Source organism: Typopeltis vanoorti, chromosome 4 (genome assembly GCF_054136105.1).
Source record: "Typopeltis vanoorti isolate ZY-2024b chromosome 4, IOZ_Tvanoo_1.0, whole genome shotgun sequence".
Lineage (NCBI taxonomy): Eukaryota > Metazoa > Arthropoda > Arachnida > Uropygi > Thelyphonidae > Typopeltis > Typopeltis vanoorti.
The window spans coordinates 164,767,501-165,885,000 of record NC_143552.1 but is presented as its reverse complement, the minus strand read 5'-3'; the positions used below and the strand labels follow the sequence as shown (position 1 = coordinate 165,885,000).

General features: G+C 36.9%; 4 protein-coding genes across 4 annotated transcripts in view; 3 read left to right on the top strand and 1 right to left on the bottom strand.

Annotated features, from left to right (window-relative positions):
- The first annotated feature begins 237,285 nt into the window (after nucleotides 1-237,285).
- LOC150107824 (T-box transcription factor TBX3-like) lies at nucleotides 237,286-274,543 on the top strand. The gene is made up of 6 exons (XM_090392193.1): nucleotides 237,286-237,941; nucleotides 263,029-263,296; nucleotides 267,060-267,206; nucleotides 272,664-272,740; nucleotides 272,873-273,027; nucleotides 273,894-274,543. Exons 1-6 carry the CDS (start codon nucleotides 237,556-237,558, stop codon nucleotides 274,541-274,543), a joined length of 1,683 nt encoding a protein of 560 aa, XP_090248319.1. The 5' UTR covers nucleotides 237,286-237,555.
- Nucleotides 274,544-335,024: 60,481 nt separating this feature from the next.
- LOC150107823 (T-box transcription factor TBX3-like) lies at nucleotides 335,025-373,518 on the top strand. Its single transcript, XM_090391580.1, has 4 exons — nucleotides 335,025-335,152; nucleotides 367,820-368,087; nucleotides 371,189-371,335; nucleotides 373,438-373,518. Exons 1-4 carry the CDS (start codon nucleotides 335,037-335,039, stop codon nucleotides 373,516-373,518), a joined length of 612 nt encoding a protein of 203 aa, XP_090247706.1. The 5' UTR covers nucleotides 335,025-335,036.
- A 36,764-nt stretch (nucleotides 373,519-410,282) lies between these two features.
- On the bottom strand, nucleotides 410,283-943,079 carry rudhira (breast carcinoma-amplified sequence 3 protein rudhira). Its single transcript, XM_090391579.1, has 23 exons — nucleotides 942,960-943,079; nucleotides 921,320-921,374; nucleotides 908,105-908,165; nucleotides 889,508-889,608; nucleotides 875,582-875,663; nucleotides 874,046-874,109; nucleotides 848,659-848,766; nucleotides 839,571-839,647; nucleotides 814,002-814,078; nucleotides 794,500-794,583; nucleotides 752,602-752,769; nucleotides 726,538-726,768; nucleotides 689,164-689,257; nucleotides 651,346-651,492; nucleotides 632,911-633,219; nucleotides 612,160-612,316; nucleotides 598,795-598,901; nucleotides 583,033-583,130; nucleotides 558,437-558,633; nucleotides 541,981-542,078; nucleotides 503,218-503,397; nucleotides 447,940-448,102; nucleotides 410,283-410,592 (listed from the first exon to the last, which is right to left on the bottom strand). Exons 1-22 carry the CDS (start codon nucleotides 943,025-943,027, stop codon nucleotides 447,954-447,956), a joined length of 2,712 nt encoding a protein of 903 aa, XP_090247705.1. The 5' UTR covers nucleotides 943,028-943,079; the 3' UTR covers nucleotides 410,283-410,592; nucleotides 447,940-447,953.
- A 142,542-nt stretch (nucleotides 943,080-1,085,621) lies between these two features.
- The window catches only part of Ypel (Yippee-like), a 349,317-nt gene continuing 317,438 nt past the window's right edge, over nucleotides 1,085,622-1,117,500 (top strand). The window contains exon 1 of the mRNA XM_090392078.1: nucleotides 1,085,622-1,085,926. The gene's annotated coding sequence lies outside the window, so the exon portion shown is untranslated. The remainder of the gene's footprint in view (nucleotides 1,085,927-1,117,500) is intronic.

Here is a 1,117,500-nt window from a genome sequence, read left to right as displayed (position 1 = left end):
TCAAGCTTACGCTTTCTTCGCGATGATCACGCTTATCATAACTTGCAACATGTGATGCTACAAGTATCATGGACTTCTACTTTCCTTCAGTTATTTTCTTAGGAGGAGTCTGCATGAGGGTCTAATATAAGAGAAGCTGGGTAGCAGAATTCCCGAAAACATGCCTTTTTTTTTAAGACTATGGATTGGTCCCGGTCAGCAATCTAACATTTCTCAGTGAGAGTTGTCCGGACTGAGACCATGCCGTAACTTAGATGCAATGAGTAAGTTTTCCACGCCTTTCTTTGTTGGTGCCCATTTAATAACGGGACGTTTTTTTTATTTTTTTTTCTTCTCCTAGTGCCATTTTATTACAGATTAGCTGACAGTGAATATCAACTTTAAATTATTCAATGGCAGTGAGTATTACGGTGGTTGTAGGATTTCCGATTAACGTGCGGCACTAACATTTTGCCCCAGACTATCCACGGATAAAATGAGAAAAAATTTATAGTCATCCCACGCACTAGAGGTTGTTCGACCTATAAATCAGTAAGAGCATCTGTAGCTTAGTCGGTAAGGACGTGTCCCCCCCCCCTTGGTTGAAAAGACCTAACCTCAATTTCTAAGGAGGGAAGAATCTTTAAAATAACTTTCCAGCTGAAGTTGAGTTAGCCAGTCTCATACAGAGATGGAAAATCTCGGTTTTCTTCTGGAAACTCAAGAGTTTTGATCCCAAAAGCGGCCTAGAAAACCACACGCAATTTACAGAAAAAAAATATTCGAAATGGCATAATATAACCTTATCCTACTAAATTAAGTTTTCGGAAGCCAAGGATACTTCCTCGATCGTGGGTCTTAAAAATTCGGAAAGGATGAAAGAGGAAAAAAACAAAACCTTTAGTATCTCGGATGTGCAAAATTGAGAAGGAAGAAAAGTGCTGATATTGGATTTAAAAAATGATGTTAAATACTTGGAAAGGCGCTGTTCTTCCAAAAGACACATCAGAAAAACGAAGAGGAAGAAAATTCTGTTCTGCGAGTTTGGATCTCACCTATGGAGTGCTGGTTTAGCTGCAGGTAATTAACAGGAAGGAGAGTGGTAGATTACTAATACCCATTCTAATGAAGAATAGATGGAAATCTCTGTAGAAAAATACAAGCAGAAGCAATGGAACGTCTGTCTGAAAGGGTGGAGTGAAATGGTGAGAGATGGATCATTAATCACCCATCCTGTTTTCTTCCGTACTGAGTGAAGTATTTTTAGGGAACTCTTAAAGACAATACACCCAGATATGAGAACAGTTTTCCGTGGCTGGACGATTTTTGTGATCTTCAGAAGTAAAGCAGTTCGCTGAGAGGACTAATTGCTTGGATCCTGAGGAGATGCGTTATGTTTAGGTCGAGAAATACTGGATTTTAATGTTATCTCAAGATAAGAAATACCGTCTTGTACAGCGATCTGTGTTTTCAAAAGTAAGAATAATAGGGAGATAAAAGATTATTTTCTTTTGTAATAAATCAGAATCCAAATAAATTTCTCGAAAATTTCACGAAAGCTGATTTAGATATCAGAATTCAGGATTATAAAAAGATTTTAAGATTTTGATGATTCTTTCAGTTTCGATTCGGATTCTTAGTCAAATTGAGAAGGGCGTTGATACGAAGAAGAGACCGAACAGATGAAAGAACGAAATCCTGAAGTACTCCGGTATTAGCTGCAAAGTTTGATCATGAAAATTCATCGATCATCAGACATACGTGATGTGCTATTACAGAGATACTTGGCAAAACAGTTGCAGAAGTCAGAGGATACGAGGATAAAAAAACTTTGCGATAAACCTGATGAAATGTCTTAGAATCTCTTAATATCTTGAGTTTTTTGCAAATTTTCCATGTGATTTGTGAAAAAAAATAGGTATAGGTGAGATAAACACGAAATCCCAAGTTAATCAAATTAGTCAACCTCATACGTTGGTGAAGAAGTTTTTCTTCGTGGAAACTAGGGTTGTTCTTCCCATAAAACAGGCAGACTGGCCAGAAAGAAGAAGAATATACAGGCACAATACACTGGCGGGTATTACGTCTGTGTGTGTGTGTGTGTATTATGAATCGGAAATAGTAGAAATTAGCCAGCAATTTGGTGACGATGTACTGTTCTTCTGAGGAAGATGTTGAATGTGAGCTAATTTGTAAGCTGCAGGTTGATACGTGGAATAGACAGAAGAGAATAAAAAGCGATACAGGACAGAGCACAAATCTTTAGGACAACTTGAAAAATGCCATCAGGACGATATTTTGGTATCCAGTGTGGCCAATGCCCTTTTGATCTCCTTCAGCGAAAATTTAAAGGATGCATTGAAAGTTACAAGTCTGGAATCATAAGGTAAGAAATTTAGAGTCTGGAACGTAAGACGCTAGGTGATGAGCTATTTCTGACGGTAAAGATGCGGCAGAATCAACGGCGAGCAAAAGGGATTAAAGTCAAGTTGGAGCCAATAGTGAAACCCAATAGCATGGCAGAGAAACGGAAAGCATTGCAACTGGCAACTATTTGGAGATTTCTTATAGACGGAAAAGGAAGATGAAGATTTTGATGAAAGTCATGATATGTCTAAATATCTTGTATTGGAGATTTTGGAACGCATCATAAGGCTTAGATAAGGGAAGAGAGTTTAATGTTGAATGGAGAAGTGCAATGACTTAAATAATAAACAATAAAAAAATTGGGTTATCATTGTAGACAAGAACATTCATAAAACCTTCGTTAGATTGTTTGCTGTAATTTAAACAACGTCTTTTTGGAGCAGAGTGGAAAGAGTAAAATTAAAATGGAATGACTTGATTTTGCTACTCTTTCAAGATTGAAATCTAAACAAATTTTCTACTTCTATACAACGCACATTTCAGACGTGGTAACAGGAGCGTTCGGTAGATCTTTAAGTGATCATTGTACAAGATTTCGGCTTAGATTTATGACTGAATAATATTCGCAATATTTTTAAACTGATAAAAGAAAGGAAATCTACAGTAATAGGACGAAAACAGCCATTTTTATGTGAATCCCACTCCAAAAGTCGCAGATTATTGCATTAGTACAATCAGGAGGCTAAGAGTTATATGGTGCCTAAATCCTGCTTTAAAGACAAACAAACATTTTTTTAATCCCGTTCAAGCCTCCAATTAAGGTGGCAGTTTCACATTGGACAATCGAATTCATCTTTCACCTAAAGGCATTCAAAAAATATCCATTCCCATGGTGGGATTCGAATCCACAGGTTTTTTTGCTGCAATCTACTTGGCCAACCAAGCCATCAAAAACAAAAATGATCAGCAGAATATCAATTCAAAAATCCTTAAATAAAGAAAAAGAATATATAAGCAAACAGTCACATATCAGGGAGTTGTGGGCTCAGGCCAGTTGGAAAGACCTGGTGCGAATCGTATCCATGACGCGAATTACCTTTAATAAGGACTTTTCAGCCGAAAGTGAATTACCCAGTTTCATTGGTAGTGTTTCCTCTCGGACACTCGAGTTTTGCATCCCTCAAAAGACTGCCTTTTAAACAAGCAAAAGAAAACAATTTACAGCCGGTATGATTCGCCTCATAACCTTAGTTGTTTCAGCCAAAATCCCAAACAACGAACCAAGTTTTTTTTCAGAACCTTCGGTTCTTCGGATCACCGATGATCCATTGATGATTAAGAGAAAGAAAGAAGTCAAATAGTGGCAAATATATGTACATTCTGTTAGCCAGAACCTTAACAAGACAGGCTTGTCCGAGATATCGAACCCCCATACGAGTGGTCATTCAGGAGCAGTATTCCTAGAAGTGCTAAGTGAAAATCTCGCTGAATTTGGTCAGTATTACTATAAAGTTCTTAATAAAATTGCAAACTACCTGTAGGAACCACTGTGCTTGTGCCTTGGGCCACAGAAAGTCAGCAATTGAGGGAAACAAAAGATGGACAGAAGTCGACCAATGATTTTACCAGGAGACTAGAGGGCAGTTGCTGAATATCTGAAAATGGATTATTTAAAATAATACTGGCATAGAATGTTGGCCGAGTAGTTAGTGCTCTGCAACCAACAAGCTAAGGGTTCGAATCCCACCGTAGGCATGGATGTTTGTGCATTAAGACACGCATTATCACATTAAGACATTAATGTAATGGATGAATTTCTTCGTTCGGTTTTAAGACTACTTCCCTCCTATCAGAGGCCTTGAAGTGGTTAAAAAAAGCCTCCATGTTTTGTATGTAGAGCAGGATTGATTTCCGGATTGGCAGGATTCAAATAAAAATATAAAAGGAAGAATAAACTATTAAAATATGGAGATAACCCTTTAACAAAAGAATAAGTGAAATTCTAAATATAGTTTTTATGGGAAGAAAAATGTCAGATGACTAGCGATGACCCTAACATTACCAATTAAATAAAGAAAAGAAGAAAAAATAAATTCAAAGATCTAGAATTTGCTTTCCGCGACATCAAAATCATGCACAAAAATATTGCATGCATAACAGCGATTCCTTTGATTTGAATTTATCTAATTATTCTCATATCTGGCAACAAGAATTGGGAAAAAATAAATCACCAACACATTCAATATTTATATTAAAGCAAATAACAGAGAAATCGTTAGTATTTAATGGTCTATTTACAAATGTTTTTTAAATTTAACTAAAGCATTTGATGGAATATAATTAAAAGATACCCACATTACGGGAGCCTCTCGTAATGTGGGTATCTCTCTCTGGTTGGAATGACAGGTTCGAATTCCGATGCCAAGGATACTTTATAAGGGCATTCCAGGTGAAATTTTGATGAAGTGGAAGAGTCTTTCCGCCGAGAAATTCAGATTTTTTTCATCCCGCAAACATACCACGAGAACGCACGCGATAAAATATTGTTCTGTCCATTAAAACAGTCGATTTATCCACAAAAAAGTCGATAAAGGAATGAAAATATTAAGGCCAACTAACCACCTGTTAATATTAAACAAACATAAGACCATGCAGCACTACGAGTAACTAAGCTTAATAGAAAAAAGAAGAAAGAATGAGAGAAAGAAGAAAGTAAGCAACTATTAAAACATAAACAAAGATTAGTAAAAAAAAAAAAAAAAAACACTAATGCAAGTTCGCAATTATTTTGCTTTATTTTTGCCGCTAAAACGTTGCCATATTTGCTGGGGGAAAAAAGGCAGAATATAAAATATTTGTGTGGGGGGGGAAGGATAATAAAATAATAATTTCCTTTCTATAAAAAGTCTCTCTGAACAAGTCTGAGTCATTACATTTAAAAGCCATGGGAAAAAATTAGCAGATATTCCAAAGAAATTAAAATTACTGCAAAAAAAGGCTTTAATGAGACAAAATCTCACTTGGGAAAGAAGGGCTCGACTTGGAAAGCTAACAAAGGAAGTGGTCGTTAAGTCCCATTCACTTAACATGCCTTTCGCATATTTTACAACTTTTTATCATTCTGTTCGGAGAAATAATGGGTATTCGGTATAATATTCCAGAAAGTTTAAAAAAAAACATCCTTATTCAAGAGTATCTCACGAGCTTTCTTCAAATGAGCGTGCATCTGATGCATCCAGTCACTGCTCGCTAGGTGTTATGCTCTGCAGTGAAGGACGAAGAACTCAATCTATTGAAACAGAAAAGAAAAGTGAAGGATGTCACATTCGAAACAGTGGGGGGGGGGGGGGGATTAAAAATTAAAAACTGGGTCAAGGAACCTTTCATTAAATCCATTCTTAATGCTACAACGGAAAACTGTGGTCAGAACTCCAGCAGAAATAGAAAACAGCCGCAATTAAATTTCTTGGGAGGTACGCAAATATCTGTAAGGATTTAATACACAAAGAAGAAGAACGAAAGGATATCTGAAGGAATATGCACTGAAGTCACCCGATACACAATAATTCGACATCTTACTGCTTCTTTTAGCTAATGCGAGAAGACAGGTTATATTTGAGAGAATAGCAGCGACAAATCTTAAAATACTGGTGTCGAGAAGCTCTTAAAGATATGCGACTAAAATCAAAGAGCATATTTTACCACTAAGGCGATAGTTTCGTTTATGAATATACAATAATTACGTTAAGGACCACGAATTGGTAACCTAGTACAATAACGTGTGCACTGATATGCATTTCCGCGATGTGTCCAAGGAAAAGTACAGTTGGTGCATTTTTATAATCAGCGAATCGGAGACAGAAACACGCTTGTCAATAAACAATAGGAGGCAACAGATTTCCCTATAAGGAAGCATCGTTCAGATATCTTTGCTGTTGAAGTACTCAGTTTCAGAGGCCATTTGACATCGATCTTAATTACCACAGGTAATTGGGATATAAATTATAACGATTGGGTCGGAAAGAGAAAGGATGAACAGGATCAAATATAAAGAAACGAAATTCTGATTTTAATGCTGTAATTAGGAAGAAAGAGCCGATTACCAAATGTCTGCTAATGATAGAAAATATACGGACTAGTTTCTTCCTGTGAGAAGTAAGCAAAACGTTTTGCTACCATAGGTGGGCTGGATTCCACTCACGAGAAAAATGGAGAAAAAAATAATAGACGGCAACAATAATAATAATAATGTAATAATAATAATAATAAACTAGATCTGTTTGACACTGTTAAACCATTTCAGTTCATAATTTATTCATTGACAGCCGTGATTCTAGTTTGTTTTCAGAACCAATATTCTTAAACAAAGATGAGATCAGATGTTCTGTGTCTGTATTATAGTTTCATATATATTTGGATTTAACGAACTGGTCGATAAGTGCATAGGTACATATCAGCTATTTTCACTACACAGTGTAGCTCTTTTTCTGTTTATTTTTATAATCACAATGCCCTACGTGCTGATTAAAACAAAGTACTTGACGTACCTGTTTATTGTTTCAAATGTGCGGTATAGCCAAGTGAAGCAGCGGTGTACATATTGTACATATTCAACTTTATTTTGAGGTAAGGCAAACTAGGATTAAATATTTCGTACTGGGAACATTTCCTAACACAGACTATTTCCGAAACGAGTCTAGAAAGTAATATTTAATATTCATGGGTGTCTGTGTGTACATACTCCATTTGGAAAGGTTTGATTTTTTTTTCTCCAATAGTTAGCCTACTGGTTCATTCTATTTGACTTGCTTCATATTTCTGTATTGTTGCTATGGTAATTCCGGGGGTTCACTGTGTGCATTAGGAACCTGTTATGGTAATTCTTACTGGCGCGTAGTCATGCGCTCTCTCACGTTGAAGTTGTGAGCGTTTTCTAGCTTCTGGAATTAGCAAAGACACGGAAAAACTCCATCTTCTTGTTGTTTTTTCTTTTTTTTTCCCCCTCATAATTTACGGCACATTTACAAAAGACAATCCAGGGCCATTCGTCAGCTTCTGATAAAGATATTCAGGAAGTGAAAGAATAATGTACGTTGAGGTCACTGATTTCCCTAAATGGAAGGAGATTAAAAAACCTGATAGGACTTCACACAAGATGCCAGTTCGAATACTTGGCGGTGCACATAGTGAGCGGTGCCACCTCTCGTGTTTAATTCCCTCTCTGGAAATGCTGAAAAATGCATTATGCAAACGAAAACAGTACTTTCGTATGAGTCGAATAAAAATCTACCAGGTGGGAGTGCACATGGGGATTCTTAATTCACGTTTGCGTTGAACATCCCTGCTAATGGTGGAATAAAAGGATATCGCAAGGAACTTCTTTAACGGTACGTGAATTTACAAAGAGAATTTCTATGCCGTTGCGGATGTCAACAGGAGAATCTTTGCATGTTGAATAGTAATGGGTATAAATAACTTTTGGATGGGTGGGCGGGTCATCATTCCCAACTTTTATTCATTTATATTTATGTTCGATAAATGCTCGATCTGCACTTTTGAATTCAGAGAAGTTCTTGTCCGAATTAATCAAGTTCATTTACAAACATTAAATAAAAATATTTACGAAGGAAATAAAGTGATCAAAATTTCGTAACCTGATAGTTTGTTCTAGCATAGCGACTACTACTTTTAAGCGCTCTGCTTTTAATTATCTTTCAGTAACACTTGTTATTTACTTTATGCTTGTTTCCTATGCAATTCTACTCCTTCTCACGAATAAGTCTCGCCTCAAGAAGAGGCGCTATTTCAGTGAAAGAAGTCAAGGCATCGGAAGATTCGAGAAGTCGCAAAATTTTGTCTGCAGACATTTTAAAAAATTTTAAGCCAAAAGGGGTGTATTTTTAAGGTGACCATGAGGACTATAAGACAAAGCTAAGGATAGAACTTCGCATTTTAATTCACAAAAAATATTAACACATTCACTTTTTATAGATATTTCTAATCAGAGCCGGACAATATCCAAAATGTCTTTCTTCTGAAGACAGCTACTGTCATAGCATTCTTCTTGCAATTTTGCGTCTTCCTGTCAGAAGTGGTGCCTTCTTCTTTTTGCAACATAGCCCGACCCGGCGCGCGCGCGCGCACACACACACACACACACACACACACACACACACACACACACACACACACACACACACATCTTATTTTTGCAAGAGCCGTAAGGCACTTGTATTGGATTCATTGTATCTTCCCCGTGAAAACTTATTTTAGTTTCCAATATCAAATATAGATTTTGAAACAGCTTTAAATTATACAAAAAATTAATAAGTGCAAGATCTGCTACCGAAATCTCGTATTTTTTTATTTATTTTTAACGGTGACCAGTGTATATTTAAGATCTTGTGTAGTTCAATGGATTTCAACAAAGCTCTTTGGTTGGAAAGACTGGGTCCTGCCTAAGATTGCGAAGGACCATTAACAGTTTGCCGGTTGTATACGGGAGTGACAATGTTTTCATTTCTGAAAACTAGGGGAGGGGATTGTCCTGCAACCAGGCAAGCCCGCCAGGGGAACCACGCTGGGCTCAGTAAGATTCTTATCACCTTATCCTAAAATTAGAAAACCAAGGATACGTAAATGCTTGTTAATAAACAGTATATTTACCAAGAGAGTTTTATTCTCTTAATTCTAAAATATTTTGAAGACAGATCATTTGAATTGCATATTCTAATGCAAATACAGTCAGTGTGAGCAATGATAGAATTTTTATAAGAGAACGAGTAGTCTAGCGGTAGTGCATATAGATTATATATGTGATATAAATGTTGTTGTCGCAAGAAACGAAGAAATCTTAAAATAGAGCGCCAAATGGGTTTAAGTTCTGGCGTGCTGAGCGATTTTATACGACATTACGTCAAAATTATATTTATATTGCACACTCCTCTAAGACCATGTATGTGAAAGCAAGTTCCAACCAGGTCAAGCAACGTATCCTGATTTCACGCGATAGCAGCGTAATGAGATAGCCTACCAGTTTATTCTTGAAGGTTTGCACTCACAATCTACGAATGCGCTTTTCGATTCGGACCCTGCTAGTGCGGAAATGTAAACAAACTATTGTATTTTATTTATTTTTTCTTTTCTGCCACTTTTCATTCCGACGCGATCTTATCGAAGTTCTTTATGTACTTATTTTAGATTTATGTTAGAAAATGGGGCCATTTCAAGTAATCGCATGACAGAAAAGGACGCATGCCGATGAGCTTTCTTTGCGAACAACAAATGCACTATAAAGCGTGGCGGATAAAAAGAGCTTAGTTAAAAACAGTTTTTGTAAATGCGAGCGGTGATTATGATTGGCTATAACCCATTATTATTAATGATTGTAATCGATAAGCAGATAAAAATAAGCTCATTACCTTACTAACTGTAAACTGGGCATTTTTAATATCGCTTGTTATCCGTTGCTGCCTGAAAACGCTGCTAACGAGGGCTCCATTAATCACCACCCACTTGTTTTTCATCGCCATTAACGCCGGAATAAATATAAATTGATGGAAAAAAGTGGAACACCTCAGCCATGTTCTATTTGCTCATTCCCCCACCAAATAAGTTCTTGGCATCGTGTTTTTAGTTAATTCCAGCCTAATTTAGAGTGCAGGCCGAGATATTAATGGCCTCCGTGGAGAGTGGTTCGTAATGAAAATAGCATCCGGAGACAGCTAATCACAAAACACCAATTGAGCAGCAGTTCTGCTGATTTCCAGGAATATCGTATTTTTACCCGAACGGCCATTACTACTGCACTTGAGATATTAGCTAATTAAAGGCTTACAAATGGGGTTTCCAATATTAACACGCGGTAATAAAGATGAAATTCTAGTGCCTTTTTACAGGTACAAATTCAGTAGAGAAACAAATAATAGAATCGGTTCAAGTTTCTGAAATTTGAGGCGAGTGCACTAATTGCCAGTCTATTGTACTGCTACTAATTGATCTGCGTTTATCGATTGTCACTCATCAATACAGATCTCCAACGTGTTTTTAAAATAGCTATCTTTCTGATCGATGCAGCTTGCCAGCAGTGCATTTAGCTGCCCATCTATTCTCCCTTGCTTGAGTTATTTATGATAAAAATACAACCTTCCAGTACTCACGGGATATCTCTTTGGCATGAAATTGCGCTCATTAAAATAAGATACACTATGTTTCAGAGAAACGTTCGCACATAAAAAAACATGTATCGGACAGATTTTAATACGTATTGAGTTAATTGTTAGTGAGCGCGTTTCTTCGGCCCCTAACACAGCACATCAACTACATTGTGGCAAAGTTGGGATTAAAGGGCCTATCTGAAGATTTCGTCAGATTGTCAACAGTTTTCCAGATTCTTTCGTTCACAAAAGTAATAATCGTGTCGTTCCACAGTATAATAGGCACTCCAGGTCATTTGCATCATTGATAAAAAATAAAATAAATAAATAAAAAAAGCATGGGGATACTTTAGACAGTAATACACGTTCTGTCTAAAGCATTTCCATGCTGACATATTTCCAATTTTCATGCTGACATTTGAGTTCAGTCTAAGATTGTTATATCATTCACACTTCCATTATGTGAACATATTAATGGCGAGATTCATCTCCTCCACTTCTCCAGAGCCCAACTTCTTCATGTATATAAGCAACGTGCATTAATCGAAGCATTAAAATTTGGTGACGATTTTTTCTTGGTTTATTTCATCTCGTCCATGAAGATTCCTCCTTTATCAGTGGATATACACCAGTTTTTGTTTTATACACGATAACCAGGAACACGTGTAATTTTGCTGGATGCGATTTTATGTCTCTGTTTCTAAGGATAAGCAGGTTTTCTAGATGCCACATGGGTATGGTCTTTCGCCTTTCCCTTGGTTATTATCGCATATTGCATTCCTGGGTTCCATACCTCTTTTGTAAATATGTGGCAAATGATTTTTTTCTTTGATTTATTACTGTTTATTACGCTATTATTATAATGATTTCCTTGTTTTCACATATCAGGAACATGGCCTGAATACAAATAATAGAAAAACCTATCAAATTCACAAATTAAAATAAATAAAAAAATTTTTTTTGATGTAAACGCTTATCTAAAACTGAGTTTTTAATGGACACACATACAATTTGTTACGTTCCAATTAAAGCATTTGTCACAGATATACTGTCAATACCACGCCAACAAGCGCACTGTTCTTAACATGCGCATGGTGCAAGAATAAAGTTCGTTTTCAGTATCTTTATTACCGTCAAACTTAGCTTAATACTAATAACTGCTGTGATCGTTTATCGAGGAGTAACGTGTTCTTAAAATCTAAATATATAAATGTATAATGTACTGTAATGAGACGTTTGTGCAACCCCATCCACAGCGTATCTGCGGATCACTGCAGCCATTAACGACACCGACATCCGAATATACCAATTAAGTTATTTGTCTCCGACTTCTGTTCTGCAGTTCACGTTGCGACTTGCTACAAGACGACTTTATCTGTAAGCAAGTTAAATTAAGTTTTAAACTCTGTCATATAATGAAGAACTTGTTGTAATTAAATTACAGAAAACTAGAAGAGTTCTTTCTAATTTTGCGCGCATCTAATTACACAGGCTAATGGTTATTAAGATGTGCTTCGTTTGTGGATAAAACTTGGAATACAGAAGTATATTCGACTTAAGAATCAACCGAAGAATCGATGAATACAGAAAACACGGTGTTCGCGCTCCGAAACCTGATGTTTAATTTTTGCTTGAAGAACATTTCACTTAAGGTGATGATCGAACATTGAAGAAGATATTAAGAAAGCAGAAACAAAATACACTTTCTTCTTTAAATCATCAAGCTACAAACGGACAGACAGAAGCAAAGCCGAAGTCATTAAATATTTATCTTTAGAGCAAGTTCCGGGGAATGATACGAAGAATGTTAAAATTTTCATTAGTTTCTTAAAATCAAAAGTGCTCCCAGCGGATCAGCACTGACAACTGTGATCAGTGGCAGATTAAAACTAGAAAAACCGCTAATGTTTGCGCAGTTGATAACTGATCTAATCCGCAGTGCACCATATTGAACCAAATACTTATTGAATAATATGAAGTAGTATTTGGCTAAATGAGGCAAAAGAAAAGTGACACAACGTTCTAATCACCAAAATGTCCCAAAATGCAAAGGTTAAATGCTTAACTCGATGGCTGCCAGATATAACTATAAACTAATTAGAAATACATTACCATATCAATTTCAGTTCTGTAATGAACATTATTACAATGTTAAGTGCTGTTTTTTTTATGATTTTTATTTATTTATTATTTTTTTTTACTTTTTTGTGACATTTGAATGGTGATTTCTTAAGCCTAATATTTAAAATTCTTCCGTAGAATGTGGTGGCAAAAAAAAAAAAAAAAAAAAAAAATCGCTAAATATGATGTTGTAAACGACATAGAGAAATATCAGTCCAACAGGTGAACGTCTGAAGAATAAATAGAAAATGAACTTATAAATAATCAAATTTGTACCATATATCTATTGCTTTTGTTTAGAAAAACGTAGGTAGATTTGGCTTCACATTTGAGTTTATAAAATGTGAAATGAAATGTAATTGAAGGTGAAATATAATTTAGGTAACTTATAATTAACTATTTCTAAAAAAATAATAAATGGAGTTTATGAACAATTTAAGATAGTAGGAGAACCTTAAAAACAACTGCGAAAAGTTTGTCCTGAGTGGACAAATTTTCTCCGCTTAAAGTTATCCTTGAAACTTGTATTATCCAGCTGGGTTAAAATAATTCTCTCTACTTTCCATGAGGACTTTTCACCTGAAGATGAGTTAGCTAGTCTCCTTTTAAAATGGAAGAGCTTTTTTCTTGAAAACTCGGGCTTTACCTCCAGCAAAATAGAAAAAGTGTTTAGGAAATATACGTGCATCTATCAAACGGTATAAATACAGCTAAATTTATTATTATTATTAGTGACACCTCCAAAGAGTCCATGTGTACTCATCGTTGCTGGAGGGCACGTTACCCCACATAACATACTTGACTGTAATTAATCCTAAATAGCGATAACCTTACATCAAATTCGCATCCTAATATTTTCCAAAACGAACAAAACTTACACTCACTTTATAAACTCCATCAATTTAAGACTATACATTGGAAATGTATAAATGATTCGGAAATGCTTTAGTTCGAAAATATAAGAATATCAAAACGAGAGAGAGAATTATTTTGCAATAAACTTTCACTCTAGTTGTCAGTAGATGGTTCATACAAGTGTCGTACATGCAGATTCGGATATTCGCATTTTCTAAACGCCGCATTTTTGAAAGAAAAGAAACCTATTCAAAGCTGCTTTTCATTTTTAGAATATGAAACTCGGGAAACTACTGGATTTTCGGAATTAGTATTTGAGGTGAACAAAACAGACGGTTAGCTGCTTTGCATTGAATTAGGCTAAAAACTGATTAACACGTATTTCAAAGTGCAGTCCAGTTTGAAAATGAGGACTAAATTTTTGAATAAATTTCATTTCATGAATATCAGAGTTCCCGCTTGGAGATTAATGTTCTCTGAAAAAATGGTCACATACGAAGGAGATGAGCAAGCTTTATCGCAATAACTTCTACCATCTTCTTCTTAAGTATTCTGCAATTGAGCAGGTTCTTCTCTTAGTAGCAAAAACTTTCCTTCCACTCTCTTCTGTTCTGAGCCTTCTCTTTCAAGGTTGTGTACCTGCCTCCATTCAGCATGTCATCTAGGATTGTTTTCCTTACTCTTCCTTTTTCCGTCTATTTTTCCTTCGATGGCATCTCTGATGATTCCATTCCCTCTCAAAATATGTCCATCCAGTTTCCCTTGCTTCTTTTTATCCTCCTTAACAGAGTTCTTTTTTCTTCTACTCTTTATAAGACCTTTTCATTAGTTATTTTGTCTGTCCATTTGATTTTTTCCATCCTTCTCCAAATTCACATCTCAAAACTTTCCAAAATCTTAATTTCTTCTTTCTTCAATGTCCAAGTTTCAGCTGCGTAGAGGGAAACACTCCCCACATAACATTTTATTAGTCTTTTCTTTAGGTTTCTGTCCATTTTACTTCTGAATAAACTCCATTTTATATTAAAGACCCCATCGCTATTCTTGCTTTTATGTCACTTTTATATCATCCATTACTGCTAATAACACTTCCTAGATATTTAAATGTCTTTACTTGATTCAATTTTCCCCCATTTATTCTGATATCTATATTTGCCTCTTTCCTTGCTATTTTCATTACCTTCGTTTTTCTTATGTTAATTTTCATTCCATAATCGATACAGGATTACAGTAATCTGTTCAACAGATGTTGTAGTCCTGTTTCAGTATTTGATAATAATGCCTGGTCATCTGCGTATCTTTATTCCTTCTTCCGAATTATCCAGTGCTTCTTTTAACATTGCTTCGGAATACATATTAAACAAAATTGGTGACAGAGAACAGTCTTGTCTTACTCCTTGTCCAATGATACCTGGTTCTGTTGTACCATATATGTCTCTCACCATGGCAGTTTGTCCCATATATAGTGAAATAATTAGCTTTCTGTCTTTCCAATCTATTCCATTACTTCTACCATCTATCCCATTTTACAAAGTCGAAAGCTTTTTCAAAATCTATATAACAGATGTTAACTTCTTTATTCACTTCCAGACTTCTTTCACTTACTATTCTTAACAGTCCAATCGCATCTCTTTTCCCCTACCCTTCCTAAAACCATACTAATCTTCTCCAAAACATTCTTCCACCTTAGATGCAATTCTTCGTGTTAAGATTCTCATAAGTATTTTTGATGTATGGGAAATGAGGCTTATTGTTCTAAAATCCTTGTAGTTCACTGCATTACTTTTTTTTTTTTGGTATAGGTATAAATATTAAGGTTATAAAATCTTTTGGTTATTCTCCTTTGTTATAAATTAAATTTATTATTTTGGTTATTTCTTCAGTTCCTTTCTTCTGAAGTTGTTTCAGGAATTCTGCAGGTATTTCATCTATTTCTTCTGCCTTTCCACATTTTAGTTCTTTAGTGGCCATTTCAGCTCTTCTCTTCAAAATCCCTGGGCCTATTATATCTTCTAATGGCAACTCATTTGGTCTATTTTCCTTGTCATATAGATACTTCTACAACTTCTACCGTAAGATCGCGCAAATCAATCTCAATATCTGATAGGTGTGGTTGGTTTGCATTTAAATGAAACTTTACTATTTTTCTCTTTTATTTGTTCTGACTTATAATCAAATGCAGATTTTCTTAGAAAACCTCATTTCGAACAAGCCAACAGTGGCATGACTACCATTCTACAAGCCCGTACATACGTGGATCAAGAGCTTAGGTGGATCCAACAAATGCCTTATGGTCTTAAGAGGTAAAGCTTGTTGCAGCGGGAATAAAACATACCGTAGTTATATCACGTATGTCAAATACTTAGAGGTCTGCATGCCTTCCACACCAAGGTTAAATTTAGACTCGGAAAGATTCAACGATTTTTTTCTACCAAAAATTGCTGTTTTTATTTCTCGAAAATGCAGGATAAACAGACTTGACAATGCGACCTGCTTCAGTCTATTAAAGTACAGAATATACTTCGCGCTTCCCTTCTTTAGTCATACCTGAACGTTAATTGTAAATAAGTTGCTAATCATCAGTTAAATATCAATGCTGCAACAAGAAAATATTAGCAGATTCCATTGCATGCCTTGTCGTCTTCTACTGTGCTTTTTTTTTTTCAATCTGCAAGTGGCCGCTCAATGGGCGATGAATTTCGTCACCTCGTGTGCGACCACTCTCCAACTCCCGCTGGTTGGAAAAAAGACACGCTATCCACTTGGCCAACTAGTGCGGCAATTTATACAACTTCAAATTTTTTTTCGACATCACATCCTACTGAATCAACTCAGAGAATATTTTTCTATCCAATATGCAACCTTTCAACCTGTATTACAAGATTTTAACAAACCCTTGACAAATACTCAATCCTCGCCTACGTTCATAGAATACACATTTCTTCCTGAGTAGAGATAAATTGTCTTGAATGAAGTGTTTTTGTTTCTTACAGCATGGATTACGAAAGATTCCGTGGACATCTGTACCCAGCACCTTCCATATGAGTCTCGTCTTTCTCTGGAGGACCTACCACGTGCCCATCCTAGATGTAGCGACCAGCTGGTGCTTCCTATGAACTAGAGACGCCCTTCAAGCCATCTGTGTTTTTACGTGTTCGACTCGGCATGTATGTGCTATGTTTATCGTAGGAGACTGTACATAAAACCACCATTGAATTTCCTTCTTTCAACGAAGGCGAGGAAGGTGCATCCTCACCTTAACTGCTGGTCATCATTACATTCTTTTCTTGTCGTTTAGTAGGATTCCTACATACGGGTAACCTGGAAGGTGTTGATTTAATCCCGATGTCTGAGATGCTTAGTCATAAGTTATAGTAATGTACCAAGCGTCAGTGCTGGAATAAAGGCCTTCTAAAAATAAGTGCAATAAATACAGAAACGTTCGCAGAATTCCGGGGTTTAAAAAAAAAACAAAGTCATTACTAAAACTTCTGTATTAAAACTGCTACAGTCCATGTAAATAGGCAAAGAATATTTTGATGCAACTGCTGTCTAGATATTAATGTTGTACGCGTGTGTTTTCGTGAATGTGCACTTTTATCCAAATGAATCTCATTTTGAATGTTTTACATATGACAAGTGTAATAATGACTCGGTCCGCTAATATACTGGTGTAATTTTTCACGTCAGAGCGTGCAAAGAGAGCTAAGTTTAGCCATCGGTTGTCATGTCGAGAAAACCCATGTGGAAAGTGAGGCAATAACTCACAACTCGGCCATTTGCTTTTGCTCGGTTAACGTCACCCATTAATGAAAACTTTCAGAGCTAGCAACAGACACGAGGCTTCGTCAGGTTCTCCAGAGGGAACCTGATGAACAGAAATTTGCTCATATATATAACATAAAACAGGACGCGATTTTATCCTAATTTGCATGTTTATTTGTTTATAGAAGTTTCTTTAGTAAATTTCAGAAACATTCTGAAAATAATGAGCACAAAATTATCATTATTTCTATTTTTGAATTTCCACTTGCAGAATTAACTGCATCTAAGTTGAAACAGGAGTGAACTCAATGAATTTTGCAAAATAACCAGGAATATTATAATCCGCACCTACTAATTAAAAAAAAAAATTAAAATCAGTGCTATTCTGTATTCTTTGAATGCGCCTCCCCTGCACACATATGATCATTTTGTCATTTGAATATTGTCTGAACATTCATATTTATAACCCTTTTTATAATTTTCAATCTTTTGTCTATTATCTATTCCTAAATGTAAGTTTTAATCTTAACGAGATAATGCTCTGCTGTGTTTTCATATCTTGTAAATTATAGACAGTTTGTTGAAAATTGTGGTTTTTGGTAACGATTATTGTATAGTGGGGTGGAATTATTTTTATTTTTATTTCAGTTTTCTGATATTTCAGAATATCATACCATTTACATTCATCGGTAGTAATCCCAATGTAGAAAGGATAATGCAAAACTCGCGGCAGGTGTTATTCAACCAGATCTTCTCTCTGTATGTGACTGGATGCTGTCGCAAATTAGCAGTTCAGACTGCAGCAACTGTCGACATACAATTAGACTGTATAGAATCGTGAAAAGAAAAAAAAAGCAACAAGTTACGATATAGTTTGTCCTGAGATTAACAGGCAGGAAATCGGTCAACGTGATTCCGTTACTGTTTTCAAAAACATCAACATGCAGTCTAGGTAGCCCCAATCCCATCCCATCTCGGTCTACCATGTTTGGACTGCTCGGACCATCAATTTGTCCTACAGTGTAAGAATCATTTCGCCACTTATACTGGGGGAAAATCTGCAGATAAATATCACTTTATGTGACATTCTGGAACTATAAAAATGGAGCTTCTGTTCTTATAAAGGGGACAAGGACAGGACATATACACCTATGTTTGGAATGCTGTACAAAGCAGATGCAGTGTTTTTCACTTGAAGTAAAAAAGTATGAAAAACATATTTAACGATTCATTTTATATATTTTGAATTCTTCATAACATTATAATATATCAAATGAAAATTGTCAAAGACTTTGTTCAAGACTTGAAGTTTGTCCGCTACATTTCGAAATGTATAGTCATTCTAAAAGATATCTTCAAAAGATATCGCATATACGATTACATATATACACGTTTATTAGTTTCTAATTTTCCACTTATTTTGCAATAAGCAATCATTTTTAGAAGCTTATCAGTAATGATAAGATAAAAATATTAAAGGTGCAATTTATTATTTAAGGAGTGCAAAATTTTAAATCAGAGGGTCCTTCCTGCATTTTTTATAAGAAACGGGCAACCCTAATCCGAATTAGAAACTTATTTTTATGGAGATCTGAATTTCATTTCAAAATTTCAGAGGAAAGACAATAGGCAAAGACAGCTTGCAAATTAAGCGAATGTACTTGTATACGTTTAAAACTCTATAAATGCAAATTAAGCAAATTAATATAATTTTCTCATATATATATATATATATATGTTCCGGCCTTAGAAGTCATCGTTGAATCTCTTAAGAGGACGTCCTGGTTTTCTTTTTCCTAATGGTTTGTAATTTAAAAATTGTTTTGGTAATCTTTCTGTTTTCATACTTTGAACGTGTTCCATCCATTTATGTTTATATTTTTTAATTCTTTCTATTACTGATTCCTGGTTTAATTCTTTCATAATTTCTTCGTTTCTTTTGTGATCGAATAGAGTATACTTTGCAGTTTTTCTCATAAACATCATTTCAGCAGTTATTAATCTTTATTTTACTTCCATACAATAGGACTGGTAGGGCTTTCGCAAATTTTAGGTTTATATCTTTTTCATATGTGATCATACATCCTAAGTAGTTAAATGAATTCACCTGTTCTAAAATCTTGTTATCTATTACTATTTTAGTTCTTACTGTATCTTGTCCTTTAAAGGCCATCGTTTTTTAGTTTTCTGTTGATATTATCATTCCACAATATTTGACTATTTAAATTAAATTTAAATTTATAAAACTTATAAAATTTAAAAAACATTTAAATTTAAATATCTTTCTGTAAGTTATCTTCAGAATTTGTAATTATTATTTGAACATCAGCAAAAAGAAAGAGAGTGTTTAAATTCACAATAGGTTTCAGTAAGTTTAATACCTTGATGGAAAATTTTATTCCATTTTATTATTATTTCATTTAGATAAATATTAAAAAGAGTTGCTAAAAGGAGACATCCCTGTCGGACTTCTTGGTTTATCTCTCTCGGATATGATAGTTCATAATTCAATCTTATTTTTATTTGATTATTTTCATATATATACTTATGATAGCTTTTATAATATTATTTAATATTTATCTTTCTTTAAATATGTTAAATAAAATACTGCTTTTAGCTTTTTCAAAGTCAATAAATATGATGTGTTCCTAGATTATATTTTCTTATTTTCTCTATTATTAATTTTAAGCAAAAGGCCGGGTCTATTCATGATCGTTTTTTTAAATCCACTTAAAGCAATTGAAATCTTTTTTTAAATATCAGTTCCACACATGAATGGTTGCAGAACAGCATCTTCTCCCCCACGTTACTGGTGGGGGATACTAGCCACAATCGTGAACATTATATAGAAATTTCTCATGAATATTAATCTTATTTTTGTTTTTTTTTAAGATTAATATATTTCTTTGAGGAGCTTTAAACAAAGTGTTCGATTAAAATAAAATGGCACACTTTAAGAATTATTGTAATCACGCTCATACAGATTCTATATTTTAATTTATTTTTGTCATTGAAAATTTTCAACTCTGTCCTTTTTATATCAAATGCTGACCTCATTAAGAAAAAATAAAAATTTAAAAGGTAAAAACTTAAAAAAAATTAAATTAAAACGCAAAAACTTAAACATTTTAAAATGTTAAATATAAATTTAAAATTAAAAAAAAAATAATATATAAAATGATACATAATATCTGGACTTGATTTTCGGTTCTCCTATTACAAGATTTAAAAAATGGTTTTAATGTTGACTAAAATATTGAAAGATCTTGTTTTCCTGTTACTGATTACGTCGTCGATTCTCAAAAAATAGAAGTATTCAATACACAGATCTCGTGCAATTATTGTTCAGCTTCGCAAAGGAAAATTTGAAAATCTGCTAAACTCCAGAATGACATGAATCTATTTTGTTATCCGGAGACATTTCATTTGCATTTACTGCTAGCTAACTTAAAACGGTTTCAGTTGTTAAGGGATTAACATACGTTATACAATGCTCTCACAAAAACAATATTTTTAGTAGGAAATACAAGATGATATCCTAAAATATACGTCTACTCATTTGATTTCACGCTAAGACCAAAGGATTTTATCGCGTGCAAGAGAAAGAGATTTCGCTGGAATAATCGCAGCATCGGGAAAACCAGGAAGGGATAACGGCAGTGGTTAGAAAGCTGATGAAAGAGTTTAAGGATAACTATCTCCTGCGTTGCCAGGAAACGTTTGCGTGATGTCAAACACTTTAATCAAAGAAACGCAAGAGACAGCGTTCTCACGTATATTAAGGTTGCAAACAAACAAACAAGCAAAATAAAAGAAATGTGCGTCTTCTATTGACAGATTAAATCCCAGCCATAGGCTTGCCTGCTACCATTCTTATCAAACTTTAAGGCGCAAATCTCATGAAATTCAACGAGGCATTTTAGCTGTCCTGGTTAATTAGCTGTAACAATCTGCCTTGATAACAGTCCAAACACTAGACGTATATTAACGGCGTATCATATATGAATAATTGTAGCTTTATGATTTGTTTCTATCACTGCCGTCACAACCAAACCTTATCAGATGTCTTATTACTATTGATATGTCCAGATAGCAGAGTTCATCTTCGAATTTCTTTTGGATGACTGCTGATTTAATAATGTGGCTCATAGATATTAGATGCACCATGCAGACAGAAACGAAGATAAATCTAGTAGATTATCCATAAATATTTCAAACTTTCATGCTGAATATCGGCATTTTTCAAAACTCTGCACTCGAATTAGTTCAAAAAATCCATCACTGCTTTCGATGTATTTCAATTATGCATCATATGAAAAAGATATAGAGGAATAAGACTTGAAAATGCTCTAAGGAATATAAAAATCATTGTGGAGGCAGTTTGTTTCACTCTATTAAAATATCTATTGAAAATATAAAATGCATTTTTTTCTGAAGCATAAAACTCTCTAAAAAAAGCTGCATTTTTGCTGGCTAAAGTTCAGGTTTATTAGTCTCTGTGACTTTGAAATCTATTTGTAGAGCACACGAAATTGTAGCATTTCCATTGATATATTTGTTTACTAAATTTACTGAATATTGTCATGAATAAAAACAAGTGCATCAAACAACTTTAGCAAATTAAATCTATACATATTTCTCTTTTATATCTTATTCAAAAGTTACCTCCGAATATTTTGATTTCCATCTATTTCTGACGCAAATTTATACAATAAACAATTTTCTTTTGGATAAAGAAGGTGGCGTTGTATTCCTATTTTGTCAATTATAGCAGACGATGCATGTATTTCCGAGAACGATAAATGTACGCATGCGTTTGGTAATTATATATTTCTAAATAAATAAAGAAAATTTTTGGAGGCAGCATGAAAACAAGTTCATCATAGTGACTTATTCTGTTTTTCATAAAATATGTAAATCTGCATGTAAAAATGTTTTGCCGAATAATAAACATCTTTCTTAAAATTTGGAAAAGCCAACATTTCAATTATTTTCAAAGTTATTGGTTGCTGCCCATTACGTCGGCTGGCAGTTATGCAGTTACGCTCGTCTCGCAATATCTAGGTTTGTTTTGCTTTGGTATTTCAAGCGTTTTGGGTTGTGATGTTACTGTTCATGAATTTGTTCACCTGAGAACTTCTGAACGTTGTTCTGAAAATCCTTAGTAATACTTAAAACGTCTGTTCTGTTAATAGCACGGGGGAATAATTTCTTTCGTAACTGCATGGGTAAATGAAATTCATCTATCAGCGACATTAACAGGTACGTAGTATTTTGTAAGTAGTATTTTTTTTTTCTTTTTTCAAATTATATGATACAATTGCTACACTAGTAGTGTATTTAACACAAACCAGTGGTGAGTTAATTTTCATAAACTGGATCATGCTATGTAAATGTATTTAAAGTGCTTTAGATATGAAATGGCAATAAATGACGCCGTTATGTAGATTAATTTGGATATGCCTGATTGGTGTAGTTGTTCTTCCAAAAAACGAAGATTCACTGTACATTTAACAAATCTAATTGTTACCCAACATGTCTGAATTTACAATGATGGGCACTTTTATATTTCTATGATAAAGCAGAAAAATTGGAAAAATAATTTTCCTCTCTTTCTGGTGATAAGGCGATACCCTGCTTTAACAGACTGTTAAAAAATAATGTCCTTGCTTAATATCCTAGAAAGTTTTAGTATACTCGATGGAGTATACCAACAATTTCCAAAAATTATCTTCCAACCCACAACATAAAATCCATTTGGCATCACTCTGATGGAGCTACTAACAAATGTTATCTGATTCTGCATGCCAAGAGATGGCTTAGCATACGTGCAGAGTTCTTTTTTTTTCTGATCTCTATGAAGTTACAAGACTTATGGTAGGACTATTTCATGCCCTTTTGTACATTGATTATAGCAACATTTAACCTACTTTTTTTGTTTCTTAGTTTTCAAAATCGAAAGTTAGATTTCTGCTTCCTCCTTATTTATAAGATAAGCTGGATCCTGAGAGCTTCAGTAGTTCAGTCGGTATAGACATGGGCCTTTGGTCGGAAAGACCTGGGTTCGATTCCCATTCATGACGTGGGAAACCTTTATCTGGTCTCTTTCGACTAAAGGTGACTTAGCCGTTCTCATACGGAGGTAGAGGGTTTTTTCTCCCGGTAACTCGGATTTTTAATCCCGCAAACCAGTCCCAGACATAAATACATTTCCTCCCAACGTTGGGCTCTGCGACAAGTCGGTTGGGATCGCTTACATTTAGTCGTTAAATTTAATTCTGTTAAATTCGGAACTACCGCGAGCGTTTTAAGGCTCAAGATAAGGAATTGGTTCCCACTTAAACATTTGATAATCTCGATTAGTAGCATTCTGCACTGTATACAATTGATGTGTACCTGCCATATGAAAGAGGACTCCTGAAAAATGGGTAGAAATATTGGTAGGAAAATCAAATATAATTATAATGACAAAGTTTATTATTCTTATTACATATACATAATATTTATAAATATACAATTCAAGTATATAATCGACATTTTCTGTTGGATTTTACATTTATTTTGGGCTGATCGTTTGTTATAAACAAATAAAAATAATTTAGTTATATATATAAATAGGATAAAATACATTATCAGATAGTTTTCATAGTCTAACAAATGTTTAAAATAAGTTGGTGAGTTTTAGAGAATTATACAGCGTAATTATTATACCCAATTTAAAAACATAAATCCGAATATAGTTTGACTTAGTTGTTTCTAGAATTTAATAGGTATATATATATCGGAATCTGTAAATATATTATTATGAATGGTATTATATATTTTGTAATTAAACATACTTTCTCTTCTAAGATATAAGACTGTCGTCCCAATAGAAGCAGTTGGGAAATTGACCATCATTCATTATTCCTCACAATAAAGTTTCACCATGTAAATTCTGGAACCGTGTGATAAATACCGTTTAAATTATTGTTTCACTGCCACATGGACGGTTTCTCAAAGTAGAGTAACTTACGAGATTCATAACCTCTGAAGCAGTCATTGATTTTACAAAATTTAGATATACGCTGTCTGATTACGAGATTCCAGCACTGTCGCATTGTTTTTGGCCATCATTTATTAAACATTGAAGTTTGAATCTGTGATAATTTGTTAACCATTCAGTTCGTCTATTGTCCGTGCTATGCATGGCTGTGTATATTGCTCTAATTTTTCATGCTGCTGCTGCTACTGTATAGCGTGTCAAGTAGATCTGTACAAACCTATTTGTATTGGTATTCAAATGTACGTTCTTGTAAGATATTGGCTCTGCATGAAATAGATTTTGTCAAAGCATTTCGTGTTATTTGTACATGTGTGTGTGTTTCCTACATTTTATTTTTATATATTTAATGTTATTATCCACTGAATTTTGTTCAAGAACTAATAATTATTTGCACTTTGAATATTTTAAATATTCGTTTCCCGTTAATATCGTAGAATTTTAGCCTTTGAAGAAACTGTGGATGGTAATAGCTGTAAACTGTATTTCGACTTATTACACACTCGCAGTCATTTTAATACCAGGTCTACGCAGATGTGTATGCAAAAGAAATTTATATGTAGATTCTAAAATGACAAGCCAGTTCACCAGATTCACTGTCCTAAAAATTCCAGATGTGCTCACCAAGAAATTATTATAACCAGTATTATGAGCTGATATATACTGGACAAGAATCATCACATGGAACGCTAACAGGTAAAATCTTTTTCTAAAGAATTCTACCAACTTTAGTAATGTCTAAATGACTAAAATGCGACGATAAGGAATTTTATAGATCCATGCAACACGACAGATGTGCCTAACCCAAATCACACGAAACAGCTCGCACCTTGATGCTGGCTCTACCACTTTACTAAACTTAGTGGGCCTCCTCCTCCTCCGGTAATATTCATCCAGACATACATTTCGTAAATTATATACTCCGTGCATCAGAAAATTAAGCTCACTGTAAACTATAAATAAACTGGAATAGCAGAAATTGTTTGTAGAACATTTTGCTAACTGTCGAACTTAATAGAGTGATATTTCTCTAAAACACAAACATAATCCTAGCCCCACTCAAGACTTTTACAGCTTCCTCCTGCTCATGTGGGAAATCCTTTGTTTAAACCATAGAACAGTTACAATTACAACAAAGCAATATAGAAGCTACGTCGATAGTTATTACCATGCTGACACGTGCAACATATCAGTGAAGATCGTTACAGATACAAAAGGGAAATTTTAAGAAGTCACTCTGCATGTTATGGTACTCTATTAATCTTAAACGAGTGGTGTCAGGTGACCTTGCTTTGAACTCTGCTTTTCTATGTCTCTTTGTTTAGTGCTGTGTATTGTTTCATCCTTGAAAATGGTGCTGCAGTTAACCAGCAGCACGTTTTGTAATTGTTAATAATCAGTTATTAAACATTGATTATATTCTCAAAACCCAGAGTGTCGTTTTTCCGCATATTTACTTTTTTAAATTACGTAGAGTTACTATGACATTCTGGATCTCTGAGCGGCTACGTGGCTAATGGTCATTGGCCAACAGTTAGTCCTATTCATGTGTTCTTTTGCTTTTGACAGCTTCCCCTCGTCAACAACAAATGATCGATTTTGTGAAACCACCTTTCAGTTTACAATGGACAACAGTGGTTTACCAGGTTTTGAATGCCTGAACATCATTACTTTCTGTACGTCTGTTTCACAAAATTAAAATTAATGCACAGTGGAAAGATTAATTGCAGTTTATTTCCAACTTTCAGTATAATGTTAATTACTGATTGTGAATAAATCCATTGTTCTTTAGGGCACCACGGTACATTATAATTATTTCATTTTTTAAATAATATACTTTAAATGTTATTTTTGTTTCCCAGCTAATGAACGTAGTTTTACTTTGACCTTGTGTAACACAGTGATCACTATTGTTCTTGTTTGTTCGTTCTGTCTGATATCGGGATTTCATAAGTAGATATGCAAATACGCAAAACTCTTGTATCTATATAGAAATGTAAATTTATAAAGAAAAGAGAATCGGAAGGTCCTATTCTAGTAGCATCATTAAAAAATAATAATAAATGAGTTTCATATTTTCAAGTACAGTATACAACCTAACCACTAAATCCCAAAACTATATTTCGCCATCCATAGCTCACTTTAATCTTTCCAACTTATTTTAATAAAAATAACCCTAACGTCCTGAATCATAATTGTCCATACCAATCTGGACATACGATAAACCTGCTGCTTCAAATATTATTTCCATATCATATCCCCTTCTCTTCTTCAACCCTTTGAAAAATATCGTGGATATATATATATATATATATATATATATATATATATATATATATATATATATATATATATATATATATATATATATATATATATATATATATATATATATATATATATATATACAGTATATATATATATATATATATACGCACACACATCGGAATTTCAAATACTTTTCCAAGGTGATGACAAAAAAGTAGAGAAAACCCTTTATCGGGAAACTGCTTTTCATATGAGCTGAAGGGAAAAAAAAAAAAAAACGGCCCTCGATTAAACTCAGTAATCAGCTCATATCATTACTCTAACAAATGGCATGTGAACCAAAGCTGCTATTTACTTTGTAACTCTAATGAGCAGCCCTCACCTAACCTGATCTATCTCCCATAACAATATTTCTCTCATTAAGATTACGAAGTATATTCTATTGTTTTTATGTACACAGAAGAAATGTCACACATGAATATCATAAATAAAAAATACGGGAAGAACAATAAAATCGGAAGATATTATAACGAGAGGCTTCTGCACTGCATATATTTATTAATTAAATATCTGCGGATAGTCCAAATGTTAATTAGCCACATGTTTTCTTATGATTAATTTAGTCATTTTTGTGGCTATTTCGCATATATTTTATTCGAAATAGTTTGTTTTGGTGACAAGTCGGAATGTCACCCAGTTCAAACAGCAAGCAGTATGGTGAAATTATCCGGAAAGATTCAAACTATGTTGCAAGAATGTAACGATACGACAATAAATAGCGAGAAATAAACTTTAAAATTCCGAAAATAAAATAAAAGAAAATAAACAAGTTTTTATTGTTAGATCTGATCAAAACTGCATTAATAGATACAATGCTTGGAAAGACGTCAACGGACATCCCCATGGGCAAAGTACTTCGTGCCATGTAACGAGTTACGCGTTTGTAGCCGGTATAAATTGCAGAAATATGATGCTCCCAAGTCACTGCAGCTGTGTCCGGGTGAAATGGCTAAGAGAAGGGAACTCTCGGCGTTTGAAAGAGACGTTGTGATAGGATGAAATGTTGCAGGCCTATCTGTTCAGCGAATTGTTGACAAATTGGGCCATCCGAAGTCAACGATCATTGATACCTTACTGAGATGAAAGCGCAGGGAGTCAACTGAAGTACTATCAGCAGTGGACGACTCATCACACACACACACACACACACACACACACACACACACACAGATCACACACACACACACACACACACACACAGATCAAACGTGACCGTAGAGTGCTACGAAGGATAATATATAAAAATCGCCATTTGTCTACCAACACGTTGAATGCGAAGTTCCGGGCATCGGCTTTAACATGAATATGATCAACTCACAATATGTTATGGTATATGGTAGGGCCACAATATGCAAGCACCGCATTATCCGAAACAATATGCATCGTCGTTTTCAGTGGTGCAATGAGCGTGTACAGTGGAAGCTTGGAAAGCAACTGTGTTATGGAGCGACGAATCACGCTGCACCATCTACAGAGTAGATCGACAGGTGTGGGAGTGTCAGATGACCGATGAACGCTCTTACCACAGTGCCTAACCCTAAGTTTAAAATTCGAAGGTGGCGGTGTGATGGTAGGATTCTGTTTTTCCTGGTTAGGAGTCGGACTTCTGCTTGTGGCGCCACGAACATTGAACTCCGAGTGGTATCTGAACATTATGGACAATGCAATGCTTCCTATTTTGTGGCGTTTCTACGAAACTGGCTGTTGTCTCTTTCAACAAGACAGTGTACCTTGTCATAAGGTCATTGCTGTAACTGCGTGGTTTGTGGGCATGAACGTCACCATACTTGACTGGCTTCCACAAAGCCCTAATTTCATCCCTACTGGAACATCTGTGGGATGAACTAGAGTGTTGGGTGAGGTCAAGAGATCCACCCAATAAGAGTCCAGGACCTCATTACATGCCTACAAGAGGAATGTTCAAAATTTCCATTGCTCGCTATCATACGCTTGTGGAAAGTATGTCCCGTAGGATTGCTGTAGTCATTGGTGCAAAATGAGGTCATACATCTTATTAAGGTGGGCGCTATAGTTGTTTGTTCGTCAAACTATGATTTCCATTGACTTTTTTTACAAGCAGTGTATATTATATATCAGCATTTGTAGATAGATTGTAACGTCCCATTTCAATTAAATAGCAACAAAAACTGAAAAGATTTTACCCCGATGTCGAAAAAAAAAGAAAAAACTCATCGAATCAAGAAATGAATGAAAAGAAAATATAAAACAAGAAGTTTTTTTATATTTTGTACACTGATTTAATCGAGATTCAGTGCTATAATGTAAGATTTTAAAGCAAACGACATGGTCAGCAAATGCAGTATAAACTCATCGTCTTTCTTGTTATGCACATCAAGATAGATTGTAACGTAAAATCACTAACCTCATTTAAGCGTTTTATAACGGAAATAATCAGAAATGATGCAGGCCAAGAAGTAAAATTTCTTCAGCTTATATTTTAAGTGCTTAATTATGACTACCATTGAGAAAGTGATAATAATAATTCTAGGAGTGCGCGATCTTAATAATGAACTGAAAAAAAAAAGTTTATCTGTTTTCCATTAAAGAAATTAGATTCCTGTTTGAAGGAAATTTGTTCCTCGAAATATCCTTCAAACAAGAAAATTGCTTCTTTAAAGATTTTAGTATTCACACACTGTACGAATCTATTTACAAAATTAAGCAATTACTTCACCGTATACAAGTCTTTTTTTTCTAACAAATCATATTAAAGAAAGATATCTCGGTATTTATTCCGGTCGGTTCTTGGGAACAAAACAGTTTCGATATTTAAATATGTTTATTCCTGCTTTATTTTGATTTGCAAAATCGGAAAATTTATTATCACTTGGAGTAATACTGTTGTTTTCTAGGATAAGAATTGGATTATCACAAAAAAAATACGTTCCTGTTTCATCACTTTCTTTTTTAATTTACTCTATTTAGTCATCGAAATAATATTGTCTTTAAGTAATAGAGCTAATCAAAAAGTATCGAGACTGCAATTGTGAAAATCAAAATGCTTTCTTCAGAATTTGCAGGTTCTGGAAAATTTCATGAAGATGATGGCGCTTATCCTCGTCATCATCACTGGGAACGTTAGGCTGGGAACAAAGCGTGCAGAAGCGTTATCATTCGTGAGACGGTTAATTTTGCAACCATTACAGACATACACATCAAAGATGTTTTTGTAATCGAAGGAAACAAGTAGCATCGATTTCCTTTACTTCAGCACTTGTCATCCTTACAGGGGCGAATGCTGATCTTGAAATTCACGCTTGCTCTTGTTATCATTCCGGGAGTGAGAGGTGTGACTGAAGTCTGATTAGCGGAATGATGAATTACTGACCATTTAAAACTATAAATTTAGAAATTTATGTATATTTAATCATACAAATACAAGATTTATTTTACAAATGATATTCAATCTTTTTCAATTTAGCTACTTGAATACAAATTCTACCTACGGTTCTTCTTTATGAACTGGTCAATAACATCGTCATAAAAAGTTGGTTGCAACTTAATTTTCCCAAGCAATACGCACACTTGTAAAGGCTGGCTGAAGCTCGCTGGCTAGAGCTACGTTGACTGCTTATGGCCTGTATTTAAGCAACAGAGTGAGACGACGTGAAATGGCTATGCGCGCGCATGAAATCACAGTGCTGTAGCGAGGACCTGGAAGCTCCTACAACCGAGCAAGCCAAGGTAGCTTTGACTAGACGAGCAAGCATCGGCCTTCGATACACAACGCAAAGCTCAATTATTGCCACGCAAGCTTAAGACGTCTCTGTCTACAAAAATAAAAGCCTAAATGGAATGCTTATAAATGCATGCATTTATTAACAAATAAATAGTACTTCTTTCTCAAGTAATGAGCTTGCGCAGCAAGCATGGAGAATTCGCCCCTGCACCTTATTATTTTTGTCTTGAGGCGATGAATAAGTTAACGAACTGAGCTTCGTTTGATCACCATATCCCTACACCCGAGTGTGATTCTACCAATTTTGATGCGAAATGTAATACAACCTGATTTTCAGACAATACGAAATGGATCACATGGCAACAAACCCCAAGCGTTCAGTGTTGGCCAATAGACAGAACTAATTACAATAAAATGTTAGGCCTTGTATGCTTCTGCCCATTCCACTTTCATGGGGCGGTACGGTTGGCAGCAGAAAAAAACAGAAGCAGTTTCCATACTTTATTATCACTTCCCCTTATAACTGAGGTCCTTTTAGTACAAAGAAAATGTCTGTCTTAGGAGCAGAGACTATGGTTCCAGAGTCCGGTATGAATGGAACTTTTCAATGTTTATTAATGTGTCTTGTTCAATCTTGCATGCGAGTATTTTTTTTTTTATTATTCATGACCCAAATTGCAATAGTTTTGATAATAATTTCGCTGTATTTTTGCATTATTTTAACGTGTTCATACGAAATAACCCCAAAACAGTTTGAGAACAGAGCCAGGGTTTTAACTAACTTTTAACTATTAACTATTAACATATATCTATCTAGAATATATGAACACAATCAGTGCACTTTCAACATAGGCACACAAACATAGGACTTTTTTTTTCAAGCCCCCTACATGCTTCCGAGATAAGCAGAGCAATGGCCTCATACCCAGTGACGAAATTATTTCTCACCTGAAGACGTTCATGATCATCCATGTCCACGGCTGCATTCGAATACCCAGCGTGTTGGTCGTAGAAAGGATGCGGTCGTTGTCCATTCGGCCATCCAGACGTGTTTGTAGCAGGTAGAAAATAGCCAGAACCAGCTCTGCCGAATGAAATAAATACAACAGCAACTTTTTGATTAAATTCTCTTAAAATATCATTTTAAAGCCAGAAATAGCTCTATCTTTGTTATTAGGTACACGTCAAAAGTTTCTGACGTGCCTGGAAATATTTCTTGAAACCATTTCCTGTAAATCCTAAAAGGACTCTGGAATCAGTTCATTCTTATTTCCGTAAATCAAAATTTATTTTTTTAAGTCAAAACTAGGATACTATTTTTTTAAAAGTTATTATTAGGTGTTTTCCCTTTTCTTTTTTGGGAAACATGAAGCAAGGCAGATGATCTGCCAAATATGATAGCAGAGAATGTACTCCCTCTTAACGAAAGGAAAAAAATTATCTTTATCTTATTGCTCAACATCTACATATTTCAATAGCGTTCTTGCACAGATTTTCTCCTTGGCTGAAGCTTAGGTCAAAATCAATCTATTGATGTTCGGCTTATGGCGAATTATTGCTGAAATCACGTTTCGCCATTTGAATGAAGCAACGTGATCCAAGGTTCCTGTGGTTATCAGACTAACGAATAGTTCTTCGCCTTAAAATTTCCCTTCGTACTTTTTCTTAGCTTCAAAATTCATCGTTCTCTTATTGTAAAAAATAAAGAAAGATTTCTGTGGTTGGTACTTACTTTACACATTGTTTCGTCTATTTATTGAAGTGAAGGAATTACCATGTCATATTTTACCAGTTTCCTTGAAAAGTGTCTATACCGAGATCATAATTAAATATTAATTCTTTCTGTGAGACAATGCAACAAATCACTTTCTTCCATCAAACTACAGCGAATTTAAATGATTTCATTCCCCACCACTTGTGACTCACAAGAAACGTTTTACAGGCAATGCTCGTATACATGCACACTATCATGTAAAGGGCTGAGATGTCTAAGCTTAAGCATATCACATTCAAATATGATTTGTCATTGCAGACGTAGCTCTTATAGCCTATGGTATAATTTTAATGATTATTATACGACACCTCCTGGTGCCAAGATTCATCAAGGGAGGAAATAAGATGCGTTCTACCAGAGATAATGTTTACCATACCCCGTCTTAAATTGACTCAATGTTTGTGCACTCATCACCTCATTCGGAAAACATTCCATTCTCCATGTAAAAAAAGGTTATGCTGCACTCTCTTATGCATGACACCTTTATGCAACTTCCAAGAATGACCTCTTGTCTCTATCCCCACTCTTCTTCAACCCTTTGAAAAATATATCGTGGGTATACATTGGCTTAACCTGTCTTCATAGTTAATATTCCACAATCCCGATACTGCTTTTGTTATCCGCCTCTAAACTTTTTCTAGAGCTTGCTTCTCAACTAGGCACGCACGTAACATATCGGTGCTCTAATCAAAACCTTGTACAGCAGAATGACCACATCCTTATCCCTACTTGTCAGTGTTCTTCTTAGTATACTGGCATTTCTTTGTGCTGTTTTTATCACTTTCCCAATATGTCCCTTGAAATTCAATTCTCTACCCACCAATATCCCAAGATCCCTTCCTCCCCAACCTCCTGTAATACAACACCCCCAACAACGATACACAGCTTTACAATTTTGAGATCCAAAGTGCAGAACTTGCTGGTGTTAAATTGACATTCCCACTTGTTAGCCTACATAGACACATTATTCAAATCGCTCTGAAGTATTTAATCCCATTTGCCGTAATTTATACACCAATTTATCATGTGGTAGCCTGTCAGATGCCTTTGCAAGATCCAGACGTATCACGGTATGTGAATCATCCATGTCGAATTGTAGTAACCTTATTATAAAATGTAAGTAATATAGTAAATTAAGACTTTCCTTTAATAACCCCCCATGTTGACCTCTATTCAGAATCTTCTCCTTATCCGCCTAATCTTGTATTCTATTCCTAACCAATCTCTCCAAGACCTTAACAATCACTCCAGAAATGAAAACTGATCTGAAATTTGAAACATTTGTTTTGCTTCCACATTTATGCAATGGAACAATCTTACCCTCTTTCCACTCATTGGGCATAGCTGAAGTCACGAGACTCTCATTAAACAACCAAGTCATGGAGGTCTCAGTTATTTAGCACGTTCTTACATTACACGTGGTGATATTGTATCCAGTCCAATAGCCTTATTCACATCAAAATGACTTAAACAATTACAGACGTCTACCTCATTCACCTTCAAGGAACTGAATTGAAGTAATGATTCCTCAAAAGTGACATATAGTTGAATCCCACGACGTGGTCCTGCTATTTATCAGTAAAAAAAAAATCAAAATTCCATTCACCTTTATAAGAATATGAAAGGGTTATCCATACCCATTTATATTTTTATAATGTTTACTTCTTAAATGCTTGTCAAAATTGCGATATTTACGAACTATATTCCAGTTAATAGGATGGTCCTTTCAAAAATTCTAATCACCGCACATGTGTGGCCAGTGGAATGACGTAAGTTTTCACCTTCGCGTCGATTGTAATCCGGACTGCGAACGTCGTTTTTATTTTCTGGTGTTCTGGTTCAGAGAAATAAGACTTCAAAATAGAGAAAGAATCTGATTCAGGTTAAATATCAGGCAATGATGAGCGTTTCCCGTGAAGTAATCTTATTTAAAAGAAATGCGTTGATCGTGTGTCCTTGCTTCCCCCCCCCCCGTATACAGTTCTAACATAAGTCCCCGAGACTTCAATCTGTTCCCTAAGTTGAAAGAACCACCTAAGCAAACGCTTCGCCATTGCTGAAGGGACGCCACTTATTAAACATATAAATAAAAAAAAAGGCTTACCTGCCACTAACATATAAAACAATAAGACTTTATCCATCTTATCTTTAGGTAAAGATAAGATGAATGAAACATGGCTTTATAATTTGTAATTCAAAAGTGTCCTCTTCTTCGACATAAATAGCGAAGAAGAGGAGTATATTATGGTATTCTGTAGGAGTATATTATGCTGGTCTTCTGTATTATAGAATGTTTATTAGATTAATAACATTGGATATTTTTGTTGAATATAATGGTTTGTTAGTAAATTGGTTTCCATTTTCGATTATAATTGCTGAGAAATAGATGTGAAAACGATATGCATCACATAACATTTTCCCTCTGCTTGTTTGCAAGAAAGGCTGCAAACATCTTCTTTCGCTATGCCTTATCCCGTGTTAAACGGGGTCGGCGTTCCCATCTTCAATCGTCTTCTTCTTCTTCCAGATTCTCCGTCCAAGGCATCTTCCCGACTCCATCCTTTCTCACTAAGATCCTCTGCCACCTCATCCCTCCATCTGAGTTTGGGCCTTTTCCTCGTTCCCTCCATACGCTCCACTCGTTTACCAACATACTTCTCATTCCTCCTCTCTACATGACCGAACCACCTCAGCCTGCTTTCTTGTACCTTCTTACCGATCGGTCTCACCTTGACCGTCCCTCTGATGTAGTCATTCCTTATCCTGGCTTTCTTTGTCACACCACTCATCCATCTAAACATCCGCATCTCCGCCACCTCCATCTTCCTCTCATGTGCCTTTGCTATAGGCCACGTCTCCGTCACCTCCAGGTCACCATTCCCCTCGAAGACCGACCGGAGGTACTTGAATATCTTCCCTGAAGTTAACCTTTCACCCTGGAGTCGTATGATCATATCCTCGTCACTCCCCGTTGACATATATTCGGTCTTTACCCGGTTAATTTTCATACCTCTCTCTCTCTCATCCAATACCTTTCTCCACTCTTCCAGGGTCTTTTCAAGCTTCTCTCGGGATGATTCGCAGAGAACAATATCATCGGCAAACATCATGCTCCCTGGCGCATCCTTCTTGACGTCCTCCATTAATACATTCATGACCAGATCAAAGAGGCAGGGGCTCAGAGTTGATCCTGATGGAGCCCTATGACAATGGAGAACCCCTCTGTCATGCCGACACTAGACCTGACCTGAGGTTTCGCTCCCTCATATATCTCCTTCACCAACCTCACGTACTTTTCCGACACCCCCTTCTTCCTCGTACACCTCCATACCTCCTGTTTGGCCACTCCGTCGAACGCCTTTTCCAGGTCTATAAACACCATATGTAGCTCCGCCTGCATCTCCCTATATTTCTCCATCAATCGCCTTAGCGCAAATATTGCATCCGTTGTCCCTCTTCCTGGCATAAATCCAAACTGTTCCTCACCAATTTTTGTTTCCCGCCGTATCCTTCCTTCAATTACTGTTTCACATATCGTCAACGTGTGTGACATCAGCTTGATCCCTCTATAGTCGCCACAATCTTGGACATCTCCTTTTCCCTATATGTAACGTACAATATGTAAACATTTTGTACGTTAAGTAGGCGGGCTAACTAATGGTTGGATAATCCGAATCCCTGCTCAGTAGCTCATGCGAAGCCCTTCTTCACACCACTTCGTCGTCCAAGAAGAATAGTGATGGAGCCCACACCGGTTACAAAAATCGTCAGCCACCTAAAGATATTTACCAGCATCCATTCTCACGGCGGGACTCCAACACGCAGCCCTGTTGGACGAAGAGAGGGACGATGTCCACTAGACCATCAACGTTCACTTCATGCAGTACATTTTTTTGACAAAATTTAAGGTCGTTTACTGATAACAGAATCTTAATTAAATAACAATATCGTTAAAGTATGTGCGTCCGCTTTTAACGGACAATATTGGAGACCTGAAGTGGCATGTAAAAGTTCCATATAGTCTCTCTCTCTCTCTCTCTCTCTCTGGATTATCCTAACCTTATCCTACCCATAGCAAAAAATGTACACTATGGTTTATAAAATCCCACATTGTTTCAAAACCGAATAAGAAACTCAAAGATTGGAATCAGAGAGTTTCATGCCGAATATAGTAAACTATAAGTTGTCCGGTATTGTACTACGTACTAGGGTCACTTGCATTAGCTCATGCTAGTGATCGCCGATACTTTATAGTTTACAATATTCGGCATGAAACTCTCTGATTCCAATCTTTGAGTTTCTTATTCGGTTTCGAAACAATGTGGATTTTATATCCCCTTAATTTAAATATTGTTTATATAGCCGAAATGAAGCTTATTAGCTCTTTATATTTAAGTACACTATGGTTTTCAACTTTTCATGGTAGTATTAACAATAGGAAATAGGAAATCAAGCAAACAGGAATGAACAACAGGAATTATAGAACTGCATATAAAACGAATGCGTGCAGTTACAAGCTGTTAGGTTTAACAGCTTAGGTTTCCTTAGGTTGCACACCTTTTATAAGATGTGTAACCCTTAGGTTACACATCTTATAAAACATGAGTATAAATATACGTTTTGCATAATATAAAATGCACATAACAAATCGCGGTAAAACCAAAATGAGTTTCGTGGTGTTCTTAATATTTATTAACTTTCCTTTGGATAACTAATACATCTTAGCAGCAGGACTTCAAGGTATTAGTCATTCTGAACTAGACGTGTGCAGAAGAAAATTATACACTTTTATTATTATTATTACATGACACTTTCACGGAATCCGAGTGCCATTGCTGCAGGACCTCCACACCACGTAACACTGCATATAACACTGTAGGCTTCCACACTAAATAGTACTTTTGTCTATTAATGGCGTATATTCTCTGGCTAATTTGCTGGCGGAAAAAAAAAACGTTTATTTCCGGAAATCCCGCCACCTTCGTATGATATTTGTTAACTCTTCCTAAATACAAAAAATGACATAAAGCTTCTTCCTCTCATAAAGCTGACATAAAGCTCTCCGACCAGGGTCAGTGGATTTGGATCAAACCATGGCATGGATACTTGTGAATGTGTTTAAGTGATACCGGTTTTCCTTTGCTAGGAATGAGACCACCCTGCTTACTGGAAGCCTGAAGTGGCTTGAAAAGTTCCATGTTATAATTATTGTTACGTGACACTTCCAATGAGTCTAAGGACTCATCGCGAGAGAGCACTACCACAAGCCACTATCCATACCACTTAATCCTTCATCTATACAATGAAAATCCCGAGTTTCCGGAAGGAAAATATCCTGTTATGTCTGTAGATCGGCTCACTTCCCCTCAATTGTAAAAGTCGTATAAAGATTCTTCTCATCTTGACGAGACGCAAGCTCGTCTCTTTTGTGGATAAAGGCCACAAAGTCCATTCGTTCTTCTAACTGCTCTATGGACGAGTTCAACATGTGTGGTCTCTATTATTATTATTATTATTATTATTATTATTATTATTATTATTATTATTATGTGAACACTCCAAGGGATCATTGAGGGAGGGCACCCTACAACTCTTCGTCTCCACCACTTAATCCACCAACTACACAGAACGCCATACCATCATCATCTACACAAAACGCTGTATACTGCTCACTATCAATAAAAATACTGTCACTAGTACTTTTGTCTGTAACTTGCATGTGTTCTCATGGCCGATTTGTCTGTATGAAAAATCAAGTTCCTGGAATGAAAAATCGAGGTTTATGAATTATCTAACTCTGGGCACAGGCCCGGCACATCAATACTTTTCAATTCTATTTCTTTGATGGTGATTCATGAAATATATTGTGTATTCAAAAAAAAAATTACGATAAATTTTGATCTGATATGATTGAGGGGAACTTCTCTCACACGAAATCTACAACTGGGAGAGGGGGACAAAGCTTTTTTCTACCAAAACGTGTGTTTCTTATCACAAATGCTTCTTGACTGCTGATTGAAAACGATTATTTTAATCTTCTAGAATTATTTTCTTTGTTCAATTTTTCAATTTTGATATTATTATAATTCTTTTTAATTCCGGTTTTTTAATTTTTATTATCAGAATTCACGATTTCAGTGTTCGTATTTATCTCTAGCTTCCTATTCTTTATGTCACTCCACACGAGTGACTGCGAAAACATGTAGCAAAAATATGCCAGATGTGAACAGGGGGTCAAGAGTAAAGTAATATGAAGAGGCGTCGCCTTCGAAGAATGCTTCAGGGGCGGAAAGTTTGTGTCGCAGAACCGAGGTAGGTAGAAGGAAAAATGAACTGGAACAGTTAGTTCAGTGACTCAGCCCTTCAACTTTAAAATGATGTTGGGCCATCATTTCTCGAGTTATTGTAGGTTTAGCAGATTTGGGATGAGGCATTGTGGCTGGCTAAACAGTGCACTTAGAAATATCTGTAGAAGAGACAGAATTTGGAATCTGACTCCCTGTGAGACGGCGGACTGAGAAAGTCTCTGAGTCAATCAATCGAACGGTTCTCTTCTGACAGCATCAAGAATTTTCAGCGAGGTCTTAGGTGCATCACCAGAAATGCGAGAGCAGTAATCCAAGATTGGAAGCTTGGAACACCTGGAAGCTTGCGATGTTTGAACACTATAAAAAGTACAAGAGGATTTTTTTGTGTGAGTTGCATAAGTGGAGAGTGCTTTCTTCAGTGAAACGTTGAATACCCTCCACCATAACACGCAGCGAACAACTCCAGAGAAACTGACGCCCCAATCACCAAGGGTTGAAAGCAGACAATAAGGTGAACTTTGCTGAAAAGCTCTCGATACCAGCTTGCTCGGATGCTTTTGCAATATCGAGTGTAACAGCACAAGTTTCTTAAACTCTTTCCATTGCTCGTGTCCAGTGATGGATGATATAGGCGAGATCTGCTGCGGATCTTGACTGGAGGAATCCTTATTGATGGTCGCTGATTAGGTGACAGTTTTTCCTTTTTTTTAAATTTTTTTTTTAGTTTTTTTTTATAAATCGGCTGTATATGGGCTTGCTTTTATGTTTTGGAGTGGATGCCAGCTGAATATAAGTATGGTTCAGAAACGATAAAGGACAGACGTTCATGAGCAGTGGTAGGAGACCCTCAGGTTCAGAATCCTTTTTGGTATCCGGATTGGCAAGATTCTCCTGATAAATTTCTGGCAGAAGACAACAGAAGTCATGTAATAAATGTAATAAAGAAGGCTGATGAAGGATCTTCTACCCAAATATTCTGTATGGTATGCATGTGTCCGAATTTCGTTATGAAGAAGGAGGACTCCACATTGCAGCATTGCAATGTATCACGATGTTTTGGCATTGGCTTACTAGTGGATGAAAGTTCATATTTTAAAAAGTACAGAAGCGGAAGCCATCTGCTAATAAACATCAACTGATAAGACATTCTTACACTGTAAAAATCTATCAATAATTCTAATGATTGTTGTATATTAAACTTTCTGTATATTTTAATATCATGCACCGAAGTCAAAACAGGAGGAGTGGAACTCAGATCGAGTTGAAATTGTTGCATTGAACTTGGAAATCGATAAAGTAGTATTACAAAAATAATGAAACAGTAATACAGGGTTACCACACCAAATTATTCAACATGTCTCTATTTTTTCTGTAGAATCTATGTTTATTGTTCCAGGGCCCAATCATGATGAGCAGGACACCACTCATAACATTGGATTTAACAAGAAATCCAAGACAGATTGAGAAACTCTACAAGCACACCGGATCAACTCTGTTGATACTTAAGGTTTACAAAATGTGAAGCTATGTTTTGTAATAACTCCTTTGGTGATAGCATAATACGGAAAAAACTGCACGTATCAGTATTTTTAATTATGTAATTTTACATACTGATTATTTTTCACTTTTCTTTCTTTTTTTATACTGCGCACTTTTCGTTGTTACCGGCTATTGGTGAGCTTGTAATCCCACAGTTTCAGGCGCTCACTGCGCCTCTACCGAATCTCCTAAGGTTGAAGGCTCACAAAGCTCAGTCCAAAACCCTTAAGCCCGCAAAACACATGAGAAAATCACACCCAAAATGTTCAGTATGGTTTTGGACTGTTATTTGTGGTTTAGAAGAGTGTAGTTTCCCACGATGATTTAAATCAGCGAAAAGTGAAATGGAGCAGAATAGACGACGCTGATATGAAGATTTCGGCGAAATCACAACTGACAGGAACGCGGGTAATCTACCGCAAACCGGCACTGAGTTATTGGCATGCAAATAGGAGAATGCCCGTGGTGAAGGGTGTCTTATGACTAGCTCCTCCCCGAAAATTAGGAAAATTATAAGAACTATTGATCCTGTAGAATGATGATGGATTCCCATGGTGGAACGATTATCTGTCTGGGCACGAACGTTTATCGCAGCACTCAAAAAAGTTTTCAACCCTTCCGTCAGCCAGAATAAAACACGCACGCATTACCAGCAAGTAAGGCAAGAACCTTTCTTTTATCACACGGCACAATCACCACCTCTTACAAGTACGTGTTACCTAGTTTGAGTTCACTATACTCAGTTATATATTTTGAGGGAGAGAGTTTACTTGAAACAAATCATGAGTAGATTCTTAAATTCTCTTAGTCTATTCAAAGCATTTTTAATGCTCAACTTCTTAAAACCTTATATATGATACTAGTCTGAATAGGTTGTTTATAAAGGCCTGGTGGCAAAACAAGTGTTTAGATCGTTTCCTCAGTGTAACGAGTTGAGTTGATAAATGTTCGGCATGCCATGGGTAGGGATGGTATTCACTTATTAGAATAACTGGCTGTCGACGGATAGCCCTTGGCCCTGAATTGTACGACATCTGCTCGGAGCCAATAGGTGGGGTGTTTCTGCTACCACAGCGGGGGTTGCTTCTCCCTGTCCCTATTCGTTAGGGGTGTATCTGTGGACGTCTCATCTTAAATATGTCACGTGGAAAGTGAGGGAAGAAGTTAAACTGTCTTTCTAAGACTACTGCTATCAGTTTCTATCACGTGAGGGTTGTCAAGGTTATCTATGATTAGCGGACGACACGAGATGACGACTGGCGACACACAGGTACATACACGGGTGCAGGAGGAAGGAAGATGAGGGAACACGCAGTCCCACCACGTCCGCTGCCAGCTCCATCATGTAACGGTGTTTTACGACGGGGTTCTGCAATGACGGCAGCCGCAGGGCACTAGACGGTTAGGCGCCGAGGGTTCGTCCTACCTACGGAAACAGACACCACTTGTCAATTTCAGGGATCAGGTCATGTCTGCCCCCAACGAGTCGACGGAGGGCAGGGACAGGGACAACCCTTGATCTTCCCCCCCTCTTGTCATTATAACGAGGAACAAAGCGATCCTGCGTGGCAATCACTCTGGTGCATCCGTGTCTACGGGAGGGACGGGCAGACGATTGGGCGCCTGGGATGCTTCCTAGAGAACGAACATTGGCTAAGAAAACAAAGGTTTGAGTAATGACAAGATTTAAGCTTCCCTCTACCCAGAAATCCATTTTCGCTGTTCTAAAACCCTCATAGACAGACTTTAGCAATGTGTATAATTTTATTGCAAAAAATACACCTTGATTAACTCTTTTATTCGCACTGAAGAGCATGAGATTGAATGAGAGAAGAAATGATGAAAGACACATTATCGTGAAAATTATGTAGCTTGATAATGAAAAGCTCATGTAGCCCTAAAGATCTACTAAAAGGAGAGAGAGAGAGGCTGTCTTACGACAATAATCGATAGGTACAACATACTATTAAGGAGACTATAGCTGCAGCAATGAGAAAACATCAGACAGACACAGAGATAAAAGTTGATGGGGTGGGAACGAAACAGCATTATTTCATTAGCAGAATATCAACCTTTACATATGTAAAGAGGACAAAGAAAATGTCACAAAACAACCGATATTTGTAGAAGTTTCCAAAATTTATGAAAATCAGTTGGCTTCACATTTACTGCGTTTCAGTGCATTGGCAAGTAGCAGACACATCGTCCTGCAAGAAAGATCAACAAAAGGTGGACGTAGTCAGTCGCATTTCTATTAGTCCTATTGTGAAAATTCGCAGCAACATGAGCTTCATGTTAATTATTCAGACTCGAAGCACACGGTTTTCAATTTGAATATCAGATCGGGGAAGAAAGTGTTTTTCTGGGAGGGAAGCGCTTGGACACGCACTACTTGTTGTTGCTGCTAGGTAGACTGACGGCGTCTCCGGTTTCTCAATAGTCAAAGTAACAACGACACTTAATGATGCGTTTGACAAATGTATAGACGAAGTGACATTTAAAGGACAATAAACGGGAGAGAAATAACCAGCACACAACAAAACACGCTAACAGCCCGCAAAACGTTTAGAGAATTGTTCGCGCGAGCTTAAACAGGGGCGGTGGGGCACCGAGAAAGCAGAATGGCTGTAAGTAATTTGTTGCAGTAAATGCATTTCCAATCGTGCAGTTGTGTTGCTGTCATCAAAGAAAGTTAAGGAAATTATTTGTGGCAAACGTCCACCAGAGTAAATTTCCGATGTTATATCAACGGCGAAAAGTATGGACATTGCTGGAGCAGATCAGAATGGTGTTCGTGGCAAAGGGACATTCATGGGAGGAAAAATGTGGTTAGGGTACGATAGCATCCCCTTAAATTCTTACAAGCTTACGTCCTTTACGGCAGGACGCACCCGATAATTTCAACACAAATGTCCTCAGTTTCACAGGATAATCTTATGACATTTAATAAATATAACGGGAAAGAAAATGGGGGAATGGGGGGGATAAAAATCACGAATCACTTGTTTGAAACTTCGCCGCTAGTTTCAAACTAGTTCACTTAATCTTTGAAAGCTAAAAATGTATTTACATGTTATTCCCGCATAATAAACATTACTATACACTAGAGCAGTGGTTCTCAAACTTTTTGAAGTCGGGGCGCATTTAAAATCCTACAAATAATTGTAGGCGCACTATGTACAAATTTCTGAGAAATATGTTATAATAATTAAGTCAAATATTACAGAAAAAAAATAATGCAATAAAAAAAAATAAAATGAAACATACCTTAAGTTTACTCATTCTTGTGTTTATGAAAAACATGAGCCTGATGTGTCCTAGCGATTGCTTCAATGTTTGGGCATATATTTGAAAGGCAAACTCTCATATCCTCGTCAATACATTGAAGAGTTCCTCTCTTTTTCCACTTAATTGTGGTGAGGGTAGAAAATCCTAATTCACATAAATATGATGTTGAAAATTGTAGTAAAATGTTCACAAAGCTTTTTTAGATATTGACACATATTCTTCTTTTATAGAAATCCAAAAGGCTTAAAGAGACAATTCCTTATGTTTAATCATCAATCCACGACCAGTGGATATAGTTGCCAGTTCTTCTTCTTCTGTTAATGTTAAACCAAAATCACTTGAAGTTTCCATAAATGGGTTTCTAATCCAATCGTATTGTTTAGTGTTAAGTGATGGAAAATAAGAACTCAATTTTTCTTCTAAACTTGTTAAATGTTCAACTATTATTGGAAGTGTTTCATTTGTGCAAGTGTTACTTACCAATGGAAACATTTCCAAATTACCTTCAACAGCTTTTCTTTTCTAAATGTGTAGTTTTCTCTGAAACGCTTTCATTTTGTCAGTGGATGTGAGAATATTTTCTTCTTTCCCTTGGATGCTAGTATCCAAAATATTGAGCTGCTGAAATATACCAGCCAAATACTGTAACCTGGCAATCCAAAATTCGCACCGAAGGAGGTTACAAAAATGTAATTGTTTCATCTCTTCAAAAAACGCAAGAAGTTCTTGTCGTAGCTCGTGTACACGGGTAAGTACTTTCCCCCCTTGACAGCCACCTCATCTCAGTGTGTAAAAGCAGCCAGCCGTCTGTATTGTGAATCCATATCGATACAAAGCTTTTCGAATAAATGCGATTTGACAAGTCTTGTTTTAATAAAGTTTACCATCTGAACAACTTGATCTAAAACTTCTCTTAATTTTTCTCCCAATGTTTTTGCCATCAAGGCCTCCCTATGAAGAAAGCAGTGAGTTACGATAACATTCTCATTTTGTTTTTTTACAAAAGATGTAAGGCCCTTAACACAGCCTACCATGGAAGGGGCTCCAACTGTACAAATGCCTACACACGACTTCCATGTTAACTGCCATTTATCAAGATAGCTATTCAAAATGTTAAAAACGTCCTCACCTTTTGTAGACACACTTAATTCTTTGCAAAAAAGAAACTGATTTACTATTTGATCTTCATTAATAAAACGGACGAATGCTAAGAGTTGCGCCTTGTTGGTAATGTCTGTTGATTCATCAACTTGTAATGCAAAATTTGAATACTGAAGTTTATTACTGCATACATTTTTCTCGATATCAGAAGACATTTCTATAATACGCCTGTGAACTGTATCGTTGGACAGAGGAATCTTGCTTATTTTCATTGCTGCTTCATTTCCTAGCATTGTCATGACCATTTGTTTGCATGCAGGAAAAATAAGTGACTCACCTAAAGTATGATCTTTCATATTTTTTATTATCAGTTCTGAGACTTGATAAGAAGCGATTTGAGCTTTATCAGAAACAGTCATTATACTTTTAAAAGAATTTGCCGCTTTTGTTTGCTGTTCAGACAATCTCTTGTAAAAACTTACAGATTTATCTTGTAAATTAGAGTGTATAGTTTTAAAATGTTTACTCAATTTACTAGGAAGCAACGATTCATTTGCCATTTTACATCCACATACTAAACATAGCGGCAAAGGATGATCTTCACTTCCGGTCCAAGTGAAACCAAAGCTTACATAACTTTCATTATATTTGCGAGTAGGCCGCGATTTTGCTTTCTTACTTGCACTTAACTTTTGCTCACTTCCAGAATCCGATTCTTCAATATCGCGCTTCTTTTTGAGAAATCTATCCATTTTATTTGGGTGTATTTATCTGAAAATAAGTAATATGCACATAACATCCACTTCCAACACTTTTAAAATAAGTAATATACACAACAAGAATAAACCATATTCTTGTTCTCTTTGCAAGAAAAACCGCTGTTAATTAACATAATAATGATGTGTTGACAAAAAAAGCGGTATATCCGTAATGAAAAGGTATAATAGAGTAACTATATTTATTTTTATATCTGGACACATATTTCTCTGGAATACCACAGGGCGCACCCGGAAATCTTTTAGGGCGCACCCTTTGAGAACCACTGCACTAGAGTATAGTAATAATCTGTATACTGCCAAAATTAAGTGTATATATATATATATATATATATATATATATATATATATATATATATATATATTAAATGTAATTTAAATTAAATTAAAACTGTTTTTTGTATTCTGTTTATGATTGTATTATGATTGCATGTAGAAACGTGTTAACATGGTCAACGCGTTTCCAAAAAAGAATGAGCATTATTTCTGATAGTATTTTTCCAGGAAAACTGGGAAAAAAAAAATAGAAACCGCAAAACCACTATTGCCAAAATTTCCTGAACTTAGTACCTTACACACACACGCACACACACACACACACACACACACACACACACAGCCACGAAAAAATTCTGGATCCATCCTTACAATACAAAATTTTTCAGTTGAATAAGTGAAGTGCCTAATATTTAAAATGTTGATTGCGATAGCAAACATGCTGTTCACGAGTGATTTTGTTCTCTGCAGATCCCCCTTATATTCGTATAAGTGCTTCACTCTGCTGAATGTTTTGGTGGGAAAAAAATTTCATTGACCCAAGAGATCAGCCCTGTCCTTCAATTGAAAAGTCTTTTTTTTTTAATTATCAACGCCAACGCAGTTATTTTCTGTTGGTCAGCGTTCCTAGTGAGGGGTCGTGGTCATTTTCCATCTGAAAGTTGGAATGCAGTATAATTTAGCATTGATTTTTTTATAATTAGTTTAATCTCCACCTGAGAAGTGGAGAGTAACTTCCCGTCACTTAGAATGGTGTTGTTGATCGCAACAATCGTCCAATGAGCGGAATACAACAACGACGAAGACAATAGAACAGCATCGTGTCTCAATATATTTGCAGCCTCTGATGAGTCTTCGTACATGAAAATAAACGCATTTTTCCGCCAAACTCTTCAGCTTTTATGGAGGATCCAGAAAGAACATTTCTAAAGGCTCATACCAGGATGGGTTTTAAGGTTAAAAAGTAGTACTGTCGACGGTGTGTTGTTGCAAATCGCCCTGCTGTCATGCGGACACGGCTGCCACGAAACGCTATAAGATCCCTGTTATGACACATCAGACTGTAGCGCCACTGCGACAATACCACGAACTACAGTGACGTCAGATAGAATCACCTAAAATAAAACTTTACGTGTATGCTTTTATATGTCTGACATTTTTGAAAGTCATGTGTTTCATTCTTTTCAGGATATGAATACATGTCATATCGTGAGAATATTCCATCTCTCTCTCTCTCTCTCTCTCTCTCTCTCTTTCTCTCTCTCTCTGCTTCCGTCTGTCTGTGTTGACTATTGTTTGCTTGGTGTTTATGATATCCTCGATCAAACCAAGTTGATATCTCCGGAAACGACTTTTCGCCTCCGGAATATTTGAGATTTGAGGATTAAATTCTCGTGATGGACATCCGCACTCCAATAATAAATCTCCATGCTATTATGGACTGTTCGATTGTGCGTTCGGGGAGTATCTTGAATATCCCGAACCGGTCACGATCCCAAGCCATCAGAGTAGGGTAAGTCTGCCAGAGCAACCGTAAGTGCGTGGCTCGAGGCCGATGACGAGATAACGGCCGTTGTTTAACTGGGCTAAGAGGAAGTGCCCATCACAGCTCAGTAAAGTCTCTGCAGCGTCCTCCTTGGCAGCCCTCCCCTAGTTCACGTACGTCTGCCCTCGCTGCGTGGTCAAGTACAACCTCATGATTGGCGTACATGAACCACGACAGGCTGCCGATTATTCACTTGAGTCGACGCCAGTTCCAGCTCCCCGAATGCGTCCCTCGCGTCCGTGTCTCCGTCATTAAAGTGGACCAAATTACAGCGTGACAAACCCCAACATTCTTTATAACTGAGAAGGTGGTGTTTACCGAAGCTGATTGTCAAGAAAAAACTGTTTAATGTACGCCTGGCGTTCCTAAACGACGGAACAGGGAACGCTGCGGTTGTACCCGGAGCTACTTAGCTTTATATAGGAACGTGTCTGTGGCGTGTCTGCAAGATCTCCGCAAGAAGGTGATGATATCGCCGTGCCATGACCTCCATTCTCCGTACGTCCTACTGAAGAGTCCTAACGATCTCAGCGATCTGGTGTAATTTACCAGAGGTCACAAGGTCACGACCAATGTCCTATTTGGAGATTTTCCCCTCAGTGACATTAAGAAGTTTCGAAGTGCAGTTGAGAACAAATCGGTCGCAAAAAAAAGTAACAAAATGACTCAGAAATGCATCAAGGAGTGACAGAAAACGTAAATGAGAAAGAAAGATAGCGTGTACAGCGTAGCATGCGCAATTAAGCTAGGGAAAAAAAAAGAAATGAAACAAAAAAAAAACGATTCTTGCTTGTGCGAGAAAAGAAACACAGAAATGATAAGTGGGCGAAAATTCGATCGAAGAGTGACAGAATAAATAAGACAGAGCATTGAATTTGTTTTGATTATTAGCTTGATAACAATAACTGATCAGCAGAGAGTATTGTCAAAAATGATACTTTGTATGGCAAGAAAGCGCAACTAGTTGATTATCCACTCCACTGCTTTCTTTAAAATCCCCGCTGGACATCCGAGCAGATTTATGATTTTTAAAGGAGCACTCGCCACTCTCCGTCCATTGATAACGATTTTGCATGATTTATGAAATTATTTATTTTTTTAATTCTCTTGGGCACCGATATCCTTCGACCTGCAAAAATTCCTCACACCGAGTTCAATTACGTTTAATTCTTTAAAGTCTCAAACAAAGTAGGTGCAACATTGTCCGCGCATTTCTGTTTTATCGCATTGTTATTAAAATATGTCTTTTAATTATTCACTAACTGAAGTATAAAACGTTGTAGAGCTTTACCAGGAAAATGAAATAATGGATTGTTTAGTGTTTATATTTTCTTCTCTGACTTTCAATAGAAAACATTTAATAGAAATGTTTTCTATTGAAATACACTGATATGCATTCACCAATAGTACTGTAAAGAGACAAAACACGCAACGCACAACTGTGCAGCTTCAACTAAATGGACGAAGAAATCACCGGTTCCATTCCATCTTTCATTAACACGTCAGACGTCAGGCTTAATCTGTCCCCTGCCGTAGCAAGTACTTGGCTTTTCATCGACCTAAATTTATGATATGATGGAGCGGTTAATGCTATGAACTGTATGTGTGTGTGTGTGTGTGTGTGTGTGTGTGTGTGTGTGTGTGTGTGTGTGTGTGTGTGTGTGTGTGTGTGTGTGTGTGTGTGTGTGTGTGTGTTCTCTGGCCGGTTTATCTGGTTTCCTGGAGAAAAAACATTCCGTCTTCGCATCAGACGGAAATTAGAAATTGCACGCGAATTACCTCTAACTCGGTTTTCTACTAAAGTAAATTTCTAAGAGCAATTCTAGATGCACCGAAACTTAAGTTTTTCTATAGAATACGGATTGTGACACACGCTCACTGTTTACTTCATGTGGCTTACAAAGGCGAGGATACAAAGCGGTTCCAAAGTCAGTTTGCTGTGGGGAAAGGGAGCGGTTACAAAGCAAGTTTATTTTTATTTTCTGGGACAAAGGAGAAAGAACGAAGCTGGCACATGCATTGCAAGAATCATCACATCAATGTTCTGCATTACATCTCCACGTTAGTGAATTTTGAAACATATACTGGAAAAAAATAATTAAAAATTAAAAAAAAAACTAGTATGTAAGTATTTAATTAAATTATTATTATAAAATTATAAATGAATTATAAAATAAAAATGAATGAAAAATAAAATTAAAATTAAAATGAAGTAAATCATTGTGCGTCGCTTCATTCCCCCCTCCCACCAGAAAAAGCCACTCGGGCCATTTACAAAGGGGTGGGGGGAGCGAATTTAAAGGATTAATATAACACAGAGATATCCATATTACAATCAATAAAGCGCTGCAAAAATTGAAGACGAAGTTTATATAATCCGAAGGGGATCATTATTGTTATTGTTATTGTTATTCCTTGATCTAGAGAAAATAGTTCCAAATTTGGAACTATTTTCTCTCAAGACGAAACTTATGATGTTTTAGTATTGAATAACAAGATGGATGGTAATTATTGAAAGCGAAGTTGATATCCTGTTAATCACGAGTTCAGTAAAAGAGAGAGAAAATCCTTCTTCTTTGTCACGAACAGCACGGATGCTGCTAAAATAAATTCGGGTAAGCCTTATCTTGTAACTTGAAAACAAACAAACAAACAAAAAAGAAGATGAATGTGATGATTTTGATCTTCCATTGCTGCAACCACTTTTCTTACTACAGATTCGAAGTGGAACAAGATGACTTCGAATCGCCTCTTTTGTGTAGAGGTGTATAAAGAATAAAACATGACATTTCATGATTACAGTGTAACAGTATTCGTCATATAATAGTGTTATTATTACAGTGCCATGACGAGCTCATTAAATAATCTTATTTTGGATTAGTTAATGCTAGGATTTTCCTTATTATTATTATTATCATCATCATCATCATACGTATCAAGGATTTAGGCCTAGTATGGCCTGTTCCGGCCTTAGAAGTCATCGTTGAATCGTTTAAGAGGCCGTCCTGGTTTTCTTTTTCCTAATGGCTTGTACTTTAAGGCTTGTTTTAGTAATCTTCCTGTTTTCATTCTTTGAACGTGTTCCATCCATTTATGTTTATATTTTTTAATTTTTTCAATTACTGGTTCTTGGTTTAATTCTTTCATAATTTCTCCGTTTCTCTTGTGATCAAATACTTGGCAGTTTTTCTCATAAACTTCATTTCTGCTGTTGTTAATCTTTGTTTGTCTTTTTGTTTTATTGTCCAGATTTCGCTTCCATACATTAAGACCGGTAGGGCTAATGTATTGTATACTTTTAGCCTGGTTTGTTTTTGAACTAGGTTTGGTTTAAATATAGAGTTAATTACACCTGTTATTTTTAAATATTTTGCAATTTTTATGTTTATATCTTTTTCATTTTCATAAGTGATCATACATCCTAGGTAGTTAAATGAATTCACCTGTTCTAAGATCTTGTTATCTAATACTATTTTAGTTCTTGCTGGATCTTGTCCTTTAAAGGCCATAGTTTTTGATTTTTCCGTTGATATTATCATATCATAATCTTTGGATATCTCATTTAGATTTAAAAAAGCTTTCTGTAAGTTATCTTCAGAATTTGTAATTATTATTTGGTCGTCTGCAAAGAGGAGAGTGTTTAAGTTAACTGTAGGAGAAAGTTTAATTCCTTGATGTAAATTTTTACTCCATTTTATTATTATTTCATTTAAGTAGATATTAAAAAGAGTTGCTGAGAGGGGACATCCCTGTCGGACCCCTTGGTTTATCTCTCTTGTATATGATAGCTCATTATTTAATCTTATTTGTATTTGATTATTTTCATATATACTTGTGATAGCTTTTAGGATATTATTTGGTATTTGTCTTTCTTTTAATATGTTAAATAATATGTTTCTTTTAACTTTATCAAATGCTTTTTCAAAGTCAATAAATGCAATATGTGTTTCTAAATTATATTCTCTTCTTTTCTCTATTATTAATTTTAGGCAGAAGGCTGGGTCTATACATGATCGTCCTTTTCTAAATCCATTCTCTACCTCTAGAATAAATTTTTCGGAATATTTCATTAGTTTGTTATTTAAGATTCTGCTGTATATTTTGTAACATGAATTTAGTATACTGATACCTCTATAGTTTTTAGGGTCATCTCTATTACCTTTCTTAAAGATAGGAATCACAATTGCTTTTTTCCATTCTATTGGGAGGATACCAGTTGAGTAAATTTTATTTAAAAATAATAAGAGTCTTCCTTTGAATCTTGTTCCTGCATATTTATATAGTTCTGAACCTAGCTTATCTTCTCCAGGTGATTTTCCGTTTCTTGTTTCTTTCAGGCTGATTTCTAATTCTTCTTCAGTTATTTCCTTTTCATTTTCATTAATTGTTTGCCATTTGTCTTTTTTAAAATATTTGTCTGTCCACAGTTCTGTGTAGTAATTTAGAAATTCTTCTAATTTCAGTTCAATGTTTAATTTTATGTTTTCTTTGGTATCTGCATTTAGGTGTTTCAAAATCTTATATACATTGGGTCTTATTTTATATAAATCATGTTCTAAATTAGAAACAAATTTATTCCATGATTCTCTATGTCTTTTCCTGACTTCTCTTTTAGCTATGGCTCTTATTCTTTTATATTCTATTTTATCTTCTAATCTTTTACTGCTTAACCATTTGTGATAGGCTTCTTTTTTCTTTTTGATTATTTCTTTGATTGTATCATCCCAGATCTTCAGTTTTTTTCTTTTATTGAATTTTTTGGTCTTTCCTAAGCTTTCATTTGCTGCTGCATTTAGTATCGTTTTTATATTAAGCCATTCTATTTCTATTTCTTCATTTTGTTTTATTTTATCTAGATACTGGTTAATTCTTTGTTCATATAGCCATTGTACGTTTGTGTCATTCAATAGTCTAGTTTTATAAACAAATGTTTCAATTTTTCTTTCTGTTCTTGTTACTTGTAGCCATTTATGTGGTAATCTTAATTTTATTTTAACAAGGAAGTGGTCACTGCTTATTTCATATCCTCTGTGAACTCTAACATCTAGTGAAAATTTTGATGTCTTTTCATTTAATATGAAGTAATCTAATATTGATTTCCATCCTCTTGCTGCCCAAGTATATTTATGTATGTCTTTATGTTTATAGAAGGAATTCATTATTTTTAGGTTATTATAAACTACAAAGTCAATCAATTTTTTACCATTTCTGTTTAGAGTGTGTTCTCCATGTATTCCTATATTATTATTAATTTTCGTGTTTCCAATTCTTGCATTTAAGTCTCCTGCTAAAATTATGTAATCATTTTTATTTATTTTATTATATATGTTTTGTAGCTGATTATAAAAATCAATATTATCCTGTTCTCTTCCTTCTTCTGGGGCATATAAACCAATTATTGTTAAATAGCCTCTATCTATTTTTATTCTAGCTTCTATTATTCTTTCATTCCATAATTTATAATGTTTTAACTGTTTTTAAAGGGAGTTATGAATCCAAATCATGACTCCTGCTTGTGCTCTTTGGTCTCTGTCGACTCCACTGTATATCACATTAAAATTTTCAGTTCTCATAGTTCCTTTTAATTTCTTTTTTGTTTCAGTGATTACTGCTATTTTAAAATTTCTTTCATTTAATAACTGGTCTAATTCTATTTCTTTATATGCTATTTCTCTTACATTCCAGTTTGCTATGTGTATTATATTTTGTCGTTTCCATTTTCGTTTTCCCTTTTCCATTCCAGAGTCGTTTCCCATAGTTTCAATCCGATTATCTTTTTCTGTCAGCTTACAAGTATGGTTATGTTCTCCATGTCAAGGGACTAGCCTGACGATGGAATAGTTCAGTGGTAGGGCTGCTACCTTAAGGCTTCTGAACTCGCCTTCTTCCGAATTTAAACCCATAGGAGGAATAGGGTATATTGAAGGGGAAAGGGTAGATTATAGAAGAAATATAGTAAGGTTTATAGAGAGGACATAGTTGTAAGGCCAGAAATGAAAAGACCCCATGGCCCTCGAGTACTCTAATAGCACAAGGGTCATAAAGTAAGAAGAGTTGGCTGATAAGGCCTTATAGGAAAGATTAAAGTAAGTGGGTCTTCCTCAAAGTAGAAGAAGGAGAGGATAGATCCAGCTAGGGGTCCATGGGAGTGCCGCTTCCCTTACAATCAAGATGATTGCCCCTTATGGCCCTGTTGGTCCACGAGTCCTTATTCAGTATATTCGGACCACCCCACCATATATATATATACACATACACGCACACGCATGTACACACATACACATGGTGGGCTCCCCTATCCGCCACCCAGGGGACGCGCTCTCTAGGGGTTACTTATTATTATTATTATTATTATTATTATTATTATTATTATAACAATAAGGAATGAGATTTAATTTAATTTAATTGTTAAAGGGGAAAAAAGAGAGAGGAATGGGATGATATAAGAGTGATTTTCATTTCAGTATTTGATTTTTAAGAAATTCGAATAAAAAAAACAGCAGAAATGTAAAATTTAGTTCATTTATAACTCTATTATTTCGGGGGGAGCAAAAATCACAATATTTAATAACTCCTTCATTTTTTGTTTTAAATTTACAATACCATTGTAAAATAAAAATAAAAATAAAAGAAATATAAGAAATATGAATAAATAAAAATAAAAATATTTAAAAAAAATTAATGAAAAAAAGTTATTAAAACTTCAGACACCTTTCTTGACTTTTGGTCCACCCAAGAAAGGTTTATTTGTAAACCTATATAGTGCATTCGTACCGTGGGCGGGCTAAGGATTTTTCCCCATTTTTATTCATATACAAAAATAATAATAATAAGCCAAAATACAAATATATGCTGTGAAACATGCAGATTAATGCAAACGAAATTCAAAAACAACACAATTTAGTGTGGAAAGAAGTATGCTTGGTATCACAAGACTGGATCACTAAAGACATATGGGGATAAAAATCAAACCAAAGTCGTCCCTGACATCATAGGAAGAGTGAAATATCTGAATTGGCAATGGGCTGGGAATATTGCTTGAGGACGAGATCAACGATGAACAAAAGAAGTACTGGATTGGATTCCACCAGAGGAAAAACGACCACGACGCCGACCTAAATCACGGTGGATTGATGATATCATCAGATTTCCAGGAGTGACATGGGAAAGGAGAGCCATGGACAGACAGTTTTAAAGTAATCTTGGAAAGGCCTTCATCCAGTAGTGGATTGATAATGTGTGCTTCTGATGATGATATCTGTGGTCTCTAGTCTTTGATCAAATGATTGATTTCTAACCCAGCTTCATATCCATAAGCTGGAATTGCATTCATGACTGTCTTGCATGTAGTTAATTTAATATTTTGGCTTAATTCTCTCTTATTCCATATAAATTTATTCAACTGATTTCTTACCATATTGCATTTCCTATTTCTGTTGTCTATTCCCATATTTAATTTGCCGTCTTCGCTAATAATTGTGCCTAAATAACTGAAAGGTGTTACTTTTTCTATAGGTTTGTTCTCCTTTCAGGATATATTGGCGATTTCGGTTTCCTGAATATTTTTATTATTTTCTTTTTATTGCTGATTTTCATAACAAATTAATTACAGCACTTATTCTATTTATGATTTATTTAGGAGTAACATTATATGCATAAAGTAAAGAGCTGAGATTAATATCTCCCATTTTGATATCGGGTTTAATTCCATCTTTCTTCATACTGCGATTCATATAATATGATATTCAGCCTGTATCTTCTCCACTGCTGGGTGAAGGCCTCTCCCATTGCGGAGAGTCGGATTAACTTCTTCCATGGTGATCCACTCCATATTGGGAGTGGTGTATATATATATTTGTAAGAATGAATGTATAAATGTGAAAGACAATCACAATGCGGGATTCGAACCCGCAGTCTTTTTGGCTGGAGGGCGAATACGCTAACCACTCGGCCAACCAGGCCAGCCGGATCCATATAAGGGATGAACAGTATCTTTCATATAAAGCAGTGGGTGTAATTTATTCTGAATTTTCACGTCTCTTATGTGCTATTTACTGTTAATATTAAGTGTGAGTTTGTCAAGATTACAACTTCCAGAAAGTTTATTTGAGCGATAGGTTCCAGAAAATCTTCCAAAAGAAGATTTTTTTTCTAGAGATCAGAAATCCAAAAGAATGATGAAAAGTTACAGGCTTGTATTTGAAATTCTTCATTTCCAATACGTTGCTTGCACTTATTTTGTCTTAATGAATGTGTGATGAGGTTATAAATTACTTTGGAAAGAATAATTGCTATTGAATAAGCGGATTCTTCGCCAAATGAATCGATTTTCTCCTCATAACCTGCTTGTATTATATAATTTAGTTGATAAACTTGATTATAAGCGTGTGTTTCTCATCACACACATTTATTGATCATACAATAAATGCTTCTAATCAGGTTTATCAACTAAATTATATCAGTTTCAATCATATCAATATAAATTATTTAAAAATCCATCATTAATAAAATCCTTAAAATTATAAAAATATCCCTGAAAATTGGAAGAAAAACATCGGAAACTACAGAAAATATGCAAAATATTCTAAACACATAAATGCATCCATCATCACTAACCCAGTTAGGTGGGAGAATATCCTACTGATGACAAACGATTTTCATAATCTTTTTCGCCGTAAATGTTAAATTCAAGTTAAAAGTTAGCAGCATTGTTTTTAGTAACAATGTGTGTGTGTGTGTGTGTGTGTGTGTGTGTGTGTGTGTGTGTGTGTGTGTGTGTGTGTGTGTGTGTGTGTGTGTGTGTGTGTGTGTGTGTGTGTGTGTGTGTGTGTTTCGCATATTTATGGTGATATTTTATCATGCAACAACAACAACAAAAGAAAAAAAAAGACTAGATGAATTATTCACACACTCAAAAGACAGAGAATGCTCACTGTCATTGTGTGGCACAATAAGACACATCAAAATGAGGAATACAAGTGTAAATAAAAGGCCATGTCATTAAATTCATCGTAAATTACTGGAATTTCACCAGACTTCTGAGCCTGCTCCAGTCGTTTAAAATTTAGATGGATTTCTGAAATACATCATTCTGTGTTCTTATGTGACGCCTTACCTGGAATCGAAAACTGCCCATAAAACATGGAATGAAACGACCAAAGGGGGATTCAATATAAATAAATGAATGTCAATGCTCTCTATTTACACGCATTTCTCAGAAGAACTCACAGCATTAATGAATATAAAACTGATATTATGGAAACTGGAGTAAGCCTGCAATATCAGTTACATTTTTTTTTTCACTTCTGACTTGCCGTGACTTTGCACGTGTCAGAACTATAAATCAAGCAACAGTTGTTCATTTATACGCATTCAAAAGACTACTGTTGTTGTAATAAATAACTGTGAATATTGTTAAATTTTGGTTATTTTTTATATATTGCTGTGACACACTCGAAACATTAAGAAGGAGACTTCAAGACCCTTTTGTGTGTGTTTCTCATTGTTATACTGTAGTTATTATTCATATGTGACGTCACTGACGTCGTGTGGTCACTTCCATACATAATAGGTATTTGTTTGGGTGGAAAGTGATGTGTTCTGCGAGAAGAAGTGGTAGGGTCGCATACTCCCTTTCCACACACAGTTAGTAGGAAAATCATAAATATCTATTCCCATAACGGGATTCGAATCTGCAGACTCTTTGCTGAAGAGTGGATGCGCTAACCACCTGGCCAACCATACTGGCTTTGTAATACTTTGTAATATCTCACATTTTACGTTGAAACAGAAAGTTTTACAAGACGATGCGCTAACTGCTTATAAAGCTCATTTTGGGCCTCACATGCACGGCTGAAGTAAGTTCCATTAAAATTAGCATATATAAAGTAAGATTTAGAGCATTTAAGGATAAGGTTCTTGTACTTCACAATAAGTGCACATATAATGAAAACGTTTTCTTTTTTTTCCCAACTTTTGTAGCGTTCTGATGGGCACTTTTTAATTTTCACAAACGGATGTTAAGTTCAAAACTGGTTCTTCAGAAACCTCGATTTCTTAGCGCAAACGAAGTTGCTTTTATGAATGAATATTATAAATAGTATAAGGCGGAAGAAGATTTTTTTAAATCCTTAATAGGAATAAATACTTATCACGTGACCTCATGAAACACGCATGAAAAATCACACACTTGACTCAAAAAATGCATCCCCCTCCGCCCTCACACCTAGATACAATCGGAAGAGAATCAAAACATTACCTACACCAAGAAGTAACAACTGCGTCATCAATATTTTAAACATCAAATACAGTTCGCCGCCAGGTTTCTACTCTGCTATAAATAACGCCTTTTCCGATTAATGCATTCGACACGATGGTGCTGCTGTTAATGCAAATGAGTTTGCAAAAATGCTGCAGCATTGTGTCACAAATGCCAAAGCCAATTACTTGACTGGCAGGAGTTCGCTGCTGCAGCGTGTAAAAACGTTGACCATTAATAATGAATTGGGGATGTAAACATGATTATTCCTATTATGTCAACGTGAACTTACACAGACTGGGTTACATCGCCAGTAGCCATGCAGTGTTTATTTAGCTTAACGAAACTTTTAAGTTTACTTATATGAGCTAAAACTCGATTTCAATTTTTTTTTTCCCTAAACAATGAAAATTTTCATCCATGATAACTCATAAAAACAATTTTATGAGTTATCATGGATGTTTGTGAGTATTATCAATGTTATTATCAGCGTATATGACTTTATTTTATTTGCTGAGTTTTGCAGAATGAATAAATTTAGCAAGGAAAACTGTTTTTTTTTTTTATCTCATTAAGATTGTCAATTCTTATTACACTTCGATCTTATTTTATATAACGTCATGACAAGTAGGTCCGTGAATATGTTTTGCAATGGACAACATACATACATACATACATACATACATACTGGGGGGGGGGGCTCGTCCATAGTCACTGCGGAACTGCAGCACCTCCAATTTTTAACTTTTCTCGATATATAAATATATTTATTAATTTATTTATATTTGCTTGTAATATTTAATTTTATCATCAACAATCCTATACAATTCTCTTATTTTGTATAAAAAATAATAAAAATCCATCTTGTAGTACTTAGGAGGGCGAAGGACGCTAGCAGCACTGTGTTTACCACAGTTTCATATTGCTACGCGCGCAAGCATATGCACGTCATAGTGAAATACCAGCTATTAGCGTAATGCGGCACTGTCCGTCGCGCAGTTCCACTGTTGTTTATATGCAGTTTGCGCCAGTAGTCGAGTGTTCGTAGTGCTTATCGTGTTTACTCCGTCTCTTTAAATATTTGGACATTAAAGACATAACACTTGTTATTGTTTTTACTTTAGAACATTATTGGGGTTATGATAATGGATTTTATTTTTAAGTAATTTTGAATTATACTAAACTGTATAATTTTATCGATAATAAACAATATTTTTTTCATGAAACAAAACAAGAAGAATATATTTTATTTTTAAGCAATTTTAAATTATACCAAACTATAATTTTATCGATAAATAAACAATATTTGTTCATGTTTAATTTTTTTTTAAATTTTTACCATAATTTTGATATTTTATCCAAACACGTATGCACTGATACATACACACATACATACTGTATATTTCGAAAATCCTAATGAAAAGAAACGCACTGTTCAAGCACAAACAAATTTTACTTGCTTATATTTTTTACCATTAAGTTTGATTTATGGAGAATAACGTTCGTCGACCTGTTTGCCAGACTAAGCCCAGGAAATAGACAGAAATTGAAGAGGATCAGATTCAAGGGGCCATCTGGGACCCCTGAGAGAATTCTTTCAGTAGAATGGTAGCCGTAGCGATACAGTGCTTTATTTATCTTTTCGAAAGAGACAGCGTATAATGGAAGCCACTATGATAAAAATAAGGCCATAGTTTTGTTTCACTCCAAGATAGGGATTAACGTAATAGGCAACAGCTGGGCTTCAGAAAATGACCATCACAGGATTACCAAAAGCTAGTATCGTGTATAAAAATGTTTACAAGGTCCACTTCCGGTAGGGATAGGCAGGAACTTTTAAAGAAAACTATGCGGTTGAAGGGCCGTTTTTCTAAACATCCTCAAGACCGAATCAAAAATTATTGTCATTTCAATGAAAAAGTTTCATTAATTACGCAGAAAAAAATTACGCCAAAGAAAATTCCATCATTTCCCAATTCCATCCAGTTAGATGTAGACTATTTCTGCTGTCATGCAACTCAGCGAGCTGAATGGCCAACAAATGGACGCGAATTAAATGTTGCCGAAGGGACAGGTAATACTGCTGTGCGTTCACCATTGTTGCATAACATGATCAAGAAGGATATTTTCATACGTATTAGAATTGCGTTCATATTACTTGGCTTTTTGCAGGAGTTGCTTCTGTTCCAGAGACCTTTGGTGGTTTTGTTTCGATGTTTCATTGGATTGAATCTATATTTGTCTACTTTTACCTAAACATGTGCCTGCCACAGTCATAAATGATGCTTTGTGATAAGATTGACGGAAACATACCCCCTGCTACCGACTACACGACACACGCAAATTCCCGGATTGTAAGCATCAGTAAAATATAAAATAAATCGGCAGTTTATTTGTTACTACTTTTCTCTCAACCATCGAATTATGATGCCTGCACTAACTGAATGTGGAAACTATCTGTTGGAAATACGCAGGCTCTAATCTGTAACAGAGCAAGCTTCCCTTGAGTTAGAACAACCATTGATCTACTTTGCGAGGCAGGAACGCGACAGGCAGAAAATTCTCTTTCAGTACAAGCATGCTATTAGTGTTCCTCACGTAGCATATATCAAAATCTATTCCCATGTATGATGAAAGTAATGGCCCCGAGTGGTGCTGTTTTGTCTCTCCCACCCAGGAATGGTTGTAAACTGCAGTACCTCAGTACAGTCGGCGGGCGCAAAGAAAATAAATTTTTATCATTTTTATTATTTTGCATTTTTAGTTATTTTTTACATAATCTGGAATTAGAGGCTTACACGTTTTCTAAAAGGAGATTGCCTGGAATCTAATTTACTTGATCATAATATTTTACTAAAGGAAAGAAGAGAAATATCGTTGCTTAAATTAACTGATGTGCTGTGCAGCAATAAAAATTAAAAATTTTAATTATGACAATACGTTAGCCGACGATAGAAGTATTTACGGACGAGGTGAGAAAAAATTGTTCCCACCCACGTTACATTCTATAGGCTTAGAGAAGCCTTTCGTGGGTCGGGGACAAGGTAAAAAAAATTCAAAATCCACGGAATGAACGATAAACCCGAAACGGTTTTTTTTATTATTATTTTGTGTACCGAGCTTTCGATTAAGGGTTGTACATGATCCTTCTGAAGAATAGGACTTCGAAACCCGCGATTTGCAATGAACTGATTTAGTTTAGGGGCTAGAAAATCAATCCTTTTAAGTATGGTACGTTATTTGACATGATTAACTAGCAAAAAGTGTTCAATTGACTTTTATTAACATAACGAAATCCAATTAACATTTAGGAGTCTGTGGACTAATTTTAGGCCTTTTTTTTTTTTTTTAGTTTTATATTCCAAACCCGTGTACTGCTTATTGTCTTGTTCTCCTTGCGATCAGCTTTACTTTGAATTCATAAATTACTACGTACAACAGGATATATTAAAAAGAATGGATTTTCTTCGTTGTAAGCAATTGCCCAGTCAAATTACACCTTTTTTATTTGTTTGTTTTTAATTCTTAGAAATCACGAAAGGACAGGAAGCCATTGTAAAAGGCACGCCAAGCACTAATCTGAAATGCCTGAGGATATTGATTGGCGGAAATTGATTTGGATCACCACATGATAATTGCAGAAATAAAACTGAAATTACCATCATGACAAACTACCAGATTAAATATTAGATACAGTGCTGGAAGTGAAACGGAAACTGCCACGCAGCTAGAGGAGACGTCAGTAACCTAAGGATGGGGAAACTGTGCATGCAGCCTTCTGTGTAATCTTAAGTGAGTGCATTGCATTCATGCTGTGATGTTTTTTTAACGTTTTAAGTGAATGTAAACCAAAAGTAATGAAGATACGAATCTGTTTTTTTTTTTTAATGCGAAACCTACCCGCGATAGATTGCCAACCTATCATACGTTACGCAGCTTAAGGGTTGGATATCTGAAAGTCTACTCTAGTGGTAGTTAAATATGCTCAAACCACTTCAAGCAAAATGGTATGACATTCACGGACGTCCAAGCCACAGTGAACTGGAACTTAAAATCTGTTGGAGAACGCATACGAGAACTATTCGGCCAGTTAGGCCAAACAGCATTCATTTTCTTAAACCACAAATATCCAATGTCATTACAAAAATAAGCTTTCTAGAAGTCACATTTCGCGATGTTCATGACTTAGTAATAACGTTCATAGAGTCTGTAAATGTAGTCTAAAACTCTGTAAAGCAACCGTCAAAATACATGCTAAATGAGATCGATGCTGACTCGCAATAGTAACAAATAAAGCATGCCGAAGAAAACGTGAAAGATGTAATTTTGAAACAAAAAGGTGGAGGGTTTTTTTTTTTGCAGATTATCATTCACCACGTGCCGAATTATTTTATTTATTTCTTTTTCCATTGCGCTTTTTATAGGAAAAAACTTCTCCTCAGAGAAATACTTGTTTATGACGATGAAGTACATTCTGTTAGATGCTGTAAATGTATATCAATTCGAGAAACTTCTGAAGCAAGAGTACAAGTGAAAGTGTAAATTTGCAGACCTGTGGAGAAATTGGTGTTTTACCTTCTCCTCAGCCTCTCATACATCTTGATAATTAAAATTAGAAAGATGCAGTTTTTTTAAAGCTCGTTTCTTGGAAAAACGAGCGAAAAATATACACATAATTAAAATTGCAACCAAATTATTATCATCGAGTGGTAATTTGAAAATTATTTGTTATATTCGTAACTACATGTCATTCTTTAGTCACCAGTAGCTGACGTTTCGAATTACCGGTAAGGCAGTTACGGGAAAAGACGATTCAGGGAAGGGGGAGAAGAAACAACTGAAATTCCCCCTCCTAATTCAATAAAATAGCTTGATAAGTCATCGTCTTGTCTTGTGTTTAGCTGTAATACTCGAAATATCATGAAGCCATTGCATTAAACGTAGCACGATCGATGTAATTTCCCTACAAACAGTCAGATAAGGAAGCAAATGAATGGCGGTGAAGGAAAGCAATACAGTTTCTTAAGAAAGACTGCTAAGGAGACGAGCCTTGTCTTGCAGTGAGTGGATCTGCTCCGGCTATTTCTTCTGCGCCACTTTCACCTGTAGCGTGGAGCAGAGCACACCGAGATCTCGTGCTAGAAATCTCCCCATCGCGGGCAGTCTGACGGCAAGGTGGGCAGGGCTAGTGGTGGGGCCTTGTGACAGGGGCGCCTGCCAGGTGAACAGATAGGGGCAGGTTAAACAAACAAAGGCACCACGAGCTCGTGAATGGAGTAATTTATGGCCTGTGTTTGAACATCTAATTTGGAAGGGGGAGTCATTCACAGCCAGGGTGGGGTTCAGACTGGTTTTCTGCGTACCCCGAACACAATCACTAGCCCGAGGGAACGTCGTACTCTACCGAGTGCCCTCATCAATGACGAGCTTTATTTGGAAATATGCATCTCACCGAACGACCAATAGGATGTTTTCTATGCTCTCAAATGTCTCACGCGGATTGCAAGTCTTAGAAATGAGATTTCTTCCGTCACCTGAAGGAGAATTAATTGGATTAATTCCGTTTTTTTTTTCCCCTGCCAACTTACGTAATGAGGCATTTTGATTTGCAGTTATATAATACTGAGTTGGGCTCAGCTCCGAGTTACCACTGATAAAACCGAGAAAGTTTTATTAATTTATCTCGGTTTGCAGGCAGTCTAAGCTCGGCACATTCAAAACGATTGAATGTGCCCTTTTCACTACGGATGTCAATTTGACGTGTGTCGAATTTTAAATTGCAGTTCTCTCAGTAAAGAAGACGTTTTAAATGTGAATTATTCTTTAAGAAAGAAAAATAAAATAAAAAACTAGCAGAACGCTCTGAACTTCGTGATACGCATAACCCTTTGAAACCAGCTTCGCATGAAACAGTCATTGCAGACTAGCTGGAGACAAGAGCGGGCATATTGCCATGTTGAAACTGCCCTTTATGGAGTTCGTCTGTTCAGGATTTCATATTTCTACACAGTCGCAAAGTAGTGCCAGCTTTTGGCTGTTCTCAATAAAGAAAAAGTGGACCTACCTTTCGCAATATTACACACATAAAAGACACCAAACTTTTCTGCATCTGGAAACATCTTAGTTTTCCTAAAATTGGCGCACAGGCCTTTGATGGCAGATAAGTTTGAAATCCCTTCGATGGCATTTCTCTTGAAATTTCTTTTGTGACCTCTGAACTTTCCCTTTTAATAAACTTTTCGAAAACAAATATTCTTTGCTGAATTGTCGTCGTGTTTGCTGTTAATTATATGAAAATTAGAAATACACTTCGCTGGGATAAGCTTCTTTTTAGAAAAAGAAAAAAACTCCATAAAAGCGCCATAAAATCTCCCCCTAATCAAGCACACTTATGCGGAACTCAGTCAAAACCGTTCCCTCTCATTTCCTTTATGTATTACGTCTAAATGTCCTGTTAGGACTAAGCATGCATTCGATTTCTTTTAAACCCAAGGGATGGTTAATCGTGTCAGCTATGCCTTGCCAATACATGTGTTCTCTGGTCAGTTTGTTTGTTTTGCTAGATGAATCTACCATAAATCTGCCAATGGTGCTGCTTATTAATAGATTAGTGGATGTTTCAAATAAACCTATGAAATCTCTCATTAACACACATTTTTAGCAAGGGTAAAATTTTGCAATACTTTAGTCAGAATCGAAGCACGGTGAGTGAATCTAGTAAGAAAGAAGACGCTCGCGTTCGTCTGCGGTTTGCTCAGTTCGTATTTCATTTCGAAATCACTACTCCAATGAACTTTTGAACTTTCTAATTTGTTATCAGAAGGTTTTCTTATTTCTCTTTTCCCAATACGAATCAAACCGAGTGTCGTTTCCAGCTTGCGTCACAAGTCTCAAGCAAATCACGGGACATTTCCGTTCCAAAGACTGCACAGTAACTTATCAGTAAACATTCCACTTCCATCGAGATAATGGGTTGACACTCAACCGTGTGTATTCTGGACTGACGTCCACAAACACGACAGTGTTTGTCTTGGAAACCATAGCGACGATGTGCATCAAAAACTTGACATCGCCGAAGACCCCGCAGCCGTCCCGTTGTGAATTATTCATGCCGAACACCGCATTTGTTCCAAGAATACTTTTAAGTTCGTTCCCTAGAAGAAGGTTTCCCGAGTGTCTCACTTATACAAAGCGAATTTTTTACGTCGTAATTAGGCAAAAAAAAAGGCAAAGATGTTGAGGAAAGAAATTAAAGCTCTCCCCAGTCGCAAGGGGAAAAAAAAAAAAGAAGAAGCCAGGAAGTCTATCGCTTGCAGACTCTATTACTGTAATGAGTTACTAATTGTCCTGCAAAAAACCCAATTAGAAGAAAAACGAAGACTTTCCCTGGAGGAAATTCAAATTAGCCCAGCAGTAATGTTTAATGGAGTCGAATTTTAACTTTGTTTCCAAATTAAATGTCAAAATGTAAATTAACCGTCTGCGAGGGGCATTTTAGGGAAATGCAGTAAAAGCTATCTGTCACTCGAAGTATATCCCCCCCCCCTCCCCAGCACACGCTCCATTCTCCCTTCTTCACGAAATTCATTATCAGAAAATTAAACTCTGGGCTACTCACTTCCAAATCACAAAGAAGGAGATTCATTTGTTTAAAGATGTTGCATCGACTTGTTTTTATATCGCGGTGAAATATTATGTTTTCGAGCTCTGGATGCAAATGAAAAACGGCTCTCCGAGCAGTTAAAAAAACGTGGGTATTGCTGACGGTGTTTGCTAGTGGATCGAGTATATCCTTGGTCCAAAAAAAAAAAAATCTCTGCTGTAGCACTTATAAAAAAAAGAGGTCAGCTATCCTTGAAGAATTTTTTTCATGAAGCGAACAGAGCTAATAAATCGCATATTGGTTAGTTGGATTATGTAAACATAATTAAACCTTTCAAAATTTCACTTCTCTTAAAATCCATCGCTGAACCACATCTGACTTTGCACTCAGCTGGACTATGAGAACACTTGTTTGACCAACAGTTGCAACAGAAGTGTGCATGAGCGTTGTCATGGTGAAGTTACCTTTCGCGGTCATCCGCTTTTGATACGGATGATCGCCTTTCTCATATTTTATTATGTTTCGGCCACCGACTCTGATTTTTAAATTCGAAGGATGTCCAGAGGACCGTTACTTTCAAGAGATGTGTATCCAGCTTTAAAACAGACTTTTCATCACTTATTGCGTCATCACCAAATGTTACAAAATAGGTTTCCTCTTGTTTAAAATGGTTTTCGTAAATGAAAATTCCTCCCACGAGAGTGTGGAAATTTATAACACGTTTGCATTCTGAGTGGACTGATTTGGAAAGTCAGAGATCATGTTTTGATTATTATTGTTATAATTTTAATACCACTTGATGGCTCTAATAATCAAGGTTGGGTTTGTCTCGCCTTTAAATAAAATAATTAAATACTTGAACCACAATTAAGCCTACGCCTAAATGCCAAAATTTAATTTATGAATTTATAAATTAATTTAATTTAATTAAATAATTTTTTTTATAAATTAAATTAAATTTAATTTATAAAAATAGTGAAGGGATTCATAAAAGGATGAGAACATCTCGCTAGTGAATTGTGAATTCGTATCGATTAGAAGAATGATTATCAGTTTTTATTTAATGATTTTGGGCTTTCATTAAATAAAAATCTCCTGTTTGATTTGCGGAATCAGCTGTTGCGGTTCCGATATCGGAAAGTCTCACTGGCAAACACACGACGGATCCTCGGTTCATTGCGTCAGAAATTAGTGGGAAATAACACGTTGTTTACGTAGAATCAGATGCGTTTTCTGCGTCCATTTCCGAAGTTGGACTTACTCGTTGGGCCACGAATTTTCAGTGTCCAGTCAGGGAAGATGCTTGTTTTTCTCAATCTTCGCTGTTCATTTATCGCTTTGCTATTCGTCCCATTCTCTCATTTATTCATTCCTGAGCACTCGCGGGGGAACGGAGAATATTTCCAGACACCGAAATGAATTCCAAACTCCCGTTGAATCCCAAATGGGCTTCAGCGAGATGTGAGCCACAGATTTCCATTGAGGAACGTTTCGAGTCACGTGACAAGTTCTATTAAGGGAGGGGGGAGAGTGAAGGAGTAAATAAGGTGCGAGTGCTCGTATCACATTACCGCATCCGTCAGTGTTCGTACAGCTTTTCAGTTCGTCATGTCACCTCGAGTTATCTCGCTTTTGCCACAACCGCTGCGGTGCCCACGCAGTCCGATGAGCGGACAAGATAAAGTGTCGGTGCGGCTGCTCGACGGTCAGGCATGCAGACGACCTCCGAGTCGGATGTTTGAAGTCGTCTTAGCGATAGCAGCCGCCGATCGCGTCAAGGCGATCTGTAAGCGATAGGAGCAGACGACATTCCTTTGCTTATCGCCCTCAGCATCCCGACACAGCTCCGGACATTTTTGTCACATCGTGAGCTGCCGTACACCGACGCTCCGTCTTCTCAGATTTATTATCTCCGCTGCGCCGTGACATCCCTCGACTCACCTGGCGGAGGAAAGACTGCGTTCCTCGTGGGAAGATTCATTCATTTTTTGGGCTACGTTCGTGGGATACCACGTGACCCTGCGAAACCCGTTTAGAAACGGCTTTCCTAGTGTGCTCTGTGTGCAGTTCGCCGTGAAGAAAGAAACACGAGCTCAACACGAGATTGCTCCGCTTTGAGCGTCACGCCCTCTGCTGTAAATCACATGAAACAGGTGGGCTTTGCTCGATAGATGTTTGGGTTCACTTTTGCAGTTGGGAACACAGAAGATTGTGCCGGAGTAAAAAAAAAAAAAAAAGGAAGATTCATCATCAGAAAATGTTTCTTCTGCATATTAAAAATAAAAAAAATCTCCTAAACACAACCCACCAGTTGAACGGCAAAACGATTAGTTATGTAATAAATTTATTATATAAAAAATGAAAACGTTTTTATTGCCAGAAACCTCCTTCTTGACATTGCAGTCAACAAAGACACTAATAATGCACAAAGTGCATTTCATTCACCAGTTAAAAATAATCCCTGAATATTCTCCCTAAAGAAACTGCCGAACTTTTTTTGTTTTGTTTTCCACCGTTTTTGTTGTCCAACGAATTTTTTAAGAAGTTCGTTCATGCTGTAGCCTCCAAGTTCGTATATTTTTAATCCGTGCGCTAAAATTCGACTTGAAATATTTAGGAAATGGCTACACAAATTTTGATAAAGATACTAAATACCAAATTTCACCAAAATCCGTTCAGTGAAACTTTTGTTATCCGAGTAAAAAAAAATTATGAGAAATAGCTGAGCGTTGTTTTAATTAAAACACCTGAAATATTTGTCAAATTGAACATCGGGATATAAAAAAAGGTCCCAGGACTGTCGTACTTGAATAAAGAGAAACACAATACCAGGGACAGAGTAGTGGGCCTCCCATTAATGGAGTGATGAAATCGACATTCTGTTCAGCATCCCAATAAACCCAGTTGAGTCGAACTGCGAAGCCACGAGTTCCAAACCATCTTGGAAGAAACAAAAGAAAAAGTGAATACCGATCTGAGAGTACTTAAAATTTTTAAGGAGACAGAAATCTTTGTAGCCCACAGCCTTTCCCTCCCCTATAAGAATCCCTTCCCCCGCCATCTCTCATACCGTCCGGGAAAGATTTACGGGGGTTATCTACGAAATTTATATCGGTCGGAGGCACTGGCACTACAGGATCTATCAATCACTCGCGTTGCTGGGGTGACGTTGAACAGCCACGGCACCAAAATTTATGTCGCTCGTTGCGAGTGGCTCCGTGTCCACCTGAGTTATGAAAGCTGCCGTGATGTTTCGACCTCGATTCATTTGAGTCATTACCAGGCCGAACTCGGTTGCCATCAATGTACTGTTGCGTTGTCCCCCTCACCGGAAATCTTGGTGCGGTTACCACTCGCATCACGCCGGAAGGCGGAACCTGTTAACCTCGCCCCTGGGCGCTGTGGCCCACAAGACTGATAAGGACGTGTGCGGGGCGTTCTGGTGTAGTACCGCTCCCAGGACGATCGCCATCTCGAGGTCTTTGTCGAAGACCAACGTTCTTTATTAAGGAGGTAAGTCGGGGGTTAGTGATAGTGGCGCCACGAGGGCCGTTAGCGGCAGTCACGGGTGCTATCGGTGGGACTATCTTTTCTTTACTCTCGCCATCAACAGCTTTCGATTTATCTGAGAAAAGTTTTTCGATCTTAGCGCATTGAGAATCCGAGCTCTGCACAGCTTTGGCAGTTCTGTTTAGTGCTGCGATGTTAAATTGATGGATCAATCAGAAACAAATGTGGTAGCCATGTCTTATTTGAGTACTTACAGAAAGAACTGTTATAAACAATAGAGTGAAAATACTGATAGCAATGTATGCATTTCTTCGAATTCGTACTACTTCAAAGATAAAATTTCAAGTCGTCGTCCCCCCCCCCCCCCACACACACATTCTTCCAAACTTTCACACTAAATGAAAAAACACACACTTTTGAATTTCAAGTAGGACTCAAATTTGAATTTTGGGATGCGACTGACTCTAAATGCAATATCGGTTGCACCGAACCGACCGATATTGCATTTGGAGTTCAATTAGTGATTATCATTTCCTAATGATAATTATTTTGCTGTTGTTATCGGCGCTCTTTTGAATGTCAAATAAATGCTGTTCTAAAGATTGGATTCCACATTTTGGTAGCCATATATTGCTTATTTGCCATTCAGAGCTACCTTATAAACTTTCGGTATATTATGCGAGTAATGCTGTGCTTCAAATCTAAATTATAATTTTTTTTTAAACGTATGTGTGGTTTTTGAGTTTCCTTTCTGCAGATTTTCAACAATTTGGTTCTATGACTGGAATTTTATTTTGAGTTTAGGATGTCCCTTTCTCCTAAAGATTTTTGTTAGATGATTGTTTTCGTTTATGAAGTTGCATTTTCAAAATAAAGAAAAAATGATCTTCATTTAAAAGAAAAATTCTAGGATTCTGATTATCAGTTGGGCACACAGTACATACTGTCAAATTTAGACACGGAAAAGATGGGGTTTGTGTCGATGAAAAGAGAATTTAGGTGGTTTCTGCTGTGAGAAGGAAGGTCACTTCGGTTTCTCCTTCCATGTTATGTTGAGTATTTCCGTTCTCTTAAATATACTTTGATTTATGGAATGTTTTTAATTATAAATACTACCACAATTCAAAACATACACGTCTATCTATTAATGCCTGTGAGTTTTCCTATTCAAATCATCGTTAATTTTATAATATAATATAATATAATACCACACACACACACACACACACACACACACACACACAATACCATCAGTGGTTCTAACACCATTTAAGCGCCCACGATCATCCTCTGATTGCGTAACTGTAATTCAAGGATAAGGTGATTAGTCATATGCCTATCAGTATTCTTTTGTCTGTAAATTGCGTGTTCCCTGGTCATTTTGCCTGCAACCAGGCAAACCGACCCAAGTTTCAGGGAGGGGGGGGAACACTTCTATCCCCGTCCGAGACCGGCTAATTCACCTCCAGTTAAAAAACCTTGATAACGCGTCCTGGACAATATATAACAAATAGTATACTAATCATAAATATACACTAATCAGCTATGAAAGTGTTCGACTATTCATCGTATAGCAATTCCCCTTTGATGGTAAAAAAAAACTAAATAAATCAATAAAGGATCATGTGAAATTCCCAGTAATTTACATAAAAAGAATAAAAAAGGAGAAGAACTCGAAGGTGATCCAGCAACAGCAGTATTTTAAACTACATGAATGACTTGTACTACTTGCAACACTTCTTCCAATTCTAGCTTTTAACCTCCACCACACTGACTCACATCCACTGAGATCATGTGATACTTGATACTGCATGTTGAAGGTCATCGTAAGCTCGCATGGTCGTCCATATAAAGATTGGGAATCTGTTACTCCTCTTTGATTCTATAACTTCTATGCATGTTTTAAGAAAGGGGGAATAAGCTCAGTGAGCACCATCTCACTCACTGAAAATCTGGAAACAATGATATTGTTTTCAGATTTTCACTTCCGAGCAAAGTCTACTGTTGAACATTTAAACTCTGATTAGGTCTGCTGTTATACATTTAAAATAATTCTTTGTCTTGCCCCTGAATTAGTGATAAGGTGGCTGTAATTTTCAAAGAGTTAAATTGTTACCAGCAGTTGATTACAGTCAACTTGAAAAGCATGAATCGCAAGGTATGCTCATTTCACTTTGTACTCTTTCGAGAGTGCTCAAAATGAAAAACTACATTTATAATGAACCAAAAAGATAATATTTCTGACTGTAAAGACAGAGGTGGATTGTTTTTTTTCCTTTAGAAATTCAGTATTTTTTCTAATAGTGCTTTTAGCTGTGACTGTGCACCTAAACAATCATAACTACTGAAATGTCCCACAGATATTAATTATGCAGTTACTTCTGCGTACAATTTTAACAGCAATCCATCTTTGATGAGTACTTGCCTTTAACGGTAGTTTCCTTTATTGCAACTTCTCTACCATTTCAGTGACTTCTCCTTAATCTTAAATATATTCATTCCCTTTTTCATATCTTTACAATCATTTCTCTATCTTTTCATTGTAATTCTATCTCTTATCCTACTGGTTGTAAGTCTGTGTTGCTTGGACTTACTATATAACTTTCATGTGAAATTATTACATCAAAAACGAACCGGAGGAAATTATTAGACGATAAATTATTGCATTTGCAAATGCTGTGTTCCGCATTTGTAGGTGGATTTGTGCTTTAACTGTCATTAAATTTGACAGATAGTCTTCGAGGGACTATTCACACACGTGTTTCGACCGAAACAGTTTAAAACGTAAACTACAAGCACAATATCGATAAACGGGCAGCCATTTTCTCCTCTCTGCATTATTCACAGGCCCCTAAATGGAAATCTGCATGGACGGTCGTGTTTGATGGCTGACAGACACTGGGCTTCCTCCAATGTGGTTTCGACCCAGCAACAGCGTCTTTACAGCCATTATTCTTAAGCAATTGAAATTTGCTGAAAGTAGTGGGGAAATCTATTATGCGGACTTAACAAAAGAAATGCTGTTGACGTCTCTCATCGTTTCTTACATATCGGCCGAAGGGATGGTGTCGGGGGGGGGGGTATTTTAGCGTTGCATATTTAAATTTGATGTCATTTATCTAAGGAATATTCATTCCCAACGCAGCAAATTGATTTTCTTCGTATTGTGTTTAAAAAAGCGTGCCTTGTAAGGGGAAGGAGCGTCCTGTGTTTCCATGGATTCCGAAAATTACCAGTGTAGGTGGGAACAGAGACACCTGCGTACGACAGCCTATTTCGTCACTCCTTTTTTCTAGCCGGAACGTCCAACGCAAGCTCACGCGCCCACACCTTATCGATTAGTTCGCTGTATGCAGCCCTAAATAATAGATTTTGCCCTAATCGTTGAGGCAGCACTTAGGTTTTGGGCACCTTCTCGCGTGCTGTCGAACACTCCCGGTGGAGGGGGAGCACGCCCTCCTCGCCTACTTAATGGTTTTCTTGTGTTTTCATCACTCCTCGAAGAACATGATTTCCATCAATTCTGGCTCGAATCTAATCATTTCTGTGTCCGGGAATGCGCTCGCCAGTAATCTGTCAGTCCGAAGACACGTCAGCGGGAAGAAGCACTGCATCCTACGCACCAGCGCACGTGCCATATTTCACGGTATTCGCTGAGCTCGGGGCAGAATGGATTTCTTCTCTCATCAATCAGAGGTGTTTTGGGATGCACCACCACTCCGCATCTTCCGATCTTTGCATTTTCTTCCAGCGAGGTGTGAGGAGTCTGATGGAAACCACAACTTCTAAGTCTCTCGATATCATTTCGGTTGTTCTTGATTCATCTTCAAACTATACCCAATAGCCATAGGAGAGAAAGATGTTCCAATATGATATTCATCGACCAAGTAGCCTTTATGAACTACTTTGCTCCTTACTCTTACTATAGTTGACTGTTCAACTATAGTAAGCATTTTTAAGTTCGATTCATGTCGCTTCTCCGTACGATTCTCGACAATGAAGCATGAGAGGCAATATGTTTTTTCTAGTGTGTAAATTTTGAGTTTACAATACGCCACTACATTTTGAACTTGCACACAAGTGGTGCTGAGATGGCCTCGTCAACTCTGTCGGGGATTACTACTGATACACTTAAGTGGTGAAAATTAAAGCCATACTAAACAGTCATATTCCATTCCAGACCCTGAGCTTTTTTTTTTACTCCATAAGCGCTCTCTCTCTCTCTTTCTCTCTATCTCACTCTCTCCTTAGAAATGAAGGTGATCAGATAAAGTCTCCCACTCAAAGCAGAAATAAAGAGAACGAATAATACTCCCCTAAAATGGAGTTATTTGGATTATTGCAGAGGTAGCTAAGGATACCGAACAGCGATAGTCCGTTCCTGTTCATTAATTTCCACTTAGATCTGCAGTGCAGAAGCGTGTGTTATCGCAGTTTAGTGCATGATGTAGTTCAGTTTGATAATGAAGTAATTTTACTTGCTAAACAGGGCACCAAAATAGTTTGTGCGTGTCTTCGAAAATTCGCATTCATGTCTTGCCACTAGCATTAAGGCATTTTATCCGAACCTGCGATAATCAGTCGCACTTTTGGAGATATACAAAAATTTTATATCCAAAATGATAACCAGGTTCGAATTCGTATCCTCTTGGTGCACAGTGACTTTATATTTCATTTTGACTTTTTTATATATTTTAACGCTTTAACGACATAATATTTCACGACTTCAAGAGAAACCTCACAGCAGTGCTGTAGGTTATCAACATCACACTAAATGAAGTGTGTTCTTGAGAAATATGAAGCTAAATGTTTTACATTGGACTTCTCAAAAGTAACAGAAAAGAATTGAAGGTGGTAAAAATCTTCCGAATTAGTTCCCATTAAAAAAAAATAAAAGATATCTTTCCCTAAAATCATGAAACGTTTCATCGTATTTGCAATGAATGTCTTCATTTTCATCTTTATTTTCCTTCTGAGCAATAACTGTCATAATTTCTTTACCTTCCCATGATATGTAATGGATTAAATTTTCTTTTTACTTTTCTGTAATTTTTTTGGGTTTGATTTTGGGAAGACTCTTGCAACTTTTAAGCAGCATTGACAACTCGATATAATGTTTCATTATAGTTACTTGTATATAAACATTTTTCATCAGATAAGAATCGATAAGCCTATTCCTGAAAATTCATCCCAAATTAATATTAATCCATTTCATTGTAGCAGCCATTTATACCCATCTGTTTTAAAGCCGAGTCCTGGTGCAGAAGAAACTAGAATTAGTAATGCTGCGTCCCAAAGCAGTATTACTTATTGAAATAGTGAAGTTCGGAAACTAAAAAGCGCCTATCATGAAAGGTAGTCATATACACTTATAGTGTTCGAAAGACACGGGTGGAATCACTTCTGGGACGCAAAGAACCTTTTTAAGGGGTTTTTAGTGGAAATACAGCATGTTTTGTGGAGGCAGGTTTTTTATCCTGTAAAAAGCAAAACCTAGTAAGAGAATACACACAATTTATAAAACAAAAATATATATTTGGACATAAGACCAATCGCCTTATCTTAAAATGATTATTACGAAGAAAAACTTTTGTGTCTTAAAGACTTGTAAGTACTGAGGATTTTTAATATATCATCGCCAACGAATGTAAGCCACACTACAGCAAATACCCAAAGTTATTAATTGAATCACAGATCAGCCTTGGTAACTAAAGGAACCAAAAAAACGCCAGCAGGAATCGGATTCATTTCAACACTACGATTACAGTCCCCCTCTTCCCCCTGCCAACCTTCAGTCCGATTTCCTCCGTTCAAAGCTTTTTGACTGGTCCTTTTTGAACGTTCCCGCCGTGAACCCTCGATCAAACAGGCCGCTTCGGATGAGACAATGAGATGAGAAGACCCAAACATCTGTCCTGGCTGGGAGAGACAAAGGGATGATCCCTGAATAGAGGATTACATTGGCGGTGCGTTCGGTGACAGAGATGTCGCCGAATGTGCTTCAGCTGTCGCCTAAAGTGTTTGTCCCCGAACCTCGGCTGTGTCCTCCGTTAAAGATTCACACTCACACTGAACTGTCCCAGGTCAACCGTACGACGTTTTTGTCGAAGAACTCTTTCATCTGCCGACCGACAGACGTATAGAAGATTGCTAATCTTGTCTCACCATCCTTAGGTGAGAGAACATACCGACCTTGTTTATACGATTCTCATGGCATCACAGACCCCCTTCACCTTCCCCTGCTTCCGTCTTAATGTGAAATAACCGCGCATGTCAGAAGCTATCTGACTGGATGTGTTCGTTGAGCACAAGTGTTTAATACTTGTTTACCATCCTTTGTAGTTAACGTTGTCGGCTGCAACAAAACTGACCGCTGCAATAGGACAGCGTTAAAGATCTCAAAAATACCGAGATTGACTTTGTTTCTCTAGTAAACTAAATTTCCGCGGTTATACGATCGAGTCCTGTTTACATCAGAATACCACTCGAAGAATTGATAACTAAAGTGAGAAATTTGTGAAGGTTGAACAAAGGATGGATTAACTGTGAAATATATGAAGAGATGAGATTCTGATGAATGGGTACCACACGTGACAAAGCTCATAAACATTCACTCAAATCCACACTTCGTTTCTGCAGCAATATCCTTCCTTTCGGTTTCTGTAACAAAGTCACAGATAATTCCACCATCAAAAATCGTATAACAAATTAATTCCCGATTGTAAAATAACCTTAGTAATTAGCTGAATATCCTCATTTTAGAATTTTTATAAAATTCTTTATTTCAGTGCAAACTTTATTTACAAAGTCAGTAAGGGTTATTAATACTCATCACGTTCTTATTTGAATGCGGGGCGTCTTCAGGAAACAAAAATGCCCATCAAAAGGCACAATATTTACTCCAATCGTTTCTATCACTATCGCAAAAAATAATAAATAAAATAAAAATAAAACTTTCAAGCATTTCGCGCAATATCCTAAAGTGTCTCTATCGAATTCCGTTTCAACTGCCTTTACCCCATCGAATCTGTATGACTTTTCAAATTTATTTTTTGAGCCTCAGAAACAAAGAAAGTTTGAAGTAGTCAAATCCGGGAACATGAAGGCTGCTGCATGAGTGGGGCAACAAGGTACGTATCTTGCCAGAAACAAGTTCCATGCCCAGATATTAAATCGAGTCGCAAGAGCCCATCATATTCTGATAAAATTGTGTTTTTTTCACACTTTTGTCATTTGCTGAAGTTGATAGTTATCGACAGTGCAAACCCTTTCGAATGACTTTTTTTCCTTCTTTTAAATGTACAAACACTTTCTGTAAGTATCATATGCTAATTTCAGCAAATAATATATTTTACTTACACATTTACTGTTAAAAGTTAAAGCAAAAATGTAGTTATTTACATTCAGACATTATATACGCTTCAAAAAAGCATTTAATCATTCTCTCAATTAGCTGCTTTGACTTGCCTTCTTGAATTTTTCGTCCGCTTGAGTACTGGAAAACGGATGCAAAGTTTTAACAATATTGGTGGAGAGAACTACATGTGTGTCCTACATTTCCTATCTCTATGAATATACATGTGTGTGTGTGTATGTATGTATGGCGATACACACACACACAGACATTTTTTTGGTAGGAATGATATGAGATTTGTTCTTCAGTTATTCCTCCTCTGCTTGACTGTAATATTTTGGAACTGCACAGCACGACTTCCTCCTACCTGTATGTGGGTGGGAGAGATGTGGGTTGATTTGCAGCAAATATGACTTGGAATGCGTGAAATGCCTGCGTGAGGATTTTGTTTATGTACAGCTTATGCTAGATGACGGACATTGCGCATGTTTTCTTTTAGGAGATCCCCCAAAGATATACGCGATACTCTAGCGTATTCACCCCGAAAAGTCATTACCCCTGAGTGACCGAATTTAGGAAATCTTGGCTTATCGAGAATTGTTGATTTTCGCGTTAATTGGATGGCGGCAGAGCGTTACGTAACAAGTAATTATCTCTGGGGGGGGGGGGAGACACTGACGACATTCAGGCATATTGTCTCAGGTCAGAGGTTACGTCAACGGGGTCTGTACTTGCTCCGCTTATTCCGTACAGCCTAATCACTTAAAGATTACGCGGCCAGCAACAGTATTCCGTCAGGGAGATAAGACCCCCCCCCCCCTCCCTCACGTGCAATCTAGTTAGTTAACAGAGTTGTATTCGCTTGGCATGGGAGTCCCTCCTCGTTGTTCTGGTTCAGAGTTCATATTTAAACCCTCGTGGTTTAGAATTCTTTACACACGCCTTAGTTAATTAAAAGGGCAACTTCCTCCCTCCCTTCCACACACACACACACACACACACACAGTGTCTAACAGATGAAGAAAGCATTTTAAACAGATCTGCTGTTGATGTAACCGATTTCACGCGTATTTTATTAGAAAATGTGTTATTAAATCCACTGTTTCCTCTTGAGATCTGTGAATGTGCACTCCACAGCTTCAAGAGGGTGAGTTGGAATGAATCGCATTTCCAGACTATGTTTAATTACCCTGTTTTTGTTAGGACTTAATTCAAAAAATATTCTTGTCTTTGTTGTTGTTTATGTGTTCTGTTTGTATGTGGGCTAATGTTTTTCATTGCAGCATCAATCTTGCTGAATCGAAAATAGTGGAAAATTCTCTTATTATCATTTTAAGTAATAAAATAAAATCGGTTTATTTCATAAATAAGAATCATTTTATTTTAAAATTAAACGAGAATTATGAAAGTGATTTTATTTAAAAAAACAACAACGTTTATTTATCCCATCAATCAGCTGAAATCTCACATAAACAGCAGATGATGACTTCCGCCCGTGCTTCGTGAAATGACTCCTATAGGGTGATTCTTCATTACAGTAAAGCTTTCTCGAACTGCTCGCCTGTCCATCTCTTGAAACTCGAGGGTGTACACTGTTAGCTGAAACAAACAAAGCAATTAATCCCAAAGTCACAATAAAATAAAACTGAGTTATATTTTATGTTATACATTGAATATCATTAAATGTTTGGGAAGGTGGATTCTGAGCTCACAGTACCGCTGTTTCATGCAGGGCTTTGGAAATGCGTTCGGATCATTTATTCTCTCTTTAGTGGTCTTTCACTACTCGATTATATGCAGTCCTGTATTCTTAGCTGGTTTTAGATTCGATGTTTAAAAATGTTTAGCTTTTTGTTTCTAAAAATAGAAAGAAAGTGCACCACCAGAAGAATCTGATTTCCAGTTTATTACTCCATCATTAACGCGTATTGTTTTTGGATGCCGTTTGCTTCTCAAAAAGATGATCCTATAAGGATATCTTTTCTGGGATATGAAAGGGATAGAGATTTTCAATGATGATTCACATGAAGCTCCTTAAGGTTTTATATAATGTTATGCGGCAGAGTTATTAATAACATCATCATAATAGAATACCAGGAACTTGGAAGGGAATTAAAAAAAAAACACGATTTGGGGCTGTAGTTTTGTAGCTTAGGGACGAGGCATATTGTATATTGGTGATAGACAGCAGTATACTGTGGTTTCTTTTAGTACTTAAACAAGCATATTATTTCTGAGTTTAGCTAATTTAAATTTCACTATATAAGTTGTAAAACTTAAATTTGTTAAATTTAGAAATAATGTGCGTTCATGATTCCGTGCTCTGTTAATCAGCAATACTTCAAGCTCTCCCCACCCCTGCCACCACCAAAAAAAAAAAAAGCAATACGATATGATAACGTTATTGGCTAATTTTGCCGCTTAATATTACATAACATCTTAACGAACTTTGCGGGGATTTATCAGTGAAAATCTCTCTCTCTCTCTCTCTCTCTCTCTCTCTCCCACCCTCATAAGCTAGAAAAGATGATCATTTAAGGCCATCTCCAAGAAGCCACCGTTGTGCACCAGTGGTATCCAGGAAGCAAGAATAACATACGTTAACAATAATAAACTGGAAAGCTTATGCTAAAAGAAGACCAAGCAATTTAAAACGATGAATCTAAACCCGATCAATAGAAATCGCCCAAACCACAAGAAAAAAAGGTACCGAAAAAACACTTTTACAATTCCCAAGCAACGTTGTATGGCATAAAGAAGTTGCATGTAGCACACGTTGTTTTTCGCTTTTGAAAAATGCGCCTGTAATGCGATGTGAAGAGAATAGTCCTGCGCATCCGAAAAAAAACCCAGAATGATGAAACATGAGAAGTTGGTGATTGAACAAAGTATTCATGAGCTATCATCAGTATTGATATGATTGTAGCCAATGAATCAATAGCCAAGGTCGTAGCCAAGGACTGCTAAGCACACATCTCTTTGTACGATTTTCTTGTCGAAAACTCGTAGCAAAGCAAAGAAAAAAAAATAGGAATATATCGTTGAACCTGGTTTAATTCTCAATTCTCTGTATTCACTACGATCTTCCTCTGTTACTTCTGTTTTCTACCAAAAATGACGATTCCCTCAAAAGTTGATGATTTTTTCACCAATGGACAAGTCAGAAGGGATGTAATTTGAGAAGTCTCGAAAGGCGACTTTTAGAATTGTTACTAGAAGTCAAATGGTAAAAGGGTATTGCTGAAGGAAATTATTTCGAAAGTAATGGTAGCATTAAAAACTGAACTCCATTGTCAGCCCAAAGAAAAGAAAAAAGAAAGAAGTCTACGATTTTTATTGACCTTCATTATACGAAAGATATAAACACCAAAGTGGATATGTTCGATTCCTCATTCACATTCTCTTTTCAATTTTATACTTCCTAGGTGGGAAAAAAACTGAAAGTGGTGACCACTAAAAAGTTGGACCAATTCCAGAGATTAAAATTGTTCCTAAACAGCACGACACAGTGCAAGAGGCAATCGCAGTACCCGCCAGGCTATTTTGAAGAACTCTGGCAGTACATTCGCTGTGAATTTAACAGAAATGAATTTTTATTCTTCACACGAATCATACAAACTTCTTTTCATCGGACACCAGCCCAAAATCTTAGGGTCTGACACCACTGTAAACAACGTGTTTGTTATTGCGAGAAACGAGAAGTTTTCAAACGTGTGCAAAGTCACAGATATCCTGTTAATGCACTTTTCCAAGAACTGTTTCGCTTTCAAATAAACCCTCTTTGGAAATCTGCCCTGTGCTGAGACACTTCTCTTAAGAAATCGACTATCAGAGTTATTATCTTTGTCTTTCGACTATTCCTGGTATTGTGCGTTTCCTAAGTGTGTCGTTTCTCGAAAAGAAATATCTTACGCCCTTTGCTGTCTTTAAGGGAGCACAGTTGATAAAGTTTCTACTGTTGGATATTTCAGCACTGCCTAACTCTGAAGGGGGGGGGGAACCTCTGGAAATTCTTACTATCACCTACTTTTGCTATCCTGTTCATAGCACAGACCGAGTGATTCAAGCTCACTTTATATTAATTACATTTTTAAAATCTTCATTTCACTGATTCGAAGATGCTGCTATCTTTCAGGAAGATGTTTTCAGTGATATCTCCATCCTTATTCAAATTACCCACATTATTCAGAAGTAGTTACTTTATTTATTGCTCAAAATGCAGTTTTTATATTTAAATTAATAACTGTTTATCTTGTTATTCTTTCTATTTTAAACGCTGGACACTCGGGCTGTAGAATCAATTATATTAAAAGCAGGTCCTGTTCTTCTCTTTACAACGACAGCGGAGAAATATCTACGACTAGTTTTTCCGTTCAACGTTTGCTTTGCGATGACACCGCATTGATTTTCCCATCCATAAAAAGACGTAGGCTGGCCCGCAATAACGCCAGATTCTTCCGGTGTGCTGCGTCTGTTATAACATCCCTCGGTTTCTCCGAAGTTTGCATTTGACAGTGGAAACCAAAGGCAGAAATCGTTGTACGGAAAACAACTAGCTACGAAGAGCTTTGCTCATCTGTTTGCTGGTGGGTATCAAAACAGAAATCTACGCACTTTCATGAAGATGGGATGTTACGGGATTATTAATGGCATGTACTCGTATAAAACAGACAAGGAAAAAATGCACTTTCAACAGAGAGTATGTACCCACTCTAGCTCTGGTTATCATCTGTTTAACATCGTATCCGTAATATGCTGAACTTCTGGTTAAAGGTATCCAAGTGCACACAAAAAGGAACAATATCGATTTATGACATGTGGAAAATCGAAATACTCACTGTCTATACGAACAATAAGTCCATATAAAGGACTAGATAGTGGGTATATTTAAACGGCGCGTAATAATCCCTTATGCTGCCATTTTCTTTCTGAGGCCAGGGAAAAACAGCGCCCTCCTTTATGAACTAAACTGTCATCTCCTTGCGACATACAAAAAAGCAATTCCAGCACGAATATAATAATCCCAGTTACACACATCGAATCCCATTTCCAATGTGTCCTTCTCATACGACATCACACATCAGTCAACTTTCTTCCATTTAAGGGCAGACTTCAAGTTATATCCACAAAGTCACCCGCCGTTTACCCCCACAAATGTAGCTGTAAATTCTGACATTCGAATTGCTGCTCGGAACCGATCGATCTCAGGCAGTCCGACTGTCGATAATGAAGTCTTTGATGACAGGAAACTCTCTACACTTGCCGTACCCAAGGCTACATTTGTAAATCATATTAGCTGTTTTCCAAAACATCTGGTTGTCCATTTCCCAAGCTACTTAACTGTGTCGTTATTCATATTTCTGTTCCTAACTCGAATTTCATGCACAGAGAAACGCGAAACATAAGCCTCCTCTGAAGGCTAACTTACTGTTTCTATGGTTACCATGACAAAGAAAGTTCTGCGAGATTTCGGGTACAGAGAGAGAGAGAGACAGAATGCCCTCCAAGATAATTTCAGAGAATAGCACAGCGGAGAAAATCGATTCTACCACCACCACCGCCTCTAGTCTTCCTCTGTAAATCTCGTATCCCCCCCCCCTTGCAAGAAATTTATGTAGGGGGTGAACGTCCTTAAGTCGAAAATCGTGTAGTTGTAAAGCAGCGAAGAAGGAAATACAATAAAAGACGTTATCGCATTTGTGTGTGACTCCAGACATCTTCGAACTGCCAAAAATAGCTCCAAAAGTAGCGTCGTACATTGCAGCTTGTTTTCTCGTCGGTAACAACCTCCTTTGCATACACATGCATTACAGCCTCATAGTCTTGTGTTATTTCCACCCAGCGGTTGCATCGCAAATCGCGTCCCATCACGTTGTAGCTTTCTGGACAGAAAATATTTGAGGTTAATGAAGTCACAAGTTCGTTTGATCTTTTAAGATGGAATTGAAATGGAACGAACTTCCAATTACAATTACTGTGATTTGCTCTCTGTTTAATACCACTGAAATAATTCTTACCATTTTAAACTTTCTTTATATCTATGTAATTCTAATTTTTAAACTTAATATTTGATTCTTGTTTTCTTTTTAAGTTAATTCAAGTTTTGAGAATTAATATTTCGTTCCAGTTTTTAGAATGAATATTTAAAAACGTCCGTATGGTGCAAAATGGTTGTAATAACAGAAATTTAGCATCTCAGGAAATTCATCGAGCTCATAAAAATGTGGAAATTGGGACATCGCACGAAAAAATTCGTCTCAACTACAAATTGCTAATTAAATAATCCACTTCACGCAGTTATATCCGCATCAAATCCATAGTTAAAAGTCCTCTTTCATTCTGCAAACAGGAGTAATGCAGTGACCTTCAGATAAATTACTTTAAAAAAATTATTTACGTTTGAAACATTTCGAATTTTTTTCAATAAACTATATTCGGGGGGGGGGTAATTCATACTTGTATGAATTTAAATAAAAATGGTGTTTCCTGTGCATTTACTATGTTTTAATGGAAGATTAAAATTGCCTAAAATAAAAAAAAGGTTTTTTGAGTTCGTTTTTATGTAAAAGCGATATTGTTTTATATAAACCTAGTTTCTTTGCTTGAAATAAAGAGAGTGAAGGGGGTTCTATTGTATATTTTGTGATCAACGGCATTTTTCTATTCTCACTAGTTTATCCAACTGTTTGCTTTATTGCTTTGGAAAAATACAATAAATAAAAAACGTGTAAGTAACGCTTTGCTCCCAACTTCTTCCTAATTCCCAGATTCCTAAATATTTTCTCCTTCGATCATTGACCCCCCCCCCCTCCGGTTCATTCATAATATTTTGTGACCATACTCCAGCGAGCCTCCGTAGCTCAGTCAGTATAGACGAAGCCCTTTGGTCAGAAAGACCAAAGAGTTTCGATTCCAGAACGTGGGGAACCTTTATCTGGTCTCTTTCGACTAAAGGTGAGGTAACCGGTCTCATACGGCGGTGAAAATGTTTTCCCCCGGTAACTCGGGTTTTTCATACCTCAAAACAGACAAACCGGTCCCGTGAATACACACATGGCTACAGTCATAAATACTTACGGCAAGGAAGGCAACCGGAACCACCTTGCTCATAATCACTCCCTAGTATGGTAGCATATAGTTACCCCCCCCCCCACCAGCCGTATGGCTGAGGGAATAGGAGAGGTGGGGATGTACTTCTGATGATGAGATGTTATTTTATATACATTTCAATTGGATCTCTAAAAATATCAGAAATCTCTCGAGGATTTTACAGTTTTCCAGTAAATAGAATGGATCTTCAGTTTGTCAAGATCCATTCCCAAAAAATATTCCCAAAAGATTCACGTAGATTACAGCGGGATTGTGTTATGAGTAAGGATATTTCAGAGAAATATTTCATTTCACTTACAGAGCTAAATGAAAGCCATTCTCCTGTACAATACTGGGATTTATTATTTTTAATAAATATGCATCTTTTTATTAAACAAATTAATGGCATTCTTTTCGATGAGAGCATATATTTTTTAAGACCACGTGAGCTCTCGTTGTTGGAGAATGAAAAATATTTGAAGTGTTCTCTTTCAAGGAGTCTTGCATGACTCATTACAAACATTAGACGTCATGCATAACTCTTAATGGGGACTCAGAATGAAGTACAAAGATTGCAGAATAAACGCACTTTTCACCGTGTTAGCGATATTCATTCTTGCAGTAGTCTTTGAACGAAACTACATGAATTCCATCTCCTAATCTTAATCCTATGGCCTCTTCTCTTTAAGAAGGTTGCAGCTAATTACTAGAAAGCTATGACGCAAGGTGGATTCCCGTTGCCTTCCTTGCCATAAGTATTTATGGCTGTAGCCATATGTGTGCTCAAGGGACCGGTTTGCCTGTTTTTCTGAGGGATGAAACACCCGAGTTACCGGGTGAAAAACCCTCCATCTCCGTATGAGACTGGTTAACTCACCTTCGGTCGAAAGAGACCAGATAAAGGTTCCTCGCATCACCGACGGGGATCGAACCCAAGTCTTTCCGACCAAAGGGATTCGTCTTTACCGACTGAGCTAACAAATTGCAAAAGAATTCGTACATCTGATGGTTTGTCCACATCTATTCAGTGTTGTAAGGAATGAAAACAGACAAACAATCCTCCCCCGCCCAAACACCTTCTTCTATGATTATTGGCTCACTTTTTTTTTTGCGTGCAGTGAAGTCTGGCGTCACTTTAGACTTGCATCACCATATAAGCATAACAAGAGAGTCCAAATCTGGAGATTGCCTCCGGAAGTCGGTAAGGACTTCGTAATGCAATCGATAACTAATTAGGTGTTCCAATCCTGTGGTATAACACTGCACGGTGTATTCTCAGTATGGCATGAGCCTATTCTGTCTGATTCTTGTGTGATATTCCCTCAGACAGACACAAGAGTGTTTTGTTGGTCGTCTCCCCCCTCGTTCTCCCTACCTCGGACTGTCTCTGGAGTTTACCACCCTTTTGGATCTGACAGCCTCTTTCACATGAAGAGATCACGTGACTGTAATAGGAGCGTGCACGGGATGTTGTGGAGTGCTTCCACTAATAAAGGAAGCCTTACACTCTACTGGAGGGCGGTCAAGTTCGGGCAGTGAAAGGAAGTCTTCCGGTCTATTGTGCGTCCGTCATCTCACTTACTTCATATGTGACCTTTGGTGTCTCCGCCTTTGTGGCGGTACCTTTATGACACTCCAAGCCGACTCGGCGACACCAGAAGTGAGCATCTCGGCAGTTTGTGTCGGAAACATTGCACTTCGCCCGCTACGTTTGCTTCGCGCTCGTCATTATGGAAAGCCATCGTGCGCAGCGAGCAGGAAGAGAGCCGTCAGTTGCTCGCACTAGTGACACAGGCCATTAGGGATGGCACTGTCTCGTGCAGGAAATCACTCCTGTTTACTGCTGGACATAAAGACTCCCCGCACAATCGCAGGGGGCGCCACGTCTGCTCATTAAATGCAAGGTTTCTGTTTCCTGGAAAGTAAAGGCGGAGGGATGCTCAGAGATGCAAACACGAAAGCCTCCCCCCCCTCCCTCCTTTCATGGCTCTAGAAGATCCTTTGGCGAGCCTAAATGTGCAAATCCCTAGAAGGACATCCCACCCCCCCTCTCCGTGCTGGTATGATTTGATTGTCGCCTCCTCGATACAGTAAACTTCCATTCCTTTGTGTTTCTAAGCAGAACATTGATGTTCTAATTTGCGTCCGTATTTAAGGGTCCTCTAAAAGTAGCGATTTCATTATAAATTGGAATAAATTATAACAATCACAGTTACATAATGGAAAATACTTTATTGCTAATTAACGAACACATATGAGAGTAATACCTTACCAATGGAATAAATGATTCACAAAATGTTCTTAGAATTTCTTAGTCCGTTATTCTGCTTTCTTGAAATTAGCTTAAATACTCTCTCTCTCTCTCTCTCTAAATACTATAAAATAATACATCCATTAAAGGCCACCACCGATTGTTGAAATATTCCTTGTCCATGATGGAATCTTCTTTCTTGAAGGTTTATTCAAAAAAACTTTCATAAATTTAATTATTTTGGGAGAAAAAATTAAAATAATTTGAAATTTGTCGCGAGTTTTTCGGGTCGTATGGATTGAATTGAATGTACAGAATTCATTGAATTACACTAAATTGAAATTTAATACTATGTGAATAAAGCCAAAATTAGCATCGGTGTTCGATTTTAATTTATTATAGCAGGCTAGTTATCGGGGATGATAAAATCCTCAGTGCAGATGCAATCCAGTCCTCCAGTCCTTCATGCAGCAAGATAACATTGTGATCGTTTAGGGAAAGAGAGAGAGAGAGAGAGAGGATGGAGTATTAATTCTATAAAATAAATGTATTGTTCCGCATGCAGTAGGAAGGGAACTGATATTTAATATATAATATTATATATCAGTTCGCTGTTGAACTTCTACAACTCGCTATGACATATTCAAAACGAGTTATGGAAGTGCATTGTGTAGCAATGCAACAATGGAAACAAAGGATTGCAACATCATTAGGTACTGTCACGTGAAGTTTTGGAACAGCACTATAATTTGTCGAAATAGAAAATAAATTAATAAACTTAGGAAGGTTATGGCTTAAAAAAACACTGGAAAATTTACCTGCAATGTAATGGAGATTGTTTCAAATGTATAAGGCATGATGAATGAATGAATAAAAATGATAGAAAGATGACTCATAGAATCCGCAGATAAATGAATAACAATTTCAAACTCATCTAACAACCGAATGAATAAATAGATTTCTAGTTTTGATCATATTTTTAAACTAAGCGTCAAAACGTTGTACATTCCACCAGCAAGTTTTTTTTTCTTCCTGCTCTTGATATCGTGTATTATTTTTAAATAATAAATCTAGTAAATTAAGCTCACAGATAGTTTTTGCAAATAGCTTTTCATATTTCAGAATTGCATTCTACTTTAAATAACTCCGTTTTCAGTGGTAAAAAAATGCCATTTTATGAAAATATTTCCTGTAGAGCTTACCGGAATTGTGTATGAGAAAGAGAAAGGAATGTAAATTGAAAAATCACGTGATTGAAAAACTCAAACGAAACTAATTATTTTGAGTTTCAGTTGTTCAGGAATAAAAATGAGGCAGCTCAGGTCGTAGGGTGAGTGGATAACGTTTGTTAACCGAGTGTGTTCTCCGTCTAGCTTGCCTATTTTACTGGGAAAAAAAACTGCCATTCCTCTTCTCCATCTCCCGGGGATAGTTGAAAGTTAAAAATATTCCTTCCATAGGAATTTTAACCTTGAGTCTTTGTGACCAAAGAACTTTTGTAGTTCTGAAGAATTGTCAACCGAGGCGAAAATTGATTTCTGTGTTATTAAGAAAAAATGGGGGGGGGGAGCATGAAAATAGTGGCCAGTAAGGAGATTATGGCGAATATCAAGAGTTCCACTGGAAATCGGTGATTTTGGTGAAATTTAAAGAAATCCCGCATATACTAAATGGTGTTGATACTCGTATCCTTCCGAAACCGACCCTGGGGAAAGGTAAAGAAAATTATAAATGCTAATAATACCAAGAAATATCACGAGGAGAGAGAGAGAGAGAGATGCAAAATACAGAAAAATATTGAAGAAAAATTATCGAAAGTTTAGTTTAGAATGTTTAATCAGAATAAAACTTAAGAGAAAAACTAATTACATTAACTTTCGCAGTTTGTGCTTTAAAAGGACTGTCAGTCACTTTATTATCATTCTTATAACCCATAAAGAAAATAAACCCCTGGAATTGGAAATGACAGTGTGTAGATAACATCGAGCATTCACATTCGAGGCCACAGCGGACCATAACTGGTAACAGAGAGCAATAAAGTCTCGTCATTCCTCTGTGCATGGAATTCTCTTCGATTTGAGGATCCAACATTTTTGTGGACGTCTCTGAATACGTATAATTACAGATTCGCGGAGTAATGTAGCGAAAGTGGGGATCTGGTGGTTCTGATGTGTTCTTTGTAAATAGCTAACATTTCCCTCCGCCGTGTGGGGCATCTCTATGCACACGACTACCCTCCGTTAGCTTCCCCGTCATTTCACACAGTCATCATTTTTAAACGGATCATACGCGTGCGCAGACCAACTTTCCATTACCATAAAGGCCGCAGATGGTGTTGAGTTCGTCATTTGACACTGCTCCCATAGCAACGGCTAGCAAATAGGTTCCCACAGTTGCAGTGACCCCCTCGGTATAAAGTATGGATTTCTTGCCATCAATGCCCGCAACGTTTCTACGGTGGGGGCAGACCCAGATTTCTCTGGTTGGGTCTGCCTGTGACACGCACTACAAATGGACGAATCACGACCCATTACCCGCACATCGATTATCCCGTCTCTCTCTCCTCCCGGCGTTCTGCTCACACCTTATATGTCAGGGTAATCGCCGAAGCCGGCAACGGACTGCGGAGTCCCTGTCTTCTGCAGGCCGAGTTCAATAATGTTGTAACAGGGCTGCCACCTCCAGTTTTTCCGCACTGCTTCCCCCAAACTCTGAGATGCTGAAGAGAAATTTATGCGTCTTTTAAAACTGTCTGCAGTCTTCTTATACCGTCCCTCCGTATGCGAGTATGTGCGTGTATATGCCCATGAATTTACCAAGAAATAAACTATCCTCTGCTATTCCTCTGCCGAGTGTCAAGCATTTTAGTTCCTCTCTATTTACCATAACAAATATCATTATGATGAAATAAGTTATTATATAAGCAACTCAGTCTAATTATTTCTCTCTCTCTCTTGCAATTATGTAGTTAGTTATTTTTTATGAAATGCCAACGTTTGTGTTGCTAGCGATGTTTGTTGTTGATTTCAGTCATCACAATTCACATTTATATAAGTGTTTGTATTGTTGTAGGTAATCGCCTTTTATTCTACTACTTTAAATATATTCACACTACGATCTCAATACGTGGGATTCTCAATCTCCATCAGAGTCTATCATGGAAGACAGCGCATAGGTTTTGAGTATGAAATTCGATTATTCTCTTCAGATATACCTCTTGATTTTCATATCTCCCCAGTTCTTTAGCAGTTCTGGGATCATCCCCAGATTCCTCCTCTGAACTCAATTATTCTTTTGATTAATCGAAATCATTTACGAGATTTAACTCTTAAAATTTGAGCCGACCATTTCGGTTAACCGTACTTTAGCTTTCTTATTTCTTTTGCTCTGGTAATTCATATTTCATGAGGCGTTATGCTTTAACTAAGCTTATGCTTAAACCCCTAGAGAAAAACAGGACACTTTTTTTCTGGTGTTCACAAAGGTGATTCCATTAACTTTCGCCTTGTGCTCCTCTCCTTTGCCAACTGAATTCTTCTTTTCATTTTAGTTCTGTGTTATTTTCGTTCTCTGTTCATTAATGTGTATGTTAACTTTTTTTTAATCTATACTGTGATTTTCCGTGCTCTGTGCCTTTATATATTTATATTACAGTTGTATTATAAATACTTTAATAAATGTTTTTCTTTCCAGTTTTTGTAAACTAGATGTAAACTTCCCTCACTCGCCAAATCATGCTTTGTGTAAAAATTAGATGGTCGGTTAGCTCTCCCCCCCCCCCCAACTCCATATAGTTGTATTGTATGAATTAACAATCGGTTATTTCTTCAAGACTCCCTTGTTTTGATCTATGAAAATCCATATGCTTCTTAGGAGAGCTATAATAAAAAGTTACAGCTCACCGTATTTAGAGTAATATAATAGGATGCTCTTGACAGAAACATCAATTGGTTTGAATTATCCACATCATTTCACACAAATTATCACACAAATGAAATGAACTTACATTCTGCACTCAAAAGCAATGTGCTATAACTTGAATGACACGTATAGTAAAGGAGGGGGCCAAAAAGTTCTGATAAACACCTGGAACAAATATGACTGGTTTGTGCAACAAGAAAAAGACTTTTTTCTCAGAGGATTGCAAATGATGCAGCAGCGTTGTAACACATGTATAACACTTCGCGGGGAAAATGTAGAATAATGTGTGAGTTGCACGATTCTACCTCAATTCCTTCGTGGTGATTATCATAACTTTTCAGCACACCTTCATGCAATTTTGATTAAATATGTCCACAAAGAACTGTCTTTTGTAATTAAAATTTTAATACAGTGAGGAAAATATTTAACTAATTTTAATGTATCAAGATGTCGACGTATTTCCTAATCATGGGTAGCGTTACTTCCTCAAATCTATTAAGAGTATGTGGTCGTGTCCATCTAACATCAATCTCTATACAATTCTCCACACCTCTCTCTCTCTCTCTCTCTCTCTCTCTCTCTCTCTCTCTCTCTCTCCCTCCCTCCCTCCCTTAGAAAACACCATGATATTAGTTCTCATGAAAGTGTAATGATATCCGGTGAAGCAAACAAGATTTTTCCCTCTTGATGTTACTTCACACGTTTCTGGTTAGCTTCAAAAATCAATCTATTGGTGTGTCACTGTCTGTGAAAATCAGGAACAACGCGTGCCCTGTTTCTGATATTTGGATTCATGTACTTGCACATATTTCGGAACAAAAGCAGCTAAAAACAAAATTTCATAATAGTTACTATCTCAACTGTTTCGTGGTTTCCTTTCGTATGTTAAAATTGAAGCATTAGCGAGTTTGAATTTCGAAATTTAGCAAAACATTGCTCAGAATTGAACATCCGTAAACTGAAAGCGTAAATTTTTATTGATAATAGCCAAAGTTTCATCCTAAGAATGGAAACTTCAGTATATCACAATGCTCCTGAAACCATCACAAACTGTTCTGTAATTATTTGTTTTCCCTTTATTGGTATATCCTCCATCCCCATATACCTCCATGGGATGGAGGATATACTTTACCTCAACTTATAAAGAGAAAATTTAAATACAATATGGCAGTTATATTTGACACTCCTGCCCAAGAAAGCCTTTTACAGCAGTGCCGCGTGGGCTAATGGTTCAGATAAAGTGGAAACCCTGCTGGACAGACCAAAACTGGCACTTTCCTCAAACCAATGGAGGCCTTCAGTAAGTAAGTAAAGTAAGACGTTGATCTTACACAGAGCGATAAAATTAATTTACCACCTAAAAACATTCACGGCGGGATTTGAACCTACGCATGTTCGCTATCTACTCGGCCAAGCAAGCTGGTAGCGTTTGCACAGTTAATTCGATGAAGCCATTTTAATAATACTAAAAATCACACAAACCAAGTTTCGATACTTTTTGATTAGACCTCGCTTGATGAAGAAGAGTAATCTGACAATATCTCTTTCTTTACTTCATTTCCAGTCTCCATTTTTGAACGTTTGTAACACAAAAATGCAGCAATGAACTTCTTTTTGTTCAATGCAGTTTTATTTTTTTACTTTTTAGAAGAGTGAACATTCGTATCCTGTTGCATCTCGGTATAAGACAATGTGACAGAAAGATGAAATGTATTAAGTAAAGGGGGCGGTAGCAGTAGCATGTTTACGAGCTCCCTCAAATGTTTTCTCTAAAAACTCGAAGCGTGGTTTACCGATTCCAAAGTGGTTTCTTGCCGCACGTGCATATGTAGCTGATTTTGCCGTTGCTACGCGAATATGTTTCGTTGTAGCGAGGCAGGCGGTTGCTCATCCAAAGTTATCAATGGCTGCCTCACATCAGTTTCCCCCCCCCCTTTCCTTGTGCAATATTCCCAGCTCCACACATCGGTAAACACTGCTATGGTCGACCGCAGCTATCGGCCGCCCCACGGTGACATGAGCGACTGATGTAAAGTGACACCCCTTTACCAGTATTGGTGACCAAGTCCTGCCAGTGGCAGCTCCACACAGAATCGTTCGTCCAGAAAAGCGACAATTTGTCATCGCTCCGATTTGCTTGTGTTTCCAGCAGCCTGGATCCTAGTTTTTTGCTTCATTAAGCAGTTGGGGGGAACAGCGGAGATGGAGGGAGCCGCAGGAGGTTTATGTCCTTTCGGGAAATTCGCCATGTGAAGTCTCTGTGGGTAAATTGTACGCTTAGATTGGTGCAGCTTTCTGTTTTCATAACAGGGAATAAAAAATCGCCCTTCGCAACAAAGAACGGCTCTACTTTTATTGCAGAAAAAATTGCTTTCATCGCAAAACTCTGCAGTAGTGCCGATAATAAACTTCGCAACAACTTAAATGCGGAGTGAAAGAAAGATGAAATGATTCCTGTTCGGGGATGCCGCACTGCACACAGGTTGGAGCGGAACTGATACTGCTGGAAAAACTACCACGGTTGAAGGCGCGGTCCATTAGTCTTAGGGGAAGGCAAAACATCCGCAACGAAAGAATTAAAACGGTCCCTGCATGGAATTACTAGGTGGGCGGAATTTTAATGTCGGTGATACAAAGACCTAACAAAATCTTTCCTTTTTGTTCAAGCACGTGAACCTAATAACTTTTTAGTTGGCTGAACATTTAAGAAATATTCACAAATATTCGTTTTCTTCATTGGAATGCGCTGCATGATCATATCTTACCTTGTTGTATTCAAATATTTATCTCCATCGTAAAGTAATCATAAACCAATCCAAATATATGTCACCAGTCCAGGCTATTCTACACTAACAGACGATCAAGTATCTATGACCTACCTTCTTTGAATGTTCCATACGAAAAAAATGCCATGTGATTCTCATCGATGGTGTAATGAACAGCATTCGTGTAGCTCACGTTATAGTAAAATCACATTACTGGTAATCTTAACTGAAACAACATAGTGTCACATATTTTTATTCTTCGTAATCAGCGTCCTCTCTCTCTAACTTCTATTTAAAAATGAAGCCTCAATCTTTCCAGTCAGAAATTTTTCTTGAAGGAAGAGATCAAGGCATCCCCAAGAATTCTGTTGTGGAATTCGAAAAAAATAAACGGTTCCCAAATTATTTGGAGCCTCTAGCCATTATTCTGCAAACTTTTTGATAAGTACTTTTCTATGACACATTCTCTTCGATTGGAATTGTTAGCGCAACACTTGCCCATTTAAGAGATGCGTCGATTTCTCTCGGTCTGCATCCTTCCCTATTTCTCTGCAGACACATCCCTCTGTGCCATACCTACTAATGCTGTTCCTCCCTCTTCTATCCAATCTATGTTCCGTAATTATTCTAGTCCATCCTTCTCCACCTAGTTTATCGCTGTGCAGCATCTCAGCTATCTGAATGAGAGAGTTAGCCTATAAATAACACCAAGTTGGCCATCATCTGTATCTCCGACCTAATAAATCGCCATCACGTGTCATCGAACTGGAAAAAGTTAGTTTAATTACGACTTCAGTGCGCTGATGCTGAATCGGATAGTTGAGGTTTTTGCCTTGTATCCCAACAGATGAATGACAGCAAATCGTCCACAGATTTGTTTCAAAGTCACGAGCCAATATGCCATCCGTTCTAATAGAGACATCCTTCTGAATGATAGTTGTTCTGGCTAGGTGGGGCTCTAACGCCTGTAATTAGCGTCGGCACTCAAATAAATTGAAGTTTCTAAGGGAAAACTTCACCTGCTCGCTTCAGACATGCTGTAGTTCGGTGACGCCGGCAAATCACGCGCTAGCTATCTACGTAATATCTCACACAGATATGAACATGATTTAGTTTATTTTCTTCATCATTCAGTCTTCTAGATTACTCCCTAGAGGGTGGTACTCTGTGTGGAAATAAGTATAGTAATCCCTTCTGTTGTGCCCTTTAACCCTTGAAAATCATCAAGAACTTGCTCAAAGTATTTGCTTATTTTCTCCGATCGTACAACAAAAGAAAATAATTATTTTATTGGTTGTAATGCAGGTGTGGCTTCCTAGCATGGCATTTCTATTTGACGGTGTTGTTACATTCGCAGGGAAAGTCATATCGCACGACAATTCGTATACAGTATTTCTGAAGAATAATTTTAAGCCACTGAAAATTATTTTCACAAATATATTCAAAATGAATGTTATACTCTCACAGAATATGTATGGGTGTTGTTTATTAGCCGTCTTCAGCACAGAATATACAATTTAGGTAGTCTTTCTCTAATAAAATAAATTTATCTGATGAACATTTCCCATCTTTAAGAAAGGTTGTTTATTCTTATCTGGTTTTGATTTAGCGCCTACCAATAGCCTTACCTTACAGTCTATAATGTTTGTGTGTGTGAGGATGAATAATTATTCCAACTTCTGTATTCTTGACATACGATGCATCCAACCATGGACAGTTGCATTTTCACTTAAAGCAAACATTTGCTGAGGAAGATTAATTTTTCACATCATTATCAACCGTTCAGGACCGATTTAATATCAAGAGAAAGTGCTTATTTTGGATATATTTTGTTCAAGAACTGCAGTCTTGAAAAAAGACAGATTTTTTATACTCTTTGATTTATTTCTTGATATCTCACTCAGCAAATGCATTGTGGGAAGAAGCGCAAATAAAAAATAAATAGTTAACATATTTAGTTTTGAGAGCAAATTTGAAGCGGTAGTTCAGCAGCAATTACACCAAAAATTGCAACCAACAATTTACAGTCATCAACAATTTGCAATCATCAACAATTTGCTATATTCAAGATCTGGAAAATTATCTTATGTGCTTGTAATATATCGAGGATAGAAAACATGCAACTAAACCGAATAAATTCTAATTAAATACATTTCATTCTAATTACACAAAACATAAGATTAGTTTGTCTAATTCAATATAAATGTGTATTTATAATTACTTAACAAATCACTTTCGTTTAGTTGTTTGTGTTTACTTCATACCCTGCAAAATAGTCGTCTCGAGAAGCTTTTACTTAACAAAAGACTGAACACTTAAACTCACAAAACATTTCTGATTGTAATTATCTCCAAAGTCTGCATCAGTTTCTTTTTACTATCCTCACTGCTAAATATTTGTCCAATGAAGAAAACTTCTACATCTGGAAAAAAGTAGATATCAGTCACAGACGTATTTCAAGAATACAATTGATAATTGTATCTTCCAGAAAGGACTTTATAACCAATCTAGGTTTTATACTATCTTTGCTTCAATTTTCAGGAAATTATTTTTGAATTTTCTATTGAAATTAGTTTTTTTTATGTAGATTTCGCTTCCCGGCTATTAATCATATATTTCATTGCCTATCAGACATAAAGCAATATGCTTTATCTATGGACAATATTGATGAATGTGAGCGCTTTTCAATCAATAAATACATTTATCAACTTAGATTAACCATAAGCATGTTGCTTACAGATAAACAACATGCTAAATATACAGAATGGAATTCCGAATTTTATATTCTAAGCAGGCTACCGATTGTAATCGTAAAGGCTATCCCGAACATTTACCTTCCTTGATAAGTTATTTTAATAACGTTCAAACTTATCTCGTGTGAAGTTTTGCATTTTATAATTATATTTTTCCTTCTGTCTAATACGTTGCATCATAGACAAGCGGAAATCACAAGAATGCAACATCCATTGGGATGCAGAAGTGCCAGTTTTAACTAATACATATTATACTTTCCACGCACTGCAGTATTTAATACGGAAAATGCATGCACTTTAATACTGAAAGATTCCATCTGGTTATAAAATTTTCACCAGCTGTGATATTTTTTTGCAGTAAATAATGTTTAAAGAGTTCAAGGTTTGGTTTACTAGCACTTCTATTGAGGAGGGAAATATCAAATTAATATCTCTCTACTCTGGCGTTATGATGTATTATTTTTAAGTATAACGTTCAGTAATATGGGAGACGAAAGTTCAGTTATTTTTGTACCTTTTGTGCTAATCATAATTTTAATATGAAAATCGAAATAAAATAAAATCATCACGTAGACTTACACATCATTAATCATAAGAAAATGTCCTCCATTTTCTTTGCTTCCTTTTCCAGATACTCACAGTTCTCTGGTCTGCACGGTTCGATAAATGTCTCTTCATTTTATTTGGGATTATTGTCTGAAATGCACTTCGCAACCCTCCCCACCTCATACTGATGTACATTTTCTATCGTTCAACAGCGGCACACTCTTCACCGCAAAAAAGTTTACTCCTGTATGTAATTTGGCTTTTTTTCATTAATTTTCCAGTGAAAACAAAAGTTATGATATTTATCGTCGGCTTCAAGAGGAAAAAAGTTCAAAAATGCAAGTAGACAATAAAAATAGGGGAAAAAAGCCCTCATTCGAGGAAAGCAATTAGGTGGCAGTTGGAAGCCAGTGTATCGGAAATATCAGAGGAGATGGTCCTGTGTAACCAGGCAATAGGGTGTGAAATCACCATTTCTAGCCACGAACATGCAGCGCGCCTGTCTTCTCCATCTGTCTATTTCTCACATAAGCGAACGTTTTAAAGTTTGGTGGAGGCTGAATCATAATTACCAAGTACAGTATTTTTACTGCTCAACACCAGCTTCGACAACACAGCCTCCTTCGAGTCTTGTTGGGAAACAACACTTGAGTCACCTCTGCGTGCGGATAATAAAACATCGCAATAATCAGTTCAACAGACATCGCTTAAAAATCTGAGGCAGTTTGTTGTTCCTCCGGACACTGCAACATCCATCGAACATCCGAAATTAAGGTCAAAGTTTAATAGCAGCCGTCTGACTCAGTTCGTTGTTATCAGCAATGCATATGCCATAAAATGAGTTATATTAAATGATGCTTCCGATTAATTGGATGTAGTGTTATGTGTTGCAGTTGTTGAAAGTGTGGCTTGTTCTCTATTTGTACATAAACCAGTAAGTAATGAAATCTCTTTACGTTTATGCATTCACAATGTAATGAAAACTGAAAAGAAAACTGTTTTCTTCATTAGCTCAAGAAGAGTAAACAGACTAGAAATGCAGAACGTGTGTGTGTGTGTGTGTGAGAGAGAGAGAGAGAGAGAGGGAGAAAACAAGAAATAAAGAGCAATAGAGAGAAGAAAAGGGAACATAAAAATAGAAAAACTGAGGACCATCTATGGAAAGAGAAGATTATTTTTACTTTCAAATTACACATGCATTCATGAGGTTTGACAGCTTTAAGACCTTAATGGCCGGCTTCAGTCTTGGTGAATGCAAAGTACGCTTTTAATTTAACAGCACACTAACACGCTTCTGTGTTGTAAACAAAGGAAAACGGAAGTTCTATTTCTGACTTTTTCCTACCAATTTAGCTTAAACACCATAAACAATTACTTCGATTATTACCATAGTATATGAAAATTGGCACAATTCCTGAACAAAATTTGTCTTTCTTTGAGTATATTCATGAATTCCATTAATTTTTTTACTGTACGCTGAGATGTAGTTTATTGATACCTTTCATTATTAATTATGTTTCCCTATATAATGTAGGGAAACATAATTAATATTTTGTTTCCCTACATTATGTATGTAACATTTTTTAAGCAGAAGCTTTTCTAAGTTAGGAAGGTTAACTATTACTTCCACGATGTATTTATCTATTTAACTATTTATTTTTAAATTTATCAATTGAATTTAGTTTAATTTAATTTAATATAACTACCTATTTTAAGTGTCCTGAACCTTCCTTATCATCATCATCATAATCATCAAATTACTGACACTCAAGGGGTGTACAGGATATGATAGTACTACATGAAAAACTTACTTCATTACTAACTTCCTATCTGCAATTTTGCTCCAAATCAGTCTGTTACTTGTCATGACTCCAACATTATCAGATCTTATATTTCTATCGTCTAAGGCACTTTGTACTGTATCAATCCACCTATATCTTGGTCTTCCTCTGGGTCCATTTTCCCCCCAGTCGTGGCAGAGAACACTTGTTTTGCTAATCTTTCCTCGCCCATTCTGTTTAGGTGACCATACCACCTGAGATTAGCTCTGCTAACGCAATCCTGGATGCTGACAATGTCAAGTTCTTTCCTAATATCCTCGTTTTTAATATGATATTGCCATTGATGCCATCTGTTCACGCCTCTAATCTTTCTCAGGACTCTCATATCTGCGGTCTCTAGTCTTTGGTCAGGTGTTTTACTTGTGACCCAACTCTCAGATCCATAAGTTAAAACTGGTTTGAACACTGTCTTGTATACAGTTAATTGAGTGTATTGACTAATTTCTCTCTTATTCCATATACGTTTATTCAGTTGACTTCCTACCATACCAGTTTTGTTGATTCTTTGTCTATTTCAATATTGAATTTACCATCTTTACTAAAAATCGTGCCTAAGTAGCTGAAATGTTTTACTTGTTCTATAAGTTCTACATTCACATTGCAGTTGATATTTTCAGTGCTTCTGCCTACTTTCATTGTCTTTGTCTTGTTATTGCCGACCTTCTTCCCATATCTATTACAACAGTTATTTAATTTATTCAGCGAATCTTGCAGACTTCTAGCGGATTTATTTAGAAGTATAACATCGTCTGCATAAAGCAAAGAGCTGACATTAACATCTCCAATTTTGATATCATGTTTAATACCACTTTCCTTCATAATGTGATCCATTTAGATAATGAATAACAGAAGGAATAATGTACATCCTTGTCTCACAGCAGATTTAACATTAAACCATCTTTCGGTACTTCCTTCAATTCTAACTGCTAACTTACCATTCAAATAAAGACTATGTATTGCTTGACATTCTTCCTTATCTACATCCTTAAAATATTATATTAGTAATGAACACGTGGCATAAACACCAGCATAAAAAATTGTCGAACCCAATTATCTTAAGCATTTTGTTCTTGATTTCGATATTGGAGTGACATTTTAACTCATCATTGAACCGCACCAAATACAGAGACTGATTGAAAAAAGTAGCCGAGAAAAATGTTTGCCTTTTTTCTGAACAAACTAATTTATTGTTTTCAGTCTTACTCATCCGGGGGCAGGAGGAGGAGGAGGAGGAAACGTTTTCCTAGGAGACCACGCTGCGCTTAAAGACTCCACAGGGATCGTCTAACTCAACCGTAAAATTTAGTTTGCCCAACATAATCAAATTGACTAATAATCGCACATTAAGCTACACAATCATACGGACAATTATTATAAACGACACACGACTTTGAATAATAAATGACATTCTTCACCCAAAAACTTGAAGATGAAGCGACAACTTTATTGTTTTCCATACTGAGTTGTTAAAAGCGAATTTTGATTGTTAAAAGCGAATTTTGATTGCTTTTAAAAACGAAAATGTTCTGATTAGCCAAAATATAGCTTTCTGTGGCGGTTTGAAGAATGTCACCCTCGATCGCATATTTCCTGACATCTAAATTGTTTTGATATCGAGAGAAACGGTCTTGAATTGTGGGCAAACTTTAAATTTGCTCGAGATAATTAAATGCCAGCTGATGACGCAGAGGTAATTGACGTAATCTGCGTCTAATAATTTGAACAACCGCAGTAATTAGATTCCGAATCCAGAAGTTTGTTTTCGGTATCGATTTTAAACGTCACCTTATTTGCCGTTCCAGCCAAGAAAGACCGCAATGAGAAACGACATAAAAACATTTTTTGCGTCTCAGAGCGGAAAGGAGGATCAAGAAGAAGAAGAAGAAAGCGAAGACAAGCAAAATTAATGGACGCTGCAGTCTCGAAACAAAAAGACATCGCCGAAATATTTTACATCACGTGTTGAGCCGGTGGTGGGAGGAGGCCCCGCCTTCTGTTAGCCAATGTCCATCCATTACGGGCAACAAGAAAGGGAGCTCATTTGTCTTCTCGTGTGCAGACGTCTCAGAAGAAACAATCCGCAGCGTATGCAGATGAGAAGTAGGTACCAGTGAATCACACGAGCCGCTGGACATCCCTTAAAGCAAGTCTCTGTTTATTCGGGATTCTTCTGTCTGTCGATTGATTCCTTCGGTTTTTTAGCGGCCTCATTTCCATGCAGTCGTGTCTCGTGAGGAATGAATCACTTCCTATAATTACCTAATTGGGTGATTGTGTTTGCAGGGAGCTCACCATGTCGGGAGTACTTGGCTGGCTCGAGCAGGCAATTTGTACTTATCTGTCTAAAAAGGGAGCAAAAACAGAACACGAGCCTGATCTCCACCCTGCCTAACTACGTTAATAGGAATCTCCATTAGTCCTGCTGAATAAAATTTTCATCCGTCGCTGCTCGGGCGGGAGGGACGCGACAGACGGAGGATGACGCGGGAGGACGCTGCGACAGTCGTGAATCAACGGTAGCATGGATTCCGCGTGTGGCCCCCCGAAGAGCCGAAATTAAGTTGCATCGACATCATCGTGGAGGTAATCATGGAGGGAATGTTATTTTTTTTTCCGCGTGCCCCTTAAACTCGTACCGGAACGCAATTAAATGTGCGCGGCTTGTGACAGCCCTCGAGTGACGGGGGTAAAAAGGACAAGAACTTCTAATGTTTGTTCCGAACAAATAAGAAATTGAGACGCTGTCGGGAAAAAAAGTTCCGAAATGACGAGAAGCGAGTCGATACTTTGAAAAGTTCGTTAATTTTTGCTGCTCAGCGGATGACTCGAGCAGCACGCCCACCCCCCACTTCATTATTTTCAGCATTAACTTTGCCAAACTCTCGTTCATTACTTCCAACACTAACTTTGTCAAAGTCTCATTCGTTTTCTGAAACAATCGCTTTGCCAAATTCTTATCCATTTGTTTGAACATTAAATTTCGAAACCGCATTCTTAATTTCGTTGAAAGCAAACGTTCTTGCAGTCGCATTTAGACGCAAACTTGGATGATTCCCGCTCACATTTTGAACTTTGTTTTCGCCTAAATATCGAATGAAAGTATTATTGTGGTGATTAACTTCGAAGAGTAGAAAGTTCATTTTCAGATGAGTTCCACTTAATGTGGAATGATCCGGGTTCAAATCCAGGACACGACGAGCATTGATAAAAGACTTTTGAGCTAAATCAGTTAGTCGGCTTAATACAGACAGAAAAGGCAGGGTTTATCCTTGTGGCAGTTTCGATTTTTTCCTCCTGTAAAGCAGATGCACCAGAACATGCTCCATCAAGCAAACCAGAATATGAAAATGGAGAAATTATGCTTTTTGTTTTTTTTTTAATTATCATTCTTCCGAATATATGAAACCCTCCGCGAAGTGAAAGGGCTTTCTTTATAGCTGGGTATCGAATGCTCGCTTATTTCATTGAACTTTTGCAGATATTTAAAAGGGATTGGCCAAGGTTCTTTTAAATTACGGCCCAAGTATCTAAGGTTATTAAGACAACGTATTTCTCTTAATCAACTAGGTGTGTTCTTCTCGGCAATCTGTCTGTTCTTATGGAAGAAAAAGTACGTTTTAGGGAGGAAAAGCCTTTGTCCCCGCTGTCTCGTAGACGGGATTCGAACCCATATCTTTCCATAAAAAAGGACACCATCGATCCCTATTGGAAAAGTGTTACAGTTCATTGCAGACAACCTACAATAGTGAATATTTGTCCTTGCAATCTGCTGATTATCAGAGCGAATTTATGAGAAGCTAAAATCTGATGGGAAATGACCCTGGCATAAGGCAGGAACGGAATTGTAGAAGGAGCGACCACTCCCTTGTACCTCCTGGTAAAATCGTTGATGGTTTTAGATATTTCTTTTACAACCAAATCTAGTTTGACGATTTTTCCAACTTTTTAACTCATCCTAAGTGAATCCAAACAAACATAGAAAAGTGAAGTTTGCTTTCACTCAAAAATGTCCTTCAGGAAAGAGGCACAAAACTAAGTCTTAATAAATATACTGCTTAAAATAACATCCTTAACGGTTCTTATAAAAGCCATAAATTCGAGAGAATACTGTACATGGAACCTTATCTCAGTACTTTAAAATGTCATTAATGTAATTCGGAAAAACTATCTAAAGGTTTGCCATACCAGAGTGGGAAGCATTGTTCAGACAGGAAGTCTGGTAAATAAAAAGAAATTAAAAATAAGAAAACATCTAATTTCTTTCATTTGGTTCCCACCACCAAGATTTTTGTATATATAATACACGGAAACACAAACATCCATTCGGGGATGGTGGATTCGAACCCCTAGCTTGTTGGTTGGAGAATGGATGCGATCACCAGTCGGCTAACCATACTGCAAATGTTATTTATTCATTGTTATTATTTATTTTCATTTATTGTTTTTAAATGTATAGGGATAATTCGGACCCAGGTCCGAACTAACCGAAAAAGCAAATATTGCAACATTCTATAGACTGGGCCACAGTACAAAGGAAACAAAGCTCTTAAAAGTCTATAACATAGTATGCAATTCAAATGCAGCATTATTTTCAATTTAATAGCGGTTCATGCTAAAAGATTATTACAAAAGAGTATTATAGTAGGGTAGCCATTTAAATTTGGGAGGAAAATCAGCGTAGATTTTCCTCGGGAAGAACTGAAGGGTGATTTGTCAATGATAATGAGAATGTTCTACTTCCACACACTGCTGGTGCTATTATTCTTAGTTGAAATTTTCTCAGAGTATTATTGTTTGATTCTTCAACATCACCTGTAACTCAATGGAGACACTGATCTTCATCTTATCACAAAATCACATGGAGAAACTTGTCAAGCACCCTCTAACTGGTGGAACTGAGAAGCTGTATGTTCGCCCAGCATCCCCATTCGAGAATCACTTCGCTGAAACAAGATAATTTTCGCTCGAAAGGCGTTTATAGCACAAATACGTGTTTCTGAAGCATGGAAATGGAAGAGATAAATTTAAAAAATAAAATTTATCCTGGTCTTCTCCGCCGAGTGACATGTTGACATGTTGTTTTTAAGTGGAATAACTCTAAAGAGAAAAACTATGCTTAGCTTTTCTTTCATTTGATACTTTGTTAAGTGATCAGAATATCTAAATATCTAAAGAGCGAAAGTGGATTTGGTAAACGTCAGGAGAACGCCCTCTAATTTCTTATTATAATTACTGTGATATTTTGTAATAAAAAGCATATGACTGTGGATATCTTGGTTAAAAAATATTGTATTTTTTTTTTAATTATGGCAAATTACTAGCACTTTACGTTAGCTGGCTATGAGCTACACCCGTAGGTTTCTCCCTTTCATCAAAGTCCATTTTAGTGTTCCGAGGGATGATTCAGAGCACTAAAATTAATATTGATTTAAATAAATGTAATTTATTTAAATTAAAAAATGTAATTTAAATAAAAAAATATTTAATAATTAATAAATAAATTATTAAATAATTTTTTTAAAGGTAATTTAAAAAAATTACATTTAAATAAATGTAATTCTTCTTCTTTTTTTTTTCAACTTCAGGAAAACAAATTCTGAATATTTTTTCTGGTATGAGTTCAGCTGTGATAGACTTACCTTTATAAAAAACGGAATCGAATATGAAGAGTACTTTAAAATAGAAATATAGTTTATATGAAGAACTGCTGAATAACCGTGCAGTCTCCTGAAAAGGCTCTATGTTTTGTCTCTAGAGTAGGGTTTCTGGAATGGCTAATCCTTAGCATTAAAGTGTTATCTGATGGTTTACTTTTAGGTTTTCAACCTTTAAATGGTAATAAAAAAATTTTAGGGACGAAAATGATACCATATGATATAAAAGAAAATGCTGAGCAATTTTTGCAATGGAGCACACCCTTTTTTTAACAAGGCTTAAGAGTTGATTTTACGAAAGTTTGAAAAGAAGAATATTAATTAACATACTCGTGTCTTGAAGATGCAAATACTGAAAACTTGACTAAAGACTTCATTAGAGCCGAGACGGTATGCAGTTTAGAGTGGTGGGTACAAGAGAGCAAGAAATGAGTGTAGGAAAACCTGAAGATGAAACAAGAATCGGAAACCAATGACGAAGACGTTAAAACCAAAAAGATGAATGTGTAGCCTTTTGATTTTAAAGAACTGAGGATGAAACAAGAAATAGTATATATATATATATATAGTAAGCCAGCAACAAACATGTTAAGCACTGGAGTTTAGCATTTTCTTTTATATTGTAAACATTTTAGGATTATTATGAGTTTAAGTAATCTAAAGTATTCATACGATATGTTTATTATATATTTTCTGTACTTCATTTTTCTTTCTTTTATTTCCCAACAAACAATGCACATATCCTTGTAGCTCATGCTTTTTACTTTATGCTTCTAATTTTTGTATTTCTTTTTTTTGATATACTCGTCTATCACACTCTTTGCTATTTGATACAAACCTTGCTCAAAAACAAACGAAGATTTAAAAAAGATTCTAACATGTCGCTAATACGATGTCATTCGATAATGATTATCCTCTTTTTATGTTGTTGTTGCCATTTTTTTCTCCTTTGTGCAAGTTTATTACCGACCTGTACAAATTTGGAAATCTAAAATAAAAGAATTCAACACTGAAAGTCAGAAATAGTTTTGTGATCCGTGCGTGAGAAATTGTGATGTCCCCAAAGCTGAAAAAAAAAGTTTGATGATGGCCAGTGGACAGTTAAAATTTCCTTTCTTTTTTTATGTCATTCTCTGCGGTCATTTACAATGATTTCAACAGAAAAAGATATCATAGCGTGAAAAGTATGCACTTTTAAACATTCACCCCCCCCCTTCTTAGATAGCCAAAGAAAACACACGTTACTCAGGAATGAGATTTATTTGTTAAATGCTTTTAGTTTGAATCTTCTGTTGACTTAATAGGTTGAGAAACCGCTACATTAAGACAAATTCAATTTATAAAAGGAATAATTTTGAAATAATAAAAATTAGGCATAATGATTTCCTAAAAATTAGGCATTCCAAGCTACCACACGAGTGGTTGAGCCGACTCTATACATACACGCAATATAATGTGAAGCAAAAAATGTCATCATGGTCAGCCATTATCGACCCACTGCCAAAAGCCTTTTCAAGAATGTCTCTGATAATTTCATCAATCCATCGTAATTTTGGTCGGAATTTTTATTCCCATCGATTTCGATAAAGAAATTCTTTTGTCCATCACTGGTCCCGTCTTCAAGTAATATTCCCAACCCACTGGCTACTTTGGATGTTTCATTCTTTCTAAAATGTCAGAGACTTTGATTTCTCATTCAAGTAATACTTTTTGTGATCCAGTCTTGTGATACCACGTGTTTATCTTTCCATACCAAATTGTGGGTTTTTATTAGTTTTGGTTTTTTTTTTAAATATTTAATGTCCATGTTTAGTGGCGTATGTCAATACAGGGAAAGAATGCACCGGTTAAAATTTTCCACATTAGGCATAGTGGTAACTATGAATATCTACTGCAGTTTACCAAATGCTTTCCAGCCAAGCGTTGCTCGTCTTTTGACTTCTTCCGTTGTATTTTGATTCACTTATGTCTGTTGTCCTCTGTGTGTGTAAGGATTTACTTGTTCAATTTTATCATCATGATTTTTATTATTTCTAGTTCAAATAGCAATTTGATCATGATTTGGATCTTCTTTAGGTGTATCTTTAAGCCAGCTGTTTATCTAGCAGTGTGGAGTTTACAGAGACTGGTCTGTAGTTCATATAAAGTAAAGATTATTGATGTCATCTGCGAAGCATAATTGGGTTACATATCGTAATTCCGATAAATATCTGTTTATCTTTAAACATTTTACTTCCCGATAAAGAAATTTGAATAGTTCTTCTAAGCATGTTGTGAATACTTTCGGTGATATTGTGTTACCTTGTCTTATGCCTCTGTAATTCCACACTGAAGATGTTTCCATTAAAATGAACTGTTCCTGGTGCATTGCATATATGCTGATTTGATGAACCACATGAAAGGAACCACATGGTCCTTTCATGTGGTTCCTCCACTTGCCGATTTCGTAGTACCTTAAGTATGGCACAAATTTTTAAATCAAAGGCTTTTTCCTAATCAAGACATGATGAGAGTTTCACGCCTTTTAATAATCTCTTGTACAATTTGAAAATGGTTTTTGTTTGTGCTGAAGCTACCTCAGAAGCCTTTTGTTTTTTTGACTCTGCAAGGGCTATACTTCAGAAAGCCTATAAACGAAGACTTTCACAAACACATTGTAAATCATCGATAGTAGATGGATGGGTCGATAATCCTTCCAGTCTTCTACTTCAATTTTTTTTGAATAAATGTATTAGAATAAGGGTAGCCTTTTTTCAATAATCTCGGTACATCATTTTTGTTCAGGCACAGGGTAAAAAATTTGGTTCAGAATTTGTACATCACTTCTCCACCTGCTTTAAGAAGTACACTTATGATTCCATCCTCCCCGCAGCTTTTCCAATTTGCATACTTTGGATGCTCCACATAACTTCTTCCGTATTTAGAATTTCTGCACTTCAGTTTTCTCAAACTTGTCTGCATTTGTTTTAGATGGCAAAATAGTCCCACTGCATAAAGGAGGTTCCAAGATGAGGTAGGCCATCCTGATATAATATTGAGCAAAATTCTTTAATTCATGTGGCTATAGCATATCTATTTCTGGTTATGCTCTAGACTTGCAGTTTGATTGCTACTATTTTAATGCTCCATTCCTGTTTGACTTTTTAAGGTGGTGGTTGTCCTCGGTCGTTTCTTGTATGAGCTTGCAATTGAATTTTCGTGTTTCTTTCTTGAAGCTTTTATGATTGTTTAGAATTGTTTCAGTATACAGGTAGTCTCCAGGTTACGGACGAGATACGTTCCTGAGAACGTCTTTAAGTCGGATTTGTATGTAACTCGGATCTCTGATGAGCAGCGCATATGCGGTAATAATAATAATAATGATATTGCATGGCTCATATCATATGTGGCAGTAATAATACAGTGTAATACTGCAATAATAATAATAATAATAATAATACCCCTGTACTGTAATAATAAGTTACAGAAACTATTCTACTCATTCTTTTAAATCAAACAGACAGAACATAAACAGAAAGTAGGCTAACATTAATCGGAAGATGATGGTGCTGAATCGGTTTCTTGAAAAAAAGGTATCTAGGGTTGTTTGAACACCCTTTTTCTTTTTTCATCATAAATGCCTTGTAGCAGCTGATGTTCTCACTAACTGTACGGTAAACCTTTGTAAACCGTTCAATGTCAGGATCTTGCTCCTCACGCTTAGCAAATCCTGCTTCAATGAGATGAAAGGCTTCAACTAATTCTTTTGTCATAAACTTTCTTGGCTCTGGAGCTTCTGATTCTTCATTTTCTTGTATTTCTATCAGCTGCTTCTCTATCTTCATAAAGTATTCATTGGTTAATTCTTGTGAATGGACTCTAGTAAAGTAAATGACATCATTTTCATTGATGTCCAATTGCAGTGCACTGCCACTATCCATCACAGCTTTTCTGGCTTCGGCGATGTCTTCTTCTTCTTCTGTGAAGCCACGAAAATCATCACAGAATTGAGGGCACAGATACCTTTTTATAACAACGCTAGATACCTTTTTTTTCAAGAAACCGACTTCAGCACCATCATCTTCCGATTAATGTTAGCCTACTTTCTGTTTATGTTCTGTCTGTTTGATTTAAAAGAATGAGTAGAATAGTTTCTGTAACTTATTATTACAGTACAGGGGTATTATTATTATTATTATTATTATTATTGCAGTATTAAACTGTATTATTACTGCCACATATGATATGAGCCATACAGTATTATTATTATTATTATTACTGCATATGCGCTGCTCATCAGAGATCCGAGTTACATATTTACTATTTCCTGAATTAGTAATTTAATTAGTAATTATCCTTATGGGGAGCCTTGAGAGCCCGTTCGTAAGTACGGAACGCGTAATTCGATCGTCCGTAACCAGGGGACCGCATGTATTTAATTTTATTCACTATGAACTTTTGTCTTGTTTCTGTGGTAAGAGCTCATAATTAGCTGGTGCCAGAGAAACATTGTAAAAGATTCTGGATCATAATTGGGTACACATTGCAAAAGGTTCCGGGTAATCTATTGTTTAATTCATGTTGGCATATTTATTTTTAATGTTGATTATTCATGTTTTGTTTTGATTTTCAAAATATTTTTCTTCCTGATTTTTTTGGAAATTTAGTTGAATCTCATTGCGTACCATACGATGGCCATTTCCAATGCTGAAGCTCTTAAAATTAGAACAGTACTGAATGGGCTTTTTCCTTGAAAAAAAAAAAAAAAGAAAGGAATTCCTATAAAATATTTTAAAATGGAAAATAACATGTAATAATTAAAATATGATACAAAATATCACAAAATATATAAACATATCATATAAAATGTATTTTGTTCGCTCTTTTTCCCCTGCACTTTCAGTAATATTATTGAATCTGAAAAACAATTAATTAAATTAAATTTGGTCATTTTAAAGAGGGCTGTATCCAAGGCAGTCAGAAAAGTCGATAAGAAAAGTTTAAATTTGGTGTTCTGAAATTTGAAATGGTAAAACTGAAATAATAGCAAATTTTTGGCGAAAGTGGTTTTAGCAGACTGTCCTTTACTGCAACTGAAGTAAAATTCAGTCTGCTGTAATCAATTTCTTTCACCATCCCGACTGGTCTAACCCTCCTAATTAATGGCCAGGATCGGCATAATTTCCGCGTAAAATTGAGAATCAAAATATCTCCAAGAAATAATTCTTAAAATGCGTACATTACTATTGCAAACGTTGCATCTTTGCATGAATACTGAGACCATTTTGAAAGAGTAGGGATTGGTTTAATCTGTGATTTTATAAAGCTTTTCTAACCTTCTTTTCTTATACTACTTAAAGCATTGTACTACACACGGCGGAGGCAATAATCTCTAATTCTGGTTGAGAGGAGGGGGGGAGACTAATGATTTGATACTCTGGAAACCTTGCTGTTGATACCAAACATGGAACTTTTTTAAAGCAACTTTCTGTCTTCAGTAAACAGGGTTGTTGTCTCACATCGGGTGATGAAATCCACCTCCCGCCTAAAGACATTCGCAAACATTCATTCCAAAAATTTTACAAACTATTCGCGATAGTTTGTAAAATGACTTTTACAAACTATCACGATCTCTTAGTATTACTGTTCTTCGGAAATTGAGTTAATTTTGCTGAGTAATATTTTTAGAACTTTCTTCTAAAAGACCCGAGTCTGCCATCTGTGAAATGTTATAAATAAAAAATGAGTTCAGCATTTTTTTAAAAATACAAAAATGTGAACTAAGACAGTTGTAATCTCCTAAGTCAGCTAAAGGCTCCACAGACATTGTCATGTCAAAACTGCATCCCAAATTTTCCAGATGAAAAGAAAAAAGTGACAATAATGTGAATTTTGTTAATGGCATTCTTGGAAGTTGCATTCTCATGGGCTTCTTTGAAGAGTGTTGTGGAACGAAGGAAACTTTTTTTTTTTTTTTTACTTCAATGATAATCTGACTGAGTATGACCTTTCGTTGGCTAACTGACCGAACCATCTTCATTCTTACCATGACCATCAAAAGTTTAGCAAAGAAGTCCAACGTTTCATTTTCTGGTTTCTGAAGTGTTTAGTAAGAGTGGAACTTTTATGTTGCAGTGTTCACAGACTCATATTGCAAGTTGAACGATGAATGCACACACAGAATCCACATCACAGAAGTTTCGCAGAAAATGTATTTTGTGATCGCAGGTTTATGAACATGGGTTGTTGCAGTTATTTGCTTATGGTTTGTCTTTCCCCCCCTCTACTCGATTCTCAAACATCTTCCTCTCTACTCGAAGTTCTCCATCACCCGATAATGATATGGACGCATCCAAGCGTGCCACAGATAAAAATTGGCATTTAATGTCAGATACAGAATATGGTTAGTTCGTTTTATTCGGGAGGAGACGATTTACAAATATTAGGAGGGGAACTTTAGGGTTGTGATTGAAACCCGCTTATTAGGTTTTTGAAAACTTTGTTTATTAATCTCATTCGCCTCAGTTTTCAGGTAGAACATTTATTTCAAATTATTTGTTGTATTGTTATTCAAAGAATCGATATAAATATGCTTACTTTTCGAATTTAACTAAACGTACGTAATATTGATATCGTTTTCATTTCTTGAGAGAGGAACATCATCTGTGACCCTTTTAAATCTGAATCTGTTCATATTAAACTCCCTTAGAATTGGGGTTATTTTGAACTGCAACCGAAGCAACTAAAGCCATGACGCCAGTTCTGTTATATCTGTTAATCGCTTCTGCGCAATTTGGAATTAAAAGCACAAATTTCCCAGAGTTAAAATCATGTCGCTGAGACAAGTTAATTCACCTAATAAAAAAAAAATTTCGCACCCTTGAGACTCCATGGATGGAGTCTGGAAATTTTGTAATCGCAGATAAAAATTAAAATTAAAATAAAAATTAAAAGTAATTTTTTTTCAGAACTGTCCGATTGTAACATTAAACATTATCAGGTGACTTACAACTTGTGAACTTGTTTCATTAAGAATTTCATCAGTAATAAGTTTCGTCAATTTGACAGTTTCCTTCACGTGATGTAAAACCCGGATCTTTTCAAAATGATGTCTGCGTATTTTTGTACTATTAACATCAACAGATGCGGCATTTGTATTTCTTTTTTCTGGAAGCAAAAGAAATAGGGTTTTATGAACAGCAGTCACTATTCAGGGTAGATATGAATTCCTGCAGCACTTTTGCCTAAGAGAGAAATTATTATCTTTGCTTAAAAGAAAAATGGAGAAGAATCGTTAAAGAATTTGCTGCAGCAGAGTATTTACTGAATTCTCGTGTTTGAATCTCATGTTTGAATTTTTTTTGAATTTCATTTATTTGCAATTCTTTTCTTCCGTAATTACTGTGATGCAACAAAATCGTTGATGAGATTCCTGAAATAGGAAGCATCTCAACTGAGTTAAAAGTTTTTGTGCTTTTCATTTCGCTGTGAAACCTCAGTTTTACTAAGGCGCCTCTACAAAGGTCCCCCGCTCCTCTTGCGAGTAGAAAAATATCCGAATGTGCGCATCATCCATTTTTAAAGTTCCGATGATCTCCCCTCCCTCAAGAACGTGCACCTACTCACGCATCTTGTCCTTGGCGGTTGGAACATCCTCAGGCATCAGTCGATACGTATTTATTTCCTGGAAATCGAAGTGGTGAAGGGTCTCTCCGTGCAGATGCACGAAGCAAGGTAGAAGCAAGCTGTGTCGACAAGGAAGATAATGACGCTGCTCCTTGCTGCCGGATTTCTGCACGCTACTCTCTCCAAGTGTCGTCAGATGGTGATATGGAACCCGCCCACTCGCGGAGAACGCTGTGGACCTGGAAGGAGGCTCCAACCAATACAAGCATACATCATCTCCCCATTGACGATTCCGCCTAGGATCACCGTCCACTCTCTATCAATTTCCCCCGCTTTCCTGGTCGACTGGACCCTCTTAATTCTGCAGTTCCGTCGTCTAGGTTACGCTTAAGATGTGCGATTGATGAACATTGAATTCATAGCGAAGAAAGGTGCTTTTTTTTAAGGACTCCACAAATTGCCGGATCGCGTGAGATGCTCGCCTTTCTGTTGCTGGGTTTGGATGAGTCTTGAACACACACACACACACACACACACAGCACCCCACGCAGGAGGGAAATAGGGGTGTGTATCTCTCCCTGTTTCTCTTCTCTCTTTTTTTTTTATTCAAGAACCTCGCGCCACGGAGAGTCAGATGACAAATTCCCAGGAGTTCTTACCATAATCTAGCGATCTCGTGCGAGATATCCACCTCTCGTGTCATAACTACGAGTTGAATTTCGGCATCGCAGACTAGTTCTCTGCCTCCACCCCGATCGTCTCGTGCGGCAACAGCATTCCTATCTTCACTTTTAATGCACCGCAAATAAATGATGTGCCGTCATTAATAGCGCGGAAACGTAGGAAAAATGATGATGTCGGGTGCAGAGAGAGAAATCCTACGAACTCCCGATAATCAAACGTACAGCGCCGGACCAAATGGCCGCAAAGCACTTAAAATGCGCTCACTTAATGGATCCATCGGAATTAGCATAAAGTGCAGTCTTCGATAGATCTTCCTGTGTGATGACGAGTTTCTTTCGGGCAGAGTTTTTGATGATAACGGAGGCCTCTCGTTCCGCCCTCTCCCTTTCGATGTGCGTCATCTCGAACACTCGCATTCCAATTTGAAAAACACTTTCGACATCGTTCCAAACACGAGCTCCTTGAGGAGATCTTCCGCAAGATGTTTTCGCCTTCGTTCTGATCCGCTTTTCCTGCGTGCCACGAGCTGATTAAAGTCACTGCATTGAAGGTAGTCATGCGATCTGTATTCCATACTGATAGCCAGTAAGACATTTATCTTAGCCTCACCTCCTCTGTCAACACCTAATCCGTCTCCGCGAGGTCACACCTTCTAATGAGACCCTTCCGACCGTTGACCCAAGTAAGGAACGCAACTGGTCACTCACCACTAGTGACGAACTCCATATCACCTCCATTTTAGCAAAGGGGGTCATCTCGTGTCAGCCCACACGAGCAGGGTTTACACAAAGATAAACACCTTCGGGGGAAACAGAAGTCTTTCTGAACATGCGGTGGCGTAGAGGGGCCGTCTTTGACCGAGTAATCCGAGGAGGCGGTTGAAGTGCTTGTTTAAACTCGGTTCATCGGAATTGGGACACGAAGTGCCACATACGCATCTCCTGTGTGTGTGTGCGCGCGCACACGCGTCGCTCTCTCTCTCTCTCTCTCTCTCTCTCTCTCTCTCTCTCTCTCTCTCTCTCTCTCTCTCTCTCTCTCTCTCTCTCTCACACACACACACACACACTCAAACATTCATGCAATTGAGCAAAGTCTACTGCGATTGCTCTAGAAGTTTAACACTTTTAAAAAGTGTAGGTCATTAACACTTGGCCTGTCAAATGAAAACGATGAGCGAAGTAAGACAAATAATTGATGATGTGTCTCTGTGATAATAAAGTGTGTGATTAAACGTTAAATTTATAATACTTGAATGAGCTGAACGCCCATTTTCACTGCATGCAAAATATAACTTAGACAGGAAATATATTTCTCTTGAAAAATATCTACGATAAACTTTTAAAAAAAAGCATTAAAATATAAAATATATATGAAATAAACATTCATTCACATTAAATAAAAAGTATAGAATTAGAAACACAAGAAATATTAATAATAAAAAACGGAAAGATAACCGTACAGACAAATTAAAAAATAGTAAGACAAAAATTGCTTTCATTGCCCAGGTTGTTGCTTTTTTTTTTTTTTTTTTTTGAGAGCAACAGCGAAGTCATGATTATTTTTAAAATCAATACTGAACATGTTGTTCATCCCAAGATACGTTTGACGCATGTCAGTTACTTGCAATACAGTACAACGGTTTCTAGGCTAAATTTCTACGTATTTAGTTAGCTTAACTTAAGGGCTGAAGTTGTGTGAGTTATTCTGTGAATTCTAAGGTATCCGATTCGTTTTATTTCCACACACACACACACACACACACACACACACACACACACACACACACACACACACACACACACACACACACACACACGAAGAAACGGCTATAAAGAGACTGGCAGTTAAGAATCTCCTATCCCTTCTGTAAGAACAATGAAGTAAGAATTGTTAATACTGAAACAAGATATTGTGGAACCTTGGGAACTATTTTCCTTTAGGACAGGGATACTGTGAATCAGATGTTTCAGACAATTCTGTCTTTAACGTGAATCCATGTATTGTTGTTGGATGCAAAGGCCACACCTGACGTTCCTAAGCACACTTCGGTACCTTTTGTTAGATTTCTGGATATAACAAGGTAAAAGCGTTCTGTAGCACCCTTATGTTTGCATTGGATATTGTTGCCTAAACTTCCTTTAGTCCCACAAGTGTTCTATTGGATGGAAATCGAAAATGTGAGGACCACTAAAGATTATTGGCATAATTTTCTTGAAACCAAGAGAGAATCAGATACATGGGTTTCTTCAGTAAAGCTGCGACATTAATGTATTACATTATCCGAGAATTTCGCAGGCAGTTCAGCGTTCACCCTTTCCAAGGGCACTTCAGTCAAATATTTAGACCCTACCAACAGAAACAGTTCCAGATCATTACACCTCAACACACACCAAACTTTACAGTTGGGATGAGGTGCTTGAGCATTCCCCGGCCATCTTACCACACCTGTAAGTAGCAGGCCCATTTGAAAAGGATGTAGTGTGATTCACTGTTCGATATCGGGGTTATTCAGTGCTTCGCGTACGGACATGATATTCTTTACGCCAGTACACTGTTCATTTCCGTTGATGTTTGACCCATTGGTAGCTTCCCTTTCATAAAACCGAGACTTTGCAGCTCTTTGCGTAGAATTCTCTTCTACTAACCCGAATCACTGTACACTGAACTGCTGGTAGATCGTTTCCACATCTAACTGTCGAGATTTTGTAAAGAGACTACTCCAACCAAAACAGATATATAAAACATATCTTTTCGTTCTTCCGTAAGGCTCCTGAGCACTCTTTCGGTACCTTTTGTTAGATTTCTGGATATAACAACAAGGTACCAAAAACATTCTGTAGCACCCTCATGTTTGCATTGGATATTGTTGCCTAAACTTGCTTCCGGACGAAGTCTTTGACCCTTGCGACGAATGAATAGGTCACTGATATGGCATCCTATGTTAACAGTTCTTTCAGAGCCAGTAATTCAAAGCCACCCGTCAATGACAGGATATAGATGTATAGTAGACTGTAGACGTGTTTAATTGCATAATCAGCAAAGGGGCATGTGCAATGGTAACAATATACTGTACATACCTGCCATTTTGAAATATACCTGTACGTTCATTTTAAAACAGTGTAGCTTTACCATCGTGTAGCCTTTATAACTGCTTTTAAATGGTTTCATTACTTCAGTCTCACATGATCTCATTCCACTTTTTACCTACTATGCCTAATAGCAAGTTACACCTTAATTTTCTTTAATGTAAAATCAGCTTAATTATAATTTCACTCATCACTGTTTTTTTTTTTTTTTTTTTTGCAAAAGAGAAAGTGGTATGACTCTTCAACAGAATATTCAGCTACTCGAACGCGCCACAACCTACTGAACAAAAACCAGTTTAACTTCATAATCAGAATAACCACAATCAAGGCCTTAATAAATCATTATAATAATAATCTCAGCCCTGGGTAAGAGTCTCATGGGGATAGGTACCTATTTCGACCTACCTAAGGCATTTGAGACTGCAGATGTCTATTGTATGCCAAAAATTACATTGCTGTGAATTCCGAGGCTTTGATTAGTTCAACTCATACCTGAAACAAAGCACAATACAAGTTAAAGTTAATAATAAGAGTTAAGGTTAATAATGCCCCTTCAAATGCCACTGATAGTTGTACTGAATGGGGATACCACAGGACTGCATTATATCCACTGCCATTTATCATCTACACGAACGTGTCCTTCTCTCTCTCTCTCTCATCAAAGATTACTTATGCTGATGACTGCTGACAACTCACCGAACATTCTGGTACTGCCTGCAGCACATTGACTTGGTAAAAAATTGTGTGCAGACTAGAAACACAAAAATGACAATCAATCTGTCAAATATTACAACATGATATTCAGGCAACAAACTCCCAAACTCCAATCAGTAGAGATGAAATAGAAAATACTTTGACATCTACTTTGACGCTCAATTTACTTAGAAATGTCCCATTGGTTGCATAAAAATTCTGAAACCTCAGTTTTCTCTGCAGCATTTTCGTAAATTCTTATATTGTCATGCGTGGTGGTTATATAGAGAAATGTTACCAAAACTTAGATTAAAAAAACCATTTCAGAGAATCCTTCTTGTGTGAAACTAAGTGATCATAACAGCAACGGATCTGTTCCCCCCTTTCAGTTCAGAAAATCTATGAATACAACATTTTATACGTAATCTAAAAATCTTAAAATAACTTCAACATGAAATACCTGAATGAACTGCTGACAATTCGAAATTTGCGTGAATTTCACAAATACACTACAAACTTGATGGATAAAAAAATCCATCACCTGTTTCAGAATGGAACCAAATCAGTGGCGCACCCAGGATTTAATCTTGGGGGGGGGGGGGGGGGAGTTGAACGGATAAAAATATATTTAATGCAATGAATTTGCATTAAAAATATTTTTATCCGTTCAACTAAAATTCGTTAAATTTGATTCATTCAATAAAATTCATTAAATAAAATTCATTAGGTGATTATAAAAAAATATTTAAAGAATAAAATCCAGTTTTCTTTTCTTTTTACAAAGCTCTTGAATTATTTCAGTCGTGGTTACATTAATCTCTCTCTCTCTCTCTCTCTCTCTCTCTCTCTCTCTCTGTATATATAGCAAAGCCAGTCCGTTCAATCGGTAGATCTTAAATAGGTTTTTAAAAGCGTAAGTTAGAAAATGACCTTTCACTGACGCATGTTGTTACCGAAAGCGTTGCAAATATTTTTAATAAGTTATAGATGTTAGGATATATCATTTTGTCACACTTTGAAACTGCATCAACGCCATTTTTGCATGGAGCTATTGCAAACGGTTTTTCAAATTTCTTATACCACAACTTGAATTCGGCGTTCAAAATTGCTGGATTTGTATAAGGCAAATCACCGGCATAAAATTCACACAATTGACGAAAATCTTCCATTGCACTTGCTGTTGGAGCATCTTTTCCATTCGGTAGAAGAGAAAAAAATATGTTTCAAAATGTTACGGGCCGAGTAAAAAGTTCATGAAGTTGAGTCAATATTTGGTCAATAAATGGAATGAAATAGTTCTCCTGAAATACTCTTCTACAGAATCGGCTGGAACCTTAATGTTTGTTTTGATGAAGTCCTTGGCTTTTTAATGTCAATATTAAAACTATTGGCTTTTATTCATGCTTCATCGTAAATATCTTTAGATGAAGAATCGGTGTTTCACGAACAGTATTTAATTGAGCCACAACATCATCAACAAAATTTAGGGCAATTAAGAGGTCACTGTCAGATATTTGCATTATTTTAGAAAATGGTAAGGTGCACGCAAATATTTTTTGCAAGCTAAATAAAGATATTATAAATCTTAAAAGATATTAATATTATAATATTATAAACAACAAGGACGTCCTGTCTTTTAGGGGTATTGAAGAAATTGTGTACCTTTTCAATTATGCCAATGCGATTTCTTATTTGTCACAGATACAGCATTTCCAAGTGCCAAATTCAAACTATGTGATGCACAATGAACATATAAAACTTGTCGATATTATTACTACATAACATCTCCAGGTAGTCCAAAGACATATCGAGGAAGGGCACCTACTCTACAACTCTCCGTCTTCACCAACCACGACTTCAATCATCATCATCTACGCCAATGCTGTCCACTAGTATTTTCACAGACAATCACAAGCATCCATGCCCACTGCGGGATTCGAACTCGCAGCCTTTTGGCTGGAGAGTCGGCCAACCAGGCCGGATATATAGATAAAAAAATTAAATTTTGTGGATAAAAATTGAAACAAAGATTTAATTTTTATTAAACAACTAAATAAAATGATAAATTACGTTACTATTTACTTTTAATGAGACGGATGAGCTTCTCGACCTTGCGGAGTTGCTGGATATCTGGCTCAATATTGGTCAACTTCAGTCGAAGATCGGCACACACACACTAAGACGAATTCTGTATTTTGCTTTTATTTGAAGAAGCGATGAAAATCGCTTCTCGCAAAGATAGGTTGTAGAAAACTGCATGACGTTTTCGAATTCTTCAAATAATTCGGGAAATTCACTTCTCACTGAAGGCGAGATCCAGAATCGAGCCAAACCACGATCACGGAATTGCATTTTAAGCCCGCTGTCACTTGAAAGCTCAATTAGCTGCTCTTTTTTCGATAACGAAAGGCCATTCTGAAAAAGTTGAAAAGTTCTGAAAACGATGCCTGCAAGCCTGAAATGGATCGTGAAATCACAGAAATTTCTTATAAAAAGTTATTCGGAAAATCTTTCCAAATTCTGTTTCAGAGTTTTGAGGTGGACACAAACCCTTTCTCAGTGGTTAAATTCTAAACTAATAAGTTTCGGGGCCCTATACAAAATAAAATTTTGTATAGGGCCCCGTACATTCCTCCCGGTCCCTTTCATCACGCGTTCGTAATTCAGGTTACTGTTGATATTGACTTTATATACACATTCAAAACTGTAAACAGTTGTTGAATAATAATACAATAATGTAGGCATAATTACCGTAAAGGGAGAAAAGTCACAAAACAGAAAAATGTTCCTACAAACTAACCAATTGTATTTACTTTTGAATGCGATCCACTGGTCGAGTGTCCAGCAAGTCAGCAAATCTTTCCTTTCGTTAAGCGCATTAATATTATCGCATTGCAACTGATGGGAATTCTGTGTTTCTGTGGATTCGTTACAGACCTCTTTCTCTTCAGAAACTACACACGAACTGTCATTACAAACTCGTTTTGTATTATCACTGTCATCCGAGATATTTTTCCGTTTAAAGAAGGTGCCAATGTACTTATCCATAATTGAAATACTTACTCGCATATAACTCGTCCTCGCATATAACTCTCACTCCTGATTTTACTTTTGGAAAAAAGACATTAAAAAGTTTCGCATATACCTCGCAAATGAAAAAAGCTGAAACACGTTCAGAGCAATGTGATTGTAACTTGCTCCCACAGTAAACAACACGCCCCCCCCCCCCTCACACCGAATAGCCACTATATTGCAGAGGCAAGAAAAACAAGCACAGTACTTTTATTATGTCAGTGAATAAGGTATAAGCAGCCTGTGTAATATATTTCTCAACAAATAGTGCAATTAGAGACAACTGGGATAAAAACGACACTAATTAATAAATCATATGTCCCCTCATACAGAAACTATGCTGTATATATAGACTCAAGCAAAACCATATGTTGCACCAGCAAACACAGTATCTAACTAAAATCTATTGTTATTAATTAGATTGTGTGAGTTCCCTTTGCAGCAATAAAATTCAACCGAAAGTGTTAAAATTCGTAAACGTGTTAAAACTAAGACATATATATATATGTGTGTGTGTGTGTGTGTGTGTGTGTGTGTGTGTGTGTGTGTGTGTGTGTGTGTGTGTGTGTGTGTGTGTGTGTGTGTGTGTGTGTGTGTGTGTGTGTGTGTGTGTGTGTGTGTGAATGCATGCTGTTATGGCAGTTTCACATATTATTAGAATTCGGTTGAAGAGAGTTAGCATTTCAACTCAATTGTCAGCTTGCTTTTCGTGCGATTTCCGAAAAATATATAAATACTGGAGTTAACTCACAACACATTTGGTCTAAGTATTCCTTAGCACTTCTGAAGATATACTGAGCCTTGGTTGAAGGAGGAAACCTTCAACAATAAAAATCAATAAACAACAAGCAATTGGTTGAAATGTGGATAACATATGTTCACTTCAGATCTGACAAAACTGCTAGGGAAGGTGGAAGCAATAAAACCATATTGTTTTTCACTTCACCCCTCTTTTATTACTCGTCATTCTGCCGCTGCAATTAAAATAGCGGCAGCATGTTCATGGAATAAACATGCTGCCGCTATTTTTTTTTTTTAAGTATTCATTTTATTTTAATAATTTTTACTTACTTATTCAATTTTAATTTGTTTTGTTTGGATAATTAAAATATATATATAGATTTATTTGGTTAATTTAAGCCGGTGGACCACCTGTCCGATCGTTGCGGACCACCTGTGGTCCGCGCACCATAGGTTGAGAAACACTGCTATAGGGTTCTCTCATCTTATGTGACCGCTAATTCATAAGCATTTTAGAAATAGAAGACATGACACAACAGAAATAAAAAATGAATTTTAATTAGGAAAAGTATTTTGGAAAATGTTCTAGTGTTTTTTTAACTTTTTTTTTTGGGGGGGGGGCAGGGCCCCCTTGATCCCCTCCGTGGGTACACCACTGAACCAAATCCAAATCTCCAAATAATTTTTGCACATTCAAAAGGAATATAAAAATCCACTCCCGTAAACAATATCTTAATATCCTTCATTTATTGTACTTCTCAGTGACAGAATAACAAAGTCATACAGTTTCTGTGAATACACATGTTAATGACTATGGTGTGGATCTGTCACACCATGCTCATTAACAGTAAAATACTATTAACTGGGTTAATTAACCTATGGAGCAGTTCTCTTCAAGGTAATTTCAATTCACTACTTGTAATATTATCTTCCTATTTAACCCTAAAACACAATGCTTATCCAATGGCCATTTTTAAGTGGGGATATGTCTGTTTATGTAATGGTCTCCAAAAGCTATGGACGAACTACATTTTTACCTGTATATGAAAACGTTTTATTCCCAGCATACTAATAAATTATATTACACAAAACATGTGTTATATATTTCGTACAAATTAAATTGCAATATGTTTTTGGCAAAAGTTACAAATTTCCTAAGGACGTGCTTAAGGAATTAATGTACAGTGCGTACAGAAACATTTCAGTATAGAATATGTTCATCACGAACTGCGATGGGGCGTCTCACAACGTCGTTCCATGCTTAGCACCAAGTGATTCAGAATTCTTGAGACAAACTGGTCCACTTCTCCTTCAGAGCAAGGATAATGCCTTCTGAAATGGAATTTCGAAGCAGCTCTCACATTTTAATAGTTTTTCTTTTACATCCGCTATCTCTTCAGCAAAGAGTTTGAATTCCAACCTTGCCACGTCACTAATCGATCACATCGTATCATACAGGTTAAATGGGCAGCTTAAGGCAATCAGTTCTAACCCGAACTCGACAGTTACTGCTTGTAGCCATTAAACCGCATACCAAGAAACCGCAGTCAGAGAATGGTACCACACACACACACACATTCCAGAAATTGCTACTCAGTGAACCTTGCCAGTTAGTAAACTGAGCACTGGGGATCGCATAATAAGAGGTTCGACTAATCTCAATATTTTCAGTTTTTCTATTTATGTGTCCATGCGATTAGCGTAGTGGCTTTGCGCTTCGCAACCATATGCCTGGGGAAGGAGTGTCCTAGGCTCGATTCCCGTCGATGACATCAGGAGCTGAAGAATCTTCCTCAGCCATAGCCAAGTTAGCCGGTCTTGGGTGTGGACAGCAGGGTTTTCCCCCAGTTTATCTGGGGTTTTTCATTCCGCAAGCAGGCAAACCGGCCTCGTGACCACACACAGGGATACAGTCATGAATATCGCCCTTAGGGGATGCAGCAGAGGAGTGGCGAACCGGCTGCATTAATACGACAGTAACCCCCCTCATTAGGAGGAGGACTCAACCCGTCCAAGACGGATGAGAAGGATAGGACAGGATATTTATAAGTAAATGTGTATATCCTAACATATGTCAATATAACAATACTGTGTGTAACCAAAGACATGCATGATCATGATTTTCTCTAGAGGGCAGATGAATTCCATCGCTCAGTATGTGATAAATTAGTTTTATATAGAAACTAATATTAATTATATATATACTTATATAGATATATTAATTTTATATATAACTTTGTATTTTTATTTATTCTTTGCATAGCAAGGAAACCCTGCTCTAAACACTAAACATGGAATAAGAGAGCCTATGAAGTTCATCTCCCACCTAAAGACAATTACAAATACCATAGAGTGATTCGAACCTGCATGACAAAAGTTAAAATTATAATTTACTTAAGAAACTCTAAAATCAAATGCTCAAGAATACTAAGTACTAAAATGCCATCTGAATAACTGAGAAAGCATAAAATTAAAGATACTGTGGAATCAAACAATGAGAAGGAGTAAAGTGCGTTAAGGTTGCATATTATATTGTAGTATCTGTTCTTGCCCTATGTACATAGTGGTGCTTGTCATATTTGTATACGAATTAGCATCTTGTTACGCAGCCGAGAAATTACTAAAGACGCAATTTGGGGGGGGGGGGGGCGAGTGACCTCACTTCTAGGATATTAACAAGGCGAGCAGATGGATTCGTAGGGTAACAACAGAAAGTTATTAGAACTACGATTGGCAGAGCTCAGCAGCCTGAAGGACATTCCTAATCCAATAACAGAGGTTGCTAACAACCGAGCAGTTACGCGCTGAATTTATTGCGGGGAGTTGCACGTCTCACGTGCCGAAACTGATTGTCTTTACCGGGGTGGAAAGCCTCACATGAGCCAAATAATAACGTGTTAGCCACAACGAATGGCTCGAAATAACAGGAATTTGATACCGTGCATTGAGACATTTCCTGGCCACCAGCTCCATACATCACCCCTGATTGGCCGAGGGTAGTCGGAGAGCTGCCGCTGACAAGTTATGCACTGTTTCGCAGCTCGCACGATCAGAACGGCCACTCGGAGACCGTGCAAAATATATTGGACGTCAGGACCACGTCAGGATTACGTGAGACTTCTCAGAACTCTGTCTTAGGACTCGGCCGGCCACCGATTGATGGCCTCTTGTCACACGAGGGTCTGCAAAGTGTAAGTGGGTTCTCGACTTGCACGCGGACTAGATATGTGCAGATTTATGGTGCGTTGCTGTTCTCAAATTTTGTTTGCTCTTTCACCACGCACGCATGCCTGCCATACATGCTTGAGCACACCGCGTGACACACACGTCAACACAACCTTGTGTGGAGCAGCAAAGAATTTGCCATCTTGCCTCTTCGGGCATAAGGCCTCGGGTTCATTCTCTACAAATTTCTTTGGAGAAAAACTTCGGTTAGTACTCGAGGGTCTTTCTTGAGAATTTAAAGCATAAGGAGTCGCCGAAGAAATGTTCGCGGAGGATCATTAAGTTTTCAAAGAAATCCAGTTTCCATCATTATTGATCCTGGTGTCCTCTGGTGTAGTACTAACTGTTCGGTGTGCGTATTCAACTCACGATTATCATCAAACTGCTCACGTCATTACGAAAAAAAAAAAAACATTACATCCATTTCTAAGCAAGAACCCCTCTCTATAAGACGATATACACCTAGTCCATATGGAAGGAAACGGCTCTGCCTGCTTTCTGACTCTTGCGTGCCGCTATCCCTCTTACTGACTTATTCCTCTTCACTCCATCGGGAGCACAGGGACTCGACCACGAATCTCCATCTGACTCTGTTTTGCACTTTTCTCTTCATCAGTGTCCAGGTCCTTCCACTCTTTCTGAGGTCTTCTTCTACTCCTCTCCTCCAGTTCATCTTTGGTCTTCCTCTTTCCTTGCTGATTCCATTCTAATAATTGTTTGACTTTGTCCTCTTCCGGTTTACTTAATACATCTCCATTTTCTCTGATTGATGTCATACATCATTGGTTTTTGTTTAGTTTTTTGCCATAACTCTTCATTGGATATCTTTTCTTGTCATTTTATTTGTAGAATTTTTCTTAAACAGTTATTTAACAGCTTTGCAATTTTTTTATAATTGCTTTTTTGTTATAAATGTTTCTGATGCATATAGTAGAATTGATATTTGATATTTGTATTAAATAACCTGATTTTGTTTTTATGCCTATTTGCTTTTGATATCCATATTTTCCCTACCATGTTAAAAATTATCTGTGCTCTCTGTCTCGTAGATTTTATATCTTCCTCTGCTCCTTACTGTTTATTTATTATTGATCCTACGTAATTAAAGTTCTCCACTGTTTTTAAAATTTGATCATCCATTACTGTCTTCTTTTTATTTATTATTTATTTTCATTTTTTTTTTCATTTTATTTATTCTTAATCCAACAGAACAGTCAGGGCTTCTTCATTGAGTTTTATTGCTTTTGTCTTCATATGTTGTTATGTATGTGCTAGTAAACATATATCATCTGCAAAATCCAGGTCATGTAGCTGTGCTATTAAATTCCACTGTATTCCTTTTGTGTTTTTCATGGAATTTCTCTTAACCCAGTCTATAACAATAAGAAATATTGTTGTGGAGAGAATGCAGGTCTGTCTAAGTCCTGTTTTAATTTAAAACTTTTCTGACAGTTCTCCATTGTGTATGATTTGTATTTTATATTTTTCATAAATTTATTAACTACGTTGATAATTTTACATGGTATACCATAATATGACATTAATTTCCATATTGATTCTCTGTCAATGCTCTCAAAAGCTTTTTCGAAAAAAATAAAGTTGATATAAAGATTTGAGTGCCATTCTGTTGACTGTTCTATCATTCTGAGTGTTGCTGTTTGATCTTCACATGACCTGTTGGCTCTAAATCCTATCTGTGTCTCTCCTAGCTTTTGGTCTAGTTCTTTTTTATTCTTTCTCATATTATTCTTGTTGGTATTTTACTTGTTGAGTTTAATAATGATATTCCTTTCCATTTATTACAATCAGTTAAATCTCGTTTGTTTTTTTTTTTTGATATTTTGATCAGTAACCCAATATTCCATTCATCTTTCCATTCTTCCTGCATCCATATTTCGTTAAGAAATGGGAAGAGCATATTCACCGTTAAATCTATATCTGCTTTTAATAGCTCATTTGGTATACGAGCTGCTTTTCCATTTTTACATTCTTTTAGTGCTTTTTATGTTTCACTTTTTTATTTCTTTGGAATTTATTTTTAATATTTTTACTTTTTTTCTGTTATCTGATTTTATTTTTCAGGTTTTTCCCTATCCATTATCTCTTTGAACTATTCTACCCATCTTTCTATTTTATTTCCTTGTTTGTCTTTAATAATATCTCCTCTTCTTCTTTTCTTGCCTGTCGCTGTTCGTGTAATATTCTATGATCGTTCCAGTATCACCTTCTGTTAGCTGCAATTTCTGCCTCATTTAGTAGGTTTAAAATAACTCTCTCTCTTAACTTTACTTGCATTTTTCTCAATCTCTTTGTATACTTCTCTTGTAAACTGATGTTATTCTTATCTTGTATTATTTTTGTTTCTTAATTTCTTTTCTTTCTTTTTTAATTTTGAGTTTTGTGTGTGAAGATATTCATTCTTTGTCTTTTCTTCTATGCAGTCCAAGTACTTTTTCTGAGGGTGCGTGTGTTTAATACCTGTCTATATTTTTTCTGTTTCTGAATTCTTCATGTTCACTCTGAGTAATAACTTCATATCTATTTTTAACCTCTACTGCATGTTTTCTTTTAGTTTCCATATTTTTAGTTCGCTTATGTTATGCATTCTATTTCTGCCTATTACTTTCTTTGTGTTGATTAATCTTATTTTAATTTCTCCTATTACTATAAATGGTCTGTATAAGCCTCTACTCCTCTCATTGATCTCCCGTCGAAAGAGATCCTCTCCATTTTCTTTGTATCATTATATGGTCAATTTGGCTCTACATTTCTCCATCTGGTGCTTTCCATGTTATGTTACTTTATGCGTTTAAAGACGGATCCTCCTATTACTAATTCATTCGCCATGCAGAAACTCAGTAACATCTCTCCATTTTCATTTTTCATTTTCATTACCTTCTTTTCCCGTTATAATTGCTCTACCTGTACGATCATTTCATTACTATAATTATATGTCTAGGATTTGTATCATCTATTGTTTTTTTTTTTGTAATATATCATAAAATTCATTTTTTTTTCTTTTTCATCTGCATTATTAGTTAGTGCATATAATCGTACATTTATAATTGTCCCTTTATAGAATCGTGAGATTCTATAAAGGGACATCTGCATCTTTCTGTAATTGGTTCTCATTCTAGCACTGCAGCTCTTGATTTACTGGACATCATTATTGCCACTCTTTTTGCATGTGCACTTTCCTCGTCTCTGTTTCCAGCATATATTATTGTTTCTCCTGAACTCAACTGGCTCAATCGCTGTCCATTCCATCTTGTTTCACGTATTTCCAATATTTCAATTTTGTATTCTTTCATTTCTTTGGCTGCTTTTGATGTTTCGTACATAGTCCTCACATTCTAACATCCAATTCGTATTCTTATTGTTGTTGTTTTGGCTCCAAATAGTTTTATCTTTTTAATTTTGTGTCTTGTCCAAATTTTCTGTTGCATTCCTCATTTCCCCAGTTTCTCCATAAGAGCTTTCGCTAGGGATGTCATTCTCAACAGTTTGTCTTCATTTAGTTCATTTTGATCTGATACTTTTGTGGTTCTGGTTTCCATAGCAAAGCACATTTTTACGCGGATGGGTTGCTAGCCCTTCGCTCCACCCTCATCTATTTACTCGAGCTTAGGATCGGCATCATGTGGCATGGCTGGCTTGTTATCCCTCTAGTGTTTAAAACTAGTTTCCCCCCTTCCTCCCTCCCCTGTTTTCGTTCTCACCTGTGTAAATTCTTTTACTTCCTGGGTTCAGTCCCAAGTGGCATTTTGAAGACCGTCTAGATGAGGTCTCCGAACTGAGCTCGATTATCCTTATTTATTCATGCGGCCTGTAAATTAAAGGCGCTTAATTAAAACCCCCTACGAACAAGGTCACTTAACCCTGATGGCGTCCGTACCCTTCCGCAGTGCAGAAAGAAAGAGAGAAATAGACGCTGGCAGTCGCGAGACATCTTTCATCTTCAGCGGCTCTCTTTCATCCTTGTTCTTTGGCGCGCGCTTCTGTCTCTCGCTGGAGCCACCCCCAGCTGAGCGAGTCTCATTCCTCCTCCGTCTGTCTTCGCCGCAGTTACCTGGCAGACACCTCCTCGTGCCCCGAAACCTCCTGCGTCTGTGTCGGCTGCCTGTTTCCAGTGTCCGTTTAACAAGATGGAGATCCTGCTGCGGCTGGAAGGCTGGAGGACAACCCCCCACTGCGCCCCGTTGGTCGTGTTTGTTTTTGGCGCTGCACTCCCGACAGGTGAAAGTAGCTATCGTTTGTCAGACGGCAGGGTTAGTGACCGTGCGACCTGCGAACTGTCCTTGATTCCCAGAGAAAGTTTCCGTGACCAGACGATATTTCTCAATGGCAAGGCAAACACATGACCTCACCCCATGCCGTGCCGTACACGTCTTCGTGAGACGGAGGAAGAAACAGAAAGATTCGACTGATACCGACATAATTACGAAGATATATGCCTGACCCCTCGACTGAAACAGTGCGTCCTCCTGTGGGTTCATCTCCGTGTTCGCATAGCTGTTTTCTATCTTCGGGTTCACTGGGAACTCAAATTGGAAGTGTGACTACTGTCGCTCGGGTGCAGGCAATCGGCGACAGCAAGTCGCAAATGACAAAGTGGAAAGGAAAAAAAAATCGAAATTATAAAGAAACTGTGTGTGTGTGTGTGTGTGTGTGTGTGTGTGTGTGTGTGTGTGTGTGTGTGTGTGTGTGTGTGTGTGTGTGTGTGTGTGTGTGTGTGTGTGAACAAGACTGCATAATTTGTGGGTATCAGGAACAAATGAGATCTGTTGTAAACCGTACGAACAAGTTGATTGTCAAAATTTCTTATATTTCTCATGTGCCGCCACGAGCTTTCGTCTACAATCTGATCTTAGCATAACATACAAGCGAAAGAATCGAAAATGCATTTGGTTTTAAAAATAATTTCATTCGGAATTCAGTATACGCTGAATGTAATTGGTAGGCCCAGAAATCGAAAAGTTTTATTGATAATGTTCGCGCGCGCGCAGGCACACACACACACACAAAGTAACCTTAAGAAAATACAAACGCCTATTTGAACATCATTTTATAAATAAAACAGTAGTAATGGGGAAAAAAATCCTTATACAAATCAATACATCGGTGGCTTTTCTTATGCGATATGTCTATTTGCTAAATAAATCATGGTCGATTATGGAATGAATTTTTCCTTGTAATAGAGTTTCTCAGCTTCCTGGTTGAGCGTCCTCACATGGTAGGTCCATCGTATTAAATCTCTTTTGTTTAGGGGTAGTAAGAATGATATCACTCAGCAAAAATGCACTTGACAGAAGTGGTATTCAACTCAGAAATCTGCAGAGGTACAACCTGATATTGCTCACGTATGTTTCTTTGCGTGTAAGAGAAAACAAAAGGAAATTATACATTAAAAGCGAAACAAAAGAACAGACAGAAAAATGAAAAATTGTTGATGAGGCTGCCACAGATATTTTCGCGTGCTTCGACTTTCGTATATTTTGCTCAGACGCCCTCGAGGCTCACAAAACTGATGGTTAATCTCAAGTGACCGATTTGCTAAAACGCTCATCGTCTTCTTTTTCGCTAGGGTGGTCACGCGTATGCAATTTAGAGAAATGTGCTTCGCATACAAGAAGCTGTCATCACCCTGAATAAACATCTGTCTCTGAATATTCCTATGAGGTAGCTGGATTCGGCAGATCTATGGGAGGACAACAGTCGAAAGAGAAAAGACTGTGAATACGCGAAGCTCTTTTGCAAAAATAATCAATGTCTATGAAAGAACAACTGAGCAGACATATTTAACATAAATCAACACAAAAGAAAGACATTGCAGAGCTTAAACAAAAATATGGGTATAAGAAGCTTTGTTTTCAAGATTGTGACTGTGGAGTCACAATACGTCCTTCCTTTGGAAAGACCAGGATTTGAATCGCATATGAGATGCGAGGAATCTTGACAAGCCGGTCTCATTTGAGGATGACAAGGTTTTTACTTGCGCGAAACAGACACATACCGGGCGGAGAACACATGCAATTAACAATTGCGAACTTTATCTTGAAGGTAATTCTGAACTCAATTCTATATTCTGCTTTACAACAGAATGTAAAGACGGTTATAGATGGCATTCAAAGCAACCATAAACTAACCAATACGTGAGGTTGCCGAGCAGTAAGGACACTTCAACTACTATAATTAAATTTCGTAGATAAACCAATTTACTAATCAAACCAGTTTGAGGCGTCTTCGATGAGTTCTCACTTTTGGATTGGCATTGTACACTGAAAATAGCAGCAGAAATGCCATCTAATCCACCTAAGGAAATTTGCAGTCTGGCACACATTCAGAATGCAGTAATCTATATAATCAAAGAATAATATCAATAAATTCTAAGAAGTTCCCATTGGAACTTCTTAGAATTCTTAGAGGCTCTTATGGATGGGACGAAGTCTCATTACATTGTAAACTTTGTTTCCAGTTGGCACTCATAGCCAAGTTGAGCAATAACACGCCTTACACGCACGATCACTTTTTCAGCCATTACTCCTTCAGTCATATGGATTGTGTGCAGATTGAGAGTGGACTAATTATTGCCTCACATAATGAAGTTTCCTCTCCAAAAGGCTGTTGAGGGAAGTCTAGATGGTCACTCTCACAGGGCAGTAAAAAATTTGCTTTTTCAAATCCGAAACTCATCTTAAGATCGTGAATGGGCCAACATGCTTAATTAATTTCTGTACTTTTATCGAGTTTTAATGCGAATCATAAATGGGCCTCCAATAAATCCATCTCACCTATATTGTATTAAACACAATACTGTTTGTAGAAAGTTTTTTTAACTTGGGTATATTATGTATTCAAGATACCAAGTAATTTTATATAAACTTGGTTTTTAATCCTATTTCCAAAGTGAGCAAACAGACAAGTAAGTCAAGTTTGCGTCTGCACGCAGCGCAAGTCTGAGGCATCTCGTGGTAACGTAGTGCCAGTCTGAGGCAACTGAGGTGGTAAAATACTAAGGAAAGTGATCGGACTTGCTCCACCTTTACCACGAGTTGCCTCAGACTAGCACTACGTGCAGACGCAAACTTGACTTACTTGTCTGTTTGCTTACTTGGGAAATAGGATCAAAACCAAGTTTATTTATAAAATTACTTGGTATCTCGAATACAATACTGTTTAATACAATTTCTTAGAGCTGCTTTTGTCGTTCATAGGTAGAACAAATGCAAAAAAGAATTAATGTGGCATTTCCGGGTTTTTTTTTTTTTTTTTAATTTTCCCAGTTACTTATGTGATTTGTAATAAACGTTTGCCTCTTCTCTCTTTCAGTAAAAATAAAACAGTATCTCGGCATTAACTTTTCAAAATGTTTTTGCTTGCTTATAATATTGATATTCTAATACTGTGTATTGGAATCCTGAAACAACTGCAGCACCCCTACGACGAGCAAGAAGATTTTGGTTTTCAGAAGAGTGTAGTGTTTCTCTCTCTCTCTCTCTCTCTCTCTTTGGAAGAGAGCTTTATTAGTCCGAGTGCGGAGATAATTCTCTGATGTGACCTTATGATTCTATTTGCATTTCTTTTCTACTTTCACCCAAAATGCTAAAAATATTATAACAAATGTCGCTTATAGTCTAATTAAAGCACTACTCAAAATCTTTCCGGTTTTTGTTTTATATTGTTACTTTCATTTTTCCTCCCCTAAGTATTCGAGTGCCTTCTGCACTCGCCAGATCCCAACAGTCGGTGGTATTGGTTTGAAGGACCTGAAGTCGAATCCCATCAAGGATGCGAAACCCTAATAAGAATTTTTCAATTTAGGTGAGTTGGCCGCATTAATAACGGAAGCGGAAGTGCTTCTCTTCCAAAAACTGTGGTTTTTTTAATTCTGAGGAGAGATCCAATCGCTCAAATTAGCGTGGTCAGGTCAGCTGAATCCTTAATCAGAGCACCAATAAGAGCATCAATCTTCGGAAATTGTCTGTTTTATTAATTGCACAATACCGAAGCAACTCATGCAGAATTTCATTCGATATTTCATTGAAGTTTCATAGTGAAAAAGAAATTCTATTTGGCTTCAATAAGTTTAATGTCAAACAAAGCCTTGAAGATCCTTTCATTTTGATCGACTCTTCTCTCGGAGCGTGGTGAATAATGGTCGAACTTGTTACTGTTTCAAATCCAGATTTAATGTTTAAGAGGTTTAGATATGCCTGTTAAAGTGCTGCGAGCTAAAAGACTTGAAAAATTACGAGGTCACAAAAACCCAATCCCGAGGCTTCTTACATTATGATTATCAACAACTGTTTGGATAATACTGTCTGAAAAGAAGAAACGATCTTTCTACTTCAATTGCCGTCCCTCCTCCTTATTATGTTTTCCTCTCTACTATTTGTTCTTTGTACATTAGTATTGATGATTGATGACGAATTACGGATCACGTATAGACATAATTAGCTTTCGCTTTTTCTTTACATGAGAAGTCCATTTTTTAGGTTTCTTTAAAGAGATTAAAAGGCAAAAAATCCAAACAGAGAAAGACAACTTTTATACCCCGTTGTTTCAATAGAGCATGTTATGAAAGACAATCTCGATTGTTTCTAGTATAAAACATAGAAAAATAAACGTTTAAGAGAAAATGAAATACTCCGAAACTATTTTTTTTATTTATTAATATCTCAGCTAAGATAATGCAAATACTGTTAACTTCTGTGTCAGTTATCCTTCGAACGAAAAATAATTGTCAGTGGCTTAGCGCAGCGATCTTTACGAAACCTTAAGTTTTCAGTGAAACCCACATTTTTCTGCTCATGTTCAGTTCCTTCGCAGTCGTTTTAGAAACGAAGATAATTGCATTCGACTGTGTCCCTGCAAAATACATCCCGCGTGTGGTTCATTGGTTATCATTTACATCCACTCTACCTTGAGAAAAGTTTATCATTCAGAAAGGCGATTTTGACATCGTTTCCATAAACCAAGTTTAGAGCTTTATTAATTTCAGAACCTTGTTTTTCGAGTTTCATTAAGCTGCATTTGTATCCCCCCCCCCCCCAGACACAGAGAGTTGTTAGAAACATCCTAACAGTTTCTCTACAGGAATCAACAGAACTCACCTTGTTGAAGCAGTCCGACCCACAATTGTGTTCGTCTCTCTGTCGCCCAGTAGAGATCCCAATCCAGCTGGACACCGAGGCATTACATAACGTTTTAATGTCAGTTTGAAACTGTATAATCACACGAAACACATTTCTTTATCAGTCGCCCACCTGGAACAATCAAGCGATCTCGATGCGAACTCAATTATCAACGAATACGATAATCTTGATGACGTGTTTGACTCCACTTGAAACCCAAACCCAACCTTAAGTACAATAATTATCCGTTTCGGTGATTGGAACCAATTTGTTCGCAGTTCCCTACCCACCTCAGTTAATAAAAGGGCAGATGCACATGCATATCGAGGTTTGAACAGGGTCAGTGTTATAAAGGCCTAATTCCGTATGTGCAATAAAAGGGACTGTTTCACCTGCGAGAATACAATGAACTGGATCAAGACGAGCCACTCATTACAAAGACTGTAATTTTTTTGACGTAAAAAGATGTGGTAGCAACTGCATCTCATAATTATTGGAGGATAGGCGTATAATTTGGGAACACCCCATCCATTTCCCACTGAATTTACATCGTGGAGCCAGGTTAACACCTGTTTTAAGTCAAAAATGAAGCCACACATCACTAAAGCAGGCATTATTGATGACCTCTGATGACAGAAGAAATGGGGGGGAAAAAGTCTGGCAAAGCCCAAGGTAACCAGTACTAGAACAGAAGATACGAGAGAGAGAGAGATCTTTTAAATATCTCTTCAGCGATCATGAATTATAAGGTTTTTTGGAATAATTTTGGAAAGATATTATAGTAAAGGAGTTGACGAAATCGTATGAGTGTTTAGTACAGAGGAATAATTTTCTTTTATACCTTATTTAAACGCTAGAAAACTAATAAACGACACTCTAAATGAAATAAACGAACTATGAAAGATTTGCTACTGTAATAATACGGTTGCTTGACAGTTATTGAGATCTGCTGTAAACGAAACGAAATTAATATTGTAAGTAATAAGGGCAAGTAGTTTAATGAGGCTTTTGTGATTATATTTCACGAAAAATATGTTTTTTTCGGAATGTTCTCGTGCTACTTTATTACTGAGTGTGCTAATACGTGTATTTGCACAATATAGGGAAGATTTCTGTACTATTCAGTGTTTCCATTCCAAAATATTGTTCAGCATTACTTACCGTTAAGTGCACTGTCTTCCACTAACATTGATTTAACTAATTAATAATATTTTTGGTATTTGCACTAAAACGTGTCGCAAAACATGACAAGGTTTTAGTGTAAATACTAAGGAAAGTCAGCGAAACGTGAATTTTTGTAAATCATTCGCACGATTATCTCATTTCGAATGCATAAAAATGATTCAACAAAAGATAAGTCTACAAATTTACATTATCTGATCAAAGTGCTACGAAAATTGCGTCCTTATAAAATAAATTGATTGGTGTAAATGAATCAACAAGAAAGGAGTATGAGGGCTATTTCACACGCTATCCATACCTTCTACAGCATATTGTGACTTATTTGTTTTCCTGAGCACCATCTCAGTCATTTTTGTCGATTTGTTGTTTGTGATGGTAGTGATTGTGCAGCAATTCCATGTCTTATTTTTCATTGGAAGCCCACAAATGAAAATCTGCGTTGAAATGATCCTTTGTGGCTTGATGTTTTGCGAAAGCTTCATGAAGCTCGTAATTAATTTATTAGTAAGTGCCTCCAAAGAAAATCAGATAAGACGAATGATCTTACCCAATGTATACACGACATACAATGAAGGTATTTAGTACGGAAATATTCAGATAAACATATTGATCGCCATGATAAGAGTTAACTTCATTCATGAGTTTCATATTAAGCAAATGAATTAATGTTATTTATTTATTTACGTCGTGGTTGCTTAGCATTACGCTGAGACAACTAAAAGACGATTCTATGGAAAGCCATTCGATTTCGGCATGAAACAGGACGTACCTTCAACGGGAGTGCTTCGAAATGTTTCTCACGTCCGTGGGGGAAATTCAAACATAAGTCCTTGTAACCCAAGGGCCAGAATCGACAATCGAATTGAATTGAAATACAAGCATCTCAAAATCTAGTTTCTCTGCCGGAATGTGCAATATCACTCTTGCTTATGGATTCTAGAAAGCCAATTTATGGTATTCTTTAGAAAACTTCATCAAACCAGCGTTGCAATTAACTGACATATTAGATTGTTTTGCTTATAAGTTATCATAAGCTGCATATTCTTTTAATTCAGAATCTTTGCTTTAGTTATGTCTTCTAGAAAACACATCGGGTTGGGTTAATGATCTGGACAAAATTAACTAAGGCTGTGAAGCCAGTATATTATCTCTGCGCATATTATTCTGGTGGTTTCCGGGAAACACGAGAGCAGCTAATTTATCTTTAATGAAAAGCCCTTTTAAAGATTCTTCACATTCTACGCACGATTTGCATCCGCATCTTTCCAACGAAAGGGCATCGCCAATAGTGACCGAACCAAGCAGGCTCAGAAAATTCTAGAGAAAAGCCGGTGATTACTAATTTATTTATTTTCAAGAACTACCTAAGAATTACTTCTACATATATGCAAACCCACTTGGGCTATTGATATTATTTTAAAAAAATGATTTTTAACTTACTCCCAAAACATTTTCACAAAATAGACGAACCTTCCAATTATAATTTTGCTAGTGCGATAGATCCTCGGTGAATGTCAAGAACGAAGGGGAAAAATCGAAATAAATACTCATCGAGGTGGAGGAGTATTTGTCATAATGAAGCTTTCGTTAAACTTCCCACTCGTAAAATAATTGCAATGCAGTTAACATTTAAATGAATTTTAAATGAATTCTATATTCAAATTCTCGTCATTTGTGATATGCGTCAGATCTCATCACAAATGAGCATTTCGTTTCGATACAATTACTCAAAAAAAAAGCAGAAATAAAAGTGAATGATTGAAACATAAGAAAAAAAAATCGTGCAACACATCTAATGACACATATTCTACACATGTATAGAACTTCTGAAAATTATATTTCTGTGCTGTGCTGAAAAATATCTTTGAAACAATCTCGCCTTAAAGAAAAGAAGAAGAGGAATCGGATGACATACTCAGTAATCTAGTTCGAACTCGCCTGTGAAACTCTCTTTAAGCATGTAAACCCTAAAGCAGCTCCCTAATTCATTACCCCTCCGCTGCTTCGTAGCGAAACCTGGGAACAACAGGAAATGATATTTCAACCACGCGCGCGGACCAACACATAATGTATGAGTCTGTGCATTCCTGATGAGAGAGACTTGTCGATCCATCTCTGTCCTACTCGCGCCGTGGGGTCTTGTGCTGCTCCGCCCGTCCAGACTACCTGGCTCTACCTGCCCACTGAGGTCCACACTCCCCGAAGTGACTCCGCCCCTTTCTGTGTCCACAACACCCCGGGGTGGCCAGGTGAGGTTGCCATCCTGACGACTAGTGGACAGTATAGAATGGCTTTCCTTGCTGATAACACGTTTGTCCCCACCTCGAAGAATTAGCGCAATTCTTCCCCCCCTTCCACTTTGCTGGCCTCCGAGTTAAGCTCACGGAGCTATTTGCATATCAACACCGAACGGAGTAACGAACTCACATCACGTTAGCACATGGGTGTGACTCCAGACACGTTTCCTAGCGCTCTAAAAATCACGAATTTTTATTTCTCCTCCCCTGGAAAGTGTCACTGCCTCCTCACACTTCTCCTTCGAAAATAAATGCATCTGTGGTCTCCATGGCAACTTCTCGAAGAGACCTCAGAACACAACACTCCGGTCACTGCGAATCGAATTCAGCGCTGTTGTTTTTAATAGTTCGTACTTGTACCTCTGCCACGCGTGTCACCGCTTTGCCAGCTAGAGAGAGAGAGAGAGAGAGAGAGAGACTGTAGCATTTGATCACAGAATGGGCATTTCAGAGGCATTACGATTCACGTGTGGAAAAGAGGGAATTGAAAATAGTGCAAATGAAGTATTTGAACGTTTGCCAGATTGAGTAAATTCGCGACATGAAAACCAAACATGAAACACGTTTGATTTTTTTTTCCCGACTGTTTCCGCACGAGATAAAAGCAACAGACACATTTAGGTTTCGCTTCGAAAGTGTGAACATGACACATTCGTACTTCATTCGAAACATGACCAGAGAAGAAATATTTTGAATGATCTAAAATGTTCCAGGAGTATTTGCGCATCACATCCGCTCTTTATAATCTACACCCACCTCTTACGAGGTTTTGCAGAGTCTTAAATGATACTGAATCTAATTATTAAGCATGGGGTACCGACTGTCTTTAGATGTTGCATCAGATTATCACTCACAGTAGACCGAAGCGCTGTTCGCTTGCTTTCATAGTGTTTGGGGTTAAACCTGCATTTCGAATATCGGATAATTGGCGCACACTTACGGTTAACTTTTAGAGGGGTAAAAAGTAGTTATGGAGGAACTCATAAGAACAAATATATCTGCAATTGTCATTATTCAGGAAATATAGTTTTTATTTATTGATTGTTCTTTAAGTGTAGGGTGATGGTAATAATCCGTTTCGGATCCATAGCAATTATGCCTCTGGTATTTTGCTCCTCTTCTGCAATGAGCATTTCGCTCTCTCATATTCTGATTGACATATCAAGTTAGAAAAGATTAACACCCGATTTTCCTAAATAGACAAAGTCCTCCTTAATCCGGTCCTTCCTCTTCCACCACAGTCCATAAATATACTAAGAAATGTCGGCAGAATTCAAAAATTCCGACACAAGATAAAATGAATGTTTTTCTGACAAGATAAAATAAACGTTTGCGGTATACAAATACAACAGGAACCACTAATTGCAGTGTATTTATGGTAGTTCAGACCGTCTCAAATTTATTTCATAAAATTACTAAATGTGTCTGAAAGTATGCATACTACGATTTCCATCAATCAGAAAGTATCATGATGATTACTTGTTTTACAAAATCCATTACCGTGAATAAAAATATGTGAACGGTAACAACTTCTATTTTTGTGAATAGTTTTTTTCTTTTCATTCTGAATCTCGTCCATGAAAAGTTCTTAGAAATAATACATTAGCAGCTTGGGTAGGATAATGGTTAGACAACCTGGAAACAACCATCCATGCTGGGATACCAACCCACAGTCGGTTAGTTGGAGATCGGATACCACTCGACCCGCTGAGTCTGCAGAAGTTCTGGAGTGTACCAAGTTTCAAGTTGGAACACTTCCATCTAAAATATTTCGATTTCCTTCAGAACTACTTGCTTATTAATTCGTCCTAATAAATAGAGATCACTCAGCTTTATTAGAAAAAAAAATTACTTTTTCTGGAAGGTTAAGAAATGAGAAACTTGAAATCTTAATAGACGTCTGTGAACATCGAGTTATGTCACGAGCATTAATTCTTGACTAGTGCAAAATTTTTAATGAACGTCAGAACGATGGTTGTCCAATAAAATAATGAAAAATAAGAAATTTGATTCCTTCAGATTCACTATTAATACTCGGACAGTCATGTTTTCATATGTTTCTCTTAGATGCTCCAGTCTAGAAAAAGATGCAATAAAACTGAAGCCAAGTCTTCAAAATAACATGCAGCAATGCTATTTTTTATTTTATTTTTTTTTTCAGTACATATAATATTAGATATTCTAGAGTTTTTTAAGATCAAAGCATGCTTTGCAAAATTACCAGACTAACTACATAATAAATCTCTTTATCAGAGTTGGATCAATGGATTCTTCTCTCTCTAGATTCCAATACTGCAAAAACGAAATCTTTCCCCCTCCAGTATAGCAAAAAATACATCGTCATTAATTTTAAACGTACTCGTGAATCAATATACAATTAAATCAAAAATATCATGCATTGAAGATTAAGTAGTTGCCTGTGTAATTATTCAGGTAAGTGATCTATAAATAGCTCATTAAACGTATAATTGCATTGAGATAAATCAAGCCAGTTTCCTGTTAGATATAAATCATTCCTACTTCCTTCGTTTTACAGTTATGAAAAATGAACAATAAATAAAATATATTGCGTCTACGTGAGTGTTTATTAGTATTTTCGTTATTTTTATTATTTCGACTAACAGATAATAACCCATATACAAGTAATGATCATCCTAAACAGTATTGCACTAAAAATTAATTTACGTAAAAAAATAAAAAAAATCACTCCACAATATTCAAATACAAACATTACAAAAATGCATAAGAAAATAACGAAATACCTAAGAAAACAAAACATTCATGGCAGAATATAGTCCTATTATGACTCAGGCATCTATGCTTAATGAGTTATTAACTCGAAAGGGGAAACTTCTCCTGCAATGCCAAAAGCTTCGGCCATGGGCCGGCGCATTCATTCAATGGTACCCCTCATAAACATCCCTCTGCCAAAAATATAATTTCGTTCTCTCAAAAAGTAAAGTAAAGTAAAGAGCAGTCCAGGAATAGACAAATTTTAACACATTTTGAACAACTAAATCCTTAAAAAAAAAAAAAAAAAAAAAAAAAAAGTGGGGGGGTTATGATCACAAACACCAAAAACCGTGATAGCTACACATATTTTCGAATATAACGGATCTACAGTCATAAAAAATATATATACTTAATCCCTCATAGGGTGCTCAACCCCCCCCCCCTTCCAAAGGGACGCGGTGAAAGAGGGAAATCCCACACAAAAAAAGCAATATTATTCAACCGCAGACACAATAAATGACCAACTACAGCAGTAACTATTATTAATACATTATACAGGGAAAAAAAAGAAAAAAAGAAGAAAAATCTGTACCAATTTCATTTGAAAAAAAAACAGAATTAAACCTGTTGTAAATATGTAATCACAATATTTAATCATAATTTTAATAATAAAAATAGGATTGAATTTAAAAAAAATATATGATTATTATTACTAAAAACAGCACCGACTTCAGTGATAAAATTAAAGATATTCACGTGTTTGCTGGGCAATAGAAACAATGGGTTTTTTTGTGATATTTCCTATTCTTCAACATACCGTTCCAAGAAACTCTTCAATTATTACAGGCTGATTTTCTCTGAGAATATTGGGAACTTAAACGGAAGCTTTATAAAGATTGTGGAAACTTTTTTCATAAAGGGTTGTACAGCCTTGAATAGTCTTATCTCACCAACTTTAGCTGACTATTTTTTCTGGAAAGTCAACTGTTTAGTCACATTTTTCCTCGACTCTATATCTGGCTTCGATTCGTGAATAATATTTTTGTAGTTTGGTCCCACTCTGGGAAAGAATTACTACAATTTCGGGATAAAATAAACTCCATTTACTATCATATCACTATCGAACCTGAAACTAACAACAGTGTTCCAACTCCTGGATACTTTAATAATCCATACTTCTACGGTAGTATTCAATACTAGCACATACAATCCATGCTCATTCCATCATCTATCACAATAGACAAGTATTATCGAAAGTTGTACCCACAGAGCCCTCTCAATCTGTTTTTAGGGGTCCCTTCTGTTGAAAGAATTAAATAAAATAAAAATTTACCTTACTACTAATTGATATAACCAGGCCGCCACCCAGAATATTATCCCTTAGCAATCTGATGTAATAAAAAAAAGAGTTTCTATATCCTACCTGAAAGGAATATCAGAACAAATACGTTGAGTTCTTCGCAAGTATAATCTGGGCACAACTCTAAAACATTTTCGGAAACCGCCCTCTATTTTACCATCCATCAAGGAGAAATTACAACCTTCATCCTTGCCTGGTGTCTATCAGTACGCCGTTCATGTCGACTTTGTTAGTTTGGACAGATGGGTCGTTTAGAATTCAAGAACATCAGGACTATATCAAATTCCTGAGTTTTTTTTTTAACCAGATTAATATTCTGCACTAAAATATATTTAAATTTAATTATCTGTTCGTTGAAACTTAATGCAATTTTAAGCACCGTCAGACAGCTGTTCTGATATAATGTGCCTCAAAGTACTGAAAAGTAATCAAGATCAACTCTTCTTTTTTTTTTTTTTTGTAATAATGAATGAATTTTCAACCTTCTATTTGAATTACAAAACCGAACTACGGTTTACCATGAACTCAAATAGTGGCAGCCATCTGTTTACTCAGCTGTCAGTGAGTGAATAAGTAGACTCGTGCAAGGTGATTCATGTGGTTTGAATGTTGTCAACCGCACTTATGTAACAAGGAAGAAATATACAGGAGGTAAGGAATTATATTATTACTAGAGGTCCTCCCCCCTGACGCCTACGGTGCCCCCCCCCCCCCGAGTTCCGGATTGGTAGGCCGGTTCTCCTTGAATTCTGATGACTCGAATTTTGAAGACTCGCAAGGGGGGTTCCACCCCCATCCCCCGAGTTCCAGACTGGTAGGCCGGTTCTCCTTGAATTCTGATGACTCGAATTTTGAAGACTCGAAAGGGGGGTTCCACCCCCCATCCCCCGAGTTCCAGACTGGTAGGCCGGTTCTCCTTGAATTCTGATGACTCGAATTTTGAAGACTCGAAAGGGGGTTCCCCCCTCTCCCCGGCGCCCAACCCTCTGAGTTCCGGACTGGTAGGCCTGTTCTCCTTGAATTCTGATGACTCGAATTTTGAAGACTCGACACTCAGGGTAGCCCTGAGTTTCAAAACGTTTCAAAAAAACGTGACACAAAACCGTTACAAAAAAAGCCTTATCATTTTATATTATAGAGAGTAGATTTACATGAGGTAACCGCTTTAACTACAACCATAAAATACAGTTATCTCTAAAATTAACATACACATGTACAAAGTAACTTACAGATAGAAATGTAACAATAACTCTCAACAGCTGTATACAGTTTTCATAAAAGAAAACAACTACAAAAACAAAAAAAAAAATACTCTCCCAATACAACTAGAATTACCCCACCTCCTCACACACACACACACACACACACACAACATTAAAACAATAGTTATTGTCCCGAACCCAAAGGTTAAATACTTAGGTTTTTAACTAGACTGCACCCCCCATTCCACTTCAAATGGACCAAATATATCCTCGAATACTTTTAAATCAAACTCTGCAGCATTACTTTCAAATTCTTCCAAGCCAAACACATGATGCCGATTAGCGAAAAAAGAAAAGTCATGGAATTTGTGAATTAATACTCAGATAAAGCATAACAATCTACTCAAACACTGCAAAGTACATAGAAGTATTATTCCACCGACGTTTTGGAGACCTGAAGACACCAACCGATAACAGAACCTCTTATGGTTCTAAACAGAATTCTCAACATCGGCATAAAATATCAGACACACTGCGTACTACTTTTAAGAAATTAATTAGTTAAACAAAAAGGCATGGGAAGACTGAAAGTAAGAAAGATAGCAGATAAAATTTGGGAGGTATTAAAAAAAAGAAAGCTTCAGAATGGAAGAAAGAGTAGCGTAAAAGCATCCGAGATGAGAAAAGCTAAATAAAAATTGAAAATAATGATGTTCTGGATGTCTGGGGTAATTATTATGAAAGATTGTTAAATGAAACAAGAAGTGGTAGAAAATATTCAAGAGAATGCAATCAGAAGCGCATATCAATATTAAGGGTAGAAAAAGCCATCAAAAATCTGAAATGTGGAAAAGGCAGTTGGTAGTAGATGATATTCGACCAGCAATGCTCAAACATGGAAAGTACAAACAGCTTTACAGTGGCTGCACTGCATAATTCCGAAGACCCTGGAAATAGACCAGAAGGAACTGCACAATGCGTGTGTAACCAAGATAGCCATTCTGATTACACAGGCTTGCGAAATTCGAGTCATGAAAAGTTATCTGGAAACTATTAACAGTTTCTGACTTATTTTTGACCGCTGATTTCAAATATCTCTTCCATTTTTCTCTATCAAGTAAGGATTTTTCACAAAATGGATCTCAATATTACAGTAAAATAGCTTTAAAACGCATTATATTAAGTAAAATAACAGTATTTAAAATTTTCCGAAACATTTTTGGAATGAAAGTATTGGAAAAAAAATTTTTAAATAAAGTAATTAAAGATTAATATTTAGTACATACTTTATATTTCGTTGTGGCGTCTTTTCTTTTTCCTTCAAAGCTTCGTTTTTAGCTTTTTCTGTGAAATTCTTTTCACGAGTCTTCTCTGTGCAACATCCAGCAAGAGTCCGCCATCATGTTGACATTCCATCTGCCCTGATACCTTCTTTCCATCTCCTTGATGCCTTGGTGGAATTGCTCTCCTTGCTCTTCGCTGACAGTTCCCAGATTCTCAGGAAAGTAGTCTAAATGAGAGTTTTAAAAGTGCATTTTTAAGCTCATGGAGCATCCCAAATCCTTGAATTTCTGTAGCATGTCTTCCACAATCATTTTATAGTTTGGGGTCCTTGTGATTTCCTAAAAATTTGGTCACCACCTCTTTCAAAGCTTTCCGCGCTTCTTTTTCAACAGTTGCGATTTTTTCTTCAAACAGTTTATCCTTCATAAGTTCCTGATGTCCGGACCTATAAAAATACCTTCTTTCAATTTTGCTGTAGATAATCCCGGAAATGTTGCACAGATGTATTTAAAACACTCTCCTTCTTTCGACAAAGCCTTGACAAATTGCTTCATCAATCCCAGCTTTATGTGAAGCGGGGGTAAAAGGATTTTTTCAAGAGCATCCAAAGTTTCGTGTAACACATTTTAACTTCCAGGTTCTAATGTGACTCTTTCTGCCCATTCCTTCTTGATCCACTATTGCTCTCGATCTCGGCTGTCCTACTCGCACAAAAAGCACGGGTATTTGGTGTATCCTCTTTGTTGTCCCCAAATCATAGATATGACTTTATGATCACCGCAAACTGTCCATCCATGATCATCGTACTTAAGTTTGCGAATTTTTAAGGTGAATTTTTGCAACCTCTTGAAGCCTTTACAAACACCAGTTAAAACACAGTTAAACGTATTTTAACGAATGACATCAACACTATCACACGACACTAAGTAAAAACATTAAAAAACCTGCAAACACATTAAATTAAATCTTCACACTAACTTTGAAAATATGCCGCCTTTCAGAAATATGATAACCTTAGTAGTCGATGACTAAAGTTCAACTAAAGAATCACACAAGAAAATGTGTCTGTGATAACAGGAAAGTCATCCGTTATCTGGGCGAATCAAAGTAGCCATCTGAACTTTTATCTGCATTCCTCCTTCCCTCTCCTATCTTAAGAATGAGAAGTTTCGTGGAAATTTCTTTATTTACCATAAAAAGGCACTTCAAAAACGCTTCTACAACTAAGGAGCTGTAAATAAAGGAGAATGAAAATAAATACCAATGCGCTGGATTTAAATCCAAATACTACTAATAAAGAAGATTAAAATTAGAAATTGGATAAAATTGGCGGGTGATGGAATTTTTTTACTATTTTGTTCTGAACTCAGCGCTAAAAATCTATAAGAATCAATTAATACTTCTCAGACAACTTTTCCATCGCAGGCCCGTGTTATTAGATAAATGCAAATGTTGGCGAACAGTCACTATAAAATTAAACGACTATCTATGAGAGAGTACACGTTGCATACAGCATATAATTAAGCCATAATTTACAGTAATATCCTATAATATACGTTTAAAATGAAACTCAACATTATTGAGGTAGTCTCTTAATATTTTTCTAAAAGTATATTCTGATGTTACACATTTTATTTCGTTAAGCAGTTTATTGTAGTTGTTTGTTGCTCAAACGATCTCTGAAATGTTTCTTTGTTTGCCTTCGAAGCTATCAGCAAGTTCCGGCCACAGCGTAAATCATAGTCTACATTATATACCGAACAACGGACAACGTTCTTTCCTACATATAATATACAATAATAAAAATAGTTTCTGTAATGGAAAAATATTATGAATGCGAAACAGATCGTTGACTGAATGAGCGAAGTCAGTAATGGCTCTTATTATTCTGTTTTGTATTCGTATCAATGGAAGCAGATTGTTGTCCTAATCTCCACCCCAAAAGTGCTATATGGTATCATCCAAATCTATATAGCAGTGAGGAATTTACCCAAGAATAATATAAGCATCTTAAAAATGCTGAGTTTTCAAATTTTTTAACATGATATATTCTGTTAATTACGAACCTCAACTTGTTCGTTAAAAATGTAATATGGAAGTTCCATTTCAGGTTGCTATCAAGTCGATATGGACTGGTTTTTTTTTGTTTGTTTTTTTAAATCAAGCTATAGTTACAATTTTGAATATCACTAAATTTCGTTTCATGTCATTTTATAGCTATAACGTGATCTCGCTTATCTGCTAAAGTGAAATGTATGTATTCAGTTTTATAGGTATTCATTTTAAGGCCAATAGCTAAACATATCATGGTTAATCCGGGTTTTCTAAATCCTCGAGGGTGTTTTCAAATATATAACAATTTAGTGTCAAGAGTGAACGACATCATTTTGCCAAAACGTTTGCACTTCACAGATCAATTATATTAAAAATAGGAGAGGTTCCAGCACCAAATCCTGTGGTACGTTATTATTTAAAGTATTTTAAAGCAAATAGATATTAATTATCCTCCCTTTCCAATTCTGGTGAAGCTAAAATATGGTGACTCGTTGTTTGGAAATTAGAATTTCGTAAAGAAACTGGTTTTCTAATATTACTTTCAAGCCGTGCGTTATTTTTAAATGATAATCGCACTTATAGCATGTTACTATCATGGGGGATGGGTTACTTTTCTGGTAAAAGCTGTCATTTTTCAACCCTAATTAAATTTCTGAAGCTACATTCAGCATTATACGAATTTGTGTGCGGTAAAAGCTTCTGCCATTTCAAATGAAGGCTTCCAAAATCATTAAATCCATTAATGGAAATATAGATTGAAACTAAATGGACACATATACACAGCAAATGTTTCTTATTGTAATCGGAAAAACTGTTGAATTAGCATATAAAAACGGCAAATAAAAACCTACTTTATTATTATTGTTACTTTATTCACAAAATTGATACACGGTCGAAACAAGATATCGTTCAAACAACACTTTGACTGGTGATACAGAACAATTCAGATTTAGATTATTATTATTATTATTATTATTATTATTATTATTATTAATCAATATACACCAGCAATCTACTTTTGACTGCAATAAATTCCTAGGCACATGCTATCAAAAGAAAACATCAATTTTAATTTTCATGCGATAAAAACGCCTGCGCGCGCGCACACACACACACACACACGCGAGCGCGCGCGCGCATGGTAACCTCCATATAAGCTAAATATAATTTTCGAAGGACGGATGTATATTACGAGTATACCGTGTTAATTTTGTGCTGATTATAATACGCATATTTATAAAAATATGTACTGAAATATGTTGAATTTTAATACAAAATGCAATAATAATTCTTTAATTCTATATTATGCAAGTGTGCTGTGTGCAACTATAAACCTTTTTCATTGTGAGAAATTATTACACTATTTATTACTTAAATCAAATTAGACATTGTGGATAATAATAATATGAGAAGGAACTGTTCTCTGTAATCCACCAAACTAATCCTAAAGTTGAGGATTGATAATCAAACCCAAAGATATTAACGAAAAACGCTCATCAGTCATCAACTGCAGGCTACCAATTATCTACCAAATTGTAGAGTGGATCGTTCTTTATAAAACTCGCTAGATATACATAAAACTTTCGTTTCATTCCAAATGCACGGTATTGTTTCCGGAAGAATAAAGGAAGGAAGAACATCTCTCATGGAGGATTTTATAGACCTGCTTAAAGCCTCCTTTAAAGCAAATTGTATCATGGTAGCCTTGTTAGTGAAGCTAACACATGTTACACAGGTGAGCCTCTGCATACGCAGAAACAGATCAGAAGTATCTGATCAATCTACAGTAGAGACTTCCCAGTAACAAGTGGAGTCATCACGTGGAAAGCCGTTATCTCCAGTATGCTTCCACATTTGAAGTACTACTGGCTACCTCGCAGAGGCAAGATCTACCAATCCGCAAGAAAATATGCAACATAATATAAATCTGTTTGCTAACTGGCTCAATATGAATTCCGCATAACTCACATTATTATTATGGCATATTATGGCGACTAATGATATTCAAAAACGTACTGAGTCGACCAGTCGAAAACAAAGAATATAACAATCCGGCATCGTTCCTCCTACCACAGAACACATGCATCAGTAAAACCATCACTTAGATGATTGAAGTAGTATGAATTTACTTGGATGAAGACATGAACCTGGAATAACCACATAAATGATTATAAAACATAAAAACACTTAATGATTTGTGTGGATATTTATTCCAGGTTCATATGAAGATATGAATCTGGAATAACCACATAAATCATTACAGAACATAAAAACACTCAAGCATATTAGTTGCGATGACTGGAGCAAGACATTCGGCAAAACCATATTAAGATACACTATAACAACTTATGCATTCTGTGCAGGTAATAAACCAAACAAATTAACATTACAAAAGTATAAAATGATAAAGTTGATATTTTGTGAACAAAGAGACAAAACCAGGTTTATCCGCACACTTCAATGACAGAACGTAAAATACTAATAGCCAAACATTCATGTCACTGCTAGTTTTGTTAAAAAATTATTTTGATTCTAACCACTCGTCAATAGGAATACAGCTATCACTATAGAAAAGCCACTTGGAGCTCCTACGGTCTACACAGTTAAACAGACCCCAATACGTAAGCAGAAACCTGCAAAGTATGTCCATAAGGTCCTTTTCAGAATGCAGTGCTGTATTCGGAAAAGGGTCTTAGACATACTATGATAGAAAAATACGCACTATGTATACTTATAGAGCTAATAATAATAATAATAATCGTATGGTGTTCCCCCGCTTCTCCTCCGTCCCATTGAGGGAGGGGGCGGGTTGAATATATTATGACTGTAAATCCGTGTGTGTGTGTGTGTGTGTGTGTGTGTTCACAGGGCCGGTTTGCCTGTTCTGATGGACGAAAAACCCGAATTTCCGAGTGGAAAAACCCTCTTTCAATAATTTTTTTTTTATCACTATGAAATTTCCGTCATGTACCTGAACATTAACAAAAAGTGCATTTTCTAAAATTATTTCTGATAGAAGGAATTCTCCTTACCTCATGAGTTTCATTTACAAGACACTTGAAAGCGAACACTTTATTTTCATTTTAACTTCAGTTTGTTGTTTCACTCTTCAACTAAAAATCGCCTCTTTATGACTCCAGTGTTTTGCCACAAACAGCACTGGCAGTTCCAGGCCAATATCCAATTCTGGAAATCCTATCTCGAAGTAGATTTTACTGAAACTGGATGCCACAATGCCTTATCTGCAGTGAGTGTCTTATAACATATATAAAATAGCTATTATGTAGAGCTACATGAAATCTATATAATAAATGTGCATGATAGCTATGCAAAATAGGTATTTAATAGCTTTTATATAGATATTTTACTGTGTTCCTGTATTCCAAAGAAAAGCTTACGCCAGAGGTGGCACTTTTCGAAATATGGCGACACCTGTCATTAGCGCAGCACTGCTCTAATGACAGGTGAATAAGACATTTATTTGCATTTAGACCTATTTTGACAGATAAAAATCAGTTTATGTTCTTAAAAGTGTTACAGTCTTGTTCATGACTACTTAAGTATCAGGTGCGATAGACAATAATTCAATGCCATTCTGTTATACGCAATGCCTTGCTTGTGTAGACAGAACAGATCAATGTGCAGATAACAGAAATTCCATACCAATAATGTACCAGCCCCCAACCGAAAATGACTGAAAGGAGTGTTTGGAGTAAGTCTTGCCTGCGTGATTAACGTATTCATTGTGGTCTTCTTTTCATGGATTAACTTATCGATAAACGATGTTTAGAATAGTTTGAAAATATTTCAGTCAGTTGAAACAGGAAACAGAAAAAGCAAAACTGATAGGAAGTTGGTGTTCATCGGAAGAGAAGTGGAAGAACAAAAGATTAGAATAATCATTACAGAAATTCAATTTTTTTTTTTGGGGGGGGGGGGAGGCTTGAAAGCAGCCCATGCTTTTAAAGGTGACTAATTCATAAATGGTAGTCCAGGAAATCACTGAGTTAAACAGAAGGGTTTTTAATTATTTTTAAGAACTCCAAACAGTCGCCCCAGAGAAAATCTTACGCCAGAGATAGCCGAAAAAAACTAAAGACGGATCAGAGATGATATCCGAAGCACCTCAGAATGCGCGTGTGAGGATATCGGGACATTTGCTCTTCCATTGGAAAGACGTGGCTCAATTCCTATCCCGAATGCGAGAAATCTTTTGAACCGAAGGCGAGCCAATCCAATATGGAAGGGAAAGGACTTTCCTATGGGGAACGCAATTTTGTTTTTTAACCGCAAAACAGACAAACCCTCCAACGATCACACTCGCAGTTAACAGATATAATACACGACCTTCATAGCCTCAGTTGTTAATTTCAACCAATCCAAAAGCTTCCCCATTCAGCGGGTATCAGTGTCAATTCGAGGTTTCATCAACAGATGCTGGTGGTCATTTTAACCTTTGGGGTGTGAAGTTTTATCTTGAAAAATAATTACAATGCGTCCGTTATCCAAAGCGGATTAAATAAAGGCAACCAGGAGAAGTCCTGAAGCAAGCAAAGCACTGATTTTATAAAGTCACTGTATCCAGTTGCTATAAATGGAGAAACGGACTGTAGGAAAAGGGAAAAAACGAATCGGAAAGAACAGAAGAAACAACTGCAATATTTCAGAATCCTCAATATGTAAAGGCCTTTTACTGAATAGTCCCTCTTCGGTTCAAAAAGCAAATTAAGACTCAAGTAAAAGAACAAGGACACAATACGCATCTGAATTGGCAAACGCTGTCAAGTTTTCATCCTACTTCACTTTTTGATTCATTTACAAATTCACTGCTCTACTGTGCGCCAGACTCCTAACATTACGCAAGAGACAATTCAAAGTATGCAAGTGTTATTAAGTATTGATGATTTCTCTATGAATAACACTTGCTCTTGTAATGTGTGGTGGAGGCCGTGAGGCGTTTCTGTGGCCTCACGACCTCCTGTTATCATTAATACCCCTCCCAACCCCAACCTTGATCTTAATCATCACTGAGTGTCATTTTCACTGTTATTTACAACCGGAATTTAGAACTGAGGTCCTAATGATGAAGCCACGAGGCACGTGCATGCGAAGCCATTCAGAAATAGGATCCCAATCTGGGAAGAGCCAATTTAGGATTCTATTGCAGTATTTCTATTTTTGTTGTTTTTATTATACTGCATTCTGCATTCTTAGCACCGATTAACACATCGTTGAAAAGTATAGTTTGTCTTTTCGAAATTAGCGGGGTTTTAAAACGAAAATTATTGTGATAAATTAAAACATTGTTAATGATTTGTCAAAAGCATGTGAACGAAGTCGCTTGGAAGACTTCTGTTGTTGTCATTAAGAAATCACATCACCACAAAAATTAATATTTTTTTACGATTATCGGATGGTATAAAGTCCGTTAATTGTAATGGTCGAGTAGGACATTTATTTTCCCTATAAAAAAAAAAAAAGAGAAAGCTTTTGCCTCTCTTCTCGTCCGCTGCTCCAAATACATCACGCTCATCTAAAACTCGTCAAGAAACACTCATTGGCACATCCGACTGATAATCTAATCCAAGTGCGAATGCAGTTAGTGTAAGAGATAAAATCCAACAGTCATTGCCTAGTTTTCAGGGAACACTTGATTGCAACACTTAAGAGCGTTCTTAATTATCTTGGTCTGTTGGGATTCGGCAATGATGTGTTTCTTTCTGCTCCCTCCGTAACAAGTTGTCAATGAGCGCCGTAACATATTAAGGCAGACCCGACTAGATGAAAGCGTTCTCTTCTTCAAGTAAGCGACTTGCGTCACTGGTTCATTATTGACGCAAGGAGGTTGAGTTTGTTGTCCTTTATGTAATTCTAATCTGATGAGTGAAGAACAGGAAAAGCTTTCATTGCTTGTTTGCCCAGATGCTGCATTTACTTTGAAAGAATTTCTCTGTCATCGATTAGAGAGGAATTTCGTCGTAAATGCACAAGCAAAACTGGCTCTAGAATTTTGCATAATGAAAATCACATCACCACAAAAATCGACACTTTTTTACAATTATTTAATTTCTTTTTAATTTTGTGTGCTCCTTAAATTCCGGTTTCCTTTTGATCCTCCCTTACGTCATCTTTGTGCATAAAATAGATGATGAAATATTCGATGTGGTATGAAATTGTCAGCAGCCATCTGTGCCGACTGGGGCTCAGGGACAGTCGTGCATAGGCACTGCGGAACTGCAGCACCCCCAATTTTTCTCGATATATAAATATATTTATTAATTTATTTATATTTGCTTGTAATGTTTAATTTTATCATCAACAATCCTATACAGTTCTCTTATTTCGCATAAAAATGATAAAAATCTATCTTGTAGCACTTAGGAGGGCAAAGGACACTAGCAGCACTGGGTTTACCACAGTGCCATATTGCTACGCGCGCAAGCATATACACGTCGTAGTGAGACGCGCTCTATTAGCGTAATGCGGCACTGTCCGTCGCGCAGTTCCATTGTTGTTTATATACAGTTTGCACCAGTAGTAGAGTGTTCGTACTGTTTATCGTGTTTACTCCGTCTCTTTAAATATTTGGACATTACAATTAAAGATATAATATTTGTTATAGTTTTTATTTTAGAACATTATTGGGGTTATGATAATGGATTTTATTTTTAAGTAATTTTGAATTCTACCAAACTGTAAATTTTATCAATAATATTTTTTTTTTTACCATAATTTTGATATTTTATCCAAACACGTATACATTGTACTAACAATGTGTCTGTATATTTCGAAAGTTGCAGCACCCCCACGATTTCAAGCCACGAGCCGCCACTGCTGGGGCTGCCTGAATATACGGAATGAAGATCAAGCGATCAACTTTATTGAGTTCCGATTAGATCGCATAATTCATTACTATACGAATTTTAATGAACCAAATCGATTTATCAATTTTTTTCTAAATCATAAAACGTTCGGGAAATATAAATTTCTCCATAGGATAAGCTTTTGTCTATTTTTAAAAAATATGAAATATACTAAAATATGTATGACCTGTCTAACGTTTTTTTTTTTCTGCTAAAAGAACAATCATCTTAAATGAAAAAAAAATGGGCAAGATGTTTCCAATTGCAATCTGTTTGAATTGTCATTTCTAGTTGTGTTTTGAGAAAAGGGAAAAATCTTGTATTCCGAATGAGGGAACTCTGTGAGGCGACTTACTGCGCAAACAGTTTTATTAAGATCTTATGAACATGTTCGTCTGATTTATCCATTAGGGGATTTACTGTCCCCCTCCCACCACAGCAAACAACAATACCTTTTAAAGTATATGAGATTTAGTTACAAAGAACGGGCGAAACTGACATTCGCAAGAAGAGGTACAGAAATGGATATTTTTCGGAAAGAGAGAAAGAAAAAAGTATTCTCGTTTCGTTAAGTTATCCGTTCAGTTTCAATTAAAAATAATTCACGTGATTCACGCGAATATCTATGAGTACAAATGGATAAAGAGAGCGGGAAATGTATTTTATTATTACTGGGTTTTATTTTATTTCTTTTTATTTTTTGGTTCAATGACATAAAGCACGTTTATCTTGTGTTCTCGAAAGACACAAAGAAAGCCAGCGCCTTAAAGCAAAGAAAAAAAAAAAGCTGAGAATATTCCAATTCCAAAAAGGCTAAATAGTAAACTAAAGCCTAAACTATTCAACTCACGAATTACATTAAGGCACTAAAAGTTTCTTTCTGAGCAATTTCTGAGCCAAATAAAATAAATCCGAGAGTGTATAAAAGAAAAACCCCAAGAAAAACAATTCCAATGAGAAAATTCAAACGCAATTTTATTGAACGGCATGTCAGTGGTTAATATTTTCATATGTGGACCGGTTGGCCGAGTGAGTCCGCTTTCCAGTAGGCCGTGAGATCAAATTCCTTCACTCACAAGGATGCTTGTGAAGATCTTCGGGCGATAAATTAATTTCATCGCCCGTTGTGAGACCACCGCTCCGCCTATTGGAGGCATCAAATGACCAGAAAGCAGCTTGGTCTATGGAGTAGGATTTCTGGGTTAGCTTTACAGTCTTTTGCGCGTGGGATTCGCATAAAAATATGCATCACCATTTTGCTAGTAAAGATATTTCCATCATGAAGTGGATTTGAAATAGGAAGGAAGATTGTTGGTCACAAACGTTGCTATAAATCTTCTCGTCATCACAAGTTAGTGTTCTTGAAAATACACACACGCACAGAGAGAGAGAGAGAGAGAGAGAGAGAGAGCAACTGCGTATTATAGAATGAGAACTCCGATTGATATATTCGACTTAATATCAGCTGCCACGCTGTTGCAGATGTGAATGTTAACAGCATATAGTTATGTCTGAATACTTGAAGTTCCTTCATGCTAATTAGTACTAGCGGAGGGTCAAATAATCAGCAAACCCGATGTGAACCCAAACATGGGATTTTTTTTAAACCATTTCAAACCTCCAAGCAGTAGTGGTTGTGGTGTTCACATATGCAGTACTTAAAATTCATTTTGCACCTAAAGACATTCATTAACATCACATTTGGAGCTTTTCACATTTTTAGAAAATTATGTTGAGCGTTTTATTTATTTTTTTTTAAACTCGTCAGGTTGTAATTATAATAGTCACTTGTTTGTTTTTATTCTCTTTTTGTCATCTTTTATCATGCTGTGTTATTTTTAGTATTTTCCATTTCTGTTAATTGAATTTCAAGCTACAGCAGAATAACATTCTGTTATTTCAAATAGCATCTGTTTCAATTAAATAAATAGCATTGGATTGATCCTTCCCCCCCCCCCCTTCTTTGGACGCCTGTTTGTAAAAGGCAACGTGGTTAGCTAAGAATAGAATTGATTATTTATTACATTTTGTTATAACAAAGTAGAACCAGAATTGAAGTGTTAATGAATGGATGGGAAGAATTCGTTGAGGAATCGGTCTAACCTTGCTGGGCAACAAGTGAACGGCCTTGAGGGACGAAGACGCAACAGTAACCTCTAACTTCGCATACAGAGAACATGGCAGAGCCATTATCGACTTCTCCTAGGCTATAGATAGACTTGAAACGCTTTTTGTTTGTTTGTTGGTGGTGTAAGCGGAAAGTTTGAGATAAGAATGTGTTCAAATGTCAACGAAAAGTTGTTTCGAGTTGTGTTCACGTGTCAGTCTCATAAAAACGACGTGTCCTCCACACTGTAACTACAGAGACCTCCCACGTGCATTTTCCTCCTCCCCTTTTTTGACTTGTTCTGTGAACAAATCCTCCCACACAGTTTTCACGCAATTCTCCTTAATCACCCCTCGGTATCGAAGCACTTCACCACCGGGGGAGAGAGTTTTAAGGGGCCATTTAGTGGAAGGAATCTTAGATCTTTGTTCACCCACAGACAGAAAGGGGTACGAAGACGCCTTTGCCGTCACGTGAGGCTGCCAATACAGTGCATTACTTCGAGATGAGACGCTAGATAGAGCGTTCTGTGTGGGCCAGCTAACTAGGCGTGCCCGCGTGCTCGGTTATTACTGCGGACTAAATTACATCTTGCCAGCATCGAACACAATTTATAACCCGCAGCACGCTCCCTAGCAGTCCGTCATTTATAGCCGTAATGGCCGCATCCCCAACACGTGGACGTTTCCCAGTGCAAGGGGTGGCCACAGATTCTGGGAAAGGCAAACAAGCACACACTGGACTCACGAAACCACAGTAATTCATTACGCAGATCCACAAATACTTAACTCTATGCACGCGCGTTCAAGAAGCTTTCCCTTATCTCAAAGACATATTTGTTTGCACAAGCTAATGAATATTTGGGACTCGGAGGACCATGGCACGTAGGGGCCTATTAAAATGGCACGATCATCGGCGCTCGTGCGTTCTCTCGACTCTCCAAGATTATACACTAGGGAAGAAAATCTCTTTTCACCTGTGCATCGTGACAACTCCCAATCTGTTCTTTTCTTGATAGACGCAGAAACTCTCCCAGCACCAGACAACCAACTAAAGCGCATAATCTCTTGGAGCAGATGATTTCGGTTAGAAGTCCTCATTCCTCTATGAAAGATGGGAAGGTTACTGCAAAGAAATTATTCCTGCCTTTATGTTTGCTGCTCAGAATCCCATCCTTCTGTTGCATTAGTCTTCTGTTTGATATCTTAGTGCAGTGTTTCTCAAACTTCAGATACCCCTTCTTAAATTTGCATTATTACCAAGTACCCCCTAATTAATTAATTAATTTTAAAAAAAATAAATGTATTAATTAATTAAAAAATAAATTAATTAATTAAAATTAATAAATTAATTTTAAATATTACTTAAAATTAAATATCTATTTTATTTGAATTTATATGTTCATGTAAACAAAAAATATGATTTATTTTTAAATTTTGGTTCTCTAGAGATGTCAAACGACACACTCATCGATTTCATTTGATGCAATATCAACGTTTTCTTGTTGCTTACAGCTACTTGTATTTGCTATGTTGCTCTCTTTTGGGGTTTTTATAAATCCAATGATCCATACGTAAGAATTTGAAAGCTAAAAAAATACTGTATTTACTCTTGTATAAGGCCATAACTCTAACTTTTTTCCCAAAATGAAAGCTGAAAAATCGTGTTGCGAGATACGTGCGGGAATTTTCGGAAACTAAAGTTTTCAGAAAAAAACTGAAAATGTTGTGACTTACCAAGAAGCTCCTACTCGCTATCACTACTTTTGGCATCGAGAACAGTTTCTTTGTGTGCATCGTCAAAGTCATCTATCCAAATAGCATCATCTTCTTTCCCATTATTTCAAGCAAAAATTACCAGTAATTTACAAGACTTGAGATATGTAGAGCAGCGAAGAACTGCATATGATTGGTGCGGTATTAACAAAAGATCGCGCGAACCAAACACAAATTAGCATTTCAACAGTTGAGTTGAAATGCTAATTCCCTTCAACCGAATTCCATAATATCTGAAACGCATTCACTATATATTGCTTAGTTTTAACACATTAACGACGGGGGTGGTATCAAGTAAAACCATATGTTCCACCGGCAACACATGATTTTGCTTAGTCTATACAGCAGTTTCTGTTGGAGAGGGGATGTGATTCATTAGTTAGTGCCGTTTTATCCCGGTTGTCTCTAATTGCACTGTTTGTTGAAAAATATATTGACTCCTATAATTATGCATAGCCGAAAATTGCCACGTAACCCCTAACGACCTTTCGCATACCCCCAGGGTACGCTTACCACACTTTGAGAAACACTGTCTTAGTGCATCGTTCTTTTATTTTCTTGACTCTTTCCTTTCATTTTTCGAGAAGTTTTCCTGAAGGTGCTAGTTTTACAGAACATTAGTGGTTGCCAACTGACGCTTTTCAAAATACCTTTAAACAGACCTGGTTTCGAAAGAAACCAGGATTATTAAAATCTTCCAGCATCCAACAGTGTGCACAGAATGTCATAGACGAGACGTCAGATTCTTAATCAACCTAAGAATTATTAACATACTAGTTTACTCAGAAATCCTTCTGGCACTAATATTTCGAAGAAAGTAAATGTCCAAAGATAATGATGTCTGAATAATTCCTAATGATGTAGTTCCTTCGGAAGCATTCGAAATTCTTTTCGAAAATTTTCCTGAAGATATCAGTTCTAGAGACTAATTCCTGTAGACATTTTCCTTTTTCAAATTCTTCTGAAACATTATGAGAGATCCCACCTGTGATTTTCAGTTTGATTCACAATTGCTTTGTTCACGTGGATATTCATTCTCCAATGTGTGTTGCCAATGGAGAATGGATTTTTCCTTATCTATCTACGTTCTTGGCCATCACTTTGATTTTTGTCTTATTCATTTTTTTTTTCTGTAATTAGAAAATTTCTGGTTGTAGCTAATTGTTTCCTTTGAATTCTATCTACCAAAAGTTGTAAACCCGTTTGTTCCATTATTATTAGTGCGATGGGCCAAGAACTAAATAATCCAGAAACCCCACTTTAGAAACTAAACATGGAAGTTTTTTCAAGCCACTTCGGGTCTTCAATAAGCACAGCGGTGGTCTCAGGTCAGGTACAGTGATGAAATGCATCTGCCACCTAAAGAAATTTATATTTGCATCTTATTTTAAAGTTCAAAATATTCGACTCGGGACTAATTCAGTATGATAATGACATCTCAAGAAAAGCTATATGAGATCGAATTGGATCAGAATTACTGTCTAGACAACAAAGACTATGTATGATTTAATGAGACTAGCTAACCCACCTTCACCTGAAAAGTCCTAATGTGAAAAGATCGGAGACAAACATCATTGAAAAGGTGCCACGAAGGGTCACATTTCGTGTCTTGGTTTCGTTAGAGCTACTACAAAACCCATCAGTACATCTTCGTGTACCCGATAATCTACACGTCAAGTATTCCACAAAACATAACTCCAGCTGAAAGTATGTATTCTACAATGATTCCTATAACAGCTAAGAATTCTTTTTCCCTCCTTTCACAATTAATAAATATAAAACGAACCTTCAGATTAATCATATGAAATGTTTCCCTCGTGACATAAAAAGGACCAGATGAAAGAAGAAAGAGGAGTTACATGAAGTTTACAGTGAAGTAAAGAGAGGATTTTATTACTAGGAAAGTGACTGAACTGGATCGATATTGGCGATTTAAAGACGTTGTTGTAAGATATTTGTGTGTCGGGAAGGCGTAGCTTTTATTGAGGTAGCAATTGAGGAAATATAGTGAAAAATGGCTCAAATTAAGAATCGGTGTTAACATTTTAGTCAAGGTCGTAAGCCTCCATATTTATGGAGATTTACGAAGTCTGTAATTCCTGTTTTTGAATGGATGAAATGTTTTTCTCAAGGAAATATATTAACGGAAGCAATCTGGAAGTGCGTCAATATCAGTGATATTCGTGTTAAAAAATTGAATGTAGTTTGATACGAAACAGCAGACGTTTTATATATTACGGAATATATAAAACATCTGCCGTATATATAAAATATACGGAATTTATGTCATTACGGAAATAACACGTAATGACAATTACCGCAGTTAAAGTCGTTGTTAATATTATTATTACTACGAGGTGGTTGACATTTCTATCGCATCTCATATATTTATAGTACTAAACCAACCAAAAAAAAAGAAGGAAAACTTAAATTTTACTGAATTTGCAAGTCAACATGTGACAGCGTGCTTGTTGTTGTTTTGAACATTGACTGTTTCTTTGTCTAAAGTGTGTTCTCTTTGAGATTCCCCATTTCTCCGATTATCCATTAAGTATATTCTAAGAAAACTGCTTTTCTTTCATGTGCTGACCCTTCAGAGGTTTTATCTGACTGTCAGGAACAATGGAAATGGATGAAAAATGGTTATCTTTGCTTAGGAACGGAGGGCAGACAAACGTGAGAAACTCAGAAAGGGACTGTGACCTGATGACTCAGCAAATTTCTTTACTTTGCGCTTGCTTTGAAAAATATTACTTGCAACCCCCCCCCCCACACACACACACAGCGTGTTAACATCCCGTTGGTAGGAATCAGGATAAAAACTGTGGCAAGCAGGTGCATTGCTAACATTCTAATCCAAGAATGCAGATGATTCTTGAGCAACGAAATGTGAGAGAGTATTCAAGTAACGTTCGAAGATCAGAAAACAGCGAATTCAAAGATGCTTTCGTAATTATTAAGTGTTTCCCGATAGTCAATAATGAACCTAGTCCAATATGTTTTGTCCAGAGTTTATGAAGGAAACCTAGAAGTATTTCTTTATGAAGTATCTCTTTAATCTCCCGAAGAACTGTTCCATTCCTAAAATTCCCAAATTAATAACACTCGAAATGTTAGCCTTTACTGGTCAAGGTGACCGAATGGTTTAGCCTACTCTCCAACCAACAGACTGAGGGTTCAAATGCTGCAGCATTTTCCATGTTCTGTCTCTAGAGCAGGATTTGGAGGATTTGGGATTACAGAAAAATAAATAAATAAATTTTAAAACGATTCCTTAGCTCACCAGTGGCACCAATGAACTGTAGGTTTGTAGCCTTTCGCGAGTCGTATAAAAAAGGATAATAATAAAATTGAGAATGACTGGAACTAACTCGGAAGAACTGAGGGTCATGAAATAAGAATCCTGTGTGTTAATTGCTTGCCGTCAAGTTTGTTTGCATGAATATCCGGCAGGAATTATTTCCTTCCATTTGACATCGGTTAACTCAACTTCAATTGAGAAGACGGCTTACGTAGGATGCGAATTCTATGCTCGAACCCTTTGGTCCGACATTTGAACCAAATGATGAATGTTGCGTCGTGCTTAAGACGGCGTTACATTAGTGAAGCAGCCAGAAGTAGCAACGCAGCATGTTATGGTATATATATATATATATATATATATATATATATATATACCATATCAACACTCTACACATCTAGTTTTGCTAGACATGCAGAACTGCTTACTGAGGATCGCTGCATATCCTGTAAAATGCGTAAATATAATCCATGGGAAGGTTTTAAAAGGAGTATAGAAAACATTATAAAGGTGGCTGAGGTTATGCAGGCTACCATGAAAACTTAGAAATGGAGGAAAGAGTAGTGAAAAAAAATCGAACATGACAAAGGTGATATCAAAACCCGAAGATAAAGATATTCTGGAGTGATTACTTTGAAAATTGTTAACTTGAGATAAGCAATGATAGAACAATAGCAGAAAATATTCAAGTGTATTCAATCAGAAGTACATATCAATGGTTAAGTTTTAAAAAAAAATAAAAAGCCATCGATAACCTAAAATGGTGAACGACAGCTCGAGAATGATATTCAAGGAAGTGCTCAAATATGAAAATACAGTTTTACGATGGTTATGCTGCATGATTGAGAAGTGCTGGTCAGAAAGTCGAATCTGAAAGGAATTTCTTCACTGGAAACTCTGGGGGTTTCACGAATAATTTGTATGAATATCTGAAAAAAAGGTAAGAACAAATAGTGAAAAAATGTATTAAAATTAAACTGGATGACAAATGAGTCGCCAAGAGTAGTTTTTTACTTCACACTAATAAACCAAAAATCGTAGTAGTATCACTTGCGACCTCTCTTTAAATACTGTTGATTAAGGGGAGGGAGGGAGGGGGAGCATACGATATGACATCAAAAGAAATATGTTCGAAACGCTACATGTGCATGGTGTAAGTGGAAATGAACGTAAACATGATTCAAAGCCTAAACTTAAGTTACAAATTACAACAGGAATAGAATATTGAGGATGGCATTGAAGAAGAAGAATGAAAGCTAGAAGAATCTGATGAGGCTAGGGATCTTGGAGTGTTCATTGATAGAAAGTTGAAGTTCAGGGGCCATGTGGCAAAGATTGCAAATACAACTCAAAGATAATTGCAATGCTCAAACGAACGTTCACATGTAAAGATAAGGATGTCATTTTGCCTCTTTTACAAGCCCTTGATAAGACCTCACTTGGACTATTGTGCGCAAGTCTGGTCTCCGTTGTGATTCTGATATATTGGAGAGAGCACAAAGGAGAGGGTTAAAAATGATATCAGGATTGTGGAATACTGATTTGAAAACAGATTGAGAATTTGTAGACTGCAGATACTATCAAATAGGAGAAAGAGAGATGATATGATTGAGACTTACAAACTTCTGAAAGGGTCATACAGGATTTCAACTAATGGAATTTTTCAATTTATGGAGGGTGGGGTAAGGATGAGAGGGCATCCTTGGAAGCTGAGAATGAAGGCCGCTAAGAAGGGGGGCAGCACTAGATTTTTCTCTCATAGGGTGGTGCGTAAATGGAATGGATTTCCATTGGATGTTGTGAGTGCAAGCAATGTGAATGAATTCAAGAATAAGCATGATAGCTGGTGCGTGTAGTATGTGGCCTCCCTCGGTGAGTCCCTGACTCCCTGGAGGTCTCTCTTAATAATAATAATAATAATAATATTGAACGTAAATCAGGTATAATGCAAGATTATACGTCACCTCTGATGTTATTTATAAATCATATGGCCTACATTACAACGAAAGTAAACATATACCTGATTTTTCAGCTGGAGATTGTAAAATTTACTTTTTATTCAAAAAAATGGCGTTATCTTTAAAAATAATATACTGCACATATTCAAGAGCCTTTAACCAAATTAAATAGTTTGCCGTGAACAGGTTTGGTATTAAAATCAGCAATAATGTGGCTAAAACGCCAAAAAAGTTTTTAAAAAAGGTAGGGAAAAAAACACAGTTGCATTTTCAATGAGTCTACATTTAAGGGTCACATATTCCAGTCATGTATGAAGTCGGCGAATTAAATATGGAAATAAATAAAGTTGTTGTGGTTAGGAACCCAGCTGAATATGCGTGTGTGGGGGGGGGGAGGTTGTAAAATTGCAATATATTAGGAAAATCTGCTATAGAGACCAAAAACGGAACTTTTTCCAGACAGTTCAGACCTCCAAATCAGCAGGGCACTAATTTGACACTGGCTGGTGAAAAGTATCGCTAACATAGAGCTAAAGATACTCACGAACATCTATATCTATGGCATCTTCGAATCCACAGCTTGAGCTTTTATTATTGTTATTATTATAACAAATATATTACGAACTAATTTTAAAAGTAGCGCCTGGTGACTTCCCCGCTGCATTCTTCAACTAACAATCGATTTCTTGACGCCATACTTTTGCCATAATTCGTAGACAGATTAAATCATCAGTGTCTTCAACTCTGGCAATCCCAGGTTGAATTTTTCGATTTACTCAAATTGAACCTTTTCATTTGCTACGTTATCATTAAGTTAAATTATTATTATATGTAATAATAATGATGCACTCTAATTTTATCATTATCACCAATAATATTATTTAATGTGTACACACTTTCCTCGTTCCCTTCGGCACTCAAAAAAAAAAAAAAATGCGAACGTGATATCATTCATTAATTACTGGGGACTTCGTTCCTTCGACCAACCTGCCTTATAGGGTCCTACACTTCCGATCAGAGCCGACGAATTTTAAAGAAAAAGACGATCTCTGCGGGAGTGTTCAAATCAAACGCATGTACCCATTTAATGTTTCATTACGTTTACTCGATTGGTTTCATCTCATCGTCCCTCTCGGTCCATTGAAAGGCAGAAATTATTGTGAAGATATATTATTAAATTATGATCAAACCGCTATTGTTGATTATCTTAATAATTCACGCTAGTTTTGCTAAATTAATTTGATAGTAAAATCCTTGATATAATATAAACATGCTAATTCGCTAAAAAAACACTTTTTTCATAACTGATTTAACCTTCGCCTATTTCATCAAAAGTGAGATCAAAATTATTATTCAGAGAGAACAAGGACTGGAAAGAATTTTGGGGAAGTGGATTAAAAGTTTCATTAGGGGAGAGGTTGCACCTGGGGAAATTCCTTACAAAAACAACAATATATTAAATTGCAATTTTGATTTTTCCTTTTATCCACGCTTCTATCTTCTACAAGCTGATAAAACAGAATGTTCATTCTTTGCTTATATTTCAAATTTGCTCCGCGAAATCTGTTCTAACATATTTTGACTTGCAACACACACCATTAACTGGATCTTTGCACTGGGAAAAAGGATGTTTGTCCTACAGTCTTATGTATGAGCATAAATACGTGGTGCCAGTTCGCATTTTCGCAGAGTGACAGATTTTCACGCATATCTCGACTTGAGATGAGAGATGTGTGAATAAATCTCCAAAGATTTGTATTTTTGCGTTATAATTACAGCTTGTAATTCTTTAAGAGCTCGTTATGGAAAAGCTTTCGAAGATTTACTGAAGTTTTAAATTACAAAACAAATACCATGAATATCACAAACATTAAATATTAGACATTGTTGATGTTGAATAATGAACAGTTCCACCTTGAAGTTCATGCTAAAGTTAAAGCGAAATCCTCAACTAAATAGGTAAAAGAAGTTTGATTACGCCGAGGAACTACGGCTATGAAACGAGTTGGTTGTTATCTGTGTACTCAATGGCTGATTTTTCTATTCTGTGGGAGGTAAAAACCCAAATTTCAGTAAAGAATACCCTGATACTCTTGTATGAGACTACCAAATCCTCCATCGAAAACGTTTCTCCTATTCTAGACTGGACTCGAACCAGCTCTTGTTAGCAACAGGGTACGGGCCCTCATTCGACTGAGGTTTTGGGGGATATTTACCGTTAGGCAAAGTTGAATGGGTACGGAAGTATTATAAAACTGCTAATACTTCATTCAAATGGCGATACGATTGCTGTTTTCTTGTTTATTAAAATCTTCTGAGAGAAGTTAAAAAATAGAGAGAAAAACAAGTCTGAATCGAATTGCAGTGTCCCTCCCCCCTCCTGAATAGCCTTTGTGTGTTCCAGTTCTGCATGTCCCACACAAACGAAAGCTTTGTGTGTGGGTAACCAATAAGCAATGAGCAAAATGCAGTGAAGCATGGTCCAGCCTGTTATTTGTGTGTGAGATGAGAGGCTCTTTATCATCATTAGCTGACTGACTCTATTTGTAGACTACTCGCATGAAAAGACTCACTCCGGTATTAGAGACTCGGTAAATTCGCAGTACCCCTTGGTACAGGGCAGCACTGCGAGCTGTTTGCGATGACTGTCATGTCCCTAAAATCACAGCACATCATTGAAATGCTAATCGCCCACCGAGAGACTGATCTGCAGTCACATCTTAATGATGGCAGACAGAGTGTCGTACTGAGGAACGAAGTTCACGTTACAATGAGCACTAAACTCGAATTGGGCCAATGTTGTCAAAGTGTCCTACCGAAAATGGTTCGCCACAAACCGAACAATGGAGGCGCGTTTCGAAACAGCTCATTCATTGTAAATCCATTAAATTTGGCGTCCTAAATTTCCAGACGTCTCGACTATTGTGCATCGGCCATCCCAGCCCACATCGCAGAAGTCATAAGGTGAAATGGGCTACGGAAGCGTAAAGAATTTTCCGATGTAGTTTGCCTGCTGATTTTTACGATTGGAGACGCAAAACATAAGCCAAAATCAGATCCACGTCATAAATTTTTTTTCGATAACCTTCCTTCCCCATTCCCGAATTTTTAAAGGCCTTTCTGATTTTCGCACTGTATGCAAAACTGTGTCGTAAGCTCCAACTGACCCTATTGGGATGCGAGAAAAGTGCACTTTCAAAAAGTAATAAAAACGCTTTTTAAACTGCCAACTCCACTAAAGCAGTTTTAAGGAGCACACAAGAAGGCTTTTCATGCGATTCAGAAGAGGTCTCTGAAGTTGGGCACTAAGGAAAGCATCTCCGATTCCAAGCAATAAAAAGCAAATATCTTTTAGAAATAAAGCAAATAATTGCCACTGCGAGAAAGAAGATGAAAAAGTTTCGCCTTCCCAGTCGCATGCTGCATGTGGTGGAAACGGAGCATATTAACAAGGCCAGTGGATCATCGTTTCATCATCCTTCGCTTAACGATCATGATGAGCCCAAATTTAGAACTCGCACGATGTATTATTCATTTATTCCCGTGCTATTTTGTCTGTTAAAAGATTGGTTTCAACTTTTCTTTCAATCCGAACTGCATATCTCACTCCAGGTGCGCTATTCAATCAAGTAATGTTCTGATTTAAGATGCATGTAAGAAGCTTCGCAAAATTCTCATAAAAAACGTGCAAATGAAAAATTATCTTTAAGCACAGCGATCTGCGTTGGCGTCCTTTTCCAGAAACGATGCGTGCATTCGTGAATTTAAAATAGTTTCTTGTTTTTTTTCGGGCAGGGGGGATTTTTTTGGGGGGGGAATAACTATCTTTCTTTGGCAAAAGAAAAAAACAACGCTTGTCGGCGGGATTTTTTTTGAACCATCTTTACGCGAATCTTAACTTGAAATTAAATTTCTAATAAAAATTAAGGTTTCTCTGTTCATATGCAGTTTCCCGTTAATGTTTTAACCTTTAACCACCTATTACTTCATACATATTTCGTTTTTCAGCAGTTTAATCGCAGACAGGTGTGATTGAGCGTCTAGATCGCATCATTTCTCTCTCCATCGTTCAACGTTTCACCAATTAAAACTCAGGTGATGTTATGGACATTCCCCACCCCTCCCCATTTTCTCCATAAGCTTCATTTAGAAAGTTCGTAATTTCAGAAGAAAAAAAAAACATTTTTTTTTTCGGAGTTTTACTTCTCAGTCTGAACTCGCTTTGTCAAAGCAACTTCACCACTGAGTTCGCGAGTTGATCTTGAAAAAAAAAAAAAAGTTCCCTAAACCCTTCAGGCGTTTATAGATTTGACTAAATTTCAGATTTTGGACATGCAACCGACAAGATATTCCTCTCTTTTAGATTGGAGGGGGGGTTGGAATCTTTCCAGGTGAAAGCATTCATATATAAAAGAAATTAAACGCATATGAACAGATTCACAATTATTGGTTTTACTGATATTCGTTTTAAAAGCAGCATGTTTTTCAAACTCTTACTTTTTCAAACTCTACTTTTTCAAAACTCTTTTCAACTGCCATTACATGTACTTTGCGGAATTGCACATTTTATTGTTGCGTTTTACATTGCATGTTTTTTTTTCCCTCCAGATGTTCAGATTTGATTTATAAAATGTGAACATCGGACAGTTTTTGAAAATATCATAGTCAAGCCCAAATGTAATAAATATTTCTATCAATATCAAAATTTATTTCTTAGTTTTCTTCAACATTCTTTTCTTCAAAAGCTATTGTTTCATAACTTTAACAAGTACCTGATGAAATTTGGTTGGCAAATGAACCAACCAAATTTGAAAGTGATTTTAAGGAGGATTTTTAAGGTCAGTCCGACGGATGAACTTCTAAGTGACTGTATTGTAATATTTTTTAAATATTCTTAGTAGTTTTTACTGATTCTGTTCTGCGAAAAACGTTTTTCAAACTCTTACATTGGCGGACAGTTGCTCAGTAGCGATGGCCCACTTTCAGTGTTAATGACCACTTCAGCATACTGCGACATTACAGTCGAGGCCCAGTGTGTTTCACATGCGGAGCCTATACTGCACCCGTAATTGCTGTATCACGATAAGCGTACATTAAAGGCTGATTCGTGACAGAAATACTATTTTCGAAATGTCCTAAGAATGAAATTTGAAAGTATACTTGACTGCTTCGAGTACAAGAACAATGAAAAGTCAAAAGACCAATTCTTCTTACAACTGAAGATGTCTCTGTACACTGACTATAACGTCATCATAGCGCTAATTTGAAAAAGAAAAAAAAATTAACACATCAGTGTGTTTATAATTTTAGAAAGTGATTTCAAAAACTTCTGAAACGGATTAAGAGTTTATAAATGGTACCTAAATTGACTTCTAAATAAAAAATACCACAGACAAAACTTGGATTGAATAAATGATTTTTTCATGAACATCTACTGTGTTTCATCGCACTGAAAGATATTTTTATTTTTGCAAGCATTTTGCATCATTCATTGAGGATTTCACACACGACATCAACCTGGTAATGCACACGAAGCTCATCAATGACTTTCGCTGTTCGCAAAAGAAAGCGAAAACAATCTTCTCATTATCGGCAATTTAGCTTCGTTTTTTTTTTTTTTTTTTCTAGTATGATCAGATGTCGTCAACTGATACTAACGAGTGATTCGCTGTCAGCAGTGACTTTGACCTTTCACCCCGCATAGCGATAACGCATTGCTTATCCGGCTTCGGCGACATCCGTGTTGATGTCAACCACCTCGACAATGTCCGTGGGGATGACGTTCGAAACATAATGTATCCATCTGCGAGGCAATAGGGGAGCTTCGTCAATAAACCAATCCCAATCCGCAGGAACAGGGATCGGAATGTCGTGCGATGCTTTCCGTAATTTCTCTGCGAGTGAGGTCAACCAGATCTCGACTCCAGCAGCTCTTGGGACAACGCAGAACTTCAACAATTCATTCAGGAATGATTGCGGTCGTTAGAGTCTGCAGAAGAGCTTTCTTTTGCTGGACAGAACTGTGGGAATCGTTTAGTGGCGTGATAAATGGACTGCGGAGGACAGACGGGATGGCAGCACCTCTCCGGAATAAATCATATTAATTATCGTTATTTGGCCTCACTTCCCTTCACTCCACAGGGACATCCACGAATCAATCATCCCATTGCTAGTGATGATTACCTGGCAGTCCACAAACAATAGAAGCTCCTGATCTAACGCGGATATATTATGCCATCACCATCATCTATTAATGATCCCTCCCGTTTCGTGTGATCTCTAGAAACAACCCCTTGCACCGTGTCATCGAGCCACGCATGCATGCCCGCCACCTTTCTAAGCTGCCTCTAAGAAGCTCATACCTTTATCACGAAGCTTCCCTTCCCTCTTGCACGGTTCGTTTGAGCTCTCTTTCTGCGTTTTATCTATCTTTCTATCTGCATGTGGACGTTCGTCTTAGTAGAGGTGCTGAAAACCTGAGGTGGGGGATGAATCCGCTCGTGGAGGGTGATGCGGTTGAAAACAGGTTAGTGGAAGATGGTCTTCATTCTGTGCACGAAGTACAACTCGGCGAACAATTGCCGTGGAAGATGTGTCTTGGAAATGTACACCATTGTAGGTGGCGCCACCAGATAAAATAGATGAAACCAAGAGAGCTAGAAAACCAGAAAGGTCATTCCTGGAGCTGTCGTCTCGCCTACCACACGATTAGGCCTACTTAGCCGACTGAAAAAGCCGTATTACCTGTAAGGACAACGATTAGCACGGAGTAGCTGGGACTTTGCATCCCACAGACGATAAAAACGAGTTTTGGGGTCGACGTCGTTAACCGTAATCAGCATTATCAGAACCATTCCATCCCCCCCCCTTTCTCCCCTCATTTCCCGACAGACGCTTCGCTGCTGTCGAACGCGTAACGCTATTGTTTGCGGCCAATCAGATAAACACAAATAAAGTTTCGAGGCCTATCGGCTCATAAACACCCCCGGAGGCCGGCTACTGGCGATAACCTTACGTCCCTACTGCCGTATACCTCAGCTGTCGCTCGCCGATGTTGCCGCAATACCTGCAGAAGCAGCATCTGGTGGCAGCGTTTTTATCAGATCCCCTTCCACGGAGGATCATTCAAAATTTGTTCGCCACACCGATAATGTCTGCGGGACAGGAAGCTACTCTACCGGAGGTAGAACGGAGGGGCGTTTCCTGTCACCTGCACACCAGAGACCTCGGAAACTCTTATCTCCCCGGGAAGTTCTTATACGAAGCGTTCGAAGGACACACGGATGACCTCCCTCCGCCACTGTGAGAGGTTGGGATTAAACTGTCGATGTTAACACATATTCGGGCGCACCTGTGCGAGAACACGGGTGAAGTGCTACGTTCGCCCTCACTGTATTCATCCTCTCAAACACTTCCCGTAACCTACCGAAGATTTCCAAAATCGCTTCAGTCCTTTCCCCAAATGGTGAACTTTGTTCTGGCATGAGCTTCGCAACGCCTTAAGAATTAATTCAAAACATCAAACCTCCCTCCTTCTCCTCCTCCAAAAATCAACACTTCCAATCCAAATTACATTCTCTTGCTAAATGTGCGTCGAAGTGCAATCGTTCCTCTCTTTCTCACCCCCCCACATCCACCCCTCCCCACACACATACAGCAGTTGTAAAATGGAGTTAAACCACAAAAAAGCATAATCTATATATATATATAAAATGATAAGCCTTTTTATGTCACGCTTGTATGTCACGTTTATTGAAATGTCGAGGCTTCAAAAGGAGAACCGGCCTACCAATCCGGAACTCGGGGGGATGGGCGCCGGGGGGGAGTTTCCCCCCTAGTAATAACATAAAATAAAATCATGTTACTAAGTTCGCGCGGTTAGCTTTTGTGGCTTTGCGCTTCGTAACCATATGCTTACGGAAGGAGTGTCCTAGGTCAGATTCCCGTCGACGACGTGAAGAGCTCAAGAATCTTCCTCAGCCATAGCCAGGTTAACTGGTCTTGGGCGTAGCAGCAGGATTTTTCCGCCAGTTTATCCTGGGGTTTTTCATCCCACAAACAGGCAAACCGGCCCCATGAACACACGGGCTACAGTCATAGAATATAGTACGGCAAGGAAAGCAACGGGAAACCACCTTGCTGATAGTCATTTCCCTAGATGGTGGGTGTATATATAGCTGCCCCTAAACAGCCTAAAGGCTATAACCACAACAACATTTACAAAAACATGGTCAATTTGTGGGGGAAAAATGTCATTTTCGATGAAATTTGAACTTATAAAATCTAAATTCCGTAGTTTTATGAATAATTGAAGTACACAAATTACAAAACTAATTTTTTGAAAAATTTCGAAGGTGAAATATTTTGCTAATTACAACAATTCGAGTGAAAGACCGCGACACTTTTTTTTGGGTTAGTTTGGCCACATTTGCGCGGAGCTCAATAATTCTATTTTTACGAGGAAAGCAAAAGAGTTTAGCCAATCCTTTTTCGACATCCTTTGACCGACTTAATGTGCTGCACTTCTGCATAAAAGGAACTTGAGCTATTCTCTAAAGACATTTACTTCTTTGAAATGGGGCATTTCACCCCCGAGAATGGTCCATCTCCGCTGAAATAAACCTCATCGCCGCTTATTTTATGTTAAGGCAGATTAAGTTAATTTTTATAACTCAGCTATGGTAATGATAGGGTGGCTTAGAATACCTCCATAATCTACTATGTCTGGACGTCGATGTGTTTCTTGGCTGCCGATTTTCCTGCTTCCTTGTCTCCCCAGCCTTCGACTGCACTGCGGAAACACTTCAATTAAACTCGCAAAATTCAAAGGATTACAGCGAGCATACAAAATATCCGAAATTATAACATCAAAAAATAAATAAATACTTTTTAAATATTATTTACAATAAAATATATAAAAGAAAAATTTTTATATTTTATGTAATTTAATAAATTCTAAATTGATTAAATTGAGACGTTAATAAACTGAATATTATTTCACTTTTCAAGTTTGGCAGGCATATGAAAATACCCTCCAACTCTTGGCAGGTAATGAATCGTGGGTTCGAATCCAGTTGGAGCAGCTAAGGCTATGAGGCAAGTGTATAAACTGCGTGGTCTTCTGGCAGATTTGCCTGTTTTGTGTTGCTTTCCCGGAAACTCGGGTTTTGAGTCGAGTTTCCGGGAAAGACGCTTTCTAGATTGAAGATTGACGAGGCGACAAGGTTTTCCTCCTGGTAATTTGCGCTCCCCCCCTTAAACAAAATCAGCCATAGAGAGACATTTCAGACACGATTTCAAATATGAAGGCAAATTATTTAGCTGTGACAGGTCTTTAAGCTTGAAACACGATGGGGGGGAGAGCAGATGTGACACGGAATAACCCTTTGTTATCATAGTAAAATCCAAAAATAAAAAGATAAAAGTAAAAATTAGCCTTGATCCTCTCCCCTCCGAAAATCGCAGCGGAGGAAAACTGACTGGTGCTAAAGAGCGGAAATGATTTTCCAAAATACAAAATAGAATTACTAAAAATGATAAAAAAATTATAAAATATACAGCAGAGAAGTATCAAATAATAAGAAAGGAAAAGAAACATCTCTTTCTTAATAAGGAAGATTCTCAGAGCGGAACACCGTTTGTGTTCCGCTCTGAGCTAAATTGGGCTGAAGTTCCTTTTGGTCATGTTAGAATAACAGCAAAATATGCATTGAATGGGGAGAGAGTGAATCATATTAGAACATCAGTCGGCTGTGCAGCATTTTAAATTTACGACATTCCTTGAAAGTTTTCCTCTTTTTTTTAAATCTAAGGCAGCTCGCTTTGCTATAGTTGCTAGGTAACATTAATGTTCTACGAGAAAATATTCCCCACGAAGTTCCGTACTCCTTTTCCTAATCCTCACTCAGGGGGGAATTAGGAAGAAGGTGGGGAACGTATTATGTACATTCTGAAGATATTTAAATATCTATTTATGTACTGAAGTTAATTTCCGTACTTATTTCAGAGGAAAATTAAAATTCTGATTAAAGTTAATTAAAGTTTGAACTCAAATTCATTACAATTAATAACAACATTGCGATACTGGGTTATGAGGGGGACTCTTCATTAGCTGATTCTGTGGGGAAATGTTAATTAAACTTCACTTTCGCAAGTCTCTACGCCAGTTTTCAATTTCCAATTTCATTCCGAATTCACCCCTTCCCCACACCTGGTGTAGTCTCGCGAGTAAATGAAGATCGGTAGAAAAGTGCAAGAAGTGGAACGGACACAATCTAAGGGCGTGCTCGGCCGTAATAGATGGGATTGCTCACATGACTCCCATCCCTGTAGGTGGCCGAAACTGCCGCAGGGAATGTGGGTATTACGCTGGCTACCTGGCTTGCGTTTATCTTGGCAAAGAGCAAGTCACGTTTCTATCAAGCACATTGGCCGAAACCCAGGATGGGTGCGGAGACTGACGGGAGATTGCTTGTAGGTTTCTATTAAAGCAGTCCGATAGTGGTGAGCGAACGAAGACACCAGAAAGAAAATGATTAACACTTGCCAGGTTTACAGACTGCGAAGATGGCGACCGCTTGGCAAGAGTGGAATATCAGAGATGGCAGCTGAAATGGATGATTTCGATGCGAGAGAAAATTATTTTCTTCCGTTATCAACCTCGTGTTGCACCCACAATAAATCATCGCACAGTCAGAGGACGGCATGAAAATGCAGGCCTGAAAACCAGGAATTCGTTACGAACTAAGATGGCAGATAATGTGACGTCTTTGGTAATTAATTATTCGTGTTCACGTCTGTTTTTCATTCGTTTACTAACCCCGAAACCTTCGAAAGAATCTGAGTGAATGAATAAATAAAAAAAATTCCTGCCTTACGAAAGTTGGCAGGAATTTGGCTTTCTCGAAATGCTCAGTTTCAGATTTGCTTTGGATCCATCCGACCTTCAAACAAAAGCATCGTTGAAAGTACCAAGCCTGATAGCAATAAAACTGCTAAACTTACAGAAATTAATCTCATCGTCTTAATTAAAATTTCACGAACTCAATTTCAGTTGCTGTTTATAATTTTCTTATCATAGATCTGAAGGTTTTCGTAGGCATCCCATTAATGTATCAGGGAGGCGAGGCTTTAAATACTGTCGCATTTTGAGGTCGTGGGGAATTTTTTATCCTTTTCACATAAGCAGTTTTGCTTTAAAGTTTCCAGATGAGTGGATTTCTCTTTCTATAATTTCAGTGACTGAGATAAAACACCCGCACTACCATAATTTGAAATCATAAGAAAAGTCAACACTTCGAATCCAAATCGTATTAAGCAATTTTTCAGCTAGTTTTAAGATTTTTAAAATATGTTGGATTCTGCCTTTTTAATTGTTTTTTTTTTAATTTCCTTAGAAAATTATTTCATGTGGCATTTTATGTATAATATACATTCTGTATGCTGTCACAAAATATCAAGTTTTCTAAGTCCTCTTTTCATCGCTAATGTAATTTAATTTAAGCAGGATTCATTTAAGCATTCAATCTGTACATTAATGATATTGAGAAGGATTTGACAGGTGACATACAACTATTGGCTGATGACGTAAAGATAGGTAGGGTAATCAGGAATGCTGCTGATATGCAGTACTTGCAGAGTGATTTGAATAGGCTGTAACTGTGGGTATGGGAAAATGGATGTTAGTTCAATGTCAGTCAATGTAAAGTCATTCACTTTTGGCGTGATTAGATATCCAATGTCGTATTATATTGGTGGGATTTTGCTTGAAGAAACTGATGAGGCTAGGGATCCAGCAGTGTGTTAATAGATAGGAAGTTGAAGTTTAGGGACCATGTGGCAAAGATTGCAAATACAACTCAAAAGATAATTGCAATACTGTAACAAACTTTCACATGTAAAGATAATTATATCATTTTTTTCCTGTTTACAAGGCCTTGATAAGACCTCACTTGGACTACTGTGCGTAGGTCTGGTCTCCTGGTTTCCGTTATGATTCTGATATATTGGAGTTATAGATCTGAGATATATGATTCTGATATATATATATGAGAGAGTGTTAAAAATGATATCAGAATTGTGGAATACTGGTTACGAAGACAGATTGAGAATTTTTAGACTGCAGACATTAGCAAGCAGGAGAAAGAGGGGTGATAGGATTGAGACTTGCAAACTTCTGAAAGGGTCATACAGGATTTGAATTGATGGAATTTTTCAATTAAGGGAAGGTGGGGAAAGGACGAGAGGGTATCCTTGGAAGCTGAGAATGAAACCCGCAAGAAGGGGGTGAGGGCTAGATTTTTCTCTCAGAGGGTGGTGCGTGATTGGAATGGATCGGCATTGGATGTTGTGAGTGCAAGCAATGTGAATTAATTCAAAAATAAGTATGAGAGCTGGTGCGTGTAGTATGTAGCCTTCCTCGATGAGTCTCTGACTCCGTGGAGGTCTCTCTTAATAATAATAATAATAATAATAATAATAATAATAATAATAATAATAATGATAATCCTAATATTGTTCAGTTAGAGGTCGATTTTGAATGATGCTACAATTTGGGAACTTTTATACACCCACACAACCCATACAATTTGGTGTGTGTGTGTGTGTGTGTGTGTGTGTGTGTGTGCTATTCCGTTCTATTCCGCCCACCAGCACTTACAAAGAAGAACTACTTGCAGTAGGAAGGAAGGAAGTTATGATTATCATTATACAAGTCACTGGTTAGGTTAACATTGAAAAAGTGCCAAATCTATAACCACTCCGGCTTATGTCAATACAATGTCGATGGTATTTAGAGAAGATTCACTAAACCCATGGAAGAATCATGCCGTTACAGTAATGATTATCTCTTGGACATTTTATATAGTGAAACCTGTGGAACACTCACAACTAAAAATTCACAGTAATTAAATGTTAATAATATTTATATCATTAAAATACAATACTAAGAATTACATTCAAGGGAACAGCTTACATTGCGCATGCTTACATTGGAATTCCTCCAGGCGTACATTAGCGTATTTGAGGACTACAGTATTCGGCTGTACATTAAAATTAATTAAAATATATCTGATAAATTTATTTTAATTATTTGAGAATAATCATTTCCCAGGTCTTTGGGATAGTGAGACATTTATTATGGTTAAGATTGGGTCTGTGACGTGGCAGTTGCGATTTCAAGTTAAAGAAAATAATAAGAAAGGAACTTTTAACTCAAGCTTATAAGGAAGGTCATACAATATGCAGCAGAGACAGCAGGATGAACTTGATAGACCCAGACTCTTCTATGAGACACAGTAAGAGTGAGGAAGGTGTAAAGAATACAAATATAAGGGGTAGATTTGTTACTATTGTGTTAAAGGATTTTGGTAGTGGGATTGCGATAGGTTTAAGAATGAATCACTGTAAGTTTGACTGTTATAGCATACTCCTGCAGATGACAGACACGATAAGAATTCATGATAAAGATGATGACTAAAAAAAATGAAATAGTTCTTATTGGCGGAAGGCAAGTTAACGAATGTATAATCAGCAGCACGATTTTTCCAGAAGCTATCATCTAGAATGTTTAGTAGATAAGTCGTTCGTCAGATTTGCTTCAAATTATTGAAGGCTATCGTCCCTTGATATCATTAACGAATTCGGGATTAAATCAGCACTGTTTCTTGTGAATGAAGTGTAAGAGTGAAGAAACACGATTAACTATCACTTGTGGCATCGTATCTTTGGCCAAACGAAATGTTATGAATTTGCAACATCGCTTTATTCACAAAGCTTTCTTCGCCTGAAATCTACTTCCAAAATAGTCTCACTTCAACGACTGGCGATGTTCATCAACAGAAAGGTGAAGACAACCATGTTTTGCGACATCTCTTCTATAGGAGTCACAAAATAAAATTGGGTCTTCTAAATTATTACACAATCCTATTACCTGCACCGAAATATACCAGAAATAACTCGTAGAAATACCAAAGCGAATAATTCGATAGTTGCTATGTACACGAAGGCTCATTTGCATTCTGATACGCTAAATTGTGATTCACAGACTTAACGTTTCTATCGCAAATCATGATAAATAGAAGATCAACAAAACCTGTTTAGGCAGATTAACCCATCTGAAATAGTTCAAACAGAGAAAGAGAGTAGATACAGTTCCCGATAGTCCACTGGAAACTGGGCACACGTTTTTTTTTTTTTTGATCAAACACTTGGCCAAAGACTAGGGATCGCAGACATGAGAGTCCTGAGAAAGATTAGAGGCATGATCAGATGGCATCAATGGCAATATCATATTAAAAATGAGGATATTAGGAAAGAACTTGGCATTGTCAGCATCCTGGAATGCGTTAGCAGAGCTAATCTCAGGTGGTATGGTCACCTAAACAGAATGGGCGAGGAAAGATTAGCAAAACAAGTGTTCTCTGCCAGGTTGGCAGGAAAACGACCCAAAGGAAGACCAAGATGTAGGTCTATTGATACGGTACAAAGTGCCTTAGACGATAGAAATATAAGATCTGATAATGTTCGAGTCTTGACAAGTAACAGACTGATTTGGAGGAAAATTGTAGATAGGAAGTTAGTAATGATGTAATTTTTTCATGTAGTACTGTCATATCCTGTACACCCCTTGAGGGTGCATGGCAGGAATTTGATGATGATGATGATGACGATTTTGTAAAATTGAATTTGGAAAGAAACAGAAAAAGCGAAGGAAATAAAAAAAAAAAAAACAGATGTCGCTATCCTATGCAAAATTAATTCGTAAAATAATAATTACGTATCGTTTATATTTTCCCCAACTGACAGTTTAGTTTCATATAAACCTCAAAAAAACCTTATGCTAACAAGTTGTTATTATCGCCGAAAGATTTCGTAATAAAATTTAAAGTTTTTTTGTTGTTGTTTTAAATGTATTGTAATGTCTTCTACTTAGTTCTCTGTCTTTCTTTATGCCCTCCAGATTTAAATCATCTGAATAGCAACTCACAACATCCAATGGATCGCCATTGGACGTTGTGAGTGCAAGCAATGTGAATAAACATTCCAAACTCCCATTTCTGGACGCTAAACTACTCAATCTTTGGTCTAAAAATTACTCCATCTAAAAAAACAATCCCCACAAACAGAGATTAAAATGCTGAATTAGCAACACATTCGTGAATAACAGTAAAAAAAAGAAGTAAATTTAAATAAAGTTCATTCTTATCTGAACTCAAAGAAAGTTTACTTATAAAAGGTTTTTGAAAGCTGAAGGTGAGTTAGCTGATCTCATATGGAGGTGGGGGGTCCCTCCCGGAAACACGGGGTTCATCCTACAAAACAGCGAAATATCAGAAGAATGCACGTGCACTAAAGAAAAGTAAAAGTTGTGAATTATTTCAACCTTAAGAAAAATCCTGGATGCGTATGAGAGAGAGAGAGAGAGAGAGAGAGAGAGAGAGAGAGAGAGAGAGAGAGAGAAAGCACGACATCAATTAGAGTATGAAAGCCGAAATGGGTGTCTATAATATCAATTTGAATTGGGGAAGACAAAAATGGCCGAAACAGCGACCTGCTGCTGTTTCCCATTTACTCGGGCTTAGTGTGATCCGCGCACAAAATAGCAAAATTAGAAGAAAGTATAAACATACCTTGAGTCAGATCAATCACAGAATATAAGACGGGCTTCTTGTACTTTACCGGCATTATACTTTACTGAGAATTTTTCGGACTGAAAAACCTACTCCTTGTGACGTCATCGTGTTGTCAGGTACATCCAGTGAAGCGAACGCTAACGGAAGTATCGCTATCACTTCCTGCTGCAATAACACGACTGATTGTTTCTTTTCTCGGTGGCACACACAGGAAGCAGCGATGCAGCTGCCGTAGAGATTCCGGCAATTGGACTGGGAAACACAACTTAAAAAAGGGCCACCTGTCGATCAATGTATCACTTCCTCGGATGAATGCAGAACATGGCTCCGAGTCCTCCCAGGAACGAATGCAGAAATGTATTAACCACACGCACGAGCCAAAGAAGAAAAGGAAAGTCGTGCCGCATTGTGGTGCACCACCACCGCAACTCGTGTAACGGTTTGTTGCAGCACAATGCGTGTCTTTTGTATACAAGTAAGTTATCCGTTAGGGTGGATAAGAAAAGACCCCCGCACTGACTTGTAACGTCCATTCTCACACAGTGAAGTGTTTGACCTCGTGAGAGCGGAAACTGTCAGTGATCCCAAAGTCAGTATCGAGTTCACCTGGCGCGCTGTTCAATTAAAATATCAGTAATCACGTGATTTAATTTGGCTTCTGGAAGTGTTCCTATTTATTGAATTCTGTGGGGAAGGGCTGAATACTATGGAACGGGTTTGGAAATATTCTCCCTTAGCACAGCGGATGGTCGGGCTTTTTGCATATAACAGGGGGTGCTTTGCACGCAGTTAGATAGGCTTTACAAGAATGCAACGATCGTTAACCCCTGGCGGAGGAGTATCAACAGTTAACCGCCAAAAAAGAAAATGAACCCGTTGTTGATCTGCCCACGGATAAAACGGAAGTTCCCTATCATATGTTCCCCCAAATAAGTTCTAATTACCAGAAACGCCCGTCTCTGTCTTAATCTTCCCTAACGATTATTTCATCCCTTCCTTCCAAACAACCACCATCATCACTAAGGGACATTCTCTGGTCCACTAATTCCGGAAATGGCTACAAATATTCTGAACGGCAGAGGGGTTCCTTTCCCACAAATTGCACGGTTCAGATTACACAGCGGACCGTGTGGTTACTTTAAGGAACTGGCAGCGAGAAGAGCCCTCGTCGATCCGACTGCCCAGTGGTCATTATCTTTACGGTCGTGCGTGTGCCCATTGGTAGTCCACTCTCCCCACTCATGCATGAAGAACCCATCCAGCACTTGAAGGGTTCATTTGAGAGAGTGGCGGGCCCTCAGACTATCACATGTCAGAATGACTCATGTTCAGGCGATACTTCAGTCGTATTTGTCTTCTCTCTCACACACACACACGACAGTGCCTACCCTCTACAGACATCTGAAAGCTTTTCTTTAAGTTACGCATACATTATCCCCAACCTTTAAGATATTTGTCTTCATAATTTCTTAAATACACCAAAAGTTTAATTATGATGTTATATTGCACTAACTTTGGTAAGAAACCAAGAAGGGCTGTTTCCTCATACTCTAAAAGGTGACTACTACGCGATCTCTCAAACATGAAAGACTTTCAAATACTTTTAAGATTGAAAAGAAAGGTTTGACTTGTGTAGGCTTTTTTTTTTTTAAATTAAAACTGATTGTTTCTTCAATGTTTCGCCATCTGTATGACTGATAACATCTTCAGGAAGATATATAACACAAACAAAAAACAACTAAAAAACTCAAACGTTTCCCAAAAACTATTATTTCTATTGGAAAAAAAATACTGGATTGATAGTTTAATCACGTGTGTCATTAGGTACATCATGCGCAATCTATACATTGTTGTGTAAACTTTGAATGGGATTGCTGGCATAGCAGAGGTCGTGAATGTTACGCATATTAATTAAAGTAAAAGTCTACGGGTTAAACGTGCTTAATTATTACAGTTGATATAAATTTATTCGGGGTAAATTACCTAAAAAAGTATTCATGTTGTACGTAAATATCTGCAGTTACTACTGGGAAGCAATGCGTTATGTTGAAAATTATTAGAGGGAGGAAATTGCTATAAGCTTTGGATTTGGGGAGGGTTACGAGTTACGAGTGACAATTTTGATGAACGTGTTCATGAAAGTATCTGCTCAAAAGCAGAAGCTGAACATCCACTGTAAAAAAAAAATTAAAAAAAAACTTCTTAGGGATGCAAAAGTTCGATATACATATGTGGTATTCCAATTTATTCTCATCGACAGAGTTCCGGGTTAGATTTGCAGTCACTTTTATTGCTAACCCAATCTGTTGCGGTCAGACTGCAAATCCAACTAGAATGCTTATCAAAGAAGCACACTGGTTGGAAAGAACAGACGAGTTAAGCATGCTACAATACCTGTGCTTACATTCGGGGAGCAAAACAGGCAGTTTATTTAATTGATTAATTTTAAAGTTCTAAGCGATGTCATGTATGTACATGTTTCAACAAGCACAGCAGCTCAGAGCTTGGTTAATTATCTATATTCTTACATGAACAAAAAATGCTACGAACAGTCGCCTGAACACTCGTATGGAAATATGCCATCTTTGATTAAGAAGTCGCAGCTAGTCCAAGCAGATCTCGAGCATGCAAGTTTGAAGAATGGAGGAGAGGCTGAACGACGAAAACAAGACTTCATCAATTATTAGCGGACCGGGTTTATCTCAAACACTGTGAGTTGTGTGCTCTGCTAATGAGTCTCGTCATCCAGTGGCTTCTTGGTGTTGTCTCTAACAGGGCGCGCACGAACAGTCAGGCGACAGGCACCGAGAGAAATGGGGATTTTCAACTCTGACATCTTCTCTTCCGAAATGTGACGGCTTGGCTGCGTGATATTTTCCCCCAGCTGCTGCTGCTTCGACAACGCGAGCCATGACAACCGTGATTCGTCCTCTTTGTTATCTTGCAGACAGCAATAAAAGATTCAGGTAATTACCATTATGGGCTATGCCCTCGTCCAGACTCGTTCGATCTCCGACCCTGCGGATCATTACTGCTGCTGGCTGCCATTGCTGACATTAATGACGAGTGCAAGGTGTCGCGAGAGCCAATTAGAATCCTATCTGAGCCATCTCTGTTTAGAAGACTACATTAATCAGCCTATAATGATATTGTCAAATTAGGTAAAGGGCCGCTTGCCATCCCACTAATGAATTGATCACTGTCCACGCACATAATCTTGTCAGCGGCTATCAGCCTGAGAAATGAGAGTTTTTCTCCGCATGCGGTGAATGACATTTCTCAGTGTGAGGATGGCGAGATGCATTTGTTTCATCCTGTTATCACCAACAGGAGAGATATGACGCGGTTCCCCTCGCTAATAACACGCACGCAGTCCCATAATCCTCTGAGCACCTCTTTTAAGACTTCGTTCGTTTGGAAAAAGTAATCTTCAGGTTAATCTCTTGTGTATTCTCTCGAAATTTCAACAAACTGATCCTCATCAAGACTCGTTAAATGACACCTAATAAATAGAAACTGCTCTGCTTATCGAGCTGATTAAGACGGTCTTGGAGACATCGAATATAGCTCCCTCTGATGACTACTAGAGAAACCAAAACTTTTCAGTCACTCCTCTTTAGGAGTGGTTGAAAAAAAAAATGCACAATCATTAGCACATTAGAATGTAATGCATTGCAAACCTGAAGTGCTCGAGAACGCACCATGATTGGCATATGGATAGCAGAAAACCGGATTATCTAACATTAGCCTGTTCATTAATTAAATGCACGATAGGCTTGAAAGTCTTGTGATGAAATTCAGCAAAAAAAATGTATTAATATGTTGTTAGTGTAGAGTCATGTATTAGAATATCACTGCTTAAAATGTCAAACATCCTCAGAATATGTTCCATCAATACTCAGAATATCGTATTTCATTACAATGGCGCCAAACATATAAAAAGCCGGTCTTGAAATGTATTAGGGTGGTACAAAACAGAACAAAAGAGGTAGTACAAGATTTTCAGGTTTGAAGCGACGTAACATCATGTTCGATCTCTCCAGCTGGGGTTTGGCCCGAGTGATTCTGACTTCTGTACTACCAATGAGTGGAGTTACCTTACAAAAATGAATGTCCTAATTTTTTTATACAGTATATATATATATATATATATATATAGATAGATACGTTGCCTAATAAATTCTATTCCTTCTCTTAGGTATTATACTCGTGGCTGAATAGCGTGTTTTGTTTATTCTATTCCATAGTATAATCTAATGTCAAGTATGAGATACTACTGTAGAATATCATGAAGGGATATGAATTGGAGTATCTGGTAGATTCTTCAGCGAAATATATTCTATCATTTTGGAACGACTATCATTAGAACCAAAGTCGGAAGTGATTTTAATGCCTTCTCCAAGTACACTATCGCAATAATCAGTCCCTACTCTAATTAGTGTTTAAAATCCAATCATTTGCATAATAATGATATCAAATGAAATAACTAGCAAATAAATCCGACTAAATAAAATACTACGTTACAGAAAAGTGTAAATGTAAATTACAGAAAAGTGTAAATGTAAATTACAGAAAGTGTGTATGAATCTACCCACATGGGTAGATTCATACACACTTTCCCTTAACAATATACAATATGGTATAAAAATCCTTGATAACAGAGCCTCCATCCTGTTTCAACAAAGCTTCTATCACATCTGATTTCTATTCACCATACCTTCCTATCCAGTGACTTAATGTCAAAAGAGATGCTATTAAAAGTAATGTTGTTACTATTCCATATCTACAGGGCATCTCAGAAAACCAGCCAGACCTTTAAAGAAATATAAACTCTGCACTGCTTTCGAGCTACATATTAAGTTGGCTATGTTTAACTGCACTCCTAAAGATGAACTCCCCTCTGTTCTAAGTATGCACAAAGTTTCTTGGTCTGATGGACAAACTGGGAGATCTGCTAATATCCACATTAAAGAACGCCAGAAACGCATCAACTGCCCCAACCATGATTAGTCAGATGTAGCTGAGCATTCTTTGGATACCTTCCGGATTCAAAGTTAACAAAAATAGAACCTAATATGCTTCATCACTGCAAATACAAATTTGATAAACTTTTTTTTTCTGGAATCAGCAACAGATTTAAAAAAAACCAACCAAATCCAAATTGAGACATTTAAGCTATTGAAGAGTTATTATTGTGTTAAGACTGAGGAGATTTTAGAATACTATATCATATTGAAAGGGATCTAAATATATTTGAGGCATTCGAAGAAACATTTCACTTACCAGTGATGATATGTAGAATATATTTTTGAGAACTGTGGATGTCACGAGCATCCCTTATTGTTACATTGCTGTAGTCAACCGCTCCCGTTAAGATTTGGGCCTTTTGGTTGATTTCAAGTAAATCTCTCTCTCTCTCTCTCTCTCTCTCTCTAAAAAGGAGATTACATTTACAAATAAGACGGGACTTAATCCTTTTGAAAACCAGAAGTCAGCTTCTACCTTTTAGTGAGCGAATCTGATGAAAGTGAAGCTTATTATTAGATTATGGTACCTTCAAAATAAGACCTCTGTAGCGATATACAAAAAAAAAAAAAAAAAGAAAACGTTAATAGATAACACTGGGAGAGAAAAATGTCGAAGATTGTTAAGCAGTGCTTTTCATCTTAAAACTATTTTTATAAAATTAAAATAATGAATATTTATGCATTTTCTTTTATTTCTTTTTAAAATAAGTTTTATCGTTTCAGTTCAAAAAGAGAACTCGACATAATATGACTATTACCGAATTTAGGTAACAGAGGACGAGCAGTCGTGTTCACTAACAAAGCCAAATTTAACTCCAAGTATGTTTTAATAAATCCATTCCTGTTTCATTTCACGTGGTAGGTGAATTTCGTTGCCCAGTATAAGACAACCATCCTGCTTATCGGAGGCCTCAGGTGTCTTAAAAAGAAGTTTTTGTCTTAGGAACAGAGTTTCCGGTCATTTAATCCTTACTCCACCCATGAAACTCAAGTAATATCGGTTTGCAACCTTGCTTAGGCGGAATTCGCTTAAAAATAAAAAAAGCATAAAAAAACACGGTGAATAATGATCTAATCACTATTAACGTCCGTAATTTTCTCAGCTGCCATCAGGCTGAAAAACGTGGTTTTTTTTTTTTTTGCTCGTGCATGCTGAATATCTAATACATGATAAATGACATGTCTGATGTAAATATCATGCGTTAGAATGCCATGTGTTGCTTGTTTCTGGAACAGCATCTGTCACGATATTAAGAGCAGTTTGCATCGCGTATCATTAGCTCATTACGCGCCTGGCATTAACAACATCATCGATTACAATAAATATATTAATAATAGCGTACCAGGTATTAGAAGCCAGTGGGTTGTGATTCAGTAGAATGTCATATATTATGTAGAAAATATCATGTGCAGTACTCTGTATCAATAATTAGAACATCGCGCAGTATTAGAATAATTGCATATCAGGATTTAAAATACACATCATGCACCATATATGGCTTCAGAATATCATCCATCTGTTATGCAGTCTCCCAACTCAAGATTCTAAATCTAATCCTGAGCACCTTTGCTGTGAATAAGTTTCAAAAAAAATTAGAAAGATGAAATTCATCAACCACCATCACAAATGTCCATGGTGTGTCTAATGTCCAGTCAAGAACGAAGTAAAGACGAGATCTGCTCGGCCACCCAGGTCGGCAATCTGGTATTAGAATTCTCATACATCATCGTTAGAATATTATCAAGTTATAAATTCCACGTTAGCGCTATCAGAATGAATGTCAGCTGATATAACTGAGGTTGGCTGTGTAGCATTTAGACTTTAATATAAACCAAAAATGATCTCGCTAAGTCAGACAATCAAAATATTGTATTCGACGCATAAAAGAATATGAGCTGTCATTATAAATTATAGTACTTAGTTATCAGGATCGATGTGCCTTGATTTATATTATAATAATGGATGTAATTAATATCAAGGATTTTGAAAACTTCGTTTTAGATATTCCAGGTAATTCGCACAAGAAATTTCTTCTCTTCGTCAAGGATGATAACCTCCATCAAAGTTTGGACCATGACAGATGTTTCCGTTCTGTTTTGTCTGCAGTGACATTAGCAGTGTTTACATGGGTCGCAACTGCTCATTTCGAAGAGACAGATTGAGGGGGCTGTACTGTGTGATTACCGAATTTGCGCATTGTTTTTTTGCCAGGCAGAAAAGGCATTGTCATGCGTGTCTTTTACAACGTATTTTTACTTTGGTTAATTACTGTTTGTACGTTTTATAACATGATGATTATCAGACAAGCCACGCCACTGCTATTAAGGACAAGATGGAAAGAAAGAAAGAGAATTACGAAGCAAAAAAGAAAGCTATTTGCCTCCACTGACGCTGTAATTTAGCTTCATATCAATGTTGACAAATGCGTTGTGCTGTGGTTTTAAAATTAACCCCTTTCGACTTCATATTTGATCGAGTGGATAGACAAAGAAATGTCTGGCATTTCGTGAGGACAGTTTTAGCAGTTTTCTTGGTAATTTCATTGAAGAATTAGTACACGGTTGACTGACAGTCAGCAACACAAAAAAAAAAAAAAAACATGTCTATCTGGTAAACCGAGAATACCATGGTAAAAATTGCGAGAGAAAAAAAGAGAAAAAATAAACGTGTGAAGGGGCGCGCTGATCTCAGAGAAATTGCCATTCAAACACTCATTTTTCTAGATTATCTGGTTTCTTACTGGATTTTCTAGTTAGGAAGAAGCAATTATTTTCAATGCGGTTTTGCAAAACAAACTGACGCCAAATTATATCGTGGAAGACAAGATCATCTGGATCAGATAATGGACTCATTATCTTAACAAATAATGTTCTTCATTATATTTGCGTTATGATATTCGCACAACTCACAAGAAATAGATTAATCTTCTTTAACTACGGGAGGAGTGGAATACTCTGTTCGGCCGATAGCAGCAGATGTTGGGAGTTGAGCGTGCAAGGGGATTTGAAGACGCCTTATATATAAATATTCGAATTAAATGGCCGACTGGCATCAGAAGAAATTCTTATGCATTCATACTGGTCTAGTTGGCAGAGTGGTTAGCGTACCCGCTCTTCAACCAATAGGTCGCAGGTTCGAATCCGCAGTGGACATGGATTTTTGTGATGGTCTTCAGGTGAGAGATGAATTTCATCGTCCGGTGAGACCACTGCTCTGCTTATTGGAGGCCTGAAGTGGCTTGAAAGTTCCATGTGTGGTCTCTAGAGCAGGTTTACTATTTCTGATTTTGGAACAAAATGCTGAGCATATGCCACTTCCTCTATCACTTTACTCTCCAATTAGAAATCATCTAAACAACCACTCGTCGCGAAGTGATCATAACACCAACTTTGATCCTCACGGGTTAGGGGACATCTTTACGTCTATATAAGATGGTGGATTTTGAGAGAGACGAAGTTTGCGTCGAAGAGGCTGCTCAAATCACACAGCGAAGTGGTTTTCGCGTCAAGTGAGTAACAGACATAAACTTATTTGGCTTTGTGCAGAAGTAGCAAAAGATACTTTCGCACCAACTTATGTCACATAATACGGACAGGGTACGTTAACGAGCTACAGCCAACACTCTGCGAACAGTTCAATAATATTGTGGTGGAAATAAAGGAACAACCCAAACGCAGAGATAAAAAAAAAAGTTGTTGAGCATTGCCTCGAAAGTATAACGCCTTCCTGCTAGATATACTTTCATTAAAAAGGCGAGTACTTCAAAAGTATTTTACCGTTTTGCCATATCTGAATTAGGCAACACGAGATTTACTACAATTTTCAAGATGTCGACTAAAAAATACGTTAATTACTTTTGAAGGAATTTGGGGAAGGGGATTCAGCAAAGCCTCCCTCTCTAAAATTCGCTTTTAATATCGCCTACTCTTCTACTTTCAGTATGCAGTTTTTTTTCCCCTTAAGAGACGCTAATTCCCCTATTTTTTGATAATAAACAGAATTATCATCAACGCAAGAATGCTGCGACTTGCAGATGTGATTAGAAAATAAGACTTGGCAATTTCGACATGACTGAGGTTATGTTAAGGTCGAAGTCCCTCAGTGCAGGAAACCCTCGTTACTTCAACTGAATATAGCAAGGGCTGGATGTTGATAGTGCATGGGAGGTGGTTAAGAAGTGTTTGCAGGAGGCGATGGATGACGGTATACCAAGAGTCCGAATAATAAATCAAGTAGGGGTTAAATGGATGAATAATACCATTAAGCTTGAGCTGCAAAAAAATAAACAACTGTGGAGGGAATTTAAGGAGAAAGGTGACCAGCAGGTGCAGGAACAGTATAAAGCTCAGGCCAGAAAGGTAACAAGGGTGGTAAGAAAAGCAAAAGCGGATTATGAAAGAAAATTGGCCATGCAGGCTAAAGAGAATCCCAAACAGTTTTTTCAATATGTTGCAAGTAAAAGGAAAAAATGTATACGGCAGAATGATTTTAAAGAATGCCGATGGTAGGGAGGTAACCGAATCAGTCGATATAGTGGAATTACTGAGCGAGCACTTTGCAAGAGTATATCATCCAGGTGGTGACATTGCAGGAATGGAAGAACCAACAGCTTATACTGGAATTGTGATGAATGAAGTAGAGGTAACCAGTCTATTACAGAACCTCAATGTCAATACATCTGTGGGATTGGAAGGTATACCATCCCGTGTCGTATGTGAAGCGGCTAAAGAATTGTCAGTGCCCTTGACCATTTTGTTTAATTTGAGTCACGGGTCTGGGTCAGTCCCAAGGGGGTGGAAAGACGAGAAAATAGTTCCGCTGCATAAAGGAAGCTATTGAAAATCCTCCAAGGCTGCTGTTGAAAATTACCGGCCAATCAGCATAACAGGAATCGTTATCAAGGTCTTGGAGAAAGTAGTCAAGAGCAAAATACAAGATTGGATAGATGAAAATGGGATACTGTATCGGGGACAGCATGGTTTTGTGAAAGGTAGGTCATGCCTCAGTAACTTGCTCACGTATTATAACACAGTGACGGCTGAACTGGATAAGGGTAATGGGTTTACAGTGATTCTACTGGACCTTGCTAAGGCCTTTGACAGGATACCACATGGAATTCTAATCAGTAAATTGCAGCATATGGGGATGGATATAGGGTTGGTGAGATGGATAGGAGGGTGGTTGACGGAGAGATATCAGAAAGTGGTTGACGGAGAGATATCAGAGAGTGGTTTATTCAGGAGTAGAATCCACAAGATGGCCTGTGACTAGTGGTGTGCCACAATGATCTGTTCTTGGACCACTGCTGTTTAATTTGTTCATTAATGATATAGGAAAGGATCTGAGAGGAACAGTTCATTTGTTTGCGGATGATGCAAAGTTGGGTAGGGCAATAGTGAATGCAGGTGATGTCAAAATATTGCAGGATGATTTGGATAGATTGGAGGTCTGGGCTAAGGAGAATGAATGTCAATTTAATGTGGCAAAATGTAAGGCTATACATTTGGGGGGGGGGGTGAAAAGATTAGCAGCAGTTTACTACATTGGTGGAACTGTACTCCAGGAAATTGATGAGGCACGAGATTTAGGAGTGTTGGTGGATAAGGAGTTGAAGTTTAGGGGGCACATTGCAAAAGTGGCCAAATCAGCTCATCAAATCACTTGGTTGCTGAAGAATACGTTGACAAGCAGAGACAAGCATGTTATTGTTCCTCTGTATCGAGCCTTGATAAGACCCCATCTCGACTACTGTGCCCAGATTTGGTCACCTAGGTTTCTTCTTGATGGGGAGGAGGTTGAGGGGATCCAGAGGCGAGTGACCAAGATGATAGCAGGTCTGTGGAATGAACCTTATGAGAACAGGTTGAGGATTTGTGGGTTGCAAAAATTGGTTGATAGGCGGAGGAGGGGATATATGATTGAGACATTCAAATTACTGAAATTTTTCTGTAAAATTAATTCAGAAGATATTTTTGAGAACAGGGCTGGTTGTGGGAGGACTTGGAGACATCCATGGAAGCTGGGCAAGAGCGTGGTTAGTAAGGGTGTTAGAGCTGGGTTTTTTACTTTTAGAGTGGTGAATGAGTGGAATGGGCTGCCACAGTCTGTGGTAGGTGTTGTGACAGTGAATGAGTTTAAGGCGAGGTATGATAGATACTGTATGAATGTCGAATAGTTGTGATGAACATGATTTGGGCCCTCCCTCGATGAGTCTAATGACTCCCTGGAGTTGCCCGTAATAATAATAATAATAATAATAATGATATAACTTACATTGGACTTGCTGCTCCCGAATAAAGAGGACACTACTCTTGCTCATTTCTATTTCATTTTGTAATGCAACCCCTCCTGGTAGGGGAGTGTATCTAGTCTCCAACCAAGAAGCTCCGGGTTCGAATCCCGTCATGAATACAAATGTTTATGATTGTACTACTAACTCTGTGTATAAAGGGCATTTGCGACTCTATCACTACTAGTAGCCGAAGACTTCACTCCCAAACCCTATTGAGGAACGGAAGTGGCCTATCGGCGTGACGTCATATGTAAATAACTAATTTGTAGTACAAAACTTGTTGCGCATTTTTTCCCAAACTATGTATGATGTTAAATAGTATTTCGAACTGATTCATGCAACAGACTGGCCAGGAGTCAAACAGAAGAAAAACATTGACTTTTGCTCGAATAGCTTCAGCGTGTGGTCTCATCAAGCTATTTGAAGAAGAAGAAGAGGGGCGGGGGGTCAACGCGATGATGACTTCGAAGTGGAACTGAGAATGAAAGGTGTGAGCGATCGCTACTCGAATTGAAAACGTTTTCGGTAAAGAAAAGCAGCGAAATTACAAATTTTCAGATGAACAATAAGAAGCAGAGGCGAATATTGCGCCATAGAAAGTAGGGGGATGATCAGTAAGAGAAAGATCATTAGTTATTCAGATTGCTTCGTTTGAACATGCATTACGATTTTTAGAATGGTTTTGAGGGAGAATCCCCAAAAGATGGAGTAATTTAGCTTACACATTAAGACACTTGTGTGCAGAATAGTAGTTGTTCAGGTGAAGAGCAGCCATGAAAAACAAAGCCCCTTTTTGTAAGAAGGTGAAAATTATACGTATCATAACAATGCTAAAGAGAACTTACTTTTTATAAAGGCAGTATCTTCGTGATGGTTCCATGGAAATTCATCGAAAAAACAGTTAATCGAAAGACAATTCATCGAACGAGAATTCGTCGGAAACGGAATTCATCGAAAAAAACAATTCACCGAAAATTTTAACTAAAATGTCATTCAATTGGTCCAGCCAAAGCGGAACTGCTGAATCATTTCGAAACTTTTTTTCGAAAATGTTCTGATAAAAGTGATCCATTTGGAACAAAAACTGAGCTTCTTGCAGCGACAACTTCTCCTAATTCCGCTAAGTCAGAGAGTTATTGTAGCACATAATTCGGACACGTGATTTCTTTGTTTCCCCGAATATAGCCGAACTGAAAACTGGAACTTGTAGAAGTTTCAAATAGCGAATCTGCTTCGGATTCGCTATTTGAAACTTTTATTCATCCCATAATAATTCAAATAGAATTATTATTTTTGGATGAATTTTATTCATCCCATGATAATTGCTGTATTGAAGTCGCGTATTACTACTAGCAACAACAACAATAACAATGGAGCCTGCGTAGGCTGGGATTTTCCTCCCGGAAACAGACAAGCAAATCAGTCCCATGAACAGACACGAAACATTTATCGGACAAGGAAGACAATAAGAACCCATATTGTGCTATAATTATTCCCCATTAAATTAGCGTTGCTTTCTCACTCTGCACGGTTCGGTTTTTTTTCTAAATGGATCACTTTCATCAAAACATTTTCGAAAAGTTAAAATTTTCGGTGAATTGTTTTTTCCATGAATTGCATTTTCGACGAATTGTTCATTCGATTAATTGCCTTTTCGATGAACTCTCCGGATACCTTCGTGATTTTCCACCCGAATATGGCTGCAGTTTCTTTGGTGATGGTGGTTGGGGGGGGGGGGGGGGGGGGGGGAATGAGACGAAGCTTTTAAGGAATGAAATCAACAAAGACACTCATGCATCCTATTGTAGAATGACATTTGAAGAACCCACTGAGGATATAGCATTTAAAAGCTATTAAATCGCAACAGAAGTACTTCGAGGAGTGGTACAAATTGAAATGAAATGGCAGGTGAGGTAACTATCATCATTATATTAGAAAACAAAATCTGATTTGTAAAATATCTGATCAAACGATACAAATATTCCATGCGAAATTTAGAAAAATAAATTACAAAACACAGTACTCACTCGTTTTGAGTTGCTAACTTAAAATTAGTCTTAAAATGTTTCAGATTACATGTAGGATTATTATATGATACATATAACATGTATTATTATATGTATATATGAACGAATGAAGTTTAATTTTCATTTTTTGGTGATTTTAAAAAAAATAAATAATAATAATCTCCATAATATCATATTCTGAATTCAAAGTAAATCGATAATTAAAATATTTTTCAAATTTTGTTTTTTACAATATACAGGCGCTCCTTCCGCTGTTCCAAAAATGTCCCGTTTTATAGATTTCATCCCTCAATATTTAACATAATAGAATATGAGTATGAAATACAAAACCACAATCACTTCAATTAAAGTCAACACGCATTTTTAAGAATTAAAAGGAACAGAACCTCAAAAAGCATTTTATTAGAATTCACACCTTTTGATTTCCAAATAAAAATGCAAAAACAGGAATTATATTTAACCTTTAGCAAGGAAACCTGGCTAGAAAAAGAAACTTTACCTACCTGGTTGACGGGGTGCGAAGATTCTCAGCAAACGACTGCAGGTTAGGCTTAGCTCGGACGAAGAATTATATAGCTAAAGTTAAAGGCGACGTAGCCCAAAGACACAGGCCCTGCTTAATCGTCATGAACAGGTTAAGAACAGACGCAACTCTCCTCATGTTCGGAAACGGTAATCCATCTCTCTCAAGGCAATCCAGAAACTGCATTCTGACGTCAGAGTTCATCCCGTTGGCAGTGATACATCAATATCCCTACTTTATTCCGGTGGTACAAAGTGGGCCATCTATCATGATGCTGGAAGCCGTAGACAGAGATAATTCAGGCATACACAGACGGGAATGCAAACATTAGGGCGTCGTGGCTGATCACGGCCATCTTTGCTAATTATTAGAATACCTGTTTGGCATGGGAGAAAAGTGCTGATGGAACCGGTCCGGGGACGCCCATGATAACTATATAGGAAGATAAGATCGCAAAATTCTACGTCTGATAGTAGGGGGGGGTCCTTATTTCGCTATTTTATTGCCTCTTGAAGTTCGTGTCCTTGTCTTTGGTACTTTCCATCAGAAAGTTAGTTGTTTGCTCAACAAATTTATAGACCTGCCAAATCATCACTCTACAGGACAGCGCACACACCTGCTATGAAGAAGGGGGAAGGTAAAATATTTACATTGTTTCACGTGAAACAATCATTCATAGTGAGATATTTCTCTTCGGCTATTATACTTCTGATTCTCTTCGAGCAGATTCATTCGAAGTATGTCTTGTGACTGACAAATAAGCAGAAAAAAAGTGTTTCTAATTACCAGAAAAAAGTGGAAACAGTTTTGTTTTTGAACACCGAACGTTTTTCTAAATATTATTTTATCATTTTAGTATATAAAATGCTATGATATATATAATTTAATGAATGTGCATGAATTCGTTTTAGTTTCTGTTGTAGACATGTGCTTATGGAAAATGGCATCTTTTTTTTTATGATGAGCATCTAATTTTTTACACATTCTACAATATAACATTAGTCACGTGGCTTATGGAGACTCCTTGGAGAGATTTTTGGTCTTCTATTGAAAAACGTGTCGGCCTGGTTGTTAGTGTATCTGCTCTCCAGTCAAAAGGCTGCAAGGTTCGAATCCTGCCTTGAGCAAGGATGTTTACGATGTCTTTCATTCATTCATACCCATATATGCACTCTCCCAAGATGGACTGGATTGCAATGGGAGAAGCAGATCCAACTCTCCCCTTATTATGAGTGGAAGAGAGAGGTGAGAGAGAGAGAGAGAGAGAGAGATCAAAGGCAACTCACGCTCATTAAAAACCGTATCCTCACTGCAGAGTACGTTTTTCAATGGAGAGTGGAAAACAAAGAGATAATTCTATACAAAATGAAAGAATAATCTGATTAGGGAAAAACTCCAGAGATATTATCCAGTGAGAGACCAGATAGCAAACTTCTACAATCTTTCTTTGTTAACTTTGCGAGGAGACTCAGAATCTTTTATTGAGCATCAGCAACAATAATAATAATAATAATAATAATAATAATAATAATAATAATAATAATAATAATAATAATAATAATAATAGTGGCGAAAAAGAAAAGCGAAAATCTCAAAGCCACAATTTTCAGTATTTTATTGAAAAATAAAACAATAACATATTTTCAACATTAACCTTAATCTCAGAACCTTCTTCAGTGGAAACCGAATTAATTCTGTAGCATGACACTTAAATCTCTCTTTCTACAGTCTGCTGCTATGTGTCTCTCTTTCGGGAAAAGGAAAAACTAGAATTTCCTGAAAGGAGAGAAAAAGACTCCATCTCGTTATGAGACCAACGAACTCCTTCACTTCAAACAGAAAAGTTCCTGATGTCTCCTAAACTGGATTCGATCCCTATTTTTTCTTATACATTTGCATCCAAATGTATAAGAAAAAATAGTTCTAGAATTTTTTTAAAAAAAACTGCCGTTCCATTTCGATTTTTGACGATGATCTCGTCTTTCTTCAATGCACATGGATAATTTCACAAATGCTTATGTACAAAAGTTATCATAGAAATAACATCCTACAATTAAATAGTAGTGTTGTACACAACTGAACTAAATGTCGTTCTATGATGCTAAGGGTGAGTTAATCGGTCACATGCAAAAGTGAAATAGCTTGATCCCGCCTCCCCTAATGCTCAGGTTTTTCCTCTCATAAAAGCAGGTACATCGGACAGAGAATAATACGCTAAATATTGTACGGTGAAAACTTTTGCACAACTTTTTTTGGGAAAAAAAACATTGTGCAAACATGGAAGTCAATGCGCAATTTCCCACTCAGCTGCTGCAAGCAGAACCGGTTTTCGTGGAAAGGTAATATCACATCGATCTTGCGCCTCCACAGCCTCCATTTCTCGATCTCTCTCTTTGTCTCAAAGTTATGCACGACTTGACACTATGGCCTCATTAATATTCGTTGAAATAAAGACTGCTGTGGATAAATTCTTAGCCACGTCAGTGATTAAACACCTAGTCATTTCGATTATACAAAATACAGAACACCATAATATACAAAAATGATTTCTCTTTTAAAAAATCTATTACATGCTCTGAATGTATTCCCTGAATTTTAAGCTATAAAAGAAAACTTATCTGTCTTTTCTGAATTTGCTTATTTTTTTTTCGGCAATTAATATTGCAAAGCTGGTCGAGAACGTTTTTCCTTAATAAATCTCTATTTTAAAATACCGTTCGCTCCAGAGAGATGAGATTTAATAATCCCATGTCGACCTGTTCCGCTTTTTCAGAAACCATTCCTTCCTTGCTTCTTGCAAGGAATAGCTTCTGAATCATACTAAGACATACTAGCGCCTGTAAGGCGCCAGTTACGCAGATTATAATAACATAATGTGGGTATTAAATATCCATCATCTTTTTACAACCAAATGAGCTGGAACTTAAAGTTTAAACTTATTTAGCTACAAAAAGATTTTGGTTCCTTAATATTCGTGTTGCATTTCTGAATCACTTCAAACGTAATTTACTTAAATGATTTCGGACAAGAGTAGGAGAACTTTTTCTCCTGTGCAGACTCGATTGCTTCCTCTCACAAAACAGATAAATCAGTTGGTAATCAACTCGTTCAGTAATTCTAAACAACCACACCAACGAGCATACAAACATGCTTCACAGCCTCGACACCAAGGCTTTCGTTGTGAAGGTCGTTAAGGTTATGAAGCTGCAAGGTTTTATATTTAAAGATTTATATAAAAGCCTTAAAGGGTCCACCGCTAATATGTTCATAACGTGTTATGATCATCACGAAATTTTCGAGTCATAACTCTTTTATTAACACTGCTGGTTTTATTATTATTAGCTGGTTTTACCTTTTAAGCGAAGGCGTGGAATTTTATGTAGAATACACTTTCGTTACATCGTTTAGACAATTTCTATTTCGTTGTTGTTATAACGAAGAAACAAGGACTTTATTAAGAAGTACAAATCAAGAACAAATCAAATAACGCTTGGGATGTTTTCAGAGGCCTAAATTTCTTCAGCAGTTATTTTGATATCGTCCAGGAATGGGAGGAGTTGCTTTTATTAATGTGGTCAGTAACGCGTTAGTGGTAAAAATGAACGACAGTTGCTGGAATAGAAAACATTCAACTATTAAAATCACAGTTTCTGTGGACATGAAGGGTTCAGAAAGTTAATAAACCATCATGCCAACAATGCAAACTTTCCTCAACTGTTTGTGCAATATGAAGTCGTGTGTTTTCACGTGTTGGAGATGATGATTAATTTGGCAGTTTCCTGTCTTCAGACTGAAAAAAAAATAAATAAACCATACTATACTGACATCGGAGGTCGCGGTATCTCTCAGATACAATTTGCTGTCAAACATCACAAACCTTTACTTAGCACGTGTTAAACCAAAACTGACCGCATAAACAGTGCAGAATATCACGCACTTTCCCAGCAATGCAACAAACGAAAGAACAGCTTTAAATACAACCACAACGTTTTAATGTCAATCATGTATAGAGACTCTCTGTGTTGTTCATAGTTTAATTTAAGCTTCAGTGTTTTAGTGTTTTTTTTCTTTTTTCTTTCTTTCATAATGTCACCTGATGAAGGCTGTTACAAGCCGAAACTAGTCGTGTTTTTATATTAAAACCTTTTTACTTAAATCTCGGTTCTAGTCATTCAATTCTTTATAAAAATATGCATGTTAACCGAGTTAATGTATATACATATATATATATATATATATATATATATATATATATATACATACTGTTTTTTTAATGTGAGTCCCACTCACGAAAGTCTATAAGCGTAAAGCATATTTAGCACCCGTGGGTGTAGACTAGTTAGGAGTCCAGCAATCTCCATTTATACACCAATCATAGAAAAAGAAGTTAATTCATGTATTTAAAAATTCACCTGCCACTTGAAAACGTTCATAAACATTTGTGCCTAAAAGTGGATCCGAACCTCACGGCCTGCTGCATGGAGAACGTATCCGATCTTCATCGGCTATCGAGACCAACAATGAGCGGCATTTATACCATGGAAGTCTGGAATTGTTGAAGTTTCTTTAGCATTTTGAAGGTTTCTTTTCATATTCTTTTTAATACCTGAAAGCTTAAATAGAGATGCCCGTTATATTTCGGTCATTTTTCGAGTATTTGTATTAAAATAAAAATCTGGACCAGTTTTATCCACAACTTCTGCGTGTTTCTTTACACTATTTTAAATCTCGTATATACAAGCATATGAGTGTGCTTGTATATATTCTTGCCTGGAATAGACAGTTAAAAAAAAATATGTAATTCTCACATTCAGTTTGATTTTCCTTTGTTAAATAAATTGGTGCAATGAGAGCTCTACCTCCACATATTTAGAATAATTCTTCCTACATTGCAGACGCTGTAATTTTTTTCGCTCTGTAATATGAGTATTTCTGGTAGGATATCAGCAATTCCATCTGCCTTTTCCATATTTAAGCTTTCTGGTATCTGCCACTGTTCCATTGCTGAATATTGGTCGAATGCAATCTACCAATTTCAGTCAGATGAGAGCATTTTTCAGTCAAACACTGAAATGAAGTGGACAGTACATGAGTTGTTTAATCAACAGTGTACGCATTTTATCCAGCAAGGCATTCATCGCCGGGTATATGAATAGGATCGATGCATAATCTCAATGAATAGTGTGCATCTGTTTAACTAAACTCAATAATACAGTTGATGTAATCGCCCTCTAGTGAATATCTGTTGAACCATCCTTATAACAAAATGATGCTGCGCGTTTATGGAAAAGATAATAATAAATAAATGCCAATTATGCATGAGATTACAGATTAAAAATAGCGACTGATTTCATCGGCTGAATTTAAATTACGAAAGCACTAATAACACCGTTCTTCATAACGCAAGCAAGTATCCGGGCTGTATTCGCCTTCGAAATCACACTATTGCAAATTACCACCCGAATATATGTTGGGTGAGTATAATAATAATCTCCAGCATTTTGAATCAACAAATTACGCTTTTTATGGTCAGTGAAGAAAGTTAGCATGGGAGGACAATCGGAAAACGTGACGTTTTATGCACATTAATGACCTTACATATTCTCGTAACGGCACGCAAGAAATCACTCAGACCTCGAACAGCATCACATAAGAGGACATTGCATTATGCATGAACATTATCATTATCAGAACACGTACACACACACACACACAGCTCTTTCAGAAATAACCCACTCTTCTTTTAACTTCATTTAAATTAAGTAAGAAACTCAAAAATTAATTATCTCCAATATGCAACTTACGCGCTTTTCATTTTGTTTACTTTCTCAATGTTTGGATTCTTCTTCTTATTTATTTTTTTATTTGTTAATTGCGTAGCAGTATCAGTCACGCCGAGCAACATGTTCAACGAAATCTCATTCTGACTGCCACGAAAGCCACACTTTCATTTGCTTGTTTGTGTTTATTCGCATAATTAACATATATTGGATCGTGCTTGCGACTTAACGCCACCTATCGTAGTTATGCTTCAATAAATTAACAGAAGAAAAGACGTATTTATTCTGATGTCACTCAGTATGTTACTAACGAAGTATCTAAACATGTAACACAAAGTGTTACATGTTTAGATACTGCTTCCCCCTTTCTCATTCTGCATACTCTCCGGATCTGCTAACAATGACGGTGAATTGATCTGTCTTCACTGAAGATTAACAGCCTGTCTTCCTTTCTCTGAAATGTCAATACTGATCACACGTAGTAAGATGGTCTTTCAGACCTTCTTTATAAGAAAAAAAAATTTGGGACGTGGTGCCATTTGATGAAAACATGAACACACTTCTCCAAATTCACACGAACGTAAAGTTAATTCTTTTTTCTAACATTTTTATAACCATCTAAGCTTCGAAAGTTTGTCTTAAGAAGTGTGAATGACATTTAGTATCCGAGTGACAATCGTACTCTACAGACTAAGCAGGGAATTCTCTAAAGAGCTCTCCAACTAATAGAATTCGAATCCCGCTGTGAGCAAGGCTATTTGTGAATGACTTTAGATAGTAGAGTAGATGAATTTCATCACACGATGTGAGATCATCCTCGACCCCCCCCCCTTATTAGAAGAGTGAAATGGTTTGGAAAAGTTCCACGTTTAGTTTCTAAAGCAGAATAACCAGATTTTCTAACCTTTTGTTCACTCACGGAACTAAAATGGTGGTACGCAATTCAGTGGGGTTCTAAAAGCCACTTGAAGCCCGCTAATCGGAAAAAAAAAAATATTTACCTCTTAAAAACATTCCCAAGCACCTATGCCAGTAGGGTTCGAACCCACAGTCTGCCGTTTGGAGAGTGGATACGCCATCTACTTTGCCAACCATTCGGTGATCATTCATCCTTAAGAACACAAAACACTCTCCTCTTTCACTACCGTTTACGACCATTTCGGGTGAACTGAAACTAGTATAAGCTGTCCAGTGAAATCAGTCTCATTACTTTACTCCCACATCTCATATACACCAAGCATTTCTATTATACTTGGCCATCAAACAGATTTTTCTCTCAACACATTTGGTATTATTGCATAATATGTGAAATACATGTACCATATATTAAAAATGCTAGTTTGATACACCGGGAGATTATTTCACTGCCAGTGTGTGTTGTTCACAACATGCCAGATCAGTGATAGTGCGACTAATACTCGATCTAGAAGGATGCACGAGCTGTTGTAAAATGGCAAAAAACAAAGCATTGTTGAAATGGCTCAAATAACATGAAGTCTGCATCGTATGGAGAATACCAGAGTATCTCTGAATCTGCTTATAGTTTGAAGTGTTCTGCAATTTGGCTCACGCATATTCTCGAAAAGCCTCTTACTGTAACGTGCAATGTTGTTCACCGCCATCCGCGGATTATATTCAAGAATTGGTCTTTGTAAATGTATTAGAAAATATTAATATCAGAAAGTGTGAGCATCGCTTCAATTTCTTTACTTTCCGTCAGAATCAGGTCCTGCACCCTGTCTGCTGGTAGACAATTCAGAACCTCCAATTTAAAGTCATCATCACTCCAAATCCTAAACTATTTCCTTTATGAGGTTGTTCCACACACTTTTGCTAGAAGTGGTGATTTCTGGTGTGCCATTACCGTGTACGAATCGAATCAAGTTGAGCACCTCGGTGTATGCTCATCGTACAACTGGTGATCTGGCTTTACGACGCCCATGCTGTCATCTGGTGGTCATGTGAAGAAATATATGATGCAAACGCTCTCTTCATATTCCTAATTGGACACGAAATCAAATGACACCTTTTCGCATAGCAGCTTTGTTACTCTCCGGGAGCTGTCGCAGGTGTTAGGTTCATCTACTATGAAAGATTCTTGAAGCTTTTGTTGTACATCCATACAGTGGATTTGATCAGGTTACTCAGTCACGTGATGCCACTGCAGAATAAAGGGAAAGGCCCACAGCATACTTTATTACGCTGAAAAGCATTTAATCTCGCAGAATTACTAGAATTTAGACACATTTGACAGTTCAGTAATTAATATTTAACGAAATGTACCTTTGTGTTATTCAAATAAGAAATGCAAGTTGTTGTTTTTTTAAATGCAGTGTCTTTTTTTTTTTTTTTCACATGGCGTTTGAAATGATCTTTCCTACGCATTAGTTCGGTAGCAGTCATGTTGCAGTATGATCTCATAAAATCATTTCAGTCTGGAGCATGTGAATAAACAGCATTCTGCCGTACATGGTTTGTCGTTTGATGATAGCTGAAAAGACTGAGCGGTCCACGATGCACTGTTAGGCCTCGGTTAGAGCAACAATTCTCACTGATGCGCAAACGAGGTCTGATCAAACAATATCAAAACTAACTCTGTTTCCATGGTGACCTCTTTCGCGATGTATGCAGTGACTCGTTCAAAGCTAGTTACTGCTAGTGGATCGTAAATCAGACAGACACATGAAGTTGTTTGTGTGTATCTTATTGTACTAGATGATTCAGCATTGAATTTTGATAGCATTCGTCATCCATAAATCAAACGAGATGATCAAGAACGAAATTTTGAACGATGCCTTAAAGTGCGTTTTATGCTGAGCACACTAACAGGAGTCTTCTCAGTTTCAGACTCGAACTTTCTTGACGAGACCTTGTGGAGTTTTCGTCCTCTCATTGAGAAAGGAAATCAAAGGGAATGCAGGAAAAGGATAGGGGATGATGATTGGAGAAGAAGTCCTTAATGACTTCTGATAGGAAAACCGATGCTTTAGCGAACCCCCTAGCGGACAATGAGGCATGCGGTGATATTTATTGGGGAGTTCCAACCGATCAGCGATGCAAAATGCCAATTATATAGATTTATTGTGTGCTGTGCTCTGCACGTCATTTTTCCCTCGTTCGTTCCCTCCTCAGGATTATTTAAGTGGTGGAACAGCGCTAATCCGACATGTCACGCTCCTTGTTATGACACGGACGACGACATCAGAACCGGCATTACATCCTTGCATTTATTGGCAGCCCTACGCACGTCCATTTCTGATTCATTGCCACCCTCTGCCGCATTTAGCAACAAATCTCGTGCCAGCGGCAAGGAAACGATCACCCGAGCCTACCAATGCGCATGTCGAGACACAAGGGAGGAGGACGTGTGGGGACAGCTAAGAAGGGAGAGAAACGCTGCCGATATTTGACACGAACAGCAAAAGACACGCAGCTAAAGTGGCGTCGCATGAGGATAGCGAAGTCGTGACGGACCGTCCGAAGATAAATCAACGCACAGCTCGAGCGCAGAACGGCAGACCACCCTCGGTGTGGGAAATGGGAGCCAAATACCTCCTTTAAGCAACGCTAGTCTGGAATGCAGCGTCCGATAATTACGGCCGCTAATCAGCAACTGGTGCTTGATGATACGGGAGGTCTTCTTTTCCCCGCTCTCCCAACCTTTCAACATCCAGATCTCCTCGTGCACCGAGTTAGCACCATGTAATTTGGTGGGGCTGCAAGGCGAAGAGCAAAGTGTCACATTCTTGAGCAGGACAAAAAAGCAGAAGGAAGGTGAGCGACTGGACCTCCGAACAAAGGAATCTCGCAGACCCAAGTGGCTGCTTCCATCGCAGTGCGTGTGTGCAACGCATAAAATCTGCAATACAATGTGTCTACAGCATTTCTTCGGACAACTTAAGAGGGCAAATTGTCACGAAGTATATCCTTGCACAAATCCTATCGAACAATGTGCTCTTTTTTCCCCCTCTTTTCTTTCATTGGTATTTACCTCCGTAAACGATAAGGGTAATAACTCCGTCCTTCACTTTATGAAATATGCAAGAAAAGTAGGGGGGGGGGATCAATCTCCACGTGTTGTTTTTCAATTTACTGCATATTTCAGGGCAGTGTTTTGCGCAAGTAATCCAAGTCGTTTCAGAGGTCAGGATACGATGTGACTCCTTGTTGCACGTGAGATATAAAACAAGTTTTGTCCAAGCATAGTCGGTAGTGATCCTGTCTTAGAGAGCGTTGCATGCATTCACTGTTTCAGGCATTTCCCCGATAAATAATCGTTTAGCATTTTTTCCTGTGGAGAAAACCCTCGCAGAAAGAGTGAAGCGAATATTTTTATTGTTTAATTCCAGCATGAACCCGAAATTTCTGAAAGGGGTGATACTGTGATAAATTACAAAACTCATTTGTCTTTATAACGAGTTGCCTTAGTATTCCACTGTTTAACTGACATTACTATTCTTTTTATAATTACTAATAAAGGCTGAAAATACAATCCCTTTCAGGATCTTACACACACACACACAACACATTTTTAAAGTGCAACTATAATATACACTGCTTGGTAAAAGTCAACGGAGCCCATATTATGTAGAACAAACAACCAGTCGGCTGTTTTTGTATATGTTTCAATTTCTACCACTGTTAAACCCAGTTATTTTTTATCAAAGTTTTATTATTATTAAATCAGAAATATATATTATATATATATATATATATATATATATATATATATATATATATTTTTTTTTTTTTTTTTTTTTAATATTCCAAGTATTGTGTCTAGGAGCAGTTTTATTTTTCTTTAGCTTACCTTAGTGATTTGTCTGTAAACAGTCATCCGATGAGCGTAATATGATAGAAGGATAGCCTGAAGTTCATTTCACGGATCATTAAATGTATAATTCGCCCCGATGGCGTCATTCAAAAAACATCTTTATTTCCACATGAGCGAAAATCATCATCCTTCCTTTACCTCGTCTGTCAGCGACGTGCGACGAGCAGGTGAACTGAAATTGTCCAACACGATTTCTACATTTATAGAATTTCATCTTTTTTGATGTGAAAGGCTTAACACATTAGCCCCGTGATTGATTTTTCTTACTAGCCAAGAAAGATTATTAGTAAACCTATAATATATTAATACCTTGGGTGGGCTATGGATTTTTTTTTTTTCATTTTTAACGATTTTGAAATTTAAAATAAAAATTTAAAAATTTTCGCAGACTTACCCTCAATCCTCTTTCTCCAAGGGTGTTACGTATTTTACTGACAAACCCCCAGAGATTATGTTTGCATTCGTACAGGGAGTTTTTTTTTTTTTTCATGATGAACCTTTTCATCTGAAATATCGATTAATTTTACAAATGAGAGATTTTTGTTAATATTTTATTTCAAATTCTTCAATTTTTTTAACTGGATGAACTCAAAAGTTCAAATGCGAATTGAAGTTTTGAAACCTGGCAAATTAGACTTTGAAAAAGAAATTTCGGATTCTCGAATGAAGCCACTTGAGACATTTGCTAACTGGATTTATTCACTTAATGATCTGAAATTTCTAACTAGAAAAAACTAAGTCTTATTCATGCTTTTAACAGTTCAATTCCTTAAAATAAATATTATTATAACAATACACAGTTCTAATTTCGAAGAATTTTTATTTGATTACCACTTCTCTCTCTCTCTCTACTTTCTTTAGAACACACAATTTTTTGTTAAAAATTTTCTTAAGAAAATCATTCTCCAGAAATTTTCAAAAAAAAAAAAAACACTCATGAAAATCGAATTGAAATCGTTGGATTTTTTTTTTTTTACGAAAGAGTTTCTTCAGAAGGGTCAGATGAAATTTTCTGATAAAAAAAATTCTTCAGAATTTTTTTTATCAGAAAATTTTCCGATAAAATCCGATAAAATATCAAAAAATTTTCCGATAAAAAAATTCTTCAGAATTTTTTTATCGGAAAATTGTACTGGTGAAGTGCGCACACACACACACACACACACACACACACACACACCACAGCCCTCTTCACAATAAAGTACCGCAATTTCCTTTTTGGTGATACGCAGCACGTGCACATATCCATTTTTCTTTGGACGAATGAAATCGATTATTTCTTGAAAAGATTTTCTTAATCGTGACTTTGGTTTCTAAGCCACAATCGGTTTTGATGCTTCTCCTTTGTTTCATTCTAACGAACAGTTTTTAAATATCGCTGAATAAACGTGAAGATGAATGTTTATAAACATATTCATACGCAGTCGGACATGACAGCAAAATGCAGAAAGAAGATGAAACACCAATCACAGTGCAATGGAAAACGCTTGCTTTATACACGAATGTAATCAATCCCTTTGACAGTTCATTCCTGGCTCGACCCTTGAGGATCAGTCAGCCTTAATATCGAGTCTGAAAGGTCAACCTTGAATTTGTAATCGGAATGTTGAAGTTTGCACTTAACTTGAAGCTGTTTAGCTTTTCTTGGTGTTTCTTTAGTTCGGCTGTTTCGTAAGTGGTGAGGGGAGCAAGAATTAAAACGGAAAGTTATTTTACTGCAAGAAAGATCAAGTGCGGATTTCTTTCGGAATCCACTGACGATTTCATGATTATTCATAAAGATATAAATTATTCATAAATTCAGAGATAAATTTTCATCTCAGATGAGCTATTTAACTTTAAAAATATTTAAATAATCAAAAGATCAAAAGAAATGTTTGAGCCTTCGCGTGTTCCTGCAAACAGTTTCAAAATAAGCAAACAAAAAAGGGTCGAGTGCCAGAGAAACCTTTCACTGGTGCTTGAATCGCAACAAGAAGAATGCGATGACGTCAGGGATGACGTGAATGTCTTTGACACCAGTAATGAAGCATCAACAACGCCCGAAGTTTTCCTCCGACACTTAACCACGATGCATTAAACAATAACTGCACTTAGCGAACCAACTTTACGACCTGTTATGCTGCTCGTACCCTACACAACCCCCCCCCCCCCCAACACATACACTTGCTGAAGTCTCGGAGGCCCGGTAATGTGCTGCAAGAAGTCGTGACTCTATTTTCTAAGCCATTGACAAGCGGGCACCAGGAAGGGGGTGTTCCAGAAGAGAACACCATTTTTGCTCTTCCGTAAATTTACATCGCTCCAATTCAAACACAAATGCAGCCTTCGTCGACCGGGCTCTAACATTTCCGTTTAGCGTCAACGCTTTTAGCGATGCAGTCGGCAGCTCTGTGCCGCTGCTAATGGCCGCCACATCAAGCGGCCGCTCCATGAAATTCAAATGTGTCTGAGTGTGACGGGAACACGCTCGCCTCGATTTGAATAAAAGTACGGCGACCAGCTCCGTAATTAGCTTCCATAGATGCCCGCCGTCATGCTGCACGGACTCGCATTAGAAACGCGCCTCATTCCCGTAAGTGACAACGTTGGAGCACATACAAGACGCGCGGAGACTGTCGGAGGCACGACCTTGTCATCCGCATAAATAGACGGACGCAGCCTCCGTGACCAGCCACCTCCACTGCATTCCTGCGTCCTTCTCGCGCTCTGAAAGGAACAACAAAGAAACGAGCACGACGTTGGCAGTGCGCGTCATCCTCATCCGACACCAACGACGAAATAAAGAAAATCGACTGCTGGTTTTAACGGCGAATCGATGCGAGGTCATGCAAAAATTCCGTCAGATCCCTTGATCGAGTATTAGTTAATACGTGTTTTTTTAATAGGCTTGACGTGACAAACAACGTATTCAGTTACTCTACTTTTTTTTTTCCTGAAGTGCATCTCGCCTTGTCCTGAGAATCATAAAAGACTGAACTGTTCAAACCAATATTTGAAATGTATTTAAAACACTGCAAACACGAAAAGCAAAAAAAAAAAAAAAAAGTTAATCCTTCCATTAGTGCATATGATTTTGTATCCCTTCAGTGATTATGATGAAAACGGGTGCACTCTAACATTCTAAATGCACTCTCCATTCTCGGCTGGAGTGAAATCTGGGGGAGATGAAGCAGCTAGAAAAGACACGGTGGATTGGGTGTTGGATTCAGTTTTTTTTGAATTATGTACAAATCAACTAAAGTTCTTAGATCCATTCGTGGTGTGAGTTAAGTGCACGAGTTCTTGTGGCCGTTTTTTTGTGGGTAAAAAAAAAACTGATTTCCTGGGAGGCAAATCGTACGAACTCCGTATCCAACCACGATCGAATGATGCGTTATACTCGTATATCGAGAGCAACCATCGCGCGTCAGTAAAATACAACATGGTGATCCGAAACAGCGTTTAAATTCCTGAAAGTTGTTGACCATCCCTGCAATGAGTTCAATTCATCCCCATTCCTCACGCTGGCTGCAGTTTGTATAACGGATGCGAGACATGCAGAGGGTTCACTAGTTCACATGGGTTTTCTCCAAGCTATCTATGCAAAATATAAAAAATAAAAAAAATCCAACATTCATCTGCTTTTTTTCTTTACTTTTAAGCAGTGTGTGTAATCCTCTAATCTGTCGACATTCTTCTGTTCTATTTCTGTTTGCGGTCAGAATAAGAGTTGTGCGACATATGCTACAAGAGCTAAACTACAAAATATGAAATTCTTGTGTGTGTGTGTGTGTGTGTGTGTGTGTGTGTGTGTGTGTGTGTGTGTGTGTGTGTGTGTGTGTGTGTGTGTGTGTGTGTGTGTGTGTGTGTGTGTGTGTGTGTGTGTGTGTGTGTGCTTATCGTTCTCGCTGTTTCAGTCTTGCTCTTCTTTTCTGCTGATAACCCCACGCGGATTTACACCTGACTTGATCGTGGGAAGGCACGGGGAGAAATTATCTGGTAGTGAAGGCACTCGGGGAGGAGGGCAGGATGATCAAACCGCTGAAAATACATCGGTTGGAGTTTCTCAAGGTGTTTGTATGATGTAGCTGTGCTCCGCTCGAGATAAGAAACGTATGTCATGTGCTTCCAAACAAAGGTTTTTGCATATTTATTTAATTTGAGATCCTTTGCGAGACTGTTCGCAGCGCACTTGGGGGTTTGCGCCGAGAATCTGTGCGCCGATCACAGAGATGTAATAATCACCGTTGACGGGCCCATCCATCACCGGTGCGCAGGTAACCTCGCCTTCCTCCCGGTGTCCAGCTGGACAGGGAATCTGCGGAACTAGTTTGGGAACTCTCTCGACCCCGAGAGAGAGGCGATCCACCTTGCACGCAGAGCGAAGTGCCACTACACTGGGATGTCTGTGTTATCTCGTGCACGTTGGCTACCCTTTGCATCCTGTCACGCATGCATGCGCATGATGATAGGGTGGAGGTCCGGTCAACGGGTAGGCCGGTGTTGCCGTGGGGTCCACCCGGGGGTCACGTGACACGCCAGCATACTTAGGGCCTTCATTTGATCCTCGTTAACGGTGATGGATGACGCTCAACGATCGCTGTGCGCGTGCTCGTCACTGGTGGGCCTTAGTAATGATTAGTAATGACAGGACAGTCGCTGACAGACTGTCCTGCCGTAGATGAGGATATTAACCAAGCGAAGACGATCCCTCGCGGAATTGAGGTGGGGGGGGGGGGGAAGAGCAGCCCTGCAACCGAACGATTTGTTTATCGGAATGAAATCCGCTGAAATTTGTGTGGAAAACATCAATGCGAGAGTATTCGGCAGTTTCTTGTGTTCCCTGTGGTGTACGCACGCACAAGCAACGTTCAGCCTTAATCGCGTCACCAGCATGATTAGGGTTCTCCAGATCTGGAGCATCAAGCAATAAAGCTACTACAAAAGCTCTTAATAAATGCTCGAAACAAAATCTTCCTTCCTTTCAGGTATAATTTCTTCCATTCCGATGCTCACATTAGCTGGATGGTGACACTGATAAGACAGCAGACTAGAGCGCCGCCATGCTACACTCAAAATGCACTATTTCGACGTCAACCGTGCATGGGAAAATGCAGAAATATATTTTACATTGCAATAATTATCGAGCGTTGGCGTAAAAAGATTCCAACGTACCACCAGTCTGAAACGTTGCTGCTATTTCAAATAAAAATGGTGATTTTTTTGTTTTCCCAAAACTCCTTTCATTTGTAAAAATTGCTGCTGAGCAATCGTGAAACTGAAAAATATACATACCGAAGGGATTTTTGAAGTCATTTTAAGGGAACTTTAACTTGTTTATTTTGCGTTTTTTTCCCTTCAAGATATCAGCTTCAACATCCATAACGCTGCTTGTTCTTCCTTTTGCTTGCTGGATATGATTGGTCGATACACCCCCACCTTCAAATGCAAAGTCTACTGTAATGTTGGACGCCCTACTCAAAAATAGTGCCGAGTACAGCGGCAAAAGGACAAATTGTTCGTTTTTTTTTTCTTACCATATCTTTAGTTCCTTGTACCTTCATCCTTAGCTATCAATGCAAAAAATAGGATTATCATAAATATGACGAATAATTTTCTGTGGCGTGTTTGTATACATAATGTTAAATGCCATGAAATACAAGCGGTAGTTTGCTGAACTCAGGAAAATCTTCACCGTATGTTTCTATGATACACGCCACTCATTGTGCTACACATGCATCTCTCTATTAAACAGCTCGTATTTCTTAATTATCGAGAAAGTAGGTATTAGCGTTTTAAATTAACACTCAGAATACCACGTGCATAAAAATTGAGTCTTTGAGCCGATTAGTCGATCCTTAGGATATATGAGAGCTGCGTCAGTGATTAAACATCGGAGATTTAATAACTATTAGAGTAAACATAAAATTTCCAGTTCTCAGCAAGCGGGAAGTAACGTTAGTTAGTGCTAAGAAAACGAAAGTTTTGAAAAGCGAGACCATTATGTTAACGTATGGCGCTTGGCCCACCTTTGCCAGGAATGATCTCGTTGAGCTGATTAAACACAAGATTCGAGAGCACCGTATCTTTGTATTTGATGATTTTAAAAAAGAAATTCATAACGTAACCAAAATTTTAATAACTAAACACTAAATTAGAATAACGTAAAAACTAATTGGGAAAAATCATGAAACTACCGCGCATCTTCACTTAAACACTTTTATTTATTCTTAAATTCCTGCGGTATTCTTTTAATGTTTTTAATCTGAGCAGCCCAGAGCTTACACACACACACACACACACACACACACACACACACACACACACAGGTGCTACATTACATCGTGCTTGGAAGTGCTTGCCGAACTTTTACTTCATCCTTAAAAAATTTCGTTAACACCACATTGTCCTTTATCGTTTAAGTTTCTGCGTTAAAGTGAGTGAACAGTTTGTGTTTGTGGTCTGGATCTTTATGACCACATTTTGAAAGGTACATACATTTTTCAAAATGTTCCAAAAGACCAAAAAAAAAAAAAAAAAACGCAATTGCGTTAGTGAAACTGCTTGCTATGGACACCAAATTGAATTATTCAGGCACGTTTCATTTTCTATTACAGAAGACCTTCCGTTTACCGTTGCCATTTCGTATTCACTTTGTATGGCAGCCAAACAGAGAGAGAGAGAGAGAATAAATTAATTACTTAAATATAACAGTTATTATTCCGGTTAGTGCTCCAATCCGTGTTGCAGAATCATTTAAGTGGCGAGATGGTACTTGCAGAATGACGGTAAGGTAATGACTGTGCTTTCATTATATCTGATCTGATCATTATTTTCCTCACCTCACTAATGCTTTTATTGAAATTAACGAACCCTCGCTATTTCTTGACTAGAGCACATGGAAAACTGACCTGTTCACTGGAACTGTAAGAATACTACGTTGTGACTGGTCTTGAACGCAAACTGTTTTGTACAAAACTAAGATTCCTCCTTTTTTAAAAAGTTTACTTCACTGTATTTAAATTTGGATTAATCATCTGAGCCCTCGGCGCTGTACAGACCAGACAGCAGCACCTTCTTTCCCATCTCACTCAATGCGGTTCTGTCATCTGCCAGGGTTTTGAATTTAAGTAGATTGCCTGTCTTGTGGCCTCTTTCTGTTGGTGGGTAAATGTTCTTATTCTACTCTCTTTCTTATGCGTTCTCTTAGTCTCTTTAGTATTCCCTCGATTATGGGGCGACAGTCATATCTTAGATTTGGTCACAACCATTTCAGATCTCATCTAAATATTACTAATCATTTTCTCTACTGATGTGTTTATTTTTTCCCCCCTAAACTTTGCCATTTTCTCTTTTCACCACCCTGTTTGTTCTTCATCCTTAGAATCTCCTCCAGGAGAAAATCTCTAAGGCTCAATTGCTCTCGGTCCAAATTTCTCACGCACAAAGTGCTTTTATTCTGTATACAAACAGTATACTTCTTAAGATTATTGTTTATATGTTTGTAGTTAATATGCTTCTATTAGCCATGAATACCGACTTACTTATTCATGATTTTATTTCTCAGCTTTTACAACCATTTAATCGTCGAAATTCGCTAAATGTCCTTCTTGTCAGTAATTAGATCTACGATCTGTGGTATTCTGGTTATTGCCTTGCGTTTTGTCTTCCTAGTCTTTATCATCATGCCAGATTCTATAGCTGTTATGCTCAAACTATCTGTTCTTATCTATAAATCATTTTCCATTGGAGATATGATGATCTTTCGATCGTCAAATCTTACAGGCTTATTTGACTCGGTTGACCAGCGTTTCCTTCTTTCCAAGAGCACCCCACACCATGTCATCTGCAAAGATATTAAAGAGTGCTGGTGATATTAGAAACTTCTCCTGGTGTTTATAATCTCTGTATTTTCAATATCTAATGAAACGAAAGTGGGGTGCTTAAGGGTCAAAGCTGTATAACTGAGAGGAGACCTCCGCATAGCCTTTAAAGGAATGCGGAGAACCGATCAGGGCTTCTGACCTAATGTCCAATCCTTACCTTCTCGTGGTGCACCCTGTTGGGTATCTACTTGGATACTGAACGAACGAGAATGGGCTGGCAATTTGGGATTTAGCGACCAAATTGTATTCTTATATATAAAAAATATACAAATATTATTCGAGAAAAATTGAAAGAGTTTGAGAACAGAAACCAAACCTTGAAGATTCAGTGGAAAGCCTTGAAGAAAACCCTGACTGATTCAGCCAGAGGCATGTAGTGAGGTTGTCTGCAAGGATAGAAAAATCAGAACTCCATGGTGGACACAGGAAGTCAGAGAGGCAGTGAAGGAAAAGAAGAAAGCATATCAAAAGCTCCTGGCATGTACATTAAAACAGGACAAAGACAAAAAATAAGTCAGCTTTTGCTCTTAGAGAATACAGAGACAAATGTAAGAAAGCGAAACACTGTGTAAAACTAGCTAAACAAAAGTCATGGGAGGACTTTGGCAAGAATATAGAAAATAAATATCAAGAAGGTCTCATAATATTCTGGAAGTTGTTGAAGAAGCTTATAAATGGAGGAAAGTGTGCTGTAAAAGGAATTGGAGATGATAAAGGTAACATGAAAACGGAAGAAAAAGATATCCTTGAAGTATGCAGTAATTACTTTGAAAAACTGCTAAATGAACAAAGCAGTGACAGCTCAGCATTAAAAAATAAAATAAAATAAAATATTAATTCAATAGGCATGCCATCTGGAATACATATGCATACATGAAGTATAAAAGCCATCAAAAACCTGAAATGTGGAAAGGCAGCAGGAATAGATGATATTCGACCCGAAATGCTCAAGTATTGTGGTATAAGAGTCTTACAGTGGCTGCACTGCATAGTTCAGAGGACCTGAACAGAGGGATGAATTCCAGAGATGATTGGAGTAGAGCTCTTATAGTACCCATATATAAAAAGAGAAATAAAATTGAATTGAGAATTGCAAAGGTATTTTCCTACTGAGTGTTCCCGGTAAGATTTATGCAAGTATACTTGGGAAATTAAGAAGGATTGGGAAAGGGAAGCTCGGTGAAGAACAAGCTGGATTCAGGCCAAATAGAGGTTGTCAGGATCAGATTTTCACTTTACTACAAATAGTTTAGAAATCGTGGAAATATAATAAAAATCTGTATTTTAGACATGTAAAAGGCATATGACAAGGTGCTAAGAGAAAAGCCATTCAAAACGCTACAGCTATATGGAGTTAATGGGACATTATACCAGAGTATCAAGCAATACGTAGTTTTTATTTGAGTTGTAAGTCAGCAGTTAGAATTGAAGGAAGTACAGGAAGATGGTTTAATGTTAAATCTGGTGTGAGACAAGGATGTACATTATCCCCTCTGTTATTCATTATCTATATGGAAAGTGGTATTAAACCTGGTGATGTCAAAATTGGAGATGTTAATGTCAGCTCTTTGCTTTATGCAGATGATGTTATACTTCTAAATAAATCCGCTACAAGTCTGCAAGATTCCCTGACTAAATTGAATAACTGTTGTAATAGATATGGTATGGAAGTCAGCAATAACAAGACAAAGACAATGAAAATAGACAGAATCGTGGAAAATGTCAACTGTGTTGTGAATGGAGAACCTACAGAACAAGTAAAATATTTCAGCTACTTCGGCACGATTTTTAGTGAAGATGGTAAATTAAATATGGAAGTAGATAACGGAATCCACAAAGCTGGTATGGTAAGAAGTCAACTGAATAAATTCATATGGAATAAGAGAGAAATTAGTCGGAACACTAAATTAGCTGTATATAATACAATGTTCAAACCAGTTTTAACTTATGGATCTGAGAGCTGGTTCAGAAGCAAAACACTTGACCAAAGACTAGAGACTGCAGATATGGGAATCCTCAGAAAGATTAGGAGCGTGAACAGATGGCATCAATGGCAATATCATATTTAAAACGAGGATATTAGGAAAGAACTTGACATTGTCAGCATCCAGGAATGCGTTAGCAGAGCTAATCTCAGATGGTATGGTCAGTTGAACAGAATGGGCGAGGAAAGATTAGCAAAACAAGTGTTCTCTGCCAAGTTGCCCGGAAAAAGACCCAGAAGAAGACCAAGATATGGGTGGATTGATACAGTGAAAAAGTGCTTTAGAAGATCTTGGATCTTGATAGGTAACAAATTGATTTAGCGGATAATTGTTGAGAGGAAGTTAGTAATCATGTGAGTTTTTCATTTAGTACTATCACAATATTCTGTACACCACTTGAGGATTCGTTTCAGGCATTTGATGATGATGATGATGATACGCAACCCTTTAGTTCAAAAGCTCTGGGTTCGAGTCGCATCTAAAACGCAAAGAATCTTTCTAACTTTTCAAGTGAAAGTTAGTTAGCTGGTTTCACAGAAAGTGGCGGGATATTTTCTCCGAAAACGGGAGGTTTTCATACCGCAAACAGACAAACGGTGAGAAAACACACGTTGTTATTTACAGACAAAGTATATTCAATGGGCAACTAACCACCTTAGGATGAGGTGGTAGTTGCCCAGGCCTTTTATGGCCTGGTGCACAAGCGTCCTCGACTTTCTTAAGATTAGGAAAGTCAAAGATACTTGGCAATAAAGGCCTGTGAGTACGAATTCTAATGATGTATGACTGTTTTTTTTTTTTTTATATAATGAGACGTTTATATTTTTTTCAATCCCAACTTTGTTTATTTTATTAAAAGTCCGTCTTACTCCGTCCACTCCGTCTTACTCTATCAAATGCAATTTCCTTAAAGTGTACAAAAGAAATGTTTCTCTCCCAGATTCATATTGCCGTTTCAGGCGTCTTCAGCGATGCAATTGCATAAATCAATTCCTTTGCTTTCACGGAAACCTAACTGCTTTGTTTTTATATACTTATCAACATTCTCAACTGGATTATTTTCAAAACCATTTTGGAATCATGTCAGATAGGATGGATAATGAATTTAAGTGGAATCCTGAAATCATTATATGTGATAGTCTTTTTTTTTTTAACGATTTTCTTGGGGATTGGGTTCATTAGGGATATTTACTGGTCTTTACCCCCTGCCCTCGACGTAAATCCTGTTCACAAGCTACTGTGGCATCCTAAGGAAGTTATTTTTTCCAGCATTTAATTGTTCATTTGGGATTCCATCTGATTCCAGTGTCCTTGTCTGTTGAACGGATTTTAATGCAGGACCAGTCCTCTATGGTCATTTCCAATCCAGATTTATACTGAATATTTCAGTGTTGTGTTTCATCTTTATATTACTATATTTTGGATTTCAACTTCTTTCTTACATGATTTGTATATTATTCTGCCCTTTTTGATAGATTTGAATTAGAAATTAAATACAAGGTAACTTACTTTTAAATACAAAGTGGTAGGATTTCTCTCAGAACCTGGTGAACGAGTTTGAGTCTTCCAGAGAATTCATGCTGCTCTATCATGATGCAGACATCATTTCTGGATGATCAATCATCAATAAAAAAAACCAAAACCATCATTAGTTAAAAATTTAATGGTGTCATTAGAACTACCTAATGGACTGCTTCTGTTCAGCTCATATAAAAGTGCAATGGGAACTTTTTTAGTGGAACTTTTCCGTTCCGTGCTTAACTAGACCCGAACTTTGTTAAGAAAGAAAAAGCCATGAGAAATTTAGTTCTACAGGTGGAACTGAATGAAGTAACTGAAAGATTAGTATCTTGGATTCAGCAATAGAGAAAATGAAATTAGAAAACGTAAACAGCTGGCTCTCGTCTTCCATAACAAATTCCTTCCCATCTGGAGATCAGCATTAATATCATTAAAGATAAAATTAAGACCATACCATGCAACCAACAGAGCCATCTCCTTGTATGGTTCTCAAACCTGGACAATAAGCGCCAAAAAAAAAAAAAAAAAAACTAGGGATGTAATTAACTCCTTCGTAACTACATGTCTCAGACTGATCCTTGGATACACTTGGATGGACCGTGTCACTAACTCTGCTGTGCTAAATCTGGCTAAGCAAGAACCACTTATTAATACAGCCAAACAAATTACAATTCGGATGGCTTGGATATCAACTTAGACATCTTGAAGTATCACCTTTTTTGGAATCCCTCTTCCTGTACAAACCAGAAGATGGCAATCACAGTAGAGGAAGGCCATACAAACAATTTTGGCAATACATCTGCGAAACCATCAATAGGCTGACTGTAAAAGTTCATCTGACATCTACTAGTTAGCTGAAGGTAGAAGACCTGGAAGACCATAATTTGAGATGTTCAATTTTTGATGTAAATGTCTTTTCCCTTTTCACATCGTATCATACTGTGAATAAACTATGATGAACCGAAAGATATCCCTGCAACATTGCTTATGAAGCTCAATTCTTTTTATAAACACGTTCTCATACTAACACGTAATACTATAATTCTGAAACAGAATTAAATATTGCCAAACTGTCCCAAATAATTCTAACATCTCGGTACATTTATTGCAGTAATGAAGCAGAAAATTAGTGTATTAATTCAGCTACAAATATGATACATTTTCTGATATAGAAATACAACATTAAAAATATAACGATCAAGATAATCGCTTTTGACGATCAAGATAATCGGTTTTGACTTGGTTGCAAAGATAAATTGCTAAACTGTCCAGGTTTTACGGTTAGTTAGTTTATCTTCAGTGACGCCGAACTTAAAAACTTGTTTTTCAATATCATTTGAATACGCAGAATTTCTTGTCCAAGATAAATTCGTTGTTCATTCATATAAATGGTAAGCATGCTCCAACGACTCTTTTTTTTTCTAGCCAAATAAGGTCACGAAGAACCGTATACTTTCCAATGGAGGGACAGCAAAAAAGCACGTGAGTTGTAATCCTTGGTAATGTTGTCAACTTTATTAAGGAGAAGCCTGAGCACTAATTAGTCAATAGTGTTATAGATAGGCCAACCAGGGATATTCTTGTATTAATCTTCATTTCAAAATCTATCTTCAATATATTCTATAACATTCAAACTATGTGATGTGCAAGATTCGCCCTATTGTTCCAGAATAAAATATTTATCCAAGCGAGGGCAACTGGCGTTGACAATCATCCTTTTTCATGGAGTTTATAAAGGTTGAGTGTGTGTTTCCCATTAACCCACTGGTTGGTGGGGTAGGAATGCTACGTTACTAGGGAATTATTCTTCTGTGGTTGCCCGTTGCCATCTTTGTCTGATAGTATTTCATGCTGTTAGTAGATATGAAGGGGGGATCTGGAAACTTCTGATAATCACCATAAAGCAATTGAGGCAGAACTATATAACGCACACATGAAGTGTTACACACTTGTTACAAACGCTGCTGCATCATTTGCAATCCTCTGAGTTTATTGCACAAACCATATCATTTTTGTTCTGAGTGTTCATCAGAACTTTCCAGATCCCCCCCTCCCCTCGTATGTATATCGTCAGTAGAGGTGTGTTAGTTCCCCTAAACAAACAGGTTTGCCTGTTTTGGGAAACAGAAAACCACCCACCTCCGTATGAGATTAGCTAACTCACCTTTCACCGAAAAGCCTTGCTGGGGTTCTTCACGCCGTAACGTGATTCGAACCCAGGTCCTTCTAACCCCAGAGCTTTGTGTAGCTATATTGATTGAACTATGGGGACTCTTATAAAGAATGCAAACTTACAAAAAAGGTACATACTTCAATATTATTGTTTTTATTTTTATCACTTGATGATTTGTCTGATTTTAGAAAATCACTATCCTGACTTCCTTCCTCGGGATTGCTGATAATGGCTGCTTCAAGACGGCTGTTCAATAAGCATATAATCCTTTTTTTTTATTACTTTGGAGAAAATTTAATATTTGTGCATTCCATAAGTCATCTAGTTCTGTAGTTTTCCCTTTCTTAGGGACTTCATAGCCATATAACATCGAAAAGTGATTTTAAACTGACCGCATTTCAGGATGACGTCTTTTTATTTTTATTTATTTATTTTATTTTGTGTGTGTGTGTGTGTGTGTGTGTGTGTGTGTGTGTGTGTGTGTGTGTGTGTGTGTGTGTGTGTGTGTGTGTGTGTGTGTGTGTGTGTGTGTGTGTGTGTGTGTGTGTGTGTGTGTGTGTGTGTGTGTGTGTGTGTGTGTGTGTGTGTGTGTGAATTGTACTTATTCTTTTTATTAAAAACAAGCTCTCTCTCTCTCTCTCTCTCTCTCTAGAGCTTAGAGAGAGAGAGAGAGAGAGAGAGAGAGAGAGAGCAAAAGAGCTGGTATGAAAAGAAGAATTGAATTTTTACTTCATTTTTTTGAAATAATTCAAATATTCAAGTTAAACAACTTCGGATGATTATTATAAATTTAAAATATTTTAGATAATCGGTTCTCCTCATCCTGACCTTTTCGTAGGATGAAAATCATCAGCCTCGATGCGACTTTTCTTTTATTACGGGAAAAATAAAAAAATAAAAAATCCAGCAGGAAGTGTGTGGTGAGCAGCGAAAATACTGCAAATATTTCCCGTGCCAATAACATTATTAAGCCCCGTAAATGACACCAACAAGGGTCCAGTTTTGGGTAATTATCTCTCGGAATCAACCAGTTGCTTATCATTCGCACTGAAGATGTCTTTCTTCAATCGGATAAATTTCCTAGAACCAAGTCTCTTCTTCAAAAAACTGTCTTCTAAATAACAATTAGAAAAGTGTTTACATAACCTTACTAAGAATTTTTGATAGCTTTAATATCACAGAGAATTCGTTTAATGCCAAAAACAAGAAGAAAAAAAAGCTAATAAAACTGAAAGAGCAGTAAATGACATCACCTTATCTCACGCCATTCGTAATTTTTTTTCTTGTCTTACCTTACGTTCAAAGATGTCAAAGTAATTGCCCATCTTCCGCACTAACTCTCGTAATGATACCTCGAAAAGTACTTCGCGTAATCGCCGGATTTTATAGAAACCATTTTCTTTCCTCCACTACATCGACTTCTGTTTCTTCTTAATTAAAAATGCCGAATTTAATTAAAATTATTTTAATGCGATCGTCTGAATGGGCTTGTTATATTTCCAAATATAAGAAAACAAATCGCTTCCAAAATTTGTTTGGAAAATCATTCTGAACGTGTCTCATTCTAATGACTGTTCTCTTGCAAAATAAACAGCAATCATCGTAATTAGGCACATTTCCTTTATCGTTTACCAAAAGAAGATTTGAAAATTTTAGAGTGAATGTCCTTAAATAAGGCTTTATTCTAATAGCTGCTTTAATGTATATATGTTAAATATGTTAATGATACCAAGAAATTTTATACTTGGTTTTAATCCTTTTCCCAAGTAAGCAAAACAAAGTTTTGCGCGTGAAATATATTCACGTCTGTGCTACTTCTATATAGAGGCTAATGATTTCACATCACTTGCCTTAGTATGTATCCCATAATGCAAAGCACACCCCTTTGAGGGGGCCAGATCCAAGGTAAAAACGTTCTACATCTTTCTCTCATCCAGAGAGTTTTATTAAGAAGGTCAAGCACCTTTTGTGTACTTGCATATGAGATACTCGTACATGTGACTTCTGCATTACTTCAACCTTCGTATCTCTCCCAGGTCTATATATATATACTGTATATATATATACAGTATATATATATATATATATATATATATATATGACAGAATGATCATTGACTCGGTTAACATACATAGTTTTATGAAAAATTAAATGACTAGAACCGAGATTTAAGTAAAAAGGTTTTAATATAAACACACTACTAGTTTCGGCCTGTAACAGCCTTCTTCAGGTGACATTATAAAAGAAAAAACACTAAACATTGAGGGTTAAAAGACTATTAGCATGAAAACGTTGTAGTTGTATTTGAAGCTGTTCTTTCGTTTGTTGCATTGTTGGGAGAGTGCGTGCTTGCTGCATCACGTGAACGCCAGTACATGATTACAGCTGAATGACTATCAGGGAGGTTGTAGCTTAAGTTGTTATTTAGATGAACAGGATTGAAGATGATTTCTCTCGATTCCACAATTTTTCTCTCTATTTCGTCACTGCAACGGAAGATGTTAGTAGATTTATCCCAGCAGACTTTGGTTTTCATCATTAGGATTAGCCGAGGAAAGGATATGACTTGATAATGCACTGGCTCGCTGTCTCTTGTAAGTAATGTCTCTCATGTGTTCTTCCATACGCATTTCGACAGATTTGTCTGTCTGCCCGAATTAAGGAATATCGCAGTCACATAATATTTTATATACGCCAGTGTATTTGAGTTGATGATGACAAGGTTTTGGGTGGCTAATTGAGAAACGGATCTTTGGAAGTGGAGTGAACAGGGTTCTGATATTGTATTTTCTTAGAACTGTTGCTAATTTATGTGAAACTGTACTTATGTAAGGAATAGATATATTGCCTTTGAATCTATTTGCTTCTTCTGAGTGATGTCTAGGAGGATTAAGAAGGAATTTGTCAATGATTTTCTTGGAATATCCATTAACTTCGAAAGAAGTTTTCAGATAGTTTATTTCTGTAAGCAGTTCATTTGGGTCATCAAGAAGAGAACGGGCTCTATGTCCCAAGGTGGAAATTATTCCAAGCTTATGAGGAGGGAACTGATGAGACTGACTGTGCAGATATCTGTTGGTATGTGTGGGCTTTCTATATATCGATATTTTTAGTTTATCAGAAGAGCGAGTCAGTTTGACATCAAGAAAAAGCAAAGAATTATCCGTTTCAAGCTCAGCAGTAAACTTAATACTTTGATGTCGGCTATTGAGATGTTCGAGGAAAACCATAAGGGATTCATGTCCATGGCTCCAAACAATGAAGACATCATCCACATAACGTTTCCAAACTTTAGGTGTTAAAATAAAGGAAGAGATAGCCTTGGTTTCAAAATCCTCTAAGTAAATATTTGCGAGTACAGAGGATAAAGGATTACCCATAGCCAGTCCATGATTTTGTTTGTACATATTATCTTGAAATTTGAAGTAACCGGACCTGATGCAATGTGTAAGCAAGGCTAACATTTTTTTGGATAACTCGTCCTTGAGTATTAATTATGTATAAAGACTGTCTGTGTTGTTCACAGTCTTTTAACCCTCAATGTTTAGTGTTTTTTCTTTTATAATGTCACCTGAAGAAGGCTGTTACAGGCCGAAACTAGTAGTGTGTTTATATTAAAACCTTTTTACTTAAATCTCGGTTCTAGTCATTTAATTCTTCATAAAACAATATATATATATATATATATATATATATATATATATATATATATATATATATATATATATATATATATATATATATATATATATATATATATATATGCCGTTCGACAAAAGGCTTTAGCTGATTTTTTTTTTGATATATATATACAGTATACTGTATATATATATATCAAAAAAAAAAAATATATATATATATACTGTATTTATATGTATATATGTATATATTCAGTTGGGAAAATACTATTTAATTCAATGCCGATGCCTTATTCATTATGTTTTTCTGTATCCAATGAAGTAGTTTTATTTCATGAATAAACTTTCACGAGCCACGGGGTAAACGTGGTTCGTGAGCGTTTAAGTGTTTGAGAACGCAATAGGCAATATACTATTATCCATTTACAACAACGCAAATATCGCATACACAAATATGCAACACGACATCAATCAAATCACTAACTGGTTAATCGAAAACGGCATATATATATAAGCCCTGGAAAAACAAAGCTAATGGTATTCAAAAACCCCCAAACCCTGCCCATAGAAACTAAATATCTCACTATCCGATTAAAAGACATTGCCCCAACCCACATAAAAATACTAATCTATAAAGCATTATGGGAAAACATTTTAAGATATGCAATCACATCATACGCATTCTGCGCAGACTACACTTAACAGGTTACAATGGTTGCAAGATAAAATGGTAAAACTGATATTCTGGGAACAACCCACTCTTATGCAGGAAGCACGGACAAAACACAAAATATTTAAGGTGAAACACTTATGCCACTACACAGCCATGTTAAAACACTACTACAGCCCAACATATAGAGTAACCAGAACAACATATCAAATAACAAGACCACAGTCAACAAACTACATAACATATAAGTACAACAATCACTACGGCAAAGCCACCCGAAACTTCTATGATAAACCTGACATGATAAACAAACTGCCGTTCGACAACAGAAACCTAGGAACATACAGAGAGCTGAAACAGGCGCTATGTAAATATTATAGCGAGAATGAAAATTAGAGCAATTCCTGTTTCTCTCTCTCTCTCCTCTCCCCTCTCAAAAACCATCACTACAAGAACACAAAGAAACAAACACACCATGTCTAAATCCAACCTTACTTGCAAAAAAAAAAAAAAAAGTTAAGCTGTAATAGCAGTTGAAGTCTTCCAAGCACGTACCAACAAGCAGTAAAATCAACACCTGACTTGCGACCAGTATAGGAACATATCCACGAAACCACCGCCATTTATTATCTTCCTCAGATAAGCTCTGCTAAGCTTCGAGGAAGAAATCAGAAATGCCTCCCAAAGAAAGAATATAATACATTATACAAAAAAAGAAAACTTTCATTATTATTATTATTAACTTGCAAGTATCTGTTATTCACAATTGTCGTATATTATAATTATTACTGTATGTAATTTATCCGAGACATAATAAAATGTTTAAACGTGAAAAAAAAGTATTATTATTATTATTATTATTATTACTGTATGTATGTAATTTATCTGAGATATAATAAAAAAAAAAAAAAAAAAAACGGTGTCTCCATGGAGTCAAAAGACTCATCGCAGGAGATCCAACATTGACACACTCACCATTATTCACACAATACCTAACATATTTCTCCTTGAATTCATTCACAACCAACCACTTCTGGCAACGCATTCACAACCCTCCAAGCAAAAGATCTAGTCCTAACACCCTTGTTAACCACACTCTTAAATAATCTCCAGGGACGACCCCTCGTTCTCTCCCTTCCTTCACTGGTCTTAAAAATGTTATCGGTATCAATCCTATAAAACCCTTTTAATAATTTACATGCCTCTATCATATCTCCTCTCCTACGTCTATCAGCTAGTTTTTGGAGCCCACACATCTTCAATCTATCCTCGTAGGGAACATCCCACAGACCTGCAACAATCTTTGTAACTCGCCTCTGAATCCTTTCCACCATTTCTTCATCACCAAGAAATCCAGGTGACCAGACCTGTGCGCAATAGTCCAAATGCGGTCTTATTAATGCCTTATAGAGTGGAACAATAACTTCCTTATCCCTGCTTGTCAGTATGTACTCCAACAGCCATGTAACTTGATGTGATGTTTTGGCAATCTTTGCAATATGTCCTTTAAACTTAAGTTCTCTGTCCACAATAACTCCCAAGTCCCTTGCCTCGTCAACTACTTGAAGTTCAGTTCCATCAATATAGTAAGCAGCATGTGATCTCACCTCCCAAAGTGCATCACCTTACACTTAGTTACGTTAAATTGACAGCCATTTACCTTGGTCCATACAGTCAGCCTATTCAAGTCATCTGCAAGATATCCACATCACCTGAATTGACTATCGCTCTTCCTAATTTTGCATCATCAGCAAACAAGTGGACATTTCCTTTCAAAGTATCCCCAATATCATTGATGTATATATAAGAAAACAAATTACAAATTAAACAATAGAAGACCAAGCACTGAGTCCTGAGGTACACCACTAGTCACTTGCCTTCTCCTGGACTCAGCTCCTCCGTAAACAACTCTTTCATATCTGTCCATCAACCATCCTTTAATCCAAATCACCATCTTCGGATCCATACCCATTTGCTCTAATTTATGCAACAGAGTTCCGTGTGGAATCCTGTCAAATGCCTTTGCAAAGTCCAGCAGTATCACTGAGTAAGGATTTCCTTTATCCAACTGCACTGTTACTTTATTATAGAAAGTAAGCAAGTTACTGAAGCAAGACCTACCCTTCACAAAACCATGTTGCCCTTATAAAGTATCATACTGCTCTCCACCCAGTCCTGAATTATAATTTTTACCAATTTCTCCCAAACCTTAACCACCACTCCAGATATATTGATTGGTCTATAATTTGAAACCTCAGTCTTGGAGCCTCCCTTATGCAGTGGAATTATTTCCCCCTCTTTCCACTCTATTGGTACTTTACCAGAACTGAGACTTAAATTAAACAGCCTGGTTAGAGGAGACGCTAATTCTCTTGCACATGGGCCGATATGTCATCTAACCCAATGGCAGTGTTAGCATTAAGGTTTTGTAACATATTAAGCGCCTCTATTTCGTCTATCTCTACACTCTCATCAGTGAATGACACATTTGACACTGCACTGTCACAACCAAGATTGCACACTTTTGCAAAATGATCACTAAGGGACTCAACTATTTGATTTGCTTCTGTAATTTCCCTGCCATGTTATATCCTTCATCTTTGACCCAGAATAAGACGCTTTAATTACTCTACCATCCACCCTTAATTATAAAATCCCCATGGGATCCAATAAGATCTGATGCTGGCCATGTTTGTGAAAAGCTGGCTGGGAATGTTGTAACAACTTTTTATTTATTATTTTTTTGGTATGAATTCCACCTACGAAGGGTTGTTAAACCATATTATATTAATATGAGTACCGTAGACGGGCCAAGGATTAGATAATCCGAAAACCGTGGTCTAGAGACCAAGTATGGAGCTTTTTTTCAATCCACTTTAAGCGATCAATAGGCAAAGCGGTCTCATACCGGGCGATGAAATTCATCTACCACATAAAGACTTAATTCGCATGAGGCGATTCGAACCCACATCCTATTGGTTGTCATCGGATGTTATTTACTGGGGTCAACCAGTAATAACATCACAATTTTTTCAGTCTTCGAAATTTACAGCCTTATAAAGTGAGATTTGCGTTGTTATTTTTCGCGTTTCGTCTCAATCTTGGAATATTTCCTCTCCTATTAGTATTACTTTAATATAATAATATATTAAATGATTCTCATATATTTGCGCACGATCTGCGCAGTTTTAACTGTACAAGCATTAATTTTAAAAAAAGGCATAAAATTATTTATTTTATTTATTAATTGCCTTGAAAAAGTTCCATGTTGAGTTTCCAGAACAGCGTTTCCGGATTATGATAAAAAAACTCAATAAAATATTTAAAATAAAATAAAATATACGAGGACAGTGTATTACGTTTGTTGTGTGTGTGTGTGTGTGTGTGTGTGTGTGTGTGTGTATGTGTGTGTTCTTCTGGCAGGTATTCCTGTGTTTGGCTGAATGACGAGTTTCCGGAGGAAAATTCATGCCATTTTGTGAGATAGGTTAACTACCTAAAACTTGTTTAAAAAAAAAAAAAGAAATTAAATTAAAAAAAACGAAAGAAAAATGTGAGATGGGATTCGAACCGACGTTTCTCCCTGCGGGGGCGTTCATACCAACTGAGTCGTGGAAACTCTACAGTAGACGTATTTTTTAAACCAACTGCTTTCGATTTAGCTCATCGTGAGCTTCATTGCTTTTATTCCTCAAAGAAACGGATTGAATCCTTCAACGCTTCCATCGCGAAATTTCGCTCAGGGAAATACATGCAAATTCGGAGTAAGCATTATTATTGTGTGACAGTTCATTATCATCCGTTTACGATATGAACATCTCTAGTGGCATCGCTAATATTTTTTTTCTTTATTGGCGAGGGTCACACTAAAAAAATAAATAAATAAAATAAAATAAACAACTTATAGTCGTGTGCTATTTCACAGTGAATTAATATTCAGAATGCTAATAATATATAAAACGGGCTTCTTAAAATTTTTTCATTAATAAAATCACTCCCACACTAACGCAGCAATGGTCATTACTCCAAAGCTGTCCGCAGGATACGAATCCAGAGTGGGGAGATAGCTGCTGGTCCCCATTCAAACACTTACAATATCGCTTTTATTCTTTGCGATCTGCGTCTCCTTGGATGCAGAAAAGTTCAGACATAAAAGAGCTCTTGTGACAGTATCTGCAGTGCGTCGTTCTTACTTGAAAAAATAGAGAAATAAAACTCAAAAATACTGCAAGAGAGAAGAGTTTACATGTTAGTAAAATAATGTCTATAGAAATATTTGTCTCCCACTTGATTGTCGTTATTAAGAATTTTTTTTTTATTCAGACTTACAGTAACCTGGTGAGGTGAACCGCCGCAGTCTCAGAAAACCTCATCATCGCCGCTTTGCATATTTCCTTAAGGCTGAGATGGGAATGGGGGAAAGAGAAGTTAGTGAGCTCTGATTTTATTGGACGAGAAAAAGATATTGACTTCATTTTTTTCTCCTACGTCTATCAATATGCTGCACGTAATAATTCGACAAAATGACTAATCAGCCGCCATTTTGGTATGCTGATAATTTTTCAAGAGATTTGGGTATCCATGTTAAGGTGTGTGGGGGGGAGTTCAACCTCTTCGATTCCTCACGTACGTTTGCCACTGCTTCAGGATTTTCTTGACATTTCATCTCAACATTAAATATGCTGCGCGACACATGCAGAGCGTTTGAATCCATTATACATTATTATACACATTATATAAAATAAAAACAAACAAAAATAAACCAAAAATGCACGCAGAGAGACGTCACTTTGCTGGTGTACTTATTTTCTTATTGGATAAAGTGTTTAAAGAATATTATTTAAGTATATTTACAAAATATCAATGCATCGCATTTATAAACTTATGAATTTCCGCATCATATACAAATAATATTCGCCGTATGAAAGATACGATATGGTATGAAAGCCGATATCAAAATTGGAGATGCTAATCCCCCCCCCCACTCTTCACTTTATACAGAAACTGCTATACTCCTAAATAAATCCAGTGGAAGCTGTGGGATTCCCCGAACTGAATATGTAGAGGTGGTGTGACTTAACTGAATATGTAACGAAAAGCAATAAAATGAAAATAGGCCGAAACATTGAAAACACCAACTGTATCCTGTATGGTGAACTTGGAGAACAAGTAAAACATTTCAGCTATTGAAGTACAATTTTTAGTGAAGATGGTAAATTAACTTTAGAAATAGACAACAGAATTAGTAAAGTTGATACCTTAAAGGGTCAAGTGAATAAATTTATTAGGAATAAGAAAGAAATTAGTCAAAACACGAAATTAGCTGTATACGAGACAATGTTAAAACAATTAAAGATACCAAGAAATTATATACAGTTGGTTTTATCCTTTATCCAAGTGTCAGCAAACAAAGTTTGCGCCTGAAATATAATCATGACTGGGGCAACTCGTCGCCAAGGTGGTATAACTTCTCGTCACTTGCCTTAGTATCTCAAATGCAAAGCACATTTCCTTGCGGACATGTATACTGCTATGCATTATGGGAAGGGTCACTACCCAGACCGGTTTCGACCTTTATTGAGATCTCGTCAATGAGAGCCATACCCGGAGGTGATGTGCATGGAGATGTGCTTTGCATTAAGGGTTACTAAGGCAAGTGATGTGAAGTCACACCACCTCTACCACGAGTTGCCCCAGTCCTGAAAATAGTTCAGGTGCAAATTTGTTTACTTACACTCGGATAAAGGATTAAACCAAGTATATAATTTCTTGGTATCTCTAACTTACAGTATAACCAAGTAGAAAAACTTACAATATTAAAAACAGTTTAGAGTTATGGGTCTGAGAGCTGAGTTAGAAATAAAACACTTCAAAGACTACCACTGATATGAGATTTCCGAGAAAGATTTAGGGGCGTGAACAGATGGCATTAATATCGGCATCATATTAAAAATGAGGATATTGAGAAAGAACTTGACATTGTTAGCATCCAGGAATGTGTTGGTTGAGCTAATCTCAGGTGGTATGGTCATGTAAACACACAATTCGAGAGGGGAAGGTTAGAAAAGCAAATGTTCTTTCTCCCCCACAATAGCGAAAAAGACACCCAGAAGAAGATGAAGATTTAGGTGGATTGATACAGTAAGATGTACTTGAGAAGACATACGAGTAAATATAAGATCTGATAATTATGGAGTGCTGACAAGCAGTAGAATAATCTGGAGGGAAATTTTTGATAGGAAGTGAGTAATGATCTAACTTTTTCATGTAGTACTATGGTAATATTCTGTACACCCCCATGAGGGTGCATATCAGCAATTTGCACCCTCATGGGGTGAAAATGATAGTGATGTATGTACGGCACCCAAATATTTATAGCTGCACACTGTATGTGAACTACACTATGTAGTTACGACTAACCTCTGTTTTTCGATCAATCCAAATCTAATTGGGATATGCATTTTGCCTTTCTAGAGCATTTATTTTGTTTAACCAACATGTCTTACGACACCTAAAAAATAAATGAACGAAATAAAATAAAATAAAAAGAAGTGAGTGCGATTATTAGCCAGGACAATGAGCGAACGTTATTTAAAGTGCCTGCTAAAACTTAACTAAAGCACGAAGTGAACAAGAAAACTCAAGAAGTGGTCATTGAAAAACTGTAAGCACGTGCAAAAGAGTATGCACGTGATGGTAAAAACAGAACTGGTCATCTGAAGCGACAGAAAGGAATAGGAGAGTTCTGAAGTCTGTTATGAATTTCTCCCTTCATGCATCATTCGATTTTTGAGTTCAAGGAGTCCAAGGACTCTGTACGGGTTTGGTTGGTGCCAGAATATTGCTTACTGAACCCGGGTTTAGTGGAAGAGGAATATGGCAAATGTCACTACGTGCAGTACTGGGTTCGAGCACGCCACGAATAAACCGTACAATATTTCATGGAGTGATGAATCACAACACACACTTCGAGTCAAACGAATGTATTTTAGCATGACTTTTAATGGCCGGTGATGTATTCCTTTCATTTAACTTCGCTATACGGAGATGGTACAGTTTTCCCTCCAGTGAACTGGGGGGGTTTTCATCAAAAAAAAAAAAAAAAATCCAACCAATCAGAAATATAGACTGGCCTCATAGCATTCCAAGCTCTGGCCGTATTTCCAAATAAAAATAAATAAATAAAAATAAAAATAAAATAAAAAAAGAAACAAACAAAAGAAAGAAATTGCTGGACAATGTGGCTGTGTTTGCTGCTGGTGGGAACTGCGTCCTATCCAATGCTCGTTGCTGTTCTTTTGATTACTTTTTTAAGTTTCCCACTCACGAACGAACGATACACTTAGAGTTCATCAGTACCGCGGGCCAGCAAAGACATTTTATTTCATAATCCGGAAACCCTGCTTCAGAGACCAAGCACGAACTTTTTTAAGCCACTTGAGTCCTCCAATAATCAGGGAGGTGGTCTGTCAACGGCCGGTGAAAAACAATCCCAAACACATCTAGGTCCACGTCAGAATTGAATTCGAACCCTCTGCCTGTTGATGGAGAACGGATACGTTAACCAGTCGGCCAACTAGGCTGGCAATTACGGCCGAAGCAACTGAAACTAGGAGTATTGTGTCTAATTGTGCATATTCCGTGGCCGATATGCGTGTGTTGCTGAAAAACCAGAGTTTCCGGTTTAAAACTCCGTATGAAAACGACCATTCTACAATCATAAACAGTCACATTTAAAAAAAAAAAAAAAAAAAAAATGCCCTCCCTTGGACCGTCGCTCTCTGCAGACTATCGCTGATATACAATCCCACTCGCGACCAGTGCTATCTGCGGGCAGATTTCCATTAAAATTTGTCGGGTCATTTCGCTTCCAATCTGACCGCTTGTTGAGGCAATATTATTAAAAACAAAATTATGTCTCGAGTACTTAGGACACAAACCGGTCGAAGTGTCAATAAACGTGCTACAACTTTTATTTTATCTCATTATTATTTATTTATTATTTTTGAAGTGCCTTTGAACAAGTTAACTGTGTCACAGATATAATGGCAGTGTTGGCGAAAAGAAAAGAAACATCGACGGCCCAAAATTCAACTCTGTGTCGTAAATTGTAAGTGAAAAAAAAAAAAAAAAAGATTGCAGACAATCTTATATATATATATATTGACAAAATGTATTATACTCTTCAGATATAATGATAATAATAGTACTTTTTTAAACTTTATTTAACACTTTATTATTTTCCAAATAAATTTACAGCTTTATTTTAAAACAGCTATTTTGGATTCACATTTATATTCAGTTTACAGTTAATTTCAGTTCAATTTACATTAACGGTTTTTTATTTTATATACGAGTACGCAGTGGGAATGCTGAATGCAGTCATCGTAGTTTTTCCAATGCTAATATTTTTATTAAAAAAATCGATGATAATCATAATAATAATTGTATGTAATTCACATAATAGAACAATTCATGCATTATTATCAATGATAACGATCGCAGTAATAGTTTACTATTTTAGTTCACGATTACACGGGATAGGTTGTATGATTATCTGTTTCAGTTCATATAAATGAAATATACATATACTTAAATATAATTAAAAATATAATAATAATAAAAATATAATTATATATATATATATATACAGTAAAACCCCTTTTTTACACTTTCCAGGGGACTGATGGAAAAAAGTGTAAATAGCTGGAAATGTAAAAAAAAAAAAATCATTAAAAAAGGCTAAAAGATGACTTACTGCTAGTATGTGGGTGGTCTACATACCGGATTACAAAATTTAATAACTGAAAATAAATGCGTTTACAATTACTTACATTTATCTATTTAAAAAATCTTTAATTGTTGATTGTTTTTTTTCTGCACTCTTATAAGTTCCATCTGCCTCTCCACGGTCTATAAGGCATTAAATGCCCCATCGTCTCCTGATGCACTTGCAATGTACCGCCTCAAAACAGAGATAGCTTCCATTGCTTCTTTACTAGTGGGGACGGTAGGTTCTTGATCACAGTCTTCTTCAACAACTTCTTCCTCTTCTTTTTCACCAAGGTGGATGGAAAGGATGTCTTCTACACTTGATACCATTGATGTGATCACATCAGCATCAACATCAACATAGTCTTGAAATGAGGAAGACTCATCCATCACATACCAGTTGTTGAACTCTGATATATCTTCTTCTTCCTCCTCTTCCACAAACGTAACTCCTTCGTTCCGGAAACAGTTGGATACGGTTTCAGGAGTAACATGCAACCATGCTTTGGCCGCATAATGCATGGCATCAAGGATTGATATGGTCATTTGTTTTGGGTCCATACCATAATCATGCACAAACACATCTTTGTCAACAAGCATTTTTCTATATTTCCATTTAAATGCGTGGATGCCCAGATCTAATGGCTGAAGCTCACTTTTAGGGGGAAAGGACACTAATGTAATGTTTCTGAGCTGCAGATCTTTAGGATGTGTAGAACATTTGTTTAGCAGTAGTAGTATTTTGTAGTGATTTGCCCCCATTTTAGCATCCAGAGCATGCATGGTGGATGTGAAGATGCTGCTGGTCATCCATGCTGTGCTATTGGCATCATACTTAGTAAGCAGATTTTTCACGTTCTTAAAACAGCTTGGTTTTTTTAATTTAGCAATTACCAGTGGAGGTAATTTTTCTGATCCATCAGCATTGACCATGAGCAAAACAGTTGCCCTCTTCTTGATGAGTTTTCCACAGCGACACTTCTCTCCTTTAAAACACAATGTTTTACTTGGCAGAATGTTATAAAAGAGCCCATTTTCATCAACATTGAAAATAGTTTTCGGTTCGTAGTCCTGAATAATAGTCTTTAGTTCATGTTTCCACTGGTTTACAGTTTCCCCTGCAACACTATTACTTTCTCCACGCACTTGATTATACACAATATTGTGTATTGTATAATCATTGATTGAAACAATCAATCCATCCATTCGACGCAGTAAAACCCTTCATCCCCAACCTCGCAGCAAAGTCAATGGCTTTTGCTCGGAGAATAGTACCATTGACTGAAATACCCGACGCTCTCGTAGAAACAAACCACTCCGCCACAAGTTGATCCAATTAATCGTATGTCGATGTCCTGATATAGTTTCGTTTTTTGTTTGTTTGTTTGTTTGTTTTTGACATAGCGCCAGATTACTTTGCATTGAGTTCAATGCTTGACCTGTTTCTTACTATCGTGTTCAAAGTGGACACGGAGAGTCCAAGATCTTTTGCTAAATGCACACGTGTTCCGGCATGCCAATCTACACGTCGCAGAATTGCCATCTTTTCTTCTACCGAAATACATTTTCTGTCTTTTTCCTCCACGTTAACATGGATCATCCACCACCGCAACTTGAAAGCAACTTTCACACGCTAAATTACGTTGCAGAAATTCTGCAATATCAATTCGTACTGTGATTGAAAAATCACGGTATCGCTCATCACTACATCACTGCTGCAAGCGTGCAGGTCACCGTGATGGCGGAAACGAAACTACGGCCGAAAGCAACGCCATCTGTGAACAGAAATGCGCATATTTCCGCAAAAATCGATTTGAATGAGAGGAAATCGTTTCGAAAATCAGTGTTGCCACTCCAGAAAAAAACGCAAATCACGGGAAATAACGTCCGCATCAAGTTGTTAATGGCAGTTAAACAACATATCGTAAGAACAGGCCTTAAGACGGGACCAACGGAAAATGGCAGGAAAACGTAAATTGCGGGAATGTAAAAACGGGGTATATATATATATATATATATATATATATATTTTTTTTTTTTTTTTTTTTTTTTAAGTTTGACAAAGTGTTAACATAAATATTATTTACAATATGTACAATTCACACGCACTTCTATATATTTAATTCAGAAAAAAAGTAGATTTTTTTGCTGGATATATACTTAGTACAGTTCATAAATTATATTTCCAGTTTAGTGGATAAGATGTTACAGAATGGACTGTATGATAAGGTGCAAAATTCATTTTTAGATAAATAATTATAAAGTTATAAAGAATGCTGAGAGATGGCAAAAATATTATTACGATATGCAGAAAGAGAGTGGAGGATGTGAAACTGGGGATGAAACTCATTGTCGAAGGAGCAAAAAACAGTTTTATGAGTCAGTACATGTACATTACCTTACCCGATATCTGTAGATGATATCGGCTAAGGTAATGTGACCTGGAAGTTAATTGTAGTAATAGAATTTTAGTGCTGCTTTAATCTTCTTCGAAGCTAGATGAAGCTTTTGCGAAGACAGTGGGATTGTTGTTTATTTACTGTTGGTGTTTTAGTGCACACGTGCGTGTGTTTTCTCTTTAGTCTCTTAGGTAAGTGAGCCTTTCAGTTCTACGGGTGTGTTGTGCTGGCACATCTTCCACAGGTGAACTAGTTTTAGTGTTCGATAACTGGTTAGGTGTTTTAAGTTGTGTGGAAGATTATTGAACGGAGTTGGCATGAGGTGCTCTTTCATAGTTCTTCTGAATCTGTTCTTGAGGTGCCTGCTGGGGTTGAAAATTGTGGTATCCTCGCTATGCAGTATGTGGCTTTACGTTTACGGTGAACCCTATTGAAGCACTTTGTTCATCTGATGACGGAGTGTCTCAGGTCTGATAAGCTTAAAATTTTATGCGAGGCCATCAAAGAGTTTGTGAGTGTTTCGTTCTCCAAAGCACCGCGGAAATTACTTTTCCTGCAACGATTCTAATTTGGACAGGAGACTGGTGCTGTGTTGGCATAGATGGTTGTGCCGTATCTTAGTATTGATTGATTGACAAATGCTATGGTAAATAATGTTCTTAGTGTTGATTGATATCATATCCATTATTTGAAACAATTTCGCTGAAATAATGTGAAGTTTCCTTTGATGGTATTCGAAGTGTTTGGTCCATTTAAGGTGACTGTCGATATGCAGGACCAGGTATGTGTTATGGGTATAGTTGCAGAGCAAAGGCAATTGTTCGCTTGAAAATGCAATAATAATAAAAATAATCGTGCTTTCTTTATTATTATTCTTATGATTATTCATCGTGTTTTCTTTATTATTATTATTATTATTATTATTATTATTATTATTATTATTATTATTATTATTATTGATGCACAGTCAAAACAAGATTTAAACAACAATTTGACTGGTGATACAGAACAATTCAGATTATACCCAAGAATCTAAGAATAGTCTGAATTATTATTAATAATAATAATAATAACTACCTCATTCATCTACACGTAATCCTCATAATCAAAGACTGCAAATTATGTAACAAAACCGTCAGTTAAGGTGTATAATAATAATGAAGATACAGATATTAAAAAAAATAATATTATTATTAGTATTATTATCAACTACGTATTATCAACTACAGGACAGTCAGAAATACATATACCGTATAACAAGACCTCAGACAACTAATTATATCACATATAAATATAATAATCACTACGGAAAGGCCACGCGAAACTTCTACATCCCAGACATGATAAACAAATTACCTTTTGAATATATAAACCTTACAAACTACAATAGCCTGAAAAGAGCTCTAAAGACATACTACGAACAAGAAACACGCACCCAAAATACCATACAAACTTAATGAAACACAATATATTCGTTCAGGCTTCCAGGTGTGTGTGTGCGTGCGCGCGAATTTCTCAGTCATAGATTTCGTAGCTTCCCAACACAGCAAAAAAAAAAAAAAAAAAAAAAAAAAAAAATAAATAAATAATAACCAACTGGTGTCATCCTCAGATCAGCTTACATATAAGCTTCGAGGATGAAAGCAGAGAAATTAGTTCTCATCCAAGATGTATCATACGTAACCAAATGCATGTAATGTACGTATCACATGTAAACCAATGTATGTAATATATGTAATAACTGTAACAAAAGTATGCAATATAGAGTGATTATATCCATTGATATTGTACATATAGAGTGTAAAATTGCAAAGAAACATCTGTAATAATCATCATTATGAATATTATAATAATATACGTTGTAAACAGTTATTGTTATTATTATTATTTAAAAAAAAATTTATGTACGAGAAAGTATTTGTTATGCATAATTGTCTTCATATAATGTATGTAATTCATCTGAGAAATAATAAAATGTTAAAAAAAGTTTTAAAAAATGTTAAATCAATAAAAAAGTATTTAAAGACTGTATGACTTTAACCTAGAAGTCTGCACACACATGTACAGAGCCATTATCTATCTAAATTCATAATGGAATCTCCCCCCCCCCCTCCATATATCAAATATATATGATTTTGTATCTTTATCAAATCATATATATTTGTTAATAATGTTTTAAACATTTTATTACTTCTTGGATAAATTACATGCATATGATGTAAAACTTAGGCAACATCACCACATATCCTTGCATGTGGTTTAGTACAGATTATTGCTCACGGCTACGGATAAATAGTATCGTTACGTCACAGTTTACATTTTTTTTTTTTTTAAGTTTCACAGTCTTCTTATAGAGAGTATTTACATGTACACAATTAAAATATTGCATATACTGTTCAATTAAAAGGTTCTGTTCCGAAATATGGTCTGTTAAAAGTATGTATATATTTTAACCTCTAATATGTTAAAAAGATTTTTCTTAACTGTAATAATGTTAAGAAAGATGATATTTCTCCTGGATACAGACTGTTACATAGTCCGGTACGCTAAGCTGGGGAGGAACATATCACACCACACTGACCCCATTAATCTCTTGACAAAATAAATTAACACGCATTTTAAAATTTTAAATTAACACCAAATATACCCTACTAAATATCTTACCATTGGATATTTACGAGATACTATTCTTCCTAAAGTCTGACAATCAGTACATAAGCATTAGAAAAGATACTTCTGCAGAAAACGGACTTAAAATATTTAATTCCAGAAGCACGAAAAGAAATAATACCCAAACAACAAAATATATTTGAGTCAAAAATCTTTAATGGCTTACCTCTTTTAATGCGAGACGAAACCAACACGGACAGAAAGGTGAACAGAAATTTCTAAAAGAATATTGAAAATTTGTTCCGAATAAGAGTATAAAATGAGAAAGAAATCGATGCAAAAATATTCAGTTAATTAGACATCTGCATTGTTCTTATTCTGTATGGATCTATTTTAACCTCTAACAGTAGTAATAATATTAATATAAAGTATTACTAGCAGTAGTAAGTAATTTAACGTAAAATTGGGCTATAATAAAACTTTTAATAATAAATTCGGTAGTAAAGAATAACAGTAGACTAAGACAAAAAAAAAAAAAATATCTGATGTACACAAGGAGAGGGAAGTATGTGAAACCAGAAAGAAGATTCATTGGTCGTAAGGAAAAGTCCATGGACGACGTAGTATAGTTAATATCCGTTAAGGTAATGTGTACACTCGGATATTAATTGAGGTAATAAGATTAAGCGCGGCTTTATTATAATCTCACCATCTTCAAAGCTAGATTAAGCTTGTGTGAAGAGAGTGGGATTATTGTTTGTTTGTGTTTTGATGTGCTTGTGGCGTTTTCCTTTTAATCTTCTACATGACTGACCGTGTGAATAATTTTTTAAAATAATATTTTTTATTGATTTCTAAAATATTTACACATATACAATATTGAATCATGTTGAGTGACATTCCAACATATTTTTTACAAAATTCAGCACTAAGTGCTGCATATGCGGTCCATTTTCTACATTGGATTTAAATTAAATTTTTAATAATACTTTTTTTGCCTCTTTTTTATGTATTTCCAACACATCTAATATTCACAATGAAGATTATGCTGAATATTTTTGTATGAAGAATAACTAATATTTTTTTTAATAATAATACACACAGTTCATTATCTTTCAAAGAAATTACATGAGTGTAGGGTACATTTTGTTACATAATGTTCTAAAATAAAAACTATAACAAATGTTATGTCTTTAATGTCCAAATATTTAAAGAGACGGAGTAAACACGATAAGCACTGCGAACACTCGACTACTGGCGCAAACTGCATATAAACAACAGTGGAACTGCGCGACGGACAGTGCCGCATTACGCTAATAGCTCGTATCTTACTATGACGTGCACATGCTTGCGCGTAGCAATATGACACTGGGGTATTCAAAGTGTGGTATTCTTATTTTTGTATAAAAAATATAAAAAAATCCAAGATGGATTTTTATTATTTTTACACAAAATAAGAGAATTGTATAGGATTGTTGACGATAAAATTAAATATTACAAGCAAATATAAATAAATTAATAAATATATTTATATACCGAGAAAAATTGGGGGCGCTACAGTTCCGCAGTGCGTATGCACGAGCTGCCCCTGCCTATATGTTATAATATTTAGGTAATAGCACTATAATTTCTAACGTTACCTTTTTCACTCGTTAATAACTTTAGAATTTGCATAATGTGGAATTCACATAAGAGAATAATAACGATCGCAGTAATCGTTTGCAAATATAATTCACAGTTCCACTAGGTAGTTGATATGATTACATGCTGCATTTTAAATTTTATTATATATACAGTATATTTATTTATTTCCCTTTTTTTTATTTGACAAAGTGTCATCTTCGCCATGCGGCTATTTACATTTAGACTATTCACATATTATATTTTCGGTTTAGTACGGAATGTTATATAATAAGAATAAGAATAATTATTATCATCCCTATTTTTATTTTAGGTATTGTGACTTTGAAGTTAATGGTAGTGATTGGCTAATGGCGATTATTTGATTAAGCCGTGCTAATGCCCCCTACTTTGAAGCTAGGGTTAACTTTTATGAAGAGAGTGGGATTAAAAAATACTCGTCCGAACAGGGACTTGAACCCTTAGGTTAAAAGCCTAATGCTCTACCGACTGAGTATATTTTATTTTCACCATAGCATCTATGTACATTCCGACGAGCTATTTACAGATAGCGTACTTATTTAAGTTAACATTTTCATTGACATTTCATTTTCATTTACAGCTAGAAACATGCTCAATATCTATTTCCACCTACAACGTCCTTTACAACGTTCGAAAAGTTATTTTAGGCCAATATAGCCTAAGTTGCATATTGAATTGATACAATGTCATTACCTCATAGTAAGATATAAGTTGCTGGTTACTTATATACAATTAGAGGTACATATATTTTTGGCAGCATATCATACATGTGCTCTACCGACTGAGCTATCCGTAATAAAAATAAAAATAATAATAAAACTTTATTATTTATAAATAATTTTTATAATATATTACATGAACGCAATTATGCATAGCAGACACTTGCACGTACAATTTTTTTTAAAAAAAAAATGTTAACATTTTATTATTTCTCAGATAAATTACATACATACATGCAAATAATAATTTATATATATATATATATATATATATAATATTTATAATACATTACATGCAGACAATTGTGCATAACAGATACTTGCACGTACATAATATTTTTAAATAATAATAATAATAATTGTTTACACAACGCATATTATTATAATATTAACAATGATGCTTATTACAGTTTTTTTTTTGCAATTTTACACTCTATATATACAATATCAATGGATATAATTTCTGTATATAATAATTTTTTAATCATAATAATTTTTTTCTATTTTCATCCTACAGAGTATTTACATATGCACAATTAAGACGTATTACATTTTCTGCTCTGTACAAAATCTGTACACAGTTTAGAGCCTTTTTTCTTTTTAATATTTTTTTCTTTGAATATAAATACACTTGAATTTTTTTTTTCATATGAGTATCATCGTTTATTATTATAGACGGTATTGAACATATGAATTACAATAATTTGCAGTCTATGATTATGAGGATTAGTTGAATGTGGCGGACTAATCGCACCTACTTCGAAGCTCGGGTTAGCTTTTATGAAGAGAATGGGATCAGCCTTCGCCATTTATGTTGCTTGGTACTGTTTATGGATGGAATGTAGGCGTTGGATGCTGATGATTTGTCACGTGAATATAAGTGTTATATAAAATAATAATTTTTAACACTTTATTATGTCTTGCATACATATAATAATCTACTCTATAATATAAAATGATAAACTTTTTGTAACGTTTTGTGTCACGTTTTTTGTCAAGTTATTTGAAATGTTTTGAAACTCACGACTGCCCTGTGTGTGTCGAGTCTTCAAAATTCGAGTCATTAGAATTCAAGGAGAACCGGCCTACCAGTCCGGAACTCGGGGGAGGGGGGATGTAAGCTCCAGGGGGTGGAACCCCCTTTCGAGTCTTCAAAATTCGAGTAATCAGAATTCAAGGAGAACCGGCCTACCAGTCCGGAACTCGGGGGAGGGGGGAGCCGTAGGCGTCAGGGGGAGGAACCCCCTAGTTACATTATAAAATTATAGAAATTACAAAATATAAAAATTCTAAAAATTACATACATATAATAATAATAATAATAATAGTATTTTTTATTATTAAAATTATGATTATATATTAATATTAATAATGTAACTATAGTAACTATTATTAATATGTATTAATAATAGTTATTATAGATGATAATTTATAGTTGCGGGTTGAATAAGATTACATTTTTATATTTATATTATAACAATAAGTTATATATATTTTACAATTTTTGCTTTTTAATATTTAAGCGTTGTAACTGCAGCAAAAATTCATTTATTATATCGATGTGATAAATGGATTTTTTTTTCCTTCTGTTTATCTCGGTTGAGATGTAATATCTCAGCTTGCATCCTCGAAGCTTTTTAAAAAGCTTATTTGAGGATGACAGCGGTTAGATATCTTTTATTAATTTGATTGCTGTTGGAAGTAGGCTGATGTTTGGGAGCTCAAATGAATGAACTAAAAGGTCTGATTAAAGTGAAATTGCCGATATATTCTGGTGTTATTACATCTGTCTTGATGGTTCACATTCATTTTTATTGTGGTCTTCTTTTTGGACTAATTAGGATACTTTTTTTTTTCACTGTGACAGCCTTTCTATGTCTTCTGAGATTTTGATTTGTATCAGCTTTGAAGTTTGTGACTTCCTCAAGAATATCTTAGCTTCTCTGATCCACAAAAATTGGTAATTTTTTTCTGTTTTTGCTTTTCTTGCTTGGTACAACAGATTCTGGTTGAACGCTGTTAAATATTCCGATAGGAAGATTGGTGTATTGTCTTGCAATGCGTTCAAGCCCTTGGCAACTGGTTTTTTCTGTCTGCTGGCTTTTATGAGATTGTCTCTTGTGGACTTGCTTGTAAGACAAACTACGACTGGTGAAGGTTGTGGTAAGCCTTGTTTTTTGCCCTTCCTAGGAATCCGATTTACGGTCTGAATGCCGTTATGCTGTAGGGCAGTGTTTCCCAACGTTAATGGATCATGCCCCACCTCAACGGCTCAAAAATTTTGACGCCCCCCCCTCTAGCATAATAGTCAGCCAAGTTCTGAAAAAGTATAATAAAAATAGGTACTTTAAATAAAAAAGGTAAAACTGTTTTCAATTTGACTTTCTTCGATGAATATAAATTTTACATTACACTTTGTATATTATAAAACATAAATCGAACTGAACTCGAAAAATAAAATCCAAGTTAATTTCGATCCTTGAGCTTGATGTCTGCTGCAAAGAGTTTTTATTTGAGGTACTATTTTACTCATTTTCAATCTCAAATCCCCACGGTTTGTGATGATTTCTTTTTTTCAGTAGCAAGTCATTTGCAGCACTAAAGTCACATTCAACTAAATATGACGACGGGAAGGGCAACAGGATTTTTTTTTGCAGAACTAGTTGAATTTCGGTATTTTGTTTCTATCTCGTCAGAAAGCCATGCCATTGTTCCTTCTATGTTGAACCAAGTTCTAACAGACTCATCATTTTGCTTTTCTGAGAGTTCTTCTTGATATACTATATTTATGTTGACTGCTGTACTAATGAGGTCAGCTTTTTTTCTCGGAAAGTCAGGATTGCAACAACATTTTCTAATTGCCCCCCAAAATATTTAAATTTCCCCCTATGGGGCATACACTCCACGTTGAGAAATACTACTATAGAGAGATGTCAACTGCATGTCAATAATAATAATAATAATGAAACATGCATCCAATATAATTATTAAGTTAAAAACATTCACCACTTGCATTTGTTGCTATCATACAAAGAACCCCCACCTCTCTCTTCCTTTGTGTGTGTGTGTGTGTGTGTGTGTGTGTGTGTGTGTGTGTGTGTGTGTGTGTCCCTTTCGAAGGAATTATCATAATACCTGTAGGATGTTTCGTTGGCCCAGTGAATAGGGTGGGTCTTCTCTCTCTCTCTGCTCTCCGACCAACAAACGGCGAATTCAAATCCTACCGCGAGCAAGCATTGATGGGTGCGAATGTCTTCGCGCGAGGGAATCAGGTGGGACTACCACTCTGCTTACTCTTTTTTTTTTTTTTTTTTTTTTTTTTGCACGTCAGTTCCAAAGGTTCGCTGCGCAAATCTACAGCGACCTCTCGTATGTGAGGTTAATATGAAAAGTAATATAAAAAAAAAAAAAAAACGCGTCACCCTTTTTTTGACAACACAGATAGTGAATAAAAATATGTGAATGTATTTCTTCAAAGTGAGTTCATAGGCTTCATCGTTCTGGACAGTTCCTTTGCGACAAAACAAATGAAAGTTTGCATCACAAAGAAAATATGAAAGCAAATTTCAATTGTACTTTTCTATCTATTCTACTTTATTTTATTTCATTTATTATTATTTGTATTTATTTATTTATTTTATTTATTTATTTTTTTTTTTGCCCTGCACGGAGAGCCGAAACTGTTTTGGTTACTGTTTTCGCTCTAAACAGTTGTGCTAGTAAAGGGGTGAGTAAACAAGTCCTATAAAAATAGCCGATGCTGTGAAAGCCAGTCATGAACTAACTCCCACTACCCGCATGTCTGGAAAATATCGCAATGACGTCACTTCTGGTAAATAATAAACAAATAAAACTTTGTATTCGAGCAGAGTGGCGCTGCTGTCGTTGCATGAGGAAGTTCCAAGTTGGAACAGTTTAGGCGTTTGGCAGTTCTGCCTTCCACGACAGCTTCTCTTTCTGCGCTCGTTGGTATGGCAACCGTTGGGCTGTCATCCAAACAACAACGAACTCCGTGATTGCAAAGAACGATATTTAATGACATTCTTTGTATTTCTCGGACTGTTTTAAGGGGGCATCGGTCCCCTTCCCTTACCTGTTAAGAGTTTGCCTTCCCACTTTCCCCGAGTCGCCGGTAGCGTCTGTTAGTGTTATATGCGACGGCCGCAGGGTGGCGGGAGTTTACAGACGCTGCAAAGGAGGTGGGGCCAATTCTACTGTTAGCTCCAGTGGCGTCCGGCAGACGGTAGCGTGGTTACGGACGTCCACCAAACCCAGACACGCTCTTGCAACCGTCACAGCACCGGGCGAGAAGCCGAGAGAAAAGTGAATTCGAACAGCGTTTATTCTTTGACCGCAGCGTCAAGTGTGGACACGTGCGGACTGCGCTACGATAGGATATCTCATTCGCTGTTTCCGAGAGTCGGGGGAAAAAATCTCTGGCAGGTAACGTCCGTTTTCGTCCAGCGATGCGACCCTCGGGAGCACCGGCATGCAGCGTTTCTCACCCCTTCTTCCCTTTCAATTAGCGGCTCGCCGCTCTTCCGATGACGGCCACTTGAGACACGATCCCCGACGTCTGGGACACTAGTCGGAGTCATCATGAGATTCGAACCCTCTGACCTGGGCCAGGGTCTGGCTTACCATCCTTTCCTGCTGTCCCCCGTGCGCCACACCGACTTCAGTATGAACTCGATCCTCACCCAGTCTCACTATCTGTCGGCGGCCCTCAACTTCAATCCCGCTGCGCAAGGTTATCCGCCACCTGCGGCATTATTTCCAAAGCTGGCGCCGCCACCCCTCCCTGGTCCGCCGCACATCACCGCCGAAGACGTGTTGGCCCACCAAGCTCATTTACGGCCGCTGAGAACTCTGGAGCCGGACGACGACGGGGTTCAAGATGACCCGAAGGTGACTTTGGAGTCGAAAGAGCTGTGGGATAAGTTCCATGCACTCAGCACCGAAATGATCGTCACCAAGTCTGGCAGGTAAGTCCAAATCTTCCTTCAGATCCCCATTTATCTTTCCCATAATCCGGTGTGGGAGTGTTTCGTGAAGAACTCCTTCAGGGGCGTCGCAGCGGAACCAATTTCCTCCTCGTGAGCAACCGCGAAGACATTGCGCCTGCTTTTGACGGAGCGCAGAGCAGCCGTCACCCTAGGGGACTGGCTATGTTCGCCGTAGAGTCTCGGCACGGTATTGCAGCAAACTGACGCACTGACCGGTTATTCAGATCACCGATAGTGCATACACACACACAGACACACCTCCCAACACGCAGAGCGAAATGCGATTCCGAATTCCCTCAAGTTAAAAACACTCTCCGTTTATTCACCAGCGACGAAGGCGCAACAGAAATGCAACTAACAGATCCCAAATAAATCTCTCTTTTTCTAACGACCCGCAGGACCTTCCGACCTCACGTATTCCGATAAGTATTTTGTTTCAAACAGAAATAGACCCGCTGGCTACCCTAGATAACTTTACCTGTTAAGACAACCGCAACACAAACTCGGAACATCACCTAGAAGAAGACAAACTCCCTGCTTCGACCACACCCACCGACTGTCTTTTGAAAGCCCACGCGACTGTACAAATATCACTCGCAAATCAACCTTTTGCCATTTATTGCGCGTCTGTATTAATGAAGCAATCCTCAGCATGCCGAACCTAATTAGCCCGGTAGTGTTACAATGCATTACACCATCTCCGACTCTGTTGGGCATAAAATGTAAAGAACGATAGAAACACTGCTGGAATTAGGCTTAATGAAATATAACTTGAAAATGTAAAACGTCAGACGATGCATGCAAATACGTCTCCGAACGTCCTTAATATTGTCACAGTAATGTGACTATTCACATTTTATCTTAATGTCAGCGGTGAACTGGTATTTTAAATAATTATTGTTAGCAGCTTTACTGAAGAATCGCTTTATATAAAATCCTTGTTCACCGAGCGAAGGCAATTACATAAATATTTGCTGTGTAACGAGACATGCTTGTCCGCTGCGATGGCAGTTTGTAGCTACGATGACACTGCTTGGAGCTTCATTATACAGACGACATTTCGACTGAAAGAGAGTATTTTTAACATTAGCCGGTCTTCTATGGGGATGGTTTTCCACTCCGAAATGGAGGTGTCGGTCAAACTGTACTCTAGTTATAAAAATTAAACTAAATATTGTAAACGATATCAGACATGCATCGCCTGATCTCTGTTATACGACATGACGGAATAAAAACAACTGCCTTGAAGGAGGCGAATCGTTTGTAGTGGCCTTTTGTGCCTCTTTAATTGTTGCATTGGAATTCTGTTTGTGCGAATCATTTAGAAATGATCGAGATATTTATGCCAGAATGCACTGTACGTTTAGCGAAGGGGATTCCGGATGGTCTGAAATATAGATCCCGTAAGTGAGGGGGGGGGGGGAACAAACTACAGAATGGATTGCTATCAGCGACTAAAAATAAACGGGTGACTACCTGCAGTGTCAATACAGTTTTACATCCACCGAAATGAAATCGTGCTTCAAGGCGCATCCATGCAGGGTGGAAAGCAAGCCTCGTGGTCGCCGTCGGATCAAGTGGACTGTACGGGAAAGGGCGTTAAAATCACTCCTAATGGCTTTCCTTAGAGAATCTTTCAAAAAAAAAAAAAAACTAACAGATCCTTAATTGCCACCAGGAAATAACAAAAAAATGGCGTAAATAACGTTAATAAACACGTGATTACAGAACGGGGGAAAATGGGTGGGCATTTGAGCGAGCGGGTTTGCGCTTTCGGTTAAATGCTTCAATTGTGCACTTTCTGGATTTAGAAACATTCTCTGGAAGTAACTGGCATCGCGTTTTTAGGTCAGTGAGTCGATTACCATCCCAGTCCGGTCTGGTTTCAAACCTAATAACCTTGTAGAAGTCCCCCCCCCACCTTCTTTTTTTAACAAAACGGTGAGCCGAGACGATGGCCTGTGGTGATTGTTGTCTCGCCTTATTAATTACTAACACCGAATCAATTAATTAATCGACAGATTAACGAATACTGAAATACTCTTATAGCTGATGTGTTGTTTGTGGGAAAGGCAAAAACGCGTTTTTATTTCGGAAGCCCCCAGTGAGGACTGCACTTGACCAAGAGAAATCCGCTCCCTCGTTTATAACTGCGTTTGATGTGCGTAGCATTTGTAGCCGATTATTATTTTTTTCCTTTTCTTAAGCGGTCATTAATTATTGTCCTCTTCTCTACACCGTATTTTCTTATAAAAATTACGCTCCATTAGAATTCAGAAATGTTGGAAAGACAATAATTTTCGTCCGCTGTGATAATTGTAATCCTATGTTAAAAATTTGCATTCAGATATTTTAGATAATCTCGGACCCGTTGAATTTTAGCATATTGCTATATATGGGTTATTTGAATCAGATTAATACGAGACATTGTTAGTAGGAGGCTATTTTAACCTTTCTTAAAGTAAAATGGCTTTGCTGAGGTCATCAAGCCTTCACCCGTATGAACTGGCTTTTCAGGATATCCCGATTGATCGTCGCTCTTGTTGGTATTCATGATCCGATCCCTGGTTGCTTTCTGGCAAAGTGGGCCACTGCTGAGGGAGAACCAGCTTTAGCAGGTGGGGTAAACTCAATTTGTGTGATTGAAACAATTACCGCGATTAAAACACATAAGTTGTACAACTTGCTGGTTCGAGTCAGTTTAAAAACAAACAAAACAAAAAAAAACATTTTATTCCATTGGAGGATGGAGGAAACACAGACTATCTGTTCCGGCGTTTTTTTTTTTTTTTCGGTGTTTTCTTTTGGTAAAATCTTCTTAAACAAAATTAAGTTTTAGAACCGTTAGCGCGTTAAAATGTAAATGAGCCATAACATTACTAAATAATGACAGAACTCAGTCCAACGAAAGAAGTAGTTTTATGGTCATCATTTAATATCATACGATGAACAAAATGTTTCGAATGTCTCAAACGATCTTGATGCATTTATATTGGCTAAGATGGTGTCTCCGTGTCATACTTGTTGGGAAAAGAAATGAATATCCTTACCAGAAAGAGATTTTAAAAAATTCTACACAATTGGAGACACCAACTTTCATTCTTCGATGAAAGAGCCTAATAAAAGAACGACAGTAAAAGTGGTTTTGCACACCAAACGATTTACGATCCTCATTGTTTGATGCACTAATCGCATCAAGCTGCACTTATTTGAAGCGGATTAAATTTGCTTCCTCCAGAAACGACGTTCTAGGTCTTATTTTGAATTGTGGATCCTCGAAACATACTGAATTTTTAGTAATAAGCACCAAGCTGATTGCTTTTAATCCCCGAACACTATTTTAGGACTCTAAATCTTTTAAAATTTAAATTATCTAAATTGGCACATTTTAACCCTTTAATTATATACATTACAAAATTTATAGCAAAATGAACACGTTGTTTTGAATAGCTTAAAAAAAAAAAAAACACTAGAGAATTTTTCATCTTATCCAGACTCATCCTCTCCTCCTCCTCCCTCTTGCAATAGACGTCCTTCAAAAAAAAAAAAAAAAAAAGAAGAGGTATTGGACTTATCAGGACGGCAAGCATCGTGAGCTGAGGAGAGTTCCTTTACAGAAAATGAAGCATTGACTTCTTTGAAATATAGGCTCGGTTAATTCAGGAGTTTTATTTCTTATAGAGCGTTGTAAACATTTCGCAAATAACAGTAGATTTTTGTGTATAAGATACCATACTGAAGTGCACACAACACTGTATTGAAGTGCGCACCTTGCAATGCCATATATGGATGGCGGTGTTTGTACTGAAAGTCAACATTAAGCGAAACATTGTGATATGAATGTAACAAGAAAAGGAACTCCACACGACCACAAAAAAGAATAATAACACTGAAAACAAATAGGGCAGTAGACACTAATACTCTAAATTTTTAATGTAGCTCTTAGAGGCGTGGTTATGTACAAATAAACATTTAAAGGACTTTTTCTTCAGTGTCTCTGTGGGGGTCAGTCTAATTGATCTCAGCGAATTGTGTTCAGCAACCACACAATAAACTTACACCGACTGAAGCAATGGTTCCCATTACCTGTCATCACACAATGCAATGAATTTTATTACTGTGATATGAATATTTGTTTCTAGACGATGTACAACAACGAGTAACGGGCAAACCAGTTTAATAAAATAAATCTAGGAGGACCTAAAACTAGGTAAACTAGAAAGCGGTTTGACAGATCAGCAAATTGTAGAAAACGATTTGAAACAAGACGGGCCAGGCGGTCTTCTCTGCAATTTGTTTTTCCCGTGAGAAACCTCACTTCCGTTATGCTTCAACAGAGATGTACATCCTGTATGGACCCACCTTAAGTTATTTTTCGGATCATGATCAGCACCTAACACTACCTTTCCATCCCTCAGACACGCCAGCTTCCATCCTGAGTTCTCATATATTTCTTCAAGTGCGATCCCACCTTCTGTGAAAAGAGCCTCGTGGTTCGCCATTAAGTACCAAGTCGACCATCCCTGCTGCCATCCTTATTGGTAGTCTTGTTTTAGCTGCTTGCTGATGGCGGCTTCTCATACATACTGCTGACAGTCTATTGTTTGATTGAGCAGATCGGATTTGAATCGTCTCACCCGCACTAAAATACAACATTTCGGTACGATTTGAATATGCGAACGTCAGTTTAGAACTGTAAGAATCAAAATGGCTTCCTGGTTTAATTTCATGAAAAGATGATTTCTGGGATCGATGATTTTTATAAGATTAAACCACAAGAAACAAAGGTTAAAACAAAACCAACATTTTTTATTGTTTCGAGTGTTAATTCAAAATTAGGGGAAAAAAATTTCGCTGCCGAGCCAAATCGCACAGCGGATAGGACGCTCGCCTACATTTAAACGGACGTAATGACGTTAACATTCCGAATTGCTAAACCTTTTAGTTCATGAGGCGGACGAGTTCTTGAGTTGATTTTCCAGCGGCACTTGTTTATCGCAAAGAAATTCTTAAACAGCATTAGAAACATTCCGACGTTTTTATTTCCATTTTTTATTCAATGCACGTTGTGGGATAACGACACAAGAAATCGAGCGAATCCCGTGAGCTAAATTGTGGTTTCCTTTTCCCTTTTTTTTTTCCAGATAATTTAAACTTTTATTTTGGAATTTTAACTACACAGACAGCACGTGTGTGCTTCCTGCTAAACTCTGTACTTCGACAAGCCTGAATCTTTCATTTTGTTACTCTGTCTTTGTTAAACTGCGTAACGTATCTGGGTGTAATTGCAAACGGATCCGTCATCTACCTACACGAAAAGCGCGCGAGTGCTCACTATCTTAGACAGACAAAATATGTCCTTTGTGTTTCGCTCTGTCGGAAGAGCGAACCACGGACAGCTCTTCGGTGGCGTCTGAAATTGCATTTTCTTTGCGTGCTTTTCTTTTGCCTGTTTCTGCATTTTTTTTTTTTATTTCGTGTACCTGAGACAAAAACTGTTGATCTGTTGTAATCAACTTATTAACGATGACGCTAACTTCGCCCTTATTAGCTTTTTCTACCGCAAATATCTTCGCTTTATCTTTAATCATTTAAAGTTTTTTTTTTTTTATTTCTTTGGAAAGCGAGATCTTCGACTATCTCATTAACTACACCGTGTCATTTATATTGACCTCCTGACAACTGGATTTTTTTTGGGGGGGTGGGGGGAAGAGTTTGATGTGGTGGATTGCTATTTGCGCGGATGGTTAGGGAATTTGGTGTGCACAAAAAGAGAAAACTCTGTGCCAGAGACGGTTGCTTGTTTTTTACACAAAATGATTGTCTATAAATAAGGTCGCTGTGGACACAATTTCATTTGATGGGATTCGTTAAGAAGGCCAAATTAATTGTCTCGTTATGTACAAGACGTAACATCAGAAGCTGGAGGAATGCGGCTGTTTGTGTATGCTACGAATGAAATATTTCCTACCTCTGCACGAACAAAAAATAAAAGAACAACAACAACACTTACCGAATATGTCGGCGTATAAGACGACTCTCAAATACCACAGAAAACCCCTCGAAATCATGGGTCGTCTTATACGGCGAGTATAAAAAGAGAAGCTTAATTTCTTGGATGAACATTTAGGTAGTTACAATACATCGTTATATAAGAAATTCGGCAGTGTTTATAAACAAATCAGCTAATTTTTTGTTAAATAAATTTATTTAAAATATTACAATAGATGTAAGTCTTAAAAAACAAATAAAAATTATTAAATAGTCTTCACATTCATTGTTCAAATGATCGTCATATGGATCCCAGTTCGAATCCGGTGAATTGATTTCGTTTTCATCGTCATTAGTGTCCCACAACAGATCATCTTCCGAACCATCCATAAGATTAGAGATGCCACACTTTTTAAATTATTTTATTACACTCTCTACTTTTACTTTATTCCATGCTTTGATCACAAAATTGCACAACATATCAAGTGATGCAGCACGCATAGATCCACCGTTTGTGAATGATTTTTCGCCAGTCTACATCCAATTATTCCACTCTTCTTGCATGTGATCTTTAAATGGTTTGTTCAAGAAGATGTCTAGTGGTTGCAATATAGAAGTTAAACGTGATTTTCCAGTTGCGGCCATCGGGTGATCCCCGTTCTCATCGCACATTTTTTCTTTGGCAATTTTTTTTAAAATATCTTCTTTCTTCCTCCATTCTCTTACCATCTTCTCGGTTATGCCAAATTTTCTTACAGCAGCACAGTTATAAGTTTGCTTTGCCATTTCAATTAACCGTATTTTAAATCGGACTTCATACTTTCTTCGTTTTGCTGCTGGTTCCATGATTTTGAATGATAACAATTTTAATAATCCTAAAATTAAAAAAAATGCAAAATTAATAATTAATTAAAATTGGGGCTAATCACTTTTAATAAGGGTAATTCGCGTAAATAATAAACTTATGCTATGCAAAAAAAAAATAACGGATATAACAACAATACCTAACGTTGCATTAATACAAGAAAGAAAGGGGGGTTGTCTTATACAACCGACATAAGCTTAAAACCTAAAAATAGCCTAAAATTTAGGCCTCGTCTTATACGCCGACATATACGGTAATTCTAATATAAGCAAGTAAGATTTTATTTTTTCGTTCTACACATTTCCGTGCACCTTTCTTTTTACCCCAGTTAATCTCTCTCTCTCACTCTCTCTCTCTCTCTCTCTCTCTCTCTCTTGTGTAAACTCAGATAGAATATTGTTCTTCTGATCCACAGATTGTTCATTATGGACATCTATGTTTGTTGTGCAGTTTTGTTTTTTTTTTTTAAATACCAAACTGGACACAGATTTAGGTGGTTACAAATGCATTCTTTTTGTTAGTCCTTTTATATTTTCAGAAAAGTTGGTGCGGATGAGATCTTTAATGCTCTTTGAAATTCTGATTTGAAAAATAAGGAGATTTCAAGCTCACACGTTTCATTTTTTCCCTTTCTTACTTTTTTTTTTTTTAGATCTTGTCGTTCATGTTCAGAATGATATTTCGTTTAAGTATATATCCAAAATTTTAAAAAAATTTGAAAATGCGCAACATTTGATGCGCATTTTCAATCTTTTTTTTTTTTTTTTATAAGAGAGTCGTATTAAAAAATCAGAGGCTTTTGGACAGGATGAGTGGAAAAGGCACGGAATGTAGTCCCTTCTCAGCGAGAAGAGACTACGTTGGCATCAAGAAATTCGTTAACTTCTTGATATGAACAACCTATGAAAGAAAGAAAGAAAGAGAGAGGATTTATAGGCTAGAGTGAAAAGGCGATGCAACCCATTTGAAATTCGGATAACTGCAGTCACATTAGCACCTTGGATGAGCATGGATTAGAAATTCTGGTGATTCTTTAAGCCCGGTGGTTTTCATGCCAGTTCAGCCTCCATCTGGTAAGAAGATGGTAGCGGCCTGTCTGGGATGAAACACGTCTACCACTTAATTACTGTAAAAAAAGGTGTAATGATAGCCTGCAACAAACTTTCTTGTTCCATATTATTAGCATTATGCTCTCGCAGACTTAAAAAAAATCGTTTTTTTCAAGCAGGAACTGAATAGTTTTCTGCTTCAGCTTTTAGTATCACATAACCGACGTGATATTTTATGACAATTCCACCAACGAAAGATGAGAAACCTAATGCACATTTAGTATTATGGTAAATGTTTACTTAGTAAGCATTTATTCGAAGTGCTTCCCAAAGTTTCGCTGTTGTGAAGCATATCTGTTTTCCAAATTTCCTACTTCGTTTTTCAGCAAAGCCTCTTGTATAACTCCCTCGCATTGCACAATCGGTCTTTTAGCTCTGATTCAGTCGATGCTGAGATTCTCGATGTTCGCTCCATAAAACAGAAAGATTCACTCATACATTTGAGCCGAAAAGCTCAGGTTAGTGACGGACTGCATCATTCTATGAATTCATAGTTTGTTTGTGTATAATTAAAATCTATACTCTTGCCACGATTGGTGGAGCTCATCTAAACCACTTAACCTGAACATTATAAACCTCTAATCGCAAGAAAATGATTCACCCTTAATAACTAATATGAAGTCTTCATAATGATATGAAAAACTTGAATATTTTAAAAACCACATTCTAATAACGAAAATGTGGATCACGAATAACCTATATAGCAGGGGTGGCCAAGTTCCTGGGCACAAGGGTCACATAGGAGTTTTTCAGAGGTTCGCGAGCATCAAGACAATTTCTGAAAATGTAATTATTAAAAATAATTAAATATAAATATAGACTGCATAGGATAGAACAGGATAAGATTAAATATAGACTTAAATACATATAATATTTTTCATAGACATATAAATACATATATATATGTATCAAGAATTTTTGTTTTTTATGATGAGCACAATAGAAATTAAAACTGTCTCGAGAGCCGCAGTGAACAACCTTGAGAGACGAGATTTGGCCACCGCTCCTACATAGCCTAAATTAAACACACACACACAGGGTATATTATTTATGCAAACGACGCGTTGAAAGAATATTATGAATGGTTCAACCATGATACATCAAGAACTACAACAGTTGTTAATACACACGCCTCGATGAATCCAAATTACTAACAAGAAACGTCCCAAGGAACATAAACACTTTACAGAGACGCACTTCTATAAAAGAGGGGTCGTTCTTTGCCTGTGTAGCCATTGGAAGCTAGACAATGAAAAAGGTAATGAAACGCACAAAGAGACTGTGTCCTTCCTACCAATAATAAGGGATACTGTGGCAAATATTTTCAAGTATCAAGCTTTAGAAAGTTCCAAACGTGTTAGAAAAAGTAAATTTTAAATTCTAACCACGCGCACACACATACAAAAAAACATCGCAACTCAAACACCTTTTTATACTCGATACTAAAATCCTTTTTTTTTTCCCTCGTAAATTTAAAGACATTATTAATAACAGTCTGAAAACAGAACGCTACGGGTTGCCTTCTGTTTCCATTGATATTTTTTACTCTCCCAGAATCGTGATGTTATTAACAAAATGTCCTGCATTCGCAGAAGCAAATGGCTGGGGAAAAAAAGCATGAAAAGAGAATTCTGATTAACAACAGACATCGATGAATCTATGCCCGCATCTACCTATGAAATTATGTGAACCACATGGTTCATATAATGTGGATAGCGTACCAGCTTTCCAACCAACATACTGCGGGTTGGAATCCCGCCGTGGGCATGGATGTTTGTGATTGTCATTAGGGGAGATGAATTTCATCGCCCGGCGTGAGACTACCGCCCCACTTATTGAAGACCTGGGATGGCTTGAAAAAGTTCCATGTTTGGTCTCCACAGCAGGGTTTCCGGACTAGGAAAAAGTAAATAAAAATTAGCCCACCTGTGATATTAATGTATTATAGGGTTACAACCTTTCATCATCATCATGCGTATCAAGGATTTAGGCCTAGCATGGCCTGTTCCGGCCTTAGAAGTCATCGTTGAATCGTTTAAGAGGACGTCCTGGTTTTCTTTTTCCTAATGGCTTGTACTTTAAGGCTTGTTTTGGTAATCTTTCTGTTTGCATTCTTTGAACGTGTTCCATCCATTTATGTTTATATTTTTTAATTTTTTCTATTACTGATTCTTGGTTTAATTCTTTCATAATTTCTTCGTTTCTTTTGTGATCAAATAGAGTATACTTTGCAGTTTTTCTCATAAACTTCATTTCAGCTGTTGTTAATCTTTGTTTGTATTTCATGGATCACGTAATTTATTTATTTAATTTTTTTTTTTTTTTTTGCTAATTTATTTATTTTTTTTTAAAGTTCATTCGGTGCTTTTCCTGGTAATAGCGATCATATAAAGTTCATTTCCATTCCTGATACTTCATTCTGTGCGCTGACGTGCAAATTTTCATTTATTTTTTAGTAAATTATAAGAATGACTGAGCAATATTATGTAAAGACCGTTAATGGGAGTAAAAAAAATATAATAAAAAAATTCCACGCAGTAATTCCAGAACGACCAGAACGTCTATTGTTCAACAACGTCTGCGAGTCAGTCCATTGTTCAGTAGCAGCTTTATGATTCGAGTTTGTCTGTGGTAAAACATGTCGTCATAAATTTCGTGCACATTTGCTAAATTAATGCATGAGGATTTTCCTATTTGAGGCGTTGAACAGAAATGCTTTACACAACAATAAAAAAAATATGGCGGCAAAAAAACATTTCATACATTTGTTCCGAATTTGATATTATTATAATACGCATCATTCTCGTGTGATTATCTTTTTTTTTTTTTTTTTTAAGTTGGCTACTACTATTACTACGATACCACTGCCTCAACAGTGTATCTGGCCAGTTGCGTCTGACCTGAGATCACCCCTAGTCGCCAATTAAAATCGCAACTGACTGACAGTGATTGTATTCTCTGAAATTGGGTGCAATTACATTTTTTTTTTTCAATCTTAGCCTCTAAAATTGAGAAAGTTGCATATTCAGACTGATTTTTCCAAATGAAAATTATTCATTTTTATTCAAAAAATAAACGTGTAGGTTTTGCATTTCGATCCATTAGAATGGTTGCTCTAATAACTGAGTGTGGATTCGGGGTTGTCTCAAATTTCTTGTTAGATTGTTTTCGCTTACTCTCATCGCTCTGCCAGCGTATCAGGGCTCACTTTGTTGGGATACCCTGTCCCCCCCCCCCCACATTGAAATATCACGATGAAAGCGTCTACCACGATCATTACAGATCCACATCGCAGAACCAACCTACATTTCATAACACGTGAAAACCAATCGTTTCCGTAAGCTTCCAATGCCTGATTAATTAATATCTGTAGATGCAACTAAATATGTATGCGCTCTCTCTCTCTTGTTGCACTAGTAACAGTTACATCCTGAGAGCATACTCCACATTTTTTTTTTTTTTTTTTTTTTTTACGGTTTCATCTTAAAGTGATAAAAGTTGCTATCATTAATGTCTTGTTTATAAATGAACAAAAATATATTTCATTTTCGCCTAAATAACCCAGAAAAGAATAATACAATGCTGATGATAATTATGCCCTTCTCTCTTTTATCTTTTGCATTTTTTTAATCGATCCAAGCTTAATGTGAAATGCTGATTAATAAACGTTTTATGGATCAACAAACTGATGTCAAATTCTCTTCGGGAATCTTCGAGAGGTTTATTTATTTCATCGCGTCGTTCGTAGCCAATAGGAAGTATTAAAATCAATAAGCTCCAATAGTTTTCTCACCGCTTGGCTCCCATCCCTTCCTCCTGAGGTAAGCCGCACTAACGGGAGGATGCGCCGGGTAATGAACAAACAGCCGCACCCGCATAATACGCTCTCGTGGTTTCTTGTGCCTGGTCGCCTAAGTCGACGAAACCATTCATTAAACCTGCAGAAACTCTCCCGGGAATGGGATGTCCAGCAGAGAGCTACAAGAGCATTTGGGATCATGATGACTGAACCAACAAATCCCTTATTTTGCCGACGAAAGGGTGTTTGGCTTTGAACCACGACCGAGAGGCGTGTAAATAACTTCGTTTTTATGATGACATCACGAACAGGAATGGCTGCTATTTCAAGTAAATAACGCAACACCCATAAACGCTGATTTGTCCAAAAAACATTGTTCACGGTATTTTTAACGCTACTAAGGCCACCCAGTGGATTATTTCTGCCAATTGTGTGTGCTTTGCAGTCGATTTGTCTGTTTGGCGGAGGTGAATTTCCAGATTTATTGCTCCTTAGTACCAGAAGATTAAATCATCTTCATCTCAAGAATCCTTGTAAAAGTTCGAAGTTTTTTCCCGCCTTCCATGCGTGCAAAAATCGTTATGATTTCCAGCTGTGATCTTAACCAGAGCGTCATCATCAAACCGTTGATATCACTACAAGATTAAGATTATGGCGCAAAGACATATCTTTTGATCTTAATCTTGATCCTCGAAGTCAAGTTGGCCTTGTTAAAGACGTCCTTCCGCCCACCGCAGAATCCCCCGATTTATATCTCTAACAAGATCATTCGATCTTGTTAGAGACCATTAAAAGCGATCCTTTTATTCGATTCGCATTATCATTCCTTAAGATATTTTAAAGCTTAACTCTTTGATTACACTCCACAGAATTTTGCAAATCTTAAGGAATCCACTTCTCATCTGATCATTTGTTTTCCATGCAAAGTCTTTCTGATTAAATGAATTCAGGGTGAATATTTCAAACACAACTGCTCATATTAAGCACATCCTCCTCTCTTTTAGATTTTATTTCACCAAATGACAAAATTTTAACAATTAAACTAACTCTTAAAACAATATCGTAACCTAAATACACCACGCGACAGCAAATTATATATAAACAGCAACTATCGTGTTAGTTACGAAAACTGCCGACAGAGCATATTTTATAAAGTGACGTTAAGCAGTCTATTATTGCAATAATCGCTTTATTAGAAACTGAACGTACATTACAAATATTCACCTACAGTAAAGAATAAAGACTTTTCAAAATAATAATCTTATAGAGAGAAAATCAAATCAAATCAAAATTGGCGGAAAGGCAATTATTTCCCACTTCTGAGGAGTAAGCCTGATTTTGAAGCATTCACGTAATGTGAAAAGATGCATTACTTGAAGTCTTATTAGTTGGATGATGTCATCACAGATTATGACAACAATCGTTGCAGGCCGAGTGTTGCCTCTGGTAGGTTGTCATAGAAAACAACGTAATGCAAGTGGAACCTAAAATGCTGAACCTAAAAAACTGAATGCGAATTGAATAAAAGTGAAAAGTGGAAACCAATGGAATGAAATAAAAATTAACGAAAAGTTTGAAGAATGAAAATGGTGATCGTATAATTTAAAATGAGCAGTAAAGCGATCGAAAAATCGCTGGTATGCATTTAGAATATTTTTTCGATCGCTTTAATGCTCATTTTAAATTATACGATCACCATTTTCATTCGATATGACAAAATGATGCAGTTTCTTGCTGATAAAGTAAATTTAAGATAACATAAAATTGGGTGCTTAACTTCTCACAATAAGGATTGCTTGATTTCTTTCTCGATTTGCTAGTGTGATAAGAAAAGACCCGTAAACTGATTCTTTTAAAACGCATTCTGTTTTATTCTGTGATTGCTTCATGCATCGAAATTTCAAGAATTTATTCTAATTTATTATATTTATGTTAATAAACTGGTTGTGCAATTTTTTTCAAGAATTTTGTGACTGCAATTCATTTTTTTCGATGAGCTATTCTCATTTCTGCAAACTGTCTTGTAATGACTTGTTTTATTTTCGAAGATCCTGAGATTATGAGGATGTGCTTTTGTTAAAGAGAAAACACCAGCTTTTCAACGATAGTACGTCAAACTGAAATGGACAAATATTTTAAAAATGCGATAACCAATGGACAGAACATGTGACAAACACAGACGTCCTACGGTGAATGAGAACGCAGATCTTCATTACAGGAAATGATCCAGAGAAAGATGAGATTGGCAGGACGTGTACTGAGAGGTTCAGCAGGACAGAGGACACTAACAGTTTTAGAAGGAAAAATTATGGGAAAAGGATCAAGTGGCAAAAAACGAAGGACATGGCTTGAAGATATAAGATCATGGACAGAATCACATGGCTATGCAGAAAAGGAAAGGAAAGACACCAACAGAGAGAACTGGAAGGACAGTGCTGCACCCTCTCACTGAGGAAGCTACATGAAGAAGAAGGGGAAGAGAACCAATCGAATTCGTCTAAAAAATCACTAATTACTTCAGTAACCGAAGTTTGGTTACTGAAGCTAATATTAAAACACACGAATTCTAGAGAAGTCTTTCCAGGGCCAGAAAACAAACTTGAACCTCTCTCTCAAGTGAAATGTCCAGATATTGTCTTCAAATATCGGTGTACACAATCTTTCGTGTCACCAGAAGAATGGGTATTAGCTGCTGGTGAATTAGAAGCTGCTTCTTGAGGTTAAACTGAATTGTGAATAAAGAAGAGCAGCGTGTTTCAAACAGCATCTTGATATATCATTTCACAATTGGAAAAAAAAAATTAGCCAAAAAAGTTCATATTTTCAATATTGAAAGGGTCATTTCGCCGGGTGATTACTGAAGCTATCTTACGCTCAGTCACCTAGAATTAACAGAGAAACACATTGCCCTGATTTTCGAACTGTTAACTTCACTGTTGGGTGGATTTCTTAGGCTGATAGCGGCTGCAGTTTAAACGTAAAACTCCGATAACATTCTCTGAGGCTCAAAATTTTAAAATCTCTGGAGGAAGAGCTTCTGACTTTATTTTTGTTCCAACATTTCCCAAATAATTTCGAGAATCCTTTCCTGCAATATGGTAACACCTGCTTTCTCGTAAAGAAAGAAAGACAGTTCCTTGGAGAAGTTTTGAAAATGTCCCTGGATGTCTATTCTTGACCACAATGTACAGGAATTCCAGAAGCGTTCTTTAGCATATCCAGTTATTTGGAATGGGGGAAGAGGGGTGCTTCCTTTACATTCTCTATTTCTTCGGCTCAAATTCATAGCGGTGAAGTGAAAACGCATTTCTTCAACAGTCTGCATCGAGTGCGGGGTGTGATTAAAGGCCTGAGCAAACTACAGTAGATGTTTCAGGAACAGTCCCACGTTGATATTTCATGATAAAACTGACGTTTACTGAAGCTTACTGGAAGGTCTTCATATTAAATGGACGAGGCCACTCATCTCTTTGATTTTTTTGAAACAGAAGTGCTCAGTAGGTGACAGTGGCGATTGAAAATAGAAGTTTACCAAGTATTTCATTTGATTTTTAAGTTGAATTTCAGTTTTCGTTCCTTAAAACAACAACAAAAAAAACTCCCTTTCATCTTTCATAACACGCACATTGGCAAATAATATCAACTACCTGTTATAGCGCAACAAATTTAGCGATAACTTTTTTTCGTGAATTTAGTCTTTCTTACGCAAACATATCTACGAGAATGTCCTCGGCACCCTCTTTCATTCTTGGCCGTACCAGAAAATAGTATTCTCACATTTCGGGAAAAGCAATATCCCCACTAAAAATCTGAGTCCATTCAGAAGTGGAAATGCAGTCAATTGACAACTCAATCTATCTCTTGTTCCCTCACTTCGCACTGTTACAAAGGCAGTGTTTTGTTAGGTACCTGCATGGCTCTGTTCAACCGAAATGTCATACCCTTCGAAGAATCTATAATTCTATAAAAACATGTACAGTAGGCCAACATTTATACATTACACAATACGATTCTAATGCTAGCATTTCACGTTTCGTTCTTCTCTTCTTTCATTCCTTTTAATTTGGAACAGGCCCTCCTTTCGGTTGTCCCAACGACCGCACCTTCAGCTCCTTAAAATGAATATCAGTAAGTCCCTTGATATTCTTACTCTTGATCCATACATGGTAGTCGAGGAGTGTACTAAAGGTACTAAAGAGAAGTGCAACTAATATTTAAAACACTAATAACATCAAGGCAAATGTGGGATTGCATGACCAACATCTTAAAATTTTCTCAGACATTATGTTTTTAACTTCTACTAAATCAAAAGGTTAAAACTGTGGTAAGTCCACAATTTCTTGCTTATGTTGACTTTGTGTGACTTCGAAGTTTTCTTACAAAGCAAGCAACGTTATGAGGAGGAAATCCGAAGGACATCATGTTTCTTATTCGCTTAGCAAAGCACCAAAAAAAAAAAAAAAATGATCAGGTGTTTGAATAAAGTGGCTGGGAAAATCTTTGAATTGGGTATGTTTTTTGGAGTCCTCTGACTAATTTTTGTGAATCTTAATAATGCGCCTAAACGAATTAATAAATTATTTAAACTATTACTAATTAAAATAATAATTAATTAAAATGAACAGAGGTCCGAAATATTTTTGTGTTAGTAAGCTGTGGACTAATTATTGTTCCAGACATTCTGCTTTTCCATTTCCATTCTTCGTTGATTTCTTCTTGAATAATCATTTTCTATGGAATACTTTATTTTACTTAGCCATTTCTGATCGTTTCCCTCATTAGCGGTTCTTGTTAGTACTGATTTTACCATTCCACATCCCTCATTGATTTTCTATGTCGTCAATCAGCAACACTTCAAAACCTTGCAAAACCATTTTATCCAAAATGGCTGCACAGGAACAACTTTTTAGTATGTACCAACATTGGATACCAACACGTTATTCAGAGACTGCATGTTGAGCAAAGTATTACAGAAATCCTAACACTGCCATGCATGTTAAGTGAGGCCTGAGGAGTGAAAATATTTTTTATGTGGACTTTTTCAGGTGATAACCCTCTTATCGCCCATTGGCCAACAAACAAAAAACTGCGAAATAAAAATATCCTCAGAGATATAACGAGAGTCGACAATGCTGATTGTCGCCTATACCTATGTGAGGATCTTCTTAGCATGTTTCTTAAGATGCAACAATGATGATCGCACAGTAATACTGTTTCTTCCCTGCGTGACATCTGCGAAGTAACCTCAGCCTCAAATGGAGCCAAACACTAGCCCCATTGTGTCTGTGACCATGAACAAAGTCTTTCAGTGGGATCTGTCACCATGACTTTCTCAACTGCACCAATGGAAACGGAAAGCATTCGCCTTATTCCCTTGACACGAGTGTCTGTGGTTTTGACCTCTTTGAAGATATGAATCAACCTTCCTGGAAAACGATATTCCACGATTAGCAGAATGTTCCTTTCTGGATATTCAACAACTTCGTTCTGCAGATGGAATTTTTCACTTATTGTGTATGGGAAATGAATGCCCACTTGGTCTCATATCACGATAAAAAAATAAACTCTAAAGCACATCAAATAAAAGTTTTCTGACACAACTTTCGTAGTTTGGAATGGAGAATCAAAATTTCAGAACCGCATTTGTGAATATCATAGTAAAATTCGCTGGCTGAATTAAATGTATTGAGTAAATCGTGTCTGAAGGATTCATCCAACTGATTGGTTAAAACATAGCAGTCGGAATGTTCTATTCAGGAAATGTTGTAGAAAAATAACTTTAAAGGTGTGTGATTGTTACGACCCGTTTCATTAGTTAGGGATGTGAGGCTACCGTCTACAGATTGACAAAACTTCTCTTTTGTCACGTGTTGGATAAGAGCCAGATGACATTTCAAGCTCTCAGGCCAGTCGGTTTCCATTTTCATGGAAAATCAATTCGTACGCAATCCACATGAAATAGTGCGAAGACTATGAAGGTGGGTAGAAGTTGAAATTAGGAAACTTGAGAATCACTAAATACTGATATAATGGGAAAGGACACCCACCTATTCGAAACCTTTGGTAGAAGGAAGAAAGCTTATTTTCATCTTATTCAAGTCTCTACTGAGAACTGTTTATGATGGCTCTCAATGTTGAGCTACTTTGATGCGCAGGGATTCGGAATCTTAAAATAACACTTTGGCAGGATCGAATGCTTACATTCCTAATCCATCACGTGATTGGCAATTCATTTTTAAGGCATCGCGAGGGGCATATTTTTCTTTTAAACTCCTGTACAAATACTTTTGCTAATTACTTCGATTTTCAGTGCTGTCTCTGGACAGTTTTCATGCCATTACTTTCTCTCTCTCTCTCTTTTGGAGAATTCTGATCATGCGTTAAAGTAATACTCTCATTTCATTTAGCACGAGAACAGGGCTTTGACATTTCTTCAATGTTGTTTATGTATTTATTTTGGTCTTGGAATTTTCAGAAATCAAGTTGGTTGTCCGAAATATTTGTGAGTGCATTTGAAACTTTTGACGGCTTTAGTGAGCCGACTGTTCGCACCTTGGGAAACTTGGTGTGCACGAGGCATGTGATCGTTGCTTCGATGACAGCAATACGGTGTGCTCGGATGAAACTTTAAATACTTCTGAAGAGCAGCAACTGTTAATAATTACTCCATTGGCACTGCACAGAACTGCATATGCCGGTTCGTGGAGAGCACCACATATAAATGAAGCGCTCTGTTCCACTGGACAATGATTGATCGTCGATTGCTAACCGTAGGAAAATATTTCAGTTAGTGAGGTGATGATTAACAGACTGCCAAAGGTCAAAGAGATAATTAGCGATGTTTCGCAACACGGCAAAACTCAACTGACACTCCCCAGAGGCATTATTATGGCAGCTTGATGGCAACCATTGGACGATGAGGCTTCGTAATGAAAGATAAACACGGGAATGCAGATGGTTTCCCGTGAAATATGCGAAGAAATATCCCACGGCGGAAACAAGTATGGAACTGACTGGAGAATCGTCAAAATTTGCGTTTAATGTCTAACTCTCATTCTTTTCTCCGCCCACTTGCTTTACAGTCTCACCTTTGAAGCCTCAATGCTAGCACAGCGCACGCCACCTAACAGTAAGAATGATGTTTATTATTACAAAGTGTGAGCAGTTGGGGAAATTAATAATAAATAGTGAGAGATTCGTTTAGGTCCTCAGCTCAACTGTTCTGGAAACAATGACGATATACTTGCATTCAAACTAATATTTGGCACAATCAGCAGCTGATAACCAAACAACGTTGCGTATGGAAAATTGCCATTTAACTCAGAAACTGAAAAGTCTCGACAAATTTTAGTAAAGATCTCAAATATTAAAATTGATCAAGGCAGTAGTTATAGAGTTGATACATGCGTGCGCGCACACACGCACACCCATACGCGACTAGACGAAATAAACAATACCGACAAATGCTTTAGCACGGTTTGCAAACTATGCTAGAAGCAGTACGTTTTTGTGTAAGATAATAATTATTCACCAGTATTATAACACTTCCATCCAGAGCATTTTTACACTTAAATACACTGTTAATACCAATACAAGTGAAAGTCGCATAGTCCCAGCATGCATTGGCCGTTTCCATAGTCACCGTGCATTCCCTTGCTAGAAACGAACCATGCACATCGTGGAATAAAAAAAAAAAAAAAAAAGTCGTAGCACTGCAAAAGCAGCTCGAGGCCCATTGACACTGCCCAATATAGATTCCAATGGATGTTCTTTCTTCTCTCGTCCCAACACACACACGCACGCACGCACACACACAGAAGATCCCACTCTGGCGATGTGACTTTCCCGTGAACACGTGCGCCTATGTAGAAAATGTTATCGGCATTTCCCCAAGAGAAAACCTTCCTTCGGATTAAACAAAATCGAAGTATTAATGTTGTGTATGAGGCCAGTCTATTGAGTCTGTTAATTTGATTTGCTTAGCGGAATGAAAAAGGATTTTCACTCGCAAACCCAAGTTTGCAAGTGAAAATCCTGTCACCTCCGTGTAAAAGAAATTCGCTTTAATCGAGCTAAGATGCGGAGTTAGTGGGAGAGGGAACAGGCTCCTTCGGACACTTCCAATTCAAATCGTTCAACTGTTTCGTCCAAATTTCTTACGTTGCTTCGGATCTTTCTGACAGTTTCGGTACGAAATGGAGGACGGGATTCCAAAGGAGAGAGACGAAAGCAAGATACTACAAACAAACTGTAACATCAAGACTGTCTTACGCCTCACATAGAAAGTGAGGCAAATGTTGAGAGCAGGAGGACTGGCTGCAACTTGACTGATGTTATTGTTTTTACTGTCTCCTCGCCATGACTCCAGCAACAACAATATCACCATTCGAAATATGTAGGGTAGGTGCTTCTAAATTGCAGCCAACCACCCATTTTCTCAGAACAAGGCTCATTAAAATTTAACACGACCTTCTTTTTGATTTTGAGAGGAAGAAACAACGATGGTAAATAAATATTTACTGTCTACCAGTTCGTAACGCTTGTAATATTTTGTTCAACATTAATTTAAAGACGTGGCAGCCAAATTCATTCGGATAAACCCGGGAAAGGTGTCCCTAAAATATTCAGCCCCACTCCCTCCAATCAGTTGCGTGAACCCTGAATTTCAGGGTCGTTTGAGTCTTCTCAGTAGTGTCTGGAGGCGGATTACACACATTGACAGAGAACGTGGCATCATCTGCCAAAATCCAATTTCTTCAAGGATTTCTTCAACCCTAAGCAGAATTTGTCTGCTACTTACTGTAAATGTACTTTTGCTCTTTGACCTTGCCGTATATGAGAAAACGTCGTGTTTGGCATCTTAATATTAAAGCGAGGAAGGTTACACGTGAAATTAATTAGCAGAAGGCCCGTATTAATGCACACGCCTCGGGTTTTGTCGTGAAAATGCGGCCAATCAATGCATGCTTTTTGGATATTCTTGCATGGAGACAGACCGAGGCTGCTGTCTCGTGACAGCACGCACTGGATGCCTGCTATTGTACTTCGGTCACAATGCCATTTGTAATAATTAGACACCAGAGGGCGTGTGGAGGAATGATGTGGGTGACAGCAAATCTACCAGGGACTCCTAAATAGTCATTATCGCTGAAAGGACTCCGGTTTCATGGGGGTGGGTGGGACACGAAACGTCCCCCGTTGGGATCTACCTTAGAAATCCACACAAGTGAAGAACTCTCGGTTTAATTACTAAATAGGCAAGAAAAGACATGCGCAGTGCGAAAGACTTTAAAGACTGCAGTTATTAGTTTATACTCAGCGATGTACAAAAGGAAGTTTTTTTTTTTTTAAGAGAAATGGGCGAATTAATGACATTCCGTAATAAAATCTTCAGTGGAAGTGAAAAATTCAATTACTCACGTGATTACTTTCGAATCTGTTTTTTCTTTTCAAATGCACAAATTTCAGCAAGTTTTCTATTTTGTTAAAATGCTTCAATTGGATGATTTTTTTTGCATTTTACTAAATTCAGGGGAGCATACAGGAACACTGTACAACTTGTAGATGTCTTCGGTGCTCCTTCTACCCGATAATGGCGGCACACAAACAGCCATTGCCCTCATAGCCGCGAGTTTAAGACTCCTGAACTAAAGATAGTGTGCATTACGAAGCACTCATATTCGGGATCAGAAAAAAAATATTATATATATATATATATGTCTCGTCATCGCCATACACAGCCAACATTTCTACGATCAACGTGCCAAACACTAGCTCAATAAAATCAGCACCGTTTCCGACACATTAATATCCTCGAAACAACTTGACAGCCGACAAAACGCATTCCAGTCACCAGTACCAACCAGTGTCGTAGCGTGCTATGCAATAAAGTGAAGCCCTGTCCCTTAGCAACAAGCGTTGCATTTTGTATCAAATAAAATAAAACTCTTTTATATGCATATGCAGTTGGAAAGAAATTTCTGTTGAGTTTACTCGTATGAAAGTGATCTGGTAGAAAACCACGTTATGTGTTAGGTAAAAAGCATTCGTTCGCTTGACGTTGTATTCAGTTTTATGTGGATTATGCAAATAAATCACATGTAACAAAAAGTCATGCTCCAGAAGTACTCTAAATAGTATTATAAAGAATTCCGCTTAAACTAACCATTTCGATTAATGGATTCGTCATGAGTCGGTAGCTAAGTTAATGAGATTTCCATAGCAATTAATAAATCTCATGTTTCGATGTTTGCAGTGCTTAATGATGAATCGTGTTAGTGTTACAGTCCGACAGTGCGCATAATATCAGTCGCTGCTTTCCGATGTCTATCAGATTTGTTACATGCATGCGAAATCTATCTGTTATCTGTATGGTGAGTTGCCGTACTACTTTGTAGAGTGATCCGAAGTCGTGTGATGTGTCAATGCCGTTTTCCCGCCTTCCACACTAGTTTCGGTCAATTTATGGTTTCAGACCTCCACAACATCATCACAACAACATTCCACGTATATTGCATAACAGTTATTTACAACATCATAACTGCTGTTTGTGTACGGAGAATCGATATTCCAAGAGAATATTTACACCAATAAAAGATGGAGGAAGTTTTCGACATCATCAGCTCTCATGCGGCAGCGAGCCAGCTCGCGATGGATATTCATCAGGTGTTCGCATATTCCGCAGGATAAATTTGGCATTCCTACTTTCTTGTGTATGAATCAATATTTGCAAATATTGATTTTCTTCTTGGGCATTTCAGAGCACTCTTCGACTGAACTGAAATCCACATAATCTCCATACCTTCTTCAAAACCAATAGAAACACGAGCTGCATCTAATCACCATTCGTGTCAAAATTCCATTCTACAAAACCAGCTTTTCTTTTCACGGTTGTAAAGCACTGTAAAACTTTTGTAAACTGTGTAAAGTATTCTAAAAAATATTGTAGTGATTGCTGCGCGCAATAAGGAGCTTGGAAACAGGATTAAATGAGGGGGAGATGTAAAATCTGAAATAAAAATATGTAGACAATATTTTCGTTTATTTTAATTCTCTTCGATTCAATTTTCAGCCAGTCCTTTGCCCACATTAAAAACGAAAGGGGAAATTCTTAGTCGCATCACGTGCAACAGATGTTCAATTCGAACCAAGCAGCTGGCTCCATCTCCGAATCCACGTCGTATGTTTAAAGAAAGTGGCTGCCTTCCAGAAATAGCGATCTGCCGCAGCGTGTTTGTCACCAAATTAAAAACAAAACTCCGACCGTCCCAAGGGATATAATCAGTCGACAGAAATGTTAAACACGCGACCCTTTCCTTAAGACATTCACTGTCTTAAGTGTCAACAGAGCTGTCGCGCGAACACCCGCAATCAGTGTCCCCTTACACCACTGGATAAAGTCCCTCAGTGTTGTCGCAAACAGAAGCCGCACTTCTAAAGTCCCTCGGTGAGTGTCGGGTTTCAGGAAAGGGAGGTTCGGCGCGCGCGCCTTTGCAAAGTGCATACGCCACACAAGAAGCTCTCTCTCTCTCTCTCTCTCTCTCCTTTGGTTCCATCCAACACGATAATATTATCGCGCATGTTTTTCAACATCCTCTTATTATTGATGAAGCTTGTTTCATTTATTAAATTATGAACTTTTCTATTTGTATTACGCACCATCCGCCCATTGTGGTATCAATAGAATGGACTCGGATTCAGGACCATAAATTAAACAACATGAGTGGAAGCGATGCGTGGCGCCCGTGGAGATGGCTTGCTCGAGAAATGGTAGCATAATTCAGCTAAAAGATGAGGCAAATTGGTGAAATTTATGCCACAAAATGGCTATGCCATGCTAAAGATGTGCATGCTTTCTTACAAGTTTGAATTTCTCTGTCTCCATGCTTCACAAACGTAAGAAACCTTCTTAGTTTTACATGGAAGAAGCAAACATTTTATGTACTTTTTTTCGTTGTTTAGTCTTACGTGAATTTTAGAAGCGTTTCTGCAATATTGCCTAATTATTAAAATTATTATTATTATTTTGAAAAAAAGTCTCTTACAGGTCTTTTTGTTACAGGTATTTTTCTTACAGGTATTTTGAAAAAAAGTCTCTTACAGTCTCCAGTAGGCTATGGCACTATTACCAGGAACAGTTTTTGCCCCTTTTTTTCCCCAAACAGAACAAAATTAAGCATCTCTAGCCTAAGAGTGGGAAGACTTTTCTACACATAAAGGTCTAAGAATTACCTGTCGTGAAATTTTGTTTCTACAATCATTACAGAGACGACCAGAGGATCCTAATATATAAAATGATACATTTATTTAATTAAATTGTTATCTCATAATCACCTTTTGAAAATATTGCAAGTTGGCACAGCTCGCTGCTATTCGTGCGCTGTTGGATGATTCCTTCCTCAGAATCAATCTTGTTTAGCTGCTTGTAATGCATTAAGAGAAATCATGCGCAGATGAAGGATTCTCTGCTGGCGCCATTGGATAGTGAAACGGCAGATGGTTTCTTTGAGGGACTAACTAAAGCTGTATTAGCAGATACGATTCATTGATGTCATTTACGGTAGACTGTGAATGATCAACTCGCATTGATCTCGTGTGCTCTTAAATATGAATAAAGCGAAAGAAGTTCGTTTCTTTTTTAAAATGCAGGCTTCTGCATGCATTGCTGAAAATTCAATGAATGAAAAATGCATCACAATAGCTTTTAAATTTATAAAAAAATTATAAATGGTGGTGTATGTCCGCCATTTCTGTTTTTTTTTTTTTTTTTTTTTTTTTTTTCCCATGACTTAAGCAACTAAGGCTGTAAGGCAAATGCATCGTGTTGGTTGTGTCCTTGCAACTATTATTTCCGCTTTGTGAAGTAAGGGGAGGAATGTCCAGCATGTATAAGACCAACTAACTTACCTTCATTTTAAAAGCCCTTGTAAAGGAGTCTCCTGTTCTATATACGAACGGAATCCAGATCTTCCAACCACAATTGGCGCTTCATCCGCTCAGCATGCACAGAGAATGATTTCAGCCATCTTGCCTTGCTGCCCAATTTCCAAATGGCCACTGTTAGGCAAACGCCTTCTTTGCAACTAGAAGTGTGGGTAGGTGGATAGAAGAGCGGATGTTCAGTTTATCCAATCATCTTACCGTTCTTAACCTCTGCTACTTTTAAACTGAAAGCTTTGTGCCCTCCTCTCATTCCACAGAAGCCGCATATTTCAATTTAATCAAGGATGTTTAAAAATAAGATGTTCATGTGAATGGCGAGAAATCATAAGAGGTTTATAATGTGCTTTGTTTCTCTTACAGACGGATGTTTCCCCCATTTAAAGTGAGGATGTCGGGACTGGACAAAAAAGCCAAGTACATCCTCCTTCTGGACATCGTTGCTGCGGATGACTGCCGATACAAATTCCACAACAGCCGATGGGTGGTGGCCGGGAAAGCAGATCCGGAGATGCCAAAGAGGATGTACATCCACCCCGACTCCCCCAGCACGGGAGAACAGTGGATGCAGAAGGTCGTTTCTTTCCACAAGCTCAAGATCACCAACAACATCTCCAACAAGCACAACTTCGTAAGTATGACTTTAGCGTGACCTTCTCTATACGACACAGCTGCTTCCGTTCAGTATGGAAACCAGAATGTCGGCTTTTCCTTCGCAGTTTGACCCTTCGAGCAACTTCCACTTCATGCGCAGATAAATCTCTGTCTGCGTTTCACCCTCACGTGGTGCGATCTTTACCACATTAACTGCACTAGACTTTATCACGACCCACTCTTGACAGGCGGACACCACGGCGCCTCTCCCTGGTCGTTTCTCGCCCAAACGGACTTAGCTGTATCTACAGAATCATAAAGACAGTTGTCGATACAAATACTGGACACAAATAATCGTCCAATTACCGTACATCGCATTTTCCTTAACGGCTTTTAGTTCCAATGCTTGGAAACCGAAAATGGTTCTCATTTGTTTTTTTGGTTTCGTGTTTCTCTCTCCCCACCCTTGTCGACATAAAATAAACGACTCTTTTAACGTATTGCGTGGTCCTCATTAAAGAGTATTCGTTGCTATGGAAATATGATCGTCCTTTTGTCCAAAATCCATACGGACGTCGTGTGGATCATTTTTCGTTTTTGCATAAAAATCTCATTTTATTTTTGCATTCGAGTCATCGTTTTAGACGTAATTTTAACTAAAAAATCGCGAATTACCTTTCATTTATTCATAGAAACTTTTCATTTGTGCATAAAAGTGAAAATAATGACAATATACCTTCAGATTTTTTCAATAAAAATCGCCTTTCACTTATGAATAAAAATAAAATTAATGATACGGATTCGGCTCCGATGAGAAATAATCGAAACTGGGCTGTTCCAATATGCAAGCCATTTTCTCAACCATTTGATAAAAATCTCGTCAGAAATTTCGCGTTTAACAGCAAAATTTATTCGCATCTACTTTCATGCTTAAAAGTTATTACGCATTATTAAAACTGCATTATTCATAGTTGGAATATCTGTTTCTTTGTACTCACGCTGTTGTCCAGCAAAATATTTCCTGAAAAGTATCGTACGAGTACTTTTTTGCACGGCGGAAAGCTAAAAGTAGAATGGAAATTATTTTATACATCTGTATAAATACGTTACGTCATTGAGTACTGCGGCAACAACTGGCGTGAATTACACAGATGCAAGTGCCCCCTGGAGAATAAAACATCACAAAAAATTAATTTTAAGTATTTTTGGCTTGTATTTATTTCGAGGTTTAATAACAAATGCATTTACTTTGAAATTTGATTTGAATTAATTATGATGCTTGTCCGTACAATCCACAGATTCATTTCTGACGACGTACACCCACAAATAAATTGCTATTCATAAAACGAAATAGTGTATAAATATTTAAAATAATGAGACAAAATTACACAGATTTATCCGAACCACAAGCGTTATTGTTTAATATAAAGTTGACGCACACAAAACCAAAATGCGTTTCGTGATGTACCCCAAGACTGTTGTCGAACGTAAAGGACTGAATAAACGATTTAATAAAAGCTTTATTCGATTTAGTGTAAAATAGCCTTTCTCCCTTCTTATTTATCTCTTACGGCGTCATTTGGGGTGTGCTGTTAAGACTGCAATCGATTGTCCTGCGTCAGGCAATGATGACCAAAGTAATTTTCTTATTACGTGTCGGCCCAAGGGGCGGAGCGAGAAAACCGGATATCCGGTGAATGACTAGGCTGCATGTAAGTGAGGTGTGAAATATTTATGCGTGGCTACACAACATTGTTCTCTTTTCCTTCTTGCAAGAGTTACTGGGTTTGTTTTAACGGACTTTTCACTACTTTTTTTTTTCAATTGCAACTTAATATTGAATTCTGTATTTTTTTTTTCTAATTTAAATCGGTTAGCAATTACCAATCACAATGGCTCTGTTGGCAGTGTATCAGTTTGTGATTTGGGGTCACTGTAAAGGAACCTATCATTAATCACGGCCACTCGGGAGCCTGCTCATCCACGGCGACTTGGTAGATGAGCATTCTCTACCGCACACATCCGCCATTTCACTTCGGCTTTGATACGTTCGCCCTCAGATAACAGCTACCGATTTGCCCTACCAGAATGATCCTGACAACCCACTGCTGCTTAATGCTTTATCTTAAATCGCTGCTTCTGCAATCTGTATGCTGTGTATGCCCGGGGGAAAAGTATTCCTTGCGTTGTATTTCTTTGTGATCCTCCCCCCTCCCGACACACAACAGCCATTGTAACGTTTGACCCTTCCGAAGAGATCATCTTTTGTCCCTTATTTATCTCCCTGCAGGAGTGATGGAGTGAACAAATCCCCTCACTTCATGCGATATGGATTTAATTTAGTGTCCGTCTTTTCCCCGCAGCAATCTCACTCCCATTGCTACCCGCATCGTTGTCGTTATTTCAGTAACCTGAGGGGGGGGGGGGGGGGATCGTTAGAGCCGAACTGGCAGACGTTAGTGTGACAACGCGTGTTGGGATAGGCCGCCTGGTGCTACCATGTTGCTCTAAGCGAAGGGAGCTTTCGGATGCAGCGCCCCATTTCTGCACGAGACACTCCTGAAACAATGCAGTCGAAATCGTACTGGTCGACATTGAACTTTCGCCACCCCCGTAAGTCAGAGACGCTGACTCGTTGTACGCAGGGGGTTGGCGCCAAGTATCCTTTTCGACGAGCTACATCTAATTAGAGGTCGGAACGTTAAACGCAATGCCAGCTTCGGAAACCACCCTCGATGAGGTAGAAACAGAGTTAAAATCAAGGAGAACAGCCGACAGGCCTTACTCGGTTTAAGGTCAGGAAATTCTGGGAATTTTCAGCAACCACCCTTCACTCGGTAACAAGGCATTCAGACGAGCTGTTGGGTTGAAAGTCACATTTGAAAGGAGCGCCCTCCTTCTGGAAACGAATTCTCTCTTTTTTTTAGAAGCATTGGCAGTAAAACATGTAATCCCCCCCCCAACCAATTTAACAAGGTGCATTTAATCAAAAGAACTTAAAAAAAAACTAACGAGTTTAAACAGCAAAGTCGTTCTGGGCGCGCGGAGGATAGGAGGGTTCTGCTAAATGGGAATCTTCGAAGCTGTCGATTTCGAAGGTGATCTTAAATGCAGGGAAGTGTCAAAGCACTTCAGATCTGTTCCGGTGGGCAGGGCAAAATGCGTTGAAGACAAATCGATACGTGCGTTGAACAAACAAAGAAAGAAGAAAAAAAACTTTAAACCAGTCTTTTATTTATATTTCGCCTGCAGGAGCACGAGTATCGATCCACCACCTCGTCTTGTTAGTGTTCCGGATGAAAATTTCCTTACAAACGAATGATAGCTTAAGCGGTCCTAACTTGAAGCGATCTACCTGCCACCTCCTTGGGACCATCCCTTTCAGCAGCAGCAGCACAAATAACTACGTATAAAACCCCCCATTTGCCCGTGTTGCCAGCTGGACTAAGGCGGGCCAGGTGTTCTTGCAGGGCAAAGATGAATTATGGACCTCTGTGACATCTTAATTATCGGTTTTCAGAGGCAGGACTGGGGGAACGTGCGTGAAAATCCCGGGAGGCGTTAATTTGTTTACTTTCTTAAAAGCAGTCATTTGGTCTTGTGGGTAAATGACACATCTTTCGTCCCGAGGCTCGCCCTCCGCTTTGCGAGCAGTCCGTTAGCAAGAACGAACATAAACATTCGCCAAACAGGTCACACTAAAACTGGGAACTTTCCACCACTCATTCCTCTTTAATAATGTGACTGCTCTCGATTTTACTACTTGGCTGGTTAACTTTTTTTTTTTTTTCTCTCTTCAGACGATCCTCAATTCCATGCACAAATACCAGCCGAGGTACCATCTGGTTCGAGCTAACGACATTCTCAAGCTCCCCTACAGCACCTTCAGGACTTACGTGTTCAAAGAAACAGAGTTCATCGCAGTCACAGCTTACCAGAATGAGAAGGTAACTTCTTACTTTCTTTTATTCTTCTTTAAGATTTTTATTACTTAACTAGCTCTCAGAACGCCATTTTTTTTTAAGTTGAAAATAAAATTTGTGCCTGAAAGCAATCCTTGGACTCAAATGCAGAAGTTTAAGAAACTGGATCCTATTGTTGCCATGGAAACATACGTCACATCCTCTGTTCGAAATTATTTTTTCATTATATGAAGAAGCCGGAATAAAAGGAGTACAAATTAGGCCTACGATCCTTAACAGACAAAAGGATATACATTGAAAGAAGGTGAAAATATTCAAACCAAAAATAAATTAGGCTCTTCCAGAGATTTCTTTTTGTCCTTTGTACCTACGAATAGTCGTCATTTCCTTCGCATTATGAATGCCGTCCCCTCCACAAACGCCTTCAGAAGTAATCGCAAGAAACCCAGCCATCAACCCCATAAAAAACAAACATAACCAGAAATCAACCAAACTTACAAAGTAATTTCTGAGCCATCAGCGTTTGTATTTATAAAATGCGCTTATACATAAGTGATCCACAGCCAAAAAGCAAATATTTACTAGCTGGATCGTCAAGTACCCGCTCCCGGTCATGAAAGATTGGAACGTTCAGTCCCTTATTAGTGAGCAGGAACTGAAGACAGAAACCCCGCTTGAGAAACCAATCGTATTCAGAGCAAGTCGAGCCTCCAGTAAACAAGGTTACGGTATCATTCTGGATTGTTAAAATCATTCCGCCACTAAAGATCTTAGCTTTTTCAGCTCTTTTCGATTACAAAATGTCTAAGGCAGACCATAAGATGGTAATGGGGAAATTCTGAAATGTAACGTGAAAGGGCACGGGTCTCACCCGATCATTAGGTTAATATTTGGATAACAGGCACTATTTACTTTCTCTCTCTCTTTGGTTTAGAGACTTGAGTCTCTGATTTTAGTTAAACTAAAGACTTGGAATTCATCTCGCTCTCCACAGAAGAATTTTGTCAAGACTATGACAGTACCATCTGTTCCTTCCGTGAATCTTTTCCAGCGAACAGTCTACACTTGTGGAAAGCCAGAATGCTGCTGTATTAGAATGCTATAATGCCAGTGGATAAAAGCAATAATAAAGAAGCAACGAAGAATAAAGGATAGCAACCATTCAGTAATACTTTCACACGTCTCAGCATGGCTTCTTGGCATGCACCGTGAGAAAAAGCGATCTGATAGAGAGAGAGAGAGGCGGATTGAAATAGCAAATGGTGGCAGGAGTAACAATGAAAGAAGCAATTTTATGAGCTCCGAATAGCGAGAAAAACTAAAATTGGCAGCAACAATAATGATTAAGATTTGATAACAACTGGCGTTAAGAAGCTTTCCGTGTATTTCAGAATGTCGATTTAATGGATTTAGTTATTTGTAGAAAATACTAAACTTCGCCTGTGCCCTCTAATCAGCAGACTGTTGGTTCGAGTTCCCCCGTAGGCTTGAATGTTTGTGATTGGGAGATGAATTTCCTCGTGTGGTGTAAGTTCATTACTGAAGGCGCGAAATAGCTTAAAATAGTTCGATGTTCAGGTATCTAGAGCAGGGTTTCTAGATTGTCTTATCCTTTAGCCCGCCCACGGTATTAATGCACTCTTGACTAGCAACCTCCTGTTCATATTGACTAAAATGGCGATGAAACCGCGGATTAATTATAAAGAAAATGACAAGAATGAAGCCGATTTCTCATCCAAATCCGTTAGAAAACTCAGCACTTATTAAAAATAAATAATTATTAACCTTCAAGCTTCAATTTTTTTTTTTTTTTTTTATGTCTGGTCCACACACGAAAAGCCACAAGACCTACAGCACATTAGTGCCGTGTGTGGGCAAGAGGAATCTGTTCACATTTTGCTTGAACAGCTGAGGGTTGTAATGCTTGGGGAAGACTGTTCCAAAGGACAGAAGTAGACGAGAAGGAGGAAGCAGTGAAGTAGGTTCAGTGAGTTTCAAGATGGACTGTAAAAAGGTGTTGGTTAGCAGTGGCTCTTGTTTTAAAGATTTTGAAGGAGAGTGCGTTGAAGCATCTTTGATAAATCCTACTAAAATACAAGCCATTTCATTTTTCAATGATGTGTTGATTATTTTGAGCTATGGGCAGCCTATTCTTATAACGGGACTGTGATCAGATATGGCTTTACGTAATCGTAAATTGATATCTAAATAACAGGAAAATATTTTACTATGAATTACAGTAAGAAATGAAAACAAAGTTATAATTGATCGGGTCAGTTATGATCCGATGCAGTTGTGATTGCAAAACGAGCAGTGACATACAGATATGATTGATCACTTTTAAAATAACCACAAAATAACCTTGCTAATCATAAAATATATTTTACAACCAAGTATGCTCTCTCTCTTTGTTCGTTTTCATTGATTTGTACAGGGCCAAGAGCGAATTCGCAGTAGACCTCATCAGCATAAATAATTATAATAAAATGGATATAATATTCCAAAAGAATTTTATTTGCCATATTACACAGACATCGATTCAAAAATAAACATAATAACATAATATTATGTTATGTGAACATAACTTCCGCAAACGTGTTTTCATGGTTCGAAATGTGCACTGTTATTACCGCAAATGTTTCAGTTTAAAGGAAAATTATATTATTAATCAAGAAGAAAAATAGAAAAATAACGATTTCATTTTCTTGACATACAGTTGAGCATCGGTTTTATTGCCGCTTCTTACGTAAGTTAATGATCGAGATGAATCGCTTTAAAACATTTTTTAGTATTTCATCGGACATCTTGATTCGAAATGTATTTTTATATTTGGAATTCTGCAAATTCAGTTTTCTTTTAGAGCAGCAATGAATACGCTGTATTTAGGGGGTGATTCGTTCTTAAGCGATACTATTTGGGCCGCGGAAGAATAAAAAATTCGACATTTCGCGAAAGGTGCAATTAGATGACAGTTTATGTGGCCAAGTTAAGCGAATTTTTGAATCCTGCTCAGATTAAAAACTCGAATTAGCAGTTTAGTAATAACTTTTCACTCCTGTGAATAAATCAAAAAGTCGAAGGAATATGTTACCCTGTTTTGAAATTCGGAGGATACAAAAAAAAAAGAAGAAAAAGTGATGTGTTGTTTAAAAGTCACTTTCCTGCATCTTCAGGTACAGTTTTATCATCAATTTTGATCCCATCACGATACCAATGCATTAACTCATAAATTTAAAGTACTAAATAAACGTGGCCTAATTTTCGCAGTTGATAACAGAATTTCGGTTATTTTGTGAATTGTTTTGTGGAGTGGTTAGCGTACACGCTCTGTAACCAGGTTCGAATACCGCCGTGGGCATGAATGTTTGCGATTTTGTCTTTGGGTGAAAATGAACTTCATCACCCGGTGTAAGACCACCACCCGCTTATTGGAGGCTTGAAAAAAAGTTTCATGTTTGATCTTTAGAGCAGGATTGCGAACAAGGTAAAAATAAATAAAAAAAATACAATAAATAAATAATGATAAAGAAATCCTTAGTCCCTCCCCTCCACACACTAATGATCGATCTATTATAGGTTTATAGCAGCCTTTTCGTAGGCGGGAAACATAACAAAATAGTAATAATAAATCCTCCTCCTCCCACTGTGACTTGCGTTGTTCCTGTTCATGATTGCAATAAGACAGCGAGTTACTAATGACACGGTACTAGTGTATTATAGGTTGAACAACCAACCTCTTGTGTGTGGGCACAATATTAAAAAAAAAAGTCCCTATTTTATTCAAATTGAGTGTTCTGAAGCCGACTTTTCAATTTTGCGAAAAGAGCAATACGGGAAGAAATTTTTTTTGTCGTATAAGACAGACGAACTCATTCAGTTAAATCCATCTTCATTGAGACACTCGGGGAACAACGAATTACGTGATTTTGCACAAGCTGCCTCTGATCTTTTTTTTTTTTTTTTCTCGTGTGTAGCATTCTAACGTGTGTCAAAATGCACGTGACAAATCTCCTGTTTAATGTATATTCACTGAATTAGCTACGTAAGTTAATAAATACACGTCTTTATTTCATAGTTCTGAACTGTGACATTTCCATATACAGGGCATACTTTTCTTTAAATCATAAGGCATAAAGGCGATAATCTATGGAACTATTTATAATTCTACGTTTTTCTTATTTGATTTGCTTCGCTATTCGATTTTATTTTTTGGAAATCAAAATTTAAAAAATGGTGTGACCTTTCAACTTCATCTCACCCACCCTAACCCTTTAGAATGGGCTTGTCCGACAGTTTGGAAGCGACTGCTTTAAATTTTGTTCAAGGTTGGCACTCTCTTGTTTGGCAGAGAATTTCTGTGCTTTGGTTTTTATGTTATTTATTTCTGTTTGTTAATTAGGACTGGAATCTGAATTCCAGTGTGGAGCCAGAGATATTTTATTTATATATTTAGTTGTTTTCCACCGAAGGTTGCTACGAGCAAGGTGAAAGTTGTAATAGCGCTTTCGTTCAGTAAAGAATGACACGTAACTCTTCATCTGGGTCTTATCTCCTATTATGTGTTTCTTCTTAGCATCTTTCCCCAATTCATTGTTATGTAGCTACATTTCTAAGAACTCTCACAAAGGATTTAATAAATATACTTGAACGATAGGCTTAACTGTATAACAATATTCCTGCAACTGGCACAACATATTAAAATATGTTTGATGTTTTTTTATGTGCGTGATATTTATTCAAGCATTTAAAATAAATATCTCATATATGAGAGTTTCTTTATTTCATACATTGTGTAACTTGTACACTTGGAAATGACTCTTTCAACCTTGGGCTTGTGAAAGATTAATGCCATCAGCATTGACCAATTTCACGCAGTAATTCCAGTAGCACATTACGCATGCGTAAATTCATTACTTTAAAAAAAAAAGTCTTTATTGCAGTTTAGCAAATAACGCGTAATTTTTAGATTAATCTTGTAGAAGCAGATCTGTTTGTGCTTTACACGTCTTATTTACAGTTCACAAAGCAAAATGAAGCCTGAAGAAGAAATTAGAAGTATAGCTTCTTTTAAAAAAATGTAACCATAAGATGACATTTTTTGTGCAATCGGTACAAAATAAATATCATTGGGTAAATTATTGTATTTTTTCCCCATCTTGTATTCGTCTGTCTGGTTTTGTATCGTACATCTAAGGACCATATAGTTCGATGATTTTCCGACTCTAATCATCGTAAATTTCACCATTAAAAAATAATAAACTTAAGATTTGTTAATAAAAAATACGTGGCTCAGATATCACTAGTAAATAGGTACAAATAACAGTGCAGGAGCTTTAAAAATCAGCACCGCACTGGTCAGTTGTCCACAAAAGGTCACCAGTGAAAATCATCTGCTCAAAACATAAATATGTAGAACTATCCAATTCCAAAATTTCTTAAACTGTGAACTGAGAGATTTTTTTTTTTTTTTTTAAATCGTAGATCACAAAGCTTAAAATCGACCACAACCCGTTTGCTAAAGGATTTAGAGACACTGGGGCTGCCAGGAAGGACAAAAGGTAATTTTTCACTATTCGGCATTGTAATAATATCTTAATCTTGATTTTTTTTTTTTTTTTTCATTTCACATTAACAGAAATACTTCAAATAATTTCGAGAAAGTATACTTTTTTTATTGTTTCTTTTTCTAGGCGCCAATCTCTTCTTGGTTCCCAAGAGATTTTCCCGAAAGATGATCTGTTGGGGAGCAATCACGATGCTAGCGGCATTCGATCTGTTGTCGACGATGGAGACGAGAGCAGCGACAATGACAACATAGAAGTGGATGATCTCTGCTTGGAAGAAGGTAATAAAGATCACTCTTTTCTTACAATTACAATTAGAGCAGATGGTTAACGCTTCTTCGGTTAACATCAGTCAGGTTAAAGCATCTCTTCGGGGGAAAAAAAAACTCGCGCTGTTAGTTACAGCCAACATTCTCATTTTCGTTGTGATCTTCGAGTGGTGACGAGGGAATTGTCCCAGTTCGCGATACCCCCGGGCAAAGTTGAGGAACCTTTTTTTTCATTAAAAGACGACAGCTCGTTCTAAGGAGTTCCCCTCTCTTTTATTCCTCGCTTTGCTGGTGTATTAATTTTAATAAACGTGTTCTTGCATTTCGCGAGACTCACTTTTAAACAGCAGAACAATTTTGCCGAGTTTCGTGTACGTGCATGAACGACGTGTTGAAGCCTACATAAGTGGACACACCCGAAAAGCTTGCATAAACTTTCCGCTTTTAATTTTTTTTCGTTTCAATTATGCATTTAATTTATACATAAACTGGAATATAAATGCCTTTCGCTTCATCTGATTAGTTTAAAAAAAACCTCCGTTCTTAACAAGTACAAATCTGTGTATAAGTAATGACTCGTCAATCATAACAAACATTGCTGAAGAGTTTTGTTCTCAGCGGATCTTTTCAAGTTGTTCTTCCACTTACGCCTCCTTTGATCTCCTACTGTAAAGTGCAGGAGATCAAAAGATTGCCAGTTAGTTTTATTCATCAGTGGTTTTTATTTATCGTTATTATTATTTTATTTTATTATTTTTTTCCGATTGTTATTAAGTTGCGTTGCTAGAATTACTTATAATAAAATAGTCATAAACAAGATTTTTTTAAGATCGTGCAGTTGTTACTTGCTTTCTTTACACCAAACCTTTTTTAAGCAGGAGATCCGAAATCTGAGCGAGGCAACCACGAGGACAAAGGCGAATGCAGACAGGACAAGGAGAGTAGCCCAGCACGCTCCAAAGAGGACGACTCCACCAGCAGGCACGTGATTTCCTCTCCGACAGATTCGCTGCTCAATGCAAGCGAGCTGACAGTCGATCCCGCTGACGACGCCCTGAAAGTCAAGAAAATTCAACCGCAACTGGTGCCGTCACTGTACCCGTCTGTCCTGCATCCGGGCGGGATGCCTCACGTGTTCTTCTCTGGACCGTCTGTGACGACAGCTCCGTCTCACCTGTCGCTGTTCACCGCCGACGGTGTGTTCAAATCTTCGCAGTTCTCCACCACTCTGGCGGCCATGAGACACCTCCACGCGCAACTCGGCCACCGCTACCCCACCTTCGATCACCCACTAGCCACCGAGCTGGCGGAATTTTCCGTCTCGATGAAGGGACTCAAACAGCATCGCTATGCTCCGTACCCCCTTCCCCAAGACCTCCCAGCGGACACCTCCGACCCGTGCTGCAAAGACAGGTGCATCGCAGCTCCGATCACGACCGGCGAACAGATGTCGTCATCGTCTTGTCTGCCAGGTTTCTCCAACAACCTCCTGCCCAAGTTCCCGCTTCTCTCGCAGACTAAAGGCTGACCTTTGACGCCAGAAGTGGTCAAAGTGTAAAATAGTTTGACTCATCTCGTTCAACACGGCGATCTTCAAACGATGGACTTCTTAAACGCCGGTTATCCAGGGAAGCTCGTGTTTATTTATTACAAGGTCAAAGCAGAAGAAACCTCTCGGTGTACAGTGTTCGTGTGTGTATATGTGCGTGTGTGTGTGTGTGCGCGCTCCTAATGTAGGTACATTAGTTTCTCTGTATGTGCGTGTGTAGACACCAATGTTCCTTTTTTGAACGTGTTTTTCAATAACTCGTGACTGACCCCCACCCCCCAAGATGGAAACTCACCGTCCCTTAGTCAGGACGTCTTTTTTTTCCCCACATGTTTCAGTGTTCGATATCAGCAAGAAATTTTCCAGCGAAGTCCCTCCTCAGTGACTTTTGTCAGGTCACCTAGAACTATGCAGTCACCTCATCATTGACCCCGATGACGAAAGGTCACGGATTTTTCCTGGACAAAGACTGTATGTCCGTGGCTCTCCGACGGAGGATCCAGAGCGGGTTGGAACGAGAAAGCCGTGCCCTTGACAAGTGACTCTTTCTCCTAGTGTCAGTAGAGAAGTGTGCTGAATGCTAGTCCAGTTGCTGTAATATATTGTTTCTGTGCTAGTTGATGTCAGTAATAAAATTTTATCAAGTGATCTCTGACTTTTTCACCTTTCCCCTATCACTAAGCCACAGATCTTTCTGCCATTCATTTTTATTATTTTTTATTTTATTTTTTTGGTTTACATGTAAATGCATGACCTGCAGAAGTTTCATAGAAATTTCTTTCTTTTCGGAATGCATAATTACAGATCGAGAAGTAAATAACTGGATTTCATTGGTGTGCATTTGTCCTCGCATAAACAGGGCCGCTGTAACCATTCCATACTGCAAAGCCAATCGAGAACTTGGGCGTAATCAGCGAACACCTCGAAGGAAGAAAAAAATGTCGAAGCTGTCGGATTTGTGTGTGTGCAAGGCAAATTACGCCATTAAGCTGATGAAACCCATTGATTGAATATAATGCAGCTCCTGAAATTCAATTACATATCACATGAACTAAACAAAAAAAAAATCATTCAGTGCAGGATGGCATCATTTTTGGGATATTTACATCGCTCGCAGTTATTTAAAGGTATATGGTCGAAATATCTATACCTAAAGTATTTATTTCCTAATTTTGCATATCAGATTCTCGACATTAAATTTGAAGACCTATTAAGATTTTAATATATATATATATATATATATATATATATATATATATATATATATATATATATATATAAACTCGCGTAAGCCCAACAGATTGTTTCATTTATTTATTGGGTCATTTCATTTTACAGGAAAAATTGGTATTTTCTAAATTCTATAACGGGAATGATATTTTCAGTATTTTAATGAATACTATCTTTGAATTTCTCACGCCTATTTTTTTTTTCTTCAGAGTTTCAAATAAATAAATAAATAAAACAAATCGTTCGTGTTAAATGCGGTGTGCACCCTCGCCTGTAATCTGTTTGACTGCATGGTAGCAGAAGGAATAATTATAAAGCTTAACTACTTTTGTGTTCCATTCGCCATTAAAATTGTATTTCGGCTGGCGTTCATTTCACGCGCATCACCATAGCAACCAACACAAAGTATTTTTCGTGAGGACGTTCAATTATCGAAACATTAAATTCGTATTAAAGTGGAAATTTTTCCTGACATGTTAGCGAAGTAATGGTCAATTCAATTTCAAAAATCATCTCGAAATCTTGAAGAATTTTTATCAATTGCGTGGCACAAAACAGATAAAAATAATGTCTCAGTTGAAACAGTGGGAAAACAGATAAAACAGAATCCGATGCACGCTAGATTTTAATAATTCTGATTGCTATTTGGCAATTATAGTTGGAGCTGTAATTGCGCAATAAATGTAATGAAAAAAAAAGTAAATGAAAAACTGTTCAACTTTGGGCATTTATTCAAAAGACAGCGTATTTAATAAATAGCTTTCAATAAAACATTAGGGTTCGCGAGTTAGTGTTATTGACAACACTGGTAACGAGAGTATTCGGTCGTTGCAATTGTTGCTATCATTAGGAAAACTGCAGATTTCGCATTGAAGGGAGAAAATTAAAAGAGTTAACGTGTCGTTGCTTAGCTCGCTAGTGGAGAAATAGAAGTGCATGTAAAGTGCTGCATTTATGCCCCGAAGAACGTTGCACTTTCCACGATAACTCCAGTTAATCTCTCGCACAAGGGTGACCTCCACAGAACAACGGAAACACAGTGTAGCGTCTAGTTGACACTGTCCGCTGTGCAAGGTTACGCCAACAAGAAATTAAGACAATGTTAAAGACCCTGCACCTTGGAAGCGTTATAGTGAAGAGAAATCAGTTTTGAGGGAAGGGTGGACCCTCGTGTCTCGTGTCGTAGCATTTCACGCGAGCTGTGTGGCTGCTCTCGGTTGTGTTGTACGGCCCAAGCCAATCATTATCTCCAATCGCAGCTGTCACCTCCGGCTGTGACTAACGAGCTCAGTGGCGCCACATGCAGCACCCGCAAACTGCGTGAGACCATTATTCATGCTCGCGCCCGTCTTTCTCTCGGCCAAAGGCACGAGACAGCAAATATCGACACTGACAAGGAACGCTTTGCCGACGCGAAAAACGCACTTATGTTTAAAAAGGATTCTTTCGGAGCGGGGGTTGCGCGTCTCTGTGACACCGTTACCATGGCCACAGAAGGAGAAATGTCTGTGAGCTGCGTTTGCTGTCGAGAGCCACACAAAGTTCGCCCGCAACAAACCGATCCCGCTGCCCACACCGCTAGTGGGGGTGAGCTTCGCCGAGGGGGTGGGTTACATCACACTTCTGGTTGGCTAGACGAGTGCATGTCGTATTGGGGAGGGGGGGGGGGGGAGAATGGAAATTGCAGGGTGGAGAGATAACGTATCGTACATCATTCTGCATCGTAATGCGTTGGATAATACAACGATACGGAATGAGCTGCGGCAGGTTGTCACCCCGTCCGCTACAATATCTGGACCCATTCGTTGTGGTAAATAATGACATGCAAATTGAACCCTCTCGAAGTGTCATTCTTAATTCATCCAAATGCCTAATTTATGACGTTGCTGGGGCATCAGTAAGCAATGCACAGCTCGCCAGAGAAAGACAAATGGCCTGCGCACGCACCGTTCCAGGCGAACCATCCTTCTTGCAGCAGAGGTGTGTGTCGTGAAAAATAAAGAACATGGAGATAGCGATTCTCGAAGTTGGGAAGGGTTGACTTTTGGAATTCGTCAAGAAATGTTTTGCAACAGAATCCATTGTGGGCTCTCGTCGGTCGAGCGGGTGCACCCGATCGATGCTTTGTGAGCTTTATAAATACAAGCACGGAAGCGTCCTCGCTAATCGCCGATTCTCCATTTGAGCCAACTGGGGAATGAATGTTTAATACAAATGAGCATCTTCGCAAAGAATTCACGTGGACAACGACGGATGCTTGAATTCCAATTAGGTGTGATGAATGAGCGTGTCCTTCCCTCATTAGGAATGATGTGAAGCTGGTTCGGATGTGCTTAAGCAGACTGACAAACTCGTCATGATACTACGACGCATCTGGGACTGTTTCCCTTTGGGCCTAACCGTAATTATACAGATGAAAAACCAACGGAGTTATCGTAATTAACCATATTAATAATTAATCAGTTTAGGATTACGCTAATTACGAGGTTATACATTTTCTGCCACTTTCTTTATTTCCCAAAAAACAGTGCGTTCGGAATAATTCCTGTATATCCCATAATGCATTGCAGCGTGCATCACTAAATGATGATGCTGCACGCGCTACACAAAGGGATGTTGTGCGTTCAGTTACATGCGACATTCCGACACATAAAACAAGTGCTACTTTTCGTAATCCCACTTAACGATCCCCGATCCTGCCAAGTTCATTTACCCCGCATTTAAATACCCCGTAAAGGCCCTTGGTGGATCCTAACAGGGCATTGTCGGGGTGCAAATTCTTCTCCCTGGCGAACAGTGCATTAACAGTCGGTATTTTCCTCGGCCGCCACTTCCTCGATTGTGACAACGCATGTCTCTTCCCTCCGCTAATTGTTACCTTGTTCCCACTTGCACAACCCACACGAATGGGTAAGTGAGGACAGGCAGGCATTCACCCGGAATTCGGAGGAGGTGGGGGGGGGGTCTTAGGATCTTGGGTAGCTTCAGGCTTTCTTCGTAAACTTATCAATCTTTAGTGTTCCTTTTAAGAGTCAAGCAACTGTGTGGAGACAAGATAACAAGGTGGTATTGTTACTGTCCTTAGACCTAAGGCTCTGGGAGATTACATACATACTAAGAAAACAGGAGACGGTTGCTTTCTGATGACACTGACAGCTCATCTGGACCTACCTACTTCGCAAAACGAACGAATCAATCTAGACAGACGAAATACCAACTTTGTCTTCCCCCAGAAGGTATCCCCCTGTTTCATGAACAGAGGGGATATATCAGTGTTTACGCTCTTTGCTTTAAACTTTCTTTCTTTTTTCTTTTTTTTTTTTTTTTAACTTGATACACAAGAACACCAGCCGATAGGTGTCCCTGTGTTTCCTCCCATGATAAGCCCACATTTTTTCAAGTTTCATTACCAATAGCTTGACTCCGTTTAACTGGGACACATTTCTGATTAAAGCTGATACGTTTTTCAGAGTCGACTTGCTTTTGGAACAATTTTTATAATCGTTAAAATGGCAAACGAAAATTACACCAGGATGCAGCACCGTGCTTTCAAACTTGAGAAATAATTTCGCGCTGAATGTTTCTTAAAAGCTTTTTTCTTTTTTATGGGGCTTAATTATGAACTTGCTTTGCTGATCAGAAACACTGATTCTGTTTAGCTTTCTTTCAGAACGAAGAAGCGAAAAGCTGCTTATATAAGAATATTTAACGTCCGCCTAATTAATTTCACGTCGCACAGTTAGTGCAGAGAGAGAGATCTGAGATGAAACGATAGTTCAGATTTAAAAATACCAACTGCTGAAATTAAATGACGCTACCTTATACGAAGGTCAATCTACGTATGACGATCAGTTAAGAACGTTCACTTTTAAATGCGCGGGGACGCAGTAGAAGGCTGCAGGTTTTGTTAACTTCGCGAGATCTCACTCCGCTCTTTTACATGCTGATCCTGCGTCGTCCAAGTTGTACGGAAGGCAACATTCTTGTTGACAAAATGAAACCACTGTGCACGTTCATTTAAAGGCTTCGTTTCTCCGCGCAGCGATGATAAATCATGCTGGAACACTGAGCTATGCAGTTTCTTCAGACAGTAAAGTATCCTTAATAGAGTGTTTTATGGACCCAGGAGGAGGGTGGGGGAAGAGAGCAGAAGTGCGTTTAAAAGAGAGAGAAGAAGGCCAAACACTGGGAGGACGGCATAGCTATTCTGCCCCAGACTGGGTAATGACAGGTTTGGACAGCGTAGAAACGTTTGCCACTTACACTGGTCAAACATTTACTCTGGCTTCCAGCCTGCAGGCGGTACAGCTCTGCTAATCACTGGGAGCGAGGCTTTCCTCTGATAGCACAACGCAACATCTTGGCCGTTTGTTCGGTGGCGTAGACAAGCCATTACTCAGATGGTTTTCTACCGGTGATCCTGTTGACAAGTGTTGTCACTGCTTGCTCGCGGCCTCTTTCGGCGCCCAACCGTCTGCTCCCCTCGGGCATCCTGGGCACACCCAGACTGCAGGAAGATGGTAGGTGGTCCTCTCCGAACGGTCACCATGGTAATGCACTACGCCATGGAAGGGAGTACCTCGCAAGCACTGGCTGACCAGTGGGTAGGCTCTGATGCCAACCCCGTTATCTATTTCATTATCTTCCTCTCTGCTCCACCTACATTTTTCAAAAGCTTTAAACCGGCAATATTTTTTTTGGTTTTATTTTGTAAAGATGACAAAAACGGTAAATGATGACACATTCTATAAACTAGCAGTTTATAGAACACCGCTTGTATTGTATAAATATATAAAAAGACCGCTTGTATTATAAAATACCTAAACAATAAACATTACCAGAGAGCACCAGCATAAATTCAAGGCCTATCAACTATGCCTGCAGGTTGCGCACAGTTGTAAAAAAAAACAAAAAAAAACAAAAAACTAATTATTATACGTTTTTTTTTTTTTTTTTTGTTTCTTTGTTTAAAACACATTTAAGAGAATTGTGATAATGAAGCATATTATGAGTTCCTTAAATATTTTCTTGATTTCAGTATGAAAATCAATCAAATATCTTTTCTTCTCTAGGGGACGAAGTATTTTTTTCTAAGAGCTTTGCAACTAAAAAGGTCTCATAAGATGTTTTTCTTCCCGTGAAACTTGAGTTTACCCCCTGAAAAAGAGAGAAACTGTCAGATAAACGACTCTGCCTACTACTTAAAAGAATAAACTACGCATTTATAAATAAACTAGATAATGATTATAGCAAACGTTTACTAAATATTTCTTTTTCGTTGGCTACTATGACAAGAGAGAATAAATCAGGAATTTTTATACAACGTTAGTGCTGGAACCACTGCAAGACTGCATTCCTGCTATCAGCAATGCTCAAACCCATTATAAGACATTCTGCAAAGCAGAATAATTTTCATCCATCCGCCAACACTGTGGACCTTTTCTTAACCACGTCTTCCTCTCCCTCTCAAAACTATAAAGTAGAGGAAAAGTCTCCGTTTGTTAACTCCGACCATAAAGTACACGTTTCTCTTTCTAGAAATGGACCCGCCAATTTGAGTCTCGTGACTTTTGGTACCACATCGGTAAAACAGTACTGGGTTTCGTTTTTCTACGCCTGTTTTCTTGGGATGATTATCGTTTCTTTATTCCGATCCAAATAACTGCACCACCCAAATAACAGATAAATAAAAAGAAATAATTCTAAGTGGAATGAGAATGAGAATTTTCATTACGCTCCACAGAAAACCCCTGCCCATTATATATCCATACCTTGGTTCTCAAAAAAAAAAAAAAAAGGAGTTCAAAACTAAATTTCAACACATCTCAAATGTGTCGCATCAAAAACGCTCGTTTCGCATTCAGCCTAAGGTACACTATACTTCACCCTGGAACACTGTAAATAAATAATAATAATATTAAACAATAAATCCAAATCAGACTTTGAAAGAGCCGCATGCAAAAAAACTCATCTCCTGCTTCAACTAAAGTCAAGTCTTCTTGTTTCGTCTACTGAAAGGTCAAGTCTTCTCATTTTTACATACGCGACCAAGTCGAAATTATTTCCTAATCTATTGAGAACAGTTCAATAATGCCTTATCCGATATACCTCCAGAACGACATCAGAAAAATTTTCGTTATTCTTGATGCCGATATGTCTCCTGGTCCAGAAAATGTCTCTCCCAAAACATGCTCCAGAATTAAAATTCATCCTATTTGGGTTATTGTACCATCTAGCATCTTCCAACACCACAGAATCAAGCCTATATGCAGTCCATCCGCCTCAGAAATGGAGATAAAAGTCAGCCATCGAATTTACTTCCATTTTCCTCGTTCAGCAGTATATCTTTTAGCCAACTTTTCCATCTTTGGATACAGGCCATGTAAAGGTTTCGAGAAGCTTATGTGGTGTTCGTTGCTCTTGACATTTCCAAGGCATTTAATCCTCTTTACTAAGCTACCATCTTATGGTGTCTTTTTCCCCTGGAACTGGGTCGTCTTTCATTCGGTGTAGTGTGTTGGGTACTCTCCGGAGAACTCAGCTTCACCCATACTCTTCATAATACACATTCTTTCTCCTCATTAACATCACGTCAAATCCATAGTTTTACCGATGCAATTTCTCTTCTTCATTCGAGAAATCTTGTAGTGCTCGAATGATTTAGGCTTCAAGATCTTCCATAACTAATGTCTTTTTTATTCTGAGAATAATTTAGTGAACCTCAATGCTACCAAAGGACAGTCCTTTCTTATTTCTCGTAAAAAGATCTCACTTTATTCCTCCCTCACTTCCTTCAGGATTTACTTACACATATAGACTTCGGGCTTTCTTACTTACTTATTTAGCTTTCGTCGCACAAGCACATCCCATCAATTCATGTTGTTATGATAGCGCAATAATTCTGGATACGACAGAGTGGTAGTAAAAACATAAAACGTTTCGGATGCCTTAATGTTGTGTTAAATACTAGAGATAAATATCAGCTGTTTGCAGGAAAAGCAAGACGAGCGTTGATATACAAGAGGAGCTTAGCACCACCATAAGATTCCTTCGAAAATCTTGATGAAAACCCGACCAGAGATGACGTTAGAATATCAAAAACTGCTGAGAAGATGATGAGAGTCACCAATATGGATTGACGATGATTTCAATTAGGGATTAATAATGGGGAATCTATTCTGGTAATCCAAAAAGATGGAATGGCAGATCAGGACCAAAAGTGAATGCGAATATTAATGAAATAGAAGCTAAAATAGTATCAATGGAGTTCTTCATTGCTTTTAGTTTTATTTTATTTTATTATTTCTTAAATGAACAGGCTGGACGTGGACCGATTTACATAAAATAGATTAATTCCCCCGGAACAAACAAGGGGAAAAAATATAAATCCAGAAGATGCAAAGGAAGTCGTGCTGTCGAATGAATGCAATTTGCCGGATTGCGAGTAATGTAAGAACAGGGTGACGTCTTATTATTCTTGTCAGAGCTGTGTTATGAGAAGTAGTCTTTGGCAAATTCCTTCGTACTACTTTGCCGAAAATCCTTTGGCGAGAAAACGAACGCCATTTACTGTCTTGAACCCAGGCTATCATAACCACGCGTCCCTTCGTAATCATTTTTCAAGGTCTGCCACTCTCTTTTCCTCTTTCTGAGAACAGCAAGACGGATGTGACGATGCAATGCAACAGCGAAGTCGACTGCACGCGGCTTCCCAAAAACTAATCGGAAGACCTATCATTGCTTGGACAGTGTTGCTCGCTATTCCTTACACGTGTGTTCATATCTTTTCTTACTTCTGACGGGAGAGGGCAGCGCTTGCCAAACACGTGACAGAAGATTGGCGTCCGAGACCGTTTCCCCGCTGAGTTTGTTGGTTTTGCTAACGAAGGTGCGATTACCTGTTTGGCAGTTCGGGGCCTGTTCCTTCCGGTTCGGCCTGTGATAGCGAGGCGTACTCGCATTGTCAAAGCAATCCCCACCTTGGCGCTATTTATCACTTGCGCAGCTCCGACACCCTATAATCTGTAAAACAGTAATTCAGCTTCGCTCCGATCTGCCAAACTTCACTTCCTCTTCCCACTTAGCCGCGCTTGCACAACGAAGTATTCGGAGATATCCTCGCGCTTTCTCCCCTTACACACTCCTCCCGCAGGACAGTAATTTAAATCCACAGAATTCCCGCAATCGTACAGATCGGAGCAGAGGCTGGAGTATATCCAGATGCGACAACTTTTAACGTCTTCATCATCTCAACTGATGACGTCGTGGTCGAAGGGTCACCGGGGTCATAATACGAAAGTACAACATTTGGAGTTTTCGTAGTACTGTTCCCGTCTCTCTTAAAGAAACTAACTAATTCTGACGCAAAATTTGGACAGTGCTGACCAAAGAACTGTCGAACTCTTTTCCTCTGCATAGAAATTTTTTAAATGTTTGTCTGTTAATTAGTTTTTCTCATTATTCTGATGAACATCAGAAATTTGGCTGCCAGTTTCCGAACCCACAGAGAAACGCCCATTGAAAAATGAATCCTTCACAGATTCATTTTTAAATGGGCACCCAAGCGGGTTCGTTGCAAGACGAATCTTTATTGACAAGTTCCGAGACCGATTTCGTGTTTCTCCAAATTAATCCTCATCCATGGAAACATACTTTTCACACATTTTTTACGATGCTCGTATATATTCTCGAAACAATTTTGGAGATCACTTCTGAGCAACCTCTTCAATGAAAGCCATCGAATCGCTTTGACTTCTTGAAATCACAGCCATCGACACTTAAGGACAGACCATATTTAGAAAAAGGAAATGATCTGGGGAGTGTGCGGGGATTATAAAGACACAATAACGCTTCTAGAGGAAGAAGACACAAGCAGTGGTATGAGGTGGAGTGAACAGGTTATGACATTCTCTCCTTGGCTCGGTACGTAACTTCCATGCGAAACAATCGACAATGATTCTCGAATGAAAACAAAGACAAATTTAGACATTTTGTCTTTGCTTTCAAGATTTAAAAGCCTTTTTTCATTCTGACTTCATCTTGAAGGCATTTTACACCTTATATAAAACGCCTAAACCACTTCAAGAATATTTGCAAGGTTCTATTAACATGATTGTATGATTTTTCACCATTTCATTCAATTTATTCGTACGTCCCCCAATCTGCTAATGAGACGTCATTGCAAGAAGAGCTGCATGCGAAAAGATTCAATAAAATAACAAAATGTTGCCTGATAATCCCCTGATTTTGCTGCCGAATATTCAGCTAAGTTAACCCAAAAAAATAAATAAATAAACTATTAACTAAGCATTAAGAAATCGCTGCCTCATTGTGGATATCTCCATTAATACTTCTACTAACATTACTACTAAACAGGACATATGATTATGAAGCTAATCATAATTTGAGATTATAAAATCGAGTACGACTCTGCATTAAAATCAGAACACCCTCGCAGCTTGACACTTAACAAAATCGAGTTCAGGCAATATTTCGATTAAAACTTCAAACTTTTAAAGATTCCGAAGTATCCATTCGTCGGCTTTCAGACCGCTTACCTGGTCCACAAAATGTCGATCAGAACCGCTACTCGGCGTCTCCTTTCTCCGACCATTTGTACAATAAACCATGAAACAGCTGCAAGAGCAGCTTTTGTACGGTAAATCGTGAAGAAAAAGAAGGCCCCCTCCCTTCTATTTTTAAGCAACTTAACTTCACAGTACAATTCTTAGATCCTGATGGCCTGAAGTGGCTTTTAAATTCTATGTTTGGTCTCCAGAGCAGGGTTTACAAAGAAATAAAATTATATAAATTGCTAAAAAAATAAATAAAACCCCAAAAAACGTTAGCCCGCACAACAGTTACTGTAGGTTTACAACTTTCGTGGGTGGGAGTTGCATAAAAAAATAAGGTTATCTGAGCACACTGAAAATTAGTTCGAAGATCTGTATCTGAAGATATGCTTCCGTCTCCTTAAAGGTGCACCTTTAAGAGGCATGCTTTACTGTACATTCTGATCTCAGAGGTTTGTATTTGGGAGGGGAAAAAAAAAAAAAACTATACCTTGAAAGGCATCCTTATGACGTACCTTCCACGTTGCACAAAACTAAGCTTGCGACAAACAAACAGGCGCAAATCTCGCATTCGTGATAACAGAAGAAAAGACTGCATCTGATGTAAAAATATAATTCAACAAAAATAAAAGACAGGAGAGCAAACAGGACAAAATGAATTGTTTTCGTTCTGTGATTTTTATTACTTTTTTTCGGCCATTAATTTTGCGATTCAAATAAAATTATTGTGTAAACAGGTTTCAAAGAGGAAAGGCAAAGAAACACGTTGTAATGCCAAGGATTACGAAATGAAAAAGAGGACTGTCATCAGTCTTCTTTTTTATTTAATAAAAAGAGGGGTGAGTTCGTAGTGAACTGGAGGAGCGTCCACTGCCTGACTTTACACAGAGAGAAGACGGTCTAAAAGAGCGGTGTCCTGTCCTGCCTCGGCATTAGTTGTCAAGTAGAAGAACAAAGATCCGTCGATCCATCCACATTGTATCTTGAAATTAAACCTTTCACAATGGGTTCTGAGTTTTCTCTCTGGTCGCACATTGCGTGTGGTTCAGAAAGAAAACCGAGAATCCAGATGCAAAAGATGGAAGACAAATCATAGAACTTCTTAGAGACCATTGTGCTAAATCCGGCCAAATGTCGTAAAGTATTTTGTTTTCATTTATTGTTTTCAAACTTTTCCATGAAGTATGTCCAATAGTGAGTCATATAAACTTTGAAATCATCTACCGATCGACGGTAGAATTCATATTAGCGATTATTTATTAGCGGAAAGGTTGAAAGAAGATCCCACGACCTTAGAGGAAAAAAAGTTCCTGTCTTGAGAGAGTTCGAAGTGCCAGAAAATAGACAGAACTTCGAAGGTAAAATCAGGTTTACTTCTTGGGGAGGCAAATGCTAATTTTCAAACATTGAGCCCTGGCTGCTTTCCAGACCACAGAATAACTGGGGGAATAGGACGTGTAAAAAAATTACATAGAACTGTAGAGTGTGCAGAATACTCATCGCTTTAATTCCTTGGAAATGACAGTTCTTCTGTCTTAAAACTGCTTGAATCCTTCCTTAGGAATTATTTTAGGGAAACGTTTTAGTTCAGGAAAGAAACCGCACGTAGATTTTTTTTTTTTTTTGTTGGCTTAAAAGAACTTCAAGGAGTTGCATCCAGACATTCTTTAATGGCATTTCTCTGGATTAGAGATCACCAATATGTCCGGTGCTCTTTAAATCATTCATGAGGTCACTTTGATAACCACAGGATAAAAGCTGATGCAAAAAATTTTAATGCCATATTTTGTCAGAAAATTGCCTTTCATTTTACGAAGGTAAAATACTTGTAAGTCCATGATCGAATTTCAAACATGAAAACGCACGTGGTATTAGATAGTACATTTGGCACACAACGTGAATTAAACAACAACAACAACAACAAAATGTAATGAAAATTTCATTTTCTAGATGAGGAGAAGAAATTTTCAAGCACTTCTTAAAGCACCGGATCTTTGTCACTCCTTAAATAAGCAAAGTCATTAATAATTGCAGATGCCTTAAATTTACAATGAACAAAAAGAAAAAAGAACAGTGTACTCTGCATAAATGGAGTACACAGATTCTTTTTTAAGGCTCATGACTGTCATTATCATAGTGTAAGCTAAGATGAAGCAAAAGGACTCATCCCATAGGAGCATGGTGCTAAGTTCTTATTGGGGTGATGATGGAAGAATAGACTGATAGAGTAGCAGGGCTTTCTCAGTGCTAAAACGGACAGTTTTAGTTACAAACGAATTTAGAATCATAAGATGGATTAAAAGAAATGAAGAATAATTGGAAAACAGCAAAGAGCGAGTTACGAACCGAATTGAGAATTACAGAGAAATAGACGGAGGAATAAAATTGAAAAGGGGAAGGTGAAAACATGAAAAGGAAATAGAAAACGAAGAACGGGATGGGGAAAGAAGGGATAAAAAACAAACATAGCTTTAAGGGGGGGGGGGGTAGAAAGCTGTCTTGGCTTCACTTCTACATGAAAATCCACACGGAATGAAGTAGAGAGAATGTTCCGATGCATTCTTTATTAATAATGTGAAAAGAAAAAAAAAAGATTTTACAGAACACAAAAATTCCTAAACCTGCAGCCTAAATTGGAAGCTTCTCAAAATAGAGTTTCATCAATAACCACTTGCAATCAAATTTCAACTGCCGAAGAATAAACACGCGCTTCAACATGTTAATCACTACCTTGCAAACACAATTAAACTCACTATCATAAAATAAGAATGTAAATTGCCAACTCCAATACAAGAAAAGAATTGCCGAAAAGGGATAAATGAGTGCTGATTGGTGGCATCACATAATGCATATTTTTTTAAAAAAAATCATAAATGGACCATTACGTATCAACTCCACTCTCTGAATGCATGGCGGTTGATTGCATCATTCAATGTAAGTCAAAATTTGATCTTGAGATTATATTCTAGTACAAATTCCTCACAAGAACTTCTATCAAGCGTTTTAACCGACAAAAGCTTGGCAGAAGCACAACTCAGAAACAAATATCTCTGAAAGATGCTTTCTCTGCTCAATGTGTGGCTTTTAAACCGCTCTGCTGAAAACGATCAGAGCGAGGTTGAAAATCAATGAAAAAGCCAAATTGCCAAATATAAAAAAGCAACCGTAACACTGCCAATATTCATTTTCTAATTCCGAACGTGAAGCGCTGTCTGCGGTCAATTTACTATGCTACTCATAAAAGAAGTATTCAAAACTTTCTGACTCTCTCTCTCTCTCTCTCTCTCTCTCTCTCTCTCTCTCTCTCTCTCTGTTTTCGTTCTTTAAAATGAACTGAGAGCAGTTTTGCGAGGTGAAGAGCGGACAATCGAGTGTTGTTAGCAAACACACGGAGCTTTGTCACTTCTTTAGGCTCAATAGATGAAGCAAAGAATCTGTCAATGTCTGGAGATGTGATGTTGAAAGAAAGATAACGTATTGCTGTCATTTTTCTCCCAGTTCAGACAGTAATGAGGGGTTCCATTCACGGACCACAACCCCCTCTAGCTGCTGCAATATTAATCATATTTTGTCACCAGATAATTAGTGTCGTCCCTCGGCTGGAAGGAAACAGCGATCTGTGTTCTCATCATTAACCTTGGTGGGACACAACTTGCTCTTTCTCCACCTAATTAAAGCCTTCCCGTCCTTGCTTACCTGAAATCCCCCACCCTACCGAGAGAGAAAGATGGGGAAGTTTACGTGCAGGTAAAGCTGACTCACGTTAGTTGTATGTGCAGGTTTTTTGTTTTGCTGACTGCCAATAGTTCACATTTTAATGACGTGTGCAGCGCTTCTCCACAGGTGGCTCATCATTCCTTGACAGATACAAACAGATCTTTGTCAGCACAGAAGTACGGGTGCTTATAAACGCCACAAACACACATACACTGATATCGGTGTGTGTGTGTGTGTGTGTGTGTGTGTGTGTGTGTGTGTGTGTGTGTGTGTGTGTGTGTGTGTGTGTGTGTGTGTGTGTGTGTGTGTGTGTGTGTGTGTGTGTGTTAATTTTGCTTATTGCGATGTTAAAATAACTCATGCCGAAATTTGTATAGATTTCAGAAGATTTCATAATGCCCTTGTGTTGAAAAACTTTGGTTTATCTAGCAAGGGAGTATACATATACAATCATCCCTCGACTTACGTCCGGGGATGACCGTGCCATCCAGCAGGACGTAAGTCGATATATATTAATTCAACATAGTTATAGGGGTCAGAGACTTAACGGTAATAAGGACATATATTGTCATTTTAATTTTTAAACCTTATAAAACTGTGATGTGTGTTACTGCTGCTATAAAACAGGAGAATAATCATCCAATCATTTGCTGTGGCAAATAATTTTCTTCCGTAATAATTCTATCCAATTTCTCCACAAACTCCTTGGCAGCCTTCTCATCGGCACTTGCAAATTCACCATACATTTTCACATTATGCAGAACAAAACGCTGCTTGAATCTCATGAACCAACCGGAAGAAGCGTTGAATCCGTAGTCGTAATCGGGCCCTGCTTTCTCCTTCAACATGTTGAAGAGACTTAGTGCCTTAGCGGTTATGGTCAATACTGCTAAGGGGTATGGGCTTTTGGTTTAGGTCCTCTATCCATGGTGCAAGTAGCTTTTCCATATCACCGAGAGGATCTTGTCTTTGTTGCTTCGTCACTATTGTTGATGTAATGGAAGCAGATCCTTTCACGGCCTCTACGATTTTGTCCTTATTTTTCAAAATGGTTGTCACTGTAGAACGAGACCATCCGAAGTCATGTACGATCACACCGACTGGCTTACCAGCTTCATGTTGCTTTATAATTTGCAACTTCGTTTCAAGATCAATTGCTCGCCTCTTTTTCTGTGATTCTTCACTAGGTTTTTTGATTGTGCGTGTGGGGGCCATGTTGCACAAAACATCTGGAAATATTACATTATCTGTACAGAAACGTGAAATATAGACAAGGATGAAATGTTGAAGGATAATCACATGAAATTTTTGTTGTGTTACCAAATATTTTGTAACAAAAACAAAAAGGTGTTAGCTTAAGTGTCACTACAAGGGAAAGAAAACACTACCTTTCCAAAGGTCAGCCAAATTTCTTGAGCTTCCATTTAGGAATTCGGCTGCCCGTCTTGCTAAACCTATTTGTGCACCATTCCGTCTCTTTCTTACCAGATGAAACAGGACGCCTTCTACTTTGTTTCCAGTGTTGATTTACAGATCGACAGACGTTCTCTGGATGAAGAAATCTATCGCAATACATCTTACAAGAAACAATCACGAAAATTGAGACGCCTTCAATCTCTGTGTTTAAAATCAAGTGATGTGGAGCAGTCAGCGAATCCCCGTCATCAGGACTTTCAGTTCGTATCATTATGAAAAGAAATGACCTTTTTTTGCACTGTTATTTGGCCATTCCTGAATGACCTCATTAAGTCGAATGACAGTTCGATCTGTGCATAAATCCCACCAACATCCCAGCAGTGTCTGCGTAATTTTCAGAAACTTTGCGGAAGAAGTCAACATCCTAAAAAGATTTTAATGTATTAAATTCACAGCGGCATTTATTCTTTCATAGATGAAAATCAAGATTTGGATGTAAAGATTTCATTTTCTCCTAGATGGAACCGTATATTTTTTTTTAAATGAAAAGTGGAATAGATCAAGATCTGCCATTTTGCTTCAGTGTTAGTTCTCGTTTGCAGCTGGAAGTGATCCATTATCAGGCGATGCGTATTCGTTTATTATTTGGGGACGCCACAAACGGCTTGTGAGCACAAATTTAGCAAACGTTTAGTATCAGAAGATCGGACATTTCCGGTGGTATGTAAGGGACAGACTAGGCTGATTACGCTCTCCAATGGCCAGATCCACCACCACAAGAAGAAATGAAAACACCTTTTCATTCTCTCCCTCCCAAGAATGGCATGTCTAATAACATCGAGATAGAAGTAAATTGGATCCGAGGAAGGTCACTTCCGGAATGCTGCCACGAGAGCGGTCTGACATGTTCATTACAACACTGCTAACACCTGCTCCAGCCTGGGGACCCATCACTGGTGGGCTAAACCTCAACTGATAACGTTTAGCCACCTTTGAGATCGTCCCCCAAAATAATTACTTCGGGAAATTACTGAAATTTGTTTAGTAATGTGTGTGGGAGATTCACGAGAAAAACGATGTTTGCCTTTATGCAATGGATATCTGAATATTCCTCTTTCAACCTTCCAACCTCCAGGTAAGCAGAGTAGTCGATAACCAACAGAGAGAGAGAGAGAGAGAGAAGTGGTAGTAAAGAAATCAAGGAGAAATTTTTATATTCAAAGCATTGTTTTGTTTCTAAATTTAATAATTGTTTTCTAGTCGTGATTTTGCACCAGTCGCTGTCTCTCCATAAGCATATCGAGGAGAAAGAGCATAACCTTCATCAGCATTCTGAACACCAAGGCGGAAGTGGACTTCTCGACGCTTTCTTTGCACTTTTTTACTCCCTTCGCCAAAGGTGGGGGGGAAGAAGAGTCAGATATGAAGTCCCATTCATCAGATTGTCAGAGCTACCCCAAAAAGAACTCTGCCACACATAATGTGCGGCGAGGTAACAGGAAGGGAGAGGGGTGAGAATGGTGCTGTGGTGGAACGGGAAACGGAAGTACTAGCAGACGATCAGTCTTTGGCAAACTGGGAAAATTACAGGGTTCAGTGACAGTTGGTAGTTCGTCAAAGTGCTTCTTGGCACTCGATGTCCACTTCCTCTCATCTACAGCATTCATAACCGAGATCAGTGCATGCTCATCAATTGACTTATCTCTCCCACCTGCCACCAGTGATAAAATCTGTCGGGGAAAACTTGTATCATTTTGTGTAATTTAGCACTAGCCTGCTTCCCGCACCCTTAATGGCGAGAACTGATTAGCCCATTTTTACATTTCGCCTTAACAAAACCAAACAAAGACATGCAGATAATAACAATCGAAGGGCGTATTTTCTTCAGTAATCTGCTCTTCATTTGAAACTAATTTCACTCCATAACAACTCGGAAGATGCAAAGAAGCTTAAGAAGTGCCAATTAGCAGATAAGATGTTTTAGAGGCGTGAATGAAGACTTATCGCTGTCCAATTTCAGACATTTTAGTCCATCTTAAGCTGAAGATCTCGAGACAGCAATCCAGATGCCACCTGTGACAAGCATATCGAATGGAATCTGTCGCATCCAACTTGATCTTTAACATTGATTAAAAAAAATTATCTACTCGTCAGGTGACCACCCTTCGTGTTGGGGAAGAAACCGAAGTGGGAAGACCTAATGAGTAAAAAAAAAAAAAAATGTTCATTTAAAGCGACGCATATCGTGTATGGCAGTATACCGCAAAACAGCGTAACTGTCGTAGTGGGGGGGGGCAGTGGATAGGGGGAGTTGCATATGGTTGTTTTGTAGAATCTGAGCAAGTGATTCGGTCTTTATCCAAGAAATTCTATCTGATTTATTCTTTAACAGAAGAAGGTCATTTGAGATCGGAAAAAAATGACGGGGGTGGGGACGATGATTAATTTGTGGCTATCAAGCACTAAAATGTTTCCCCTACTTGTTTTACTTTAAATCCTTTTTTTTTTTCAGATTAGGGGACGGATGGGGGGGGGGTTGAGGAATAATGCTTTTTTCTAATGGTTTCTGCTTCAAAATGCAGCAAAAGAAACGCATAACACTGCCTGACGTAACCGACCTAATTCTTCGGGATTCGCCAATCGATTTTATTATTCCGATGAGAATTATATCAAATCCTGCCATCGAAAGGAAAATCAACAATAATTCAATTTATGATCATTCTCTAGTTGTATTCGTATTTTATTATTTGCGAAGGACTCTGGAAAATAGACTGAGGTGTCCACTTAAATTCTTGCAAGATTTAAGGAAGGGAAAAAGCCAGAAAAAATATAATTCGTAGAATGATGTTATCCAACTTCTGAGAATATTTTTCAGAATAATAGTCTCATATTTCTTTTCCTATTATTCTAATAATATTTCTTCTCATTTCTGAGAGAAAAAAAATATTCAGTTCGGAATTCGGTGATAGCATTAAATATATGCAGAACGGAAACTCTCATTTCGTACGCTAACACCAAATAACATAAAAAAAAAGGATTCTAGCGGAGTATCTGGGAGTGAATGCAACCCGTTCATCCACGTGGACGAGAATTCACACAACAAAATTGCTCAAAGGGGAATCTAGTAAAGATATTTCGAATAAACGTGTTTCAGGCGTATTAATTAAGCTGTTCAATGATCCTCTTATTAATACAAGTCGAATTCGAGGAATAAATAAATAATGCGGTAAAGATTATTGTACAACATACCTCAGAACATTCCGCCTGAAGCAAATAATTCCCTCTTCCTCCAGCCTGATGGGCATTTGTCGTTCACTGGAGGATTCGCCGTTAACATTTTCGGAAATTAACCCCTGCTTACAAATAAGCTTTTCGTGCGGTTCGTATTAATAAAGCTTCAGCATTTTGGTCGCATAAAATTCTGAAGTCGCCACACTGCTGCTCGGAAATCCTGTAAATCTGAGGATAACGTATTCATTAATAGCGCGAGGCTGTCTTTTGCGTCACCCCTCCGCTATTAGGGCTTCGTGAGAGGAGGGATAAAGGGGGTGATGTCCTTCGGTATGCATCGCCGACCTTAATGGCTCCGAGCGAGATTAGGCCTGTCAGAAGGAAGGCAACTTTCCAGGAATCATGTCTGTAGCGAACTGATGAATGAAACTTACTCACTGGCCACCCATTACATGAATGGCGAGCCAAACTTTGCCCCGTTGCAGTCAGGCGTCTTTCTCATCCAGCCTGCTAACTAGGAGTGCCTTGTACCCCGTTATTAGAGGGGATCAAATTATATGGGCCCAAAACAAACCAACTTCATAATTTCGCCTTTCGTCAGCGAGAAGCTGCCACCTCGAGCGATCAGCTCGTCCCTCTCCCCATCTCAAGAAGCCATGCAAGCTCCCATGATGCCTCGGGGCCTCTGATGAATGATACTTTGGTGTCGTGATGAAGAGATGCACGGCTCAAAAAGGAACGAAGCGAAAAGAACAGAATAGAAAGAAACAAAATGTAACGGACGCTGCGTTGGGTCCTTCTGTCAAAGTTGTAGACCATTATCATGTTGTAGCGCATTATCAAGTAGTTGACTGAGGAATTATCTTCGATCATTTCTCTGGCAACTACAAGATAATGTGCTGAGGCGATGCCAGAGATGATGTCAGCAATAATCTCAGAAAAATGATTGAAGGTAATTTGTCTGGCATCGTATGTTTTGTTTTTTTAATCTCCTCGAGAATGAGATTCATCCTGTAAGAGTGTTTTGCCAACCTTAACATTAATTCTGCAATGTTTTCTGACATGGGATGCTCAACACCGCTAGTTACTTGATTATCGTGACTTGTACTTTTGACCAGCGCTTTTGTGTTCCCAAGATGGTAGTTTTAATCTAGCGAAATATCAACAGCATAATAAAATACTTAGTTTTATATGGCGCTATGGATTAATATCATTAAAAAAAGTAATAACGGACATCAAGAGTTTGACAAAGTTCACCTATTATTGATGCCTCAAGGTGTGTATGATGTTGTCTTAAACAGTTCCATATCGCTCTACGTACATGCTTTGCATTCACGTTTCTGTGAGTGGTTCGAGGATCAGGAATACCGAACCAACGAGGCGATGTTATGCCCTCAAAAAATGTGCACTGTCCCATCATGGTAATTCATAATATGTGATGGGACTGCTGAATCCTTCTTACAGCTATATTTCATTTCTAACTTTGTAGATTTCTTCTGTCCTTCTTATTCAAAGGCATAAATTGTATTTCGCCTTTGTGTACTGTATGTTTGTGCAGCTTACTTATCGGTAGAAGAGTTATACACACACACACACACACACACACACACACACACACACACACACACACACACACACACAAAGACTGTGCAAACTGATAATGAAGATTTTAGAAAAGTTGGTAAGGATTCGCATACAGAATTGGGTGTATACAGAGAATAGATACTTTTCCATTAACAGCACGGGTTTACCCAAAGAAGGTCATGTTTGAGCAACTTGCTCATATTTGTTAATAATGTTACGATCGAGGTCGATAAAGGGAATGGATACATCATGACACTTTTGGACTTTGCTAAGGCTTTTGACAAGATACAATATGGAAGGCTGTTACATAATTTGAGGCTAAGGGAATGAATTATAAACTATTATCTTGGATGGCAGGCTAACAGATATCCAAAGGAATGTATAGGAGACGTGAGTCTGGAAGTTTTAAAGTAACCTGTGAGGTTACTCTAGGGGATCAGTCCCTGGTCCATTGTTATTCAATAGTCACATTAATAACACTAGAAAGAATTTGACAGGAAACATACAACTGTTTGCTGATAATGCAAAAATAAGGAGGGTAATCAGGTGTGCGACTGACAGGCAGTCGCACATCTGAAGAATGATTTGAATAGGCTGGGAATGTGGGCAATGATAAGTTCAATGTTAGTAAATATAAAGTTATGAAATTTGGTGTGATGAGATATTTAATGGCGTATTACATTGGTGGGATTATGCTAGAAGAAGCTGATCAGGCTGGTCAGGCTACTTGGAGTTTCAGTAGATAGGAATTTGAAGGGCCAAATAGCAAAGATTGCAAATACAACTCAGATGATAATTTCAATGCTGAAACGAACATTTTCATGTAAGGTTAAGGAAGTCAGTTTACTTCTTTACAAGGTCTTGATACGACTTAACCTGGAGAATCGTGCAGATCTTGCCTCTTTGCGAACACAGTGGATAGGACGCAAAGGAGAGAATGAAAGATTATACCGGGACTGTGAAATGTAGATTATGGACAAAGAGTGAGAATTTATGGAACACAGATACTAGCAAACCGAAGAAAGAGTAATGATATGATGAAGACCTACCAACTTCTGAAAGGATCAGACAAGATATCAAAATAGATGGAATTTTTAATATTATGGAGGGCAGGGAGAAAACGAGGGGACATCATGGAAACGGTGCGTGATTGGAATCGATTGCCTCTGAATATGGTGAGTGAATGAATTCAAGAAAATGTATGAGAGCTGGTGTGGGTCACATGGCCTCCCTCGAATCTCTGACTCCATGGAGGTTTCAGATAATAATAAAAATATGTAAAAAGTTGGAAAATTACACCAAATAGCCACAAATAGTAGGTATAATATATTTAACTAAATGAATCAGTAATGTTTACATCCCTCACTTGGATCTAAAGAAAATGCTATTAAATCACTGCCCTCAGTAGATGGAAGTGACACAAAAGTACAAATACTATTATCTTTCTATTTCGTTCTTCACTTCATTATGGTTGAAAATGAGTCATAATCGATATGACTCGTTTACTATTACTCATGTCTTGATGATGGCACTCGTCGTCATCAAGAAATGTTGTTTTTATTAATCTCATTCAAAAAATGTGTAAATCTATAGTGCTCTAATCTGACTAGTTCAGGTGAATGGCATCTTACTCGAGAGATCAGATGTGGAATTTTTTCAAAGCACTTCGGACTTCCGCTTAGTAGGGAATGTGTCACAATTGGGGGAATCGAACTCACGGTCTGTTGATGAAGAACGAAGATGCTACAATATTTTGCTAAAACTTTAATTAACTCGTAAATAAAATTTTAAATGTTAATTTCTCGAAATAAGTATTTAGAAAGTTCTTCTTTCCAAAGTTAAAAATTCCCACGTGATGAAAGAAATCAGCACAATGGCTGTTACGTGATTGGGTATTACGAGGATCACATCAAAAGTTCTGCCTTAATCATGAAGGGGGAATCTGACTCTGGTCGGATTTAGAGCAATGGCCAGGACGTGTTTTACGTGAGCCCCCCCTCCCCATGTTATGGAAAAGTAGGCAAGTGCATCTTACTAACCCCTTACAGTACTGATATGATTCTCAGACTTCAGTATGTTGTCCAAGTTGAAAGAACCACTCCTTGGAAAACCTTTCACCACCACTGACGAAGTTTTGCTGACATAATCCACCTTATTAAATCCATCAGCAAAAGCGGTTTGCTACCAGGAATTCGAGACTTACCTGAACGTTGGGCAGCAATCATAAGTAAAATGTAAATTATGTTGATGGTCTGTAAATATATTTTGTTAAACAAATGTCTCATTTAACAAAAGGAGTACAGGGTACAGAACCTTCGAAATTCCCCCTCATATAATACAAGCTCCCAGGACAAAATCTGTCATTTGCATCTGTCAAATGCAGTGTAATATGTATGTAACTGTAACGCCCTCTGGTGGATACATTATACCATTTCTACCGATACCTTTATCTCGTGCTTGAAATGAAGTCTCTCTCTCTCTCTCTCTCTGAATTTGTTTCTGTTCATAGTATTACAAGAAGCCAAAGAAGCTACAACAGATGCTATTCCAGAGATGAAGAGCTTTGCAGTCGTGTCTTGAAATCCGTTTGAAAAATAAATAAATAAATGCATGATCCATTGTAATCCAACTATCCTGCATACACACAGAGTAGTATAGTCTTTGGTAGTAACACAACAAATGAGAATGAGATAAAAATAATAATAAAAAAACTAAACTCCCTATTAAATAAAATCTCTTCTCTTCATTTTAACGCACGTGCTTCTCAAGCATACCCCTCAGTAAACATGTTTGGTGCGAACAACTTTTGAGTTCGTGCCTCTCTTAGACTGGTTTGCAATATCAAGGAATACTCGGTGAGCGCTGAAAGTTTAATGGGATGTTTGACGGGGGTTCTCCGCCCAGTCCCCTTCATCATCATCCACTTATTCCGCTGCAGAAATTAAATTTTTCTCTTGGCAGTCCATGTCATCCCACCTCCCACCCACACACGCACCCCTCATAACTCAGTCGCCCGTGTGTTCCTTGAGTTTTTCATCCCAACATCTTCGTCTATTAAGTGGAGGGACTGCAAGGAATCCCCGATCTTCCCCCGGAGCCATCCCGGCAATAAATCATGGTGGGTATCGTCTTGACACACTTCACCAGGGCGGTAATTATATCGTTTTTCTGACAGTTTAACAAGCCCATTGGGGTGCTCTTTCCTGATGATAGATAGACAGATAGGAGCACAGATAGACAGATAGATCTTTTAATAATAGCGAGAGCACGGTATTGCATTTATGAGCACTTTGGCTCCGTCTGTGCATCTATTTCCCAACGATTTAATTATTCCAATAGCATCAAAACCGAGTTGAGATTTTGAAATTTATTCATCGAAAGCCTGCCCTGGAGCGGAAATTATAGCAGAGAATTCGTCTCCCGTTAACACTTCAAGGCAGCACCGGGTTTACTCCGCAGTGACCATAATAGGTGACCTTATCAATGAAGTCGGAACTGGAGTAGTTGACGATCATTGGATCTAACACCTGTAGATTTTTTTGTTTTCTTTCGTAAGAGGGGGGGGGGCCCTTCTGTGAAAAGGGATGCAATACCCCTATTTAGAGGAAAGAAACTGTAGTAAACACACCTGGAAGAAACTGCGCAATGTCTTTTTTTATTTATTATTTTTTTTCGTTGTTTGAACTTGGTCACATGACCACTGTAGCTGTCGAAAATGAAAAGCTGTTTATCCTATTTTTCTTCTGCTCCTTGATAAAACTTCGGCTAATGGGGACGTAAGGTAATAATTACAGGAGTAACCAGGTCATACTAAGCACGTTACACATATAATCGACGATAAAAAAAAAATGCAAACCAATTTTCTGCTTAAAGGTTATTACTGGGTTGCAATGCATGTCAGGCAGGTGAACGATCATGTACAGTTATTAGTTACGTTGTCTGCTACTAGATGGCAGTTGAGATAGAGGCAAGATAAGTATCAGAGGCTAACTGGAATCGTAATACGAACTAAATACTCATAAAGCAGTGTTTAATTTCAACATTAATTTTCAATTATGCTGAATAAAATTCTTTTCTTGCTATTACATAAAAATTTAAACCGAATAAGCATTTAACTTATTTCTGAAATAATAGTTTGGCAATGTTATCTCGATAACATTCATTTAGTCTCTTCCACCGTTTATCTCCCCCCCCCCCCGGGCGATCACCAGAAAAGGGACTTACAAATCTCGAGACAGGCTCAAAACTGTCACATTGTTACTCTTCTTTATTGACTTATTTTTTATGCAAATACTGACCGCGAGAAACGTGTTAGCTCTGGGAGGGAGACATCACTACACCTTTAATAGAGGTAGTTAAAGCACCACTTCTGTCCACTGCATAAAGTTCTATTTTATTGCATGTCATCACTTTGCAATGGGAAAAAAAAAATCGATTGCAAAGTGACACCATATTGGAGAGGTGGAGCCACCATCGCCATATGAAAATCCCAAAGAATTTTGGGATAACAAACGAAGGAGAAAGGAGACTCAAATACTGCATCAATGGAGGGAACTCGGATACCATCAACTTATAAAACGCAAAACACCGAGTCCAGGAGTTACTTATGCAGAATTGTCCAGGGTTGTTAAAAGCTGAATCCAGATATCTTACGGCTCCAAAGATTCCTCGCATTTCAGTGCCTTTCGCATCATTTTGAAACAAACCCGTGGAAGATTGTGAAAGCGATGCACAATAGAAATGTATAAAACAGGAACTGCCTCATGGAGAGAGAGATGAAATGTATTAGGGAAGAGATAATTTTCTCTTCCATCACCGGAAACGGAAGTCGCGTTGTAACCCCACCCTTCTCGTGCTACTCCCAATTAGCGGATCCAACCAACAGATTCCATCACGTCGCTCCATGCTGTTTAATATTCGTCTGACGAGGGCTTATCGAAATGAATGATCTTCTGATGCCTCGCAGTGTCCGAGATATCTGCACCAACATCTGAAGCACGTGCCATTGCGAGGCTAATCACGCAGTTGTTTCTCGAGTTTGCAAGAAACAGACGCGTTGTCGTTGTAGTAAATTGATAACCTTCTCGTCACACAACAAGTGTCTCCACAACACGTACAGCTGTCAAGTGATCCATCATCATTGCAACTTCCTCTCTTCTCTCTCTCGGTAAGAGACAGTGAACGAGCCCACAGTCCTGTTGCAAAAGAGCTCCATGCATCTCCCCTCTGTGTGACAGAACAACGCCACCATTTATATTCTTCATTGATTCTGTTTACGAAATCTGAATCTTCTTCTGACAAAAAAAAAAAAAAAATCTCCAGAATGATGGATGGGTCCATCGGAAAAAAAACAATAAGAATTGAAATCACTAGAGAAATAATCGATTTTGGTTTCAACGACAATGATGTATTATAACGGAATGCAAAAATCGTTCGTCTCCTCGCAAAGACGGAATTGGAATTCGGGTCTTTCCATCCGATGGGCAATGAAGCCTCATCATGGTGGAAGAAAGATCGTCCACCAGCCACTTATTTCTTGCGGAGTTCTTAGAAAGGTTATAATGCGCATTCGTGAGTTTTGAGACTATAAACTGTCTTATGACCGAGAGAATCTCGGTGAATTAAATGAGTTGGTACTGCATGAGCAGTCCCAAGAATATTCCTTCACAGAGTAATGGGATATGCTCAAAGAATTATTCAGGATAGACAAGATCGGCATTATTAACTTTCTTGGACCATAATATCTACTTAACGCAACATGTTGTCCCATTAATAAATATCCAAATCAGATAGGCCAGTCTTTCAGATCCTATTCGAGTCTTTTATTCCGAAGAAATTCTTTATAGGCTTGCTAATAGATGGCTGTTCAATCTTGTTTAATCCCATAGCAAAACCTTCGTTGATGCCGGCATTTTCATTATGGTGGTGCTGGTCAAGCAGTTTCGCAGTGGTTGACCGGCACTATCGAAGAAACAGACCTTCGAAGAAAGGAAATTAATCATTTTAATGGAATCGTAAGTTATTCGCAGAGGTCTACGCCAGAACTGGCTACCATAAAGTTCACACCAGTACAAAGTGATTTAGCGCCCCCCTGCCTTTCGCATTTATGTTTAAAGCGTTCGCCAGCCGTCAGTGTCGCTGTACAGCTCATTCTAGACAATAAATTACGACTCCCAATTAATATGCATCACCCTTGTCACAAAAGCGTCCTGGCGTACGTGACCAGCATCGGTGTCCCTGTAAAATTGGAGCCTTTGATAGGTGTAGCCGCGTTTAGTGCCTCTCGTAAAATTCCACTTTTGATTATTGGCAAAAGGAATATCCCGATAGAAAGAATAAAGCGCAAATTAATTACATTTATTTTGATTTGTACTAGAACACACATCGCTTTTGGAAATTAGAGGGAAAAGGTTACCACATATACATGCTAAAAATGCGAAAGCCAGCAATTACCGTATTTGCTCAAAAGAAAATTCTGTCCGTTAATGTTTTTGGAAGGCTCCATTAAGCGAATTTTTGTCGTCTGTTAATCGTACGTCACCAGCTTTTACGTTCCTCTGCGGTTGCTCACGCGCATTGATATGGCAAAATTTATTCTTTTTACGTGATTGCAATTTAAAAGCGTGTAATTTAGGTTGCGTGCTTCACATTTAGTATTTCAAATTGTCTAAAATGTAAAAAAAAAATGTAATATTGAAAATTTCATAAAATAACTAGGAAGAAAACGTATATAAAGTAATCCTCGTTTCAAAATGTTAATTCTTGGCAAGTATTGATGAGCTGCCCTTCAGTGAACTTACTAGAAGCAAGATTTTATGTGATATTTTTGCACTACGATGAAATAGTTATTGTCTGTTTTTTCATGCGTATTCGTATGTTTGAAAAAAAAATACAGAAACTGAAAGAGGATAAGGCGACAGGATGTTAATCGATGCTTCTGTTATAATTTTTCCATTTCTGAAGAAATTGATGTATCTTTATCAGTAGTTTGTAGCCTTAATAAAGGTCTTTTTTTTATCTGTACAAAAATCTGTTGAGTATCGATTTATATATTACAATAGACTCTGTTTCATTCATTACAGATAATTTGACCAAATATTGCCCTGCAAATTAGTACATTTTTTTTTATCCCCACTAGCTTTTCTATGTAAAAAATATGTAATTAGCCTATGATGCACGTATGAACAAAAAGAACAGCCGCTAAGTACTTTTTAAAAGTTTGCCAAAAGATGGTAGCCATTGATTTTTTTCTAGCATACGTGTCAACAAAAGAAGCAAAAATAAATTGCATATTATTTGAAACTTTTACTTGGTTAATATCGACACCACTTATCATTACAACTAAGTGTAATACAGATAACTTGGTATATTTATAATTAATATGCTATAAATATCCTACAAATAATTAATATTGCAACTATCATAGTTAATATCTGAATAGAACAAGCAACAAAAGAGTCAGCAAGCTTTTTTACGAGGTAATTATTGAGTTGAAAATGCTTACGTTTCCTAAAAGAATATGATGCTTAAAATTGAATAGACAAGGGCACAGTTGTCGAGAAATTCTACATGCAAGTATATGTATTATTCCGGATAGAAAAAAAAAATTAAAATTAAAAAAAAAGCGTCCATGGTTACCATTAATCTCAAAGTGTGTAAATTAACACCCTAATTCCAAGCAAGTCACCTTCCAAATGAATTACTTATTATTAATTCTTAATTCCTTCATCTATACATGGCTCGAGATCGAACTTGGTCGTTTTCTTGTTCATTCTCACAACTTTTAATACTGCATTATTGTATTAGCAAAAGGGTGTGAAAATATACGTAGACCCCACCTCCATGAAGTAAATGCCAAGCTAATCACGTGATTTTTGAAACCGCTGCATAAGATGCACTAATATAAAATGGCTTCGTATCTGTGATGGAATCCGAAGCGCGATCTTCCAAACCAAGATGACATTATCATCCATATCGACAAAGCTGTAAAGATTATTTATTTCTGAAGACTGAATAAACTTAGAGAATTATATTCAAATAAGTATTATTTCATAATATTGAATGTTTTATAGATATCATGGACCGATGGTTTACTTATATTAGTAAAGAATAGAATATTTATTAAGAAAACGAGATCTGCCCTAATTTTTTGAACATGAATAGCAGTTTGCCAAAATCTTGGTTATACTGCAGATTAGCACAATAAAGCTGCTGCGACTTTTACAGATTATTGCGCAGTTACATGGATCCTCAATTTCCAGAAACCTACTAATATCCTTTTTTTTTTTTTCCAGGGTTAAAAACAAGTCCATTATAATGCATTCAACATTAGGGAAATAAGATTTATTGAAATATTGTAATAAGACTATCCAAAGGTGCGCTTCTGTTTGAAAAGGTCATGCATTGCATAATTGGTCTTCCTCATTTCGGCATCGTAATGGACAAACAAGAGAAATCAAGAATAAAAAAAAATAATAGTGCAATTTTTTTTTCCCTTTGAATTATTGATAATTGATTTTGGGCAGCAATTATGGTTTCGGGTTGTCATCTGAACATCTCCATAAAAAGATGAGAAGGCTTAATGTCGCCCAGAAGTCAAGAATTCTCTGAAGATAGAATGGTTGTTTCCATATTTGATGCGCCCACGATGAATCACTCCACAGTCGATACGCACTCCAAACTGCACATTTTCCATTTCCTTCATATGATTACAATACAGTACAAGTCACGTGATGGTGGAGTGAAGCTGGCGGCGAGTAGCAGCTGCCTTGTTATCTCACATGACTTCGACATGTTGCGACCTCCTCCCGATGGCTGAAAAGCCGAAGGAGACTCGAAAGTTCTCTCACCTGCCAAAAGGGTAATTTGATAAGCGTCGCCCATTGCGTGATAAGTGTCGTCGCCGGGCCACGTGCGAGTGACACGTCCGACTAATGAGTGCCACCGTAATTGTCATTAGTGTGAGAAAATGTAGAAATAAATTAAAAAGGGGTCGCTGCGGAGACACGCTCGCGCCGTTCTGGGACGCTCTCTGGCATGTATAATGCAAGAGTCTCATTGTCACAGCGTCGACCCGAGGGCCCCGCCAGTGATCCCATGGACGACGCGACTGCATATTAAATGGCATGACCTGCACAAGTGGATTTGCAGGTCGTTACGTATTTATTAGGCGAGTCCGTTTCCAATGTAATGTAATGACGTGCATTCATAATGCAAGTGATGCCTTTCTAATTACAGCATCCACTCAACTCTTCATCACATTTCTCACTCTCTGTTCGTGTCTGCGAGCCTGTCGGTTTCCCCGACTTCTCTCCTTCCTTCTCCCCCCCCCCCGCGGCATCCATGTTTTTCCGCATCTCTTTCTCTCTCTCTCTAACCTAACTTAACCACACACACATATTTCTCATGGCCTGGTGCGTGCATTTATGTGTCCGTTTTTCTAAACTTGTGCAGGTGGTATCACTTAGAGCATTTTTACAGCTTCTCCTTTCTTTTCAACAAATATTTTTGACAAATAATGACTGTAAAAGCAATAAAACATACCAATGAACTAAACAAGTAAAATATTATTATTATTATTATTATTATTATTATTATTATTATTATTATTATTATTATTATTATTATTATTATTATTATTATTCTCATATCAAATCAAACCAAACAAAGGCCCAGGAATTGATGGTGTCAGACCTAAAGATATAAAGCAACATGCAACTAGTTTAAGTCCTATCCTACTAAAAGTAATAAATAAAATATTTAAAACAGGACAGATACCAAGTATGCTAAAGACCGCCATAATCACACTCATATACAAACATGGAAAAAGAAATTTAATCGGCAATTACAGACCCATAGCAACATTACATATTATCAATCAAATTATGGAGCGGATCATACTTACTTACTTACGTAATTAATACCGCCTTAGACAAAAACAAAATTGCCATGGTAGTCTTTATTGATCTAACTAAAGCATTCGATACACTTACACATCAAACCTTGTTAGAAAAGCTGAGGCATGTTGGAATAGACGGGCCTCTTCACAGGTGGTTTACAAACTACCTTCAAAATAGAAAGCATATCACACGTATCGGATCAAACCGAAGCAGAGAGCTACCAGTAACCTGTGGAGTACCACAGGGAGCTATACTCTCCCCAACTCTATTCAACATTTACACGAACGATATTAATCAGCTACCACTCAAAGATAAGATATTCCAATACGCAGGCGATACAGCAATAATATCCATCCATAATAACGCAAGCATAGCCCAAACAAATATGCAACATGACATAAATCTGATCATAGACTGGCTCACGAAAAACTCCATACACCTAAACTCAGAAAAGACAAAATTAATGATATTCAGAAATCCACTGACTCGACCAGTTGATAACAAATATATAACCATCCAACATCCACTTTCCAACAGAAAAAACACACAGAACAGCAAAACCACTACAATCACTCAGGTTGAAACAATACGATACCTTGAAATTTACTTCGATGCAGATATGAACTGGAATAGCCACATAAACCATCTACACAACAAACTCCAAACAAGTGGCAAACTCTACAGATTAAAAGACATAGTTCCCATACGCCTAAAAACTCTAATATACCACTATGCCAAAATATACTAAGATACGTTATAACAACGTATGCTTTCTGTGCACACTACAAATTAAATAGATTAATGTCGCTACAGTACAAAATGGTAAAACTGATCTTTTGGGAACAAAGAGAAAATAACGACTTTATATATACTGCAATGTCAGAAAACAAAATACTGACAGCAAAACATTTATGTCACTATGCAGCCTGCTAAAACATTATTTCGATGCCAACTACAGGACAGTCAGAAATACATACCGTATAACCAGACCTCAGACTACTAATTATATCACATATAAATATAATAATCACTACGGAAAGGCCACGCGAAACTTCTACATCCCAAACATGACAAACAAATTACCTTTTGAATACAGAAACCTTACAAACGACAATAGCCTGAAAAGAGCTCTAAGTTCATTCTATGAACAAGAAACACGCATCCAAAATACCATACAAACTTAATGAAACACAATATATTCGTTCAGGCTTCCAGTTCAGTGACGCATCAAAACATTCCAAGTTATTGGGGGGGGGGCGAATTTCACAATCATAGATTTCGTAGCTTCCCAACACAGCAAAAAAAAAATAAAAATAAATAAAAATAAATAATAACCAACTGGTGTCATCCTCAGATAAGCTTACATATAAGCTTCGAGGATGAAAGCAGAGAAATTAGTTCTCATCCAATATGTATCATATGTAACCAAGTGCATGTAATGTACGTATCACATGAAAACTAAAGTATGTAATGTATGTATTATATGTAAACAAATGTATGTAATGTAAGTGTCATATGTAAACACATGTATGTAATAACTGTAACAAAAGTATGCAATATAGAGTGATTATATCCATTGATATTGTATATATAGAGTGTAAAATTTCAAAGAAACATGTAATAATCATCATTATGAATATTATAATAATATACGTTGTAAACAGTTATTGTTATTACTATTATTTAAAAAAAAAACTTTATGTACGAGAAAGTATTTTTTATGCATAATTGTGTTCTTATAATGTATGTAATTTATCTGAGAAATAATAAAATGTTAAAAAAAAGAGACCTCCAGGGAATCAAAGACTCATCGAGGGAGGCCAGATACTACACACATCAGCTATTCATACTTATTCTTGAATTCATTCTCACTGCGTGCACTCACAACATCCAATGGCAATCCATTCCAATCACTCTAGCCCTCATACCCTTCTTGGCGGCCTCCATTCTCAGTTTCACAAGGATGCCTTCTGGTCCTTTCCCCACCCTCCATAAATTGAAAACTTCCATCAATTGAAATCCTGTATGACCCTTTCAGAAGTTTGTAAGGCAGTCTGTAAGTTTGTAAGTTGGTAAGTAAAATATACAAAGAAGATTACTGTATACAAATTAATACACTACGTATTTAGCATAACTTTAAGATAACCGGAAGACATTTTTGTCATTTAAAAGTATTTTGGCTTTCTTTTTCATGTGCAAAGCTTCCACTGACCGTGTACCTCACTTATACAGAGTGTTAGGCTTAAAGGGCATAAGCAGAATGGTAACTATCAGTGAAATCACAATTTAGAATAATAAACGCAATATCTTTATTACATTGGTCTAACACAGTTTAAGTGTTTAAATTAGTGTATATTTTGCCCATGTGAGTGTAGCGATTTGCACTAATGTTGCTGTTGTAAAAAAATTACTACCGAAGTAGTAACGCCTTTACAACTTGCCATTCGTGGTCCAGCATATATCTTTATAGCTTGGAAATTAAAGCTTTGGATTCCCTGTTGTGCATTCTCTGCCGAACGGAAATTTCAATGATTCCATCTAAACTACGTTCATTCATAAGTGCCAAAGGCTCTGCAAAGTAATGTACGCTTTGCTGCAGCCGCAAATCATGTAACTGAAATTGCTATTTCGACATCACTTCGGGATTTCGACAGAGCATCTCTTCTCCCTAGGAGGTGTTCCGCAGTTTGAAAAGCATGGGTTTATGTAGAACAGATTGCGTTTGCAGTTTGTCGTCAGCCTCGAAGGTCTGACTGCCTACCGCATTTTGTGATTCTCGACGGAAGGGTTGTTTTGGGGTTGGGGGATATTTTGTGTAAAAATCGATGGCAGCTATCGGAATCAATGCGAACAACAGTTGATGATGATGTAATCAGACTCACCGGGATTTTGGAGAGGTTCTGTGCTTCACGTGTTATGAGCCGCTGATATAAAACATAGACGCTTCATGACACACACACACACACACACACACACACACACACACACACACACACACACACACACACACACACACACACACACACACACACACACACACACACACACACACACACACACATTTTCTTCTTTCTGATTTTTCTCCATCTTCCAGCCGACGATTACTGTACCCATTCATTCATTTCGATGACGGTAAAGATCGTGTTGGGCTGTGCTGATACATTTAATGAAACGAGCACTGATTTTCTTCCTTTCGCCGTCCATGATTTCCGACTCGTTTCACTAATGACACACCAAATCTGAGATCTACGTTGGAAAAGATCACGCGAACCACTTTCTCACCTTCTTCAACGAGATCGCCACGAAGGAGCAGAACCTGAAAGTTGTGCCAGGTGAAGGACCACATCAAATATTGAACAAATCCAACACGCGGTCGTTCACTCCACCAGCTGCATATCTTCGTGCGGATGGACCTCCCACCATGTAATGGCCCCGCTTCGATCTCTCTTCTGTGTGGCAACACTAGACAAGGGGATTGCGTGCCAGCTCGAGCCGCTACTTTTAGCTCTGAACAGGCATGCAAGATGCAACATCTTGCGAGAACTCCCATCGTATGGCAAGGCGACCCAGCACCGACCTTGTTCTCTCTCCTGTCGCAAAAGGAAGGACTAGCTGCAAATATTACCGCGCTTCGTCAATGACAGACTGTTGCTGACCCACTTTACGAAATTGCTCACATGGCTGCCATTAAGAACTAGACGCAAGAGACAATAAATAAACAAATAAATATACTATAAAATTTTTTTTTAAAGAATTATCAAAATTTTAATTCTCTCTCTCTCTCTCCTTTTTTTTTTTTTTTTTTTTTTGAGGTTCATTGACATGAATTTTTTTCTGATGTCAAAGATCGGTAGTGTCGGATAATGGATAGCTATGTTTTGAAAAAGAGGCGTATTTTGAAAGGACTATCAAAAATTTGTTAAAATATCCTTTTCTTTTAATTCTTGGATCATTTTAGACACACCTTGTGTTCTTTTCGAAGAGAAAGTTGTGGTAACACGAAATTTGGCACAGAAGTGTCAATGTTGAATGGCTGTATCCAGCAGTTAGTTCATTTCTTTTTCAGACTGATTTTCCCTTTCAGTCGATTCCGACCGCAGGTGACTTTGTAAGCATTGTCCACAAAGTATTCCTGGTAAGATTTTTACAGGGTAGTTCACCATTGCTTTCTCCAATTCCTCAATTTTATCCGGGCTCAGAACCGGCATATGGCTGGGACGTATTCATGATTGTGTGTTCACGGGCCGGTTTGCCTGTTCTTGGGGACCAAAATTCGGAGTTACCGGTTGAAAAAAACCCTATCTCCGTGTGAAACCGGCTAACTCACCTGAGACGTGGGTTCGATTCCCGTGAGGTCTTTCCGACCAAAGGGCTTCGTCTATACTGACTGAGCTACGGAGACTGTTTTCTTTTTCAGTGCGACTGTAAAAGAAACGTGGAAGAAATGGTCGTTCCCGTACCTCAGATGGTTTTAGGTGATTCTAATGTGTAGCATGTAGGTTAGAGAGTGTCCACTACCCATTCGGCCAACCAGTTAGTTAGCGGCTTAGTGACTGGTAATCCTTCGTTCTCTTGAACAAAAAAAAAAAAAAAAAAAAAAAAAAAAAAGGAGAGAGAGAAAGAGAGAGAGAAGGTTCATTGACATTAATAATTTCCTGGCTTGCTAGTAACAACAAATACTTTTTGGCCATTTTCATTTAGGGAGCCGTGAAACAGGCTTCACTTTGGCATCACAAAATTATTAAAGTAAAGGATAACAAATATCTATTATTGTTTTATGGTCAAGTGCAAAGCAATGATTTGCCGTTGAAACTTTTAAAAGTTTGGAAAGGGATCAATAGTTTATTCGAATACATCGTCCGAAATGAGAATCAGTTGCCTTGGTATTGCACGCCACTTTCTTCAATGCATAAGTTTTATGTAAGCAGGCCGAGAGTCCATTGTGTGGAATGTAACGTTCAGGCATGGCTTTCTGATGAGCATCAACACAACTCAAAACAGCTGGAACGCTAGTGAAAGCTTAATCAAAAGCACTAAAAAAAAAAAAGGATTTCTTCATTTATGCTTTAGCAGTTCTGTAAGTAATTCGAAATTTTATGCGAAGTCGTTTTATCGAAAGACTCATCCAAAATGTGCTTCCTGTTTATATTTCACAACCAAACTTTAAATGGGATGTTTCCTTTGCATTTATCTTCACTTCCTTTTGCAGAATGCCAAATCGTAAAACTGAGTGAGTCGCATCTTTCACTCCAAATTTTTTGCCCTCATCAAACGTGCCCTAGCTAAAGCAGAATAAAATGTTCAAAATCGGAATGTTTGGATTATTTTAAATAAAAAAATTAAGTGAGATGAAAGGTTAGGCAATTTGCAGTAACGCTGGTGCCTCTTAGACATTCAGCAAGCAAGGGCGGCATTGTTTAACTTTAATTCCAATTTAGCAGAGAAGAAAAAACAAATCCGCTCCCCCATGTTTTAAACAAACAGTTTTCCTTTTTTCAAATCCCACTAGAATCAACAAAGAGTTGTCTCCTTTCCCCCACACACGCACAGAAAAAAAAAGCACTTCTTAAATTATTATTTTTTTATTTTATTTTTTTTTAAGATAAAAATGCGCTCATTTGTTTATATTCCGTGAATTAAGAGGTTATGAAAGGCTTTACAAATTGGAAGTAAGCCACCGGCTATTCTGCACACACTAATGTGATTAGGTGTTTATTGTGCACACGAAGTGTTAGCTTTTAAGCTGGATGCTAAAAAATAGCAAAGCAAAAAATTTAAAAAAGAGAAACAAACGAACATCCCACCGACTCTGATATTACAAGGAAATGCCCACGGCAATTGTACATTTGATCTTCCCGATTATCCGTGAGAAAAATCAAAACGGCCTATTTACATAATCGTAAAGTCTCTTCCGTTATCTTCTGTCACCACTGCCCTCTATCGATTATAAATGAACAAAAAAGAACTTAGCAATTAAAAAAAAAGAACGAAAAAAAACGAAAAAAAAGAAGAAGAAAAAGAAAAAAGAAATGCACTTTACACTTTGCATATTTCACTTTTTCCTCATCTCGGTGATATTTAATGAACCGGTAAGAATAAGTTAATATTTCCTGCACACATTAAGTCACATAATTGATGTCATTTAAGAAATTCAAATTCTAATTGAAAGGTAATTCGTAAAATTGTTCGATCAAAAAAACATTAACTGTTGGTAATAATCACTTAATAAATGTAAGTGAAACTGCGGTACGCACATTTGTCTTCTTCAACGAAAAAAAATTAAAAGAAAAAGAAAAAAAGAAAAGAAAAAAAGGGGGAAATGGGAAAGAAAAGAAAATAAGGGAAAAAAAGAAAAGTGGGGAAAACGTTAACGTTTTTAAAAAAAGATTCGTGATGTGTTTAAAAAGCCTGGTGAGCAACTGACTTCTTGAAATTTCGATGTCAGCATTTAATTGGTTGAAATTTAGGGGGAAATATATTGCTATTCCGTTACAGTCGTTTGTTCCCTTTTGCATGGAGTTTCTACTGCTGCTGGAAACTCCGCTCTTTGTTACCATAGAGACGCATTCAGCCTCGCATGGGACTTTGGAGAACAAAAATAAGTCAGCGGAAACCAGGTCCGGAGAATACCGCGAAAATGAGACCACATGAACGTAGTTCTCGGATAAAAACTGTTACACACACACACGCACACACACAACGTGGTGTGAGCAGGAGCATTGTCATGACGAAGCACTCAGTTCAACTTGTGAAATATTTATGATCATTTTCGACGAATATCTGGTCTTAAATGCATAAGGACACTTAAATAATACTTCTGGCTGATAATTTTGCTGTAGGAAAGAATTTCCGATGCGCGAATTCCTTGAAAGAAACAATAACAATCACCTTCATGATAGCAAGTTCAACTTGGGTCTCTTTGTTCGCCGCGATGACGGATTTTTCCGTTGGGAGCACTTTTCAGAATGTCGTCTCTGAAGCAATTCTAAACACAAATACTTCATTCACTTTACGAAACGAATATTCAACTGCAGAAGAGAAGAGCAAACAGTCAGTAAATAAAACCAATTTTCATAATTTAAATTGCCCTAATGGAAATTTAAGCACGTACGTTCATTTGAACAAATTTACCGGTTTAGATTTACAAGTCAGTATCAGAAATGTCATAAAATACAGAATAGCGAAAAAAAAGGAATATGTTAGAAAGACAAACATTATTTTTGTCAAGTTCAGTGATTAACATGATGAAGCAGGTGTTTATTGTGTACTACGTTTTTATTTAAACATGAAGGACCATCTCAGAAAGTACGCCCGTAATCCTACTCTTCTCCTCCCACACTCTTTCTCATTCCATTTCCCCCCCCCCCCCCTTGTTTCTTATTCTAGCCTCGGAGTGAATGCAATTATACCTCCTTTATTAGATAAGAATCTGTTCATTTAGTATCTGATTTTTTACATTAACGGTTTACCAAAGATCACTTCAAATATTCGTGTTCGTCGCCACTTTATTTTATACCATGATGCTTGTATTTCGATTATTTATTTCCTTTACCGGCTCGTTAGTTTCTCTTCGAATTTCTCCTCTCTCTTTCTCTTTCTCTCTCCCCCCTCTCGTTCACTCTTTTTTTTTTCTTCTCTTTTTCTCTATTTTATTCTATACTTAAAATTCTGTTGTATATTATTTATTCGTGCAAACTGTACAATAAATAACAATTTCAAATTAAGTATGTAAAGGAAAAATTATTAAGTTAAGCTGTATATTGCACGCGTGGGCTGTAGGAACGAACATATGTGGGGATATTCATCACTGTAAATGATAGGAATTCCTCATGATTTTTCTATATACATGTGCTTTATTTAAAAGATAATAAACTACTAAACGAATAATAATAATAATAATAATAATAATAATAATAATAATAATAATAATAATAATAATAATAATAATAATAATAAAGTAAATAAAATAAAGTAAGTAAATAAACTTACTATTCATTAATAAAAAAACTGCTTAATTAACGCTTACCCCTAATACCTGATTATACCACAACTCTTCATACAACCAGGCGTTGCAATAGCTCATACTGTACAGTCTCTCTCTCTCTCTCTCTCTCTCTATATATATATATATATATATATATATATGTGCTTTATTTATGTGGTAGGTATATATATATATATATATATATATACCTACCACATAAATTTTGTGGCAGGTTATGTGGTAGGTATATATATATACATACATACCTGCCACATAACCTAAAATATACGTAACCAGATAGAGAACACCACAACACGAACTGCGGAAGCTGAGCATAGAAGTAGCACAGAAACAGTAGAGAAGTAGCAGTCCGCCCACAACGTTACAAAACACAGACACCACACAATAAACAAGATCAACATCATTCTATTCATTAAAAAAATGGGAAATAAAACCGAACGTCATAAACAGGATATATCAGACTCTCTTCATAACAGTTTAATTTAATTTTAAGTCAGCAGGACTATATCGCCTCGAATTATTATTACATAACTCGGCCAACCATGGAGTCCAAAGACTCATCGAGGGAGGGCAGCTACTCTACAACTCTTCCTCTTCACCAACCGCAACTACCTTCACCATCTACACCAACGCCATCTACCGCCGACCACCACCACCACTAGTATCACAGACAATCACAAACATCCATGCCAGGATTCGAACCCGCAGCCTTTTGGGTGGAGAGGAGCGGATGCCCTAACCACTCGGCCAACCAGGCCGGCAATTATCTTCATTTAAAAACATAAAGTGTGAAAATAGTGTTCATTTTGAACTATGATAACAGCAAAATCATAGGTCAAAATGAACCGAAGGACTTGTGAGATAAAAAATCATAAAGTCATCATATTATAAATAAGTATGATGACTTTATGATTTTTTATCTCACAAGTATTTGCTTCATGTATTGTTAAAAATATGATTATAATTAGCAGAATACCGAATACTGTTGCACACATAAAAAAAAAATAGTGGAAAAAGATTTATAAAAACCGTTCACTTAGCCTGAACTTGATGCCGTTAATATTTTGCAAATGTGCAATACAAATATGATGTTGCTAAGCAATATTAATATGAATATTCATTGTACTGTTCCCTATAAATATTCAAATGTCATTGCAATATCATTGCGCGCCTCCGCAGCTCAGTCGGTATAGACGAAACACTTTGGTCGGAAAGACCTGGGTTCGATTCCAGTCCATCTCGTGAGGAACCTTATCTGATTTCTTTCGACTAAAGGTGGATTAGCCGGTCTAATACGGAGGTAGTACAGGGTTTTTGCACCCTGAAATTCGGGTTTTTCGTCCCTCGAACAGGCAAACCAGCCTGTGAACACACACAGATCTATAGTCAAAAAACACTTAGAGGCAGAGGGTAACCGCCTTATCCTCTTATTTCGCTTGGGAAGTCCAAGGATACTTGGAAGGCCGTGGGCGCTTAGCTGCCTGTTAAAGCTACTGATGAATATCATTACACATCTCTAATTAACAGTTTTTTTTTAAAAAAAAGTTTATTCACATCACGTATACAAGATATACATATTGTACTATTCCACTTGTATAATTCAATATACAATATTTCACAATACAATTCAATGTACAGTACAGTATTATAGAATAAAATTCAAGTATTACTATCATATTCTGTTGGTACTAAGACTTATTTTTGGCTATTATTCTATTATAGTTAATAAAAAGTTTTCTCATATGCAAGCTGAGTAGAATATATTTCGAATATATATATATATATATTTATATATATATATTTCGAATGGTTTCGTAGTTTATAATAAGTTACTAGTTTTAGTGATAATGTAAGTTAGTTTATGTATTTATGTGTAACCAAGGTCCGTAGCCATTCTGGTTATTAGAGAAGTAATTAGCTCAAAAACAGTCACTGAGAGTCCGCATCTATGAGGGCTACCTTACCGGTTATTATGATGCACATGTTAATATATTATATTAATACCTAATTGAATGAACCAATTTCTAAATCAATACCTTAATTGGTTATGATATATGAGTTATAATGATCCCTTATACTATACGTTTAAAGTAATTGTCAAAGTTCTTTAATCCCATGAGGTAGTCTCTCAATCTTTTTCTGTATGCATATTCTGAGGTTATAGATTTAATTTCATTTGGAAGTTTATTGTAGCTGCTTGTCGCTAGGTGCTCGAAGGATTTATGAAAATGTTCTATGTTTGCCTTGGGTACAACCAGCATGTTTCGACGACAGCGTAATCCATAGTCTACATTATATACCAAGAAACTTTCAGTGTTTCTTTTTACATATAACAGACAACCATAGAGATATAGTTTCTGAACTGGCAGAATATTATGAACGACATACAGATCATTGGTTGAATGTGAGAAATCGGTAGTAGTTATGGCTTTATTCTATTTTGTATTCTTATTAAATGGAAGCAGATTATTATAATAGCCTCCGCCCCAACAGGTGATGCCATTTTGCAGTGAGGAATTTACCTATGAATAGTATAAGCATCTTAAGAATGTTGCATTTTAATTCATTTTACACACAGTATTTACAAGATATTCACGTGTTTGTAAATATTCCAGAAGATCGAGAAAGATTAGCATCATTAAAAAAAATGAATAGTTCAACTTATTCTACTGGCATCTGTTCCTATCTGAATAAGAAAATATTTGTTTTATTATGAAAAATACTTAACTTTTTAATGTAAATGCTAAAATAAATGTTAAAATGTAATTCCAATATCAATGCAGATGTTGGTGCACTAATTGCATTTATATTTGTATATGTTGTAAAAGATCAGTAATCATGTCATCATAGGCTTAGCAAAAGGTGAAGGAATGATCAATGCCAATTTAATGGAACAGTATCCAATGAGGAAAAAAGAGATAGGGCAGAAATAAACCATCCATTGTTGTTGTTGTTGAGTTGCGGTGTGTTTTGGGATTTGGCTTTTAGGATTGGTTATTCATTATCTATATGGATCACATTATGAAGGAAAGTGGTATTAAATCTGATGATGTCAAAATTGGAGATGTTAATCTCAGCTCTTTGCTTTATGCAGATGATGTTATACTTCTAAATAAATCCGCTACAAGTCTGCAAGATTCCCTGACTAAATTGAATAACTGTTGTAATAGATATGGTATGAAGGTCAGCAATAAAAAGACAAAGACAATGAAAATAGGCAGAATCATTGAAAATGTCAACTGTGTTGTGAATGGAGAATCTGTGGAACAAGTAAAACATTTCAGCTACTTAGGAACGATTTTTAGTGAAGATGGTAAATTAAATATGGAAATAGACAACAGAATCAACAAAGCTGGTATGGTGGGAAGTCAATTGAATAAATTCATATGGAATAAGAGAGAAATTAGTCGGAACACTAAATTAGCTGTATACAAGACAGTGTTCAAACCAGTTTTAACTTATGGATCTGAGAGCTGCGTCAGAAGTAAAACACTTGACCAAAGACTAGAGACCGCAGATATGAGAGTCCTGAGAAAGATTAGAAGGCATGAACAGATGGCATCAATGGCAATATCATATTAAATATGAGGATATTAGGAAAGAACTTGACGTTGTTAGCATCCAGGAATGTGTTAGCGGAGCTAATCTCAGGTGGTATGGTCACTTAAGCAGAATGGGAGAGGAAAGATTAGCAAAACAAGTGTTCTCTGCCAGGTTGGAAGGAAAACGACTTAGAGGAAGGCCAAGATATAGGTGGATTGATACAGTAAAAAGTGCCTTAGAAGAGAGAAATATAAGATCTGATAATGTTGGTGTCTTGACAGATAATAGACTGATTTGGAGGAAACTTGTAGACAGAAAGTTAGTAATGGTGTAAATGTGTGTGTGTGTGTGTGTGTGTGTGTGAAGAGAGAGGGAGAGAGAAAGGGAGAAAGAGAGAGAGAGAGAGAGAGAGAGAGCTTTCGAAGTCCTTGGATTTGTTGAGAGGTTGTTTTGTAGTTGCGGTCTTCAGTGTGAGCCTTGGATGAAGCTCGCGTTTTTATTTCGAGCTACTTGCAGTATTCTGACTTTTTTCTAGGACTTTATTTGTCTTGATGTCGCTCATAACTAAACAAACAATTTAACTCGTAAATATTTGTGTCACGGTATCGGGTTTAAATTCTGAGAAAACACGGATCTTTATTAGAGAGGCGAAGGATGAGAACGACTGCTTAGTCCACATACGTTTTGTCTGTGCTAAGGAACTTTTAATGAGGTCATCGAAAATGTATTTTGAACTGAAGTTCAAATAGTTTAATTCCATGCAGTTAAGTGCATAACTTGATACACTACGTGTACTACTTTCTTTCTTTCTTTGTTTTTTTCCAATATATATGATCCTGAATTTTGCCTAGATTTTCACCTTAATCCCTCCCACGACTGTTACAGACATCTCTCATATAATATTAGTACAATATAACCTTTGTCTATAACCTTTGTGAGTTCGCGGGGTGAGATTAATTGGAAACCGTGCTCTGGAGACTAAACACAATTTGTTCGAAGGAACGTCAGGACTCCGCTATCAGGGAGATGGCAGTCGCGTAGTGGAAGACGACAAAAATCATCTAAATTTTGTCTGAATTGTTTATCACCATGTTTGCATTGAACAATATTTCTTAGCCTCTTCTTAAATATTTATTTATTTTCAAATTACATAATGTAAACGGACATGGAACCTAAGTAACTTTAAGTTTGAAGGGCACGAGAGTGTATTTACAATGAATAAATCCTCTAACGCCTTTTATTCCCTAAACGGAGTAGGCGAGGCGATTTAGCCCTAACTTCTGAAAATCTGTAGGCAACCTACTGCAGTCACTGATAGCTGACCCAAGGCTATCAATGATTTCATATTATTCGGAGAGAAAAGTACGATAGACAACTGCCGCCATCTCGTGGTCCTTAACCACAACACCATATATCATTATCTAAAAGAGCTTGAATACTACGGTCGATTTTTTTGAATTTCGAGATTACAACCCTATTTGCCTGTGCTAAAGATCGACTAAATCGGGAACCTGCAAAAAAAAAAATAAATAAATAAAAATAAATAAAAATATTGAAAACGTTCCTGTAGTAGGGAAGCAGTGGGTGGATGGGCTAAGGGGGCCATAATCAGGAGACTCTCGGCTCTAGAGGAGCCACTTCAGGCCTCCAATAAGAGAGATTGTCGTCTCACAAGACTCGATGAATTCATCTTCCACTAATAACATTCATAAACATCCACGCCCACAGTGGGATTTGGGAGGAGAGCGGAGAGTCCATTTGGCCAGCCAGGAACAAACTGATTGATGGCTAATGTTATTATTATTATTACGTGACACCTCCAGGGAGTCCAAAGACTCATCGATGGAGGGCACCTGCTCTACAATTCTCTGTCTTCACCACGCAATACATCAACTACAACATCATCATCTACACCAACGCCATCTACTGTCCACCACCACCACCACTAGTATTTTTCACAGACAATCACAAATATCCATGCCCATGGCGGGATTCGAACCCGCAGCCTTTTGGCTGGAGAGCGGATACACTAACCACTCGGCCAACCAGGTCGGCATTACTTTAATCGCTTTTCCTCACTGTCTCAGTTCCAATGCAGTTGACTATAACGGCTGCGACGAAAAGGACAACAGTGAAAGGACCGATCTCAACAATGGACTTACTGGACTTATCAATATGACAACCTTCAATAACATTTCAGTGGAACTCTAAAGAAATTTCCAGTTAGTTGACATCTGCATAGTCTTAAATATGTGCTTCCTTGATTTTCTATTACCCAATGCCCTCTGGTTGCACTGGCTTGTAATATCTCAGATCAACATGGACACGCGTAGATAATTTTTGCAACCCAAAGTGCATCCTGTGTCGATATTTTGCATGAATCAACTTCGTCAATTTGCTTAATATTCGGACAGGGAATAAAATAATAGTAAAACTGAGGTTTTAAAATTACTAAATGCGATATATTAACATTAGAGATCTAATTTACAGAGTTCATTTGAAGAATCTCAAGTATCACTTCCAGTGTTTCACTTTACATTGGATACTTCAAGTTCATATTTTAGATACTTAACACAGTATTTTGTTTTATTTTGAAATACATTATATTTGTTATCGAATTTTTTTAAAAAAAGTTTTGCTTTGTAATGAAGAACAATCGGAACACTTGTCGCTCTTCAGACGACTCAATCAAGCAAAATTCATCCCCATTAACCAGGTAGATGTTAGAGATTTCGTACTGGATATTTGAAAGGTACCTATCACGTTCAAGACAAAATTCTCATTTCATACGTTTTTATTTCACCATCGTTTGCAAAAACACGAAGAAAAAAATACTTTTTTTCCCCTAACAAAAACGTAATTATAACAGAGTTGAAAGCAGCATTAAACCCTGAACTCGTTTAAACGAAAACTGTTGTTAGTTTACATTCCATACTACATCAAATAAGCTTTAGGGGGTCTTCTTAAAATTGTTTACGCACAGTTCCAATTTGTAATCGTATGTAAACAGTTGCGTACAGAAAATGTTCAGCGCTGAATTTATGATTGTGAATACATTTCTGCTGCTTTAACAAGAAACTATCACACGATGTCAATGACAAATTTACATTATTCAAAAAAAAAATCAGAGAGACTGTCAAAAGATTTCATCTCCACGCATGAGACCGCTATTCTACATGTTGGAGGCCTGAAGTGGCTTTAAAGAGTTCTTGTTTGGCTTCCAGAGCAGGTTTTAGTGATGTCATGAACCTTAGCAGGCACATCTTTCATGGGTAAGGACACACACACACACACACACACACACACACACACACACACACACACACACACACACACACACACACACACACACACACACACACACACACACACACACGCAGCAGTATATTATATCTCTAAAAACATTGAATGCACATCATGTTACTGAAGCTTGCAACGATATCATCACTGAGGATTACTGTTTATTTTGTTCACCAGAGAAAAGGGGTCCTAGCCTGATCTATATCTCGCTTTTCCCTTAAGTGTACTGCCATGATGCTCTAGGAATAATACAATGAGGAAGAAGAAGAAGAAACCGACCAAGACATCACTATACGAATGACATTCGACACTAGACAGGCAACAGATCTTCGGAGATGTACAAGATAGGAATCAGTGTAGAACCAATATATAAATAAATATATATAGGTTCTTTATTAATATAAATTTCTGGCCTTACAACTATGCCCTCTCTATAAACCTTACTATAATTCTTGTATAATCTACTCTTTCCACTTCAATATACCCTATTCCTCCTATGGGTTTAAATTCGGAAGAAGGCTAGTTCAGAAGCCCTAAGGTAGCAGCCCTACCACTGAACTATTCCATCGTAAGGCTAGTCCCCTGACATGGAGAACATAATCCTGCTTGTAAGCTGACAGAAAAAGATAATCGGATTGAATCTAAGGGAAACGACCCTGGAATGGAAAAGGTAAAACAAAAATGGAAACGACAAAATATAATACACATAGCAAACTGGAATGCAAGAGGAATAGCATATAAAGAAATAGAATTAGACCAGTTATTAAATGAAAGAAATTTTAAAATAGCAGTAATCACTGAAACAAAAAAGAAATTAAAAGGAACTATGAGAACTGAAAATTTTAATGTGATATACAGTGGAGTCGACAGAGACCAAAGAGCACAAGCGGTCATGAATGATTTGAATTCATAACTCCCTTTCAAAACAGTTAAAACATTATAAATTATGGAATGAAAGAATAATAGAAGCTAGAATAAAAATAGATAGAGGCTATTTAACAATAATTGGTTTATATGCCTCAGAAGAAGGAAGAGAACAGGATAATATTAATTTTTATAATCAGCTAAAAAAACATATATAATAAAATAAATAAAATAATTACGTAATTTTAGCAGAGACTTAAATGCAAGAATTGGAAACACGAAAATTAATAATAATATAGGAATACATGGGGAACACACTCTAAACAGAAATGGTAAAAAATTGATTGACTTTGTAGTTTATAATAACCTAAAAATAATGAATTTCTTCTATAAACATAAAGACATACATAAATATACTTGGGCAGCAAGAGGATGGAAATCAATATTAGATTACTTCATATTAAATGAAAAGACATCAAAATTTTCACTAGATGTTAGAGTTCACAGAGGATATGAAATAAGCAGTGACCACTTCCTTGTTAAAATAAAATTAAGATTAACTCCTAAATGGCTACAAGTAACAAGAACAGAAAGAAAAATTGAAACATTTGTTTATGTACAATGTACATAAACAAATGTTACAATGAATTAACCAATATCTAGATAAAATAAAACAAAATGAAGAAATAGAAATAGCATGTCTTAATATAAAAACGATACTAAATGCAGCAGCAAATGAAAGCTTAGGAAAGACCAAAAAATTCAATAAAAGAAAAAAACTGAAGATCTGGGATGATACAATCAAAGAAATAATCAAAAAGAAAAAAGAAGCCTATCATAAATGGTTAAGCAGTAAAAGATTAGAAGATGAAATAGAATATAAAAGAATAAGAGCCATAGCTAAAAGAGAAGTCAGAAAAAGACATAGAGAATCATGGAATAAATTTGTTTCTAATTTAGAACATGATTTATATAAAATAAGACCCAATGTATATAAGATTTTGAAACACTTAAATGCAGATACCAAAGAAAACATAAAATTAAACACTGAATTGAAATTAGAAGAATTTCTAAATTATTACACAGAACTGTGGACAGACAAATATTTTAAAAAAGACAACTGGCAAACAAATAACGAAAATGAAAAGGAAATAACCGAAGAAGAATTAGAAATCAGCCTGAAAGAAACAAGAAACGGAAAATCACCTGGAGAAGATAAGCTAGGTTCAGAACTATATAAACACGAGGAACAAGATTCAAAGAAAGATTCTTATTATTTTTAAATAAAATTTACTCAACTGGTATCCCCCCCCCCCAATAGAATGGAAAAAAGCAATTGTGGTTCCTATCTTTAAGAAAGGTAATAGAGATGACCCTAAAAACTATAGAGGTATCAGTATAGTAAATTCCTGTTACAAAATATATAGCAGAATCTTAAATAACAAACTAATAAAATATTCCGAAAACTTTATTCTAGAAGTACAGAATGGATTTAGAAAAGGACGATCATGTGTAGACCCAGCCTTCTACCTAAAATTAATAATAGAGAAAAGAAGAGAATATAATTTAGAAACACATATTGCATTTATTGACTTTGAAAAAGCATTTGACAAAGATAAAAGAAACATATTATTTAACATATTAAAAGAAAGACAAATATCAAATAATATCCTAAAAGCTATCACAAGTATATATGAAAATAATCAAATACAAATACGATTAAATCACGAGCTATCATATACGAGAGAGATAAACCAAGGGGTCCGACAGGGATGTCCCCACTCAGCAACTCTTTTTAATATCTACTTAAATGAAATAATAATAAAATGGAATAAAAATTTACATCAAGGAATTAAACTTTCTCCTACAGTTAACTTAAACACTCTCCTCTTTGCCGACGACCAAATAATAATTACAAATTCTGAAGATAACTTACAGAAAGCTATTTTAAATCTAAATGAGATATCCAAAGATTATGGTATGATAATATCAACGGAAAAATCAAAAACTATGTCCTTTAAAGGACAAGATCCAGCAAAAACTAAAATAGTAATAGATAACAAGATCTTAGAACAGGTGAATTAATTTAACTACCTAGGATGTATGATCACTTATGAAAATGAAAAAGATATAAACATAAAAATTGCAAAATATTTAAAAATAACAGGAGTAATTAACTCTATATTTAAACCAAACCTAGTTCAAAAACAAACCAGGCTAAAAGTATACAATACATTAGCCCTACCAGTCTTAATGTATGGAAGCGAAATCTGGACAATAAAACAAAAAGACAAACAAAGATTAACAACAGCAGAAATGAAGTTTATGAGAAAAACTGCCAAGTATACCCTATTTGATCACAAAAGAAACGAAGATATTATGAAAGAATTAAACCAAGAACCAGTAATTGAAAAAATTAAAAAATATAAACATAAATGGATGGAACACGTTCAAAGAATGAAAACAGAAAGATTACCAAAACAAGCCTTAAAGTACAAGCCATTAGGAAAAAGAAAACCAGGACGTCCTTTTCAGAGATTCAACGATGATTTCTAAGGCCGGCTAGGTCTAAATCCTTGATACGCATGATGATGATGATGATGATTAATATAAATAAAGCAATGAGCTTTCTAATATAAGTTTTGCATAGTTTTGGTAATATACTTTTATTTATAAGGGATTTCTTCTCTTGATCGCTCGATCGAGTTCAAAGATATACGGGGCCAAAAAAGTTTCGGAAACGTTGATTTTGAATTCATTACAGTCAGTGGCAGTAAAGGAATATCATGTAACTTCAGAGTATATTTTTCTGTTATTATTATTATCATGTCCGCGTGGTTAGCGTAGTGGCTTTGCACTTCGCAACCATATGCCTGGGGAAGGAGTGTCCTAGGTTCGATTCCCGTCAACGACGTGAGGAGCTCAAGGATCTTCCATAGCCAAGTTAGCCGGTCTTGGGCGTAGACAGCAGGGTTTTTTCCGCCAGTTTATCTGGTATTTTTCATCCTGCAAGCAGGCAAACCGGTGCAGTGAACACACACGGATTACAGTCAGGAATGTTGCCCAGCCATAGGTCTGATTCGTCAGCTATGCCGGTTCCGGAGCCCGGATAAAATTTGGGGGGACTAGATGGTACCGTGAACTCCCGTAAAAAGGGTGAACGCTGTATCATCACACGGAGTTTATTTATTTATTTATTATCATCCTCAGATAAGCTTAATAAATAAGCTTCGAGAATGAAATATGAGAAATTACATCTCCTCCAAGATCAACAACAACAAAAATCCATATATTACATTTAAGTGCAGCAGTTCTTCTTCTTCCTATCCAGGTTCTAGGCCAAGTGGCCTGTTCCGGACTCAGTCCTTCTTCTTGGTCGTCCCCTATTTCTTGTTCCTCTCGGCTTATGTCTTAAGATCTTTTTTGGTAATCTTTCTCTCTGCATTCTTGCTAGATGGTCTACCCAGGTTTTCCTATATTTAATCACTGAGTTTGTTATGGAATTAATTTTAAGATTTTTAATTATTTCACTATTTCTTTTTTTATCTAATAGGGTTAGTTTTTCTGTTTTTCTAGGGAATTTCATTTCTGCTGCCTGAATTCTGTGCATATCTCTTTCTCCGAAGGTCCAGATCTCACTTCCATATAATAGCTTAGGTTTGGCTATCGTTTTGCAGACTTTAAGTGTTGTGTGTTTCTGTGCAGCAGTTACAGCGCTTAAATACATTAAATCAAAAATAATAAATATATATAACTCGTTGTTATTGTATAAATGCTGTAAAAACACAATGTTATTCAACCTCAACTATAAATTACCAATTACAGTAACAGTTATTAATACATTATACAGAAAGGGGAAAAAAAGGAAAATTTGTACGAATTTCATTGTTATAAAAAATAAAATAAAATAAAAATTATTATTATTATTATATAAAAAATGTTAAGTACGTCTTTTGAGAAGTAATATAAACAGAAAAAAATTGCTATGCCATAAGAAAATTTTCACTTATTTATTAACGAAACAACAGAAGAAGAAAAATATAAAGAAATGAGAAAAGAGAGAAAACAAAACAAAAAAAAATTACAGCAGTGGTTCTTGTAATATAAGCAAAAGCTAAATATAGTGAGTAACACAGCCATGGAATTGTTAGGTAAACTGCTTCTGGAGGTATGCATCATGGCTTCGTCCTGTTAGTTCCCTCTGGCGCAAATTTCTATATTGGACAAATAAACACTCGCCTTTGTTTTATGAGATCATATAAAAAAAAAAATAAATAAATGAAAAGCCTGGGTCATCACCATACCTTCGCCCATCAACCAGACCACACTCTCTTCGTAAAGCCTACGGCATCTGTCAACTTTATAACGCGCTACCAGCTGAACAGTGTCAAAAAGCGATGCAAAGCACTCACAGGAATTTTAATTATTTATTTTATTCTTCACTAAAAATTTATTTATGCGATGAAAAGTGAACTTTGCATTATTTGTAGAGTAATTCTAAACATCACAGGTTTTTGAATTTGAAATAAACTGTTGCACTGTGAGTGAGAAGAAAGACCAACATTTATTATTGCCACAACAAATCTATCAAAAGGTTGACAAATGCATTTAACACAAAAAAAAAAAAAAAAAAAAAAAACACGGAATACCCAATATACAAACCAGTCTTTATTTATTGATACCTATGATCACCTATGACAGAGCTGTCCAACCTTAGGTAATCTGAGGGTCGCATCACAATGCATATCTAGTAATTTGATGAGCAGCAGCGACAACCTCAAAAGCTGAACTAACGAACAATACTAATCGCGCACCAATCGCGCGCTCACGTTCCCCGTGAGCGCTCGGAGCATGAACGTTGGAACAAAACAGTGTAAGAACGCTTCTATGACACATCTAATATTTGAAAAACATTAGATGTGTTTTTCAAATATTAGTGTTTTTCAGGTATATAGTGATACATTGATTATAAAATGATTATAAAAACACCAAATAAAATTAACAACATCGAGATTATTGATTAGTGATAGAATTAAAATATCTAATACGCATTAGGTTCAAATTGTTATTTTATTTTTTAGCTCGTGAAAATCAAAACCCACAAGCGGGCCGCACAAAATCGCACCGCGGGCCGCATGCGGCCAGTGAGCAGTGCTTTGGACAGCCCTGACCTATGAAATGATACTTCCTTAGCACTGACACATTTCTTTGAATAGATGCAAATAATTCGAAGCAATTCTGAAGGTTGTGTTTCGTAACTTTTCGTACTACATCTCCCCCCCTCCTCCCCTCCCCAGCTTTAACCTCTTTCACTGACGATCATCCTAGTGAGTTCGGAGAACTGTCACGCTATGCTTGGACATAACGGACATCGCTAATACCGCAAGTACCATTCGCTGGAATTTCTTACAGCCTCTGAATTTTCTTAGAGTCTCTGTCATACTTTCTTGACAGTCAGCAGAATAATTTTGATAAAACATAATTTTCAGCACGTGCTGGATAAATAATAATAATAAAAAAAAATGAAAAGAATTAAAATTATATAAGTATGATCCTATCCTGATACCATTTTTAAAACTCTCCAGGATAACAAGATAAAATAATTGATACTTTATTTTTAAGTTCTGTAGATCTGGAGGACCCATAATGACAAGGCGCCAAGAGGAAAGCTGTTCAAAATGCACCACTATATAGTAAGTCCGCGCGGTTAACCTAGTGGCTGTGCGCTTCCCAACCATATGCCTGGGGAAGGAGTGTCCTAGGTTCGATTCCCGTCGACGACGTGAGGAGCTTAAAGAGCTTCCTCAGCCATAGCTAAGTTAGCCGGTCTTGGGCGTGGACAGCAGGGTTTTTCCCTCAGTTTATCTGGAGGTTTTCATCCCGCAAGCAGGCAAACCGGCCCCAGTTTGGAATACTCAAGACAATCCCCCCCCCCCCCCCAGCCATAGGTCTGAATTGTCAGCTATGCCGGTCCTGAGCCTGGATAAAAATAGGGGGGGGGGGGTTGAGGTGGTGCCGTACCTCTCCGTAAAAGGGGCTCACGGCCGTTGAATCACATACGAAATGAATGAATTATATAGTATAAATGGGACATTATGTCGAGCGAGCAGGACCAGTCAAAATTCAAATATTAAGCGAGGAGGAAGAATTGAAAGAGGTGCAGGAAGATGGTTAGATGTAAGAAATGTGAAACAAGGATGCACACTAAGTTCACTCTTACGAGCACATGTCGTCTTTAAGGATCATATGAAGAAAAGCGAAACTAACCTAATATCAAAATCGGAAATATTCAACTCAGCTCTTTACTTTATGCAAATGACGTTATGCTCTTAAATAAATTCAGTACAACTTTCCAGGATTTTCATCAATTTAATAATTATTGTTGTAAAAGTGCTGTGAAAATGAGCAAGGCACCGAAGAAATTTACGTGAAATCAGAGAGAAGTTAGTCCAAACAACTAAACTAGCAATAACGCAAGACTGTTTTTAAAGGGATTTTTAATTTGTGAGAGACGGTCTACAAATAAGACAGTCGCTCAAAAACTGAAGATTACAAACATTCTGGAAAAAAAAAAAAATTAGCGGAAGAACAATGGTATCAGTAGCGAAATAGTATGAAAGTAAAGATATCAGAAAGAAATTTGACACTGTTCGCATTCAAGGATGTTTCAGGATCATGCGCTATATTTTTAATTTTAAAAAATACATTGCTGGTGATTTCCAAGAATTAGTGAACAACTGAGTTTGCATCGAGGACATCGAAATTAGGTGCAAGTGACTGGACGCATACTCATCCTGGAATTTGGTCCATCCCCAATCAAAACTGTTATTCGTTTTATATGAAGCAATTTTTTGTATAAAATAAAATTTTAGTATAAAATTTAATTTGAGTTACTGTAAAAAGAAAAATAATAGTTTAATTTATAAACGACTTCTATGTTATTATTAATTATTAATACAACATAGACGTCGTTATTAATTAATATTAATAAAATACAAAGCTCTCAAAATTACTTAATTTTATGATAAGTGCATAAAAGTGTTGAGTCATCTTTGATACAGCTTAATTTAAATAAATAAACATAGACGTCGTCATTCTGCCCTACGGTGATATTCACCAACTCGTCAAGCTTTAAAAGAATTGAAAATTGAATTTTGCTATCAAAATTTTATTCTCACCACTAAACATGTGTCCAAACGCAATAAATTATTTTGCCTAAAATACTTATGAATTTATTTTTAAACACTAACAATCTGCTAAAACCCCTTAGAAAAAATGTCTACAACGGACAAGATGCGTTAAACTATCCAAATAAAATAACAGCTGTAACAAATCTGGTATGAAAATCAATACTAAAAAAGACGAGGACCATGATAATAGGCAGTGTCATAGAAAGCTCCACCTGCATTTGCCTGCAAGGGAGAAATTCTAAATGAAGTAACACGTTTCCTTATTTAGGTACAATTTCTAGTGAAAGTAGTCAAGTCAATATGGAAAAAGCTGAAGAAATAAACGAAGATCGTATGGTTGAGAGCAGATGAATAAATTTATGTAGAATCAAAGCGAAATTAGCCGAAATACTTAATTTATGAATGTGGAAACTGGGTTAAAAACAAAACACCGGAGACCGCAGACAGAAACATTAGCAGAGTGACCAGATGACATCAAAGTCAGGACCAAGTTCAGAATGAGGATATTAGGAAGGAACTTGACATTGTTAGCATTCAACTATATCGCGTGGTATAGTTTTTAATTAATTTAAAAAAAACGCAAGTAATGCAAATGGAGAAAAAAAAGATCAATTATATTTTTTTCTCTAATTATTCTCTCTCTCTCTCTCTCTCTCTCTCTCTCTCTGGTAAGCGTACTTGAATCTTAGTTGATGAGGTATGAGGTTGTTTATTATTTAATTTTTTATGTCATCCCACCAAAAAAGTTCGAACTTGTAATACATACAGCGGATATTATTATTATTATTATTATTATTATTATTATTATTATTATTATTATTATTATTATTATTATTATTATATTTCTTTCTCTCCGAGTATTTAACACCTTTCAATCAGAATCATTTGAACCAAGCAAGAAAAGAAAAAACAGAAAAAAAGTATCAATTTTCAGGATCAAAGATGGCAAAATATTGTTGAGAAAGTCACAGACTTCAAAGTCTATACAAATAAAAAGCTCGGAAGATATAGATAGATTGCCAGAGTGACAGAAAAGACTCCAACTTAGTTCAATAAGATCTCGACACAACAAAAATGAATATGAACTATCAGATAGATGTAATTACACCAGAATACATCAGTAATTGTACTAAGCGAGAGGTCTCTCAATCTTGCATATTAACATCAGAAGCATCCGAAAACATTGGTTATTATTACAGGCTTATCTGAGGAATTACACTGATATTATTGATATATTGATTCTTACAGAAGTATCCATAACTAATGACGAAGCGACTGCTTTCCAAATTCCAGGCTTCCAACAACATAGATCATGCCGCCAAACAAAAAGAGGGGGTGGAATATTAATATTTATCAAACAAAAATTAATAGCAAAAGAAACGGCCTATCAGTTTGAGCATGCTGAAACTCTTTGCCTCGAAATCACTAATACCACCAATAGACAGCACCCCATAATACTAAATGCTATTTACAGCCCACCAAACCTAAACATGATAAAATTCTTGCACGAACTCAATTGCTGGCTTTCAAGCCAAGAAATATGCTCAACCGAACACCTAATGATAATTGGCGACATAAACATAAATATTGCAAACGAAAACCAGAACAACACTGTACAATACCTAGACACGCTATCCATTTATAATCTAATACCAACAATAACATCATGTACTAGAGAAGAAATATTCGGAAATACTATCACTGACTCTTGTCTAGATCATATAAACGTCCGAGCACCACCAAATAGTTACCCTGCATCAGTCATAAAGTGCAAAGTGGCAGACCATTACTTCACCGCTCTAAACCTGCACACCAAGGCAATACCCATGCAATGTCCCACAGAAGAAAAGCGACAGAAAACAATAATAGACGAAGAAACAGTCAACCATGAAATAAGAAAAACAGACTGGGAACAACTGGCATCAGATTCAGCAGATATCTTATACAACAACATTAAACTCACACTGGAGGAAATATATAAGAAAGCTACAAAGAAAGTCAGAATTCGTTCAAAAACAACACAAAATCCTTGGATAACACAAAACTTAATCCTAGAAATACACAGAAAGGACGATTTATGGAAAAAATTAAAGCGATATCCAAATAACACAGCTTTAAAAACTGAATATAAGATAACAAGGAATCTCCTTACAACACAAATCAGAAATGCAAAAAGAAGTTACTACAGAGACAAACTAACCTCCGCACAAAACAACAGGAAATGTTGTTTTGTGCAGAGGTTATTGATGGCATAAGACCTAAAGAAATTGATGGTATAAGATATAAAGATATAAAGCAACATGCAACTGGTTTAAGTCCTATCCTACTAAAATTAATAAATAAAATATTTAAAACAGGACACATACCAAGTATGCTAAAGACCGCCATAATCACAACCATATACAAACATGGAAAAAGAAATTCAATCAGCAATTACAGACCCATAGCAACATTACCAATTATCAATCAAATTATGAAACAAACCTGGCATCTGATCAATGAGATGCTAGATTGTGTTCCCAACACCACCGCCTCCGAAACCATAAAACACAGCTTCATGAAAGACGCAAAACCTATCCAACAACTAGCAAATGACTTTAACCAATACTTTGCAAACTCCATCCAAGAACTGCACAGAAATATTCCCCCAATCACAAAACGTGACCCTCCACTTGGACCACAATCAAAACAGACATTATGGTTCCCAACCATAAAAGAAGCAGAATTTTCTCTGCAATACATCAAATCAAACCAAACAAAGGCCCAGGAATTGATGGTATAAGACCTAAAGATATAAAGCAACATGCAACTAGTTTAAGTTCTATCCTACTAAAATTAATAAATAAAATATTTAAAACAGGACAGATCCCAAGTATGCTAAAGACCGCCATAATCACATCCATATACTAACAAGGAAAAAGAAATTTAATCAGCAATTACAGACCCATAGCAACATTACCAATTATCAATCAAATTATGGAGAGGATCATACTGAAGAAACTCACAATATACACAGAGACCTTTCATATTATTCCCAAAACACAATACGGTTTTCAGAAAAATAAGGGAACAACATCTCTCTTGGAAGACTTCGCAGATGTAATTAATACCGCCTTAGACAAAAGCAAAATTGCTATGGTAATCTTTATTGATCTAACTAAAGCATTCGATACACTTACACATCAAACCTTGTTAGAAAAGCTGAGGCATGTTGGAATAGACGGGCCTCTTCACAGGTGGTTCACAAACTACCTTCAAAATAGAAAGTGTGTGTGTGTGTGTGTGTGTGTGTGTGTGTGTGTGTGTGTGTGTGTGTGTGTGTGTGTGTGTGTGTGTGTGTGTGTGTGTGTGTGTGTGTGTGTGTGTGTGTGTGTGTGTGTGTGTGTGTGTGTGTGTGTGTGTGTGTGTGTGTGTGTGTGTGTGTGTGTGTGTGTGTGTGTGTGCGTGCGTGCGTGCGTGTGCGCGTGCGCTTGCGCGCGAATTTCTCAATCATAGATTTCGTAGCTTCCCAACACAGCAAAAAAAAAAACAATAAATAATAACCAACTGGTGTCATCCTCAGGTAAGCTTACATATAAGCTTCGAGGATGAAAGCAGAGAAATTAGTTCTCATCGAAGATGTATCATATGTAACCAAATGTATATAATGTACGTATCACATGTAAACCAATGTATGTAATATATGTAATAACTGTAACAAAAGTATGCAATATAGAGTGAATATATCCATTGATATTGTACATATAGAGTGTAAAATTGCAAAAAACATCTGTAATAATCATCATTATGAATATTATAATAATATACGTTGTAAACAGTTATTGTTATTATTAAAATTAAAAAAAAACTTTATGTACGAGAAAGTATTTGTTATGCATAATTCTGTTCTTATAATGTATGTAATTTATCTGAGAAATAATAAAAATGTTAAAAAAATGTTTAAAAAAATTATTATTATTATTATTATTATTATTATTATTATTATTATTATTATTATTAGTGTTATTATTTTGTAGTCATTCCTTATGCATATCCTTCATCTGTGATTAATTTTCTTATCTCTGATCCCACAAAACTAACTTCTTCGAGTTTCGAAATCCTGAAAGATTTTAAAATTGGTAGCAAAGTTACTTAAAGCAGTGGTTCTCAAGCTATGGGGCGCGACCCTCAGGGGAGGCGCGAATAGCTTGAAAGGGGGCGTGGCATCCTTTCTTACCCTAAATCAGTTTTCAAAATAACAACAAAGAAAAATACAGAAAGAAAAACTTTTGATGATACAGGTTTTAATTATCATGAATTTCAAAATAACTAATAATTATTTTCTTCACTCTCACTTATAAAATGCGTGTGACAGAAAGCGAGAAAGCTTTTCTGTTTTGGCAGCTATGAAGCCAAAGTATCGTTCAAGACTAAATATTGTTAAAGAACTTAGAGTGGCCATTTTTGATATTACACCACGTTTTGATAAACTTTGTTCTCAAAAGCAGGCCCATCCATCACATTAGACTTTGGCATTTAAATGTTTGATTATTTTTACAGAGAAAAATTAAATCCTTGTTAGTTTAATATTGTTTCATTTCAATACATATTTTGGTTAATTGCAAGTGTTAAACCTAATTTTTATTGTATGCCTAATATTGTGATACTTTAATTATTTTGTGTCAAAAACGTTAAATAGTATGTAGAAAACACAAAATAAACTGAATAAAACGTCAAACTTAGTATGACTTCTATTTTGATAGTGTTTTCGCTGACAATGTTTTCTCTTGTCAGGTGGGGCTCAGATGTAAAACGTTTGTGAGCCACTTACTTAAAGCATTTCCTATTTGGATCCATTAAACTTCTGAAGAGAATATTTTTGAACTTGGAATAAAGATTTCCTCTCGTGGCTTTATTATCAAGCACGAATCACGGATTGTGCTGTTCCATTCACAAAGGGAACACAACATTGTCGTATAAAAAGCTGCCGCCCAAGAAACATACAAAGATAATCGCACGTCAAAGTTCAATTCTCTGCCAGGACGTACGTCATTAAGAGTCGCTTTGTGTCAATTCTGGATTTAAACAGGCAATTGTTTAATGAAAGGAATCCAGAATAATGCTCCTTAGAGAAAAACTTTCTCTGAGGAAAGATTCTCTAACTGAAACTGAAGTGGAGTTGACAGGCCTCGTGCTTGTTATTACTAAAATGGATTTCCACTTAATGAAAGTAACGAGCGAATTTAGTGACAATCATTGATTTTTTTCTCTGTCAGTTTTAGTTGAATTTCTAATTTCTACACATTATTATGCCAGTTTTTTTAATGTTATTGCTTTATGTAATACTTCTGAATAAATAAAAATCACATTCGAAATCAAATAAAGAATGAATGATGGGAATTTTTTATACTAAGGTCATTAGAATTCGAGAAAAAAACATAAGCATGACAAATGAATAAACAGATTTACGACATGGAATTTAATAAATTAATTACTTACACTAATTAATTAATATATACACAACATTCCGATCATTTCCACAACTATTTGGATTTGTGCCAATTAACCCTTGCAATACTGATCCTTGCCAATGTTAATCGGGATGTATTTGAATGCAGTTGGCAGAAAAAGTCGGAAACGCAACTCATTCAACCACTCCTCACTTGCTGTACCTTCGTTGCGCCTTCAAAGTTTAGGATTCTAATCAACCAACACTAAAAATGTTAATTACAACCATAAGTCAGCAAGAAAACATTAATAACTTCAGTGAATTCTAAAAAAACTCTTACTTTTCTAGCTTACAGCATTAAAAAATCCCCTAAAAGCTGTTTTCATGTTTTTTTTTTCGCCGCTTTTATTTTTTTGTGCATCCCATCGATCTAAAAGTCCTTTTGCCTCACCTTGGCTTCCGTCTGCTCACCGAAACTTCAAACCAATTCCAAACATTTTGAAGTTCGAATTTTCTCCGTTGGTGGCAGTAGCATCCGGAGACCCATTGCTAGCAACGCCTACCTGGACTATTCTACTCCCCTACGTTATGATTGGCGTACATCTATCAACAGAGTTTCCGTCACGGCCGTACATAGGTGCAGGCCTGTCGCCATATTGGGCCAGTGGGAGGAGCTATGGATGACAGTTGCTGTGTAATCTCATCTTTCTTGTCAACTCCTGTGACTGCAGGACGCGGTAGGTTTGTCTCTTCTAGTTAACTAAGTGCCACATTTTATGGAATCAGAGGAACAAACAATGTTTGCTTCGGTATAATTGTGGCAGGAAAGATGGCAGTCCTGAGGGCCATTTCCCTTCTTTCATGGCGTCTGTCTGGTGTCGAGTGAAGTACGGAACACGCAGAGGAGCCTCCGAAGTGTCTGTTCTCTGCCACTCCTAACAAGATTGGCTTCGTTTGGGGACTGATTTCTTTTTCGTGCTCAAAAACACAAAACTTTTTTAGACACTTGTCAAAGATATCACATCATGCGAGCGTCAAGACAGGATGTGCACGGAGGTGATTGGCTATTAATCCTGATGGGCCAATAAGAAGACAGAAATTTCCTAAAGGAAACATTATGTCGATCAGGTACTGGGAATCTCGTCCGACCCGTGCAATATCACCTTCCCCCAACCTGTAGCCCATACCTTCGTCTGAACTCTTTCTTCATGCGATTCGACGGAAATCAACAAGACAGAGTTATGGATCCTCATCCTTTCCTGCTACCCCACATGTGGTCCAGGGACTTCATGCTCGCACACTCCCACTATTTGCATCCGCACTGCCTTCCTCCCGTATTGTATGTGAACCCCAGTAATCCCGCCAATGTGGGTGTAAATATTCACTCAGCTCCATCTCTATGTCCGAAACCTTTGCCGTCCCTCGTGAGCCATCCCCACTTCTCTCCCGATGACGTATTGGCTCACCACACCCTCTTACAGCAACTGAGGTTGATGGAGCCCGAGGATGATGGTGTACAAGACGATCCGAAAGTGACACTTGAATCCAAGGAACTTTGGGAAAAATTTCATTCTTTGGGAACCGAAATGGTCATCACCAAATCTGGAAGGTAAGCAATCAATTTGAACCTTAAATCATTTGATAATATCAGTATATTCGGTAACTTAAAATGGCACACATCGATTTGTCTTTAAAACTCCAAAAAGTTTTTCGATGTCATCTGGAACATGATCAGTATTAATCTTCTCATACATACATACATTTTGTAGTACATATGTTGTAGTACATATTTTGTAGTTACATGCATATTTTAATACAAAATAAAAATTATGCTATATATATAAATAAAAATATGAACGATATGAGATTAATTTTTATTTCTTATTTTAACGAACATGCAGATAGCATGCAAACCAATAGTATGCATATTGAATAGGAATGTATATTCAAATAATGGATGATCACTAATGTAAGATATAAAATTTGCGATGATTATCAAGTAGACTACAGTTTAGCCAGTCAGTAATTCAAAAACAGGTTTTTATTTTTTCATTTCTGAATGCGATTCAACCCCTTCTGTCTTGTAACGCAGTCTCCTATATGAGCAATAAATATGACTTATGAATACACACGCGATAGGATTAATGACTACAACTCTCTTTTTTATTTTATTATTATTATTTTAAAATATTACTATTATTATTTTTTTATTATTATTACGGGCGACTCCAGGGAGTCAGACTCATCGCCCTAAACATCATGGCCACACACAACTATTCGACATTCTCACAGTATCTATCATACCTTGCCTTGAACTCACTTACTGTCATAGCACCCACAACAGACTCTGGCAGCTTATTCCACTCATTTACCCCTCTAAAAGTAAAGAACCCAGCTCTAACACCCCTGCTAACCACACTCTTGCCCAGCTTCCATAGATGTCCCCTAGTTCTCCCACCACCAGTCCTGATCTCAAAAATATCCTCTGAATTAATCCTATAGAAACACTTTAGCAATTTGAATGTCTCAATCACATCTCCCCTTTTCCGCCTATCAACCAATTTCTGCAACCCACAAATCCTCAACCTGTTCTCATAAGGTTCATTCCATAGACCTGATATCATAAATATTACCATAGAAAGAGTAAGTTGTCACAAAACTTGTATTGAAACAAACAAGTGTTTATCTAAACTACTTTATCGGCTGATTCGTTGCAAAAAATTCAGGGTTTTACTACTGTGTTGGATTTTATAGTATTCTTGAGGATTAATATCAAATAGCAGCCTACTAGTAAAGAATGATGATGATCCCTCTCTCTCTCTCTCTCTCTCTCCCCTCTCTCTCTCTCTCTCTCTCTCTCTCTCTCATTCATGTATTCACCCAATTCATGAAAAATCGTTAGTATAGCATACTTCATCACACGGAGTATGCTAGAAGACTAGGTGAGGTTATTTTTGGCAACAAAAGAACATAATTCACAAATGGAAAAAAGCAAACAGCTGTAAAGAGAAAGCATGCAAGTTTAGATTTATTCCTGTCTACTTCTACAAAAAAACAAATATAAAAAATTAAATAATAAAGAAACAGTTGATAACACTTTTAACATATGATTCAAAATTAAAATTTCAAATTCGGATTCAAATATGACTAAAAAGATCTAAGATGTCCTGGAAAGAGATTCAACTACTCAATGCTGACCACACTAACAGTGTCCACTAAAATAAGCAAAATATTATAAATTAATAACGTCATTGTAAACATAATTCATAAGCAAATGTCGAAATGTAAACATAAAGCTATTTCTAAATGGGGCGTAAACATGAATTGAGTTGTTTCTGAATTTAAATATTTCTGCTCCAAGTGAAAATTTCAAAGAAATAATAGTAACCTTGCACAAGTAAAACGAATAACTTAAACATGAACAGAAGCCCCTTCCAAATAGCCGTTTTGCTAGCTGTAAACACTAAAAGATAGTCTTAAATGACAAAGAATTTTTACGATTTCAAATTTCAAAGCTAGTACTACACTTAGAAAGGACAGCTCAAGGGTAGTGAAAACTAGCGAAACGAAACCTGTTATTGGATTACCAGTTGAATTATAGATGATAATTGTCTCTTATGTTACTTTAAGAGAATGATCATGTACGATTCAACCTAGTAATCCACAAACTGGTTTTGTTTCTTGATTTCCGGCGCTCTTCAGCTATTCTAGTGCATATACAGACACATAAATATTCCACAGTTAACAAGGGAAATGGATTCAATTACCAGTTTGTCAACATCGCCAGAGAATTAGTAAATTGTCGGGTAATTGTTGCAACGAAACAAGCCCAAATTCTTGTTTCGGTACGAGATTTATAATAGAAACAGGATTACTGCCTGAAGAATCGTATCGCAATATAAAAATCAAATAAATACTGGTTATCGGTGTAAGCCGGCAAATGAATTCAATTAGCATTTCCAGAAAAATGCGCCGAAAGAAAATTTCAAGTTCCTTGAAAACAATAAATATTATAAAATCGCATAATGATATTGACTTTTATCAAGTATCAAAAGTAAAGTGTGAGTTTTATGAGTAATCACAATTGATAAAATCCACGCCTGTTTAAGCAGTTACTCGTAAGACATTCAAGTGTGATATGATCATTGGGAGAATCATGAAATGGTCTACATCAAGATATTATTTATCTTGATGTAGTGAGGTTGTCTGGAATATAACGAAAAATTCTGAAGAATTCTTCATTGGTGAAATAATCTTTACTGAGACTAAATACAGCCAATTATGCCTTTGTACAAGTGACAGAAATGCTTTGACTGCATTCGGAATATCGAAAAAGGTAGCACACGAAGCAATCAAATTTAATTTACAGAAGAAGAATCCATCATATAAACAACAGAACAATAAACTTTCTTCTCAAATAACGCGGTGTTCAAGAAATACATTAATTACACTGCATTTAGTTGAAACACTCCTGAAAATCGACAACAAAACACATGCTCAAAATTTAAAAAAAAAAGAAAAAAAAAAGGTATTTGATCCTGAAAATCGTATGGTGGACATATTTGTGAACAATATAAAGGTTCTTCCAGCGACCGCTTACATGCTAATCTCAGACACGGAAACTCGTAACATGTGCAGAACTGTTCTATGGGTGGACGTATGGAATTTGTAGAGTTAGTATTTGTTCAAAAGTAATACTTACAAACAGAGAGAGAGAGAGAGAGAGATAAATCATTATGACAAGGGCTAAGACCATTTTATACACAGAACAAATCTAAACTTTTTCTAGTTAGTTGAGCTACGATACACCAAAGAATTATAAGTACTGTGTTATATCTTTTATACGATGGATCGAACTCGGCCCGTATAATTTTACTTACAATCATATTGACAACGGAAATTTAATTCTGTTAAATCAATCCAACCGACAAAAAACGCTACCTAAATAATTTTAATTTCAGTCAAATAAGTGACTGTTATTGCAATTAAATGAACTTGAGGTCGAATATCGGAACAATTTTAACAACTGAGCGTTAAAAATAAACACGCGAAAACTTCTTTTTCTTCAAGAAGGTTACGTATTGGTTTTGTACACACAAAAGTAAGTGATGGATTCATCCGAGGACGGTAGTTATCCTCAAATGAAGAAATATGCAGAATACGTACAAAACCGCGAACATATAAATTTAAACAAAGATACTGAGAAAATAATAAATACAGTAACCAGGCCATGCGTGAGTATTTGATTTACTGATATTTACTTGGAACAAAATTTCTCCAAACACGCTCTCAAGAGAAGTGACTTCACAACTGGTCGCAGCAATATAGAATCAGATAAATTCTTGAATCGCTGCAGTAAAATATAGGATAGGAGTGCAAAAATTAACCCTTCACCTTGCGGATGATTGAATAAAAAGAAACTGTTTTTCTATCACAACATCCCATAATATACATTTTGTTTTCGTACTTAACCGGTTCCTTAAACCAAACAAAAGAGGGTTCATTGCTGTCATTTTCATCCAACAAGCCGTAGGTGAACTTCTGGAAACAGAATCAATTCCTTCTGCTCTTCGATAGGAGAGGACGTTTGAATTATTTCGTGCTACGAGTTCTGGCCAGTATAACACGTGCATTTCCTTTGTAAAACTTTGGGCTGAATCTACATTCCTGTACACAAAAAACCAGATCGAAACGCACGTAACTAAAAATTATCAACAATTTCTTAATAGCTTTAACTGTTCACCACTAAACCAAAGCTCCCCTCTGAGTTATGAAAGTTGTTAAGAAAGATTCCATAACTGCTCTTTCTCTTTCTATACGTGAGTCATGAATGACATCAGAGAAGCCAAGATCTCTCTCTCTCTCTCTCTCTCTCTCTCTCTCTCTATATATATATATATATATATATATATATACATAGAGAGAGAGAGAGAGAGAGAGAGAGAGAGAGTTAATGATTATTTTTTACCATTCGGTAAAAAAGTACCACATTATCAGAAATATATGTGACATGAAAAAAGTACGCTAACTCTAATGACCTGCCGAGAACTAATTTCTAACATTCATGTCCAAAAGAAAGATGTGAGGGGGAAATTCAGCCTTCTCTTTGAAGTTAACGATGTGTAATCTGTGAATGGTCTATCGATGGCATGGCGATACATAATTGAAAAATTGTGTAAACACAAAATGTATTACGTTTAGTAATAGAAACATCTTTCCTGCTATATTTCTATACTTCAAATATATCGTACGCAAACGGTTATTTACTTAATCGGGAGTCGCTTTGTGAATGTCAGGGTGAAACGTGACAGGTACTAATGATAGGGTAATTTTGAATGCCGAGGGTTCGTGTGTGTGTGCTGTTTCTTTGAATGCAGTATATAAAATCGAGACCATATCACCTGCTGCCACTTACTGCTGCTAGTTGGCAGTGCAGGTTAAACTATTTGTTGCCACAGAGCCACACTGCTCAGCCTGAAGAGGAAAAAAAAATTCTTTGTGAGAAACCACCGATACTTGGTTCTCTTGTTTGTTTGCAAACATCTCAATTTACGTAATTCAATTTCATTTTGGAGAGGCAGTATTTCTGTATTATTCCTATAAATCCTTCGTTTTGTTGAACATGCTGTTTTAGTAGAATGAATTAACTTTGGCGTAAACTTAAATTTTCACAAATTTAATTTTTGCAAAACCCTTTTTTCAAACCTTTGTGACAAATTAAAATTTGTCAAAAATATCCATACGAATCAACTGCAAAATGTACATTACGAATGGCATGTGGTAAGTGAGAACTCGAAAGGCTGGTGGCCTTGAGGTGTATGAAGGGCAGTTTCATCCAAGAATCGTTACGAAAACGATGCCTGATTAAACAAAGAAAAGAAAAAAATGATTGTTCCATGGAACGAAGTGGTGTTGTGTCGGAAATAGGTCAGAAAAGAGAATTAAACCTATCGTAACCATTATATGATGCATAAAAAATCCAAGAGCCACGAAAAAATTCCATGGGTTTCCATAAAGGGATTTACGAAATCTTCGAAATGCAGCATTTTTATAATTATGAGCCGCGTTTCAATTTTCACAAGATAACCGATTTCATTTAAGGCCTTAAAGAAGCATAAATTGATTAATCTGTATAGATTAATCAATTTATGATTTATTAATCAGCATGGGTTATTAATCAATGTGGGTGGTTATTAATCAACGTATGGTGTGAAAGTGGCATAAATGAATTGCCTAACAAATAATGGACTATTAGGAACAATCATCGATTAATATATTTCTATCCTAGCTGCTAAGTAATCTGTTACAAAGTTATTCGGTTTAAGGTATATAAAGTTAATATTGATTATATAATATAAAAGTAAACAACTATTGAAAATTGAACCCTAGTCACTAATCATGGATCAGCCATCTTTGCTACTCTCAGTGAAACTTTCGTGATAAGTCGCTAATCTCTCCCCCAAGGAAATATTCCATGTACCGTATCAAACTGTACATCAAAATGTGACACCCATTCGCCTCTGTAGTGTAAGATGCATTATTTTAAAATGCACGTTGTACGAATAACGCGCCCTATTCATGTGACTGGAAAGATCTGATCAAATCCTGTCTCTAGGACGGAGAACTTATATTAAGGTCAGTCAACTGAAGGCAAGCAGGTTTACTCCAGTGATAAAAGGATTTTCTTCCCCAAAATAGGCAGACATCCGGAAAACATACGAAATTAACAGACATGATTTTATGGCATCACGACCTAAGTTGCTTCTGCAGCAATTCCAACCGGTACCAATATCTTATTTATGACAAACATTCGATCTCTGCCTTTTCTTATGCTTCCAAACATTTTGGTAAAAGCTTAAACATTTTGGTAAGGCATTTTGTCTTACCAAAATGTTTAAGCTTGTCAATCCATATTCGTTTGTATGGACAAAGCTTTCCATACTAAGATACACATACTGGGCACTGAATTATATTTATTTAACGTGGTGGTTTCCGTATAGGCATGCGGCTGCCAATACCGATCCTCTTCAATTTCTTGTGAATAGTTCGGTGAGATGTGGGTCAGGAACAGCTTTCATTAAATGCTTCGATCAATTGCTGCACACAGGAAGTTCTGTTTGTCTGTACAGAGGACAAACGACGGCGATCTCGTTCCAGAGAGATTGTCTTAGGACCACAGTTACGCCTCTTAGACAAGCAATGTGGGTTATTTTTCCACTGATTAAACACCAGTGATATCTTGAGAAATCAGTCAGCTCTGCTGTTTTCGAAATGGTGGCTCAAGCCAGACGGGAACTCACAATAAGCCCTTTATAGAAATCGCAATTGCATCCTTATATCGAAAACCAGAAACCTTTGTTTTTCCTATTGTGAGCAACACTATTGACGATTACTGACAGCAGCATTCCTAAATAGTTGCATAGAACACGCAGTGACACACGTAGCCAATATTTTGCATATACGCTGAGTAAGTGACGTTTACGTCCATCTGCATAAAGGTTTCTAATTCAGTGACCAGAATGTGCCTAAGAAAAAAGTCTGAAATTTTTTTCTCAACATATTCCTTGGCTGCAACAGTAATGAGTATTTACAATTTCTCCAGTTTTCCTCATCTTAAAAATTTAATCAGATCAACCGAGAGAAAAATTAGACAAGGCCCAAACAACTTATGAGATAAACTTTTCAAAATAAAAACGTGTTTTCCTGGTGATGGATGCGTCATCTTAACAACGCAACCAATTTTCGGAATTATTAAGCAAGCAAAGCTTTGGGAAAAGGAGACAACCGAGCTTAGTTTGATTAGTAATAAGTGGTGGCCTAGAAGGGATCAAAAGTAGTTAATAATTAATTAAGATCGAGCAGAGTAGAGAAATATACTCTGCTTGACCACGTTTTTACAATATCCTGATAAGTCTCAGCTTAGGATATTGAAAAGGTAAATATTTATAGCATATGGGGTGCTAGGTGCAGAGTCCCTTGTTTTTGGATGAAACTCAGACCCACCCACAAACAATTGTAAAGAAATAAAATATCATTTATTACTGCCAAAGATGGGTAATGGTTAGATGATCCTTAATCATCTAACCATTAATCCTTAATCCTTTCCTGAAGAGACTGAGGTACTTTTTGCAAGTGACTTCAGTCCTGTAAGCAAGGTGGTGGTCTCGTACCGGTTTCATAAAAAGTACTTCCCATCGAAATGGCAGGAGAGGGGACGGGGATCGAAAAACTCGGAGAAAGAGTTTCCACCTCTGCATGGGACAAACTAACTCACTTTCAGATGTAAAGATGCTTATAAAGATTATTTTCTTGATGTTCTAGATGGGATCGAATCCATATCTTTCCAACTAAATGGCGTTGTCGATACTGATACGGGGGCTCGAAGATGGAGAGAGACTTGAAAGCAATTCTATGTTACTGTGAAGCTCCGTTATTATCGATTGTTTCTAAATATAATCAAATTGTTTAAGAAAGTCATTTTAAAAATATCATAGAAGTAAAGGCGAGGAAAGTGGAACCGAACTTAAAGGCGAGAATGAGACTAGAGCAGCTTTTTCTGTTAGCATATTTGATACAAACAAATGCATTTCACTAACTGACTTAATTCCGCTTAAATTTCATGTCTTAAACTGTTATTTATTCGCAATGCACTCCTTTATGTTTGGCATTCCACTGACAAAGTTCGAGGATTTTTTCCGCAAGAAATTATGTCGATTATTCAGATAAAATCTTAAGCACTTATATTGAAGATTTAATATAATTCATGCTGGTTAATAATCGGCGCGATGCTTTGGGCAGCGCTGGTTCTTTACTCTTTCACAGTTACGTGCAGTCCAAATTTTGAAAAGAGATGAAAGATGATAAGAGTCTGGTAAGCGTAGACAATTGAAGAGGAACCACCATCTAACCAAATGCTTCATTACCGAAAATGCTCTCACTTCTTGTAGATAAGAAGGGAGATCATAGCTTTGGCTGCTGAAAGTATGCACGAATATGCAGCCCCAATCCACAAGATTTACGGAGCTTTCTTAGGACCGAATGGGACAAGTCCTGCAAAGCAAAAGAAACTAATTATATAAGTCAAGTGGATGTTAGATCCAGCATTATTTCAAAGCCGAATCTAGAAACTATGAAAGGTTCGTAAAAATAAGTTGACCAGAGAGCTTACACTTATACTGGAATACACTTATATACGAAACTTTCATAGTTTTTACATTCGGCTTGGAAATGATGCTGGATCTAACATCCACTTGATCTAATACTTCTCTTGCATGAAGAAGTATTAAATCCACTTGATTTAATACTTCTGCATCGCCGAAATGAAGCCTTTTGGTTCTTTATCTTCATTAGTAAAAACAAAAACTAAGATTATTTGGAGTGATGACTCGTTGTCTATTCTTCTCGGCCTTCGAAACAGCAGAAACCAGCTTCATAGAGGACGACTCATGCTCTATTCGGGGCCTGAAGGTATCGAAAGCAACTGCAGTGTGTCGTCTTAACAGCGAAGTTTGCAGTGGGGTTGTGTCACATTCACTTCCCGAAGGTGGAATTGTCTCTCGTAGGACCAAAAGACCTCAATACCATGGTTGTATGCAAATATTTTTGACAACTTACCATTTCATCAACTGTCACTGGTGACCACTTTTTCAAGATCCACTTTACAGTTTCTTTATTCATGCTAAAGATAAGTTGACGTTAATTAACTTACAAAACTTTAATTTTGAAATACTAGAAAACATTTAGTATACACAGAATAGTTTGTATATCAGATACAAACCATCAGCGACAATACAAAGAAAAGAAAGGGAAAAAAAGTTTTTTTCTTTAACAATACACAGCTGATAGCAAAAATCTTTTTCTTTTCTTTTTTTTCCAATTCCCTAAAACCATTGCCACTAATCCTTAATCAAGGCTAAAAAAAGCTATTTTCTTAACACTAAATATAATATTTATTTTAAGGCTAAATATAATAAAGCTATTTTCTTAAGGTTAAATATAGCCATCACGGGTTTAAATGTCTAGCGTTGTATATTTTGCATATTTCTTATACAGTAGCTACAAAATGTGAGCAGAGTGCAGAAATATTCCTGGGGATTTGGCCGTATCGTAAACAGTTTTCGCAGTTTCGGTTAGGTGCGCCGTGTCACTAACATGACGCAGAAACATTGTTCTATAGATAGCCTGCGATTCCTCGAGGTAGACGACTGAAACACTCAACATTGTTGGCGAAGAAATATTTATGGACAGCAGTAGATTTCGTTCACAGCTTCCAGCTTTAGATATTCATTTTACTTCTGATGGTCGCCTGAGGATGCAGTCGAGACAGTACTGGTGAAGCTTAAACAAAAACTCTTTCAATGCATCGTCTACTTGGGATTATTCACACTGAAAAGAAAGCGCTCGTTTAATCAGGGTGGTTATGCATCTACAGCAGGAAGTGCACAAAAGGTGTTCGCTGCTATGGCAACGCTTTGATACTTAGTAAGAACAGCGTGACCGAAATACAATTTTAATCCATTGCGCTATTTTTTAAGACCTTTGAATACAGAGGAGTTTAAAATGTCTTACTGCCACTTCTCGATCTGATATCATAAGTGTATGAGTTCATGATTTTTCATTGTAGTCAGGAATATCATTAGTACGAAACTCAGCCATCAGTTTACAAGTATGCACAAGAGAATAAAATAAAAGTTTCAAAATATGATCTCAGAACTTTGCAAAAATATGAAAAAGAATTGAGTAGTATCTCTCTTCAAGTCTTCAAGATGAGTACCTGGAAAAGAGTGCATAATCTGAAGGAGCGCTAAAAGGACCAGTATAGAATTGCACTGCCATTTTCACATCTCAAGTGATACCGTTTTTCATCGAGCGTCTTTGGTGAAATGGATCAAGTGATATTAACACAAATCAGGAATAAATGCCGTGCTAACTTCAGTGAGTGAGCAAGTACGTTAAGATGAACGCTATACAGAATAGCGTTAAACAAGGTTTTGCTGTATTCTCTTTTAACAGTGATAAGCTCTTTGAAATTATTTTCACTAATAAATTAATATTTATGATTTAAATTAAAATGTAATTATGCTGGCTAATATTTGAACGAAGCAACTAAGGCTATGGAACTAGTGCATTATGCCTATTGACTGCATCCTTTCCTTGACTTGTTTTGCTGAATAAAAACCCAAGTTTTCTGGTGGAAAATTTGCGCCTTCGTACGAGACCAGGTAACTCACCTGCACATGAAAACCCCATAAGAAGTTCTTCGCCTCCTGTACGAAATTCGAACTAGGTCTTTCCGACCAAAACTCGACTGACTATGAAGGCACACTTGAATTAGTAAATACATTTCTATAGACTTTTGATACTACAGATTTGGGTTCGAATCTAGGAACCTATTTTATTAGTAATTTTTCAATCGAGTTTGAGTTAGCAAATCCCATAAAGCAACGGAAGTATTTTTATCTTCCCCAAACAGGCAAACTGGCAACAATACTCGATTAACACATAACGCACTTGCCTAAATAAGCAAAAAAAAAAAAAAAAAACCCGAAGTATTTTCCTCCCACATCCTGAACAAATAATATTCCTGAGAAAAAATTGCTCCACTTTAATGAGACAGCAGAGAGAGTTTTTTTTTTTTTAAGAAAGTTGCAGCAGAAAAAAAAAAGCAAATGCGATATCTGCTTAATACAAAGAGACAGATTAGCTTAGTAATATTAACAGCTTAAATGAAACTGTATTGGACGTAATTTCAGAATTGTGTAGAAGAGAGAGCACTTGCACGGCCAAAATACATAAATAAATAAATAAATAGAATGAAATAAAGATGAAATAAATAAAAATTCCTGGATAAAGACAGAAAACCAAACTACAGTATATATATATAGTTTGGTCTTTCTGCCTTTATCCAGGTATATATATATATATATATACACACAGTATATATATATATATAGTTTGGTCTTTCTGCCTTTATCCAGGTATATATATATATGTGTGTGTGTGTGTGTATATATATATATATATATATATATATACAGTATATATATATATATATATAGTTTGGTCTTTCTGCCTTTATCCAGGTATATATATATATATATATATATATATATATAAACAATTCACTGTGTGTGTGTGTGTGTGTGTGTGTGTGTGTGTGTGTGTGTGTGTGTGTGTGTGTGTGTGTGTGTGTGTGTGTGTGTGTGTGTGTGTGTGTGTGTGTGCAATTCACTGTATTTACATTTTTCTCAGCCATCACAGAAACGTGCCTAATTTTGTGACACAGTCTAACAGTTGTTCTAGGAATATAAATCTTAGCCGAAAATTCCAATTAGCAGATACTGAAAGCTTGTATCTGCTTGTACTACTAGTCCGAGTTTGCATAGTTACATCCAAATGTTGTGTGAGTTTATTCTGAAAAACCGCTAATATGACGATTTGTTTTGTTCTTAAATGTGCTCAGATTTCAGTTTACTTTCAGATTGAATGGAAACACATACCATGAAGAGTGTTCTATTGGGACTAAATAAGCGTTCAGTTCCAATATTAATAGAACACTGCATGGTGTGTGTTTCCATTCAATAAATCGTTTTCTTTGTTTATAAGAGGTACCATTCGGTGTCTGTTATGTGTATCACCTTCACGTCTCTTAAAAGCAGCCTGAATTCTGCATAGCGTAGATTATGCTATATTTTGAAAGCGATATTGAAGCCATTCACGAAACAAAAATGATCACGTTGATGAGGGACAGCAAGTCCACACTCGTATGCCATTCTAATTCGTGTAAAATATTTTCGATGGATTGGATTGCGATTTCGGGAAATAGTGTGGCCAGAGGGATTCATTTCACTACCAAGTTTCTTGCAGACTAGACATCAAAAATCTGGTCTATTGCTTCAATGAAAGCAAAATATGGAAGCAGTGCATCAATCCCTGTGCTACGCAATCCAAGCCGATAAAGGTTGGACTTGGCCTGAGTGTATTAGTCATCTACTGGATGACAGCACGGTGACCCCTAAACAAATTAAATATTAGAAGACTGAAGTTGATGTCTTGTCTTCTATATTGTCGATGTCGTTATCCAATGATTTCCACATTTCTTACTGTAACTTCTTTTATCAGGATGCTAAAGAAACGACCTTTCTAGTACCGTACTTCTCCCATCCCTGCAGGGTGAAGTATGGCCAGTGTTTGGTTTTCAGGTGGAATATGTGATTACATAATTTTCACCTTGCACGCCATTTCTCTTAAAACAAGAGAAATTAATTTTCTCGACAGGCAGTATAGTTCAAGTGTATTTTGATGATTCTGCCATTCTTCGCAATAATAATTGGACGTGTTCTTCGGTCCATTAATCTGAATGTTCGAAGAATAGAGTCACCACGAAGTCGCTCTTCTGTAGTTGCTGTATCCGGCTGAGACGTTAGTAAGCGATAACCAAAGATCATAACCGAAATCAAGAACGAAACAAAGTAATGTATTGAGTCACTTTCCCAGAATCTCAAATATGTCGTTCCGTTTCCGGTAACTTAACAGTCACTTGAATAAACGCCGTGTCACCAACGACTCGGGAGGCCGACAAACCAGTGCTTTAGGCAACTCCAAAATTCCTTATCTCTTGGGATAGAGACATCATATATTCTCTCTATGTTCGGAATTGATATCATCTAGACAATATAACACCTTGAAGAATGAGAGAGGGAGAGAGAGAGAGAGAGAGATACGAAATAATTATATGTAAAGAGTCAGTCTATCGCAATCTTAATCCTCTGACTTCGAATAGCTCAAAACGTAACACTACTCCCATTCTTGGCACACTTGAAAACCCGATATTCTAAAACGTGACTGAGAATGTTCCTGGAATATCAGATTATATACATGCACGGCAAGGCGGACTAAGATAAGGATGCAGGGACTTAAACATCTCCAGCAACAAAGAACCTCATCAAATGTAAAATCACAAAACTAAGTTATTTATACTTCTTTGTCTTAAAAGAAACTATAAACAAGGTTATTGCGGTATGGATTATTTGGATGATTTAGTATTATGCCTATTAATTGTTCGTCAGCTAGATATACCATCTAGTGTTAGTCTTGAAGAAGGGAGAGAACTAAATTTTCCAAATATCAAGACCTCCCATCAAAAGCCCCAAAACATGTTCCTTGCATTCTTGATGATATTGAAACTCTGGTATTTTCATTCAGCACGTACCCTTTCAACTGTGCCATGGAGATGCCGCATCAATTGAGTAAGACTGGAAAAAAAGTGGTGCTATTTCTACAGTCGCCTTGTATGCTATACCAAAAACGCAAATACGCACCACCATAAGTGGTATTGTACAAACTCTATTTTTCTGTCTTGCTGGTTTGTGAATAGAACCGATATTATTTCATGTTTAAATAATTGGAGAATTCTATAGACCAAACATAGTTTTTATTAAGCCGTGGGAGACAGAAATTATCTATTTAAGACTATATATATATATATATATATGTATATACACAAATTGAACAAGATCTTCGTCAACTACTTCAGCAAATGTTCAATGCTGTCAGATGCATTAACAATAGCATGGTTTTTTGTCCAGTTATATTTTCCAGATTTTATTTATTTAGTGTATAGGTAAAAATATAAGAAATTTTTTAATGAGTAAAACTATGTAAAACTATATACATATTGACAGTTCTACTACGAGTTGCCTCGTATCTGAACATAGTTCAGGCGCAAACTTGACTTACTTGTCTGTTTGCCTACTTGGGAAAAAGGATTAAAACCAAAAGTTTATAAAATTGCTTGGTATCTTCAACATATATACACAGTATATATATATACACAATAACCCATCATCGTTATTTTATACTGAAATATTTAGTTATGGAGCCTCAAAATGTTATGAAAATTTGGTATATTCATATATTTTTGTGTCAGTAATGTTATGCCTGAGTGAATACAAACCATGTTCGCTTGTATAAGCTTCCGCTGATCTCTCTCTCTCTCTCTCTCTGTGTGTGTGTGTGTGTGTGTGTGTGTGTGTGTGTGTGTGTGTGTGTGTGTGTGTGTGTGTGTGTGTGTGTGTGTGTGTGTGTGTGTGTGTGTGTGTGCGTGTGTGTGTGTGTGTGTGTGTGTGTGTGTGTGTGTGTGTGTGTGTGTGTGTGTGTGTGTGTGTGTGTGTGTGTGTGTGTGTGTGTGTGTGTGTGTGTGTGTGTGTGTGTGTGTGTGTGTGTGTGCGTGCGTGCCTGCGTGTGTGTGTGTGTGTGTGTGTGTGTGTGTTATTTGGTAATCATGCTGAGGTCATTCTGCATATTGATACGTTGTATGATTTTTTTCTGCATTCATAAATATCACTTACGATTACTGGTGTATTACTTCCTTTAAAATATTATTATTATAATATTCAAATCTGTTCCTGTGCTTTGACCATAAATCACATGTAAGTAACAATTATTCTCTTTTTCTCTTTCTTTTGAAATTTCTAGGCCTACTTACCCTCCCTTCCACATAATAATTTGGGTGCTGATAACATGCGATGAAGTCTGAATTAGGAAACTAAGAGCATAATTGGCATGTATTAGTAGCAGTGTACTTAGTGTATGTGACTTGAGCACTTCGTCCATTGAACAACATCCAAACAAACTCATTTCGAAATATTGGGAATTTAAAATACAGAAAGTTACTGAAAAAGTAAAATACTTCAAATATTTGGACAAAATTCTCAATGACGACGGCAAACTAAATTTGGAAATAGATAATAGAAAAGCTGTCTTATTCTGTTTGAATAAATTTAAGTGGAATAAGAGAGATATTTACCCAAAACACTGAACTAGTCGTATACAAGGTAATTAAAACGATCTTGTGTATGGTTCAACAAAATTTAAACTTATGGATCCGAGAAGTGGGTTAGAAATGAAACTTGATCAAAGATCACAGAGAGTTTGAGAAAATTTTAGGGAAGTGAACAGATGGCATCTGTGAATGAATCACGTTAAAAATGAGAATCTTAGGAAAGAACTTGACACTGTTAGCATTAAGGAATGTGCGAACAGAGCTAATCTCGGTGATATGGTTGCTTAAAGGGAACGGGAAGAGAAAGGTTAACAAAATAGGTATTTGGTACTGTATTGGGAGGGGAGGATGCCCCCGAGCACGACCAAAATATAAGTGGTAGACGGAGTTAAAAGTGCCTTAGAAGACCGAAAGATAAGCTCTGACAATATTGGAGACATGACAAATAACAAATCAATTTGGAAGAAAATTGTTAACAGGAAAGAAACTAGTAATAATGATGATGTTAACTTACTCGTGTAGTATTATCATGGCATTCTATGGTGTGCATCCTCTTCATGGTATAAATCAGGAATTTCATGAAGAATCGTCATGATTTTTAAACACTGTTTGACCAGTAACGAATTCTGAATTTAAAACAAAACACGAATATAATTTACGCAATTCATAATTGGGTAAATCTGTGTAAAGTTTATTATTATCTTCACAAAATGCGAAATGGGAACTTAAAAAAAATTAAAAACAAAAACTGAATGCAATTAACGTTTCAGAGTCCGTCCTTTGAATCCCAATTCCAAAGACTGCATTTCCTTAAACGTTCTCGCCACACTTAAATCAGACCAGAGAGTGAAATTTTTTCTATTAATCATTCCCCCAAATTATTATTAAAAATAGTAAATTAATATAACTCGATCCATAGGAGGCTTACAACATTTATGAAAGAAATTCACAAAAAACAAAAAAACTCACTTTTTCATATTCGCATCGTTTTTTCTTGGAGTGATTCTATCCTTCATGGTTTTGAATACTTGCATTAATGCTTAAAATATTTCTGATCAACGAGAGAATATTTAAATATTCTTATCATTATTATTCCATTTTTGATCATCTGCACAATTTCCGTCTGTTCACAGTTATTTCTAGAAGACCAATTGAAGCATTTCTGCGTTTATTTCGGTGTGCTGTTCATTCAGAAAACTCCTTTTTTGTCCTCTGCATTTGTATTGAATCTTGAAACGAATGTTAATTTGATTATCGTATTTTTCCCGTGTCATTAGTAACACGTCCTTATTTTAACAAAATCCATTTTCGTATGCAGTCGCATAGCATTTGTTCGCACATGAAACTCTGGATCACAAATGTGTTCACAACTTTTATCATGTTGCTAAAATATACGAAGCTAGAAATCTGATTTCATGCAGTCGACTGATTCTGAAGGCTTCTTTGAATTTCCAGATTGTGTTTGGAATTAAACAATGAACAAATAGATTACATCTGTTTGTTCCTCTGTTGGCATATTTACTTTAGCGAACAGTCCAATTACCTTCAACCACTCTGTTCCATCAACTATAGCAATATTACTTTCTTCCAAATATTTATTCCATTTGCCCCTCCCTTTTTTTGTTGTTGTTGTTGTAGACTGAGCAACTTGTAGAATATCAAGCTAATTATTTCTTCATTTAAAACTGCACCATTTCTAGGAAAATTCTAAGTTCTCTTCCCGGCATTGGTATAGCAGACTTGCATCGCAGGAACAAAATGAAAACCTCCGTTGAAATAAGACGAGAAAGATCAATTCAGGGAGATAATCATCTACAAAATTCTTAGTTGAGGGGCATCTATTTAAAGTAAATCAAGCCGCAACCTTTCTGACATAACAGAACGGTTGCGGCTTGATTTACTTTCAGTAATCCAAATTAATCTCTATATAAAAATCGATTTATTTATATAAAGAATTAATACTGAAATATACGAAGTTACATACATGAACAGTATGAATAACAATATAAAATAATTTGCATTATTTTCGATACATTTGTTTAAATTTAAATTTTATTTTTTTATTAATCACATATCTATAGACTTCAAAATGTATCAATTTCTATCAAAAATGTATCAAACACTCAGTATCAATTTCTATCTTGTTTCAGTTCTTCAAATCATACATTAAGAAGGATTTAGAAACAATTTTAGCCCTTTTGGTCCTCTTTTACGTCATCTATTATTAAAAACTATCGGCTAGCGAGACGCTTCTTCAACGTTACTTCTCTATCATTAGATCCGACGAGCACCAAGAATTGTTGCAAATATGTAACACCGTATCTGACCACAATGGATTGGATTCTTTGGGATTATCGCCTAGGAATCTAACCTGATAAACCCATACGATGTAACAGTTTATCAGAAGTGTCAAGTGGATGCATTCTCGGGCAGGATTGCCTGTTGTACAAAAAAGGAAAAACACGAGCCACTGTGAGAATATACCTCCGGAGGCCATCCGCTTCAAACGGGGATGATTTTGTGCGCTCAAGCACCCCTGATGTTCTCTTGGATCAGGTGAAATTTGTCTTGACGTTCCAATAAGTTTTTGGAAATAAATAAAATAAATGAAACCATTTATTCATTTTATTTATTTCCAAAATAAAATCATTCCAGGAACTGTTTCATAGACCTTCAAATAATAACCTCATTTCGCTCTCAGCAGATATCTGCATGTAGATGCCAGCGTGTGTTTCAAGGGTTCAACGAGAGAGAGAGAGAGAGAGAGAGAGAACTGATCATCTCATCTGCAAATCTTCAATGGACTTCTAAAAGGAGAGCTTGTCTGACACTGGTACCCGCCAGTAACCTGCTTGTTTTGTCACTCCAGTGTTCTGCCCACCCTCCTGCCTCCCTCAAGTAGAAGAAAGGGGTTTTCAGAAACGAAGGAACGTATAACAAATGCGCACACAAGTTTCGGATTTCTAGGACGTCCCCATCTCCAGCATCTACTAATAACAAGGAGGCTGAGCATATCTTTTTTTTTTTTTCCCATATTGTTTCCCCCTTCGACTTTGCGCACCGTCAGGACTGAAAGAGAGAGAGATGGATGAAAGTTTCCGAAGCACAAAGTGAGGCTGTCTGACCAGTGGTGATTTATTGACGTATTTTAGCGAGAGAGAAACAGAAGAGCAGCAGACAACGAACAAAGTGAGTAATAAATTATTACCGTGCCTACTAAAGAACTAAGGGTGGGGGGGGGAGTCGAAGAGATAGGGATCATTTCAAGCACGTTCCTTGACCGCACTTCTCAGAAATAAGCAACAGAAAAGGCTGGAGATGGTGTCGGACCTCATTCGGAGAGCCGGCCGACACCGTGAGCAAACTATCGGCCAGCACGTGCTCTTGCGACACTCGCACGCGTCAGGTATTAAAAAGAGATGCGGGAACTTTCAGATACGTTTCGAAATAAAGACGTCGGTAAAAAGTGGAACGCAACTGCGCTCACTATGTTAGGCAGAGAAAGGCAACTTCCTAATAGCATCAAAGGAGTCGTTTCTTATTAACTTCTTTGTTCAAGTATGGTTCCGCGCGAGCAAGGGCAGACTTGATGGGGGGGGGGGATTATTTGTTAGTCTATGTCTTTCATTAAAAGTCCTACTAAACATATTGTTCGAACTTTTTTTTAAAACGATTTCTGTTCATTAGTAATACAAGTTTAAGTTCGCGAGAAGCGTACACAGTTGGTGTCAGTAACTGCCGCAGTGGTGGATCCAACATCAATTTTACTACTCAGCTACCGCCATACTTGTAAAATAAAATATGAATCAAATTTTGTTCCCCTATCATGCAATTAGAATCCAATGTTTCCGTCTTGATCTTTTGCAACATACGGATGAATGAAATGTCAAATTTTTGAACGATTTCAACTGTTAGAATCTCGTTTAAGACTAATACTTTTTCTCGCCTCCCCTATTTTTTAAGAACGCGTAGAAATTTTCTGTAACAGTTAAAAAATCCTATGGGAATTTCTTAACTACAAGAAAAACAGCTAGAAGTCATAATTTATTTATCAATAAAGGAAATCACAAACTTACGAATTATTATCGCTTAACTCAACTGCATTTTCATCAGCAAATTAGGCAGAATGAAATGCAAGTGCAGAAACAATAATGACAGTTTACGACGATTATAACTAATATAAAAACAGCGACCTCTATGTTTTAAGCTCATGATAAGTTGAACTAATAAATATGACAGGAAAGGGATCGTTATAAAGTGACTTTTAATAGTGACTTCCAAGAATTTTTCCATAAAAACTATTCATTTATTCGTGAATGTTATTTGCGCTAATTATCAATAATGAATATGAGCTTTATTTTAAAAAAGTCTATTAGGGTCACTGCTATTTGGAAAATATAATTAAATGCCATTCAAAAAATAATACTAAAATACCGTCTCCCCAATTGGCATTGGTTTACCTGGTAATTCCCATAGTCAAGAGTAATTGACTTATTTTTCTCGTAATATTTAACTTCTGTCGTATGCTGCAGTCAAATGAGGCTGTTCCTTTATTTATTTAAATTTAGTATTATGGCAGACGATAGGTGTCGCTATTTTGTCACTTTAAATTCTTCCCATGAGTCGCAAAAATTCTGATATTTATCAAATAATGCAAGCAATGAACCAATCGCCTCGTCCTTTTGGTTCTGCTACGATAATGTCAAAATCTGCCTCCACCCACCAAAAAAAAAAAAAAAAAAAATGGATTCTCACTTAGACACACACAATAAATAGTGAAACTGTATATAATTCTTAATTAAGTAACACTTAAGGTGTCAGGGGAAAAGATTTCATGCACCTGATCTTCAAACGAAGGGAATCTTATAATAAAAGGAGTTACTTAAAATCATGCAGAACTCATTTAAACAGAAATCAGCTCGTGTCGCCATTCTTGTCCGCAAACATAGTTGTAACTTTTTTTTTTCTTTTCCTACGCTAAGGCTAACATGGGTGTAGACGTCTTATTCGCTTGACTACAGGACAAGTAATTGGTATTTTCAAAGGTCACCATTCTTTCTGTTTGCACCACTCCTTCATGATCCCTGCTTGTGTCAGGGACCCTCCCTAAAAGAAATGTAATATTTGCTGAAACCAATTATTAAAGCAGAACAAGGACAGGGTGTGTTAATGTCTGATTGCTCCCCAAATCATTTCAGCGAATTACACATAACATACACAATTATACAAAAGTACTTTTTTAAAAAATTGAAATGATACAACATTCCTGAAAAACCGGCGGATGATGAGCAAGGACCGTGATAAGAGATCGGTGAATTCTCACCCTTCGTATTTCGTTCATATCTAGTTTAACTTCATGTGAACATAAACCGCAATGCACATTACGTCAGCAAAGCAGTTTGATATCAATTCTCTTAGATATTTAAGGCTTCGCGATATTAGAATATCTTTGTGAGGTTATTAATCTTCACAGTGCTGTATATTCGCGAAAAATGCTGGTTCGCTGGTTATGATTGGTTATACGTTGAAGTCATCTTATGCTCCCCAGTGGGCACAGACAAATGCAAAATTAACGAATAGTTAATTATTATTATATAAGATCATTAGCGATTCAAACATTGCAAAGCTTGTGTGTAATTAGTGCTTAGATTTCTTCTCCTTCCTCTACTATACCTAATCTAGAATGCATGTTTCTGAGAAGATTTGCCAAGAAGTCCGACTAAATATAGGGTTAGTCTAAATGATGTTCTGTTGAATTAAACATTCAAAAAACAACAACTAAACACTCTGCTATTCACAAATGTTGACGCTTGACTTTTCTTCAGGAGAAAGTATCCACTGAAGTTGACAGCCTTGTTTTATGGAGCGTGGTTACTGGACGAACTTTGGAAAGGGGTTCGCAGTCGAAGAGCTTTAAGGCTGTAAAGAGAAGCTAGAAAGCAAGAGAGTATATTCTATACGCTGTGTACTTCGTAAGCTGTCTAAGTAGTATCTTATACTAACCATAAACAATATTTATTAGTATTTATATTATTTATAGTTAGATATGTAGTTCGATGTACATATTCATAGAGGCTCAATTTATATCCTTACAGTGAACAGTGGGATATATTTCTTGAAGGTTCGGAATTGTTAGATGAAAATGCCTACCTCATTGGCAGAGTGGATCGTGTTCGCTTTCCAGCATTGAAGTCGTGGATTTGAATCTCATTGTGACGTGGATATTTGTTTGTTGCCCTTAAGCGATAGATGATATTCACTCCCTGATGTAAGACCACCATACGGCTTATTTGAAGCCATAAGTAGCTCGGAAAAAAGTTCACCGGGCAGAGATTTCCAAATTCTAATCTTTAATCCACCAACGATACAAAGCCACGAGATTTACTATCTTTTGTCGTTAGGATTAGAATAAAAAATAATATTAAGATGAAGAATTGCTTAGTATGTTTCCAAAAGGCCATGGTCATCTTTTCATATGAAATTACAGAGCCCAGGATCTTTAATCTATTTGAGGGTTGTCACACCCTCAAATCGTAAATTATGTGCGAATGTACAATCTTGAGTTTTATTTGGGAATGGTCGAATGAAATATCATTAAGAACTGATGAACGAGGTGTATACGAATGTCACCCCAGAGAATGCCATTCCTTCCATCAAATGGGCGAAACCCATTCGATGGAATTTCTTATATGACAATGATTACAGGCACCAGCGCGGAAACAGTCTTTCTACTCACTCAGCAGTTTTCTCTTTTTTTCTTCGTTTCTCAAAGTTTGTAAAGTGAATGGACAACTACCCAAACTTCTTCAGTGAAGGAGGTCTAAAAAGGATAAAAATGTAAAACAAATTAATACCATTCAATTAAAAACATTATTATATGAACTTTTTGATACGATTTCTTATGCTGGAAATCTGGTTAATGCAGCAACTTCAGGAAAGTTTTGGTAACTGTTGTGATGTTGGACACACGTAATATTCCTTCAAGCTATCACGAAGATTAATAATACTCTTGAAGTGTTTTTATTTTATTTTATTTTATTTTTTCTCTTTTCCTGAAACACAATGTTTACAGTCATTTTCACCACTTGTAAACATGTGAAATAGCTGAGTGTATGCAATTACAAGAAAAGTCATCCCAAAGCAATTTATAATAAAAATGATTTCAGAGAAAAAAAAACAGTTCAGTGAAATATTATTTTAACATTTTCTACGAACTCGATCAGACATCATACAAATGACTGACAAGATGTATTATTATTATTATTATTATTATTATTATTATTATTATTATTATTATTATTATTATTATTATTATTATTACGTGACACCTCCAAGGGGTCCTAGGATTTATCGTGGGATAGCACTCTACTATAAATCAGCGTCTCGAATCCTCCAACTACTACCTTCAACATGCAGCGCCATCTACCACCGACTCCACCACTAGTATATATAGTATGTAAACTGTGTGTTCTCATGGCCGATTTGCCTATATGCGGGATGAAAAACCCGACTTTCTGGGCGATAAAACAATGCTATTTTAAAAATCGTTTTCCTCTAATTTTAAAAAAACTATTCGCGTAATGTGTAACAAACTATTTGTTAGCGAAGCTGGAGTGTATTCTTTGTTACCAGACATATCTCTTGCTTTACAACGATAATTAGCGAATATATCCTCGTGTACAACTGGCTATTTAATCCAAACTCAACGTCGAAATACTCTTTAAGAACGTTTCCCAAATTTACATAGCTGAGGAGCGGATATTCCCGTATTTTTACAAAACTATGCAAATTTATCTTCTTTTACTAACCATCCGGATGTCTTTGCAGCCAAAAATCAACAGCTTCATGAACATTCATGATTTATACGAATTACCCATTCTGAACGTTGCTAACACTAATCTCGCCGGAAAAGCACAGATAAGATTATACTTCGGTGATTTTTGAACTTTTAAAATACACGTGAATTACAATTGTCTTTCAATGAAATTGTTCTCGTCGCGAAGTTTCTACAAACTTGTAAACCTATCTACGCGCCCACCCACCCACCCAAACAACGCGATATTCGGCAAAGATGACGAAGACACAAATACATTGTGGCAAACGGTTCTCGTAGAGAAAATCTGCACAGGAGAAGAAGAAGAAGAAGAAACACCCAGTGTTTGGTTTTGAAACATTTAAATCATCAACGGTGATAGAAATAATCTAAATGCGCATAATTCTATGGCATAGTCTAAAAAAAAAAAAGAAAAGAAAAAGAAAAGAAAAAGAAAAGAAAAAGAAAATATATTTCCTATTTAGGAAGAAATATTCTTTTCATTAAGGACGAAACCATTTATAGACCAAAATTAAAGTCGGTTATCAGCCGCGCGAAGATGGGAAGAACTTTATCTTATCAGCCCCTGAATGAGTTAACCCTACATAGGAATTTCCTTCTGATAGCCACGATGAGTGGATTACGTCAAATCTCAATAAAAACAGCTAGCTTATGAAATGAGTGCACTTGACCGCAACCCACCATTAGGCCTAATATGCGAATGAACAATGACATAATCAGAATCATGGAATTTCTCGGACGTTTTTAGCACCGTAAAATAAATGCCAACTAACGAACTACATTGACTCAGATTAGTGTGTTTGTTCCATGGCTTCCGGTGATTTCTGGCAATGCTTATTATCGCATATTAATTTTTTTTTCTTTCTATGAATGTTTTTCTCAGATTCTTTCTACAAATGGACAGAACACGCCCACTCGATTAGGAAAATAGACTCCCTTACGATCTTCGCATATATCCATAAACTTTATTATCCTGTAAAATAAGCTTGAGATACAATTTCTTCAGATGTAGTTCCTTGGAATTCTTCAAGAATGCGTGATGATGTTGAGGTGCTTCCCAAAAGTTGTCCTTTTCTTGTCAAGGAAAAATGACCGAAACCTGAGCTGTCAACTCCACACAATGGAAAGCCATGTGTTCGCTCACCTGATTTAGTGAGACCTTGCTGCTATTCAAATGCACATCTCCAGTATTCAAATAACATCGTCTCGAAAAAAATTTTTTTCCTCATTTTTTTGCTTCTGCAGAAGGGAGTCGTACAATTACAGTGTCTGTGTGTGTTTCAGGTGGTAATTAGCGGTGATTTATACAACCCTCTGACAGATGTTTGGGAGCTTTTTTTGTTCTCACTGCCTTAATGACTGCGCGCACTTTAGTTAGTTGTTAAGTGAGGTGGCACTTTGCCACACACAGACGCAACGTTGTAACATGCACAGAGACAAGTCGCCTATTTGGATGCAGGACAGTTCGTGGTGTGTGTCTATAATTACACAATTAGGGGCAGATAATAATTTAACTCTACTCTGACATCTCTTTCTGTTGCCCATGCTTAAACCAGCTACAATGATTAAAACCGCTGCTGATAGCTTTTTTCCCCCTCCTTCTTCTTTTTTTTTTTTTTTTTCGCTCTGCTTTAATATTCTAGTCCGGGAAGTCAGGGATAAACTCTGACCTTTCCCTTTATCTTGTTCTCACATGCATCAACTTCTGCTTCGGAGTTTTCGCTCCTGAAACTCCACCAGTCGGCTATGTGCCATCGATATTTGGCCAACCACGTCATTGTGAGGAAGACCAAACACCAAAGAATGGGAACGTGTGTGTGTGTGTGTGGCGCCATCGGACTTCTGAGAGTTCGCATTTCGTAGCCATCTGACCTCCCAGCGTAGAACTTGTGCCGAACCAGATGTCCTCAGTGAGAGCAGCAGAAATTGGTATTCTCGGAGCCATATTTTTCCTCTTACACCGCCTTCTTATTAAACCCTGACAGCCTAATTAGATTTAAGTTTGAATTTATTGGTGATCAGAACGCTGACCCAATTACCGTATAGAACCACGCAACATCCCGTTCTTCGGGAACAAAAAATGCAGCAGCCAAATAATGAATTGCGTTGAATAGCCGACTTTTTCCTACCCATCTTTCTTATGAATTGAAAATAACGTTTTGCTTCTTGCTAAATGAACATGAATGCTAATAACATCGGGAAACAGCTTTTCACTTTATACAATTACAGCTGGAATTTGAATTCAATGAATATCTTTTATTCCTAAGTATGCATAAGAATTTCCGCTTAAAGAATTAAAGCTGAGGGCGTGGTAACGATGTGGCTGTGTTTAACCCAGAAAATTTTGGATTGAAATTCAGCAGAAATTTTTTTAAAAGAGAGAGAGAGAGAGGCAGAGAGCATCCTCCCCCCCACTCTCTGATGCGATTTTTTTTTAAATTTTTAATTACAAACAAACGTTCAAAATCGTCTTCGGTCAGTTATGTCTCTCTGTATTTAAATTAATAATCCATTTCTTTTCCTTCCTTTAATGCTCTAAAATTGGGAGGATTTACGTCAAACTTTCCCTGAGCTCAACTCTCAGCAGAGTTCTCTGAGCAAGGTTTTAGGCTATTTGGATTTCTTCAACCCCCCCCCACCCTCTCTGAATTGTGATGTTGTCTTTTCCGGATTTTTAATTTAAATGTTTTACATCATTTTATAAAAAAATTACAGCGATACAGACTGGAGCAAGTACAATTTTTTTGCCTCCTTGTGAGATTTATAAGGGTTTCATTAGAAGTTTTGTAGGGATTCTTATTGCTTTTAGTTTCTCCGCTAAATTCGCCCTCTCGCTTTTCCTTGCACGGTAGGGATTCGCAGAATTGCAGTTACGCCACCAGCATAAATACAATGCTGCTAATAATACATCTTAATAATACTACTAATAATAGTAATACTAGTAATAATACATTGTACTTTTTATGTGAGATAATGAATAATTGGAAAGGCAGTTATGGGGGAAGATTAAGGGAATGAGAAGAAGGCCACAAAAGAGTTGGATGGACAACATAAAAGAACTTAACAACTTGAAGTTACAATTACTGAAAAAAGAGGCCGAGTGGGATGGAGCCACAGGATCACCAAGAGTCGAAAAGGACTGGATGGCACACCACCACAACAACAATAATACATCCCTTAATTTGTTAATATAATTTCAAAAATTACGAAATACCGAAGATTCTGCTAACAAGTCTAAACCTAACTAATACTACAGTACGATTAATTAATCATACTATCTAATAGGCTTGTTATGGCCGTGAAATGTTTTCCTCCCAGTATATCTGTTTATCGCAGGAGTAAAAATCCGAATTTCCCAAAAGAAAACTCTTCACCTCCGTATATGAGAATGGCTATTCCGTCTTCTGTAGAATAGCACTTCTAAAGGTTTATCACTAGATGGGGTTCGAACGCAGTCTTTCCAACTCAACGATAAGTTCGCGCCTGAATGCTTGTTGAAATAGGTTTTCTATGGAAAGAAATACGCATGCTCTTTGTGCTCTTTAAGGTCTACGAGGATATGGAAAATAATGGGACATTTTTAATCATTTTCCAAATCACAATTATGGTTATGAAACATAAGGAATTATCTATATGTGATGTAATTTTTTTCAGGACTTTTTTTTTTTTGCATACCCTTCTCCCTCCTTGTCATCGATGTATCACAAGCCTATAGATCTTCCCGTCGCTATCTCATGGGCGCCACAATTTTTACTGTATTATTATTATTATTATTATTATTATTATTATTATTATTATTATTATTATTATTATTATTATTATTATAGAGCCTCCTTAGCTCAGTCGGTTTGGAGAATGACTTTCGACTGGGTTCGAATCCCGTCTAGTACAAGAAGATCCATTATCAAGGTTTTTGAAGTGAAGATGAGGTAGCCAATGTCATACGGAGGTAGAAGGTTTATTTATTTCTCCCAGAAATTCGGATTTTTCATCCCGGATACAGAACACCCTGCCAGGAGAACACGTGCAATTTACAGACAAAATAAACACCCCATCCGGGAAAAAAAAAGTTAGGAAATCTAAGGATGCCTTGGACCATCTGAATACCTTAAAAAACCCCGTTGAAAACAGTGAAAAAATTAGATTATAATACCCACCCTCTCATATTTTGAAAATATGAGAATAATCAGTAATTAAATTCTTATTTTCTTCTTCTTCCTACTACGTGTTAGGCCTACTGGTTTGAATTTATTGGTTTTCTTTGAATTTTATTTGAATTTATTGGCTTTCTTAAGTCGTTCCAAGTCGTACCTGTCCTGAGGATAAGGTTATTAGTCCTATGCCTCCCGGTATATTCGATGGCTATAGCCAACGAATATATCGGGAGGCATAGGACTAGTAACACTAGTAGCTATATGGCTATAGCTACGTGTGTTCACGGGGTCGGTTTGCCTGCTTGCGGGAGGAAAAACTCTGCTGTCTGTGCCCAAGACCGGCTAACTTGGCTATGTCTGAGAAAGATCCTTAAGCTCCTGACGTCAGCGACGGGAATCGAACCCAGGACACTCTTTTCCCACGCATGTGGTTGCGAAGCACATAGCCACTAGGCTAACCACGCAGACTGTTATTACTAATATTATTATAAAGTTTGAAATAGTTAAAAATAAATATTAAATGGCAATATAATTAGTTATTAAAATTAAATATCCTTGGATCGATATCGCTAAATTCCAGAAGAGAAATTAAAATTCTGACTTCCAGGGCGGAGAAATAACAGCCATCCGAAATGAGGATGAATGGCATCTTTATCCGATTTTTTTTTTTTTTTATTTATTGAAGTGAGTACTGATTGTACGTAACGGAACTAAGATTCAGGAAAATGTCTATGATTTCACTAATCCTATAAAATTGGAAGAGCCTGTGTAGCTCAGTGGATGTGGCGTTTGCACACCACCGCGCTAGGCCGCACGAAGGAAGTCTTGGTTTCGAGTCTAGTCGGCGACTAGAGGAAATTTTTCTAAGCCTTTTTTCGACCGGTTCCCGAGTTAGTCGATCTCTGGCACGGGCAAGCAGGTTTTTCCTCCCGGAAACTCGGGTTTTTCGTCCTGTAAATTCAAGAAAATCGACCGTAGAACCCACATTATTTCAGACATTAAATATATTGTGTTAGGGTTAGAGACCACGAGATGGCGGCACATTTGAGCCGTCTCTCTTCACTGCGTACCGCTTAATTAGTGATAGCCTTGGGCCATCTGTCTCTGATTGGGTACCAGTGGAGATTGAACTGCCCACTCAGTCTCCAAAAGTTAGATAGGGCTAAATGGCCTCGCCTACTCCCGTATATACGGGAATAAAAAGGCGTTAGCTGATTTTTTTTTTTTTATATAAAATTGGAAAGTCACAAAATAAAATTTGCACGCTTTAATTTTGAGTTTATAGTTTAAAAGCAATAACAGAAACACTGGCTTAGGATTAAAATGAGAAATATTAGGTTTACATTTTTTTTTAACTAACGAGAGCTTAAATCAATGAACTTAGAATTAAAATTGATTAGTATAAATATAAATAAAATGAATGCATATGGATGCATACTAATAAATATCCTACCCACCCGACTCTCCATGAGAACGTGTGATGACATAGTTGTTCGCACTCTTAAATTCTTAATTAAATTCTTATTTTAATGTTTAAAATTTGTAACATTTTAAAATCTTTTTTAATACGAGCTTGTGTCGTGATATCATTTAGAGAACATAATAAATTTAGTTTAATCCTTTATCCAAAAGTGTAAGCAAACAAAGTTCAGGCGCGAACTTTGTTTGCTTACACTTGGATAAAGAATTAAACTAAATTTATCATTTAGAAGAACCTTTCTCACTTGATCATAAATTGCAGTATTTTCCAGCTTACCCTTGCCCGCACCATCTTACTATGTGTTCAGGACGAGTATTCAAAGTTCTGGTAAAACTATCACCAATTTGTATTATTATTATTATTATTATTATTATTATTATTATTATTATTATTATTATTGACCAGGATCAGCTGGTCGCTGGTCCACTGATCATTTCCATTGGCAATGGAAATGATCAGTGGATTGAAGAAATATTTTTTCATGCAGGTAAAAATAGGACATTCTTGCTAGCTTGGATATATGCACACCTTAAAGGAGAAAAGGATTACATACGGCCATTTCATGTAGATTACAAGTTAGTTCGTGAAATTAAAAAATGACAACAGTCAGGCTATAAGACCCGAGATATATTTGTCAGGTGCAATAAAGACTTCATTCAGGGTAAAATATCTATAACTGAACAGCATCTCTTTTGGAAATGTTAGATGCATTAATTTCTATGTATGATCTCTGAATAAGGTGATGGACCTCACAGATCTTAGTAATTGAGTTCTGTTGCTTATGATATTTAACATTAGTAATTTGTAACAGTGGAAGGTATACAGATATTTAGGATACATTGACTCAGAGCTTTCAATGTATATAACTTATTTTTGTACTTTTTCATAGACAATCATCTACTCTGTGCACACTGAACTGGGACCACGGCAGAGAGAAAGGGAAAATGTTTTTAACACTCCTTTTATATGCATCAGTTTCATAGTTAATTTCTTTTATGAGAAGAATACTTGGAAAACTGTTAAGTAGATGATTGTGCCAAACTGTTTTAATTTAAGTGTATAAATATGATGTACGTATAGACAGTTAAATTTCTTAATCAGTATGCTTGATATTAAAGTTGCGCTGTGTTGTGCATTTATTATTATTATTCTTTTTTAAAAACTGAAATATGTATCATTTATGCTTACTGTAAATCTACTATAGCAAAACTACACTCATTTAGCTATAGTAATATTCATGAATAAAAGCAGAAATGTTATCTGAATTCGCAAGGCATTTATGGATTAGCCTTCAAGTTGCTGCTGTTAGCACATAAACAACAGTGCATTAAGCGGAACAGTGGTATAAGCTGTGCCTCCCTCAGTTCTGCTATCATGCGATTGAAAGTATTCAAAACAGAAGCGTATTTAGCATAAAAGTCTCATGCAGATAACTTCTAATGAACATCCACAGTTAAACAGAATGTTAATATAAAATAATGAATTATTGTTGGGTACACAGTTAGGAAACTGAACCAAAATGATACTGCTCACGAATTAAGAGGGAGATGTTAAATCCCGTTTTATTTTATAGCCGGGTACGAAACTCGGGTCGAAATCCTTTTATTATCTTTGTAATTAACTTTGGCTTATTATCTTTGTAATTAACAATATTTAACAATATATAGTACACCACTTCGGCAATTCGATAGTAGAGGTATGTAAGTTCGGTTCACTTAAAACCTTGGTATTCCAGGTCTACCTACTCACTGATGAGACCTCAAAAAAGGTTGAAACCGGTCTGGGTAGTGACCTCTTCTCATAATGCAAAACAATATATTTACATCTCTTAGGAGCTGGGTTTTACATTATGAGAGAATATTAAAGTTAGTGACAGAGCTTGGTCCACCTTTGCATGGAGTTGCCCTGGTGTTGTACTACCCAAGTGATCATTTACACTTGGTTCCGCCGATAGTTTTTTTTTTTTTTTTTTTTTTTTTTTGGTTCGGCATTGAAACTCTCTGGATGTCTATGGATTTCGACCCGAGTTTCGTACCCGGCTATAAAATAAAACGGGATTTAACATCTCCCTCTTAATTAACAAATTCGCCGGTAAAATAGCCTTTCGGCTTATTATCTTTGTAGATACTGCTCACTGTTGTCCCAAAGAGTAGGAGTTGGTATCGAATTTTGGATAAATTTTGTATAAGAAGAATCACAATTATTTGAACTTGTTAACTGATTATTAAATTTATAAATTGGGTTTACTCTAATCAGCAACCTATATATACTTTCTCAAAATTGATAGTTCAGAGAGTAAGTTTAATTAGTCTGTTGTTGTTGTAATAAATTTAATTGTGTTAAGGAAAAATTTATAAAATTCACTTGTCTTAACCTTGGGTTTGTTATTTTGCATTGAAAATTATATTTACTACTGTTTCTGGTACTGTTTAAGGTGATAGCCATGGGAGAAGATTTTTTAATGGCTGAAAGAAGAATAAATATCTGATGTATTTGAATCTGATGTATCACTGCTTGCAGGGCATCCATATTTCTTTGAAAGCAAAAGTTTACACCAAAGTTGAATAGTGCTCTGCAATTTGTATTTCGAAGTTTTTATTAAAATTCTGAATTATTTTTAAAAAACAATTATTATTAATGTATGCCATTGTTCTCGAGCGATTTTGGCACGTCTTAAAAAGAAATTCAATTTCTTGTGTATTGCGCAAGCAATCAGCTAAAAGATTTATTTGTGTCACAAACACCAACAAAATTACATTTGCCAATGCGATTCTGAAAGTGGGAGACAAATGAAGTAATTCAGCAATTGTTTGTTATATCTGAATAAAATCATCGTAATACGCATTTTCATGAAAACATGAGCAACCAGTGACGGTTGCCTCTTATGAGATTAATATCCGTCAAAAGTCAGAAAACACAAATGAGTCATGCTTCGAGCTGCTAAGTACCTGTTGACGTTATCGAACTTCGTATTTATCTGACTTGACGAAGTAAACTTTTCAAAAGCACAATCAACAAACAAGGACCACTTTAAAGAGACTGCTGTTCTTGTGATGCACAGATTTCTGTCATATCCTGAAATTACCGGTAATGAGGACAATTTGAGAACAATTTGTGCTCGCTGCAGTACCGCACACATCCAAGAGCATGACAGATCTATTCATTCCTAGTTCGCTCATTTGTATAAGTGCTGTATAATAGCTAATGACTTTTTCAACAAGACATTTTATCTTTTCAATCTTTACAATATTCTGTTATTATAGTAAAATATTAAGGAATAAACAAATATATTGAACTAAAGCGAAGAAGCACTTGATGAGTTTGCACTGATGGTTTAAGTTGATGACCAACTTTTAAAAGTGAAACGTCAGACTTCTTGTGCGTGCGTGTATGATTACTATTTGGCAAATTTACTTCAGACCGAACCATAATGGGTTCTGACATTCCCCCCCCCCCCTTTTCTTTGGTAAACGGAACTCACAAATTAGTGGGATGATGACTAACTATATAATTTTGAAAACGATAGAATATATTGTTGGCCAAGAAATATGAATTGGCACCCTTAACAGCCGAGGAGTCTGTTTTTTTTTATTTGTTTAATTTATTTTATTTTTATTTTTTGTGGTACAAGTGCGTACAGGTGTGCTACCCAATGTATAAGGGAACTTCTCGGTGACGAGAGTCTCCGGGAAGGGAGGAAGGCGGGGGAGATCTATTTTCAATAGCAATAAATATTTTTATAAAAACAGACCACACGAGAAGTTTATGAATAGGGAGGGAGCGCTTCGGGCCGATTACCTTCATTACTGTGAGGCGGGAGCCAAAATAGTTTGCTGTCACTCTATCAAGGCATTATACGTGGAGTCCAGATGGCGCCCTCGGGTCTCAGAAATAAATTGTCCCTTTAGGCTTAAGGGAAGCAATTTATCAGGGTGGTAAGTAGTAGCAACAGCAGTAATATCGGGTTTAGGGATCGTTTACCTCAAAACTGATATCTTCTGATTGACTTTTTTATTTTTTTGCAGAAGAGTGTTCCCACCATTCAAAGTGAGGGTGTCAGGCTTGGACAAGAGTGCTAAGTACGTACTTCTCATGGACGTAGTACCAGCTGACGATTACAGGTACAAATTTCACAACAACCGGTGGGTCGTGTCTGGAAAAGCAGACTCTGAAATGCCGAAGAGGATGTATATTCACCCTGACTCCCCGTGTTCTGGAGAGCAATGGATGCAGAAAGTGATCTCGTTTCACAAGCTGAAAATCACGAACAACATATGCAATAAACAAAACTTTGTAAGTATTTCGGCGTGTGTGTGTGTGTGTGTGTGTGTGTCTACATATTACGTTCGTAACTTCAAAGTTTGTTTTTAGTTTCGTCTCCCAAATCGCTTGACGGATTTAAGTAAAATTGAGCTTACAGATACTTTCTTCGACAAAAACATGAACATTTTAATAGGAATATTACTTATGTACTAAATCCAGTCCACATTAAACAAACAAATAAAGAAAGTATTCATAATTTAATTAGAAATGACTTTAAAAAAAAGAAAGCCTCATATTAGGAAAATTCCTCAAATTAATAAAAAAAAAAACGTAAATATGCTCATTCGTTGGGCAATATTTGCTTACAAGTGATTAAACTATAGGAAGGGACATTAAGTTTTGTATACCAAGTCTGATTTAAAAAAATTAAAACCAGTCGTTTGTGATCAATGAAGAATGTGAATTTCCAGTCGCCACGAGCAGTATTTAGAGATGTTAAGAAATTAATGAAGTCAGTTAAGAATCAAACCTAGTTAACTTGGAATAAATCTCCTCATAGATTGGAAGGTGTGCCACATTAAGTGTCGACCTAAATTATGATGGTAGAAGGATAAGCTGGAAGTTTATCACTTGCTGATCAAACTGCATTCTGTATTGGCTTAAACCCAAAACTAAGCGATGATACAACACGATGTAATGTCATGACGGTTGGAGCCCTGCCCGTTAAAGAAATTCTGGGCCAGCGAAAAAAAAAAAAAAAATTATCTACATTTACTCACTCGACCTCAGAAGAATTGCATCACAAACGTAAGAAGTATCAACGGAAAAGAAGTGGCATTACACGAACTAGAAAAGTTTCTTATCGACATAATTGGAAGAAGAAGAAACCAATGAGATGCTGCTAAATTATATAACCCTATAAGATGTTATATTCAGCCAATAGTGATTAAAGAAATTAAAGAATGGCACTATAGTGCTTAACAATAACCGCGAAGATAACCTTCGTTAACAGCAGACAATTTCAAGTAAGTACAGGCGTACTCCGGTCGTACGATACATTTGGTTTCACACCACCACCACTACTGCATATAGAAAGTTTGGGAAAGTTCGGAGAAAACAGGAAAGCTATTAATAAGGGTAAGTGCATGAAGGATTTCTGCTGGGGACACGGGCTAATCATTGCTCATGACATGTTTCGACATAAAGATGTGCACAAATTCACGTGGAGAGAAGACGCAAAATATAAGAAAAGTCTCATTGACTAGGTTATAGCTGATAATCATAATGTTCATGCTGGTTCAGGTACAGCAGTATGCAGGGGATTGAAATAGGAAGCGATCGTTACCATTTAGAAGGATTGAGCAGGATAAAAATGAATATCACCGTGAAAAGAAAAGAAAGGCAGCTTTTAAAGGAATATTGTAGACTAAAATATACAAAATTATTTGAGAAATGAAATTAAAATGAAACGCAAGAACCAAACCTTAAAAAGTCAATGATGAAATCTGAAGAAAAGGTTGATTGATTTTGGCCAGGGAAGCATTTGCTGAATTTGTTTGCAAAGATATAAAAATTCGAATTTTATGGTCGACTCAAAAGATGAAGAGGCACTTCTAGAAAATTACGAGGTCTAGCAGAAAAGTAATGAGATTTTATTATTATTATTATTATTGCGACAATTGGCAGTACGATCGAACAGCCGATGGCGTAGTATGTTAGAGTGATTCCCGCCCTTTTCGTCAGTACCAGTTTCTCGTCGATGGGGTAAATATCTGTCGAATTATTTTATCATTAGTAAGGGTGTGTGTGTGTGTGTGTGTGTGTGTGTGTGTGTGTGTGTGTGTGTGTGTGTGTGTGTGTGTGTGTGTGTGTGTGGTGTGTTCGTCACGAAAATGGAGAATCGAAATCTTGAACAATGCTGTGCAATTAAATTTTGTGTTAAATTGAACAAACATGCTACCAAAACGTTCGATAAACTCAAGCGGGCGTACAGTAATGATTCTTTATCACGTGCTCAAGTGTTTAAATGACACGAGATGCTTTTGGAGGAGAGAGAGAGAAAGCATGAGCAAGTCCAAACTTAAACTCAAGATTGTCATCTTGTTCGAAAGCCATGGCGTGGTCCATCGAGAATTTGTACCTCTTGGATCGACCGTCAATCAAATTTATTACAAAGCAATCCTTGAATGGTTGCGAAAACGCGTCTTAGGTGCTTGCAGAGATTGCGAGTGATTGGATCTTGCATCACGACAATGCGCCTTCTCATTCTGCGCTGTCAATCAATCCGCAAGTGTTCAGCCAAAAACGGCATTCAAATTTTATAAAAGCCAACGTACTCGCCCGACTTGTCTTCGTGTGACTTTTTTCTTTTTCCCCATGCTCAAGAACAAGATGAAAGGTGCCATGTTCCGACATAAAGATCTGCACAAATTCACACGGAGACTGCAGAAAACATCTAAAGTGCCGTGAAAAAGGATCCCGTAAATGAGCTAACAGAAGAGGATTTACAATCCTGTTATACCGCATAGAAGGAACGTTGGAACCGATATATTTGGCGCAAGAGGAGTTACTTCGAGGGTGACCACAATTAACTGAATGCACGATTTTAGACGAATTTTGTCTCATTACTTTTCTGCTAAACATCGCATGTCCTGTTGGCTCTTCTGGTCTTAGTATGAAAGGAGAGATCATGTCTTAGTAGCAATCGATATTTACTCTCTATTCTAGTCTACTTAGAACATCGGGCTTATTTGCACGTGCTTGGTTAATTTATATTATACTAGGGAGGCTCCGCCCCCCTGACCACCCTGCGGCGCTCCCCCCGAGTTCCAAACTGGTTGGCCGGTTCTCCTTGAATTCTGATAACTCGAATTTTGAAGACTCGACACTCAGGGTAGCCCTGAGTTTCAAAACATTTCAAATAACTTGACAAAAAACGTGACACAAAAACGTTACCAAAAAAAATCTTATCATTTTATATTATAGAGTAATTATATTATATTATTATATAGAATTCATATGTTCGGATAATTCCTGTCTTTATAATTTAGAATCATTTAACAATTTCATGTTCAACCTTCTGATTAAACACTTTTTTTCCCTTAATTTTGTTCTGTCTCCCATTTTTGCAGACCATCCTCAATTCAATGCACAAATACCAGCCAAGATTTCACTTGGTTCGAACTAATGACATCCTGAAACTCCCGTACTGCACATTTCGGACCTACGTCTTCAAGGAGACGCAGTTCATAGCAGTGACTGCCTACCAGAATCAAAAGGTAAACATTATCAGCCATTACCGAAATCTAGTTAATAATAATACGGGTTGTAATTTTTGAAAAACTGTCACAGTAAACGAAATAATCACCCCATTTGTCTCTTAATATGAGACAAAATGTGGGTGATTATGGCTTCTAATTCTTTTCAGCGTTGTTTAACCTAAGCCGTTGGATACGCGATATTAAAAAATGGTTTATTGGTCATGAAATTGAGGGCAATTGAATCTTAATTATAAGATGGTTCGTTGATATCTGTGTCGTAATATTCTTTAGTATGAATTGACGAAGTGGGTCAGAAGTCTAGTCATGTGTTCACGCTAATAATCATCATCATTATAAAATAACAGTTATTGATATTAGGAAAAAGTAATTTTAAAAAAATAGTTCAAGACAAGTTTGAATTAGTGTATGGCGATTCGACACTTCATAACATTTAATGTGACATCTCCAAAGGGGATCAAATGAGAGCAGAATTATGTGAGCAAGTAGTGATTATGAGCATTGGGGGTATGTCACAGACCGGGTGGTGTCAATGCTATTATTAAATGTTGAATAATTACAGTGGTATCTCATACAGTGGAAAGATTTATCACCTTTGCTGTAATGATTACTTCTCTAATATATAATTTCTTTTTTTTGCTTTTCCCTCGAACAATTTTCAGGATATCAGTAACTCAGGATTTAGTGCAGCTTCTACTTCTGTAACGACTCATACATCACGACAGCAAGAATATACTTTGATTTGTAATTCTAAGAAAGATTTGTTTTTCTTTTTTGTTTTAGTTTTAAATCACATCAGTAACTCGAGAGTTCGTTAGCTGAGTGAATTTCTCTTGCTTTAAGCTTCCTTTCACTCAATAGGCTAATAAAACATGGCTGATTAGCATTTAGTGAGGGCATCGTAGAGTAAAAATCTCTACGATTTTTATTAAAAAATTACAGATTTTTTTTTAGTTCGTTCGATCAGTTGATTATTTCGTTAATGCAAAAAGCAACAAGGAATCTTTAAATTAAAGAGGGTGCGGGATAAATACTCCTAATGAACGAACAATAGCAGTTTATACTTCCATATTATACTTGAAAAGCTCCGTTCACATGCTATACATAAAGAGAGGGGGAGCAGAAAAATACGTGATAGTCTCTTTGCTTATAGATGGAGATAAAGATTTGTGTGTGTGTGTGTGTGTGTGTGTGTGTGTGTGTGTGTGTGTGTGTGTGTGTGTGTGTGTGTGTGTGTGTGTGTGTGTCAGAGCTCGTTGCCATTTTAATGTTATCTTCGCAACTCGGTGTAAGCAGCTATTAGATTTGTTTTATCCATCTCTCTCTCTCTCTCTCTCTCTCTATGCACATAACGTCTATCTTAATAGATAGTCTTTTATGAAATTTTGTATTTGAGATGACCAAATTTCTTCCAGCCATTTCTTTAATCGAATTGTTATGAGTTAGAAAAATAGACGATCCAATTCGAAATATAGAAGTAGAGAACATAAAAGAAAAGAAAGATGATTCTGTGGATTTAGTGACCGGCTACATGGCTTAGAGGAACGTGGAAAAATGATGGAATCCGGTTCGGTGGAACAGACCCAAGGAATTATTTAAAACAGTTATGGGCTGGAAAGAGGTCTCGTCTGTGCAATAGGGTAAGACAACTGGAGTAAGACATGAAGAAATCATTAGAACTGCATTCAAGGACTTTTAGGAAAGGAAACGCAAATAGTACTCTGGACATTTTCATAAAAGTCCTGGCGCACCATTTCCAAAGTGAAAGGAGTATTTTAGGGTTGAGCGAATTTGTGATGATTTGTGCAGGATTAGCTGCTGCCACTGATGAGAATTAGTCTTCAGCAGAGCACGTTGCATAAAGGATTTCCTGGGGATGTTTTAAAGAGATAATCTGAAAGAGAGAGAGAGAGAGAGAGAGAGAGAGATTGGTCAACAATACTAGCAGAAAGATAATTTCGTTGTATAAATAAAAAAATAATAATAAAAAACTTACACATTAAGTTGAGCGCGACAATAATTAAGATTCCATTCACATTTCATTTAGAATTTTTAATAACATTAATAGAACGAAAATAAAACCAATTTTATTTGCTCCACAGATCACCCAGCTGAAGATCAATTACAACCCGTTCGCTAAAGGCTTCCGCGAGACGGCCACCGGAAAAAGAGAAAGGAAGTAAGTTCTGTGCCACCTTTAAAAGTTTTTTCTTTCTTTCTTCGTAGAATCGTATTGAATTGTGTAATTCGACTCAAGTCTTTCGACAAGGAGAGAGTACTTACTCGATTTTATAACTGATATAATTAAGAGTTATCGATTAAGTACTGCATACACAAGTTGTTCGTGGTGAAAATAACCAAGTGTGTGTAATCAACCTACGCATAACTAATTTCGCTACTGGTGCAGTGATGTGTTTTCAAGGGGAAAACAAACACTTGCTGTTCATTTATTGAATTGTTCGTTTATTTATTTGCTTATTTAATCAAGGTGACTTATTTGCCCGCGTGGTTTCCTGAACGCATGGCTTCTCCGCTCTCCAACCTAGGGGGGGGGGGGGTTGTATTCGAATCCCATAGCGACATGGATGTCTCTAAATGTTTTTAGGTGGTAGACGATGTCATCACCGAGACCACCACTGTCCCTTCTTGCTGAAGCGACTTGAAAAACTTACCGGATTTAAGATGTACAGCAAGATTTCTGGATTGTGTAATTACTTAACACTTAACACGCCGCCCACTATACTAACACTACCGTACCACAGGGTAATATTGTCCATTCGTTGACGATATACTGTGTAGACAGACTGTTCACACGTATTGCGAAGTGACGCTGTACTGCGGCGCCCCTTTACACATCAGACGCAGGAATTCAAATCTCTGAAGGTGAAATAATGAGACATACGAAATAGTTTTCTTCTCAAAAGGGTTGAGACTTCTTGGGGGGAAATGACATTGACACGTTACTCACATTTAATGGAGAGGTAATGTAAAATAGCTCATGGTGAGTAATACAAAATATAAAAATATCTGAGGGAAGCAATATTGGAATGTATTCCCATGGTCAGGAAATAAATAAGGTAGGCGTTAAATGCACGAGTAGTGCTATTAGGTGGCATCTGCAAAAAAAGAAAATGTTATGGAGTATTTACGAGGAGAAAGGTGATCACTACACTCACGAGCAATAAAAAGCTTAGGCTACTAAGGAAGTAGCCTGAGCTTTGTGATAAGGCTAAATCATATTATGAGAAGACCTTAGCCAAGGGGGTCAAAGGAAATTCCAAAGAATTCTTTTGCTACGTGACAAGTAAAAGGAAGAATGACTTTGGAAGGATAACCTCAGTGGGCGCTCATGGTGTCGAGGTGACTGACTCAGATGTAATAGTCGAGTTACTCAGCGACCACTTTTCAAAGGTCTATCACCCGAGTGAGGATATTTCTGTGTCTTCTGTAGAAATAACTGATTTAAGAATTGAAGTTAATGAATCAGAGGTGCTTGGGATATTGCAGAATTGAAATGCAAATACTGCTGTAAGTTTGGATGGAATATCAGCTCGGGTATTAGGTGAATGTGCAAAGGAATTGTCAGTGCTTCTTACTTGACTATTTAACTTAAGTTTGAGCTCTGATAAGGTCCTTAGGGAGTGGATGGAAGGTAAAATAGTTCCTTTGCATAAAGGAGCCTCTAGGACTGCGGTGGAAAATTACAGAGCAATCGCTATCTCCAGAGTGGTGGTAAAAGTATTGGAAAAGTTGGTTAAAGACAGAATTCAGGAATGGGTGGATAAGAATATAATCTTCTATTGGAACTAACATGGTTTTGTTAAAGGGCGGTGTTGCCTTAGTAATTTATTAACTTTTTATAATCGAGCGACAGTTGAGTTGTACAAGGAGAATGGCTATACAATGATATTGCTGGATTTCGCTAAGGCTTTTGACAGGATACCCCACTGAATACTGTTATGCAAATTAAAACAAATGGGGGATGGACGTTAAACTGGTGATGTGGATACGAAAATAGCTCATGGACAGATACCAAAAAGTAGTGTATGGAGGAGCAGAGTCCAGGATGAAGCAGATGACCAGTGGTGTGCCGCAATTCTCTGTGCTTGGACTATTATTATTTAATTTGTACATAAATGATATCGAAAATTACTCGAAGTGAGATATTCAGGTGTTTGCTGATGATGAAAAGTTGGGTAAAGCAATTATTAATCAAGCTGATGTATAGAGAGCTTGCAGGATGATTTAAATAAGCTGGCAATATGGGCAAAAGATAATGGATGTCAGTTCAATGTGGAAAAGTGTAAAGTTATGCATTTTTGGGATTAAAATATTACAAGCTGTGTATCACATTGGTAAGGAGATTGATGAGGCTATGGACTTTGGGGTATTAGTGGATAGAGAGTTGAAGTTCAGAGTGCATATTGCTAAGGAGTCCAAGATAGTTCATAGGATTACATGGTTACTGAAGAAAAGAACACACTAACATCAGCGATAAAGGAGTTATTATTCCTCTTTATAAGACGTTGATACGTCCATATCTGGATTGCTGTGGTCAGGTCTGGTCGCCTGGATTCATTGAAGATGAGGAAATAGTAGAAAAGATTCAGAGGCGAGTGACCAAGTTGGTGAGTAGTGTAAGGAATGCTCCCTACATTGATAGATCTAGAGTTTATGGATTGCAGAGGTTGGTTGATAGGTGGAGAAGAGGGAATATGATAGAAACATTTAAATTGCTAAAAGGTTTTTATAAGATTGATGCAGAGGAAATATTTCAGCAGTGAGACAGTGGTAGAAGAACAAGCGGTTATCCTTGGAAATTAAGACTGTGTCTGACAAGGGTGTGAGGACTAGATTTTTCGCTTGGAGCGTGGTGAATGAATGGAATGCGTTGCCTGACTCAGTTGTAAGTGCTTCGTCTGTCGATGAGTTTAAGACATATTGTGCGGATAGTTTGGGTCTCCCGTGATGAGGCTTCTTACTCCGTGGAGATACCCGTATAATAATAATAATAATAAACTATTTGTTTTGGTATTACTGTGTTCTATTAATATTTAATGCTTGTTGAATTGTTTTTGCTAATTCGATATTAATCCATAAAGTTACTTTAACGGATGAACTGTGGTAAAATGCACAGTATAATATTATCTATTTTACATGAAATTATTTATTTCGTGTAAATTAGATAATGTTACACGAGACAGAAAGCATGCACAGATGTACATATTTTCTGTTTCATTAAGCTTATATATCTCAAATGAAAATACAAACTAATTATGTCCATACATATCATACTTCGGTTATGTGTAGCAATATTGCATATTGGAAACTCCGTTAATAGCAGAGATTTTTCCCCCTCATTTTACGCGTATGCGTGCACGTGTATCACTGTCTATGTTTCTTTCGTTTCCAGACGACCCTCCCCATCAGAAGATGAAATTACAATTTTAGACGCTGACTGTCTCGAGGAGGACGACGACGAGGAACTAGATGTTGACATGAAAAGCGAACACACAGAAAAATCCTTACGGCTGGAATTTCCACGCGGGCTTTCAGGTGAGTTACGACTTTTATGTGAAAGTTCAGAGATTGAGTCTTTCTTTATTTTAATTTAATGATTTTATTTTATTTGTAATTATTTCATTTTTTATTTATTTTTTATTCAATTTTATTTATTTATTTTTAATTAATTTCTTTCCTTTCTTTATTTACGTACGTATTTATTCGACAGTTACATTATTGTCTATGTTTACTATGTGTTGTCGAAATGATCAAGTCTTCCGTACTTTTATTTTGTTATTATCATTTTTTTTTTTAAATTTAACAATCTGTAAATAATTATCCTAATTTCTGGTTAAAGAGAGTATCAAAAGCGTACGGTTTACGTGATGAAATGCATATCACTTCTAACATGGATCTCGATATCGATTTGGATTGGCATCGATAAATCGTATAACAGTTGCCGACATGGCGGGCAAGAGATAGCGTCTCAATTCTCTAGCCATGCGAATATGGATAATACGAATCCAGCTGCGGCAGGTTGTTTGTGAACCTCTTTAAGCGACAGATGAATTTCCTCGATTGGTCTGAGGCCACTATTCTGCTGATTGCAGGCCCGAAGTGGCTTGAAAAAGTCGTCATTTAGTCCAGCAAGGGGTGCAGATTATTCAGTCCTTACTCCACTCAAAGTATTAATATTAACATAATTCAGATTTATAACTTTCGTCGATGGAAATCACACGATTAAAAATTCTCGAGATTTTCTGTTCTTTCAAACTTACATTAATTTTTGGGAAAGCAGAAATGAAATATTATGAAAATGAAAAGTGAATGCGCCAATCGAATGCTGATCATCTCATACGCACATAAACCGGATTTAAAATTGTTTTCGAGTAGGATCTTACGTGCCTTAAATTGAACTCTTTAAACTGATGCAAATTTGAAGGGTTGTTGTCTATCTGCATATTCAGCAGTGATGAATCACTATTATGGTTGGATGTTTCCTATGCTAAGCCATGCTCATCAATTAATTAGAACTGCATAATATTTGTGCACCTTTATTGCCGAAACTCCTGACACAAAGTAGCAAAGGAAAGAACAGAAATATGCCATAAGTTAATTAAGACCATGGAGAAGGAATCCAATACGATTTCAAGGAGTTCGTACTGGATCGTAGGGGAAAGTGGCCGGTATAATATTTCCCAGTTTCGTCGGTTTGAAGGTCGCCCATTAGGATACCCACTATGCTTTGTCATACAACACCATGGAAAGCCCCTCGCCAACAAAACAAAAGTGTCAATTTGAGGCGCGGTTTAGGTCACAGATGGTAGCACTGAAGATAGAAAAATCCACATCGATCATTATGCTGTACAGAACAGCATACTGAAGTCCTTCACAGTCAGATACAACAGGTCATCCTCCATCACGTTATTTGGTCCTTGCTAGAATTTATCTTCTCGCGGGGGTCACCGAGAGCACTCTCTGCTCTCCCTCTCGACTTACATCTAAAGACTGCATCTCATAACAAATATCGCTATGCAGACTCAAACCACACATACTACTATGCCACCACTTTTTTTTTTTTAACATTCGTAGCGAATGTCTTTAAAATTTAAAGACATTCGCTTCATTTTTCTTCATTGTTTAAAAAGGGAATTGTTTTGTCTAGGAACACTGTCCCACCGGCTAAGATTACAAACGGCATATTAGACTTTCCACAAAATGGTGATAAATGGACGCAGTTATCATCTTAGCCCCCCCCCCCCCCCACTAAAATGGTACTCACTTTCCTTAGCGAAGGTGGATGTAGTAAACAGATGTTTTCCTTCCCACCCCTTCCTAAAGGTGCTCAATAGGGATTCATATGGGGATTCCGTCTTGGGCAGTCTAACTTTCATCTCATTTTCGCTCAACAATATCGCAATGATGTTCAGTTGAATTTCTTCCACCGAAATGCCACAGAATAAGAAATTGTCAAGAATGCCAGCCTGGTTTGCCGAATGGTTAGCGTAACCGCTCTCCAGCGAAAGACTGCGGGTTCGAATCCCACCGTGGGCATGAATGCTTGTGATTGTCTTTGAAAATACTAGTGGTGGTGGTAGGCGGTAGATGGTGTAGATGATGAAGGCAGTTGCGGTTCATTGTAGTTGGTGGATATTGAGCGGTGAAGACGGAGAGTTGTAGAGTAGGTGCCCTCCCTCGATGAGTCTTTGGACTCCCTGCAGGTATCACATAATAATAATAATAATGTCAAAGTCACATTTCATAGTCATTTTTCCGGGACTGGGCAAGGGGTTGTAACCTAAACCTCGAGAAAATCTTATTACTAAATATCCTCACCATAACATTACCACATTTTTTTTTTAAAAATGTGGCTTCCACCCACGAAAGGTTTATTTGTAGGTAAATCTATAATACATTCGAACTGGGGTGGACTAAGGATTTTTTTATATATTTTGATCAAGTATATATATATATTTCTCACCCATTCCACAACACCCATACACACACTTTCTCAAAATATTCGAACTCAAAGCATACACACCATCCTTTCACTAGATTCATAAACATTGGCATTCATATCATTATCACGTTTGCTTACCTTCGATGAACTTACACATTTTTGTCTTTCCTCCCATGATGATGTAGTTGCTCTGACTACATGAATTAGGTCTCACCTTAATATATAATTTCTCCAGGATTCTAATGCCAAATTCGTTTGAAGTGTGGGCCATCCATCTTAATCAAGTTTTATTTACCATCAAACTCGTTCCACACATCCCAAAACTCGCCCATTTCCTTTACTCAGCCTGCATCGATCATTTACTATTATCGCCTCCAGTGGCGACACGTGAAGTTTTAAGTGGGGGGTGCTGCCTACACAAAATAATTTTTAAAAAATTCTTTTTTTCCTAATTAGTAACCAATTTCTTAATAAATAAATCTACAGATTTATATATTCAGTATATATTCAACACATATTCAATGGTTAGAGACAAAAACTATAATTTCTCACTCCGTTTACATCACAGCCCGAAAGAAATGTAAGAACATCAATAACAAATCGAAAGCAAATTTCATAAAGGGCCAAATGCAAAAGATTTCCCTCTGCTGAAATGGTAGACGAGCCTTATGGTTCTTCACTAAAGCGCTCGTTAACTTCTGCTCTCTGTTGCTTCTCATCTTTTTCACATCCTGATGGTAACATCATCGAAAAACAAGGCAGACCTTTTGGCACCAGTCTTTTACTCCAACTCTCTTGCATAGATAACCAAAACAAATTACTTCCTACTATACCACAAGCCGTTCACAGCATGCTTCCTCTGGTCTTCAGTCAGAAGGATATCTAAAACACCCACAGTATTCTTTATACTAATGAATTTCCTGGTCCAGATTGCATCCCAGTAATTGTAATAAAATTTTGTGCTCCAGAATTAACACAATCCTGTATCGCCTATACAAGCTATCATACTTGTTATTGGATACATCCAAGACCGTGGAAGCAACATTTTATCCAACCAGTTCCTGAAAACTGAGACACAAAATCAGCATCGAACTATCATCCCATAGTCCATACCCAGTACTCTCAAAAGTAACGGAAAAGGTAATTAATGGCCAGCTTCCTCAATACCTGGAGCTCTCAGTTATAGTATGCCCAGATACGAGAACCTTCGACACTTCTGCGCATGTCAAAAGAAGGAGAATCCATTCCGATAATAGGGTAATCAATCCGTATTGTGGGATGAGTGTTTATTATTACACGTCGGAAAATTAACTTCTCTTTTATGATCATTGTGATTTTTAAAGTCGTAACTATTTTGCTTGTATAACAGTTGGAAAATTTTACGTATAAAGCACGTGATTTCGCATGTTGGTGACCAATTCGTACATCCTTCGTTTCTTTCTCCGCTTCAACATGAATTGACTCTTCTTGACAGTTTGCTAACGAGAGCTCTCGCTTCTGTGGTTGGATTATAATTATTGATCAGCTCTTCACAAAGGATGAAAAAATTCCGAAAGTCGATGATTTTACGGGTATTGCAGGGAAGATCCTCCTTGTATATTGTAAGGAAGATCCTCCTTGTATAAGTTTTGGCTGGCCTGGTTGGCCAAGTGGTTAGCGTATCTGCTCTCCAGCCAAAAGGCTGCGGGTTTGAATCCCGCCGTGGGCATGGATGTTTGTGATTTATCTGTGAAAATATAAGCGGTGGTGGTCGGTAGATGGCGTTGGTGTAGATGATGAAAGTAGTTGCGGTTGGTGGAGTGGTGAAGACAGAAAGTTGTAGAGTAGTTGTCCTCCTTCGATGAGTCTTATGACTACCTGGAGGTGTTATATAATAATAATAATATGGATTTTGCCACTCTCGTTTTACAGCAGACCCCCCCCCCCCTTGGTGACTTTCCACACCTCTGGGCACAGACCATGGAAAACTTCGGAGAAACTCATGTGTCGATCTCAATATTTCCCGATTGTCTCTAGTGTGGAGGCCTTCTTACAAAGATGCGTTCATGGGTTCTCTTCTGCCTTTAGTGGGTTGGGTTGCCAGCTTCCTCTCTGGTCGTTTACTGCGTATCATGGTTGATGTCGTTCTCTAATCAGATTTCTAGAGCGTTCCATGACTCTATGCTCTGTCCTTCAATATTCCTTCTATACATCAATGACTTTTTGTATCTCAGTTAGATCCTCTCCACAGTTTTGGTGATGACAGTATTCGCCATTTCTATAATTCACTCGAGAACCCTTGTAGCACTCAAATGATTCAAATTTCAATATTTTCCATAACCAATGGCTTAGACACTGATCATTCTCAAGTGGAATGAAGATAATTTTGTGAATTTCACTGCTTTCAAATTAAATAAAGTCCTGTCTTATTTCTGGAAGAAATATCTTACATCACCTCCCTCTTACTTTTGATAATGTTTCGATCTCCTGTAAAGATCAATTTTATCTTATTGGGTTGACTTTCACGTCCAGCTTGTAGTAGGTTTAGTAGCTTCCTCATCTTCCAAAAACCTTGGTGTTCTTCTCCTCAACTCCTAACACTTTATAAATCTGAAATCCACCTGAACTTAGAATAGTGTTCTCACATTTGGGGTGATGTATTCAAAACCTTCCTGAGAACTGTCGCGAATATAGAGAAGAGGGGTCATTCGATTAATGATGACTCCTCTGTTGCTGACTCCCTCCATTCACTTTTTCAAATACCTGAAAATTAAGTCTTTTTTTAAGGTACTTTCACGGCATTGTTGCCGAAATGGACACTGCCATTCCTCCACTTTCCTCTAATAATCAAGAACAAGAAACCATAGGGTTCAACCTCCAGAAACAGTTCAATTCCAAACTTATCGAACAAACTTTCTTCTTCTTCCTTGAATACACGAATTCAACTCCAAATGTTCAAGAAACACGTTAACACACTCTTTATTTCTCTCTACCTACTTGTCCACATTCTGCACTATTGTATTATTCGTTCTGTAACGTCTAGTGAAGAGGGTGCAGCAGACTACTGATACCACCCATCACCCCCCCCCCCCAACTCTGCATTGGTAAGTCGATTTCATTTTATTGGGGAATTAAAATACGGAGGATTTTTTGGGCGGACTACTTGCTATGGCTGAAATAAATAAAAAATAGGAAAAGTTTAGTCGGCGTCAAGAATCTACTACATATTATATCCTTATTCATTGTAATACTTACTTTATTCTTTTCATTGATCTTAATTACTGTCATTGTTCTATTTCTCTCTCTTTGCTTATTGTATGTTTTGTTCGCTGTAACATATCTTGTTAGGGTTAAGTACCAAGAGATGGCAGCACTTGTTTGCCAGTCTCTTCATCGGTCGCTGCTACAATTAGTGATAGACATGGGCCAGCTATCTCTGATTTGCTACCGATGGAGATTGAACTGCCCACTCAGTCTCCAAAAGCTAGATAGGGTATAAAGGCCTCCCTATTCCCTATAACGGAATAAAAGGCGTTAGCTGATTTATTTATTTTATTTTTATTTATATTTATAACTGTTGCAAAGTGAATAAGTGAATGCTATAACGAACTGAATTTTCTTTAATAGATACCACTGAGGCTATTGCTAGAAGTCAAAATTCCGAGGAAACAACATCGTCTACTGTTGTTACAAATGATGAAAGTTCAAAGTGTGTTATCAAGAAGGAAAGTTGCACAACTCCAAAACTGGAAAATGACTTCACAAAACTACCATCAGTGAGCGAAATACCAAATAAAGCATCATTAACATCTATCAGCAACATCCTGACTTCCAAGCATTCCACCATAACATCCAAAGTACTGCCAAATCCGAAGGCAGATGGAAATGCAGAAGTAAAAGTAACAATGGCGACCAACAGTGATCTGAAATGTCCTAATCCATCCTGTTCCACATCGCTTCCTTTATGTTCATGCCCACGTTTTTATCCATCACCTCAAACTGCCTGTGATATACATCATGTCAGAGAACCGAGTACCGTAGTTCAACCACCAGACTATGTTCATCCTCAGTTGCCATTACTGCCGGATTTCGCTGCTGACATCAGTTACCAGAACATAATGCTACAGTGTCAAGGTATTCCAACAAACTTAAAACTAACCTCTGGTTCAGGAAACCTTCCGATCAGACCACACCCTATACTGAAGGTGCCAACAATCTACCCGCCAAATATTTCGGGTGCTCATTTTCACACTGGCACATCTCCCTACACTGTTGAAGACACCGAAATACTTCTGGTAGATAAACCGAGCCATCAGTTTATCCCATATCCCTATCGATGAACTCAATAACGAATCAACTAATATGAATTCAGTACATTTAACAGTACATAGTGAAGCTAGAAGAAGCAAACAACAATAAATAAACTGAAATGTCAGAGAAAGCAAGTATACCAATAGAAACGCGGAAAAACATACTTCTGCATGTGTGTGTGTATATATTTATTTTATATTTGTTTGAAACATTTCGCAGCTTAACAAAAGTGCTTAAAGGGAAAAAAAAAATATGAAAGATTCATACGAGGGGGAAAATGATTTGCAGTCCCATGCCAAATGAAAAATGTTCAGAAAAAGAATACTCCACAAGTCTAATAAAAAGATATGCTGCTAGAAAAGAAGCTTCAACACTCCTTCAAATGCTAACATTTGAAACAATCATACCATCCCTCGAGAAAAGTAACGAAACAGATAACACGTAATCAGAATAAAAGCTCAGGAAATATAATAATGTGATGTGATTAAAATATCAGGCGAGTTTGTATTAGTAAACTGAATTCTCCAAAACACAGTGAATAGGAAAGTGACTTGATTAAACCAGATCTTCATGCAAATGTGAAGTAAAATGTTAAAAGAAAACTGTTTACGATATAAATTATATAACTCTCACTGTATATCAAAAAATTATCAATGTAAAATTGTTGTTCGCCATTTCGAAAGTTTATTGTTAATTTTACTGTTCAACTAAAAACACAAATTGAAGAAATCATTCCTGCTCGATGGCGGTAAATTATAAATTCATGGCACTTGATGATTAAAATTTGGAAATATCATTGAATAAATTATATAAAATTCAAGTCTGTTGACCAATGTTTAACAAGCGTGTTTTTAATGGCCTGTACTCGATGATGCATAACACCCGCTAGTGATGCTTAATAATGGCATGCGCACTGCTTAAATTTGAACCGACAAAGCGCAGTAAAAGCGTGATATTTATTAGAAAGGCAGTGCGAAGCTGCATTCATGTATTTCTTATATGGAAGTTTGATATCATAATATACTGTAAGCCTCATGATCACATGTCAAGAATTTGATGATGATTAGGTTTGACATTGTTTATTCCCGAGTTAGTTTAGACTACATCATTCAGACAAAACTTAAATAAATAAATAAAATAATAATAATAACATTAAGGAATTCCTTACTTCTGTACTATGAAAGAACCACAATAAGTTTTTGCCACTCAGCATTTGTGTGTGTGTCAAGTTAACGAACTTGAAAACTTCGCTCTTTCAGGTGCGAAACGTCCATAGGAAAGGCTGCGTCTTCTTCTGCTCAAAAATCGCCACACAGCGCCGAGTTTGAAATTTGCAGTTGGGCTGTATGGAAAATGTGAAGTGTTCAATAAAATACGAATAATTTTACAAAGGGATAGGAATAGTAATTACAGATATATTCAACTATTAAGCGTGAAATTAGTTCCGTATTCGTTTGCAAGGGGATAGAGAAAGGCATTTAGTGGTAAATATGCAATTAGAAAATATACATTTACCTCTAAAATGCGGTTGCAAAAAAGCAGGAAATAACTGCATGCTTTCTACTTGCATAAGGCCGCATTCCACATTTACAAGAAACGGGAACTAAAATTTCCAAACTCCGCGCCTTCCATAGGACTATCACGGCCAATTAACATCTAAAAGAGTGCAGCTTGAAAATTTCGATCTTTAAAAAAAATGCCGAGTACCAAAACCTTTTTGTGACGTTATCACAGTATCATGGCAAGGAATTATGCAATGTTACTTTTTTTCCACAAAAATTTGCTGAATGATGTTCACTAAACACCACAGCAAACATGAGTGAATCTAATTCACCACTGGAAACTATGACCAGGACAATCCTCCTGGCAACGGGTACTTTGATTAAAACAAAATAAAGGACTTTTAGCTGTTATGTACTATGTTATAGGCCTGTGGACGTGTCGTATATATATCCATATGGCCAGGCGGCCCAAAGAAAGGCGCCTCCAGTTCGATCTAGTCGCCGACTAGGAACTAATTTTAATCCCTTCTTCCAGTTAGTCGATCTCTCTTAAGGGCAAGCGGTTTTTTTCTCTGTAAACTCAAGAAAATAGAACCGTAGAGAACCGTAGAAACCGCACTACTTCAGACAATAAATATATTGTTAGGGCTAGAGAACACGAGATGGCATCTGTCTGCAGCCTCTTCACCAGATGCCGTTTATAAATAGTGATAGGCTTTGGCCAGCTATCTCTGATTAGCTATTAGTAAAGCGTGAATTGCCCTTCAGTCTCCGAAAAAGTTAGATAGGGTTAAAACGGTTAAAGGCGCTAGCGGATTTATTTTATTTTTATTTATCTTCTTTCTTATGATATCTAAAATATGTTCCCATATACGATAACTTTAAAAGTTTTTTTTTGTTTTTTTTCATTTCCTCATTTTATATATTCCTGAACTTCCCTGTTGGATGTTTCTCTCCATCTGAAAAGGTCATGATATAAAAGTACTAAATAAAAAGCACTCTATATGCTTATTTATTAATTATTTGATCGAAATATAAGCGAGCAGAATATATTAATATTGAATTATATTACATTACACAAAAATGTGTTATAAATTCGTACAAATTAAATTGCAATACGTTATTGGCAGGGCGTGATTATGCCCCTGGTAGTTTTTTGGTAGTTTTTTAAAATTATCAAAATTTTTAATTCATTTTAATAAATTATAAGAATTATAATAATGAGACTTATAATGCATTTTCAGCTTTCCGTCTAAAAATAGCAGCTTGCCGCTATTGTCATTTTAGTTTCAGAAAACAAGGCAATGACCTGCGTCTATGTTCGGTTTCGAAGTTTCAAAAATAAAGAAAACTGACGATATTGCATCCTCACCCAATACTACATCCCAGTTGGTCGTTTGTCATCCCTACACCCCTAACAAGGTTCAATGGACCTGACAAGTTAAAACGTGAACTGTGCTCTGTGAAACTTTGTCCTCGCTATAGTTTGCTATATGGTGTTGGAGAAAGTATTATTATTATTATTATTATCATTATTAATATTATTACGGTCGACTCCAAGGAGTCTTTAGACTCATCGAGGAAGGCCCTAAACATCATGTCCCTCACAACTATTAGACATTCACACAGTATCTATCATACCTTGCCTTGAACTCATTCACTGTCATAACACCCACAACAGACTCAGGCAGCTTATTCCACTCATTCACCACTCTAAAAGTAAAAAATTCAGCTCTAACACCCTTACTAACCACACTTTTGCCCAGGTTCCATGGATGTCCCCTAGTCCTTCCACCACCAGCCCTGTTCTCAAAAATATCCTCTGAATTAATCCGATAGAAACCCTTCAGAAATTTGAATGTCTCAATCATATCTCCTCTTTTCCGCCTACCAACCAATTTCTGCAATCCACAAATCTTCAACCTGTTTTCATAAGGTTCATTCCATAGACCTCCTATCATCTTGGTCACTCGCCTCTGGATCCTCTCCACCTCCTTCTTATTAAGAACCTAGGTGACCAAATCTGGGCACAGTAGTCGAGATGAGGTCTTATCAAGGCTCGGTACAGAGGAACAATAACTTGCTTATCTCTGCTCACCAATGTATTCTTCAGCATCCAAGTGATTTGATAAGCTGATTTAGCCACTTTTGCGATGTGCTCCCTAAACTTCAACTCCCTATCCACCAACACTCCCAAGTCCCTGCCTCCTCAATCTCCTGGAGTACAGTTCCACCAATGTGATATACTGCTGCTAATCTTTTCACCCCAAAATGTATAACCATACATTTTTCCACATTAAATTGACATCCATTCTCCTTAGCCCATACTTCCAATCTATCCAAATCATCCTGCAAAATTTTGACATCTTCTGCATTCACTATTGCCCTACCCAACTAAGCATCATCAGCGAATAAATGAACCGTAACCAACCCTATATCCATTCCCATATGTTGCAGTTTACGGATTAGACTCCCATGTGGTATCCTGTCAAAGGCATTAACCAGGTTCAGCAGTATCACTGTAAACCCATTACCCTTATCCAGTTCAGCCGTCACTGTATTACAAAACCTGAGAAAATTACTGAGGCATGATCTACCCTTCACAAAACCATGCTGTTCCCTATACAGTAACTCATTTTCGTCAATCCATTCCTGTATTTTACCCTTGACTACTTTCTTCAAGACCTTGACAACGAGTCCTGATATGCTAATCGGTCGGTAATTTGCAACAGTTGTCTCGGATCCTTCTTTATGCAGTGGAAATATTTTCCCCTCTTTCCACCCCTTCGGGACTAAACTAGATCCGAGACTCAGATTAAACAATAAGGTTAAGGGCCCTGACAATTCTTTAGCCGCTTCACGTAAGACCAGTGCTTATATACCATCCAATCCCACAGATGTATTCACATTAAGGTTCTGTAATAGACTATTCACCGCCACTTCATTCACCACAATTCCCATATAAACTAATGGTTCCTTCATTCCTTCAACGTCACTACCTGGATGATATACTCTTGCAAAGTGCTCGCTCAGTAATTCCACTATATCGACCGATTCTGTGACCCCCCTACCATTGGCGTTCCTTAAAATCATTCTGCCGTGTATGTTCAGTTTTTCTTTTACTAGCAGCATATTGAAAAAACTGTTTGCGATTCTCTTTAGCTTGCATGGCTAACTTCCTTTCACAATCCGTTTTTGCCTTTCTTACCACACTCGTTATCCTTCTGGCCTGCGCGTTATACCGTTCATGTGCCTGCAGGTCACCTTTCTCCTTAAATTCCCTCCACAGTTGTTTCTTTTTTTTTTTTTTGCAACTCAAGTTTAATCGTGTTATTCATCCATTTAACCCCTACTTGATTTACTATTCGGACTCTAGGTATACAGTCCGCCATACCCTCCTGCAAATGCTCCTTGACCACTTGTCATGCCCTATCAACATCCAGCCCTTGCAGTTTTACATGCCATGGCAATGAACCAAGCAATCTCCTAAGCTTGTCATACTTGCCAGCATGGTAATTCTATGTATCATCACCATCATCATCATGCATGTTAAGGATTCAGGCCCAGCATGGTCGTTCCGGCCGCAGAAGTCATTGTTGTTGAATCGTTTAAGAGGACATCCTGGTTTTCGTTTTCTTAATAGCCTGTACTTTAAGGCCCGTTTAGGCAATCTCCCCGTTCTCACTCTTTGAACGTGTTCCATCCATTTATGTTTATATTTTTTTAATTTTTTTTCTATTACTAATTCTTGGTCTAATTCCCTCACAACCTCTTTGCCTCCCCTGTGACCAAACAGGGTATACCCTGCAGTTCCTCTCATAAACCCCATTTCTGCTGTTATTAATCTTTGTTTGTCTTTTTGTTTTATTGTCCAGATTTCGCTTCCCTACACCAAAACCTGCAGGGCTAATGCACTGCATACCCCTAGTCTGGTTTGCCCTTGAACCAGGTTTGGTCCAAACACAGAGTTAATTACACCTGTTATTTTTAAATATTTTGCACTTTTTACGCCTGTACCCTGTATCCTGTGGTTCCACATGCACCCTGTCTTAATCGAAAATTTCACACATTTAACCACCTCCCAGGTCAAAACCCTATGATCACTTTCACCAATAGGTGGCAACATGGTCATATTGGTCATTACAGTCAAATTCTCAGATGCTATTACCAAGTCAAGCACTCTCACACCCCTAGTATTTTTAATTACATGCTGTCTTAGATAGTTATCCTTTAATAATTGAATAAAATCCATTTCTTTCCTCACATGTATCCTCTCCGACTTCCAATCAATGGTACCATAGTTGAAATCTCCCATAATACTTACCCTCCTTCCACTCATTTCATCAATTTGTTTAGGCATACTATCTCCACCATCTATTCCATCACCTGGTCTATAGCAGCACCCAACTGTATATTTTATTCTGCCAGTCCCAATCTCACACCAAATAGCCTCAAATGCGGTCTTTTCACTATCCTGCGATACAACTTCAATTCTTCTTGGCTGCAGTTCATCGGCTATCATCAATAACACTTATCCCCCCATTTTATTCTCTCTGTCCCTCTTAAACACACTATCACCTACACATTCTATCCCACTAACTATATCATCTTCCGTCAGCCATGTTTCACTAATGCCAATAACCTGCGGCCAGGAAGAGCTAATCAAGGCCAAAAATTCTTCCTTCTTGTTCCTAATACTCCTGGCATTAGTATACATGAAATGCAGAGGTCAATTTGTCCCACCCCTATCTTGATGCGTTATACTAGCTATTCCATTCTGATTTCTTGTCCTTCGTACTGGCTCAGGCACATTATAAACATTCTTACACTCAACTGCCTCACTGATGTCTGCATATCCACTTCCTCCCCTCCTTAATAGTTCTAGTTTCCCTGATTTTGCACATCCATTTTCAATTCACTCAGCAACACTTTTTCCAGTCTTAGCACACCAAATCCATTCAAGTAAGCCATCCATCTTGTACAAATTCTTTCATCCATCAAACTCACTCCACACATCCACAAACTCCACAACACACCGTCTGCATAACCTGCGCATAAAGTCATTTGCGATTATGGCCCTCCTTCTAAACTCTTCTCTATCGTATCTTAAGAAGAAAAGACTTTCTCCAATACTTTCTCCTATATGGTGTTGGAGAAAGTATTTTCTTCTTAAAATACTGTTGGAGAATGTATTTTAAGAAGAAGAGTGTAATAGTGCATCAACAATATGAAGAGAACCAATGAAAACAAATTAACCAATTACTTCTCAAAACTTAAAAAGATTGAAAATTCTAGTACGAGTTCGGAATACGATGCAAAATTTCTGCCGAAAATTAAGAACAATTAAGAACAATTTTTAATTTAAAAACAAAAAAGTTTTTAAATTAAAAACATATTTTGATGCTAGAATTTCAGCTAGAACATATTTAATTCCAGCTGAATATTGGCAACATGCCTATCAATCATTTTCCTGGCCCCAATTGTGCATAAGGGATTAATCTTTTCTAGATTGCCTAGTCTATTGCAACTCATTCCTCATTCTGCTTCTCTCTCTCTCTGTGTGTTGTGAAATTCTCCTCTTTTCTCACCATATGTCCAGTTCACTTCCATCCATGCCGTTTTAGTATTATCATTAGTGATAATACCTTTTTGGTCAATCTGTTTACATAACTCATCATTTGTTATACTGTGTGGTCAAAATATTTTTAATATTTAATGCAAATACCTTGTTTAAAAACTATTTGTTTCTTTCTCAATTTCTGTCTGATACTCATCATATTATGGCTTTCACATTGCTATCAATAGCAGCATTGCTTCTATCTCCAAAGATATATAAGTAATGCTACTGAATATCTTTATTTTGGTTTTATTATAATATTTGGATGATCTCCATATATTATATTATAAAATCCTCTGAAAGCAGCAATTGCTTTTGTGAATCTGCGTGTTACATCCTTTCAGTTTTCACATTCAGTATCAATTCCCAAGAATAGAAAGACTTCAGGATAAGGAAAAATCCCCACCCGCTCCCGTAATTGGTATGATTAGGATCCCAGTTACAATTTCATTATTTTTTTAATTTAAAAAATAAAAATACATGGTACATATTACTGCACTCAAAAATGGTGTGCATCAGTACAGTAACATGCATTTTGCCAATAAAATGAATATTAATAGGATAAATTAAATGAATTTTATTTTACAATGCATGTAATATAAAATGTAATTAAATACTTTTATATATATCATGCGTGATGTTAATTCATTTCAAGTGTTTGTTCTCTCAAATAACCACCTTGCTCCTCTACCATTTTTGCTCTCATTTTGAGCTTGAGCGCATGCTCTACTCGCCTACTCTCGTTATGGCGCGATATGTTGACAAAAATTGATTAACACTATCTTGGTCAATTTTAATTTTTTTTTTTTTTTTTTTTGAGTTTGTTGTTCAGTTTAAGAACTTTTGTTTCATTCATATTTAAGTCCAATTTTTTTTCTTATTATTATTTCTCACGCAATGTTTCTTATGCAGAGAGCCAGCCTGGCTGGCCGAGTGGTTAGCGTGTCTGCTCTCGTCAACAGGCTGCGGGTTCGAATCCCACCTTGGGCATGGATGTTTGCGATTGTCTGTGGAAATACTAGTGGTGGTGGTTGGCGGTGGTTTAGTTGTGGTCAGTTGATGGATCGTGAGTGGTGGAAGCAGGATGTAGAGTAGATGCCCTCCCTCGATGAGTCTTTGGACTCCCTGGAGGTGACAAATACTAATAATAGTTGAGATATTTAATAATTGGCCTGGTTGGCCGAGTGGTTAGCGCATCCTCTCCAGCCAAAAGGCTGCCGGCTCGAATCCCGTCGTGGGCATGGATGCTTGTGATTGTTTGTGAAAAAACTAGTGGTGGTGGCGGCGGTAGATAGCGTTGGTATAGATGAAGGTAGTTGCGGTTGATGGAGACGGAGAGTTGAAGAGTAGGTGCTCTCCCTCGATGAGTCTTGGACTCCTCGAGGTGTTACCTACTAATAATAATATAAGATAATAATAATAATAATAATGAGCAATTTAGAAAGGTATTTCATTGTTATGGATGTGACATCATTCAGAACTTAAATGCAGGTGAAAGGAGGAGGAACTGTTAGTAAGTGAATAAGAGGACTTGAATACACTTGATTTATTTCACAATGTGTTATGAGGGAATGTTCCAGAGCGTTAACATCTTTTACATGTCTTTTCCACGAGTCTTTCACTGGATCAAGTTCCAAAGGAGTCGAAAGAGGATAAAATTGTTCCAATTCATAAGGGAGGTGATAAGAGTAGGGCTTTGAATTATAGACCAGTCTGTGTGTCTGGAGTTGTGGTTAAGGTGTTGGAGAAGTTAGTTTGGACAAAGATTCAGAATTGGGTTGCCAACAGAAAAATACTCTTTGAGGCCAGCATGGATTTACTAAAGGAAGACTCTGCTTTAGCAATCTGCTTACTATTTATAATAAAATGAGAAATGCGTTGGATAAGGGTGTTATATATACAGTGGTATATTCAGATTTTGCAAATGTGTTTGATAAATTCCCACATGACAAGCTGGTGATTAAATTGGAACGGATGGGGCTGAACAGTAGATTAGTTCGCTGGATTGGAAATTGGCTGTCCGACAGGTATCAATGAGTTGTGTATGGAGGAGCGATATTTCAGAAGAGGAACGTTACTAGTGGTGTACCCCAAGGGTCTGTTTTGAGTCGATTACTGTTTAATTTGTAAATGATATTGGGAGAGGTCTAAATGGTGATGCAGTTGCTTGCAGATGATGCAAAGTTGGGGAGAGCTATCAGAAATAGAGTAGATGCTGTGGCTTTGCAAGAGAACTTGGATACACCGTCTGAATGGATAAATGAGTGGGGATGTGAATTCAATATTGCAAAGTGTAAGATTTTGAAATTTGGGAACCAGAGATGAGATGTAGAAAATATCAGTGGAAATATCTTGGAAGAGGTAGAGGAGATGAAAGATCTGGGAGTAATTGTAGACAAGAACCTAAAATTTCAGGAACATGCTGCTAAAATTGTGAGGGCAGCACAGTAGATAATGGGAATGATGTGGAAGACACTGACTTGTAGAAGCGATAATGTAATGGTTTCCTTGTAAAAGGCTTTGATCAGCCACACATTTAGATTATTGAATGCAGATTTGGTATTTTTCAAAAAGATAATGTATTGGAAATCGTTCAGAGACGCCTGACTAAGGTGGTTTCTGATCTCTGGAATGTTGAGTATGAAGACAGATTGACAAAATACAATTTCTAGAAATTGGAGGATAGGAGGAGGAAAGGGGATATAATCGAGACATACAAGCTGTTAAAAGGTTATTGACAGATTACCATCTTGGATCTTGGAGGTTTTACATAGAACAGTGAAGATAGGAAGAGAACAACAGGTCATTCCTGGAAGCTGTTAAAAAAGCTGTATAAGGAGAGTGTGAGCAAGGGTGTGAAGAGCAGTTTTTTTTGCATGGAGAGTGGTGAATGATTGCAATGCATTGCCTGAGAGTGTGATGAGCACAGAGACAGTAAACATATTTAAGGTGAGGGGATAAAATGTGTAACAGTGGGCCTCCTGCGATGAGTCTTTGATTCCATAGTTTTTTTTTTTTATAGTAATAATCATTTTGCCTGTATATCATTTGCATTTGGATGATATTAAAACTACATCATCCGCATAATCTAGATCCTCCAGCTTTGATTTCATATCACATTTTATTCCTTTCATTATAATGCAACCTTCTTCAGGGTCCAATCAACGAATTAGGAGTAAAAAGGGAGGGGGAGTGCTACTGATGATAGAGAAAGAGTTATGTCCATACAAAGTAGAGATGCAAGAGGGGAAATAGTGCCAGTGGTTATGAGGCAGTATGGTGTCAGATAGAGGTGAATGGAATCAAATACTTGGTTGGATATTGTTATAGACCAGGTAATGTGGATGGTAGTGATAATGAAATGTATAATCAAATTAGTTCAATCAAATAAAAAAAGGGTGATCATTATGGGCGATTTTAATTATGGCAATATAGACTGGAATGATGAGATAGCAACTGGAAGTAAAGAAGATTTTCTTGAGTTTTTGAGGGATAACTACCTCAGACAGTATGTAACAGAGTGCATGTGAGGATTGAGGATCTTGGATTTGGCCATCTCATCAGAGGAAGTAATTATAAATGACGTGTGAAATCGTCCACCAATTGGTGAGAGTGACCATGAGGTGATTACCTGGGTGGTTGCCAGCAGTGTGAGGACCTCTGTAAGAATAGGGTATATGTGGAACTACAAGGGGGAGGGGTGATTATGAAGAGCTCAGGAGACAGCTTGAGGGTGTAGCATGGAATGAGAAGTTAGGTGGAAAAGAGATCAATGTAGCTTGGGGGATTTTCAAGAACTATCTAGTAGATGCAATTTCTAAATGTATTCCAAGGGTGAGAAGGTTAAATAAGGGAAGTGCGAAATGGATGAATAAAGAGATTAAGCATGTGATACAGACAGGGCCGGATTTAGACTTGCTGAGACCCTAAGCTATACAAAACCCAGAGGCCCCATTCTGTTTTAAATTACATCAGCCGGTCGTTTTGTTTTTTAATTTGAGGCCGCGGCAGATCGCGAGGCCCTAAGCTATACTTTTTTAGTTTATACGTAAATCCGGCACCGGATATAGAGAAAAGGGCATTATATAGGCTGCATAGGAGAAGTGGAAATAACCAATTCCAAGAAGATTACAAAAACCAGGCAAGGTGGGTGACTTGGTTGGTGAGGGTAGCTAAAGTGAGGTATGAACAGCAATTAGCTAATGAAGCCAAAAAGAATCTTAAACAGTTCTTTCGATATGTAGCAGAAGAAAGAAGGATGAAATCGATTGGAGAAAATGGTATAACGACACCTGTTGTGGAAGGAGTGGTGGAGATACTTAATGAGCAGTTCATAAAGGTCTTTCAGTCTTGTGAATGTGACTTCATGGAGAGATTGGATTGAGAACAGTTGATGATGGGGAGGAGAGACTGACTGTAAGTGAGCAAGAGGTGTATGAGGAGTTGAGCAAACTAGGTGTTAAGGCTGTGGGACTTGATAATATATCATTATGTATGCTGAAGGAATGTGCCAGGGAGTTGACGCCAGCCTTGACTTATTTTTTAATACAAATTTTGCACTGGTCAAGTTCCTAAGGAGTGGAAAGAGGGCAAGATTGTGCCACTTCATAAAGTGATAGAACTCAAGCATTAAACTACAAACTATAGGCTTATCTGTGTCAGATGTTGTGGTTAAATTTTTGGAGAAGCTTGTGAGAACTAGGATCAACAGTTGGGTTGATAACAATGGTATTATCTTTGATGGACAGCAAATTTGTTAAAGGTAGGTCATGTTTTAGTAATCAACTTACTTATTACAATATGGTGACTGCTTCCTTGGACAGAGGAGAAGGATACACAGTAACATACTTAGATTTCGCAAAGGCTTTTGATAGATCACCGCATAAGTTGATAGTCAAACTAGAGCAGATGGGGTTGGATATTAGATTAGTGCATTGGATTGGAGACTACCTATTTGATAGGTATCAACGAGTCGTGTATGGGGGAGCAATATCCAGGACAAGGAAAGTCACTAGTGGTATGCCTCAGGGGTCTGTTTTAGGGCCATTACTGTTTAACTTGTATATTAACGATATAGGTGAAGATTTGGATGGAGATATTCAGTTGTTTGCAGATGATTCAAAGTTGAGATGAACCATGAAGAGTAGTGAAGATGTTGTGGCCTTACAAGACGACTTGAATAAATTGAATGGGGGCACAGAAATGGAGATGAGTTCAATGCTGCAAAATGAGGTTTTAAAATTTGGAAAACAAAGATGGGATGCAGAATTTATGCTTGGTGAGGATATATTGTTGGAGGTGGAAGAAATAAGAGATCTGGGGGTGATAGTGGATAAGGATCTGAAATTTAGGAGACACTTAGCCAAAATTGTGAACACAACACAAAGGCTTCTGGGAATGATGCGGAGGACACTGACTTGTAAAAGTATTGAGATTCTGATTCCACTGTATAAGGCTTTGATTAGGCCACACACATGGACTATTGTGCCCAGATTTCACCGGGTTTTCAGAAGGAAGAAGAGATGTTGGAAAGCGTCCAAAGGAGACTGACTAAGGTAGTTTCTGACCTCTGGAATGTCGAGTATGAGGAAAGATTGAGAAGATGTAATTTGCAGTCTGGGTGGACAGGAGGAAGAGGGGAGATGATAGGAACCTACAAGTTGGTAAGGGGTTGTTATAGGATCAATGCTGGAGAAGTTCTACAGAAAATAGTGGGAGATCCAGGGAGAACCAGAGGTCATCCCCGGAAACTATAAAGGGGTGTGAGTAGGGGAGTGAGAAGCAGGTTTTTTTTGTGCAGAGTTGTGAATGATTGGAATGCCTTACAGAGCTCATAATTTTCTCATTCTGAAATGCATAACCTTACACTTTGCAACACTGAATAGGAAACAATTATTTATTCCCAATATCTGTCCTATTCAAATCACCTTTAAGTATCCTCAATAAACAAATTAAACAGCAGTGGTTCAAGAAAAGTTCTGTTGCACACCATTGATCATCTGCACTCTGATGGCTATTGGTCATCCCCATATTTTTGTCACCAGCGACATGTAGATCCCCATTTATTACAATTTACACAATAAATTTCTCTGTCTAATTTTGTCAAATAGCCTCCCAAAATTCAGAAATATCATGGTGTAACCATTTCTTGCATCTAACTCGAATTTCAATTTCTCTTTATAGAGCAAACATTTTGCTACAAATCATGCTCCTTTCCCATGGTGAATAACGTTCCCCCCCACCACTCATTTCTGAATTAGGATCTTAATAGAGATGATGACTATCCTGACTAGAGATGTACTGAGTAGTCTATGATCAGAATCTATAATCTGAGTAGTCTATAACCAGAGATATTGAGTAGTTTATAATTATTATGCTGCTTATTACATTTCCATTTATATTCAATTCAGAACATTTTTAATGCAATTCCTGATTGACCCATTTTAAGTGCCTGATCTATCCTAATATCATGGAAATGCCATTTGATAATGCTTTCCTCAAGCCTTACCCCCTTGTACTGGTAACATGTTTTAATTTCTCATTTTATTTCTTGTGCCATGGTACTGATCTAAGCTACCTTTTTAACTGTCATATTTACTTTGTATTTCCATGTATAGCTCCTTCATAATTGAAAGCACACTTGGCCACTTCCCACATTAAGAATACTCACTCTTCCTTGTTTGAGAGTGCTGGATCTGATGATATTAGATGATACTATCATCTGATCCAGCACTATCTCCATTCTTTCTTCTCACACTATGAAATATAAATATATATATAAATGATTCGTAGTAGAGGCTCGGTGTAATGGTTGAGACAGTTGTAGGTGTCTTCCCGCGATGAGTCTTCGGACTCCTTGGAGGTATCAGGAATAATAAAACACATAAGCTTAAGATGTTTCATTTGCATATGCTTTAGTAAAGACAATGGGAATGTATGCTTGTATCTTTCATGTATAAATTAAATGAAACAAGTTATATTGATTGTATTTTTGCCTTTATACATAAGTTTATATATACAGATAGACATAGAAATAGTTATAAAATAGATCTTAATTATACACATTAAATGACAATATCCAATAACATTTAATAAAATGTTCTCCATAATTTTATTGCAGAAACATTCCATAATCTTTACGCTGATTATAACAGATTGTATAAGTATGCAAAAGTCACAACACTGCTGCTAGTTTCGCAGAACATTTACAGTAACATCTATCTCACACAAAATTAAATTTACAAAAGTTTCATCAAAATTTTCTTTTCCAACTCTTCAATAAATGCAAGTATTGCATACATGGAATGCTCCTTTTGACAGTCATCCAATAACCTGGATATTAAATATACACAAATATTTTATGCATTTTTTGAGAGAAAAAAAAAAAACTTCAAAAAGCTTAAAAACTGGTATACGTGCAATTTGCATACAAGTCTTATATACATGAGCAAGATATGTGAAAGCTACTATCAATTATTTCTATACATAGCAATGCAACAGCAGAAAAATTTATTCTAAAATATGGTCCAATGCTAAATTTTGATATCTGAAAAGTTTTCATCTTGTGGTTTAATGAAAAGAAAAACAGAAGGCCAAAAGTAATTAGTGATCCTGAAATCTTGCCTTTGTTACAAAGGCATCATCAAGGAGATGCAATTTACAGAAAGGTAAAATAGAACTATAAATGCTTTCTTTGTTGATTAACTGACTGCATTGTATCTTTCTGTTAGCTATCCAATTCCTTGATGCCTCAGTGACAAAGGTGAAATATTTTGATCAATAATGAAACAATGTATTTTTTTTTTGGTTTTCTTTCGATTAAAGCTAAAAGATTAATGTAATGTCCAGGCTTCATCTGCAGGATCACAAAATAAGCAATTTTTTTTCTCAAGTTACATTGATATAAAGGAGGAGAGATATTCATAAATAAAGTAACATTTAAAAAGAGAAAAGAAAATATCAAAACAGCACAGAGAAATATTTATAAAAGAGGCACTTCAATTCCAACATAATGGTCTGTATTGCTGTTAAGATTCATGGGCCTGAAATTAAGCATGTTTGCTCTATTTAAGGATTAATGAAGATACTTGAGAAAGCATTGGAATTATTATATATAACAATGTTTGGAAAGCTTAAGATAGCCATAATTTTGGAAAGATGTTAAACTATTATTACTCATAAAAATTATAACTGTTATAAAAGAAATTTTTAAAAAAGAGATCTTGTGGAAATTTGATATTTTGCAGAATGCTTACAACGTTTAAGTTAATACAGTGGTCACTCAATTATCTGACCTTCAAATAACCCAATCCTCAGTTAACCAACCCTGGAATGCATTTATTGTGTCCACTGACCATGTTAGTACAGCACCATGTTAGTGTACCATACATTCAATTACCTGACCAACAAACTGATTTTTCAATATAATCAGAGAATTGAGAGATTACTGTAATATAATACTATAAGTGATCAGCACTATGCTTCAACCACTTTATCTCACTGTAGTTGGAAATGCTATATTACAAGACACATTACAAAAGTAACAACATGAAAATGAATTCACTCAGACAATGTTACTTTTGACTGTTTTCAATCACTTAGTTATCTGAATGTTTCTGGGATGTCAAAAATCAAATCATAGTTGCATGCAAAGTTATATATGATTACAGCTAGTGCCAATCTACTGTTATTTGGCACATTTAGTGACAATATTTACATAAACAGATTATCACCAGTACTTAGTTTTGAAGAACTAAATTTAGTAAAGATAATTAACTAAATCAGCTGATATTTAAGAAACTAAAATAATCTCTCTGTCTCTCTCTCTCTCTCTCTACACACACACACACACACACAATGTATATTAACCTTTTCATTGCTGAGATAATAGAAGTAATTCGAACTCTCCTTCCTAATTTTCTTTTACAATTCAAATTTAAAAAAAAAATATATATATATATAATAACATGCAAAAACAGCTATATATTTTCAAATCAGAGTCAACTTTTATGACACCTGTTTTATTGAATTAAATATGCCAAGAAATTCTATTCTTGTTTAATCCTTTATCCAAAGTGTAAGTAAACAAAGTTTGTGCATGGAATATCTTCACTAATAGGCCACTTGTACATAGAGGATTGTGACATCATATTAACTGCTTTAGTATCTTATAATGCAAAGCACAGATCCTTTTGGATATGTATAATACTATGCATTACGGGAAGTGCCACTATCCAGACTGGTTTTTAAACTTTGTATAAGTAAAGGGTCTGCTCCAAAAACTAGATGATCTTTGGATCACTCTAACCTCAATGAGTAACCTGAAGGATCTTATAACTCATTACACTCCATTAATCACAGTGTTGGTTCCACCAGACAAAACGTGAGGTCTCAGTTCTTCCACCCAATGGTAAGCAAAAATCAATCATTAAGCCAAGCATCAACCTCCATAAGCTGCCAGCCAGAACTGCTCATCTCCCAGGGCACATCTACTGAAAGGCTCAAAGGCCACGTTAGTAGCGGCCATACCGCAGGCAGGCATCTAAAGGAGTGCAGTGATTGAGACCACTTAGGCAAGCTCCACATCAGTGGGAGCCAGACCCACAAGAGATACCATGGTTGAGATAATGCAGAAATCATATTTATCATATACAAGTAGTGAAAATGTGTAACACCTTATTATTAAAACCATCTGGATTACAGCTAATCATTGAAAAAGTTTTTCACTTGGTTATAAATTAAATTAAAGATGTCAAGACATTATATTATATTTTTGTTTAACCCTTACTCCAAGCATAAGCAAACCAAGTTTTGCATGAAGTATATACACACCCAAAAGAATGTGTGCATGTGCGGGGTGCTTAAGGGTCAAAGCTATATAACTGAGAGGAGACCTCCACATAGTCTTTAAAGGAATGCGGAGAAACGACCAGGCTTTCTGACCTAATGTCCAATCCTCACCTTCTCATGATACACCCTGTTAGGTATCTACCTGGATACTGAATGGATGAGGATGGGCTGGCAATTTGGGATTTAGCCCAACCAAATTGTAATCTTATTGGCTTAAACCAAAATTTCAAATGATGGCACAATGACAGAATTTCATACCGGCAAGGTCGTCACACGGTTAAACAAGGCTCACGTTGTTTTTGCCAGGGAACCAGGGCAAACAGCAAAAAGTCAGCTACTGGAAACAAATCCTAAAACTCACCCCAACTCAACATCACCAGAGTTAAAGATCGGTACTATCAACATAAGAAGCCTGAATGGCAAAGAAATGGAGCTAGCTGAGGAATTGGAGAAGTACTAGATTGACATAATAGGGATGACTGAAACAAAAAAGGCAAAAACTGGTGAGATCTTTCTGAGCAATAAATACAAAATGTTATATTCAGGCAATGACAATCAAAGAAAAGAAGAAGTAGCCATAGTATTCAACACTAAATACGAGGCTAATCTTCTTGAATGGCAGGCAGTCTCAAGTAGAGTGATGTGGGCAAATATGAGAATGCGAAACTGGACAATGAGACTTATTTGAGCCTATGGTCTCACAGAAAGTTCTACTAAGGTAGAAGTGGAAGAATTTTTTGAGGCTTTAGAGAAAGCAACTGACACAATGAAAAAGGAAAAGTTGGTCCTTGTTGGGGATCCAAATAGCAGAGTAGGAAATGATTGTCAGACATACAAAAATATTTTGGGAAAATTTGGAGAAAAGAGTAAAGCTAATAATAATGGCGAATACCTGTTGGATTTCTGCTCAAGACATGGACTGGTTATTACTAACACAATGTTCCAACATAAAAATGTGCACAAATTCACATGGAGAGAAGAGGCTAGGAATAAGAAAAGTCTCATTGACTATGTTATTGTTGATAATGATGTTTTCTCCCTGGTGCAGAACACAATAGTGTACAGAGGATTTGAAATTGGAAGTGATCTCCATTTAGTCTTGAGCAGGATAAAATTGAATTTCATATTGAAATGAAGAACATGTTAGAAAAGTGAATAAAAGTTGAGCAGCTCTCAGATATGAACTGTAGACTAAAATACAAACATGATTGAAGAAAAAATGAAAGAGTTTGAGAACAGGAACCAAACCTCGGAGATTCAGTGGCAAGCCCTGAAGAAAACACTGATTGATTCAGCCAGAGAGGCATGTGGCGAGGTTGTCTGCAAGGATAGAAAAATCAGAACTCCATGGTGGACACAGGAAGTCAAAGAAGAGTGAAGGAAAAGAAGAAAGCATATCAAAAGTTCCTGGCAAATAAGTCAGCTTGTGCCCTTAGAGAATACAGAGTCAAATGTAACTAAACACTGTGTAAAACTAGCTAAACAAAAGTCATTGGAAGACTTTGGTAAGAACAGAGAAAATAAATATCAAGAAGGTGGAAAGATATTCTGGAGGTTGTTGAAGAAACTCAGAAATGGAGGAAAGAGTGCTATAAAAGAATTAGAGATGATAAAGGTGATATGAAAACTATATAAAAAGATATCCTTGAAGTATTGAGTAATTACTTTGAAAAATTGCTAAATGAAACTAGCAGTGATGACAGCACATTGATAAAAACACTGAACACGCATGCAATTAGGAATACATATCCATTCTTGAAGTAGAAAGAGCCATCAAAAGTCTGAAATGTGGAAAGGCAGCAGGGAGTAGATGATATTCGACCATAAATGGTCAAGCATGGAGGTATAAAAGTCTTACAGTGGCTGCACTGCATAGTTCAGAGGGTCTGGACAGAGGAACAAATTCCAGATGATTGGAGTAGAGCTCTCATAGTACCCATATATAAAAAGGGAAATAAAACTGAATGAGAGAATTACAGAGATATTTCTCTACTGAATGTTTCTGGTAAGATTTATGCTAGTATACGTGAGAAACGGTTGAGATTGATTGTGGAAGGAAAGCTTAGTGAAGATCAAGCTGGATTCAGTCCAAATAGAGGCTGTCAGGATAGATTTTCACTTTACGACAAATAGTTGAGAAATCATGGGAATATAACAAAGATCTGTATTTAAGTTTTGTTGATCTGGTAAAAGCATACGACAAGGTGCCAAGAGAGAAGCTATTCAAAATGCTACAGTTGTATAGTGTCAGTGGATCATTATATCAAGCAATACTTAGTCTTTATTTGAGTTGTAAGTCAGCAGCTAGAATTCAAAGGAAGTACAGGAAGATGGTTTAATGTTAAATCTGGTGTCAGACAAGGATGTACATTATCTCCTCTGTTATTCATTATCTATATGGATCACATTGTGAAGGAAAGTGGTATTAAATCTAATATGAAAATTGGAGATGTTAATGTCAGCTCTTTGCTTTATGCATATGATGTTATACTTCTAAATAAATCCATTACAACCCTGCAAGATTCCCTGACTAAACTGAATAACTATTATAATAGATATGGCATGAAGGTCAGCAATAACAAGAAAAAGACAATGAATGGAGAACCTATAGAACATGTAAAACATTTCAGCTACTTAGGCACGATTTTCAGTGAAGATGGTAAATTAAATAGGGAAATAGACAACAGGATCAACAAAGCTGGTATGGTAAGGAAGTCAAATGAATAAATTCATATGGAATAAGTGAGAAATTAGTCGGAACACTAAATTAGCTGTATACAAGACAGTGTTCAAACCAGTTTTAACTTACGGATCTGAGAGCTGGATTAGAAGTAAAACACTTGACCAAAGACTAGAGACTGCAGATATGGGAGTCCTCAGAAAGATTAGGAGCGTGAATAGATGGCATCGATGGCAATATCATATTAAAAACGAGGATATTAGGAAAGAACTCGCCATTGTTAGCATCCAGGAATGTGTTAGCAGAGCTAATCTCAGGTGGTATGGTCACTTAAACAGAATGGGAGAGGAAATATTAGCAAAACAAGTGTTCTCTGCCAGGTTGGCAGGAAAAGGTCGTAGAGGAAGACCAATGGATTGATATGGTAAAAAGTGCCTTAGAAGATTGAAATATAAGATCTGACAATGTTGGAGCCTTGGCAGGTAATAGATTGATTTGGAGAAAAATTGTAGATAGGAAGTTAGTAATGATGTAAATTTTTCATGTAGTACTATCATATCCTGTACACCCCTTGAGGTAAATGTCAGGAATTTGATGATGATGTGGCAAATATTTTTACACAGCACAAAATTATCCCTTTAAATGTTCCTAGATCAGATATAAAAGATCAACGCTCTTCAAAGAACAATCATAATATTACAATCTCTAAATCAGATAAAGGAAATTGCACTGTTATCGTGGATTCATTTAAATATATTCATAAGATTAGCATTCTCCTGAAAGTTTGCTCCACTTATAAACATATCAATAGAAATACCACCAGATCACAAGTAAATACATTAAATCACATGCTAGACAACACAAATTTGTTGGGTGCTGACACCATCAAAAAGTTAAAGATTCTTCATGCTAGAATGTCTAGACCAGGGGTTCCCAAACTTTTTGTTTCCTAGAGCACATTCTAAAATACCGATAGGCGACGGGCACCATGTACTTTTTCAAGCAAATTTTTGGAATTCGCTTCTTAAATGAATACATTCAAAGTTTATATTATAATCAAATGTTTTATTACTTAAAACTGTACATTATATATAAAAATTTAAATATATATATGTAAGTTAGTGTGATCTTTGGCATTGCCTTTCATTGGCCAGTGCTTCATAATTAGGAGAATATGATGATATTCCAGTTCTTAAACTGGAATGAACAACTTCGAATGTGCGTTTACTTTACATTGTATGCGTTTAATACTCATCATGTTCATTAACGCAGCATGCCATGAATTGTTGCATGATTATTTCAAACTATATGGCACACGGTTGAACAGCGGCAGGCACACACAAACTGGTCGGCAGGCGCCATGGTGCCTGCGGGCATAGAGTTGGGAACCCCTGGTCTAGCCTATAAGGCCTGCCAAAAATATATAAAATGGGAATTCCTTCAAGGTCAGTGATTGTACCATCTATCCTAGTTAGAAACTACCAAAATTTTTACCTAACCTATTCTTCAATAGAATAGGAAAGTCATCTTTTTTACATAAAACTTACCACAGCTAACATCATAGTGAGCTTTTGATGTTGTTTCCCCCCCCCCCTCTTCACCAACATTCCATTAGACATGCTTAAATTATATTTTGATGTACACTCCATATACCTTTCTTGGCAAGGTAATCTATATAAGTAGGTGGAAGGGTGTGCAATGGGCCCTGCTTGTCTGCTATTATCAAATTATTTCATGGAACAGCTGGAAGAGCTTCTCTTCACTAACATCACCCCTTCTCAGTACACCTGGTTTCATTATGTTGATTAAAGTAGTCCCCCCTTATCCACAGGGGATGCGTTCCAAGACACCCTACGGATATCTGAAACCACGGATAAGACCAAATCCTATATATACTATGTATTTTCCTATACATGCACACCTATGATAAAATTTAATTTATAAATTACACACAGTAAGAGATTAACAACAATAACTAATAATAAAATAGAATAATTATAACAACATACTGTAGAATGTGAATGGAATCTTAGCAACCTCAGCACGTGTTTTTTTTTTAGGCTTCTCTTTGGCATATCTGAATTGCCAGCATTGTTACTCTTGCATTTTGGTGCCTTTATTATGTAAAATAAGGTTACTTGAACACAAGCACTGCGATACTGTGACAGTCCATTTGATAACCAAGATCTACTCAGAATAGCGCACAATTCCAGATATTCCTGATTTCCAAAAGACTGCAAGGTATGCGTAGCTTTCTCCACCTTTGCAACCAGTTTCCCTGGTGTTGGACTACCTCTGGGATCAGCTGAATTGTCTATTACTAAAAGAAAAAGCCATACAGCTTCATTTCAGTGATGTAAAATTACATTGGCAAAGTGGATATTAGCTCCACATTATTTCAAAGCCGAATGTTTGTAGAAACTATGAAAGTTTCATAAATTGATCTGAGAGCTTACGAGAATACAATTATCGGCATCCCTTAGTTGGATTACCTACTTGACTTAAGTAGCTAAGGCAATTCGGGGATGCCAACGATTGTATGCTCATAAGCTCTCGGGACAACTCACAAACCTTTCATAGTTTCTACAAACATTCAGCTTTGAAATAATGTTGGATCTAATATCCACTTTGCTGATGTAATTAAAAATTCTTTATTTCTTGAATTTTCCATTTAACATCTTCAGACTAGGGTTGACTGCAGATAACTGAAACCACAGGTAAGGGGTGACCACGGTACTTGTTCACTGTTTAGCCATACTCAAAACGAAGCATTAGATGGCTTTTTTTTTAGATAAAATGAATTTTTCCTAGAATAAAATTTATATTCTGAAAAGAAAATAATGCCGTTTTCTTCCTAGAATTCACTTGTACAGAGTGGAGTAGATGGCTCTCTCAGTTTTCTGTTTATAAGAAGCTAATAAAAATCGACCGTAGAACCCACGCTATTTATATTTCAGAAAACAACATACTGTGTTAAGAGACCACGATGGTGGCACTTGTTTGCCAAGTCTTCACTGGATATCGCTTAAAATTCACGACACTCTTGGGCCAGCTATCTCTGAGATTAGCTACTGAACTGCCCACTCAGTCTCCAAAAGTAAGGAAGGGCTAAAATGGCCTTGCCTACTCCCTATAAGGGAATAAAAGGCATCAGTTAATGTTCACTGGCAGATACATTCTCTAGGACTGAAAGCATCATTCTTCACAAAAATTAGAAATTATCAAGTCTCTTTCTCACAGGACTTGTCATCTGTTGTCATCCATGAAGTCCTAAGGCTCATCGTGGGAGACCCAAACTACCAACACAATATCTATCGCACCTCTCCTCGAAACCATTAACAGACAAGCACTTACAACTGACTCAGGCAACCCATTCCATTCATTCACCACTCTCCAAGTGAAAAATCTAGTCCTCATGCCCTTGCTAACTACACTTTTACCCAACTTCCACAGGAAACATTTTTGCCTGCATCAATCCTATAAAATTCTTTAACATAAATGTTTCTATCATACCATCCTCACCTTTTTCACCTATCAGCCAACTTTTGAAACCCACAAGCCCTCAGTCTAGCCTCATAAGTAGCATTCCACAGACCACTCACCATCTTGGTCACTAGCTTCTGGATCCTCTCCACCTCTTCCTCATTCCCAAGAAACCCTGGTGACCAGACCTGAACATGGCAATCCAAATGTGATTGTATTAAGGCTTTGTAAAGAGGAATGATAACTCCCTTATCTGTTTGTTAGTGTGCTCTTCAATAACCAAGTAATCCTGTGATCTACCTTGGCCACTTTAGCAATGTGCCTTCTAAACTTCACCTCTCAAACTACTATTCCCAAATACCCGGCTTCATCAATTTCCTGGTTCCCTCAATGTGATATACAGCTTGTAATCTTTGCATCCCAAGATGCATAACTTTGCACTTTTGCACAGTAAATCTAAATCCATTATGTTTTGCCCATACTGTTAGCCTATTCAAATCATCTTGCAAGTTCTATACATCACCTTATTTAACTATTACCCTACCCAACTTTGCATCATCAGTAAACAATTCAATATCTCCCTTCAAATTATTTCCTATATCATTTATACAAATTACAAATTAAATAACTATCCAAGCACAGAGTCCTGCAGCACACCACTGATGGATCTGTCCATCAGCCACCCTTTTATTCGTATCACCAGTTTCATACCCATCTCCATTTGCTGCAGTTTGTGTGATTGAGTTCCATGTGGTATCCTGTCAAACACTTTTGCAAAATCCAGCAGTATCATCATGTAGCCATTCCCTTTATCCAACTCAGCTGTCACCCTATTATAAAAAGTTAACAGATTATTAAGGCATGACACACCCTTCACAAACCTCAGCCACCCTTTTATTCATATCACTAGTTTCATACCCATCTCCATTTGCTGCAGTTTGTGTGATTGAGTTCCATGTGGTATCCTGTCAAACACTTTTGCAAAATCCAGCAGTATTCATCATGTAGCCATTCCCTTTATCCAACTCAGCTGTCACCCTATTATAAAAAGTTAACAGATTATTAAGTCGCTTCAGAGTATTATATTCACCCATTCCCGAATTCTCTTTTTGACCAACTTTTCCAGTACTTTTACCACCACTCCTAAAATAATAATGACTGGTCATTTGCTACCAAGACTAAGATTCTCCTTTATGCAAATGAATTATTTTGCCCTCCTTCCACTCTCTTTGGACTTTGCCAGAGCCGAGACAAATTAAACAACCTAGTCAAAGGCATCGCCAGTTCCCCTGCACTTTTTTGCTACCCCTTTTAATCAATCAATGTAAACTTTTTGCATTCTCTATTTAAGGCATTCTCAGTATGTTAACAATAGAACACAAAATGCAACAAAAGGATTCTTTTAAAAAAGCACCACTACATAGCAAGTAAAACAGTAAATAAAATTCCTACTTAAAAAAAAATCTTACACAAATAAATATAATAAAATAATAATTAGGAATTTACAGAGGATTGAAACAATAATATTTCCCATAAAGGGGATAACCAAAGGCCATCAGATCTGTTTAAATTTAGCCATTGCAGAAAAGCCTCACAGCTCTCTGTATAACTGTTCTATAATATGTACTTTGAAGTAAAGGTTACGTTTTCTTCCACAACAGCCCTACATTTAGTCGAGATGCATGCTCTGTTAGGCAAACTGGTTCATGATACTGGATCTACAACTTTCTGTTTCTCAAGACAGATGACTAATTTTTATAAACATGCATGTTTACATTTTTGTCATGAGCTCTGCACTCCTTTGCTATGTTTGTTTATAACAGTGTTAATGATTATGTTTTCAGTTTCCCACAAGTTTTCCTAATAGTATCATGTGATTGGCTGGAGAGCAGCAGAACAGAAGCACTCTATAACAACCATTGCCTTTCCATTCTAGCTTCATATAACTATTCTCTTTTGTGTATTCCCTCTGATGATATGATGAGTTACTCATCACAAATTATAGGTGTCTGATATTAAATTCCTTATGTAATTCTACACATATAATGAGATAATAATGAAATTTCATTATTGGAGCTGATTAATCTGCCTTGCTTTTTTTCCCAATGATTTCATGAAATTTTCAGCATCATATCCAGCTATTTTTACCATCCCTGGAAAGACACAGATCAGGTTGCACATGGGTTGGGGAAATTCATCTGCTGTGTGCACCAGCATAAATATGTTTTATGCATAAATTGTGTGCACCAGCATAAATTTTCTTTAGATATCAGATATAAATAGACAGAGAGGTACTGAAGGTGTTCACCTTCACTACCTCTCTGAACTGAATTCTATTCATAACAGATAACACTTGCAAAATTCAAATATGTTTTAAAAGTTGCTTTGGCAAAGACGTCTATATAAATATATATATATATATATATATATAAATGCTTGCTAGAGAATATTTGAGCTCAGCGGTGAAAAGGTTAACATTATCCCTATGAATGTGTGACCCCTCCCCTTGTGGAAACACTGTATCCAATTTAAAACTAATGTTCAATATTTTTATTTTTCCAATACAGTAATCACTGGGAGTGAAACCCTTCGCAACATGAATTGCAATATATATTAGAAATTAAAATAAAGGCTATTTAAATTCATCATGCCAAACAATTGAAATTTAAGTTTTGAAACTGATCAGATTATGAGAATACAACTTTTGAGATGATCATCAGAATTACCTTGGTAACCAATGCCAAAGTTGTATTCTCATAAGCTCTTTGAACAGTTTCAAAATTTTTAAGTTAAACTATTTGGTGGTGAAAGAATATTGGATTTTAATCCTTTTATTTCAACAGCTTCATGATGCCACCTTCTAAGTATGCCTTCCAATAAGAAATTTTATACAAAGGTCCAACCATGAAATATTATAAAATCCTCAAACACATTCAACACATGAAGTATAGCAAAGACAGTGAAAAACTATCTTTTGTTTTTGTTCCTACAGATTTTTAGGATTACTCAATATAATAAACTAACTGTACAAGCAGGGATTTCATTTTTTATTCATCTGCTATGAATAAATAATTAAGACTCAAGAAGAATTTTGACAAAATGAGTTTTCTGCTTAACTAATCTGGTATTACTTACTATTTACAAGATCTCAAATACAAATCTCTGTGTGTGTTTATACACACACACACACAGTCATATATATATATATATATATATATATATATATATATATATATATATATATATATATATATATATATATATATATATATAGAGCAAGCTGTTTTAAAGAACACTTTTTTTTTTGATTAACTTATTTCTTCTAGTGATTTGATAAACAGAACAGCAAAATATGACAATCAGGAGGATAAAAATCAGAACAATATATTACATTATAAAGAAATTTCTCTTCATATATCAACAGAACAAAACACTGCTGTAAATAACTTTTCTTTTTTCTTTTTGAGTCAGTTTCTTTAACTACCAAAATGACAAATGGATAAAATATACCAAATAATTTATGCTTTATATCCATGTTATTTGAATAGTATCCAAACGCTATTTCAATTTCGACAGATGCTTGCATTCGTGTATTTATTGACACATAAACATGTCAAAGCCAATATAGTACTTAAACAAAAGTGCTCAATACCCATTATTAATTGGTACATAAATTAACTTATGAAGTTAATATTTTCAAGATCTGCATGATATGTAATAATATCTTTGTATTAACATCAAGGAATTTGTTGACATTTTGGAAATGTTTTTAATGAAAACATTTCTTGCAGATAAACTCTGAAATATATTTTACAATGACAAGGAAGCACATTTCAATTTGAAATCTCTCATCTGCTGAAACAGTAAGCAGTCCTAAAGAAAGAAAAATAAATAACAAATTAATACAAATTTTATAACTTAATAAGGAATTAATTTGAGGTTAATAAAATAAACTTTCAAAATGATGACTATTAAATAGACTAATCAACATGATGTTTGCTGAGGTTTTAACAGGCTCCTACATCTGCATAATAACATTCGTGTGCTTTATTATGCTAAATTAAAAAATTCTGAAGTACTGTATGCTCACAGATACGAGACCCTTCGACACTTCTGTGCATATCAGAAGGAGAATCCATTCCGATAACAGGGTAATCAATCCATCTTGTGGGAGTTATTTATTATTACACGTCGGAAAATTAACTTTTCTTTTATGAACATTGTAGTTTTTAAAGTGGTAACTATTTTGCTTGTATAACAGTTGGAAAATTTTACGTATAAAGCGTGTGATTTTGCATGTTGGTGACCAATTCACACATCAACTTATCTTTTTCCCCCTTCAACATGAATTGACTCTTCTTGGCAGGCTGCCAGACTAGGATCTCAGATCTGTGGTCAGACAGTAGAAAATAAATTATTCTTCTTGAAAAACAGTTTTAGAAATTCGTTGATTGGCTTTTGCATTTGCACATATATCACTGAAAATTTTATAAATCTACACATTTTAATTTCTAGTTCATCTATGAACTGTTTATCTACAAGACTATCATAGGAGTCCAATGTTTAAAATTCCATGCAACTAAGTATGTACTCTTTGCATTGAGTAGTGTAAGTATGCCAAGGGGTGCATTTTGCAGGAAGTCCTGTACTTATTTTTATAAAGTTATGTACTTATTTTTGTTGCATAAATGTTGCTATTATTTTTTATTTCACTGCTAAGAAATAGAAGACATCCAACCTCTCCTTGTTGACTTATTCATAAATTCTCTTTTATAACTGATATGAAAGAGAGGCACGACTGCCTGAATGCAAGAGTTGAAGAATGAGATGAGGCATATACAAAAATGATATACATGTGGTGGATACAAATGGAAGAGTGAAAGAATAAAATGAAAGATAGTAGAGAAAAAATGGCAAATGATTCAGGAATAGTGCTGTATGGAGATTCTGTTATTTAAAGCAAGAGGGTGCACAAGGCTCATATACAGAGGCTAATGACTTCACATCAATTGCCTTAGTATCCCATAATGCAAAGCACATCGTTATGGATATGTATAATGCTATGCATTATGGGAAGGGTCACCACCCAGAGACCAATTTCAACCTTTATTAGGTCTCATCAGCGGGAACCAGACCCAGAAGTGATACCAAGGTTGAAGTAACACAGAAGTCATACCTTATTACTAAAAAAAACTCTGGATTAGAGATAGATATTGAAAGTTTTTTTTTTATTATTACGGGCGACTAAAGAGATTCCTTAGACTCATCGAGGGAGGCCCAAACCATCACATCCACACAACTATACGACATTCTCACAGTATCCATCATACCTTGTCTTGAACTCACTCACCGTCATAGCACCCACAACAGACTCTGGCAGCTTATTCGACTCATTTACCACTCTAAAAGTAAAGAACCCAGCTCTAACACCCTTACTAGCCACACTCTTGCCCAGTTTCCATAGGTGTCCACTAGTTCTCCCACCACCAGTCCTGATGTCAAAAATATCCTCTGAATTAATCCTATAGAATCCCTTTAGCAATTTGAATGTCTCAATCATATCTCCCCTTTTCCGCCTATCAACTAATTTTTGCAACCCACAAATCTTCAACCTGTTATCATAAGGTTCATTCCATAGACCTGCTATCATCTTGGTCACTCACCTCTGGATCCTGTCCACCTCCTCCCCATCAAGAAGCAACCTAGGTGACCAAATCTGGGCACAGTAGTCGAGATGATGTCTTATCAAGGCTCGGCACAGAGATACAATAACTTGCTTGTCTCTGCTCTTCAAAGTATTTTTGAAACAACCAAGTGAGTTGATAAGCTGATTTAGCCACTTTTGCAATGTGCCCCCTAAACTTCATCTGCCTATCTACCAACACTCCCAAGTCCCTGGCCTCATCAATCTCCTGGAGTACAGTTCCACCAATGTGGTATACTGCTGCTAATCTTTTCAACACAAAATGCATAACCTTACATTTTGTCACATTAAATTGACATCCATTCTCCTTAGCCCAGAATTCCAATCTATCCAAGTCGTCCTGCAAGATTTTGACATCCTCTGCATTCACTATTGTCCTACCCAACTTTGCATCATCAGCGAACAAATGAACTGTTCCTCTTAGATCCTTCCCTATATCGTTAATGAACAAATTAAACAGCAGTGGTCCAAGAACAGAACCCTGCAGCACACCACTAGTCACAGGCCATCTTTTGGACTCTACTGCTGAATAAACTATTCTCTGATATCTCTCCATCAACCACCCACCTATCCATCTCACCAACCCTATATCCATTCCCATATGTTGTAGTTTATGGATTAGAATTCCATGTGGTATCCTGTCAAATGCCTTAGCCAGGTCCAGCAGTATCACTGTAAATCCATTACCCTTATCCAGTTCAGCCGTCAGTGTGTTATATAACTTGAACAAGTTACTGAGGCATGATCTACCCTTCGCAAAACCATGCTGTCCCCCGCAGTATCTCATTTTCATCAATCCATTCCTGTATTTTTCCCTTGACTACTTTCTCCAAGACCTTGACAACGACTCCTGATATGCTGATCGGTCGGTAATTTGCAACAGTAGTCTTGGATTCTCCTTTATGCAGTGGAACTATCTTCCCCTCTTTCCACACCTTCGGGACTACACCAGACCCAAGAGTAAGATTAAACAACGTAGTCAATAGCACTGATAATTCTTTAGTCGCTTCACGTAAGACCCATGCCAGTATACCATCCAATCCCACAGATGTATTCACATTAAGTTTCTGTAATAGACTATTCACCTCCACTTCATTCACCACAATCCCCATATAAACTAATGGTTCCTTCATTTTTTCAATGTCACCACCTGGATGATATAGTCTTGCAAAGTGCTTGCTCAGTAATTCCACTACATCGACTGATTCAGTGACCTCCTTACCATCGTCATTCCTTAAAATCATTCTGCCGTATACAGTTTTTTCTTGCTTGCAGCATATTGAAAGAACTGTTTGGGATTCTCTTTAGCTTGCATAGCTAGTTTCCTTTCATAATCCGCTTTGGTTTTTTTACTACACTCGTTACCCTTCTGGCCTGCACTTTATACACCGTTCGTGGGCTTGCAGGTCACCTCTTTCTTTAAATTCCCTCCACAGTTGTTTCTTTTTTTTTTGCAGCTCAAGCTTAATGGTGTTATTCATCCATTTAACCCCTACTTGTTTTACTATTCGGACCCTAGGTATACAATCAGCCATAACCTCCTGTAAATGCTCCTTGACCACTTCCCATGCTCAATCGACATCCAGCCCTTGCAGTTGTACATGCAATGGCACTGATCCAAGCAATCTCCTAAGCTTGTCATACTTGCCAGCATGGTAATTCCGCATATACCCTGTCTTAATCGAAAATTCCACACCTTTAGCCACCTCCCAGGTCAAGACCTTATGATCACTCTCACCAATAGGTGGCAACATGGTCATATTCATTACAGTCAAATTGTGAGATGCTATTACCAGGTCAAGCACTCTAACACCCCTAGTATTTTCAATTACATGCTGTCTCAGATAGTTATCCCTTAATAATTGAATAAAATCCATTACTTTCCTCACATGTGTCCTCTCCTCCTCCTTCCAATCAATGTTACCATAGTTGAAATCCACCATAATAATTACCCTCCTTCCACTCATTTCATCAATTTGTTTAGGCATACTATCTCCATCATCTACTCCATCACCTGGTCTATAGCAGCACCCAACTGTATATTTTATTCTGCCAGTCTCAATCTCACACCAAATAACCTCAAATGAGCTCTTTTCACTATCCTGCGATACAACTTCAATTCTCTTTGGCTGCAGTTCATCGGCGATCATCAATAACACCCATCCCCCCCATTTTATTCTCTCTGTCCCTCTTAAACACACTATAACCTACACATTCTATCCCACTAACTATATCATCTTCCGTCAGCCATGTTTCACTAATGCCAATAACCTGTGGCCAGGAAGAGTCAAGGCCAAAAATTCTTCCTTCTTGTTCCTAATACTCCTGGCATTAGTATACATGAAATGCAGTGATCCCTTTGTCCCACCCCTATCTTGATGCATTATTCTAAATATCCTATTCCCATTTTTTGTCCTTAGTACTGGCTCGGGTACATTATATACATTCTTACAATTCAACTGTCTCACTGAGTGTCTCACTTTTTTCACTTGGTTATACTATAAATTAAATACAGGGAGTCCATGGACTCATTAAGGGAGGCCACATACTACTCTCACCAGCTATCATACTTGTTCTTGAATTCATTCACACTGCTTGCACACACAACATCCAATGGCAGTAAATTCCAATCATGCACCACTCTATCAGAGAAAAATCTAGATCTTGCCCCCTTCTTAGCGGCATTCATTCACCAGTATACATGAGGATAATCAAGAGTGTCAATCAGTATTAATTAGAGTGATGTGTAACATGAAAATGGTAAACTAGACAACAAGACTTATTTGGTCTATGGTCCCACAAAAGATTATATTATTATTATTATTATTACTATTAATAGAGAACAGAGAGGGCGCTGTGTAGGCATACGAATGGTTGCATGGTTGTATCGCTGGTCCCGTTTTTATAGTTTTAATGTGGTTCTAACTCCTGTTTTTAATTTAAAAGTGTCATAAAGTAACTTTACTTGTCACGGTGAAGACAGTGACATATAATTCATCGAAATCAGCCAAGTGGAATCTAAAATCTGAGTGTGCTAAAAATTGAAGCGTACACCGCAGTTGATAACGAGTATAGAACAAACTACGTCGCCATCTTTGCAGCTGTCCAAAGGAAGAAAGGCGAGTCATGAAGTGCAACAAGTGTCAGAAGGAATTACCGTCTGACGGATGTTATATAACCTGCAGGAAATGCGATAGGAATCTTCACTTTACATGTTCCGGACTTTCAGAAACAACCTGGCAATGCAAATCCAATGCCAAACGAGAAGAATGGAAGTGCCTAAACTGTAGAGAGAACAAAGAAATGCCACCACCCACGACGCAACTGATTATGCCGGAGGCAGAATCGGATGATGAACTGAACAGACAACAAAACACCGGTGAGTCTTATAATTTGAGTTCCGTAAATTTATTACTAGAAAAAGGTTTAGAAAATATAAAAGCCAGCTTGGTAGATCTTGTGTCCAAGAACTATTTGATAAACAGAATAAAGAAATAACAAAAAAATTAGCGAATATGAAGAGTTTGTTCAATTTAATAATTCAAAAGTCGAAGAAGTCATACAAACGGTAAAAGACATTAAAACCAGCATTAACGCATTAACTGACAGGCAGCACAAATCGATAAAAGACACATCGGAATTTATTACTAGAAAAAGGTTTAGAAAATATAAAAGCCAGCTTGGTAGATCTTGTCCAAGAACTATTTGATAAACAGAATAAAGAAATAACAAAAAAAAAAAAATTGGCAAATATGAAGAGTTTGTTCAATTTAATAATTCAAAAGTCGAAGAAGTCTTACAAATGGTAAAAGACATTAAAACCAGCATTAACTAACAGGCAGCACAAATTGATAAAAGACACATCGGAACTCCGTCAAGAATTTAATTCCCTGAAACTACAATACGAAGTATTAAACCAACAACAACAACATAAAGAAGACCTTGTCATAAACGGTCTTCCAGAAACCGAATCCACAGAAAATCTCAGAGACGTAGTTTTAAAGTTAGGCCATGCAATTGACAACCCCCTACAGCATAATGATATTCAGAGCATAAATCGGTTTCCCAGGAAGAAGAGAAAACAAGGCTCGCCACGACCCACACCAGTCATAGTTTGTCTGACAAGCAAGGCTACAAGAGACAATCTTGTAAAAGCCAGCAGACTGAAAAAACCAGTAGTCAAGGATTTAAATGCATCACAAGACAATACGACAATCTTTCTATCTGAGTATTTAACACCTTTCAATCAGAATCTTTTGTACCAAGCAAGAAAAGAAAAAACAGAAAAAAAAGTATCAATTTTTATGGATCAAAGACGGCAAAATATTCTTGAGAAAGTCACAGACTTCGAAGTCTATACAAATAAAAAGCTCAGAAGATACAGACAGGTTGCCAGAGTGAAACAAAAGACTCCAATTTAGTTCAATAAGAAGATCTCAACACAACCAAAATGAATGGGAACCATCAGATAGATGCAATTACACCAGAATACATCAGTAATTGTACTTTCGAATCTCTTGATACATGGAAACAAAACACAATACAAGCGAGAGGTCTCTCAATCTTGCATATTAACATCAGAAGCATCCAAAAACTTTGGTTATTATTACAGGCTTATCTGAGGAATTACACTGATATTATTGATATATTGATTCTTACAGAAGTATCCATAACTAATGACGAAGCGACTGCTTTCCATATTCCAGGCTTCCAACAACATAGATCATGCCGCCAAACAAAAATAGGGGTTGGAATATTAAAATTTATCAAACAAAAATTAATAGCAAAAGAAACGGCCTATGAGTTTGAGCATGCTGAAACCCTCTGCCTCAAAATCATTAATACCACGAATACACAGCATCCCATAATACTAAATGCTATTTACAGGCCACCAAACCTAAACATGATAAAATTCTTGTACTAACTCAATTGCTGGCTTTCAAGCCAAGAAATATGCTCAACTGAACACCTAATGATAATTGGTGACATAAACATAAATGTTGCAAATGAAAACCAGAACAACACTGTACAATACCTAGACACACTATCCATGTATAATCTAATACCAACAATAACATCATGTACTAGAGAAGAAATATTCGGAAATACTATCACTGCCTCCTGTCTAGATCATATAAACGTCCGAGCACCACCAAATACTTACACTGCACCAGTCATAAAGTGCAAAGTGGCAGACCATTACTTCACTGCTCTAAACCTGCACACCAAGACAATATCCATGCAATGTCCCACAGAAGAAAAGCGACAGAAAACAATAATAGACGAAGAAATAGTCAACCACGAAATAAGAAAAACAGACTGGGAAAACCTGGCATCAGATTCAGCAGATATCTTATACAACAACATTAAACTCACACTGGAGGAAATATATAAGAAAGCCACAAAGAAAGTCCGAATTCGTTCAAAAACAACACAAAATTCTTGGATAACACAAAACTTAATCCTAGAAATTCACAGAAAGGACACTTTATGGAAAGAATTAAAGCGATATCCAAATAACACAGCTTTAAAAACTGAATATACGATAACAAGGAATCGCCTTACAACACAACAAAAACCAGAAAAAAAAATTTAATCAGCAATTACAGACCCATAGCAACATTACCAATTATCAATCAAATTATGGAGCGGATCATACTGAAGAAACTCGCAGCATACACTGAGATCTTTCATATTATCCCCAAAACACAATATGGTTTTCAGAAAAATAAGGGAACAACATCTCTCTTGGAAGACTACAGACGTAATTAATACCGCCTTAGACAAAAACAAAATCGCCATGGTAGTCTTTATAGATCTAACTAAAGCATTCGATACACTTACACATCAAACCTTGTTAGAAAAGATGAGGCATGTTGGAATAGACGGGCCTCTTCACAGGTGGTTTACCAACTACCTCCAAAATAGAAAGCATATCACATGTATTGGATCAAACCGAAGCAGAGAGCTACCAGTAACCTGTGGCGTGCTGCAGGGAGCTGTACTCTCCCCAACTCTATTCAACATTCACATGCACGATATTAATCAGTTACCACTCAAAGGTAAGATATTCCAATACGCAGACGACACAGTAATAATATCCATCCATAATAACGCAAGAATAGCCCAAACAAATATGCAACATGATATAAATCTGATCACAGACTGGCTGACGAAAAACTCCATACACCTAAACTCAGAAAAGACAAAATTAATGATATTCAGAAATCCACTGACTTGACCAGTTGATAACAAATATATAACCATCCAACATCCACTTTCCAACATAAAAAACACACAGAACAGCAAAACCACTACAATCACTCAGGTTGAAACAATACGATACCTTGGAATTTACTTCGATGCAGATATGAACTGGAATAGCCACATAAATCATCTACACAACAAACTCCAAAACAATAAGTGGCAAACTCTACAGGTTAAAAGACATAGTTCCCATACGCCTAAAAACACTAATATACAAAGCACTATGCCAAAATATACTAAGATACGCTATAACAACGTATGCTTTCTGTGCACCCTACAAATTAAACAGATTAATGTCGCTACAGTACAAAATGATAAAACTGATCTTTTGGGAACAAAGAGAAAATCACGACCTTATATACGTTGCAATGTCAGAACACAAAATATTGACAGCAAAACATTTATGTCACTATGCAGCTTTGCTAAAACATTATTTCGATGCCAACTACAGGACAGCTAGAAATACATACCGTATAACAAGACCACAGACTACTAATTATATCACATATAAATACAATAATCACTACGGAAAGGCCACACGAAACTTCTACATCCCAGACATGATAAACAAATTACCTTTTGAATACAGAAACCTTACAAACTACAATAGCCTGAAAAGAGCTCTAAGGGCATACTACGAACAAGAAACCCACACCCAAAATACCTTACAAACTTAATGAAACACAATATATTCGTTCAGGCTTCTGGTTGTTCAGCGACGCATCAAGATATTCCAAGTTATTGTGTGTGTGTTATGTGTGTGTGTGCAAGCGCGTGAATTTCTCAATCATAGATTTCATAGCTTCCCAACACAGCAAAAAAAAAAAAAAAAAAAAAAAACCCCAATACATAATAACCAACTGGTGTCATCCTCAGATAAGCTTACATATAAGCTTCGAGGATGAAAGCAAAGAAATTAGTTCTCACCCAAGATGTATCATATCTAACCAAATGCATGTAATGTACATATCACACGAAAACCAATGTATGTAATGTATATATTATATGTAAACCAATGTACGTAATGTAAATATCACATGTAAACAAATATAAGTAATGTATCATATGTAAACAAATGTATGCAATGTATATAATAATTGTAACAAATGTATGTAATGTATATAATAACTGTAGCAAATGTATGCAATGTTAAAAAAAAAAAAAAAATTCTTTTAAATGAGTTTACACCGTATGTTTGTGAGAATAAGGAAACATAATATTTAGATTGCATATGTGTAAATACTGTTGTATAATAACACCTTTTCAAATTTCAAACTTGAAAAAAAGAAAAAAATAGTAAACTACAACATGTAATATTATCCAACTTATGTAACTCTGAACAATATAATTGTAAATTATTATTATGATTGTTATATATATAAAAAAAAAAAACTGTTATCATCATTACTATTTAAATCTCATTATATGTAGCACAAAGTGCTGAACCTTGTAAAATAATATACTGAATAGATGATCATTGTACATATGTAAATATTTGAAAGAACAAAAAAAAAAAACTCGGGGAGGCAGAGATTCATTGAGGGAAGCAATTAATTACCTGCATCAGCTGTAATACCAGTTCTTCAATTCATTCACACTACCTTCACACACACCACTTCCAATGGCGATCCAATCATGCACCACTCTATGAGATAAAAATCTAGCTACCCCCCCCCCCCACCACCACCTTCTTGATGGCATTCATTCTCAATGAATGAATGCTGAATATCAGTATGTAATATCATTTCAGCATGTAATATGATATCTGATTTAATACATCAGTGCTGTGTGGTTATCTCACACACGACACTGATGTGCTATAGGTTCTTCTACCTCATGTGTGTGTGTGGGATAAACATAAAAACTCCCCTTTGCATCTCTCTCTCTCTGCTATATCAGAATCACTACAAAACTAAGAGATCAGATCTGCACAAGATAATCCAAGTGAAGTCTTCTCAAGGCATTGTAAAGAGGCAAAATAACTTCCTTATCTTTACTGTCAAGGGTTGTTTCCATTGATTATCCACACAGCTGTATTTGCAATTTTGTGATATGGCCCTGGAACTTCCTGTCTACTAAAACTCCAAGATCCTTAGTCTGATCAGTTTCTTCTAACTAATTCCACTAATATAATATGACATTGGATATCTAATCACGACAAAGTGCATGACTTTATATTTACTGACATTGAACTGACATCCATAATTACCCTGCCTATTTTTGCATCATCAGCAAACAGATGTATGTTTCGTGTCAAATCCTTCCCAATGTCATTAATGCATAGCTCAAACAAGGACTGATCCTTGTGGCACACACTTGTTATCTTAAATCTTACAGACATCCTGTAAATACCACTTTTTGATATCTATTAGTATCCTCTTATCCACACTAATATTTTATAATCCAATGCCATATTCTCCAATTTATTATTATTATTATTATTACGGGCAACTCCAAGGAGGCCTTAGACTCATCGAGGGAGGCCCTGAACATCATGTTCATCAGAGTGACGGAGTTAGGATAGTGAGTCTGTTGCAGTGGTATGACAGAGAAAAGTTTAGAAGGAGGGCCATAATCACAAATGACTTTATGCGCAGGTTATGCAGACGGTGTGCTGTGGAGTGAGTTTGATGGGCAAAAGGATTTGTACAAGATGGATGGCTTACGTTTGAATGGATTTGGTGTGCAAAGGCTGGAAAAAGTGTTGCTGAGTGAAGTGAGAGTGGATGTGCAAAATCAGGGAAACTAGAACTATTAAGGAGGGGAGGAAGTGGATATGCAGACATCAGTGAGGTAATTGAGTTAAGAATGTTTATAACGTGCCCGAGCCAGTACAAAGGAGAAGAAATCAGAATGGGATAGCTAGTATAATGCATCAAGATAGGGGTGGGACAAATGGACCTCTGCATTTCATGTATACTAATGCCAGGAGTATTAGGAACAAGAAGGAAGAATTTTTGGCCTTTCCAAATAGGTTTTTATTAATTTTAATTTGGAAAATGACCTTTCTGCTGATGCGACCATAACTGGACAGGTCAATAATATTTTAAATGTCATAGTAATATTTGCATAAATATCCAACAAATTATTTGCAATTATGAATTTTAAAATATTAATGGGTGCATCTTCTGGAACAATATTTCTAAAAATAATTAATTCATTGTAAAATTCAGATTCATCAATATCTGTATTTAATTTTTGATGCAGCTGTTTGCAGCAAAATTTTCTGTCATTTTCATTTCATTTTTCTTATTAATTTCCTATCATTAAGATATCCAAATGATTTTTGGTGAATTTCATACAATTCAAATATTTTTTTGACAGACTATAGAGCAGCATCTAAAATGACAAAAAAGAAATTTATCCTAAAATTATCTTTGTTATCACCTATGTGTGATTCATCAGGCTTTTCATAATCATAAAATACTTTTCTTCGATGTACTCGACTTTCTTTAAATTTAATTTCTATTGCTAATAGATTCGACAGTTCTTTAGCAATCTCAAAACACCTATCAAATCCTGATATTCTCTGCTCTTCAAAGTACTGCACTATCTCCACTTGGGCCTGGCTCCCACTAAAGAGACCTCAATAAAAGGTCGAAACTAGTCTGGGTAGTGGCCCTTCCCTTAATGCATAACATCATACATATCCACAAGGAGATGTATTTTGCATTATGGGGGATACTGAGATGGGATTGATGTTAGCTTGCTCCACCTTTGCAACGAGTTGCCTGGTGTTGTACCACCTTACCCCAGTCCTGAAGATACTTTCAGGTGCAAACTTTGTTTGCTCACACTTGGATAAAGGATTAAACTAAATTTATTATAGTCTAACCAAGTGAAAAATAAGTATTGAAAGTTAATAAACTTTCAATACTGCACTAACTCTTTAATATGCTTAGTTGCTACATCTATGGGAATTTTTGCATTTTGTAATACTTTACTTACTAAATTAACTTTTGACAAAAGCTCATACCAAATTACAAGCCTTAGTATAAACTCAAATGAATCTATTTGTTCATATATTGAAACCACTTCTGCTTCGATAGTATTATTCGATGCAGTTTTAAATAATTCTTTTAATCATTTAAAAATTCTGGAATTTGAAAATGTACAGCTCTAACTAATTCTATTCTACATTCCCATCTTGTATCACATAACGGTTTTGGAGTTAATTGTTTAACAAATTTCTTTAATAAGACAACAAATAATGTATATATTTTTTGTATAACATTAAAAAAATTTATTGCTATAATTGATGATTTTGCGACGACATCCCCTAAAATCAATTTTAAATTATGACAAGGCACAAGGAGTATAAAATGCCTTTTCGTTTTCATTTAAAATGCAAGCACTAACTCCCTTATATACTCCTTTCATATTCGCTCTGTTATCATACCCTTGCCCTCTGCAATCTGACAATTTAAGATTTAATTTATTCAAAAGTAATTTTATATTTTCATATATACCTTTACCAGTAGTGTCATTAGTTGTCAAAAACATCAAAAAGTGTTCGCAAATTTCAATATCTGCTTCAATATATGTAAAATCTAAAAATTACTGAAATTTGCTCCTGATGACTAACATCAGGAGTACAATCGAGAATTATAAAGTTCTGTTCACTATTATCAGAACTTTACCCTCCTCTGCTACGAGTTGCCCTAGTGTTGAACTATGTGCTTTAGCATACGCTACAATCCGCTAAAACTTTTATAGTTTGTTATATTCAGCGTGAAACTCTTTGATTTCTATCTTTGAGTTTCTTATTCGGCTTTAAAACAATGTGGGATTTAATATCCCCTTAATTTCAATAATGTTTGCAGTGCCGAAGTGAAGCCTATTGGCTCTTTATATTTATGTAGAAAACTCTTTTGTGAATTTAACTTGATCTGTTTTTTTTTTTGGGATTCTAGATTTGCAAAGAATTTTTTTGTATTTGGAAAATATCGGAAGGTATTGGAAATAATGTCACGATTAAAAATTGGTAATTTAGCATCGAATGCTTTGATTAAATCAAACATGACAATAATTGTCTTGTTAACACCTTACAGTTTAACATTTAATTCAATTAAATGTAAACACAAATCAGTAAAAAACATTAATTTCGAAAGCCATTCGACATTCATTAACTGATTGTATTTTTCAATGATTTTCTCATTATGTAAAAAAAAGTCTCACTTCATCTAAACACTCAACAAATCTTTGAAGAACTTTCCCCCGACTTAACCATCGGACGTTGTTGTACATAGGTAAACCATTGTACACCGAGTTTACCTCACTTAATAATTCTATAAGTTTTTGTTTATTTAAAGTGTGTGCCGATATAAAATTGACCAATTTTGTTACAATGCTCATAATATCATCCAGTGGCTTGAAACTAGCCTTTGCGCATAAAACCTGTCAATGTATAATACAATGAAAACCCAGAACTGAATGTCCAATACATTTGTTAAATAAATTGACGAACTCATTTTCCTCTCCAGTCATACTGCGAGCACCATCAGTAGTTACTGATACAATTTTGGAAGGATCTATATCTCTTTCAGCAAGTGCATTTACAACTGCATTGTAAATGATGTTAAACTTATCAATTCTTCTTTGATATTATTCCCAACAGAATAACGAATAAAAATTGCTAAACGAGCTGATCAAGTTATGTCAGTACTCTCATCAAGACAAAGAGAAATTAAACCAGAAGATTTTATATCTATTTTTTGCTGATGAGTTATATTTTTAGCCATTTCTATGATTCTATCTTAGAAATGGCTAAAAATTGTGGGCTCTCTTAACCAAGAGAGCCCACAATCTTTGTAAGAGTTTAATGCCTATTACCAAGAGAGCCCACAATCTTTGTTCCAGTGGAACCACCCTCACTACTGAGCTTAACCACATACACAGCACTTTCCTCTCCAATGGCTACAGCGAACACAGTATCAAAAAAATAATCAGTTCCTCCCCCATTCCCCGTCCTTCTCGCCAACAAGATTTTAAAAATGCCATCACCATACCCAACATCCGTGGCATTTCTGAAAAAATAGCCAAGATACTAAAAAAGTACAACCTACACACAGCATATAAGCCCCACCGCAAACTTGCTACTCTTATCCGTTCTACGAAAGATCAGCTCCCTCCTCTCTCTCTGCCTGGAGTTTACAAAGTACCCTGTTCCTGTAAGTTGGCGTACTTTGGACAGACAGGCAGATCAGCATCCATCTGCCTGGAGGAACACAAGTCTTACATCTGTAAACACAACTATGGCCATTCAGGCTTGGCTGACCATGTTTTGGACACCACCCACAGGGTATCATGGAAGAAAACCACTATGCTCCACCACAGCAAATTCAAGAAAGAGAGACTTTTCTTAGAAGCAGCAGCAGCAGCTCTCAGAAACCAACCAAATCTTAATAAATACGGTTGCATTAAGCCTCCGAAGATTTGGGAAACACTCATCCCCAGAGGTCCCACCTTACATTCCAGGCCACCTACTACCGCCCTTACAGGGCGCGCCACCTAGATAGGACTTTAGTGTCACCCACGTGGTTGGGCTTAGTATTGTATGATATTTGTGTGCATGTTACATTAATTGTTTTTGTAATCCCCATAGATGTCCTAGTGACTAGGATGAAATATAGGAAGTATTAAATTCTATTTTAATTCTTTTTGAGTGTCGTAAAAAATCCATTAGGCCTCCAACATGATATCCTCACAGCACTTAAGCCTCTACACATGGCCACTATTTTCCCTCTTTCATGTCTACCTTCTTCTTTTCAGCCATTTTCTGTCCACTGCTGGAGAAAGGCCTCCTCCAGTTCTTTTCACCTTTCTCTGTTCTTGGCAATGGTTGACCAATTTTCCCCAACAAATGACAATTCATCACTCCACCTTCTTTTAAGACATCCTCGGCCTCATTTCCCTTCTTTTGAAATCCAGTTCATTAGTATGGTGGTCCATCACTCATCTTCTCTTCTGGATAAATGTCTGGCCCATTTCCATTTTAGTCACTTATGGTGAAGAATGATGTGAGTCTGGCTTCTTATCTAGGTGTTTCGCTTCTTATCTTTTAATGTGATGCCTAGCATCAACCTCTCCATTTTTCTTCGAGTTTTTGTTAGTTTATTTGCCAGTGCTTTTATTAGCGACCAAGTTTCACAACCATATGAGATGACTGGAAGTATACACTGGTTAAATGTCTTCCTTTTTTAAACAGAGTGGGACATCATTGTTTTGAAAAATGCTTTTCAATTTTCTGAATGCACTCCAGGCAAGTTGAACTCCCCTATTTATTTCATTTTGGAGTCCACAGTTTAGATCAATGAGATGACCTAAGTATGTATATGAAGAGACTCTTTCCAAGAAATTGTTTTCTGTTATTATGTTTTTTGGTGTTACAAAATGATTAAAATTTTTTTTAGTTTTTTCTCTGGTTATTTTTAGACCGACTTTTCTGCTTTCATGATATAGGTCTTCTGTCATCATATTAAGGTCTTCTGGAGTGCTTGCAAAAATTATGATATCATCTGCATATCTTAGGTGTGTTAAGTTTCTGTTATTAATTTTCATACCAAGGTTTGTCCAGTTTATATTATAAAGATAATTCCCCTGCTATCATCACAGCACTACCCCTTCCTTTCTTGTCTTTTCTATTCTCGCAAAAAATACTGTATCCTTCCATTTCTATTCCCATTAGAATATCATCTTCATTCAACCATGTTTCACTTATTCCAATTATTTTGGGGTGAATAAACTATTGCAAGAGATTTTCCAAAATGAATTTAATAAAGGGGATCCTGATTTCGTGGTTAAGATATTGATCAAATGAGGGTAATATGATTTATGCAGACTAACATGGATTTGTTAAAGGGTGATGCTCTTGTTTTAGTAATTTGGTTACCTTTTACAATAGAGTAACAATAGATGAAGGTAAGGCATATACTCTGTTATTTTTTGGGATTTTTCCAAGGCATTTGACAGGGCACCACATGAGAAGTTGATTTTTAAGTTGCATCATATGGGTTTGGATATCAGATTAGTGGATTGGCTCTCTGAATTGTATATGGAGGAGCAGTATCGGGGGGGTAGGAAGGTTCCAAGTGGAGTTCTACAGGGTGAACCCTGTCCTGGAACCATTGCTGTTCAATCTATGTCTATGATATTGTGACTGGGCTACTGGGAGATGTTCAGTTGTTTGCAGATGATGTGAAGCTTGGGAGGGTTATTATAACAGTGCTGATGGTTTGGCTCTTCAAGAGGACTTCAATAAGCTGGAAGGGTGGGAAAAGGCAGTATATCAGTTTAATGCAACGAAATATAAGATTTTAAAATTTGGGATCAACAGACGGGATGTTTCATACTTACTGGGTGGAGTTATACTGGAAGAAGTGGAGGAAGCAAGGGATCTTGGGATAATTGTAGATAGAAATTTAAAATTCTGAGATCATATTGCAAATGTTGTGAAGACATCTCAGAAAGTTGCAGCAATGTTGAGGAGAACAATGACCGCGAGAGATAATTGTGCTGGCCCCGCCGCATAAAACTTTGATCAGACTACATCTGGATTTCTGTGTTCAGATCTGGTCACTGGGATTTGAAGGGAATGAAGCAACTTTGGAGAAGGTGCAGAGACGGATAACAAATATGATGTCAGGACAATGTTGATTATGGGGGTGGACTGAGGGCATGTGGACTGCATAGTTGGGTGAATAGAAGGCAAGGTGGGGGAGATATGATTGAGACATTTAAGCTATTGTAAGGTTATTATTGCATTAACATTGAGGAGAGTTTTCATATGGTAGAACAGGGGAAAGGAACCAGGACAAGAAGCCATCCCTGGAAGTTGCAAAAGGAGATGGTGAGTAAAAGGGTAAGTAGTAAGGTTTTTGTATGGAGAGTGGTAGGAGCATGGAATGCATTGCCTGAGAGCATGGTGAACATGCAGACAGTGGATGATTAAACCAAGGCTTTAGCTACGCTATGTTGATGATGTGTTTGCTATTTGGCCCAGACACATTGGATACTTTCTTAGCACATTTAAATAGCCAACACCAAAAAATACACTTTACAATGGAACTGGATGCTAATGATTGTCTGCCCTTTCTGGATACACTAATCATAAGTCTGCCAGATGGTTCCTTATCATTTTCAGGAACTAGAAATATTTCAGAAATAGAAAACCCAGACATACAGGCAGATATTTACACAAACAATCACACCATCACCCATCTCAACAATATGGCATTCTAAAAACACTAACCCACAAAACTAGAGCTATTTGTTCCGATGACAGTGCTGAACTCACTCACTTACGTCACACCTTCTTGGCCAATGGCTATAATCCCCATAAGATAAACAAAATATTAAATGCTCCCCAGAAATCCCCCCCCACTACTGTCTACCACAGAAGACTACAACAAAATGTCACCATCCCATACATTAAAGGCTCATCTGAAAAGATATTTTCAGATGTGCCTGTGAAATGTACCTGTGTATGTGAAATTGGCAACTCTCATCCATTCACCTAAGGACAGAATCTCTCCGTTATCACATTCAGGAGTCTATGAAGTGCCTTGTTCATGTCATCGAGCCTACTATGGACAGACAGGAAGAACTGTGGACATCCGCCTCAGTGAACATAAAAAATATATCTGCCACTATCGCTAAGGCAAGTCAGGTCAGGTCTAGCACACCATGCTCTAGATACCCCTGCACACAGGTTCGATTGGAAAAAAAAAGTGCTGCACAGAAGCTTTTACAAGTCAGAGAGGTTGTTCCTGGAATCAACAGAAGCCTTAAAACATACTCCAAACCTCAACAAGTATGGCTGCATATGTATAAATTTGCCAAAGATTTGGGAGACAGCCATCTTAAGACCACACTAATACTTGCTTTCTCTCTGGTTTTTATTTATTTATTTATTTTTTTTTTAAATTTTTTGTGTTTGATTTTTATTATTTTTCTTCATTTTTTTTCAATATAGATCGTGCTTAATTAGGACTTTAGTCTTTGTTTTGCATGTTACAATTGTTCAAACTAGTCCCATTGTTATACCGGATTGTGATTATCTCACGTACTGTGACAAACTGCTTTTGTGCTCTGAAGATGCTGGATAGAATACCAGCAAAATATCAGCAATAAGTTAATAAATACTTATTTTCTTATTAGTCTGTGTTCTCATCTATACCATTAAAAATAATCAACAGGAACGATGAACACATAAGCCTTCCCATGCATTTAATAACAATAATAATTTTTCAACTAAAGTGAAAATGAAATTTTCAAATAAAGTGAAAATCCAATTCTGACAATCCCTATTTGGCCTGACCAAGTTCTTAGCAACTTTTCAAGAATACCTACATATTCCTACTGGGAAATGCTCAATAAGAAAATTCTTCTGCAATTCTTTCTTTTTTTTTTTTCTCTCTCTTTTTATAGAAAGGAATTATGGCCTTCTGAATAATGAAGTGTAAAACTTAGCCAGCGCAAAACTTTTATGCTGCCATTCCTCATGTTACTATTGTTAGAGGAGAAAACACATAATCTAGGAAAATTAATTAACTAACTTTAGTTCTTTGACAAATTTTCACCTTGGTGACCAACGCATCTTCATTCTACCTGTGAATGCAAGCAAGCATGCCAAACAAAACTGAGTGTAAAAAAGGCAGGATCCAAAATCCTAGTGGCATTCTGTATGGGCAGGCAGCCTGTTGCTTTCCACTGAAGGTCTCAAAATGATTGTCTCTCAAATTTTGGATAAGGTGAGGTGAGGTAGTCATAATTATTTAAATTTAGAGAATGTTAGAGTGCTATGTAGTTCACTCCAACATACCATGTCAAAAAGCGCCCAACTTGGAATCTTCTGGTTTGATCTTCTTTGGCTGAAAATCTCTGTACCCCAATCTACCAAATTTATTTGCCATCTCTGCTACTCTCCAAATACCACCAACCATTCTGAAGTTTTCAATTTTCTTTTCTTAAGAGATGATATTCTTCACTCCAACTTTCCTAATAGTGAGGTCATTTTCTTTGGAATCCTCAATCATGCCTACTAGAATACCAGATAACCCAAACCATTTTCTAAATACCTTGGACCTTTTCCTCACTAGTGACCCATCCAAATATACAGTGTCCTCTAAGTATTTCAGACACAATCTCATGCTGATCTCTTCTTCAATGAAACAATATAAACACAGTCACTAGCATCCACAAATCTTATGACATTACAAAAAGCCAAGTGAGATGATCTATACAACTACTATGCCACGTTTCCTTGGGTGGATTACTGCTTTTGACCATCTGATCCAAACTTATCTGTTGAAAGTATCACAGAAATAATTCTTATCAGCATGGAAACATTTATTCCCCATTCCACCCTAAGTTCCTGTCCTCAATCTAAGCCTCAGTTCTCTTATGGGTGTGCCAAAGCTGTACAAGAGAAGAATCTAGTATACTATAACTGACTTGCATCCAAAACTCCATCCACCTATACTACTTAGACCAGAGCCCGGAATAGCTGCAAGAAAATTATAAATGGGTCAAAATCTGACTGAGAGAGAGCTAAAAGCAGGAAACTTGCATCCTGTCCAAATTGCAGCCATGCATTCTGGTCTCTAGCCAAAGCCATAGGTCACAACTTCTGCCCCGTGCTGCTCCATCACTGCTGCATCACCCACAGAAACAATCTCCTGGCTTCCTACTTCTCTTCCAATTCTTGTACTGCTAATTTTGGTAAATATCCTCCAACCATCCCACACACTCTACACTCAATGCCCAGCATGTCTTTTTGCCAGGATACCAAAAAAAAAGTCTCCTGGTCCTGATGGCATTCCTCTGATTGTCTAGCTTGATTTCTCTGATTGGCCTACAGGTCTATGCTACAGAGTTGAGTCCCATTCCGTGTTGTCTTTTTACACTCTTCTTATTCCACTGATATCTACCCTGCAGTATGGAAATTAGCCCATTTTCAACCTATTCCTAAAAAACAACAAATCTATATCCTCAAATTACTGTCCAATTTCTTTTACTCCAGTTCTTTTTCCAAAGTAATGGAGAGAGAGCAATCAACTCTTAACTGCTATACTATTTTGAAGACACTTAGCTAATAAATGACAACCAGTATAGTTTCTGACACTGTTGGTCAACAGGTGTTCTATTCACTTGTCACCCACATCGGGACAAATATCATGGACAAGTTTGACGAGTTCCAAGTACTCATCCTTGATATCACCAAGGCCTTTGACTGTTAAGCTAGATCATCATTTTGTCTAGTTCCTGACTTCCACAGTTAGACTGCCAGCAATTTAATTGGATGCTCACTTTGGGTGAGTGGACAGTTACTTATCTTCTAAATATGCAATCAATGCAGGGGTCCCACAAGTCCCTGTTCACTCTCACCCACCCTAATCCTTCTATATATATATAAATGACTTATTCCAGCAGACTACCAATTCAATACAGGTTGAATTGCTGATATGTGCTGTCATCAACAAGTTTTGTTGATGACAGCACATTGCATTATTCCCTATCATTTGACAAAATGCATAAATCACCACAATTTACAGAGCCTTAACCACTACCAACTTAAATACAGATCTTCAAAACAGTCACCAGTGAAAGATGGATAATCTTACCAATTCAATGTAACAAAAACACAACTGTCTTATTTCACACAAAAAAAGAACCCTTCTCCACCAGCCTTACTTTTAAATATCCAAGTCACCATGGATGATGACATGTATCTTCTTGGAAAAACAATAACCTCAAATCTCTCTTGGCATCAACATATTACAAATGTTGCCCTCTCTGCCTCCAAAAAATTAGGTTTCGTTTTTTGCCCAAGGCATTACTTTAACTACAAACAATTTCTAACGTTTGTCTGACTATTGAATATTGCTCCCATATCTCAGGTGATGCCCATAAGAGCTCCCTAAAGATAGAGGAGTTTGTATAGAAAAGTGCAGTCAGACTGATCAATGACCCGACAACTCACTAATACATTTCACTCACTTTCACACAGATACTCAGGTTCTGCTGCTTACATCTTCCATAAATAATTTTATAGCTGCTGCTGTTCATCAGAATTACCATCAATAATACCCCCACTCTCTGTCAAATCAATTCAAATGCATGCAACAACTAATCAACACTACCCCACAGTGCATCTCCAAACTTACAGAACAAATTACTCCTCCTATTTGTTAACCAAAATACAAAAATATTTTGGAAAAATTTGGAGAAAAGAGCAAAGCTAATAATAATGGCAAATACTTGTAAGATTTATGCTCAGGACTGGTTATTACTAACACAATGTTCCAACATAAAATGTGCACAAATTTACATGGAGAGAAGAGACAAGGAATAAGAAAAGTCTCACTGACTATGTTATTGCTGATAGTGATGTTTTCTCACTGGTGCAGAACACTAGAGGGTACAGAGGATTTGAAATTGTAAGTGATCACCATTTAGTCTTGATCAGGATAAAATTGAATTTCATACTGAAAAGTATGTAAGAAAGTTTTAAAGCGAATAAAATTTGAGCAGCTCTCCGATGTGAACTATAGACTAAAATACACAAGCATTTTCAAGAAAAAATGAAAGAGTTTGAGAACAGGAACCAAATCTTGGAGATTCAGTGGCAAGCTCTGAAGAAAACATTGATTGATTCAGCCAGAGAGGCATGCAAGGTTGTCTGCAAGGACAGAAAAATCAGAACTCCATGGTGGATACAGAAATTTAAAGAGGCAGTGAAGGAAAAGAAGAAAGCATATCAACAGTTCCTGGCAAAGAAGTCAGCTTGCTCTTAAGAGAATACAGAGACAAATGTAAGAAATCTAAACAACTGTGTAAAACTAGCTAAACAAAAGTCATGGGAAGACTTCGGTAAGAGCATAGAAAATAAATATCAAGAAGATGCCAAGATATTATTATTATTATTATTATATACTCATCAAGGGAGGTCCTTGTCCTTCCTAAGACATAAAGTCTGTCAAGACTCATCGAGGGGAGGTCCCCCCTGAGAAACACAAAGTCTATCATACCACTCTTTAAACTCACTGACCGTTCTCGCTCCCACCACTCCATCAGGCAATGCATTCCATTGCTCAACCACCCTCCACACAAAGAAACCACTCCTTACCGTCTTGCTCACAGTTTCCTTTCGTAACTTCCAGGGATGGCCTCTTGTCATCACTCCTTCCCGCTGTTCAACCAAGCGAAAGAACTCCCCAGTGTCAACCCTGTAACCACATCTCAACAGTTTAAAAGTCTCAATCATATCACCTCTCCTTCTTCTATCCACCAAACTCTGCAGTCCACATTCTCTCAGCCGATCCTCATAACTATCCTTGTACAGTCCTGAAACCATCTTTGTCATCCGTCTTTGTATCCTTTCCACAATAAATTTATCCCCTTCAAATCCTGGGGACCAAATCTGAAAACAATAGTCCAAGTGTGGTCTGATCAGAGACTTATACAATGGAATGATAACCCTCTTATCTCTGCAGGTCAGTGTCCTTCTCATAATAGCAGCAATGTTCTGTGTTACCTTCACCACCTTTGCAATATGTCCCCTAAACTTCAGGTTTCTATCAATCATCAACCCCAGATCTCTTGTCTCCCCTACTTCCTCCAGTATAACTCCTCCCATAGAGTATGCAGCATCCCATCGATGTTTCCCAAACCTCAAGACCTTACATTTTGCTGCATTAAACTGACACCCCCATTCATTTGCCCATCCATCTAGCTTATTTAAATCCTCTTGCATGGCTACCACATCTGCACTATTACTAATAATCCTTCCCAGCTTCGCATCATCCACAAACAACTGAATATCCCCCTGCAATCCACAGGCTATGTCATTGATATAAAGGTTCAACAATATAGGTCCTAGTACTGAGCCCTGTGGGACCCTACTTGTAACCCTCTGCCTCCTGGAAACTGCTCCACCATACACAACTCTCTGATACCTATCAGACAGCCAATCCTGAATCCAGTTGACCAATCTGACATCCAGACCCATGTGCTGCAACTTAAATATCAGCTTATCATGTGGCACCCTGTCAAATGCCTTTGCCAAGTCTAAGAAAATTGCAGTATATGCCTTTCCCTCATCTAATGTTCTTGTAACTTTATTATAAAAGGCTAGCATATTGCTAAAACAAGAGCATCCTTCCACAAATCCATGTTGATTCTCACAGATAACATTACCCTCATCTGCCCAATGCTGTATACGGTCCCTCACTACTTTCTCCAAGATCTTAACAACTACTGATGACACACAGACTGGCCTATAATTAGACACTTCCAGTCTGTTACCACCCTTATGCACTATCTTACCTTCCTTCCATTCCCTGGGCACCTTTGCCAAAGCCAGACTTTCATTGAAAAGCCATGTTACAGGCACTGTCAATTCCCTAGCACATTCTCTCAAAACTCGTGGTGAAATACCATCCAGTCCCACAGCTTTACTGACATCCAGAGTACTCAGTATCTGAAACACACTCTCCTCCTGTACCTCCAAACCTCGAACCAGTCCTATCCCTCTAGTATTAAAACTGACTCCTCTAGGATGAAATACTCCAATAAAGTGTTCATTGAACAATTCCACTATGTCCTCTGCATCAGTCACTCTATTCCCATTTTTATCCCACAATATCATTCATCCACAGTCATTTCTCCTCCTACTGGCCACATAGCTAAAAAATTCCCTAGGATTTTCTTTGGATCTTAGGGCCAATCTCCTCTCATATTCCAGTTTTGCTTTCCTTACCACACTAGTCACTCTTCTGGCCTGTGTCTTATATTCCTCATGCATCTCTTCACCTGTCTCCTTATATCTCTTCCATAGCCTCTTTTTCGCATGCAATTCCTGTTTAATATTGTTTGTCATCCACTTTACTCCAAATTGCGTCCTCTTCTTCACTCGTGGTATACAACTTACCATTGCTGATAACAAATATTCTTTCATAATTTCCCACGCACTAGTGATATCCCGGCCTTCCAATTCCTGCCTCCATGAAACTTCCCAAAGTTGACGTCTAAGACTATTATAATCACCTGCCTTATAATTCCACATAAGTTCCCGTGTCTTTGATACTCCTGCATGTCTATTCATCTTCCAAGTCAAAACCACATGGTCACTCTCTCCAACTGGTGGGAGAGACGTCAACTCAGTTATTATCAACTCTTCTGATGCTATAACCAAATCCAAAACTTTTGAACCTCTTGTTCCCTCTGTTACATGTTGCTTAAGACATTTGTCCCTCAAGAATTCTAGAAATTCCATTCCCCTATTGCTACATGCATCTTCCTCTCTCCAATTTATACTACTGAAGTTAAAATCTCCCATAACAATCATTCTTCTTGCACTTGCCAAACTTAGCTGTCTAAACATCTCCTGGTCCCCATCCTCTGTGCTCCTGGGTCTGTAGCAACACCCCACTAAATATCCTGTCTTGCCTACCTCTACCTCACACCATACGCTCTCAAAATCATTTGTCTCACTTCCTTCCAAATTCTCCACTCTTAGAGGACATAGGTCATCACTTATCATAAGCAGTACCCCACCACCACGCTTTCCCCTCCTATCCTGATGAAAAATGCTATACCCAGCGACTTCTATTCCTGTTGTTATATCCCCTTCTGTCAACCACGTCTCAGTGATCCCAATAATTTTTGGCCAAGCTGATGCTATCTGCGCCACCAATTCCTTTCCCTTATTCCGGATACTCCTGGCATTAGTATAAAGCATATAAATGCCATTGTTTCTATACCCAGCCATTATCCCTTCTAGACTCCACTGGGCTCAGTGTTACCTGACATTGTCTCCCAAGTATCCATTCCCACAAGAGGCCACCCCTGCTATCATCCTCCCTGGGACACAATGACTCGTTCAGAACAGCAATCTCTCCAGATGCCTACGTCCTTCCTCATTCAAATGTAAACGGTCTCTTGCATACAATTCCTCTCTTTCCTCAAACGCACTCCAAGCATCCACATATACCAGTCCTCTCTTGTCACACATTCTCGCTATTATGCCATTCAATATCACCGCTCTTCTGCTCAGCTCATCATTATCATACCTAGGCAACACGCACACTATTTTTCCTCTCTCTGTCTTCTTCCGTACAGTCTCAAGCAAAAATCTCATATCTCTCGCTGCCCGACTTACATTACCACTCAAGTCATTCGTTCCTACCATCACAATCATCTCATCCACCCTTTCACCTCTCTTAATTGCCATAGCCACCCTTTCTATTGTTCCTCCTGGCAAACACTCTTCACGCATCCTATCTTGAACACCACGGATCATTGAGTCGCCATACATTATACCTCTTACCATTCCCTCGCTCCTATTGTTTCCATTCTCTCCTCTTCTTTCATTCCCATACCTCTCTCTTCTACTGTTTCCATTCTCTCCTCTTCTAGCACTCCCATACATCCCTCTCATTCCCTCTCTCCTACTATTTCCATTTTCTCCACTTCTAGAACTTCCATATCCCTCTCTCATTCTGTCTCTCCTACTACTGTTTCCATCCTCTCGTCTTCTAGCATTCCCATACCTCTCTCATTCCATCTCTCCTACCGTTTCCATTCTCTCCTCTTCTAGCACTTCCATATCACTCTCTCATTCCGTCTCTCCTACTGTTTCCATCCTCTTGTCTGCTAGCATTCCCATACCTCTCTCTCATTCCCTCTCTTCTACTGTTTCCATTCTCTCCTCTTCTAGCACCCCCATACCTCTCACTCATACTCCCTAAATTCTCTCTCTCTCCTACTCTGATTCGCCTTGCATTTATCTCTTCCATTCTCCTAATCTTATCTTTCATACTTCTACTCTCATTCACAAGACATTCCACCTCCTCTTTCAACTCATCTATCTCCCTCTGCAGGTCAGTCACTCTTAATCTAAATTCACTCTCCCAAACAAAACCATCTCCTAAACTTTCACAGTCACTCACACCTTCCACACTATCAACTATTATTTTCTCATTCTCTCCTATCACACTACTTGTCTTCCTACATTCATTCCCCGTTCCTGGAGCAACAAAGTCGGATATCGATATATCTAATGTACTTATTTCCTCCAACTGCCTGCATTTTGTGCACATATGCTCTCCACTCTCTTTAATATTCTGGAGGTTGTTGAAAAAGCTCAGAAATGGAGGAGAGAGTGCTGTAAAAGGAATTAGAGATGACAATGGTAACATGAAAACTGGAGAAAAGTAAGTACTCCTTGATATATGGGGTACTTACTTTGAAAAATTGCTAAATGAAACAATCTGTGACAGCATAGTGGGAAAAAACACTCAATAGGCAGGCAATCAGGAATACATATTGATACTTGAAGTAGAAAAGCCATCAAAAGATTGAAATGCAGAACGGCATCTGAACTATGCAGTTGGCTGCAATGCACAGTTCACAAAGCCTGGAAAGTAGGGACAAATTCCAGATGATTGGAGTAGAGCTCTCATAATATCCATATATAAAAAGGGGAAATCAAACAGAATGTGAGAATTACAGAGGTATTTCCCTACTGAATTTTCTGGGTGACATTTATGCAAGTATACTTGAGAAAAAACAGTTGAGACAGATTGTGGAAGAGAAGCTTGGTGAAGTACAAGCTGGATTCAAGCCAAATAGAGGCAGTCAGGATCAGGTTTTCACTTTACGACAAATAGTTGAGAAATAGTGGGAATATAACAGAAATCTCTATTTAAATTTTGCAGATCTGGAAAAGGCATATGACAAGGTGCCAAGAGAAAAGCTCTTCAAAACACTACAGTTGTATGGTGTCAATGGGGCGCTATATGAGTGAAATTGCAAGCCATTCTATCAAGTAGTTTGTTTTATACAGCTGTCTGAAGCAAAAGTGTTGTCTTTATCCCTTGAAATGGATAAAATTGAGTATTGTGCAGTTATAAAAGAAGGTTTAATGCCAAAAGAAATTCATTTGAAGTTCTTAACAGTTTATGAGCACTCTGCTCCTTCGTTTTCGACAATTAAGAAATGGGCTGCCGAGTTTAAACATGGCTGTACCAGCATGAAGATGATCCACGTGACGGCCTTCCAAAAAGTGTAACAGCACCAGAAAACATTGATCAAGTGCACGATATGGTATTGGATGATCAGCGAGTCAAAGTGCGTGAAATTGCTGAGACCATAGGCATTTCAAAAGAATGTGCAGGATATATTTTGCATGAAGAATTACAAATGAAAAAGCTTTGCAAAAGATGGGTGACATGCTTGCTCACAGCAGATCAAAAACACACTCGCATGAAAATCTCTGAACAATGCTTGGAGCATTTTAACAAGAATCAAACTGATTTTGTGTGTCGATTTATTACAATGGATGAGACTTGGATTCACCATTACACACCAGAATCCAAATAGCAGTCAAAACAGTGGACAGAAGTCGGTTATTCAGCACCAAAGAAGACAAAGACTTTCCATCAGCAGGAAAGACCATGGCATCAATGTTTTGGGATGCTAAAAGTATTTTGTTTATTAATTATCTTGAAAAGGGCAAAATAATAGCCTGGGAATATTATTCTGATCTTTTAACCAGACTAGACGAAAAACTTCGTGAGAAAAGACCCAGTTTGCAGAAGAAAAAATTATCTTTCATCAGGACAATTCATCTGCCCACAAAGATAATTTGGCAATGGGAAAATAAAGGGATCTGCACTATGAATTGTTGGAACATCCACCATATTCCCCAGATTTGGCTCACTCTGACTTCTATCTCTTCCCCAAAACTAAAACTCTTCCTAGGCGCTCAGCATTTTCTTCGAATCTAGAGGTGATTGCAGTGGGGTATTTTGCAGATCTTACTGAGAACCACTACAGGGACAGGTGCTGGGGCATTGCTGGAATAAATGTATTAGTCTTAAGGGAGATTATGTTGAAAAATAAAAATAATTTTGAAATTATAAATTCATTTTTTCATTGTTAGGCCAAGAACGTTTCATACCACCCTCATACATGGAATAAGAGAGGAACACTATATAATAAGCTGTATATAAGACAGTGTTGAAACCAATTTTAACTTATGAATATGGGAGCTGAGTTAGAAATAAAACTCTTGATCAAAGAATGGAGACAACAAATATTCGAGTTCTCAGAATGCTTAGGAGACCGAACAAATGGCATCAATGACAATATTAGAAAAGAACTTGACATTGCTAGCATCCAGGAATGTGTTAGAAGGGCTAATCTCAGGTTGCATTATCACTTAAACAGAATGGGAGACAAAAGATTATAAAAAACAAGTGTTCTCTTCCAGGTTTGCAGGAAAAAGGACCCAGAGGAAGACCAAGATATAGGTGGATTGATACAGTAAAAAGTGCCTTAGAAGACAGAAATATAATATCTGATATGTTGGAGTATTGACAGGTAACAGATTGATTTGGAAGTTTTTTAACTTGGTTACACTATAAATTAAAGATACCAAGAAATTATATACTTCGCTTAATCCTTTATCCAAGTGAAAGCAAACAAAGTTTGCACCTTAAGTATTTTCAGGACTGGGGCAACTCATATGAAGAAGCTAAGACTTCACATCGCTTGCCTTAGTATCCCATAATGCAAAGCACACCTCTTTGCAGACATATATAATGCTATGCCTTATTTTAAGGGTCACTACCCAGACCGATTTTGACCTTTATTGAGGTGAAAAAGTGAAGGGTTGTTCATCGTAGGCCTAGAGTAGTTATTATTATTATTATTAACGTATTACCCAAGACCATATGGAGTCAAAGACTCATCTGGGAGGTCCTTTTATCATACACACAGCTCATCATACCATGCTTTAAACACGCTCAAATTCTCTGCAGACGCTACATTCTCAGGCAAGGAATTCCAATCATTCATAACTCTGATGAAAAAAAAACATGCTTCTCACTCCCCTACTCACACCCTCTTTATACAGTTTCAAGGAATGACCTCTGGTTCTCCCCTGATCTCCCACTACTTTCTGAAGAACCTCAACAGCATTGATCCTATAACAATCCCTTACTAACTTGTAGGTCTCTGTCATATCTCCCCTCTTCCTCCTGTCCACCAGACTCTGCAAATTGCATATTCTCAATCTTTCCTCATACTCAACATTCCAGAGGTTAGAAACTACCTTAGTCAGTCGCCTCTATACTTTCCAACATCTCTTCTTCCTTCTGAAAACCATGTGATCAAATCTGGGCACAACAGTCCATGTGTGGATTAATCAAAGCCTTATACATGGGAACAAGAATCTCCCTACTTCTACAAGTCAGTATCCTCCGCATCATTCCCAGAAGGCTTTGTGTTGTGTTCACAATTTTGGCTATGTGTCCCATAAATTTCAGATACTTATCCACTATCACCCCAGATCTCCTCCAACAATACAGCCTCACCAAGAATAAATTCTGCATCCCATCTTTGTTTCCCAAATTTTAAAATCTTACATTTTGCTACATTGAACTCATATCCCCATTCCTGTGCCCAATCACTCAATTTATTCAAGTCTTCTTGTAAGGCCATGCCATCTTCTCTACTCTTCATGGTTCATCCCAACTTTGCATTATCTATAAACAACTGAATATCTCCATTGAAATCATCACCAATATCATTAATATACCAGTTAAACAGTAATGGCCCTAAAACAGACCCCTGAGGAATACCACTAGTGACTTTCCTTGTCCTGGATATTGCTGCCCCATGCACAACTCGTTGATACCTATCAAATAGCCAGTCTCCAATCCAATGCACTAATCTAATATCCAACCCCATCTGCTTTAGTTTGACTATCAACTTATCATGAGGTAATCTATCAAAAACCTTTGCAAAATCTAAGTATATTACTGTGTATCCTTCTCCTCTGTCCAAGGAAGCAGTCACCTTATTGTAATAAGTAAGTAGATTACTAAAACATGACCTACCTTTAACAAATCTGCTGTCCATCAAAGATAATACCATTGTTGTCAACCCAATTCTGGATGTTAGTTCTCACAAGCTTCTCCAAAAACTTAACCACAACACCTGATACACAGATAAACCTATAGTTTGATGCTTGAGTTCTATCACTTCCTTTATGAAGTGGCACAATCTTGCCCTCCTTACACTCCTTAGGAACTTGACCCAGTGCAAGACTCATATTAAAAAAATAAGTCAAGGCTGGCATCAACCCCTGGCACATTCCTTCAGAATACATAATGATATATTATCAAGTCCCACAGCATTAACACACCTAGTTTGCTCAACTCTTCATACACCTCTTGCTCACTTACAGTCAGTCTCTCCTCCCCATCATCAACTGTACTCAATCTCTCCATGAAATCACATTCACAAGACTGAAAGACCTTTATGAACTGCTCATTAAGTATCTCCACCACACCTTCCGCAACAGGTGTCGTTATACCATTTTCTCCAATCGATGTCATCCTTCAATAATCATTCTTTCTTCTGCTACATATCGAAAGAACTCCTTAAGATTCTTTTTGGCTTCATTAGCGAATTGCTGTTCATACCTCACTTTAGCTACCCTCACCAACCAAGTCACCCATCTTGCCCGGTCTTTGTAATCTTCATGGAATTGGTTATTTCCACTTCTCTTATGCAGCCTCTATAATGCCCTTTTTTCTCTGTATCACATGCTTAATCTCTTTATTCATCCATTTCACACTTACTTTATTTAACCTTCTCACCCTTGGAATACATTTAGAAATTGCATCTACTAGATAGTTCTTGAAAATCCCCCAAGCTACATTGATCTCTTTTCCAGCTAACTCCTCATTCCATGTTACACCCGCAAGCTGTCTCCTGAGTTCTTCATAATCACCCCCCCCTTGTAGTACCACATATACTCTTTTCTCACAGAGGTCTTCACACTGCTGGCAACCACCCAGGTAATCAGCTCATGGTCACTCTCACCAACTGGTGGGTGATTTGACACCCTCATTTATAATTACATCCTCTGATAAGATGACCAAATCAAAAACCCTCAGTCCTCGCGTGCCCTCTGTTACATACTGTCTGAGGTAGTTATCCCTCAAAAACTCAAGAAACTCATTTTCTTTACTTCCAGTTGCTATCTCATCATTCCAGTCTATATTGCCATAATTAAAATCACTCATAATGATCACTCTTTTCTTATTTGCTTGGCTAATTTGATCATACATTTCATTATCACTACCATCGACATTACATGGTCTAAGTATTTCAACCAATATATCACTATCAATGATATCTATGTTGTAACATAGTCTCATAACTGTGTTGGTGATAACTAGTCAGTATCTTGAACATAAATTATGTAGGCACTTATTACTGGCTTTGCCTTTTAGTACATATTTTCCTTAAACATTTCCATTTTGCTGAAAGCTATTAACCTGCTGTATGAGAAGGAGGTACTAGAACTGTTGCACAAACTGAATAAGAATTCAGCAATAGGGACTGATGGGTTATCGGAATGGGTGCTAAAAGAATATTCAGCTGGACTGGCTATTCCTATAATTAGGCTATATAATTTGAGTCTCAGAACAGAGACTCAAATATGGGATTACCACTCAAACTGAGTGAAAATCCCATTGCACAAGGGTTGTGCAAAGATCAATGTATCCAACTATCAACCAATCAGTATCTCAGGAGCAGTGGTGAAGATTTTGGAAAAGTTGGTTAGGGCTTGTATTCAGAAATAGATTGACAGAGAATCTCTACTATGCAATGAACAACATGGGCTTATTAAGAGAAGGCCATGTTTTAGCAACCTGCTCACATTCTATAATATTGTTATCACTGAGCTAGACAAGGGGAATGGATACACTACATAATACTTTTGAATTTTTGCTAAGACTTTTGACAGAATACAGCATGGAAGACTGTTGCATAAACTGGAGAATATGGGTTTGGATTATAAAATATTAGTGTGGATAAGAAGATGGCTGGCTGACATATCAAAAAGTGGTATTATTATTATTATTAAGGCAGCTCCAAGGAGTCCTTAAACTCATTGAGAAAGGAACTAAACATCATGTCAAAAACTATCCAACATTTGCACAGTATCTATCATACTTTACTTTGAACTCATTCACAGTCATGGCACCCACAACAGACTTTTGCAACCTATTTCACTCATTCACTACTCTCCAAGCAAAAAACTTTGTTCTATCACCCTTGCTAACTACACTCTTACTCAGTTTCCATGAATGGCTCCTAGTTCTCCCACCACCAGACATATTCTGAAAGATTTCCTCAGAATTAATCATGGAAAAATCCTTCAGTAATTTCTATGTTTCAAACATATCACCCCCTTTTCCACCTATTTCTGTAACCCACAAATCTTCAACCTGTTCTTGTAAGGTTCATTCCATAAACCTGCTACCATCTTGGTCACTTGCCTCTGGATCCTCTCCACCTCACCAAGAAACCGTCACCAAGATGCCCAGATCTGCATGCAGTAGTCAAGATGGGGTCTTATTAAGGCTCGATAAAAAGGAACAATAACCTGCTTGTCTCTGCTCATATTCTTCAAAGTATTCTTCACTAACCAAGTGATCTGATGAGTTGCTCACCCCAAAATGCATAACCATACACTTTACCACATTCAACTGACATCCATTCTCCTTTGTCCAGTCTGCCAATCTATCCAAATCATCCTGGAAAATTTTGCCATTGTGAACCACAAGGATCAGTCCTTGGGCCACTGTTATTCAATCTGTATATTAATGACATTGGCAAGGATTTGACAGATGACACACAGCTATTTGCTGATGATGCAAAGATAGGTAGGGTAATCAGGAATGCAGCTGATATGCAGTACATGCAGATTGATTTGAATAGGTTGGAATTGTGGGCATGGGAAAATGGATGTTAGTTTAATGTCAGTAAATGTAAAATCATGTTTGAGAGCTGACTTTCCACTGTTTGTGCTGGTTCCCTAACGAAAACAGCAGAGAACATGCTTCATAAATGTCCCAGCTTTCTTTTCATTTCACTGTGTGTGTGTGCACGTGCACAATTGATACCATCATGTCTGTTTTTTCTGATTTAAGCCAATACTGAACAAAATTTGGTCAGCTAGGTCCCAAACTACCAGCTGCTCCTTCCCCTGTCTCTTCCAGGTGTTTACAAGGTTCTTGTTCTTGCAAATTATCTTATGGTCAAATTGGAAGACCTGCTAATATCTGCCTAAAAAAACAAAAGAAATACATCTGCTGCCATAACTATGCTTAGTCAGGTTTATCCATTCCTACCAATCTATCCAAATATTAGATTGGTAGGATACCTTTGCACAGAATCAAATGGGGCAAAACTGCTGTTTCCTCAGAAGGAATATAGAAAGAAGAAAATAAGAAAGTTTCTTAGAATCAACAGATTTGTTAAACTAACCTAATCTTAATGAATATGCTTGTGTCAAACTTCCTAAGATTTGAGAAACTATTATTTAAATTAAAGGGATATTAAATCCCACATTATTTCAAAGCCGAATAAGAAACTCAAAGATAGGAATCAAATAGTTTCATGCCGAATATAGCAAACTATAAAAGTTTCGGCGGACTATAGCATAAGCTAAAGCACATCGTTCAACAATAGGGCAACTTGTTGCAAAGGTGGGTAAAGTTCTGATCACTATTCTTAGTATTACCCATAATGTAAAACACATCTCCTAGGAGATATTTGATGTTATACATTATGGTGGAAGGTCACTACCCAGACCAGTTTCGACCTTTATTGAGGTCTCATCAGTGAGTAGGTATACCATGTAATACTGAGGTTATAGCGAAGAGAACTTTATACTTTGCTATATGAATTGTCAAAAAGGTGCACCCATAAATTACTTAAATAAAGTGCCAATAGGCTTCACTTCGGCAGTGTAACATTATTTAAATTAAGGGGATATTAAATCCCACATTATTTCAAAGCCGAATAAGAAGCTCAAATATAGGAATCAAAGAGTTTCATGCCAAATATAGCAAACTATAAAAGTTTCGGCAGGCTGTAGCATAAGCTAAAGCACATAGTTCAACACTAGGGCAACTCGTTGCAAAGGTGGGTAAAGTTCTGATCACTATTCTTAGTATTATCCATAATGTAAAACACATCTCCTAGGATATGTTGGATGTCATACATTATGGTGGAAGGTCACTACCCAGACTGGTTTCGACCTTTATCGTGGTCGAAATTTTGACTTCAATAAAGTTGATTTCAATAAGGTTGATTTCGACCTCAATAAAAGTCGAAACCAGTCTGGGTAGTGACCATCCACAAATGTCAGCCTGGTACACCTACTTTCATAATTATGCCCAGTTTTCCTTGTTTAATTATTTCCATATTCACAAATACATTCCCCACACTCATATTCTCATGCTCATCCTTTGCCTTTCATCTGGTTTTCTTCACTTCCAGTTCCTGACTTTCATTCAGATCAATGCAATCCATTTTGACATATCACACTCTCTACAGACCCTCACTCTCACCGCTCTTGTTTAATATATCAAGAAACACATCTGCCACATTCATCACACGCATACATATTACATTCTTGGCAACGAACCATCTTGGAAAAATCCACACCACTCAAGACAATTGACCTTCATGCCATGCATCTGGATGTCCCTGTTCTTACTGACATTGTTAACTGTTATTCTGAAAAAGTGCTTCAAACTGATTAACTTCATTATGCAAATACACTGCACTCAATCGCAACAAAACAAGACTAAAATTATGCTAAATTATAATATATCATTACCAATTAATATCAAAACTTATCTTTTTTTTGCAGATGACCATATATCACAGGAGACTGAACTATTCAAAGACTTTTACTGGATTTATTTAGAAGTATTCCATCTGTATAAAATAACAAGTTTAATCTCTCTCATTTCGACATTAACTTTAACTCTGCTTCATAATGTGATACACATAGATGAATAACAGAAGCGGTAATGTCCACCATTGTTATAAGCCTGATTTTACACCAAAACATCTTTCTATACATCCTTCAATTATACGAGGGTGGTCTGAAAAGTTCTTGGCCTAACAATGAAAAAACGAATTTATAATTTCAAAATTATTTTTATTTTTCAACATAATCTCCCTTAAGACTAATACATTTATTCTAGCAATGCTCCAGTACCATTATCCTGTCCCTGCAGTGGTTCTCGGTAAGATCTGCAAAATACCCCTCTACAGCTGTAATCACCTCTAGATTCGAAGAAAATGCTGACCAGCAAGGAAGAGTTTTAGTTTTGGAAAGAGATAGAAGTCAGAGTGAGCCAAATCTGGGGAATACGGTGGATGTTCCAACAATTCATAGTGCAGATCCCTTTATTTTCCCATTGCCAAAACACCTTTGTGGGCAGGTGAATTGACCTGATGAAAGATGATTTTTTCTTCTGCAAATCGGGTCTTTTCTCGCAAAGTTTTTCGTCTAGTCTGATTAAAAGATTGGAATAATATTCCCAGGTTATTATTTTGCCCTTTTCAAGAATAATTAATAAACAAAATACTTTTAGCATCCCAAAACACCAATGCCATGAATTTCCTGCTGATGGAACTGGCTTTGTCTTCTTTGGTGGTGCTGAACAACTGGCTTCTGTCCACTGTTTTGACTACTATTTGGATTCTGGTGTGTAATGGTGAATCCAAGTTTCATCCATAATAATAAATTGACACACAAAATCAGTTTTATTCTTGTTAAAATGCTCCAAGCACTGTTCAGAGATTTTTATGCGAGTGCATTTTTGATCTGCTGTGAGCAAGCATGTCACCCATCTTTTGCAAAACTTTTTCATTTGCAATTCTTCATGCAAAATATATCCCACATGTTCTTTTGAAATGCCTATAGTCTCAGCAATTTCATGCACTTTGACTCGCCGGTCATCCAATACCATATTGTGCACTTGATCAATGATTTCTGGTGTTGTTACACTTTTTGGATGTCCTTCACATGGATCATCTTCAAGGCTGGTACAGCCACGTTTAAACTCGGCAGCCCATTTCTTAATTGTCAAAAAGAAGGAGAAGAGTGCCTATAAACTTTTATGAACTTCGAATGAATTTCTTTTGGTGTTAAACCTTCTTTTACAAAGAATTTTATAAATGTACGATTCTCAATTTTATCCATTTCAAGGGATACACAGACAATACTTTTGCTTCAGACAGTTGTATAAAACAAACTACTTGATAGAATGACTTGCAATTTCACATGGATGCTTATGACAGATGTACCAACTTAGAAAAAAAAATCTTGCTGATAGTGTTGCCATCTATGGCCGAGGTCGAGAACTTTTCAGACCACCCTCGTAACTGCTGATTTACAACTTGAGTATAGGCTTGCTCTGTAAAACTAACCATTTACACCAAGAAGAACAAAGCTTTAAACAGCTCATCTTGGCACCTTATTTTATGCCTATTCCAGATCTATGAAACTTAAATACAGCTGATCCATGTTATACTTCATGAGTTCTGAATTACCTTAAAGTAAAAATAATATAGACCTGACTACTTGTAATCAGCTCAAACAGTTTCTTTATCCAAGTTTCTTTTACACATTTTTTTTAAAAAAAAAACTTCTTATCAAGTATACTTATATAAATTTCATCTGGAATGCTCAGTAATGAAATTCCTCTGCAATTTTCACTGATCGTTATTTCCCTTCTACATGTGGGTACTATGATGAGAGCTCTATTCCAATTACCTAGGATTTTGAATTATTTCAAAGCTGAATGTAGTTGGACACTTGGGCAAGCACTCATGTTTTATAGTGGTCCACGCTACAGCAACTCATGAATGCCAGTGAGTGTATTCCCATAAACTCTCTGGTCAACTTTTTTAAAAGTTTTTTAGTTTCTACATTCAGCTTTGAAATAATGCTAGATTTAATATCCACTTGATTTATATAAATTTTCATTGCCACTAGTTCGAAACAGCTGTCAGGCCAGTGAAACCTTATCAAAATGGACCAATAGAAGGTGAATATATAAATGCTTGGGCAAGCACTCATGTCCTCTAAGTGGTCAACGCTAGGGTAACTTGTGTGTGGACGAGTGTATTCCCGTAAGCTCTCTGGTCAACTTTTTTTTTTTTGTTTTAGGAAACTTTCATAGTTTCTACATTCGGCTTTGAAATGATGCTGGATTTAACATCCACTTGATTTATATAAACATTTTTGATTTTTTTTTTTTTTTAATTTAATACCAATTATTTAACATCTCTAATTCCTAAAACATTTCTTACCTAAACCAAAAATTTCAAATAATTTAAAAAAAGCTATTGTTTCTTACCATAAAACTGCAAACTAGGAGGAATCAGGAGATCCTCCACAACTAGGAAAAACAAGAACTTGTTCCATTGTATGAGGTGGTGAACTGCGGGTGTCAAATGTATGACTCACTGAACCTGAATGAGAGCTGCTTGAACTCAGTTCCTCATAACTACCTTGAAAGTCTGACAAATAAAAAGGAAATATGATTAATAAATAATTTGTGATCATATTTAGCACAATAACTATCTTGGCTATTACATTTGAAAACAAGAAAATCTATGCACACATCATATTCTGAGAAGAGGTAAAATAAATTTTTCCTATTCCATTTATTATCATGTCATCTAAGGAACAAAATGACCAAATGGGATTTTCAAAGGTATTCTCTGCCACATATTTCTATTTAGCTTTAGGATTTTATTAACATATCTCATGGTCAAAATACCTGCAAGATAATCTATGTTGCACACGAGATTAATGCCATCCAATGTAAATGGATGACATTCATATTCACTATGTCGATCAGCAATAAATTTCAATATAGTGATCTTTGTCTTAGCGACAACCTTTGCTGGATATTCTCATCATGATATTTTAGCAATATTAAATAGTAAACCAGGGATATTTCAAAATTAACACAGCCAGAAGTTATGTTAATAAAAACTCATAGCTGCTAATAGAACAGTCTGCAAATTAATTAACCTGCTATTTACCCAGAATAATTAGTAAAAAAAAAAAAAAAAAAGGGAAAAAAGTGATTTTCTCCTACATAAACAATTGCTATAGATTTCCAGAGCCAATAGATAACACAAACTTGCATTATAACCATTCCTCTCATCTAAAGAGACATGTCCCTTCAGATGAGAAGATCCTGGGTTTGGATTTTATTTAGGATACAAGGAATTGTTATAAGAGCCTTGCAGAGATAAAAGAGATCATTCCGCTTATAAGACTCTGATCAGACCACACTTAGACTATTGTTCTCAGATTTGGTCCCCAGGATTTGAAGGGGATAAATTAACTGTGGAAAGGGTACAAAGGCAGATAACAAAGATGGTGTCAGGACTGTACAATGGTGATTACAGGGTTGACACTGGGGAGTTCTTTCACTTGGTTGAACAGCAGGAAGGAGTGATGACAAGGGGCCATCCCTGGAAGTTACGAAAGGAAACTGTGAAAAAGAGGGTGAGGAGTGGTTTCTTTGCACGGAGGGTTGTTGAACCATGGAATGCATTGCCTGATAGAGTGGTGAGAACGGTCAATGCGTTTAAGGAGTGGTATAATAGACTTTGTGTTTCCTAGGAGGGACCTCCCTCGATGAGTCTTGATAGACTTGTGTTTCTTAGAAAGGACCTCCCACGATGAGTCTTTTGACTCCATGGAGGCCTGAATAATAATAATAATATGCTAGAATCATGTGAAGGTGAGCTTTTCTTCCTGGAAAATGATGAATTATCCCATACAGAAACTAGAAAACAGCCTCAGAAGGTATGCAATTCACAAACATAATACAGTCATATATATTTTAACAGAATCTAAACCAACAAAACATACTACTTAACATATGGTTTATTTGTTCAAATAATATTAACAATTGACAACTGCTTCTTATATATATCCACTACATATAAACTTAGCCTCTATAAAATAAGAAATGAAAATTCCAACTGAACTTGGCAAAATTTCAATGAAATCCAAGCAGCTTAAAAGAGGAAATCCATAATTCTTTTATTGTATACAACTGACATGCAAAGCATCCATAACACTTTTGTTACTATTACATTGGTACAGAATGCATAAAAGAAGAAACAGAAAAAAATTAACTAATGGCAGAAGTGCTCAAACATTAAAATATGTACAAGTAAATACAAAATGAATATTAATAAATTAATGTATTAAATTAAGTAAATTTTAACAAATAAATATAAAAATAAATAAAAGAGAAGAAAAAACCTCTGCCCACCCAAGGGTATGTAAATCCTTTGTGGGTAGGAGTTACATTAAAAAAAAAAAAAGGAAATAATCAAAACATGATGATAACAATGACAGATATAGTAAAGCTAACCAAATAATGACTATGTATGGACTTCCATACTGAATAAATTCAACAGCAAGTTGACAGCATCTTCAATCTACAGGCCATGGTTATGAATCCCACTGTAAATGTCTTTAGATGATAGATGGGAGGGGAAAAAAATCATTACGTGGTGTGATACCACTATTTTATTTACTGGAGGCCTGATTAAAGCAAGATTGCCAAATAATTTAAACTAGATAACATGCATGGGTAACTTATAATAATTATCCAAATTATCTAGCTTACCCATGATACTAATAAGATATGGAATTATAATCTTTCGTTGCGAGAAAGTCATTAAAAAATAATCTGAATGCTGAAACTTGGAACAACAGGCACAGTTTTACATGATGCTTACTGTCTGGAATATTTTTGAAAAAGAAATTAAAATTTTACATGCATGATATAACATGGTATTTTAGTCCACCCTAAGCCTGCATTAAGTATTTATTGATTATATTCTTGGTTTGAGCTAGAGGGAATGTCCAGTTACACTTTTTTTTTTTTAAACAGAAAGTCTTTAATAGAATCACTTCTGTCTTTTAAGGTTACATGATCACCAGCATGCATAGTGAAGAATTTATTGGAGACAAAAACACACGTGTTGGAATAATTACTTCACTTATAATTAAGAAAACAACACTCAATGTTTAGATCTTTGTATCGAAGTCCTCATCAGGAAAACATACATATGCACAGGACACAAGCTACATGATGCTACACAAAAGATAAATCTAAATGCTTTGTTATAACAAAGCATTTAGATTTATGCATATGTATTTAGTGCATACATATGTTTTCCTGATGACAATGTAGGATATAGAGGTCGAAACATTGAGTGTTATTTTCGTAATTATAAGTAAAGTAATTACTCCAACACGCGTGTTTTTATCTACATAAATTTTTCAATATGAACAATCACTTCTGGCTAAAATGTTAATTTAAATAGTTGATTATTATGTTTAAGTTTTTTCTTAATAAATATATATATAATTATACTTACATATATTATTAACTTATTTAAATAATTATTATATATTAACATTTTCACAATTCATGAAGAAACCATGAAACTTATGGTTTATTATTATTATTATGTAACACCTCCAGGGAGTCCAAAGACTCACCAAGGGAGGGCATCTACGAGTTTCTGTCTCCACCAACCGCAACTACCTTCATCATCTACACCAATGCCATCTATCCCAGACCACCATCACTAGTATTTTCACAGACAATCACAAACATCCATTCCCATGGCAGGATTCGAATCCATGGCCTTTTGGCTGGAGAGCAGATACGCTAACCACTCGGCCAACCAGGCCAGCAAAAATGTGGAACGCTTCACGATTTTGCTTGTCATCCTTGCACAGTTTTCATGAAGAAATATCCAAATACAACCATAGGCACCATAAAAACTGATTTCAGTGGCACATACAGAACAATTATGTGTAATTTAAAAAAATGGAGAACACTGGGAGACATGAGCATTAATATTTTTGGTTTTAGTGAGTGGAAAAAGTATGTTGGAATATGATTTTATTCAGAGTTTGAATGCAAATAGGACTCCAGTAAACAAACAAGTAGAATGATAAAAGGTTAAAAGAATGCAGATTACTTGATGATGAATGGTGTAACAATGGATGGCTTTACCAATGCGAGTGAATACTAGGTGAGAAGTGGATGCTTCAAGAGAGAAATACAAGAAGGAGGTTGATTTAGCTGTAGTTACTCAAGCAATTAAGACTATGAGGTCAATGTGTTATGCCTTAACTGCATATCATATCACATACAGTCAGTTTACTTATTAGTGGGATGAACAGCTAGTTCTTGGTAGAAAAACCTTTCTACATTTGTACACATGAATACCTCACCTTTCAGTTATCATCCTGGATTCTATTCTGTCTTATAGAGGATTTTAACCCTGGCATTTCTATTTGAAGGGCAATGTCATGCCCTCTCGTGACTGTGCTATGGAGGGACTAAGAGGTGAAGAAAAGAAGTAAGAGGCATGAATAACAAGGAAAGTGAATGGAACAATCAGAAGAGGTGTGAGTGAGCTGATGTGAGAACAAGAAGACTGGAAGTGACAGGAGAATGAAAGATTACAAGAGGAAGGAATACTGGATGCAGGTATGAGAAACAAGTGAGGCTGTAAGGAATGTAATTTGTTGTTTTTGTAGGAGTATAAACCAAAGACACAGAAATAAATTGGAAAATTACTTACATAAAGAAATCCATTTAATACATGCTTTTTTTTTAATATTTCATGAGCATCACCAGTACATAATTAGCCAAGGAATAATCGCACAAGAGCAAATGGCAAAAAGATTAAGGATGTTAAGTATGACAAGTTTTAGTAGAGAAACATGCTCCTAACTATAACTGAAGTCCTAGCCCAGGCTACGTAATAAATTACATTACAAAACACACAAGCTTCTGTAGCTCTCATTCAGTATCAACAATACCCTCTGATTGGAAAGACCTGAATGTATATCTCCTTTAGGATGAGAAGAATCTTCACAGACTCTTCAATTGAAGGTGAATTAGCTTGTCTCATATGGAGGTAGAAAAATTTTTATTATATTAGACTGTGCAAATCCAGAACATTCTAACTCATGATATGTGTATTTTTTCATGTTCTTCATAGTAAACTGCTGCAGACTTTCCAGACCAAATCATTAAGAGGTACTATATTTAATAGACCTCTACAGTCACAGCTGGACTACTGTGGACAGATCCGGTTCCTGGATCCCATGGTGATGAAATTGTAGAGAGGATCCAGAGGCAAGTGACAAAGATTGTGGCAGGTCTGTGAAACGTTTCTATGAGAACAGATTGATGGTCTGTAAGTTTCAAAAATTAGTTGATAGATGAAAAAGAGGGGACATAACAGAAGCATTTAAGTTATTAAAGGGTTTTATAGGATTGACACTGCAGACATTTTTCAGTACATGACAGGAAGGGAGAGAAAAAGGGATCACCAGTGGAAGTTGAGACATTATGTATATATACATATCCCCTCTTTCTCATCATCCATTTCAGGAATTTAGCAATATTTAATTTGGACTTGTCTTTTTGCTCCACAGACTTCCATTTACAGCCAGAAAGAGCACACAAAAATACTTTGTTTGAATGGTGTCAGTGATATTTCATTAGCAATGCCATAAATAAATACAGAGCAACTCAATCTCGTACTGCTGAAGGAGTTAACTGTGTGACCATCCAATATGTCAACAAATCTCTAAATAAAGTTTGAACCCTTAACCATCACACAGTATTTCAGTATTAAACTCCACTACATTCCAATATTCAGTATATCACAAAAATCTGCAGTTATTTTTCATCATGAAATACATTAAGTATCTTGAAATGAACAATCCAGAAAGTTACAAAACATTACTTCACCATTTGAGTTTGAATAAATTTGATGGAACTGCACTTGTTCCCTTATGAGAGTTGAGTTAAGATTATGTTACCTAATGGAACCTGTGATGCTGCATCTAACAATTATCTTTCTGTCATTTACTGTACTACTATTTCATCTTTTAAGATATTATTTTTTTTAACAAAGATGCTCATGAAGTGTCAAATGAAAATTCTTATTTAAGTAAATTAATTTACTTAAATAAGCATTCCATTCCAGTTTAGGGATATAATGTATGGAGATAGAAAATATCAAAGTGGAAATGTGGTGAAGAGAAGTCACACCATGAATGAGATGACAATGGTGGTTGGCATGAATGAACCGAGAAGTGTGAATCAGGTACCAAGACCTATAAAAAGAGTGTATGCAACAAAAATGTGTTGCCTTACTACAATAGCAAACAATTAAGGAAGGGAGTAGTGATAATGAATGATAAACTAGTAAGAATGTATAAGCCAAGCAGTTTGAAATGTGTGTGGATGTATGAGATATGTTTGATGATAGAAGAGTTGTATTTAATAGAGAGGTTGCACCTGAATAGGTATGAATATAGGCAAGTTTGAACATGCCTGGAAAGTTTGTGTCAGCTGGGAATGTGATGAGTCAGGAATCCAAAGTTGCCAAGATAGAAAGCAGAGTGTTGCCTTAGCGGTTAGCATATCCACTTTCCAACCAACAAGTTGCAGGTTAGAATCCTGCTGTGGGCATTTCTTTCAAACTTCAGGCACTCGAGGTCTGAAGCTTGAAAGAAAGCTTGCTGAAATGGCTTTTAAAATTCCATGCTTGATCTCTACAGCAAGGTTAAAGATTATGAAAAAACTCAAATAAAAAATACAAAAAATATATAAAATATTAATAAGAGCAGAAAACAAAATCCTAGGCCATTCATAGTACAAATATATTACAGATTTACAACCTTACTTAGAGTCACATAAATAAAAATATAAAACAGCAGAGACACATGTGAGGCCTATAACTTGGATGGCAGAAGACTGCATGGCACAGCATTGAGTATGTATAAAGCTAGTTAGGAATACTTGCCATATTGGAAATCTGTTTGGGACTCTGCCTGAAATTACTGTTATTAGTGAAATGTGGCTGATAGAAAATAATGTTTTCACCAACAGAAGGGTAAACATACTTTACCCTTCTGTTTTACATACATCTTGATAGAACAGAAGATGGGAATGAGGTATTTATTGATAATAACAAACTAGTTATGTGCAATCAGGATGGAGAGAAATGGCAAAAAGTAAATAGCACATGGTGGACAGAATAAGATAACCTAATGGGATGATGCTATAGGCCAGGAATGCAAAGAGAGAGTGACAAGTATGAGATGTCATACTTGACACTAGTTGGTGAAAGCAATTATGTGATTCTGAGTGAAGTGAGCAAACACACTGAAGAAGTGCTTCACAATATTAAGAACACTAACAGAAAAAAAATTTTTTAATTGTACTGAAACTTACTAATATTTCGCTGGTTTTCCGACCAGCATTTTCAGATCACAAATAACTGACAAGTGTACAGCACTCAACTAAAGCATTGGAAATAATTCAAATGTAACTGAAACAAAACTAATTTATTTCCTAACAAGCCACTTCTCTGGGCCAGATAACTATAAAGTTAATTTGGAGGCATACAATTACCTAGTCTTATTCTATTCTATGACCAGGTAAACAAGTTCTTGTTGGAACTTGGAAATTAATATACAAGACATACATTGCTTGGAAAGAGGTAAACAGACACCATAGTGATATCATAGAGCATATGATAGTTATCAATGGGAACTTTGGTTCATTCTTTCTGTAGGTATGTAATGAAGTCCTGGACTGTTGTGGGATGGACGTCCCTTAACCTCACCCAATGTTTCAGTTCATCCCACAGATGTTCAATAGGATTGAGATCAGGGGCTCGGTGGAGGCCAGTCAAGTGTGGTGATGTTCGTATCCACAAACCATGCAGTTACAGCCTTATGACAAAGGTACATTGTCTTGCTAAAAGAAATAATGGTCAGTTCCATAGAAACACCACAAAGCACGAAGCATTGCATTGTCAAGAATGTTCAGATAATTCTCGGAGTTCAATGTTCGTGGTACCACAAGCAGCGAGTAGTTAGCATATCTGCTCTCCAGCCAAAAGGCTGTGGGTTCGAATCCCGATTGTCTGTGAAAATACTACTGGTGGCGGTGGACAGTAGATGGCGTTGGCGTAAATGATGCAGTTGGTGGATGACAGGTGGATGAGGTTGAGTGATGGAGAGTAGGTGCACTCCCTCAATGAGTCTTGGACTCCCTGGAGGTGTTATTATTATTGAATAATAATAATAACACCTCCAGGTATTATTATTGAATAATAATAACAAACCAGAAAAAATAGGACACACCATCACAACCATCCCCTTCAAATTTCATACTTTGGATTATGCACTCTGGTAAGAGACATTCACTGGACATCTGCCACATCTGTCCATCTGCTCTACAGAAGGTATAGTGTGATTTGTCATTCTATAATACAGCTTTCCAAGCTTCCATGTCCCACTGCATACACTCTTTGCACCACTGAAGACAACTCTGTATGTTGGTGTGGGTAATGTGGAGCTTGTATATTGCAGCCCTGTTGTGTGACTTGGTTCTGAATCTTTTTGTGTAGATTTGTGTTCCAGTCGATGCCCAGAATGCCACATTTAATGTGTCAGCCAAAGAATGGTGGTTTTTACATATTATCCTTCATAGCACCCCACAGTCACATTTAGTGTGGTGGGTTGTCCACTGTGGGTTTTATTTAAGACACTTGCAGTTGACTCCTTGTGCTTCCATCTCAGTATGTATCACTGATTCATTAAATGGTATGATGCACCTTGCCCATAGGGGTGTCCACTGACTTCTTTCAAGCAGTGTATTTGGAGAAGAGAGCAAAAAAAAAAAATAATGATATGTGCGTGCTGAATTTTTATTTAAGGCACGGACGAGTAATTACGAACATATTTATTCCAACATAAATATGTGCACAAATTTACACAGAGAAAACACATAAGAAATTGTGTGTTTTCTTATGCATTATTGTTCACTTGTTAAGCGACTACACTGGTTCCCTCTTATCTGTGGGGGATATGTTCCAAGACCCTCAGTGGATACCTGAAACCATGGATAGTACCGAACCCTATATATACCATGTTTTTTCCTAAACATACATACTTATGATAAAGTTTAATTTATAAATTAAGTACAGTAAGAGATGAACAATAACTAATAATAAAATAGACCAATCATAACAATATACTGTAATAAAAGTTATGTGAATGGAATCTTAGCAACCTCAGCATACGACTTTTTTTCTTTCCTTATAAAGTTGAGAACTTAAAGGAAGACCTTTACGGCTTCTCTTTGGCTTATCTGAATTGCCAGCATCACAGTAGTGATGGCCCAAAGCGCAATTAAGTAAAATAAAGGTTACCCAAACACAAGCACTGCGAAACTGCAATAGTCAATCAGATAACCGAGATAGCTACTAAGTGACTACCAGACAGGTAGTGTGTACAGCATGGACATGCTGGACAAAGGGATGATTCACGTTCCAGGTAGGACAGTGCAAGATTTAATCACACTACTCAGAATTGCACATAATTTAAATTGTTTTTTTCTGGAATTTTCCATTTAATATTTTCCGACCAAGGTTGACCATGGGTAACTGAAACCGTGGAAAGCGAAACTGTGGATAAAGGGGAACTACTGTACATTCTTTTTCATTTTAGAAATTATGGACTTTACAACCGTGTTATAAATAACTCTTTTAGAATTCTTCTAGAATAAAAGAGTTATTTATAACACGGTTGTAAAGTCCATAATTTCTAAAATTAATGCTGATCACCGTGCAACACTAAAAGAAAGGTACATTCTTTTTCATAGTAATATATTCACAATGGTTCAGCATACTCCTTTATGTGTGTGTGTGCATGTGTGTATAGACCCATGTAGAAGTCACAAGACCTATAAGCACATCAGTAACATGTTTGTGTAGGTGAGGACTCAGAAGTTTTTTTTTTTTTTTTTTTTTTTTTTTTTTTAATAATTTCAGGTTTTAGTTGTTTTGAAGTACTTCTTGCAGTGGGCTTGAAGGCTGTTCCAAAGGAAAGAGATAAATGGAATAAAAGAGGAAGGAGAAAGAAAGTTTGGTGTGTTTGCAGTTGCACAGTAAAGGGATGCTGGGCAGCTGTGGCTCTTGTATTAGTAGGTGCAACAGAAAGTGGAGAAATCATGGTTGCCAGTTCAGTGGAGTAATGACCATTGGAGTATGATACTAGAATAAACACACATCTGAAACATAGCATCTGTGAGATAGAGGTTGTGAATCTGTAAGACAGGGATTGTCTCCGAGCCAAAACTGCTCTCCTCTGGACAGCATAATATTTTTAGAAAAGTTTTAGGCGCTCCACCCCCAACATGTAAGCAATATTCTAAGCATTGGCAGATTTGGAATTTGTATATAGTTAACAATAGGTAGGGTGTAAAATAGCATCTTGAATGAAAGAGAATGCCTAGGATTTTGGATGTTGTAGAAGCTATTGATATGTGATGGGTTTTTGACAGGAGAGACTGGAGCTGACTGTTAGTATAAGCAGAGAGAGATCTGATCTTGTCAGGTAATTTGCATATTACTGAGGATAAGGGAACATGAGCTGATATTTCTTTTACTGTGTTTTGTAGCATTGAACGCGACGAGATTGTCCTTTTCCCATTCAAGGTTAGTACACAGATCAATGTTTAAGGCTTGATGCTTGGGATATCAGTGCACTGGATGGTTTGTCAAATGAGTAGGATGAATGAAGAGTACTATTGTCTGCAAAGTTGCAGACAATTAGTGGTGAGTGAGAGTAGATCATTTATGTGAATAAGAAAGAGGGATAGGTGATAGGACAGAACCCTGAGGTATTCCTGCATTGGTGGTGAAGCTTAAAAAGAGGGAATCATCATCCATGACATGCAGTGAACAACCAGAGAGGAAACTGGCAATCCAATTACAGAGAGTAGCAGGCAGACCAAAGGATGGCAGTTTATTTAGCAGGCCTTGATGCCAGGGATGATCTTGAATGATAAAATCCATAAAGAGGGGAATTAAAGAGGAATTAAAAGGGGAATTAAAGAGGGGAATTTAAAAAAAAAAATTAAAGATTAAAGAGGGGAAAATAGTTCCACTGCACAAAGGTGGTTCCAAGGCTGCTGTTGAAAATTACCGGCCAATCAGCATAACAGGAATCATTATCAAGGTCTTAGAGAAAATAGTCAAGAGGAAAATACAAGATTGGATAGAAGAAAATGGGATACTGTATCGGGGACAGCATGGTTTTGTGAAGGGTAGGTCATGCCTCAGTAACTTGCTCACGTATTATAACACAGTGACGGCTGAACTGGTTAAGGGTAATGGGTTTACAGTGATTCTGCTGGACCTTGCTAAGGCCTTTGACAGGATACCACATGGAATTCTAATCAGTAAATTGCAGCATATGGGAATGGACATAGGGTTGGTGAGATGGATAGGAGGGTGGTTGACGGAGAGATATCAGAGAGTGGTTTACTCAGGAGTAGAGTCCACTAGACAGCCTGTGACTAGTGGTGTACCACAAGGATCTGTCTGTTTAATTTGTTCATAAATGATATAGGAAAGGATCTGAGAGGAACAGTTCATTTGTTTGCGGATGATGCGAAGTTGGGTAGGGCAATAGTGAATGCAGATGACGTCAAAATTTTGCAGGATGATTTGGATAGATTGGAGGTCTGGGCTAGGGAGAATGGATGTCAATTTAATGTGGCAAAATGTAAGGTTATGCATTTTGGGGTGAAAAGATGGGAGGCAGTTTACTGCATTGGTGGAACCGTGCTCCAGGAAATTGATGAGGCACGAGATTTAGGAGTGTTGGTGGATAAGGAATTGAAATTTAGGGGACACATTGCAAAAGTGGCCAAATCAGCTCATCAAATCACTTGGTTGCTGAAGAATACGTTGACAAGCAGAGACAAGCAGGTTATTGTTCCTCTGTATCGAGCCTTGATAAGACCTCATCTCGACTACTGTGCTCAGATTTGGTCACCTAGGTTTCTTCTTGATGGGGAGGAGGAGGTGGAGAGGATCCAGAGGCGAGTGACCAAGATGATAGCAGGTCTGTGGAATGAACCGTATGAGAACAGGTTGAGGATTTGTGGGTTGCAAAAATTGGTTGATAGGTGGAGGAGGGGAGATATGATTGAGACATTCAAATTACTGAAGGGTTTCTATAAAATTAATTCAGAAGATATTTTTGAGAACAGGGCTGGTTGTGGGAGGACTAGGGGACATCCATGGAAACTGGGCAAAAGTGTGGTTAGTAAAGGTGTTAGAGCTGGGTTCTTTACTTTTAGAGTAGTGAATGAGTGGAATGCGCTCCCTGAGTCTGTGGTGGATGCTGTGACAGTGAATGAGTTTAAGGCGAGGTATGATAGATACTGTATGAATGTCGAATAGTTGTGATGAAAATGATTTGGGGCCTCCCTCGATGAGTCTAATGACTCCCTGGAGTTGCCCGTAATAATAATAATAATAATAATAACAGTGGTCACTGATTAACTGTTGGGGCCACTACATAGTAGAGAGGTTGGCTATTGATGACTTCATTATTTTGGAGAGAACTGAAGTGATGGCAATTGTTCAGTGGTTTGATAATAGACATCTATCTCTCTTTTTTGGAATAGGCTGGATATGTGATTGCTTACTTGCTAGATATGGGATTACCAAAAACAGTTCACAACTCAATGAGTACCATATGGATTTTTCATTTTAAATCAGGGCTTGAAAAATGTTGTGCTGACTCACCAGTCAGGCAAATATCTCACTAGTTCAGATATTAGTCTAGGTGTACTCTACTAGGGTCACCTAATATATCATAGTCACATGTTTAGTCTCACATCTAGCCAATGTATAAGCTGTTGTTAATGCTGTGGCTAATTTTTATCCTGTAAACAGCAGTGTTGAAGCAAATATATTAACTACTTATATATTAGTGTTAAAAATACTATGAAAAATATAAAAACACTTTTTTCACACTGTGAAAAAAGAATCCTGTATTTTATAAGTAATACAAGATTTTTTTTTTTTTAACTGATGATATTATTTTTCACTTATGGTTTCATTTTTAATACTTATGTTTAGAATCACTTTTATGGAAAAACAATTTCTTCTCTACTATTAGAAACAAATGTTGAAAACATGCCGTATCATAAAAATTCAATAAAATAAAACTCTTAGATCTACACACATACATATATTAATGCATTTCTGAATTCTGACTGGCAATGAAACATTGTAGGATGGACATGGCCAGTGATGTTATGATATGAAATGATGCCAAATCTGAAAACAATCTAAAAAAAGTTTAGGTTAGAATCAACAAAAAGAAATATTTTGAATGAATAAATGCTTCTTTCCCAGCTTTTCAAGTTCTAATATCCACTATTAACAGTCAAATTTCGCATCTTCCATCATTGGAAAGGAAATAAGCTAATTGCTATTGTCTGCTGCTGCATATTTATTTTACATCGCCATATCAGATTAACTTGTTATCTTGAGGTATGACTGAGTACTTTCTAAAGATAAAATGATGCATACATATCATATCCTCCTCATAATGGTTGTCATATTCCATTACAACAAAATCAGTGATAATTGATAAAACAGACATTTATAATTCCAAACATTCCTCAACAGGTGCAGTAAGTAAGATAAACATACAAAACACTATTTATGACATAAAACAGAATTGGCATTACATAAATAAAATTGATGATTAAACTGAAATTCCTCTTCTGCTTTTTATTACTCATCAGCTAAAAATTCTCACTCACCATAGATGAGTAGACAAGTGCAGTTTTCAAGCCCTGCTCAAGATCCATGGCAGAGATCCATCACCCGCCTCTGGCAACATGGGTTTGGAGAAACCTGTATGGTTGTTGCTCTTGACATTTCCAAGGAATTTGATAAGATCTGGCATCAACACTAAGCTAATTGTCATCCTTGGATATATCTTTTATTCTTTGTGGATAGCCAGTTTTCTCTCTCTCTCTCTCTGGTCAATTATTATTATTATTATTACTATTACCACCCCAAGACCTCATGGAGTCAAAGACTCATCTGGGAGGTCCTTTTATCACACCCACAGCTCATCATACCATGTTTTAAACACATTCAAACTCTTTGCAGACACCACATTCTCAGGCAAGGAATTCCAATCATTCACAACTCTGCATGAAAAAAACCTGCCTCTCACTCCCCTATTATGCATTACATTGAATGGCTTCCTCTTTTTTAGACTTCCCCATTATTTATTCTATACATAAATGACATTCTTCTACTTACCAATAACTTTATCATAGCTCTACCAATGATAGTATGCATTCCTCTTACTCATTTGACAAGTATTACAGAGTCCAAATATCACAAGCTTCAAGAACATCTACAAGTAGCATCTTAAACACAGATGTTCCTGCTATTCTCTGATGCAGTGAGGATAATCTTACCTTCAGTACTACCAAAACATAGCAGTCCAGTCATTTTTCAAGCAAAAAAGATATCAATTCATCTTTAGCATGAGCATCAGCACAACATTCTTTTACAGTCCAACTTCAAACAGACTGAATCTGCTTCTCTTTCTCATTTCAGCTACCTCTATTTTGTAGAACAGCATTTGTGTGTATGTGTGAGAAGGGGATTATGTAAAAAAATAATAAAATAAAAAATACAAGTGCACACAGGAGATCTAAAATAGGAAGTGATCACCATTTAGTCTTGAAAAGCACATAAAAATAAGTACTGTAACAAAGAGAAAAATATGTATGAAAGTTTTAAAAAGAAACAAATTTCAATCGCATTCAGAAGTGAAGTGTAGACTCAAATATACAAATATTATTGGAAAAAAAAAGCAAAAGATTTTAATAAGAAAAACATCTTAGAGATCCATTAGTACAATATGAAAAATACTGATTCAGAAAAGAAAGCATGTGAAGAAGTTTTCTCCAAGGATAGAACAATCAGAACTTTATGTTGGAAATAAGAAGTTAAGGAGGCAGTCCTGGAAAAGACCACATCACATGGAAAATTCCTAGTGACAAGTAAGAATGATCTTAGAGAATACAGACAAAATGTAAAAAAGCTAACTTACATGTAAAATTTTAAAAAAATATAAGAGAAGATTCTGAAAGAATACAATATACATATCTAAAATGCATTCAGTAAATTTAGGAGTTCTGTATATACACATATAAGCAAACTAAAATCTATAATCAAATTCAGTTTATACTGGCAATGTTTAAAAATATGAGTAATTTACAAATTTATTAATAGAACCTTCCAGCTTTCAGTTTTTAAATGGTTAGCACTTATGCAGATACCATGAAAAGTTCCCATTACTTACCAAGATTCCTAGACAGATTAAGTATCTCATCTTCAAAGATTATTCAATGTAATGAGACAAATTTTGAAGCTACATATGTTCAATTGTTGAACTTGTTGATTGACACCCAGAACATAAGGGTGCGTGAAAGATTGCAAACAGAAAGTTACAGTGCCCAGTATAGAGTAGGTTAAATACAAGTATCACTGAATGGAATGAGACAAGTATCAATAATGAGACAAATGTCAAAGTTACACATGTTCATTTGTTGAACTTGTTGAGTAATACTCAGAAAATAAGAGCATGCAAAAGATTTCAAACAGAAAGATGCATACTGAAGTTCGAAAAGAATCAGAGTTGAGCAATTTTCAGAGGTCAATTGTAGACTGATATCTTCTTTCACTAAGCATTATTCCCGCTTCCTATGCAGGGTCCGCATGTTACTTAGATGCGACTTCTTGTTAGTACCGCTCCCAACCAACCTGTCACCTAGCCTGCCGCTGGGGGGGGGGGATATATTTTGGCTGTAGTAGCGTATGTTCACAGGGCCGGTTTGCCTGCTAGCAGGATGAAAAACGCCAGATAAACTGGCAGGTAAAACCCTACTGCCTGCACCCAAGACCGGCTAACTTGGCTATGGCTGAGGAAGATCCTCAAATTCCTCACGTCTTCGACGGGAATCGAACCTGGGACACTCCTTCCCCAATCATATGGTTGCGAAGCGCAAAACCACTAGGCTAACCGAGCGGACCAATTGTAGACTGATATACAGTACATAAATATTACTGTGGAAAAATTAATAACTTGAAAACATGAACCAGAGCTTAGAGCAGCATTTCCCAAACTTTTTTAAATCCCTGAACACTTTTCATTTCACAATATATTTATCGAACATTTCTATTATTTGCAACAGCAGCACTGTGTAAATATGTTTACACAGAAAGTTACTTTGTTTCATCCACCAGAATGATGTATGATATCGGTTCACTTCCCCCCCTTCCTTCCATCCATGTACCTTAGGGTAAATGATATACAAATGGCATGTTAGATCTTGAAAGTTTATTTTTCACTTGGTTAGAGTATAATAAATTTAGTTTAATCCTTTATCCAAGTGTGAGCAAACAAAGTTTGCGCCTGAAAGTATCTTCAGGACTAGGGTAAAGTGGTACAACACCAGGGCACTCCTTGCAAAGGTGGAGCAAGCTACCAACACTCCTCTCTCAGCATCTCCTTGCAGATATGTCTAATGTTATGCATTAAGGGAAGGGCCACAACCCAGACTAGTTTTGACCTTTATTGAGGTCTCTTCAGTGGGAGCCAGGCCCAAGTGGAGATACCAGGCAGAAGCATTAGCAGATCATCTCTATCTATAGGAGTTGCCAAATGGTGTGCCACCCTTTTTTAATAAATTACTCTGGATTTAGAGAAAGATGTTGAAAGTTTATTTTCACTTGGTTAGAGTATAATAAATTTAGTTTAATCCTTTATCCAAGTGTGAGCAAACAAAGTTTGCACCTGAAAGTATCTTCAGGACTAGGGTAAAGTGGTACAACACCAGGGCACTCCTTGCAAAGGTGGAGCAAGCTACCAACACTCCTCTCTCAGTATTTCCCATAATGCAAAACACATCTCCTTGCGGATATGTCTAATGTTATGCATTAAGGGAAGGGCCACAACCCAGACTAGTTTAGACCTTTATTGAGGTCCCTTAATACATAACATTAGACATATCTGCAAGGCTTGTCACAGCCAAATAACCAGACTTTGTAGAAACCTAATTAGCATTATAATAGGGCAGCAAATCCTATCTATCTATGTAGTCTGCTATGTCTGTCAATTGCATGTATGCTCTGGTTGATTTATCTTGTGGAATGAAGCCACAGAAAAATCTCCCTGAGCGTTGGCAATTGCTGACGGGCTGGCGACTGCACACCCATATGTTCAAGGATGGAGAATAATGGATGGTATATCAGCCTGTGATTTTCCAGATGTTGTCCAAGACTGCTTTAATGTTGGTTGCTTTAGTTATGGAAGATGTGTATTGGATTCAAAATTCCTTTTGTCTTTGATGATGGATGTGTCTTGCTCAGGAGTACTGGTGGAAGATACTCCAAGCTTTCTTTTTTTGCTTCCTTGGATGCTGTATAATCAGCATTCCACCACAGTTTAGGAAAATGTGGTAACTGACTATATGTTTTAGGATGCTGTTCTGGCAACTTGTGTAATATACTCTGATATGAGATTGCTGATAGGAAGCGAGCTTGACCCTCACAGAATCAAATTCGCTAGGGAAGAGAAGGTGAGCTGGTATCATTTTCCATCATGATGTCTGTGAGGTAGTACATGGTTGCCCATACAAAAAGGTGAATATCATGCTCACCCTCTGTCCTCTCACTTAAACAGTGGGAGGACAGAGGGTGAGCAAACTGTTAAATCAATGGCAATGAATGTTCAGGTAGGCATATGAAAGAAGGTATTGTTTCCTGTATTCACGAGGGAAAAATTGTTGAGCATGCTTGACAACTCTTCCTGTGATATTAGTTTGGGCACTACCCCAGTGTTGTGTCCATTTAAATCCCCAGTAAAGGGGATGGTAACTACATTATAATATCATCAAGTCATCCTAAGAGATATCTGCAGCAGGAGGTAAGAAGATGCAGTATACAGTTATAAGGGTTTTGACTGAGAGTCAAATAGCAACTGCCCCCATGTTTGTATTATGTGGGACTTGCTAGAAAGGCATATGATTGCCCACAAGTATGGCAACTCCTTCATGGGCAGGTCCATCCCCTATCCTTACAAATGATGGCTATATTTTGTAATGCCTAATCATTGCCAGACTTCAAGTATGTTACCTGTAGGCAAAAGCAGACTGGTATATACTTCTGCAAAATAGCCTTGATGTCATCAATGTTTTGACGGAATTCACGAAAATTCCATTGTAGAAATGTTTTCATTATTTAATAATAATAATAATAATTTGTTTTTGGTGGTATCATCTGGCTTCCAATGAGGTGAGGTATTGTCTTCATTGGCCTTGGATTTTTTATTTTTAGAGAATAGTGGATGACCAGTGTCCATTTCTTCTTTATCAGGAAAAATATCCAAGATGTCATGAAACTGGACTCCCTCTAGGGCACTAAGTATATTAAATGTATTATCTTCTTGTGGGGGAACAGAAGTATCCATGACATATGTTAATGAATGTAGAGGCATGTCTTTGATCCTCTATGATGCAGGTTCCATGATTTTTTTTTAATTAGTGAATTCTGATGTAGCAGGACCATTTTTGTCCTATGGAGTGAGTCCATATAAATTTTTATGAGTTCTAGTTATGAGAAGGCAGGACTGAAATATGTGTCAATATCTGTACTAACACTTTCTTTACAGCTGCCTTTTCAGCATAAGAAGGTTTATCATTGGATATTGCAACTTTAATGGTATTCTGCTTCTTAACCTCTTGATAAGGAATGCTCTGTTCTGTTTAGGTATTTTGTGCTTACAATCTTTGTTCTTATGATCTTTACTGCCAACATCAGGCACAGATGGCAGAACCATGGCAGGCAGTATGAAAATGGCTATACTTCTGACATTTAAAGCAGTGGGTTTGGAATGTAACACTTAACTGGAAAGTTTAGAACAGTTTTCAATGCACCTAAATCATCACCACAGATGATGGTGGTTTAGGTGTGTTGAAAGGAAGGATAGGTACTAGGTGACTAACCCTATGTATGAGTACACTGTTCATGGCTATCATTCCTTGGTTTTTCATTTAAAATTGTGCTTATGTGGGAATGACAGTGATTACCCTCAATGGATGTTGCATGAAATAGTTTTTTTTCCAGATTATGTAGCCATTGAAAGTTTATTTTTCACTTGGTCAGACTATAATAAATTTAGTTTAATCCTTTATCCAAGTGTGTGCAAACAAAGTTTGTGCCTGAAAGTATCTTCAGAACTGGGGTAAAGTGGTACAACACCAGGGCACTCCTTGCAAAGGTAGAGCAAGCTACCAACACTCCTATCTTAGTATCTCCCATAATGCAAAACACATCTCCTTGCGGATATGTATAATGTTATGCATTAAGGGAAGGGCCACTACCCAGACTAGTTTCGACCTTTGAGGTCTCTTCAGTGGGAGCCAGGCCCAAGTGGAGATACCAAGGCAGAAGCATTAGCAAGGTCATCTCCTCCTATGCAAGGAGTTGCCCGGTGTTGTACCACTTTACCCCAGTCCTGAAGATACTTTCAGGCATAAACTTTGTTTGCACACACTTGGATAAAGGATTAAACTAAATTTATTATATGCAGCCATTGTTGTTTCAATAAGAATGTCCCCTTAACATACTATCTTAAATGATTTTGGGGATCCATCCAGCCCTTCCAAACCCTTCTGGATGAAGAACGATTGGAAGATGTTGATCATTTTTGCATTTTTGGAAGAGCTGTGCTTCCATGTGAGGCACAACCAGTTGCCTCATATGGAAGGGCAGTTGGTTATGATAGAAAAAGTGCAGAATGAGCAGAAATTAAACAATCAAACCAAGAAAAATCATAGTGAGTGCTTTTGATATGTGGCAGTGGTATTCCCTTGTTGAATGCAACATCAAGAAAGGTAGTGTATTTGTTGCTGTCAGATGTTTTCTGTTTTGGCTTTCTGTTGATGTTCTAAAGGTTTCTACACTTGGTTGGGGCTTGTTGACAGTCACTGATAAACAAGAGAATGAAAAATTCATTCGTTCTAAGGAAAATGTTGGTTCAGTGCCAGTACTCCCACCCACTTGAGCCACACATGGATGTCCAATCTCCAGCTAGCAATGACTATTCTCAGGAGTGGAATGCGAGGGCTACCCTGGACACCACACCAGCAAACCTTGGGTCTTGTCTTCTTGGACCATGCAGAAAGAGACTTACTGCAGCATCAATAACCCTTGCAGGCAAACTAATCCAAAGCCAGCCATTTTGCTGAAGCAGAGGCAAAGTAGTATGATTACCAGACCCCCCCCCCCCTTTCTGAATGTCCATGTGTCGCACCACATAGTAAATACAGTGATGAGGCATTAGATCCCAGTCATGGTGGTCTAAAAAATAGGATAGTAAAAAAAAAAAAAAAAAAAAAAAAGGGGGTCTTCCAGTACCATCACTGGAAGATCCTTTTCACTGCAAAAAAGTGCCTCACATGAAAGGACAATTGGTTGAGACAGCAAAAGTACAGAATGAGCAGAAATTAGACAATCAAGCTGAGAAAAATCATAGCGAGTGCTTTTGATATGTGACAAATAGAAGTAAAAATGACTATGGGAAAATGATAGTGGATAATAATAGTAGACTGGTAACTGATGTAGAGAATATAGTTGAAGTATTCAATGAGCAGTTTATTGTGGTATTTCATGCTCATGAATGCAACGTTATGAGACCCCTGTGTGTACAGAATATGGTGGAGGAGAGAACGAGGAAACTTTAATCTTAATAAGGCAGTGTTATGCACCATTCAGTAGTTTTCGACTCCTGGTGATCTTATGAACAAAGGTTCTCCATCCCACTCGGCCTCTTGTCCTTTCTTTCAGTTATTACAAGTTCAAGTTGATAAGTTCTTTTATGTTGTCCATCCAACTGTTTTGCAGTCTTCCTCTTTTCCTCATTCCCTCAATCTTCCCCAACATAACTGCCTTTTTCAATGATTCATCAGCTTGCATAATATGTCCAAAGTACGAGGGTGGTCTGAAAAGCTCTTGGGCTCGACCATAGATGGCAACACTATCGGCACAATTTTTTTTTTTTTCTAAATTTTTACATCTGTCATAAGCATCTATGTGAAACTGCAAGTCATTCTCTCAAGTAGTTTGTTTTTACAGCTGTCTGTATCCCATGAAATAGATAAAATTGAGTATCGTGCAATTATAAAATTCTTTGTAAAAGAAGGTTTTGCGGCAAAAGAAATTCATTCTAAGTTAATAAAAGTTTATGAGCACTCTTCTCCTTCATTTTCAACAATTAAGAAATGGGCTGCCAAGTTCAGACATGGCCGTACCAACCTTGAAGATGATCCACGTGAAGGATGTCCAAAAAGTGCAACAACTTTTTGGACATCCTTCACGTTGATCAAGGTCATCCAATACCATATTGTGCACTTGATCAAATCATTGATCAAGTGCACAATATGGTATTGGATGACCGGCAAGTCAAAGTGCGTGAAATTGCTGGGACTATAGGCATTTTAAAAGAGCATGAAGAATTGCAAATGAAAAAGCTTTGTGCAAGATGGGTGCCGCGCTTGCTCACAGCAGATCAAAAACACACTCGCATGAAAATCTCTGAAGAGTGCTTGGAGCATTTTAACAAGAATAAAACTGATTTTATGCACCCATTTATTACTATCAATGAGACTTGGATTCACCATTACACACCAGAATCCAAACAGCAGTCAAAACAGTGGACAGAAGCCAGTTATTCAGCACCAAAGAAGACAAAGTTGATTCCATCAGCAGGAAAGCAGATGGCACCGACATCAGCATCGATGTTTTGGGATGCGAAAGGTATTTTGTTTATTAATTATCTTGGAAAATGGCAAAACAATAACCAGGGAATATTATTCCGATCTTTTAACCAGACTAGACAAAAAAATTTGTGAGAAAAGACCCAGTTTGCAGAAGAAAAAATCATCTTTCATCAGACAATGCATCTGCACACAAAGGTGTTTTGGCAATGGGAAAATTAAGGGATCTGCAATATGAATTGTTGGAACATCCACCCTATTCCTCAGATTTGGCTCCCTCTGACTTCTATATCTTCCCAAAACTAAAACTCTTCCTTGCTGGTCAGGGTTTTTCTTCAAATCAAGGGATGATTGCAGCTGTAAAGGGGTATTTTGCAGATCTTACCGAGAACCACTACAGGGACAGGATAATGGTGCTGGAATAAATGTATTAGTCTTAAGGGAGATTATGTTGAAAAATAAAAATAATTTTAAATTTATAAATTCGTTTTTTCATTGTTAGGCTGAGAACTTTTCAGACCACCCTCGTACATCAACTTCTGTTTAGCAATCATTGCTTCCAAGGAGCATTCTATCTTTATATTCTCTAAAACCTTATTGGTCATTCTAGCAGTCCATGAGATTCTTAATAGTCTCCTCCACACCCATAATTCAAAAGAATCAGTTTGCTTCCTATCTTTCTTCTTAATAATCCAGCTTTCACATCCATACATCACTACTGGAAATACCACTGCTTTGACAATTCTAAGTTTTGTGGCCTTACTCACACCTCTATCTTTCATAATTTTTGTCAGGTTTAACATCACTTTTTTTCCCATGACTATCCTTCTTTTATTATTATTTTTATCGTTTTTTTTTACTGTTATTTACTATCCTTCTTCCTTGATGAGTCCCTTGGACTCCCTGGAGGTGTCACATAATAATAATAATAATAATAATTTTAATTTCATCTTCACATTTGCCATCATTTCTGATTCTGGACCCCAGTAAATCATAACTTTCAACAATTTCTATTTTATCTCCCTCTATTGTAAATTCATTTAAATTTCCAGAAGTCATCACTTTTGTTTGCTGATGTGTTAAATCAAGCCTGGCTTGTTACTTTGTCTTAACCAATAGAATCAACTGCTCTAGATCTTTCTTAGTTTCTACAATGAGGGTTGTATCATCTGCATATCTTAAATTATTTATTTTTCTGCCACTAATCTTAATTCCAGCTGGATCTTTGTTTAAATCAGCCATTCTCATGACACATTCACTATAAATATTAAAAAGGTAGAGCAACAGTATAAAACCGTGCTGCACTTCCTTTTTCCACTGAAACACTTTTTCTCCAAAGAATGTTTTTACTGAAGCTTCTTGATTGTCATAAAGCTCTCTTATCAAGAGAATTAGATGTACAGGTATTCCCATTGATCTCATTACAATCCACAGTCTGTTGTGACCCACACAATCAAAAGCTTTCTTATAATCAATAAAACAGATGAATACTTCTTTCTGAAATTCTCTTGTTCTTTCCATAATCAGCGAATATATTCACTACTTTATCTCCAGCTGCTCTCAATAATTCCACTGACACTCCAGGAGCTTTTCCTTTTGGCAGCTGTTCCATTGCTAATATCACTTCACTTTTCATCATCATGGGTTCCTCAAAAAATTCTCTCCTTTCAAATTCTCCTTCAATATTATTATCTTTAATAATGGAAAATTTGTCTACTCATGGTATACCTATTTTAAAACTTATTATCTTTCTTGTACAAATCCTGTACATACCTCATTCCATCTTTTATTTCACTGTTTCTTCTTCCATCAGACATTAACCCGAATTACTATTTACAACTCCTAATCTAGGGATAAACTTTCCTGTAGCATCATTTATTTTTCTAAACAGATCTCTTATTCGACCCATAATATTGCTTTCTTCAATATTTCCTTGCAGCTTTTGTTTAGATGTTTTTCCTTATCTTTCCTAGCCTGTCTTTGAAAATCTGGACTCAGTTGTCTAACCTTTTCTTTCTTTCTCTGAAATTTCATTTTTCTTCTTTCCTCTGCTATTTGAATAGCTTCTTCCAATGACCATTTACAATATTTCTTTCTTGTTGCTTTATTAAGAGTCCTCTTTGCTGCTTCTATGACTGTAGATTTTGTTTCTTCCCACAGTTCTTCTAATTCTCTTCCTGTTTTCTCCAAACTTTTTAATTTCTTTCCAACTTCTACTTTAAATGCTTCATTTATAGGATCAAAATCAAATCTGATACTGTCCTTTTGTTTCTTCTTAGCCATAATTTCAGGCAGTACGACTTGACAATATATCACTTCATGTTTTGAAGAAGAAGGGGAGGTGTTAAGGTGTTTGAAAGTTGGTAAGTACAATTCAGAACTGGGTTTGATAATAGCATTATTCTCTCTGATGGTCAAGCATGGGTTTGTTAAGCAGATGTCATGTTTTGGCAATCTTCTTATATACTACAACAAGGTTACAAAAGTCACTAGATCAAGGAGATGCATAAAACAGTGGTACACTTGGATTTTTCAAAGGCCTTTGATACTGTCACACAACAAGCTGCCAACTAAATTGAAATGGATGGAACTAGATAAGAGACTTGTAAGTTGGATAGGTAATTGGCTGTCAGATCAGTATCATCAGGCTGTATATAGGGGAATGGTTTCACAAAAGAGGAAGGTCACTAGCAGATTGCAATAGGGAGATCAGTTTTGAAACCATTATTGTTTAATGAATACTAATGATGATGGAACAGGCTTAACTGATGATAGTTCTTTCCAACTTTGTATCATTTGCAAACAGATATGAAGAGCAGAGCAGATGTATCCTTACAGAGGAATCTCAACAGACTGTGAGTGGGCAAGAGAGTAGAGCTATCAGTTCAATGGTGCAAGGCATAAGGTCTTGAAATGTGGTAGGCAAGGATGGGATGCAGAATGTGCAATTAATGGGGAAATTCTGAAGAAGATGGAAGAGAGATCTAAGAATGATAGTGAACAGAGGCTTGAAGGTTAGGGAGTCACACTGTGAAATTGTAAGACCACCACAATGGATTATGGCAATGATGAGGACTCTGACATCCAGAAGCAAAGAAGGTATAGTTATATAAGACCTTCATCAGGATGCATATAGATTATTGTGCACAGAATTGTTCGCCTAAATTTCAGAAGGATTAGGGTATCCTCAGAGGTTCAAGAGAAGGTTTATTAAGTCTGTATCAGTTCTATGGAATGTGAGATATCAGGACAGATTGAGAGAATACAATGTACAGAGCCTACTGAATTAGAAGAAGAAAGGGAACTAGTAATAATGCAAACTTAATAATACAGTACTACCTTGTACAATTTTTGAGGATACATATCATGAATTAATGATAACATATTTAAAACAGATTTTGTTGCGGGGGGGGGGGGATGTTATACTACTTCGATAAGTAACAAAATAACCAATTACTAAGCATTGGCACATATTATTATTATTAGCAGAGACTTCCAGGGAGTCAGAAACTAATCAAGGGAGATCACATATCACCTACATGAGCTGTCAAACCTTTTCTTAAATTCCTTCATTCTACCTATACTTGATATCTACAAAAGCAAGCCATTCTAATTATGTATCATTCTATGAGAGAAAAATCTAGCTTTTGATCCTTCTTGACCCCATAAATAACAAATTTTACAAATAACAGTCCTCATTGTCTCAACACTTAATCTAGATTTCTCTTTTGACCACATACTGTTCATAACATAAAATATTCTCTCAACAGGTGCTGTACTTCCTGGTAGACAAAGAATAAACTCTACAATATTATAAAAGTCTTGAAAGTCAAGGCGTTTTTTGCTCATTTCAGAAAAAATCTGAACTCTTGCTCCATCACTTGTACACAGTGATGGAACACTATGTACAAGTGATGAACCCGATGAAAAACCATAAATGGTATTTCATGGAGTTTCAAAGAAACTAAGATGCTGTATCAGGCAATTAGAGAGAGAGCATGATGACTTATGGATGCAAATTTCGGACTGTCATACTTCATCTGTACAACTTCTACTTACTTCCTTTTACTCTTATAGTCTGAAATTTGTATTAACAAACATTCAAAACAGGCAATGAAAGGTAAAGATGCTTTGAAATGATATGGACATGTCCAGAGAATGAAAGAAGAATGAATACTATTGAGAATTAGGAATTGGTCACTTGCCTGGATGGCAGAAAAGTTCAAAAGTTTACATGGGAAAGGGCCACTGTAAACAGCTATGAAGAAAAGAAGGTTAGAAGATGAGAACTAGAAAAATCTAAAAAGGAATCTGAGAACATGCAGATGCCGGCAAGCAGAAACACCTGCAAATGCAAAGCAAGTTTATACAGTAAAGAGCTATTATGAATAAGTACCAACACCTAAGCCTATTTATTGAAATTTGATAATACTTTTGGCAGGGGATAGTACTAGATTATTATTATTCTTATGTGACACCTCCAGGGAGTTCAAAGACTCTTTGAGGGAGAGTGTGCCAACAGCATCAAATGATTGTCCCTTCTAACTACTAACTGTGTTCAAACTTACTTAACTTTTTGCGAGCCATTAGTAGCAGAGACTCTACCAATCAGTCAACCTTTGCTGAAGAGATAATTGGTGAAGCGAAACACTTGAGCAAAATTTGCTGTTCATGTTTATGCAAAATGAGTTGGGATTTTAACAAAACACAATATATTGTATAATCCATTTCAGTTATTCTACAAACAACTGAAAAACAGCAAGGCTATTTCAATGAAACAATGTACAGAAATTAAACATGATTCACTTAACAATGGGCAATTAACAGTTATAACAGAAAATAATATGATCATAAATCTATCTGAAATATCCTAACTACTGGTGAAACTTCAATTTCAAAAATAAGTTTTTCTAAAATCATTGAAGAATGACATTTTCTATTATATAATGGAAAGGAGTATAACTAATCAGTTGTGAAAATAACAAGTTATATCCTAAATTGTAAGTTTTTAAAATATTAAAATCTTCATTAATGCACAACAGGAAAAAAAGAGACAAAATGCTATATTAATCGAAACTTTTATTCCAGTATCTTTCATCACTTGATACTAAAATTTTTTATTACAATTAAAAGTAAAAGAAATCATTACATAATAAGTCATTATCTGAAAAATATATATAAAAAATAAAAGTTTTTTTATTTTACACAATAAAATGACAAGAAAGGTAAGTAACATTAACCTACTTATTGATGTTAATACTGTGTTCCTTTTCAAATAAAAGGAACACAGTATTCTACTTCTCAGTTTCTATTCTTTAACATCACTAAACAGTAGCAACAGTGTAATTTCAGAAAGGAATGTACAAACATATTTTTGAAATACCATTCTTTCTAAAATGTAAAAAGGACTTTCTAATTTGTTGACCATGGGATAACACCTGATTTCTGATAAATATTTAGCAGAAATCAGGAAGACAACTTAAAATTACATGCACCAATAGGGGAGGAAAGTATAAAAATGATCCACGACAATCATAAAAATACACAGCTTACAATAGCATTCATTCCTTCTAATATGGTAGCATCATCCAGTATTACAACAGAATATTTGTCATTTATAACATAACAATTTTATATTGTTGTGAATCATTTTGCCTAAACTTAACACTAAATATAGTCTCAATCTTACCACTAAATACAGTCCAATTTAAAATAAAACTGGGATGTCTTGACAAATTTTAGCCGAGATCCTAAATGTAATTAAATACCATTCAGTAAGAGTAGAGCGATTATTATACCGAAATTATAGCAAAGATCCCAACTTTGCCAGCTCTGTTTGGACAAATAGGCACTGATGTTTGCGAGTATCTTAAGGTGGCAGATAAATTCTATCAAGTGCTGGAGACCATAATCATCATCCAATTATTCAATGCTGAAGTGTCTTTTAAAAATTTCATGTTTAGTCTGTAGATCAAGATTTCTGAATTATTTAATCTTCAGCACATGGTACTAATGTACTATTAGTTTTGAATCTTTCATAAGGTAGGATTCCCATAAAAATTAAACATAATTCACCTTGAAGAAAAATGGAGAGATGAAAATTTTTGGAACAAATGTTTCAGTCGAATGTTGGACAAATGAAAAGCATTTGTCCAACATTCAACTGAAATGTTGTTGATGATGATAACCCATCTAACCAAGGTTATTATGTGCTGAGTTGATTAGAATTATGGACAAAGCAACCACAGATTAGTGTATTATATCTGTTAATAAAGTATGTTCTATGGCTATTTTGGTAAGAAAATAAAGAGCTTTATGGAAGAAAAATGGGGGGGGGGGGAGAAAAAGAAAATGTTAGCTCGGTGTTGAGAAATGTAAGATTATGCATTTGGAACAGAGTAAATGAAGTAAATAAATGAAAGTAAATGTGCAGGTAAATGAAGCTTGAAACATAGATTACTGTATATCAAACATAGCTGAAATAAGGACATGTTGTGAAGTTATCATATTGAATAACTGCACTTTTGAAGATAACACTGGTAAGAAAATGTTATTATTTTGCTTAACATCAAGTTATTTTTCCACTTTATCCTTGATAAGACCACATCTAAAATGAGTGCAGATATGATCACTTCAGAAGATGGAAAAACAACTGAAAAGATCTAGTACATAAAAAAGATAAAAACTGGCCACTGCAATCCTATGCAACTGCACATGAGGATAGACAGAGAATGTGTCTATCCTACTCACTATCCTATCAAAGAGATAAGATCGTGAGGGACTCCTACAATATAGATAACAAGTGAGATTTTGAAGCTTATGGCAAGCAGATATAGAATTAGAGGGGGGGGGGAATCAGTGGAAGCTAACTGAGAGGGTAGCTAGGAAACATACAAAGTCTAGTTTCTTCTTATGACATGTAGCGAATGTGTGGAATAGACTACCATTAAATGAGCATTTTTGGTGAATGTGTACAAGAAGAGATAATATTATGTATGAGTGATTGAAAGGACCCCCCCCCTCCCTCAGTGAATCCTTGCACTACTTAAGTTTGTATCACAATGATAACAACAAAATTCTGGCCAACTGGCTAACTTGTCCTCAGTTGAAAAGTCCTTATAATGGTTTCTGGCATAAGATATATGGGAACTGAATCCAGGTAGTTCCAGCAAAAAGGCCAAATGTTGCTATGTCCTGTGACTGTACTACAGATTTATCAAATTCCTGATATGTGGCCTCAGGGTATGTACAGGATATTATAACAGTGCTACATGAAGAGTATACATCATTACTAACTACCTACTGACAGTTTTCCTTGTACTATTAGAAAGTCTTCCTTGGGTGTATTTCACGAATCAAGTTATTGTAGTCATAAAAGAGACCTACTTCCTCATCATCGTATGAGGTTGTTGGTGCATATACTCGTAAAATAGATATATTTAGTGGTTTACCATTTAATCTTACTACTGCAAGTCTACTATTCACAGCTTTAAAGTCTATGACACAGTGCTTAATGGTCTTTTGGATCAAGTAACCAACTCCTTCTTGTCCTCCTTCTGGAGCATCTCAGTAATGAAAGATTTCCTTTGACTGTTGTTAATTCTCCAGATTCTGGCCATCTTGTCATACATTATTATTATTATTACCCCAAGACCTCATGGAGTCAAAGACTCATCTGGGAGTTCCTTTTATCACACACACACACACACACACACAGCTCATCATACCGTGCCTTGAACACATTCAAACTCCTTGCAGACACCACACTCTCAGGCAAGGCATTCCAATCATTCACAAATCTGCACGAAAAAAACCTGCCTCTCGCTCCCCTACTCACACCCTCTTTATACAGTTTCCAAGGATGACCTCTGGTTCTCCCACTATTTTCTGTAGAACTTCTCCAGCATTGATCCTATAACATCTCCTTACCAACTTGTAGGTCTCTATTATATCTCCTCTCTTCCTCCTGTCCACCAGACTCTGCAAATTACATCTTCTCAATCTTTCCTCATACTCGACACTCCAGAGGTCAGAAACTACATTAGTCAATCGCCTCTGGACCCTTTCCAACATCTCTTCATCCTTCTGAAAATCAGGTGACCAAATCTGGGCACAATAGTCCATGTGTGGCCTAATCAAACCTTATACAACAGAACAAGAATCTCCCTACGTCTACACGTCAATGTCCTCCGCATCATTCCCAGAAGCCTTTGTGTTGTCTTCACAATTTTGGCTATGTGTCCCCTAAATTTCAGATCCTTATCCACTATTACCCCCAGATCTCTTATTTCTTCCATTTCCAACAATATATCCTCACCAAGCATAAATTCTGCATCCCATCTTTGTTTTCCAAATTTTAAAACCTTACATTTTGCAACATTGAACTCACATCTTCATTTCCATGCCCAATCACTCAATTTATTCAAGTCTTCTTGTAAGGCCACAACATCTTCACTACTCTTCATGATTCGTCCCAACTTTGCATCATCTGCAAACAACTGAATATCTCCATCCAAATCTTCACCTATATTGTTAATATACAAGTTAAACAGTAATGGCCCCAAAACAGACCCTTGAGGCACTCCACTAGTAACTTTCCTTTTCCTGGATATCGCTCCCCCATACACAACTTGTTGATACCTATCAGATAGCCAGTCTCCAATCCAATGTACTAATCTAATATCTAACCCCCATCTGCTCTAGTTTGACTATCAATTTATCATGAGGTACTCTATCAAAAGCCTTTGCAAAATCTAAGTATATTACTGTGTATCCTTCTCCTCTGTCCAAGGAAGCAGTCACTTTATTGTAATAAGTAGATTACTAAAATATGCCCTTTCTGCTCATTCATTTTAAAACCCTTTTCAATTCCAACTGCTTCCTCTTGATCACAGGTCATCCCATTTCTTTCCTGTCTACACATGCTCTCATCTCCTCTCGGAGCATTCACCTTTCTCACGCTATGTACCCCTGTCCACCCTGAGCCTCCCCGTTTCCCTGCTCCTCTTGCACACCCATTCTCTCATTTTCTATACATATACCACTCACTTCCTCATTCATAACGACCTCTTCAATCTCTCCTGCTCTTCCACATCACTTCCTGCTTGATCTGATTCATTCTTTCTCACTCTACTCACTTCTCTACCTTCCAGCAGCAGTCTCTCCAAGCGACTCACACCATAACCACTCAAATGCAGTCCATCTCTCCCATACAGTTCACTTCTTCCTTCAAACTCATTCCACACATTAACAAACTGTACTCCCATCTCCTCACACGTTTCAGCCAGCATATCAATCATAATCCTTGCTCTCCGCCTCATCTCGCCACAGTCATACCTAGGCAACACGCCGACTACCCTTCCTGTCACACTATTCTTTTTTATCCTTCTAAGCAGCCTTGATGATGGATCATTCATAGCAAGCTAATTCTTGTTGCAGAATCTTGAGTTCACTACGTTGATATAATGATCTAACAATCCATGTTCTGATCATAAATCTGTTTCTCAACAAAAAATCTGTCTCTCAAGACAAAATTCACATTTAAATATCTTTATATTTATGGAAAGGTCATTGCCACCAGTAGCACATTTTTTATCATCTCTCCTGGTGTCTCCAAAAGATTATACAGTCCTTGTTTGTCTGTTCAATGACTGAGCTGACATGACTTCTGTAGGGTTTTCTTCATTCTAAATAGTGGATAATTAAGGACATGTGGTACCCTGCAAGCATTTAGTTGGACAAAGTAGAACAACCTTCAAGCATCGGGTTACCCTACCAGGAGCATATATACTCCTGATGGGCTTCGCTTGTTTCATTCGGTATCACCCTCTGCCATGATGAGGCAGCTTACAGAACTTGAAAAATCCCCACATTAATCTGGTAACAACCCCTCACCAACTTATATATCCTGATCATAGCCCCTCTCCTATTCACAAGGCTCTACATGTTGGATTCCTTCAATCTGGCCTTATATCACACATTCTACAGATTTGAAAAGGACTTAGTGAACCTTCTCTGAACCAACCCTCTCTAATATAGTGCCTCCTTGAAAAGCAGACAACCAAATATGTGCACAATAGTCCATATGTAGCCTGATCAAAGCCCTCACCAAAAACAAGGAAATCATAACCTTTTTGCTTCTGCATGTCAAGGTTGTCTTCATTATTGTCATAATACATTGCAATGCCCTAATCATTTCAGCAATATGACCCCTGAATTTCATGTATATATTCAATATCATCCCTAGATATCTCCCACCTCCAAAATTTCTCCATTATTTGTGTACTCTGCACCCCAACCTCCTATCAAATTTCAAGATCTTGCATTCACTTTGCAACATTAAACTGACAATTAGCCTATAATTTGTAGAGTCAGTTATTCTACTCCCTTTATGAAGTGGAACAATTTTACCCACTTTCCACTTCTTTGGGACTTGCCTGTTGCAAGACTCGAGCTAAACAGATGTGCCAAGGGTGCCGTTAATATTCTAAAGCATTCCTTTCAAACATGCAATGATAGAATGTCAGGTCATAATGCTTTATTAACATCAAGGTTACTAAATTCTTCACATACCTAACTGTAAAAGGATGATGGGCAGCTATTGCTTCTGTCATTGTGGACTTAGCAGAAATAGGGAAAATGATGGTTGCAGTTCCACAAGACAGTTCCCACGGAAATATCTGCAGATGAGAAAATGCAGAAACTAACCATGTGCAAGATAGTTTTTCAAAAGCAGGAGACCTGGTCTAGATGGCTGTAAGTGATTATGAATGTCATTTATATTGGAGTCTATGCCATGAATGTTGGTAAAGTGAGTGTGAAAGAGGTTTTTTTTTTTTCTGTGTGGGGTAGAGATTCCAGCATGTTTTGTATATTGTACTTAGTCTGACTTATTTCTTGGGATCAGTTTTTGAGGGAGATTTATTCTAATTGCAGTGTCAGTGTTGTTGTTTATCTATTTCATTGTAGTTTTCATTTTATTCTTAGAATCAGCAGCAGATCTCAGGAATCAACCAAATCTTAACAAATATGGTTGCATTAAGCTTCCTAAGATTTGGGAAACACTTATCACCAGAGGTCCCACCTTACATTCCAGGCCACCTACAACCACCCTTAGAGGGCGCTCCACCTAGATAGGACTTTAGTGTCTCCCACGTGGTTGGGCTTAGTATTGTTTGTTATTTGTTTTTATGTTACATTAGTTTTTTCTGTAATCTCTGAAGATGTCTCATTGACTGAGAATGAAATATAGGAAGAATTAAATTCTGTTTTTAATCCTTTCTGAGTGCTGTATACAATCCATTAAGCGTCCAACATGATGTTCATTTTAGTTCTTGCTTGGTTAGATGAAAGAATAGAGCACAGACATGCAGTGAGAGTAAACAGACTCCTTGACATATTGTGATCTTAAAAGTGTCTCCTGCATATGATTACTTACTCATCCTCCCCTCCAGACACAACCTGGCAGAATATATGCATATCCACCAATGAATTATTGATCAATATGAATTCTGCTATTCTTGTTTCATGGCAGATCTTCTGGCTAACCTCACTTGCCTTTAGACACAAGCTATGAAGTTTGGAGAAACTCACATGACTGCTCTTAATACTTCCAAGGCATTTGATTGAGTCTGGCATTGAGGCCTAATTAAGTTAAGATCTTATGGTCTCTCTCCTGCCCTTTGTGACTGCAATGCTAGTTCCTCTGGTTATTTCTTGCATGTCATGTTGGATAGTTTCCTCTCATCAGATTTCTTTAACAATGTGAAGTATCTAGAGTTCCATGCTTTCACTCATGTTCTTCCGCCTATATATCAACAACATTAACTTCAAATACTATTCATGACACATGATCCAATACCTTAAAAAGTGATCTTCACTATTCTCAAGTATGGTTAAAATAATCTAGCAATCAATGATACCACAATACAATCCTGCCTCGTCTCTCGAAAGAAAGATCTTACTTCACCTCCACCTTAATCTCAATAATATTCCACCAGTCAAGAACAACGGTGTTCTCTTCTTTTTAACTTTCACAATTAGCCTAATCAAGCACATTTCCAATCATCAATAGCTTCCTCAGCCTCCAAAAAAAAAAGAAAAGGTTTGGTTCAAAACACTACTTCTTTCCTGCAGAACTCCTAACATTTATAAACCCCACATTTGTCTTAGCTTAAAATATTACTCTCCTATCTAGGATGGTGCCTCCAATAAAGCCACCCTCCCCCAACTCTCTCTCTCAGATTTCCTCTAATCATATTCAGATAGATGTCTTGTTTACAGCATTATGTTTTTTTAAAGGTATTTTCATTGGTGCTATTCCATAAATTCATCTCCACTACAAGGGTGGTCTGAAAAGTTCTTGGCCTAACAATGAAAAAAATGAATTTATCATTTTAAAATTATTTTTATTTTTCAACATAATCTCCCTTAAGACTAATACATTTATTCCAGTGATGCTCCAGTGGCATTATCCCATCCCTGTAGTGGTTCTCAGTAAGATCTGCAAAATACCCCTCTACAGCTGCGATCACCTCTTGATTCAAAGAAAAACCTTTGTGAAAGAAAAACTCTTCCTAACCAGTGAGGAAGAGTTTTAGTTTTGGGAAGAGATGGAAGTCAGAGGGAGCCAAATCTGAGGAATAGGGTGGATGTTCCAACAATTCATATTGCAGATCCTTTAATTTTCCCATTGCCAAAACACCTTTGTGGGCAGGTGCATTGTCCTGATGAAAGATGATTTTTTTTTCTGCAAACCGGGTGTTTTCTCATGAATTTTTTCATCTAGTCTGGTTAAAAGATCGGAATAATATTCCCCGGTTATTGTTTTGCCCTTTTCAAGATAATTAATAAACAAAATACCTTTTGCATCCCAAAACACTGATGCCATGACCATTCTTGCTGATGGAACCGACTGTCTTCTTTGGCTTCTGTCCACGGTTTTTGACTGCTGTTTGGATTCTGGTGTGTAATGGTGAATCCAAGTCTCATCCACAGTAATAAATGAATGCACAAAATAAGTTTTATTCTTGTTAAAATGCTGTTCATAGCTGTCCAAGCATGTTCCAAGCATTGTTCAGAGATTTTCATGCAAGTGCATTTTGATCTGCTGTGAGCAAGCGTGTCACCCATCTGTGCAAAGCTTTTTCATTTGCAATTTTTCATGCAAATTATATCCTACACCAGTGATGGCGAACCTATGACATGCGTGTCAGCACTGACATACTTGAGGGTTTCAGGTGACACACCTTGGATGTTGAAAAATATTGGTATTCTGATGAAAAAACTAATTTCAATAATTTCAGTTTATTAAATTAATTGTATAATATGAATTCATAGATTGTATATCAATGTCCTAATATGATATGTATAAGTTACCATCTATGATTAAGTAGTTAAATTTATAATGCATGCATGCAAGTGGCACATCAACGTCAATATTTAAAAAAAAAAAAGAAAAAAAAAAGATGTTTGACACACCTGGATAAAAAGGTTCGCCATCACTGTCCTACACATTCTTTTGAAATGCCTACAATCTCAGCAATTTCATGCACTTTGACTCGCCGGTCATCCAATACCATATCGTGCACTTGTTCAATGATTTCTGGTGTTGTTACACTTTTTGGATGTCCTTCACGTGGATCATCTTCAAGGCTGGTACAGCCACGTTTAATCTCGGCAGCCCATTTCTTAATTGTCAAAAATGAAGGAGAAGAGAGCCCATAAACTTTTATGAACTTCAAATTAATTTCTTTTGGCATTAAACCTTCTTTTACAAAGAATTTTATAACTGCATAATACTCAATTTTATCTATTTTAGACCACCCTCGTATTTCTTTCCACTTTTCCTCTAATCACGTACAAACAGCCACTATCAACATCTATAGTTCAACTCTCCACACTTATCAAACCAACTTTTCATCTTCTTCCTTAAATCCAGTTACCTCTGTTCTTTGAACAACCATCCTAATCTCTCTCTAACTACCTGCTCCACACACACAGCACTATTGAATTATAAGTTTGGTAACACATATACAGTATATATATATTATATAATCAGCAATATTTACAAATATTAGTAATTCATGAATTTATTAGTAGAACCTCCAACTTTCATTATTTAAACCGTTAGCACCTATTATGCAATTTTATGAACCATTTCTCATTTCTTACTAAGTTATTTAGGATTTATTTGGTCATTTAGGAAACAAATAGATATGTATCATATCTTGTGAGGAATTTGTGGATGTGTGGAGTGAATTCGATGGGTGAAAGGATTTATATAAAATGGATGGTTTGCATTTGAATGGATTTGGCATATGGAGACTTGAAAAGGACTTGAATGAAGTGGATGTGCTGAATCAGGGAATCTAGAGTTATTAAGGGGGGGGGAGTAGATATGCAGACTTTAGGGAGACAGTTGAGTGTATGAATGTGTGTAATATGCCTGAGCAAGTACGAAGGACAACACACCACTGAACTGGACTATAATTAGACACTTCCAGTCTGCTACCACCCTTATGCAATGGCACTTACTTACCTTCCTTCCATTCCTTGGGTACCTTTCCCACAGCCAGACTTTCATTGAAAAGCCATGTCAACGGAGCTGTCAGTTCTTTAGCATATTTTCTCAAAACCCATGGTGAAATACCATCCAGTCCGACAGCTTTACTGACACCCAGAGTTCTAACACACTCTCCTCTTATCTAACAAACCTGCCCTATCCCTCTAGTATTAAAACCTACTTCTCCAGGATGAAATACTCCAATAAAGTGTTTATTGAACAACCCCACTATGTCCTCTGCATCAGTCACTCTATTCCCATTTTTATCCCACAATGTCATTCTTCCACAATGATTTCTCCTCCTCCTACTAGCCACAGTAGGAGGATGAGAAACACACCACTCCTTATATCTCTTCCATAATCTCTTTTTCACCTGCAGTTCCTGTTTGATATTGTTTGTCATCCACTTTATACCAAATTGTGTCCACTTCTTCACTCGTAGATTACAGCTTACTATTGCAGCTAGGGTTTTGCAAGAATGTGCAAGTTCTAAGGAGGTTCTAAGACTACAGTAGCAAATTATAGACCAATCGGTATCTCAGGTGTGGTGGTAGAAGCACTGGAAAAATTGGTAAAAAAGAGAATTCAAGAATGAGTAGATAAAAATATGATACTGTATGAGGGTCAACATGGCTTTGTGAAGGGTCAGTCATGCCTTAGTAATTTACTAACTATTTATAATAGAGTAACAGCTGAGTTGGATAAATCAAATGGCTACACGATGATTTTGCAAAGACATTTGACAGAATACCACATGAATTACACAAATTAGAACAAATGGGTTGGATATGACAGTGGTTAGGATAAGAGGGTGGCTGCTGGACAAATATCAAAATGTGGTATATGGAGGGGCAGAATTGAGGCAAAAACAGGCCGTACTAATTAATTTGTATATAAATGATATAGGAAATGACCTGAAAGGAAATATTCAGTTGTTTGCTGATGATGCAAAATTATGTAGAGTAATAGTTAATCAAGGTTATGTGGAGAGCTTGCAGGAAGATTTAAATAGACTGTGAATATGGGCAAAAGTTAAGGATGTCAGTTTAATGTCAAAAAATGTAAAGTTATGCATTTTGGGATAAACGGATTACAAGCTGTGTGATTTATGGCACTGTACTCCAGGAAATAGATGAAGCTAGAGATTTAGGGGTAGTGGTAGACAGAGAGTTAAAGTTCAGAGGACATATAAGCATAGTAAGAAAAGCTAAATCAGATTATGAGAAGACCTTAGCCAATGAGATCAAGAGTAATCCCAAAGAGTTCTTCCACTATGTGGCAAGTAAAAGGAAGAATGACTTCGGAAGGATAACTTTAGTGGGTGCTGATGGTATTGAGGTGACAAAATCAGATATAATAGTCAAGTTACTGAGTGATCACTTTTCAAAAGTCTATCTATCACCCAAGTGAGGATATCTCTGTACCTGTAGCAATTACTAATGCGAGAATTGAAGTTAAGAAATCAGAGGTATTTAATATATCGCAAAATTTAAATGCAAACACTGCTGTAGGTTCAGATGGAATATCAGCTCGGGTGTTGCATGAATGTGCATAGGAACTGTCAACGCCTCTTGCTTGGATATTTAATTTAAGTTTGAACTCTGGTATGGTCCCTAAAGAGTGGAAGCTAGGCAAAGTGGTTCCTTTGCATAAAGGTGGCTCTAAAACTGCAGTAGTTAATTACAGACCAATCACCATCTCAGGAGTAGTGGTAAAAGTATTGGAAAAGTTGGTTAAAGACAAAATTCAAGAATGGGTGGATCAGGATATGATACTCTATAGAAGGCTAACAAGGTAGATCCTGACTTAGCAATCTATTAACTTTTTATAATAGAATGACATCTGAGTTGGACAAAGGAACTGGCTACACAGTGATACTTCTGGATTTTGCTAAGGATTTTGACAAGATACCCCATGGCACACTGTTATGCAAATTGGAGCAGATGGGAATGGATACTAAATTGGGGATATGAATAGGAGAATGACTCAGGGAGAGATACCAGAAGGTGGTGTATGGAGGAGCCAAGTCCAGGATGAGACAGGTGACCAGTAGTGTGCCTCAGGGCTCTGTGCTTGAGCCATTATTGTTTAATTTGTATATAAATGATATAGGAAATGGCTTAAAGGGAAATATTCAGTTGTTTGCAGATGATACAAAGTTGGGTAGCACAATAAAAAATCAAGCTGATGTTGAAAGTTTGCAGGATGATTTAAATAAGCTGGTAGAATGGGCAAAAGGTAATGGATGTCGGTTCAATGTGGAAAAGTGTAAAGTTATGCATTTTGGGATTAAAATATTACCAGCTGTGTACTACACTGACGTAACAGTACTCCAAGAGATTGATGAGGCTAGGGACTTAGGGGTGTTGGTAGATAGGGAGATGAAGTTCAGGAGACACATTGCTAAGGTGTCCAAGATTGCATATAGGATTACTTGGTTGTTGAGGAACACACTGACATCCAGAGATAAAGAGGTTATTATTCCCCTTTATAAAGTGTTGATACTTCCACATTTGGATTACTGTGCTCAGGTCTGGTCACCTGGATTTCTTGGAGATGAGGAGGCTGTGGAGAGGATTCGGAGAAGAGTGACTAAGTTGGTGAGTGATGTAAAAAATGCTCCCCACATTGATAGATTGAGAGCTTGTGGATTGCAGAGGTTGGTTGATAGGCAGAGAAGAGGGAATATGATAGAAACATTTAAATTACTGAAAGGTTTTTATAGGATTGATGCAGGGGAAATTTTTCAGCTGTGTGATAGCGATGGAAGAACAAGAAGTCATCCCTGGAAATTAAAGAAGAGTGTGGTTAACAAGGGTGTGAGAACAAGGTTTTTTGCCTGGAGGGTGGTGAATGAGTGGAATTCATTGCCTGACTTAGTTGTGAGTTCTTCGTCTGTAAATGAATTCAAGAAGAGATGACGGATATTGTTTTGCTAGTTTGGGTCTCCTGCGATGAGTCTACTGACTCCATGGAGATACCCGTAATAATAATATTGCTAAGGTAGCCCATAAGATTACTCGAACACATTAAGAAGTAGAGATAAGGAAGTTGTTATTCCTCTTTATAAGGCCTTGATATATCCACATTTGGATTACTGTACTCAAGTCTGGTCCCATGGGACCAGAACTTGAGTTTCTTGATGAGGAAGCAGTGGAGAGGATTCAGAGGCGAGTGGCCAAGATGATGAGTGGCCTGTGGAATGTTCCCTGTGAGGATGGATTGAAGGTGTGTAGATTGCAGAAGTTGGTTGATAGGAGAAAAACAGGGGATATGATAGAAAAATTTAAGTTGCTTAAAGGATTTTATGGGACAGATGCAGTGGAAATGTTTCAGCACTTGGCTAGAGGGACCAGAACAAGGGGTCATTCCTGAAAGGTGATAGGATATTAGTATAGATGCCAAATTCAGCTGAACTGGCTGTTCCTTTGACCAGGCTATATAATTTGAGCCTCAGGATGGGATGGATTCCACAGGAATAGGATAATGCCATTGCACCAAGGGTGGTGGAATGGCATTATCCTATTAATATAACATTACCTATGGTATTAACCTATCAGTAACTCTAGTGTGGTGGTAAAGATTTTGGAGAAGGTAGGTGTGGTCAGTAAGGGTGCAAGTACTAGATTTTTTTACTTGGAGAGTGGTAAATGAGTGGAATGGGTTGCCAGAGTCAGTTGTGAGTGCTTTTTCTGTTAATGGGTTCAAGGAGAGGTATGATAGATTGGGTCTCCAGCAATGAGTCTTCAGACTCCATGGAAGTGCCTGTATAATAATAATAGTAATCCCATGCTCTGCTAGACCCGATTTGTTCTGTTTCTTGGAGGAATTGTAGGAATGGTGTTCAGAAAGTTATAAAGAAACAGCTTAGCCTGTTTGTCCAACGTAGAATAACTTGCAGTTGAATGGGACTGAAGACTCCAGGTAGCACTAGAGATGGAATCAATGAGCTAATTACATTTATAGGCTTAAAAGACCTTATAAAGAGAAAGTTGTACTTTCTCTTTATAAGGTCTTCCACAAGCATTCTTGGGGTTCCCATTAACTGCAATACCTCTTAATTAGTTTTTTTTCTCATTACAAGAAATCTTCGGTGCTCTCCTATAGCACCACATTTTGGATTGTGTATATGTCTATGTCTCCCATCCATAATTCAATGTGGACCATACTACAGCTACTGCACAAACTAAATAAAACTTTGACAATAAGGTGATAGGATATTAGTACGGATGCCAAATGAGTGATTAGCTGAACTGGCTGTTCCTTCGACCAGGCTATATAATTTGAGTCTCGGGACAGGATGGATTCCACAGGTGTAGGATAATTCTATTGCACCAAGGGTGGTGGAATGGCATTATCCTATCAGTATAACATTACCTATGGTATTAACCTATCAGTATCTCTAGTGTGATGGTAAAGATTTTTTAGAAGATAGTAAGAGCTCATATACAGAAATGGGCTGACAGAAAATCTATACTCTGTAATAAACAGTATGGATTTACTAAAGGAGGGTCATGTTTCAGCAAGGTGCTTGCAATTTATACAATATTAGTGTTGAGTTAAGCAAGGAAATGGATACACAATAGTCTTGGATTTTTTCTATGGGATAGAAGACTGTTGCAGAATATAGGATTGGATTATAAAATATTAGAGAATGCATAAAAGGATGGCTGACTGACAGATATCAAAAAGTGATATATTGAGGATGTTAGTCTGCAAGATTTAAGGTGACCAGTAGTGTACCACAGGGATCTGTCCATGGCATTACTTTCTGCAATCCCTGAAAACAACATTTCAGTTCCCATTCCTACCCACCCCTCCCCCAGATATGGAGCTTACCAAAAATCCGCAAATCTAATTCCCTCTCTAAGATCCATAGTAGATGCTACTGATTCCCCATGCTATAAATTATCCAAACAGTTAGTGACATCTCTTATCCTTCTTTTACTAGCCATACCATCATACATAAAAAAAAACTCTACCCATTTAAAAACTTCTACTGAAAATATAATTGTTAATAATACAGATATCCTAGTCAGTTTTGACATCACTTCACTGTTCGGCAACATTCCCTTAAATGACATCACTTAAATTTTTTCCTCCTGATATCACAGACCTCTTTTCCTTTGCTATCCATTTCAGATCTTGGAAGAACTGAATGAACTATACAGATAGTGGTACCTCTTTAGGTCATCCCCTCACTACCCCCCACTGCCAATTTTTTCAAGATTTTAAAAAACAAGCTCTTGACACAGCTCCTTTCAAACCTTCTGTCTGGTTAAGATATATGGATGGTACGTTCTCTATTTGGCCTCATGGACCAGGCACATTAGAATCTTTCCTCTGTCACTACAATAGTCTTCATCCTAGAATCCAATTTATAGTAGAAAAGGAAACTAATAATAGTCTAGTCTAGCCTCTCTAGACACATTGGTAACATGTCCTTTTCAGTATACAGGAAACCCATACATTTACAAACTTTTGTGAATGTATCTATAACTTTTGTTCCAATGAGGCCTCTCTTGCAGCAGAACTCAATCATATACACCACAACCTTCCTATCTAATAGCTATAGTTCCCACAGCATACAGCATTAAAAAAAAAAAAAAATTGTTCCTCAATTCACAACCTTCTCTTCTCTCTTCAGGATTTTAATGCTGTTACCATCCCCTTATGTCCAAGGCACATCAAAAAGGAAAAAAAATGCTACAGAAGTTGTGTTTCTTTAAGATTCAAGAAACACAACCTCTTCAGGTTCCAAACCCCACTTGCAACAAGCTAACCTTATCCACTCCACTAAGGACCGACTCCCTCCTCTCTCAGTTCCTGGTGTCTAAAGAGTTTCTGTAAGTTAGCCTATGTATGGAAGATCAGTCACCACCTGCATGGAACAACATAAAAAATACATCTGCAGTCATGAATATGGTTAATTGGTTACATGCTCTAGATACAGCCCATAGAATCAATTTGAAAAAGACCAGCATGCTCCATTGCAGTAAATATAGGAGAGAAAAACTGTTTTTAGAGTCTTCAACTGCTCTCAAAAAACCAGCCTAATTTGAATAAATATTCATAAGAATGAATTTATATTGCATGGTTGGCTAAGTGTTAGCGTATCCACTCTCCAGCCAAAAAGCCGCGGGTTTGAATCCCGCTGTGGGCATAGATGTTTGTGATTTTCTGTGAAAATAGTGGTCATATTCGGTAGATGCCGTTGGTGTAGATGATGAAGGTAGTTGCAGTGGGTGGATTGGTGGAGACTGAGTAGGTGCCCTCCCTTGATGAGTCTTTAGACTCCCTGGAGGTGTTACATAATAATAATAATATATGAATATTCAAAAAACTTCATAAAACGTGAGAAACACTTATACTTCAAAATTCCAGTTTACATCCTAGACCAACAGAGGGCATCCCACCTAGATAGGACTAGCATCCACGTGTTTCATGTAGTTTTGCATTGCCTTTGTGTATGTGTTACAAGGTTCACATTGTAATCCCTGAAGACGTCTATGTGACTCAGATGAAATATCAGAAGAATTAAAAATATTATTTATAATCATTTCTCAGTGCTGCTTTACTTCATTAAGCTTCTAACACTTGTAGGAATAAGAAACTCAAAGAGTTTCATGCCGAACATAGTAGAAACTATATAAAGTTCGGCGATTCCAAGCGTAAGCAAATACCTGGAAACTGCAGCAACTGACCCCTAAAGGTAGTGCAAGCTGAGGCAACTCGTGTCAAAGGTGGAGCAAGCTCCGATCACTATTCTTGATATTTACCCATAATGTGAACTTAGCTCCTAGGAGCTGTATTATTGTTCAACATTATGAGAGAAGGTCACTACCCAGACCGGTTTCAACCTTTATTGAGGTCTCATCAGTGAATAGGCAACCTAGTTAATATCAAGTTTGTAGCAAACAGAACTTACAACCCTTCTACGAGTTTTGCCATGAGGTGTCCTAATAAATTATTAGATATATGAAGAGCCAAAGGCTTCAATTCGGCGACATATAACTTGTTTAAGTTAAGGGATATTACATCCCATATAGTTTCTTAGCCAAATAAGAAACTCAAAGATTTTCATGCCGAATATAGTAGAAACTATATAAAGTTTGCTGCAGTTTCCAGGTATTTGCTTACGCTTGGAATCGCCGAACTTTATATAGTTTCTAGGTATAGATGCGAACATAGATTGATAAGAAAATAATTATTTTTTGACTTAATTGTCATAATAGTAGTCTAATATTGTCTCCCCTTCATAATAGTAGTCTAATACTGTCATAATACTGTCTGCCCTTCCTGGACACACTAATCACACATTTTCCAGAAGGTTCCTTATCATTCTTGGTTTATAGAAAACCCACACATACAGGGAGATATTTATACAAACAATCACACCATCACCCATCTCAACAATATGGTATTCTAAAAGCACTAATCCACAGAGCTAGAGTAATTTGTTCTGATAACATTGCTCTCACTGCTGAACTTTCTCACCTACGTCACACCTCCTTGACCAATGGCTATAATTCCCATAAGATAGATAAAATACTAAATCCTCCCCAGAAATCCCCCCCCCACCCACTGTCTACCACAGAAGACCACAACAAAACTGTCACCATCCCATACATTAAAGGCATATTTGAAAAGATATCTAGAGTGCTTAACAAATACCAACTACACACAGTATTTAAACCTTATGTGAAACTGGCAAGTCTCATCTGTTCACCTAAGGACAGATTCTCTCCTTTATCACATCCAGGAGTCTATGAAGACCTACTTCAGTTGACCTCTAACCCATTACCCAGCTTTGCAGATGACAGCACATTACACTCCTCCCTTTCATTTGACAAACCCTACTCTACGCAACTCACTTCAACCCACAGAACATCAACCACCACTGCCCTTAATTCTGACCTCCAAGCCATCCTCCAATGGGGCCCAGATAACCTCGTCAACTTCAATGCTAGTAAAACCCAGTTCTGTCTTATTTCTCACAAAAGAAAAACCATTTCCTCCAGCATTGTTTTTGATAACAAATTCCCAGACAAGATGAAATTTCTCTTCTCGGAATTACCCTGACATCAAACCTTTCCTGACATAAACACATCACAACCATTGCATCCTCAGCTTCCAAGAAACTAGGTTTTCTCTTTCACTCAAGACGCTACATCACCTCTAAACAGCTGTTAACATTATACAAATCACAAATCCGCCCACCTCTCACATTTGGAGTGGGGCTCCTAAAAGCTCCCTTGACTCAATACAGAGGAGAGCAATTAGACTGATAAATAACCAATCTCTCACCAACTCGCTCCCCTCACTTTCACATAGCCGCTTGGTCTCTGCAATCTGTATATTCCATAAATATTTCCATGGGAAATGTTCATCTGAAACAGCATCAATAATTCCCCCACTCTGTACTAAGCCCATTGGAATACATACAGCTGATGCCCAACATCCTTTCACAGTACACCTTGAAACCCAAAGAACAAGTTTCTTTTCCTCCTCCTTCATCCCTGCTACTGCAGTACTGTGGAACAGTCTTCCCTCTGATGTATTTCCCAAGGAATACAACATACAAGCTTTTAAATCAAATGTAAACAAATTTCTCCTTTCCCAACCCACCACCCATATATGGTACTAATGTACTATAGGTTGACCAGCCAACCTCTCGTATATGGACCCAACATAAAAAAAAAAAAATAAATAAATAAATAAATAAAAAATCAGCACCCACCAGTACAGATTCCACCATTTAAGATCCACAGGCCTGTGTGTGTGGTATTATGACCTGCTGAACAAATTGCCATTCTTTGGTCTCCCTGCCACCCTCTGTACTTAGGTAGCCAGCTTCCTCTCTGGTCATTCTCTGCAAGTCATGGTAGATGGCTTCCTCTCTTTGAGCTTCAACATCAATACTGGAGTGCCTCAAAGCTCTGTCATATCATCTACTGTCTTTCTCTTGTTCATAAATGACCAATCCTATCCACAGCTTTGCTGTGGGATTGTGAAGCAAAAGTGAAGAATAAGAAAGTAAAAGATTGCGACCGCTGCCTCAGTATAACAGGACAGAACTGAGAATCCATGATTGCTAATCAATCAATGAGAAGATTGCACAGGAGGAGTAAGGGTGTGCATTTTATAGATATGTGGAGTGAATTAGATGGACAAAAGGCCCAGTATATATGCCCGATGGACCACACTTGAATAGTTTTGGAGTTAAATGCATATACACAAATGCACAAAATATCAAAGATAAAGGAGAGGAGTTTTTGGCACTGATCAGCTCATCTTGGTGGAAAATTACTGGCAGCAGTGAGACCTGGTTGACAGAGAATGATGTAGTTACAGGGATAAAATATAATGGATATTGTATTTTCAGAGAAGACAGAGGAAACAGGAAAGGAGGAAGGGTATTATTAATGACAGCTGAAAAACTTTGATCAACAAAAACAGAAGTTAAGGAAGATTGTAAATCTGAGGGAAACAGTTCATTTGAGGCTGTCTGGTGTGAGATCGAGGGCAATAGGACAAAATATATTGTTGGTTGCTGCTAAAGACCCGGGGGTCCAAAAGAATATGTAGATGAAATGCACTCACAGATTAGCATAATGAGTGTGGGCCAAGCAATTATCATGGGAGACTTCAACTATAAGGATACAGATTGGAAGGAGGAAAGGGCACATGGCAAAATGGAAATAGAATTTATACAGTTACTAAGGGATAATAACCTGAAACAGCACATGATGAAGGGGAACAGGGGTTGGAGAGTGTTGGATCTCATAATAGCATCAGAAGATCAATCTATAACTACAGTAGCAACTCTACCTCCAATCAGGGAAAGTGAGCATGCAGTCTTGTCCTGGGAGGTTTGCTCAACATGTAGAATTTTCAGTCAAGAAAGAGTTTATGTGGAACAACAAAGCTGGCAATTATGACAAAATGTGGCAACTTGGAGCAGTGCCATGGCATAAGAAGCTACATGGAATAAAAGTCATTAGTGCATGGGAAGTGGTCAGGGATTGTTTGAGTGAGGCAGTATCAGAGTGCATACCCAGGGTCAGGAGGATAAACTGAGTAGAGATTAAGTGCATGAGTAACAATATAAAGCAGGAGCTGCAAAAAAAAAAAGCATTGTGGAAGGAATATAAACAAAAAAGGTGATCACAGCATGCTCATGAGCAATATAAAGCACACAAGCAAGAATGGTAACTAGCATGATAAAGAAGGTTAAAGAAGATTTTGAGAGATAATTAGCTAAGGAGGCCAAAGTGATTCCAAAAGTTTTTTTTGCTATGTAGCAAGTAACAAAAAGAATGATTATGGAAAGATACTTTACTCAGTGCTGATGGTAAGACAGTGACAAGCAGAAAAAATAGTTCAGCTACTAAGTGATCACAGAGACTGGTGTGAGAATTGAGGCAGATGAAATGGATGTATTCAGTAAATTGAAAAATATCAATATGAATACAGCAATGGGCCTCTGGCAAGGTTCCAAGGGAGTGAAAAGAGGGCAAGATGATGGCCCCTAGACAGAAGTAGCAAACTGCAGACCAATTAGTATCTCTGGTGGTTAAAGTACTGAAAAACTTGGTTAAAAGTAAAATTCAGGAATGGGTGGATAGGAATATGATACCCTTATAGAGGAAAGCATGGATGTAGAAAGTTTTTTAATAAGGTCAATAATAAGGTCAAAGCACCTTGTGGCAACTTGTTTAGGTAAAATTCATAAGCTCTGCATTACTTCGACCTTAGCATTTTCAGGTCTGGCTCCCAGTGACGAGACCTCAATAAAGGTCGAAACCAGTATGGGTAGTGACCATTGCCTTTAATGCATAGCATCATATATCTCTGCAAGGGGATGTGCTTTACATTAAGGGAAAAATACTAAGGAAAGTGATCAGAACTTAATCCACCTTTACCACGAGTTGCCTCAGACTTGCACTACGTGCAGGCGCAAACTTAACTTACTTGGGAAATAGGATTAAAAACCAAGTTCATATAAAATTACTTGCTATCTTGAATACAGGAAAGCATGGCTTTGTAAAAGGTAGGTCTTGCTTCAGTAATTTATTCACATTTTATAATAAGGTGACAGCAGAATGAGATAAAGGAAATGGCTACACCATGACACTGCTGGGTTTTGCAAAGGTATTTTGACAGAATACTGCATGGAAACATTACATAAGTTTGAACAAATGGGAATGAATATGCGGCTGATAGCATGGATGGGGTGACTGATAGACATCAGAGGGTGGTGTATGGTGGAGTGGAATCAAGGCAAATGAGGATGATTAGTGGAGTGCTCCAGGGTTTTGTACTAAGACCGCTACACTTTAATTTACACATTAATGATATAGTGGAAGATTTCTGTAAGAATATTTAGTCGTTTGCTGATAATGCAAAACTTGAGAGGGCAATAATTGATAAAGGTGAGTATGGGCAAAGAACAATGGTTGCCAATTCAATGTTGCAAAATGTAAGATGATGCACTTAAACATGAAAAGATTACATACTCAGTTTCATATCAATGGTACTACATTATAGGAAATTGATGGGGCTAGGGATCTGGGGGGTGATGGTGGATACAGATTTGAAATTCAGAAGATATATTGCAATGGATGACAAAATAGCTCACAGAATTACTTGATGTTGCAGAACACATTGAAAAGTAAAGATAGGGCAGTTATTATCCTTCTTTATAAGGCTATGATTTTTTCACCCGCATTTCTTGGTGGAGAGAATTCAGAGATGACTAAGCTGGTGACAGGTCTGAGGAATGCTCCTTATGAGGATAGATTGAAGGTGTGTGGGTTGCAAAGTTTAGCTAACAGGCAGAGATAGGGGGATATGATAAAAAACTTATAAGTTACTAAAGGGATTCTATAAGACTGACACAAAAGAAATGTTTCAATACATGAGGAGTAAGGGGAGAAACAAGGGGTCATACTTGGTGGTTGTCTAAGAATGCACTTAGTAAGGATTAGTGTGTAGTAGTAGTAGTTTTTTTTTTTTTATTACTTGGAGAATGGTGAAAAAAGTGGACTGGATTGCCAGAGGTGTTCGTGAGCACCCCAACATTGAATAAGTTTAAGGAGATGTATGATAGGTATTGCATGAATAATGGGAAGTGTGGGTCTCCCACGATGAGTCTTTTGGCTCTATGGAGATACTTGTCTAAATAGTAATAATAATAATTAAAATGTTTCTTATTTTTTTCATTTAGAATTTATAAATATTTCAACATATTTCAACTAAACAATGTTTCTATAAAACAATGAAATGCAGAATGCACAGAAAAGTACTCAGAGTCACATCACTCTTTTTTCTTGGTAACACATTCTCAAAAGTTGGTGAAGCAAAAACAGACTCACAAATTCATTATAGTTTACAATAAGCTTTGCAATTCTGTAACAAAGTGTGTGTGTATATATATATATATATATATATATATGAAACATTATAAAAATATTACATGTAGTAAAACACCTGTGGTTTTAAAATCTTGGTTATTTTATTAATTTTAATAATACTCTTTTCCCAACTACTATTTAACAGATAAATATAATTCATTTCAAGCATGATTAGCACAGTGGCCTGATTGGAGTGACATTAAAATATACCCTGATTTAGTGTTTTCAACTGAATACATATTTTCTATGGTTTTCCAAAATCTCCACAGAACTTTTTTTTTACCTTTTTTTTTTAAATGCTAACCCATATTTAGTGTATACATTTTTGTTGTTTTTTGAACCAGAAAGATATTTCTTAATAGTTCAGAAAATAAAGGTGATTAACTTAGAAACACAAGATAATCTTGATATTTTGTTCAAGTGTACTAATACTTTTGCAATGTTTGGGGTGCATTACAATATTGGCCTGAGGCACACTACAAAAGTATTAGTACACTTGAGCAAAATATCAAGATTATCTTGTGTTTCAAAGTTAATCACCTTTCATAGTTACACAGTGATCAGAGATGATCAGAAGATCTGTATTTGAAGCAAGCTATGAGAACGTATATTATAACATTAAGCCCACTTACAATAACAACATTAGGATGTTAACCAAATGAGTATATCCTTTCCTTCATAGTTACACAGTGATCAGCATTCATTATTATAAATTATGGAAACAACTACCATGTTATTTTAAAACTTCATTTTAATATAAACCAAAATAATCACTCATAAATTAAAGATGCCAAGAAATTATATTCTTGGTTTCATCCTTTATATCCAAGTGTAAGCAAACAAAGTTTGAAAATGAATTAACTTCATGACAGGGCAAATCGTATAGAGGTTAATGATTTCACATCAATTGCCTTAGTATCCCATAATGCAATGTGCATATTCTTACAGACATGTATAATGCTATGCATTATGGGAAGGGCCACTATCCAGACTGGTTTAGACCAAAAATATAATTTCTTGGCATCTTTAATTTATAATATAACCAAGTGGAAAAACTTTCAACAACTATCTCTAATCAAGAGTATTTTAATAACAAGGTATGACACCTTTTGTCTACTTGTATATGGAAACATGACTTCCTCATTACTTCAACCTTAGTATCACTTGTGGATCTGGCTCCCACTGATGTGACCTCAATAAAGGTCAAAAATGGTCTGGGTAGTGGCTCTTTTCATAATGCACAGCATTATATATGTCTATAAAGATATGTGCATTACATTATGGGATAATAAGGCAACTGATGCAATGCACATATCCTATTGTGCATTGACTTCATGACAGGGCAAGTCATTAGCCCTGTCATGAAGTTAATTCATGTGCAAACTTTGTTTGCTTACACTTAAATAAAGGATGAAAGTAAGAATATATATTTTTGGCACCTTTAATTTATAATATAACCAAATGGAAAAACTTTCAACAAAAATAATCACTCGACATTTTGACCATCATATCACTGTCATCTGGAGTATACATGTATATACAAAGAAACAAACTACATTAAAATCTATATGGTCTGTTAAAGTTACAGTAATTGAGTCAACTGTTAAAACTATTGACCTCTGGTGGGGGGGGGGGGAAACCTTACTACATCAAAGCTATGATTTGTAACCAAATCATTAAGAGATATATTAAGCTAGAGAGCAACATGCTCTCACATAATTACTTATATAAATTAGAACAAAACAGTATAGGTGGTGGTCTCCAGCTTTTGATGTATGTAGTGGTGCTGTTTTTTCTCCCCATAGATCAGGCCAGTAGTTTTAATGGTTGACCAAATTACTGTTTCTACTTTAGCATACCATGCAGATTGTAATGTAGCTTGTTTCTTTGCGTATATATGTATACTCCAGATATGAAGGTCAAAACATCGAGTGATTATTTTGGCTTATATTAAACTGAAATTTTATTATAAAATGGTTGGGTGTTTCCATAATTTATAATAATGAATAACCAAATGAGTGTTACACCTTTGTAAGCATGTACTTCAAATACTCTGCATATACCATTACTTTACTACTCTACTCAGCATACTCCATACTGTACTACTAACTGTTCCTTTTCCTGTGATAACACAAGCTTAGAGGATGCTTTTGGAGTGAATGAAGTCCTACAACAATCCTTATAAAGTTATTTAGGAGCACATTCTAGTGGAACACGGACCTATTCAATAAATAGAGTAATCATGGGATAAACTATTTGAGTCTGAAAATAACTTGATATGTTACTAATGAACGCAAATAAGAAAGGGGGGGATAAATGAAAAAGTTTGAAAACAAGAACTGAACTGAACTTTGGAGGTAGACTATGGAAGAAAACACTGATTTGATTCAGCTAGAGAGGCATGTGAAGAAGATGAAAATTCAGCAGTAGAGAAAAATTCCATGGTAACTTAGGAAGTTAAAAAAGCAGTCATGGAAAAGGAGAAAAAAGTGTATCGAAAATTCCTTGCAAGTAAGTCAGCATGTACCATGAGGGAATACATATAAAAATATGAAAAAAAGTGAAACAATGTATAAAACTAGCTAAACAAAAGTCATGGGAAGCTTTAGTAAGAATACAGAAAGTAAATATCAGGAAGGAGGAAACTACTGAAAAAGCTTAGAAATGGAAGAAAGAGTAACGTAAAAGGAATTAGAGATGATAAAGGTGACGTGAAAAGTGAAGATGAAGATACCCCTTGATGCCTGGAGTAATTACTTTGAAAGATTGCTTAATGAAATAAGAAGTGATAGAACTGTGAAAGAAAATATTCAAAAGGAATGCAGTCAAGAATATATACTTGAAACAGAAAGCTCTCACATACATGAAATGGAAAATAAGTTGGAGTAGATGCTATGTAACCAGAAATGCTGAAGTACTAGTTTTATAGTGGCTCACTGCATAATTCAGAAGGCATGGCTAAAAGGTCAAATTCCAGATAATTGGAGTACAGCTCTCATAGTACCTATCTATAAAAAGTGAAATAAAACTGAGAATGAGTGTGCAAGGAAAGATTTATGCAAACATACTTGAGATGAGACAGATGAGATGAAGAAAAATTGTGGAAGGGAAGCTTGGCAAAGAACAAGCTAAGTTCAGGCCAAATAGGAGTGTCAAGATCATGTTTTCACTTTAAGACAAATAGCTGAATAATGAGAAAATAACAAGGATCTTTATTTAATTTTGTAGATCTAGAACTTCAAAATCCAAAATTGTATGGTGTATATTAGATATTATATCAAGGAATATCTAGTCCATTTTTGAGTTACAAGACAGCAGTTGGAATTAAAGGAGGTACAAGAAAAAAGGTATGATGTACCATTGGGTATGAGACAAGGGTGTAAACTATCACTACTTGTTGTTTCAAGGATACTTGCAACATAAGACTGAATGATATAATCACGTAATCACAAGAAAGATATTTATTTAATCAAATATTTCAGTCTGGAAATAGCAGACCATCTTCAGTAGTATTACAAGAACAGTTTAAAAAAATACAAGCTAGAATACTAACAATAGATCGTTAAAATTAGAACACTCCGCGTGATGTTATATCACTAAGTATGAAACGGAATATTTTGAAGTAGAAACATGATTGAATTTGCTATTAAAAAAAAAAAAAAAATCATGTTTCTACTTCAAAATATTCCGTTTCATACTTAGTGATATAACATCACGCGCCGTGTTCTAATTTTAACGATCTATTGTTAGTATTCTAGTTTGTATTTTTTTAAATTGTTCTTGTAATACTACTGAAGATGGTCTGCTATTTCCAAACCGAAATATTTGGTTAAATAAATATCTTTCTTGTGATTACATGATTATATCATTCAACTATCACTACTGTTATTCAACATATATATGGATTACATTATGAAGGAAAGTGGCATAAGATTGATATCAAAATTGGAGATGTTTATGCTTAAACTGTTAAATCCAGTACAAGTCTGTAGGATTCCTTAACTAATTGAATAATTGCTGTAACAAATTTAGGATGAAAATCAGCAATTAAAAGAAAATTCAGCAGAAACAATGAAAACTTCAGATTCATTCTGAATAGGGAACCTATAGTAGTAGTAAAATATTTCTGCTATTTAGGCATAATTTTTGGTGAAGACAGCAAATTAAATAGGGAAACTGACAGTAGAATAATTAAAGTTGGTATGGTAGAGATTTGAAGGAAGAAATTTATATGGAATAAGTGAAAAATAGATCCAATGTTAAACTAGCAACATACAGGACAGAGTTCAACCAATTTTAACTTATGGGTATAAGAGTCAGGTTAGAAATAAAAACAGTTCATCAAAGATGGGAAACCACAGATATGAATCTGAGAAAAATTAAGAGAGTAAAGGGGTGGCATCAGTTGATAGAATCACATTTAAAATATTAGGACATTAGGAAGGAACATGACACTGTTAGCATCCATGAACACATGAGCAAATTTCAACTTGTAGTATGGTCAGAAGTTTCACACTTTACTGTGATCTAATCAGTGGGAACTAGATCCAGTGAAAATATTAAGGTCAAATCAATGTAGAAGTCATATTTTCTTTCTACAAGTAGTAAAATTGTGTATCACCATATTATCAAAATGTTCTGGATCAGAGATAGTTTCAATATTTTTTTTTTTTTTTTTTTTGTTACAAAGTATGTGACTTCTACATTCATTTAATATTAATATCTTCCTGGGTCTAGCTCCCACTGATGAGACCTCAATAAAGGTTGAAACCAGTCTGGGTAATGACTGTTCCCAGTTCGTTATGGGATATTGAGGCAACTGGCAACTGATGTGAAATCAACAGCCTCTATATACAGAAGTAGACCAATCATGAAGATACTTCATGATTGGTCTACTAAAAAAAATTTGTTTGCTTATGCTTGGGTAAAGAATTAAGAACATAATTTCCTATTCAGTTTAAAATACTTAGCAAATTAGTGCATTATTGTCAAGGAGTATTCATTTTTATCCTTCCTGGCTAAATAGTAACATGTACTAAGCTAAAGCTTTTGGGCTCTTTCTTCAAAATAATGCATCCTTAAAAATAATTCATTGCATCAATATAAGAAAACATCACTCCTAGAAGTTAGTTTTATTTCATAAGAAATTAGAAACCATATCTTCAATAATGTACTGTATCTGTTTTAATAAATTATACAATATTTAACTGAGATTTTTGCTTTTGGCTCTGCATCCACATTGCCTGCCTGCCTGCCAGGACAACTTCCCCATCTCCTGCTGCCTTACATGAAATAAATAACTAATTTAGTGTTTCCTCTACTTACTATACAAAAAACGTTTATCCTTAAGAGAAGCATTAAATGAAGGCTTTGACTGATATAGGATTATTATTTGTATATAATTCAGTTAAAATCCTTTTCTTTCACTTCACTTTGCCCATGAGACTGTAATATAAACCAAAGTGACTTTGCAGCTGCTAACAGCTTTGTCATTGCAACTGCAGATCAACAAAATTAATTACAATTTAAATTATACTTGGCAAGAAACTTTATTCTTGGTTAATCCTTTGTCCAGATCTAAGCAAACAAAATTGCCGGCCTGGTTGGCCGAGTGGTTAGCATATCCGCTCTCCAGCCAAAAGTTGCGGGTTTGAATCCCACTGTGGGCATGGATGTTTGTGATTGTCTGTGAAAGTACTAGTGGTGGTAGTCGGCGGTAGATGGCATTGGTGTTAGATGATCAAGGTTGGTGGAGTAGTGAGACGAAGAGTAGATGCCCTCCCTCGATGAGTCTTAGGACTCCCTGGAGGTGTGATGTAATAATAATAATAAAGTACATAATCTCCATGACTAAGCTACTTGCATATAGATGCTGTGACTTCACATCAATACGCCATTATTGGATACTGAGGGAAATGATGTGAAGTCAATAGCCTTTTATAAAAGTGGCCTACTCGTAAAAATACTTCACATGCAAAGTTTATTTGATTTGACTTGGATAAAGGATTAAACAAGAATACAATTTCTTGGAAAGTTTAATTTATTTTGTAACCAAGTAAAAAATTCTCCACAATTATCTCTGATCTAGAGTATTTTAAATAAGGTGATACATCTTTTTGCTACTAGTATATGGAAAAATATGACTTCTGCATTAATTCTAGGTATGGCTTCCACTAATGAGACTTCAATAAAGGATCACTACCCCAAACCAGTCTGGGTAGTGATCCTTTCCATGATGCAAAACAACACATATCCGAAAGGAAGTGTTTTGCATCATGGGATACCAAGGCAATTCATGTGAAGTCAACAGAATTTCTATACTAGTAGCCTAGCTGTAAAGATACTTCGTGTGCAAACTTTGTTTGCTTAGACTTGGATAAAGGATTAAACAAAAACAGAAGTTTTTGGAAAGTTAATTTACTTCATAACCAAATAAAAAAAACTTTCTACAAAGTTATGGTTTATTCATTGGACAATATCCATTCTCACCCTCTATGCAAAAACATTTTAGTGGATGTGCACAAGGCAAAAGAGTTTAATAAATGCAATATGATATATTCAGTATCTGCTCCTTCTTATTCTATTAATGAACAATGACAATGATCCGATAACAGTTCAATGATATGACAACTACTTTCTTGAATGCAGAGAGAATTTTGTGGTGTCTTCTTTGATTGGATTCAAAATGATTTTTCAAAAATGAACATCAAATAAGATAATTCCAAAATATTATATTTGAACATTTATATTTTCTGGAGAAAGTTTGTTTTTTAGTCCCCGTGCAGAATGTTGCTTCTCATGGTACAAATGGAAATGGCAAAAGATTTTAACCAAAAATCTACATACAAATAGCCCAGAATCTGAAGAAAAAGAAAACAAGAAGCAATTTAATATAAGCACCTCTTGTATCATGCTGACCAGTAAGACCACTGTTTTCAGATGAACATTCTATCATTGCATCTGCTAAATTCTCTTTTAGTTGATCTTCAAGATGATCTCTAGCATGCTGCTGTCCTGAAGGGCAGCCATCACCCAAATTTCCACACACCTCTAACATCCCAGGTGACTGTTCAAAACTGCCTGAAAAAAAATATTATATAAGAAAAATATTTCAATGCTAAAATAATATGTATGTTGTTTAATGTTTAATTAAAACACATAAAAGGTTTCAGAAGAATAGGAATCTTAACATTTTCAAATCTACAAGACACTTGCCTATGTAAGGCTTCGCAGAATGAAGAATGATAGGAGGGAATTCAGATGAGGCTTAGATTCAAATACAGTATCCTCTTCTCTTATTTCCAAATTAAGGATATGATATCCTCTTCTCATACTTTCTTGATAAAACAAGGTTCATTTTATATTTATGCTCCTTTTAATAAAAATATAACAACTGTAAAAATAAGAAAATAACCCATATCAACACATCAAGCTTCTCACCAAGTCATGGTCACCATGACTAAATTGTTGCTTATCAGGAGTACAGGAAAGATTCTGTTGCTGTTTTTAATAAACTTCAAAAGAATCACATAATTTTTGAAATGAAATTTCTGATGCAATACTTTGGAAATTCTGAGCTTAATACACACCTCCTTGTGTATTTCCCACCAATAATAAAAACATGAAATAAATGACATAACCAATAGGAAAAACAGACAGTGTACTGAACATGAGATTTCAGTCAATGTGAGAGACCTACTTTCAGCAACTTGATTATTGAGTTCATTTTCATGCAAACAGTTTTTCAAACAGAATATAAATGAAACAGAAGAAAATTTAAAGTTGAGATTTTATATCTTTCCCCTAGCTTATCCCCTCCCTCCAAAAAGAAATTAATTAAGAATTCATCATTGATATGACTACAGTAATAACAAATCCATACTGGACTATAACAGTATCCTGTATCCCTTTGAAATATATACAAAATTAGTCATAATAAAACTACACCTAGTAACAAATGTATAAAATACAGCAGATGCTCATTAAAGTAAATGCCATTATCATGATGTGCAATAATAAATGACTAAAAGTCCTGAATGAAGCCCACAGCAGCAAGACAATTTTTAGCTTAATATTACATACAATGAGAGATTCAACTATAGCAAAATTCATTTAGCAGTGGATTATATTAAACTCCAAGTCTTGAAACTGTTCAACTGCCAAACTGAATGTAAATGCATTTATTTTTAACTTACTTAACCTACCCAGCACTAAAGCAATATCAATGAACTGTACCAGCGACAGACATCAAACAAAATCATATCTTAGGTAAGGGGAGTTTTGTCTAATATTTGCATGTGTATTTTTTGTTGTTTTATTTTTTATGTGAATCCCACAAAAAATGAATTTTATCTCTCACACTGACAAATGAAATTCATCTCTAAAGATATTCACAAACATCATGCCCAAAGTGGGATCTGAGCCCACAGCCTGTTAGCTGGAGAGCATAGGACCTATCCCCATCCGACCAGGCTAGAAGACTGGCTACCGAAAGCCACTCAGAATTTGGATTGTGAATAGTGAAAAGAATTAATGACAGGAGAGTAGAAATTTTACGAAGTTCAGTTTCAAAATCAGAAACTAAAGCATATAGTTAAATATCATTATGCAAAAAAAATTTATCTGGTGCTAAATTAAGCTTTCTTGGTTTTACAATTTAAGTCAAATCAGTACTTCAATCTATACTTCAATTTACGATGGCAGGTGGCTGCAAGATAAATGTGGTGGCCTTAGCTTTTATTATTTAGCTAAAACATACAAGTGCAAGGATCTGGCAGTGTCTCCAAAATTTAGGAAAACCCAACCAAACTATTATTTTTCTTTTAGTCTAATATAAAAGGAAGTTGCATATCAAGCTTAGTAGTCCTATCTCTTAATATAAATTAAAGATGCCAAGAAGTTATACAACCCCTGGCAAAAAGTATCTGATCAATGTGGTTATCACTACAATGACTGAAAATATACACCGTATATTTCTTGAAAAGTTTGACATATAAATATTTTAGCATGCAAGAAATGAAATAATTCACTTTAAAGTATAAAAAGAAAAGAACATTTTTTGTATGCTTCAAAGATTTAAAGAAAATAAATTATCTGTGTTGGAAAAAAGTGTCCGATCAAGCTGACAGTTGCAAAAAAGTAGGCGATTGCTGAGGAAACAAACAAGTTTTGTTTGTGCAATTGTATGTGTAAAGCATAAAGAAAATGTTTATAAGGAGCAGAATTGTGATTGCAAAATCTGAATTCTATCTACAGCATTAAAGGATGGCTCCTGTGAAAGAAACTTCAAGAAATTAGAAAAATGGAATGATTGAATATCTGAAAGATGGCATATCTCAGAGACAGGTAGCTAGATTACTAAAATGCGCTTAAAGTACTGCATGCGATATTTGGAAAAAAAAATATCATTTGGCTAATAGTGTGAAAAGCATGCCTCAAAGTGGATGTCCACGAACCACTTCAGGCAGACAGCACAGAAAACTGGCTGAACTTGTGAAGACCATGTGACGTTCAACATACAAACAACTTAATGCAGCATGGTTGAACTACAGAGTGAAGGTAAGTGACAGCACGGTACAAAACTGGCTGAATGGTCAAGGATTTCGCTTTTGCAAAGCTAAAACGAAACCTTTTTTTTTGACAAAGCAACACAAAAAAAATACATTTCCAATGGTGTAAAGATCATGTAAATTGAGAATTTGATGATTTGTCTTGGAATCGGTGATAATAACAGTATCTTTGTATATAGAAGAGTTGGTGAAAAGTTCTTAGATGCATGCATTAATATCAAGGTTAAATTTTCAGATGCCACATTTACCATTTGAGGTTGCATAACATCACAAGGTGTTGAAAATTAATCTAACAGATAAGCTTAGGTGTTGATGGTTATTCATGATTTATTTTTTAATGGTATTAACAACACCATACAATTTTATCAAGTCCTGCATAGTTTTTTTTTTTTCCCCATTAGAGGGCACCAAAAATAGGACTTTAGATCTTTTGTCCACAGCAATTTTATTGTTTCACTCACTTACTGTCATGTGTACAAGTGTGTTGTGCTCTGATGATGCTGAGTTGAAATCCAGCGAAATATAAGCAGCTAATAAAACATCTCTTTGATACAATTGTGTGGTGTTGTTAATACTGTGAAAAAATAAATCATGTTGAAAATTATGTATCATGTTACGCACAGTCAACTCCAAAGAAATTTTAGAGTAATTTTTGGTTTAGCATCAAAAAATGGTTCCAGGATTCCAATGACTTCATTTTTCAAGATGATAATGCATCTTGCCACCGCAGCAAATGAATCAAGAACTATCTTCAAAACAATGGAAACACTTCAAGTAAAATTAACTTCACCTTCGAATATCCAGACCTTAATCAGATCAAAAATGTTTGGAATATTTTAAAATGAAAAACTGACACCAAAAGGCCTGCAAATGTTGTCAAATTATGTCAAGCAATCATGGAAAGCTAGAGTGAAATGTTGCCAACTGAGTGTCAAAACTTTATTGGGTCCATGCCATGAAACTCATCATTTGGGCTATAGGAGGAATAACAAAATACTGAGTTAGTGGTTGGATATATATTTCCTGATAAAAGAACGATTGCACACTTTTTTTCTTCAGTGTTTGATTTCTATTCACCTAATTTCTGATTAAAACTACAAAATATTTTTTGTAATAAATTTTATTTCTTTATTAATTGTATGGCATATTTATAACTTTTCAATTTCAACAAAATTTATGTATTGAGGAAAAATAAACCCTAATATATATATACAATGTTAGCATTAGAGTCATTGATTGGATACTTTTTACCAGGGAATGTATTCTTGGATTAATCCTTTATCCAAGTGTAAGCAAACAGTTTGCACGTGAAGTCATTTCACAACTGAGCTACTTGCATATAGACTCTAATGCCTTCACATCAATTGCCTTAGTCTCCCATAATGCAATACACGTATACTTACGGAAATGTTTAATGCTTTACACTATGGGAAGGGCCACATCCCTGACCAGTTTTGACATTTATTGAGGTCACATCAGGGGGAACCAAACCCAGAAGTAATAATACTAAGGTTGAAGTAATGCAGAAGTCATATTTCCATATAAAAGTAGTCAAAAGGTGTCACACCTTATAACTTAATACTCTGGATTAGAGATAGATGTTGAGAGTTTTTCCACTTGGTGATACTATAAATTAAAGATGCCAACAAGAAGTTATATTGTTGGTTTAATCCTTTATCTAAGTGTAAGCAAAGTTTGCATCAATTGCCTTAGTATCCCATAATGTAATGCACATAATCCTTACACACATATATAATGCTTTGCATTATGGGAAGGGCCACTTCCCAGACTGGTTTTAATCTTTATTGAAGTCTTGAAGTGGCCTTTCCCATTATAGAGATGCATAATGCTTTGTATTATACATCTCTGTAAGGATATGTGCATTGCATTATGTGAAATCATTAGCTTCTACATACAAGTAGCCCAGTCTTGAAGTGACTTCACGTGTAAACTTTGTTTGCTTACACTTGAATAAAGAATTAAACCAAGAATATAACTTCTTGGTATCTTTAATTGATAGTATCACCAAGTGGAAAAACTTTCAACACCTATCTCTTACTCTTTATAAAAAATTCAGCAGTAGCTGCACTGCGGTCTTGGTGGGGGGGGGGGGGGGAGAGAAGGTTGAAGGACTGACTAAATAAAATACTTAATGTTGTTTTATGCTAAAGATTGTGCTTCTGGACGTGAGAATTATTCAAGTGAATCAGTCTTTCCAGAAAGAAAACTGTTGCTCAGAAGCATTTCATAAACCACGTAATGCACCTATCGGATTGATATGTTTGTCCACCCTGCTAATTATTATTATTATTATTATTATGTAACACATCCAGGGAGTCCAAAGACTCATTGAAGGAGAGTGTGCCAACAGCGTCGAACGATTGATCCCCTTCTAACTACTAACATCGCTCAAACTTGTGTAACTTTTTGCTGTGCCATTAGTAGCAGAGGCTCTACCAGCTAGTGCTGTAACTAGGCAGCTACAATGGGTGCACAGGCCCAGGATGAAGGGGACCCTGAAATGGGATATCAAAAAAAAAATAATAAATAAATATCAGCATTATATTTTCATTTTCAAATTTTAAATTTTGCTACCATGGGGACCGATTCATAAATATATATTATTTTTATAAACAAAATTTCTATTTCAATCATATTTATATATTTGTTTATTTTTCAAAGGGGGGGGGGAAATAAAATCTTGTACAGAGCCAATGAAAAACTAGTTACAACACTGTGCATATAACTCTAGGCCTTGGTGGATGAATTCTGGTGATAAAATGTGGCATTTGGAATATCTGCAAAAAACATGGCAAGTCAACTCTCTTTTGATGTATAAGAGACCATCTGCAAGGGCTCAAATGGGACAAAATATCCCATTTGAGCCCTTGAACAGAATTAAAATTTAATGAAATTAAGTATTTAGAATCTCTTAAAAAATGTGTCATGTCATCTTAATTCTGGTTTAAACTGAACCATTTTTAATTGCAAATTTAGGAATGATGATTTGAAACAATATAAAATTATTCACAAGAAATACAGAAGAATATACATATAATCACTATAAATGAGGAATCAATGAGAAATCACTATAAATTTGGAATATCTGCAAAAAACATGGCAAGTCAACTCTCTTTTGATGTATAAGAGACCATCTGCAAGGGCTCAAATGGGACAAAATATCACATTTGAGCCCTTGAACAGAATTAAAATTTAATGAAATTAAGTATTTAGAATCTCTTAAAAAATGTGTCATGTCATCTTAATTCTGGTTTAAACTGAACCATTTTTAATCGCAAATTTAGGAATGATGATTTGAAACAATATAAAATTATTCACAAGAAATACAAAAGAATATACATATAATCACTATAAATGAATACTATTATAAAGTACCTGTTTTGATTGTTGCAGATCACATTCTCCTGCAGCTTCTGAGACTTCATATGTTAATTATTTCTGGCAACCAATGTGAATAATATTGGTTGCCAGAGATATCTATAATTCTCATGTACTTTTTTTTTACCATACTCATAGTATTCACCACTTCCAACTCTACACCTCTTATTCTGTCCTTGCCTATCATATACTGACACATTTCTTCAGCATCTACTCTATAAACTCTTTTAATAACTTATGTTTCTATTTATCACCTATCAACTAAACTTTACAACCTGCAAACCCTCACAGGGTCCATTCCACAGACCTAGCTCACCATTATGATCACTCAACTTGGAATAATTCTCCAGCATTTCCATATTCCCCAAGAAACCCAAACCAAGCAAATCTATACACAGTCCAGATGCAGTTACATCAAAACCTTATAAATAAAGAGGAATAATAACCTGATTATCATTGCATGTCAGTGTGTTCTTCGACATCCCAGTGATCCTTTGAGCCTTGTTGCCCACTTCTGTTAGTTATCCTCTGAAGATCAAATCTCTATTCACCACCGCTCCCAAATTGCTAGCCTCAATCAATCAATTTCTTGCAGTATTCCACCAATGTGATACAGCGCTTATAATCTGATTCCGAAGTACCTTAATATTAAGCTTTGCCACATTAGACATACAACCATAACCCTTTGCTGATAGAGTCAATCTGAGAAAAGATAAAAAAATAATATTTAATTCTTCCAATATTTCATTTTGGTCACTAAGACACATCAGTGTCAGAATACAATATGAGAACTTGTAACACACACACACATGCACACAGAAAGGCAACACAAGATGAAGTGAAACATTGGATGAAAGATGTTGAAAGTTTATTTTTCACTTGGTTAGACTATAATAAATTTAGTTTAATCCTTTATCCAAGTGTGAGCAAACAAAGTTTGCACCTGAAAATATCTTCAGGACTACAAGGTAAGGTAGTACAACACCAGGCAACTCTTAGCAAAGGTGGACCAAGCTAACACCACTCCTATCTCGGTATCTCCCATAATGCAAAACATTATTCCATACTCCTTGCGGATATGTATAATGTTATGCATTAAGGGGAGGGCCACTACCCAGACTAGTTTCGACCTTTATTGAGGTCTCTTCAGTGGGATCCATACATTATACATATCTGCAAGGAGATGTGTTTTGCATTATGGGAGATACTGAGATAGGAGTGGTGTTAGCTTGGTCCACCTTTGCTAAGAGTTGCCTAGTGTTGTACTACCTTACCTTGTAGTCCTGAAGATATTTTCAGGTGCAAACTTTGTTTGCTCACACTTGGATAAAGGATTAAACTAAATTTATTATAGTCTAACCAAGTGAAAAATAAACTTTCAACATCATTCTCTAAATCCAGAGTAATTTAATAAAAGGGTGGCACACCTTTTGGCAACTCCTATAGGTAAAGATGACCTCGCCAATGCTTTTGCCTAATATCTCCACTTCTGGGCCTGGCTCCCACTGAAGCGACCTCAATAAAGGTCGAAACTATTCTGGGTAGTGGCCCTTCCCTTAATGCGTAACATTATACATATCCTCAAGGAGATGTGTTTTGCATTATGGGCGATACTGAGATAGGAGTGGTGTTAGCTTGGTCCACCTTTGCTACGAGTTGCCCGGTGTTGTACTACCTTACCCCAGTCCTGAAAATATTTTCAGGTGCAAACTTTGTTTGCTCACATTTGGATAAAGGATTAAACTAAATTTATTATTGGATGAAAGATGAAAGAGTCCTAACTGGGTGGAGCACCCTCCGTGGGCACCTGTTGGCATAGTATGTAAACGGAACTCAAAGTATTACTGTTTCTCATATTTTGGGAAGTTTTATACAACAATATTTATTCAAATTAAGCTGATTTTTGAGAGCAGCTACCCACAAATGATTCAGGCAACTCATTCTATTCATTCACCACTCTCCAAGTTAAAAATCTAGTCCTCATGCCCTTGCTAACAACACTCTTAACAAATTCCAGGGATGACCTCTTGTTATATCACCTCTAGCCAAGTGTTGAAACATTTGCTCTGCATGATTGCTTTAAGGAGCCTCCATAGTGCCTCCATCAGTCAGTATAGACAAAGCTATTTGGTCAGAAAGACCTGGGTTCAATTCCCATACATGACATGAGGAACCTTCATATGGTCTCTTTCAACTAAAGGTTAGCCAGTCTCACACAGAGGTAGAGCGTTTTTTTTGCCTGGAAACTCAGGTTTTTCATCCCTCAGAACAGGCAGACCTGCCCGTGAACACACGTGGATCTAATACATACTTTATCCCTCACTAGGAGGGGTCAACCAGTCCCAAGGGGCAGTGGAGGAACATGGGGGAACTCCACATGAATGAATAAATAAATAAATTATTAAATCCCTTTAAGAACCTTAAATGTTTCCATCATATCTAACCTTTATTACCTATCAACAACTTTTGCTACCCACAAACCCTCAATAGAGGATGGCACTAGTGTCGTTAGTGACTGTGGCGGCCGTGTTGAATTGTGCTGGAAAACGTGTTTTTAAATTAAAGTATAGTGTGCCTTTTTGTCTCAAATTCTGCTGCAGTTGTGCTTCAGTTAGATACAAGTGTCCTTCAGTAGTATTATTGTTTGAAATTCTGTTGTATATATTGTGTTTTCGCTGCTGTTTGTTTCACTACTTCAGCGACTAAAGATGGCGTCCAACAAGAAACGTACGTTAGCGACTCGCAGAACTTCTCTACGAAAATCAGGCTCTGCATTGGATTTTTCGCAGTGGGTGCATTGCGGAAGCTGTTATATATATGCACCGAGGAATGTGAAGGATCTGTGGACTGTTTGGCCCAAATGACAAGAAAGAAAACGTCGCCATATGTGAGAAGTGTTGGGATAGGCTGGAGCGATTAGGCATGGAAGCAGATGTCAGGACTATAGCAGATGAACTTTGGCAGGAGTTCAAGAAAATGAAAAGTGATCTTCACTTTTCATTTTTCACTGACTATTGCCAAAAATTTGGCATTAGTCAGTGGGCAGGGAAACTAAAATTGAAAAGGTTGAGCATAAGAGGGAGAAACTTAAGCAGTGATTGTATAATTGTTGATCCTTATTCACAGAATAAATTGCAAAATAGAGGGGATAAAAATCGGCAAGGGACTATGGAAATTAGTGATATGTATATCAGTTGTAAAGCTGGCACAAGAACCAAAGGGAATCTGCAATTTTTGTATACAAATGCAATTAGCATTCGAAATAAGAGGGAATTTTTGGCATTTTTGGCATTAGTCAGTGCAATCTAACCAAAAGTTGTAGGCATTAGAGAAACTTGGCTGTCAGCAGAAGATGTGGTCACTGGAATTGAATGCGATGGGTATCTTCTCAGGGAGGATAGAGAAGATAGAACAGACAGAGGAGTACTGTTGATGACAGCTGATGAGTTGCAGCCAAAGAAAATAGTATATCAAGATGACAGACATGTGAATGATAGTACATCTGAGGTGGTCTGGTGTGAAATAGTGACCAACACAATCAAATATACAGTTGGTTGCTGCTATAGGCCAGGGGGGGTATAGGGAGTGATATTGAATTCATGCATCAGCAAATTAATGCAATGAGTGCAGGGTTAGTGATTATTATGGGGGATTTTAATTATGGTGATATCGATTGGAAGGAGGAAATATCATGTGGCAAAAAGGAAATTGAATTCATACATCTTCTATGAGATAATTACTTGAAACAGCACATAACTGAAGGGACACGTGGTGTGAGAGTGTTGGACCTGGTCATTGGTTCAGAGGATATATGTATAAGTAAGGTGTCCTCGTTACTTCCAATTGGTGAAATGATCATGTGGTATTGACTTGAGAGGTTGCAAAATTTGTGGATTTCTCTCTTAAGAAGGGATATATACAGAACTACAGGTTAGGCAATTATAACAAGCTTCGGAGTGAACTTACAGCCATCTCATGGCAGAACATATTGCAGGGGAAAGATGTTAGCAGTGCATGGGATAAAATCAGCGGGTATCTGAGGAAGGCAATATCAGATTGTGTCCCACAGTCAAGAAGACAAACAAGGTAGGCGTTAGATGGACGAGTAGTAGTATCAAGCTTGATCTGCAAAAAAAGAAAATGTTATGGAGAATTTACAAGGAGAAAGGCAATCAGTACACCCATGAGCAGTACAAGGCTCAAGCTAGGAAGGCATAGATCTACTGTCCAAATAATTACTCTAGATATGATAGACATTGTTTTGATAGTTTGGGTCTCCCACGATGAGTTTACTGACTCCATGGAGATACCCATAATAATAATTACTGGTATCTCCATAATAATTAAGCGATTCTTGTGATGATGGGAGGAATCTTTATATGGTCTTTTTCAATCGAAGGTGAGTTAGCTGATCTCATACGGAGGTAGCAGTGTTTTTTCTCCCGGAAACTCTGGTTTTTCATCCCTCATACAGACAAATTGGCCCTTCAGAACACACGCAATTTACAGACAAAAAATACTTGCTGTGGTGGCGGTGGTGGCCAGTAGATGGCGCTGATGTTGATGATTGGTAGTCGAAGTTTGGTGTAGTGGTGGAGACTGAGAGTTGTACAATAGTTGTCCTCCAGCGATGAGTCTTCTGACTCCTTGGAGGTGTCACGAATAATAACAATAATAATAATCTATCCTCAGGAAGCATTTCACAGACCACTAACCATCTTGGTCACTTACCTCTGGATCCTTTCCACCACTTCCTCATTTCCCAGAAACTCAGGTGACCAGACCTCAGCACAGTAATCCAGATGCAGATATATCAAATGCGGATATATAAAGAAGAATGATAACTCCCTTATCTCTGTGTGTTAGTGTATTCTTCAAAAACCAAGTAATCTGTGAGCAATATGTCCTCTAAACTTCAACTCTCTATCTACTACTATGCCAAAATCCTTGGCCTCTTCAATTTCCTGCAGTACAGTTCCCTCAATGTGGTATACAGCTTGTAATCTTTGTATCTCAAAATGTATAACTTTATATTTTTCCACATTAAATTGACATCTATTATGTTGCCCATACTGTCAACCTATTTAAATCATCCTGCAAACTCTCTACATTACCTTGATTAACTATTACTCCACTCAACTTTGCATCATCAAGAAACAACTAAATATTGCATTAAAATTATTTCCTATATCATTTATGTACAAATTTAAACGTAGTGGTCCAAGTACAGAGCCCTGCAGCACCTAGTTGCTAGTCTTCTCCTGGACTCTGCTCCTCCATATACCTTTTTTTTTTTCATATCTGTCCATCAGCTACCCTTCTTTTCTGTTATTGAAAGAAAACTCTTTCATATCTTCTCTCAACTCCATACTACATTCTAAGAGCTACATTCTTAGATGAGGTTGCAACAAAATCATTCATGATTTTGTTGCAACCTCATCAAGTACCCTCTTATCATAGAATCACCATAAATACTCTCCTCTCACTCTGCCTTTATCATATATTCTTTTCTCTTTGCTCCCATGTGCTGCATCACTCACCACGTCGTTCTGTCTCCAATCTTGCATAACCTCATGCTTTGTCCTGCGAAAGACTCTACATAGGCATGCTCTCTCTCTCTCATAACAACACGCCATCATTCTTCTGATCTTTCACTACAACTTTCACATTATCATTCATATTTTGTTCACTGATGCTCACCCCTCCTTCCTATATACACTAGTGCTGACACATTTTCAAGCCTATTGTCAGCAGCATTTGCCACTTTGGTCTCTCTCGCTCTCTTTTCACACAGCCCACACTTCTGGCACCCACTTAAAACACTCCCAACCAATTCTCTCACCACTCTGAAACCTACAATCATTCACTATTGATTACAGGTGCATTTCACATATACTACATCTCATACCCCCCCCCCTCCCCCCATACTGAATTCTTTAAGCAATGATGATGTTTTGGCTGACACTGTTGTGGTTCGTAGTGATGTCACATGCCTCACTATAATCTTACAATATAAACTATTAAAATTATTATATATTATAAATTATATTATAAAACTATTAAAAAAAGTAAAGTTTTTCTCCCAGAAACTTGTTTTCTTTAACTCCACAATATTACAAAACATCAACCACAGAACTCCCATTATTTACAGATATGAGTGTTAGGATTTGCTACCATGAGATGACAGCAGTTGTTTCCCACACTTTTCTCTCTCTCTCTCTCTCTCTCTCTCTCTCTCCTGAAAAGATCTGATTCACATACAGTCTAGGCTAACTATCAATCAGTGAAGGCTTAAAGAATAGAGACTGTCTACCATCTGTCTTTAAAAAGTTAAACAGGACTAAAAGAGCTCTGTCTTTGGGAAATAAAAGATGTTATACGATTCATGCATTCATAAAAGAGTTTTACTTTTCTGTCTAACCCATCGTAGCATTTATGTAAGATTTAAAAAAAAAAAAAAAGTGCCATTGCTTCCACCTTTCCAGTCATGGGAAGTCATGATAAATGTAAATTATCAATTTTTTCCATAAATAACTTCATCTACCTGTTGAAACATAAAAAAAGATACACAATATTCATTTGCTCTTCTATACCTTTCATTACCAAACAAAAGTGAATTTTTCCTTAGGATCACTTTTGCATTAACTGGAATTTCAGATTCAGTTAGAACAAACAAATGACTTTCAAAAACATTTTTGAAAACATTCCAAATTGACTACGGAAAGAAAACAAAATATAGTCTTGAAGGTTCATGATTCAAATTACACACATTCATGCTTTTGTCATTATAAGATAATATAATGAAGATTTGTAATTGGTAAAAAGGGATGAACAACTAATAGCACAGTAAAATTTTGCTGTGGAAATTAAATGAAAATTATAAATTTTTTCCATAAATAATTTTGGATAAATATAAAATAAAAGATAAAGATTTCCAATTTTAGCATTTATATAGTTCCAAGCTTAAAATATTATGTGACAGTTGGAAACTTGCAATATTTTCTCTTCCAGAGAGTTTATGGTTCTGAGTGAAGCACTGGAGAGAGGACAATCATGTTTTTAAGAGACTCACTGAAAATTCATTGCTAGAGTGGACCTAAAAGAAAACTTTTTATTCCATTTTTTATTTTCTAATAAATGTCATACTTTTGAGGAAATTTATTCCTAGAACTAACCCCCAATGGTAGGGGCAGTGTTTTTTCTCCAGTTGACCACAGAGAATCATGTACTACAGTTGACTAACTATAGCAAGCTTATAATAACAAACCACTGCAAAGTCCCAGATAAAACTTAATATTAGGTTTTCAATGAAGATTTTAGGCCTCAGATGTTATTTTTAGGTATTTTGTAATTTTTGTAAGTCAGATAATCAGACCTCATTAAATTAACTTTATAGTCATCTGGCCCTTTTTAGGATATTAGTTTTGTTTCAGTTACATCTGAATTGTTTCCAATGATGCTTTAGTTGAATGCCTTGTGCTTGTCACAATTATTATCCAGACCATAATAATGGAGGGGTGGCTGACAGATAGATATCAGAGAGTAGTATATAATGGAACAGAATCTAGGAGAATGAGGGTGATTAGTGGAGTATCTCAGGGTTCTGCATTAGGGCCATTACTCTTTAATTTGTATATCAATGATACAATGAAAGATTTAATGATATATTCATAAATGACCTCTCCTATTGCTTCTGCCTTAGTATCTCCACGTTTGGGTCTGCCTCCCACTGACGAGACCTTTATTGAGGTCTCGTCAGTAGAAACAGGTCTGGCCCTTCCCTTATTGCCTATACATGTATAGGCATTAAGACAGTATATACATGTCTGCAAGGAGATGTGCTTTGCATTATGGGAGATACTGAGACAAGGACTGATGAGAGCTTGGTTCACCTTTGCTCAGAGTTGCCTGGTGTTGCACTACCTTACCTCAGTCCTGAAGATATTTTCAGGCGCAAACTTTGTTTGCTTACACTTGGATAAAGTATTAAACTAACTTTATTATATTCAGTTGTTGTTTGCTGATGATGCAAAACTGGGGAGAGCAATAGTTGATAAAGGTGCAGGATTATTTAAATAACCTAGCACTGTGGGCAAAGGATCATGATTATCAATATAATGTTGTAAAATGTATGGTTATGCACTTTGGGTTGAAAGGGTTGCATATGGTTTATCATAATGATGGTAGTGGATTGCAGGAAAAAATGATGAGGCGTTGGTGATAATGGTGGGCAGAGTATTGAAGCTCAGAGGGCATATTGCAAAAGTTGGTAAAATAGCTCTAAGGATTGCTTGGATGTTGAAAAACAGACTAACAAGTAAAGATTAGGAAGTTATTATCCTTTATTAGATATGTGAAGAGCCAAAACCGGTCTGGGTAGTGACCTTCTCTCATAATGTGAACAAAAATACAGTTCCTAGGAGCTAAGCTCACATTATGGGCAAATATCAAGAATAGTGATCGGAGCTCGCTCCACCTCTACCACGAGTTGCCCCAGCTTGCACTACCCTTTGGGATCAGTGCTGCAGTATCCAGGTATTTGCTTACGCTTGGAATCGCCGAACTTTATATATAGTTTTTACTATATTTGGCATGAAACTCTGAGTTTCTTATTCGGCTAAGAAACTATATGGGATGTAATATCCCTTAACTTAAACAAGTTATTATCCTTCTTTATAAGTCTATGATTTGGCCACATCTTGACTACTGTGCAAAATTTGATCACCTAGGTTTCTGACAACTAGGAGGTGGTAGAGAACATTCAGAGATAAGTGACTAAGCAGGTGACAGGTCTGTGGAATGCTCCCTATGAGGATAGGTTAAAGGTTTGTGAGTTACCAAGTTAGTTGATAGACAGAAAGAGGAGGAGACATGATAGAAATTTCTAAGATATTAAAAGGGGTTTTATAAAACTGATAGAAAGGAAATTTTTCAATATATGACAAATAGAGAACTATGGACCATCTGCAGAAGTTTTGTAAGAGTATGATTAGTAGAGGTGCACAGAGAGTGGTGAATGAGTGGAATGGATTACCAGAATTAGTTGCAAGTTCCCTGATGTTGAATGAACTTAAGGAAAAGTATAAGTTTTGTGTGTATAATAGTTAATTTGGGTCTCCCATGATGAGTCTCCTCTCTGGACTCCATGGAGATACTGTATAACAATAATAATTTTTACTTAAGCTATGAAGATGCTGGTTAGAAAACCAGAAAAATATTGGTAAGTTTCAATAAATTAAGTTAATGTTTTTATTTGTTGGTGTTGTTAATACTGTGAAACACTAGTATGACTAATAGTATTGATCATCATCATCATCAAGCACTTCAAGGATTTAGGCCTATTATTGCCTGCCTCAGAAGCCATCAGTAAGTATCTTCAATGGACGACTGGTTTTTCTTTTTACTGATGGCTTATAACAAAGAACTTGTTTGGGTAGTCTTTCTGTCTGCAATATTTTAACATGCCACATCCAATTGTATTTATATTTCTTTATTTTCTCTATTATTGGATTAATTCTTTTGTTATTTCTCCCTTTCTTTTATGATCAAATAGGTTATATTGTGCTGTATTCCTCATAAATTTCATTTCAGCTGCTATTAATCTTTGCTTGTCTTTTTATTATCCAAATTTCAGTTCCATATAGCAGCATTAATAAAGATAGCATATTATAAACTGTTTAGTCAAGTCTGCTTTTGTACCAGATTGCATTTAAGCACAGAATTTACCACACCTGTTATTTTTAGATATTTTGTAATTTTCATTAGAGAAAGTTGTTGGAAGTTTTCCACTTGGTTATACTAAAAATTAAAGATACAAAGAAATTATATAATTCGTTTAATCCTTTACCCACGTGTAAGCAAACAAGTTTGCACCTGAACTATTTTGAGGACTGAGGCAACTCACATAAAGACACTAATAACTTCACATCACTTGCCTTAGTATCCCATAATGCAAAGCACATCTCCTTGCAGAGATGTATAATGCTATGCATTATGGGAGGGATCACTACCCAGACCAGTTTCGATCTCTATTGAGGTCTCATCAGTGGGAGCTTCTTTATACAAGTTGCCCAAGTCCTGAAAATAGTTCAGGTACAAACTTGTTTGCTTACACTTAGATAAAGGATTAAACTAAGTACATAATTTCTTGGTATCATTAATTTATTGTATTTTCATTTTTATGTTTTTTTCATCTTCATATGAAATAATCATCATCATCAAATTCCTGCCATGTACCCTCAAGGGGTGTACAGGATATGATAGTACTACATAAAAAATTTACATCATTACTAACTTCCTATCTACAATTTTCCTCAAGATTAGTCTGTTACTTGTCAAAACTCCAACATTATCAAATCTTATACTTCTATCGTCTAAGGTACTTTGTACCATATCAATCAACCTATATCTTGGTCTTCCTCTGAGTCGTTTTCCTGCCAACCTGGCAGAGAACAAACTTGTTTTGCCGATCTTTACTCGCCCATTCTGTTTAAGTGATCATACCACCTGAGATTAGCTCTGCTAACGCATTCCTAGATGCTGACAATGGCAAGTTCTTTCCTAATATCCTCGTTTTTAATATGATATTGCCATTGATGCCATCTGTTCATGCCTCTAATCTTTCTCAGGACTCTCATATCTGCAGTCTCTAGTCTTTGGTCAAGTGTTTTACTTCTGACCCAGCTCTCAGATCCATTAGTCAAAACTGGTTTGAACACTGTCTTGTATATAGCTAATTTAGAGTTCTGACTAATTTCTCTCTTATTCCATATGAATTTATCCAATTGACTTCCTACTATACTAGCTTTATTGATTCTGTTGTTCATTTCCATATTTAATTTACCATCTTCACTAAAAATTGTGCCTAAGTAGGTGAAATGTTTTACTTGTTCCACAGGTTCTCCGTTCACAATGTAGTTGACATTTTCAACGATTCTGCCTATTTTCATTGTCTTTGTCTTTTTATTACTGACCTTCATACCATATCTATTACAACAGTTATTCAATTTAGTCAGAGAATCTTGCAGACTTGTAGCGGGTTTATTTAGAAGTATAACATGGTTCGCATAAAGCAAAGAGCTGACATTAACATCTCCAATTTTGATATCATGTTTAATACCACTTTCCTTCATAATTTGATCCATATGGATAATGAATAACAGAGGGGATAATGTACAGCATTGTTTCACACCAGATTTAACATTAAACCATCTTCCTGTACTTCCTTCAATTCTAATTGCTAACTTACAACTCAAATAAAGACTAAGTATTGCTTGATATAATGCTCTATTGACACCATATAACTATAGCGTATTGAATAGCTTCTCTCGCGGCACCTTATCATATGCCTTTTCCAGATCTACAAAACTCATATAGAGATCTTTGTTATATTCCCATGATTTCTCCACTATTTGTCATATAGTGAAGATCTGATCCCTGACAGCCTCTATTTGGCTGGAATCCAGTTTGTTCTTCACCAAGCTTTTCTTTTACAATTCTTCTGAACCGTTTCTCAAGTATACTTGCATATATCTTACCAGGAACACTCAGTAGGGAAATATCTCTGTAATTCTTACATTCAGTTTTATTTCCCTTTTTATATATGGGTACTATGAGAACTCTACTCCAATCATCAGGAATTCGTCCCTCTGTCCAGGCCTTCTGAACTATGCAGTGCAGTCATTGCAAGACTTTTATACCACCATACTTCAGCTCGAATAACCTACTCGAATATCGTTTACACCTGCTGCCTTTCCACATTTTAAGCCTTTGATGGCTTTTTCTACTTCAAGTATGGATATGTATTCCTGATTGTATGCCTGTTGAGTGTTTTTTACCACTGTGCTATCCCTGCTTGTTTCATTTAGCGATTTCTCTAAATAATTACTCCATACTTCAAGGATATCTTTTTCTCCCGTTTTTATGTCACCTTTATCATCTCTGACTCCTTTTACAGTACTCTTTCCTCCATTTCTAAGCTTCTTCAATAACCTACAAAATATTTTGCCACCTTCTTGATATTTATTTTCTATGTTCTTGCCAAAGTCCTCCCATGACTTTTGTTTAGTTAGTTTTACACAGTGTTTAGCTTTCTTACATTTGTCTCTGTATTCTCTAAGAGCAGAAGCTGAATTATTTGCCAGGAACTTTTGATATGCTTTCTTCTTTTCCTCCATTGCCTCTTTAACTTCCTGTGTCCACCATGGAGTTCTGATTTTTTTATCCTTGCAGACAACCTCACCACATGCTTCTCTGGCTGAATCAATCAGGGTTTTCTTCAAGGCTTGCCACTGAATCTCTAAAGTTTGGTTCCTGTTCTCAAACTCTTTCATTTTTTCTTCAATAATCTTTGTGTATTTTAGTCTACAGTTCACATCTAAGAGCTGCTCAACTTTTATTCACTTTAAAACTTTCTTACATGTTATATTTTTCAATATGAAATTCAATTTTGTCTTGCTCAAGACTAAATAGTGATTCACTTCCAATTTCAAATCCTCTGTACCCTCTGGTGTCCTGCACCAGGGAGAAAACATCACAATCAACAATAACATAGTCAATGAGATTTTTCTTATTTCTTGCCTCTTCTCTCCATGTGAATTTGTGCATATTTTTATGTTGGAACATGGTGTTAGTAACAACCAGTCCATGTCCTGAGCAGAAATCCAACAAATATTTGCCATTTTTATTAGCTTTGCTCTTTTCTCCAAATTTTCCCAATATATTTTTGTATGTCTGACGATCATTTCCTACTCTGCTATTTAGATCCCCAACAAGGACCAACTTTTCCTTTTTCAATGTGTCAGATGCTTTCTCTAAAGCATTAAAAAATTCGTCCACTTCTACCTTAGTAGAACCTTCTGTGGTACCATAGGCACAAATAAGTCTCATTGTCCAGTTCCCTATTCTGATATTTGCCCATATCACTCTACTTGAGACTGCCTGCCATTCAAGAAGATTAGACTTCTATTTAGTGTTGAATACAATGGCTACTCCTTCTTTTCCTTGATTGTCATTGCCTGAATATAACATTTTGTATTTACTGCTCAGAAAGATCTCACCAGTTTTTGTCTTTTTTTTGTTTCAGTCACTCCTATTATGTCAATCTGCACTTATCTAATTCCTCAGCTAGCTCTCCATTTCTTTGCCATTCAGGCTTCTTATGTTGATAGTACCGATCTTTAACTCTGGTGATGTTGAGTTGGGGTGGTTTTTCAGATTTGTTCCAGTAACTGACTTTTCGCTGTTCGCACTGGTTCCCTGGTGAAAACAACGGGGGCCTTGTTTAACCGGGCGACGCCCCAGCCGGCATGAAATTTTGTCATGTTGTACCATCATTTTATAATTTGGTTTAAGACAATAAGAATTACAATTTGGTCAGCTAAATCCCAAATTGCCAGCCCATCCTCGTTTGTTCAATATCCGGGTAGATACCCAATAGGGTGCACCACGAGAAGGTGAGGATTTGACATTAGTTCAGAAGCCCTGGTCGGTTCTCCCCATTCCTTTAAAGGCGATGTGGAGGTCTCCTCTCAGTTATACAGCTTTGACCCTTAAGCACCCCATATGAAATAATGCAACCTAAATTTACAAAATAATTAACCTGTTATAAAATTTTGTTATTTATTACTATTTACTTCTAATTGGACCTTTAAAAGCCATGACAGCATTATGCTATTCTAAAAGAAATTTGCTATAGTAAACCTTCAGTGTATTATTATAACTATTTTTTTCATCTCTGTGAGTTCATTTTAGTGAGCATCTACTGTAGTGTAAAGTATGTTTCACCTTTGTTGCTATATATATATAAAAAAAAAAAAAAAATAATAAAAAAAAAATAATAATAAAAAACCTGCATTTTCCCTGACATCAAGTAAATATACTTTAATAACTAATTATTTGTGTGATCTTTTACATATAGTAATTAAACAATTTGTTGTTGGTTACATACATTTGCTTGATGAAGTTTATAAGCCCACATCAATTGAAAATTGTTATTTTGAAGAAAGAGCTAACATGAAAGATGCCATTCCTAAAATGATTGTTTAAACAGCGCAATGCTAAACAACTCATACAAAAATAGTATATTCTATAAGCAGTTGTATTGCTATCACTTTCCGAAATTTTAATTCCATTGTTCAAACAGCAGTCAGGCTTTTCTAAGTAATTTCCAGGTGAGAAAGGGTATTTTACCCTTTCTCACCACAGACTTAATAAAATTGCCAAAGCCAAGTACTTTTTAAGGCTTATATCACAAACAATGATTACGTTGATAATATATTAAAAAACAGCATTACTAAAACACATAATATAAAATTATAAGTATGTAAATTAATAATATATGTTGATATTTACATAGTATGGATGTTTCAAGTGTAGTTGTAGAACATATCCAAGGATTTAATATTAGTTTTAGTCATTATGCATCAAATACATCAAACACAATTTATGCAGACAGAGACAAAACTGATGATTATTATAATATTCTTAAAATTATACTGTATCACCAATCAAAACATAATAAAGAAAAAAATTCTAGAAATAATTACTATTTAGAAGAGAGAGATTTAAAAGCTCTCTCACCTATCTTGTCAGATGTCACTCCCTCTAGGAAATTGACTACCATGTGTCTCCACCATGTCCTATTCTGCATCTCTCTGCTGCATTCCTCATATGACAGATAGGTGCAGTCTTCTATATTTTTCATTCACTTCAGTCTTTGTCTTCCCCTCCTTCTCTTTCTCTCAACAGATCCTTCAAGAAGTGCCCTTTGTAAGCAGTTATGTCTAAGAATATGTCCGAAACAGCTGACTTTTCTCTTCTTAATTTCTTTTATCAGGCTTCTTTCTTCACCTATCATCTGTAGTACCTCTTTGTCTTTCCATGATATCCTCAAAATTTTGCAGCATCCACATTTCAAAGGCCACCAGTTTTTTCACACTCCGAATGGAGACTGTCCATGTCTTTACTCCATATACGAGGGTGGTCTGAAAAGTTCTCGGCCTCAACCAATGACAACACCGTTGGCACAATTTTTTTTTTTTTCTAAGTTGGTATATCTGTCATAAGCATCCATGTGAAATTGCAAGTCATTCTATCAGGTAATTTGTTTTATACAGCTGTTCTGAAGCAAAAGTGTTGTCTGTATCATTTGAAATGGATAAAATTGAGTATTGTGCGGTTATAAAATTCTTTGTAAAAGAAGGTTTAACAGCAAAAGAAATTCATTCACAGTTCATAAAAGTTTATGGGCACATTTCTCCTTTGTTTTCGACAATTAAGAAATGGGCTGCCGAGTTTAAACATGGCCGTACCAACCTTGAAGATAATCCACATGAAGGATGTCCAAAAAGTGTTACAACACCAGAAATCATTGATCAAGTGCATGATAACGTATCGGATGACAGGTGAGTCAAAAGTGTGTGAAATTGCTGAGGCTATAGGCATTTCAGAAGAACTTGTAGGATATATTTTGCATGAAGAATTGCAAATGAAAAAGCTTTGCACAAGATAGGCGGCACGCTTGCTCACAGCAGATAAAAAACGCACTCGCATGAAAATCTCTGAACAGTGATTGGAGCAATTTAACAATAATAAAACTGATTTTGTGCATCAATTTATTACTATGGATGAGAATTGGATTCACCATTACACACCAGAATCCAAATAGCAATCAAAACAGTGGACAGAAGAAGGTTGTTCAACACCAAAGAAAACAAAGTCATTCCATCAGCAGGAAAGGTCATGGCATCAGTGTTTTGGGATGCTAAAGGCATTTTGTTTATTAATTATCTTGAAAAGGGTAAAACAATTCAAGGGTAACACGATATAGTCTGCAGGACTATATCGCCTCAAAATATTATTATTATATAACACCTCCAGGGAGTCCAAAGCCTCATCAAGGGAGGGCACCTACTCTACAACTGACCGTATTCACCAACCACAACTATCTCCATCATCTACGCCAGCGGTGTTCAACCTTTTTTACTACGCGAGCTACTTTTCTATAAAAAGTCATTCGGCGATCTACTCTCTTATATATAAGTTACTCGGCAATCTACTCTCTTATATAGATCACGTTCCCCCAACCTGATATCTGATTACACACAAATAACTAAAAAAAATACACAACTAAAAACTTTTTGTGTTTAAAAATTTATTTATCACTTTTATTTTAATACAACAAAAAAAAATATATATATTGGAATAAAATATTTATTTCTCTATTTTGGAAAACCAAAGTTAGAAAAAACAACAGATTGATTACAAACTCACAAGTTACAGGAAATGCTGGTTGATTTAAAAAAAAAAAAAAAGAAGCTAATGTGAAATTTGGCATTGTTTGAACCTCGCAATATTTTCATAGTCAAGATGATATGAAGAAGTGGCCAATCGCAGACATTCATCCAAATAATCATTTGTAATTTGGTTTCTTAATTGATTTTTTATGACGGTTATATTTGAAAAAGCAGATTCTGACAAGTATGTCGATCTGACATACAACAGAATTTTTCGTGCAATATCAGTTAATATTGGGAATTTCTCATGTACATACTTCCAAATGACTTCATTGTTTATTGATTTTAAATGTAAACTATTCTGAATGGTTATTATCTCAAGTTCTACTTCAGCTTGGTTTATATCAAACAGCCCACTAATTTTATTTGAAATTTCTGTGATGTTCAAGTTTTCTTGAAATGGATTATTGATAAAAGATACAATCATTTCAGTTTTATTAAAATCTTTAAATCTTGAATTTATTTCTTCCTCAAATAATTCTATTTCATGAATAAATTCTTTTAAATCATAGCGAAGCATTTCTTGATTTTGTTTCAAAAAATTTTAATAAATATGGGAGATGTCTAAATTCACGGTCATTTATATTTTCCTTTAATAAAAGTAAGTATTGTTGGAAAGTTTTTATTGAACTTAACATGTCAATTAAATTTTTATCTCTACCTTGTAACTCTAAATTTAAATTGCTTAATTTCGTACAGAAATCTACTAAAAATTATAAGTGTAACAACCATCTTTTATCACTCAATTGTGGATAAATATCTCCTTTTTCATCAAGAAAATATTTTATATGGTCAATTAATACAAGAAATCTTTCTAAAAATTGACTTCTGCTGAGCCAGCGAACATTGTTGTACAACAGAAGTTCCCTATCATCATCTGCCTGTAATTTAAATAACTGCCGTTGCAGGGCTTTTCCTCGAACAGAATTTACAATTTTAAATGTAATATCCAAAACATCTTTTGTTTAATCTTTTACTACATAATACTTGTTGGTGAATAATACAATGGTACGTTAAAAAATCTGGATATTTGTCATCATTTTTACATAATGAAATGAAGTCTGATTTATTACCTATCATTGCAGGAGCACCATCAGTAGTAATAGACACAAGTTCAAAAAGCGGAAGTTTGTGTTGCTTTACAAATTCATTAAATGCTGAAAAAATGTCTTCTGCCCTAGTCCTTCCCAATAATGGTATAATTTTCAAAAGTTCTTCTTGACTTGAATAATCTTGAAATACCATGCGAATAAATACCATTAACTGAGCAATATCAGTGAAGTCATTTGATTCATCAAATTGTAATGAAAATGCAACACACTGGTAAATGTCTAACATTAACCTGGCCTGGTTGATCGTGATCGACGGATTGAACACCCCTGATCTACACCAACGATATCTACCGCCGACCACCACCACTAGTATTTTCACAGATAATCACAAACATCCATGCCCACGGTGGGATTTGAACCCGCAGCCTTCTGGCTGGAGAGTGGATATGCTAACCACTCAGTCAACCAGGCCAGCATTAACATTATTAATTACAAAAAATTAGTTATTAAGAATTAAAATCTCTCAGACTTTCAGTAAAAAGGTAATCATTACAATTTAAACTGAGATGATGCAAAAGTGTTCCAGAGATTTTTTAAATAAATGTTCATATTTAAAACAGCTTCTGTGAATCAAGAATAAATCAAAAGATCTTGAGTTCTGTGCTGATTCAATGATGGGCATGAATAGCTTTGTGAGACCTTTTAATAGCATATATGTAATATTGTTCTTTAAGTCTCTTTGCTATAGAATGGACAGACAGTTTGTCTAAAACATGACAGATAGCATTTGAACATGACTTGGTAAACATCTGGAAGAGACAACAGACAATTTATCTTTGTTTAAAACAATGTTTCTAATGGGCAATAGAGAAGATATTTAAAGAAAGCCAATATTACATTCAATTGGTATACACCAATTGTTGTATGTCACTTGTATTTCTGGTCTTTGATTTGCTTGTTGTTTCTACATACCGATGATGTACTGTTATTTTCAGTATGAAATATCTGTGCTTTCAATTAAAGTTTATTACTGCGGTTATAGAGTAATTTTTTTGTTTTATAGGTACGCTACAGTTTCTACATTGACTCCTAAGCCTGGAGTCAACACAGGATCTTTTGGATCGACAACTTCATTCAGAGAAGCCATTTTAAACATCAACACTTATTTCAAGAAAGTTCAAAGGCATCACTGATTCATCCCGATTTAAATCATAAAAATTGCCTATCCTTACCGAATCTGGGAAATTTTAATTCTTAATAAGAATTAAAATAGGGACTATTAAAATAAGTAGGGAGATTCTTGTTCCGTTGTAGGCTTTGATTAGGCAACACGTGGGCTATTGTGCCCAGATTTGGTCACTGGATTTTCAGAAGGATGAAGAGATGTTGGAAAGGGTCCAAAGGCGACTGACTAAGGTAGTTTCTGACCTCTGGAATGTCCAGTATGAGGAAAGATTGAGAAGATGTAATTTGCAGAGTCTGGTGGACAGGAGGAAGAGAGGAGATATGATAGAGACCTACAAGTTGGTAAGGGGTTGTTATAGGATCAATGGTGGAGAAGTTACAGAGAATAGTGGGAGATCAGGGGAGAACCAGAGGTCATCCCTGGAAACTGTATAAAGAGGGTGTGAGTAGGGGAGTGAGAGGCAGGTTTTTTTTCGTGCAAAGTTGTGAATGATTAGAATGCCTTGACTGAGAGTGTGGTGTCTGCAAGGAGTTTGAGTGTGTTTAAGACGTGGTATGATGAGCTGTGTGTGTGATAAAAGGACCTCCCAGATTAGTCTTTGACTCCATGTGGTCTTCGGGTAATAATAACAACATAAGTATTTTTTTTAATTAATAATGTTACAATCATCTTCTAGCTTCAGCTTTTGCCATGGATTAAAACCAACTGTTGTATGATCTACTTTTTTTAAATTGTAGCCAATTATATCACTGATAATGGACAATTTCTGTCCAAATAACTGGATTCCATATTTTCATTCATATTTATTTTAGTTGTGAATATGTGTTTATGTCAATTTAAACAGACCTCATTATTATGAGGTCTGTTTAAATTGACATAAATATGGAATCCAGATATTTGGACAGAAATTGTCCATTATCAGTGATAATTCAACATAGCAAATCCACTTGTATGAAGTTTTCCCACTTGGTTATAAAGTATATTATACTTAAAAATTATATTATTATTATTCAGGCATCCATGTAGTTAAGAGACTCATTGCGGGAGGTCCTTCCTAGGAAACACAAAGTCTATCATACCATTCCTTGAATTCATTGACCGTTCTTGCTCTCACCACTCTATCAGGCAATGTTTTCACGGTTCCACTGTAATATCTTCTTCTGTCTTTAATGCATTATTTTATTATCTTTACTATTCTACACGTTTTTTTTTTATATATATTTCCTTTCTTACTCTGCCTATATTAGTAATATCTTTTTATCTTTATTCTAATTAGCTGTGCGCGCTTTCTCTCTCGAATCTTTCTTGCTTATATTATTACGTACTATGTTTATCTACCCTTTGCATTACGAGTATTATGCCTAACATACTAGAAAATTTATTTCATTTAGACTGCACCACTAATATCATTTAATTAGCATAAAACTCAATAATACGGCTGGCAGATTTCTCTCTCTAACACAAATTTCTTCAATAAAACTTTACACAAACAGTTGTGGTCTATTCTTTTACTTAACTTTACGCTTCTGCTATCTCACTTAGTTAGTTTCCCGCTCACAAGTCCGATATTTTTGGGAACAGTGCAGTTGTAATATAAACAAACAGGCAGCATACTTTTAACAAAAAAAAAAAAAAATTTATTTACATTACTATGAAATATACATGAATTTAAATATTAGGGAGATTGCTTTCTCTATCCATTTATAAAATCTTCAGCATAAATTATAACCTACTTACTTTAACACTAATTAATTTCTTTAACTCACAATCTTATTTTCTCTCCGTTTACAAATTCAACTTATTAAACTCCTAGTTTACTTGCAAAGAGGTTAGCTAACTCTCTGTTAAGTTATCTTTACAAATTTTATATCAACTTCCAGTATGCCAATAGATTCTCTTAATGACAATTCTTACTACTGTTGAATAATCTCTTAAAAGTCCATCTACACCCTACTATGAGAGGGAATATACAAAATGTTTGAACTTACAAAAAGACTGCATCGCACATTCAGTCAAAAGTCTTTCACTACAGTCTTATGGCATTTCTTTCATCTCAGGTCTCGAGCTTCCTTCAGGAAATTTGACTTCAGTAGTATGTCATTGGAAAAATAGAAGGCTGTAAACAGCCACCTGTGGTACTCATACAGCTCCAGCAAAATGTTGTTCTCCCACAGCAGAAAGAAAAACTTCCGAGCGAAGCTGCTTCGGGTAATTTACGCCGCCTTTTCATCTCTGCTTGCCAAAATGCCTGGACAACTGCCGTCTCAAGTAGCTTGAACTCCCATCTCTAGAAACTGTAATTGCCGCCAACTGTCTCTTTTGACTCTCGAATGGGATCCCTCTCTCTCTTCTGGGTGACTGGAAGCTCTTCCAATAACTGAAACTGCCGCCGACTCTCTGCTTTGGGAATTTACATCGGCTTTTCTCCTCGGCTTGGGATCGCCGAAATGCCTGGACAACTGGAAGCCTTCTGGCAACTGGAAGCAGGGAACTCCATCTGCAGCCTCTGGAAATCCTCTCTCTGGCCTAGAAGTCATCTCTCTCTCTAGCAACATCTCGACTGGGAAGCTCCCTATGCTTGGCTCTGTCCCTTTTTATTATGCCTTCTCTGAGACCTCACATGAAGTCTGTAACCCCCAAAGAACTCGGCATGACTTTTTCATCTTCTTTCAAGTTCGGCCTGCTTTCTGTTCTCCTCCACTTTCTTTTGATTGTAAGTTGCCAGCCATCAGAAAGTTGGTTGAACCTTTCTGACTGACTTCGGAGATGTTTACATGCAGAGCTTGTAAGCCTTTCACATACACACAAAATTTCATAAACAACCATTCTTATGCCGCCATGTAGATCTATTACATACAGTTCCGGCGGCAAAACATTGCCTTGTTTTTTAACACTCTGAAAGATTCTTATTAAAGGAGTATATATAGTTAACTTCCAAAGGGTTATTTACAAAAATATCTAGTACAAAATATACAGAGACAAACAAGTTATTTTTACAACATTCTCATGGGACTTGACCTCTGTAAAAAATCGATGTAAAGTGCTTTGGTATTTTTAAGCTACATCGAGATTTTACAAAAGCCCACCCCTTCATGAAAAATTTTTAAGCCATGAAAAATTTTTTCTTAAATCTGTCTCTGTATCGTGTCTCATGCTTTCTCTGGATCGGACCATACTCAGTTTTCTCATCTAAATTTGAACAGGGAACATCATCAGCCTGACCTGTGGGCTCTTCTTGGTGCGACTGACACTGTGACTTATATTTGTTATTATCCCTCGGGCGTCTAATTTCCTTCCGACCTCTTGCTCTCTTTCTATTTCTCCCATTGCCTGGACGGTGAATTTCCTTACTGCTTCTCTCTATAATGTTTACTTCTACTACCTTTTGATTTGATTACCCTCCCTTAATTCCTTTTTCTTTATGCTCTGATCATTAACTAATTTTACACTTGAGATGAGGTAAGTCTTAGATTGACTATTACTTTCGGATGTAGAAGCTATTGAAGGATCAGTATGATTATTTCGAAACATTTCATTACCTCTTTCAGTCTGCCTGACATTTCTTTCATTCTGCTTTCTCTCTTCATGAGATTTCTCAATTCTATTTTTAAATTTACGGTTCCCTTTACCAGACTGTTTTCTGCCCGTTATGCATATTTCATTTCTAGAGAAGTTGCATGAGAACCTGTATTTCTCTAGAAAGTTAGTTCCTAGGATAATCTATGCTCTTGTGTGAGGTGTCCTGGGAAGGACCAACAACTCTTGCCAAACACACAAATTAAATTCTGACAAGTAAATTTTTACCCTAACTTTCTTGGTTACATGAAACAGAGAAGATGAAAGTCCCAATAATTCGATTGGTCGCTTTAGCTTAGTAATGCCTCTCCCTATCTTGGATTTTATTCCTCGAAAAAAATTTTCAGTTATGATTGAGACGTGAGAACCAGTATCTAATAATACATCACAATACCATCCTTGTACCTTCCCCTCTATGATCATTTTAGACTTCCATTGGTGTTCTCGATTTCTGTTCTCTCCTCTCCATGGTTTGTTTGCATAATTATGATGAGGGTGCCCAAAATTTGACTCATGTCTCTTATTTCTGTTGGAGGGTCTTTTATCTTTAAAGCAGTTGTGAGCCATGTGTCCAATCTTATTGCAGCTAAAACATCTGGGAAGTTCCCTCCTGTCTTTTATTCCATTTATCCTCTCTGATTGAAGTATAGTTGATTCAGAGGTTGCTTCTGTTACTGCCACCAGCTGCTTCAGTACAGCTTCAAGATGGTCCATAATAGCCTGTTGTAGCCGTTCAACTTCTTGTCTAATTAAAGCGCGTACTTCTTCCATATTAATAGACTCTGCAACATTCAATCTGTTGTGGTCTGTGTTATTTATTTCTGTGGCCTTATTTTCCTCTTTTCCTTCTTTCTGTTTACTTTTTTCTTTAGGATTCCCTTTATTTTTCTCTTTCTTAATCTCAGTTTTTTGATCTGTCATCTCTGTAATGTTGTGTATCTGGCTGGAAATAGAGTCAGGATGAAGATCGCCTAGCCTTTCTTCTTTTTCTTTTATGGCCTGATAGCATTCTTTCTTCTAAAGTGTTTATTTTCCTTTTGTACACTGTCTCTTTATATTCTTCTCTAACTCCTAACTTGAACTGGTTGAAGTCAGCCCAATCAAAGTGACTCTTTCCATCACTGGACACACTCATGCTATTAGCTAAGGTGAGCAGACTGTTGTAATAGTCAGTGATAGATTCCTTTTTCTCTTGTCTGCACTTCTGGAGCCTCCACTGGTTTGGACCTACTATGCTTTTAACTTTGGAAAACTGAGATATCAGGGTATCTTTGAATTTATTGTAATCCAGAGTGTCTCTCAGTATAGGAGAGGAATACAAAAAAATTCTTGGCTCTTCCAATCAGTTTATTCCTAAGTATTATTAGAAGCTGAAAGTCCGACCAGTTTCCGGCATTCCATAGCTCTTCTACAAATTTGAAGAAGGACAACACATCATCGTGATCCTCTCCAGAGAACTGGGGGATTATGAGGTGAGGGTTTACAGTTCTAAAAAATTCGACATCCCCCATCTTGTTAGTAGTACTGGCTTCCAAGTTACCGCTGTTTTTATTCATGGTACTTAAAAAAATTTCTTACACTAAATATATATATATATACACACTTTCTATATACGAAATAGTATCAAAAAGTTTCGGGACTAGGTTTGTAACATGCCAATAGATGGCAGCACAAGGCTGCATGCACAGTCGCAGGGAGCACCTACCTTTATAAGTCAGTGTGCCAAAAGATATTGTCCTGTGTACATCGGGAGCTGTGCAACTGATGCTATTCTGACCACCTGTGTTACCACATCTGCGATTTCTTCATGGACAGCAAGTCAGAACAAAGAGCAAACGTGAAATTCTGCATGAAACTGGGCAAATCTGCCACAGATACGTTTGACATGATTAGGCAAGTTTACAGTGATGCCGCAATGAGTCGTTCAAGATGCTTTGAGTGGCATGCATGCTTCAAGAGTGGAAGAACATCACTGGAAGACGATGAAAGATCAGGAAGACCGCTCAACCCCCAAAAATATCGAAATCATTCGACAACTTGTGCATGAGGATCATCGGAGAACACTCCACAACATTGCTGCCATTGTCGGTGTGTCATAAGGAACAGTCCAGGCAATCCTCATGTGTGATTTGAACACGCACCGTGTTGTTGCCAAGTTCGTCCCCAGGCTGCTGACCCAGGAGCAGAAGGAACACCGCATCGAAGTCTGCCAAGAACTCTGTCAGCATGCCGTGGATGACCCATCCTTCATGTCGAGGATCATTACCGGTGAAGAAACTTGGGTGTATGGGTATGACCCTGAGATGAAGCAGCAGTCTTCACAGTGGAAGAGCCCATCATCTCCACGACCGAAAAAGGAGAGGCCAGTCCACAGCTCGACCAAGTGCATGCTCATTGTCTTTTACGACATTCGCAGTATTGTGCATCGAGAATTTGTCCTCAGGGGCCAGACCATCAACAGCAAGTTCTACTGCCAGGTTTTAAGGCGTCTGAGGGAGGACATTCAGCGAAAGCGACCAGATCTGTGGCGCGCGAAAAACTGGATGCTCCATGACAACATTGCACCCTGTCACCGAGCTCTCCTCACATGCGAGTTTCTCGCCAGAAACAACATAATCTCACTTCTGCACCCACCCTACTCGCCAGATTTGGCTCCTGCAGACTTCGCCCTCTTCCCAAAGATGAAGATCCAGCGCGAATCGCAGAAGGTGCTTGACATGCTTTGAAAAGAAGACTCCCAGGACACATTCCAGAAGTGGCATGAATGCTGGGAGCACTGTATTGATATGCAAGGGGACTATTTTGAAGGTAATAGTGTGTAAACGTAGATAAATAAAGTAATTTCTCATAAACAGAGCTAGTCTCGAAACTTTTTGCACCACCTTGTATTTGCCTGTTCTTTATTTCCAAAACTGTTCCAATCCACTATTACTTATTTTAAGTATTGTGGATTTTATCCTGTCGACTGCACCATTGTGAACGAATGTTATGTTGTTGCTATTGTAATTGAAGGCTGCGCCATTGTAATAAATGCTGTGTTATCTCTATTGTAATATTATGTTATTTATTTATTACTTGTAATGTCTTTTGCTCTAAACTTTCTATATTGTCTATATCTTTATATGCCGTTATTCTAATTTATTTATCTTTATTCTTTATAGCTTTATTCTAATGCGCTTTTCTCTCTCATCCTTTCTCATTTACTCTACTGCGTACTATGTTTATCTACCCTTCGCACTACGAGTATTATGCCTAACATACTAGAAAATTTATTTCATTTAGATTGCACCACTAATATCATTTAATTAGCATAAAACTCAATAATACGGCCGGCAGATTTCTCTCTCTCTAACACAAATTCCTTCAATAAAACTTTACACAAACAGTCGTGGTCTATTCCTTTACTTAACTTTACGCTTCAGCTATCTCACTTAGTTTCCCGCTCACAAGTCCAATTTATTTAGGAACAGTGCAGATGTAAAAATAAACAATCAGGCAGCACTCCTTTAACAAAATAATCAAAACACATTTTATTTACATTACTATGAAATATATACATGAATTAAAGAATAGGGAGATTGCTTTCTCTATCCATCTATAAAATCTTTAGCATAAATTATAACCTTTTTACTTCAACATTAATTAATCTCTTTAACTCAAAAACCTATTAACTCTCTGCTTACAAATTCAACTTATTAAACTCCTAGTTTACTTGCAAAGAGGTTAGAGTTATTTTTACAAATTGATATCAATTTCAAACATGTCAATTGATTCTCTTAAGGACACTTCTTATCACTATTAAACAAAAATCTTAAACGTCTTTCTATAACAACTATAAGAGAGAATATACAAAAGTGTGTAATTTACAAAGGCTTTGAATCGCACATTCAGTCAAGTCTTTCACTAAAAGTTTGATGGAAATTCTTTCATCTGAGATCTCAAGCATCCTTCAGGAAATTTGGCTTCAGCAGTATCACTTAGGGATGTTAGCGGGTTTTTGGACTGCAATCTGTGTTACTCGAATAGCACATACAAGAGGTTTCAGCATACGGTCAAATTCTCCTCTGGATCCTACTTCAGGAATTTCTGCTACTAATCGCTGATGACTGCAACTGCCACCGACTGGCTCTTCTCGGTAACAGCACTTCACCTTTGCTCTTTTTATGCACTTGGATCTCCTCTTTGTAACTAGGACCTTGCCTCTTCTCGTTCTTTGCTGCCACTGCTCTGCTCTGGTTCGGAGTCCGCTTATAGTCTCAGCTCGCTTCTGCTCTGGTTCCAACTGTCCCTAGTTTCGACTTCTGATGGCTCTCTCTTGATGTTTGGAAGCAGGGAGCTTCATCTGTGGCCTCTGGAAACCCTCTCTCTGGCCAAGAAGTCATCTCTCTCTCTCTAGCGACGTCTCGACCTGGGAAGCCCCCTATGCTTGGCTCTGTCCCTTTTCATTATGCCTTCTCTGAGACCTCGCATGAAGTTTGTAACTCCCAAAGAACTCGGCATGACTCTTTCATCTTCTTTCACGTTCGGCCCACTTTCTGTTCTCCTTCGCTTTCTTTTGATTGTAATTTGCCGGGCATCAGAAAGTTGTTTGAACCTTTCTGACTGACTTCGGAGGTGTTTACGTGCAAAGCTTGTAAGCCTTTCACATACACACAAAATTTCATAAACAACCTTTCTTATGTCGCCATGTAGATCTATTACATACAATTCCGGTGGCAAAACATTGCCTTTGTTTTTAAAACTCTAAGATATTCTTATTAAAGGAGTATATTATAGAAGAGCCTGTGTAGCTCAGTGGATGTGGCGTTTGCACATCACGGCGCTTGGCCGCACGAAGGAAGACTTGGTTTTGAGTCTAGTCAGCGACTAGAGGAAATTTTTCTAAGCCTTTTTGGACCAGTTCCCGAGTTAGTCGATCTCTGGCATGGGCAAGCGGGTTTTTCCTCCCGAAACTCAGGTTTTTCATCCCGGAAACTCAAGAAAATCGACCGTAGAACCCACATTATTTCAGACATTAAATATATTGTGTTAGGGACCACGAGATGGCGGCACATCTGAGCCACCTCTCTTCACTGTGTACCGCTTAATTAGTGATAGCCTTGGGCCATCTATCTCTGATTGGTACCAGTGGAGATTGAACTACCCACTCGGTCTCCAAAAGTTAGATAGGGCTAAATGGCCTCGCCTACTCTCCGTATATGGGAATAAAAAGGCGTTAGCTGATTTTTTTTTTTTTTTTTTGAAGGAGTATACAGAGTTAATTTCTAAAGAGTTATTTACAAACATATCTAGTACAAAATATACAGAGACAAACAAGTTATTTTTACAACATTCTCATGGGGCTTGACCTCTGTAAAAAATAGATGTAAAGTGTTTGATATTTTTAAGCTACATCGAATTTTTATACCACCACCATACACGCAAAGAAACCACTCTTCATCCTCCTGCTCACAGCTGCCTTTTGTAGCTTCCAGGGATGGCTCCTTGTTATCACTCCTTTCTGCTGCTCCGCCAAGTGAAAGAACTCCCCAGTGCCCACCCTGTAACTGCCTCTCAATAGTTTAAGTCTCAATCATATCACCTCTCCTCCTTCTATCCACCAAACTCTGCAGTCCACATTCCCTCAGCTGATCCTCATAATTAACATATTCCTGTTATTATTATTCATAATTATTAATATATAATTATAATTATTAACACAGGAAAATTGTGTCAACAGTGATTTGGACACCTTACACGCAATAACCAATATCTGACCAGCACATGGTGACACACAGAATCCTGAGCATTAAAAACCTGAAACACTACATGACATTAACAAGGAATTACTTCAACATTACCTATCGAAACAACAGAGACACATATCATATAACACGAACAACAACTCTCTACATCCCTACACCCTTCAACAACTCATATGGTTCTTTAGTGACATCACATCAGATACCCACGCAACTCAACAACCTACCAAGAAATTTACAACACAATAGATAACTACAGAACATTAAAACACGAACTTTGGAAAATATACCAACAAAGTTAACATACCATTAACACTAATATACACATTGCAAATCACCAGCATCCGATGCCTACATCCCATGCATAAACAGTAACAACAACATAAATAGTGAAGGCTAAATCCCACTCTCTTCATAAAAGCTAACCCAAGCTTCGAAGTAGGTGGGATTAACTTGCCTCACTCATCTACATGTAATCCTCATTATTAAAAAATTATGTAAATAATGAGTTTACATTGCATATTTGTGAGAATTAGGAAATACAATATTTTAATTGCATATGAGTAAATACTATTGTATAATCACACTTTCTCAAACTTTGAAAAAAAAATAGTAAACTACAACATGTAATATTATAACTTGTGTAACTCTGAACTATATAATTGTAAATTATTACTGTGATTGTTATTTTAAAAAATAGCAAAAAAAAAAACTGTTATCATCATTATTATTGAAATCTCATTATATGTAGCACTTAGTGTTGAACCTTGTAAAATAATATAATGAATGTTAATCAAGATGATCATTGTATATATGTAAATATTTGAGAGATCAATAAATTATTAATATCTGATTAAGAGAGACCTTCAGGGAATCAGACTCATCAAGAAAGGCTGCATACTACACACACTAGCTATCATACTTATTCTTGAATTCATCCGCACTGCTTGCACTCACAATATCCAATAGCGATCACGCGCCACCCTCTGAGAGAAAAATCTAGCCCTTACACTCTTCTTGGTGGCCTTCATTCTCAGCTTCCAAGGATGCCCTCTCGTTCTTTCCCCACCTTCCATAAATTGAAAAATTCCATCAATTGAAATCTTATATGATCCTTTCAGAAGTTAACACAGGAAAATTGTGTCAACAGTGATTCGGACACCTTACACGCAATAACCAATATCTGACCAGCACATGGCGACACACAGAATCCTGAGCATTAAAAACCTGAAATCTCAATCATATCACCCCCTCTTTTCCCTGTTTGCTAGTGTCTGTAGTCTACAAATTCTCAATCTGTCGTCATAATCAGTATTTCAGAATCCTGATATCATTTTTACCAGACCTGCACACAATAGCCCAAGTGAGGCAAAATAACATCCTTATCTTTACATGTGAACATTTGTTTCAACATTGCAATTAACTTTTGAATTTTATTTGCAATCCTTGCCACATGGCCCCTAAACTTCAACTTCCTATCTATTAACACTCCAAGATACCTAGCCTTATCAGTTTCTTCTAGTCCAATCCCACCAATATAATACAACATTGGATATCTAATCATGCCGAAGTGAATGAGTTTACATTTATTCATATTGAACTAACACTCATTTTCCCATGCCCACAATTCCAGCCTATTAAAATCATTCTGCAAGTACTGCATATCAGCAGCATTCCGGATTACCCTACCTATCTTTGCATCATCAGGAAATAGCTGTATATCGCTTGTCAAATCCTTCACAATATCATTAATGTACAGATTGAATAACAGTGGACCAAGCACTGATCCTTGTGGTACACCATTTGTTATTATTATTTTTTTTTTATTAATCTTTGTACTGGTTATGGGCAGTACTACCCTAACATCACATCCAGACATCTCGTCCAGACTTGATATAGGCCTTTACAAGTGTTTTACCCTATGCCTCTTCTAGATAATGACATTGTAGTCATTCTCTGGTGGCAATGCCATGCCACCAGTGTGCCCTGTAGGGCCCCTCAAGGAAAGAACTTTAATATCCTTCTGCATAAGACCAAGCTGTTTTAAGTCCTTATAGCTATCTGCGCTCCATACACCATGTAAAGAGATGGGTGCTGGTAAACCTCGGAGTTGCCTCGTGCTCCTCTCATATCTTATTAACTAGATCATGGTTATTCTTATAATAGTTTATCTTATTGTTATGGCTATAGGCTAGTGGGCATCCTGTTCCCACCACCTGGGCATCAACTACCCAAACGTCACCATCTCTTTTAATCACTAAGTTTGGCTTATGCAAATCCACAGTGGTCCTATAATATGGTTCCACCACAGTCTCCCAAACTTTGTTCTTAAAGCGGTTATTCAGAATGGAGACCACGGAGTCATGCCTCTGCACACGGATCTCATGGGCATGGAAGCAATACTGGGCTATATGAAAAAATGTCTCACTGTACTGGCAGCCAGTCCTACAGTTTGAGTCTTCAGTATCCCATCGAGCTGTGTGGGCTCGAGTGGGCAGAGCATTGATCCTCGTCCTGATAAGGTCAATATACTCGAACCCAGGGAGGAGTCTGGTGTCATCCCTTACCCAATCATGCTGGGGAGGCACCAGATATGACTCTTTTAAAGAAGCACCATCTACAGAACAAGTGCAGCAGAGATGCCCATCTCTTGTGTTCTGTGGGTGCTGACTCAATTAAGGTACCATGATAATGGGACCAGCCTTTAGTCCGCCCAAATCTTCTTGTATTAATGAGCTATAGAAAGCCTCTCTGCAGATAGGAGAATCAGATAGTTCTAACTTCACGATTCTGGACAGCCACAGACGTGGGATCAGCCATCTAAGTGATGGAACCCTAAGCCTGTCATCCTTCACCCTCGCATGGAAATATGCAGTAAGGGTGTCAAGCAGCAGTCGGAGCCATGATTTCACGGCTGAACGGAGAGCTCTGTCCATTCGGGACAGGGCCGAGATATATGTCCTACCAAGCACCAACTTGTGGTAAAAGAGAGGTAGGAGATAGTGGGAAAGGAGAAACAGTCTTTGCTGGGGCTTGAGAGGAACTTTCCTCAAAGAAGTGATCCCAGCTTCTAGGATAGAAGGGACAGAAGACCTTCCCTTTGGGGTGAACATGATACCGAGGTATCTCCATTCTTCCAGGATGGTCAAAGCATGCAACGGCCTCCCGTGCAGGGAAAACTCTATAGGCTCAACCTTAAGCTTCTTGTCATGACCAGAGGGGACAAGAGCTAAAGAGCAGGACTTCTCTATGTTAATAGAAAGGCCTCGAATAGAAAAAAAGTCAACTGCCCAGTCAAGGAGTTCTTGCAAGCCTACCTTAGTAGGTATGGTAATTGTTGTTATCCTTTACATTAGAGATCATAATTTCAATCGAAGTTTCTTGTTAGATTATTTTAAAACTAACCACTAAAAATTTTGCATATATATTTACAGACTATGGAACAGAAGTTTAAAACTAAGCGTATTATCAATTTTCAGTTGTCTATCACATCAAATACTAAACAAACCCTACAAAATACTTAAGTGCAATCATCACACAATGACCGCTGTATTTTGCATGCTCACCTACTGAATTCATAATCTATTCAGTAAAATACCAAAAACTACTATTACAGCTGGGATTGTTGCCTAACCCTAATGATATGCTTAATGCTTAACTGTGTTAGCTAAGAAGAAGATTGATTTGTTATGTGGCTGATATTATGTTGATGCTTTTAATAATCATTTAAAGATAAAAACTCATAACTTTCGTTGCTATATGTATGTTTTGCCATTAAAAAGTTTGATAATTTAATGATTTTAATTTTCTCTGCATCAATATTTTTGAAAAACCTGACGTTTTAAAAATCTGCTGGTATAAGATTACTTCCAGTTTTTGAATTTCCAGTTTATAATTAATTTCTTAATAACTTCTCATACATGGAGTAAGAACCGTAATGTTATACATGTCAGCATAAAGTACTGTGTCAACATAAAACATAAAATTAATAAAGTATTCGGTCTATATAAAATACTTCTTGTTTAGATGTTTTTGATTACAAACAGAGGTTCTTCAAGTAGTACTCAATCCCGAACCTCCAGTTCAAAGATAGTCTTTTCTGCTAGTTTTACATGTGAAACATTATGCAATGTAACATAATTATATGTTAAGTACAAGAGTATATTTTATATGTTAAATGTAAGAATGTGTAATGATAATACAGTAAATATTGTTCTACAGTACATACCAGCAATAAAACTGCAACCTATAATGAATAATAATCAATGTTGCAGACATTCCACTGCAGGATTATTGATTAAAAAACTACAAGTGTTCTCTGCTCCAGCTGGGTTCCCTATTCTGCATGAAGAAAAATCCTGATAACTATATATGAGACTTGTTAATTTGCCTTCAACTGAAAAGTTCTTATAAAGGTTCCTCATACAGGATCTGAATCAAGGTCTTTCCAACTGAAGAGAAAAAATGTCACATGGTCACTGGGACTATGCAACATTCTGATGACAACCATGCAGTAACTCACCCACTGTAAAGCAATATATATATACATATATATATATATATATATATATATATATAGTTTCTTTGAGTCAATCTGATATGAAATTGAGGCCAGTAGGACAAAATATAAAATTGGTTGCTGCTATATGCCAGGAGTGCCAGGGATAATGTTCAAGACACGAATCAGCAAATTAGTGCAAAATAATTACTCGACTTGATATATTTACTTATAATAATAATTATTATTATATATAAAATGAACTTTAGTGTATCATATTACTTTATCACATTACTTCACAATGATGTGAATTAAGTTTAATCATATAATATTTTAAACTAAACAACCTGAACTTGCTTCTATCAACAGCAGAGAACTAGAGGAACCAGAAGAGAGTTGGTGACCCCCAGGCATAGCAACAGGATTTGATCTTGCAGGTCTAATACTATAATATTAAAAAATACATATAAGTATACACACACACACACATATATATATGCACACAACTTATTTAAAACAAGAAACCAGCAGCAGTCTTTTAAAGAAATTCAGAATCTAAGGATATTCAATAAATAATAATAATTAAAAAAACTAAAAGCAATTCTCAACAATTATGTAGATGGCGTTGATGTAGGTGATTGGTAATAAAGGGTCGATGCAGTAGTGGAGATGGAGTGTTGTACAGTAGGTGTCCTCCCGCGATGAGTCTTCGGACTCCTTGGGGGTGTCACGAATAATAATAATAATTATTATTATCATCATCATCATCATCAGACCTCCAAGAAGACAAAGACTTATCAAGGGATGTCATACATCACTCACATCCAGCCCTCATACCTTCTTTTAAACTCATTCACAACAGAAGAAGGGAAAGCGTGGTGGGGGAGTATTGCTTATGATAAGTTACGACTTATATCCTCAAAGAGTGGAGGCTTTGGACGGCAGTGACACTAATGATTTTGAAAGCATATGGTGAGGTAGAGATAGGAAAGATGAGATATTTAGTGGGGTGTTGCTACAACCAAGGAGCACAGAGGGTGGGGACCAGGAGATGTTTAGACAGTTGAGCTCGGCAAGTGCAAGAGTAATGATTGTTATGAGATATTTTAACTACAGCAGTATAAATTGGGGAGAAGAAGATGCATGTAGCAATAAGGGAATAGAATTTCTAGAATTCTTGAGGGACAAATGTCTTAGGCAATATGTAATAGAAGGAACAAGAGGTTCAAGAGTTTTGGATTTGGTCATAGCATCAGAAGAGTTGATAATAACTGAGATGACATCTCTCCCACCAGTTGGAGAGAGTGACCATGTGGTTTTGACTTGGAAGATGAATAGCCATGCAGGAGTATTAAAGAGATGGAAACATATGTGGAATTATAAGGCAGGTGATTATAATAGTCTTAGACATCAACTTGGAGAAGTTTCATGTAGGGAGGAATTGGAAGGCTGGGATATCATAGTGCTTGGGAAATTGTGAAGGAATATTTGTTAGCAGCAATAGTAAGCTGTATTCCACAAGTGAAGAAGAGGAAACAATTTGGTGTAAAGTGGATGACAAACAATAATAAACAGGAACTGTATGTGAAAAAGAGGCTATGGAAGAGATATAAGGAGACAGGTGAAGAGCAGATGCATGAAGAACATAAGACACAGGCCAGGAGAGTGACTAATATGGTAAGGAAGGCAAAATCGGAATATGAGAAGAGATTGGCCCTAAGATCCAAAGGAAATCCTAGGGAATTTTTTAGCTATGTGGCCAGTAGGAGGAGAAATGATTGTGGAAGAATGACATTGTGGGGTAAAAATGGGAGAGTGACTGATGCAGAGGACATAGTGGAATTGTTCAATTGAACACTTTATTGGTGTATTTCATCCTGGAGGAGTAAATTGTAATACTAGAGGGATAGGGCAGGTTCGTGGATTAGTGGTGCAGGAGGAGAGTGTGTTCCAAATACTGAGTACTCTAAATGTCAGTAAAGCTGTGGTACTGGATGGTATTTCACCACGAGTTTTGAGAGAATGTTCTAAAGAACTGATAGCTCCTTTGACCTAGCTTTTCAATGAAAGTCTGGCTACGGGAAAGGTGCCCAGGAGGAAGGAAGGTAAGAATGTGTCATTGCATAAGGACGGTAGCAGACTGGAAGTGTCTAATTATAGCCAGTTTGTGTGTCATCAGTCATTCCACAATCATTGTTAAGCTCTTGGAGAAATTAGTTAGAGACCGTATACAACATTGGGCATATGAGAGTAATGTTATCTGTGAGAGTAAACATGGATTTGTGAGGGGGCACCCTTGTTTTAGTAATATGCTAGACTTTTATAATAAAGTTACAAGAGCAGTAGATGAGGGAAAGGCATATACTGCCATTTTCTTGGATTTAGCGAAGACATCGGACTGGGTTCCACATGATAAGCTGATATTTAAGTTGCAGTACATGGGTCAGGTTGGTCAATTGGATTCAGGATTGACTGTCCGGTAGGTATCAGAAAGTTGCATGGTGGAGCAGTTTCAAGGAGGCAGAGGGGTTGCAAGTGGGGGTTCCACAGGGCTCAGTACTGGGACCTATATTGTTTAATCTTTATATCATTGACACTGTCAGTGAATTGCAGGGAGATATTCAGTTGTTTGCAGATGATGTGAAGCTGGGAAGGCTTATAAGTAATAGTGCAGATGTGGTAGTCCTGCAAGAGGATTTGATTAAGATAGACAGATGGGCAAATGAATGGGGGGAGGGTGTCAGTTTATTGCAGCAAAATGTAAGGTCTTGAGGTTTGGGACACATCGATGGGACGCTGCATACTCTATTGGAGCAGATATATTGGAGAAAGTAGGTAAGACAAGAGATCTGGGGTTGATGATTGATAGAAACCTGAAATTCAGGGGACATATTACAAAGGTGGTGAAGGTAACACAGAGGATTGCTGCAATAATGAGAAGGATGCTGACCTGCAGAGATAAAACAATTATCATTCCATTGTATAAGACCCTGATCAGACCACACGTAGACTATTGTTCTCAGATTTGGTCCCCAGGAATTGAAGGGGATAAATTAACTGTGGAAAGGGTACAAAGACAGTTTCAGGACTTTACAATGTCAGTTATAAGGATCAGCTGAGGAAATGTGGACTGCAGAGTTTGGTGGATAGAAGGAGAGGTGATATGATTGAGACTTTTAAACTGTTGAGAGGTGGATACAGGGTTGACACTGGGGAGTTCTTTTGATTGATTGAACAGCCAGAAGGAGTGATGACAAGGGGGCCATCCCTGGAAGTTATGAAAGGAAACTGTGAGCAAGAGGGTGAGGAGTGGTTTCTTTGCATTGAGGGTGGTTGAATCGTGAAATGCATTGCCTGACAGAGTGGTGAGAGCGAGAATGGTCAATGAGTTTAAGGAGTGGTATTATAGACTTTGTGTTTCCTAGGAGAGACTTCCCACGATGAGTCTGGATAGACTCGAGTTTCCTAGGAAGGACATTCCGCGATGAGTCTTTTGACTCCTTGGAGGTCTAAATAATAATAATTCCACTCACTGCGCTGTGAAAAAAAAAAAAAAAAAAAACATTTTGTCCTCTCTCATTCCATATAATAAAAAATTTCATCAATCAATATCTTATAACACCCTTTCAGAAGGTTATAGGCTTCTATCATATCATCCTCCCTTTTTCCTGTATACCAGTGTCTAAAGCCTGCACACGTTGTTCTCATAATCTATATTCCATAATCCCAATATCACCTTTTTAACTCTTCTTTGTAGACTTTTCACCACTTCTTCTCACCCCCCTCCCCCGAAACTCACAAGACTAAATCTGTGAATAGAAATGCACAGGTGTAGTTGCATAAAGACCTTGTAAAGTGACAAAATGATTCCTTACATGTCAATGTGTATTTCAACATTGGCCGGTTTGCCTATTCTGAGGGGCAAAAAAACCTGAGTTTCCAGATGGTAAAACCCTCTTCCTCCTTATAAGACTGACTAACTCACCTTAAGTGGGAAGAGACCAGATAAATTCCTCACATCATAGATGGGAATTGAACAAAGATCTTTTGGACCAAAGGGCTTCGTCTATACCGACTGAGCTATGGAGGCTCTAACATTGCAATTACTCTCGAAAATATATTTGCAATTTTATGTGAACTTCGAATTTAAATTCATATCCACCATAACTCGATGATCTCTAGAACTGTCACTTTCTCCAAGCATAATTCCACCAATATAACATGCCCTGGATATGTCATCATACAAAGTGCATAACTTTATACCTGCTAACATTAAATTGATATCCATTATTTTGTCCACATTTCCAACCTATTCAAAATCACCCTGTAAATGAGGTACACCAGTAACATTCCTGACTTAGAATCTCACTCCTTACAAAGTATAGCTTTCTGTCAACCTATTTCTATATGTGAGTTCTTACCAACCTCTCTAAAATCTTCACAACCACTCTGGAGATACACATAGGTGGATGATAGGATTCCTATAGAATCTTTCCTGACCTGAGACTCCTATTTTACAAACATGTTACAGACCTAGACAATGGTTGAAAAAATGACCCATGGAGTTCACCATTGGTCAACATAAATCTACCCCCACATACCACTTTCTCTGATACCTATCTGTCAGCCACCCACTTTTTCAAGTCAATAGTTCAAACTCCAATCTCAACTGAACATTTTTTTAGCATATATTCTGATATTTCACTGGTTGATACTTATCTAGTTTATGCAACAGCTCTACAATCTCCTCATTCCCCTCTATCTTGTCATGCAATGTGTATATAATATAGTATTGTGTGTTATGTTATATACACCAGGCAGAAAAATCTTAAGTAAGCACTCATTATTTAAGTAATCGCATCTACTCTGGACTCACTGGTTCTATCTGCATTTAGTGAAGTTATTCTTCCACACTCTTTCTTTCTCTTATATTTATTTATTTATGCTTATGGCTACATGAAACTGGCAAGTGAAGAGTACAATCACAATTCCCAGCAACAAATGATGAAAATCTTAACATATACAAGTTCATTACATAAAAGGCACAATCAGCTTTCTAAGTTTTCCTCTTTTTTTTTTTTTTTTTTTTTTTTTTTTTTTTTTTTTTGAGTAATCGTCTGAACCACGGGAGAACAATCACAATAAGGGTGATTTGACAGCTCCCATTTATGTAGAAGGTAGCCACATCTGCCCTGACTAGTTCTGATCCTGTTTATTGATGACCAAATCTTCCTAGGAAGATCAAAACCAGGCTGCGGAGCACAGGGATCTTCTACCCGGAAGCCGTTTGTTGGTAGATTGTTGGACCAGTGTTCTCATATGTCATATATTGATGGCAGTGCAGCTGAAGAGAGTTTGTCCATGGACCAGAGAGGCTTTCTAGATTTGAGACATAGACCAGGTGGGTTTATGAGAGTCTGATGTAGGGGCAGGAGTGGGTTGCTCACTGTATTAAATTCCTTAATCAAGGCTTGTCTTCTCCGTATGTGTGGTGGAGCAATGTTAGATAGAACAGGAAGCCAGGAGAGAGGGGTGCTTCTCACTGTCCCACTAATTGTGCGCATGGTAGAGTTTAGCTGGGTGTCTATAATGTTAGTGTGTGTGTGTGTGTACTTCTTTCCCAGACAGGGGCACAATATTATACTGCAGAGAACGCGAGGGCTAGTGCAGACGACCTTAGGACTTCTGCACCACAACCCAGCAAGCCTTGGTTGTGGTGCAGAAGCAAGCCTTGAAATGATATTATTTCTGGTTTTAATTTTATTGGAGAGGTTGATGATGTGCCTTTTATAGGTTAGGCTTCTGTCCAGACTCACCCCAAGGTATTTTGGGTGAGGCTCGTGTTCTACCATTTTTCCACAGAGAGAAAGGTTGAGTTGTCGATTCACCTCTGCATTGTACAGGTGGAATACTGAGGACACTGTTTTCATTGGATTTGGCTTCAAGTACCACTGCTTAAAGTACTCTTCCAGGGTGTTCAGGTCTGTATTCAAGGTTGATTCTAGGTTGGTAAAGGAGGTGGATTGATGTAAGATTGCCAGGTCATCAGCATACATATACTTGCTTGATCTGGTATGAGGTAGATCATACACGTAGATGTTAAAAAGTATAGGGGATAACACAGAGCCCCAAGGAAGACCGCTGTGAAGGAATCTGGGCCTGCTCTTTTTACTGCCAATATGGACCCAGATCTTTCTGTTGGAGAGAATAGAATGAAAAAGTTGTAAAGTTTTTTTACACTTTATAATATTTCCTAGTTTTGGGAGGAGGCCCCTGATCCAGACAGTGTCTAAGCAGATGTTAGGTCAATGAAAGACCGTTGTGAAGGAATCTGGGCCTGCTCTTTTTACTGCCAATATGGACCCAGATCTTTCTGTTGGAGAGAATAGAATGAAAAAGTTGTAAAGTTTTTTTACACTTTATAATATTTCCTAGTTTGGGGAGGAGGCCCCTGATCCAGACAGTATCATAAGCAGATGTTAGGTCAATGAAAGTGGCTCCAGATTTAGGTTTCTTCTGAAAGCCTGCTTCAATTTGAGTTGTCAGGGCCAGGACCTGGTCACAGCAACTTCTTTCTGGCCTGAAGCCAGCTTGTTCAGTCGGGAGTGCTCTTTCGATGAGTGGTGAAATTCTTTTAAGGAGAATTCTTTCAAAGAGCTTAAAGGTGGTGCAAAGCAAGGAGATAGGTCGCAGGTTTTTCACATCATTTGGATCTTTCCCTGGTTTGGGCACGGCAATTATTTTGGCTTCCTGCCACAGCTTTGGTAGTTTACCAGTTATGATGATTTCTGAGAAAAGGGCAGCCAGCCATGTTTGGCCATGTTGACCAAGATGTTTTAGGAACTCAGGGAGTATACCATTCACTCCTGCAGCTTTGCCATTCTTGGTAAGCTTTAAGGCTATTTGTACCTCTTCCTGAGATACTGGGTGTACGAGTTCAGGAAACTCGGGTTCCATCCTCAGGATTTGTCTGGTGGAAGCTCGTACAGCAATTTTCCTGGTAGAGCTGGGATGAATCTTGGAGGTTTTCAATAAATGGTAAGTCATTTGATCAGGAGTTATCTCTGTTGTTTTGCATGTTGTTGGCTCTGTCCACCTAATTTTCTTGCAAGTGACCAGCTTCCCCGACTAGATGTGACGAAATCGAGTTCATTGATGGTTGAGATCCATCTTTCCTTTCTGTTTTAATCTAGGGTTGATATGAGCTCCTTAGCAATAGTTGGATCTTCAGATTCCTCATATTTGGTTAGGAGTTCCTCACTTTCTCTACTCCAACATGGGATATATTGTTTTCTGTAGCCTCTAGGGATAGAGGTTTTTGCAATTAGGAGTGGGAGGAATTGCTCTAATGGTTTGCTCGATTTGTTTCTGAAATGCAGTCCAGTTGGCCCTGTGGAGATTCCATCTAATGATTGGTGTTCCGCTAATGACTGGGATTGATGTTCCTATCTCTATTAATGTAGCACGATGTTGACTATTAGGGAATCTGTTAAGGATGGTTCTGGTTGATGGCAGAGGGTGGTCGTCTTTGGAGTCTTTGGTGACTATGCACAGACCTGGGGTGTAGGTTCTGTTCCATCTGGCTGAGTAAAGAGTGCCGTCTTGCTTGGCATCATAATTCAAATACAAGCTATATGTATCCATCCAGTTAGCTAGATTATTACCATCCCAGTTGTTAGAGGAATAGCCCCACATGGTGTGATGGGAATTGAAGTCACCAACATAGATAGCAGGATGAGGAGAAAGTCAGTCCATCTGATCAGGCCAGCATTGCGATGGAGGTTTGTAGATATTGTATATTTCTCTTATAAATGCATAACAAGAAAATTATTTTGGGCTGCCTTTAGCCTGCACAACCAATTTCTTTTCATACTCTAACTTAGCATTCTGGGCAATAACTTTTCTCACCTGCACTTTATATATTTCAACTCCTCTCACACCCTTATTATCACATTTGCAAGAGAAAATAAGAGGCAGCTGGAGTACTGAATATTGAATGATATTCAAACAGAAATGCTCGGATATAGAGGTATAAAAGTTTTGCAGTGGCTGCATTGCATAATTCAGAGAGCCTGATCAGAAGATCAAATTCCAGATGACTGGAGTGGAGCTCTCATAGTTCCCATCTATAAGCTGGGAGGAACAAGCTAGGTTCAGGCTAAATAGAGGTTGTCAAGATCAGATTTTCACTTCAGGACAAATAGTTGAGAAATCTTGGAAATATAATGAGGATCTGTACTTAAGTTTTGTAGAAAAGTCAAGAAGCATACAAAATGCCTAGAAAAAAGCTTTTCAAAACACTACAGTTATATGTGATAAATGGAACATTATACAGAACAATACATAGTCTATAATTAAGTTGTAAGTCAGTAGTTAGAACTGAAGGAAATACAGGAAGATGGTTTGGTTTCACATCAAACCATCTTCCTGTAAGAAAAGGATGCACATTATCTCTTATATCGATGAAAGAAAGTGGCATCAAGTCTGATATTAGAATTGGAGATGTCAAACTAAACTCTTTGCTTTATGCAGACAATGATGTACTTCTAAACACATCTAGTGCAGGTCTCCAGGATTCACTAACTAAATTGAATTAACAACTGTAACAAATTTGGCAAGAAAATCTGCAATAAGCTGATGTAGAAACTACAGAACAAAGTAAAATATTTCAACTATTTAGCCACAATTTTTTAGTAAAGACAAATTAAATTTGGAAATAGACAACAGAATAAACAAAGTCTGAATGGTGGGAAGACAGTTTAATAAATTTATATGGAATACGAGAGAAATTAGCCAAAACACCAAACTAGCAATATGCAAGATGGTGTTCAAAGTTTTATTTAAATAAAGCACTTGATCAAAAACTAGAGACTACAGATATGAGAGTTTTGAGAAAATTAGGAGTGGACAGATGGCATCAATGGGAGAACCATATTGAAAATAAAGACATTATGAAGGAACTGGACATTGTTAGCATTCCATAATGTGCAAGAGGAGCTAATCTAAGGTGATGGTCACTTAAACAGAATGGGAGATGAAATGTTGACAAAACAGGTGTTTAATGCCAAAGTGGCAGGAAAGAGACCAAGATTTAGGTAGACTGATTCAGGAAGAAGAGCCCTAGAAGCATGGAATATTAGATATCACAATATTGGAGTGTTCACAAGTAATAGATTGATTCGGAGGAAAATTGTTGATAGGAGATTAATATTTTCATGCCAAATTTGTTACAGTTAATTCAATTTAGTTAGTGAATCCTGGAGACCGCACTAGATGTGTTTAGGAGTACATCATCATTGTCTGCATAAAGCAAAGAGCTAAGTTTGACATCTCCAACTTCTAATATCTGACTTGATGCCACTTTCTTTCATCGATATAAGAGATAATGTGCATCCTTGTCTTACAGGAAGATGGTTTGATGTAAAATCAAAACATTTCCTGTGTTTCCTTCAGTTCTAACTACTGACTTACAACTTAAATATATTCAGACTACTATGAGGAAATAATACATATGAGGAAATTTATGATGATGGTAAGATGGTAAGAAATACATATTTTTTAGAATGGATGAGTCAACAAGTGAAGGAGAAAACAGAAGAAAGAATGAAAGGGCATATAAGAGATGGTTAAGAAGTAATACCTCTGGGGATAAAGAGGAGAATAGTAAGAGAGCAGCAGTGAAAAGAATAGTGATTAAGGTTAAAAAAATATGGGAACGAAAAAATGCACTGAAACTGAACACTGAATGAGATATATATATATATTCTGTTACGCTTGGCAATTTGTATGGCAGGGCTCCTTATATACAGATCTTGAACAGGACAATATCATTTCTCAAGATTTTAAAAGATATTATGAAGGTTTATTATATGAAGATATAGCAGAATAATCAAGATGAGAAGTTATTGTCAGAGAAAAGATTTTTAAGTGACAGTTAAAGAGGTAATATGAGCTATTCAAGCATCAAAGAATGAAAAAGGTGGCTGGCCCTGGCAGAATGATGAGTCAGGTATTATTACAGACCATGACAGTGATATTCAATAAAATGAGTGGAGGTTAGGATATCCCTTATCCCTTGAATAACTGATATATCAATCTATGAAGAACAATATTATTTATTATAACTACTGGACTGAAAGACTAATAGAAATTAGACTCAAAGCATTAAGAGGTCACAGGTCACATAATTAGGGCATATGCAATAATTAGGGCATATGCACTGGAAGAGGGGGATGAAGAAGACAGTAAAACCTTTTACAAAGAAGTGCAAAAAGTCATAGATAAAACAAGTAAAAAGTGGAAAATAGCTATCAACCGAGTTACAAATTTTCTTCATTACAAAATTCCCATACTAGACAACAATATCAGAAATGCCTAATTCAAACAACAGAAACCATATGAATCCAATGACATAGAAGAGGAATGGGAAAATCTGAAGTAAATTCAAAAGCAGCAAGAGAAATCTTAGGAATAAATGGATAGAAAAAAAGATTACTATGAAACTGGAATAAAGAAATAGAAAAGATAATAAAAAAAAATTAAAGAGAGAGAGAGTGTGTTACCAGAAATGGCTAAATTCCAAGTAGTAGAAGCAAAAACAGAGTACAAAAGAAATTATGCAATTGCAAAACGAGAAGTCAGGAAAATATATAAGCGAGAAAGAGAGAGAGAGATGGAACAATTTTATAACAGAACTAGAAAAGGATATATCTAAGTCAAAGTCAAAACTCTACAAAATAAAATCATGAAATATATGAACAGAGAAATAACAGGAAATGTAAAAATACAATGGGAATAGATTTAGAAAAATGAGTAACTTTAAAAATCTCTGAACTGATGATAATATAGAAGCAAAATTTTTTACAACAGAGAATGATCTAACAGAAAATATTACAAGGTCAGAACAAAAAAATACAATAAATAAGATGAAAAATAGGAAAACACCAGGAGAAGATATATAAACATGGAACTGTACAAAAATGCAGGTGAAAAATTTAATGAAAAACTCCTGAAATTCTTTAACATAGTCTAGATTTCTGAAACTAAACTAAACAAAACTAAACTTTGGGGGGAGACTGTTTATTCCAATTTATCAAAAAAGGAAATAAAGATCTGTTGAGAGGTGGTTACAGGGTTGACACTGGGGAGTTCTTTCTCTTGGTTGAACAGTGAGAGGCCATCCCTGGAAGTTACGAAAGGAAACTGTGAGCAAGAGGGTGAGGAGTGGTTTCTTTGCATGGAGGGTGGTTGAACCATGGAATGCATTGCCTGAAGGAGTGGTGAGAGCAAGAACGGTCAATGAGTTCAAGAAGTGGTATGATAGACTTTGTATTTCTTAGGAAGGACCTTCCACGATGAGTCTTTTGACTCCATGGAGGCCTGAATAATAGTAAAAGATGACTGCAATAACTATAGGGGAATTAGTCTGCTAAATACAGAGTACAAAATATATGCAGGAATATTAAAAGAGAAACTAAACAGTATTGTGGAGTGAAGACCAGACTACTAGAAGTAGTCTGAAAAGGCCGATCTTGCATAGACTCAATTTTTACTCTCAAATTATTAATTGAAAAGAAAATTTCAAAAAGAAACAAGTGGACAGGGAGACATAGCATACAGAGATGGATGTTGGGAGTAGTAGTGAATGCACGATGAAGATGATCAGCATGATCAGCATAGAAATGGAATAGATCAGAATGTGAGTGGGGTAGCTGAGAACGAGCAGATATATGTGGTAAACGGTAATGAAGGAGATTGGAGAAGGGCAGGTGTGGTGAGAAGATCACAACCAACAAGTGACTTGGGTAGGACTGGTTACAGACCTGGAAGTAAATTGCTATGTTTATTTACAAATGCCAGGATTATCAGAAATAAGAGAGATGAAATGGTTTCACTGATTGAGTTTATTTGCTTCAAAACCATTGGAAAAAATAAAACATGGTTGAATGAATGAAGATCATATCGTAACATGAATAGAAATGAAAGATGCTTTTTGCAAAACTGTGCTTTTCGCAAGGATAGAAAGATAAGACGGGGTCATAAAAATAATAATAATAATAATGTCAAATCATTGACGCACTAATAAAAACAGAACTATAACAGAGAAAAAATCTTTTATTAACCAGTCTTGAACTTTGATCTGGCTCTAGATAGAAAATTACTGCAATACAACAACATATCCAAACAAAATAATGTAGACTTGACAGGCTGTGATATTACATGCAATATAGTTTGAAATCACCAGAAATGAATTTTCAATTGTCAATATTTCCATGTTTTTGCAAGACATATCATAACAGTAACAAATTCAAATTATTCAAAATTATCTTATAAGGTAACAATAGTTTTGTAAAATATCTGATAAATGTGTCAAAAGTTAGTAGAGCATTTGTGAAATGTCAATCCATTTCTCACTTATAACTACAGTAAAACTCCTTTTTTTACACTTTTCAGGGGACTGATGGAAAAAAGTGTAAATAGCAGGAAATGTAAAAAAAAAAATTTAAAAAAAAAAAGGCTAAAAGATGACTTACTGCTAGTATGTGAGTCTACATACTAGATTACAAAATTTAATAACTGAAAATAAATGAATTTTACAATTACTTACATTTATCTATTTTAAAAAATCTTTAATTGTTGATTGTTCTTGCTTTTCGTTTTTTTTTTTTTTTTTTTTTTTTTTTGATATAGCGCCAGATTGCTTTGCATTGAGTTCAATGCTTGACCTGTTATTTTACTATTGTGTTCAAAGTGGACACGGAGAGTCCAAGATATTTTGCTAAATGCACACGTGTTCTGGCATGCCAATCTACACGTCGCAGAATTGCCATCTTCTATGATGGATAGATAATTCACCACCGCAACTCGAAAGCAACTTTCACACGCTAAATTATGTAGCAGAAATTCTGCAATATCAATTCATACTGTGATTGAAAAATCACGGTATCGCTCATCACTACATTACTGCTGCAAGCGTGCAAGTTACCGTGATGGCGGAAACAAAACTACAAATGAAAGCAACGCCATCTGGGAACAGAAATGAGTAGATTTCTGTTCCCGGAAATCTGCGCATTCGATTCAAAAATCAGTATTGCCACCTGAGAAAAAAAAATACAAATCACAGGAAATAACGTCCACATCAAGTTTTTAATGGCAGGAAAACAATATATCGTAAGAATAGGCCTTAAGACGGGATCAATGAAAAATAATGTAAATTGCAGGAAAACATAAATTGCGGAACATAAAACGGAATTTTACTGTATATATATACATGTATTACAATTACGTACAAATTATTGTGCATATTTCATTCTAATTTATAACTAAAAATGGCCTCAAACTGAAATATCAGACAATTTTAACAAATTATACTAGATATCTGGTAAATTTCACTAAATTCCATTCACCCTGTGCAGAAATATTAATATCACTTTGAATCATTTTTAGCAATAAAAATTACCTAGTTGAAACCAAAACTAAATAAGTTCTACTAGACGAGACAAAAAAAAATTATACTCTTGTTTTAATCCTTTACACATGCAGCAGGCTAGCTGAGCTTTTAGTTCTCTTGGTAAATTCATAGCTAAGCACCTTTTATAGTATGACAATTTTGATAATTGGCAAAATATCCTATCATTGTTGCCTTTGGCAACAGCCCCAATGTTAAAGTGTTCCAACACCACTGTATTCAAGCATGGGCAAACTTTATTTGCTCATGCTTGGGTATATAATTTTTCTAGCATAATTTATTTTGTAACCTAGAAAAAAAAACTTTCAGAAATCAGAACTGAAACATGCAGATTACTAGAGTATATCTTAAACACCACATTTTATCACACTCCATGTAGAAAAATTATTGTTATTAGGATATATAGTTTTGACATATTTTGTATGTTTATGTCCCTGGAAACTGCTTGGTCTGAATTACAATTAAAAGTAAGGTGGCTCAACAAATCTCTGAAATGCTCCTAAATACCAAAAAAAAAATAATAAAATAATAATAATAATAATAATAAAGAAAGAAAAGAAAAGGTGTCTAAATACTAAACCTACTATACTATATAACCACGGTGGCCAAACCACATGTGGCTGTTAAGTTTTATTACGACTCAACTAACAAATAAAAAATATTTATAATTTTTCTTAATTTCTAGCAGACATGGGGCAATCACCTAATAAAGTTTTTCTGATGATAATAATTTAAAAAAACTCGAGGCAAAGCCAAAAAAAGGGGAAAAAAATCGATTTTCCTCTAAAAATCATCGATGTTTGTTTGCCATCCCTAATAAGCTGTATTTTGCTGCTCAATTGGTCAATGTTTTTGAGTAGGTTGATGAAATTTGCTGTTCGGATGTAGTTATATTTATATTACCTTTCAGAAAATTTAAAAAGATACATTACTGAATTTCGTACTTCTTATATTAATAAAAATATAATAATTTAAATTCCAAATGATTTAAATATTAATATTTTATTTTTAAAATTTTATTATAGACAATTTTGCAGCATGACTCTTAAAAATAAACAGAAGCGGAAGTATATCAGCGAACAGAAAAATTTGAAGGAAGAATGGGAAGAAGACTTTTATTGAGAAAAATGGTAAAGCTTTTTGCCTCATCTGTAGTTCAACAGTGAGCAATTTCCAAGTAGGGAATTTAAAACGTCATTATGAAAAATTTATCGCGAGTTTTCGTCTCAATATCCAGAAAAATCTGAAATATGAATTAAAAAGCTTAAATCGTTGAAATCATCAGTTAATAACTAAATTAACTTCATGACAAATTTGCTGAAGAATCTAAAACTGTAATAGATGCTAGTTTTAAAATATCATGGAACATCGCAAGTGCAAAATGGCCTTATACCGAAGGGGAATTTATTAAGCAAAACATTCTTGATACAATTGAATCACTGGACCCTAATAATTCAAAACTTTTAAAGTTAATTACCGACATTCCTACCTCACGACATACAATTGAATGTCGAATTTCAGAAATAAACATGGATTTATTATCAAAATTAGAAAACAATATAAAAGATTGTGTAGCATTTAGTTTGGCGCTCGACGAATCAACTGGCATTACAGACCAACCATAATTAGCAATTTTTATTCATTTTGTTCTTGAGGATGGAGTGACGCGAGAAGAATTATTAGATTTAATAGTATTAAAAGATAGTACTCATAGGATTGATATTAAGGAAGCTTTTGATGCTGCCCTTAAAAATGTTCCAAAAAGTAAATTAGTAAGTGTGGCTACTGATGGAGCAGCAGCAATGGTGGGTAAGAATGTAGAATTAATTGGACTTTTAAAAAAAGATGAAAGCATTCCAATTTCATTCCAATTGTATTTTGCATCGAGAATATCTTGTTGCAAAACACTTTAATTTTGAACATGTGTTTACACCACTCATAAAAATCGTAAATTTCATTCAGACCAAAGCAAAAAACCACCATCAGTTTTGAAATTTTATTGATGAACTTGATTTGAATGAACAAATAAATGATTTATCGTTGTACTGCATAGTGAGATGGAAATGTGTGCCTACCGTTGTACGATGTATTGAACAAATTGTAGCTTTATTAGAACCTATTATCGAATTCCTAGATATAAAAAAGCAATCATATCCGCAATTAAAAAACAATGAATGGATCTAGGACTTAATGTTTTTTACCGATATAATGGAACATTTACAAAATTTCAATGTGTCGCTGCAAGGCAAGGACAAGAATATTTCAGAACTGAGTCAGAGCATTTTTAGTTTTAAAAAAGCTACTTCAGGATGTGATATTCTTCCTACGGCCATCAGTAACTATCAAGAAAAATTAAACAACCTGTTGAACGATTTGTAGACTTACAAGAATTAAAACCATCTATCGCAATTCTATTAAATCCATTTGAAATTGATGTAATTAACAATGGTTTCCCGCTTTTAAAAAGCTTACTTCCTGGAACGGCATCAGGAGAAAAAATGGAGTTAATAGAAATGCAAGAAGACGAAGGTCTTAAAATGTTACATAAATCAGTAAATTCAATCAATGAATTTTGGAAATGTGTACCTACCATAAAGTACAGCTATTTAAAAAATGCAGCATATCATTTATTATCAATTTTTGGATCGACGTATGATGTTGAATCACTGTACTCAACGATGAAATTTGTAAAATCCAAGTATCGTTCTCAATTAAAAAACCAACATTTGAAAGAATTACTAAGTTCAATTACTAATTACGAACCAAATTATCAAAAATTAGTTGCTAACTTAGATAAACCTTCTACTAGTAAAGAGTAAATAAAAAAATGTAAATGCATGTAAAAAAAATATGTAATAATAAATATGTTTCAAAAACTTTTTTTTCTTTATTCCTTATAAATGATATTGTATTTATATGTGTATGTATATGACTGACTGACATAGACCTTTGGGATGTGGCTCTTAACAATTTCTGGTAGGTAACTAGGGCTCTTGCTGTAAAACCTCTGGCCATCCCTGCTATATAAGACCAAAACTTAAATAAATTTCCATAATAAGAAAATTTCTTATACACAGTAAAAGGATTCAGGAAGGGGATCACTCACACAAATACATACTCTTTCCTTCTCATTATCAAAATAGATACTTTAAATATATTTTTAAATGCTGTTTATGTTAATATCAGCAAATAAAATGAAATGACTGAACTCAATTAAATAGAAATTATGAAGCATGGTAGCAGTATTGCTAAAAAAAAATAATAACTAGTGAATAATTTTTTTAAATGCCAAACTATTTTTGGAAAAAGGGGAACTACCATTTTGTATTAATTACCTTAGGCTCTGAACATCTAATTCTTCAGTATAAATATCAACTGAAGATGATGGTGGTGATTCTGGACTTTCAGATAATAAGGCAGAAGATGTTGATGATAAAACAGTAGTGTTTGCAGGATGCTGGAATGTCTTAAAAGCAAACTGTGGACCCATCCATAAACGGCGATGAGGACCAGCATGAGTAATTATTTCAACCTAAAGGAGTTCATAAAATGTCAACAGAAAGACAACACAATATACATTAAAACTTTTATTTTATAAAATGAAATAATTATGGAAGTAGATTCATAACTTTAATTTGAGAAAAACATGTTACTATTACTCTTACTAAGCGAAATTATTTTATTGTTTTCAACAACCAGCATAGTGAACACCCTAAAAAGTACAGTACACCACATGAATACCAGCACATTAGTATATGACTAAAGTGATTTCAAATTTCAGTTCAACCTAAATATGTAACCAAGGACATGCAAGGATTGATCATCTCATCAAAGGACAATATAAATGATGAACTCCACTTTCAACATGCCAACCAGTGAATGGCAGTCTTTACATGTTATCCTTCATAGCACCCAACAGTCGCATTCAGTGAGTAGTAGGCCATCTACTGTGGATAGCACTTACAATTGATTCCATGCACTTCCATCTCAATATGGTATCACTGATTGTTGACCTGGGACGACTTGATTTGTCAACAATCAGTGATAAATCAATGAAAAGATAGGCCTGCCATGTTGCAGGCCTATCACAATGCCTATTTCAAACTCTAACAGTTCCCATCTCGCTGCCATTTCACCTGGACACAGTTGTACTGACTTGGGAGCATCACATTCCTCCAATTTATACCAGATACAAACACATGATTCATTACATGGCACGATGACCCTTAGCCATGGAGTGTCCATTGACTTCTTTCCAATCAGTGTATGTACATAAAACTGTTATGCTACCATTAACGTGCGCACAAATTGAATAAGAATTCAGTAACAGGGACTGATGGAATATCAGCATGTATGCTAAAAGAGTGTTCAGCTGAACTGGCCATTCCTTTGACCAGGATGTTTAATATGACGCTCAGAACAGGGAAGATTCTGCAGGAATGGAAGGAATGTATGGTAATTTCATTGCACAAGGGTGGTGCAAAGACCAATGTATCCAACTATCTACCAATTAGTATCTCAGGAGTGGTGGTGAAGATTTTGAAAAAATCAGTTAGGGCTCGCATTCAGAAATGAGTTGACAGTGAATCTCTACTTTGCAATGAACATGGGTTTACTAAGAGAAGGTAATGTCTTAGCAACTTGCTCATATTCTATAACAATGCTACCATTGAACTAGACAAGAGGAATGGATATATCCTGATACTTTTGGATTTTGCTAAGGCTTTTGACAAAATACAGCATGATAGACTGTTGAATAAATTAGAGAAAATGAGTTTGGGTTATACAATATTAGCATGGATAAGAGGATGGCTGACTGACAGATATCAAAAAGTGGTATACGGAGGATCTTAGTCTGCAAGGTTTAAGGTAACAAGTGGTGTACCACAAGGATCAATGCTTGGTCCACTGTTAATCAATCTGTACGTTAATGATATTGGGAAGGATTTCATAAGTGACATACAGCTATTTCCTGATGCAAAGATAGGTAGTGTAATCAGGAATGCTGCTGATATGCAGTACTTGCAGAATGATTTGAATAGGCTGGAATTGTGGGCAAGGGAAAATGGGTGTCAGTTCAATGTGAGTAAATGTAAAGTCATTCACTTCGGCATGATAGATAACCAATGTCGTATTATATTGGTGGGATTAGGCTAGAAGAAACTGATGAGGCTAGGGATCTTTAGACAGGAAGTTGAAGTTAAGGAGCCATGTGGCAAAGATTGCAAATATAACTCAAAAGATAATTGCAATGCTGAAACGAACGTTCACATGTAAAGAGAAGGATGTTATTTTGCTTCTTTACAAGGACTTGATAAGACCTCACTTGGACTATTGTGTGCAGATCTAGTCTCCTGGTTTCCATTGTGATTCTGATATATTAAAGAGAGTACAAAGGAGAGGGTTAAAAATGATATCAGGATTGTGGAATACTGATTATGAAGACAGATTGAGAATTTGTAGACTGCAGACACTAGCAAATAGGAGAATGAGAGGTGATATGATTGAGACTTACAAATTTCTGAAAGGATCATACAAGATTTTAATTGATGGAATTTTTCAATTTATGGAGGGTGGGGAAAGAACGAGCGGGCATCCTTGGAAGCTGAGAATGAAGGATGCCAAGAAGCGTGTGAGGGCTAGATTTTTCTCTCAGAGGATGGTGCGTGATTGGAATGGATTGCTATTGGATATTATGAGTGCAAGCAGTGTGAATAAATTCAAGAATAAGTATGTAGGTGGTGTGTGTAGTATGTGGCTCCCTCGATGATCTCTGACTCCTTGGAGGTCTTTCTTAATAATAAACATTTCCCTAGCTGGAGGAAATGATAAATACACCTCTAGTTTGTAGAAGATGGTCTTCACAATTAGCCTAGTGGCTGTGCGCTTTGCAACCATATGCCTGGGGAAGGAATGTCCTAGGTTCGATTCCCGTCGGTGACGTGAGGAGCTCAAGGATCTTCCTCAGCCATAGCCAATTTAGCCAGTCTTGGATGCAGGCAGTAGTGTTTTCCCCCCAGTTTGGCTGGGGTTTTTTCATTCCGCAAGCAGGCAAATTGGTCCCGTGAACACACACGGACTACAGTCATAAATAACTCCAAATAGGGATGCAGCATAAGAGTGGCGTGCTGGAAGCATTATTTCGCTGTGACTCCTCATTAGGAGGAGACCCAACCCATCTGAATCAGATGGAAGGGAGAGATAGATAGATAGAGTTTGTAGAAGACTTCCATTCCTTAGTGAAATGCTACCACCTTACTTATCGGATGCCTGAAGTAGTGTTGCATGTTTCATCATGAGCAAGGCATGTAGTTTCAGCATCCACTCTCACTTCCTTTCTTGAGTATACTGAACATTTGTAGGAAGCCTCCTTACTCAAGCATACAGGAGTCAAGCAGTGCTGCAACCCCATTCATTAGTAGGTTTAATGGAATGAATACAGCACAGAGAAACAATTAAATACAAGTGTAATGGATCCTACATTTTGTCTGTCACAGAGATATTAGGGATACAATTTTAAAATTGTAAAAGAACACACAAAAACATTCAAAATAATAAATGAAAAAAAAAAAAAAAAAAGAGTTAAAATCCAAAAGCCCTATGAGGGACACCCTCTATGGGTGCCCCTCAATCAGGAGAAATAAGAATGAAAGCTTCCCTAATCTTCGGTTTTTAACTTTTTAAATCTGCTGCTGATTCTAACAAAAGTATTTTAAATTTATATTTGTATTGGTGAAGCATAGTCCCCCCCCCCCCCCCCATTTGACCATATTTGTGGTAGCAGATGTATTCTTGTGTTCTTATATGCAGATGTTGGCAACCTCCCAGTTTGACCATACTAAGATAATCTGCAAGAGCAAGGTACTTTGTAAGCACATGGAACAGAAAGGAGAGATTGAATCCTTGGGGAAGCAGATAATGGCAGAAAGCTTCAATGAGGTTTGCAAGAAATATCTTTACAGTTCTGGCTGCTTTTTCTTTTCTCTAGATATAAGAAATAGTAATAACATTACTGTATACTACAGTAATGTTAAGAGGGAAGTGAGGAGGGAGTTCAGAAAAACAACCAACTTGTTAATTGTTTTAACACTGGACAGGAAGGTCATATAAAGGAGAGTTCAGCTGAAAAGGAAGCATAGGTGAAACAGAGGTAAGGCTCTGTTACCAAGGATTTTGATAACACCATACTGTCGAGGGGGGGGGGGGGGGATAATGAGAATGTTTATGCATGTACCTGCCTGTGTGGATGAATTTTTTTTTAAACTTAGATAGAAAGGGTGCCAGTGGGAAAATGTCATTAAAGTATCTAGAAAAGGCAGGCTATTATTATTATTTTTTTCCTCTAGTGAACTGGATTATGGGGTGCTGACTGTTGAGATGGAGGAAGAAGGAGTCTAATGTGTCTGAGACGTGACCAAATAGAGTACATCAATCTGTGCCCACTCTCACCGATAACATTGGATGTTCACCTTTGAGTTCACTTTCTTCCTGGGAAGTAGACGGGCTCCTCTGCTCAGTGGCAGATTTTTTCATGTCAATGAATGCAGCTATCACTGAGTTTCGTGTCATTCGTTGCAATGATTTAGGTCAGGAGCGATGAGTTAGGTTAGGTTAGATTCTGTGCTAGGTATCTGAGACATTGTCATTGAGTAACCCATCTCGTTATGGGCTACTCAGTGAGATTTAGAGTAATCTTGTAGATCACTCGGAGTTTTTGGAGAGGTATCCCTTCTCTTTAACATACCTCAATAAAGGTTGAAACCGGAACTAGTCTGGGTAGTGGTCCTTCCCATAATTGAGTGCCTGTGTAGTTCAGTGGAAGTGGTGTTTACATTCCTCAGTCTTAAACCACCTGAAGAAAGAGCGTCACAAGTTTGATTCTAGTTGCCGAACTGGAGGAACGTTTTTGCCGGCCTAGTTGGCCAAGTGGTTAGCATAGTCCCTCTCCAACCAAACAGCTATGGGTTCGAATCCCACCTTGGACATGGATGTTTGTGATTTTCTGTGAAAATACTAGTGGTGGTGGGGGTGGTAGATGGATATTGGTGTAGATGATGATGGTAGTTGCGGTTCATTGTAGTTGGTGGATTGAGTGGTGGAGACAGAGAGCTGTAGGTGTCCTCCCTCAATGAGTCTTTGGACACCCTGGAGATGTCACGTAATAATAATAATAATAATTATTATTATTATTATTACGTGACATTCTCTTAATAATAATAATAATTATTATTATTATTATTAAGAGAGAGGCCTCCAGGGAGTCAGAGACTCATCGAGGGAGGCCACATACTACACACACCAGCTATCGCACTTATTCTTGAATTCATTCGCACTAATGGCAATCCATTCCAATCACGCACCACCCTCTGAGAGAAAAATTTAGCCCTCACCTTCTTCTTGGCAGCCTTCATTCTCAGCTTCCAAGGATGCCTTCTCATCCATTCCCCACCCTCCATAAATTGAAAATTTCCATCAATTGAAATTCTGTATGACCCTTTCAGATGTTTGTAAGTCTCAATCACATCTCCCCTCTTTCTCCTGTTTGCTAGTATCTGCAGTCTACAAATTCTCAATCTGTCTTCATAATCAGTATTCCACAATCCTGATATCATTTTTAACACTCTCCTTTGTACTCTCTCCAATATATCAGAATCACAATGGAAACCAGGAGATCAGACCTGCACACAACAGTCCAAGTGATAATAATATATCTCAGCCAGTAGATATTAATGATGTGGTGTAGAGCTTTCTTAATAACCATCTATAAAAAAAACAAAAGGAAATAAAACTGAATGTGAGAATTACAGAGGAATTTACCTATTGAGTGTTCTATAAATGGCTGGAAGAGACTACTCAAACAGAAAAAGACTAACACTTTAGGGAAACAAAGAAAGGATTAGATTTTCAGAGAAAGGCTAAAAAAGTTAAAGAAAATATCTAAACAAAGTTGGTTATTGTTTTCAAAATTTTGAAAACAATAACATTACAGGAAGAACAAAAGATCTGTTTATAAAGTTACATAACAGTTTATCCCCAGATTGAGAATAGCAAAATAAATTGGAGTAAAGTTTAATGGAAGAAGAGAAAAAAGATGAAAAGAATATACAGAGGAGTTGTACAAAAAAGATATTGATAGTGAAGGAAATGAAGAATTAGAAAGGAGAGAATTTGTTGTAAGATCTATGATAATGAAAAAGTGAAGTGATATTGGCAATGGAACTGCTGTCAAAAGGAAAGTCTCCTGCAGCTGATGGAGTGTTGGTGCAATTGTTGAGAGCAGCTGGGATTGAAGTAGTGAATATATTCACTGAATATCACTCAACAGATATGGAACAAAATATACTGGCATGTAAAAAAGCAAATATCAGTATTTATCCTGATTCCAAAATTTATGATTAAGGGAGATAAAGTTGAGGTGGTTGAAAGTTAGGATTTATTAGGGTGAAGATGAAATTAAAACATGGAAAGCTATGAGGAAAAAAAACTGCTCTGGTTTTCAAAATTTTTGTAAAAAATTATTAAAAACAAAATATTAAGATCATTAGAATTATAATTGTTAAAGTAATGGTATTTTGTAATTGATGATGACAATGTTTTTTTTAAACGTCCTTCTACTTTGAAAGCTGAATATGCTAACAAGCTATATCATCTGAGGAAATGCTATTACTGATCTCAGGCTCAAGTATTCAAATGAAAGAACCTTATTTTTACTTATTACAGCTAAAATCAATAATTAGTCCAAGTTAATTCATCAAAAAAAAAATTATTATGGAAAGATCACATTGACTGGAGAAAAAAAATGGTATAAGGACAAGTACTGCAAAAGACACAGTGGAGATACTTAATGAGCAGTTCATAAAGGTCTTTCATTCTTGTGAATGTGACGTCATGGAGAGATTGAGAGCAGTTCATGATGGGGAGGAGAGACTGATTATAAGTGAGCAAGAAGTGTATGAGGAATTGAGCAAACTTGTTAATAAGGCTGTTGGACTTGATAACATATCACCACGTATTCTGAAGAAATATGCCAGGGAGTTGACATCTGCCTTGACATATTTTTTTAATATGAGTCTTGCACTGGGTTGAGTTCCAAAGGAGTGGAAGGAAGGCAATAATTTGATGCCTGAGTTCTATCACCTCCCTTATGAAGTGTGCCACTTCATAAGGGAGGTGACTGAACTCAGGCATCAAATATAGGCCTATATGTGTATCAGGTGTCGTGGTTAAGTTGTTGGAGAAGCTGGTGAGAACTAGGATACAGAATTGGGGTTGACAACAATGGTATTATCTTTGATGAACAGCATGGATTTGCTAAAAGGAGGTCCTGTTTTAGTAATCTACTTACTTATTACAATAAGGTGACAGCTTCCTTGAACAAGAGGAGAAGAATACACAGTAGTATACTTAGATTTCACAAAGACTTTTGATAGATCACCACATGATAAGTTGATAATCAAACTAGAGCGGATGAAGTTGGATATTAGATTAGTGCATTGGATCGGAGACTGGCTATCTGATAGGTATCAGCAAGTGGGAGCAATATCCAGGAAAAGGGAAGTCACTAGTGGTGAGCCTCAGGGGTATGTTTTAGGGCCATTACTGTTAAACTTGTATATTAATGATATTGGCAGAGATCTGGATGGAGATATTCAGTTGTTTGCAGATGATGCAAACAACTGAAAAAGAGTAGAGAAGATGTTGTGGCCTTACAAGAAGACTTGACTAAATCGAGTCTTACAATTTATTCAAGAAGACTTGAATGGGCATGGAAATGGGGATGAAAGTTCAATGTTGGAAAATGTAAAGTTTATAAATTTAGGAAACAAAGATTGGATGTAGAATTTATGCTTGGCGGGATATATTGTTAGAGGTGGAGGAAATAAGGGATCTTGGGGTGATAGTAAATAAGGATCTGAACTTTAGGAGACACATTGCCAAAATTGTGAGGAAAACAAAAAGAATTCTGGAAATGATGCAGAGGACAATGACTTGTCAAAGTAAAGAGATTCTTATTCCATTGCATAAGAATTTTATTTGGTCACACATGAACTATTGTGACCAGATTTGGTCACCTGGTTTTCAAAAGGATGATGAGATGATGGAAAGGGTCCAGAGGCGACTGACTAAGGTAGTTTCTGGTCTCTGAAATGTCAAATATGAGGAAAGGTTGAGAAGATGCAATTTGCAGAGTCTAGTAGATAGGAGGAGGGGTGATATGATAGACACCTACAAATTGATAAGGGGTTGTTATAGGATCAATGTTGGAGAGGTTTTACAGAAAACAGTGGGAGATCACGGGAAAACCAGAGGTCATCCCTGGAAGCTGTATAAGGAGGGTGTGAGCAGAGGGATGAAAAGCAGGTTTTTTGCATGCAGAGTTGTGAATGATTGGAATGCCTTGACTGAGAGTATGATGTTTGCAGAGAATTTGAGTGTGTTTAAGGTGCAGTATGATGAGCTGTGTGTGTATATGACAAAAGGACCTCCTAGACAAGTCTTTGACTCAATTGGGTCTTGGGATAATAAATAATAATAAAATAAATAATGAAATATTATTCACAATAATTATATAACTTATTTAGTACACATATATACATAAAACTATTAATCCGTGAATTAATAAGTCATGCTCACACACTTCCATTCAAATTAAAATGTGGAATAAACAAAGAGGGCTGTGCAAAGAGTTAATTTAACAAGCTGTGCTCAGAGTTAAACTTAATTTAACAAATTCATCATGAGTAAAACATAGGCAAGAAATAACCTAACAGAGACTGTATTCTAAAGCAGTGCTTCCCAACATTTTTTGTATCATGGCACACTAATCAAGTAAAAAATAATAATAATAAATTCACAGCATACTGAAGATTCATATGTGCTAATTCTTGCAAACTCATTAATTTCACATTAGTAAATGCATATTTAGGCTAAAGTGCTGGGTTAAATTTATGTTGCATTTTAAATGAATAATTTACAGCACAAAGAGAAACAATTAAACAACAGGTTTAATAAATTTCAATATTTTATCTGTCACAGAAGCATCACTAGGAATGAAATGCTAAAATTGTAATAACACACGTACAAAAACACAAGAAACAATAAGAGCAAGAAATTAGATAATAAATAAAGACTAAAGTACCTATGAGGAAAGTTCTCTATGAGTGCTGTTGGCTAGCCTTAGATGTTGAGTGGTAGGCCTAAGTTTCCCAAATTTTGGGAAGTTTAATACAGCCATATTTATTAAGATTAGGCTGGTTTTTTAAGTCTGCTGCAATGGAGCATGATGGTTTTCTTTCATCTGATTTTGTGTAAAGTATCGAAAGCATGGTCTGCTAGACCTGATTGACCACAGTTGTGGTGGAAGATGTATTTTTTATCTTCTTCAAGGTGGATGTGTAGATGTCAGCAGATCTCTGTCTTATCATATGATAATTTACAAGAACAAGGAACCTTATAAATACCTGGAATAGAGAGGGAAGGAAGCAGATCCTTAGGAGACTGGAGAAGGGAAGTCAGCTTCAAATGAGGTTTGAAAGCAGTGCAGAGATTATATTTCTTAAAGTTCTATTTTTTTCTGAAGTGCCCCAGATATATAGGGAATAGTAATGGCATTACTATAGTCTTTATGTTGAGAAGGATGTGAGGAGGTGAAAGGGACAGATAAGTTGTAAATTTTTTGGCATTATAATCATTGAACAGGAAGGTTTGGCCATAGTTGCAGTGGTTTTGATGATCCCATATTGTTGAGAAGGGGTATGATGGGAAAGTTTATGTATGTGAATAGATTTTCTGTAAACTGAGAAAGAAAGAAAGGGTACCATTGGACAGATACATGATTAGATCTTCAGGTTTGAGACTGGTAGTATCAAGAGCATTTTTTTCCAAAATGCTCCATATAGAAATTGGCGAGAGGGAGGAGGGGAGAGAGTCCATGGAAGGACCCTGTTTTCATAAAGTACCTTTCAAGAAGAAGTAACCAGTATGGATAGCAAAATTAAAAGATCAGCAATGTGGGGAAGGGGGGGGGGTTCAGTAAATTTAGAGTGTCAGAAAGGGGAATATTGTGAATAATGAGGCAACATCGAAGCTCACCATGATATCATTACTGTTTAAAACTAAATTCTGAAAAATTTGATTTGAAATGAGTGGAAATTTTTATATAAGAAGAAAAAATGTGGCCAGTGAAATTAAAGATTTTGCTAACTGTTTGGCTAATTTAAAGTCTCTGCAGTTATTCTTCTCTAGCACAAAGTCATCTGCTACAAGTAGTCAACCTATAGCCAAAAAGACTCAACAATACAGCCATTAGTGCTTAGCCTTGGTCACAACTTTGCAGTAGCACCTTGGCAAGTTCCTAGTTTAGAAATCATATGGCATATAGAGCACACCATGCATAACTTACCTCTAATGTTGCCAACATCTTATCACAAACGTCACCACCAAAAAGAAATCTCTCCAACAACCAATTCCAAGCTTTACATAAACTCCCCAAAGACAACATAATTAATTACTAGAGCTGACAAGGTGATGCTACCATTGTTCTCAATTCCAGTGATTATAACAGAAAAATGAATGTTCTACTCAGAGACTGCAATTATAATTCTCGATTATAATTCTACTAAGTCTCAGAAACAAAAGCATTAAAAAGGGTTCTAAAAATGTCAGATCATGGCCTCTTGAAGTTGTTAAAAAACAAACTTTCTAGTTCCCCCCCATCCCAATATACAGATATTGCCAAAATTTATAAACCCAACTACCCTCTCCATCTCATAGTAGACACTACTGACTCTCCTTCCTTTCAATTAGTCAAACAGTTAGCAAATTCTTTAATTCCACTGACTGATCACACTTCTTATATAAAAATTTCCATACATTTCAAGTCTTTAATCCAGAATTTAGTTTTAAACAATAATGATTATTTGTTATTATTATTATTACCCCAAGACCTCATGGAGTCAAAGACTCATCTGGGAGGTCCTTTTATCACACACACAGCTCATCATACCATGTCTTAAACACACTCAAACTCCTTGCAGACACCACACTCTCAGGCAAGGCATTCCAATCATTCACAACTCTGCATGAAAAAAAACTGCCTCTCACTCCCCTACTCACACCCTCTTTATACAGTTTCCAGGGATGACCTCTGGTTCTCCCCTGATCTCCCACTATTCTCTGTAGAACTTCTCCACCGTTGATCTTATAACAACCCCTTACCAACTTGTAGGTCTCTATCATATCTCCCCTCTTCCTTCTCTCCACCAGACCCTGCGAATTACATCTTCTCAATCTTTCCTCATACTCAACATTCCAAAGGCCAGAAACTACCTTAGTCAGTCGCCTTTGGACCCTTTCCAACATCTCTTCATCCTTCTGAAAACCCGGTGTGACCATATCTGGTCACAATAGTCCATGTGTGGCCTAATCAAAGCCTTATACAACGGAACAAGAATCTCCCTACTTCTACACGTCAGTGTCCTCTGCATCATTCCCAGTAGCCTTTGTGTTGTCTTCACAATTTTGGCGATGTGTCCCCTAAATTTTAGATCCTTATCCACTATCACCCCCAAATCTCTTATTTCCTCTACCTCCAACAATATATTCTCACCAAATGATATCATGGTGAACTTTGATACTGTCTCCTTATTCACAAATATTCCCCTTTCTGCCATCTAAATATACTGAAAAATGGTTCCCCCCCCCCATGACAATATCGATCTTTTTAATTTTTCTATCCATACTGGTTACTTCTCCTGGAAGGCCTCCTTATATAAACAGATAGAAGGTACTTTCATGGGCTCCCCCCCCCCACCCTGACCAATTTCTATATGGAGCATTCTGAAAAAAAATTCTCTTGATACTACCAGTCTCAAACCTTCTATTTGGTTAAAATATATTGATGATGCGTTCTCTATTTAGCAACATGGCTCAGACATTAGACTCTTTCCTCCTCCTCAACAGTCACCATCCCAGAATCCAATTTACTATTAGGGAAAAAAAAAAAAAAAAAAAAAAAAAAAAAAAAAAAAAAAAAAAGCTTGCAGTTTTTAGATACTCTAATCAGATTATTTGCTCAATTTACAGAAAACCCACCACACAAGTAGATACATATATAAACTTCACATCATTCCCCTTCTCAACAATATGGAATCATCAAACCTCTGTTCCACCCAGGCGTCACTTAGAGCAGAACTTGCCTTTATTCACCAAACCATCCTTTTCAATGGTTACAAAGCCAAAAAATCTACAAATTATTTGTCCCTTATACCTCCTCATACCCTCTCAACATAAAGACTACAGTAATGCCATTAGTATTTCCTATATCCAGGGCACGTCAGAAAAAATAGCCAGAACTTTGAAGAAATATAATCTCTGCATTTTTCAAATCTTATTTGAAGTTGGTTTCCCTTCTCCGATCTCCTAAGGATCTTCTTCCGCCCCTCTCTATTCCAGGTGTTTATAAGGTTCCTTGTTCTTGCAAATTATCATGTTGTTATGATTAGATGGGAAGATCTGCTAACATCCACTTAGAAGAACAGAAAAAATACATCTGCAGTATAAAGGTGGATACTAATGTCCACTGTCATTTTTTTTTAGAACTTAATGAGAAAATAAAGGAAAAAATCATTTGAATCAAATATATTTATTATTGCACCATCATTGAAATAATCACAAAGTAAAATAACAATTAATTTGTTCGATGAGAGACTTGTGCTTCTTTCCATGAAAACAGCTTCAAAGAGTAATTCCACATCAAGACTTTTTAAGTTTCGTAGATCTAGAAAAGGCATATTATTATTTATTACATGACACCTCTAGGGAGTCTGAAGACTCATCGAGGGAGGACACCTACTCTATATCTCTCTCTCTCTGCTCCACCACTCAATCCACCAACTACACTAATGCCATCTACTGCCTGTCACCACCACTGGCATTTCCATAGACAATCACAAACATCCATGCCCACAGCAGGATTCGAACCCGCAGCCTTTTGGCTGGAGAGCGGATACACTAACCGCTTGGTTAGCATATATGACAAGGTGCCCAGAGAAAATCTTTTAAAATACTACAATTATATGGGATAAATGGAACATTATACAGAGTAATATGACGGGTGGTCTGAAAAGTTCTCGGCCAAGACCGTAGATGGCAACACTATCGGCAAGATTTTTTTCTTCTAAGTTGGTATATCTGTCATAAGCATACATGTGAAATTGCAAGTCATTCTATCAAGTAATTTGTTTTATACAGCTGTCTGAAGCAAAAGTGTTGTCTGTATGGGTGCCACGCTTGCTCACAGCAGATCAAAAATGCACTTGCATGAAAATCTCTAAACAGTGCTTGAAATGTCTTAACAAGAATAAAACTGACTTTGTGCATCGATTTATTACCTATGGATGAGACTTGGATTCACCATTACACACCAGAATCCAAACAACAGTTAAAACAGTGGACAGAAGCCGCTTGCTCATGCCAAAGAGGACAAAGTCAATTCCATCAGTAGGAAAGGTCATGGCATCGGTGTTTTGAGATGCTAAAAGCATTTTGTTTATTAATTTTCTTGAAAAGGGTAAAACAATAACTGGGGAATATTATCCCAATCTTTTAATCAGACTAGACGAAAAAATTCATGAGAAAAGACCCGTTTTGAGAAGAAAAAAATCTTTCATCAGGACAATACACCTGCCCACAAAGGTGTTTTGGCAATAGGAAAATTAAGGGATCTGTACTATGAATTGTTGGAACATCCACCCTATTCCCCAGATTTGGCTCCCTCCGACTTCTATCTCTTCCCAAAACTAAAACTCTTCCTCACTGGTCAGCGTTTTTCTTCGAATCGAGAGGTGATTTCAGCTGTAGAGGGGTATTTGTCCGATCTTACTGAGAACCACTACAGGGACAGGATAATGGCACTGGAGCATCACTGTAATAAATGTATTAGTCTTAAGGGAGATTATGTTGAAAAATAAAAATTATTTAGAAATTATAAATTCGTTTTTTCATTGTTAGGCCGAGAAATGTTCCGACCACCCCCTGTATATAGCATATATTTAATTGCAAATAAGCATTTCAACTCAACAATTATGAGCTTGCCTTTGTCATTAACTTGATGGATCTGTTGTGAATACTGCACCAATCATATGTATAGAGATGGAAGCAACCAGTAGAGTCAGTAGGAAACTGTTCTTGAGACCGGAAGTAGCAACAGCAAATAGGAGATTCTTGGTAAGTCATTGATATTGTCATTGCATTGATACTGATGTGTTATCTGAACTCCATTGAGGGATGGTTTGAAGATCAGAATTGAGAACAGTGGTGGCTGATTTTCTGTAGGTTGAAGTGAGTTGCATAGAGTAAGGTTCATCAAATGAGAGGGAGAAGTGCAATGTGCTGTCATCTGCAGAACTGTGAATTTGGTTGGATGTCAACTGAAGTAGGTCATCGATATATATATATAGAAGGAAGATGGTTGGTGAAAGAACAGAACCTTGTGGAACCCACATTAGTTGAATGGTGAGAGGATAAGAAACCAGCCACCATCATGCATAGCGTGCATCCAGACAGAAAGCTGGCCATCCAAATGCAGAAGTCCTGAAACAGACAAATGAGAGGAGTTTGCTTAGTAAGGCTTTTGCCAGACCCACTCAAAAGCTTTGGAGATATCAAGTGCAGTTGAGATTCACCAAACTTCTCCATGGCATTTGCCCAGAGATGGGTGATACATGTGAATAGATCTCCTGTTGATCAGCAGCGAGAGAATTCATACTAGTGATCGTTTATTAGCTGGGTGCCTTCTGGGTAGTGTAGAAGCTGGGAATGAATGGTTTTCTCCATTACTTTAGGAATGAAGTGAGTGAGATAGAGTGGTAGTTTGATGGCAGTGATTTCTCATCCTTTTTTGGGAATGGGTTGAAATACAGGCCAATTTCCAAACTGTGGGACATATGATAGGAGTCAGTTCTACTGAACAAACCTCCAGGACAATTGGAGGAATTCCATCAGAGCCAGGACACTGATGGTTTGTCAAGGTGTTAGTTTCTTGAGTCTAATTTTTGACAATAATTTTTTGAACTGTTTCTGGCAAAAGATATAGGAGGCATTGTATATTGAGCATCTGGAATGGTTAGGGGGAGGGGGGGGGTGATTTATCATTGTTCAGTTATGTAAGCATTGGGGGGCAAAGCATGCAGCCAGGAGATTAGCTTTTCTGTGGGTGATGATGCAATAGAGCCATCTGGGTATGATAGGGGTGGGAACAGTGGCAAAAGTTACAACCAATTGCTTTGACAAGAGACCAAATGGCACTATTCCTGAACATTGATTGGGAAAGTCAAAAAATTCAAAATAAGAATAAAAGAGAATTATTGAGCTGTTATGAGAAGCCTTTCTCAAGCAGCACACAAAAAAAGGAATTTGAAGTCAAAAAGTATTATATTTGTGGGAAGTTTTTGGCATTGAGGCCACATTGTAATATAAATAAGGAGTTTATTAAAAATAAGCAATTAAAACCCAACAAGTTTCGTGCGTTGTAAGACTAACATCATCAGGGGTAGTGATACATGTTTTACACAACAAAAGCCTATTAACAATTAATTACACACATTAGATATTTTTGATAACTTCACAACTGTTAAATATAATTGATAAACCAGAATACAAATGATGAATACCAAGGAGTCAGAAGACTCATCAAGAGAGGACACCCACTTGACAACTCTCCATCTCCACCACTACACCAAACCTCTACCATTATCATCTACATCAATGCAATCTATTGCCCACCACCAATAGTATCTTTTGTCTGTAAATAGCATGTGTTCTGAAGGGCCGATTTGTCTGTAGCAGGATGAAAAACCTGAGTTTATGGGAGAAAAAACCTTGCTACTTCTGTATGAGATCAGCTAATTCACCTTCAGTTGAAAAAATTCATATAAAGATTTCTCCTGTCATGACGAGAATCGAACTTAGGCCTTTTCTAATTGAAGGACACAATATACCATTGTTCTTCCAATTGCACTAAGGAGGTGCTTGCTTGGAGAAACTGATGAGGGTATGGACCTTGGAGTTGTGGTAGATAAGAAATAGAAGATCACATAGCAAAAATTACAAATACAACTTAGAGAATAATTGAAATGCTGAAACAATACTGACATAGAGTAAGAAAGTCATTTTGCCTTATTTAAATTAAGGGGATATTAGATCCCACATTGTTTTAAAACTGAATAAGAAACTCAAAGATTGGAATCAGAGAGTTTCATGCCGAATATAGTATAAAAAACTATAAAAGTATCGGCGAATACTAGCGTGAGCTAATGCAAGTAGTCCTAGAACGTAGTACAAACATGGGCAACTCGTTACCAAGAATAGTGATCAGAACTTTATCCACCTCTCCAACGAGTTGCCCGTGTTTGTACTACGTTCTAGGACTACTTGCATTAGCTCACGCTAGTATTCGCCAATACTTTTATAGTTTTTTATACTATATTCGGCATGAAACTCTCTGATTCCAATCTTCGAGTTTCTTATTTGGTTTTAAAACAATGTGGGATCTAATATCCCCTTAATTTAAATAATGTTTATATCGCCAAAATGAAGCCTGTTGGCTCTTTATATTTAAGTCATTTTGCCTTTTAACAAAGCCTTGATATGCCTGAATCCGGATTATCATCATCATCAAATTCCTGCCATTTACCCTCAAAGGGTGTACAGGATATGATAGTACTACATGAAAAAATTACATCATTAATTTCCTATCTACAATTTTCCTCCAAATCAGTCTGTTACTTGTCAAGACTCCAACATTATCAGATCTTATATTTCTATCGTCTAAAGCACTTTGTACAGTATCAATCCACCTATATCTTGGTCTTCCTCTAGGTCGTTTCGCTGCCAACCTGGCAGAGAACACTTGTTTTGCTAATCTTTCCTCGCCCATTCTGTTTAAGTGACAATACCACCTGAGATTAGCTCTGCTAACACATTCCTGGATGCTGACAATGTCAAGTTCTTTCCTAATATCTTCATTTTTAATATGATATTGCCATTGATGCCATCTGTTCACGCCTATTATCTTTCTCGGGACTCTCATATCTGTGGTCTCTAGTCTTTGGTCAAGTGTTTTACTTCTGACCCAGCTCTCAGATCCATAAGTTAAAACTGGTTTGAACACTGTCTTGTACACAGCTAATTTAGTGTTCCGACTAATTTCTCTCTTATTCCATATGAATTTATTCAATTGACTTCCCACCATACCAGCTTTGCTTATTCTGTTGTCTATTTCTATATTTAATTTACCATCTTCAGTAAAAATCGTGCCTAAATAGCTGAAATGTTTTACTTGTTCCACAGGTTCTCCATTCACAACACAGTTGACATTTTCAATGATTCTGCCTATTTTCATTGTCTTTGTCTTTTTATTGCTGACCTTCATACCATATCTATTACAACAGTTATTCAATTTAGTCAGAGAATCTTGCAGGCTTGTAGCAGATTTATTTAGAAGTATAACATCATCTGCATAAAGCAAAGAGCTGACATTAACATCTCCAATTATGATATCCTGTTTAATACCACTTTCCTTCATAATGTGATCCATATAGATAATGAATAACAGAGGGGATAATGTACATCCTTGTCTCACACCAGATTTAACATTAAACCATCTTCCTGTACTTCCTTCAATTCTAACTGCTGACTTACAACTCAAATAAAGACTACGTATTGCTTGATATAATGCCCCATTGACACCATATAACTGCAGCGTATTGAATAGCTCTTCTCTCTTGGCACCTTGTCATATGCCTTTTCCAGATCGACAAAACTTAAATACAGATCTTTGTTATATTCCCATGCTTTCTCGACTATTTGTCGTAAAGTGAAGATCTGATCCTGACAGCCTCTATTTGGCCTGAATCCAGCTTGTTCTTCACCAAGCTTTTCTTCCACAATTCTTCTCAACCGTTTCTCAAGTATACTTGCATAGATCTTGCCCGGAACACTCAGTAGGGAAATACCTCTGTAATTCTCACATGCAGTTTTATTTCCCTTTTTATATATGGGTACTATGAGAGCTCTACTCCAGTCATCGGGAATTCGTCCCTCTGTCCAGGCTTTCTGAACTATGCAGTGCAGCCACCGTAGGACTCTTATACCCCATACTTCAGCATTTCTGGTCGAATATCATCTACTCCTGCTGCCTTTCTACATTTCAAGCCTTTGATGGCTTTTTCTACTTCAAGTATGGATATGTATTTCTGACTGCATGCCTGGTCAGTGTTTTTTATCACTGAGCTGTCATCACTACTGGTTTCATTTAGCAGTTTTTTAAAGTAATTACTCCATACTTCAAGTAAATCTTTTTCTCCCGTTTTCATGTCACCTTTATCATCTCTAATTCCTTTTACAGCACTCTTTCCTCCATTCTTAAGCTTCTTCAACAACCTCCAGAATATTTTGCCACCTTCTTGATATTTATTTTCTATATTCTTGCCAAAGTCCTCCCATTACTTTTGTTTAGCTAGTTTTACACAGTGTTTAGCATTCTTGCATTTGTCTCTATATTCTCTAAGAGCACAAGCTGACTTATTTGACAGGAACTTTTGGTATGCTTTCTTCTTTTCCTTCACTGCCTCTTTAACTTCCTGTGTCCACCAGGGAGTTCTGATTTTTTTTATCCTTACAGATAACCTCACCACATGCCTCTCTGGCAGAATCAATCAATGTTTTCTTCAGAGTTTGCCACTGAATCTCCAAGGTTTGATTCCTGTTCTCAAACTCTTTCATTTTTTCTTCAATAATCTTTGTGTATTTTAGCCTACAGTTCACATCTGAGAGCTGCTCAACTTTTATTCGCTTTAAAACTTTCTTACATGTTCTTCTTTTCAATATGAAATTCAATTTTATCCTGCTCAAGACTAAATAGTGATCACTTCCAATTTCAAATCCTCTGTACACTCTGGTGTCCTGCACCAGGGAGAAAACATCACTATCAACAATAACATAGTCAATGAGACTTTTCTTATTCCTAGCCTCTTCTCTCCATGTGAATTTGTGCACATTTTTATGTTGGAACATGGTGTTAGTAATGACCAGTCCATGTCCTGAGCAGAAATCCAACAGATATTTGCCATTATTATTAGCTTTGCTCTTTTCTCCAAATTTTCCCAAAATATTTTTGTATGTCTCACACTCATTTCCTATTCTGCTATTTAGATCCCCAACAAGGACCAACTTTTCATTTTTCATTGTGTCAGTTGCTTTTTCTAAAGCCTCAAAAAATTCCTCCACTTCTACCTTAGTAGAACCTTCTGTGGGACCATAAGCACAAATAAGTCTCATTGTCCAGTTCCCCATTCTCATATTTGCCCACATTACTCTACTTGAGACTGACTGCCATTCAAGAAGATTAGCCTCGTATTTTGTGTTGAATACTATGGCTACTCCTTCTTTTCCTTGATTGTCATTGCCTAAATATAACATTTTGTATTTATTGCTCAGAAAGATCTCACCAGTTTTGGTCTTTTTTGTTTCAGTCACCCCTATTATGTCGATCTGGTACTTATCTAATTCCTCAGCTAGCTCCATTTCTTTGCCATTCAGGCTTCTTACGTTGATAGTACCGATCTTTAACTCTGTAATGTTGAGTTGGGGTATTTAAATCCCTTAATTTAAATAATGTTTATATCGCCAAAATGAAGCCTGTTGGCTCTTTATATTTAAGTCATTCTGCCTTTTAACAAAGCCTTGATATGCCTGAATCCGGATTACTATAAGCCAATTTGGTCTCCTGGATTCTGAATGGATGAAGATGCTGTAGAAAGGGTGCAAAGAAGAGTTACAAATATGATATTGGGATCATGGAATGTAAATTATACAGAGAGAGAGAGAGAGAGAGAGCAATTGAGAGTATGTTGACTGCAGACACAGAAAGGAGAAAGAGTGATATGGTAATAGTCTATAATCATCTGAAAGGGTGTTAGAGAATACCAGTTGATGGAATTTTTCCTTGTATGGAAGGTGGGGAGAGTGCAATCAGTGATTGAGTGGAATAATTTGCCTATTGAAGTAGTGAGTGCATCTAGTGAGAATAAGTTTAAGAGACGGTATGACAACTGATAGCTGGTATAGGTGATGTATGGTCTCCATCGGCTAGTACTTGACTGTGGAGAACTCTGATAATAATATTAGGAAAGGACTTAATGTTGTTGCACTCAAAAATATGCAAACAGAGCTAAAGTGGTATAGTCAAGTTAAATACAATAGGCCAGGAAAGGTTAACAAAAGAGTGTTTGATTCCAAGGTGACAAAAAAAATTGGAAGACCAAGATCTAGACTAATGCAGTCGATAGTAACTTAAGAAAACCAAAATATTAGATCAGAGACTACTGACAGATTAATTTGAAGGAAAACTCATGGAGTATTCTGTAAACCACTTGAGAACATATATCCCAAATTTGACAATGATTCTTCTTCAAGTGTCATCCCCTAGAAGGAGGTTGGCAACCATTTGACAATGATAGTGATGATAAAATGCACTAGTTTGGAAGCTAGAAAAATAAATTTTATTCTATTTGAAAAAACGTTACAAACAGATGCATAAAAAACAAAGAATGGCAGTGCATTCAATTTCATCCAAAGAATACAAAGATGGCTTTCATCCTCTTTCAAGGGTTGTGTGAGCTTCATGAAACTAATTCCCATATTATTATTATTATTATTATTACGGGCAACTCCAGGGAGTCATTAGACTCATCGAGGGAGGCCCCAAATCATTTTCATCACAACTATTCGACATTCATACAGTATCTATCATACCTCGCCTTAAACTCATTCACTGTCACAGCATCCACCACAGACTCAGGGAGCGCATTCCACTCATTCACTACTCTAAAAGTAAAGAACCCAGCTCTAACACCTTTACTAACAACACTTTTGCCCAGTTTCCATGGATGTCCCCTAGTCCTCCCACAACCAGCCCTGTTCTCAAAAATATCTTCTGAATTAATTTTATAGAAACCCTTCAGTAATTTGAATGTCTCAATCATATCTCCCCTCCTCCGCCTATCAACCAATTTTTGCAACCCACAAATCCTCAACCTGTTCTCATACGGTTCATTCCACAGACCTGCTATCATCTTGGTCACTCGCCTCTGGATCCTCTCTACCTCCTCCCCATCAAGAAGAAACCTAGGTGACCAAATCTGAGCACAGTAGTCGAGATGAGGTCTTATCAAGGCTCGATACAGAGGAACAATAACCTGCTTGTCTCTGCTTGTCAACGTATTCTTCAGCAACCAAGTGATTTGATGAGCTGATTTGGCCACTTTTGCAATGTGTCCCCTAAATTTCAATTCCTTATCCACCAACACTCCTAAATCTCGTGCCTCATCAATTTCCTGGAGCACGGTTCCACCAATGCAGTAAACTGCCTCCCATCTTTTCACCCCAAAATGTATAACCTTACATTTTGCCACATTAAATTGACATCCATTCTCCCTAGCCCAGACCTCCAATCTATCCAAATCATCCTGCAAAATTTTGACATCATCTGCATTCACTATTGCCCTACCCAACTTCGCATCATCCGCAAACAAATGAACTGTTCCTCTCAGATCCTTTCCTATATCATTTATGAACAAATTAAACAGCAGTGGTCCAAGAACAGATCCTTGTGGTACACCACTAGTCACAGGCCGTCTAGTGGACTCTACTCCTGAGTAAACCACTCTCTGATATCTCTCCGTCAACCACCCTCCTATCCATCTCACCAACCCTATGTCCATTCCCATATGCTGCAATTTACTGATTAGAATTCCATGTGGTATCCTGTCAAAGGCCTTAGCAAGGTCCAGCAGAATCACTGTAAACCCATTACCCTTATCCAGTTCAGCCGTCACTGTGTTATAATACGTGAGCAAGTTACTGAGGCATGACCTACCCTTCACAAAACCATGCTGTCCCCGATACAGTATCCCATTTTCTTCTATCCAATCTTGTATTTTCCTCTTGACTATTTTCTCTAAGACCTTGATAATGATTCCTGTTATGCTGATTGGCCGGTAATTTTCAACAGCAGCCTTGGAACCACCTTTGTGCAGTGGAACTATTTTCCCCTCTTTCCACCCCCTTGGGACTGACCCAGTCCTGAGGCTCAAATTAAACATAATGGTCAAGGGCACTGACAATTCTTTGGCCGCTTCACGTACGACACGAGCTGGTATACCATCCAATCCCACAGATGTATTGACATTGAGGTTCTGTAATAGACTAGTTACCTCTACCTCATTCATCACAATTCCAGTATAAGCTGTTGGTTCCTCCATTTCCGTAAAGCCACCACCTGGATGATATACTCTTGCAAAGTGCTCGCTCAGTAATTCCACAACATCGACTGATTCAGTTACCTCCCTACCCTCAGCATTTTTTAAGATCATTCTACCATGAGCATTTTTCCTTTTACTTGCAACATATTGAAAAAACTGTTTGGGATTCTCTTTAGCCTGCATGGCCAATTTCCTTTCGTAATCTGCTTTTGCTTTTCTTACCACCCTTGTTACCATCCTGGCCTGAGCTTTATACTGTTCATGCACCTGATGGTCACCCTTCTCCTTAAATTCCCTCCACAATTGTTTCTTTTTTTTGCAGCTCAAGCTTAATAGTGTTATTCATCCATTTAACCCCTACCTGATTTATTATTCGGACTCTTGGTATACAGTCAACCATTGCCTCCTGCAAACAGTTCTTAACCACCTCCCATGCACCATCAACATCCAGCCCTTGCAGTTTTACATGCCATGGCATTGAGCCAAGCACACACCTAAGCTTGTCATACTTACCAGCCCGGTAATTCCACATATACCCTGTCTTAATTGTAAATTCGACTCCTTTAGCCACCTCCCAAGTCATGACCTTATGGTCACTCTCACCAATTGGTGGCAACATGGTCATGTTCGTTACAGCTACATTCTCAGTTGCAATTACTAGGTCCAGCACTCTCTGCCCCCTGGTATTTTCCAATACATGTTGCCGTAGATAGTTGTCCCTTAATAACTGCATAAAATCCAATTCCTTCCTCCCATGTGCCCTCTCCTCTTTCCAGTCAATGTTACCATAATTGAAATCACCCATAATAATTACCCTCCTTCCATTCATTTCTTCTATTTGCTTATGCATACTATTCCCACCATCCACTCCATCACCCCGGTCTATAGCAGCACCCAATTGTATATTTTGTTCTGCTAGATTGTATCTCACACCAAACAGCCTCAAATGTGCTTTTTTCCCCATCCTGCAGTTCAAATTCTATACTCCTTGGCTGAAGCTCATCAGCTATCATCAATAACACTCCTCCCCCCTTTTTATTCACCCTGTCACTCCTGAACACGCTATACCCATCGCATTCAATCCCACTAGCTTTATCATCCTCTGTCAGCCATGTTTCACTAATACCGACAACCTGTGGCCTGGAAGTGCCAACCATGGCCAAAAACTCTTCCTTCTTGTTCCTAATACTCCTGGCATTAGTGTACATGAATCGCAGAAGCCCATTTGTCCCATCCCTACTTTGATTCCTTATACTAATTATCCCATTCTGATTTGTTGTCCGTCGTACTCGCCCGGGCATAATATACTCATTCATACACTTAACTGCCCCCCCTAAAGTCTGCATATCTACTCCCCCCCCTCTTAATAAATCTAGTTTCCCTGAGTCTGTACATCCACTTCCACATCATTCATCAACACTCTTTCAAGTCTCCGTACACCAACTCCATTCAAATGTAACCCATCCATCTTATATAAGTCCTTTCGCCCATCGAACTCATTCCACACATCCACAAATTCCACACCACTCTCCATGCATAACCCACGCATAAAGTCATTGGCAATTATGGCCCTCCTTCTAAACACTTCGCTGTCATACCGCGGTAAGATACTCACCATCCTAACTCTCTCACTCTTCTCTTTTGCTACCTCAAACAACTCCCTCACATCCTCTATCATTTCCATTTTGTCCTCTTTCAAATCATTCGTTCCTGCCACTATTATCATCTCTTTCACCCTCTGTTTTTGCAGTCGAATAGATTCGCTGACGTCCTTTATGTTCGCACCCGGCTGGTATGACTTCGTTAAACTCTCAATTATTACGCCTCTTAATAGCGAATCCCCATACAGCACTCGCTCCTTCATTTTATTGACGTTTACGTACATTCTATTTTTTGCCGTCACAGACTTCCGCCGGTTATTTGTCGGTACGTTCAACACACATTTTTGCATACGCTCCAGTTGTCGTTTGGCTCTGTGTATCGCGCCATGTAAACGGGCAATTTCGCTACTCGCATTTATCTCACCATTTTCATTATCGATCAAATCATCCATTCCTTCGGTGTTTCTACCTTCATTTACACTTTCAGCGACGCTCTCACACATATCTGGCACTACCACGCAATTCTCTAGTACACCGCCATTTTCTACATTCTGACTACCGTTAACGATATCAGTCTCGATACACGAAACACGCTTGAAGTCCTCATTCTCTTTACACTTTCTACACATATTAACTCCACTATCACTTTCTAACCAGACTCCTACCGCTCTTCGCAAGGCATACATCTCACAGACAGCACATTGCATAAATTCTTTTACATCAAAACTCTTAAGCATATTCTCGAATGAAGTAAAAAAAAAGAAGTTATAGAAATCCCGATCCTCCTTTCTTAACAGAATTACAGAACAGGAAGTAAGAATCCCAAAGGAGATCAATCAAGTGATATAAGAATTACATACAATGACAAATACAGCTTATAATATAACAGTATATTATTAAGTGCAATATTCAAATCATTAGCAATAAACTAATTCTAGCCAATAATAAAGTATACAAGAACAAGCATTTTCCAAATAATTTCTAACATGACATATAATTATTACTTACTTGGGAAAGCCAACTTTCTTCTAGTTCTTCACTTTTTATGTGGCCATTACTTGTTTCTCCACTTTCATCACATGGTGAAGACATTGAACTCCTTGTATCTAAAAACATTATAAACTAAATTACAAAAGAGCACAAAATCTTTACTATAAATGCTACACCAAGGACTCATTAAGAGAGGGTCCCATTTAGACACATACTTAAATACCTATCATATCTCTTCTTGAATGCATCTACCAAATTCTCCCAATGGTATTCCATTTCTTACCTCACAACAAGGTCCCAGATCTGGCTTCTGGGGATGATCAAGTTTTACCTCCACCATCCATAAGCTGCAAAATCTCACATGTGGCTATACACTAAGATCCCCTTAATAACTTACATGTTTGTATCATATTTCCTCTCCTCGATCTATTCCTCAAACTTTGAAGATCAAGGGTTGTGTGAGGGCAGTTATCATCCTGGTTAATTGCTGCTGTATCTTTTCAACTGTCTCTCCATCTTCTTATAACCCAGGTGACTATATCTGGGCACAATAATCTAGATATTATCTTATCAAAGCCTTGTAAAGTGGGGAAAAAACTTCCATAATCCTAAAAGCTAATGTTCTCTTTAACAGCACAGCAGTGTTATCTAATGCAATGACTTAACCACTTTAGCAGTGCAAATCAATAAACTCAAGTTTATTGATTGTATATTGAGAGTTCATTACAGTTATGATTAACCTTTTCCTCAGTTATGACATAATGTTACTTGAAATATAACATCACATGGCTCATTCTATTTCAATAAATCCATTGTTTGCAATCTATTTTGTATCAACTGTTTATGCCACCCAAGATTGTCTAAGTTTCAGACCAAAATGTGTGGCATTATAATCAAATAAATATTACTTCTGCCTTGTGTTTTCATGTAAATAATTCACATAACCATAGCATAAGTTTCTCTAAAAGAAAGGAAAAAAAATCACCTATCTTATCCTCTTCACTCAAAAGTAATTAGAAACTGAATGCACTTTCCACATGAAAGTATCTATCAGAAAACTTCACAAAAGAATTAAAACCATAACATTTTTCGAAGAACTTTTTCAAAATGAGAAGCTTGCCAAAAATACTAATTTTGAATGATCTCAAATATTATAGCAACAAAATTCAAAGGATTTTTTCAGGCCCATTTCTATTTATTTTCTCAAACATCTTCATGGGATCAAAGACTCATTGCAGGAGGCTCACACATCATTATTCACATAATACTTATGCCTCTGCATAAACCCATTCACTGAACTTATAAGCACCTCCAGCAACCTATTCACCACCCTCCAAGCTAAAAATCTAAATTTTTAGCCTGGTGTATTGAAAATTGGGTGGATGCCAATGCTTCCATGAAATCTCTAGGAGAGACCATTGTTTTCTCTTTTCCTGCTATGCATTGATATAAATTTGTGTTATTCCTATAAAACTCCTCAAATAATTCATGCTTCTATCATATCCCCATATCTCTTTCCCATCCATCAAGCAGTCTTTGCAGCCCATAGACCACAAATCTATTCTCATAGGGAGCATTCCATAGACCTGCCATAATCATGTCACTCATTTCTGGATCCTCTCCTCAACTTCCTCATTCCTATGGAATCAGGAATTGCAGCTACACATAGCAACCCAAAAGTGGATCCTATCAAAGCTATTTAAGGGGGAATTAAAACCTTCCTAACTCTAGCTTGTTGATGTGTTCTTTAAAAACCAAGTCATCTGATTTTAGCCACCCATGCAATATACTCTGTAAACTTAAGCTCCCTATTCACAATCACCTGAAATCCCAGGCTTCCTCTACTTCCCACAGTCAGCTCCATTAATGCTGTACACAGTTTGTGATCACTTCATCCTAAACTAGAGAGAGGGAGTATGTATTAAGTGTTTCAAAAGTGCAGCAAGCACTGATGGTAAGATGGAAAATGATGTTATTAATGTCGAACGTGCAGCCATGGAAATAGAGGAGAGGCGAAATCGGCACTAATAAAAAAATAGTGTGCATAAATGTTATCCTTCATAGGACAAAGTGCAAAATTGAAAAATAGCAGAAGAGGCAAGAGATTAGTAGGGCTGAAAAGAGAAAGAAGCAGGTGATCCGAAGGAATAATAAGTATGGAGAAAATTATGTATGGAGACTCAATGATCAGGGGAGTACTTAACAAAAGTGTGATAAAATCATATTTCCCAGTTAAAAAATTCACGATATCAGCCATACCATGGTATTCTATGAAGGAAGATGTAGAGGAGTTGTTAGAAGAGGCAAACTGAAGAGCAAGAAGGTGAAGACTGTAAGTCTCCTACCATACTATGATAGCGGCAAACTGAGGAGGAGGGCAATGGTAGCCAATGAATCTATATGTAAATTGAGCAGGAGTGATGTAGGATTTGTTGATCTGTGCTTGACGAAAAGAAGGATTTGTACAATGCTGATGGACTGCATCTAAATGGTTTTGGTGTTAGGTGTCTGGAGAGGAGTTTTGTTCATTGAGCATGCTGCACAAATTCAGGAAAACATAAGCAATTAGGACGAAAGAAAGTCGGTTTGTCTGAAGGTACCCATGAGGCAAGTGAGTGAGTGCAAGAATGACCAAGTGTGGAATCTAATCTCACAAGCAAAAATATTGAATAGGGTAGTCAATTCAGGAAGTAAAGGTGGGGTGGGGGGATAAAGGAATGATTCAGTTTCTATATATACTAATGCCAGAAGTATCAGGAACAAGAAGGAGGAGTTTTTGGCATTGGTTAGTGCAACCTTGCCAAAAGTTATAGGCAAGGTTGCACTAACGAGCTATTAGCGAGACTTGGCTAACAGCAGATGATGTAGTTACAGGGATTGAATGTGAATGGTTTAGTACAGTGGTTCTCAAACTTTTTACCTCTGAGCCCCACCTGACAAGAGAAAACACTGTGAGCACCCACTTTGCTGGTTTTATTTATCTAAATAGAAGTCATATTAAATTTGACATTTTGTTGTTTATTTTGTGTTTTCTACATACTATTTAACAGTTTTTGACACAAAATAATTAAAGTATCACAATATTAGGCCTACAATAAAAATTAGTTTTAACATTTGCAATTGACAAAAATATGTACTGAAATGAAACAATATTTAACTAACAAGTATTTAATTTTTCTCTGTAAAAATAATCAAACATTTAAATGCCAATGTGATGTCTAATGTGATGGATGGGCCTGCTTTTGAGAATAAAATTTATCAAAACATGGTATAATATCAGAAATGGCCACTCTAAGTTCTTTAGCAATATTTAGTCTTGAACGATACTTTGACTTCATAGCTGCCACAGCAGAAAAGCCTTTCTCGTATAAATAAGTTGTTGCAAAAGGAATAAAGATCTTCAATGCTTTTTGGCTCAAAGTTGGGAATTCCTTGCCAATAAAACCTGTATCATCAAAAGTTTTTCTTTCTGTATTTTTATTTGTTGTTATTTTTAAAACTGATTTAGGGCAGTTTTAATTTTTATCTGTAGGAAAGTATGCTGCACCCCCCTTTCAAGCTATTCCCCCCTGGGGGGTCACACCCCACAGTTTGAGAACCACTGGTTTAGTATATTCAAGGAAGATAGAGTGGGAGGTGGAGTACTGCTGATGATAGCAGTTGAATTGCAGCCAAAATGAATAAGAGACAAGGAGGAGGAGACAATCTGGTGTAAGATTTAAGGCCAGTGAGACAAAATATACAGTTGGTTGTTGCTATAGACCAGGGAGTTCCACAGATGATCTGGAAGACATGCATCACCAAATTAGTATAATGAGTACAGGTGGAGTGATTATTATGGGGGGCTTCAATTATGGAGATAGAGACTGGAAGAAAGAAAGATCAAATGGCAGGAAGGAAATGAAATTTATAACCCTGCTAAGAGATAATTACTTAAGGTAGCATGTGATGGAAGGGACTAGGGGTGTAAGAGTATTGGATCTGGTCACAGGATCAGAAGAGCTATTCATAACCAAGGTGACAACATTGCCTCCAATTGGTGCAAGTGATCATGTAGTCTTGACTTGGGAGGTTGTAAAACATGAGGAATATTCTGACAAGAAGAGGTATATGTGGAACTCTACAAGGCAGGTGATTATGACAAGCTTAAGAAGAAGCTTAAATCTGTGCAATGGCATAAAACACTGCAAGATAAGGACATTAGTAGTGCATGGGATATAGTTAAGGATCATCTTAACTATATTAGAGGAAGCAGTATTAAACTGTATACCTATGGTAAGGAGGGTTAATCAGGTAGGAATTAGATGGATGAGTAATATCATTAAGCATAAACAAATTAAACATTTTGGATCCAGGACTAAAGAGTGGTTATTAAAACTATACAACACCGGCCTCAGAACCCTAAGGGCCAACTATCTCGAGCATACTAAAGTCGTGGCCTTTCTGAAACCAGGGAAAACGCAACCGAAGCAAAAAATTACAGACCTATATCACTACTCAGAAACCTCTTCAAACTCTATGAACGATTAATTTTGAATAGGCTACAAACCAGCCTGCTCACCTTATTGATGAGCAGGCTGGTTTTAGACCAGACAAATCCTGCACATCACAAATTCTCAACCTCACTCAATATATAGAAAGTGGTTATGAGCAAAAACTAGCCACAGGAGTAGTCTTTGTAGACCTAACTGCAGCATATGATACCATAAACCATCTCACACTCAGAAATAAAATATACAGAATAACTAGAGACTATCACCTTGTCCTCCTGATCCAATCACTCTTGGAAAACAGATGCTTTTACGTGGAGACTGGGGGAAGGAAGAGCCACTGGCACCACCAAAAAAAATGGCCTCCCCCAGGGAAGTGTGTTATCATTACTTTCTAACATTTATGTCAATGATCTCCCCATCTTTCCAGGAACTAGATATTTTATCTATGCTGATGACCTTGCTATAGCTACTCAATCAAAAAATTTCAAGTCCATTGAAACTACTCTATCACTTGACTTAAATAGTCTAACCACATACTATACCAGCAATCAACTAAAACCAAACCTATTGAAAACCCAGACTGGCCTTTTCCACCTTAATAATAAGGAAGCCAACAGGAAGCTACAGATTTCTTGGTAAGGCTCTAATATAAAACATTCTTGGAAACCAATCTACCTCAGTGTGACTCTCGATCGCACCCTCTCATATAAAACCCACATAGAAAAAACAAAGGTAAAAGTGAATGCAAGAAACAACATACTAAGAAAGTTTACCTCCTCCAAATGGGGGTGCAGACCCAAGCAAACTGAGATCTTCTGCCTTGGCCCTTTACTATTCTTCTGCTGAATATGTCTGCCAGGTATGATCCAGATCCTGCCATGCTGAAAAACTGGACCAAGCATTGAATGAAAGCTGCCATTTAATTACAGGATGTCTGAAACCAACACCACTAAAAGACCTGTATACTTTGGCTGGTATTGCACCCCCTTCAATTCAAAGATCTGCATTCTCAGCTGACGAAAGAAGCAGACAAATGAATGCCACCCACTCGCTATGTCCACCTAAAAACTCTCCGGAGACAAGACTTCAACAATGGCTTACACTATATATAATAATACTGGTATATTATGCTATATAATAATAATACTGGTATTCCAACAGCCGAACATCTTCCATGTGGTGCCCACTTGGACTGGAATACTTAGAAAAGCTTCAACAGACTTCGAACAACAGGATACTGCAAACAAAACCTCATCAAATGGAGCTACCTCACTGGACCAAATAACTGTGAGTGTGAGACAACTCAGTCCATGGAAACCTTCTTTCTTGTTCCTTTCTTCAATCACCTTGCAGAAAAGAGGACCTTATATCCTGCACAGAAAGAGCAATTGATTGCACAAGATACTGGAGGAATATCTGACCATATTTATTGTATATAACTTTTGCATAGCTTCTTTTTTCATATTTTACTTATTATTCTCTGTATAATTCACCTATCAAATTTAAGCTGTTCTCATTTGTAATTTTTCCTAATTTGCTGTAAATAATGTTGTACCACTTACTTACTACTGTACCACTTGTGTTTTGTATACAAAATAAATAAATAAATTAAGCATGAGCTGTAGAAAAACAAAATGCAGTGGAGGGTATATAAAGATAAAGGTGACCAGTAAACTCGTTAACAGTACAAGGCAAGAAAGGTGACCAGCACTGCAAGGAAGGCAAAATCAGATTATGAGAAGAATTTAGTTCAGCAAGCCAAAGGAAATCCCAAAGAGTTTTTTCATTATGTGGCAAGTAGGATGAAGAATGGCTATGGAAGATTAACCTTAATGAGCGGTGATGGTCATGAGAAGACAGAGGCAGATAAAATAGTTGAGTTATTGAGTGTCCCCTTTCCAAGGGTAGTATATCAACCTAGTGAGGTTACTGCTTTAACCTATGTAACAGACACTAATGTGGGGGAAGAGGTGAATGAATTGGAGATTCATGAGATATTGCACAATCTCAATGTAAATACAGCTGTGGGATTAGATGGGATATCAGCTAGAATTTTGCAAGAATGTGCAATGGAACTGGAAATGCCTTTGACTAGTATCTTTAATTTAAGTTTCAGTTATGGCAGAGTTCCAAGGGAGTGGAAAGAGGGTAAATAATTCCCTTTGCATAAACGAGGTTCTAAAACTGCAGTAGCAAATTACAGACAAATCAGTATTCTCAAGCATGGTGATAAAAGTACCAGAAAAATTGGTGAAAAAGAGAATTCAAGAATTGGGTAGATAAAAATATGATACTGTATAAGAGTCAACATGGCTTCGTGAATGGTCGATCACGCCTTAGTAATTTACTAACTTTTTATTAATAAAACAGAGTAGCAGCTGAGTTGGATAAAGGCTACATGATTTTGCAAAGGCATTTGATAGAATACAACATGGAACTCTGTTACGCAAATTAGAACAAATGGGGATGAAAATAACACTGGTTAAATGGATAAGAGGGGGCTGGTGGATGGATATCAAAAGGTATATGGAGGGGCAGAATTGAGAAGAAAACAGGTGCCTAGTGGTGTGCCATAAGGTTCAGTTGCAGGGTTCATTGCTGTTTAATTTGTACATAAATGCTATAGGAAATAACCTGAAAGGAAATATTCAGCTGTTTGCTGATGATGCAAAATAAGGGAGAGTAATAGTTAATCAAGATGACGTGGAGAGCTTGCAAGACGATTTAAATAAGCTGTCAATATGGGCAAAAGATATATATATATATAATATAATAATATATATTATATTACAATATAATATATTATATATATAATAATAATAATGATGATGATGATGATAATAAAATGAATGACCTTATATCTGCCACATTAAACTGGCAGTTATCCCCTAGCACATTCTCATAATAAATGAACTGATTAGAATAGTAATCAGCAGGCCCATGAACAACACAAAGCACAAGCAAGAAGGATGACCTGTATGGTAAGGAAGGTCAAAGCTAATTATATGGGTGTGCTGAAAAGTTGTGATAATCACAATGAAGGAAATGAAGTAGAACCATGTAACTAACACATTATTCTACATATTCCCTACAAAGTCTTATATGCTTGTTACAATACTGCTGCATCATTTGCAATCCTCTGAGAAAATAGTCTTTCCTTTGTTGCACAAATCAGTTCTCAGCTGCAGATATGACTTCAATCACCTGTGGTAAATTTTGTTCCTTTTAAGTGTTTCTTTAAATTTGGGTATAAAAATAGTCAGATGGAGTCTTCCAAATAGGATGGGTGAGGCAGACACTGAAAGACCAAGTTGTATATTGTCTGTTGGGTTTTGGGTTTTATGAGCAGTGTGAGCAGGTGCACTGTTCTGCAAAAGCAACATGCCTCTGCTGAGTTTCCCATGGCATTTTCCCTTCAGTACCTCCTTCAATTCCTTCAGAACTTGGAATAAACTGCTGATGTAACAGGTTCATCTTTCTTGAGGTACTTGGTAAGGATTACACCAACCATATCCTAAAAGACAATGGCAAGAACCTATCCTGCTGACTTTTGGGTTCACAATTCTTTGGCCATGGAGAACCTTTGTGTCTCCACTCCATTGATTGTAGTTTGGTCTCCGGGTCATAGTACTAGATGAAGCCATATTTCATCAACAGTCACAATACAAGCCAAAAAATTTGAGATTTAATATAAGACAGGGAAATCCTAAGCCACAGAAAGTCCAAAAGGAGTCATTTCAGATTAGGCGTCCTCCAGTGAGGAATGTCAGATTGCACAAGTACTACTCTTCTAGCAGAAAGAATCACAGAGTGTGGTTCTGTAGTCTGGACAGGATGGGCTGTAGTTGTTGAGGCAGAGATTTGGGGTTTGGTCAAAAACAGAAGATCAGGCCTGGATGTCTAAGGTGATGTGTAGATAATTTAGGCAGGTGTGTGTAAATATTGGTGAAGCGAATCTGAAAGAAATTTTTTGTGCGAGATTTTTTAACTTAAACTTTTTTTTATATAATGACCCCACATATGAAAGATCACAGGACCTATAACACAACAGTGCCATTTGTGGATAAGTGGTTAGGGAAAAATAAGTATCTATTGAGATTTGTTTCTTAAAGAGTTGGAGGTCGCCATCAGTATGAAAAACAGTAAGGAGGATACTGTTAGAGAGAATAGCGATGGATGAAATGGAGAAGGATGATAAGAAGTGTGTTCAGTATGTTTGGAGTTGGATAGGGTATTAGTGTTGGTCAATGACTACTCTAGTTTTACACAGTTAGAAAAAAAGTAGAAGAATGGTAGTGACCAATTCAGAGGAGCAATGCTCAAGAAAGTACCTATGCAAAAGGCAAAGTGCAGAAAAAGAGCACTTATGGAAAAGCGAAGGGACTCTTAAGTGGATCATCCTTTTCTTGATATACATACATACATCTTCAAGGCCCACCTTTCCTAATTGGGTTGTAAGGGCAGCAGCTGCAAGAGGAACTTCCAATGGTCACGATCCTCCACCACCAAGCTCAAGTGTTCTGGTGGGACTCCCAAACGTGTCCACACAAGGTTTTGGATATAATCTATCCAGCGAGTCCTTGGCCTTCCACATGGCCTCCCACCCTCTGGCTTGGCAAAGAGGGCCTGCTGCGGGAGCCTTTCTTGTGGCATTCTGACCAGCTGCCCGTACCAACGTAACTGTGATCTCTCAACACACAGAAGCAACGGTTGAGTATTGAGGGTTTCCTGAATTGCAGAGCTTCTGACTCTGATGAGTCTTGTCAGCCCCGCAACCCCCTCGTAAGAACCTCATTTCAGCTGCTTGGATTCGTATCCACATTTTTTCAGTCATTACCCTACTCTCGTGACCATAGGTGAGGATGGGAACATAGACTATTGAAGACAGCGAGCTTTGCCTTCTGGCTTAACTCCCGTTGCAATACTACCAAACGGCCAAGCTCCTGCAATATTGTACTTGCTGAGCCAATCCGAGTATCTAGCTCTACGTCCCACTTTCCATCACTTATGAATGTGATGGTATTTAAATACCCAAGGTATTTAAACTTCTCTGCCTGCCTCAGTGGGACTCCACTCACATGTAGAGTGCACTGGGATGGTTGTCTTGAGACTACAAATTTTTCAGTTTTGGCCACACTGATCTTCATTCCAGCTTCTGCACAAACAGTTACACACCTATCCATAGTCTGGTGGAGGTCATCTGTGGAAAAGATAAGCAGAACTAGGTCATCTACAAAAAGCAGACGTCCAATGCTCCATCTTCCAATTCCGACACACTCACTGCCTCGGCTGTGTCTATCAATCCAGTCCATAAATATTATGAAAAGATGGGGGTGACAGAACACACCCTTGGCGGAGGCCAATGGAGACTGTGAAAGGTTCAGACTTTGTGCTGTTTACCCTGACACAAAACTCTGGGCATTCATACAGGGACTTGATGGCAGCTAATAGTTGGCCATCCACTCCGTATTCCTGTACTACTTGCCAAAGCTTACCCGAGGAACCCGGTCATATGCCTTCTCCAAGTCCACAAAACATGTGTAGACATTCTTGGCATATTCCCAAGATTTCTCAAAGACTTGCCGTAAAGTGAAGATTTGGTCATTTCTGCGTCTACCAGGACGAATGTCACATTTTTCTTCCTGGAGCTATGACTCAACTATGCCTCTGCACCTTCTTTCCAAGCACCTAGCATATACTTTCCAAGGCAGGCTGAGCAGAGAGATGCTACGATAATTTCTGCAATCTCTCTGATTTCCCTTCTTGAAGACTGGTATTATTATGCTTGTCTGCCATTGCTTTGTGGTGCTCAATATCATCAAGATATCGAGATAGATATCATCTTTTTCTAGATATCATCAAGAATTCTTAGGAAGGTTTTGGGTGCACCACCCGAAATGAGAGAACATTATTTCAAGGTTGGATGAACCTGAGACTTATAGTGTTAGGAATTGGGCAAAAGAAAAGAAATATTTTGAATGAAAAAGTACACCAAATTCTTTAAAAGTCTGGGGAAGCTATGTATGTAATATGTTTTTTGCCAGGAAGTATTAATATGTTAATATGCCCAAGAAGACAAAGCTGATTTTGAAAGGAAATCAGATTATCAAAAATAAGTGGGAGTGAAGTTTTTTGAAGATAATAAGGCAGGTGTGAGTTTTTATGGCAGTCAATAATATAAAGGAAGAAGAGTATAGAACCTTGGGATACTCAGCACTGATAAAGAAATCTGACAAGAGAAAGCCATCCACCATGGCAGGCAATGAATGACCAGTAAGGAAGCTAGCAATTCAATCACAAAGTGCAGGAGGTAGACCATAAGATGGTAGCTTGTTCAGCAGCTCTTGATGCCAGACATGATCAAATGCCTTTAAAATACAGAGAGTGATCACATGGGCTTCTCGAAATCTTTCCATGGTCTGTACCCAAAAGTGGGTGGTTGTTTGTAACCTTCTCCATCACTTTGGAGAGCACTGAGCAACAGGAGGATAGTCAGATGGCTGACTTTTGTCTCCTTTTTAGGTGCAGATTGGATGGGGCTTGCTTCCACGTTGTCGAATAGCAGTTGAATATGGTAGCATGCATAGACATAGAATATGTGTTAACAAGTTTTGAGCCCCACCAGAGGAATACCATCTGGATCAAGAGGCTAATTAGTATCGAGATAAAAAGGTTTTTCTCATGTCCTTCTGGTAAAAGTTCAGAGGAGGCATGCCATGGGCAGTTTATGGAAGTGAAGAAGATGATCTGTGTTGGTTGTCTAAACAAGAGTTGGAGGGGGAAGGGGGGGAATTAATAAAAAGATCTGCCTTTTTTCTTGAGTAAGGTTACCTTGGTACCTTCATCGTGTGAGAGAAGTGGGTACAAGGAAAGTGGTAGTATGCCCTACAGCCTTAGCGAGGGATCAGAAGGTTCTACTGCCAGTTGAGCAGTAGGCAAGTTTATTGCACTTCAGTCTTGTGAAGTCTGCTTTGGAATCATTGTTTATTTACATTGATTTCAGGCTGCTGTGTTACTGAATGAAAGCTGGAGTTTTTAATGTAAGCAAATGAACATATGCTGCATTTTGGGTCATAGTAATGGTCAGAGACAGGGTCATACCAATCAACCAACCTATGCCAGCAAAGGTTGGTCGATTGGTAGAGCCTCTGTTACTTATGGCTCACGCAAAAAGTTAAGCAAGTTTGAGTGCGGTTAGTAGTTGGAAGGAGATGTCATTTGATGCTGTTGGCACACTCTCCCTCGATGAGTCTTTGACACCCTGGAGGTGTCACATAATAATAATAATAATTTTTATCATGGACTGCAGGTGCATACATTTTTTTAGGGAACCAGAGCTTGAATAGGAGTGGGGGTTTGCAATGATGTGTGGGGAATGAACTCTCATTCCAGTGAGGATTATTTCAGTTATTTGTTCAGTGCAGATGTTTTGATCAAGAGAGCAAAAACAGTAGCCTCACCATGGAAAAGAGGCATAAAATTTTGGAAATCATCCCAGTTGGCACAATTTTAGTGCCATAGTGGTACAGGGCTGAAATTGGTTGGGAGGAGAACAACCTATAGAGGAGGAGACTTGGGTAAGAATAGGTGTTAAGGATTAGAGCTGACATCCAAAATGTATTTGGAGGGTGAGTTAGTTAAGAAAAGATCCAGGTATCGGAAGAATGATGAGAATTGTCAGGTATTCTGGTTAGCAGGTTAACTATTTATGACAGATCATGACTGATATCAAATGGTTCAGCTTCCCTTTCAGCACAATCTGTGAAGTCTGAGTCAGTTTGTGTTATGGACATTGAAGTTCATCTAGGAAGACAATCTCGCAATTTAGGTGATTAGTTTGTATGAAATCAATTTTTAGTGAAAAATAGTCAAAAAGAGCAGCATGGTTATCTGAGTTAGGGGAGGAGCAAAGGCAGCAAATGAAGGCCATAAAGTGAGGTAAGAAAATCTGGAGTCAGAGTATATTGAAAAGCAGGGATTCTAGGTGAATAGCTTTTGGTAAAGGATATCAGATTTGATGAAAGCACATGTTCCTTCCTTTCTGCAGAATGCATCATGAAAGATGTAGTTGGGACAGGTGAGATGGACTTTGGTCATGAAAGATAGCAAGTGGGGTTCTATTAGGAAAAGGAGACCAGGTTTAGATGTCTATAAGTGGTGATGTATATCATTGATGATTGCATAGATGCCACACAGTGGTGAAATGGATGTGGAAGTGTAATTTATTGGATGAAATTTTGGTGTTATTTTGGGATATGTTTTTTTTTTACATTTTTTACAATTTTTGCAGTATTTTCATATTTTTTGATTTTGTCATTTTTTTATGAGCTTTCTTTTATATCTGCAGTTAAAATGCTAGTATTTGTAAGACTGCTTTCATATTAGAGTTGTTGATTCAGAAAGCATAAAAAGCAGAGGCATACAGCTAGGATGAGGAACTAGTTTAAATCTCTCTCTCTCTCTCTCTCACACACACGGGGGGGGGATACCCAGATTCCAGTCCAAATGTGGCCTCAGACAATGCTCCCTAAAGGGGACACACTGTTATGTCCCCTTCTTCCATATATATTACTTATTTATTTTACCTCAAAGGGATCTCTTACGTGTGACACGTGATATCTCTGGTTCACAAAGGAATAGCCTGAGGGTCGAGCCAAAACCTATGTGGATGATTCTTCCTAACCAACCTCTCGTTAAGCCCTAAGAATATTTATTTTTTACTGTGCCACTTAGGACCCTTAGATTAATTGAATTGTTAATCAAGACGTTGGTAGAGAGCTTCGCCAAAGTATCACAAAAATTGCAATCGTGACCGAAAATTTCCACTGAATGAGTTCCCTGCTTAGATCCGTATTATTTCACAGGTTGGTGCATTAAATTCCATACAGACATAGGATTTAGTTAAAGAATAGCAAACATTTATTTAACATAAGACATACAATACTATTTACACAAAGAAAGTTTTTCATCCAATAAGGGTTAAGAATTAAATCAAGTCTAACAGTATTAAGTCACTCAAATGAAATTCACACTGTTTCAATAAGCCTTGTTGTATCAGGAGATATATATATATCTCCTGATACAACTATTTAACACTATGAACCTTAATTAAACAATCCCTAATTTTATATCCTCACTCTAGATACAATCTTATAATTCCTTTTATAAGCAGACATTAATCTAATACACATTTCATCAGATTACTCATAATATTCCACATACTTGTTTCCCTTTGTCCTAAAGTCCTCATAATAATTGCCTCTGGGTTCTTTGTTACAATAATTCTATGTGAGATTAAGCTCTTAATCCATACACGTGCTATGGGAAAATCGTACACTCTTAGTCATCACAAAGTATCATACAGGCACCATTCAATAAACCTTAGTTATTCCATACAAAATATCCTTTATACACTACTAATTTTAGAATTAACAATTTTTTTCTTTAAGTATTCACTCCTAAGATCAAATTTCTATTATAATATTCTTGGACAAGTTTAACAATTTTCAACCACACAGTGCCTATTCATTTAATACTTTCTTTAAATCAAATTAATCACTTTCATATAGTCCTTATTTTTAACTATTCTTAGAGTTCTTCGCTGATTAATTCTTTTACAATTCTTAGATTCTGCTTTCACACACAAATCAGAGAACAAAATTTTACTTATCTATATGCCTTGTTTTCTTTCCCTCTGATCGACGACATACCAACGCGATCTTCTTTATGGACCTCTAATTTCTTAGCACTCCAGGTATGAACATTCTCGGGCACTTCATGCTGTATAGCCTGCTACTATTTGGTGGAAGTTTGGAATCAGGATCTTCGGCAACAACCATTCCTTCCGCATGCTAGCAAGGGAATTGGCACCTAGATACGCAGCCGACCACGAGGCAAAAAATCCGGGCGGGACATCCACGAGGATCCCAGGAACACAAGGACTAAGACCAGAAGACAAAAAGACCTCGGGGGAGGGGGGGGGGATTCCAACCCTTTTATACCACACTCCTATCGGCCGCCACTGTAAACTCGGCCGTTCACCCGAGGCGTGAACATGCTTGTGACATCACAACGTCCAATTCTCCTGCTACTCGCTTGCATTCCGTCAGCACGGGACTGTATGGGGTAATGGTTTGCTTTCCCCCCCTTCTTCTCTTAGAGCATGTGTGAGTATAGAATTTTCTTGATTAATTTTCTTTATGTTGTTTTATAAATAATAAAACAATTTGACCAAATTTTAAGCACTACTAATCAATTATAACATTAGCATACTTTCTTAAATATTCTTTCCTCTTCTTAAAGTAAACAAGTTTTTCTTTTTACACTAGTACATAATACTTCTTTTAAATATTTTACAATTTCTCCCTTTCTTTTCTTGTTAATACACTTCATATTAAAGTACACATTACTATTACCTAGATAACAAGTATTTTCAGTAAGCATTGTATATAGTTTATACTCTGTTATACAATGATAAGTAGAATCATGACATTCTATGCTTATCAGGGTATAACAACATCACTAACTTGGTCTCCCTAGACAAAACATTGCAGAATAAGCAGCAGGATTATTTACCAGCTGATCAGGAGGCCTCAACAAATGTGTCACCATTAGGTTTCAGTTTCTTTGCACTATTTGGTGCCCATCCAATGGACAGCTGTTGTGCTGCTGTACCTTAAATGAAGCAAATACTGGCTCTCTAGTTGAATAATAATAAGTGTTAAGCATGCCCAGCAAGGCCATTTCTCACATGTGGGAGGAAATGGGGAGACAGAAGTCAAAGGCCCTACTCTGGAGATTAAACATGGCAGTGGCCACTTCACTTCCAAAAAAGCAGAGTGGTAGTGTTTCACTGAGTAATTAAAGACATCTACCACCCAGAGGTCTAGTAGGCATTTCCTCCAGCTAAGGAATATGTATTCAAGATGGCATATATGGTATATAACTTTGAATGACATAAATGTTTTACATTCTACGAGAATCAGGTCTCACTAATGCCTATAATTTTTCCAGTTCATATTAAAAAAACTGACAAATAATAAATCTTTTCTCAAAGAAACCATAATTGTGTCGGAATACTATTCTCTACATCTCTGAGTGGAATGTGAATAAATGATTAAAATGATGTAAAAAAAAATTGAAAGGAACCAAACTTCCATTATATGCCTAAAACTAGCATCTTCTGGTAGATTTGTTGAAAAAAAAGATTTAAAAAAATAATAATAAAGTTCCTAAGACATGCACTGAACAAATAGTAATATAGATTACAAAATAAAATTATACTTACTCAACTTTTTATCTTTTCCATTTACTGCTGCTGCCATAACTTCCTGTATTACCATTAATGGATTTGTAGGAGGAAGTGGTGGACGTACTTCAGGAGCTGTTGTTGGTCTGGATTAGTAAGTAGAAATAAAAATATTTGGATGGCTTTAACTGATTTTTAATTTAGCACAAATGTCATCTTTATATGAAATACTAATTCACTCATACATATTAATTCATGTTGGAACCCAAATTAAATGTAATTTAAATTAAAAAGTTGTGTTGTTTGTTCATTCTTTACACCTTTAACATTTCTAAATGTAGTAAACCATTAAAAATATTGCTATAATCCTCTGTTATAATGCTGACAAGTCACCTTCCTAAGTTTGAAATGCAAATCAACAAAATTTGTAGTGTGTACAATGAACTCATATTATTATTATTATAATTATTAAGAGAGACTTCCAGTGAGTCAGAAACTCATCGAGGGAGGCCACATACTACACACACCAGTTATCATACTTATTCGTGAATTCATTCACACTGCTTGCACACACAACATCCAATGGCAATCCATTCCAATCACACACCACCCTTTGAGAGAAAAATCTAGCCCACACACCCTTCTTGGCAGCCTTCATTCTCAGCTTCCAAGGATGCCCTCTCGTCCTTTCCCCACCCTCCATAAATTGAAAAATTCCATCAATTGAAATCCTGTATGACCCATTCAGAAGTTTGTAAGTCTCAATCATATCACCCCTCTTTCTCCTGTTTGCTAGTGTCTGCAGTCTACAAATTCTCAATCTGTCTTCATAATCTTCTTCTTCCATAATCTATGTGAATGATGTGAGGCCGAATGACCTCTTTTCACTTCTGTCTGTCCCGGGAGAGTCTGAACAATTCTGTCCAGTTTGGTGTCGCTTGTTGTGATTTGGTTTTCAGGTCCTCTTTTATTTTGTCTATCCATCTAATTCTGGGTCATCCTTTGGATCTTTTACCTTCCATCGTTGTATTCAGGGCTTTAGATGGTAGTCTTTCTGTTCCCATTCTGGTCACATGGCCAAACCATCGCAGTCTTCTTTCTTGGATTTTGTCTATTATTGTTATTTCTTGTTTTAGTCATTTCCTTATGTCTTTGTTTCTTAGTTGATCCAGCAGAGATACTCCAAGTAATCTTCTTAGCCAACCCATTTCAGTAATTAATAATTTTTTCTCTTCAGCCTTTTTGAGATTCCAACTTTCACTTCCACAGAGGTGTATTGGAAGGACCATTGTTTCATAGATTCTTACTTTTGTTACTTGTCTGATGTCTCTTGACTTCCATATTTTATTTTTATTAAGTCGTCCAAAAGTTTGGGATGCTTGACTGATTCGTCTGTTTATATCTTTTATAATTTCACCATTGTACTCAATAACTCCTCCAAGGTAGGTGAAGTTTTCTACCTGCTCTAGATTCTTACTATCAATTTCAATTTTCAGATTGGTGCTTCTTTTTCCTATTTGCATAATTTTTGTTTTGTCTATATTTATGTTTAATCCAGATTTTATACACTCCTCCTTTATTTTACCAGAAATTCGCTGTAGATTTTCTTCTGTGCTTGCAAGTAATGCAATGTCATCTGCAAATTTTAAATTTGTCACATTTTTCCCATATATTTTGATTCCAGAGTCTTCATTGTTTAAGGCCTTATTGGTTTCTTCTTCCAGTGTAAGATTGAACAGGTCTGGTGACAGATTGCATCCCTGTCTTACTCCGCTCTCTGTGTGGAACCAGTTGGTTAAGGTGTCCTCCATCTGTACTGCACTTTCAGATTTCTCATACAGATTCTTTATTATTCTTATGGTTTTGTTGGGAATTCCAAATTCTTCCATAGTTTTCCATAGTTCTCTTCTATGGATTGAATCAAATGCCTGACAAAAGTCTATGAAATTTATGTAGCAACTTTGGTTGTACTCTAGTGTCTTTTCTATTAGCTGTCTTAAGGTGAATAGTTGATCAATTGTGCTTTGCCCTGGTCTGAAACCAGCTTGTTCTTCTCCTAGTGCCAGTTCTATATATGGCTTAATTTGTTTTCGGAGTACTTTCGTAAAAACTTACTTGGAATACTGAAGAGGCTAATGCCTCTGTAATTATTGCATTCTGTTTTATCTCCTTTTTTGTATATAGGAGTTATGACTGATTTGGTCGAATCAGTAGGCACTACTTCATTTTTGTAGATCCTTTCAAATAATGTTTTCATTGTCCCAAAAGTTGTTCCTTTCCTGTTTTTAAGACTTCTGCGTGTATTTGATCAATGCCAGGTGCTTTCATAGTTTTGAGTTTTTCTATGCTGTGTGCTATTATTTCTTTGATAAAGATATTTGTTTCCTCTTCCATTTCAGTGGCTGGAATCTTCATAATCAGTATTCCACAATCCTGATATCATTTTTAACACTCTCCTTTGTACTCTCTCCAATATATATCAGAATCACGACGGAAACCAGGAGACCAGACCTGCGCACGATAGTCCAAGTGACGTCTTATCAAGGCCTTGTAAAGAGGCAAAATAACATCCTTATCTTTACATATGAACGTTCATTTCAGCATTGCAATTATCTTTTGAGTTGTATTTGCAATCTTTGCCACATGGCCCCTAAACTTCAAGTTCCTGTCTACTAACACTATACAGACATATGTTCAGTCCAGAAGTGTTTATAAACTGAGACTACTTTGACAATGATGCACAAAACCATTAAACACATGAAAAATTATCACAGATATTGCTAGAGAGTAGTACGAAAAGGATTTTAGCCAAATTACTGACTATAAAATAACTGAGCTATGCTTTAATGATAGTGGTAGCCTCTCACCTCAACAGTAATGATTCATATGTATTCTCATAGACATTCCACAGGGAATCTTTTATATATACCCTTCATGTTTGGAGAAGTAGCTTGGTAAAAGTTTAATCCGGTGTTAGTAAGGTGGCAGTTTCACATTATTTCTTTCTATATCTTTGGGTCTGTGACACCATACCTTACTAACGGCGGGTTAATTATTTCATGAAAGTCTAAGGAGTTTAAGGAAGGATGAAAATGCATTCTTGCAGGATTTTGACTAAATATTAAACTAAGCAATACTAATTCCTTTGATCTCAGTGGGCAAAAGTTTGTTTTTGGAATTAGGAGTGAAATTTCATTTTATTATTTATAAATATAGCACAATATTTATAATCAGTACTACTTTGTATTATGGTGTTATTCCTCTTATTTGCTCTGTTGGTCTGTTTATTATCATTTTTTTTAACTCTTTCAGAATCTGAATTCCCAAGGTGCATTATTATTTTTTTACATTATGTACAGTCTTATGGTGTTAGCTATTTTCTGTGGGGAGGTGTCTAATACTGTTTTATAAGTTATATTCACATTAAACATAAGTCACATTATGTTTAATTGTGAGATTCTCCTTCTTGCCATGGTACCATTCAACTGCAGATAATAAAGTTAAGTTTGAATGATGACAGAGTGACATGCATGGTTTTGTATTTTCCCACTTCAGATTTTTTTTTGCATTTTCCCCCCTGCAGAATATTGAATTTCCCAAATAATCTTTAAATATCTTTTTCCAGAGCTTCTGGAATGTAAATTAAATGATGTTTAACTTAGAACTTTGATAAGACCACATCTTAACTATGCTCAGATATGATATGGTCACCTGAGTTCAGAGAAGAAGATAAATGAAAAAATCCACCAGCTTTTGTGTATGTGAGAAAGAGCACTTTCTCACATACACAAAAGAGAAGCTTTGAATGTGGCCTTCAAAGTTTCACAAATAGAGGGGCGGGAAGAGAGAAAGAGAGAAGATATGATAGAAACAAATTAGTAAGGAGATCTTACCATAGGGATAAAAGTGAGATTTGACAGCTCATGGCAGATGGCAGAATAACTCAGAGACATCCCTAGAAGATGAATAAGGTTGTGGATGTTGAGAATGCATCTTCAGTGATGGACCTCTGTAGAGTGAACCAGAGTCATGTGGTCTGACGAATCCAATTATTATCATGTAATATTTCATACATCGTCATTTAATACATAATTATCATATTGTGGGACATTGATGACCGACTCAGCATAGCAATTTGTTTCCACATGCAGCAGTGGAAACAAGTCATGAAATCAACTACTTGAAAGGTTCTTTTCATCATACTTCATATGTCAATCCATTTGCTGTTTATTGTTACATTGCGGTATCAGCCTACCAGACACATTGGCACAATAAATGATTTATTACCTATAAATTATTTACAGAAAATGGACTTATAATAATGAAAGGGCCATTATAAGAAAGAGTTTCTTAGTGATACATATGATGAAATAGTTTTGCCACATAAAGTGAAATAACATCAGATCTTACAAATTACATTGTCTGCAGAATTGTTTTTCAAACAATATATCAAGTGAAGTAAAGGTAATCCATCCTACTAATCACTGTTGAATTTTATTCAGTTTGAAGAGAGAAGATGATGGAGACAATGAAAGTTTCTGTATAATATTGCAGTACTGATAGAAATATAGATAAAAAAAGAATGGTGAGATCTAGTTGGAAGCAATCTCATTGAATCCTTGGTTTCAATGGACAAAACATTAGCGATAGGAGTGATGGGAAGTTGACACTGGCATCCCCCACACAGAGTGAAACATACCCAAACCGAACGCAGACATAGAGGCTTCCCAACAGTGTATCACAATCAACAAACATGGGTAAATGTAGCAATCTGAGTGATTTTGATCAAGACATATTATTAGCACAAAGTCATTATATTGCCCAAGTGGTAGAACCCTCGGGTTCTTGAGGGCAACCGTATCAAGGATCTACCATGAGTATACCATCAACGAATCTACCAGCGGCGAGTGAGCAAGTGGTGGCCGACCAAATGCCATTGATGACTGGAGTTAATGTAGCCTGTCCAGACTTATATAGACCAACTGCAGGGCAACGGTGGCACAAATCACATTAAGTTTCAATGTTGGAGGTCCAAGCGCCATCGAGTGAACGGTATGGCACACACAGCAGACCATGGCCTACAGGAGCCAATACCTAATCATCTACCACTGTTGACAGCTCATCATTGGGCATTGTGCCTTGCCTGGTGTTGGGACCATCAAAAATGGACCTCTGCAGAGTGAACTAGAGTCATGTGGTCTGAAGAATCCAATTTTCAGTTGTAGTGAGCTGACGGGAGGGTGTGGGTACATCAACAGCATGAGGCCATGTCCCCATCGTGTCATGGCTCTGTTCAAGGATGTGGTGGCTTGGTGATGGTTTGGGAAGCCTTCTCATGTGACACATTAGGTCCTTGTCTGGAGAGGTCCTTAAATGATGCAAGCAACCAGAATGAACTGGCTGATCACCTACACACTTTCATGGCCTCTGTACATCCTGCAGCTGATGGGTCTGTTTCAGCAGGACAATGTGCTGCCCCACTAGGCTGCAATCACCCAGGCATGGTTCAAGGAACACTCATCTGAGTTTTGAACCATCCAGTGGCCTCTAATGTCCCAGGATTTAAATCCGATCAAATATCTGTGGGATACATAGAAGGAGACATCTGATCCATGTATCTGGGACCGATGTCTAAGATGCAGTTGTGCAAAATGATGCAACAGTCATGGCTGGAATTACATCCAGCAACTCTCTGACATCTGGCAGAATCAATGCCTTGGAGAGTAGAGGCTTTATTCATGCTAGAGGAGGGCTGACATGCTATTAGGTAGGAATTATTATTATTATTATCCCGGGCAACTCCAAGGAGTCGACAGACTCATCGAGGCAGGCCCTAACATCATGTCAAGAACAACTATTTGACATTCACACAGTATCTATCATACCTTGCCTTGAAGTCATTCGGTAGTAGCACCCACAACAGACTCTGGCAGCTTATTCCACTCATTCACCACTCTCCAAGTAAAAGACCTAGCTCTAACATCCTTGTAAACCACATTCTTACCCAGCTTCCATTCATGGCCCCTAGTCCTCCCACCACCAGTCCTATTTTCAAAAACATCTTCTGGATTAATCTTATAGAAACCCTTCAGTAATTTGAATGTCTCAATCACATCACCCCTTTTCTGCCAATCGACCAATTTTTGCAACCCACAAATCTTCAACCTATTCTCATAAGGTTCATTCCACAGACCTGCCACCATCTTGGTCACTCGTCTCTGGATCCTCTCCAGTTCCTACCCATCACGAAGAAACCCTGGCGTCATAACTAAGCACAGTAGTCCAGATGGGATCTTATCAAGGCTCGATACAGAGGAACAATAACTTGTTTGTCTCTGCATGTTAAAGTATTTTTCAGAAGCCAAGTGATTTGATGAGCTGATTTAGCCACTTTTGCAATGTGCCCCCCTAAACTTCAATTCCCTATCCACCAATACTCCCAAATCCCTGGCCTCATCAATTTCCTGGAGTAAGGTTCCACCAATGCGATATACTGCTGTTCTTTATCACCCCAAAACGCATAACCTTACACTTTGCCACATTAAATTGACATCCATTTTTCCTAGCCCATGGCTAGAAAAAATGGATGTCAGTTGTGAGTGCACAGGATGTCAAAATTTTGACATCCTGTGCACTCACAATTGCTCTACCCAACTTTGCATCATCAGCAAACAAGTGAACACTTCCTCTCAGATCCTTTCCTATATCATTGATGAACAAATTGAAAAGTAGTGGTCCAAGAACAGAGCCCTGTGGCACACCGCTAGTCACAAGCCGTCTTTTAGACTCAACTCCTGAATAAACCATTCTCTGGTATCTCTCCATCAACCACCCTCCTATCCATCTCACCAACCCTATATCCATCCCCATCTGCTCCAGTTTACTGATTAGGGTTCCATGTGGTATCCTGTCAAAGACCTGAACAAGATCCAGTAGAATCACTGTAAACCCATTACCCTTATCAAGTTCAGCCGTCACTGTGTTATAAAACATGAGCAAGTTACTGAGGCATGATCCACCCTTCACAAAACCATGTTGTCCCCCATACAATATCCCATTTTCATCTATCCAATCCTGTATTCTTTTCTTGACTAATTTTTCTAAGACCTTGACAATGATTCCTGATATGCTAATCGGTCAGTAATTTGCAACAGCAGTCTTGGAACCACCTTTATGCAGTGGAACTATTTTCCCCTCTTTCCACCCCCTCGGGACTAACCCACTCCCGAGACTCAAATTAAACAAAATGGTCAAGGGTACTGACAATTCTTTAGCCACTTCTCGTACGACAAGAGCTGGTATACCATCCAATCCCACGGATATATTGACATTGAGGTTATGCAATAGACTACTCACATCCACTTCATTCACCACAATTCCCGTATAATCTACTGGTTTATTCGTTTTTTTGCAATGTCACCACCTGGGTTGATATATACTTGCAAAGTGCTAACTCAGTAACTCAACTATATCAACTGATTCAGTTACCTCCCTACCATCGGCATTCTTTAAAATCATTCTGCCATGTACATTTTTCCTTTTACTTGCTACATATCTAAAAAACTGTTTAGGATTCTCTTTAGCCTGCATGGTCAATGTTCTTTCGTAATCCTTTTTTGCTTTTCTTACCACACTCGTTACCCTTCTGGCCTGCACTTTATACCATTCATGTGCCTGCCGGTCACCTTTCTCCTTAAATTCTCTCCATAGTTGTTTCTTTTTTTGCAGCTCAAGCTTAATGGTGTTATTCATCCATTTAACCCCTACTTTCTTTATTATTCGGACTCTAGGTATACAGTCAGCCATTGCTTCGTGCAAACACTTCTTAACTGCCTCCCATGCACTATCAACTTCTAGTCCTTGCAGTTGTACAAGCCATGGCACTGAACCAATCAAACTCCTAAGCTTGTCATACTTTCCAGCCCGATAATTCCACATGTACCCTGTCTTAATTGTAAATTCCACACCTTTAGCCACCTCACAAGTCAAGATCCTATGATCACTCTCACCAATTGGTGGCAATGTGGTCATATTTGTTACAGCCAAATCCTCAGATGTAATTACTAGGTCAAGCACTCTCTGACCCCTAGTATTTTCCATAACATGCTGTCGCAGATAGTTATCCATTAATAACCGCATAAAATCCAATTCCTTCCTCCCGTGTGTCCTCTCCTCACTCCAATCAATGCGACCATAGTTGAAATCTCCCATAATAATTACCCTCCTTCCACTCATTTCTTCTATTTGCTTGTGTATACTGTCTCCACCATCTTTTCCATCACCTGGTCTATAGCAACACCCAATTGTATATTTTGTTCTGCTAGCCACAATCTCACACCAAATGGCCTCAAATGTGCTCTTTTCTCTATCCTGCAATTCAACTTCTATTCTCCTTGGCTGCAGCTCATCAGCTATCATCAACAATACTCCTCCTTCCATTTTATTCTCCGTCATTCCTGAACACACTATACGCATCACATTCAATTCCACTAGCTATATCATCTACAGTCAGCCATGATTCACTAATGCCAATAATCTGTGGTCTGGAAGTGCCAACCATGGCCAAAAACTCTTCGTTCTTGTTCCTAATACTCCTAGCATTAGTGTACATGAATTTAAGACCCCCATTAGCCCCTTCCCTACCTTGATGCCTTATATTAACTATCCCATTCTGATTTGTTGTCCTTATTCGCTCGGACATATTATACTCATTCATACATTCAACTCCCTCCCTAAAGTCTGTATATATCTACTCCCCCCCCTTAATAAATCTAGTTTCCCTGATTTTGCACTTCCACTACATTCAGCAACACTTTTTGAAGTCTCCTTACACCGTATCCATTCAAATGCAAGCCATCCATCTTATATAGATCCTTTCGCCCTACGAACTCACTCCACACGTCCACAAATTCCACACCACTCGTCATACATAACCCACGCATAAAGTCATTTGCAATTTTGGCCTTCCTCTTAAACACTTCACTGTCATACCGCGGCAAAAGACTAATCATCCTAACTCTCTCACTCTTTTCTTTTGCTACCTCAAACAATTCATTCAGGTCCTCTATCATTTCCATTTTATCTCCTTTCAAATCATTCATACCTGCCACAACAATCATTTCTTTCACCATTTCCTTTTGCTCTCTAACAGACTCAGTTACATCCTTTATGGTCGCACCAGGTTGGTACGATTTTGTCAAATCCTCTACTAACACACCTCGTACTAACGAGTCTCCATACAGCACTCTCTCCTTCATTTTGTTTACATTCACACTCATACACTTATTTTTCTTATCATACTTTTTATTACTGGCTGGTACACTCAGTCGACTTTTGTTCATAAGCTCTAGCTGCCGCTTTGCCCTTTGTATCGCTCCGCTCAACAACGCGATCTCACTCATTGCATCTATCTCATCTTTTTTATTCTCTGTAAAACCATTAATTTGCTCTGAATTAATACCATCATTCACACTTGCTACCTTCACGCCCTCACAATTCTCTGGTACAACCACGCCATTTCTTGTCATATCACTATTTTCTTCGTTCTGAAGTTTGACAAAAATATCACACTCACGACCTGAAATACACTTTAATTCCTCATTTTCCTTACATTTTCTACACACACATTCACTCCTTTATTATCATCTAGCCATACTCTGACCGCACTCCGCAAAGCATACATTTTGCAGATAGATCATCTCCTTTTTATTACCGTTATTGAATAAAGATGGCGAACCATCATTACTGGCCGCCATTTTCCTTCGTACGGGGGCCATACTTACTTATAACGTATTTTATCCAATTTTCAAATGAAACACCAAAAACACACAAACAGACACACTAAGATACGCAAGGCAAACAAAATTACATAATATTTAAGTAAATTTATCAACGATGACTTAAAATAACACTTATCTTATCAGGAGCTCTCACAAACACAAACGACTATGAATCCCTCCATATGGAGGGATTCATAATCATTTATATCTAATAACACATTAGGTATCTCTAATGTTTTGTCTATTGAGTGTATATGCTAACATAACAGTTAGAAAGTAGAAGCTTATCATTTTCTCGTGGTTCAAAAGAAATATTTGAAATAATAGCAGAGCAAACTAATTTGCATGCAATTCAAGTACTACCTGAAAGATTAGCAACTTGTTTGATCCCTACCAGTAAAAATAAGATCAAAAGATTTTTTGGGATTGTTATATGGATGGGATTAGTAAAGCGACGTCTCAGAATCATTTTGAACTTATTTTGCAGATGCTGCATTCTACAAATAATGAACAAACAAGTCAAATGATCATTTATATAAAATTAGAATTCTCACTGATACACTGATAAAAATTTCTAGAAGCATCATGACTATTGTGATTCCGTTTACAGGGACAGTTTCTAATAAGATTGCTAAACTCCTCAAGCCACATGGAAACGAGTAGCTTTTAAACCTTCACAGACCATTCGCCAATCCTTAAGATCTCCAAAAGATAGTCATCCTTTTTTCAAATATGCCAGAGTTTACAACATACCCTGCTCGTGCGGCTTAAACTATATTGGCCAGACTTCAAGAAGTTTTGAAATCAGAAAAAAGGAACACATAGGAGACGTCAATAATAATATAGAAGACAAATCGGGGTTAGCCTTTCGTTTTGCTAGGACTAACCATGTTATAGAATGGGATAAAAGCTCCATGCCCTACTTAGAGGAGGATTTCCGCTCCCAAATGATAAAAGAAGCCACAACAGTTCTCCGTTCAGAAGAAAACCTAAATAGAAACCAAGGATTAATTCTGCCCGAGAACTGGAAAGCCCTCATTAGATCTTTCAACATGCCAAAATTAAATTTTGCTGCCAACTACAGAACGTTTATACATAATAACTAGTAGATCATACACGTGCTATATGTGTGATGTATGCGTTCTTCTGCTTGTATTCGGTCCATTTCTGGTTTCAGTGCAAACAGTTTTTTAGCGTTCAAGTGTTCTTACATTTATATAATTTCAACCCTGATGAAGCCAACAGCCACAGTTGGCGAAACTAGTTGGTATAACTTAGTTTAAAATAAATATATTTGACCAAAAAAAAACCCAAATAGTAGTCATTTTCTCCTATTCTTCTAGTCTGCTTAGGATTTCTCCTTGGTTCCTTATTGTAGTTCCATTCTTATCTTTTATTGCAGTTAATTAACTTTTACCAACTGATAAATGTTTTCTTAGTATTTTCATATTTTTATTGTTTTCAATTGTTTCTTTTATTTTTGTAGTGTTATAAGATCTTATTTCGTTTCTCATTTTTTTCCTTATTGTTTTGCATAGTTCTGCATATTCTATTTTAGAAGTTAAGTTTTATGTGTTGTTTCATATTTCATCTCTTTTTTAGTAGTTGTAAGGTTTCCTCTGAAAGTCTATGGTCTTTTTGTTGCTTTTGAATTCGTTGGATGCCGAGATTATTACTTCCATTAGGTTTTTACTTATTTTATTTATGTCTTCAAATATATTTATTAAGTCTAGTTCTTGTTTTCAATAGGTTTTAAATCAAAACTTCTTGATTTTTTGTTGTTTAGCCAATTTATTCTTTCCAATTTGGGGTTTATTTTAATTTTGGCTCTCACCAGTCAGTGGTCACTTCCTGTTTTTACTTGATTTAATACTGAGATATCTTGAACTATTTCTTTATAATTACACAGTATATAATCTATTTCATTTTTTATTTCTCCATTTGGACTTCTCCATGTCCATTTTCTTTTGGGGACTTTCTTAAAAAATGTATTTATAATGTAAAGCTTGTTACTGATAGAAAAGTTGCGACCAATTGCTTTGGCAAGAGACCAAAAGGCATGGCTGCCGCTAGGACAGACTGCAAGTTTCCTGCTTTTTGCCCATTCAAATTCTGTTTTGGAATCATTGATAATTTTTTTGCATCTGTTTCGGGTTTCAGTATAGACACTGAAGGAGAATGGAGCCAGTTGTGGTATGCCTGGTTTTTCATTAGCACAGCCTTGGCACATCTTTTGAAGAACCAGGGTTGGATAGGGGATGGCAGTTCAGAGTGGTGTGGGGAATGTATATTATCATGCCAGTGAGGATTACTTTGGTGGTGTGTTCAGTGCATATGTTTGGATTGGAAGACTGCAAACAATAGTCCAACCATGAGAATGAAGCATAGTAGTCTCGGAGGCTGTCCCATTTGGCACTGTTATAATGCCAGACTACTCTTGTGCAGGCGTGACTGTGTAAGCGTTATTGCACGGGGCAGGACATGAACACCAGGTTGTGGTCAGAATTACCCAGAGGGCTCACTACATTCACTGTATATTTGGAAGGGTCATTGGTAAGGAAGAGATCTAGGGTATTTTGGGTTATCTGGTATTTTGGTATGCTTGTGAACTATTTGTGTAAGGTCATTGGTGATGGCAAATATTTCAGTGTCTCTGCCTGCAGGATCTGTACAACTGGAAGAGGAAAACCAGTTGGTATTATGGACATTAAAATCACCTAGGAGGATGATTTCACTATTAGGATAGTGGGACTGGAGGAAATCAACTTTTGAGGAGAGGAAATTAAAGAGTTTGAAGTGGTTGGTGGTATTGGGAGAGAGATAGAGACAGCTGATGAATTTTACTGAGTGGGGGGGGGGATATTTTTAGCCAAAAATATTGCTGCTTGTACTATATACGCATGGTCTTATTGTGTCTATTTGTTGAGAGGATGACCTACTTTGGCATTAAAATCGCCCATTACTATAGTAAAGTTTTGATTGCTATTTCTTTCTTTGTATAGAGTGTGCTGCAGTGAGTCATAAAATGCTTCTTCTAAACAGCATATAAAACAAAATTGACAAAAATTCAGTGTGATGGTATGGGCCTGTTTTTCCTGGTTTGGTCTCGAACTTCTGTTTGTGGTGCACAAACTCTGAAAGGTATCTGAACATTATGGACAATGCAATGCTTCCTACTTTGTGGCATTTCTACAGAAATAACCACTGTCTCTTTCAGCAAGACAATGCTCAATATCATAAGGCTGCTGCTGTCATTGCATGGTTTGTGGACATGAATGTCACTACACTTGAATGGCCTCCACAGAGCCCTGATTGAATGATCTCAACCTGAATATCTGGGATGAACTGGAATATCAGGTTGGATCAAGGGATGTCTGCCCCACCAACAGTCCAGGACATCATTACATGTCTACTCCAAAATTCCCATTGCTGAAGTAATAGCAGGAGGTTCTACATCTTATTAAGGCGGGTGCCATGGCTGTTTGCTCACTATGGTGTCCGTTGACTTCTTTCTAAGCAGTGTATGTATTGAAAGATTCAAAAAATCAAATGTTGAGTTTAATAAGTAAGCACTTCAGAAAACTCTTAAGTTTAAAACATGAAAGTGATAATTAAATAAACGTACCTTAGTAAACACCATTGAGCATGAGCAGTAACTTCCAGTTCTACTGGTGAATCATCTCCAGCCTTTGTTATGGCTAAAGCAGGTTTTGGTTCCAATGAATATTCAATCAGGGTGCCATGCCATCCAACTACAAACAGAGAATCCAAGGGTCGCTTTTCTGAAATTAAGCAGGTCTTAATATTGATATTCACAAAGAAATTATCTCAGAAATTAAAGCAAAATTCAATAAGAGCTTTCAAAATTTTCTTAAAATATTTTAATGGCATATCAATGTTATAGGCTCAATGACATGCCAGATTTAATTAATTAGGTTTATGTTAGCTTTAATAATTAATGCTATGATTGCATGATTAATCCTATCTTGCACAGTTCCCTAAGGCTATCAATTATATCTAACTGGTATCAAGTGTAAAGGGTACAGTATTTTTAGGAAGGATAGACAGAATAGGAAAGGAGGGGGTGCACTGCTTCATGATATCAGGTGACTTGAATCTAGTTAGTGTTGAGAACTATGATTGTAATACTAGTAAGAGTATTTCATGATAGTGAATTTGAAGCCATCTGGTGTAAGGTGGAATCTAACAAGATTAATTATGTAGTGGGGTACAGTTACAGACCTGGTAGATCACTTGCTAGTGGTGAAGAAATATGCCACCAAATGATGGGCATGAAATGTGAGACTTTAATTATTCAAATACTGATTGGGTAGCAGTAAAATCTCATGAGAAGAATGAAACTGAATTTATCAAGCTGATGGAGGACGACTTCCTCAAGCAGCAAGTGACAGAAGGAATTAGAGATCAAAGAGCATTAGTTTTGATTTTTTACAGAGTCAGAGGATGTTTCACAATTAAGAACGTAACTATTCTGCCTCCGGTTGGTGCAGTGATCATGCAGTACTTACTTGGGAAGTGACTAAGTTTATGAATGTTGCATTCAGAAAGGGCTATGTTCTAAACTACAAAGTAGGAAATTATGACCAACTGAGGAGTAAGCCGAGTTCAGCAGAATGGTATCGGTTGCTGGATGGATGATATTGACAATGCATGGAAAGCATTTAAACTCTCTAGTTATATGAATCCAGATATTTTGAATGTGCTTGAAAGAATCATTGACAATTCGGCTAAATATATTCTAGAAAGTAATAAAGAAAACCTTAAGACCAAATTTCATATTTTAAAACAACGCTGAAATTTGAATGCCAATCATACAAATCCAACCAATCAGGATATCTCTCCTCTAGTAAACAACTCCAACAGTGAACAACAAACAAGTGAGACAAGGAGCGACCAACCACCTGCAAGCAGTAATCATGTGATCAACTTATCAAGCCACACCTTAAATAACGGTCAACTTGTATCACTTGATAAAGGCCTTAACTTCGCAATAGCGTCTAGAACTGTTATTAAACTGGATTTTATATAGCACATAGAAAGAGGCATTAAATCTCTTTCTATTAATATAGCTGATAAAATTCGTTTAGAAACCAGCAATGTTCTGAATAGAAAGAAAACCTTATATAGCAATCTTACAAAAACAGAACTAGCAGCAATCAAGTCATGAAAAGCTAATCAAGATATAATTATAACAAAATCAGATAAAGATAATGCCACTGTCGTCCTTGACAGATCAACTTACATCCATCACATGAATCAACTAGTCTCTGATAACAGCACCCATCAGCTTGTAAACTATAATTAAACTAACAGAATAAAGAGGAAAAAACTGAGAAATTACTTAAGTCTGTCACTTCCTGGCCGTCAGATACTGTTGAAAAACTTATACCCCCATTATGCCCGTTCTCCCAGAACATATAGTGTTCCTAAAGTACACAAACAAAACGTTCCGCTTCGGCTGATAGTTGAAGGAATAGATAGCCCTAATTATCACCTAACCAAAAAATTAGCATCAACACTCAAGGAGTTGGTAGGTCATTCTCCCTCCTATATAAAGGACACACACTTTATAAGCAAAATTAAAAATATAGCGCTCGGCAAAGATGATTTATTAGTCAGTTTTGAAATTTCTGCCCTTTTCACAAATGTCCCAATCAGTGACACAATTCTACAGAGCAAATTTCAGCCTGACATTACAACCCTCTTTGTCCACATACTACGTTCCAGTTACTTTGTGTGGCAAAATAAATTTTACCTACAAAAAGAAGGTACAGCCATGGGCTCACCACTATTCCCCCCCCCCCCCCCCTTCCAATTGATAACTTTTATATGGAAGCTTTTGAGCAAAGTGTTCTTGATTCCTTTACTCTAAAACCTACAGTGTGGCTTAGATACACTGACGATGTTTTCATTACCTGGCCACACGATCAACAAACTTTAAACACATAAATTTACTATTGAAATCAAAAATCAGAACTCACTCCTGTTCCTGGATATACTGACCAATATATACATGCTAACTCATATCACCACCCGTCGCAAAAATTTGGAGTCATTAACACCAGAGCTATAAAAATTTGTTCTAATCAACAAGCTCTTAAACAAGAATTAAAGATTATTAGCAACACATTTATAAATAATGGCTATAACAAAAATACTATTAATAAAATTCCTCATAAAAACTTCATCAAAAAAGAATCTAGATTACAGTAAAACCATAGCCATCCCATACATTAAAGAGTTATCAGAAAAAAATCAATAGAATCCTACACCATTATAATCTTAATGCCACTTTTAAACCACCTATAAAATTAAAAAACATATTCAACTCCTCTAAAGATCCTCTCCTCCCATTGGCACATCCTGGAGTTTATTGCATCTACTGCACCTGTAATTTACCTTATATTGATGAAACTGGACATACAATCCCTATAAGTAAAAAAGAACACAAAAGACACATTAAATATAACAATTTGGTGAAGCAGGCCTCTCAAATTATCATTATTATTATTATTATCAACACCCGACCTCCATGGAGTCAGAGACTCATCGTGGGAGGTACTCACTATTGCATACAATGCTCATCCAACCGAGTCTTAAACTGATTCAATGTGTCCACATCCACAACATGCTCAGGCAATGCATTCCACTCACCAACCACCCTGCATTATCAGGGTTCCACATTTTTTTATCATAGTGAAAAGGGTTCTGTGATTATAATAAAGTTGGGAACTGCTGTTCTAAACTACAATAAACTAATATTACTCATTGCTTGTGAGGGGAGGAATTAAACCTTGGAGTTTCAGTAGCAGACCATTAAGAAAACACTGACTGATTCAGCCAGAGAGTAATGTGGTGAGGTAGTGTGAAACAATAGAAAAATCAGAACTCCATGGTGAACTCAGAAAGTTAAACAGACAGCCAAGGAAAAGAGAAAGCATATCAAAAGTTCTTGGCAAGGACGTCAGCATATGCTTTGAGAGAATTAAAAATATAAGAAAGTGAAGAAGCATGTAAAAGTAGCAATACAAAAGCCATGGAAAGACTTTGGTATGACATAGAAATAAATATCAGGAAGGTGGCAAAAATATTCTAGAGGCTATTGAGAAAGCTCAGAAATGGAGGAAAGAGTACTGTAAAAGGAATCAGATATAACAAAGATAGTATGAAAAATTGAAGATATTCTAGGTGTCTGGTAATTACTTTGAAAGATGACTATATGAAGTAAGTAATGACAGCATGAAGAAAACACTGACTTCCACAATTTTTCTTAGCTATTTTTCAAGTATACTTTGCATAAATCTTATTGGTATGCTGATAATGACAGAAAATGATGATAAAAAACTCAAAAGAATGCAGTAAAAAAAGTCATCAAAAACCTGAAATGTGGAAAGGCAGATGGAATATATAATATTCAAATAGAAAACTCAAATATGGAGAAAGTTTTAAAGTGGTTATATTGCATAATAAAAACAGCCTGGTCAGAGGGTCAAATTCCAGATGATTGGCGCTATCAGTACACATCTGTAAAAAGAGAAATAAAATTAAATATGACGATTACAGAGAAATTTTCCTAATGGGAGTAGCTAATAAGATTTATGCAAATATACTTGAAAAATAGCTAAGAAAAATTGTGGAAGGGAATCTTGAAGACCAAGTTGAATTCAGGCCAAATAGAGGTTTGTCGAATCAGATTTTCAGATAAAAACAGCTGAGAAACCATGGAAATATAACAAAGATCTGTATTCAAGTTATATACACATATTGGATGCTGAATTAGAAATCTTTATGTAGATGTATGTAAATATCACTTATGCAACGTATGTATGAAATACTTGGTCATGTGCATCATCACATGTTCTAAGTAACTATTTAAGAATGCTGCTGGTCATTAATCATTAGCAGTGTTGATCACAATGGGAAAAACAAAGGATCTTTCAGAGTTTGGGAAAGGGTGCCCTCTGGCACCCTTTCCCAAATCCTTGTGAGGGTGCCCTCTGGCTGGAGCCAAGATTTTGAAAAAAGCAGAGCTGACTGGTTTTTTAAAAGGGTGAGATATCCAGGGTGTTAAATCAGTGGAAAAATAACTGACACTGCTTGTCTAAGAAGCCTAACAGTGATCCCAAAACAGCTTGTCAAAAACAAGATCACTGTCATCTGAGAAGGCTTGTACAGACAAACAGAACTTTCTGTGTGCAGCAAATGACCCAATCATTTAATGCAGCTATTCTCAACCCATATCTCACCAAACTATGTGCAGAGAAGTGAAGAGGACCAGTATTGCCAGTCACATGTCTATACAGAAACCACTGACTTCTGCAAAGTTTAGAATTCAGTAGCCAGTACGTGTAGATCTGGAAAAGGCATATGACAAGGTCCCAAGAGAAGAGCTCTTCAAAATGATCTAGGCAATATAGAGTCTATATCTGAGTTCTAAGTCAGTAGTTAGAAATGAATTAAGTATAGGAAGATGTGCACTCTGGCACTTGATCTGCAGTTATTTATCATCCATATGGATCACATCACAAAGGAAAATGGTATTAAAGCCAATATCAAAACTAGATGTGTTAATCACAGCTAGTTACTTTATACAGATGTTATACTTCTAAATAAATCTAGTACAAGTCTGCAAGATTTCCTAACAAAACTAAATTACTGATATAATCAATTTGGTATGAATATCAGCAATAAAAAGACAGACTATGAAGAGAGACAGGAACATTGAAAAATCAACTGCAACTTGAATGGAGAACTTATAGAACAAGTAAAATATTTCAGCTACTTAGACAAAATTTTTAGTGAAGATGACAAATTAAATATGGAAATGGACAACAGAATGAGCAAAGCTGGTATGGAAAAAAATCAATCAACTAAATTTATAAGTGTATAATTAGAGCACGAACCAGTGCTAGGTCAGAAATGAAACACTTAAGGTCTGGAGGCCAGTCTTGAAGTTCAATGATGGCAGTATCGTAATCAGTATCAATGGCAGTTGAAGATTGTGTGGAAATGAAGAGAATTATTGATACATATGGAAGAGTGAAGAAGATGAAAACAAATATTGTGAAAAAGTTCAGCAGACAATAAAGCAGTCGGTAATTTAGATTATGTTAAAAAACAGAATAAAATTAACAATAAAGTTGTCGATAATGACGTTTAACAACAAAAAAAGTAATTAACTTGAACTGTAAGGTGGCAAGCGGGATTGACGGTGAACAAGTGTGTGTGACTGATGATAAAATAGCAAGAGTGAATGATAGCAAAAAAAAAAAAAAAAAAGATTTAAAAGCAGAGTTGGTGAAGATGACGCAGATGTGGAGGCAGATGAAGAGAATTATAGATATGTATGGAAGAGTGAAGATGAAAACAAAAAATAATGTTGGTATGAAAAAGATAACAAAAGAAATTGAGAATGGCACTGTATGATGATTTCATTATTACAGTTGTGGTAAAAGAGAAGATGCACAAGGTATGTTTTCCTGGAGGTAAATAAATAAATTCTGTGTGATGATACAGAGTTCCCCTTTTCACGGAAGTTCACAGTACCATCTAGTCCCCCCAAAATTTTATCCGGGCTCCGGAACCAGCATAGGCTGACAAATCAGACCTATGGCTGGGTCAGTATTCCTGACTGTAATCCGCGTGTGTCCTTGAATGAGTTTGCCTGCTTGCGGGATGAAAAACACCAGATAAACTGGCGGGGAAAACCCTGCTGTCCACGCCCAAGACCGTCTAACTTGGCTATGGCTGAGGAAGATCCTTCAGCTCCTCATGTCATTGACGGGAATCGAACCTAGGACACTCCTTCCCCAAGCATATGGTTGCGAAGCACAAAGCCACTAGGCTAACCGCGCAGACTTCTGGAGGTAAAATGAATAGAGTGATTAAGTGGATGGACATGAGGATAAGTGAGCAAACGAGTTAGTGGTGATAGTAGGGACAAATGACTTGAAAAGGAAACAAGGAGAATGTAAGACTGGACATTGTTCTTGGACCACTGCTGTTTAATTTGTTCATCAACGATATAGGGAAGGATCTAAGAGGAATGGTTCATTTGTTCACTGATAATGCAAAGTTGGGTAGGACAATAGTGAATGCAGAGGATATCAAAATCTTGCAGGACGACTTGGGTAGATTGGAGGTCTGGGCTAAGGAGAATGGATGTCAGTTTAATGTGACAAAATGTAAGGTTATGCATTCTGGGGTGAAAAGATTAGCAGCAGTATACCACATTGGTGGAACTGTACTCCAGGAGATTGATGAGGCCAGGGACTTGGGAGTGTTGGTGGATAAGGAGATGAAGTTTAGGGGGCACGTTGCAAAAGTGGCTAAATCAGCTCATCAAATCACTTGGTTGCTGAGGAATACTTTGACGAGCAGAGATAAGCAAGTTATTGTTCCTCTGTACTGAGCCTTCATAAGACCTCATCTCGACTACTGTGCCCAGATTTGGTCACCTAGGTTCTTAATGGGGAGGAGGTGGAGAGGATCCAGAGGCGAGTGACCAAGATGAGAGCAGATCTATGGAATGAACCTTATGAAAACAGGTTGAAGATTCGTGGGTTGCAGAAATTGGTTGATAGGCGGAAAAGAGGAGATGTGATTGAGACATTCAAATTGCTGAAGGGTTTCTATAGGATTAATTCAGAGGATATTTTTGAGATCAGGACTGGTGGTGGGAGGACTAGGGGACATCCATGGAAGCTGGGTAAGAGTGTAGTTAGTAAGGGTGTTAGAGCTGGGTTCCTTACTTTTAGAGTGGTAAATGAGTGGAATAAGCTGCCAGAGTCTGTTGTGGGTGCTACGACCGAATGAGTTCAAGGCAAGGTATGATAGATACTGTGAGAATGTCTAATAGTTGTGATGGACATGATGTTTAGGGCCTCCCTCGATGAGTCTAAGGACTCCTTGGAGTCGCCCGTAGTAATAATAATAATAGGAAAGGCAGTTAGTCTGTTGTATAGATATGACAGTGATGTTATGGGAGAGCAAGAATTATGAATGATATATAAGCAAAAATGTGTGAAGAGAAAGGAGTGCAGTTTATTAATATGTAGAATGAGTTAGAAAGGAAGAATTGAACTGTATAAGAATGATGGACTGCATTTGAATAGTTTTGGTGTCAGTCATTTGGAGAGACTGCTGGAAGGGAAAATAATGAATGCAAAGAATGAAACTGAGCAAGTAAGAAGCAATATGACAGAGTGGGAGGGTGAGGAAGGAGAGAAGGAAGTGGTGTTTATGAATGAAGAAATCGGTAGCATGAGTGTAGAGAATGAGAGAACAAGTGTGCAAGACAAACAGGGAAATGAGAAGACTCAGGGTGGACAGGGAAACACAGCGCAAGAAAGACTGATGCTCCAAGAGAATGTGAATGTGTGTGTAGACAAAAAGGGGAAAGGAATGACCTGGGATGAAGGGAAGATTTGAAGAAGGTTCTGAGAGATGAGTAAGGAGAAAAAGAAATGGCTCAAGGAAAGTATAGAGAAGTCACATCTAATAAGTGGTATCAGTGAAACTTGTTAAAGAGTGAAGAATGAGCTGTTATGTTTATGGATAACATGAAGATAACATCCTCAGAGGAATAAAGATGGAAGGGTATGGTGTATTTCATGAAGATAGAAAGGGTAAAAAGGGAGATGGAGTGCTATTGATGATAGAAAGAGTTATGTCCATAAAAGGTAGAGATGCAAGGAGATAATAGTGGCAAGTTTTGAGGCAGTACGGTGTGAGACAGAGGCGAATATAATGAAATAGTTCGTTGGATGGTGCTAAAGAGCTGGTAATGTGGAGAGTAGTGGCCAGGAAATGTATAAGCAAATTAGCCAAGCAAATGGTAAAAAGGGTGATCATTATGGGTGATTTTAATTACACAATATAAATTGGAACGACAAGATAGCAACTGAGAGTAAAGTAAATGAGTTTCTTGAGTTTTTCAGGGACAGCTGCCTCAAGCAGTATGAAACAGAGAGCACATGAGGACTGAGGGTCTTGGATTTGATCATCTCTACACAGGATATTATAAATGAGGAGTTGGACAGAAAGGAGATCAATGCTGCCTGTATGATACTCAAAAACTGTCTAGTAGAAACAATGCCTAAATGTATTCCAAAGGTCAGAAGGTTAAATAAGGCAGATGTAAAATGGATGAATGAAGAGATTAAGCATGCAATACAGAGAAAAAAAGGCATTATGGAGGCAACATAAGAGGAATGGTAATAAACAATTCCATGAGAAATACAAAGAACGGGCAAAGACTCAGTTGGTAGGACTTGGTTGATAAGGGTAGAAAAAGTTCAGTATGAGCACGAGATAGCTAATGAAGCCAAAATAAAAATAAAAAATCCCAGGAAGTTATTTCGATATGTAGGTATGCAAAAATAAGAACGATTATGTCAGGATGGCATTGATTGAGGAAAATGGTATAAGGAAAACTGCTGCAGAGGACATAGTTGAGATATTTGATGAGTAGTTCATAAAGGACTTTCATCCTTGTGAATGTGACATAATGGAGAGTTTGAGAGCAGTGGATGATGATGAGGAGAGACCAATTGTAAGTGATGAAGAGGTATATGGGAAATTAAGCAAACTTGATTTTAAGAAGGTTGTGAGACTTGATATATCACCGGATATTTTGAAGGAATGTGCCAGGTAGTTGACATCTGTCTTGATATTTCTATTTAATATGAGTCTTACACTGGGTCAAGTTCCAAAGAAGTGGAAGGAAAGCAAGATTGCATCACTTCATAAAGGAGATTATAGACTAAGTGAAGAGATACAGAAGTGGGGATGCCAGTTCAATGTTGAAATTGTAAGGTTTTAAAATGTGGAAAACAAAGATAGGATGTATAATTTATTCTTGGTGTATACAAGAGGGTGGGGGGATTTGAAAATTTCTGATAAACATCTAGAACAAAAATTATATTAAAGCAATTGATATAACCACGAGAAAGAACATACAAGGATATAGCAACAAGTAAACTTCATAACTCTGCTACTAGTATGTTCTTTCTTGTGGTTATATCAGTTGTTTTAATATAATTTTTCTTCCAGGTGTTTATCAGATCTTTCCAGACATCCCTCATATTGGTGGATAAAGATCTGAAATTTAGAGGACATATTGTTGAAGTTGTGAGGGCAACAATGAAATCTGGGAATGATACAGAGGACACTGACTTGTAGAAGTAAGGAGATTCTGGTTCCATTATATACTGTGCACAGATTTGGTTACATGATTTTCAAATGGATGAAGAGATGTTGGAGAGAGTCCAGAGGCAATGGACCAAAATAAGGAGAGTGTGAGCAAGGGAGTAAGTAGCAGGTTTTTTGCATGGAGAGTTGGGAATGACTGAAATGTATTGCCTGAGAGCATGGAGTTCACAGAGAATTTGAATGTGTTTAAGGTGCAGCATGATGAGCTGTTCAAGGTTTTTTTCACATGGATATACTATAAATTAAAGATGCGAAGAAATTATATTCTTAGTTTCATACTTTATCCAAGTGTAAGCAAACAAAGTTTGTGAGTGAGCCAAATGGGCTAGTTGTATATAGAGGTGGATGACTTCACATGACTTGCCTTTAGTATCCCATAATGCAAAGTACATATCATTACAGACATATAATGCTATGCATTATGGGAAGGGCCACTATCCAGATCGATTTTGAAGTTTATTCAGGTCCCATCAGTGGGAGCCAGACCAAGAAATGACATCAAGGTTGAAGTAATGCAGAAGTCATATTTCCATATGACTTCTGCATTACATTCCATATACAAGTAGTCAAAAGGTGTAACACCTTGTAACTAAAATAACTAAATTGTAACACCTCGTAAGTGGATTACAGATAGATTTTGAAAGTTTTTCCAATTGGTTATACTATAAATTAAAGATGCCAGGATATTATATTCTTAGTTTCATCCTTTATCCAAGTGTAGGCAAACAAAGTTTGTGCATGAAGTCACTTCACAACTGGGCTACTTGTATATAGAGGCTGATAACTTCAAATAAATTGTCTCAGTATCCCATAATGCAATGAACATATCAGACCAAGAAACTATATTCTTAGTTTATTGTTAGTTAGTTCATGTTAGCAATAATTTCTTTAATTTATAGTATAACTAAGTGAAAAAATTTCAATATCTATCTCTAATCCAAAGTATTTTAATAATTTTACTTTGACTACGGGTTGCTTGAGGGTCAAAGCTGTATAACTGAGAGAACACCACCACATAGCCTTTAAAGGAATGCTGAGACCTGACCAGCGGTTCTAACCCAATGTCCAATCCTCAGCTTCTCGTGGTGCATCCTGTTAGGTATCTACCTGGATACTGAATGAACAAAGATGGGCTGGCAATTTGGGATTTAGCCGACCAAATTGTATTTTATTGGCTTAAACCATAATATAAAATGAAGGTACAACATGACAGAATTTCATGCTGGCTGGAGTGTCATCTGGTTAAACAAGGCACCGTTGTTTTCGCCAGGGAATCAGGGCTAACAGTGAAAAGTCAGCTACTGGAACTAATCTTAAAACACACCTAAACTCAACATCACCAGAGTTCAAGATCAGTACTATTAATATAAGAAGCCTGAATGGCAAAGAAATGGAGCTAGCTGAGGAATTAGATAAGTACCAGATCGACATAATAAAGGTGACTGAAACAAAAAAGACAAAAACTGGTGAGATCTTTCTGAGCAATAAATACAAAATGTTATATTCAGGCAATGACAATCAAGGAAAAGAAGATATAGCCATAGTATTCAACACTAAATATGAGGCTAATCTTCCTGAATGGCAGGAAATATCAAGTTGAGTGATATGGGAAAATATCAGAATGGGGAACTGGACAATAAGACTTATTTATGCCTATGGTCCCACAGAAGGTTCTACTAAGATAGAAGTGGAGGAATTTTTTGAGGCCTTAGAGAAAGCAACTGACATGATGAAAAATTGGTCCTCATGAGGATGTGAATAGTAGAGTAGGAAATGATTGTGAGACATACAAAAATATTTTGGGAAAATTTGGAGAAAAGAGCAAAGCTAATAATAATGGCAAATACCTGTTGGATTTCTGTGCAGGACATGGACTGGTCATTACTAACACAATGTACCAACATAAAAATGTGCACAAATTCACATGGAGAGAAGAGGCGAAGAATAAGAAGTCTCACTGACTATGTTATTATTGATAGTGATGTTTTCTTCTTGGTGTAGGACACTAAAGTGTACAGAGGATTTGAAATTGGAAGTGATCATCATTTAGTCTTGAGCAGGATAACATTGAATTTCATACTGAAAAGTAGAACCTGTAAGACAGTTTTAAAGCGAATAAAAGTTAAGTAGCTCTCAGATGTGAACTGTAGACTAAAATATACAAATATTATTCAATAAAAAATGAAAGAGTTTAAGAATAGAAACCAAACTTTGGAGATTCAGTGGCAAATCATGAACAAAACATTGGCTGATTCAGTCAGAGAAGCATGTGGTGGGGTTGTCTGCAAGGATAGAATTAATTATAAAAGGATTGTTGATATTAGTGAACCCTGGCTCTCAGAGTCAGATGTAGTAGTTGGAATCAGTTGTATAGGATATTTTTAAGAAGGACAGAAGAGATAGGAGAGGAGGAGGATATTAAATGATTTGAGTCCAATTAGGTTAGAAACTCATGAAAGCAATAATAGTAATAATGTTCCATGTAGCAGTGAGTGTGAGGCTTTCTGGCATAGATGAAGGCTAACAGGCATGGTGGATACAGGAATTTAAAGAGGCAGTGAAGGAAAAGAAGAAAGCATATCAACAGTTCCTGGAAAATAAGTCAGCTTCTGCTCTTAACAAAATATAGAGACAAATATAAGAAAACTAAACGTAAAATTAACTAAATAAAAGTCAAGATAAGACTTTGGTAAGAATATAGAAAATAAATATCAAGAAGGTGGCGAAGATATTCTGAAGGTTGTTGAAGAAGCTCAGAAATAGAGGAAAGGGTGCTGTAAAAAGAATTAGAGATGATAAAGGTGATATGAAAACTAGAGAAAAAGATATCCTTGAAGAATGGAGTAATTACTTTGAAAAATTGCTAAATGAAACAAGCTGTGATAACACTGTGGTAAAAAAACACTGACAAGACATGCAGTCAGGAATACATATCCATACTTGAAGTAGAAAAAGCCATGAAAGGCCTGAAATGTGGAAAGGCAGCAGGAGTAGATGATATTCGACCAAAATGCTCAAGTATGGAGATATAAAAGTCTTACAGTTGCTGTACTGCAGAGTGCCAAAGGCCTGTACAGAGGGAAGAATTCGGGATGATTGGAGTAGAGCTCTCATAGTACCCATACATAAAAAGGGAAATGAAACTGAATGTGAGAATCGTAGAGGATTTCTCTAGTGAGTGTTCCTGTTAAGATTTACGTAAGTATACTTGAGAAACAGTTGAGAAGGATGTGGAAGAAAAGTATGGTGAAGAACAAGCTGGATTCAGGCCAAAAAAGAGGTTATCAGGATCAGATTTTCACTTTACGACAAATAGTTGAGAAATGATGGGAATATAACAAAAATCTGTATTTATGTTTTGTAGAGCATATAACAAGGTGCCAAGAGACACCAGATTTAATGTTAAATCTGGTATCAGACAAGGATGTACATTATCTATATGGATCACATTATGAAGGAAAGTGGTATTTAACCTGATATCAAAATTGCAGATGTTAATCTCAGCTCTTTGCTTTATGCAGACAATGTTATACTTTTAAATAAATCCAGTACATGTTTGCAAGATTCCCTGACTAAACTGAATAACTGTTGTAATTAATAGATATGGTATGAAGGTCAGCAATAACAAGACAAAGACAATGAAAACAGGTGGAAGCAATGAAAATATCAACTGCATTGTGAATGGAGCACCTATAGAACAAGTAAAACATTTCAGCTACTTGGGCACGATTTTTAGTGAAGATGATAAATTAAATATGAAAATAGACAACAGAATCAACAAAGTTCGTATGGTAGGAAGTGTCAACTGAATAAATTTATATGGAATAAGAGAGAAATTATTCTCTCTTATTCCATACAAGGGGTGTACAGTCATATTCTGTACACCCCTTGTACATCAGCAATTTGATGATGATGATACTTTGACTACTTGTATATGGAAATAAGACTTCTACATTACTTCAAACTTGGTATTGCTTCTCAGTCTGTCTTCCACTGATGAGACCTCAATAAAGGTCGAAACCAATCTGGGTAGTGGCCCTTCTCATAATGCATAGCATTGTACATGGTCATAAGGATATGTGCTTTGCATTATGGGATAATAAGACAATTAATATGAAGCCATCAGCCTCTACATACAAGTAGCCCAGTTATGAAGTGACTTCACATGCAAACTTTGTTTTCTTACACTTGGATAAAAGATGAAACCAAGAATATAATTTCTTGGCATCTTTAATTTGTAGTATGATGAGTAGGGTGTATGACAAAACAGATCTACTAGTTGTGTTTGTGATTTCATGCAGTCTTAGGATAATAATAATGTAAAATCTGAGTATGACATGAAGGACAAGATCCAGTAAGAACTAAAATAGTAATAGATAACAAGATCTTGGAACAGGTGAATTCATTTAACTACCTAAGATGTATGATCACATATGAAAAAGATATAAACCTAAAAATTGGAAAATATTTAAAAATAACAGGTGTAATTAACTCTATATTTAAACCAAACCTAGTTCAAAAACAAACCAGACTAAAAGTATACAATACATTAGCTCTACCAGTCTTATTGTATGGAAGTGAAATCTGGACAATAAAACAAAAAGACAAACAAAGATTAATAACAGCAGAAATGAAGTTTATGAGAAAAACTGCAAAGTATACTCTATTTCATGACAAAAGAAACGAAGAAATTATGAAAGAATTAAACCAAGAATCAGTAATAGAAAAAATTTAAAAAATATAAACATAAATGGATGGAACACGTTCAAAGAATGAAAATAGAAAGATTACAAAAACAAGCCTTAAACTACAAGCCATTAGGAAAAAGAAAAAAGGATGCCCTCTTAAACGATTCAATAATGACTTCTAAGGCTGGAACAGGCCACGCTAGGACTAAATCCTTGATATATGCATGATGATGAATATACTTGATACTTCTCTTAAAAACAAAAGGCAAATAATAATATACATGTGAAATCACTAGGTACAAGATTACTTTCAGTAGGTTCACTACAATTACTTCCACTCAACTAGTGAATGACGTTATAGCACATTTATTAACATCTTTGGTACTGACACAACAGTTATAGATTCAAATCCCACTCTATGCATGAATGTTTGCAATTGGTTTTAGTATTAGTATTATTATTCAGGTCTCCATAGAGTCAAAAGACTCATCGTGGGAGGTCCTTTCTAAGAAACACAAGTCTATCAAGACTCATCGAGGGAGGTCCCTCCTAGGAAATACAAAGTCTATCATACCACTCCTTAAACACATTGACCGTTCTCGCTCTAACCATTCCATCAGGCAATGCATTCCATGGTTCAACCACCTTCCATGCAAAGAAACCACTCCTCACCCTCTTTCTCAACTTTCGTAACTTCCAGGGATGGCCCCTTGTCATGACTCCTTCCCACTGCTCAACCAAGCGAAAGAACTCCTCAGTGTCAACCCTGTAACCACATCTCAACAGTTTAAAAGTCTCAATCATATCACCTCTCCTTCTTCTATCTACTAAACTCTGCAGTCCACACTCTCTCAACCGATCCTCATTACTACACTGTAGAGTCCTGACACCATCTTTGTTATCTGCCTTTGTACCCTTTCCACAGTTAATTTATCCCCTTCAAATCCTGGGGACTAGATCCGAGAACAATAGTCTAAGTGGTCTGATCAGAGTCTTATACAATGGAATGATAATCATTTTATCTCTGCAGGTCAGTGTCCTTCTCATTATTGCAGCAATCCTCTATGTTACCTTCACTATCTTTGCAATGTGTATCCTAAATTTCAGGTTTCTATCAATCATCAACCCCAGATCTCTTGTCTCCCCTACTTCCTCCAGTTTAATTCCTCCCATAGAGTATGCAGCATCCCAAACCTCAAGACCTTACATTTTGCTGCATTAAACTGATACCCCCATTCATTTGCCCATCTATCTAGCTTATTCAAATTTTCTTGCAGGGCTACCACATCTGCACTATTACTAATAACCCTTCCCAGCTTCGCATCATCCGCAAACAACTGAATATCCCCTTGCAATCCATGGACAATGTCATTGATATAAAGGTTAAACAATATAGGTCCCAGTACTGAGTCCTGTGGAACCCCACTTCTAATCTTCTGCCTCTTTGATATTGCTCCACCATACACAACTCTCTGATACCTATCAGACAGCCAATCCAGAATCCAGTTGACCAATCTGACATCCAGACCAATGTGCTGCAACTTGAATATCAGCTTATCGTGTGGCACCTTGTCAATTGCTTTTACTAAGTCTAGGAAAATGGCAGTATATGCCTTTCCCTCATCTAATGCTCTTGTAACTTTATCATAAAAGGCTAGCATATTGCTAAAACAAGAGTGCCCCTTCACAAATCCATGTTGACTCTCACAGATTACATTACCCTCATCTGCCCAATGCTGTATACCAGGGGTGGCCAACCTATGGCACATGCGACAAAAGTGGCACATTGCATGATTAGAAGTGGTGCACTGAACCCCAGAGAAAAATTTAAAAAACTTTTGTGTACGATTGATATATACAGGGTGTTCGGGATAAATTTGACAGTTTCGTAAGGAAAAAGAAAATCTTCTTTGTATCTATTAAATTTAATTAATTGACAAAAAAACATTACAGGCAGAGTTAATTACAATACTATCAACAAGATTTACTCAAAATAACCACCATTAGCATCGATCACAGCTTCAATTCTGCTTCGGAACCTCGAACAAGCTGATGCTACAGTCTCCCTGGGAAGGGCCGCAAAAACTGTTTTAATTTTATCCATTAACTGGGCTTTTGTATTACTGGAAGTGCGATTGGTGTCTTTTTCAACTGCGCCCCATACAAAATAATCCATGGGGTTAAGGTCTGGGGAGTTTGGAGGCCAAACATTTGGACTGGTGAAGTCGTAGAAATTTTCAGACAACCATTTTTGACTTTTCCCAGAGGTGTGGCAAGGGGCCGAATCCTGCTGCCATACATACGGCCTACCATTGGCTACCCTTGTTATCCAGGGCTTGACTACAGTTAGCAACTCCACGAACAAAGCCCGAATTCCAATGCCAGGGTTCTTCAATACCTGTTCCTGCAGATTTGCGAGGAATTCTGCTGTACGAACGCAATCAGATCGTCTGTTAGGGATCTTTCTTCTTGCTACATCCTCGTAGTCACCATTGCAAGTCTCTAGTTCATTCCTGATTGTTTTTACTGTATTCAGGGAGCATTGGGCAGCAGTCGTAATATCCTTATTTTGATGGCGGGCACGAATCATCATGATACAAGTTATTCTCTTCCATGATTCAGGTGGGTTCCAGCTATCCATCCTTTCTGACATCTTGTATATGAATGAAGAAGGGTCCAAACTTTTAAATGAAGAGAAGTGTGTGTTAATACATGTAACTTACGGAAAAATATAATTAATTATAAATATGTCAAATTTATCCCGAACACCCTGTATATATATATATATATTAAAGACACAATTAACCTACCACTGAATTCTAGAGTGCGCACTTATTATACTTGTTTGATCTTCAAGCAACAGGCACCGGAAAATGCTGACATGCGTCACCAGTTACTCGATCAGTTTACAGCTGACTCTCGTGTCATAACATTCGATGAACTTCTGATTCGATGTGAGTGAACAATTCTGTGTTTTCAAACTTATATATTTTTATTAACAGTTCTTTAAGTTTAAGATAAGATTTCTGTTTTCATGAAGGCTCAATATAGTTCTGTAAATTAAAAATATTTTTTTTTTCATTTTGAACGCATATGTCAAGTTCTTGCCCGCTCCCCTAATTTGCTGATTACTGAAACCTGCAATTATTTGGTGTATTTTTTATGAGTGTTTTTTATACATCTTTCCTTTTCATTTACGTATAGTAGGTTTATTCCTAAAATTTAACTGATCATCAGTAAAGCTTTCATAATGAGGATGTTTGGTTTGTGTGTGTGATTGCCAGCTGATAGACTGTTTTATGGCAGGAAGCGATCTCATATTTCATTGGATATAATATATTATAAGAGAGAGACGAAAACTCTCTCTGAAAAAAAAAAATATGATTTTTAAACTTAGAACTGTATTAGATCTTCATGAAAACAGGAATCTTATCTTAAACTTTTAGAACTGTTTTTGAATGTTCATAATGTTTAAAACGATAAAATAATTTAAATAAATTATTTAATAATAAGCTTTTGAAATATTTTTTTTTACAGTCAGTTACCCATTACTTTGCAAAACAAAATGAGCAGAAGAAAAGCAAAAGGTGATAGCAAGCAACAGTTTAATGAACTGTGGGAAAATGAGTTCTTATTTATTGCAGGTCCTTCAGGAAAACCGTTGTGCATTGTTTGTGAAAGCACTCTCTCAGATAATAGAAGACATGATCTTAACAGACACTATAGAAAACATCAAGCTGAATTAGAAGAAAAACTGAAGTTAGTTCCTGGGTCTGAGTTGCAGAAAGAATATGTGGTTAAGAAAAAGGAAGAAATAAAAAAGAGACAAAATATATTTGTGAAACGAAGTTGTGAAAGTGTGGCAATGCTGGAGGCGTCTTATGAAATTGCCATTGTGTTGGCTAAAAAACACAAGCCTTTTTCTGATGGAGAGGAAGTTGTTAAGCCCTGTCTCGAAAAATTTGCAAAATGTATTGGTTAAAAGAATGTTGAAAGAAAAGTAAACCAAATTGCTCTGTCCAAGCAAACAATTACAAGATGCATCGAAGAATTTTCCCATGATGTTACTGAGCAATTGAAAGACCATGTTCATGTTTGTTCTTTCTTTTCTCCGCTGACATATGTGATGTAGCCCAATTAAGCATTTTTATAAGAGGAATTGATGGTAATTTTAACATCTTTGAAGAACTTATCGGTCCTGAGTCACTTCATGGAAAAACCAGAGGGTCAGACATATTTGACAAAGTAAAGTCATGTCTAGAAAATCAACAACTAGATTGTAGAAAGCTAATCAGTGTTTGCACTGATGGAGCACCATCAATGGTAGGTAGAGTTTCTGGGACTGTAACTTTACTTGAAAGGTTTTTAGGTCGTTCTCTACTAAAGTATCGCTGTATTATACATGAAGAATCTCTGTGTGGAAAAACTCTAAATTTGAAGCATGTTATGATAAAGTGTGTGTGAATAAAATTAGAGCAAGAGGGTTAAACAGAAGAGAATTCAGAGAATATTGTGAACTGCTAGATATGGAATATGGTGATCTCATCCTTCATTGTGAGGTGCACTGACTTTCTAAAGGACAAGTTCTCAGTAGATTTGGAAGTTGAAAGAAATTTTCGTAATTTTCTGAAAGAGAAGGATGAGCTGCATGAGGAAAAAGCTCTGTTGTGTGATGAGAAATGGCTATTTGATTTAGCATTTTTAGTTGATGTTACCAGCCACCTCAATGATCTAAATTTGAAACTGCAGGGCAAGAACAAATTGTTTCCTAGCTTAGTAAATGACATCAGTGCATTCAAAATGAAATTAAAACTGTTCATCACCCTATTAGAAAAAGGGGATTTAATCAATTTCCACATTTAAAAGAACATAGCGAATCTGTTGAAGATAATGGCAATTTTACAGAATATACTGGAAAACTCAGATTATTGCAAGAGTCCTTTAACAGTCATTTTAGCGATTTTGCCGAAGAAGAAGACTACATACTTGCATTTATAAATCCCTTTTCACTTACAGAACAAAAAATCTTGATGATGCCTAATAAAATACAAATGGAACTTATTGATCTCAAAACCAATTCTTTATTGAAAATGAAATTTAATGAAATTTAATGAAATTCCATCACTCCCAGATGCTTCTGATATAATTAATTTCTGGTGATCGTTGCCCTGTGAACATTTTCCAGAACTGAGAAAATTTGCTCAGAGTTATATCTGTCATTTTGGAACCACATACAGATGTGAACAAGCATTTTCATCAATGAAAATGATTAAGAACAAACTACGGTCGCGACTGACCAATTCAAATTTGAAAAACTGTTTGATGCTTTCTGTAACTGATTTAACTCCAAACATTACAAGCTTAGCAAAAGCAAAGCATTTTCAAAAGTCTCAATAAAATAATTAATGTTTATCTTGTCTTTATATGAAATCCTTTTATTTAAAACTGCTAAAAGTGTCTATATTACCATATATATAATAAATTATTTTATGCATAACTGTTAAATATATCCATATTACCATATTTTAAAATGGTATAAGTTTGTATGGCGCATCTTAACTAAAAAATGAAAAAATTGACGCATGAACTATAAAAGGTTGGCAACCCCTGCTGTATACAGTCCCTCACTACTTTCTCCAAGATCTTACAACTACTGATGACACACAAACTAGCCTATAATTAGACACTTCCAGTCTGCTACCGCCCTTATGCAAAGGCACTATCTTACCTTCCTTCCATTCCATGGGCAGCTTTCCCGCAGCCAGACCTTCATTGAAAAGCCAGGTCAAAGGCCCTGTCAGTTCCTTAGTACATTCTCTCAAAACTCATGGTGAAATACCATCCAGTTCCACAGCTTTACTAACTCAGTATGTGGCACACACACTCTCCTCCTGCATCTCTAAACCTCAAACCTGCCCTATCCCTCTATTATTCAAATTTAGACTCCTCCAGGATGAAATACTCCAATAAAGTGTTCATTGATTCAAAGTTTTTTGAATCAAAATGTTTTGTTCAAAGTGTTTAGGTGGGATATGAATTTCATTGCCTGGTGCATGATCACATCCTGCTTATCAGAGGCCTGAAGTGGCTTGAAAAGTTACATATGTGGCCTCTAGAACAGGGTTTCTAGACTATGTAAAAAAATAAATAAAAAAGCAATAAAAAATTTAAAAAAAAACTCCTTAGCCCACCTATGGTACAAATGTACTAGGTTTATAGAAACTTTTTATGGGTGAGATCCACATAAAAAAATGACAATTTCATGTATACATGATATAATTAGTTGATGATAAACACCCAACATGTTGTTCTTGAGTTTCACAGTACAAAGAAAAAGATTCTCTCTCCCCTAACATATTATATCATATTTTATTAATATTCATAACATATTATATGACAACAAATTATACTAATACAATAGTTAACAAAATAATGAATAGGTAAATGATATCAACCCCTCTTATCCCGTGACAAGCTTGGACTTCCCACAAGCCATGCTCTTGGAGGTGCAAATGCTGCTGCAACACTAACACTTTCTGTTCCTGATGATGATGTTCTTCGACCACTACGTTCTTTTCCGGAGGGGCTTTTTGGTTGACCTGATCCAGTAAGAGGAAATATTATTGGCTGCTTCAACTGGGCTAAGGGATTTACTGTAGTAGGATGAGGGTAAGGTGGTAATCGAGGATTTCCCATGCGACCCGATAATGTTGTGTGGTAAGGAACACTTGGATGTGAGTCATATGTCCGAGCAGTTGAACTTCCTAAAAAAAATAATAAAAAAATAAAAAATTAACTCCCACACTGCATATTGTTGTACTGCAAGTGTTACTAAATTTAGTGCAATGCCAATTAAGTGGAAGGGATCTCCTTCCAGAAAGCTGGGAGGGAGCCTCTACATAATGTGCTAATGACTCCACATCAGTTACCTTTGTATCCTTAGCATCCATGGCTAAGTTGCTTTAGCCAAGTGATGTGAAGTCATTAGCTTCTACTAAGAGTTGCTCTTTCCTGATTATAGTTCAGGTGCAAACTTTGTTTGCTTACACTTGGATAAAGGATTAAACCAAGTATATAATTTCTTGGTATCTTTAATTTATAGCATAATCAAGAGGAAAAACTTCCAACAACTATCTCTAATCCAGAGTATTTTAATAATAAGACGTGACACCTTTTGGCAACTCGTATATGAAAATATGACTTCTGCATTACTTCAACATTTGTGAGGTTCGAATTACTATCACCTATGGGTCAGGCTCCCACTGATGAGGCCTCAATGAAGTTTGAAACAAGTCTGGGTAGTGACCCTTCTGACAATACATAGCATTAAACATACCCGTAAAGATATGTGCTTTGCATTATGGGATACTAAGGCAAGTGATGAAATATCTTTATGCCAAAACTTTGTGCCAAATAAGTCTTCCAACGAAATATTGTCAGATCTCACCTTCTCATAGCATATCCCATTATTCTCAATCAAATGATATTCTATGAGGGTGGTCTGAAAAGTTCTCTGCTAATAATGAAACGACAAATTTATAATTTCAAAATTTTTATTTTTTAACATAATCGCCCTTAAAACTAATACACTTATTCCAGCGATGCTCCAGTGCTATTATCCCGTCCCTGTAGTGGTTCTCAGTAAGATCTGCAAAATATCCCTCTACAGCTGCAATCACCTTTTGATTCGAAGAAAAATGCTGACCAGCAAGGAAGAGTTTTAATTCTGGGAAGAGGTAGAAGTCAGAGGGAACGAAATCTGGGGAATAGGGTGGATGTTATAACAATTCATAGTGCGATACCTTAATTTTCTCATTGCCAAAACACCTTTGTGGGCAGGTGCATTGTCCTGATGAAAGATGATTTTTTTCTTATGCAAACCGGGTCTTTTCTCACGAATTTTTTCGTCTAGTCCGGTTAAAAGATCAGAATAATATTTCCCGGTTACTGTTTTACCCTTTTCAAGATAATTAATAAACAAAATGCCTTTAGCATCCCAAAACACTAATGCTATGACCTTTCCTGCTGATGGAACCGACTTTGTCTTCTTTGGTGCTGAACAACCGGCTTCTGTCTGCTGTTTGGATTCTGGTGTGTAATGATGAAGCCAATTCTCATCCATAGTAATAAATTGATGCACAAAATTAGTTTTATTCTTGTTAAATTGCTCCAATCACTGTTCAGAGATTTTCATGCGAGTGCGCTTTTGACCTGCTGTGAGCAAGCGCAACACCAATCTTGTGCAAAGCTTTTTCATTTGCAATTCTTCATGCAAAATATATCCTACATGTTCTTTTGAAATGCCTATAGTCTCAGCAATTTCACGCACTTTGACTCGCCGGTCATCCAATACCATATCGTGCACTTGATCAACGATTTCTGGTGTTGTTACACTTTTTGGACGTCCTTCACGTGGATCATCTTCAAGGCTGGTACGGCCATGTTTAAACTCAGCAGCCCATTTCTTAATTGTCAAAAATGAAGGAAAGAGTGCCCATAAACTTGTATGAACTTCGAATGAATTTCTTTTGCCGTTAAACCTTCTTTTACAAAGAATTTTATAAACACACGATACTCAATTTTATCTATTTCAAGGGATACAGATAACACTTTTGCTTCAGACAGTTGTATAAAACAAACTACTTGGTAGAATGACTTGCAATTTCACATGGATGCTTATGACAGATGTACCAACTTAGGAAAAAAAATCTTGTCGATAGTCTTGCTATCTATGGTTGAGTCCGAGAACTTTTCAGACCACGCTCGTACACCAGATTAAATTATGCAATGATGGTAATTTTCTGATATTGTGCTGAATGGAATATTGCTTGGTTAAAAAAAAAAAAAGAAAAATTCTAGAAAATACACAAATGAGGAGTTGTGGTCTTTTCTAAATAAAATAATAATTTACACCTTAAAGTAAATACACAAAATAGTGTAATCACATACAAAATTGCAATTCTACACTTTTCTATATAATTACACAGAAAATTCTTAACAATTTCTTTCTCTCTAAAAGAAAAGGAGTCAAAAATAACAGAACTTGCTTAATGGGATGACAGTACTAAGTAAGAGTAGTCTTAAGTTACTATCACAAGTAGAGGATAGCCTGTATTTAGATTTTGTAAAAGGTGCCATAGATGACCACATGACAGGGTGGCAATTAAATTTGGAGCAGATAGGGTTGAACAGTAATTAGTTTGATGATTGGAGATTGGCTGCCTGATAGGTGTTTGCAAGTTGTGTATGGGGAAGCAATACTTTGGAAGAGGAAAGTCACTAGCGGAGTGATGTTTTGGGATCATTGCTTTTATTGAACTTTAATTTTATTGGGAAAAGTTTGAAAGGTGATATGCAGATAATGTGTTGGGAAGAACTGTAAGGAGTCGAGCATATGCTGTGGCTTTATAAGAGGACATGAACAGACTTGAGGGAAGGGGGGGGGGGGTGAGAGCAGTTGTAGATGTTGCAAAATGTAAAGTTTTAAAATTCAGGAAACAAAGATGAGTGGTATGCTTGGTGGGGATATCTTGGAGGAGGAGGATGAGATAAGGGATATAGGGATGATGGTGAATAAGGAAATAAAATTGTGAGAACTATACATTGGATTATGGCAATGCAGAGGACACTAACATGTAGAAATAAGGAGATTACATTTCATTGTATATAGCCTTCATCATGCTACATATGGACTAGCGTGCACAAATCTCGTCACCAGGTTTTCAAAAGGATCAAGAGATTTTTGAAAGAGTCCAGAGACAATTAAATAAGATGGTTTTCGGACTCTGTAATGTTGAGTAGGGAAAAAAAAAGATAGAGGAAATCCAATTTTCAGGGTTATTACCAGTTTAATGTTGATGAGGTTTTTTCATGGAATAGAGAGAACTGGAAGCTAAAGCGTCCAGTTCTCTCCATTTATAAGGAGGGTATGAACAAGGGGAGTGGGGTGGGCAGGATTTTGCATACAGTGGTGGATGATCAGAATGCACTGCCTGAAAGTGTAGCAAGAATAATTTTACAAGACAAGAATTTGAAACTGCACTAAACCCAAAAGAATGAGAAAGCAACTAAAGTGGATGGTATAACAGCAGAGGCTGTTATATTAAAACAAAGAGTAAAGGACCTTCAAAACAATTACTAAATACAGGCAGTCCATGACTTATGTAGATTTTAATTATGGTAATCCAGAGTTATTGATACTTCCGGGAAAGCTTCCAATGAATCAATGAAAATTTATGCCAATCAAGACTGACAATCTAAATGAAACTGCATCTTTTGGAGACAGTATGGTAGCATTATCATATAACCCAGAAGAGGCTCATTAATTTGCTGTATTCTACTCACTGGAGAGCTACAGTATTGTTGCTTCTTTTTATCTTGATTTGCAGGTTAAATAATGGCAAATCCAACACTCAAGTGATATGAACAGTGCACCTCGTAAATGTAATAAGACTGATCTCAAGATGAAATTGAATATAATCAGTGGTACAAAGGCAGTCAAGGCATTGCAAGCCTCTCATGTAGCTACATCGAATGATTATAATGACCCAAGAGCACCTCCAAAATCTTCATCTTGTTCATCAAGATGAACAAGATGAAGATTTTGGAGGTGCTAAATTATTAAATACATTACTAAATTAATAAGAATGTATGCTTCAATTATTTCATGATTTAAGGACGTGTACATAAAACAAACTGTTGTTTCTATTTACACAATTTATATATTTATAAACTGTACTTTTCATCTTTTAAATATATAATTTCTATATAATATATAAACAAAAACAGGCTATAATAGCCGTAATTATAATAATAATTTCTGAATTTATTTATGCTATTTACAATGTACATGTATTTTAAATTTCCCTTTTAAACACTTAACATTAGAATTAAAAACATTACTAACTTATATGGTATTTTTTTATTGAATACAAAAGCTTAGGAAGCCATTCTGACTTTCTCTGAAAGAGACAGTTCCTCTGGAAGCAATCCCACAACATAGGAACTTCCTATATTTGCAACACAGCTCTAGCTACTACATCCAATTGCATCACAATGGAAATAAGACGGCAATTTAAACCACCTGGAAAATTTACAGTGGAATCACACTTTATATGGACTTATGGGACTAAAAATCTTATGGACTGAATTGAACTATATGTAACCCCTCTTCTGCTCACAAAATCAAGCACATTTCTTGAAAAAAAAAAGGAGCATATATCCAGTATCTTAGAAAGTTCCTAAAAGCAAAAGATAAAATCCTTCCTTTGATCTTAAACTTCATGAATTTCTCAAATTCAATCAGACAAAGGATATTCAAAATTCTCAGTTATTATGGAATGCCCCTGAAAATAATTGAAGCATAATAGAACTTTACTAGAATTATCGTACAAGAGTAATGGCTAATACATAGAGCTTTCTTATTTCCAATTGAGTTTTTCAGGGAGACTCTTTGGCATCATATCTTTTAATACCCTTGACTACATTTGCAGACTCACAGGAAATGAGTATAGAATAACTCTTGAAAACTCAACAAGCCAAACCCACATAAGCAATCCTTGCTTCACAGATGATGTGCTAGTTGACTAACATTCAGAGTGCCTGAAACCACCCAGATAATCAATATAAAAATGCAGCATTGATTGGGTTGCCAGTCAACACCAGTAAAACTAAAGTCCTAAATCTCAGATTAGAAGGAGACAGTAAGCTAAATAACCACACTCTTGAAGTAAACGTTTTTCAGTTATCTGGTTCTAACATCAACACTATGGCATAAAAGAAAACAGAAAGCTCTTCCTTCTATAAAAACCTAACCAATATCTGTACATTCAAACTCATCACCACCACAAACACCAAAATTCATTTCAACAAAACTATCAACCGAGCCATATATACATATGATTTCCAAACATGGAACATTACTAGTCAACAGGCAGTTAATATCATCAGTAGCTTTGAGACAACGTCTTCAATGATATATATGGCAAGATCACATTCCTAATTCTGTCATTCTTGGAGAAAACTAAAAAAAAAAAAAAAGACCTAATAGAAACGATTAACTGAGGTGGTTGGGAGCCTTGCCTATGTTCAATTTCTTCCTCTCAATGGACCAATTAAAGAACACAGAGGAAGAGAAAGACCAAGAAAGCAGTTGTGGCAATACATGATTAAAACTGCTTTTGAAGATGAGATTTTTATTTCGTATCCAAACACAAGTAGTACAGTAGTAAGTAAGTGGTACAACATGATTTACAACAAATTAGGATACATTACAATGAGATCAGTTTAGATTTGGTAGGCAAATTATACAGGGAATAATAATTAAATATGAAAAAAAGGAAACTATACAGAATTTATATACAATAAACATGGTCAGATGTTCCTCCAGTATCTTGCACAATTAACTGTTCTTTCTGTGCAGGATATAAGGTCCTCTTTTGCACAAGGCGATGGAAGAAAGGGACAAGAAAGAAGGTGTTCCATGGACTGGGTTGTCCCACACTCAGAATTGTCTGGGCCAGTGAGGTAGCCCCATTTGATGAGGTTTTGTTTGCAGCGCCTGTCGCCCGGAGTCTGTTTAGGCTTTTCCAAGTATTCCAGTCCAAGTGGGCACTACGTGGAACATGTTCGGCTGTTGGAATACCAGTATTATTTTCAGGATATAATGCAAGCCATTGTTGAAGTCTTGTCTCCGGGAGGTTTTTAGGTGGTTCAATAGTTGTTAGGAAGCTATGTTGGGATCTTAGTCTTTGGGGCACTGCGGTCTGGCCGAACAGTGGGTGGCATTCATCATTATTATTATTACGGGCAACTCCAAGGAGTCATTAGACTCATCGAGGGAGGCCCAAAATCATATTCATCACAACTATTTGACATTCATACAGTATCTATCATACCTCGCCTTAAACTCATTCACTGTCACAGCATCCACTACAGACTCAGGGAGCGCATTCCACTCATTCACTACTCTAAAAGTAAAGAACCCAGCTCTAACACCTTTAATAACCACACTTTTGCCCAGTTTCCATGGATGTCCCCTAGTCCTCCCACAACCAGCCCTGTTCTCAAAAATATCTTCTGAATTAATTTTATAGAAACCCTTCAGTAATTTGAATGTCTCAATCATATCTCCCCTCCTCCGCCTATCAACCAATTTTTGCAACCCACAAATCCTCAACCTGTTCTCATACGGTTCATTCCACAGACCTGCTATCATCCTGGTCACTCGCCTCTGGATCCTCTCCACCTCCTCCCCATCAAGAAGAAACCTAGGTGACCAAATCTGAGCACAGTAGTCTAGATGGGGTCTTATCAAGGCTCGATAGAGAGGAACAATAACCTGCTTGTCTCTGCTTGTCAACGTATTCTTCAGCAACCAAGTGATTTGATGAGCTGTTTTGGTCACTTTTGCAATGTGTCCCCTAAATTTCAATTCCTTATCTACCAACACTCCTAAATCTCGTGCCTCATCAATTTCCTGGAGCAGGGTTCCACCAATGCAGTAAACTGCCGCCAATCTTTTCACCCCAAAATGCATAACCTTACATTTTGCCACATTAAATTGACATCCATTGTCCTTAGCCCAGACCTCCAATCTATCCAAATCATCCTGCAAAATTTTGACGTCATCTGCATTCACTATTACCCTACCCAACTTCGCATCATCCGCAAACAAATGAACTGTTCCTCTCAGATCATTTCCTATATCATTTATGAACAAATCAAACAGCAGTGGTCCAAGAACAGATCCTTGTGGCACACCACTAGTCACAGGCCGTCTTGTGGACTCTACTCCCGAGTAAACCACTCTCTGATATCTCTCCGTCAACCACCCTCCTATCCATCTCACCAACCCTATGTCCATTCCCATATTCTGTAATTTACTGATTAGAATTCCATGTGGAATCCTGTCAAAGGCCTTGGCAAGGTCCAGTAGAATCACCGTAAACCCATTACCGTTATCCAGTTCAGCCGTCACTGTGTTATAATACGTGAGCAAGTTACTGAGGCATGACCTACCCTTCACAAAACCATGCTGTCCCCGATACAGTATCCCATTTTCTTATATCCAATCTTGTATTTTCCTCTTGACTATTTTCTCTAAGACCTTGACAATGATTCCTGATATGCTAATCGGTCGGTAATTTACAACAGCAGTCTTGGAACCACCTTTATGCAGTGGAACTATTTTCCCCTCTTTCCACCCGCTCGGGACTAACCCAGACCCGAGACTCAAATTAAACAAAATGGTCAAGGGTACTGACAATTCTTTAGCTGCTTCTCGTACAACACGAGCTGGTATACCATCCAATCCCACAGATGTATTGACATTGAGGTTATGCAACAGACTACTCACCTCCACTTCATTAACCACAATTCCCGTATAATCTACTGGTTTATTCGTTTCTGCAATGTCACCACCTGGATGATATTCTTTTGCAAAGTGCTCACTCAGTAACTCAACTATCTCAACTGATTCAGTTACCTCCCTACCATTGGCATTCTTTAAAATCAATCTGCCATGTACATTTTTCCTTTTACTAGCTACATATCTAAAAAACTGTTTAGGATTCTGTTTAGCCTATTGCCAATGTTCTTTCGTAATCCTTTTTTGCTTTTCTTACCACACTCGTCACCCTTCTGGCCTGCGCTTTATACCGTTCATGTGCCTGCTGGTCACCCTTCTCCTTAAATTCCCTCCATAGTTGTTTCTTTTTTTGCAACTCAAGCTTAATGGTGTTATTCATCCATTTAACCCCTACTTGATTTATTATTCGGACTCTAGGTATACAGTCAGCCATTGCTTCATGCAAGCACTTCTTAACTACCTCCCATGCACTATCAACTTCTAGTCCTTGCAGTTGTACATGCCATGGCACTGAACCAATCAAACTCCTAAGCTTGTCATACTTTCCTGCCCGATAATTCCACATGTACCCTGTCTTAATTGAAAATTCTACACCTTTAGCCACCTCCCAAGTTAAGACCCTATGATCACTCTCACCGATTGGTGGCAATGTGGTCATATTTGTTACAGCCAAATCCTCAGATGTAATTACTAGGTCAAGCACTCTCTGACCCCTAGTATTTTCCATTACATGCTGTCACAAATAGTTATCCCTTAATAACCGCATAAAATCCAGTTCCTTCCTCCCGTGTGTCCTCTCCTCACTCCAATCAATGCGACCATAGTTGAAATCTCCCATAATAATCACCCTCCTTCCACCCATTTCTTCTATTTGCTTGTGCATACTGTCACCACCATCTTTTCCATCACCTGGTCTATAGCAGCACCCAATTGTATATTTAGTTCTGCTAGCCACAATCTCACACCAAATGGCCTCAAATGTGCTCTTTTCTCTATCTGCAATTCAACTTCTATTCTCCTTGGCTGGAGCTCATCAGCTATCATCAACAATACTCCTCCCCCCATTTTATTCTCTCTGTCATTCCTGAACACACTATACCCATCACATTCAATCCCACTAGTTATATCATCTACAGTCAGCCATGTTTCACTAATACCTATAACCTGTGGTCTGGAAATGCCAACCATGGCCAAAAACTCTTCCTTCTTGTTCCTAATACTCCTAGTATTAGTGTACATGAATTTAAGACCCCCATTAGCCCCAACCCTACCTTGATGCCTTATATTAACTATCCCACTCTGATTTGTTGTCCTTATTTGCTCTGGCATATTATATTCATTCTTACATTCAACTGCCTCCATAAGGACTGTATCTCTACCCCCCCCCCCTAACAAATCTAGTTTCCCTGAATTTGCACATCCACTACATTCAGCAACACTTTCTCAAGTCTTCTTACACCGTAACCATTCAAATGCAAGCCATCCATCTTATATAGATCCTTTCGCCCATCAAACTCACTCCACACATCCACAAATTCCACACCACTCGTCATACATAACCCACGCATAAAGTCATTTGCAATTATAGCCCTCCTTTTAAACATTTCACTGTCATACCGTGGCAAAAGACTAATCATTCTAACTCTCTCACTCTTTTCTTTTGCTACCTCAAACAATTCATTCAGGTCTGCTATCATTTCCATTTTATCTCCTTTCAAATCATTCGTACCTGCCACAACAATCATTTCTTTCACCTTTTCCTTTTGCTCTCTAATAGACGCAGTTACGTCCTTTATGGTCGCACCAGGTGGGTACGATTTTGTCAAATCCTCTACTAACACACCTCGTACTAACACGTCTCCATACAGCACTCTATCCTTCATTTTGTTCATGTTCAATGAATTCATCATTCATTTGTCTGCTTCTTTCATCAGCTGAGAATGCAGATCTTCGAATTGAAGGGGGTGCAATACCAGCCAAAGTATACAGGTTCTTTTAGTGGTGTTGGTTTCAGGCATCCTGTAATTAAGCGGCAGCTTTCATTCAATGCTGGATCAAGTTTTTCAGCATGGCAGGATCTGGACCGTACTGGGCAGGCATATTCAACAGAAGAATAGCAAAGGGCCAAGGCACAAGATCTCAGTGTGCTAGGGTCTGCACCCCATTTGGAGGAAGTAAGCTTTCTTAGTATGTAGTTTCTTGCATTCACTTTTGCCTTTGTTTTTTCTGTGTGTGTTTTATATGAAAAGGTGTGATCAAGAGTCACAGAGCCTTAAATTAGAGCCTTCCCAAGAAATCTGTAGCTTCCTATTAGCTTCCTTATTGTTAAGGTGGAAAAGGCCAGTCTGGGTTTTCAAGGGGTTTGGTTTTAATTGATTGCTGCTATATGTGGTTAGACTATTTAAGGCAAGATAGAGCAGTTTCAATGGACTTGGAATTTTTTGATTGAGTAGCTATGGCAAGGTCATCAGCATAGATAAAATTTCTAGTCCTCGGAAAGATGGTGAGATCATTGACGTAGATGTTGAAAAGTAATGGTGATAACACACTTCCCTGGTGGTGCCAGCAGCTCTTCCTACCCCCAAGGTCCACGTAAAAACGTCTGTTTTCCAAGAGTGATTGGATCAGGAGGACAAGGTGATAATCTCTAGTTATTCTGTATATTTTATTTCTTAGTGTGAGATGGTTTATGGTCTACAAAGACTACTCCTGTGGCTAGTTTTTGCTCATAACCATTTTCCATATATTGAGTGAGTTGAGAATTTGTGATGTGTAGGATTTGTCTGGTCTAAAGCCAGCCAGCCTGCTCAGCAATAAGATAGGGTTTGATTAGGGGTTGTAGCCTATTCAGAATTAATCGTTCATAGAGTTTAAAGAGGTTGCTGAGTAGTGATATAGGTCTGTAATTTTTTGCTTCGGTTGGGGTTTTCCCTGATTTCAGAAAGGCCACCACTTTGGCATGCCTCCAGATAGTTGGTATCCTTAGGGTTCTGAGGCAAGTGTTGTATAGGTTTAATAACCACTCTTTAGTCCTGGTTCCAAAATGTTTAATCTGTTCATTACAGACATCATCAAGGTCTGCAGATTTTCTAGGTTTTAATAGGTTTATGGCAGCATTGAGTTCAGTGATGGTGAAATCTGAGTTAATCATATTTTGTTCCTCACTTGGGGTTCTACGTATCTTATTTTTTGTGTGTTTTTTAGTGAATTTTCCATTCAGCAGCAGCTGGTGAGCAATTTGATTAGCTGTTACCTGCCCAATGCTCATATGGCTTAGTGAAATCCTTCCTAATTCTGTTGATAAAATTCCATGCCTTTCTGCTACTATGGATCAGATTAAAAGTTTCTATTTCTTTTTTCCATGAGGAACACCTTTCCTCTGCCATCTTGGAGCATAATTTTTCTCCTGCTTGGATAGTCTCTTCTGAGAAGGGGTTGGTGTTGTAAAGTTGTAAGTAATCAGCATACTGGGCTTGTATGTCACTGGAAAGGCCTGGAATGTAGTTTTTGCAGCATCCTCGGGGGATGTGTTTGGTGGAGATTTTCGTCAGTATTTTTATGAATTCTGGATACTCTTGATGGTTTGGAGGGACTTCTTCTATGGAGCAGTCAAGATCTTCTATGAAACCCTTCCAATTAGCTTTTTGGAAATTAAATCGTCATCTGTAAGGGACGGTGTTAGGCATAACTGCTGGGTTGAATTGAAGCATTATAGGTCTATGTTGAGTATGTGGAATCAGATTTAAAACCTTTTTAACACAGATGTTGGATATTTTTGAGCTAACAAATATGAGGCCAGGGTTATAGCCTCACTTCCATCTGCCACTGTTGAAAGATGCAGGGAGTTTTGGATTATGTATCAGGTTTAGAGAAAGGTTTTAGCCCATTTTTCAACAAGTTCTCCATCTTCGTTGGACTTTGTGTAACCCCAGTTAACACTATGGCTGTTAAAGTCATCTAATACAACATTAGTCATGTATGCATTATTATTGAGGAGAATGTCAGGGAGGGAGAAAGCTTCTTCTGGTGGTTTATAGACTGAGGTGATTGAGATATTTTTAAATGTGATCGTAATCATCATCATCATCAAATTCCTGCCATGTACCCTCAAGGGGTGTACAGGATATGACAGTACTACATGAAAAAATTACATCATTACTAACTTCCTATCTACAATTTTCCTCCAAATCAGTCTGTTACTTGTCAAGACTCCAACATTATCAGATCTTATATTTCTATCGTCTAAGGCACTTTGTACCGTATCAATCCACCTATATCTTGGTCTTGATCTGGGTCGTTTTCCTACCAACCTGGCAGAGAACACTTGTTTTGCTAATCTTTCCTCTCCCATTCTATTTAAGTGACCATACCATCTGAGATTAGCTCTGCTAACGCATTCCTGGATACTGACAATGTCAAGTTCTTTCCTAATATCCTCATTTTTAATATGATATTGCCATTGATGCCATCTGTTCACGCCTCTAATCTTTCTCAGGACTCTCATATCTGCGGTCTCTAGTCTTTGGTCAAGTGTTTTACTTCTGACCCAGCTCTCAGATCCATAAGTTAAAATTGGTTTGAACACAGTCTTGTATACAGCTAATTTAGTGTTCCGACTAATTTCTTTCTTATTCCATATGAATTTATTCAATTGACTTCCCACGATACCAGCTTTGCTGATTCTGTTGTCTATTTCTATATTTAGTTTACCATCTTCAGTAAAAATTGTGCCTAAGTAGCTGAAATGTTTTACTTGTTCCACAGGTTCTCCATTCACAACACAGTTGACATTTTCAATGATTCTGCCTATTTTCATTGTCTTTGTCTTTTTATTGCTGACTTTCATACCATATCTATTACAACAGCTATTCAATTTAGTCAGAGAATCTTGCAGACTTGTAGCGGATTTATTTAGAAGTATAACATCATCCGCATAAAGCAAAGAGCTGACATTAACATCTCCAATTTTGATATCAGGTTTAATACCACATTCCTTCATAATGTGATCCATATAGATAATGAATAACAGAGGGGATAATGTACATCCTTGTCTCACACCAGATTTAACATTAAACCATCTTCCTGTACTTCCTTCAATTCTAACTGCTGACTCACAACTCAAATAAAGACTAAGTATTGCTTGATATAATGCCCCATTGACACCATATAACTGCAGCGTATTGAATAGCTTCTCTCTTGGCACCTTGTCATATGCCTTTTCCAAATCGACAAAACTTAAATACAGATCTTTGTTATATTCCCATGCTTTCTCGACTATTTGTCGTAAAGTGAAGATCTGATCCTGACAGCCTCTATTTGGCCTGAATCCAGCTTGTTCTTCACCAAGCTTTTCTTCCACAATTCTTCTCAACCGTTTCTCAAGTATACTTGCATAGATCTTGCCAGGAACACTCAGTAGGGAAATACCTCTGTAATTCTCACATTCAGTTTTATTTCCCTTTTTATATATGGGTACTATGAGAGCTCTACTCCAATCATCGGGAATTCGTCCCTCTGTCCAGGCTTTCTGAACTATGCAGTGCAGCCACTGTAAGACTCTTATACCACCATACTTCAGCATTTCTGGTCGAATATCATCTACTCCTGCTGCCTTTCCACATTTCAAGCCTTTGATGGCTTTTTCTACTTCAAGTATGGATATGTATTCCTGACTGCATGCCTGGTCAGTGTTTTTTATCACTGTGCTGTCATCACTGCTTGTTTCATTTAGCAGTTTCTCAAAGTAATTACTCCATACTTCAAGGATATCTTTTTCTCCTGTTTTCATTTCACCTTTATCATCTCTAATTCCTTTTACAGCACTCTTTCCTCCATTCCTAAGCTTCTTCAACAACCTCCAGAATATTTTGCCACCTTCTTGATATTTATTTTCTATATTCTTGCCAAAGTCCTCCCATGACTTTTGTTTAGCTAGTTTTACACACTGTTTAGCTTTCTTACATTTGTCTCTGTATTCTGTAAGAGTAAAAGCTGACTTATTTGCCAGGAACTTTTGATATGCTTTCTTCTTTTCCTTCACTGCCTCTTTAACTTCCTGTGTCCACCAGGGAGTTCTGATTTTTTTATCTTTGCACACAACCTCACCACATGCCTCTCTGGCAGAATCAATCAATGTTTCCTTCAGAGTTTGCCACTGAATCTCCAAGGCTTGATTCCTGTTCTCAAACTCTTTCATTTTCTTTTCAATAATATTTCTGTATTTTAGTCTACAGTTTACATCTGAGAGCTGCTCAACTTTTATTCGCTTTAAAACTTTCTTACATGTTATTCTTTTCAATATGAAATTCAATTTTATCCTGCTCAAGACTAAATAGTGATCACTTCCAATTTCAAATCCTCTGTACACTCTGGTGTCCTGCACCAGGGAGAAAACATCACTATCAACAATAACATAGTCAATGAGACTTTTCTTATTCCTAGCCTCTTCTCTCCATGTGAATTTGTGCACATTTTTATGTTGGAACATGGTGTTAGTAATAACCAGTCCATGTCCTGAGCAGAAATCCAACAGATATTTGCCATTATTATTAGCTTTGCTCTTTTCTCCAAATTTTCCCAAAATATTTTTGTATGTCTCACAATCATTTGCTACTCTGCTATTTAGATCCCCAACAAGGACCAACTTTTCATTTTTCATTGTGTCAGTTGCTTTTTCTAAAGCCTAAAAAAATTCCTCCACTTCTACCTTAGTAGAACCTTCTGTGGGACCATAGGCACAAATAAGTCTCATTGTCCAGTTCCCCATTCTCATATTTGCCCACATTACTCTACTTGAGACTGACTGCCATTCAAGAAGATTAGCCTCGTATTTTGTGTTGAATACTATGGCTACTCCTTCTTTTCCTTGATTGTTATTGCCTGAATATAACATTTTGTACTTATTGCTCAGAAAGATCTCACCAGTTTTGGTCTTTTTTGTTTCAGTCACCCCTATTATGTCGATCTGGTACTTATCTAATTCCTCAGCTAGCTCCATTTCTTTGCCATTCAGGCTTCTTATATTGATAGTACCGATCTTTAACTCTGGTGATGTTGAGTTGGGGTTTGTTTTCAGATTTGTTCCAGTAGCTGACTTTTCGCTGTTCGCCCTGGTTCCCTGGCGAAAACAACGGGGGCCTTGTTTAACCGGGCGACGCCCCAGCCGGCATGAAATTTTGTCATGTTGTACCATCATTTTTTATTTTGGTTTAACCAATAAGAATACAATTTGGTCGGCTAAATCCCAAATTGCCATGTGATCGTAATAATCTCAATATTTCTGTTGTTTGTTGAGTCAATGGACGATGGGATCAAGTTCTCTTTTGTAAATATTGCACTGCCATATTTATCGTGGGGTATTTCTTTGATGAGTTTCATACCATGGATGCAAGGTCTTACAGCACTTTCTCCTCTGTGAGTTTCTTGCAGGCAGAGCACATCGCAGTCATTATCTCTGCAAATATTTGCAGAGATAATGACTGCAAATATTTGCAGAGATAATGAGATCTTGCTTGACACTGGAGAAACCTTCAATATTAAATGATATTATTTTTAGGCTTGGCCCCAGGTAGGATCCTTTAGGGCATGTAAATTTTTAACACAGATGATGTAAATATCAGTATAATTATATCAACTAGTAAATATCATCATGTACATGCTGATATTTACTAGTTGGTAACTTAGCTCATCTTTATTTAATAGACTATCTCTGTGAGTTGTTGCGTTATACATGTTTCTGTATACATTTCCTTGTTCGTACCTGCATAGATTATGACGATACATATAATGATGAATAACAATTTATTTTAGCTGCCTTTTCAAATTTCAGGTTTTTGTTAGCTTTTTCTACCTCTTGTAGTAAAATGTGCTCCTTACTACATTTCTCTATGTCACTGCTAATCTCATTTAACAATCTTTCAAATTACCATGTCCAGTATTTATGTTATCTTAAGCATCTGATACCTTTCAACAGCCGTTTCCTCAACTTCTACGCTTTGTCAATAGCTGTAAGAGAACATTCTGTCATATTTGTAATATTTTTCTTCTATATTCTTACTTAAGTCTTCACAATGGCTTTCGTTCAGCTGCTTTTTACGCATAGCTTTCTTATATTTTTCTGTGTTCTCTTAGGCCATATTCTGATTTACCTGCTAGAAACTTTCAATATGATTTCTTCTTTTCCATTACCTGATCACCTTTTTAATTCCCATAGAGTAATTTTTTCTTTCTTTGCAGACAACTTCACCACATGCAATGCATGGTTGAATCCCCCCCACCACCACCACAACACACAATTCTACAGTTAATTCTCTAAGGCTAGATTATTTATTAATTCTCTAAAGTTAAGCTAGGCTAACCTAACCGAAATTCAATTCTTCATAAATTCAATTAATACACTTCCTTCAATCAGTTCCGAAAATGTCTTCCTTCCTACCATCTATAAAAGGTACATTCCACTTCTTTCCTTACCAGGTATCTATCAAGTACTCCGCTCATGTCATACTTGCTATTTTGGACACACTAGCCATTTTACCTTGATTACAACTGAAAAATACATTATCAAGAATATGTATAATGGCAGCAAGTCTTGCATGGAAGTAGATGGAAAACTTACAGTCTTCTTTTAGCATAGAAACTGGAGTTAGTCAGGGATGTGTACTATCCAATCTATTATTTATAATCTTAATTGATTGGATTATGAAAATCTCAATTAATCATTGAAAGAGAGGAATACATTGGGACTTTATCAACACTGGAAGACCTTGATTTTGCTGATTATATAGTGCTCCTGTCCTCTAAATTAAATAACTTACAGCTAAAAACAGCTAAACTGATGACTTTGTTCATTGTGTAGAAATTGTGGGTCTTCATATAAACAAGAAGAAAACCAAGGTCATGCGAATAAATGAAAAATCAAATAAAGAAATTAAGTTAAAAAATGAAACAAAATTGAAGATGTTGATGCTTTTACATACCTTGAATCAATAATAAATAATAATAATAAATCGATAATAAATAAACAAGATGGCACCAACGAAGATGTTTTACAAAGAATTGCTAAAGCACAAAACTGTTTCAAGTCATTAAATAAATTATGGAAAGCATCAAATATTACAGTTAAAATGAAAATTAATATCTATAAATCTATGCGAGCAGTACTGCTATATGGTCTCAAACTTGGAAACTTACCAAGGCACAAAGTAATAAATTGGATATTCTCCAAAACAAATGTTTAAGAAGAATTTAAAAATTTTTCCGGATAAACACAATAAACTAATGAGGAACTTTTAAAGAAACTTTCTCCAAGTCAATAGATGAAGAGATTCACCTAAGAAGATGGAAATGGACCAGTCATGTTCTACGCATGGGGATAAACAGAAAAATTCCCCAAGTAACTTTGAGTTGGACACCAGAAGGGAGACACTCTAGATGTCACCCAAAATTAACACAGAGAAGATGGAATGAGGAAGGATGGGTAGGCTGGGTAGAAACAAGAGCAGCTGCAAGAGACAGGGACAGATGAAAAACCAGCATTGCAGCCTTATATTTTTGGAATCTGACAGGTCTGGCCTTGGTTCTCATGCCACTGACACCAGGCTCAGAGTTCTTTGGACCAGACAAAACTTCTTCATTTCAGCAAGTTCAAATTTGATCATCTTTTCCTTGAAACACAAGAAATGCTACAAAATCATCCAAACTTCAACCAATCAGACTTCGTGCCAATCACCAAATTTTGGGAAGTAGTCACTATTAATTGTTCATAAGTTTTTTTTTTAATTAATAATTATTTTAAATTATTTTTTTATGATAAATATGCAACTTTTCACAATTGTTCCTTTGAACTTGAATAGTGTAATCTCATACAGAACATGCCTCTTGAACATACATACAATCTAATATATGCATGATTTATGATTCATTATTGTGATTCATGTTTTAAATGTAGTTAGCTGTCTGTCTCTCTGATGATACCACATAATGTTGGATGAAATATATTGGATTTTTGAATAAAATTCTATATAATTTTATAGAATACTAGGGGATTCTACCCCCTGGAGCCTACAGTGCCCCCCCCCCCCGAGTTCAGCACTGGTAGGCCAGTTCTCCTTGAATTCTGATGACTCAAATTTTGAAGAATTGAATGGGGGTTCTGCCGTCTGGAGAGCCCCCCCCACCCCCCAGAACAAACACTACTTATTTATATCACTAATACAATTAAGAACATGTTTCTTATTTTTAAAAGGCATGGATTAAAATCCAAAATTTACAAAAACAAATGCATGAAAATTACTAATGATTACTAATCGTATTCAGATGACTCATTATTAGCTTGATTAAAAGAGCAAATAACAAGCCATCTGATATGATTTTCTCAGTTAAAATAATAGAAGTGATAAGAGAAAGGATAATCAAATGAATGATGCAAAATATCAATTGCAAATATATGCTATTAGAGAAATATAGAATTTAATTTACATTTTGATTTTTACTTTCATTTGTTCAAGTAAAAATGTAGCTTAACCTGTTGAACTTGGACTTCCAGAGAGAACAGGACTGTTCCTCCCTGTTGCTGGTGGATTTTGTATATCTTCTAATCCTGCACTTTTATGGAAACGGCTCAATCTATTTACTACCCTTGGAGATGTGTGTGTCCTAACACTTACTGTGCCTAATATTAAAAAAGAAAAAAATCATATTTACAATTTCATATCATTCATAGTACAACATATATGCATAAAATCCTAAACCTAAAATGTTTATAAAGAAGATAATTTCCTGTGACAGGTGCTGATTCTAAAATATCAGAAATAACTTTAAATATACAGTTAAAAACAACCGAAAGATAAAAAATAAAACTGGGCATTGTAAAAATAACTGACTGTAGAAAATAATCAAGTTTATTTTTATTTAGAAAAGAGCCTAAAATCCTTGCCCTGAAAAACTGAAGTTTCTGACAGGTTTCTGATTGTTGGGCTGGTTGGGGGGAGTGTCTCAGATCTACAACAAAACAAACAAGCTGTGGATTCTAAGACACCGCACTTAAATGTTTAACGTTTCTAGAAAGTAGATCATTTTCATTATCTGGTGAAAAATTACTTCCTTACTTTTAAAAGACAGTGGAGGAAGGTAGGATGGTGACTAATTAAGCACAACATTGTCCACAAAGCAGAAATCAAATCATATACACCTTAGTTCCTTCATCCAATGAAGAGGTAGCAGTGAGCTCAATGTTGCATACTCCAGGTTGATAGCGTTTAGCAAAATGGGCACTCATTAGTTGAACAACCTATTGTTCAATTAATGAGTTGAACAATAGTTTGCATCTGTCACCCTCACACCATCTGTATTCAGTAGAGTTATTCTTTCATATTCATTCTTTCTTTTACTTGCAGCATATCGATAGAATTCTTTGGGGTTATCTTATGCAGAGCCAGTTTCTTTCCATAGCTTTCTGTACAACAATTGTGACTCTTCTGGCCTGCTGCTTATAATTTTCATAATGGACATCATCCTCATGCACACAGTATTCCTTTCACATCATCCTTTTCTTACAAATCTCTTGCTTGATAAGATTACACATCCATTTGACTCTTATCCTATTTATTTTTCGAACTCTTGGGACACTTGGGGTATTTTTTAAATGCTTTCCATGTACTGTCGATATTCTTCCGATCCAGCAACTGATACACCATTGCACTAAACTCAGTATATTCCTCAGTTGGTCATAATGGAACATTCATAAACTTAGCCACTTCCTAAGTGAATACTGCATGATCACTGTCGCCAATCGGAGGCAGAATAGTTACATCTTTAACTGAAACACTCACTGACACTATAACAGATCACACCAGTTGGCTTCAAATTCACTGCCACATGAATAACTGTTACTAGTATTACAATCATAGGTCTCAACACTAAGTGGATTCAAGTCATCTGATATCATTAGTAGCATTTCCCCTCTTCCTGTCTATCCTTTCTAAAATTACTATACCCTTTGCACTCGATACCAGTTAGTATGTCTGCTTCTGATAGCTAGGTCTCACAGATGTCTACAATATATTAACGAAGGCAACAAACTCTACGCCTATGTTTCTGATACTCTTAGCATACACACATAATAAGTTACCAGCATGAATGTTATTTATATATATGTAAGTCATTGTTATTCTACTTATTATCCAGACATCTCCATGGCATTCTAAGACTCACTGCAGGAGGCCCAACATTATCATTTACACAATACCTATTATACCCTGCTTAAACTTCTCTAAAAAAGCACTCTACCTACCTCTGAAAACACATTCTAATCATTTACCACTCTCCAAACAAGAAACCTCACATCCTTACTTACTTACCACACACACACACACAAATTCAACTTTCAAGGGTGCCCCATTATTCTCTCTATTCTTATGATGGCATAGCATTATCAGTAACTAATCCTAATACCTCTGGTCACAAGTCATTTCAGTATTGCACTACCTCAGAGATAATCTACAGCAATCATGACAAAGCATTAATGATTTATAGCAAGATACATCAAGTATCCTGAAACTATTTTTCTTGGAATTAGACTAAATACTATATTTAATGCCGTACATGCAATTTGGTGTAAGTAAATGGCAAACAATATCAAACAGGAACTACAGGTGAAAAAGAAGTTATGGAAGAGATATAAGGAGAGGGGTGGAGAGCAGATGCCATTCTAGTCAATCTCCTAGCCTCAGGATAGGAGAGTGACTAGAATGGTAAGGAAGGAAAAACTGGAATATGAGAAGAGACCAACTCTAAGATCCAAAGAAAATCCTAGGGAATTTTTTTTAGGTATGTGGCCAGTAGGAGGAGAAATGATTGTGGAAGAATGACATTGTGGGATAAAAATGGAAATAGAGTGACTGATGCAGAAGACATAGTGGGGTTGTTCAATAAACACTTTATTGGAGTATTTCATCCTGGAGAAGTAGGTTTTAATACTAGAGGCATAGGGCAGGTTTGAGGTTTAGAGTTGCAAGAGGAAAGTGTGTTTCAAATACTGAATAATCTGGATGTCAATAAAGCTGTCAGACTGGATGGAATTTCACCACGGATTTTGAGAGAATGTGCTAAAGAACTGACAACTCCATTGACCTGGCCTATTCAATGAAAGTCTTTCTACAAGATAGGTATCCAAGAAATAGAAGGAAGGTAAGATAGTGCCATTGCATAAGGGCGGTAGCAGACTGGAAGTGTCAAATTATAGACCAGTGTGTGTTTTATCATTAGTCATTAAGATCTTGGAGAAATTAGTGAGGGACTACATACGGCATTGGGCAGATGAGGGTAATGTTATCTGTGAGAATCAACATGGATTTATTAAGGGGTACTCTTGCTTTAGTAATATGATTGCCTTTTATAATAAAGTGACAAGAGCAGTGGATGAGGGAAAGGCATATTCTGCCTTTTTTTGGATTTTGCAAAGGCATTTGACAGGGTGCCATATGATAAGTTGATATTTAAGCTGCAGCACATGGGTTTAGATGTCAGGTTAGTCAACTGGATTCAGGATTGGCTATCTGATAGGTATCAGAGAGTTGTGTATGGTGGGGCAATATCAAGGAAGCAGAAGGTTACAAGTGGGTCCCACAGGGCTCAGTACTGGGACCTATATTGTTTAACCTTTAAATCAATGACATTGTCCGTGGATTGCAAGGGGATATTCAGTTGTTTGCAGATGTGACGCTAGGAAGAATTATTAGTAATAGTGGAGATGTGAAAACCCTGTAAGAGTATCTGAATAAACTGGACAGATGGACAAATGAGTGAGGATATCAGTTTAATGGAGCAAAATGTAAAGTCTTGAAGTTTGGGATACATCGATGGGAGGCTGCATACTCTGTTGGAGGAGCTGTGCTGAAGGAAGTGGAGGAGACAAGATCTGATGGTGATGATTAATAGAAACCTGAAATTTAGGGAACATATTGCAAAGGTGGTGAAGGTAACCCAGAGGATTGCTGCAATACTGGGAAGGATGCTGACCTGCAGAGATAAAAGAGAGTTGTCATTCCATTGTATAAAGCCCTGATCAGGCCACACTTGGACTACTATTCTCAAATTCTTTGCTCCCCATGATTGAAGGGGGATAAATTAACTGTGGAAAAGATACAGAGGTGGATAAAAAAGATGGTTTCAGGACTGTACAATGTTAGTTATAAAGATCAGCTGAGGGAATGTGGACTGCAGTTTGGTAGATGGAAGAAGGAGAGATGATATGATTGAGACTTTTAAACTGTTGAGAAGTAGTCAGGGCTGACTGGGGGAGTTCTTTTGCTTGATGGAACAGGGGAAGGAGCAAAGACAAGGGGCCATCGCTGGAAGTTACGAAAGGAAGCTGTGAACAAGAGGGTGAGGAGTGGTTTCTTTGCATGGAGGGTGGTTGAATCATGAAATGCATTGCCTGATAGCGGTGAGAGCATGAATGGTCAATGAGTTCAAGGAGTGGTATGATAGACTTCATGTTGTCTAGGAAGGACCTCCCACAATGAGTCTTTTGACTCCATGGGGGCCTGAATAATAATAATGAAGTGACCTGTTATTTGAAAGCAGTCTGTTTCAATTTCAGAAAGAAAAAAAAAAGTTTAAAAATTTTATTCTTTGATAAAATAAATACACATACATATATATCAGTGATAGGAGAATGAAGTTCTTAGAAGGATGGGTTTCTTTATCATTACTCTGATAAAGTTTCTTTATCAAAGTTACATTTCTTTATCTCTGTCAGCTTCAATCTGTACAGAAATTAGTTACAGCATTAAACAAAGTGAATATGATAGATGAAGTATATGCAAAACACGTACTCAGTCTCTCTTTTTACAAAATTATACTCAACAAGAAATTATATTTAAATTCCTAATGCCTCTCATCAAGATTATTTTAATAATATAGTAGTAACCATTTTGCTACTTTTATATGGAAAATGACTCCTGCACTGATTTAGATCTCAATACTTGCATAAGTCTAGTTTCCACTGATGAGACATCCTCAACAAAGACCTTCCTTGGTGGGTTTAGCTCTCTCTGATGACACCTCAGAAGTACATAGTTGTCTTTTGCATTCTTAATTTTCATATTTCATTTTGTTGGCACTAGTGAGGAATGGCTCCCCCCCCCTCATTGGTATAGGATGATTCAAACGAGCTGATTTCATCTGCTAGCAATCTCATCTGATATTATAAGATTGCAATGCACTTTATCTAGTGGATTTCTTTCAGCTTTCTTTCTTTCATAGTCATAAATTCATAGTAGCTCAGCTACATTTACTAGTGGAATAGAATTGTTTCTATATTGCCAGCCTGGCTGGCTGAGTGGTTAGCATACCTCCTCTCCAACCAACAGGTCGTGAGTTCATATGTAAGCATATATGTTTGTGATTGTCTTGAGGTGGGAGATGAATTTCATCACCTGGCGTGAGACCACCACTGCACTTATTGGAAGCCTTAAGTGGCTTAAAAAAAAAGTTCCATGTTTGATCTCTAGAGCAGGGTTTCCAGACTGGAAAAATAAATACAAAAGTATAAAAAAATATGGAAAAAAAATTCTTAGTCCACCTATGGTATAAATTGTTTACTAATAATCTTTTGTGGGTGGAAACATCATATAAAATTAAAAAATAAAAAAATGAATTTTTTAAAAAAATTATAGGATTTTTACTTTGTCTTATAACTGAAAACTTTTACCCCTCCCTCCCTCCCAGATAAATAAATGCAGAGTTTTTTTTTTAATTTTCTGATAATAATAAAAATTCTCCCTCCTCCAAAGATGAAAAATCTAGTAAATCAAATTCCAGGATAAGATAGATAGATACTAAGATTTTAAAAGAAATAGTAAGAAATAATAAGATATGTCTCTTCACACTATACAATGGAAAGAATTTAGTTGTAGTTAAAGATGTGGAAACTAGGGATAAACTATTAAGGGGTTTTACATTCCAAGGTAGTACAATAATACCTGTAATCATTGCTTTTTTTCTGGCGGTACGCGTTACCGGCACCTTTTCTCTTAAGTTTTTAAAAATTTGCAATTTATTGACAGCAAAATGTATTATAAATATTCCAGTAGCTGGTACTGTGTTCACAAATTGAATTTTCAGTTTTGATTACTCATAAGTACCCTGCTTTCCTGTTTTATAGGTTGGTATGCAACCGGAAACAGGAAGTTGTGTTCACTTCCAATTGCTTCCAATATCAGTTTATCAGTTCTATATTCACTCAGCAACAGGCAGGTGTTCACGTGAGTTTTGAATTAATCAAGTTAAATCAGTGCAATCATTATTAAAATGAGTAAAATAAGTAGTTACTTTATGCCAATGAGTAAAAAAAAAAGGAAGGCTGAAGAAGCAGAAATTGCTGAATCTACTTGTGATCTGCACCGTTCTGTTCTGCAGAAAACTAGCACTGAAAATACACTTGGTGAAGAGGATCATGAAACCTAGATCAAAGATCCACGTGGTCAAAAGTGCAGATTCTGATAATGATTGGCCCGAATGTTGGGCACTTTTGCAGAAAGAAACTTCTGCGAGAGAAACGAGTGGCTGTATGTCAAGAATAAAATGTTGGGCTGTAAAGTGTGTCGTGATGGCAGAAGTCTTGCCATCGATAAACACATGGGAACGAAAATTTCAGTGGAATGGGCAAATGGTAAAATCAGTCAATTTGGAGAATCTCACAAACAACAGTTAATATCATTAAGAAAAAAGATTTACGATCATAAGGAGAGTGCAGTGCACAAAGTGTGCCAAAAAAATAAAATCTGAAGCAATAAATGAAACATTAGAGAAAGTTTTCATAAATACTTTGTTTCATAATAAAGACATAACAGGAAAAGTGTTTCAAACCGCTTACAAAGTTGCGAGGAGAAATCAATCATTTAACAACTCCGAAGACGAAATAAATTTACAGGAACTTAATGGCCTAGACATGGGATATATTCTTCATTCGGCAAATATTTGCATTAACATTATGATCCATACTGCAAATGAAATGAGAAAAACATTAATAGACAATATTGGGGCATATGGGGATGGACATAGGGTTGGTGAGATGGATAGGAGGGTGGTTGACGGAGAGATATCAGAGAGTGGTTTACTCAGGAGTAGAGTCCACAAGACGGCCTGTGACTAGTGGTGTGTCACAAGGATCTGTTCTTGGACCACTGCTGTTTAATTTGTTCATAAATGATATAGGAAAGGATCTGAGAGGAACAGTTCATTTGTTTGCGGATGATGCGAAGTTGAGTAGGGTAATAGTGAATGCAGATGACGTCAAATTTTTGCAGGATGATTTGGATAGATTGGAGGTCTGGGCTAAGGAGAATGGATGTCAATTTAATGTGGAAAAATGTAAGGTTATGCATTTTGGGGTGAAAAGATTGGAGGCAGTTTACAGCATTGGTGGAACCGTGCTCCAGGAAATTGATGAGGCACGAGATTTAGGAGTGTTGGTAGATAAGGAATTGAAATTTAGGGGACACATTGCAAAAGTGGCCAAATCAGCTCATCAAATAACTTGGTTGCTGAAGAATACGTTGACAAGCAGAGACAAGCAGGTTATTGTTCCTCTGTATCGAGCCTTGATAAGACCCCATCTAGACTACTGTGCTCAGATTTGGTCACCTAGGTTTCTTCTTGATGGGGAGGAGGTGGAGAGGATCCAGAGGCGAGTGACCAAGATGATAGCAGGTCTGTGGAATGAACCGTATGAGAACAGGTTGAGGATTTGTGGGTTGCAAAAATTGGTTGATAGGCGGAGGAGGGGAGATATGATTGAGACATTCAAATTACTGAAGGGTTTCTATAAAATTAATTCAGAAGATATTTTTGAGAACAGGGCTGGTTGTGGGAGGACTAGGGGACATCCATGGAAACTGGGCAAAAGTGTGGTTAGTAAAGGTGTTAAAGCTGGGTTCTTTACTTTTAGAGTAGTGAATGAGTGGAATGCGCTCCCTGAGTCTGTGGTGGATGCTGTGACAGTGAATGAGTTTAAGGCGAGGTATGATAGGTACTGTATGAATGTCAAATAGTTGTGATGAATATGATTTGGGGCCTCCCTCGATGAGTCTAATGACTCCCTGGAGTTGCCCGTAATAATAGTAATAATAGTCAACTCCAAGAAGAACAAAATATCGTTACTTATTTATGAATCGACAACTGTGAGTAACACAACAACATTGATTGTTATTGTTCATGTAGTTCTTCCTGAACTTTCGGCTCCTGTGAGTGTTTTCCTAGATTTGATCGAATTATCAGATGTAACTGCTGGAGGAATTCTAAACTCTTTAATTAGTCATCTTGAGTGTTTAGGATTATCTGAAGATTACTTAGAGGAGTATTTATTGTCTGTAACTTGTAATGGTGCAGCCATGTTGTTTGGTGTGCGTAATGGTGTAAGGAGGCTAATGCAAGAGAAGTTTCCTAGTGTTATTTTCTGGCATTGTGCTAGCCATCACCTTGAATTGTCTGTTAGTGACAGTGAACAATGTGGTAGGAGTGAATCGCTTTAAAAGTTTCATGGACAAACTTTATGTGATTTATCATGCTTCACCTAATAATGTAAAAACTACAAGAATGCTACAGGAACTATAAGACTCTCTTATTTCCTAAACCTCCAACAATATATTTCCATCAAGCATAAATTCTATATTCCATCTTTGTTTCCCCAAATTTTAAAACCTTACTTTTTGCAATGCTGAACTGGCATCCCCACTGGGAGTGGAGATGCCAGTCACTCAGTCTATCCCATTCGTAGCGATTCTAAAACTTCAACTTCTTAAAATTAGCAAAATTTTAAGCACTCACTGGGTTGCATCTAGCTTTCACAGATGCTTTTGCCACACTGTTTCTGCAGTGTGGCAAAACTTTGAAGTCTTGCCACACCCTTGTCCATCACTTTCTGGAGGCAAAAGAAGACAGCAGAAGAAGCAAAACAGATCCCTTTCTTTATGAGGGCCTTTTAAAAAAATAACATCATGTGAGTTTGTTCTTGATTTGGACCTTATGTGTGATGCTCTCCAAGAACTTAGTGAACTGAGTCTAGATTTACAAGAGAGAAATATTGACTTATACAAAGCAGACAGGAAGATAAAGAACACAGTTCAAATTTTTGAAGAAAGAATTGAAAATCCTGGTCCGTACTACAGTATTTCTCTTCAAAGTCAGAAGAACATGAAGTTCAAAGGGATTGAGCTCCACAAACTGACATTTGGTGAAGCTGAAATTAAAAAGTTAGCAAGCAAATTTCGCTTAAATGAAAGAGAAGCAGTTTATGGTTTCCGTGAATATCTTCAAGAATATAAAGTACCAGACATAATACTTCCTCTAAAGCACACCTTGGGCATAATTGCAATATCTTCCAGTGAATGTGAAAGGGATTTCTATCAGATGAATCTTATAATAACTCCATCTAGGTCATCTCTGCTTGTACAGACAACTTTTGCATATGTTCATAAGGATAGTAGGACCTCCTCTCACTCCTTAGCAAATATATAGACTCATAGCTGCTCCAAGGTCATCATTCTGCAGTTGATACCAAAAGCAAGAAGCAATCTAGAGATAGTGAGGGTATATCAGAGGATATGTTAAAAGCGTAGAAGTTGCTATAATAACATCTTCATGGTGAATACCGGCACCTTTTTATCCAGAAAAAAAGCACTGCCTGTAATTACTATTATTATTCTCATGGAAAGGCTTAGACGTTGGTTATACATTCTTACTAAATAGCTTAAGGAAATTACAACGTACAATGGAATATATATTAAAATAAATTTTAATACACTTCCAATATTTCAGCAACGTCACGTTGCCATTATCACAGGAACTTAAATACAAGACATGCACACAAGCACAACAACACAGTAAATGAGGAATGAAGCAGGAAGCTATTCTTTCTCCTAAAAGTCCTGATGGTGCCCCCTAGGGAGCAATGTTGGTATTCTTGGCCGATTGAGCTAAAGGTCTTCTGATGTAGATTTCCCAAATTTCGGGCAGTCTCATGCAACCAAATTTGTTGAGGTTTGGATTGTTTCTTAGGGCTGAGGCTGATTCCATGAATAGCCTTTCATATTTGAATTTACTACGGTGTATTATCGTGGCTTTATTCCACCGTATTCTCTGGTGGGTATCCAGCGCATGGTCTGCAAGACCAGAGTGGCTGTATTGGTGAAACCAGATGTAGTCCTTGTGTTCTGAAATTCTGATATTAGCTGTCCTGCCAAAGTAGGACAGCTTACAGCTGCAAGGGACTTGGTATACACCAGATAGGTCTGGGGGGGGGGTCTTTAGTGGGGTGGATAAGGGATGCCAATTTTTTATAAAATCTGTAACAAGAAGTTAAGTCATGTTTTTTTAGGATTTTTGTAATTTTTTCTGAGGTCCCTCGGATATAGGGAATGGTGATGGATTTAGAGTAATCCTTATTATTGTGAAGAGGGGGGGGGAGTTGTGGTTTATTGGTTTCGATATTTTTTAGATTTTTTTTGGGGGGGGGGGGGGTAGCCATTGGCTAAGAAAGTGTTAAGAATGTGGTTTAGTTCTGTGGTTAGGGCATTGTCATTTGAACAAATAAGTTTAGCCCTGTTGTGTAGTGTCTTAATGACTCCATATTGTTGTGGGGGGAGGGAGATTGTTGGTGAATGTATCTGCCTGCGTGCACGTGTCTTATATTTAAGTTCCTGTGATAATGGCAACATGACGTTGCCAAAATATTGGAAGTGTATTAAAATTTATTTTAATGTATATTCTATTGTACGTTGTAATTTCCTTAAACTATTTAGTAAGAATACTATTATTATTGTAAGACCCCCATGGAGTCAAAGTCTCATCTATGAGGTTCCTTTTTCATACACACAGCTCATCATAACTTACCTTAAACATGATCAAATTCTCTGCAAACACTATACTCTCAGGCAAGGCATTCTAATCATTCACAACTCTACATGCAAAAAACCTAATTCTCACTCCCTTGTTCACACCCTCCTTATACAGCTTCCAGGGTTGACCTCTTGTTCTCCCCTGATCCTATAACAAGCCGTTACCAACTTGTATGTCTCTATCATGTCATTCCTCTTCCTCCTATCCACTAGACTCTGAAAACTGCATCTTCTCAACCTTTCATCATATTGAACATTCCAGAGATCGGAAACTACCTCAGTCAATCGCCTCTAGACTACCTTTTCAACATCTTTTCATCCTTTTGAAAAATTATGTGACCAAATCTGTGCACAGTAGTCCATATGTAGCCTAAACAAGGCCTTATACAATGGAACAAGAATTTTCTTACTTTTAAGTTAGTGTCCTCCATATCATTTCCAGAATTCGTTATGTTGTCCTCACAATTTTAGCAATGTGTCCTCTAAATTTCAGATCCTTATCCACGATCACCCTAAGATCTCTTATTTCCTAAACCTCCAACAATATATTTCCATCAAGCATAAATTCTACATTCCATCTTTGTTTCCCAAATTTTAAAACCTTACATTTTGCAGTACCAGTCACTCAGTCTTCCTATTCACTCAGTCTATTCAGGTCTTTTTGTAAGGCCATAACATCTGCTCTACTCCTCATAGTTCATCCCAGCTTTGAATCATCTGCAAACAACTCAATATCTCCATCCAAATCTTTCTCAATATCATTATCATTCAGATTAAACAGCAATGGCTCTAAAACAGATCACCTGAGGCACAGCCACTAGTCACATTCCTCTTCTGGGACACTGCTCCCTCATACACAACTTGCTGATACCTATCAGACAGCCAATCTCCAATCCAATGCACTAGTTTAATATCCAACCCTGTCCACTCTAGTTTGACTATCAACTTGTCATGCAGTAATTTATCAAAATGAGCCTCTGTAGCTCAGTCAGTACAGACGAAGACCTTTGGTTGGAAAGACCTGGGTTCAATTCCCATCAATGACATGAGGAACTTTTATCTGGTCTCTTTCAACTAAAGATGAGTAGCTGGTCTCATATGGAGGTAGAGGGTTTTTTTTTTTCACCAAGAAACTCAGGATTTTCATCTCTCAAACATCTCTCTAACCCCATGAACACACATGGATTTGCAGCCGTGAATACTTAGGGCAATATGTGGAAGAAATAGGTTCCTTACCACATGTTGTTATGCTCATAGTCAACCACGAGTCACATCATGATAGCCAACCTCCTGGATAGGAGATGACACACAAATGGGAATCCATCAAAAGCCTTTGCAACATCGTAGTATACTACTGTGTATCCATCTCCTTTGTTCAATGAAGCTGTCATGTTATTGTAATAAGTAGATTACTAAAACACGACCTCCCTTTAGCAAAACGATGTTTTCCATCAAAGATAATACCACTGTTGTTAATCCAATTCAAGATGTTAATTCTCACCAGCCTCTCAACTTTAAACTTTTTAACCACAACAACTGATGCATAAATAAGCCTATAATTTGATGCTTAAGTTCTGTCACCTACCTTAAGAATCACCTTCCTTGCTCTCCTGCTCTTTCACATCACTTCTTACTTGATCAGATTCATTCTTTGCATTCATTACCTTCCAGCAGCAGCAGTCTCTCCAAATGACTCACACCAAAACCATTCAAATGCAGTCCATCACTCTTATAGAGCTCAATTCATCCTTAAACTCATTCCACACATTAACAAAAACTACACTCCTTTCTCCTCACACATTTCACCTCACATAATCATCGACAATCTTTGATCTCCACCTCATTTCATCACTGTCATACCTGGGCAACACACTGACTACCTTTCCTATCACACTATTATCTTTTATTCTTCTCAACAACCACCTGATATCCAATCTTATTTGTTCCTTGTTCCCAGTCAACTCCCTATTACCACTACTAACTCTTTTGCTTGCTTACTCCTCATATCCGATGCCTCCATCACTCTGTTCATTTCACCTCCAGGAAAACAAACCTTGTGCATCTTCTTGTTTACCAGACCTCTAATAATCAAATTCCCATACAACACCATTCACAGGTTTTTTGTTACCTCTTTCATACTGACATCATTCGTTTTCATCATCTTTGTTCTTCCATACATATCTCAAATTCGCTTAATTTCACTCCGTATCTGTTTCATCTCTTGCCTCATCTTAATCAAATAGTGGATTGTCAAATGAACACTCTTCAGATGTAGATTACTACATCTGAATTCATGGATATGAAGAAGCATTTCACACTGATACAGGAAAAGAGAAATATTATTGAAAAAAAAAAAAGCAAATAGATACAAAGTTCTCTCATATGAATATCATCTGTATGAGAGAACTTTGTATCAATTTGCTTTTTTTCAACTGATGCTTTGAATATGAGATGTAAACGAGCAAGAGTGTCAGTGGTAGTTATGAGAAATTATTTAATCGGTCATGAGAAAAATGTAAGGATGAATATCATTAGGTTATTGAGGACAGAGTGAAAAATAACAGTATGGAAGGAAAGGTTGTCAGTATGTTGCCAAGGTATAAGAATAATGATTTGAGATGGAGAGCAAGAATTATGAATGTTATGCTGGCTGAGCTGTGTGAAAAGAAGGAATTGCAGTTTATAGGTGTGGTATGTAGTTGAGGAAATGAATTATATAATAGACTAGAAACCTGGGAAGGAGAGAAGGATATATATATAGAACTGGCAAAAGCAAGAGAAAGAAAGATGAAGGACATCCAACAAGTTAAATACATTAAAGATGAAAACCAGAAAACCCTTACATGTGAGTAAGACATAAAGAGTAGGTGGGGAAGGTATTTTAATGGACTGTTGAATGAAGAGTTTCCAAGAGAACAAGTGGAACAGGAAATACCTAATATGGGAGTAATTAACAAAGTGTCAGCACTTGAAATAGAGGCAGCTTTAAAGAAAATGAAACCTCATAAGTCTTTAGGACCAGAAGGAGTCCCAGCACAAGTTTGAAAGATAATGGAAAAGACAGGAATTGATTTGTTGGTTGAACTTTTTAATAGAATATTAAAAGAAGGAAAGATGCCATTATTCTTGGACACAAAGCTACTTGATACCAATTTATATATATATATATATATATATAAAGAGACAGATTTAAGATTATACAAACTACAGAGACATCAAGCTCATGAGTCACACGATGAAGGTTTGGGTGAAAGTCATAGAAAAAAGAATTAAGATGGGAACTTCAATATCAGAAAATCAGTTTGGCTTTATGCCTGGAAGGTCAACAATTGAACTAATTTTTTGCATATGACAACTAATGGAGAAGTATAGAGAAAGAAGAAAAGACTTGCACATGATATTCATGGATCTTGAGGAAGTAAATGATACAGTTCCTCAAGAAATGATCTGGAGAGCACCCCAACAAAAATCATTCCCATTTAACTATATCTGCATCATTCAAGATATGTATAATGAGGCAGTAACATCTGTAAGAAGTTTCTGTGGTGACAAGGAATATTTTACAGTGAGCATTGAGCTACACCAGGGCTCTGCCCTTAGTCATATTTGTTTTCACTGATATTAAATGATCTTACTGAATTAGTGAAGGGAGAGGTGCCATGGTGTATGATGTTTGCAGAGACGATGTAGTTTTAATTGAGCATACAAGAAAGACAGAGTTAATTCAAGATTGGAAGAGTGGAGGAAGGCCTTAGAATGTAACGGATTAAACTTGAGTAGGACATAAACAGAATATACGGAGTGCTGTTTTAGTAGAGAAAGAAATGACAAAGAGAATACCTCAGTAATGATCGAAAATTATATTTTGGAGGGGAAAGAAAAGTTTAGGTATTTAGGCTCAGTGTTACAGAGAGAGAGGTGGCGAGATTGATGAAAATGTGACTGGAAGAATTAACACTGCATGGTTAAAGTGGAGACAAGCCAGCGCTGTTTTGTGTGACAAGCATAATCCCAATTCGTCTAAAGGGGAAGTTCTTCTATAAGCTAGTTGTGAGGACTGCCATGTTGTATGGTTCAGAATGTTGGGAAGTAAAGTAAATACATGAACAAAAGATGAATGTGGCAGAGATGAGAATGCTAAGTTGGATGTGTGGAGTACTGAGAAAGGATAAAATTAGAAATGAATTTATCAGAGGTGGGAGCAGTACCAATAGTTGAAAAAATGAGGGAAAACAGGTTAAGATGGTTTGGACATGTTGAATGAGGCTCAGCAGCTGAAAGTATAAATAGGACGATGAATCTGAATATGAATGGGAAGAGGTAGACCAAGAAAGACATGGAGAGAAGTGGTAAGAAGAGACATGGAAGAGAGTGGAGAAACTGAAGAAATGGCACAAGATAGAAAAGAATGGAAAAAGAGGACTTGCAAGGCCGACACCAAATAGATGGGATAAGGCACAAGAAGAAGTAGTATGTATTTGAGGAAAGAATGGATTAGTACAAAAGGGATGGATTACATTTGAATGGCTTTGGCGTGAGTCAACTGGAAAGACTGTTGCTAGAAGGAAATTCAACGAGGTAAAGTGAAAGATCACGAGAGGGGAACAGATGGGAGTGAAATGCTTATTAATGGTAACAGTAGTAGATGATGAGAGAAGAGGAATGTGAGAAGCATATGAAAACAGGGGAGAGTCAGGGTGGACACAGAGAGAGAGACAGCATAAGGAGAGTGGATGTTGGAAGTTGTAGTAAATGTGTGTATATGAGAGACTGATCAGCATCAGAATGGAATGGCCTAAAGTGTGGAAGGGGAGGGAAGTGTTTCTGGGGAAAAAAAAAAAAAATATATATATATATATATATATATATATATATATTATTATTATTATTATTATTATTAACATCTGACCTCCATGGAGTTGGAGACTCATCGTGGGATGTACACACTATTGCACACAATGCTCACCAAACCATGCTTTAACCTGATTCAATGTGTCTACATTCACAACACACTCAGGCAATGCATTCCACTCACCGACTCTCCATGCAAAGAACCTACTCCTCACTCCTGTGCACACACCTTTCTTATATGGAAAAACCTCTTCCATGTCAACCTGATAACAATCCCTACCTAGCTTATATCTCTCAATCACATCATCCTCCCGCCCCCTCTTCTTCATATTCACTAGGCTTTGCAACTTACATTCCCTCAATCTCTTCTTGTACTCCATATTCCAAAGACCACTGACCACCTTTGTGAATTTTCTCTGGAGACTTCCAAACATAATCTTCATCTCCATGAAAACCTGGCAACGAAATCTGTGTACAATAATCCATATGAACCATATGATCAAGGCCTTATACAATGGCATCATAATCTCTCTATTTCTGTATGTCATGGTCCTCTGCATCATTGCCATTATCTGATGTGATGTCTTCACAACTTGTGCAATGTGGCCCCTGAATTTCAGGTCCTTGTCCAAAATCACTCCTAGTTCCCTCATCTCCTCTAATTCCTTTAAAGTTTCCTCCACCAAGCGTATACTTTGCATCCCATCATTGCTTTCCAAATCTCAAACGTTACACTTTGCAACACTGAACTGATAGTTCCACTTATCTGCCCATTCATGCAATCTAGTCAAGTCTTCTTGTAAGGCCATAACATCTGCTTGACTCTGCATTGCTCTCCCCAGTTTTGCATCATTTGCAAACAGCTGCATATCACTAGCTAAACCCATCCCAATATCATTAACATACAAATTGAACAACAATGGCTCCAAAACTAACCCCTGCAGCACACCACTGACCTTTCTCTTTCAGGATACAGCACCTCCATATACAACTTTCTGATACCTATCTGACTGCCAGTCACTGATCCAACTCAGAAGTCTGTTTTCCAATTCCATCTGTTTCAATTTATTTAACAGATTGTTGTGTGGCAGTCTATCAAAAGCATTTGCAAAATCCAAGTACACTACTGTATATGCATTTCCCCTATCCAAGATATTTGTCACCTTGTTATAGTACATAAGTTAGTTATTGAAACATGATCCCATGCAGTTAACCACAGAGAATACTGCTGTTATCAACCCGTTCCTAAATTCTACCTCTTGCCAATCTCTCCAGTAGCTTCACCACAACTCCAGATATACAGACCAGCCTATAATTTGAAGCTACAGCCTTATCACCACCTTTATGCAGTGGAACAATATTACCCTCCTTCCACTCCCTTGGAACCCGTGCTGTTGCAAGACTTTTAACAGGTATGCCAATGCTACTGCCAATTCCCTGGAACGTTCCCTTAAGATGCGTGGTGATATGTCATCAAATCCTATCGCCTTATTGACATCAAGTTCATTTATTTCCTCAAATACCTCCTGCTCACTCACAATTGAGCCATCCTCTCCTATGTCCTCTACACTTAAGTTCCTCATGATTCCACCCTATCAAGATGAAACACCATTATAAATTGATCATTGAATACCTCAACAACATCTTCTAAAGAAGTTACCACACTCCCACTTTCATCCCATAACATCATCTTACTATGATCATTCTTCCTTCTACTTGCCACCTATCTAAAAAAAAATCTAGGGTTTTTCTTTTCTGATTTGCCAATTTCTACTCATGCTCTACTTTTGTTTTCCTTACTAAGTCACTCTCCTGGTTTGTTCTTTATACTCTTCATGTAACTGATTATTACCATTATTCATCTTATACTTCCTCGAAAGTACTTTCTTTTTCCAGATTTCATGCTTAAGCTCCACATTCATTCAATTTACACCTACCTTATTCAGTCTTTTGGCCATCAGAATATATTCACACATTGATGCTGTTATGTATTTCTTTGTCAGTTCCCATGCAGCAATTATTTCCTTACCGCTCAACTCCTTGTTCCATGTTATAGCTCCAAGCTGTCTCCTAAGTTTGTCATAATCACCAGCCTTATAATTCCACATATATCCTTTCCTCACAAAAGTCTGCATATGACTAGCCAACAACACAGGTGATTACTTCATGATCACTTTCACCAACTGGAAGAGAGTGTGAAACCCCCTCTCACAATTACTTCCTCTGATGAAATGATCAGATCTAGAATTTTGTTCCTTATGTGCCCTGATTTATGTGCTGCCTGAGATAGTTACAGCTCAAGAACTCAAGAAATTCATTTTCCTCATTCCCAAATGCTATCTCTTCATTCCAATCTATACCGCCATGATTAAAATCACCCATAATAATTACCCTTCCTTTCTTCACTAATCCAAGTTGTTTATACATTTCTTCATCACCACCCTCCACATTCCCAGGCCTATAGCAACATCCAACTAAACATATCTTTCTCTCAACCTCCACATTACACTACCTCATTACCACTCTTTCCCCCTTTCAATGTCTGCCTTATGTGGACTTAATTCCCCTGCTATCATCATCAGCACTCTCCCTCCCTTCTTGCTCTTTCTGTCCGCACAAAAAATATTGTATCCTTCCATTTCTAATCCCATTACAATATAATCTTCATTCACATGTTTCACTTAATCCAGTGATTTTGGGGCAAATAAACTCAATCACTGAAACCATTTCATCATCCTTATTTCTGATACTTCTGGCATTTGTAAACAGACAAAACAGTTCATTTTTAGGTTTATAACCAGTCCTTTTTTATGCAGAATTATGGTCTTTAATTATTATAATTGCGGCTATTATAGCCTGTTTTTGTTTAGGAGTATCCCTTATTTTAAATACATTTGAAAACCCGGGTTATGTATTAATAATATATATATATATATATATATATATATATATATATATATTATTTTGTTTAGGGGCACATTTGGGGGGGAGGGAGAGAAGGGGAAGGGTTTACTTATGTGGAAACTGGGGCAGGGGAGAGCGTTAACGGGGTGCAGATCGTTTCGGTCAACAGAAATTATATCTAATAGTCTTTAATGTCTTAATTCTGCATAAAAAAGGTAATAAAGAAGACATCAGTAACTACAGACCAATCTGTCTATTAGTACACACACACAAAATATTTGCCAGAATCATCCTAAACAGAATACAAAACTCTATCAACGAAAATAGCTGCAAAGAACAGGCCTGTTTCAAAAAAGGTTTTTTGACAATAGATCACATTCAAACTATTACTCAGCTAACAGAAAGATGCAGAGAATACCACATTCCACTTTATCTTCTTTTTATAGACTTTAAAAAGGCATTTGACACTGTTGAACAAAACGCAGTATTCCAAGTTTTAATAGAACAAGGCGTAGAAAAAGCATACATCCAACTCATAAAAGATATCTACAAAGAAGGCACAACAAATATCACACTTTTCAATCACCCAATTAAAATTAACTTAAGTAGAGGAGTACGTCAGGGCGATGTCTTATCACTTAATCTCTTCACATCTACTCTGGATAGCATCATTCTAAAAACTGACATGAAAGGTGGAATAAGCATTGATGGTGAAATGTTAAATATCCTATTATCTGCCTATGATGTGGTATTAATATCTCACTCACCCAAACTCTTAGAATCAATGCTGAATAACATAAGCTAAAAACTGCCAAAAAATTGGATTGGAAATACATCCGGACAAAACAAGACGGATGAAAAACAACTACTGTAAAGGTTATACAATCACTCTAGAATCCCACACCATCGAAAAAGTTGCAGATTACATCTATCTCGGCCAGTCCATAAAAATGAATAATGACATATCAAATGAAATAGCAAGGAGAAAAAGAGCTGCTTGGATAGCCTTCAACAAAATAAAATCAACAATTACCAACCAAAACATAGATATAAAAATAAGAACCCATCTTTTCAATAGTCACATCTTACCAGCATTAACTTATGGCAGTGAAACATGGACCACAACTCTAAAAGAAGAACAAAGCTTAATAATAACTCAACATGCGATAGAAAGAAGAATGTGCAATGTAAATAAAATAGACACACAGAAATTAGGAAGAAGTCTGGACTCAAAGATGTAATAAAAGCAATCTACAACAGCAAAAGAAGATGGGCAGGACATCTGGCCAGAATGAGAGACAACAGATGGACAGTCAGAGTAACAAACTGGTATCTGAGAAATACCAAAAGGAAACATGGAAGACTAGCCTTAAGGTGGGAAGACCCAATGATTCAGGAAAGTCGGAAGAAAATGGAGAAGAAAGGCCCAAGACAGGAATAGCTGGACTCTTTACGACCTGCAGTCATGGAGAAATCCTGACTGAAATCACAGGTCCATCAAGGTAACCAGTCCTATCCATGCCACATGTTGGTTGTGATTTCCCCACCACATCTTTATCACCACTTATTACATATCTGCTCAGTCTCAACTTCCCCATCCATATCGTAATATACTCCATCTTCATACATACATTCACTTCCACTTTCAACATCCACTCTCCCTATGCCATATCTCCCTGTTCACTAAAGCTCCCCACATATCTCTGTTCCACTTGCATTCTCATTCTCTCTTCATCACTCACATTACTACTGTTTCCACTGCCAAGCACTTCTATCTCTTCAATACCACTCTCCTGATTTTTCCCTTCATCTCTTTCACACATCACACACTGTACTTCCATCCAGCAAACACTTCCTCCAGTACACTCACTCCAAAGCCATTTAAATGCAACCCATCACGCCTGTATAATTTCATTCTTCCCTCAAACACATGCCATACATCCACAAACTGCACTCCCTTCTCCTCACACAGCAGCACTGCTTTAGAGTTTATACATGGGACAGCCAATGCAAATGATGAGAGATCTTGAAGGAATGTTAAGTTTATGGATCTATCAAAGACCAATAATATGGGAGGATGAACAGAAAAAAATCGAGTTTTCTTTAATTCTTCATCCCAATTGAAGACATTATCAATCACTTTATTAGTTTTATTAATCTGACTAATAATAGGATCGCTTGGCATTTCTCAGTATTACCAAAAGAAACAAATACTGATCATTATATCCATGTTGCATCACATCTTCATCCATGTCAAAACATTGGAACCATCAAAACCTTGTTGCACCACATTCATATTTTATGTTCTGCAGAGAGCCTATTACTCGAAGAACTGAATTACATCAAATTGGTTTCTTAAAAAAATGCTTTCAAAGAGCCTTTTACCAAAGCATTTAACTGTTTTAAGCTCTCAGTTTCTATGTCTCAGGAAGAAACCTTGTAGATCCCTCTCCCTTATGTTAAATGAACTGAACATTGGTAAAGTTCTGAGGCCTCTCAACACTGTGGTGTCCTTTCGATTTGTCAGGAAAATTTCAATATATCAGATCCTTGCTCTTCTGACATTTGGGTTGATCTGCTGCTGTTCACTGTGAAGAATATAAATCTTACATCCAGTACCAAGAATCTGAGCTCTGGCATAGTTGAACATATTGCAAAGCACAAAACACTTTGGAAGAAAACCAAGCTCTTATACAAAAGCAGGTTCCTTATTCATTGTTTATATAAAGAAAGTTATGAAATCTTGTTTCTTCATCCAAATATGAAGAGATCTGAGGCCTTTAGTTATTCCCTGGGAAATAGTATGGTATCAATCCTCTATTAATTCCTAATTTATTACTTTCTTATTATAAATATATATATATATATATAGAGAGAGAGAGATTTTTTAAAAATTTAATTAGGAATTGGAATGGCTGTTGTATTAAGCTATTGTTAAATCTTGAATGAAATGGTTTAAATTATCATAAAACATTTCATTCGGGATTTAACTAGGATACAAATAAATTTTCCTAAGGAAGTACTTGTATATAGGTATAAATGAAATTGTAAATAACGTATTAGTCCTTTGTTTTGTAAATTCCTCTGTTTTGCTATATTGTTAACTGTCCTATGTATAATCGAAAGGAATCAGATTTTTGTGAAAATTATATTAGAACAGGAAAGGTTAGATCGAAGTTCACATTGAAGTAATCGGCTTAAAGACATAACCTGAGGCAGTCGTGAGGTCTGAGGTGCACGCGAAACATCCACTGGAGAACATATCGAGGAGAAGATAGTACCGAGTGCAAGGGACTTAGGTGCCGAGCGGAATCAGTGACATAGGGAGAGAGCAGAAACGTGGAGGTATAAGAAGCATAGCGGTGCAGGCTTGCGCTCTTTTTTCTCTTCATCTCCCTTTGGCTTTCGGGTACCGGAAGAAGTGGCACGAGCGGTCGGGAAGGACGATGGTCAGCAGCGGCTAAGCGACCAGGCAATGGTCCAGTCCAGGCATATCTACAGTACAGCTAGACAGACAGCGAGAACTGAAGTTTCATGCCGAATCACGAGGACCTGTCTAGGCAGAGCAGTCTCGCCCACATCGGCAAGAGGGTGAACGTAGTCACCAGAGGGTCATATCCGAAGACAACAGACCATAGAATGAGGTAACAAGCCACGTGCTCACAAAGGACTGAATGGGAGAAGATACCAGCACGAACCAGATGGTTGGTAATGTAAAATCTTTCTATTTCCATTGTATTCTGAACTAAGCTGAAGTGCAGAAAGGTGCTGATATATTATGTGATAGGACTTGATAATTAGTAACAGGACTCTAGCACTTAACCTATCGATAAATTACTGTAACTCTAAAAGTGTATAGTAGTAGAGTTTGACATTGAATTGTTGAGGTATGCCGTTGTCTGTTAGCCTTAGATGAATGAGATACTCGCTAGCTTAATTGTGTTATTACATGAGTAGAAGCAGGACAACTTAAATTTGATATTGTCTCATAATGTGATATATTGATTATACTTCTATTTTGTCTAGTTAATCATTGTTACGTGCAAGTGCAATTCAGTTTAGTTAAGTGAACTTTTGATAAATGTACATTGAACTAAAGAATGAATAAACATTAATGTTTTCTTTACCTTATAAAGTTGCCTGATCTCTAAAATCAATGCACCACTCACTAAAATCAGAACCTGTACGAATTCAAACACGGGGGGGGGTATGACTGCATGTAGAATAAGTTTGTTAAGGATTTCTAATCAGAATTGCTGTGTGCTAGATTCTAGAATCATAAAATAGTCTGTGTGTTAACTCCATGACAAGAAGATTTCTCTTGTATAGGAATTAAGATGGCGCAGCGTTATCAAACAAATTTTTCTTAATTCTGAAAGGGAGTTAATTCCGGATTTTTCATTCAAAGAGGCTTGACTCTAGCCAGAGACAGACTCTTTGTCTGCAGAGCTTTGCACTCATAATCAACCGAAGGAACGGCCACCGAAGGGATAGGATTTAGCTAAGGCAGATTACAGTAGCAGAGGGGCCAAGGAAAGATAAATTACTGTGTTTGTAGGTGCTTCTAACTATTTTCGAATGGAGTTGAGTAAGGATAAGGGAGAGGAATTCTAGCATACCTTGAAACACTTAAACGTAAGAAAACAAACAATAATAGCAAAAACTAACACTATGTTGACAATTTTTAAAATTCTTCTGTTATTTGTATTGTAACTGTTAGCTTGTTCATAGGCTAATGAATCAATATGCAGGATATGCAGAAGAAATGACAGTTTGTGGACCTATGGCATGCAAGAGTTTGATAAAGATTTGTAGAATGCTGATGGACAGCACTTAAATAGATTTGGAGTTAGATGTTTAGAGAGTTGTGTTCACTAAGAGTATGGAAGCGTGACGTCAAGAAAACTAAAGAAGTTAGGATGAATGCAGATGAGTGTGTGTGTGTGAAGGCCTCTGAAGCAAATGAGTGTGAGAATGACCAACAAGTGCAGAATCTAGGATCTGAAGCAAATATATTGAATAGGGTAGTCAATTCAAGAAGTAAAGTTAGTTGGGAGCAAAAAAGGGATGCTGCAGTTTCTTTATACTAATGTCAAGAAGCATCAGGGAGGGAACGTGATTGATTTAGTATTTTCAGGGAGGATAGAGTAGACAGGACAGGAAAAGAGGTACTGCTAATGATAGTAGATGGACTGCAGCTAATTAAAGTAAGTGTCAGCTGGACAGATGGTAGTTCTTTTGAGTCAATCTGGTGTGAGATTGAAGCCAACATGAGAAAATATAAAACTCGTTGTTGCTATAGGCCGGAGAGTGCCAGGGATGATGTAGAAGACATGCATCAGCAGATTACTATAATGAGTGCAACTCAAGTAATTATTATGAAGGACTTCAACTTCAGAGAGATAGACTAAAAGGAGGAAAGATCATGTGGCAGGAAGGAAATGGAATTTATACATTTACTGATAGGTAATTAAGGATCTTAAGGGGTGCTTAAGGGTCAAAGCTGTATAACTGAGAGGAGACCTCCACATAGCCTTTAAAGGAATGCGGAGAACCGACCAGGGCTTCTGATCTAATGTCCAATCCTCACCTTCTCGTGGTACACCCTGTTGGGTATCTACCTGGATACTGAATGAACGAGGATGGGCTAGCAATTTGGGATTTAGCCAACCAAATTGTATTCTTATTGGTTAAACCAAAATACAAAATGATGGTACAACATCGCAAAATTTCATGCCAATCTAGGGCATCACCCGTTTAAACAAGGCCCCCGTTGTTTTCACCAGGAAACCAGCGCGAACAGCGAAAAGTCAGCTACTGGAACAAATCTGAAAACACACCCCAACTCAACATCACCATAATTAAAGATCAGTACTATCAACATAAGAAACCTGAATGGCAAAGAAATGGAGCTAGCTGAGGAATTAGATAAGTACAAGATCAACATAATAGGGGTGACTGAAACAAAAAAGACAAAAAATGGTGAGATCTTTCTGAGCAATAAATACAAAATGTTATAATCATGCAATGATAATCAAGGAAAAGAAGGAGTAGCCATTGTATTCAACACTAAATAGAAGGCTAATCTTCTTGAATGGCAGGCAGTCTCAAGTAGAGTGATGTGGGCAAATATGAGAATGGGGAACTTGACAATGAGACTTATTTGTGCCTATGGTCCCACAGAAGGTTCTACTAAGGTAGAAGTGGAGGAATTTTTTGATGCTTTAGAGAAAGCAACTGACACAATGAAAAAGGAAAAGTTGGTCCTTGTTGGGGATCTAAATAGCAGAGTAGGAAATGATTGTCAGACATACAAAAATATTTCGGGAAAATTTGGAGAAAAGAGCAAAGCTAATAAAAATGGCAAATATTTGTTGGATTTCTACTCAGGACATGGACTGGTTGTTGCTAACACCATGTTCCAACATACAAATGTGCACAAATTCACATGGAGAGAAGAGGCAAGGAATAAGAAAAGTCTCATTGACTATGTTATTGTTGATAGTGATGTTTTCTCCCTGGTGCAGGACACCAAGCGTACAGAGGAATTGAAATTGGAAGTGATCACTATTTAGTCTTGAGCAGGATAAAATTGAATTTCACATTGAAAGGAATAACATGTAAGAAAGTTTTAAAGCGAATAAAAGTTGAGCAGCTCTCAGATGTGAACTGTAGACTAAAATACAGAAAGATTATTGAAGAAAAAATGAAGGAGTTTGAGAACAGGAACCTTGGAGATTCAGTGGCAAGCCTTGAAGAAAACCCTGATTGATTCAGCCAGAGAGGCATGTGGTGAGGAACATAGAAAATAAATATCAAAAAGGTGGTAAGATATTCTGGAGGTTGTTGAAGAAGCTTAGAAATGGAAGAAAGAGTGCTGTAAAAGGAGTAAGAGATGATAAAGGTGACATGAAAACGGGAGACAAAAATAACCTTGAAGTATGGAGTAATTACTTTGAAAAATTGCTAAATGAAACAAGCAGTGATAGCACAGTGGTAAAAAACACTCAACAGAATACAGTCAGGAATACATATCCATACTTGAAGTAGAAAAAGCCATCAAAGGCTTAAAATGGGGAAAGGCAGCAGGAGTAGATGATATTCGACCAGAAATGCTGAAGTATGGTGGTATAAAAGTCTTATACTGCATAGTTCAGAAGGCCTGGACAGAGGGACGAATTCCTGATGATTGGAGTAGAGCTGTATTAGTACCCATATATAAAAAGGAAAATAAAACTGAATGTGAGAATTACGGAGGTATTTCTATAGTGAGTGTTTCTGGTAAGATTTATGCCAGTATACTTGAGAAACGGTTGAGAAGAATTGTGGAAGAAAAGCTTGGAAGAACAACAAGCTGGATTCAGGCCAAATAGAGGCTATCAGGATCAGATCTTCACTTTACGACAAATAGTTGAGAAAGCATGGGAATGTAAAAATCTGTATTTAAGTTTTGTTGATCTGGAAAAGGCATACGACATGGTGCCATGAAGAAAAGTGGTATTAAACACAATATCAGAATTGGAGATGTTAATGTCAGCTCTTTGCGTTATATGGACAATGTTATACTTCTAAACAAATCTGCTACAAGTTTGCAAGATTCCCTGACTAAATTGAATAACTGTTGTAATAGATATGGCATGAAGGTCAGCAATAAAGTGAATAAAGAAGGTCAGCAACGAAGGTGAGTTAGCCGATCTCATACGGAGGTAGCAGGGTTTTTTCTCCCGGAAAACTCGGGTTTTTCATCCCGCGTACATACAAATCGGCCCTTCAGAACACACGCAATTTACAGACAAAAATTACTAGTTGTGGTGGTTGTTGGAGTTGGGCGGTAGATGGCGTTGATGGAGACGATTCGTAGTAGAGGTTAGGTGTAGAGACAGTTGTAGATGTCCTCCCACAATGAGTCTTCGGACTCCTTGGAGGTATCAGGAATAATAACATAATTTAGGGAATAATAATAACAATAAAAAGACAAAGACAATGAAAATAGGTAGAATCGTTGGAAATGTCAACTGTGTTGTGCATGGAGAACCTATAGAACAAGTAAAACATTTCAGCTACTTAGACACGATTTTTAGTGAAGATGGTAAATTAAATATGGAAATAGACAACAGAATCAACAAAGCTGGCATGGTAGGAAGTCAACTGAATAAATTCATATGGAATAAAAGAGAAATTAGTCGGAACACTAAATTAGCTGTATACAAGACAGTGTTCAAACCAGATAAAGCAATGGCAGGTCACCTTTACCTGCCATTGCTTTATCTGGTTTGAACACTTTTTTTCTGCCTGCCTTGTATCTCCACTGAAGAGACCTCAATAAAGGTCAAAACTAGTCTGGGTAGTGGTCCTTCCATGAATGCATAACATTAGACATATCCGCAAGGAGATGTGTTTTGCATTATGGGAGATACTGAGATAGGAGTGTTGGTATCTTGCTCCACCTTTGCAGGGAGTTGCCCGGTGTTGTACCACTTTACTCCAGTCCTGAAGATACTTTGAGGCGCAAACTTTGTTTGCACACACTTGGATAAAGGATTAAACTAAATTTATTATAGTGTTCAAAGCAGTTTTAGCTTACGGATCTGAGAGCTGGGTCAGAAGTAAAACACTTGACCAAAGACTAGAGACCGCAAATATGAGAGTCCTGAGAAAGATTAGAGGCGTGAACAGATGGCATCAATGGCAACATCATATTAAAAATGAGGATATTAGGAAAGAACTTGACATTGTCAGCATCCAGGAATGCGTTAGCAGAGCTAATCTCAGATGGTATGGTCACTTAAACAGAATGGGCAAGGAAAGATTAGCAAAACAACCCAGAGGAAGACCAAGATATAGGTGGATTGATACGGTACAAAGTGCCTTAGATGATAGAAATATAAGATCTGATAATGTTGGGGTCTTGACAAGTAACAGACTAATTTGGAGGAAAATTGTAGATAGGAAGTTAGTAATGATGTAAATTTTTCATGTAGTACTATCATATCCTGTATGCCCCTTGAGGGTAACATGTCAGGAATTTGATGATGATGATGATGATAGGTAATTACTTGCAGCAGAATGTAATGGAGAAGTCAGAGGATACGGGAATGTCGGATCTTGTTATAGGATCAGAAAATCTGTCCATAACTAAAATGGCTACATTGGATTGGGGAAAATGATTATGCGGTCTTGACTTGGGAGGTAGCAAAACATGTGGAAATTTCAATTAAAAAAGGATATATGTAGAACTACAAGTCAGAAAATTATGATACACTTCACTTAGGAGGCAGCTTGAAATACATCTTAAATATACTTGCAGCTTGAAGCAGTACATGGCATAAAGATCGGCAAGGGAAGGATGTTCACAGTGCATGGGTGATAGTCAAGGGATATCTAGAAGAAGCGATATCACACTTTTTACCCAAGGTGAGAAGGGTAAATAAAGTAGGAGTTAGATGGATGAGTGTTATCATTAAACATGAACTGCAAACAAAGAAAAAATGCTGTGGAGGGTATAGAAGGAGAAAGATGACCATGTAACTCATCAATAGTATGAGGATCAGGAAAGAAAGCTGATCCTAAATAGTTTTTCATTATGTGGCAAGTAGGAGGAAGAAGATGAATGTTACCTCTCTACCATCTGCAATTTAATGAATGCAGATGGTAGAGAGGTGTCCATGCAGTTTGCCTAGTTGCTATGCGCTTCGCAACCATATGCCTGTGGAAGAAGTGTCCTAGGTTCGATTCCCATTGATGACGTGAGGAGCTTAAGGATCTTCCTCAGCCATAGCCAAGTTAGCCGGTACTGGGAGTGGACAGCAGGGTTTTTTCCGCCAGTTTAGCTGGGGTTTTTCATTCCGCAAGCAGGCAAACTGGCCCTGTGAATACACAGGCTACAGTCATAGCATATAGTATGGCAAGGATGCAACGGGAAACCACCTTGCTCATAATCATTTCCCTAGTATGGTAGCATATAGCTACCCCCATCAGCTGTATGGCTGAGGGAATAGAACAGAGAATAGCTAGAGAGGCAGATTAAATTGTTGAGCTACTGAGAGATCATTTGCAAGGGTATATCATCCAAGTGAAGATACTGTTATGACAGAGAGTGATTTAAGAACAGAAGTTGAAGAACTGGAGGTATTTAGTATATTGCAGAATTTGAATAAATACAGCTGTGGGATTTTCTGGAATATCAGCTCACATATTAAGAGAATGTGCAGGGGAAGTGGCAATGCCTTTGACTATGCTATTTAAGTTTCATCTCTGGCAAAGTCACAAGAGAGTGGAAGGAGAAAAGGGAAATAATTCCCTAGCATAAAGGAGGATCTAAGTCTGCAATAGCAAATTACAGACCAATCATTATGTCAGGAGTGGTGGTAAAAGTACTGGAAAGAGTGATCAAAAAAAGAATTCAGGAATAGGTGAATGGGATGTCAAAAAGATAAATTGTAGTGTTGAGGGTACGTATCTTGTTGACAGACACTAATAAAATAAAAATTATAAAACTCAAGAAATGCCATTTATTCCTACCAAGTCTGATGCATGCATGTCCTTATTGTGGCTCCTGGGCAACGCTTTATGGCCAAGTTATGCAAGGACAAAGAAAGCAAGTTCCCGATGCTTTCAAACTGGAACTAGTCAGCAAAGGGAGATACCCTCACAGAAAATGTCAGATCTCCAGAATTCCTGGGAATTAGACAAAGGACTGACAACCCCACCTGGAAAAATTATCTGGTCACAAAATTTGAGGAAACAGTAACCTGCTGGATGGTCTAAATTGATGACAAAATAGCAAATGTTTTAAGGATTTGATGACTGGATGATGGAACATATTCTCTCTTTATCAGTTTGGATCCCTAAAAATGCTGCTGGAGCAGTTAGATAAATATAGCTTATATATTACTGATATACAAGAAATGAGATGGACAGGAACAGGAATCACAGAAAAGAAGAATCATATCATATTTTATAACTGCCAAAAAGAAAGCTCACATTTGGAACAGGATTCATTGTAAACAAAAAGATAAAACATCTTATCATGGAATAAATTAAAGATATCAAAAAGTGTATGCAAACAAAGTTTGCATGCGAAGTCACTTCATGACTGGGCTACTCGTACATAGAGGCTAATGACCTCACATCACTTGCCTTAGTATCCCATAATACAAAACACATATCCTTACAGACATGTATAATGCAATGCATTATGGGAAAGACCACTACCCAAACCACTTTTATCATAGAACTAGAGTAGTTAGTATAGGGGTGTAAGAGAGCCTGATAGTATTAGGAGAAAGAAAAGACAGATAGATAGCATGAGAGAGAGAGAAAAGGCCTCAGCTCTTTTATATCATCATATAGCCAAAGGCTATCAGTTTTCCTTTTTTACCAATCTCATCTAGATGAACAACCAAAAGACTAATGGAAACTAAAGTGCAAAGATGATTGATACCCAGGTGGTTAGCCCCATGTGGGTTAATTGCCTTGAGTTGGCCTTCTCTGCTTGGGATTGCTCTCCAGTCATCCCTGCAATTGACTATAAGACCACATTGAATTGAGAGGATGGAACTATTTAAAAAACTTCTCATAGCAAGAATACACAGAATCCCCCCCCCCCCCCCAGTGAATACTGCATAATGAGGGTGGTCTACACCATCTAGTCATAAATTTGATATCTCCAAGAATGCTTCTTTCTAAATGCAAAAATCATCTGATTGAACAATAAAATTTCTACAATACAAATAAAGCATTTGGATGTCATATTGCTGGTTTTCAAATCTGTGTTTCTTTCTAACCTTCCATAAATGGTATTTTAATTCATTAATTATAAAAATAAAAATTCTCTTCCCATTGCTGATGGGTACTGCAAAAAAATAACCTGTTCTGTTGTAAGCAATGGAACGCCCAACACATTACATAATTTCTTCCAAATACGAAGGGAAAGGGCAGCTGTAGAATGCTTTACTGTTCCCAATCGATAACATATGTCACAGATTAGATTTTCAATGTTAAATTACCTCCATTTGATGGTATTGACTGGAAGGTGGCCATATGGAATTCTCCAAGTAAGATAGGGTATCCATGGAACTTCAACAAGTTATGAAACAAAGTATTGTTGTAGTAACCAACTGTGGAACTTCGTGGTGAAAGAGATTAAAGATTTCTTTATACTAATTTTACTTTTTTTAATGGAAAGAATGTCAATTACAAAGTGTTTTAGTAGTCTTAGAGTTAAGCACAGAGTGTTGTAGTATTCAGGAACAATCTCAGCTTTTGGACCTTTATAATCATTAACTCAAAACAGGGGAAGATGAAAACCCAGGTAGCACAGCAGAAGGTCTGCACAAGTGTGATTAGTCTGCAATATTTTATGGATTTTTGAAGCTGTCTTGCTTAAATAGCAGAATTTTAAGACTGGAAGTACAAATTTTTCATGCTTCTTCGATAGTTGAAGAAATTCCTTTTTAATTCTTGGTATTGGCTGGACCAAAAAAAAAAAAGCACAGGTTTACTATATAATTGCTTTTCTTCAGCTTCTGTGATGTCTGTAATATTTATTATGTACAACTGAGCAGGAAAGATTTTGGTTTTGAGTACTATGGCTTTAGAAGAAAAGGAGAGTGGCCCTATTTTCCAGTCTTCTAACATTTCAAAGTTCTTGAACTGATAATATTGAGTAAGTAAAGAAGGGAATTTCAAGTATAACGAGAGATTCTTTCTTAGAGATTAGTCCAAAAGGAATGCCTACATCCTCTGTCCAAAAAGAAACCGAACTTTTCGAAAATAGAAGAAACTAGTGGCACCACCTGTTGTATCTTTTTGTTGTCGAAAGCAGCAACCTTCATTAGTGCTGTGTCAACTGTTTATGACATTTGTTTCATTAGAAGCTGAGTTAAAGTGCCAAGAGTGACAGTGTTTTGACGAACGGTCGGAAAATGAGTTTCAAACAGAGAGCTGCGATTGACTTTTGTGTTAAACTTGGTAAAAATTATGGGATCTGCACTATGAATTGTTGGAACATCCACCCTATTCCCCAGATTTTTCTCCCTCTGACTTCTATCTCTTCCCAAAACTAAAACTCTTCCTCGCTGGTCAGCGTTTTAATTCGAATCAAGAGGAGATTGCAGCTGTAGAGGTGTATTTTCCAGATCTTACTGAGAACCACTACAGGGATGGGATAATTGCACTAGAGCATCACTGGAATAAATGTATTAATCTTAAGGGAGATTATGTTGAAAAATAAAAATAATTTTGAAATTATAAGTTAGTTTTTTCATTGTTAGGCCAAGAACTTTTCAGACCACGCTCGTAATAAGCACTCTGAAGGACAGTTATTCAAGATACCTTTTTTTTTGGTATTTTGGAAACATTCAACAAAGTCAGGCAATTACTTTCCAATGCTGACAAGATGAAATTTAAATTTTTTGGAATATGGGATCTCAGCTGTATTCCCTTTGAACTAAACCGTAAAAGAGAACTGCTCACTATACTTGGGAATCCTCTTCTCCATTTGTCCAATACTACCAGTTTAAGAATTTATACACAAATGCAATGAAACTGGAAAAGATTAGAAAATCAGGCAACTGTTCTTTTTTTGAAGCCTCAGTACTTAAAACTATAATCTTCCTTAGTCCGCTGTACATCATTTATATTACAGATGCCAAAGCAAAACAATTACATATATATATATACATATATATACAAAAGACAAAAGTGATGAAAATAGGGAGGAACAAAACTACCATCTCAGCCACCCTAAACGGAGAACAAATAGAACAAGCAAACAACTTCATATACCTTGGATCAAAATTAACAGAAACAATAGATGAACTCAAAACAATCAAACACAGAATAGCGATAGGATGGACCACCATGGGAAAATTACAGAAAATCTGGAAAACAAACAAGATATCTAAACAAGCCAAAATCAAATTATATGAAGCAATAATTATACCAACAGTCATCTATGAGCAGAAGCATGGACAGTTAAAAAAAGAGAGGAGAAAAAACTGCTGGCATTTGAAATGAAATGCTTAAGAAAAATAAATAGAACAAGTTGGATAGAAAAGAAAACAAACATCACAGTCAGACAAGAACTATTGTATAAAAAGACAATAGAAAAAATTAGAAAACAACAACTGAGATGGTTTGGACACACTGTATGCATGGATGCAGACAGACTTCCTAACGTCCTAATCAATACTTTTCCAACTGAAAAAAGAAGACCTGGAAGACCAAGAATTACCTGGCTGAAATTAATAAAGAACATCTCAGGATGCAAAACATATAAGGAACTTTTTCGAACAGCAAGGAATAGAGACGACTGGAAGATCCTGCTCAAGAGAAGACTCAACCCGTCTTAGACGGAAGAGAAGAAGAAGAAGATATATATATATATATATATACACAGTGGTAATCTCGCTAATCCAAATTTCTTTAGTCCGAACCCACCAGTAATCCGAACTGCGGCTTGAAAGAAAAAAAAGTTTTATTTATTACGTATTATTATTTTATGTACTATTATTTTTATTTAATAATTATTATTTTAAATGTTATTATTTATTTTATTATTATTACAGTACACTATTTTATTCATGCTGTCGATTGTACGGTTATACTGTAGACCTATTTTGATTTACCTTAATGAACTGATTAGTCACCAGTATTGCACAGTGTTTATTTATCTTTATGTTTCTTCAACAACAAGAACAACGACTTAGCCTAAAGCCTAGTTGTATATAATGCTCAGTTTTTCTTTGGTTATTGAAATCAAATGTTGTCCGAGTTGTCGATAATTCTTTTGTATTTTCGTAAGTTTTCAGTGAATGATTATCGATTGTTTTAGTAAGTGATTTTATTTTTCAGATAAATTTTAAAAGTGACAGTTTTATTAATATAATTAACGGCTATTTGAGCCTGTTTTTGTTTAGGAGTGTCCCTTATATTTAATACATTGGCTAACATAACTCAAAAGGGGTATATATATATTTTAGGGCATTATGGGCGAGTACAGAAGGCAATTATGGCAGAATAAAAAATGTGGAAAAATTATGTACATACCTTGTTTTTGGTTTAAAGATGCCTTCTAAATCCAAGCTCTTGATGAAAGGTTGTATGTAAACGGGGGGGGGGGGGGGGGGGGGGGGGGGGGAAGAACATGGGGATGTGCTTGAGACACGGGAAATAAGTTTGGGAACCCGGGTTACTATTAATAATATATATATAAATATATATATATATATTATTTTGTTGTGGGGAGAGGGGGGGGGGAAAGAAGGGGAAGGGTATCCTTATGTGGAAACTGGGAATATAAACAGTTTTATTGTTTATTAACTTCATTTTTTATTTTACTGTTTTTAACACTAAAATTTATTTCGTTAAAATGGCTACCAGGTCAAAGCCTAATAAAATAAAATACGTAACATTATCATTGTCGGATAAATGTAAAATAATTCAGTGTCTGGAAAAGGGTGAAGCAGCCGTACAACTTGCTACTAAATACAATGTCAGCAAATCTACAATCGGTGACATAAAAAAACAAAACAAAGATAGGATTTTATGTTTCAACCACAGAAGAAGGACCAAGCAAGAGACAAACTCTGAAAAAAAGTGATTTTTCTTTACTTGATTCTGCTGTTTACACGTGGTTTCTTCAAGAAAGAAGTCATCATACTCCCATCTCCAGAGACATTTTAAAGCAGAAAGCTAAGCATTTCCATTCACAAATTTACCCGGATCAGAAATTCAAAGCAAGTGATGGTTGGCTAGAAAAATTTAAGACACGCCACGGTATTGGGTATCTATCAATATCAGGGGAAAAACTGTCTAGTGACTTTTCCACCGTAGAACTATTCCAAAAAGCTTTTTTAGAAAAAATTCTTGAATTAAATTTAACCAATGATCAAATTTATAATGCGGACGAAAGTGGTCTTTGTTGGAGGTCATTACCAGAGAAAACTCTAGTTCACATAAATGAAGCCTCAGCACCCGGTCGAAAAATGTCCAAAGAGCATGTCACGATAATGCCTTGTGCAAATGCCTCAGGAAAACTTAAATTAAAGTTACTTATAATTGGAAAATCAAGAAACCCAAGACCGTTTAAGAACTGCTGCCTTCCGGTTTTGTACCGAAGTCAACGTAAAGGATGGATGAATATCCAACTTTTATTTCAAACTGGTTTCTGTTAAAACATTTAAAATCCCAGAATTTGGAACAGAAAGCACTTTTATTATTGGATAACTGTCCTGGACATCCTCCAGCAGATGAATTGATTAGTAAGAATGGAAATTTTATGGTTATGTTTTTGCCTCCAAACTGTACTCCATTGTTCCAACCAATGGATCAGAACATAATACAATCCATTAAATTAAAATAGCATAAAGACATGCTTTTAAATGAAATTTCCCAAAATTATGACGTTACCACATCGATAAAAAATATAAATTTGAAGGATGTAGCATTCTCAGTGGCTGCTGTTTGGGAAGCCATCAAACCTGAAGCAATTCAAGCATCATGGAAAAAACTGTGGCCTTCTAGAATTTACTAAGATAACTACGGTGATACACAAAATGAGGAAATTTAAAACGTGCATAATTTAGTTAAAAATATAAATCCAGATGTTCATATTTCACCAACAGATGTTGCGGAATGGATTACAGGTAGAACCGAAAGTGAATTCGAAATCAAATCAGATGATGAAATTATAAATCTGACGTTACAGAATTAGAAGACGATGATGACGATGAACTCGAAGAAAAAAAAGTAAAACATGAAGAGGCAGTTGACAGTTTTAATGTGTGTATAGAATGGGCTAAACAGAATGATACACCATTCCACAAAATTTTATTGCTAATGCAGCTCCGAGAAGAAACATTTGAAAAAAAGTTTACTTTCCAAGAAGCAAAAGAAAATAAGTGACTTTTTTACAAAGAAATAAAAAAACTTTTTATGTTATTTTGTGAAACTTTTTTGTGTTCTGTACAAGAAAATGATATTTTTTTACGCAAATTAAATTATGTACTGAACTATGCAATTTTATTAAATCAGAATCCTCAGAAATACAGTATATACAAACTAAATTTTTACGTTACAGTACAGTAGCTTTTTTTCTATTAGTTACTTCATTTATTTACAGAATTAAATTGACGTATCATTAGAATCTGATTATTTTTGTCTTAAACGCTAGTTATTGATGTCTCTTGGTGGTAAATTCTCTAATCCGAATGAGCACAGTTTTTATTAGTTCGGATTAGCGAGATACCACTGCATATAAAATATATGTATATATATATAATATGTATATATAAAATTCTGTGAATCTTTTTTTTTTTTTTTCTCTGCCAGGTTGGCAGGAAAACGACCCAGAGGAAGACCAAGATATAGGTGGATTGATAAGGTACAAAGTGCCTGAGACGATAGAAATATAAGATCTGATAATGTTGGAGTCTTGACAAGTAACAGACTGATTTGGAGGAAAATTGTAGATAGGAAGTTAGTAATGATATAATTTTTTCATGTAGTACTATCATATCCTGTACACCCCTTCAGGGTACATGGCAGGAATTTGATGATGATGATGAAGCATAAATTCTGCATACCATCTTTCCTTTCCAAATTTTAAAACCTTACATTTTGCAACATTGAACTCACATCTCCATTTCCGTGCCCAATCACTCAATTTATTCAAGCCTTCTTGTAAGGCCACAACATCTTCACTATTCTTCATGGTCTGTCCCAACTTGACATCATCTGCAAACAACTGAATATTCCATCCAAATCTTCACCTATATCGTTAATATACAAGTTAAACAGTAATGGCCCCAAAACAGACCCCTGAGGCACTCCACTAGTGACTTTCCTTTTCCTGGATATCGCTCCCCCATACACAACTTGTTGATACCTATCAGATAGCCAGTCTCCAATCCAATGCACTAATCTAATATCCAACCCCATCTGCTCTAGTTTGACTATCAATTTATCATGAGGTACTGTATAAAAAGTCTTTGCAAAATCTAAGTATATTAATGCTTATCCTTCTCCTCTGTCCAAGGAAGCAGTCACTTTATTGTAATAATTAAGTAGATTACTAAAACATTACCTACCTTTAGCAAATCCATGCAGTCCATCAAAGATAATACCATTGTTGTCAACCCAACTCTGTATCCTAGTTCTCACAAGCTTCTCCAACAACTTAACCACAACACCTGACACCAGATAGGCCAATAGTTTGATGCTTGAGTTCGATCACCTCCTTTATGAAGTGGCACAATCTTGCCCTCCTTCCACTCTTTAAGAACTTGACCAAGTGCAAGACTCGTACTAAAAAAATGTGTCATGGCAGGTGTCAACTCCCTGGCACGTTCCTTCAGAATACGTGGTGATATATTATCAAGTCCCACAGGCTTATTAATATCCAGTTTAATCAGCTCTCCATACACCTCTTGCTCACTTACAGTCAGTCTCTCCTCCCCATCATCTGCTGCTCTCAATCTCTCCATGAAATCACATTCACAAGATTGAAAGACCTTTATGAATTGCTCATTAAGTATCTCCACCACACATTTTGCAACAGCTATCTTTATACCATTTTCTCCTATCAATGTCATCCTTCCATAATCATTCTTTTTTTTGCTGGCTACATATCGAAAGAATTCCCTCGGATTCTTTTTGGCTTCATTAGCTAACTGCTGTTCATACCTCTCTTTAGCTACCCTCACCAACCAAGTCACCCTCCTTGCCTGGTCTTTGTAGACCTCATGGAATTGGTTATTTCCACTTCTCTTATGCTGCCTTCACAATGCCCTCTTTCTCTGTATCGCATGCTTAATCTCTTTATTCGTCCATCTCACACCTACCTTATTTAACCTTCTCATCCTTGGAATACATTTAGAAATTGCATATACTAGATAGTTCTTGAAAATCCCTCAAGCTGCATTGATCTCTTTTCCAGCTAACTCCTCATTCCATGCTACACCCGCAAGCTGTCTCCTGAGCTCTTCATAATCACCCCCCCACCATTGTAGTTCCATATATACCCTTTTCTCACAGAAGTTCTCACACTGCTGGCAACCACCCAGGTAATCACCTCACGGTCACTCTCACCAATTGGTGGATGATCTGACACCTCGTTTATAATTACATCCTCTGATGAGATGACCAAATCCAAGACCCTCAATCCTCGCATGCCCTCTGTTACATATTGTCCGAGATAGTTATCCCTCAAAAACTCAAGAAACTCATTTTCTTTACTTCCAGTTGCTATCGTATCATTTCAGTCTATATTGCCTTAATTAAAATCACCCATAATGATCACCCTTTTCTTATTTGCTTGACTAATTTGATTATACATTTCATTATCACCAACATCCACATTACCTGGTCTATAACAACATCCAACCAAGTAGTTGATTCCATTCACCTCTATCTCACACCATACTGCCTCAAAACCACTGGCACTATTTCCCTCTTGCATATCTACTTTGTATGGACATAACTCTTTCTCTATCATCAATAATCATGAAGATACTTCAAGCACAAACTATTGTTTGCTCAGGCTTGAGTAAATGATTAAGCAACATAATCTCTTGTCAAGTATAATTTATTTTTTAATCATATGAGAGGAAAAAAAACTTGCTATGACAAGTCTCTCTCTCTCACACACACACACACAATTTTTTTTTCCTCCTCAAACAACTTACCTCCATATGGAGTAATTGGGAAAATGTGTGTAGTCCCTCTCAACGTGCTGACAGCAACCCATCTACTGTCTAACGAAAATGCAACATCCTGTACCTGTTATAAATAAATTATTTTATCAAAATTAATGATCCACAAATGATTTGTCTGGAATTCATGTGAGAAATTTTAGCATGGAAGTGGTTAAAAAATGTTTGGTAAAAATCTCTTACCATTACACTCACCACATTCCATAAAAAGAAGCAGTAATATATATTTCCTTCATTGAATGGAATGGTGTTTATACAATATAATTTCACTTTTATTTTAAACATTGATATTAGTCTAGTGACTAATACTCTGCAAATGCATCATTGTTCAGTGTTACTTATTACAAAAAAAGTTACAGCCAAAAACTTAGACTATGTGAGAGACACATACACATTCACACAAAAAAAAAAAAAAGCCTCATACATCATCCTCAAATTCCTGACATGTACTCAGAGAGGAGAGTAAAGGATATTATAATAGTACTACATGAAATTATAATAGTACTACATGGAAGTGGTTAAAAAATGTTTGGTAAAAATCTCTTACCATTACACTCACCACATTCCATAAAAAGAAGCAGTAATATATATTTCCTTCATTGAATGAAATTGTGTTTATTCAATATAATTTCACTTTTATTTTAAACATTGATATTAGTCTGGTGACTAATACTCTGCAAATGCATCATTGTTCAGTGTTACTTATTACAAAAAAAAGTTACAGCCAAAAACTTAGACTATGTTAGAGACACATACACACACACACACACACAAAAAAAAAGCCTCATACATCATCCTCAAATTCCTGACATGTACTCAGAGAGGAGAGTAAAGGATATTATAATAGTACTACATGAAAAAGTTATATTATTACTACATTCTTATCAAAACTTTTCCTACAAATTAATGTGTTATCTGTCAAGACTCAGTCAAATCTGTGAAACTCTGATTCTGACAACCTCTATTTGGCCTGAAAACAGCTTGTTCTCCAAGCTTCCCTTCCATAATTTTTTTAGTCACTTCTCAAGTATACTTGCATAAATCTTACCAGAAAAAAACACAGTATGGAAATTTCTCTGCAATTCTCACATTCAGTTTTATTTTTCTTATTATAGATGGATACTATTAGAGCTCTACTCCAATCATTTGAATCTGACCCACTAAACTGGCCTTCTAATGCCTTCTAAAATTTTCAACAATAAGCTTAACTAGTTAACTAATCAAGTTTGTTGTTGAAAGTTTAAAATTCCTCCTCATCTGTTTAGTGTACCACAATTAATCCCATTAACTGTCATTTAACAGTTACTATAATGTAATGCTATAATAACGACTTGTGGGGAAAACCCACTTCTAGCAAGTGCATCCCACAGACAGAAGAGGAGGAAAGTTCTAAAAAGGTCACTTTGAGTAAAGAATAAGAAGCCACAAACAAATGGGATCATTGGGTATTTGGAGCATTCCACATACTCTGAAGAAAGGGCCTCAGCAACCTTACAACTTTTAGTAGCAGTGACTTTACTCCAAAATCTAGTACAGTAGTGTCTTATAATGAATTTTATGCCATGAGTTGTTGCACAGAATAATCAAAAGTACATCTGGGGCTTAGCCAGGAGGTCCTATTTTAGAAGTATATTACATCCAGTACAGGTCAATGTCACTGTAGACTAGGGATGCAGGAGACATTGGATTAATCTTGGAGGCAAAACATTGTCTACAGAGAGATGAAGAGATATCAATGCAATGACCCTGGTGATTTTAGCCGACTAAAAATACTAATATCTAGGCTGAGTAGCCGGCCAAGTGGTTAGCGTATCCGTTCTCCAATCAAAAGGCTGTGGATTCGAATCCCGCTGTGGGCATGGATGTTTGTGATTGTCTGTGAAAATACTAGTAGTGGCGGTGGGTGGTAGATGCCGTTGGTGTAGTTCCGGTTTGTTGTGGTTGGTGGATTGAGTGGTAGAGACAAAGAGTTGTGGAGTAAGCCCTCCCTCGATGAGTCTTTGAACTCCCTGGAGATGTCGCATAATAATAATAATAATCTGTGTCCCACACAGATAGGCCAGTTGAAGGAGTGAAGAGTGCTGTGAAAATTCACAGATTATTTTGGACTGCGTTCCAAGGAGAGAATTCTCTTTATTTTAGGATCTTCAATGCAAAAGCGAGGAAAATAGTATAGCAGTTAGACCTGAGTGTGGCAGATTTGGTCTAGAGAAACAGAACACATGGCAAAAAGCTGTAGGAACTTATCCATGCTAACAGATTAATGATTACTAATACTTATTTTTAGATCCACCTACAATGTACTTGGACATCAACATGCCAAGACACCAAATGGATTAGCATCCTGGTACTACAATGATGGAATACAAGCATCTGTGAGATGCACACCTGTTCAGGAGTAGACTATGGCATAGATCATTAACTAGTAGAACTAAAGCAAGATAGACAACAAACTCTCACAAAACAGCCACCAAACTATATATCAATGATCCACACAGTTCCCATAAGAAACATCAACATAGATTAGATGCTCTTTTGGAGAATGATAAGGAGAACACCTCTTGAAATGCTCTGGGAGGGAGTCAAAAATATAGGATACAGTGAAAAAACATCTAGGCCTAGTTACAAGAGACCAATTGATCGCAGAGTCATCATGGGATGTGGTCAAGAGGAGGATAGAAACAGAGACAAAAAAGACTGAAAAATATAGGAAATTACATCAATAAGATAGGAAACACATCAGGCAGGACAAAAAAATTATGCTAATCAATGTGAAGACAGAGGATCAAATGAGAAGATAATTATAAGAGAATGTTTGGTATGGTTCATGAGCTTAAGCACAAGTTTAAGCAACAGGAATGTTATGACAGGAATGAGTAGTAGCAATGGAAGAACAGGAGATGAAAAGCATATGGAAAGAAAAGAGAACCTTTTGGGGGGGGGGAATCTGGAAAGGACTGCTCCCTAGGAGAATCTTAAGTTGCTATCACTTTCACTTAAGTCTAAAGTTGAAAGGGAAGTAAAGGAGCTGTTAATAATAACAAAGCCACATGTGTAGATGAAATCTAGGCAGAGCTAATTAAGGATACAAGGAATGGAAGGATAAGAGTATTTTATAGACTGACTGTAAAGACATAGGAAACAGGAGTATGGCCTAGAGACTGCAGTCTTCATACTGGTGCACAAAAATTTCTTATGCAAGCAAGATGTCGGCCTGGTTGGCCGAGTGGTTAGCGCATCTGCTCTCCAGTCAAAAGACTGCAGGTTCGGATCCCACCGTGGCTATGGATGTTTGTGATTGTCTGTGAAAATACCAGTGGTGGGGATGGTGGGCGGTAGATGGCGTTGGTGTAGATGATGATGTTAGTTGTGGTTCGATGTAGTTAGTTGATTGGGCAGAGACAGAGAATTGTAGAGTAGGTGCAATCCCTCGATGAGTCCCTTGACCTCCCTTGAGGTATTAAGTAATAATAAAAAGATTCTAATTGAGATTATTCTAGATAGAACTGAGGCTAAAGTTGAGGATGAGATGCCTGAAGAATTGGCAGGTTTCAAGATAAGCAAAGGAAAATGAGATCAGATCCTTTGCCTTAAGTAGATCACTGAGAAGCATAGAGTTTAGACATCCTTTAGTAAAGCTGTATAGACTACTTGAATGTTTTGTTTGCATTCAGCATGTGCAACTGTTAGAGATAATGAAAGTAATGAATCTTCAACATATTATTAGGTTGATCACTAACTTGTACACTGAACGACAGGCCACATTAAGAACTGGCCTGTCGTTCAGTGTACAAGGCATGGAATTTACTGAATAGATTCAGATAAGCAAAGACATCTACTTTCTTCCTACTTGTTTAGTATCTATACTGAGTGCAACATGCACATCAAACAGGATGAGCCGAAGATAGGATAGGTAGCAGATGCGCATTGTATCAGATACATTGATGATACAGCCTCTGTGATGACAAGAAAGAACTAGAACAAATCCTTTGCAATTAATGAGATCAGCAACAAGGGAAGAGGACAAACTCAACCCTAATAAGATTATACTTCTTGAATGAAATATAGACAGAGAAGTTGCTGAAAAATAATTGTACCTCAATGGAGAAATAACTGAGGTCAGTAAATGTACTTGTACACTGAACGACAGGCCACATTAAGAACAGGCATGGAATTTACTGAATAGATTCAGATAAGCAAAGACATCTACTTTCTTCTCGCTTGTTTATCTATACTGAGTGCAACATGCACATCAAACAGGATGAGCCAAAGATAGGATAGGTAGCAGATGTGTACAGTATCAGATACATTCATGTTACAGCCTCTGTGATGACAAGGAAGAACTAGAACAAATCCTTTGCAATTAATGAGATCAGCAACAAGGGAAGAGGACAAACTCAACCCTAATAAGATTATAGTTCTTGAATGAAATATAGACAGAGAAGTTCCTGAAAAATAATTGTACCTCAATGGAGAAATAACTGAGGTCAGTAAATCTGACTAAGTGGCATCCATTATAAACATGACGAAATTCTCTTTGGAAGATATCAGAAGAAAAAGATTTAGAATGGCTAAAACAATGGTCAGTGACTTATTTATAAAATCTAGGACAGATCTATCACAACAGGAAGAAAGATGAGGATTCTGAATGCAATGTGTATGTGTGTGTGTGTTTTCCAGATCTTATGTGAAACTTGGAACTAGAAGCCTAATAGGAAAAGAATAGTTGTGTATGAGATATGGTGTTACAAGAAACATTTGCACATCATATCTTATGAAAGGTGTAAACAATGGGAAGTGGTAGACCCTTAATGAGATGAATGGATGGTTTGCCAGAAGTGATCTTCAAATAGCTGAAGCTTCAAGAGAAGCCCACAACAGACCCACCTAGTCAGAATTCATGTAGTGCATCACCAAGGTATAAAGTGGCCATATGGCATCTGCTGATATCTTATGAAATTATGGTATGGTGTTCAATCTGTTCAGTTATAGGTAAATTGTGAATTATATTAAGCTGTCTTTAATTCAAACATACAGATATAATTTGAACTGTGGAAAATTTTTCCCAATGCGACGAGTAGTATATTATTATTGATACAGTTATATATTTATATTCTTCTTGATATTTTATCACAGCTTAAAACAAGCATAATTAAATTTGGCAGAAGTCTGCTTTTTTTTTTTTTTTGTAAACCTCACTACTAACTACAGTGTAAAACATGGATGAAACCTAGAATATGTTGATGAATATAATACAAGGTGACTGAAAAGTTGGTCGTTACTACACATACTGGCCAATGAATTAGAAACAGCACATATGCGGTTTTTGACATACATTCCACAAGGTGTTGGATTGCATCAAGTGTACAACATGCCAGCCATTCAACGACATCCTTTAACTGGCTCAGATTTGAAGGAAGGGGACTTTGCTCCCAGATCTGTTTTTCTAACATATCCCATAAATTTTCAATCAGGTTCATATGCAGCCTTTGTGGTAGCCAGGGAAGATGGAAGTTGCTGTCATGCTCACTGAACCCTTGCTGAACAACTGTCACCTGCTGGATTAAAAGTGAACACTGCAAGATAGACTTGATCAGCAATGAACAATTTCAGATATTCCTTGAAGGACACCCCAACCCTCCAGCAATATCAGGGGACCCATTCTGTACTAACAGAACATGACCCACACCATGACACCACCTCCAGAACCCCGAGTTGTGTTTACAAGGCAAGTTGGGTTCTTGCTTCATGGGCCTCTCACCAAACTCTCTGCTTATTGTCAGTATAGAATAAGGTGTATTGCAACTCATAGGACCACATGACATTTTTTCAGTCTTCTAGTGTCCAGTCACAGTATTCCTGACACAAATGTAGATGAACTTTCCAATTCTTCACAGAAATCAGTGGTTTCCATACAAGCATGCAACAGCCAATATTGACCCTCTTCAATTCACTGTACATAGTTCAGTGAGATATGGGTCAGGAACAGCCTTCATTAAATGCTTCAGTTAATTGTTGCACACAGAAAGTTCTGCTTGCCCATACAAGCCTTCTGAGATGATGTCGATCTCATTCCTGACAGACTGTCTTAGGAACACAGTTACTGATTTTTCTACTAATTAAACACTAGTCAGCTCTACTGTTTTCAAAATCATAGCTTCAGCCATATGGGCACTCACAATAAGCCCTTTATCAAACTCCAAATGATCCTTTTGCTTTTCCCGTTGTGATCAACACTATTAACAATTACCGACCAGCAGCATTCTTAAATAGTTGCCTAGAACATGTGATAATGCATGTAACCATATATATGTTGTGTAAGTGATGTTTATGTACATCTGCATAAAGGTTTATTATTCAGTGGCCAGAATGCGTATGTCATACTAAACAATTATATCAGTTTCACATGTGAAAGAAGTTTTTCTTAGAATAAAAATATTTTTTTTATTATTTAGAATGAGTAGCAAAAATCATCTAATTTGAAATCTTTTATTTTACAATTTGATGGGCATAAATCTGAAGCACTATGAAAAATCTGCGAAGAGAAATAACAGAATGCAGTGAAGAAGAGAACTGCATCTGACTGACTGAGAAAAACTTTGAAGGTTAACTATCATTCTTGAAGACTAGTATTAGACAGTCAACCTCCTGAAACACTGCAGTGAATCATCAAGCCACCCTGCCTTAAGCTGTCATCTATCATCCTCAGCAACTCTGTATGGTCAACACAAACTGTGGAAATGTTCCAAATGAAATGAAACTAGAACAAGCATTATGCAAATTTCTACACAAAACTCCCTGCCAGTCCTCGGGATATGCTTCAACAAATGAATTGCTCTATATCAACAAACCTATCACAGAAAATCAATGGAAAACAATATCACATTGTAAAGTTGGTTGAATAGAAAGGCACAGACATTTTTTGTTGATTCAATGCTGCCCTAAAGTCCAAATGGCTGATGAAAAAAAATAAGGAAATCTAAAATAACAGTATGATTGTTATCTCACGTTTCTAATATAAACTGTATCCTAAGATAGAAGGCATTCAACTTGACAAGCATTGGAATTCAGATATAAAACTTGTCAAAAAAAAAAATATATATATATATATATCATATATGTATCTGTTCCATCTCAAAGGCTTAGGATAAATGTTTTGGAGTAGCCACTGTTCAAAATACTCTACAAGTAATTATTATAATTACGGGTATCTCCATGGAGTCAGTAGACTCATCGTGGGAGACCCAAACTAGCAAAACAATATCTATCGTCTCTCTTCTTTTTAATTCATTTACAGACAAAGAACTCACAACTAAGTCAGGCAATGAATTCCACTCATTCACCACCCTCCGGGCTAAAAACCTTGTTCTCACATCCTTGTTAACCACACTCTTTTTTAATTCCAGGGATGACATCTTGTTCTTCCATCACTATCACACAGCTGAAACATTTCCCCTGCATCAATCCTATAAAAACCTTTCAGTAATTTAAAGGTTTCTATCATATCCCTTCTTCTCTGCCTATCAACCAACCTCTGCAATCCACAAGCTCTCAATCTATCAATGTTGGGAGCATTTTTTACATCACTCACCAACTTAGTCACTCTTCTCTGAACCCTCTCCACAGCCTCCTCATCTCCAAGGAATCCAGGTGACCAGACCCGAGCACAGTAATCCAAATGTGGAAATATTAATGCTTTATAAAGGGGATTTTTTTTTTTTTTAACTAAATAATTTAAAGAGATTACAATGTAAACTAGGATATACATTAAAATAAATTTTAATATACTTCAATATTTTAGCAACATCACGTTGCCATTTTCAAGGAACTTAAGAACAAGACATGTGCATGCAGGCACAACAAACAGTAAGTGAGGAAGAAGCAGGAAGCTATTATTTCTCCTAAAGTCCTGATGGTGCCCCCTAGGGCAATGTTGGTATTCTTGGGCGATTGGGCTGAAGGTCTTCTGATGTAGGTTTCCCAAATTTGAGGTAGTCTCATGCAGCCAAATTTGTTGAGGTTTGGATTGTTTCTTAGGGCTGAAGCTGATTCCATGAAAAGCCTTTCATATTTGTATTTACTATGGTGTATTATCATGGCTTCCTTCCACCGTATTCTATGGCAGGTATCCATCGCATGGTCAGCAAGACCAGAGTGGCTGTATTGGTGAACCAGATGTAGTCCATGTGTTCTGAAATTCTGATATTTGCTGTCCTGCCTGTTTGGCCAAAGTAGGACAGCTTACAGCTGCAAGGGACCTGGTATACACCAGGTAGGTCTGGGGGTGGAGGCTGATCTTTAGTAGAGCAGATAAGGGATGCCAATTTTTTATATGGTCTGTAACAAGAAGTTAAGTCATGTTTTTTTAGGATTTTTGTAATTTTTTCTGAGGTGCCTCAGATATAGGGTATGGTGATGGATTTAGAGTAATTTTTTTTTTTTTTTTTTTTTGGGGGGGGGGGGGGGGGGGTAGCCATTGGCTGAGTAAGTGTTGAGAATGTAGTTTAGTTCTGTGGTTAGGGAACTGTCATTCAAACAGATGTTTAGCCCTGTTGTGTAGTGTCTTAATGACTCCATATTGTTGCGAGGAGGGATGGTGGGATTGTTGGTGAATGTATCAGCCTGTATGAGTGGGTTTTCTATAGACTGAGAAAACCAAGGTTCCATCAGGCTGGCAGGTGACTAGCGTGTCTAAGAAAGGAAGGCAGTTGTTTTTTTCCTCTTCCAGGGTGAATTTGATTCTAAGGTGTTGGTTGTTTAAGTGTGTTAGGAAGGAGAGGAGTGCATCGGAGCCATGTGGTCAAATAGCGAACACATCATCAACATAGCGAAGCCAAATGGTTGGTGTTTGTGGGGCAGAGTTTAAGGCTTTCTCTTCAAAAGTCTCCATATAAAAGTTGGCCAAGGGTAGGGAGAGTGGAGAACCCATGGCTGTCCCCTCTTATTTGTTTGTAGAATTTTCCTTGCCAAACAATATTGCCTGAGTTCATTGTGAACCGAAATAGGGCTGTGATATCGGGAGGAAATTTAGCTTGGATTAGCTCTAAGGAATCTTTGAGTGGGATGGGACATTTGTGAATGAGGAGGAGATATCAAAACTGACTATTACGTCAGTGTGTTTGAGTGTAAGGTTTTCTATGCTGGCTTTGAAGTGGGATGAGATTTTTATGTGTGAAGGTGTGTTGCCAGTATAGTGTGAGAGTGCTTTGGCCAAACGTTTAGCTAGTTTGTATGTGGGGGGAATCAATGCCATCCACTATGGGATGTAATGGCACATTTTCCTTATGTATTTTTGGAAGTCCATAAATAAGAGGGGGGGGGGGGGTATGGAGTTAAATGGTTTTAATTTGTTAGTGATTTCCACAGGCCAAGAAGTGACCTTCTTAAGGAGCCTGTGGAGTTTTCTAATTTGCGAGTTGGTGGGATTGTACTCGATAGGGAGGTAAGTAGCCCGATCTAACAATAGAGCTTTCAGCTTACCTGCAATACTGTGGCATTCCCTTTATCAGCTTTGGTGATTATTATTTCCTTGTTTTTCTTTAATTCTAGTAGAGATTTAATTTCCTTATTGGGGCATGTTGGCTTTTGGTGGTTAAGCTTTGGTCAGAACACAAGCCACATCCAGTCTAATATCGTTGGTGACGTGGTTTGGAAAGTGTCGTATCCCATGTTCAATTCGTATCATAACATCTTCAGCAAGTATTCTTCTGGGTGCAATGGCGAAATTGTAGCCACATGCGAGGGCGTCGAGTGCTTCAGTTTCACACTAAATGATGAAAAGTTGACTACCGTTTCGGTAGGAAGTTGTGGCTTCGAGATCAATATCTTTTTTAAATTTTCAAATTTTTTGATGTGTCGATCTTGTACTTTTTTTTAATTCTTTCTCCACTGCAATGCACAAAACGTCGTATAAAATAGACCAAATTCATGGCTTAAGGTGCTTGAAAGGTCATCTTCGAGTGCCTGGATAGCTAAGTTAGCATCATTCAGGAAACGGCGAGTCGTAGCAATTTGTTCTCTGAGCAAAGCTTGGCTGGCACAGTTATAAATACGAAGAGCCTTTTGCGAAGAGAAACGGTACTTGAATTTGACACAGTTAGGAATTACCTGGTTATCCTGGCAGCGTTTTAGGAAGGAGAGACGATTCAGTTGTCTGGATAGCTTTAACTACATTTTACCGTAATGGCATGCTTTACGTGCGATATCATCTCCGTGGATTATCGTAATTCTCGTGGAAAGGCTTAGACATTGGTTATGCATTTTTTTCAATTCGTTTCATAATATCTTCAGCAGGTATTCTGGCCAAAGCTCTCTCACACTATACTGGCAACACACCTTCACACATAAAAAACTCATCCCACTTCAAAGCCAGCATAGAAAACCTTACACTCAAACACACTGACGTAATGGTCAGTTTTGATATCTCCTCCTCATTCACAAATGTCCTACTCAAAGAATCCTTAGACCTAATCCAAGCTAAATTTCCTCCCGATATCACAGCCCTATTTCAGTTCACAATGAACTCAGGCAATATTGTTTGGCAAGGAAAATTCTACAAACAAATAGAGGGGACAGCCATCGGTTCTCCACTCTCCCTACCCTTGGCCAACTTTTATATGGAGACTTCTGAAGAGAAAGCCTTAAACTCTGCCTCACAAAAACCAACCATTTGGCTTCGCTATGTTGATGATGTGTTCGCTATTTGACCACATGGCTCCGATGCACTCCTCTCCTTCCTAACACATTTAAACAACCAACACCCCAGAATCAAATTCACCCTGGAAGAGGAAAAAAATAACTGCCTTCCTTTCTTAGCCACACTAGTCACCCGCCAGCCTGATGGAACCTTGGTTTTCTCAGTCTATAGAAAACCCACCCATACAGGCAGATACATTCACCAACAATCCCACCATCCCTCCTCGCAACAATATGGAGTCATTAAGACACTACACAACAGGGCTAAACTTATCTGTTCAAATGACAATGCCCTAACCACAGAACTAAACTACATTCTCAACACTTTCAAAGCCAATGGCTACCCCCCCCCCCAAAAAAAAATCCAAAAAATATTGAAACCATTAAACCACAGCCCTCCCCCCCAACAAGGATTACTCTAAATCCATCACCATACCCTATATCCGAGGCACCTCAGAAAAAATTACAAAAATCCTAAAAAAACATGACTTAACTTCTTGTTACAGACCATATAAAAAATTGGCATCCCTTATCCGCTCTACTAAAGATCAGCCTCCACCCCCAGACCTACCTGGTGTATACCAGGTCCCTTGCAACTGTAAGCTGTCCTACTTTGGCCAAACAGGCAGGACAGCAAATATCAGAATTTCAGAACACATGGACTACATCCGGTTCACCAATACAGCCACTCTGGTCTTGCTGACCATGCGATGGATACCTGCCATAGAATACGGTGGAAGGAAGCCATGATAATACACCATAGTAAATACAAATATGAAAGGCTTTTCATGGAATCAGCTTCAGCCCTAAGAAACAATCCAAACCTCAACAAATTTGGCTGCATGAGACTACCTCAAATTTGGGAAACCTACATCAGAAGACCTTCAGCCCAATCGCCCAAGAATACCAACATTGCCCTAGGGGGCACCATCAGGACTTTAGGAGAAATAATAGCTTCCTGCTTCTTCCTCACTTACTGTTTGTTGTGCCTGCATGCACATGTCTTGTTCTTAAGTTCCTTGAAAATGGCAACGTGATGTTGCTAAAATATTGAAGTATATTAAAATTTATTTTAATGTATATCCTAGTTTACATTGTAATTTCCTTAAATTATTTAGTAAAAATGCATAACCAACATCTAAGCCTTTCCACAAGAATTTATAAAGGGGAATAATAACCTCTTTATCTCCGGATGTCAGTGTGTTCCTCAACAACCAAGTAATCCTATGTGCAATCTTGGACACCTTAGCAATGTGTCCCCAGAACTTCATCTACCAACACCCCTAAGTCTCTAACCTCATCAATCTTTTGGAATACTGTTCCATCAATGTAGTACAAAGCTGGTAATCTTTTAATCCCAAAATGCATAACTTTCCACTTTTCCACATTGAACTGACATCCGTTACCTTTTGCCCATTCTACCAGCTTATTTAAATCATTCTGCAAACTTTCAACATCAGCTTGATTTTTTAATTAACGAGTACAGAAGAAAAAGTACTTTCCATGGCTATATGAAAAGCAGATAATTGCATATCCTCTATCTGCTGGTAAAACTTATTCATCATCATCAAATTCCTGCCATGTACCCTCAAGGGTGTACAGGATATGATAGTACTACATGAAAAAATTACATCATTACTAACTTCCTATCTACAATTTTCCTCCAAATCAGTCTGTTACTTGTCAAGACTCCAACATTATCAGATCTTATATTTCTATCGTCTAAGGCACTTTGTACCGTATCAATCCACCTATACTTTGGTCTTCCTCTGGGTCGTTTTCCTGCCAACCTGGCAAAGAACAATTGTTTTGCTAATCTTTCCTCTCCCATTCTATTTAAGTGACCATACCACCTGAGATTAGCTCTGCTAATGCATTCCTGGATGCTGACAATGCCAAGTTCTTTCCTAATATCCTCATTTTTAATATGATATTGCCATTGATACCATCTGTTCACGCCTCTAATCTTTCTCAGGACTCTCATATCTGCAGTCTCTAGTCTTTGGTCAAGTGTTTTACTTCTAACCCAGCTCTCAGATCCATAAGTTAAAACTGGTTTGAACACCGTCTTGTATACAGCTAATTTAGTGTTCCGACTAATTTCTCTCTTATTCCATATGAATTTATTCAACTGACTTCCCACTATACCAGCTTTTCTGACTGTAAAAGGTCGGTTGAAATGGACTAACGAAGAAAAAAAATTTGCTTGTAAAATTACAAAATTTTAGAAGCAAATTTGAAAAATTTGCTTGTAAATTTATCTCTATTTTTGGGACAACGTATCTTTGCAAACAAACATTTTCCCGAATGAAATATATCAAGTCAAAATACAGGGCAAATTTATCTGATGACCATTTGAAATCGCTACTTGTAATTAGCACTTCAAAATTTGAACCTGAGTTTAATAAGATTTTAAAAACATAAACACAGTTACATCATTCACATTAATGGTTTTATTATAATTTGTGATAAAAATATGAGAATTTGCTGATAGTGATTGTTGTCATTAATATATGATAATTTAATCTCACATACTCTGTAATCAGTTTTTATCTGCTTTCAATAAAACTCATATATCTAGTTCTAGAGTTTTTTATTACTACGGCCCGCTGAACAGTGCTGAAGTACCCAATGTGGCCCTCATGGCGAAAAGTTTGGAGACCACTGATATAGATGATGAATAAGAGTGGAGATAACATGCATTCTTGTCTTATCCCTGATTTTACATCAAGCCATCTTCGTGTATTTCCTTCAATTCTAACTGCTGACTGACAACTTAAATATAGACTATATATTGCTTTGTATAATGTACCATTCACCTCATATAATTGTAATGTTTATATGAGAACAAGGAGAGTAAATTTGTTGAATTTCCAAGGGATAACTATCTTATGTGGCATGTGATGGAAGCAAACACTAGGTTTTAGTATTGGATTTGGTGATATTGCAAATATTCTGAATATTGATTGGGTAGCAGAGAAAGCTCATGATAAAAATGAAGAATTTATTGAACTGTTGTGAGACAACTTTCTCAAACAGCATGTGAAAGAAGCAACTCGAGGAGAGAGAGTGTTAAATTTAATTATAGTGTGAGAAGGTCTCTCAGTTTAGGATGCAACTGCTTTGTCATTTTTGACAGCGAACATGTCATGCTATATGGATGGTCTAATCAGGAGAGATTACATGCTGATCTTCATATCCAAAGATTGTGTAAAACTCAGTAATATACTATCTTTAGTTCCATGGTATCAGTCACTGAACTGGAAGGATATCAGCAGTGCACATGGGAAGCTTTGAACACATGCTTAAATGGATGCAGATCAATTTGTCCCTAGAATTCAAAGAATAAACAGGATAGGAGTGAAATGGCTTTTAAGCAAGAGATCCATAAGAAGAAAATATGGAAAGATATTGTGAGAATAAAAGTGAGAGGAGTTATGAAATATATAAAGCAAGGCCAGAAAAGTTACACACATAGTACAGAATGCTACGTTGGAGTATGAAAAGAAACTGGTTATGCAGACTAAAGGCAACACAAAAGAATTTTATCATTATGCTGCAAGTAAAAGAAAGAATGAATGCGAAAGAATTTTAATGAATGCAGATAGTACCCTTGTATCAGAAACAGATGCAATAGTTAAATTGATCTAACAAGCTCGTGTATATAAGTGCACAGTGCTATCACTACATTGATGGGGAGAGGAAGAGAGGTGAAAGAGAAGGAGGTTATAAAGCTGTTGCATACCTTGGATAAGAATCAACAATAGAGACAGATAGGATATCAGCACATATGCTAAAGATCCCACAAGAATGGATAGACTGTATGATAATCCCACTGCACAAGGGTGGTGCAAATTATGCACCAAACTATTGACCCATCAGTTTTTCTGGAATGACTGTGAAGATTTTAGTGAAGTTAGTAAGAACTTGCATAAAGAAATGGGTGGAAGAGAAAGCTATACTGTACTTTGCAAGGAATGGCACGGGTTTACTAAAGGGAAATCATGTTTGCACAATTTGCTCATACTTTATAATATTGTTACGGTTGAGTTGGATAAAGGCAATGGATACACTAATACTGTTTCACATTGCTAAGGCATTTGATAGGATATAAAATGAAAGACTGTTGCATAAACTGGAGAATATGGGATTGGAATGTAAATACTATTGGTGTGGATATGTGGGTGGTGGTTGACAGATATGTATCAGAAAGTGGTATAGGGAGGGGGGGATCTGCCATATTTAAAGTCACCAATGGTATTCCTCAGGGATTAGTCCTTGGACCATTTTTGTTTCATCTATATATCAATCATACTGGAAAGGACCTGACAGGAGATCTTCAACTGTTTGCTAATTATGCAAAGATAGCCAGGCCACTCAGAAATGCTACTAATATATATAGCTATACAACATTTACAGGATGATTTGAATAGGGCTAGAAATGTAGGCAAACAATAATGGTTTTCAATTCAATGTTAGTGTAAAGTTATGCACTTTGGCATGATGAGATATCCAACAGCACATTATATTGGTGGGATTATGCTCTGAGTAAATGATGAGGCTAGAGATCTTGGAATTACAATGGACAGAAATTTGAAGTTGAAGGGTCACATAACAAAAAATTGCAAATATTCACAAGATATCACAAGATAATTGTAATACTAAAATGAACATTGACAATGTAAGGATACAGAAAGAATTTTGCCTCTTTACAAGGTGTTCAATTTTAGAAATTATGAACTTTATAACCGTGTTATAAATAACTCTTTTAATTTTGAGCAACATGCTCTAGATTCCTCTCCTTTAAAACCCAAAGTCTGGCTTAGATACGTTGACGATGCTTTCGCAATCTGGTCCCATGGCCGCCAGACACTAGACACTTTCCTTAGCCACCTAAATAAACAACACAAATGCATACAGTTCACAAATAAGATTGAAAAACAGAACACACTTCCGTTTCTAGATACACTTGTCACACGTCTTCCTTCACTGTTTACCGGAAACCGACACATACTGGCATTATATACACAAACTCCTACCACCACCCAACACAAAAACTAGGTATCATTAATACTCTAAAAAACAGGGCTTTGAAGATCTAATCCAATGAACATGCAATGAAAGATGAATTTAAAGTTATCAGCAATACTTTTCTAAAAAATGGTTACAGCCAGAGCACTATTAACAAAATTCTCTACAAGACCTCAATAAAAAACAAAGATAAACCAAACTACAATAAAACTATAACCATTTCTTACATTAAAGGGACATCAGTAAAATAAACAGAATACTACAAAATACAACCTCAAAGCCATCTTTAAACCTCCTGCAAAATTAAAAAGCTTACTCAACTCATCCAAAGACCCACTCCCTCCGCTGGCCCACCCTGGAGTATACCGTATTTATTGCACCTGTAATATATCATATATACGGGAAACAGGATGCACAATTCCTATCAGACAAAAGGAACATAAACAACACATTAAATATAATAACTATGGTGAAGCTGGCCTTTCTGATCATGCCCTGAACACTTTAAATAAAATTGACTGGAAAAGCACCAGTTGTAACATCACACCAAAACATGGTATGAACGCAAATTTAAGGAAGCCTGTGAGATTCTTATCTTATCACCCCAATCTGAACAATAACGATGGTCTAAAAATCCAAAGCATATGGAAGGCACATATTCTACCCACGGAACCTTTCTTTCTAAGAGTTAACTATAAATAGGACTGTAGATAATCCAGAATCCTAAATCTTAAATGACAATTGCAATGTTAAAAATAGGACACCGTTGTTACTGAAAGAAGACTATCTATAAGAAAGAATGTTTTTCTCATGTTATCTTAAATAGAATTTAGCTTTGATGTAGTTTCTAAATAATTAATTAATTTAGAATTGTAATTTTCTTTTTCACTAGAGGTCATGCCAGTAGAATAACCAGTGATCAAATCATTGTTTCTTTAGCTAACTGTGTGTAATGTAACTGAGCTTGTCCTTGTATATTTGTATATACTCCAGTTGATGATCTGAATATGAAGATCAAAACATCGGGAAATTAAAAGAGATATTAATAACATGGTTGTAAAGTCCATAATTTCTAAAATGAATGCTGATCACCGTGCAACACTAAAAGAATGGATTTACAAGGTGTTGATATGACTGTGGGGTGCTTAAGGGTCAAAGCTGTATAACTGAGAGGAGACCTCCACATAGCCTTTAAAGGAATGCGGAGAACCGACCAGGGCTTCTGACCTAATGTCCAATCCTCACCTTCTCGTGGTGCACCCTGTTGGGTATCTACTTTGATACTGAACGAACGAGGATGGGCTGGCAATTTGGGATTTAGCCGACCAAATTGTATTCTTATTGGTTAAACCAAAATAAAAAAATGATGGTACAACATGACAAAATTTCATGCCGGCTGGGGCGTCGCCCGGTTAAACAAGGCCCCCGTTGTTTTCGCCGGGGAACCAGGGCGAACAGCGAAAAGTCAGCTACTGGAACAAATCTGAAAACAAACCCCAACTCTACATCACCAGAGTTAAAGATCGGTACTATCAACGTAAGAAGCCTGAATGGCAAAGAAATGGAGCTAGCTGAGGAATTAGATAAGTACCAGATCGACATAATAGGGGTGACTGAAACAAAAAAGACCAAAACTGGTGAGATCTTTCTGAGCAATAAATACAAAATGTTATATTCAGGCAATAACAATCAAGGAAAAGAAGGAGTAGCCATAGTATTCAACACAAAATACGAGGCTAATCTTCTTGAATGGCAGTCAGTCTCAAGTAGAGTAATGTGGGCAAATATGAGAATGGGGAACTGGACAATGAGACTTATTTGTGCCTATGGTCCCACAGAAGGTTCTACTAAGGTAGAAGTGGAGGAATTTTTTGAGGCTTTAGAAAAAGCAACTGACACAATGAAAAAGGAAAAGTTGGTCCTTGTTGGGGATCTAAATAGTAGAGTAGGAAATGATTGTGAGACATACAAAAATATTTTGGGAAAATTTGGAGAAAAGAGCAAAGCTAATAATAATGGCAAATATCTGTTGGATTTCTGCTCAGGACATGGACTGGTTATTACTAACACCATGTTCCAACATAAAAATGTGCACAAATTCACATGGACAGAAGAGGCTAGGAATAAGAAAAGTCTCATTGACTATGTTATTGTAGATAGTGATGTTTTCTCCCTGGTGCAGGACACCAGAGTGTACAGAGGATTTGAAATTGGAAGTGATCACTATTTAGTCTTGAGCAGGATAAAATTGAATTTCATATTGAAAAGAATAACATGTAAGAAAGTTTTAAAGCGAATAAAAGTTGAGCAGCTCTCAGATGTAAACTGTAGACTAAAATACAGAAATATTATTGAAAAGAAAATGAAAGAGTTTGAGAACAGGAATCAAACCTTGGAGATTCAGTGGCAAACTCTGAAGGAAACATTGATTGATTCTGCCAGAGAGGCATGTGGTGAGGTTGTGTGCAAAGATAAAAAAATCAGAACTCCCTGGTGGACACAGGAAGTTAAAGAGGCAGTGAAGGAAAAGAAGAAAGCATATCAAAAGTTCCTGGCAAATAAGTCAGCTTTTACTCTTACAGAATACAGAGACAAATGTAAGAAAGCTAAACAGTGTGTAAAACTAGCTAAACAAAAGTCATGGGAGGACTTTGGCAAGAATATAGAAAATAAATATCAAGAAGGTGGCAAAATATTCTGGAGGTTGTTGAAGAAGCTTAGGAATGGAGGAAAGAGTGCTGTAAAAGGAATTAGAGATGATAAAGGTGAAATGAAAACAGGAGAAAAAGATATCCTTGAAGTATGGAGTAATTACTTTGAAAAACTGCTAAATGAAACAAGCAGTGATGACAGCACAGTGATAAAAAACACTGACCAGGCATGCAGTCAGGAATACATATCCATACTTGAAGTAGAAAAAGCCATCAAAGGCTTGAAATGTGGAAAGGCAGCAGGAGTAGATGATATTCGACCAGAAATGCTGAAGTATGGTGGTATAAGAGTCTTACAGTGGCTGCACTGCATAGTTCAGAAAGCCTGGACAGAGGGACGAATTCCCGATGATTGGAGTAGAGCTCTCATAGTACCCATATATAAAAAGGGAAATAAAACTGAATGCGAGAATTACAGAGGTATTTCCTTACTGAGTGTTCCTGGCAAGATCTATGCAAGTATACTTGAGAAACGGTTGAGGAGAATTGTGGAAGAAAAGCTTGGTGAAGAACAAGCTGGATTCAGGCCAAATAGAGGCTGTCAGGATCAGATCTTCACTTTACGACAAATAGTCGAGAAAGCATGGGAATATAACAAAGATCTGTATTTAAGTTTTGTCGATTTGGAAAAGGCATATGACAAGGTGCCAAGAGAGAAGCTATTCAATACGCTGCAGTTATATGGTGTCAATGGGGCATTATATCAAGCAATACTTAGTCTTTATTTGAGTTGTGAGTCAGCAGTTAGAATTGAAGGAAGTTCAGGAAGATGGTTTAATGTTAAATCTGGTGTGAGACAAGGATGTACATTATCCCCTCTGTTATTCATTATCTATATGGATCACATTATGAAGGAATGTGGTATTAAACCTGATATCAAAATTGGAGATGTTAATGTCAGCTCTTTGCTTTATGCGGATGATGTTATACTTCTAAATAAATCCGCTACAAGTCTGCAAGATTCTCTGACTAAATTGAATAGCTGTTGTAATAGATATGGTATGAAGGTCAGCAATAAAAAGACAAAGACAATGAAAATAGGCAGAATCATTGAAAATGTCAACTGTGTTATGAATGGAGAACCTGTGGAACAAGTAAAACATTTCAGCTACTTAGGCACAATTTTTACTGAAGATGGTAAACTAAATATAGAAATAGACAACAGAATCAGCAAAGCTGGTATCGTGGGAAGTCAATTGAATAAATTCATATGGAATAAGAAAGAAATTAGTCGGAACACTAAATTAGCTGTATACAAGACTGTGTTCAAACCAATTTTAACTTATGGATCTGAGAGCTGGGTCAGAAGTAAAACACTTGACCAAAGAGTAGAGACCGCAGATATGAGAGTCCTGAGAAAGATTAGAGGCATGAACAGATGGCATCAATGGCAATATCATATTAAAAATGAGGATATTAGGAAAGAACTTGACATTGTCAGCATGCAGGAATGCGTTAGCAGAGCTAATCTCAGATGGTATGGTCACTTAAATAGAATGGGAGAGGAAAGATTAGCAAAACAAGTGTTCTCTGCCAGGTTGGCAGGAAAACGACCCAGAGGAAGACCAAGATATAGGTGGATTGATACGGTACAAAGTGCCTTGGACGATAGAAATATAAGATATGATAATGTTGGAGTCTTGTCAAGTAACAGACTGATTTGGAGGAAAATTGTAGATAGGAAGTTAGTAATGATGTAATTTTTTCATGTAGTACTGTCATATCCTGTACACCCCTTGAGGGTACATGGCAGGAATTTGATGATGATGATATGACTGTACCTGGACTACTGTGCACAGATTTGGCCTCCTGGTTTCCAAAGGGATAAAGATGATATTGGGATTATGCAATGTAGATTAGGAGGATAGTTCAAGAGTATGTGGACTGTAGACACTGGTAGACAGGAGAAAGAGGGTGATATGATAGAGATCTATAAACTTTCGAGAGGCATTATAGAAGATCAGTTGATAAAATTTTCATTATATGGAAGGTGAAGAGAAGACAATGAGGGGGCATCCATAGAAGTTATGTTTGTGAGCAGTTATGAGCTAGATTTTTCTCTCACAGAACCATGAATAAGTGGAAAGGTTTGGTGTGAGTGATGCATTATGGCCTCCCTCAATGAATCCCTCCCTGGATGCCTAATAATATTCTCACATGATGAGTTATCATATGAGTTATAAACGCTTTAGCTGCCAACTGGTAATAGTGATCATGAGGCACTTTGGGAAATGGTGAAACAAGAAAAAGTTACCATCCAAAAAAAAAGGATATATATGGAATTATGACATAAGTGATTATGAGAAGCTTTGTAGTCAACTGGCATCTGTAGAGAAAACATGTTGCCAGAGCATGAGAACTAATAAGGCAGTATCTGATGCAAGCAATGCATAGCTGCATACCAAGAGTTAAGCAAATAAACAGAGTAAGAGTGAAATGGATGAATAGTGAACTCAAGCAAACAGTATTGGAAAAGAAGATGTTATGGAGACGGTCAGTAGCAATCAGATTCATAAGAAGTATAACACGCAAGTTAGAAAGGTGACAAGATGATAAAGAAAGAAAAAGTACAATATGAGAGGAGATTGGCCAATCATGCCAAGGATAATTCAAGGAAACTTTTCACTATATGGCTAGCAAGAGGAAGAATAATTATAGCAGGTTGACACTGGTAGATAGTTATGGTAGAAGAGTGACCATTGCAAAGAATGTGGTGGAGTTACTTAATGTGCATGTTATCAGTGGATATCGAACTGGTGTAAATGATGCCATGTAACAGGTAGAAGGGAGGGAGGCAAGTATTAAGAGAATTAAAGGTGAAAGAATTAGAGTTGTATCAGGTGTTGATTTTTTTTAATTTGATTTTTATGGCACAAAGACATCAAAGGTCATACTGCACCAGGACAATCACAAAGTCCATGCCCTTGGCAGGATTCAAATCCACAGTATCTTTTTTGGAAAGCAGATACACTAACCACTTAACCAACAGGCCGCTCAGGTGTTGATTAGGTTAGATGTCAATAAGGCTATTTGCAGGAATGGATGACATTAACCATGTATTTTTAAGGAATGTGCAGGTTATTTCATTAAATAACCAGTTATGCTCTGGTTATTTAATGAAAGCAAAATAGTACCACTCCACAAGCATGATTCTAGGAAAGAAGCTTCCAATTATAGATCATTCTGGATATCTGCAGTTTTAATCAAGGTATTAAGTGGTAAGGAAAAGAATAGAGGATTGGGTTCATAGATATAGGATTCCTTATGATGGTTAGCATGGATTTGTAAAGAATAAGTTGTTTTAACAATCTACTTGCTTTTTATGATAATTATAATAATGATTGTGTTAAGTAAAGCAGATTCATATAAAATTATACTCTTGGACTTTGCAAAAGCATTTGGTAGATTACATTGTGATATAGTGATGTACAAGCTGCAAAGGATGAAAATGGATAGCATATTCATTAGAGATGGAAGAATGGCACTCTGAATGATATCAGCAACAAGCTGAATATGATGGAGTAGTGTCTGGAGAAAAAAAAAAAAAAAAAAGGAAGGGGGGGAAGAATCAGCAGAGTGTATCAGAGTTTGGCTCTTGAGCCCTGCTATTTAATTTATTTGCCCAATGATATTTCATGCAGATTGACTGGGGATCTTCAGTTATTTGCCAATGACACAAAGTATTCGTGACACCTCCAAGGAGTCCGAAGACTCATCGCGGGAGGACACCCACTGCACAACTCTCCGTCTTCACCACTACACCGAACCTCTACCACCAATCATCAACATCAGCACCATCTACTGGCCATAACCACCACCACCACCACCACCACAGCTAGTATTTTTTTGTCTGTAAATTGCATGTGTTCTGAATGGCCGATTTGTCGTATGCAGGATGAAAAACCTGAGTTTCCAGGAGAAAAAACCCTACTACCTCCGTACGAGATCAGCTAACTCACCTTCGAATGAAAACATCCATATAAAGATTCCTCCCGTCATCACAAGAATCGAACTTAGGCCTTTTCCAATCGAAGGACGCAATGTACCGTCGTTCTTCCAATTGCACTCCGGAGGCGCTTTAGGGATGAAGAGATGGTTGTACCAATATATAAAGTGCTGGTCAGAACACACTTGGTCACTTAGTTTCACTGTGATTTGGAAACATGAAAAAGGTCCAGAAATAGTGATAAGGCAATATCAGGAGTCTGGAATGTTGGCTATGGAAAGAAGTTAAAGAACTGTAAATTACAGTTTAGTGGATGTATAGGAGGAAAACAGGTGGTATGGTGGATACATTTAAGTTAGTGAAGGAATCAGATGGATACATTTAAGTTAGTGAAGGAATCAGATGGATACATTTAAGTTAGTGAAGGAATCAGATTAATACAAATGGGATTATAAAAAGAGTAGAAGATGAAAGAAGAACCACAAGAGACTATCCCTGAAAGTGATGTAGGAGCGCAGTGAAAAGGGTGTAAGTACTAGATATTTTGCATGGAGGACTTGGGTGAATGGAATATATTATCAAAATGTGCTGTGAATGCAGGGAGTGTTGAGGATTTTATGGTTCAGTATGATAAATATATTTTCATTTGAGTGAACTTCTCACAATGAGTCTGCTGACTCAATGGGGGGGTCTTGTAAAATAATAATGTATAGTGAGCTTGTAGCTAAGAAGCCTGCAATGTGTTATAGGTCTTAACAAGATGCACTGTTTAATTACTTGCTAATTACTTCATGTAGCATTTCAGAGTGTTTTCTCCAAAACAACCATCCTGCACCTTCAGTATGGTAAAGATATATGGATAATATTTTTTGCTATCTGGCAAAATTCTGTATCCAAACTCCAGGATTTTCATGCCATGATTAATGTCATGAATGACATTAATTATGGCATGAAAACATCACATTACAACAGAAATGGGAAATAACAATAATACGGCCTTTTATTCTTTCTTTTAGGGTTACATAATGGTCAGCATTCATAGTGAAGAATTTATAATAACACAACACACACAAACAATAGAATGATTACTTTACTTATCATTAAGAATGTAACATTCGATGTTTCGACCTCTGTATTGAGGTCATCATCAGAAAAACATGCATATGTACAGGATACAAGCTACATGACACTACACTACACAAAAGTAAGATGAATCTAAATGGTTGTTAATCGTTTACCATAGCCTGACCTCTGGTGGCGGAAAAAAACTGCATTAAACAATTTCTAAAGTCTCAAGTCACTACACTGCACCAAAAGCTGGTCTGAAAGAAAATTCAAAGAAGCCTGTTAAATGTTGAAACATCATTCAAATCTGAACAAGAATGATGAATTAATTATTCCAAGAAGTTGGAGGTTACCCATCTTCAATCCATATAGCATCAGAGAACAACACCAAACAGAAAAAAATCTTAACACGAGAGGACTTTAGAAATTGTTTAATGTAGTTCTGTTTTTTTCTCCACCAGAGGTCAGGCTAAGGTAAATGATTAACAAACATTTAGATTCATCTTACTTTTGTTAAGTATGGTGTCATGTAGCTTCTATCCTGTACATATGTATGCTTTCCTGATGACCTCAATACAGAGGTCAAAACGTCGAATGTTACTTTCTAAATGATAAGTAAAGTAATTATTCTAACACATATGTTGTGTCTCTATAAATTCATCACTATGAATATTGCCTTTTTAGATCACATTCTTTGTAAGTCAGATGGGGGATTTCATACTCAATTTTTGAAAGAAAACATGCTGGTCATTATGTCTATCATCCTTGTCAAAAATCTGGCATGTAAGAACTCGCATCATAGAGCATACGACTCCTTTTGCTTCAATGCCCTCCTGAAATAAGAAATGCAATACATCCAATCTCCTTTCTTGTCAAATGGTTAGTTAGCATCAATAAAGCTATAAACTGTAGGGACTCTCCTTTTTCAGTCTCTCAAGATGAGTCAACCACATGATCTTTCCTTATGTTAACACATTGGTGTTAACATAAGGAAATAACATATGTTCATAAGGAATTTTCATAAGGAATATACTGAAAATATGTTCAATATATTCAATATTGATCATAATTGAATATATTGAATATAATCAATTATGATTATATCATAATATAATCATATTATGATATGATTATATTATATCATATTATAATATAATATGATGTTATATTATAATATGATATTATTATATTGTCATATAATAATATTATATGATAATATAATATAAAGACAGCTGTTGCAGAATGTGTGGTGGAGATACTTAATGAACAGTTCATAAAGATCTTTCAATCTTGTGAATGTGACTTCATGGAGAGATTGAGAGCAGTTGATGATGGGGAGGAGAGACTGACTGTAAGTGAGCAAGAGGTGTTTGGGGAATTGAGTAAACTAGATATAAATAAGGCTGTGGGACTTGATAATATATCACCGCGTATTCTGAAGGAATGTGCCAGAGAGTTGACACCTGCCTTGACACATTTTTTTAGTACGAGTCTTGCACTTGGTCAAGTTCTTAAAGAGTGGAAGGAGGGCAAGATTGTGCCACTTCATAAAGGAGGAGATCGAACTCAAGCATCAAACTATAGGCCTATCTCTGTGTCAGGTGTTGTGGTTAAGCTGTTGGAGAAGCTTGTGAGAACTAGGATCCAGAGTTGGGTTGACAACAATGGTATTATTTTGATGGACAGCATGGATTTGCTAAAGGGAGGTCATGTTTTAATAATCTACTTACTTATTACAATAAAGTGACTGCTTCCTTGGACAGAGGAGAAGGATGCACAGTAATATACTTGGATTTTACAAAGGCTTTTGATAGAGTACCTCATGATAAGTTGACAGTCAAACCAGAGCAGATGGGGTTGGATATTAGATTAGTGCATTGGATTGGAGACTGGCTATCTGATAGGTATCAACAAGTTGTGTATGGGGGATGCGATATCCGGGAAAAGGAAAGTCACAAGTGGAGGCCTTCGGGGTCAGTTTTAGGGCCATTACTATTTAACTTGTATATTAATGATATTGGCGAAGATTTGGATGGAGATATTCAGTTGTTTGCAGATGATGCAAAGTTGGGACGAACCATAAAGAGTAGTGAAGATGTTGTGGCCTTGCAAGAAGACTTGAATAAATTGAGTTATTGGGCAAGCAAATGGGGATGTGAGTTCAATGTTGCAAAATGTAAGGTTTTAAAATTTGGAAAACAAAGATGGGATGCAGAATTTATGCTTGGTGAGAATATATTGTTGGAGGTAGAGGAAATAAGAGATCTGGGGGTGATAGTGGATAAGGATCTAAAATTTAAGGGACACATCACCAAAATTGTGAAGAAGACAACACAAAGGCTTCTGGGAATGATGCAGAGGACACTGACGTGTAGAAGTAGGGAGATTCTTGTTCCGTTGTATAAGGCTTTGATTAGGCCACACATGGACTATTGTGACCAGATATGGTCACACCGGGTTTTCAGAAGGATGAAGAGATGTTGGAAAGGGTTCAAAGGCGACTGACTAAGGTAGTTTCTGACCTTTGGTGTTGAGTATGAGGAAAGATTGAGAAGATGTAATTCGCAGGGTCTGGTGGAGAGAAGGAAGAGGGGAGATATGATAGAGACCTACAAGTTGGTAAGGGGTTGTTATAAGATCAATGGTGGAGAAGTTCTACAGAGAATAGTGGGAGATCAGGGGAGAACCAGAGGTCATCCCTGGAAACTATAAAGAGAGTGTGAGTAGGGGAGTGAGAGGCAGGTTTTTTTTCGTGCAGAATTGTGAATGATTGGAATGCCTTGCCTGAGAGTGTGGTGACTGCAAGGAGTTTGAGTATGTTTAAGACATGGTATGTTGAGATGTGTGTGTCATAAAAGGACCTGGTGAACAAATCTGGGCACAGTAGTCGAGATGAGGTCTTATCAAGGCTCGGCACAGAGGTACAATAGCTTGCTTGTCTCTGCTCGTCAAGGTATTTTTCAACAACCAAGTGAGTTGATGAGCTGATTTCACTACTTTAGCAATGTGCCCCCTAAACTTCATCTCCCTATCCACCAATACTCCCAAGTCCCTGGCCTCATCAATCTCCTGGAGTACAGTTCCACCAATGTGGTATACTGCTGCTAATCTTTTCACCCCAAAATGCATAATCTTACATTTTGTCACATTAAATTGACATCCATTCTCCTTAGCCCAGAACTCCAATCTCCAAGCCGTCCTGAAAGATTTTGACATCTTCTGCATTCACTATCGTCCTACCCACCTTTGCATCATCAGCGAACAAATGAACTGTTCCTCTTAGATCCTTCCCTATATCATTAATGAATGAATTAAACAGCAGTGGTCCAAGAACAGAACCCTGCGGCACACCTCTAGTCACAGGCCATCTTGTGGATTCTACTCCTGAATAAACTACTCTCTGGTATCTCTTCGTCAACAACCCTCATATCCATCTCACCATCCCTATATTCATTCCCATATGTTACAGTTTACGAATTAGACTCCCATGTGGTATCCTGTCAAAGGCCTTAACCAGGTCCAGCAGTATCACTGTAAACCCATTATCCTTATCCATTTCAGCTGTCACTGTGTTATAAAACTTGAGCAAGTTACTGAGGCATGATCTACCCTTCACAAAGCCATGCTGTCCCCATACAGTATCTCACTGTTATCAATCCATTCCTGTATTTTTCCCTTGACTACTTTCTCCAAGACCTTGACAACGACTCCTGATATGCTGATCGGTCGGTAATTTGCAACAGTAGTCTTGGATCCTCCTTTATGCAGTGGAACTATTTTCCCCTCTTTCCACACCTTCGGGACTAAGCCAGACCGCGAGATTCAGATTAAATAACATGGGCAAGGGCATTGATAATTCTTTAGCTGCTTCACGTAAGACCCGTGCTGGTATACCATCCAATCCCACAGATGTATTCACATTAAGGTTCTGTAATAGACTATTCACCTCCACTTCATTCATCACAATTCCCGTATAACCTAATGGTTCCTTCATTTTTTTAATGTCACCACCTGGATGATATAGTCTTGCAAAGTGCTTGCTCAGTAATTCCACTATATTGACTGATTCAGTGACCTCCTTATCATTGTCATTCCTTAAAATCATTCTGCTGTATACAGTTTTGTTTTTTTGCTTGCAGCATATTGGAAGAACTGTTTGGGATTCTCTTTAGCTTGCATAGCTAGTTTCCTTTCATAATCTGCTTTTGCTTTTTTTTACCACACTCGTTACCCTTCTGGCCTGCGTTTTATCCCATTCGTGTGCCTGCAGGTCACCTTTCTCTTTAAATTCCCTCCACAGTTGTTTCTTTTTTTGCAGCTCAAGCTTAATGGTGTTATTCATCCATTTAATCCCTACTTGTTTTACTATTCGGACCTTAGGTATATAATCAGCCATAACCTCCTGTAAATGCTCCTTGACCACTTTCCCATGCTCTATCGACATCCAGCCCTTGCAGTTTTACATGCCATGGCACTGATCCAAGCAATCTCCTAAGCTTGTCATACTTGCCAGCATGGTAATTCCACATATACCCTGTCTTAATCGAAAATTCCACATCTTTAGCCACCTTATGATCACTCTCCCCAATAGATGGGAACATGGTCATATTCATTACAAATTCTCAGATGCTATTACCAGGTCAAGCACTCTCAAACCCCTAGTATATTCAATTACATGCTGTCTCGGATGGTTATCCCTTAATAATTGAATAAAATCCATTTCCTTCCTCACATGTGTCCTCTCCTTCTTCCAATGAATGTTACCATACTTCAGGTTGTAAGCAAACTTTGTTTGCTTACACTTGGATAAAAGGATTAAACTAAATATATAATTTAAAGCTTTCCTGACAGCAGTTTATGCATGTGCAGACACTGCTCAGTGCAAATGTGTTAGCTTTTCGAGACCTAAAAACTTCTTTTATTTTATAGCAGGTAGGAATAACCTGAGCTATCTTACAGTGCTTTAAGAATATTATTCTGTTAATGCATTCAGTCTTCTTTACTAATACTTTACCATATCTAGCAAACTGTTTTGGAAGTAGACTCTCCGTAAAGTCTTGATTGTGTTTCAATAAGGAACTACTGTGAGTAGGCATATTTAAATAAATTATAATACCGGAATTAACTCGTAAAATATTTATTACTACAACAAAAATTTTTGCCTGAGTATCACATGCATCTTCAGTACCAGGTCGAACAATAACTGACAATTCCAAAAGGCACCACCTAAGTAGCTAATGCAAGATAACTAAAAAAAGGTCATTAAATTTCCTAAACTAAAAAAAAAACTTATTTAAAATTAAAAATAATTAATATATATATATATATACACACAATTAAAAAAAAGTTAGGAAAGATTAGCTGATTTAAAAAGTACTATCTCCCACAAAGGGGATAGATGTAGACCATCAAATCTGTTTAAATTAGGAGAGTGAAGTAAAATTTCGCATGTTTCTTTATAAAGCCATTCCATGAGGAACCAACTTTTGTGAAGGACTCGTCTTGTTCCAATGAACTCTATGTCTAGTGTTGATGGCATGCTCTGCAAGTCCAGACTGTTCAGATTCAAGGTATTGAATATAAGGCATGTTCTCCTAGCCAAATAAAAGCAGATCTTCCTGTTTGTCCAAAATAAGATAACCTACAGGAGCAAGGAATCTGGTAGACACCTCGAAAATTGAGAAGTGGAAACTTGTCATTTGGAGAAGTGAGAAAGGTAGAGATTTTTCTGATGGGGTGAAAGGCAACAAAAATATTTAGTGGTTTTAAAACTTTTGCTATGCGATCATGAATGCCTTGCACATAAGGGATTGGGATATGAGTTATTTCTTCTGTATTTGAAGATATACCAAAACTGCTCAAAGCTCTTCTAGGTCATCCACCTAGATTGTATGATCTTCCAAAAGTTCATAAACCAGGTATTCCGTTAAGACCAGTTGCAGACTGTATAGGTTGTCCCACTTTTAAAATTTCAAACTTTTTATCAAATTTACTTCTACTAGAAGAACTGCTACTTATACAAAATAAAATACTTTGGATTTCAAAAATAAAATTTCGGATCTTCATTTTGCTTTGGATATTATGATTAGTTTAGATACTGTTTCATTATTTACTAATGTTCCGTTATCTGACAGCACTGAATTACTACAACAAAAATTTCCTTCAGACATTGTTAAAATATTTGATTTTGTAATACATTCTGGTTATTTTTCCTTTAAAAACAAGTTATATCAACAAATCGAAGGAACAGCGATGGGCAATCCTATTTCTCTTGCTATCACCAACTTCTTTATGGAACACTTTGAACAATGTATTTTTGACAACATTTCACCTAGAATTACTACAACAAAATGCCATTTTTGCTATCTGGAATGGCTCTTCTTATGAATTACAACAGTTTCTCTCTAAATTAAATGCACTTCATCCAAGGATGCAATTCACCCTTGAGGAAGAAATAAATAAGCAGTTAAAATCTTTTAATTCTTTGCCAACCAGACCTACATTTCAGTAACCTACATTTCTCAGTTTTTAGGAAGAAGACTCATACAGGCCATTATATCCATGCTGATGAATCTCATCACCATCCCAGTCAAAAGGCTGGAACTATTAAAACACTGGTTCATCAGGCCCACTCCTTATGTTCTTCAGATGAGCTATTACAAAAAGAATTGCAACATATTATTTCTACTTTTTTATCTAATAGTTATAAGAATTCTTTCATCAAAAGAGCTCTGAACAGTTCTGGTATCTCTACCTCTTCAAATACAGAAGAAATAACTCACATTCCTATCCCTTATGTGCAAGGCATCAGTGAACACATAGCAAAGGTTTTTAAAACCACTAAATATTTTTGTTGCTTTTTGTCCCATCAGAAAAATCTCCACCTTTCTCACTTTTCCAAAGGACAAGCTTCCACATCTCAATTATCCAGAAATACCTACTCATTGTATTTCCCTATTGAAACACATGCAGAATATTATACCATTAAGATCACTGCTGATAGCAAATACTAAAACATATTTCCTAGATAGTTGCACAAACACTGAAATTGACAAGGTTTGGTTTAATTTATAGTTTATTTGGCACAAAATCAACAAAGGTCATACTGCACCATAGTCAAGGTTTCAGGTATACATAAACAGTTAAATAAAATTATAAACAATATGCATGTACAAAAATTAAGTTCCACAATGCAGCTTCTACATATAAACGAAATTACTGCAGAGGTCACAGCAACACACAAGGTCAAAAGTTACAGCAGTACATAAATAGTCAACAGTACAAATTAATAAAAAGGCATGCACAAAACCAAGCCAAGGAATGCAGTATCTAGATATAGATAAAATTAGCAAATGTTATTACAGCAGTACATAAATAGTCAAAAAGGAATTAATATACAATATGCATGCATAAAAATTAAGTTTCACAATGTGGTATCTACATATGAATAAAATTACAAGGTTACACAAATATATAAGATCAAAGGCTACAGCAATACATATAGTCAAAAAATAAACTAGTAAATAACATTTATGTACAGAAGTTAAGCAATGTAGTATCTACATATAAACAAAATTACAGTCAAATGTGTTTGTACAAATTAATTCTTTATAAAAAGTTAAAAACATCATACAATCTGCCTTGGCTAAGTAGGTAAATATTTCATTCCTCTCTCATGTAAAGTGCTTGCACTCCACCAGAATATGACAAATAGTGAGATGTGCATTGCATTTTTCACATATGGGAGGGTCATCAGCCCTCAGTAAATAAGAATGTGTAAGATGACTATGACCTATGTGGAGCCTAGCAAGAACAACTTCCTCTCTTCTCTTTATACATTGGCTAGAATGCCAAAGCATAATTTCAGGCTTAATGCCATATAATTTGTTTGTCAATGCTTCCTACCATGATGACTGCCATTGAGCAATTAGCTTTGATCTTATAAATTGTCTGTAGAAATAACTGTCTGTAGTCTGTATAAGGTACTGTCAAACAGTACGTGGAGAAAGGATGAGCTGATTTAACAGCTGCATCTGTAGCCTCATTTCCCTTAATTCCAATGTGGTTGAGCACAACTGATCCCATCAAAATTAAATTTTCATTTTGTACAACAGGTTTAACACCTCACAGCACTGGATGTGGATTATACACAGGAAAGGAGATACCTGAAAAGAGCTCAATGAATCTCTATAAATTATACACTTTTGGTATTGATTTTCTTTTATATGCACAAGTACAAGCTGAATGGCATGCAACTCTGCTCTATAATTGATGCAATCAGGTGGAATCTGGTTGGAGATAATAATGTCAGGAAACACATCAACACAGACAACAGAGGTATCAGTTCTTGAACCATCAGTATACATGAGCAAGCTCTGTGTGCATTAAACAATTGTAGGTAGACGGATGATGGAGTATGAGACTTCTGTAGCTAACAAAGTGAGAAGTTGCAGGATGGAGTGCAAACTGCCATGGCATGCTGTTATGTTTAGTGTAGGCAATGTTGTCAACATTCATACCAACAGCTTGCACAGCCTCTTTAACATGCATACCAAAAGAATGCATGGCAGTCTGAAGTGTGTGATATTGAGCTTCCCAATGCAGAGAAAAGAGACTAGTCAGTGTAGGATGATCTAGGAGAGACTTTACCTTCAGGGCATAATTAAGAGACAACTATTTTCGTCTAAGTGATACAGCATGTTCATTTGCTTCAACATAAAGACTAAGTGGGTGATGTGTGAAAAGCACCAGTAACTATCTGTACCCTGATGATGGATAGAATCCAACCTTCGCAAGTTACTCTGCCTTGCAAAACCATAGACTTGAGACCCATAATCCAGCTTTGAACATATAAGTGCAAGATAAAGGCGAAACAATGAAGATCAATCAGCATCCCACTTGCACATCTCTTGTACTTTTCTCTTAGTTGACGAATATGTGCTAGAAATGTAAATTTTCTGCCAAAGATGAGTCCCAAAAATTTGGCATCTGTAGTTACTGGAACAACAGTTCATCCCAGTCTTAATTCAGGATCTGGGTGAAGAGTGCATTTTCACAGACACTTTTTTTCTGTTGAAAAGCTGGATCCATTATTAAGAGCCCACAGAGAAACATGATCAATTGCTTGCTGAAGTTGTCTTTCAATTACCCTCATGCTACAACAGTGACAGTAAATTGTGAAGTCATCAACTTATAGAGCATTGTCTACAGTGTGAGGAAGCTGTTCAGTGATTGAGTTAACCTTAATAGCAAAAAGTGTCACACTTAAGACAGAGCCATGGGGAAAACCCTGTTCTTGATGATATGGTCGAGACAGCTTACTTCCCACTCTGACTTGGAAAGTTCATCTCGAACTTTCCAAGCATACAATAAATACAGGAAGGTGGCCTTTGAGACACAGGTTATAGAGGTATTTTAATATACCATATCTCCAGGCTGTGTCATAAGCTTTCTCCATGTTAAAGAAAACTGAAACAATATGTTCTTGCTTCAGAAATGCATCTCTTATACAACTTTCTAAATGAACCAAATGGGCTAAAGTTGAACGATGTCTACAGATCCCCACATTGTGTTCTGGAAAGAAGATCGTTGCTTTCTAAATACCAGAAATGTCTGGCATTAACCATTTTCTCTAGTATCTTACAAAGACAGCTGGTCAGAGCAAATAGTCAATAATTATCTGCTTGTGTTGGAGGATCCTTCCCTGGTTTTGGGATAGCAATGGCAACTGACATATGCCAAAAATCGAAACTTTTCCTCTGCAAGTATCCTGTTGTATATTAAGAGAAGGAGATCTATAGAAGATGATGGTAGATGCTTTATCATTTCATAATGGATGTCATCAGGCCCAACTACACTAAGGTGAGACAGTAAGTCTTTTTAGTTTCCTCCTTAACAAATGGCTGATTGTATGCTCAAACCAATTGGTAGAAAAATTTAGTTTTTGTTTCTCTTGTGGTTTTTCAGAATTAAAATTCAGGAGGATAGGAAGCTGTTGCTGAGATTCTGTCAAAATTTCTCCCAAAGTTTCTGCAGTAGTTTCAGAATCAGCAATAACACTTCCATTATGGTCTAAGGTAGACAAACTGTGTTCTACATCTACCTTTCATTTTCTGGATTTTATCCCATACAATTTTTGAACTGGTCATTTGATTAACTAATGTGGTAAACTGGATCCATGATTGTTTTTGACTCTAACGTCTCACATAACATGCTTTGGCCCGAGCACTTAAAAGCTATTAAGTTTGATGTGGTGGCATATCTACAAAATATACCCCATGCTCTGTGTTGACCTTTTTGGCTGTCTGGCATTCTGGGTTCCACCAAGGCTTTGGATAGAGTAGAAATCAAGATGATGTTTTCTGAGTGGAGGGTGTTGCTGCCTGGACAATACACTGTTATATACTTTACCACTTCATTGATAGGTGTTTGACTGACAGTATCAGCATTAAATTTTGAAAGATGAGAAAAAGGGTTCCATTTTCTGGTCTATTTTCCATGTGGGTGAACATGATTCTTGTGAAGACATTGTGCAAATTGAAGAACAGGAAAGTGATCAATTGCAGGATATGAGCAAGTAGGCATATGGAAGAAAGTATTGAGTCTATTATTCAAAAGGCAAAGGTCATTATTATCAAGGAACCTTTCAATGGTTCAACCTTGTCTATTAGTGTTGGCACCACCCCACAGGATATTGTGACCATTAAAGTCACCCATTAAAAGTATGGATTCAGGCAGTTGCGAGATAAGGTTATCAAGATCAATTTCATTTAACTCAGCACTCGGTGGTAAATAAATTGAACATACTGTAATAAGAAATCATACAGAGAGGCGAATTGCTACTGCTTCCAGAGCAGTATAAAGTTGAACATGATGGAAAGGAATATGACTGCCCACTAGGATAGCTACTCCTCCATGACCACTTCCACCAATTACATACTTAAGACACAATGAAGACCCTACCTTTAGGAATTTCATTGGGTCTTAAGTATGTTTCCTGTAGACAGAAGCAGAAAGGTTTGTGTCTCTGCAACAAAATCTCGATATCATCAATATTCTGGAAAAACCCACAACAGCTCCATTGTAAAAATTTTCCTATTGTTTTTGGCTTTATAGATTTGTCTGGTTTTTGGGAGATTGAGGGCTTATCTTTGTCAGATTTATATTTATCAATCATTTTTGGGAAGTATGGATGGCCGGTGTCCATCTCTTCCTCTGGTAAAATATTCACTACATCTGATATGTTAGGGTCAGTTGGTAAGTTTAATTTACTTTCAGTGGTTCTCGTAGAAAGACATACGCTGGTTATACATAATTATTAATTGACTTAAGGAATTAACAACGTACAATAGAATATAAATTAAATTAAACTTTAATATATATTTCCAATATTTCAGCAACGTCACATTGCCATTTTCAAAGGAACTTACAATACAGTAAATGAGGACGAAGCAGGAAGCTATCGTTTCTCCTAAAAGTCCTGATGGTGCCCCCTAGCGGGCTATGTAGGTATTTTTGGCCGTTGGGCTGAAGGTCTCATGATGTAAGTGTCCCAAATTTGGGGCAGTCTCATGCAACCAAATTTGTTGAGGTTTGGCATGTTTCTTAGGGCTCAGGCTGATTCCATGAAAAGTCTTTCAAACTTGAACTTGCTATGGTGTATTATTGTGGCTTTCTTCCACCGTATTCTGTGGCGTGTATCCAGAGCATGGTCTGCAAGACCAGAGTGGCTATACTAGTGAAAACGGATGTAGTCCCTGTATTCTGAAATTCTGATATTCGTTGTCCTGCCTGTTTGGCCAAAGTAGTTTTCACCAGTATAGCCACTCTAGTCTTGCAGACCACTCTGGATACACGCCACAGCATATGGTGGAAGAAAGCCACAATAATACACAATAATACACCGTAGCAAGTTCAAGTTTGAAAGACTTTTCATGGAATCAGCCTCAGCCGTAAGAAACATGCCAAACCTCAACAAATTTGGTTGCATGAGACTGTCCCAAATTTGGGAGACATACATCATGAGACCTTCAGCCCAACAGCCAAGAATACCTATATAGCCCGCTAGGGGGCACATCAGGACTTTTAGGAGAGATGATAGCTTCCTGCTTCGTCCTCATTTACTGTATGTAGTGCCTGCGTGCACGTGTCTTTATTGTAAGTTCCTTTGAAAATGGCAACGTGATGTTGCCAAAATATTGGAAATATATATTAAAGTTTAATTTATATTCTATTGTACGTTGTGAATTCCTTAAATCAATTAATAATTACTTTCAGTGGATACTGAAGTATCCATTTTTAATGTGAGGTGGTTTATCTTTAAGTGACATCTTTGGTGATATCTCTGGTGGTTTATCTTTAAGTGAATCTTTGCCATAATTTTTTGACAAGTGAGTTCTCATCGAATGGGACCATTTTTGGAGTTTTCTCTGGGTTGCTGTTGGCATTTTCTTAATTGTTACCTTCTTAGCATAGGAGGATCTCAGAGCAGGTGTGATGGTAATTAGCTTTCTTTTTGCATTCTGATATGATGTGTTTTGTTCTGTTTTCATTTTTTTTTTTCTTTTTAATCTTTCCACTTCTGACATGCATGACAGTAAGCTGGATGACCTCCCTGACAGTTGACACATTTAGCTTTTTTTTGCAGAGCATGATTTATTATCATGCTCTTTACTACCACATCGGGCACAGGTAGTAGAACCATGACAGGCAGTTCAGGCATGCCCATATTTCTGACATTGAAAGCATCTTAGCAGATTAGGGATGTACACTAACAAAGACAGCTGAGATACCCTGCTTTTACAGATGTTGGAGTAGGTGTATCAAAAGTAAGGTAATGTTTCTGGTTGAAACCAGGTGACCCATCATATCAAGATGTGCCTCACACCTGTCACTTCCTGATCTTTAAGCTCTGAATATATCTCCTCATCAGGAACATCAAGGAGATCTCATTCTGATATCATTCCTCTACAGGAAATGAGTGTTTTATGAGGTGTTACTGTGATTTGGAGGTCCTGCCAGTCTCTAAACCCTTTTGAATAAAGAAGGGTGACATTTCCCCATTTGCTTTTCGCAGGTTACATGAATCATCAAAAACATTGGTACATTTATACTAGTATCATATATCTTTTGTTTCTTACTTCTGTTACCAAATGCTGTATCTATGGTATCAGTACTCAGTTAAGACTTTGTTAGGACCCCTGAAACAAAGGGGCCCTTTCTGGTGTCCAAGGGTCACACCACACAGCAAATGCAATGGCAGGGTGTTGGATCCCAGTGATGGTGGTCTGGAAAAAAGGATAGTAAAAAAAGACTCAGGAGAAGAAGAGCAAATAATATGGGAAGAAAAGTAAAGAAAAAAAGGAAGAATGAAAAACCCAGTACCATCACTAGGAGGTCTCCTCCACCATGAACAGGTGCCCCACATGGAGGGGTGAAACTGGCAAAAAAAATTATCTTACTGAGTAAAGTTGGACTGCAAGCAAAAAGGTCCAATTTACTTAGTGAGAAAAGTGATAACAGCAGTAAAATAAGATAAATGGAATGAGAAAAAAATATTTGAGCCAAACAAAATACAGGATATTTGGAAGTCTCTGACATTTCAGAGAACACATAATACACTGATACTATATTTTAATGCAGAAAGAATCCTGACAAGATTAATTTAGAAAAGCAAGTATCAATGAGAAAGCTGGCCACTGCTTTTCAATTGAAAATGTCACTTTGAGATAAGAAGGTGAAAATTACCTTCTTATCTCAAATATATTGCTGGTATACTTAAAGTGTTCAGGAAATTTGAGTTTAGTGAGGAGATGGTTCATTTTTTATTTATATGAGATCTAGTTATATTAGTTTTCCTTATTAAAGAGAACGAAATATCAAAGCTTTACATTTACTTACTTTTGCTGTTGTATCACCACGATGAAGTGTATACAAGTGATGGACAGCTCCAAGTGTTGAACTAGCAGGATGAGGAAATATTCGAAAGACATGAAAATTGTGGCCAAGCCTACATGCTGTAAAAAGCAACATTCCACTTGGATCAAAAGCTAATGCAGCTACTGGTTCGTTTGAATGAGCTGGAAAATGAGCCACAATCCCTTCACCTTCAGAATCTTCATCAATATTTACCTGAAATTATACAAAGATTAACTCTGAAATAAACAAGTTAATGAATAATTGCTATATTATCAATAATTATAAAAAATTTCCAACAGGAGTGAAGTAGATTCATTTTTTTAATAAAACAAAACAATAAAATGTTTTGAAGAATTTTTCAGAGAATTTTCCGTATAGCATGAAGTCATAAATAAAAACAGGCTTTTTTTTTATCTGATTTAATAAGTTAATAGCCAATGTTCAAGACCTAGGAAAAACATAATCAAGAAAGCTGGTATAAGTCAATATACTAGGACTAAAAGGACTAAAACAATAAAAAATTGTACTGTTGCAAGTTTTTCACTTGATTATATTATAAATTAAATATACCAGGAAAGTATATACCTGGTTTAATCCATTATCCAAGTGTATACCACCTTTGCCACAAGTTGCCCCAGTCCAGAAAGATACTTCAGGTGCAAACTTTGTTTGCTTACACTTGGATAATGGATTAACTCAAATATATAATTTCTTGGTATTTTAATTTATAATATAACCAAGTGAAAAACTTTCAACAACTATCTATCTCTAATCCAGAGTATTTTAATAATAATGTGTGACACCTTTTGGCAACTCATATAGGAAAATATGACTTCTGCTTTACTTCAACTTTGGTATCTCACCTCCGTGTCTGGCTCCCACTGATGAGACCTCAATAAAGGTTGAAACCAGTCTGGGTAGTGACCCTTCCCATGAGGGAATGTGGACTGCAGAGTTTGGCGGATAGAAGAAGGAGAGGTGATATGATTGAGACTTTTAAACTGTTGAGAGGTGGTTACAGGGTTGACACTGAGGAGTTCTTTCATTTGGTTGAACAGCAGGAAGGTATGATGATAAGGGGCCATGCATGGAAGTTACGAAAGGAAACTGTGAGCAAGAGGGTGAGGAGTGGTTTCTTTGCATGGAGGGTGGTTGAATTCTGAAATGCATTGTCTGATAGCGGTGAGAGCATGAATGGTCAAGGAGTGGTATGATAGACTTCGTGTTTCCTAGGAGGGACCTCCCGCAATGAGTCTTCTGACTCCATGGAGGCCTGAATAATAATAATTCTACATGTCTGCAAGGAGATGTGCTTTGCATTATGGGATACTAAGGCAAGTGATGTGAAGTCATACCACCTTTGCCACAAGTTGCCCCAGTCTGAAAGATACTTCAGGCGCAAACTTTGTTACACTTGGATAATGGATTAAATCAAGTATATAATTTCTTGGTATCTTTAATTTAAAAAATTGTACTATTCTTTAATGAAATGGAAAGTTTAAAAAAATGATAATCTATATCTAAAATAAAGTGGTTATTTTCTTTTAGTGTTACATGATGATCAGCATAATTTTAGTAAAATTATGGAGGCTACAAGTGTGTTACTGTCCGACCACAGAAGCAAGAGCTGTCATTGGCAGACTGCCAAGAAGAGACTGCCCTTTCGTCACTTCATGTTGAAGTGGAGAAAGAAATAAGGCGATGTGCGAATTGGTCATCAACACGAGAAATCACGTGCTTTATATGTAAAATTTTCCAACTGTTATACAAGCAAAATAGTTACCACTTAAAAACTACAATGTTCATAAAAGAAAAGTTAATTTTCCTACATGTAATAATAAACAACTCATCCCACAAGACTGATTGATTACCCTATTATCGGAATGGATTCTCCTTCTTTTGACATGTGCAGAAGTGTCGAAGGGTCTCACATCTGTGGGCATACAGTAGGAATAATTACTTTAATTTCCTGACATTTTGACTTTCATATTAATTAAGGTCATCATCTGGAGTATACACTGTTGTGTCCCTATCTCTAATATATTTACTCTTTTAGTCTTTCATTCAAATTCTCGTTAAACTCTCATTCGGGTATCACGTGGTACATCTGGGGGCAAAGGAATTGCCTTGAGATCGAGCCAATACCAGAGTATCAGATTGTCTGAGATCAACCCCTTGCAAAACACTAAGAAATTTATATTTCGCTGCGCCACTTAGCACTTTTAGACATTTTAGAAGGAATTTGATATTGTTTAATTCCTTAAACAATATTCTCAATCAAGAGGTGATCTCAAGACAGTACTTAAGTGATACCATGTAATTATGCAGACGTGGTCAAAATTTATTCTTATTCTAGTCTCCCGCCTAGGTTCGTAGTACTTTTTTTTATAAGAGGTGCATCGGATTCCAGAAATCACAGATAGTCTTAGTTGGGTACAAAAGTAAGGTTTATTAGATATCATAAATGTGTACATACAATACAATAAGCTTAATTCCCAACTTAAGGGAGTTCCTGACAGTCACGATAGAATTAGAACAATACAATAACATAAGTATAATCAAACTGATTAAACTATAAATCTCTGAAGTAAGATTTCTTATATTTTCCCTTAAATACCTTAATCATGCATGATTATCACAATAACTCTCTATTTTTTTTAGTAGTTCAATCAAACCACACAAGATAGCATTTATATCTTTTACAATTCCTTCATTGATAGCAATTCCTTACTTTAAACATATTCTTAACCTCCTAAAACATATTATGTAACTCTATCACAATAGGAGACAGTAAGATTTTAAGGTAACCCTCTCTAGATCACTGCAGTTCAGTCCTAATTATTATCATTAATGTTCCTTCCTCTGGTTTAACAACGTGGCACAAATCATTCATTCACAATCAACAAAATACAAATAAAGTCTACTTATCTATCCTTGGTTCTGCATCGCGTTAAAGGCCTACCGGAATCTGCTTCTCCTTAGACGAAATGTCCATGTGCTCCAATCTGGCTTTCTATGGAGGGCCGGGCTTATTCCTTCCGTGGAGAAGATACTACGTCTAGTTCCGCCGCTGCCTCTATCGAAACCCTCTGGAATGGAGGCACTGCTACCTTTCAACTGCTCTCAACACCGCAAGACGAACACCAGGAGATCCAGGAACAAAAAGCCCTTTTTTCAGGGGTGCTAGACCCTTATATTTTCACCTTTCTTTCTCGGCAATTCTCGCATTCCACGATGTCCACCCAACGCACTCACATGGGCTCACATCACGGCGTCCAGCTTTCTCCGCTATATCCCACGTGCGCGGACGGCACACGACTGCTTGGGGCAAACAGCTCCTTTGCGTTGCTGCTCCGTGACCTTTGGACTTCACCTCCCTCCCATCTTGAACTTGTGCTAACATTCTACATCTCTTAGTACACGATGCTCTATTAATCTTGGTTAAAGGTCTGCACTTCCATTATTATTTAACTAATTTGTGAGTGGTACAAAATGCATACTTATTTGTTTTTTCATAGTATAAAATATTTGATATATTTACAATGCATTATTTTAATACTCAGAGGCAAGCATGGTATAATGTTTCTTATTGTGTGTTTGCTCTGTTATACAATGATAAGATGAAATATTTTATGTTCCAACTTATTAGGGTATAACAACACATACATATACAAAGACAAGCTATATTACATTTCTAACAGTAAGCCAAAGTGACAATAATTTGATCAACTATTATTCTACTGGCCTGACCTCTAGTGGGGAAAAATAAACCTACATCAAAGCTACATTCTATTTATATTATCATCAGAGAACAAATTCATATAGATAATTTTAATGCAGCAAAAGTAGTGGTCTAATCCATAATTTAACAAGTGTTATATTTGAGTTATGATCCAGGATTGCTTACAATCCTGATTATAATTAATTCTTAGACCAGAAGGTTAAGTGGGTAGAATATGTGCTATCCATATTCTCTTGATTTTTAGACCACCATTATTGTTAAGATTAGGGTGGTTGATAAGAATTTCATAGGTCTCCTTAAATTTACACTCATACCATGTTTTGGTGTGATATAAACAATAGGTGCCTTTCCAGTCAATTCTATGTAGAGTAATGATCAGAAAGGCAAGATTCACCATAGTTATTATATTTAATATGCTGTTCATGTTCCCTTTTTCTGATAGGAATTGAGCATCCTGCTTTACTTATATAGGGCAAATTACAGATGCAATGAATATGATATACTCCAGGCCAGTGAAGGAAGTGGATCTTTGGATGAGTTGAATAAGTTCTTTAATTTTGCAGAAGGTTTAAAGGTGGCATTAAGGTTGTATTTCTGTAGTATTCTGTTTTTTTCTTGTTAATTTAAGTAAAAACTGTAGCTTTTTTGCAGCGATAAAGAGGTAGTTGCATGCCTGTGTATGTTGCAGTATGTGTGGGGTAGATGCCAGCAGTATTCGAGATTAGTGCCCAAAACATATCTGATCATAGCTGTATCATGACAGGTGAGGTATGTGTGTTCTTCTAGGTGGGTTACGGTAAATGCAGAGATGAGTCAATGAGTTTGAATCTGTGCAATTTGGATGGCACTGGCAGAACGTTGTGCCACAGGATTTCTACTGGATTTCTGCATCAGCTTTGATGCTTGCAGTATATATGGAAGGTTCTACTGGAAGATGGATGTTACATGTGGTTGTGGAGAGGTGGATGGCTGTATAAAGTAACAGCAATGAGCAATATTTTTCTGCAACTGGTGGGTAGGAGAGGTAGAAAGATGCTCATTGATGTGAAATGGTACTATTGTAAGGTCTAGAAAAGCTTTTGTTACTGCTAATTTCACTTGCTAGTACTGGGATTTTGATTCTGGATTGTTATTTTTTTTTTAATTATTACTCTCAGGAGAGGTGGATGGCTGTATAAAGTGACAGCAATGAGCAATATTTTTCTGCAACTGGTGGGTAGGAGAGGTAGAAAGATGCTCATTGATGTGAAATGGTACTATTGTAAGGTCTAGAAAAGCTTTTGTTTCTGCTAATTTCACTTGCTAGTACTGGGATTTTGATTCCGGATTGTTATTTTTTTTTTAATTATTACTCTCAGCTATTCATTCAAGGGTTTTCCACTTAATTCTTTGTTAGAAGAATTCCCAATTGATCTGATTCCATGTCTAGTTGTGGGATCTAGGATGCATCTATTTGTGAATAGAGGTTCTGTGAGCAGGTGGCAGCAATGATCCTTTTAGTGTGTATGTATGAGAGAGAGAGAGAGATGCAGTGAGATAGCATCTTGATAAAAGTTAGATGGTCAGGAAGAGAGATAGCGCATCAATTATTCTGAGGATTGCAGGAGACCTCTGGTAGCTTTTTGAAGAATATATTCTAGAGTAGGTGAATTTCATCTGCAAAGTCTTGAGGAAGAAGACAATTCAGAAGAAAATAATCTTGGTTTCAATTAAGACTAAGATATGACAAACTTTGTGGAGCAGTTTTCTTGTTTTGTTCTAAAGGATATGCATAACTGATGATTTAATATTGTGGAGGAAGTCTTCAGATGACGTAAGAATTTTTTAGTGCATCAGAGAATGCTGGCTGCCATCTGGTTTGTGATGATAACTTTTACTCTGAGTGAAGAGGTGGCTCATAAAATGTACCATTTCCCCAGAATCTTGTTGAAACAGTTGTGTAATTCTGTCCAGTTCAGCAGCTAAAGGTTTGGGTGCTGCCTAGATAAACCTACAGGTATTATTCCCCTCACTTGATCAGCTACAATTAAATGGAGTGTCAGTTCTGTATTTACAGTTCCCTCTCCATAGGCCACTTTTTCCTGTGTTTATTTTGTTCCCATCCCACAACTTCTACATAAATTTTGTGCATTTCATGAATGATTTTCATTTCTTCCTTGTTTCTTATTGTGATATCATCAGTGTATGCTGATAGTGTGATATTTCAGTGAGGATGCAGTAATTGGCTTTGTATGGATAGTTGGCTGATATGTAATTTTACTAGGAAGGGTTCACAGCTAATGTGTACAATATTCCTGACAGAGGATGCCTTATTCATGTGTAGGTTTCTGTTAAGAAGTTCTATAGAAATATTCCGGTTTTGAGACCACATGTTTATTAGAGAACTGTTTTTAAAATATTAAACAAGTACTAAAAATATAAACCGACAAGAGGATGCCTTGTTTATCCCTTGTAAGCAGGGTAAGGTGTGCAGGTGAGATGGCTATTTGCTTTCAAACAGATTTGTTCTCTACATGCTGTGACCTCAAATTTCTGTGTGATCTCTTATTTCTGGGTACTAGTGTCCATTTCTGTCAAAAGCTTTTTTCTTGGTCATGGCTAATTAGTGTTAGGGTTTTTGTCGTAAGTATTGGCAATGCGAATAAGGTCCTAGATGTAGGTTGTCATGTATGGAGTGCCCTAGCAGAAAGTAGGTTTGGTGGTAGTAAATAACATCAGGCAGGGTTGGCTTCATTTGGTTTGCTAAGGCTGTTGAAATGATTTTGCATTCAACATTGATTAGAGATATCTCCAGTTGCGAAGATCATTCTGACCTTCCTTCTTATAAGATATTGATATTGCCATTGCAATAGACTGTGGGAGTACATCAGAATGGGCTTCGTCTAGTGTTTTGAGAAGTGGACAAGTTGATCCCAGAAAACCTGGAAGAATGATATGAATCCTTCCATGCCTGAGGATTTGTTTTTTGTTAGGGAGTCGCATGCTGTTTTTAACTCTTCTAGAGTAAATGGTTTTTCTAGGTTTTCTTGATATTCTTTTGGTTCCTCTCTAGAATTTTCTAATAGCTTCCTTGAAGACTCCTATAGAGCTGTATGTAGCATAGTAGTAGTGTATTATTTCAGATATGACTTCATTTAGGTCTTCTGTGATGCTGCCATCTTGCAAAAGGATGGCTGAATCATGGCATTTTGATTCAAGAGAAAAGTACGTATTTGGTAAGTGCATCTGTTAAATTTATAGTTGTGTGTGTGTGCCATGATCTGAGCAGAATTCCTTTAGCTGTGTATTACAAGTGTGCTAGTATGGCCTGAAGGATAAACCTCTGAACAACACTGGAGCTAGTGCTCAATTTGCATGATCCTGATATAACTCTGTAACTCTTCTGGTGACTACAAAGTTGTGTGAAAGACTTTAGTTGAAATTTCAGACTGAGACAACATGTTTTTGTGGATCCTGTCATGTCTTTGAATTGGATCAGCTTTGAGATTAAAGACTAATTCTTGTAGATCAATTTATATGTTGGTTATATATAGCCTTTAATTTTTCAGGAAATGACGACATATACTTTAATATTAATTAAAATCTTTAATCAATACTTCCTATATTTTGGCAATGTTACACAGCCATCGTCAGGGATAACAAAACAATGATATGTGCCTACAGGCACTAACACTAAGCAAATGAGGCTGAAGTTGGTCCTAGAGTCCTAAAGGTGCTCCTAGTGGACTAAATTGGATTGTCTCGGCTGCTGGGCTGATGTTCGTAGAATGCAAGCTTACCAAATTTGGGGCAGTCTCATGCATCCAAATTTGTTGAGGTTTGGAAAGTTTTTCAGAGGCTGAATCCAGGAATAATCTTTCATACTTGTACTCGCTGCAGTGTAATAAAGTGACCGTCTTCCAGCATATTCTGTGGTGAGTGTCCAATGCATGATCAGCAAGTCCTGAGTGGCTATGTTGGTGAAATGAAATCGGATGTAGTCCTTGTGTTCAGATAACCTGATATTGGCTATCCTGTCTGTTTGGCCGTAGTAGGACAGTTTGCAACTGCAAGGGACCTGGTATACTCCAGGTAGGTCTAGAGAAAGTGGCTGGTCTTTGGTGGAGCAGATAAGAGACACCAATTTCTTATGTGGTTTGTAACAAGTTGTGAGGTCATATATTCTTGGGATTTTTGTTAGTTTTTTTGATATACTCCAGATATAAGGAATGGTGATAGATTTAGAGTAATCTCTGTTATGAAGGGGGGGTAATTGGTTTTAAAATTTTTTGGATTTTGGGGGGTTGTAGCCACTGGCTAAGAAGGCGTTAAGGATATGATCAAGTTCAGCAGTTAGGGCACTGTTATCTGAACTGATTAATTTTGCCCTGTTATATAGGGTTTTTATAATCCCATATTGTTGGGAGGGGAAAGTGACTACTGATGAATGTATCTACCTGTATGTGTAGGTTTTCTGTAAACAGAGAAAGCTGGGCATCCATCAGGTTGGCATGTAATCAGAGTGTCTAGGAAAGGGAGACCATTGTTGTTTTCCTTTTCCAAGGTAAACTGGATCCTGGAGTGTTGACTGTTTAAATGTGTTGAGAAGCTGCGGAGTGTATCCAGGCCATGCGGTCAAATATCAAACACATCATTCAGTAGCATAGCAAAATAATGAATTTTATGTGGGGCAGAGTTTAAGGCTTTTTCTTCAAAGGTCTCCATGAAGTTGGCCTGGAGTGAAGAGAGTGGAGAACCCATGGCTGTTATCTCTATCTGTTTGTAGAATTTTCCTTGCCAAATGAAATAGTCTGAGTTCATGGTGAACTGAAATAGGGGTGAAATATCAAGAGGAAATTTGGCTTAGATGAGAGGTCTAAGGTATCTTTGAGTGGGACATTGGTGAATAAGGAGGAGGCATCAAAATGGACCATTATGTCAGTGTGTTGGAGTAAGAGGTTTTCTATACTGGCTTTAAAATGGGCTGGGTTTTTTGTGTAAAGATGTGTTGCCAGTATATTGTGTGAGCACTTTCGCTAAATGTTTGGCTAATTTGTATGTGGGGAAATCGATGCCATCCACAATGGGACATAACGGTACATTCTGCTTATGGATTTTTTTGGTAGTCCATATATTTGGAGGGGGGGGAGGCTGTAGAGTTAAAAGGTTTGTTTGTTAGTCACTTCCACAGGCCAAGAGGGCCACATGCCTGCATACACATTGTTTTGTGATCCCTGAAGATGGCTATGTAACATTGCCAAAATATAGGAAGGTATTGATTCAAGATTTTAATTAATATTCTAGTACATGTTGTCATTTCCTGAAAAATTAAAAGCTATTAAAGAATGTAGACCAGCTACTTATTCAATATCTTGCAGGCAGGTATTACTTGGGAGAAGATGGAAGGTGCAGTTAAATAATGGAGTAATCTGAGATGAAGGTGTGTGAGATGCCTCAAATAAGAGAAACAGTATGTCGGAATATGTTGTTAATGGATAGATACATGTTCCAACAAGTACAAATTGGAACTTCGGGATTGTGATCCTCCATCTATTATGAGAGCTGATTTTCAGGTATAAGACCTCTTCTTTGTACATTGGTGCTGATAGACATTTAATAGACCACGATTGTTGACTAAGGCTGTGAGGCCATTGATCAGTATGCTACTCAATGTTCAGCACACTAAAATCTATTTTGTGATCAAGGTGCAATTGAAGTCATCACATATGATAACACACTCCAAGTCAACTGTAGAAAAGTGGTACAGTATGAATTCTAACATTTTTGTTGCCAAGGCATCCTACGGTAGCATGTAAATGTTGAAGATGTGAAGAATTGTGATTACATGTTTCTAGACAGGTATATACAGCATGGCCTAGTACAGGCATAGGCAACCTTTCCTAGTTCAGGGGCCAAATTATCATTCTGTCTCCGAGTCAAGGGCAGGACCAAATTATTAAATAAAATAAATTAATATTAAATGAATTAAAACAAGTTGCTACTTCATATTTCATTTATTTATAATATAATGCTTTGGTGTAAAGCTCTACATAAATTTTATAATATAATGAACGACATTACAATTTAATGTGAAAATTGGCCTTGTACTTCAACTACGAGACTATCAATATTGACATTAATATTACTTAAGGAAAATTGCATAGAATTTTCGAGGTTTTCGTCAGTCATTCTTGTCCGAATTTCTGATTTATTGTATTTCATCCTCAAAAAAAACTGTTCACACACATGTGCTGCCGAAAAGACAAATGATTTTTCTTGAAAAGGCGCGTAAATTTGTATATTTTTCTTCCACCAAATAAAATTTATAAAAATCTATCAAAGCAATGTTGTTAAATTGTGATTTTAGCACTAAATCTGTCTAAAGCTCGATAAGGTCCAACTGTAAGTTTTCTGGCACATTATTTACATCAGCATCCATCAGACGAGCAAATATAGCGCATGTGGAGTCTTTGTTTTTGAAGTCGGCAAACCTTGTATCAAATTGCTCTATTAGTACCTTCAGTTCATTTCCATAAGGGATATTTTTATGAGTTGCTAGAGTAGGAAAATGATAACAATTTTCAGCTCTTATCTGACTTTCCAACAATCTTAGTTTATTACAAAAAGCTTTGACATGTCCATGCAGTTCATGAACCAATTATCCTTGTTTTTGGAATTTAAGATTCAGTTCGTTTAGGTATCGAGTGACATCTACAAGGGATGCTAAATCACACACCCACTCATCATCTTTTACTTGGTTAATTGTGTTTCCTTTTATGTCCATAAAATCTACAATGTCTTGTCTCAGATCATAAAATCGTTTTAACATTTTACCTTTACTCAACCACCTCACTTCACAAAAAGTCGGCAAACCTTGTATCAAATTGCTCTATTAGTACCTTCAGTTCATTTCCATAAGGGATATTTTTATGAGTTGCTAGAGTAGGAAAATGATAACAATTTTCAGCTCTTATCTGACTTTCCAACAATCTTAGTTTATTACAAAAAGCTTTGACATGTCCATGCAGTTCATGAACCAATTATCCTTGTTTTTGGAATTTAAGATTCAGTTCGTTTAGGTATCGAGTGACATCTACAAGGGATGCTAAATCACACACCCACTCATCATCTTTTACTTGGTTAATTGTGTTTCCTTTTATGTCCATAAAATCTACAATGTCTTGTCTCAGATCATAAAATCGTTTTAACATTTTACCTTTACTCAACCACCTCACTTCACAATAATAAGAGACATCTTCATAATCCGAAAATAGGTCTGCCAAATACTCCTTAAATTGGCGGTGATTAAGTGCATGTGACTTAATAAAGTTAATACTGGCTACTACAACTTCCATAACATTTGTGAATTTAATCGATTTTGCACACAGATTTTGTTGGTGGATAATGCAGTGAAAATTTGTCAAATTTTCCAGATGGATCTGTAGTTCTATTACTCTTTCATGAACTATTCCAATAAATCCCTTCTGTGCACCAACCATTGCAGGGGCTCCATCAGTGCATATGCCAGATAGTGAACTCCATTTAAGCTCAAATCTCTCTAAGACTGTGCTGACTGTTTCAAATATGTCTTCACCGATAGTTGTTCCTTTTAACGGCCAAAGCGCCAATAATTCTTCTGTGATGTTGAAATCCACATCAAAACTTCTCAAATAAATATTGCTAGTTGTGCTGTATCGGAGGCATCGGTGCTGTCATCAAAAGCAATTGAAAATGCCAATCTAGCAATCCTCTCTTTTAAATTTTTTTGATATCATCAGCCATAATTTCTATCCATTGGACAACAGTACGTCTCAACAAACGAATATTCTCAAAGTCTTTTTTTCTTTTCAGGACATAATATACTTGCAACATCCAACAGACATTCTTTGATAAATTCTCCTTCACCAAATGACTTAGAATGCTTAGCGAATTTTTCGCTTACCACAAAGCTGGCTTTGACAATGCTGTGGTGATGCGTTTTTTGCTTGTCAAACATTTGCTGCTGGGTATCCAAGTTCTTCTTCAACTTCTGTATTTCATCTTTTCATAGTTATCCATCGATTTTTGGGTGAATCGCATGTCTCGAAGTAAAGCGTCTCTTCAAGTTGTATTCTTTGTTGACGGATACGGATTCGTTGCACAGCAAATATACAGGCAAACCTTTATTCAGAATAAAATAATAATCCTCTGTCCAGTTGTCTTGAAACTGACGATTCTCTGCATTTACTTTTCTTTTTTTTTTGCAATAATCCCTGACATTGTTCCATATTTATAAGCGATATTCAGAACTGTCAAACAAAACTGTCTTCTACACCACAGGCACTGAACAGAACACAACATCAATGCAGGCATCGAACAGAACATAACATCAATGCAGGCACTGAACAAAGCACAACACCAATGCAAGTACCGAACTGAGACATTGTAACACGTTCACACATGCCGCTAGTCAAAGTGAGAAAGAGACCTTGGTTGGAGAAAACAGTGTGTTTTGTGCAAGTCATATGACGTCAGCTTAATGTGAGTTAGTAGAACACACCATGAATCAGACAAATCTGCGCTGAAATAGATTAGGGCCAAATCAAAAAAAGTAGAGGGCCAGGGGTTGCCCATATGTGGCCTAGTACATCATCAATCATCCTGAGTTTGCATGGAAAACCATGGCAGATACTAAGGTAGATACAGGTGTATTTTAGTCTACAGTTCACCTCTGAAAACTACTCAACTTTAATTCATTTTAAAACTTTCTTACATGCTCTTCTTTTCTTGTTGTATAACTTATTTATTAATTATTAGTGAAGAACTGAGGATGAACTGAGTTTTTTCTGATGATGCTAAGTTGGGACAAGTGATAAAGGACATATGATACAAAATTTCTGCAGAATGATCAAACAGACTATATACTCAAATGTTAATGAGAGTTAAGTGCAAAGTTTCTGAATGCTAGGTTATGCATTAGAGATGAATGGCATTGCAGCTAGAGTATCATATTAATATGACTTTGCTGCTAGAAGTCAATAAAGCTAGAGACTTGGGGAGTAATTCTAGGCATTTAATTAAAGCTAATATAATATTATACCAATTAGGGTTTAGGACAAAAAGTGCCACAATTCTGTTCTGCTAAACCTGAAAGATATATATTATATCTGAAACAGTGTCAATTTTATTATCAATATTTTTAAACAAGGTGGTTGAAGGCCCAAGTTTTAGTAAAATCCTGCTTGCTTGTTGCCAAAGATCTGGAACCAGTCAAAGAAACTAGAAAAATTAGTCAGAGACTTCAAACTTACAATGAATGAACTAGAGAAGCAAACATCTTCAGATGGTCTAGTAGTATTAAAGCAAACAACTTTTCCACTGGGATACACAGGCACTCTGCAAAGTATTATATCAAAAGAAAGTTGACATATACATCAATGAAACTACAGAATTGACAATTATAGTAAACAGATAAAATTGAGAGAGGACCACATGGCTAAAGTGATTAAGTTATCACAATGAATAACTATGCTCTTGAAGAGAATAGTAATTTCTGAGAAAGAAGAACTTAATTCTTGCACTTCAGAAGGCAGTCTAGAACTGGACTACTGTGAGCAGATCTGGGTTGTTCTGAAGAGATGGAGAGACAGTTGAAAAGATCGGAAGCAAGTGACTAAAATTATAACCAGCCTACAAAAGTGCACATATAAGGGCAGATAGGAATAAATTCAAAGCTTGAAGAATAGATGGATGAGAAAGAATGTGATATAAACACACAAATTAGTAAGAGGTACTTATAATATCGATAAAGTGCTGGCATGGTTGGGCGAGTGGTTAGCATTCTACTCTCAAACAGGTTGCAGGTTAAAATCCCACCATGGGCATAGCTGTATGTGATGGTCTTCAGGTGGTAAATGAATTTCATCACCAAGTGTGACACCACATTAGAGGCCTGAAGTTTCTTGAAAAAGTTCCATGTTTGGTCTCTAGAGTAGGATTTTCAAACCAGGCAAAAATGAATAAAAAATCAAAAAAAAAAAAAAAAAAATTCTCACACATGACTAATGTACTGTATGTTTACAACCTTTCATGGGTGGAAGTCTCATAAAAAAAATTGTGATTTTGCAGCTTACAGCTGGTGCAGGAAGAACTCAGTATCATCCAAATTGGCTAAGGGAGTTGTAAGAAGCTCATTAAGTGCAGATTTTTTTCATGAGGAACAGTGTGCATATGCAATGGGCCACCATTTGATGTTGCAAGTGCACCTTTGGTGTGTTCAAGGAGAGATACGATAGATATTCCTCAAAATGATTAAAAGAACCTCCATCAAGTCCTTGGACTACCTATAGGAGAAAGCATAATAACAACAATAATTGCAAAAGAAAAAATAGTTAAGATGAGAGTAAAAAGGAATTACCATCTCTGTTTTCATCTAACTGAACACACCTTTTAAGGTAGTAGAAATCTTTGACAGTCTTCATAATTAGGTATGAAGACTGGCAAAAATCATTAACAGAATAGATTGATAAAGTATCATCATCATTTTCTAATATGTAGTCTCAAATGGACGTACAGTACATGACAATTAAATTTCATTTAATAGTGACTTCCTATCAAAAATTTTCTTCCACACAAAATCTGTTATTTGTCAGTTTTCCAATATTGTCAGATCTTACATTTCAATTTTAACTGTATCAGTATAATTAAATTTTGGTCTTTTTTTGTGTTTGATATTTCCTCAAACATTCAATAAATTTAAGGGACCATGGCAATTTTAGATTAGCTTTGATCATACACAGAACATTCAAAGACCATTATTTGCATTCTGTCAATTTTCTCTGATGATAAAACATAATTTAGTATTATTATTATTATTATTATTGCACGGGCACCCTGTGGAATCCAAAGCCTCATAGTAGGAGATCCAAACTAATATCTATCACACATTTCCTTGAATCCACTAACAGACAAGGCACTCACAACTGACTCTAGCAACCTATTCCATTCATTCACTGCTCTCCAAGTGAAAAATCTAGTCCTCACACCCTTACTAACCACATCTTACTCAATTTCCAGGGATGATCCCTTGTTCATTCCTGGAATCCTTTAACTTAAAGCTCATATCACCTCTTTTTCACCTATCAACTAACTTTTACAACCTACAAACTCTAAAGTTATCCTCACAGGGAATATTCCACAGACCACTCATCATTTTGGTGACTCACCTCTGAATTCTCTCCACCACTTCCTCATCACCAAGAAACTCAGGTGACCATACCTGAGCACAGTAATCCAGATGTGGCTGTATCCAGGCGGCTTTATAAAGAAGAATGATACTCCCTTATCTCTGCTTGTTAGTGTGTTCTACCATAACCAAGTAATCCTGTGAGCTAATCTGACTACCTTAGCAATATGCCCTCTACTGCCTACAAATCTCTGGCTTCATTAATTTCTTGTAATACAGTTCCCTCAATGTGCTACACAGCTTGTAATCTTTATATCCCAAAATGTATAACTTTACACTTTTCCATATTACAATGACATCCATTATGTTTTGTCCATATTATTGGCCTATTTAAATTATCCGGCAAGCTCTCTACATCACCTTGATTAACTATTCACTATCCAACTTTGCATCATCAGCAAGCAACTGAATATCACCTTCAAATTATTTCATATATCATTTATGCAAGCACAGAGCCCTGTAGCACACCACTAGTCACCTGGATTCTGCTTCTCTATAAACTACTTTTTGATATCTGCCAATCAGCCACCCTTTTATCCATATCAACAGTTTCCTGTTCGTCACCATTTGTTGCAGTTTGCATAACAGAGTTCTATGTGGCATCCTGTCAAATGGCTTTCAAAATCCAGTAATACCATCATGTAGCCATTCCCTTCATCCAACTCAGCTGTCACCCTATTATAAAAAGTTAATAGATTATTAAAGCATGACCTATCCTTCACAAAACTAAGCTGCCCCTCAGAGTATTATATTCTATCCACCCATTCCTGAATTCCTCTTCTCACCAACTTTGAGTACTTTTACCACCACTCCTAAAATAATAATGACTGGTCTATAATTTGCTACCACAGACACTTAGATCCTCCTTTAGCAAAGGAATTATTTTGTCTCCTTCCACTGCCTTGGGACTTTACCAAAAATGAGATTTAAACTAGGCTGTTAAAAAAGCATTGCTAGTTCCCTTGACCATTCTCATAAAAAGTGAGCTGACATACCATAGCTTTATTTGCATTGAGATTCTGCAATATCCTAAGTACCTCTGCTTCATCAACCTCTGTTTTCACGAGTCCCTGTCACCTCTGCCACAGCAATATCCTCACTTGGATGATATACACTTGCAAAATGAACCCTTTGAGATTTCCTTTGGCCTACTTGGCTAATTTCTTCTTGTAATCTGACTTTGCATATAAATAATGCATAAAGTTAATAACTAATTTATCAAAAGAGCTAGCACACTATCATTAATATATTGCTGGCTTATCAGGTATACAAGTTTATCATATATATAGTTGTAAGTTTTCATTTTGTTCTACTAGTTTTTAGTCTTTTCATTTTGTTTATTGGTTTTTCACTTTCTGAACTGGATTATGCACATTTATTGGTTCTTCAATTTCTGCATTATTTTTAATCTAATTCTACCTTTGGTGCTATTAAAGTTTTTTTTTTTTTAAATCTCATAAACAAAAGATTAAAAGACCTACAATCACATCAGTGCTGTGAGTGTGGTGCAGGCAATTACTGAGATAGAAGTTTGACATTTTATTTTTTAAAGGGATACACATTATAGCTGTTCCAGAAGACAGAGGTGGATGGAATAAAAGAGGAGAAGTAGATTCAATGTTTGCAGCTGCACCATAATGAGGTGCCGAGCAGCTATTGCTCTTGTATTAATAGGTACAACAGAAAGTGAGGAATGATTGTTTCAGTGGAGCAATTATCTGTAGTACCTATAGAACAAACACAATGTTGAAATATTGAGTCTGTGAGAAAGAGGATGAAGTGAATCTGAATTTTTAATGAGGTTTAAGGTGCACCACCCCCAAACATGTGAACAGTATTCTAAGGATGGGTGGATTTGGGATTTGTATAAATTAGAGTTGGCTGGGTGTTAATTAGCATCTCGAACAAAAGAGAATGTCTAGTTTTTTGGATGCTGAGGAAGCTGCTGATGTGTTTATGCCAGGAATGATTGGAGGCGAGTGTAAATCCAAGCAGAGAGATCTGATCTTGTCTGGTGATTTGTTTTATTGAGGGGTAAGGGTAGGTGATCTGATCTCTTTTGCAAGAGAAAAAGCAAGACTGTTTAAGCCACTGGTTTAGATGATCTTGGTGCTTAGGATGTCTGTACACTGCATGGATTGTCAAATGAATAGAATGAATGGAGCATACTACAATGAGTCTGCAAAGCTGTTATGTACTGGAGAATGAGAGTAGGTGATCGGACAGAGCACTGAGTTACTCCTGAATTGGTGGTTAAGCTCAAAGAGAAGGAGCCATCCACCATGACACAGTAAATGACTAGAGAGGAAACTGGCAATCCAGTTTCAGAGGGTGGCAGATAAACCAAAGGATAGTAAGTTGTTTAGCAGGCTTTGATACCAGACTGTGGATTTTGAATGGCAGAATCATGTACTGGGTGATTAACTGGTAGGTCTCTAGATAGTGTAAAAGTTGGCAATTAATGATTTTCTCCATTATTTGAAACAGAAATTGGTCAGTAATTTGATGGTAGACATCATCTTTTTTCTTTTTTTTTTTTTGAAGAAATTGGATATATGCTTGCTTCCATGTGTTGGGATAAGTGCCAGTCAAGTATAGAAGAGTTAATGAGGTTGTGCTCCATTCTTGCTCAGTGTTCTTGTTGAGAAGTTCCTTTTGGTCCCTTGCTAAGGCTGCCAGATGTAATTTCTGCTCATCTACACTTCCAACTCCCCCCCCCAATGGCAACCCTATCACTTCACCCAAGAATAAAGTCGGCCTACTATCATCTCTCTTTAATGACCAAGGGAATCTGCTTTCTACCATACTGGAATCTAAGCACTATGTCTCCTGTAATAATCCATAATTAGACAAAAAAAAAAAAAAAAAAAAAGAAAGACATCAGAACATTACTAAGTTCTGATGGACACTACATAATTTGAACACTATAATGTTTTCTAGGCCTAATAGTATCTCTTTACACACACACACACACATTCCTTAGCCACCTGAACTAACAACATAAGCGCATGCAATTTACTATTGAATTGAAAATCACAACTTGCTTCCTTTCCTGGATACACTGATCATATTCCCTCAGGCATATTCCTTCACTGTTTACCGCAAGCCTACACATATTGGCCAATATATACATGCTAACTCATATTACCATCCTTCGCAAAAACTTGGAGTCATTAACACCCTCAAAAACAGAGCTATAACAATTTGCACTAATCAACAAGCTCTTAAACAAGAATTAAAAATTATTAGCAATACAATTATAAATAATGGCTATAGCAAAAATACTATTAATAAAATTCTTCATAAAACTTCATCTAAAAACAATATTACTATATTGTTTTTAGATGATATAAAACCAGAGCTATTCCATATATTAAAGGGTTTTCAGAAAAAATTAGTAGAATTCTACACCATTATAATCTTAATACCACTTTTAAACCACCTTTAAAAAAATATATCAAACTCCCTTAAGGATCCTCCCCCCCCCCCATTGGCACACCCTGGAGTTTATTGCATCTATTGCACCTGTAACTTACCTTATCTTGGAGAAACTGAACATACAATCCCTATTCGCAAAAAAGAACACAAGAGGCACATTAAATTTAACAATTTTGGAGAAGCAGACCTCTCAGATCATGCTCTCAATACCCTACACCAAATTGATTGGAAAAGTACTTGTTCTTTACATCATACAAAGACCTTGTATGAACAGAAATTTAAAGAAGCATGTGAAATTTTGATTAACCACCCCAATCTTAACAATAATGGGGGCATAAAAATACAAAAAATTCGGATGGCACACATTTAGCCCACTTAGTTTTCCAGAAAACCCTGACTTTAGGACTCTAAGCAACTTTCAGTTTTATTGGCCACTATCCATACTGGTTTGTTGTAATTTGTATGTATACTTAAATAAGTAATTATTTTTGTGTGAACATGTTACTATCTAGCTTAATTTAATTTTAACCTAATAATAACAGGACTCTAGCTTTAATGTAGTAAGTTTTTTTTTTTTTTTTTTTTTTTTTTTACATTAGAGGGCAGGCCAATAATTATAACGGTTGACCAGTAACTTTAGCATACCATATAGATTGTTGTGCAGCTTGTTTCTTTGTATATATATGTATACTCCAGATAATGAACTTAATGTGAAGGTCAAAACTTCGAGTGTTTATTTTGGTTTATATTAAACTAAAGTTTTACTCTAACTGGTTTGTTCCATAATTTTCTTAATGTATTCTAATCACTGTGTAAGCATGAAGAAATGGATAATGAGACTGGAACAGACCAATATGGTCTATATCCATAATTAGCATTATGATGATGATGATCACTTAAAAAAAAATTGAGTAACACATCCCACCATGTATTTGATCTTATTAGACTCCACCTTGCACTGCACAGCTTCAAACTAACTGCTATATGGATAATTACTGCCAATAACACAGTAATAGCTTTCCACCCTAACTAAACTCAAATATCAAATATATCATTAGCAGAACACTGCTCCTCGCCCATCTTATCTTTCCTAAAAATATTATATCTTTTACAGTCAGTCAAATATCAGTTAGTATAAATGCCTCTCAGGGTCAGGTCCCACTAATCTGAGACCACATTGTATCCCCAAAGACAACAAAAACTCCATCCCTCTGTTTCTGATACTCCCACTTTTTTGTATACTTATCTCTGCAGTCTGCAGGACAACTTGCAGATCTTATTCATACTAAAGTAGATATCCTTGTATATACTAAATAAGTCTAAAATGGATGAGAAAATAGTAATCTTTTCATCATATTCACACATGCAAGTTCTCCAAATGGGTCATGCAATTATCCAACTGCATAATGCAGTTGTCCTTGCACACAATAAATCTAAACTGGAGACGCATACAATCATCCTTTCAATATAATCATATCTATGATTAAGCACATTCACATCATTAATACAGTTACATATCTTAGTATTTAAGCATATCGATCAGGGGCGTATATTTAGGGTGTGCTAGGTGTGTGGTGCACACCCACAGAACAACAAAATCACCGATATTATACAGGGTGTTTCAAAAAGAATGTCCCAATTTGAAAATTGTTTATCTCTGCAACCACGAACCACAAATGAATGCGACTTGAGCATTTGTAATTGTGGTGAGTGAAACTTTAGGCCTTACTTCATACTTGGTAATTTATTTTGTAACTGTACCACATTTTCATTATTAAATATAATTATTTGAAATCAGGTCATTCTTTTTGAAACACTCTGTATTTTTGTATATATTCCTGTTAAAGACTACCCTAATTGTTTCCTGGCTTTGCCTGATCCCTAAAATTAAACACAATGTACTAATGCTTCATAAAGAGGACACTTTTCGATGTATAAACATTGCATCACATTCACAATAATAGCCCAGGTGTGCAGTCACAAATATGGATACATCTGAGTCCTTTGAACAGACATACAGATGGCACACAATAGTTCCCAGAAATCAGTGGCTGTAATTGATTATTGTCAATTAATACAAGTCAACCGTGACTTCTATGCCTCATTCCCATGGTTGGACTATTGCTTCCACCCTTCCAACCCAAACACATGCACCAAACTTATCAAAGTAATCCTCACTAGCATGGAAATATACATTCCTCACACTACTCCGAACTGCTGTTTCCTAACTAATTCCTGGTTCTCCAAAAGATGTGCCAAGATTATACAAATGAAAAATCAAGCATCCAATTTCATTGGTATGCTTGATTTTTGAAATGAAAAACCATCCTCCTTGAGTGTAAGCATTAAAACAGAACAGATGCAAGAAACTATCAATGCTTCCAAAACAGAGTTCAAAAGAGCAAGCAGTAGGAAACTAACAGCCTATCCAAATGGCAGCCAAGCCTTTTTGTCTCTTGCCAAAGCAATTGGTTGTAACTTCTGCCCAACACTATTCCCACCCCCTATCATACCCAGATAGCGCTACTGCATCATCACACATAAAAAAAGCCAATCTCTTGGCTTCACATTTCACTTCCAATGCATGCATAATTGACAATGGTAAATTCCCTCCAACTATTCCAGATGCCCAACAATGCCCCTATAACCTTTTGCCAGAAAGATATCAGAAAAATACTGTACAACTTAGACATAAAAAAAGTCACTTGACCCTGATGCCATTCCTCCAATTGTCCTGAAGGTTTGTGCACCAGAACTAACTCCTATCCTATGTCATCTGTATATACTCTTTTACTCCACTGGTATCTATCCAACAGGCTGGAAATTGGCCTATATTCAACCCATTCCCAAGAAAGGTGACAAATCGCTGCCCTCTAACTAAGACCCTATCTCACTCACCCCAGTGCTGTCTAAAGTAATGGAAAAAATCATTAATTCCCAACTCCTACACTAACTTGAAGGCACCTACTAATAAACAATCACCAGTATGAATTCCATTGTTGCCAATCAACAGGAGATCTGCCCAAATATGTCATAAATATGTTTTTTTTTAAAAGATGTCAAGAGTTATTCCTAACTGTGTTAGGCTTAAGACCAAATTTAAATCTAATAAAGCCCTCTGGATATACAAACGCTAGTCTGGCACTATTACGAGAGCAGATTACTGAAACTTGCGCCAGCCTCGCTACGACAAACGCTGCCATTGGCTCATTACAGACAGAGCTCTCCACTATACTCAGTCCTGAACTTTGGTCTATTCTCCTTAGCATCTCAGAAGCTTCTTCTCAAAAAGAATTCTAGAAAATAAAAAATAAGCACATTAAAAAGTTCAATAACCTTTGCAAATCTAAACCGCTACCTGAAGTTCAACCGCTCCATACAGTAGTCAACCTATCTTCTAAAAGACCTAGCGAAGATGCCGTTAGTGCCCTAAGCCTCGAACACAATTTTGCCGTCACACCTACTGAAGTTCCGGTATTGGATATTATGTACAACATCGAATGCGGAATCTGTCACTTAGCTCCAGAAACAGCCAATAACATCAGACTTGATGTAGCTAACATTCTCTCCCATTCTTCACCTCCTAAAGTTAATTTATCTTCCAGTCAACTCTCTGCCATCAAAAAATTATGGAAAGAAAAAAGTATTGTCATCACCAAAGCTGATAAGGATAATGCCACTGTTGTTCTGAACGCCTCAGAATATAATCGGAAAATGGATATTATTCTCCGTGATCATGCTACCTACATACCACTGGAACACAATCCCACAAAAACTCAAGTTAAAAAATTAAAAAACATACTTAAAAAAAGTTTCTTCCTGCCCTCCTGACATCACAAAAAAACTCAAACCATTCTGTTCTCGTTCCCCCCAGACATACGGTTTACCCAAAATCCACAAACCTAATTCTCCCCTAAGACCTATAGTAGATGCCACCAATGCAATGCACCTTGCTACAAATTATCAAAGCAGCTAGCCAACTCTTTGACCCCCCCCCCTCACTGGTCTTACCTCGTCTTATATAAAAAACTGCACCGATTTTAAAAACTTAATTGAAAATCTTACTTTAAATAACACAGATATATTGGTCAGCTTTGACATCATCTCTTTGTTTACAAATATTCCCCTAATTGATACCTTAACACTCTTAAAAAACGTTTTTCCTTCTGATATCTTAGAGCTCTTTTCCTTTGCCATCAACTAGTTATTTCTCTTGGAAGAACAAAATCTATAAACAGATAGAGGGAACTGCCATGGGTTCCCCCCTCTCACCCCCTCTTGTCAATTATTACATGGAAAATTTTGAAAAACGAGCCATTGACTCTTCCCCTCTACAACCTTCTATCTGGCTAAGATATGTAGATGATGTGTTCTCTATTTGGCCTCATGGCCCAGACATATTAGATTCCTTCCTCAGTCACCTCGATAGTCTACATCCAAGAATCCAGTTAACGATGGAAAATGAAAATAACAATAGTTTACCCTTCCTAGACACCTTAGTAACACGCCTTCCTAATGGTAACCTTTCTTTCTTGATATCTCCAAAGCTTTTGACTGGGTCTGGCACAAAGGCTTACTAAGCAAACTTCCACTGTTTGGTCTGTCTCAGGACTTCTGTAGTAGGATTGCCAGCTTTCTGTCTGGACACATCATGGACCCCACAAGGGTGGGGCTGACAGGGGCTCTAGCCTGGGGGCCGTCTTGTCAGGTCGGCCAGTTAAGTGAGACTAACAAAAGACAAAAAGAAACTTTATAAAATATGAATATGTGCCGAAAGGGACTACTAGCTTTTGCAATCATTTCCAGCCCCATTATCCATCTTTTCAGACTTATGGTTACTCTTCTGAACTTCCCATTCGAAAGGATTTACTTTAGTTTTCGGTTTTCGTTCACCCATCTCGCTTTTTCCTTCAACACTGAACACAATTAAAGGCTTGAAAAAATATTTCAGATCTTATAAAGGTATGCTAATGATAGTGTTTTGGCACAAGATATTAGCAAATATTGACAATAAGAACATTATTATACAAAGCAAAGGAATACCTCTTGAGGCCGATTCCACAAGTCCGGTGAGAAAGAAGTCTCACCGGACTTGTTTCTGTGCCAAAAACTATCTTATGAATACTTATAAGAGAATTAGTGCAAGAGATACAACACTTACGTGACTCATGGGAAAGTGTTGTCCAAGAAGCAAAAGTAGTTGTTGAAGCAATCAGTGTGTAACTTCAATTTTGCGAAAATCGAGAAGCTACTGTAGAACCTGAACAAGATTTCAAAATTTTCGTAATTTATCCAGTATTGGATTTCATTATGAATGATTTAAAAACAAGGTTTGAAGCAGCAGATAATATATGTGAATTATTCTCACCTATTTTAAATTTCCACAACTTGGACGATGGTCAAATTATCGCAAAAGCAGCAAAACTTGTGAATATGAATGAAAAAGATCTGTTAGAAGAGTTATTGAATGAAATTCTTCACCTTAAAAGTATTCATAAGATAGTTTTTGGCACAGAAACAAGTCCGGTGAGACTTCTGAACGCAATTTATGACAAAAACCTGCAAGGTATATTTGTCAATATCTGCATTAAACTATTTTGCACAATACCGGTTACTGTTTCTTCAGCTGAGAGATCATTCAGCAAACTAGCCAAAGAAGCACAAGTAGCCAAGATCGATTTATTCACCTAGCAATTTTGTGCATCGAAAATGATTTGGCTAAGCAAGTTGATTTTACTGACATTATTGATAAATTTGCTTCAACAAAAGCTAGAAAATATACTTTGAAATAATTTTGAATATTATTATTAGTTTGTATTATGTAGATGTTGGTAGTTTTTTAAATGAATATTACTTTTGTGTTATCATTTTAACTAATTGATCCTAAATCCTATAGACTGTATAGCAATGCGTTGTCTTTAACCTGAGCAACAGGTAGGGTCCCGCCGAAAATCCTGGCCTGGAGGCCTGCTTCAGGATGTGGAGGCCATGGGACACACACTACGTGCGATGGTGGATGATTCCCTGTCCTCTCAATATTCAACTAATGCTGAGGTTTCACAAAGGTTTTGTCCTCTCACCAACTCTCTTCCTGCTATATATCAATGACCTACTTCAGTTGACCTCCAATCCAATAGACAGTTTTGCAGATGACAGCACATTGCACTCCTCCCTTTCATTTGATAAACCTTACTACACACACAACTCATCTCAACCTATAGAACATCAACTACCACTGCCCTCAATTCTGATCTCCAAGCCATCCTCCAATGGGATTCAGATAACCTTGTCAATTTCAATGCTAGTAAAACCCAGTTCTGTCTTATTTCTCACAAAAAAAGAACCATTTTCACCAAGTATTATTTTTGACAACACCCAAATTTCCAAAAAAAGATGAGATCAAGACATCAAGCCTCTCCTCATCAGTTGCACAGTCCTGAAAATACTTCAGGTGCAAACTTTGTTTGCTTACACTTGGATAAAGGATTAAACCAAGAATATAATTTCTTGATATTTTTAATTTAAAGTATAATGAAGTTTAAAAAACTTCCAAGAACTATCTCTAATCCAGAGTATTTTAATAATAAAGTTTGACACCTTTTGGCTACTTATATATGAAAATATATCCATAGATATATTTCTATGAAATATATCTATGGAATTATAGTGCCTTTGGCACACATGTTTAATAAATGAATTGGATAGCTGATTGCCTGTCAGACAGGTATCAGCAGGTTGTGTATGGAGAAGTGGAGTGGCACTGGGATCTGTTTTGGAACCATTATTGTTTAAATTATATGTTAATGACATTAACTTAACTGGAGATGTGCAGTTGCTTGCCAATGATGCAAAGTTTGGAAGAACTATGAGAAGTAGAGTAGACATCGTGGCCTTGCAGGAGAATCTGAATAGATTATGTAAGTTGGCAAATGAGTAGAGCTATCAGTTTAATGTTGCAAAGTTCAAAGTCCCGAAAACTGGGAGGTAACATTGGGATGCAGAGCATACAACTAATGGGGAAATTATGAAGGTGGAAGATATGAGATCTGGAAATGATCATGGACAGACCTGAAGCTTAGAGGTCACACTGCTGAAATCGTAAGAATATCACAACTGATTATGGCAAAGATGTTATGGTCCCATTGTATAGATTTGTGCAAAGATTTGGTTGCCTGGTTTTCAGGGAGATAAGGATGTATTGGAAAGGTTCAGAGAAGGTTTACTAAGTGTCAAGTCTATTGTCAGACACAAGGAGAGATTGAGGGCATGCAACTTACAGAGTCTTATGAATAGAAGGAGAGGGGGATATTATTGAGCCATATAAGTTAGTAAGGGATTGTTCCAAATTAATTTGGAGGAGATTTTTCACAGAATAGAGAGAGGCAAGTTTATAACTGGAGGCCATTATTGAAAGCTGTATAAGAAGGTGAGTAGGGGAATGAGAAGCAGATTCTTTACATGGAGAGTGGCGTGTACTGCCTGAGAGTGTGTTGTGCAGAAACTGTGAATGGGTTTAAGACATGGCTTGAATGATCTTTTTTCCATGAGTGTACAGACTTCCCATGATGATCTAACCTCCATGCCCGACTCCATGGAGGTTAGATAATAAAATTTACATATATCACTTCCTTAATTTTACATAAGAAACAAGAAAGATACTCACCTCCCCACTCAAAGACATCTGCACATCCATTATTGTAACAATTCCAGGTTGTAAATGCTCCACTGTCTTTATTTCTTTCTTTGTTGAACTTCCTACCTGATGAATTTTGTGACCAGTGAGACTACTAGCAACTGTTTCTCCAAACATCGTCAAGCCTTTTGTAATAGTCTGAAAAAACATAATGAAATGCTACAATTAATCTTGAGTTTTCAAATGTTTTCAAAGATGCTAATTAAAATGCATTCAATGTCAGATTATTTTAACAATAAATTATGTTAATGCATATCACCAGCTTTGCTATCTCTCAAATCATTCATGAAGAAAGAAACACAAGAAAAGAAGAGAAAGCACTAGAAAGAAGATAGAGAGAAATTCATGAACAGCAGGAGCAGATCAATAAATGTAGTAAAAGTGTAATAAAAGCAGAAGATCTTACTACAATAGTAGGCAATCATCCCATTTCCAATGTTGCATTTTCCATGACAACAGGATAAGTGCAAACAGAAAAACAGCTATGAAATTGAGTGAGTTGATCTCAGGTGATATGGTCACTTACACAGAATGGGAGAAAAGAAATAGAGAAAAAAATATTTGATACCAGAATGGTAAGGGAAAAAAGCCCAAGATCGAGTTACTGATGTAGTTAGAAATGCCTTAGAAGACTATTTTGTTTTTTATCATCATCAATAGATCTCAACGGAGTCAAAACAAAAGACCCACTGTGGAAAAACTTACTGTTACATAAAATCATCAAAACCATGACTTTAAACACATTCACCATATCAGCACTCATCATACTCTCACACAATGCATTGCAATCACCCTCCATGCAAAAAAAACTATAATGTTCCTATTCTCCTTATACAGCTTCCACAACTTCAATGGCTTCTTCCTCCATTCCATGAAAAACCTCTTCAATATTAATATGATAATAACCCCTTACCAACTTATATGTCTCAATCATATCCCCTTACTTTCTTTAATCTGCAAGACTCTACAAAGTGCATTTCCTCTTTTTTTTTTTTTTTTAACTGAACATTCCAGAAGCCATCTTAGTCAATCATCTCTGGACTCTTTCTAGTATCTCTTCATCATTTTGAAAACCAGATGAAAAAAAAAAAAAAAATCTGTGCACAGTAAATTGATATATAGCCTACACAGAATGGGAGAAGAAAGAGAAATAAAGGGGAAAAGATTTCTTAGCAGAATGGTAGGGGGGGGGGGGGGGGGAAGCCCAAGATTGAGTGGGACTGATGTAGTTAGAATAAGTGCCCTTAAACAACAGAACAATAATTTCCTTAATACTGCACATCAGGGTCCTCCATATCATTGCCATAATCTGTTGTACTGTCCTCACAATTTTAGCAAGGTGTTCTCTAAATTTTAAATCCTTATTCACAATCACTCCATATCTTCCCCCCCACCTAAGATATTCCTACCAACTGAATACCCTGCATCCCATCTTTGCCTTCCAAATTTTAAAGCCTTACACTGTACAACAGTGACCTTGTAATGCCACTCATGTCCCAGTCTATTCAATCCTCTTGTAAAGTCACAGCATCTGCTCTACTCCTCACAGCTCTTCCCAACACAATATGCATATCACTACTGAAACCTTTGCCAATTTATTAAAATATAAGTTACATAGCAGTGGGCCAAAACAGACCTTGGAAACGCACCACCAGTGACTTTCTTTTTGGGGATGTTGTTTCCCCACACACACAACTTGCTGATATCTATTGGTCAACCAATCTCCAACTAACCACTCAGCCAGCCAACCAGCCTTGTTGACTGAGTGGTTAGTATATCAGCTCTCCAACAAACAGGATGTCAATTTGAATCCCACTGTGGGCATGGATGTTTTGATTGAAATTCATCTTTATGAAATTTATGAAATCATTAATAATAAAAAAAAAAAAAATAGAAAAAACCCTATTCTACTCGTACCACAAGTTAACAACCTTTCAGGGGTCGGAGACACATTAAAAAAGTTCCAATTTAATAACCAGCTTGTCAAGTTGGAAATCTACAAAGTGCATCCAGAAAGTAAGGTCTGTTCAGAATTTACCACCAAATAAGATATGGGAGAGGAGTCATGCATGTGTGGTGGCATGGAGTGACTCATTAGATAGCTGCTGAACCATTTTACTTTCATTCCATTATCGTCTATTTGTTTTCTATGAATAATTTATGAGTGCTGTGATAAAAAAATCTCTACAATTTCAAGATTCATGGTTGATACAGTTTTTGTTGGCAGAAAACAAAAACTGTATCAACCACAACAGTGCTACAGAAATTCACTGACAACTGTAATGTTTATGGGACTAATGTAATGCGTGATAGTAGGGTTAGGCAATGGTGTCGTTTTCTTATATAAGGGTACAAAAACGTTCACGATGAAGAGCACAGTGACCAGCCAAGTGTTGTGACTGATAATTTGGTGGAAACAATGAACACAAAAATTAATTGTGGTTTCTACCTAAAGAAAATCAACAAGTAATATCCCTTTTCAGTCTCAGAACAGTGGGCATTAATTTTTTAACTGACAGTGCCTGTTTCATTTTTTTTTTTTTTTTTTTTTTGCTTTCAGAGATGATAAATGTCACAACTGCATTGATTGTTGTTGTTTTGACTAGACATTTGTGTACGAAATCCACTGTACTTTTCATTATGAAAATGATGAAAAGTGGCATAAACGATGCCACTGCCTAACCTTACTGTAACTCATCATGTTAGTCCCATAAACTGCTAACAAAAATGGTATCACACCTGAACTTTGCAATTGGCAGGATTTTTTTTTTTTTTTTATCACGGCACTCATTATAAATTATTCGTAGAAGACAACAAATGATAATGGAATGAAAGTAAAGTGGTCAACAGCTAGCTAATGAGTCACTCTATGCTACCACTCATGCATAACCCCCTCTCCTATATCTTATTTGGCAGTAAATTCTGAACTGACCTTACTTTCGGGATGCACCTTATACTAAAGGCCTTCAAAAAAATCTAAATATACCACTGCATCTGCATTTTCCTTGTCTAATGCATTTGTTATCATGTATAAGTAGAATGCTAAAACATGATCTTCCTTAGCACGTTCATTGTCGATCACGTGATATCACGTGATGCAAGTTCTCATCGGTCGGCCGATCACGCGTTCTCGCGTGGGCGTCGCTATCAAGTAACAAAAAATTTGGCCACCACACAAAATTCCAATTTTCAGCTTGGCAATGAACGTGTTAAGCAATCTCATGCTGCCCATCAAAAACATGTTGTTGTTGTTGTTAATAACACAATTCTGATCTTGGTCCTCAATAACTTCAACAGCACTTTAACCATAAATTATTGTTTATGTTTATGGGTTAAAGTTTATGGTTAAAGTTATGGTTAAATCTCTCTTTCCACTCCTCTGCAACTTGCCCAATTCAAGACTCATGTTAAATAAGTATATCAAGGCTGTTGATAACTGCTTAGAACATTTCCTCATAAAATGCAGTGACATATCATCAAGCTCTGCAATCTTATTAACATTGAGTTTAACTCAATTCCCCATAATATCCCCTCTCTTCCCACTGCATTCAAGCTCTGCATGATGTCACATGCACAAGAATGAAATACATTTATGAATTTCTCATTTAATGTCTCAACTATATCCTCTGCAGTAGTTATTATTCTTTCACCAACCAATATCATCCTTTTATAATTATTCTTTCTGCAACTGGCCACACATTGAAAGAACTCCCTATTTTGTTTTGATTTTTTTCTCCTTACTACCTCATTGTTGCTCATACTGCACTTTTTCTATCCTCATCAAGCAGCAACAGGTCACTTTCCTTGCCAGTTCTTTGCACTCCCCATGCAATTGATTACTACTCATATTATGCCTTCTCCATAATGTGTTCTTCTAGATTCCATGCCAAACCTCTTCCTTCAACCACTTCTCATCAACCTTATTTAACCTCCTGCCCACTGGAATACAGTTAGATATTTCCTCTGCTAGATAGTTATGGAGTAGGGCCCAAGCAGCACTGATCTCCTTTCATTCAAATTCCTTATTCCATGATACAGCTGTGAGCTGTCTCCTGAGCTTTTCATTATGTCTTTGTCACTCTCACCAAATGGAGGAAGATTCAACATCCCATTTATAACAGCATTCTCTGATGAGATGATCAAATTCAATGCTCTTCATACTCATATGTCTTGTTCCATACTGCCTAAGATAGCTGTCTCAAAAACTCAAATTCATTCTCTTTGTCTCCAGATGCCATCTCTTCATTCCAAACTATATTACTATGATTAAAAACATCCACAATGATCAGTTTTTCTTATTTCCTAATTTTCCATTACATTATCTTCTCACTCCCCTCCACCAAGTCTACAGAAACATTTAATTAAATGTTTCATCCTGTACATCTCTAGCTCTCATTATACTGCCTCAAAACCACTGCCTTTATTTTCCCCTTGTATTGTCACCTTGGATGAGCCTAAACTTATCTACTGACAAAAGCACTTTCTTCTTTTTCCATTTTCATCAAAAAGATCATATTCCTCAATCTCTATTCCTGTCACAATGTCATTCTCATCCAACCATGTTATACTTATTCCAACAATTTCTGGGTGAATGAACTCAAGGCAACAATTTCATTCACCTTACCTTGGATACTTCTGACATTCATAAACAAACATAAAAGCTCATTTATGTTTGAAAGATTCTTGTCACATAGGGTAAAAATAATATTTTGATTTAAAATTCAGATTTTTCTGATCTAAAGTTTGATTTTAATGGCACAGTCGACACATATTTAGTTAATTATAAAAATTTCCGGTACGTGATAACATTAATGTAAGCTAATGTAATGTTTTGAAATTTCCTATCCTATCCTTCTCCTCCGTCAATGACTGGTTGAGTCCCCTCCTAATAAGGGGTTACTCGCATATTAATGCAGCCGATTCGCCACTCCTCTGCTGCATCTCCCAAGGGTGATATTCATGACTGTATCTGTGTGTGTTCAATGGGCCAGTTTGCCTGTTTGTAGGATGAAAACTCCCAGATAAACTGGGGAGAAAAACCCTGCTGTCCATGACAAAGACTGGCTAACTTGGTTATAGCTGAGGAAGATCCTTAAGCTCCTCACATCATCGACAGGAATCGAACCTAGGCCACTCCTTCCCCAGGCATATGGTTGCAAAGCGCATAGCCACTAGGCTGACTGCACAGACTTTGAAATTTATTCTGCATTTTCATTTTTAAATTCTGTACTCTTCGAGTTGTTTCTTTAAATGTCCCCCATGATTGTTTACATTTGTACTTTTCATATGTTATTTTCTTTACGTGTGACTCATTCCAATCCATTATGTTCTGTCAATGTACAATTTCTTTTGTTCTATTTCCTGCAATTTCCTTTCTTGTATTTGCTAGGAAATTTACTTTGCTGACATGAAGGTTTGAAGCTTCTACTCAATGCAATAGTCAACTTAAAATATGTTAGCTGTAGCCCAGGGTTTTTCCTCATTTTGTTACAGTGTATCATTTCTTCTTATAACAACAAATACCTTTTTTAGAAAGTAATGATAAACAAATATTTGGAATGTTACAGGATTGAGGTACCTTACTGATTACATACTAATAAGTAGAAAATTAACACAAGCTACACATCTTTAAAGGATTTGATATTTCTTTTGAATCTCAAAAATAAAAATAAAAGGGTGATCATTGTGGGTGATTTTAATTATGGCAATATAGACTGAGATGACAAGACAGCAACTGGAAGCAAAGAAAATTAGTTTCTTGAGTTTTTAGGTGAAAACTACTTCAGGCAGCATGCAACAGAGAGCACACAAGGATTGATGATCTTGGATTTGATCACCTCATCATAGGATGTTACTATACATGACGTGTAAAATGACCCACCTGTTGGTGAGAAGAAGTGATTATCTAGGTGGTTGCCAGCAGTGTGAGGACTCCAGTGAGGAAAGGGTATGAAGTAGTTCCACTGGCCTTGTGGAACTACAAGGCCAGTGATTATGAGAGGCTCAGGAGACTACTTACAGCTGTATAATGGAATGAGCAAGTGGGTGGAATGGATGACAATGTGCTTGGGTGATATTCAAGAACTATCTAGTAGAAGCAAGGTCTAAATTTTATTCCAAAGGTCAGAATGTTAAATATGGCAGGTGTGAAATTGATAAATGAAGAGATTAAGTATGTAATACACAGAAAGAAGACATTACGGAGACAACATAAGAGGAGTGGTAATGATCAATTTCATGAGGAATACAAAGAATATGCAAGAAGGGTGACTAGATTGGTAAGGGTAGCAAAGGTGCAGTATGAGCACCAGTCAGATAATGAAGCAAAAAAAAAAAAACCTAGGTGTTCTGATATGTAGCCAGCAAAAAAAAAATGATTATGGAAAGATGAGAGTGATTGGAAAATATGGTATAAGAACAACTGCAGCGGATGATATAGTCAAGATATTTAATGAGCAGTTCATAAAAGTCTCTCATCCTTGTGAATGTGACGTCATGTAGAGTTTGAGAATAGTGGATGATGAGAAGGTGACTGACTGTGAGTGAAAAAGAGGTATATCAAAAATTGAGTATATAAAAACTTGTTATTAATAAGGCTGTGGAAACTGATGATATCACCATATATTTTGAAGGAATGTGCCAGGGAGTTGACATCTGCCTTAACATATTTGTTTAATGTTCCAAAGGAGTGGAAGGAAGGCAAGATTGTGCTGATTCACAAGGAAGGTGACAGAATTCAAGCATCAAATTATAGGCCTATCTGTGTGTCACTTGTGGTTTATGTGTTAGAAGGGCTGGCGAGAACCAGCATTTAGAACTGAATTCACAACAGTGGTATTTTCGTTGATGGACAGCATAGATTTGCTAAAGGGAGATCATATTTTAATAATCATCATCATCATCATATCCTGTACACCCCTTGAGGGTACATGGCAGGAATTCACATGAAAAATCTATATCACTACCAACCTCCTATCTACAACTTTCCTTCAAATTAGTCTCTTACTTGTCAAGACCCCAACATTATCAGATACTTCTAAGGCACTTTTTACTTTACCAATCCACCTATATCTTGGTCTTCCTCTGGGTCATTTTCCTGCCACCTGGGAGAGAACACTTGTTTTGGTAATCTTTCCTCGCCCATTCTGTTTAAGTGACTATACCACCTGAGATTAGCTCTGCTAATGCATTCCTAAATGCTGACAAGGTCAAGTTCTTTTCTAAAATCCTCGTTTCTAATATGATATTGCCATTGATGCCATCTGTTCATGCCACTAATCTTTCTCAGGATTCTCATATCTGTGGTCTCTAATCAAGTGGTTTGCTTCTGATCCAGATCCATAAGTTAAAACTGGTTTGAACATTGTCTTGTATACAGCGAATTTAGAGTTCTGATTAATTTCTCTCTTATTCCATATGAATTAATCTCTTATTCCAGCACATGCCTCTCTTGCTGAATCAATTGGGTTTTCTTCAAGATTAGCCACTGAATCTCCAAGGTTTGGTTCCTGTTCTCAAACTCTTTCATTTTTTTTTCAATAATCTTTGTGTACTTTAGTCTACAGTTCATATCTGAGAGCTGCTGAACCTTTATTCACTTTAAAACTTTCTTACATGTTATTCTTTTCAATATGAATTCAATTTTATCCTGCTCAAGACTAAATAGTGATCACTTCCAATTTCAAATCCTCTGTACACTCTGGTGTCCTGTACCAGGGAGAAAACATCACTATCAACAATAACATAGTCAATGAGACTTTTCTTATTCCTTGCTTCTTCTCTCCATGTGAATTTGTGCACATTTTTATGTTCGAACATGGTATTAGTAATAACCAGTCCATGTCCTGAGCAGAAATCCAACAGGTATTTGCCATTATTATTAGCTTTGCTCTTTTCTTGAAATTTTTATATTTTTATATAATACTTTTATTTTCAGATATTTTATTTATTTATTATTTGACATACTATTAAGAGAAAATGCCTTTGATGATCTTATACAACCATTAATGATAAAAGATCATCAAAGGCATTTTGCTCTTGAGAACTCTTTGTGTTCTGACATTGATGCTGTGTATACTTTTCTCATGTCAGATTTAATACTAATAGAGTTTTTTTATTTCTTTATTATTTGGGACACTAATAAGAGCAAAATGCAGGTGCCTCCCTCGATGAGTCTTTGGACTCCCTGGAAGTGTCAAATAATAATAAAAATAATATTTTTGTATGTCTCACAATCACTTCCTGCTCTGCTATTTAGATCCCCAACAAGGACCAACTTTTCCTTTTTTCATTGTGTCAGTAGCTTTCTCTAGAGCCTCAAAAAATTCTTCCACTTCTACCTTAGTAGAGCCTTCTGTGAGACCATAGGCACAAATAAGTCTCATTGTCCAGTTCCCCATTCTGATATTTGCCCATATCACTCTACTTGAGACTGCCTGCCATTCAAGAAGAATAGCCTCATATGTAATGTTGAATACTATGGCTACTCCTTCTTTTCCTTAATTGTCATTGCCCGAATATAGCATTTTGTATTTATTGCTCAGAAAGATCTCACCAGTTTTTGTATTTTTTGTTTCAGTCACCCCTATTATATCAATCTGGTACTTATCTAATTCCTCAGCTAGCTCCATTTCTTTGCCATTCAGGCTTCTTATATTGATAGTACCAATCTTCAACTCTGGTGATATTGAGTTGGGGTGTGTTTTAGGGTTTGTTCCAATAGCTGACTTTTCACTGTTCACCCTGGCAAAAACAATGGGGGCCGTGTTTAACCAGGCGATGTCCCAGAGAGCATGAAATTTTATCATGTTGTACCATCATTTTTTTATTTTGGTTTAAGCCAATAAGAATACAATTTGATCAGCTAAATTGCCAGTCCATCCTCGTTCGTTCAGTATTCAGGCAGATACCCAACAGGGTGCACCACGAGAAGGTGAGGATTGGACATTAGGTCAGAAGCCCTGGTCGGTTCTCCGCATTCCTTTAACGGCTATGTGGAGGTCTCCTCTCAGTTATACAGCTATGACCCTTAAGCACCCCCTATTTATTTTTAGTAATTTTAGTAATTACTAAAATTTTAGTAATTTTAGTGATTTTATTTTATTAATCTACTTACTTATTACAATAAGGTGACGGCTTCAGTACTAATACTAAGACGTTGCAAAGGCTTTTAATAGATTACCACATGATAAGCTGATAGTCAAACTAGAGCAGATGGGATTGGATATTGGATATCCTTAAATGCGAAATTTAAGGATGTCCAATAATTTAAGGATGTCTCACTTGCATCCTTAAATTTCGCACCCAAAATTTAAGGATGTAAGTGAGAGTATTAGAGTGCAAAAACAGAGGGTGAAAGAATTGATAGTTGTGGCGGGTACGAATGAATTGAAAGGAGATAAATTTTTTATGAGAGAGGACTTGAAAGTATTGTTAAAGGTAGCGAAAGAAAAGAGTGACAGAGTTAGAATGGTGAGTCTGTTGCTGTGGTGTGACAGAGAGCAGTTTAGAAGGAGGGCCATAATCGCAAATGACATTATGCGTAGGTTATGCAGATGGTGTGGTGTGGAATTCGTGGACGTGTGGAATGAGTTTGATGGCGTAAGGATTTATACAAGATGGATGGCCTGCATTTCAATGGATTTGGTATGCAGAGACTGGAAAAAGTGTTGCTGAATGAAGTGAAAATGGATGTGCAGAACCAGGAAAACTAGAACTACCAAGGAGGGTGGGGGGAGGAGTGGATAGTGGATATGCGGACATCAGTGAGACAGCTGAGTGTAAGGAATGTATATAATGTACCCGAGCGAGTACTAAGGACAAAAAATCAGAATTGGATAGTTAGAATATCGCATCATGATAGGGGTGAGACAAAGGGATCACTGCATTTCATGTATACTAATGCCAGTAGTATTAAGAACAAGAAGGAAGAATTTTTGGCCTTGATTGGCTCTTCCTGGCCACAGGTTATTGGCATTAGTGGAAAATGGCTGATGGAAGATGATATAGTTAGTGGGATAGAATATGTAGGTTATAGTTTGTTTAGGAGGGACAGAGAGAATAAAATGGGGGGAGGGGTGTTATTGATGATAGCTGATGAACTGCAGCCAAGGAGAATTGAAGTTGTATCGCAGGATAGTTAAAAGAGCTCATTTGAGGCTATTTGGTGTGAGATTGAGACTGACAGAATAAAATATACAGTTGGGTGCTGCTATAGACCAGGTGATGGAATAGATGGTGGAGATAGTATGCATAAACAAATTGATGAAATGAGTGGAAGGAGGGTAATTATTATGGGGATTTCAACCATGGTAACATTGATTGGAAGGAGGAGAGGACACATACGAGGAAGGAAATGGATTTTATTCAATTATTAAGGGATAACTATCTGAGACAGCATGCAATTGAAAATACTAGGGGTGTGAGAGTGCTTGACCTGGTAATAGCATCTCACAATTTGACTGTAATGAATATGACCATGTTGCCACCTATTGGTGAGAGTGATCATAAGGTGACCTAGGAGGTGGCTAAAGGTGTTTTCGATTAAGACAGGGTACATGTGGAATTACCGTGCTGGCAAGTATGACAAGCTTAGGAGATTGCTTGGATCAGTGCCATGGCATGTACAACTGCAAGGGATGGATGTCAATAGAGCATGGGAAGTGGTCAAGGAGAATTTACAGGAGGTTATGGCTGATTGTATACCTAAGGTCCGAATAGTAAAACAAGTAGGGATTAAATGGATGAATAACACCATTAAGCTTGAGCTGCAAAAAAAGAAACAACTGTGGAGGGAATTTAAAGAGAAAGGTGACCTGCAGGCACACGAACAGTATAAAGTGCAGGCCAGAAGGGTAATGAGTGTGGTAAAAAAAGCAAAAGCAGATTATGAAAGGAAACTAGCTATGCAAGCTAAAGAGAATCCCAAACAGTTCTTCCAATATGCTGCAAGCAAAAAAAAACTGTACACGGCAAAATGATTTTAAGGAATGACAATGGTAAGGAGGTCACTGAATCAGTCGATATAGTTGAGTTACTGAGCGAGCACTTTGCAAAAGTATATCAACTAGGTGGTGACATTGAAAAAATGAAGGAACCATTAGTTTATACAGGAATTGTGATGAATGGAGTGGAGATGAATGGTCGATTACAGAACCTTAATGTGAATACATCTGTGGGATTGGATGGTATACCGGCATGGGTCTTGCGTGAAGCGGCTAAAGAATTATCAGTGCCCTTGACCATGTTGTTTAATCTGAGTCTCGGGTCTGGTTTAGTCCCGAAGGTGTGGAAAGAGGGGTAAATAGTTCCACTGCATAAAGGAGGATCCAAGACTACGGTTGTAAATTACCGACCGATCAGCATATCAGGAGTCATTGTCAAGGTCTTGGAGATAGTAATCAAGGAAAAAATACAGGAGTGGATTGATGAAAATCAGATACCGTACAGGGGACAGCATGGCTTTGTGAAGGGTAGATCTTCCTCGGTAACTTGCACAAGTTTTATAACACGGTGACGGCTGAACTGGATAAGGGTAATGGGTTTATTGTGATACTGCTGGACCTGGCAAAGGCCTTTGACAGGATACCACATGGAATTCTAATCCGTAAACTACAACATATAGGAATGGATATAGGTTGGTGAGATGGATAAGTGGGTGGTTGATGGAGAGATATCGAAGAGTAGTTTATTCAGGAGTAGCGTCAAAAAGATTGCCTGTGACTAGTGGTGTGCTGCAGGGTTCTGTTCTTGGATCACTGCTATTTAATTTGTTCATTAACGATATAGGGAAGGATCTCAGAGGAACAGTTCATTTGTTCGCTGATAATGCAAAGTTGGATAGGACAATAGTGAATGCAGAAGGTGTCAAAATCTTACAGGACGACTTGGATAGATTGGAGTTCAGGGCTAAGGAGAATGGATGTCAATTTAATGTGACAAAATGTAAGATTATGCATTTTGGGGTGAAAAGATTAGCTGCAGTATACCACATTGGTGGAACTGTACTCCAGGAGATTGATGAGGCCAGGGACTTGGGAGTGTTGGTGGATAGGGAGATCAAGTTTAGGGGGCACATTGCAAAAGTAGCGAAATCAGCTCATCAACTCACTTGGTTGTTGAAAAATACCTTGACGAGCAGAGACAAGCAAGCTATTGTACCTCTGTGCCGAGCCTTGATAAGACCTCATCTCGACTACTGTGCCCAGATTTGGGCACCTAGGTTCCTTCTTGATGAGGAGGAGGTGGAGAGGATCCAGAGGTGAGTGACTAAGATGATAGCAGGTCTATGGAATGAACCATATGAGAACAGGTTGTGGGTTGCAGAAATTAGTTGATAGGCGGAAAAGGGGAGATATGATTGAGACATTGAAATTGCTAAAGGGTTTCTATAGGATTAATTCAGAGGATATTTTTAACATCAGCACTGGTGGTGGGAGAACTAGGGAACACCTATGGAAGCTGGGCAAGAGTGTGATTAGCAGGGGTGTTAGAGCTGGGTTCTTTACTTTTAGAGTGGTAAATGAGTGGAATAAGCTGCCAGAGTCTGTTGTGGGGTGCTATGATGGTGAGTGAGTTCAAGGCAAGGTATGATAGATACTGTGAGAATATGGTATAGTTGTGTGGACATGATGTTTAGGATCTCCCTCAATGAGTCTAAGGACTCCCTGGAGTCGCCCGTAATAATAATAATAATATTAAAGTAGTGCAGTGGATTGGAGACTGGCTATATGATAGGTATCAGCAAGTTGTGCATGGGGAGAGAAATATCCTAGAATAAGAAAGTCAATAGTGGTATTCCTGTTTAATCTGTATGTGAACGAGATAAGAGAAATTGTAAACTGAAAGTTGTGATGAACTATGAGGAGTAGAGCAGATGTTCTGCCTTACAAGAAGACTTGAATAGGCTGAATGAATGGGCATGGGAGTGGGGGATACCAGTTTAATGTTGCAAAATGTAAGGTTTTTAAAATTTGGAAAACAAAGATAGGATGCAGAATTTATTCTTTGTTGGGATATATTGTTGGAGATTAAGGAAATAAGAGATCTTAGGGTGATAAAGATCTAAAATGCATTGCCTGAGAACACACACTGCAAACTTGTGAGGATAACACAACAAATTCTGGGAATGATGCAGAGGACACTAACTTGTACAAGTAAGGAGATTCTGGTTCAATTGTATAAAGCTTTCTGATTAGGCCACATATGGATTACTGTGCACAGATATGGTCACCTGGTTTTCAAAAGGACGAAGACATGTTGGAAAGGATGATCCAGAGATGTTGACTAAGGTAGTTTTTGATCTTTGGAATGTTGAATATGAAGAAAGGTTGAGAAGATTACAGAGTATAATGGATAGGAGGAAGAGGTGTGATATGATAGAGATGTGCAAGTTGGTAAGCGGCTGCTGTAGCTTTAACATTGAGGAGGTTTATCATAAAATCATCAGAGGTGGTGGGAGAACAACAGGTCATCCTTGGAAGCTGCATAAGGAGGGTGTGAGCAAGAGATTGAAAAGTAAGTATTTTGCATGGAGAGTTGCAAATGATTGGAATGCATCGTCTGAGAGTGTGGTGTTTGCAGAGAATTTGAATGTGTTCAAGGCAAGGTGTAAAGAGCTGTGTGTGTATGTGTGAGAGAGAAATTGACCTCCTAAATTAGTGTGACTACATGGGGTCTTAGGATAATAATAGCAGCTTTCTTCAGTCTAGACAAATGCTGCTCGATGCTTTGATTTTAGCTAGTCTCATGCATCTCTCTACCATAATGTCCATAATATCATGCTATCTCATTGTCACATCTCACCACTGGTCTACCTAGTTTCTGATAACCAGTTCTCAGTCCATTCTGTTGTTCTCTTTGTCCTGTTGTGTCGGAAAAAGTGCTGATTCACTTTTGATGAGTCATCCTTTTTCCAACCCAACATAAGGTAACGTCAGAAAGGATGGATAAGGACATACTTATGCCCCCAGATGGAAAATGTGCCTATTAATGATCTAGAACATGTATATATATTCAGTTTTGTAGATATTAAGTAATGTGAGAGAAGCCCATAACCTGAACAGAGAATGCTTGTGAAATATTTAAGATAGGAAATTCATGTAAAAATGCTAAAAAGATGTGTATAAGTTGATACAAGTATTAGACCATGTCAAAGACAGTTCGGAGCCGCGGTAACCAATCGGCTGCTGCCGTATGCATAACACCACCAAGTGAGGGCGCTGTTTGTGGTATATAGGTTTCGGTGGGGAATTCAATAGCTCTCTTTTTCGTCTGTTCATGGTTTCCTGAGCGGAGAGCTGCATAGCTGTGAAAGCCAGTCGCCGTGTGAGCAAGAATTTCCCCTTGCTGTACATGCCACGTGGATCATAGCTGCAGCTAAAATGCAACCAGAGTTCCAGAAGAAAGGGCTGCTGGTGAACCAACGGCAGTGTACAAGTCAGTGAAAGAGTGTTTCTTTTCGAGTAGAATAAAAGAATAGCGGAGATGCCATTGAAGAAAATACGGCGAGGAGATCCGAGAATCTAGCTAAGAAGGTCCTAAATATACTAGATATACTTTTGTATTAAGATAGAGTAACCAGAGAGGAATGAGGGACTGAACGTTGAGAAAATAGCCAATTTCCGTGTTGTGTTTAAAGAACTGTCTTCCTTTGGACATTTTGTCTACACCTAAGGAACAAGCGGCATCTTAGGCTCGAGCTGAATAAGAAACCAAGGCTTCGGACTGTTTATATTGGAAGAAGGAAATAAATGTTATTATGTTAAGTTTAAATTTGAATGCTAGCTAAAATTCTGGGTGGGGACAAAGTTTGAAGATAAGAAGGAATGTTATCTCATGTAAGACTTGCCAGACGAAACACGTCTGATATAATCCATGCCAGGATTGTAGAATAAGCCTGTGTATATATATATATGTATTTTCTATGTATGATAACTGAGCAGCTAAATAGAAATTAACAGAGTCTGAGAATAGATATATAAAGGAGAGCACGATTTTGATAGTATAAGAGATTATACCTTTTGGATGTGTTAATTTTAGAAGGGGGGGGGAGCTCAGACTCTTTTAGAATCGAAAGTTTGACTAAACTGTATCTCTATGTTTTGCCAAAATAAATGTATTTCTTATGTTAAACCAAATGAGTCTGTCATGTTTCTGTGGATTGAATTACCGCTTGAAAAATCACGAACCATGCATTAGAGGGAAATCCATTAGTTACTAAAGAAACGGGACCACGACTGCAAACCTCTTGATCCCTGCATTCTTTTTTTTTAGTAATCTAAGATAGTATATATCAGAATTCAGTTGCCGGCTGGTGCAGTCATAAAATAACTATAAATTTGTCGGCAAAAAAAAATAGAGACGTAACAGTCCATCTGTTTTCAGACATTCTCATAGCATGTTCTGCCCAGCACCATTTGTTGCATTTCATTACTAAGGCAATGCCCATTATATTTGTTTGCTTCCAAGTATTATACTTGTCATCTAACTGGATTATTCCCAAAATGGCTCATTCCATATTTCTTATGTTGTTTTCAGTTTCTCTAGGTGGTTTTTAGCTAGATTCTGGCTTTTGCTACCATTGGGAGTACACATTGATTGTAGATCTTTCTTTTTAGGCAGTTTAGTAAATTGCTTTTAAATATCTCTCCACAATGGTTAAAAACTTTCCATCCTGCTGTTATTCTAGCTGAAATTTCATTATCAAGTTTATGGGGTTTTTTTGTAACAAGTTGTTCTGGATAGTTGTATAAATTTCACTATTTCAATCTAGCTGATTTATTTCCATCTGTTTTCATTCTGAATTATTTCCACTATAGTTATTTCTCATTTATCCATATTTATTTATTTTTTTAGGTCGGGATGCTTAAGGGTCAAAGCTGTATAACTGAGAGCAGACTTCCACGTGGCCTTTAAAGGAATGCAGGGAACCGACCAGAGCTTCTGATCTAATGTCCAATCCTCACCTTCTCGTTGTGCACCCTGTATGGTGTACCAGGAGATATGGTAGTATCAAAGTCTTACAGTGACTGCACTGCATAGTTCAGAAGGCATGGACAGAGGGATGAATTCCCGATGATTGGAGTGGAGCTCTCATAGTATCCATATGTAAAAAGGGAAATAAAACTGAATGTGAGAATTACAGAGATATTTCCCTACTGAATATTCCTGGTAAGATTTATGCTAGTATAGTTTAGAAACAGTTGAGAAGAATTGTGGAAGAAAAGCTTGGTGAAGAATAAGCTGGATGCAGGCCAAATAGAGGTTGTCAGGATCAGATCTTCACTTTACGAAAAATAGTCGAGAAATCATGGGAATATAACAAAGATCTGTATTTAAGTTTTGTCAATTTGGAAAAGGCATATGACAAAGTGCCAAGAGAGAAGCTATTCAAAATGCTACAGTTATATGGTGTCAATGGGGCATTATATCAAGCAATACTTAGCCTTTATTGGAGTTGTGAGTCAGCAGTTAGAATTGAAGGAAGTACAGGAAGGTTGTTTGATGTTAAATCCAGTGTCAGACAAGGATCTACATTATCCCCTCAGTTATTTATTATCTATATGGATCACATTATGAAGGAAAGTAGTATTAAACCTGATATCAGAATTGGAGATGTTAATGTCAGCTCTTTGCTTTATGCAGACGATGTTATACTTCTAAATAAATATGCTACAAGTCGGCAAGATTGCCTGACTAAGTTGAATAACTGTTGTAATAGATATGGTATGACGGTCAGCAATAAAAAGACAAAGACAATGAAAATAGGCAGAAGCATTGAAAATGTCAAATGCATTGTGAATGGAGAACCTGTGGAACAAGTAAAACATTTCAGCTACTTAGGCATGATTTTTAGTGAAGATGGTAAATTAAATTATGGAAATAGACAACAGAATCAACAAAGCTGGTATGGTAGGAAGTCATGTGAATTAATTCATATGGAATAAGAGAGAAATTAGTCGGAACTCTAAATTAGCTGTATACAAGACAATGTTCAAACCAGTTTTAACTTATGGATCTGGATCAGAAGTAAACCACTTGACGAAAGACTGGAGACCACAGATATGAGAGTCCTGAGAAAGATTAGCAGCATGAACAGATGGCATCAATGGCAATATCATATTAGAAACGAGGATTTTAGGAAAGAACTTGACCTTGTCAGCATTTAGGAATGCATTAGCAGAGCTAATAGCAGAGCTAATCTCAGGAAAAGATATCCTTGAAGTATGGAGTAATTACTTTGAAAAACTGCTAAATGAAACAAGCAGTGATGACAGCACAGTGATAAAAAACACTGACCAGGCATGCAGTCAGGAATACATATCCATACTTGAAGTAGAAAAAGCCATCAAAGGCTTGAAATGTGGAAAGGCAGCAGGAGTAGATGATATTCGACCAGAAATGCTGAAGTATGGTGGTATAAGAGTATTACAGTGGCTGCACTGCATAGTTCAGAAAGCCTGGACAGAGGGACGAATTCTCGATGATTGGAGTAGAGCTCTCATAGTACCCATATATAAAAAGGGAAATAAAACTGAATGTGAGAATTACAGAGGTATTTCCCTACTGAGTGTTCCTGGCAAGATCTATGCAAGTATACTTGAGAAACGGTTGAGAAGAATTGTGGAAGAAAAGCTTGGTGAAGAACAAGCTGGATTCAGGCCAAATAGAGGCTGTCAGGATCAGATCTTCACTTTACGACAAATAGTCGAGAAAGCATGGGAATATAACAAAGATCTGTATTTAAGTTTTGTCGATTTGGAAAAGGCATATGACAAGGTGCCAAGAGAGAAGCTATTCAATACGCTGCAGTTATATGGTGTCAATGGGGCATTATATCAAGCAATACTTAGTCTTTATTTGAGTTGTGAGTCAGCAGTTAGAATTGAAGGAAGTACAGGAAGATGGTTTAATGTTAAATCTGGTGTGAGACAAGGATGTACATTATCCCCTCTGTTATTCATTATCTATATGGATCACATTATGAAGGAATGTGGTATTAAACCTGATATCAAAATTGGAGATGTTAATGTCAGCTCTTTGCTTTATGCAGATGATGTTATACTTCTAAATAAATCCGCTACAAGTCTGCAAGATTCTCTGACTAAATTGAATAGCTGTTGTAATAGATATGGTATGAAGGTCAGCAATAAAAAGACAAAGACAATGAAAATAGGCAGAATCATTGAAAATGTCAACTGTGTTGTGAATGGAGAACCTGTGGAACAAGTAAAACATTTCAGCTACTTAGGCACAATTTTTACTGAAGATGGTAAACTAAATATAGAAATAGACAACAGAATCAGCAAAGCTGGTATCGTGGGAAGTCAATTGAATAAATTCATATGGAATAAGAAAGAAATTAGTCGGAACACTAAATTAGCTGTATACAAGACTGTGTTCAAACCAATTTTAACTTATGGATCTGAGAGCTGGGTCAGAAGTAAAACACTTGACCAAAGACTAGAGACCGCAGATATGAGAGTCCTGAGAAAGATTAGAGGCGTGAACAGATGGCATCAATGGCAATATCATATTAAAAATGAGGATATTAGGAAAGAACTTGACATTGTCAGCATCCAGGAATGCGTTAGCAGAGCTAATCTCAGATGGTATGGTCACTTAAATAGAATGGGAGAGGAAAGATTAGCAAAACAAGTGTTCTCTGCCAGGTTGGCAGGAAAACGACCCAGAGGAAGACCAAGATATAGGTGGATTGATACGGTACAAAGTGCCTTAGACGATAGAAATATAAGATCTGATAATGTTGGAGTCTTGACAAGTAACAGACTGATTTGGAGGAAAATTGTAGATAGGAAGTTAGTAATGATGTAATTTTTTCATGTAGTACTGTCATATCCTGTACACCCCTTGAGGGTACATGGCAGGAATTTGATGATGATGATGATCTCAGGTGGTGTAGTCACTTAAACAGAATGGGCGAGGAAAGATTACCAAAACAAGTGTTCTCTCCCAGGTGGCAGGAAAATGACCCAGAGGAAGACCAAGATATAGGTGGATTGGTACAGTAAAAAGTGCCTTAGAAGATAGAAATATAAGATCTGATAATGTTGGAGTCTTGACAAGTAACAGACTGATTTGGAAAAAAATTGTAGATAGGAACTTAGCAAAGACGTAAATTTTTTCATGTAGTACTATCATATCCTGTACAAGGCAGGAATTTGATGATGATGATATTTTTAGGGCTATTTTCATTCTTACTTCATTTAAATCAATAATCATGTGTTCTAGTTCTTGTACTGATGTTGCTATAAGAATGATATCATCAGTGAATCTTAGACTGCGTAAGTACTCTCCATCAATATTCACTCCTCTTTTCTTGTACCATATTCAAGGACTGTAGCAAATGATTTTGATGAAATAGTCTTCCTCTGATTCCTCTTTTTCTCTTTCTTTTCCATTTAAATTTATTACTAATGAACCACTCTCATACATAAGTTAATATGCTAATATAAATATCTATTCCTATGTGTTTTAAAGCTTCAAGAGCATTTTACAAAGGTTTTTTGAGTTGAAGGTGTCTATGAAAGCCAAAGAAATTGGTATATTATAATTATTAAGATCCCCATGGAGTCACAGACTCATCTATTAGGTCCCTTATGTAATACACACAGCTCATCATACCATGCATTAAATACGTACAAATTCTCTGTAGACACCACACTCTCAGGCTGTGCATTCCAATCATTCACAACTCTGCATGCAAAATACTTGCTTTTAAAACTCTTGCTCACACCCTCCTTATACAGCTTCCAGGGATGACCTCTTATTCTCTCCCAATCTTCCACTATTTTATGAAAAACCTCTTCATTGTTAAACTTACAGCAACCTATAATAAATTTAGTTTAATCCTTTATCCAGGTGTAAGCAAACAAAGTTTGTGCCTGAAAATATCTTCAGGACTGAGGTAAGATGGTACATCCCTTGGCAACTCGTAGCAAAGGTGGATCAAGATCTCATCACTCCTTGTCTCGGTATCTCCCATAATGCAAAGCACATCTCCTTGCAGACATGTATACTGCTATGTATTAAGGGAAGGGCCACTACCCAAGTGTAGTGGCCAAGAAGGGATGATGTGTTTGCCATCTGGCCCCATTGACAAGACACTTTGGATGCGTTTGTCACTTACCTAAACAGCCAACACCCCAAAATTGACTTCACAGTAGAAAAAGAATGAAATAACTGTTTACCATTTCTTGACACATTAGTCACCTGTCTTCAGGTGGATTACTATCTTTTTCTATTTACAGAAAGCCTACACACACAGGAAGATACCTACATAAACAATCACATCATCATCCAGTCCAACAGTACGGCATTTTAAAAACACTTACACACAGAGTCATTTGTTCTAATGATACAGCTCTGACCACAGAACTCCAATATCTGCACCATACATTCTTAGTCAACAGCTACAATCCCTACAAAATAGATAAAATACTACCTAGGCCCATTACTCTGCCCTCCCCTAATACACAAGAATACAACATGACCATTTCTATTCCCTATATCAGAGGTGCATCGGAAAAGATAGCTAAAGTATTGTTGAAACATGGCCTTCGCACCACTTTCAAACCTCATGTCAAGCTGGCAACTCTGATCCGCTCGCCTAAGGATAAACTTCACCCTTTAGCACACCCAGGAGTGTATGAAGTTCCTTGTGACTGTGACTTGACCTATTATGGGCAAACAGGAAGATCAGTGAACATCCGCCTGGAAGAACATGAAAGATACATTCGCTACTATTACTATGGCAAGTCGGCACTGGCAGACCATGCTTTGGCCACTCCTTCACACAGGATTGATGGAGGAAAACGAATGTGTTATTTAGGAGTCGTTATAGATCTGAAAGATTATTTTTTGAGTCAGCAATTGCTTTGAAGACTTAACAAATATGGTTGCATTAATTTGCAAAAATTTGGGAGACAGTTATCCTAAGAAAAACTCCTGCATAGCTGTTTTTTTTGTTTGTTTTTTCGTTAGAGGGCACCAAAAATGGGACTTTAGATCTTTTGTCTTTTGCAATTAAATTATTTCCCTTACTCACTGTTGTATGTACAAGTTTGTTGTGCTCTGATGATGCTGAGTTGAAAATCCGCGAAATATAAGCATTAATAAAATATCTTTGTGATAAAAGTGTGTGGTGTTGTTAATGTCGTGAAAAATAAGTCATGAATAATCATCAACAACGAAGCTTATCTGTTAGTTTAAATTTATTATAGTCTAACCAAGTGCAAAATAAACTTCCTTATAACAACCTCTTACTAACTTGTATGTCTATCATATCATCCCTCTTCCTCCTGTCCACTAAACTCTGTAATCTTCTCAACCTTTCTTCGTATTCAACATTCCAGAGATCAAAAACTACCTTAGTCGACTGTCTTTGGACCCTTTCCAACATCTCTTCAAAACTTATGAAAACCAGGTCACCAAATGCATGCACAGTAATCCATAATGTGGCCTAATCAGAGAACTGTATACAATGGAACCAGAATTTCCTTACTTGTACAAGTTAGTCTCCTTTGCATCATTCCCAGAATTTGTTGTGTTATCCTCACAAGTTTACAGTGTGTGTCCTCTAAATTTTAGATCCTTATCACCCTAAGATCTCTTATTTCCTCAATCTCCAACAATATATCCCAATAAAGAGTAAATTCTGCATCCCATCTTTGTTTTCCAAATTTTAAAACCTTACATTTTGCAACTCTGAACTGGCATACCCATTCACTCAGTCTATTCAAGTCTCCTTGTAAGGCCATAAAAATTTACCCCACTCTACATATCGAAAGAATGCCCTAAGATTTTTTTTTTTTTGCTTCATTAGCTAACTGCTGCTCATACTGAACTTTTGCTACCCTTAACAACCGAGTCACCCTCCTTGTCTGTTCTTTGTATTCCTCATGGAATTTATTACCACTCCTGTTATGTTGCCTCCATAATGTCTTTTTTTCTCTGTACTGCATATATAATCTCTTCATTTATCCATTTCACTCCTACCTTATTTAACTTTCTGACCTTGGTATACATTAAGACATTGCTTCTACCAGATAGTTCTTGAATATCATCCAATCAGCTTCCACACGGTTAGCCTAGTGGCTGTGCACTTCGCGACCATTCGTGACCATTCACGGCCATAGCCAAGTTAGCCAGTCTTGGGCACGGGCAGTAGGGTTTTTTCCACCAGTTTATCTGGCGTTTTTCATCCCTCGAGTAGGCAAACCGGCCCCATGAACACACACACGGATCTACAGCCATAAATACTTAACCCCCCCATGAGGGGACTCAACTTGCCTCAATAGGGATGGGGGAGAAAAAGGGAGGAAACTCCATACAAATAAATAAATAAATAAATCCAATCATCACTATAAATGAAGTGTCAAAGGAAATTTGATACTTCATTTATAACATCCTCTGATGAGATATTGAAATCCAAGACCCTCAATCCTCATGTGCCCTTTTTTAAATACTGCCTGAGGTATTTTTCCCTCAAAAACTCAAGAAACTTATTTTCTTTATTTCTGGTTGCTGCTACCTTGTCATGCCATTCTATATTGCCATAATTAATATCACCCATAATGATCACCCTTTCTCCATTTGCTTATACATTTCCTGGTCACTACCCTCCACGTTACCAGGTATATAGCAACATTTAATGGAGTAGAAAGTAATTCCACTTGGTTTGACTGTAAATTAAAGATACCAAGAAATATATGTTTGGTTTAATCCTCCAAATGTAAGCAAATAAGTTTACACCTGAACTATTTTCAGGGCTGGGGAAATTCGTGGTAAAGGTGTATGACTTCATATCAATTGCCTTAGTATCCCATAATGCAAAGCACATATACTTATAAATGCTATACATTATAGGAAGGGTCAGACCGGTTTCAACCTTTATTCAGGGGAAAAAGTAAAGGGTTGCTCATCATAGGTCTAGAGTAGTTAGTATAGAGGTGCAAGAGAGCCTGATAGTATTAGGAGAAAGAAAGATATATAGATAGAATGAGAGATAGAAAAAAGGCCTCAGCTCTTTTATATCATCATATAGCCAAAGGCTATCAGTTTTCCTTTTTCACCAATCTCATATAGATGAACAACCAAAAGACCAATTGAAACTAAAGTACAAAGATGACTAATACCCAGGTGGTTAGCCCCATGTGGGTTAAATGCCTTGAGTTGGCCTTCTCTGCCTGGGATTGCTCTCCAGTCATTCCTGTAATTGACTATAAGACCACATTGAATTAAGACAATGAAACTATTTAAAAAAACCTCTCATAGCAAGAATAGAAATAATTTTATCTCCCCCTGGTGAACATTGCATAATGTAGGTGGTCTACATCATCTAGTCATAAATTTGATTTCCTAGTAAATACAAAAATCATCTGACTGAACAATAAAATTGCTCAGTCAGAGCAATTTTATTGTTCTGACTGACTGCGCGGACTTTTTAATTCATTAATTATAAAAATCAAAATTCTCTCCCCATTGCTGAGAGTCAATTATTCAATTGACTTCCCACCATACCAGCTTTGCTGATTCTGTTGTCTATTTCTATATTTAATTTACCATCTTCACTAAAAATTGTGCCTAAGTAGCTGAAATGTTTTACTTGTTCCACAGGTTCTCCATTCACAACACAGTTGACATTTTCAATGATCTGCCTATTTTCATTGTCTTTGTCTTTTTGTTGCTGACCTTCATACCATATCTATTACAACATTAAAAAGCATTTGGATGTCACATTGCTGGTTTTCAAATCCATGTTTCTTTCTAACCTTCCATAAATAGTATTTTAATTCATCTCATCTCAACTCATCTTCTTTTTACTCTCTTTTACCTTGTGGTGTTGAGGGTTTATTAATAATCGAACCTCAAACCATTCACAGGATAAGATGGTCAACCCTACATCCTGGTGTATCCTATGTCCTGTAGTGTTGAGTTTTCAAGGCCAGTTTGCCTGCTTTGCAGGATGAAAAACCCCATGATAAACTGGGGAAAAAACCCATCCACTCCCAAGACTGGCTAACTTGGCTATGGCTGAGGAAGATCCTTCAGCTCCTCACATCACGATGGGAATCGAACCTAGGACACACCTTCCTCAGGCATATGCTTGCAAAGCGCACAGCCACTAGGCTAACCATGCGGACTTTTTAATTCATTAATTATAAAAATCAAAATTCTCTCCCCATTGCTGAGAGGTGGTAGGTATTGTAAAAAAATAACCTGTTCTGTTGTGGGTAAAGGAATGCCTAACACATTACATAATCTGTTCCAAACACACAGGGCAAGAGGGCAACTGTAGAATGCATGTTCCACTGTTTCCATTCGGTAACAGATGTCACAGATTGGATCACTGATGTTAAAGTACCTCCATTTGATGGTAATGACTGGAAGGCAGCCATTTGCAATTCTCCAAGCAAGATCTCTCCTGTTAAGGTACCCTTGGAACCTCATCAAGTTATGAAACAAAATATTGTTGTCTACACCCAACTATGGAACTTTCACAGCAAAAGAGATTAATGATTTCTATGTACCAAATTTTACTTTTTTTAATGGAAAGAATGTCAATTCCAGATTGTTTTAGCAGTCTTAGAGTTGGGCACATATTGTTGTAGTATTCAGGAACAATCTCAGCATTTTGGACCTGTATAATCATTAATTCCAAAACAGGGGAAGATGAAACAAGTAGTAATGGAGAAGGTCTGCACATGTGTAGTCAGTCTGCATAAAATATTGGCATAGGCAATATTTTATGAATTTTAGAAGATGTATTGCTTAGATAGCAGAAATTTAAGACTGGAAGTCCAGATCCTCCATGCTTCTTTGATAATTGAAGAAATTCCTTTTTAGCTTCTTGGTATCAGCTGGACAAAAAAATTGCAGAGGCTTACTATATAATTGCTTTTCTTCAGTTTCTGTGATGTCTGTAATATTTATTATGTACAACTGAGCAAGAAGGATTATGTTTTGAGAAGTATGGCTTTAGAAGAAAAGGAGAGTGGACCTATTTTGCAGTCTTCTAACCAAGGTTTTTGTATATAAGTTCTTGGACTGGTAATATTGAGTAAGTGAAGAAGAGAATTCCAAGTATAGTGAGGGGGTTTTCTCTTAGGGGTTAGTCCAAAAGGAATGTCTTCAAGATCCCACTTTCCATAAACTTTTAATTTTGTCTTGTCTGCATTAATAATTAATCCACTGATCTTGCTGAATTTTTCCAAAATACCAAAAAAAAAAAATATATATATAGAATCATTCTTGTAGAAAGGCTTATACGTTGGCAACACATGATTAAATTATTCAAGGAATTTCCAACGTATATACTGGAATATTAATTAAAAGAAACTTTAATAAATACTTCCTCATCATCATCAAATTCCTGCCATATACCTTTAAGTGGTGTACAGGATATGATAGTACTACATGAAAAAAATTACATCATTACTAACTTCCTATCTACAATTTTCCTCCAAATCAGTCTGTTACTTGTCAAGACTTCAACATTATCAGATCTTATATTTCTATCGTCTAAGGCACTTCACTCAAATAAAGACTAAGTATTGCTTGATATAATGCCCCATTGACACCATATAACTGTAGCGTATTGAATAGCTTCTCTCTCTTGGCACCTTGTCATATGCCTTTTCCAAATCGACAAAACTTAAATACAGATCTTTGTTATATTCCCATGATTTCTCCACTATTTGTCGAACCTCTATTTGGCCTGAATCCAGCTTGTTCTTCACCCAGCTTTTTTTCCACAATTCTTCTCAACCGTTTCTCAAATATACTTGCATAGATCTTGCCAGGAACACTTAGTAGGGAAATACCTCTGTAATTCTCACATTCAGTTTTATTTTCCTTTTTATATATGGATATTATGAGAGCAATCATCAGGAATTCATCCCTCTGTCCAGGCTTTCTGAACTATTCACTGCAGCCACTGTAAGTCTTTTCTACCCCAATACTTCAGCATTTCTGGTCGAATATCATCTACTCCTGCTGCCTTTCCACATTTCAAGCCTTTGATGGCTTTTTCTACTTCAAGTATGGATATGTATTCCTGACTGCATGCCTGGTCGGTATTTTTTACCACTGTGCTATCATCACTGCTTGTTTCATTTAGCAGTTTTTCAAAGTAATTACTCCATTCTTCAAGGATATCTTTTTCTCCCATTTTCATGTCATTCTAACTCCTTTTACAGCACTCTTTCCTCCATTCCTAAGCGTCTTCAACAACCTTCAGAATATTTTGCCACCTTCTTGATATTTGAAGATGTTGAAAGTTTATTTTTCACTTGTTTAGACTATAATAAATTGAGTTTAATCCTTTATCATCCAAGCGTGAGCAAACAAAGTTTGCGCCTGAAAGTATCTTCAGGACTGGGGTAAGGTGGTACAACACTGAGCAATTCGTTGCAAAGGTGGAGGAAGCTAACAGCATTCCTATTTCAGTATCTCCCATAATGCAAAACACATCTCCTTGCAGATATGTCTAATGTTATGCATTAAGGGAAGGGCCACAACACAGACTAGTTTCGACCTTTATTGAGGTCTCTTCAGTGGGAGCCAGGCCCAAGTGGAGATACCTGGCAGAAGCATTAGCAAGGTCACATCTACCTATAGGAGTTGCCAAAACGGTGTGCCACCTTTTTAATAAATTACTCTGAATTTAGAGAAAGATGTTGAAATAAACTTTCAACATCTTTCACTTGATTAGTTTTTCACTAACCAAGTGAAAAATAAACTTTCAACATCTTTCTCTAAATCCAGAGTAATTTATTAAAAAGGTGGCACACCGTTTTGGCAACTCCTACAGGTAGAGATGACCTTGCTAATGCTTCTGCCTGGTATCTCCACTTGGGCCTGGCTCCCACTGAAGAGACCTCAATAAAGGTCGAAACTAGTCTGGGTAGTGGTCCTTCCCTGAATGCATAACATTAGACATATCCGCAAGGAGATGTGTTTCGCATTATGGGAGATACTGAGATAGGAGTGATGTTAGCTTGCTCCACTTTTGCAACGAGTTGCCCGGGGTTGTACCACGTTACCCCAGTCCTGAAGATACTTTCAGGTGCAAACTTTGTTTGCTCACACTTGGATAAAGGATTAAACTAAATTTATTATACTTCTTGATATTTATTTTCTATATTCTTGCCCAAGTCCTCCCATGACTTTTGTTTAGCTAGTTTTACACAGTGTTTAGCATTCTTGCATTGGTCTCTCTATTCTCCAAGGGCACAAGCTGATTTATTTGCCAGGAACTTCTGATATGTTTTCTTCTTTTCCTTCACTGCCTCTTTAAATTCCTGTGTCCACCATGGAGTTCTAATTTTTCTATCCTTGCAGACAACTTCACCACATGCTTCTCTAGCTGAATCAATCAGGGCTTTCTTCAAGGCTTGCCACTGAATCTCCAAGGTTTGATTCCTGTTCTCAAACTCTTTCATTTTTTCTTCAATAATATTTCTGTATTTTAGTCTACAGTTCACATCTGAGAGCTGCTGAACTTTTATTTGCTTTAAAACTTTCTTTCATGTTCTTCTTTTCAAAATGAAATTCAATTTTATCCTGCTCAACACTAAATAGTGATCACTTCCAATTCCAAATCCTCTGTACACTGCGATGTCCCACACCAGGGAGAAAACATCACTATCAACAATAACATAGTCAATGAGACTTTTCTTATTCCTTGCCTCTTCTGTCCATATGAATTTGTGCACATTTTTATGTTGGAACATGGTGTTAGTAATAACCAGTCCATGTCCTGAGCAGAAATCCAACAGATATTTGCCATTATTAGCTTTGCTCTTTTCTCCGAATTTTCCCAAAATATTTTTGTATGTCTCACAATCATTTCCTACTCTACTATTTAGATCCCCAACAAGGACCAACTTTTCCTTTTTCATTGTGTCAGTTGCTTTTTCTAAAGCATCAAAAAATTCCTCCACTTCTACCTTAGTAGAATTTCTGTGGAACCATAGGCACAAATAAGTCTCATTGTCCAGTTACTCATTCTGATATTTGCCTAAATCACTCTACTTGACACTGCCTGCCATTCAAGAAGATGAGCCTCGTATTTTGTGTTGAATACTATGGCCACTCTTTCTTTTCCTTGATTGTCATTTCCTGAATATAACATTTTGTATTTATTGCTCAGAAAGATCTCACCAGTTTTTGTCTTTTTTGTTTCAGTCACCCCTATTAGGTCGATCTGGTACTTATCTAATTCCTCAACTAGCTCCATTTCTTTGCCATTCGGGCTTCTTATGTTGATAGTGCCGATCTTTAACTATGGTGATGTTGAGTTGGGGTGTGTTTTCAGATGTGCTCCATTAGCTGACTTTTCGCTGTTCACCCTGGTTCCCTGGCAAAAACAATGTTTAACTCGTTCGTTTAGTATCCAAATAGATACCCAACAGGGTGCATCACGAGGAGGTGAGGATTGGACATTAGGTCAGAAGCCCTGGTCAGTTCTTCGCATTCCTTTAAAGGCTCTGTGGAGGTCTCCTCTCAGTTATACAGCTTTGACCATTAAACCCCATAAATACTTCCTATATTTCACAATGTCACATTGCTATCTTCGTGGGAACATACAAATATGACACGTGCACACAGGCAATACAAAAAGCAAATGAGGAAGAAGATAAGAAACTATTGTTGTTCCTAAAGTCCTAATGGTGCCCCCTAGCAGGCTATATTGGGTTGTCTTGGCCATTGGGCTGATATTTTCATGATGTAAGTGTCCTAAATTTGGGGCAGTCTCATGAAAACAAATTTGTTGAGGTTTGGAACGTTTTTTTAGAGCTGAGGCAGATTCTATGAATAATCTTTCATACTTAACTTAGCGCAGTGTATTACTTTGGCTTTCTTCCAACGTATTCTGTGGTGGGTATCCAGAGCATGATCTGCAATCCCAGAGTGGCTGTACTGATGAAACTGGATGTAGTCCATGTGTTCCGAAATCCTGATATTCGCTGTCCTGCCTGTTTGGCCAAAGTAGGGCAGTTTACAGCTGCAAGGGACCTGGTATACCCCAGGTAGGTCTAGGAGAAGTGGTTGGTCTTTGGTAGAGCGGATAAGGGATGCCAATTTTTTATATGGTTTGTAACAAGAAGTCAGGTCATATTTTTTAAGGATTTTGGTTATTTTTTCCAAGGTACCCAGATGTAGGGAATGGTCATAGATTTAGTGTAATCTTTATTGTGAAGGGGGGAGGGGGGGTTGTGGTTTACTGGTTTTAATATTTTTTGGATTTTTTGGGGGTTGTAACCATTGGCTAAGAATGTTTTAAGGATGTGGTTTAGTTCCGTGGTTAAGGCATTGTCATCTGACCAGATTAATTTTGTCCGTTATATAGTGTTTAAATAACCCAATATTGTTGTGGGGGGGGGGGGGAATTGCTGGTGAATGTATCTACCTGTATGGGTGGGTTTTCTATAAACAGAGAAAACTAAGGCACTATCAGGCTGGCACATGATTAGAGTGTCTAGGAAAGGGAGGCTGTTGTTTTCCTCTTTTTCCAAGGTGAACAAGATTCTGGGGTGTTGGTTGTTTAAGTGTGTTAAGAAGGAGTAGAGTGTATCTGAGCCATGTGGCCAAATAGCAAATACATCATCCACGTAGCGAAGCCAAACAGTGGGTTTTTGTGGTGCAGAGCTTAAGGCTTTTCTCTTCAAAAGTCTCCATAAAGAATTTGGCCAAGGGTGGGGAGAGTGGTGAACCCATGGCTGTCCCCTCTCTCTGTTTGTAGAATTTTCCTTGCAAAACGAAATAGCCTGAGTTCATTGTGAACCGAAATAGGGCTGAGATATCGGGAGGAAATTTGACTTGGATGAGCTCTAAGGTTTCCTTGAGTGGGACATTTGTGAATAGGGAGGAGACATCAAAACTGACCATTATGTCAGTATTGCGAATATCAGGATTTCGGAACCCAAAGACTACATCCGGTTTCACCAGTACAGCCACTCTGGGCTTGCAGACCATGCTCTGGATACCTGCCACAGAATACGTTGGTAGAAAGCCAAAGTAATACACTGCAGCAAGTTTAAGTATGAAAGCTTATTCATAGAATCTGCCTCAGCTCTAAAAAACATTCCAAACCTCAACAAATTTGTTTGCATGAGACTGCCCCAAATTTGGGAAACTTACATCATGAGAACATCAGCCAAGACAACCCAATATAGCCTGCTAGGGGCACCATTAAGACTAGGAACAACAATAGTTTCTTATCTTCTGCCTCATTTGCTTTTTGTAGTACCTGTGTGCACATGTCATATTTGTATGTTCCCATGAAGATGGCAATGTGACATTGCAAAATATAGGAAGTATTTATTAAAGTTTCTTTTAATGAATATTCCAGTATATGTTGTAAATTCCTTAAATAATTTAATAGTCATATGGAATCATTATCCTTCAAAGTTCCCACTACACCATCGACATATGCTAATATCTTATTTTCCTTTATGGTTGAAGGAATTGTTATTCCTCGCACAGCAGGTGTATTGTTCACTTTCTGTAAGAAAGGTTCAAGATCAATGCAAAGAGCAGTGGACTAAGAGGGCAACCTTGCTTGACTCCTTTTTGAATTTTGATAGGGTCTGACAGGAACCCATTAACTATATTTTTAACATATCATAAGTGAGATTTACTATTGGCATATATACATTTTTCTCTTCCTTATATAGAGATAGATACATTTTTCTCAGTATATCATACGATACATACTTCCTCTTATGCAAATAGAGGAAGTATGCTATACATTACTTCTACACTTAAAAATATATATATATATTTTTAACAATTCATTTTTACTCGGTTGGAATATTATAAAATAAGTTTAATGACCATTACCGAGAGAAAAGATGGCAAGATATATTTAACAAGATACTACTAGTTTCGTTACATGAACATCATCAGGTATCATACTCAAAGAAGTATATAAAAAATTACAGAGACTTAAAATTGTACTACCAGAACAAGTGAAAAACAGTAGCATGTTTGAAAAAATGCAAGTATGAGTTCCATACACACGAATACTACGCGCTGTCGCGAGTGCGCCAGTACTGAACAGAAGCAACGTGTGCGTCCGAGAGATTGTAACTCAGGCTGTTGTTGATATGAGAGGAATCTAGAGAAATTTCTCTTGATTCAACAATCTTTCTTTCGAGTTCATCGTAGCACACATGGATATTAGCAGTTTGAGTCCAGTTTACAATGTGCTGGCGGCCTTCGTCTGAGTTAGCAGAAAAGAGAACGTGGCTAGAGAGAGCGCTAGCTCTAGTCCTGTTATAGGAGATATCTCTACGGTGTTCATCCAAACGTAGAAGGATGGATTTAGCAGTCTGTCCATAATATGGCTTTCCGCAATCACACAAAATCTTGTAGACTCCTGGAAACTGAGTAGGAAGATGTTTCTGTTTATGTTTGCAAAGTAATGAACGAAGTTTTGGAAGCGCAGTGTAGCACGTTTTGAAGTTAAATTTCTTGAGAATCTTTGCCAGTTTTGGTGAAAGAGAGCTGATGTAAGGCAAGGAGATGAAGGCTCTTGGGGGAGGGGGATCTTCAGCAGTAGTTGAGTGCCTGGGGGAAAGAAATTTGTCAATCTTCTTTGGAGAGAAGCCATTGTTAATAAACGTTTTTTTAAGAAAACTGAGTTCATTTATAATTTCTGTTTCTTCGGTAAGTAATGATTTGGCTCGGTGGGCTAAAGTGGAAATAATACCACATTTTTGTGGAGGATAATGATGGGAGGAAGCATGAAGGTATCTATCAGTATGAGTAGTCTTTCTAAAAATTGAGATTTTAATGTTCTCAGCACATCTGGTAAGTTTGAGGTCTAAAAAGGGAAGACAGTCATCCGATTCCAGTTCGATAGTGAAAGAGATTTTTTCGTGGCACTTGTTTAGGTGGTCTAAAAATAAATAGAGGTTATTGACGCCGTCTTCCCAGATGAGGAAAATATCATCAATATATCGGTACCAGACTTTTGGTTTAAAGTGAAAGAAGTTAATAGCTTTTCCTTCAAATTCGTTGAGAAATATATCCGCAAGAATCGGAGAGAGAGGGCTGCCCATAGCCAGACCTGAGTTTTGTAAGTAGATCTTGTTATCATATTTGAAGTATCCTGACTTTATGCAATGGGAGAGAAGAGCAAAGAGTTTTTTTGATAATTTATTCTTGAGAAGATCGAGGACTTCTTGAGCAGGAACATTTGTAAAGAGAGAAACAATATCAAAACTGGCCATTAAATCTGTTTTTTTAAGTTTGATGTCCTTGATTCTCATCTCATCTCATCTTCCTTATACCCTCTTTTACCTTGCGGTGTCGAGGGTCCATTGATCATCGGACCTCCCACCATTTACAGGATAAGGTGGTCAGCCTTATGCCCCGGTGTATCCTATGGCCTGTAGTGTTGAGTTCTCAAGGCCAGTTTGCCTGCTTTGCGGGATGAAAAACCCCAGAATAAACTGTGGAAAAAACCCTGCTGTCCACGCCCAAGACTGGCTAACTTGGCTATGGCTGAGGAAGATCCTTCAGCTCCTCACGTCACCGACGGGAATCGAACCTAGGACACTCCTTCCCCAGGCATATGGTTGCGAAGCGCAAAGCCACTAGGCTAACTGCACTAGGCTAACACAAAGAAACAATATCAAAACTGGCCATTAAATCTGTTTTTTTAAGTTTGATGTCCTTGATTTTAGAAACAAAATCTGCAGAGTTTTTAATATGTGAAGAAGAAATTCCAGAAAGATTTCTTAGAAAACTCGCTAGAAATTTGGAGAGATTATAAGTGATTATAAGCGAGTTTTCTAAGAAATCTTTCTGGAATTTCTTCTTCACATATTAAAAACTCTGCAGATTTTGTTTCTAAAATCAAGGACATCAAACTTAAAAAAACAGATTTAATGGCCAGTTTTGATATTGTTTCTCTCTTTACAAATGTTCCTGCTCAAGAAGTCCTCGATCTTCTCAAGAATAAATTATCAAAAAAACTCTTTGCTCTTCTCTCCCATTGCATAAAGTCAGGATACTTCAAATATGATAACAAGATCTACTTACAAAACTCAGGTCTGGCTATGGGCAGCCCACTCTCTCTGATTCTTGCGGATATATTTCTCAACGAATTTGAAGGAAAAGCTATTAACTCCTTTCACTTTAAACCAAAAGTCTGGTACCGATATATTGATGATATTTTCCTCATCTGGGAAGACGGCGTCAATAACCTCTATTTATTTTTAGACCACCTAAACAAGTGCCACGAAAAAATCTCTTTCACCATCGAACTGGAATCGGATGACTGTCTTCCCTTTTTAGACCTCAAACTTACCAGATGTGCTGAGAACATTAAAATCTCAATTTTTAGAAAGACTACTCATACTGACAGATACCTTCATGCTTCCTCCCATCATTATCCTCCACAAAAATGTGGTATTATTTCCACTTTAGCCCACCGAGCCAAATCATTACTTACCGAAGAAACAGAAATTATAAATGAACTCAGTTTTCTTAAAAAAACGTTTATTAACAATGGCTTCTCTCCAAAGAAGATTGACAAATTTCTTTCCCCCAGGCACTCAACTACTGCTGAAGATCCCCCTCCCCCAAGAGCCTTCATCTCCTTGCCTTACATCAGCTCTCTTTCACCAAAACTGGCAAAGATTCTCAAGAAATTTAACTTCAAAACGTGCTACACTACGCTTCCAAAACTTCGTTCATTACTTTGCAAACATAAACAGAAACATCTTCCTACTCAGTTTCCAGGAGTCTACAAGATTTTGTGTGATTTTGTGTGACTAGAGCTAGCGCTCTCTCTAGCCACGTTCTCTTTTCTGCTAACTCAGACGAAGGCCGCCAGCACATTGTAAACTGGACTCAAACTGCTAATATCCATGTGTGCTACGATGAACTCGAAAGAAAGATTGTTGAATCAAGAGAAATTTCTCTAGATTGCTCTCATATCAACAACAGCCTGAGTTACAATCTCTCGGACGCACACGTTGCTTCTGTTCAGTACTGGCGCACTCGCGACAGCGCGTAGTATTCGTTTGTATGGAACTCATACTTGCATTTTTTCAAACATGCTACTGTTTTTCACTTGTTCTGGTAGTACAATTTTAAGTCTCTGTAATTTTTTATATATTTCTTTGAGTATGATACCTGATGATGTTCATGTAACGAAACTAGTAAACTAGTAGTATCTTGTTAAATATATCTTGCCATCTTTTCTCTCGGTAATAGTCATTAAACTTATATATATATATATATATATATATATATGTACATTATGTGTTTAGTTTTCTATTCCGTTATTTTTGCCTTTCAGAGTGAGTTGTTTGGACTTGTTTTCATGTTTTTTCTTTACAGTGGGCCTTTTATTTCCATTATTTGTATGGTTTCTTCATATTCTTCAGAGATAATCCCTATCTTCTGCCATTGGTGTTTTGTTATCTTTTTTTCTGTTTATTGTGTCTGTTATGATTTCATTTAGTTGTTTGTTGAGTTTTTTGAGTATATCTGGGCCTGTTTCTCTTCCATAAATTTTATCACATCTGTATGTCCAGATGGAATACATTGTTATTATAATTATTTCTGTTATTGTTATGTTTACGTCCTTTAGCCAGAATAGTGCGTATTCTGTGACCAGTGCTTTGTGTTTTATGAATTTCTGAACAGTGTTCCATATTGGAGAGGTATGGGGGGGCAGTATAACATTATGTGATCTGGTGTTTCTGGTTCAGGACAGAAGTAGCATTTGGCTGGGGCTTTAAGTGGAATACATTTGTATGTGCACCATATTCTGGTGGGTAGGCAAGCATGGTGAACTTTGTAATAAAATGTTTTTAATTCGGGTTTATAGTAATCTGAATGCCTTTTTGAGTACATTGAATAATTTAGTTTTACCTTTCTCAAACTCTCGGTGTTGGTGGTATATCTTCTCACGTGAGAGTAATATGTGCAATATTTGGTTTCATTTTGAGGAGGTCTTTTATTGCAATACGATTATTAATGAATTTGTACTCCTCCTCAATTTCATGGAACATTTTTGGTATTTTGCCATTCGATTGTGGTAGGGAACAAATTATTTGGTGGGGCATTATTCTTTGCATGTAGTTTATAATATATGCACTCCATGCTTTGTGTTCTGAGTAAGCTCTTTCTATGATTTTTGCTCTTGCACTTAGTTTTTAAATGTACGTTTATTAAACCAAGTCCTCCAGCTTCTATATCATGAAATATTGTAGCCCTTCGTATAGGTTCGTATTTCGAACCCCAAATAAATTTTGCACATTCTCTGTAAATTTTCAACTTCATTGCCATTGTAGTTAATGTTGGCTACAAGATACCATATTTTTGATAGTAAGAACTGGTTACATATTTTTGCTCTGCTTCTAATTGATAATTGTCTGGGTCTCATTTGTGAAATTTTTTTTTGTAATTTTGTTATGGGCTACTTTCCATTGTTATGCTGGATTTGGTCCCTTATGGTGATTCCTAAAAGAAGGAGGTGTTCATTGATTTTAATTTCGTTTGGCATGGTTGGCATATCTGCCAACGAACATTGCGTGACATTTATGAAAGTTTAGTTTTAGTGCAGATGCCTTTTCAAAACATTTAAATATATTACAAGCAATCTTGAAGGATCCGACTGTGGTTAGCATTAGCATAACGTCATCAGCATAGGCTAGTACTTTGGTTCTACCTTCATCTCCTATATTAGTACCCGCTATGCTGGGATGTCCCGATATCGCTCATATTAACTAGGAGGCGGGTAGTTGAATTGGCATAGGCTTCTTTCATAACAGATAGCAGCTATTTACCTACACCGGTTTGCTGGAGGATGTGGAATAGAAAGAGATGCAGGATATTATCAAATGCTTGAGTAAGGTCTGCTGATAGCACTGCCATCGACTGGTTTTTGTTTTAACTAAGCGGATTAGATCACGTAGCAGAAATAGATTAAATTCTACTGCCCAACCTGGTACTCCACACACCTGTGTGCTTTTAATTATGTATCTCATTCCCACACATTGGGCATCTTATTGATAATGCAGAAGACTATCTTGTAGTCAGTATTAGATAGAGAAATAGGTCTTCAGCTGCTGATTAAGGTGTGATCTCTATTAGGTTTAGGAATGAGGAAAGTATAGCTTGCTACAAATTCACTTGGTATGTGTCCTGATGAGAGAAAAGAATTAAATGGTGTAACTAGAATGGGAAGAATGAAATCCCTTGCCTTGTGATAAAGTTCTATTCCTAGACCATCAGGTCCTGGTGATTTTCTTGTTTGGCATTTTTTATAGGCTGTGGTAACTTCAGATGCTGTAATGGGTCTGTCAAGCCCATCTTGGATATGAACAGGAAAGCCATTAATGTTCCAAGAGTTATAATTTCCAACAGTAGTGCTATTGTCTTCAAACAGATTTTTGTAGTGTTTTTGAAAGCAGTCAAGGATGTCTTGAGTGGTGGACATGTCTACTCCATCAACGCAGATTTGAGTGATAGTCCTTTCTTTGCAAAAGTTTGTGAATTGTCTATTGAAGAATACAGCTGAAGGGCTATCTGCTAAGTGCTGCTGTATTCTTATCTTAAAATTTCTTTCTTCTACTTGTTTCTGCCTTTCCAGTTCTATCTCTATGTTAATGTTTCTAATGATATTGCTACATTCTATACCATTGCGCTGGTTTGTTACGAATCAGCTTCTCTCTTTATACAGGTCTTTCAACTTTTTCCTTTTAAGGAAAGCCTGTTCCTTTCCCCATTTCATCATATTCTGCTTTACTGCTTCTTTGAATTTTAACCACATATCCCAATTCCAGGTAACATTATTCCAATTTGAACAGAGGGTCTGGAATTTAGTTGTAAAGATTAACGGAAAATTTGGTGGAAGTCTCCATTGTCCAGAAGAAATTCTCTACTTTTTACCATGCAGTTGAACTTAAGTAGAACTGGATTATGATCTGACATGTTGATGTCAAGATGTTTTATCTGAATTATCCTATTTATATGGGAAGAAGAGATATAAATTCGATCAATATGAGTGCCAATACCTTGATTCATGTATGTGTATGCCTGGAGATTAGGATTGCAAATCTTCCACTAGCTGAGCATTGTCGAGACATGTTTTTAACTGTGCATATCCCACTTTTCCACTCCTGACGTGTCCTCCTATTTTGTCTAATGTAGGGTTTTCAATACAATTCCAGTCTCCAGCTGCTATGATGTAGTGGGCACCATATAAATATGGTTCCAATTCCTGGAAGAATTTTCATCTAACCGTTCCAGTGGATGGAGCATAAACCTTATTACACATCCACAGTATTTCCGATCTATTGTCAAGATTCTTCCTTCTGCATCCCTTTGAATATGACATTATGACCCAAGGAGAAGGAAGGGGGCAAGAATAAGAACTCCTACTCCAGCCCTGTTAAATCTTCCAAAGCTCCAATAAGAAAGAAGTGGATATCTGCTAAACTTTTTTATATCTTTATATCTGCAAATTATGTTTCTTGGAGAAACAGAAATCTGATATTATGGCATAGCATAAGTTTCCATATAGTTTCTTGTTTAATTTGCCTGTGGAATCTCATAAATTTAATGAGGCAATGCAGAAAGGAGATGCTATGATTATTGAATTGTTATTGGTAAGTCTTTAACTTCTAAATTTTGGATGAACCCGATGAGGTCTTCAATCTCTGTGGAGGAGATTGAATCGTATAACCTGTTTCTTATAAACTGTTTTCCAGTTTTTTCCAGTCGCTTTCCATTATTTCAATTTCATGCCTATCATTCTTGATTTGAAAGCTGGTTATTTTCTTTTCATGTGGGTGATAACTATACAGAGAAAACTTTGAATCAGTAAACTTTATTATATTTTCTTTAATTGTATCTCTTGCTTTCTCTTTATTAGCATGAGTTAGTTCTTCATAATCCATAAACTCTTCTGAGACTGAAGAATTTTCATTTGATGATGCACAGCCATCTCCATCTTTACATTTTTTATTACTTCGTTCTCTTTTAGATGTAGTTACTTTTTTAAATGTTTCTGTTAATCTTTTTATATCTTTACAAGGGGGGGGGGCTATGCCTTAAATTCTGATGACTTGAATTCTGAAGACTCGAAAGAGGATTCCGCCCTCCCTGGCGCCCAACCCTCCGAGTTCCGAACTGGTAGGCCGGTTCTCCTTGAATTCTGATGACTCGAATTTTGAAGACTCGAAAGGGGGTTCTGCCCCCTGGCAGCTACGGCACCCAACCACCCAAGTTCTGGACTGGTACACCGGTTCTCCTTGAATTTTGATGACTCGAATTTTGAAGACTCGACACTCAGGGTAGTCCCCGAGTTTCAAAACGTTTCAAAAAACATGACATAAAAACGTGACATAAAAAGACTTATCATTTTATATATATATAGGGTAGATATCTGCAAAAGTATGTTTCTTTGAGAAACAGAAATTTTTTTTTATTAATTCATCTTTCCTTTTTGATGATCTTGTCTGCTTATTAAATTCTTTCAGTTGTCTTACTTCTTTTTCTGTTTCTTTTCCAGTTTCTCCTTGTAGAACAATTGCATGTTTTTGCATTTCGTTTTGTACCTGTTCAGTTGTTACATTAGGTTCATTATTGGTAATTTCAACTGATATTCTGTCAGTACTTGACTGGGAAAGGTGCTCCCACAGATCTGGAATTTTGGGGCTGATTTGGTCGTGCACTTTTTGTAATTTTTCCAAGTGTGGTTTGTTTAAAAGTGCCATCTCTATTAGACTGAAGATCTGGGAACTCTTCATTATGCCTCTTTGATATATATGGTGTTCTAATTGGCTCTATTGGTGCTCCCACTCCTTCTGCAAAAGTTCTAAAAGGACAGGTGTTACGCGGTATTCAGAACTTTCGCATTTCTGACAAAGTTTGAGGCACTAATTAGCAATATGTCCGATCTCCACGCAGTTGAAACTTTTAGATTTGGGGAAGTTACCACCCAAGTGATCATATGAACCACAATGCAGGCATTGTAATCCAGGATAGTTTACCATAACTCGGGTTGTACTGATGTTGACAAAGTTTGGTACAGGGGTCTTCATATCCATTGTGAAAGTAACATCACTAGAAAAATAATTTGGATCTTCATTTGATAAACCCTTTCGCATATTACTAATTTTACCCCATTTCAAAAATGTCTGTATAAGAATTTCATTACTGTTCTCTATATATTCCATTAGGAATCTTTCTATTTTTACTGTTTTTACCTGGCTCCCGACCATTACAGGAATAATTGTGCTGCCCTCGAAAGTAAAACCCTGTAATAGTTTGTCCCTCGTTTCCATATCTTTAAATATTTCTAACTACAATTAAATATTTCCTCCGCCATAAGGGGTAAAAGAATAAATCTTGTTTGTGCTGACTATCTCTTTTAAAACCTTAGTTACCCATCTCATTTCTTTACATCTGGGAATTTCAATTCCTAGAGTTCACACTCTTGGAGGAATTGGTACCATTATCTCAAGTGGAAAAAAGATTAATCTCTGCATTTGATTATAAGAAAAAAAAAACTTTCAGTAGTAAGACTGAGAATAAAATAATTCCGTGATACAGAAATAATTCTACACCACCAACAAATGCTTTATTTGAGCTACTATAAAATTTCGGCCTGTGATACCGCTAAAAGTAATCTCATAATGCAGATATTAACTGCACTACCAGGAATTTTAATATTTATTTTAATAAAGACCAGTGCTAGTGGGGATGAAATCGCCACTAACACGTAAAATAAAATCAAAGTGAAAAACGTACTAAATAAAACCAAAGTACTAATCTTGTTGAAAGCCAAGATCTCATCAGTGGGATCATCTCCAGACCCAGAGGTGATATCAAGATTGAAGTAATGCAGAAGTCATATTTTTACATACAAGTTGCCAAAAGGTGTCACACCTTATTATTAAAATACTCTGGATTAGAGATAGTTGTTGAAAGGATTGCCACTTGGTAATACTATAAATTAAAGATACCAAGAAATTATATACTTGGTTTAATCCTTTATCCAAGTGTAAGCAAACAAGTTTGCACCTGAAGTATTTTCAGGAATGGAGCAACTAGTGGTAAAGGTGTATGAAAGTCCTGAAAATAGTTCAGGTGCAAACACGTTTGCATGTGAACTATTTTCAGGGTTGTGTAGTCTTTGCAGCAGTTGAAATATGCTCTCTGAACTTCAGTCTACTGTCAACCATCACTCTCAAATCTCAATTTCCTGCAGCATACTATGTCAATATTCTTGCACTTTAAAATGCAACACTTTGCACTTATTAATATTATAACTACAACCCCACTCCTTTGTCCAAGTCAAAGGTCTATTCTTATCTTCCTGAAGGGAATTAACATCAGCAGTGCTACTTATCATTCTGCCCAACTTTGCATCATCAGCAAACATATGAAGATCCCCAGTCAGTCCACATAATATATCATTTACAAACAAGTTAAACAACAGGGTCCCAAGAACAGAACCTTGGGGCACACCACTGGTTACCTTCCTTTTTTTGAGACTGCTCCATCATACCTAACTTGCTGGTATTATTCAGAGAGCCAATCACTAATCCGTTTCACCAATATACTATCCATTCTCATCTTCTACAGCTGGTACACCAATATATCATATGGTAATCTAATAAACAGTTTTGCAGATTCCAAAAAATTCACCATATATGAATCTCCCTTATCTAACACACTCATTACTTTATCACAAAATGCCAGTGAATTGTTAAAACAAGACAAATCCTTAACAAATCCATGCTGGCCATCATAAAGAATCCTATGTCCATCAACCCAATCTCGTACTCTATTCCTAACCAATCTTTCCAACACTTTGACTACAACTGCAGTTATACACACTGGTCTATAATTGAAAACTGTTTTAGAACCATGCTTGTAGAGTGGTACTATTTTTCCTTCTTTCCAACCTTACCACTGCAAGACTTTCATTAAATAACCAGGTCAAGAGCAGAGCTAGCTGCATTTCTTTAAAAGTATTCCTTTTAAAGTATGCAAACAACAGAGATATCATTTATATATCAAGGCATTATGAATACTGAAGCAACTGATGTTAAGTCAACATCAGTTGCCTCAGTATCCCATAATGCACAGCCTCTCTATACAAATAATGCTTAATGTCAGTTAGGCAAACAGGCCAGTACAAAGTGTGTAATTTCTATATGTGCAGGTACATTATGAACCATAAACAACAATAGTTCCATCTGAGATTTATTTTTTTTATTTTTTTTTAATCTTATAATGCTTGATTTTCTCTATCAACAGCTCATGTGCCACATTTTAATTTTTATATTTCAATTAATTAATTAATTAGTGGAACACAATAAACAACTGAGAAATTAAACTGCATTTAGATGGAAATAATGCAAGCTATAAAGGTAAGATTCAATATATTCATAATAAAAACAACACAAGAATAGCTAGCAACAGTAAATGATACTGTCAGCCAGTCCAAAAACTTTTGGTTAACACCTAATTCTCTCTCACACACACACACACACAAGAAAAAATATGTCCAGTCACTTGATATCTAAACTTCCTTATCAAAAATTTCCTACTAATTATTTCAATCACATGTTATTTACACTGATTCATGCCATTATATTTTGTTGATATCCAGAAAGAAAACATATTGTTAAAAACTACAAAAAAAAAAAAAAAAATAGGAAGATAAGAAAATAATATTACATACATCGACAATTCTATAATGCAATAGTTTTTCAGAAACTCATATTCTAGAATGCAGATATGCACAAATTCTAAGAATAAATTTTTACAAATTTATATCAGTAAGAAAAGTGCAAGGAGATATACCTTTGCAGCATGAAGTACTGTTGCAGCATATGACTGAACTCCATCTCCAGCCATGCCACCACATGTTTGATGAAGGGATATCAACTGAAAGTATGAAATCAATTTAGAAACAGACACAGTATTCACACATTAAAATAAAAGAAAAATTTTAAGTTTGAAATTTTTTTATATATATGAAATTATTAAAAAAAAAAAATTAACCTTTTGTATATTTTATTGATGGCAATAAGTAAAAAAAATGTTAATTCAACTTTTGCTAATAAGCAGTACATATTGCAAAAATAAAGCCTTACAGTATAAATGCTTAAATGTAAACAAAAACAGATAATTAGCTCACACCTTCTATTCCCCTTATAGGGAGTAAGCGAGGCATTTTAACCCTATCTAGCTTTTGGAGACTGAGTGGGCAGTTCAATCTCTTGTTACAATAATATCTTGACAATGCACAGATTTGGTCCTCTGGGTTCCAAAGAGATAAACAAGCTGCGAAAAGATTGCAAAGATAGATTGAGAATATGTGGACTGCAGACAATGGTAGGCAGAAGAGGGAGGGGGGGGATGATATGAGACAGGTCTATAAACTTTTGAAAAGGCATTATAGGATATTGGTTGAAATTTTTCATTGCATGGAAGGTGGTCAGAGGAAAAGTGAACATCTGCCTATTTTCATAGTTTTGGTCTTTTTATTGCTGATTTTCATGCCAAATTTGTTACAGCTGTTATTCAATTTAGATAATGAATCCTGGAGACTTGCACTAGATGTGTTTAGGAGTACAACATCATCTGCATAAAGCAAAGTGCTAAGTTTGACATCTCAAATTCTAATATCAGGCCTGATGCCACTTTCTTTCATAAAGTCATCCACATAATGATGGATCTCATCAAGGATGTACATTATCTCCACAACCAAGTGGAGATAATGTGCATCCTTGTCTTACTCCTGATTTTACATGAAACCATCTTCCTGTACTTCCTTCAATTCTAACTGCTGATTAACAGCTTAAATATAGACTACGTATTGCTCTGTATAATGTTCCATTCATCCCATATGACAGTAGTGTTTTGAAAAATTTCTCTCTGGGCACCTTATCATATGCCTTTTCAAGATCTACAAAACTTAAGTTACAGATCCTTGTCATATTTTCCTGATTTCTCAACTATGTGTCTTAAAGTGAAAATCTGATCTCAACAAACTCTATTTAGCTTGAACCCAGCTTGTTCTTTTCCAAAATTTCTCTTCTCAATCTTTCTCAACCTCTTTTCAAGTATGCTTGCATAAATATTAACTGCAACACTTGGTAAAGAAATTCTTCAGTAATTCTCACATTCAGTTTTATTCCCTTTTTTATAGATGGTTACTATAAGAGCTCTATTTCAATCCAGGAATTTGACTTTCTGACCAGGCTCTCTGAATTATGCAGTTTAGCCACTGCAAAAGTTTTATACCTCCATACTTCAACATTTCTTCAAATATCAACTCCAGCTGTCTTTCCACATTTTAAGTTTTTGACAGCTTTTTCTACCTAAAGTATTGATATCTTATTATTATTATTATTTCAGGCAGCTCCAAGGAATCAACAGACTCATCGAAGGAGGCCCTAACATCATGTCAAGAACGCCTTGAACTCATTCACGGTCATAGAAACCACAACAGACTCTGGCAGCTTATTCCACTCATTTACCACTCTCCAAGTAAAAAACCTAGCTCTAACATCCTTGTTAACCACATTCTTGCCCAGCTTCCATGTATGGTCCCTAGTCCTCCCACTACCAGTCCTATTCTCAAAAATATCTTCTGCATTAATCTTATAGAAACCCTTCAGTAATTTGAATGTCTCAATCATATCACCCCTTTTCTGCCTATCAACCAATTTTTGCAACCCAGAAATCTTCAATCTGTTCTCATAAGGTTCATTCCACAGACCTGCCACCATCTTGGTCACTCGTCTCTGGATTCTCTCCACCTCCTCCCCATCAAGAAGAAACCCTGGCACCCATATCTGGGCACAGTAGTCCAGATGGGGTCTTATCAGGGCTCAATATAGAGGAACAATAACTTGTTTGTCTCTGCTTGTTAAAGTATTTTTCAGTAACCAAGTGATTTGATGAGCTGATTTAGCCACTTTTGCAATGTGCCCCCTAAACTTCAACTCCCTATCCACCAACACTCCCAAATCCCTGGCCTCATCAATCTCCTGGAGTACGGTTCCACCAATGTGATATACTGCTGCTAATCTTTTCACTCCAAAATGCATAACCTTACACTTTGCCACATTAAATTGACATCCATTTTCCCTAGCCCAGTCCTCCAAACTAACCAAATCATCCTGCAAAATTTTGACATCCTGTGCACTCACAATTGCTCTACCCAACTTTGCATCATCAGCAAACAAGTGAACACTTCCTCTCAGATCCTTTCCTATATCGTTAATGAACAAATTGAAAAGTAGTGGTCTAAGAACAGAACTCTGCGGCACACCACTAGTCACAACCCGTCTTTTGGACTCCACTCCTATATATATATATATATATATACACACACACATATATATACTCCACTTTGCATTCCTCTTGAAAATTTTTACTCCAGACATCTAGGATATCCTTATTTCAGTTTTCATGTCACCTTTATCATCTTTAATTCCTTTTACAGTACTCTTTCCTCCATTTCTAAGATTCTTCAATAGCCTCCAGAACATTTTGCCACCTTCCAGATATTTATTTTCCATATTCTTCCCAAAGTCTTCCCGTGACTTTTGTTTAGCTGCTTTTACACAAATTTTCACTAAAAGTGAAAATTTGTGGAGAAGTCATGGGAATATAACAAGAATCTGCATTTAAGTTTCATAAATCTGGAAAACAAATATGACAAGATGCCAAGAGAAAAGCTATTCAAAATCCTCAGCTGTTCAATAGCATTTTGAACAGCTGAGACAACACATAGTCTATATTTGAAATGTAAGTCAGCATTCAGGATTGAAGGAGGTACAGGAAAATGGTTTGATGTTTGAAGGAAAGTTGTATTCAACATGATATCAAAACTGGAGATGTTAATATCAGTTCCTTTCCTTCATGGTTACTCGATGATTACCATTCATTATTATAAATTATGGAAACAACTACCGTGTCATAGTAAAACTTCAATTTAATATAAACCAAAGTAATCACTTGAGGTTCGACTTTCATATCAAGTTCATCATCTGGAGTATACACACACACACACACAAAGAAACAAGCTACATTACAATCTGCATGGTATGCTAAAGTTACAGTAATTTGGTCATCCATTAAAACTACTGGTCTGAACTCTTGCAGAAAAAAAAAATTACTATATCAAAGCTAGAGTCCTGTTATTATTACTGTCTATTTGGTTACAAATCACTAATAGATATATTAAGCAAGAAAGCAACATGCATTCACATAATCACGCATATAAATTAGAACAAAACAGTATATGGTAACCAATAAGAGATGAAGTCATTGCTTAGAGTCCTAAATTAAAGGTTTGCTGGAAAACTCTAACTTTAGTAAGTTGAAGGTTGATCAAGATTTCACAGGCTTTTTAAATTTCATTTATACCAAGTTTTTGTATGATGTAAAGAACAGATACTTTTCCAATCAATTTGGTGTAGGGTGTTAAGAGCATGATCTGAGAGGCCTACTTTACCAAAATTGTTAAATTTAATGTGCCTCTTGTGTTTTTTTTTTTTTTTTTTTTTTTTTTTTTTTTTTTTTTTTTACAGACAGGAATTGTACGTGCAATTACACCAATATAAGGTAAGTTACAGGGGCAATGGATACAGTATACTGCAAGGTGGGCCAATGGGGGGGGGGGGGGGGGTGATGATCCATAGCAGGAGAGATGATCCTTAGGAGAGTTGAATATGTTTCTTAATTTTATAAGTGGTTTGAAAGGAGCATTACGATTATAATGGTGTAGAACTATTTATTTTATCTGATAACCTTTTAATGTATTAATAGCTATGGTTTTACTGTAATCTATGAGGGTGGGCTGAAAAGTTCTCAGACTCGACCATAAATGGCAACACCATCGGCAAGATTTTTTTTTTTTTTTCCGAAGCTGGTACATCTGTCATAAGCATCCATATGAAACTGCAAGTCATTCTATCAAGTAGTTTCTTTTATACATATGTCTGAAGCAAAAGTATTCTGTGTATCCCTTGAAATGGATAAAACTGATTTCGAAAGTTTATTTTTCACTTGGTTAGACTATAATAAATTTAGTTTAATCCTTTATCCAAGTGTGAGCAAACAAAGTTTGCGCCTGAAAGTATCTTCAGGACTGGGGTAAGGTGGTACAACACCAGCAACTCGTTGCAAAGGTGGAGCAAGCTAACATCACTCCTATCTCAGTATCTCCCATAATGCAAAACACATCTCCTTCCAGATATGTATAATGTTATGCATTAAGGAAAGGGCCACTACCCAGACTAGTTTCGACTTTTATTGAGGTCTCTTCAGTGGGAGCTAGGCCCAAGTGGAGATACCAGGCAGAAACATTATTATAGTCTAACCAAGTGAAAAATAAACTTTCAACATCTTTCTCTAAATCCAGAGTAATTTAATAAAAAGGTGGCACACCGTTTGGCAACTCCTATAAGTGGAGATGACCTTGCTAATGCTTCTGCCTAGTATCTCCACTTGGGCCTGGCTCCCACTGAAGAGACCTCAATAAAGATCGAAACTAGTCTGGGTAGTGGCCCTTCCTTAATGCATAACATTATACATATCTGCAAGGAGATGTGTTTTGCATTATGGGAGATACTGAGATAGGAGTGATGTTAGCTTGCTCCACCTTTGCAACGAGTTGCCCGGTGTTGTACCACCTTACCCCAGTCCTGAAGATACTTTCAGGCGCAAACTTTGTTTGCTCACCCTTGGATAAAGGATTATACTAAATTTATTATGGATAAAATTGAGTATTGTGCATTTATAAAATTCTTTGTAAAAGAATGTTTCGTGCCAAAAGAAATTCATTTGAAGTTCATAAAAGTTTATGGGCACTCTTCTCCTTCATTTTCGACAATTAAGAAATGGGCTGCCGAGTTTAAATGTGGCTGTACCAGCCTTGAACACGATCCACGTGAAGAAGGTCCAAAAAGTGTAACAACACCAAAAAGCATTGATCAAGTGCACGATATGGTATTGGATGACCGTAGAGTCAAAGTGTGTGAAATTGCTGAGAATATGTACATTTTAAAAGAACGTGTAGGATATATTTTGCATGAAGAATTGCAAATGAAAAAGATTTGCGAAAGATGGGTGCCTTGCTCATAGCAGATCAAAAACGCACTCGCATGAAAATCTCTGAACAGTACTTGGAGTGTTTTAACAAGAATAAAAACTGATTTTGTGCAGTGATTTATTACAATGAATGAGACTTGGGTTCACCATAACACACACCAGAATCCAAACAGCAGTCAAAACAGTGGACAGAAGCCGGTTGTTCGGCACCAAAGAAGACAAAGTCAGTTCATCAGCAGGAAAGGTGTTTTCGGGTGCTAAAGGCATTTTGTTTATTAATTATCTTGAAAAGGGTAAAACAATAACCGGGGAATATTATTCCGATCTTTTAAACAGACTAGATGAAAAAATTCATGAGAAAAGAGCTGGTTTGCAGAAGAAAAAAATCATCTTTCACAAGGACAATGCACCTGCCCACAAAGGTGTTCTGCAATGGGAAAATTAATGCATCTGCAATATGATTTGTTGGAACATCCACCCTATCTCTTCGCAAAACTCTTCCTCGCTAGTCAGCATTTTTCTTCGAATCAAGAGGTGATTGCATTTGTAAAGGGGTATTTTGCAGATCTTACTGAGAACCACTACAGGGATGGAATAATGGTACTGGAGCATCACTGGAATAAATGTATTAGTCTTAAGGGAGAAATTATTTTGAAAATAAAAATAATTTTGAAATTATAAATTCATTTTTTCATTGTTAGACCAAGAACTTTTCAGACCACCCTCGTATATTATACACATTTCTTGATGAAGTTTTATGAAGACTATTATTGATGGTATTTTTGCTATAGCCATTATTTATAAATGTATTGCTAATAATTTGTAATTCTTGTTTAAGAGCTTATTCATTAGAGCAAATTGCTATAGCTCTGTTTTTGTGGGTGTTAATGACTCCAAGATATTGTGTAGGATGGTGATAAGAGTTAGCATGTATATATTGGCCAGTATATACATGCTTGCGGTAGACTGTCACGTCTTCCATCTGGCAGTCTATCCTTTACTGTCTACTGTGGTGTAATAGAGTGGCCTTCTTCTAGTATATCCTGTGGTTGGGTATCCAAAACATGATCAGCAACTCCTGAGTGGCTCTATTGGTGGAACCAGATGTAGTCCTTGTGTTCGGATATCCTAACATTGGTATTGACATCCTATATCCATTTGACCGCATGGCTTGGATATACTTCACAATATTTTTACACACCAAAACAATCAACACCATCACCCCAGGATCCAGTTTACCTTGGAAAAGGAAAACAACAAGTCTCCTATTCCTATATACTCTGATTACATGCCTGTCTGAAGGATCTCAGGCATTCTCATTTACAGAAAACCTACTCATACAGGTAGATACATTCACCAGCAATCACCCTGCCCCTCCCAACAATATGAGATAATAAAAACCCTATATAGCAGGGCAAAATTAATCTGTTTAGATAACAGAGCCCTAACTACTGAATTACACCATATCCTTAACACTTTCTTAGCCAATGGCTACAACCCCCAAAAAAATAATAAAACCATGTAACAGCAACCCCCCATCCCATCCCCTTCAAAGCAAAGATTACTCAAAATCTATCACGATTTCATATATCTGGGGCACATCCGAAAAATTAACAAAAATCCTAAGGAAATAAGACCTTACAACTCTATTACGCCTCAGCAAAATATGAAAGACTATTCATCGAATCTGCCTCAACTTTGAAAAACTTTCCAGACCCCAACAAATTTGGGTGCATGAGACTGCCCCAAATCTGGGAAGCATACATTTTAAGAATGTCAGCCAACAGACAAGACAACCCAATTTAGTCCACTAGAGGACTCTAGGCACAACTTCTGTTGCCTTTATTCAGCCTCATTTGCTCAGAGTTAGTGCCTGCTTGCACATATTGTTTTTTGTGACCCCAGTTGATGGCAATGTAATATTGCCAAAATATAGGAAAGTATTATTTAAAGTTTTTTATAATTAATATTCTAGTATACGTCGTCATTTCCTGATAAAGTAAAAGCTATGTACTGTGGGTTAGCTAAGGATTTTTTCTATTTTTATATATTTCATACGTTTTTTTTTGCATTTCTTAATTTATTATTAACATAGTCAAAAACCCTGCTCTAGAGACCAAACATGGAATTTCATCCCAGATTAGAGAATACATATATGAGATTTTGGAGAAAGATTAGTAGACTGAATAGATGGCATCAAAATCACATTAAAAATAAGGATTAATTTTAAAATTATGAGTATTCAGGAAGGTATTAGTAGAACTAATCTCAGGTGGTATGGCCACTTAGAATAGGAGATAAGGAGTTAGTAAAACAAGTGTTCTTGTCAGGATGTCAAGAAAAGACCCATACCAAGATTTAGGTGGAATGATACATTAAAAGAGCATTAGAGGACAGAAATATAACATCTGATAACACTAGAATCTTGCAGATAGCAGATAATTTTTTTAACTTTTTGTTATTGGACTATCACCAATATCTTGTACACCCATGATAGTACATATCAGAAATTTGATTACGATGATCTCCTATTACGATTTTCCTCCTAATTCATCATCACTTGGCAGCAATTGTTCGATCTGATATTTCTGTCTTCTGAGACACTTTGAATGACTGCATCAAACCACTTAGATCCTAGTATTCCTCCAGGTGTTCCTTCCTATCATTATGGTATCAAATACCTGTTTTGCTAACTTTTCCTTTCTCATTCTGTTCAAGTAACCAAACATCATCAGATTAGCACTGTTCAAACATTCTGGAATACTAACAATGATCTGTTCCTTCATATGATTCTGCCATCCATGCCATCTGGTCACTCCACTTATTTTTTATCATGATATCTCGTCTTTGATCAGCAGTTATTTCTAACAAACTCTCAGTCATAAATCAAAACTGATTTGAACACTTGTCTTGTTAATTTCATTAACAATTATAAATAATAAATGATTATGAAATAAAAATTTCATTTTTATTTCATAATCATTTATTCAAATGGTTCCTCATTATATCAGCTTTGTTTAATCCATTGCCTATTTAATTTGTCATCTTCACTAAAAACCATATAACTAAATAGCTGAAATATATTTTACTTTTCTATAGGGTTTTCCACTGGGAAGGTAGTTGAAAATTTTCATGCTATAGGGCAGTAGCGTTCAACCTTTTTTACTATGCGAGCTACTTTTCTATAAAAAGTTATTCGGCGATCTACTCTCTTATATACAAGTTATTCGGCTATCTACTCTTTTATATAGATCACATTCCCCCAACCTGATATCTGATTACACACAAATAAACAACTAAAATAAACACACAACTAAAAACTTTGTTTATTTAAAAATTTATTTATCACTTTTAATTATTTTAATACAACAAAAAAATAAAAACAAATATATTGGAATAAAATATTTATTTCTCTATTTTGGAAAACCAAAGTTAGAAAAAACAATAGATGGATTACAAACTCACAAGTTACAGGAAATGCTGGTTGATTAAAAAAAAAAAAAAAGAAGTTAATGTGAAATTTGGCATTGTTTGGACCTCGTAATATTTTCATAGTCAAGTTGATATGAAGAAGTGGCCAATCGCAGACAATCATCCAAATGATCATTTGTAATTTGATTTCTTAATCAATTTTTTTATGAAGGTCATATTTGAAAAACGGATTCTGACAAGTATTTCGATCCGAAACACAACAGAATTTTTCACGCAATATCAGTTAATATTGGGAATTTTTCATGTGCATACTTCCAAATAACTTCATTGTTTATTGATTTTAAATATAAACTATTCTGAATGTTTATTATCTCAAGTTCTACTTCAGCTATTGGTTCATATCAAACAGCCCACTAATTTTATTTGAAATTTCTGTGATGCTCAAGTTTTCTTGAAATGGATTATTGATAAAAGATACAATCATTTCAGTTTTATTAAAATCTTTAAATCTTGAATTTATTTCTTCCTCAACTAATTCTATTTCACGAATAAATTCTTTTAAATCATAGCGAAGCATTACTTGATTTTGTTCAAAAAATTTTAATAAATATGGGAGATGCCTAAATTCGCAGTCATTTATATTTTTCTTTGTTGGAAAGTTTTTATTGAACTTAACATGTCAATTAAATTTTTATCTCTACCTTGTAACTCTAAATTTAAATTGCTTAATTTCGTACAGAAATCTGCTAAAAATGATAAGTGTAACAACCATCTTTTATCACTCAATTGTGGATAAATATCTCCTTTTTCATCAAGAAAAATTTTTATATCATTAATTAGTACAAGAAATCTTTCTAAAAATTGACTTCTGCTAAGCCAGAGAACATTATTGTACATCAGAAGTTCCCTATCATCATCTGCCTGTAATTTAAATAACTGCCGTTGCAGGACTTTTCCTCAAACAGAATTTATAATTTTAAATGTAATATCCAAAACATCTTCTGTGTTTAATCTTTTACTACACAGTACTTGTTGTTGAATAATACAGTGGTACGTTAAAAAATCTGGATATTTGTCATCATTTTTACATAATGAAATGAAGCCTGATTTATTATCTATCATTGCAGGAGCACCATCAGTAGTAGTAGACACAAGTTCAAAAAGCGGTTTGTGAAACAAGACAAAAAAGTTGGTGTTGTTTCACAAATTCATCAAATGCCGAAAAAATGTCTTCTCCGCTAGTCCTTCCCAATAATGGTATAATTTTCAAAAGTTCTTCTTTACTTGAATAATCTTGAAATACTATGCGAATAAATACCATTAATTGAGCAATATCAGTGAAGTCGTTTGATTCATCAAATTGTCATGAAAACGCAACACACTGGTGAATGTCCGACATTAACCAGGCCTGGAAACTTTTCTCTGGCAATTGGAACTTTTTCTTTTTGGCAATTTGAAACCTTGTCTGCGGCCTAGAAGTAGTCACTCTCTAGCGAAGTCTCGAACCGAGAAGCTCCTTTCTGGAAACGGGAAACTCCTCTCTCAAGCAACGTGGATCTGGACAGTCTCTCTGACAGTGACTCTGGACCAGGCAGCCTCCTCTCTGACAGCAATTCTGGAACAGTGACGCATTCTGCTTGCTTCAGTCCCTTTATATTAGGGTTCCTCTGAGACCTCGCATGAAGTTTGGCAACCCCCAAAGAATCGGTATAAGTCTTTCATCTTAAGTTTCAAGTTCAGCTTGCCTTTTGTTCTCCTCCACTTTCTTTTGATTGCAAGTTGCCGGCCATCAGAAAGTTGTTTGAACTCTTTCTGACTGACTTCGGAGATGTTTACACTTAGAGCCTGCAAGCCTTTCTCATACATACAAGTTTCAATAATAATCTTTCTAATGCTGCCATGTATAGCTTTGGCGACAAAAACATTAACTTTGTTTTTAACACTCTAGCATATTCTTATTAAAGCAGTATATACAGTTAGCTCCAAAAGAGTTATTTACAAAAACATCTAATATAAACTATACCGAGACAAACAAAGTTTATTTTTTACAATATTCACATGGGACTTAACCTAAGTAAAAAATCAATGTAATGTGCTTTGGAATATTTAATATTTAAGCTACAATCGAGTTTTTACACTTTGCTTATAATCGTATTCACTCGGCTCGCTGTTTGACTTCCACTGATCCAAATTAATTCATTTACCCGGACTTATAAGAAAATTACTGATTTGAGAATTTTAACGAAAAATAAATAAACAATAGCAATACACTTAAAGCAAATTAAAAATAATACAAAATAATGATAAATAAAATATTAAGTTTTCAGTTTTAATTAAATTTGTAAGTAAGGAGGAATACACAAGAGATCGACCAAAAATCGCTCCACGATCGACGAGTGAACGCCCCTGCTATAGGGCATAGATGGCGAACCTATGGCATGCATGACAGCGATGGCATGTCCGAGAATTGCTGGCACATCGACGATTTACAGGTGATATCCTTTTATACGCTTATAAATTATTCAACTTTTTTTTAATTATTACAATACGTACAAGTTAAATTTTGTTTTACACGAGAGAGCAGCTATGAAGACATGCATATGATTGGTGCATATTAACAAAAAATCATGTGATCCAAAGACAAAAGCAATCAACAATTGTTGAGTTGAAATGCTAATTCTCTTCAACGGAATTCCATAACATCTGAAACTGTCATAACATTCACAATATATTTCCTAGTTTTAACACATTCACGACGGGTGTTGTTTATCGTTCCGACGGAACTTCTCATTACCAGCGGGCTCAACTCACACAAAGTTTCAACCCTTGGTTGAATTTTATTCCTGCTTGTTTGGGTTGAGCTGGCAGGCAAACTCACACACGCATTATATGTACAGTGGCCATATTTTTTGGAGAAAATAAAGGACAAATCAGAAATTGGTTCATAACAAATAAATAAAAAAAACAGGTTGCGTTTATTTGTTTCACTAAAACTAAAAAGCTTTATAACGTTTATTGTAAAATAAACGTTATAAAGTTAAAATTTTTAAAACGTTTGTGTTTTAAAAATTCATAAAAGTGTATTCAATCCAGGTCAAAGTTCCATTTGGTATAAATCTATGCTTTCAATGTTTCAATTTTTAATTATTTTTTTTTCCACTGGTCCATATATTTTTCACTAATGAAAATACTTGTTCAGTGGGGACATTAGATCCAGGGAGACATAAGCAAAATTCAACGATTTTTAAAAGATACATGTTTATCTGCAAAATATTTAAAATATTCAATCCTACTACGTCATTTTGTCGCCATTCTTCGATCTTTTCACTGGTGACATAACTTTTACTACACGAAACTTCATCAAATAATTCACCATCATTTACATTTAAGTTCCAGTGATTGGAAATGAACAAAACACTTTCTTTGATCTTCACCCGCAGAGAGATTTCTCGTAGTAGGACCCATTCAAATACTTCTATTTCCACAAAACAGCTGTCCCAGTTATTTAAATAATCAATGCAGGTTTGGTAAAATTTATGAATTGCATCTTTAAATATGCTGGCGTTTACTATTTCGATTCACAAAATAAAGGACAAAATGGCCATTTAAGAAAAAAAAAAAATCTGAAGGACAGAGCAGTGAAATAAAGGACGTATGACCACTGTAATTATATGGCATGTTTCAATCTGTGGTAGAATTTTATTTGAAGTTACCCTTTGTGATCTGTCATAATGACATCGACTCGATGTCAACGAGAATTTCAAATGCAATAAAACAAACACTATTTCATGTAATTGAAAAATTGGACAACAGTCGAGTTCTTTAGTTAGATACTGTGTTTCAGTGCAACATATGGTAGCACTGAAACACAGTTGTTGACTTGAGTCTGTACAGCATAGTTTCTGTGGGACGGGACAATAATAGTGCAATTAGAGACAACTGGAATAAAAACGGTGCTAACTAATAAATCACACTATTTGTTGAGAAATATATTACACAGTCTGCAAAAGCCTCTGTACCTTATTCAGGGTTACAATAAAACTGCACTTGTTTTTCTTGCATCTGCTGTATAATGGCTTTGGGGAGGGCGTTTTTAACCGAGAAGGGAGCAAGTTACTATCACCTCGACGTGAACATGTCTAAACATTTTGTGTGAGAGGTAATATGCAAAACTTTTTGATGTCTTCTTTCGTAAAGTAAAATCAGGGGTGCGAGTTATATGTGAGAGCAAGTTATATTCGAGTAAAAACAGTAAGCATTTCGCCGACAAGTTGAGCTTTCCCTGCTCAGCTGACTTCTATGGTGAGTTACAATGCATAATATTTTTCTCACTACTGTTTTTTTTTTTTTTTAAAACCAACATTAAAATCAATTTAATAATACAATAATCAATTTTACACTGAATAATATTATAAATTTATATATAAATAAATATTATAAATAAAATAAAATATTTATAAAATATTATATATTATTATAAATTAATTAATACATTTTCCAATAATTTTTCTCCTACTTAAAACTGCCCAGCACATCAGCAACTTGATTTGTAAACTTTTGGCATGCGCACATAAAAAGGTTTATCACCACTGCTATAGGGCATGGTGTGTGAAAGATACTGATGAAGAAATGTATAAACAACTTGAGTTAGGTGACAAAGGAAGGTGATTATTATAAGCACTTTTAATTATGGTGGTATAGATCAGAATGATGAGATAGCATTTGGGAATAAAGAAATGAATTTCTTGAGTTATTGAGAGACAACTATCTCAGGTGGCATAAAAAGTAGGGCTGCGAGGATCAAGAGTTTTAGATCTGATCATTTTATCACACAGATCTTACACACTTTCCTCCAGCTGGTAAAAGTGATCATAGAGTGATCACCTGGGTTGTGGCTAGCCATATACAAACTTCTATGAGGAAAGCATATATGTGGAAGTAGTACAAGGATGGTGATTATGACATGCTTAGGAAGCAGCCTGGAGCTATAAGGAAATAAATGCTGCTTAGGAACTGACAAACAAATACATAACAGCATCAATGTGTGAATATATTCTGAAGATCAAAAGGCTGAATAAGATAAGTGTAAAATAGATGAATGAGGAGCTTAAGCATGAAATCTGGAAGAAGAAAGCACATTGAAGGAAGTACAAGATGAATAATTACAATAATCAGTTACACGAAGAGTATCAAGAAAAAGTCAGAAAAGTGACTCAGTTACTAAGGACAACAAAACTGCCAGTATGAACAGAAATTAGCAAATCAGGCATAAAAAAATCCTAGAGTTTTTTTAGATATGTGGTAAGTAGAAGGAAGAATGATTATTTTAAGATGATGTTAATGGATGAAAAAGGTAGAATGGTAACTGCTTCAGAAGACATTGTTGAGGTATATCATCATCATCAAATTCCTGCCATGTACCCTCAAGGGGTGTACAGGATATGACAGTACTACATGAAAAAATTACATCATTACTAACTTCCTATCAACAATTTTCCTCCAAATCAGTCTGTTACTTGTCAAGACTCCAACATTATCAGTTCTTGTATTTCTATCGTCTAAGGCACTTTGTACCGTATCAATCCACCTATATCTTGGTCTTCCTCTGGGTCGTTTTCCTGCCAACCTGGCAGAGAACACTTGTTTTGCTAATCTTTCCTCTCCCATTCTATTTAAGTGACCATACCACCTGAGATTAGCTCTGCTAACGCATTCCTGGATGCTGACAATGTCAAGTTCTTTCCTAATATCCTCATTTTTAATATGATATTGCCATTGATGCCATCTGTTCATGCCTGTGATCTTTCTCAGCACTCACATATCTGCAGTCTCTAGTCTTTGGTCAAGTGTTTTACTTCTGACCCAGCGCTCAGATCCATAAGTTAAAACTGGTTTGAACACTGTCTTGTATACAGCTAATTTAGTGTTCCGACTAATTTCTCTCTTATTCCATATGAATTTATTCAATTGACTTCCCACCATACCAGCTTTGCTGATTCTGTTCTCTATTTCTATATATAATTTACCATCTTCAGTAAAAATTGTGCCTAAGTAGCTGAAATGTTTTACTTGTTCCACAGGTTCTCCATTCACAACACAGTTGACATTTTCAATGATTCTGCCTATTTTCATTGTCTTTGTCTTTTTATTGCTGACCTTCATACCATATCTATTACAACAGCTATTCAATTTAGTCAGAGAATCTTGCAGACTTGTAGCGGATTTATTTAGAAGTATAATATCATCCGCATAAAGCAAAGAGCTGACATTAACATCTCCAATTTTGATATCAGGTTTAATACCACTTTCCTTCATAATGTGATCCATATAGATAATGAATAACAGAGGGGATAATGTACATCCTTGTCTCACACCAGATTTAACATTAAACCATCTTCCTGTACTTCCTTCAATTCTAACTGCTGACTTACAACAAGACTAAGTATTGCTTGATATAATGCCCCATTGACACCATATAACTGCAGCATATTGAATAGCTTCTCTCTTGGCACCTTGTCACATGCCTTTTCCAAATTGACAAAACTTAAATACAGATCTTTGTTATATTCCCATGCTTTCTCGACTATTTGTTGTAAAGTGAAGATCTGATCCTGACAGCCTCTATTTGGCCTGAATCCAGCTTGTTCTTCACCAAGCTTTTCTTTCACAATTCTTCTCTCTTGGCACCTTGTCACATGCCTTTTCCAAATTGACAAAACTTAAATACAGATCTTTGTTATATTCCCATGCTTTCTCGACTATTTGTCGTAAAGTGAAGATCTGATCCTGACAGCCTCTATTTGGCCTGAATCCAGCTTGTTCTTCACCAAGCTTTTCTTTCACAATTCTTCTCAACCGTTTCTCAAGTATACTTGCATAGATCTTGCCAGGAACACTCAGTAGGGAAATACCTCTGTAATTCTCACATGCAGTTTTATTTCCCTTTTTATATATGGGTACTATGAGAGCTCTACTCCAATCATCAGGAATTCGTCCCTATGTCCAGACTTTCTGAACTATGCAGTGCAGCCACTTTAAGACTTTTATACCACCATACTTCAGCATTTCTGGTCGAACATCATCTACTCCTGCTGCCTTTCCACATTTCAAGCCTTTGATGGCTTTTTCTACTTCAAGTATGGATATGTATTCCTGACTGCATGCCTGGTCAGTGTTTTTTATCACTGTGCTATCATCACTGCTTGTTTCATTTAGCAGTTTTTCAGAGTAATCACTCCATACTTCAAGGATATCTTTTTCTCCTGTTTTCATGTCACCTTTATCATCTCTAACTCCTTTTACACACTGTTTAGCTTTCTTACATTTGTCTCTGTATTCTGTAAGAGAAGCTGACTTATTTGCCAGAAACTTTTGATATGCTTTCTTCTTTTCCTTCACTGCCTCTTTAACTTCCTGTGTCCACCAGGGAGTTCTGATTTTTTTATCCTTGCACACAACCTCACCACATGCCTCTCTGGCAGAATTAATCAATGTTTTCTTCAGAGTTTGCCACTGAATCTCCAAGGTTTGATTCCTGTTTTCAAACTCTTTCATTTTTTCTTCAATAATCTTTGTGTATTTTAGTCTACAGCTCATATCTGAGAGCTGCTCAACTTTTATTCGCTTTAAAACTTTCTTACATGTTATTCTTTTCAATATGAAATTCAATTTTATCCTGCTCAAGACTAAATAGTGATCACTTCCAATTTCAAATCCTCTGCACACTCTGGTGTCCTGCACCAGGGAAAAAACATCACTATCAACAATAACATAGTCAATGAGACAATTCTTAATCCTGGCCTCTTCTCTCCATGTGAATTTGTGCACATTTTTATGTTGGAACATGGTGTTAGTAATAACCAATCCGTGTCCTGAGCAGAAATCCAACAGATATTTGCCATTATTATTAGCTTTGCTCTTTTCTCCAAATTTTCCCAAAATATTTTTGTATGTCTCACAATCATTTCCTACTCTGCTATTTAGATCCCCTACAAGGACCAACTTTTCCTTTTTCATTGTGTCAGTTGCTTTTTCTAAAGCCTAAAAAAATTCCTCCACTTCTACCTTAGTAGAACCTTCTGTGGGACCATAGGCACAAATAAGTCTCATTGTCCAGTTCCCCATTCTCATATTTGCCCACATTACTCTACTTGAGACTGACTGCCATTCAAGAAGATTAGCCTTGTATTTTGTGTTGAATACTATGGCTACTCCTTCTTTTCCTTGATTGTCATTGCCTGAATATAACATTTTGTATTTATTGCTCAGAAAGATCTCACCAGTTTTGGTCTTTTTTGTTTCAGTCACCCCTATTATGTCGATCTGGTACTTATCTAATTCCTCAGCTAGCTCCATTTCTTTGCCATTCAGGCTTCTTACGTTGATAGTACCGATCTTTAACTCTGGTGATGATGAGTTGGAGTTTGTTTTCAGATTTGTTCCAGTAGCTGACTTTTCGCTGTTCGCCCTGGTTCCCTGGCAAAAACAACGGGGGCCTTGTTTAACCGGGCGACGCCCCAGCCGGCATGAAATTTTGTCATGTTGTACCATCATTTTTTTTTTTGGTTTAACCAATAAGAATACAATTTGGTCGGCTAAATCCCAAATTGCCAGCCCATCCTCGTTCGTTCAGTATCAAAGTAGATACCCAACAGGGTGCCCCACGAGAAGGTGAGGATTGGACATTAGATCAGAAGCCCTGGTCGGTTCTCCGCATTCCTTTAACGGCTATGTGTAGGTCTCCTCTCAGTTATACAGCTTTGACCCTTAAGCACCCCGTTGAGGTATATTCAGTAATCAATTTATAAGGGTGTTTTATCCTCATTAGAGTGAAATAATGAGGAACTTAAGTGTGGAGAACATAGGAGATGATGGCTTAATTGTGAGTGAGCAGGAAGTATTTGAGGAATATCCTTGATTTCAATAAGGCAACAGAATTTGATGACATATCACCACACATCTTAAGGGAATGTTCCAGGGAAATGGCATGCCTGTTTAATAAGTCATACAACAGCACAGGTCCCAAGGGAATGGAAAGAAGGTAAAATTGTTCCACTGCATAAAGGTGATGATAAGGCTGTAGCTTCAAATTTTAGGCCAATCTGTATATCTGGAGTTGTGGAGAAGATACTGGAGAGATTGGTGAGAAGCAGGACACAGAAATGGGTTGAAAATAGCAGTATTCTCTGTAGTTATCAGTATGGGTTTGTTAAAGGGTGATTATGTTTTACTAACTTATGCACTATAACAAGGTGACAAATACCTTGGACAGGGGAGATGCATATACAGTGGCATACTTTGATTTTGCAAAAGATTTTGATAGACTGCCACACAACAAGCTGTTAAATAAATTGAAACAGATGGGATTGGATAACAGGCTTCTGAGTTAGATCAGTGACTGGCTGTCAGATAGGGGATCAAAAAGTTGTATATGGGGGGGGGCATATCCCGAAAGAGGAAGGTCAGTAGTGGTGTACTGCAGGTGTCAGTTTTGGGACCATCCTTGTTAAATTTGCATATCATTGATATTGGGATGGGTTTAATTGGTGATATGCAACCATTTGCAGATTATGCATAATCGAAGAGATCAATGCAAAGAGCCAAGCAGATGTTATAGCCTTAAAGGAAGACTCGAATAGATTCCATAATGGGCAGGTAAGTGGAACTATCAGTTCAATGTTTGTAAAGTATGAGGGTTTTGAAATTTGGTAAGCAATGGTGAGATGCAAAGTGTACATTGGTGGGGAAACTTTAAAGGATGTAGGACTTTAAAGGTGGACAAGGACCTGAAATTCAGAGGCCACATTGCACAAGTTGTGGAGATGTCACATCGGATAATGGCAATGATGCGGCAGAAATAAAGAGTTTATGATGCCATTACATAAGGTTGATCAGGCCTCGTATGAATTATTGTGCACAGATTTGGTCACATTTGGGTTTCATGGTGACATGTTAGGAAGTGTCCAGAGAATTTTCACAAAGGTAGTCTGGTCTCTGGAATGTGGAATACTAAGACAAATTGAAAGAATGTAAATTTCAAAGCCTCATGAATAGTAAAAGGAGGAGGGGCGGGGAGAGAATTGAGACATATAAACTAGTCAAGAGTTGTTATCAGATTGACATGGAAAAGATTTCTCATAGAATGGGAAGGGGTGAGGGGCCAGAATGTGAGGAGTAGATTCTTTACATGGAAAATGGTTGTTGAGTAGAATGCATTGCCTGAGTGTGTTGTGAGTGGAGACACTCAACACACTCACAAAAATTTCGGTTTAAGGCATGGGTGCATGAGCGTTGTATGCAATAGTGTGTACACTTCCACGATGAGTCTGACTTCATGAAGGTAAGGTAATAATAACATTCCAGCTTATTTTCATAGTTTTTGGTATTTTTATTGCTAAAGTTATTCAATTTAAAGAATCCTAGACACAAACTAAATTTCTTTAGGAGTATATAACACCATGTGCATAAAAGTAAGAGCAAAGTTTGATATAACCAATTATGATATCAGGTTTAATGTTCCACTCTTATTCGGCTATGGATAGGAGTAGGGATGGTGTGCACCATTGTGTTGCACCTGATTTTACATAAAACAATCTTCCTGTACTTCCTTCAATTTCAACTGCAGACTGAGGACATAGACTATGCACTAATCTGTACAATGTTCCATTTACACCATACAATTGTAGTTTTTGAAAAGCTTTTCTCTTGACACCTTGTCATATGTGTTTTTCCATATCTGCAAAATTGTTAATAAGACAAAGAAACAACTGAATTACAATATAATAAACAACTGAATTAAGTCACACCTTTCTGTCTGCAAAAGCTAACCAGCGTGCACCCAGTGCTACTGGATTAACATTTGGTCCTGGAGATGGATAGCAACCTATTAAAAATATATATATAATAAATATATGAATTTTAAAAAATATATTAAAAATATAAACTTAAAAATAATTATTCTTATGTTTGTGAGGGTGGGGGGGAGCAAATTTCAAATTGTTAATTTACAGTTCACCAAGAGAAAAATTCTAATAAAAATTATTCCAATTAAACGGTTGGTTGGTTGGTTGGTTTATTGGCACAAAGGTCATACTGCACCATAGTAAAGATTACAGCAGTACACAAGGTTTAATAAACCACCAGAGATAAATTAATAAATAATATGCATGCTTACAATAATTAAGTTAAGCAATGCAGTATTTACATATAAATAAAACTTATCAAATATGTTTGCATAAATTAATTCTTTGTAAAAAGTTAAAAACACTGTGCAATTTCTCTCAGTTTGATAACATCTCCCTGAGTGTATATGGCTCAGCTAAATAGGTAAAAATTTCATTTCTCTCTCATGTGAATGTTAGCACTCCACCAGAATATGACAAATAGCAAGATGTGCATTGCATTTTTCACAATGTTTGTATAGTTGAGTTCACAGTTCACCTGAAAAAATTGCTCAACTTTAAAATTTTTAAAACTTTCTTACATACTTTTGTTTTCAATGGAATATTCATTTTTATCTTACTTAATACTAGAGAATTAAGAGAATTTCAAACCAATTTCAAATCCTCTCTACACATATCCTGAATCAGCATGAAGATATCACTTAACAATGACACAACAACAAAGCTTTTCTGATTTCTTGCATCATCTTCTCTCTGCATGAACTTGTGCACATCTTTATATTGAAAGATGGTATTGGTAATGACTAATTTATATCCTGAGCAGAAATCCAGAAGATTCCATTATTATTAGTCTTGACCTTTTCTCAAATTTTTCCAAAATGTTTCTATATGCATGGTAGAATTCATTTCTTACTCTGCTTTTTAGATCACAAACAAGAACCTTTTTCCATTTTCTTTATGTCAGCTGCCTTTAAAAGATTGATAAACTTTAAATTCATATCCTTGTTGTATTCTAATGATTTTTGAACTATTTGTTTCAAAGTGAAAATCTGGTCTTGACATACCCGTTTGGTTTTGTAAAAATAATCATAAATAAAATTCTGAATATTTTTACGAATTGTTTATGTTAAAATGTTTATTAGTTTTATAACACGCATTGTCAGCACTTGCGATGTGCCTGTTATTGAAATTGTTTTGTCAAAAATTATATGTAAAGCAGTTAAAAAATTGATGTAATTACTGATTTGATATTTGTATTACTTAAAAGAATTTTATTGTAATTTAAAATTATCAAAAGTTGTGTTTTATGAAGACATTCTCTTGTCGCTAACGGAGACAACATGCCAGCCATTTCACCCTAGTTTCTCGCTTGCCATTTTCAAGGAGTGCACATGCTCGCCGAGAAGTTTGATGTGTGATTGACAGCTGACAAGAAAGCGTTCGGTATCTGAGTAACGGCTAAAAACAAGAGAGTGTTCGGAAGGAATTTAGAACATAGGCCAGCAGATATTTAGGTTTGGAGGAACTTAATTTTTCTTATGTGACAGTCGGAGGAAAATTAATAGTATATTCTGAAAAAGGAATCGTGGAACTATTAAGTTTTAATGTGGAATAAGTATGTGGATAAATAAAAAAAAATATTGCTATATGCGTTTTAAACGGAATATTGGAGGAAACACTAATTGAAAGATTTATAGTAGAGTCCAAAAAGGGAATCCTAGAACTGTAAGTTTTTTTTTTTTTTTAAATGGAAGAGTTAAGACTTTCAATGAGTATTAGTGAATAAAAGAAGAAATTGCTATTTACATGCTAAAGGAATGTTCGAGAAAACTCTGATTAGGAAGTTTCTATATTAAAGACACTGGATCTGACTATTATTTCTACTGGAAAAGAGACAGAATTAAGTCAGGAAGAATTAATATGTGCTACATAAGTGATGAGAAAGGATCCTGTGAAAATGAAGAATAGAGTCATATCTTCAGAAAAGGGCCTTGACAGAGAGAGAAACTGGCTATGAACATTTTTTTCATTGTGCAAACAAAGTGTTTAGTCTGGTCTTAAGTGTAAGTTTAATTTTAAAAGGCCTTGGATCCAATTAAATTTGTAGTTAGTTATGTAAAGTTGTTTGAAGTGTATATATATTGTTTTTGTTTTATTAAATGTGTTTATTTTGGTCTTGAGTCAGTGATTATTTGGATTCTGAAAGAAAGAGTTAAGATCATTGCACCAATTTGGAATGAACCTCTTGTGCATATAATAATATATAGGTACACTCAGAATTAAAAAAAATAATTGTTAGAAACAGAGATCATCTCTATGGTAGGATTAAATATTAAGATAATATCTATGAATATCCTATATATATCTATATAAAAAATCACCAATTATTAACAGTTTAAACCCAGAGTGCCTTCTGTAAATTTCTCTACGATTTTTCTTAGTCTCAAATACATTGCATAAATATTATCTAGAACACCCAGTAAAGAAATTTCATCATATTTCTCATACTGTTTAATTTCTCTGGAAATTATCTGGAAATCTGGAATCCTCAGACCATGCTTTCTGAATTATTCAGTGCAGTTTTCTACCTCCATATTTGAGCACATGTAGTCAAATATCTACTTCAGATACCTTTCCACATTTTAGGTATTTTTCTTTATTTTATTTTTAATTCTTTGTGTTATAATACCCTAATGCTAGGGCAATAAGTAGCACACATCAATGGCATGCACAAATGCATGGTATACCACTGATACTTTACAATTTTAAATGAAAGCCTAACCAACACCTTCCCTATGTATCCTGTTTGTCATTTGCTGATTCATCCTCCAAAAGACCAAAGTTCTTTGACATTGATCTGACACTTGTGCATCCTTATAGGACTTCATACACAAACATCTCTCTTTGAGATGGTTATGGGAAGAGAGAAAAAGCCAGCAGTGAGCCATTTTTTTTTCTAAATAATATCTTTTAATATCCAGATCAGAGGAATAATAATTTATTTTATCTTCATTCACCTGATCTACGTCTTGGTTCAATCCACAGACCTGGATATCCAGGATGACAAGGCTACCATTCTTGAAGCCAAAAGATCAATCTTTCTTATGCCTACTCCAGTTCTAATATTTGGCTCCCTTCTCACCACCCATTCTTTCTGTTCTAATTGGTTCTTTATGGTAATACATATCACATCATGTCTTTTAATCTCTATGCTGTGAGTTGTTCTAAAACAACATTGAGATATATATATCCTAGTCTCTCTGAATCCACAGCCTGCAAGAACTATCTATATTATGTCTACTACAGACTATCCAAGCCCTGACCCAAAGATGTTAAGATGGAAACCTCTTTGAGTGACTGGAGAGCTTCCCATCGACCACATAGAAGTCTTTCCCATCTCTTCCTTTCAAGAGAGTTAAAAATAATATGCACTCCATATCAAAGTCCATCGTAATGCTTTAGTTAATTCTCATTAAATGAACGTAGTTCTAAAGGCAACTACAGTAAAAAGCAAAGATGAACATTGGAGTTTATTTAATATTAAATATTTTAGGAAAGGAACCATCCATTTGAATGCAGTCCTAATCCAACAGATTTAACATTTGCATAAAGATCAGTGACTGGAACATCACAAAGTCAAAATCTAACTGCTTGATGTACTAGTTTATTAGTCTATTCAAGATGGTCAAAGTTGGTTTCCCTAATACTAAAGAGTGGAATAATTTAGGTAACACAAACTGATTCAATAATGCAATGCATTGCTGAGGCTCCAACAGAACTTTGTGAAGGCTTATCAGAAATAACGAAAGTTGATTCGACCAAGGTTGTCATTCAGCAAGCAGTAAACACGTTAATCACAAATACTGTCACTTGTCCAGAATATCAATAAGTTCAAGAGGGCAGTTGGAAATATTAAAAATATAATCCTGTACTTTCAATTTTCTAGTGTGACCAGATGGTATTATGTAAGGTGATGGTAAAATACTTGTCACCATTAATAGCAAGACTTCTAGGATTTAAATACCGAGAAGCATGGTCTAACAATTCCTGAAGATCTTAGTTTCAGTAAAAAGTATCAAATCATCTGCAAATGGTATTGCATTTATTTGGCATCCAGTCAAATTAAAATCAATATATGTCAGCAGAGATGAAAGAAAGTCATCAGTAACAACATTCAAGATAAACAATAATAATAAATCTGTCTAACACCACGTACAGAAGGAATAGATAATGTCTTATCTCCAGTACTAATTGGAATAGATGATTTTACTATATAACTCAGAAATGTAATCTTTAAAAAGAACAGAACCAATATGTCAAGAACACAGTATGAGAGAGAGAGACTGTCAAAAGCTTTCTGTAAATCCAATGAAGTAATCGATGAGCTTCAGAAATTAAGTTAACATGATATTTTCAGCACATCCATCAGTAGAAATAAAGGCTCTTTATTTAATATCATGAGTAAATTTCTGTAAACACTTCAATATTTTGTGAAAGAGTCTAAGAATTATAGAAGCTATTATTATAGCAATAATAAGTCTGTATTGAGACAAATTAGCATTTGATTTTTTGGGAGATGAATATAGTCCTTGAACTTCTAAGCAATGGAGGAATATGATTAAACCAAGTGAAGATTTAACATTCTTTAGAAACTTGAGTAGAATATTCAACATAATTGTAATAAAAACTATCAGGACCAGGAGCAGAAGAGTTTTTACAGAAAGGCTGCTTAAATTTCTGATTGTTCAATCATATAATAAAGACAATCTGAATGCGATGGAGAACAATCAAAGCCAATTGGCTGAAATACAGTAGAGAATACCTAGCTTCAAAAGGCAGCAAAATCTGAAAATTGATCAGAAGATAGTTAAGTTCTCCTTCCTATATTAAACTTGATGATGCACCTCTATTCTTTATTCCTTCTCTTAGGAGAGGACACTTCCACACTCTCCATACAACTAACCCTTCAAGTGCCTACCACATGAGAATGACATTTTTGACAAAAGACTTGAAGTTATAGAAATAATAACCTTAAGCAATTGATGATATTAGGAGTCCAATGCAAGTTCTTGTACAGACTGAGCCAAATAAGAATCCAAAGTGTTTCATTCAAAGAACATTTTTTTATGTTGCTCCTACCCATGAAAGGTTTTTTGCAAAACTACAGTACATTTTGTACAGTGGGCAGGCCAAGGATTTTTTTTTGATTAATTATATATTTTTAATTAATTTTTTTTCTATAGTCCAGGAACCTGCTCTAGAGACCAAATGTTTTGCAAGTCACTTCAAGAACAGTGGTCTCACATTAGCCAATTAAATTCATCTCCTGCCTAAGACAATCACAAACATCCATGCACACGGCAAGATTCAAACCTGCAGTCTGCTGGTTGGAGAGTAGGTATGCTGACCACTCAGCCAACCAGACTAATGTAATTACAGAAGGCATGAACTCTTGTTCATTAGTTAACTGATACTTAACTAATGATCTATAGCTTTTCTATGCAATTTAATTTCATTGAAGGATCTATGGGAGAGAACAGATAAAAGAGACATAGTGATGTTTTGCTCACTAGCAATAAATAAGTTGACCTCTATGAAGCAAGAATTTGCTGTACTTCTGGTATACATCTACCCTTGGCCTGCTCTACACAGAGTTAACCTCAGCAGGATGTTCAGATGATTGATGAACACCAAGACCTCAAACAGAGGAGAAAAAATGAGAGCAGTATGAACACAAAAATGCACCTTCATTATAATTAGAAGATACAGCAGACAGAGTCGATGATAAGGATGACAATGCTATCCCAAGCAAGGAAAGTTCCTTTATAATCCTTGTTTTTATTGTACAAAACAAGAAAAAAAAAACTATCAGGGGTACTAACCCTGATAGGAGGAAATAGCATGTTCTGCTGCTGTCCAAAGCCAGATAACCTATCCTGCAAGAAGGGTGGTACTGAACACTTTTCAAGACCCAAGGATGGTATGAGGCAAGTTATATTATTATTAGGCTTCAAATGTCTCCATCACACACACACAGCTCATTATACTGTGACCTGAATGCATTCGCCATCTCCACACTCACCACACTTCCAGGCAATGCATTCCAACCACACATAAATCTGATCCACATTAATCTGTTAATAACCCCTAACAACTTATGTCAATTATGTCTCTCCTCATTCTACTATCCACTAGACTCTGCAATTTGCATTTCCTCAATCTGTTTTCATACTTCACATTCCAGAGCCACCAAAGTGAAGTGTCTCTAAACCTATCCAACAGCTTTTAATCCTTTTGAAAACCTCCTCAACTCATCTACTCTAAGATATCGCAAATCATATATGCTGCATCCCATCTGTAATCACCAAACTTTAAAACCTTTCAACTTTGCCATGTTGAACTGGCAGCCCATTCACTAGATGGATTTTTAATAGCACTTGTGGCATAATAAAAATGGTTTATTAAACACGCACATTCACAAGAATATATAGATATGCAAACAGGTCTTGTGAAAACAAATGTTGCCATTTGACTTTTACAAAATTTGGAAATTTGTAATTTTAAACAAAAAATATCAAGTTATTTATTTTCATGGCATTGATGACAACACAGAATGATAAGAAAATAATATTTATTAATTTATTTGCTGATATTTCGCTGGTATTATATCAAGCATCTTCAGAACACAAAAACAGTTTGTTACAGTACGCAAAACAACAATTTGGTATAACATTGGGACTAGTTTAAAAAAAAAATTGTAACGGACAACACAAGGAACTAAAGTCCTAATTAGGTGCCATCTGTGTTGGAAAAAGAGAGAAAACAAATATTAATTAGATCTTAAAATGACTGTCTCCCAGATTTTTGGTAAATGTATACAGCCATACTTGTTGAAGTTTGGAGTATGTTTTAAAGCTTCTGTTAATTCCAAAAACAATCTCTCTGACTTATGACTCTTTGATGTATCACTTTTGTTTTCTTCCAATTAATCATATGTGAAGTGGTGTCCAAGGCATGGTCTGCTGGACCCGACTTACCATAACAATAGTGCCAGGTGTAATTTTTATGTTCACCAAGGCAGATGTCGACAGTTCTTCCTGTCTGTGCATAGTAAGCTCAGTCACAAATAGAGGGCACTTCATAACTCCTAGATGCAATTAAGAAGAGAGTTTGTCCTTAGATGAATGGATGAGAGTTGCCAATTTGACATAAGGTTTAAATACGATGTATAGCTGATATTTATTGAGCACTCTAGATATCTTTTTCAGATGTGCCCTGACAGTTTTGCTGCAGTCTTGTGTGATAGGCAATGGAGAGGATTTCTGGGGAGCATTTAGTATTTTTTCTATCCTAGTAGCATACCGTGACAAACTGTTTTTTGCTCTGAAGATGCTGGATATAATAACAGCCAATAAGTTAATAAATATTATTTTCTTATCATTCTACATTGTCATTAATACCATGCTTTATAGTACATGTCATTAATAACATGTACTGTGAACACAAACCTTTCCACGTGTTTAAAAAATATCAAATTTAATCTTCCTACTGGCCAAGGTGGATGAAATAGCCAGACCACCCCAGCATTTTTCATGGATCAAAACTTCATCGGCATTCTACCTTTTATCAAGTATTTATCCTCCTCCACCATTAATCCCTTAATGGCGATTTAGAGCCATTAGCAGATTAACTGTGGTGGAGTGACTTTTGTGTTACTTGTCTTTAAATGTATTGTGTTACTTGGAATTTCCTTTACTGCACTAGATTATTTGATCGTTTTTTTTTTTTTTTTTTTTTTTTTTTTTTTTTTTTTTTTTTGCTGCACAATTTATTTATTTTCTCTCTTTCCCAAAATAAAAAGTTTCACATCTACCAAAATAAATAATCAATCCTGAAATAACCACAGATCAGCCTTTGCAATGAATATATTTTAGTAATAGTAAATTTACTTCACTTTACTGACAATATAGATTTTTTTCACGAATTTTCAAATGTTTGTTTGTTGGCATTTAAAATATTTCGTCAAATATTTATATTTTTAAATAACATTTAGTGAAATAAATATGACATTTTGCTTTCTTTCTTTGTAAAATACCTTTATATGGATCGTCACATTTCAATTTTAGGAACGAATTTTTTTTTTTTTTTTTTTTTTTTTATGAACAACAAATGATTATAAACTGCATTACTCTGTTTTCTGTTTCCAATTGTGTCTTTTTTAGTATCAAAAATTTATATCCAAAATTTTATCAGAGACTCTTTGCCTTCTTCTTTTGCTTAAAATTGCAACATTTTTTTTTTTTTTTTTTGTAGGATGCACATTACTATAATATCCAGTGCTTAACCACTGTAGATATGTTGAAAATATAATAGGAAGGATATCCTGTATGGAATGATTCAAAATTTATGCTCATTTTTAAGATTTTTTACTGCAACTCCCCCAACTCTCTCCTCTCCTGGAACTGAGTTACATAACTGCTTTAAGTTTCTACTGGTTTGAAAGCTTTCAGACAGTATTCAAAATCTCTTATTTCAATAATAAAGTTAGTTTAATCCTTTATCCAAGTGTAAGCAAACAAAGTTTGCGCCTGAAAATATCTTCAGGACTGAGGTAATGTGGTGCAACACAAGGCAACTCCGAGCAAAGGTGGACCAAGCTCTCATCACTCCTTGTCTCAGAATCTCCCATAATGCAAAGCACATCTCCTTGCAGACATGTATACTGCTATGCATTAGGGGAAGGGCCACTACCCATAGCGGTTTCGACCTTTATTGAGGTCTCATCAGTGGAAGCCAGGTCCTGAAGTGGAGATATCAGGCAGAAGCAATGGAGAGGTCATCTTTTTCTATAGGAGTTGCCATAATCATCATCATCATCAAATTCCTGCCATGTACCCTCAAGGGGTGTACAGGATATGATAGTACTACATGAAAAAAATTACATCATTATTAATTTCCTATCTACAATTTTCCTCCAAATCAGTCTGTTACTTGTCAAGACTACAACATTATCAGATCATATATTTCTATCATCTAAAGCACTTTGTACCGTATCAATCCACCTATATCTTGGTCTTCCTCTGGGTCGTTTTGCTGCCAACCTGGCAGAGAACACTTGTTTTGCTAATCTTTCCTTGCCCATTCTGTTTAAGTGACCATACCACCTGAGATTAGCTCTGCTAACACATTCCTGGATGCTGACAATGTCAAGTTCTTTCCTAATATCCTCGTTTTCAATATGATACTGCCATTGATGCCATCTGTTCATGCCTATAATCTTTCTCAGGACTCTCATATCTGTGATCTCTAGTCTTTGGTCAAGTGTTTTACTTCTGACCCAGCTCTCAGATCCATAAGTTAAAACTGGTTTGAACACTGTCTTATATACAGCTAATTTATTGTTCCGACTAATTTCTCTCTTATTCCATATGAATTTATTCAATTGACTTCCCACCATACCAGCTTTGCTGATTCTGTTGTCTATTTCTATATTTAATTTACCATCTTCAGTAAAAATCGTGCCTAAATAGCTGAAATGTTTTACTTGTTCCACAGGTTCTCCATTCACAACACAGTTGACATTTTCAATGATTCTGCCTATTTTCATTGTCTTTGTCTTTTTATTGCTGACCTTCATACCATATCTATTACAACAGCTATTCAATTTAGTCAGAGAATCTTGCAGACTTGTAGCGGATTTATTTAGAAGTACAACATCATCCGCATAAAGCAAAGAGCTGACATTAACATCTCCAATTTTGATATCATGTTTAATACCACTTTCCTTCATAATGTGATCCATATAGATAATGAATAACAGAGGGGATAATGTACATCCTTGTCTCACACCAGATTTAACATTAAACCATCTTCCTGTACTTCCTTCAATTCTAACTGCTGACTTACAACTGAAATAAAGACTAAGTATTGCTTGATATAATGCCCCATTGACACCATATAACTGCAGCATATTGAATAGCTTCTCTCTTGGCACCTTGTCATATGCCTTTTCCAGTTCGACAAAACTTAAATACAGATCTTTGTTATATTCCCATGCTTTCTCGACTATTTGTCATAAAGTGAAGATCTGATCCTGACAGCCTCTATTTGGCCTGAATCCAGCTTGTTCTTCACCAAGCTTTTCTTCCACAATTCTTCTCAACCGTTTCTCAAGTATACTTGCATAGATCTTGCCAGGAACACTCAGTAGGGAAATACCTCTGTAATTCTCACATGCAGTTTTATTTCCCTTTTTATATATGGGTACTATGAGAGCTCTACTCCAATCATCGGGAATTCGTCTCTCTGTCCAGGCTTTCTGAACTATGCAGTGCAGCCAATGTAAGACTCTTATACCACCATACTTCAGCATTTCTGATCGAATATCATCTAGTCCTGCTGCCTTTCCACATTTCAAGCCTTTGATGGCTTTTTCTACTTCAAGTATGGATATGTATTCCTGACTGCATGCCTGGTCAGTGTTTTTTATCACTGTGCTGTCATCACTGCTTGTTTCATTTAGCAGTTTTTCAAAGTAATTACTCCATACTTCAAGGATATCTTTTTCTCCCGTTTTCATGTCACCTTTATCATCTCTAATTCCTTTTACAGCACTCTTTCCTCCATTCTTAAGCTTCTTCAACAACCTCCAGAATATTTTGCCACCTTCTTGATATTTATTTTCTATATTCTTGCCAAAGTCCTCCCATGACTTTTGTTTAGCTAGTTTTACACAGTGTTTAGCATTCTTGCATTTGTCTCTATATTCTCTAAGAGCACAAGCTGACTTATTTGACAGGAACTTTTGGTATGCTTTCTTCTTTTCCTTCACTGCCACTTTAACTTCCTGTGTCCACCAGGGAGTTCTGATTTTTTTTATCCTTACAGACAACCTCACCACATGCCTCTCTGGCAGAATCAATCAATGTTTTCTTCAGAGTTTGCCACTGAATCTCCAAGGTTTGATTTCTGTTTTCAAACTCTTTCATTTTTTCTTCAATAATCTTTGTGTATTTTAGTCTACAGCTCATATCTGAGAGCTGCTCAACTTTTATTCGCTTTAAAACTTTCTTACATGTTATTCTTTTCAATATGAAATTCAATTTTATCCTGCTCAAGACTAAATAGTGATCACTTCCAATTTCAAATCCTCTGTACACTCTGGTGTCCTGCACCAGGGAAAAAACATCACTATCAACAATAACATAGCCAATGAGACAATTCTTAATCCTAGCCTCTTCTCTCCATGTGAATTTGTGCACATTTTTATGTTGGAACATGGTGTGAGTAATAACCAGGTCCATGTCCTGAGCAGAAATCCAACAGATATTTGCCATTATAATTAGCTTTGCTCTTTTCTCCAAATTTTCCCAAAATATTTTTGTATGTCTCACAATCATTTGCTACTCTGCTATTTAGATCCCCAACAAGGACCAACTTTTCATTTTTCATTGTGTCAGTTGCTTTTTCTAAAGCCTAAAAAAATTCCTCCACTTCTACCTTAGTAGAACCTTCTGTGGGACCATAGGCACAAATAAGTCTCATTGTCCAGTTCCCCATTCTCATATTTGCCCACATTACTCTACTTAAGACTGACTGCCATTCAAGAAGATTAGCCTTGTATTTTGTGTTGAATACTATGGCTACTCCTTCTTTTCCTTGATTGTCATTGCCTGAATATAACATTTTGTATTTATTGCTCAGAAAGATCTCACCAGTTTTGGTCTTTTTTGTTTCAGTCACCCCTATTATGTCGATCTGGTACTTATCTAATTCCTCAGCTAGCTCCATTTCTTTGCCATTCAGGCTTCTTACGTTGATAGTACCGATCTTTAACTCTGGTGATGATGAGTTGGGTTTGTTTTCAGATTTGTTCCAGTAGCTGACTTTTCGCTGTTCGCCCTGGTTCCCTGGCGAAAACAACGGGGGCCTTGTTTAACCAGGCGACGACCCAGCCGGCATGAAATTTTGTCATGTTGTACCATCATTTTTTTATTTTGGTTTAACCAATAAGAATACAATTTGGTCGGCTAAATCCTAAATTGCCAGCCCATCCTCGTTCGTTCAGTATCCAAGTAGATACCCAACAGGGTGCACCATGAGAAGGTGAGGATTGGACATTAGGTCCGAAGCCCTGGTCGGTTCTCCACATTCCTTTAAAGGCTATGTGTAGGTCTCCTCTCAGTTATACAGCTTTGACCCTTAAGCACCCCCTTTTTTGCCATAAGGTGTGCCACCTTATTATTAAATTACTCTGGATTTAGAGAAAGATGTTGAAAGTTTATTTTGCACTTGGTTAGACTATAATAAAGTTAGTTTAATCCTTTATCCAAGTGTAAGCAAACAAAGTTTGCACCTGAAAATATCTTCAGGACTGATGTGAGGTGGTGCAACACCAGGCAACTCCGAGCAAAGGTGGACCAAGCTCTCATCACTCCTTGTCTCACTATCTCCCTGTTTCAGTGATGAGAGCTTGGTCCACCTTTGCTCGGAGTTGCACCACCTTAACTCAGTCTTGAAGATATTTTTAGGCGCAAACTTTGTTTGCTTACATTTGGATAAAGAATTAAACTAACTTTATTATAGTGTAACCAAGTGAAAAATAAACTTTCAATCTCTTGTTTCAGTTTACCATTTTGACAATAGAAATAAAGCAATAACATTGTTGTATATCAAAGCTTCTAATTCTGTACTTCTTCTTTGCATCTGAAATCAGCTGTTCAGCGGTATGCTGAAATTATTCTAAGATTTAGAAATACTATGCTATATTTTCAATATGTAAAACTGTTTATGCATACTACACAAAAGAAAGTTCAGTTGTGTTATTTTTTTTTTTTTTTAATTCTAAATATTACTACTTCTACTGCTGCTGGTTGCTATTTCTAAAATACATCTTAGAAATGCTCGACAATAATCCTCTTGGCTAGAGGAAAAGCTAAAGTCTTAGGTTACTCTTACTGCTGTTGAGAAATACAAGAGAGAAAGTTTCCCCAGAAGTCACACTAAATTACCTCAAGCAAGAATGTCTTGTTTCATTTTCAGTTGTTGATTAGCAGAAATCCTAACACAGAAAAACTGACATATCTTTTACAGGCTGATGAAGTATTTATGCCAAAAATGATTTCTTTATTTATAGTGATCAGTTTCATTTTTATTATCGAAAAATTCTAAATTATTTGATACAATTATCTGGAAAACAGGATTTGAATTTTTTTAAGAGAAAAGACACGTGTTACATAATCATTTATTTTTTGGGTTGGGGGGGGGGTTATAGACCTATTCAATCTGCAGGTAACTGTTACAAACGTAAATCACTTCAGGAACATGTTCATGCAGTTTAGTGTAAAATAGTAACAAAAGTTTAACTACTTCAATAATGTCACGTATCTAAACTAGCAGAAAATGTCGTTATATCTGCTGATGTTAGAACTTTTACATAAATATTTTTTCTGACATGAATTCTCTATCAGCTATAATGTAATCAATTTACAGATTTTTGAACTCTTGTATTGACAAAAGAAATATGTGCAGTAATTTCTTCTTTCTACTACAAGAAAAAACAAGATAATAACAGAAGAAAAATATTTAGTATTTTCTTTTTCATTGGGTGAATTTACAATGTTCTTTCTTTGTGTTTTGAAATGAAAGTGCAAATGATTATTTTCTTACCATTTTTGCCAATAGAAAATCTGCTATAATTATACGAGTGACATTTTACCGTTTTTCTCCCACAAGAGAAAAAAATAAGGCAATAATAATTAGAAGAAACACACGTATAAACCACAGTGAAAATTATTTAATTGTAAATATTTCATCCTAAGTATCTTAGGACATCATCAGTACAGTATTTAAACAAAAATTAGGAATAACATACAGTTAGGGGATTGTAATCATGCGCCCTAACTGTATGTTATTCCTAATTTTTGTTTAAATACTGTACTGATGATGTCCTAAGATACTTAGGATGAAATATTCACAATTAAATAATTTTCACTGTGGTTTATACCTGTGTTTCTTCTAATTATGAATGCACCACAGGTTTCGTTATTTAAAAATAATAATAAAAAAATAAGGCAATAATATTGTTCAATCTGTCTAAACTTTAGTGTAGCAGAAATTTTTATTATCAAATTTTGCTGATTTGTAAAAAAAAAATATTATTTGTGCTACTTTGAAAATTTCTAATCTGTGGCACACACTGCTATGAAAATTTAATAGACAAAGTTTTGGCAAACTGTATTCTTATTTACAAAAAAAACAATCTTATAATGGGCATTATTTGAAAAACAGTTGCATCAGATTGTGGTACACAGAATGTTTCAGAAATTAAGAAATAAAACATCTCAGAGAATGATCTACCCTACTATTCAAAATTGTTTGGAATATAATTAAGGTATGATTTTTATATATATATATATATATATATATGGGAATAAATTTTTAACTTGGGTATATTGTATATTAGGATAACCAAGCAATTTTATATGCTTGGTTATTTTAGCTCCTAATCCCAAGTGTGCAAACAATTAAGTTTGCGCCTGAAACAAAGTTCAAGTCTAAAGATGGTACAACACCAGGGCAGCTCATTGTAAAGGTGGTTAAAGCTTTGATCACTATTCTTAGTATTTTCCCATAATGTAAAGCACATCTCACTAGAAGATGTATACTGCAATGCATTATGGGTGGGGTCACTACCCAGACCGGTTTCGACCTTTTTTGAGGTCTCCTCAGTGAGTAGCTAGACCCTAAATACCAAGGTTTTAGTAATACAAAGCCTTATCAACTTTAATTATATAAGTTGCAACAAGGTGTATTAAGTTTTAATAAAAATCTCTGGAGGAGATATTGATGGGAATAAATTTTTAACTTGGGTATATTGTATATTAGGATAACCAAGCAATTTTATATGCTTGGTTATTTTAGCTCCTAATCCCAAGTGTGCAAACAATTAAGTTTGCGCCTGAAACAAAGTTCAAGTCTAAAGATGGTACAACACCAGGGCAGCTCATTGTAAAGGTGGTTAAAGCTTTGATCACTATTCTTAGTATTTTCCCATAATGTAAAGCACATCTCACTAGAAGATGTATACTGCAATGCATTATGGGTGGGGTCACTACCCAGACCGGTTTCGACCTTTTTTGAGGTCTCCTCAGTGAGTAGCTAGACCCTAAATACCAAGGTTTTAGTAATACAAAGCCTTATCAACTTTAATTATATAAGTTGCAACAAGGTGTATTAAGTTTTAATATTACTAAAACCTTGGTATTTAGGGTCTAGCTACTCACTGAGGAGACCTCAAAAAAGGTCGAAACCGGTCTGGGTAGTGACCCCACCCATAATGCATTGCAGTATACATCTTCTAGTGAGATGTGCTTTACATTATGGGAAAATACTAAGAATAGTGATCAAAGCTTTAACCACCTTTACAATGAGCTGCCCTGGTGTTGTACCATCTTTAGACTTGAACTTTGTTTCAGGCGCAAACTTAATTGTTTGCACACTTGGGATTAGGAGCTAAAATAACCAAGCATATAAAATTGCTTGGTTATCCTAATATACAATATACCCAAGTTAAAAATTTATTCCCATCAATATCTCCTCCAGAGATTTTTATTAAAACTTAATACACCTTGTTGCAACTTATATAATTAAAGTTGATAAGGCTTTGTATTACTAAAACCTTGGTATTTAGGGTCTAGCTACTCACTGAGACCTCAAAAAAGGTCGAAACCGGTCTGGGTAGTGACCCCACCCATAATGCATTGCAGTATACATCTTCTAGTGAGATGTGCTTTACATTATGGGAAAATACTAAGAATAGTGATCAAAGCTTTAACCACCTTTACAATGAGCTGCCCTGGTGTTGTACCATCTTTAGACTTGAACTTTGTTTCAGGCGCAAACTTAATTGTTTGCACACTTGGGATTAGGAGCTAAAATAACCAAGCATATAAAATTGCTTGGTTATCCTAATATATATATATATATATATATATATATATATATATATATCCCACAAGAAATTTGGAACTTATATCACATCAATGCTGTGTGTAGTAGTATGCTGGCAAGGAGGAAATGTTCACGTTATTATTTATAGATTTTAATTATTTATTATATTTTATTTATATTTTTCATTTTTTGGTGAAATAATTTACTTGAAAGATGAAATGGAAACAGTATAGTCAGGCATCTCACAAATGAATTGTGTATTGGGTACACTTTCTAATATTCCTTTCTGCCCAATAATAAGCTGTAAGCTAACGGAGATTAATGACCCACCCCCACTGGGAAATGGATCAAAAGAACAGCCCAGCAGGCAGCACACTAAAGCACCTCGTGTAATAACTAAATATTTTACAGACAGAAATTCTGTTTTGTTTTTCCATCTTTCTGATTGATTAGCAGACATTTGAAACATATTATTCTGATATTGCATTTGTAGGATGACAGTGTTTTTAAATATTAATTTCCCCTATTACCCAATATCACATAAATTCTTGATTTATAGTAATCAGGAAATAATATGTATATTTTCTGATTTATAATAATCAAAACCTAGTTTCTGTCGAAAAACTAAATGTTATGTGGAACAATTACTATGGCAAAATAATGAATTAAATAAAAACTGTACCTATGTTTCATAACAGTTTTGGGGGGGAGTGGTAGTGTTGCAATGGGAGGGAAGGAGGGGTAAAACTATCAAAGTCAAAATAAAGTTCAATTCTATTGTGAAAATATGAAATTTCACATTTGATTGCATGCACATATACATATTTGGTATGAGAGAATATACGCAAAAGTATCGCTTACTTTAAAATCGGAGCAAAATATATAAACTAGCAGAAAATATATACATATCAATTTAAATAATAACCGTTTATTTCATTTTGTAAAGACCAATTATACAGGGAAACCAACAAGATGAAAGTGCAAAGAACAGTAGATAACGATATTTTGAAAAAAAAATAGTGATATGATTAAAGAATTGCATATTATTCTCTATAAAGCAAAGTCGCCGAAGAATAATTCACAATCTGTGAATAATTCACAATCTGTGAATTATTCTTCGAAATATGATTTTGAACAAAGATAACAATCTAGAACAGTGGTTCTCAAACTAGGGGGGGGAAGGGGGGCGACACCTTAGGGTGCCGCAAGTATGCCACGCCACAAGGGTGCCGCGAAATTTTGAATCGTTTATTTGGAAAAAGCAAAATTTTCAATTGCCACAAATAACTAAATCAAAAACAAAAAAATTATATATTTTGATTTTAATGGATGAAGCGTATATAAAAATTATAATTTTTTGTATCACACTTATATTATATCCTGGGATTTCATTCGATCACTGCGTGTCGTAGTAACTAGATATGTGACGACACATAAATACTGGGGAAAATGAACTAATGAATGGTTAGTTGTCCTGCTGTCTGTTTTAGTATTTCTCTGTTCAGTGTGACAAGTATTATACATGATCATTTCCCCTAAACAAAAATCATGAGTCTTTTGTCATCGGTGAAAATAAACGAAGTACGATATTAAAGTTGTTAAATTCAGTGAGTAGAGGTTTTTCTTATTGTTATATATTCCAACTATAACGAGAGACATCGTAAACAAATGTTTTTCCTTTTTCTATCTGGAAAAAAAATTATTTACTCGAAATAAATTTTAAAATAAAATATTAAAGTTACATATGCCCTTCAAAATCATGAATAATTTTTTTCCTTAAAAAAAGAAGAAGTGAAGATTCTGATGATCAAGAAATGTCTACTTGTAGCAAAGCTAACAAACCAATTCACACTAATAAATTATCAAAAACTGATACTTGCATTAATGAAGATTTGACTATTTTTAACGGTCAGCAACAAAAAAGCACTAATGAAACAACAGAAGCAGAAAGAATAAGTTCATGTAAAAAGCATACAATGAAAAAGAATGTAAAAACTCGTTTATATCAAGAGAGCTATCTAAAAATGGGATTTACGTGGTGTGGTGATAAATTAATTCCCAGACCTAAGTGTATTATTTTGTATGGTTTGGTTCTATCAAATGAGGCTATGGTTCCTAGCAAATTATTGCGACATTTCTCCACAAAACATGACAACTTGTCGAATAAAAATCCTGAATATTTCAAAGAGTTAATAAGATTACAAGAAAAACAAAGTAAAAGTTTTGTAAGAAAGTTTACAATTTCCAACTGAGTTCAAGAAGCGAGTTATTTAGTTGCTGAAATAATTGCGAAGGAAATGAAGCCTCATACTATCGGCGAAACCTTGATTCGTCCGGCCTGTTCAGCAATTGTGAGAACAATTTTTGGTACTGAGGCAGAAGAAGAAGAAATAAAGAAGATTCCATTATCAAATGAGATACTATGAGTAGACATATTAATGATCTGTCAGTCGATATTGAAAAGTCAGTTATAACCAAAATAATCGAATTTCGCCAATTCTCTTTACAGGGAATACAAACTAGTAAGCTAAAATGAAGGTTACAGACTAGGTTATAACTGATAATTCTAATTCATACAAAAAATTGGTATTGTGCGTGACAATGTGCGTGTCTCGTTAACGTGATTTATTCGTTATGGCTCATTACGTAATTGTTATGAAAGTTCATTTCTTTGACGTTTAATGATCTGATAAAAGTTTTCCAAATTTCTGGTAAAATTAGACCTTGATTCTTGTTTAGGTTTTCAGTTTTACGGGCGACTGTAGCTGCTTCTTTAAAGGTTCTTGAATGGTAGTTATCTTCTATGTATGGCATAAGGCTCTTATCCCACTCAATATGATGGTTAGTAGAGGCAAAGTGGCATGAAAGGCATGAAATGTCTTGTCTGTTATTTCTGACATATCCTATGTGTTCTTTCTTTCTCATTTCAAAGCTTCTAGAGGTCTGACCTACGTAACTAATACCACATGAGCAAGGTATATTATATACTCCAGAGTACTTGTAGAATGGGTGAGGATCTTTCGGTGATCTTAAAAATTTCCGAATAGCGTTGATTGGTTTGAATGCCACTCTGATCTTATGTGGTTTTAAAAGGTTAGCTAATTTTTTGGAAAGGTTGCTGACAAAAGGAATCGTAATTGTACTGATGTATTGGACGTCATCACGTTGTTGATGTGGTATATCAGTAAAGAGAATCTTGTTATAGAGTCTTTTTGGGTAACCATTTAAAGAAAGTTCTCTGGATATTGTGGTTAATTTCGTTAGTAGGTCATCCTTGTCTGTCGTATACTGTATAGCTCTTTTCTTGAGACTATGGATAATGCTAAGTTTCTGAGCTATGTGATGAGCTGAGTTGAAATGGAGGTAACGTCCAGTATTTGTAGGTTTTCGGTATACAGATAGGTTGATACTATTATTGGATTGTTTCTTTATTAAAATGTCAAGATGTTACCATTTAAAGAACTTTCTTTAAATGGTTACCCAAAAAGACTCTATAACAAGATTCTCTTTACTGATATACCACATCAACAACGTGATGACATCCAATACATCAGTACAATTACGATTCCTTTTGTCAGCAACCTTTCCAAAAAATTAGCTAACCTTTTAAAACCACATAAGATCAGAGTGGCATTCAAACCAATCAACACTATTCGGAAATTTTTAAGATCACCGAAAGATCCTCACCCATTCTACAAGTACTCTGGAGTATATAATATACCTTGCTCATGTGGTATTAGTTACGTAGGTCAGACCTCTAGAAGCTTTGAAACGAGAAAGAAAGAACACATAGGATATGTCAGAAATAACAGACAAGACATTTCAGGCCTTTCATGCCACTTTGCCTCTACTAACTATCATATTGAGTGGGATAAGAGCCTTATGCCATACATAGAAGATAACTACCATTCAAGAACCTTTAAAGAAGCAGCTACAGTCGCCCGTAAAACTGAAAACCTAAACAAGAATCAAGGTCTAATTTTACCAGAAATTTGGAAAACTTTTATCAGATCATTAAACGTCAAAGAAATGAACTTTCATAACAATTACGTAATGAGCCATAACGAATAAATCACGTTAACGAGACACGCACATTGTCACGCACAATACCAATTTTTTGTATGAATTAGAATTATCAGTTATAACCTAGTCTGTAACCTTCATTTTAGCTTACTAGTTTGTATTCCCTGAGGATGCCAATAGAAAAAGATTGGCGAAACATGTAGGAGGATAAAATAAAGCTACTTGACAAAGATTATAAAAAAAGTGTAATAGTCTTATGAATAATTGTCAAGAAAAAATTCAACACAAGAAATATTAATGTTTTTCCAAAATGAAGACAAACCAGAATTCTATAAATTATTACAAGATGATTTTTGGTGTTCATAACTAGCCTATTTAACAGACATATTCGATCATCTGAACAAGCTGAACTCCAACATGCAAGGAAGAAATTAGATTATTTTGACATCTACAGATAAAATTAAAGCTTTTAAAGATAAAATAAAAATGTGGAAGATAAAATTAAGCACCAACAATATAGAAATGTTCCTTAAAGTTGCTTCCAGAAAATGTAAGAACACTGATCTGCAAAAGCTTACTTACAGTCATTTAACATCGTTAGAAGAAAAAATTGACCATTATTTTCCAGACATTTCAGTCAATTTATACGATTGGATTTGAAATCCATTTGTAGAGTCAACATCAGTAATGAGTGAGTTAAGTCTTATAGAAGCCGAAGAATTAATTGATATAAGTAACAATCATACATTGAGATTGAAGCATTCAGAAATGTGTCTGAATTCATTTTGGATAACAACTCTGAAGGAGTACCCTAATATAGGAGTCAAAGCACTTAACATCTTATTGCAATTTTCTACATCTTATTTGTGTGAACTGGATTTTTCTGCACTCGTAAATATTAAAACAAAGAAGAGAGAAAGACTAAAGGCCCTTGAAAATGAGATGAGAATGTCTCTCTCAAAAACAAGGCCTAATATCAAAGAAAAATATGCAAACAACACCAGGCACATATTTCACATTAAGTTCATATTTTATTATTATTATTATTGTTGTTCCGGGCAACTCCAAGGAGTTGACAGACTCATCGAGGGAGGCCCTAACATCATGTCAAGAACAACTATTCGACATTGACACAGTATCTATCATACCTTGCCTTGAACTCATTCCCGGTCGTAGCACCCACAACAGACTCTGGAAGCTTATTCCACTCATTCACCACTCTCCAAGTAAAAAACCTAGCTCTAACACCCTTGTCAACCACGCTCTGGCCCAGCTTCCATGCATGGCCGCTAGTCCTCCCACCACCAGTCATATTTTCAAAAATATCTTCTGGATCAATCTTATAGAAACCCTTTAGTAATTTGAATATCTCAATCATATCACCCCTCCATCGCCTATCGTCCAATCTCTGCAACCCACAAATCTTCAACCTATTCTCATAAAGTTCATTCTACAGACCTACTATCATCTTGGTCACTTGTCTCTGGATCCTCTCCACTTCCTCCCCATCATGAAGAAACCCCGGTGCCCATAACTGGGCACAGTAGTCCAGATGGGGTCTTATCAAGGCTCGATACAGAGGAACAATAACTTGTTTGTCTCTGCATGTTAAAGTATTTTTCAGAAGCCAAGTGATTTGATGAGCTGATTTAGTCACTTTTGCAATGTATCCCCTAAACTTCATTTCCCTATCCACCAACACTCCCAAATCATCAATCTCCTGGAGTACGGTTCCACCAATGCGATATACTGCTGCTATTCTTTTCACCCCAAGTGCATAACCTTACACTTTGCCACATTAAATTGATATCCATTTTTCCTAGCCCAGTCCTCCAAACTATCCAAATCATCCTGTAAAATTTTGACATCCTGTGCACTCACAATTGCTCTACCCAACTTTGCATCATCAGCAAACAAGTGAACACTTCCTCTCAAATGCTTTCCTATATCATTGATGAACAAATTGAAACGCAGTGGTCCAAGAACAGATCCCTGCGGCACACCACTAGTCACAAGCCGTCTTTTAGACTCCACTCCTGAATAAACCACTCTCTGGTATCTCTCCTTCAACCTCACTCCTATCCATCTCACCAAGCCTATATCTATCCCCATCTGCTCCAGTTTACTGATTAGGGTTCCATGTGGTATCCTGTCAAAGGACTTGGCAAGGTCCAGTAGTATCACTGTAAACCCATTACCCCTATCCAGTTCAGCCGTCACTGTGTTATAAAATGTGAGCAAGTTACTGAGCCATGATCTACCCTTCACAAAACCATGTTGTCCCCCATACAATATCCCATTTTCATCTATCCAATCCTGTATTCTTTTCTTGACAAATTTCTCTAAGACCTTGACAATGATTCCTGATATGCTAATCGGTCGGTAATTTACAACAGCAGTCTACGAACCACCTTTATGCAGTGGAACTATTTTCCCATCTTTCCACCCCCTCGGGACTAACCCAGACCCAAGACTCAAATTAAACAAAATGGTCAAGGGTACTGACAATTCTTCAGCTGCTTCTCGTACGACATGAGCTGGTATACCATCCAATCCCAAGGATGTATTGACATTGAGGTTATGCAATAGACTACTCACCTCCACTTCATTCACCACAATTCCTGTATAATCTACTGGTTTATTCGTTTCTGCAATGTCACCACCTGGGTTGATATATACTTGCAAAGTGCTCACAAAGTAACTCAACTATATCAACTGATTCAGTTACCTCCCTGCCATCGGCATTCTTTAAAATCATTCTGCCATGTACATTTTTCCTTTTACTTGCTACATATCTAAAAAACTGTTTAGGATTCTCTTTAGCCTGCATGACCAATGTTCTTTCGTAATCCTTTTTTGCTTTTCTTACCACACTCGTTACCCTTCTGGCCTGCACTTTATACCGTTCATGTGCCTGCCGGTCACCTTTCTCCTTAAATTCTCTCCATAGTTGTTTCTTTTTTTGCAGCTCAAGCTTAATGGTGTTATTCATCCATTTAATCCCTACTTGATTTATTATTCGGACTCTAGGTATACAGTCAGCCATTGCTTCATGCAAGCACTTCTTAACTACCTCCCATGCACTATCTACTTCTAGTCCTTGCAGTTGTACATGCCATAGCACTGAACCAATCAAACTCCTAAGCTTATCATACTTTCCAGCCCGATAATTCCACACGTATCCTGTCTTAATTGAAAATTCCACACCTTTAGCCACCTCCCAAGTCAAGACCCTACGATCACTCTCACCAATTGGTGGTAATGTGGTCATATTTGTTACAGCCAAATCCTCAGATGTAATTGCTAGGTCAAGCACTCTCTGACCCCTAGTATTTTCCATTACATGCTGTCGCAGATAGTTATCCCTTAATAACTGCATAAAATCCAATTCCTTCCTCCCGTGTGTCCTCTCCTCACTCCAATCAATGCGACCATAGTTGAAATCTCCCATAATAATTACCCTCCTTTCACTCATTTCTTCTATTTGCTTGTGCATACTGTCACCACCATCTTTTCCATCACCTGGTCTATAGCAGCACCCAATTGTATATTTAGTTCTGCTAGCCATAATCTCACACCAAATGGCCTCAAACGTGCTCTTTTCTCTATCCTGCAATTCAACTTCTATTCTCCTTGGCTGTAGCTCATCAGCTATCATCAACAATACTCCTCCCTCCATTTTATTCTCCGTCATTCCTGAACACACTATATCCATCACATTCAATCCCACTAGCTATATCATCTACTGTCAGCCATGATTCACTAATACCAATAACCTGTGGTCTGGAAGTACCAACCATGGCCAAAAACTCATCCTTCTTGTTCCTAATACTCCTAGCATTAGTGTACATGAATTTAAGACCCCCCATTAGCCCCAACCCTACCTTGATGCCTTATATTAACTATCCCACTCTGATTTGTTGTCCTTATTCGCTCAGGCATATTATATTCATTCATACATTCAACTGCCTCCCTAAGGACTGTATACCTACCGCCCCCTTAATAAATCTAGTTTCCCTGAATTTGCACATACACTACATTCAGCAACACTTTCTCAAGTCTCCTTACACCGTAACCATTCAAATGCAAGCCATCCATCTTATATAGATCCTTTTGCCCATCGAACTCACTCCACACATCCACAAATTCCACACACTCGTCATACATAACCCACGCATAAAGTCATTCGCAATTATGGCCCTCCTTTTAAACATTTCACGGTCATACCGTGGCAAAAGACTAATCATTCTAACTCTCTCACTCTTTTCTTTTGCTACCTCAAACAATTCATTCAGGTCTTCTATCATTTCCATTTTATCTCCTTTCAAATCATTCGTACCCACCACAACAATCATTTCTTTCACCCTTTCGTTTTGCTCTCTAATAGACTCAGTTACATCCTTTATGGTCGCACCAGGTTGGTACGATTTTGTCAAATCCTCTACTAACACACCTCGTACTAACGAGTCTCCATACAGCACTCTATCCTTCATTTTGTTCATGTTCACACTCATATGCCTATTTTTCCTGTCATACTTTTTATTATTGGCTGGTTCATTCAGTCGACTTTTGCTCATACGCTCTAGCTGTTTTTTTGCCCTTTGTATCGCACCATTCAACAATGCGATCTCACTCAATGCATCTGAACCTTTATAATAGCTTTTGTTTTGTATGTTTTTTGGGTTGTTTGAAAATAAACCAATTTAGTTTAAATAAAATCTCTGTTTTCATTTAAACATGCTTTCCTTCATATCTTTAGTATCTGTAATATCAATTTATTTATGGGTTATATATGTGGGTCTTTCAGAATCAATTAATCGGCACTTTACTCTCTATAAAGAGCAAATAATACTAGGGGTGTCGTGAAATTTATTTATTGATTTTAGTGTGCCGCCAGACAAAAAAGTTTGAGAACCACTGATCTAGAATGTCGGCAGCCAGTTTTTTTTTAAAATAATATTTCAAATAATTATCGTGAGTTAATTTCTTCGGAAACAAAGAAAATGTTCTGAAAAAGTAAGCAATTAGACAAAATTAGCACAAAAATATTAAACATTGGTTCTCCAAGGTATATTTAAGTGAAGAAAGTATGCAAAGATTTATATGTTGTCCTCTAATTTAAAACTGTACAATAAAAAGAGAAAATAAAAATGATTTCTATATTTTTAGTCTCTCTAATATAACTAAGAGTCCAGTTACCCAGCATAAAATGAGGAACTGCATTCCTTGTTATAGAGAACTGAGACAGCTTCACGAGATAATCTGGTTAAGTGTGCTCTACAACGTGAAGGATTATCACACCTTTTAAAGGACAGAACAGCCAAACTGCACTTCTTATCCATGTTCTTTCAACAGGTGTACTGAATCGTATACAGATTTAGCTGAACATATATATATACGTCCTGGCCAGTTGGAGGATTAAATTTGGGTAATAAAATGAAATTAAAACCGTGCAGGTACAATAACTTTAAAATTTATGTCAAAAAATGTGATACTTACTGGTAATTCTCAATAAATCTTTGAAAGTACATGCATCATAGACAGCAATTTCTTCTGGAAATGTTATAACAAGAACCCTAAAGATAAAATCTATTTTACTGAATAGTTTTAAATACCTAATTGAAGTGTAAATTATGGATTTTATACTACACAAATACAGTTACACTAAAATACTAAGATAGATTTAACATTTGCAAATCTGATATGCTTTCATTATGCCAGGTTTTCTATTAGTCAGTTCCAATAAAGTAGTCTGGACTTTCAAATTTTGGTTTCTTTCAACGGCTGGGGTTTAACATTCTCTGGAAAGGTTAATCCAACCAGAGAATGAGTCCTGTGTTGGGCAGTTATATGCCTTAATACTTAAGATGACCCTCCTGGAAGTATATACACACACACACAGTATACTTCACCTCTACAACACAACGAGGTGCATTGAGGATTTCTGGAGCAAATAACAGAACATTAAAGGGAAAGCAGAGGAAAACCAAGGCAAAGATGATGGGATGGTCTCTTGAAAGCAGCACTACATGAAATTAAGAAATCTGATATGAATCACACACTCTAGTAATTATATCCCTCCCATACCTATATGACATTTTTAAAATATCACTCCCATACATGAGAGACCATAAAGTCTATAATGCAAATAAATGCTATTTGTGGCTGGGATAAGAGTAATCTGTTGATATTCTTCTTAAAGAGCTGAAAATTGTGGTCCTTGAGAAATACTTCTTGGGGAAAGTGGTTCCATAGAAATGAGATTGATGGAATAAAAGATGAATGGGAGTAACAGGTCTGATGAGTCTGCAGTTCAACATAAAAGGATGTTGAGTAGCTGCTGCTCATGTTCCTGGAGGTTCCAAAAATGGTCATAATGGATGTTAGTTCTGATGAACAGTGCCCTTTGGAAATATCTGTATGAGACATAATGTCGAAACTGACTGAAGGGAATCTGTAAGAAATGGATCAATCAACTGAACTGCCTCTTATCTAAACTAAATCACTACTACTGAGATACTAATTGGTCTATAATTTGCTACCTTGGAACCTACTTTATATAATGGAATTATCTTGTCCTCTTTCCACTCCCTCTGGATGCTGCCAGTGCAGAAACTTAACCCTCTCATGCACAAGGGCCTCATATGAGGACACATATTTTCCCTCATAATAATTATTCATTCATAATTCAGTGCTACTAGACATGTAGTTCTCATCTGGGGAGACCAAAGTGTTCTTAGAAACCACACCAGATGGCAGGAGTTTCAACAGAGTTACAGGAATACCAATCTTTCTGCAGTGCAATGTGATATCAAGGAGGAAGTGAAAAGCTGCTGTTTTGTTGATTTGAATTTGGTGATTTTATGAGTCTTCTGGAAAGGTTAGTATGGTTTTATATATTGTTACGCCTTGTAGATGAAGTGTGAATATTTCATTTGTTCATGTTTATTACCATATTCATAAAATGAACTTGAAAACAACCTGTCCTCACATGAGGACAATATGTTTGTAAGGTAATCTATGTGGCAAATAGTTTGAGGTTAGAAAGTTCTTGTACAATATTTTTATAATTTTATTTATTTTATTTTTGCAAACATAAATGAACAGTAAGTGTGCTAATTGGCATTATCATCTCCTTACAGATGGATAACCAAAAGCCAGTTACATCAGACATTAAAAAAAAAAAGGCCTATTACCACAAGAGACTTACTGAAGAGGAGATTGAAAAACTGTTGGAGGAATCTGAAGATGGTTGGGAGCTGAGTGATTCTGATGATGATCCCACATACCAGCAGCCACAATATGATCCTAAAGAGCGTGACAGTTCAAGTGAAGACAGTGATGTTCAGTGTCCTTCCCCTGTTGGTCAGACTCACAACATTCAAAGTCCAGCTAGTGTGCAAAATATAGCTGTTGCTGGTCATATGCCATCAGAGACAACCAGTGTGGTTTAGTGAGAAAGATAATCCCCTTTGCTGGTACTGAACCACAGTTTAGAGGAAAACACCAAGTAAATATTCATGGAGAGAGAGAGCCCTGTAGATTATGTAGATTATTTTTCACAGTTGTTTCCAGATGAATTGATGGATGAAATTGTGAAACAAACTAATCTGTATGCATGCTGTAAAGGCAAAGATAATTTAGCACTTACTGTGACTGAACTCAAAATTTACTTTGGAATTGTACTTGTCATTACATACATAAAATACCCATGTGTAAGTCAGTATTGGTCTTCTGAACATGGACTGTGCATGGATATTATAGCTGATGCTATGTCAGTGAACGGATGGGAGGACATAAAGCAATATTTGTATTTTGTTGATTCAGACACAATACCTACCAACAATAAAGACAAAGCAATACGTATAAGACCAGTGCTGCAAAAGTTTCATGAAACATTCCATGCTGCTGTCAGCCCAGAAGAATTTCAGAGTGTAGATGAGATGACAATTCCATTCAAGGGACGTTCACAACTCAAACAATACTTATCTAAGAAACCAAAAAAATGGGGTTTCAAAATGTGGGTGAGGGTAGGCATTTCGGGCTATGTATATTGTTTTGATCTTTATTTGATCTTTTATGTTGGTGCAGATCCTGGAAGACAAAATTCAGACTCATTCAGTGCAAGTGAAAATGTAATACTTAGGCTTTGTTATGATCTTGCTGGTAAGAACTTCAAGGTATACGCAGACAACTTCTTCATGAGCATCTCCCTAATTAAGAAACTAAAGGAAGATGATATTTATTATGTGGGTACATGCAGAAGAAATAGACTTCAAGGTGCTGACAAGAAATTAAAAAATGAAAAGGATTTGCAGAAAATGGGGTGAGGAAATATGTCAGTTATCACGTCCTCTGATGGCATTACTGTCACTAGATGGGTTGATAACTCAATAGTAGATGTGGTATCTAGCTACTAAGGAAAGGAGCCTGTCACTGTATGTCAGAGGTTCAGCCGGAAAGAAAAAAGTATGTTGAAATCCCCTACCTCGCAGCATAGCTGTTTTGGACCCTTATGGACTCTCTTGTAGCTTTGTATCAAAATGATACCAGGAACAAACGATAGTATATGAGAATTTTTTACCATATGTTGAATATACTTGTTTGTAATGCACGGATCATTTGGAAATGGGAAGAAAAACAAAAATTGGATTTGTTGGAATTCAATTCAAGAGTGGCAACTGCTTTGATATATCAAGGTTTAGCTCAGCTAGGTACAAAGAAATGAGGATGCACTTCGAGTCAGACACCACCAGCACTAAAGAAACACAAAACTCACTCTGTGCCACAAGAGAAACGTTTTGACAGCAGTTGACACTTCCCAAAGAAGACAACAGGTGCTAATGCCAATCATTCCAGAGATGTACACTGCAAAAGTAAAACAAGATACATCTGTGGTAGATGTGAGGTTTCAATCTGTCGGGAATGTTTTCAGTCTTTCCATACAAAATTAGGCAAAGAGAATTCTTGATTTACATAGCTGTACTGCAAATTCTAATTGTTCTACTTTTTTGTATGTACTAAGTAATCCAAATTTCGATAATTCATGCCGTCCAGCAAAATATAAATTGTTTATAATCTGTTTTGTAATACTCATGATGTCTTTCAATGAAAATAAATTCCTTAGTCATTTCCATAGAAATATGTCTGTAGTCTGTTGGCATCAGTGCACGATGTCCTCAGAGGACATCATTTTTTACATATACAGGACACAAATTTAGCAAAAATTAATGAAATCATGGTAATACTGTAAGATTAAATGGTACTGTATCATGCCATTATAATTTTTTATAAATGAACATAAAAATTCATGCATGAGAGGGTTAAATAGCCTAGTTTGGGGGGTACTTCAGTTTCTCTAACATTCTCATAACACATGGGACAATATCCTACTAATCTCACAATTACATTCAACACTGAGATTTATAAGTTTATTAACAGATAACTGCATTATTCTTAATAAGCAACATATAGACATAGTTGAAAATATTCATTTAAGATGGATTAATTACAAATATTTCGATTCATGTAATGTGGATCATCATTTACTAGTAAAAGTTTAATTTTTTTATTTCAAACTGTTTTACGCTGATGATCCACAATACATGAATCGAAATATTTATAACCAATCCATCTTAATTAAATATTTTCAACTGTGTCTACATGTTACTTATTAAAAATAAAAAATTGTTGATATACTAAAAACCTTCCATTCATTTATTTCTATTCTAAAACTGGTCTGTCACATCAATCAGTACAATGTCTCCTTCTGGATTACTCATTGCAAAGTGATCGTACTCAGTAATTGAACTATTTCTTCTGCTTCTGTCATCTGTATTCATGACACCTCCCTACCTGTATTCATTAAAGTTATCCTTCCATAATCATTCTTCTTTTTGCTCATCACACTGTGAAAGAAAGAATTCTCTAGAACTTCCTTTGGCCTTCTTGGCTCTCTCAATATCTCATTTTGCTTTTCTTCCCATACTGGTCATCCTTCTTGCTCATGCTCTTTGTACTGGTCATGAGTTTTCTTATTGCATTTTCTCTCTAACTTTTTTTTAAATTTTATTTATGTTTACAGCTTGATGATGCTACTCATTCATTTAACTTCCACCTGATTTATCCTCTTGCCCTTGGGTATACAGTCTGATACTTCTTTCTTCTTCTTCTGCAGCTTCTCCCACTTAAGTGGGGTCACTGTTGATGATGAGTCTCCTCCACATCCTCCTGTCTTGGACTGTCACCACATCCAAGTTCTTTATCCTTAAGTCCTCTTCTACCAGCTCCCTCCATCTCTTCTTTGGCCGCCCACGCTTCCTCCTTCCTTGCACATCTATCTGCATGACCCTTCTTCCCACATATTCGTCCTCCCTCCTCATCACATGACGAAACCATCTCAACCTTGCCTCCTGTATCTTCACTCCTAAGTTCGTAACTTTCACTGTTCCCCTCACATAGTCATTTCTCAGACGATCCTTTCTGGTCACACTGCACATCCACCTAAGCATTCTCATCTCTGCTACTTCCATCCTACTGATGTTCTTTTTCCTCAGGGCCACAGTTTCCATAGCATACGTCATAGCTGGCCTCACTACTGTCCTATAGATTTTGCCTTTCAGATTGATCGGCACCCTCTTATCGCATAACACTCCAGACATTTCCCTCCAGTTCCTCCATTCATCCCACTTCCTTCTCAGCTACTCCATCTTCTTCCAGTGTTGAACCTAAGTATCTAAAGTCTCTCACCTTCCTGATGACATTTCCTTCTAGCTCCAGATCTGTCCAGATCCTCCAGGACTCCACCCACTGTGCAACACATATACTCTGCCTTACTTCTGCTTAGTCTCATACCTCTCTCTTCCAGTACTATTCTCCATCTTTCCAGTTGAGTTCCCACTTCTTCTCTTGAATCTGCACACAGCAAGATGTCATCTGCATACAACATTGTCCAAGGTGCATCTTCTCTCACCTCCTCCATCACAATAGTAAACAGAAATGGACTTAATGCTGACCCTTGATGCAAGCTAACTGTTACTCGAAAACTTTCTGTCTGTCCCAGACAGGTCCGAACACTTGTCTTCACATTTCTGTACATCTCCCGCACCAACCTAACATATTTCTCCGGAACCTTCTTCTCCCTCAGATGCCTCCAGACTTCTTGCCTTGGCACTCTACTGTATACTTTCTCCAGATCAATAAATGCCAGATGTAGCTCCCGTTGTTTCTCTCGAAACTTTTCAATCATCTGCCGTAACCCAAAGATAGCATCCGTTGTTGATCTACCAGACATGAAGCCAAATTGTTCCTTTGCAATCTCCTTCCTCAATCTTCCATCAAGAACCCTTGCTAGGATTTTGTATTGTGTGGGACATCAACTTTATTCCTCTGTAATTTTTACAGTCTTGTGCATCCCCTTTACCCTTGTAGATGGGGACAAGAGTACTCTCCCTCCATTCCTTGGGTATATTTTCCTGTTGGCAAACTTTCATGAACAGGTCCCACAGCAGGTCAATTCCCTCTTCCCCCAGTGCCTTCCATGCCTCCACTGGAATCCTGTCAGGGCCCACCAATTTTCCATTCCTCATCCTGTTCATTGCCTCTGTCACTTCCACTCTACTGATGTTCTGCACTATCCCCTCAGAAGGCTGCCCATCTTCTCTGATACTGCTTTCTTTAAATACTCACTATTTCACATGCACTGCAAACATCCTTCCTACAGCTGCATATTCCATGGCACTCTGCTCAGAGGTGTCTCTTGAGTTTATCATATTCACCAGGTGTCGGCAGTCCTACATATAACCCTTTTTAACTAAAAATTCCACGTGCTTAGCACCACCTAGGTTCAACACTGCGTAATCATTCTCCCTAATCTCAATGAAAGTGGTTATCTTGGTTATGGATAAATTCTGATGATCTGATAACGGTAGAGGACCTATAATAAGATGGTATTACTTTTCATTTATATATACTTTTATTTTTTTTTGCAAACTTCATGCTTGTTTTTTGTTTGATTCATTTGCTGTTAATAACTGATAATTCAGCTTAATTTTCAATGAAAACAAGTTAGGTAATCTTATGTTTACACCACGTTATACAAAAACATAAGAAAATCTTAGAATATCACCAGTTAACAATCAATCTTTGATCATCAATCAACCTTTATGGTTGATTGATGATCAAAAATAAACTGCCAAACAACTGTACAATATGATATCAGAATCAAGTTATGTATTTGAATATATAGCAAAAAAAATTTTTCATCATCATCAAATTCCTGCCATGTACCCTCAAGGGGTGTACAGGATATGACGGTACTACATGAAAAAATTACATCATTACTAACTTCCTATCTACAATTTTCCTCCAAATCAGTCTGTTACTTGTCAAGACTCCAACATTATCAGATCTTATATTTCTATCGTCTAAGGCACTTTGTACAGTATCAATCCACCTATATCTTGGTCTTCCTCTGGGTCGTTTTCCTGCCAACCTGGCAGAGAACACTTGTTTTGCTAATCTTTCCTCTCCCATTCTATTTAAGTGACCATACCATCTGCTTTAATTAAAAAAAAAAATTTTTTAATTAAAAAAAAAAATATATATATATATATCAGTTCCGACTCCAAGGAGACACCCATTACAATAATAATAATTAATAAGTAAATAAATAAATATATATATATATATATATATATATATATATATATATATATATATATATATATATATATGCACACACTATTAACTGAATTGTGTACACACACAAAGACTAACTATGCTAACTTCATTAATATATCCAAATAAATTATTATTATTATTATTAAGAGAGACCTCCAGGGAATTTGGAACTCAACAAGGGAGACCATACATGCCCTTGAATTCATTCATGCTACTTGAACACACAACATCAACAGCAATTTGTTCCAATCATGCACCACTCTATGAGAGAAAAATCTAGCTCTCATCCTCCTCTTGAGAGCATTCATTATCAACTTCCAAGGATGCCCTTATGTCCTTTCCCCACCCTCCATGAAATGAAAAATTCCATTTACTAAAATTCTGTATAACCCTTTCACCAGTTTGTAACTCTCAAAATCATATCACTCCTCTTTCTCCCAGTTGTCTGCAGACTACAAGTTCTCAATATGTCTTCATAATCAGTATTCCACAATCCAGATATCATTTTTGACACTCTCCTTTGCACTCTCTCCACTGTATCAGAATCACCACAAAAACCAGGAGACAACACCTGAGTGCAATAGTCCAAGTAAGGTTTTATCGAGGTCTTGTAAAGAGGTAAAATGACTTTCTTATCTTTACATATCAAGGTTCATTTCGGTATCACAATAATTCTTTGTATTTACAATTTTTGCTATATGACCCTTGAATTTCAACTTCCTGTCTACTAAACCTCCAAAATCACTAGCCTGAACAGTGGATATTTAATCATGCCAAAGTGCATGATTTTACATCTGCTGGCATTGAACTGACATCATTTTTCCCATGTCCACAATTCCAGCCTATTCAAATCATTCTGCAAGTACTGCATATCAGCAGCACTCCTGATTACCCAACCTATCTTTGCATTATCAGCAAATAGCTGTACGTTGCATATCAAATCTTCCCCAATGTCATTAATGTACAGACTGAATAACAATGGACCAAGGACTGATCCTTGAGGCACCACTGGTTACATTGAATCTTGCAGATTCATCCCCCCCCCCATATACGACTTTTTGATCTGTCAGTCAGTCATCCTCTTGTCCATACCAATAGTTTATAATCCAATCCTATATTCTCCAATTTATCCAACAGTCTTCCATGCCATATTCTGTATAAAGCCTTAGCAAAATCCAAAAGTTTTACTGTGTATCCATTCCTCTTGTTTAGTTGAATGGTAACATTATTATAGAATGTGAGCAAGCTGCTAAAACATGACCTTCCCTTGGTAAACCCATGCTGTTTGTTGCAAAGTAAAGATTCTCTGTCAATCCATGTTTGAATGTGAGCCCTAACCATCTTTTCCAAAATCTTCACCACTGAGATACTGATTGGTTGATAGTTGCATATATCAGTCTTTGCATCACTAATTATAATAATTTTATCTCAGTTATTAAGTTGAACTTTCTAAAATATCATATTTATGCATCTATCCTTGGAATTAAGTATATGTTGTACAAAAGTTCAAATTGTATTTGAAAAATTATCAGGAAAATAATTAACCAATTCTATATGCATTAAATGAGCTCAGTATAAGGAGTAAAATAAAGAAAGAACACTTATTTACAGAGTATTATGGCCTATTACTAAAGCTCCAAAAATATATGCTTAGCCACAATGAATGAGTTATGGAAGACTAATGTTAGGGACTTTCATTATGACCAAGTGATCATCATTATTCATATTACAGTGGGATATGAACAGTGGTAATGTGAACACTCATCATACACACTTAAGGTAATAATCAACATAATATACAAGAATATTACTGACAAATTAATTTTGTTAATTGGCTAATAGATTTTAGGTGTATATTTATACCCTTATTAATATAATTTTTCTCAATACATTCAACTGTAATTACCTTTTATTGCATAAAATATCAACCACTGGAATTTTGAATTTAATACAATGACATTGATCACCTGTCTTTAGTGAAACGATACTCAATGCACAGAACTGTTGGCCTGCACTGAAAAAATTGAATAAAGTAATAAATAAAAAAATAAACAAATATAAAATACAAGTAAAACTAATATCAAAAATAGTCAGACTGCTACCATTAACCATATGGAAACAAAATTGTACAAATCAGAGGCAAGACAACATTCAAACAACATCAAAATAATGAACAGTAAATTAGTTTAATTATACATACATGGTGATATCAAATGTTTACAATATTATTCTCATGACAACAAAAGCATTATGTCCATCATAACCTAAATCCATGTCACTGAGATGTTTGATGAGAAGATCAGATATAAAATAAGTCCTTGCTTTATATTACACTAGTTGCATATATACCATTTCAGAGGAATCCTTAGAATAATTGCTATAGGCAATATAGGCCATTTCAGTTAGTTGCCAAAAAAAGTGCTTGAAAACATTCATTTATTGTATGGAATGCTAAGCATGATGTTTTCTTTTTCTTTCAATCTGATATGTTCTGCCATGTGTATCTGCATCTGTCTGGAATAGCCCATCTGTCACAAATAGCAGGCACCACAGAACTGTGGATTTTAGACTTCGTTTTTAATTGCCAAAATAGCTTAAAAAAGACATGGGAATTGTGATAAGACCTCCTATATTTTTTTTTTTCCTATATGTTTTGTCTGATGGCTGTGATTTTGAGTGTGAATGCTGAGTGAAAGCAGGATATGCAGGGAGAGAAACAGAATTGCTGATAAAGGAAATGTAAAGCATGAAGTCCGAGTTGAGGAGGATAAATATAGAGATTAACTAGAGAGGTTAGCTAGTGTGAGGAGAACAAGGGAGAGAAGACAGCGAGTGAATGGGAGAAAGAGAGGAAACTGGAGAAGATCAAGAGAGTGTGGGAGCAAGGGATAGAGAGAGATAAGAGGAGGGAGAGAAAGTGGGAGGGAGAGAAGAGAGAGAGAGATTAGAAGCAGAAAGATTCAGGGATACTAGTGAGAGAAGAATGAATGAATCTGTTTAGAGTATTATGTATGGACATTGTGATTTAGAGCATGCAGAGTAGAGCAGAGTGTCAGAGGAGTGCTTGCCAAGAGAAATGATAGAATGTGTGGCAGTGACAATGAAACAAGGTGGAAATTTAGAGATGATAATAATGGTTGGCATGAATGACCTGAGAGGTAGCGTGAATAATACAGCAAGAGAGCCGAGAATGAGGTAAGGGCAAGTGCAGCAGAAATGTATTAGAAGGAAGATAGCGAGTGTGTTGCCTTGATATAATGCAGAATGGAGGAAAGGAGTAGCAATAATGAATGAGATATAACGAGAACATGTCTGTAGGAAGGGAGGTCTAGAATATGCAAATACATGAAATACATTGGAGTATAGAAGGAAGATATACATGCAAGAGATATGGACTACATAGACATAGAAGAATGGTATTTGGAGTGTTGTTTTCTGGAGACAAATTAGCATGTTAGGGCAGGTAAACCACAACTGAATGGGTGGAATGTAACAGGGATGACCTCATATAGAGATGAGTATATACCTCATTTCTCAAGCCACCTTAGTGGCTTGAGAAATATAATAGTTATATAAATACTGGCAGTGCAGAGGTTTTTTGGTACACAAATAATAAGAGTGTTAGGAATAAAGGGAATGAGTTTGTGAGATTGATTGACTCAGTCTCTCTAAAGATTGTTGCAATCAGTGAAACTTGGTTAGCTGAGGAGGATGTAACAAGAATAGAAAACAAAGGGATATAAGCATATTTCAGCAGAATAGTGAAGGTAAACTGGGTGGCAGAATGTTACTCATCATACGAGATGAATTATGCTCCATTAGGGCATAATTCATGGCAGAGAATCAGATGGAAAATAAAATTAATGTCTTTGAGAATATATGGTGCAAAACATTTATAGGACAAGATATTCAGTGGAATGTTGCTACAGACTAAGAAATATAGCAATGAATATGAAATGTTTATGCAAATCAGTTTGGCATGTGCAAAGCGAGTGATCATTATAGGGACTTCAACTATAGCAATATAAACTGGGCAGAGGAGGCAGCATACTTTACTAAAAGAATTGAACTTTTTGGACTTCTTGAGAGACAACTGTCTCAAGCAGTATGTGATGAAGGGAACATTACAATCGAGAATTTTAGACTTGCCTGCAGCATCAAAAGATCTGATTGTGACAGATATCATAATTGTCGCCAGATGGTGAGAGTGACCATGTAAGTCCTAGCTTTTAGGATGAACATGCATGAAGTATCAAGGCATGCATAATTTATGTGGAATTATAAGGCAGGCAACTATCATAAAATTAGAAACCAACTTGCAGTAGTATAAAGGATGAAAGAATTTGAAGAAAAAAGTAAGCAGTGCATGGGAGATACTTAAGAAAAAATTATATAACAACAATGGCAGATTGTATATCTTAAGTGAAGAAGATAAAGTAATTTAGATTCAAATCAGATAGTCAAATTGGCTATACTGGTAGAAATGGATGAAGTAAGGGATCTTGGGGTGATTGTAGATAGAAAGTTCAGAGGATATATTGCAAAGGCCATGAAAACATCTCAGAGAATTGCTACAACATCGAGGAGGACTGACCACATCTGGATTTCTGTGCTCAGATCTGGTCATTGGGATTTGAAGGGGATAAAGTGACCTTGGAAAGGGTGCAGACATAGATAAAAAAAAATTGAAGCAGGACTGTACAATGTTAGTTATGAGGACAAATGAAAGCCACCCAAACTACAGAGTTTGGTGGATAGAAAATAAAGAGGGATATGTCACTGAGCCATGTAAGCTGTTATCATTGTTGTAAGATTATTATTGGATTGACACTGGGGAGATTTTTCATATGGTAGAATGACGGAAAGGAACAAGGATATGGAACCATCCCTGGAAGTTGCAGTAGTGAATAAAAGGGTAAGAGGTAAGTTTTCTGCATGAAGTGTAGTAGGAGCATGGAATGCACTGCCTGAGAGGACAGTAAAAGTGTAAATGGTGGATAAGTTAAAGGAGTAGTAAGAAAGAATATACAGTCTAGCGCTGACCTCCTATGATGAGTCTTGTGACTCCATAGAGGTCAGGAAAATAATAAATAAGTAGCAAAATGTTCTAGAAGCTATTAAAAGAGCTTAGAAATGGAGTGGTATAAAAGTAATGAGAAATTATAAAAGCAACATGAAAACCAAAAATAAAGATATCCTAGATGTTTGGAGTGTTTACTTTGTGAGACTTAAAATGAAATCAGTGACAGAAGAATAGTAGAAAGTATTTAAGAGGAATGCAATCAGCAGCACATATCAATATTTGAGATAGAAAAAGCAATCAAAAACCTGAAATGCAGAAAGGCAGCCCAAGGAGATGATATTTGCTCACATGGCAGTAGAAAAGCTCTACAATGGCTGCAATACAAAATTTAGAAGGCATGGTCAGAAAGTTGAATTCCAGATGATTGAAACAGAGCTCTCATTATAAAAATGGATATAAAACAATGTGAGAATTACGGAGGAATTTCTTTACTTAGTGTACAAAGTAATATTTATTATTACTTTGTACACTAAGTAGTTATTAATGCAAGCATATTTGAGGCTAAGAAAAACTGTGGAAGAGAAACTTAGAAGACAAGCTGGCCAAATAGATGTGTTTGGATAGCAGAGAAATCATGATATATATATATATATACACACAGAAGAGAATTACAAACCGTACAAAAGACTGCGAGTGAACTTCCTCATAATGTTCGCCTCTCTTTACACTCTCTACATCCTCTTATCCCACGCATCTATGGAGTTCCCAAATACATAAAGAAAACATCCCTCTTCGCCCAATTGTAGAAGGAATCAACTCACCTACGTATAAACTTTCAAAATATCTAGCAAAGTACCTCAAGTATTTCTCCAATAAATCTTCATCTTTCATCAAAAACACCACAGATTTTGTTTCGCATATAAAAGATATTCCCATCAATGAAAATGACATTCTAGCAAGCTTTGACATTATATCTTTATTTACTAACGTTCTTACGGACGAGGTACTTACATTACTAAAGGACAAATTATCCAAAAAAATGTTTACTTTATTAAAACATTGCATTCATTCTGGTTACTTAAGATATCAGGACTCCGTTTACCAACAAAAACAAGGCCTGGCAATGGGCAATCCTTTGTCCCCAGTTCTAGCTAACATCTTCCTTGAAGATTTTGAAATGAAAGCCATATCTTCCTTCTCATTTAAACAAAAAGTTTGGAAACGATATGTTGATGATATATTCATTATTTGGAATCATGGACACGCATCTCTCACAGATTTTCTTCATCTAAACATCCAACATCCTAATATAAAATTTACTGCTGATCTAGAAAATAATAACTCCTTAGCTTTCCTGGATGTCATGCTTACACAATGCTCTGAAAAATTAAAAATCTCTATGTACAGAAAACCTACTCATACTAATAGATATCTGCATAATCTTTCTCATCATTTTCCACCACAAAAACTTAGAACTATATCTACACAGACACAGAGCACGCTCTCTCTTGACTGAACCATGTGAACTACAAAACGAAATAAATCACCTCACTCTTATCTTTAAACAAAATGGATACTCTAAAAAAACTATTAAGAAATTTCTTCTGGATCCTCCTAGACAGTGCACAACTGAAATTATTAATTTTAAAGGTAGCATCTCCATTCCATACATTAGCACAGTCTCTAAAAAATTAGCTAAAGTCCTTAAAAAATATAATATCAGGACGTTCTTCACCACACTTCCTAAAATCCGTTCTCTAATCAGCCATCCAAAACCTACTCATCACAACCTAAAATATCTAGGTGTATATAAATTATGGTGCGATTGCAATAATCCTTATTTTGGACAAACCAACAAATCTATTGAACAACGTATAGAAGAGCATAAGAGAAACATCTCTTACAAAAGATCTCATGCAACTGCATTATCCAGTCATGTTCTTTTTTCAAATAATCCTAATGATGATCAACAAAGCCACTCTGTTTGCTGGGATAGATCAGAAAATATCTTTCGCTGTGATGATGAGTTTGAGAGGAAAATTGTAGAATCAAGGGAAATCCTGCTGAACCCTGTCCACTTAAACAACAATTTGAGTTATAACATCCCAGATAGCCATGCTGCAGTTATTCAATATTGGCGTTCACGTGAGCCTGCATGCACACTTGCAATAAACAATGGCACACCTGTTAGAACAACTTGAAAAAATACGTTTTTTATGTATCAATTATGTGGCAATTTTTACCTGTAATTTCCAGTTTTGTTTAGATACTTCAATGTTTATTACTATTCTTTTCCTTTATGAATACCTGAGGAAGGGCTGTTATAAGCCGAAACTAGTCGTATTATTCTTATTAAAATCTTTATAAGTTATCTCGGGTTTTTTATTATTATTATTATTATTATTATTATTAAACAAGACCTCATGGAGTCAAAGACTCATCTAGGAGGTCCTTTTATCTTACACACACATCTCATCATACCGTGTCTTAAACACATTCAAACTACTTGCAGACACCACGATCTCAGGCAAGGCATTCCAATCACTCACAACTCTGCACGAAAAAAACCTGCCTCTCACTCCCTTACTCACACCCTCCTTATACAGTTTCCAGGGATGACCTCTGGTTCTCCCCTGATCTCCCACTATTCTCTGTAGAACTTCTCTACCATTGATCCTATAACAACCCCTTACCAACTTGTAGGTCTCTATCATATCTCCCCTCTTCCTTCTCTCCACGAGACTCTGCAAATTACATCTTTTCAATCTTTCCTCATACTCAACATTCCAGAGGTCAGAAACTACCTTAGTCAGTCGCCTTTGGACCCTTTCCAACATCTCTTCATCCTTCTGAAAACCCGGTGACCAAATCTGGGCACAATAGTCCAAGTGTGGCCTAATCAAAGCCTTATACATTGGAACAAGTATCTCCCTACTTCTACATGTCAGTGTCCTCCGCATCATTCCCAGAAGTCTTTGTGTTGTCTTCACAATTTTGGCGATGTGTCCCCTAAATTTTAGATCCTTATCCACTATCACCCCCAGATCTCTTATTTCCTCTACTTCCAACAATATATTCTCACCAAGCATAAATTCTGCATCCCATCTTTGTTTTCCAAATTTTAAAACTTTACATTTTGCAACATTGAACTCACATCCCCATTTGCTTGCCCAAACACTCAATTTATTCAAGTCTTCTTGCAAGGCCACAACATCTTCACTACTCTTTATGGTTCGTCCCAACTTTGCATCATCTGCAAACAACTGAATATCTCCATCCAAATCTTCACCAATATCATTAATATATAAGTTAAATAGTAATGGCCCTAAAACAGACCCCTGAGGCACTCCACTAGTGACTTTCCTTTTCCTGGATATTGCACCCCCATACACAACTTGTTGATACCTATCAGATAGCCAGCCTCCAATCCAATGCACTAATCTAATATCCAACCCCATCTGCTCTAGTTTGACTGTCAACTTATCATGAGGTACTCTATCAAAAGCCTTTGCGAAATCCAAGTATATTACTGTGTATCCTTCTCCTCTGTCCAAGGAAGCAGTCACTTTATTGTAATAAGTAAGTAGATTACTAAAACATGACCTCCCTTTAGCAAATCCATGCTGTCCATCAAAGATTATACCATTGTTGTCAACCCAACTCTGGATCCTAGTTCTCACAAGCTTCTCCAACAACTTAACCACAACACCTGACACACAGATAGGCCTATAGTTTGATGCTTGAGTTCGATCACCTCCTTTATGAAGTGGCACAATCTTGCCCTCCTTCCACTCTTTAGGAACTTGACCAAGTGCAAGACTCGTATTAAAAAAATATGTCAAGGCAGGTGTCAACTCTCTGGCACACTCCTTCAGAATACGTGGTGATATATTATCAAGTCCCACAGCCTTATTTACATCTAGTTTACTCAACTCCCCAAACACCTCTTGCTCACTTACAGTCAGTCTCTCCTCCCCATCATCAACTGCTCTTAATCTCTCCATGAAGTCACATTCACAAGATTGAAAGATCTTTATGAATTGCTCATTAAGTATCTCCACAACACATTCTGCAACAGCTGTCTTTATACCATTTCCTCCAATCAATGTCATCCTTCCATAATCATTCTTTCTTTTGCTGGCTACATATCGAAAGAACTCCCTAGGATTCTTTTTGGCTTCATTAGCTAACTGCTGTTCATACCTCTCTTTAGCTACTCTCACCAACCAAGTCACCCTCCTTGCCTGGTCTTTGTAGACCTCATGAAATTGGTTACTTCCACTTCTCTTATGCTGTCTCCACAATGCCTTTTTTTTTTCTGTATTGCATGCTTAATCTCTTTATTCATCCATCTCACACCTACCTTATTTAACCTTCTCACCCGTGGTATACATTTAGACATTGCATCTACTAAATAGTTTTTGAAAATCCCCCAAGCTGCATTGATCTCTTTTCCAGCTAACTCCTCATTCCATGCTACATCTGCAAGCTGTCTCCTGAGCTCTTCATAATCACCCCCCCTTGTAGTTCCACATATGCCCTTTTTTCACAGGGGTCCTTGCACTGCTGGCAACCACCCAGGTAATCACCTCATGGTCACTTTCACCAATTGGTGGATGATTTGACACCTCATTTATAATTACATCCTCCGATGAGATGACCAAATCCAAGACCCTTAATCCTCGTGTGCCCTCTGTTACATACTGCCTGAGGTAGTTATCCCTCAAAAACTCAAGAAACTCATTTTCTTTACTTCCAGTCGCTATCTCTTCAATCCAGTCTATATTGCCATAATTAAAATCACCCATAATGATCACCCTTTTCTTATTTGCTTGGCTTATTTGACTATACATTTCACTATCACCACCATCCACATTACCAGGTCTATAACAACATCCCACCAAGTATTTGATTCTATTCACCTCTATCTCACACCATACTGCCTCAAAACCACTGGCCCTATTTCCCTCTTGCATCTCTACCTTGTATGGACATAACTCTTTCTCTATCATCAATAGCACTCCCCCTCCCTTTTTATCCCTTCTATCCTCACGAATTTTTAGATTTAATGACTAAAAATGAATCCTCATTTTTAGTCATTAAATCTATGTTTTTAAAATATATATAAATATATATTCATATTTATATATACTGATTATAACCGAGACTAGAATAACAATTAAATTTATTCAAAACGCAACATGTTTCATCGGATTGTCCGAATTCTTCAGGCGTGGGAACATAGAAAGTAAGTAAACACTATAAGAAACATCGTATCACTATAAAACGACTATTATAAAATTCAGTTAGCTTTGAATTGTAGCTACAGTCCATGTTGAAGTTCTATTGTTAAGTACCTGCGTGCGTCTTATTTCACGCGTGTGCCAATATCGGATAGCAGAGCTGAAAAAGTTCGGTAGATTATAGCTGAGGTTATTATTTATGTGATGAGGGTCAATAACAATTTCCTTAGACTTGACTATGCGTCACTGTACCTCGTCACGGCATATATGAAGGTTTGAGGTTGTTGTCCAGTTTATCTCATGTTGACAGCCTTCATCGTTTGTGTTTAATGAAAACAGTACATGGCTTGACAGGGCACTTGCTCTAGTTCTTTTGTAGGCAATGTCTCTCTCTGGTGTTCTTCCGGATGTAGGAGGATGGATTTTTCAGTTTGGCCATAGTACTGCTTCCCACAGTCACACAAAAGAACTAGAGCAAGTGCCCTGCCAAGCCATGTACTGTTTTCAGTAAACACAAACGATGAAGGCTGTCAACATGAGATAAACTGGACAACAACCTCAAACCTTCATATATGCCGTGACGAGGTACAGTGACGCATAGTCAAGTCTAAGGAAATTGTTATTGACCCTCATCACATAAATAATAACCTCAGCTATAATCTACCGGACTCTTTCAGCTCTGCTATTCGATATTGGCACACACGTGAAATCAGACGCACACAGCTACTTAACAACAGAACTTCAACACGGACTGTAGCTACAATTCAAAGCTAACTGTATTTTATAATAGTCATTTTATAGTGATACGATGTTTCTTATAGTGTTTACTTACTTTCTATGTTCCCACGCCTGAAGAAGTCAGAGACAATCCGATGAAACATGTTGCGTTCTGAATAAATTTAATTGTTATTCTAGTCTCGGTTATAGTCAGTATATATAAATATGAACATATCCCAGTACCGAGTTAATATGACAAATTGCTATCATATCCCTTCTGACGGGTATAATTTCAATCCTACAAAAGCTTATGAGAAGACACTTAAGAGTATTGGACACGCTATCAACAGACTTATCTTCCTGAAATGTTGTAAGTTCTCTTCTATTATTCCTAAATTCTTACAGTTCAGAGAAGTCATTACCAGTGAAAAAGCACACGGAATCTACAAAACTAGAACTTTTAGGAGAGAGAGGATTAACGATATCAAACATAATTTAGCTCTTCTCTTTTCTCAAAAATCATCCTTAGAAAACCATTTAGCGACCTCCTTAGACTGCGTGTCATGGAATCATGTTCAAGAAATAAGTACACATCGGGCATTAACATCTCAAAACTTAAACAAACATAAGCTTATCAGAAAGTTTAATTCGCTAAAGACAACACAAGAACAACCAACCCCTAATAATCTTCATGGAAGAAATAAAAAATTAGTGATAAATCATCCGTCATATGTTCTAAATCATAATGAAGAACATTTTCTTAAAAAAGGTCTCGATTTTGTCTTTGCGCCTAAAACTATTCCCAAGGAAATGTTTTTAACTAAGATGGAGAAAGCTGCATCCCTACTTCCTGCAGCAGACGCCAGCTTACTTCGCATGGAAGCAATACTTGCGATTAATAATGCAAGACCTCCATCTGATAACATATCCCTTGGCGAAATGCTAGCCATAAAAAGTCTTAAGAATAACAAAGACATCATTATCACACAAGCTGACAAGGGCAACGCAACTGTAGTGCTAAATAAAACAGATTACCATGAAAAAATCTTGGCATTATTAGAGTCAGATACATACTTGGAAATGGAGAGAGATCCAATGAGGGAGATACATAACAAAACAAACAATCTCTTACAAAAACCAACGGAGCTTCCATGAAACATACGCCTTGCCGCTCGCTCTTTACATCCACTCATCCCAAGGGTATATGGTCTTCCAAAGATACACAAGGAAAACTGCCCACTGAGACCAATTGTAGATAGTATTGACTCGCCTACCTACAACTTATCTAAGTTTCTGGCTTCATCTTTAAAAGGTTTTACAGGAAATTCTTCTTCATATATAAAGAACTCGACAGATTTCGTCTCGAAAATCAAAAATTTCATATTCCAGCCTTCAGATATCATGGTGAGCTTTGACGTGGTGGCTCTCTTTACAAACGTACCAATTCAAGAGGTTCTCTATATTTTAAAGAACAAGATTTCAAAAAAGATGTTTTCCATGCTATCACATTGCGTTCACTCTGGCTACTTTCAATATGAGAAGAAAATCTACAAATAAAATAAAGGAACTGGCAATGGGAAGCCCCCTGTCTCCTATATTAGCTAACATCTTTTTTCGAAGATTTCGAACAAAAGGCAATCTCCTCAGCTACTCTTAAACCAAAAATTTGGCTGAGATTTGTAGATGACATATTTCTTATCTGGCACCAATAACCTTCAGTCTTTTTTAAATCATTTAAACAACTTCCACCAAGATATCAAATTAACAATGGAGGTTGAAGAAAATGGATCTCTTCCCTTCCTGGACATAAGACTTACTAAGACATCTGATTACATTAAAATATTAATCTTTAGAAAATCTACACACACAGATAGATACCTGCATGTGTCCTCACATCACTATCCTGCACAGAAAGTGGGTATCATCTCAACTCTAGCACATCATGCCAGATCAATACTGTCAGATGATGAAGATCTAAAAAATGAACTACAACATCTACAAAGAACCTTCACAAGTAATGGCTACTCGTCAAAAACTATTAATAAGCATCTATACCGCCACCATCAAAACAACTCAGAAACACAAGGCAATCCAAAAGGTTATATCACCTTACCATATATCAGCTCGCTCTCCACAAAACTAAGAAGAATTTTAAGAACGTTCAACATAAAAACCTGTTTCTCTACTCTTCCTAAACTAAGATCGATTTTAAGCAAATACAAACAAGCTCACAACCATCTACAATTCCCAGGAGTGTACAAAATCACGTGTGACTGCGGGAAGCAATACTATGGCCAAACTGAAAAATCCATCCTCCTACGTCTGGAAGAACACCAGAGAGACATTGCCTACAAAAGAACTAGAGCAAGTGCCCTGTCAAGCCATGTACTGTTTTCAGTAAACACAAATGATGAAGGCCGTCAACATGAGATAAACTGGACAACAACCTCAAACCTTCATATATGCCGTGACGAGGTACAGCGATGCATAGTCGAGTCTAAGGAAATTGTTATGGACCCTCAATCACATAAATAATAACCTTAGCTATAATCTACCGGACTCTTTCAGCTCTGCTATCCGATATTGGCACACGCGTGAAATCAGATGCAAGCAGCTACTTAACAATAGAACTTCAACATGAACTGTAGCTACAATTCAAGGCTAACTGAATTTTATAATAGTCGTTTTATAGTGATACGATGTTTCTTATAGTGTTTACTTACTTTCTATGTTTTCACGCCAGAAGAAGTCGGACAATCCAATGAAACATGTTACATTTTGAATAAATTTAATTGTTATTCTAGTCTTGGTTATAGTCAGTATATATAAATATGAACATATCCCAGTACTGAGTTAATACTACAAATTGCTATATATATATATATATACACACACACACACATACAGGGTGAGCTATAAGGGGCTTGCAGGGGCTTGCCCGAGCCCTTTGTTAAATTTTTCTCAAATTTGTGAGCCCCTTGTTCTTGTTTACTTTTTTATTTTTTCAAAAAAAAAAAGAAAAAAAACAATTTTTTTAAATATATTAAGCGAAAAACTCATACGGTAACCTAACAAAGTGACTTTATTAAATAAAATATTATATTTACTGTTACTACCATTTTACAAATAATTCAATCTTTTGGTAATCACATATAAATAAATAGGACTATAAAATAATGCCCCTTGATTGGTACCGTTGATTATTACTTGAAGTATAAAAACAAAAGAGAAATATAACGTACTTCAATATTATTGTGTTTAGATGATATTTATTTATTATTTATAGATTGTTTGTCATAAAAACTTCAATCGTAAACAAAAGAAATTTATTTTGTTTATAAAAAATGCAGACTATTTCATATGTGCGATTATAAAAGATTTTATTCTTATTATATTTTGATAGTTAAAAAATGTTTTTCTTATGTAAGATAAATTAACACAGATGATTGTGTGCAAATATTTCATGTTTAGATCATGAAATATTTGTTTAAAAATGATAGCCTTTACAGGTTGATTGTCCCTTCATATTTTTTGATTGGCATTTGTACACAAACTGTATTAATAAACGTTTTTGTGTGATATACGGCTTTTTTTGCTCGACGATGTGAGCCCTTTGTTAAAATTTCCATAGCTCAAAACTGTGTCTATATATATATATACATATATCATGAGAATCTGTATTTAAGTTTTATTGATATGGAAAAGGTAAATGTCAAGACAAAAGCTGTTTTAAAAATTCAATTATATGTATAAATAGAACATTATATCAAGCAATACAGAGCCTATATTTAAGTTGTAAGTCAGCAGTTAGAATTGAGAGATATGCAGGAAGACTGCTTGATGTAAAATCAGTGTGAGATAGGGGGTACACACTATCTCCAAACACCTATTTGAATCACATTATGAAGGAGAACAGCATTAACGTTGGAGATGTTAATCTCAATTAAAATTGGAGATATTAATTTCAGCTCTTTACTTTATGCAGATAATATCATATTCCTAATAAATCCAGTATAAGTCTGCAGAATTTCTTAACCTAAATGAATGACTGCTGTAACAATTATAGCATGAAAATCAGCAACAAAAAGACCAAAGCAATGAAAATAGGAAGGAAAACATAGAAAACTTCGACTGCATTCTGAATTATCCTATAAGACTAAATAAATATTTCTGCTATTCACACGCACATTTTAGTCAAGTTTGCAAATTAAATATAGAAACAGGCAGCAGAAAAAGCAAAGTTAGTATGGAAGGTGTCATCTGAATAAATTTATATGGAATAAGAGAGAAATTAGTCAAAACACTTAACTAGGAGCACACAAAGTGCTTTAAACCAGTTGTAACTTGTGGATCTGACAGCTGGGTTAAAAGTACGACAGTTGATCAAAGAATAGAGATCATGGATATGAGAGTTCTGAGAAAAATTAGGCAAGTGAAAAGAATTCTGAAGAATAAAGGATAATTAAAAATGAAGATATAAGGAAAAAACTTGACATTTTTAACATTCAGGACTGTGTGAGTAGAACTAATCTCAGGTAGTATGATCACTTAAACAGAATGGAAGAAGAAAGATTAGCAAAGCAGTTGTTTGATGCCAAGATGGCAGGAAAAAGACAAAGATCTAGGTGCACTGATGCAGATGGAAGTGCCTTAGAAGACTGAAATATAAGATCTCACAATATTGAAGTTCTAGCAGGTAAGAGAATAATTTGGAGAGAAACTGTTGATAGGAAGTCAGTAATAATGTACTTTTAGGTAATAGTATCATAATATTCTGCATACTCCTTGAGGGTACATATCAGGAGATCGATGCCTGAATAAAAGATAAATCAATCAAAGCACTAACTAGCTGTATGCAGTGTTCAACCAATTTAACTTATGGATCTGAGAGCTAGATTAAAAATCAAACACTGGAGAACACTGATATGAAAGTTCTGAGAAAGATTAGAGGTGATGATGATGATTTATGGTTTTAATGGTGCAAGGACAGCAAAGGTCATACTGCACTATATCAAGGGGTTATAACAGTACACAGGGTAAGACAATCACAAACATCCATTCCCACAGCAAGATTTGAACCTGCAACCTGTTGGTTAGAGAGCAGATACACTAACCATTCAGCCAACCAGGCCAGCAAAAGATTAGAGGAGTAAACAGATATCAATAGGAGAATCATGTTTAAAATAAGGATATTAGGAAGAAATTAACATTGTAAGAATTCAGGAATGTATGAGCAGAGCTAATCTCAGGTGGTATGGTCATTCAGAAGGAAGAAAAAAGGTTAGAAAAGACCCAGAGAAAGAACAAAATCTAGGTGGAGTGATATATACTGTGACAATACTGGAGTACGGACAGATAACAGATTAATTTGGAGGAAAATTGCCAATAGGAAGTTAATGTACCTTATCATGACGTACTATCACAATTTCCTCAAAACCCACTGAGGATATATATCAGGAATTTGATGTTGATTTTTAATATTTTATGCGAACACTTTCTTTGAAAGCCATTTAATTTGAATTTAGCTTCTTGTTTGTAATCTCCATGTCTGATCCAGATAATAATATGGCTGCTGTTAAGCAAATACCAGTTGAAAAGCAGGAATATTATATGGAAATTATTCTGTTATAAGAAAAAAATCAAAACTGGATAATTTCCACATATTATTCCTCCTAAATTGGTATTTGCTTTCATTAATCTGGCCTGGTTGGCAGAGTGGTTAACGTATCCACTCTCCAGCCAAAAGGCTGCGGGTTTGAATCCCGCCGTGGGAATGGATGTTTGTGATTGTCTGTGAAAAATACTAGAAGTGGTAGTGGGAGGTAGATGGTATTGGTGCAGATGATGATGGTAGTTGCGATTCATTGTAGTTGTGGATTGAGTGGTGGAGACAGAGCTGCAGAGTAGGTGCCCTCCCTCGATGAGTCTTTGAACTCCCTGGAGGTGTCACATAATAATAATGTATTATACCCTTGTAAGTTACACCTTCATTAGCTACCAAGTATGTAAAAAAAAATCTTAAAATAGTATGTAATAATTATCAACTTCTACTATCATCATCATCAAATTCCTGACATGTACACTCAAGGAGTTAGTACAGGATATAATGCATGAAAAACTTGCATCATTACCCACTTCCTATCAACAATTTTCCTCCAAATCAATCTTATCTGTCAAGACTCCAACATTATCAGATCTTATATTTCTGTGTTCTAAGGCACTTTTTACTGTATCAATCCACCTATATCTTGATCTTCCTCTGGGTCTTTTTCCTACCAACCTGGCAGAGAACACTTGTTTTGCTCATCTTTCCTCTCCCATTCTGTTTAAGTGACCATACCACTTGAGATTAGCTCTGCTAACATATTCCTGGATGCTAAAAATGTCAAGTTCTTTCCTAATATCCTCATTTTTAATATGATATTGCCACTGATACCATCTGTTCATGCCTCTAATCTTTCTCAGGACTATCATATCTGTGGTGTCTAGTGTTTGGTGGAGAAGTTCTACAGAGAATAGTGGGAGATCAGGGGAGAACCAGAGGTCATCCCTGGAAACCGTATAAAGAGGGTGTGAGTAGGGGAGTGAGAGGCAGGTTTTTTTCGTGCAGAGTTGTGAATGATTGGAATGCCTTGCCTGAGAGTGTGGTGTCTGCAAGGAGTTTGAGTGTGTTTAAAACATGGTATGATGAGATGTGTGTGTGATAAAAGGACCTCCCAGATGAGTCTTTGACTCCATGAGGTCTTGAAGTAATAATAATAATAATAAGGTAATAGTAATAATTTATTTCTAACCCAGCTCTCAGATCCATAAGTTAAAATTGGTTTGAACACTGTCTTGTATACATCTAATTTAGTGTTTTGACTAATTTCTCTCTTATTCCATATAAATTTATTTAGATGACTTCCTACCATACTGGCTTTGTTGATTCTGTTTTTTTTTCCATATTTAATTTACCATCGTCACTAAAAACTGTGCCTAAGTAGATGAAATGTTTTACTTGTTCTATAAGTTCTCTATTCATGATGCAGTTGATATTTTCAATGTTTCTGCCTATTTTCATTGTCTTATTGCTGATTTTCATACCAAATTTATTGCAACACTTTTAGTAAAGGAATCTTGCAGACTTGTGGTGGATTTATTTAAAAGCATAACATTATCTGAATAAAGTAAAGATCTGAGACTAACATCTCCAATTTTGATATCAGGTTTAATACCACTTTCCTTCATAATATGATCCATATAGATAATGAATAACAGAGAGGATAATGTACATCCTTGTCTGACACCAGATATAACATCAAAACATCTTCCTGCACTTCCTTCAATTCTAACTGATGACTTACAACTCAAATAAAGACTAACTATTGCTTCATATAATGCCCAACTGACCAATAAACTGTAGCTTTTTGAATAACTTTTCTCTCGGCACCTTGTCATATACCTTTTGCAAGTCTACAAAGCTTACAGATCTTTTTATATTCCCATGATTTCTCAACTATTTGTCATAAAGTGCAAATCTGATCTTGACAGCCTCTATTTGGCCTAAGTCCAGCTTGTTCTTCTCCTCCACGATTTTTTTTAGCTGTTTCTCAAGAATACTTGCATAAATCTTACCAGGAACACTCAGTAGGGAAATACCTCTGTAATTCTCATATTCAGTTTTATTTTTATACTGTATATGGGTGTTATGAGAGCTCTACTCCAATCATCTGAAATTCGTCCCTCTGTCCAGGCGTTCTGAACTACAGAGTGCAGCCACTGCAAGACTTTTATACCTTCATACTTGAGCATTTCTGGTCAAATATCATCTACTCCCACTGCCTTTCCATTTTCCTTTCCAACTTTTATTAGCTTTAAAACTTTCTTACATGGTCCTCTTTTCAAAATGAAAGTGAATTTTATCCTGCTCAAAACTAAACTTCTACTGTGTGGTGGTAAATTCAAAAACTACAGAGATCTGCTTCTATAAAAGTCATTTGTCACACGTTTTATATATATATATATATATATATATATATATGAAGTATCTTTTATAAGCTATATTAAGTCTCCTAGCTTTCTTTGTCTTTAGACTTCATTTTTTTAAACTTCAAAATTAACAGACAGAAAAGACATTCTTTCGCTCACACATTTTCTCACTTTAACTGAATTAAGATTAAGGAATTGAAGAACATTTTTGTTTAACATGTTGTTTCAGTGAAGTCTGGAAAAAATATTATTTTCTTCTAACGATTGGAAGTTTCAGTACAACAAATACATCCCTTACTGTTAAACACTAATGGAGCCTTTCTCATTCCAGATTTTGTATCTCAGTATCTTAAGCAATAAAATAAAGTCATTTAATCTGACTTTTCTCTTCAATATCCAGAATAACAGATTTGGTTACAGTCTGAGAGTGAAAAATAACAGCTGGAAAATATCCAGCTATTATTTCCAGATTAAACGACTTTATTTTATTGCTTAATTGAAGAACAAAACACTGTTTCTTTCTTTCACCTTTTGCAGTAAAGAAAACTGTTCATATCAACTATCTTCCATCTTGGTTTTCTTTAGTGATTTGACATACCACAAATATCTCGTTTCGTTTCTGCGAACAGGAATAGTATTTATAGAAAGGATATTCATGGTATATTCCAAAAGTTCCTAATAAATCATGTTTGATTTCTTGCATTTTATGTTCAATCACCGATTTCTTTAACAGACTACTTTATTTCATCTTCCTTCTTTCTTGTTGCACTTACAGAAAGTTCATTTTTCCCTATTTACCTTCAAAAAAAATGTCTTTCCCAATGAAATGTACTTTTTATTCCACCACAATCTCTATATTTCCTCCTTTCTTTTATGTTGTCCTTATCATCTCTCATTCCTTTTTCAAATATTGAGCTGTTAACATCTTATATCTCATGGTCTGCTATTGGAGACCAATAGGAAGCCAGAATCTTAATGCAAGCTCAGAAAAACTTCTAGTTGCAGTTACAGTTTACTTTAGAGTAAGTAGACAAACATGGCATTTCAAAACATAACCACCCTTAAATACTTTTTTTGTAAACAGTAAGTTCTATAATTAATTCATACCTTTCACTTTATCAGATTTTTCCAAATCTGATAAAGTGAAATTGGATCACCACCAACAAATTGGATTTGTTAGTGGTGATCCAAATATAACTGATTTATTCAGCTGAGAGACATATTGTCGAAATAGATTAAATGACTATAAGCCAAGAGATAAAAAATAGAAACACTATTTTAAGTAATCTGCACAACTAATTTTGTCTTCTTAGAAGATTTCTTCAGGTGCATGATATAACTTGTGATTTCCATAACCATAGAAACAACCTTCTAAGAACAACTACAGAGTTTTCTAGAAATATTTCATTGTCTCTTCGTTCACCTCATCCTTTAATCCCTCAATTATATGGATTACCAAAAATTCACAAAGAAACCGAGATCAATTGTAGAAGTCATTGATTCACCTACATATAAACTCTCAAAGTATTTAGTCAAATCCTTAAAATGCTTATTCGGCTCAACCTCCTCTTTTCTCAAAATTTTTGTTGATTTTGTTTCGAGTGTCAAAAACCTACATAATCAAAAAGAAATTACAGCTAGTTTTGATGTCATTTCCCTCTTCACAAATGTGCCTACAGAAGAAGTTCTTACTCTGTTAAAAGATGAATTATCAAAAAAAGTAATGTCGTTATTAATCCATTGTGTTAATTCTGGTTATTTTCAGTTTAAAGACACTATTTACAAACGAAACTTTGGTTTAGCCATGGCCAATCGTTTATCTCCCATACTGGAGAATTTATATTTGGAATCTTTTGAGTAAACACTATCTCTTCATTCCAATTGAAACTTAGATTGTGAAAAAGATATATAGATGATATCCTAATCTTGGACCTGAGTCTTTAAAGAATTTCCTAGACCACCTCAACAGTCAACATCCAAAAATCCAATATACTGCAGAATTAGAGATTGATGGCTCTCTTCCATTTCCTAGATGTCAAACTTACTCATGTATCTAAGAAATTGAAACTCTCTATTTACAGGAAACCCACTCACACCAATAGAGATCTCCATGCACAGTCTTATCACTATCCACCTCAAAAACTTGACATTATTTCTATGCTAGGCAAATGTGCTCACTCCCTCCTCTGTGAAGAAGATATTAACAAAGAACTTCAATTTCTTCATCTTCAATTCCTCAAAGAAAGGTTCTTACAACCTTGACACTTCTTAAACACTTCTTAAATGGTTATTAAAAACAAACAGTTAACAACCTACTATTCAATCCACCACCTCATCGTATTGAAGATAGAAATTAGTTCCGTTGCCAAAATTTGAGAAAGTGTTCTAAAAAAACGTAACATCCAGACTTCTTTCACTGCTCTACTTAAACTCCATTTATTCACGCATGCTCAGTACACCGAAGCAAAAACATAACAATCTGAAATATCTTAGTGTTTACCATATTTGGTAATTGCAATATGCCTTATTTTGGCCAGATGGAAAAATCCATCGAATTAAGTCTACAGGAACATAAAAGAGATGTATGGCAAAACCAGAGCAAGTGCTGTCAAACCATGTCCTGAATTCTGCTGATGCTAACGATGAAAACTATCATTCATTCAGTTACATGGGACAAATGGGAAAATATTTTTTAATGCTATGATGAACTGGAAAGAAGAATTGTAGAAGCTAAAGAAATCGTCCTCCATCCAGTACATCTCAACACTAACCTAAGCTATAATCTCTCAGACTGTCATTGCATTGCTATTCAACTTTGGCATTCATGAGACCTTGAATGTGTGCATGTGCCCAACAATGAAGAGATACACAGACAGCTTTAAACATTAATACATTAATGCTTTAATGTACACATTTTTTCTCTCAACTGTAGAACCCATACTATTTTCAGACATTAAAAATATTGTGTTAGGTTAGGTACCACGAGATGGTGGCACTTGTTAGCTGTCTCTTAACTGTGTGTGCTGCTTAATTAGTGATAGCCTTAGGCTAGCTATCTCAGATTAGCTACAAGAGGAGATTGAACCACCCACTCAGTCTCCAAAAATTAGATAAGGCTAAAACAGCCTCACCTACTCACTATATATAAAAGGCATTAGTTGATTATATATATATGAGGAAGTTATATGTGGCAATTTGGGATTTAGCTGACCAAATTGTATTCTTATTGGCTTAAACCAAAATACAAAATGATGGTACAACATGACAAAATTTCATGCCAGCTGGGGCATCACCTAGTTAAACAAGGCGGTTTTGTTTTCACCAGGAAACCACAGCTAACAACGAAAAGTCAGCTACTGGAACAAATCTGAAAATGCACCCCAACTCAACATCACCAGAGTTAAAGATCGGTAGTATCAACATAAGAAACCTGAATGGCAAAGAAATGAAAGGAATGGAGTTAGCTGAAGAATTAGATAAATACCATTTTAACATAATAGGGGTGACCGAAACAAAAAAAGACAAAAACTGGTGAGATCATTCTAAGCAATAAATACAAAATGTTATATTCAGGCAATGACAATCAAGGAAAAGAAGGAATAGCCAAAGTATTCAACACTAAATACGAGGCTAATCTTCTTGAATGGCAGGCAGTCTCAAGTAGAGTTATGTGGGCAAATATCAGAATGGGGAACTGGACAATGAGACTTATTTGTGCCTATGGCCCCACAGAAAGTTTTACTAAGGTAGAAGTGGAGGAATTCTTTGAGACTTTAGAGGAAGCAACTGACACAACAAAAAAGGAAAAGTTGGTCGTTCTTCGGATCTAAATAGTAGGAAATGATTGTCGGACATACAAAAATATTTTGGGAAAATTTGGAGAAAAGAGCAAAGCTAATAATAATGGCAAATACCTGTTGGATTTCTGCTCAGGACATGGGCCGGTTATTATTAACACGCTGTTCCAACATAAAAATGTGCACAAATTTGCATGGAGAGAGAGAAGAGGCAAGGAATAAGAAAAGTCTCGTTGACTATGTTATTGTTGATAGTGATGTTTTCTCCCTGGTGCAGGACACCACAGTGTACAGAGGATTTGAAATTGGAAGTGATCACTATTTAGTCTTGAGCAGGATAAAATTGATTTTCATTTTGAAAAGAAGAACATGAAAGAAAGTTTTAAAGTGAAAAAAAGTTCAGCAGCTCTCAGATGTGAACTGTAGACTAAAATATACAAAGTTTATTGAAGAAAAAATAAAGTTTGTGAACAGGAACCAAACCTTGCAGATTCAGTGGCAAGCCTTGAAGAAAACTCTGATTGATTCAGCCAGAGAGGCATGTAGTGAGGTTGTCTGCAAGGATAGAAAAAAACAAAACTCCATGGTGGACACAGGACGTTAAAGAGGCAGTGAAGGAAAAGAAGAAAGCATATCAAAAGTTTCTGGCAAATAAGTCAGCTTGTGCTCTTAGAGAATACAGAGACAAATGTAAAAAAGCAAAACACTGTGTAAAACTAGCTAAACAAAAGTCATGGGAGGACTTTGGCAAGAACATAGAAAATAAATATCAAGAAGGTGGAAAGATATTCTAGAGATTGTTGAAGAAGCTAGAAATGGAGGAAAGAGTGCTGTAAAAGGAGTTAGAAATGATGAAGGTGACATGAAAACAGGATAAAAAGATATCCTTGAAGTATGGAGTAATTACTTTGAAAAATTGCTAAATGAAACAAGCAGTGATGACAGCACAGTGGTAAAAAACAACGACCAGGCATGCAGTCAGGAATACATATCCATACTTGAAGTAGAAAAAGCCATCAAAGGCTTGAAATGTGGAAAAGCAGCAGGAGTAGATGATATTCGACCAGAAATGCTGAAGTATGGTGGTAGAAAAGACTTACAGTGGCTGCACTGAATAGTTCAGAAGGCCTGGACAGAGGGACAAATTCCTGATGATTGGAGTACAGCTCTCATAGTACCCATATGTAAAAAGGGAAATAAAACTGATTGTGAGAATTACAGAGGTATATCCCTACTGAGTGTTCCTGGTAAGATTTATGCAAGTATACTTGAGAAATAGTTTAGAATAATTGTGGAAGAAAGGCTTGGTGAAGAACAAGATGGATTCAGGCCAAATAGGGGCTGTCAGGATCAGATCTTCACTTTACGACAAATAGTTGAGAAATCATGGGAATATAACAAATATCTGTATTTAAGTTTCGTAGATCTGGAAAAAGCATATGACAAGATGCCAAGAGAGAAGCTATTCAATATACTACAGTTATATGGCATCAAGGGGGCATTATATCAAGCAATACTTTGTCTTTGAGTTGTAAGTCAGCAGTTGGAATTGAAGGAAGTATAGGAAGATGGTTTAATGTTAAATCTGGGATGAGATAGAGGATGTACATTATCCCCTCTGTTATTCATTATCTATATGGATCACATTATATAGGAAAATGGTATTAAACATGATATCAAAATTGGAGATGTTAATGTCAGCTCTTTGCTTTATGCAGACAATGTTATACTTCTAAATAAATCTGCTACAAGTCTGCAAGATTACCTGACTAAATTGAATAACTGCTGTAATAGATATGGTATGAAGGTCAGCAATAAAAAGACAAAGACAATGAAAATAGGTAGAATCGTTGAAAATGTCAACTGTGTTGTGCACGGAGAACGTATAGAACAAGTAAAACATTTCAGCTACTTAGGCACAATTTTTAGTGAAGATGGTAAATTAAATATGAAAATAGACAACAGAATCAATAAAGCTGGTATGGTAGGAAGTCAACTGAATAAATTCATATGGAATAAGAGAGAAATTAGTCGGAACTCTAAATTAGTTGTATACAAGACAATGTTCAAACCAGTTTTAACTTATGGATCTGAGAGCTGGGTCAGAAGTAAAACACTTGACCAAAGACTAGAGACAGCAGATATTGGAGTCCTGAGAAAGATTATAGGCGTGAACAGATGGCATCAATGGCAATATCATATTAAAAAATGAGGATATTAGAAAAGAACTTGATATCGTCAGCATCCAGGAATGCATTAGCAGAGCTAATCTCAGGTGGTATGGTCACTTTTAAACAGAATGGGAGAGGAAAGATTAGCAAAAGTGTTCTCTGCCAGGTTGGCATGAAAACGACCCAGTGGAAGACCAAGATATAAGTGGATTGATACGGTACAAAGTGCCTTAGACGATAGAAATACAAGATCTGATAATGTTGGAGTCTTGACAAGTAACAGACCAATTTGGAGGAAAATTGTAGATAGGAAGTTAGTAATGATGTAAATTTTTCAAGTAGTACTATCATATCCTGTACACACCTTGAGGGTAAATGGCAGGAATTTGATGATGATGAGAAAGATATATGTTACCAATGATTTTATTAGTAGTTGATTTCTGCAGTTTTAGAACTGACCAACATACAGTAGAAGTTAAGAATTTTACACACTTCATCATCATCACGAACCATGGACTCACTGCCAGTTGATGTGTGATGCCTGTTTCACTATCTTCTTCCACCTTTCTTTGTCCAGTGCACAGTGTCGCAGTCTTTGTACACCCATTCCACAACAGTCTTTTATATTGTCTATCCATTCTCTGTATGGTCTACCTCTTCTGTTTAAACCATCCAAAATACCAAACATAAATGCCTTTATCTTTCGGTCCTCATTCTACAGATGTGTCCAAATAATTGCAGCTTCCGTTTTATAATCTTCTACATTAGATTCTGTTTTGGTTGCATCTCTTCTGATAGAGCTCTTCATTGGTGATTTTCTGTACCCATCCTATTCTTAGAATTTTCCTGTAACAAGTTCTTTCAAATGCCAAAATTCTTTTTCTCGATTCTTTTTTTATTACCCATGTTTCAGATCCGTACAGTACGCCACTGAAGATGCATGTTTCCAGTACTCTTAGTTTTGTTTGCAGACTGATCACTTTACTTTTCCAGATGTTATTCATGGCCTTCAGATTTGTTCTTCCCTTTGCAATCCTGATCTTTATTTTTTTTTTACAGTCCAAGTCATATGTCAGTTTACTTCCTAAATATGTGAATTGTTCTACATATTCTATATCAGTTCCATCCACTTGTATCTTTTGTTTCATGTTCTTCTCACCAAATATCATTGTCTTTGTTTTTTCCAAGTTCATAACAAGTCCAAATCTCTTCCCTTCCTCATTTAACAGTTTTAGTGTTTTTTGTAGTTCTTGGGAGCTAATATTGATACTAAGCAGATCATACTGCTTAAATAATGTCATGTATGTTTTTAATACTGAAATATAATTAGATGAGTAATTTGGTGCAATATTATTTTATCATAATACTAGGGGGGGCATTTCCCCCCCCCCCCCCCCTGGCGCCTACAGCACCCAACCCTCCGATTTCCGAGCTGGTAGGTCATGACTGATTATATGCAGTTGCCCATATGTTGCACCACCTTTAAGAGAGAGCTACCTACCCAATGCTAGTGCAACACAAGAGCAACGCGTAGCAAAGATGGAGGAAGCATCACGCATTTCGTCGCCTTCCAAAAGTCATGACCTACCAAGCTGACGTCACATCCGTTTCAAATTTTATGTCACATCTGTGACATAAAAACGTTTCGAATTTCAGCTTATCTTAAATTCCTGGGAACCTCTAATTAAAGGAACTTTAATTAGAGAGCTGGTAGGTCATGACTGATTATATGCAGTTGCCTATATGTTGCAAAGAGAGAGCTACCTACCCAATGGTAGTGCAACACAAGAGCAACGCGTAGCAAAGATGGAGGAAGTATCACGCATTTCGTCGCCTTCCAAAAGTCATGACCTACCAAGCTGACGTCATATCCATTTCAAATTTTATGTCACATCTGTGACATAAAAACGTTTCGAATTTCAGCTTATCTTAAATTCCTGGGAACCTCTAATTAAAGGAACTTTAATGGAAGAAAGATAAATAAAGTAAGAAAAAATAAAGAAAGAAAAAATAATTTCATGAATGTATAGAGTAGATATTTATAATCCTGCATAATCATAAATAAACCTTCTAACACCTTTTTATTTTATATAGAGTAGATATCAAATAATGTCACATACAAACATTTCAAATTTTGTCTTATCTTTTTATAGATATAGAGTAGATAACATTTATTATTAACAAACTGCTTTTTATTAATATAATTATAAAAATATACATCAGACTTTTGTAAGAATTCATGTGAAAAAATTTCATGACACAAGATATGAATTCTGAACACTAATTTTTACATATATCAAATGCATAATGTAAAAATAGAATGATAAAGAAATTTTATACTATAATATATTTTACATTTAAATAATCATACCTGGTACTGTCGCACAATGCCACTAGTGGTCGCTTTGTTACAAAAGAATCTTTTCGGCCAAATACTATATTTTAAAAAAAATCAAATCAAATCAAGAACAATGGCAGATTAAAAAAAACGTTTTCTTTAGTAACAGCATTACCAAATTTACTAATAAGTTTTTATTTAAAATGAGTCAGAAAACTGTCACTACAATAAATTTATGTATGAGACAAAATGGAAAGATCCTGAAGAATACTAAAGATCTAGAACGGGCATAGCTAGGAACCTTAGAAAACAAACAAAAGTAAAACCTAATAAAACTAGACACTTAATACATTTAAGTGGTATCAATTGTTAGTGGCTTAATGTGGAAGAAATTTTTCATAGAATGGGAGGGTAGAACAAGGGACCATCCCTAGAAACTGTATAGGAATTTTTATGGATATGTGCAAAGGAAATTATGCTAATGACCAGGTTTTTAAAGTCTCACAAGACAACCAGATCTAGTCCTTGTGCTTGGATATCCTGGTATTGGCTGTCCTGCCCATTTGTCCTTTGCAGTTGTAAACTGTCCTACTATGGCTAAACAGGCAGGACAGCCAATATCAGGATATCTGAACACGAGCTACATCCGGTTTCACCGATACAGCCACTCAAGACTTGCTGACCATGCATTGGACACCCACCACAGAATACCCTGGAAGAAGGACGCTTTATTACACTGCAGCAAGTACAAGTACGAAAGATTATTCCTTGAATCAGCCTCAGCTCCGAAAAACTTTCCAAACCTCAACAAATTTGTGTGCCTGAGACTGCCAGATTTGGGAAGCTTACATTCTAAGATCATCAGCCCAACAGCCAAGACAACCCAATTTAACACAACAGGGGACATCTTTAGTACTCAAGGACTGACTTCAGTTGCCTTTCTTCAGTCTCATTTGCTTAGTATGAGTGACTGCATGCACATATCATTGTTTTGTGATATATATATATATAGAGAGAGAGAGAGAGAGAGAATTCTACAAGAATTACAATTTGGCATTAGTGTTTTGCTTTAAAAAAATGTATAGTCATGTTTAAAACTGCTCAACAAATCAATGATTAAGATATAAATCCTAATGATTAGCTTTCACATGCAAATCCATGATATTATATTTCACATGATATATGCTTCAAAATAGCAATACTATCACCATATTCTGTTGGAAGTGTTTATGAATTTTTGCACTTAGTAAAATTTCCACCCAGAAGAATCAAATCACTGCACACAGTGTTCAGAGAGCAATTCATTAAGATAACTGATTAGCCAAGGTCAAATACCTCAATAATATGATTTCATGTCCCTAACTGCACATACATTCAGCAGTAAAACCAATCCAAAAATAATAATACATAAATCATAAAATATTTCAAGTATTTTTCACTTTTCATATAAGCTAGTAAAAATAAATTAAAAAAACTGCAATAAGAAAACATTACCGAACTTGAAATAAAATTGTACTAGTAGAAGTGATAGGGGAAGCATTCAAGACTGAATTTCTCTTTCAAAATTACCTGAATGAGGTGTTGAAAGTAGCCTCAGCATTCTCACTGGACCTTGTCTCCATGATAGTATTTCTTGGGCTTCACCATTTGCCTGTTAATAAAAACAATTATGCATTTAATGAAATTTATAATTGTAATTAGCTATCTTTCTCTCCGTGCTGCATTTGCTTTGCTCACTTTGACATCCCTATGATTTAGAATACACTAGTCAATAACAGATGATTTATGTTACCAGCTGATGTTCATATATGATTTTTATTATTATCCCAAGACTCATTCATCTAGGAGGTCCTTATACCTTATTACCTTTCTCCTCACACATTTTTGCTAACATATCATTCATAATCCTTGCTCTCTGCCTCATTTCACCACTGTCATACCTGGGCAACACACTTACTACTGTTGGATCCTACTTCTTCTCAATCTATACTTTGGATCCGACATGATTACTATTACAATGCTCTTAACTAATTGATAGGTTGCAAGTTGATTTCTAATTCAAATATAAAGAAAATTTATATTTAAAGACTGTGCCACTTTATATCTGAATTAGTTCAAGAATTGAAGGTAAACCAACTCTTAACAACCCTTCTCTTATATGTTGTTATTATATATACTGGCCGAGTATATTTAACTTACTTAATTTACCCGCTTTGGTTCGAATATTTTATGAATGGTGCAGTAAAAGAGATTCAGGCAAAAAACAACTTTGGATTAACAAAAACAAACATTTAATTTTAAAATCACAAATTTTACACTTAACTTCAAATCAGTAATTAAGACATCACAAACACTTTAGCTTCTCTGATAAGTACAATCATACAAACTCAGACAATGGTAAATCTGTTATCTCTATAATACAGTCTTCTCACAGTTCCTTAAGTTCCAAATACAACAAAAATTTCAGTAATACCTATTCACAAACAAACACTTTTAAATTTACACTTTAGCTAACTTCCTCAATAGTTATTGTTAGTATAAGGAAATTCTCGGATGAAACTCTCACACTTCTCTGTATAGGAATATTAACAGTTGGAATAATCTTACCGATAATCTTTTTTCTTCACCTACTTATACGTAAACACTTTTTATAACTGTAAACACTTAAACAGTATACGGCACTCATTATAATAATTCTTCTAAGCAATAACTGAATTAATCATTGGTCACAATACACATAATCAGATGTTCTTGCATGAAGCACTACTAATCACTCATGAGTTAAGGTAACACAATAATTCCTTAACTTTAGGTTTTATATGCACAGTTGTTCATTCCTCTAGCATTCAATTAATTCTTTAGGCACTATAATTCTAAACACAGCTAACGGTAAACTTCAATTTTACAGCCTCTACTATTCCCTAGTAACCCCATACTATATTTCAAGGTTAGTATGTCCTTGAAAGGTCGGCGCTGAAATTGAAATCTCAACTCAAGTATTGCTAGTTTATTTAGTAGTCACTCGGCTGTCTTCCATAGCTATAATTGTTATTCTACAATTTATTAGCTAACTGCCTCTCGACTAGTAGACTTAAATTAGCTGCTTGAGTGACTTGCCGACTCGCTATTATCGCACTGTGATTCCCGAATGCTCCGATTCCAACCTAATGCCAATCCTCTCCTTTCTCTCTCTTAATTAATTAATAATTTCAGTGTTCATCGCTTATATATATCTGTTCTTCCCGCCTAAATTATTCTCGTGATTTCTTTCTAAAACTCTTTTCAATAAACCTTCTCCTCACGTGGTGTTCCAAAATGTGCTCACTCACTTACATACGTCTCCATGACAACCAAACAAAATATAATACAATTGAGGTATTGCATAACGCTAAACTTCTACAAACAGGAATAAATAAAGAATATTTACATTTCAATTAATGCGCAGTTAAATTATCAAATACAAGTTCTTATAATATTAATATAGTAATGAATAAAATAGCTTAATAATATTTAATACAGTCTTTCATTATTAATACATATATCTTTGATTAATTAATTAAATATTAGATAAAATTAAAGGTTAAATATTAGATAAAATTAAAATTAAAATTTAATATGAACATTAAATTGTAAAATAAGTTGTTTACATTAAATAATATTTACAAGTCTAGTCTCTGTGATGGAAGATCATGTTGGATTCTGAAGCAAATAATAATTACTTAAATCTCTATATATTCAGAATCCAACACTACCTTTCTTATCACACAATTCTCTCTTATCCGTCTCAACAACCTCCTGATATCCAATCTTATGTGTTCTTTTTTTTTTTTTTGCAGTCAAGTAATTTGTACCTATTACAACTACCAACTCTTTTGCTCACTTACTTCTCATATCTAATTCCTCAATCACTCTACACATTCTACCTCCAGTAAAACATACTTTATGCATCCTCTCATCCAGCATACCTTTAATAATTGAATCACCATACAAAGCCACTCGTGGGTCTTTTGTTCCCTCTTTTATATCAATCTCCACTAATTCAATCCACAGCTACTCAATCTTCAATATAATCCTATTCAAACCTCTATTTTAAAAACAATAATATTCTCAATCTGACCACATCTAATTATTGCTAACACTGATATCAGTACTGGCTGATAACTGATCTATGAATACTCTTCTCAGTAAGAATACTGAGAAAGGGCAGAGGACAAGAAACCTGAATTAACTCTTCAATCTTCTATACTCAGACTTACTGGAACACGTGGAAGCAAGCATATATCCAACCCAATTTCAAAAAAGGGTTATAAAAGCTTGCCATCCAACTACAACCAATCACCATCACTTCAATCCTCCACAAAATAATGGAGAAAATGATCAACAATCAACCTTAACTGGACACATGCTATGGAAAGGTATGGAGAAACTTGTACTGCTGATCTTCACATAGAAGGGCTCAATGCCAGACACAGATATGTCTGGCATCCAAGCCTGCTAAACAAATTGCCATCTTCTGCAATTGGATAGCCAGCTTTCTCTCTAGTTGTTCACTGAATGTCATGGATGGATGACACCCTCTCTATGAGCTGTGCCACTAATGCAGAGTGCCTCAGAGCTCCATTCTACCATCTATCCTCTTCCTTCTTTACATAAACAACTTATTCTCAATCTCCACTAATTCAATCCACAGGTACTCAATCTCCAATAATCTTATTCAAACCTCTATCTCTTTAAGAAAAATGTCAATGAATTTCTTCTTTCTCAATGAAAGCATAATCGATTCACCCTAATCTTTCAACAAACCATGCCAAAACAGACTTATGTTCTCTCTTTTTGCGTACGTCCTCTTGATGTTTGCTCATGCAGATTTCTCCCCATCTGGTCTACGTAGCAGATGACACAGGAATAGTGAATATTATAAACTCCTGGTTTTTTCATTGGGTGATGTGGAGGTTTTGGAGGATGAAGAGATTTTGATATTTTTTCAAGTGGTAGTAAAGTCACTTTTATGTTGTACTTGTAGAGAAGTTTGGCTAATTTATCTGTTACATTCTTGATATAAGGAAGGGTGACTGCGTTCTTAAAGTCTTGTTTATTTAATTTCTTGTAGGTGCTGTATTGAGAATTTTCTTAATTATCTTAGTTTTGAAACCATTCTAGGATCTGCGTTAAGTATTGTATTTCTTCTTTCTGCTTTTCTTCTGTACTGGGGATGCTGTATGCTTTATCCCTTAAGATTTTTATGAGGCCTATTTTTGCTTAGGGTGGTGGTGTGAGGTAGCATGAAGGAATCTTCCTGTGTTTGTCAGCTTTCTATAAATGGAAAACGATAATCTGTTTTTTCTTTCATTTATTTCTATAAGGATGTCTAGGAAAGAAAGTTTTTTATTTTCTTCTAGTTCCAGAGTAAATTTTATGTTAGGATGTAAGTTATTAAGATAGTCTTTAAATGCAAAAGTTATTAAGATAGTCTTTAAATTTACTCTGGAACTAGAAGAAAATAAAAAACTTCCTTTCCTAGACATCCTTATAGAAATAAATGAAAGAAAAAACAGATTATCGTTTTCCATTTTAGAAAGCTGACAAACACAGGAAGATTCCTTCATGCTACCTCACACAACCACCCCAAGCAAAAAATAGGCCTCATAAAAACCTTAAGGGATAAAGCATACAGCATCCCCAGTACAGAAGAAAAGCAGAAAGAAAAAATACAATACTTAACACAGATCCTAGATTGGTTTCAAAACTAAGATAATTAAGAAAATTCTCAATACAGCACCTACAAGAAACTGAAATGAACAAGATTTCAAGAACGCAGTCACCCTTCCTTCTATCAAGAATGTAACAGATAAAGTAGCCAAACTTCTCTACAAGTACAACATAAAAGTGACTTTCCTAACACTTGAAAAAATATCAAAATCTCTTCATCCTCCAAAACCTCCACATCACCCAATGAAAAAACCAGGAGTTTATAATATTCACTGTTCCTGTGGCATCTGCTACGTAGGCCAGATGGGGAGATCGGGAGAAATCCGCATGAGCGAACATCAAAAGGACGTACACAAAAAGAGAGAACATAAGTCTGCTTTGGCATTTCATACAACTTCTACTGGTCACGATGTACTCTGGGACAGAACAAACATGTCCTACATTGATAAAAACTGTTTCACATGAAAATTCAAAGAGGCAGCAAATATGACTAAAATTCCTACACAACGCAACAAAAATCAAGGTTTGATTTTAAATCAAGTTTGGTCAGCGTTTATTAAAAATTTACCCAGTTCAGACCTCGGATAGAGTGAAAATGAATCACAGAACGTGACATCAAATAGCATTGTTTCCAGCTAACACATTAACGGTTATATAACTGATGTATAGATCTGTTATTCATTTTTTAACGAACTTTTTTGATATTCATAATACCAACAAATGAACTTGTTTTTTCGTAATTTCTTATAGTTTGTGTTTTAAACTGTTAGTTCTCTTTACCCCTGAAGATGTTAGTCTGATGACTAACGAAACTTGTTGGGTTTGTTTTTTAGTACTTGTTTAGTTTTAAAAATAGTCTTTTTTAATAAAAATGTGGTCACAAAACCTAAATAATTCAATTGAACTTCTTAACCACAGAAACCTCCACATATCTTTGGATAGTAGATGATTTTTGATGACTAGGTTAATGCCACCCACCCACCATCTTGCTTACTGGAGACCTAAAGTGACTTGAAAAATAGTACCATGTTTAGTCTTTAGAGTAAGGTTCTGATTATACCCTTATACAATCCACAGTACTAAATGTGCTTTAGGTTTACAACCTTTTGTGGTGTAACTGATAAAAAAAACACTAATGCTCTCTCTCTTCCATCAAATTTTCCAATTCATGACATAGTATCTAGCCGACTCCTAATTTCATGTTTTGCTTTTTTTTCTCAGTAGTTCAGTAGCCCATACAAAATCTGGGTCTTATTAAGTACAAAGATGACAATCTGTGTATAAAGTTTCAAAACAAAACAAACAAAAACATTCAATTTTATTATTATTATTATTATTATTAGTCACCTCCAGGGAGTCCAAAGACTCATCAAGGGAGGGCATCTACTCTACGGCTGCGCTTCCACCACTCACAATCCACCAATGGACCGCAACTACATCAACGGCATCCACCACTAGTATTTCCACAGACAATCACAAACATCGATGCCCACGGCAGGATTCAAACCCGCAGCCTCTTGACTGGAGAACAGACACACTAGCCACTCGGCCAGCCAGGTTTTAGATATAAGATGCAAAAACACCATCAATTGAAAACTTCCAATGACAGATAACCAAGATGATACTTAAACTATGAAAATGTGAGAGAAAGTGGCTTTCAAAGTGAATATAAGCTGCTGATTTCAATAAAGGAAGGTAGTTAGTTCATTTCAGAATGAAGCCAAATGGCAAATATACATTTACACAGCTAACCCAAAAACACTGTTTTCAACCATTTATTCTCCATCCTTCTTCTGAGTTTACTGTGTAGATGATATATTTCCCATTTGAAGTCATTCTGAAAATGAAAATTGGAATGTAAATGGAGGTGCATATACAGTGTATACTTACATTATGCAAAGACTTTTGATCCAACTCACAAAATTAGAGCAGATGGGATTGGAGGTTGGCGAGTTGGATAGGCTGATAGTCTGTTTTGGAGTCATTGGTAAACTCCAGTTAAACTCATCTCAATGATTTTTGGATGAGTTTAACTGGAGATATACAACTGTTTGCAGATGATGCAAAACTGGGAGAGTGATAAGGAATCAAGCAGAATTACAGGAGGATTTTGAATAGATTGCATGGTTGGGCAAATGTGTGGAACTTTTTCATAGAATGAGAGTAAGGTAAAAGGGATGACCCTAAAAATTATATAGGGAGAGTGTGAACAAGGGCAGCAGGTTCTTGGCATGGAGAATAGTTGGTGAGCAGAATGCATTGCCTGACAGTGTGGTAATGTGGACACACTGAATGAATTTAAAGTATAGTTTGATAAGCAGTGTGTACCTCCTGCTATGAGTCTTTTGACTCCATGGAAGTCTGCTGTTAATAATAACAATTTACAATTTGCAGCCTACATCCAAATATTGGATAGGGAAAAGGAAAGTTCAGGGAGTTTACCCTTCTTGGACATCTTACTCAACCAGAGTTGCCTTTCCTCATTTTTTGGAAGGCATTTTCTGTTAAAAGTATTATTTTCTAACACTGTTCTGTCACCAGTTGAGTCATTTAGCAGCTTTTCACAGTAATTACTCCAGATATCCAAAATATCCTTTTCTTCATTATCACATAACCATTATCATTAAAAAGAGTATATTAAAAGAAATTTCTGATTTCTTTTAATGTACTCTTCCCTCCATTTATAAGCTTTTTCAAAAACCTCCAGAACATTTTGCTAATTTCCTAACATTTGTTTTCTATGTTCTCTTCCAGTTTTTGTTTAGGAGTGTCCCTTATTTTAATACACTGGCTAACATTACTCAAAAAAGGGGTGTGTATATATATATATATATATATATATATATATATATATTTTTTTTTTTAGGGCATTATGGGCGAGTATAGAAAGCAATTATGGCAGAATAAAAGAGGTGGAAAAATTTTGTACATACCTTGTTTTTGGTTCTATGATGCCTTCCAATTCCAAGATCCTGCTGAAGATTGTTTATAAACGGGGGGAAGGAACATGGGGATGTGTTTTATTTAGTTACTTTTATGCATTGCTTTGATTTCTTAGATTTTTCTTTGTATTCTATCAAAGTATAATGACTTACTTTCTAGGAACTTTCAATAAGCCTTCTTTCCATGACTGTCTCTTAATTTCCCAAGTCCACTACACAGTTGCAAATTTTTATCCTTGCAGATTATTTCACCAAATGTTTTTCCAGCTGAATCAATGTTTTTTGGCATCTGCCAATAAATCTTCGAAAGATTGGTTCTTATTTTCAAGCTCTTCCATTTTTAATTTAATAATATTTGTATATTTTAGTGTACAGTTCATCTCTGAAAGTCACTCGAATGATTCTTTTTAAAAACTTTCTCACACTTTTCAATATGATATTCAATTACATCCTGCCAAAAAACTAAATGGTGATCAGTGACTATGTTACTGGAGATAGGTGATATCTGCACAAAGCATGACAACATCAATATCGACAACAATAGTCAATGATTTCTTATGTCTTCTCTCTGTGTGAATTTTTGCATATTTATATGTTACAACATTGGTATTAGTCAGCACATTAAAAAAAAAGGTGCCAAGAGAGAAGCTATTCAATACGCTACAGTTATATGGTGTGAATGGGGCATTATATCAAGCAATACTTAGTCTTTATTTGAGTTGTAAGTCAGCAGTTAGAATTGAAGGAAGTACAGGAAGATGGTTTAATGTTAAATCTGGTGTGGGACAAGGATGTACATTATCCCCTCTGTTATTCATTATCTATATGGATCACATTATAAAGGAAAGTGGTATTAAACATGATATCAAAATTGGAGATGTTAATGTCAGCTCTTTGCTTTATGCGGACAATGTTATACTTCTAAATAAATCCGCTACAAGTCTGCAAGATTCTCTGACTAAATTGAATAGCTGTTGTAATAGATATGGTATGAAGGTCAGCAATAAAAAGACAAAGACAATGAAAATAGGCAGAATCATTGACAATGTCAACTGTGTTGTGAATGGAGAACCTGTGGAACAAGTAAAACATTTCAGCTACTTAGGCACAATTTTTACTGAAGATGGTAAATTATATATAGAAATAGAGAACAGAATCAGCAAAGCTGGTATGGTGGGAAGTCAAATGAATAAATTCATATGGAATAAGAGAGAAATTAGTTGGAACACTAAATTAGCTATATACAAGACAGTGTTCAAACCAGTTTTAATTTATGGATCTGAGAGCTGGGTCAGAAGTAAAACACTTGACCAAAGACTAGAGACAGCAGATGTGAGAGTCCTGAGAAAGATTATAGGTGTGAACAGATGGCATCAATGGCAATATCATATTAAAAAATGAGGATATTAGAAAAGAACTTGATATCGTCAGCATCCAGGAATGCGTTAGCAGAGCTAATCTCAGGTGGTATGGTCACTTAAACAGAATGGGCGAGGAAAGATTAGCAAAACAAGTGTTCTCTACCAGGTTGGCAGGAAAATGACCCAGAGGAAGACCAAGATATAGGTGGATTGATACGGTACAATGTGCCTTAGACAATAGAAATATAAGATCTGATAATGTTGGAGTCTTGACAAGTAACAGACTGATTTGGAGGAAAATTGTACCGTATCAATTGTAAATTTTTCATGTAGCACAATCATATCCTGTACACCCCTTGAGGGTACATGGCAGAAATTTGATGATGATGATGAAAACTAAAAAATTATGCACTGATATTTTCACTTCATAGTGTCATAATGCTTTTGGAATATGATCAACAAATTAAGTAACACACAGCTGATTAAGTATAAATTTATTGTTCAAGTATATAAAAAAATAGGCATAATGTATACAATAATTTTAAATAAAAATTTTATATCACGGACATCTTAAGAATAGATGTAATGAGAAAAATGCACTTGGAAGTTTTTGCACTTGGTTATACCATACAAATTAAAGATACCACAAAATTATATACGTGGTTTAATCCTTTGTCCAAGTGTAAGCAAACAAAGTTTGTGCCCGAAGTATTTTCAGGACTGGGGCAACTCATGGTAAAGATGGCATGACTTCACATTACTTACCTTAGTAACCCATGATGCAAAGCACATCTCCTTGCAGACATGTACAATGCTATGCATTATGGGAAGGGTCACTACCCAGACTGGTTTCAAACTTTGAAGTCTCTTCAGTGGGAGCCAGACCCAGAGGTGATACCAATGTTAGCATTATATGTGTCCACAAGGAGATGTGCTTTGCATTATGGGATACTAAGGCAAGTTATGTGAAGTCATAGCACCTTTACCACGAGTTGCCCCAGTCCTGAAAATACTTCAGGTGCAAACTTTGTTTGCTTACACTTGGATAAAGGATTAAACCAAGTATATAAAATCTTGGTATCTTTTAATTTACATAGAAAAATGCAGATTTAATTAACTTGTTGCATACTAGGTAAGCATGTAAAAAAATTACCGAATATTACAAATTTTTAAATGTACTGCATCCATGTATAACATCATTGTTAATAAAGGTACCAGTATGCAAAAAAAAAAAAAGCACTGGTATTAGTAATATCAAAGTTCTGAACAGAAATCTGGCAGATACTTACCACACAGTTTTGGTCTTTTCTCTAAATTTTCCCCAAACATTTTCATATATCTGATATTCGTTTCCTAGTCTGCTGTTTAGATCTCCAACAAGGACCAACTTTTTCTTTTTCTTGATTCCATTCAAGTAGATTATCCTCCTCATATTTAATGCTGAATATTATAACTACTACTTCCTTTCCCTAATCCTTGTTATTTGAATATCATATGTAGTATTTGCTATTTAGAAGAATCTCACCTGTTTTTATCATCTTTGTTCCAGTAGTACTAATTATGTCAAGATGTTACTTCTCTAATTCTTCTACTAGTTCCATATCTTTTCAGTTTATAATTTTTATATATCATGGTACCTATCTTAAATTCTACTGATGTTAGTTGGGGTTTGTTCCAGTAGCTAATTTTCAGTGTTCACTGATGAAATCAGCAAAAGCATTGTTTAACCATGCAATGCCCCAGTTGACATTAAATTCCATTTTATTATAATGTCCACTTTTTGGTTTAAACCAACAGAGAATATAGTTTGGCTGGCTAAATCCCAAATTGTCAGCCCATCATCATTTGTTTATTATCCAAATAGATATGTATTAATGGAATGCAGCATGAGAAGGCAAGAAATTGACATTAGATCAGAAGCTCCAGTGAGTTCTTTGAATTCCTTAAAATGTTATGTGGAGGTTATCTAGCTTTGACCCTTAAGGAACTCTTGTCCTTAAATATTACTTAAATGGAACTCTATTCAGTATGCCACTTTAATGCATATTATTAGGTATATAAATGAATTAAATTTTTATAACTGTAATACTTTATTTTAAAAAAATATTAACTACACAAAACAAAACAAGGATTATAATAAATTCCAAAGGGATTCAGAGGTAGTTTAAAAAGTTAAACTGTTTATCAATACAACTCCCCACAGATCACCGCTCAGAAGTATATATTCTGGGGAGAGCTGTTTGTACAGATATCTAAAAACTGTATTGTGATATTAAAATGGGGATATTATGGATCCAGTCATATTTTATGGCAAAATATAGAAAGAAACTTAAATTTTGAAAAATTACCAAAGAGCTTAAGTGAATATAGTCTTCGTATTGAAGTTGCCTTGGTTTACACATCTTCCTAAAAGACAAGCTCTGCACAGGAGCTTGGTATGTTTTTATTAAATTAGGTTTCATGTATTTCGAATAATTGATTCTTGACCAAGACCAGACAGAGCAAAATGTTCAAATCCCCAAGCTCCAAAACTTGGAAGTGACCTTAGAAAGGCCACTCTCCATTAGCTGCAATCCAGGCTTCACCTAAAAAAAGGTGTGAAACCTCAGCCCAGAACATCAACAGGCAAGTGCTGCCAGGCCTAGGATCAACATATGAACGAGATTACCAATATCTTGTCAGAAACCTAGAGAACAAAAGCTCTCAATACCAGAGCAAACCTATATCAGAAAGAAAAATTCATTATATTCATACTCTCAAGCAGTTCATAATTATGAAGTATCATTATGAACTCTCAAGTAAGTGTACAATCAAATTACTAAAGTATAGAAGCAAAAAGCTTCAAAAATAGAGGATATTATGGATCCAGCCATGTTATATAGCCGAATATAGAAAGAAACTTGGTTTTAAAATTTTGAAAATCAAAAGAAGTATAAGTATTATGTCAACAATGGATAGAGTAGGCCTCCATGATGAGTCTTTGACTCCATGGAGATGCCCAAGAAATAATAATATTGCATTTATATTATACTTGCCAAGAAAATAGCCAGTGCAGTTAGCCTTGTGGCTTTTAGCTTTGCAACCATATGCCTGGGGAAGGAGTGTCCTAGGTTCGATTCCCATCGATGACATGAGGAGCTTAAGGATCTTCCTCAGCCATAGCCAAGTTAGTCAGTCTTGGGAGTGGACAGCAGGGTTTTTACCACCAGTTTATCTGGGGTTTTTCATCCCGCAAGCAGGTCCCGTGAATAGATACAGATTACATGAACACACCCTTGGGTGATGCAGCAAAGAGTGACGAACCAGCTGCATTAATTTTGTTGTAAACCCCTCTCATTAGGGGACTCTGCCTGTCCTAAAGGGATGGATGAGATCAATCAATCAAGAAATTATATTCTTGTTTAATTCTTTATCCAAGTGTAAACAAACAAAGCTTGCATAGAAGTAACTTCATGACTAGGTTACTTGTGTACAGAGGCTAATGACTTTGCAGCAATTACTTTAGCATCTCATAATAAAAAAAAATGCTTCCTTTCAGTAGTGTATGATGTGCATTATGGGAGTGTCACTACCCAGACTGGACCTTTGAGATCAGTGAGAGCCAGACCTTTTGGTGAGTTCACTAAGAAGTAAGGACAAAAAAATATTTTTCCTTTTCTTTTGAGTAGCATAATGATCATTTTACTTTAAGGGGGAAAAAAATGTGTCCTGAACCTTTTATTAGAAATGCTGATGTGATGAAATAACTAAACTTACACTTTAAAATAAACAACAGAGTACCTTTATGTTTTTATTGTAATTTTTTATTTTATTTATTTTTTTTGTTTAAACTATTAGCATAATTTTTTCCAGTCAAATTTGATTTTTTCCCCCTCTAAAGTATTATAATGAATTACTCTTTTAAGTGAGCCCTTGCATACTGCATGTTTTTCTTTTAATTATTTTATATTGACTTCAATAAATTATTTTAATTTTAGTATTTGTGAGTGTGAAAATCAAATTCTCTTAATTATCAAAGATGTAAAAATTTTTGAAATAACAAAAAAAAAAAGATTACCATTAGAAATACATATATATAAAATCAAATTTCTGTGCTTCATCTTCTCTATAGAAATTTATAAGCACTTGCAATTAATAAGATAACTAGTGCAACTAAGACAGACAGATTATAATTTATATTCAAATTTATAATGGTGCAGTCTAAACAAATGTTTTATGAAAAACCACACTATTTCCTTACAAACAACTGCGAATCAGGTTACATAGTGAATGAGTATTTGGGCAGGTATTGTGGCATTTATGATGAAACTCGTAATGAGCCTTAACTTAATAAAATGTAATAAAAACATCACAATATAAAAAACTATTCTTATTGAGCAGTAAAGATAAGAATATCATTAATTCTATCTTTAAACATCATATAATTAAAATTTTATTTTTTACATCATATAATTAAATGTCCATATGATGCATAACTGGTAATGCAGCATTTTGTAAGAAAGACCTAGAAGCTCTAGACCTAGAAGCTCAAAGAAAGCAAGCTTTCTTTAAGCTTCTAGGTCTAAAGCATAAGCAAAAAAGCGAGCTTCTAGGTCTAAAGCATGAAAGTATTCCAAATCATTTAGAAGAATTAGACTTAAGTGGAAAAGACAAACTAAAAATTTTGGAAGTTTTTTTTCCCACTTGGTCAAACTATAATAAATTTAGTTTAATACTTTATCCAAGTGTAAGCAAACAAAGTTTGCGCCTGAAGTATCTTCAGGACTGAGGCAACTCGTGGACCAAACTCATCACTCCTTGTTTCAGTGTCTCCCATAATGTAAAGCACATCTCCTTGCAGACATGTATAATGCTATGCATTAAGGGAAGGGCCACTACCCAGACCGGTTTCAACCTTTATTGAGGTCTCATTAGTGGGAGCCAAACCCAGAAGTGGTGATACTAAGGCAGAAGCAATGGAGAAGTCATATTTACCTATACGAGTGCTTCTGCCTTAGTATCACCACTTCTGGGTCTGACTCCCACTGACGAGACCTCAATAAAGGTCGAAACCGGTCTGGATAGTGGCCCTTCCCTTAATGCATAGCATTATACATGTCTGCAAGGAGATGTGCTTTGCATTATGGGGAATACTGAGACAAGGAGTGATGAGAGCTTGGTCCACCTTTACCACAAGTTGCCTCAGTCCTGAAGATACTTCAGGCACAAACATTGTTTGCTTACACTTGGATAAAGGATTAAACTAAATTTATTACAAACTAAAAATATGTTTCATTCTAAAAACTCATTTCAATATTATCCAGATTTGAAATTAAGCTACTGTGAATGTTACATTTTTAACATGTAAAAATAAGATTCAGAATTTCTTGATCTTTCATGAGGTTTTAGCAACTTGCTTTTTTTTTTTAATACTTGAGTACATTAAAAGAAAATATATATATTTTAGAAAATCCAGAACTATATAACCAAAAACCACTTCTTACCAAAACACACCATATTTGAACACCACTGATATATCCTAAGATGAGTAGTAAGGGTGGATTGTTGCCATTGTGTTGACTTTCATCCGAAAGAATGCTAAAATCTTAAATAAAAGAAATACTGTGGGAATAGATTCAGTACAACAGATATCATGTATGTGTGTATATATAAATATGTATAATAATAATAATCATGACACCTAAAAGTAATAAGTGTGTGTGTGACAAGAGAGGGGGGGGAGAATGTTGTTTGGAATGAAAGTCAAAGCAACCAAGATTATGAGGATAGTATGCATCTGTCAGCTGGCACGTGTCTTTATTGCCAATTTCCTTGTTTTGAGGAATAAAAACGATGACTTTCTTATCAAAAAGTCATTGCTTTTAATTCACTAATTTGATTCATTTATCATTATTATGATAAGTAAAACCTTACTGGATGAATTATACTGATATCCAAAGCTTAATTAAATGCATATTTATGCAATTTTTTCCTATAAAATGAATAAAATATTTATTATTTTAAAAAAAAGTCACTTAATAAAGCTTTGAATCAATCTAAATTTATTATTGCTGCAGTTATCTTTTTTATACTAATAACCATAAACAATTTCATCAAGAAACAGCAACAAATCCCAAAGTACATGCCTACACACATATTTGGCATGTACTTTTGGCATGTATTAGCCACCTAGTATTTGGCCACTTACTAATCAGTCACAAAAATGTGAACTTGCAAAGCTGACCAGTTTTTAGTGCAAATTAAATACTAAGCTGCTGTTAGGAGTTCTAGATAGAAACTATGTGAAATTTGGAAACACCTACTTAACTTATAAAAGGTCTGATATGCAAACTTCATAAGGAAAATGGTACTCCACTGCTGCAACAGTTCTTCAAAACATATGTAACATTTGGAGACAAAAAAAAAAGTTTTTTTTGTAATAAATAAATAAATAAATACACACACACACTATCTGATCAAAAGCATCCGGACATCCCTCTGTAATTATAAACTGACATCTAGATGTCACTATGACCTCACCAGTATAAAAGGAGGCACTGAGCTGTGTGTTGTTCAGTGATAAGAAGTACGAGCAGAATGGGTAGGTTAAGGGAGCTCGGTGACTTCAAACATGGACTAGTTATTGATGCCCACATCAGTAAGAAATCTGTCATAGACATTTTAACCCTCCTCGAGTTGCCCAAGTCAACAGTTGGTGACATGATTGTGAAGTGGGAACGTGAAGGCACAACCACAACAAAGCCACAGTCGGGTAGGCCGCGTTTAATGACAGACAGGGACCATTGAGCGTTGAAGAAGGTGGTTCGTAGAAATCACCAGACATCTAGTGAAACAATCACCTGGGAATTCCACAGTGCTACTAACCATCCAGCCAGCACCATGACTGTGAGTCGAGAGTTAAGAGGAATGGGGATTCCATGGTCGAGCAGCTGCCCATAAACCAAACATTTCTCCTGTGAACACTAAGCACCACCTGCAATGATGTAAAGAGCAACACCACTGGACAGTGGACAACTGGAAACGTGTGATTTGGAGTGATGAATCATGCTTTACTATGTGAAAGGCCGATGGGAGGATCTGGGTATGGCGAATGCCTGGAGAACGATTCCTGCAAGCATGTGTAGTGCCAACAGTGAATTTGGAGGAGGTGCCATTACAGTGTGGGGATGTTTTTCATGGAATGGACTTGGCTCTCTTGTAACACTATACAGAAATCTAAATGCAGAAGGGTACAAGGACATTTTGACTCGTTGTCAAAATGTCCTTGTACTCTTACAAGGACATTTAGACAATAGTCACTACCGAACTGATCTTCTACAATGGTAGAAGATCAGTTTGGTAGTGACTATTGTCTGTATCAGCGTGACAATGCTGTCATAAAGCAAGGTCCGTGAGGGAATCGTTTGTGGACAATAACATTCCAGAAATGGACTGGCCAGCCCAGAGCCCTGACCTGAATCCCATAGAACATCTTTGGGATACTGGCACACTTCCTTTCAGAGATATATAGATTGCTATGCATTATGGAAAGAGTCACTGCACAGACCAAATTCAACCTTTATTGAAACATAAGACTCCTGCAGAAATTTAACCTCAGTATTTTTCCGAGTCTAGTTCACAATAACCAGACCTCAATAAAAGTCAAAATCAGTCTGGGTAGTAATCCCTTCCTATAATGAATAGCAATACAAACATCTGAAAAAAAGTGCGCTATGCATTAAGGGATAGTGAGGCAATTGATGTGAATTCAACAGCCTCTATATACAAGCAGCCTAGTCACGAAAATACTTCACATGAACTTTGTGTGCTTATGCTGGGGTAAAGAATTAAAGCATCATCATGAAATTCTTGATATGCATCCTTAAGGGATGTTCAGGATACTATAACAATATCACATGAAAAGTTTACATTACTAATTTCCTAATGGACAATTTTCCTCCAAAGTGGTCTGTTATCCATCTGGACTCAAATATTGTCAGATCTATTTCTGACATCAAGGATTAGGATTAAAACAAGAATACAATTTCTTGTCTAGCATAAGTTACTTTGTAACCAAGCAGGAATACCTTCTATATGATAAAGCTAAGATAGAATTGTATTATGCTATTAAATGCATATGTCCTCCAGCCGATTTGCCTGATTTTCAGAGTGAAAAACCTGTTTCCAGGAGGAAAAATCCTCCTTCCTTTTTATAATGCATATAACTCAAGTTGAAAGGCTTTATAATGGTTCTTCCTGTTCTAGACCAGACTTGAATCCTAGTATATCCATCTGAAGACCAATACCATAATATCCTTATGACAGCAGTACAGAGGCATTCCTCACCAATTGCCTGATATATATACCCTCGAGAGAGAGATGGAGATACAAGATATTCTGATAGTGAAGGTGTAAACGTTTCATGTAGTACTAACTTCCCATCCACAGTTTTTCTCCAAATTACTCTATTATCTGTCTAGACTCCAATATTGGCTAAATCTTACATTTCTGTCTTCTACTGTTCCTGTCTTTTTCTGTATCAATCCACCATACCTTGGTCTTCCTCTGGGTCTTTTTTTACTGAAATTTTGGCAAATAACACCTGTTTTGCTAACCTTTTCCTCTCCCATTCTATTTCAGTGGCCATACCACTGAGGGTTAGCTCTGCTCTCACACTCCTGAATCACAACATTAAGATATTTCCCTAATATCCTCTTTTTTAATATGAATTTGCCACTGATGCCATCTGTTCCCTCCTCTAATCTTTCTCAGAACTCTCATATTTCTGGTCTCCAGTTTTTGATCAAATGTTGATTCCTAACATAGCTCTCAGCTCATAAGTTAAAATTGGTCTGTATAATGTCTCTTATAAATTAGTGTTCTGAATGATTTCTCTCATATTCCATTTAAATTTTTCAGTTGACTCCTTACCATACAAGCTTTATTAGCAATATATATAACATCATCTGCATAAAGTATGTATAGACCCAATCTATATAGACCCGATAGTATGTATAGATACGATCATGTACAGAGATGGCCTTTTGCCTAAAATTAATAATAGAGAAAAGAAGAGAATACAATTTAGAAACACATATTGCATTTATTGACTTTGAAAAGCATTTGACAAAGTTAAAAGAAACATATTATTTAACATATTAAAAGAAAGACAAATACCAAATAATATCCTAAAAGCTATCACAAGTATATATGAAAATAATCAAATACAAATAAGATTAAATCACTATTGTATACCAGAGAGATAAACCAAGGGGTTCGACAGGGATGTCCCCTCTCAGCAACTCTTTTTAATATCAACTTAAATGAAATAATAATAAAATAGAGTAAAAATTTACATCAAGGAATTAAACTTTCACCTACAGTAAACTTAAACACTCTCCTCTTTGCCGACGACCAAATAATAATTACAAATTCTGAAGATAACTTACAGAAAGCTATTTTAAATCTAAATGAGATATCCAAAGATTATGGTATGATAATATCAATGGAAAAATCAAAAACTATGGCCTTTAAAGGACAAGATCCAGCATGAACTAAAATAGTAATAGATAACAAGATCTTAGAACAGGTGAATTCATTTAACTACCTAGGATGTATGATCACATATGAAAATGAAAAAGATATAAACGTAAAAATTGCAAAATATTTAAAAATAACAGGTGTAATTAACTCTATATTTAAAACAAACCAGACTAAAAGTATACAATACATTAGCCCTATCAGTCTTAATGTATGGAAGCGAAATCTGGACAATAAAACAAAAAGACAAACAAAGATTAACAACAGCAGAAATTAAGTTTATGAGAAAAACTGCAAAGTATACCCTATTTGATCACAAAAGAAACGAAGAAATTATGAAAAAATGAAACCAAGAACCAGTAATAGAAAATATTAAAAAATATAAACATAAATGGATGGAACATGTTCAAAGAATGAAAACAGAAAGATTACCAAAACAAGCCTTAAAGTACAAGCCATTAGGAAAAAGAAAACCAGGACTTCCTCTTAAACGATTCAACGATGACTTCTAAGGCCGGAACAGGCCATGCTAGGCCTAAATCCTTGATACGCATGATGATGATGATGATGATCTGCATAAAGTAAAGAACTCAGATCAACACGTGACCAATTTTGATATCAGGTTTTAATTCCACATTCCTTCATAATATGATCCATATAGATGACAGATAATAATGGAGGTAATGTACATTTTCTCACTTCTAATCTAGTTTCAAACTTTTTCCAGTACCTCCTTCAATTCTAAGTGCTGATTTGCAACTCAAATATAGATTATGTATTGCATAATATCATGTACCATTCAAACCATAACTGTAGTGTTTTGAGTAGATATTCTCTTGGTACTGATCATGTGCCTTTTCTAGATCTACAAAGCCATACAGATATCCTTCTTATATTCCCAAGATTTCCTAACTATTTGTGTTAAAGCGAAAATCTGATCCTGACAACCTCCCTTAGGCGTGAAAACTCAGCTTGCTCATCTCCAAGTTGCCCTTCTGCAATTTTTCTTAGCCTCTTCTCAAGTATGTGTTCACAAGTCTTACTTGAAATGCTCAATAAAGAAATTCCTCCAATTCTCGCATTCAGTTTTATTATTTTATATATATATATATATATATATATATATATAGATGAGTACTATGATAACTCTACTCCAATCATCTGGAATTCAGCCCGCTGACTAGGCCTTCTGAATTATTCACTAGCCACTATAAAACTTTTATACCTCTATGTTTGAGCATTTCTGGCCAAATATCTACTCTAGTTGGCTTTCCACACTTCATGTTTTTGATGGCTTTTTTTTTCCTACCTCATGCAATGATATGTACTCCTTATTGCATTTCTCTTGAATGCATTCTACTACCATGATTAACAGTTCATCTCTTTTAGCAATCTTTCAAAGTAATTGCTCCAAACATCTAGAATATCTTAATCTTCAATTTTTCATGCCACCTTTATCAACTTTGATTCCTTTTACAGAACTATTTCCTCTATTTCTAAACTTTTTCAATAAACTGTAGAATATTTGCTACCTTTCTGATAGTTATTTTCTATGATCTTACCAAAGTCTTCTCATTACTTTGGTATAGGTACTTTTACACATTTTGTTTCTTGCATTTTTCTCTGTATTCTCTCAGAATATATGCTGACTTTTTCAGAATATATGCTGACAGCAGAAACTTTTGACATGCTTTCTTCTTTTCCTTAATTGCCTGTTTAACTTCCAAAGTCCATCATGGAGTTCTGATTTTTTTTTTTTTTTTTTTATCCTCTGAGATCACTTCATTACATTCTTCCCTGAATAAATCAATGTATTCTTCAGAGTCTGCCACTGAATGTCGAAGGTTTATTTTATTTTTTAAATGCTTTTCATTTTTCCTTGATTAATGTTTATTTTAATCTACAAGTTCACCTCTGAAAGTACTCAAATTATTCTTTTTAAACACATTTTTAAATACAATATTTAATTTTATGCTATCCAAAATTAAATCGTGACTGCTTCCTATTACAAATCCTCTGAAAACTCTTGTGTCTTGAACCAGTATGAAGATATCACTGTCAACAATAACATAGTCAATGAGAATTTTCTTATTTCTCATGTCTTCTCTTCATGTGAATATGTGCACATTTTTATCTTGGAAAATGGTGTTAGCAATAACTAGTCTACATCCTGAAGAGAAATCCAGCAGATATGTTAGAAAATAATCAAAGAGTTGTAATGGAGAGGAAGTATCTGAAAGGAGAAGAGTGTCAAATAGATTACCCAAGTTCATTGCTTGGTTCGCTAATATTTCAACCTACACATAAATAGTATTTAAATGGAGACAGGAGAGATATTCAAATAGATGTTGATGATACATTCTAAAGAGAGTCCAGAAATGTGATTCATGTGGTGGCCTTAAGGCACAATGAACTGACTATGTGAACAGACATGTCCACACAGTCATTCAGTATGGACATGTTTGTTCACATAGGTTAGTTACTTGTATCATCATCATCAAATTCCTGATATATACCCTCCAGGGATGTACAGGATATGATAGTACTACATGCAAAATTTACATTATTACTAACTTCCTATCTACAATTTTCCTCGAAATCAATCTGTTACCTGTCAAGACTCCAATATTGTCAGATCTTATATTTCTATCTTCTAAGGGACTTTTTACCATATCAGTACACCTATATCAGTGTTGTTCAACCTTTTTTACTATGCGAGCTACTTTTCTATAAAATGTTATTCGGCGATCTACTCTCTTATATAGATCACGTTCCCCCAACCTGATATCTGATTACACACAAATAAACAACTAAAAATAAACAACCAAAAAAATACACAACTAAAACTTTATTTGTGTATTTAAAAATTTATTTATCACTTTTAATTATTTTAATACAACAAATATTTTAATACAAAAAAAAAAATATATATATATATATTGGAATAAAATATTTATTTCTCTATTTGGAAAACCAAAGTTAGAAAAAACAACCGACTGATTACAAACTCACAAGTTACAGGAAATGCTGGTTGATTAAAAAAAAAAGTTAATGTGAAATTTGGCATTGTTTGGACCTCACAATATTTTCATAGTCAGGTTGATATGAAGAAGTGGCCAATCGCAGACAATCATCCAAATGATCATTTGTAATTTGATTTCTTAATCAATTTCTTATGAAGGTCATAAAAAGAGATTTAATTTGAAAAACGGATTCTGACAAGTATTTCGATCCGAAACACAACAGAATTTTTCACGCAATATCAGTTAATATTGGGAATTTTTCATGTGCATACTTCCAAATAACTTCATTGTTTATTGATTTTAAATGTAAACTATTCTGAATGTTTATTATCTCAAGTTCTACTTCAGCTATTGGTTCATATCAAACAGCCCACTAATTTTATTTGAAATTTCTGTGATGCTCAAGTTTTCTTGAAATGGATTAGTGATAAAAGATACAATCATTTCAGTTTTATTAAAATCTTTAAATCTTGAATTTATTTCTTCCTCAACTAATTCTATTTCACGAATAAATTCTTTTAAATCATAGCGAAGCATTTCTTGATTTTGTTCAAAAAATTTTAATAAATATGGGAGATGCCTAAATTCGCAGTCATTTATATTTTTCTTTAATAAAAGTAAGTATTGTTGGAAAGTTTTTATTGAACTTAACACGTCAATTAAATTTTTATCTCTACCTTGTAACTAAATTTAAATTGCTTAATTTCGTACAGAAATCTACTAAAAATGATAAGTGTAACAACCATCTTTTATCACTCAATTGTGGATAAATATCTCCTTTTTCATCAAGAAAAAATTTTATATCGTTAATTAATACAAGAAATCTTTCTAAGAATTGACTTCTACTGAGCCAGCGAACATTATTGTACAACAGAAGTTCCCTATCATCATCTGCCTGTAATTTAAATAACCGCAGTTGAACAGAATTTACAATTTTAAATGTAATATCCAAAACATCTTTTGTGTTTAATCTTTTACTACACAGTACTTGTTGTTGAATAATATAGTGGTACATTAAAAAATCTGGATATTTGTCATCGTTTTTACATAATGAAATGAAGCCTGATTTATTACCTATCATTGCAGGAGCAGCATCAGTAGTAATAGACACAAGTTCAAAAAGCAGTTTGTGAAACAACACAAAAAGAGTTTGTGTTGTTTCACAAATTCATCAAATGCCGAAAAAATGTCTTCTCCCCTAGTCCTCAATAATGGTATAATTTTCAAAAGTTTTTCTTTACTTGAATAATCTTGAAATACCATGAGAATAAATACCATTAACTGAGCAATATCAGCGAAGTCGTTTGATTCATCAAATTGTCATGAAAACGCAACACACTGGTGAATGTCTGACATTAACCTGGCCTGGAAACTTTGCTCTGGCAATTGGAACTCTTCCTTTGGGCAATTTGAAATCTTGTCTGCAGCCTAGAAGTAGTCTCTCTCTAGCGACATCTTGAACAGAGAAACTCCTTTCTGGAAGCGGGAAACTCCTCTCTCAAGCAAAGTGGATCTGGAGACAGTCTCTGTGATGGCGACTCTGGAACCGGGACCTCCTCTCTGACAGCAATTCTGGAACTGGGACCCCTTGACTGCTTGCTTCAGTCGCTTTATATTAGGCCTCCTCTGAGACCGCGAATGAAGTTTGGCAACCCCCAAAGAATCGGAAAGTTGTCTGAACTCTTTCTGACTGACTTCGAAGATGTTTGTTTACCTTAGAGCCTGCAAGCCTTTCTCATACATACAAGTTTCAATAACAATCTTTCTAATGCCGCCAAGTACAGCTTCGGCGACAAAAATATTGCCTTTTTAATACTCTAACATATTCTTATTAAAGCAGTATATACAGTTAGCTTCAAAAGAGTTATTTACAAAAACATCTAATACAAACTATACCAAGACAAACAAAGTTTATTTTTTTACAATATTCACATGGGACTTAACCTAAGTAAAAAAAATCAATGTAATGTGCTTTGGAATATTTAATATTTAAGCTACAATCGAGTTTTTACACTTTGCTCATAATCGTATTCACTCGGCTCGCTGTGTAACTTCCACTGATCCAAATTAATTCATTTACCTGGACTTATAAGAAAATTACAATTTTGACAATGATTGACAATTTTAAAGAAAAATAAATAAACAATAGCAATACACTTAAAGCGAATTAAAAATAATACAAAATAATGATAAATAAAATATTATGTTTTCAGTTTTAATTAAATTTGTAAGTAAGGAGGAATACACAAGAGATCGACCAAAAATCGCTCCGCGATTGATGGGTTGAACACCCCTGACCTATATCTTGGTCTTCCTCTGGGTCCTTTCCTGCCAACCTGGCAGAAAACACTTGTTTTGTTAATCTTTCCTCTCCCATTCTGTTCAAGTGACCATACCACCTGAGATTAGCTCTGCTAACACTTGTTACTTGTATATAGAGGCAAATTACTTCACATTAATTGCCTTAGTATCCCATAATGCAAAGCACAATCCTTTCAGGTATGTATATTGCTATGCATTATGGGAAGTGACACTGCCCAGACCAGTTGTGACCTTTATTGAGGTTAAGGTGTGGGGTAACTCTATCCAAAAACTGAGTGATCTACAATATCACTCTAAATCTCACTGCATTACCCAAAGGATCACTTCTAAACTCATCGTTCTCTCATTGGTGGCTCTACAAAGTGACAGACAAAAACCTGCTACCAAGCAGAACTACTCTACTCTGCCAAGTAGAGTAGAGTAGTTCTGCAGAATCAAGCCCAAAGATAAACATTAAAATGTCATCAGTGGGAGCTAGAACCAGAAAGGATACCAAGCTTGAAGTAATGCAGTATTAATAATTATATAAAAGATTAACAATTATATTCTTGTTAATCTTTTATCGAAGTGTAAGCAAAGTGCATGTGAAGTATCTTCACAATCAGACCACTTGTTTATAGATGCAAATGACTTCGCATTGCCTTAGTGCATAATAGTCCCATAATTCAAAGCACACATGCTTTTTGGTGTGTAAAAGGATAATACATTATTAAAATACTCTGGATTAGAGCTAGTTGTTGAAAAGTCAAAATTGGTCTGGGTAGCAACCCCTTCCCATAATGCATAGCACTATACACACCAAAAAGCATGTGTGCCTTTAATTATGGGACTATTATGCACTAAGGCAATGTGAAGTAATTTGCATCTATAAACAAGTGGTCTAATTGTGAAGATACTTCACATGCACTTTGCTTACACTTCGATAAAAGATTAACAAGAATATAATTTCTTGGCATTTTTAATTTAATTTATAACCAAGTGAAAGAAAACTTTAAACAACTAGTTCTAGCCCAGAATATTTTAATAATGTGTTATACCTTTTCAGTACCTTGTATATCGGAAATATGTGACTTTTGCATTACTTCAACCTTGCTATCTCTTCTTGGTTTTGTCCCACTGATGAGACTCTAATAAAGGTCAAAACTTGTCTGGATAGTGGCTCTTCCCATAATGCATATCATTAACACACCCAAAAAAAAGATGTATACTTTGCATTATGAGATGCTAAGGCAATTAATGTGGAGTCATTTGCCTCTATGTACAAGTAGACAAGTTGTGGAGATACTTCAAGTACAAACTTTGTTTGCTTACATCCCTGTATTTCTTGTCATTTTTAATGTAATTTATAACCAAGTGAAAAAACTTTCAAACCCTATATTTACTTGTGGGTTTTTCAACATCCCAGTAATTCTTTGAGCTATTTTGCCAACTTTTTAAATATGCCCTCTGAACTTCAACTCTGTCCAACATTACACTCCCAAGTTCCTAGACTCAATTTCCTGTCATACAATACCATTAAAGTGATGCACAGTATGTGAGGATTTTCAACCCAAAGTGCATAGCCTTATGTTTGGCCACATTAAATTGACAACCATTATCCTTCATCTACAATGCAAATTGAAATCATCCTACAGGATACTGACATCACCTTTATTAACTATTGTCATCCCCAGTTTTGCATCAACAGCAAATAACTGAATATTTTGCCCTTAACTCATTTCCTATATCATTAATATACAAATTAAACAGTAGCAGTTCTAGTATACAGCCTCGAGTCTTACTTGGTGAATATCAGAAGGTATACTGTAAATGCAGAGAAGATAACAATATGGAAGATTGCTGCTATAGCAAATAGGACCCTGACAAGTAGGAGAAAGAGCTGATAGTGTATAAAGATCCAATTAGACTATACTTAGACTACTAGTTTGGGTGACTGGATTTCAGAGAAATGAAATTAGTTTAGAGAGTGAGTTAAAAAGGTAATTGTAAGGATGTGGAATGAGGGAACTGTAATTAGTATGAAACAAATGATATAAATTACTGAGAGCAGTTTTCCGAAGACAGTTTAGGAATTTTTCAAATGGCAAGAACAAAGAGGAGATCACCCATGAAAACAGCATAAATATGTGGTGAGTAAGGACATGTGCAGAAACCTACTCCACATGGAGTAGGTTTCTGAAAGAATAAACTTTTGTGAGCAAATCATTGGAAAGTGTTCTCAATAAGTGATGAATGCATGACCTGTTATTGTTTAAGGTGTGGTGACAGGAATCACATATTTCAGGATGACCACCTGTGCAATGAGTCTTGAAGGCAGTCAATCTACTATTGAAACAATTACTTCTATTAATCTTCTTCTTCAGCTTCATTCCCACTCAAGTAGGGTAGATGCACCAATCAGCCATTTTTTCCTCTAGTCTGAGATCTTGAAGGATCCCCTCTCAAGCTGTCCAGCCATTGTTGTTTAGGTCTTCCCTTACTGTTTTTTGCCTGGTGGCTTTATCTCCAGCACTCTTCTTCCCACATAGCTTTTATCTTGTTGCATAACATGACCAAACTACATCAGCCTTGATTCCCTAATCTTTCCAAATACTTGGGTTACCTTCATTGTTCCCCTGATCAACGAGTTTTTGATCTTGTCCAATCTTGTTACACCACTTACAAGTCTCAGCATTCTCATTTCAGCAATGCTGCATCCATTCTCTTCTCCCATCTCTTAGTTATCTGCCAGGTCTCACTACTATACATCAGTGTAAGTCTTACTATTATTTTGTACTAAGATCTTTTAACTCCTACTGAGTTATGAGTCCAGGTGTAGTGTCTATCACTTTGGACACATGATCCTAGATATGTGAGCTTAGACACTTGTAGCATGCATGTATCCTGCAATGTTTTACTTCATGCTGCTTCACTACAACACATGTACTCTGTCTTATTTCTACTGATCCTCAAACCACTATCTCCCAAAGCTTTTCTCCATTGTTCAAGTCTTTCTTCTATTTCCTGCTTGGATTCTGTGCAAATCACCACATTGTTGGCAAACATCATTGTCCAGAGTGATTCAGTTTTTACTGTCTCTGTCAACACATCCAAGAGCATAACAAATATGAAGGGACTCAAAGCTGACCATTAATGAATCCCAACTTTTAATGGGTAGTTCCTGCTCCACATCTTACCTTTGTTTTACTACCATCATACATGTCTTGTACGAGATGTACATACTTCTCTGGAATCATTTTCTTCCTCATGCTTCTCCATATCTCTTTTCTTGGGACTCTATCAAAAGCCTTTTCCAAATTAATGAAGACCAGAAAAACTTCCGTGTTACTCTCCTGGTACTTCTCTTCACCAATTGACACCAAGTCTCACAATCTCTTCTCAATTACCTTTTTCCATATCTTCATATTGTAACTCATGAGTTTAATTCCTCTGTAGTTGCTACAGAACTGGATATCACCTTTGTTCTTATATATGGAACCAATATACACTCTCTCTCTCTCTCTCTCTCTCTCTCTCTCTCTCTCTCTCCCTCCCTCCCTCCCTCCCTCCCTCCCTCCCTCCCTCCCTTCCTTCCTTCCTTCCACTGGCATGTTTTCAGTTTCAATGATTCTGTTAAAGACATCTGTTAATAGAGTCCCACTCAATTCACCTAGACATTTCCATACTTCTACGGGGGACGTTATCAGGTCCAACTGCCTTCCTATTTTTCATCTTTCTCAGTGCTTCCTTCACTTCCATTCTTATTGTTAGTCCCCATGATGGAGGAGATCTAGTCATGGGACCATGACTAGATCTCCTCCATCCTTTTGTATATTCCTATTTATTTCATTCATTCATTTCTCAAACTACTCTTTCCATCTATCTAACACAGCCATTTCTTCATACAGAACAGTACCATCCTCTCTCTTAATCATCCTGGCTTGATATATATCTACTTTTCCACCTCCTTTTGTCTAGCTATCAAGACTTTTATACAGGTTAGCATAGGGTTCAACTTTAGATCTTGTTACTTCTCTCTTTGCCTTTTTCTTTGCTTCTTGATAATCTATTCTGCTTTTCCCATCACCAACCCTGTCCCACTTCTGCTTGGCCATTTTCTTTTCCCTAATACACTTTTGTACCTGTCGCTCCAACAACACATTTCCTTGTCCATCTTAATATTTCCTGTTGTCTGGCCCAACATCTCTTTCCCAATATTAGGAATGTTTTCCATTTTGTTTTCCCATTTTCTATCTCCTATTGGTTCATTTTCAGCAATTGTTGCTTGTACATTCTTGATGAACTCTTCTCTAAAATCATTTTCTCCCAGTTTCCACCATTTTGTTTTGATGCCTTTTGCTTGCTTCCATTTTACCTCTTTTGTTTTTCCACTTGGCAGAGTAGAAGCCTGAACTGCTCTGCCACTGCCTCTCCTCGTATTACTTTACAATCATTCACGTCCTTCATATATTCTCTTCTACAGAGAATATAGTCCATAATTACTTCTATTAATGAGGTATGAAAATAAACTGATTTGATATGTCCGCTAGAGGGCTACACGGTGTGTAGTGTTTGCAGAGAGCTCCCGAAAAAATAAGTATTATTTTGAGAATAAATTGGCAATGTTGATTTAATCTTGATGTATTCTTGTTTGTTTTTGGTTGCTTGGTGTGTCTGTGTGATTTTTGGTGTGATTTCCGCTTTAATTAAACTAATAGTTTAAAGATACCATTGATAGTGTAGCACATGGCGCCAATGCGACGAAAAACAATGGCGACCAAGACTTCACCGTCTTTGTTCAAAAACTTTAATGTAAGGGAATTCGTCCAGTGTGACATGTGTGGTATGTATGCATTCCTGAAAGAGGCTGGAGTTTGGATAGAGAATGATAGTGGTGGGAGACTGTGCCAAAAGTGTAAGGAAAGTGAGGAATTGAAGTGTGAGTCAGGTCGTGAGATAGTTGTTGTAGAAGAAAGCCAGAATGTGAGAGAAAATAGTGGTTTGACAGTAAATTGTGATGTTGTACAAGATAGCAATGAGAGCGGTGATGAAAGAGTGAGTGGAAGTAATTATACAGAGAGAGGAAATGGTTTGAATGATGAAAAAAATGAGAAATTAGCTGTAATCAGTGAGATCGCATGGTTACGCAGAGTAATACATAGGGTGAATCGGCAGTTGGAGACTGCAAAACTCTTTCCCGAGCGCCCCGGCAAACTGAAATAAGCAAGTGTACGAAAGGAATAATAAGCATATGATTGGGAGTGTTTCACAAATGAAGGAAAGAGTGTTGTACAGTGACTCGTTAGTAAGAGGAGATGAGAGTTTGACTAAATCGTACTTACCAGGTGCGAAAATTAAGGATGTAAGTGAGAGTGCAGAAGCAGAGGGTGAAAGAAATGATAGTCGTAGCGGGAGCGAATGATTTGAAAGGAGATAATGAGATGAGAGAGGATGTGAAGGAATTATTAGGGGTAGCGAAAGAAAAGAGTGACAGAGTTAGGATAGTGAGTTTGTTGCTGCAGTATGACAGAGAAGAGTTTAGAAGGAGGGCCATAATTGCAATTGACTTTATGTGCAGGTTATGCAGACAGTGTGGATTTGTACAAGATCAATGGCTTCCATTTGAATGGATTTGGTGTGCAAAGACTGGAAAAAGTGTTGCTGAGTGAAGTGAGAGTGGATGTGCATAATCAGTTAAACTAGAGCTATTAAGGAGGGGAGGAAATGGATATGCAGACATCAGTGAGGCAGTTGAGTGTAAGAATGTTTATAATGTGTCTGAGCCAGTACAAAGGACAAGAAATCAGAATGGGATTGTTAGTATAACACATCAAGACAGGGGTGGGACAAATGGACCTCTGCATTTCATGTATACTAATGCCAGGCGTATTAGGAACAATAACGAAGGATTTTTGACCTTGGTTGGCTCTTCCTGGCCACAGGTTATTGGCATTAGTGAAACATAGCTGACAGAAGATGATATAGTTAGTGGGATAGAATGTGTAGGGTACAGTGTGTTCAGGAGGGAGAGAGAGAGAAAGAATATAATGGGGAGAGAAGTGTTATTGATCATAGCTGATGAACTATCAAGAAGAATAGAAGTTGTATTGCAGGAAAGTGAAAAGAGCTCATCTGAGGCTATTTGGTGTGAGATCGAGACTAACGGAACAAAATGCAGTTGGATGCTGCTATAGATCAGGTGATGAAATAGATGGTGGAGATAGTATGCATAAACAAACTGATGAAATAAGTGGAAGAAGAGTAATTATTATGGGGGATTTCAACCATGGTTACATTCATTGGAAGAAGGAGAGGACACATGTGAGGAAGGAAATGGATTTTATTCAATTATTAAGGGATAACTATCTGAGACAGCATGTAATTGAAAATACTAGGGGTGTGAGAGTGCTTGACCTGATAATAGCATCTGAGAATTTGACTGTAGTGAATATGACCATGTTGCCACCTATTGGTGAGAGTGATCATAGGGTCTTGACCTGGGAGGTGGCTAAATGTGTGAAATTTTCGATTAAGACAGGGTACATGTGGAATTACTGTGCTGGCAAGTATGACAAGCTTAGGAGATTGCTTGGTTCAGTGCCATGGCATGTAAAACTGCAAGGGCTAGATGTTGATAGGGCATGGGAAGTGGTCAAGGAGCATTTGCAGGAGGTTATGGCTGACTGTATACCTAGAGCCCGAATAGTAAATCAAGTAGGAGTTAAATGGATGAATAACACCATTAAACTTGAGTTGCAAAAAAAAAGAAACAACTGTGGAAGGAATTTAAGGAGAAAGGTGACCTGCAAGCACATGAACAGTATAAAGCGCAGGCCAGAAGGGTATGGTGAGAAAGGTGTGGTGAGAAAAGCAAAAATGGATTATGAAAGGAAATTAGCCATGCAAGCTAAAGAGAATCACAAACAGTTCTTTCAATATGCCTAGTAAAAGAAAAACTGTACACGGCAGAATGATTTTAAGGAACGCCGATGGTAGGGAGGTCACTGAATCAGTCGATATAGTGGAATTACTGAGTGAGCACTTTGCAAGAGTATATCATCCAGGTGGTGACTTTGAAGGAATGAAGCAACCATTAGTTTATATGGGAATTGTGGTGAATGAAGTGGAGGTGAATAGTCTATTACAGAACCTTAATGTGAATACATCTGTGGAATTGGATGGCATATCAGCATGGGTCTTACGTGAAGCGGCTAAAGAATTGTCAGTGCCCTTGACCTTATTGTTTAATCTGAGTCTCGGGTCTGGTTTAGTCCCGAAGGGGTGAAAGGAGGGGAAAATAGTTCCACTGCATAAAAGAGGATCCAAGACTACTGTTGCAAATTTTCGACCAATCAGCATATCAGGAGTCGTTGTCAAGGTCTTGGAGAAAGTAGTCAAGGGAAAAATACAGGAATGGATTGATGAAAATGAGATACTGTATGGGGGACAGCATGGTTTTATGAAGGGTAGATCATGCCTCAGTAACTTGCTCAGGTTTTATAACACAGTGACGGCTGAACTGGATAAGGGTAATGGGTTTACAGTGATACTGCTGGACCTGGCTAAAGGCCTTTGACAGGATACCACACAGAAGTCTAATCCGTAAACTGCAATATATGGGAATGGATACAGGGTTGGTGAGGTTGATAGGAGGCTGGTTGATGGAGAGATACCAGAGAGTAGTTTACTCGGGAGTAGAGTCCAAAAGACGGCCTGTGACTAGTGATGTGCCACAGGGTTCTGTTCTTGAACCACTGTTGTTTAATTTGTTCATTAACGATATAGGGAAGGATCTGAAAGGAACTGTTCATTTGTTTGCTGATAATGCAAAGTTGGATAGAGCAATAGTGAATGCTGAAGATGTCAAAATTTTGCAGGATAATTTGGATAAACTGGAGGTCTGGGCTAAGGAGAATGGATGTCAATTTAATGTGGCAAAATGTAAGGCTATGCATTTTGGGGTGAAAAGATTAGCAGCAGTATATCACATTGATGGAACTGTACTCCAGGAGATTGATGAGGCCAGGGACTTGGGAGTGTTGGTGGATAAGGAGTTGAAGTTTAGGGAACACATTGCAAAAGTGGCTAAATCAGCTCATCAAATCGCTTGGATGCTGAAGAATACTTTGACGAGCAGAGATAAGCAAGTTATTGTTCCTCTGTATCGAGCCTTGATAAGACCCCATCTTGATTACTGTGTCCAGATCTGATCACCTAGGTTTCTTCTTGATGGGGAGGTTGAGAGGATCCAGAGACGAGTGACCAAGATGGTAGCAGGTCTACGGAATGAACATTATGAAAACAGGTTGAAGATTTGTGGGTTGCAGAAATTGGTTGATAGGTGAAACAGGGGAGATATGATTGAGACATTCAAATTGCTGAAGGGTTTCTATAGGATTAATTCAGAGGATATTTTTGAGAACAGGACTGGTGGTGGGAGGACTAGGGGACATCCATGGAAGCTGAGCAAGAATGTGGTTAGTAAGGGTGTTAGAGCTGGTTTTTTACTTTTAGAGTGGTGAATGAGTGGAATAAGCTGCCTGAGTCTGTTGTGGGTGTTATGACAGTGAATGAGTTCAAGGCAAAGTATGATAGATACTGTGTGAATGTCAAATAGTTGTGATGGACATGATGTTTAGGGCCTTCCTCGATGAGTCTAAGGACTCCTTGGAGTCTCCCGTAATAATAATAATAATAATAAATCAAGTGTGAAATGATGGCATAAGTTTTTTAAATATGCAATACAATTTAAACTAGACATTGTTTCACTTCAGATTTTGTTCTTAGACCATCTGCATTTTGTTTTAAATTTTCCAATTTTAGCCAAGCTGAAACAGTTGAGAATTCTTAGTAAAAATCCTAAATATAAAATTTCATTCCAATCTATTAAACCAAAAGTTGGCTTTATTGCATGCACACAAACAGGAAAAGCTATGCAAGTAGTTGATTTTCTGCAAAGAGTACCTATAATAATAATAATTTTATAAAGCAGTGTTTTTCAAGCTTTTGATAATTAAAACTTTTTAATTTCAACTAAAAAAATTGGGGTAATTTTAATAAATATGATATGGAAGTCCACGGAAGCATTACTTTAAGTTATAACCGTAGATTTATGGTATAACCACATAAATCAATAGTTATAACTTAAATCTACATTTATAAAGAATCCAGGAAAATATCTTGTGTGCTAGTAATGGCTCAACATTTGAAAATTATTCAAAATATATATGAACTCACCATTAATATCTGCATATTCAAATTTTACCCATAGAACTGCTTCTTTGTCATCCTGCTTTCCCTTTAAGAGAAATATTCATGCTTTGAACTTTAAATACATATAAAATTATTTAAGTAATTTAAAGATTTTTTTTAAGTCATGAGCAAATGAATTTAGTCAGCAAGGATTGTGAAATTAAAATGCTTCAATATTTTTTTTTCTTTTAATAAACTCTACACATAGCCTTGCAAAATCTATAGCATATCAGTGCTGAGTGAGTTTAGACAAGCAGTTAACACAAAGAAGGAATCTGTCAAGATGTTTACTAAACAACTGGAGGTTACAGTTTTTTAAGAAAACGGTATGCAAATAGCTGTTCCAAACAATGAAAGGAGGAGTGTCCTCTGCATCACTGCCATAATCAGCTGGACTGCCTTCGCATTTATAGCGAGATGTCCCCAAAATTTCAGAGCCCCTATCGACTATCATCCCTAGATTCCTTCTCCTCTTCCAGCCACCCTCTAAGACATTCCTGCCACTATTTGCTTCTTGAATCTCTCCTTTGAATGAGCATAACCCATCTGCTACCATCAACAACACATTCTTCCTCTCTTTCTACCCTATCTCCATGTAAATCATTAATCTCCATCTGTTCCTGAAAGGATGTCATCCTCGTTCATCCACATCTCATTTATTCAAATAATTTTTGGATGAATAAACTCAATGGAACAATTTCATTCCCCTTATTTCAGATACTTCTGGCATTCATAAACAAACAAAATAGCTAATTTCTGGTTATATAACAAGTCCCACCAACACCACTTCTCAAATGCGACTCCTCCATTCCCCCCCCCCCTTCCTCTATCATTGGCAATTCCACATCCCCTCCCCAGACTTAAATGCTGTCCCATATCCTTTCACTATCTCAATCCATTCTTGTCCATTCGCGCATCCACACTTCCCATGCAGTGTTTCCCTGTCCACACCAACTGTCTTGTGTGCCTTTTCTCTCACTCCCTTTACTCAAATCACTCATTTCTTGATTCACATGTTCTTCTACCCTATTTTCCTGTTCTTCCACATCAAATTCATCCATACATTCATAAAATACACACTTTCTCCTTGCACATCTCTACTAACATACCATTCATAATCTTCACCTGTGATCTCAACTCATCACTATCAAAGCTGGGTAACACACTAAATATATTTCCTACCACAATTATCTTTCACTCTCCTCGACAATCTCCTAATATCCATCCTTATATTCTCCTTGTTACCAACAAATCATTTGTTTTTACTACCAATGCTTTGGCTTGCTTATTCCTCATATCCAATACCTCTATCACTCTGCTCATTCTAAATCCAAGTAAACAAACCTTATGCACCTTTTCGTTCACTACACCTCTAATAACAGAATTCACACACAGAGCCACTTTTGAATCATTGACTATCTATTTTACTTGGCCATCTTTCTGGTCTCAGCTACTTTTGTTTAACGATCTTGGCATTAGTAAGGTAAAGATGTCTTACTACCCTAATTTCACTGAATGATGAATGAAAATCTTCACTGCAAATACTAGCTTAAAATTACAGTTCTGATGTCTAAGCACTATAAAGTTTGTCAAACAGAAAGGAATAAATAGCATTCATTATTTGAAGTTACTAATTGTCAGTCATGCTTGGACTCTAGTCTGCAGAGAGAAAGCAATTCATTGCCAGCAGCTGAAGAATAAGATGGCTATTCAATTCCAAAAGACATAATGAGAGAAACATCTCTAATCAAACATGCCTGGAAATGTTGAGAATTCTTTGTGGTTCTCTAAATCTTACATACATTATGTGGTGGATGATGTAAACAAAGAAACTGTTCTTGATTATAAGTGAAAGAATTCTATATTACTGTTCATGATTAGTAGGCTAAAATTCTCATTAAACAGATAACATATTGTTTTTCACCAACGTCCATTCTCACTTTTTAAGAATGGGCTAATATCAGACGGCAGGATAGATACCAGCAGAATGGAAAAGAATAAAAAGGCAACTTAGAATGGGAGTCAGCTCTGGAGTACAAACCATGAGAACAACTAGAGAAATATTAGAGCTAAGAGACTTTTTTTTTGAAATCTAGTTTGGACAAGTTTCTCCTAATCACTTTCGGAAAAAGCACCAAATATTGCATGTTTGGAATTAATTACTGCACCTCTTTTATACTTTGGTACTACACACACACAATATACCTTGTTATATCTCATGAGATCAGATGTAAAACTGAAGATATGTTTTTTTTCTATGACTTACTAGAAATAAAAACAAATCTCCAATACATAACCATACAGAAAGTAGCTCAAAAATCAATGGACATGAAAAAATACATTGAGCACTTATTTCTTGTAAGAATGATATCTTGTAGGTTCAGTACTTTACTCCAAGTACACACTGGTCACTAATAGTGTGAAATTGTATATACATATTTCAACTGAAAAAAAAAAAAACCATGCCTCAGAAACTCATAAATAGATTTAATCATGATTGCTTTAATGTGTTCCAGGAGAAAAATTCAGTAATGTAGATATCACAGTAAGTGGACACCACCATAACTGATTTTCTTCACAATTATGTGATGGTTAAGAAATAAGTAGTTCCAACAATTTTCTACCACATGCATACTTGCATTCCTTAAGTTGACTCGATGACCACTTGGCTAGATTTCTCCCAACTATCTGGTGACTGGCAACTTGCATCTACAAAGCAGTATTTCTGAAACAAATGGAGATGTCTTACTTGTTTTTTCAAATAGTGAAGAAGTAAGTCACAGCAATCCAAGCCAGGAGTATAGTGGATGCAAAATGTTTCTCAGTTATATCTATTCAGAAATTTCTTGACAGGTTCTGCTGTAGTATGACCTTCATGCAAAATCATGGAACATTGGGAAATAGATCATCTAAAAAACAGCATTGTTTACAAAGTGATTTAGGTCACAAATGATGAATATGGGAAAAAAATACAGTAGTAGTACATACTGACCACTCCATCCTGCAGAGCAGCATGGTGAAAAATTAACACCCTGGCAAAAAGTCACAGGTAACAATCAACATCATCCTTCTATTGCTTAATTTCTTGCCCGTTATTTCGTTGGAAGTTTTTCCACTTGGTTATACTATAAATTAAAGATACCAAGAAATTATATTCTTGGTTTAATCCTTTATCCAAGTGTAAGCAAACAAAGTTTGCACCTGAAGTATTTTCAGGACTGGGCAACTCTTATATAGACTAATGACTTTGCATTACTTGCCTTAGTACCCCATAATGCAAAGCACATATCCTTACAAACATGTATAATGCTATGGCTTATGAGAAGGGTCAATACTCTTCCCATAATGAAGGGTCAACCTAGCCTTAGTCTTGGACTAAGGCTAGGTTGACCACTTACAGCTGTAGCATGGAATGAGGAGTTGGGTGGAAAAGAGGTTTCGGTGATATTCAAGAACTATCTAGTTGAAGCAATGTGTTTAAATTTATTCCAAGGGTCAGAAGGTTAAATAAGGTAGGTGTGAAATCGATGAATGAAGAGATTAAGCATGAAATACAGAGAAAAACAGGCATTATGAAGGCAATATAAGAGTGGTAATAATCAATTCCATGAGGAATACAAAGAACAGGCAAGGAGGGTGACTAAAAGCTCAGTATGAGCAGTAGTTAGCTAATGAAGCCAAAAAAAAAATCCTAGGGATTTCTTTCGACAAGTAGTCAGCAAAAATAAGAATGATTATGGTAGGATAGCACTGATTGGAGAAAATGGTATAAGGATAACTGTGCATAGGATAAAGTTGAGATATTTAATAAGCAATCCATAAAGATCTTTCATCCTTGTGAATGTGACATAATGGAGAGTTTGACAGCAGTGGATGATGATGAGGAAAGTAACTGTGAGTAAGGAAGAGGTATATGGGGAATTAAGCAAGCTTGATATTAATAAGGCTGTGGGACTTGATATATCACTGTGTATTTTGAAGGAATGTGTCAGGGAGTTGATATCTGCCTTGGCAAATTTGTTTAATATGAATATTCGGTTGGGTCAAGTTCCAAAGGGGTGGAAAGAAGGCAAGATCATACCACTCCATAAAGGAGGTGACAGAATTCAAGCATCAAATTATGGGCTAATCTGTGTGTCAGATGTTAGTTAAAGTATTGGAAAGGCTGGTGAGAATCAGGATCCAGAAATGGGTTTACAACAACGGTATTATTTTTGATGGATAGCACAGATTTGTTAAAGGGGGGTCATGTTTTAGGAATCTATGTACTTATTAAATAAGGTTACAGTAGTAGCACTGGACGTGAGAGATGGATACAAAGTAGTATTTAGCCTTCATTGATTATGAAAAAGCATTTGATTCCATCAAAACTAACGCAATAATCAATGCACTCCAGAATCAGGGAGTTCCTGGAGAATATATGGACCTCCTCCAGGCAATATACCTCACTGCAACAGCAACAATCCAACTTCACACGAATAGCAATAAAATATCAATTGAAAAAGGTGTCTGACAAGGAGACTCTCTATCATCCAAAATCTTTACAGCAGTCCTTCAAGAAATATTTAATAATATAAACTGGACAAACCTTGGTATAAAAATTAATAACAGAAACACACATCTAAGATATGCAGATGATATCATAATTTTTGCAAACACTCCAGAAGACCTTAATATAATGATAGAAGACCTATATCATGAAAGCAGAAAAGTCGGTCTAAAGATAAACAGAGAAAAAACTAAAATCATGTTTAATCGTTTAGTAACACCAAAAAACATAATAATAGAAAACAATTTTTTGGAAATAGTCTCTTCATATACATACTTAGGTCATCTCATTGACCTAACTGTGGGACTCCAAAAGGAAATAAATAGGAGAGTTCAACTTGCCTGGAGTGCATTCAGAAAATTGAAAAACATTTTTCAAAACGATGATGTCCCACTCTGTTTAAAAAGGAAGACGTTTAACCAGTATATACTTCCAGTCATCTCATATGGTTGCAAAACTTGGTCACTAACAAGAGCACTGGCAAATAAATTAACAACTCAAAGAAAAATGGAGAGGTTGATGCTAGGCATCACATTAAAAGATAAAAAGCGAAACACCTGGATAAGAAACCAGACCCGCATCACTGATATCATTCTTCACTACAAGCGACTAAAATGGAAAGTCGGACATTTATCCAGAAGAGAAGATGAGCGATGGACCACCATGCTTACGAACTGGATTCCTAAAGAAGGGAAACGAAGTCGAGGACATCCTAAAAGTGGAGTGATGAATTGTCAGAGTTTATTGGGGAAGCTGATCAACCATTGCCAAAAACAGAGAAAGGTGGAAAGAACTGGAGGAGGCTTTCATCCAGCAGTGGACAGAAAATGGCTGAAAAGAAGAAGAAAGTAGCACTGGACGCGAGAGATGGATACACAGTAGCATACTTCGACTTTGCAAAGGCTTTTCATAGATTACTGAATGATAAGTTGGTAGTCAGACTAGAGCAGATGGGTTTGGATATTAGACTAGTACATTGGTTTGGAGATTGGCTATCTAATAGGTATCACCAAATGTATGGAAGAGCAATATCCCAGAAGAGAAAAGTCACTAGTGGTGTGCTTCAAGGGTCTATTTTAGTGATATTGTGGTTTAACCTTGTATGCTAACAATACCAGGGAAGATTTGAATGGGGATATACAGCTGTTTGCAGATAATACAGAGTTGGGATGAACTATGAGGAGCAGAGCAGATGTTGTGGCCTTACAAGAAGACTTGAATAGACTGAGAGAATGGGCACTGGAGTGAGGTTACTAGTTCAATGATGCAAAATTTAAGGTTTTAAAATTTGGAAAACAAAAAGATGGAATGTAGAATTTGCTCTTAGTGGGGATATATTGTTGGAGGTGAGGAAATAAGAGATCTTGGGGTGATGGTGGATAAGGATATGAAATTTAGAGGACATATTGCCAAAATTGTGAGGACATCACAACAAATTCTGGCAATGATGCAGAGGACACTGACTTATAAAAGTAAGGAGATTCAGGTTCCATTATATAAGCCACTGATTAGGCCACATGGACTACTGGGCACAGATCTGGTCACCTGGTTTTCAAAAAGATGAAGAAATGGAGTGTCCAAAAGTGATTGACCAGAATAATTTCTGATCTCTGAAATATTGAATATGAAGAAACGTTAATACAACACAATTTGCCAAGTTTAGTGGACAGGAGGAAGAGGGGTGATATGATAGAGACATACAAGTTGGTAAGGAGTTGTTATAGGTTTCATGTTGAAGAGGTTTTTCATAAAATGGTGGGGAGATTGGGGAGAACAAGCGGTCATCCCTAGAAGCTGTATAAGGAGGGTGTAAGCAAGAGATTAAAAAGCAAGTTTTTTGAATGGCGAGTTGTGAATGATTTGAATGCATTGCCTGAGAGTGTGATGTTTGCAGAGAATTTGAATGTGTTTAAGGCATGGTATGATGAGCTGTGTGTATGACAAGTGTGTATGATAGAATAATAATACTCAAGTCCCCCTCTTCCTGTACATTCTCATTATCATGCCATTCATGGTCGCTGCTCTTCCCTTCACCTTTCTAGTATCATATCTGAGCAATTCACTCAGAATCCTCCCTCTCATGAATGCCATGATAACAAGAATGTACAGGAAGAGGGGACTTAAGTATTATTATTATGAGACCCCACTGAGTCACAGATTCATCTAGGAGGTCCTTTTTGTCAAACCCCATGTTACCTAATTCACACTTCCTCGGAAATCATTTGTTCCAGGTACAGTCAAATCTGCTGCACTTCCTCTGCTCTCCTCAGCCTCTTTTTCTATCATTGCTGCTCTCAGCCATACTTCTGACACCCGCTCTATTTTCACATCTTTCACTGCAGAGTTAGAATACAGCACTAAACTACACTACTTTCCACCATTCCATTGCAATCATTCATCTTTGACTTGTGTACTACTCGCAACTTCCTTCTTGCACCTCCAATTATCAATCTCCTCTCTAAATATCCTATTTCACTCTGCACATGACTCAATTCATTCCTCAATCTTACCATTTATTTTCTAATATTCTCACTCGTGTTCATATCTTTCATGTCGGCTTCCTTATCATTGTTCATTCATTCTTCTACCTTCCTCTGCCTTATTACATTCTACCATGTCATTTGCCACATTTGTACTACATTCACTATTCTAAACTTTTGCAACGCTAATCACTTATGCCATTCATACCACCATCGACTGCTTCTTTAATCACATCATTCATTCTTTCATAACTTTTTTTTATATAATTCACTACTATTTCACTGTATCTATCTTCATTATCAAACAAGCACTCATTCTTCTCATTACATTCTCACTACTACCAACTGCAGTCATCACCACTCATCAACTATGCATTAAAATCGCACTTTGCACACACTCCCCTTCCATCTACCTTAAAAATCCATAATTTATTGACATAATCTAATGAATATAGCCCATTTCATGAAATGAATAAAACTAAAATTGAACCCTTTTACATACAAAGCCTGTCACGATCTACAAACACTATAAGTGCACAACTTCTACAGGAACTTTTACACATAAATGCATAAAATTCACAATTAAGTAAAAAAAAAACTTATCTGTAATCGGAACATTCTTGAAAAAACCTGCCAGTGATCTGTCACTCAGTACTTTATCCACTGACCAAGAATTCACATATATAAAATACAATTTTCTGATATGGGATACTATGGTATTGAGAAGAGGGAATTCTGTTCTCAAATAGCTATCACACCAATGAAACATTAAAGCACCAATTTAAAGAACAATGGACTGCTGAGCAGAGTTATCTTTTAAGTAGAGCAATACCAAGGCAATTCCAATTGTGAAAGCTGTAATCTCATAAGCTCTCAGTCAATTTTAAAACAAAAGATTTCATCTTTTGTCTGTTTCATAGCCAAATAGCAAACATTGCTTGTTTTTTTTTTGTTTGTTTGTTTTATTTTCCATCCTTTCATTGAATTCAAAAAGATAAAATGGAGACATATAGAAAAAAAAATTGGAAAGTTCTCAAATGGAATGTTATGTTACATATATAGGCTTAGGTGCTGATCGGAACTCGTATTGGACATTTAATGGAATGAAAAACAGCACAAGGAATGAATTAAAAAAAACAGTTCAATGCTTCCAGTATTTCATTCTCTCTCTCTCCATTGAGGTGAAAAGGAGGAATGTGTGAAGCACAGGCTAGATCTTGACTCTTCTGCTCTCTATGCAGGTTACTTTTCTTGGAATAAAAAATACAGAGGATGGTACTATTATGGGTTCTCCTGCCTCACTTTCCATGGCCGAATTTTACAAGGAGAGTCTTGAAAGACATACTGTTGACACAGCTCTACTTAAGCCTTCTATTTAGTAAAAATATATTGATGACACATTCCCTTTGCACCTCAACAGTCAATACTCAAGAATCCCTTTTCTATGGAAAAAGAGTAACAATGGTCTAGCCTTTCAAGACACCATAATAACACATCTTCCAAATGTTAACCTCTCTTGTACAGTATCTATAAAGGATTTAGTCACGCATTTCCCCATCATCCCCTCCCCCCAGAAAAATGGCATTATTTTAACTAATAGAGCCATCAATCTGTTCCAATAGGGCATCTCTCTCTCTCATATCCGAGGCTGAAAAACTGGGGCAATAGAGAGGCATACACAGTATATATACCTGAAAAGCAAAGTTTTTATCTAGACCCATCCACCAGCTTTAAACAGAAGATAGTAAAGCAGCCAATCAGGGAGAGAGAGAGACGGGATGGGATACTCACTAAAGCTTGTATTAATCTTATCTCTATGCAGTCAATGCTAAGCTATCACTTACTCAGCTCACCTTTGAATCATGGAATTTGCTAAAAATAGAGTGACACTGACTCTTAGTTATATTCTTGCATTTATTGTGTGAAAATGAAAACTTTAACATTGCTTTCAAACTATTATCATGCCAAAATGTAAAATTCTAACCAAACAATCGATTAAAACAGAAAAAGTGAAAAACCAGACAGCAACAATGTGAAATTTCAAAAAAGAGATTTACACAGGCCTAACTATCAGTTGATTCTGAAAGTGAATAGAGATTTTGTTTTCTGATAACAAGTTACTTGTCTGGCATAATGTTCAGCAAATATATTCTTGAATGGCTTGGTCAAGTGACTTCATTTTCAGCCTGCAGATGCCAAATTCAAACAAATGAACAATAAGGTACAAAAAAAAAAAAAAAAATTCCAAATTCAATTTCAACTGAGAACACTGCACTGGATTTTTTTCTCCCCTCCCCACTGTTTTGATATGCACCTGTATAGAATCTCATCACACAGGAAATGCATGAAATTCACAAAATAGTGAATAAGTAAAATTCATTGTTTTGTACTATAGACCAAAAATATTTTGATAAGTCACCCTCTAAGAATTTTTTAACACGTTCGCTGCCACGCTCCTTGGGCATAGTTTGTTACCGCACACCAAGCAATTTCACTTCTTCAAGGTCAGTACAAGTAATCTCATAGCAGTCAGTAATCGACATACAAGTATATTCATAGTTGGCTTGTGAGGCTCATATACCAACTACAAGTATACTCGTAGTTGGCAGCAAACGTGTTAAAATTGTTTAAAGTTTTCAAATTAAAATAAATGTTTTCCAGTGTGGTCAAAAATCATTAGGGAACTAAGGATAATGGCACTGAAAATCAAAGAGCCTGAGGTTCAAAAGGCTAACCATTCATTCATTTTCTTCTACCTTCCTCTGCCTTATTACACTCTACCATGTCATTTGCCACATTTGTACTACGTTCACTATTCTAAACTTTTGCAACGCTAATCACTTAACATTGCAAAAGTGATTAGCGTTTTTCTGTTGGAAATGGCAATAAATTCAAGAAATTCTGTTGGAAATGGCAATAATTCCAACAGAATTACCAAAATCCTTAATCCTTCCCTGAATCTTCAACCATCTCTGCATACAAGATTATAGTAAAGTGATCACTATTCCATATGTCCAGGGTTCATCAGAAAAAAATAACCAAGGAATTTTTAAAGAATAATCTCTGTACTGCCCTCACACCCCACTTGAAACAATTGTCCTTATCTTTTCCCCTAAGAACCAACTCCTCCTCAGTTCCTAGCATATATAAAGGTTCCCTGTTCCTGAAAGTTGATGAGCAGATTGGAACATCAGCCAATATTTAGTTGAAACATTAAAAAAGCAATTACAAACAGTCTAGCTGTAATTTGATACCTTAATTCATAATGCCAAAATAATTCAAAATAAAGAAGGCATTTAATTATATGTTTAATATGTCACTGGTTTAAAGCACCCAGCAATTTCAGAGCACAAATGGTTTGACACAGTGTGCAAGCACTAACAGTTATTAGTGGAAATATCTAGAATAGTGATCGGAGCTTGCTCCACCCTTACCATGAGTTGCCTCAGTGTTGCACTCCCTAAAGGGTCAGTTGTAACACTATCCAGGTATTTGCTTATGCTTGGACTTGCCGAACTTTATATATTTACTATATTCGGCATGAAACTCTTTGAGTTTCTTATTCGGCTATGAAACAATATGGGATGTAATATCCCTTAACTTAAATAAGTTTAGGTCGCCGAATTGAAGCCTTTGGCTCTTCATATAATTAATAATTAGTGGGAATAATTTTAAAATTGTAACAAACAAATACAAAGAACTACAGTCCTAATTTGGCAGTGCCACCTATTGGTGGATAAAAAATTATTCTTAAAATGACTGTCTTCCATATTTTTTGTAAATTAATATGACCATACTTGTTAAGGTTTGAGGAACAAAAACAGTCTGACTTCTAACAACTTATATAGCTTTAGCATTATGGTTTTCTTCCATCTAATCCTGTGTGGTGTCTAAAGCATGATCTGTCTGTCCTGATGACAGCATATGATGATAGCAACAAATGTATTTCTTATATCATTTATTTCTTACAGTCTCAAGCCATTTTTTTTTTTTTTTGGCTATTCTACCTAGCAGTCTCCTTCTTCTAGAGATGTCAAGGACTCATGGTCCTGTCCATTCTGTTTACATGCTATAACATTTTTGTCTATATTACTAAATTATACTGTATTATTGGTATAATATTTCACTCATTCATTATATCTTTTTTTTTTTATTCCGTCCAATAATAGATATCTTGTTACTGGACTGAGTTCTCAAAAATTTTATTTCAACTTATATAAGCCATTGTTAATATAAAATTGACATTAATATTATTAATGTCAATTTTTGCTTTGTATGTCAGATTATAACCACAATAGTTAAAGCAGTTTACTTGCTCAAGAATTGTATTTTCAATATATATTTTACTTTTAACTGGTTCCTTACCTTGAAAGGCCATAATTTTGGCTTTAACAGTTGCAATTTGCATATTAAATTTTTCAACAATAAGGTTTAAATCATGTACAGAATATTGCAATTCATCTTCATTATTGGCCAGGAATACCTCATTATCTGCATAGTATAGTGCACCAAGATGGCTATCGCTTTATAAGAAGATTTATGGGAAAGGAATATTTTTAAACTATCACATAAGTTGATAGTTAAAATATCAATTTACCATGTAGCAATCTATCAAAAGCCTTTCCAAAATCTAAGTATACTACTGTGTATCTATCTCCTTTATCCAACCTGTCACCATATTGTAATGAGTAAGCAGATTACTAAAGCATAATCTTTCTTTAGCAAATCTGTGCCATCCATCAAAGAGAGAACCACTGTTTTCACTCTAATTCTAGATACTGTCAACACTTTTTACTTCTAATCTTACCAACACTTTAACCACAATACTAAACATGTGGATTAGCTTATAATTTGGAGGAAGAGGGGGAGATATGATAGAGACCTACAAGTTCGTAAGGGGTTGTTATAGGATCAATACTGGAGAAGTTCTACAGAAAATAGTGGGAGATCGCGGAAGAACCAGAGGCCATCCCTGGAAACTGTATAAAGAGGGTGTGAGTAGGGGAGTGAGAGGCAGGTTATTTTTCATGCAGAGTTGTGAATGATTGGAATGCTTTGCATGAGAGTGTGGTGACTGCAAGGAGTTTGAGTGTGTTTAAGACACAGTATGATGAGCTGTGTGTGTGATAAAAGGACCTCCCAGATGAGTCTTTGACTCCATGAGGTCTTGGGGTAATAATAATCTTAATCAATGCTGTAATAATGCTTTTTTTAAAAAAATTTTGCATGCATTTTGTAGCCACTAGTAAGACGGCTTATTCCACGATACTCTTCAGTCTTTACAGTTGTCTTTTTTTTTCTTTTTTTTTTTTATAAAGTGGAATAACCATGGCACTTCTTCCAAAATTCTGGTGGTTCTCCCCCATCCCATATTCTATTCAAATAACAGGAAATCTAAAGAGGAATTCAGTTAGTCCTAATTTAAACATTTCATCAGCATCCATGTTAACACCATCTTCTCTAGGTAATTATTATTTTTGAAGTTATTCAACATACCATTCAAGTTCCTGTATAAAAATGTGTCCTACCAGATTATTTCTGGATTCTAGTATTTGTAATTATTTTATAGAATGTATGTATTGAATGTATCTTGTAGCTATGTTTTTATCAATCACAATTCTTATATTCTGTCTTGTTTTTTGATTCAAATTATTTAAAATTTTATATGTTATTGGATGTGTTAGACCTTCCCCCCCCCCAGAATATGGAAAACAGTAATTCTTCAGCATCCTAAGTTGCAACCTAAGCTTCCTACCAGTGCCCATCCTGGGGTACTCTTCCTAGCCAGGACTCTAAGTTCACTTTACTATGTTGAGTGTGTGCAAGTCTGCTGCAATTTACATCATATCCTTGAAGATGTCTCTGTGACAGAAAAATATTGGAAGCATTAAACTGTTGTTTAATTCACTCTATTTTCATCCTATTAAATATTCAATATGAGTATGTTATACTTGTTAACAAGGCTAGCAGAAGATAATACACTGATTCTTTAGAGTAATAAGATTTAGTGTATAATATAAATGGACCTCTAACATTATAATAAAACAAAATATTAATGGCTCATTTATACTAATTTATTATATTCAAAACATATTATGCACTGTTTACTTAATTTGAAACTTGGAAATTTCTAAATTATATACCAAACCTAAAACAATAAATTGAACATACCTGAGGGACAACCTCATGAATAAAACCAACTACACTTTCTACATACGATTTGTCACTAAAAAAAAAAAAAAGAAAGAAAGAAAAATCTTTAATATATGCATATCATATTGTTTCATAAAAACAATGTATAATGAATAACTAGATGATGATTGATAGTTCATAAATGCACTATCAATCCTTGGAATCCACTACTTCAGTAAATGTTAAGTGTCCATTCCAGGTAGGCATATACCAGGTAAGTATATACCAAAGGACAGTGTTTACAATCAATTAGTGACATGGGCCAACAATACAACATGTACTTTGAAGCCAGAAGGTTAGATCAGTTTCTTATTACTTTCTCTGGTATAAATGCCAGAAAAAGTAGCTAAAACTACCACTGTGTTAGGACATTCATGTACAAGTCTAACCAGAAATATCCATTCAAGGGCAACCCAGTGGCCAAAGACTTCAATGGAGGATTACAAGAATCAAAGGCTATGCTGCAATACAAAAGTGGTTTGTGAAGGAGCATATTGGAACACAGTGCATCAGACCATGTTATGGATGGGTTACAATAGCAGACAATACAACAGCATTCCCTTCCTGTCAGTTAAAAATAAGTAACTAAGGGTACAATGACAATAATGGACACTTAGGAGCAGAAAAAGATGTCTGACTCAATGAAGTTAAAAATAAGTAACTATGGGTACAATGACAACACTGGGACACTTAGAAGCAGAAAAGATGGTCTGACTCAATGAATCCCATGCACCCATTATACTAGATGAAAGCCTACAGCATATATGTTCCAAACTTAGAGCTGGGATGGTGTGATATTCATCTGCTGATACTGACTGAGCAATGTGTGAAAGCCACAAACAATTTATGCATTGCTGCCAGGCAGTCAAATGATACACATCATTCAGGAATGATTGCAGGAGCATGTCAGTAATTCTGTCATACTTCAGAAGCTGGTTCAGTCAGTGAATCTCAATCTAACTGAGCATTTGAGATGAAGTGGAATGCAAAGGCACATGTGCCATAATAATGAATATACTTTTAACATGTAAACATAAGAAATAAGAATAATAACATTTAAAAGTATTTTGACTTGAAATTGCAAACCATCACCAGTTTGGGAACAGTTGTATAAGGTAGAATACTAATAGTGGATTATTTCAAATAATATTAGCCACATGGACATACGATGTGACTACATTGAGACATGAATATAACATTTTTAAAAAATCATTTCGATTTAAGTTTAAATGATGTACTAAGGCTTTGGTACTTTCCTTAAGTAAACGTGTATATTTAAAGCAACATCAATGAAGTAATCAGGTTCATGACGAGTAGATTCTATGTTCAGTATCTGCCAAGCCAGACTTTTCAGGCTTATTATAAGCAACATAAGATTAATCCTGTGTTGATTTTTTTGACAAAAACAACGTTTGTCCAATATAAAGATTACAATCACATGGAACTTGGTAAACACCTGGAATGGAAAGAGGAGACCATCTGTCCTTAGTGCAAGGTAACTAAGACAAGGTTTATTAATTGGAAAGAATGTTGATATCAAGTTATATTTCTTTGAGATTCCTTACATCTTATATGAGGCTTGATCAAGGCATTATACAATGGAACCATAATCTTTATTTCTGCATGGCAAGATCTTCCATATCACTGCACTGGATTATGTGATGCAGATATGCATCACATAATCTGATGTGATGACTCAACCTGTGCACAATGTAACCCCTAAATGTTAGGTCTCTATCATGCCACTCTCAAATCTCTGATCTCCTCCACTGCCTTCAAAATTTCTTCACCAAGCTTATACTTGATATTCAAAGTATAATCCTTGCCTAACAAATTTCAGAAATTTACACTTTGCAACACTGAACTGGTAGCTCTACTCACTCGTCCATATAATCTATTCAAATCCTCCTGCAATACTACATCTAATTCCTAATTGTTCTCCCCCAATTCTGCATGATCTGCAAACAGTTGTATATCTCCAGTTAAACCTATCCTAATATCATTAATATACAAGTTAAACAATGATGGCCTTAAAACAGATCCCTCCAACACTAGTGACTTTTCTCATTTGGGATACTGTTATAAAATTGTTTATTTTATTTCAACTCTATATAGAGATTTTTATACTGAGTGTTTACAATTACACAACGGTTCATTTCCAATTGGTGCAATGACTTAACTATTTCTTTTAGAATTTGGAAAGTTATTGACTCGAGACAAAATAAAAAAAATATATCTTCTTATATATATTTTGAAGTGGTTCAGCCATTTTCTGTCCACTGCTGGATGAAGATCTCCTCCAGTTCCTTCCGCCTTTCTCTGTTCTTGGCAATGGTTGACTAATTTTTCCCGACAAAACTGGGAATCACTCTACCTTCTTTTAGGATGTGCTTGTTTCCCTTCTTTTGGAATTGAGTTCGTCCAGCTCATTTCCATTTTAGTCGCTTGTGGTGAAGAATGATGTCAGTGATAAGAGTCTTGCTTCTCATCCAGGTGTTTTGCTTCTTATATTTTAATGTGATGCCTAGCATCAGCCTCTCCATTTTTCTTTGGGTTGTTGCTACTTTATTTGTCAGTGCTTTTGTTAGAGAACAAGTTTCACAACCTTGATGTGAAAATGACTGGAAGTATACACTGGTTAAATGTCTTCCTTTTTAAACAGAGTGGGACATCATTGTTTTGAAAAATGCTTTTCAATTTTCTAAATGCACTCCAGGCAAGTTGAGCTCTTCCATTTATTTCCTTTTGAAGTTCCCAGTTTAGATCAATGAGATGATCTAAATATGTATATGAAGAGACTCTTTCTAAGAAATTGTTTTCTATTATTATGTTTTTTTTGGTGTTACAAAATGATTAAACATGATTTTAGTTTTAATAAATTAAAGACTTAATTCTGTATGTTAGTCAAGTAAATATTATTTACTTGACTAAATTAATTACATCGGACAGACATCTAGAAGTTTTGATACAAGAAAGAAAGAACACATAGGCTATGTAAGGCTCCTGTCTGTTATATCCTCCCCGGATATAACAGACAGGATATATCCGGCCTTTCTTCACACTTTGCCTCTACCAACCATAATATTGAATGGAATATGAGTCATATGCCCTACATAGAAGACAACTACCATTCCAGAATATTTAAAGAAGCTGCTACAGTCGCCCGTTCAACAGGTAACTTAAATAAGAATCAAGGCCTAATCTTACCAGATATATGGAAAACTCTAATCAGATCATTTAACCAAAAAGAAATTAACTTTCATGAAAATTACATTAAATATCTCAACAAATAAAATGTTGCGCTTGCGACACGCATATTATATCATTGTATCACGCACAGTGATAACTTTATATAATTTTTAGAATTGTCGGTTAGTTTCCTAGTTTTTGCTACTTTCTATTGCTTACCAGTGTATTCCTTTGAAAATGCTGACAGATATCAGTCAGTGAAACGTTGGATATTAAACTAATATTTACTTGACTAACATACAGAATTAAGTCTTTAATTTATTAATACTAGTCAAGAAAAAGGTCATAAAATGATTTTAGTTTTTTCTCTGTTTATTTTCTGCTTTCATGATATATGGTCTTCTATCATTATTATGGGCAACTCCAAGGAGTCGACAGACTCATCGAGGGAGGCCCTAACATTATGTCAAGAACAACTATTTGACATTATATTAAGGTCTTCTGGAGTGTTTGCAAAAATTATGATATCATCTGCATATCTTAGGTGTGTTAAGTTTGTGTTATTAATTTTTATACCAAGGTTTGTCCAGTTTATATTATTAAATATTTCTTGAAGGATTGCTCTAAAGATTTTAGGTGATAGAGCGTCTCCTTGTCGGATACCTTTATCAATTGATATTTTATTGCTACTCATGTGACGTTGGATTGTTGCTGTTGCAGTGTGGTATATTTCCTGGAGGAGGTCCATACATTCTCCTGGAATTCCCTGATTCTGGAGTGCTTTGATTACAGAGAGGCAATTGGTTTTCTTCTGCTTTTTCTATTATTTGTTTTACTGCATGAATATGATCAATTGTGTTAAAGCCTTTATGGAATCCTGCTTGTTCTGCTGGTTGATTTGAGTCTAGAAGAGGGGTTAACCTGTTTATTACTTTTGCGACAATTCTGTACAGATTAGAGAGAATACTAATTGGTCTATAGTTCTTTACTTCTTTGTCTCCTTTTTTTAAATAACAGTAACAGAGCAGCATTTTTCCAGTTTTCTGGTATCTTCTAGGCATAGATTTAGTAAGTGTGTGACTGGTAAATTATGTTGTTTCCTCCCCATTTAATTAATTCTATGTGAATTATGTATTTACCAGGATATTTTCCATTTCTCATTTGTTTTAATGCTTGTTTTGTTTCATCTGAGGTGAATGGGAGGAGATGAATTCCATATGTGATGGGGAAGAGTTATTTATATTTGATCTACCTATTGAAGGATCAATATAGAGTTCTTTATAAAATTCTTCTAGCCTGCCTTGGTTCCTTATTGTAGTTCCATTCTATCTTTTATTGCAGTTATTTGACTTTTACCAACTGATAAATGTTTTCTTAGTATTTTCATATTTTTATTGTTTTCAAATTGTTTCTTTTATTTTTGTAGTGTTATCAGATCTTATTTTATTTCATTTCTCATCTTTTTCCTTACTGTTTTGCATAGTTCTGCATATTCTATTTCAAAAGTTAAATTTTTGTTACGTTTCATAGGCTTGGGGTAATAATAATAATATTTTGTTTCTTTTTTAATAGTTGTAAAGTTTCCTCTGAAAGTTTATGGTCTTTTTGTTGTTTTTGAATTCATTGGCTACTGTGATTATTACTTCCATTATGTTTTTGCTTATTTTATTTGTCTTCTTCAAATATGTTTATTAAGTGTAGTTTTTTTATTCAGTTTTTCTTCATAATCCTTCTTGTTTTCAATAGGTTTTAAGTCAAAATTTCTTGATTTTTTGCTGTTTAGCCATTTTATTCTTTCCAATTTGGGGTTTATTTTAATTTTGACACTCACCAGTCAGCGGCCACTTCCTGTTTTTACTTGATTTAGTACTGAGGTATCTTGGACTATTTCTTTATTATTACACAGTATATAATTTATTTCATTTTTTATTTCTCCATTTGAACTTCTCCATGTCCATTCTCTTTTGGGGCTTTCTTAAAAAGTGTATTTATAATGTAAAGCTTGTTACTGATACAGAATTCTGTAAGAGCCATTTCTGAGTTGCTGCTTGTACTATATACGTATGGTCCTACTGTGTCTATTTGGTGAGAGGGATGACCTACTTTGGCATTAAAATCACCCATTACTATAGTAAAGTTTTGATTGCTATTTATTTTTTTGTCTACTGTGCTGCAGTGAGTCATAAAATGCTTCTATCTCTTCATTAGTGTTTGAAAGATGCTGATTTTAAGTTTGGAGTTTATTTTTAGTGTGATTTCTATTATTCTTTCATCTGTATAATTAAATTCTTCTATAAGGTGTAATTGTTTTCTTAATTAGAAATCCTACTCTGTATTGTCCTTTCGTTTTCCCATAATAGTATAAGTAGTCTCCATTTTTTAGTTTTATTAAATGTTTATCCTGCCTGCATACTTCACTTAAGCCTATGATGTCCCATTTAATATGTTTTAGTTCTTGCTGTAAGATGTCCTCTTCTTTAAGTGTTTGACAATTAAATGTTCCTATATAGAGGAAAAGAGGATTGCATTGATTACTATTATATTTATGAATTATTTGGGTTATTCCAAGTATTGCTTATTATTTGGGAAAGCTGCATCATGCTCTGGCCTCCATAAACTGTTTTGTTCAGAGTAGTCATATAGTTGGGGAAATTTAGTCATGTCCATTGTTTGCTCATTATGGCCTTTCTTTCTTCTTCTTGCCATTGTAGTGGAGGGGTTGTGGCCTAATCTCCCATGCTGGCTACATAACGTCTTGGGAGATGCATTTTATAGCTTTCTGCCAGATCTTTGCTCAGTATCAACTTCGCCATGGCTTGTTACAACACATTGTTTCCCAGGGGGGCCATGTGGAGGCATGATACTAAGACTTGGAAATACTGGCACTGCCATCTATATCAGTTTCATCAGCGTTTTTGATCCGATTGTAGGTTAATAAAGAGTGAGTGAATGAGTGAGAGAGAGTGTGTGTGTGTGTGTGTGTGTGTGTGTGTGTGTGTGTGTGTGTGTGTGTGTGTGTGTGTGTGTGTGTGTGTGTGTGTGTGTGTGTGTGTGTGTGTGTGTGCGCGCGCGCACATTTAATGAAACTAAAACATTTTATACATTTTAAATAAAATTACATAAATACTATAAAATGAACTGGATCCAAGGCCTTCCAAAATAAATCTACCTTTAGAGATTTTCTTATCCAAATTATTAAAATCATTCATTCTCTGACTCAGTCTATTATTGGATTGTTTAACATATACTTAATCACGTCCACCGACTAAACACCTTGTTTCACAAAAACAAAATTGTTCAAAGTCAGTTCTTTGTTAGACCCATTCCAAAAATATCAAATTTTCTTCTTTTCCATGGTATCCTTTTTTATCTCCCAATGTTATTCTCCTGTCTCACTGAAGCACATATATTCTTACCTCTTGCAGTTCTATTTGATGCATAATTCACTAATTTCTGTACCAGAGAAAGAAGTTCTTCTACTACATCATAAACAAAATATAAGTTCAGCTCTTCATGTTTCTTTCAAATATCTGAACAGTGCTTGGAGCGTTTTAAAATGAATAGACATGCAGGAGTATCAAAGAGACGGGAACTTATACGGAATTATAAAGCAGGTGATTATAATAGTCTTAGATGTCAACTTTGGGAAGTTTCATGGAGGGAGAAATTGGAAAGCCGGGATATCATTAGTGCATGGGAAATTGTGAAAGAATATTTGTTAGCAGCAATGGTAAGTTGTATACTACGAGTGAAGAAGATGACACAATTTGAAGTAAAGTGGATGACAAACAATATAAACAGGAATTGCATGCAAAAAAGAGGCTATGGAAGAGATATAAGGAGACAGGTGAAGAGAAGATGCATGAAGAATATAAGACACAGGCCAGAAGAGTGACTAGTATGGTAAGGAAGACGAAACTGGAATATGAGAGGAGATTAGCCCTAAGATCCAAAGAAAATCCTGGGGAATTTTTTAGATATGTGGCCAGTAGGAGGAGAAATGACTGTGGAAGAATGATATTGTGGGATAAAAATGGGAATAGAGTGACTGATGCAGAGGACATAGTAGTATTGTTCAATGACCACTTTATTGGAGTATTTCATCCTGGAGGAGTCAGTTTTAATACTAGAGGGATAGGGCAGGTTCAAGGTTTAGCAGGAGGAGAGTGTGTTTCAAATACTGAGTACTCTGGATGTCAGTAAAGCTGTGGGACTAGATGGTATTTCACCACGAGTTTTGACAGAATGTGCTAGGGAACTGACACTGCCTTTGACCTGGCTTTTCAATGAAAGTCTGGCTACTGGAAAGGTGCCCATGGACTGGAAGGAAGGTAAGATAGTGCCGTTGCATAAGGGCGGTAGCAGACTAGAAGTGTTTAATTATAGACCAGTTTGTGTGTCATCAGTAGTTAGTAAGATCTTGGAGAAAGTAGTGAAGGACCGTATACAGCATTGGGCAGATGAGGGTAATGTTATCTGTGAATGTCAACATGGATTTGTGAAAGGGTGCTCTTATTTTAGCAATATGCTAGTCTTTTATAATAAAGTTACAAGAACATTAGATGAGGGAAAGGCAACTACTGCAATTTTCTTAGACTTAGCGAAGGCATTTGACAGGGTGCCACATGATAAGCTGATATTTAAGTTGCAGCGCATGGGTCTGGATGTCAGATTGATCAACTGGATTCAGGATTGGCTGTCTGATAGGTATCAGAGAGTTGTGTATGGTGGAGCAGTTTCAAGGAGGCAGAGGGTTACAAGTGGGATCCCACATGGCTCAGTACTAGGACCTATATTGTTTAACCTTTATATCAATAACATTGCCAGTGGATTGCAAGGGGATATTCAGTTGTTTGTGGATGATGCAAAGCTGGGAAGGATTATTAGTAATAGTGCAGATGTGGTAGCCCTGCAAGAGGATTTGAATAAGCTAGGTAGATGGGCAAATGAATGGGTGTATCAGTTTAATGCAGCAAAATGTAAGGTCTTAAGGTTTGGGAAACATTGATGGGATGCTGCATACTCTATGGGAGGAGTTATACTGGAGGAAGTAGGGGAGACAAGAGATCTGGGGTTGATGATTGATAGAAACCTGAAATTTAGCGGGCATATTGCAAAGGTGGTGAAGGTAACACAGAGGATTGCTGCAATTATGAGACGGACACTGACCTGCAGAGATAAAAGGGTTATCATTCCGTTGTATAAGTCTCTGATTAGACCACACTTAGACTATTGTTCTCAGATTTGGTCCCTAGGATTTGAAGGGGATAAATTAACTGTGGAAAGGGTACAAAGAAGGATGACAAAGATGGTTTCAGGACTGTACAATGATAGTTATGAGGATCGGCTGAGGGAATGTGGAATGCAGAGTTTGCTGGATAGATGAAGGAGAGGTGATATGATTGAGACTTTTCAACTGTTGAGAGGTGGTTACAGGGTTGACACTGGGGAGTTCTTTCGCTTGGTTGAACAACGGGAAGGAGTGATGACAAGAGGCCATCCCTGGAAGTCACGAAAGGAAACTGTGAGCAAGAGGGGTGAGGAGTGGTTTCTTTGCATGGAGGATGGTTGATCCGTGGAATGCATTGCCTGATGGAGTGGTGAGAGTGAGAACGGTCAATGAGTTTAAGGAGTGGTATGATAGATTTTGTGTTTCTTAGGGGGACCTCCCCTCAATGAGTCTTGACAGACTTTATGTTCTCAGGAAGGACCTCCCACAATGAGTCTTTTGACTCCATGGAGGCCTGAATAATAATAATAATTATTATTATTATTATTATTATTATTCCAATATTTTTTTTTAAAAAAGTATTGGTCGTTGAAAGTACAGAAGTCTAATAGTTGTTGACCACTGCTATTCTTGCAAATTTCCCCATATTTTCCTAAGACATTTGGGATTGGATTATTTCCAACTCTGGCATTAAGATCAATATATAGTCACTTTTATTACATTTAATTATCCGTTTTTGTAGTTCCTCATATTAAGTCATTTTCTATGTTCACCTATTCAAATACTAACTGTTCTTCCAGTCAGTATTTGCCTGGAAGAACAGTTTGTGGATGAATAGCATGTGTTTTAGGGAAGAATGAAATTATATAGGCATGATGGATTGTATTTGAATGGCTTTGGAGTGAGTGCACTGACCAATATAAGTCAGTTTAGATGAGTAATTAATACTGTTGATACCAGGACAAGCCAGGAGAGAAAGCTATTTCCTGTAAATGGTCCTAATACATATGCATATCATATCCATGTGACTAAAAAATTGCATTGGTGACCAAAGTAAAATATCGGTAATAATTTAATAAAAAGTTATTTAATTATTAAGTTAGGGATGATCCCTGGGAAATGTAGAGCTGGTTTTGTCAAGAAAAAAAAGTGTAAACTGAGAAAAGAAAAAGGAGGATTTGGTTGAGAAATTCAAGAAGCTTCTTGTTTGACCATGTTCCAAGGGTTAACTGAATATATATTAACTTGCATGCATATATCTAACAGATAAGCTTAGGTGTTGATGATTAGTCATGACTTATTTTTCACGGTATTAACAACACCACACACACTTTTATCACAAAGATGTTTTATTAATGCTTATATTTCACTGATTTTCAACTCAGCATCATCAGAGCACAACACGCATATATGCACAAATAGCAGAAGTATCAGAAATAAAGGTGAGGAGTTTTAGTAGCAATAGATTTAGTGGCACAAAAAAATTATTGGCATTAGTGACCTAGCTTACAGGAAGAGATATCATTACATGAATAAAATGTCATGAATTCAGCGTATTCAGAGCAGAATGACAAAACAGGAAGGATCAGAAAGTTTTGCTAATGATGTGGAAAACTTAAATCCCAAACGAGTAGAAATCTCCAAGTAGTGAGAATGAGTAATACATGCAGTGAGCTCAAAGCTGTTATACTGTGAATGAACAACTAATGCTCCCTCTAATTTTTTTCAGTTGCAAGTGCTCTGTGCTAAAAATTTTTAACATGACCTGACAACTGCATGGCCCTAGGCTTTTTTGTAATATACATAATAAGAACGCTTAAATTTAACTCTTCTTCTGCCTTTGCTTACATTATAAGGATACTAAAATAATTACTAGAGGGCCGAAAATTGTGTAATGTTAGAAAGAGTTCCAGGAAGATAATACTATTTTGAGTAATAATTTGCAATATTACATGAATTTTAATGTTGTACTATTTATTTTTGTTAACAAAGTGTGGCTGCATGATTTTTTCTGTGATTTCTGCATGATTTCTTAGTTGAAATTGCCTTCTTCAAATGTAACACAATGGCAGTACTCACGAGATCAACCATGCAGGCACTGACAAGTACGACTAGGCAAGCGCTGTGAAAATCAAGCGGCATTAATGGCATGAACTTTTCTAAAATGATTCGATGTCATGAGCATAATATGTATGCATGCTAGAGTGTAAGAGATATGTTTAAGGGGGGGGGGGGGGGGTAGGGTACACGGGAGATGAATGTGGATTCGTAGGAAGCGATATATTATTAGACCACAAGGCAATGAACACAAAACAGACTAAAATGGCATAAATGAAAGAAATAGAAATGAAATGAGGGTTAGTGAAACTGAGAGAGAGTGAAAGAATGCAAGAATGTAGAAGCGAAAGTTAGTAATAAGGGAGCGAAAGAAAGTATGAATGAAGAAATTGAAGTAAGGTGCAGCAGAACAAGAGGTAGGAAGATTGCAGGAGAGAGAGAGAGAGAGAGAGTGAAATTGTTGGAATGCAAAATTTGGTGAAATAGTTATTGCAAATGAAAAATGAAATGAGGAATATGCAGAGTGATGTCAGACATTTAGTGGAAACTAATGGAAGTGTGCAAGATAATACAATGAAAGAAAAAAGAGTAAAAGAGATGACAAGTGATTTCAGGATAACAGCATATGAAGATTCCATAGTTAGAGGATTAGTTAATGAGAGACTCCATAAGGTCTGCTATTCAGGAGGGAGAATGAGCAGGATAAATCAGCCATTGCACATGAGGAAGAAACGACCAAGAGTGTTCGTGGTGATTGTGGGGACAAATGATCTAAGTGGACATAAGGAGCATGTGAGGGTGAATATCAGGAGGTTATTGAGAAGAGTGAAAGATAGCAGTGTAGTGGGAAAAGCTGTCAGTGTGCTGTCAAGGTATGATAATGGTGAGTTGTGATGGAGAGCCAAAATCATGAATGGTATGCTAGCAGAGCTGTGTGAGGAGAAGGAGTACATTTTGTGGATGTATGGCATGTGTTTGAGGGAAGAATGAAATTATATAGGCATGATGGATTGTATTTGAATGGCTTTGAAGTGAATGCACTGGAGAAAGTGTTGCTGGATGGAAGTAGTGATGCATGCAAGAAATCATTAGCAAGAGATGAAGTGAAAAATCAGGAGAGTGGTATTGAAGAGACAGAGGTCCTTGGCAGTGGAAACAGTAGTAGTGTGAGAGAATGGGAATGCAAGAGGAATAGGGAAATTGGGGGGGGGGGGGGGCATGGCATAGGAAAAGTGGATGTTGAAAGTGGCAGTGAATATGTGAATGAAGATGGGTGGGAAGTTGAGACTGAGCAGATATATGTGGTAAGTGGTGATAAAGGTGATTGGGCAGGTATGGTTGGGAAATCGCAACTAACAAGTGGCTTGGATAGGACTGGTTATAAACCTAAAAATGAATTACTGTGTGTGTGTGTTTGTTTATAAATGCCAGAAGTATCAGAAATAAGGGAAATGAAATTTTCACAGATTGAATGTATGGTTGAATGAAGATGATATTCTAATGGGAATAGAAATGGAAGGATACAGTATATTTTGCAAAGATAGAAAGGACAAGAAGGGAAGGAGAGTGCTGCTGATGATAGCAGAGAAATTATGTCCACATAAGGTACATATGAAAAAGAGAAATAATGGCAATGGTTATGAGGCAGTGTGTGTAATGTGAAAGTTGGCAGGAAGACATATTTAATTGGATGTTGCTATAGGGCCAGAAATGGGGAGGGTGGTGATGAAGAAATGTAAAAACAACTTGGATTAGCAAACAAAGGAAGTTTCTGAAAATCCTAACATATATCTCGCAAACGATTTTTTAACTTTAATTTTGGGGAAAAAAGAGCAAGTTATATTCGAATAACTACGGCATAAGACAGACAATTATAATACTGAGAAGTTTGAAACAGTGCCTTAGCCTAGGCCAGTGGTGTTCAACTTTTTTTACTATGCGAGCTACTTTTCTATAAAAAGTTATTCGGTGATCTACTCCCTTATATAGATCACATTCCCCCAACCTGATATCTTATTACGCACAAATAAGCAACTAAAAACTTTATGTATTTAAAAATTAATTTATCACTTTTAATTATTTTAATACAACAAATATTTTAATACAACAAAAAAAAAAAATAATATATATATATATATATATATATAATATTGGAATAAAATATTTCTCTATTTTGGAAAACCAAAGTTAGAAAAAACAACAGATTGATTACAAACTCACAAGTTATGGGAAATGCTGGTTGATTAAAAAAAGAAGTTAATGTGAAATTTGGCATTGTTTGGACCTCGCAATATTTTCATAGTCAAGTTGGTACGAAGTAGTGGCCAATCGCAGACAATCATCCAAACGATCATTTGTAATTTGATTTCTTAATTGATTTTTTATGAAGGTCATATTTGAAAAACGGATTCTGACAAGTATTTCGATCCGAAACACAACAGAATTTTTCACGCAATATCAGTTAATATTGGGAATTTTTCATGAGCATACTTCCAAATAACTTTATTGTTTATTGATTTTAAGTGTAAATTATTCTGAATGTTTATTATCTCAAGTTCTACTTCAGCTTGGTTTATATCAAACAGCCCACTAATTTTATTTGAAATTTCTGTGATGTTCAAGTTTTCTTGAAATGGATTATTGATAAAAGATACAATCATTTCAGTTTTTATTAAATTCAAGATTTAAAATCTTTAAATCTTGAATTTATTTCTTCCTCAACTAATTCTATTTCACGAATAAATTCTTTTAAATCGTAGCAAAGCATTTCTTGATTTTGTTCAGAAATTTTTGATAAATATCGGCGATGTCTAAATTTGCGGGTCATTTATATTTTTCTTTAATAAAAGTCAGCATTGTTGGAAAGTTTTTATTGAACTTAACACGTCAATTAAATTTTTATCTCTACCTTGTAATTCTAAATTTAAATTGCTTAATTTCGTACAGAAATCTACTAAAAATGATAAGTGTAACAACCATCTTTTATCACTCAATTGTGGATAAAGATCTCCTTTTTCATCAAGAAAATATTTTATATCATTAATTAATACAAGAAATCTTTCTACAAATTGGCTTCTGCTGAGCCAGCAAACATTATTGTACAAAAGAAGTTCCCTTTCATCATCTGCCTGTAATTTAAATAACCACCGTTGCAGGGCTTTTCCTCAAACAGAATTTATAATTTTAAATGAAATATCCAAAACATCTTTTGTGTTTAATCTTTTACTACACAGTACTTGTTGGTGAATAATACAGTGGTACGTTAAAAAATCTGGATATTTGTCATCATTTTTACATAATGAAATGAAGCCTGATTTATTACCTATCATTGCAGGAGCAGCATCAGTAGTAATAGACACAAGTTCAAAAAGCAGTTTGTGAAACAACACAAAAAAAGTTTGTGCTGTTTCACAAATTCATCAAATGCTGAAAAAATGTCTTCTCCCCCTAGTTCTTCCCAATAATGGTATAATTTTCAAAAGTTCTTTTTTACTTGAGTAATCTTGAAATACCATGCGAATAAATACCATTAACTGAGCAATATCAGTGAAGTCGTTTGATTCATCAAATTGTAATGAAAACGCAACACACTGGTGAATGTCTGACATTAACCTGGCCTGGAATCTTTTCTCTGGTAATTGGAATTTTTTCTTTTCGGCAATTTGAAACCTTGTCTGTGGCCTAGAAGTAGTCTCTCTCTAGCGATGTCTCGAACCAAGAAGCTCCTTTCTGGAAACGGGAAACTCCTCTCTCAAGCATCGTGGACCTGGTCCAGAGTCACTCTCTGACAGTGACTCTGGACCAGGCAGCCTCCTCTCTGACAGCAATTCTGGAACCGCGACGCTTTCTGCTTGCTTCAGTCCCTTTATATTAGGGTTCCTCTGAGACCTCGCATGAAGTTTGGCAACCCCCAAAGAATCGGTATGAGTCTTTCATCTTAAGTTTCAAGTTCGGCACGCCTTTTGTTCTCCTCCGCTTTCTTTTGATTGCAAGTTGCCGGCCATCGGAAAGTTGTTTGAATTCTTTCTGACTGACTTCGAAGATGTTTACACTTAGAGCCTGCAAGCCTTTCTCATACATACAAGTTTCAATAACAATCTTTCTAATGCTGCCATGTACAGCTTCGGCGACAAAAACATTGCCTTTGTTTTTAACATTCTAACATATTCTTATTAAAGCAGTATATACAGTTAGCTCCAAAAGAGTTATTTACAAAAACATCTAATACAAACTATACCGAGACAAACAAAGTTTTTACAATATTCACATGGGACTTAACCTAAATAAAAAATCGATGTAATGTGCTTTGGAATATTTAATATTTAAGCTACAATCGAGTTTTTACACTTTGCTCATAATTGTATTCACTCGGCTCGCTGTTTGACTTCCACTGATCCAAATTAATTCATTTACCCGGACTTATAAGAAAATTGCTGATTTGACACTTTTAACGAAAAATAGATAAACAATAGCAATACACTTAAAGCAAATTAAAAATAATACAAAATAATGATAAATAAAATATTATGTTTTCAGTTTTAATTAAATTTGTAAGTAAGGAGTGATACACAAGAGATCGACCAAAAATCGCTCTGCGATTGACTGGTCGATTGCAATCGACGGGATGAACACCCCTGGCCTAGACAGTAGAAGAACCAGAAGAGCAGGAGTAGTTAAATGATGTTTGGAGGAAGCAATATTTGACTGTCCAGAGTAGGAGAATAAGCTGTATGGTCAATGTATGAATAACTTAAAGCAAGAGTTACATATATAAAAAAAAAAAAAAAAAAAAAATGTTGTAGCTGATATTGTGAAAAAAAGTGATGATGATGAGGCTTGGGAGAAGTAGAGAGAGCAGGAAAAAGGTAAGGCCACAGCAAATTATGAAAAGTGAGACCTAATGGACAAAGAACATTCAAGGGAATTTTATCATTATGTAGCAAGCAAAAAGAAGAATGTTTATGAAAGAATATCATAGTGAATGCAGATGGCAGGAAAGTTACAGATCCATTAGAAATAAAGCGCGTCCATATAATAATTTTTTTTTTTTAAATACAGAAAATTTTTATATTTTATTTAAAATTCTAAACAATAAAAATTTTATTATAATTAAAATTTTTATAACAACTTATTTTTTTTAAATAAATTTGCTATATTAAAAAGTACAATACTAACAAAACTAAAATTAAATGTTTTCATATTTGATTTCGTTTTTGTTCTCTGTTGGTTACACGCTATTTCATGACTAAGTACATCAGACAATAATGGAGAGTTTCATTATTTTTTTATTGTCTCTCAACCAAAGAAAGTTTTTTTTTTATAATTCTATAATAATACGTTCACATCGTGAATGGGCTAAAGATTTTTTCCTCTTTTCGTTAAACACTTTTTTATATTTTTAATTTATTTTTGTATAGTCAGGAAACCGTGCTCTAGAGACCAAACATGAAACCTTCTCCAGCCACTTCAGGCCTGCACTTAGCGAGGCGGTAGTCCTATAATAATAATTTTTTTTTAATAATAATAGTAATTTATTGATTGTTAAAATATTTACACATACAATAGACATCTTCAGTGACATTGCAACTTATAATTTTAGAGAATTCAGCTCTAAGTGCTACATTTTCTACATTGATTTCAACTAAAATTTTTAATAGTATTTTTTGCATCTATATTATGTATTTACAACACATTTTCTTCTAATGTTAACAATGAAGATTATTCAGAATTTTTTGTATAATATTTTTTTTTTGTTTATATACGTTTTTAATTATAAGAATAATTTATTACATTATTTTTTCATGTTACATAAGAGTATTATATTAATGCTATTATCACATAATAATCAGTATCTTCTCTATTGTTGTATACTTTACTGTTTTATTACATAATCTGCTTCTTTGGTTATAAGGATTGTGTGGTTGAGTGAGGCGAGTTAATCCCTCCTACTTTGAAGCTTAGGTTAGCTTTAGTGAAGAGAGTGGGATTTAGGCTTCACTATTTATTTTGTTGCTACTGTTTACGTATTGGGATGTTGGCACTGGATGTAGGCGATTTGTGATGTGTATATTAGTGTTAATGGTATATTAACTTTGTTGGTATATTTTCCAGAGTTCATGTTTTAATGTTCTGTAGTTATCTATGTGTTTTAAATTTCTTGGTAGGTTGTTGAGTTGAGTGGGTATTGATGTGATCTCACAAAAGAACCGTATGAATTGTTGAAGGGTGTAGGTCGTGTTATACGATGTGTCTCTGTTGTTTCAATAGGTGATGTTGAAGTAATTCTGTGTTAATGTCATGTAGTGTTTCAGGTTTTTAATGCACAGAATTCTGTGTATCGCCATGTGCTTGTCGGATATTGGTTGGTGCATGTAAGGTGACCGGATCACTGTTGACACGATTTTCCTGTGAAATGTTTCTAATTTTGTTAGGTGGCTGTTTGATGTGTTTGCATAGACAGTTATTTCGTATCTGAGTAGGGATTCTCAGATACCGTGATATAGAAGTTTTTTTATGTTGGATGGAATAATGTCTTTATTTACAGCAAAGAGTTTTGCTGCAATGATCCGATGAGGTATTTCTGTTGTTAATGCAGCGGTATGTGTGACAGTGTATCGATACTGATGCTGCGCATATGATTCTTGGGTTGTGTATTATCAACATCTCTGTTTTGGTGCCGATGATTAGAATTGCATTTTGGTGGAAGTATGTTGTGATTTCATTTAGGTCTTGTGCTTTGCAGAGAGCCGTGTCGATTGCTAGTAGTGCAGTGCCATCTGTGTACTGAAATATTGGACTTCCTGTGGATATGTTATGAACATCGTTAATGTATATGTCGAATAGAGTGGGTGATAATATGACACCTTGAGGTACACCGTGTTTTATTTGTATATCCCGACTGTGACATGTACCTATTTTTGTTACTTGTGTTCTGTTTGAGAGGTAGTTCTTGAACCATGTATGTAGTGTTCCTCTTATACCTATTGAGTATAGTTTGGTGAGTAATATGTCATGTTCAAGTGTATCAAATGCTTTGGTTAGGTCCAGCAGTATAAGGATGGCGTACTTGTTTTTATCGAGAGCTTTGTTTATTGTGTCAGCGATGTCTTGTAATAAAGTGATGATGCTTTTTGCTTTCTGAAATTATTATTATTAATAATAATAATAATAATAATAATAATAATAATAATAGTGCAATTGGAAGAATGACAGTATGTTGTGTCCTTCGATTAGAAAAGGCCTAAGTATGAAGAAGAAGCTTTATATGGGTTTTTTCAATTGAAGGTGAGATAGCTGATCTCATATGGAGAAAGCAAGAGTTTTTTTCTCCAGGAAATTCGGGTTTTTCATCCCATGTACAAACAAATTGGCCTTGAGAACACATGCAATTTACAGACAAAAAATACTAGTGGTAGTGGGCAGCAGATGGTGTAGGTGATGATGGTAATGGCAGTTTGCTGCAGTTGGTGGATTAAGTGGTGGAGACAGAGTTGTAGAGTAGGTGCCCTCCGTCAATGGGTCTTTAGACTCCTTGGAGGTGTCACATAATAATATCAAATGGATTAAGTGTTCTCTTGAATAAGGTACACATTCCAAACATACACATTAGTTCTCTGGATGTCAGAGGAGAAGTGGATGAAAAAATAGATCCAGAAAATGTAGAAATATTAAAGCTATTACAGAAGTCTGATTCAAGTACAACAATCAGACTGGATATCAGCATTGGCACTAAAGAAATGTACAAAGGAGTTAGCAGTGCCTGTAATCTGGTTATTTACTTCAGTCTCAAATACATGTGTGATTCCTAACAAGCAGGAGGAAAGCATGGTAATTCTAATAAGGGTGGATCTAGGACTGATGCAGTAAATTGACTAATCAACATCACTGGTGTTGTCAAGGTTTTAGTGAGGCTGATTAGGAATTGCATTCAGAAGTGGATAAACAACACTGTGTTTCTTAAAAGGGGGGCAGCATGGGTTTATTAAAGGAAGGTCTTGCTTTAGCAATCTGCTCAATAGTGACAGCAGAGAGATGCCACAATATAAGTACATCTTATTAAGGCATATATAGAGGATTATATCCAGTTTCTGATGATGATGCTAAATTGGAACAAGTACAAACCCCTTATATTTATAAATATAAAAGGTTTTCTATTATGGAAGGATATCACAAGCAAAATATCATATCAATGGGAATTTGCTACAACTGTTGAAGAAAACACTAATTTCTAAGAAAGAGGCAGTTATTCTCCCATTTTACAAAGCTTTAATAAGACTACTGGTAATGTACAGATATGATCAGCTGTGTTTGGAGAAGATGAGTAGATAGTTGAGAAGAATCAAAGACAGGTGGACTCTAAACTTGTCTATGGATTGTGCATATGAGGACAAACTGAGGAACTGTGTGTCTTCAGAGTTTGAGGAACAGATGGATGATACAGACCATACAAGTTAGTAGAGGATGCTTACAGCATAGATATCATTGGAAATTGGGTAAGGATGTGACTGGGAAGTATGCGAAGTCCAGATTCTTTTTATTATTATTATTCGTGACACCTCCAAGGAGTCCGAAGACTCATCGTAGGAGGACCCCCATTGTACAACTCTCCATCTCCACCTACTACCAATCATTTACATCAGCGCCATCTATTGCCCACTACCACCACAGCTAGTATTTTTTGTCTGTAAATTGCATGTGTTCTGAAGGGCCGATTTGTCTGTATGCGGGATGAAAAAGCCGATTTTCCAGGAGGAAAAACCCTGCTACCTCCGTATGAGATCGGCTAACTAACCTTTGATTGAAAAAGTCCATATAAAGATTCTTCCTGTCATGACGAGACTTGGTGGTAGAGTCAGGTAATGAGTGTGAAATGAGCTACTTTTAGATGGTGCATGGTTGTCTTTGGTGAATGCATTCAAAGAGAGGTATCAAAAGTTTTAAGTATGAATGAATGAATTGGCTGTCTCTCAATGAGTTCTTGGGCCTACCTAAAGAATATATAATAATAATCCCTAAACATCTGTTTCTTTCTTAAAGCAAAAATATGGGTGATAATCAGCATGCAAGTATCCGATCTATATCATTGATAGTTATAATTCTTCTGTATTATCTATACTGGGCACTACAATGTTTATGCTATTTGCTTCAAAATCACAAACTTACAATCACTTGTATCATGGAGTGTTATTGTGTTGAAAGGAATAAGGGCTACTGCCAGTAACAGAAAATTGCCACTAAGTGTAGACAAACAGACTTGGTTAGAACATCAAATAGATCTGAACAGTTATGCTTTCATATACTGCAACTGGTGGATCTGAATCTACAAGCAAAAGTAAATTTACATTATTATACTGCCATATGCAAACATTTACACAACAAAATGAGGTAAAAACCATTCTCCAGGCATTCACTAATACAAACATATCCATGAAACTGAAAGAATACAGCATGACTTGTTGCTCCACAGAACCAATTTCTATGCACCACAGTCCAAGTTCAAATGCATCTTGGTATACATAATGATTTATAATATGTGTGCATTGTTGTTGACAAAGGGCTTGTGCGCTGCAGTATTTCCATGACAATTTACAGCATGCTCACTACAGACTGTGAAAACACATAAGACTATCTGTGACTGCTCACATCTCCAAGTCTGGATTCTCTAGATAAAGTATGACTATGAAATATGGTACCCAATTCCTCAAGATGTATCAGTCAATATCTCAGGCCAACCTGTTACATCATGTGCTCAGTATTGCCTATGCACTTGAGAACCCTTAACCTGTGTTACAGCATGTACACACACTTTTTCCAAATGATATTCAAATATCATTCTTTTCTGAAAGCTGTTTACTCTTTCTGTGCGCTCATTGTTCTGTACACAAGCTTGAAACAACAAGCAGCAAACTACAAATTTCTCTCTCTCTACACACACACACACACACACACATCACAAAATTTGTTTAGTCATCCACCTACAATTCCTACAATGGAATTGTAGGTAGATGTATCCACTGGCTTCTGGAGTATCCACTGGCTTCTGGTACTAGCTAGTCACATAAACCACAAGCCAGGAAATCTCAATATAGTTATTTTATGCAGTTTGCATAGTCAGTAACATATGAAAAATTATTATTATAAATTAATATCCACTGACTTAATATTATAATATTAATATTATATTAATATAATTATAATAATAAACCTCACTTGGATTATTGCACACAAGTCTCTGGTCTCCTGGTTTCTATGGTGATTCCGATACAGTGGAAAGAGTGCAAAGGAAAGTGTTAAAAATGATATCAGGATTGTGGAATACTGATTATGAAGACACTGAGAATTTGTAAGCCACAGACATGCAAATAGGAGAAAGAGGAGTGATATCATTGAGACTTAAAAACTTCTGAAAGGGTTATACAAAATTTCAGTAGATGGAATTTTTTTCATTTTATGGAGGGCAGGGAAAGGATGTGAGTTGTAAGTTGATATCCATATGACATATCCATATAAGTTGATATATCAAGGAGGAGGATTAGGGCTAGATTTTTCTCTCAGAGTAGTGTGTGATTTGAATGGATTGTCTTTATATGTGTATGCAAGTAGCGTGAATGAATTCAAGAACAGGTATGACAGCTAATGCAAATAGCATAGCCTTTCTTGATAAGTTCCAGACTCCCTGGAGGTTTCTCTTAATAATGATAATAACTGGTTAGTGTTAGTTATGAAATTATCATTCAAAATACATAGTTTACGGATCTGAACAATAGAAAATCAAATTCATGTAGTTTTTTTTTTTCTGTCCGACGCTGGACAGAAAAAAAAGATATGCAAATACAGGTGTTATTTTAATGCAGCTAAAAGGGAAACAAATCTACATTGAATTTACATCGATAAAATAGCCAGATCTGTGAGGTGTGCATCCGTCAAATAGAACTCATGAACAAGTTTTATTTACTTAAAATACATAATTATTTGTAATATTTGGGTTTCATAATGTCTTAGAACATAAGCGTTGAAATTTACGAAACGAAGTACCTTCATTCCATAAATTTCCACTTAACTTTTCTTCTTTCTTTTTTAATGACATACGTATGAAATTCGAAAATCAAAACTGCAATAACATATGTGCATATATATATGTACCTCACAGCCTGGGGTCTTACAACAAGGCCCAATGTTTTGGTTCCACGTCTATTAGATTCTGCTGCCATATCATTTGTTAGGTAAATTAAAATACAACTCTTTCCCTTCAAGCTGCAAAAAATATCCTTCTTCTGAATAGAGTAATACAGCACATTTGTAAAACTTGCTGAAGTAAAAAAATGTACAAATAAGTAAAAATGTGTACAGAGATATACACAAAACGTAATATACAAAAGGAGAGTACAATCCACTCAGTATGTTTACAACTAAACTACCTTCACACCACACGCACAGCTGAGTAAGTAAAACGACCTCTAGAATCACAGTGCTCATAAGAATTTAAAAAAAAAAAAAATTGTTTTGGTGTTATTTAAATACCACATGTTCTTCTGCTTCTTATAAATATATATATTTGTTTACTGTTTTCTTAGATAATTTTATTGTTATCAATGCATAACAAGTAAGAGAAAAGTGAATTTAAATTATTGGAAAAAAAAACATACTGTCTGCACAGAGACGAAGTGAACAGATGATCTGGACAAAGCATGTTGAGTGTATCTTCAAGTAGGACCACTCATGGCAGGAAGGTCGTACCAATATATTAACAGGCGAAGTTCCATACTATCTCGTCAGCGTAGATGAATTATGACTTCTCAAATTTTCAAATTTCTCTAACCTCCCCCCCCCCACACACACACACACACAGACACACAAAACAGAAAAAAATAGATAAAAAAAAAAAATCAGCTAACGCCTTTTTATTCCCCGTATACGGGGAGTAGGCGAGGCCATTTAGCCCTATCTAACTTTTGGAGACTGAGTGGGCAGTTCAATCTCCACTGGTACCAATCAGAGATAGATGGCCCAAGGCTATCACTAATTAAGCGGTACTCAGTGAAGAGAGACGGCTCAAATGTGCCGCCATCTCGTGGTCCCTAACCCTAACACAATATATTTAATGTCTGAAATAATGTGGGTTCTACGGTCGATTTTCTTGAGTTTACAGGACGTAAAACCCGAGTTTCCGGGAGGAAAAACCTGCTTGCCCGTGCCAGAGATCGACTAACTCGGGAACCGGTCGAAAAAAGGCTTATAAAAATTTCCTCTAGTCGCCGACTAGACTCGAAACCAAGTCTTCCTTCGTGCGGCCAAGCGCGGTGGTTGGCAAACGCCTGGCAAAAATTATAATTAATGCATCTCCAAATAGGTACTGTAATTACCAATAAAACAAAAAACACCATATCATATAATGTAACATCATTGCATTGTTCCTTTGGGATGAATGAATTTAAACGCAGTGCTTTCTTTTAGTCCTACCTATTTGGAAATTGCTTAGAGACTCTCGGCGATAGTAAAGAGTACACCTCTCACTATCGAAAAGGCTGAGGGCATTTCGAGGCCTGCTAAATAGGAGACGATGACTCTTGTAAAGTATTCACGCGCATTTCAAACAGTAGAGTAGTGAGTGTTCTTCCTTGCTTTGACAATGCAGAGTTAAGTAGAAGAGTGGTGATAATGAATGATATGATCGCAAGAATGTGGAGGAAAAGAAGTCCAGAATATGTTGATATTTGGAGTGCATTTGATGGTAACAGAACGTCGTATGCCAAAAATGGGAGGCATATGTACAGTAAGGGGCACAACCTCTTTTGGAGAGGTTGCTGTTCTCTAATCAAGAGGAAATGTTTGGACAATGAAACTAGAATTGATAGGGTTGAGAGCAGGAAGTACAGCCTCAAGTGGAGGGAAGAAGAGTTTGGATATGAGGAATGTTTTAAAATTGGTGGTAATAAGGAGGTAGGGACTGAGAAAAGTATTGAAGTGTCACATTGGAAAAGTGATGTTCATAGGACTTGTAGAACCAGAAAGTATTTCTTATGTTTGTTTACTAATGCCAGAGGTATTCGAAATAAAGGAAATGAAATTGTTGCATTGACTGAGTTTATTCGCCCCAAAATTGTTGGTATAAGCGAGACATGGTTAAATGAGGATGACATCCTCACAGGAACAGAAATTAACAGATATCATATTTTTCGTGAAGACGGCCAGAGAAGGAAGGGAGAAGGAGTATTGTTAATAGAAGCAGATGATTTGCTCACATCAAAGGTGGATATGGATTTGTAAGATGCAAATAGTGGCCACGGTTTTGAGGCAGTATGGTGTTAGGTGAAGGCGAACAGGTGAAATATTTAGTTGTGTGTTGCTATCGATCTGGTATATAGATTGTAATGAAAGGAAATATATAGCCCGGCTAGCATGAAACAAGTGATCATTATGGGTGACTTTAATTATGGTATTATAGACTGAATCAAGAAACTGCATTGGGTGGGGGGGGGGAAGAAAATTAATTTCTGCAGTTTTCGAGAGACAATTATCATATGCAGTAGGTTGCAGAGAGTACAGGAGGATCAAGGGTATTGGATTTGGTTATCTCATCAGATGAAGTTATTATAATGGGGTGTCAATTATTCAACCATTTGGTGAGAGTAACCATGATGTGATCACTTGCAGGGTGACCAGTCATTTGAGGGTGTCTGTTAGAAAGGGATATACATGGAATTATAAGGCTGATAATTATGAAAAGCTCAGGAAACTGCTTTCAGCAATAAATTGAAAGAGGAAATGGATGGAAAGGATATCAGTGCTGCTTGGGCCCTACTCAATTCCAGAGATGTCAAGAGGGAAATACAGCAGGTCTGAAATTAGAGGTTATTACCAGATCAATATCAAGGAAGTTTTGCATATAATTGATGAAGATAGGGAACAAACAATAGGTCATCCCGGGAAGTTGTATAAGGAGAGTGTGAGCTAGGGGGGGAGAGTTAAACTTAAATGGAGAGAGAGAGTGGTGAGTGTTTGAAATGCATTGCCCGAGAGTGCGGTGAGGGCAGAGACAGTGAATATAAGGCACGGTATGATAATCTGTGTGGGTAATAGTGGGACCTCCGTCGATGAGTGCTTTGATTCCATGGGGGTTTCATAATAATAATAATTACTCATCTGAACATCACCTGCCCATCAGCCGAACACCGCGAAATGATCAATAATAATTAACCTCAGTCATTAATAATAATATTTTTGGTTTACAGATCAAGTGTTGATCAATTTTATTAACTTAACCAACTAGTTTCGCTACACTTTAAATGTTGGCGTCTTCAGGGCACTTATATATAGGCTGAAACAATCTCACAATTATGTGTAACTATAAAACTGACAAGTGTCACTGTAAAAAACTGACAAGTATAACTGTAAAAAACTGATTAGATTAATTACAAATAAAATAGTATCGAACGTGTGGGAAAAACTTATCGCGTCTACAAGATTAGCTAGTTGCTAAGGAACTTTCTGTAGTTTATATTAAAGTTCATTTCTTTTGTTTTTAGGGATTTGATTAGGGTTTTCCATATCTCTGGAAGTATTAGGCCTTGGTTTCTTTTAAGGGTGACAGTAGAACGGACGACTGTGGCTGCTTCTTTGAAAATTCTTGAATGGTAATATTCCTCTAAGTAAGGGGAACAACTTTTGTCCTACTCGATGACATGGTTAGTTGTAGAGAAATGAGATGATAGGCCAGAAATATCCTGTCTGTTGTTTTTGACATAGCCAATGTGCTCTTTTTGCCTGATTTCAAGGCTTCTCGAAGTCTGTCCGATGTAACTCGAGCCACACGAGCATGGAATATAATAAACTCCAGCATATTTATAGAAAGGGTGGTTGTCTGGAGATCTTAGTAGTTTACGAATAGATTCTATTGGTTTAAATGTTACTCTTATCTTTGTTGTTTGAGGAGGGTGGCGAGCATGTAGGAGATGCCACTTATAAACGGAATTGCAATATGTTTTATTTATTGAATATCTTCTTGTTCTCTTTGTGGTGGTTCAGAGAAAAAAAGTTTATTGACTAGTCTTCTTGGATAGCCGTTCAAGTACAGATTGTTGGAAATTAATGTTAACTCATCTTGAAGAGTCTCGTTGTCTGTTGTGATGGGAATCGCTCTCTTCTTTAACATGTGTACAATGCCGAGTTTATGTGAGATGTGGTGAGAGGAGCTGAAATGTAGGTAGCGACCTGTATTGGTTGGTTGTCTGTACACCGATAGATTTATACTACCATCAATTTGTTGTTGTTGTTTTTTATTAAGAGGTCTAAAAACGGTAGTTGTTTTTCTCTTTCAAGTTCCAGAGTAAATTTAATAGAATGATGGAAGGAGTTGATCTTTTTGAGAAAATCATACAGGTTATCTTTGTTGTTGTTGTTCCACACGACGAAGATATATCCACATATCTGAACCAAATTTTAGGTTTGGGAATACTTTGGGATAGGATTTTATTTTCTAAGTGTTCCATAAAGAGGTCAGCACATGAAGGTGAGAGTGGGCTCCCAATCGCCAAGGTACTTAAGATGTCAATGACCTCCACTACAGGCTTGGCGATGGGGAGCCGACTCTCACCACTGTCAAAAACAACAGACAGGACATTTCTGGCCTATCATCTCATTTCTCTACAGCTAACCATGTCATCGAGTGGGACAAAAGTTGTTCCTCTTACTTAGAGGAATATTACCATTCAAGAATTTTCAAAGAAGCAGCCACAGTCGCCCGTTCTACTGTCACCCTTAACAGAAATCAAGGCCCAATACACCCAGAGATATGGAAACCCTAATCAAATCCCTAAAAACAAAAGAAATGAACTTCAATACAAACTACAGAAAGTTCCTTAGCAACAGCTAGCTAATCTTGTACATGCGATACGTGTTTCACGTACGTTCGATACTATTTTATTTGTAATTATTCTAGTCAGTTTTTTTACAGTTATACTTGTCAGTTTTATAGTTACATATAATTGTGAGATTGTTTCAGCCTATATGTAAGTGCCCTGAAGACGCCAACAGTTAAAGTGTGGCGAAACTAGTTGGTTAAGTTAATAAAATTGATCAACACTTGATCAGTAAACGAAAAATATTATTATTAATTCCCATGATCAAGAAAATAAACCTTCATTATGAATAGAGTCAATGGTGACACGAAAATCAAGGTACGCCGTTTTGAAATCCTAAAATGTAGAAAGGCGAGGCTACTAAACCATCTCACTTTTTTAAAACGTTGCCGAAATAACTGTATAATTCCTAATTTTTTACTTCTTAAACCTGTTTTCAATACTAGACAAGCTAAAAATATTTATTTCAAGACATCGATGTTACTCATTCGTGAAAGGTTATATCACAAATGGACTGCTCATGGATCTCTCCAAGTATTTAGATGAGGAAATTTGGCTTGTCTTAGATACTATGATTAATACCAGTTTCGCCAAACCTTCAACAGAAGCAGACATACCCGAATTAAAAAATTCAACTACCTTTATACCATCCACAATGAGTCTAAATCTTCTCTAACGGACAACCAATTTATTCCTAATTTCTCAAACCACATCTTAAAGAAACCTGAAATCTCTATTCTCAAGAAAGGTTTCAACTATGCAATAGCTCCTCAACAGATTCCTAAGGTGGATTTCATCTGTAGTCTAGAAAAAGGAATCTCATTATTACCACCTCACACGGCAAATGATCTAAGACTAAAAAGTTGTATAATACTTTCCTCTCCCTATTCCACAAAACAAAACTTCTCCTCATTGGATAGAAGAATTATTCGTAATTTAAAAAACAATAAGGACATCATAATACTTAAAGCATATAAAGGAAACAGTACTGTAATTCTGAGCTCAAAGGACTATGAGGACAAAGTAAACCATCTAACTACCTGACTTGTCCGTTTACCGTCTTTTAACGAAAGATCCGACATTAAAAAACCACCATGATACCAATAAATTACCACACAATTTATCCAACTGGCCAATAGACTTGATTAAAAAATTAAAATCCATGCATCCTTTAACTCCGAGACTCTATGGCGTTCCAAAAGTGAACAAAGATGGTATTCCTTTACTCCCAATCGTTGATGCAATAAACTCTCCTACCTACTTATTGTCAAAACATCTCTCGACACTCTTACAACAACATATCCACAACTCAGAGAGTTACATTAAAAACTTCGAACATTTCGTTGAAAATCTAAAAAACATCAACATATCGGATAATGATCTTCTAGCCAGCCTAGATGTCACCTCTCTCTTTACAAACGTTCCTGTAGTGGAGGTCATTGACATCTTAAGTACCTTGTTCCCACAAGATATAACCTCATTGTTTGCTCACTGCCTAAATTCTAACTACTTTTCGTGGAAAAATAGGATCTACCAACAATTCATAGGCTTGGCGATGGGGAGCCCACTCACACCTTCATGTGCTGACCTCTTTATGGAACACTTAGAAAACAAAATCTTATCCCAAATTATTCCCAAACCTAAAATTTGGTTCAGATATGTGGACGATATCGTCATCGTGTGGAACAACAACAAAGATAACCGGTATGATTTTCTCAAAAAGATCAACTCCTTCCATCATTCTATTAAATTTACTCTGGAACTTGAAAGAGAAAAACAACTACCGCTTTTAGACCTCTTAATAAAAAAAAAAACAACAAATTGATGGTAGTATAAATCTATCGGTGTACAGAAAACCGACCAATACAGGTCGCTACCTACATTTCAGCTCCTCTCACCACATCTCACATAAGCTCAGCATTGTACACATGTTAAAGAAGAGAGCGATTCCCATCACAACAGACAACGAGACTCTTCAAGATGAGTTAACATTAATTTCCAACAATCTGTACTTGAACGGCTATCCAAGAAGACTAGTCAATAAACTTTTTTTCTCTGAACCACCACAAAGAGAACAAGAAGATATTCAATATATAAAACATATTGCAATTCCGTTTGTAAGTGGCATCTCTTACAAGCTCGCCAGCCTCCTCAAACAACACAAAATAAGAGTAACATTTAAACCAATAGAATCTATTCGTAAACTACTAGGATCTCCAAAAGACAACCACCCTTTCTATAAATATGCTGGAGTTTATTATATTCCATGCTCGTGTGGCTCGAGTTACATCGGACAGACTTCGAGAAGCCTTGAAATCAGGCAAAAAGAGCACATTGGCTATGTCAAAAACAACAGACAGGATATTTCTGGCCTATCATCTCATTTCTCTACAACTAACCATGTCATCGAGTAGGACAAAAGTTGTTCCCCTTACTTAGAGGAATATTACCATTCAAGAATTTTCAAAGAAGCAGCCACAGTCGCCCGTTCTACTGTCACCCTTAAAAGAAATCAAGGCCCAATACACCCAGAGATATGGAAAACCCTAATTAAATCCCTAAAAACAAAAGAAATGAACTTTAATTTAATACAAACTACAGAAAGTTCCTTAGCAACAGCTAGCTAATCTTGTACACGCGATACGTGTTTCAAGCACGTTCGGTACTATTTTATTTGTAATTATTCTAGTCAGTTTTTTACAGTTATACTTGTCAGTTTTATAGTTACATATAATTGTGAGATTGTTTCAGCCTATATGTAAAAGCCCTGAAGACGCGAACAGTTAAAGTGTGGCAAAACTAGTTGGTTAAGTTAATAAAATTGATCAACACTTGATCTGTAAACCAAAAATATTATTATTAATTCTCATGATCAAGAAAATAAACCTTTATTATAAATTCAGTCATGTTTGATATTTTGCAGACTTCCAGTGATATAACCATATTTGACAATTTGTTATGTTGATTTATAACTTTTAAATAATTAGCCATATAGTATCTGGTCTACGAATTGTACTCAGAAATGTTAGGAAAAAAATTTTGTGTGTGTGTGTGTGTGTGTGTGTGTGTGTGTGTGTGTGTGTGTGTGTGTGTGTGTGTGTGTGTGTGTGTGTGTGTGTGTGTGTGTGTGTGTGTGTGTGTGTGTGTGTGTGTGTGTGTGTGTGTGTGTGTGTGTGTTCGTGCGTGCGCGCGCGTGTGTGTGTGTGTTCACATTGAAATAAGAAGCATTAAAAGGAAGAACAAAAGTGGCTTTGAATTCATCATTTAAGGAAGATTCGTTGACAAAGATTGTCTGAGACAGCAATAGAAGCAACAAAAGTTAAAGAAATAGCAGCAAACTTCAAACTAATTTTTAAAGAAAAAATGGATGTTTAAACTATATTACCAGAAACTCGTAATCTTAACTAAACGTTTTGGACGAAGACCTCTCATGTAAGAAGGAAAAGAGCATCGAGGACATATAGTGTCTGAAGTTGAAGTCATGTGACCAGTATCGGACGAAGATAATTTCGTGTCCCGGACAGACTCCATCTTTGATTCCCCTAAGTTTATATATATATATATATATATATATTTTTTTTTTTTTTTTTAATTGATTTAATGACTTAAAAAACCGAGATAACTTATAAAGATTTTAATGAGAATAATACAACTAGTTTCGGCTTATAACATCAGGTATTCATAAAAGAAGAGAATAATAATAAACATTGAAGTATCTAAAAAACTGGAAATACAGGTAAAAATTGCCACTCATAATTGATACATAAAAAACGTGTTTTTTAAGTTGTTCTAACAGACGTGCCATTCTTTATTGCAAGTGTGCGTGCAGGCTCACGTGAAAGCCAATATTGAATAACTGCAGCATGGCTATCTGGGATGTTATAACTCAAATTGTTGTTTGTTAAGTGGACAGGATTCAGCAGGATTTCCCTTGATTCTACAATTTTTCTCTCAAACTCATCATCACAGCGAAAAATATTTGCTGATCTATCCCAGCAAACGGAATGGCTTTGTTGATCATCATTAGGATTGTTTGATAAAAGAATATGACTGGATAATGCAGTTGCACGTGATCTTTTGTAAGAGATGTCTTCTCTGTCTTATGTTCTTCTATACGTTGTTCAATAGATTTGTTAGTTTGTCCAAAATAAGGGATATTGCAATCGCACCGTAATTTATATATACCTGGATATTTTAGGTTGTGATGAGTAGGCTTTGGATGGCTGATTAGAGAACGGATTTTAGGAAGTGTGGTGAAGAACGTCCTGATGTTGTATTTTTTAAGGACTTTAGCTAATTTGTTAGACTGTGCTGATGTATGGGATGGAGATGCTACCTTTAAAATTAATAGTTTCTGTTGTGCACTGCCTAGGAGGATCTAGAAGAAATTTCTTAATCGTTTTTTTAGAGTATCCATTTTGTTTAAAGATAAGAGAGAGATGATTTATTTCTTTTTGGAGTTCATCTGGTTCATTCAAGAGAGAACGTGCTCTGTGTCCTAAGGTAGATAGAGTTCCAAGTTTTTGTGGTGGAAAATGATGAGAAAGATTATGCAGATATCTATTGGTATGAGTAGGTTTTCTGTACATAGAGATTTTTTATCTTTCAAAGCATCGTGTAAGCATGACATCCAGGAAAAGTAAGGAGTTATTATTTTCTAGATCAGCAGTAAATTTTATATTAGGATGTTGGATGTTAAGATGATGAATAAAATCTATAAGAGATGTGTGCCCGTGATTCCAAATAATGAAAATATCATCAGCATATCGTTTCCGAACTTATGGTTTAAATGAGAAGGAAGATATGGCTTTCGTTTCAAAATCTTCAAGGAAGATGTTAGCTAGAACTGGGGACAAAGGATTGGCCATTGCCAGGCTCTGTTTTTGTTGGTAAATGGAGTCCTGATATCTGAAGTAACCAGAATGAATGCAATGTTTTAATAAAGCAAATATTTTTTGGATAATTTGTCCTTTAGTAATGTTAGTACTTCGTCCGTAGGAACGTTAGTAAATAAAGATATAATGTCAAAACTTGCTAGAATGTTATTTTCATTGATGAGAATATCTTTTATATGAGAAACAAAATTTGTGGTATTTTTGATAAAAGATGAAGATTTATTGGAGAAACACTTGAGGTACTTTGCTAGATGTTTTGGAAAGTTTATATGTAGGTGAATCAATTCTTTCCATAATTGGGCGAAGAGGGATGTTTTCTTTATGTATCTTGGGAACTCCATAGATGCGTGGGATAAGAGGATGTAGAGAGCGTAAAGAGAGACGAACATTATGAGGAAGTTCACTCGTAGTCTTTAACAAATTGTTTGTACGGTTTTGCAATAAACAATGGCACGCCTGTTAGAACAACTTAAAAAATACAACGTTTTTTATGTATCAATTATGTGTGGCAATTTTTACCTGTAATTTCCAGTTTTTTAGATTCTTCAATGTTTATTACTATTCTCTTCCTTTATGAATACCTGATGAAGGCTGTTATAAGCCAAAAGTAGTTGTATTATTCTCATTAAAATCTTTATAAATTATCTCGGTTTTTTAAGTCATTAAATCTATTTTTTAAAAATGTATCACAATAACCGAGTAGAAGCCTTATATTAAGTATATACTATATTAAGTACATATATATATTTAAGTACTTTCTAATTGTAAATATAAGTATTTTTTCAAATTATTAATAATTTCATAACTTCATTATTTCTACTTCTCATTTTTGTTTACTTAGATACCTAATCTAAGTGAACCCATGCAATACTATTCTGGGAAGCTCTCCAGAAGAACCCCTCATCAAATGTCCTGCAAACGCTATTTTTCTTCTTTAGATACTAGCAGGATCGGCCTTCTCTATAAAGGGGCCCGGTGCAAGAAACCTTTTGGGGCCCTAAAATATTTTTCAAAGGTAAAAATTAAAGGATTCAAAATAAACGTATTGTAAAGCTTCTTACCTGCAAATGATTTTGGCACAGGAAAAAAAAAAAAAAAAAAAAAAGAAACATTCGAAATATAATACGTTTCCGCAAATGTGCACCGACTGTGCCCACTCGATCGTGGGGCCCGGGTGCATTGCACCCACTGCACACTCGAGATGGCGGCCCTGGATACTAGCCAAATAGTCTCTTTTCATTTTGAATCTTTTAAGAACCTCTTCATTACTCACTCTTTCAGTCCAACTGATACGATCCATTTTTCTCAAGCACCACATTTCAAATGCATTTAATCGGTCACTCATCTCCTTATTGATCGTCCAGGACTCACATCCTACGTCCCAACGCTCCAGATCATTGTCTTGAGGATTCTTACTTTTAACTGTTTGTTCAGATTTCTGTCTCCTAATATTATGTATATTTGGAAAGATGCTGCTTTTGCTTTTTTAATTCTGTTCTTAATTTCACAATTAGATCTACTGTCTTCTGTTATCCAACTCCCGAGGTATTCAAAACATCTTACATTTTCTATTCTTTCCGTGCAAAGTGATTTCCATCCCATCATTTTCTTTTCTTTAAATCTTCATCACTTTTGTCTTCTGAATGTTTATTTTCATTTTATATCTCTCATTTCCAACCCTGTACAGCCTGTTCAAAATTCTTTGCAAGCCTTCCTCTGTTTCGCTCATAAGTTCAATGTCATCTGCACATCTTATATTATTTATCAGACGTTCGTTTATCTTTATTCCATCCTTCAGATCTTCCAAGGCCTCCCTCATCATCCATTCACTATAGACATTAAAAAGGAGTGGGGACATCCCACACCCTTGTCTCACACCCTTTCTTATGGGGATCCATTCAGTATCCTCTCCTTCAAATCTGACCCTGGCTTCTTGAGTTTTGTATATTCTGAACAAAGTTCTCATAATATTTTTATCTATTCCTGTTTTATGCAAAACATCAAATAAAACAGAGTGATTAACGTTATCGAAAGCTTTTTCATAGTCCACAAAGCATAGATATAAATCTTGATTGCACTCAATCCTTCTTTCCCCCAATATCCGTAATGTTGTGATAGCTTCCCTGGTTCCCATGTTTCTCCTGAAACCAAACTGTTCTTCATTTAATTCCCTCTCTATCATCTGTTCCATTATTCTATACATTATGTCGATTAGGACTTTTGCAACGTGGCTAATCAAGCTGATAGTTCTGTGTTTGTTGCAATCCATTGTTCCCGTAGTCTTGGGAATAGGAATAAAAATAGTCCCTACGAAGTCTTTAGGTATTATATCCTCCTCCAGACTTCTATTAAAGATGATGGACAGAAGTTTTATTCCTTCCTTTCCCAATGCCTTCAGTAACTCTCTTTGAATATCATCCACTCCTGGAACTTTTCTATCCTTTATTCTTTTAAAGGCTGTTTCGTTTTCCCATTCCTTAATTTCTGGGGCATCATCATTTTCTATCTGATCACATTCCAGATTATCTTCATCTCCATAAAGTTCTGTAACATACTTCTTCCATCTTATCATTTCTTTATTTTTTTCCAACAAAATCTTTTCTCTTTCATCCTTCAAAGCACTGCTTTTCATCCTTCTCTTCTTCCCTGAAATCAAGTCCAAGCCTTCACAGACCTTTCTCATATCCTTTACTATATCATGTTCCTCTATTTCCTTGTAGACCTGATTGAGCCAGTCTTCGTTTGCCTTTTTAGCCAGGAATTTTACTTGTTTATTGATCTCTTTATATCTGATTTGGGCTTCATCTTTGTTCTTATTCTTCCATTTGCTTCTTTTGTCCATTTTTTCTATCATTCCTCAGTAATCCAGGGCTTCCTTCCTCTCTTCTCTGCCTTACCCAGAAGACCTTTAGTACCTTCCTTGATTTTCTCTCTTAGATCAGTCCAGATTACTTCTAGGGGTTTATCAGTATCAACACTGCTGATCTTATTTTCTAGTTCAGCTTGATATTTCTCTTTAATATCTTTTCTTTTTAGTCCATCAATTCTTATTTTTCCAGTTGCATTTCCTTTGTTTATTCGTTTTAGTCTGATTTTTATTTTAATTGTGAGCAGGTTATGGTCACTATTGCAGTCTCCTCCAGGATACGTTTTTGCATTTTTATTACATTTCTGTATCTTGAGTTAATTAATATATAATCAATCTGATTTCTGAGTTTTTCACCTCTCTGTCCAGGTGCTCTCCAGGTATACAGTCTTCTCTCATGTTGTTGAAACCAGGTGTTATTCACTATCAATTTGTGTTTTCTGCAAAACTCCAGCAGTCTGTCTCTCCTTTCATTTCTTTCTCCCAAGCTCCAAGGGCCCATCAGACCATCCTCTCTTCCTTTCCCTATCTTTGCATTCATATCTCCCATTACTATCAGAATATCTCTGTTATTTTTAAAATGTAAACATTCCTCTATTTGTTGATAGATCTCTTCAACTTCATCTGTATGATCTGTTGTTGGTAAGTATACTTGAATTATGAGGATATTCCTAGGTTTGGCCTTTATTTTCAAAGCAATCACTCTTTCAGATCTCTGCCAATATCCCTCCACTATATTGGCTACCCTTTTATCCAACATTATTCCAACACTCCTTTGATGTTCTTTTCCTCCTGAGTAAATAAATCTAAATCCATTATCTGTTCTTATATCTCCTTTCCCTTTCCATCTAACCTCTCAGAGTCCAAGAACTGATATCTTCATTCTTTTCATTTCTCTGATCACATTGGCCATCTTCCCTGCTTGATACATTGAATTAACATTCCAGGTACCCATATTTGTATTTTCTTTGAGGTTCATTTTCTTATGTTGTGCCATTACATTAGCTCCAGAACTTCCTGGAGGCTTTGATCCTGCAGCATCATTTGAGGTCTTATCTTCTTGGTACCCCAACATATATCTACAAACCCCCTCCCTGGTAGCATGCTGCACAAGATCAGACCAAGGGGTGCCATCTGTTCTTGTGCATAAATCATTCTTCCGTATTGATTTGTTCATCATTTCTTGGAGAAAGAGAAAAAGTATGCATGGTGGTTCTCCGTTGCCTTCCATGCAGCTTGGTGGGCTGGACATTTCCTTCCAACCAGATGTAATGGTTATACCGCCATGACTCGGTACACTTAGATATACTATATAAAAAAGAAAAAATCCGCTGATGCCTTTTTTTGTTGTTGTTCCCGTATAGGGAGTAGGCGAGGCCCTTTTAGCCCTAACTTTTGAGACTGAGTGGGCAGTTCAGTCTCCACTGGTAGCCATTCAGAGATAGCAGACCTAAGGCTATCACTAATTAATCAGTATGCAGTGAAGAAGGCGGCTAGCAATTACCGCCATCTCGTGGTCCCTGACCTTAACACAATATGTTTAATGTGTGAAAATAGTGTGGATTCGATTTCCTTGAGTTTACGAAAAACCCGAGTTTCCGGGAGGAAAAACCGGCTTGCCTGTGCCAGAGATCGACTAACTCTGGAACCGGTAGAAAAAATTGTTTAGAAAATTCCTCTAGTCGGCACTGGATTTGAACCCCAAGTCTTTCTACGTGCAGTCAAGCATTGTAGAAGCGGCAAACGCCACTTCTGTGGCGCGGCAAATGCCACTTCTGCTGAGCTACAGGCTGTGGCCCATAAAAAAGAAACAAATAAAAATTATTACAAACAAAAATTACTGATTTTACACTGTAATTTTAATTTAATCAATTATAATTTAGATATTTTTTCTTGATTTTAAATCTGCGAAAGCTTTTATTTTCACTAATGCCTATTTTCTGAGCAACAGCATTTTCAATAGATAACAAAGCTAAAGAATTTCATCTCTCACTCCCCACTGTCGATCGCAAATATGTTTTGATAAGTTTTAATTTGCTAAAACTTCTTTCAGCTGTTGCTACCTTTATAGGAATTGTCAGCAAAATTCTCAATGCGACTCACATATTTGGAACTATATTCTGCAAATTGCTGGCTTTTAAAACTTTTTAAGTTTTTAATGGCAAATTGATGTTTTCCAGAAGTAAATTCATTTTCGAATTTGAAATTTGCGAGTTTTGGAAAAAGCCGAAAGTGCCTGGTCAGCCTGCCCCGTTAATCCGGCACTGCATGCAGCTCCAGATACTAAAGGCTAACACACGAGCTTCTTGAACACCACCAAATGATATTGAAGAAATTCAAGAGAGGAAACGTGACTCGGCCACTATACACAACGAAAACAAAACCAACAGCAGAAGAACCCTTAACTAATAAGAGAATTTTTCACTTCTTTCAAGAAGTGAAAGAAAGAGAAGGAGAATGTAGCATGCCATGAAGAACCACTTCCATCTAATTTCATTCTGTTTGAGCCACATATCGAAATCATTCACCCGTTCATATAAATATTGCTGAATGCATTTTACCCACTAATTCGCTTTCCATTACAAGCATAATTTTACAGTTTATTTTATATTACCATTCATTTTATATTTTGTAATGAAAGTTTTCATTTCAGCCCTGTATAGCTCAGTGGAAGCTGCATCCTCTGCTCTAGGCCGCCCAAAAATAGAATAAAGTTCAAGTCTAGTCGCCGACTGGAGGAACTTTTTCTAAGCCTTTCTTGGACCGGTTCCCGAGTTAGTAGATCTCTGGCATGGGCAAGCGGGTTTGTTCTCCCGAAAACTAGGGATTTTCGTGCTGAAAACTCAAGAAAATCGACGCAGAACCCACACCATTTCAGACAAGAACATATCCTGTTAGGAATAGGTATCAAGAGATGGCAACACTGGTTTTCCAGTCTGTTCATCAGTTGCCTCTTATAATTAGTGATAGTCTTGGGCCAATATCTCTGATTGGCTACTGGGGGGGGGGGGGGGGGGGGAAGGAGATCGAACTGCCCACTCAGTCTCCAAATGCTAGATAGAGTTTTAAAAAAAGGCCTCATCTACTCCCTATAAGGGAATAAAAATAAAAAGCGTTAGCTGACTTATTTCATTTGTAATTCAAGTTCTCGCATTAATTATTTATGCCACGTGAAAAATATTACTCCCAATAAAAACCAATGCACACAATTAAAGACACTTCCATTTTTCAAATAACAAATGAAATGACTGAATAATTGCTAAGATCTAGTTTTGCTGCTTGAATCACTTTAACGATATAATGAATAATAAGGATTATTTTTCATCTTTCATTGTTCAGCAAACACCCAGAATTTAAAAGCAAGTGTGAAAGAAAGAAGGACTGTGAAGAAGGGAAGCTTAAATTATTACATCATAATATCAATGACATTCCTGCAGGACTGAAATGGATCATCTTTGGACTCAAAGAATGAAAGTTTCTTGCTACTTAAACGGATAAAAAAGGAAAAAGTGAAAAACGAAGTCAAACTAGATTGAAAAGTGAAAACAAATTTACTGTCCAATCGCTTAATGTTCACAGTTCAACACCAGCAGTTTCGTATACTGAAATGCTGGCTTCAAAAAAGTCTAAAAGTAGAATCAGAAAGGAGAATGTTACACGAAAACAGTAATGGTGGAAAAACAAAATTCAGTATTCTACTGAAAGTGTTTACTTGGTTGTTTCACTCAGCAGGGCCTCCAGTTCAAGTGCCCTGAAGAAGTAGACCATTATATGATAGTGGGATGCAGAAAATAAAAAACTGCCTCGATGATTAGTTTCAAATTTATAATACAATTCACACAAAGCTACTATATCCAAATTTCAGTATTAATCAAATGCAAGTGATTTCCTATCTGCTGAATCCGACAGTGCCATCAGAAACTAAACTATCTGTAAGGTTTATTTACTGCAGATGACTCTTTATTTCGATATGCAAATAATCACACTGTGCCATTCACATTTACTGTTAGCGTTGGAAAAGTCAATAAAAAAGGCATATTGACATACGATATGATATCTAATGCTATTATTGTAATATCTTCTTCATTCTCTATTCTAATTAACAGTGCGCTTTTGCTTCGTAACCTTTCTTACTTATTATGTTGCGTACTATGTTTATCCACTTTCAATTTACTAGTTGTGTGCCTATGAACACTGGGAAATTTATTTGTTACGACTGCGCCACCAGTATTTCTATATCGGCATAAGACTTAGTAATAAGTCCGATAGATCTCTCTCTCTCTCTCTCTCTCTCTCTCTCTCTCTCTCTCTCTCTCTCTCTCTCTCTCTCTCTCTCTCTCTCTCTCTCTCTCTGTTTACATAAATAGTCGTGGTTTTAAGTACTTTAACTTCACTTTTAATGCCTTAGTTGTTTCCCTCCCACAGATCGATTTTTATTTAGGAACAGTGTATTGTAAAATAAAAGATCACATGCACTCTATTGACATATAATTGAAACACATTTATTTACATTAATAACAAAATACATTAATTAAACGATAGGGAGGTTACTCTCTCTACCCATCCGTTAAACCTTTGAGCATAAAGAAACAAACTTTCCCTTTTCAATCCTTCTCTGCTTATTAAATCAAATTATTGAAACTAATTTACTCACAAACAGGTTAACTAGCTATGCCAAGTTATCTCACAAATTATATTCCAATTAATAACAAATCTGAGGACTCTCTTATAGACACTTCTTATTACTATTTCTTATCAGTCCATCTATAACTTATCTCCTAAATTACAAAAGGAATGTACAACAAAAGATGGAACAAACTTACAGAGGGTCTGTGTCGTACACTTATCCAAAGGTCCTGCACTAAAGTCCCTATGCTTTTTTTTTACATCTCTGGCCTTAGGCTTCCTTCTGGAGAGTCTTGCTTCAGGGGGCGTTTTGTCGGGATATTGGCGGGCTTTTGGACTGCAATTTTCTGGTACTCGAAAAGCTCAGACAAGAGGTTATAGCATACAGGCTTAAAGATCGTTCTGCGGCTTTTGGCTTCGGCTGACCTCCTGTGGCAAAAAACATCCGACCGACACTGCCTCGGGTATTTACATCGGCTGTTCTCTTGTGATTCCCATTCTTTTCCCCTGGCGCGGGTTCGCCGTAACGTCCGGTCCTCTGGATCCTACTGCCGATATTTCTGCCTTTAACTGCCGACGACTCTAACTGTCGATTTCCTCTAACTGACCCTCGCGATATTCGGCTCAGTCCCTTTTTATTTCACGTTTTCCAGGACCTTGCACCAAGGGTTGTAACCCCCCGAAGAATTAGGTACTTCTCCTTGATCTTCTGTTAAGACCGACCCGTTCTTTCTTCTCCTGCATGCACTCCTTTAATCCTATCTTGCCAAGCAGAGTAAACTTGTCTGAACCTTGCCAATCTCTTTGACACTAACTTTGAAGGTGTTTATACGCAGAGCTCTCAAACAACTTTCTCATATACTTAAATCATAAACAACTTTCTTGTACCGTTATACAGAGCTATTATACAAAGTTCCAGTGGCAAAGCATTGCCTTTGTATTTTTCATTCTAAAATTTTTGTTAAAGCAGTGAGTACGGTCAATTCCCATAAGATTATTTACATTAATATTTAGCATAAAATATATAGAGACAAACAAGGTTATTTTTGTAACAATCTCATGAGACTTGACCTCTGCAAAAATCGATGCAAAGCCTTTGGTATTTCCAAGCTGCATAGAGTTTTATAGACAGATGGATAAAATAAATTCTATATTTCATTTTGTTCACAGTTTATGAACATCTTTTAAAATGAAATCTCTGAAATATAAACGTTAAAAATTTGGATTATACTTTGGATAGAATTAGATGATATAATTGCAAAACGTCTTTCAGAAGACTTATGTAGTGAGGCATGGAGCCATTTGATAAATAGTTGAAACTCGCACAAATATTTATTTAAGGTTTTGTATTTATGGTTTTGTTATTCTCATACCTACATAAACCTTAATATTTATTAAGGTTTAGTACTGTGCATGTCAATAAGAACGGAAGAAATTGCATCGAGCGAAATGAAACAGCATGGTAAGAAGAGAAGAAGGAAAGTACTTGAGAAAAAGTAAATTTTAATACATATTTTTATCTAGAAAAAGGAGACATAATAAGAAATAAGACTAATATGATTGCAGAAGCAATCAGAAATTACATTGCAGTCCATTTGTTTTTGCTACATTTAAAAGCTGTTCACAAAAAACAGAAATCCAATGAAAGTTTAACAGAGCGAAGCAAGTGCTGCTCACTCAATGCAGATGTTCAGTCATGGAGTGATCGTGGATTTTTCAATATCATCGAAAACGAGTTTGGTACTTTTCAAAAGGCGATTAACTGGAAATGTGGAAAATTACAGTTTTGCTACAGAAAGCGCAAACAAGTAAATGATTATAATCAATTGAAAGAGAAAGATAAGCAAAATCATTTCATTATTTTCTTTTAGTTTAGGATTGCTGATGTGAAAATTAAAACATTCATCTTGAAAAGAGCATTCTACTCCTTTTTTTTTGCAACAATTTCGATGCCTGCGTCAAGAACGAACATAAGATGTTCAGTGCTTTAGCAATCTGCTTACTTTTTATAATAAAGTGACAAATGCGTTGGATAAGGGTGTTGCATATACAGTGGTATATTTAGATTTTCTATTTAGATTTTGCAAAGGCGTTTGATAAATTGCCAGATTGCAAGCTTGTAATTAAATTTGGAACGAATGGGGCTGAACAGTAGATTAGTTCGCTGGATTGGAGATTGGCTGTCTGATAGGTATCAGCGAGTTGTCTATGGAGGATCGATATCCCAGAAGAGGAACGTTATTAGTGGTGTACCCCAAGGGTCTGTTTTGGATCCATTGCTGTTTAATTTGTGTAAATGCTATTTGGAGAGGTCTGAATATGCAATTGTTTGCAGATGATGCAAAGTTGGGGAGAGCTATCAGGAGTAAAACGGATGCTGTGGCTTTGCAAGAGGACTTGAATACACTGGCGTGGCTTCAATTCAATGTTTCAAAATGTAAGGTTTTGAAATTTGGGAAGCAGAGATGGGATGTAAAGTTCACAATCAGTGGAAATATCTTGGAAGAGGTATAGGACATGAGAGATCTGGGAGTGATTTTAGACAAGGACCTAAAATTTCTGGGGTATGTTACTAAAATTGTGAAGACAACACAGCAGATAATGGGAATGATGCAGAGGGAACTGACTTGTAGAAGTAAGGATGGTATGGTTCCTTTGTATAAGGTTTTAATTAGGCCATATATGCATTACTGTGCACAGATTTGATCACCTGATTTTCAAAAAGATAAAGATGTGTTGAAAAAAGTTTTCAGAGACGATTAACCAAGGTGGTTTCTGGTCTATGGAATGTTGAGTATGAAGACTGATTGACAAATTGCAATTTGCAGAAATTGGTGGATAGAAGTAGGAGAGTGGATATGATCGAGACATATAAGCTGTTAAGAGGTTTTTACCAGATTAATGTCAGGGAGGTTTTGCACAGAATGGGTGAAGATAGGAATAGAACAAGAGGTCATCCCTGGAAGCTGTATAAGGAAGGTGTCAGCAAGGGTGAGGAGCAGGTTTTTTGCATGGAAAGTGGTGAGTGATTGGAATGCATTGCCCGACAGTGTGGTGAGCGCAGAGACAGTGATTATATTTAAGGCGCGGTATGATGAACTCTGTGTATAACAGTGAATGAACTTCCCACGATGAGTCTTTGACTCCATGGGATTTTTATAATAATAATAATAATAATAATAATAATAATAATAATAATAATAATAAGATGGTGCAGATTGATTTCCATTAAAGTTATTTTCTGTTTATGTTCCGTTATAAGAATATATGGAAATAAATTCTTTCGGTTGGTTCCTATCATGATCCTGTACTCGTAGCAGTCAACTTTTAATTCAAAAGTTAGAGAAGAAAATAGCTCAGAAAAGGTTATTCCAAGAAAATAACCAAATATACCAAAATAACAAAGAGAGAGAGGTAGAGAGAGAGAGAGAGAGAGAGAGAGGCTGAAGATCGATACAACAGAATAAGAAGTGTCGGGAAAATGAAATGATTCCACAACACTTGATGAAAATGAAAGAGTTCATTAAGAAATAACAATAAAAAAATAATAATAATAACAAATCAGCTAACGCCTATGTTTTTCCCGTTTAGGGAATAGGCAGGGCCGTTTACCCTATCTAACTTTGGAGACTGAGTGGGCAGTTCAATCTCCACTGGTAGCCAATCAGAGAGATAGCTGTCCCAAGGCTATCACTGATTCATCGATACGCAGTGAAGAAGGTGGCAAGCTAGTGTCGCCATCTCGTGGTCTCTAACCCTAACACAATATTTTTAATGTCTGAAAATAGTGTGGGTTCTACGGTCGATTTTCTTCATTTTACGGGACAAAAAACCCGAGTTTCCAGGAGAAAAAACCCGCTTGCCCGTGCCAGAGATCGACTAACTCGGAAACAGGCCGAAGAAAGGCTTAGAAAAAGTTCCTCTAGTCGACGACTAGATTTGAACCACCAATTGAATTATTAAAAATATATAATATAAATAAAAAAATTAAGAAATTCTCTTTCGCTTTTTATTTCCCAAGGGAAGTAAGTGGAATTGGTTCATCTTAATTTTTTTTGAAAACAGGGAGCCTGTGTAGCTCAGTGGATGTGGCGTTTGCATACCACGGCGCTTGGCCACACGAAGGGACTTGGTTTCGAGTCTAGTCGGCGACTAGAGGAAATTTTTCTAAGCCTTTTTTCGACAGGTTCCCGAGTTAGTCGATCTCTGGCACGGGGAAGCAGGTTTTTCCTCCCGGAAACTCGGATTTTTCGTCCCGTAAACTCAAGAAAATCAACCACGAGATGGCGGCACATTTGAGCCGTCTCTCTTCGCTGTGTACCGGTTATTAGTGATAGCCTTGGGCCATCTATCTCTGATTGGTACCAGTGGAGATTGAACTGCCCACTCGGTCTCCCAAAGTTAGACGGGGGCTAAATGGCCTCGCCTACTCCCGTATACGGGAATAAAAAGGCGTTAGCTGTTTTTTTTTTTTTTTTAACAAGTGAACAGTCGGCAGCTGGTTCCCATCCTTCCAGTGATCACTGACAGCTCAAACTGTAAGGAGAGAGAGAGCGAGAGAGACAGAGAGAGAGAGAGAGAGAGGTTGAAGATCGATATAACAGAATAAGAAGTGTCGGGGTGTCGGGAAACCGAAATGATTCCCCAATACTCGATGGAAAATGAAAAGTTTATTAAGAAATAGTAACTGAATTATGTTAATTTTCATGCCGCTGGGGCGTCTCCCGGTTAAACAAAGTCCCCTTGTTTTCGCCGGGGAACCAGGGAGAACAGCAAAAAGTCAGCTACTGGAACAAATCTGAAAGCACTCCCCAACTCAACATCACCAGAGTTAAAGATCGGTACTATCAACATAAGACGCCTCAATGGCAAAGAAATGAAGCTAGCTGAGGAATTCGATAAGTACCAGATCGACATAATAGGGGTGACTGAAACAAAAAAGACAAAAAATGGTGAGATCTTTCTGAGCAATAAATACAAAATGTTATATTCAGGAAATGACAATCAAGGAAAAGGAGTAGCCATGGTATTCAACACAAAATACAAGGCTAATCTTCTTGAATGGCAGGCAGTCTCAAATAGAGTGATGTGGGCAAATATCAGAATGGGGAATTAGACAATAAGACTTATTTCTGCCTATGGTCCCACAGTAGGTTCTACTAACGTAGAAGTGGAGGAATTTTTTTGATGCTTTGAAAAAGGAAGAGTTGTTCCTTGTTGGGGATCTAAATAGCAGAGTAGGAAATCATTGTGAGACATACAAAAATATTTTGGGAAAATTTGGAGAAAAGAGCAAAGCCAATAATAATGGCAAATTCCTGTTGGATTTCTGCTCAGAACATGGACTGGTTATTACTAACACCATGTTCCAACATAAAAATGTGCACAAATTCACATGGAGAGAAGAGGCAAGGAACAATAAAAATCTCATTGACTATGTTATTGTTGATAGTGATGTTTTTTCCGTGGTGCAGGACACTAGAGTGTACAGAGGATTTGAATTGAAAGTGATCACTATTTAGTCTGAGCAGGATAAAATTGAATTTCATATTGAAAAGAATAACATGTAAGAAAGTTTTAAAGCGAATAAAGGTTGAGCAGCTCTCAGACGTGAACTGTAGACTAAAATACACAAAGCTTATTGAAGAAAAAATGAAAGAGTTTGAGAACAGGAACCAAACCTTGGAGATTCAGTGGCAAGACTTGAAGAAAACCCTGATTGATTCAGCCAGAGAGGCATGTCGTGAGGTTGTCTGCAAGGATAGAAAAATCAGAACTCCACGGTGGACACAGGAAGTTAAAGAGGCAGTGAAGGAAAAGAATAAAGCATGTCAAAAGTTTCTGGCAAATAAGTCAGCCAGTACTGTTAGAGAATACAGAGACAAATATAAGAAAGCTAAACAGTGTGTAAAACTAGCTAAACAAAAGTCATGGGAGGGCTTTGGTAAGAACATAGAAAATAAATATCAAGAAGGTGGCAAAATATTCTGGAGGTTGTTGAAGAAGGTTAAGAATGGAGGAAAGAGTGCTGTAAAAGGAGTTCGAGATGATGACATGAAAACAGGAGAAAAAGCTATCCTTGAAGTATGGAGTAATTACTTTGAGAAATTGCTAAATGAAACAAGCAGTGATGACAGCACAGTGGTAAAAAACACTGACCAGGCATGCAGTCAGGAATACATATCCATACTTGAAGTAGAAAAAGCCATCAAAGGCTTGAATTGTGGAAAGGCAGCAGGAGTAGATGATATTCGACCAGAAATGCTGAAGTATGGTGGTATAAAAGCCTTACAGTGGATGCACTGTAAGGATTTACAGTACCGGATTTACGTATAAGCTAAAAAAGCTACAGCTTAGTGCCTCGCAATCTGCAGGGCCTCAAATAAAAAAACAAAAAATAAAATAAAAATTGATAAAAGAAATTCATAGAAATATTATTCAAATGAAGTCAGATATATCACAACTAAAGAGAATATAAAACTGAACTGAGAGCAAGTATGTCTCAAGAAATATTATCTGCACTTTGCATCATGTGTATAGAAAGCGATGAGTTACGTAGCATATCTTTTGATGACATAATTAATGATTTTGCTTTTGGGAAATCAAGAAAGAAAATGTTTTAAGTTATATTTTAGAGCCTTTTAGAGTATTATATAATATAATTATTTCTATTAAATATTGTCGTATTATAACAATTTATCCACTTCATATTTTCAATATTAATTCATTATATATATATATATATATATATATATATATATATATATATATATATATATATATATATATATATATATATATATATATATATATATATATATATATATATATATATATATATATATATATATATATATATATGTACCTGTATTATTTGGAATTTTGGGTACTCAATTTTATGTGATGTATACTGTCAAATTTTCACCTGAATAAAAGAATAATTTTTTTATATATATATACTACTAATCATGTTGTTATATTAATTTAATTTTTACTTTTTATTTTCCTATTTTAATTTAAAACTTTCTGTTGTATGAGACTTATATTTAAAGACAATATATTTTCATATATTAAAAAGGCGTACGAGCCTGTGTAGCTGAGTGGATGTGGCGTTTGCATACCACGGCGCTTGTCCACACGAAGGAAGACTTGGTCTCGCGTCTAGTCGGCGACTAGAGGAAATTTTTCTAAGCCTTTTTTCGACAGGTTCCCGAGTTAGTCGATCTCTGGCACGGGGAAGCAGGTTTTTCCTCCCGGAAACTCGGATTTTTCGTCCCGTAAACTCAAGAAAATCAACCACGAGATGGCGGCACATTTGAGCCGTCTCTCTTCGCTGTGTACCGGTTATTAGTGATAGCCTTGGGCCATCTATCTCTGATTGGTACCAGTGGAGATTGAACTGCCCACTCGGTCTCCCAAAGTTAGACGGGGGCTAAATGGCCTCGCCTACTCCCGTATACGGGAATAAAAAGGCGTTAGCTGTTTTTTTTTTTTTTTTAACAAGTGAACAGTCGGCAGCTGGTTCCCATCCTTCCAGTGATCACTGACAGCTCAAACTGTAAGGAGAGAGAGAGCGAGAGAGACAGAGAGAGAGAGAGAGAGAGGTTGAAGATCGATATAACAGAATAAGAAGTGTCGGGGTGTCGGGAAACCGAAATGATTCCCCAATACTCGATGGAAAATGAAAAGTTTATTAAGAAATAGTAACTGAATTATGTTAATTTTCATGCCGCTGGGGCGTCTCCCGGTTAAACAAAGTCCCCTTGTTTTCGCCGGGGAACCAGGGAGAACAGCAAAAAGTCAGCTACTGGAACAAATCTGAAAGCACTCCCCAACTCAACATCACCAGAGTTAAAGATCGGTACTATCAACATAAGACGCCTCAATGGCAAAGAAATGAAGCTAGCTGAGGAATTCGATAAGTACCAGATCGACATAATAGGGGTGACTGAAACAAAAAAGACAAAAAATGGTGAGATCTTTCTGAGCAATAAATACAAAATGTTATATTCAGGAAATGACAATCAAGGAAAAGGAGTAGCCATGGTATTCAACACAAAATACAAGGCTAATCTTCTTGAATGGCAGGCAGTCTCAAATAGAGTGATGTGGGCAAATATCAGAATGGGGAATTAGACAATAAGACTTATTTCTGCCTATGGTCCCACAGTAGGTTCTACTAACGTAGAAGTGGAGGAATTTTTTTGATGCTTTGAAAAAGGAAGAGTTGTTCCTTGTTGGGGATCTAAATAGCAGAGTAGGAAATCATTGTGAGACATACAAAAATATTTTGGGAAAATTTGGAGAAAAGAGCAAAGCCAATAATAATGGCAAATTCCTGTTGGATTTCTGCTCAGAACATGGACTGGTTATTACTAACACCATGTTCCAACATAAAAATGTGCACAAATTCACATGGAGAGAAGAGGCAAGGAACAATAAAAATCTCATTGACTATGTTATTGTTGATAGTGATGTTTTTTCCGTGGTGCAGGACACTAGAGTGTACAGAGGATTTGAATTGAAAGTGATCACTATTTAGTCTGAGCAGGATAAAATTGAATTTCATATTGAAAAGAATAACATGTAAGAAAGTTTTAAAGCGAATAAAGGTTGAGCAGCTCTCAGACGTGAACTGTAGACTAAAATACACAAAGCTTATTGAAGAAAAAATGAAAGAGTTTGAGAACAGGAACCAAACCTTGGAGATTCAGTGGCAAGACTTGAAGAAAACCCTGATTGATTCAGCCAGAGAGGCATGTCGTGAGGTTGTCTGCAAGGATAGAAAAATCAGAACTCCACGGTGGACACAGGAAGTTAAAGAGGCAGTGAAGGAAAAGAATAAAGCATGTCAAAAGTTTCTGGCAAATAAGTCAGCCAGTACTGTTAGAGAATACAGAGACAAATGTAAGAAAGCTAAACAGTGTGTAAAACTAGCTAAACAAAAGTCATGGGAGGGCTTTGGTAAGAACATAGAAAATAAATATCAAGAAGGTGGCAAAATATTCTGGAGGTTGTTGAAGAAGGTTAAGAATGGAGGAAAGAGTGCTGTAAAAGGAGTTCGAGATGATGACATGAAAACAGGAGAAAAAGCTATCCTTGAAGTATGGAGTAATTACTTTGAGAAATTGCTAAATGAAACAAGCAGTGATGACAGCACAGTGGTAAAAAACACTGACCAGGCATGCAGTCAGGAATACATATCCATACTTGAAGTAGAAAAAGCCATCAAAGGCTTGAATTGTGGAAAGGCAGCAGGAGTAGATGATATTCGACCAGAAATGCTGAAGTATGGTGGTATAAAAGCCTTACAGTGGATGCACTGTAAGGATTTACAGTACCGGATTTACGTATAAGCTAAAAAAGCTACAGCTTAGTGCCTCGCAATCTGCAGGGCCTCAAATAAAAAAACAAAAAATAAAATAAAAATTGATAAAAGAAATTCATAGAAATATTATTCAAATGAAGTCAGATATATCACAACTAAAGAGAATATAAAACTGAACTGAGAGCAAGTATGTCTCAAGAAATATTATCTGCACTTTGCATCATGTGTATAGAAAGCGATGAGTTACGTAGCATATCTTTTGATGACATAATTAATGATTTTGCTTTTGGGAAATCAAGAAAGAAAATGTTTTAAGTTATATTTTAGAGCCTTTTAGAGTATTATATAATATAATTATTTCTATTAAATATTGTCGTATTATAACAATTTATCCACTTCATATTTTCAATATTAATTCATTATATATATATATATATATATATATATATATATATATATATATATATATATATATATATATATATATATATATATATATATATATATATATATATATATATATATATATATATATATATATATATATGTACCTGTATTATTTGGAATTTTGGGTACTCAATTTTATGTGATGTATACTGTCAAATTTTCACCTGAATAAAAGAATAATTTTTTTATATATATATACTACTAATCATGTTGTTATATTAATTTAATTTTTACTTTTTATTTTCCTATTTTAATTTAAAACTTTCTGTTGTATGAGACTTATATTTAAAGACAATATATTTTCATATATTAAAAAGGCGTACGAGCCTGTGTAGCTGAGTGGATGTGGCGTTTGCATACCACGGCGCTTGTCCACACGAAGGAAGACTTGGTCTCGCGTCTAGTCGGCGACTAGAGGAAATTTTTCTAAGCCTTTTTTCGACCGGTTCCCCAGTTAGTCGATCTCTGGCATGGGCAAGCGGGTTTTTTCCTCCCCTAAACTCGGGTTTTTCGTCCCGTAAACTCAAGAAAATCGACCGTAGAACCCACATTATTTCAGACATTAAATATACTGTGTTAGCATTAGGGACCACGAGATGGCGGCACATTTGAGCCGTCTCTATTCATTGTGTACCGCTTAATTAGTGATAGCCTTGGGCCATCTATCTCTGATTGGTGCCAGTGGAGATTGAACTGCCCACTCAGTCTCCAGCTGAAAAAAGGCGTTAGCTGATTTTTTTTTTTTTTTTTTTTTTTTTTAAAGGCGTATATATTTTAAATTTTTCTGAGACCACCTGATGTAATTTAAAACAGTAGGGGGCTTCTGGTTTTTTTATAGCTTAGGATCTCAGCAAGTCTAAATCCGGCCCTGCTGCACAGCATAGTTCAGAAAGCCTGGACAGATGGACGATTTCCAGGTGATTGCAATAGCGCTCTCATAGTACCCATATATAAAAAGGGAAATAAAACTGAATGTGAGAATTACAGAGGTATTTCCCTACTGAGTGTTCCTGGTAAGATCTATGCAAGTATACTTGAGAAACGGTTGAGAAGAATTGTGGAAGAAAAGCTTGGTGAAGAACAAGCTGGATTCAGGCGAAATAGAGGCTGTCAGGATCAGATCTTCACTTTACGACAAATAGTCGAGAAAGCATGGGAATATTACAAAGATCTGTATTTAAGTTTGGTCGATTTGGAAAAGGCATATGACAAGGTGCCAAGAGAGAAGCTATTTAATACGCTACAATTATATGGTGTCAATAGGGCATTATATCAGGCAATACTTAGTCTTTATTTGAGTTGTAAGTCAGCAGTTAGAATTGAAGTACAGGAAGATGGTTTAATGTTAAATCTGGTGTGAGACAAGGATGTACATTATCCCCTCTGTTATTCATTATCTATATGGATCACATTATGAAGGAAAGTGGTATTAAACATGATATCAATCCGTTACAAGTTTGCAAGAGTCCCTGACTAAATTGAATAACTGTTGTAATAGATATGGTATGTTGTAATATGTGGTAATAAAATAGGTAGAATTGTTGAAAATGTCAATTGTGTTGTGAACGGGGAACCTGTGGAACAAGTAAAACATTTCAGCTACTTAGGCACAATTTTTAGTGAAGATGGTAAATTTAATATGGAAATAGACAACAGAATCAGCAAAGCTGGTATGGTGGGAAGTCAATTGAATAAATTCATATGGAATAAGAGAGAAATTAGTCGGAACACTAAATTAGCTGTATACAAGACGGTGTTCAAACCAGTTTTAACTTATGGATCTGAAAGCTGGGTCAGAAGTAAAACACTTGACCAAAGACTAGAGACCGCAGATATGAGAGTCCTGAGAAAGATTAGAGGCGTGAACAGATGGGATCAATGGCAGTATCATATTAAAAACGAGGATATTAGGAAAGAACTTGATGTTGTCAGCATCCTGGAATGCGTTAGCAGAGCTAATCTCAGGTGTTATGGTCACTTAAATAGAATGGGAGAGGAAAGATTAGCAAAACAAGTGTTCTCTGGCAGGTTGGCAGGAAAACGATCCAGAGGAAGACCAAGATATATGTGGATTGATACAGTACAGTGTGCCTTAGACGATAGAAATATACGATCTGATAATGTTGGAGTCTTGACAAGTAACAGACTTATTTGGAGTAAAATTGCAGATAGGAAGTTAGTAATGATGTAAATTTTTCATGTAGCACTATTATATCTTGTACACTCCTTGAGGGTACATGTCAGGAATTTGATGATGATGATAATTGAATTATTAAAAATATATAATATAAATAAAAAAATAAAGAAATTATCTTTCGCTTTTTATTTCCCAAGGGAAGTAAGTGGAATTGCTTTATCTTAATTTTCTGAAAACAAGTGAACAGTCGGCGGCTGGTTTCCATCCTTCGGTCATCACTGACAGCTCAAGCTGTAAGAAAAGAGAGAGAGAGAGAGAGAGAGAGAGAGAGAGAGAGAGAGAGAGAGAGAGTCCAAGTCCACCAAACGTCTGGTGTGAGGACTTACACACGGTCAAGCTATTGTCTACAAAACAGTACTGTACTCGAGCACCACGGATGCTAATCCCAACACATTTTGAACATTCAAAAATGAGTAGGAAAATGTGTATCGTTATATTCATTTTCACTGCAGATGATTGAATGATAAGTGTTCTTCGTTTTTTTTTTTTTCCCTCCTATAAGTAGTGACACTAGATATGATGCTGAAGCAACTTTTTAGTTGCGTCTTCCCTTGAACACACACTTGTTTTTGTTTTCTTCTGTTTACACCAGTGTTTCTCATCGTGGGGAGTAAGCCCCACAGGGGGACAATTTAAATAATTCAGGTAGCAATTAGAAAATGTACATGTACATATTTATATTATACTTTTTCAGAATTTGGCTGACTATTATGCTAAGGGGGGCATCAAAATCTTTGAGACGTTGAAGTTTGAGAAACACTGGTTTACACAGTCTTGCTTTCTATTAAGAGAGAGAGAGGGTGAGAAGAAAAGAAAATTCGGTAGACTGTCGATGCGTTCCATATGTTTCGTCTCGTTGATTCTTTAGATAAGGCATTATTACATACCACGTGCTGGGGCTTTTATTATTTACACTACCCAACATAAACAAACCCCAGCGACAAGTGATCACAGATTTCCGTACTTCTTTATTTTAGCTTCGAAATGATAGCCGACCACGCACACTTTCGATTTCGAATTGCTTTTTTTTTTTTTTTACTCTTTTTTATTTAAATGACCTAGTTTTGAGTATTCTTCCGTGGTCAATGCAATTGTCTTTGCTTTTGGAAAAATCCCAAACGTATGAAAATCGGACAGGAGTTGTTCATTACAGAAAGATGGAAGCAAACAGACATTCAGTTAGATAGTGTTTGTGTTTCTGGAATGGTCGTTGGTCGTTAAGGTTTGGAGAGCACGATTAGGGAGTGAGTACATGAGGAAAGTAGTCTATGTAGAGGTTACAATGGGTTTATTAAAGATGGGTTTTGTTTCACTAATTAGTCATGATCTTTAGTCAGAATGATGGGTGGTTAAGTTATCCTTGCACCGTCATCTTTCCGAATTTGTAAATACATTTGATATTTGAACCTGTGTAGCTCAGTGGATGTAGCGTTTGCACACCACAGCACTAGACCACACGAAGGAAGGCTTTGTTTCGAATCTAGTCGGCCACTAGAAGAAATTTTTCTAATCCTTTTTTCGACCGGTTCCCGAGTTAGTCGATCTCTGGCACGGGCAAGCGGTTTTTTTTTTTTTTTGTCCCAGAAACTCAGGTTTTTCGTCCTGTAAACTCAAGAAAATCGACCGTAGAACCCACATTATTTCAGATATTAAATATATTGTGTTAGGGTTAGGGACCACGAGATGGCGCACTTGTTAAGCAGTCTCTCTTCACTGCGTGCCGCTTAATTAGTGATAGCCATGGGTCAGCTATCTCTGATTGGGTACTAGTGGAGATTGAACTGCCCACACAGTCTCCAAAAGTTAGATAGATATGAAACGGCTTCGCCTACTCTCTATATGGGAATTTAAAAAAAAAAGCGTTAGCTTAGCTGATTTGATATTTGATAGATTTCCACATGGAATATTGGTACATTGGTATACGTTACAACATGGTTTGGATAATCCTATTGGATGGTTTTTGAATATGAGACTGGCTTCCCAATATGCATGAATGTATAGAGGCTCTGCACTGGGAGGAGGAGGTTTATCAGTAGACTCTCGCATGGTTCTCTTCTCTCCTAGGATCACTGCTGCTGGTGTTACCCTGTATATTAATGATATTAATGATAGTGCGAGAAGTCTGCAGGGGGATATTCTATTAATTATTTGCGAACGATGCAAAATTGGCCAAAACTATAACGAATGATGCTGATGCACTGGTAATACAGAAAGACTAGGACAGAGTATGTTGGTAGAAGAGTGGGGACGCAACTTCAAAACCAATGAATGTTTTGCACTTTGTAACTCAAGAGGAACTTGTTCCATAAAAGGAACAAGTTCTGTAAAAGGTTTGGAGGCCAATAACAGATATCATGATGATGATAATTCAGGGTATTTGGTAGAAATTGATAAATCGGCAGAGGACGGATAGTATGATTAAGACCTATAAATAGTTAAGAGGAGCTTACCAGAAGGACACCCAAGTTATGTTTCAATTTCAAAGGGTTGAGAAGGGGGTAAAGGAATAGGGGAAAAAATCCATTCTTTGGACCTATATGAAGATGTCGAACATAAGAAAGAAGAAAGAGGCATACATTTTTTTCATGCAGAGTGACTGGTGAGTGGAATGCTTCGACAGATGAGGTGGCGAGGGCAGAAACTTCGAATCAATTTAAGGCAAGATAGGACAGATTGTTCTTGGTAGATGTATAGTAAATGCATTTTTATTGTGAGACAATAAATAATGTGCCTTTTTAAAAAAATGTTATTTATCTTTTATTTTTATTTTATTTATTTTATTATTTACTTCATTTTTATTTATTTTTTTTTTTTATTATATTTTTTTTTTTTCATTTTTGGAAGGAGGAAATCCACGCGTTTATTCCGTATGCAGTGTAATTTAATACGCAGGCATTTGATTTCTAGAGATTTAAAGCATCAGCTAACAAGATAATCTTTAAACAGATTGTGTTATCGTGAGATAAGATTCCGTGCAGAGTTAACAACAAAAACACCGCTTGGAAAGGGCAAATGTAACATATCAGCGTTCGTCAATCGAATTTGTTTACTTAAGTTCAGTCACTCGCAACCTTCCTTTTGTTGTTGTTGTTAATCTTCCTCGAATATCAAAAAATTTCAAACCTATCTCTTAGTATTGATAGATGTTTTTATTCTCAAGCTAGAAAGAGTGGGAATGAAAGCAATGATTTTTATTATTTTAAGGTATATCTCCAGAAAATAAATAAATAAATAACATAAAAACATTGACATTTATCTTTACGAACTTACAAATATAGAAACAATATAACACGTAGCCGAATGACTTGCAATTTTCTGTTATACAAGCAGTTTTTTTTTTTTTTTTTTTCAAAACTAACTCTGGCATATGCTGGAAATTATACTGCGTGCAATGTCCTCATTGAGTTCATGATATCCCACTCATATTTTAACTTTGTCTACATTTCTCTTTTGCGCTCTTGATTCTTTGTCCCAGTTCTCAACGAATGCTTGCAATGCCTCTTACTAAGATAAAGTAGGGTTCTGATGTTTCGTCTGTGAAGGTATTACTTCACCTATGGAAGAAAATAAAATGTTAACGGAAATGCAAAAATAAATCATACTTTTAGCTCATCATTACGCTTAACGTAGCTTTACCGCCGTAAAGCTACGTTAAGCTTTTTATCTCTAAAATAAAAATCAAAAATCATAATACGGGGCGAAGTCATGTTGTGAAATTTGGTTTACAAAAGCACTAAAACTGTTCACTTATTTATGGTAGTAACCTTCTTGACAAGATGTTAATGTAGCGATCAGCTTCGAATGGCCATTGCAAAAAATGTAATCGACCAATCTCTACACGAAATGCAGGCCCCTCATTAGGATCTATAGCGCCCCCAAGCAAACACTTTTTGCTGCCAATATATTCAATGAAATATTTTTTTAAAAGTATCTTTATGGTTGAGATACAATTTATTGTAACATTTTAAAACTTGTATAAGTTTTATGATAAGCATATCAGCACAATATATTTTCAATAATTAAACAAAATACAGAAAAAATATTAATAAAATAATAACAAACGACTGCAAAAAAATAGGAAGCAGAATTATTATTAAGAGCGACCTCCATCCAGGGAGTCAGGAACTCATCAAGGGAGGACAAACTATTCGCACCAGCTGTTATACCTGTTCTTCAATTCATTCACGCTACTTGCACACACGTACATACACACACACCTTATATTCAACGATCTTCGTATTCCAAATGACAGCTGATGCGATTACACTTCTTTTCATATTGACTTTACGTAATCATCTGTTAAGTGTATTTGTACTGTAACCAGTAGCGGCTCGTGGCTTGAAAGCGTGGGGTTACTGAAATTTTCGAAATACAAACACGTATACACTGTAAGCACAGCGTATACGTGTTTGGATAAAATATCAAAATTATGGTAAAAATTTAAAAAAAATAATAAAACATGAAACAATATTGTTTATTATCGATAATATTATACAGTTTAGTATAATTTGAAATAACTTAAAAATAAAATATATTCTTCTTGTTTTATTTCATAAAAAAATATTGTTTATTATGATAAAATTATAGAGTTTAGTATAATTCAAAATTACTTTAAAATAAAATATATTCTTCTTGTTTTGTTTCACGAAAAAATATTGTTTATTATGATAAAATCATAGAGTTTGGTATAATTCAAAATTACTTTAAAATAAAATCCATGCCTTTAATTGTAATTAAAGGAATGGATTTACAATTTTTGGACATTACAATTAAAGGATTTAATTGTAATGTCTAATTTAATTGTAATACCTGAACCAAAATTTAATTGTAATGTCTCAACCAATCGACCAACCTTTGAACTAATGTCCAAAGGTTGGTCGATTGGTTGAGCCTCTGCTTCTAATGGCTCGCAAAAAAAGTTAAGCAGGTTTGACCGCTGTCAGTAGTTAGAAGTGGCCAATCGTTCGATGGTGTTGGCACATTCTCCCTCGATGAGTGTTTGGACTCCCTGGAGGTGTCAATTAATAATAATAATAAATATTTAAAGAGACGGAGTAAACAGGATAAACACTATAAACGCCCTACTACTGCACACAAACAACAGTGGAACTGCGCGACGGACAGTGCCGCATTACACTAATAGCTGGGATCTCATTACGACGTGCATGCTGTATGCTTGTGCGCGTAGCAATGTGACACTCCGGTAAACCCAGTGCTGCTAGCGTCCTTTGCCCTCCTAAGTGCTACAAGATGGATTTTTATTATTTTTTATACAAAATAAGAGAATTGTATGGGATTGTTGATGATAAAATTAAATATTGCAAGCAAAATAAATAAATTAATAAATATATTTATATATCGAGAAAAACTGGAGGTGCTGCAGTTTCGGAGTACTAATGCATGAGCCGTCCCTGACTGTAACGGAATTTTATGAAACTGGTATGGTTTAATTTTGGTTCAGTAACGAGCATGGCTCCTAAAACTGACAGTAAAATCACGAAATTCTTACTGTTTATTTGATCAGTTAAAAGCCAGAACGTGTAATAAAGAAATAAGTAAAGAAAATAAAGAAAAGAAGTGTAACTTCTGTACTGAAGCCGATTTCAACCTCTGCGCTGTGCAATCCCTAGAGCCCTGCTTGTATTTTTTATTTACTCGATTGTTCTTTTTAAACTGTCTCTACTTTTGCAGCCAGCCTGGTTGGCTGAGTATCCGCTCCCCAGCCAAGAGTCTGCGGCTTCGAATCTCGTCAAGGGTATAAATATTTGTGATTGTCCTACTGACCATATGAAAAATGGTTAGCGTGTTTACGTGGAGAACGGACGTGTTACTTTAGACTGAGCCTGATTACATTGCATACAAGGTTTCTCCGTAATCTCACATTGCACTGGCGCTAACACAGTGCGATTCCTACTGTCTCCCCCCTCTGCACGAAATGTGCAAGAGGTAAAATGGCCGGCAGGCCCCACCCGCAATGAGGACCAGTGGTGGTATTAAGGTTTTATAGGGAGGTAGGTTTCTAACTGTGGCCAAGTGAGATATTGATACTCCTTTTCCCAAACTAGTAGGTTCTAAGAAGACGTTGCTAGTAGACTAGCTCAGTCTACAGGACATTTGCTGGCAGGCTTCAAGCCCTGTGGGATCATGGATTACTAGTAGTCCGTCTAGGTCTAATATCCGTCTAGGCAGTATAATAATCCCGACCCTGAGGGGTTATTATACTGCTTTTAATCCATCTCTGCTGGCAGGAAATCGCCACTTTGAGATCGACAACATCAAAGATCACATCCAGATCCTTAACAAGGAGCAGTCTCTAGAGGTGCTCAAACTTATAATAAGCAAATTAGAAACTGACTGCCAGGATTTATAAAAGAGTACATTCACTCTAATGATGGAGAGGAGAATGAGAATGAGATCTCACAAGAGGATCTCATTGCTGCTCTGTCACCAAAATCCCCCTGTCAAAACATCTCTCAAGGGGAGCACTCTTACAAAAGAAAAAGAATCATAGAAGACCAGATGGATGAAGACACATGTACATTAGAAGTCCCAAGGAACACCGAAAAGGTTCCACCAGTAATACTAAGGGACAAGGACAAATGGACCACTGTCACAACAGCCCTTAGGGAACACAAAATTGCATATTCCTGGGCAAAAAATCAAGATGAAGGAGTCAAAATCCAACCAGCCTCAGTCACTGACTACAGACAGCTGACAAGACTAATGGATAACAAAAGTCTCCCATATCATACTTTTGCTTTATCCAGTGAGAAAAATCTCAAGGTTGTGCTTCGCGGAGTGACCGAGGGTGTCACCTGTGAAGAAGTCACCACTGATCTTATGAGTCGAAACCTAACACCAGTGAAAGTGAGCAGGATGCTCAGTGCAGATAAACGGCCAATGCCACTGATACTTGTAGAAATTGATAAGACACAAAAAGAGATTTATGAATTAACAACGATATGTGGCCTCAGAATTTCTACTGAACCACTAAGGAAGAGGCCGAGAGCTGGGCAGTGCCATGTGCCATGGGTGCCAAAGGTTTGGCCATACCCAAAAACTTTGCAAGGCAAATTACAGGTGTTTAAAATGTGACGAGGGCCACCAGACCGTCATGTGTACAAAACCAAGATCCACTCCAGCTAAATGCGCTAATTGTGGAGGACCTCACCCCGCAAACTACAAGGGATGCATTACACACCGAAATAACCGAGGGTTACAAAAAACTACCCTTCCAACAAGAATTCAGTATGACAAATCCTTCGCCGTCCTCCACGAAAAGATTCCTACAAGGTACCCACTCAATTCTGACAGCCCTCAACAATGAATAGAAGAAAATTCCATCCCAACTCTCTTATGATCACGGCATGGAATGCCAACGGATTCAACAATAAAACTCTAGAACTACAAGAGTTCTCTCACAGGCATAATCCTGACATAATACTGGTAAACGAAACACATCTCAGACCAGCTAATAATCCCAAATTATGGAACTATACTATGTACAAAACAGATAGACTAACCGGAAGCGGAGGAGGAACAGCTTTATACATTAAAAACTATCTAAGCCACAATGTTCTGACCAATCCCTAAACCAAGAACCTAGAGATAACAGACATTGAAGTTAATACCAACAATTCTGGCAATATTAAAATCTATGCTGTATATAATCCACCCAGCATTCCATTGCTGGTATCAGACTTGGACTCCATTCTCGGCTTCACTGACTCCATCATCATGGCTGGTGATTTGAATGCCAAACATACAGCCTAGCATAGCTCCACAATCAACGAAAAATGTCAAATTCTAAATAATTACTCAACGCAAAATTCTATTGTTGTAACCGGACCCACAGAGCCCACCCATCACAGCTCAACTGGAAGTTCAGATGTACTTGACATAGTTGTCCTCAAAAACATCAGATACCAATATCAGCTGGAAACAATAAATGAACTTTCATCAGATCACAACCCTATTCTGCTTCAACTTGGTACACAAGAACAATTCTCCCCTCCCCCACTCTTTCATATCTTGGGACAAACTCTCCAGAATCCTACCAGATCACATTGGCTTAGTCCCTACTATTCACACTAAAGAGGAGATAGAAATGACTGCAAACAACTTTACCAGTCAAATCAAAAATGCAATAAAGTCAATTACCCAAACTACAGTCTTTCACCCTAGTGGACGGATCCCCGAGGAGATTATGGATTTGATTAGACTGAAAAACAAGGCCAGAAAGAGGTATCATAACACAAGAGCCCCTCAAGATAAAGCAAATTTGAATCAATTAAAAAGACATGTACGTGAAGCCCTCCAAAAACATCGAAACCAAGAATGGGAATTTAAGCTAACAAAATTAAACCCTGAGGACAACTCCATATGGAAGTTTCTGAGAACCTTCCGCACCAAAAAACAACTTTCACCCCCAATTCAAACCTCGAATGGAATAGCTCACACTGATAAAGAAAATGCAGAGGCTCTGGCTGACAGCTTGGAAAGTCAATGCAACCCCTTATATGAAAATTTGAACATCAATCTCATCTACAAGATTCACCGCCGAGTTAGGCAGGCCATAACACAACAAAAAGATGACCTAGAACCTCTCACACCTACTTCTCCAACAGAAGTTATAAACATTATAACTCACCTGAACAACAATAAAGCTCCAGGCTCAGATGGAATTACAAACAAAATAATTAAACTACTCTCCAGAAAAGCCATTGTACATCTAGTCAACCTAATTAATCCCATCCTCAGACTCCAGTATTTCCCTTTAACATGGAAAATAGCAGATGTCACACCAATCAAAAAGATGGGAAAAAACGCTCAACTCCCTGAAAACTACAGACCTATTAGTCTTCTGTCTAACCATGGAAAGATTGCAGGAAAAAGTAATCCTCACAAGACTTCAATTACAAACGGATAAACTAGGTATAATTCCAAATGAGCAATTTGGATTTAGAAAAAACCACTCCACCGTTCAGCAGATCCACAGGCTGGTCGAGTATACATCTCCGAGGGCTTCAACCGGAACCTTCATACAGCTGCAGTCTTTTTACATGCTGCAAAGACTTTTGATAAGGTGTGGCATCAAGGTCTTCTCTACAAGCTCATCACATTCAATATGCCTGCTAATCTAGTTAAAATAATTCACTCTTACCTCAGAGACAGATACATGCAAGTCAAAATAAATGAAACTGTATCAACCAGACACAAGGTTCTGGCGGGAGTGCCGCAGGGCTCACTCTTGGTCCCCTTGCTATTTTCTATCTATATTGCTGATATCCCTCAAAACCCAAGCTCAACAATCACTGCATTATATGCTGATGACACTGCATTATTAGCAAGATCTCTCAGCCCCAAACTAGCTATTAAGAGACTCCAAAGCAGCATTCACACGCTGGAAAGATGGTTTATGGACTGGAGAATTCAAACCAATCCACAGAAGAGCTTAGCCATACTGTTCACTAGAAAAAAGCCTCAAATCAAGGAAGATATACATTTACTAGGTGTTAAAGTCCCATGGCAGAATACAGTCAAATATCTTGGAGTGATTCTGGATAAAAAGCTATACAATTCACCAACCATATAGAACGCATAAGTTCAAAGACATCCAAAGCAATAGCGCAGCTCTACCCCACGATCAACAGAAAAAGTAAATTCGATACTCAGAACAAACTGCTCATATATAAGATGGTAATACGCCCAATCACAACTTATGCATCTCCTGCTTGGAGTCATACTTCGAAAACAAATATTCAAAAGCTGCAGAGAATACAAAACAAATGTCTGAGAATGAGTTTGGATGCTCCGTGGTTCATCAGAAACTCCCAAATTCACAGAGACGTCAGCATTCCCTACATCACATCTCTTCTTCATGATCTAGCTGAAAAGTTCTTCAATAAGACAATTAATCATCCGAACCCACTGATCAAACAAGCATCAGACTATAATGAAGCAGATTTCTGCAAATACAAGAGACCCAAGTCAATTCTATGCTCAGCTGAACACAGTTAATCTCACTGCCCTTTCGCGCCAATCTCACGCCACATCCACTGAGCTACACATTGCATTGTATTCCTTCTTTTGATATTTGGAGAAAAAAAGTTACATAATTATACAACATTAAAAGTGTAAAAATTAATTCGCTTTTGGCGAAACGAAAACTCCATTAATGATCGTTTAATACGATATTCAATTAAAATAATATATTAAAATTAACATTCAAACATTTCAATTAAAGATGAATGTTATGATGGTGTATTAAACTGGTATTATAGAAAAATGCGCTACTTACCCGAGTAGCTCAGTCGGTAGAGCATCAGGCTTTAGACCTGATGGTCCAGGGTTCAATTCCCTGTTCGGGGGTGGTTTAATTTTATGTTCCTCTTCTCCATTAAGATTTAGTGCAACTTTGTGATGTATTAACTTTATCATTCTATACGTGCAAAAAAAAGAGCAATCGAAAATAGTATTGTCGAACATTTGTTTTAAAAAAAAAAAAAATTTTAATCTTATCAGAATGTGGCATTATTATAAAAATGTACATAATGGACTTAATGATGACTAAGGAGCTGGTATCCAATCGTACAAGAAGCGAAAGAGAGACTTTTGTGACGAATGTAACCCCATATTTTATCAGTTCATTTGAACCGATTCAATCCTTGTCATATGCACTGCATGTGAGTTGCACGTGTACATAACCTGGCCAAAAAAAGAAGGAAAAAAAGAAAAAGAAAAAGAAACTATGTAGGCAGTGGCCTAAATGTAATCTTTCGACCACATTCTGCAATAAGATATCAAATGGCTACCTCGTAAACCACTAAGAGTTATGCTCTTGAGCCTGCTGGGTTTCGCAGCATGCTGGTTCTGGTCAAAGACGTCAACACTATGAATGAGTGCGTTCTTTGGCAGGTTTACTTCTTTTGCCGGAAAGGGGAAGCAATTACGCTACAGCAAGTGAGAGTTTCTTAAGAGGTAGATGGGAGGGGATGCTTTTTCCATTCTAGCGAGGTTTTCCTCTGCAAAACTCAAACTCTTCATTCCGTGTAAACCGGAAAGAGAACTCTCGCGATTCGAAGATATTGCAGACGATACAGATGAGATCAACCGTATTATCTCATTATAGTTCGATGAGGGTTGCGAGATATCTTCCTGACGAATCGTGTCAAAACGTTTCCATGTTTTTAAGTGACTGCCACATAAAGTGTGATATGAATGTAATATGAGTCCACCATCGGTACCAGTGGACCCATAGTACACGGGTACCGATGGTGGACTCATATTTTTCTATTAGATTTAGAATTTTCATTTTTGTAACATGATTCAGAAACTCTCCTATAGTTCAACACGGAAAAAACCTTTCACGTCGCTTCAAGCGGCGATTAAGCAGAGTGGCCTCACACTGAATGATGGAGTTCATCTTCCATCGGAAAATAAACTCTCTCTCTCTCTCTCTCTCTCTCTCACACACACACACACACACACATTCTGGTCGCATTTCTGGACCGATTAAAACGCTTCCGTTACAGAAGTTCGTTCTCCCTTTACATTAATTCGTTTGGTGCCTCTCCCTGATGGAGAACTATGCCAGCAGTAGCTAAGCTACTGGCAGTGCCTTCCTAGCCAGACAGGGGAAAGTGCCAGCCTAAGAGATATCCTGGTCCTCCAGGTTGGGGATTTGGCGTAAGGATGGTGGTTTCCTTACAAAGTGACGATGTTTATAACTCAGAATCTTCAAGGGAAAAATTCATCGGACAGAAACAGTGGATTACTACCAGGAAATGATAAAAGAAAAAATTTTAGTAATCTCGGACATTTTGAAGGTGGCCACGTGGAATGTGTGAAATATAATAACAAAGGAATTAGAATTAGTAAAATAACTAAAAAACAAATATATTACTACAGCAGTAATAATATAAAAAAAAACAGATATATCAGTGACCATTTTAATTGTAATAAATTGAAAAATAGAATACCAAAATACACTTGTAAATGATCGATTTATAACAGTTCAATTTTAGAGGCGTCTATGCCCCTGAAGCAGTGGTGTAGCTAGAGCTTTTGCCGCCTGGGGCGGTCCCTGAGTTTGCCGCCCCTCTCAATACACACGAAAAATACTACAAAAGTCAAAACGACGTACAGGGGAATAAATTAAAATGGTATGTTTATTTTTTTAAGTAAAACTTTAATTTCAACATTCTAAAATGTTATATTTCTTGCTTTTCTGTTAGCAAAATCGTCGATGACATTGGCGAAGTCTATTTCATAGTAATAGAACAACTCCTCTCACAACTAGCAACACTTACAGCAATTGTGAAGAAAATTCGCAGTGGTATTACAATATTTGGAAATGAGTTCTCGAGACTGTATTTTAGAATTAACTGCAAAAGTTCAAAAAGGTTCAAAGTGCCGCCCGGGGCGGACCTCCCCCTCATCCCCCCCCCCCCCCGTTAGCTACGCCACTGCTCTGAAGAAGTGGAAAAGAGGATTGTAATCATTATTATGAGAACTACAAAAGGTCAAATAAATGCAATAAAAATGACCTACATAACAGTCAAGATGTATTTGACTTCTGCATTTTCAATCGTTTTAAAATAACTAATATTTTGCTTTTCGAAAAAATAAATATATATATATATATAAATAAAGATATTCGGAATTGTAGAAGGCAAAGATCCCTAATTGAAATATCTACCAATAAACTAGCTCCACCTGTAAGAGATGTACATGTTTACACAAGAAATGAAATCTCTCCATACAGCAACAATAAAATATTTGTTATTTTTGTTAAGTTTTAAACCATTCGCGATACGTTTTAAATATTAAACTTCGTTTTAGATTTTAGTTAAGATAAAAAGCCAAATGGCTAGTTTTCTGGCACCTTAATATAGAAAATAAGGGGATAAACATCCTTTGTTGTTTTATAGCCAGTAAGCGAAACTAAAGATCGATAACTACGATCTATAAGTTTCATGCCGAAAAACTATCGGCGAAGGCAATTCGAAGTAAAGGTGGAGCAAGCTCCCTCACTATTCTTGATATTTTCTCATAATGGAAAACACGGCTCCTAGGAGATGTAATACTGTCATTACATTATGAGGAGAGGTCACTACCCAGTTCACTATCTGTTCGTTTTACATTGTTTTAAATATATATTTCACAGATTAAAAATGGATCGCTAAATGCAACACTTACTGTGCTGCCATCTAGTTTCAGTAAGTTAAACGATATAAATAGTATTCCTTTTAGAACAGAAATTACTCTAATGAAATGCTTGTTAAAAATAGTTTTAAAAATGCTCTAAATATATTATTTCTAATGTATAAAATATTCCCATAAAAATAAGAATAAAATTAATCTTCAAAAGTAAAAAAGATATACTGGTAATTTATTTTTGAATAATCTAAAATTACTAAATCGACAAATTTCACAACAACGCCGATCAGCTGACAGAAATTTCTGACGAAAATGATGCAAAACGAAAATTACACCACAAAAGTCAACTTGTTTTTATTTGTAATGGAAGTTGAGTGACCTTCACATTTACAGTATTCAAACAAACCGATAAATTTCGCACACAACACAGACGGCTTCACTGATAAGCTATTAGCTCTGACGAAAGGGTCGTGCGCAATATTTTGATTGAAGCAATGTTGCGTAACGTCTGCATTAACAAGAAACGAAGCGTTGCCTGCTGTATGTCATCAACACATGGTAAAGTTTGTCAACAAAGGACAGTTGGACAACGCTTGCGCAGTAACGTTTGCAACACATGGGATAGAATTTCACATCAGATGTACGCATTAATAACAGCTGATACGTTGTCTTTGCTTCACGTGCGGAACGTCACGTAATTGTGAGCAAACGCACTTTTAAATGGAATATTTTGCTGATAATTTCGTGTTTTATTCTTGTTTTATTTTATTTTATTTTTCTTTTTTAAACTTGCACGAATGGGTAAGTTTTAAAAAATATGAATAAAATGCTTAAAGGAGGAGGTCTAAAGGTTTCGTAAATTTCATTTACCGAAAAAAATGCAATAAAAATTATTCATAAAATGATAATTTTATTAGTAATTCACAAAATAAAAAATAATTTCTTTTAAGTATAAATTAACACAATATATTACATAAAATAAGTCTTTTTACAGATAATTGTCTTAATAAATTCTAAGACTCTTTCTACGAATCTTCAGTTACGTATATGTATAGAATATATAAATAACTTATATGTTTATAAAATATTATTTTAATTTATATTATGAATATAATATAATAAATATTATATTATTTTTATAAAAATAAATTTTAATCGATGAGATTGTGATAAAAATTATATATATATTTAAAAAAAAAAAAAAACTAACCCAGAACTTGAAATTGCGCCCTTCAATTAGAAAAGGCCTGAGTTCAATTCTCGTCGTGACGGGAGGAATCTTTATGTGGACTTTTTCAATCGAAGGTGAGTTCGCCAATCTCATACGGAGGTGGCAAGGTTTCCTCCTCCCCCCCCCGGAAACTCGGGTTTTTCATCCAGCATACAGACAAATCGGCCCTTCAGAACACACGCAATTTACAGACAAAAAATACTAGTTGTAGGTGGTGGGCGGTAGATGGCGTTGATGGAGATGATTCGTAGTAGAGGTTCGGTGTAGTGGTGGAGAGTTGTATAGTGAATGTCCTCCCGCGATGAGTCTTCGGACTCCTTGGAGGTGTCACGAATAATAATATCAGAATGTTCGCAGCCTAAATCAATTACAGCAGAATAATTTTAAAAGCAGTATGGGATTTTCTTCATTTTTCTAATTATTTTTCTTTTGTCTCAAATCGGAAACCACAGAAAAATCTGGCAGATGTAGCAATCAGTAGAAAGAATTGTTGTGGGTCACTGACACTAGGAGGGTATTTTCGCTTGTGCCGCATCGTTTGAAAATTATTTGTGAACAAAGTTCGCAGGCCTAATAGAGGAAAGCAGAGCGGGGAGGATGAAGGGAGAATTAAGATTTATGCAACACTCCAGTGCTATTCTCTGACAAATCTCGCTAACCATAAGTACACAAGATGCTGTTGTCTGATCCAAGCTTTTTCTCTTTTGGAGTATGTTGGGTTAAGACAAAGGGTGGGTAAGTAAGGATGGGCATAACAAGCCTCAGAAACGAACAAATAGGTGTTTCTAACGCTCCTTCTCTTCCCCAACACCCACGGATCTGTGAAAAGACTTAAATTACAGAGATGTAATTTAAGTCTTTTCGCAATCAAAGACCGCATTGTTCCCTCCTCCTTCCAGCTGCGCTACGACAATAACGAGCAGATTGTTGCTGTATGATGTGAACTGCTACCAAGCATTCCTCTACTGCCACTTATACGCCACACGCACATTTTAAGAGACTGTTTGAAGTAGAGGGGCATGCTAGGGGTTTTCTCAACCCACGTATTCGCCGAGCGAATTCTGAAAAACATTTCTCCTATGGTGTCATCCCCAATAGGAAGAAGAAAACAAGGAGCACGTTAGGATTTCTAAATTCGTTGGTTAAATATGCACACTCTAAAAAATGCGACACAAAAAGTAATGGAATAAAATATGAAGTTTTGAAAAATAGCGAGCGTCATTTACTTCGGAAGAATTTCGTTTCCTTTGCATCACCACATCCCCTCTTTCTCAAGCGTATTGCACCCTCATGGGTCCTTTAAGGGTGAATTTGCGCGATCTTGTTTTCGATTAAAAATAACGAAAACAGTTTGCAAAGTCGACATCAACGTGACATTTGATGGCAATAAAGTTCGTTACTTCGTATGGAAAAGTGTCAATCCTGAGTGAGCGCCAAAATGATAGATTGAAATACGTCTGCACGAGCTTTTATGCACCACTTAACTGCATATTTTGTTAGTTGACTGCGTTGCCACATTTACAAACTGGGTCACGTCCATGCCATCCGTATATTCCTTCAATGCGCACGCCATAAGACCACACTACGATCGGACTTCCGTACTTGGAATATCCGGAGGGGATGTTCTACGAAATTCGACCTAAAAAGTTCGTCGCACTTTCGTAAGTGACGAATGTTTCCGTCGATGGTAGATTCCGACTGGTGCATTTATTTACGAAGGAACCTTGGCGATTACATTCTTCGTCCGCCTCCCCCATATTGGTGCTTCTAGACCCGCCTTGCCAAAACGAAACCACGGAGAAGGGAAGGGAAGGGCCCCCATGTGCATCTGGATCCGATTCAGATATCTTGTTGGAAATGTGAATGCTTATTCTAATTCGATGCCTCGGATTAGAAAGAAGGAAGAATTTAATGGACAGAGGAGAGTTTTCGACAAAAGAGAAAAACGAAGCAAGATGACTCGCGGTGGGAGGATGAAAAAAAAAGGGGGGGGGGGTGTGCACAGAAATTGAAAACAAAAAATGCGTGGAACAGTTGCCTAACAGAGATGACAGTTGAAGGCAGACAAAGAAACAGGAAATGCTAATTGCGGGATAAAGGTCGAATGAAACGGAGGATGGTGAGAAAAAAGCCGTTGGTAAGATTAACCGGGGGCGATTCCAATAAACGCATTCGAGAAGGGTGTTGAGAACATTTCCCGCACTCGGGTTACCGAGTTCTTCTTCGAAGAAAGTGATTCACCAACGGCTGACCTTGATGAGGCTTCATCAGCGCGCGCGAATTGGCAACAGCTGAGTCGTGCAAAACCGTTGTTTCACGCAAGGGACGAATCCAACTGTCACCGCGAATCGTGACCTTGGTATATCCGATCGCGCAAGCGGACTTCCAAGTGAAGACTCGCTTCCCACCTACGGAACGTGTCACCCTTCTCGACAAACGTAACTGCGGCCAGAAAATGGAGAGGTCGCCCCTATCTGAAATCAGCCAGCGACATGGAAATTGCAATCTTGAATATTCCCTCCCTGATGAAAGAAGTGGCCGTGCACAAAATTAAATCAGATAAATAAAAACGTCATTTCCTCTCCATAACAGCAATAAACCTGCTGGTGATATTTGTTTGATAACGAGATTAAGCGAAGCGATCAAAAAATGACGGATTCAGTTTAATGTTCGCTGATTTCCCTTCACCAAATGGAGGTCGGCAGCCACTTGTTCAAATCCCTCTCTCGTTATGTTGCATTCATTTAGGCGGCGCTTCCCCTCACCTTGTCCGTCGGTGAGGGGAAGCTTCTATCTATCCAAACGTGGTGATGACGTGCACTTTTCTCGTTTAATTTTACTGTTTAGTCCAACGTCACGTCTTTTTAAAAGCAAGCAAAGACGCCTCGTTTGTTGTCATTTAAGAAAATATTAAAAAGCTGACCTCTGACATTCTGCATTTGTCGCGAGTTAAACAAATGAAGAGCATTAAATTTGGGCTCTCGTTCAGGTGGGCGCTCACTCAGCGAGCTTATTAAGAAGACGAATAAGAAAGAGGGGCCTCGATGTTGGCTGTTCGATGGCTTGGCCAAAGCATTTCGCAACGGGAGTCGAATTGAAGAAATGTCAAGTTCGGAAAGGTAACTCGTTCTCTGACGCTTGCTTGCATGACGAGAAAACACCGTAAATATGTCGAAGAATTCCAATTCTCTCTGCGGTTCTTGCAGCAACGGATGATATGAAGAACTGCGGTCGTGTTCCTTCGCTGCCCAACGAAATCCGATTGACTTACAACCCTTCATCCCCGTTTACGCTTGTAAAGGAGCGAAGTGCAGTCCTGTTTTGAGGCCCCGGAGGTACTGAGTAACGATGGGTCAGTAGAGCACGGAATGCCTTTTAACGCTACACAATGAAGTTCTCTCAACACAAATGCATCGTAATTGCTCTCTCTCTCTCTCTCTCTCTGGGATGCACACAGCAAAATTGGCTTTGAAAACATCGAAATGTCACCTGATAACAGAGGAAGTAATTTTCAACGTAATGCGAAATGTAACCCGACGTTAACATTGACCAAAAATATCATCGCTAGGAAAATTTTCACATCAGCGCTTATTTTAATTTCTCTGAAAGAACATTTATCGAGTCCATTAAATGTGTTTTATCTCTCTCTGTCGACCCTAAATGTCGACAAACGTAGCTTAGTACTGGATTTAGGTCAGTTGACGCACGTAGTAAAAGTGAAATAAGGAAACTTAACTCGACTTGTACTTTCCCCCGTCTGCAATTTCATGAAGCCCCAAGAATGGACTCTGCTGTCGGACTTAGGGTAACTAGCGACCTCTTTTTTTCCCCGAAGCTCGTTTCGGGGTCAAATATCAAGAATGGGATGCAAACCTAGACGAATAATACGACCTAAGCCTAACTAAATAATTCACGCTTTTTCTTTTTCCGTTTTGGTAATATATGTCACATGACATAAATTAGCGTTGCATATATCCAGTTTTCAAACGTCAAGCAATAGGACCACTCCATCCCCACAGTAAACCACTTCCTCCCCTCCATAAATCGAAGCTGCTTTGTCGAAAGCGCCCTAAATCATATGGCTCATGTCTACTTCATCGGAAACAAGGTCTTTAGTCTAATCGATACAGCCTCGCTATACGAAACAAACAAAATTAATTGCTCGCTTTATCTTATAAAAAAATAATAACGAATCGAAATTTTAAAAAAATGTAAAAAATCAATTTAATGTTCACAAGAGAGTTGCATGCTTACAGTAACCCGATATTAACTATGATTATATCGTCAACTAAAACACAAGGAAAAAAATCAATAAATTAAATACAAACACATATTCTGCGTGTGTTTTATATGAACGCAACTGAAGCATGTATAACCTTCACACTGTTGACGTTAAAATCCTGTTATGACTACAACGCATAGTAAATGCAGTTCCATCCAGAACTAACCGGTTTTCAAGAAATGAAACTGTTGCTAGCACCTGTTACCTTGACTACGACTACAAAAATAACAATGAATGTAATTCGTTTTGAAAAGGTTATAAAACGAACTGTGAAAGGAAGAAAAGTGATTAAAAATGTCAAATAAGAAGAGGAGAAAGGTATTAATCTGGAATAAAAATGGAAATTTTTGTAAACAGAACTGCCAATATCGCGCTAAAGGAATAACGTGCCCTACGCGAACGTCTCGAATAGTCTGGCATTGACAACGAGAGCTTGGTTTTATTTTATTCGAATATTAAAGCGATTAAAATTAAAAAAAAAAAAGTCAAATTTCTTTTAAGTTCACAAGTCGCAGCGATAAATTATATTTACTGAAGGATGTAATTTTGTGTATGGAACGGGGCCCTTCTTTGTCATTATTTCAATCAAATAAATACGCGTGCAATTATTCGGCTAGAAGGGCGTGCTACCAATTCTCGAAATCGCTTCACGTGACAAATATACAAACTCCGATAGGAGAGGGATGATTTTTGCAAATGAACAAAGCGTTTGGTTATTTAAACTATTAGATATTATAATAATTACATCTGATGATATTAGTATCCCTCGGTGACAGAGGCGGTCAATCGGGTTTTGAACGAGGTGGTTGCTAGGGGCCCTGAGCTCTATTGTTTATGGAAGAACGAGAAATTGTTAAATAACATCGATACTTATCGATGAATTTGCTAGAGGAAAATCGAGGAACAAAATTATTTAACTTTTTACTCCAACTCAAATATATTTCTTGATTTTTTTCTTAAAATATTTCATTCTTTTGTTGTAATTTTAATTTTTATATATTTTATGCCTAATGTTATTTATAACGAAAAAATTATTGCAATGTTTTAAAATAAAAATATTAAATCACCTATTATGCGTGTTTAATGTTCCGTTATAGTTAAATCCCTTTGTAGCAGTTGCGACCGATGAAAATTTTAAGTGGGACTGCTGCTTATACAAAATTTTTAAAAAAAAATTTTTTTCCTAATCAGTAACCAATTTATTACTAAATAAATTTACATATTAAAAATTGCTTTATTAATACTATTTACCCTCACTATGAACACACACCAATAATAAAAGTTTCGTATTTCACAGAAATAACGGCGCAAGCATACAATTTATCTGTTGCGACACTGCTCCACGAGCAGTGTCGGATTCACTTGTTACGTGCAGTGACAAGTGCAAACGAATATCGGCGAGCCTAGCTGCAATTGGTCGAACATGATCATTCAGACACTGCTTGAGATCGCAGTGCATTTGTTTCGTAATCTAAAGCGTTAATCGAACAATTCCAATTATTAACTATTCAATCAATGTCGAAACATAAGCTGTAACCTTTAACATGTTGTAAGCATTGTTATTATTTATAAACGCAAACAAAATTTAATTTTTTTCATTTTTTCCTTAGGGGTGCTGCAGTGTTGTAGGGCTTATGTACAAGCCGGCACTGCTTTGTAGCATATTATTATTACCCAGGACCCCATGGAGTCAAAGACTAAACACTTTAGGGAGGCCCGTAAATTTTATCGCCAGGGAATCCAGTCAGCTTAATCCGCCCCTGCTCGGTGATTCTCTTGACTTACTGTAGGATTCTATATAATAAGTACTATCATAATATAAGTATTGGTGGAACCTCTGTTACTGATGGCTCGCAAAAAGTTAAGCTAGTTTGAGCGCGGTTAGTAGTTGGAAAGGGGCCTATCGTTCGATGCTGTTGGCACACTCTCCTCGATGAGTCTTTGGACTCCCTGGAGGTGTTACATAATATTTCTTGTAAATTAAAATTGCTAATTCATTGCTTTTACTGCCATCTAGTAATAGTTACATAAATTATGTGACATTAATGAAAAACATGGTATGAAAATTTTTTTTATTTTATTTCGATGCGTTTCAGTGAATCAGTCATTCGTTTGAGGCACAGATATTCAAATGTATTCAATTTAAATAAATGATAATCAATTTAAATATAATTACCTTGGAAGAGGCGGAAAGTATTTCGATTAGCGTTTATAACGGAACCAACGCGGCTGACTGCTGCTCGTCTTCCTCTTTGTAGCAAGTTGAGGTCAGGGTTGCCACAGGTCGAGTGTTTTATCTTTCTTTTTATTATTTTTTATCAGAAAGAAAAAACAAAGAATAGAAAAGTTATTTTATGTTTATTCCAAAACTAGATTGCTATAAAGGATAGACTAGAACGGTATTTAATTATTATAAATAACAAATAAATAAATTTCGTCTCTTGTAATATTTTTTTTTATTTCCATGGGGATCGGATGGAGCTCTTTTTGGCCTTATTATTAATTAATTAATTTATTTATTTATTATTATTATTATTATTATTAACGTCACACATCGTGTGATTTAAGAGTAGAAGGTCATTTGGTTGAAGCAAACTTATTTCAACATACTGGTGGGGTTTTTTTTAAAGTAATTATTTCAAAAATAAATTCCCTCATATGGGAACGAGATTTGCGCTGTTCTACTTCATAAATCCGCGTTAAGCTACTTCTCGTGTAAATTTTGTTTGTTTGCAAGGAGGTTATATTCTTGTTTTCATCCATATTTTAGTTCAAGCAACAAAGTTTGCACGTGAAATAGCTTCACGAGTTGACTGAAAACAGCGAAGTGCACGAGTTGTTCGATCGATTGCAACCTAAAAGCGTATTGCTGAGCAAATCATAAAGTTGTTTCGTGTGCAAAAGTTTCCGTGGTCCTGGATTTCATGTAAAATTTATATTATAATCAACACGAGTACAGCTTGTGGATTTTAAGCATGACACCCAATTAATTAAAGAAAAAAAAATACTTCGGGGGGAGAAGGATACTCGTACGCGTCCTTGTTTTCCTTGATCGTCCAGACTGTGTAAACTGCAGCAAAACTAGAGATGATGGTGTGAAACAAGGATAAAAATAGATGCTTCAGAAAATATTCTTAAAAAATATCGTACGTAAGAAGCAGGTAAAAGAACTGATGGAAGCAGAAGGCTGTAATTTAGAAGCGGCTACTTGACTGACATTATTGTATTATTTGTTGTGAATATGAATCCTCGTCTGAAATGCTAACAACGCAATAATAGTAGCAAACACGCCATCAGTTATTACTTTAAAAATATATATATATAATAATAATTATTATTATTTGGTTTCGATTTTTTCTTTCTTACAGGGTGTAATTTTTTGTAGCCTACTGACATTGCAAATGTTAATAATAATAAAGACTTATGTTGGCGATCGTCGTTGTTAAGCACCCCACAAATCAAACCGACACCTTGAACCGCAAGTGCGCCATTGGCATACTTCTGAACACACGCAGCATTGGACTTTCTCGTTAGACTTCTTGCTCAAGCCCCGCGAGGGGCAGCGACCCTTGGAGTCACTTCATTCCAGCGCTGTCCTTCTGCGTCGAATAAAATGGGAGGAAAAACTACATTTTCACTCTCTGGTCTGGTTCTTTTTTTTTTTTTAATTACTTTTTTGCCCTCATGCCCGTCTACCTGCTGCGAGTATTTGTTTACTGTGTTGTCTGTGGAGAGAGTGGGTGGGTGTAGCAAGACCGCAGTAAACTTACTAGTGAACAGAAACCAGTTTTCTAAGAATGTTTCTCAACTCCTTTTTCTATTTTAGAGCACGGTTTAAAGGTCGCGTCATACAGACCTTATACTTCTCGACCTCCTTGTTCGAATTATGGTATCGTCACTGAAAGCAAAGGGAGATTTTTTCCTGCTGACCGAAGAAAGAAATTGAGGCTCCGATAAAGAATTTCATACTATTAAAAATTTCATCTGATTTACGGAATATCTGAAAACATTTTTCTGGAAATTGATATTAATATTGATTATTAGGTAATTCACTACGAGTAGATTTTCATGAATAATAAATAGCCACATTGTAACTTGTATACAATTTTTTAATATATATATATATATGTGTGTGTGTGTGTGTGTGTGTGTGTGTGTGTGTGTGTTTCTTTAACGTATATTATACCCAAGGTAAAAAACTTTCTATATATATATATATATATATATATATAACCTCTACTACCAATCATCTCCATCTACCGCCCACCCCCACCACAACTAGCATTTTTTGTCTACAAATTGCGTGTGTTCTGAAGGCCGATTTGTCTGTATGCGGGATGAAAAACCAGAGTTTCTGGGAGAAAAAACCCTGCTACCTCCGCATGAGATCGGTTAACTCACCTTCGATTGAAAAAGTCCACATCAATCAAAGGATGCAATGTACCGTTGTAACAAACTCTAATCAAGGGACGCAATGTACCGTCGTTCTTCCAATTGCGCTACCGTGGCTATATGGCTGACAGCATCTAAAGAAAGTTATTTAACGTAAGTAAAAACCGACAAAACAATAAATAAATTTTTTCCAACAGCAGTTAATATCTCTAAGTTGAAAAAACTGGAATCATAGTTGAATCACGAGTATCATGAGGCATGTTGCGTGCAGTCTCTCCATTGTTGTGTAAACACTGTATGTGATTGCTGGCATAGGGGAGGTCTTTAATATTACACGTGTTCATTAATGATTTCCAGACGTCTGAAGTATTATTTCTTGGTTTCTATTTAATGTGCTTTTTGAGGACTCCTTGAACACTCCGTCGATGAGTAAGGCATGGATGATGTCTGTCAATTTACCGTATCGTGTTCTTTGAGGGGCATATTTGTTGGAATCCGATTCTTCTTGTTATCATCTGATGAAAGACCGAGCGAGAAATGTTGTAAGCTGCTCTTGGTATAGCGGAAGAGTTCCGCTTTACCAAGTTCTTCTACAGCTTTGTTTCGAAGAGAACAATGATGCGCCAAGACATCTGTCTTATGTTTAGGCGGTGTTTGTATGATAGCTCAGCCGGTATAGACGAAGCCCTTTGGTCGGAAAGGCCTAGGTTCGATTCCCGTCAGTGACGCGAGGAACCTTTATGTGGTCTCTTTCGACTAAAGGTGAGTTAGCCGGTCTCATACGGGGCTAGGGGGTTTTTTCCCTCCAGGTAACTCGCGTTTTTCATCCCTCAAAACAGGCAAACCGACCCGTGAACACATTAATCTACAGACAATGGACACACCGGGAAGCATCGCGCTAATCCATCTTCAGATAGGATAGAATCGAATGATACCATCTGAATATAGAAGCCTGGTATGGCAGTTGCACCCAACAAACTTCTCACGACATCAGATTGCAGTTTGCTTGAATTTGCATTTTAAACTTTTTTTTTAATATGATTCTTACCCATGAAAGGCTACGAACCTACAGTACATTGGTATGGTGGGCAAGTTAAGGATTTTTTTTGTCTATATTATTTTTATTATTATTATTATCTATATTATTATTTTGTGTGTATATATATATATACTGGGGGCTCCCCCTCCCCCGGCGCCCAAACCCCAGAGTTCCGGGCTGGTAGGCCGGTTCTCCTTGAATTCTGATGACTCGAATTTTAAAGACTCGACACTCAGGGGGATAACTTCGCTTCTGGAATCTTAAATTAAAAACTACGAGTTCCGTCTTATTTTTTAGTTTATAATTTTAAAAAGATATAAGAATTTGAAATTCTAACACTATGACATTAAAGTTGGATAAAATCAGAAAAGAATGATACCAAACATATATATGTAGGATTTAAAATAGCCCCGATTTAAAACTTAACAAAAAACGTTTCAAATTTCGGCTTATCTCTTTATATATATTGTCAGAGCCGTCGCCAGATCAGATCGCCCCTGATGGATTTATAAGATAAAAATATAAGAAAACCTCCAATTGCTATTTTGTTTTTATTACAAGAGAAACATTAGTGCAAAACAATTACATGATAATATTAATTAAATGTTTGCTCTACGAGATATTGCACAATAAAACTGTTTATAAGCTCTTCTAAATTTAAATTATAAGCTATGTCCGCCTCTATCGATACAGCGCTGCTAGACCAACCCATCTTTCTTGGGTCATTGCTGTTCGCAAATAATTTTTAATCAGTTTAGGCTCGAAAAAACCTCTTTCCGCACTTACTACGCTAACAGGAATTGTTAACAATGTCCCGTTAGCGTAGCGACGGGGCCTACTGCAATATGGCTGAACGAGCGTCCTTATTAAGCCCCGCCTTGAAGCAGGTATGCTACACCCTGTCGACGGTACTGCAGATTGTATTTCTATTTAATTTTAGATAATCCACAATTTCTGCTAAACCAGACTCTCTCCTCTGGAGAAAACTTTTATTCCCAGCCACTGCAGGCTTCACATAAGCGGGACACGATGTCACCTAAAGACAATCCCAACCATTCACATCCACGGCAACGTTCAAACGTGCATCTTGTTGGGTGGACTAACCACTCAGCGACAGAGCAATGCCAAAGGCATGAGGTTGAGAAACGAATTCCACAGAATAGGACATTGGAAACTACCACCTATCACTTGTTAGGTCTTTTTTTTTTTCTTCTTCTTCTTTTGCCATTTGACAAGAAGTTGTCCTGGCCTTTTAACATCGGATTTATACTGAATTTGTTTATGATATTCTCATTTTATTTATTTATTTATATATTATCTATTTTTATTTTCTTTTATTTATTACTCTCCTTAATCCCTCGTATTATGCTAATTTTTTTTCTTGCACTGCTTTTTTTTTTTTTTTTTTTTTTTTTTTTTGTAGATGGCAGTGAAGAATCAATGGAATGGGAAATGGAGGCCTTCGTTCCTGTTAGCATGATTTCACTTATTCTGTTAGAGCAGGAGTTACTATCAGAAAGGGAAGGAGAAGGGACGGTAACCATAGGAAGGAAGAGTGAGTAGAATCACGGCGGTTGTTTGTCCCTCTCAGCACGACTGAAGTACCAAAAGGAACGAGTCGAGAAACGTGTTCCGTAGAAAAGGAACCTTGGACTAGGGAATGGCCTGAGTATACACTAAGAAGTGATTATGCCCTGAGCTGAAATGTCTTGTGGGTCGATCAGAGGAGTTGGAGAAGGAAAGCCAGTGGGGTGGCCCTCGAAAAAGATGGCCCCAAGTTAGAGTATTTGGGAGTGCAGGAAAATGAAGATTTAGAGAAAAATATTCAGTTTGATTGTCAGATTGTGGCTAACAAGAAAAACATCAAATGCCAACGTGGGCGAATTCAAAGTTTTAGCAGAGGGGATTCATGGGGGGGGGCATTTTCTGACTGAACATCGTGGTTGTTGTTTGCTGTAGAAATAAGCGATCTGATTATAAAGCGATGGTACTTCTATTATGCCATGGATGTGCTTAAGCTTTAATGATTATTGTTATTATTATTTTGCATATGTGTGTGTGTGCGCGGATTATGTTTTCATGAATTTAAGGCTTCTTTGTAGTTTTTTTTTTTTTAATCGATAATATCGTAATTGAAAATGAACCGTTTCGTGGATGGCGATAAAGAAGAATTAAGCGTGGAGGGAGATAAACAACAGTAAAATGAAACTCACGAATGTGTGTCTCCCACACAAAGATCGCCCATCGCCTGTCCATAGCGGGTTGGCCTGGAGAGTCGCTTCTCCCCTATCAGACTCCCTCTAGCCCTACGTTATCCTCCACAGGGCCCGCTGCTGCGCCCGTATGTTTGGGTTGTACTTGAAGGGGGGTGTAGCCACTGAATGCAAGAAGAAATTGAAGACGTAAAACGGCGATCGTGTTGTGAAGCCTAATAAGGAAGGCGGTGGTGATTCACTGGACGATGAAAGCCATCCACCACCCAGAACCATCCGTCACGCAACCCTAACGATCAAATTCGACACGCATTTCTTTTCGCCGTGGCTGAAACGAGTTAGATTCGGTCTCACTGAGATGTGTGGGCTGCACTGCAAAACTTCTGATGGTCATGATAAAAAACGTTTGCATTTCCCATCCTCTAAAAACGTAAGAGAAGGTTTAAGAAGGGTTTGCCGGGAACATGTACGGCGCTGGGAGAGAAGTTTTGCTTTCCTGGAGGAGAAAGATTGTGCTTGAATATAATCTTTTCTGTTGCCCACAGAAAACTACAAACGTCGTCAATTTTTTGAATGTTGTTGCGGTTGTCATTGGAATTCGCAAATGGCTTGACTTTTTTTTATTAGATTGAGAAAAACTAGCGAAATTCTCTTTTCGAATAGACTCGAGATAAAGGTTGGATACTTCTATTCTCTTATTATCAGTTTATTAAGAGTACTTTGTTCACTAAACTAGTAATTCAAAAGTGATCAACTATTTTTGTGGGTTTGAAAGCGAAGAATTATCTTGTGCAAAGAAAGAAATCTAAGTTGGTGCATGCAGTTAACATAATTTGTAATGCCGACACACCAAATTCACTATTCCGGACTTCACAATGTTACAAATGAATAAAGGCGAAGCCTCGTAAAAAGAAGAAAAATTCCAGAGACAATGTTTAATTACAGTTATCGTTTCCTAATTTATCGCTAGATTTGGGACGGGGAAGTTTCAGTCAGCGCAAGTATTTCTACTTTGCTGTACACTGCTTATATTGCAAATGACAAAGTTAAGTAAAGAATAAGAAAAATGGCTTTGCCTTCAAACTCTTTATGGGAAGACACTATGTCGATGTCAGTACAGAGGAGAAAGAAAAAAAAAACAGCTTATTATTATTATTACTTGTAAACCGCGGTGTTCACACATACCGACCTGGTTGGCCAAGTGGTTGGTTCGAGCTTACCCGCTCTCCAACGAGCAGTCTTCGAATTAAAATCCCACCGTTCGCATAGAACAGGTTCTTAACCTTTCTTGGCTTGGCTCCCCCTTTCAACAATTTGTGTAGCCTGGCGCCCCCCCCTGCTCAATTTTACACTAGTTTAATGACTTAATTATAATATATTATTTGGCAAACTTAAATTACTATCAACGTATTTGAACTGATAGTTAATTAAAAATTAATGACTTTGATACAAATTAATTTTGCACCACGTCGCTGAATCCTTTCTCGACCAAGCATGGAGAAGGAAAAGCGAGGAGCGGTAATTTTACTTCTTGCCAAATCTGAGGATACTTGCGTGGCATGTTTGGCCAGAATGTTTCATTCCCACGCTGAGCTTCAAAAATCATTTTTTAAGTCAATAAATTCTTCACACAAATTTGGACGAACAGAAGTGGCATCAGAAAGAAATGGATTGATGACCCAATCGGGTATTTTAAGCTCATCAAAGTCTTTGAATCTGATCATCGAGTCTTCTTTCAGTGTCAGAAGATGGAAACAATAACAATCTAAATTTGAATCTAATATTAAATCATCATCTATTATTTTTAGACCTGGGAACTGCAGAAAATCTCGTCTTGCAATAATCTGCTTGTTGAATGTTGATTTGCTGATAAAAGCATTTAGAATTCCCTTTGCTTTAATAAGATTCGTGTCGCTTCCCCGCAATTTGATGTTAACCGCATTTAATTTGGTAAAAATATCGGAAAGATATGCGATGCCAACCGTTTCCAGACATGTTCTCATCACGTGGATTAAGAAATACCAACGCAATTTCGTAGAGATCGTTAAAGCGTCGCAGACAGTTTCCCTTTGAGAGCCCTCTCACTTCAGTGTGAAGCGAAAGACGCTCAAATTATTCTTCATTTTGATGGCGAAGTTTCCGAAAAAATTCGGGTATTCAATGACTGGGCTTTTATTTTATTCACTGCTCTAATAACATCATCCAAAGTCTTACGTAGTCTCCCGCTAAGAAGTTTTGCAACTAAGTGCTGTCTATGAAGAAGGCGGTGAGTGGGAAAAATATTTGGAACTGTTTCTTTTAAATGTGCTGTGAATCCACGGTGACGACCAATCGTTGCTGGTGGTCCATCAGTTGCACACGCAATAATATTTGTGAGAGGAATGTTTTTAGCATTAAAAAATCTTTAACAACCTTAAAACCTGTAGAACCTTTTGTGTCAATTTTCAGTTGTTCAGCAAATACAAATTGTTCAATAATTTCTTCATTAGTATTGATATAACGCGCGGAGGCCATTCACAAAGCTTCGTTGTCACGTGAAGTTGTCTCATCGAGTTGCAAAGAAAATTCTGTGGGTTTTAAATCAAAGTTTTCTTTTCCAATATCCTTTGCTATTTCGTCAATTCTTGTTGATACTGAACTATTGCTGAGAGGAATTGACGTCACATTACTTTGACCAATCATCGTTTCTAAAATGGCCGGTAAGATGAGAGTTTCTCCAGTAGTATGTGGCTTTCACATTTGCCAATTAATTTTGAAAGTTTGTAAGACACAACAAGTCCCTTCTGTTGTTGGTCACTTTGTATTGCAACCAACCCTTTAAGTCCAGGACAATTTTTAAATTTAGTCTTTAATTAACGAAAGTACTCCACATCCTTTTATGCTTTATTTGGATGCTTTGTTATTAAATGCTCAATCATTCTTGAAGGCTTCGTTTGAGAAGGCTTTTTTCACATATTATTAGCACTTTTTTTCACTCGTTTTAATGGGCTACACAATATCGACGAAGTGCGCCACACCACAGGCTAGATGTAAACTGAAAACCAGGGTTGGTTGTCAGAAGCGTTACGAAAAGTAGCAGATAAGCTTATAAAAGTAGTGGATTCTGCTAAAAATAGCCCAAATTAATTATTTTCAATGTAGAAAATTCAGACCAAAAAGTAGCCCAACTACTTAACTTTCAATGTAAAAATTCTAAAAAATAAGTAGCGAATAAATTTGAACAGGATTGCCAGACATACAATATAAATAGCGATGATAAATAGATTAAGTACGGAATTTTTTGCTTTTATTATATTAGTACAATTATAACTGTTACCACCACCCTCAGCACCCCCTAACCTCCCCCTTCGGCATTCGCAGCGCTCCCAGTGGGGGTGCTACCGCCCAGGTTAAAACCACTGGCATAGATGTTTGCGATTGTCTTTAGGTAGGAAATGAGTTTCATCTCCGGGTGTGAGACCACTTTCCTGCTTATTCGAGACCTGAAGTGACATAAAAAATCCTTAACCCACATAAGGTTAAGACTAATGTGCTGTGGATTTACAGAAAAACGTTTCCTGGGCGTGAGATTAGCTCAACGAATTTCGAGCAGAGTGGGGATTGAACTGATGCGCCAATTCTGATGAACAGCGATTACAACAGAGGAAAACCTAATTTCTTGGATGCAGGAGGTGGTAACTGTAATATGCGCATGCCAGGAAAGTTGGAAGAAAAAAGTTATCTTGAAAAGAACGAACCTCGTCTTGTCCAGAGATTAGATGATTGTCGAAAGTTAAAAAGTTTTTCTTCCTTTACTTTTTCAAAAAAGACTGGATTGGATTTTACTAACACCATTGAGAGGTTTACAAGGTTGTAAATGGTTTGGAGATGAGAATTTAGGATTATAAAAGTAGACGTTATAGGGATTTTGCGGTTGGTTTAGCGCAAGGTTTGTGCAATGAGGAGTTCTGTCGTTGGCAAGACTGTGGGTTGTATTTTTAGTCAAATGGAAATCATTAATAAATAGAATGAAGGGAATAGGGAAAAGAATTGAGCTCTTCGGTATCCCCCCCCCTATTACTTGCAAACAGAGTGGCCCAAGAATTCGCCGGATCCAAGGCTGCGTGTGATTGCAGTTGGATTTACATCTGCAATGTGATTGTGGGAGTTTGAGAATTAAAATCCCTTCGCCATCGGATGGAACGTGCGCCCAGAGAGAAGGCTGGCGACGATGCAAAAGCTGCATGGCAGTTTACTTAGCGGACAGATCTAGTTTCTTTCTCCTCGATGTTTTCATGGCATTTGTCCAAAGGTGGGTAACCCCCCCCCCTCCTTGATCAACAGGAGCGAATCCGCAGTGGCAAGCGCTGATTGGTCGAGAAGTTTAAGAACAAAAGTAGTCGATTGTATTAAATTTACTGTTGACCTCCCACCCTGAAATTTTCTGTGAACCCTTTCTCGTTAAATTATAAAGTTGGCTATAGTGGTACACAAACTTTAAAAAAACGAAATAAATTGGCAACTATTTAAACAAATAAATCATCAGAATGCTGCGTGAAGTTTGTGTGAATAAGTTTCGATTCACTTTGACTGATAGATGTTTGTGCCAACAAAACCAAAATGATATCCTTCCCACCCACCCCCACACTTTTATATCTCTTTTATTTCGTCAGTGTCATTCAAATGAATAAATGTTACAAAAAAAAAAAAAAACAGTAATCAAAAGAACTACGTAATGATGCCCACCTCAAAAAAATCACCCTTCCTCCTCCCCGCTTAATTGAAAGTGCATGCACAGTGACAAGCCATCATTTTTGTTCATTTATGAATTCATTATATCCTATCTACGAAATTGAGTTAATAAAAAAAAAAAAAAGAAAGCGCCGTTCATGTTTGTTAAAACGGGGATAAGGGCAAGTTCCAATTTGACTGGTTTGCCCATAGTATGACTTAAACTCCGATCTTCACCCCTCTGTGAGGACTGCGGCAAGTTTCGCAAGTGACCACTTCGAATTTTGTCCGAGTATTATTAAATCTTCGTTGCTGAGCTCCAATTTCGCACATTTCATAAGGTATGTACACTGCGCATGCGTGACCATCAGGACGATGTCACATGTCTACCTTCACATCAGCTGTAAGCCAGACCGAGCAGAAACGTCTTCTGCTTTTTCCTCAAAAACACTTCGAAATGGAAGAATTTCCATCGGATTGAATGATGGTGAGTAGTAGGGTAGCCACTTCTGACCAATGCGCATTTTGCGTGACAATGGAAAGTTACCTTTCTCTTGAGGTATCTGACCTGATGGAAAATTACCGACGGCAAGCTCATTCTTAACCATCCCCTGACATAACTTTGATTTGTTTCCTAAGTTAAAAGGTCTGTTGAAGAAATTCGACTTAAACAGAAAAAGTTTGCTAGAAGACGCTCGAAGAGGGTCACATTTTACGACAGGCAAAACCTGTCGTAAAATGTGACCCTCGTATGTGGGAGGTCATTTTTCGTCAACGTCTTTTCCTTCCGTTGTGCCTTCCGCGCTTTAAGACACGAGAGTCATTTTCCTTACTGCCAGCGTAGAGATGGCCAAGAATTCATTTTCTTGTAAGGACAGAAGTATTTCTTCAAGCTTGAATTCGCAGTGACATCCGTAGATCGGTCTTCAAGAGAAACGGGCAGATTTAAGACGCGTTCTTCCGATTAAAAAGGTATCGTTGGAAAGACCATCCCCTCCGTAATAACATCCTTAACTTACCGCATGTATGGGGGGGTAGTAAAGCTCCATTGTGGAGTGGCTAAATTTGGCTGAATGCCGAAGTAAAAGAACGATCGGAAATGCTCTTCGGCCGAGCCTTCGGAAGCATTTTATTAACCCTCAACCGAACACGGTTCGAGTACAGTAAAAAACAGTTTCATTTGGGCAGCAGTAAGGGAAAGAACCAAATTGACTCAAAATGCTTTTTTTTTCTTTTTTCTGAATAATTTCAAAGATGCCGCTTTCCATTCTAACATGGAAGAGCGGTGTCGTTCCTTAAAACTCAGGACGAATTCGTTTTCGACAACCGCAGATGATTTTTCACCCCTCTCCGCTGAACAATTTAAGTGCGAGACGTTTTCTTAGCTATTCCTGACGCCTGGTTTAGTTCCGAATTCCCTGGTGGGCCCTCATCATCATCATCATCATGCGTATCAAGGATTTAGGCCTAGCGTGGCCTATTCTAGCCTTAGAAGTCATCGTTGAATCGTTTAAGAGAACGTCCTGATTTTCTTTTTCCTAATGGCTTGTACTTTAAGGCTAGGTTTGGTAATCTTTTTGTTTTTTTGTAAAGTAAGCATTAACAGAAAGTGTTTGGATTTATTTTTATGTCGCCGCATTTCAAGGATATTTTGAGTTAAGATAAATATATTGTTGCATCTTATTTGAGAACCATACCGTATGATCTCCCTGCCTTCAAAAAAAAAAAAATAATAAAAAGTGGGGGGTTATTTTGAACACCTATATTAAAAAAAAAAAAAAAAGGCAGTGAAGTTGCAGTTTCATTACTTGTTCATTGAGTTTAAGAAGCAAGGATCTTAAGTCTACAGAACTTTCCGAGGAATGATAAAAATTTGCCAAAAATACGCAGTCGAGAACAACTTTGTATTCTCTCCAGCCCCCCCCACACACACACACCAAGTTTTCAAACGTGTACCAAGAACTCTATTAGCGTTCAAAAGAATTCCACATCAGAACCTTGTTAGCGATCTCATCGAGCTCTTAGATGGGCTGCACTTCTCGAAACATTTAAGACGTTAAATTATGTCAGTCATGAGTGAAACGTAAACCCAAGTTTTAGGTTGACGTTTCCTTGTAAAATGTTCCAGTGTTTTTTCCCTTTATTTCACAAACTTTAAAATGTTTGTAAAACAAAGAACATCATTTCCAAGAAGAATGAAGCCGTAGCTTCATCGTAAAAGTGGCGCAAACGCCAGCACTGTTTTGAAATGCCACGACTATGACTCCCTTCTCCCACCCCGACATACCTCGTCAGGAAGCTTTCGATAAATCCGAAAACGAATTATGTGGAAGTTCTTGCCTTCTTCCACCCCACCCACACATTTCGAATTTCTCGGTATTATTTGCTAAAGAATCCATTGATTTTCACACACACACAGAGAAAGAGATGAAGCAATCAATTTCAGTTGAAAGAGGACTTCGATATCGGTTCATTATTTGAACCCAACTCTTCCCCCACAATGGCAAAAGTGCTATTTTCATTTGCTGAAATCTCTTTCAAATTAATGCCGAAGGATAAAAAAAAAAAAAAAAAAAAAATTAAAGGATAAAGTCACACTAAATTAGATAACTAATAATAATGAAAGTAACCCCTTTTAGAAGGCAAAAACGGGTTATTTTCTGCTTATAGGTTACGACTTCAAACGCAAGAGACCAAAGTCTTCACTCGTGTACAACAAAGCTCAGCAGCGCACTCAGAGTTTAATCGGAGGGGGGGGGGGGGACCGAGTAGAGTAGACGATTTGAGAATACACACTACGCATTGCATACCACCTCTGACTGAGCATCTGCAAGGATCGCTAATTCATAAGAAGGATAGAAATAAAAAGACACAACATAAATAAAAAAATAAATGAAATTTATTAATTAGGAAAAGATTCTTGGAAAATTTTCCAGTGTTTTTTCTCCTTTTTCCTTTTTTTTTGGGGGGGGGATATCCCCCCCCCCAGGTACGCCGCTGATCAAGCTCGCATTTCATTTAAGAGGCTTTGTTTGCGGGGGATTTCCGCATCCTTTCCTTCATGGTTTACGTTTTTAATTATTTTCTCGTTCAAAAATTCCCAGCAGGGTGGACCAATTCGGATTAGGGTACTTGGTGGAAGTCCGTGGAAATGTACCGATAAGTGGCGGCAATAACGAAGGTCATTACTTCAATCAAACGAAATCAAATATCAGAAAAGCGAGTTTACACCGCTCGGGATTCGTACGGAAGAAATGAGAGAAACTGCAAGGACGCCATCGTTATTCTGGTCCATCCCTTCGCAGCTCCGCATACGAGCTATCGGCAGAATATTCTCCGGACAACAAAATCCGTACGTGACTGTCTAGAATGGGTGACCTTCGACATTAAATGTCAGGGACGAAGTGGTTCGTTCCTATCAAATCTTCCAGCCGAGCGTCAATTGTGCTCTGATCGGAAAATTATTCCGGAAGCGATTTCCGTTTACGCCGAAGCTTAAAAACTTTTCGCGCTAAAATTGCTTTTCTAAAAGCCGAGCGAAGAGCGGGTCAAGAAGCGATGGTGGGAGGCTCGCTAAATACAAGCGGGCTGAACTAATCCTTAAATGAAACATCACTCGTGTTGTCAGCTGTTTGTCCATTCGCCGATGAGGAAGCGGACCCTCGGAATATTTCCCGACAAAATTTCATTAAAATTCGTCAAGAGATGGCATTTCGAAACCTTCACGGAAATTGGGATGGGATCCCATCTAGTTGGGTTAGGAAATGGTCGATGATGCCAGCAGTTTCCGCAAATTAAATTTTTTTGTTTGAATTTTAAAACCAAAAAAAAATTTTAGGCTCTGAAAGATGCTTCAGGATTATTTCCATAATATTTAGAAATTGGATTACACCATCTGATCATTAACTTTTTTCTAATATAAAGAGAGAGGCCAGCATGTGTACATCAAGCTAAATTGAAAAAAAAAAAAAGTTCCGTTGATGAGTTTGAGTAGTTCAACTTACCGGAGATGGAGAAAGCGAGTATTTTCATATTACGGTCAAGTGAAACATAAAAATAGATGATTTTTTTCCCCCCTGAAAATAATTCCACAAATTAAAACACGTAAACAGTGACGTGCTTTGAGAACTCCACAACAGGGATGGTTCGGATCACTTCCTCATTTAAAGTGTGGCCGATGAGGAAATTCAACATTCAACGTTTGGAGAAACAGATTTTTAGTGCTAAAAGAGCCGAGTTTTTTATTTTTGAAATTATTTCATTATTTTATTTTTAGATTTTGATGAAGATATCTTACAAGAAGTAGAACACACCTGCAGATTATTTGACCAGCAGAACAATCCTCCCGCTCCACCGTCGTATCTCGCCTTGTATTTCGCGAACAAGTTGCCCCACTTCAAAAGGTGTTTGGAAAATCTGATACCGACCTCACCCCACCGGCAATCGACACGAAATATTGTTGTCGCTCTGCTACTGGGACACATAAGCCGAAAGGTGCTCAAAGGCCTGTCCTGTTGTGACGTGCCAAATATGCTGCCGGAAATGTCTTGTTAAACATCCTGTATGAAATCTAAGAAATTCTCTCTCGCCGAGTTCCGTGCATTGATGACAGCGCCACCTGAGAGATGCCAACTTTGCAACAATAACGGCTACTTGGAGAGAGCGTTTCAGTTAGCAAGAGGTGTTTACGTGGTGCATCTCAAATTCATTGTTGAGTAACCTCGAACTCAGATAGCACTTCTCTGAAGTTGTGTTACATTGTCTTTAAACCTAACTCGGTCCTTTCGTTCATAACCTTGAAGGTGGAGGGGGGAAGGAAGCATTTGACAATTTCATCGTCTGTCAACGAAACACCTCCCCCCCCCTGCAGAAACAGCTCTTAACTAAACTGAAGCGGGTTTGTGTGCTCTCTGATTGTAATCGGAGTAGACAAAACAGGTTTAGTTTTCGCTGCCGTTCCCCCTCCCCCATCCCACGCTTTGACAGCAGCGTCGCAATGACATTGCCTCACCGACATGAACCGGCTATTATTATCGTTCAACCGGCAATAAAACCCCTTCGCGAGAATAGTCGAGCAGCACGCTGATGAGAGGCGGGGCTTTTAATGATGAGGAAACAGGAAAACACAAACCATGGTGTGCGCAGGCAGCGAGGGTCTTGACCCCTGGCTGACACCAGCACAGAGGACGAACGCAGCCTAAATCAGACGAGCAGGAGACAGGGGGAGAGCCTGTTACGGCGCATGTGACAGGAAATAACCACTTGGCTCGAGCACGATGCGTCGCATGCTGAGATGGTGACGTCTGCTTTGTAAGGGGCGACTTGCGGGAGCAGGCGGGCTCGCCACGTGAGGAAGGATGGACCGTATACAGATGAGTCATGACGTTTCGATTGAATAGCAGGCGCTGCGGTGGAATTAATGCGGGAAATTCATCCCCGTATGGGCGAGATACAAAGTCGGAGGCGTCTTTAGCCCGCTGGGCGAACACAGAATGACCGAAGAAATCGCTGCTTCTTGCCGGGTTTAATACGCCCACTGCCGCCGAATTTCGCGAATCGCAGCTGATAATCCCTCGCCACGGGCCGAAAAAAGACTCGGGGGTGTTGCGGGATAGTATGAAGGACGAAGCTTCTCTTGGATGAGTTCAAAATAAACGGACTCCCCTAGAGCTTAAACTGCAAAGCAAATAGCACTGCACATGCGCAACAAATATGAAACCGAGCGGACGGTAACACGTGTCAGGACACACCGCTTGATTGAACAAAGCAACCTGCTGATTCTTAAACGGAAATTTTAAGAAGTTAGCGAGTAAATACTTCTTCAAAATGACAGCAAACACCTAGAAAAGTGACGTTTTCAACTCTTAATAGACGAATTTCATCGCTCTTTGGGAAACCACCCCTTGCTTAGCGGAGGCCTGAAGTGCCTCAAAGTTGCCCGTTTGGTTTCAGATGACACGCGATATTAATGCACTGCAGGTTCGTAATCTTTTCTGGATGGGATTCTTACAACACTTCAGAAGGAAAAAAGAAGTTGCAGCCCGAGTTGAACGACTGATATTTGACAAGATCGACTCTTGGTTTGTTTTGCCACTCCTCATTAAGAATCGCTCCCTTCTTCCAACAGAATTCTTTTCTTTGTCACCTGGATTTTCTCCTTTCAGTCGTTTTCCGACCCTAGTGAGATTTTTACAGGGTAGTTCACCATTCCCCCCCCCCCCATTTTATCCGGGCTCGGGACTAGCATATGGCTGGGACGTATTCATGACTGTAATCGATGTGTGTTCACGGGGCCTGTTCTGGGGAACGAGAAACCCGAGTTTCCGGGTGGAGAAAACCCCTACTTCCGTACGAGACCGGCTAACTCACCTTGAGTCGAAAGAGACCTGATAAAGGTTCCTCACGTCATTGACGGGAATCGAACCGAGGTCTTTTCTACAAAGGGCTTCGTCTATAACGACTGAGCTACGGAGGCTCTTTTTGTCACCTCCACAAACTTTTTCCACTCAAATCGTTCCTTTATTGAGGGTGGGGGGGGGGGGGAGATGAAATGTCTTCCAGACAAAAAAAAATAAAAGCCTCGGACCACTGCAGCTTCGGAAACGAATGCCAATTGATTGCGTTGTTGCTGGTCCTTCTTCCACCGGCAAGAATTGAAGACCCGCCATGCCAAATGATCTTCAAATGGACACCGACTCGATGAAGTCTCGTGCCGTGCACGATCGTTTTTCTGTTTTTTTGTGCTCGCAAAAGCTTTACGTTGTAGGATTTCGCCGATGTTTTTATAGCCCGGATCGACTGCTGTGCCCTTGCATCTTTGTGGTTGGGAACGCCCGTCGAGTAATAATGCACGTGCTCCCGTCTCGCATCACGGAACCACTTGAGAATATCTTAAATCGCATTTCCACTTTTTAGTCAAGAATTATTTTTCGGTGTTTGTTGCAGCCTTTCTGAAGTCCTTTGGATAAATCCCGGCCGATTGATATCGAAGGGATTCCTTCGGTGCAGACAGCGAATCCTCGAAATTATTTGTGTAGATCTGAATTATTAATTTCCTTCTGAAGGGATCCGTTCAGAAAATTTCCGATCCATTTCGAAATAACGAACTGCTTTTGCCCAAGCGTAAAGAAGCTTGGAACACCGGAAAATGGTTCTTCTTGTTCTTGCACAACTCTTGGAAGTAAACAGCTGTTGATTCAATGATAAACTTCATTTTTTATTATTTTTTTTTTCCTTCTCGCGCCATTAAGTGCATTCCTTCTGAATTCCATCTTTGGAAATTGCACAAGGACGTAAAGAAATAATGGAGTTGTTCACGTAAGATGAAAGGGGGGAAGAAGTCCATCGAAACACGTCAGCTTGTCATCTTTTGTCACGCGGTTGTCATCACCTGATCTCGTGCGCGGGGGGGAACGGTATGAGCGCGCATGACAGAGAGAGGATCGGTTAATCGAAAAAGATAAAAACTAATTTAAGTGACTTCGGAGATATTTTCCGAGGAGGGTAAATAGCGCCACCGACAGATTCTGTTAGGAGAAAATTGCGCGTTTTTTATCAACTCGATCGGCTGATAAGAGTGATGAAGACAAAAGGAAAGAACACTGTGGAAATAACGGACATACTTTTCACTTTCTTATCAACACGAGGACCCTTTCGGAATTGTTCTATAGACGGCAGTAATGTGGCTGGAAATAGCAGCCACTCAGTTACATAAATGCTCAAAGAAAGCCATTTCGGAATGAGGTTTGATGCCTACACAAGAGTTCTGGACGTTTTCTACACTTGAGCGTTATGTTGAATGGATGTTTTCACAATTTCCTCGATGGGAAGGTTTTTTTCGTTTCAGTTTAAAGGATTTAATAATAATAATAATAATAAGCTTTCAATCGTATTCACTGGACAGCGTTCCCCCATAGCTGTTTATTCTAATCCCAGTCATACAGGCTCACACAGCACAAAAAAAAAATAAATAAAAAATTAAAAAAAATAAAAAAAAACGCTTTTGGCAAAAGTTTTACACCCTTCATAAATCCTGGATACTCCCTTGACCAAATAAGTACACACTCTGCGATGCTACAGTTCAACAATGAGAAGTTTAACAATGACAACTAGATGACTCATTTAAAAATGCAGCAACAATTGTAAAAATACCCATCATGTTTCGTCTGCTCATAACACACACTTGTAACTTACACTAAACAAAGTTCTGTGTTATGTCGCCATCAGCTGAAGGAAACGGTCGGTTGCTAGACAAGCACTTATATCGTAGGAGTTAAGTATGATTAAGAGGGTCTTCAACCGTAACGCAACTGTACGTAGGGGGGAGGAGATTAATGCCCTTTCATTGCACCGAAGGTCGTCTCATTTCTCCGCCCCCATTCTGCAACCTTTCCTCAGAAGGCCAGGCCTTTGTTGCCACTCGAATACGACTTAACGGGTGTACGTGGCCGCGTTGGTGTGTTTATATTTAGAATGTCGTCGCAAATAATTAACTGCCACATCCCATTATCGGCCTGAAGATTGCAGAAAAGAAGTTTAGTCTGTCTTCATTGAACACGCTGACAGCAATCAGATAGTTAAGCCACGCTCTTCTGTTTGTAATGTGAATAACCAGCACAGTTTGTTCTACTTATAAACTTTGGAATGGATCACGATGGCAACGTGAATGGGGGCGGGGAGATGAAATTCAGTAATATCAGCGAATCTTTCCCATAAGTGCCTCAGTGGCGTAGTAGGTAGCGAAGACGACTTTTGGTTGGTAAGATCAGGTTTAGGTTCCAATCGCGGTGCAAGACGAATATTCTTGTACGCCAGCTGTGGAATTCATTAATGTTATCTGTTTTCACAACGAGAGAAAAATCGAGCCCTAACCCTCCATAAAATGAAAAATTCATCTACTGGTATTGTGCGTGATCCTTTGAGAAGTTTGAGGGGTTCTATCATACCACCTACCACCCTCTTTCTCCTGTTTGCTAGTGACGGCAGGGCACAAATTCTCAATCTCTCTCTCTCTCTTCATAATGTGCATTCCATAGTACTGATATCATCTCTAACACGGTCCACGCGGTTGCCTGGTGGCTTTGCGCTTTGCAACCATATGCCTGGGGAAGGAGTGTCCTGGATTCGATTCCCGTCGCCGACGTGAGGAGCTTAAGGATCTTCCTCAGCCATAGCCAAGTTAGTCGGTCTTAGGCGTGGATAGCAGAGTTTTTTCCGCCAGTTTATCTGGGGTTTTTCATCCCGCAAGCAGGCAAACCGGCCCCGTGAACACACACGGATACAGTCAGGAATACTGATCCAGCCATAGGCCTGATTCGTCAGCTATGTCGGTTCCTAACCCGGATAAAATTTGGGGGGACTAATATGGTGCTGTATCTCCAGTAAAAGGGACTCACGGCCGCTGTATCGTCATACGAAAATTTATTATTATTATTATTATCTCTAACACGCTCTTTCGAACTCCACCCACTGTAACAGCATCACCACGGAAACCAGGAGGTCAGACCTGAGCACAGCCGTCCAGATGGAGTTGCGTAAAGAGGCAAAATGACTTCCTAATCTTCCTTCCTCTTCCTAATCCCCTGAACTTCAACTTGCTATCTATTAACACTCCAAGATCCCTAGCCTCATCAGTTTCTTCTAGCCTAATCCCACCAATATAATACGACATTGGTTATCTATCATGCCGAAGTGAATGACTTTACATTTACTCACATTGAACTGTGGTCATCACATGACTACGATTCCTACCTATTTAAACCATTCTGCAAGCACTGTGTATCAGCAGCATTCCTGGTTACCCTAACTATCTTTGCATCATCAGAGAGAAGCTGTATGTCGCCTGCCAAATCCTACCCAATGTCATTAATGTACAGATTGAATAACAATGGACCAAGCACTGATCCTTGGGGTATACCACTGGTTACCTTAAATTTTGCAGACTCACATCCCCCTACATCTTTCTTACATAAATGGAGGATATCAGATTGGATTATAAATTACTAGGTCCTCTTATCCCTAGTAATTTATAATCCAATCTGATATCCTCCAGTTTATGTATCTGACTTCTGTCAAAAGCCTTAGCAAAATCCAAGAGTATGATGGTGTATCCATTCCCCCATGTCTAGTTCACTGATAACATTGTTACAGAATGTGAGCAAGTTGCTAAAACATGACACTTCCTTAGTAAACCCATTCTGCTCATTGCGAAGTAGAGATTAACACTTTCATTGCCAAGCTGAAAATTGGAATTTCGTGTGGTGGCCAAATTTTTTTTATTTTTTTATTTAGTTAGCGACGTCCACGCGATAACGCGTGATCGGTCGTTTGGCGAGGGCTCGCATCGCGCGATATCGCGTGTTTGGCAATGAACATGTTAACCAATTTTTCCAAAATCATCACCACCACTCCTGAGATACTGATCGGTCGATGTTTTGATACGTCGATCTTTGCACCACCCTTGTGCAATGAAATTACCATACATTCTTTCCACTCCTACAGAATCTTCCCTGTTCTGAGACAAATTATACAGCCTGGTCAAAAGAATAGCCAGTTTAGCTGAACACTCTTTTAGCACACGTGCTGATATCCCATCAGTCCATTCAGTTTGTGCAATAGCACTAGTACTTCTTCATACACCTGCGTTTCTTCATCCAGTGAAGAGGTAGCAGTGAGCTCAATATTGCATACACCAGGTTGATAGCTTTTAGCAAAATGGGCACTCATCAATTGAACAACCTCTTCTGCATCTATCACCCTCACACTACCTGCGCTGAGAAGAGTTAATCTTTCATATTCATTCTTTCTTTTACTTGCAGAATATCAATAGAATTCTTTTGGGTTGTCTTTAGCTTGCAGAGCCAGTTTCTTTTCATACTCAACTTTCCATCAATGCCTATAACTCTTTTAGCTTGCACATTATAATTTTCACAAATGACATCGTCCTTATGCATGAAGTATTCCTTTTCATCCTTCTTTTTTTTTTAAAGAATGTATTACTTATAAGATTACACATCAATTTCACTCCTATCCTGTTTATTCTTTGAACTCTAGGAAATATTGAATATTGCATCAATTAATTATTTTTTTAAGATAATCCTCTGCACTGATGACATGGGAGAAAACGTAGAATACTCCTCGGTTGGTCATAATTTTCTGCTTTGAGTTCAGCGTATAATCTTTTCAGAATGGAACATCCATACGCCTTAGCCACCGCCCCAAGTGATTACTTATAATCAGATCTAACACTCTTTGACGTCGAGTTCCTTCTGCTGCCTCAGGAATTCGTCCCGCAACAGATGAATAAATTCAATTTCATTCTTCTCATGAGATTTCACCGCCACCCAACACAAGTTATGGTGGTTACTCGTTTAGCATCGTCACCAGCAACTAATTCACAAAGTGTGTAACGACACTCCGCCAACACCCTCACACACCATATGGTGGCTTCAAATACATCAAAATTGATGCTAATGTTGAAATCATAGCTTTCCACTCTGGATTCAAATGTCCGATGTCATCAGCTCCCCCCTCTTTCCTAAAAATACTTTACCCTTTACACTCGATACCAATTAGTACTTCGGTCTCTGATCGCCAGGTGTCACTACAGTTTGAGACCACAAATCATTCAATGCAACAAACTAAACTTTTTTGTTCTTGGTATTTTTTTAATTGCTCCCACCCACAAAAGTTATTTGCAAATCTACATTTTGTACCGTGGGTGGGCTAAGGATTTTTTTTTATCATTTTTTCAATTTTATTTATATATTTTTATTTATTTTTTACAGGCTGGAAAGCGTGCTCTAGAGACCAAACGTGGAATTTCTTCAAGCCACTTCAGGCTTCCAAATGAGAGGGGAGGTGACCTCACACCGGCGATGAAATTCCTCTTCCACCTAAAAACAATCACAAACATTCGTGTCTACCGCGGAATTCGAACCGGAAGTTTTTGCTGGTTGGAGAGTAGGTGCACTTAACCACTCGGCCAACCAGCTCGGCAACAATATTGTGTTTAAGCATATAAAGTTACTCTGAAGCTTTTATTGCGCACTCACCTCCGTAATCATCATGACCTCTGTTTGTGTTTCGCTTATACACTACGTTGACAAAAGTATTTGGACACCTTACTTGCATGCAAAAATCTGATCCTACCACTTGCAAATATTCAGGGAGTGTCTGTGTAAATCTGGTAATAAAAGGTGGAATGTGCTGCATGGTTTCCGCTGTACTCGATGTCAAGTTCAGCTAATCTGACAGACCTCCAAAATGGTATGGTAGTCGGGCGTCACATCGGTGGTCTTTCTGTCCGTGACACTGTTACCCGTCTCAGTATACCGAAATCCACTGTTCCTTATGCCATATTCGTAGATGGAAAGTTGATGATGCTATCACAGCAGGAAAATGCCCTGGGAAGGCACCGACACTCACGGACCGAGATCGATCAGTTTTGTCTCGGTCCACAGAGATTTGCTGCCTTAGGTTACCATGGTAGAGCTGCTGCGAACAAGCCACACATCACCATCATCCCCCACAATCCAAAGAGCAGTGTCTTTTACACTGTTCCTGAACCGTAGATGATTGGAAAAGAGTTCTGGGAACATTTGAGAGCGACAAATCACGCTTCCAAATGTTCCATGATGAACTCTATATAGAGATTGCCCGGGGAGCGGTTCCAGCCGAACTGCATCATACTTACTGTCAAGATTGGTAAAGGATTGGTAATGGTATAAGGATGTTTCAGTCCACCAACGGACCAAACACCTGGGATTTGGTCCGTTGGTGGACGTGCCCAAAACCATGATATCTAAATGGCTACGTGAACATCCTGGACAACCTCATCCACCGACGCTGTGGAAGTCCTTCGCGGTGATCCTTGATGTTGCGGAATGACAATGCTCCATGCCATTCTGCACTGCGTGTCCAAGACTCGTTTCCACAAAACAATATTGAAATGTTGGAATGGCCAGCTCAGAGTCCGGACCTCAACGTTGTCGCATATCTTTGAGACGAATTAGAACGAAATCACAACGGCCGTCATCAGCATTAGCAATGGGGATAGCTTTGCGCGAGGAATGGAAGAATGTTCCTGTTGCGACAGTGATGCACCCAGAGGGTTGGAAGCGCGAAAAGGGTCCAGGCCCCCAAAGAAAAAGGAAAAAACACTAGAAAATTTTCCAAAAATCTTGTCATAGGTCGTATGCGATGCGAGTGTGTATTCTCAAAAAATCGTCTATTCAACTCTCTTCCCCCCCCCCCCCCCAGATTGAATTCTGAGTGCGCTACTGTGTTGTGACGTATCAGAAATTGATACGTAAGTTGCCGTCATTCAGGCCAAAGGCGGTCCCACTCGGTACCCAATGTGGCCACAATGAGGTGTCCAAATATTTTTGTCAGCATAGTGTACACCTCTGAGCAAAGTTCGAATCGGACGAGCACACAATCATCCTCTCGTCATAATCACTTCCATGATTTTGCACATTCGTTTAATTAACGGGGTTCGGTCGTCCCCACGCATTGAGTGTTCCCCTTCCTGCCATCGAATGTGTAAGCGCTTTCCAAATGGAAGTGAGGCGAATTAATCGGTGTAAGTCGGTAAAAAAAGTTTACGAAAGAAATCCCACGTGGCTTGAGAATACCTCCAGGTAAACACCCTCCTCACATTTCTAGTTGCTTTCATGTAACCTAAACAACCAACCAATCTTTTCCGTCATAAAAAATACTTTGATGCAGTGGAAAAGCTCATCGGGAGGAGAACAACGAAGTCGGCATCGAAACAACGAGGGTGTCCTAAGAAATATCTGTAAAAGAAAGAAGAAAAAAAAAAAAAGGAGCTTTGAAGTGGTTCCAACCGCATTTTTGAAGAAAATCAACGGCCTCCTTACGAACTCGTGAAATAAATAAATAAATAATAACATCTGCATAAATGAACTGTTGGGGTGGAGGAGTCATGCTCCTGCACCTCTTCCTCCAGACATCCCAGAAAGTTTCCTCGTGATCTGTTTTCCAAGAAAAGTGTTTCTTTCAGTGATCTATTTTGGGCTCATTCCTGGTTTTTTTTTTTTTTTGTGTGTGTGTGTGTGTGTGTGTGTGTGTGTGTGTTTAAACAGTCCCCCCGCATAGATTTTCTTTTTATTCTTTTTTTTTTCTTCTTATAACTGTCTGTTGCATTTTCACGATCTCATTCTTGCTGTTTTGCCATTTTTATGTGACGTCAAAAGTTTCGACTGCTTGTCATTACGAAGGAATGAATGAGAAAAGCATTTCGACCAATCAGAAACTTGCGATCCGCATATTGATCTCCTCAAACACGTTTAGCATTTCGATGGATCCTTTTGTTTTTCCCGTCTTGCAACAACCCGACAGTCCATCGTACACTAGCAAGACATCGTTACCACCGAACACAATTCGAACACCTCAACTACGGCCACGCGCTCCTCAATAAAATCAGTCTCGCGATTTTATTGTCCGATAATTACATCAGAGGGTTAAGTAGTGGCGCACGTGCATCTCATGATATTACGCAATTCTTAATAAAAAATTAATATCCATGCAATTAAGGGTCGCTCTTCCCGTTCTGAATTATATTTGAACATTAAAATCAGAAATTAATTTTTGGTTCAATTTTCATCTTTTTCTTATTTTCTGTGTTTTACAGACAGTTGAGGGGTGGTCTGTTCCTCTGGCTAGAAAACGGTCTAGATTCTGTCGTCTCACCGTGATATCAGCCTTGCACGTCTAACACACACGCACGTACACACGTGTTTTTAGTCGGCGTACAAGTTCCGTCTTATCGCCAAGAGCCTTGAGTGTATTTACACACTCAGCCAGATGGAGGAAAAGAAAATAGAAGCGGACGGAAATTCTCAAATCTAAACGTTAGCTAAACCAAACTGCTCATTTTAAATACTTAAAGAGGTTTGTGTTCTTGCAATTCTGTAACCTTTTATAAACAGAGGAAACGTCTTCCAAGAAATGGTTTCAAGACGTTGCCTTCTCTATAGGACAGAATATCGACAGCAACAAAGAAAACGTTCTAATACAAAGAAAAATATCTCCGAAGTCTTGAAGTCTGCGATGAAGGACAGAAAAACGAAGAGAGAGAGAGAAGAATCTATTTGCAATTATTACTTCGGCATTACTTAATGCATGCTTTAACAGCGTTTACTCGGCCTTACTTAAGCGATGCCACACTATCTTCTGTTTCTCCGCTTGCAAATATAAATCAAGCATTAAATAAGGCTTAGCACACGCCAAGAATTCGCCGTAAGAAATTTTACCACCAGAAGTGCGGATGCATATTTTCTTATTGCAACCTCGCCTGTCCTTAACCTATTTATAGTAAGCCAAGCAACTTTCCTAATTTAAATCCCGTCCGCTTGCTGGCTGTTCATTCACTTCGTCAACGGCGAGCTTGTTGGAGTCGTCAGGTTTTTAGCAAAGAATTCGAGACGTATTTCGAAAAGTGCTGGATCCACTTTTACGAGATTACGGTGGGCGGTCATTAATATTCACGTCAAAGACGACGCTGTTCTACTTACTAAAATTCAACTTATCTAAGAAAAAAAAACTTTTTATTTTTTTCCCAGAAACTGGAAAAGAAAAGTGAGACGAAGCTGTGGATTGACATTGTTCTAGGCTATAAAACTAGAACAGTGTTAATCTGCTTCCTGTTTTATCGGTATAACACGCAATTGCTTTGACCTATATTTTAAAATTTCAGTAATAATTTTAAAATATTGATTAATTAGTTGGGTAGGTGATCTTTGAATAACAAGTAACATTCGGGTTTAACGCCTTAACAGACAAACTGTGTTATTAAACAGTTCTAATAATTCTTATTCAACTTAGAGGAGCCACTGCACCTCTAAGTTGAATTTTTTTTTGGGTTATTTCGAATTCTTTATTGAATATATGATTGTCCATTGTTATTAGCGAAAGCAAGTATAAACATATCTGTGACGTAACAATGAACTCGTGTGTCACGTAGGGTCCATTGTTAAGTTGGTCGTTGTTAACTGAAAAAAGCACTTTTGTTTAGATTTCGTGTTAAATTTGAACACAATTAATTTTGCATAATAATTCTATTTGTGAGTGGGAAGAAATTATATGTTTAACAAAAAAGGAAACACAACTCGATAAATCGAATACGTAACCATCAAAGACATGGGATTTTATGTTAAGTGGAAATTCTATTGTAGTGATGTTTAAAAAAAAGAAAAAAGTGGTGGAGGCTTTGTTGTTGGGAGGAAAGAGAGAGAGATTACGATAGTTTAGTAATCCGTAATAAGGTTTTTTTTTTTTTTCTCGAAAATTAAAATTTTTTCTCAGTATTTCGTTTGAAAGTCACAAAGAATAACCAAATACGAAGAAAACCGAACAAACACGCGTGTTTAGTTGGTGATGAATTCATCGCACGTGGATTGGAGCAGAAGTCACGCACTCTTTCCTGCCAAGAGCCGTTTCTCCAGCCCGTGATTCAACTGCGGTTTGCTAGAAAACAATTTCTTTCCATTAATATTACATCCGTCGGCTAACGAGAACGAACAGTTCGGAGAACGGCAGAGCGAGAAACGCTCGTGAAAAAGCGTGACAAGCGAAGCAAATTATGTTGTAACAATGCGAGCATTAATCCCCCCCCCCCCCTCCGCTTTCTGTGGTCTGCCATATTTTGGTCGGAATCCAGGCAATTAAACAAATAAAAGCACTTGGATCTCTTCGAACTTGGCTGCTTTATTTCTTCGTGTGAGTCAGCGAGTGAATATGCGATTGCATAAGGAGCGGCAGACGGCTCGTGAGATTCGAGTCTCTCACTGAAAATGCCCCTGCTACTTAACGTTAATTATTCTTCTTTAGAAGGGCCCTGACCTTTACATTAGGTCGCAGCCCTCCAGCATTTGAGGGACGGAACGTTACATGGCTATTGCGCCACCCCCATGATGACGTCGTCATATTTGCCGCGAATGCTACTCTCGGTACCTTTGCTGTTGTATTAGAGGTTCCCACATAATGAAAACGCTCCACCCTTTTTTTTTACAGTTTCGTTGCGCATGTAAGTCTATTGTTGTAATTTTTTTTTTTTTATAATTTCAAGAATTATTTTATGAGTATCCAATTTCAATTTTTTTTTTTAAAGACAAGTTTTATAAAGCTGAATAAAATTTAGAGGCTACCACATTGTGAAGCTCAACCTCTTGGGAAAGGAGAAACAACACCTTGGATGGCCTAACAAATCTCCGCGGACTCAACAAAAATTCTCCTCCAGGTGTCCTTAAGGGACATCGCAAGCTTGCTGTCAGACTCAGCGGTAGCAAATGCGTCGAAAGTTTCATTTTGAGATCCTTTTGGCGAATCTCCTACTTCAGCATAAATAAGAACAACATTTAAGAGTTAAATAATATTTATTTATTATACTTTTACAAAAAAAAAAAAAAAACTAATTATAAAGATACTTTTCTTGCTTTTGTTAAGTAACATCTTCCCACATTTTATTAGATTTTTACTATCTTCTGCGTTCGACTGGGCGCAATCGGCTTATGGCCGGCCTCACTTGTAAGAAACCAAAATCGTACTACGCCAGTGATGAAGTTCTTGATGCGGTTTAGAGCAGGGGGAGAATCCAACGAAGATCCAAACGTGCGAATAACCTCACCGGTCATTAGAGAACAAAGAAAAAAAAAAAATTCTTTTCTTACTTCGCCATCAGATGGATAAATACGATTACATCTTGTGGCTAAGGACAGATCGCAATCAGATGGCGAACTAAGAAAAGAAAATTCACTTACTTACATCGAACGCTGTCATTAAAAAAAAAAAAAAATGTTTCCAAAGTTTGATCAAAAGGGAGGAAGGGCCAGTTTCCGATCAAATAGAGCACTTCGTAAAACAGAAGTGCTCTATTTGATGGGGGGGGGGGGGAGAATCTCTTTCCTTTCGTGACCATCCAGCCGTCGAGTATAACCACTCCAATAATTTTAAGCCCATTGTTCGCCTAAATAGGAAGTGGAAGTACAATTTCGTCATTTGAGCTACTCACGAGCGAGTGGCCCACCCTCTTTAACAGGCTGGCGACCCTTCTTGAGATAATCTGCGAGCAGCTGAAAGGGAGCTCCGGCGAAAGAATCACTTCCATTAATTGCGCGGAGAGCTTTCACCGGAAGCTCGTTCTAACAAAGATGCCACCGGAGGTCCTCGCGAAGAAGCGCGCGCTTTTTCTTTTGTTTTCTTTTGGGATCGCACGTGACTGGAATATCCAGTGGCGACGAGACAACGAAGCAGAAAAAGTCGAGCTGTGTTTACGGGCAACACGTCCGTCATGGAGCACCTGTTGACCGCCTCTTCGTATTGTGCCGTAATTCGTACAATTATTTAACGGAGCACGTGACTAATACGACGCTCTGCACGATGAAGGACATTTTTTTCCTCTTTACTGCCTTTGTTTAAAAGAAGGAAAGGATGCAGTCGGGACTTGTTGGCCAATCGCTTCGTAAAAAAAAAAAAAATGCGATTAACAAAACAGTCGCAGATAAGCACCCCCAGATCGTATACCGTTATTTATAGCAACCGCTCCGCACACACGTAGCGATAACAGACTAGACAAAGAGCAAGACAGTCGGATGCTTATGGACGATGTCTGTCCAAGACTGCCCTGTAATTACGGGAGTCATTTTCGGTCTTCTGGATTCCAGGAAAGTTCCTCGAATCTAGAAGGTTACGATCGCTGCAAACCTTCGTGTGTCATCGTAAACGAACAAGATGGCCAAGTTCATTCCATGTTTATGGAGCGTATTTTTTATTGTACTGCTCATATTAATTTAAGGAAGTTTTTTTAAAAAAAACTCATTTGACATTAAGGTCAAATTATGCTGCATCACAGTCCCCATTAAAAATCACTAAAAAAAAAAAAATCACGAACAGCGTCTAATTTAGGGTCGAACAAGGACAGTGAGGGGCGCATCTACCATGAACATCCTATTCGTCCTTTTCTTTCTTTTTTTTCCCCCTCGAAGTGGGGTCATTCCATGTCATGTTTAATCTGTGTTAAGGGCCACATTAAACGATCAAATCCGGAACTTTATGACCCACGAAAATTTATTACGATCTGTCACGGGGTTAAAAGACAAACTCAAGAAATATATTTTACTTTGTACGAGACGAAGTTCTATTTCTTTTTATTGTGGATTTTCCTCCAGTTCCCGAAGGACTTGCAAAATGATCTTGGAACCCTTATTTTTAAGCGTCCAAGCCTTCAGACTGTTTGCAATTTAGTGATGATTTGGAATTTCAGGATTTGGTTCAAGTCTCTCTTGGTATTAGATCAGGCAAAGTTGCCGAGGCAATTTCGGATTGCCTTTTTTTTTTTTATTCTTAAAAACACTCCGATTATAGGCTACATGTGCGCTAATGGATTGACGTATGCAAATTTATGAGAAAAAAACAATTTTTTTTAAATCTTTAGATGTCATCATCATCATGTTTTTCAAGGATTTAGGCCTAGCATAGCCTGTTCCGGCCTTAGAAGTCATCGTTGAATCTCTGAAAACGACGTCCTGGTTTTCTTTTTCCTAATGGCTTGTACTTTAAGGCTTGTTTTGGTAATCTTTCTGTTTTCATTCTTTGAACGTGTTCCATCCATTTATGTTTATGTTTTTTAATTTTTTCTGTTATTACTGATTCCTGATTTAATTCTTTCATAATTTCTTCGTTTCTTTTGTGATCAAATAGGGTATACTTTGCGGTTTTTCTCATAAACTTCATTTCTGCTGTTGTTAATCTTTGTTTGTCTTTTTGTTTTATTGTCCAGATTTCGCTTCCATACATTAAGACCGGTAGGGCTAATGTATTGTATACTTTTAGCCTGATTTGTTTTTGAACTAGGTTTGGTTTAAATATAGAGTTAATTATTCCTGTTGTTTTTAAATATTTTGCAAGTTTTACGTTTATATCTTTTTCATTTTCATAAGTGATCATACATCCTAGGTAGTTAAATGAATTCACCTGTTCGAAGATCTTGTTATCTAATACTATTTTAGTTCTTGCTGGATCTTGTCCTTTAAAGGCCATCGTTTTTGATTTTCTGTTGATATTATCATACCATAATCTTTGGATATCTCATTTAGATCTAAAATAGCTTTCTGTAAGTTTTCTTCAGAATTTGTAATTATTATTTGGTCGGCAAAGAGGAGAGTGTTTAAGTTCGCTGTAGGAGAAAGTTTAATGCCTTGATGGAAATTTTTATTCCATTTTATTATTATTATCTTTAAATGTGGACGAATCATTGGGGAGGTGCACTTTCTTATTTCTGAGAGTGGCCGGCATGCAATCGATTAAATTGACGCCGTGATGGCCAACGGAAACAGTCGGAAGAGCCTTGCATTTCTTTCAATCCATCGAAGTGCGATGGAACTTAGCGAGGGTTCGCTTCGGATTCTGAATGAGAAAACTTAAACCGAGAAACGTTTTGGATCGGACGCATCCTCTTAGCTCGATAAACAAAAAGAGAGGCTTCGCTATCTTTAATTATTTCACTTTCGCTATTTCTTTTTTCAAAAAAAGAGAAAAACAGTTGGCATCGTCTCACTTCTTCCCTTTGTTTTCTTTTTTATTTTTTGCCGTCATAAAGATAATGGAAAGAGATTTTTCTTGAAATAAATTAATAATTCTGTGTTTATTGTTTTTTACTGCTTATTATTATTATTATTATTATTATTATTATTTCTGCCATTTTCGGGAATTACCGGTGATCAATCACTCTGCATGGTGACCCAGAGCGACGACCCAATTTCGATTAAGCGGAGACCACAAAATCCTCTCTTATCCCCCAAATAATGTAAAGCGTGCACGGCACGCAGGTGTCCTGCTGTGGCTCGACCCACCTCCCGGAATTTTTTTTTTTTTTTTTTTTTTTTTCAGTTCCAAAACGCAAACAAATAAGAAAAGAATTTCCCACCCAACCCGGGATATTCCCCCTGTGTTTCAGGGTGAAATATTTTTTCCTCCGACCTTAAATGCGTGACTCCACCCCTCCTAACCCCCCCCCCCCGGCTGTTATTTGTGTGCCTTTTTCCAATGAAGTGTTTGCTCTGCTGCAGTCGTATCTCACTGCCCACCGCTAGTGTGATTTGCCATCAGAAGCGTTCAGCCATTGCGGCAATTATTCAAATTATTTCCAGTGACGGAACGTATCAATAGAGCAGCGCTGTAAAACAGCACAGCGCAGTTTGCAACCGGATGGAGAAGAGAAAAAAAAAAAAAGGTTACACTTTCCTTGTTTTTCTAATTTAGAAATAGAACCAATTATAACTGTGGCACATATTTTAAAGGTTCGGTTATTTCTAAAACATCAGAATCCGATTATAATACGGAGTTTGCATCGTGAGGAGACTGAACTGTCGCTATTACCGCCTCGTTTGAGTTTGACGAGCTGCCATAAAAAACCAGATCCACCCACGTGTGTTGTTGCTAAGCAACCAATACAAATGCTATCAACACTTTTCCGGAAAGCCTTCGATCCACTCCTAGAAAAGAAATAAAAGTTGCTATCGGAAAGGGGGTGGTTAGCGGCGAACTTTCACTACCCAGAAGTTATTTGATGGCTACCGGAATGGATTTGCTGTTTCGGTTTCGGAGATCCCCTTGACGACATCACCTGCTATGAGCATGCGCCGTGGGCAGTGGAACTTATAAAGCTCCCTTTGACGTCCTCTTTCCCTCCCCTCCCACACGGTGGTGTTGGTAGGGTTTTCTTCTTGGCTGTTCGTTCTTCCAAACAGACAAGTTGGCTACAAGAACACACGCAAATTACAGACATAACAGGAAATAGCCTCAGATGCTTCATCCTTAATCTCGGGTAACTCTCTCCGCTCTCAAGAACGTAGGCATGCACACCGGTTCGCTCCAAGATGTTTCCCATCTTCTAACCACTTTTTTTTTCTTTTTTCGAAAATGAAACGTTATAAAAAAAAAAACCTCTTCTGTCTCGTGCACATTGAAACGCCATTCACATTTCGAGGTGCTCTTAACTGCGCATATTCTAAATTCAACTTTTTTTCTTTCCCGCTTGTTTCGATGCTCGCATTGCTGTCCCCATTATGTCACCAAATGACGGAAGATCAAATAAACATCGCACTTTAATTTCGTAGTCTACTGAGAGGTGAAACGCCACCGTACGCCATTTCGTGTTTAACTGCATACGGAAGAAAACTGTTATCGAACGCGTTTCAGAAAAATATTTCCTCGTTTTGAGGATCGTTTGAACTGTGGAAATGTCTCTCTATCTTTCTATCTATCTTTCCGCAACGCAGCCCAAAGCTTTACTGCTTTCGACAATCTAAAAAATGCGATTCTAACATCAATACAATTTGGCCCATTGAATGATGGGTTTTTCCCCCCTTAGTTTAACAACGAGGGTGTTCTCATTTAGGAAAGTCCTGTTTATTTCCGGAAATCCGGTTTCATTGCTGCCAAGACTGAAAATAAACTTCTCAAGAGATTATCGAAATATCTGTAGCATTTTCTTTTCGGAATCTTCCAGTCGACGCAATTAATTGCAAGAAGGAATCCTCTCTCTCTCTCTCTCTCTCTGTTTAATTGCTGAAATCAAACCAATCCAAGAGCTGGCACGAGTGCAATTCTTCGTTTCTCCCATTCAGTGGCCTCACTGCATTAAACAAACGTCAATCTGATTTAGTTGTACCCAGAGGGGGGGGGACAAGGGGTCCTGGTACCCCCAAAGAAAAAGGAAAACTAGAAACCTTTCCAAAAATCTTTTCTAAATTAATTTTTTTTTTATTTATGTTGTGTCTTCCATTTCTATACTACTTATGAATTAGTGACATCGCAGATGCTCAGTCAGAGGTCGTATGCGATGCGTAGTGCGTATTCTCAAATCGTCTACTCAACTCGACCCCCCCCCCCCCCAAGATTAAATCCTGAGTGCGCCACTGATCTGACTCACTGAACACATTTGTTTAGGAAATGAATTCATTCGACGGAAATAATCGCAATAACGAGATTTTTTAAAATGCAAGAAAAACAAACGTGAAATTCTTCCCGACGTCACAATTGCACCCACGGGAGCCATTGCGACTGTATTGTTATCTCACCATTGTTGAACTACGGTCGCATCGTATTCAAGTAACATTTTAAAAAAGCTTTCTTGTGCAGCTCTTTCTTACAAGTGCTTTCGCCGATGCGATGAATCACTTTGTTGCCAGCCAACTGTTTTCTCTCTCTCATAACTAGCGAAGACCAAATGAATCACTCGATGCAAACATCCCCGGGCTCGGTAGATGAGATGAGTTGCAAAACACGCGCCTGCAGAAATGTCCGCTGACAGATTTAACCCTCCAGATAATCGGCGAAAAGAAACTCCCTCCCGGTTCATAAACACTTTTAAACTCGCTCACCACCCCCGATGGAGCGAGCGAGTGAGTGTTATGCTTTCGACCATCTTCCTTCGGCAATTCGCATTTACGTCAAGATGTGTTCGGATGGAGAGGTCGCAACGTCAGCATCCTCTTGCCGCAGGTACCCGAAAGAGGATGCTGACAGAGTACGCCGTAAACATCTCCGTCACTAGATAGCGGTTGCGTACAGCAGTTAGCAACAAGATATCGCCAACGTGGGAGATCCAAACGACGCGATTTCGCCATCCACACAAAGACGGAGTTCAAATGACCTCCTAACTGACTTTCCACCCTTCCGATCATTTCGGTTTCTTTTGTTTGCGAAGTCGTCTGAACACGGTGCACGCGCGCGCACAAAGAAGGAGTCTGCGGTCGTCGGGTTACTGATTGGGTGACCTTGACGGGGGTCATAGGCGGAAAGTATCACGTGAACCGAGCATGGAAAGGTCGTACACCCTCGGGAAGTGTGCGTTTCGCAAGATTTCGCAAACTGCTTTTCTTCTAAATTTACACAAAGTGCGTCTCGTTTTTGTCCTGTCTGAGGGGTGAAGAGGGTAGGGGGGGGGAGTTCTAATAAGTCGTTTATTAGACTGTCTTCGCCACCAGTGCAGTGGCGTATTCGCGCGCTTGTATTTCCTTGTAATTGTATCCCCAGCTGAGAAGTGTCGTACAACTCGTAATTGGTTCTTTGTTCTCGACACACACACATCGCCCTGCACACTAAATAGCGATTGTTTAAACTAATTTGGTCCTAAATGCCGTACAGTTTCCTTCCAGTATCCCATTGTCAGCTAGAATATCTTCCTCTGGTAAATAGGGAAAAAAAGAAAAGAGGTCAGTAGCAAGTTACGATTATCCCGGAGTTTATAGGGCATAACGCTCACTTTTAAGCCGACACGTACACCCCTCACTCACCCAATATCCTGTTTCGTAAACTGGCTTATCGGGTTGTCCTGCCGAGGCAGCACAGTTTGGCCTACTTCACGAACTTTTCGGATCGAGTATGCGCGCTACCTGCCGAGAACCCACTAATCAAGAAGGTTGGGGTGGGGATGAAGCCGTTTCTCGTGTTATCGTAAACATGCTCCACCCAAATATCGCTTAAAAAATCCTAGTGAAATTTTTCACGGAAAAAAATGGATAAATATTTAATTATTCCAGTTTCATTACTTAATATCGGGTTTATTAGTAAAAGTGGTGCCACTTTGACTACTGTGAGGAAGAAGAGAATTTTACCACTCAGTTAATAAATGCGAACCTTATGGTTGCCTGGAAAACATGACGTCACATCCGTGTTATTCGAAAACAAACAAACTACACTTTTATTAATTCTAAATCACGTGTAATAGACATCAAAAAATTGTCCACGACCGCCAAAAATTTCGGCTTGGCCCTGCTTTTCGCCCCTTCGAATCAGTCTCATCATTCTTAAAATCATCCTTTTAACTACGAGGAGGATCTGAAAAGTTCTCGGCCTAACAATGAAAAAAACGAATTTATAATTTCAAAAATTATTTTATTTTTCAACATAATCGCCCTTAAGACTAATACATTTATTCCAGCAATGCTCCAGCGCCATTAGCCTGTCCCTGTAGTGGTTCTCAGTAAGATCTGCAAAATACCACTCTCCAACTGCAATAACCTCTTGATTCGAAGAAGAACGCTGACCAGCGAGGAAGAGTTTTAATATTGGGAAGATAATTAATAAACAAAATGCCTTTAACATTCCAAAACATTGATGCCATGACCGTTCCTGCTGATGTAACCGACTTTGTCTTCTTTGGCGCTGAACAACTGGTTTCTGGCCACTGTTTTGACTGCTGTTTGAATTCTAGTGTGTAATGGTGAATGCAAGTCTCATCCAAAGTAATAAATCAACACACAAAATCGGTTTTATTCTTGTTAAAATGCTTCAAGCACTGCTCGGAGATTTTCATGCGAGTGCATTTTTGAACTGCTGTGAGCAAGCGCGCGGCACCCATCTTGCGCAAAGCTTTTTCATATGCAATTCTTCATGCAAAATATAAAATATATCCCACACGTTCTTTTGAAATGCCTATAGTCTCAGCAATTTCACGCACTTTGACTCGCTGGTTATCCAATACCATATCGGCACTTAATCAATGATTACTGGTGTTGTGACACTTTTTGGACGTCCTTCACGTGAATCATCTTCAAGGCTGGTACGGTCACGTTTAAACTCGGCAGCCCATTTCTTAATTGTCGAAAACGAAGGAGAAGAGTGCCCATAAACTTTTATGAACTTCGAATGAATTTCTTTTGGCGTTAAACCTTCCCTTTACAAAGAATTTTATAACCGCACGATACTCAATTTTATCCATTTCAACGGATGCAGACAACACTTTTGCTTCAGACAGCTGTATGAAACAAATTACTTCATAGAATGACTTACAATTTCACATGAATGCTAATGACACACGTACCAACTTAGGGAAAAAAAATCTTGCCGATAGTGTTGCCATCTATGGTCGAGGCCGAGAACCTTTCAGACCACCCTCGTTGAACGATTCTCAAGGTGTTGTAACTTTGTTTTTCCTAAATCGACGAATTTGAGGGACCACTCTAATTACAATCATAAACCTATACGAGCGACATGATCCTGTCACTGATAGAGATGCGACTGTCCTCTCCAGGATAACATAAGTACCGTGTAAGACCAGTATGAAGTCCCTCCTCCCCGCACATCGTCATTTAAGACCTTTCAAAGCGACTTGTTCCACTGCCTTCCTTCTTTGACAAGAAGATAGACTGGCGCATTACACACAACTTATGTGGTCGAAGAAGTGAACCCATCGCTCCAATTTGTCCTCGAACCCCAAATAATCTCCCACAGGTATGCGATATTGCAACCCGTTCGCCAGATAAGTGTGTGTGTCCTCGTTTTGTTAGTTTGTGTCGACTTAAAGTGCTGCACAGAGAACGAACACAAATCTCTCATCTCAAGATTATTTATCGCATCCTTCATCGACCTTTCTCGCTATCAGTGCGTTAGGGGGGACTCTTTTCATGTCACTTTCACGTCTTCCCTTGGTCTGCTTTTTCTTGCAGCCACACAACCAATCACGGAGCGCTGATCTGTTGCCTTTCGCGATTACATTAAAATATCTCGTTTTTTTTTTGTTTTTTTTTCCCTTTCGAGAGATGACGAAATCGACTCGTTCGTATTAAGAAGTGCTTTAATGTATCTCAGAGCGTGCCCACCCCCACTTGAAACTGTCATTTCCTCACGTCAACAAACAACATTTCGGAGTGTTTTTATCTTGTAAAGCGGAGTGTAAATTTCAATTATCTGCGTGTCATCTTCAAAGGGAGGGCATTGTCCCGTCCTTATGGCGGGGGAAAGAAACGTGGACTTCGAGGGCAAAATTGGGAAATACTAAAAAAAAAAAAAGCCGAGAAACATGCGCATGTTTGCTTTTCGTTTTGCTTCCCTTCATCGAATAAGACCGAGTCTGAAATACAGAAATCCGCTGGGGGACTAAGTGGATATTAAATCCAACATCATTTCAAAGCCGAATACAGAAACTATAAAAGCTCTCTGGTCAATTCTCGCACGAAACTTTTACACTTTCTGCATTCGGCTCTGAAATGATGTTGGATTTAATATCCACTCAATTTAGATAATTCTGCATCGCCGAAGTGAAGCGTCTTGGCTCCTTATTTTAGTAAACAGACGACAACTTCGACTTCAGCCGAAAAAAGTAACGCTAACCAACGAAGTGGTGTTGTCTCTTTGAAAATGACGTGTTTCCGGGTGTCACACGAAGCCGAATTCATTAAGAGAAGGGAATGAATGGTACGAGCTGCTGGAATCAATGCGAGCTCATGAATGAAGGGCTTAGTGTGCTGGTGGGCGGCCATTGTCGGCGTATCTCGAAGTGACAGCTGGATGACCTCCACGGAAAAGCCTTTAAGAAACCTGCCCGCCCCCTTAAGAACGAAGACTTGCAGCATTTCTTCAGCGCGAAATGTGCGATACGAAATCTCCCAAGAGGGGGGGGGAGGGGGGAGCGTATGGAACATTACCCGTATTTTGACCGAGTCGTGCCTGAAGGGGGAAAAAAAAAAAAAAACCTTCCCTTATCCATCATGACGTGCCAAAATGAACGTACAAGTCGCCTTCGGGATTAAAATGCATGCGGTGCACGAGACCGCGAAGCAGCGACTTTATGGTAATCCGCGGTATTAGCTTAATCTCTTTAGCCAGAATGTTCGGCTGCCGTGCCTTATCTGTTTTGTTTTTATTTTCTCCGCGGCAACCGATCCTCGGAGAAAATAAAAACAAAACAGATAAGGCACGAAAGGGTGAGGTTGTGCCTGAGGGAAATGAACGAGAAGGGTGGCTCCGACATAGCAGTGCGGAGGATTGAAAAGGGAAGACTTATTTTGGTCTCCGTCAAAGAAACAGTTCCTGATTTCCAGTTGAGGGTTCGATTCTGCGAATGCGTCTCGGAAATCTCAGTAAAGATCGTATTAAGAAAAAAAAAAAAAAAAGCATTCGCAAATGCCGCCCAAATGCTGTCTTCAACGCTTCGCCCCTCTCCAGACGAGCCAAAAATACGGGCGAGCGATATCGGGAATGGATTTTGAACGGCGGAGAAGAAATAGATTCTTGACGCGAAGTAGATAAAAAACGAGCCGTTCAATCCCCCCCCCCCCCTGCTATTTCTTATCTGCGCAAAAGACGATGCTGTCTGTGTTTGGTAGCACGACAGAAAGACAGAGAAACACTCGGAACCGGTGGTTCCATCCGAGAGTGATTTCTGACCTCCGCTCCCCACAAACGAATGTCATAAATGTGCGACTTTATGGCGGAAAACTCCCTTCCTTTACTTGCCCGAAAAAGTTCTCCTTCCGAATGGCGATTCGCCCACGAATTTTACCGAAGAGGAATTCGGCGATTTGCGATCCGCAGGTGAAAACTTAAGAGACAGAAGAACATCGTATCAAAACCACTCGAATTTTCCAAACGGGAGTGGGCGAGGGAACCAGACCAGAAAAGGGAGGAATTTATCACATCGGGACTCGCTGATTAAAATATTTTGTTTGCTTTGTACAAAACATCTTCTTCTTCACTCCTTCGATGTAGCATCTGCTACGACCAAGACTTTCGTCTTCTTTAATGGTATCTTTTAGTCGTTTTCTAGGTCTTCCTGTTCTTCTCTTGTTCTTTGGTTTCCAACTATACACTTCTTTTATTATTCTACCTTCACTTTCTCTTTCCACGTGTTCAATCCATTTTATTCTTCGGGTTGCTACCCGATCGTTTATTGCTTTCTTAGATCTGTATTTTTCATTTGATCTCATCTAGTTTTATTTACTATTTTTCGCAATCTATTCATTTCACTTGTGATTAACATTTGTCTTGTTTTCCTCGTGTCTGGTCTTGTTTCTGGATTTCGTGTCATAATATGTCTGATTACTGCTTTATGAATTCTGGTTTTTGTCTTTACTCTAAGATGTTTATTTTTCCATACTGTTTCATTCAGCATCCTGATATTCTTGCAGCTTTTGCATCTTGTTCTCTGACTTCTAGCTGTGGCCCTCCTTCCCAGTTCAGTTTTATACTTAAATAGTTGTTATTTGTTCGATAACAGTACCTTCCAATTCTAATTTGCATCTTTGTGGTTCTTGTGATACATTTTGTGTTAGTTTTTGATATCTTCGTAGTATACAATTTTGCTGCTTTTTTACATCTATGCAGTAATATTTGTAGCTGAGTTTCATTTTCTGCAATTCATAGTACATCATCTGCAAAACATATGATTCTTATTATCAGTGGCGACCCGTGGCTTGAAATCGTGGGATGCTGCAACTTTCGAAATATACACACACGCTGTAAGTACAGCGTATACGTGTTTGGATAAAATATCAAAATTATGGTAAAAATTAAAAAAAAGATTAAACGTGAAACAATATTTAATAAGCCGAAAGGCTATTTTACCGGCGAACATGTTAATAGAAAGGGGGATGGTAAATCCCTTTAATATCTTTAAAGGGATTTACCATCCCCCTAAAATAGCCTTTCGGCTTATTAAATTAGTAATTAACAATGAATATAGGAGTACACCACTTCGGCAATTCTATAGCAGAGGTATGTAAGTTCGGTTCACTTAAAACCTTGGTATTCCCGGTCTACCTACTCACTGATGAGACCTCAAAAAAGGTTGAAACCGGTCTGGGTAGTGACCTCTTCTCATAATGTAAAACAATATATTTACATCTCTTAGGAGCTGGGTTTTACATTATAAAAGAATATTAAAGTTAGTGAGGAAGCTTGCTCCACCTTTGCATGGAGTTTCCCTGGTGTTGTACTATCCAAGTGATCATTTACACTTGGGCCTGCCGATAGTTTTTTTCGGCATGAAACTGTGGATTTCGATCCGAGTTTCGTACCCGGCTATTAAAACATAAAGGGATTTACCATCCCCCTTTCTATGAAACAATATTGTTTATTATCGATAAAATTATAGTTTGGTATAATTCAAAATTACTTAAAAATTAAATCCATTCCTTTAATTGTAATTAAAGGAATGGATTTTTGGACATTACAATTAAATCCTTTAATTGTAATGTTCAAATATTTAAAGAGACGGAGTAAACACGATAAGCACTACGAACACTCTACTACTACTGGTGCAAACTGCATATAAACAACAGTGGAACTGCGCGACGAACAGTGCCGCATTACGCTAATAGCGCGGAAGCATATGACGTGCAGATGAACGCTTGCGCGCGTAGGAATATAACACTGTGATAAACACAGTACTGTTAGCGTCCTCTTAAGTGCTACAAGATGGATTTTTGTGATTTTTTTATACAAAATAAGATAATTGTAGAGGATTGTTGATGAAAAATTAAACATTACCAGCAAATATAAATGAATTAATAAATATATTTATGTATCGAGAAAAATTGGGGGATGCTGCAGTTCCGCAGTGCGTATGCACGAGCCGCCCCTGCTTATTATTCTATCGTTTATTTTCACTCCTGTATTTTGTATTTTATATATTTTTTTTGTATTATTTCATCCATTATTATATTAACATTGAAGAGTCTCCTTGTCTAATGCCATTAGATACATAAAATAAGTACAAAACATCGAAACAAGAAACATGAATGCCGTGACAACACAGGACACATTATACATGCATTCGTAATATGTTTCGATGTTGCCATCGCCGACAGCTACACGACCATCAAAATAAATGTCAAATAATTTCATTTCTTATTTCGGTCCTGCGTAACTTTCAAATGATTTAGAATTTTTATTTTTTAAATTTCCCCCAAGACTGAAGTAGTTTGTTAAGTGTGGACAAAGATCGTTCTCGAGAGGAAGCAGCCCAACTTGGTGGTAATGAAAAAGCTACTGACGGATGGCTCGGAGATAACGATGACAATCCCGTCGCTCTCACAAAGATTGATGAGCACATAACAGATAAAATGCTCGACCGAAATCCCTCTGTTGCTTCTGGAAACTTCCGATAATGAAGTGGTACAAAGTGCAAAACTGCTACGCCGCTGGCTTGCTGACGGGCGGTTTCGTTCGTTTCTCGAAATCGAAACGCCGACGTCTTGACATTCGGAATGCTTTCCTGAAGGCAACTTCAGAAACCTGTCCGGAATATTTCCTCGTGTTGGATCGAACTGGTAAACAGACGGCAGAGAGAGAGAGAGAGAGGGAGAAATACAATACGTGTGTCTGCCATGACTAAATATAAACATGCAGTCATCATGCACGTGCACACACACACATGCTGCTGTGTGCTTGAGATACACAAGATGATCCCCTAATGTTATCACGCCTCAGTGGACGCATCTCGCTAACGATGCAATCGCATTCACGGACGTGAGTCAGCATCTCAACACACTTTTGGTTTCTTCGGCGAGGTGTGTCCCGGACGTCCCAACATTTGGCAGATTTGCCGACTCACGGCCGCTTGATGTTAGTCATCGATATGACACGCGCACCTACACCCAAACAAAAAAGCAGAACTCTCTGAAATGACAGCGGATCTCGCGGTGTTTACCGGAATGAAATCATCGCACGAGTTTGAAACGAAGGTCAAACATCGAACAGCAGTAGAAACCTCGGTTCGTTTGCTCTCTTTCCATTTCTTCCACCAATGACGGGTTGAGTCCCTGGCTAGCTTGCTGTTCCACTGAGGAATTCCCCAAGGACGATGTGTTGTGTGTAAGGCTGGTTTGTCTGCTTGGGAAAGCTAAAACTTGGCTAAATCTGGAGAAAACCCTTCCACCTCCGTAAGACCAACTAAATCAGCTTAAGTTGGAAACCTCTTCTCAGAGTTCTTCGTAACCTAAAGGGAATTTCAACCCAACGGGTATCTGTCTACAGGAGCATCTTGTAGTAGCTACTACAGGGGCTCCTGTTCATTCGGAATTATTTTTAGCCCCATTAAAAAAGGGCGCAGGTCTGCCCTTATATCAAATTGATTCTAAACTGGTTGAGGATGTTTGGAACACTTAGACTATAAAGAAGAAAAAAAAGTATAACCTATTAATGTAATATACAGAAAAGGTTACGGAATTTTTTCTGCTGCTTCTATTCTTATGAAACAGCTGTGTGTGTTTCATACGGATAAGCTAGATATCTGTTATTTTCACTCTGCTCGTGATAATATATGCAGTGTATTCTTGTTTTGGGCACTTCAACATTGTGTTGTGCAATAAATAATTACATGAAAAGAAACAAACATTGAAGGAACCGCTCATTGTTTATATCGTTAGAGAAATATAAAACTTTTGTCTTATTTGAAACTGCTATGGACCGAGGTTCATATGGCAACATGTGATCTCGCATGTTCATACGAACTCCGTTCCCATGGGAACGGAGCTAAGCAGTCAGCGCAAGTGTAGCACAGTTGCAATATGCTCGCTGTTACTTTCGACTTTTTGTGTTCGCGCCCAACTTACCCCATAACCGCTCTTTGGCAGTGGGGGAAGCACGAGATTGGTTAGCATTGCGAGTTACCATAATGATAATCCAGTCGGAATTTATTATGGTAACTCGTAATGCTCACCTTTAGAACGATATCCCTCCCGCATACTGACCTTCTCTCACACACAAACACAGTCGCATATTCAAATACAAAGTCAAAACTAAAGAAGCAGTTGGAAGTGGACTGAATGTTACTTGATGTGTGTGTGCGTGCTCATTATTTAGCGCAAGGTAGAGCTTCTGTGGGCACCATAGCAGGTCTTCGCTAGTTATAGAACCGATTGAGAAGAAAAAATGATTCTACGTGTTATCATTGGCCTCACTAAAAGTTTTATTGCACAGCATTAAATTTATTTTATTCAATTTATTTATTTATTGCTTAAGACTTCTTATTATTTCCAATAACAATTTCATTACCTGCAGCACATTCATTCTTTAAGTGAATTGGGTAGGGGGGGGGCACACCATTACTCAATTCATTCTGAAATTGAGGAAGTCTTTCGGCAACAAGTGCGGCTTAATTTTTCTAAAAATTCGTTTAGCGTTTGGGGTGATCAGTCTTCCTTCAATTTTTAAATTTGCTGATGGCGTTCTGGATTTTTAAGTCCGCCTTAAATGAATTCAAAAGTGGTCCCAAACCGCACAATCCCACGAGACCAGAATGCCATCCATTGGAGAGTGCTCGAGCATTCGTTGGCAGATTATAAACACTACGACTGGATGTTTGGCGAGAATAGTCAAAGGTCCGTTCCAGATTACCATTTCATTCCCAAAATTATGCGGAAATATTTCGATTGTGAAATTATTTGGTTTCTTTTAACTTCCGGAAGATATTTCTAAGAAAGTAATCCCAACTCCAAGTGGAAATTAAAGGGTTGTAAGTCATACTGATAAAGAATAAAAAAGAAGGAATTGATAAAACGAAGAGAAGCTTGTTACCATGGTAACAATGTCAGCTTAACGACGACACGCTTTGGCTTAAAAATCACTGGATTCGCTTTTCGCATCCCATGAGCCGAACATTAGGGTGAGTACTGAGGGAACGAGATATCAAATCTCATACGAGTGCGGAAGAACCCCTCTCGTAATCTGTGAATTTTCGTCCAGCCTAAGATTCAAACCAGCCGCAGAACACACCCACTTCAGAGACGCACACTCGCCTCAGTTCGGTTATCGTAATCTAATCCTAAACCAACCAGCCGTAGCAGCTATTATGACCTCGGCATTTCTGGTCGGAAAATAACAATTGATAAGCCAGGCGCTCGAGATTTTAACACCCGCAAATAGATAAACAAACCGTAACGGTTGGCGGCGTTAATCTTTCACGAAATCCGAATAAAAGGTCAGGTTACTTGGAATAGGGGGTTTACTTGCGTAGCCATATTTGAATGCCGTTTACCTTCTTTGTTCCCGTCGGTGGGTGTTTGTGCTAAAGTTGAAGCTGTTCACAAAGAACGGCCTGAATGCCTCGTTCAGCTGTTGTTGACGGTCGGCGCATGAGTGCGCACACACAGCGCGATGACAAAACCATCTGCGTATGATGACCTCATCAGCCTTCATTACCGAGAGCCTCCCTGCACGTACAGCTGGGCCGGAGGCTATAAACAGTCATGAATCACCTGATCAGTGGCACCTTGCAAAATACGGCGTTCTCTCTCTCATTGTAGTACCAGGCACGGAATCCAGATGCGATCAATCTTGTTATTCGCTCTCTCGCCTGCAAAAATGCGCCGAAATTAGAGACGTCCTGTGATCAATAACTGAAGCGAACGACAATCGCAAAACTCATAAGAATTACGGTCCGCACAAACCGCTTCCCATTGCCCCTCGCCTGAACGATTCTAGCATCCTCGCACGATGTGTGTGTGTGGGGGGGGGTTTGTTCGAGTGGTTGTCGATGCCAGCCACGTATCTGCTGCCTTTCTGTGCACTAAATATGTCGGGTTCACAAGTCCTGCTTCTCAGAATGGAAATTGCTGCGCGAAACCAACCTGCGATATTTTAATCCAAGACTGATGAAGTCGAGTGAGTGTAACAACCTCTTCCGTTTCGTCACGCTAAAGAGCAACACGACATCGGCGTTGACCATTCGCTTTCCACCTTAAAAAAAAGCCAAGGTTGAAAAAGAGGGTCTTCCACGTGCAGCGAATACTGATTGAGACCATTTGCCGGTTGCATAATCGCAAACGGTTGTTCAATTAATCGGAATGAGCGGATAGGAACAAGAAATACTATTCGTTGTCACCGTAACTGTTTCCACGCACTGTTCAAGAAACGCGACTTCACCAATAAGAGTCATTTGTCCGTGCTTTTTTTGGCCCCACAAAAATCTTTTAATTTTTACGGACAAAACTTTGTTAAAAGAAAAATTGGCAGAAAATTGCGAATATCGAGATCATCCCCCCACTGGCTGGCGAAATGAGCTTTTATTTTATTTATTTATTTTAGAGCTCTGCATTAATCATCATCATCATGCGTATCATAGATTTAGGCCTAGTATGGCCTGTTCCGGCCTTAGAAGTCATCGTTGAATCGTTTAAGAGGACGTCCTGGTTTTCTTTTTCCTAATGGCTTGTACTTTAAGGCTTATTTTGGTAATCTTCCTGTTTTCATTCTTTGAACGTGTTCCATCCATTTATGTTTATATTTTTTAATTTTTTCTATTACTGGTTCTTGGTTTAATTCTTTCATAATATCTTCGTTTCTTTTGTGATCAAATAGGGTATACTTTGCAGTTTTTCTCATAAACTTCATTTCTGCTGTTGTTAATCTTTGTTTGTCTTTTTGTTTTATTGTCCAGATTTCGCTTCCATACATTAAGACCGGTAGGGCTAATGTATTGTATACTTTTAGCCTGGTTTGTTTTTGAACTAGGTTTGGTTTAAATATAGAGTTAATTACACCTGTTATTTTTAAATATTTACGTTTATATCTTTTTCATTTTCATATGTAATCATACAACCTACCTAGTGAAATGAATTCACCTGTTACAATCAGACCGTTTTAGTGACAAAATCTGACAAAGTAATGTTACGTTACACGAGCTCAAAATAAGTTAGATGTGTCATAGATGCCCTTTTGACACCCGTATTAAGTTAATAATGCCCTCGAATAATTAAATTCCACTGCAGAGCGATTGGAATAACGCGAAAACGACAAGAATGTCAAGTCGAGAATTTAACTTGAAGTGATGGCCGCTGGATTGTGCACGCAGAATTAAAAGAGAAGGCTGGCGATGTATTTGGTCGTAGGTGTGAACTACAATACGGAGATTTTCATTTTTAAATCAGCCCTGGCGTCAAGCCTATTTGAAGAAAGATTTTTTTTGTTTTTGTTTTTGTTTTCGGGAAACGGGATTTGAACCCAGATTTTTCCAATCGAAAGGAAAACGTCTCGGCCTAAAAATGCTTCCTATTTGGCTAGGACGAAATTATTAATATTAGATGGAATCATTTTGTCAGTAAAAATGATCGATTGCAGCAAAAATGCTTACATTATTATAAAATCATCATAAAAATCCAGAGTCGTTGTCTCCATTGCATAAAAGGTGATTTCATGGAAAGACACAAACGTAGAAGCCTATTTCGGAATAAACGGTGGTTGTAAAAAAAGACCGCGTGTTTGTTCGTAGAGGATGCAGTCGTCGTGGCCAGTGGATCACAAACATTGAAACACGCTGAGGAGACGTTAAAGAGCAGCGGGCGGACGCCACTGAAGAACTGTTACAAATCGATAGCGCACGTTGCCCAAGGATAAATCCAGCACGGCACAAACACCGAGCTGAATGCATACGCGGATAATTTATGATAATTACTGGAAGCTGCTATCAACGAAGCGCTGTAATGGCTCGTGCGGCCTGCCTCCCAACGAAGGCTTCATTTTCTGCATCAAAAGACGGAGATGTTTTGCACCGACTGCACATTTTTGTCTTGTTTAAACTGTGATGCACCACTCGATCTTACGAAGTTTTCAAGAGCCATCATTGGAAACATTCGCCAACAAACTGTGGGCTGACAATAGGAAGAGAGCATCGCTGTTACTGTCAACAACACGTCAATGAAAATAGGACGCTTCTTGGGACTGCTTTAATAAACGAATGTCAGTTTTGTGAGGAAGCAAGACAGAGCCAAGGTCTTCTTCAGAGCGGATTACGAAACTTTTTTTTTTTCAAACGAGTTTTTGAATCCACTTGTAAAAAAAACCAAAAAAAAACCAGCATTTGAACATTTCATACAAAGTTTATTTACTAAAGTATAAGCAAATATTTCGATGCAGACTATCCTTGCTGAGCTGACAATCTAACAATGCAGTATGACAACAATGGATTTTCAAAACAGATACGAGCTGCGTGCGCGAGTGATGTTGTACAGCAGATTCAAGCTCATACATATATTACATGCGATTTAAAAAAAAAAAAAAAACGCTTCCATACTTGATATGCATTAGAGCTGATGCGTATCTCCTGATGCATAATACGATATGTTGATGCCTTTCGCTTTAAGGGAAAGTTAAGGAAGGCCCAGCGTATAAAATTGCTCTTTCATACCACCGCACTATGGAGGGGTGCGTGTGTTTGCATTCCGTGAGCGAAACCGCTTGAGTTATGACGACGTTTCTAATGAGGAAATGGTTGCGAGAGAACTAAAATGCAACTCTCTCTCTCTCTCTCCTTTCGACGACCCTACCCAGCCAGCAAGCAGATCCGCGCGCCCACTCTAAGCTTTCGCTGGTCCAAATATAGATGGCGACGAGACAGGTCTTTTACCTAGCGCAGTCGGACACATTTAAGCTCCGCATCACGCGGAGTTAAAGTACGGCAAGGTCATGTGTGCCGCAAATACTTTGAAACTTCGTTCGGGGATGTTAATGTAGGTCAGCAAAACTCCGCTCGCGAGCTTCCGAGCCAGCTTTGAATAAAACATAAAAACAAATAAAATTTCTGCAATATTTTCGGAGCGTCTCTTTTTATTTCGCATCGCCGGTGGCACGCACTACGACGCCATCAGATATAAACTTTGTATGTTGTTGAACGCGCGATAGCTCGGACCGTAATTCACCTCGTGACACCGAGCAGGCAGTTGGCGCTTGTGTACACAGCAGGCCAATGACCTTCGCTAAACTCATCTTCCTCTGCCGCGTTTTGTTCGTATAACCAAATGGCCGATTGAGGGAGATAAGCACGCATAACTACTGCCGAAACACGACGGTTAAAACTGGCCTCCCCCACAATATTTTTTTAGAGCATTTTTAATGAAATCTGTTCGTGGGACGATGAGACAGGAGCGGAACATGCGAGTTAGGCGATCTCTGGACTGTGCAATGACTTAAAGCTGATAGTTGGGGAGGGGGGGGGGGAGCTTTAGATTTAAATAATGCGTTAAAGGAGCCCCTGCGTTTCCAGATAATGAGTTCTCTGCTGCAAGAAAAAAAAACTCGAAGCTCAGAGACGCCTCGATAAAGACGTCTGTGCTTCGCAACATTCCTCTCTTTGTGTGTGTGTGTTTTCCATGTCGCTGCGTTCCGCTGGTTCAATAAACAGAAACAAAACTAAATATAGAATCCCTGAAGGGTGGGGGAACGAAAGGACACGAGGAGGGAGGGGATCGTTCGCTCTTTATCAGTTGTCATGGCTAAAGCACCACACCAGAAACATCGTCGCCGATGCGTGCATCCGATGACCGTCAGAGCCGTTCTGATGCTCATCAGTCACTCAAACTTAGCGTTTAATTAACGGTGGAAGGTTCGGCTGCTCCCACCGAAGAAGGTTCTTTAAGTGTTGCTTTGGTATGAGGAAACGGCGAAAGTAGAGCAGCGTGACCGGCGAGATTTTTTAACGGTTTAAGGGTGTCATTCAAGTTGACCTCGTGTGCATTATGATGGCATCTCACACATCGATGACTCCGTCTATTAATAATCGAAATGATGGGCCTCAAGAGAGAGTTATGGGGATGGTCAGGGACCGGAAGATGGATCCACTTTGCTGATTAAATTTCGTGAATGCATTTCGAAAGCTTGTTTGGCATCTTCTGCTCAATGCGATCGATCGGTTCGTTGTGGGGAGTTTGTTTTGAAGTCCTCACGCCCCCTGATTGTACCTCTTCTCTTAATGGCAACATAGAAGGGATGCTGTGCGGACGTCAGAAGTAATAGCCGTGTTGTAATGTTAAAGAGCGTCGCAGTGTGTGTGTGTGTGTGTGTGTGTGTCAGAACTCGCGATTATGAAAGCACCGTTTGACCTTAATTTCACAAAGCCAAGATTATCGGCGCACTGCAAGCGATAAAGTGGAAAAGCATGAGTTCAGACAGCGGCCTTCCTTGCATCGAAAGGAACTGCTTGGCGAAATATTTCATGGAATGTAGCTTACTAGGTTACCGAGAATGTTTATTCTCCATATTTGCCAACGACTTCACCTTGCCTCACCAAAGATCGCTTCCTTGAACACACATCGAAGAAGCCTTGACACTTATTCTCGTAATTTGGTCGATGGATTTTGGGGACAGCCCAGGGCACGAGATTTCGGACGATATGCGGCTACTTGAACGCTCGAGTACGAAATATCTTTAAGTTGACTAACCGACACGTGAAAGCCACACACGAGAAAGAAAGAGAAGTTAAGCAAGAAAATGAACTCAAATAATCAGCAGAAGGGAATAAGGTGACCGACTTGGCCCTCGCCAAATACATCCGACAACGTATTTGCCAATTTCTTTTCTCAAGCAATCCAATTACGGTGTTTCGCATGTGCTTGTCATGGAAAATGACCTAAGATTTCTCCTACCAACCACGAGTTGCACGGATGAAATGCAATTAAAGACCTTCCTTTTACATTAATCCTTCCCACAAACAACTGCGAACCTTCCGTATATGGAAGTGTGTGGTTTACTCAATCTGGAAACTCTGTTCTACAAGGAACTATCTTCAATGCCACTTTAGTCCTCCATCAAGCTGGATGGAAGTCAAACGCCAGGCAATGCAAATAATCTGCCCTGAAGACCCCCACAACTATCCAAGAAGAAATGGAATTCCATATCGCTTATAAGAAAATCGCTTTTCTCCTGTCATTTTGTCGACGCCTCAATTAATTATTACGAACGGGGCACTCTGCTACCATATTTGGACTTAATTTCCCACAATACTGTTTGTTTTTCCCTCCCTCCCTGCACCGTGGACTTCTTTCGGCACATTCACCATCCCAACTGGTCCGCTGGAAGACATCCAGAAGAGAATGTCGGGTATTTCCAGCCAAGCTACGGCCAAACTTATGTCTGCAGTAAATCTTCAATCATACTTTTGCCGGCCTGGTTGGCCGAGTGGTTAGCGTATCCGTTCTCCAGCCAAAAGGCTGCAGGTTCGAGTCCCTTCTAGGATGCAATTCTTATAAAGATTTTACTTAAAAATCTCCAGGAAAATCCGGATTTTTACCCTTCAACACAGACAAACCAGCTAGAGAACACACTCATTGACAGGAATTGCACACTAAATCACCAAAATTAGATGCATCGTAAACAAATACGTTACGGAGAAGAAAGGTTGGATGTCAAAAGTGCTTCATGCAAATCTCAGCGAGCACAAATACTCGTGCGTGTAATGCTGCGTTAGAAGTAGCAACAAACCAAATGTAACAGGGAAAAGAGGAAGCAAAACGCATCCTGTTAAAGTAAGAATTCGAGTGAAACAAAAGTTCTTCTCCTCAAGAAAATCTGCGATGATCTTGCAAAAGTGTTCTCTAATAAGCTGATTAAGGACGCGCCACTGAAGAACTATTAAGGAGGTGGGAAAGTTGCCGGAGAGAGGATTGTGCAAAAAAGAGTGTTGATGAGACCAAAAGGAAAGATGTGAATGCATAATAGAACGAGTGAAGAAAGTTTTGCAAGCGGTCATTGAAACTCGCTAAGAGATCCTGATGGTGCCCTCGACTGTATGATGGGTTCTGCAAAAGTGCGTGCATCTGAAATCCCAGTCTGGGGATTCGTCAAGAGCTGAGGGTTTTTTAATTCGTGGAATAGCAGCAAACGGCGAAACACTTGCTGGTCTATATTAGTTTTATGAGGAGGAACAGATTTTTCACATGTCCAGCAAGGTCAGTAAATACAGCTTCCCATATTGGTCCTCGTAGGTGTTTATGCAGGTTAAGCTGGATATCACCGAAGTCACGTGAATGCATTCCGTGCAGGAGCAGAGCAGAAGGTGTGTGTGTGTGTGTGCGTGTGTGTGTGTGTGTGTGTGTGTGTGGACCTTTGCCAAGGCCTCCATTTCAAAAGCCACCTGTCTGAATATGTTATGGCGAACCAACTGTGGCTGCAACAGCTGAAGGACAATTTGCAGGCGTTGGGATCTTCACAAGATGACACTCCTTCTTCGAACCACTACCGTGACCGCCAAGAATTACGACAGGACTAGATAACAGAGCGTTACTTACATTTAGTGAAAAATGATATTCGCCCTTCTCGGGGAGAGTGGCAAGCAAAGTACGGGGACAAAACACCAAACAAGAAAAAAATCCTCAATTTTTTTAATTTTTTTTTTTTTTTAATTTTGTGTATGCAAATGATGCAAAACAGATCTTGCTGCAATTAGAAACTTGAAACGATGGACTACTTCTCGGAGACCAAGAAAGAATGTGACGAAACTCATCGTACAGTCCCTAAATAACCTTAACAACAAAGCGGTGCTCTTATTGGGGAAATATTAAGTATAAGAGTGACCCGCAGAGCAAGAGGAGACATCGAAAGAGGCGCACCACAACCAGCTGGTATGTCACAAGTAACAGAGACGAAGGGGGACTTTGAGTGACGTAAGTGGTGACTTCCCTTCACCGCATGGAGCTGGGGCACGAACATCTGCTTGTTGGACACGAGAGTTTATTACAATCATTTATATTTTCATCGATGTTCGTATGCAGCAGCAACGACAAGAGATTCCAACTATGGATTCATACCAAAAGCGTCTGATCCAGAACGGTTTCAGCCTAATAATAACATCGTAATGATATACACCTCGTCTATCCTTATATAATGACACGAACTGCAGGATAACATTAAGACAGCGATATTTGCGTTGACATTGCGGACTTGCAAATGAAGAGATATCGGAAATTACGCAACAAATTAGCAGCCCATAAGATTAAAATGACGTGAGGAAAAGGAAGATGTTTTCTCCACGCACAACAGTTCGAAGAACCTTTCTGTAAGCCCATCAGTGCAGTGCTGGTGAGGATTGAGAAAGAAGTTGATTGACGTTTCTCTTGAAGAATTGCAAATTTGTTTGGAATACTTGATGAGGAAGGCGTGCAAAAGTAGATGGAATAAAAGAGAGGTAGACTTCCTATCAAGCGGTGTCTTTTGGTATCAAACACTTATTTCATTGAATTTGCCCCGATATGTAGCGCTTCTGGGTTAAAAAAGAAAAAAAAAAAGGCATGAACCAACCCGCCTGTCCCTTAACAGTTTTTCTCTCCTGTTATTTTTGTTCCTTGGGGGCACTCGCTCCATCCTTAAACCTGCTTAAATGAGCTCTGCAAACACGCTTATAATGACAACTCAGCACCCTCATTTTTAATGGGATGTCGTCATCGACGCCATCTGTTCACCCACCGAGCTTTCTCGAAACTCTCCAATCTTTCATCAGTTGTTTCATTTCTAATCAACTTGGTTTGAACCCTCTTGTATTTCAGTGTTCTGACTATTTTTTTTATTTTCGCTGATGGGCGAATGCCTCTCCGTACTTCTTCCGTTTTGGCCGATCTTGTGCATCTCTTTCCACCGTAAATGTCCACAACATTTTGTTAGCTCATCGTGGTCTACTTGGTTTCCGATCACCAGTTCTTGGTGTGTGTTCATCATATCTTAGCTCAAATTCCGTTCTGTTGTTCATTGGGTATCTTTTGCCAAATGCACCCCCCCCCCCCTTCTTTGGTTCGTTTGGAATGTGCTCAAGTTAGTTAGTATTCGGTGCTGATTGGACGCATTTTATTGAAATTGGATTTTTGGAATACTTACAAAATTTTGTTTAGTTTTACCAAATTTTGCACGAGAAAAACTTGGCAAAGCGCTTGGAATTTGTGGGGACCAATAATTGTATATAATTTAGTAAATTCTCGTCTTTACGATTACACGAAAATGCATCCAAATGTATCATATTATAAAATTCTTGCTTACAAGTTTTCGCCGTCATAATATTCCTGGAAAAAAATTCGAAAATACCACCTGATTAATAATTCTGCGCTGTCTCAATGAAATCAACATTTACTTCGTATTTAAAGGTGTTTATGGTCGCTGGTAAGAATTGCCGGAGTTTCAATGTTGGTATAAAGTGGATCATTTCTAGTAAAAAAAGTCGGTTGGAAATCATACACCCTGCAATTACTTTTTTTTGCCACATTGCCGTCTCTTGGATGCCAAATGGTCATCCCGTACCTCCTGGGGTTCGTCATAAAAAATCCATGCACCTAGTGGGATTCGAACCCATGCCCCTGGTGGATAAGAGAGCGGCCTACTTGGCTAAGTGGATAGTGGATACATGCCTACGTACATAAGCCAAAAATGCACTGGAATTTTTTTGATTTTTTGATGATGTCAACAATATCTTTTTATTATCATTATTATTATTTTCTTTTTTTTTTACGAAACTGCTACCACTCGATGGAGTTCATCAATATCATGAGAATGCTCCGAAAACAACACAAAGATCGTCAATCGAAATTTCAAGTACAAATCATTTCAGAATGTGTTCCATATAAATGCGCCTCCGATTGGAAAAAACCGAGTTCGATTCTTGTCATGAATAGTGATCTTTGTATGGGTTTTTTTAAATTGAAGGTGAGTTGGCCGATCTCATACGGAGGCATAAGTGTTTTTTTGTTTTTTTTTAAATCAGAAACCCGGGTTTTTCATTCCACACAGACAAATCGGTCAGAGAACACATGCCGTTAACAGACCAAAAAACACCATTAGTGGACGGTAGATGGCGTAATATGTAGATGGTGAATAGTGACAGTGCAGATGGAGAATTAAGTGATGTGGAGTGTTTTCCAACAATGATTTATTGGATTCCTTGGGACCTTCACGTAATAATAATAATCATAATTAAAAGACTCTCATTAATATATTTGTATTTTGTTTTATAGGAATGTCGCAATGCGGTACTTTTTGTTGTTCGACTAGTGCTTTGTTCAAGGCTGCCCGTGGAACTGGTTTCTCCCCTTCCCCAGTCTATTAAAGATTTGAATAATTCCTTCCTGGCTTTAGGATCACCATTAAAATCTGTCGTTTCAATGAAACCATTTTAACGGCAAAATTAGGAAAGACAAAATTGTGTGTGTACAATATCTCGTTGCCACTATTAATTATTTATCCAGTTTATTATACTAATTAATAATTATTTAATTGTGCAAAGATATTTTATGAAATAAAACTTTCGATTGGCTGTCTTCGGTCATTTCCTTACATTTTTTTCTGCCTTTCTTTATTTTCGTAATTTCCTATTTTACAATGCCGGCTGCATTTGCCATCGCTCACCCTCTCATTACGAAAATACCACCTGTTCGTTTTGAAAAGATTCGTTATTATCCGCAGTAGCACACCAGTTATATAAATTGCTAGTTTCCAACTTGTCCTTGATCATTTTTACTTTTTTTTTTTTTTTTTTTTTGCCATTATCGTTGTTGTTATTAATGCTCATTTTCATTTGGGCGCACCGTGCCTGAGAGTGTACAAGAAACTGGTTTTGACAGGTGCCAGCATGTAGCCACCAGGCACAAAACCTTTACCGTTATTACCTTCTCGTCTGTTGTCTGCCTCGCGCACCGATGACTGCAGTCTTCTAACGCACGTCTCGAGCCGACTTCTCTGTTACACAGCGTGGTCCTTGACACATCTCTGCGTAACTGATGTTCTCCGAAAATCGATGCGCTGTTGCTAGGATAGAGAAAACTACAATATTCGTGGAAGCTCCTCAAAGAACATATGCTATTATGACCGTCTGCTCAGTAAACGGAGATAAAGTAGCTTAGCGTGGGAAAACGAGGAATTTATTTTCGATGTTTTTGTGTTCGGTGGACTAGCGAACTGTGATCGATCATTATGGAACTCGATCTGGCTTCGTTTTTTTTTTTGGTTCTAAAATCCAGTCGTCCGAAACTCCTTAATGGGTAAAGACGAAAACATCCTCGAAATACAGCTTTCAGATAGTGTTACCCGTTTTATTTCTGCATTTTTGGTACTTAAAAATTCCTTGGCAGAAATGTAAAATGTAAAAGTTAGCGATATTTCTATACTTTCGTTTGGACAAAATAAATAACCTAAAGAAAAGTTTTTTAACTTCTTCGTATTTTTTGCTTTGGTACATAAAAAAAAAAAAAAAAAAAAACAGACGACTTTTTGAGTTCTGCATTTCTAACAATGAAAAGGAAAAGTGCGCATAAACACGTAGAGTAGCTCCCTCTTTCGTAGATGTTTAATTCATGGGTTTATTTATTATTAAATTATTTTCATAATACAGGAAATATTTTATTATCGTAAATTACCAAAACTATTTTTAAAATAATTATTTAAATTTTTTATTCCATTTTTATTTAACTTTTAAAATATTTCTACACGTACACTCAATTTGCAGACGACAATACGTCCCTTCTATTAGAATACGAGATTTCTGATTATTGATTAAAAAATTGTGATTTTTTTATTTTTTTATTTTTTGTAACAAAATACTTTAATCGTTCTCTATTACATACTGTCAGATGTTGTTACGGTTATATTAAATGCGCAACACTCTCTTCACTTCCTCGTACTATAGTTGTATGTTTGACATGTGCATAAATGACGTATCAAGAGGTGGGGGGGGGGAAGAGAAAGAAATACTGTGCATGTGATCTTTGAAGTGCATCTTTTACAAATCAACTCGAACGCTTCTAGCGGGGGAGGAATATTAAATCATTTCAACATAAAAAGACGCAATTTATTCAGTAAGAAAAAAATTAGGTTAGGATAAGAAGCACGAGCGATTGCTCTCTTTCCGTCTACAGGAAATGGGTCAGTGCAAAGCAGCGAAACATTGCTTTTTGGTAGGTGCCAGTTCTGTCATGCTGATCTGAAACCACTCGGTTTTTTTTTTTTTTTTTTTTCCGCCCGTGAATCATGCAAACAAATTTGAAAGTTTTAAGAATGGGGGTTTTAGTTGCACGCATCAGAATAGTTATCGAAGTTAATTAGGCGTTGGGTTCGTTTAAGTAAATAAATAAAACTGTTAATTCAAATTATTAGTCATTTTTAAGTTAAATCCTTAGAAACATAAGTAATGATAGAAAGAGAGTAGGACATTTGGCTTTTAGCAAACGAGGGAGAGTAGTGGAGCAACGAGAGCCCTTTTACAACAAGAAGGACTCAAATGATTTGAAGGCCTCAGTACTGGCCGAGATGTTTCTGTGTGGGGATATTCTTTATGGTTTATTCTACACTGGCATTGTTGCTGCTTCCGAGACCACCCTTAGATACTTTGGGTGTCACCGACTTGGTGTTGCTTGCTTTCGTATTTATTTATTTATTTATTTATTGATAATTTTGCAAATCTTTGATAATTTTTTCAAACATGGGCACAGTACTACAAGCCGGAATTAAAATAAATGACGTCATCACCAGCGGGTTCGAATCCCGTCTAGGATACGAATAATAAGGTTTTTCAACAGAAGGTGAGGCAGCTGGTCTCATGCGGAGTTTCTTCTTTCTTTCCCAAGAGCTCAGACGTCGAAAATATTCCCCAACGGAATATTCCTCCCCCCCTCAAATGAATTTAGGGTAGAGAATGATCTCCGCAGCATATATTTGAAACGGTGAGGCCAAAATGTTATCATTTTCAGAAGAATGATCCTTCTGACTCCAATCACGCCACTTGCCTCCACAGTGTGGTTTTCACTTCGACTGTGGAGTTGGTTTTCCGCCTCGAGCTTAATTTCCTCCTCTTTACTAGCATGAAACGAGTCTGTTACTACAGAAATAGCTACGAGTAGTGTAAAGGCATGAAGCATTTGCAGCAGCCACGTGTACTGCATTGTAAAGGTACAGAGAAAGAATTTGCGCTGCACCTGTACAGTGGAGTACACATAAATGATGCCGGCACGTGTTAGTCGGATAATAATAGTTTTGTTTTTAATCCGGTTTGGTATTATTATTTACATATGTGCAGGAAATACTAACATGTTCTTTTATAATGACGTCTTACGGGTTTCTCGGCCTGGATATTAATGTTGAATACTCGAAATGAACTTTCACCTCCGTGAGTGACGTTGGTCTTTTCATTTGATGGGAGAGGAGACAAATGCGAAGAAGACGGATTCTTTATTTCAGCGAGAGATCGAGAAAAAAAATGAATGAAAGGAAGAGAATTGAACTTTCAAATCGAGAACTTCTTTCTTCGTTTTTTCTTCCTTTCTTCGATGCATGCGTTGAATACTTTAAAAGAGAATATCGTTGGTGCTTTTATCGTTAACATTTTTCTTTTTCTTTCTCTCTTTTATCTCGAATGACTAAGAGTCCCCATTTTTCATCCCCTCCAATCCACACAAGCTCATGAATTTCAAACGACTTCGAACCGACCGCTTGAGCACCTTCGCTAATACTTGTGATTAATCAAAGTTCCAAAACATTCACTTTAAGGATTAAAAAACCCTTCTTGCTGTCGGCGAAGTTAAAAACGACTAAAATTATTTAAACCTCAAAATACGTTGACAGAATAAAATATCCAAGCATGGAAAAAATTAATTAGAAAATCTCCTTAAAATAATTATGGATAAGAAACACTTTTCAATTTTATAGACCCCCTGGGAAGGTTTACTCTGTTTCCTTTTACAAATGTGCTTCCTCCAGGAAAAACGCTCCCCTAAAGGTGAACCTCACAATTCATTTTTATCCCACTAACTACAGAAGTGACATTTTTCAAACTATTTCTATCCACGCCACACACACAAAAAAATGGCATTTATCAGTTCTAGAACATAGCAAGCTGTTCAGCGTAACATGTCCCGCTACTGGTGCGTGTGTGTGTGTGTGTGTGTGTGTGTGTGTGTGTGTGTGTGTGTGTGTGTGTGTGTGTGTGTGTGCTATTGTAACCATGGTAGCAAAAGGTAACGATCATGCTATGTGAAAAACAACCCAACGTTAAGCTGATTGCGACACTAATTCTTCCCGAGCCAGTTACGCTTAAAAAGAATTAAACACGCGTGAACTTCGAACCCAGTAGTGCATACGATGCATTCTAACTCGGAGTATCCCGTTAAAAACGATACGCTGCCTTCTAAGCAACGAGACTGCGCCTGCTTTTTTTTTTTTTTCCGACGGTTTTTTTTTTTTTTTTATGCTGAGCCTGAACGACCCTAATCAGATTAAAAGTGAGCATTGACGAGGGAGGGAAATGGAGCGAGATGCCCCTGAATCAATTACACCCCCGGTTAGTTCTCTCAAGAAGCGTTAAGTCGCATGAAACGCAGTTATTAGACCTTGCTTATTAGGTTCTCGTTGTTTGCTCACTAAATCAATGACCCTGTTCCTCCGGTGCCCTTTTCCGATACAAATCGAAGTCTAAATTTAGGAATTGTTTGTGGTCGCAATGTCGTCCTGGAGTTTGCTCTCCGAGCATCAAATAAAAGGTGCTTTGGTTTTTTTTTTTTCTTATTATACAATTTGGTATAATTCAAAATTACTTAAAAATCACTATAACAAACGTTATGTCTTTAATCGTAATGGCCAAATATTTAAAGAGACGGAGTAAACACGAAAAGCACTACGAACACTCTACTACTGGCGCAAACTGCATATAAACAGCAGTGGAGCTGCTCGACGGACAGTGCCGTATTAAGCTATTAGATACCGCACAATGCAGTATCTAATAGCTCGTATCTCACTATGACGTGCATATGCTTGCGCGCGTAGCAATATGACACTGTGGTAAACACAGTGCTGCTAGCGTCCTTCGCCCTCCTAAGTGCTACAAGATGGATTTTTATCATTTTTTATACAAAATAAGAGAATTGTATAGGATCGTTGATGATAAAATTAAATATTACAAGCAAATATAAATAAATTAATAAATATCTTTATATATCGAAAAAATTGGGGATGCTGCAGTTCCGTAGTGCCTATGCATGAGCCGCCCCTGCAACAGGGTGTCTTTTCTGCCCATTTTCATGTTGTTCCGGACGAAAACTCAGCCATTATCTAGGGTGAATGTTTTATTTTTCCCCTCGATATAAACATTTTTCATGTCCTAGACTGGATTCGAACCAGGGCCTTTCCATTCAAAGGGTATCATCGATACGGACCGCGCATGGAGGCTCGATGGTAACTCACTAAACAGCGGAAAACATTCTTTTAAAATGAAGTACGCGTATTTCCTTCTTCTTCTAGTAGCACTAGAAGAGCCCTGCCAATAAATAAAGGAATCTGTAAATTCGTTATATGACATTAAAATTCGGTAATAAACAAAATATTTTGAGTCAGCAATATTCCATAGGTATCTTCCTTTATCTGTAAAGAATGCGTAGAATAGAAATTACATTTTTTTTTTCGCAATCCATCAAAATATTCTGATGCTTACTAAAAATCATTTCGCATTGTGCAACTCACTGTGTACCTGCTCTGATCTTTCGCTATAAAAGCACCAGAACTTCGAACTTTGCATACTGATAGGTCTTCTAGTTCAGGAATTTCCTCCCTCCAGTTGTGCTCGATGTTTGCGTTCCAGAACTAACTCTCGTAGATTGTCTTCATAATCTGTCACAATAATCCAGCATCTATCCAGCGATATGGAAACAAGTCAATATCTAGTGCCGATTTCTTGAAAGAGAATGTTATTCTAGATATAGACATAATCTGTCATCAAACTATGGCAATGGGGCCATTGCTCTTAGCAGTCCTCTTGACTGCATTGAGGCCCCCCCCCCCCCCCAAATGATTAGTGATCACCAATGTGGGTTCTGCTACTCTCGTTCCGCAGTCGATCTCCTAACCAACCGGAGTCTGTATCTCAGTGGCATCGCGATACACTTTGGCCGAAAAAAACTGGTACGAACTCCGTCTAGGACGCGAACAACTTTTATAAAGGACTTTTTCAACTGAAGGTTAGTTAGCCAGTCTCACAGTAAGATGGCAAATCCGAAAAACAGACAGACCAATCAATTAATACCTGGAACTAACAAACGTAATTGCACTGGATCCACTAATTTAACTATCTGCGGTCGTAATTAAACCCAACTCATATCCTAGCCAACCTTGTTCACCTTTGGACACGCCATGGAAAGGTTTGAAATACTCATGTGGTTGCTCTAGACCGGTGGTTTCCAACCTTTTTCCACTTGCGTACCCATTTCTATAAATTGACCCCCCTTGTTTTTAAAATAGCTGTTTTTTAATACTGATATTTATTGTTCCATAACTAACGTTTCGCATTTTGTTTACTTTACTTGTTTTTCCGCTATTACTGATTATTTTTCGTTTATCCCTGAACGGCCCAGAACGTACCCCGCGGGTACGTGTATCACCGGTTGGGAACCGATGTTCTAGACCAGGGGTCGGCAACCGGCGGGCCAAACGTGCATTTTTGGCGGCCCATAAAAGGTTGACCCTACTTACATGGCATGTGGCCCGTATGATGAATTATTTAAATAATACATTTTATAATATGAATAATAAATTAAAAATAATTTTATTCCTATACTCCTTGATATCGTCGTGCAACTTGGTGCGAGTCAACCTTGTGATCATCATGAGCGGGGATAATAAGGGCGACTTCATCCGACGACAACCGAGATTTTGGCGCACATTAAAGAACGCATCTGTGTTAGAACATATCCAAAAATTTTATCGATGTTTGACAAAAAAGCAGGGAGACACACATATTATGATGCATAATCTATATTACTTTGTCTTTACGTGATAATAATTTTTCATTGAGTTTCATTTTCATGCTTGTTTCATATCTCGTACTTTAAATATTTCTGTGTTTTTTAAGAGTGATATAATAAAAATTGATAACTCAAATTTTTTTTCACTTACCATTTTTGCTTAATTAAACACTTGCGGCCCGATTATTAAAAATAAAAGTTGAATTGGCCCGCGAGTTTCAACAGGCATTTGGGCCAAGCACAGAGGTTTCCGTAAGAAGTTGACTGGTCTGTCTTGCTTCCTGTACAGTTGAGTTGTGACTTTTCTGTCTGATCAAATCTGAAGGAACCTTTGTTTTTCCACAATGGAAGAACAAAGGATCATGTTACGGTGGTAATTTCGTTGGGAAAAGCAAAAGATCTTTCGCATTTGGATAAAGAGCTTATTGTGGGTGCCCGTCTGCCTGGAGCCACGATTTTGAAAAGAGCAGAGTTGGCTAGTTTCTCAAAAGGTGAGGTGTCCAGAATGTTTAATCAGTGGAAAAATAACCCACATTGATTGTCTAAGAGGCGTAACTGTGGTCCTAAGACAGTTTGTCAGGAACGAGATCGCCGTCGTTTGAGAAAGACAAAGAAAATTTCCCGTGTGTAGCAATTGATCAAACCATTTAATGAACGCTATTCCCAAGACTCATTTCTCACAGAACTATGCCCAGGGGAAGAGGACCGGTATTGGCAGTCGCATGCCACTACGTAAAAAAAAAGTTTCTAATTCGGTAGCCGAGTTAGAATCTTGTGACAGACACGAAGAACTCTTATATGGATTTTTTAAATGGAGGTGAGTTAGCCAGTCTTTTATGAGATGGCAGAGTTTTCCCGTGGGGGGGGGGAGAGAAGGGGAACATGAAGTTTAGGAGAAAATACTCTTGGACATATCGCCCATACACAGAGCATTCAGTCTCCAAATCACTATACAGCCTCCTCCAGGTACGATCTGGCAGTGAAGATGACAGCAAGATTACGGCTGATCAAGAAGCCTCCTAAGACACCATGGCATCTGGTTTGGTGTCGTGGATTAACTGGCAGCTAATCTGCAGAAACTGATTTACTGCTGTGGCCCCGAAGATGTGGGAGGTTCAGGATCTCTGTAGTATGTTTGGCATGCTCTTGACGAGTATCGCTCACACTGCGTGTTGAAGAGTTGGGGGGACAGAATTACGTCATCTAGAAATATCGATAATCATCCTTAACATATGAAGAAGCAAGACACGATTCTGAAGTGCAGAGAAAAGTTTCTTCCATGTGAATCGACGCAATCTACACCAACCATCGCGACAAGAGAATCCTAAGACCTTCACTACATGGTTTACTGGGACATGGAAAAGTGCTAATGGCACATCACGGGGAAGACGAAACCAAGAAAGGACCGCCAAGCGAAAATTACATTCATCCAGAACATTACATACACACACACACAGAAAAACTTTACGTAGGAAGTAATCAAGAATGAACAGCCGCTGGGGGTTCGTGTGGGGTTTTCGAAGACAAAAGATCTAAGACTAGATGAGGAGTAAAGAGAACATCAAGGTATTTCCAGTCCTCCAGAACACATCAGGCAAGAAATGCCGTGCAGAGAAACTCAAAGTTATTAACCTTCAATTTCTTGTATTTAACCCTCGAATTTAGAAGACGTCCACTGCTTGTTTCACGAATACCTTTAAGCTCTCTCTAGTAGGGGCTGCGAGTGTAAGATCACCGGCAAATGCCACGGCAATGCAATGCAATCAACACTGGTTGTAGTGAGTACCCCATATGCCTTTGAAGGGAATAAAGAAATTAATCAATGACACAACTGAAGAAAACAGGAGATGGAGATCTCTCTCTCTCTCTCTCTCTCGTATACAATACTAATTGTTGAGATGGACGTCCAGGGTGATCGTAAAGGAATTTGCAGAAAAAATCTCCGGAGGTTCAGGGAAGCCATAAAGAGAGACTCAAGTTGTTTCGAGCGAGAAGACAAGAGAAAAATGTGTACTGAGTACAGCTGTCTGCAAAGATGAAGGCCGTCTTCCTAAACTCGTGTTTAGGAAGATGGCCTTCATCCTTGCAGACGAAGTTAAGACCTTATGGACATGGGAAATCATAAGAAACTGTATTTGGATGGTAATCGGTGGACGCAGATGCATCTTCCTTCTTCTGACTGAACACCATCCGATATTATTTACGAAGATACGATCGTGTGTGCCTTTGGAAAATAGAAATAAGTCAATTGCATATTGCAAGAAAAGCAAAGGGATCCCGAAGCTCAGCAGAAGGGAAGGCTTTAGTTCATCAAAAGATGGAAGGAAAATTTCTACTTCTGGAATGAATCTTGGAACAGAGGGAAGAACTAAATTAGCTCGGTAGGTAGTGATAGAGGCGGAGTGGAGAAGATGATGTCCCAAAAGAGGATGGACTCTCAGTTCATTGGAGGAAAGTGTGCTCCGTCCATCCTGGTTGGCAAAAGCACGTCTCTTCTTAGTTATGCGTACATTCGGAAAGAAAGGACACATTCTCTCTTTCCACTTCTCGGAAGGCCATTTCAGAATAGAAGAGAATAAAACATCCTTAGTAAAATATTCGGAGGAGGGGCTAACCACCTTATCCTCGAGTACGGCTGCGGTTACAAGAACACCTACCTGCACACCGTAAAAAGGTAAAAGAGGAGGATTAAGAAAGAAAGAGGAATATTCGGGAAGGAGGCTTGGCAAATTCCATTTCCAAATAATGATTCCACCATTGACTCATATTCTGATAATTTCCTTCAATGTCTTGTGCCTATTTGTGAGGTTGTAATTTCCGATACAATCTGATTCTTACTATCGTTCGCCTCATCAAAACTTCATTAACACGAGGTATCTATCCTCCGTAGCTGATGTGGCGTCACAGAAGGCGAGAAGATGTTCCTCTTCAGCAGTCCGGGGTCCTTTGCTCGCTCACCAAATTTCTGAACTGACGGCAACAGGATGTTATACACGGGAGAGTAGAAACATCGCAGTCGATGGAAGTGTTAAATGAGGGTTCGTGCATGAGCACTGTGGAACTGCACCACCCCCAATTTTTCTCGATATATAAATATATTTATTAATTTATTTATATTTGCTTGTAATATTTAATTTTATCATCAACAATCCTATACAATTCTCTTATTTTGTATAAAAAATAATAAAAATCCATCTTGTAGCACTTAGGAGGGCGCTAGCAGCAATGTGTTTACCACAGTGCCATATTGCTACGCGCGCAAGCATACAGTATACACATCATAGTGAGATGCGAGCTATTAGCGTAATGCGGCACTGTCCGTAGCGCAGTTCCACTGTTGTTTATATGCAGTTTACGCCAGTAGTAGAGTGTTCGTAGTGCTCATCGTGTTTACTCCGTCTCTTTAAATATTTGGACATTACAATTAAAGACATAACACTTGTTATAGTTTATATTTTAGAACATTATTGGGTTTATGATAATGTTTTTTATTTTTAAGTAATTTTGAATTATACCAAACTGTATAATTTTATCGATAATAAAGAATATTTTTTCATGTTTAATTTTTTTTTAATTTTTACCATAATTTTGATATTTTATCCAAACACATGTATACTGTACTTACAGTGTGTATGTATATTTCGAAGGTTGAAGCACCCCCACGATTTCAAGCCATGAGCCGCCACTGGTTAGAGGCCCTTCGACTTTCTGTGCACACAAAGTGTCTCTTAGATGTTCGCCTGGATGCACCAAGATCTTTTGATAATGAGATATTGTAGGAGCATTTGAAGTTGTAGAAGGGTTCACAATGATAGCAGAATGTTTTGATCGCTGATGCATGTTCGGGTATTACTGGAGCAGCAACCTCTTCACCACAAATGGGACAGATGCGTTGTCTTTGCGAAGGCTGTTGTGACGGAGTCAAGTTCATTCCAGAATGCGTTGTCGAACTAGTGGTGGGTCTTCTCATGGAACTGATGGAAGTTACTTCGCAGGCATTGCAGGAATGGGTGACAGGGACGTCGCTGCCCAAATCAAGAGGAAGGTTAATTTCAGGAGGGTTGTTCCGTGGAGTGAGAGAAGTCTAATTAGTTGAATTTGAAGCGATGGCCCCCACTTCAGGCCGCCAATAAAGACGTTCACCAAACATCCATGCCGCGGTGGGATTCGAAGCGTAGACTGTTGGTTGGAGAGTCGTTTCAGTTTTGGCATCAGTTTGTCATTTAAATGGAAAAATAAGCAAATTTATTTTTGGATCGTGTAATATATATATTTGCTTTTTTATTAGTATTAATACGCTGTGTTTAACTACTTGTATTTAATTTTCAGCTATGTAAAATGGTATGCGCAATTCGAATTCTCGAATTTAAAAATCATAAATATCTGTCAGCTAAGTAGACAAGCAAGGACACGTTTTTTTCACCCGATGGAGTTGTTAATATTTGCAAACAACTTTATTTCCAAAGGATTCTCTTCAGTTGACTTTACAATTATTGTCCTCTGCATTTATAGAAAGCAGACGATCATAATTCTGTCGTGAGCGGACGTCACAGTCTGAGATATTTTGTTATACTTTGCAAGGACGACGCCAGTCGTCTGTCCGAGCAAACATTAGCCCGTTATGTAAATTTTTAAATAAAACCGACTGCACGTCAAATGGGCACACAAAAAATATGGAACTGTTAAGACGTGTTTTCTTTAGAAATTATAGTGGTTTCCTTGTTACGCTAATCACAAACTTCGATTGAGACGTTGCACTCCCTTCTGCGGCGAAAGACATAAAAAGCGTCTTCGTAATTATACTACTGGAGAATCCACAAGTCGGGCCTTGTCTGCCGCTTGAGAAAAGCTTTGTAATTAGCTGCCTCTGGTTTCTGTCAGGGCTGCGCTAAAATGCCGCATCTTTTAAGGCGACTCCACCTTTGTGTGGGATAGTGCACGACTCCCTGTCCATAAATAGCCAGTCACATGATGCAGCGTTCAACACAGGCCCTCAGTGGAAGGGGATTGAGGGGAAGAAGAGCTTAAGAAAGCGGTTTAGTGTCTAATATGAAGGTATTTTAGTGCAAAAGATTAATTAGGAAGAATTATTATTAGAAGTACGGGAATATTTTCACCACTACACCCTCAAAGCATAGCACACTAAAGTTACTCTGGCGGGTGGGGGGGATACAAATACAGGGTCATATGGAGTGTTTTTTTTTTTTTTTTCCGAGGACTTTGCGGAGAATTATGAGAAGCAAAACAATTATAAATTAGTTTACATATAATGTTTCGAAAGTGCTTCCTGGCGGAGGCAGTTTAACAATCGCCGTCTGTCACGAATGAAATGAGCCTCCTGTTCGTTTTTTTTTTTTAAAACTCACAGGAAGGAAAGGAAGGTAGCGACAGACGATATGTATATTTAGAACTGCTAGTTTATGCTTTAATTCCTGTTAGTGTACTTCATAAGTACCAGGAACAACTAAGAGGCCTAACAAAAAGTTTGTAAAACTCCCCTTTGGGGGGGGGGGAGGACGATGTGAATTAGTTCTCTTTTACGGCTGCATATTTATTTTTGACATTCACTCATGTTCTGAACGTATTGAAGAAGCTTCCAACTCTCGAGATAACCTAACTATGACCTCTCGACGTCGCTCCATTCCTTCCACTGATGGATTTCATTCATTACAATCGTCAACCTCACAGGTGAGACTTCGGAGAGAAGAAGGAGTCGCTGTGTGTGTGAATGCCCGTCTTATTCTTTCTGCGAGCTCAGCGCATTCCCTTCTTTAAGAAGTAGTATTCGTATGATGATACAGCGGCCGTAAGGCCCCTTTTACGGGAAATACGATGCCATCTCAATTCCCCCTCCCCCAATTTTATCCATGCTCGGCACCTGCATAGCTGACGAATCAGGCGTATGGCTGGGTCTCTGGTATTTCTGACTGTAATCCGTGTGTGTTCTCGGAGCTGGTCTGCCTGTTCTGGGGACGAGTTTTAAGGTCAAAAACCCCTTCACCTCCGTATAGGACCGCTAACTCACCTTTCGTCGAAAGGGACCACATAAAGTTTTCCTTTTTTCCGACCAAAGGACTTCGTCTACACCGACTGAGCTACCTTCTTTAAGAGGTTTCCTTTTGTTCGCTTTCATTCGACATTCCCAACAACCTTCGGTGAGAAGACTTGAATTCTGATCTCACGAAGGATCATTCGGAGACATTTTCAAACAGAGCGCGAATTAACCCGTCGCAAGGCCAGGAAACGAGTTTATCATTTGACTGATTCGTCTGTTTCCAGGAGAAAAACAGCCGCCTCCGTTTGAGACCGACTAACTCACCTTCATTCAGTTAATCGGTGACACTTTCGTAACCAACAGGAAGTGTTGCTCCCCCGACTGCGCTTCGTCAATCATTTCTCTGTTCACATATGAAAACAAGGCGTCTTTTTCTTCCTGGAACTCGGGTTAATCGCTGCAGAACAGCGGATGAGCAAAGCAAACTGACGGGTATGCGTATCCCCCCCCCCCCCAGTTTTGCTTGCTCCCCTGCACAGCTGCAATTCTCTCCTCCATTCAACCCCCGTCGCAGTCTTTCCCCTGAATATGTGAATGGATTACTCTTTTTTTTTTTTTTTTTTTTTTTTTTTTTTTTTTTTTTTTTTTCCGTCTCATCGTCTTAGCCACGGAACACGTACTAACAATTTTCCCTTCTTCCACCACTGGTTTCGCTCCAGTGTGTGTAATGACCGATTTCCTTCTTCTTGGCGGCATCTATCAACTCTCCTCCGCTTTTCCTGTCACCGCTAATATCACTTGATGGTCAAATTGTAAAGCGCTTCTCACGCGGGTCGTTGATCCGCTTTGATTGTCGCCTGTCCAACTTCGAGTCTTCTTTGGGACCTCGTAGTTCCGCTAATCGACTAACTGTCCTTCGCAACGAAAGCGTCACGCAGCTTTTAAGGTATCAAGCAGCGGGCGGGATCAAATCTCCATTCAAATCTCCTTCGTCGCTAATACAATTTCCCTTGTTAAGAATTGTTGAAGGACCTCAAGACGATGTCACGGTTCATATTCTTAGTGGTTCTCGCCAATTATCGCGATTTTTAGCGGATATTCCGTTAACCACCCTTCTTCAGAGACAGCGAAAAAAAAGATCGACTACGCAGAATCCGTGCGTAACATCACCGGAGGAGGAGGATGTGCGTGAAGATTTTCCCTGATGATGTCAGAAAGAAATATATACCCCTCCCCCCAGCTTAATGCAGGGTTTGGAAATCTTTTCCCCCCATAAATTTAAATGGACAGTGCTGTGACCTGGCAACTTCCATGTGCAACATTTAACGCAGGTCATGGTTAACGTCTTGGTCAAGTTCCTCGTTCCGTCATTGCCTTTCTTTTTATAAACTGAGGGGCGTCCCGTCCCTCCTTTCAACGCTTTTTTCCGTTTCCGTCAAGTCCTTAATGTGCATTGAAACTGGTTGCGTTTTCCATTCGGTTGATGTTCACCGCAGCTTTCAGAGGACACACTCACCTAACAATGCGGAACACGCGATGACATTTTCCGGCAGCAGAAACGCGTCGGTCACGGGTCAAAGCCTTTCTATTGAGCCATTGGAGCAGCGCAATGAATATGCCGCACACTCGTACTGTTCCGTTCACAAGAACCGAACCAAAATAACAGAAGAACATGCTGGAGCAACCGCGGAACTCCAGCGAATTCCCGATGTGAAACAGGAAAGAAGACCGATTCCAATCCGTGGTAAGTTTGAGTTAAACACATTGGTTCAGGAAAAAGTGATAAAAATTCGACCGGAGGGAGGTTTTTACGATGAAGAGCAAAACGAACTGAAAGATCTTGTGGATGAGGATGAAGACGTGCGGGAGATGACAAAACAAGGCAATTCGGAATGACTAAACTTTCAGCTGTAAAGATACAAGCACAAAGAAGGCAAAGCACACTCCATTAAAGAAATACTTAGAAGTTTAAAAGCGAACTTTACACTGCACTCGGGGCTATTTTATGAAGACCCCTTTTCCAGGTGTAAATCATGCTTTAGCGGATCTTGAACTCGGTGGAATTGCAGGCGTCACTCCGATGCAAGCCGGAGCTCTGGTTCCATGGAAATTCGTCGAAAAAACAGTTAATCGAAAGACAATTCATCGAACGAGAATTCGTGGGAAACGGATTTCATCGAAAAAAACAATTCACCGAAAATTTTAACTAAAATGTCATTCAATTGGTCCAGCCAAAGCGGAACTGCTGACATCATTTCGAAACTTTTTTTCGAAAATGTTCTGATAAAAGTGATCCATTTGGAACAAAAATTGAGCTTCTTGCAGCGACAACTTCTCTTAATTCCGCTAAGTCAGAGGGTTATAGCACATAATTCGGACACGTGATTTCTTTGTTGCCCCGAATATAGCCGAACTGAAAACTGGAACTTGTAGAAGTTTCAAATAGCGAATCTGCTTCGGATTCGCTATTTGAAACTTTTATTCATCCCCTAATAATTCAAATAGAATTATTATTTTTGGATGAATTTTATTCATCCCATGATAATTGCTGTATTGAAGTCGCGTATTACTACTAGCAACAACAACAATAACAATGGAGCCTGCGTAGGCTGGGCTTTTCCTCCCGGAAACAGACAACAAATCAGTCCCATGAACAGACACGAAACATTTATCGGACAAGAAAGACAATAAGAACCCATATTGTTCCCTAATTATTCCCCATTAAAGTAGCGTTGCTTTCTCACTCTGCACGGTTCAGTTTTTGTTCTAAATGGATCACTTTTATCACGTTCACCGCCGTACATTTTCATTTTCGACCAGTTTCATTTTCGAATTGCATTTTCGACGAATTGTCGTTCGTTGAATCGTTCATTCGATTAATTGCCTTTTCGATGAATTGTCTTTAGATTAACTGTTTTCGGATGAACCCTCCGGATACCGAAGCGCTTAACAATGGAATCAAACGCTGATTAAAATTGGCCCGCAGGCAACAAAGCAATCGATCAGTGAATTGCGTGCACGTGGAAATTATCACGTTGACCTCCAGAGATAAAGGAAGAGGAGGAAACTTGTGTGCTTGGAGAGACACCACCGTGGCCCAAATAACGTCTCAGAAGTGATTCGACATATCGAGCAGCGGAACTCTTTCTTTGGATCATTGAAACTCCATCGCCTCCCACTCAGACGGGCTCAGCTGGGCCTGGTTGGCCGAGTGGTTCGTGTGTCCGCTCTCCAGCCAAGAGGCCGTGGGTTGGAATCCCGCCATGGGCACGGATGTTTGTGAGTGTCCTACCAACTTTGTGTGGAAAGGGAATCTGCGACCCTCCCACTTATTCTGGCAGAAGACATCATTGCAAAACCATGTGGGGTACGGCAGTGAACATATGACGTCTACGGACGTCAAATGTGATTTTATTTTATTGTATTTTTTTTTTTTTTTTATGAATGCTGCACTTACGATGTCAGGAGGAAAGTGACCACTTCAAAACCGAAGAAATGTTCAAAGGAACACGATTTTGGTGGCATTTATGAAGATTGCAAAGACCAGGATTCTGAGAAAGCACCTATCTTTAATAATCTTGGACGTGTGTCCTGGAACACATTTGGTCTTCCGAAGCCAGTTGACTAACGTTTCAGTGGCACGTGCTGCGGTAAGATTGTTCGTGACTGTTTAGGTTGGCAACTTCCACTAGAATAACTTGCAGGTCATGGGCCAGTGGCGCACTCAGGATTTAATCTTGCGGGGAGGGTCGAGTTGAGTAGACGATTTGAGAATACACACTGCGCATCGCATACGAGCTATGACTGATCTGCAGTGATTGCAAACGAAATATCGCTCGGTCCGCCCGGGCACTACTTCGTTCGTCTTGCGTTCACAGCGGCCGTGATTCCCGAGAGCCAAAGGGTATTCCCGCCTTATGTGACCGCTAATTCATAAGTAGCATAGAAATAGAAGACACAACATAAATTTAAAAAAATAATAATAATTTTAATTAGGAAAATATTTTTGGAAAATTTTCTAGTTTTTTTCCCCTTTTTCTTTTGGGGGCAGGGCCCTTTCCTCCCCCTTCCCCCCGGGTGCGCTACTGTCATGGGCCATATAAGTATGGGGTAGAGGCAGTTCTTGGAGCAAGAAGAGTATTTAGCGCTTCTAAAGAATTAAAAACAGAACCCACAATGCGGAGTGAGTTCTCAAAAGTGCACGAGAAGTTCGGAAAATCCGTTTTTGTTGCATCTTTGAAGTGCTGTTAAAGAAAGCAAATCGCAGTAAATAAAAGTTTCTTAATATAAAAAACATTCGAATTCAAAGAGTACAAAAAGATTTAAAGCTGCCGAATAATGACTTTCTGCGCAACACACCATCTCTCTCTCTTTCCGATGACAGAGAGAGAGAGAGAGAGACCGTGTTATTCTCTGCGATAGTCACTCTCGAGGCGGATTTGTCGGTGGAGTGCATTCGCCGTAACCCGAATCACGGGCGGCATTTCACGTATCTTTCAAATCCTAATCGCGCACGAAATCCAAGCCGTAAAGGTCGCTCGCCAGCAAGTGCTCCTCCAGGATTCTCGGAAGTCCTTAAGGGCGCCACGAATGTTTCAGTACGAGCACGTCCCCGTCACAAGCCCCGGAAGAGGATTTTTCCGACCGTCGCATTGAATTTCACTTTTCTTTCTTCTTTTCCTTACACAGGAAGGAGGGAGGGGGGGAGAAGTATCGGGTGGGCTCTTGAAGCACTTTTTAACGATGAAACGTTTATGGCGGTGACGTCACGAGTTGGTGATGATCGACAAACACGGGAAGTTGGTCGGTGTGGTCGATGATATCTTGGAGACAGCGGGGCTGCTCGTATCCCGCTTTATATGTTTATTTGTACAAGTGTCCGATCGCTCGAGAAGTGTCCTCCCCCCCTCCCCCTCTCCCAAAAAAAACTGTTCTTCGAAGGCGACTTATGAAGTGTTCTGTAATTCCTTGTAACTACCTAAGAGCCTTCTTACCTTACCTTTTCCTTGACCCTCCATAATTTTTAGGGAAAAATTGAGGGGAGGGTTAACATGCTCTATTATTAATCTCATCTTTTGACTTTCAATCCGGATTATGAATTCTATAGCGCCTAGCTATTACATTTCTTGACCCTTATTAGCTCAGTTGGTTTAGACGAGCCCTCTGTTGGAAACATCTGGGTTCGAATCTCGTCTACCACCTTTATCGGGTGATTTGAATGAAATGTGAGTTAGAACACCTTTGATTGAAAGATTGATCAGAACATTTTTGCTTGAAAACGCCTTCATGACGTATTTTGAATCTAATGGTGAGTCTCGTATGGCGATGGCTTTTTTTTTCCGGAAAAAAACTGCCTTGAAAAAGTCGACTTTTTGGAAACAGGCAAACCGACCAGAGAACATACGCAATCTGCAATGCAACCAACAGGTGGGTGCTGGTTTCATGACATGGCCCGTACTTCCTTGGAGGGGCCTCGCTGTGATTGTAACATCATCATACGTTAATTAATTGCAGTTCTTAATTGGCTTAAGCAGAGAAGTTCTGCTTAAGCAGTTTTGCTTAAGCCGAGAAGGAATGAGGTTCACATTTTGGGAGGAATTATCCCTGTATTTATTTAAACCAATCCTTTGTGGTAAAGATTTGGATATTATTTCATCAAAGTGAGAGAATTCGCGTTCTATTAAAGAAAAAAATAATAATTTTCTTTTCTGTTAGATTTTTTTTATTCGCTTCAAAGACTTTCTGAGAATCCTCCCCCCCCCCGCCTCTTTTTTTTAATAGCAGTCCAACTTTTAATGATCGAAAACCACTGAAATAGCAAAAGAATCCGCTAGTCGTGAATGGGTTAAGGGCCAGATAATTCGGGGCCCCTGTTCAGGAGTCCAGAAAAATGATTTCTTACTACTTTAAGCTTGCAAAAAGCAACGCGATGACGGAGCCACACACAATGAAAACATTGTTAATGTTACTACTCTTTAAATTTAAACACACACACACACACACACACACATACACACACACACACACACACATTAATTCGTTAAGAATGATCGTAGTCGAGGCTGCGCAGATTTTGTCGCGAAGGTGCATACTCGTTGCAAATAATTGCACACCGTAAATCTTCGATGGATCTTCTCCTCTGTATACATTAGCGTGGGGAGGAGAAGCTATTTAAGAAAAGAAAAATGATAAGAGGCTCACGCTAAAAACGCTAATTTATCTGCTGACACCCCTCTCCTTCAACGGGAATATGAAAAGTATCAGAGAACAAAACTCATTGCGGGTAAGTCGAAAGCGATCACCCGCTTAGTGAATTTCGATATATTAGAGGTGACATTTTTACAAATACTACTTGAAAATCAACCGATTTAAGAAGTCAGTCAAGGAATCTTTTTTTCATAAATGTAATTTTATGCGTCTTAATAAATCAGTACTATATGTGAGGCCCATTTATTAATGTTTCAGAAAAGGTAAGGCAAAAATGTCTGAGATATCCGAAGTGGAAGAACAGAATTTCCTACACGCCAACCTATTCTAAAACACGTCGCATTCATTTTTTTTTAAATACCTGCTTTATAATCTTCTTCGTTTTACTTTAGAATTACATCGCTTCAAAGATTCTTTCCTTTAAAAAAAAAATGAAAAAAAAAACCTCTTACACTATCAATTATAATATGCCTCTGAAAAGCTCTGTGTTTTCCATGTGCAGAGTATACTTTGCCCTCTTGTTATTCTGCAGCTCGCTGGTTCATCCAGAACGAGGAGAAACCACCTGAGACGACATCATTACTCGGCATCACCTTGGAGATTCGAACTGTTTCGAGATTCTCAGAGACGCATGACCGATCGATAGTTAGGTGAGCGGATTTTTGACTGCGTCCGTCTGATAAATGTTGCTAAATGTAAACCAAACACTCACCGTCTTTTTGAGTCACGTGTTTACTCTACCCTTTGGACAGCGAGGGATTCGTTAAAATCTACTCAATGAGCTCTTCAGCGAAAAAAAAAAAAAAAAAAAAAAAAAAACTCGATAAGCCCGGAACGAATATCATCAACGAACAAGAAAAGAAAAACTAAATCTATCGCTCGCTCATTAGTGGTAATTCTTTTCAAAACTCAAGCAAAGTAATCACTTTTGAAAAGCTGAAAGAAATTAAATCGCCATGTTGCGGACCAAAACGCAAACAATAAAATAAAGAACGGCGATCAACCCTTATTACGGTAATTTCACGGCGCTTAGATAATCGACCTTAATCTGCTGACACCGTCCGCTATTGTTTCTCTTTTTATGTGTCTTAAGGCGATGTTACAACGATAAAAATAAACCAGCCGGGTGAAAGTTAGAGGCAATAAAGCAGATCGGGTTGATCAATAACAGTTCACAGCGAGGCGACTCCATTGAAATCGAGTCCGCAAAGGTAAAACAATCGTGCTTATAAACAGACCCTAGCGTCGATAATGCATCGGTATGAACCATCACGTGCCGTTAACCCGAGCCCTTTATTTATTTATTGCGATTTTCCCCCTTCTTTCGACAACCATCCGCGTGGCTGATTTTAACCATAACGCGGCTTTGCAGTTGTTTATATTTAGAAGCACGCAAATAGTTCAGAGGCAACCCGATCCTAGCAAAGAAATGGGCGGTGTTCTTGACCTATTAGCTGATGTGCACTACAATAACAGCACACCAAAACTCCCGGTGTAATGCCTCAGAAACGTTCCACCAACTCAAATATTAAATCACACAAAGTCTGATCGTAACTTATTATTTTTTTAAGGGAGATTTCTTCTTTTGCAACTACTGCATAAACTTTAACCATCTTCGTGTCGGTTTTAACCATCAATGTTTAAGAAGTAAACGGAAAAGAATTTCACACACTGCGGTTGAATGTTGGATAGAAACTGTAATTAATTGAAGTCAATAAGGAAGAGGACTGGATGAGATTTTTCCACATGTTTTGAAAAAATATACTAACGAACTGACAGTCCCTTAATGTTCGATGCTAGTCTTGCTACTGGAAAAGTGCCGGGTGGTGTTAGAATGGAAGCATCAAACTATGGACCACTTTGTATTTCTTCTGTAATTGATAATATTTTGAGAAATTTTTATTTAAAAAAAATTGGGCACGTCATCTATGAGGTCAGCACGAATTTGTTCAGAGATTGTCTTCTTTCGGTAAAAGGCATTCTACAAAATGCTTCCTGATTAGTTTAAGTTTCAACACGTGGGTTTGGATATCAGGTTAGTACATGGGATTGAAAATTGACTGCCTGATGGACATCAGAGAGTTCTATACAGGGAACCAGCATCAAGGAAAATGAAGATCATACGTGGTGTAACAGAGGCTCGATGGGACCTTTCTCGTTTAACCATGATATTGTCACTAGATTTCAAGGAGATATTCAGTTGTTTGCTGATGTTGTGGTCTTTCAAGAGGATTTAAGTAAATGAATGGGGATGTCAGTTTAATGCAACTAAATGTAAGGTCTTGAAATTCGGGATTCACAGATGGAAGGCGGCATACTCTCTTAGTGGACTGTATTGGAGGAAGTGGACTAGGCAAGGGATCTTGGGGGTGATAGGCAATAAAAATTTGATGCTTAGGCGAATTATTGTGAAGATTACCAATATAACCTAGAAGTCTGCTGCAATCCTTGACTAGCAGAGTTAAAATTCCACAGAAGATGAGTAAGAAGGCTGGAAGGTGGACAGTGGGTTGGATCATGGAATTCAGTGTCTAGTAGAGTGGTCAAGGTGCAGACAGCGATGTTGATACGATAGACTTTGTGTTGTCGAAGATGAGCATCCTATGTTGAGTCTTATTGACTCAATGGAGGTCCCGAATGATAATAAATTAATAAAAAATCCAATTATTCAAATTAGAAAGAGACGCTTTCAGTGTAATCATTTTCAAGTTCATACAAGCAACTTTAATAATACGAAGTTGAATGGCTCATCACAATGATACATGATCTGTAGCTGAATGAAAACATGAACTTCCGTATTCTGAATGTTTTAAGTACGCCTTCCTGGACCAGCGACGAGGGCTTCCATTTGCCAAATCTTTGGGAGTTTCCTGCATCCAAAATTATTTGAGACATGTTTTTAAAGAAATTTTTTTAAAAACATGTTTGTTTGTTTTTTCATCTAATTGCAATGAAGGATATCGCGTACTGTGAAAATTTCAGGATTTGTGAAGTGTTCCTTCGTAGGAAAAATCTGGGAAACGCTAATTTAAACTATGATAAGAAGCAGCTGCATCCCAACCGTCAATATATCGCGTGGTCATAAAGTTGGTCGCGTGGATAGCATTCCCGCTGTTCAACCAATGGACAACGGAGATGCATCGGATGGAAAACGATCCTTCAAATCCCCACCGTGAGATGAATTCCGTGTAAAACCATCGTCCCATTAGATTGGAGGTGTGGCACGTTTCGTATGTGGAACACTTTTTTGCAGAGAGTAGAACTGTTAACCCACCCATGACCCCATTACCATTCAGGCTAGCAGCCTGTATGGTAATGATAAATAATAATCAAACAATAAATAAATAACCGCTTTTCCTTTGAGCAATAGCACAGCAACCCTGAAAGACCCCTTATTAATGAAACGGGTAATTTTAAATGAATGCATAAATTTATCGATGCATCAATCCGTTTGTCTGTTATAGTGATCGTTACGAATGCCCGTTATGCCTGAAGTTAAACTCTATAATAACACATTTCGACTCTTATGACCTCTTCACGCGCATTTTAAAATTGCTTCTAACACGGTTTGCTTACAGAAATGCACGATTTTGCAAATGCGATAATCAAGGATACTCGAGGGTGCCTCCTCGTTCACACCTGGTGACACACGATGCGATGCGATGAGGGAAAGTCCACGTGCGGCTTATCGGGTCTTTGCATTCCTAAGGCATTCTGTTCAAACCCTTAAGGGGCGTTGTCCAACAGGTATTGACGCATACGAAGGCTCCCAGAAGAGGCCGAAGGTTTCGTTGCATCGTCATTCTTATTGTTTTATTTATTTTCCTTATTGGGGCTTGCAAGTCTATCAATGGATCTCTTCAGAGGCCTGAGGCATTTCGACCGGACGAACCGCACGACGTGAAGGAGGGCTGGAGGCTGCTTGTCTAGACTTGAATGGGCAGATGGGGAAGAGAACAAGTTCCTTTGGTCCTCGTCATTAACTCTTTCACGTTAGTAAATAAATTAAAAAAAAAAATTAAAACTTAATTGCTACGCAGAACCGTTGAAAACCTAAACAAAATATCGCAATAATGCGAAGAATCTAATAATAATAAAGAACTGATTCATGTCAAGAATAATAATGGTTGTAGAATAATAATTTGAACTACTTCGTTCAGCGGTTTGTTTTTTATTATTATTTTTTAAAGGTCATTGAGTGATTTATATGAATGCTTGTTATATGTTTATAAAAACCGAGACAACAAATCTTAGAGAATCAAATGAAATACTGTATCTTACCTGAAACAATTAAGCTAATTTCGATTACAAAAACATTACATACTCAAAAAAGTTGCCAGTTTATTATTAATACATTACAATATTATCTTAGCAGTTTGTTAAGATAAGATTACAATATTATCTTAACAAACTGCTCCAGTCTTCCGGTTAGACTTGTCAACAAACCACCTTGCATAACGGTCATTTCATTTCCGGGTATTACAGTATTGTGACGTCATAACAATGGCCACTGAATTAATAAAAACATCAGTAATAAAACATACATTTTTATTACGTACTACTGAATAAAGTTCTTTGTGTTACTAACTAAAAATATCACGCATAAATGTAAAATAATAATTTTAAAAAATATAAATAATAATTTGTAAACACAATGATTTGTTTTCATTTTTTTTTTATTTTGAACATTAGAGAATAAGTGTTGTAACTTTATATCTTTTATTTTATTTTGTATTGTTCTGTTTATACATCAACTCTTATAATAATAATAATATTAATTATCATAAAGTAATATCTGTAAATGGCACCGCGGAACATCAGATGGAAACCCTATCAACCTAATACGAATCGAGGCAGACTCGAGATTGCTTTGTTTAGTAAATATTTGGTCTCGTGGATAAAACTATAAAACGAAAAAATAAATTTCGGCTAATTGGGTTTAAGTTTTTTATATCCAGTTTTGAATTTCATCAGCAACTCATCTTCTAAACTACCTTATAAACAGGTGTCGTGCTTAAGATATTATCGGAGGAACACGGAAAAGCAGGAGAGTGCTTCCTGCTTTATTGTCCTCTACATATCCCGTGCGCTGCGATCCCGAGAATAACAAATGGAAAACACGTGCTCCTTCAACCACAAATGCATCGAGCCATTGAGAACCAGCTTTCGCAAATACTCGAAAATGAGCGAACAAACATCATAACTATAAATTAATAGTATAACTAGAGCATTAACAATCACCATTAATACCTACATCAACTGTTCTTATAATAAAATCCTATCAAATATAAGAAATTCGGCTGTTGGTTCATTGTTCCTTTCTTTCTTTCTTTCTTTTTTTAATGTACTTTAAATTTAATTAATAGACTAATCAGACTTCTTTCTTTTTTTAATGTACTTTAAATTTAATTAATAGACTAATCAAATGTTAATTTAAAACCTGTTATTCAGTGTCATAGTCGAGATTTAATTCTGTTCTTTGTTTCGTGTAATTAAAGCCAATAGGAATTAAATATTAACGGCTAAGCTTTTGCATATTTCATTACAAGCGAGATTGGCAGCGGGAATGTCTACTTCGCATATAAACCTGCCATTTACTCCTCACAACGCTGTAAACTATTGAAAATAATTACAATTAAATAATTCAGAGAGAAATTTTGCTCCTCACCCATTACAAAATGTGAATTGCGCCTGACATTTTTTAAGTGTGCATCTGAATGGTCAGAATAGTTCAGAAGCTGAGGGTAATTCTATTGTGGGAAACATTTATAAGCGTAAGTTGGGATTTTCGAATGAATTTTTATCTTTTTAAAACATTTAAGGAAATAAGTTGAGTTATTATTATTTAAGAGAGAGATATATAAAGTGAATAACACGTAAAAGTACTATTGCTGCATCACTAACTTAAGACTTCACATTTAATTACATTAAATATTTGGACAGCATTTATAAATTGCACCGATAACTATTGAGATAACTTTGGTGTGTTTAATCCACAGCCGGCCAATTTCGAATGCTAGATCTCGATATTTAGTGATTTTTTCCAATTCTTTGTTGTCATCGGTGGGTAATGCGATGTCAATAGTGGATCCTGTAGCTCAGTTATCGCCTGATGTCCAGGATTCCCAACATCTGACGCAGTCCTTCATAACATGGAAGTCAACTGATCCGGTATGGATTTCTTCTTCTTGCTTTTCATCCACCATTAAGATGAGGATGGAACACTGTTAGTCTGGCTCCTCAGTTGAGACCTTCTGACAAGGGTGGCCCTGCTGGTAGATATGCCACCGCCAGCATAGCTCTCAACCTCATTGAAGCACGCAAGCCCCACCGCCACGACAAGGCCATGTTCCTTTGGGGGGGGGGGGATTATTATTATTATCATCACATCCTCCATGGAGTCGGCATCATGGTGGGAGGTTCATTCAACTGACAACATATTCCTCATAGTAAATCTTAAAATCCCTAACACTCCCTACATTAACAACATGCATCCCATTCACTGACGATTCGCCATGTAAAAAATCTACTCCCCACACCTTTCTTCACCACACTCTTACATAACTTCCAGGGATGGTCTCTGGTTCTTCCATTCTCAACTTGTACCCTTTTCATAATCCCCTCTGGATTAATCTGATAAAATCCTCTCACTAACTTAACCGTCTCTGTCATATCATCTCTCTTCCTCCTATCCACATTTCTTCGACCTCTCTCCACAGTCAGCATTCCAAACTCCTAATATTGTCTCAGTTACTCATCGGACATTGGAGGACCCTCTCCAATGTCTCCACATCACATTGAAAACCAGGTGACCAGATCTGAGCACAATAGTCCAAATGTGGTCTGACCAGTGGCTTATACAGTGGCACAACCACTTCTTTATCCTTGCATGTTAGAGGACTTCTTATCATAGCATAACTGCGATGTGCAACTCCTAGCAATATGCCCTCTAACCTTCAGTCTACTGTCAGCCATCACTCTCACATCTCGAATATCGTCAACTTCATGCAATATAGCACCGGCAATAGAGTACGCAGCTTTCGTTATATTTTTGCACTCCAAAATGTAACACCTTACATGTATTAATATTAAAACTGCAACCCACTCCTTTGTCCAAGTCAAAAGTCTATTCAAATCTTCCTGAAGGGATTCAGCATCAGCAGTGCTAATTTTAATGTTCCCCAACTTTGCATCATCAGCCAACAACTAAAGATCCCCAGTCAGCCACATGATATATCATTTACAAATAAGTTAAACAGCAGGGGCCCAAGAACAGAACCCTGGGCCACGCCACTAATTACCTCCTTTTATGAGACGCTGTCCATCATACAGAACTTCCTGTTATCGTTCAGAGAGCCAATCACCAATCCATCTAACCAACCTTGCACACTAACTTGTGTGGTAATCTATCGAATGCTTGTCCAAGAATATCACTGGATATGATTCTCCCTGTCACCTTATCATAAAATGCAAGTAAATTACTGAAAAAGGACCTACCCATTACAAATCCATGCTGACCTTCATGAAGAATGCCATGTCCATCAACCCAATTCCTTACCAATCTCTCCATCCATGACAACTACAGTTATACAGACTGGTTTATATAATTGAAAACGTCAGTCCTGGAACAATGCTTGTGGAGTGGTACTATTTTGACTTCTTTCCACTCTTTAAGAACCCTAACTACCGCAAGTATTTCATTAAATAAACAGGTCACGGGCATAGCCAACTGCGGTGCACATTCCTTAAACTAAAACAAAGGTTTAGTTGACTATTCCACAAAAAACTTTCCCAGGAAATGAATACATCATTGAAGCCAAACTAAACTAGAAAATGATCCAAACAAAAACATGTTTTTCAAACTGATAAACAATATCAAAAATAATAAAATGATTCTTACAAAATCTCCCACCACGACTTACAAAAAAAAAAAAAAAAAAAAAAAAATTCGACATTAATAACATCGCCAATGATTCAAAACTTACAAATAATCAGTGAAGACCTCAATTCAAGCATTATTATGAAACAAATTGAAAAATTTGTTTTATAATAAAGTTTGCATCAACTCAAAGAACACAAAATAGATAAATACACTGCTAAAAAAAATCACTCCTCGTGCAAACCTTCCCCACTATCTTCGGACGAGTTTATATACACAAACCAGGATACGCCCCATGACTTCATACCACACAAACCCGAAAACATCGGAAATTATTTGCATTTCACCTCTTCATACCACCCTCACTGTATCAAAAAATCTGTCGTATTATTAACACAATTCATCAATGGCTACAAAATGCTCTTTTTTTACTGCTTTAAACCAAGAAATTTCTTTCTGAAAGATGTCTTTAGCTCTCGACAGTATCCCAAACAATTCGTAGACTACTGTATTCACTCGGCCCAAAATGGCGTGTCTTCGTCTTCTCAAAGCTGCATATCAACACCGCATATAGTTTTAAAATACCCCAAACATCTCTAAAGCCATAAAACGAATATTCAAATTACAGAATTGTCTTTCAACCACTGACAACATAATACAAAATTTACTAAAGCATAGAACCACAAGAACTCGGGTCGACAATGCCACAATGTGGCTTATAAGTTTAACGGCCATTCAGAATGCAATATCTGTTATATTGGTTCCGCCGTTCGTTCTGTTGTCTCCCTTAATCGAGTGTTATCAAGACTGTAATATTCCCTTACCTGACGATCTACTTTACACCAGAAACACAAACAAAAACTTACGAGCAACAAAAATTTCGCAACTGAGATACCCCCGTGAAATCGAGAAGGTCATCATTGTCGACTTCCGAGGAAATGAATCCAAATTACGTTCTTCTGAATAAGAACCACCGAATGTGCTACAAACACAAGGATACCGCATTTAATGTCCCCGCCCCCCTGGTAACTGCTCTGGCAAGAGGGATTGATTGGACTTGTGGTCTTTTATCCCTTTGTCGGATTGACAACGAAATTTCTGGATTAAGTGCTTGAGCTCCATCGAGTTTCTTCTTTTCCTTTTTTTCTTTTTTCTTTTTTTTTTTCCTCACTACTCGTTCGAGATGTTTTTTGGGGACATTTGTCCCGAGATGTTTTTGTTTACTGCTAGGTCGACTGTAACGGACTTGGATAATATTGAGCCTTTTTGCGCACCCATTTTGGGCTTCTGACAGTGGCTTTTAAAAACTTCCCTTTTAGCAGAATTTGCAAAGAATTTCGCAGCCTTTTCACGTATGAAAGTTTTGATCTCAGGGATATATCGGCTACTCGTTGAAGTTGTATGTTTTTTTTGTTTTTTTTACGAAAATGCTATTCGTAAACATAAACATTTGTTTTGGATTGTCTGTAGTTTGCTAACCTTCGAATCTGCTGTGACTCCACGCTGGTGAGCCTCACATCGGGACTGGTCTGATCAGCATCTTGTATTTCAACCGTTAATGTTCAGTGCTTAGCCAGCTAAGGCGATTCAGGAACGAGTATAGTTATCCCATTGCCCCATTTGCTTTTGAGCAGACATGATCAATATGGGCTGTAAAGCGAAGCCCTTTATCTAGTTGTACCCATGAGTATTTCGCTACGGGTTGCCATGGAATGGGGTGCCAAACATGACAACTTCGCCTTGCAGGGACACTCGTCTTCTTGTGAATAGCACTGTAGTGCTCTTGTCTGCACTAACATCAATTCGCCATTTTTTGAACCATCGTTCTAGTACCGAGACTGCGTTTTGCAGTTTGTCGGTTGCCAATTTAGGCTGCAAAGAGCAGACCATTATTGCAGTATGATCTGCGTCGAGGGCCATTGTGGTGGCAACAGGGCGTGGGATGTCAGCCGCGTAGAAAACAAAGGGCAGAGGTGATTACCAGGGAGCCCTAAGCATCCTCCAAGGTTTCCTTCTATCACTCTTGAATTGATCAATACAATAATACCACGATCCACGATCCACGATCCCACGTTTAAGTTGTCAAAGTATTTCCTAGGAAATACTTTGACAACTTAAACGACAATTGGTATAGGATTATTTTCAATGTGCCATTTTGAAAAAGCGCCACGTGGAATAGAAGGGAATTCTATTCCCTTTATTTTTAACACACCTTCTTTTAAATATTCAATTCTGCATGCAATAAGTTTTCCAATATTTATTGAAGGCAAATATGAGTCAAGTCTTAGCGCCTTTTATTGCGCATAAAGGGATGGGAGAAATGCATCTTCAGCTTGTGACCACAAATCGGTTAATGATCTTGGTTGCCATGATCGTTAACTCGTTTATGATCTCGATTTCTTCTTAGGATAACTTCTTTGGATTAAAGCGTTACTTTATCACCGACACTGCTTAACTCCGTACAAATCCCAGATCCGTCCAACCATTGAATACTCTTCTGACATCTCTGCAGCGATGTGGCCCTAAAAGTGCACAAAAGAATTGCGTTGATTACTGACCACTCTCACACGGACGTTCAGTTTCTGCTGTTTACGTTTTCTCGATTCTTCCAAAGACTGTTCTTCACAGCTGGCATCCCCCAACTCTCCTCAAAACAGACACACATGCAAACAGCTCTTACACCATTTCATGGTTCGTTTCTTGGGTGTTTTTCGCTTATCTTCATTTGTCTTTCGTGAACAGAGCTGGCTTTAAGTACAAATAAATTTAAAAAATAATATTTGTACTTAATTTAGGTTTTTTTAAAATTTTTTAATTTAAGTACTCAAGTTTTAATTTCTTCAAAATTCAATTCATTTCTTTTTTAAAATCCCTCGCCCTCCGCTCCATCGTCTTCGAATCAAAATTTCCTCGAACATTAATAAGAAATGTTAGTGAAGTTCGAGTCCATTTAGATTTTCTAACGATATAATCCCTCGCCTCACCACTCCAATTAATCTTGACTTCTTTTGCAATTAATCAAAACAGTCGATTCCTTTATTAGTATATTAATTTTCAGACTTCAAACCCAAAACGTCCCCCTCTGCGAAGCTAGGAAGGAGTGAGTCGACCTGCTTTTCTCTTTTATACTCTGCGACTCATTGTTGAATGAGTGGCAGTAAAATGACAACAATTAAACTCATAGTTCAATTTACCACCATTCGGTATTCATTTCCACACGAGGTAACAATATTTGTGAAATCAAGTGCTTTGGTTAATTCTTGATTTTCCACACGTCAACACTGTTGGTTTTAGACTCATAGAAAGAAGACTCATACAAGCCATTATATCCATGCGGAATCTCATCACCGTCCCAGTAAAAAGGCAGGAACTATTAAAACACTGGTTCATCGGGCCCACTCCTTTTGTTCTACAGACGATCTTTTACAGAAAGAACTACAATACATAACTTCTTCCTTTCTATCTATTGGTTATAAGAATTGCTTCATTAAAAGAACTTTGAGTAGTTTTAATATGTCTTCCTCTTCAAACACAGAGGAAATAACGCGCATTACTATCCCTTATATACAAGGCATCAGTGAACGTATAGCAAAAGTTTTAAAACCACTGAATATTTTTATTGCCTTTCGACCGTTTAGAAAAATCTCCGCCTTTCTCACTTCTCCTAAGGACAAGCTTCCACATCTTAATCATCCAGGTGTCTACCAGATTCCGTGCTCTTGTGGATTATCTTATTTCGGACAAACGGGAAGATCTGCCTCTATTCGGCTAGAAGAACACCAATCTTATATTGAATACTTTAAACCTGAAAAGTCTGGACTTTCTGAACATGCCATCTTCACTAGACACAGAGTTCATTGGAGAAAGACAAGAGTTCTTCACAAAAGTCAGTTTCTCATGGAATGCCTTTATAAAGAAACATGTGAAACTCTACTTCATTCTCCTAACTTAAACAGATCCGACGGCTTACGTCTGTCCCCTTTATGGGAGATAGTACTTTACAAATCAGCTAATCTTTCCTAACTTTTTATTGTATTAATTTTTTTTTTTTTTTTTTTTTTTTAAGGAAAGTTATTGATCTTTTTAGTTATCTTACACCAGCTACTTAGGTGGCGCTTTTTGTAATTGTCAGTTAGTGTATAATTTTGAGCTTAATGTACTGAAGATGCCTGTGACACACAGGCGAAAATTATACTATTAAGTAATCTTTCTACGTGAGTTTTTTCCGTTATTTATTGTGTACTAAATAGATTAATCTCGTTACAGTACAAAATAATAAAATTGATCTTTTGGGAACAAAGAGAAAACAACGACCTTATATACATTGCAATGTCAGAACACAAAATACTGACAGCAAAACATTTATGTCACTATGCAGCCTTGCTAAAACATTATTTCGATGCCAACTACAGGACAGTCAGAAATACATATACCGTATAACAAGACCTCAGACAACTAATTATATCATATATAAATACAATAATCACTACGGAAAGGCCACACGAAACTTCTACATCCCAGACATGATAAACAAATTACCTTTTGAATACAGAAACCTTACAAACTACAATAGCCTGAAAAGAGCTCTAAGGACATACAGTGAACAAGAAACACGCACCCAAAATACCATACAAACTTAATGAAACAAAATAAATTCGCTCAGGCTTCCAGTTCAGCGACGCATCAATACATTCCAAGTTATTGTGTGTGTGTGTGTGTGCGTGTGTGTGCGTGTGCGTGCGTGCGCGTGTGCGCGTGCGTGCGTGCGTGCGCGAATTTCACAATCATAGATTTCGTAGCTTCCCAAGACAGCAAAAAAAAAAAAACCAATAAATAATAACCAACTGGTGTCATCCTCAGATAACCTTACATATAAGCTTCGAGGATGAAAGCAGAGAAATTAGTTCTCATCCAAGATGTATCACATGTAAACCAATGTATGTAATGTATGTATAACATGTAAACAAAATTATGTAATGTATGTATTATATGTAAACAAATGTATGTAATGTAATAAAAAATATGTAAATCATGAGTTTACACCGTATGTTTGTGAGAATTAGGAAATATAATATTTGGATTGCATATGTGTAAATACGTATTGTTGTATAATCACACCTTTTCAAACTTGAAAAAAAAAAAAAAAGAAAAAGTAAACTACAACATGTAATATTATACAACTTATGTAACTCTGAACAATATAATAAATTATGACGATGATTGTTATTTAAAAAAAAATCTGTTATCATCATTATTATTTAAATCTCATTACATGTAGCACAAAGTGCTGAACCTTGTAAAATAATATACTGAATTCATGATCATTGTACATTTGTAAATATTTGAAAGAACAATATTAAAAAAAAAAAAGTACAGAGAAGAAAGTTAATTGATGATCAGAACTTTGAGTATTCTCTCTTGTGATGCGCATATCACACGCTTAGTTTCGAGAATCCATCAGAGATCGGTTTAAAAACATCTGTCGAAACCAAGTTGACTTCGTCAGAAGAGTAAGCTCTCATTCCAATAATCTCAGCCACCAATGGCGATTGTTTAGCACTCGCACGCGACTGTTACACAGCGGGCAGGGTCAACATGTTGATTACTTTTGTTTCCCTAAACAACAATTCTGAAAGCATCGGATGATCTTTTTCGCTCTTGGTTTACTGATTGCGATTGGAGCATCGCGTTTTGGCGTTTTAGTGGACCAACTGAAATTCGTGAAGATTTTTTTGCCGCAGTTCACAACGTGTCTTTCATCTCTGGATGAGAACGGGGATTCGTAAAGCAAAACGAGTGCACTTTGATCGCAGAAAGGCGGCATCAAATTAAAGGCTACGCAAACTTTAAAGCCGCATTTTAGTCGACGATTGTGAAGTATTTATGAACGCGAAATATTTTTTTTCTACGAACCCTGACGCAAAGTAAACTGGTTTCTTATAAGTTTATTTGATGCTTTGAGTGCAGTTGATTTTCCACGCAGATGTCTGCCAACTCCTCCGTTCTCGTGCGAACTCCATATAAAATTGCTTTTTTATAAGTATAAAATGAAAGGAGTTTTATTTCACTTTTTAATGCACACGAACAGCACTTAGAAGCCCGACAAGGTTTTATTTCGGTGTTTGTTTCACACTCATGTTTCCCGGGTTCGAGTATCGCCACTCTCGTTCTTTGTGTTTGCATCATTCTGCGTGTTTTCCTCATGCACCGATGTCTTTTCTCCTTTTTCTTTCAATGCGCCATTTGTTTTGGATTCGTGATGTTTAAAAGGAAAAATTGGTGCTTTCAATCCAATAAAAACGGAGTCATATTCAGGAAAGCCAACAATAAATACAAACGTTTTTTTAAACCAAACTACGTTTCTTTTTTGAATTGTCGATTAAAGATTATAATTACATTATAATTACACTTATAATGTAATTAGTACCAATATATACACTCATACACGTGTGTATCGTTTCAGTATATCGCGCATCATAAGTTATGTGCATTTTCTCCCTGCTGATCATCTGGAACAATTCATTTTCCATTCACCCCTGAATTTTCATTTCGGTTTACAGAGAGAGAGAAAGAGACAGAAGTCGCATAATGTAACGATGAGAAAAAACTCGCACTATTTCGTTCGGTCGGGGACGTTCCCACCTGACCTGACCTAAACTAACCGTAGCAGGTGAGCCTAAATTTTACGTGTGCTCCTGGCTGAGCGGTTAGAAGCTGTGGAGAAATATGTCCGTCGCGAGAAAGATTCAAAAGAAAAGTTATCCCGAGAGGAGAAATAAATCTCAACTTGGATGAAATGATTGCCCCGTTGGTAATGGGAGCTGAGAAACGGAGAAATCCTCCAGCACTCCCACTACAAGATCTTTTTATCCAATGACAACCGCTCGAGATATATTAGCACTTAAGGAAGACTTAAAAGTTTTCAAATGAAGAGGGGGACACAAAATGGGATTCAACTCCTTAACACAACAGTTCAGAACGACCGATCGCAGAAATGCCATCAAGGTCACGAGGTGTTCTTTGTTATCCAGGTTGATCGCGATTTTTTTTTTTTTTTTTTTTTTTTTTTTAATATAGATATTTCTGTTCTTTAAAATTGTGTAAAATTGTATCTGTGCATAAAATGTATTACTTGTATATTTTTGGCCCAATCCCATCACCCATCTTATATACAAATGATTAGGTTATAGAGATGGCATGACAAGCAAAGTGATTACCCTAAAATCTTTCAAGTTAAAAGCGCACTAAAAAAAAACTCTTGAATGCTCGTAACGACTAAGGGGATAAAGTTTGATCGGAAACAAAATTTTCTCCCATTATTCCTTCTGAAAATTACAAAAGTTTGAAACGGGCATTTTTATTCCAATCCAGCTTGGGAAACAGTTATCTTTTTATAGCCGATTTCAGAGTTATCTTTTTATAACCGATTCTCACTTATTAAAAGAACCTTTTTTATTGAGGAGTTTGGTTATGTTCCATTGGACTTTCACTGGAAGAAATGATAGGCTTAACAAGACCGGATTTCTCTGACTCTTAAATACCCAATGTAACCTTAGTGGTTTTCTAAGCAAACTAACGCTATTTTGCCTGTTTCAGCAAAGCACAATTGGTCGTATCCGGTCGACTCCAACACGAGATCGAATTGGTGTATTGAAGAGCGTAAGAAAGACGCTGACTTGTGTATTGGACGAAAGCGGACTCCCAAACTTTTGTAGCAAAGGCTTTCAGCTGTGTTCTCCGAGACACCTAAGGAATACAAAGTCTACGGACGCCCTGTGGCGGTAGAGAATAATGGTTGTTCTTTTTTTTATTATTATTTTATCTATGAGATGTGTAATTGGTGAAGTTTAACTTTTGTAATGGCGTATCTGCGAATCGAAGGGTGTGCGATTGTGGTGGATTAATGTTTTAATCCAACTTTTGGCTAAAATGATGACAAGGCTTCGAAGAAGTATCTCTCAAGAGAGTTTTTACTGGTGTAGAACTATCTACACCACCTCGCTTGTCATTACATCTCGATTATCCAGTCGTTTGTGTCCAGGATAAGCAAGAAACTTGCCAAAAATATTGCACGTAATAAAGTTTTTCGTAAGTGAAACGTTTATATAACGCATCAGTAATTTGCGAGAATTACGTAACTTATTTGAACTCCCCCCCCGCAACCCTCTTACTGTCACCTTTACAAGAGCGTTACGTAATTCTTGAAGGAACCGAAAGAGAGATGAGGGTCGAAGAAGCTGACAGTTCATTTCGAGTTTCAATATGGGGTCAACAGAAAAGCGATCGCACGTCTGGTTTGAGTGATTGCCTTAGGAAGTGATTTGAGAAATTAAATCCGCAAAGATAAAGTTGCCACAGGATAAGGCAGTCCCTTAATATCACCTTTCTTTGAATTGTGGTCCATTCTGAGGCAGCGCCGTAATTGGTGGCGAAACTACAGGTGATCGGAGGTGGTCTACTTGTGACACTCGTTGGGGCGTCGTTTACGAAATAAATAAGACCGATGCCAACTACTTATTTGATGCGCGAGGTCATTTGAAGCATAGGTGCCGAGAGGAGGAGGAAATTCGGTTGGAATGGTAGAATAAAGTAAGAAAACACTTAGGAGAGGAGTTAAGGAAATGGTCGAAAAGCAGCGGAGAATGTGCGGACATAAGGACTTCGGAAGATGTGATGACAAAGACCGAGTGTGAAACGGGATGATGATGTGGGAAACTTGCATGCGCAGCTCTTGATTTTAAGCATTTTTCATTAAAAGTTTTTAAAACTGTTTTTGTTTTCAGACATTGAAACCACATTAGTTATAAGCAACACGTAATAATAATAATAATAATCTCCTCGAGGAACACGGCCTTGTCGTGGCTATGCATCATGCATTACATCCACGAAGCGATGTTCACCGGTTGTTCCTACCGAGGAGAATAGGTGGACGGGGTCTGCTGCAAGTGAGACAGACTGTGGAAGATGAAGAAATTAATTTAAAAAGTTACATCGACAATAGCTCTTAGTCAATGCTTCAAGCAATTACAAAAGAGGGCCTTCTAAAAGCAAATCCGATTACAAAAAGGAACAGCAAAATATCCGATATGTGGTTTGGAAAAATAAACCTTTGCACGGCCAATTTCTTAGAGATACTGTGGACCAAATTGACATGAACAAGACTTGGCAATGGCTACAATATGGATTCATTAAAAAAGAAACAGAAGGATTTATTCTAACAGCTCAAGAACAGGCATTACAAACTAATACAATTAAAGCAAAAATTTTGAACATCAGTAATAACAGCAAATGCAGATTATGCGATCAGAAAGATGAGACTGTAAAACGTCTAATCAGTGCCTGCAGCAAAACAGCTCAAACTCACTCTAAATATCGCCATGATCAAGTGGCCAAAATAATTCATTGGCATGCATGCAAAAAAATATGGCTTTCCTACTTCTGATAACTGGTGGCGGCATAAAATAGAGACAGTACTGGAAAACGAAACAGCAAAAATTCTCTGGGACTTTCGAATACAAACTGATTGGCATTTGGAACACAATAGACCAGACATCATACGAGCATCGACAGGTTTGGATTATTGATATCTCAGTACACAGTGATAACAACATCAACAACAAAGAACTGGAAAAAAATACTAAATATCGAGATCTGGTAATCGAAGTTGGCCCGCTGTGGCTTAAACACACCAAAGTCATCCCAATGGTTATCGGTGCACTTGGTGCAACTTCAAAGAAGCTATCCAACTATTTACAGCAATTAAACATCAACGAAGTGACCCCATATGACCTACAAAAAACATCATTATTTGGAAGAGTCCATATTTTACGACACTATCTGACAGACTATTCTTAAATTCTTGGGTAGAATCGGAATTGTTCTGTATCACTAGTCAAATTTTTGTTTAAATGATAATAATATGTATTTTATTTACAGTATGTGCATCGAAACTACGGCCGCGTGCGAAGACAAGAATACACATCCGGGCATGTTTCATTTTAAAATGGAAGCGCCTCGATACTTTCAGCACTGTATAATTCAAACTTCAGAGCCTCACTTGCGTTGGCGTCAATTGAAACCAATCTGACGAAATCAAAGATACGATTGTTGAACGTGCAAAGGGAACGCACCGTCCCTAATGGTGCATAAAAAAAAAGAGAAAATAACTGTCTGCGAACATCAAGTACATTCAGAGTTTCTTAATGATCGAACGTAGGCTTATTTTGCTCTGTTTTTATTATTTTTTTTAACCATCGCTTCAATGTCATTTCCTCCTTCCTTGAACCCACTTCCAGTGTTTATATTTCGTTTTAATTTTTTATTTATGCCCCCCCCCCCCAGCTGGTATTTCATCTTAAGGAATTGGATTCATATCTTTAAGCACAAAACTCGGAGCGTACTTCATTCTTTCGTTCATTTCTGCATCGCGAGTTTACTTAAACCCTTCCACCTTCAGTTTTATCCGCCGTTCGTTTTTCCCGTTACGATCTGCTGGTCTGACGTGTTATAAAAACAGCTGAGAGGGATAATTGCCCACAAAATAAAGAATCAACGCCCTTGACCCCTGAATTGCGTTTCTTACGTTGCAATAAGAAAGGATTACGTCTCATATTCCTTAAGACGAAGCTGCGCATTTATGTTTCTTGTAACGGTAGCTTACTCGAAGTTATCATGACAAATGACTCAACGACCCTGACCTCGAACCGGGAACTCACAACTCTCTGTCGCTCTGTCTTTCTCTCTCTGTCTCGAGATAGATATTTTCCTGCATGGAAATACTACAAAGATTTCCCTGGAATCAAAGAACAGAATAAAATATAATTAAACTAACTACGTCTAATGTTTAGTTGAACTCTTTCCGTTTCTCTTTTAAGGTAAACAAAAAATAAAACAACAAAAATTACTAATTATGGTAATTATAGAAATTAATTATAGAAACAATATGAGATGTAATATCCCTTAACTTCAACAACAAAATTCCCCCCCCATTAAACTGGCATTTTTTAAAATTATTTTCTTTTTTAAATTCAGAAATCAAAGTGATATTTGTCATTAGATTGTGTACAATATTTTTAAAAATTATTTATTCTTTTAGGACTCACCTGTTTATTATTTATTAATCGTTTATTTACTTATGTTTATTAAAATCAGTGGCGGCTCGTGGCTTGAAATCATGGGGATGCTGCAACTTTCGAAATATACATACACACTGTAAGTACAGTGTATACGTGTTTGGATAAAATATCAAAATTATGATAAAAATTAAAAAAAAAAATTAAACATGAAAAAATATTGTTTATTATCGATAAAATTGTCAGTAATTTTTATTTAATAATATTAAATAAAATATTTAATAATAAAATTGTCAATAATATTTTGTTTATTATTTATATCGATAAAATATCGATAATATTGTCAATAACACCAATAATGTTCTAAAATAAGAACTATAACAAATGTTATGTCTTTAATTATAATGTCCAAATATTTAAAGAGACGGAGTAAACACGATAAGCAATACGAAAACACTCGACTACTGGCGCAAACAGTGGAACTGCGCGACGGACAGTGCCGCATGACGCTAACAGTTCGCATCTCACTATGACGTGCACATGCTTGCGCGCGTAGCAATAGGACACTGTGGTAAACACAGTGCTGCTAACGTCCTTCGCCCTCCTAAGTGCTACAAGATGGATTTTTATTATTTTTTATACAAAATAAGAGAATTGTATAGGATTGTTGCTGATAAAATTAAATATTATAAACAAATATAAATAAATTAATAAATATATTTATATATCGAGAAAAATTGGAGATGCTGTAGTTCGTCAGGCCTATGCACGAGCCGCCCCTGATCAAAACATAAGTAAATACTAATGTTTTGATAACATAATTATTTATGTTTGTAGTAAATACTACAAACATAAATAATTATTAAAAACACAACCGATAATAGGAAAACAGAATTACAGATGATATCGTTAATTACAGTCTCATTTTAGTGAGAAAGGGGAACACGTGAACTTTTTCTTTTCTTATTGGTCCAATTTAACAATTACATGTTTAGCAGAATCTCGCAGACACAAAACTCGATATCAGATTCCTCGCCCATCAACACTTCGTTTATAAAGCCTCCAGGACAAGAGCGAGTAGATAATAATAGTGGTCGCAATAATATCTTCCCCAGGCTACGAATGTTGGCAAACTAACTCGCGACTTCACCGGCATTTCAGGTAGCTACATATTGCCAAATTATTTCTCTCCAGAGCGAAGATGTCTCTCGCCTGCTATTATACACAAGTGGCCCTCTCAGTAACCTAATTTCCCTCGCCATATAAAGGAACTTATCGTGGACTTTTGTACTTATCTCCTGGGCTAGTTGATATATCGAATAACAACCGAGAAGATGCTCAAAAACTTCTAAATTCTCGACGAGTTGAAGTAAAATATAACAAGGAATTGCTTGCGTGAGAAACAAAAACATCTTCGGGCAATACTTGGAATATTTTAGGTAAGTGCAGAGAATGTTCTTTGACAGGTTTCATATCGTGCACTTCATAAGAGCATTTAGAGAAGTTCCTCAACACAACGAACTTCACACACACACACACACACACACACACACACACACACACACACACACACACACACACACACACACACACACACACACACACACACACACACACACACACACACACACACACACACACACACACACACACACACAGCATATGAGTTGTAATGATAAAGTAACGAGAATGATTTTGTTAATGAGCAGTAAGAGCTAGACCATCGTTTCCTACATGATTGAATTCTCTTCAAGAATCACGTTTATTTCTGCGGCATCAAGTATCAGGAACGGAGTTGTTTTTGTCGAGGAGGTGTCGGCAGGTTTTGTATAAATGTGAGAAAAATATGAGGATATTGCATTGCCCAAAGAAAGTTCGAAGTCGATCTGCTTCTTGAATTCAACAGGAATCGTTTACCAGTGATCATCAGTGAACTCGGATGGTCGAGTGGATCGCGTCTGCAACCAAACACACTGTGGGTCGATTTCCGCCAGGGATGTTTGTGAATGTGCTTTTAAAGGATTTGGAGCCTTTCATCACCCGGTGTGAGATCATCAATCACCTCGTCTATTGGAGGCTTCACATAGCTCATGATTTCTAGAACAGGGTTTGCGCCTTATGTAATTCTTATTCCACTCTAAGTGCCAATGTAAGACAGGCTTACAAAACGGCTGGATTAAAAAATTAAATAAAATTGAACTGGTTTCAGAGAAACCTAATTACTACTCTGCTAGGACCCTTAATCCCCTTCGCATGGTCTCTTGTTATTCCAGCCATTTTCTGACTATTTTTTTTTATTCTGTTTTTGTTTTTCAGTAGGGAAAAACTGTGTTTGTTTTAGAGACAATATTTATTGATAAATATTTTAGAGCAGCTCTTTGCCACGCACTTTACTAAGATATGATACAATTCATCCATGCGACCTCGCGTTTATTCTTTCCTTTCTCTCTTGCTCACCGGGTTCGAATCCTGTCTAGGATCTAAGAATCTTTTTACGTGGTGGAAAGGTTTTTCTCCCTGGAAACTCGAGTTTTTCCTCCCACAAAACAGGTTGGCTTTCCTGTTTTGTGGGAGCTTTTGTTGCTTCGGCTGTCAATCAACCAACTTCCCTGTTGTGATTTCAGTGTTTAGCGATAGTCGAGTTGTGATTTTTTTTTCATCATTAAAAAAAGTCGAATGTTTATCTTCAAGAAACCTTCAAATTTTGTTAATAATCCGCTTATCAAGTTGACACGAGATGCACCTCAGATGAATTATGGATGTTCGCATTAAAAAGAACCTTAAGACTAAAGAAGGTTTCCCTACTAAACTAAGCAAAACAGGCAGTATCTGGATTTTTAAAAAAAATCAGATGACGTAAAAATAAATATTTATTTTGGAAATTATTATTCTCATAAAAAAACAAAAAAAACAAGCAGATCCAATTGGTTACACGCCCATAATTCATTCCATTAGCGCGAATATTTGTTATACGAGATGCGATCTTGCGGGAGCTCTTCACTCAACCGCGCGACGCACTCAAGAGAGTCTGGAGATTCAAAACAAACACCTTCATGTAGGCATTCATTTTTTTGATGCCTGGAAGGCAAAAGGAGGCGGAGTTTTCTTTAAATGTTTCACGATCACCACCAGATATTTTGCCATTCGGACTATTTGGAGCGAGTTAAGAGAAAAACCAATCACAAGAGCGTGTTTGTGCCGCGTAAACTTCAGAAGGTAATGATCTTCAGATTGACTTTCAAGTGCTTTTGGCAAGCACAAACTTCCAGCGTCTCGTTATTACGAATCACACACACACACAACAGCAATTCTTATAGAGATTTTGTATATCCATAAGTAATTGTATTCATATCTTTAAATGATCGTGACTTTAAACTCTTTTGTTTTTCTTTACATTCTGCAATGGAAAACTAATCAGATGGGCGTTATTTGCCACTCGTCGGATAATAAAACCATTTCGCAACTTTCAATGAAGTAATTTCTTTATTTCTTTAATGTGAGTCAGCCAAGCTGTGCCTTACGCCTTTAGGTCAATCTAAAGGTGGGTCATAACTTACTGCACGTGGTATGTGGAAAGTAGGTGCGTATCTTTAAGCCGTTCTCCCCTCACCACAAACTGTTTTTTAACTAGAAAGTTCTCGGTGGGTGTCGCCTTTGTATGAGGTTGTTTGTCGAAACATTTGCTACACAAGGGCGTCGTTACTGCGAGTTTTTCCACTTTCTTACCAAATTTATTCCTCGTCAAACATTTCATGGATGTTCGGTCTTCTCCGATGGTGCGGTGTTGTGGAAAACAAATGCAGCAATGGTACACCCAGCATGGCCGCTCAATTTACAGACGTTTTCACGAGTCATTATTTAAACTAAGTCGCAGTTGCAGCCACTGATTCTCCAGTGAGATTCGAATCAACATCCTGTCGGTGGTTACAAGAAAGAATCACCAAAAAGTGTCAACGAAACCGGTGAGGGTCGGAAAAATGACATAAAATCGGTGCATTTGAAAATTTTAAGGTGATTTTAATACAGATCTGAAGAGAGATTTAAAAACGGGATTGTATTTTTCCCGTTTCGATATCAATTCGTTCCCTTGCGATGAGCACGACTTGACGGAGCGATCCCAGTGTTCGCTCGCATCACAGTTCAAAATATTTGCAGACGTCTCGTGTCTTGAATCCCATCGGCTACGGAATGTGGATCGTAATGTCACGAATTTCTTCTTCCTTTCAGTGCCAGCTTGAATTTTAGAAAGAAAAAAAAATGACATCCAGTCATATTTGGGGAATAAGAAGGACCAAAAGGCAGCGGCACTACTTTGATCAGAAATTCCTCTCAAGATAAAACGAAGCACGTGAATTGTGTTGTATTTCGTCCGTGGACAAATTCCTTTATCGGCGATGCAGTTCCAATTGTTTTGTTTGTTGATGGTTCTCCCAACTGCCATCATCATCTCTACTCGTGAACCTGAAAATACAGGAACCCACGGAAAAGTTTTAAACTTCTGAGGATTCCTGTAGCATTTTATTTTCCTGTTCCTGATTTGAAGAAGAATTTGATGCACACGTCACAAGTTACGATATGAACAGCGAAATGCCGAAATTGCCACTGTACAGAACCTAGCAGATTTTTGCACTAACCGTGAAAATGTCATTGACATTCACAGACGAAATTACGGAAATTATTTTAACCGCATTTCAAAACAAACAAACAAAAAAAATAAAAACGTGCTATGAAGAAATGTAAACCTTGGAAGAGTTCATAAACTGACTGTGTTGTAATCTCAGCAAAAGAAAAGAAACTAAGGAATTGAAAAAGATTGAAAATTGTTGGAGTCCTTCGGTTGCTATTCCGTCGCTTCACAGTGAGAATTATCAATGACCCACACTCTACGTAGGACGCCTATCAGTCACTCCTTACTCTCCGTATCTTAAAAAAAATTTCCGGAATAGGCATCGTAAACTACTTTGAAGCACAAGGATCAACACCCCTCTACCAAAATCTCGAAATATAAAAATAATACCAAACTCCCTCCATCCAAACCCATCCAGCAAGCCTCCTTTCAACAATATCTTCTTCTTTCCAGATTTATAATAATGCGATTTGCAGAGTCCATCGAACTCTGCAAATCACATAATTTCAGTCTGTATCTTAACGGACATTCCCCACTTCCGTATTATCTTTCTTTCTCATCTCTGCACTGCTTTGTCGTCTCTTTGAAGCGTAGGCAGCACAGTAATCATATATATTGGTGGATCCAGACCTTGAAACAATAATTTCTTATCTACTTGTCTTCTTCTTCTTCTTCTTCTTCTTCTCACTTTTGCAGTGCTCTTCATTATGTTTTCTTATTTTGCTACTTTCGCACGCGCGCATCGAAGTTCAACTTCCTATTCATCGCTGCACTGGCATTCCTTTGTCATCTGGGCCTCATCAACCACAGCGCCAATAGAAATACGCAGACTCGAACTTCTGATTTTAAAATACAAAACTTCACGCTTAGTTGAGTTATCAATCCCCCTTCTACGCACCTACGAACCCGTTCAGATCAGCATTCTTTTAAAGCTCGGAGAGTACACCTCACGAGGGCGAATCAACAGTTATCATTCGTTTGAACTGCCAAATTTCTAATCGCGATTGAGACGTTAAAAACCTTTGCAACGACTTTTCATCTGAATGTGGGTTAGTACGAAGAGGAAGAAACTTTGTACTAACTGGTAAATTGTTCGGATCTTCTTATTATGATTTCAAAGTCATAACAAGAAGGGGGTGGGAGTAATTTCCGATTACAGATAAAGCGAGAATTGCACTGCTTTGCTTGCACCAAATTCTGAGTTTATCACAATTTGATAGCACGTTTCGCGACAATGAATATTTAGAGCATGTTGGCAGCTTTAACTCACCTCCCCCTCCCCATTCTGTTTCATTTTTAGTAACTATTACGTCACCTAACGAGCATTCCCGTGGCTCTTAAATTTTATGCTGCACTTTGAAACCACCCAGTTCTGGAAATATGTTTTGGCGAGGTTGAAAATAGCCGATCGATGAAGTTGCGAATTAGCAACGACCCCCGCTATCACATTATCAACAGTAATCGCCATCGGTATTATTTTCAACTTGACGAAAAGAAAGTACCGATCAACGCTAATTTGATCCGACGTTGGAGATTGAAGTAAGATTTCTCCTTTCTCCCGATGTGATTGTTTTGCAATTCTATTTGTTTTCTTTTCCCGAAGAAGCACTTCCGTCAATGGAATGACATTTTAAGGGCATGTCTACCACTCAACACTCGCGTGGACAGATTCCACTGCACTCGAACAGACAGCAAAGATCGTAGCAGCGTTTTGAAATTGAATTGAGAAAGTTTCAAAAAAAAAAGAAAAGAAAAGAAAAAAGTAATCACTTTTGTGTTCCGCTCGGAACACAATCACCTTTGCTTAATGCTATTTTTGCCTCAAAATATTTATTTAGAATAAAAAGAGACAAAATGGAAATTCTGTTGTTCTGGTTTTATTTCAGCCAGCTGTGAAAACTCACTTTAGCTCTGCCTGTGTTAGAGCGATGTAAAATAAAAGAAAATATTGTGTAGCTTCTGATTTTTGGTCATTGTTTCTGTACATTGCATTTATTATATGTATTTTTTTAATGTGGAAAATGAATGATTTAAACAAAAAATATTCAATGTAAGAAGCATCCTGAATGCTTGGATGCTGCATCAATTACTGCAAAAGGCCTGTCAGTGCTAGTGCTTAAAACATTTTAGCACATTTCGTCTGTTTACAATGTGTGTGTGTGTGTGGGGGGGGGACGTGCATATTCTATCTATTCTCTGACTAGTTGATTGTTATGCGGGTTGAAAAACCGGAGTGTCCGGAGTAAAATTCTGAAAATAGTTAAAAATCCAGACCGAATTCCAAAACCAAGTCTTTCGCACAAAAGAGCATCGTTGATACCCGCTGAGCTTTGAAGAGTCGTTTTAAATAGACCGTTTCTTGCAATGGAGTTCAGCAAAACAGAAAATCAACTTGTCCAATTAGTAAAAATTCAAACCGAGAAACATATTTGAATAAGCCGTCCCCATACCCAATTTCATCAACATCCATTGAGTGGTTTATTAGATGAAAGACGCGACACAGTGAGACGGTATTCTTTTCGCGAACTTCGAAACAAATGCTCCATTTGTAAAGCAGCTCATTTTTCCTGCTTCTGGCGATGAATAGAAATCTATAAACAGGGTAGTAAGGAACGAATTTAATATCAAAGGGCAGGCATTAGGATCACAAAGAGCACGTCATAAATTTGATATCCTTCAGAAGAAAAAACAATCGAGAATGAACACTGTTCGCTACACTGCGCGAGGCGCGATGGAAGACTTCCGTAAATACTCTCGCGAAGGTATTATTTCAAGTGAACAACGATTTTCTGTCTTGCCAGTGAAAATTGAAACCGTTCACTTCAGAGATTCTTCTTCTTCGTAGATCTAAACAAGAGAGCGAACTCTGCCGATAATTTGCACCTTTGGAACTGGCGATTCCTTGGAATGGAAAAATGATTTTTCCGAAAGGTAAACGACGCGGAAAAAGTTATTTGATCTTTATAGTAGGTTAACAAACACATCTCGGTTATTTATCGCGTGATCTCAGAATTACAGAAATAAAACAGAAATCTTTGGGTTATAATTACAGGACGTTATTTTTTGGAATTTTAGATCTCCCTTCCACTGGTCTCCGTCATTAAGTGATAGAATACAAGAGCTTTGGCTTATTATCACGAAATGACACACACACACACACACACACACACACACACACACACACACACACACACACACACACACACACACACACACACACACACACACACACACACACACACACACACACACACACACACACACACAAAGGAGCGTTCGATGCTGTGGTGGCCAATTAAGAGATTTAAAATGTCCAAAAAACCTACTCTACTTACAAAAAATGATTTCACAGACAGAAGAGCAGCCATGACATTAAAAACTACCGCTGTAACGAAATAAGTCAAAAGGCTGCCCGCAGGGCTCCTGCTGTGCACCAGGCGTTTGGAACATTCAGTACGACTCGCTATTAAGACTTCCTTTCACGACTGAAACAAAAGTCGTAGCTTTCGCCGATGATAATGATTTGGGGACGCGACGGCTTACAATTAGAAGTAACGGCCAACGAAGAACTCTTTAAAATGGGCACGCGAGAAGAAAGTTATCTTCAATTGCACCAAATCTAAAGTGCTCCACATCTCACGCAAAAAATCAAAACAACCTGTTACGGTCTTCCTAACCGGAGAAGTTGTCGAGGTGACCAGTGAGCTAAAATATCCGGGAGTGATAATAGATGAAAAATTCACCTTCATTAAGCACATCTCATATGTTGCCGAAAAAAAGTTTACAAATTGTAAACCTCCTAGCTAAGTCGGCAAAGATTAAGTGAGGATTAGGCCAACGACCGCTGAAAACAATATATACCGGAGCTATAGTACCATTAATATCTTATGCTGCACCTGCCTGGAAACAAGCACTAAAATCAAAGAAAAATCGACTAAAGCCAAACAGAGTTCAACGCCTTATAGCCATACGTATAATTAAAGGATACAGGACAATATCTTTCGAGGCAGCTCTAACATCGATCTGCCTGAAAATACAAGAATTATCTCTTGTATATGACGTCACTTCGGGAAGATATAATGAAAGTCACAACATCGATCCAAATGGCTACGCACGCCCACTTCACTATAGTAGATGGCCTCACTCAGGAAAGAGAACATATATGAAGGAGAAGGAAAGCTCTGAAAGCGAATTCCATTTATGCAAGGACGGAAGCAACACCAAGGGAAAGCTGGTTGTTCTTTCATTGCATACAACAGACAGTCCATTATACAAGAACGCTGCCCTAGACTGCATCCTCTCTGTTCCAACAACCAAGCAGAACAACTTGCCATAGTTCAGCCACTTACATATCTCCGGGAATTAAAACTCAACACCTCTCAGCAAAAGACAGCAACAATTTACAGTGACAGTAGAAGCACGACAGACGGCATAAAAACCAGAACAACCATATTGCATTAATAGAACAGACAAGAAGGCTGGTTTGGAATCTCACTCTATCGGGATGGGAAATCAAGTTCTGCTGGGTGAACGAGCATAGTGGGGTAGCAGGAAACGAGAGAGCGGATCAGTTGGCTAAAGAAGCAGCTAAAAACGAACGGCTAGAAACAAGTTAGTTACCAAACGTACTCGAAATCTGCTATAAAAACACTTGCACAAGAAAGAAGCCTAAACTTGTAGGAAGAAGAAGAAGAATGGAAAACATCAAAATACGGATTAATCAACAAAAGAATTCTGGCCAAGTATCAGAAGCAGACTCCGGCTGAAAAAAACACGCCATTTCTCCAGGTTTAACCACGCTACTAACGGGACATGGAAAAGGAAGACACTACTTACACAGATTCCATGTCCTGGAATTCACATCATGCATTTGTTGTCCGCACCTTCAACAGACTGTTGACTACATACTCTACGACTGTCAGCTACTGGACTCCTTCCGGATGCCACTAACACGACACGTCATTACTTCCGGAGACAAGTGGCCAGAGACTTATCGAAAAGTATTACTCAGAATTAATTAAATTTGCAATAAGACCAACTACCAGTCGTTGTAAAGTAACATAAATTACTAGTATTGCATGAAACGGCGCATATGTATATATAAAAATATAAATATGGATGTAAAGGTCGGAAAACGTAAAAATATAAATATAAATATGAATAAGGATACAGAAATGTAAATATGAATGTTAATATACTTGTAAGCTACATGTAATATAAGCATTGCATGCAATGGAGCATGTAGGAATAAATTACCTCCTGGTAGGGTTACTACTGGGAGGAAAACGAAAACACACACACACACACACACACACACACACACACACACACACACACACACACACACACACACACACACACACACACACACACACACACACACACACACACACACACACACACACACACACACACACACACACACACACTTTCTTTCGTCTGCTTCTTTATATTTCTTTATGAAACGGCGCAGTACATATAAACAAAACGCACGCGGACTGCATTTGCGCTGTGCGTAAGTGAGCCATTGGATAAAAAAAAAAAAATAATAATAAAAATAAAAACTATTTATTTGTTGATCTATCAGAAGGAAAATATTTTTGAGAGTCCCATGTAATAACGAACATGCGTAGCCCGCGAGCCCATTAAGCGAGGTACTCTGTTTTTCGAATAAACCGCGACATTTTCTTTGCGAAATATTATTCCAAGAAAGAATGTCTTCTATTTCAAACGCATCCATGAATTGGAAACCGTAATGTTTACGTGTTCGAGAATGAAAGCATTCTCGACACCAGTGTTCGCGCAACAGGGAAGTTTCTCAAATGAGACTAATTTATGCACGAGATGTAATCTGTGAGTTATTTCTTTAATTACTGGCTGTTCATTAGTGCGAATAAACTACTTCTGCTTTGCTATTCAGCAGTGACCTCCTTACCGGCACATAAACAATAATTAAACCCCGTGAAACGCATTTAATACCTGTTGAGAAATAACGGCATTCTTTTCCAGAATTTCTCAACTGGAGTGATTACAAACACGCATTTCACAGAAGCACTACTGCTTGTGGTAAATACAAAATATTCTGTACATAGTGGAAGCATTTCGATGAAAAAAATTTCCTGAATGGAAATTTATATTTATATACAAGTACTGTATATATAGGAAATCAGCAGCGGAACTGTGTTGTTTGGAATGGAGGGCGAAGAACCTGATAATTGCGTATGTTCCTCTGGCCAACCTTTTTCTGATTTTGGTAATGGAAGGAAGAACTCTGCTACCTCCGTACGAGACCGGTTAACTCACCTGTAGCTGAAAAGCCCTGATAAAGATTCTTCGCGTTCTACACAGAATTCGAATCCAGATGATTTCAACAAAATGACACGCTGAAATTGCCAGGAATTTTTAAGGAGGTTTTTGATACGTTGCTTCCAAACGTGAGAATGGTATTTTAAGGTTCCTTGCATGCATATAGTTGTGAATAATTTCATTGGGAAATATTTAAAAAATGCATTTATGAATATAAATAAATAAACCCTGTAACGCCTTTTATTTCCTAAAGGAAATAGTTGATTTTTTTAAAAGTTCTCACTAACTTTTTAAAATTCTTAGGCAGATTGTTCTTACATTTATTCTTCACCGATAGTTGCGTTCAAGGTTACCGATAATTTCAAAAACTTTGGTGCGAGAGTATAGTAGACTACTGTTGAATCATGAATCCTAACAGGTAGTTTTGGCGGAAACAGCCCGTAATCATGAGTTACAGAGTTCAAAATTCGAGTGTTGGGGGGAATTACTCCCCGAACCTCGAAACAGAAACTGAAAAGAAAGATTTCGAAAATCAGCTCCTCTGGTTGTTGGCTAGAATCGAATCTATAACAGTGTTTCTTCTGGCCGTCTAGCATTACAAAACCAAGAGAGCGTATCCACAAGCCTGTAGAGACAAATTTACCTTCAGTTTTAACCAAAACGGAGTATATTTATATACTCATGTCTATAATACATATTAAAATTAATAAATACTTACTATTGCTATATTACAGTAACAAGGATAAAAGCGATAAATGATGGACAATGACAGTTGCATTGTCTTTGCTCATTACGACTACTTCTCTTCGCATGGAGTCCGAGAAGTGATGTGCAGTTCATCGAAACACATTTTGCAGAACCTTACAACGATATATTTCGTAATTGACAGAAGAGCGAGCGAGAGAGAGTTTGTTTAGTTGTCCATGCTTTCATAAACCTGAAAAAGATCATATGTGGGATGTCTTCCCTTTCGGGAAGCTTACACCCTACTCTCTTATACCACGTACAACGCAACCCACAGGGCTAATCTTCAACTCACAGATGATGAAGTCTTCTGAAATGAAACATAGCTATCCATCGAGCCAAATGGTTTGATGAGTATGATAAGCGTTGACTTCCAACATTTTTTTTTGCCCCTTAACCTGAGAAAGATCATATGTGGGATGTAGTCTTTCGATCATTGCATTTAGCAGAAATCTGATACTTCAGAACACGCGCAGTCTTCTTCTGTTGGGCAACAGACCAGAATCCTGACCCTCATCATCACTAGTGACGTAACGAGGGTATGAAGAGCCTGTGGCAAGTGTCTGACTTGCGCCCCCTAACCAAAATGACAAAAATGTTATACGTTTTGCGCCCCAAACCTACTTGGCCCGTGGCGGGCGCCTCTTTCGCCACGCCCTTGTTACGGCACTGGTCATCATTGAAGCAGCGTGTTTTCTACTGAGAGAAACGAGAGGTTGTTGAACAGCCATAAACATTTCTTAAAGCATTCCTAGTTAAAAAAAATAAAATAAAAAGAAAGAAAATTTATGTCTGTAAGCCATAAGTCATCAAGTAAGGAATGATTACTGACAATCACGAAGAGGTTCGTTTCTCATCACATTCTTGATGTCAAGTCAAAATTCACCATCAAAACGATTGAACTTAAAATAGTTTTTAGGTTTCAGTTTTTGAAAAATGCTTAAAACGCCTGCAGGTTCAATTTTTTTCAGTTTTGGTATTCCATTACAAACAAAATGAACACCTGGCGAGATATATAAGTCCCAAAACAGGACAACATGTCACAAATGCGCTATAAATGCTGACTGTTTCGTCAATTATGAGTATGATGGTGAAAAGGGCGTTTTTTCCTTTTATTTTTTTTTGTTTGTTTTTGTCATGAGTGTCTACGATCATTTCCTCACTCGTTGGCTTATGTACCGTAGAATTTATGATTATTATGTTTTATTTTTTGTTCTTAACTACCCATTCCAACAGACACAGAAAAGAGTGAGTGGAAGAATTGTCGTCGTGGAAAAACCAGTCTTCAATGCTTCATTTCTGGAGTCGTTTCCCTCGGTTCTTGTCTCACATTTTTCAGGTTTACGGTTTCACCCTTGAATGCGAATTTGTGATTTCATGAATGGGAGGGAAAAAAGGCAAAAGAAAAAAAAATGCATGACCCACAGAAGTTACTACACCGCTTCACTTGAGCTTAAAAAGCCGATGAAATACTAGTAGAGTTCAGCTTATTCATTGCATTTTATCCGAAAGCGCCATCTTTGGTTTTTATGGCCATTTAAGTCCTGGGTCGAAGAACTCGATTCACACGTGCTGTTTTTTTTTTTTTTTTTTTTTTTTCTCTTTGAAGTCCACTGCTTTTTGTGGAAGTGGAAACTGCAATACACAGCCACACGTGACGAAGCAATATTTTCCCATAACGATGGTACAACTTTATGGAAACGATAAATGATCCAGCAGGTTCACTTGTTAAAGAGAAAGTTTTACCGTTTAGATTTTTCTTTTCTTTCCTTTAGCTTGAAGCCCACTAGCATGTTTTGATCCCGTGGAGTGGGTACGGGTTAAATGATCCGTGACCTAGAAGCCCAAACGTGAAAATTTCCCTATCTCTTCTCAATGAGCTCGGCGGTGGTGGTCTCACACCAGACGATAAAAATCATTCACCGCCTTAAGACATTCACAAACACCCACGCCATAATGGAATTGTAAACCACGAAAAAAAGGGAAAAACTATTATCCATTCGGCATGGTGGTTTATGCTTTTCTCATAACAAATTCCTTAAATTGTTACCTGCTAACCCACTTTAGGTTTAAACGCCCTCATAACGGTTACTCGATCTTAGACAGGACTCGAATCCGGGTTTTTCGAACCAAAGAGCGATTGTTACTGGCATCATCCACTACATCCGAATGGTAAATATCGGAATAAGGAAAGTAAGATTAAGGATGGTTCTTAGGTTTTACAGGGAGAAGAGCCCGCACAAGATAGAAACGAAGATGGAAAGACCTATTTTGAAACTGGAAGACGCTTGACATGAAAGAAGAAGGAGAAAGTGTAATACTGAAAATGTTATCCAAGCTTGCTATTTACAACTTGAAATAAATCTTCCTATTATGGAAAATTCATCTTTTATGATGGACACACTTTGTTGTTTATATAATAATTGAGGGGTCTTGTTACGATTTGAATTTTTCCCTTAAGTCATTTCGATACTGACTTAAGTTGCTGGTTAGTCCTATTAAACATGAATCTCAATACTGTTGAGGGGCTTCTTTTCAGTCAATAAGGGGGGGGCCAAAGATGAACAAAGAACGCTGAAATGCGTCGAAAATCAAAAACGGAAATCGCAGGATATTTACGAAAACCAGCTGCGCTTTTTCCTTTGCTGTTCAACTTTAGCCATGCATATATTCCTTTTAAATTTCCGAGAGGAATATCGATTTACATCATGCTTTATTTATTTATTTATTTTAGAAAATGCCCATTCTGTTTTTATGCTTAAAAACATGGAATTAGAAACTCCATGTTTTAAGCAAAATTCCACGTTTTCCATTTTTGCTTGGAGTCAGCAAGCGGGTGAATATTTCATTCTTTACAGCATGGTTAATGAGGGGGGTGGGTGGAAACCCTTGACAGTTGCGATAAGTTGCTTATCTCTTCGCTGAACATCCGTATTGTAAAGATAAAGATATTCGAATATTAATTTTATCTCCTTTCACCAGTTGACGCCATGTGATTATAACCAGGAAGCATATTTTCATTTGAAAGCCAAGAAGGATTTACAGTTTGTTGCCTTAGTAACAGTAAATTGCGAATCAGTGAGAGAAAACGAAATTATCAGAAACGACAGACAAAAGTGAGGTCATGGCGGAAGACGGCGTGTTGCTGTTCCTGCAGATTGCCACATTGCGTAGTCAACTGTGAAGTTTCCTTTGGAGCAATTTAGCGCTGCTCAACCACCAGCACTCGAACCGTCTTGTGGTCCGAGCAATTAGAAGGGAAGATCTTATTATGTCCTCGGCATGTGCATCGGTCACGTTTCCATCGTCTATCGATAATCAATCAAGGTATACTACAATGAGCTATCTCCAAAGAGGGAGAGAGAGAGAGAGAGAGAGAGAGAGAGAGAGAGAGTTTCAGATGATTCATTTCACACGAAGCTGGATTAATATTTCTTACTAACGTAATCCTAAGTTCTAATTTATCGTATTTGGTTCATAATGAAAGAAAAAAAAAGTGTCCTGAAGGGTGACCAAGCAGTCGCCTGTTAATATTAATAAACCACACACACACACACGCACACACATCTGTTGTGTCTACTACTGAATTAGTTTTTGCAACGATCACAAATAAACTTATCGGACTTTTTTTTTTTTTTTTAATTGTTTCAATAAGATGGTGAAAGTGTGCAAAATCTCCATTAAAGAGGTATTGAGATCGCTTTTGATTCTGCAACAAAAAAGACATTTACAGGATTCGTTAATACTTCTTCGAAGCTGGCGATATGCAAACATTTTGTCCGTCGCTTCCATCAGTGCTGGAAATATCGCAAAAAGAAAAAAAAAAAAAAATTGAGGCCTGCCTAAACAAATCAGAAATCATTTATTTCCTCAATTGGTCTATCTATTGTTTGGCGTCGAAAATTGCAGCTTCATCATTTCTGGTCGTATCACCAACGGATCCTTGTTGATCGAAGTTCCACCCTCTTTAAATCTACACAACCACTGACAGACTTTGTACGTCCCATAGCAATACTCCTCCCCACCCCTCTTGATATTTGCAACACATTTGGCAGATAGATTCTGAAAGAACTTTAACACCAACGCATTGTTTTTTACTTTCAGGTGTTTCCAGCAATGCCCAAGCCAAATACGTACCGCTTTATTTGCTTATAACAGGCGTTCCCAACTCTATGCCCGCGGGCACCATGGCGCCCGTCGATCAATTTGTGTGTGCCCGCCGCTGTTCAACCGTGTGCCGTATAGTTTGAAATAACCACGTGCACATCACGCAACAATTCATGACACATGACGATTATTAAACGCATACAATGTAAAGTAGACACGCATTCAAAGTTGCATTCATTTAACAAGAGAATTCAAAAAATTTCCTTGAAAAAATAGATGGTGCCCGTCGCCCTACCGGTATTTTAGAATGTGCTCTAGGAAACAAAAAGGTTGGGAACCCCTGGCTTATAACATCACACTGATGCCGCACAGCAGTTAAAAGTAAAACCTACGGTATAACTTAAGAGTGACAGGATTCCGAAATAATCTTCCAATGGATCCCATCCCATTTGGGAATAAAGTGAAACGAAACTGCAGAAGAAGTAGCAAAAATGGCCGCAACATCAAGTGACACGACAGATTTCGATCTTTTTAAAAACCGCCCAAAAAGAAAACATAAAAAGAACAATTCTTCAGGACATGACTCACCACTGGTACTCAGCAGAAAATCCCGGAGCTACCATCAACTCCAAGTTTAATCGCAGTGCCACTACCATGATCTCTCGCCTCAAGACCGGCCACACAAGACTAATCAAGTTTAGCAATGGCATAAAAGTCTTCCCCATCTGCAAATTTTGTAACATCGAGGAAGCATCGCCAATGCATTTACTAAATTGTATGAATATTTCCAAATGTGAACTCTATAACAATCCAGAAAAGGTGCTGTATAAAATACACGAAGTTGACCTCTATGATCGGTGTAATAATACCATGGAATATGGTATTATTATTACACGTTCTTAAGAAAAAAAAATATTTTTCTTAAGAAAGAGTGGAGTAAAGCAATAAATAAAACTCCAGCATAAAAAAAAAAACCTTTGTTACTAAATCTTGTAACATCAAACCTTGTTACTTTCATCTTCGTTTTTCCTCCTCATCCACGTAATATTCAGGTGAGTTCAATGCATCTGCAGTGACGGCTTGATTGATGCGAATTTTTGACACACACACACACACACACACACACACGTCAGATAACTCCGTAAAAGTGCAAAATAATGTTTTTACGCTGACGAAAATTTTGTGATAGCATTTGAAAACAGAGGCTGTTACCAGTATTATGTTTCAGAGAGAGAGAGAGAGAGAGAGAGAGAGAGAATAACTAAATTTCGTCTCTCTCTCTCTTGTATTCTTATTTTCGCGAGAACAACGAATGTCAGTGTTTTAAATAAACTGCGAGTGCATACCTGAAAATATTTCGTTCTTACCTTCCTTTACGGTACTTATCGGTTAGTGCCCTTTCGTTGCACTCTCGACGCACGCTTGCGAAAAGTAAATTATCACCTCGGTGCTTGGCACTGCGAAAAGAGTTCGAGCCACAATCATTTCTGCACAAAGGAATATCATCAGCTCATCAAATTTTAACTTCTTCGCAAAAGTTAAAAAGTAGGATTTTTTTCTAAAATCTATTTTTTTTTTTCTCACGATGACGTGAATTTTGTCTCTACAGACATTTGCAGAATCCTTTTTGCCAAATGTAGATAAACGTACGAAATAAATAAATACACATTTACAGACGTTAGAGTGTGTGCAACAAAGAATTCGGGTTAATAAGGTCCACCACACTTATGACATCCAGATGTCAGAGTTCACAACATTGGTGACATTGAAACAAAAGTTTGGTGTCGAGGAATCCATTTGTTAGTCGTCGAGTGAAATACTGAAGTCAGCAGACACCATTTTTCTAGACTACTTGTAAACAAAACTTCACTTTAAAAAATTACTTCAATTTTTTAAAGTGAAGTTTTGTTTACATCGATTCTTAGTGATTTTCTACATTTATAAACGGGTTAATTTTACTGCGTATACCAAACGATTACGACTACACATCATTTTTGTAACCCAAACAAGAAAAGTAATTTATTGATTAAAATAAGAAGCAAAAGTCAAATATGCCCATCCAACAAAATACACCTTCAAACTAATTAAATACATAGATAAGTACCGTATTGTATTTCTGGAAACAAATCTCGATGCCTCCTAACTTTATGTGCATAATAAATGTTTCACTAATAGATTATATTTGCAGGAAACACGTTGCGTTGCTTGGTCATCGGCAGACTTTTCCAGGAACTCGAAAAAGAGGCAGACCTAAAATAAATTGAACAGACAATATAAAAAGTTGGGCTGCACTTACAGAGCTCATCACTAAGGACTGAATGGAAGATTTGTGTAAGGAACATTTCCTGATGTCTACTCTATGGTCCTTTGTGGATCATGGGATGAAGAAGAAGAAATAGATTATAAAACGTTCATATTTCCATTTAGACATTTTACAAGTATGCGCTCCCTGGTGACTGTTTTGTTCAATGATATGAACATATATACACAATCTCTCTCTCTCTCTCTCTCTCTCTCTCACTCACACACACACACACACACACACACACACACACACACACACACACACACACACACACACACACACACACACACACACACACACACACACACACACACACACACACACACACACACAATATTGATTCATCGATTCTTAGTGATTTTCTACATTTATAAACGGGTTAATTTTACTGCGTATACCAAACGATTACGACTACACATAATTTTTGTAACCCAAACAAGAAAAGTAATTTAGTAATCCTATGCCACCTGCAAACGCCCATAGAGGGCGCATCACTTAGATAGGACTTTAGTTTCACTCACTTGTTTTACTTATCATTGTATTGTATTTGTGTGTGTTGTTACTTAATTAAATAAAAAGTTATTTGTAATCCCTGAAGATGTCTCTGTGACTGAGACGAAATATTGGAAGCATTAAAATTAGTTTTAATCCTTTCTCAGTGCTGATAATATTCCACTAAACCTCCAACATGAATGAGCAATTTAGTGGACTTGAGACTAAATTTATCTGACAAGCAATATGCTACCTTAATATTCAATTTGAGAGATAAAATTTGTCCTCAGATAAATATATAAAAAATAAAACAAATTATATAACGGCTTTTTATTTTCCAGAGGGAGTAAGCAGAGCTCTTTTAGCTCTAAATTTTGGAAATAAGAGTAACTGGTCTGCACCCTCAGTTGTCACCAAAAGCTTGATCCATGGTTATCGACGGAATTTAAGGGCATAGGGGTGAGTCTACCGCCACATCGTGATCCATAACCGAGATATGTGTATTTGATGACTGACACAGTAAGTTCTGAAGACGGTTTTTGAGTTGCTGGGCTTAGTTCGATGAAACTAAGTTTCATCGAACAACTGACTGAGGGAAAAGACCTCGAAAAATTTCCTGTAGTTCGTGTTCGCGATTGGAATCGTAAACCTTTAACAGCATTTCTTCTGGCAGTTTAGACTTCCAGAAATGTTGCCGCAGGGCTACACATCAGTTGATTCAATACATCTTTAAGCCATTTTCCCCCATACTATAAAATTCCTTTTAGGTTATTTCCAATAGTTACACTATACATAAACATGTTTTCCGCCTTGACTCACTTTATGTTTTCCTTTAAAGTTTTACCAAAAGAATTTTCTGGTTGCATCGCAATGAAGAGATGGGAAACGAGGAAGTTAATGACAGTCATACGACGATCATTTCGAGAGTGTTACACGCCGTGCAGTGGTATGATGTACAGGTCAGTTGTAAGCCACCTTCTGAGTAAACACATCGTGTGAACGACGTTTCTCTATTTTTGGAGGAAATAGCTGATCCAGATTGAATCCCGTACAGTCTTCTTGACACGAGTCCTCCAATTTGTTCCCTACGTCGAAAGAACATCTCTCTGGGGAATGCTTCACTACCGTTCACGAAGTTTCTGCGAACCCTCGTGCAGCGAACTTCTGCTATGTCTTATGCATGCTGTTAACCAACATACAGTACACGAACTTCAGTTAAATTTTCTCTTCTTCTTCTTCTCTTGGTAGACTAATTAAACGAATTACAGACTCACCAATCCCGACAATGATCACGATATAATCTTTCCGCGTGCTTAGTAAAATTTCTCTGAATGACTTCAGTTAAAAATGTGAGCGAGTAAAATTGTGAGCCATCATCTAATACTCGACTGATAACGAACTTGTATCATTACTTCCTTTCTCATCGGTGAAGTTTCTTTCAAATTAATCCCAGAATCTGCGAGCTTTGTTAGTTGTCTTACTAATATGCTTCCTGAACTTACGTTCTCTATTAATTAAAATACCCAAATCTTTGCACTTCCCAACTTTCTTTTTCTGAAGCCTATCCATTCAGCATGTAATCCTCAAACACCACTTTTGTACCACTTCTCACGTCGTTGCATTTGTTCACAATAAATATGAAGCTTTGCTTGGCTTCTCTGTCCACTTTCCCAATTTTTTAAGTTCATTGCTCATCCTCTAAAAAAATCTGAAGACATTAGAAAACAATTAATTATTCTACTACAAGGAAATTTTACTCTGTTATTATACGAAAGCGGAGGATATTATAGTTCCAACCATATTTTATAGCCAAAGTTAAAAAGAAATGTAAGAAAAGTTTCGAAAAATCATCAGAGAGCTTGTGATAATGTAACCTTCGGTATCGCAGTGGCTTTGCGATTGACAAAAAACAAAAGTTCTTCCCAAGATCCCGTATATTCGCCTTTTAGTGCTTGGACTAGGTTTTACTGGCATGAAGCTGTTTCGAACTGGTCAGTTCTCTTAAAAACCAGTGAGACTTCATTTAAGCATTAATAAAAAGTGAACATACGGGCTCTCTGCTCACAGCTTGTGTTTTTTAAGTTGTACAAACCGAGGCAACTCCGATACCGAAGGTTATATTATTCTAAGCTCGTTGGTAAATTTCGAAACTTAAGTGTCTTTTTTCTATATTTGGCTATAAAATATGGTTAAATCCATAATACTTTCCGCTTTGATATCTTCCTTACGCGAAATCGAAGTTTTTAGCTCTATACTTTGGTAATCTATTATTATTATTATGGGTGAATTAAAAAAAAAAATCTTAAAATATGATATTAAAAACAAAATATTCAATATTTTTAATATTTTAAAATATAATTATCAGAATTAACTGATCATTTAAACTCCGGTTAGTGCATTATTCATTTATTTTTAAGATATGCGATTATTTGCAGTTCTACTGTACTGATATTTGTGGCTGATCCCTCTGCCTCCTCCTCCTCCTCGCGTTTCAGTTGAAAGTCAGTTAGCCAGTCTGATACGAAGTTGACAAGGCTTTACCTTCCGAAAACAGGGATTTTCATCCCCTCAAAACAAGGCAAACCAATGAAAGACACACACATTCGACAGACATAATACAATGTTTCATAGGCTTAGTTGATTCGGCCATAATTGGAAAGAACAATAATAATAAAAGATATCTCCTGATAATACTACTTGTGCATAAGAAAGATTCCGGTAATTGGACCACATGTTTATTAAGATAAATAACCATAAAAAATAAAAAAACATAAAAAAAAAAACAAACCCAACAAGTTTCGTAAGTCGTTTGACTTACATCTTCAGGGATCAAAGGTGACTAAAAGTTTAAACACAAGAAATGAGAAATTACTCAAAATAGTTCATTCTGTGCAGTTATGGCCGTTTAACTGTTCATTACATTAAATATTCGAATGCAGATTCAGTGCAATGCTAAGTTGGAACAATGCTGGATGCTGTCACGTTCTGTTCACATTCACATCGTCCGAGATCTGACTTGGGTATATTTTTTATCAATGCTAACCAAACTTGGTGTAGAATTAGGCCCTGGTTTTTGTTGCATTGCGTTGGAATTCTAAGCATGTTTGCAGCGTCTTTAAATTTCCTTATGTAACAATTTTTTTCTATGTAAGACACGTTTGTTTTTTGCCAGAGTACATTATGGCCGGCGGAAGTTGTATGGTATGCTAGGCCTGATTTGTGTTCTCTTCTTTTTTGCACGTCTTTTTGTTGTTCGTTCATGCGAATTTCCCCTGATCTTCCCTTCTGGCCTACGTAGCAGATGCCACAGGAACAATGAATTTTATAAATACCTGGTTTGTTTTAAAGGATGATGTGGAGTTTTTTGGGGGGGATGTAGGGATCTTGAAATTTTTTCTAGAGGTAGAAAAGCAACTTTGATTTATAGTTGATCCAAAATACCAAATTGGTATTTTGAATTAGCTAATTCTACACCAAGTTTGGTCATCATTGATAAAAAATATACCCAAGTGAGACCTCGGAGAGTGTGAACGTGAACAACAAAACGTGACAGCATCCAGCATTGTTCCAACTTAGCATTGCACTGAATCTGCATTCGAATATTTAATGTAATGAACAGTTAAACAGCCATAACTGCACAGAATGAACTATTTTGAGTAATTTCTCATTTCTTGTGTTTTAAACTTTTAGTTACCTTTCACCCCCTGAAGATGTAAGTCAAACGACTTACGAAACTTGTCGGGTTTGTTTTTTTTTTTATGTTTTTTTAACATTTTTTTATTGTTATTTATCTTAATAAACATGTGGCCCAATTACCGGAATCTTTCTTATGAACTGCTAAACCACTGAACTCCACGCCTGATACTACTTGTGCATATTTATTTCACTATCCCAGTATGTCAATAGCTTTCAACGTACAGTCTCCTCATTGTTTTATTTTATTTTATTTTTTATCAGTTTCTGTAGCAACAGGAGAACTGGCATTTTCAGAAGTAAAACTGATATGAGATTATTCGAGGTCAACGTTCAGTCAAGTTGTTGTTGTTGATGATGCGTACACCATAGCAACTGACCACGGCGCAAGCATCGTGTTTAATTGCATTTGGTCTTTGTCAGGTTTACGTGTTTTGTGGACAGGACAAATAGATGCAATCCTTCACAATCGTGGAATTTGGATTTTTTTTCGGACCACCCCCACACCACGACAGGTTGTCAAACTATATTTTAATATTGCCGGTAAATTAAGTGTTTAGTTAATCCAGAAGACTTGCTCGAAAACACCAAACCTGGGTTTATTTCTGTCCACATCAATGCTTGCAATAAGTAGGATGGCAGTCTTACACTGGGTGAAGGCAGGAAAGCAGAAACATTATTCACTCGGTCATCCAAGTAGACATCATCTCGGTTAATAACATATTTCGCAAGATTGAATAAATATGAAAACTTTTCCAGGTGTAGGCCACAATCATTAAGCCGTCCATCAATATTATCAATATTAAACTCAAGAAACTGAAACTCTTAACAAGTGATGCAAATGATATAATACTGTAAAAACTCAAAGAAGAATTCTTCTGCTTTGTAGATGGATTCGACAGACACATGCATGAAGTTAAGACATCAACCAATGGAGTCGAAACCTCTACAGAAGAAGATAGAAATGGCAGATGAAATCATGCACGTACTTAGAAAGACAGCAAGAGTAGATATTCTGTGTAATGCAAATGTATGAAGAACATCATAAAAATAGAATTTAGTAGAGCAAAAGACAGATAGTTGTACCAGAAAAATACCAAACTTACCAATAGGGGGAAAATTGTTAGTCCTATTTTTTTTTTTTTTTAATTTCCCGCTTGGATGTGCGATCAGAAAACAGTGTTGCTTGGATTTCCTTATACTGGACCACAAAATATTATGGAGAAAATACTCCTTGCTAAATTTCCAACGTAGCTACTCGTATGCTGGTTCCAAGGATCGTTGGGCTTGGTGATTTTTAAGTAAGGGAAAGGTGTGATATGAACGGTTTATTTCAGATTCATTAATCTATCCTCCCTGCTGAGATTTTATTACATACGCAATCTGGCACTGAGTTCCAAGACTGATTTGTCAATCCGCGTAGCATATATTGCTGAGCACATGGTAACACTGGCTCGATATTGTTTAGATTCTTTTCAGTAATAAAGGTGAGAAATCACTCTTTCTTCTTCTTCTTCTTCGTGTCATCTGTCAGAAGACTGGAAGCACACAGAATTTCTTTTTCTTTCTTTCTTTTTTTTTTTTTTAATTTTCTATGTTTCTTATTTGCAAGGTTTGATCTCTTCCAAGATTTGATCTACTTATAATTTTCTCGGTCCTTTTCCTAATGCTCTTCTTCTTCACTACTTTCTTCTTCTTCTTATCATTTTGTGCAGCCATCTTTCCCTTCCTACTATTTCTTTCGCAGCATTTCATTACGACACCATTTCTGTTTCTCATCCAGTATACTCCGTTCGTACTTCGTCCCAAAAGGTGTAATATGGGAACATTTTAGGCAAAATCAAAAGGCTCCTTCTCTCTCTCTCTCTCTTTTGTTGTCGTCGTTCATGTTTCATTCCGATTTCTTCCTCTGTTTGATTTGATACAGCAAGAGTTTTTATTATTTTATTTATCGAGGTGATTTACTAATTCGTCTTAGAGATGAGCGACAATTATTTAAAAAAGGAAATCAAAATCAACTTTATTTTTTGGTGAAACTCATAAATTGAAATAATAATATTATTGCAGTTTACTAATTTCGTACCTAAAAAATAAATAAATAAATAAATAAATAAAAATAATAACTAAGCACATAAATAGAAAAATACTTTTCTATTCTTTTCTTATGCTGTAATTAATGATTATTGTGTTTTAAACGAGATTTTGATTCTCATAAGACAGCGGTGTTGTTCATTTATTCGTAATTCTGAATTTGCAAGTTTAAGGCGCGAGCGTCGCCCTTTGTTAACCGTTAATTCAGAAACGGAAAATGTTGCAACGTTTAAGACTTCATTGATCTCGTCCCCCCCCCCCCCCTGCTGTTCTTGTGAGATACATCTGATGAATGCTAGTTTAAATACGGAGTGTTACAAAATATTTCGCAATTTCCTTGCTTTGCAAGAGTTCGCAATCACCGGCTTTGAAGACAATTCTCGTGAACTTTCATACGCGAAGGAAATTGTGAAACGTCTAATATCCTAAAGCTGTGTAAACATATTCCCCGTTTTCTTCTTTTTTCCCTTTTCTCCCCTTAAAGGACGACATCTATTAGGGGGTTGTTTTCCTTTAAGAGGATGACAATGGCAGAAGACGGGATTTCCTGTGCAACCTTTTTAGTCTTTTATTTATCTCCCGTCCTTAGGAATTGAATTGATGTTTCTTAGTCGAATGTACATATTTTTTTAGTAATAAATAAATTATTATTATGTGACACCTCCAGGGAGTCCAAAGACTCATCGAGGGAGAGTGTGCCAACACTATCGAACGATTGATCTCCTTCCAACTACTAACCGCGCTCAAACTTGATTAACTTTTTGCGAGCGATTAATAGCAGAGGCTCTAACATGAAAGAAAAAATCACGTGATTACACCATTTACTACTTTTAATATTTTTTTTTTTCCATAAGCGGTGTGTTGTGGAAGTCCTAACAGTAAAATTTAAATTGTGTGCGAATCTGCGATTTTGTGTGAAACATCGGAATTCACCGATGAAATGATGAAAAAAAAAAAAAAAAAAGACAAGCGGGAATGCGTCCTTATCCTCTCCTGTACATATCTTTCTGAGTGAGTTGAACATTTTAATCAAGAAAGGTATTCTAAGAAGTATATAACAGAGTGACTACAATCGAAGGATCCATTCCTTTTATAAATTTTTAACCATTCCCGATTTTATCAATTCTTATTATTATTGTCATTCCACCAGAAGATCTAAGATGTCGATGGAATGAACTCCTCGAAATACTCAAATCGATATTCATACGAGGATGTTCGCGTAACTGAAACTAAAATGCGTTCAAAGTTTCTGTTTATGAGGAGAAAAGCTGGAGCAACCGAAGGGAAACCACTGTGTGAGACCGGCGAACTCAATACTAATATATATATAAAAGATCAGCACAAAAAGCTTGCTGACAGGAATAAGACTTATGGAAACGTTGAAGAGTAATGAAAAGGCTGAATGGAAATTATAACCGAATGCCTATGAATGTATTTTGTTAAATAAATGTTTGGCTTAACAACAGGAGTGCAATGCGCAACTCTCATCACTGTTGCTTTAAACCCAGGCCAGACGGGACATTGTCAACTGAGCGACGGAATAAAAGGTCAAACATGCAATTCTATTCTGTTGATCTATTACCAGGTAAAAATGAGTTAAAAGAACGGTATAAACATAACATTTGAAAAATCTCGCTTATAATTAAGTTTAAGTTTATTTTTATTGTGTAGTTAGGTTATCTGTGGACTATCTAGTATAGGCAAGTAGATGATATATGTATATATACTTTAGGCGCTTGTTAATAGTTAAAAGAACGGTATAAACATAAAATTTGAAAAAATCTCGCTTATAATTAAGATTGTTTTTATTTTGTAGTTAGGTTAGGTTACTACAAATTAAACTACAAATTATGTTTGTTAATTACAAAATAACATTTCTAAATGAATTAAAAACCTGTATTTTTTATTTATTTTAATATTGTGCAATTATTCGTTTTCATTTTTAAATCATTTTCGAACGAAACCATCTCTTTCTTAAACGATCCTACAAATTTTGATGTATGATATGAACGAAAATATATAATATAAATATTCATTAACTAGCTGACTCATTTTTTGTAAGGGAAATTTTAACATTACTTCTATACAATTCGTAATTCTACGCAATAAAAATAAAATTAATTATAAGCGCGATTTTTCAAATTTTATGTTTATACCGTTCTTTTAACTCATTTCTCAAAAAAAAAAAAAAATTTAATTTACCTGGTAATAGATCAACAGAATAGAATTGCGTGTTTGATGTTTTATTCCGTCGCCCACTTGGCCATCGCCCAGTTGATGATCGGCCAGTTGCCCGTTGAGCAGTCGCCGCCGCCTGGTTTTCGTGTACCCGGCCAGACAGGCACCTGGTCCGGGGTCACGTGTGAGAAGGCCTGCATATCACAAACACAAACGAATAAATTGATTAAATAAGACGTAAAACGAAATATTCAGAATCAATCTAATGGGAAAATAAATTTTATGGAATAAATATATAAACATTTATTCATGCAACGTTTTTATTATTTTATTACTCATCGAAACATCGCTAGCCCATCAACAAAACACTGAGATGATCAATAATAATTAAATTCAGCCATCTTTGATATTTTGCCCGCTTTTAGTCCTATAAAAACCATAGATTTACAAATATTTTTCTTCTTTTGTTATTATATTTGTCCATGAACCTCCTTAGCTCACTCGGTTTCGACGAACCACTTATGCTGGAAAGACCGAGGTTCGAATCTCGTCTAAGGCGCTAAAAACTTCTATCAGCGCTCTTCATTTGAAAGAGAATTCGCCGGTATCATACGGAGGTGATATTTTTGTTCCTGGAAAAAACGTACGTTCTTCATCCCGCAACGAGGCAAGTCAAGCCATGAAAATACACGCAGTTTCCACACAAAAATATATATTTAGGCATCAGACTAACCAGCTTCATTTTGGTTATGAAAGCCAATGGATTACATCAGGAATGAGTGTAGTTCCCACCTACGCTAACTTCCTAATTATTTATTTCCTATAGCAAATCCAGCAAATGTGCCCTTTTTGTGATGGGACAGACATCGAACCAGATGGACGTATCAACACAGAGAAGTCCAAGAAGTTAATGGGAAACAAATTTCAATTTTCCAGTTTGAAAATGAAGCATCAAACACAGTCTAAAGAATTTTATTTATTTTTTAATTAGAAAAATATTGTGAATACGTAGATAATCTATTATTATTATTATTTACCGTGTTATTTCAGAGTATGGTAATATGAGTATTATTATTATATGTCACTTGGAAGCTACAAAAATAGAAATAAATTTGTCTTGACATTTTAACCTTCTGATTTTATGTATTTACATAAAGTTTTCGTTTTTTTTTTACTCTTTTCCCCTCCAGTTGTTATACTATAAGAAAGCCTTGTCATTACTTGTGATTACTGCAGTCAGTGATCCTACAGATTGATTACAAGAACGCGCGCGTGCACACACACACACACACACACACACACACACACACACACACACACACACACACACACACACACACACACACACACACACACACACACACACACTGCATACGCAATTAATCGAAAATCGAAATTTTAAAGTTCTCTGTATTTATTCCCATGTGGCGTACGGAGAGCTCTTTCAATGCTAACATACTTTTGGAAATCAGTAGGCAGTCAGTTTCCACTCTTAGCCCGCAACGAAAACCGAGCTCATAGCTATTGATGATTTCCATGGCACTGATCGTCGCGACAATTGGTTTTTGTAGCAATTACTAGGACTACACATGAAACAGACACTATGAATATCGTACCCACATCAGCCTTAGCAGCATGGTTTTGTTGCTCGATTTATTTGCTCGATTGTTCATTGCATTAGATGCGATGCTCCGAACGGTCGTCTACTTTTAGATCTTCGTTCGGGAGGGTGTGAAAATTATATGTTCAAATACATCTTTGTGCTCTTGAGATCTACCTGATGCTTTCTGTTATTTTTATTTTATTTTATTATTATTATACGAGTAGACTCATCGCGGTAGTAGACCCACACTATCCACAAAAATCTGTCAAACCTCACCTTGAACTCTTCTTGAATTTTATTTTATTTTTTTCACGTGAATTCCGCAAACGAAAAATTGTAAGTCTATCGTGCTTAGGTTACGCTGTGGATAGATTACACGTCAAGTAACCCTGTTGTAGAGACTCAACATGGAACTTTATTTCAAGCCTCCTATACTGGATGAAGAAATTTCTTTATCATCTAAATACATTTACAACCATCCATGCATGCGGTGGGATTCGTACCTAGAGAGAGAGAGAGAGAGAGAGAGAGAGCACTTTGATAGCGGTATTCAAAGACAAACGTTTCCCAGAGAGTTCTCAGACATGCATTGAAAGACAGTATTCGTTGAAAGATCCTTCACCGAACAGCTTCAGATCGATAGACGGTCTTATTAATACTTCGTGTTTGCGTCGTTAACAGTGTCTGGTTGTATTTTACAGTAAACATAAGAAACGTGTGTTCATTTAAGAATCGATTGATAATTTGAGCGTAATCATAAAGTTGTGGATGCTATTTCAGTATCTGCGAGTTGTAATTTTCTAGAAACAGATACCAAACAAACAAAAATAAGCTCTTAGAAAAATTCCAATGGATTTTCAAATGATTGAAGTAAAAGAAATAGGACGATGGATGAATCGTGATATGGATAGTGAGAGTCATCTTTCCTCTGTCAGAGGAGCAGCGTCTTGGTATCAAAACTTCGCGCCGTATACATTCATTAGATTTGTGGTAATTACCGAAAGTTTATCTATGACTATAACCTCCCAAAAGAAGTTTATGCAAGTTTTTGTTTCATTTATTTAGCGTATTATGAACATTTCAGAATACAGAAATGAAAGATTCGCAGTGCTGTCCCCTGCAGGTAACAACACTGCAATCCATTTCAAACATGGTGTCTGTCGCATCTGGGTTCGTGCTACAGTGTTGTACGATATTGGCGGTTCGAAAATGTCAGACCAAGTGGCATCTATCGGCAAATGGTCCCTCTTTTAAGGGGAGAAATGTTTGTGACACTGAAAGATGTATTGATTATGCAAACCTTTCCAACATAAACGGGCATGAAACAGACAAGGATGGGTTTTTCCAAGAAGAATTTCAACTGCTCCCCACAGACTTGCTACCTTTCAGGGCAACAATGTGAAAATCATTGCTAATGTTTGCTGCGTTTCTTACAGAACCGTTTGCGATATCATTCATTACATGATTGCTTTATTACATGAACTTTTATGTACTGCATTACACGACAGAGACATTAAGAAGTTTGGAGATTATATAAAATAAGTTGAGTCCGTTGTGGCCTGATCAGTATTAAATGTGAATATAAATTTTAAAAAAATGTTGGTGCAAACTGAGCTTTACAACTGTATACATCACAGAATTTTTTGTTTTTTAAAATGCTAAATGGCAGTAAATTGAAAAACTCGGAAAAATCATGAGCACAGTGTTGTTAATTTTATATGTAGAAAGCTTCGTAGAATATTACTGTTTGGTATAATCCTACGTATGTGTAGATTGAAATCACTCACAATGATATTGACTATTAGTTAAAGAACACAATCACGATGGAGTTTGCATTTATTTATGCAAGAAAAAACAGAGAAATACATAGAAATTCAACCAAGATCCTCTTTGCAGGATTCTTCGATCCACTCAATCATTATTTTTTGATTTTTTAATTATTATTATTTCTTAATGAAAACCTTTCATTCTGGCTATTCGATTATTTTCTTTCCGTTTTCTTTTTCTTTCTTTCTTTCTTTTCACATAAAGACGAAGCATCAAATTCTTCACCGAGCGTTGTGGAATCAGTTCACGTTCCTGACACTTCTCATCTTGTGTTGATCACCGACCACTTGGCTCTCTCTCTCTCTCTCTCTCTCTGTCTTTCTCTCTCTTTGGTCACTTCATTGGAAGCACTTCTTTGACAGTTAGTTTTCTACTAGTTTTTCAATTAAGCAGTTCACTGTTTATTTACAAACAGAATCATGAAAGGAACCTGAATTCGAATGAATTTCTATTCAATTTCGTAAGGGAGATAACCTTGATGGAACAGAATCAATCCACGCTACGTTTTTGATGTAAATCAGCGTGTTATTTGTGATTGCAAAGGAGGCAGTTACAAGCAACACGCTGATGCACGTGTTCCTTTTGAAATAGGCAATTATGAATAACACGCTAATTAAACTCTTTCTCAACGCAAATTTGTTTATTCACACATGGAGAAATTTTAATTCGACGAAAAATCGAATTTTACCGTTCCATCTCTCTCTCTCTCTCTCTCTCTCTCTCTGTCTCTCTCTCTCTCTCTCTTTCTCTCCATTATTTATTTATTTATTACAATCGTGTATTTCTTTATTCTAACGAAATGTAATTTTCGGACATTGCCAGTTGCCTCTTTAATAAGTAAAAAGTGCCAAATGCATTTTCTATGCTGCTAAAAGAGGATCTCACTCCACTTTTTTTTTTTTTTTTTCGAACAGCTTTCAAAACAAAGAAATTACACGATAACTTTGCAGTTCTGTTTATCTCTTCATCCCCGGCATATTACCGACATTCAAAATATATTTCACCAGTCTGTTTGAGTAGAGGAAATGAGTTTTGCTAACGAAAATATGTAAAACTGTTTGTAGATTCTTTTCTAGTAGAAACCTTCATTGACCATTCCATTTATCCATTTGCCACAATCAATTCCTAAGGTAGTATTTTGTAGGATCCATAAAAATGACTAAATTTCTTGTGCTTTATGAAAAGTGAAATGTGGACAAATTCGCTTCGTGGCCCGCCATTTCGAATTCTGATTAACCTTCATCAGGCAGTGGCAGACCATTCACGTAAGAAGAAAGGGAAGATGAGATCTTCATCAAGGAAGTTCTTACTGTGTGCTGTTGACATTAGTATATCGAAACACGTTTCCGAAGGCTGTTAAGTTGAATTCTTTGCTACGTGGGGAAAATCCATTCAAATAATCTCTTTCAAGAAAAATACAGTTCTTTTGTTTTTATAGCAAAATAGTCATTTTTGTTACCCTAATCTGCTTTCTGATTCTTCGGTTACATTTTCTTAATGTAGTGGTTTAGTACATGAAACCTCTTGTATTCAATAACGAACACTAAGACAGTAAATTTGTTGAGCTATTTCAGTCAGGCTTGGCTTTTCTCATTTTTTTATTGGGTGAACGGACCTTCACAGAAGAAACTTTGCTTCTTTCTTTTTGAGTCCTCCAGAACGTGATCCATCCACTCAGTTGGTTTCTGCAAGTATGTCATTGATGTTATGATGTAATAATGGAAAATCTCTTTCGCATCATGGCCAAGCTGTATATACTCTTAAGTCTTCTGCTTTCTTTCATCTTGCTTTTAAATCCTGTTCGTTTGCTCCGCAATGAACGACGGATAATTGCCACCATTTATTACATCGTTAAGACGGTTCGAGTAAATAAAAGCACATCTTAGCAAATGTGTATTAATTTTATTTGTTATTAAAAAAAAAAACTGGATGAACTTTAAATGCGTACTCTGTCGGCAGTGATATTGGTCATGTGTCGAAAATAACTGACGCGAGAATAGAAATTAAAATACAAAATGAACATTAAAATGCCACATTTAATGAACGACGAATCAGAAGAACTTGCTTTCAGCGTAGCTATGAATGATTTCCATATGATGCTCAAAGAGCACGGACTTGAAGATGGTTGACTATTGCATCCTGCGTCATCATCTTCTTTCACTTCTTGAAATTTTTACAAACTTCTTTGGTACAGTTGAGGGTTTTCATCAGTTGGCCTTTTTTGTGCGTGGAGTGCCTTTTCCTTCTTGTATTTCTTCAATCTCTCCATTGGTTCTGTTGAACTCCTTTCGTTTGTCGATCCCTTAGTATCTGGAGTTGCATCTTCTCGTCTGCCATCTCCATCTCGCTGATCTTCATCCAACATTTGTACTTGAAGCATTGAACCAGTTTGTGATGTTACCCGTTCAACATCTACTGGTTATTTTCTTTAACTTGCGTTGCTTGTGTTGTTTTTTAGAGTAGGAAATCTTCAATTGGTTTCATAGCGTCTTCTAGTTTTTTTAAAATGCCTCTTACTTCAATCTGAGTAGCAGTAGTAGTAGTAGTGGAAGCTTGGATGCTCTAGATCAGGCGTGGCCAACTTCATTCTATACGAGGGCCAATATATGATGAGTGGTAGCGTAACGGACCGCACACTTTTAGACAGAACTTAAATAAAAATAAACTCTGCATTTTTTCAAGGCAATAGTTATATGTATTGAATTACTATGTTTGTTAAATCATTTTAATACTGGGAGAATAATATAAAATACTTGATTGATTTAAATATAAGTTGTTAAATTAAATTTAATTGCATATTTCTGTAACGAGAGCAGAGCAAGTGGCTTTCGATGATGCGTTACTCTGGAGCGCATAGAAATCTACCACTCCCACTGCTATAACTCGCACAGAGAAGCAGCAGATTTTATAAATTGAGTAATCTTTTAAAGTTATTTTGATTCCGTGTTGAGAATATACATTGTTTCCGTCACCAGAAATAATGAATATAACTAGTATATCAATCAGAAAATCTGCGGTCGAAACTAATAGCTAAATTGAT

Coding starts and splice junctions, on each gene's coding strand:
- LOC150107824 (XM_090392193.1), top strand. CDS start 237,556: ATGAGATTCGAACCCTCTGACCTGGGCCAGGGTCTGGCTTACCATCCT. Junction 237,942..263,028: donor ATCGTCACCAAGTCTGGCAG/GTAAGTCCAAAT, acceptor TTTCTCTTACAG/ACGGATGTTTCCCCCATTTA. Junction 263,297..267,059: donor TCTCCAACAAGCACAACTTC/GTAAGTATGACT, acceptor TTCTCTCTTCAG/ACGATCCTCAATTCCATGCA.
- LOC150107823 (XM_090391580.1), top strand. CDS start 335,037: ATGGAGCCCGAGGATGATGGTGTACAAGACGATCCGAAAGTGACACTT. Junction 335,153..367,819: donor GTCATCACCAAATCTGGAAG/GTAAGCAATCAA, acceptor ATTTTTTTGCAG/AAGAGTGTTCCCACCATTCA. Junction 371,336..373,437: donor CTGCCTACCAGAATCAAAAG/GTAAACATTATC, acceptor TTTGCTCCACAG/ATCACCCAGCTGAAGATCAA.
- rudhira (XM_090391579.1), bottom strand. CDS start 943,027: ATGGCAGCAGAATCTAATAGACGTGGAACCAAAACATTGGGCCTTGTT. Junction 633,220..651,345: donor TGGAAGTCCAAGTTCAACAG/GTTAAGCTACAT, acceptor TATTTTTTTTAG/GAAGTTCAACTGCTCGGACA. Junction 612,317..632,910: donor CTTGTCACGGGATAAGAGGG/GTTGATATCATT, acceptor GCTTAATTTCAG/AAAAGCGACCCTTGGATTCT.